Raw genomic sequence first — 1153433 nt, forward strand, 5'->3', positions numbered from 1 at the left:
GTAGCGTAGTGCAGATAAATTTGAACTATTGTTAAACCTTCCAGCAACAAAGCTGAACAGGACAGAGGTTATACAGGCCTGAGCAGGTATCCAGATTCTCATTATATTTTTCAAGAGAACATCGCGCATTATGTTGTGGTGTAACTTTGGTGCATCTGGGTTTTTTGATCATGAATGATTCAGTTGCACTTCATTTTTTGGAAGTTTGCTTGTTGTATCTAGCTGTTCTGTTAGATCTCTTCCTCATAGCCATCACTCCTGTTAGCTGATGAGTCTGTCTCTAATTAAAGAAGGTGTACCATTCCAGGAGTTCTCTATGAAGGTCAGCTTTAACTAGTCTATTTCACCTTTTGCGTCTTGGTTTCAAGTGAAAAACTGTTTCTCATCCTCTTGAGAGTTATACCACTCATTAAACACCTTTACCAGCTGTAAATATGTTTTTCAGGCTTATTTCTAGCATCAGTCTTACTTCTCAGTGCTTCTTCAGTGAAATAGAAATGACTCTACTTTCATCAACTTATCTTTATCTTCCATGCTTAACTCTCCATGCAGACTAATTTCTTGGTACCATTTACAATGTTGTCTTTTCCTTTCTTTCTTCCTTTTGAGATCTGGTTTACACTCTAGTCTGAGTTCTGTTCTCTAGTCTGAGTTTCTAAAGGCTGCCTAGTTTGACTTTATTTTTTCTTTTAGTAGATTTCATTATTCATGGCTGTCAATACCACATTTCATGCATTGTGTGCTGGTTAATAACTACACCAAGCTAGGATTTTTCTTTTCTTTCCTTTTAGAAGCATTTCTTACCAATATGTGGGTATTACAAGCAGAACTGTATATTCATTCAGTTTAACTCTCTAGCAACCTCTGCTCCTCCATACAAGTTCCAGGCCATTAGCCAGTGCTGATACGACAGGGCATAACTCTATGGAGTGAGGATGTATGGATTTTAACTTACTCCTGACTCCTGGTACCAAAGTTTCAGAAGATGGGATTAGCAATCAGCCTTTCACATTAAGGAGATGAGTGAATTTGGATTATGTACTTGGATACATAAAGCAGTGCTTCATATAAGCCCCCAAATCTGTAAAAGACTAAAAATTTATTTCATTAGAATCTGTTTGGTTTACAGATTAAAACTAAGTTTGGAAACATGGAAATTTTTCATGCTTCTAGCTCAGAATATCTCTTTTTCAGGCTAATAGGAGTAGTCGCTGTCTATACTCTTTTTCCTAAGATAAAATCAGAAATAAAAATGTTAAGTGGAAATTTGGGGAAAGAAGGAAAGGCACAAATGAAATTATTGTGTCTGACTGCTGTACTGGTTTAGGCCTTAATTCAGGACTAAGCCTCAGCTTCCTTCCGCATTATTCCATCTTACCATTCCATTGATGGGGGAATTGCTCTACTTTGTTGCAGAGACAGGGCATATCTAGCACCTCATTTACAAAATATTTAATTATAGAAAAAGAGAATCAAAATAATTTAGAATGAAAGCAGATACTGAAACTGGAAGGCAGCCAAAATGTCTGCTCCTGCCGTTTCCTGAATGAGAAGTGTTTGATGTGTATCTGTCTCTCATTCTTTTTATTTTATCCTTTGCTTGTCATTGCTTTTGATTCTTTCAGGATCAGTGCAGACATGGATTCTATAAATCCATCCAAAGACTTGTTTTTAGCCAATGTAAAAAGCAATAAATCGACACTGTTTATTTTTTTCTCTCTAAACAGGAACTTAGTGAAATATATCTAACATTCATATTGATTTGTCTTCATATTGAATTCTCATCACATTGAATTCATATAGAACTGATTCTTTTTGTACTCAAAGGTATCTGCATAGCATTAACTTCAAGAGAAAATTGTTATCTCCATCTGCAGTGGCCCTGTTGTGCAAGGTATTGCAGTGCACGCTTCTTTTCACCACGTCTTTCTGGTGGCACCTGTAGTATTTGGCACAACAGACAACAAAAAGAAAAGAGACAGAATATGCATTTTGATTGTCTTTCCTTTTGTGGGTATAAGCAGTGTCTTTAAACAGCATTTATAAGGAGCTATTTTGCTTTCATTTCATTTCATAAGGTTTTTTTGATTAATCAGTTCACAAAAATGCAAGGGTAGACCTTTAAAATTGTGTTAATGTTTAGAATCCAATGTCATGTTAAGCTCTTCTTAGGCTTTGACAGTGTTTATTTCATTCCTGCTTTACAGCTTGAATTGGAAATGCTGAAATATCATAAAACAGGCTTGGACAAATTTGATAGATTCATAACCAGACCTAGAGCTTCAGTACAGTCTTGACTGTAAACATGTCTCTTACTCTCCCAAATTACTGCCCTTCTGTTTATGTACTGAAAAGGAGGACAGTTCTTATTCTACATGTCATTAAAGACTTTATGCTCTAGATTTCCACTTTCCCCTGTTCCTTTTATATTGCATTGTCATATTGTTTGACATCTGTCTTTGGTTACGTTCTGCTGTCCCAGCACTGATTGTTTCAACACCGTCTTACTATGTCTCCTCTGTACAAAGGGCTTTGTACACAGCATGTTCTGGTCAGTATTTCTTAAAAGAAAAGCTCCCTCAGCACATTATTTACTATTACATGAAAGGGATTGCAGAATTTTGTTTTATATATTGTATACACTGCAAAATATTACAGTGATGCAACACTGTTACGAATACCAGAGTTTCTTAGTTGAAATAAAGTTGGCAATGTTAAATGCAGAGTAAAAAGTTTAATGTGAATGTATTTGTAATTAATGTTTTTCAGCATATTATAAGAAAGAAAAACAAATACTTTTCCCTATTCTGAATTCTTTAGAAGACTATCCGTTCAGAGATTTGTCAGAATAAAAATATTTCCATGTAACATGTCATTTCAATTAAGCAGCTTTTTCTGGTAGAATACGTTTCACTAAAAAAAAAAAAAAAATTAACTTTCTGTAATTGTGACTGAATAGAAACCCCTGCTAAATCTAGTTTATATGCTAGCATTATACCAGTCAAGTGAGTCAAGAGCATAGGTCATTGCAGTCTTAAGTGTATGTTAAATCAAGTTGGATTTTTATAACAATTTTCTTAGCTATAATTTTAATCAAAGTAGTAGACAAAACAGTTTGAAAACCTTTTTGCCTGATATCCTTGAGGTTGGAATATATTCTCTTAATGCTTCTGCTGGAAGTGTTATGGGAAATATTAACAAGCTGAGGCTTACCTTCACTTGTTTATGAAAAGAAATTTTTTATACAAAATGAATGTTACATTTCCTACCTAGGTATGCACATGTGCTCCTCCACCATGAAATATTCTAGTGGCCTGCCATCTTCCTTCCAGAACTGTGTTGCAAATGCAGGTTTGTGGATATGGCTGACTACACCAAATTGTCACAAATACAACCTTGTGTATCCTGCTGACTACACCAAATGGTCAGGAATATGATTTGTTACACAGTTTTAGTTAGCAATTTAAAATTTATTAATATTTTTGAGATAGATCACAGTATGAGATTGTATAATTAACAGCATTAGCCAATTTAAAACAACAATTTGATGGAATTTTTTTTTACAATCAACAGCGATTTAGTTAAAGATTCGAGAATGGCGAGGTTCACTCTATTACTTACATAGAAGAAATGCAGAAAGGAAAATGGAGGTATACTCCAGTTAGAATGATTCAGAGGGATTGTGGATGCAGGAGATTCAGAATGCAGGAGGTTCAGAATAGACCCCCTTGCTTTCTAAACTTCTCTCACAGAGAAGTCTAGGTGCAGCTAGGTCCAATCTTAGTTTCAGACTTTGTCAATGGTTTATATGAATAGGGATAATATATATGTACAGTCAAATTTCGCACACACCCCAAGGTTTACCTGTGAATAAAATTGCCCTTTTTGTGAGTTTCATAAATTACTCACTTCTATGCGCTGGCATTCATCAGCGCACAGGTGGCAAACCTCGTGAAAGCAGGCCTTTGAGTCCTCACAAAATGGTCAGCAGACAATCCTTCAATCCTTGAAAAATCTACCCTGAGAGGTATCCCAGCCCAGGGGGAGATAGAGGGTCATGCAGCCCGCTGCGGTCCCACAGAGCTCAAAGGGTCTCCCTCTTAGATCACTATTTTTAGGATCAAGATGATTGGCTTGGGTCAATATTTTACATTCTGGCCACAATTCTGGTACACAACTCAGATGGCCCAGGTGTGGACAGAGATTGTCTGGCACCCAGGTCATTATGACTAAGATAACAACACAATAGGGCTCATTCTGGGATCCCCCCAGTGTGGCCCGGCACGGGGTTGGGCTGCACCACCACAAACTGCTTTTCATTTTTCCCAAAGAAATCACTTCCAATACAATCTTTACTACCCTGGGGATCACACAAATACTGGATGACATCCCAAATAAGTATTGACAACTACACCAAATGGTGCATTATTGAAATCTAAAATTCTAGAGAAACAGATGGGTTTTTTAATCCACCACTTCTATAGATTAATGAAAAATTATTAAGAAAAATAATCATAATAATCATAATTCAAGGAGAAATGGTTAGTGACCTGCCACACCACTCAGATATACGCAAGTCTATGGGGCCAGATGGGACCCCACTCAAGGGTACTGAGGGAGCTGGCAGAAGTGCTCACCAAGCCACTTTCCATCATTTATCAGCAGTCCTGGCTAACTGGGGAGATCCCAGATGACTCAAGGTTGGCAAATGTGATGCTCATCTACAAGATGGGCCAGAACGAGGACCTGGGGAACTACAGGCCTGACCTCGGTGCTGGGGAAGGTTATGGAGCAGATCATCTTGAGTGCCATCATGTGGCACATACAGGACAACCAGGGGATCAGGCCCAGTCAGCATGGGGTTAGGAAAGGCAGGTCCTGCTTCACTAACCTGATCTCCTTCTATGACCAGGTAGCCCACTTTGTGGATCATGGAAAAGCTGTGGATGTTGCCTACCTGAACCTTAGTAAAGCCTTTGACACCATTTCCCACAGCATTCTCCTGAAGAAACTGGCTGCTCTTGGGTCAGACGGGTCTCCCCTTAGCTGGATAAAAAACTGGCTGGATGGCAGGGCGCAAAGGGTTATGGTGAATGGATTTAAATCCAATTGGTGGCCAGTCACAAGTGGTGTTCCCCATGTCTCTGTATTGGGGCCAGTCTTGTTTAAGATCTTTATCAATGATTTGGACAAGGGGATCGAGTACACCCTCAGTAAGTTTGCAGATGACACCAAGCTGTACAGGAGTGTTGATCTGCCTCAGGTTAGGAAGGGTCTACAGAGGGACCTGGACAGGCTAGATTAGTGGGCCAAGGCCAATTGTATGAGGTTTAAGAAGGCCAAGTCCCAGGTCCTGAACTTGGGTCACAACAACCCCATGCAATGTTATAGCCTTGGGGAAGAGTGGCTGGAAAGCTGCCCAGCAGAAAAGGACCTAGGGGTGCTGGTCAATAGCCAGATGAACATGAGCCAGAAGTGTGCCCAGGTGTCCAAGAAGGCCAACAGCATCCTGGCTTGTATCAGGAATTGCGTGGCCGGCAGGAGCAGGGAGGTGATCGTGCCCCTATACCCAGCACTGATGAGGTCACACCTTGAATATTGTGTTCACTTTTGGGCCCCTCACTACAAGAAAGACATTGAGTTGCTGGAATGTGTCCAAAGGGCAATGAAGCTGGTGAAGATTCTAGAGCACAAGTCTTATGAGGAACAACTGAGGGAACTGGGATTTTTTAGCCTGGAGAAGAGGAAGCTGAGGAGAGACCTTATTGCTCTCTACAACTGCCTGAAAGGAGGTGGTAGTGAGGTGGGTGTTGTTCTTTTGTCCCAAATAACAAGTGATAGGATGAGAGGAAATGGCCTGAAGTTGCACCATGGGAAGTTTAGACTGGGTATTAGGAAAAATTTCTTCATCAAAAGGGTTGTCAGGGATTGGAACAGGCTGCCCAGGGAAGTGGTTGAGTCTCCATCCCTGGAGGTATTTAAAAGCTGTGTAGACGTGGTACTTAGGGACATGGTTTAGTGGTAGACTTGGCAGTGCTAGGTTAATGGTTGGACTTGTTCTTAAAGGTCTTTTCCCCTAAATGATTCTATTATTCTAATTATATTTAGCTATACATAAATTCACTCATGTAAATATTTTTAAAAAACTGTTCAGAGAAGTGCTTAGGAAGCCATAAACAGAATATGATGAAAGACTCCACTCTAGAATTACTATATTAGTACCACACCTGCTGGTCTTACGTGTTGCACAGAGGTTACACAAAGTACTAGATACTTCTACATAAAGTGTAAGAACCCAAAGACTGCCTGTGAAAACATCAGAGATTCTTACAACATGTTTTGAAATGTTCTACCCCGTCTATATATACTATGGAGAGTTAGACTAGATTAGAAGCCTGCAAAAACCCTTCAATTCATGCCAGGCAGTATGATGGAGGGGACTGTAAAGACAGTTGGATTGATGATTCCTTCAAGTGGATGTAAGCAACAGCCAGATGTTTACTTCATGCAAACATTACTGAGATTTCATATAGATGTCTAACTGCTGCACTTTGGCATTTAAGTTGGCAGTAGAACATCTGAGGAAACGGCAAACATGACAGTGCTAAGCCTTGTTGTAAGGCATAATTTGTTCTAGAAAATTTACAGGTAACATTTGGGTTTTTTTAAATTTATTTCTTCATTCTCTACTTGACAACCTAACTTCACATGCATAAAATGGTGGCCAGTGCCATCAGCTACCAATTTCTGTCCTTTCTATGCTCTGCCCTGTCCTTTTGGTTAAGGTAAAATGCGATTAAATTGCTATATGTTCAACACTCTTCTTACTGTTTAGGTATTTACCCTGCCTCTTCCCCTTCTTATCTTCCTTTCTTGCTATATGCTCAGCCCCTAACCATTTGGAAGAGGAGGGGTAGAAAAGGGGAAAGGGGAGAGGAAGGTATCTTAGAACAACACTCTACTGTAAACTGAAAATTTGGTAGTCATACCCCAAAGAGCACACTATGGTTTACTAATGTGGTGAATTAATATATGAAGTCAGTGGAAGTTTGTGTTTTTTACAACCTCATCAATAAAATACCATCATGGCCTTTCTTTGCAGTAAAATGTTTGTAAAGCTTTTTATATAAACACATTCTGGAAAGGCTTTTATGTCAATATTAATCATAGGGATGTTTTAATATCAGCACAACTTTTAAAGGCTGTTAAAAATTGTAAATCCCTTATCAATGTGGTTTCTAAATTTACTATGAGCTGTACAGCAGTACTATCCAATTAGAAGCAGCAGGCACATCTGAAAGGGCAAATCACAAAACACAGAAGGAGTCACTGGTCAAAATACATGAAAATTGACCCAATCAGCAATAAATAGCATTTTTAAAACAGATAGATAGTGTTCCAGTGCAACCTATCCACTGCAAGTTGGCCTGCTTCCCCTTTGGTTCCCAAACTGGTAGTTTTGCTCTTCCATTGAGGCTCATAGTAAGGAAAAACCACTGGCCCAGCAGCACTGTGTATCTTTTATGACTACCCTCCATTTTTGCAAAAATATAATTTCTTGGGTCTTGTGGGTTTTTTCATTGTAGTATGTTTATTTTGTACATTCTCTAGATAAAGGGTGTTTGCAAAAGAACAAATGCATCACAAGCTTGGATTAAATGATATTCCTGTTCCCTTATTTCTACATTCTCCTGTTACACCTGCTCGTTCTGTGAAACAATATTCAGCATACTGATCTTCACTTCCATCCAGTCTTTCCAATAACAAAATGAATACAGAAACAAACTAAACCAGCATGTCGTCTGCAATGACAAAGTATTGTTTGTTATTTCTCTTGCCTTACAGGATCTGACAATATGAAATGCCTAGGTTTTCAGAGAGTTCTACTCTATAAAGACTGTAGCATAGGGCAGATAGGGCGCTGGATCAGGAGGAGGTGAGTTAGAGATATTTAAGTATAGGCAAAAGACTCAGACCTTAATACTAGAAGAGGACAAGCAATAAGAAAGGATGGAGAGGCCATGGTGGTACCACAGAAGGGGAACGAAAAAAAGGGGGTTGTGATGACTGAGCAGAATGCATTCATGGATATAAGAAGAGACAAGTTTTATTGTTGGATGATAGGTTTCAAAGCTGACGCTCACATTCTACCTCATACATCCTAAAACCCTTCTGCACATATAGTACCTGCAAGGTTTTGACAACCTCAGTGCTACAGATATTTAACAAATACCTGTCTAGGATCAGATAATTATCATTTGAGTGCCTATTTGAGGCTCAGTATGAATAGGACATCCTGTGGCAGTGCAGCTTCTTTGAACTCAAACACAGGGTTTCCATGACATCCTAGTTCCAAAGAGAAAAGATTGTTCAATGCAGCTCTGATCCTCTCCCTCTAAATTCTAAAGCTAAATTTGAATAATACCTTTGAGTTGGATAAGAAAGTTTTTCTTTACTGAAAAAACACAAAAGTGCTTGTTAAATGTAGAACAGATCTTAATTAACTAGAGCTTAATTTACCAAAGACCTAAATTAGAAAAACTTCAAGGTCATTTAAGGACATCAAAAGGCAAAGAATGTAGATTTCTGACCATGTCGTTTAGTCATGATCTGTTGAAAATAACAGATTGTCTTTTAAAAACTAGTTGAATTTCAAACTTTAACTACAAATAGAACAGTATGTATTCATCCTCAGTTCTGATTTTCATTTCTCTTGATGATTTTTTCTTTTGCCTTTGGTTACTAGACTCCAGAGGCTTACAGTGTCCAGCAGGTCTTTCTCTGTAAGGGCAGTTATACACTGTAACCTAAATACGTATCATTTTTTATCTATTTTTATTTTGCAATAAGCCACACGTACTGAGTTTTCCTACATTATACTTTCCTACACAAAATATTTCTTGCCAACCCACAATATGTGTTTTAAACGTTTATCTGCTGCCTTTTCAGTTTTCTGTCATTTCAGTTGGAAAAGTAAGCAACAAAACCATAGCCAAAATTACCTTTACTGATATTGCGTAGGTGTGAAAATACCTCATTACTTGACCTGTTTACCTGGGCTTCAGCAAAGCATTCACCACTGTTTCCCACAGCCTTTCCTGAACAAACTGGAAAGATACAGATTGGATGGGTGGTCTATGAGGTGGGTAGGAAACTGGCTAACAGGTTACACCCAGAGGGTGGTAATCAATGGCTTTTACTCAGGTTGGGAACCTGTCACAACTGGGCCCCCAGGGATTGATACTGGGCCCCATGCTGTTCAACATCTTCATAAATTATCTGAATGATGGGATTGATAGCACCCTCACCAAGTTTGCTGATGATACCAAACCAGCTGGTGAGGTGAACAGATCAGAAGGGTAAGCCATCTTACAGAGAGACCTGGACAGGCTGAAAGAGTGAGCTAGCAGGAGCGGTATGAAGTTTAACAAAGGCAATTTTGAAGTCCTGCACCAAGGACAAAAAAATCAAAAAGTGCACTACCGGCTACATGCGTGTGGCTGGGGAGCAGCCTTGCTGAAAGGGACCCGGGGGTCCTACTGGACAACAAGCTAAACATGAGTCAGCAGTGTGCTGCCGCAGCAACAAAGGCAAGTCAGACCTGGGCTGCATCTGCCCAGGAATTACATTACTTTAAAAATTACTCCATATGGTTTAGTTTGCTGTTGTTTAATTTGCCTTTTGTTTTTTTTCCAGGGACGTACATTTTTGCTGCATATATATATAAAGGAAATATTGTTAGGAAAATTTAAAATTAGCATACTCCATCTATACTACAATAATGTTATTTATAGAAGAAATACATATCAGAGATGATAAATCAGGTTTAGTTGATCAGAATTAAAAGTCAAAATATCATTTTTAAATAACATACTTGATCTGATACTCTGCTCAGTGTTTATGAGGCACACTGGAGAAAGATCTTTATAATAATCTGCAATTGCCAAACCCAAAAGGAATTTGAAAAATTTTTTAACAATGTTTACCTGTCCCTTAAGTATTATCTAACTACTTAAATTCCCACCAATAAACTTTTGCATGAAAAGAACGAAAAACCTTTTTGCAGCTCTTTGCGGCATAGGCAGTCTACCAAGGGTTTGCCCAGACACAGAAAACATACAGTTACACTCCAATACACTTTATGGAAGTGGCCCCCAGGGAGTCCTGCTGTTGTAATAGAGACACTTAGAAGTGCAAGGATCTGGCAGAACTGCTTCCAGATCTGGAGTTTAGCTTGTAGGTTTTATAGGTAATGACTTGGTAAAATATATCTTAGTTATTTTATTGCTATTTCTTTTAAGCAAAATTATAAAGAGATGATGAAACATTTGTATTTGAGTTAATATTAAAGTTTACAAGCAATAAGTGCTTGAAAACCCTATCAGTTACCATTATTCATTACTTTTGTGCCTTAGTACAGCACAATATGTGTTATGCGTTCCTACTGGTCAGAGGGACTTTTTCTTCATATGATTTTGGGTGTTGTAAACAGTATGAACAAGTTACAAGTTATCAGAATTTCTCATAAGGCAAACAAAATAAAATTGCAATGATTTACTTTTTTGTCAAGGCTCACAGGTGTTTCCAAAATGCAACATGATTTGAAGGTTAACTGTCATTCCTGCCCCCCTAGTTCCTTACACTTAAAATTGGTAAGTATAGATTATCTATCAGCATGAGACTATATGAGGTAAGGATGTATAATGACATGATGTAAATTTTTCCATTAATAATCTCAGCATAAATAGTGACTTTAACGAATGTTTTCTTTGAGTTTAGTACTATTGCTGTGATGCAGCCAAGGGGCAGGAGCTGTTAGGAATTCTGGGAACTGTGGAGTTTTGATAGCGGGACTAAACGAATGCTTTCCCCCGGAGTGATTACAGGGGAGCTGTGCAAATCTTCTTGCAGGGAAGCTGTACTACTTTTGCTCAGCACAGGGTTCTGAGAAGTTATAAGATGCAAGGCATCTCACACTGTGTGTAAACTGTGAATTGCATTTGAAAATACTTTTTCTGTGAAATTCAGCATTTTGAACATTTTCTTGGTAGCTACCACTATCTTTTGTTGAACTGAGATTTTGACAGCCTTCCTGTGAATGAGTGTCTAAATAGTGGCACATGCAGATGAGGGAAGAGAACATTCAGACTGGGAAATGACAGAGTATTGCAGGTTGAAATATACTGTCTGAAGGAGTGTAAGAGCCATCCTACTAAGTATGGTGACTGACACTCACACTAGTGGAGACTTAGATAGCCATTACTCTCTTAATTTTCCATTAGTAATTCACACTGTGTTTAGCAGCTCTCTCCAGCCTCTTGCTGACCATTCTGAATGGAATGATATAGCTGGCAACTTACCTCTACCTCTCCCCCTCACCCTGAGCAGGGTCTAGGAAGTCTTCCCTCTTCAAATGATGTCTTGTACAGGTAAGGACTGGGGATAAGTTAGGTAAAAAAGAATATAGGTATATTATATAGATATATAGGTAAAAAAGAATAGAGAAGAGTTCACCATGTAGTATCTGTTAATTTCTGTGGAAATAAGGAAAACAAATACTTCACTGGCTTTGAACAACCTTTCTTATATTTTACTTCAGGTTTGTTTGTATGGGTTTTTACTAGTTTTCAAAAAGCCAAATTCAATAGAGAAAAATAACAGTTAAGGGTCTTACAGAATTCTCTAAGGCTGTCACAGAAATACAGATGCATTTAAGTTCTTTCTGTTTGGAATAAACCTCTTGAACATTGCTCATGCAGCATTGTCCCTGCATTCCCTTAAGTGCAGACTATTCAAGAACACTTTGTTTACTTCATTTTTCTAGAACGACTCATTGTATTATAAGGTTGAAACAATGTCCAGTACTTTACCAGATGTACATCATTTATTGTTTTTATCAAGTTTAATATGAGTGTGGTTACATGAAGTGTTAAATGTCCTTCAGCCTTTACTGTAAGTTTTGTTTACTCACTGCACATTTTTGAGTTGTTCTACTCCAGATTATTTCCTAACAGTCACCAACTTGGAGTTTGTTCCACATGCTCAGAAAAATTTTTCATTCTTGTGACTTCCCTTTCTGTAAGGCTTCTTAAATTGCATTTATTCCTATATTAATTCTTCTAGCTTAAGGAATGTGTCTGAAGGTCTCTAAGTGCTGTACAAACATGTGCAACGTGTCCATTGGATGAGTAACTGTCCCGAGAGAGTCCTCAAAAAGGACAAATAAAGATCTCCATGTTATACTAGATAGGTATCTACAAACCATCTATGTCTAATGAAAATATTAGTCATAGCAAGTCGTACCTTCTTCATAAATAGGCCCTAGAAAGTAACCCCTAACATGACCTTCTTTTCAGATGCACTGATCACCTAAAACTTCTCATTGCTGTCCATTGTCTATAATGTAACTATTTCTCATCTGTGATAATACTAAATATTTTATTATCTATGGTATTGACACTGGTATAAGTATGGGCATAGTCATATCTACTATGTAATGTAGCTCTTGCCATGAAGAGTGACACTAGTGAAAGCAGTGTTCTGATTTGTCAAGGTACCTATTGCTTTTCATAAACATAGAATACTACAAATGTTGCAATACAATGATGTAGACAAAGAGTGAAACCCAATATGGCACACAAACAGAATTGAGGAAAGAACCAAGTTACATAATATTCAGATGTAGATTATTTAAAATTATTATTTTTAATGTGTACTAATATATATATATATATAATCACCTCTTAATTTTATTTGCTCCATCACTTCCTTTGCATGTTACAAAGCTTAGCATTATGTCAAAAATATTTTAAAAATTTGGGTCATCAACTACATAAGAGGTCAGAAGTGATACATCTAATACTTACTTCCAAATTTTGCAGTAGAATGCTCTCAAGAGGCATCTGTTTCTCCAAAGATATGATATTTTAAATGATTTTGAAAAAAACACACCACCAAAAAATCCCCAGAAAACCCACCTTTCTAAAAGAATAGTTCACCAATAATTAAAAGACAAGCAACTACTTATCTAAAAAGAAGGAAAACGTCAGGGCTCTCTTGCCCTTGTATGAAAAGGCAACTAATTTTTTTTGTGTTATCACTGAGGTCAATGTATTAATTCTCTGTTGTCCTTAATATGCAAGGCAGTTTACAGGAAACCATAAGATAAGGGCAGAGTTGGTCTCCATTGTTCTTCAAAGGCACTGAGAAAAGAGTTTGCCCTTTTTTGTAGAGGTTGTCATGCCTAGAAATTCCTCAAGAAACCCCAACCAACCAACTAAAAAACACCACCAAAGCCCTGGGCAGGGATTGCATACCATCACTGTGACCTAATCTCAAATTGGCATATGTGAATATTTCAGATTCACTTAGACTTACCTTACTCTTGAGAATGAGCATGAAGCCTGTGTACAATCATTACTGTACTTGGAAAGAAAAACAGAATTTCAGTGAATCTCACACTAGTAACAGAGTCACTGTACAATCTCCAACTTTACTTGTACTTTACTTTACTGTACTTTACTTGTACTTTGTTCTAAGATATTATACTGAACTTGGATGCTTATAGCTAGAGTGTCTGTGGGTTTGCTGTAAATTAAACTAGCTGGTAAGCCTATCTGCAAAAGAAAAGAAAAGGAAAGAGGGAATTAGCTGCCAACATTTTACACCAGGAAAATTAATTTTCTTTTTTAAAGAAGTACTAAAATGCCTGCTAGTTTTTGTGTTGTAGTTGTCAAACGTGCGGAAATAAAACTATTATATATATTCATATTGTGCACTATCCTTAATATTTTTTAAAAGGTTGTGAATCAATCTCGTGATTAATAATATTGGCTGTTTCATTGTACATTTCAATTTCTTAATGTCTGTCTGTTGCCTATTGTCTTATGCTTTAACTGTAACAGCTTTAGCGTGAAGATTCTTTTGAACTGTGTAGGAGACTGGCTTATAGATAGGGCTTCTGACTGCAACTTTTAAAACACTAACAGTTCTAATCATTCTAAGGAAAGGAAGGCTCCTGAAGTCTGGCCCTTGCCACCCAAATCAAACATTCTGATTTGGGATATACCATGTTGCCAAACATTCTTTGTCTCTGGGAAACTTTTCTTTCTATCTTACTGAAATAATTACAGCAAAGAAATTAACCTAAGTTAAATTAAACTCAAAAACCCATGCTATGATAATTTATGAGTATCCATTTTTTTAGTTCTCAGATAGACCAATTAATTTTTTAAAAAAATCATAATACCCAGTTTAGAAAATAAATATTAAGGCATATATAGTAAAGAAAAATATTCAGATAGAAAATCAGTACAGTTTTTCCATACTTCATATTCCAGAACATAAAGATCATTAGATTATGAAATACAAACACCTAATCATTCTGTTTGCACATATATGCACGCACACACACGTAAAAGGAGAGCTGAAGTACTAGAAATGGATAAGTTCATTTTTCCTTTGTTCCACTGGAATTATTAAATCATTGCAGAACTGAAAGACTGTGTTAATTTGAAGGCGTAAGGAGTCAGCTAAGGCAGTTGATTTAATACTTGTCAGTACAATTGTTCTTCTTTTGACAGCACAGTATTTATTCATTTAATAGTTTTACTGTATTGAGATCATAACGCCTTTCTTGGTTGGCACATCTATAAAAGATTTTCAGAACCATAATTTAGTTTTTGTTTCTGCTATTTCTATGAATATAATGCCTACTAAGTATTTTTTGCCACATATGTACCTGAGTGTGGCTAGTATGATTTTTCCTAACTCTCAAATCCCTCTTCTTGCCATGTATCTGATATATGGCAAACCTTTGAATTTTTTTATAATTTCAAACTGTGAAATATTTTTTCCCACGTACCTAAATAGTGAAGTTTTATTAAGTAAAAACATCTATGAAAAATGGCTTACAAGGATTACATTTCGCTTCTTCATAGTAGGTGGAGTTCCTTGATAAAAACATAGCCTCCAAGTCTAGAAAATCCTGGGCTTTGTGTAGGGGAGGATTCACTAATAACAATAACTTATTTTCTCCTCAATTTATTTCTTCATTTCAAGCAATAGGAAAAGAACAGTAGTAGTGAATGCAGTAAATATAAAATTCAGACTAGAAAAGCAAAATCAGTGATTCACTCTCAGACCTAGCTCACAACATTAATGCCTCAAAAAGATGTCCTCTTTAGTAAGTTGTTTACATGTTCAAAATAGTCTAATTACAAATATTCCCTGAAGTGCATTTATTTTCTTTAGATTAATTCAATTTAGTAGCAACTCAGGGTGCTTGCAGGTCCTCTGATGTAGTTCCTTCTGGATTGGGAATGTCTTCCTGGAAGATACATACTTTTGGCTTCAATATGAAAAGCATTGCTGCAATAAATTCTGATTCCTCTCCCTTTGTACCCGTAGTTAATACACATTTCAGTAGTTGTTACTAAGCATCTGAGTATATGAATCAGTGAAATGAATGGGGCAACTAATACAAGCTTTAAGACTTACTGCACATTTGCAGAGACATTTCTCCATCAGTTTTCTTCAGAACCATAACTAATGTGCAGTAATTTAACAACAACAAAAAAAACCCCCTTAGATTCTTAAGAATAGGGTACCAGTCCCTGGAAGATGCAGAACGATTGTATTGTTAAGTGCTAATCTAAGTATGAGATCATATTATTTGTGTCAAAAGGTCCATAATACTGGAGAAGGGCTCCCATATTGATCATTAGCTATATATTATATTGGTCCTTCTCTATTTTTACCCTTAAAGCAGACTATTAGAACAGAGAAATTATACAGATTATTTTACAACAAATTATCAGCAGTTTGACATTGGAAATATGTTGGATTTAACCTCATAGAATTAAGCTTTTATTTGAGAGGTTTGCCTTGAACCAGTTCAAGAAGTTAAAGAAGCTGTCTAATTTAGTCAGATTAAAAACTGTTAATGCTTGAAATCTTTTACTGTGGACAAAGAGGAAACCCACTATATAAAATCAATAGTTTATTTTTAGTATTATAGAAAACTTAATGTTATAATGTAAGACTTGTTATTAGTCCAGATCTAATTATTTTGGAAAGAAAAAGAATACCTGCATGGATGAAAAATATTTAATAATGATAATAGTTCAGTAAGTATTGTTATACATATACTTCCTAGTTTTTACCCCTTTTCCTGATTGTGTGCTCACCCTTTCATGACTCCTTTTGGTTGTAAGATCGATGGCTTCATTGTGGTGTTGGTGGTGGTCTGTTACAGCAAGTCATCAGCATCTGGGGTCCTCATGGTGAGGAATCTAAAGCTGATACATTCTTCTACCTCTTCCTTGCTCCCTCCCCCTTCTTTCTTACATGCCTTAGATTCATCTTGGTCCATTGTTACGTTTTCTAACATGCTTCTAAAACTTTGCTTTCTTCATTGGCCTGCAGCTCCATGTTACATCTGAATTTAATACATATGGTGCCTTTTGTGGATATTAGATGCTCTTAAATATCTGATCTCTTTGTTCCTCCTAAAACCAAACCATTTTTTCTAGCTTTAGCCTGCATTTCTGTAGCTGACATCTAGAAAGTTGTTTATAGCCATGAGGTCTCCAGTGTCCAGCCTGTGTCCCATCTCTTCTCACCCCATGCCTATATTCCCCTGTTCTGCATTCTGTATCTCTACTTACCAAGCTCTCTGCTCTCATACCAGGCCTATATTTCTCTATACTGCATCATTATGTTAGTCATAAATACCTTTCTAGAATAATTGCTTGTTACTGACATCTATGTAAAACTATAGTCATTCCACACAAAGACAAACTAAAGAAAACAAATTAACCATAGCTACTTTTTCAATTAGATAGATGATGGTTACAGCTAAACTAAGTAAAACAAATCTGCAAGCAGGTTAAGAAAAGCTCAGACAGAGCAAGCCTGGGAAGTCCTTACAAACTCAGTACAAAGCCTGTGGCTGTCCTCCTCATCCTTTCCCCTTTCATTTTTACAGACACCCAAGGAGTAATTGGTACTACAGAGTTTGTTTTATTTGTGTCCAGTTCCTCAATCCCTGGAGCCCAGGGGCTTGTAGCCTCACATTCTTCTGGGCAAGGGTTACTAATCTCGATGAGGCAGCCTCTCATAAGGGAGGGGTTGCAGTGAGGGATGCAGCAGGGCTTGGCTTCACCTGTGTATATATGTTTTCTCCTACTTGGAAGATACTCATGACTTGTTTTTATTCTGAATTAGATGTGTGTGGTTTAATTAATTCCATCCTGAAAATAAGATAAAGTAATATATGTTTGGTTGTGTTTTTTTTTTTTAATTGTGACATCAGTAATTATACTAGTGTGTTTTCCATCCTGGTATATCCTATGAATATATATTGAAGTAGTACGTTTGTGGAAATTTATGCTACTTTTACCTAATGTTTTACCGCATACTAACAATACCCATTTGGGATTATATTTGTTCTTCTTTGACTGTCTTCTGACAAGAAAGAGTGTTCTAAGTATCCCAAAACATTATTTCTGTAGGTAAATGCTAGTGTATTAGTGTCTCGGAGAAGAAATATGGTTCTGCTCTGCAAGAGGAGGCAAGCAGGGGGTTAAGGCTGAGAACAGGGCAGGCAGGGCAGTGGCCTTGCTGAAAGAGCACAGTCCCACTGTTACAGGTCTTAGTGACAGCAACCATGGTAGTTGTGTGGCTAGACAACTGTTCAGCTGGTGCAGGGTGCTGTGGTGGGGAAAAGCACCCTGAGAGACCCTGGCTTTTGCCCTCAGGCTCTGGGCATCCCCCTCCTGCAGGAAGTCAGTGATAGGGTTGTGTATCCACAGACAGGGCATGGTGAGGATGGCTGGAAAGATGGGTCATGCAGGATGGGGAAAGGCAAATAATCTCAAAGTGTATGAGTGTTATAGTTACCGTAAGGAGAATGGTCTCACAGATGATGGGCCCCCCATGGTACTCCTCCCATCTACGGCAATGACTGTGGGTGGGGTGAGGGCTAGGTGAAAATCCTGGCTCTCTAGGCAAACCAAAAGGACACAAAACTATGGGACACCCCTGCAACTAGTAGAGCAGTGGTTTACATAGTGCACTCACCTGGGATGATGAAGGAAGGTGGACTGTGAGGCTGAGCTCTAGTGCCCACACTTCCAGCTGTGCCCCTTCCCAGTGGTCATGGCAGGGTTTGTTGGGGCAGGTGGCCATGTGATAGCCATTTACACCAGAATAAAAACACACTCACTCCCTATGCCTGTGCTCTTGATCTCCAGGTGTGGGGGGAGAGTGGCCCCTACCTAACTGTGACCCTTGTTATGATTGGTGGGGAAGGTGGTATAGAGCTCATTCATGGGTTTGGATACTTCTCTTGATGCTCTGGTAGGCATCACTCTAGGGTGAATGCCACGTCTGAGAGCAGCCCTCTGTTCCTGCACAGGCTGGCTCTGGCTAAGCCCTCTTTGTGGGCCAGAGCCAGCCCAGGAGAGCAGCCATTCAAGCTGTGGCTCCCAAAGAGTGGGTCCAGAGCAGCAAAGAGAGCATGGAGGTCTGCAGCACAGGGGTACTGCAGGGCTGGCTCTATGAGGGCTATGCCCAAGAGGTGTGAGGTGATGACCAATGGGTAAGTAACTTCTGTCAGGAAGGCCCTTGGGGGGCCAGGTGAAGACATGGAGGGTGCCAGAGTGGGCCAGGATGAAGGGCACTGGTCAGGCTGGGGGAGCCCATGGCCAAAGCAGATCTGGGGCCAAGGGCCAGGGCTCTGAGGCAGCCTCTGAGTGCAGAGGGAGGCCCCTGCCAAGGCTTTTCCCAGCTCCCTCTCACTTGCTGCCTGCCTGGCAGCTGCAGTCTGGGCCCTGCTGCATCACCCAGCCGGGCTGGGGGAAGTAAGTACGGGGCACAGGCTCCGAGGTGCAGACCCCAACACACGCTGAGCTTGCAGGGGCCTCTGGTGCACTCGGTCCTCCAGCAGTTAGCTGGGAGAGGAAAAACAGTGATTAGCCAGAAGGGGAGAAATGTATAAAATAAATTCACATGACAAAACTGTTTGCAGAGATCCTGATTTTGATGTAAGATGTTTACCTTGGTGGCAGGAATTTTGAACATTAACCTGTGTAAACTTTTTATCTCCCAACAATAATTATCTTCTTAATTTTTTCCATAGCACTTAATCATAGGTTGCTCCCTTTTCCATGTTAATTTCAAACCTGAAAAATGTGTTTACTTCTGTAACAACTCTGTTGAGTATATTGTGTTATATGAAATTATATAGTACTATAGTGATTGTATTTCTTTACATTTAATTATTAAAAAGAAAACCATCTCCCAGTGTTAGTTGTATTTTTCTAAATGAAGCACAGAAACAATTTTTGCCTTTAATAAAAAATTTTGAATATATAGATAGGTGGTTGGGGTGATTGCTCTAATGAAACACAGGAGTTCAAAAAATGAATGTCATATGTCTTCAACTGGACACTTTCAAACAGTAAGCAAAATATAACCAATATTTATCTTTCTTTTTAATGTGAAAGAGATTGTGTATTAATTCTTCTTCACCTTGCTCTATCCTATTTTTATTTCTTGTTTTTCATATTTTATTTCATACTGAGTGACATCTGAATCCAAGACAAATTACCATGTTAAAAGAGACGCTGAGTTGGGAAAAATTAATTCAAGTTATAGGCCAAATTTATTCAAACTTTTCCATTTAATTTTTTAAGTTTTTAGATACATTCTTTCAGATTAGATATTTTTCAGTCTTCACTTTGTAAATCCTTGATCAAACCATTTAAGAATGTGCTTCATATTTAGGTCCCAGTAAATTCTATCTATTTCCTTAAGTATTTAAGAATAATAGATATTTATCTATGCTGAATTATTGCAATTAAGTTAATTTTAGCACTTTTCTAGGATCAATTTCTATCTAAAAACAAAAGCTGTGAAGCTGATTACTTTTAATCACTTTCCAAAGTTTTTGTGAAGAGGATGGAGTGTTTATTATTTAAATTTAGGGTATAAATATTACTTGAAATATTACCTGAATTACTTGAATTACCAAATATTACTTGAAAAAAAGAGCACTATCAATTTGTCTTGCTATTAATATTTCTTTCTCCCTGTGGTTATAATACTGAAATCATCATATTTTAATATGTCTCTTAGCTATTTTGCTGACCATTGAAAAAAGTCCATTTCCAAGTTTCAAGTCGTTTTTTATTATTGGAATCAAGCAGTAGCATACAACAAGATTTGTATCTCGTGAAACACAATGCCAGATCCAGTCTTCTGCATTGATGAATGGTGTCACAGGTGTTTCATTGTTTCAAGGAAACATATATGTCCTATGAAATCACGCACTTCACCTTGCAATCTTACTACTGCTGATAAAACTAGTTCAGGCTACTCAATTATCTCAGTACATTCACCAGTAAAATTCCTGATGTGACGTGTTGGGAGAGATCTAATGGTTTAAAGGGCTTTAAGCATCAACTGTGGCTTCAGCTGGAAAATACATTTTATTTCATCATCTCTGTTGCATGGCATGCAAGCTAATACAATGAATTTGCATTCATCTCCTTGACCCTCCCTTGAACAGAACACATCAGGAAAAAATATCACCAATATAATTAGTTTTTACAACACATTTTCTGTCTGTTATTTGGCCTCCATAATAGAGGTGGGGTTTTTTCCCCCTCTTTGCATATTCAATCATGTTTGCAATGAAATGGTATTGCTCTTAATTTACATTAGCTAATCAGAAGATTTTTGCAGTTTTGACTACCATGCATAATACAGCAGGCAAGATACTTACCATATCTCTACTAAAAAGCCTGTACCATGAGTTTAATCATGCTATTTAATTGCTAGGCTTAATTTGAAAATAATTGTTCACAGCAATTAAGTAAATGCCCCAATTTCATTAACAGACTTCCTAATTAGAAAGTACAACATAAAAGTGCTAATGTTGCTTCATTAGGCTTGAAATACTGTTTCTAATACTACTTTTTTACTATCTATACAATTTCTTTCTGCAGTAGAATATCAGCCTAATTACTGGTACCAGACTAATAACAAATTTCCTGGTGTAACACATTCATGTCCTGGCCAAGAGTGCAATGATTTATTAAAAGGGAAATTTAAATCTATATTTTAAATTTTAAGTATTTTCTGAAACTTGAAAGAAATCTAAGATACAGCAGTGTATGATCAAGTATGTAGGAGTTAATTGCTTTGAAGAATAAGAAACCAGTTTTTCCAAAATTTAATGTCTCAACACATGTTGGCCACTTGCTATATCCGAAACTGGAATAAGAAGTAAAAAGATAGAAAATGTGGCTGCTAATAAGATACAGCGATGACAGAAGTCATCATGTCAGTGTCACAAGATTATGAGCTGTCATTAATAGTCTAACTGTCAGAGCTATTGTTTCTTTAGAACATTGAGGAATCATTCCACTTTTTTACCATATTAATATAAACGTGTGCTAGAAGGATATTTCTATTTCAATCAAGATGTTTCAGTCTTTGGTGTTAACACAATTGCTGGAAAACTTGAGAGCAGTGAGAAAAAGTGATCACATTAAGACGATTAAGAATAATGATGATAATGAAATTTTTTTTTTATTGTATAAGATTCAAGTGATGTATGAATCCTTGTGGTTTTTTTTGTAAAAGGTATTAAATAGTGCCTACCTGCCTGGACTCTCATCCCTCACTTGAGGTCATTGCATTCCTTTCTGCATATAAAAATTTCAGTATTCAGCAGCTTCATCATGCTCTGGAGTGGATAAAGGAGAATGTAGAAGAAAAAGCTGCACATAAAAGCAATAAGGAGACAATTAAAAGGATGTAGCAGTACATAAAAGCAAGAAATAAAATAGCCCTTGCTTGTTTCTGAGCTAGCTTCAAGCCTTCTCTCAATTTCCTTTATTTTTTCTCATACTGTCCCTTGCTTAAAATATAAGGATGATTTAAAATATGTTAGGAAGAAAAACATGTTGATGTATTTCGTTTGAAAAACCAGCCAGCTGTCTCATATGCTGATCATTAGTAGATATATGTAGCATTGAGAACTTTTATGTAATTATAGATTTTAATATTGGTAAAAATATGTAAATAGTTAGGGGTTGGATTTTTTTAGTTTTGGAATTGCAACATCTCATCTCATCCATGCATGCTTATGTATGTAGAAATAGTAAAGTTCATAAATAGGCAAAGAATAATTTTGATGTACTACTCTCTATCCAAAAATACAAAATCCTGAATATAGGTGTGGAATATGGCTATGGAGAATAAGTTACAAATACATAAAAATGTTGCATATAGGCCATGGATGCTCATCCCATGGGTCAAGAGGAGATGGAGACAATTTTCCATATTGAATGACAGAATGAAATTCTTCTTGAAAGGCGATAAAGCAAAGAATACAGGTCTCCAATTGCAATTTGTCTGGTTCATCTGAATGATATTAAAATAATAAGGAAAATTATTTTCCATAGCAGAGTAGGGCAAGTTACCCAGGGATGATAGCACTCATCTTGTATGAGCTGGATGAGCTTCAAGGCTAATCAAGACAAAGCCACAGCTATTTTGTTTTACAGGTTTAGGTGTATTAGTTTGACATAGTTATCTTTATCCATGGTTTGACATTTTCTTGTGAACATGCTGATCCTCTGATTCATATCAGGTTATATGACATTCATAGTCCCACGTCAGGACACATCGTAATACCTAAATGCAGGACTCTGGAAATACTGTTTATCTTCAACTCTGCTACACTGGAGCTACAGCTATTTTCTGAATTGGTGTAAGTTCACAGGATCTTCTGAGGTGCTACAAAGAAGTTACGGCACTGGTATGGGAATATGTGAATTCCCAGTTCTGTGATATGAGAGTTGAAAAAGGGAGATCTTGAACAGAGAGCTAAGTTTCGCAGAACACAAATCCATAGCTGTCTTTTTCAACTCAGCCTCTAATTACAGTATATAATACCCATTTTGTACCAAAGGACCTATTTTCCATAAACCCATCAATTTTGCTAATGTTCTTTAATTCCTTTCTGATAATATCTGCTGTGGTCAGACTCTGTGTGGTCACCACCCAGTTGTGTCATTGTCATATCGCAGTCGCTGGACAAGCTTAGGCCCAGCACAATGCAAGGTCAGACCCCTGACCAAAGCACTGCTGCATGGTCTGGATTGTCTCCCCACAGTCCACCCCTTGACCACAGCAATCACTGCTGAATAGGGGACCTTGAAGTCTGTGGAGTGCCAGTGGGAGTGGCTCTTGTCTCCATGCATATAAACTCAGAATGTTGTTTCCACTGGGACAGGAGTATTAATGCCTCCGTAACTGTCAGGACGTGTTCTGGGAAGAGTTTGATACTGTTCAACATTAACACCTTATGCACTCTTAATATGACTAACAATACATCTGAAAAATAAGGTAACTATGATAACTACGACTAAAAATTGTAAGACAGATTGAATCATAAAGGCCCATCATCCAGATAGGTTGAGTCCCAAATGGGATAACAGTCATGACATTAAACTGGTGTGATGTGTGTTCCACAAGGTCTCAGAGTCTTGAGCAACTTTCCTCATTATGTTGAGTTGCTGCTGAAGCAGAAGAGAGATATTTGGAATAGAGATACAACAGCCTGTGGTTGTGTTGATGAGCGCACACACTCCACCTTGTTTGAGCCAGAGGGCACCTAGCACCATTCTGTGTTGTAGTATCATCTTGGTGGTGGCTTGCAATTTTGTGTTGACCAGCGTGAAGGATGTTCTGGTGCTGTTTGCATGTCCCAGTTGAACAAGGTTATCTCTGATGATAAAGTTAGTCTTAATGTTGCTACTAAACAAGTGAAGCAAATTGCACCATCCTGAGTCTCAAAAGTCATTTGGTTACAGTGGTGCTGCTCATTGTGAAGACAGACTGGAATACGACCACTAAATTGGTGGTCACCTAGGTAGAAAGCAGCAGACCAAGTATGGTGTACACAGGGTTATTTCTTCATCTGCTCCAAAACCAGGGCCAGGCCCACCAGGGCTGTCATGTCCAAAGCTGCTGGTCAGCAACTCATCTGTTTTGCAAATTGGCCCATGACATTCCTTCAGAACAGAAAAGAAAATTATCTCAGCAGGTAAAGGCCGGATGGTTACCCCTGGATCCACTTGTGGGGAATTTTTAGGGTCTTGCCATCAGGAGTCTGAACTCTCCAACTCTCCAGATGCACGCTAAAAAGGAGGCACTGTTTAAGCACCTCAGTGGGGTGATTAAAAGGTATTGCTTGCCCAATCGACAGGTCTCTAGGCACTCCCGGAGGAGCTGACGGGTTTGACAAAGGCAGTCAGGTGGAAAAGCCTTGCCATGTTGCGGAAATTTACTTTGGCCAGGGCTGTCCACAAGCAGCTCCCCCAGTCAGGCTTGTGGGGCTGTAGTGTCTGTTTTAGATCAGGAACAAAAGCATCCTTAATTTGGCAATGTCTGTGTTCATCAGGAAGGTGCAATGCCACCCAGGTGGTGGGCACACTGAGAGGTTGGCCACCCTCTCCCTGAACACAAACACATGCCTGGGGAGAGGTAGGCAGGGTTGCCATTAGGGCAGAGGGAAAACAAGAAATTTGGACTTCAGTGTTGATCAAACATCTTACAGGGAATTTATTAGGGCCCAGGCCAATAATGACATGCAGACCCCTGCCTTGGGGTTCTATTTGAAAATTTTGAGCTGCTGTACCAAGGACACTGGACAAGGTATGGGTGCTACTCATTTTCCATCAGCGGGGTGGTAGTACGCTGAACAGTGTCTAGAGCCTCTCTGGCTTCTTTATAAAAAGGGTTGGTGGATGGGTGGTGTGCATCCTTGCCATGCCAGCTGTCTTCACAGGCAGTTTGGACCACAGTCCCTAAAACTGCTGTGGGTTTCTTATGCCTTAGTTCTTGCGACAAACCTGGGTCCAGACCTTCCCTCCACAGCCTAGTTCTGAGGTCTTTCTTTTATCTTGTCCCACTTGAGAAGTTAACCCGAGCCCCCACAGGACCTTGTTTGAGGGTTCTGACCTCTTTTGGGGGTTTTGGTTGGGTGACATCTTCATTGCACCCTATTGTTCCAGCCTTTTGTGTTAGTTGCTTTATGAAGCATCCCCAAGTGTTTTGCCCATTTTGCATTGCATCAGCAGCACTAATTAAGATTCATTTAAGGCTGGGTCCCAGCCCTCATGTGAGCAGCCCTAATTTATCAGAGTTCTGGATCAGGTACAATTGTGAGTCTGAAGCTTCCTCATTGTTATTGTGTCCCCTTTGAACAACAAACTGTTTAATAGCCAACTGCACTAGTCTGTTAGCCAATTCCTGAGCAGAGCAAGCTCAAATATGTGCTTATTCTCCTTGCTCCGGTTTGGGAATATCACCCACACAATAAGGGCAGTCGGGGACAGTGCTCCCAGGCTTGCGCTGAGAAACACTCTAGCTTCCCCCCTGAGCTTCCTCTTGATCAAAAACTATTTGATGATCCCCCATCACATGAACTCATTTGACCCACTCGATGGCAGACTCATCAGGCCCTTTTACCAAGGTCCCTCTGTAACTTGGCCAGATCAAGATGGGTAAAGGAGGTGGTCTTCACTACATCCCAGGCAGGTATCCCACCTGCCTCTGACTTATTTTGTGTTTCATAATGGGGAAGTCTCCTTGTGCAGTATCATCCCTATTGTCTGGCCAGTCATCTGGCTCCTCATTGGGATTGTTTCAAGTGTCCCCATCTCAGTGCTCAGGATCTTGTATTAAGGCCCACATTTTAAGGGCATCCACAGTCCCACCCATTTTCTCCAGGTTAGCACTGACCATCTGTACTATTTTATCTTCTAATCTATTCTCATTTTCTCTATGTTTCTGTAAAGTTAGACCTTGCATCATCAGCTGCATCTCTTGCCTTTGCACCTTTTCTTGTAACCTTTCAATTAGAGCAAGCAATTCTCTCTGTCTTCCCATCACTTTTTTCATTACAAGCATCATGATAGCATGCACCCAACATCTTACAGATGATACCTTTACCTTTTCCACCTTTAACATTTCTCCATGCCAGGTCTGTTTGGCTCTTCACCTGGTCCCGCTTAGAACAGTGATCTCAGACAGAAGCATTGTCAAACCGGGACCAGGGGGAATTCCATGTTTACCCAAATAAGCCTGTACCCTGTTATCCTTGGACCCTGATCACTGTGCCATTTTCGTCACAGTCAGACCCTATGCCACTCTCCACCCCTTGAAGGAAGGAGGTTCCCAGTCTGAGGCACAAAGTGAGGTTTATTAGGATAAGGCACTTATTAAGAAGATAACAATTACACCACCCTGCAAGTGGGGACCCTTCTGCTTCTATTCCAAATTCCTTATAATCTATGGTTAGGTATCACTCAATTCCCGGGAAAATATCCTTACCTGGTGTCCCAAGTAAGGGAGATCAGGAAGGCGTGGGCCAGCCATTCCTCAGGAGTGCTTGAATTGGGCTCTCGGGGCAGATTATATACCTTGCCTTGGGGGGTTTCTGTGGTCAATGCCCAGCAGTGTCATGTCACTGTTGCCAGGTGAACTCAGGATTGCAGTTGCTGGGTGAGCTTGGGCCCAGCACAAGGAAAGGTCAGACCCCCAACCAAAGCACTGCTACTCAGTCTGGATTGTCTACCCACAATATTATATAGCAGCCTTTCTGTGTTTTTTTCCTAGGATCAGTGTAAGCCTGCACGCAGGCAATAGTTATAAAAGCAATGTTTTTGTATTCACTCTTAAAAAATACTAACACAATTAGTTTTATGTGTGTATACACATTTATACATATACATGCTGAAATAATTTCACCCTGGTTCAACAAAGCAATAAAGTCTATCTTTATTTCTTTCCTGATTTTCACAACTCAGCAAAGTACTTCAGAATTTACTCTTCTGACAATTGGTCTACTGTATTTAGCCAGAATTAAAAAAAAAAAAATCAGCAAAAGTAAATCGGAACAACTTTGAATTATGTCCTGCCTATATAGGAGCTAAATTTATAGAGGACAATTTATAAATTTAGTTTAGTCAGATGTGATTCCAGCTTCCAGAAATGCCAAACTAACCTGGATTTGAATTAATTACTACAATGTACAATGACTGCATTCTTTACTGATTTTTGTGCAGTTGATCCTACATCAAACAATATATATAAATTCATCTGCTACCTCATCTGCATCTGTCACCATCTTCCTTCAGATGCTTGACATTCCCTTTTCTTCAGTTGCTGGAACTTTTGCTATCTTATAATCTTTACTTATCTTATCTTTCCATCTATCTTCAGTCTTTATTTACAAGTGATTTACAGCTTGTACTATAAAGAAAGCTAAAAAGCTGTTGCTGTAAAGATCTTAGGTTAAGTCTGTGGTGAGACCTGCAGACAGCTTCATTTTCTTCTGGGTTTGAATTTCTGAGAACCATATAATAGCTTAGGGACGTGTCAAAAAAAAAAAATAAAATCCCAAAACAAACCTTATCAAGAAAAGAGAAAAATAATTCTCAATTTTTATAATTGTTTTACTAGTTCAAGTCAAGATCTAATCAATGCAAAACAGCGGGCATATAAACTTTATAATAGAATAGAACATTTCAGTTGGAAGGTACCTACAACGATCACCTACTCCAACTGTCTGACCAATTCAGGGCTGACCAAAAGTTAAAGCATGCTGTTAAAGGCATTGCCCAAATGCCTCTTAAACACTGGGAGGCTTGGGGCATCAACCACCTCTCTAGGAAGCCTGTTCCAATGTTTGACCACCCACTTGGTAAATAAATGCTTCCTAATGCCCAGTCTGAACCTCTGCTGGTGCAGCATTGAACCATTCCCACATGTCATGTCACTGGATACCAGGGGGAAGAGATCAGCACCTCCCTCTCCAATTCCCCTCCTCAGGGAGCTGTAGAGAGCAAAGAGGTCACGCCTCAGCCTCCTTTTCTCCAAACTAGACAAGAAGAATTATCATCCTGAGTAATGTGAAGACAGGAAACATTCTGAGGTTCGTACTAACCAGTATGAAGCGTGCTGAGAATTCTGCTAGTAGAAACATATCCTGGATTTCATTGGGATACTGTCTCTGCTTCTTAATACTTTAAGACTGAATTAGGACTGACCAAATTTGTCTCTGTCTTCCTAATGAGTTTGACAGTTTCTTCCTTGGTTATTATTTCAGTAGACTGTCTTGACTGAATATTTTCTGGATCATACAATATTTTATTCTGAAGTTTACATGCCATTTTAGTAGCCATAAATGGCTTAACCACTTACAAAGCCATAGAGTTTCTGCAGTGTATCTTCTATGTAACAAAATATCTCAGGTTTAGAACTACTGTTGCTATTTTAGAACTCATGTTTTCATTCTCAGAGGATGCGAGCTGTTAGGTTGTCTGCTGCTATAAATATAAATTCTACAACCATTTTGAGAGACAAGCTCTGCCAAAATTTTACTTCAGATGGAATTGAGGTAAAAATGTACCTAAAATTAAGTGTCCTCAAAGGTGAAGAGCTGCAATTATTTCAGTTTGTCATTTAACCACCTCTCATCGTTCCTCTGCAGAAAAAGGATGTTTTGGAAATATTTAAAGTCTTCAACTGTACACAAGGGTAGTCTACTTGTGTGTAGATGGGTCTCATTTCTGTTGTATATGAACAACTATTTCTTTCAGTTACTTAAGAATATTCAAGTGGTTTTTTTCCATTATATTAATATGACTTTTTGCACAGACATGCATGGAAAGAATGGTTTGGTTTGGTTTGCTCTAATAATTTATGGTGTTCTTGGCACAAGGTAATGATATCATATCTCTTGAATAGCATGGTCAGTTGTTGTCTGATGGTGACCTTTTGTGAGTGTCCGGGAGCAAATATCATCAGCTGGATGATATGAGTTTCTCCAAACTGCTGTTCTGCTCAGTTCTTTTAATCCATGGTCCTATGTGACCATGCCAGCACATGCATAATCCATTGCTGTTGATTGTCTTACCAACATACAAAACATATCTTAAATAGACTGTTTACAAGTGCCTTATCTATGTAAAATTTGATCACTTCACCTGCAGGAACTGCCTGGGAATCTCTGGGTCACACTGCACAGGATGTTAAATAACAGTTAGGCATACAAGTTGGACTAGACACAGCAGGAGTTGCCTGAAGAATTCTCCAGAATCATCCAAAATTCCACATGAAGTGCTTCTGTAACTGTCAGTCAAATACTTCTACTTTGTGAATGTGTCTGGAGTTCAGTTGATCACCTACTTCCAGGTCAGCTCTGTTTCAAAGGAGTCCATTATCTCTATGCTGAAGATTAGCAGCATCACCCAGGAAATTAATGACTTAAATCCACTGGGCATATACAGAAGCACAGCCCTGATACTCTGCTATGTGTATTAAGATCATAGAATAAATTTGTTTTTCATGCTTGTGATTCATTTATAACTTAAACTCCATAGCTCCAGTTATAGTTGCCATAAACTATAAATACTAGGGAAATTAAATACAACAATTAGGCCCTACGTGAAACTCATATGATGCTACTAATTATATTCAAAATAGGTTCATAATCTATTCTTAGGCCATATGCCCATAAAGAGGATCAGACCGAGTAAAAGACCTTTTTGTAACTGTATTGCTTGGAAAGCTAAGAGGAAAGTGTACTGCACATCCTTTGAATGTCCTCATCAAAGCTAAGCAGAAAACCAGTGAGGAGGGTTGGATCCTCACGTCTGGTCTATCTTTGGTCAGCCTAAATAAAGAAATGTCTAAAAGGAGCTGTAACATCAGTTGCTGAGGGCCTGTGAAGATGAAAGCAAAAAAAGGAGTTATATAAAAGCTGGAGATATTTACCACTGGGCTGCTAATGGTTAGTTGTAACTGGTTTGAGAGGTGTGGTGGCTGGTATCTCTTTTGTATGTTTGTTCTCACCTTGTATATTATATTCCTTAAAAAAAATCTTAATTGACTATGTCACAAAGAAAGGAGAGATTATATCTTTTCTTACATGTATTTGAGCATGCTCAGGAGAGAAAAGCTTTCAGATTGCTAGTTCACTGAGAGAGAAGAAAAGAGCATGCAGTGTAATAGGCAATGAAGAAATTGCAGAAAGGAACAGGGAGCAGCCACATTTTCAGGACTGTATAGTGATGGAAAGAGGAAATTTCTGTGGACCATTGAGAACTGAAGAGTTTATTGCAAACCAGAAAGCCATTACCTGGACTCGTACCAACCCAAGTAAAAATTTCAGGTGGGAAAATTTGTTCATAAGCCCTCTTTTCTCAATTTCCATTTTCATTCTTCCTATTTATGGCTATTCTGTCTTACCCAGTCATTTTTAATAAATCATTTTTGTTTACATTTTAATAAAACAAGTTTTTGGCATTTAGAAATCCTTTTGATCTTCCTGAAGAGGGAGGTCAGGACAGAGAGACTAAAACTTTGGCTAGTTTGAGTCCAACAACAAGAAGCATATCCTGGTCTATGTCAAAGCATATACAATTCCTGGTGGCTTCCCTGAGTGACAGGTACCCTACACCATGAAAAAATTAGGCCCTGAGAGTCTTCACCTTACAAATATGCTCTCTGGTAGTGTACCACAGAAACAAAGAGAACGTCACTCTGGCTCAGACTTTGTTCAGTTTGTGTGACATCCCACTTTGGCTGTATATGTTTGAAATATGGGCTCATGTTTTTACTGCTGTTAAAATTAGTATATACCTTTCATTGCCTGCAAGGGTTTCTTACTACTTAGATGTATTGTTTATATATTAAATTATTCTAATGTCTTCTGGGCTTGAGGGGAATGAGTAATACAAATTATTTTTGTTAATTCCTTTTAACTGTTGTTAATCAATACTATTCTATGCAAGACCAAATATCAGCTAGGGTATACACACCATTGCTTATATATGAGAAAGGAAGTTTATTTTTATCCTTTGCTTCTGGTGAAGTGCTGCCTGCTCATCAGCAGCTTGTTTTGATAGTTGTTTGTAGTTACTAATTTGCACTAATAAAAAATATCAAACATGGAGGGTTATTGAACTTATTTTTTTCTCTTCCAGGCTAGACTGAGAAAATGTTTATGTGCTAAAAACCATTTTCAATGCTACAGTTCATCTTTTGTAACACATAAAAGTAAAAAGAAAAAGCTTCACAATTTATTCTTCTCATGTTATTGAGTTTTAACAGCCTTCAAGGTTTGATCTTTCTGGAGGTCCTAGAGTGTTGCTATTCTTTTGTTTCTGTTTGCTGTTATTCATAACAGGCAAGGAATTTCTTTTATAAGTCCATCAGGCAGAGTTTAGTTTTATCCGTATATTTGCTGATATCTTTATGTCATGACAAAAAACCTATAATTATCGTACCTTAAAGTGTCTGTCTTTCTGCCCCTGTTTGTGCATTTTAATTTACTTATTCATTATTTTCTTATCTTGAAACTTTTAAAATATGGGTCTCACTGTGTTTCTGTAGTCGGTCTGTGATTGCAGCTAAGATTCCGTGTGAGCAGACACCACTATTGCAACCCTTTCAGGGACCCCTACAGAACTAAAATTACAGCTTTTATCTTTCCTTTAGGCAATTTACAATGTTGTTTTCTCCCTCTCTCTCTTAGGCCTGAGCCCATAGATTTCTTCTTACATGATTAACATTAGCTGTGTAAGGGGGGAGTAGCAGAATCAGGCCTTTTATATGTCTACATGCATTCACACATTGTGTTTAAATTGCTTTGTTCTCTGTATCTGTTGTTAATTCAGTCAAGGTGAACAACATTACAAGACAAAGAAAGGGAAATAATGAAAGTAAGCCAGATGTTACTTCAATGTTAAATGGGAAATGTAGCGTTTAATGTTTTCTTCTCTTCATGAATAAAAAAGAAAGGAAAAGAAAGAACCCTTCTTGGGAAAAAAAAAAAAAGGAAGTAGAATATTACATAATAATATTTAAACATGCATTCATAAGAAATGGATCAGACTATAATAAACTTTTACTACTTTTCTTCTTATTTGCATTAAATTTCAATTTGGGTGCCAGAAAGATATTTTATGATTACCATTTTTTTATGGTACATGTTATTTGTCATCTGTGTTATAGGCAGTTCTTCCTTTAGTGGTTGTTTTCTTCACTGAAATACGATATTGTTAAATGAGAAATTTTGGAGGGGAGGAGAACATATTAATCTTTTGGCAAGTGACAAATTTGTTCATTTTAAAGTTTGCTTTGGAACAGGAATGAAAACTAAATTAAAAATAATTTGTGCCTTCCCAGGGAAATCAGTGAAAAGCCATTGAACATGAAAATGTTTCCTCCAGCGGAGGGGACTTTGTGAAGTCACATGTGTTTATATGTTAAATTGAAAACCAGCCAGCTGTCTTGGACCCCTCTTCTCTCTAATAACCAGATCCTGTGAAATTCTTCCAAGCAGATCCCTGAATAGGCCAAAGTCTACTCTCATGAAACCTGAGACTGTGATCCTGTGTTTTGTCTTGTTCCCTTCTCTTGGGATCTTAAACTCCATCATCTCAGTTACTGCTGTCAAAGCTGTCCCAGACCTTCACATCCCCAGCCAGTTCTTTCTTGTTTGTAAGTATCAGGTCCAGCAGAGATCTTTGCTTATCAGCTTCTTACTCACCTATGTCAGAAAGTTATCATCAATGTATGCAAGAATCTCATGTACATCTTGTGCCCTGCTGCGTTGCCCCTTCAACAGATGTTGGAGCAACATAGCTGATTTGATTTCAGAATTATATGAGATACTTTGGCAGTCTGACAAAATCTGAAATGTTATCATTTTCTTTCTTCTGGTGCACCATGGGAAACATAATGGGAGCCAGATAGTTATGTGACTTTCAGTCACATACTTCATCAACAGCACAGCAGGCAGAAGACATTTGCAAACTATGACTATCTAACCTAAAGAAAAAGTACTCTATGCCACTAAATGGTCATGATATGAAGCAGTTCAAGAAGATATATTAATTAGGTCATCTTCAGTTGGCTTCACATTGCAAATTACCATTGTGCTATCAAACAATTTTTATAGAACTTTCAGTAAATATTCTAGTAACTGACCTGCCAGTATCTGTGGTAGCAGGATGCAAAGAACTTGCTCTTCTTGGGTCAAATTTGCTTAGATTCAGTGCTGTTCCTGTGAGAAGACTCTACTGTTGACTTTGGTTGTATGGCAATTGGTGTGAAGTGTCAGGATGACAGACAGTTTACTTGAGAATTTGTCTGATGCATCGCTAGCAAACCAATATGAAAATATCTGTTGCCCCTGAGTGCCACCATACAGAAACATCATGATTTGACTTAACTATACAGATTAATGGACCTGTTATGATGAGAGAATCATCACTTTTTAAAATATGCGATGGGACAGATTACATAATTTGCCATGCTCAAGTTGAGCATTATTTTGCTCACATAGGCTTCCCAACTATACAGACAGGAGGAAACCCTAGTCCTGTTTTTACCCCTTTGCTTTGGCACTGTTTATAAACAGTGCTTTTTCTGATTAAGGATATATGGTGGAACTCACATCTTTACATTTATTTGTTCCTTTGTTTAGTCCTGTAAACTTTACTGGTGTTGGTGCTCTTCTTGTTTTGAGAGATCAATATACCCTCTGCAGCTTTGGCTGAAGTCTTTCCCTGAGCACTAAGGATTGCTGTAAATAATTATTTAATTAGTGCCTATGTATTGCAAGATAAAAGTTGAAAGCATGTTTTGGAAGATGGAAAACATGGTGGCATTGCCATGTACCAAGCCAGCATTTTCTGTGCAGTATTTACCCTGAACTGTAGTTGAATATTACATTTTACTCGTAACCCTCAAGACCAAAGACTTGGGGAGAAATCAGAGGTGTCTCTGAAGTTCTCTATATGCAGAACTTCAGGATGGGCAGGTGGATGTCACCCTTGAGATCTTACTTGCTCAAGTTATGGTTGCTAGTATTCCTGCTTTCAAGATAGGTTCTACACTTGATATTTTTATTTTACATCTTATCGAAGATGCAAGCTATGGTATTTTGCATTTAGGAGGTTTGACTTTGTATAACTTCAAATAAACTTTTATAAATGACAATTCTTCTACATTTTAATGAATTCAGTGAAAATTTAAGTGTATCTTACAGGACAAAATGTCAATTATTTAAAATACTGTATTTTTAAAGCAACTTAGTGAAAAACAGGTTGCAGCATAAACTGAACAAATTTTGTTTCAAACTTGGCTTGCCTCTAAAACTTTTTTATTTTTGTTTATAGAAATATTTAAGTGTGACTTTCTGCATGGTTACTTTTTTAATGTGTATATTGATATGCCAGCTTAGAAACACTCCGGGAGTTTGATGATGGACTTCCAGAAATAGTTGCTCTCACAAATCACTGTCCTTGTATGTGGGAGAAAATAATGTCGTTCATTCAGCACTATGATCACAGAATCACAGGCTGGAAGGGACCTCAGGGATCATCTAGTCCAACCTTTCTAGGAAGAGCACAGTCTAGACAAGATGGCCCAGCACCCTGTCCAGGGGACTCTTGAAGGTGTCCAACATGGCCGAGTCAACCACTTCCCTGGGGAGATTATTCCAATGGTTTACTATCCTCCCTGTGAAAAATTTCCCTCTCATGTCCAATCGGAATCTCCCCAAGAGCAACTTGTGTCCATTCCCCCTTGTCCTCTCCATGTGACTCCTTGTATAAAGGGAGTCTCCATCTTCTTTGTAGCTACCCCTTAAGTACTGGTACACAGTGATGAGATCCCCTCTAAGCCTCCTTTCCTCAAGGCTGAAAAAACCCAGTTCTCCCAGTCTATCCTCATATGGCAGGCTTCCCAGTCCTTTGATCATCTTCTCTGGACCCCTTCCAGCCTGTCCACGTCTTTTTTGTATAGCAGGGACCAGAACTGCACACAGTACTCCAGGTGGGTCCTGACAAGTGCTGAGTAAAGCAGGATGACGACTTCTTTCTCTCTGCTGGTGATGCCCTTTTTGATGCAACCCAGCATCCTGTTGGCCTTCCTGGCTGCAGCAGCACACTGTTCGCTCATGTTGAGCTTCCTGCCCACCAGGACCCCCAGGTCCCTTTCGACAGAGCTGCTCTCCAGCCAGGTGGATCCCAGTCTGTGCTGCACTCACAGATTATGTTTTCCCACGTGCAAGACCTTACACTTGTTCTTGTTGAACTTCATAAGGTTCTTGCTGGCCCACTCTTCCAGCCTATCCAGACCTTCCTGCAGAGCAGCTCTCCCTTCTGGAGTGTCTACTTCCCCATTCAGTTTGGTGTCCTCTGCAAACTTCATCAGGCTACACTTGATGCCGTTATCCAGATCACTTATGAAGATATTGAATAACATTGGGCCCAATATCGATCCCTGGGGGACTCCACTAGTGACTGGTTGCCAGTTTGAGAAAGAGCTATTTACCACCATCTTTTAGGTGTGGCCTGTCAGCCAGTTCCCCACCCACTGCACAGACCACTTGTCTAGGCTATAACGCATTAATTTCTCCAGGAGGCGGCTGTGGGGACTGTGTCAAAGGCCTTGGAGAAGTCCAGGTAGACAATGTGACCTGCCTGCCCCATGTCAACCAGACAAGTCGCTTTGTCATAGAAGGCCACCAGATTTGTCAAGCACGATCTGTCCTTAGTGAAGCCATGTTGGCTTTTCCCAGTCATGTGCTGCATTTGACTTGTGATGGCCCCCAGGGAGGATTTGTTCCAGAACTTTCCCAGGGACTGAAGTAAGGCTGATGGGCCTATAGTTACCTGGATCCTCCCTCGAGCCTTTCTTGTAGATAGGGGTAACACTTGCCTTCCTCCAGTCGTCTGGGACATCCCCTGTTGTCCACAACTTCTTGAAGATTATGGAGAGTGGCCTTGCAATGATGTCAGCCAGCTCTCTCAACACCCTCGGGTGGATGGTGTCAGGGGCCATCGATTTGCAGGGGTCAAGCTCCTGTAATAATTCATGTACTAACTCTTCCTTCACTGATGGTGGGTCGGTGTTTGGATCAACCGGGAATTTTGTTCCCAAAGCCTGGGACCCAACAGTGCTGGTAAAGAGAGAGGTGAAGAAAGTGTTGAGGACCTCTGCCTTTTCAGCATCCTTGGTCATTGACTCTCCTTTTCTGTTTAACTGTGGGACTATGTTTTCTTTCTTTTCCTGCTTGTGATTGACATACCTGAAGAAACCTTTCTTGTTATTTTTGACATCTACAGCCAGTTTCAATTTGAGCTGGGCTTTTGCTTTTCTAACTGCATCTCTACACGCTCTGGCTATGCCCTTGTAGCTCTCGACAGATAATCCTCCACTTCTCCATTTCTAGTGTGCTTCCCTTTTGGATTTGAGTAGACCTAGGAGGTCATGGTTGAGCCAAGGGGGCCTCTTGCTCTGTTTACTTCCCTTTCCTTTGTAGGGGATGAACTGGCTTTGTGCTTCCAACAGAAAGTTCTTGAAGAATTCCCAGCACTCACCAGCTCCTTTGTCTTCCAGGGAAGCTTCCCCCGGGATCCCTCCCAGCTGAGCCCTGAGTGAACTGAAGTTTGCTTTTCTGCAATCCAGAACCCTTGTCTTAAAGCTGACCTTCAGCATGCTCAGCAGGATCCCGAACTCCACAATATTGTGATCACAGCAGCCAAGGCTATCACTTACCAAGATATTGCAAAGCAGACATGATGTTATACCACTTCCAATATGCTTTGTTATCCAATGGTAATTGTAAACAAGCTGTCTTTAGTGGCTTTTTCTTTTTTTTTTTTTTTTTTTTGTACTGTGAAAGCTTTGCTGGCTTTGGTTTTTAATTCATTTTTCCTGCCAATTCATATCAAGATTTTGTTCAGTTATAAAGGGCAGATCACGTCGTTTCTCTGCCCTTCTTTTCAGACCAAAGAAACCCTTTCCAACCCTTCATAGCCTCACTTTAAATTCTCCAACTATAACCTTTTTGCCTTCCATGTTTCCTCTTCATATTTGGCAGGTGTTGGAAGACTGATCATGATTCTGTTCTTCATGGTCACCCTGGCAAATATGCTGGGCCTGTAGGAAGCACAGAAAAACCCAGAAGTTATTGGGCTTTTTATTTTGTTTCCATGGCAGTACATAAAAAAAAAAATAATCTCAATTTTATGTTTTCTTCCTTCTGGCTTCTTCTCACTACTAGGGAAAATGTATGTATGTTACTCCTTTTACTACTTCTGTATTTTGGTGTTCTACTTGTTTGTCTAATGCCTGAGTTAATTTTGTGGACTTTGCCTGCAGAAAGTCTTAGGATGTTGCAGGAGTGCACTGACAGCAGGGAGCTTGGATGAATCAGGATAGGGACTGCACTTCTGCAGGAGTGTCCTATGTCAGAGGACTTTTGGAACTGGTTTGTGAGAACAGAAAGCAGAAAATATCCCAGAAAAGAATGAGAATACATTAGCAGGATATATAGCAATATTATGTTACAAGTACTACTGGACTGGAAAGACATCTGTGAAAAGGCACCTGTATCATCTAAGAACCAAAGCAGAACTCTGTGCCTGAAAACCCATGTTACATTTCCTTGTACGAAAGATATAGTGTACAGTAAGTTGAGTTTTGCAATTATTTTCTTCAGAATAATAAGAGTTAACATTGTTCTTCACCTTTTCTGTCTCTGTTTCTGCGCATTTATATTTGTAGGCAACTGTATGCCATGAAATGTGCCCTCAAATTTTACTGCTAAAATGCTATTCATGCTATCTGGCAAAGTGGCTACATAAAATGCTATCAAATATATATTATAAAATGCTATGATAAAAAGCTGTGGAATATACCTCATACAGTGCTGATACAATGCTATGAAATGTACCTCATAAAGTGCTATGAAACCTAGGCATCTAGGCCACTGACCAAACTGTGAAGCACATTAATTTGAATCGTACCTAGTTTTACAGTACTCAAATATATTTACTGAGAAAGTAGTGTAATTCTGATCTCCCAGGTGGAAGTGGAAGAGGAAGGACAGCTAAAAGTCATCATTTTGAGCACATTAAGAGAAGAAAATACAGGACTGGGTGATTGCCTAGGAGCAAGCTGGACCAGGAATTATAGATAGATAGGCAGAGTCAGAGAACATTATAAAAGACTTTGGTCCTGTGACAATATAAATTGGTTCCTCAGGCTGACCTAAATGTTGTTTATCCTCTTCCGGCAGGTGGAGAATAACCTTAAACACACTTGTGTGTGTCAGCACATCATGGATGTTTCATTTGGCAAAAGAACACAGTTTAGCCAGTTATACTTTATTATTCATATTACACATAACCAGTAAAAATTATGGTTAACTTAACACCAAAGACACTATTTCAGACTTTCTTCACAAAACACAATGCCTGTATAGCTTTCTTAGAGTCTCTTTTTAAAATCTGAAATTGGGGAAAAAATGGTGAATTTTAAGAGCGAGCTCATTGTCAGAATGATAATGGTATTCAAGTCTTTGGATTTTATTATTCCTGTGTGCACTGCTCACAATAAAGTACAGCTTGGTGATTGCATTCCAGGTCAAGATTTATCCTTGCTTCTTTGTGTATGGACACATAAATCTAGACTTGAGGTCTAGATTTTATTGTTGGCTTCTGAGGAACTTCCTCTCCATTGTTCTTTTTCCAGCATTGCCAGGTATCCTAGGTGTCACTCCTCTGTAACTTTCCGCTGTAAGTGGCTTCAGTATCCCAGCAGTTACTTACAAAGGTTTTCTAAACATTTTTCTCTCCCAGAAAAAAAGGTGCTCCAGGACCTCTGCTGCTCTCCATGGAGTTATGTGATACATGGCATAAAACTCAATATTATCGCTGTCACAAGGAAAAACCGCCCAGTTCACATGATTTAAGCTAAATCAAGGTTGAAGCATTTCTTGGCAACAAGTAATCAAACAGTAATGAGTGAACTACACCTTCAGGATCAGTGTCAGCAATACAACAGATAGACCACAATAGTAGACTTTTATGAGATGTTTAAAAAGACCTACAAATTTGTAAACACGCTTCTAAACCTAATTCCCCCACAGTTGTCACATACACGGAGTGTTACAGGCATATCCCTGTATTGGATAATTAGTATAAACTGGCCTCAATGTTAGCTGACCCCATGAGTCTGTGTACTACCACAGGAGTGCTGGAAGCCAGCTGGGGCACCACTTAGGTCAGTACAGCTCCCCATGTTTGTGTTTTGTTATGTGTTTTTTATAATCCCATAAGAATATATAAACTGTAGTAGGCCTTAAGACTGCTAGCCAAAGTAAGCAAATTTCAGTTAACTGTCTACATTAACCTGCAATTAACCTTTAGCCAAAAATCCCTTTAGCCTAAAAGCCTGTCCTGCATAACATAGTCAGATTCCCTGAGCTTTGAAGGTGCAGGAGGAAGTATGGCTTTGCTTATAGGCAATATCATGAAATACATCAAGTCAAATACCCAGAATGCATTTACATAATACTTAGATTTAATTTGATGATTGTCTGGGTTATCTTAGGAAGGCTTATACGTTTTGTTTTCTGTTCATTGAATTTGCTAGTTCAAAAGAAGCGGCTTTCAGAAAGCTGGAGAATGAAATCCCTTTATCTGTCCACTGAATTAGTTCAAGTCTGGCAGCAGCTGTACTTATCTGTTGGGCTTTAACCAAGAGGAAAGAGCTATTCAGGAAAGAAGGTTGTTCTGTCTGCTGAGACCACTGACAAGAATGCCAACTGGGATGCAACTTTCTGAGCCAGTAACTTCAAAGGGAACTGTGCTTTCATTTCAATACAAGTTAAGGATGTATAGCCAGCAATTTAGCAAAAGGCCTGTGCCTTGGCAGTACCCTAAACTATCCTCTGCCAAGTGTTGTCACCAGCAAAATGGTTCAAATGTGTAAGGGGTTCTTTAAGCAATTAAGAGATGTTTCTGGCACAAATTTCCACCCAGAAATCTGAAAAAGCTAGCTGCTTCCCTGGAGGGCCCTATTAGGCTATGCTTCTAGTCTCACAAGTGCTGAATCTATGTACAACACCAAAAACCAACTCTAAGATCATAAGATACATCAAACTGTCATCTGAAGATGAGGTAGCATATGATAACAAAGAAATCTGCACTTGATTTGTGGGAATATGGTGTGGAATTACAGTCTTCCTAAAAGAAAAGATGATATAGATTTAAGGCTGTCAAGTCTGAATGAAAGATCAGATGATACCAGGCAATGAAATGTACATGTGCAGTTAGTTTCCTTACAGTTCTTTAAAATGCTACTGCCCCAAACTCTACCTGTTACTTATTTGTTGATTCTCTGAGGATGGACTGTAGAAAGGCTTTTGTGCTAGAAATCTTGTGCCTTTTTTTTTCCCCACCTATATCAGTGTGTCTATCTAAAGGATACTTGTCTCCCAAACAACCTTGTCCTTTGTATCACTGTAATACTTAAATAATCAATCAGCAACTAAGGCATCATTGTGCCAGACAAAGAGTGGAAGACAATCCATGCCCTTAGGAGCAATTGTCTGGATATGACAGTGATCTTATTCTGTGTCAGGACATTAAAAAGCATTATTCAGTATCGTAAATGTTATATACAGCAGTCGCTGAAAAATCTGCTTTAACCATGGCCAAGCTTTTTAGCTTGTTGTCTTCTCTCCTCAAAGGACATGAAATTTAGATCAGACAATCCACACAGTCTCTGAGCCTGTGGCCTCAGGAGATGATCTATGATTGTGAAAAATCCAAAAGAACAGATGCATAAGTAGGAGAACGACATTTTTGCTATATGCATAAATGAGATGTTTTAAAAGTGCTGAATGAATATAGAGATATATAATAAATGTTTAGGCATTAAAACACATTTTTAAGCTTTGAAACTAGTGTTTAAAGGGAAAAATATATTTCAGAATATTACACTTCAAAAAAAATTTATAGCATGTTGAAATGGAGATGCAGTCATGCTGTTAGTTTTTGTTTCTTCATGGCAAAAGTTAGTTGCATACCATAAATATTGTCTAACAAAATTATATTCTATTGATAAGTAATAGAATATATTTGACACAATGAAGACTAAGAACAAACAGGAAAGTATTACAATTAACATTACTTAATGCATTACTAATCATCATTTATTCTTTTATTGTTCATAACTATAGCTTCACAAATTCTTTATATTAATTAAATGAAAAATTCAAAAAAAAGACACATGTTTAGATGAATTTGTCAATTCTTGTATGAATAGGGATTGGCAAAGTATAACGTTGTGGCCTATAGTCTAATCTTAAGAAATTCCCTGAAGTCTGAAAGGCCTTCTGAGGTGCCATGTCAAGAGTGTGTGTATGGTTCTGGAGATCTTACACAAATTAGTAAGTGTAATGGAAACAAATTTAACAGATTGTTGCCTAAAAATCTCTACTGTGGTAGACAAAATATACAAGCGTAAGTACACTGCCAGTGCTTTCTATGGAAGAAGTTGAAAATAATTAAAGAAATCATGAAATATGAAAGAAATTAAAACTACACAATGTGATGAAAGCAAAAGTATGTGATGGAAGCAAGTTTCTTGCTGTCAAAGACAGCATTCACGTTTCTGGATAAATTTATTAGGTATTACTTAGATAAATCAATTTATATGAAATCTAACATCAAAGTGGAACATAGCTTGTCCTACCTAAAAGTGAAGCCTATGTGTGGCCAATGTTTTCACTTGATTCCCCGGAAGATTTGTGTATTAGGTAAACTGTGTGCACTTTGCACTGATTCACATCAGTGAGTCAAAACTCACTGCAACACTTCAGTATAACAGGGGAAACTAATGGCTTTTCAAATTGCTGTGGGACTCAGTCAGTAATGAGTAATAAAAAGAATGCATGCAAAAAATAGTTACGTTGATTTCAGGAAAAATACTTATGTGCCATCTAGGAAGTGTGGATCTTGTCTAAGGAGATGTGGCAAATCAGTTTTCCTCAAATAGGATTGCAGGATGCAAACATAATAAAAACAAGAAAACTATCATGGATGCTACACTGTTTAAAACTATATAGCATCAAAACTGTGATATTCCTTGGAGAACAAATTCTATTTCTTTCACTACTACACCTGCTGTGGTAAATAGGATTCCGTGTTGTTCTTATGGATGTTGGAAGCTTAGGAGTGCTGATTCAATAAGAACTCTCTTCCACTTACTTAGCCTGCGCCATCTCTCACCCAAGCTAAGTGCCACATAACATGAGGCATTAGGTACCTGCATGGCTTCTCTGTTACACATCTTGAGATTCAGCATCATGGAGACTCTACTGCCTTTGTGGCCTTGTGTACTCCTGTATCCTCCTTGTATACTCCTGCTAAGTGAAGAAAAGGGGTGGCATTTGACTCATCATGCAGGGAAAGATGTTGGATAGACAAGACCAGAACCAAGGCATCAACAAACTGTAGCAGATTATGAAATACTAAATGCTGAAATAATTATGAATGGTGGCTGATATTGTGAGTAGCAATTAAGAAAATTAAAGCTGTCATCAATCCATTCCGTTTAGTCACCTTTATATTAAATATACAACTACCTGTGTACCATAAAAGCAATGATCTGTGAATCCTAATTTGAAGTGGTAGAGACTAACAAAAAGATATACGAACATTAGATTTGGCCAAGTAGATGTGACCTGATCCAGCCCCAAACCCCTGAAAGTATTTAATACTGACATCAGTGAAAGGTGGATCATGGCATATCACAGACAGTCCATATTGTGGGGGATCCATCCTGTTTTTCTGCACCCGTACCCCAAGCATTCTAACCACACAAAGTTTCAGTCTTGTGCTTCCCAAAGCCATATCAAGATTGCCAGTATTAGAAGGAAACATTGAGTCTTAGCTCCTACAAAGAAAAGAGTTGTGTTTGGAAGGGGAAAATGAGCGCACAAGATGTTGTTAAACAGGAAGATTTCATTGAATTGCAAATAAAAGAATGTGAGACAAATAAGACCATGTGCCTGAGATATATTGGAAGCTGAATGCTTCTGAAGCCAGCTAGTTTTGCATGAGGCAAATGCAGCTTTCTCATTTCGAGCAAATGAAACCTGGTCATCTAATATTTGAGTGAGGACTCCTGTTTAATGAATTAAACTTCCTTAAAAGTCACTATGATTATAAATTTGAAGGCCTGAATCAAATAAACACAGAATATACATATTTGGATACGTGTTATCTAGATTAAAAGTAATAATATATATACAAATTTTCATCAAACAGGAATATATGGCTAGGTCAAAACATGCCATGGCCTGTGGTAAAGCAGAACATGCTCAGAGACCCAATAAAAGTATTAGCGTAGTCTCCAAAGCTGCAAGAATGGTCCTTGCATAAAGTCATGAATGGTATTGTAATGATCCTGCCTAATTTTTACCCTAATAGTGTTCACTCAAATAAATAACAAACTAATTGATGTGATGACTAAATTTTTGTAAAGTATTGAACTCTAACTTTTAAAATCAAATATTGATCCTGGTTTTCACCTACTGCTTCAGATTATTTTGTTACCACAATATATCCATTATTAAAACATTATTAAAATGCTTTATGTGTGTCTTTTCTTTACCCTTTTTGTTTGAATCTGGTACTTTTGCCCCATTCTTTTACAGTCAGTGTTTGTAGAAATGGAATACGTACTTTATTTCCATTCGAAAGCATCTCCTGGGTTCTTTACTCTGTTTTATTCTGGGAGTTTCTTTTACACCACCATTTGTCTCCACCCTTTTCCTCTACATTTCTTTGATCCTCTCTTAACTCAACTGTCTTAGATCTGAATCTTGATCAGGGAGTGGATAGATACTTGCACGTCAGAAAAATGAGGCTAAGGCTACACATGTGTCTCAGCCTAGATCTTCATTGCATACTGTTTTTAAGGCATACCTGCTTTTGTAGGCAGTAAGAGTGAGAAACAGCATACCCAGATTTATATCCACTAGCCTTAGGTACTCCAGCCTAATAATTGGGTACCCTGCTGGATATGAATCAACTGAAGATAACTTTCAACACGTGCTCAGAGCAGAGAAAGATGTGCTTTCTCATTAGACTGCTGTGGGAATTGGCACTATGGCTGTGGCTCTAGTGGAGTACATGTTTTATTTTAATGAAGAGTTTTGTTAGAGGACTGAGGCTTCAGTTGCTGCTGTAAAACACAGCAAAACCACGTACGTGTAAGTCTGCAGTGGGATGGAAGGTAGGTGAAGAATAGGCCAAAGAAGTGTTTTCTGCTCCTCCAGAGGTATACAGCAGAGAAACAGCTAGGTCAACTCAGTTCTGTTGTGTTTCTTAGCTAATCCATCCCGCATATAACCAACAGATTAACACATTTCTGGAAAAAGGTAATGCTTTAAACACTAGCCAATTAACTACATTTTGTTACTAAACCATACCTCTCACTCCCCCAAATCCTCTCCCCTCTCTATTGTAGCATGCATATATCAGCAGTCGGGGCACCAGTTACTGCCTCAGCTTTCACACAGCTGTACAGGGCAATGTAATGATGCACAGCTGTGCCCAATCAGACATGCTTAGGAAAATTTGGCAACTCCATAAAAATATTCTTCCAGAAAATGCATAGGAAAGGGAGAGATTTGTGTTTGAGAGGTGGGGATTCCTTTCTGCCCCAGTAAGTTGATGGCTTTCTTTTTTTCCTTTTTAGTGTTTATTTGGTTGTTTTTTGACTGATGATATTTATTGTCTGGCTGTCTCTCTAAGGCAACCTCTATTTTTCTTTTTAATTTAAAATTTGGCTCTACTGTGGAAATTAGTTAAGGACAATGCATGTTTGTGGTGGTTTGTTTTTGTTTTATATTGTTTAGCAAAGCAATCTTATAAAGATTATTTGGTTATAAAACCTTTAAAACCTGTTTGTAGTCTGATAGGTGAATGAGTGCCGTTATGTGGCCCAAATAGCTCTCCTGGTGAAGAAAGGTTATCTCTTGGTAAGAAGACAATACTTGCTTTAGAGAGCTGTGTAAATTAAGGCTTTTGCTGGAAAACATATGAAAAGAAGGTGCTTTAGAGTCAAAGGTGTTGAAGACTTTAGCTATAAGATCTAGTGAAGTAGAAGAGGAAATTAGACTTTCCTATATAAGGCTAAACATGTTCCCCTGTGTTGGGTGTCCCTGATCTGGAAGAAAAGACAATGGATGTCTGACTTTACTTTTAAGAACTACTGACTTTAATTTGCTGCAAAGTGTAATTTTGGAAGAAAAGATTATATAAAATAGGACCTTGTTTCTAATATGGTTAGTTGCCACGTTTAAGAGCTGAAGTCCTTTTGACTGAAACCTCGCTATATGACAGTTACAAAAATCTGTTTGATGGTGGTGCTGGCATCACACACTGTTAGTATAGATAATGAGACTGAAGTACTGAATGTGGGAAAAATACCTGATAACCCATATAACCACACTCCTGGAAACATAGAAGAAGCAAAGGTAGATAAGAAAAATACCTGGACAATTGAGTTATTTTCTTTCACTACTTCTCTATGCAGTGTGTTTGGTTGATGTTCTCTTTATTAAATTCTACGGGGGGGGGGGTGTGTGTGTGTGTGTGTGTGTGTGTGAGAGTTTCTAAGGGAAAGGGTGATGTGATTATTGCTTGTGGATCATACTAGCTTACAGACCTTTTTTTGTTAAGGTATTTAGATATATTAAAATTAGATTTTTTTAATGTATGTGGATATCTACATGGAATTAAACTCTTAAATGCTTTTCAGTATCTCTCTAGACCTTGTATGTGTAACTGCTGAAACATTTTTTAGCTTTTTTTGTGTGCTGAGGAGATTAACCTTCTTGGTAAAAAAAAAAAAAAGGCAGGGGTCCAAACAACAAGGAAGAGAGTTTATATATAGCTGTAGCCATTTTCTTTAGTAAATGTGTTTGAAATTACACCTCAGTTCTATAGCATAACATAAGAGTTGTGCCTCTTGTTCATACTCTGTCATCTTCTGGAGATGCACAAGGTGTGGACTCCATTAACTGTGGAGTACTAACTAGCTTAAACACATCTGTTGCACAGAAGCCCCATTATACCCAGGTAACATCAGAAAACCTATAGAATATCTGACACTGGTGCAATCATGTCTGCCCTGTGCATACTCATGGAAACTGAAAGAAGCTCGTGCTTTAAGTATGTAATATCTGTTGCATTCGTACTTCTAGTGTATATTTCCTCGCTGTGTGAGTAAATGCTAATAACTGTATGCTTAGTTTCCATGCATTTAGAGTGTCCTTGTAGAAACATCTTATTTCTGCCTTTGATTTGTATTATCTGTAATAGTAGTTATTTTCCATTATACTTTTAATAAATAAATGTTATTTACTTTTTCCTACACTTCAAGATGTTTATGCTTTGTGCTTTTTTCCGTTGAAGCAGAAAAGGCTTGAAGATGCATTTGTAGTTGTTTGGAGGGCAAGGCAAGGAAAAAGGGAAATGCTGAGGCAGGAAGAATCCTTGTGCTGTCAGTCACCAGTGGTGTAACTTTTCTCTTTAAAAAGTCAACATTGTGTGTATTGTTTGCAAATGACAGTTTACAACTAACTGTTATGCTTCTACATGGAGAAGGAGGAGGCTTGTGATCTTCCACTTGATTATACTTATGTGATTTCTAACAAGGAAGAGTGCTCCTTTGCTATAGAACCCTGCCTAGAAACTTCATTATAGAATGACAGGACACTATTATTTAACACAGTGTGTGTCTTAGTCTTTTTTTTAACTGATAGCATTTTACTGTTTCACAGTAAACTGTTCTACATGATGGAAAGTATTTTGTATGCAAGGTTTTGTGTGCTCTTTAAAATAACTGCTTAGCATGCTTATGCTTAAGGTGTCTAATTTTTTTTTTTCTGCTTGTTAACCAACTTTTACACACTTATTTAGTACTTACCTGAGCCTAACAAGTCTGTATTCTCAAGTAGGCAACTGTTTATCTTAATGTCCTGATATTTCTCCAGTATTAAGTGGGGATTTAATAGTTGACTATTAAATCCTCAACACAGAGAATTTTGCAGTGATTTTGCTGGTTGAATAGTAATGTTCTTGCTTATATACAGAAATAAGCATGAAGACCAGACACTTACAAAACACTTGACTGAAAATTCAATCGAAAGCAAACATGAATACCCTGTCATAGGCATAGCTAGACTGAACAGCTTTCAGAACAGAAATTTTTGGAATGCAGCTTTTTATGGTATTTTGGTCCCTTGGTATTACTAAGGCTGAGGCTCTCTGCAGCACTGCAGCCTTTCACTGAAGCTGTTGAGGTAGTGTTTTCCAGGGCCTTTGTGGCAGTATCTTTGTTTCATTTTTCTCATATTGTTCTCAGATTGTTTGTCTTGAGCTCTGCACCTGCAGACCCTGATAGTACTGTTGTGGCAGGCTCATAAGGCAAGGGACTGCTACTGGTATGACATTCATCTCTCTCCTTTCTAGTCCTTTCTCTTGTTTTGTAGCTTTGAGTTTATACTACTTAGTGCGCAATAAAGTTAGATGGTCCTTTATGCAGTGGTAGGTTACTTAGTATTTATTAAGTCCCTGTATGCATAAATTAATGTGCAACACTTGCACGCGGTCAGCATACTCCAATCAGAGCTAATAACATCATTAAGCAGGGGCAGCCAATAGGGAGTTTGCACAGGTCCTCAAGACAAGTATGTAATTACACAGGGGAAATGCATGGTGGAAAATAATCCTTTTTCATTATTAGAGCCTAATGTTTAGTGTACTCCCATTTGAGGCAGTGGGTGTGAAGGTAGGTATGCTCAGGATAAGCTAAGAATTAACTGTTTCCTTGTTCTCATTACTGCAACTTGCTATAAAAGCATTTAAAAGAAAAAGTCATTATCTCTGTCAGTTTCAGATGACCTGAAATCCTAAAATCTTGGTCAATTAGTCATTTGCTTAGCAAAAAAAATCTTTATTCTAATTAATGCACATCACACTTGCCTGGTGATGTTTATAAGCATTCTCTGCAGTGACCCTTATAAGGGAAAGATGATTCCTTTTGGGCGGGTGGGAGGAGGTCTACATAGCTGTGTCTTGTCTGAGCTTGCAATTTTCTACACGTATTTAGGTCAGAGATGCCTGAATTTGTCACAGAATCTACTTCTCACTTTTTACTTCATATAAAAATTTGAAATTCAGTGTGCTAGGCTTAATGCACCCTGTCAAAGTACATGCAAAGGTTCAACAAGTAAGGTCCTTCTCTGCCACTGCATAGAAATGTTTAATGTGATAAATATTTAATGGATAAGAAAAAAGTTCATCTCAAGGAAAGAGTGGGGAAATCAAAATTAAAACTTTTACTGGCACAGTGAGCCATTCAAGCACTAAGATTTTTTTTTTTTACTTGAAGGAGAAAAAAGCAGGGAGAGGAGTGCAGGAAGGAAAACTCCTTGTGGGTATTCTGTCTGCATGGTAAAATTCCCATGAGTTATCAAATGACTTTGCATTGAACGGGTATTGCTACACCACCATGCTGCTGCAGTGAGATTCCACAAACCATGTCCCCTGCTGGATGTGGGGTTGGCTATTGCACAGACATGAAAGAAACGCTGTCTTACTTCCCCTGCTTAGCAGCTGCTTCAGGGTGAGGTTGTGAATCTCATAAATGTGCTACAGGCTTTATGTAGGGTTAAGCTACCTCATAGGGTGGCATTCTTCAACTGACTGGATGAAGCACATATTGTAGTCTAATTATAGTTATAGCTGGAGTGCAGTGTAAACGTAACTCTTTTAGCCTTGAGTCCTTCTCAACAAGGAAATGTCAGTAAATGTTACAACACTTCCTTAAAAATATTAAGCTTTTCAAGATGTTTTTACTTTAGTATTCTTCTAACAGTATTGGAAGTGTGTTACTAACAAATTCAAGGAAGAGTTCCATATTTAGAACAAGGCTTTCCCCACTGACGTCTGTAATGAGGTGTATAACCAAATGACTCTGATTACTTATGTGACCCATGTCATCTTTATTGGAAGAGTTTTGCTACTTTTTAAAGCTAGGCTACTGACCAAAAACAATGATTACTGACCTAGGTTTTAAAATACTTGCAAGGCTTACCAAGTGTTAGATTGTCAGATAAAAGGCTTGCCTCCACACACAAAAGAGAACAGAGGCCCAGTGCAAGGCAAAGTAGCCCAATAACCTGAACGGAGACAGGAAGCCCCCGCCTGACTCCTCCAAGGGCTGTCACTGGAGGATTATAAGCCTCATAGTCTGTGGGGTGAAACACATCCAGATGAGTCAATGGAAAAGTTATCCTTGTCACCTTTCAGACTGAGAGGTATGGGACTCATGGGATACAGTGTTTTGGGATTGCACAGGACTTGCTATGAAATATTTATGGGAAAGACAAAAGGTAGGGGAAAAAGAGGGCTTAAGGTGGTTCCAGGAGGGACAGGCATGGGAAAAGAGGATAAGGGAATGACAGGCCCATTGACTGTAAGCAGGCCACTGCTCAGTATGCTTGTCTGGCCCTGTACTACACCAGATGTGATGTGTACAATGCACAGGCACAATACGTCCTGTATTTTTAAATTTCATTTCAGTTATTTCCTTGAGAGAAGGGACTATCTGTGTGCATGTTTGTGTCTGCAGGTTTGAGTGCCAGCAACTGGAGTAGGACTACAGGTCATAGGGGCTCACATGCCTGTGGTGCCAGCAGCTGGAGTGAGTGAGGGTGTGCATGTTAGTGTTTGCTGTATCAAGGTGGACTAGCTAATGAGTAGGTTAAGTGTCCTGGGAGTTCTGTGTCAAAGCACTTGCAAGTCTGGGCTGGACATGTATGTGTCCTACAACTGTAGGATTTGTCTACCAGATGGACCAGGAGCTCCAGGCTAGCTACCAGAGAGATCATACAGCCTGGGGATTGATAGATCTTTGCATGAGACACCTGGAGACAAGAGGCTCCACAGATCAGGTACTGGGTAGGCAGTGTCCAAAGCCAGTTACTGGAGGGATCCACTGGATGTGTGTGGTGTGTGTAAGGGGCAGCAGCTAAAGGGGTGCTGGGGGCCTCAGGGGGTCGTATGTCTGGGTCCCAGCAGATGGGGCAGCTACTGGATAGACTTTGTGATCAAGTCCAGCTCTGGAGGGATTAACTGTGTGGGTGTGTATATCTATCCACTAATGGACTTTATCCTGATCAGCCAGAGAAGGGAGCAGATGAGATTATGTGTGCCTGAGAGTTGAGTGTTTATCTGTGTGGCCAGCCATGTGTATATGTTGTATACATACGTGTGTGTGTGCGCCCTTGTTACAGGTTAGACTGGGTGTCAGGGAGCTGCAGTAGCCTTGCTTCTACTGGGCTGCCTGATTTAGCAATACCTACCATCAAAAGCCAAATGGTGGTTGCACTTACTGAAGGTCTAGTTCCTTGCCCCATGCTCAGAAGTGATGTACAGCTACAGGTGAAATTGTATGTCTGTTTTCTGGAAGAAAACTTAAAAATGTGAATGCTGAAAGGGTCAAACCTGGAAGATGTATTTAAATGGAACTTGGGTCAAAATATGCTTTTTAAGTTCTGTAACTGTAGAGTCAGTGTAGTTTTTGTGAACTTGTGTTATTTTCCAATTCTGGCACTATTTTTTTGACAAATATGAAATTCTGTGACACTTGCAAAATTCATCTGTTTTAATCTGCTTTAGGTAACAGCTTTTCCTCTGAAGTGATTCCTTAGTGCAGTATATGGTCTTCTAGAAGCAATAAGGGTAGCAAGGCTACAGTAATGGAACTTCAAAGAAGCAATGGAGTATCCAGACTGGGAAACGTAGTCAAATATTAACCAAGTGCACATCTGTTCTTGACTTTCTTTGAAGGTGTTTTACAGAAAACATACTGAATTAGTTTATTGGATTTTTGACCTTGTGTTTATGTGCCTTTTCTCAGGTTTATTTTAAATGTGTGGTTTTCTTCTGTCTATCAATCTAGTTGATTGCTTGTTCCTTTAACATAGACATCCTTACACTCTTATTTTTGACTAGTTTACAGCACTTTGTAAGGCACCGAACTAAATATAATACTTATTAATTTTTTCATACTGTAACCTCAATGTAACCAAAAATGCTGATCAGAAGTTTGAATTATAGATTGTGCTCATTGAAACAACATCTGGCAGATCTATTTTTTAGGTAGACTTATGACTTCAAGGTTGAGCTTTAGAAGAAATACGGGCAGTTTAAAAGGGATATCAGAAAGACAGCCTCCATGATCTATAGAGTGTCACATATCTAAATAATTACTATGTAAAGCATAGAGGGTTGTGTTACAAAATATTAGGCCTTTCAGGAAAAAATATAATATTTTTTAAATTGCTTTAACTATTGCCAATATGCAGAAGTTTATATTGGACATCTTGCCATAATCCTCTGGAAACAGCACTAAAGTGGTGGTTGTAGCCTCATTCGATTGATAGACTATTAATATCTTCATTATACTTATTTTCTTATGCTTCCTGTCAGACAAAGTAGTCAGAACTAGGTTTCTTCCACAGTTCACATGCAAATAATAGCACCAAACCACAGGTATATGTACTATTGACATGTATTAAATATGTAGTGTTTTCCTATACATCCTGTTCTACCTGGCAGTTTTCCCTCCCTTTAGAGTGATTTTTTTTTTTTTTTTTTACTCAAAACTCTTAATAAATATTCACCTGAAACTGTAGAGCAAAACATGTCTGCTGAGGGGAGACATCATGCATTAAGCTATGATTGTTAGTCAGGGTTAGGGGATAGAGGCAGACACCTAAAAGGATATAAAATTAATTCCTATCGTGATGGTTTTGGCATCAAGAAATTTTATTATTTATATGCTTCGGTGGAGAGAGAGGAATGCTACTTTAAAAGGCTGTTTTTAACACCTAAGTTAATACACTATGCTGCTTCAATTGGATGATGTTTGATAAAGGTGTAAATATTTTTCAAATGGAGCATTGAGGGTAGGAAGGCTCTGCAGGTGCATCTGTACAGGCTGGATCAATGGGCTGAGGCCAACTGTATGAGGTTTAAGAAGGCCAAGTGCCAGGTCCTGCACTTGGGTCACAAGAACCCCGTGCAGCACTACAGGCTTGGAGAAGAGTGGCTGGGGATCTGCCCAGCAGAAAAGGACCTGGGGGTGTTGGTCAACAGCTGGCTGAACATGAGCCAGCAGCATGCCCAGATAGCCAAGAAAGCCAACAGCATCCTGGCTTGTCTCAGAAATAGTGTGGCCAGCAGGAGTAGGGAAGACATTGTCCCTTTATACTCAGCACTGGTGAGGCTGCACCTCTAATATTGCGTTTAGTTTTGGGGCCCTCACTACAAGAAAGACATTGAGTTGCTGGAGCATGTCCAGAGAAGAGCAACAAAGCTGGTGAAGGTTCTAGAGCACAAATCTTATGAGAGGGAACTGGGGTGGTTTAACCTGGAGAAGAGGCTGAGGGGAGACCTTATTGCTCCTACAACTACCTGAAAGGAGGTTGTAGTGAGGTGGGTGTCAGTTTCTTCTCCCAAGTAACAAGATAGGACAAGAGGAAACATCCTCAAGTTGTACCAGGAGAGGTTTAGACTTGGTATTAGGACAAAATTCTTCATCAAAAGGTTGTCGGGTATGGGAACAGGCTGCCCAGGGAAGTGGTTGAGTCTCCATCCCTGGAGGTATTTAAAAGCTGTGTAGATGTGGTACTTAGGGACATGGTTTAGTGGTGGACTTGGCAGTGCTAGGTTTGTGGTTGGACTTAATGATCTTAAAGGTCTTTTCCAACCTAAATATTTCTATGATTAAAAATGCACTGCAACCAATAAACAGTTGTTTCCTAGTTCTTGTTTCAGGCAGCTTATTTCCAAGAGTTCTCAGCTGTATTGCTCCACAAGGGGAGTAATACCACTTAAATTACCCCAAAAAGGGGAGACAGCTACTCTATGGGTTGGTTGACATATGTTACTTTTTTCTGAAAGTCTGAGCATTATGGGAGTAGTCAATATTTGAAGACACTTTAGGGTCTGGGATTTTTAATGTTTGGGTAGACTTTTCAAATTTTTAAAAATTTCTTTGTGAAAGGCTGTCCTTAAGCAGTTTGGTTCCTTTAAAATTTATTGTTTAAGAAAGTGGCTTTCTCTTATTCAGTCTACTTCTACCATCTACTCTAAGACGACTGTGCTGTCATTCTTCAAGGTTAATCAGTGTGTCTTACACAGTTCTAAGAAGGCACCTTTCTGCTAGGTAGGATGAAATATGGCTTTTCCAAGCACTTACATCTTCCTTTTCCCCTGTGCTGCAGTTGAAAAATAAGAACAAATCTAAAATTGAGGTTCCTTTTGTGCAGTAGAACAGATCTGCCATTCTGGGCTCTGTCCTTCGTTGCTTAATCTTTTTATGAATGGCCTTAGAAAACTTGTCAAATTTCTGATTCTTAGATTATATAAAGGACTTAGTCATATGAGTGATGCCAAACTTTTGTTGGCATCTGAGTTTTGTGGTATTTGTTCTTTGAGATGTATTGTTTTGGTTGTGCCTTGGGATCTTGTGCTTATGTCTATCTTGGTATATTAAACATGTTGAAGACTACCTCATGAATACAGCCATACCATGTCAGCTGGTCTTAATGCCAGAATATTAAACTCTTAGCTTTTAAAAATAAAATTGCTGTGTCCAAATTGGCTTTTGGGAGTAGTTTCTGAACATTGCCAACTCCTGAATCATGCCCAGAAATAGTTTGGGAGAGCACCAGTTGTTCGAGGCCAGTCCAGGCCAAAAACTGTGCCAGGCAGGGCTGTTGTAACAATTAAAAGCACAGATAATTGAATTCAAATGCTGTGGAACACTTCCTAGCATTTCTTATTTAAATAGTATAGGGCTGGCCAAAGGAATAAGCTGGACAGTTTTTCTTCTGTTAACATTAAACTTCAACTTGGCAGTTAACTAAAAATTAGCACTAAGGACCACACGCACAAACTTTGCTTTAAAATTTGCCTTAGACTGTACAAAGCATAATTAATTGACACAGCCTTGAACACTTCAACAACTCTCTTCTGTTGCAAGTTAACAGATGACTTTATAAAATAGCACATTTTCTTTGTTTTCACTTGTCTTTTCCTTTCTGTTGATATTCTGTTTCACTGCCTTAGGTGCTGGATGAGACTGTTTCAAATATCAGTGTGTTAGACAGAGTTGAAGAAAAGTAGCTCTAGTCTCAGGATTAACCAGTGGAGGTGGTATTCAGATATAATCTTCCTATTAATTGATCTCCCGTCCTCTGTGCAGGCTGTAGGTATTTTGAGCATCTCCATTAGGAGCAGGAACTGAAATCAGAACTTCTGGCTTTCAGCTATGTGGGCCCAATGACATACATCCTCTCTAAACCAATAATCAAACATCTTTCCACACTTCTGTACAAATTTCAAGTTTTGATATAACATACATTCATATTCAGTCTTTCATCATAATATCTTAAGCACCTAACTGGTGCAGCTACAGCAAACATTCTACACCAAATAGTCTAGAAAAAGAGCTGTAGTGAAACCTTCACTGTACTACAAGATTGTGAAGAAGGAGAGCAAGTATAACTGATACACTGGTTGTGTATGTACTTTGTGGAGAACTGAAAAATATTATCCTCACTCTGGGACTCTGCTGTCTTCACCAGTTTGTACCACAGAAGCTTGTCATCCCTTCTCTGCCTATTATACCAACATTCAGTTTTCCCTTTTCAAGGGGATAATATGAGATTATTCTGTTGAATTTTTCTGATTATTTGTTTTATCTTAGAGTCCCAAAATTTCTGTGAAGAGTTTATAAACAAGAATGGTCTAAAAGCAATGTGGCTGATAAATGTGTGGCTTTTGGTTAGCTCTTCAGTGGATCATCAACTATGAGAAGCAGAATATTTTGAGGGAGGATAGATCTACAATGTAATGAAAATATCAGCCAATGATATTGTTTTCTAACAAAGGATTTCTAAAGTGATAAAGGACCAATTGGGAAGAACTATTTAACAACCAGGAGAGAAAGGAAAGATTTGGGTATGGTTTTATGAATGATTTAAATATGCTGTTACAAAAAGCAGTCGGTTGTGTCTAGTGTCAGCATCAGCACTCCTTGATGTGGCTGAAAGCTAGCTGTGTAAAATAAAGCTTGAGGTACTTCTCGTGACCAAAGCAACTGTACAAGGGATAATAATATGAACCCCCTTTGCGCAAACAAGGAGATTAGATAAAGTGAGACCAACAGTGAACTTGAGGGGAAAGGTGGGGCCTCTGTTTCTAACAGCAATCCTAATTGGTTTGTGAAACTGCACTTTTTTGACATTGCTTTGAAAAACATGGAATATACCAGAAACAGGCTGCTGCAGAGCTTGTTTTTTTTTTATAAGACAAAGAAAACCAAACAACCCCTCAGGTACTTAAAGCTATCTTGCATGTACAGATCGATCCATGTATTTGCAATAGCTGTCCTACATGACAAGTGCATACGTAAGTCTATATCAGCCCTTCCCTGGGTGCTGTCAAAACCTTCTTAAACTCACCCTGGATGTCTTGACCCCAGGATTCTTGCCTTCTGCATTCCAAACGCATAGACAATGCATAGAAATCACCTAACTACAGCTGACCTCCTCCCCAGAGATTGACAGAAGTGAGGGAAGGGAGGGCATGCTTAGATAACAAGCAGATCTGTGTGTCACCCAGGATTCACAGTTTACTACTACCTGAAAGCTACACCAGGCACTGGCTGGGCAAAGTATTCAAGGAAATGTTCACAGCAAGGGTCTGGAGCAATAATTTTTTTAACCTATCCCCTCAAAGGAATTTTAGTGTTGCATTAATACCCTGTGGAGAGGTACAGAAACAGTGCAAAGAAATTACTTCAGGATTTCTGCATTTATAATAGCTTATATGCAACTACAGGGGATAAATACTTACTCTACAGGCAATGGGTTTTTATGCAGCAGAATTTGACTGTCATTAGGATGCTTTAAATTCAAGAAGCAGGAAAGAGATGACAAAGGAAATGGTACTTTGCAGCATTGTTGTATTGAAACTTTAAAATGCATGCAATACTGAAGCAGAAAGTTGTTACATATCAACAAGTAGTATCACAGTTTATTACCCTATATCCTGTTTAAAATGTGTTGGCAGCTTCCTAGTCAGACTTGTCAGCAAGATATTAAACGCTTCATGTGAGGCCTTCATTTTATCAGAGTAGAACATAATGATTTAAGGAGTAGTGGCATTCAGCATTGCTGATCCTAGGATCACTTTAATAATTCTCTTTATGTCATGGTAGGGAATTTGTTAATTTTATTAATAAATTATCTTGCGAGTCCTTCCTGAGGATCTGACACTTAGTGCAAAGTAATTAATTAGAATTGCCCATTTTCATTTTTCCCCTTCTGGGTGCATTAGGTATAAACTTTAAAATCATATTTTTAAAGGTGGAGGTTGGTTCAATGAGAATTGTTTTTAAGACTTGCTTCATTAGTGTCTTATTAGCATACTGGTTTTTAGGTATCTCTACTTCTTATTCCAGCAGCCAGTAGGTGAGGATAAACAGACAAAAGCCCAACAGGATAAATGATGCCTAAATGAAATAATCCTGTGTCAGAGGAATGAAGGATGACATCTTGAATTGTAATGTGAACACATTCTGTACAAGAATGTGACTTAATGCAAATGTGATATAAGTCTTTGATTTGTTATGGCTAGCTTCAGGGTGACTCAGACTTATTATCTAGTATAGGAAGGTGTGACGTTTTCCTCCCTAGAGGTGCATTATCTAACAAACCGATGTGAAATAGGTCAGATGAATTCTATAGACTATTTCATCATCAATCAGAAACAAATATCTTTGTTAGAAACACATCATTTTTGAGTAATGAACCGTGGTTTGGGGTATTATTCAATAACATAAATTTACAGGTGCTCACTTGTTTCATTACAATTTGACGCTATGATAAGGACTAAAAGAACACTGAATAGTCTTCTGTGTATATCCAACCTGTTAAAATGCATCAACTTTTCAGCCTTTTGTTCTGGACATTTCTATCCCCTACGGGACATGGAGTAGGGTGGGTCGGGAGTTGGAGATACTTTCATACAGGACAGTGTTTGACTTAAGCCAAATAACAAATTGGGATCAAATATTAAGACCCTTACGTGGTTAGATTACTATATATTGTGGTGTTATATCTGCAACAGTTTCTGGCTCTATTAAGAGCAGAGATCCTGTGCTCTTTCTCAGGTGGCAGAGGATAAACAACAAATATATCTTGCCAGTTGCAACAGTTCTTGCAAGAGGAAAAAGGTCTCATATTTGAAGCCCCTAATAGTAAAATTTTTCTTGCATGCCACACTTGTCAGTTTTTCCTCTCTGTAGTAAGAAATGATCTTGGAGGAAATTGTCCTTGCTGTGGAGGCCCAAACAGCATGTCTAAGGGGTAAAGAAGTGAAGCAAAAGGGAAGTGTGACAGAAGAACATAACTTAAAAACATTTTCGCCTTTCCCTCGTGTTATAATATTACATTGTAACTGCAAGTGCTACAAGCATCACAAGCAATGCTGCCCAAAACCTGACAATAAAGAAACTTACCCTACAGTTGAAGGTGCATATGTGTGTTATTAAAGAATGGAAGTTATTCACAGATTTCAGGAAAATATACAAAAGTGATTCAAAATCATTCTGCCTTTCTGTTTACTTTTTTGAAGAGATCTCCCATGACAGATGCATCTAGTTCATTAATTTCTTCTTGCAGCAGAGAAGTTATGTTCTTTTCTGTACTTATAACTTCTTTTTGCAACAATAGGAGAGCAAATTGCTTTCTTCAAAATAATTAGTCTGTATTCTATACAACCCAGTGGGAGTAAAATTCCTACTGGTATTACTGAATGCTTGTAACTTGGAGGATTGGGGGGGGGGGGTGTGTGTGCGGCAGAATGCGGGGAAAAAGGCAAACTACCTGCTACCAGAGGGTGGAGAGAATGCAGGAAGCCTGCCTTTGAGAAGCCTTCACTAATTCTTATCACGGTTACCAGCCCATATATTTAATAGCCAGCCTAGCGGGGGGGGGGGGAATGGGGTGTATGTGCAAAGCCAGGAATTGCCTTTTTCAAGCAGTAAACCTTGCTAGAACAGCTAGTTGCTGTCTCCTTTGATGTGGATAAAGGAGACGGTCTGCAGCCCTAGCAGCTTTTTACTTCACTTTGTTTTAAACAAAAAGAAAAAAATCTAAATGCACTGCAGTCTGCAGGTTAAGATTTGTCATGTATGTCAATCCAATTTCTATTCAGACCACCATTGTGGAACAGGAAACACCTGCATACAAATGGTTTGACATGTTAAGCGGTGAAGCTAGCGGGAATTGAATTGCCTCAACACTACTGAAACTATTACCTAGCACAGAATGACATCCTTAGCACCACAAGAGAGGCCAATCTGGCTATCAGGGAGCCCTTAGCCCTTAAAATAAGAGTGGAAATGTTCTTTAGGACAGAATTAGCATGAAGTCTGCACGTACAAGAATGTTTTGTTGTGTCCAGTAAATCAGCAACCTCTCTTCCTAAAATTCTGCAGTTTAACTAAACTGAAAGTTATATTTCCATGTATAACAAGAATGATACTTATTGTAATTTCATGTGATTACCAGCAGTATTGAGCATTTTGCCCAGGAGAGATTTGTATCCTCAGTTCTAATTATGCAGTATTTCAAAGCAGGAAGAGCAGCAACAACTAGAGTTCTCAGAACCTCAAAATCTGGTGTCTCTTCCTCAGTCTCCTTCCATATGTTGTCTTCTACTTTCTGTGATTAACAGATTTTGGTAGTTGCATAGTTAATGTGGTCTTTAATTGAAATAGCTTTAGTGGAAATTTATAAACAGCTTCAGGTGAAGTGAATCTTATTTCAGTACATATTTGGTGGCATACCATGAAAACATAGCTGAACTTCCTGTGTAATTAAGCCCATCTGAAAGTTAGTTCTAACTGAGGCACCAAGAGAATAAAAATCCCTGGGGTTTACTTCTAGACATATTCAAAGTTCTGGTTTGTGTTCCTTGCACATACAGATTCTGCAGAATGCTTAAATAAAATCATGCTGGTGTTTTAGCCAGCTTCTGATGTCTTCAGGTCTACTGAAGATGACTCGGACCTCTTTGTTATTTTCATTTAAATATGCTTGGAAGTAAACTAATTCTGTTGCTGATAAATCTTTCATGTTTTTCCCATTCCTATCCAGTAAATCTGATAGAGGACAAAAAGCAGAAGTAAATGTCCAAGCATGTAGTGGTACCAGTCTGATAAAGTGATCCAAATAGATTTAGACAAATTGAACAAATTAATAGGAAAACAAAATATACTAGCTGGCACTTGAGACAAGCACTGAAGACTCTGAGATATCAAGGCAATCATATACTTGATCTAAAATCATCAAGGAAGAGGTGCACTCATCCGTCTCCTAGGATCAACTTTAAAAAGTCCTGACATAGTCAACTAACTGGAGAAAACAATAGTAGCATTGTAAAACTGTGTGAAATACACTGACTTGATAAATGCTGGGAAGCTGTATTGGTTATTGATTTTATGGAGCAGTTCTCAACTCATTAAACTGAATGTAGATGTGAATTTACCACAACAAAAGGGGAACAAGAGAAAAGGAAAGGAGTAAAATACAAAACCATGTAAAGTACTAAAATACTCCAGTGCTGTCGGCTTTTTTTGGTATGATATGGCTGTCCTGGACATGTGACAAAGGTGTTTGCCCATTATACACATCCCTCCCCCACTCCCATTCACAGCTTAGTTGAATTTGACTCTAAATTTGATACTTGTTCTTTAGATCTTGTTTAAATGTAACCTTTGCAGGAAGGTACTGTTTCTAACAGAATTTGTCTGATTCTGTGACCAGTCTACTAGATCTTCCTTTGGAGACTTTGGTTTTTATGGAAATGGGGGCTGGGGTGGGGAAATAGTTTTCCTTAGGTTATTTTTTTTTTTTAGTTAAAAAAAAAACACCAAAGAACTGAGTAAATTTGGAAATCTTCCAAATTTGCAGAAGAAATCTTCTGCAAATCAGATATAAGAACAGTTATTTGCTAGCTATGATGCATCAAGCAGAACTCTGAGAATGTTTGCTTCACAAAGGGGAGAAGAAAGACCAATCAAGAGCCAAAAGTATTAATTAGAATAACAGGGACAGGAAGAGTTATGCTGCTATGCTTAAGCTTTGTTTTCTCAGTGGGTGGTCTCCCTGCATTTAGCTATTCTCATGCATATAGAACTTTGTTTCAATTTGAGTTATTTTTCCTGAAGGTCTTCATAACCAGAATTTTTTTTGAAAAAATAAACGGATGATATGGCACGTGTGGGTCTGTCATACCTTTGGTCTCACCATACATCTGCAGGGAAGTTCTATATACAGGAAGAAGGGTTTAATGAAGGTGGCTAAATTACAGCAATAACTTGGGAGTAATCTAGTGAGGATCAATACGACACAGGTCAGCATTTTCCTGAACTTATTTCCTGGGTTTGCTGCTTGTCATGAGTTCTTTGCCTTTATGTAGCTGGTCCAGTCTGTAGCTGGGATCTCACTGAACCCCACTTCTGTGGAAAGCCATGGGTTATACAACTGTCTCCTTGTTTTCTAGGATCTTGAACTCTAGAGAAATCGTTTTCAGGCATCTTAGGGGGTTGCCTTGTCAAATCCGTTTCAGATGTTTCTAGGCATCTGCTACAAGGCAGAAGCAGTACCACACTCAGATAGCCATTATGGACACAAGCAGTGCCTGAAAAAGATTTTGGGTCATCTAGTGCATTTGGAATAAGTTTTGGAGATGTTCAGATTTTAAATTACCAACTCAAATTTCCAGCTGATAAGTTCAATTAGCTTCCAAAGTTGTCATGATCTTTTCAGTGAATAGAGGAAAAATGGAGTCCTGTCGACCTGAGTGAGAAAGAAAGAACATGGTAGTATAGAAGGGAAATGATTAAAAAAGAAAAAGCTCCTGTCCAATGGTCACTGATTTCACCCGATGCATAGTGATTTGGCTGTGTATTAAGCTTGAAGACAACTAGTTTGATGTACAGTTCAGGCACAGTAAGAAGTGAGTGAAATAGTTAAAAAAAAAAAAAAAAAAAAAAGCAAGACCCCAGTGAAAGTGAAGCTTAATGGGCTTTGAAAGGGAGAAAAGAGAAGAAATAATTTGGGTAATGGGGAAAGTAATTTTTGTTTAAAAAACCCATCCAGACAAATACCAAAAAAGAAAAATGAAACAAAAAAGACCCAGCCAAACAAAACAACATACACCCCTCCCACAAGAGACTGTTTTATGTAGAACAGCAAGATTTGGTGAGGTAGATGGTTGGTTTTGTGTGATACCTACTGTCTCCTAGGAACATTACTGTTAATGTTACTGTATTTACTGTACTTCTGTCTTTTGACGGGATCTTGAATTTGCAATGTGCTTAAAATATTGGCATCTAACACTCAACTCTTCCAGTCAGTGTTTCAGCAAAGAGCTGAATATCTCTAACATGCCATATGAGTGAAAAGTTACGTAGAATTTGGTCAAATGTGCTCAGTCAGATGCAAGTAAACTGCCCCATACAGCACAGTGACTGACTTGATCTGTCTGAATACTGGTAGCACTAGTGACACTGACTAGTCTGTTATACTCATGACACTCAGTTGATGCTTATGCAACATGCTTTTAAGCAACCTGAAGATATTTTTTTTTAGTTCATGTCTTAACTGTTAATCAGATACCACTTAACTGTGTCCAAGTCTATGTTGGCTGTCAGAGCAATTATGCTTCATAGAACACTTATTCCTATAAACCATATAATATTATTTTCAAAGATAAATCAGCGGTGGGGGTGAGGCGGGTGGAATAATACTCAAAGTTTATGTGAGGAGTACATATTTACATGTTTCACTATTACTACTTATATAGAGCTCTTTACTTGTGTGCCTGAGCTCATCTAAACTGTTGAGGTGACAATTAGCTCAGTAGTTACAATGACCTGTGAGCATGCTATGACAACATACCAGTTGCGAGACTACCTAAGCTAACTTAGCACTGCTTTATCAGAACCTAAGCTACATCAAACTCTCTTCAACTGAAATGCTTACATTTAACAAGAGAAACGTTTATTGTGTTGACTCATAGACTTGCTTTTAAGTTGTTAAATTCCCTCCATTTTCTCTGTAGAAAATCTTGTTAATTTACCAAAAGATGAAGTGGCAGAATGAAAACTAGGTATTTGCGATGCTGCGGAGACTGGAGCCACTGAAGAGTATGGTGCAATGAAGAGTATGGTGTAACGAGACTATGAACATTCTCTCCCTCTCAAAGGAAAAAAACCAAACCCCCCCCAACCCCCCACCCCCAAAAAAGTGCCAAACACTAAATGTTACCAGCCTGTAGAGTCTTAACCTGACAATTCTAACTAACATTGAAAGATCAAATTAATAACAACAGCTTAATATTACCAAAAGAAAAAATAGGTATTTTTTTAAGTTAGTGGTGTCATTGAGCCTATTCAGGACTGTAGTCTAGAATGGTTGAACTTATACAATTTTTAATTTTCTGATGCTTTTAATTCTTCAGTTCTCTGCTAGTGATCTAGGTCATGGAATACAGAATAAAATGTGATGTCACTAAGCGAGAAAGATTATACACCTGAAAATTGAAAATGTTGAAAACGCAGTTATGTTAAAAATATAGCATGAAAAATTTGGGAGGAAATATATAAAAGCAGGAATTAATTGCACAAGTATAGGATGTCAAACAAATGTTCAGGTGTCAACTGTTCCAAAAAGCTCAATAGTGGATCTCTAGCTGAGCTGCTACCCAGGGAAATCCTGCTGTTCTGGAAAAAATTAAATACTCTATTCTGGTATATGTGAGCCTACAGTCTGTAAAGCCTTTTGAAATAATCCTTCTCTACTGAGTGTTAGAAAGATCTTGGCTTCTGTCCAGTGTTAAGCTTTGTACTGCACAATTGGAGAAAGCTCAGAGGGGATAATAAGAGTGATCATAGGTCTACTAAACATGGCTTACAAGAAAAATATGATTTAATTTGTGTTATCCTGTTTAAGAAGAGTCTTAAATATGTAAAATACTATTGAAAAGAGGGCTGGAATAATTCTTTGCTATGTCCGTGATAAGATAAAAGATGTTAAATTCATGAAATGGTAAGGAAGTTTAAGGTTAGATATTTTAAAACTTCTCAAAATGCTGAAGTAGGGAAACACTGGAATAAATCATTTGGATATAGCTTCTGAGAGTAGAGGACAAGTAGAAAAACAGGTCTCAGAAATGATGCAGAGAGAATGATGCCTTAAGGTAAGAGAATGGAGTCAAATGCTCATACAACATGTCTTTAAACCCTGTAATTCCATAGTAAATGAGTAATAAGTATGTCAGACCTTTAGCTTTAAATAATAGAAAAGCTTTCACTTAACTTCCTCCCACACTTGTCAAGGAAATTAATTCCTGTGCCTTCCCTTTTCTCTCACTCCCTAGTTACTTCTAACCTTCTCTGGCTGTTGTTTCCATCTCAAGCTCCTATATTACTTGTCTGTAACAAAGTAGCCGTTGTCATATTCAGGCTTTCTTACGCTTTTCATTTTGGGATGCAGGCATTGCAGAGGCTATCCCTTGCTATCATAGCAGAGAATTTCCTTTGGAAATTCCCCACTGGTGAAGGTAAGGTGGTTGGGTGTTTTCATTGGGGTTTTTGTTTGCTTTTCCCCCAATACTTTTTGTTTTCCTCCTTGACTGTGAAATTAGGAGGAACATTCATATATGATAACAATCCATTTGGTTAACCCATCTCTATACTACAGGGTTTAAGGATTTTGTTGTGGCCTTTAACTCCAGGCCCTCATCTTTCTTATCTGCAAATTGTTCTCTGCCAGTAGTACAGAAAGTCCATTCTGCTGATTTGAGAGATTTAGCTGGAATGTGCAGACGAAAAAATAGTTTTTGAAGCAGAAGATGGTGTTTGTCGTAAGGCATATAGTCATATCAGTCCAGATCTAATTGATCTCTAGCTCTTCAGGAAAACTGATTGTGTTGACCAGGTTCTGTTACTCTTCACTTGATATAGGTATTGCTGCATTTGTTCTTTTAATTTAGTACTGCTTTGAACCGTACCCCAGTGTTGTATACCAGAAACATACAAATATTCCAAAGATCTGTCCATTAAAGGTTAAAAATATGTGCAATATAAGAGATGAAAGAAACAAGTGTTATACACACCAGGGATCTGACCTGATAGCTCATATATCTACGAGTTACAACCTCTGCTGTCCTTAAATGACAAAGGCTCTGATTCTGCCACAGATTTTTTTTGAGTAGTGCCTTATTGTGCAAGTATTTCTGCTGACTTTCTCACAATTCCTTTGGTTCCTAAGAGAATCTCTGCTTCTAAATGTTATGCCCTGTTGTCTTCCTTTACTTTTGTAAAACTTCAGCTTGCAAGTCCAACATCCTTATTTGCAGCTGTAACACTTATATTCCAAGCAATGTGTAGGACGTGTCATTATTTGGAAATGGTTCTGGTTAACTTATCCTTCAGCTTCAGGCTCATATTAAGTAAACAATAACAGATTATAAGCCTGTTGTAACAGAATTAATCTCACTCCTTTTATTGAGTTACTCAATTGGCATTGAGTGTTTGAAGGAAGAGCGCTTCTTTTTTGAAGGCAAGAAAGATATTCCAGTAAAGATCAAACTTCTGAAACATTTTTAAAATAAAATATGATAAATACATAATATGATTTAAAATAAAATACGATAAATACATTTACATAAAACTATGTAAATACATAGTTTATGAAAAAGACAACCTGAGCATTTCATAGATGTGGTCTGTCTTTGCTTCTAACTTCTACTTCTTTTATTCCACGATATTTGTGTAATTTGTTTATAATTAAACAATATGTTATAAATGTTAATAGACACATAACTTTGAGTTTTAACAGATTTATACTGTCATAACTGATATATAGATTACCTTTGGTGGCCTTTTAGTAACCTTTTTCTGTATAGAAATTACATATACAAAATACCTACACATACCAAGCTTCAAAGACAGATGTACTGACTTTGCTTTAGAAACAAATAGAGTATTTCCTGCCATTCCATGGAGACTTTGCAGATGGCCAAAAATTAAAATGCATTTGTAATTTTATACTGTAAGAAATACATAATCCTCTCCAGACTGTGAGCATAGAGTGAATATATGGACAGAAAAATACAAACTTTGTGGTATTACTAAAATGGAACAATATTTCTGCCTAAAACCATTCCTAAAATATTCTGAGACTTACCATTTCTTCCTGGGCTGCAAATTGAGAGACTAAGACAATTAAGTTAAAAGTGACCTTCCATTTACAAAGGAGGGATGGGTAGGCTATTTCCTGAATGGCCTACTAGTGACAATGTCTACAATGAACTGTGACAGGAAAAGTACTTCTGGGTCTTCTAGTCTTTGTCAGCCTGAGTCTTTACCACATTTCTTTCACTGTAGTAGCACCTGAAGGTCAGTTTCAGATCCCCTCTTTGTTCTTTCATCTCTTGCTTCCCTGCATCAACTTCACCATAGCAATGATCCCCAGGCTATGAGTTCATCTTTATTTCATTCTTCAAGGAGGACAGTAGCAGGAGACAAAGTAAGCATCATCACCCTGCCTCTTGCCAGTGTGCAGCTGCACAAAAAAAAAATAATCTTGACATCTGCAGCTCTGAAGGATAATTTGGAGAACCAGCTGGGGTCTTTCTGTTGACATAGTGCTTGGAAAATTTTGCCAGCATTGCACACTGTTGCAGAGCATTGAAAAGAGGTAGTTTTCAGAAAATTGTTCTATTTTCTTAGGAAGCAGAAATCACCCTAACATGAAGTGGCTCCTTTCTATGGACAAGCTTCCATAGCTTTGTTCCAAAAGCATTTAATAACTGCAGCTTCTCAAGGGAATGTATGAAATCACAATTTAACACTAATAATGTACTCTTTTTACTGGTGTAGGGCTTCAGAATTGTGGTTCTGCTCTTATTGTTTGTGACAACTCAACCACACTGAAGGTCTTGGGTGGGGGGAAATCACTGTCAAAAGTAACTTTTTCCTTTGTAAACCCAAAAGTATTGGAAAACCTGTATTATAGACAGCGATTTCAGCTTCACTTATAAAATTATTTTAACAAATCTCATTTATAAATATTCCTGTTCATCTCTAGTGGTGTTCCTGGGTTTCCTGATATTTTGAAACTAATTTCTCAGACAAGAAAGGGGAGATTAAGAATTATAAAATTTATTTATCTGGAACAACAAAGCAAGGACATAATCCTACTTCTCTGGAAGTGTTTCACTGATTTCTTCCCTCTTCCTTTTCTCGGCTGACTCTGCTTCTGAAATTACACAAGTTCTTGAATGCAACACTATCTTGCAGCTGGATGTATCATTAGGGGGATTGTATGAAATATAATCATTGGTTCACTTCAACTTTTCCATTTTGTTTCACTTGCTGTTACTGTGTTCTTATATCTGGGATATGTACATACTACCTGCCTTCCTGTTGTTCCGTGTATCAGTCTCGAGTCATGTCCCTGTAAACTAATTGGCAGCTGTTGCTTCTCATTTTCTTGCTTGTGGTTCTAGTTATTAGAATATTTAAAATATGTGGGGAAAGGTTCTTATTTCTTTGGTTTAGTGTCGTCGTCTCGTCGTTTCCCCCCCCTTACTTCTCATTTGTACTGTAAATATACCAGAAGGGATAAAAATCAGTTTGTAAAATTCCAGAAACCTGTGGTGTAGAACATTTGCACCCCTAAAGGGCCTGTAATTAATGAATATCACTCCTTTTTCCTCCTAAATTTTTGTTTATTATGAATGGGAGGATTGAAGCACAATATTCAAGTATACTTATTCAGACACAGCAATGACTGGCAGGGTTAGGCATTTAAACAAAGGTCTTCAGAGAATCAGACATATCTCTCCTTTTACTGTTACAAGTCATTAAACTGTACACAAACTGAAACACAAATTATAACATTTTTTCCAAACTGATACATACAAATTCATTGTTATCCATGAGTAATTTTATGGATGGTTGAAGCAGGGAACTTGGCATTTATTGTAGGGGTTAACAAGGTCTGTGTTCTGAAAAGCTTGTCTTTAATGTGTGCTAGTTAGAAAATAATTTTAGAAAAGGAAAATATAAAAATAGCACACTTTGGCTATATTATTATTTTATTGACATATATTAAATCAATGTTCCTTTGGGCATGTTAAAAATGCAAATTAACAGTTGCAGGTGAGAAATTACCACTTGTTAGCACTGCTCTCTGGCTAGATATGAAATGCCAAGTATGCATATGTAGAAACCCTAGCTATGTGTCTGAGGTGCTTTATTATGCACCTGATAGGAAGCTCTGATCTCTGTAAATAAAACCAATGGTGACACTGACCCTTACTAGACAAAAGGTGTTGCCTTGCTCTACACTAATCAATGTATTTGTTGTGTATCAACGACTAGAAGACAGTGTAAAGAACATGAGTGTGAGTCATTGTTAGCATTTTCATTGTCTGTTATCAACATATCTCAGATCAAGAGACAGTATAATATCCTTTTTCCACAAATGGCTTTTCAACTAAAACTTCATTTTGAGATTGATTCCTAAGTACCACAGAACTAAGCGTAAAGCCAAACATGAAACTGTCATCTCGGTAATTCAACTTTCATACAATGTAGATTAATTCATTGAATATTCAGTGTTGTGTACTCTGTTTTGTGCTATATTGCACATGCATAGGTCATAAAATAGAGGCTATCCAATAAGTATCATAATTATTAACTTTTTTGTCATATAGAACTATCTTATGAAATTGAATTCTTCATATTAAATGCTATCAAAGGTAAGGTACCCGATATAACTCCCTTATGAGTTATAATAACTCTGTTGGTCTGAAGCAGGGATGAGCCCATACTGATCAGTAACAATTTTGCAACAGATGCTATATCTAGGGCTAAGTAGGGTTTTGCATCAGGAGGCATCCTCTTCACTTGGAAGTCCTAGGTTTTCTTCTAAAAGGATGTGAACTGAGATATAATTTCAAACATGAATTGTTTTTATTAGCCTTTTGATGGAGCTTTAAGAAATGACCTTCCAGCAAAGAATATTTTTAATTAGATTTGAAAAACTTGCCCAGCCTGAAAAAGGAATTTTAAGAATGAAAACACTTACCTTTAAGTGGTGGTAATAAAAGGTTTTGATGCATGCTGCTGCTACCTTAAAATAAACCTAATGTATAAACACTATTACACTTCACACTTACTGTAGCAATTAAATTTACTCTTTTCTAGTTCAGCTCTCTACTTGAAATTTACTCTGTGACAAAATTAATTGTCCATGTTGTTTACTAGCAGAAAATAACTTACTGATATTCTATGACTAAAACAGAAGCTGAGGATCAGTTACCCCGAATTCATTTGCACACCACCTAGTTTTTACTGGTAATGAACTAATAATAATTACCAAAGATGCATGCATAACTCTTAATGCATCAATTGATACAGAGTATAAGTTCCAGAGAAACATGCATTCCCCCTGAAGCATTCTATGCAGCCACCAAAAGGAGGAGAGTTTTATCCTTATTTAAAGTAAGGATTTGCCAGGTTAATCCAACAATGCAGCACAATTGCAGCACCCTCTTTTAAAGAGGGTGAGCAGGCTGTGTTGCAGGAGGAAGGAAAAAAATGTTTCAGGGTGAGAGATTTAATCTGCAAGGAGCCGTACGTAGAGGAATTCAGGAGAAAGCCCAGTTCTAGAATTAATATCACTGCTATTTTCACCCCCATCAGGACATCTGAAAAGGCAGCTACTTTGCACTTTCCCTGTGTGAATTTCTTGAAGGTCTCTAAAAGCAGCTTTCTAATTGGTTTGTTGCTTACATAGTTTCCTAAATATCATCTATAGGTTAAAGTAAGCCCAAAGCAAAAAATCCTATTTCTGATTGTGCACATTGGATCAGGAAGGAAGAGGGATAGAAGGAGTGAGGATGTTTAATTACATGTTAGTGCAAGGGTGCTATGCATAGACTCTTATTTGTCTTTTATAAGTATTTGTAATTTTTTTCTATGTCTTGTTAACTGCTTTAACTTGTATTTTTCTTACTTTTAGATTAAGCTGAATCTTTTTTAAGTTGAAAAAAGACTTCTGATATAAGGGTGTGCTGAATTTAGAATTTATAAACTTATAAATTTATAAACTACAATTCTCAAACACTTTATGAAGTAGCAAAAGTCACTAGCACACACCTCAACCCCACCCTGTATTATATCCAAATAGTAAAGGGGTCCCTATTTAAGTGGTGGAAGCCTGGTGGAGGGCTGGCTCAAATGGATCTGACCTAATATTGACTTCTAATACCACTAAAAGCTTTGTGGCATGCAGTGAAATATTGGGTTATGTGCTTGAACCTCAAAGTCACAAGGACAATACCATATTCACATAGTATACTTGATTAATAAAAATTAAAAAAAAAAACAAATTGAACTGAATTTTAGTCACCTGTCTAAATATATTTACTTTTTATGAAGTGCAATAATATAAGATTTTAAGTATGGACTATATTTTAAAATAAAATCAGTACAATCCTACCTCTTTCACTTTCATAAGTGGACCATTTCCCTTTTTTCTTTTGTCCTACTGAAGTCTGGTGCAATCATATCCAAAATGCATAAAAACACAAGAATTGCCTCTCCAAACAGAACTTGGTGTTTATTTGCTGATGACTGACTTCAGTAGGACTCAACAAAGGATAAAAGAGCTTGTAATTGCAATTAGATAGGATGTGGTGGGTGAAGCCTGAATCATCAGATGTAACAACTCCTCTAATATGCTTTGAATTAATAAGAATACTTTGTCCTTTTTCAATTTCTAGTCACTTTTTTGGAGTTCTGTGACAATCATGGCTTTATTCTGCCATCCTCTGACAATGTGCAATAAGGTGATGGTACATTGCACAGGAGGAAATAGAAAATTGCAGTCACTTGTTCTAAATTTGCCAGCCCTTGCTCTCAAAGTATAGTTCTTGTTCTACCAGAACTTCTACCATTGCTATACTACTCATGCACCCACTCTATTTCATTCTTTAAAAAAAAAAAAAAAAAACAAAAAAAAAACACCAAACCCAGTCTCTTGAAAACCATATTTTGGACTATCTTGGAGCATTCATATTACTTCACATTTTTGAAAGTTGTGAAATTATAGCTTTTTTAATTAGTTGGACCATTGCACCATTACCCTTTTTTCTCTTAATAATCTTATAACATGCCCTTAATAATGTTTACTGTCATCTGATGCCAGAATCAGTTTTGTTTAGAAAGTCTGCTTTTAAATAAGGAATCATGACTTGAACCAATAAAGGACAAAAGTTTGTACGTATAGACAAGTTCATGTTGTTGCCAACAAAAAGCTGGATTATTCATAATAACCCTGCCTCTTCTGAGAAACTATAACATTCTCACTGCATAATTTAAATGGACCAAGTTTTGAAAGGTTTATATATCCCTTCAGGTGGCTGGGGGAAGCCTTGGGAGTATGTCACAGTTACTTTTTGAGCTGTCTGATCATAGGACGTGACACTATGAACATGCTGAAATCAGTGAAAATGTTGCTGATTGCAGATGTTGTGCAGCTTGCGCAGTGCAGTCAGTACAGTACAGGATTATATGTTCCTGTGGAGATTTATTTGCTTCCTGACATTACAGGAGACTTATTTGCAATAGTGTGCTGCAATCTGCAAGATGTGACTTACGTAGCAAGCCTGAAAGCTGAATCTCCATTGCTTAATTAATTGGAAGATTAATATAGGCTAAGGTCCTGATCAGTTCCTGAGAGATGATTTAAGAAATGGTAGGTGCTGATGCCTGCTGATTAACCTCAGATGGCTGATAATCCTTAGGCTAGTTCCACTTAGATTTCTTTTCTGTGAATTATTTTTTAAAATTATTAATCACTTCATGTGAATTTAACAACACTTTCAGTCATTCCATGCCACAAGTTAGGCTATGCCAGATCTTTTAAAATAATTCACTAGTTACTGTTTTATCAAGCAAATTAAATGATCATTTCTTAGTATTTATTTTAAAGACAACTCATCTCCAAACCTAACCAATGGCAGCTGGATCTACCCAGTTATGTGCTTTTGAATGCATTAGCACACAATTTACTAGCCTATTTAAGCATCAGACAGACCATAATACATTAAACTCTTTTATTCCCTATTACCAAATAACTTGGCAAGGACCTGAAGTACAAATAAAATGAACACCACACATCCATAGAATACAGCTACCAAAAGCAGGAACTGAACTTGTTTCTTAGTTTCAGCTTCTATCATGAGGTTTTTTGCTGCTTTACATGAGGATTTTAAAGACATTATGCTAATAGTTCACTCTGGTACTGAGTTTTGCTAATAACTTCTAGTTTATTTCCAGGCATATATAGTTACAGCACTAATTGTCATATATAGCTGACCCTTGCCAGGCCCTGGAGAGTTGAGACAATTTTAGCCTTATGTGAAGCAGAGTATGGTAACAGTGAACAAATAGTGGGGTTTTTTGTAGGAAACTCTAAAGCTGATTTTGATATCAAATGCACTACATCAAACCAGTTTGCTGTTAGGAAAATTGTTACTGATAAAAGCCTAGCTCTAATTTTAGACTTAGTGACAATGGATACACCAAATATTTGTTTCCAGCCATTCTGACTTGAATATGAGTAAAAATTCAGAGATACCTTGATTTCCAAGATTGTGAAACAATGGCAAAAATTACTTACATGTCACTTTTAAAATCACAAAATCATTTTGGTTGGGAAGACATTTAAGATTGAGTCCAGCCATTAACTTAACACTGACATCCAACAATTAACTGTGTCCCTGAAGCACTACTTTTACATATCTTTTAAATACCTCCAGGGATGGTGACTCAGCCACTTCTCTGGGCAGCCTGTTCCAGTCCTTGATAACCTTTAGGTGAAGTAATATTTCCTAACATCCAACCTAAACCTCATAGACACCACTTGAGGCCATTTCCTCTTGTTCTATCACTTCTTACTAGGGAGAAGAGACCAGCCCCCACCTCACTACACCCTCCTAGAGGTAGAGAGCAATAAGGTCTCCTCAGCCTCCTCTTTTCCAGGCTAAACAACCCCAGTTCGCTCAGTTGTTCCTCATAAGACTTGTGCTCTAGAATCTTCACCAGCTTTGTTGCCCTCCTCTGGACGTGCTCCAGGAACTCAATGCCCTTCCTGTAGTGAGGGGCCCAAAAGTGAGCACAATATTCAAGGTGCAGCCTCACCACTGCCAAGCACAGGGGCATGACCACTTCCCTACTCCTGCTGGCCACACTATTCCTGATACAAGCCAGGATGCTGTTGGCCTTCTTGGCCACCTGGGCACACTTCTGGCTCATGTTCCACCAGCTGTCAACCAACACCCCGAGGTCCTTTTCTGCTGGGCAGCTTTCCAGCCACTCTTCCCCAAGGCTATAACATTGCATGGGGTTGTTGTGACCCAAGTTCAGGACCTGGGACTTGGCCTTCTTAAACCTCATACAATTGGCCTTGGCCCACTAATCTAGCCTGTCCAGGTCCCTCTGTAGACCCTTCCTAACCTGAGGCAGATCAACACTCCTGTACAGCTTGGTGTCATCTGCAAACTTACTGAGGGTGTACTCGATCCCCTTGTCCAAATCATTGATAAAGATCTTAAACAAGACTGGCCCCAATACAGAGACATGGGGAACACCACTTGTGACTGGCCACCAATTGGATTTAAATCCATTCACCATAACCCTTTGCGCCCTGCCATCCAGCCAGTTTTTTATCCAGCTAAGGGGAGACCCGTCTGACCCAAGAGCAGCCAGTTTCTTCAGGAGAATGCTGTGGGAAATGGTGTCAAAGGCTTTACTAAGGTTCAGGTAGGCAACATCCACAGCTTTTCCATGATCCACAAAGTGGGCTACCTGGTCATAGAAGGAGATCAGGTTAGTGAAGCAGGACCTGCCTTTCCTAACCCCATGCTGACTGGGCCTGATCCCCTGGTTGTCCTGTATGTGCCACATGATGGCACTCAAGATGATCTGCTCCATAACCTTCCCCAGCACCGAGGTCAGGCCTGTAGTTCCCCAGGTCCTCGTTCTGGCCCATCTTGTAGATGAGCATCACATTTGCCAACCTTGAGTCATCTGGGATCTCCCCAGTTAGCCAGGACTGCTGATAAATGATGGAAAGTGGCTTGGTGAGCACTTCTGCCAGCTCCCTCAGTACCCTTGAGTGGGTCCCATCTGGCCCCATAGACTTGCATATATCTGAGTGGTGTGGCAGGTCACTAACTGTTTCCCCTTCGATTATGGGGACTTCATTCTGCTCCGCCTTCCAGCTCAGGGGGCTAGGTACCCAGAGAACAACTGGTCTTACCATTAAAGACTGAGGCAAAGAAGGCATTGAGTACATCAGCCTTTTCCTCATCCTTTGTCTATATGTTTCCCCCCTGCCTCCAATAAAGGTTGGAGATTTTCTTTAGCTCTCCTTTTGTTGCTAATGCATTTATAGAAATATATTTTTTTTTTTGTCTTTTACAGCAGTAGCCAGAATAAGCTTCAGTTTGGCTTTGGCCCTTCTAGTTTTCTCTGTGCACGACCTCGCTATGCCTTTGTAGTCCTCCTGACTTACCTGCCCCTTCTTCCAAAGGTCATAAACTCTCTTTTTTTTTTTTTTTTTCTTTCTGAGTTCCAGCCAAAGTGCTTTGTTCAGCCAGGCTGGTCATCTTCCCTACCAGTTCATCTTTTAGCACATAGGGGATGTCTTGCTCCTTTAAGACTTCTTCCTTGAAGAACGTCCAGCCTTCCTGGACTCCTTTGCCCTTCAGGACTGCCTCCCAGGAGACTTCTGTCAACCAGGCCCCTAAACAAGCCAAAGTCTGCCCCCTGGAAGGCCAGTAGTAGTTCTGCTGACCTTTCTCCTTAATTCTCTGAGAATCAAACACTATCATTTCATGATTACTATCCCCAAGACGGCCTCCAACCATCACGTTATCCACAAGTCTTTCTCTGTTCACAAACAACAGGTCCAGTGGGGCATCTTCCCTAGTTGGCTCACTCACCAGCTGTGTCAGGAAGTTATCTTTCATATGCTCCAGTAACTTCCTAGACTGTTTCCTTTCTGCTGTATTGTATTTTCAGCAGACATCTGGTAAATTGAAGTCCCCAACGAGAGCAAGGGCTGGCAATTGTGAGACTTCTCTCAACTGCTTATAGAACATTTTATCTGCCTCTTCACCCTGGTTGGGTGGTTTGTAACAGCATCCCACCATGATATCTGTCTTGCTGGCCTTCCCCCTGATTCTTACCCATAAACACTTGATGCTTTCATGACTGTCATTAAGCTTTAGACAATCAAAACACTCCTTAATATACATAGCTACCCCACTGCCTTTCCTGTTTTGCCTATTCCTTCTGAAGAGTTCATAGCCATCTGTTGCAGCGCTCCAGATGTGCAAGTCATCCCACCAGGTTTCCAGTCTTCCTGCTGTGCAATGGCTTCCAGCTCCCTCTGTTTCCCATGTTGTGTTCATTGTAGCTGCACTTAAGTTGGGCTATTGAGCCTGCCACCTTTTTGTGGGGAGAAGCTCTAATTCCTACGTGAGCATTCTCAGGTGCTTCTGTGGTTTCTAATACATCAATAACTCTTGTGACTTTGCTGCCGTATGGACCTCCATCCCCTACCTCAACTGAGACAGGAGACCAAAGGGCCTCACTGGCACACCATCCCTCGAGCACTGACATGCTGCCCCCAGGCTTATCTCTAGTGAGCCTGGTTTTATTCCTTTGTCCCTTCAAATCTAGTTTAAAGCTCTTTCAGTGAGCCCTGCTAACTCTTGTTCAAGGATCCTTTTCCCACTTTGAGACAGGTGTATGCCATCTCTTGCCAGCAGGCCTGGTGTTGGGTTTTTTTGATCGTGAGTCAGTCTACACAAAATTCTGCCAGTGACACCAGGCTTGGAGCTAGGTATTGATCTGCTGGGTCTGCCTGTTTCTTCCCTCATCATTCCCTGCAACTGGAAGTGTAGAGAGGAACACTACTTGTGCTCCTGATCCCTTAACCAATTGTCCCAAGGCCTTTAAATCTCTCTTGATTGCCCTTGGACTTCTTGCAGCTTCATCGCTGCTTACCTGAAAAAGCAATAATGGATAATAGTCTAAGGGCCACACCAGGACAGGAAGTTTTCTCTTTACATCTTTAACATGGGCCCCAGGGAAGCAGAAGATTTCCCTAAGAAGTCCTTAAGACAGACTTTAAGAAGTGGCCTGCATATTGGGCCTTCTGTTTCCTTCAGAAGAGAGTCTCCTATGAAAATGACTTGTCTTTTTTTCCTTTAAGGGAGCAGTTTTGATGCAGGCACAGGCCAACTTAACCTTGGTGACATCTCCAAGCTAGATGAGCCATTGTCCTTGTTCAGTTCCACTTGCAGAGCCTCTTAACCTATTATGCAGGGGCACCTGGGAAGGTGGGATAGTCACAGAGGAGATGTGCCTGCTGCATTGGGCAGGAACTTGTCACCATTCCCTGCTATCGCTTAAGTCACTGTGTTCAGCCAGGTGGAGAAAGGATAGGGAATCCTCTCTGTCACGTGTCCTGTCTGACTCCTGGGCCTGTCCCAGGGAAGGTAGTGGTTCTAGTGGTCTGTGTCTTTGAGTCCCTCATACTCCTCAACCTATTTACATCCTCAGAGCCACTAAGCGAAGGATTTACTCCACCTGAAAGACCTTTTGCTCTTCCCTCTAGAACTTAACAAAAGAAGAATTGGAGGGAGAAGAAATCCAGGTTTTTAACTTCTCATGTTTTCAGCGAAAGTAGTAGCACTGAAACAATAGTAAGTAATAAAGTGGTAAACACAGAGCACTTAAATTTGGCACCAAATTAATTTGGGTAATAGTTAATCTTTCCTTGTGTTTTCTCTGTGTAGTCCTAGCAGACTATTTTGAATTATTCTGCAGAAGTTTTTCCATTGTCTTCCTCTTTCCATGGCAGGAGTGTAAGAGACTAGTCAGCAAAATATATTTCTGGTTTAACTGGCTACGCCTTTACTTAATAGTGGGTGACATAAATATCCCCAATAGTTGCAACTCCTTTGAAACAGACATGGGAGAGAGAACGCATTGGTTGGGAGACCCGTGGATGTTCTGCACTTAAGGACTTCCTTCTAGTTTTGACCCACCTTGTTTAATGATTTAAGTTCTCTTATAGATGTGGTGAAGAGGAATATATCATACCTAGCATCCTCAGATTTCAGTTTTGAACAGGGCTTGCAGAATATTAAACTGCTGCATGTAATAATAAGTTAGCATTTTTCTGTCACTTAGCTGCTTTCCTAGAAGTCCCAACAGTTGTTGTGGATTATTTAATGCCATCTATACAGTTCTCAGCCATGTAAACTCATATTCCAGGATTCTCTTGAAGAAGAATGTAGGCATATACCTATGACAGTTTCAGGTTTTTAACCGTAATATTTCCCAGTTATAATTATCCTGAAAAAGGCTGGTGAAATGGATATAGATAAGCACAATCTCTATGCTATTCTTGAAAGTCAGGGAAACAGCGAATGTGTTCTTGTAATAAGGGACTTCAATAATTTTGTAGTCCTCAGCTAAGTCAGTTGTGGTTGGAAGTTATGATAGAGGCTTCAGAAGAATTAAATAACCAGATTTCAGTGGTATAGTGTTTCAGTGATTTGATTTCTGAAGAAAGTTTAAAAGTCTGAGGCTCAAATATTTTGATTGTGCTAGGACTTGGTAAGGACAGGAAGATTTCTGTCATCAATATCTAGTGCTTACTTGGATGCAGGTATTTAAAATTCAGATTTAAATAATCACTTAGCTAACTGTAACAGCGTAAGTAAATTATGAAAGTAGGACATGATTTAATCTCATTTTAATGAAAATATTCCCCAGTGTCAGCCTTATCTTCATTTCTGAACTACTGTAGTATTAATTATTTCTATTTTTCAGTGTTCAAAAATGGCTTGCCTGAATAAATGGCTTTCTTAATTGGCTAAATAAAGAGGTGTGATTGAACAAAGTTTAAATATTGGAATTCACAGCTTTTGAGGTGTCAGATACAAATATTTATGTTTTTATTACTATATTTAGTACTCATTCATAAAATAACATTATTGGTTAAATTTAGTTTCTGAGGTAAACGAGATCTCATCAAGACACAAAAAATGATACTGGAAACCTGGTGCAGTGAAAGAAGTGACTCCCTGTTGAATTATAGAGTTGATGGAGTATGAAAATGATTATATTTAATATCTTAAATAAAAGGTGCTTCAGGGAATGCTTCAGCACTTTAAAATGGTATCTTGTAATTTGATCTCACCTGGCTAACAAATACCACGGTATAGCTGCCAACTTTTCAAACTCTTTGACTAAGCTTCTGGTACTGCTATTAGATTTGAACAGAAAAAGATGATATGACAATCAACAACAATAAATGTCATAATTATAGACATTTCTAATCAGGCCATTTTTATAAGCTGTAATATCTCTGCAGCTTAAAAAGCCATTCATTTTTGTATATAGTAACATGAATAGTTTTTCAGTTAGAGAAACTAACATAGTTATACGGCTTTTCCATTTTCTGGCATGCATAAATATAAAAAAGGATCAGATCCTCAGGCTTCTGTACCTAAATAAACTGCCTTTCTACTAGGAATTGTATGGTGGAGATTTTGGGAGGGTCACTAAATCTACAAGAACAATTTCAACAAAAATCAAAACAATGTTATAATTTAAAAAAAAAAATCCTAGATCTTGAAGGGCAGTACTTTTTTTTTTTCTGTGTAAAATGTATGGTTATTACTTGGTAAAATAAGACTAATCTCTTCAAACTTTCAGATACATATTCTTACTCTTTTACTAGAATAACTTATTACCTGGGGAAGAAAAATCTTTAGATCAGGATTCTTTTGGTTGGTATGTATGCATGAAGATAGTGTTATGAATATTTATGAATCAAACCTAGTTGCTTGGAAGCCCCTTCACCCTCATAAATGTGGACAGGGCAAGCAGGTGATTCATGAGATCACAGAACTTGGGTAGCTTTGCATTTTGACTAACATGAATATGTACTTGGACATTTGAGAGTGACATGATAACTTTTAACATCAAATTTACTGTAAAATGTGTAACATAAGCTCTATTTGAAAATCAGGAGAAAACAGTAAATGTATGCATTAAAAATAGCTGGATTTCTTTGTTTCTCAGTGCTGGGATAAAAGGCAAATACCGCAAGCATGGATGGTAAGAGCTCTAGCATATCAGTATAAGAATATGTAATGGTAATTTTGTGTCCCATTTTGCATTTTTAAGCAGAAATGTAGCTGAAACTCTTTCCAGAGTATATGTCTCCATAGTAAACTAATGGAATACACTTTATCTCAAAGTGGAAGAGAAGTACAGGTATGGCAATGGAGCATAAAAGTAAGCTGAGGTCTTGTTGGATTTGCTTTGAGTATTTATAGTATTTCCTACTTCATTGTGTCATGAACTGTTGAGATTTTACATTTCTTTAATCTTCTTGTTCCTCATATTGAAGGCTTAATGCTTCTTTGCAATGAAAAAGGAAATACTCAATCACCTGAATCAAAGGTTTAGGGAAAAATTAGTAAGAAACATGGGTTACAAGTGTTGAAATGCCTAAAAATCCTACGTATTGTCCTAAGAATTCTCAGGTTTAGCACAAAAGTAGGTAACTGTTAGAGATAATTCTGTTAAGGCAGGTTTTTCTCATCTACAAACATAGTTTCAAATTACAGTCCAATTCACAACTTTTCACAATTGGCTCTTTAAACCAGTTTTTAGTGGAACTTCACAGTTCACTTTTTCTGATGCAATTAAGCTTAACACATTTACTTACCTTCCACATGAAAAGCAAAGCTACCATCTACTGTAATTGAGGCAGGTATAACGCCTTCCAGATACTCAGATTGTTTCCTGTTTGGGGGGGATCATGCCTGAAAGTTTTGTTTTCTTGCATAGTTACTTCACCCAAATAAGTTTATGTTAGATTTAGATGATTCATACTGTAATCTGAAATTAGCTAAAACAAAGATCATTTTAGAAGCCTCCTCATATCTAACTTACAGGCATAAAAAGCAGTATAGGCTGTTAGGGAGGCAGGGATGAGTGTTAGGGACCACAATGAATGAAAGCATCTTGTCTGTTCAACTAAGTATCAATATAAAGCTGAGAGTTTATACGTGGATGGTCTTCCTATTGAGTTGTCAAGCTGGAGTAAAGAGGGAGAAAGCAGTGGGTCTAAAAGAACATTGGTTATGGTGCTGGCAATTAGTATTAACTCATTAATGCACCAAGTGATATTTTTGATCTGTAAAAAGATGTTTAAAAAAAATAAGACTTCTAACTGTAAACTTCAGTCTAGCAGAATGTTTATGGTGACCCACTCATGTTAAGGAATTTACATGGCTTAGTTTAGAAAATGGATTTATCTTTCCAATGTTAATATTCATCATGCTGGGTTTATAGCTGTAGACTACATTGTAATTAATAAAACATTTAAAAGACTCCTAAGAGAAAGATCAAGATATTTTTAAAATAATTGTAAACAACTATAAAGAGGAATCGTGATGAAGAATTTATTCCTGAATGGTGAAGAAAGGATAGAAGAACATTCTTTTGGTTTCCATGAAGGTAAAAAATAACCATCTTTGAATGTTCCCCCTCCTCACTCCGTGTTTTTTGGAAATTCCTTTTACAATTAACAGGAAAAAACTACACTGTGACTTCAAATCACAACAAACTTATTGGAAGAATTTTGTGGATTACACTACTTTCTTGATAACAAAGACTTCCAAACTTCTATTCCTACTTAATTTGAAGATTCAGGCAAAAAATTCTGTGCTTCTTCCTTGAAAAGTTACAATATGGAATGAAGCTATGTACAAATGTATTCTAAAGTTGATTTCGGGCATCTCTTGAACACTTATCACTCCATGAAAAATTCTGCAGTCTGTCTTTATTTGGTAGTTTTCAAAACTGACCTAGGCTACTATATGTGCTAAATGTGGAACATGTGTATATCCTGCTACAAGTATATTACTATTCAAATAGATAAACCATTGCTGGATGGGAAAAGGAATACTTTAACTGTCACAAGGATTGTTTGACCAAGAGCTGAGAACAAGATCCAGGTTTTGACTTGCATTCCAGTCTTTCCTTAGAGTGCTGTCCTCCATTTTATTGTTATGGTGATAGTTTTTAAAACAATACATGACTTGACAGTCCATGTGATCAAGGGAGTAGGACTTCACAGTATTTTGTAACACTTTTTCTTTGCTTCGTCAGCCACATACACATCTCTCAAACTTCTGTAATATACTTAGTATATCAATGCTTTTTGTTTTAATTAACTTCTAACGGGTGAGAGAAGTGCATGCAAAGTACAATCACAATTCAAGAGACACCTGACATCCCATGACAGCAGAGCTAATCAATAGAAAAGCAGCTGAGACAACACAGCTCTGGCAACGTAATAAACTCTGTCCTTTAAGTGTACAGATCCTCAGTAAACAGCTGGAGACCAAATTTTCAATTCTAATTGAAAATAAACATCATGGCCCAATAATCTACATCTCAAATATTGACATTTCCTTCTCCAAGAAAATGTCAGCTTTGATGCTTCCTTCTGGATGATTCTTCTCGCACAATTGGAAAGATCACAATAGTATAGAAAAGCACACAACATCCAATCTATTTGGAGGTCTGTATATACATATTAATAAAATTTTTGGATTAAACACTTTTGTTCTTGCAGTCATAAATTGGGTATGCAGTTATGCACCTATTTACACATTAAGAAACCAGGACTTAATAACTGGGCTTAATAATTCAGCTCAGATTTTCCATGTCAGTATTAAGTTGATTCCTGACTCAAGAATAGGGAGTAGTTAATAGAAGGTCTAAAAATATTTCAGAATCCTTTTGGAGGAGAACTTGAATAAAAGCAAAGAAACTGTATAATATTATCATACTACTGAAAAGCACACTGTCTGTGCCATGAGTAGATTTATTTTACTCCTGCCACTTTTCTACTTTCAGGAGTTTGCCATTTTTTCTTCAACACTGTCAGTGTGAAGCTGAGCATACACATAATGTCATACGTTGATTGTTTTAGTCATAGCACTTAGCATTTAGCCAGACCTTGGCAGAGACCAGTGGGGATATCTTAAGGACGGGGGAAGACCCATGTGCTGACACAGCAGCAACTTAAAGTTATTTCTACATTTGTAGAATGTTCATGACAAGATAGGGCTTGCTGTTTCCGCCCAAAAATCCCCCAAAAATCCCCTAAGCTTCTAATCTAGTTTTCAAATGTGAAAAATAACAAACCTGATGAAATATGCTCAAAAGATGCCTTTATGAGAAAGTCATGACTTGTTTATCTTTTAGTCTGCCCTCACCTCCTTATAGCACTTTTATCTGCATATCTTTTCGTTCTCTGACTGTGATTTTGGTTGAAGTGGAGCTCTCGGATATATTTTGATTGATGTAGCTTTCAATTACAAGCACTTCAAAGTGGTTGTAGGAGATCTAAATAAGACTTTCATATACTTCCATCTTGTGTTGCAATTTTGCAGTGATATCTGTTTTCAGTAATGGGACAAAGGCTTGTTTTTAGAATAAGTCTGTGAATGTTTATTGCTTCTGCTGTAAATGACTACTCAAATCTATGTGTGCAGCTATGTCCAAAAAGGCTTGGATGTATCAGAGTAAGCCTGGTTTGTGTGTTTAGATCTGATGGACTTCAATTTGATCTAGACAGATCCAGAGGTTGGCCTGTTATGCAGCTCAATTTCTTTACATGTTCCTTCACAGAGCAAATGCATTACCTTCAGGAGCAGCATAAACAAAACTTGATCTCTATGCTGGAGTGTTCCTTATGTTTAGACAGAATTATGGAGCAGCATAATGTTAGCTTGCAAATAGTTAGGAATAGATATTACAAATAACTTAAATACCTAATTTCCATTTAATTTCAATAGTGCTTGGACTCCAGAGTGCCATAATAACTGGGGCTTTGTAAAATCATCTACATTTAAACATGGGTCATGGAGGTGGTTGTAGATTCTTCTAATATACAAAATTGTTTGTTTAGATACAACTCTGCAGGTTGCAGGACTGAACAAAGAACATCCTCTTTAATAAGAGGAAGATGAAGGCGAGAAAGGGAGGTAAGCCATGGGAATGCTTTCTTCCACTTGAATGCGGTTAATGGAGGTGAACAACATTAATAAAGATTAATAACCTTAAACTTGAAAAGTTGATTTTGATGTCAGAGACTGTGGGAGTGTTCACTCATCAACTTCTAACAATCTAATTTCAGGAAACTAAAGCAAGACACCTATGCCCTTTCTAAAATGAGTAGCTAGTGAAAAGCCCTTCAAATGGATGAATGATTTGGAGAAAGAATCTCACAAAGGCAGGGCACCTGTGTAATGTTATGGAGGAGCTTAAACTTTTCTCTCCCTGATAAAAGTTTCTGAACTCGTGTTCTGTATGTTGATCATATAACTTGGGCTGTGACTGTAATTAAAAGATCGCTTACCTGGGGAAAAAAAAAGAACTTTCATCTTCTCTGTAGACATTAATCCCTGCTGTGTTATGCATGACCACACTTTCTTCAAAGTGCACTGTTACTGTGCATCGTTCAAAGCACTGTAAGGAATTAATGGTCCTCTTAAGCAAAGCGCTTAATTCATACACTTCATCTTACAGCCAGAGTAGTCCAAAAGAACATATATATTCAATTATAGCACTTTTACCTGCTTATACTGAGGGTACTAGGTACCTTGGGTATCTAGAAGTCACTTCAGAATTTCAAAATGTATTTGTTTATGTTTCAGATCATTGGAAGGTGATTGAATGTAGAATTCTAAATCAGCTGAGTATTTCAAGCATTAACTCATCTTTAAAGCATGATACTTAAGATACCCTTATGAAAGAATTAAAAGAAAACTCATGAGAAAGTGAACACTTTTAATTTTTATTGTTTTCACTACCCACCTAAATATTGCATGGATCTGATATATTGAATGGTAATAGTAATAGTCAAAAGTACACATGAAGGCTGCTGTGAATAAGTCCAGCTACTCTGTGAAAGTAGTATGGGAACAAATAGCTGGAAAAGTTATCATAACATGTGAAGATTTTGTATGGAAATGGATGTGTTGGGGGGTTTCTCCATTTGGAAATTTCATTTTGTAAAACCAGAGTTCTTTAAAACCTAATTTTACACAAAAGATTTCTTTGCAATATACAATAAAATAAGATAACAATATCTAAAATACAAAATAAGATAACTTGTAAATAAAATGTGGAAGGAGAAAAGTTATTTGACTAGACAGCATACCCCCTCGCTTCCAAGTAGCCGCTTTTAAAGTACAGTATTTCTCATATTTTAAAATCTGGGGGGTTTGCTTTGGGTTTTTGAAAATTACTTTTGTATTGTCATACTAAATAGATCTTGAATAGATAACTTGACCTGCAAGTGCTGAAGTATTTAGCTGTGTTTGGGTAACCTAGCAATATTGTAAGAAATATTTGTTTCCAACCATTTGAATAAATGTGTATTTGAAAGTAAACAGCAATGATTTTGTATAACTTATCTCTCAAACTCTCCTTGAATAAATTGCTCTAAATTTTTTTCCCATGCAAAGATGAAAAGCTTTTATGAACCCGTTTGCATTGCAGAATAACTAGAAAAAGATTTTTTTAAAATATAACACTTTAGAACTTGCAAGTATTGTTTTGTAATAGTTTGTGAAGATAAAATCTATGAAAAGTTCCCCAGTAGATATATAAATAGAATGTTGCTTTTTTAGTGTTATGGTCTGTTTTTTAATTTGGTGTTTGGTTTTTCTTTCTAGACTTAATTGTCTAGCAAGTAAAAACTCCCTGTAGTTTATAAAACACTGATAACATTACAAGACTCTTTTTAAAAAAAAAAAAATATAAGGAAGAAGACAGTAGGGCTATATAACGATTCTGGCCGAAGGGTGAGTTTGAATAGAAACAACCCACCTTCCACTATTCTACCCTACATGTCATCTGAGCTAAGAGAGTTGGTGCACAGAAAGCTACATGACCTAAATTGATTACTACATTGTTGTAACCCTTTGTCTCAGCTTTGTGGAGTTGTGCTGCAGTTCATGAAAATACAATCTGTAGTCTATATCATTATAGTATCTCAGTTCCCTGATTCCTAGTTTTAGACTTTTGTCACCTAAATACCAACCACTAAACAACGTACCACTATGGCACTTCAGGACTATCGGCCCCAGGATCATGCTTTTTGCAATACAATTGCACAAAGCACAAAGTGAGGTTACTAGGTATTGTGCTACTTTGGAACAATCTACCACAACTGCAGCACATGAGGACAGTAAAATCGTGAAGCACCCCTGTGGACAGAGAGCCCAGCATAAGTGATAGGAAGGGTTTTTTTTAAGTTGCCTGTAATTTTGACCTTTTTTTTGGTGGTGGGGAAAAGATCATTAAGTTTTAAATGCCAGTAAAACTAATTTCTGTTCCAGGCTGTAGATATGCTTTTCATCCAGCCTGCTAAGGAAAGACAGACATCCATAAGCTCTTTCGCTTATTAAAATAAATGAGACCTCACAAAATTGTTTTAAATTAAGAAACTCTGGTCTGCTTGGTGTAGGGGAATAGACAGGGATTGGCGACCAGAAGATCACGGGCTGTGACGGAAAGGTAGACTCCTCCCCATAGGCGTGGCAGGAACAGGAAGCGCAAGAGCTATATAAGCGTGTGACGCAGCTAAATAAACGGACGTTTTGTATCCATCATATTGATGTCTGTGCATCACTGTCCCCAGGGTGGGTAGAGCCCTGTGTCCCAGAGATATGCGGCCCAAGATAAGTTCTCCCGTAGAAGTGTACAGCAACAGCTTGGTTATGATAATTAATAGTTTTCTGACATCAAATTAATTGTTGGAACCAATGCTGAGGAAGGTGAAGCAGTCATTGACAGGAAATGTTTAATTTACACACCAGTGAACGGAATAATGTAAGTCTTAAAACACAACAAGTAGAAGGGAATGATTAATGTATAGTCTGTTAACATTGTAATACACAAATAAACCATCATGAGAAGACAGATTTAAAGGGACAGAACACTATCTTGTGTTTGGCACGGGTATAACTTTCTGCTACACCGCTTGCATGGCCACGAACAGCTGTTTCATTTTTCCTTTTTTTTTTTTCCCCAACAGTAAACTGGAAATAAAGGGTATTTAGCCTTATGTTATATTTTTCCATTGTTATATGGGATAATTTTCTTTCTACTAAAGAAATCTTTTCTGCTGAAGTTAAAAAAAAAAAAATACTATATTGAACACCTGGCTAGTGAGTAACCTGGTATCCATAGGAGATGGCTAAAGGTATTTTTCAGAAGCTCCTTTGGCTGAAGAGCAAATGGGAATAAAAGTTGCTGTTGCCATTGAAACATGATCATGTAGAACTGCTATTGCCATGAAATCTGATGTGTGTATGTATATATATAAACAAGTAATAACCTGTGAGGGTTTTTAATTGGTTGTTGATAATTTATGTTAGTGTGCATATCCGTGATATTTTCCAATTCTAGAGAATTACAGTAAACACAAATTAACCTTTTCTATTTTTAAAGCAAATAAAAGAATGCGGTATACTTACAAACTCTAGTGCCTTTAAAATTTGAAAGAAGCAATCTGATTATGAAGCCTGTCGTATTATCATTTTTTTTCATGTTCTAGTAAGTACATTACTGAAAATGCTGAATAAAATTGCAAATAATATGACTAGTATTACAAGCTGTTATATTTTGTACCATTGCTGTAGAAAGCTGCTGCGTCACTTTAATATGGGTTGGTGGTTGTAAGGTACCAAATGGTTGTTGAAATAGATATGTCTTTGTATAAATAGCAATGAAAACCAAATGCCTCTCCTTTACTCAGCTCTGGAACTACCCTACAAAATTGCTTTAAACATTTGGATGGCTTTGTCAACACTTAGTGAATTCTGGCCATCGTGAATCTCGGATGCCCTCATTGAATAAACCCCAAAATTATCACAGTTTCATAGCCTAAGCTGCCCCTGTCATATGGTGAGTGCAAATGTTTCTAAAGCAGCAAATGTTCTGTCAAGGGTTTCTAGTGATGTTTTGATTGGATTGCTTTATTATCTGAACAAGTCTGCCAAAAGAAAGCACCTGCACAATGAAAAGTGTGCAGAAACTGCCAGTCTGTAGCAAGGGAAGGAAAGTGAAGCATGTAGTGACAAGGTACCTGTCATCGGAAGTTACGCTGAATAGGTTATGATAGGTTCTGCTGCGCATCTGATATCACAAAATATCTCTTGCAAAAAAACTTGGGGAGGTGGGGGGAATAACTAGCCTAGCTGCGGTAAGCTATGACACAGCATCTTCAAGGACAGAAGGTTAGTGTGCTGTAACAGCTTACAAAACAATGAACTCTTCAGTGGCTTCTTAGCCAGACCTTTTCAGAGAGGTTATCAAATGATAAATAGCAGAGACAGTAGATACACTCCTTTTCTATATTTGGCTTTGTTTCAGTTCTAGGACGTGAATGCTGTACGCAGATTTTTATTCTTGTGGATGATCTGGCCTGGAGCATATCATTCACTTGTTATAACTGATAGCTGAATATGCAAGTGCACTAAAGAACTGACAGGAGTAAAATTATTTTTTCTATTTCGGAGAAGGGATACTTAATGAAATTCCCTTGCTACAGTCCACTTTTCTGGACTGTATATCATCTCTAAGTAGATTAAAATTATGATTTGCACAGGAAAAAAGTTTCACATGAACAATGTGACAACTATTATCAGTTATGTGTATAACTTCACAGATCATTACTATTTTTGTCACTGGAAAGTATATACAGTTATACTGCACCCATTGTTCTCAAGAAACAATTAAATTCAATATTACCAGTAGCTAGAAGTGTGCGAAGTGTTGTTAGGACATGATCTCTGTGCAAATGTATTGTAAGTTTTTCTGTGTACTCTCTAATGGAACTGAGGAAGTGGTCCAGAGATGCCACTGTGTACCACCTCAGGTGAACAGAATTGGTCTTTGGCAGAATGAGGGGAAAAAAAAAATGGCAACTGGATGGTGGGGTGGAGGTTGGCAGAGCCCCCTTTCAGTAAGGTAGATTAGACCTGAGAGGGAGTAGATTAAAAATCCAAGGGGGAAGCTGATAGGGGTATTGCTATTAAGAATTTTACAAGAGCCTTTTGGGATAGATTTTTGGCTTTATCCCCACTGTAGATATGGATAAAGTCTGTTAATGGATTTTTAAAACTCTGATTTAAGTTCAATAAAATTTAACTATCCTTCCAGACATACCTTTGCATATCTCAGCTTTAAATTTTTCCCATAGTAAATCTTCATGAAAAGTAAAAGAAGGAACTTGAGTATAATTCAGTGTCTTAACTAAAACATTGCCTCAGTGTACCTGATCTCCTACCAGACACAGAGCAGATGTAGCTGTTACACATATGCACTGTCCACAGATGCCAAATGTTTAGATGTTTTGAAAGACTTAAGTTGTAGACCACGCTGTAACAAACCTTGTAAAACACTTCATCAGTCTCAGGACCTGAGTTGTTCTGGCCTCAGTAAAGCATTATGTTAAATAAGCTAATTCAGAATTCCTAAAGGGTGTGTCTTACTCTTGAAAAGTCCAATTCAGAATAAAATCAAATGTGAAAAAATTTGGGTTCTCTTCTGAGGTCTGTCTGATAGAGGCAGGGTGGTTCCTCCTACCAGCACTTCCATAATTGACAGAGTATAGAAGTGATACTCTCACTTTCTAGTGCCCAAAGTATGCTTTGGATTTTTAAAGACTATCCATTTTGTCTTTTCTTCATTCAGGTCTATGCACCCTTTCATGATTTGCCTGAGTCTGAAGTTGGCAATATAGTAGAAAAATCATGACACTATTCTTTTTCATATTTTTCATAACTACTTCTGCACCTTTACAACTGTAACTTGTTCTTCATGGTTGCCAAGTATGATTCAGGGGTTGCAGAGTGCTTAAGTTACTGGAACTGGATACTGTGCAGGTCTTAACCCTGTTTAATGTTGGAATTCGTAACTGTTTCCTTCTTTTCCTTTATTGCCTTTCTTAAAGTACGATGTTTCATAAAACAGAAGGCCTCAGAAATAGGGGAAAAAGTGTTCTTGGACCAAAATGTCTTGAATGCTAAGGACATGTAAGCAGATGACTAAAGACTGTCCTGTACAGAGTACCTCTCAGTTATCACTGCAAAATTTAATACAAAGGATATGAATGAGTCAAGAATATGATTGTTAAGAATATTGATTAAAAAAAAAAAGCACTAAGATTATAACTTTTCCTGCAAAATCAATTTGAAAAGCAAGAAAGTTGAAGCTGATTGAAGGCAATGTATTATTATTATTATTATTATTATTAATCTAGAGTAATCTAACTTTCACACATTGTCTAGAAGTTTTTCTTTAGCTATAAATGATTTGGGGCAATACAGAGTGTGTATGCACCATGATCTGGTGGGCTAACCTCCTATGTGCATGATAAGTAAAGGAAAACACCTCTGACAGGGTGGATTAATTACTTCAATTGATAGTCTTGACATTTTCCACGAAGCAATAGAAGTTAGCCACTGAAATACTAAAACAGATTATTTTTGTATGTGTGTCCAGAGATGAAAATGTCGTTTTGTTTACACATGATGCGTAAATAATGAAGCAGTCTATGCACCTGGTGACTGGCCATTTTGCTTTTACACTTAGACACGTTTATCAACCAGCAGGTTTATATTAGGTGCATTAAATAAAAAGTTTAAAAACTTAGGCTGATTTTTTAAAAAGTCTCTGACAACTTGCTATGCTTGTTTTTGTGAGAACAATATGCAGAACAAGAAAAAAGGTTATTTCATCCTCTGACTCTTTAATTCAATTATATTCTAAAACTCATTGTGTACTTCAAAAATAAATTAGCTCAAGATGTTTTTCTGCTCTCCATCTGCTGCATTTCTTTAAATGTATTCTTTCCACTCCCAGATCAGTTTAAGTGATTTTTTTTTTTTTTCCCATCAAAAGCCACAGGCATTTTTCTTGTTTGCTTTTTTAATGCCTCTGTTTCAGAAATTGTCTCATAAACCATGTGACTCTCTTGTTTCTTCTTTTTTTTCTCATGCATGAAAAAAGCAGCCAGTAAAATGCAGCTAATGGCTGTTTGGTATCTATGTTGCTGTAGCTTGTGTATCAGCATGCCTTTCATTTTCTGTCTGTGTCTGGCCTGCAGAGGATGATGTGTGATGCAGAGCAAATGATCAAAGTACAGTTGCATCGTTGCCCCTTGATACTGAGAGGCAGAATATGGCAGAAGAGGGTACTTGAAATAACCACATCTTTGGTCTGGATTCAGCTGTTTTCCTCAGGGGTAGATTCTTCCTTCCAAACTGTTTGTTTCTTGAGTTTGATCAGCTGCTATTGCTACTCAAGATGTCAACAGTAACATTAGCCATGGCTAAAAAAAAAAAAGATTTAAAATGTCTTTATAGCACAGAATGTTTCCTATCAGCTCTTCCTGATATAAGTACAGCTTTAAGGTCACAGGAAGGAGTAGAATAAAGTTGTGCAGATTTCTCCCAAATCTTAAATGAATCTTGAATTAATCGTACAGCTGAATATGAATGGTAATCTAATAAATCACAATTACACCCGGTTGATAGGAGCTCAAGAAAAAATTTTAATCAGTGTCACTTGTTACAAAATGGGGCTGGTCAGAAAAGCTGTGGCACTTTTGCTAAATAATTTAAATACTCTCAGATACAATAACACTGTCCAACTTTGAAATATAAAAATATTCATTTATATTCAAAGTGCCATACGTGGAGGTCAGCCATGCTTTTATTGGGTTAAGGGTAGCCTGTCCAAGACTTTATCCAATAGGCCAAAGAAGTTGGTAAGTGTTTACCTTAAATACAGTAAACACAATTTTATTTTGTCAGGCTTAAAGGATTCTTTTTCACCAAGTTTAAATTGTGATTTGCAACATAAGTCTCTGTCAAGAACAAAGTAATTCAACAGCAGTGACAAAAATATTGCCAATGCTAATTCTAATTATTTTTAAGAGGCATAGGCCTCTTTATGTGACAGGCTTAAGCAGTTAAATTCAAACAACTCAGGCAGTCTCCTACTTTGTGTCTAAAACTGAATGAAAAAATCTGGACTTCTTAGGCCTGTATTACAATTGGGTTACTGTTTAACATTAATTGTTTATATGTGCCATGTGATATCCATTATTCCTCAAAAAATAAACATCTGGTTTAAAAATCAGGAAGCCCTAATACTAGTATGTCTAATTTTATTTACAATCATAAAGGTTAAGCTTACTTTGTCAATTGCTTTTTTCACTTCACTATGTGACTGACACTTGTCATGAATAAAATAACTCTTTTTTTTTTTTTTTAGAGATTATTTGGGGATTACTGTAGTATAAGATTTGTATTCACATCTGAATCTTTATTAAAGATATGTTTGCTATAAGGGAAATGACACAATTCTATAGGTCATGTTTACGTATTTCCAGTTTTGAACTACTGTTTTCTTGTCATTTCTGTGCCTACCTACCCTAGTTCATAATCTTTGAATTCCACAAATGAAAGATGGAAATGTTTTTCTTAAAAGTCCCATGTTCCCTCAACTATATTGATATCTTTATACAGTATGTTTGTATAAATTATATAAATTTTATATATTTCTAAAATGCAGAGTTTTAAGGAAGATTAGTTAACCTGGTCTCCTGTTCACTTTCTTTCAAAGTGTTCTTATACAGCAGCTGTACTTCAATACCGTCTTGTAACTTTTTCAGGAATTAAGCTGTGGAGTGAGCAGATAGAGGCAGTATTTTCTCTAGTGGTTGGGGCAAATAATTCTGTGTGAAGTTCCCCCCAGGAATGCAGTCAGAAAGCAGCCACAAACTTTCCTGCTGGGGATAGCATCTCGGCTTGAGCAGTAGGGCTATAAACTGCTCACCCTGGCTCTGCTTTTAATATATTCTTTGAGCCTGGACAAACCACTTTTCTGTATAAAATGCATGTAGTAGTTGTATACCTTATATTTTATATTCAATTTACATTTTTTAAAGTATCTGGCATCCTTAAATGAAGATTTATTTAGAAACAAAACTAGCAAATCTCCAAGATAGATGTATGTGCAGATGAATGGATGTCTGTTTTGATACCTTTATGCTGTTTTAGTACTGCCTCATAGAGACAAAAATTGAACACCTGTTTATTTACAAATTAATATAGTGAAATTGAGCATTCATGTCACTCTGATAGTCGTCCTAACAACAAAGGCCAATCTTATGCTGTTGCTGTGGTATTTAGTACAATCAGTCTTAAGAAGTCCTATGTATTCTGTTTGTCATACCTGTGTTAGCTGAGGTTTTGAGCTTTGACTGTAGTGAGCAACTGAATAAAATCTTACCTCTTTCTCAGAGAGCACTGCCCCTTTTAAAAGTCTGCTTCATACATTTAATTGCTTGTAAGTTTCTTATGAATTGCTTGTGAGATTCAGAGGCTTCTAGCTGAGTTACAGCTGAGCAATTCTAATTTTCATAGTAAATAGAATTTACTGGTAACAATATGGAAGCTTCTTTGGGTTTCTGTGTTAAAAACAGTTGAGGTTAAAAAAAGTCTAATTTCAAGTAAGTTTACACGCAAACATACTTCTTATGCCTGTTTTTCCTCCTTGACATAAGAAGGAAATTTTTATACTGATGAGAGAATGTAGAACTCTCATACTTATGTATTACTGTTAGTTTCTTAACATCAGTTAAGAGAATTTAAATTAAAATATCTGAAGTTTTTTAGCTATTATATTGTCAGGGTAGGCTGATAAAAAATCCTACCAGCACAGGCTCCATGCAAATTATTTCTGCTTCTATACGTCCCTTAGCAAACTGTCTTAGAAACTTAAATTTCAAGACAAAAAATGCCCACCCAGAGGACACTGGGACACAAAGTTTCTATCTGGAACACATAAACTATCTAACTTTTCTTGAGTCTATGCCTATGTTTTCCGAAGCAGAGTGACTGTAGCTGTAAAGGTCAGAAATCTAATCTGATTTGTATCGTATCTCTTTCTGCACAGACTGTACATCCTAAGATTCACCATTTTTGTATCAAACAGGCCAATTTTCTGAGAAATCCTGTTGCTATTGTAAGTTCCTACTCTCTTCTCACTTTGACTGAGATACTCTGTCTCACTGATTTAATGGATCCCAGAGCATCCTGCCCAAAAGAGGAGGTATTGTGAATTTTATTTTTTTTTCTTTTAGGAAAGAGCAAGTGAACCTAGAGGTAGCAGTGGTGCATTGCATTGGAGAATGTTTCTTTTCTAAAGCTTCACTACCAAAAACCTGATAATTCCCAGTATGTGTAAGAGGATATTACTATTTTCTTAAACAGACAGATGTGAAAAACTTTCTACCTAAAAGCTCTGTAAGTGACTAAGTGATCAATAACATGTTATGAAATGATTGCATTTTGCTAGAAAAATATATCAGCATTTGTAGATGTACTTTAGGTACTATAAAAAATTAGGAATAGTTGATTGAGTGCAAATTAAAAATTACTCTGGCTAACTGATTCATATTCCATTACAACACACTGGTTTGTTTTTCAGACACACGGAAAATATTAGTTTATGCATTTATGCTATTTATAGCTTTTAATGAATTACAACATTCACTAACAAAAAAATCAATAAATTAAGAGTAGTTAGAGAAAAGTGTAAGTAATAAAACATTTTGCATTGCAAGAAATAAGTGATGACTGAAATACAATAAAAGCATTTAAGATAATTATTGAGGAAAATGTGCAAGTCTGCCAGTGAGTCAGCTGATGTGGTATCAGCAATGTGGATGAGGATTTTGAAACGGCAATCTCATAATGATTTTACCCAACTCTGTTAGTTCTCTTTTTAGCCAGGAGACCTTACAGTGTTATACCAGGAGGTCAAAAGAATTTTTATTTTATGTATTGGAAAACTGAGGTGCAGAGAAGAATAATTGGATATTCCTGGTACCTTGTCAAGCCCATAGTAGAGTGGAAGTAGAACCTTCATCTCCTGAGTCCCCTCTCTTGATCCAGTGAAAGGAAGTAGTTCTTATTCTACAATTTAAGAAATAGATTTGTTCTGTTGAGTAAGCTTACTGGTTCTATTAAAATCCAGAAATGCTTTACATTAGTTGAGGCTCTGTTTCATGCAGTAAGCCATATTTCAGGTACCACATGATTTACATTAACTTATCTACAATTATCCTTTATTTTCATTGATCTATTTATACACATACAAGAACTAATATGAGAGGTTAATATTAGGTCATTACGGCAAAAATTTTCTGTCTCCAGCCTGACATTTAAAACCCAGATTTAGGAATTTAATGACTCAATATAATATATTTTTATACCCATGAAAAGCTCTGGTATCTGTGATGAGAAATCATGCAGGTCCTTATTAGCAGTTTTTTAAATGCTCTCCTGAACATAGATGTCTGGTATGAAAATAATTAGGAAGCAGATAGAAAGCCAATTTTCACTGCATACGTCTTCGGACCAGGAAGAAAAACAATTAATCATATGTCATAGAGTATAATGGGTAAAGTAAAATTCCAAGTGGTGGGGCTAATCCAGACTTTCTGCAGTATTAAAAAACCATTGAGAATGTCTTGCAATTTACCTATGTTTCTATCTCTAGTGAAGCATAACAGCAAATTGTTTGGAAATAAAGTAAGAGTACTAGAGGAGTAAATACTCAGCCAATTTCAAGTGTCCAGTCCTAAATTATCCCAAGAAGGAGAATTAGCTGTGAAGAAGAATGAAAAATGTCTTGTGTCCAAATCATGCTCTCCAAGAAACCATGGGATGAAACCCAGATGCAAGAAGTAGAAAGCATCCCTCTGCAGTGAATAAACAGCCACAGAAGGGAGCTGCAGAGGTGACAAAGGAAGGAAAAGGTGAATCACTCCTAATTATTGAGATGCCTTCTATATGTTGTCTCACATAGGCACTTCTGCTGGAGTAGTGGAGGGAAAAAAATAGCTGAGGAGCTATGAAACTGATGGAGCCACCACCATTAGCCATGGTGATTAAAATGAGAAGGAAATGGAATGACATATTCCATCAAATGTAGTAGGTAGCTGCGATGGTCCATTAGCACAATTAACATATTTTTTCATAAGACAAGATCTAGCATATCTCATACTCCATTTTTGTACATGTGTAAAACAATATGTCATCTTTTAAGCACTGTAGGTCCTCTTCCCCAGACAATAAATTTCCAGTCAGGCACAATCAGCATTGTAAAATAGGGCTGTCTTGCCCTAAAATGTAACAAGAAATATGCAATAATCATGCAAAGAAGAATTTGTCATCAGCTGAATCAAATTCTTAGTAGCAGAGTTGATCAGAAAACCCCATGTTTTTAGAAACATTACGCAGCTGAAGCTGATGGGATTAACACACTGATTTAATAGAAGGATGAAAAGATAGAATATAAGCAAAGCACTTTTCAAATCCTGGCAAACAGAATAATAACCAGACAGTAATCCATAGGTTGAGGAACTTCAATTGTAATGATATTATTTTAAAAGTCATCAAAAGGGACAACCTATCCTAGGAAATATAATTTCCTCCCTGCTTGTCTGAAAGTATTTCAATGGACTTACAGTTGCTATAACAGTAAAATAACCCATAATTGTTGGTAGATGCAGGAATTTTAGCTCTCTTGTGTAGCCTTGCAGTTCCCAATGACGCAGTTTGTCTTAGCAATGACACCACTTTCTGTACTGTAGCAGTTAATAAGTCCTGCCATGGGTGCTTAATGTTTTTAGCACTTTCTTTACATGGTTCTGGACCCAACTTTCCCCACAAGGTATAGATCTTTTCCCAACCAAAGTGAGAAAGAGCAAGTCCATGCCTCAACAACAATTTTGGGTTTCATTTGTGCACAACACCTCCATTTGAAGTTTTAATCTTCCATTGATCCATTTTCTTCCATTGGTAAATGAAAATTTCGTGTGCTTTGTGTCAGTGAGGAAAATTTTAGTTGCCTTTCTTGTCATTTTGTGTTTTATTGCAACATTTTAATTGAAATATAAAAGTCACACAGTAATTCTGCAGAGAAATCCTACATTAAGCAATCATATGGATCATTAAAGACCGTGACAGGACTCCCCATCCTACAGAGAAATAAATTCAAGCAGACAAACCCTGAGAGATACTGATGTTAAAGGAAAACCCCTTTGCAATAGGAGCTGCCAAAATGTGACATGCCCACTTCTAGTATGATCCTTGTGAACTAAATCAAACAAAAAAGCATTAAAAACTCTATTTAGATTCCTCTGTAAAAGTCTTTGACAAAGTTTCTTTCAGTATAACGAAAACTATGATTGAATTAAACAGATACTCCTCTTAACATATGTAGACACTGCGTTTGTTTTCTTAAGAAAAAGATAACTGGATATTTATTGGTTGTGGAAATAAATGTGTGATACAGCAAGAAATTGCAGAGTTAGTAAACGAGCAATGGCTGGAGGAAATCCGTACTGAGCAAAAGAACTTTTTTCCTGTAAGATTTTTTTATTATTATTATTCTAAGACCTTTTCCTGGAAGAGAGCAACCACATAGTAAAAGATCTATATATGAAGAATTTGAGAAATAAATTATGAGGCTGGATGGGTAAATATAGCTCAGTTTCTATCACTAGAAACAGGAATTAAAATTACAGTTTAATTAATTTCATAGTTGTCCTTAATTAAAACATCCGTTCTGATTCCAACTAATCTATGAATAAATAATTGGTAATATAAAATTTGTTTCTATAGATTTTCTTCCAATGTTATGCATTTCATGTGATTATATTTGCATGTGTTAAAATTAATGAAAGCTAATCATTATGATAATAGGATGTTAAAGGGCATAAGCATTGAAAAAGTATTTATAATACATGAAATAATTTATTTATGTTTTTATAATTCATGCAATAAATTATGCAGATATGCACTGGTGTGCAGGGAGGGATCAATGCTGGCCTGGACACATGAGGGAGGTGGGTCAAGGAGATAATTATTCTGGAACGGAAGGTTCCAAAGTACTATAGAGTCAGGTGGCAAAATGATATAATATGGGAGTAAAGTAGCCAGACCCTATATTCTTCCATATGTGCACTGTCATATGCATAAGTTGTATACATGCATTTTGGGTGCTATTTCTAAGTGTTAGACTATGTGAAAAAAGTGTCCAGTAGAGTTGGGTGCAATGGAGAATTACTAAAAATAAATACCTTTACCTGTATGGTCGTATTGGGCTGCCAGACATTTGTAACTTCATTTGTCTATTTTCAGAAGAATTACCTGAAGTTTCTATTCCAAGAAAACGTGCAACAGTTTCCTTCTAAAATGGCTGCTGCAGCTCATTGTTGTCAATGGCACTGAAATAAACTGGCAGCTTCCAAAAAAAATCCTCTGCCTCTTGTTATTTCCCCTGAGATAAAAAAGCTAGGAGGCTCAGAGGCATCTTATGCTGCCAGGAGTCAGAGTCACTTTGAGAGGAGTGTGAGGTAACAGCCATTTTGCAGCTGGATAGTCCTTTATGGAGTTTCTCTTTTGGAAAACTGCATCTGTGAGTCTCTGGTGTTGAACCTTCAAAACACAGAGAACAATATATTAATTAAAGAAGAATTAAGAAAAACATTAATTAAAATAGCCAAAAAAATTTTAAATATTTCAGAGTTTAAGGTACAGTGTTTTTTAGAGTGTATGCAAAACTTTTTCTTTTTTACTTTGCTCCTTAGTGGGAAGAGTTATGGGAATTGCACATAGCACTGCATGTCCTATAGGGTCTGTGTCCTATTTAAAGGATTAATTTGTAAATGGATACACTTTTCAGTCAACACCATTTTGAATGGAGATAGGTGTATGATGAAATCTCCCCAGACCTCACAAATTATATCTACATATTCATTATATGGGATATATTCTGGCTGCTTGCCAACTAGAAAGGTGCATGCTGCAGCAACCTCCGCTGTTTTACCTGTGGCTTTGGTTTACCTCAACACCTACTTTGGTAGGAAACTCTGTTCACAGGCATTGAATTTGGACAGGGCTGTGTATGTGCATGTTTGTTCAAGAGAGGCTGTGGCCAGGGTGACCAAGGCCTGTTGGGGTATTATAGACTCACACATCTTCCCGAGAAGGAATTTGTTCATGGTTTTTGTGAGCTTCTTCAAGGATGCTTTTAGAGGTTTTTCTTTTTGCTGTTCTGTATTGGAAAATTATTAAGAACCTTTATTTTTAAGGCCGAACAGCTTTCCATTTGCAGAATGGAAAAGTAATTTTTTTTCAAATTCATCTGAATATTGCTATTTATTTCAAATAACATTTTGCCCTGTGAAGTGACAAATTACTTGTCATAACTCAGAAAACTGTAGTGTATTGGCAGGCGACTGTGTGGATAAAAAAGAATAAAATATCCTTTTGATAGACAATATTGAAAGCTAACATGAAAGATATAGTTAGTGATATTTGGTGAAACACCAATGATGACATGTTGGTTTATGAAATTTTGCTTTATGTATTCACTTCTGTATAGTTTTCTATTTAATTAATGATCAATATGTGATATTTTCTATATAGGCATTCTTTTGTACTATGGCTGAATGTTTCATATAATTTTTTATTACCAGAAACGCCTTGCTTTTCTTGCTTTTAATCAGAAAAAGATTATTTCACATCTGCATATATAAGTGAAAAATTTCATAATCTGTAATGCATAAGGTCATTAGATGAGGTTAAAGCTTGGGTGACTTGATAGACATTTGCAAATCTTGTGTCCTTAGTATTCTCAGGATAGGTATCTATATCTTGACTATTTTCAGATAACATGAAACACCATTGCTATGCCATTGCTATATCAAAATATGACAATGTGGCATATTGTGACTTTCAGCTCAGGTTTTGTCAGAAAAAAACAGTAGTTACATCAGACCTGATTTGGCACTGAAGAACAAACAAAAAACATCCCAAAGCTAAGAACTCAGTACCTTAGATTTCACTGTTGCTTCCTGTGCCACATCATCTGCATTGATTAGCCAGCACTAATGGGCCATTGCTTGTGAACTCTTCTACCTTGGGTGAGTGTGCTGTATGAAACAAAAAAAAGCCTTTGTAATCTAGAGGCCACCTTAGATAGTAGCTCCTTCAAAACTGCTCAGATGATAAGCACAGTATTTACATTCTCTAACAAAGGGAACAACACAAAGTCTTTTGCATTGCCAGTTGTAAGGAATGGACAGTAACGTTTCCTATAGGTGCCCAAGAGAGGTAATAGACTTTTCCATAATGGAATTAGAGATAAGAATAGTCTTAAAGTGTGAGGACTCCCTTATAATTGAACCTCATTTTGGTTGTATGACATAGGGTATTAAAATAGCTGTACGTGCCAAAAGAAGGTGTTTCTAATTTGCTACCCCTAGCAGTCAAATGACATGGTTTCCTTCTTAAAATTCTCTTTGGAAAGACTTTGTCTTTTTCACATCTTATAAAAGACAACTAGATTATGCTGTTGCTCTGGTAATCCTTTCTAATGAAAGTTTTATGTCCCCCTTGGCCAATTGGTCCTGTGTAGCTAACATCCAGAGCTGGCTGTTTCTAAAGCAGACTGGCTGAATCCACGCTGAATACCACTAGTGGGATGCCTCTGGATGAGGAATACATCTCAGATACCTTTGCACTTACTCTCCCATAAGCCTTTCTAGCATGTGTAACAGATACAACATTTCTGTAGTTTGTGCACACATGGTACATAAAACTGAGCTGAGCCCTAGGTAGCACCAGTAAGCTGTTATCACTCATGGTATGTGACAACATAACACTGTTTCCTGCTCCATCTTGTGCTGTGACCTCTGCTCCAGCTGCTTGTGTTAATCGTGTTCCTAATGGAAGAGACATTCTTGCTGTTTCAAGCTGAGGAACCTAACTTTTCAGGATGATGCTAGACAAAATGCTGTAAGATGGATATAACATGTAGGAAGCAGTACCACCAGGCTTACCACGCGTAGAGGAGACAAATAATACATATGTGATGACCCATCACTCTCTGTATGCTAGTCATGAAGCAGTCTGGGTCAACAGACATCTCTCTCCTTTCTGTTGCTTGGAAGCTGCTGATCAGGGAGACAGTACCAGGCAGGACTGGGCAGTAGCCCAGAGTTATCATTTAGAAGGTATAAAATATACACATGTGGAGGTCTCCATAGAGGTGCCTTGTTCTTGCTACAGAGCACAAGCTGACTTTCTTGGAGCTAATGTATCAGTAAAGAGAAGGTTGCCATCAGAACCTTTAAATATTTGTGTTCTCTTTTTTTAAAAAGCAAAATAGAACTGTCTTAATGCCTCCTTTCATCTCACAGATGGGATCCACTTCCAGCTCCCACACTAGCTGTAGCACTAACTAGGAGACTGACAAAGCAAACTCTGCGCCTGGTGATGTCCTGAACTGACAGAATATATTTTAAAATGTTAACTGAAAAAATTAGAAGTGCATATTATGTTACTTTTATAACATTTCTCATAATTTTGGGTATGGAGTGATGAGTGTAGTGTGACATATTCTGCTAAGGAGATGTGCTGCTGCACCAGGATGGGAATTCATCAACATGTAATGTAATGTTGGTGTAATTGCTGCACACTAGAGGAGCACAACCTTGTAACCTTCAGCACTTGGTACAGCAGAGTCATTTGGTTAAGCTCAAAAACTTATGAGAAATGCATTGAGGTGTGAGACAACACATGGGCTAAAGATATGTGAAATAAGAAAAGTTTAAAATAAATAAAAGGAAGTCAGCAGAGACTTACAGGACAGCATTAGTGGAGGCCACCATATTAATGCTTAGTCTAACTTATTAATCCTACTTATCTTTTTATGTCTATTAGCCAACAAATGATTGCTTTCTAGTCCTTAGATAGTGTTTACTGTTGTCTCAGAATTTCTTCATGCATGGGCAAATTTGCCCAAGCAAAAGTGACACCCCCACCCCACCCCCAGAGGGAATTACAGTGTGATCTGTACAGCTGATCTGGAAAAGCTGGACCAAACATTTGTCCTGAATAGACCAGAAACTGAGCTTCTGTGGTGGTCATATCCTGTTAAAATTGCCTTATGCTGCCACTGATTTAGAAGCTTTAGAATGGAAAATTGCTCTAAGTACTGTGTCTTTCTCTACTTTTTCTCCCGTCTCAGTTGTAAATTCTAAAACATTCCAGTAAGATTCACCCTAATTATAGTGTCCTGTTTTTTAAAGTATTTGGGGATTTTTTTAAAAGTGCATTTATTAAGTTAGCTGAATTGTAAAATACTGTTTTGAATAGACTATAGCCATACAAAAATAATTGAATTTCTAAAGTTGTTGGTAGGTTATTCTGTGTAAACACCATTTGCAAATAAGCCTATATGCTGTGTGGAAAGCAAGCAGGTTTCTGTTCAGATTCTGAGGTCTTGCTGCCAAACTATACAAGACAAGCTTTTCAGTCCATCCTCTAAATCTACAAACAAACTACGAACATCCCTCAAAGGTAAACTTCTGTAAACTAGTTGTTTCCTGTTTTGTAAGGGAGAGTGTTGTTTGGAAGATAATGGAGGATAAAGGGCAACGAGAGAAGCCAGTACTTCACATTCAGTTGACTGCTGTGGTAAATAAATTATTACCTCTTTGTTTATGTAAGCAGGCTGTAAGACTTGCAGGTTTACTTTTCATAACTTTTGTGAGAAGAGGCGGAATCAGAGACAACTCGTTTATTTAAAAATAAGCAAAATAACCATAGCTCTTTTTTCAGCTATTAATATCAAAGGCACACAACCTCCAAACTCCTTTCTCTCCAGTATAGGGATAGGTAATTCATTTATCAACAACTGCATAACAGTTGCTGTACTATGAAATATGTGTGGAAATGTATAAAACCTCTAAATTATTTCTGTCAGAGACTAATTGATGATGTTGTGCAAAGGTGTGTTAATACACAAGAGCTGAATGGAGAAGTTCAAACATAAATGGCTGACTGCAAAATAGAAATAATGCGTTTCAGGTTTATTCCTTGCCTTTTGCTTAAAACCAGACTTGAAGGTTTCTGAGAACTGAACATGTAAACCTGAGCTATGCACAGAACCATCCATGTAATATGATGATTGTATGGCAGTGCAACTCTACTGGAGAGAAAAATGCATCCTGGACAGAATATAAGTGACTTAAACATAAACTCCATATCTAAAGTTAGCTTCCTTACAGCTACACCTTCAGTAGCTTAGCATCTAATAGGGATTAGAGGACATTACTTCAGAGTTTCAGCTTCCTCAGAAGAGATGGTTAGCATTTCCAGAAACAGGCAATCAATATCATAGATTGAAACAAATTTTGTGTGGTCAACTAAATGCAGTTAAATGACAGAAATATAATGTTAAGGCTAAATAGATTTTTAGTGATAATTTTGATGTTATCTATCATTTTGGACAAGTTTATCCTTTCATCTTTCAACCTTAGCTTTCTGTATCCTTTGGGTTTTTTGTTCCAGATCTTTAGTAAACTTGATTGACCTCTTAACCCTCCAGTTCTTTTATTTTATATGTGCTTTTTCCTTTCATACTCCTCACAAAAAACATCTTTACTGTTAATCTTTTTGTCATTGTTGATTTTAAGCAGGCAGGTGCACTTTGTTTAAAGATTGAATCAAATCATAGTCACAAAAGAGAGAATTATTAAAGGCTTAGATTCATAGAGCTGGCAGCCAGCCAGTCAGTCCAATGACACTGTTCCCTCAAAAGCCTCCTTCTGTCTTTATTTAAACTTTGTTTCAATATTAGATTACATAAATCAAAATAAATAACTTTAACATGCAAAAACATTTTTACACAGACTTCTCTTTTTTTGGTTTTGTGTGGGAATTTTTTGGTTTTCTCTCCTGTTTGGGCCCAAGGGATGCTGAATGGGTGGACTACTGCCGGTTATATACTCTGCTGCAAGCAGCTCTGCAACTGCGTGCATGGGGCCAAGTGTGCCCGTGCCGTGGTGCGTGGCAGAGTCTCCAAGCTGGCCACCCTGCCTTGCATCTTGGGCCACCTTGCCTGAAGGAGAGATCCTCAGGAAGCTCTTGGCCAGGCTTATGCAGGGCAGTGGGAGATACACTGCAGCTGGAAATGACTCATGGAAATGAATCACTTCCTAATTATCCGTTAGTTTAGAACAGTTCTTTTGCCTTGAACTGTTATTTTCACCTGAACCAGTATCACGTGTCACTGCTCTGATGCAGTGACATTTTAAGCTCCCTGGGCAGCCACGCATGATTCCACAAAGGAAGGGGTAAATCAAGCTCTAATTCTGCAAGCCTGACATTGTTATTTCAGCCTGATTTTCTTCTAATCCTGTTGCAGTGGAAGTGAGAGAAGAAAAAATCAGAGTTGGTTATTTTTAGCCTTCAGAGGTTCCCCTATTTTCACTGGATTAACAGGTCAATCACTGCATTTGGCTTGCTTATTGTGCCACTAATAACATTTTTATTAGACAATTCAGTGCTGCAATCTTATAGTAGGAGCAATTTACACACTACATTTGAAGTTTAAAATGAGTAATTTTTGACTATTCTCAGTGTTCCACGAAGAAAGATCATTAGAACTGTTCCACAGATAAAGGAAAGGGATGACCTTATTAAAGTATTTGGCTTTAAACTTTAAACTGTTGTTTCAGGAATGACCTATACTTGTGTTTTTTTTTGTTACAAAAGTGACTATTTGGGGAAAATAAAAGTAGATCAAAAGAAGGAACTTAAACATGAAACCCTTTTGAAGGTCTACTGCAGTTGCTGGTAGCATAAACAGGTTTGCTTACACATGCATATTTATTAGTTTATTCTCCCGAAGCCCAGCATGAAACAGACAATTTATTTTTATCTGATATCAGCGAAATTGGTAACTTACTGGTTTCGTTGCATTTTCTAGATGCAGTATTTCCTCCCTATGCTTGTCTGAGAAAATTGTAACCAATAAATGGATATAAGAATAATTCTGATTTTTTCATTTCTTTTTAAGTGTGAGTCTATGTGTATATATGAACATATACCCATTATATATATATAGATATGTTCCATACAAATATAGAAAAAGAAAGTTCATTTTTAAAGTTTTTTTGTCATTTGCAAATCATATAGCTATGTTAACTTGGCTAATGTTCTCGGCAGATTCCCTGAAGAAATTCACACAATTTATATAGTGTTTTGCATGCAGGAACTCTGTAAAATTATGTAAACGTCTGTTCCTGCAGATGCTTTTGGAGACACGTGTTGAGCACTCAGATTGAATGCCGTTACAGTATGCACACGCTAAAAATTATGGATGTGTTAAATCTTCTCCAGATAAGAGCTGAAGATTGATGTTTAATTTGTTTTCTAAGACCAATATGTACATAAAGAACATAGAATTAGTGACTGCTGGTTTTGAGACCAAAAACTAACATCTTTTTCATTGTTCTGTTACTGAATATGGGGCTGCTGATTTCTCCTCCTTGCATGAATGAAAATAGAACATACAAAGAAATGCTCCAGAATTAAAATACCTGGCCCTTGTTCCAGCTGCAGGTAGCGAGGAGCCCATTCAATACTAGGTAATTTTTAAGCAGTAAAGAACCCACTGCTGCTTTTTCAATTCTCACAACAAGATTCCTTTTTAGGCAGATGAGACAGACAAGATCTAACTCTCCTTTTCTACAAACTCATGAATGTTATTGAAAATGGAAGAAGAATTTTAAACTATTGACTAATTAGTGCATTTTTGGAGCATTTTAAGTTGTATAGTTGGTAACTTATCTCACCTGTAAATTCACAAGCCAGTTCTATACCAAATTAAAAGCATGGAAAGAGTTAAAAGTATAGGCATTGATTCAACATGTGGAAATATTTTGCAGCTGGTTGAAAAAAAAAGATGAAGCCGAAGGATGGGAAGAAATGTAGAAAGAAATAATACTGAAGGGCATAAAGTTGAAATCTGATAGCACATTGGCAAGGAATTTTAATATGACCTGTACTGAAAAAGGCAATTGTGATTTTTAGCTGCTTTCAAAAATGCTATGAATTAGAGAAGCAATAAAACTTATTTTAACCTCAAAACTTCTACTACAACTGAGTTGTGGCCTTAATTTTTCTACAGTATGCTACTACAATGCTATTCCTAAAATGGAATCAGATTCAGAAAAGAGCAATAAAAGTTGTTGGGAAGAGGAATAAATAATATTTGGAAGGAGAAAAACAAAAAACATCCAACATGGAGAAGTATGTGTTCATTTAATTCTAGCAAGCTCATACATACACAAATTATCAACTATTAGTATGCATAATTCAAAGATACAGATGTTTCAGCAGATCAAAAATTGTATCACGCAATCTGGCTTTTAGCATTGGAATGCATGTACAGAGGGATCTAGAGTACCTTTTTTTTTTTGCTACAGGAATCATGACTCAGTTGAAAGAACAGTGTTTTAAGAGGTATTTGGAACTCAATTTAATTTTGTGTCATCATTAATCTTCTACTGCCATGCCATATTTTATTTTATATCATCTCTATATTGATCTGCCTATGGAATAACAACAGGTGGGCTTTTCTTCACAAACATTTATATATCTTGAAAATTCCTTTCCAGGAGAGGTAAGAAATATTATCTCCATTTGACAGATGGAGGCAGGGCACAAGACAAGGTAAAAAGTAATTCAAAACATCCACTGATTTAGAATCTCAATCTGAAGTTACAAAATCTTATTTTTTTCAACTAATTTGCTATTTTGAATAGCATTTAATAACTTTGAGATGTTTTAGTGATAGCCGTGGATACCCACCAAGCTCTGTCAATAAATTCTGTATTGTGGTTATTTAAAGAAATGCAACATCAAAATGATGGCCAGTTATTTAAAGTTTTAGTAGGAAAAAAAAATGTTTACTATTGCACAGAAATATTAAAAAAAAAAACCAAACCAACAATAAAAAAGACAGCATTTCTCCAGGACATAGTGCAGCTGCCCGTAGCTGTAATGTATTTTCTCTGTTCTGTGGGAAGTTTTTTCAGCATCTTCCCACTGTAAGTAAATATCTCGGTGTGTAGTCTTTGTGGTGTTCCTTGAAGGTGGCCCATTCTATGTACGAAGACATGAAAAATCTACAGATACTTGACTGTTGAATCCTAAGAAAAATGCCAATTACAATTGGCTAGGCAATTTTAATTCCAGTCTTCTAAAGTTTTGTGATCCTTGGTTATATGATCTTTTTCATACGTGTTCTAGAAAGGGTCAGAAAATTATACGTTTGAAAACTTAGGCCAACATCAGAACTCTGAGAGATTTATGAGATTGACTGCTACTGGCTTAGGTGGAGAATGCTGATGCTCACAGATCACAATTTCTAGTTTAGTCAGATCTTTTTGTGTTTAAGAGTGCTATTAACTGTAGTCTGTTTCCACTGCCTCTTACATTCATTTTTGCTTCCCCCTTTCATCCTGGTCTCATTGGTTTTCAAGCAGCAGAAGCACAAGAAACGTGGGAAGAGGGAGTGCAGTCCCATGACAGCTCTAAGCCAGCACCCTTCCCGCTTTCCCACTGTGTCTGAATGTGTGTTCATATAGTTTCTACTTGTGCTGGCGCTGGCACAGATATTCGTGGGTTTGCTAAAAACAAACACTGCTAAAAAGCTTTTGCTGGCTGTGCTGCACCCGGGCTGATGTGAGAAGGCAGGCAAGAGTGCACAGCAGAGCCTGGGAGAGAGGGAGGGACTGCAAGGGCCTCAGCTTCAGCTCATGCTGCCATGTGATAACGACACGCACTTTCCTAGTACCTGTCTGCTGGCTGGCACAACCGAGGCTGTCAGCCGCCAGAGTCGCAATTTCTGAAATGTATCTCTTTTTTGGTATATGCAGAGAAGCAAGGTGAGTGAAACAGGCTCTACGTAGGCAGCCTGCAGAGGCAAAGCCTTAGCAAGGGTCTACTGCAGAAACGCTCTTCTTGGATGCTGTTTTCCAGGGAAATGGCAAAGGCTACGTCTCTGACAAACTGACAACTGTGTGCTAAATTTCAAACTACCAGATCTTGAACAAAACAATTGTGAAAAACAAAACAGCAACAAAAAAAGTGTAAGTAGCATTTCTTTATTGTAATTATGGCAATAGCTTCTTTTTGTTGATACTTTAAAAAACAGTCTGAAGTATTAATACAATGAGATAAATATCTACTATGGAAAGTTTCAGCTTGCATGTATGAAGTTTAACAAAATTACGATAATCTGAAAATGTATCCAAATATTAGAAAATTATCTGCAGGATTAAGTACAGGTGAGCTAATACTTATATTGTAAGTTGAACAATGATTCAGAGACAATATATGAATTCTGCAGGTGAAGTTGAACATTGAATATTAGAGAAGGTGGTGCATCTGCATCTTTTCAGGAAAAAAAAAGAATATTAGGATAATCTATTTAATATCAAGGCATATGACATTATTTTGACCTTACAAGTGACTCTATGATGCAATTCTTAGTACTTGATTTTTAAATAAAACTGTACTATATAAGGCCTTCCAAATAGTACATAGAGAAATTCAGCGTTATTCAGTTTTGCCTTTCATATACCTAACGCTGCTAGGTATAGTGTTATTCTAAGTGACATTGTAGTGTGAGTCTGTTGCTGCTTCTGGGGTATGGCATGATATATGCACTACTCCTCCAGCACTGTATACGTCTGGAACTGCTTTGGGAATGGTGGTTATAATCATATTCATGGTGCATCAGAAAAGGTATTTAAAAGATTAATCTTGATATTAGTCAGAACTTCTTCCTGGGAGACCTTGAATGATTAAAGTAGTAGTTTTCTGAAACATTCACAAGTCTCTTGGCTTCTGATTTCTAATACAAAAAACTTGTTTATTATGGTCACAGTGCTCTATTGTTAACCTACATTCATGGAAGTCTGGAAGGACTACAAGGCATTAAGGAAATAACAAGCAGAATTCTCTTCCGAATTGCACCAATATGAACATGAGTTTCAGAAGTCTTGGCCAGTTTAAGAGTCGTTAAACTTTTTTTTAAATGTCACAGCATGTCACGGAAGCCTTTAATTGTGTACGCCGCATGCCTACATCTGCAGGTATTTTTCATTCACTAGCATGAAGCTTCGTTAATGTAGAGTATCTCATGCTGTCTTGTTCTGAATATCACCCCGTTAGGGAGAGTTCCCGGAGAAGAACCTGAATCTTTGAAGTTTGGTTCATCTGTGGCAATTTGGCAATTTTTCACCTAAAGATTAGGTTCTGTTTATAGTGTGAGGATATGAATGTCAAGAGGATTTCTACAAAATGGAACTTTGCCTTCTTCCATGTGTCTGTTGAGCTAAAGAAAGATCAACCCTAGCATATTTATAGCTCTACATAAGAGCATCTTTGGTCATCACTGTCAACCAATGTAAAATTTGCCTGGAACAGTATGAAAAGGTTGTAATAAAAGAAGTGATAGCCCTACTGTAGGCACAGCAACTGGTTCCAGCTTTTGTTAACAAGACCCCTTAGTACACAGAGCTCCTAGATGGTCGTCTTAAAAACTCTGAGGTTGTGTTGAACTGTGATGGTTGACCTTTTTAGATACTAACATTCGTTGCATGGTTAGTTGGGGGGTTATGGTTAATGACAGAAGAAAAGTGATTACATTTTCTCCCTTTCAGTGCTCAGAGATGTTTATAATTTTACAAGGCTTACTCTTTGAATTGGGGTAGGAATTTTAGAGAACTGATAAAAATACATCATCTTTGTCCCACAGACCACATAAGTTATTGCTTATCCACATGTGCCAGAGAGATTCGCAAACATTTTCCATGAAATAGTCAGTGATCACGAATTCTAAAACATTATTCTCCAGCACTCAAACAGCACACACATGTATGTGTGTAACAAAAATATTCACTGATTTCTCATTTCTCCCAAACTGAGTAGTGTCAATCCTCCTAAACCTGAGTTGTCTTATTTAATCTTCTAATCATAGCATTTGTCTTCTGAAATTTGGTATGATTTGACAACAGTTGAAATCACTATGTGGCATTTTCCTTCCCCAAATCAGATTGATATGCTAGGTAGAGTGATTGCAGTGGATTTTCTCTAAAAATTAATCATGGGAACATAATTCTTGATTGTGTGACTACAAGAGATTTCCTTGTTTTTCAGTTGTTATTTTCCCATGCAATTCAATTAAGACATTTCCAGCAATAAAAAGATTGTACACACATTACATTGACTTCGTATTGCCTAGAAACGCAATAGATTATTATCTGATTAAGTAATAGCTAACTTACTGATCACGTCAATATCCTTCCGTAAAAGTTGTGTAAAAGTCATCATCTCAGAGAAGTTAGCTAATAACTACGGAAATTATTAGTATGCTGGCCAGTGGCTGCCAGAATCAGACCATGCCCAGGTTAGGAAGGTTTCCTTTAATTCAGGTTCGTTCTCTTTTGTACTGTCAGAAAGTTCAAATACGATACAGTTTCTGAAGAATGTGGTTAAAAATGTCTTCTATAAATTTGAATTGCCCTCTTGATCATATTGAAGAGCATCTGACAGGCATAATAGAGATGCAACTTGCAATGTCACTTGTGATTATTTAAAATTCAAAGTAGCTTGTTGAAATATAGTGTGAATGGTTGTGGATCCCTAGTAGAAATTTCTGGCATCATTTTGGAAGTTTCAATTTAACATACTCCTTTTTAATATCTTTTCTAATTTAAGCTCCATAATGTTATTTTAAAAGAACTTTCTCTAGATGTAGAATTTCTAAATAATAATGCAGATGCATATAGTAAATAATTCCTAACTACTGTTATTCTCAGAATCTTGACTGTCAGGTGTCTTACATGACAAGTGAATACTGCAAAATCCTAGAATATGCTTTTGAGGGGAATCAGTGGGGAATGCTTAAACAGGTGTTCTGTAATCTTTGCAGATAGTGAACTAGTCACCTCAGAGTAGAAACCATATTTCAGAGGGAGGGTGCATGGATCAGAGGATGCTGAGCTGTCACTTAGGGACATAAATATTCACAAAAATAGGGTTTTTTCTGGGTTGTTTTTTTATTAAAAGCTAAAAGCATAACACCAGCTTTGTCCATTCTGCTTATTTAGAAATGAATACTTTAGAACTTTCACAATTACCAAGAAAAAAACTATTGACGAAACAAAAGGATTTATTTTTCATGCTTGAATTAAAAACTACACAAACTAGAATAATTAATCAACTTCATTCCACAAACCATGTATCACATAGCCCATACTGCAAACAAACTATAATACTTCTAGGCAATGCACTAAAAGATTAATAATCTTTATATAAGCTTTTCCTTTTTCCAAAATAAACTAAAACAGAAATTTTAAAAGTATTTAATGGAAGATAATTATTCTTCTGCCAGATGAGGTTCCTTCCTTAAAAAATATCAACAAAAAATCAAAACAACAAAAAAAAACCCCAGGAATAAAAACCCTTACACTCTAAGTAGGTAAGTCAGATGTAAAGTGAGCTAGCAGAGTCACAGCAGATACTGCAATTATTCTGTCACCATGGTTTTTATTTACTTTTACTTGGAAAACAAAGATGGTAAGGTAGGGAACATGACAGAAGAGTAGGAGGGTGAAGCAGCAGTGGGGGAAGTGTGAGGGAGGAGAGTTTGTAAGCAAACAGTTACAGAATTGTGGTTATATAGATCCATCTCTCTTAAAAAGTTCTTCCTACATCTTATAGAAACAGTGTTTCCTGGTTTGGCAGAGCTTTCATCTTAGATTATGCATGTGGATCCTGCCTTTTAGTTTCCCTCAATGACATTTGGTGAAACGGGTATACAACAGCTAGGTTCTTCCCTTAACAACTCTCCGTGTAGCAGTAATGTTAAGGCAATTTTCCTATTCCTTCTCAATCCAATAACCTTTTCTTTCCTCATATTTACCTGTAGATTGTTCTGTGATACCCTGACAGAAACACACAGCTCATACTTTCTCATTCCTATGTTTGTCAATATTCATCTTCGTATGATCAATAATTTACCAGATGCTTTCCTATAAAAACACAAATTAAGGACACAAAACCAGCCCAAGAATGTCTGTGTTGTTCATGGCTCCCTCAGTCGCCCGCTGTTATTGTGACATCCCAGCAGTGGCTTTACCTACGTAGTTATCATGCTTTGACCCGAAGCTATGCTTTCATTTGGATAAGTCACCAATGCCTATTTTGCACGATCCATTTTACTAAGTGGGTACACTATATGCTGTGAGAAGTGCATTACAGTGATGAGTAACACGGCAGAATCTTAGAGAACAGAAATTTTTTTTTGCTATTTTATTGTAAACACTTCCTAGCTGTGAAACTTGTGCATCATTTATTGTTGACCTTATTCTGGTGCTATTATAAAAAGTGCTACCTTGCTGTATGAATGGTTTGAAAGTAGATGGGATAAGAGTATTATCAGCATAGGACAGCCATGCTAACGCTCTTGTGTAGGAGGAAGAGCTGCTCTGGGAGATGAATGTACTCCCACAGGAATTAAAGGCTGTTGTAAGCATTATCTGTTTCATCTAAACAGATAACATGATTTAGAGATGAGGGCACCCCTTTGGTTGTGTTTTCTCTAAAATAAGCACAAAATGACATATTTTGCATAGTAAAAAAAAAAAAAAAAAATCAAGAGTATACCCTTGCAGCGAAGAAGTGCAACTGCATCTAGGGCTGTATTAGCAAGTATTCAGAAAGTCAAGGGACGCAATTCCTCCCCTCTGGTATTTATAAGACCATATCTGGAGTACCATGTCCACTTTTGGGCTCCATGGTACAAGACAGTTAGTGACATACTGTCAGAGAGGGCCACCATGATAAGAGGACCAAATCAAAATGGGAGAGGCAGAAAGAGCAGGATTTGTTCAGTCTGAAGACGGGAAGGCTGAGGGGAGAATTTATATAGAGGTACCTGACGGGCAGCTGCAGAAAAAACAGAGCCAGACTCCTCTAGGTGCACAGTTGTAGAACAAGAAGCAACAAAACCAAGATGTTGCTTAGTAAAGTTTGGTTAGATATTAAAGAAAAAAATATTCACCTGAATGTGGTCTGACACTGGCATAGAAGTATTCAAAAGACTACATGACAAGGCCCTGTGCAACCTGATCTAACTGGACCTGCTTAGGGAAGGAGACTGGTCTAGATGACCTTCCAAGTAGTTTTCAACAAGTCTTACACATCAGTGATTCTATGAAAAAATCAAACCCCAGGCTAAATAAAATAGTCCAGTATGTGAAAAGAAGGTGAGAGAGAGAACACTGCAGAATTTTGTATCCAAATTTTCTAATCTGTGTAGAAGATGCCAGTATTTGGATCACAAGGGGAAATATAAAATAATTAAAATATATAGAATATAATAGTAGATATGTTTACCAAATTTCTTGATTATTATCAAAGTAACTAAGGAAATAATATCACTTATTTGATGCATGCTATAGGTTTTTGTTGTAATTGTGCTTGTCATTGCAGTACATTTACATTGCAATTGATGCTCTCTGGTTAAGGTGCTCTGTGGCTGTTGTACTGGCATAGTATTTTATCTTACTTGTCAGCCGCAGCTTGTGATATGTTATGACATGATTTAAAGCTGTGCAACATTTAAAAAAAACGCAAGTCATCCACTCTGACATAATTTCTGTAGTGCAAAACAATTTTTTGCTTCTAGTTCCAGCCTCAGAACCAAATACAACATATCATTTGTCAATCACAACTTGTGTTAATGCAAATATATTATTTCCTAAAAGAAACATAAGGCTCCAGAAGTACTATTTTTATTTTGTTATAAAGAGGTTTTTTGTTTTTTTTATGTTATAAGGCTACATAAAACATATTAAAAGTATTCTTCCAAAATTGACTTTAACAGCATACTTTTCAAATATTAGGGAATTTTCTTTTCCTTTTCTTTCTTTTCCTGGCTCCCTTTCTTTTTGTACAAGCCTCTCACCTTCACTCTGAGGCTGGATAGTCCATCTTCCACCCTTCCTGTCATCTGTAATTCAGTATCAAGTATATCGCTACAGACCACCAGCCTATGCTGAGAGTTTCCGTCATGCTCCTCAGATAAGCACAGCTAGGCTTTTTCTACTGCTGCCCATCAGCCTACCTACAAATATATGAGCAGCTTTTAAATTTTTGCCCTTCAAATGTCCCCATAAGTTTTCCTTGTCATGTGTTGCCTACACGAAGTTGCTAATAATCTAAATGGTTGTCATGTGCTTTTGCCTACCACAATGGTTCCTGTAGTTTCATTGCCACATTCCATGAGTTACTCAATCTGAAATTTCTTTTAAGACCATTTTCAATCTCTTTTTTTACAGCATCAAGCTCAGTGAAGTAGTGGTCTCTGAACCGGTCTGTGTGCTATCTTCATATTTCACTGATAAGTGAAAGCTCACGTGATTCACATCTGACGGGTGGTGGTGGGGACACACACAAACACACACATTCCTGTTCAACTAGCTGTGACTAATCGTTAAAAGCTTTAGTTTGTTTTAAAATTAATGAATTTATAAATAGAATAAAAGGCAGCTTTCGTTATAAAAATAAATAATGTTTGCAACAGATTTTTATTAGAAGTTAATAAAATAATAAAGACAGTTTTAAGTTAAAGCCGTCATCCATAATTCATCTGAGAACCTCTTTTTCCTTATTGCTACTCAGTGTTTTTGTATGCAAAAACAGCGCAGAGTTTTCAATGGAAATCAGAAGTAGGGAAATCTTTTTAAATAAGAAACCATTCAGTGATCAATTTATTCCTGTGTAGTTTGGTAGAGCCTGGTTCTTCTGCTGTTCTGGGTTGCTTAGAAGCACCTTATGTTTTTTTGCACTGTGGTGTCTGAGAAAGTAAGGAAGGGCAGTATGAAGTAATTGTTTTTTGAAATATCTATTTTTGTTAGACAAGTCCTGCAAATTGGCTTTGTGTCAGCGTTCAAAACCCGCTATTAACCACTGTATTCTTGTCATTGCTCATGTACTGAGGGAACGTAGCTAGTGTCCATATTTTATAAACTGAAGAAAAATAAAGAAAAAGGAAAATAGAATCAGGAAGCAGTCCATTTTTCTAAAGGAATTGCCAAAGGGTTTCCAGCATGAAGACTATTAAAAAAAAAAAAAACAAAAGAAAACAACTTTTGAGGCATTTTGATCTCAGTATAACGTGGCTATTATCAGCCTGAGGAATGCTGAGTAAGAGATTAAGTATGTTTAACTTGAGATCTAATTAAAAAACTGTGTGATGAAAGAAATGAAGGAGAAAATTTATAACAAAATTCTGTAAACTAAATCTTAGATGTTGACAGAACTTGGACTAAGAATAAAGCTGAGAAGTTACACTTTCTTTGAATACAAAGTTCCAGCTAAAGACAGACATAAAAATGTTACAGTCTGCAGCAGATATATAAAACCCATAATTTTATATGAAAATATATATGTAGCCAATTTCTCTTATTACCTACCCAACCCCAGCAGGGTAGACAGATATTTGCTTTTTTGAAAACAAATAATTTTTTAAGAATTACCTTTACACTTAGATCAGGAACGATCATGTTTGCTGTTGCAGCAATTTACAAGACAATTGAGGGGTCTCAGAAGATTATCAACATTTTAATGAGTTGAAAATTTGTCTTTCACTAATATATTAGAATAGCGAGCCTGATTTCTTCAGTTTTGCCAAATTAAAAAAAAATCCAGTTAAATATTCAGGAGTGAGTTGAGAGGAAGATGGAAGATCAGAGGTCTTAGAGAAAAAATTAATGATTCACAGGGCACAGGCACAAAATTCTCTTGTGTTCTTCCCTCCCTCTGTTCCTGCTCCTCCCCCTCCAAGTGTTCCATTAGGTTGTCTCAGCCCCAGTTTTAGATGGACATTTCTCCAAGTTGCAAGTGTCATGCTATCTCATTGCAAAATTATCACAAAGGTAGCAATGTCATGGCACCATGCATAGTGTCCTGAGTAAGGTTGGGAAGTTCTGGCATGAAAGTTGCCTGAAGCACTTGCTTCAATTTTTTTTAATATTCTCAACTAAATGAACACTTTAACTTCTTCCTACTCATGCTACCTATTGTCACATTTTTCAAAGACTGCTCTTTTGTGAGCATAAAAGATCCTTATAATCTGCTTCATGAATGCTCCGGTCTTTTTGACTCTGCTTATTTTCCTTCAGCGTAAGGGATTTTTTTTTTTTAAGAATTTTTCTGTTTCACTGCGATTGTTGTCTTTCCCTGTTTCAAGTAGGTCCACCCAGTGGTTGTATACATTTTTCTCATGTGCATTAGGCTTTGTTTTCCTCAACTTCTGTCATTACAGTCCTACTGAGACAAAGTTAACATTATAACCTCATAAATTGCTCTATAGAAGGACTTAGTTTTCTCTTTGTTTAAAGGAAACAAATTTTAAATATTTGTTTGGCTCTCAATGTTTGTATGATACGATTTTATTAAACCAATATTAATATATATTGTAAATAACATATATAACCAACATGTGTTGGTAAAAACACAGTAAATTGATGGAAAAAACCCCATTGATATTAGCGTGTTAGATGAGGTACATATTAGAATAATAATTTCAGCTAAAATATATTGAAAATAAGCCTATATTTAAATTAATTTCAGAGCAGATCTTTTGATAACAACTTAAGGAGGTTTTTTCCTTCTTTTAGATACATTTTAAAAGGACTATAGTTGAGATTTTAGAATCTATATCTAGATAGTACTGCAATAATGCTGATAGAGTGGTGAGAATACTAACTTTAAAAAAACAAATTTGCCATCTGTTATATATTGATTTTAAATGCCAAACTATTGTTAAATGATTTTAAATTTACTTTTCATTTCCATAAAATACTTATGGAAGAACCTATCTACCTTACATCTAAAAGGCAACACAATTTGAGCCTAACTACATAGATAAATGTTTTCTTTATGTATGCAGTCACTTTCAAAGCACCTACAATTCTTGGAAAATTTAATAGTGGAAAAAAAAGTTGGAATATACAATTCCAGTGATTCAGTGTTCTGGAAAGACATAAAAAGACGATAGCAAGAACAAGGCAGGTGCCTGTAATACTTTTCAGAACTTCAGCTTGTCTGAAAGGAAAGAGGAATAAAATTATTAATAGCACAACCAACTGACATTGGTCAGAAAGTGTACTCATTATTCTGGAGACTGGAAAGATCAGTACTGGATAGGTTTCCTCAGTATTCATCGTGTCTTCCTCTGAGATGTGAAGACATTCAGATTGTATGCACAGGTTCCTTTAATAACCTGGAAGAGAGAAGAAAGCCCATCTGGTGTTACTCCACCTTAAACACTTTATAGTTTAGGGAGGATATTTAGCAGCTGCCAAGAGTATCAAAGATTTTTTTTTAATCCTAATTTCTTTGTTTAAAAAATAGATTCAGTGAAACTATCTCCTTAAAGTCCATACTTATCAGTCAGTATGTGCTTTCTAAAACACAACTACTCTCTAGAACTAAGAATCATTCACTCCAAAGATTAAATCATTTCACATGCAGAAAAGTGTTGCTGACTTCAGAATTTTGCAAACTGAAACTTAATCCATATTGCTACTATTTTCTTTATTAGTGGGTGATAGCTGACATTGAGGCTGAACTGGTAAGTATTAATAGGTCTTTCATGCATTTGATAATTTACAGATATTCAAGCTGAGTCAGTGTCACAGTGCTTCTTAATTTTCTACTGCTATGATATTCAGGTTTTTGAAGAGCAGGTCTAGGTTAGAAACCTCTTCAATTTTAAGAAAGATAGAAAGTGTTAATATCCCATAGCAGAAATAAAACATTTTTTCCCCTGGCTTAAATATTGCTACTTAACATTTTATGAAATGTAATAGCCTATGTTATGTTGCCCAGGTGGTCATCTCCCCTGGTATCTTGGTTAAATATTTACTTTGTTTAAAAGCCAACAGAGGACAGAAAAATCTCTGCAAATACATTTTTAAACATTCTCTAAAGATTCATATTAAAAAGGAATTTTAAACAGAACTCTAAAATGCATTTTATTTGCATGAAAAAATATTTCATATCATGTTTCTTGAAAATTTAAATTGTTGCACAAATTTAGGTTTTGAATTATTCATTTATAGATATTTGCTAAGTACAAATACGGAGGGGAAAAAACCCACAAACCAGAAAACAAACAACCCTGCCCCCAAAACCAAACCAACCAACCAAACAAAAAAAGGCAAAAAACCCCCATCCCAAAACCACAAGCCCAGACCCTGCTTCAAATAGCCTAAATGCCAATTAGAAATTACAAATAAATTACATCAAACATGGTTACATGAATCCATCTGTGATTTGTTATTGAACAAAATGACATACAAGTGTTTTGAAAGGAATTTTTGTGAGGGACGGCTACCAGAGACCAATATTTTTGCAATGTTATAGTAGTATCTAGATTAATCTACAGTAGTTTAGGTTCCTTTTTGCTGACTTATTCACGGAGATGGTGTTTCAAAATTTTAAGGAGTTTTAAAGAATGGAAGAAATGAAGTATCCACCTTTATTTAGATGGGAAATACAGGCATAAGTAAGCTTGTGAAAAGATAGGCACGTTGTCTGTAGGCAACCCATAAGAGAAACCTGTTCTTTCTCTGAAGGATTTGCTCAATAACTACTAGCAAAACATTAGATTTCTTAGAACTGTGGTAAAATAAAGCACCAGCTCTAATCTGAAGGCATCATTTATTAGAGGTTATTGTGTGGTTTGACCTCTTTTCTGAAACGACCAGAAGGCAAGATTTTGCTTTACATTGACTTTGATTGTACTGTTGTGATAAACACAGAAGTCTGGTAGGAATCACACTGAAATAACCAGGGTTCTTTTCCACAAGCCACAGAAGGATGGTTTGATAGTAAGATCTATTTCCAGCGTAGCACAATTGTCAGTCTTAAACAAAAATTGTTAGTTTCCAAAGAACATATGAATTGACTCACAAGATTAAACATATATCATAATCTTATTAGCCTTAATATTTTGTGTTTCTACAATAAATTCTTGTTCCGTTTTACAGTTGTAAGAATTGGTAAACTACTGTTTGACTGATGTAATTATTTGACTGTAAGAGCTATGTCTTTAACAATGTGATTCATTACAGATAGTAAAAAAAGATGACTCAAAGCAGAACAAGAGATTAAAGTATCCGTAAGTGGCAAGTTTGCAAATCTAATTTCCACAATTTGTGTGCATTCTATCCTTGTAAAAACAAATAAATAAAACTAAACCATGTGTTAGGTACAGTAACTATATTCTTTTCCATATTTTTCTTGTGGTGCATGGTATTGTTTTAATATTTTCCATCTTTTCACACAGTTAAATTTTGTAAGAGCTTTTATGTATTTAATCCATACATTTAAGTAGGAATGAATTATGTATTTATTATATAGGTCTATATTATGTAAATAAAATGAAAAGCAAACTGCAGAATAATTTTCTTCTTTTAGGAAATTGGAAATCTGACATGTAGTAAACAAAAATACTAACCCACATATGGTGGGCAAGCTGTTTGTATTCACTGTCATTCTGATCATTGTTCTACGTAGTCTTTAGAAGTCGCTGTATCACTGTTTTAACTTGGACCCAGGGTTCATATCTGCAGTGTATCTTCTAATGGTCCCCACTTTACTGGGCTTTTGTTTATACTCTAGGGCAGCCTCTTATGAATCCATGCCTTTTCATGTGAAAGAGACAGAAGATAAATCTTGGAAACATGCCTCAGGTGCTTTATCCACAAGCAGGGATTTCCTCCTTCAGACCAGATTAGACCCCTTTAAATTAGTATGGTGAAGACCACTAGTTCGTCAGTGTAGACTGTTTTGCCCATAGCGGGGCAAAAAAATACTTGTTTCATTTCTTAGCTGCATCACACTTCTATCAATCAAACAAACAAACAAAGAACAACAACAAAAAATAAACCAACCCACCCTCCTCATAAAAACCCCCGAACTCCCCAAAAAACAGGGTAGGAGTTACTTCTTGAAGAAACTTTCTTAGTCAATTTATATCTTTGCCTGGAAGTTAAGGTGAATCAAACCAATAAGCAATCTCCAAGAATGACAGTTCTTAGATGTTTGCTTACCTAGCAAAAAATATGATTCATAAAATGCAGTTGCTTTGTAAGGAGTTGTTAATGTCAGATGCCTGAAGACTGGTAAGATTGCTGAGTTCAAGAAGGAAAAAATTAATGTATTTTTGACAAGTTAATGTGAACTCTTGCAGTCCAGTTGTATGCTTCAAAATATACTTGCCAACAAGTCCCTGTCACTTATTGTATGTTTTGAAGGTCCTGCTTTTAAAGTGGCATTCCTGGTGCAATTTATACACCAGACCCAAATAAATATATATGTACAATGTGCTGAGGGAAGAACGTGTCTTTTGAAAAAGACCCAGAATTGCACTTTCCAGAACACCAATGAAAACTTGATTAGAGATAACAAAGCTATCCAGAAAAGCACGCAAGATTTTTAACTACACACCCGACAGACTTTTTATCAGCTTTCTGCGTCTTTTATTTTGTCCTAAGTAAATAAGTCAGACATTTGTTCGGTGCTCTTGTCTCTTATCATACTTGAGGTGATGATACTTTTGAAATTTGTAGAGAGTCCTGTCTCTTGTGAATTGCGTGAGATTTTTAAAATGCATACTTATTGTGTTGCAATTTACATTTTTTTCATTTCTGCATATTTTTTTATGAAGACAGGGTATCTCCCTCCCACTTCTGCCTTTCAATGCTGTAGAGGGTCAGAAAGATTTCTTGAGAAATACTTAGTAAGTTTTAAAAATACACAACTAGATTTCATAGTTCTGGAAGTGTCTCTTAATAAAAATAAGAGACACTATTTCCTTTTAATAAAATTAGAAGTATCGCTTAATACTCTGGCACTATTTCTTTGATGGACTTTGCAAACCAATGCTGTAGATGGTTTTCATGAAAGAGTTACCTTAGTTGTGAAGTAGCTGATCTTCCACAAAGTTTTCTTTCTGTAGACAAAAATTTGAAAAAAGTCTAAAAAGAAGAAGAAATTATGGCAGAAAAGTTTGAAGATGATTTTATAATCCAACAGAAGCTCAATTACTGTTGCTGTAGCGTACAAACATTTTATATGATTTTTTTATTTTGTAAGGATGCAGAAACTGAAATTGTCGTTATCACGAAGGAGGTTACAGGGTTGTGTGCTAAAAGAAAGGACGACCATAACAAAGACAGTATTTTTATGTGAGAAAGAGCTAGTTCTAAGAATAATTATGTAGTATGAAGGATGGGATATCCAGATGTTTTTTTCTCTTCTACCAGATAGTAAAAGGAAAAAAGAGAACAAGATCAAAAGTGGGGAAACCTCCAGAGTTGCAATAGGCAAATGAACACAAAAAGAGTTTGGTAAATGAAACCATCTGTACTAAGAATCCATGCTGAGAAGCTGGTGACTACTGAGATTTAATTAGCACCTCAGTACTGGAAGAACCACCAATTATACAAGCACAGGGAGTTAACTAGAGAGGCTGAATTCTGACCTGCATCTTTTAAAAAGTTTCTTGTTTACACACAGAAATTATTTTTCCTTTTTTCTTTGTTTTCAGGCAGCAGCCAAGAGAGTAAAAGTCATTTCTGGAAAGTTTGGAGGTGAGTTTTATTTAGGATTGCCATCCAAATTTTAGAAGGATTTCCAAATTTATTTTAACATACTTTTCTTTAGACCCAAGGAAAACAGAAAACATGAAAGTTCATTCAGTGTAAACCCATAAATAAATCTTCCTTATTTTTTAACATATATTCTGACCTTAAAATCTTCCAGAAATATGTTTCTTTTTATTTTGTGCAATGCTTATTATTAAAGATTTCCTTTGTATTGGACTACAGTATACTAATTGATCAAGGGAAAATAGATTATTGATTCACTAAATATCTGAAACACACATGATTTTAAATACACACAAAACTGATTTGTAGCTCAAATACCTGCTTAAGCTACCACATTAATTTAATCCTCAAATTTCTATATTGATTGTCTGTAGGTATGATACTGAATTAAAGATTGGTCATTGGTCATCAAATTCTTTAGCCATAAAGAACAAGTTTATCTCTTAGACCTATTGTTACCATGCAATACAGTTTTCTAAGCTGTTCCCTAAGACAAGAAAATGCTGAGTATCTGATATTTCTAGGACATAGACTGATATTCCTTGAGAATATCAGATTTCAGCAGATTTCCATCAGTGAAGTCAACGCCCAACTGAGTTCTGAGTGCTACAGGTTACATTGTGTTTTATATCCCAATGACCTGGTTTGGTCTCTTTGTTATCACCTACTGTTCTTACATTGCTATAACCATCTACATAGAGAAAGTAAGCTGAATTAAAACACAGCCATACACAATTAACAAAAGAAAAACGTTCTGGACTCTCCACATCCGTTAAATGTTCTTTGGACCCACCTTTGGAATGTGGCAATGATCCAATTTTGTATGCAGTTTGTGGCAGCAGCCACATTCAGGGCTCAAAGGAGCTGCTGTTTAAATGGGAAAATTCTGATGGCAGAAAGGTGTGAACGCTTTTGTTTGTTCCTTCAGCATGTGGCCTAGAAAAATGTATCCTTTATGCATTTTGCTGGTAACCTGATGACTCCAGCCCTATTAGTCTGCTTATCTCCTCAGAAATATATTCCCTGGCTGTAGTTAAACCCAGATATAGCTAAAAATCTTGTTCAACCATTAGCATGTCTTCTTAAATCATGGTTAGAGAACACTGTTTTTCAATATTAATCTCCGAATACCTTAGATTTTATAGTCCCTCATTGAATCTGCGTTTGTTTCTTGCCCGTATTCCCACAGAGTCTAACTTCTTGGATAGCCTGTATCTTTCACACTGGCATCAATTATGTGTATTCACACTGAATTAAACTTATTATTGTAATAATACAAGACAAAGACACTAGTGAAACAGACGTTTTGAATACCTGTATCTAGAGAATTCTGGTTCTGACCAGATCTATAGAAATAATATAATTTGGTTCAGTATCTGAACTATAGAAATCCAGTTATTTGGGCTTAATATAAGTATCAGTTGTTTCCAATATGAAGCAAGATGATGTGTGTCATTTTGAAGTTATCTAAAAAATCCAATAATTATTTGAAAAAACAAACTTTTTGAGTTGAAATCTGAAAGATTTTGTTCTGAACATCTGATACAATAATATTCCATATTACAATATTTGATATCACAATAATATACTTATCCCCATTTTATTCAGCCAAAAAATATATGCTGAATTCTACATGGATTCCCTCTGATTAATTCTGACTTAGTAGTTGTTTCATTTTATGTGCATGTCCGATTCACAGCTGTTGTATTTCTTAATTATGAGAAACGCTTCAAACTTAAAACTATTGTATGGCTGGTATGTCCACAGGTTCTACAACTCTATTTGGTTGCAAAGTTCAGGAAGTTCTCTAGTGCAGTTCGCTAGTTCTCAGTTTCCAGGGAGGACAACCTCTGGACACTGAGCACAGCAGGCAATAAAAATTAGCAGTTTCCTAACAAGCAGATTTTAAAATATGCATATTAAGAAATATAATTCCACAAAATATACACTAACAAAGCACCAGGTAATAAATTGCTACTTTGAGATTTATGTGCTTTGTTCCCTGAAAATTACTGTCTGTCTGTATTTAGAGCTAAAAATGGCTGTTCACCTTGTAAGGTTTTATAAAAGTCCCTACTGCTTTTCTAAGTAAATTATTTTTCTGTAGCCTGAAGCTACTAACAGTACCTGAAGAATAAATAACAGTGTTGGCACAGGTCAGCTCATATCCTGCCAATTCTCTCTCACACTGAGCACACCCACTAAGAATACAGTACTTGCAACTCCAGTGGGTTTTATTACATATGGTGATGGTGGTAGTAATCTTAAGTGACTAGCAAAACAGGAGGGCACTAAAAAAGATATAGCTAAAATACACTGATAATCAATGGAAGAAATGCATCCCTAAGTGGAAATTTTCAGAACTCCAGCAAAAAGCTCTTGGAAAAGTTTAGGTTATCAGGTACTCCTTCAGTGCTTCGCTGAGGGAGTTCAATTCCTTCCTGTGAGAACCTGGCAAAATTAACTGATTTTACCTACCTGAAATTTTAGGTAGAAGCCCCAAAAAACCAAAATAACAAAATCTGATGTTAATTCAGAGACGTTATTTGGTTAACTTCTGGTTTATCAGTGTATCGACTTGCCATTTTTCTAGCAGGTTTGAAAAGTTAAGTGATAATCCAGTAGACTTCATGGGGGGGGGAAGGTTGCGTTTTCTTTAGGTTTACTCATCAGGGTTTACAAAGCTGATCTGGAGACTGGATTTAGACTGGATTTAGAAGTTTTTAAAAAGTTTGATTAACAGGGCTGAACAAGTTTTTATTATTATTGGTTTTACTTTTCTTTCCCAGTGTGAAACTGAGGCCAGGCCAGGGTCCCATTGTAGAAGTAATTAAGCAAACATATAATAAAACTGTAATCCCTGTTGTGTACAGCTCACAACCCAAAGAGCAGCCTGACATTTAACCATGATAACTTAAAGTATACCAGTGAAATTTTATTCCCATTACATAATAAATATTTAAGCATTAAGAAATGTGCTTGGATATGAATATAATTTGCATCAGAAATTAGTATTTTTTAAGTTAAAATTTTAGTAAAGTGGTATAATTTTGAAGTGATGGGCATTGCATTACAGTAAGATGTCATAGTTATTAACTTAAGAATAAATATTTACAAACATTATTTTTAGAAGAATATCAGATAAACTTCTCTAGAAACATTCAGTTACTTTCCATATAAAAACATGTTGAAAATTCTGCTTTTGGTGAGACCTTGTCTAAGCCTGGAACTGGTTTTTTTCATTCATAAGGTAAATTACAGGATTGCAACTTATTCTCAAGATCAAATTAAATCTTATACACATAGTAAGGCAGTTCGTTCACTGCCTTCATTTCTGTTCAGCTGAAATCAGCATAATGAATTTTATTTGGCAGAAAATATTCTGGCTCAATTTAGACGTTTCATTCTAACCTTAGTGATAATACCCAGATACCTGTAGATAGTACAAGCTTCCAAGAAAAATCAGCTGAAATGCAGTAGAATACAAGAAAGCAGTGCTTACGTATAACGATATATGTTAACAGCAGGTGGTGCTGCACCTTTAAATTAAAGGCAAACTGCAGCTCCCCCCCACCCATATGCTCATGGGTATAAAAATCTTGTTCAAGCTCCAATTGGTCTGAAGGCAAGTGAAAGGCAGATGAAGCCTGAACCCTTTTTTTTTTTTTTTTTAGATCTGTATGGGTTCATATAAATAAATGTGTGTGTGTATATATGGTATATGCTATTTCTGGTTTAAAAGTTCTTGTGAGGGTTGTCATTTTGTCTGTGTGAGTGCTAGCTTTACAGTGCTAGCAGTCAGGGGGTTAGTGTGTATTACTTGCTACAGTCAGGATTAGTCTTCTCAAATGTGACACTCCTTCTGGAGGAGAAACCATATGGTTATTTTTATTATGCTTTGAAGCCTGAGGTAGAAAAGGCATATAGAGCTGCCTACAGTGGAACAACTCACACCTATGACAAATCTTTCTCTGGTCATCATGCTGTTGTATTTAAGTGCCTTGAATGACTGTATGGTTTAATTATGGGATAGCCCTCCTCCCTGATGCAGGTATCTCTGTAGATGGTGGTGAGAACTCTGTATGTAGAGCTGGAGCTGAATTTTAACATCTCTGACAGTAGTTTGAGTAAGTAGTAGATTACGACAAATGATCACATTCTTAGAGGATCTTGTGAAGATATGCCAGCAAACAGTGAATCATATGAGGTATGAAATGATTTATTTAACCTATCTAAAGGAAAGGTTAATGGTCATGCTAATCAAAGGCACAGTATGTAAAGTTCTTAAGATTTCTCCTCCATAATAATTACTGTTATGAAGTTTCCCTTCTGTATAGGTATAACTCCACTGGCAAACAAGAGGTTCAAATAAAATGTCATATATGAAAAAAAGTCTACATGCAGTATATAAAAAATGTCTTGTCTGAAAAGTCTATTTATGAGACTTAATAGGTGAATTCTGTGACCTACTGTGTTAAACATAGTAACTAAATCTGTTTATTTCCTGGTTATATATTATTATGAATGATGAGTCAAATAGTGGTATTTTGTTCAAAAATGTATCTGCTACTTCAAATCTGCCTTAAGTGAGTCTGTGTCAAGCTGAGCACTATATAAATATCACTACTATTGGACTGACTACATCTAAAGACACTCCTTTTCTATTTCATGACAAAACCAGAGGTTATTATTAGAATCTGATAGTACCTAAAACAATTACCAAAGTAACTCTTTGAATACCTATTTAAATATTTGTCTGCTAAAGCAAAATGAAATACACAATATTTATTGGATTCAGTTTACAGTCAAATGGACATAAGGAAGGATGTTATTGACAACCTAATTATCACTGGGAGCTGGATGTGTGATACGCTTATTTTGGAAATGTAGAGAGTGTTCAGTTTTATTGATAGGGAAACAAAGAATTATGAGTCCTTTCGATAAAAAGAAACAATTGTTACATATTGCCCTTAAATTGTGTAATGCATGATTATTATTTTGTAGTTCAAATAAAATAAATGCATGTTAATAAAAGACTGATGAAAAACATTACTTTTTAACATAGATGAAGAAAATAAATGAGAATTCTTAACATTTCTATAGCATTCTAATAAGTTTATTATAAAAGCTATTTTGATTTTATAACTGTTTTCAGGATGTCTGCTAATGATTTTTTTTTTTTAGGTAGGGTTAGAAACTAAGAGAAACCAAAATAAAAACAAAGGCAACTGGTTTTTTTTTCCCTTGCTGCATGTAGCTGAGATTTAATTTGACGGTTTTATATGAGTACATTAAGACCCTAGCGCTTATCATCCTGTGCCTATATGGTAGGTACTAACAGATGAGCATGGGTTAGAATCTCATCAAGGATTTAATTGTTTTACAAGGCTTCTCTTAAGCTACATAGATTTACATATATTTAAATTGTCACTTAATTTTGGATGAAAACAATACTTCATTTTTTTCTTTTTTTTTACAGTGGATATTCCTGAACACGCATTATGTTAGTTCCAAAGTGAGTGTTACTATAAAAATATGTATACTAGAAGGAAACATTCTGGGTTTGCTGATGCTAGATTCATAACTCTGCAAAAGACTCATGCAAGCTTCATTTTGCCTCCTTTTAGTAATGTTCTTTTCATCATGTGCTAGACCTTGTTTAAAGTTAAATGTTTGCCTAACTGCCTCTTTGTTGCTCGTGTTTTATGAATAATCTTACAGATGATCAATAAAATATTATTCTATTAAAATTTCAGCAAATGTTTGGAATGATGTAATGATTGCAATAAATGTCATTGAAGTTCACTGCAGTTCTTTTGGAACAAAGTTGAGACAGTCATTAGCAGGGAAACCCAGAAACAGCTTGTACAGCTTTAAAAGTGTGCCTGTCTAGACAGCAGATGAATGGAGAAGAAATTCTTCCTGCATTGGCCTTGAGCAAACTCTATACAAAATTGCAAGGACTTATATAAGCTAAGACTGCAGTGACCACACAGGAAAGCTTAAAATCCTCGTTCTAGATTATATTTTATGTAATCATGACTTATTTACATATTATAACTGAACTTACATTTTATGTGTTGAGTACTCTGCAATAACATAATGTATGGCTCATGGTAACCCAATAATAAAAATGTACGCATAGAAAGAACTATCCTTACAGAAGGAATAATAATTGTATTCTTCCATCTCTCATTGTGTGCTGTTCCTGTCAGAATAAAATGAGCTTCAGGATAGAGCCGTTAATCTGAGCTCCGGTACACTCAGCAACATTTGTGGTTGTGCTGCAGGCTGACAAGAACTGTGATGTGGCTCTTCCCTGATGTACTCCTTGTACTTGCTTCCCCAGTGTAGACCAAAAGGCTCAGTTACTTTACAGGGAGGTCAGTCTGTCCCTCCAGGGAATTTCAGTCATCCTAAAGAGACTTTGAAACACAGTGAGCAAAGAGACAGCAACCCCCTACCACTTGGTTCTGTCCAGCAGTCACCAAGACAGAAGAGTTGACCGATGACTTTCTCTTTCTTAGGGCAAGGGAGCTCTTGCTCAAGTGTTCCCTCCCCTTCCCCTTCACTAACATGGTGGCAATTATTTTCTCTGTAGATGCTCACACTTGCAGTCAAACTATGGCATGAACTGAACTAAAGGTGTGTATTTGTGCACTTAATTCATATATAGTATAGCTTAACCCATAGTAAAAGACTTGAGATAAATCATGTTACTTCACATTTGTTGCAAGCTAGGAATATACAGTGTGTATGAAAGGTAGCTCAGCTGATGCTTGGTGAACCACAGTAACTTCATTCATTATCAGTTCCCTGGGAAGCTAGGCCACAAATCATATAAATTTGCATAGGTTAAAATCTCAAGAGGTTTTAACACATTTCTGGTATAACGTACTCAATATATGACTGTCAACATATTGATATTTGCAAGTTTTAGCTGAACTCTGTTTAAAACAGCTTCCAAAGATAAATTCTTCTTGAGAGTTATTATTATGATCAACAAAAGTGTACAGTAGATAGTGGGAGCATCAGAGTACAGGGACAAACCTCAGGGATCAAGCAAGGAAGGTGTAAGCAATGTAGTGTCTAAGTGTTGTCATGGAATTGATAGAAACCTCAGGGAAAAGGAGTGAACAGCTGCTGCCATAATGTGCCAACATAACCTCAATGGGAAGTAAAAACTGGACAGAGCAGATCACATGCAGCCAGTGCGGAACCTGGAAAGAAAGGTTCCCATAAGTCAGCACACCACTGACTCTGGTGCCATGCCAAGTAGTATTGCATACGAGCTATGAGGATAAGCAAGCACGAATAATCATAAGGAGCTCAGAGCAGCAGCAATCTCACCGAGCCACCTCTGCCACTCAGCTCTAACTGTCTGGAGGATCAAAGATTGCATAGCAACATGCATTAAGTAGAGGAAGCTTAATACAAAGCATGCAGCATGTATTCAACCCCACTAAGGCCTCTCAGCCTAAAGACAATAGCAGGAAAAGGCACCTGAAAGCGTAATATACGGTATGTTTTACTGGAGCCTGTGCTCACATTCATTGTCCATTTGCATAGTTAATATCAGAATTCCAATATATGGAAACTGTTCGTAACTTGAAAAATCAAATAGGGGACAGTACCCTGGGATGACATAGGTGGAGCTGCTGTTTTCCAGATTTTATCTGAGGGCTAAATGAGTGATTCCTTCATTCATCTCAACAGTGACTTAAGCCACTGACTGCCAACACTTTTTTAACCCATTCTTAATTGAAAAACTACTAACCTTTCCACATTCGCCATGTCAGATGCTGTATTTCTTTACACTCAATCTGCTCTGCCTGTAAGAACTTTTCCATGACTCACTGACTGTACAGTGAAAATGTAAGCAAAACTTGGTCAGCGAGCAACCATCTCCTAAAGTTTTCAGTTGTTTTTTGTACATTTGTTAAATTCATTATGTTGTTCAGAACAGCCACCCAAAAGTTACTTTAGGGAGCCACGTTGGCAAAAGGGAAAGCAAACCATATGTATGATAGTTATCTTTATTACTAAAAGAAATAAAAGTTCAGACAAATTAATGGTTACAGCCCTGACATGATAGGCAAAAAATGAGGAAGTATTAAAATATAACTTTAGGGAACACGTTTAACAAAAAACAAACCATTGTTCTCTTTCCCTTTCCAAATCAGAAAATGTTCATGTTTGCTACCTGGCAGTAAATTTAGGATAATACATTTGGTTAATTTACCATGTTAATTTGAATTAATATCAAAATATCATTAAATATCTTTTCATTTACTTTAAAAAATATAAATTCCTTTTTTCTAAGGAAGTAAATACATACTATTTCTCTGGTCATTAATGAGTCTCAGTCACTTTAAAACCAATTATATTTACTTCTACCAGGCCCCTTCTTCTCTTGTTAATTTTAATAAAACTCATAATTTTTTAAATTTATTTTTTAACTGGCAGGTAAAAGGTGAATGGGAGCTCTCAGTCTCAATCCTCTCCCCAAATTTTCTGTATTCCCAGTTTGCCCAGAACAGGCAGAGACAAGCTGGCAGACAGCCTGGAGGAGGAGGAGGAGGGGCTGACAGTCAGGGCATTGAGGCTCCAACAACTTGCCAGAGAAGCGCGTGCCAATTTCACTTTCCCCCTGCAGTGAGAAAATTGGTTGGATAAAAGCCTTTCAGGCAGTCAACAGGCAAACATATTTTTTTTCCCATTTGTATACCCAGTATGTGATTTTTCTAGAAATCTTCCTCTTTCTCTCTTCTCCTATGACTAATTTTTAAAAATTATCTTTATCCCAATAGGAACCATCAAAAATACCTACAAAAAGCATGGAAGGAGAAACAGATGGAGGCAGATAGTGTTGGAGAGAAGACGGGAGGCTGACTAGCTTTGCATGGTTAATTAGGCGGTTAATAGCTCACATCACTTTATAGTGTTACACAGCAGCTTCACCAGATAGACTGAGAAAACTGGAAGATTCCTGTTGGGGTGGAGACAGCCAGAGGAAGTGCAGCACAGGGTTTCCGGGGTCCTGTGGACTTACAGAAAAAAAGTGCTGAGTAGTAATTTCTTTTATTATGATTGAAATCAGAATTATTCTGACTATTTGCTAAAATATGTAATATTAATGGATTCAGTTAAGCTTTTCTTTCAGGGCATAAATATAGTTCTGTGAACGCAAATAGTGGCTTTGAAGAGCAACAAATAGGGTATAGGAAGGAAAAAAGCATTCGGCAACTAGGTGCCTAAATAGTATGGAGGAAGGCACTCCATTTTATCTTCTGTAATTGCTAGTTAGAGAGTTTGTTGAATTTATATACCACAATGCTCTAGTGTGGTTTCTTACGAAGCAAGGCCCTGAAGAGGTTTTAAATAAATGTTTACAGTTCATCATAAACTTGGAACATGTAGTGCAGTTGCAGATACTTAGTTTGTTGCAGTGAGACAACATTTTAAGTTCATATTCCTTGAAGAACAGAGGAAGAACTCTGAGCTACTTCAGTAGAAGTAAGCAAAATTTAAGTGTCCTTTGATGCTTCTTCACATGAGTGGTTGATTGGGAGATTTCTGTAACTTCCATTATTGATTGTAAAGGGTGATTCTAGACAAGATTAGAAAATTTGCAAGAAAGAGCATTGATATATTTCCAGGGTACTATCGTTACTCTTTTGATATTTTCTTTAAACCACACCCACCCTCCTGTCATCATGGTTCTGGGAAATTTTTGGGTCTTCAGATTAGTTATTTTCTGGGAAAATACACTGATAGTTTTTAAATTACTTTTAGCCTTGAAGTGTCAGATGAACAATTGAAAATATAACTAAAATGTATCCTGAGTTTTCATTTGGGTTTGTTGGGTTTTTTTTCATTTTAAGAAAGAAATCTGAAGAATGCCAAAGCCATGCTTTTTTTTTTTTTCATTGCTTCTAAAACAGTCTTAAGATTTGGGGAAGAAAACTGATACTGAATGCTTATGACTGCTAATGCTGTGATAACAAATACGTGACTACATTAGCAAAGAGAAAAATTCAAGCAGTGTGTCACATTATTTTGTCTGATTGTGGATGGGGGAATTTAAAATTTGATTTTTGTTTTTTTACAGAAGTATGTTGGACTCTGTGCTAGTGACAGCCAGGAGGCTCAGATGACAGAGAGGAAAGCTTTGTACCTACAAAATTATGAGAGGTCAAATGCGCATACCCAGCTCGGCTGTGCTTGCCGAACCTTCAGCCTTGCTGAGAATTTGTTTGAATGGGCACTAGTCAGTCAATTGCAGAGATACCAGCACCACAATGGGCTCACAGAGGATTTACCACATACTGTATCTTTGCTGTGAGGCATGTGATGTTTTTAACTTGGGTTAAGTAGTAGACCAGGTACAAACCTAACAGGGAAAAGAAAATTGCTCCAGCACTGTCAGGGGCCAGCGCGGGCCAGTGGGTGTCCGCAAGCCAGCAGGGCCATGCCCTCCTCGCCCCTCGCTGGCGGGCACCGTCCCACCACGCCCCAGAGAGCCGAGCGGGGCTGTGGCCCGCTGTGCTGTTGCCCAGTGATGCCCAGGAGAGGCAGTGGTGGCGGCGCTGAGGTGAGTGCTGGGATGAGACGGGTGATCGGTGGTGATGAGGTGGGTGCTGGCATGGGGCAGGCGGTCTGGGTGGGGAGGCCCATGGCCAGTGCTGAGGGCTGGGGCTCCGGGACGGCTCCCAAATGTGGAGGGAGGCCCCGGCCAAGGCCTCTCTTGGCTCCCTCTCACCCAGGGCCTGGCTGGGCTGGGCTGCGCTGGGCTGAGGGGGCACTGCAGGCCACAAACACCAAAGAAGCCACTGACATGGACCTTCAAAGTGAAGGTCACCATGCTTCCCCCTTCACATAGGCCCTATTGACCTCCACAGCATGCAGTAGGGCAAGTTAGGAGGCTTTTGGTAGATTTTTACTTCACGTTAACTCACGTTAGACGTCTGCTATTTTCTAAGTATAGATACATTTTCATCCAGTCCAAGTGCAAAATGTTATACAAGAGGTTGTGAAAGAGCATTGCCATTAGCACTGGGCACAAATTATGCTGGCAAATGCCAGTGAAGATTTCAGCAGAAGGTAACCAATGTGGCAGTGGCATTGCTCTTCATCAGGCTTCAACTGTGACTCTATGTTTCATTTAGTTGTGCACCTGATGGCAGTCTGAGCAACATGAGGACCTTGTGGCAGTTTGTGCAATCTGTCATTTGTCTTTCATTTGGATTGTGAGGCAGTTCTCTACCCTTTCACCAATTTTTAAGCTTCATTGTGGGCTAAAACTGGTACAGATCTGTGAAATACTGTCACAGATGAGGATTATTTTTGGTGTTGGATCACTGAAATAGCGAACTTTTCTCCAGAACACCTTACATAAAACAATGCACTAGATAGGCTTTTAACTACTACAGGTGTTCACTTTGTTTAATCTATAAGAGCTGTGCTAATGTATGTCAATCTAAGATCTTCACTAGGAAATACAGAAAAGCATAAACCAAAAATTTAGCCCCCAAGCCACCTCATGAGATCTTTCTGGGTATTTCTTTATGTGTTTTCTCCTCAGGTCTGTACTTTATCACTTAAATGATATTTCCACTTCTTAACTGGACAAGTAATGTTCTTTAAGGAGAACGGCTGTTTAAGAGGGACAAATGAAGAATAATACAGTCTTGATTTATCGACATAATATTAAAATTTCCCCAAATTTTACTAGATAGTAATATCTGGTAATTCTCAGAATAGCAGTTATCTACATCTATCAAGTGTACTGTATAGCCAAGAGGTCAGCTGGGCACTGTTCTGTGGTTGTGTCTCAAGGATTATCCCTCATGGGTGGTTGGTGCTCATTAAAAAGAGGGACTGAAAAGCATTCTTGAGGAAGGAGCCGATCCATGAACTTCATAATTTCTGATATCAGAAACCAAAAGACAGTTGTCTCATTAGAAGGTGAAGCCATTGAAACTTGTAATTTCTAAAAAGGATCCAAGCCCTTCCTAAAAGGTAGGGCATGAGAAGCAGACCAGAGCTGACATAGCAGGATGTCCCTCTGCGCCCGCAGCAGTCTGCTGAGGTCTCCAATGACCAGGAGCTGCCATGAGGATCACATTGCAGGAGCTGGGGCCTAATTACAAGACTTTGGTGAAAGAACATTTATCCATGTTTTATTACATCGCAGACCTAATCAGTAGCTTTGTATCTGTCCCTACATCTACTTTTTTCATTTCACTCTTAAAATGCACCCTCCTCCAGGAGAACCAAACCTGAACTCGAATTTGGAAGACTCATTAGAGAAAGGTCCTGGGAATGTATTTGAATTGTCGTAGCAAGTTGTTTCAACAAATAGAGATTTAAAATGTGGACATTACACAGGCTGTGTGACATGTAATTTAATTTATCTTCAGTGTCCAGTTGTTTAGAAAAGAAAGATCTACATGTATCTTTCTTCTCTATCTGAAATTATTCCTCTTCTGTTTGACTGAAAAATTCACCTGATTTGGAAGCTGTAGTAATAAATCTATAGCATTGGCAGAAACCTATTCATAAAACGTGGAGATTTTGCTGTAAGTTCTGGAGGAAAGTCAATGTTGCAAAGTGAAGTGTAAAATTATTCCTGTCTCAATGTTATTTTTGAGCCATATATCTCTGCCTTTTATGAACAGCAGGCATATTTGGAAGAATTATGTCTGAGTCATAAATCCCTATTTGCCTGGGACATGACTAATAGGTGTCTTTAACACAGTAAGATGATATTACCGTCTTAGCTTGCAATTTTTTTAACCTCTGAAGCACATAGAACAGATGAAGTTTAAACAGCATGGTGACATTAATCTATGGTCTGTCAGAGTATTGTTACCTCCCCCCTTTTCTGGTCCGTTGGTTCCAGCCAGCAGATACTGTAATTTATAGAAGTCTCCACATTTATTATTTCAATATTTAGCAAGCAGATTCAACATGGTTGTTTTCAGAACCTGCTGGTTATCATGATCCATTGGAGACAGGGAGCAAGTGATTCGAGGGAGGGAGGATGAAGGAGATTGTTGTTCGGGCACTCCCTCAACCTCGTCTGCTGGACCTGGGACCAGGGGAAACAAAAATCTATTTAAATGAATAATGCTGCAAGATCCCCCTCCTGTAGCTATTACCAGGGGCTTGTCTGGTGTCCGTAGGCAGTTACTGACCCCTCATGTTTTCAATAGCTATACGTCTTGAGTGTAACAAAGTAACCTTCTTGAGTGGGTTTCTGTCATCCTCATTGTCTTGTGGAAAAGGCAGAGAACAACTCTGACGACATATCTAAAATATTAATATTTAATATTTGTGAATATCTATGCTACTCTACAGGCTGCCAAGCATTGCTTATGAATAGGTTCTGAATTTTATAGAAAGGTTTATTATTATAGTGGCAACAACACCATCTTCTTTGCATGCCTTTACTAGCTCCCTATTTGTCATTATCGCTATTATTAGCTATTTATTTACCTGATGTAGGTCAGACTGCATTCCTGCACAGCATTATGCACAGTTACATTAGCTGCCCCAAAACACATGCCCCACAAAAGCCAAAGCTTCTTCATCTGTGTACATATACACAATGTGTTACATGATACACTGATAAATGTTATTGTATGTAACAGGAATAAACAATATTTGGAGTCTCCTGAACATCCTCAATTGTTCCTGAGAGTGTGTTCCCTGAAACGTTAATTTATCCTGGCTGTGTAATGTGAAAATACCATCCAGAAGTTTCTTTGTGAAATTTTGTTGAAGTTATGTCTTTAATCGTTTGGTCTTCAATGTTTCTGGTATGCCATTTGTCCCTTAAATCACATGACATTGTAGATGCTTAGTCATTAGGCTGCCTAAATTCTTAGAAGAAAATAACTGTAGAGGAATAATGAAGAATAATATATAATGCATCACTGATATGGAAAATAATCAAAATTTATGCAGAAATTCACAAGCCCTTCAGCAGTGATCAGTATTTTTTATAAATAAAATGGTAGCTGTCCAAGTATTTACAAACAAATAACAAACCCTACCACTGTTATGGAGCTAACTGATAAGATATATTTGCTAAAGCATCACCAAATTACAGATTGTGCTCGTCGATCAGTTCTAATTAATTCTAGATGTTCCTCAGGGGAGATTCAGTTCAAATTAACTGATTATTAGCAATGATGAGAGAAGAATGGTTAAAACTGTACACTTTCTTGTAGCCTTCAGGAATATGAAAGCAATTACTTGGACATGAAATAAGAAAGTGATCTGTGTATTCAACTATGACACATAGAAGAGATTTTCTGCTTCTGGTAGATAAGATAATCAGAGGCTTTGTGTATTTTAAACTCTTTTTTTCCCTAAAATTTTTTTGCCTTTTTTAGCTAGAAACAGAGAGTGCAAGATAGCACTGCAGCACCCTAAAACACAGAAAGTGACTGACTGCGGTTTAGATTTGACACATTAGCATCTACCTCCAGATGAAGCATGCTGGTGGTTATTTAGATTACTACCAGTTAGGAATTTGTATTCTTTGCATTGGAGGATGACTTTGTGAGCTTTGGGCTCCGCTTGAAGAAGAAATGACATCTTGAGGTACCAAAAAGTACACGTTTAAAGACAAACAGCTGAAATGACAGCAGCTGTTGCCCCCAGGCTTATCAAGCTGAGCACTGAAAAGGATGATTTTATCCCTGTGCTGTGGAGACTGTCACTTTCTGATGTAAACAACTAACATGTAACGTTTCTTCTTAAGCAGTAATAATTGTAGGCAACGTGCCACAAATGAAAAGAGAAACTGCTGCTACATCTGCCAGCCCTTGAAGGCTACAAGTGGTGACACTGGCTGCAAAATTCAGACAATTATTTCAAATTCTTTCTGATTTATTTATGCTAAACTGTTTTAATAGAAGAATATGAAAAATAGCAGCTGTGAGAAACCTTCAAGGGAGAAGTTGATTATTTTTGTTTTGTCTTCAAATTAACAACAACTGCATTACTATGCTTAATTTTAAACACATGTTTAGATGTGTTCGGAGTGTGGATTTCTAGCTCCAGAGCTCTAGCTTCCTCAGACACCATTGCTTAATGAGTGGTATTGTCAAATATGTATCACAATTTTTTTTTTACTTCACTACTATAATTTCACATAGTTTTTCTACATCAGAGATTTCTTTTGTAATCATTCTGTGTTCTTAATATATCTTTTTTTTCAGAGAATCCCACAGTTTACACATTTTCAGGTTTTCATATGGCACCGCTATTTTATGTTATTTATAGTCAGGAATGGGACGTGGCTAAAACAAGAAGATAGAATTATTCAGTGCTTGAAATATACCTTCTGCAGAAAGCTAATTTCCTATTTTAAGAGAAATTAAACTCCTGGAGTGACTGCAGATGTTGCTTTACGATACTTTTAATCAAGGATATTTGTTAAAGACTAAAAATATCTTTAGGATAGATACTTTTCAGGAAAAAATATATTTTATTTAAAAAATTAATTTTCTTTTGGAAAGCTAACATTTCTGATCTCATCTCTGAAAATACATTGCACTCTGTTTACCAAAGGGCTATCAGATTGTAGCCTCTGCTCATAACTAAACTGAGTTATGAGCAAACTGAGTTACTGAGTGCCTAGATCAGAAAGTTAACTACCAGGCTCCTAGGTTGTTGAAACCCTCCTCCAGGAAGGTTGTTATTTTTATTATATGTGTAATCACAAAGAAAAGTTGCAAACAAACCAGTGGAAATGTAGCTTGCAGAGAATTACCAGTAATATCTCATGAAAGGTTTCTGAAGAACCACTGAAAAATTCAAAGTGTGCTTTTTGAAAGTTTAATATATGAGATCATACTACTCAGATAACAAGGGACAAGTATTTAAAATCAAATGGTTGAGTTCAGGTGGAGAGAGATTAAATGAATTTGTAGAGAATTTGAAAAAATTATCTTTTCATTTTGTCATATGCTGTATATACTGTTGTCTCAGTGACCAGTAAGGGAGAGAAAAAAGGGAAAAAATCTCCACTTATTTAAAATATGTTTGTATATATACTACAGAGTAGGTGAAATATCATAATCTTGTGAACAGTAGCTGTCTGCTGGCAATATATGCACTATGTGGTTTTTTGACAAGTCTATATAAGACCAATATGCTGTAGAAAGAACGAAGTTTTCTACCTTACATGTTATTAAAGATCTTTATAAAGGCAAGGTCATATGGTAGTAATGTAGGAAGCAGAAGAGAAATGCAACTTTGTTGTCACATTTTTGTTTTGGCTGGCATATAAAATTATCATCTTGAGACCCATAAATATCATGTCAGACCAGTAGAGAAGAAAAGGTCTGAATTCTCATAAGGTTATGTTATAGCATTCTTACCTATTCAAGTTGATCTTTAAAGTCACAGCAGAATTAGAGAACTTTTCTTTTTTTTTTTTTTTTTAAATTCTTTGAAGCTATGCAAATATACCAAACTATGTACTTTTTTTCATATCTTTCTGTCTGGATCTTCCCTAAAACCTGAGCATAGCTTTCAGAGTTTTAATTTTTGAGCTGGTCTTATTATATGGTGAAAGTTGAATAGATGAATTTGCATATCACTTCCAGTTGCCTAATCAGCTGAAATTAACACTGGAGTTTAGGAAGAACAGGAAATCCCATCGTTATTTATTGTCACAATAGAAGAAATCAAATGTATTGTTTTAGTGAGGAGTCAGTTCTGAAACAAATTCCTATGGAGGTTAGTAGCCTGATGTAAGAGTACTCTTCTGCAGTAATTGTAGTGGAATACCAATGGACATAAATTCTATCCAACTTAAGTTAGTACTATTTTATTCAATAATGGTTAGGCCTACTAAATCTACCATTGTTTTCTTTCTATAGATTTTTCTTTACATTCATCCAAATATTGTCAGAATGTGTCTCCCTCACCTCTGTAGCCAGCAATGACAACATGATCTTTCTAAAATATTTCTGCCATTTCTAGGATAGAAAATCTCAATGCCAGAATACCCCCTTTTAGTCTTTCTTTCTGAGAAATAGGTATCTTTTCACACTCGTAAGAAAGTGGCTGTGAGTACAGAGGAAGAGAATTTGTTAGGAACTGAATATTTTTCTGGCAATGGATAGTTTTGAGAGTTTGAAGAGGCACTGATGCTTACCCAAATAAAAAGCTTTTGAAACCCTGCTCCATTAGATTTATGTTTAATTTTACTGTTTGTATATCTATTTATGCCTTCTTCCTACATGCTTGCAGTGGTGTGGCTGTCTTATTTGTATCCATAATAACTTCTTTATGTTTCCATTTTCCAAAGTTAAAGACACATTTCTACTGAGAATAACAAAACGAAACCAAAAACCTGCTCAAAAGCTACTGTATTTCTTCTGTCTTAGAAATAAAGGATGGCTCATTGATATATAGTCCCTAGCGAGCCTTTACATGCATCTTGGACTAGATGTTTAGCAGAATCTAACCTCTTTTTTTGTAGTGATATTTAAGTCTCACTGCTTTAACTGCTGCTGGCAAGAAGGACATCCTCCATTATCATTGGTGTATTTCTGAAAAAAATTACTTACCTTTATGGAGATGGTTTTGGTCATCCAGTTCTTAGTACGTTTTTGTACTTTACTGTGTTTCTCTCCAGATTCAGTGAAGTGCATAGTGAACTCCCCAAATCAGTATGATTTCACTGATTAAAACCATATTTTACTAGAAGGATGTAGCTAGGAATTACTGTCAACCATTTTCTCCAGATTTTTCTTAGCTTCAGACTTCATTAAAACACTAAGAACATTGTGACAGTAGAATTTTACCTAAAACATCTAATTTAATGACAATTGTTTTCTTGCATACTTCTTTGGAAGAACTAGAGAACATGCAAATTGCAATGTCAGGCTTGAAGACAGGAAGTTGTGCTTTGGATGTAACAGCAACTCATAAACTGTTTAAGAAAGCTAGTTCATTAGAAGACGTCACATGTATATTGTAGTTGGTGGGCTCATATGTACATACAGAAAATATGATTTAAGGTAAATTGCCTTTAAAAGATCAAATCAGAGTGTTCTATTCAGCTTTATATACTTGACTTACTTGAGTTATTCTTAATGTTTTGCAGTTGCAGCACAATCAAAATCAAAGCTTTCTAAATGAATCAGAACTGATAAATATACCTGTATTTTAAATGGTATTGCTTTCCATTTTTTAAATTTTCTTTTTATTTTCTTTTCCTTGGTGGTTAATTTTCTGTCCTGAATACAGTCTTCCTGGTATGTATTCAAATAGGTAAAGTGTTAAAACATATGAGAAATTCCAAATAAAACATTATCTTTTTCACCCAAGCAAATTTCCATGCTCTGCCCAGGCTTCTTAGTTACCTGCTGGTTTCAGTTTTTCACGTATTACTTATGCAATATTATAATTATCTTGGGCTAGTAAATTAATACTTTGTAGTAGTGTGTGTGTCTGTTATCTTCTCACTTGTTCTCATTGCTTAAAGGCTACATTTTGAAGAAAAGTAGAATAAACCAAAAAGAGAGTAGAAGGGAACAGATGAACAGAGATCATCTACCTGTCCAGTTGGGGAAAGAAGGAGAACAAATGATTCACACATTCACAAGTCACATATTCTGTGATTTTCTCTGTATAGTAACAACCTGCCCAGAAATAAACACATCCAGCAGCAGTACCTTGTAAAAAGAAAATATGGATTGCAACCCACCAAGAGACCATTGAGCCCGATCAAATACTATGAGATCTCAGCTTTCACTTGAGAATTCATGGAGCAATGTCCATACATAAGCAGGATTAGAAAGCGAGTTGCACACGCATTTTCCCTCATCTTTTTAGCATCCATTATTAGCCATTCTTGGGAGAAGGTACCAGACTTTGAGCAGTCTTTTTTTACTATTTTTTTATTACTTTTTTTTACTACTACAGTTTTCATAGGATTATACAATAATACCACCACACCCTTTACTACCTTGTCCATTCTTTTCATTTCTGTCATGATTAAAGAGGTCTGACATAATTTTATTATATACATTCAATGTTCTGAAGCAGAATGACAAACCTGTCTTTCTTAATAATTTAAAATGTTTTTTATTGTTTTTACATCATGCAACAAAACAAACTAGTGGTGGGAGGGTTCAGTGAAAAAGTATCTGCATGCTTCACAACTCTGTTGACTTTCTTGACTTATTCACTTAAAAACAATTCTAATATACTTGGAAGCTGGAGTCAGCAGTCAGTGTAAATATCCAAAATTTGCATGGGCAGTACTGAAAGGTTGTTGAAACTAATTCCATCAAGCATTTAAAAAATGTTAATAGAGAAGTTGAGAGATAAGAATTTGCACATACTAATGTACTGTAAGCATACTGTTTAAGCTGAAAAACTAGATAATTTTCCCTTCCTGTTTTCTGTAATATTAATTTGGGTTTGTTCTAAGCCTTACAAATGTTTGTTGTTTGTTTTTGGCAGGGACTGTGAACGATCGCTTTTAAATTTTGCTTTATTTCCAACCTATTACTTTTTTTGATCTAGCAGTGGTAGCTTATTTTCAGCAAGATAGATGGATGCACTAGGCTATGTACATCAGCAGTAAACAAGGTACAGAATCAAAGAAATAATTCCCAACTAATAGACATTTTGTGGACTGCAAACATATGTTTTGTGAACATAGGGGTTGGAGGTCCCCTGATGTTTTCAGGCATCTTTGTGGAGAATGCTGAATGAAATACTACTATGCTATATACTGTATTCACTTATCCAGCAGCTGATAAATCTTGCTGCCTCCAAAAGCCTTAGGAGGAGACGGTAATGAATTTCAGGGTGATATAGAGGTATACCATGGAAGAAAAAGGAAGGGCACTCTGTTGTTCAGGCTGACTGATGCTAGAGCACAAACTGGATGTGAATAGACTAGAAGAAACAGGAACTCAGCTGAAATTGCTGCCCCTTGAAGGGAAGGTTAGAATACCTGCTGAGGCAACACTTCATTCTGGTGTACATATGCTCAGGCTCAATGGGTCTTTACTAAGTTGACTCCCAGGAAAAATCTTTCATTGGCTGGGAATTATGTGTCACCTTTCAGTGCCCCAGTACCTAATACTTAACTATGAAACATATCTAATTTTCTCTCAGAATAACTCATATCTTGAAGAAAGTGTCTGTATTCCCATTTCACACGTTAGTGTACTGAGATACGCAGATGAGGGGACTTGTTAAAAGTTGCAAGAAACTTGTAAAACAGTGTGTTGATTTTTGAGGTCATAATAAATGCATCCAGTTTCATCAGTAGATATTAAAATACTTTAAGTAGCTACATATGAAATTTATGCTGCTCTTTTTTAGAGGACTTGCAAACAAGTACATGCTATGACTTTTTTAAGGAGATCTAGACAGTTAAATAAATCTGAGGGTTGGTTCTCTGCCTCACTGTTCCAGTTCAGTGTTTTAACACTTATCAGTACTTTGTATATAGAAAATAAGTATTTCCTCAATTTCATTTTTTCTCTGTTAGTGCCTTGTGAAAATAGTGCTGCTACTGCTATGAAAACTAATTTGAGATCTACGTGTATAAAATTATTATACAAGTGTGAAGTACTAGTATTAAACACATGACGGAGATGAAGACCCTTAAGTGCATAGTTGCAATCTTAGCCTAGGCAGGCTCATACTTTCAATAAGTGTAAAGAACTGTTATTTATTTGGAAACAGTTAAGTTTATTGTGTTTCTTCAGAGAAAACAAGTTGTCAGTATCTTTACCTGTATATATCATCCAGATAGGTATAAAAAAACCCATGGGAAGATCTTTTCAATAGCTGCCTTAAAAATTAAAACAACAAAATGCAATATTGTTTTGAAGGTAATGTCTGTTGTTTAGAAAAGGTATTGTATTGGGATTTACAAAGAGTTTCTGAGTTTCAGGAAAAGAAATCTACCTCTCAGTGAAATAAATTCACTGTCTTGTTAGAGATGCAGTAAAATAAGAAATGACTAAAAATAGATTACATTAATATGTATGCATTTATAATTACACTCCTGTGAAAAAGCTTGCAAGATTCTAAGATTAGTGATAACAATTCATGGAGATATACTTATCCCCTGAAGAAAACAATGATAACTTGCTAGAGAACAACAGTTTGAACAATACTATCAAAACACATAATGTGGAAAACTTACCGTTTAGGAAGTGTAAGTCAATATAATACATTATTTAAAAGCAAAGTTTGTATACATATTAAAAAATCATTAACTATTTTATGAAATATTGCCTATGTACATTCGGGCTGATTTCCATTCTGTGATAACCACAGGGTTCTCATCTGTGCTACTGACATAACCATGTTGGTATTTCTTAAAAACTCCAGTTTGGAGTCCCTCTCATGTTGATAATCCATTTGGTGCTGGTGATGCTAATTAAGTTCATACACAGCCAGCTTTGATGGATGGACTTTAGCTGACACTAATTTGACAAATATCAAAACTGTATGATTTAGCTATTCGATTGTATCTGGCTTATTGTTTCCATTTTTGCATCAAAACATGACTGTTTTACTGGAAAGTGAGATGAGTAGTTTTTGTGCGTGTTGATGATGGTGGCAGGAAGCAAAACTAACTGAATTCGTAGGCTGGTGTTAAATGGAGATAAGTCTCAACAAAAGGATTCAAGAAGAGTGTCCTGATGCTTAGTTTCATGTTTTCAGCAGCAGGCCAGGCAAAGCGGGACTCAGTGCTGGAGTCACCAGCAAAGACAACTACTAAACTTGTGAAATCTGCTCCCACTTTCTTACCAGTACTTATGTCATTGTCTAAAATACAAGAGAAAAAAATCAACAAATCCACAGAACACATTCCAAGAAATGGTATAGATTGCAAAGTTGAATAAAATAGATAGATGCTTTAAATTAAATAGTTTACAAATTAATTGTGGTGCCGGTGAGGTTTTGTGTCTTACAGATTATTCTTCCAATGGCTACATGGATAAAAAGCCCTACAGTTTGTGGATATATAGACATTATGGAAAGTAGGCAGTTTGGGTAAGACAAAGGTGGTGACAATGACATTGGCAAACTGAAAGCTTTGAGGGAGGATGTAGTAAGAAATATGAGAAGTTCAAAATGGCTTGTGCAAAGACTATTGCATCCTGTTTTATCTCTCATTTCCTGTGTCACTGGACACTGGGCTATTACATTCATAGTGTGCTGCTGTGCTGATTGTGTCTGAGACTTCTCTCTCATTTTTTATTTAAAATGCAAGTTCTTTGGAGAAGGGACCGATTATTAGTGTAGTAGCATGACAGAAAGAAGAATGGCATTGACCCTGCATAAAGGCAGCACCTAAATTTGAAGGCATTACATTTCTAATAATCTTCAGGATGTGCCTTACTAGCACTGAGCACAGCAGCTGTATTGTATCCAGTATTAGGCATTTAATTTTGGAAACAGGAAATCTGTTGAATAGAGAAGAGAGCAGAGCAAAAAGAATGATCAGAATCTAGGAAGCAAAAAGTCTTGTGAAGAGAGATGGAAGGAATGGGGATTGTTAGAGATTATGTATCTGTATTTCATATCTGCATGATATCTGCATGATATGAAATATCACAGCAAAAAGGAAGAGAATAATCCACATTATTCTCAACCATCTTATACATAGAGCACTTAAGTCCCAGAGGACTTAAATTTCAGCCAGACTGTTTTAAGTTAAACACCTGGAAAATCTTTCACATGTAAACCTAGCTAAAACATGGAGGAGGCTAGTTGAGAGACTCTGAGTTCTCCATCCTTGAAGGTTTCTAGGGACAGATTAGACATCAGCTGGGAGTGATACCTCTGTTGCTGACTTTACCTGTGATCTTAGGGAGGGACTTCAAATGCTATCTCAGCTATGATATGCTGGATCTCTGGTTTCTCTAGGTGTCACCATAACAATGTGTAATAATTCCAGTAAAAGCAGAAAAACCTGATGGCTACATGAATAACTGATGAATAAGTTAGGCCACCACTTAAGAGGTAGGTTACCGCTCTGTTAATATAATGTACTGTAATTTTGTAATATTGTAATTAATGTAATGTAATGTAATTTTAAGTAGGTCTAACTGCAGGAGTTTAAGAAATTATACAAGTCACGATAGGTTGCTAGTAAGTGTACCAATAAAATTAAGCTTTCTCTTTGAATCTTGTCTAGAATAAGGTTGCCCAAACAAAAGGAAACTCTCAGGTAAAGACTGCTTGCCTGATCTTATGTATGCATACATGTAAATATTTATTGTTTTAGAAGGTTCACTGGTGAAATCTCAGATCTCTTTTACCTATGAAATGCACCACTTGGGCATTTAATCCTAGTTTGATACTCTAGATGAGTGTATTCTCCATATAAATTGATAAACCTTAATTTCTACCACCTACAAGTCAGGTGAATAAGTATCTGCATAAATAAATTCAGTTGTTCACATAAATATGCTTCCATGAGGCTGCAAAGGTAAAAGTCTCAGACTTTATTTTAGCTAGAGTGAGACATCTTTCTTTTAGACTCCATAATGGGTATTTGTCCAGCCTGCATCTTCTTAACACAGATCTTTGAAGGACCCTAGGAAGACTGAGGATCTAGCCAGAGAAAGCAAGAGGCCTGAGTTATCTGGGCAAATATTTAAACAATTTGCAGGGTAGTTAGGGGCAGGATTCATCCATGTTTACTTCTACTGGCATGCAAGGACCTTTTCAAAAAGGAGGTATTCCAGTTCCTCTAGGTTAATACTCCGCCATCCTACATATTGTGTACCATTTTCAACTTTAATAAGTATTCTCTCATAAGAAAGTAGCCCTGTCTCCACTTTAGAGTGAGGCTAAGAAATGAGTTGTTCATACTTCATGTTTGTTTTTTTTTGAAGAAATGGAATTTTAAAACACACACGTACTTTTTTATGACAGAGAGCAAAATTGAAGCTAAAATTAGCAATTAAACTTTGTGGTTTTGCAGAGACTTGTACATCTCTATGTAAATGATACAGGTCCATCTTTTACAATTTCTTTGGAATTGACTATTGCCAAACTTTAAATAAAACTGCAAAGCTAAAAAAAAAAGATAATTTAAAGCAAGCGTTTAAATGTTGCTGTGGTTTTGCAGATAGTATGAGCTTTATTATTGGTATTTTCCAGTTTAAGGAAATACCTAGAATGAATGAACTTTTTTAAGCCACCTCTATGTTATCATAAAAGGAAATGCAAAGCAAAGTTTTCCTTATCACCAATTAATAGAACTGACTACAATGAAAATTATACTTGCTGATGATCTCCTAGTTTAAAGCACGGAACGTCAGAAACTCTTCTTCAGTCACTATACTTTTAAAGCACAATGACTTGAGGATACTTTCATGGCTTATTCACATGATGGACAGGAAAAGAAATTGTTTGATTTGTTGAGTCCCTGAGAGCTACTTGAGCGTGTCATGACACTCACAGCTTTCTCCACACCAAAGATAGGACTCCATTAGTTGCCTTTCTGAAGAACACTGTAAGAGGAGAACCTAGTGGCTTTGGTAATCCGTACAAACACTTCTTAGGGTATTTTTTTTTTTCTGGTTAACTACCAGCATTTTCATGTACAACACAGTAACTGACTGTTTTGAGCGAGCTGGACTTCTATGAGTAGCTCACATATTAGTTTTGAGCACATATTTTCTTCTTTATTTTAGTCTATCTATCTGTAAGGGATGAGAAAGAGCTACAGAACAGGACTGTGGCTGGACTGAGAGGGCTGACCAGCTGTGGAGAAGACCGTTCCCCTACCACCGGTATTAGAGTCTTTCTTCTTGATGGGCTTGCTGCTTGCTGGGAGGAGACAGTTTTGCTTTTATCAGGCTCCTTTAGCTACATGATAGCTCCCACGTTATTAACTCTGTGAGAAGGGATGCCTTTTTTCACATCCTCCTAGAAATTTGGTTTTAATGAAATGTAAAGTCAGCAAGCATCAGAGCTACATGTAATTTAATTCCCATTTATATATGTATGTATTTCTGTAAAATAGTGCCTAGCATGGGCAAAGATAGAGAATCTTAGTTCGTCGTAGCTTAACCTAACATCTATGGTACTTTGACTTTCTGGCATGCTGAAAAGCCAACCTATCTCCTGCAACTGGACAGCAATATAGGGTCTTTTCCACAACATAGCCAGTTGTGTGTGTGTATATATGTATATTTGCACATAAAAATATATTTATATGCATAGTATAATGAATCTAGAAATGGGTCTTGTGCTTCTGGACTTTATGATGTTGGTATGCGTCAGATATCCCACATACTTTTTACTTCTTACAGCACGTATCCTGCATACTTACTATTTCCTGCGGCAGGCTCTCTCACTTGGTCTGAGAAGTGCATGTGAGCAGACTGATACAGACTTTTCCAGGCTTCTCCAGTGATAAAGTTTGGACCATGCAGATCTTTTCTGCTGGAGACACCTTGTTCAGAATGAGCATCACATTGAGGAAGCAATTTAATGAGACAGGAAACTCAAAACTGTCTTGCAGCCACTACCAGAACAGCTCAGTATACTGTTCCCTCTTCCCCAAATTACTTTTCAAAAAGAGAGCTGCTGAAACTGAGTCTACAGGTCATATGAATTATCCTAACAGGCTGCAAATGGCCCATGAGCCAGAAGCCAAACCTTTCTGAACTATGTCTTTGTAGTGCAGAAGGTGATACTTATTTTCAGCTTTGGCCATGGAAAGATGAGTGGACTGAGAGGAAGGCCCCATCTACTGTGCGACAGCTGCTTTGTGTTTCACAGTACAGTTAGCCCTGTTTCCCTATTTGACTAAAATTAATGAAGTTGCTGCCTGCCACTTTAAAATCCTTGCATGTATCTGTAATTAATTTGCCTGTCTGTCAACTGAGTATTATGTTATATATAGCATGGCACTCTTATCAGCTAAATAGAGGTGTGTTTTTACTAGGCAGGATATCTAATTTGCAAGTACAAACTTTAGGATATTGAAACGTTGTGAAGATGCTTTGTCCACGTAGAGGAGGCAGTTTAGGTTACATGGCTGACTTTCTTCTGTGTTTGTATACTTCATCCAGTTTTTTTGTTCAAAATTTAATGTAAGTCCTTTTTAAATGTGTTATTTTACAGTAATCTATGTAGCATACCCTTTGTTTTTATGTTAGAAACATATTTTATAGCCGTTCTTACCAGTAAATAAATACCAAGAAACAAACAAAAGACAGTATATTTACTTTGAGGGTCTAAAAATAAAGTTATTCCTTCAAGTGTAAAGCATTCAACATCTGTGATGAAATGAAAAAGCCTTACGCATTAAATAAATTTCAGCACTAGACAAAAGAAAAACCTCTCTTCTCTAGGCACATTATTGTGACTGTGTATGTCACAATTCAAGTTCTTTTTTTTTTGTTTGATTGCAGTTCACACACGTTTTGTGGTCAGAAATGTAGGAAGGCTGTGGGGAAAAAAATGATGATATCTGGATGATAGATTGCAATGCAGTTTCTTTGGGGATTTTTGTTTGGTTTTGTCATATGCTCTGCCTACTAGATTGTAAACAGATCATCCTCCCAGTCGGTTGATTGCAGTTTGAGATATTTTAGTTTTCTTACTGAACGTTACCCAGCTTTAAAGAGTCCAGGTGGGGATATTTTGGTCAGTCAGAGCTTTTCTTAACACAAAAAGAAAACGAGAGGTTGTCTGGAGCTCCAAAAGTATAGGGTAGTTTTCAAGCAAGGGGTTAAAACTACTTTTCACAACTAATAATATTTCAAATGCACACTGTGTATTTTTGTGGGAGGGGGTTACAGAAAGGGAATCCTCAATACCAATTGGCTAGTCTCTATCAGCTGCAGTTGAGCTCAAGCTGCTGCTGAAGAGCAGTATTGATCTGAAGGGTAAATGTGTAGGGAACCACAGAGAAGGATTCAGTCGTTTCTGAGAAGGGAGCCAACCCCTTCCAGTAAGAAAGTGGTTTCTACCTGTCTTTCCTGCCTGTGAGACCCTTTGTGAATGAAGGGGAACACGGGAAAGGGCAGTTTGTTGCTACAGTGATTCAGAGAAAGAGGTATTGCTGCTGTGCATGCTGCTGCTGCTGATCTTGCTGGTGCTGCTGCAGCTTCATGTAGCAGGTAAGGCTGCTTTTTCTGGGGAGGGGGAGGAGAAGAAATTGGGATTGCATCGCAGTGGCTGGGGATGTGGCGTGGGGGCCCCCTGAATCACTGCACAAAAGGACGCTGGCTCCACGGAGGAGCTGCAGCACACGCGAGAAATGTGGCCGTGTGGATTAGCAGGCTATTTCCTGCTCATCCCGGTTTGGAATCGTAAAACTTCAATAAGTTCTAAACAAAGTGTGCAAGTCCGCAGTGCCCAAAGCAAGAGGGGGCAGTGAAGGGAGAGGAGGGAGCTGCACCTTTCCCTTCCCGCTTTGCAGGCGTCCAGCCCTCCTCCGGGTCGGGCAGTGGCTTTGACATACAGAGGTATGGGTGCAACTAATTCGGTTGTGATGGGTACTAAGATCAGTGCTGATAAAAAGCAAAATACGTCGTGCCAAACTGGGGACTTGTTTCAGTTCACAGAGAAAAGAAGTAAGTGAAGGTGTAGAACTTGTGGGAGTAAACATATATTTGCTATAATTCTATGTGGGTTTGGTTTTGTTTTGTGTGGTGGTTTTGTGTGGTGTTTTTTTTTTTTTTTTTTAAAGCACTCAGTCTGGTCTGTGTGTGAGGGAAGGCAGGAATGGGGGGGCGGGGGGGAAGGACACGGACGGAATTTCTGCAGCATTGACCTTTAAAGTGATAAGGTTCAATTAAAAGAAAGAAGGTAAGAAATGTGAATTCGACTTGAAGCAACTTTGAAAACACCTGAGCAGCCTCCTCTCTTAAAAAAAAAAAAAAAAAAAATAAAAGCACTGCAGAAATAATTTAATTGTGAGAAATAAAATTTAGCTATGATATCCGAGGTTTTCAAATGCAAGCCATGATATATTATTGTAATGTTTCAAACTGATCTTCTACAAATTAGTCATGTGATGGGCAGTAGAACATACATAATCTTTATACAAACATTTTAGTGGTGAGTTTAGCCCTGAATTATAAATCATGCTGCAAGTGTGCCTATAATAGAGATGTGTGAAGGTACTTATCTTGATAAATATCTCATGGAATTTTTTAATGTGAATGGCTTCGTGGCTTTGATATTTCAATTCTTAATATTTAGTCTGGTTAAGAAGGATACCTGTTTCTTATATTTTAAATATTCCTTTCAAAGCATACTATGATGGTGATGGACTTTGTGTTAATATCTGTGTGTACTGAGTGATGGTTGACAGTGTTTTTTTTCTGTATCTGCAAATATCTGTACAGAGCTAAATAGGAAGGGATGCTATTTTATGGCTGGGTAGCATCAATGTACAGTTGAGGCTATTGGTAATTTTTTCCCTATTTCAAGTTCAAATATAAATCACAAAAAGCCTAACAATTCAGGAATACTAAGTAGGTCTTATGATAATGTACCTTTTGCTGTGCATGTGATGGCATTTCAGATACAAAATAAATCGGGATTAAAATGTTTCCATGAAACGATGCTTTTAAGAAATTCACAGATTGGTCAGGAGGTCTTTATTTCAGTCCTCTGAACATATTGTTAGACCTTTCATTGATCACAGCATGTTTTTAAGAGGTTTCAAGGCTTCTTACAAAATATTTCCCCAGATCTGAAAGCCAGATGGTTACATTGCAGAAGTCATAAGCAGTTAATTGCTGAATTGATTTGAGTGCTCCAGAACATATCAGCATGCAGACCGAAGGCTTCCATCTCGACTGATCAAACTAGTTACCTGATGTTGCTCTTTGGTGAGATTGGGGTCTCTGTTAGAGATGGGAGGGAAAACAGATTCTCTTTTTGGGAAGCAAGAACAAAACACTTTAGTTTGAAAATACTTCTTTATAAAGTAAATTATTTTTCTTTCTCATATCAATCCCATACATGCCATTTTTCTTCATGTTTACTTTATTTGGATTAATTTGCTTCTCCCCCCCACCCCCAACTGTTCTGAATGTCAGGTCTGTGGATTTGTTCACCTACTGTGTTGAATCATATACCAGATAGAGATAATATGATCTCCCAGAATTTCCTTTCTATTCACTGTATGTAGACAGAAATCCCTCAGAATGTTCAATACTTTGGAAGGGTTTTTTTGTGTGTGGGTTTGTTTTTGTTTTTTTTTTTTTAAATATAAAAGAAGAAATACTGTTTCAGTTGCAGTGACATACAATATAGCATAGATAACAGAATGGTAAATATAAATGTTATGGTTGTCTTGCTATATGCAGTTTCTCATTTTGTACCTATCAGTTGGAGTTTTGTTCTTCTGACGAAAAAGATGACTAGTAATCACTAATCGTAAGGAAAGCAAATGCTTATTTTGCTTTCTTTCAACCTTAAATAACCCATTAGTTCGATAGTATTGCTTGAGATGATTTAAAAATTTTATAGGCTAGCAAATTTCTAAATTGCTTTTTCTTAAGTAACTTTTAGGCTGAAAGCTTTTTTAGTATTCAAATTATTTTAAATATTGTCCTGTTTAAGAACTTTTAGAAATCGTTGACACCTGAGTTATATGAAAATCACATGATGTTTCGGTCTTTATTGCTTTTGCCTGAACACTGCTATCACACTTTCTTAAAGGTATGGTTATAAATGCTTTGTAAAAGGTTAAGAAGTTGTGTTTAAGTAAGTATTTAAATAGTTATCACAGAATTAGAGAAGTGCGTAAATTACATGTAACTGCAAAGCATCATTATCAATTTTTAAAAATATGCTTATAATCATCCAGGGCTCAGGTAAACTGTCTCTAATTTGCTCATAGGATCTATAGTCCCATATTAACCTTTCTAAACTATTCAGACATGCACATGCAATGTAAAATGTTACAGTAAAACGGAGAGGATAAAGTCAGGGTAAAAACTTGCACTGTCTTCATGTAATGAAGCACATAGGTAAGGGGGAGGGAACACAGACTTGTATCCGCTGTGCATACAGCCACAGAAGTACATGCAGCCATCTCATTGGTGGAGTGGGGCTTTTCTTACCATGCGCTCTACTATAAAATTGGTCCAACACTTAGTTTCCTATGCGTTAACTGACTCTTAAAATACGAAAACAAAGATTATGTGGAACATATTTAGGCATAACTGGTCATAGATATCACCTTTCTTGAGGAGGTTATACACAAAGAATTTCTGCACATACGTTATTCTGAAGATGGCAGTGCCTGCCCAGGGGAACATCATACCTTTTGCTCTTTAATATATTGCTTATGCTTATCTTTATGCTTTTAAAATCATAAGATAGTGCATGTGATCTTTACATCTGTATTCTTGTTTTCCAGATATATTATATGGAACTGTTACAACAAAGAAAACCCAGAATATGTTTTAAGTTTGGATACATTTACTTTAAAAGCTGTATTTTGGTCATGCGTTCTACTTCTGGTTCTAACAACATAGATCAATTTTTAGGTAACAATATTCAAAGCTTGATAAAAGTTTTGCCTCTATTGCTTATACTTTAATACTACACAACATAGTTAATGGCATAGATGTGAGTATAGTGTGAAATCATTTTGTCATGACAACTTGCATTTTGATTAAGTTACCACAGCTGTCCAACTCACAGTCATGAGGTTCTGAAAAATAATCACTTTTATCTATTTTTACTATGCAACTCTGTTTTCTTCTTTTAGGAATACCAAACTGTTTTCTGGATAATTTTTGTAGTATTGACAAACAGCAATATATGTGTGTGTATTACTGAACTATAAACTATAAGTAAAAAAGCAAAAATAAACTGATTGTTAAATAACTCCAGCAGAAGTGTCATCATCTTGTGAAAGTCTAGGAAGGAAACATGGCTGGTTAAATTGTAGTACAAGTACATAAAGAAAAAAATTTTCTACAAGGTCTAAATTGCATCATTTTAAACAATAAAATATATTTATATTTTTTCAGTACGTTGCTGAGTAAAACAGCTAAATTTTAATCTCATTTCCACATTGTCATTCACTTCTGACAGCTGATATATTTGAACCTGTAAATTAAAGAACATTAATAAAGCAAGGCAGGTGAGAAACAGAAGAAAGAATAATGCTGATTCCGTAGTGTCTTTAATTTTTCTTAATTTAACCAAGGCTTTTCTATTCATGTGTTAAGAGAAGAAACTGTAATACCTCTGCATTTATCTGCTCCACTTCAAATCATATATATTTACCTACAGCATCAGTATATTGGTTGGTTTCCAGGCTATTCATTTGGAAAGCACTTTGATGGACCTGGAATGTGAAAATTGTTATATGAAGCCAAATACTATTCTGCTTTTAAATGACTCATAAAAATTCCTCTACTTAACGCGTTTGTGTGTATACACAAGTTTGGGATGTTTATACATATCCTTTAAACTGAGACATTTTTATGAGGCATTTTAAAAGGTGAACCGAATTTGAGTTTACATAGCACTTGTCGAGTTTAAGGTATCACAAAGAAATGAATTACGGTGCACGGTGGCAACAAAGCCTTAAATGCTGCTAAGAAGGGATGTTGTCTAAAATGTTATGTGTTATAACGCTGTGTTATGAAAAATACCATGTGATTTTTGCTTTTTCTTAAGCAACTGACTGTTCACTAAAGGAACTGGAATACAATGTCTTGTATGAGAGATGGCCCCTCTTTTTTTTCCACTGTAGATTTCACTTTCCTGAAAGTCTTTAATGGGGAGGGAGGACTAGGCTCGGTTGTGGTACATTAATTTGTTTCAGTATATTCACTCCTACTGGCCTACAGTTAGGAGCTGTATGATATCTATAAGTGGTCATGTCATAGTAGTGGAAGTAATGTTGGGGAGTATTTTCACATGTCTTATTTTGTATTGTGATACTATCAGATTTCACAGAGTAAACCTGACAGTGTATTTCTTAAGGTGCAAACCAGGGTAAAGGAGTACCAGTTCTGTCATCCCTTGTAAATATAAGTTGCTGTTTAGAGACCTCAGTTTAAGAATGACAGTTAAGTCTGTCTCTGTTTAGGATGTGGCTTAAGAGTCTGACTAATATTAAAAGATGATTTTATGTACGCTGTCATGGTTTTAAGACGCTCTCTGCTAGACAAAGTACTCTTTTTTACCTAGGATGTACTACAAGATGTCAATCATCTCTCATTACTGAGGACCCTACATTGGTATTGAATAAAACAGGGGTAAAACATACTGTCTTGGGCACTTTGTTTTATTGGGTCCTCTTTCCTAATTTAATTGTTCTTTATTGTTTCACCTTGACTGATTTGTTTTCTTTTATCCAGTGACATTCATTCTGAGGGACTATAAAATAGCTGCTTTGCTAAACACCAGAAAGATGTTGCATTTCCCCAGCAGATCGAGTGCACTTCATGTCACGGCTTGTTATAGCTATATACTTTGAAATCTTGTAACCAATATTTTGCTTCATCTTTTGCGTTGCATTATGTTTCTTATCTGCTTTGTCTCAGTACATAGATTCTTACTATCTACAGAAAAATTTAGCTATAAATTGAGTTTTGAGATACCTTGACCACACTCCTGCTGCACTTAATGTCTTTTAGTTCCCATTGTCACTTACCAAATGGCAGATTTTCTCCAAACATCTGTCCCCCAGTAGTAGAGTCAGAGGTGTCAGACTATGCTATGCCTTCACCCAGAGAAGCAGTCTCTTTTTCAGTTTTGTTTTGTATATTATGTCTTATAAAACACTGGAAACTTTGACAACAGCATGAAATACAATAGGACTTGTGTGGAATTGGAGATGCACCTTGAAAATTACTTCAGCTAAGGGAAAACACTTCAAAATAACAAAATGAACCTCACAGAGTGTGTTAATGATCTGATGGATTGAACTACATATTAAAAATAATGATTGTAGACAGGGAAATCGTAGTACTGAAATCTACTCTTGGTTTAAAATACTTTAGCTAGAAAAAGAGAAATAAAACCTAGCTAAAGTTAAATAAAACCTGCTTCAACTTTTCTGGCATTGATGGAAATAGCCCTGGTTCAGGTCTTTGTCAGAGAAAGCTGCATGATTCACTGAAGAGATAGCTCAATGAACAGGCGTGACAGACTTGATTTATCAGCATGTTTCATGTTGTATTCCAGCAGTAATTATTTATTCCTGTAGAAACTGGCTTCAGTTTTGGTTGATCCTAGCCTCTTTGGGAGCGCAGAGCAGGAATAAAGCTGGCTTAACCTTGGTTGGAGACTGACTCTGTCACAAAGATAGTACTGTTCTGTTATTGGCAAATAGCGGGCATTTGGCCAGGCAGAGAGTATGGTTAACATGTTGCTGCCCTGCTCATTGCATACCTGCTGGTAAAGCTCCTTTTGGGACCTGTGATTAGTACGACCTAGGGAAGCCATGAAATTGTGCTGTGGATCTCCTTGGAAATGGACCAACAGCCAGCAGAATGGCCTGGGTCTAACCATCTTCTTTCAGGTGGCAGACTTTGTCAGAACAGACTCTCCTATGAAATTTTTGCTGACATCTGCACTTGGTTGGGCTGATATAGGAAAACGAGGAACTAATTAAACACTAATTAATAATAACACGTAAAGTTAATGAAGATTCACCTGAAGTATAAGGCATGGCCTTCAGTCATTGTGTCATACCAGTCTGCCACTTTTTTACCACCTGTCTTTCCCCTTTCTTAATCTATAAACTGTATTTTAGGTCAAAGATTTGACCTTACCATCATGTATTTTCTATCTCTAACCACTCATAAATATGAGGTAACCTACTTCAGGCCTAAAGCTGTGCTTTTGGCCCACTGTTGGAAGAATTTTCACACACAATCATACAGATGAATGAGAAAGCAAGTCTGTGAGCATGTCTAAAGAACACCACTGTATGACTCAAAAGCACAGGATGTTTTAAGTATTTAATTTAATATGTATGTTCATGGAAAGGGATATCTCACTCCAGGGCATATGACCCACAATAGCCACCTAAACTAAGCAGGAAGAAATTGGTAGGAGAGTGCCTATATTTTTCCAACAGCTGTTTCTGGAAAGTGTGTCAAGTGTTTTTTCTGTGCTAAAAGTCACTTTTGGCCACATACCGCTTAATAAGAATGCATTTTACTGTGTGATCTTCAAAAGTCTTTCAGATTGTGTCTTTGTGTCTTGAAACCTAGGTTTTACCTATTGAACTAGTTGAACTCTGCTAACACATGAAAAGTAGGTATTCTCACCAGCCACAAAGATGGCCAAAGGCTGTTCTTGACTGCACAACAACAAAAAAACTCAACAAAATTTTGCTAATGTTGGCTTCTGAGAACTCATCCAGATAGTCCAGGAGACAAGAATGAACTTTTCAGGTCAACGTAACTATTATTTCTACGCTGAGTAACTCAAAAGAAGAACAAAGTTATCAGTGTCTTTTGCTTGGCTGTGACAGAGAAGGTGACCAAAGAGTAGATTGCAGCTCTCTTGTCCTGTATGTCTAAGTTTTGTTATAAACAGGTGTGTGGATTTCATATGTTCTTCTTTAATTTATCAGTTGCCCCCTTACAGGGACAAAATGCATTTTTATTCAATTACTAGATCAAATCAATGGCCTGCACACAATCCGAACTGTTTAAGGGTAAATGACTTGTACCTATAAAAGTTGTATGCTATTTATATTTTATAGAAAATCATATTAGCTCATCAGGTAGGTTTTAGATATATAAGTGTAAAACAGACTTCAATTTTAGAGAAGCACCTGATACAGTAGCTAACAGTAGCGTCTAACATTCAGCAAAGGCTGTATGTAGTTCATGGGGACTTCGTTATTATGCACACGAAAGGTATTTCATTGGATTTTGTTCCCAAGGCTGTAGAGTGAACTGAGTTGCTTAAACATGAATATGAATGTCCTTCTTGAAGCTGTGACTGGAGAAAAAGAATTGACTACCCTTATACTCAGGTTCTTGTCAGTAAAAACAGTATACTGTAGTGAATTTCAGTCCACCAGGTAAAAGTCTCAGTGTGTCTTGAGGAAGTATGAAGGAGGTGAGTATATAATTTGAGTATATCACAAGTGAAGTATGCCCCAACAAAGAAATTAGCAAACCAACATGTATAGTAATATTTAGTGACTTATTCGGGTACACCTTTAGAAATGTAAGCAAAGTTATTCTACGTGGATGCCGTGGAATGAATAAAAAGTGCAAGACCTTAAAGTACCTTAAGTATACTCAGAACAGCTATATAAGAGTCACATGGGAAGTAATCATAGACAGTTTTTTAATGTTTCAAGGTCAAGGTGGAGGAAGTGGAAGGAAATAATCTCTCCTTCCTAGAAGCAAATAAAAATAGTTTCAGGTGTTAGGATCACCACTTTCTCTATTATTTAGCAAGTTCTGCTGCATATGCTCCTCCCAGATTACTCATGCAGTTCCTGGAGAAGATATCTTCCTCTGAACTGCTAAGCCTATTACTGATTTTGTCAGGCAAAGCTGGTTTGCTAGCATATAAAGATTTGCTTAATAGACCCATTTATTTACTCCCCTTTTTGCAAAGAATTACTATAAGCTTTATATCTGTAACGATAACAAGAAAACATTTTTTTCTGGCAAAGAAATAAATAATTCTTGATATAAACTTTATTTCAGGAAAATCTAGGAGAAAAAGAATTCCTTCATTTATGATTCAGCAGTCTCAAAGGATGGTGTCCATAATTTCTTGTTGCATGCACAATTAAATAAAGCTTCCAGGATGCAGTAAAAGGCGGGGGGGGGGGGGGAATCTTTGAAAGGTTTGTCTTAACTGGTTCTGAAGCTTAGTCCTGTTATCTAAACTGAACAGTGAAGAACTGGTATTAATACCTGGACTTATGCCTATGCAAAATCCAGAGTTCCTAAAGTAGCAATTAAAAGGCTTAATGCTGAAAACCTCCTAAGCAGAATTCTGAAGCTCTTTACTGAAGGGCAATATTTCTCACGTAGTGTCGATTCATATTAACTGGAACAGCATTGATTTTCACACAGTCCCAAAGTCTTACCTCCCTGAGCTTTAAAAGTTTCTGAGGAATAAAACATTTTGAAATTAGTGATTATTTTTCTCCTTCTTTAAGACAAAACTTAAATTGAGATGCGTATAAAAATACCTTTCTATATATGTGTAAATAAGTATGTTCCAGTGGAATGTTCTAAAATTATTCTTGTCTAAATCTTAGGTTTTCCCTCTCTCCTACCTACCCTTTAAAAGCATAGTTAAAATCTCAGTTATACTCAGGCTGTATCTTCTAATAGAATATAAGTCCTTGGAGCATTAACAAATCTCTCAGCTTTTAAATAGACTGTGACCTATTCATTTACAGGGCTACTTCAATAAAGCAATAGCTCACTTAGGTTAATGATGGATCATGGTGTGATTCGATTTGCAGAGTGCAGACTTGCCCATTATCCCCTAATGTTTGTATGGGTCATGTTATCACATCCAAATAATGATACATGCCACCCCTTGTTCCTGGAGATATCGCAGTGATTACAGGAAAGCTCGGCGTGCTAGTACACAAACCCTTTAGGGTTCTGTTGGCCGCTGTTGAATTAGTATTTTTGGCTGGAGTATGATAAAGCAGGAAAGGCTTAGGTTTCTCTGTGACTGTGACACCTTCCCCTTGTGATTCAATTGGCCATCTGGCTGAGCAGACGGGCTGGACATTAGCAGAAATCAGATCTGCCTCTCTGTCTTTTGCTACTTGCTTTTTTCTTTTCTTGGTGAGGAAAGTTAGCTGACCCTGACCTGCTGTGAGAGATAATTTGCAAGTCGAGTGCCTTGTGGTCTTTTTTTTTTTTTTTTTTTTTTTCTCTCAGCTTGAGTATCTAACATGAAGATGGAGCAATTTCCAACAGGAAGAAAACATATCAATACTTCTGTACTGAATGTAGATATCACACAGGAGAGACTTGGGCTGGTAGCCACACTGAGAAGGGAAAAAAAGGATATGTTTCTAGTTGTGATACACTGCAAGTACCAACATAATAATTTCTTTTCCACTGCTGTCACACTGTCATTTACTCTGAAGGATTGTCCTCACTTAGGCACAGCAATTCAAAACAGCCTAAGTGATAGGATAAGAAGTGAAATCTTGAATGTGTTTTGTAAATGTTCATAAAATGCTCTTAAGGTTTAATTTTACTTCCCATTTTTGGGGATGATATGGGTTTTCTTGCCTATCACTGCATTTACACTCAGCGACCATCAGGCTGCTCACTGGTCCAGCTGCTGACAAACACTGAATCTTGTTAAATGCTTCCAATAAAACTGTCATAAACCACACTAGCACTAAACCTTCCTAAATCTACACCAGTGCTACTGGTGTACTTCAGCTAAAACATTAATGGGCAGAGGAATAATTTCCTTATATTTTTTAACACAAAATAGAAATAAGGAAATAGAAAAAATGAACTTTCTTTGCTACCAACTGCACATGCAACCTAGGTATAGAAGAAATTGCTGTAAGAAATAATGCTGATCTTCAAGTGAATAATTTTTGTTATAGCTGAATTTAAATATTCTCCAACAGCTTCTGTCACTAGGAAGAGAGGATAGCTGTACATCGTTCAAGAATATTTTTCTAAGGAAAGTCACTGGTGGTGAAAAATCTAAATGGAAAGCACCTGTTCACATTGTTTTTCCCACTTTCTTTGCTGCTAGACAATGACAAATACAACCACAGTCAACATTGTCAAGTGTCAATGAAATATTTTAAAATATGCTGGTTTTAACACTTTAAACCATTTTTCTCACCCACTAACACATAAAAGCTATATTTCCCAAATAGTTCTAATACTAGAGGGGGTTGGTTGCTTAAATCAGAGTTTAGAAATAGAATTCTATGTGATTAAAATAATATTGTTGTGCTGACCTGCTGGGCATGGAAAGGGGAAAAGATGGGCACTTGCAATAAATGAGTGAAGCCATTTCATTACAGTACAATAGATTTGGCTCTTATTATATAACATTTTTATTCTGCTCTAAAAGCATTATATGAGGACCTCCCCAGAAATAGTGCCAAAGATCTCAAAACTGTAAGCAGATTTCAAACCCAAATTAGATTTCCCAGCTGCTTAGTGGTATATGCTCACAGTGAAATAGTGAAAAATGGCTTTTGAAATGTTTACTACATTAAAACTCTGAAAAATTTTACATATTTTAATTTGCTGAGAGTTGCAGCAAATTTAGGACTCAGAAGTCCCTTGTGATAGTTGCCTGAAGCATCAATAGAAAGAGGTTTTCTTTTTTACCTCCCCTTACATCAACAGTATAATGATTTTTGAGGATCAATATTATATTCTTGTGTTTGGAAGCTTAAAGTCATGCAATCTTATTTCTCTCAAGTGTTTTTCTTCCTTATCATATAGGGTTTACTGAAATTTGAAAGGATATGCAGACTCACCATTTCCAAAGACCAAAATCCAATGTCTTTCTCCTTCCTTCCCAGCACCCAATTCCAGTGATAAATATATAAAAAATTTCATTTTTTAAATCATATCTAATAAACTTTCAGAATCAGTTCAAATTCTGAATACAATGACCCTTCTTTCAAACTCTGCAGACTAATACGAGGGAACATGTGAACTATGGGCATTTTTTGCAATCAAAGAATGTCATTCAAACCATAAGCATAGGTGTAACTATTACCTGGTAATTTTACAGCAGAGTAATTTTTGTAATGAAACATAAAGGCTTAACATTTCAAGATTTGAAAGATTGTGTTAATGCTGATAATTGTACATTAAGTTGTCTGCCAGGTATAATGCAAAAATATGTATCTTTATCTTCAATATGTAAATACTAAGTGGCATATCTGTATCACTATGTCCTTATTTTCTTTGCATTGAAAAAGTGCAGTGAAAAGGATGGCCTGAAAGAAATAGTTGGTTCTATTGTTATTTTTCATATAGACTAGTGGAATCCACCCCTAGAAAGAAGAAATGGTGAATGTCACTGTGACAAAATATCTACGTAGGAATTTGTGAACTTATTTATTTGCTATGTGAAAATATGTGGTGAGAATACGTACTTAAGTCATTATTATTTTTATCATCCTTGAGAGGATAGTGTTAGGGTTCTTGTTCGTGTCTTGATATTTTAAATGGAAAAAGAAGATCCTCAGAGGAGTTTAGGGCCATAACTCCCTTCTTTTGCATTTGAATTCTCAAGGAGGATCTAAGTGCTCAGATTTCCTTGAGGAGTTAAGTTAAACCCTTATATAGAGACTGAACCTAGATGAGAAGCAATGCAAAGCAAGAAATGATGCTTTTTATGTTAAGTGCAAAGCTTTTTCTTTGGAAACTATCAAATATCTTTTGCCTATGTCTTACTTAAATACCTGCAGACATGTAAACCTACCTCTGTCGCAAGTGTTAAGAAACTTATTAGATCTACTGTCAGAAAGAACACCTGACAGAAAAAAAAAAAAAGAAAAAAAACCCAACAAACACAAACCTCCTCCTCTCAGCTTCTCCTGGAGTTTTCTTTATATCACATAGTTTTTCCTCTATGGAGAAAAGACTTCGATCTTTGTGAACTTAGTTTAGAATTATAACATGGAGCTTTCTTAATTTCAGATTACAAGGACAACGCTTATTTCTGCCTCAGATATAATTTCACAATTCCAAGAAAATCTGAGTAATATCGTGTCTTTGCAATGGAATGGGCAAGAGAGAAAATATTGGTCTTATTTCAGTAACAGTAGTGGTTTTAATGCTGTCACTCTATCATTTCACTTCAACTTATTTATTTATGTATATGGGAGGCTAGTCGGCAGCTATTGCTGTAGGTAATATAAATTAATTTATGTGGATCAGCTTATTTTTGACACTGGGCAGCTAGTCCTGATACCCAGTGCATCCATGATGTACGTGATAATTTCTACATTTGGAATTTTTATTGTTGTTATTTATCCCCGGTTAAAGTTAAGTCATTCAACTGCAGCAATAACTATTGGCACAATGAGATACTTATTTAAAAAATGAAATCGTAAAAGCAGGAAGTTTGAATGTTACCCAATAACACTAAGTAAATATACAGATGTGATTGTCCACCTTTCATAGATGGGAAACTGAAAAAGAGAGGTGCTGTGAATTACTGAGAATGTCAGTTTTGTCAGCTTCAGGATAAGCTGTAGAAGCCCAGGCCAAAACCTTCCTGATGGAAATATTTTTCTAGTGAGAATTTGATTTTCAGCTGAAGAAAACATTTTGCAACAGAATTTGCTTTCATGAAAGAAAAATTAAAATAAATAGCAGAAACAAAATATTTCCTAGACAAATGCATGAAAACAGAAAGCATTTAAGTCAGAAAGATTGCATGATGTTGAAGGTGGTGTTGTTGCCTCATGCGCTCCTCACTGAAAGACAGAAACACTTTGCATTTCCCCACACATAACACTTATGGCCTTGACAGTCTTATTCAGTAAGGAAAGTGTTGGCCTGTGTCATAGCATGGGGAATACAGCAAATAGGAGCGGATAGAAGTCCAATTAAAACAATCTTGAACTCCCCCTACTATACGACATCAAGGCAATATTCCAACTGACAATTATGGCTAAAATTGTATTTTGTATTTTGGCCCTTTTTTCTCTGAAAAGCTGAAATTTGATTTCAAAAGCAAATCGCTGTATTTTGAACATTCCTAAACTGCCTTGTTTACTACTTCGTAACTCCACATTTTTTGGATAAGAGTTAAGCCCCCAAAGTATGTTTTATCTGTTGCTTGTGAACTTAATAATGTGGAAAGCTGTGTTTATCCATCTTCTTTATAGAGGTTTTCACCTCTAATTTATTAAGCACTCAGTTTATTCTATCACTTCTTCACTCCAGATCAAGACTTACAGAAGGACAAATGATACCACTGACTAAATTGTAGAAGTTTAAGAGCTTGGGAGAATTATTAGGTCTTAGTTGTTGTCTGACAACCTAAATAATTACCTTAACATCAAGCTCTGACCCTCTTCTACACTTAGTTGAAACACTGCACACTGTTCTGGCATTCTTGTAACAGTTACGGCTGACTATTTTCCATCTTTCCTTGAGGACATTTATCGGATAGGTAGCTTAATGTTGGTACCTTATGATTTCTTGACAGCTGGCCATAAAACCTGATAAATGTTCCTGCCAACAAAGCAACATGTGGGTTCCAAAAAAAGTTTGCAAATTCTAACAATGTAGATTATTTGATTGATGAGCAGTATGCAATTTAATTACAAAAATAAATGAGAAAGAGGAAATTTGTCACTTCCCCATTCATTACTCCTTAATTAGACTACAACTAATCAGGGTTTCTGATTGGCTAAAATAACCTCGGATATAATTTACTGCACTGTCATTACAGTTGGATAAAAAGGACAGCATGAATTATCTCTCACTGCCAAAACAGCACAAAAGAACAAGGAAACAAGATGAACCTTAAAATATTGTAAACGTTGCCTGTCTGCAATCTGTCAGATTAGTAATGTATTACAGTAAATTAAATGCTTCTCTTGTGAAATGACAGTGTACATTTTTTCCAATATGCAATATTTATATATATTCTATTTCTGAGTACCAGAGTAGATCAATACTCCACCTGAGACCAATGCATTTATTTTGGTTTTGGCTTGTGTAAATGCATTCTGTGTACTTTGCTTAACATAAAAGCATGTCAAATGGGCCAAATGGACGGAGATAATAACACAGCTCTGAGCTTGTTATAGCTTCGTTGCCGAGTCTAAACATGGAGTATAAAATTTAATTTAGGTGGGTTTTTTTTCTAAGTCAATTATATTTTACCAGTCTGGTTATTCTGTGATGTCTGTTGTGTGTTTCTACTACCTGCATTGCTGGTCTATGCTTTAATGCTTGTATATTAGGGGAAGAAGACAGGTCAGAGAAAGTAAGCTTTCCTGATTATGTACTTGTACATACTGTTTTCTTGCAAGGGTGACATCAAGTTTATGTACATCCCCATGATACATTCATGCACATATGAAGAGTGTATTTATTTGTTTATGGGAATCTGATAACTGTGCAGGCAAATAGAACAGGTGATGTGGTGCAGGGGCTAGAAAAGTCTGATTACTCAAAGTTAGTTCTTCTTCTGAGGTACTGTCACTGCTTCAAGATGTTTTGTATGCCCAGGGTGGAGGAAAAGAGAGATGGTAAGAAAGATGTCAAAGCAGAAGCTAGCACAGTGGTTAAGGAATACTTTTGGGATGTGAGAAAATAAAGTTTAAACCCCTATTTTCCTTGGCTTCAACCCAGCTCTCATTTTAAGTAACTAACTTCATCTTCATACTATTATAGCCTGAGTCTCTCCAAGGAAGTTATTTAAATTTTTATATAAAAAAAATAAGAGATCATTGGTGAAGACAGGAATTCTAAATGACTCCATAGCACAGTGGGCGGAATACTTATCCACACTTTCAGAGGCAGGTTGGGTTTCTCTTCTGAATTGGGCCAAGCAGGGATTTTAAGCCTTGGTTTCTCTAAATCTCAGATGAGTTACCTTCTGCAATATTAGCTGGTCTAAAATTTATCTTCAGACTTTCACAGATGATTCAATATTGTCTGTGAGGAGTGTGAACACTTGAAGTCTGAAACAGTCTAATGGACAAAAAGTACATTTCAACAACCTCTTCACACAACTTTTTCTTTCTTTTTTTTTTTTTTTTTTGGTGTTACAAGTTCTAATCTAGGGGATGTGTTTTGGCTGCATTTATTTCCTTCTTTATTAGTGTAGACCCAAAATGGTTCAAGAGAAAAGGCAGATGGTGAGAAACAAGTATCTGAAAGAAAGATCTGTAATCCTGAATCTGTTTTACAGTGCAAAAACTCTTGAGGTTATGGCTCAGAAATAAGTAATTCATTGAAAAGTGCTTATCTCCTTTTAATACAGCTGCACACAAGCAGCTTATGTACCTTGCTGATGGCTCAAGCAACAAGACACAAAGTCATTTTTATTTCCTTTGATTCTATGTCTTGTAACTAAGCAGGTGCAGTGTGTAAGACTGAGTCATGTACAACTACTGCTTGGTTCTTAACACTTCAAATAGTGCATATAAAATGACCAGCTCACTAATCTATCGCTAGAAATGGCAAAAAACTCCGTACTTGCCTCTATTTCTGTGGTAAGATTGTTTCTTGTGGGTTTGTTTTTGGCAGAGATTATCCATGACGTGCAGGGAATCTTCTCTGTGTGTGTGCACGTGTGTGGTCCCAGCATCCTGGTAGTGTCCTTATTATCTCTTTTTTTTTCTTCTAAGATTTTGATTTTTTTTTAATTGTGCTTTTTCTTTCTTTCACATTTTTTTTTACTTCTAATAATTTCTGTATCTTTTGGTTCGTCCTCTATCTTCCTTTCTCTCATTCAAAAGAGGTAAAGTAGCTCAGTAATACTGCTGTATTAGATTTAAGGAGCCTTTAGCTTCATTCCAAGAAAGCTGGGTCACATCTGCAGCAAACAATAGTTCTCATATGCATCAGATGCAGTGAAAGAAGCCTGAGGCTTTATGTAGCACAAAAAGAGCTGGAATATTTTTGTAGTGATCTGCATTTGCATCATATTTGTAACTTAGTAGATATCTGCTATTTCCTTGCACCTCTATCTTTACTTCTCTACTTTGTAGAAATACACATTGCACCATGCAGTTGAGGATGTAAAGACACTCCAATATCTCTGCATCTTTGTAAATACAAGAAAATCTCCATATAGTATAGTCTGATAGTATGGTATGAGAAAATTTTTTAAAGGTGCAAGGTGGAAATTCCTAGATATATGTAATTAATATAACTGGATTTCTGCAAAGGTTCTGATAGGATTTTTTTGTGCAAAGTGGAATCTTAATTCAAATGACTTATAGCATTACATATTTTGATGTCTCCTTCACTACATATGAAATATTTCATTAAGAATTTTGTTGTGGTTGTTGTAGAAGCACTTGAATAATTAGGCAACCAGAATAGGTGGAATAAGACAGCCTGTGATCTAGACTCTTCATGTGCTTTTTAAAAGGTACAGAATTATTTTTATTACATTTATTCACTTCAGGAACCTCCTGTCTGACCTTGGCAAGACTTGCAGCAAGGGCATTTACAAAATGTTTTTAAAGAAAACTCATGTGTTTGAAATTTCCACACAGATTAAGACACCTCAGTGATCTTTAAAAAAATATGCAATATTTTATTTGTTGAAGTATTTAACTTATTTCTGTCAAACAGACAGGTTTTGCATTTATCCTGTTTGATGGTAACTTTTGAATGGTCTCCAGGTGCCACTCTGTCTCATGACAGACTAAAACAATAGCTTTGCAAGTGATGCCATCTGCCTGCATCCTTTGAAATCTGTTAACTGAAAACCAGTAACCTTGGAAAATTATTAACTGTTTCAGTGCTGTCCATATTAGCTGCAATTGTACTTCTAATACTGTGAAAACCCTGGCTGTAACTGAGGCTGTAACTGAGTCACACAAAATCACCTGTGTCACGTTACTGAGACTGTGACTGTCACCACAGGTAAATTCCAAGGAGGTCTGTGGCCTTCTCAGCCAAGTTAATCTAGACCAAATAGTGCGTAGCTAATGCATCGTTCCAGAAGGTTGACCATTGCATTGTTTTTTAGTTTAGGGAGGCTTTGTATAGGTGAACAAATAAATGCTGTTTCCCATATTGCTAATTAGGATGGGGCAAGAAAGTTTAAACAGGGAAGGAGAATCTAGTTTTGAACACTTGGCTATGTGAATGGAGCTACGCAGAAGTTAGTTGGCAATTTTAAAATTGCTAATTGAGCATTCTGGCAGATACTTCAGTGAATGTTTCTCCCCAGTGAAAACTATCTTCACTTTATTTTTCCCCAAATCCTAGTTTTCTGAATATAGCTTGATCATCATATGGAATATGACTCTTTATATTTTGACCTGTATAATATTTCATTTACTTATATGATTACAACCTGTGGACAGTAACTTTAAATGTAAGGGAATATTCAGTCAGAGAAAGAAGGAGCATACTGTTATTGGTGAGATCTTAAAAAAAGCTGGAAAATACTTTCCAAAATGTATTTGACTCTATATTGAATTAAATGAAATGTGTAAAACTGCATCTAGTAGATCCATCTGGCATAATCACTCATAACATAATTACTCTTACTATTTTTCCATATGCTGAAAATCAGGTTTTGTCCAGTTTCAGTTTAATCGGAAAACTGTAGCTGATTAACTTCCTTGTGTCTATGAGTACTTCCATAGTGGACTCCCTGTGACACCAAACAGAAAACATCTAGTTGAGTCAGCTGCCACTTACCATGTCTTCCTATATACTGGGTTATTCTGAAAATGCTGCTCCATAGCCTGAGGCGGAAGCCTGAGACATATAAGCAGTTAGGGATAATAAAGCTGCAGGGCAGGGTGATGGGGCCATATAGATGTGCATAGTGTCACAGACAGTAGGTCCTCCGGGTTCTTTATGTGGCTTGATTTTATTTAAGATCTTATGTACTCAACACAGGGAGCAATTAAGGAGGAAAGCAATACAAACAGGATGTCATGAACATGGATGAATACACATTATATTACTTACAGAGTATTGTTTAATAGAAAGTTTTAAAAGGATAGAAATTATAGCTTTTATAATATTAACAAATTATTTGCTTACCAGGGATTATATATTATGTCATATTTGCTAGATCATGTTCTTTCTGAAAATTGATACAGTCAGCAGGATCTTAAGTCAGGATTTGTGACATCTGCGTGAGAGCCTCGGTGTAACCTGTGAGTTCAAGGAAGGAGGAATGTTGCCTTAGAGGACTCTTTCATTACTTTTCATTAATAATTATCTGAATAGAGCAAGCAGATAAATCCATTTTATTATTTATTGTTATATAATCTGTGCTTCTGGAAATATAGCAAATATATTGTTTCAAAATATCTTGTTTCTGACTCTTTGCCCGGCATTTTAGTTGCTATATGGATGCCTTAACACATTTTAGTTGCTATATGTATGCCCTAGCTTAAAGTATGGTCTCTAGTGTATTTTATACAATTATTTGTTCATCTTCAAATATTCAATGTCTCTTAAATTATTTTTATTAAATTTGCAGCTTTATGTGAGACTGAAATGACAAAGGTCACAGACCTTGTCTACAGATGTGTCAGATTAGTCCTTTTGTCTAATTCCATCTGCATCTGTGCACAGGTGAAAACTATTAATCCCACCTAGGTGGGAGGCCTAAGAGAAGAATACAGACTGATGTGAAGAGAAAGAAGAGATGCCACATAGGTGTCTCAGTGTCCTGAAAGCTAAAGAATGTGTTAGTAGCAAATCTGACATCTAGAGAAGTAGTCTCAAAAAATTCTAGTTCCAAAAATAATTTCCCCGTTAACCTAAGCTTTTAATGCAACTTCAGCTCACCACACTGACTTTGAACAGTAAAAAAATTTCATCAAAATCTTTCAGATACCTCCATGGTGATATCTACCTGGTCTTGACAAATTGAAAGAACATTGGTTTTGTCCTCTAAGACTCAAACATTGTGTTTCTCTAGGTATGCTTTCAGAAGTGAAGGTCTTCCACCACCTCCAAGGAGACCTAACAGTGACTTTTTCGGTTTCAAGAACAGGCTGTCCTATGAAGCAAAAGATTTAGTTTGGAAATAAAAGTTTGGTATATGAAAAGGAAATATAATGTGCTCTCTGCAGAGCAAAACCATCCTGTAATCTTTTTATTGTTGAAATAACTGAGACATTAATGATTTTAAGAATTTAAGCAACAATATTATGTTGTCTCTCAACTACAAACTCAATTTTTATGCCTTTACCTTCTTCCCTAATGAGTTTGAATCCCTACCATGCAATCACTGTTGTTCCTTAAAAAGCTATGCTTGGATTCTCTAGAAAATGAGATTTATGCATCCATTTTGTCTTTGTGTATCCACCTATGTATTTCCCTATTATGTTTCAGCTTATCTAGCATCTTCAACATGATTTAACAGAGGGCTAGAAATTTAAACAAAAAAAATAATTTCTTACAATGGGAAGAAAAATTATTTAGAGGCAGCATGCAGCCTCCAAGTCCAGTCACTGGGCCTTCCAAGAGCTAGGAGCTTGTTCTTTTTGGCTTGTCCAAAAGCTGGGAGCAGACAGCTGACTGCTCAGTTTACACTGAGTCTGAGGCAACCACAGTTCATGCTGTTTCCTGCCTGTCTGGGTAAGGGGCCAAGCAAAAGTGGGTTAGGTCACAAGGAAGGCTCAAAAAGTGATGGGAATATGCCGCAGTTGTTGTTATGTACTAGCAAGGCAACTCATGAATCAGTCACAATGACAAATCCACCCAGCATCAAGCTTTGTAAATTCCAAGTTTAAAGAAAGAACATAGAAGAGGTACTGTGGTATTTACTTATACCTTTCTGTACCTATAATTATCATAATTATTTCTGCCTTCTTTTGGTTACTAGAGCATTTAACTCCCACAAAAACGCTTTTTCCATACTACCAGTTTTCTGTTTCCATTTTACATTGATTCCATTCATCGCATGTTGAATTTAATTAAACTTTCTTAAATCGTAAACAAGCATTAACCATTTCTTCTGTAAGGAGTAATTTTAAGGTCACCTTCCTTAATATATCCTACTTGATGTGTTCATTTTATAAGCAATAGAGTTACCCTCTGTGCAACAGAATAAGGCTTTTATAGATAATTCAGTATGTGTTGCCATGCAAATATGCAAGTGTGTGTGTATATATATATATGCAGGTATAATAACTTAGTATGCTTTTTATTAGCAGTGGGCAAACTGAAATTCTGTCTTTGGTACTTGTCATATTTGGCATAATATCCTTTTTCCTAAGGGGGCCAAGTGCTGAGAAAAAGAGAGATAGCAAAAAAACAAAGCAGATGTTACAGCTGCTAAGAGAGTAACTGGGAGGGTGCTTCTACAGGCATACCATCTCAGTTAGCAAATACTGTACCACAGCTATCAGCAAAACAGTATTTACCTGTGTGCCCCTTGAAGGATTACACCTGAAAGGGCAGAAGTGGAATAAAGACAGGCAGAGATGATAATGAACAACAGCAAAAATACTACTTCTACAAAAGTTCCTGTTCCCTTAGTTCACATGGGGGTGAGAGTCTCAGTGAGCCGAATAAACGGAAAGCAGAGAAAATTGTCAGTATTTTATTATCTTTCTCAATCTTTAATTTGTGTTCAAGCCATGCTAATGGTTAGATTATCTTGATAGGTTTTTTTTAGCTGCAGTGGTGGCTATTTGGATTTTAATTATCAGTTTTTATGGAACTTGTTATAGGGAGGACTAAGATGCATTTTACTGCTCTGAACAGTAACCTCTGCACACATTCACTCAGTACGTAAGTGAAATATTGTCTCTGGTAAAAATGACCAGTTTTAGCAAGAAATAACAGTAAAACAGTTAGAATAAAAACATTTTAAGGCAATTTACCACACAATTATTAAGGATTCCTCCCATTTCTGGAGCAATGCTTTTAAAAAGTTATCAGGTCAGAAAGCAAACCACATAAAAGAAACTGGTAGCTGCTGTTCATCTACAAGGTGTAAATGTATTAGATAAAATCCTTTTCTTACACTGTTTAGTTAGCCACTGCACATCTTCACAAGCAGATTAAAGTTGTTGTATGGAATTACATGTCTAAGATTTACTTTTTCACCCATTTAGGAATGCTTAAAATGCAGTTAATTTGCAGGGTAAATATCCAGTTGTTTGCCAGACCCTGCGCTGATGATATGTGCTTAGCCTGTTATTTAGCACTTCAGAGTTTTAAATTTGTGGATTGCTAAGCTGAAATAGTAGAACTGGTACTCAATTTGCCATAGAGCTACCATGTACACTGTTACTTGGGAAGAGAAGGATTAAAATATATCTGGCACTGTACTGGACAGATAAATGTGACCACTGCCCAGAGGTATTTCAAAATCAGAAGGAAAAAATTATCTCTAAAAGCCTTTTTTTTTAACATTCCTTGTTATTTTTAAATCCATTATGTCACCTTACCTGAATTTCTGTTACCTTGAAATACCTGTTGCTAAATAAGCACTTAAGCTTAGCATTATTAGAAGTCATGGCTTTGAAAGCTTTTGGATGACTGAAAATGCAGAGTTTGAATCTGTGTTTATTTGCATTAGTTTTTCAGTAGTGTCACCTGATGGTTTTAAGAAAGTAAGGTGTCAATTTTAGGCAGTGCAAATGACAGCAGAACAAATCTGAGGTTATTCTTACTTTGAATGTGACTGGTTAAAAAATGAAAAATATAACCTTCATCAAGCAAGCAAAGAGGGCTGTGTTTTACTGTGCTTTTATATTACTGTTCCCAGCATAAGAAGTTCTCTCTCTTTTTACGGCAGGTCATCCACTAGCCCTATGTTAAAGCCCGTATAATAAACAAGTGAATCCACAAAGCAGGAAAGCTTTATTAGAAGAGGGCATAGAAAGAGTTTTTCGAGCTCAGTTTAAACCTGTCTTTCCTACAGAGATAACAAAGGCAAGATACAATGTCTAGGTACACTTTCATTAAGAACTTAAAACACCCAAATGTTCCTGCCTCTCAGAGTTACACATGTCTCTTCCCTAAGTTCTCCTTAGAAAGATGCGGAAGAAGAAGGTTAATTACCCTACAAAACTGTCTAAACCGGTCAGCATACAACTTGTCATACAGCAATAAAAGTCACTATACTCACTGATGCTCACACAGTCATCACTAAGACACGTAAGAATTTCAAGTGACAGCTAGTATATGGTATGTCTGTTGATCAGTCTTAGTCTGCTGGGCTTTGGCTTATTAGATGTGTTATACTGTTGGAATCAGCAGTGAAACTGCTACTGGTTTTGTATCCACATTTCTGAATTGCACTTTTTTGTGTGTTCACATTGCTCTTGTGTGACACCCAAACTCTGCCAACTCACTTAATATAAATGTTAATTGTTCAGTACTATTTTCAATTTCTTATGTTTTCTCCTTTTGACCTATTCTGTAGAACTTTCCAGCAGCTTTTTCTTTGACACAAGCAACCTTTTCCCTTCTTTCCCGAAGATCTCCATCTGTTTCTTTACCACATACAGCAGTGCTTCCTGATTTTTGATGTGGTGTATATTGTTCAAGATGTATCCATATATAGGACAGGGACCAAGCGACCTGGTAGATCTCAGGGAAAGAAAAACTATGGAGGGTTTATCCAGTAATGAGTAAGAAAATGAGAAAGGAAAGCAGAACAAACTGTTTCCTCAACTGAAGAAATTATTAAAGACTGTTTGGGGGCAACTGCACTAAGTTTTCACTGTCTCAGATTCTTGGCAGTAGCTGTCCTAGTTTCAAGCAGCATGAAGTGTCTGAATTTATAGCTGGTGTGAAATTATGCTCTGGTATCAGCAAACAAAAATAATGAGTTCAGATCATTCCTAAGTGCTTCAAAATCTAGAGCTTTGAAATAGATGTTTAAGTACCTAATTTTAGGCACTCTGATTTGAAACCGGACTTATTATTTGTGTATGTTTTGAACACCAGCTGACAGATTATCACACCACTTTAAGTCTCCAATGTTTCAGACAGTTTCACGGTGCTAGAAGGTATGATATTTGAAAAGCACTTTGCTGTATGAGAACAGCATTCATTCTCATTTCAATGAAAGCTGCAATAAATTTGATAGAAGTAAACAGATTTGAATTGTAATAAACTGACAGTTCACTAGTTATATCTGAAATATCTGACCATGAGCAGTCAAAGTTACAAAACAGACACAATTTTTCATGTCAGAGAATGTATTTGGGCCTTAGCTGAAGGGCAACTAAAGGCTTCTCTTTCCTGCTCAGACCAAAGTATATTATTTTCCGATACAGTAAGGACCAACATAAAAGTCAGTACTAGCTTAATTTTCAGATAAACAGCAATAACACTATTGAATGTTATTGACTGTTATATTAAAAATTAATAAAAATTGTCTTTTCATCTACAACATTCAAGAGCAGCAACAGTAAAAATGGGTGTCTTCAGCTTTAATAAATATGCCAACATTGAGGCTACCACATCATGAATGAATTTGGAGCATTGTGGGAAACTGAGGAGAACTTGCAGTGTACAGTAGCTCACACAGATCAGTCATATCACAAATGTTTGAAGAATTCCTGCAACATACAAGAATTTCAAAGATATCTTTTTTCTTTTATAGTAAAGAAAATTCAGCTTTAAAATTCAAAGTATAGTCAACTATTTATAATTTGTCAAAATTAAAACTTCCCCAGAAAAATGTACTTTGAATTTGTTTCAAAGAAGGTATAAAGTTGGCAGGTTTTTTCACGGCTTTGTTGTGTTTTTGTGTTTTTTTTGTTTGTTTGTTTGTGGTTTTTTTGTTTTGTTTGTGTGTTTTTTTGCTGGTTTTTTTTTTTCCAAAAATGTACTGTTCTTGTATAACTTCAAGTAAAAGATGAATATATGGCACCTTTGACAGCTGGGATTTTGTGTGTGTGTGTGTTTGTGTGAAGACTTATGCTCTGTTATAAGGGATAGTGATATAGAATCTTGAAATGGACTTTCCAGTAGCCTCTGAACAGGTAAGCCATTCAAACAGGTGAGCAGGTTGCTCAAATAAATAATCTCACTGATTTGGTCTACTCTAACAAAAGCCTTGCTAATTGTGCTAAGTTCTTGCACTTAGTTTACTTTATAATGGATTTATTCAAGAAAAAACTGTACCCTTTGATGAATTGTCCCAAAGACTTTGCTGTAACTCCACAATGAATTGCAGAGTTGAGGTCGATGTAATATTAAAAGAAAACTGTTAAGTAGCATGGTGTTTGCTTTATGTAGTAACTCTCTAATCACATATATAAATATTGGTTTAAAAGGAGTCATCTTATTAAGAAAAAGCAATGACATTTAAAAAGAATCCTATAAATGTCAGGGTAAAGACAGTCTCAGGAAAACATTAATCTGCTGATAAAAGTTACAATCACAAATAAAATTATTAGAATGGAAAATAATTAAAATGAACTGATTCGTTTTATGCATGTTTAAAGTGTAAATTGTATCAGAACTTGCGGTACAGTGGCTGAACTGAGAAGGTATTTTTATTAGAAAACGGCATGGCCCAAATCCTTTTCTTCTCTGCTTAGGAGCTCTTCTTCTCCATACTTACATAATAGAATCTTTCTTTTGGCAGAAAATGCTTGCAGTAAGAGAAAATGGCTAGTCAGAAAATGCTGGTTTAGGTTTGTTTGGTTGTTGGTTGGTTTGGTTTTTTTTTAATGTTGGTGTTAGATTATTTTATTTCTTTTTGGTTTTTTTTTTTTGTTGTCACCCAAAACTACTAAATTTCAACAAGGGGTTTCTCAAGAAGCCTTGTTGGATAGCCTGTAGGATAACCTATGTGTGTCACAGTACAGGGTGTATGTGGATATATGTCCGTGGATATACAGGAACCAAAATGTTCCTCAAATTATTCTGAAATAGGAAACTTGCAAGGGAGAATCATAAACATCAGAAAACAGAGAAACAGAGAGTATTGCTTTACAAAAGGTAGTATTTGATTTGATATTAAACAAGGCTTTACCTTTAAGCTCTGTAGTCACAGACCTTCTAGTATATAAATTAAAGAGATTAAATCCTCTAGCTGAATAAGACAGACCTTCACCCGTGTCTTCTGTGGCCCATGTGAGTATTCTAACCACTGTGTGCTTAGCCATACAGGGACAAGGCGACAAGTGTGCCGCTGTATTGTTGGGAGAAAGCAAGGATGACTGTAGAATGTACTGCCTGTTATCTGTGTTGAGCAATGGAAAGAAACAAGTGGCAGTTATACACGGTCAGACCTGTTTGTAGAACTTTTGTGGTTCTGAAACAACACCTTTTGAATAGAAGTTCCTTGGATCCATTGTTTTAATCCTTCTTTGCTAACATTTTCAAAATATTTATTTAATTCAAAAATTATTCTAAAATCCCAGAATTCTCAGGAAGCATCTTGTCTTTTGGTCAGTTGTACTCAATAGTTTCTATTTTTCTCCTCTAAATATTGATGTGGAATGGTTCGTCGCAGAATCAAATTGTTTTTCTGTAGTTAAAATAAATCCTCTCCTTTTCATTTTTTTGATAAAGGTGTTAAAATTGCTTTTTGTCTGATCTTCCTCATCAGTGGGTTGCAGGTCTGTGTCAAATGCTTTTCAAGTCAATAAGGTGTCCTGCTTAGAGGTGCTAATACATGTTACATGATAAATGAATTACTGTCAGTCCTCATGAATTTCATATACGATCCTTTGTACATAAAAGTATAGAGAAAGGACAACAAATACTTCCCTGACAGAGCAAGATTTTTAAGCAGGAATTTTCCAACTACTTTTCTTTTGTGGCAGAAAAAAAAATCTTAAGGTTTAGTAATAGCAAAACCTCACATCTGAGTCAGGGAAGGCCTGATGCACAAATTGTTGAAGGGTGGGAGGCGGGAGGATATTCTCAGAAAAAATCACTAGATGCTTGCCATGTTCTTCCACTCTTCCCCCAGGCACACTTTGTTGATCACTGGAAGAGACAGGATATTTTATTTGACCCGACTATGTTCTCCAAAGTAATTACTCCCACAATTTCACAGTCCCCTTTTACTTAGGGAACTGCTGACCTGTACCATTCCAATCACCTGTCCTCTCTACACACGTCAGCTTGCCAGTGACCTTCTTCAAAACTTATAACACTTGCATGTTTCTGTGAGATTTGTTTAAAAGTTTCTCGTGAATGAGACATGCTATAAAATCACAAGAATTTGGAGAGTCTGAACTCAGAGTACCCAGACCTTTTGGAATAAAGTATGAATAAAATCAAAATTGACCTATATCTTCATACAAAAACAGAACCACTTGAAAATTAGAAATATTTAATGGAAAAAATATAATTAAGATATCCGTGCTTTCTGATTCAGATAAAATTTTGAGTTACTACTTAGTTTCTCTTACAGTAATTGGCATCAGTCTCATTGATATTATTTTGACATGAATGAAAGCAAAAAACTCTGCAAACCTCTTAGCAGCTAGTTCCTCAAGCTTTCTAAACTATTTTCTCCTCCAGTAGATATTTTGGCAACAATAGTACTTTGGGGCTCTACGTTCAACCAGTCCAAATGAACATGTCCATCCTACGTGTATTGATAATAGCTGATATATTTTTGGAGGTTGGATATATCTGAATTTCATAGAGATTCTCCCAGGAAAACAAACCGCTGCATGTTTATCAGGATTACCACAAGAGGGATTTGGAAGTATTTTAGCTTGTTAGGTTTGCTGTTTCTCTGTCTTCATCTTTATATTGAGTGTTTCTTCATTGTGCAACATTATAAATTAACCAGAATTATTAGTTTGAAGTAGGTTTGTTACGTTCTTTTATTTCGGAATAATACACCAGAAATTTTACTGCTGCCAGTGATGACCTCCTAGTTAAACAGAATTGGATATGAAATGCACCGAAATGTTTCAATGTTAACGAAGTTCAGAGTATGTGGTTTGTAATAAAAGGCTAATTATCAGTTTTGTCCAATTTCTCAGATATGTGCACTGATAATGCCAGTGGATTAAGCAGACTGTATGCCTAATTCATCCTTAGACGTTCATTGTGCAGTATAAGTTTACACCTTTTCAAAGGCTGCAAATCTGTCCCATTGAAATAAGAATAATGTTGGCAAAATGAACAGCAGCCACTAAAGGAAACAAAAATTCAGAAGAACTGAAAGTAAATACTATAAAGCTCCTTTTTTTCTAATTAGAGTAAGGGCATTTTGACTTTTAAAACCCAAGAAGGAGATTTTTAAAGTTAGAATTAACTTGTGAATGGTTGTCCCAATAGGTTTCATTAGCAATACAGTAAAAAAGTTAAACTTTTGTATATTTGTTGCTTTAATTTTGTTTACTTCCTTGCTTATAAACATTTGTGCTTCTGCTCTCTCCCTTCCTTCTAATGACATCTGGATGATAGATATTCCACAGATAACGGCTGACGTACAATGCCCTATAATAGGGTTATAGGAGCGTTTTAAACTAGAAAAAGAAACCATTAGTAAGATATAAATTTTTAGTTCTAGCCACACATGAAGTACTTGTGTCCTGTTATGGAAAGACCTGAAACCTGCATGAAAGGAGCATTTGTTCGGTGGCCTTAATATTCACTGTATTTTCTTAATCTAGTAGTGCTTTGGTTGGTTTTTTTTAGATTTTGACATTCACTTGAGGGACTACACCTTATTAAATTATACTGCAATTTTTATGTTCTTCACATGAAGTGCAACTAATATAGGTTATACTGAAAATGTAGTGTCAGACTTCATAAATGAAAGTTTTTCTGCAACTGGGTTGAACGCAAGAAAAAAGGTTTTTCATAGACATCTAGATAGGAAAAAACTGGGAGGAACAGTAACTTTTTTCTTTAACTTTTTGACACTGAAATGAAAACAAAATGTAATCAGGTCCCCTTATATTAGATCACGCCCTGAACATTTATAATAGTTTCAAAAGAAATCATACGTAATGTGAACTTTCCAACCATTAAAGGACAAAAATAATGAAGTACATGCTGAATTATTAACTTAGAACTATATCATGGAAATGCTGGTAGAAAGTAACATGTTCCTTATGTGTCTGCTGATATATCCATAAACAATACTGATTACAACTGACTGTATGAAAAAAATATCAAAGGGGTCTGACAATAAAATATTGTAACTTGAACACAGTCTGCTAGGAAGGGATTTCTTTACAGCACAGTAAAGTGGATCTAATTTACTCTTGATTAACAAGAGGGCATATGCCCCATTTTACTCTTGTTTTCAAAGACAATAAATATCATGGATTCCTCCAGCACAAAGAACTGTCTGAATTATCTGTCTTGTTTTATAACAAGTCACTATGTTATCTGGGTTTTTTTTGTTTTGTTTTGTTTTATCTTTGTCTTCTCTTTTCTGCATCACTTAAGTTTGTGCTACACCATTTAACTTATTTATCTCTTTCATAATTCAAATTCCAGCTCCTCCTGTATCTTCTTCCTCACAAGATCAAGCTTAACAGTGGATGCTGTGATTAATGTGCCAATTGTGCTTAGTGTTTTACAGCATGTAGTTGCACCAGGGCATATGGCATGAAAGGTCAGTGATACCTGAATTGAAACATTGATTAAAGTGCTGAAAATCATCTCTGGACAGAGATGTTTCCTCTTAAAATCAAGAGAACAGGCTGTCATTAAGCTGTCCCCTTCTGTTCTTGTAACTGAACTATTTGTTAAGCCCCGAACACTTAAAACTACATTATGTTAGATTGAAATTTAGATTTAAAGAAACATATAAAGAGTTAATTCTCTTAAGATCTTGTATGGGCCACAATCCATTACATATACTGCAGTAAGACACAACTGTGTGAAGGTAGTCTCTTCAGCCAACAGATTTGGACGAATTTTGTTTTACTGTGTTCTATTGTATTTTAGCACATTTACATTCTACAGAAATTGAATTTGTGTCCTTTACAATAATTGTAAATGCTATTACTTTATTTTCCCTAAGGATTCTAGGAAAAGTGTCATAAGAACCCTGAGAGTAATATTTGTTTAGTGCTTTCAGGAGACAAGTTATTAGATTCAAATGTTTATTAAAGATTCAGGTATGACCAAAAAATTAGTGCTATGTGGGTCTCAAGAGAGTCAAAGGAGTATATTCTTTTTCTTTTTTCCTCTGGGGTGAAAACTGTTGGGTAGAAGAATTATTTTGCTGTCTTCCTAATTCTTTCCTGGCTGAACTGTAGAAAGCCAATATGTCGGCAGTCATTTTCTACCTTTGATCTACATTTAACAGTTTGATTTTGTATATAATTTTTTTTTATGAAATCTCCTGAGAAACAGTATACCTTTTCCATTATTGGACAAAGAGATAATTTTAGTAATGTTCTAGAAATCCACCAGCTTGTATTAACTTCCTTGGGTTTCTCAGGACTTCTTGGTTAGAACTTTATATTTTTCACTAACTGTGGTTTCATGTCCTTGGTCATTTTTCTGTCTAGAATATGTGCCGTAAATGACAATGCTGGAAGGCTATAGGGCTATTCTTTTCTCACCTAATACTCTTCCTGGTTATCATATCCTCTTTTTTTTCACCTCTTACTTTTCAGTAGCTGTCTTCTCCAGTGACATTCTCCATCTTAATGTAGTTTGTTTTCACAAGTAGAGTATGCTGTCTTTTGACAGAAGCTTTAAACCACAGATTTGCATAAATTAATAAATTTAACTAGTTTATGAAAGTTAAAATTCTTTGGGAGGGATGAATGTATGAATTGGTTCTGTTAGAAAAAATTCCTGGGTCCATGATAAGTCTGTGAGGAAGGCAGGTTTTCATACCTCTTAAATGACTGCAAAGCTATAAAATCACTCTCATTCTCTGCCTAGCCTAATGATTATGTATATTTTAAAATCAGAATTGTTTGAATTTCATACTGCCATGAAAGGAATAGAAAATTATTTTATTATTCCTAAGAAAATGTTTGCAATTTTGACTTCTCTCTTATGATGTGTCAGTTAACAGATATTTCAAAAATCTTTCTAGATGGAGAGACACCTGTTCTTTTGAACAACTTGCAGCATATTGGTTGCAAAAGAAACATGGAAGGTGAGATGCTTGTAGAATAGCTAGTAGAATTTAGGCATCCTTATCGCTCCACTGATTGTATTAATCACTAAAATATCTGCCTTTTAGTGGTTTACAAAATCTCAAACATTTTTCTGGAATGAGATGACTGTTGCTTGCATTTGTCTAGTCATCTTTCTTGGTTTCTTCCAGTTATTTAAATGTTTTACAAATCCTCACATTCTCCAGAAGTGGTACCTAAGTATTTTTTCTTTTCAGTAATTATTCTGAGGTATTTATACTAAATATACCATCAAGTTCATTTTCTTGTCATCACTTCTTGACTCTTACCAAGTACCAATCATAAACAGTACATCTGATTTCACTAATAGCTTTCACCGATATTCATGAAGTTAACATTTAAATATTTTCATTCGCATATGCTCACCTGTCTGTCTGCCAGGAAGAAGTACGTTCATACAGTGCATACAAGAGCTTTTGTAGTCAAATTAATGCTAAATTCAACTGTATCAGGAAGGGGCATTCCAGAGCAATGATACAGCACAGTTGCTTCTTAGAATAGGAAGGATGACTTTCTGCCTCAGCTGAGAGTTTCAGAAAGCCTTAGCTGAAAATTTAAACTTGGTAGAAAGCCTGATGAGAAAGGGTGAAATATGAGAAAGCTTCACCACGAACCAAATTCAGCCTCAGACCGGGAAAAGCATAGAGACAGTGTGCTAGTAAACACCATCTCTTCCTTCCTGATACTTGCTAATACACTGAGGCAGAGGCTGGAGTTCCAAAAAAGTAGCAGGAGGGAGCCTGCTCCACAGTGCTTCAACAACTGTTTTAAAAGTTGACCTCAAAAATAAGAGGAGTCTTCCAATGGCTATTGATACCAGTAGTGCTGTGGCACAACCTTAGGGGCAGAGGGGAGGTGGATAAGAAACCCTTCATGACTGTTGGGGTTAAATTTTTAGACATGATGGAAGGAACTATTCTGATCAGCTCATCTGTCGTGAGTTCACAAGCAACCTGGAGTGAAGGACTTCCTCAGATTAATTATTATTTCCAATCAAACACTATTCTTGATTTATAAATTTCTGGTTTAGATAGTTCTCTCCAATGCTTAGCCAATGGATCCAATGACTAATTACTGCCATTATGCAAACATAATGCTTCATTGATTCATAGTGCTTCATTTGCAGGTGCCATGGTTTTAGCTGGGATAGAGTTGATTTTCTTCACTGTGGTGCTGTGTTTTGGACTTAGTATGAAAATAATGTTGATAACACACCGATGTTTTAGTTGTTGCTGGGTAGTGCTTGTAACAGTCAAGGACTTTTCCAGCCACTCATGCTCTGCCAGGTGCACAAGAAGCCAGGAGGGGAGGGGGCACAGCTAAGAGACCGGATCCAAACCATCCAAAGGGATATTCCATATCATATGACATCATGCCCACTATATTAATTGGGAGGAGCTGGCTGGGGGAGACAGGCAGTGACCATGGCTTGAGGACCGGCAGCATTGGTCGGTGGATGGTGAGCAGTTGTATCTCCTGTTGTTTTTTCTTTTTTTCTTTTTTTTTTCTTTGTGGGTTGAGATAAGAACAGTTTAATAATTAAAATAAAATAGTAATGATAATGATTATGATAATAATAATGATGATAATCTAATAAAAAGGAAAAACAAGCAAACAAAAACAAAAAAAAAACCACCCCACAAGCGATACAACCGCTCATGATCCACAAGTTTTCTTGCTTTTGCTCTTCTGATTATCTTCCCCATCCCACAGAGAATCCACTCTATCCCAGCTAAAACCATGACAGCAGTCTACATTCAGCTAACATTAGCTTCCAGACATTAGTTGTTTTGTCTTTTTTAATAACTTTATTTGCTAGAACAAATATTCTTGTGTTGTCAAATGGAGATTGGAAAGTTAGAATTATATCAGAGACACAAGTCAACAGTAAAATAAAACAATGAATAAAATAATAAAATCTGATCCAGTTAGAATATCAAATAGCATGTGCGGTAACATTAGTTTAAGATTATTTCCTCTCTGAATTTCTTTAATTCTATGCATATTTTAACACTGCAGCTATAAATACACCAATATTAAGCTAAATGTTGAAAATATTTTAATGAGAAGGGCAAAGGAGGGCAAAATGACTGAAAATCAAATGGAAAATGGAAAGCCAAAACAGATTTTGTTTTGGATTTTGGACAAATAATTTTAGCTGCATCTTATCCTTAACTGCCATAGACTAGGTAAGTTAAAATTAACACGTAAAGGTGACATTTTTAAAGAAGTTAAACCAAGAGAGAATCTTTATACTAGTAACATAGATTTCTCCATCCCCTTCTCCAGAAACATAGACTTGAGTGTCTTAATATTGGCTGATACTTATGAATATAAACAACATTAATTTTATACAATGAAACCACCAGGTTGTGAAGTTACATCTTACACAAAATTTTTCTTAGAGCATGTAAAATATTAGCAATACTTTGTTTTCTTATCTGATGTGACTTATAGTCTTACATAAATTGAGGATATTATAAAATCAAACCCACAAAATGTTGTGTCAACCATGAAATTAATGTTTTTGAATCTCTTTTAAGAATGCATTAGCTCTAAATGATTTTCTGCAACAGAATACTAGGTAGTTTCAACAAAGATGTCTATAATTTTTCATTAATTTTCTTTTACCAAATATAAAATTCATGCTCTTTTCTGAAGTTGAACTTCACTGCACAATAGTCATTTCCCATATATGTCATCAGAACTTTGTGTTGTTACATTATTCCTTTACTCTTCCTTCCCCCATTTCCCATTAGTTACAGAATCATTTTTTGACTATGAAGTAACATGTAAACTCTCTGTGGTACTGTTGTCCTGTCTAAACTTTCTGCAATCTTAGATTCATAAAGTCCTCAGTTGCAGTGCTTTGCTTTACAACTAAAGCATCTGGCATATCCAAGTGGCCTCATGAATGAGCCAGGGACGGAATGCATTCACTCCAGTCTCTCTCTCTCAGGATTTAGCATTCATACAGCCCTGGTTATTATAGTTTTATCTATTTACACTGTCTAATGAATTCATATAACATTCTTTTGAGGTACAGAGGAAGTACTGTTGTTCGCATTTTATAGGTAGGTGTTGAAGCACTGCAAAAGAAGTAATGTATTTTGAAAGATAATTAATTTTTTTCTTTGGCATTATGTGCCTTAAAACATTTAAATCTCTGAAGTAAAGATTCAAATAAAACTCTCCTAATTCTCTGGGCCTATTGTTCCTCAATGACTGGCTAAGAAGTTGAGTAACATAAGAAATGATGTGGCTGGTGGCCCCAGCGGGTTTGATTGAAGATTGCAGTCCTGATTGGTTCAGGTTTGTCTCATCAGTCTGCCATGGCCTCTCCCTCCCTGGCAGGAAATGTGAGTCATCGGTAGACAGGACTTCCTATCTGAGCAACGGAATGAGGCCTTGAACTGCCTTGACTTTAAATAATAGTTTTCCAGGCTGTGTATTTCCTTATAGACTCCTCTTTTGTTTTTAGACCTTTGTCTTCTTGATGGACTGAGATCTTCTGTCTCTTTAATGGTGCAGTGGACCTTAGGCAGATTCTCTTTTCCCTATATCTTTTTTTATTTTTAATTATATCTAGCTAATAAAAATGTTAGAATTTGAGTCAAATTCTGCTCATTAGTGCACAGCTGACTGTTGAGGAGATGTTTTACGCTATTAAGGAGATGTTTTACTAAATCTCTTAGACCTTGACAAGTTGGGCAATTAAATAATTTCAAAAATCTGGAAGCAAGTGTTTTTCCCGAGATCAAATAGGATGAGTGTGTTGTCATGTTTCAAATAAGTCACCTTTGGGACTTAGTTTTTCTCCCTTTTTCACAGAATCACAGAATAGTTGGGGTTGGAAGGGACCTCCCTCTGGAGATCATCTTGTCCAACACCCCTGCTTGAGCAGGCACACCTAGAGCAGGGGGCACAGGAACGCGTCCAGGTGGGTTTTTAATGTCTCCAAAAAAGGAGATTCCACAACTTATCTGGGCAGCCTGTTCCACTGCTCTGTCACCCTCAAAGTAAAGAGCTTTTTTCTCATATTCAGGTGGAACTTTCTGCGTTCCAACTTGCTCCCATTGCCCCTTGTCCTGTTGATGGGCACCACTGAAAAGAGTCCGCTCCCATCCCCTTGACATCCACCCTTCAGATATTTATAAGCATTGATAAGATCCTCCCTCAGTTTTCTCTTCTCCAGGCTGAACAAACCCAGGTGTGTCAGCCTTTCTTCATAAGGGAGATGCTCCGGTCCCCTGATCATCCTCGTAGCTCTCTGCTGGACCCTCTCCAGTAGTTCCCTGTCTTTCTTGAACTGGGGAGCCCAGAACTGAACACAATATTCCAGATGTGGCCTCACTAGGGTGGCCATACCTGGACTGCTGTGTATGGATTCAAAACTACGAGTGTATTCACTTTTTATTGTAAGAATAGAACTGTTGCAAGATGATGTACTGAAAATAAATTACCTCTTCCACTAAACCCATGGCTTTTGAGTCCCAGATGACTATCTAAAATGTAAGTCTTCCTTTTCTTCTTAGTTTCACACTCTAGTCTTTCTAACTCTACCTATCAAGAGTGATTTATTGTGAACTACAAATGTTTTCATAAAATATAGTGTGCAAATGGAAAAATGTACGCATAGGGGTTGTTAAAAATACTTTTGCTGTGAGAAACCAATTGTCTAGCACACCTTTTCTATCTTCTTTGATAATAATAAAAAAAGAAAGTAAATTTGAATTTGAATTGGAACGAAAGTAAAATCTTATGTTTCTGATATGACTTTTTTTGAAGAAAACAAAAAAATGTACACCCAGCATTTGTAATATATTGAAGAAGTAATAATTTTCTTTAGTTAAATTATAACTGGTTAGTTTTTAATTAATGCAATTTCATTACTTAATTTTAAAACTAAAGATCTTTTTTGTGGGGAAATTTTTCAGAAAGATATTTGCACTATGGACATCTTTTTGTATGTTCAATTCATCCTTATATAGTACTAAGCCCACTTTTATTTTGATTTGCAACATCTGACTTTCATTCTGACTAGGGTTAATTAATTTTCTAGCAAGAACAAGAGAACGAAAAAATATTTGTCACCCTGAAACGCAGTCCGAGTACCTTAAGGAAACCTGAATACCTGTCTGATATAGGCAGAATGCAGAGTGAAATGATTGCTGGAGGCCTACGTGGCTAAATGGGGAGAGGTGAGCATCCTGTGTGTGCTGTCAGGAGAGCATACAAGTTGACGTGGCTGGTTTATGAGCTATGGCCCACTTCCCACTAAGCCTGAGGATGACTTCTATTTTCAGTAATAACGAGGGTTCAAAAGCATTTAGTTTCTCTGTACGACTCTTACTGCACTTGTTAAAGCATTTATGATGAGCTCAGGCTGCAGCTGGCAACCTTCTGCCAGCTTTCAGACAGAAGGCTCAAGTTCTAGGCTTGATGAGCCTCTATGTAATTTATATATAAGTTAATTGTATCTGTGTTTGATCACATCGACAATTTCTCCAGAAATACACTAAATATTTGAATGTAAGTTTACATCCATACAATCTGAGACATCCACACACAATGTGATTTTTCAGCTGAGAAAAAAGTGATCTTTTTACAGGTGAAATATTTGTCCTATTGAAAAGAATAGACAGAGTGAAGGGCAAGACAGTTTAACAAAAGAATGGGAAGTAAAAATAGTATTAAAATTCCCTCTCCAAGATCCACACAATATTTCAGATCCTTTTTAACTAAGAAGAAATATACATTGACAGAATAAAGGTCCATAGGTGAGCCTGGAGCAAAATATTTTTATTTTTCTGGATCTTCCACTGCATTGGAGAAGACAGCCAGTAGTATGGTTTATATTTATCTGACAGCTCTGCTTTTCTCTTCTGCCTAAAGCAGAGCGAAAGTATAGGCAAGAAGGAACTGTAGAATGCTCTACTAATCTTTTAAAAAATGCTGGAAGCCTGCTGCTTCTCAAACTGGAATATTTCAAAGGACAATTAAGAGTTTCTGACTCCAGACTAAAATCTTAGTTAAATCTGAATCAAGTCTTAAACGAGAAGTTTTGGTTCTTGTCTTATCAGGGTGGTGGAGCTCTACTCAGTGGAGCTGAAACAGACTCCCACTTCTTTAAAATATAGGAGTTTCATATAGATAAAAGGGACTGCATTGATTAGTGCATAAACAAGTCTGTTATACAATATTACTGACACAATGAAGAATTCAGAAGTGCGCTGAAAATCCTTACATCATGATTCACAGAATTTCAAATCATTACTTTTACTTTTACAGAATATCTGTATTCATTCTTCAAAAAGATGCCAAACACTTCACATGATTTACACGGATGAAACAAATGTACTGAGTGGATAGTAAAGGGTACTATAAACAGGAAACAACAACTGATAAAAATTAAATTACGCATGAATTATTTTCTTAATTTTTGTGTTTAGCAGTTTTAAATTTCTGGCATTTTGTTCTTGTGTTGAAATGGAGTTCAAAGTTTGCAAGGATGGGCATGGGGAAAATACTGCACGTCTAGTCTAAATGAGATTAAAATCTCTGTGCGTACAAAAATGAACTTTTTTAACACAACCAGTGATAATATACTCTTATGTTGGTTTTTCTTCTTTCTAATTAAAGAATCTTAGAGTTTTACAAAGTGCACTATGAGCCCATTCAGTGAACTAACAGGAACTCTGTCTACAATGGAAATGATATGATTTTCCATCACTTAAGACAGCTTGTTAAAAATAATTTACCCATTTAAAAGTATAAAAGGGAATTGAGGTTTAAGTTAAGAGAAATATAATTATGCGAAGTAGAGTTTTGTCTGGGCCTTCTGGTTATGTAATCAGGAAGAGTGCCCTGCAAGCTTCTCTGCATAAAACTGGTGAAAGCTTAGATCAAGGATGTTGTTTGCTTCAGCATGGTGCCTCCCCACACCCAGCTGTGGGATGTATGGTACAGTTTACAAGATGTTGTTTTGGCTGAATTACCAGTACAATTTGCTGGATGTTCCAGGGATACTTCCCTCATTCACATATTTCCTCATCAGGACTTACTCATCATTCAACTAGTATAAAAGGATATGGCTGCAAGCCAAGACAGAAGAAGTACTGAAGTGTACAGATGCAGAAAGCACTGGATTTAGACTTAAGACTGTAGGTACACATATGCAGTGAAAATACCAACACCTGAGATACAAAAAATTGATTTCAATATATATTTTATTAGGATACTAAGTGACAGTATATTCAGTATATTCAGCTCTAGTGAATAGCAGTTATAATTTACCAATTTCTGATAAATTGAATATAGAAATAATTTTGCTTTAGTGCTGATGCTTATCGTTTGTTTATTATGATCTCTTTCAGGAACTACATGTAGCTAATTTATTTTATTTGTCTTCAAAATGAAGATACTTTAAAGACTATTACCTGGCTGCATAAAGGAACTGAAGATGCTTGATAGAACTAGTATTAATCAGACTGCATCTTATCTAGCTGTGTACATATATACATGTAGGGAAAATTTACATATATATGTGTATATATAATATGCATATATGTGTATCATGCAAATTTGAACATATATATGCGTCCACGTATTTACATATATTAATATATATATCTTCAATGTAATAACTGTAGACGAGTAGTATGAGCAATTACAGCTATGAATTTGTCTACAAAGCATTGGTGTTCAGATATTAAAGTAGCTTCTTGGTATCTAAATTTATTCTAATATTCCAAAATTGCAAATACATCTGTTCTTTTTTTTTCCCCAGTGATGTGCCAGTTTCCTACCTTAGGTAAAATTTATAACCAAGAGTGGTAACGTTTCAGTTCAGTTTATGCATAGATTTACTTGACCTAAGCTTGAATGTCAGATTTCCCAGCTATCTCTTTACTTCTCTAGAACTATAAATAATCCCTCCATCTTAATGATCTTGTATTATCTGTCGGGAGGTAAGAGGGAAGTGTTAGAGAATTTGGCTCACTTCAGCTTTGTCAGTTCTTAATCAGTTATTTCTCCTGACCCTATGAGCTGCATATTGAGGTTTTTGTAATATCAAAAGCCACAAGATGTATTTTGTACCATGTAGACAGGCAGAAAAGAAGTATGGAAGTACTTGAGAGAAAGGAGGTAACTATGCTTTCTCAGGGCTTACTCTACTTTGCTGAAGAGTAAGACATGGAATACTCCAGACATTAAGCGCAAATGTTTAGCTTACAGCCAGGGCAACGGGCAGTTTGGCTATCCACAGTCATTGCTGGCTCATTTCTCTCGCAGCTGGCTGACCCGGTTCCCTTTTGCCTGTACACCACCTCCTTTGTCTGTTGTAGTCTTGGCACTCAGCTGAGCTGCTTGAGCTGCATGCAGCCAACAGCCACTGGATATTCACCTCTGACCTAATGCTACAGCTCTGTAGGCAGAGCTGCTTTTCAGAGCAGCCGTATCTGGGAAAACTAGCATTGATCCAGCATGGTACATCATCTCTAACAGTGGCCAAGAGCTGAAGCTTAAAATGGTGAAACATGGCAAACACATAGAGTCAAACAGGATGAATGAGGTTGCAGGGTCATCTTAAGCAAGTTGCCCAGGACTGTGTCTCATTGGGTTTTGAACGTCTCCAAGGATGGAAACTCCACAACCTCTCTGGGCAACCTGTTCCTGTGTTTGACCATCCTCATAGGAAAAGTGTGTTTTGTTTTTTTTTTTTCTTTTTAATGTTTGAATGGGATTTCCTACACTTCATTTTATGCCCTTTGCCTCTTGTCCTACCACTGGATAACACTGAGAAAAGTGGCTCCTTCTTGACTCCCCTGATCAGGTATACACATTGATAAGATCCCCTTGAGCCTTCTCTTCTCCAGGCTGAATGGTCCCAGCTCTCTCAGCATCTCCTTCTATGTCAGATGCCGCAGTCCCTTAATCATCTTTGTGGCTCTTTGCTGGATTTGCACCAGAAAATGCATCTCTGTTTTAGACTGGGCAGCACAGACCTGGACACAATACTCTAGATGGGTCTCAGCAAGGCTGAACAGAGGGGAAGGATGACCTCCCTCGAGCTGCCAGCAATGTTCTTCCATATAGTGCCCAGATACTGTTCACAATTGCTGGCTTATGGTCAACTGGTTGTCCACCAGAACCCTTAGGTCTGCTAGAAAACGTTGTTTTCCAGACTGTCCTCCAGTGTGTACTGATGCAGGAGGTTATTCCCCTCAGGTGCGGGACTCGACAATTTCCATTACTGAACTTCATGAGCTTCCTGTCAGCCCATGTCTCCAGCCTGCTGAGCTCCCCTTGAATGGCAGCATGACCCTCTGGTGTATCAACCACTTCTCCCAGTTTTGTATCTTGTCTAAACTTGCATCCATCACCCAGGTCACTGATGAAGAAGATAGACAGTGTTGGTCCTGGTATCTACCCCTGGGGCACATGCTGCTCCATCCTCATGATTCAGCTCACTGACTTCCTGAGCCATATGTGCTTTCTACAAATTTAGTAATTCCATATGTATGAGTTTCTCTGTAGTGAACTTTTCCTCACCTCTTTTAAACAAGGCACTTATTAGCAGAGTTAACTTGCCCAGATGTTAGTGATGCTCAGGATTTTAGACCTGTCAACACAAAAACAGAGGAGGGTCAGTAGGGTGCTTTCCGTGCCCAGTGGTCACATTACTTTTAATAAGAGCCACTTGGTTACTGAATTTTTATAATTTATTTAGTGACAGACATCACATAATCACAGTTGGTAAATCTATTACAGTTTCTATTTATAAGGTGAAAATGTGATAGCTTGGATATAGTGGAATGTCTTTTGACAAATACTGTCACAAATAGCAACTACTGTATTAGTTAATGAGAGACTGTTTAATTGTTAGCTTTTTAAAAATCATTGCACCAAATTTAAATAAGAGTTACATTTTTAATATACCAGTTTTGAAGAAAATTGCCTCTGGAAACCAGAAAAAATTATAATAATTCTGTAATTATAAAATAACTTGGTTTATATTTCACTGATGTTTTTTCCAAGAGACTCACAAAACAATAGAAATTAAAATCAGTGTGCTGGCTGAATAATTTTGAAGCTCAAATGTCAACTAAGTGGTCTGAGTGGAATTAAGCTTATCAGATTTTTAAAAATGGATCAAAGTGCCTGTTTGACTGTTACCTCCCCATTTGGAATCCAGGAATTTACTTCCCTGTCTCACTCAAGTTTTGGGAGGAAAAATACATTACGTTATTGTAGTGCATGAACACTTACTTTGCAATGTGTAGGAAGCATATAACCATATGTGATAAATACAGATGTCTGATGGCTTGTGAGGCTTCCTTACCAACATTTTTCCACTGACATCACAACCACAGTGATAGTAAGAAATTTCAACTCTAAACATATGATTACAGAATGACCAGCATTTTTCTAGAAATTAAAATAAAAATGATCTGAAAATAGTACTCTATGCCCCATTTTTTTGCTGCATTTTTATCAGCTTTTTGTTTAATCAATGAGCATTTTTCAGAAACACAGTAATATGCTTTTTTATAGAAGTCTAGCTCTTTCATTGACTCCTGTTTAAAAATTTTTATACACTTGTCACTCTGTGTACCTGATAATATGTTACTGAAATACTTTATTTGACTTCAGGAGTTTGAAATAGTGCTGTATGAGAAAAAACACTCCTGTTGAGACTTTTGATGGGTAGAGATGGGGGAAAGTGACAGGGAGAGTCTAACTCATTAAGAGCCCTTTTAAAAATACTGGCAGAAAGCCACTAGTTTCCTAAATACATTCACACATTTTTTCTTATTTTTATGATATGATAGTAATGATTTGGAATGCATTTCCTGTGGCAGTGATATACATGGTATGCAACAATAACACAAATCACAGCTAGTTTGTCATATCTTATAATCTGCACCTTTTTTTAAACTATGGTAAATTTTATGGTTAGATCATAACATTCTGTGTCCTAGGACCTGAGGCTGATCTGTCAGAGTTCATCATAAAAATAAGGAAACAATCTCTACCTTGAACTCTAAAAAAAAAAAAAAAATTACTGCAGCATATTCAGCGGCCTATAATCTTTAACAGTGACAATTATATAACAACCATTACAGAAGTCAATAATGCTCTGCTAGTACAGTATTTCAGACTACTGTTATAAAGACAAAACCAGCAGGCACACCAATCCTTTAAAAAAAAAAAAAGGTAAAAATTTTCAGAATTCTGGAATATATACATAGTTTGGGAACCAGTCAGTCCCTTTGTATGTTTACATCATGTAATGTCTTCTTATGCTATTTTTCTTAGAATTTCTTCCATAGATACATCTGTATAGAAGCAAGTTGTAATTTCTTTGTTTTACTGTATCACACGATTTAGGTGTGACATCTGCCATGTTAGCAGTATTTCTACATAGGCTGTGCACTAACCAATGCAGGAGGTAACTATAGTTTTTACAAGGATTTGAAAATGAATGGCAAGACTTATAGTTCACTTAATATTTTGGAAATAATGTACCAAAATCATACATGTACTTTAATATATATAGACTTCTCTACCTCTGCCCAGATTTCTACTCCAGCTGTCTTGCCTCTCACTCCCCACCCTGTTCTGCACCACACTGCTACTTCCAGGTCCAGTCTCCAGGGCTGTTGTGGTTGCTCACCAGACTAATTGGTTTAAGGCAGGGGGTATGTGTTCACTCAGCTGCAGTTCCTGATGCTTCTCACCCGGCCTTAGCATTCTGGACCACCAGCCAGGAGCAGTCACACTGTTCCTGCCATCCAATCTTTAGATCTTCCCTTTCCTTATTTTGAGGAAATGCAATTCTTCTCAGAACCTTCGAAGTCCATTATCTGAACAATATACAAAGACCGAGAATCTTTTGAGGAACTACCCTCACCTATGCCTTTGAGACCAAATAAACTATGAAGTGGTTTTTTACTGTCTTCATGAGCCAGCTCCTGAGAAGCTGAGATAGATTAAAAACTCTATGTATCCTTTTTTCTACAAAAGCAAACATCGATTTTTAGCTGATACTTTGCCCATTGTTGAGCAGTGTTGCTGGAGTGTTTAGAAGCGTTTTGTAAACAAAATTGTGTATGCCTAGCTACAAGTACTTGTGATAATAGTAAAGTGCTGAAGCTCAGCAGAGTGTGTTTTATTTGTCAATTAATACACGAGTTAGGTGCATTGTATGGCCGAGTGCTTTTACCACCTGAAGTTTGTATTAATAGACTAATAAAACATGCCCTGGAGTGTCTTAATGCTATTACCATATGGCTCTTTAAGCATCAATTAATTTATTTAAACTATCTTTTTAAAGCAATTTTTCTCTTAAGGTTACTTCTGCCTACATAAAATGAAAATTGTTTTTGTGGTAAAAGGACAGAATAAGAAAAAAACCTATTTTACTGCCATAGTATTTGTTTTCATTCGTTATATGTTATTTTAAAAATATTTTCATTTGTATTCCCTGTCTGTAGCTGTACACTTCTACGGGAGAACTTATCTTGGGCCGCATATCTCCGGGACACAGGGCTCTACCCACCCTGGGGACAGTGATGCACAGACATCAATATGATGGATACAAAACGTCCGTTTATTTAGCTGCGTCACACGCTTATATAGCTCTTGCGCTTCCTGTTCCTGCCACTCCTATGGGGAGGAGTCTATCTTTCTGTCACAGCCCGTGATCTTCCGGTCGCCGATCCCTGTCTATTCCCCTACACCTGTCCTATGTTATATTTGAGTCTCACTGTTTTTTTCCTTGCAGCTTAGCTCTACTTTCTCCTTTCATTGTTTTTCCAGTTCTTCGCATATCTTTCTTCATTCACATTAAAGCAAAAGTTCTCTACCTCATGCAGAATTCTTCCTGTTTTGATTTTTCACCAGCAACTACAATTATTAATATTTTTTAAGACACTGAATTAATTGCTTTGATGTCTGGGTTTTCAATTCCCCCCACCCCCACTCCATCCTTGCAAATATTTTTAAAGGTAGATTGAAGTCAACGCATATATGTCATATAGACACGTACATTGTGCCAAGCTGTTAGTTTATGAGATCACAGTTCTGATAATTTGAGGGATGGAAGTCTCTGTCAGCAGGATGAGATGTCCAAGGTAGTAATTTTTTAATTTAATTTTTGAACACTTCATTAATTCTCCAGAGTGTTTCTCTTAAAGATGTCCTTTAAGAGATATCCAAAGCTTTCTAGAACCTGTAGGGCTTGTTTGAAAGACACTTCATAAATATACCCTAAATAAAATTGGTAGTTATAGAAAGATGAAAACTGAGTGCTGAATCCCATATAGACAACTTTTTACTTGTGGGTCACCAGGCCCATCGTAGGTTGAAGAGATATGCTGGGTTTTTGAGCCCCTGCAGACCATATGAGCTGTGCCCTTTAGATTCTGTGAAAGGCAATTGTAAAAATGTATAATGTATCTAGGAAAAATATTCCACTTAGGAAGTTGTTATGCAGCAGAATTCTAGCATGTCTGACCTTTTCCTTAGTTGTGTAGATGTCACCATACAGATATAATGAAGTGCAAACTGCCAGCTACTTTAAACAGAGTAATGATACTGGGCAAATTTTAGTCCCTACATACTTCAAAGAAGCATTGGATTTTTGCCATCATCTCTGTAGAATCAGTGTTATCAGGATTAGGACACTCCACTTTTTACAAATAGTTTTTATCCACTTCTATTAGATATTGATGATGTCACTTGCAGATGGCAATCCAGGTATTGCAGAAATGCAAAAACTGAGTGCCTCCACCATGCTTGTCAAAAAACTTGATGATGCCATCTAAGAATTTTAAAGCATTTTAAAGTCAAGCTACAACTTTAAGAGCTAAGTTGGGAACTTCCATTTAGCTTGCTACATGAAATCAAAATGGAAGGTAAATCATTTGAACATGCCTGAAATGCTAATGAGGTGAGCAGCCAAACTTCAAAGAAAATAGTCACCTAATTCCAGAGTCCACCAGCTACACCATTTCTTAGGCAACTCAGCTGTTAAGAAACCTGCCTTTCACCAGAGAGGTAAATTAGCTCTCTCTGAAGCGCTACAGCCAGGTAGGAAGGGCAATTTCTCTTTGAAGTTTGGCCACTAGCTCTTCTTTCTTAAGGAACTGAACTTCAAAGAGAAATATTGTTTCTTTTCCTTTTGGATGTTGTATTGAGTAGCACACAAGACACAGCTGCTTTTTGTGTAGTAGATGGAAAAACATTATTTTAAGCAATATTTCTGTATACATATTCAATTGAAGTTTCAGATTAGTTTCTCTGTGATAGGATAAGCTGAATAGCAATTAGGAAGAGCTACTAGAGACTTTTAACTATATAATTTACAGGATTCTTAAAAGAAGTTCAAAGAATGGGTAAGAAAGAGAAAAGATCAAGATGGTGATTTTCCTTACAAGCTTTCCATTTTATTGACAAGAGGGACCAACCACCTATCAAAATCCAATAACTGAGCATCTGCTCTAACTTTTACATATATTACTCCATACTATTATTTTGGAGTTGGTAATAGAAATGGTGGTTAGAAGCACCTCTGGAGGCCATCCATACTCCTGCTTTCAGCTGTGGCTTCGTCCAACAAAGTCTTGAAACCAATGATGGAGACTGCTGCCTCCTTAGGTGACCTGTTCTAGAGTTTCAGTATCCTCCAGGTTATTTAATTTTCTTTTTTTTTTTTTAAGAAAAAAATTTCCAAATATCTAATCTGAACCTTTCAGGCTGCTAATTTTAGCCACTTCCCCTTTAACTTGGTTGTCTGCCACTGCTGGGGAGAGTTAGGCTCAGTCATATTCGTAACTTTCCTTCAGGTTCTTCTAGTTTGCTCTTAGATTATCCCTTTCCCTTGAATTCTCCAGATTAAACAAGCCCAGCTCCCTCAACCTCTCTTGGAGGTCATGAGCTGAAAATCTTGGTAACCCTCCACCTTTTTCAACTGTGGGGCCCAAAGCTGGTCACAATATTCCAGGTGTGGCTTCATTATCACTGAGTGGAGTAGGATAAATGGTCTGCTGGCCATAGTCCTCATAATGTAATTTAATGTGCTGGTTGCTTTATCTGTGGTGAGAGAATGTTGTTGGATTATATTGTTTTGTGTCAACTATAATATCCACATTCTTTTCAGCTGGTTTCTATGAAGCGGTAAAACTATCACGACTGTAGCTGGTCTGTTTCATACCAAGCAACCCCAATACCATATACTAATGCAGTTGGAGAAAGAACTCATCATTAATGCAGCTAGCTGGAACATGTCCTTTTAGGCAAAGCTTAAGTGGTGCTCGTAAGCTTCATACTTGTCCTTTGCATTGGGATATTTCTTACCCATTAATAATACCCTGAAATTCAGCAGAATGAATGTCAATTGTGATGATGGAGAGAGCACTAGAGTTTTCAAGACCTCATGAATTATCTTTAGAACATTTTTCTCTCATGATTAAGCAATTATAATCTACACCTTACATCCTTGAAATATTTAGGGTTTTGTATAGAGTAGATGAGCTGTAAAATTACATAAAATCTTTCAAAATTGGCCATTTTCAATTAATTTCACGGAAGGATGTTAGGAGTAACTTGAAATTTTAGTACTTGCTGTAGCACTTAGGAACATCAATAGGAAACTCTTGTTGAATTCAATAGGTCTGGAGAAAGCTAAAATGCTGATATATACAATTGCAAATGAAGATGAAGAATGGTGCAGCCCCAAGTCCCATTGCTTCTCTCAAGATTAGTATGATTCCTAACCAAAACAATAGCAGCACATTTCAAATACTGAAACAAAATATAAATAATTTGGTTCCATATGATATCCCAGACAGGTCTGGGGTTTTTTTGCTGTGCTGTTTATTTTTTTGATTGTGTTCTAGAGTGATGATGAGACACTTACTGCAGAAATGTAACACAGCTATAAATTATCAATAACATTAGTTAACAGTCCCTTTAATCTCTATTATTCTTGTTCCTCTTTTCCTACCTGGGTAGTTCAGGTTGTTTTGACAGACCCCACTGTCATCAAGACCCCCTGTGCTCTTCTGTCATGGTTTTACCCTAGACAGCAACTAACCACCACCCAGCAGCTCGCTCTTTCCCCCACCCCAGTGGGATGGAGGAGAGAATTGGAAGGGTAAAAGTAAGAAAATTAATGAGTTGATATAAGAACAGTTTAATAATTAAAATATAATAATAATGATGATAATTATGATGATAATATTGTAATGAAAAGGAAAACAATGAGAGGGGGAGAGAGTAGTGAAACCCAGGGAAAAAACAAATTATGCAACTGCTTGCCAACTGCCGACCGATGCTCTGCCAATCACAGAATCACAGAATGGTAGGGGTTGGAAGGGACCTCCCTCTGGAGATCATCTTGTCCAACACCCCTGCTTGAGCAGGCACACCTAGAGCAGGGGGCACAGGAACGCGTCCAGGTGGGTTTTTAATGTCTCCAAAAAAGGAGATTCCACGACTTATCTGGGCAGCCTGTTCCACTGCTCTGTCACCCTCAAAGTAAAGAGCTTTTTTCTCATATTCAGGTGGAACTTTCTGCGTTCCAACTTGCTCCCATTGCCCCTTGTCCTGTTGATGGGCACCACTGAAAAGAGTCCGCTCCCATCCCCTTGACATCCACCCTTCAGATATTTATAAGCATTGATAAGATCCTCCCTCAGTTTTCTCTTCTCCAGGCTGAACAAACCCAGGTGTGTCAGCCTTTCTTCATAAGGGAGATGCTCCGGTCCCCTGATCATCCTCGTAGCTCTCTGCTGGACTCTCTCCAGTAGTTCCCTGTCTTTCTTGAACTGGGGAGCCCAGAAATGAACATAGTACTCCAAACGTGGTCACACTAGGGCAGAGTAGAGGGGGAGGATAACCTGCTTTGACCTGCTGGCCACAATCCTTTTAAAGCACCCCAGGATACCATTGGCCTTTTTGGCCACAAGGGCACTTTGTTGGCTCATGGTCAACTTGCTGTCCACCAGCACTCCCAGGTCTTTCTCAACAGAGCTGATTTCCAGTAGGTCATCTCCCAACATGTACTGGTGCATGGGGTTGTTCCTCCCCAGGTGCAGGATTTGCACTTGCTCTTGTTGAATTTTATGAGGTCCCCTCGGCCTGCCCTGGTATGGTGGAATGGCAGCACAGCCTCTGGTGTATCAGCCACTCCTCCCAGTTTTGTATCATTAGCAAACTTGCCAAGGTTACGCTCTGTCCCTTCATCCAGGTCATTGATGAATGTGTTGAACAGAACTAGTCTTAGCACAGACCCCTGGGGAACACTGCTAGTTACAGGCCTCCAAACAGACTCTGAGCCATTGATCACGATCCTCTGAGCTCTACTGTTCAGCCAGTTCTCTATCCACCTCACTGTCCACTCATATAAGGAACACCTCTTCCTAAGCTTATCTGTGGGAATGTTATGGGAGACAGTGCCAAAAACCTTGCTGAAATCGAGGTAAACAATATCCACCACTCTCCCTTCATCTACCCAGCCAGTCATGCCCTCATAGAAGGCTATCAGGTTGGTCAAGCATGATCTTCCCTGTGATGAATCCATGCTGACTACTTCTGATAACCTTCCTGTCCTCTACATGCCTAAGGATGACCTCCAGGATGAACTGTTCCATCGCCTTTCTGGGGATGGAGGTGATGCTGACTGGCCTATAGTTTCCTGGGTCCTCCTTCTTGGTCATTTTGAAGACTGGAGTGATGTTGACTACCCTCGTCCTTGGGTATCTCTCCTGATCTCCATGGCCTTTCAAAGATTAAGGGGAGTGGCCTAGTGACAGCTTCCACCAGCTCCCTCAGCCCTTGTGGGTGCATCCTGTCTGGGCCCATGGACTTGTGTTGATCCAGTTTGCCTAGGTGATCTCTGACCCAATCTTCCTCAACCAAGGGGAGGTCTTCTTTTCTCCAGTTTTTATCTGTCACATCTGGGGGCTGGGATGCCTGAGGGCCAGCCTTAGCAGTAAAGACTGAATTGAAGAAGGCATTCAGTAACTCTGCCTTCTCTGCATCCTGCATCACCAGGGCCCCCATCTCATTCAGCAGAGGACCCACAGTTTCCCCTGTCTTTTTTTTACTACTGATGTATCTGACATCCCATGCCATATTTAGTTCCAAGTGGGCCTTGGCCTTCCTTGTTACATCTGTGCATACCCTGACAACATTCCTATATTCCTCCTAAGTGGTCAGTCCCTTTTTCCACATGCTGTAAACCTTCTTCAATTTGAATTTTTCTAGAAGCTCTTTCCTCATCCATGTGGGTCTCCTGGCTCCTTTGCTTGACTTTTTCCTCACAAGGATGCACTGATATTGAGCTTGGAGGAAGTGGTACTTGAATATTGACTAGCTGTCTTGGAACCCCCTGACTTCGAGAGCCCTAGCCTATGGGATTCCTCCAAGCAGGGCTTTGAAGAGGCCAAAGTTGGCTCTCTTGAAGTCCAGGGTTGTAATCCTACTTGTCCCCCTGCTTCTACCATACAGGATTAGGAACTCCACCACCTCATGGTCACTGCAGCCAAGGCTACCCCCAACACTCACAGGCTCAACCAGACCTTCCTTGTTCATTATTATAAAGTCCAGCAGCACATCTTGGCTCGTTGGCTCCTCCACCACCTGTGTCAAAGAGTTATCCTTGCCACTCTCCAGGAACCTCCTGAATTGTGTGTGCCTTGCCGTTTTGCTCTTCCAGCAAATATCGGTGGTTGAAGTCCCCCACGAGAATCAGGGCGTGCAATTGTGAGGCTACTTCCAGCTGTCTGTAGACGGCCTCATTGACTTTCTTTTCCTGATTAGGTGGCCTGTAGCAGTGTCCACAACAGTGCCACCCATACTTGCCTGCCCCTTACTTTTTATCCATAAGCTCTCATCTCAGTCTTCCTCCGCCCCTAGGCAGAGTTTAATACATTCCAGTTGCTCCCTCACATAAAGAGCCACTCCTTCACCTCTCCTTGCTGGCTTGTCTTTCCTAAAAGGTATGTAGCCATCCATGACAGCACTGTTCGTGGCCCTGCGACCACACACAGATCTCTAGTTCCTCCTGTTTATTCCCCATGCTGCATGTGTTGGTTGACAGGCATTTCAGAGAGGTTAATTGAGCACACAGGTTTCCCTGGAGGAGTGCGCAAGGATGCACTATAGCCATACACACCCTTGAGGTGGTTGGTCTTCTGATTGTCGTCTTGTGAAGCAGCTAAGGTACATTAGTTGCTACTCTGGTTGGCCTGGCTTACTCCCGCATTGTACGTGATAGCATTAGCATTAGCATTGCCACTTTGGACCCTACTCCCCAAGTCCATCAGTTTAAAGTCTGCCTCACCAAGTTGGCCAGCCTGCTTCCAAAGATTCCCTTGCCCTTTCTTGACAGGTGGATTCCAGCCCTCCCTAGCAGGTTGCAGTCCCCTAGCCAAAATTGCTGTCCACCCCGGCCAACTGCCCACAGTTAATGTACTGAGCATGAAATCATATGGTATGGAATAGCCCTTTGGCCAGTTTGGATCAGCTGTTTTGACTGCACCCTCTCCCCTCCCAGCTTCATATGCACCTGGCAGAGCATGGAAAGCTGAAAAAAATTCCTTGACTAGTGTAAGCACTACTTGGCAACAACTAAAGCATTAGCGTGTTATCATCATTATTCTCAAACTAAATCCAAAACACATCAATATACCAGCTACTAGAAAGAAAATTAACTCTATCTCAGCTGAAACCAGGACATCTCCGAAGGCTGGTATGGGTCTTTTGGATTTGAGCGCTATATGAAATGTCAAGAGTAAAAAAGACTGCAATGGTGTTCACTGCAAATGTGAAGATGGTAATTGGAATGTGTGCATCTATTCCAGTAAAATGAAAAAACACAGGACTGTTCTATTGCACTGTAAGGAACAGCCCACATCCATGTTGTTAAGTTTTCTTAGCCACCAAAATAGAGTGGTCTCAGGCAAACTGCTATTGGTAATGGTCCATAGCCTGTGTTAAGTTCTGCTCCATGTCTTCTGCTCCATCTCAAGGAATTGCTTGAGAAAGTGTTGCTTAGCCTATGCCAAAACTTGGATGGGAACCATTATAATGATTAAGCAGGATAGATAATTAAAAGCATGGGAATGCTCACTGGCATTGTTTAATTTAGTAAAATAGACACGCCTAATGTTTTCCGAAGTAAATAAAGGTTTTCTTTGTTTTACTTAATTGTATTAATCCTAATTTACACAAACATTTTGATCTTAGCCTAGGTATTTTTAATTTTTACTTGTTATGTGTAGGACAGAGAAAAGTTACATTGTTTGGCCTCATAATTACTCCAAAATCTTCTATAGCAAAATAAAAAAAAAAGGCAATTAGATTTTCTGATAGGAAACTTCTTAGCCTTTCCTTTTTTTTTTTTTTTAGTTGTATCCTATTGTTTGGGGGTGTGTGTTTTGGTTTGGGTTTGGTTGAATTGTAAATATGCTGGTGTTGTAGGTAAAGAAACCTAGACAAAAGAAGAAAACAAAATGTTCTGTAAGTCTGATTATGTGACTACAGCATGAGTCAAATACTGTACTTTGTTTTCTTCCAGTGTTTAGGTTTTGTATGCAATGTTTCATTGACAGACAGAGTTCTGGCTGACTGCTTCTCTTATGGACGTACACATGGTTCACTGAGGTAATTGCTGATATAGGAATAGTTTCTTGTGGTAAAGTCTTCAACTTTTTCTGTACATCATCCCTATATGCAGAACTGTAGAATTTCCTGGGGACCTGAAAAGATTCTGAATTCATATTTTCACCCATTGGAGTTAACAGTTTAAATGAAAAATCTGAATGGTCTAGCAACACGGTAGTTTGTTAAAAAAACTATAGGATTCATAAAATTAAAATTATATTGTCCCAGCAGCGTGTAAGAAAAACACAATGAAAAGAGTAGAGCTGGCTTTTCTGTCAGATGCAGCTGCAAAGGTAAAGGTAGGGAGATAAATATGAACTTTATCCAGTCTGTAATAGTGTGGTGGGTTAGCCTTGGCTAACAGCCAAATGTCCACCTAGCTGCTTGCTTACTCCCCTTCCTTTGTAGGATAGAGGGAGAAAATAAAATGAGAAAGCTCATGATTGAGATAAAGATGGGGAGATTGCTTACCTGTAACTGTTGCAGGAAAAAGAGACTCTAGTTTGGGGCAAATTATTTTAATTTATTGCCAATTAAAATAGATTGAAGTAGTGAGACACAAAAGGCAAATATTAAACCAACACTCTTCCTCCCCCCTTTCTAATGCCCAACTTCACTCCTTCATTTCCAAGCCCTCCCCAAGCAGCACTGGGAGGGATGGGGGAGGGAGGACTGTTACTGTCAGTACATAGCAGTATTCTCTCTACTCCTTTGTTCTCACACTTTTCCCCTGCTCTAGAGTGGGTTCTCTCCACAGGCTGCAGTCTTTCTGGATAAATCTATTCCAGCAGTCTGGGACCAACTGTCTCCAGCACAGGAGAGCCCCAGACTCTTCCCACAAGAGCTATTCCCCCACTACCAAAACCCTGACACCTATATCCAGTACATAAAGATATCCTGATTTAGCAAAGTATAACATATCAGTTTCAGTCTAAATGACACTACTTATATGTCAAAACACTTGTAGCACTGTGCAAGATGTTAATGAAGCCACTTGAAATTAAATGTAATATTTTATTGTTATTTATGTGGAAATAACAATGATGTTACTGTTGACAAGAGTTTGTGGTTTGTGTTCTAACACCAGGTTTGTATGACCATTAACTGTACACAGAGATCTATCAGTAGAGATTTGACCTGGATTATCCATGAGCATGTAGTCACGTTTCTCTTAAATTAACCAGAATACAAGTTTCAGCTTTTATTTAATCTATCCTTTCATGTCAACTGTAGAAGGCAGTTGATGCCTGCTTTGGCAATTTTTTTTTTTCAAAATTACTTAATTCAGTTAGTACCAAGTAAATGCTTTGTATGATATGAGACTTTTTTTTTGGTTTTAACTCACATATAAACCATACAGAACCTCTACCCTGATTCTTCAAGAATCATAGAATCATTAAGGCTGGAAAAGACCTCTAGGATCATCAAGTCCAACTGTCAATGCACCACCACTGTGCCTCCTAAATCATGTCCTGAAATGCCACATCTAAACGTCTTCTAAATACCTCCAGGGATGGCAACTCTACCACCTCTCTGGGCTGCCTGCTACAGTGCCTGACCACTCTTTCAGTAAAGAAATTTTTCCTAATGTTCAATCTAAACCTCCCCTGATGCATCTTGAAGCCATTTCCTATTGTTCTATTGCTAGTGACTAGGCAGAAGAGACCAACACCCACCTCACTACAACCTCCTTTCAGGTAGTTATAGAGACAGATAGGGTGATCCCCCTGCCCCCCTCTTCTCCAGAATAAACAACCCCATTTCCATCAACTTCTCATAAGACTTGTGTTCTAGAACCTTCACCAGCTTCCTTGCCCTTATCTGGACATGCTCCAGCAGCTCAATGTCCTTCTTGTACTGAGGGGGCCAAAACTGAACACAGTATCCAAGGTGTAGCTTTCACCAGTGCCAAGAACAGAGGCACAATCACTTCCCTACTCCTGCTGGCCACACTCCTCCGCATACAAGCCAGGATGCTGTTGGCCTTCTTGGCCACCTGGGCATACTGCTGGCTCATGTTCAGCTGGCTGTCAACCAGCACCCCCAGGTCCTTCACCGCTGGGCAGATTTCCAGACACTCTGCCCCAAGCCTGTATAGCTGCATGGGGCTGTTGTGACACAAGTTCAGGACCTGGGACTTGGCCTTCTTAAACCTCATACGGTTGGCCTCAGCCCATCGATCCAGCCTGTCCAGGTCCCTCTGTAGAGCCTTCCTACCCTCACGCAGATCAACACTCCCACCCAACTTGGTGTTGTCTGCAATCTTACTGAGGGTGCACTCGATCCCCTGATCCAGATTGTTGATAAAGATATTAAACAAGACTGACCCAATACTGAGACATGGGGAGCAACACTTGTGACTGGCTGCCAACTGGATTTAGCTCCGTTCACCCAAACTCTCTGGGCTTAGTCATCCAGCCATTTTTTTACCCAGCAAAGAGTACACCCGTCTAAGCCATGAGCTGCCAGCTTCTCTAGGAGGGTGCTGTGGGACACAGTGTCAAAAGCTTTGCTAAAGCTCAGGTAGACAACATCCACAGCCTTTCCATCATCCACTAGGCAGGTCACCTGGTCACAGAAGGAGATCAGGTTGGTCAGGCAGGACCTGCCTTTCATGAACTCATGCTGGCTGGGCCTGATCCCCTGGTTGTCCTGCACATGCTTGATGAGCTCACTCAAGATGAACCCCTCCATAATCTTCCCCAGTGCTGAGGTCAGGCTGACAGGCCTGTAGTTCCCCAGATCCTTCTTCCAGCCCTTCTTGTAGATGGGCATACATCGGCAAGCCTCCAGTTGTCTGGGTCCTCCCCGTTAACCAGGACTGCTGGTAAATGATGGAGAGTGGCTTGGTGAGCTCCTCTGCCAGCTCCATCAGTACTCTTTGGTGGATCCCATCCAGCCCCATAGACTTGTGAATGTCCAGGGGGTGCAGCAGGTCATAAACTGCTTCCTCCTAGATTATGGGGGGTTTGTTTTGCAATCTACTTGACTTCCAGCTCAGGGGGCTGAATACCCTGGGGGTAATTGTTCTGACTGTTAACGACTGAGGCAAAGAAAACATTTAGTACCTCAGTCTTTTCCTCATCCTCAGTTGCAATATTCCCCTCCACCTCCAATAAATGATGAAGATTTTCTTTGGTTCTTTTCTTGTTGTATGCCAGTTTATCCCTCAATTATCACAAACTGTTACTGAAGAGGGTAGACTTTATACATATATACCAGCCTGGTAATCTGATTTTTAACGACACTTTTAGACAAAATTTTTAAGTCCTTGTTCATTATTTTGCATTTTATTGCTTTACCATTTCTGAAGGACAGGCGCTACTTTGATATGTTTGCCCTAAAAAATATTCAGTTAGATCAGTTTACTGTTAGTAATGTCAACATTTTATTACTGGTGTAGTATATTGTATTGCTCCATCAAGCGCCTTACTAGGAGATGAAGCAATGCAATGTAACAGAGATATTGTTTCTGAAAAGTCAGTAGACTACAGTAGGTGGCTTGAAATGTGTGCCAAGTAGCATGAAAAACAAACCAGAACAAAACAACGCTTCATAAGTTTATGCTTCCCAGGATGAACTTTATAGCACTGACACGCTGGGTCTTCACTGTCAGTAATCTTACGCTGAAACAGTCTCTGCCTTGTAACACTAAATTTGTTTTTCAGAAGTTCTCTTTCATTAATTCCTGCTTGAAGCCATATAATTAAAACCTCACAAGGTGTTCCTTGGTAAAAAATTAGTATTTTTTTACATGACAATAGAACACAAATCCCACTCCTAACACAATGGACCTTCTAACCTGGCACTCATAAAACCAAGATGTTGCCAAGTAAATTGGCTGCTAGTGCTATCAGCACCCTGCAGTGCTTTTGTTAATTATCTTGCCATAGTGCCTGACACAGATAGCAATCTCTCCAAAAGAGCAGGCAGATTTAAAGAGGCAGAATTAATTAAAATTGATTTGTGCAGCCTGTCATGTTGAGCTCTGCTGGGAGAAATTTCTTTCCCCTCCTCTCCCTAATTCATGCTGCAGTAATACATGAAACAGGTAGTTGCCTCACCTTGGCGTACTAATTATGGTGAATGAATGGGATTTGTCTGCCATGATAGGTAATTCACAGGATGAGAAGACATCAAAATTTAGTTCATTTGGCTAGCACCCAGAGGGAATACCTCTTTCTTCCAACTTTATGAGTTCATAATACAGGGGACTAGAAACCAAACTTCAAGGTCATAATTTTGCAACTGAGGGTGTACTTTGATTTAATATGTCCAAAGATAAAGGGCTGTAAACCTTCATTGTAGATAGTATAGAAAATGGTAATGTAAGAATCATGCAAGAATAAAAATCCTGGCTTGTATCAGGAATAGTGTGGCCAGCAGGACCAGGGAGGTGATAGTGCCCCTGTACTCGGCACTGGTGAGGCTGCATCTCAAGTACTCTGTTCAGTTTTGGGCCCCTTACTTCAAGAAGGACATTGAGTGGCTGGCGTATGTCCAGAGAACGGCAACAAAGTTGGTGAAGGGTCTAGAGAATGAGTCTTATGAGGAGCAGCTGAGGGAATTGGGGTTGTTTAGTCTGGAGAACAGGAGGCTGAGGGGAGACCTTATCACTCTCTATGACTACCTGAAAGAAGGTTGTAGCGAGGTGGGGGTTGGACTCTTTTCCCTAATAACAAGTTATAGGACAAGAGGAAATGGCCTCAAGCTGTGCCAGGGGAAGTTTAGGTTGGATATTAGGAAAAACTTCTTCACTGAAAGGGTTGTCAGGGATTGGAACAGGCTGCCCAGGGAAATGGTTGAGTCTCCATCCCTGTAGGTATTTAAAATAAGGGTAGACGTGGTGCTTGAGGATATGGTTTAGTGGCGGAGTTGGCAGTGATAGGTTAGCGGTTGGACTTTGTGATCTTAAGGGTCTTTTCCAACCTTAACTATTCTATGATTCTATGATTCTAAAATGCTCCAAGATTATACAGAGAAATCCTGACGTGAACACTTAATTTATTTCCCATGTATGAGTTTCATTAGCAAAGAATACTTGTTAAGAATTCCTGAGCTCCTTTATCCAGATCAAATGTTATGTAGGCTTCTTCTTGTATTTATAAAACTCAGAACATTAAGTGTTACAAATAACCTTGAAGAAGACAACAACAGTTGCCAAAATTTGCCTATTGTACTGGCAAATAATGGAAAAATGTGGGCAGAATTGATGATTTTTAATTATTTAAATCAAGTCAGTCCAAGCTGGATTTTTAAGAACTTGCTTTTTGAAAAATCCATATTTTTAAATATCTTAGATTTGGTGTATGTTTTGCTGTCAGTTTTTTAAACTGTGATTTATGTGTGTGAAAGTAGTTTTTATTTTTTGGCAAGCTGATATAGGGCTATGATGAAGCCACAACCTACAGAAACAAGTTTCTCCTTATAGTAAACACCTTTTTCCAGAGTCATGTAAAAAAAAAAAAGAAATATATATTTAAAATAAAAATCAAAGTTTATTTATTAACAAGGGGGTTATTGAGCAGGATTTTATACTTTTAGTGGATATTTTCTTAATACTTTCCAGTTTTTTTTTAACTTCAGAAAGTTTTCCCTGGGTTTCTGGTGGTGAAGTTGCTACTCAGAAAGGTATCTTTATCTAAATTTGAAGAAGGATTATAATTTGTATTTCATGTGAGACGTGGATAGAGTATTTTCAGACAAAAATTGCTTGCATGGAGCAACTCCTTACTGTATCAGAACTTGAAAAATATATTTAAGGTGCCCACAACAGTCAAAAACTGAGACAGCAGCAGCTGAAATACTAGGCGGTGAAAGAAATACATCAGACAAAATACCTTGACAATGTTGTATTGGATATATTTGCACAGTGAACTTGTGTTGTGGTTTAGGTCAGTCAGCAACCAAGCACCACGCAGCTGCTCGCTCACACCCCTCCTAGTGGGATGGGGGAGAGAATCGGAAAAGTAAAAGTGAGAAAACTCCTGGGTTGAGACAAAGGCAGTTTAATAGGGAAAGGAAAGGCCGCATTTGCAAGCAAAACCAAACAAAGAATTCATTCACCGCTTCCCATGGGCAGGCAGGTGTTCAGCCGTCTCCAGGAAAGCAGGGCTTTCCTGTTACTGGGGAAGACAAATGCCATAACACTTCCTTATTCCTCCAGCTTTATATATACTGAGCATGACGTCATATGGTATGGAATATCGCTTTGGTCAGTTGGGGCCAGCTGTCCCAGCTCCGTCCCCTCTCAGCTTCTTGTGCACCCAACATGGCATGGGGATCTGAAAAAGTCCTTGACTAGTGTAAGCACTGCTTAGCAACAACTAAAACACTTCCACATTATCAACACTGTTTTCAGTACAATTTAAAAATAGCTTCTTACTAGCTACTATGAAGAAAATTAACTCTATCCCAGCTGAATGAAACTAGGACAACTTGCTATGCAGCTTCTTACTACTGTATTTGCTATTGTGGCCACCTCTTTTCCTTCTTCTAGTACGATGGTTTCCCCCCTGCCCTTTTTCCCAGCATAAGTTCTACAAATGCAATTCAACGTGAGACAAATTCTATTCTTGAATAGCTGCGTTTTCAATGGAAATGGCATGTTTGTTAGACTTAAATACGGAAATAGAAATAATAATTGAAGCATATTGGGCCTGATTCTTCTCTGATCTTCACCCACTCAGAGGACCATAAGAATTCATGAAGGTACAAGACAAAATAAAATGTTATTATTTTATATCCATTTGTATGTTTCAGGTATGAAATTTTATAGAAAGCACAAAGCAATAAAAACATCTCACTTGGCTTACAAAATAAATGTTCATTAAAATAACAAATTTTCCTAAATAGTAAAAGAATATCTGTAATAAATTTTATGAACATAGGAAGTGTAGTTGTGCTACTGTATGATTTTATTTCTGTTTTCCAAGTATACTTAGCAAGGTTTTCCTAGTTATACCGCCCCAGAAGTTTATATATTAATTACAGAAGTTCTCCGTGGAAAAAACACTGTAATGCATTGAATCATGTTTGGCTCTAATAAAACTAGGATGGGACCTAGTTAGACCTAACTTTTAGTGTTCTACTACATATATATTTTAATAACACTGAAATTATATTGTACTGTAAACCCATTACATATTGTTTGATAATTCACTCAAACTCAGCTTCACAATCTTTAAAGAAGGAAAAAAATTTCTGAAAGGAGAAAGAGTTTGATAAATACGGGTCATTACTTACTATGGGAGATGTATTATGAATCTTATCCTGAGGTATTTTGGGTTTTAGCTAACAAATACCTGATATGTTTGTGACCCTGGAAAACTTGGCTTTGTCCTGTTCTGGATCTCTGTCTTCAGCATATGTACAAAAGGGGAATGCAGTGAGCACTAATAGTTAAAACAGAACTCTGCTTTCTCAGAGTTAATCTAGTGCCTAGTCATTTACATAATGTCTCCATCTTTTCTTTTTCCCTCTCTCAAACTTGCTTCTTTTCTTGCCAAAATAGCTCTTTGATTGCAAAAAAACCCCAAAGTACTCATCAAAATCCTCATGGAAAAAAAGTGCTTACAGCTACTCCAAAGATATTTGATGTTAATTTCTTTTTCTTTTTCTCTCTCTCAATATGTCATATAAATTATCTGATAATTTCACTTTCCTTTTTGTTTTAGCTGTAGCCATGAACAATTTGAAAATACAAAACCTTCCAGATATCACACACACACAAAATTTTAAACATAGTCTCCTGAGAGTACTTCTGAAATGCCACTCTCATTTCAGACCCAGATTTCCTCCCAACTTACAGAATGCATAACAATGTGCTTTACTACTTGTATCTGTTCCCGTAATAATAACATGAATGATACCTAGCGTTTCTGTGATGCATTTCTTTAGAAGATGTCTAAGTAATTTACAAAGATAGTCAGTAAAGAGCTGCAGGAACGATTTGCATTCTGGAAAAAAGTGTCAGATGGGGGAAAACCCCCCTCATTTATTTAGTCTTTTTTTCCAAGAAGAGGTCATGTAAAACTTTCACACACTGTATGACTATCTAAACGTAGGAGAGAGGTATTTGAGATATGACTTTTCTTTGTTTCTATTGAAAAAAGTCAGAATGTATATTAACAGCTGGAATACAACTTTTTAAAATCAAATGAGACTTAAGATGTGAAGTACTAAAGTGAAGTTAATTTTCTATTGTAACAATTTGCTCAGAGTGATGGTGGTTTCTTTCTCACCTGTTGAACCTAGCTGTTCTTAATAATATTACAGCTCAAATAGAAATTATAGCCTTGGTGCAGAAATTGCTGTGTGAGGTTCTGATCAGGAATGCTCTAATCTAACCTCAGAATCATATAAAAATTTAGGCTGAAAGTGACCTCAGAAATTCATCTAATCAATTTCCTGCTCAAAGCAGAACCTACTGTGAAGGTAAACAGGTTGAATATCTCCAGTGACGGAGAACAACCTCTCTGTGCATAATGATCCAGTGTTAACAGCCCATATTCCTACATAATTTTATGTTTCTTGTTGCTTATTTATTAAATGCATATGTGAATTTTATTCCTTGATAAGACACAACTCAGTGGCCAAAGAAGGTACAAACCATTGTTCAGAAGTATGTCCTCAAAGAATAGAAAGCTATTTTCTTATTAAATAAAATTGTTTGGTACATAATTTTTGTCTTGAAGACAAGCATATATTCAGCATACATTCTTAGAAAAAACTCCAAGTGTGTGATTTGAATTTTTAAAAAAATGCCTAACTCAAAACCAGAATAGATCTGTGGTAAGCTCTTGTTGGAAATTGTACTTTACATTTCTTTTTTTACCAGTCTTTTACAAAAATGAATAACTATGTACTCTGAAGTCTTTGCATTTTATAAAATGCATTGAAGACTGAGAAAATGATTTGGAGAAGATGCTGATTCTTCTAATAAGATGTTTTCTTTCAGGGTAATAGGTACTAGCAATACTTTAGAAGCTTAGTATGGCAAAAATTTTGTGAAATGGAAAGTTGATTATATAATAAATTTAATTATGTTTATTTATAGACTGGATGAAGTTGAAAAGGACCTCTGGAAATCATCTAGTCTGATCCCAGTACTCAGAGCAGGGTCAGCAGGGTCAGCTAAAGCAAGTTGACAAGCACTGTGTCCGGTCAGGGTTTGAATATATCCAAGATATTTCAATTCTCCTATATTTCAATTCGTGTCCATTGTCTTTCGTTCTGTCACAAGATACCACTGAGAAGTCTGGCTCCTTTTTCTTGACGCCCTCCCATGAGTTGTATATGCACATTGATCTCCTGAGCCTTCTCTTCTCCAGGCTGAATATTCCCATCCCTCTCAGCCTCACCTCATATGACAGGTGCTCCAGTCCCTTAATCTTGTTTGTGGCCCTTTGCTGGATTTGTTCCAGTAAGCCCATGCCTGTCTTTTACTGGGGTGGACGCAGCACTCCAGATTTTTCTCACCATGGCTGAGCAGAAGGGAAAGATTACCACTCTTGACAGTTTTTTCTTATATAGTCCAGTACGTTGTTAGTCGTCTTTGCTGCAAGGGCACATTGTTGACACATGGTCAACTGGTTGTCCACCAGAGTCCCCAGATCTTTCCTTGCCAAGCTGTCTTACAGCCAGTTTCCCCTAGCATGTGCTGGTGCATGGGTTTTTCCTCCTCAGGTTCAGGACTTGGAAATTTCTGTTACTGAACCTCTACTGAGACTCCTGTCAGCACATTTTTTCCAGCACAACCCTCTGGCATCCACAGTTTTGTATCACAGTTTTGTATCATCAGCAAACTTGCTGAAATTACTCTCTGCCCCATCATTCAGGTCATTAATGATGTTGTTGAACAGTATTGACTCTAGTGTTGACCCTTAGGGTACTTCACTAGCAACTGGACTCCAGCTGGAGGCTGATCACAATTTGTGCCACTGATCACAATCCTTTGAGCCTGACAGTTCAACCAGCTTTTAGTCCACTTCACTGTCCATTTATCTAGTCTGTACTTCAGCAGTTTTTCTATGAGGATGATACCGGAGACAGTGTTGAAAGCATTACTAAGGTCTAGATAAACAACATCCACTACTTTCCTCTGAATTAGTGTCTTGACATCGTAGTTTTCTATTACTCCTTTTACATAAAAGATGTGACGTGCAATGTATCAAGATTGTTCAAGGCAACTTCTAATCTGAAAATTCCATGAAATTGATTGGTAATTCAAGAAAATATTACTCTTTAATAATAATAATTGGGGACCATAGAAGTTATCTTGTATTGCTAAAGCAACTTTTTAACCACATTTAACCAATTTCTGATGATTTTAAAGTATTTTTGAAATCTTCTCAAGTTTTAAAACGTCTTTTTTTGAAACTAAAAAAAGTGTTTCAATAATGTAGATAAGGGTTTGAGGTGTCTGAAACAAAATTTCAATTCCTGCTAAAGCCCAATGTAACCAAAAAGAAACCTGAAACAGTTAACTGAATGGAAGAATGAATTCAACCTCGAAAGAAGATAGAAACACTTATTACCATATGGACAAGCTGAGAAGAAATCGCAGCACCATTACATTTGTAGTAGATTACCTGTACAGAAGCTCCAATTTCTAAAAACTTTAGCCCATGACAGAGATAATGCAAATAAAAATATCTCGTTTTATTCAGATCAAGCCTATAAGAAAAGGGGATTTTTATTTTTATCAACCACCTTCCAGTGTCAGAAGGAATTATAAGAAACCTTCTAACTGAATAACTTAACTGATATGAAGGTAGAACTCAGCAGATGTAAATGTCTTGACGGCAAATAACTTTAAACTACTAAGCTATTTAAATTGATTATCTTGAACTTCTTTATTTGTTTATTTCTATCATCTTGATGATTTAAAATATTTTTTTAAGCATGGTAGAATCTGATTGTTTAAATATGGATGAAAAAAGAGGTTTCACAGCAAGCCTACTAGAAAGTAGGTTTTGCTATATGTTACCTGTATGCAATACACGTTTTCAGGTGAAGGTGTTTTCCAGGTTTCTGAGTTGTCCTTTAATTACTTCTCTTTTGAGTTAGAACAAGCAGATACAAGATGAAACGGTAAAAAGAAATTGTATTTTTAATTATCTCAACAAGAAGCCGCAAGCTACTCAAAGAGAAGGGATTAAGTTAGAAAATGAAAGCTGTGCTATCTACACAGTAATAGAATACTACAAACTTCAACCAGATTTTTCAGATTATATAAGTCAGTATTGACCCTTTAAAATCAGTGAAGTTATACTGACCCACATCAGCTGATAATTAGGATTTCTTTATTTTTAGAAAAATACCACTGAAGCGCCCTTATTAAATGTATGGTACTTACATAGATCCCAGATTTAGCAGCAGTTTTTCATCTCAGATTGACAAGATTAGTTCTGGGAAACCTGTACTGTATATCTTTGCTGGCACTTAGGAAAAAGTTAAGGAAAGGAATGGTGTCCTTAGAGTTTCAAGTATGAGAAACTATACTGGAGTTTTTTGATTCCTTAGCAGTGTTAGAAACTGAATCCAAATCTGGCACGTGGCTTTGGAAGAATCAATTCTACCATTTATACTTTGGTTTTCCTTCCTGTCCTTGCTTCTCTTGTTCATTCACATTCATCTGTTTTGAACATGGGTTATTTCTGACAAGAAATGGCAATGGTTCACATGTATACAGGGATTTGCAATTGCTGCAATATGAAGTAATTGCTGGAGAACAGAGACCTTTGATTCTTCAAAGTCACCCTCAGTTGAACATGTGCAATGGTCATGACAGCCCCCTCTAGGAACAGGGCATCTAAAATGAGGAAAGCATGAAGAGGTTATACTTACACAGGTGTTTGGTTTTTTTTTAAACAAATACATATTTTTAATATATATTTATTAGAGACAGATGAGAAAAGACAGTTATAATCTTGGTTGTTGTCATTTCTAATGAAGTTCAGGCATTTTACTCACCAGTTTTAATCACAGTTTTTATTGCTCTGCAATAATGGCATCAAACTGGAAAACAAATAACAATAATTTATTTAAATAATAGTTTTTTCTTAATAGAGAAAGAAAGAAAAAACAAGGCCCAACCAAGCACCAAGCAATTGGTCCACACTGAAATCTCTTCATCACATCTTTACACGAAAAGCTTTTAACTGGGGTTAGAACTGTTACTGGGACATACCTAAGTAAATGTGAAGTATATTCTTCCATATGTCAACAGCTAAATGAAGGTATTATACATACACTTATAACATGTCTTCTGGACAAGATGACATCTGGAGGTCCTTTCCAACTTACACCATTCTGTGATTGTGATTCTCTGAAACAACCAAGAATATTGAAAAATTATCAGGAGAGTTCCCTTTAAGAATTAAAGGGAATAGTGAGTTCTATTTAGTCCTCTGTGTTACCTTACAATACAGCTACTTTACCTTAACTACATCCTGTGAAAACTAATTAAAAAACCCCACCAATTCACTTTAAAGAGCTATCTTTAACAGCAACAACAACTTCAAAATAATAAAAAAAATTAGTAAGTGTTAGGCTTTCTGTATTCCAGAATAAATCTAATTTTTTCTTGTAGCTAACTAAGTTTGATTTTATAACACGAGTGTATAGTCATAACAATCTGACGCTTAACAGAAGAAGCTGTTAAATGTTAAATACAAAGGCTTTCAGATTTCTTACAGGAAAAAGTCAAGCTTAGTCTTTGTCAATGTTTTTACTTACGTCCTTTACTTAGTCATGGCAGTTTGTGCTCCCTCAAATATAAAATGTGCCAAAGTAGAGGGTTAGTGATTCTTGAGTCATCAATAATGCTGACAAATTTTAAATTATCAGTTATTAATATTGCCGTTGGTATGTTAATAAAGTTTTCAACTAGTGCAAGTACTGAGAGAATCATTAATGATAAAATGATCATTGGCAGTGAGCAATCTGGATTGCTTGGAAAAAGGACTGCAAGAAATACACAAACCAAATATTTTTTCATACATTTGAAAAATGTATCATGTTCTTTTCCTATATCTGTCTTCCTGGTCATTAAGAATATAATCCTGTAGTTTTGTTTCTTTTAGACAGACAGTACTCAAAATTGCAAAGGGCAATGGTCTGAAGCACAGTTCACAATTATAGTTCTGTGTAGTAAAAAAACCCAAGAAACCCTAGCCCCACAAAAGCTAACTTAACTTTTGGATACACTTTTATAACATCAAATAAAAATATATGAACCATTAAAGCAGTATAGAAATTGAAAAGCTGAACTTCCAAGTCTATACAATGGACCTCAAGGTGATATGTGCAAGTTTACAACCCAGCAAGGGAAGCTTTACATGCCTGTATTTATTGAAGCAGAACTGAGATTTAGCTTAAAGCAGAGGCTTATTTAATTAGCCTGAACTCTTTATTTAATAAAATGAGCAAAGACATGAACATGTGAAGTACTATGTTCTTCCAGCATCATGTCTCAGGGAGTAAGCATACCTCTTACAAATCAATAAAGGCAAATGCAATTTTACAATACCTAATACTTCCGGTAAAAATTACTGGTTTTTTCCCCACAATTAGAAGGAAAATTTGACTCTGGACGTCTTTTTTTTTTTTTTTACCTTTTTCTTAAAATAAGTTTTTATACAGTTATGATAGGCCAATTTTTGCTATTTTTTAAAAATGTAAAATCATATCAGGGTGAGTGTGTTACTGTAGGTCTTTTTCTATGATCTAAGGAAAGATTTAGTGTTTAATGAATAGTGGCTGTTAGTTCACAAATGGTGTTTTAGAAAGTAAAATGTATTAGTGCATATTATAAAGATTTTAAATTCTTGTGTCCTATATTTTGAAGCAATTGCTAAACATTTTCATTTCTTTTTTCCAAGTTTAAATAATTTGTGGCAGAAAACACAGCTGATTGCTTGAACTGAAAAATATTTCTAATTAGCCTGTAAAGTAATCTTATCTGAAGGGGGTTAGGACTCTCACACAGATCACTTGTGGCTTTATTTCTGTCATCCATCTTCTTCAGGCATCTTGACATTTTACAGTGCATTATTTTTTACACACCCTAAACTGAGGCTCTTAACCTGATCCTAGGAAGAATATTTTTCACGGAAGACAATTTAAAAAAGACTTTTGTTATTGATCAGAAAATCTCTAGGCCTCCTGCCTTAGTGGTACATGAACAACTGCTGTGTCATACTTCTGTTCAAGTCTGTGTCCAAAGACAATGCCACAGAAACACATTTCTTAAAAAAAATGACACTTTCTTTATTGGTGCTTATTAATGAAAAGACAAGGTGACCTTATTATTTTCTCTCTTTTTAAAATTTTTTGTTGTTTTGGGACTGAGGCTAGAGATAATTGGCATACTTCTCAACAGTCTCTAAAGACCAATTAACTACAGGGAGCCATGTACTCTGCCAGTCTGAGTTTCAATTAAATGTCTGCTCCAGGAGGAGTTAAACTAACACATAGCTATTGAACAGCAGTTACACTATTGATATAGCTGAGTCCACTGCTGAGGACAAAGACTCTTGCTTCATGACAGATGGCCTAATGCTCTGGCAATTAATACATTTTTATGACTTTTAAATCTTTCTGACCTTTTGCTTTTCTCTTTCTGAATTAGTAGGGCACATTTTGATTAGTGGAATGGAAGTTTAAGGACACACTTATGTGATATCTTTTCAGGAACTCCCTTCTACTTTTGTTTAAATGTTAAATGTTGTTGTTAAATGTAGTCTGTTGACAAGAATTAACAGCCCAATTTTAATCATACAGGACTGTAGTGTACTAATTCTGACTGTAGGGAAGGTGATGATTTCTGGTGAGACCCTGTGTTACTATAGCTGGACTGCCAAAATAGTTAGGGATTAAAGAATAGTAATAATTAATAAGTATTATTAAGAACCTAGTGGCCAGGATATATGTAATAGAATTCAATACTTGTATCCTAACTCATCATGTCCTAGAGTTGTATCTTTAAAACATAATTTTCCAAAACTAGAAACTCAAGAATCAAATCAACATGGCATAGATTGCCTTGTAAACACTCTCTTTCAAATTACAGAGGTATCTGCAAATTTTGGTTAACTAATAAAATAAGTTGGAATCTAAGAAAATGCAGTCAACCGAAGTTATCTCAAATATTTCAAGTATTAAAAAATATACTACAGTTTCCCTCATTTACTTGTTTCTTCCCTCAAAATATCATCAATATAATGTTAAAAAATAATCACAGAATCACAGTTGGAAGGGACCTCAAGGACCATCCAGTCCAACCTTTTATAATATAAAAGGAAATTAATATATCTCTCTCAAGCATACTTTACCCTGGATCAGTTTTTCAAACATGGCTAGATAAATTTAGATGTCTCACTATTTTTTTTTTTTGCTAGGCTTTTAAAAGAAGTACAATGAGTTTCTGAAAAAATAATCACTCATAACTCTAGTAAAAAAAACCCAGAAATTATAAGTTCTTGGTATCCATGAAAAGCAAGCTCTCATATAAAATCATGGCAAAAGGATGAAAGATACAAATTATTAGGTGCCTAACACATATTGACAATTTTTTAAGTATTATGCAATTACTTACTCTTCTTATTTTTTTAATAGAATAAGGATTAGACTGTTTGTGTATGCATTTGCATTTTGTACAGGATACAATATTTCAATGGGTCAATATATTATTTTTTTTCCCTCTTTCTATCCAATGTACATCATTCAAACAATGAACTCACTTGAAAGAAAACAAAGAACAGTCACAGTTATACATTGACTTTATCTATAGATTACAGAAATGTTATTAGTCTGTTTAAACCTATATTTGTATTCTAAGAACATAAATGATGAAGGCAAAGCCTTTTCATTTAAAATCCACCTAGTGTTTGTGGTGTTTCCCTAATATCTAAATATTAAGATGATCTGAAATGAATTCCCCATATTAATACATGAAAAAATTTTTATATTGTCTTGAACACAGATGGCTTCAATGATACTCGTTTATTAATAATAACAGTTAAGTGACACTCAGAAAATCTATAATAAAAACTTTTGTTCCATAAAATATTAATTAAAATTTTAAAATGCATACTTTACTAAAACCCCACATTCTTAGAAAGCAAAATTTTATTTCTCCTCAAATTTGTGAAAAAAAAAATTAAAAAACAGCAACACTGAGGTGTTAAATTAAGACTCTGTTATCCATAACAGCCTCTTGGGGACATCATATATACATATTTCAGATATCAATAGATAATTAGACAGCTCAGTCAAGCTCCTAGTTAAAAAAGCCGTAAACTTTGGGAGTTATTCAGCTGATCAGACTTACATGTGCTCTCTGAAATCCACTGACTTTATTGATTGTCTTTATTGGCCAATGGAAGTTTACACACCTAAATTGCATGCAAAGACTTTAATGCCTCAATTTCTGTGTCCAAAAAAGGTTCTGCTTTCCATCCAAAATGGTATCTAGAAGTAAGATTCTGCTCTGGTCCATAGAAAATTTTGAAATAGCTAATTTTATTTTGATGTTTAAATACTGAAATACTACGTGTAATAGAACCATTCTTTTCTTTGTGGATCAAAGTTGGGGGCTCAGTTTTATAGTCATATTTGTTTATCTTGTTCTTTTTGTTATATCTTGTTACTATTTTACTGTGTAAAAAAATTTTTAAAATACACTAAATTAAAAGCAGTGGAGAATTAGATGCCTTAATATGTCTAGGCAGGTATGAATTCTGTTTTACTAAGTTTTAACATAAAATCAATAGGAAAAATTTTCCATATGTAATGACAAATGTCAAGCCCTTCTAAAAAGTTGGAATATATCTTACAGTAAAATTTGGTAATAAATAAGCTGCTCTTACTATCAACTGACTTTATAGACCTCCAGTCTAATTGACCTTGCCTGGGAATTCGCTCAGCTGTTTTAAAAAATGAAATCTCTGGACTCTAGTTCAGAGAAATATTCATCATTTTGATACTTCCTAGGTATCTTCCTTGATGTACTTCCAAGGTCTTTCTCGTGAGAACATTTCAGTGTGCAGGCAATAATTTAGTGAGATTTTGTCAGAGAAAATAAAACATAAAAGAGAACAGGACTGAAGACTCCATTTTTCATCTTTGTAAGATGGACAAAGTCAACTGAGAGTCTAGGTATTTTTCTACTGAAGGTTGGACTATTTAATGCAAAGGAATTGATACTTCCACATTTTCTGTGCTGGACACGGACACTCATTACTTGTAGGTGATCAAAAAAAAAAAAATCTAAAAGATTGGATAAAGTGACTATATAGTTCTATTTGTATTTTTGGGGGGGAATACATTGGGTCCCTCAGTTCCCAAGCAGGCCTTTTCTAAGCTAGTTCACAGTTCGCAAGGGAAAGAGGAATACCAGATGAAGGGTATCAGGACCCTTTTTCATTATAGCAACAAATAATCTGTGGGTACATATTTACCATCTAGAGATAAATGGAAGGTCACCAAGCAAACAGCATCTTAGAACTATGCCTGCAGTTAGGAAAATGAGATGTGTTTGGAAGTGGATGAGTTTGGTCATTGTCTTCAGAAATGTCATGTATTCTGTAAAACCTATAATTATTACTTCTTTGTAAAAAATGTTTGTGGTTTGTTGTTTTTTTTTTTCAGCACACAGCTTTAGAAGTTAACCTAGCATTTTCAGTAGCTCATCCCATGTGAACAAACTTCTCACTTATTTGGAAAAGTTTACTCTGCTCTTCTGTCTATGCACGTGTGTTGGTCTTATGGTTAGATTTCTGGTTTTTTTCCTTCAGTATTCTTAGATAAGGAACCTGTAAATGGGGAGAAACTTTTAAGTTTTGTCTTTCAAATAGTGTTTGTCTATAGTTTCTATTACTCTGTAGAAATAACTTTGTTCACATGTCTTATCCACTTTTTACAAATTTACTTCTAATCTTGGTTTTTGTCTTTCATAGACTTATGGTTTGGGGGATTTATGGGCATGTAAGAAACAAAGAAATATGCTTTTTACTTTCCATTTAGGTCTTTACTCTTCATAGCAAGTGATTATTGAACTGAAGAAACCAGTTTTTATTAATAGCTTGGTTATAATTTTATTGCTCACAAAGCACACCAAGCTGACAGCACTCTAGACTGATATCCTTTGTTTATCGAAGTGTAAGTACAGGACCATTAAATCCATGCTTTTCATTAGCCCTGTTCAGTGAAACTTCAGCTCCATTTAGGTGTATGATACCTTTGGGACAGAGAGTGTATAACCATACTTAAAGCCAATTCAGGGTATGTGAAGGTTTAGCTCTATAGTGCATGGTTGGAATGGTTTTATAGGATTTTATCTTCTTTCTGCCTTTCTGTTTCTTTTTCTCTTGCTTCCTCCCTTCTCCTTCTGCTCTTCCCCTTCCCCTTCCATTTCCCCTCTAAAACAGACCCCATCCCACATAGGACTTTGCACCATTCCCTGCTACCTTAATGAAATAAAATCCATCTGCTAGCCAATGTTATTCCAATCTACAAAAAGGGTGTGAGGGAAGACCCAGGGAACTACAGACCTGTTGGTCTAACCTCAGCTCCCACAAAAATTATGGAGAAGATTATACCGGCTACTCTTGAAAGGCATTTAAAGAATAATCCAATCATCAGGCACAGTCAACATGCATTCACAAAAGGAAATTTCTGTTTAAATAATTTGATATCCTCCTATGATAAGGTCACATATGTAGTGGATGAAGGGAAGACAGTGAATGTGGTTTTTCTGAATTTTAGTAAGGCTTTTGGTACTGTCCCTCACAGCATCCTTCTGGACATGTTGTCCAACTGTGGATGCGTGGGTTCATGGTGCGCTGGGTGAAGAACTGGCTGAAGGTCAGAGCTCAAAGGGTTGTAGTGAATGGGGCTATATCTGGCTGGTGATCAGTCACCAGAGGTGTTCCTCAGGACCCAATTCTAGGCCTAGTCCTGTTCAGTATATTTATTAAGGATCTGGATGCAGGAGTTGAATGCATGCCCCATCAGCAAGTTTGCTGATCATACCAAACTGGGAGGTGCTGTTGACTCTCTTAAGGGACAAGATGCCTTGCAGAGGATCTATATAGATTGGAGCATTGGACTATGATTAATGGGATTAAATGTAACAAGTTTAAATGCCAGATTCTGCACCTCAGATGGAGTAAGGCTGGGCACAAGTATTAATTGGGAGAGGAGTGTTTGGAGAGTTGCCCTGCAGAAAGAGATCTGGAGGTGCTGTTCAACAGCAGGCTCAATAAGAGTCAGCAGTGTGCCCTGGCAGCCAAGAGGGCAAAGTGCATCCTGCGGTGCACTGAACACAGTGAAACCAGCTGGTCAAAAGACGTGTTTATGGTTCTGTATTCAGTGTTGGTGCAGCCTCACCTCGAGTACTGTGTGCAGTTCTGGGCCTCACAATTTAAGAAGGATGTGAAGGTCCTTGAATGCATCCAGAGGAGGGCAAGAAAGCTGGGGAAAGGGCTGGAAGGGATGTTCTATGAGGGGTGTCTGTGGACTTTGAGCTTGTCTAGTTTGGAGAAAAGGAGGCTGGGGGGTGACCTCCTTGCTCTCTACAGCTCCCTGAGGAGGGGAAGTGGGGAGGGAGGTGCTGATCTCTTCTCCCTGGTATCCAGTGACAGGACATGTGGGAATGGTTCAAAGCTGCACCAGGGGAGGTTCAGATTGGGCATTAGGAAACATTTCCTTACCAAGAGGGTGGTCAAACACTGGCACAGGCTTCCTAGAGAGATGGCTGATGCTGCAAGCCTGCCAGTGTTTGAGAAGCATTTGGACAATGCCCTCAATAACATGGTGAAAGCTTTTGGTCAGCCCTGAGTTGGTCAGGCAGTTGGACTACATGATCATTGTAGGTCCCTTCCAACTGAAATTTCTATTCTATTCTATTCTATTCTATTCTATTCTATTCTATTCTATTCTATTCTATTTTATCTCAGTCAGGTTTTACATCTGTAAGGCATTTCATTTGCAAAAAAATACTGGCAGGTAATTAATTATGTGTACAAAAACCTTTTCCCTTAAAACACAAGGTAATGATGCAAATACATGCTTTTAAATAACAGTGAGTAAAATATCAACTTCAGAGGAATCTGAATATCCTAGTCTTGAATTTTTTCCTACTCCAGTACCATTTTTGCAGCTGCACTTGTTTTGAGCTTTTAAATATATTAAGACCAAGATAAGCTCAAGTGTTCAAAGGCTACATCTGTTCCAAGCTTACAGATGGTCTTTTGTGTTTTCTCTAGGCTCTGTATAATTATATGTGACACTGCTTCTCAGTTAGGTGTTGCAGTGTACAGATACTTTACAATTGAAATGTTCCAGGGGGTTTTCCTTAATACTTATTATTTTCTATTCCACAGTGTATGCACCATGACCTCAAGAGCAAAGAATAAGTTATTGAGCATTGATTTGTACTTGTTGCAGAATCCCTGCAGTTGAAAAAGTCAGTCTTGTTAGGTTAAAAAATACTGAAAAACTTTCATTCTCTTCCTGTATAATTTAATAGAGAAAAAAGATGTGCTTTAAGTTTTTCAAACCACGCTAAAGGAAATTATCTTTTTGATATTTGCATAAAATGCATAAGAGAAATATTAAAAACATGAGTTCTAGTAACATCAACACTAACCTTTTGGTTCCTGTTAGCTTCTTTAGTATTCTTTGACATTCAAGTTTATCTCTTCATTGAGCGTTCCTTCTTTCTGCCTTCTCAAATAAGCTAGCAGTCTTGGAAATTCTTATTCTATTTGACTGCAGAATTCCCCTGTTTGCGTCACAGAGTAAACATGAAAGGGTTAAATACAGCAATGTGTATGTGAAGTTGGTTGAAGCAGTGTCTGGAATTTCTTATGGATGAGACATATACACCTGAGTATTGAAACAAAAAGGAAGAGAGCTATCTTGAATTATTTATTCTCCTAGATTCCAACAGCTCTTTTTTCAAAAAAGCACTTTTCTGTTGAATAAATAACCAATTCCCAAATGTACCCCTGCTATAGTTGAATCTTATTAATCCTAATATGAAGGACAGGGAGACTTTCTTTTAAGCAACCAAAACACCATGCAGTGTACGAGGAAAAAGTGGCAATATTGTAGACAATCTTTACTGGGGAAAAAAAGAAAAACTGTGGTATATTGCTTAAAGTGTATTAGACTATTTTAAACTTTCAAATCTCTAGATGCATAGCTTGAGTATTTTTAGTGTTTCTACTTTTTAATAAATCTTCGTACTATAAAGTGTATGAAACCACTTTTTTATCAAGGCAATTCTGTGGTAACTAGTAAATATTTGTCTGTATGGTTAGTTAAAATAAGTAACAACAGAACAATCAGATAACTGTTTCTGCTTTCTAAAACAGAGCCTTGCAAATAAACGTATAATCTGCTGGAGGTCTACTCTGTTCATCCAACACATTCTCAGTACCTCTTGACACTAATAAGAGTTATCTGCATACATCAGGATGAGAACTGAGCAAGTCATTATTTATAAAGCTTGCTGCAACTTCATCTGTAACTACTACACAGACTCTCGCCCACTTAAAAATATAGGAAAAACAAATATTGGCCAAATAATGATGTTCTTGCTGTTTTCTGCTGAGTTTTTATTTAGTTCTTACTAAGGGCCACTTTTCTGAATTCTGATTTCCTAGTCATATTTTAGAGCAGTTCAGTTCTATTGCAGTTATGCACAGTATTCATTGAAATAGAAATGGAATCATGAGCTCACTAATTAAAACTGCTATTTTGCAGAAAATTTGTCTTTTAATTGTATTTTTAAATGTAAAGCTTTTTTCAACAGTCTGTATTCATCAAAATCATCATTAGCATAGCTTTTCTTAATTCTGGTGACTTTGGTGATATCCTGGTCGGTCAAAAGCCAAAATAATAGTTGAGCCTTCCTTCCAGTTCATCCTCTTCTGTGGCAGTATTTTGAACTTAATAAATGCTTTCTTTTAGTTTTATTATTAGAACCATTACAGTTTAATGAAAAAAAAAGAAGAAACAGACTTTTCTGCAATTTTTTAGTTGATCTTGAAGTTCATTTACCTTTCAGAATGTGAATCACCATAAATGCCTTTTTACATTAAGCAATGGATGATATTAAAGGAAACCCCTCCATGTAAACCTACTAAGGGTATTTATTTTTCATATAGCCATGAAACAGTGCACTTAACAGGGCAATGCTGACTTAAGTAAGATGACTTGTACAGTATGAACTACATTCTGGTAAAGAGCCCAGTTTTTCAAAGATTAAAATTTTTTAGAGAACCACACAGCATTTTGATTCAAAATGCATAGTGCTTCTGAGCATAGTGCTTTATGGTACTCATTTCTGTTTAACATGTGTCTCTGTAGACCTGTATAAATTTTTGCAGGATTTGGGACCTAAAAGCAGTGTTGCTTTTTGGAGTTGGACTGTGTGAATATTTGCTGTTGTTTTTCTTTACTTAAAATAAACAAGCCTCCATAACAAAAAGCACTATTAGTAACTGATGAAGTACTGGTAGCTGGAGAGAGAAGATATGCTAACATAAAATGTCATCCAGGCAGTTTTAAAGTATGTTCCAAGAAGACAAAACAAACAAACAAATAACAGAGAGAAAAACAGATACATAAAGCATAATCTTTGCAAACATTGACTTTTGAAAACTATTTCTGACATTTATTGAATATGGAAACTCAATTGTCAGTAAAAGTCAAAACAGCAAGTGAAAGCGTTTTACATTTTATCCCACTTCCCTTGAGAAGGGAGTATTTTCAATGGAAAATGGTAGAATCAATTCAGATTTTTAGGAGTACTGATGGCATGTGGACATAGTTGTTTTTCTCTTGCTTGCTTTTCTATCGATCGTGCTAGAAGCTTGAAATTTTCTTTGTAGGCAGACCTCATGGCAGCAATTTATTCAATGGTAATCTTTTAATCAATCATTGTAATATGTTTTAAATGCTACTATGCTAAAAGATAAATATAAAATCTTAATAAACCCAAATGCTACTGTGTGATTTCTTATAGATACATTGCATCAATTCTCAAAGAATATAGTTTGTTTTCAAAACACCATTTTCCAGACAAATATCCCTAAGTGTGTTGAGTTTCCACTCTAAGAACCATTTATCTTCCTATATGGTAGCTGAGATCAACAGAAGAATGTCATTTCCAGATGACCTTCAGGTTATGTGGAACAACATTGTTTCCCCTTGAGGATTCTTGTAAAGAAGCAAAAAATCAAGGGAAAGCTATAGTCTTAAAATTGAGGAACTGGCTGTCTTCATGATTAGTCAGTTAAAGCTGAATCTTTTAAGTAGTTTTATGATTTAAGTAAATATCTGATGCTTATATCACATATTAAACAAATTTAGACTACTCCATATCTTACCTGAAAAAAATGTAAACCAAATTTACAATCACATGGAAAAAGAAAGACACTTTCTCAAGAAACAGCTAAAAAAAGGAAGATAAGCAAGAAACGTAAAAATACCATCAGTGCTCTGCAGAAATACCTTTAGAGAAATATCTCATGCCTTTATAGACTATTTGGAAGAGAGAATAAACAGTTTATCAATGAAATCTGCATAATAAATTTACTAGTGTGTAATTGTCAGCATTAGTCAAAAACAAGAAGAATAGGAAACTAAAGGGTATTCAAACATAGACAAAACCAAGATAAAAGTCATCCTGGGGAGAGAAGCAGTTAATATAACCAAGGAAAACAAACCAGCATGCTCATTGTCAGCTGGAAGGCAGTAACACTGGAAAGAACAAGGCTCACTGTCATCGCAGGGGACAGCTACATTTCCGTGAGCACATCAGGAAAAAGCAGCAGAGACTCTAATGCGATGTTGGGCTTTTTGCACAGCAGCAACATTAGTAATGACAATAATAGACCCTTAGAAATGTGGTCCAAGTGTGACCACATCCTGCTATGTTACTTGGATTGATTAGAATTATTTATCCAGTTATTATAATGCAGTTCAATGAAATAATAAGGAAAGAAACAAATAAAGGTAAAAGACATTTAATTGCAAACATAATTGTTAATCTGTTTAAATATAGGCCTTTCTTCTCCCTAGAAGTAGTAAAATAGTTATAGTCCAAAGACTGCAAACCTTAAAAAGCCCGTACAGATCAATCTTTCTCAGCCTCCCTGAGAAGAGGGACTATTTGGAGGATGTTTTCTGTTTTGAATTTGGATGTTTCTAGAAAGAAAATATAGTTACTTTTATAGTACATACTTAAAATATGTTTTCATTTTGTACGCCCATATCTGTAGAACAGCCAGGTTTCCAGCAAGGGAAGAAATAGTTTTCCTATATTACAGTGCCACCATGTCTACCATAGAAATCATCTGGCCTGCCAAGCAGGTTGTTGTTCTAAAGACAAAGATGAGATACTGGCACAGTGATGGCGTATGACTGCAAGTAGGGGTTACTTGGCTATTCTATGATGGATGTTGCACATGAAGAAGAAAGAAAAATACCTGAAATACTAAAAAATGTTTTCCATTTTTGGCAGCACTTGTTCTTGGCTTTGGGTTGGCATTTTTGTAAAAGCATTTGTCTAAACCATGCGATTATAAGATCTTTTCAAGTATGAATATTGAATCTTTAACATTACTATTTTGCTTCTAGGAATTTTATGTTCCTCCCCCAACTCACATTCAGATTAAAGATACATATCATGCAAGCTGAGTTTTAAATTCCCTCTCCAGAAGCTGTCATATCCCAAGGGCAGCTCCAGACTTCAATCTCTGCACCTAGCCAGTTTAAACAAAAGGGAAAATATTGCCATTTGGAGTGCTCTGCTAAAAGAGACATTGAATGCAGAGGTATTCCCCTCACCAAAGAGCAGCTTTACAATAAACAGTAAAAATAGCTTGTGGCACAGGTAACTTCTCTCACAGATCCAATTCTTCTAAAGCAAGACCTAAAGGTGGTTTCCCAGCACTTGCTGCTTTGCATAAAACAAAAGTCTAGCAGCAGTCTTTGCTCAGCTCCTTATGAAAGAGGTGCTTCTGGTAGTAGGTGTGAGCAACAGCCAGTCACAACCTTGAAGAAAATTAACCCATTACGATTAAATGCAGATTATTTGTTATCAGTAGAAAAGAGAACAGAAGAACCAGAGAAACACTTCCAGTTTTTTGGCATAAATCTCAAGGGTCAATGTTGTCTAATATCTGGTTATCGCAAGTGGAGGGTAAAGAGCCAAATGTTACAATTCTGTAAATCTAACCATAATGAAGTATACTGAACATATGTCCTGTGATGGTAAGAACATTTTCTAATCTTCTGCAAGCATTTGACTTGTGTGTGTATCAGGTGCCTCTGGGTTACCCCTGTGCTGGAAGGAAAGGCAGTACAGGAATCTTTTTATTTATACTGCTCTGTGCCAGCTAACAAAACCTGAGATCTCCTCACAGAGTGTCTGTATCACGCTTCCTGTCCCTCCTTGGCACAAGAGGTGAAGGCAGGAACAAGCAGGTCCCTGTCTCAGAGCCACTGGCTGGTCTGCACAGGTCGGGCAGCCCCAGCATGAAATCTGCCCTTGGAACAAGGCAGCAGCAAGAGATGAACCTTCTGCAGAATCAGAGCAAAACCCTGTTTGTATGAGTCCTCAGTTACTACTTTTCCCCCTGTTTGGAGCAGTGCCTGAAGACTATACAAAACAGTCTTTATCTATTAATGGCTATGAATAGAATAATAAAAAAATAAAATAAACAAAAAAAAAGTAACAAAAAAACCCCAAGACAAAACCCAAACAAATCTGCTATACTGTTCCCTAAGAGTTCTTCATTTACTGTTTGTTTTATTAATTTGAATTCAGCTGTCAAGCCTGCTAAATAATCGTGTGAAACAAAAATGCTGCTTCTTTGGCCAGCTCTGAAGAGTGCTAAAGAAATAACAATTGTACCATTACGATATTGTAGATGAAAGCTATAAAGATACTTCCTTCTACAGAAGTTACTTATTTTCTATTCCAGTCTTATAGATGTTAGAACAGTTTAAAAAACAAATCACATAAATTAATACATAGGTTGAATATTTTTTACATACTTAGGATTGACTTACGAATGGCATCATTTGACCCATATAATCCAGAGAGATCAAAGGTTCCATCCTATAAGAATGAAAACACAGAATCAGAATAGCACAATGTAAACAAGTTTAACTGTGGTAGCTACTAGAGGTCCTGCTGTAATACTGTTTTCTTGTTAACTTTTAAGCTTTTCCCCCAAAAAAGTCTTCATCCTGGAAGGATCTTGTAGTGAAAGCATAATATAGTTATAAGTAGTGCCCTACAGGTCTCGCTTTAAGACCTGCTGATTGCTTCAAGCAGCAGAAGATGAATATAGAAGGAAGTGCTTACTTGGATACTTTCAGTGTGCTTTGAGATAATTTGAAATAATTTTTAACAGTTTTTTTACTGGGAGTGATCGATCATTAATAAATGGTTCTTGGTATGAACAATTTAGAAAGAATTTCTCAGAATTAGAAAAGAATCTTTTACATTTAGCTTCAGTGTGTGGCACAGTGACTACTACCTGTGACCCTGAACTGGTATCCAGGAGTACAGGAAGGATAATGTCAGAGTCATTTTTAGTAGATTAGAGAATGACTACATCTTATTTTGGTAAGTTAGGGGTATCTGCTTCCACAGACTAGTTTAATGAAAAGCTCCATGAAATAATACACCTTTTTAGCAGACCATTCTTTGATCTTATCCTTTTGAAAATATAATCACTACTACCATTTAAGATATATCATGGATTTATGTAAAGATATTAAAAAATAAAGGTGTATTTTATATATGCAGATTTATAATTCTAAATACAAGAAAATCCAAAGAATTTTTCCTGGGGTAGATTTTAATGATCAGCAGTACTACACAAAATCAAAGCAGGAAAGAGATTGCAGTGACAGCATATGGTCTCCCAACTCCAGCAATACAGGTTGCTAAAGCCAGTAATAAGTTTTTTTAAAAAAAAAAAAATCTGTGTATCATATTGCACAACCATTCATCAAGCATGCAGATATTTAGGGGCAGAATAACACATAGTTATCAATTTAAATTGCAGGAGGCAGAAGCCTCAAACTTAAATAAACCCATCCAAGGTTGTCATGTACATACTGTGTTCCCCACTCTTTTACAGACCTCAGGCAAATTTCTGAATGGAAAGGAAGATATATTACATTATTGCTCAATGATCTCTCACTGTACTGGTAAAAAATCCTACTCTGAAACATGCAGTTCTAATAGCACTGATCTTTTTTACTCAGGATGAAACTACTGAAAATTTATAAAGCCTCTGTGAGCTTTCAACTTCAGATTTTGTGTTCTTTGCATTTCCGTTTGTATGTTTCTTTAGGCTTTTGAGATATCAAGAAACCATTTTCTCAAGAAAATATGAAAACAGGGGACATCTTCATTATAAGGAAATGGTACAAGTTTTTTAGGAAATGGCAGATGGTTATCTATGAAAAGAGATATCTTGTGACCTAGTGAAATACCTCTTTATCAGTCTCTTCCTGTGCCAGAGCTTCCCTGCATTAGGATTCAGCTGATTTGTCAGCAAAAGCCAGACTAGAGCCACAGTCCAAAAGAACCTGCAGCTCCACAAGGTGTGGGTAGGCGAGGGCAAATTCAAGGCCTAAGTTAACATAGATAGAAAGCATAGCCTGGGACTACCAAGCTTCCCTGACTGTCAGTGAAACCCAAGTTTCCAAACTACTCAGGAGTACCTATAAGAAAAGGCAGTAGTTTTTACCAATATTGGCTTAGATTGTATGCTGAAAGTGCCTATAACAGAAAATATGCTTCATAGAATCACAGAATGGTAGGGGTTGGAAGGGACCTCTGGAGATCATCTCATCCAACTCCCCTACTTGAGCAGGGACACCCAGAGCAGGGGGCACAGGAATGCATCCAGGCAGGTTTTGAATGTCTCCAGGGAAGGAGACTCCACAGCCTCCCTGGGCAGCCTGTTCCACTGCTCTGGCACCCTCACAGGAAAGAAGTTTTTCCCATGTTCAGGTGGAACTTCCACTTTTATGTCTTAAGTTACTAAATACCTAAATCAAAAATAGCTCTCCAGCTACAGGAAGACCAAAAAATATAATTTTCAGTCTTAAACATCATTTAGCATATGTTTACCTTTTGCAGTAGGTTCTAGTGTTATAAAAGTATTAATTAGTCACATTTACAATAAAGGCGAATGGTTGTGCAAACATTTCATAATATTGTTATCTGTGCCTTCTGAAAAACAGAATTTTAAAAACCAAAGGCGATTTTCTAAAGAATACATTTCAATTCGTCTTAAAAAAATAGTCCCAAATTATAAAAGTGACTTTAAAACTGTACCACATTGTCCCGGTTTTGGCTGGGATAGAGTTAATTTTCTCCGTAGTAGCTAGTATGAAACTATGTTTTGAATTTGTGCTGAAAGCAGTGTTGATAATGTGGATATGTTTTAGTTGTTGCCTAAGTAGTGCTTGATTTTTCAGGGACAGCTGACCCCAGCTGACCAATGGGATATTCCATACCATATGATGTCATGCTCAGTATATAAAGCTGGGGAAGAAGAAGGAAAGGGGGAATGTTTAGAGTTACGGCATTTGTCTTCCCAAGTAACTGTTACACGTGATGGAGCCCTGCTTTCCTGGAGATGGCTGAACGCCTGCCTGCCCATGGGAAGGAGTGAATGAATGCCTTGTTTTGATTTGCTTGTGCACATGGCTTTTACTTTCCCTATTAAACTGTCTTTATCTCAACCCAGGAGTTTCCTTACTTTTCTTCTTCTGATTCTCTCCCCCATCCCACCCGGAGGGAGAGCGAGCAAGCGGGTGTGTGGTGCTCAGATGCCAGCTGGGGCTAAACCACAACATGCACGGAAAACCTAAAACATTAATTCTAATGAGAAAGGAGTACGTTTGTTCTTTTTTTCCTTTTTTTTTTTTTTAGCATATTTCTAAGAAATTAAATATATTTATCATATTTAGATATTTAGAAGGGCAATACAGGTAATTTTTCCAGCAAGGGCAATTGACTTTTTTATATATTTTAAATATTTTTCTGCAGTTGAGAATCTCAAATCTTAATTTGTGGTGATAACTCTAGAGAAACAAACTGCTATTTCTTCTTTAAATCTAATAAGCAATAACAAAATAATATATTTTCCTGCTTTCTATTTAATTTGTTGCTTAACTCTCATTTTCTTGTCATACCAAAATGAGGTAGAGATTAAAACAGTGATGAGCCCATGTAAAAGAAAACTCTAGTTGCTGAAGCTAATGGTTCTGAGTGGTTCGCAATTTACATTAGACTGATTCTGGTTACCTCATGTAAGCTTATTTATAAATATACATTAGCCTGGCTTTATTTATCTTGCTTCTAACTGGGAAAACTGAGACGTGATTTTGTTTCTGAATGCTTAGTTACCTAGAATGATTGTATCATTATCAGTTCATTACTCAGTTTAGGTAAAATTAATATGTAGAACTGGGTAAACCTTTTTTTCCACTGACATATGTGACATTAAACTGATTGAATATGCTCTGCCCTCCCTGAAACAGAAACAGGAGCCACCACCAGAAAGAAACCCAAGATCAAGGGGTTCCTGTATCCCTCCCCCACCAGGCCGAAGGCAGTAGCTCAAAATAAAAGAGTGAATGGAGGCAATTCCATGCTCAGGGCAGCAGGCGAACACCCTCCTTGCCCATCTCACCTTCCCAGGTGACTCTGTATAACAGGTATGAGGCTCTGCAGGTGGAAGAGCAGTCAACAGAAGACATGGATAACAGTCCATCTATACCAGTGGTGTTGCCAGGGTCAGATACCCCCTGTATCAAAACCGCCTCCATGAGGAAGAGAAGATGGGTTGTAGTTGTAGGCGACTCATTTCTGAGGGGAACAGAGGGTCCAATATGCCACAGAGAACCTCCTCTTAGGGAAGTTTGCTGCCTCCCTGGGGCCCACGGTAAGGACATTACCAGGAAAATTCCTAGCCTGGTATGGGCCTGGGACTATTATATGTTACTGTTCTTCTATGTGGGAGGTGATGAAGCTGCAACATGTAGTCCAAGGGCAATCAAAAGAGACCTCAGGGCTAGTAAGAGACTCTGGAGCAGAGGTTATTTTCTCTTCTCTCCCTCGAGTTGTGGGTAGCGACACTGGAAGGAACAGATGCACCCAGTCTATTAATGCATAGACCTGTGGCTGGTGTCATCACCACAGTTTTGGTTTTTGTGATAATGGGATGGCCTACACAACATCAGGCTTGCTGGCCTCTGATGGGATTCATCTTTCTCAAAGGGGAAATAGGGTCATTGCTCATGAGCTTGCAGGGCTCATTGACAGAGCTTTAAACTAGACTGAAAGGGGGAGTGGGTTAATATCAAGCTTGCCTGACACAAGCTGAGGGATGACACGCCAAGGCTAGAGGGACGCAGTGCTAGCGAGGGCACTCAGCCTGTATCTCTGACATGTGCTGGGTTCACTGCAGCACAGTTGAAGTTGTACAGAGATGAGCTAGGGGCTACTGAGGTATGAGGAGCCAAGAGGGGAACACCAGTGAAACACCTAAAGGAATTAAGGGGTATTACTCTAAGAAGGTGACACGGGTGACAGTCCAGCTGAAGTGCCTCTACACAAATGCATTCAGCATGGGCAATAAACAGGAGGAGCTGGAAGCCATTGTGCAGCAGGAAAACTACGATACAGTTGCCATCACAGAAACATGGTAAAATGGTTTACCCAGTTCTACTGGAGTGCTTCAATGGATGGCTATAAACTCTTCAGAAGGGATAGGCAAGGAAGGAGAGGTGGTGGCGTAGCTCTGTGTGTAAGGGACTATTTGGATTGTCTAGAGCTTAATGATGGTGATGATACAGTTGAGTGTTATGGGTAAGAATCAGAGGAAAGGCCATCAAGACAGATATCATGGTAGGAGTCTGTTATAGACTATCCAAACAGGATGAAGAGGCAGATGAATTGTTCTACAAGCAGCTGGGAGAGGTCTCATGATCACTAGCCCTTGTCCTCACGGAGGACTTCAATTTACCAGATGTCTGCTGGAAATACAACACAGCAGAGAGGAAACAGACTAGGAGGTTTCTGGAGTGTGTGGAAGAACTTCCTGACACAGCTAGTGAGTGAGCCAACTAGGCAAGGTGCCCTGCTGGACCTGTTGTTCATGAACAAAGGCTTGTGGGTTATGTGATGGTTGGAGGCCATTTTGGGCACAATGATCATGAAATGATAGAGTTTTCAATTCTCAGAGAAGTAAGGAGAGGGTCAGCAGAACTGCCACCTTGGACCTCCAGAGGGCAGACTTTTGCCTGTTTAGGACCCTGATGAACAAAGTACCCTGGAAGGCAGTCCTGAAGGGCAAAGGAGTACAGGAAGGCTGGATATTCTTCAAAGAGGAAGTCTTAAAGGAGCAGGAGCAATACATCCCCTACGTGTTGAAAGATGAGCTGGCAGGAAAGAAGACCAGCCTGGCTGAATAGAGCACTTTGGAACTCAGAAAAAAAAAAATTGACCTTTGGAAGAAGGGGCAGGAGGACTACAAAGTCATAGTAAGGTTACACAGGGAGAAAACTAGGAGGGCGAAAGACCATATAGGAATTAATATGGCTACTGCTGTAAAAGACAACTGGCTGCTCATGGCTTGGACAGGTATAGCCTTTGCTCGATTTTTGCTGTACGCTTCTATGGGAGAACTTATCTTGGGCCGCGTATCTCCGGGACACAGGGCTCTACCCACCCTGGGGACAGTGATGCACAGACATCAATATGATGGATACAAAATGTCCGTTTATTTAGCTGCGTCACACGCTTATATAGCTCTTGCGCTTCCTGTTCCTGCCACGCCTATGGGGAGGAGTCTACCTTTCCGTCACAGCCCGTGATCTTCCGGTCGCCGATCCCTGTCTATTCCCCTACATCTCCCCCTCCCCATGCTGCTAAAAGTTCTACAAAGCTACTTGCGTAAGCGGATACATATTGCGGTCAGGTCTATATTCATGTAACTGTTGCAGGCGCTCCCTGATTTGTCTTACAACACAGCATAACAATGGCAGCCCACAAGTAACCATGGTTACTACACACAACAAGATCCCCCCAGTTATTGCTATCCAATCCCAGTTCATATCTCTCTTTTGCTGCCCTTTCCCAGTGTCGCTTTCATTGCAATATTGCTTGCGATCTTGTCAAGGAGCTCATTTCTTTTCCCAATGGTACGGCTAGCATGAGGATCCATGTCAGCAGACCCTGCAAAGAGACAACTCAGAGAGGGATTATTCATTGTACATCCTTGCACAGTTCTGCTTTCACACACTTTGCAGGCACCCATTCTATGCGCCCTTCATTCTCAACCACGGCATAGCCCCTCCCCAGGCATCTCAGTTTCCATCCTCTCTCCCATTGCTCACTGCCTGGGAACCTTACTCATACCTGCGGATAGCGCTCGCCTGCTTCAGCTTTGCCAAAGTGCTTCTCCACTGCTGTAACTTGTTCCTGCCCGCGTATAAAATGATTAAGCGAATATAGTGCACGCATTAAAATAGTTTGCTGAGCTGCTACGGGTATAGCTCCCTTATACCCCTCCCCCTCCCCAAGCTGTATTATCTTTGCTTTCAAGGTGCGATGAGTGCGTTCAGCTATTGCCTGCCCTGTGCTATTGTAAGCAATGCCGTGTTTTAATACAATATTCCAAGCTTTGCACCATTCCTCGGTACTTCGAGCCCGAAAGCATGGTCCATTGTCTGTTTTTATTTCGGTGGGCTTTCCAAGCCACGCCATCACCATGGTCCAATGCGCAGCCAACTGCATTGCAGTCTGCTTCCGATGTTGAGTAGCCATGATGACTCCACTATATGCATCAATTGTAATTGCCAGGTGCCGTCCGGGGACCAACTGTGGACATTCAGTAAAGTCAGTCTACCAGATAGCATTTGCTTCCAGTCCTCGAGGGTTGACTCCTGCCTCCCACAATGGCGAGTGCTGACAGTAAGGACAGGTGGCTACTACTTCTCTTGCTGCTCTTATTGAGATGCCACACTCCTTTGCCAAGGCTTTAGCACCCAGGTGCAGTTGTTCATGCAGTTTCTTCGCCTCCGTCAATGTCCAGACTCCCACGGCTGCCTCATCAACCATGCGATTCCCCTCAATCAGTGGTCCAGGCCCCGTCTGATGACTGCGAATGTGAATTACTGACACAGTTGCACCTTGCTGCGATAAAGCAGCCTCTAGCATCAAGGCAATTTCCGTGTGTGGTACACCCTCTTGTTTCATGGATGTGACCAACTTATACACGTATAAAGAGTCTGTGCACACATTTATATGCCAATCTATATCCTTTTGCAGGGCCATCTCTAGTGCTTTCGCTTCTAGTCACTGCACACTTTTACCCCGCTCCTCATACGTCTGGCGCATCCAACTACTCTCTTCTTTCCAGACTACCGCCGCTCTGTTCATCTTCGAGGAAGCGTCTGTGAAATATGTTGGTCCTGGGTGACGGGTATCCAGAACTCTACTATCCACACTTAAATCCACCACTTTGGCTATCTCAGCCCACCTCTGTACTGTGCCTGTGACGATTTTTCCTGGGTACGAGTATACCGCCAATTGTATCTCCTCTTCACCCTCTACCACCTTCCGCTATTTCTCCCCATTCCACGGCACTGTCAGCTTATCTGGCTCCTTCACAAAGACTCCCTTGCTTTCCCGTTGCAGATGCCAAATCATTCCCCCAGCTACCCTGACTTTTGTGGAGAATGCATCCTTGGGAACCTTCTGATATACCCATCGCAGTGGTTTTTCTTCCCCCACCCGTATTTGATATAGCAATCCTAATCCTCCACTGGCGGTCAGAATCCAACCTGCGATTAATTCCTCCTGAGGGTCCCACCGCCATACTCCTTCCTTTTGCATTCGACGTTCTATCATCTGGAACTGCTGGACTGCCTCAGCATCTAAAGTCCTGGGCTCCCATGGGTTGGTCCCTTTCAGCAACGCATAGAAAGGTTGCATCTCCTCACCGGTCACGCGCACAAACGTCCGCAACCACTGCAGTGCTCCTACCAGCTTCTGTACATCGTGCAAATTTTTAACCTTAGGTGTAAGTTTAATAGGCTGAGCTTGTATGCAATCCCCTTCTATTCTAGCACCCAGAAATCCACACACTGGTCCTCGCTGTACCTTTGCCTCAGCTACCTTGAGGCCCTGTCCCTCAAGGCTCCTTTGGGTGTCTGAAAAGACTTGTTCACATAACGCCTCGGTGGGCGCAGCTATGAGGACGCCATCCATGTAGTGGATCATGTAGATTCTCTCCTGATACTGTTGACTTACTTGCTGCAGTGCAGAAGCCACATACCTCTGGCAGATCGCTGGAGAATTTTTCATCCCCTGCGGAAGTACTGTCCACTGCCATCTACTACCTGGTTCTGCGCGGTTCACCGCGGGCAGAGTAAAGGCAAATCTCTTTCTATCATCTGGATGTAGTGGAATGCTGAAGAAGCACTCTTTGATATCTAAAACAATGACTCGCCATCCTTTCGGGACAACACTCAGATCTGGTAGGCCGGGTTGGAGAGGCCCCATGTCCTCCATTTGCTGATTTACGGCTCTAAGGTCATGCAGCATCCTCCATTGGTTTTTATCTTTCTTTTTTATAGCAAATATAGGGGTGTTCCAGGGGCTCATCGAGGGCTCTAAGTGCCCCACTTCGTGCTCTCATTTTACTATAGCTCTTACAGCCTCTACTTTCTCTGTTGTCAGGGGCCGCTGCTCCACCCAGATGGGCTGTTCGGTTTTCCACACCAACTTGTGCTGACGAAGCCCCTCTGAGGCAGTGGCCCTTATGCTAAATTTTTCAACCTGATCCCCATCTGGGCAAGGGCGTCCCGCCCCAACAAGGGGCTTGCTACCCCATCTGCTACTAGTATGGTCACTACGGCCGTGAGGAGCTTCCCTGCCTCCTTGTCCATGACTTCGAGTTTCACAGGGCAAGTACTAGTCCTCGTCTGTTGTTCTCCTCCTACCCCTATTATATGTTTTCCCATGGCGAGGGGCCAAGTTGGTGGCCATCGTTCGAGTGGCATCACTGTGACATCCGCCCCGGTATCCACTAACATTCCCAGGCATATCTGTGCCGGGCAACTCAGCTCTTGTGGGGTAATCATCACTGCTGCCATGGGTCTCTCGTTACAGCCTATGACCAAGGCCACGTGGGGGCCGTAACCTGCAAATCTTGCTGGTTCTGCTCCCCTGCCTGAAGGTTCACTCCCCCTTGGCCCGCTACGGTGGGCCAAGCTCCTGGCACTGGCACCATGATGGGGGCCATTTGACTCACAGGAGGCGCGAATCCCCCTCGCTTCGCCCTCCTTTGGCCGTTTCCCAGCTTTGTGGCTGGACAATCTCTTGCCAGGTGTCCTGGCTTCCCACACACCCAGCACCTCCCTACTGGGCGCGCTCCTCCTCCATTACGTCCTCCCCTTTCCCCTAGCGGGCACCAGGCTTTAAAGTGCCGTTGCTGTCCACACAAGTGACATCTCGGCCCCACCCCGGCCGCTTGCACCATCACCCTTTATTCGCTTCCACAGTCAGGGTTCTGGCAGATGTGCGCTCCCACACCGCCATGCTGATTCAACGCCTCCTGGCGCAAGACATGCCTGATGGTTTGACCCAATGATGCCCCCACCGCCACGGTGCGGAGGACATCTTGTGTCTGCGGATTTGCTTGACTTCGGAGGCAATCCATAAGGACTGCCTCCTTGGCTGCTGGTGGCAATTCTGATTCTATAATAGCCTTCTGCAACCTGTCACAAAACGTTGTAAATGGCTCTGCTAGTCCTTGCTGTATCTTTTGCCAAGGTTCCGCTCTTTTTTCATACCTGCCCACTTCGCTATACACTCTGCGGAAACTCTCCGTTACCGCTTGCAGCTCCCTGCCCCTCCTCCAGGAGCTATCCGGACGGGGAATATCCTGGGCATCTCTATCCTTACTCCATCGAGGCTACAATCTCTGGCTATCAGCCGCCAGTTAGGTAACTCGACTGACTGTCGCTGGGGCGCACCCTTCGTTAAGAGTCCTGTCTGCCTCCGAGTTACTTCCCCTAGTGTGCGCATAGCCTGCTGCAGCTGCCGCAGCATGTCCTCCGCGGACCACTCCGGAGCTGCAGTGCTCCGGACCTCCCCTTTTGGCAGTCTCTCTCTTCCCTCACTCTGACTGGTCCTCCGAGTCCCTGCTGCCTTATGCCTCTGTTTTGCGCGCTGCAGGCAATCTGCCCCATCTTCCCACATGTGGACATTGGTTTCTCCCCCAACTTCTGATTTGCTGCTACTCGAGTTTGATCTATACCCACCCTTGCCTCCCCTCCAGGCACCCCAATCCTCCTCCTCGCCTGACTCCCATCTCAAGGGTTGCCCCAGGAGCCAGTCTCGAAGGTCAGGCAGAGGGTGGTGCCGCTGCCGGCGCTGATCATCCTCCTCCTTCCGCTCCATCACTCCCGCTGCGTCCGCCGCCATGTCCCCCTCCCTGCGCGCAAGTACCCGCGCCTGTGCCAAACCATCCCGGGGTATGCAGGGGGGCGTTCCAAAGGTCCTGCTGGCTCAACAGGGAACACTGCCGCTTCCCGATCCACCTCTTTGGGAGCCTCCAAACTCCCTGCTTCTTCCCCATCCCCTGCAATGCTTGCCCCTGTCTGCATCCCCACTGCCCCTCCTTGGTCTCTTTCCGGGCTACTGTCGCCTGTAGCACCGTGCAGGCACAGCCGCGCCTGCCGCCACGTCTCCTGATCATCCCGAGCTTTCAATAGTAATCAGTGTATCTTTCCCCAGAGCTGTATGTACTGGGGTTTTCCCATCATAGCCCTTTCGGCTAACTCCTCTTTAATTCTCGCCCAATTATCTTTATTAAATATGTCTGTGGGACTCGGTATGAGCCCCTGCGTAATCATCCATTGGATGCCCTTTGAGGTAGGTGCCTTCGAAATCAAAGTTCCATATTCCTTCCCCAATCCCTTCAGTACCTTTACGACCGATTCTATGGCGCGCCCGCCGTCCTGCGGCTCCCCATCCCACCCCTGCGTGCCCCAAGCTATCTTTTCCCCCTGGCGAACTTGCCATGTCGCCCTGCCAATCACGTCGGGGTCACCACTTGTTGCTGTACGCTTCTATGGGAGAACTTATCTTGGGCCGCATATCTCCGGGACACAGGGCTCTACCCACCCTGGGGACAGTGATGCACAGACATCAATGTGATGGATACAAAATGTCCGTTTATTTAACTGCGTCACACGCTTATATAGCTCTTGCGCTTCCTGTTCCTGCCACTCCTATGGGGAGGAGTCTATCTTTCCGTCACAGCCCGTGATCTTCCTGTCTATTCCCCTACACTCGATAAAATCTGGCTGGATGGCTGATCCCAGAGAGTTGTGGTGAATGGAGTTAAATCCAGTTAGTGACTGGTCACAAGTGGTGTTCCCCAGGGCTCAGTTTTGAGGCCAGTCTTGTTTAATATCTTGATCAATGATCTGGATGAGGGGATTGAGTTGCACCCTCAGTAAGTTTACAGATGACATCAAGCTGGGCAGGAGTGTTAATCTGCCTGAAGGTAGGAAGCCTTTACAGAGGGACCTGGACAGGATGGATTGATGGGCCGAGGCCAAGTATATTAGATTCAACAAGGCTCAGTGCTGGGTCCTGTGCTTGTGTTACAACAAACCCATGCAGCTTTACAGGCTTGGGGCAGAGTTTCTGGAAATATGCCCAGCAGTGAAGGACCTGGGGGTGCTGGTTGACAGCCAGCTGAACATGAGCAAGCAGTATGCCCAGGTGGCCAAGAAGGCCAACAGCATCCTGGCTTGTATGCGGAGGAGTGTGGCCAGCAGGAGCAGGGAAGTGATTGTGCCCCTGTACATGGCACTGGTGAGGTCATACCTTGAGTACTGTGTTCAGTTTTGGCCCCCTCAGTACAAGAAGGACATTGAGCTGCTGGAGCATGTCCAGACAAGGGCAAGGAAGCTGGTGAAGGTTCTAGAACACAAGTCATATCAGGAGAGGTTGATGGAGCTGGGGTTGTTTAGCCTGGAGAAAAGGGGGCTGAGGGGAAACTATATTGCTCTGTACAACTACCTGAAAGGAGGTTGTAGTGAGGTGGGTGTTGGTCTCTTATGCCAAGTAATAAGTGATAGGATGAGAGGAAATGGCCTAAAGCTGCGTCAGGGGAGGTTTAGACTGTATGTTAGGAACTATTACTTCAGCAAAAGGGTTGTCAGGGATTGGAACAGGCTGCCCAGGGAAGTGGTTTAGTCACCATCCCTGGAGGTGTTTAAAAGACTTTTGGATGTGATGCTTAGGGCTGTGGTTTAGTGGTGAACTGACAGTGTTAGGTTTGTGGTTGGAATCAATGATCTTAAAGGTCTTTCCAACCTATATGATCCTGTGTGTATTCTGTGGTAATTATTTCTTCCATGTCAGAATCAGAAGCATGGGCTTACAAAGCCCAGCAGCAGTGACTGAATACGCACACATCCAACAATATTCCATTTCGGCTGGTTGGGTAGTTAAGTTAGAAGCACTTATAATGATGCTTGCCATGAACATAGGGGATACCAACCATGTGGTCTCATCATAAGCAGTTCCTGTTTTACATGTCTATCACAGTTTTAGCTTGTTAAATGGACCTGAGTTCTGGTTAACTTCTACTTTTATTCCGCCAAACTGAGATATTTTTATGAATATTTTTATGAGTTTGTTTTTTGTTTTCTTTTTCATGGATTATAACAAAACACTTTACTATCTCAAATTTACTATGTGTTTATTTTTTGCCTGTAGTATTTTCCATATAAATAAGCTGCATGGATTAACTTTAAACTAGGATGAATGTAATTAAAAATATTGTCTTTCCTGTTGATAGAATCGGTTTTGAACTTCCACATATATATTGATTTCTAAATTATCTTTTAATATTCAAATGATTAATTTTGGCCTAATGAATTATGCAAAATAAAACCAAGATTTCTTAAACTTAATATTAAACTCAATGTTAAGACCTGTGTACTTTTGTCCTCAAAGTAGATAAAATATATGGCTACGTATAATTCATTTATTCCTATTCCTGATGTTTTCTCTTTTGAAATGTGGCACATATTATTAGTCCATAGAGTCAGTCATAAAATTCCTAGTTAGATGTTACTCAGGGGAAAACCTCCTACTGAAATATCTAAGAATTCCAAGTGAAGGTTGAATGCAGGTGTTTGATTTGTTCCTGCAGAAATCAGAATTACCTAAACAAATAATTGTATATTTGTATTCAAAATCTGTAGATTTCTTGGAACATAGAAATTCACACTGTGGTGGATGTATTCCAGGAAATACAGCATATTCCCCTGCTAACAGTGCTCTGCATTCTTCCTGTCAAGAAACAGTTCAGAGTTTTCTCTAACATGCTAGATGTGCTTTAATATTTTGTTTGATTGCCAGGGTATAATCTATTAGGAAGGGCTTTTATCTGGCAAAAGGAATTACTCCTTTCCTCCATGCCATTTTTTATGTGTAATTATTTATATCTTCAACTTCTAAAGAAAGAGTTGCCCTAAGGATATTTTGCCAGTGTCTAACAACAGATATGGTAAAACAGATATGAAAGAATTATTTGGCATTTAAATACTTTGCATACTTGCCACATCTCCAACTGTTACAACAATTTTCTCAAAGAGAAAATTTAACAGAAAAACATCATTGCATGGCATGATTATATTGTTTCAGCTACAGCTTTTACAATGAGATAAAAACCTTTAAAAAGAAAAGCTGAAAACATAACAGAGAACTTATATCACAACTTTTCATATACCTCATCCACTTATAATATCCTGTTGTTGAATGTACTTTAGAGATTTAAGGACTGGCCATTTTAGAGTGCTGTTAGTTATCCAAATTCTCCCATTTAAAATTTCTCTGTAAAATAATGATTCCACCTGTCAAGATTTTTAAGAAAGCCTAAGTAAAATCTTAGGGATAATTGATGAAAAATACCCAGCTTGGCAGTGACTGTATAGTCAGAAACAATTCAGAATTCCTTCAGAAATTAGCTTTTTGTAGAAAGTTAATATTTAGATACAGTATTTCTTTTATTGCAAGCATTATCTCCCAATCATTTTAGCTGGCAGAAACAGAAATAAAGTACATATGGTGAGTAATTACAGGAAACTAATAGAACTACTTCTGAAAAGTAACCATATTTACCTGCTGAAAGATAAAGATGACAATAAGACACTGCACAAATGAGTGATGATGATAATCTCAGTCTTGTCTCTTATCTTTGTGTAAGCCCAGAAACAAGTTAACAGTGAGTGACAGGGTACGAGTCCAAAATGAATACCCTACATGCATTATTAGAAAAAGAACTTGTTCTTATCTGTTAAACTGTCTTTCTGACCAATTAACCTTATCAAAATATATTTTTAAAAGATCTAGAACTTCTTTCTCTATTTACAATGCCTTCACCTCCATCATAATAATAATAATAATAATAATAATAACAACAACAACAACAACAACAACAACAACAACAACAATTCCCAGCTATTGGGAAGATCTTCTGAAATATATCAGTAAAATATTTGTATGTCCATAAATACCATAACAGAATGGTATAAGGAAGTGGAGGATGAAACAGCTTTTCAATGCTTTCCACCATGCAAGAATAAGGGAGCATGCAATGACCAGTTTTAGGCATGCGTAAAGCAAAACAAAACAGGTTGGTTTTTTTAAAAGGTGCAAGATTAACAGTAGCTCTGATTACCTCAGAATATTTTCAAGGCTAAAAGTATGTTTAGTAGCCATACAGCTATAGTGACCAGTACCAAATATCACCCAGACACAATCCCATTTTTAGGCATATTCTTAAATATTTTATTATTTCTCTCAAAGAATTAGCATTTTCTATGCTGTTTTTTCTGCTTCTTGCAGTGTCTGTTACTCACCCTTCTCAGGATTTCAGGCTACACAGACCTTTTATATGGGCCATTACAGTCATTTTTATGTTCACATTATTCTGGTTCTGCTCTCTGCCTGGTTTCATTTAGCTCTTTTCCACTATTTAGGAACTCCATTAGAACCTGAACATCTATAACTTCCTTTCCTGTGGTTAGATTCAATGTCTTCCTTCCTAATAAGTCTCATTTCTTTCTTGCCTCTTAGCCTTTTCTCCCAGCAAGTGGATAATATAGTTGCATCCTTGCCTATTTTCAGCTTTAGCATGGTAGTAGATGTCCTGGAAGTGCCTTCAGTTGAGCCACTTCTCCTTTGTTTTGGGGTTAAGCCATGAAAAGTCTGTATAGCTGCGTAGCATGTGGGAATTCTAACAAGGTTTTCCAAAGATGCCAGCTTAGCAGAACTGAACTGGGGCAGCTGCTAAAATACTGCAGTATTTTCAGGTTTGGTTAGGCCCAGTAGTCCTTTGGTGTCACAGGCACTGTCTTGGGACAGAACAGTCTAAGTCATTTCAGGTTGATCTCTGATTTCAGCTCTGTGGTGGGACAGGGCACAGGGACAAAAGGCAGCCACTAGCAGAATAGCAACTCAGTCAGACAGCTGAGGCAAACTGAATCGGAAAATGCAACTCCTGGACAACATAAAATGTAAGAAAAGGTTCCGAATACCCATGACTCTCTGTATGATCAGCAAAATCTGAGAGAAGATACTAACTAAATTTTGTGTGAGGTACAAGGCTATTTTCTTCTGATTTAACAGGTTGTTCTTGTCCTTTATGAGTTATCTTAGCTCTCGTATGGTGGGAAATACGTACACATGGAGAAATGAATCTGCAGTCTTTACAGAAAAGAACAATATTGTTTTCTGTATTTCTATTTATGAAGCTTGAAAATATTCTGGACACCAGGAAGTGTCATGTTTTTCTTTTTCAACAGACAGTAATTAAAACAATGGAATATAATGAGTTTTCTTATATGAGTCATTTCTGAGGGGATTAGCAAGCCAGGTGGCTAGGGAGTAGGACTTTTTGTTTCCTACTAAATTCCACATTGCTTTCTCTATTCTACTTCTCAAGCTGAACATTTCTTTATTTTAAGATGTCAGTTTTTTAAACAAAATCTTCAGCAATATTCAAATTTCCATGACCAGAAGTTGTCTTTTATGGATTTTGGCCATGATTGCTTTTATTTCCAAGATCTAGGGTATGTGTAAACAAATTAGGGAAATAAGTCCACACCGACACACAGAGAATTACTCATGCATATATTCTGTATATCAAGCAGGTAAGCCCTTGTGTAACATCTTTTTATAGAATTTAATAAGGATTACCTCAAATGGTCAATGCAAGTTACCTAGGAATCTGTAGCAATGCATTCAAAACCTATGGGATTTAATGAAGGATTGTAATAATTTCTTTGAAGTTTTAAACCACCTTTAGACCATAATATGAGGTTGTAAAATGTAGTCAGTTGGTTTAAAAAACATACAACAAGACAATTCTCCATTAAGTTCTCAGATTGATTTTTTTTCTGTCTGGGAACAGTTTGCCTTTCAGACATGAGTGCTACTAGGTGGAGTAATCCATGGCCTAGAGGTTCAGCTGTCTGTGCTCCTCAGCCTAGTTTTGAAGTGGCACAGCTGCATGCCCTTACTTCAGTTTTGGGAAGAAAAATGTTCTTGCCCTTCAATTTTCTCTTTTTTTGTCATCTGAATCCCCTTCAGATGGATTTTCGGAAAACACAGATTGTGTCCAAGCTTCAAAAATTCCAACGAGGACAAACATGGGAAGTTACTCAACCAGATGAGTTTTGGCTGGAGATGGAGATAGAAGAAAGGGTTAGGACAGAAGACAAAATGAAGAGCTCTGGGGTCGGGGTGAGGGGAAATGACAGTTTGCAGTGGGAAGACATGCAAAACTTTCATGACCATCAGAGGCTTCTAGGAAAGATTTTCATGGTTGGTGTCTCAGGGAAGAGGGTCTTGGTCAGTATTCCCTTCTCTCTAAAATTTAAGATTTTTGCTAGGGCCTATGAGGGAAGTGAACATGTGCACAGGACTGCTGTCCTCTGCCCTGTCTCCCACTACCTCCTTTTATAAATTAAAGAAATCTAGTACCCCTTATTTCTTGACTATTATGGTTTATTTTCTATTCCTTTTCTCCCCTTATGTCCTCTCTTATTTTGATTTACCTCTGGATCCTTTTCTCTTTCTACTAGCATTCTTTTAAATGTCCTCTTTCTTATATATTTTATTATACAGTGATCTAGAGGATTTAGTTTAGCCTTGTAAGCAGTTGTAAGCAGTTTGTAGGCAAAATTTTTGATTTATTTTGATTTTTTTTCTTTCCCAGAAGTTGAAAATGAATATGATTATGATGCGGTTCTTCTAAACAACCAAATTTGTTCTGAGCCAAATAAAGTACTTTCCAAAATCAGCCTGCAGATCAAATCTCAGCCTGTCATTACTTTCACATCTGCTGCTGATAGAATCTACTGCACTGAAAATGCATGCTTGAAACAAGAGCTGCACACAAATGGCAGGACATAAAGTAATATAATGAATGTAAAGAAACAATAAAAACCACTTTCAAATGCCATTTATGGGCTCAATACTGCAAGTTGCTTGGAGTTTTCAGGGAATAAAGAACAATCTGTACCTCTGAGAAAGTGGTCAGTATCCTACTAGACCAAGATCTGTAAATTATGACCTTACCTCCAAAAGCACCTGTAAGAAAAATCTTTCTTTTGCCAAGAGAGAGAGATGACAGAAGACAGAAAATAGCATGCGGAATTATTCTGGTTTGAAAATGCAGGTCTGTCCTACTAAAACTCAGTAATGAACTGGAAAGGTTAGCCACCTTCATTCTGAATGTCTTTTTAAGTTCTGAAAAAATAAAAAGGATATTTTTGATTCTCAAACTGATTTATGAACAAAATACAAATCAGTGGACAAGGCTGTCACTGAAACCAAGGTTGAAGTATCTCTGCTCATTTGCTTCCCATATTGTATCATTTTTTTATAAATTACGTTCTTAACTGTGATGTCAAACCATGAACATATGTTTTCTGTCATAGTACTAGCTGGTTCCTAAATCATAGTAGTAACAGGAATGTCAATATTTAATTTTGCATTGTCTTTTCTATCATAAGTCTTTGCTTTCATTTGTATTCAGTATTGCCAGATTTAACAGGTGGGGATAATACACTCCATGTTTGCTATCTGCTTCAGGCTTACTTTTTGTGAAACAAACTTTGAGACAAAATTTCTACTAATACACTAAGAAAAAAAAATCTGAGTATTATTTATCCCCCAAAATTCCATTGCTTCTGCATGTTGACAAGTGATTTCTAAACCAGGCCAAATTCCAGTGTCTTCCAATGTGAAGGTCCATCAAGACCGCAATCTTTTTATCCAAAAGACAATACTTTTCTCTGAAAACTATAATTTTAATATTTTTATTATTATCAACTCTGTTATAAGGAAATAAATTTCTAAAACCATGAGTTAAATAGGTTGCAGGTCCTAGTTGTGTCACATATACATTAAGGTGTAGTTAAGATTTCTGGCAGGAGGTAGATATTGAGTGGTCTACTAGTTTGTTAGGCTTTGCTAGTCCAGCAAAACCTGCGTATGAAGAAATACATCAGTGAGACTATATGTTTTAGTGCAGACTCCTCCACTGACAGCTGGATGTAGAAAGGTCTGTATAGGTAAAACACTTTTGAGTTCTGAGTTTTGGAAGCTCTGTGTATTGTTTCACTTGTTATTGATTATCCCCTCAGTTTTTCAGATGTTGGAGTTCTACAGATCATTTATTGCAGAGACCTCTAATGCACACTCCCCACCCCTCCAATTTCTGATTAGCCAGTCTGAAGTTTAATTTATTCAGTGACAAATTTTTTCACTGTGGTGTGATAAGTCTATAAATATGTCTGCACCGTCAGTAACTCTAGGTCATGCTTTCAAGGGACAGGAAAATTATTTGGAAGTTCTGAGGATCAGAGGTTCTCTGCCCATATTGCAAGCAGTTATTTATACTAGAGTAAAATGTCTGGCACGTTTCATCTATTGGCTGGCTGACAGAGCTTTTCCGTATGGTGTTGCTAACCTACAATATTAATTCAAATGATAGACATCTGCATAGGCTACCTAAAAAGCCTGTTGGGTGGAAGAAGATGTGTATCAGGAGAACAGTATGTTGAACTGTGGAAATATGTGAAGAGGTGGTACCGGACAAAAAGTATTTTTCTGTGAATAGTACTCTGCTTTGTGCCAAAGGCAAAGCTCCATCCTTGGCTCTCTTACTGAGCTACCAGTGTGAGACCAGACAAGAAGGAATAATCCACGTACAAAGGGAAAAGGCTGCAGAAACAACCTTAAGAGGAGTATTTTCGTATTTCTGTACTTCAGTTTTATCCCTTGCATTCTTTTCATGTATCATCGAGTCTGTTTGTACGACCTGAAATGAAAGACTAGTCTTCCTTTTTTATTAACAATAGAAGGGCTCATTTAGGAGAGGTGATACCTTGTTATTAAATTGTAAACAAAACAATGTGATTGAGTGGTCTATATCCCCTATCCTGTCCTTCTGTGTTACTGAAAATTTAGAGGTTCATTTAAAAGCAAAGCCAGCAGGAGCCAGACTAAGTTTATGCAGGCTTTAAATTACAGCAAGCAAGTGTAAAGAGAACAAAACAGAAAAAATATTTGAAAAAAGAATAAAGTCCCTCCAGAGGCGGTGATGGTATCTATACTTAGTAATATTGGTGATGGCACTTATTCTCAGGGAAGGGCACATGCTGCTTGTATCCCCATTCAGCACAGTAAAAGATAAGAAACCTGGGATTTTATTAGTCACTTAGTTGTTGTTCAAAATTATATACGACACCATCCATTTGATGAGTGGAGGAGTATCCATAGAAGGAAAAGGGATCAGCGTGTAACTGCCGGGGAACATCCTTCTCTCAGACCTCTTTATAAAGAACTATACACGTGCATGAAAAATGTGTGCAAGCAGCAGAAGAATGCACTCAAAAGTTCACAACAGCATAGGGTTAGGCAACTTTTTAAAATTGCTACTCTATACTTACTCCTTCAAGTCTCATAATTACCCAAGGTTTCAGATGCAAATTTGGCTTTCAAAAGTAGGCACATTTTCTTCCCACAGACTGTTTCACTGTTTATGCACAAGATGGCTGAATTCAGCCTGCACAGAGCATCTTACTTCCAGGATTCCCTGCCTTCTCTATGCCAAATTTAAAAACTGTTGAAGTCCCAGTGTGGTGTTGTACATTAGCTCATTTGCAGAAAACAAACAAGAAGAAGAATACTCAAAACACTAAGCAATCAGTAATTCTTTCAGAGATTTAAGCTGATTCATGTTTAGAGTCACCAAAGGGTTCAGACCATCAGATATACAAAATAAGCTTTCCCACCTGCATTCATCAGTCTAGGATTTACGTAGACTGACCTCTGAATAGGTCAGCTATCAGGTAGCCAAGAGGGAATCTAGCTAATAGTTTTTCCATTGTAGGATTACAGACTCTCATGCTTTATGGACTTCTGCAAGAAAATATATGCTGTTGATTATATATGCTGTTTCTTGCCCTTTCCCCTGACCCTTTACTTAATCTTTTGTTACTCAAACCTCTAACACCCTCCATTCTTCATCTTAATTCTGTACTGTACAGCATTTACATTTCTTACTAGAGTTCTGCATCTGCATCTGGCTCCCTGGTGCCTGTACCACAACATTGGGAGTACTTAGGAAAAAAACACAGTGTAACAGGCCAACATCTAGTTATTATCAATACTTATTTATCAGATGGACTTAAATGTAAACAGTGCCTGGAAAAGTTTTCTTTTGTAGCCTCGCAGGTAGACAGGAGGTGCTACTGCTGAAATATCACAAAATTGCCTTTTATTATTACCTTTTTTGCTAGTCATATTTATGTTATGAACTCTGTATTGCTAAATATTGCCCAGTAACATAATAAAACAGACTTTTCCCCAAAATTTATTGTCTATGATATGTGTTACTCAGCTTTTCAGACCTTAGAGCTTTGAAGATAATTAAAGGAAGCATTCCAAATCTAGGATATCTAAATAAGGTACTGGAATTTTTGGTTCTGAACCTCACAAATCTACAAATAGATGACCTATAATGTCATGCTATCTTCCCATGTTAAGGTATATTACTCATCTTTTTAAATACTTTTCCTCCTGCTAGAGCCATGGCAACACCATACTCTTGCCTGGCCCATTAGCAGTAGGCATAGCCTTTAATTTCTAAAACAAAAAATCAGAAATGTTTCTGAACTTATATAAGGCATCACAAAAGGGAACAAACCACCATACAACATAGGTTGGAGTCTGCTTACCTGTAGTCTCTATATCTTTACTGCTTTTCCTGTCACATATTTTCCAACTGAAACTACCTTTCTTCATGCTTTCATTTCCCATCTCAGTTCACACAGTATTTCCTGTTCCTGCTGCCACCTATTCCAACTAAAGCATTTTCACACACTTCCAGTGAGAACAATGTGACACTTTTTTTTAGTTATTTTATAAAAGGAAATGCTTTACTGACTGAAGTAGGATGTACAGGTTGATGTACAGTTCAAACTGATTCAGAATAAATTCCAATGTACAGAGTTTTTACAGTAACTAAAGTATTTTGTTCTTTCCCAATGAATGCTGCCTTCTAAATTGACAGTGGCCATTTAATCAGAAACAACCAAAGCAAATTCTAATATTACTCTATTATTCTTTGTTTAGCTAATTTGCTAATAGATACCTCCCACAGATTTGAAAGTCAAGTTGGAAGAAGAGTCATCTGTGCTGCACTTAACATTTGATAGTCTGTTTGAGCTACTGAATAATGAATAACAAAGCCCTTTAAAACTACAAACATTGAAAAATAAATGAGTCATCTTCTTTGTCTTTCGCTTGGTAACTCTTTCCTACTCCTGTTAACAAGTAGATAATAATCCTGACAGTATAGCAACATGTTCTGTGTAGATTTTCCAGTTGGAGGTACACCAGTGTATTTCAGCTAGGGTCACACCTGATATCCCTGTTGTTTACATGCATACATTTTGAATTTATCTTCTTTAGTTTAGCTTAGTTTAACATAATTTAGTTCAGTGTTGTTATGCTTACTTGAGTTTCATTTTGGTTTGATCGAGGTTGGTTTTATCTGGGGCTTGCTTTCATCACAAAAGGAACAAACATAGGCAATTTCAGATTAATAGCTCTCTCAAAAGATATTAGGATAAGCAGATATTGGAAAAAGGGACTGATTAGAAACAGAAATAGGAAACAAAGTCCATGTTTTAGAGCTCAGTAATGAATAAAATAGGAACAGCCAAAAGTCATGTTTGCAGAGGAATTAAAATTAAAAGTGCAGTTTCTCCAGCTATTTGCATAAAATAAGAAAAAATAACAGAAATAGTGGGACCGCTATGTAATGGGAATTAGGCAGAAATTAAAGAAAATCCTTGTTTCCCTTGATTTTCAGTAAAGGTAATAATTGAGAGCATGGAACCAAAACAAAATGGCCTGTAAGGCAGAGAGAAGAAAGGCAAAAGCGGAGACATCATAAGGCAAAACCAAAAATAGATAAATAAGTTAAAAGTGGTGTGGGGTGGATGCATTATAAAAAAATAAGTTCTGAAGGAGGAGAGGCTGAGGGACCAGGGATTGTTCAGCCTGGAGTATAAATGGCTTCAGGGGGACCTAAGAACAGTCTGCCTGTGCCTGTGGGGGGTTACTGAGGAGACAGAGACAGGCTTTTTATGGAAGTACACAGCCAGAGAAGAGGCAATTGTCATAGACTGAAACAAAAGAGATTCTGACTTTTAATAAGGGGAAAAAATTCACCTTGGGGACACCTAACTCATGGAAGAGGCTGCCCAGAAAGGCCCTGTAATCTCTGTCCTTGGAGACTTTTTAAGACCTGTCTAGATAAAGCCCTGAGCAACCTGGTTTGACCTCACAGCTGACCCTGCTCTGAGCAGGTTAGACTAGAGACCTCCTGGGGTCCCTTCCAGCCTGAATGAATCTGTCACAGGCAACATATTGCCCCAAAAGAAAATAAGGCCTGAAAGAACATAGTCACTGTCTCTACTTACATCATATGATAGGAGTGAACAAAAGGAGGAAATGTAAAAAGCATTACTGGCTCAACAGCAAATAAGTATATATGCAGATTTTGAATAAATTCAGCCTGGAGTTAGAAGATTTCTAATTGTTTGAGTCATGAAGGTTTTGGAGCCACCCTCCAAACGACAGTAGTGAGGCCCAAGATAAAACTAGTTTTGCCTTGAAACTTGGCTCCTATATAGAAAGGATTGTAGTACGTGTCTGCCTGCTACAGCATGTCATTCCAGTTCTGCAGCTAGGCAGACCTTCACAGGACTCCTAAGAAAATTCCTTTGTGGTGACCTAATCTTTGCTTCCCAGGAGTTTCTACAGTTACTTCATAAAAACTTGACACAATGACACAATAGGCTTGTAACATCCTCTCTCTGTAGTCAGTGGCAGATGTTATTAGGAGGTAAGCCGAAGAAACCCATACATATATCAAACAGAAAGGTAAATCATCCTCAGTTTGTTCTCATCATGCTCAGCTGAGTAATACCTTGAGATATAGGCTGCAGGGGCTACTGCTGCATTATAGTTAGTGTTCAAGGATTCAATCCTATTTGGTTGATATTAAACAGATTTATTTTAATGTCCGTCTCTTATAATTGAAAGTTAATATGGTAATTTGCAGCATTTTGAGAGTTCTTTAATAAATCTCTACAGTGTTTTCCTCCTACAGCTTCTTTTTGAAGAGCTTTCTAGGCTCTCAAATTCAATTTTCAAAAAAAGGTGTATTTAAACACTTCTAAAGAATAAAGTTCTAGATCCTTTAAAGCAAGTCCTTTCAAAACTTGAGATAAATCCAATCAAAAGATAAGTAGAGAGAGAGTGATCACATTTGAGTTTTTCTGTAGAATTATTCTTTTCAGATTTCTGTGCTATACTTATATGTGGAGTAAGTTTTTAAAGAACAAACCTAAACCATCTGGTAGCATAATACTTGGTTAGTGCTTCATGTCTATATACTGGGTACACAAGAAACCTTGATTTATACCATGTCTTTCTGGAGCAAATGAAGTACACAATGCATAATTCATTATACTATGTCTTGGCAATGGATGGCAGTCTCAATTCTGATGTTAGAACCATTTTTCTTTTTTAAAAGACTGGGCCTCTGTAGGAGCGTGATTACAGTTAAGTGCACAGATGAGTATCAGATACAATGAGAGGTTGTATCTCTGTCTTACATCTCTGTCCTGAGCATGTTGGTTTAGAGCAGCCATAAGCTGCAGGCCCTCGTGAATGATTGACATTACCAGTGTGACTGGAGAAAAACAATGAAAGTTGAGAGGAGCTTGTTCTGATGTTTGGGACATTTAAAAAAAAAAAAGTTTTAATTAAGTTAAAAAAAACATAGCTTTAGCAACTAGAAGATCATATCTTCTGAGTGTGAGCTCACAGTGTGGATTACTTCATAAATGGGTTATGCACCTGGTTCATGCCACTTACTAACCCTTACATTCCCTTTAGTCTGAGGAGTGTATATGGGACTTGGAATGGTTGGGGAGATGTACTTTAGGGCAAGTGTGCTTTGCACTTGAACTACCTCTTGGCTGGAAAACCGGTACAGGGAATGATTCCCGCCAGTGTGCTTTAGGGTTCATGCTAAGACTAACTTCAGCGACTGTTGACATAACTCTGAAGTGGCACTTGTGAGTGTTGTCCCATCTGTTCAAAAAGTGTGATGGTTTTCACTGTGGAGAGAAGAGAATTCTTTCCCCACACATGTTTGTAGGACTATAAATTTTCTCAGTGAATTTCACTGTATTTCCTTTCTTGATCCCTTTCATCTCTAGATTCTTTTTCATAATGTGTCTGTTCGCCCTAGTGATGGAAACACCTCCTATAACAAATGTGCTGTTTATGCCTTCTCTTGGATTATTAATGGAGTTGTTACATAAAATAAATCCAACCTCTGAAAAATGCAGTAGTGTAGCAGATTAACATCCAGGCTCAATATATTGCAATGGCCTTCAATATCTTTTGTCATCAGGTGCAATGACATGGTCTTCATTACTTCCTAATTGTCCATAACGTTTCCCTGTATTTTTCTTGTTAAAGACAGCTTTAGAAAGCAGCCCTATAGCAGATACAGTTCAGAATTACCAGTAACCTTGTTGCTGTACGCTTCTATGGGAGAACTTATCTTGGGCCGCATATCTCCGGGACACAGGGCTCTACCCACCCTGGGGACAGTGATGCACAGACATCAATATGATGGATACAAAATGTCCGTTTATTTAGCTGCGTCACACGCTTATATAGCTCTTGCGCTTCCTGTTCCTGCCACTCCTGTGGGGAGGAGTCTATCTTTCCGTCACAGCCCATGATCTTCCGGTCGCCAGTCCCTGTCTATTCCCCTACATAACGTAACCTTCTTCTTCACAAAGGATTGTACAATGACAACCCTGTAAATCCTTTATTTAAATTAAGTGAAGTATGGCACAAGCAGCAGTGAACATGTTTTTTTCCCAGCCCCCCAGATATGAATAACCTTGAGGGGAAAGTCCCCAGGCCTATTTAGTCTTTGGCTTCTCTCATGAAATTGCTTACAAGACTGCAAATTAGCTTGGCAATAATAGTGAGGCAGACACGCTGTATGTGAATTCATTAATACCTTTCCCACTTAATAAAAACCTTTGAAGTCATCAAAGTTAGCTAATACAGCTAACCTTGTGCTTCTAACACTAACATTTTTGTATTAGCTATCTCCATCTTAACACTCTACTCAAATACCATTATGTATCCTGCTTATTTTCCCTTTTTATTTGGGGAAATCTTTGGAAAAAATGCTGTTTCCTATTTTTACAGCATCTACAAAAATGACCCTCAGGACGTTGACTGGGGTTTCTCTTCAGTAGAATAACATAGATTTCACAGCGTGCAACATGTAAAGTAATTACTTTCCTAAGATGTATCAAAGAAAAAAATCATCTTACATTATATGGCAAACATGAAAGAAGAATACCAAAAGGGATCATCTTTTTCATCCTTTTGCCCCAACTGTTTCTGACAGAGTTATTTCAAATCCTGGTAAATACATCAAATGATGGAAATCTCACAGCCTCAATCTAATTTAGTGCTTAACTGTCTTTACAGTTAAAGGTTCTACAAATGTCTAATCAAACTTCAGGCTTCTTTTTAAGCCTCTTACTTCATGTTCTATCCCCAGTGGACCTTAAGAACAATTTCTTCATACCTCATGTGCAACATCTAAGTAAGAGTACAAGGCAGTGCATCTTGTTCTTATTGTAAGTCATCCAAAGTGCCCTTTCTCTTCAAATATTGCTTTGTCTCTTTCCCAACAGATGTTTATAAATTTTGGACTCTGAAGACATGGTCTCCTAAATTCACCATGTATGGCATTTCTACATTTGTGTACTGAATCAACTTCTTTTTCCTAAATTCTTAAATTTTAGTATGAATTTCTGAATCCTGAATTTATAAATAATGTTTAGTAAAGCTTAAATGTTCTTGCTTCTTGCACCTTTCAAATTATGATTGCTTTCAATGAGATGAAATTGTCTTGAGAGGAGATCCTAGTTGTACAATTCCAGAAGTCAAGCACCCTGAAATTACTTAGATTATAAAATTGATCTATTAGCTATACTTGTGTACGTCCCATCCTATTGGTAGATTTGTCTTTGTTTAACTCAGATCAGAATCCAGAATAGAATTTTACAAAACCAATTTTTTTAGCCTTTATTAATGTATATCATCCATTAAAATGTAAAGTGGGTATTTGTCAATAAATCTAAATTCAATGCAGTATGTTACTAAATATTTATCTCTCTGTAAAACAGCTGCTTAATTTTGGTGGTCATACATGCAACTTACATTGACTGTCCTTGTCCCTTGTCCAGGGTAACACCAACTAAACTTAGGGTATCAGGTGCTCAACTCAAAAATATATACTTGTTTAATTGAACATTAATAGATCTGCTTACATCCCACAAAATCTATAAATTTGAAATGTTTTTCTTACTTGGCACATTAATGAGGTACATGAAATAAGTAGATCAATCTGACTATTTTGTTATGCAAAGAACAGGCCTAATTATTTCACTCACTCAAAGTCAGAAAAATCTATATTTAGTCTATATATAAATCAGTATTTACCAAGGGTAATATTTACCAGGTTTAATGCCTCACCAGCCTGATTGTTTTTTTGATAAAATGACAGTTTTGTGGATGTTACAGCACATCTGGATACTGAGTCCACAGGGATGACACTGATGAACTGGAGTGAGTTCAGCGGAGGGCCCCCAGTGCTGGCTGGGTTCTCAACCACTTGTCCTGTGAGGAGAGGCTGAGGGACCAGGTCTTGCTTAGCCCGGAGGGATGGCTTCAGAGGGACTTAGCAGCAGCACCCGCCCCTTGCCCCGACACCTGTGAGGGGATACTGAGAAGATGGAGCTGGGCTGTTCACAGCAGTGCCTGGTGGGAGGAAAGAGTCAACACACATAAGGTGAAACAAGAGAGGATAAGACTGGGTATAAGACGGGATAGAATCACCCTGAGGACACTCCAGCGGCAAAGCACATTTCCCAGAGATGTTGTTCAGTCTCTTACCTCGGATGTTTTCAAGACACAACTGGATAAATCCCTGAGCAACCTGATCTGACCCCATATCTGACTCAGCTTTGACAACCCTTCCAGCCTGAATCATTCTGTGAATAGAAACTATGGAAAATTTAGACATCAAAATTTGTTAACTTATTGGAAAATACTATGGAAATGCAGTTACTTAGCTGCTTCTGTGCATTTACTTCAGGTTAAGTTTAAATATTCCTTATTTACTGGATTTTTTAAATATTATTTTGCAATTAATTCTGCAGCCTTCTTTAGAGATTAGTCAGATTCATGGAACGGGTTAAGGAGATTATTGTGTCACTGCAGTATATTTGCCTAAGATGGTGGAAGATGAATTGTTAAGGACCTACAGGCTATCATAAATAATTGTATTTTCTCTCTCAGTCACTGATTTCTTGTCTGATTCTGAAAAAAATTAGCTGAACGGGACTTTTAAGAACTGGGTATCATTCATTTCTGAATAATTAAAATAACTGATTTGCAGAAGCCCCAACATAAAAAGTTAACTAGAGCTGTGTTTTAAACCTTTAAGGTTATTATGAGAACTGTTCTGAAAAATCATACAGTTGATGATACTTACTAGATCCTTCTCACAATCTTGTCCTTATTTTCACAGCTGTAAAACAAAACTCTATTTTCAAGTCACATTACAGAAATGTTGATATCAGTGTTTCATTACCTTGTGAAACTTTGAAGAAATAGAGAGAAAAAGGTGTATGGAGTAAGTACCCCATTCATTGGATGAGACAGGAACTTTGTGGAAAACACCTCTGTGTGCTAGCGTCACAGTACGTGTAAAGTGGAAAATAATAAATGTAAGAGTTCAGCTCTTAATATTTCTTAACTGTGCACTCTTAATATTGTTTTGAAGTAAGTTAGGATTATTTGTTATTTTAAATAATTATTTGAGGCTGTGTTTCACTGTTTTGATTAAAGAATCCATTCTTTGATGAAATAATGGGAAAACCTAATGCCAGTTTAAGCAACTGGTATCTGGAACGTGCAAGAGAGGCCTGCTCCATTGTCTCAGCATTGAAAGAAAGTTTCTTAATAACCACATGCAAACCTTTTTCCTTTGCTTTCTATTTTGGTTTCTTTTACACAAGGGGAGATTCAGGTGCTCACACCTCATTCATATCCACATCGCTGCTTCGAAAGTCAATTCACTCTATTATCTTTCACTTCAGTGCACATCTCATATATTTCTCCAGCAGAATACACAACTCTCAAGGAGATGAGCATATCAAGGAAAAAACAAACACAAACAACAGAGGCCATCACTAGCCACACATCACAGGTCATTATTATTGCTGCTTTGTTATCATCTTGTTTTTCTCTCTGGTCTCTCCTCCTGGGTGGAAAGAGCACATCTGACTATAAAACCAGGAGTTTTTGTTTACTGAGAAAAACATTTCTATATTAGAAATTCTTGTGAATTTTTCCCCACTGTCAACAACCAACTACCATCTGTCCAACAGTGGTGAAAAAGAAATGCTTGAAACAGTATTCTGGAGGACAAATAATTTGCAGAAAGTTTTTTTCTAGAAATGACAAGCTAAGTAAAAGATAGTAAAGTGCATACAAACAATCTGCTAGCCCTTCAGTCTCTCATATCTAAATCAAAACTTTTAATATTATCAGTATAATTGAACTATCCCTTGTTGCTTCATTCTTCTGGTCAGATGAGTTTTTGTACTGGAAATGAAGGCTTTCAAATTCTGCAACAAAATAAAAGCATTTTTGTATGTGGTTTATTTAAGTGAACAGAAATCCAACCCAGTGGCTCTTAGCCTAGAAATTCATATTAGTCAATGTGTATAGAGACAGTGCTACTAGATAAGCATAGTGATACTTTAATTTCAAAGGAGTGTTGCCACTTAATGTAGCAGTCAAAACTTGTTTTCTATCAGAAACTTGCTTTCTCTACATCTACAAAATCTGTCTATAGCTTTAAACCAACCAGAAACAGTATGCACTTAGTCCATTTCCATTATGTCACCTTGAATCTTTTCTTCCTGACAATTTAATGTAATCTGCTTTTCAGTTTCATGTGGAAAGCAGTGCCATACAAAAACGTTTCACTCTGTGACTGGTTTCACTGTAATGTTTACCCACAAGTAATATTCTCTCCAAAGTGTTATGTTAGTTTAACCTCTCTCCGATACTGAATTCACCAATTACGTAGGAAGCAATTCAGGGTTAACATAAGGTATTAGCTCTAATCTTGTTAATTTGAGTTTATGTAGATACGAGTCAGGGACCTGACCCTACACTGGTATTGAGAATCAACCATAGAAGTGTCAGACAAATTGCAGCTCATTAGTTTTCCTAGGCTGTGAAATTATCCCTTCTCAGTAGTTTTCTGGGACCAACTACTCCCAAGGAGGAAGAGTAGAGGTGGGATTGCTAACCTTGTTCCTTCCTGTGCTGGAATGAAGTGAAGGCTGATGCGTGATGTGGAATATTCATGTGCCATTACCTGGAGAAAGTGGGGGGAAAAAAAAAGGGCAAAAAACCCCAACATGGTATGGCAGTCCCTGAGGACGAGATGGTCTTTCTTTAAGGCACATGCTCTTCTGAGTTTGATTTTCAGATGAGTGAAGAAACAATGTCAGCTCATACCCTGACATTCTTCAGTTTTCTTACCACCTTTCTAATGCTATGCCCATATAAGCTGTGCAATAGTTGGCAGCATACAGCTGAAAGTAATTTGTTACAGAGACAGTAGAAGATATAAACCAGATTACAATATATTCTTCAGCTGGTTTTGTTGAAGATTTTTTTTTTAATAGGTTACTTTTGAAAATATGTTTCAACATATTTAACACTGTAGGACAGTGTCCAGTAAAGAACTGAAGGCAGAGGACTTTGCTTGTGATATATTTATACTGTCCTTCAGGACTTCTCAGTTGTCTGCAACAATGTCACTGAGATAATTCTAGTGTTTTCCCATTCAATCAAGATCTAATTACAGAGTTGCCTTCTCTTTTTCTGAAACACATACAAACTGGTAAAAACCTTTTTCCGCTGACACCTTCTTCTCATTGTTCTTCACTATCTTGCTCCCATTATTTAAAGATCTTTTATCATGAAATATATTATTTCATAAGAATGGAATATTCCATAATCTCAGAAAAAAAATATTTCTATTGTATTGTTTCATCAGTTTTCCATTTACTTTCAAATTTGCTTGAAATTATATTCTTTCACCTATACTTTCTCATCTATATGTGATCTTATTTCTGCTTAACTAGTAATTCTTTTTAAAAATTTGTAACTTTGTTTAAATATTATAATCTATATCGAAGCCTTCTTAATCATACTGAAAAGAAACCACTATTATGATCAGTCAGGGTAGCATTATGCATAAAAGGTTCACGGTTTGTTCTTATAGGAACAACCACTTGTTTTATTTACTTATGTTAAACATGAATATATATATATAATTATCAGCTAGGGAATCAGATCACTGTGATGGGAGTATCTAGAAGCCTGACATCGTGGGTTAATTTTAAACCTTAATAATCTTTACTAAGTTCTTTGATTAGCAGCAGACTTGCTAATCGTTAATTCATACTCATTATTAATCATCGCTACATATACAGTACTGTTAACACATATATTAAATTAGCTGTAAGCATTTAATAGTTTGAGCTGATGCAGTATAGCGAGCATTGTTGTCTCTGGTCCTTGGTGGCTCTTTGTCACCAAGGTCTAGGTGGTCAAGCTTGGGAGTTCATCAGATGTTTTCATGGAATTGCCCTGCTCCCAAAAAGGGGAGTCTCCTCTGCTCCTGATTCTGCTTATTGTGTTGCCTTTTGTCTTACCACCTTTCTTGTGTACTCAGGAGGTGTCGTGCCTATGTGTAGTCCCTTGTGCTCATCCTGTCCTCTTTCTGGCAAATTTGTGTTACTTGGATGCCTCCTATGAGGAACTACACCCATCCTTGCCCCTTTGATGGTCACGTTGCATCTGAAATGACTGCATATGTTATGTTTGGCATATGTCGGATGTTTCTTCTTCGCTCCCTCTGTTAGCCCTAGAGCTGTTTTTGCCCGTCTCCCAAGGCCACAATCTGATTGTGACCCGTAATGCTCATTGATGAGTTGTTCATACTTCTGGTTTTATCCCGTGCTTACACTTGCAAGGCTTCTGTTATCATTAGATGCCTCTACTCCACCATATCGTTATTTTAATGTGACAGTTCATCGCTACTTATTGCCTACCAAAATATATAAAAATTCTTATAACAAGCATAACATGGCATTGTTCAAAGTAAGCAAAACTGAAATAAATTAGGCAACAATAATCTGATTGCTTAGATTGCTAATGCAGAAAAAACAAGCTAAAACAAAAATGCTGGGAAACCTGAGGAAGCGCAAACTGAGACAGACAGGCCCTCCTCCTGAGGCCTTGCAGAATTATTACAGCATTAATACATTGTTACTAGTAATGGCAATATTTTATTTACTGAGCTACAGGGCTACGTGTTTCTTAAAAGATGGATTTAATTTCATGCTTATAGCAGCTGAACTACATAATAAGGAAAAGAGTTTAAGCAATATATTTAATGTTAAATATTTGTATATAATGGCAGAGATTTGAATGAACATAGCAAATGTTTTTAGAAAGGAGAAAGAAAAGAGATGTCAGATATTCAAAACATTTATTTCTTTTGCTGGTTTTATCCAAGTATGTGGTGAAAAACCTGAAACCTGATTTTGCTTATGAACAGAGTTGAGTTAGGAGGCTGGATCCAGCTCTATGTGCAAACAAATCTCTGGGAATTTGTTTCTCTTGTGTGATTCCAGACTTATGATGAACACTATTGCTAGGAGTGCTTGCAAGAAAGTTACCACAGAAGGTAACTAAGAAGGAAGGAAAGCAACGTAACTGGAAGTGGTGCAAACTGAGCTTTTTGTTCACCTGTATATACATAACAGAAAGCCACGTACTGGCATTCTTCTCAGCAAATTCTTAAATATTCCAGCTATTAGCCTCTGCCAAGGCACTTTAACTCTCTATTTCTCAGTTAACTGTATTTATGTATTCTTTTCTTAGTTCATCTGGTTAAAAACTACTAAATTTAATTTCTTCTACTATATATTCACACAATAATAGCTAAGAACTCACTGGTTGAGACATATGTCTGGCAAGTCTCGATATATGGAAGTATAAGACACATCCATATACAGAAAGTGTCATTTGGCTAGCAAAGACTAGAAGATATATGTCTTACTGTAACAGTGTTTTGTGGTCTTACAAGCTGAATGATTCGGTACAGTATGTTTGAATTTAAAAAGTAAAATTATTTAGGTTTCTAAGAAATGTAAGCAAGTTAAAAAATTTAACAAAACTAAAATCTTGAAGAGAAAAGCTAGAATTTGAGCAGAACTGACTCTGTCTTTATAGAGCCAAGAACTGTATCTGTCTTTAGATCTTTAAGAATAAAACTGTAGCTTTCAGTGAATCTAAAGTACAGGAACCAAGATTTAAGGTAAGAAAAGTTCTCTCAGACAGCAAAGAAAATGTAGCTATTTGCTACTGCTGATAGTGACTGTCCCTCAGAGCCAATGAACTGCTCTTCCCAGCAAAGTATTTATATATTAAACTTCACTGACTGTGTGACAATTGGTGACCCTCAAAGGCTACAAGGTTTTCGGGCTGATAATTTTACAGGTGGGTTGTTGTCGTGGTTTAACTCCAGCCAGCAACCAAGCACCACACAGGTGCTCGTTCACCCTCCCCGCTCCCAGTGCAATGGGGGAGAGAATCTGAAGGACATAAGTAAGAAAACTTGTGGGCTGAGATAACAGCTGAATAATTTAAATATTATATTAATAATAACAATAACAACAGTAGTAGTAGTAATGAAAAGGAAAATAACAAAAAAGGGAGAGAGGAACAAATTTTTTCATTTGAATGAGATGCACAGAGTTGCCCCCAAGAACTGCCACTGTCCTCTTGCTAGAGAGGAGGGTTTGAGAAAAGGAAAAGGCAATTTTATTCACTATTTTAAAACAGCCTTATTTGGTAAAGTTAAGAAACCATCAGAAGCACTGTATGGCAGCTGGTGGGCAGACTGGAGGCTGAGGTGTAAGACTGGGCATGAAGGGAGAAGTCAAAAAGGGAACTGGACAGAGGGGCAGGTGGCTCCTTGGGTGCTCAGCAGGTGTGAGCTCCCCACTGCCCTGGGACTGAACAGAGGCTCCCCTGGCACCTAGGCATGAGCAGAAAAGACAAAAAAGGGAAATAATGCAGGAAGTTAGTCCTCAGAGATATCAGTTGGAATTTTCATCAAATTAAGATAGAGATTTTATCTGTTGCAGTGGCGTTTGCCTGTTAGACTGACACCTTATCACCTGTTACCCATCTCATTATGGTAATATCAGTCTATATGGAAATATTCTTAAATGATGTTCAGAAAATTTTCCTGCAAACTAAAAGTAAGAATGGAAAATATGTATAAAGGTTTACTTGAAAAGAATCTGAGAGCATTTCTGCTCAAAGGCATTTTCAATTTTCTGTAGCATTGTCTGAAATTAATAGTATTTTTTATACATCTATTGCCTTCCAACAGATGGAAGCTAGGACACTGCGGAAGGGAGCCCCACTTCACCTTTCCTTCTCATTATTCTTTGTCTGCTCTCTCTCAAAAAAAGAAATAGACTGAAGATGAAGAGACATGGAAAATAAACTAATCATCCAAAATTACAATTGTAAATATTTGGGATTCCTAAAAAAAAGTTATATTAGTTCAAATAAAACACAAATTTTCATTTTAATTCATAGTACAAAAATTTAAAGTTATTATAGGTAGTAACTAAACAAATGTAATAAATGTATTTTTGTCTTTTTTTTTCTCAGAAAAAAAGTTTCTCAAGAAGTTGTATTACAGTCAGACATATGGAACTATAAGTGCAAAGAATCTCTACAAAATCTTGTGGTTGCAGGTGACCATAATTTCTTTTTCTTTTATATTTATATCGATGGGATCTAAATATAGTTCATTCACATAATGATACAGTATTATAAACATTTTTATTCTGAAACATTGAGAACTTACAAGGAAAATGAGTGATCCAATGGGCTGAAAACATCAGTATTCTAATTCTGTTTCATTTAGATTTTAACCTCTTACTGAACTTATTCTTCAGTGCCATTTTTATGTCCATAAAGGAAGAGAAATATCGATTTATTTTATCCATACTGCTCAATTTCCTTTTTCCATTGTGTAAGAAATGGCAATTCAGTGTAGTAGTACCACGGGTTTTGATTTTTGTTCAGCGAACATTGGAATGTTGGGGTTTTTTTTCCATTCATTTGGTTTTGTGACTTGTTCCATGTACAAATGAAATACGCGGATGGCAGAAGTTCCCTTATTTACTTCATTTTATTGCCTCTCTCACACTTTACTAGATTACATTTGCGGTAACCGAAGTCACAGTTTACACTTATTTAACGGTATTGACTGAAGTAACACTGAATCTTTTCCAGTGAGGGCAGATTTAGCTACAAATCACTGTTCCAACACCGAGATCATTAATCAGCCTCAGGCTAGATCCATTATGTGGATATTCAGCATAGAAGAAATATTAACGGCTCCACAGAAGAAACGTTACCATCAGATTAGCTCTGACTCCCTGCTGGAGCAGCAAATTACTCTGAAGTAATAATTATAATACATTAGTAGAGGTTTAATTTCCAATAAGTGCTGTCTGTTTAAGGGATGGCAATCTCGCCATAGCTCAGAGAACAATAGATCATGCTATCAGCAAGAACAAACCTACATGAAATTAAAAAAAAAGATAATAAAAAATTCATTACAGTCTCCAAACTGAAACAAAAAAAATCCCTAGAACTTTCCTAGCTAGAACTTTGTGGAAAAAATCCCATTTATTGTGTTTGTTAAACCTTTCCTTTAATCAGTAAACAATGAAATGTTTTACCTGTAAAAAAGGCCTGACAATGCAAACTCCTGTCTTCTTTTCAACAGTAATTTCTGGAACATGCTCATCTCTGTTTTAGGGTATATATAAAGCAAGAAAAAGGGAAGGTGTGTTGTGCCTGAAAAATTTAGTTTGAGTAAGCATAGCACATTGATTTTGATGGAATTACACCAGTTTACCATAGCTGAGGGACTGGACTTCTATGTATATCCTTAAACATGGATATGAAAGGATTTGATTAGCCTGCACAGATCCACTACACAGAACACCATGGAGTTTTCTTTGAGAATCACCTACAACTAAAAAAAAATTATTTTTCCTTCTTCTATGTCTGTGCTGATATTCATCAATTTAAAACTATTCGAGTCAGAAAGCCTATGCTCAAAAATGTTTTGAGTCATTATGACGGCGTGCTGAGGAAGTAATATGAAGTTTTTATAACACATGGAAGCTTGGATATATTCAGTACAGCTCTGATCAATGTTATTGTTTGAAATGAGTTACTAGAACCTTTGAAAAACTCAGTATCTGATAACCACAGAGGTGATCCAGCAATGACTCAGTGTAATGTATTTATTTTCTCTACTCTATGCTTGTTTGCTTGTGAGGTTTGGGGGAGAAAGTAGGAACGGGAAAAACAAAGATGCTAGACTTCAAAGGAGGAGCAAAAAGGCTTTTTTAAGGTGAAGATTATAATATTTAGCTACTAGATATTTACTAGTCTAACTTTAGTTGCAAGTATTGTATTATGCCTTGCCATTTTAACCATCAGTTCCATTCCTTCACACAGTCAGAAAAAATTGATGAAGTTCCTGGGACTGAGGAAAGCTGATAAGAGTACATACTATGGAATCAAGTTAAATAACCTCAGCCAGCTGTCACATGGCTGCCATCTTTGCCTCTGATGAGACCAGAAATGGCAATAGAGACAGAGTGTCTCCTCTTCCTCTAAAGAACAGCCTAGTAACTGGAGTCAGATTTGCTGCCTCAGCAGAGGCAGCCATCTGCTTCCCTGCACATAAAGAGACTGGCAAAAAATTGTGGCCCAAAATGTGTTTCCAGACAGGAATCCAAGGTAGGTCAGCATGGAAAAAGCCATTGCAAATGAAGTCCCATAGTTTCATTCTAGAACAAGAATGACTGTTCTGATTTATCTCACTCTACTTTTGAATTTGAAAAGTTAAAAAAAAATCTTAATGGTTGTTCTGTAGCAAAAATATCTGTAAGGATACTTGTTCAATAATACATAAACTATTTTAAATTCAAATCCTCTTTTACTCATAATTTTTCCTTTAGACAAACTGCTTGTAAAGGTAAATCTGATGCATTCAAGGTTGGTAAATTCAAGAGCTTCTCATTCTCTTTCCCTCTATTGTCTTGACGTTTAAACTTTTTTTTTTCATTATTACCTATATCCCATCATGTATTCTGAAGATTGTTCTCCAGGTTCACCCAAACCTTGATTTATGGAATTCTTTGTGGTTCCATTATAAGAGTAGAGAGATTAATATCTTTTAATCCTGTGGATTTCTGATGTGATTTATATGTCTCAAGAATGTATACACTTGAAAGTTTTTCCATTTAAAAATAATTTAAAGCCATATTGTCAAATACAGAATAAATAAAAGCTGTGATGTCTGGATTTAAGCTTTTATGTCACAGTTATAAATACTGTGTTAAGAGCAGTTTGGGCCCAGATCACTAAACTCATTGCAGAATTGAATTCTTATTATTCAAAAAAGAATAGTCTTCTCAGTTCCACTGAAACAGCGCTTTCTGAGATATAAAAAAAGTTGAGTGTTCTCTTTTCCTCTGTGTACTGTCAGACTTTCAAACTAGGCAATGAACTGGAAGAGACTATCATGACACTTCAAGAAATGCTGCTCCCTTTTTATATGTGGTCAAATCAGAATTAGTCTTCAGACAGTTTATGCTTAGATTAATTCTTGTTTTAATAGCCCTATTATGTTAGGAGAAATCCTTCAACTTTAACATGTTTATGTGAGACTCCAGTATGGAGATTTTGGCTTAATCATCAAAACTGCATTCATGTTTCCATCTGTCATACTGTCCCATCCAGGAACAGGGAAAATTACACCATAAGTCTCAACATATTTTAACACAAAATGATAAACCTGTACAATCATAGAAATGCATATTATTACAAATGTGGTAAAAGATAACTACAGTTCAGAAATGCATAATGTATAGTATATATTATTTTAGCAAAACCATAGTTATTGACCAGTGTGAAACTTGGAATTAATGAAAACATATATTGCAAAGATTTTACTCCCTAACCTACTTCAGGAAAACTATATTCTATTTCTTTTATTAGTATGCTTTTTCTACCTGATTGGTATTGACCGAACTTAGGTACTGCTTACATGAGCAGCTGTTCTGTTGAATCCATGCACATAGTAAATTTCACGAAAAGTGGTCACAAAGACTCAAGTACAAATGGGTCTTGGTATCTCCTTTGCTGAGTCACCCATAACTAGCACAGGGTGAATGACTATAGCCTGAGAAGAATACACTGTAAAATAAAGTATTTGAAACATTTGGGAAGATAAGGTTCTTATAATATATTGAGTGTTATTTTGAAAATTGTGTATTTTTCTGTCTTTCTGCTTTTCTCCTGGCCTAACTTCATTGAGAAAGGAAAAATAAAAAAGAGAAACAAAAAGAGGGAGGAAAGAAGTCCTCTCTGCCCGCCCCCCTCCAAAGACTCGAGAAAACAACCTTTTAGGTATCAAAGAATTGCTTTATAGGCTTCCATTGCATTTCAGCTAAAACATTTCTGTATAAGAAAAGGTGCCTTTACTATCCTGAACTTTAGCATATGTTAATGTTGAATCTCATATCCCCATCACAAATAGAATTTGTTTTCAGAAATCTGCAAAGTTCTGTGCAAAGTGTTAGAAAGTTAAAAAATCAATTACAACTCATAGTACCTGAAGCCTTAGATTCCAAAGCTACTGACCTCGTCTCATGGTATATGCATCAGAACTGCCACCTCAGTCAACTGCTTAGGAGACTACAAACTGGATTTGATAGCTTACTGCATGCTTGCCCTGATTTAAGACACATTGGCAAAACCGAACAGGAAAATCGTCGTGCTCAATTTCTATGCTGTCCAGAAGGGGAAGGCAGAGGATTCTGCTTTCCTCAGCTTGGTAGCACAATCTAAAAGATATTTCCAGGTATACAGAACACAAATCTGCTCTTTCCTTCAAATATCTGGAATTTCCTCATGCTTTCCTCTCCCTTCTACAAATGTTACTAATTAGCTGCTAGTCTGAGCAATATGCAGCCACATTTTTCAGCATTTCTTTTGCAGGCCCGTAAAAATTTGTTTCTCTAGATTTCTGTAGCAGTCCTTTGTATAAATAAAATTCAAGATTATTTCTTATTTTGCTAGAGAGAGTGTACATTCCATAAGGTTTAAGTGAGCATTGTTAAAGGTGAAACTGCAAAAATAATTTCCATACTTTCACATTCTAACAGTTATTTATTCCTGATTAAAGATCACTAGTAAAGATATGAAATAAGGTACAGCTTACCAAAAATGAGAATAAAGCACAGATATCTTCATTGGCATCTTCTAAAACAGTGATTTATTCTTCATCTACTGAAAACTAAAAGATGGCAGATTTTTTATTACTACTTTTTACTTAAAAATAGCATGATTTTAAAATTTGCAGTACTTTTTTTTCTTTAGAAATTTTCATTCTCTCAAAAGCAACTTTTTTCTCTACAGAAAACTTACAGAAAACTTTCAGACAGCTCTAATAAAATCTATATATGAGACAAGTACAAGCATGAACATAGGTCACAAAATGACAGAAGTTCTGATTTCAACGGACTAATCCAGTTCCAAGATCAGAAGCTGTAATTTCGTGTTTTAGAACAGTCCTACATTACTGTCACAAGCACAATGTTTCAAAAGACCTTGAGAAAACACTTCAAACCAATAAAAATATTTAGAAGAATTCAAAATTGATATTTAAAACTTTCAAAACAAAAATGTGTCAAGATGTTTGTTATTATAAAAACAACAGAGTTCACACACGCATTAGTTTATTCAACTTTTAGACAGAGAAGTTGCAACCCATTCTCATGTTTACTAGTCCTTAGGTTAGGACTCAACTCTCTGTCCTCAGGTGAAAATCATCATCTGAACGATTTCAGAGGTTTTTTTATCTTTTTAATCCTTTTGAAATACACTTAAACCTCTGATTCCTCTTCAAGGGGTTGATATGAGAATAGACTTGCTACCTGAACTGTTTCAGCCACTGGGAATTCTCACTTATTTCATGATTTTCTCCACTGAACAGGAAAACCAAGTACTTACGGGTCCCAAGAGACACAGGCGTGGACTTAGCTCACTAAGACCTGAATGCTCCCCTAGAATGATCTTTCTCTGTCCATTGACTACAGACAGGACGTGCAGTGATTATAATTCTGTATTAGGTACCTTAATTAAGAACCCAAAGTTAATCTCATTCAGTGCCCTGTGCAGCGCTGATGATATTGTTAATTTTTTGCAAAGAGAAAAAGAAAAAAACAAAGGAGAGAAAATAGAAAAGGAAGTAAAACCTTTGATAGTTGATGTTACAGATGTGTATTTCTATGTCACAAACCACAAGCATGTGGGTGACCTTTCACATCAACCCAAACCAATGTAATTGCTGGCTGAAGCACTCGTGCCTTTACCCATAGCTCTACCTTCTAGCCCTATTGCTCACGGGACATTGAATTAAACACTTTCAGGAAAATCAACAGAATCCTCCATCACCCTCCTTTCCCAAAAGCAAACAAAACTGACATCAAGAATTTAGCATTTTTATGTACTCACCATACTGCAGCTGCAGCCTGAGACGTCACAAAAGGAATTATATATGGTTTGTATTTTTTTTTTCCTATGGGCTTTCTCTTTTTTTCTTTATTTTAGGTGATGAATGTATGTTTTCTTTAACTTACCAATGATCACAAAAACTGAGCAATTCAGGATCACTTGAGGACTATGCTTTGGAGCTCAGCCACTTTCCATACATATTTTAGGTTTAGTTAGATTTATCATACTAGCTTGACTAGCTTGAATTACACTGTGTGGTCCTGTACTGAAGGTTAAACTTCAAACCTCTGAATTTGGCAGAGTTATGAAATCCTCCCTTGATCTATCACTGTCAGTAACCAGCAGGGTTCCTGCCTTTCAAGATGGGTGAGTTATGCTGGAGACCAGTCTATAAAAATGTGCCTGTAAAGGTGAATATTCCTCTCTAAAGGTGCTGGTTGATTTTGTTAGGTGCTCTAAGATTTAAATACCTTTCTCTGAAATGTGTGCTGCTTCTCTCAAAAGACAGATTTGAAAGATCCCACTATTTAGTTAATATCCCTTTGTGTTTTGGCAGAAGTAGAACATTCCTCCTATTAAGGTGGACTCTAGTGCGGATTTGTAATTCCATTCTGTGCCGTGATCCATGTCCCAGCCCTCCCTGAATCTGCTCCAAGCAATGCTCCCATTTCAGAGCTCTGGGAAGGGTGGACTCGGTGCAGGATCCCGCAGGCTGAGGATGATTTTTCCTCAAAAAATAGAAGGTTGGAAGTATCATTTCTGGTACCATTGTAAAATTGTATTTTTAAGTGATTTTGGTACCTCAAAATAATTAAAAAAACCAAACACTACCACAACCAAGCAAGATGTAAAATAGGAAATAAAAATATATTAATTATACAAATATGTCAAGGGCAGTGAAACAAAAAGCATTCTATTTACAGTTTTCAGACTGCAGTCTAGTTACAAGCTTTTTGGGGGGTTGCTGTCTTTGAATGCTGCAATTACTTTATACATACTGATAAGCTTTGAAAATGTGACAAGAAATTAGAAAGATAACATCTTTTTTTGATAAAGGAAAAGAAGAGGGGGAATATATCCGAAGTAAGAGGTTACCAAAGTCAAGTGTGTTTTCAGTTGTTTTGGGTTTGTTTCTTCTTAAGACAGGAACACAAGATAAAATAGGGAATGGTAGATCACCAATATCAGAACAGATAAAAAGGTTTACACACAAGGCAAACGATGAAGTATTTTGGGGGGGTGACATTTGCCTATGAATGCATGCAAGATCATTTATTAACGAACAAGTAGTTCCATTCTAAGTACATATGAAAAGAAAAATATTTTTTTTATTTGACTATGGGTATTCATTGACTGTCCAAAAGAAACCAAGATCAGTATCTGCCTTTTGAAATGACCACCTGAATAAGATATGTAAGTAGTCAAACCTAGTTCTGCTTTTATTGAATTTAGTCCTTGAGAAAAATGACACCAAATTTTCTTTTAAAGTGACCAATTGCTCATTATGGCATATTCTGATTGCTTGGCCAGGAATTAGTACTGCACATCATAGAGCAGAGAGACCTTTTAATATTTTAATTAGTATTAAGCATTGTAGTAAGAGGTCCAACCACCACAACACCAGAGAGACAATTTGTCGCTGTCAAGAGCAGGAAAAATATGACTAAGAAAATAGGCACGTATTTTCTGTCTCGCTGACTTTGATACGGTCATCTATTTGCAAATTACGCCACTTTCCTATAATCCCTTTATTGCGTTTTCTTAATTTATTTGTTGTGACGTTCTTTCATTTATATTACAAACCAGAGGAGGTGATGACATCAATTGTTACGGTACAATAAGTCTAAATTTTATATTCTACATTTTTTATTCAAGTACAAAAAAAATATTCCTTGGTAAATGACTGGTGAGCCTATCAGCCACACAGAAGTCAGTTAAACCTCATCTTCACATATGGTGGCATTTGCCACACATAAGCTGCATAAGTGCTCTGAGGGCCTCTGTGGTGGTTTCAGGACTTATTTAATTTGCACAAAATTGACAGTGGCCCAAAGCAGCTTTCCTGCTCATTTGCTAATGGTGAGAGTAAAATGCTGCTTGCCCCTCATTCAGTGAGAATTACCTGTAGGCTGTAAACCTGAAGATGGGGAGGGCAGGGTGCTGTTATAGACTCTCTATTACCCAACAAATCCATTCCATCAAATTTATTTTTTGGGAACCAAAGTTATTTGGTGTGGCTTTGCATCAGCACAGAGAAGAAAGAAAATTATGGGGTGTGAATATTTGCAGGTCATAGGATGGAAAAAATCACACCCACATCCGTACTAAAGCCCTCCCGGAGATGGGCTATTGCCAGGGGTATTTTCAACTATGCTAAGAAGAGCTGATGTATTTTCTTCTGTATCTGAAAAGGAATCACCTGGAATATTTATCATGAATTGGAACAGGAATATTGAGATGTTTATGGTGCCAATTTGCTTACAGATCAGATGCCCTACCATATAGGACTACTTATGAACTTTTCTTAGGGGTGGTTCTAGGGCAGGTTGAAATACTTCATCAGGGAGAACTACCAGCCTTGCAGGAGTCCACAGGGCCATAAAATGCACATGGAATCAGTATTCAGGTGCCAAAAATACTTTAATTGACATTGATTATGGTTACATCTAATAAGTATATTGTTCATTAGAGAAGAACTGGTTTTTTGGTTGGTATGAAGGAGGAAACTTGAACTATCAAGGAATTTTGCTGTAACTGCCAAGCAAACTCTGTTTCTTGTTTTATTCTCTTGGTTCATCCCCTTAAATGGCCACAAATAAAGTTAGTGATATTATAATGGAGTACATTTAAATAAAACAGACTTGATAGGTCTTCACTATAATACATGACTGTATTTAAATGTAATATACTCTTTCTACACATATATATGTATACTACAGTTATTATAAGTTATTATAAGTATTTTATATTATAATATATATAATATATTATATATAATATATTATTATAAGTATATTATAATATACAGTTATTATAAGGTTACTCTCTTTGTTAGAAGAATCAAAACTTCTTCACTGGGTTTTTTTTTTCATCTTAACTGGAATTCTTATAAACAGACAATATTACAGAGAACAAGGGCAAACAGTCATACTCCCAGGGACAATTTAAAGTGTAACTCCTTCTTGGATAACTTTATTTTACTGAAAATCATATTGAGTAAGTATATCAGAAAGCTTCCACTATGGTGACTAATGAATTAAAGTAGGACACCTGATGTGCTGGATCAGAGAAAAGCAATTACTTCTTGCCTGTTCTTTTAACCTGCAGAGTGGGAAACAGCTGCGAGCAATATGAGAGGTAACAATATGAGAAAGTGAATATGAGAAAGTGGCAGCCAGGTGGTTTAGGGGAGGTGTTGAGTTGGTGAAGACATTTATGGCCTTGCCTGGGTGTTTTTTTTTTTTTTTTTTGTATGTTGTTGAGTTCCTCTGTGGTGAGTTGGGGTGCTGGAGGTAAGCTCTGTGCAGTTGTTTCTAAAGCCTTTTGTTTGTCTTCTGTAGTAGGAACAGTTGAGCTGCTAGGTCACTTGGTTCCTGTGTGTTTGAGGATTTGGTATGAGAGTTTCCTAATGGAGAACTGCCTTAGAGCAGCCAAAATGTTATTACTGAACAGCTTGAATGTAGTTGGTTTTATTTGGCAGGCTTGGAGGAGAGCTTAGGAATGGTTTCTGTGAGAATTTGATTCTTTAAGCTTCTGATTGAAGGCTATGAAAAAAGAAAATTCAAAAAAACCTGTGTTTAGCTCATATAAAGTGTTTGTTAGTTGTGTTTATGGTATTAATTTTACTGAGATGTTTTCCTGTTAGCAACAGGTTCTCTTATCTGCTTTTATTTAATTCCTATAGATAAAAAAATGAATAAAAAGTTATAGGAGTGGGCCTTGGCTAATTATAATCTTTGTGGGCACACCATTTTAGTGGCTTCTCTTACTTGTCTCTTTTTTTAATATTAGCAAGATTGAATGTAGCTCTATAGACTTTAGATCTGTTCAGTTTTATTCTTTTTATGGACACCACACCATATATAGCATCAGTACTTAAGGCTACTCTTGTTAAGACCATAAGCAGTTGTTTGATATTTGACTAGTTTTTTAAAATGCTGTGTTTAAAAAAAAAAAAAAGCACAACCTTTTCTTTTAACAAAATATTGATCAACCCCCTAAGGTTTAAGGCAAGGCCTCTGGTTTCTCTATTTCTAAAGAGCCTGTACTGAATTCTTGTTATGAAGGAATGATAAGTCAACCAAATATTTAAGTGTGTGACTAAATCCTGTTGATTTCAAAAGTAAACATATGCCTAAGTAGCTTGATTACTAAAGCTTTTATTAAAAAAGAAAATCTGTATAAGTAGCTTTGACATTATTAATAGGATGGTACTTTGAAAAGCAAGCATGTACCTATGTGGCTGTCTGTTTCCCTAAGAATAGCTTCTTGCATGCATGAAGCATTCACTCACTTTCTTGGCCTTTCTTGGTTTAATTCTGGGAAATGTTTATGTCATCCTAGTGGATATTCTGGAAAAAACTATAGTCTCTTGTGAAAACTCAGGCTTCTGTTGTATGCATACTTCTAGACTTTACTGCTTGATTCCAAAAAGGTGGTTCAGAAGCAAAAACTGCTGTTTGGAAACTTTGGTATGCAAAGTGAGAAATGCATTATGGTTTCCTTTAAGTCATTTCACATTTGTTTCTTCTGGTGTGGCTTGAGTACCTGTGAGAACATAACAAACAGTAATATTTTTGAAATATATTTTTTCACTCTTTGTGTTAAAAATGCATAACATTAGGTATAATATAGATATAGTATGTCCTCAATTTTTGTATTTAATTTCAATTGATAAGCAAAAATGCAGCCAAGTTAATCTGTTCTCATTTATTTTCTCATGTTCACGTACCACTGAAATCATAAATGCTTATTCAGCTTACACTAGTGCTAGCATATCTTGGAGCTTTTTTCATCCTCCTGCTGTCCCTTGTGAAACTGTCAGACCTTCATCTCGGGTCAAGAGACTACTGTCTTTAAATCAAAACTTCTTGAAAACTTGGATGGTAATTAAAGAAACTGAAGTGACTTTGCTTTGTGATGGTATCATGTGCAACTCTTACTAACTAATTATTTGTTCTCATTGTTAATTTTGTTTCATGTTATACAGTTATGAACAGTCTCAGCAACAGTTTCTGTTGCTAGTCATGCAACCAAATTAATCAGTCTGGAATGCTACTGGGAGAGAACAGGCCCTGTCACAAGTGTGTAAAATATCATTAATTAATGACAGCTTTGTCCTGCAGGGTATTAATTTCTGCTCACATGAGAGAGTCTTTGACTTAACCGGATTTTCTTCCTCAGCTGAAGACTTGAATTGTAGATAAGAATTTGTAGGATAAACAAAATCTAAAAGATATAAACTATTATAAGTACTTTCTAAAATCAAAATTAAATGACCCTATATGAAATGTCTGAGACCCTAAAGCTGTATACAAATTTTAGGAAGTCAGGTAGTAATCATAATCATCACCATTGCTGTTTCTGGTCTTTTGGAAGGAAAGAAGGGAAAGTTAGTGGTACGTAGGTGAACACCTTGGAAAAAATATTTTAAGTACTAGAAGGGATCTAAAATGACTGTTTCCTTTTTTCCAAAAAATTGTCCAGGCTGATATCGTCAAATACGACTAGGTTTCTTCTGCTCATTGTGGTTTTCTTCCCCTTTTCTGCCCCCTCCTTCTTTCCTTTGTCTTCCAGAAGCAACATGTCTTCTGGGTAATTATGGATAATTAGCAGTACAAGAATTTTTTTGCCTGTACCCAATAAATTTTTAAGCTTTTATGTGCAAGGATTTAGTTTTGTTACTTGATTTATGTTATCCTTGGAGTGTCTGATCCAATTATACGGTCAGCTGGGCTTTGATAGAGACAGCTAAATTAGTATGTGATAGGAACCAAGCTTTAGAATTGCCCATAAACAAAAAAGATTTAAGAAAACACTTATCCTTACTATACTACATCCCTGCTGAGTAATACCTGTAAAAGAATAATCATAAAGGGGTAAGTAGGAAGGATAAGAGACACAATTTCATTAGGTACCCCAAGTTTTCATCTCCTTAATAAACACACACCCTGTTTGTATGTAAAAGACAAAACTCCAGAGGATAAGTACAGGGTTTTCTTGTGTCTTGTGGAATCTAGAAATGTAACTTTGAATAGGTACCAAGTCACACTTTCAAATGTTTCTGTGAATGCAGAGGGAAGTGGAGACATGTGTGAGACATTAAGTATTAATTAATCTGACCACCTACATCAGGTGGCCATCAACTAATCAGGTTAACCTACATTTGAGACAACATCTATCTTCATTATCCGTAAACTAATGGCATTTCCTGCTGACTGACTTTTATGTTCAAGACCTGGCTCTTTCAGAAGGAGAACCATTAAGATGTTCTTCTGAGCACCTTGTAGTGCAATTCCAGTACATGCTCCAGCATTAATCTGCTGCACTTGAACATTATGGGAAGCTATAAGTTTAGACCATACATAATTTTTCACAGGCCTGTCTGAGCTAAAATACAGAGTGTTTGGCTTATATTTCCAGACAGTTCAGTTGTTTAAAGTTTTTGTTGTCTATCTCAAGTTTTCTATGACACCACAGCCTTAAAGGTAGTTTGTGCTATTTTATTTGTGATTCTTAAAGCTTTAAAATGATTTCACATTTTCTATTGAATATATTCCAGATAAAAACAAGGGGGTGAGGGGGAAACAACTATTTTGTCCATGTTTCACTTGTAATCAAATTCCTTGGGATGGTTTTGATGCATAGCATGCTGTGATAGAATTGTAACACTTCCAAAATAAGAGATATTAAATCCTGCTGATGCTTATACATTTCCAGTGGCCCAGCATGTAGTTAGATCAGCTGCACCCTTAACTACTGTTGTAGTACTGTGTGATGTTGCATAATCAGAGTACGGTGCTGCTACAGCTATAGGCCTCTCATTATGGTTGCTGCTGAATGACTGCATTCAATATTCTGTATTCCACTCCAGGGAGTACTGCAGACGTGTTCTCTACAGATTCTGCAGCCCCATTAAAAACACTTCAATCTTCTTTCCATTCAGTGTGGGCTTTAACTGGTTGCATATATGAAGCGATAAGCACTTCATCGAACAAAGAAAACTTACAGAGCTTCTGTTCTATTACCGTGAATATGAACAATTTTGAAGAGTATGTAGAATGTATCAAAAGTGACAAAGTAATGTGGAATTTTTTCTAACATGCTTATTTACCCTGCTCAGCATCAGAGGAGGTGAATGAGGGGGTGAGAGATGTGAGGAAGCAGTCTTCTCTCCATGTCTATTCAATCAACAGTTTTGGGTGAACCTGCCAACCTTGGTCCTGAAGGTTTCTACAATCTAGCAATGGCTATGTCATGTTAATGACTGGTATTCTCCTCACTTCTATCGAACTGGGTTTCCCTGCCTGGGAGAAGGAAGGCTCCCCTGACCTCATGCATTTAGCTTTTGTTAAATTAATGCTGTGATACAATGTGTTTGTTTTGGGGGATGGGGATTAGACTTTTTCTCCTTATGCAGAATACTATTTCTTTCTAGAATTATCTAGTGATTTAAAAAGTAAAGTTGAAAAAAGACAGTTGTATTCAACTCTTCAGGTTGTGGCAGATCTGAAGGCATAATTCTTGGATGCCTTCAGCAAGTGCTGGGGGTTTTTAGATCTGTTCTTAGATACCCTGCCTGGCTACCTCGTTCAGAGTTTTGTAAGCTTTTGACACGTTCTCTCGCACCTCAACTTTTTCTTCCCAGTTTGTCTTCAGTAAATGTTTCTTGGGTTTCTTTACTCTCAGAGGATATGAAGGTATACCCCCCATCATTTAGTCTTGCATCTGAAATGCAACAGAGTAACAGGCTTTTGGAAATGCAGAATTGACTGCTCTAATAAAAAAAAAGTCAAATTTCAATATTAAGTGAAGTAAAATAGTTTCTGATGGTTAGAAGTACATTATGGTCTGATACTGCAGATTTTTTAATTATTACATTGAATTCAGTTCACTAGTTTATAGATAATAGTAATGTTTTCATTTTATTCCCCAGATAAATCAGTGTGTTTTTATACGAAAAAGAGGAATCTGGTCACATATGCAGAAGAATGGGGGAGGGGGGCAACCAACCCAAAAACCCTCCAACAAAACAAAACCCCCCAAAATGCTAACATAATTGACTTTTTATATGGAATTTTGGAAATAGTGGGAAATAGGAGAGGTGAATACTGGTTTCAGCTCAGATGAGGTTTGCTGTGGTATAAGTGTATCTCTTAGTCTGTTCATAAATCTCCTTACTAACAGGAATTTCCATCTGGAAGTTACCTAATCTATATCGTAAGCTGCATAGATTGCTTAAAATTATACTTTTTATGTATAAAACATGATCATTATAATCATATAGTTAAAGTGAGTTTACTTACTGACTTTGTTTAAATAGGTTTTGGGAAACATTAATATTCACTTCTCTGTTTAAAGAAAAAACCTAATTACAACTACTGTGATTCTTTAAAATGGAATTCTCTTAAAAGAGTTTTTGGAACAACAGAAGAGTGTCTCCTGGAACATCTCTGTACTGTGATTAACTTGCATTGGCTAACTGAAGTTAGTGGTTTGGTTGAGAATGCTGTCTTGTGTCTAACTGGAGTTGAAATGTACTTTTCTCTCTCCTACCAGCAAAACAAATAGAGGCTGATATTTGCCACTGAAGTTCATCATTCAATCCCCTAGCTATTGATAGCCACAGCAAGGGTATTCGGACATTTCTCAGTTACTTCAATATGAGGAAAGATTAAGTAACTAAATCTTTAACTTGGGGAAGGGACAAATGTGCTAATAGTTTATAAAATGATGAATGAACATGCATTAATCACTTTATATTCATTTTTTTCATGTCTCATGATACAAGAATGAAGGATTTTAAAACAAAATTCAAACAGCAGGTATGAAAACCAGAAAGAAGTATCTATGTCATGTAAAGCACAAACTGTGGGATCTTCCTTCCAGCAGTTATTGTGGAAGTGCAAGGTGTAACTGCACAGAATGACTAGAAAAATTCATAAAACAAGCTCTTCAAGAGCTATCAAACACCAAGATGAAGACACTAACTCTAGTTCAAAAGGCCCAGAATCTATAGGTTAAGGTATCTCAGAAAAGGAATGTTTCCAAGTCTGTTTTCTTGAGCACATAATTCTCTTTGGTATAACTGCTGGGTTCCTCAGTCAGAACAGATGGACTCTACTAGGTAAAGAAAACAAAAAATTGCTCTGACATTACAGAAACTCAAGAAACAAATATTGCAGAAGACAAACTGGGAGTCAAAACCAGGGGGTGAGGGGGAATCTAGAGAAGATTGTGTCCAAAGCTTTTTTTAAAAAACAAAACAAACGAACAAAACCCATCTGAGGTAACCAGGTAGGGCAACTAAAAAATAAAACAACCCAGACCTAAAACCCTCCAGTACTCGCTGAAGGCATTCAAGAAGCCTTGGATGTGCTCTGCCCAGAGGCACAAACATGCAGGAAAATGTAGATCTGTGAATAGTTGGAACTCCCTGACAACTTTCAGGCAATTAATTGGTAATGAAGACCCAATTCCCTAATTATTCTATTTTGTTATTGAATTTTATGTGTTTCTCAGTGCTAATTGTTGACATAGATAACTTGTTTATTCTTAATTCTGTTCCAAGCTTGTTTGAACAAGTATTGCTTCATTTCCAGCATGGGCTATTTTAGTCTTCCTGGGAACTTCTTTATCCTGTTTTTTCTTTTCCTCATTTCATCATGGTTCTGATGTGCCTTGTAGAGCGAGTCCTTTGGAGCTAGATTTGCCAGCTCCTTTCTCTTATTTCTTAGATGTTTTTCCACCATTTACTTGCCCTGTACTTGCTTATCTGTATGTAACTGTGGCTACTGCTTTTCTGGTTTTCCAGGTGGCATGAACCTCTATCTCACTCAGAGACCTTACTTTTAAATAAATTAAAGAAAAAAAAAAAAGAGGGACAAAGGAGGGTGGGCATGAATCTCAAAATACCAGAAACTTGAAGTAAGTAAACGGAGGGGAGAATAAGCAGAGCTTCCCCAGCAGTACTCTGTGATCCCAAGGTATCCAGAGATATGCTGGCCCAGGGATCTGAGAACAGGAGCAGATTCCACCCCACCTTCTTTCTGTTTAAGCTCCCTGTGATTGTCTGGGCCAGAGCTGGGGAGGGATTTGAGGAGGCATTCCCGTGGCTTGATAAGACCTTGGGGAGTAGCAGCTTATGAGTTATGAAAGGGGATCTTGCTGAGGTCTGAAAGAAAGGCAGCATCCCAGTGAGTGCTGTGCAAATATCTGTGGGTGCAACCATTCAAATAACACTGCAAATGTGCTTGCGCCCACTGCTGGAGTGCAGCAGGGTGCCAGAGCCAAGCCTGCCCCTGGGCTGCTGGCTGCTCAGTGCTGCCAAACAGTTCGCAAGGTGTCACCTCCATTTGGTAGGAGACACTGGGAATCCTTATCTGCTGAATCTGTTTGTGGTTCCCCCCGTGTTCCTCTGACTGTAAGGATATTTTTCTGCCTAGCCTTAACTGATGTTTTGACTTGTTGGCTGGTTATTTCTCCAAACTTGGTTAGTCTTGTCATTCTTTTGAAGAGTCACCCTTCCTGCTCCCTCCCACCCCCAAAAACCAATCAACCAGAGTCTCTGCTGCTTTCCTGTTTGCTTTGGTGGATGTAGAGGAGAGGAATTACTCTGATATCAAACTACTTGCTTGACAGTGGCAACATCTCCAGATTATTTGGAGCCATTACCCAGTAGTTTTCCCACCTTTGTTTTACCTCACCAGTCTCTACGGATTTTTGGAAGAATACTATTTGTTCCCACTTCACTGGCTGCAAGCTTTAGCTTAAAATGTAGCCATGTGTGCAGTTAACATGTTTATTTCTGGGAAATAAACATTTTAAGACCAACAAATGTCTGGAGGAAAGAGAAAGCCCTCTCCTCTGTCCTCCTATGCTCATAATAATGTAGTTTAGGCACATCTGAGTGAGATTAAAGTTTGGCAAACTGCCAGAGCTAGCAATAGCAAACCATTCTGCTGTGTTCTCCAATATTGCATTTCTGGCCATGTTCAAAAATTACTTAGATGTCAGTATAAGGAGGAGTAAAGTTGAGGTAATCAATTCCAGTTATTATGTGGAATAAATGAAATATCAAGGTGGAGGCTGCTAAGCTTTCAGTTCTTTGGGTGCCTGGTTCCACAGGTTCAATAAGAATGCCTATCTCATATTTTTCAAAATCATAAATAAAACTTCAGACAATTGTTCTGATGCTTTCTTTTGCTTATGTTTGCCTTTATTTCCTAGGCTGACTCTGTGTAGAACTAACCTTCTCAGTATACCCAAGGATTCTGTTTGCATTCCTAATATCCAACAACTAACCTTATCAAGTTCTATGGTGAACTCCAAGTTTAAAAAACTCGACGTTTAAAAAAATCATATTGTGAAGAATTGCAGAGTGAGTCTTGGGGTTTCTAATCCTCTATTCACTGGGCACGTCTACACACTTGTAATGGATGAGTTATTTATCTGCCATCATCTTGCTTAGTTCCCCAGGTATAAGCATGTGATTCAATCTTGGGTTTCTCCCAGATCACTATAACATGTTATAACAGAAACAGTGTGGTGTCACTGGGAAACATTATCCTTTTGCTAGCTATTTCCTCTTCCAAATCATTAACTGCATAGACCCAGGAGATTTTGCTACTTAAAAATCTGTGGTTGTTTTGAGGAATAATTTTTAAACCTTATTTCCGATTGCTTAATTAGTTTCTAAATCAAGATATTTGCCCCTTAGAAAACTACCTAGTACACAGCTGGTGACATAAAGCTAAATAATTAATATTCTTATGTGTAATTAAAAAAATTAATACTCCTTTAGGAAAGATCTAATTATATTATTTTTGAAAACTGAAGTTAATTAAGCCCACCTTCATCTACTCCCCCTCCCCAGTTTGTGTGTGTTTGCAAAGTAACTCTATTGGGGTAAAGGAGTGAGATTTCTTTCTGCTGCCTCCCTCCTCCCTTTACTGGAGCCATGCTGGCTTGAGCCTATCAAGTTATATTTATCCAACTGTTCTGCCATCCTATCTTTAATTAGATTCTCTATCAGTTTAGTCTGTAATGGGACAAATCTCACCAGGCTGTAAATTCTAGGTTCTTTTTAGCAGCATTATTTAAAAATAGGTACTACATTATTATTTTCCCCACTATTCACCAGCAGCTTGAATGTTTCTATAAAGACATTCTGTAGATTTCTTTTCAGCACTCTTTCATTTTTTTGTTTGATACTGTAATTTTTTCTCAACTTTTTCCTGAGTATCACTCCACTCAATCCTCAACACTCTTTCCTTGTAGATCAAAATTTTTTGTTGGATATCAGGTGATTGGTTTTAAACTAGTGATTTGAAGACTACCATGTGTGTCCATAAGGGATACTTAAGAAAAATAATCTTACTGGCCAGCACCTGAAGCTCACAGAGGAAGGGTTAGCACTTGTGGTGGGTTGACCCTGTGTAGAACTAACTTTTTCAATGTGCTCTGGTGTCCACCAAGCTGTTCTGTCACTCCCCTTCTCAGCTGGAGAGGGAGAGAAAAATACAATTGAGGTAAGGATGGAGAGATCACTCACCAATTACTATCATGGGCAAAACAGACTTTCCTCTGGGAAATTAATTTATTGCCAATCAAATTAGAGTAATGAGAAACAAAAACAAATCTTAAAAACACCTTCCCCCCCACCCCTCCCTTCTTCCTAGGCTCAACTTCTGATTTTCTCTACCTTCTCCCCTTGCAGTGGTGCAGGAGGTCTGGGAATGGGGGTTGTGGTCGGTTCATCACATTGTCTCTGCCACTCCTTCCTCCGCAGGGGGAGAGCTCCTTACACTTTTCCTCTGCTCCAGTGTGGGGTCCCTCCCATGGGAGACAGTACTCCATGAACTTTTCCAGTGTAGGTCTTTCCCATGTGCTGCAGTTCTTCATGACTGCTCCGGTGTGAGTCCCTTTCATGCAGTGCAGTCCTTCAGGAACAGACTGCTCCAGCGTGGGTCCCCCACAGATCCTGCCAGGAGCCTGCTCCAGCATAGGCTCTCCATGAGGTAACAGCCTCCTTTGGGGCATCCATCTACTCTGGTGTGGGGTCCTCCACAGGCTGCAGGTGGATATCTGCTCCACTGTTAGCCTCCATGGGCTGCAGGGGGACAGCCTTCCTCACCATGGTTTTTACCATGGGTTACAGGGGAATCTCTGCTCTGGTGCCTCGAGCACCTCGTCCCTCTCCTTCACTGATCTTGGTGCATTCAGGGTTGTTCCTCCCATATTCTTACTCCTCTATTCTGGCTGCTGCTGTGCAGGTTGTGAGTGTCCTGTCCCCCACCCCTTCTTAAATCTGTTATCCCAGAGGTGCTACCACTGTTGCTGATGGGCTTGGCTTTGTCCAGCAGTGGGTTTATCTTGGAGCCGGTTGGCATTGGCTCTGTTGAACATGGGGGAACCTTCTAACAGCTTCTCACAGAAGCCATGCTTGTAGCCCCCCTGCTGTCAGAACCTTGCACACAAACCCAATACAGTGTTCTAGTGTAGAAATACGGTGAGCCTCCACACTGGAGAAGTTACTGTTCAGCAATTTCTTTCCTTTCCTGGTCTTTTCACTTTATAGGTAATTGTGCACTTGGAATATGCAACCATTTGGAAGACTCAATGCAATGTGAATAGAGTAAAATAAAGATGAAATGAAGGGTAATTATGTGCAAGGCCAAAATTAACATTTTAATACAAAAGGGGCAATGTAAATTATCCAATTTACTTAACTTTAGTTATATGTAGCCTTATTCATGTGCATAGTAGAAAAAATAATTCACATTGTCTTAAAAGTACTTCACCAGCTATTTATTAAATTTTTATTTGTAAATAATTTTGGCAAGTTCATCTTGAAGCAATAGTAAAAAAAAGAAACCACCACCCACAAAAATCCCACTAAATGAGGGTGTGTCCTGGTAGAGTATTATTTCAGCTTGGTATCAACTGAAGTGGTTCATGTGGCTCTACCACAAGTATCTTTCACTGGTACTTGTGTTGAAAAGGTTAACACCCCTATAACATACTCAGTCTTTAGCTGGAAATAAATGCCTTTTAGCTTTATGGTTTTGTTTAAGATTTTACATTTGCGGCAATCATATTTAATTTTATTTTCATATACAGATAAATATTAACATCATGCTAATATTTAGTACATGAATACTGCAGAAAAAAGAAATTAACTGCAACCAAAGGCAAATAACTTGGAGTGTTACTTATTCTTTCTGTAAACTGTCCAGAGCTATTGAATTTTAGCATTTCTGGTTATGCCTAAGGCATGGTGCCAAATCAGAGTGTCTTTATTCTGCCCTACAGTTGTGGGGGGAAATGTGTTTTGGATTGTAACAATGACCTGCAACTGCATGTCCTGTTGAAGTGGGTAGATATTGGATGGCTGCCAGATGCCCACCCAGCTGCTCTCTCGCTCCCCCTCTGTCAGGAAGCAGTAAGATAGAAAAGCTCATGGGTTGAGATAGAAAGGGGGTTCCCTTATCTGTTACCATCATGGGCAAAACAGACTTGATTTGGGTCAAAACTAATGCATTAACAATTAAAATTGAGTAGTAGGAAACAAACTTTAAAACAAGACTTTTCCTCCCTCACGCTTTCTTTGGACCCAATTTCAGGCCAGGCACTCTACCTCTCCCCAGGTGGCACTGGGGAATAGCGTGGGGGATTGTGGTCAGCCCCCAGCAGCCCCTCTCTGCCGCTCCTTCCTCCTCACCCTTCCCCCTGCTCCAGCCCGGGGCCTTCCCAGGGGCTGCAGGGAAACACCCGCCCCGCCGGGGTCCCTCCCGGGGCTGACGGGGAATCTGTGCCGGGGCGCCAGGAGCACCTCCTCCCCTCCCGCCGCTCTCCTCCCCTCGGGGATGGCGGGGCTCTTCCTCACCCCCCTTCCCCTCAGCCCTGGCTGCCGGGCAGCCCTTTGCCCCCCGTCCCTGCCTCCCTCCGTGCCCCGGCTGTGCCTGTCCGGGGCTGAGGGGCTCAGCCGGGCCCTGCGGTGGTGCCCTTGGAGCCAGCTGGAACCAGCTGTGTCCGGCGCGGGGCCGCCCCGGCCGCTCCTCACAGGGGCTGCCCAACACCATCACCGATACACCAGTTTATATTGTTGCCTGTCCCATATACTTTGTGTAAACTGGGTCATGTGTCTTAAAACACCTTTTTTGGTAGGGAAAACAAGGCTTAATTCTTTTGGGGATTTAGTTATCTTTATACTGTGCTGGAGAGCTTTTACTTTAGTGAGGGAGGAAGTAGTTGAACTCTACCTCCATTACCGCTTTCTGACACAACTTCTACTGGCTGCAAGCGTCCAAAGAAGAGGAGTTGGGTTGCTGTGCCTACCACCTTCTCCTTGTGTGGTGGTTTTTGGTTTTTTTTTTTTTTAATCTTGGTTTGTTTGTTTGGGTCAGTTTTCTGGGTTGTGGTTATTTTTTTTGAGAATTGTTGGTCTGTTTTTAAAACAGCTCACACTGCAATTATGCAGCTTTAAATTCAAGGTCTCTTCAAATGAAAACAATATTTTTACTTGGTAGGTGATAAAGCCCTTTTCCTTTCTTAAAAAAAAAAACATTTTAGGACTAAAGAGGTTGTGTCAAATTGCAATTAGAGAAGTAAAAACCTACATGTAGCTTAATGAGTAAATGAAGAGTTGGATAATGGTGATCTCTTGTAAGATGTTTTAATGAGGAAAATGCTCTTTAATCATCTGATGATTATGGAAGAAGTGCAGTAATCTGTGCCACTTTGATGTCCTGGCAAGGTAATTTACTGTATTTTATTTTCTTGTTGTGAAAATGAATAGCCTCACTCTGTGCCCAGGCAGCAATCTGAAACATCTGGAGTCTGATGTATTCAAAAGTCTTTTTTGAAGCATTCATCCCAAATTGACTAAATGGAGAGTGTATGCTTTCTACTGCTGACACCCAGAAACATATGAGGGGCTGTGGATGTGGTTAGAGATAGGATTACTCAAAATATGTTTTGTAAGCGTTTCCTTTTCAGAAAATCTTTATACTTAAATCTGAAAGCTGTTTCTTCTAGGAGGTGATACATAGCTGCAACTGTCTGTCTCAAAAAAATGAAAGCAACACTCCACACCAAATACTTCTCTGCTGCCACAGTGCATCAATATACCTTTAAAACTACAGGTTCTGAAGTGCTGTGGCCAGTTCTTTCATAAATGGAAATACTTTTCAGGTCTGTAATGTTTGTGTTCTTATGAATGGAAGGAGCGGCATCACAGTCCCATGAAGAAAGGCTATATGTATGTGTGAAGCAGAATATAGCATCTTATACTATCCCAGGCACGAACTGTAGCCTCGTCCCTGATGGACATCCTCTGTGCTGATCAGTCTTTCTTTTTTTTTTTTTTAAATTCAGTACTTATGTCTGCAACTGTGCTGATATTGCTATGATTGACTGCTAGCACTGTTAATTTAAAGCCCCCAAACCAGTTAATAGATAGCCAACTCTTTCCTACCTGAGGGTTTAGATGTTTGTGGCAATTTAGTAAAATGTATAAAGTGTGAAGACTATATACTCTCTCATGTCTAAATCACAAACTGTAACTTGCCAACAAAACATTTTTGTCAATTGTTTGACAATTTGTCAAACTTAATTGGTAATTTAAATTTGAACATTTTTAGCTGACTTACACCATAAAGTTACACAGGTTCAGTTTTTGCAGTTGCTTTTACAGGCTTTAGTTTATACATTGCATAAATGCTTGGTCACATTCTTTCAGTGGATGGGCACAAGTGTCATCTGTTGGTAGCATCTATTTCTGATGGTGTTTGTTGATACCCAGAGGCATGGTGATTGCACAAGGATAGGCAAAGCACCAGTCTGCACGTGGTCAACACCTTGTTCATTACAGAGGGAAGGAAAAGGACAAGAGGTTTATTTCCAATGCTTCAGCATTTTGTATGGATCCTGTTCTCTAGGGTTTGAGGTGGAAGCAGATTCCAGGACTATTCTTGAGGGCAGACTGCTGCTGAAATGAATAGCTTCCAAAATTTGCTTCGGACCAATTCTGTACTGTGTGGTGTTTACACCTCTAAGAATGTGTATTCAGATTCATGGAGTGTAATGGTTATGATGGCAATGAGTTAGAAACATTAAAAAAAAAAAATCACATTATTCTCTTTAAAATATTTTCTGTCAACTCTGTTATTTTTAAGTTATCTTGGGCTAATATAAAGCCTATTTTTATGACTCTTCAGTAACTTGTATAAGCAAAACCCTGAATATGAATGAGTGTCTGCAGGTACTACTGCCATATAAATTATTATTTCCTAATTGTACTATAGTCTCCTGGCTGCTGATTGTTATTGTAGAATAATTCTAATTATAGTTGAATCTATTAAAAAAGCCAACCACCTCCACCTCTAAGAATGTCTGATATCAGGCTACCAGAAAACCAGTGAAGGCCACCTTTATTTTATGATTATGAGATAAAGTCAAATAAGGCTTAGCCTTTCAAAGATGGTTCACTTTTTTTTCATTAATTAAATCCTAAAGAGATAGTGAGACATGAACAGTTGTCATGTATGCTGAGTCAAAAGAAGTGGTCTGAATCAGTGGCTGTGGTTAGAGAGAATGTGGAAGTTGCCACAGGAAAAATGCCCAACACACTAGCTTTATTAACGATTTCACTATCATGACTGCTTCTAGGGCAGTATTTAGATGGTGGATTTGCTGAGGCACTCTTTAAAAAAAAAAAAAAAAACCACACAGAAAAAGAGGAAGAAAACCCAAAAAGCAGAGATAGGCAAAGCTATGGATTTAAACACCTGGGATTTTTTTTCTTTCTGCCCTACGTGCTTTGAGAAAAGGAAAACAATGGCTGTGCAGAGTTTGGGTTGAAAAAGCAGCAGCTGTGTAATGAGATTACTACAGCTATCACACTGTGATTCCATTGTACTATGTCTGTGTCCCCCTTTTCCAATAAATCATAATAACCAGCTGACAATGCAAATATCACAGCATGTTGTCTGGGAATTATGCTGATTAGTTTGTAACTTGCAAAAGCTCCACTCACTCTCAAGCAATGAGTCCGTCTCCTATAGCTGTTATTTTTTCCTGATACTCTGTGTCATAAGAAATACTGATATTGCAGTGGCCATAATTTTGTTTCAAATCATTGCTAATAGCTTGTTTGTTGCCTTTCAGGGCTTTTGGAGTATGCTATTAATACAAAAGTATGTTTTTACGATCTTCTCTTGCAGAATACCTATAACTAGATTTTTAAATCCTCATATAAAGCTTTGGTTTTAAATCTTGCACAAAGATGAAAGTATATGTTAAACCAGTATAGGAGCATACAGTCTGCATGTCAGGAACATGTCTGGAACATGGTAGTCTTTGTAGAGGCAGAAAATAAATTGAAATCCTATATGTGTCTTTTTCTCACAGAAATAGCAAACTTCCTGCTCTAGGAGTTATAGATCTTATTTTTTAACCTTTCATATATTTTCCTCTTACAGTAATGATGATTTCTGTGTAATAAATCATGGTGTTTTTTCAAGCTATTTATTCTTCTACTATGCGTTGAAAGTGTGTATTCTCTGGTGTGATAAAATTATGAGACAATGACTCCAGTGTAAAGCTTGGAAATATGTGTTAGGCTTGTGGAAAAAATTCAATAGAGAAAGATTAAAGCATGTAAATGTTTACATTGACACTTTCTTTGTCTTGGTCTAGTTCAAAGTTTAATAGAATGAGTATGTTTGAAGTCATCACAGTGTTGTCCCATAGGGTGACCAAAGTGAAGGATCTACCAATACTTCTAGCATCCTTGCCTATTGTGGAAAAAACTTATTTCAGACACAGTCTAAGCCCTCATGCTTCAAGATTTGTCTATGAAGGACTGCATATAAAGAAAAGCCCTATTTTTTTAGACAACATTATGGGCACATCTGAAACATTTCAAATAAATTTTCTATTGGATGAATCCCATTCCAGTGGTGCACACTGGCAGCAGGGGTTATGACTGAATTACAGAAAATGCCAAGATTCAGTTAGCTCTGTTTCAGAATCACTGGTCTGGACTGTAATTACTTCCTGTAAAAATAAGAAATTGCTGTGCCTGGTAACACTTGAAGCAGTGTCAGCAGGAATTTGTACATTGAACACAGCAGAAAATGCAGGAGTCTCAAGTATAGACAGCCTCTACTGCTGCTCTCTGACATCGTGTACAACTTCTTTTAAGGACTTTATTCTAAAGTAGGCCAATAGGAACAGGAAAATATGTTGCTGCTTAATGTGTAGAGAGTTATCACTATTAGAAGGCCTTCTGTGTGTACAGACATTATCTTGTCCACCTATACATTCTGGTTATTTTTTTTTTTTAATTTTTAGAATTTTTCTGCTTTATTGCTAGAATTGTTGAGGCTAATGTTCTGCTTCTATTGTATTTCATCTCTGGTTAGAGCACTTTCATCCATCCATCTCTATATGTATCTATTAATAGTTAAGTTCTCGGAACCCTTCTGGAAGGGTGAAGTATGGGGAGAATACTTACCATCTCCCAGGGTGTTGAATTCTCACCACCTGGGATCTGTGAGTCCCTAGAGCTGGGCAGGAATCCTAGGTGGCTTTTTTTTTCCCTGTATCTTTCCTGTCCTGAAGACAGCTATGTATTTCTCATCCTAAAAGTCATCCCAAGGAAATACCTGCTATTGCCGCAACCTAAAGAGCGGTTGGAGAGTCTTGATAATTCCCTGTTGGTTGCTGTTTGGCTTAACGCTGAGGTGATGTCTACCAGGCACTGCTACAAGCTACTCATGGAAACTTCCTGAGTTCTAGAACAAAATTACCTCTATTGTGAGGGGGAAAAATCCAAACCATCCACTGGGCTTTAACTTATTCTCACTGATGTTCTTCCAAGCACTTCTTGTTCACAGTTCAGCAACAAGAATGTTTCAGGGACCATTTTAAGATATCAGAAAAGCAATCTTCCATCACTATCCTGTTGTGAAGCCTAAAAAATATTATTAGAAAGGTATTAGAAGATATCACTTCTTCACAGTGGCTTGAGTGTCTGAGAATATTATGAGGTCAAATTAAACTTATTATAGATATAATTCCTGATTCCCCATACTGTTGAACAGAAATGGTAGGAAATGTGCCCTAGGTACTGCTCTAGAGCTTAAATCTTTAATCTCTTGTAGCTGGTTCTAGAAATTGCTAGGGGTACTTTGATCCTTCCCTGTAGCTCTAATTGTCTGTGGCATTTCTGCTGGCATGAACCTCTATATCAGTAAGCATAAAGAATTAATACATCTTTAGTATGTTGTTCAATAGCTAATACGGGATCTGTTCACAGCTATCTACATTATGATGCATGGCAAAGAACTTAATGCTTCCAGAGTAGCTTAGTTCTTGATTCATGGGTAGAAAGCTTTATATATTATTTCCTAAACCTTATTTGATTTGAAAGGTGCAGAATGGTCCCTGAAAAGATCTAACTATTTTCAGTTAGGGTGAAATAATTTTAGAAATCAAATTAGAAGAGTTGGAAGTAGCAATAGGTAACTTCAGATCTTCAGGACTATTGGTGGTGTTAGAACTACAGTAAAGTCTTTGAGCCACAACCAGCATCTCACTTTCTTCATGCCAGATGGTGTTGTACATGTACACAGTAAGAGGTTACTTCTATTATATAGAACTTTTGGTTTTAATTGGCAAACAAAACCCAAATCAAGGCTAGAAGGTCTTCCTTCTAAGCCATTTTCTACTGAGCTACCCACTGTTCTGTTTTCTCAAATAAGAACATATACACAAAACCTAGGGAATCAAGCTGACATTACATATTATCTTGCTAAGGATGTTACGTGCTTTTATAAAGCACCACATATGGATATCTTAAAGCTAATTGGCTCTTCAGAGCAGAAGTGCTTTCCCTTTTCACTCTGGACAAAATGTGAGGATACATCCCTGGCTTTGGGGTAGTATGGTTTTCTTTTCTTGCTACTTGTCATTCACATTAGGATGGATTTCCTCTTGTAAATACTGCTGTAGTTTAACATCCTAGATAATATAACGTCTTCCCCATGGTGCTTGTGCTTTCATTTTTTTTTTTAATCTAGTGAAAACTTCTTTGTCTTCATGTTAATTAATAACTTTATTTTAGCATAAATTATTACCTTTAAACTGAGCTTTAAGTGATCTTCAGACTAAATGAAAACAGGTGTCTGTATACACTAGTATTGGAAGTATTAGAGTTTGCAAATCAGGTTATTTTGTTGTTAAGGAAATTACATCTCTGTGGTTTACAGTAGCTGAAAAAAGTGACATTAACTCAGCATGTTACCAGACAAGCTTACACCTTCAGTATAAGATGTACCAAACAGTGTTTGTCAGAAAAGTTCAAGGAACAATGACTGCGGTGTGTTTCTTCTGGTGGTGGGATCGTGTCACTTGATGATCCCTGGACTTTAATGTAAGTGCTGTACCATGATACACTCAGAGTATTTTCCTTCTGATTTCAAAGTGTGATGGACTTTGACAAAGCACCCTAATTTTTAGCATTAAGTTAATGAGGTATGTAGTAATCCTAAAGAGAGCAAGACAGAACTGTTAGAGGAAAATATTTCATGCAGGATCCAACAGCCTGAGAGGTGAGGTGAGGCTACTCCAGCTCCACATCCTCAGGTTCAGCTAGTAGCAAGGCTGAAGATGCATTCCCACAGACACACACACACAGAGCACGCATTACATATCCATGGCCAGCCACATAGACCAGACAGACACGCAGAGCATTAGCGATCTCATCCTGCTTCCTTGTCTTGCTGGAAAAGATGGAAGTCCATTGGTAAGAATGTGTGTGTGTATATATATATATTTTTTCAAGGTGGCTCCCTCCAGCAGCTACTGTCACTGTTTTTCCAGTAGCTGACCCTGGATACCAATCTTGCCAGTTGCTCACACCTGGACATGCAAGCTCACTGAGGCTGAAGCCCTGTTCCAGTGGCTGGTACACTGTGGATGCATGCACCCCTCCCCTCCCCCTGAGCGGGCCAGGACTGCCCTGCTCCCACATATGACTTCTCCCTGCTCTTGCCTCTAGAGACACACAGGTGCTCTCACACCCAGACCTGCCCTCCCCTCCTTGCTCCCAGGTCACTTCACCCACTCACAAGCTCATCTGGGTTGATCTTTGTTAATGATCACATGCTCACTCGCATCGCATACCCATACTTGTTCCAGTCACTGGCACCGTGGGCACATGGGCTTTCCAACCCCAACAGCTGCACTCACACACCCAGCATAGTCTCCTCACTGATGAAAAAGGTAGACAGCGGTTTAATAAGAAGACAGGACAGGCTGTGATGATTTGGCACAGGACATGGCCAGATGACTATCCTGACCAGCCAACTGTTTACATGACTGGGCCGTTACATCCTCTTACCCCTCTATTTTCCCACTCTTGTTCCTACCCAAATCAACTGAACTTCTCCCTTTTCCCACCTTTGGTTCCTCCCTCCCCTAAATATGCCACAGTAAGTCCTGTGACCCTGCTTTCATCCTTCACCCTACAGTGTGTTCCACTGGGCAGCAACCCTCTTCATCTGAAAGGTGATCTCCAGAGCTGCTCCTGATGACTCTTCATCATGGGTTTCATGCCTGAACAATGAGGCTGAAGCTCTGCTGGGACGGCCCTGGGAGGGGCCCAGACAGGGTGTTTGTTCCTTGGGAGCCCTTGGTTTGGGTTCCCACCTGTGGTGTTTGTGCATCCCTGTGCTCCTCTGGGCTTGTGGAGATGGCCTGCTGATGGGCCTGGGAGCAGCTTGGGCAGGGTATTATTTGGGGTCCCACTTCTGCCGTTGTGTCTCTGAGCTCCTCTGTGGGCCTGCAGATGAGATTTGTCATGTAACCCAGCAATAATGAATGTCTTATGAATAATCGGCTGTGTTTACTAGTTCTTAGTTATAATACAGAATTACTGTTATCCCATTGTAATGTGTGCAAGTCTCCAGAGAGGAAGATGTTCTGAGTGGAAATAATTGTAACTTACTGTTAGATTGTTTTGCTGAGAATATTGTGTTGTTTGCCTTTCCTTTGTCCTTAAAATATTCTTCATCAGTGATATTTTCACTTCTCTTTTTAAGGATTGTTCTTCAGAAGACTCAGACTGTAGCAAGCTCATATGAAACAGCTGACATGTTCTTGTCTTTCACAGATGAGTGTGGAAAAGAGGAATTAGATTTACTTATTTCTCTTTATTTTTCCATAGCTCTTGGTCATGTTGGTTATTTACAAGGCCATGCTCTGTTTCCCTAATTGTTGAGTTACTCTGGCACAACAGTATTGTTTTATGGAGAAATTTTGCCTGGGATAATGTCAGCAGGAAAATGAGTTCAGAAAGCCCTGTGATTCAGACCTTAGAAGGGATCAGTCTCTAGTGCACAAAACTGCCTGTCAATGTCTGAGCAAGATGAAGCTGAATGGGCCATGACAGGGGAGAGGGATAGATGTTCTTTATCAGAGAATTTAGACTTTTCTGAAAGGTGCCAAGTGACTGGGGAAATGTAGCATGAGGATGTATGCCCTGTAGATGGAACTTGCCTTGCGATGTTGTATTTGGTCTCAGAGGTCAGTGACGGGGTGGTCACTGGAAAGGAGCTCATTAAATGCCCTTTTGGCTATTGCAATATTTTAAAAAAACAATGCTTCTCAATTCAGGAAAGCAGAAGTAGTCAGCTGGTGTGCTATGTCATTATTTTAATTGTAATTATTGATCTGACTTCTTGTTTTCTCTTGTTTGTTTGGGATGGACATCAGGATTTACCTATGGCTGGTGAATGGTTGGTTCCCTGTTGGTTACCCACACAAAAGCACATAATTTTATAAGAAGGTAGATCTAAGCCAAAGGAAGTACTTAGAAGTACTTGCTGGAGGCCCTTTACGTGCTGAGCTTGAGTAATCAGATTTAACTGGTTGGGGGAAAGTAGAGAGGTGAAGCTTTCACTGGTGGGTGCCAGGTCTCCAGGATATGTGTTTCAGTAGCTTTGAGGATGCATGGAACTGCCTCTGTTCAAACTATCGATGTCTTGCCATTGGTGTGAGAAACCATGGTGAAAGTCTTGAGGAAAACCAGCCTGTATCTAAATTAAATTCCCTTATAATTGTGTTTCCGAGGTCTGCTCTTCTGGGAGGTATTCTGGAACTTTACAGAGGGAAGAAAAAGAGTTGTTAGAATAGCTACTTGTTATCCTATGTAAATCCTCACAGATGATAAAATTTAGTACCTTTTCAATATTTTACAGTTTCCTGTCAACAAAAAGCTGAAGTCTTTGTGTAATTTTAATATTCATATATTCTGGTAGCTGCTTATTATTAACTGTCTAATAATCTGTCAACAAGCAGGGATGAGAGGTAGTGATGAGTGTTGCAAAATGAGAATATGAGCAAAAAGCTCGACGTTCAGATCAAAGGATTTTTATGGCTTTTCTTTTTCTACAGCTTGATGGAAACAAAATTTGTCTCTTTCAAACTTAACTGTCTGCAAATTAGCCATTATCCCATCACCTCAATAGGTTGTCATCTTAGCATTTTAGGTCATAAATAGGCAATCTGTGAGTACCCATACAGTATACAGGCAGTTATTTTTCCTCAAATTTATTGGTTACATTGCTGTTGTCTCCTTTCTAAAGGAGGAGCAAGATTGTCTTTTGAAGTTAGGTTTCATTAACTGAGTTTAGCTTCACTGAAGTGTTTTTCAGTGTTGAGTTAAAAAGTTATTTCCACATGAGCAGAGAACTAGTCCACCCAATAGAAAACATTTCCTATATTTGAGTGAGCTACTGTACTAAAAGCAGATCTGACAAAGTTTTGCTATTAGATATAGTAGACATATCTATGGCAGTCGATATAAAAGCTATTAGCAATTTTATCTGCAGATGCAGCATTTTCAAACACTTAGCATATAAGAAGGCAGTGTTGCCATCTTCAAGTATTAAATAAGAATAAATTCCATCTTGGAGAACATAAGTTAGAAAGGCTGAAATGACTCCTTCTGAACATATTCCAGCCACTAGAGGTTTTATAGAAATTGGAAGTTGTAAAATTCTTACAGCACTTAATTTTACAGAGAACTTTTATACTAAATTTGAATGGTTTGTTAGAACTTTCTGGAAACTATGTTTAAATCACAACACGCTTTCTGCAACATAATATTATAACTCTTTGAAATACCTTTTTTCCTCCTTTTCATGTCTCATTAAATATTTTGAAAACATTTTCAGAAACATATTTTAAGGTGATATCATACCTATAATGAAAAGAAAGTGAGAGCACTGTAGAAAGAAATGTCTTGAGATCTCAGGAAATCATAGTCAGTCTCTCTGCTCAGTCATTCAAATGAGATGCATTGCACTTGGATATTCAGCCACTTGCAGCAAAAGTTTTTTCAGTTAAAATCTTGTGTACATAGCTAATCCAAATTCCAATAATTAGTGTTAATATACGTCAAAGGTAACAGCATAGGATGGCATGTAGTAGAAATGTAATTACAGGCTTTATATAAAAACATGTCTGTACTTTATGTTGTTTTCTTGCATGGAGGTCCTAACAAATGAAATGGTCTTGACATTCTTCTCTCTTTGCTGAAAGAGCATATCTCATACCTGGTGTAGAGGTTTCTAATTCTCTGCTGATTGCCTTTCCTTGGGTATGAGCTTTTATCCTGTAAAAATGAGTTTTTAACTTTGAGCCTTAAATGTGAAACAGTTCTCACTATCACCTTTTATCCCCCCCCTCCCCCACCCCACCCCACCCCGTATATTTTAGGCACTGAGTGGCTTGTAACTTAACATAGCTTGTGTTTCCAGCAGTAGCACTTGCTTTCAGCAATAAGCTGTGCTCTCACTATGAGGGACAACTGTAGTTGTGCCAGTATTTCCTACTTACAATGAGTGCTGGGGAAACAGAAATATTCTTGCCTTCCCAGAGGTAAACAAAAAGACGGGCAAAGCAATATTGTGTTTGGATATGAAATAGTCATACAAGGCTGTCCTTTCCACGTAATGAGGTTCACATTATCAGTCAATAGAAGAACTCTTGTATTAAGGTTAGCAAAATTGAAGTACGCAGGATACATAAATCTGCTTCAGTGCTAGGGAATGTACAGAATTAGACAGGATCATCTCTTATGACTTGTCCAGCCTTTCATAGCTGTAATTATACAGATAAATTTTCCCCCACTATCACTACCAATGCATTTTTTTAAAAAATATTTTTAATCCATAACATAAAATAGAATAGGTTTTCCTGTTTCCCTATGCAATTATTCAAGTTTTCTCGTACCTGAGACAAAAATGAATACCACTTGGAGACTTTTTTTTGTGTGTTACATAGCATATCTAGTTAGGCTTGGCTGGTTTAGTCTTATGCCGTTATTTTTGCCAAAGGAACAATTCTATGTAGGTAAGGTGCAGCTGCTCATGCCATCAGATATGTTGATGAGTGGCAAGTGATATTCAGATCAAGGACAAAGTTACTTTTTTTTCTCATAACCATGTAATCAGTCATGTCATAATGAGTTAGCCCATTTAGGACATGCCTACTGCATTTTTGGTTTAGTCTGTGTGAAACCAGAAACTGATTTTGCAAGGCTTTTTTGACTAATAAACTGGGTATATCGGTCTCATTCTCTAGCTCTAGAATGAAAATGCCAACCCCATTAACTGAAAGAGGTCAGGAAATACTTCTGGCTCACTCTGTAGAGTACTCTACAGAAATGTTGACAAAAGCTGAATAAACAAAGTTAAACTAGAATCATAGAATGGTTTGTGTTAGAAGGTACTTTTTGAAGATCATGTAGTCCAACCCCCTTGCCACAAGCAGGGACAACTCTCACTATGGGGTTGCTAAAAGCCACAACAACCTGACCTTGAACACTTCTACTGATGGGGCATCCACATCTTCTCTGGGCAGCCTATTCCAGTGTCTCACATGCTCATCATATAAAAGAAAAAAAGCCCCTAAAATAATAATTAAAATATACCCAAAACCCCCAAAGAAACAAAAATTTCTTCCTTATATCCAATCTAATTCTGCCCTCTTTCTGTTTAAAACTCTTGCCCTTGCCCTGTTGCTGTAGGCCTTGGTAAAAAGTCTCTCTGTCTGTCATATAATCACCCTTTATATAGTGAAAGCCTGTGATAAGGTCTCCCCAGAGCCTTCTCTTTTCCAGGTGGAACAACCCCAACTCTTTCAGCCTTTCTTCATAGGGTAGGGGTTCCAGCCTTCTGACCATTACTAGATTTACAGATATGTTGTGTATTAGGAGACAGTTAATGAAGAATTGCCAAATTATTGCATCGAATGTACAACAAAGACTCTAACTATACTTCATTATTATCTAAGTTATCAGGAGGGTCAATTAATGGGTCTCAAAGAATATCTTTATTCAGGCACAGGTACATGTAGTGCATTGTGAAAGAGAAGAGCCTTTTTTCCTGTTTCTTTGAAGTCTTTCCCAGCAGCACAAAATCTTTCTGAATAAAATTGTTAATAATATTTTACAAATTATTTGGAAAATAGATAATCTAACCATGATACAAGGTCAAATGGTAAGCAATAGAAAATAATCTGCTGAGAAGGTTAGTGTTTAAGTGGCACAAAGTACAAAAATATAGAAGTCCTTGTGACCTTGGCCTGGATTTAGAAACCAGGCAACTGTGTTAAAATAACACACACATAGTTAAAACGTGGATTTCTTGTGCGCAGTTCCTTCAGCAACTTTCAATATTGTGGAGCATGCCAGCAGGAGAAAGGATGTCTTCCTTAAAGATACTGGGCTAAATATTGGAAGTTCTTTCTACTGCTCTGAAGGCAACAATAGTTTTCCTAAGAACTCTTCAGAAAAAATACAGTGCTTTTATCTTTTGTGGCCTAAGCCTTACTGGAGACTTAAGTAACTACCTGTTTCTTACTTAGCTTTCCTCTAACACTTTATGGAGTTTTCAGTAAAATCTTAGGTTTGGGGAAGTGCATTGATACTGTTGATTGCCTAGTTCATAAGTTACTACTTGTCTAGTGCCATCCAGGAGGTACCATGAAGAACCAGCAATTCTCATAATGGGCTGCTCGAAGTTTTCCTAAGTGAAGTATTAGTGTAAATTAATTTTCACATATGTTGCATAAGTCTGTTCATAACGGTGGTCTTCAAATTGCATCATTAACATGGCAGCATATTATAATGGTCTAATCACTTTCTCTCTGTATTGCACTTATGGTACTTTTTTTAAAGAGCTGAATAGTCCAGAAAATTTATACCACACTCCTGGGGACCATTGCTTCATCAATGAATTCTTACAGCATATCAGTTGATATGGCATGCAACAGCAAACACATGATTTTTTTTAAGTGGTTTGTTCTTAGGATTGCTTTTGTTTTGCAAGTTCTTGTAATGTTTTAGCTAGAAATAAATCACGTAAGAAATAGTTTTCGGTTTTGCTGATGATATGTCTGCTTTCTTAAAGCTAGTTACTAATCCTGAAATGAAAAGGGTTCTTGGAAAACGTGGAATATTTTTACGTCTTTCTCTGTGTTTCCGTGCAACAGTCTATGGTCTGTAACCATGAGTGGCAAATAACTGAAACTAGTGTGTGATAGGCTCTGAAACAGCCCTACCTGGGGAGAGGAAATGAACAAATGTTAGGAGTCCAAACTTTTTTCCTATGTTTTCCATAAGCATATATGTAATGATGGATTAAGAAAAAACCTGTAAGTTTCCAAGCTGAAGACATAACTAGAATAATAACTACATGCAACTAAGAAAAAGCTCTTGCTTGTCAAAGGGAAAGAAATAGGCATATTATAATAATCTAGTTGAAGCAAAGCTGATAAACTATGTGAGGTGAGAAGAGGGAGCTCAATGGAAATAAATGAGAATTATAAGCACAATAAATAGTGGATATATACACAGGAAAGTACAGAACTAAACTGAAGACAGGGTACAAAGCTGAGTCATGCTAAAAAAGAGAAAGCATCTTTTAAAGAAAGTAACAATTATCCTGTACTTGTTTTCTGCCTGATATAACATTAAGACTTTTTTTACGTTCTCTTTGAAAATATTATTTTGTATTTTTTGTTTGCTATAGTCACTAGTGAGGCAGGATAGATGAGTTTCACTTCCTGACAAATCAATGCTGCTTGTCACAAATCTATTTTGTTCTTTAGTTGCTGAAATCTATGATATCTCTGTCTAGTTAGTGTGAGAATGAGGTGCTAGCTACAGCTTTAGGGAGATTTACCGTCAGCTGCTTTCTTGACATACAACTTGCTCCCAATATTTTATTTTGACTGTAAATGAGAATAAGGTTACTCCTCCTCAATTTCAGCCCATGCAATAGAAAATGGAAGAAATCAGATCTGGGGTTTCTTATATCAGTAGACTTAGATAAATCTGGCACTGATCCCTCATACTGCAGAAAATTCTTATGCTGTAAAATGAAACAATATAATGTTGATGTATTCCATCTGATAGTAATTGTCTCTTTTACCAAAGCAGCATGCATGATTAGACAACTTATTCAGTGTCCTCCTTACAGACCTTCTCTGTGATAATAACATTTCCCCCCCTTGTTTTCTGGGATGGGTTTATGTAACTTCAGAGCTTTTGTAGCATGTAACTTAGGTTTGGCATCCTGGTTTTGAAGCACTTTTATTTGCCTGGTCCCATCCTTGTTATTGGTAAGGATGCATATATGAAATTATAACTCAACATAAGTAATGCCATTCTTGCCACTACTCATATCTGCACATGGGCTAATTTTATGCAGAATGAAATAATCTTTTTCTTTTTTTTTTTTTAACCAGGAGCCTAAAGGGAGTTAGATGAGCTAATTTGGTTATGTAGTTGTACTAATATATGCTTCTGTGGAGCTAGAGAACTGATGGAGCTGGCAGAGGAGCTCGCCAGGCCACTCCCCCTCACTTGTTAGTAGTCCTGTGCAACAGGGGAGGTCCCAGACAACTGGAGGCTTGCCGATGTACGCCCATCTACAAGAAGGGCTGGAAGAAGGATCTGGGGAACTACAGGCCTGTCAGCCTGACCTCAGTACTGGGGAAGATTATGGAGGGGTTCATCCTGAGTGAGCTCATCAAGCATGTGCAGGACAACCAGGGGATCAGGCCCAGCCAGCATGAGTTCATGAAAGGCAGGTCCTGCCTGACCAACCTGATCTCCTTCTGTGACCAGGTGACCTGCCTAGTGGATGATGGAAAGGCTGTGGTTGTTGTCTACCTGGACTTTAGCAAAGCCTTTGACACTGTGTCCCACAGCACCCTCCTAGAGAAGCTGGCAGCTCATGGCTTAGACGGGTGTACTCTTTGCTGGGTAAAAAAATGGCTGGATGACTAAGCCCAGAGAGTTTGGGTGAACGGAGCTAAATCCAGTTGGCAGCCAGTCACAAGTGTTGCTCCCCATGTCTCAGTATTGGGCCAGTCTTATTAAATATCTTTATCAACAATCTGGATGAGGGGATTGAGTGCACCCTCAGTAAGATTGCAGACAACACCAAGTTGGGTGGGAGTGTTGATCTGCGTGAGGGTAGGAAAGCTCTGCAGAGGGACCTGGACAGGCTGGATCGATGGGCTGAGGCCAACTTTATGAAGGTTAAGAAGGCCAAGTCCCAGGTCCTGAACTTGTGTCACAACAGCCCCATGCAGCTCTACAGGCTTGGGGCAGAGTGTCTGGAAATCTGCCCAGCAGTGAAGGACCTGGGGGTGCTGGTTGACAGCCAGCTGAACATGAGCCAGCAGTATGCCCAGGTGGCCAAGAAGGCTTGTATGCGGAGGAGTGTGGCCAGCAGGAGTAGGGAAGTGATTGTGCCTCTGTTCTTGGCACTGGTGAAAGCTACACCTTGAATACTGTGTTCAGTTTTGGCCCCCTCAGTACAAGAAGGACATTGAGCTGCTGGAGCGTGTCCAGAGAAGGGCAATGAAGCTGGTGAAGGGTCTGGAGAACAAGTCATATGAGGAGTGGTTGAGGGAACTGTCGAAGAGCTTAGCCTGGAGAAGAGGAGACTGAGGGGAGACCTTATCGCTCTCTACAACTACCTGAAAGAAGGTTGTAGCGAGGTGGGAGTTGGTTTCTTCTCCCAAGTAACTAATGATAGGATGAGAGGAAATTACCTCAAGCTGAATTAGTGGAGGTTTAGATAGGATATTAGGAAAAATGTCTTTACCGAAAAGGTGGTCAGGCATTGGAACAGGCTGCCCAGAAAGGTGGTGGGGTCACCATCCCTGGAAGCATTCAAAACATGTCTAGACGTAGCACTTCAGGGCATGGTTTAGGAGACATGATGGTGTTGGGTTGATGGTCAGATCTGATGATCCTATAGGTCTTTCCCAACCTTAGCTTTATGATTTTAACTCCAGTCTAAGTGAATGTCTAGTTATTTTAACTCCAAAATTGCTTGTAACTTCTCATGATTCTGGAGTTGAAAGTAAAACATAAATTAGTTTTTATGCTTTATTGTGATGCACGAATTATACATAATTTGTAGAAAAGTGTCTATGTGTCTCAGGTTCACAGCATACCCTGAAATTTGGAACTGGAATAGAGTGAAGATTGAATTGTTGATCCAAATTAAACTTGCCTTTGTTTTTATAATGCATTGACTCAGTATCCTAGGCCTAAACCTAGGCCTGAGTATCACCCTTCTTTATATGAACTTAACTCACTAACTTAACAGTACTAGAGACATCTTGATGAATTGACTGGTTCATCAACATATTCATCCCCTTCAGTAATGGAGAAATAATGTGACTATACTGCTGTATTATTGAGTCTTGTTATTGGTGAGAATAGATTTGAATACATTCAGCAGGGGAAAAAACATAGAAGAGAATTAAGCCTGGAGCAGAAACATAGTATGTAGTAGCGTGTTTGGATCTCTTGCAAAATAGGACTTGGTGTGTATACATGTACTATGTAATAAGTGTGTGTATAACTGCTTGTGTCACTTCATTTCAAACACTAGTAGATAAGCATATGCATATGCTTTGGTTTAAGGGAAACAGCTAAGCTAAGAAATCAACAAAATCCATTGTAGTTTAGCAGCACTGCACTAGGAGTCAGTTGAGATTCAGATCACTTGTCCTGTTTGCCCTGAAGTTTTTCCTCTATTCTCTGCACTTCTTGAGTGGAGACTGTTTATAATGGGAGACTGCACATATGCCTCTGTATGTTAAAATAAATGTTCAGATTAATTAAGATAACCACCAAAATCAAAGGCTCTATTTCTATCAAAGTACATGTATAGAATTCTGCGTTACAATCATAGAATAATTTGGGTTCAGAGGAGCCTCAGGAAGTCACCTAGTCCAAGTTCTTGCTCAAAGCAGAATCAACACAGAATTGAAACCAGGTCTTGAAAACCTACAAGGGTGGAAACCACACAACCTCTTTGGGAAATCTGTTCCATTGCTTAATTATACCCATAGTGATTTTGTGGGTCTGCCCTGTGTTCCCCCCCTTCCCCGGTATCAGTTCATGTCCATTGTCTCCCATCCCTCCCATCCTCCAGCCATCTACCTCTGCAAAGACCTCCTTCCCACAGGGCGAGAGCTTGGCTTAATCTCCCTACACTGAACTTGATCCAGTTGTTAAAAATCTGCCTTGTACTGAGGGTTCAAAACTGACCACAGTATTCTAAATATTGTCTCACTAGCACTGACTAGGAGGGACTAATCTCCCCTCAGCTTCCTTGCTCTGCTCCTGTTAACACAGGCCACAATGCTGCTGGTATTCCTTGCAGCCACGTCGCACTTCTGATTCAGGCTGAAGTATAAACATGCTTCCTTTTTAGGCTCTTGAGAGTATAAAGTTTGCCATGCTGGCTCAGACAGTAGGGTCAGAATCCTTTCTTTGGAATTAACCAGTGTGCAGTGTTTCAGGTAAAAGCAGAAAGAACCATGATGCTTTACATAAATCCTCTGATCAATTTACTGCCTGATGTGTGGGTGTTCTGGCTAATCTGTACCTTGTTCAAAAAAAAGAGAGCTCTTTCTGGCGTGCTCTCTCTCTATATATGTATATGAATGTTATAATTGACTTTCACAGCTGCTTTACGTAGGACAAAATGATGCTGGATTGCATAAACGGAATCTTTGTCTTTTTTTCATCACTACCAAAAAAAAACTTTACACTTCTTGTACTTCAAATGTTAAGTAAGAATATATCCTGAATTCATTTTTATTTTCCTTTCTGTCAAGGGGAAAGAAGAAAAAAGCACCTGGGCAAGTGTCTAACTACTTGGGTTGAATTATGTCTTTAGTGATATGATGCATCTGCTTCTGAAGTTACATTCATACTTGAAGCTATTCCAATTAAATAAATATTTCCAAGCACATGGGAAAGTCCTCTAAGTTTTAATCAGATGTATATTACAGTTCTCTTCTTCAAGTATCTAACAGAAAATAAGAATATTCCTGAAAATTTTTTTAATTACTCAGCTAAAGTATATACAACAATATATGTTTGTTTCAGTAACATTCCGTAGAATAGGCTAAAAACAAAGTGCTATTTAAAGACCTTGCTATTTGTAATACATTTCAACTGTTACTATAAAAGAAACTCAACCAAAGGCAAAAATAATTGTTTAGGAAGAAGACTTGCCTATACGTAATTTTTGAAGTTTTGACAAATACCTTGTTGATAAAATATTTCTCTGAAATATCTTGAGCCCAAAACAACAAAGACAATCATAACGTGGAATTCATATGAGATTATCTTTGAAATTAAAAGGACAGTTTATTACTCAAGCAATTTGCTAAAGAGTAAAATGTAATATCCTCGCAAATCCATGGGCCCTGAAGGATGCATCCGCGTGTGCTGAGGGAGCTGGTGGATGTTCTTGCTGAGCCTCTCTCCATCATCTGTCCTCCACGACCTTTCAAAGAAGAGGGGCCCGAGGTCTGGAGGAAAGCAAATGTCACTCCAATCTTCAAAAAGGGCAAGAAGGAGGACCCAGGAGACTATAGGAGGCCAGTCAGCCTCACCTCCATCCCTGGAAAGGTGATGGAACAGTTCATTCTCTGAAGGTCATCTCCAGGCATGTAGAGGAAAAAAAGGTTATCAGAAATAGTCAGCATGGATTCACCAAGGGAAGATCATGCTTGACCAACCTTCTATGATGGCGTGACTGGCTGGGTTGATGAAGGGAGAGCAGTGGATATTGTCTATCTTGACCTCAGTAAGGCATTCAACACTGTCTCCCGTAGCCTCCTCACAGGCAAGCTAAGGAAGCGTGGGTTGGATGAGTGGACAGTGAGGTGGACAGAGAACTGACTCAGCAACAGAACTCAGAGGGTCGTGATCAATGGAGCAGAGTCTGGATGGAGGCCTGTCATTAGTGGTGTTCCCCAGGGGTCTGTGCTGGGTCCAGTCCTGTTCAACATATTCATCAATGACCTAGATGATGGGACAGAGTCTAACCTCAGCAAGTTAACTGATGATAACAAGCTGGGAGGAGTGGCTGATACACCAGAAGGCTGTGCTGCCATCCAGGGAGACCTGGAGAGCTGGGCCGAGGGGAAGCTCATGAAATTCAACAAGAGAAAGTGCAAGGTCCTGCGCCTGGGGAGAAATAACCCCATGCACCAGTACAGGCTGGGGGCTGATCTGCTGGAAAGCAGCTCTGTTGGGAAGGAACTGGGAGTGCTGGTAGACAGCAAGCTGACCATGAACCAGCAATGTGCCCTTGCGGCCAAGAAGGCCAGCAATATTCTGGGTTGCTTAAAAAGGAGTGTGGCCATCAGATTGAGAGAGGTTATCCTCCCCCTCTACTCTGCCCTAGTGAGACCACATTTAGAGTACTGTGTCCAGTTCTGGGCCACCCAGTTTAAGGATGCAGAAGTGCTTGAGCAAGTCCAGCTGAGAGCTACGAAGATGATCAGGGGACTGGAGCATCACCCTTATGAGGAAAGGCTGAGAGACCTGGGTTTGTTTAGGCTGGAGAAGAGAAGACTGAGGGGCGATTTCATCAATACCTATAAATATCTAAAGGGTGGGTGTCAGGATGATGGGAGCAGACTCTTTTTAATAGTGCCCAACGACAGGACAAGGGGCAACGGCACAAGCTGGAATGCAGGAAGTTCCACTTAAATATGAGAAAAAACTAATCTACTGTGCGGGTGCCAGAGCAGTGGAACAGGCTGCCCAGGGAGGCTGTGGAGTCTCCTTCCCTTGAGACATTCAAAACTGGCCTGGATGTGTTCCTGTACCCCCTGCTCTAGGTGTGCCTGCTCAAGCAGGGGGGGTTGGACAAGATATGATCTCCAGAGGGACGTCACTTCGAACCTGTACTGTTCTGTGATTCTAAAATATGCAAACCAACTCTTTAATCTGAATTGCAGTTCACTAGTGGTTGTTAAGCCCGATATGTTTTTCATGGTTTTATCATTTTCGATATCTATTTGTAAAACTGTTTTTGTTTTGCAATCGTAATAAATGTAATTAAACATAGAAGAAATGGTTGAATTTCTGTATTTAATCATACTCTCATATAAAGGAACCCTGTTAATTGTAGCAGAGTCTCTTTCCCCACACCTTTGCTTGCTGATCACATAAAACAATATTGAAATATTCAGTAACTTTCATGAAGATGCAAATACTAATTAGCAACACTGATCTGTGATGCAAAAAATCATCTATGTAGAGCATGGTGGTAGTGTCAAGCTTAAGTGGAGCCAGAGGGGAAGCAAATACTCAAAATTACAGGGCTAGTTTAGAACGTTGATATTGAAATAAAGTTAGTCCAACAGCTTAGGCTTCTTTCTAAGCTGTAAGGCTCTAGAAAGTATTCAAGGGTTTGCATTTTGGGTGGCTTTTAGTGTTGGTGTTTTTGTGTTTGGTCTTTTTTTTTTGTTTTGTGTCATTGTCCCCTCCCCCCCAACAAGGGTTGGGAACTCTGGTTTTGTTTGTAAGCTTATTTTTTTAGTTTGAGATATTCTTGTCACTGGCAGTTGTGCTATACCCTGTTTCCTTGCTAAGCGCTAAGTTAATAAAACTCTTAATGTTAGTTTTTAAGCTAACCTTTTAAATGCCACTCATTCTTTAAGGTCACTAATTAAATTAAAAGGGAAAAAAATTTCAGTATTTGACTGCTGCAGGGAGTATATTTGTAAAGCATATAAGGCATTTTTATGTGACTCTGAAACACAGCAAACAGTAGTTCAAATACAACCAAATTCTAATTCAGAAAGTTCCCCCAAGTCCAGGAACTCCTAATGGTGACATTACATGCATTAGTGCTATACTAAGTGCTCAGTGTCTTATATTCCTATCACTACTTTTTTTGTATAACTAATTTTCCTCTTTTATCTGTAGCTATATATGTTTTTTTTGCTCATAATCATAGGCTGCATATGCCTGTCTTCCATGTTCCCTTGTCAAAAGCTGCCTTATATTCAGCCTTGTGGTGGAAGTTGATATTGTTAGAGCCCCAGACTGGTCAAATGTCACTGACAGCTGACTAAAGTGAAAGACTACATGCAGATTTGATGCCCGACCCTGTGGGAGTCAGTGATGAATGCTACAACATTCTGACCATCACTACCTCTCTATTTGCTAGTGCACTGCTTACAGGTGTAAATGATTAGTGAGTTGGCAAGTTATTTTCTTTTTCTTATAAACTGAAAGAATAACACATTTTTGCTGTGAATACATGGTAAAGTTTTAAAGTAAATTTTATAAGAGTGAATTGAAATAGGCAAATGTCTGCATAGTATGATTCAAAACTGGTATTAGATTGCTTCATGTATTTTGAACTTGAAGAAGCTACAGTATTTTGACTTATTTTTGCTTTTGATGTAAGGAAAAGTTTTGAAAATCCTCGGTGAAGTTTTTTTTTAAATCAATTGGCAAAACAGATTAGTATTTTATGTTTTTTTTTTTTCTTGTTTTGTAAGTCCCTTGTTCTCTTAATCTGCGTACTAATTAATACAGTTGATATCCAATGTGGGGAACTTGATAAAAAGGATAGAATTGAAGAGGAATTTTTAATCATATTTAATCGTTTAAGTAGGCAGTATTACATGTTGAACTTTGCAGGTCATAGTTCTAGACATGGAGTTATCTCATCTGCAAAAAAGAGAAAATAAAGGAATTAAACTGACTTCTTCACTGTTCACTGAGGTTATGTAATTATTGTGAAACTGCTAATTATTATGCAGACCCAAAAGCATTGCCTCATGAAGTGTAACAGAATAAGTAATAGTTCATCACCACAATAATAATTTATATAAATGTATTGAATTTCCTGTTTATAAAGTAATTAAGTAGCAATAAACATCAGGTAAACTGATAGATGCTGAAATAAACAAAAATAATTGGAAAATAATTAATCTTTTTGTACACAGAATTTAAATACTCCTGTTCCTGCATAATAAGAAGATTTAAGATTAATCCTAATGTAGACAGGAAATTCTACTAATTTGCGTGGTCATCACTGTGCCTGATTTATCCACCTACAGATGCTGGTAATTTGCACGAGAATGTAAACCTTACTAAAAATAGTGTCTTTTAACTTGTATTATAATGTGCACATATAGCAAAGAATTTATTTGCTTGTTTCAAGATCTGCACTAGGTAAAATTAAATGCCATATGTTTCATTTCAGAAAGAAAAAATCCCATGCTCTGACATTTTCAGTGTATGCCTACATGCTTCATGAAAACCTTGCAAAATTGTTGTGAAATATACAACTCAAGAACAAAATTTTATCATCAGCTATTTACAATGGTTATATTTATGAAGAAAACAAATTCTGTCCTGTCTTACCATTTAAAAAGATTGCTTACGAGTGGGTGGAATTTTTCAGACCTGTTAGAGAGGAAAATGTTTCAGAGTAAGTTGTGTAAATGTGTTTGCAGGCTTGGCAGAAATCAGGCTAGAAGTAACTGCTCATCTTCAAAATCATGTGAGCATTGTCCATCAAATACACTTAGTTCATTTTATTTTTTTTAATATTATGAGGAGCAGACCCTTAAGAAATGCCAGCTTTTTCCTGTGAACAGCCTCCTAGGAACACATGTGGATTTATGTTCAATGAACACTATTTTAAAAGTATTATTGTAGTTTCCTTTATTTCCCTTAAACTTATGGTAGGAAGTAGCTTTAGTAAGTAATTTTCTACTGTAGGGAAACCAGAAAGTAAACTAAAATTTTTTTTTACTGGTTCTCAAGAAGGACCTAATAGGTGATTATAGAATGACGAAAGATACTGTGATAGAGTAGCTGTATGCACCTCATAAGCGGGGGAAAAAAACTCCTTAGTGCTGGCCCTTGTAGGCCAGATTCATGGTACAATTCATAGTCAGACTTGTAATACAAAAAAACCCCAACAGATTACATTACTTCTGCTCACAGATCAAATATTACAAGGCCCATCCAAAGTCTGTCTCGACATACTTAATATTAAGGCATATACCCAATATACTTGTAGTATATTAATATAACTAGGCTACATTAAAGTATATGGCTGTCACATTTGTGAGCATATTGCTGAGGGTGACAACCTTCATCACTCATTTATTACACTTGTTTTTCTAATAAACAATTTTCTATCTTTTTCCATGCAATGCTTCAATAGAAAAGATCCCAAAGGTCATCTTTCATCAAAAACCTCTGACTTCATGTAGGAACTAGCCCGCCAGTTCCTTGATTCATGGAAAAAAGCCTGGCCTTTATCCTGATATGTTTAGCATATGAATGTTGCTAAATATATGCATAATATATGGAATTGTAGAATCATTAAAGTTAGAAAAGACCTCTAGGATCACCAAGTCCAACCATCAACCCAACACTGTCATGTCTCCTAAACGATGCACTGAAGTGCCACATCTACTTGTTTTTTGAATGTCGTATAGCTAATAGTTCAGAGTGGTTGGTTTTACTGTGGCTATAGTACAGATCTATACTATTTGAACAGGGTGTCATGTAGCTTGGGTGACTGCAGCCAGCTCCATTGTTCTTGTGCCTATTGGTAGTAATAGGATCAGAAAGGCATGTTTACACTGATGACAACACATAACTATGGTTGCCACTATCCCCATGTAGCTTTGTTTGTTGTAATAGTGGTATTGGTGTTTTTATGCATTGATAATGCAGCCTGAATAACTGGTGTGAAAAGTATTTTTTGCCTGCCAGGATTCCTAGCTGGTTGCTTACATGTGTGCACACATTTATTTACCTGTATATTTTTAAATGTGGGAATTTATATGTATTATGTAAATATCAAATAAGAGATGTGTATCATTGTGCTAGCTGGCATTGCAGACATCTGTCTTTTGGAAGAGAATAACTACTTTTTTAGCTGAGTTTACAAGTTGATGAGGCAGGCAATATCATACGTATAGATAGCGCATCTGTGCTGGTACCCATAGGATTAAATATTTGGCCAGTTGTGATGGATGATTTGCTGAAGGCTAAGGAAGAACTCTGAGCAAAAGGGAAAAAAAAAATCCTCTGTAGGACAGTACATAGCAAAGTGAAAGGATTGAGAACCTAATAAAAGACTGCGAAATCTAGCTTTGCTTTCCCTCATTACTTTCTCAAGTAGTTCAGTGTGATTGTGTTCCCTCTTTGCTCTTGGCCAGAGTGCACTGCAGTTGTATACATTGGTTCAGCACTCTGTCATTGTTTTCAGTGTCACATAAATCTAATCTGTCTGAAGATGAGCTTATATGGCTGAGCAACAAGCGGTGCTGATCTCTGAGCATAACGGCACAATGTAGTACCTGCCTGTTCTACCCATCCACACAAATGGCAAACACTTGTCTTTTCTTTGGTTATGGCACATCAGATTATTGTCCTGTGCTATGTCAAAGTCTTAAAGCAAGCGTCTGACGTTTCTTTTGAACAGTGTGATAGCTATGCTCCTATGTACGTGTCTGTATATATACACGCATATATGCACACATGTGCATGTATACTTCCTGTCTGTCTTTTTCTCTTGTATAATGATGACCAGTCCTGTGTCCTTTTATTTGTTTGGGTAAAACAGGTTAAAAATATTCCTTTAGGTATAATGTTTCAAAGAGCAGAATTGATGATTTGACTTCTTTATATATTTTTTTTGCTCATGACTTGATATTAGTTGCAATTAAAAATAAAAGATAATTGAAATCTGTGTTATGTATTTTGGAGTATTGTCAGGATTAACAGTTTAAAAAGCATAATTTGGGCTGTCTCCCCATCTGCTTACTAATTTATACATCTGTGGCCTTGCAGGGCATGAAACCTCTGTGTACTAGACTGTGGTGTTGGCTGTCTGATCTGAGAAGTTTAAGAAATTGTACTGAGTTCTGCAGTTGAGTTACCAGGCTATGTTAAAGTTCCTGGCGCTAAGGGTGATCATAGAATCATAGAATTGTTATGCCTGTAAAAAGTATCCCGAGTTAAATTGTGGTTCCTCCTTCTCACTTTGCTCCTGTTTACCCTACGTGGCTGATTGGCTGCTGATCTCTGTGGAGAGATACTGATAAGACTCCTAGGCTTCCTAAGGGAAGGTGTCTTGTCTTGCTCTTGCTGTTTGCGTGGGATTCCCCTCACATCTAATGTTAGTAGCCTAAATGTTCATGTCTAATCTAAGTTGTGTATCTAAGCCTGCTCTCGAGGTACACATGTTGCAATAAGGACTGTCACATCAGCCTTATGGTAGGCAGACTTGTCCTTTTGGCTAAGCTTTTCTTCCTCCAGACTAAAGACCTCTGGGGTCAGCTAAGATGGAAATCTGAGGTGGTACAAGGCAGCTTTTACTGCCCTACTGACTTTAGCTTATCATGTAGGTAAGGCCCAGATGCAACTATGTCAGCTGGTTGCATTTCTTGTCTCATATGCAAAATTCTCAACAGCTGCATGGAGAAACTTGTGAATTAACCCACTGTGATACCCTGGCTAAGCCAGAGGCAGCAATCAGCTCACTTCTTTTATGTGTAGTGCCTTATGCCAATACAGTAGGAGACACTTATGCTAGCAGGCACTGCATGGATGTAGAAGTGTGGGTGACACTTTCAAAGCTGTAGTGCCTTAACCTTTCACTCCTTCTTTTAAAATTGTTTTTACCTGCTTTACCAAATGCCTCACATTTCACCATTTAACCATAGGTGCTTTGATCTGTTGTTTGGGAGCAGTTAGTAAGACCAGGGTCTAAGGGGAAGAAGGCTGAAATAAAAAAATATTTTCAAGTGATGCTGTCTCTCTTGTATTCCATGAACAGCTTTTGTTAGTACCAGGTGTTTCTTCAGAGGATATTATTCGTCTCTGCCTTGTGACATTAGATGCAAAACTAGCGAAGAATTAATGATCAGTGTCATGATCTTTCCTGACTTCTATGTTTCTTTTAGTTTTTACTGTCTGTCTCAGCCCAAGCCAAAGTGGTGACTGTCCATTATTTTTCCTTTGATTTCTCCTACTACAGTTGGTTATTGACTCTGCTTTGCTATAAACTAAGGGGTTTATAGTCAGTGATAAGATTTCATGAAACTAATATAGGCCCTGACAAAAGAAACTTACGACAAATTAAAATGACGAAATGACTTTAATTTTCTGAAGATGCTGTGTATTGCTGCTGAAATCTCCTGCACGTGCAGTCTTTCAGTCTAGGATATCAATAGTAATCCAGGTAGTCACAAATTGGCTCAATAAAGCTAATTTAAAAAGCAGAATCTATAGTATCCCCATCACAAAATAGAAATGTTGTATGTTGCTTAATTCCATGCAATACATACAACATCTTTGAGCTGAGAAATGTAAGGAGATAACCTTTTAAAAACTCGTACAGTAATGTTAGTATTGGTGATTACATTGGACACCTGTCCAAGATGAAAAAAATAACTTTGTCGCTAAAGATTACTCTAACATTATATTACTGTAATTGATTTAAAAGGCAGAATTAAAACTGTATAGAAAAAATGTTTGTGTTTGAGAGACATAAAATCATATTTGGCGAGATGAAGTTTGGAGATTTCTTCTGATTGTGTGGTAAACAACTCTTACAGTACAGTCATTTATCCTTATAAGTGGAACAGATGCAAGATGGGGAGATTAATGGTAAAATGTAAGTCGTCTTAATGTGGTTGAGTCATCCTTATGCCAATTGTAGTACTGCAAAAAGATGATGAAGTACTCGACATACTTCTAATCAGGAAAAAAAAAATGTTAGCATAGGTTAACATCAGATGGAGACTATTTCTTGTGTAATTAGTTGAGTCTTTCTGAAGATTTCTTTGCCTTTGCCTACATTTTAATATTGCCTTTAAATTATTTTTCAAATTAAAATTGTTAACTAGATTTTTAAAATGTTTTTGAGTTTACTGCTTTTGGTAACTACATCTTGCCCTGACTTGTTTTCTACTAGTAAATCTCTACGCTTCATAAGAAGTTAGAGTTCAAAAAAAAAGAATAGGTAATGACAAAATATATAAACTTTTTAGAGTGAACCAGGCTAACACTTCTATGTTCTTGTGTTACAATTACATCAACATATTTAAATGTGTATTTTGCAGATGCATTACCAGCCAATGAAATGACCTATAATTCTATTGTGTTCAGAACGCAATGGAACAGCAGCCGTGACACAGTAGATGGACTGAACCACTATGAAAACAACTAGTATACGTTTGAGTGGTTGCTTAGCCAAACCCTGAAACCAGAGTGGGACTATTATTTCTGACATCACTAAATTTGTTAAACTAGTTATAAGAAAACTCAGGGTGCGCCCATTGCACTGGGGCTGGGCAAAAAGCAGTCAAGGCAATTTTGGCTGAAGTGTTACTTACCCAGTATCTGTTAATTCCCTGAATCATTCTCTGAGCTTAATGATAACCTTGTAACCCTGGAATTAATTTAGTAATTGATCCACGTAACTTTAATTACAGTACAAAGTAATGGAACTCTATACATGAGCTGGGCTATAATCAGTGGTGCATGGACTCAGGAAGAAAATCCTGTCAGAGGTAAATGATCTTTGTGGGCTGTGGGTATTTAAGACAACCAGTTGAGAAAACCAAAGAAATAACCAATCTTGCCATTTCTGTAACAAATGGAAATCCAGTTTAAGAGAATTCTGGTGTGTTTGTGTATACAAGGAAATTGTTTCAGCATGGTTTAAATAATTTACTGGCTTCCTGATACAGTCACAGAGTCTATGAATGTCAGTTATCTGTTATAGCTTTTTAATCTATTGCCCAATTCCTCATAAATTTGTCAGGTAGTAGAAGCCTGAAGGCAATGAAAGACTTCCTGCAAGCTGTGTAGGAGAGGAGTCTACCTCTCTGTCTGCACGGAGGGAAGGCAGGGCAGAGTACAGCTTCCTTTTCACCAGTGAAGAAAATGCATCTGGGTGTACCTGTGGGTGTGCCAGGCAGGCAGTTAGTACCTGCTGGGGCTTGGATGCAGATATGACTCCTATTTTAGGCTATCTAGCCAAAAAGGGAAGGTAGGGGTTGGGAAGAAGGAAAAATGAAAGGCTTCAGAATGCACAGAGGAAAAGAAGAAAAATAATAATACTGTGGGCAAGAGAGAATGAGAAGTGAGGTATGCACATGTAGCAAATGGAGCTTCATTAGTCCATGGACAGAAGACCATGCTTACTGAAATGTCCACTGCAAGCTCATAATTTTGAAAGAAGGCTTACAAATGCACTTATTGTTGATCTACTGTTGCAGATAGAGAGGTCAGAAAGCTCTACCACTAATTGTGTATGGAGATTGTATGCCCAATGCTGCATACACCTGAAGTTCACCCTTTCTAATGCAAAATCATTAAAAAAAAAAAAAGGCATTTCGGGGGTTCATTTTAATTGATTGCTTAAGGGAGAGAAGTTTGTACAAGATGGATAACTGCTGACAATACATACACAAAAATGTTGTTTTGCCTGTTGTAGCTCTAGGAGATAAATGGGTAAGGCATTTAGACCTGCCCTGCTTCTGACCTCTTCAACTACTCATTTGAATATTCTACAGGGTAAAAAGCATCTGTTTCTGTCCTTTCTCTCAGAAGCTCTAGGAAGCATATGTGAAATGTGAACTACAGGTGCTAGAGGAAGTCTGAAAAAGTATCTGTGTACTTGGACGATTTGAGAGAATGAAGAGCAGTGCAAAAACATGTTAATCTCTATCCCACTTAAAAAATCAGTATTATTAAATACTGCTTAATAGAACTCACTAAAGATTTTTTGGGGCTGTTTGCTCCCTTTAAAATTATGTCCAGAGGAAAGGAATTGCATAGAAAAAGAAATCTGTAGAAAAGTTACTTTCTGCTGCCTGATTGCACAGTAAGTACAAAATCTACATATGATTTGTATATCCAAAGATAATTTCTACGTTCAAGGAGTAGACAATATGCTATATTTTGAAAGACTGGCAGTAGTAACCTTGACAGGAGAGTTTAGGACGACAGTGTTACTGTGTTGCTAGTAGCAACATCTGTGTTAAATGTGCTTTAACTGAGCTTGAGTTTTGAAGCTTATTGCTCTCACAGTACGTGCTGACATTTCATGAAAATGGGCTGGGATTATTAATGCAGTTAGGCAGCCGCATAGTTTCTGCCCCCCTGGTCGCAATACCTTCTTCTCCAACTTGGTACCCATTGTGCCCTCTCATGAGGAGAGGGGTGACACCCTGCTGAAAGACAGCTAGCGAGGAGGGGTAGGAACCTCTGGGCTCAGTTAATTCTGTCTTCAAACACACAAGGCAGGTTCATTTAAATATCTTCATGAATTAACTCCAGTGTTTAACACATGAGCTTCTTAGAAGATGAAAGCCCAGTGAATTCATATGGCTCTATCTTTTCCTACTACAAAGTTACACATTGCTTAAGTTGTCGTCTTACTACGGAGTTCAGTCTGGCTCGTTGTTTGAAACTCCAGTTTCTAGAAGCTTGACTGGAAAAAGGTTTTGTAAATCCTCTGTACTAGAAATAGAGGTCCCATTTTAGCCGAAATCTATACTACTACTAATTTCTGCAAGACAAAATACTTTGTTACTGCTAGAACTAAGATGTTAGGCTATTTTATGGTGCCCTTTTTCTGGGGGAAAAAACATACTGGTATACTCAAGCTACAGTGCTTTGTGGGGTTTTTTGGTCATGGTGGTTTTGGCTTGTTTTTTGCTTTATTTTTAGTAGGATATTTGTGAGATTTAATCTTTAATGCCATCTGTTTAGTTTGCAAGTGTCAGCAATGCTGAATGAATGAATGTGCTTAATGAAATGCAAGATTGAAACTTGGACTCTTCATGTTCCATTCTCTGGTCTGTATATATAGAAGTTGGAATACCTGTGCACTTTGTATATTTTGTGCCTCTAATAATTGTGCTGGGATTAGGGAGGGAAGAGATAGCACCCTTGCCATAGGTCAACAGTAACATCTTTCAGTTTAAGGTCTCTTAGCTAAAGCCTGGAAAGAACATTTGTTGACCACAGTCCCCAAGGCTTGCAAATCAGATGCAGATTCAAAACTCATTTGTTATAAATGAATTATAAACCAATGAAGTGAAATATCTTGTATCTTACGGCCCCGTGCATAGTCTGCATCTTATTTGTAAGCTTCCTCAATTCTACTTTTGCATGGAGCCCGACTGTTGGAGGGCCTAAATCCAGCCTCATCCTGTTCCCTCCTCTGGCTGAGCAGGACCGAGGCCCATTACTGGGAATACATTTGCATGTGTACAATATGCATCCCTCCAGCAGCTGGGCTCAGTCTGCCTAGCAGCTGTCCCTGGACCCCAGTCTTACCAGTTGCTGGTGCCTGGGCGTGGGAGCCCTGAGGCCTGCAGCCCAGGTGCCAGTAGTATATACGAACCCCTTTGCACACGCTGGCATGCGCACACCTTGTGGGCCCCTAAAACAGCCAGCCTTGTACATGCAGGCCAGTAACTGGTCCTGGATTGTCCTTGCTCTTCCCACATGCCTTAACCAAAGGAGACAGAAACATGCACATAAATGTACATGCACACAAATACGTGTATGTCTACACAAATGTAGGCACACATACACAAAGGGTCTCACCCATAGAGACTCCTAGACTCCATGGTCTCTTCAGCAGCTCTCCAGGAATTCTCTGGAGTCCCTGATACCCGACTCCTCCCATGGTCTCATCCTTAGAGGAACACACACATACATGCCTACTCCCCCCTGCCCTGGCTCCCAGGCCAATTCACCTGCTCCCTGGCTTGTCTGGCTTGATCTTTGCAGCTGCTCACACACTCATTCGCACAATTGCACTTGCTCTGGTTTCTGGCAGCATAGGCATGTGGGTGTCTGACCCCTGGTCCCACTCCACCTCTCCCTCCCAGGCACACAGGTAGAGTCCCTTGCCCAGGAAAAAGTTAGAAATAGAGTCTAATAAGAAGAGGGGACAGATTGTGCTGATCAGAGGCAGAGCATGGCCAGACAAGTGTACTGACCCAGCCACATGTTTACCCATGACCCTTTCATCTCCCTATCCCTCTACTTTCCCATGCTTGTTCCTTTTCAAACCACCTTGATCTCTTCTTTTCCCCACCTTTTCTTCTCCCCCTAAGCATCCCATAATAAGTCTCATGGAATCCCAAAATGCTCTTCCCCCGCATCCCATAATGTGTCCCATGCCCCTGGGCAAGGATTTCCTACCTCCATCCAAAAGGTGATTTTCACAGTTGCTCCATTGACTCATGATGATGGGTTTCACGCCTGAACAATGAGGTTGAGGCTCTGCTGGGACATCCCTGGGAGGGGCCCAGACAGGGTGTTTGTTCCTTGGGAGCCCTTGGTTTGGGTTCCCACCTGTGGTGTTTGTGCATCCCTGTGCTCCTCTGGGCTTGTGGAGATGGGCCTTTGATGAGCTGATGGGCCTGGGAGCAGCTTGGGCAGGTTGTTATTTGGGGTCCTGCTCCTGCCACTGTTGCTCTGAGCTACTTTGCATGTATGGAGGTGATCTCTTTTTATCACATAGCCTATCATCAAGTCTAACCTGAAAGACAGCCAAATAATATCAGAAAAGCAAAGCTCCTAACTATAATTTGGAAACTAATCTGCAGTGTGAATACTGGCATGTATCTGGAAATTTCAATTCACTTCATGTATTTATTGGACTACTAAAGTTATACTGAGTATCACTTCCCTCCATGCTGGATGTATTTTGATGTCTAACTGGAGACATTTTAAAATTGCTGGACCATTTTGGAAAATTTTTGCTCATGTTCTGTAGTCTTCCCCCCTCCCTTCCCCCCCCCAGTAATATTCATAGGATCAAAATGAGTAATTAAAATTTTCTAGAAGAGAATTATTTTAGGAGTAGAATTATATGATATAAAATAGGGATTAATGATATCAAAATATAGTTTTGAATAATAAATTGTCTATGATTACTTGAAAGGAAAATTAACAAAACAATTGTACACAGGGGCACTATGTGTTGTAATTTCTATCAAAGACTGATCAATACTTCCTATATCTTGACTTTTAGGGATGAGATTTATCAACTGAATAATTTCCTGATATTATTTTTTAATAAAATGTGATTATTTATAATAGGATATTGCTTTAACAGTAATTTTGGTCCTGGTGAATTTTCATTTGCAGCAGGTAAAAAGTTGTTTTTGCATTTTAGAAATGAGTCTGTTTTGCCTTCTGTGTGGCAGATAAAATATTAGATATATTAGCTTATTTGGTTTTTTAGGTGCATGAGGTAAGAGTAAGATTAATAGGATTCCTTCATGCAAAGTATAAAAATAATAATAAAAAATAGTGGAAATTATAACTATAAATATATTTATAGAACTATAACTATAAATTATAACTAGGGGCTGGAGAAGCAAATTTACTTAGACGTGAAGGGTTTTCAATTGGCCGCTTAATCTGTGTAATGGGGTTGTAGAGTAAGTACCCTGTCACTTTCCTACATAGCATAGTGCTGTTCGCTAAAGGTAAAGAGGGAGGTTACAGAATATTACTGTAATTCTTATTATTTTTGTGGTTGTTTGCAGTGAGACTTGTAGCATAAGGATGAAGCTGATTCAAATGACTGAAAAGTTCACAGATGTGTCTGCAGTTTTGTTTGGTCTTTTCTGGTACAAGCTGGATGAATATGGATATGTGGGGTAGAGCATATTGGTGAAGAATACTGTAATTTCATATGCTTTGCAATTGTCAAAAACTATTATTAGATATCTCTTTGCTAATTCTCGTGTTCTTTTACCACAGCTCTTTTCATTTACAATTTGTATTCATTGAGGTAGATTTAATCTAATTTTTTTCCACTCAATATATAACCAATTAAGTCTCCCATGCCACCACTACAAAACCAAGTGCATGTTCAGCCAGAAATGGATCATGAACCAGTATTGTTCAGTAATAACATTCTTTAATGCTTCTTGCTATTATTCTGTAACAAACACATTTTGCACGCGTGAAATACAGGACCAATTCTTTTATTTTGTTCAGTGTAAAAATACCAGTTGTTAGCAAGCAGTCCAAATTTTTAATTAAAAATTACATATTGCATCTTCCTCTGTTCTTGGGGGGGAGGAAGAACTTAATTTCCCTATTGATGTTTTTGTTACTATATTACTTAAGGAAATGAGCAGTGACATAAAAGCTTGTTTAGAGTTCTTGAAGGCATAACTGTGATGATCAAAAACTGTGTGGGGGAACAATTCTAAATTAACTTGAAATTCAATTTACCAGAAAACAAAAGAACCCTGAAAAATTAGTATTACTCTGAAAAAAACAATTCATTACCTGGAGTGTTGAAATGTCTGTTAAAAGAAAGCTGAGATTGTAGAACACGATCCATAACTGAGAAGAGATATTTGGAACAGAATAGATACTTTTAGTCTTAAAGCTGCCACAACTGTAGTAGACACTAGTGGGAGTTATCACTTTAATGGATGAAATGCCAGCATCAAGTCCATGAAAGGTGATGTGAGTTCCCTTTGCAATGTGTATCACCAGTTGGAGCTGTGGCAGGATAAAACAGATTTCTTGCAGGTACCTAAGGCTGGAGCATTTGTACATGTGCCCTTGGGAGTGTTGTGCATTGGCCAGGTCAGTAACTCGGTCTTTCAATTTACCACTCTTCTGAACAGCTGTTACTCATAAGTGAAAAGCATTTGCAAGGCTCCCTGCATCCATTTGTTTACCTGCAGGCTAGAGATGGCAGTGTTCTGTATGAAGTGTGCGTGATCAGCAATTATGTTACTGTGATATATGATAATGGGTTATCAATGAAATGAAAGTAAGCCAGGTCAATAATCTATAAAAGGCAAACTTATTTTATTCACTTTAAGAGCTGGATAATCAGGTTAAAAAAAAGAAAAATCAAGTCCTTATTTTCTTATGAAAAGCCTCAATAACTGCTCTCTTTGGAGTTTTTATTGTCTGTTTGGTAAATGATAAATATTGAACAGGGCAAGTTACACGTTCATGAGACACCCAAATGCAAAAAGTATTTGAGTGAAGCTAAATACTGTAGACTATGATGCGAGCATAAATTATCAGCAAAGGATAAATACTACATACAGCTCAGAACTGTATTTCACTGCTTGTGGATGTTAAGAGAAGACAGTGGACTTAGGGACTGATGGGAGTTCTCCTCCCATCTCTGCTAGGGCCAGAGGGAGTCCTCTCATCCCTGCTAAATGCAAGGCTGCTGCCTTTTCCTTTCCCATTATTCCCAATACATCAGTGTATGTAGCCCCCATGCATACACGCTGTGATACACTGTGAGCATGGCTGGCCATGAGGAGAACATCACCTCTAGCTGTTCAGGCACCACATACCAAGAAACAACACTCACATAAGCATGAGCTGTACATGGCCCAATTGTATTCTTACTCAGTGGCTAAACAGGCTCAAACTCACATGCAGAGGTCTCTGGTAGCTCTCCCTTGACCTATGTTCTTGCCCATATCTAGTCACAGACCTATAATTTCTCCGGTCTTCATTTCCTTGCCGGCTAGTCAAGCTTGAAATTTGCTAGCATCTCACACGCATGCGCACACACAGAGTAGGTGACGCGCTCATGAAAAAAGAGTTTGGAATAGAGTTTAATAAGAAGACAGGATGATCTGCTGTGGTCAGGCACCGGACTTGTACCTGCTTGTATACAACCAGCTGCTTTTGTCCCCTCTTCTTTTTGCCGTGCATCCAACTTTTTACCCATCTCGATCCCTCCCTTTTTCATCCTTGTCTCCTTGCAGGTAAACAACCTGCCCTCAGTTTCTTTTTCCCCTTTAGGGCCAATGCTCTAAATGACTAAGTGACTTAGTGAAAGGTGGGGTAGGAGGTCTACCTGTCCAGAAATAAAGAATCAGGAAAACATAGCCGCTGTTGGCAGTTTCTATGAATGTGTAGAAGACTGATCCCTTCTCTCGTCTGCAAGCAGACATGAAGTTCAACTTCCTCTGTAAGTCATCATCATTGCTGTCAACACTCATGAATACCTCAGAAATAACAGAAAATTGATTAATGTTAGAGGAGGCATCAATGCTGCTAAATGTTCCAGATATTTCTGTAATTTTTACTTTGCATGGGAAAAAAATTGTCTGCTTGCCTGCTTCTTGATTTGGATAAATTCAAATGTAATTATTCTGAAAGAGCTACCTGTTAGACCTTCAGCAACTTCATAGCGCATTGTCAGTAGACAAAGGAAAAACAGAAAATCTAGAAAGTTGTGAAAGATCATTCCTACCCTCTTGTCATGCAACATCAGCCAGAATAGGGGAATTTCTGAAGAAATACTCAAGACTGTCCTCTGTGGATTTTACAGCAGTCAATTACTGGCAGACAATGTGATGCTATTAAGAAAGACTTGAGCTTCTTAATTTTATCACAAAATAGTACCACCAACATAATCCAGACAGAATAGCTTTTTCTATGCCATAACCCAGACCACTATTAATGAGTACCTGGCCTTTCTGGTGTATTATGATTAGCATTGTAATACAGGCAGAAAACACTGAAAACTTAAATAGGACTGTCTCTCACATAATCCCTACTTAATCTTCTCAAGTAACGATTGTCTGTTGCCACTTGCCTAGGCTGTATTTGATCTGATATTTTTAAGTAAATGTGATCTTCTCCCAGTGTTCCTCAAGCCCTTTGTTCTCCTGTATGTTCTCATTCAATTCCATAGCCGTTTGTCTCACTCTTTGGAAGACACATCCGTAGTTTATTTATAAATTCACTTAACTATTGGATGAATGACACAATTAGCTTTATATTTCCTAGGTGTCTTACTTATGGTCATAGACATTTTCTTGGTATTTTATTCTCTAATTTCTACTGGTTTATATTTTATTATTTTTTCTTGTTTCCATATTTAATCAATCTGTGATGTAATTTACCACTAAGTGAAAAGGAAGTATACTATAGTTGAAGAATATGAATGGTAGAACAATACCCTATTAAATTAGTACACTGTTTCCTGCATTGCAGTTGGTAGAAAATTGGTAAGTTATTGAGTTCACAAGGCAGCTAGTCAACCATGATATGCTTTTAATTAGGAGTTTGAAAAGAGCTTTCATAATTACAGAATTTCTAAGACTTTTCACTTTGAACTTGAAACAGCTCTTTCTGAGTCTCTTAATGCAGTTTTAGTTAAACACTTGTGTTATAAGAACTCTGAAAAGCTATTTCAAATAAGGAAATGGCTTCTCCCCTCCACCCCATCCCCATTTAGTCTTCAAATTAAAACTGTTCTTTTCAGTCCTGTTGGTGGTAGTCTGTTGAAATTTTGAAAGTAAGACATGGAGAGGTCTTTTACACTTCTGTGCTTAAAAGTAGCTTCTTTGGGGCTTGGGTATTGCAGAGGTCATCACACCAGATGATTTTAATTGTAAGGTTTGCCATACACTGTAAATTTAGCTTTTTTTCCCTAAAAGTCTGGCTTCTGAAATAAAGGAACAGGTGAATCTTAGGTTTCATTTGAGAAAGAGCATTCTTCTGATGTCTGTAGTTGAGGAGAAAAGTTTGACAATATGTTCTGTGCTGGAGAACTGTAAAGACACTCTGAGAAGAAAAAGCCTTCACTCTTTCCCTTTCTTAAAAATGTGGTGTCTGAACAAGCGGGCTGTGCAGCATTCCTGGTTTGGAATTTCCTTACTGCAGTGTCTGTGGAAGCTTATACTGCTGCTCTCCCTTTTATATAACTAGTAGGTGAAAGGGCTTCACACTTGGACATGATTAGCTTTCTACATAGTGTATTTTCATCTTAGGCTGCAATAGTATTAAAATATTGAAAACAAACCTACCTTTCAACATATCCCTAAGTATCTCCTTTTTTATTAGCAATCAATACTACTGCTTTATAGATCTCTGTTTATAAAAGTTCTATGTCAGCTTTAAATGTCTGTTTTAATACTGATGAAGATCAGGTGAATTTACCTTTCAGCTCTTGCATTAGTGGAGTTGGATTGTGCCATGCTGTTGTAGGATACAAATGAAAAGTTCACTTTTCTATGCCCATGACTTTTATCAAATGTTAATTGTTACTCTACATACAAATTTTTGACAAGGTCCAAATCAGTCAGAATCTTGGAGTATATCTGCCTGTACCTTTTCTTTAAAACAAATGCACTGAAAATACCAAAAGGCTTCCAACTGAGATTTAATAAAACACCAACTAGAGCAAGGTGTAGCTTTTTAAACAAATTAAAATTCAACTTGTGACAGTTGGAAACAAAAGGAACTGGAATCAGTGTCTCCTTACTTGTTCTGCCCTTGTAGAGCAGGGCTTTTTTTCCCCCATGGCCTTGCTCTCCAAGTGATTTCCAGTTACATCCCCAGTTGCAGAAAACTTCACACATCCACCTCCAGATCCTTAGGAGATTCACTTTGTCTGCCACCTCTGAAAACCTGGCAGTACGTCTGCTCCCTATATCATATTATAGGGATATCCCTATATCCCTATATGCATGCACCCTTTCTGCAAGTTCCTTCTGTGCTGTGTTCCTGTTTCTGCCTGTCTTGTCTTGCGCTCCAGAAAGCTTTCCCCAGGTGAGCACCCTCATGTGCTCTCAAGGTCATCTCTCCACCCATCCAGCAGGTCCCTCCTAACACAACATACAAACTAAGCAACTCTCGTTGTGCACGTGCATCCTTTCAAACAAAATTGAATGTGCACTACATTATGAACAACTAGAAATAAAGATACTATCCTTCGCAACATGTAAAATAGACAACAGAAACACAAGCCCAAAGACTTGTTCATCATCACTCCCAGAAGTTCCTGAAATGTTTTATATTGGTTTACATTATAACGATCTTAGTTTTAAGTGATTTGGTGTAGCTTGCCCTTTCTGGCAAGTCTCTCATATAGGAAGTGTGGAGTTACATCCCACACTAATGTCCTCTTGGACAAGGTGAAAGGCTGAGGGAAACATCAGGCAATATTGTTATAAAAGAAAGAATTTGGGTTAACATTTTTATAAGTGTTTATTAGATAGACCATCTTTCTTTGACACCCCACTTCCCCCCCACCCCCGAAATGAAGATGGTAAATGCTTTGGCCTCATAGGACACTGCATATATTTTGTTCTATAAAACTGATTTTACTGATACAAGTACATCCTCCATTTTATTTTTATATATATATATATAAAAAGAGCACTTGGAAACAGGGTTTAATTATGCCTGCTGGCAGGCATTGGCAAATGTGTGATAATACATATGCATGATTTTGTGTTGTGCTCAATTTTAACAATAAGTACAGACTATTTTCTGATATTTTGTGGCCTGCCATTATCTTTTCACTGCAGATGGAGTGTCTGTCATAACTTGCTGAAACCATGCTACACAGAATATAAATACTTAAGGTAGAACATGTTTTAACAATAGTTTCATTGTAAAAACCTACATATCCTGTGAAAACAAAGTTATGATTTTAGGCCATGGTCAGAATTCAGTCCTTTACTTCAGAAGAGAGCATGGTAACTGGCAAGATTTTCAAGTTCCTTATTTGTTTCTGAATTTCCACATACCCCACCTGCATGTTGGAAGGGGGAAAATATATTTACAAATTGTTAGGCTCTCAACCTGAGATGCATTAGATACTGTGCATCTTGTATGTATTTGAGACAAATAGATGTAATCCCCAGGACAACTTATGCCATTTGATTAGTAAGGATTTAGGCCTTTGCTAATTATTTTGGGTGGGAGGCAGTGTTGGAAAGGTAGTGATGACAGACCTGTGCGGGGCATCTCCAGCTGCCCTAGTGCTTTCTTTGCCAGCTGCAACACTGCCATTGAGCATCAGTACAGCTGGGCCATAGGAGATGAACCTACTTCTTATCTAGGGACATTGCTATAGGCAAAGCTGGTTATTGTGGTCATATAACATAACTATCCATATGAATGCTCTGATTTTGTTACTATCATTGCAACATTAGCAAAACAAAAATGAGATGCTTGTGTAAAGAGGCTGGCCCAGCCAGTGACACAAAGACCCAGGATACCACGTGCAAACTGGTAACCCTCCAGTGACTAATGCTAAAGCCAAACTTCCTTTCTAAGAAGCTTTCGATGCCCATACTGCTTAAAACTAACAGGTCTGGTGAAGTCAGAGATCCAAGGTAGGAAGACACCTCACGCAGGTCCAAGGTGCGATTAGTCTTTATAGGTGTTTTATATTCTTTTGAGGTTAACTACATAAACGTTCAGATGCAGTTTCTTAATGCTTAGCTCATCTCCAAATCCAGTAGACTAATTGAAAACTCTGAAACGTGATTGTGTTAAATAAGCTTTAAAGTTCTTCTGCTGTATATTGTTTGTAATGTTTAGAGATATTTGCAGAAATGCATGCAGAAAGGAACTTGGAAATCCAGTCAGGTGTGTGATTGCATGAGAAAAATGAATGCATAACTGAAGATTTAATTTGGGCAAAATTCTATTATGCATTAATATTTTGTGTTTCTACTTTCTAGATGGCTAGCTAGAGTTATACTGAAGTACTTGCATGCTCGGATGTCCTGATTGTGATTATTGCATAGAGACTGTATAATAAATTAACTATATAGGTGTATATCTGATTGAGGGTCTGAACATTAAGCTGTACAGAGCTGATTAAGACCTTAGACCATGACAGAATGTGGGATTCTAGGGTTTAAAGTCTTGAAACTAAATTCCATTGCTAGGTAAAGTACTTCTCTTACAAGTAATTATTTTTCTTTCATGAATGTAAAAATAGTAACTGGAAAGTTATCTGGGTCTCACTACTATGGAAATGCCACCCTTCAAGATGCTCTTAAACAAGTTACATAAAGAATTGCTGATAAATATGGTCAGGAGCAGAACTGAATCAGCACAGCAATATGACATTAAAGGAGTACCACCAATTGGATGTATATGTAGTCTTTGTTACGTTGTGAACAGTACGACCTTGCAGAGTAGAAGATTAAAATCTTGGTGGTGTTAACAAATTCTGTGATGAGCTAATGTCTTCTACTCTATCCTATTTTTCAATCTTAATTTTCAGTGTCAAATCCAGTTTAGGAAAGCAAAAAATATTCCAAGACTATGTTAAACCCTGGTATTTTACAGTATTCTAACAGGAAAGCATACAAAGGTATGAAATTGAAGCCATGCTCTGCAAGCCTCTGGCTATAAATGTGTGGTATGCCTATTACAGCTGTCCACCCTTGGGGAACCCCAGCCATGGTTTATTTTTATTTCAGGGTTCAGTGATACAAAATTAGTAATTTTTTATTTTAAACAATTCCTTCTTCATCACAACTTTTAAGTTACTCAATATAATTAATGCAATGTTTAGATGAATGCTAAAAATTCATAGGTTCATTACTTTATTAGTGAATACCAGCACTGTACAGCTGGTATTCAGTCCCATGTTTTGGTAACAGACAAATTTACATGATGTACTTCAGTTTAATAGAGTTAACTTTATAAAAATGTCATTCAAATGTACAAAAAGACCTTTAAAAACATTTCATTTGCTTTATGAAAACTGTACAGTACCATGTTTTCCAAGCTTTAAAACAAGGTTGAGACTTTTTTCAGTTTTGGGGGGAAGGTATTAATTCATTTTTAAGGACAGAGTCTAATTTTGGGCAAGAATATTTGGGACAAGTGGAAGCTGATGTTCAGATCCCACTGATCTACAAAAAACTTCCCAGTATGGTAGTATAAATTTACATTCAGGTACATTATAATAAAAATCTTTCAGATACTTTTATTTCTGTGACATTAGACTAGCATCTTAAGACTGGACTATGGCAGAAGAGCATAAAGTTTTACATTTAAGTGCGATGTGACTCTTCTGCCTATTTGTTGGACAAGGAAGTTAGTGTTCTGGAATAATGATCTGTGTTATTCTCGTTGTTACAGACAGTATAAATATGGAATTCTCAGCATTCTTCCCTCCTTTGTTTTTTTTTTTTACTTCCATGTTTTTCTGCAGAATAATTTCTGTCTCTTTATGATTTCAGTCTCGCTTGACGTTAGTGTTCAGACAGGAGAAGCAGCATATTATGTGGAGTTGTTGGGTGCCAAAGCCAGCTCAGGCTGGGTCACCATTGCACTCATCCTCCCTTGGTTCAGGTAGTTCCTGCTGTAGTAGGTCCCATAACATACACCTCAAATCAAGGGGTATTTTCCCCTAAGGTTAAATCTCCTTGAGGTGCGTGCTGGACTTCCTCATCCTCCTGCACTGCACAAGCGCACCCAGGTCCTCCAACCAAAAGCAATCCCATGAATGTGTTCGTCTTTTCCAGAGGGAGAAGCAACCCAGTCAGTTCCATATGTGGGCTATGGCGACCTTATCTCCTTCTGGAGCCTGTAGGGGATTTGTTTGGGCAGGGCCAGGTCAGTTAGCAGAGCCTCTAGTGTTAACAAGTTAAAAGACTTCTGATAAATTTGCTGAGGGTACAATTTATTTCAAGATTTCCAAAGCAGGCAAACCCGTGTAGCTTGGCCATGATTTTGCTATGCTCCTTTGAACAATAAGACAGATCAGATGGTTGTTTGCAGTGCCTATGACTGTTCAGATGCATCTTAGTTGTGACTCTGCCTGGGTATTGCAATTTTTAGCTTAATCTTGTAGAAAGAACAATTCCATTAATAAATAATTTTTTAAAAAAATATTAAGTAATTAAGAGGTCTTTATTGGTTGCTGATGTAGATTTCAAGGCTGAATGAAGTGAATAAGAACATGCACAGCCTTGTGTCTTCTGCCTTGGCATGTGACCCATGTATGTTTTACTGCTTGACTGCAGTCTTCTAAATCCCTCTGATAAATCTCAGTTTTAATTTACCATTTTAAAAACTCAAATTTTAAAATATTTTGCATTATTTGGGGTTGGATTTTTTCCAAATTAAAGTTATTGGCAGCCATCTTTGATTGTGATAATTTTTTTGTAATAGTTCTGAGGAAACATCCAGGCACTCCTTTAACTGGAGGGTGTTTCTCCAGACAGGGAACTCAACAATGAAACAATGTGTTTTGACCACAAAAAGAGACACTCAGCATTTTAAATCTTACTGCTGCTGCTCTACAGATGTGGGGGATTCTTTGCATACACCCAATCCAAGGTGGATTATTTAGTTTACTAATTTCAGCAAAACTCTTCCCAAGAATCTGACCCAGGTAGAATGGAAAAATTGTTTAAGGCAGCTTGATAAGTTTTCTTGCAAGTCTTGAAGCAGAGGAAGAGATACACTTGTGGATGTAGCAGTTTCTGAGGACTAGAACACCCAGCTGTATTTTTGCTATCAGTTTTTAATCTGTCAGGGAGTGTGTAGAGTCTGATTTCTGCTGGAATTCTGCCAGCAAGCTGAATGTGCTATTACCTCTAATTTCTGTCATCTTTCAGTGATGTCCAGTAGGTGGCACAAATACACAAGGAATTTGTATGTTCCTTTTCTTATCGGAGTTCTTTTATGTTTGGTTCATTTCAAGGATTGTAATTCAAATTTAGTCCAGATTGTTAAGGTGCTCCCACTCCTTTATGCATATGTATCTCAAAATTTTATCTTAATTAGGGATGTGTGTATGCCTTATTTTTCTTTTTATGCTCTTCTGCTACTCCTTTCATAACAGTTGGATTCAGTGATAGATTGTAGGGAGAAAACCAAAATATTTTCTGTCTATATTCATAGGGGACTTCTCAGTTCGTCCCCTGGGGACAGTGGCAGGCAATCCAATCTCATGTAGCCATATACTAGGATCATAAAGTAAACAAATGTATTTAATCTAAAGAGATAATTGTCTTTCATGAGGAATCTGAAAATTTACCTTAACTCTCCATTCTGCTTTTTTTTTTTTAATAGGTCACCTGGTAATTTATTTTTAAATTATTTAGATTTTCAATTTCTTTGCTATGCTAGGAAACTTACTACTACAATTTTCAGGTTACAGTTCCTTTTTTGTATGATAACAGAAATTTATTCCTTTTAAACATATAACAAAATGCTGCTCTTAATCAGAGAAAAACTCCTAGAAGTTTCATTCATGTGTAAGTCACTCGTGAGGCTGATTTGAGACTTAGAGTGGTGGGGAGGTTTTCACTTCTACTTTTACTGTCATTTGATTTTTTGTAACAAAATGTCTACATGTTGAATACCTACATTTTGTCGTTATCTTCCTTACTAGTTTCCCTGACCAAACTAAAATTTTATTTTTCTGTTAAAACACAAGAAAGTACACAGGGAAGAACTTGGGCTATAATTTTATTTTCCATGGAGCTGAGCACGGAAACAACACTTATTAATTACAGGGAACAGAGAAAAAGCTTTAGTGTCTTATTGCAGAAATAGTCAAGGCATATTGGCTGTTTACTGATTTCATATCTATCTGTTATTTGTATAATTATCTGCATTTTCTCTGATTACAAAAACAAAAGATAATTCTTAGTATAGCATGTAACTGATAAAGCTTGACAGTCTGTAACAAGATGCACTAGAAAAAAGCACAACATGCTTTTACATTAGCATATCTCTACCATGTAAATGCATTGTATTTACACTGTATTTATACTATCCAGGTCTACTTGCTTCTGAAGCTCCTTTGTCCTAGAGTATATTAATACATCTCATTTTTCCTGCCAAGAGATATTTAGATATGGTAGCCATATTTCATAAGTTTAGATAAGGAAAGAGAACTAATCTAGCTTTAAGGAAGCCAGTCTTAGAGAAAATAGATGGAAGAAGGTCACTGAAGAGGTATTGTGGAGCTAGCCTTTAAACCTTTCTGCAAAAACTTTTTATCAGATGGGTAAACTTCATGGGCTCCTGTTGTAATTAGAAAGCTTCAGAGATGAAGCTGTATATGCAATTTGTGCTGCCCGCCTTGAGTAGCAAAGGCACGAGGACTACTCAGTTTAATAGCAGCATCAGGCTTGTAAAAATGTGTTGCCAAAACAGAACCCAATCTCAAGTATCACATAGTTTGGCTTGTAAAAATGTGAAGACAGCTATCATACTGCTTTTCATTTACTCCCTTCGCCGTTAACTATGATAGTTCCTGTAACATTGTGTCAGTAACGCTTTCCTTCAGAATACCAATGGGAGATACCACTGCAATGGTGGCAGCTGCTGCTGCATTTTTCCTTTCTTTTCTTTACTTGCATCTGAAGGTCCAGTGACGGTTGGACAAGCATATCTAAATCCTTATCTATCTTACATTACTAGATGTATGCTCCTCCTTTAATAATTAGGAAATGTTGGGGGGGGGTATCCTGAATATGATAATTTTTAGAAAATAATGGAATGCTTCTTATTTCTTTTTGTTTTTCTTGTTTTAAGCAATATAGTTCTTACAGTAAGAAGAAACTACGTCCAGGTGATCTAAGAACCACGTTAACAGATCCTAACTTTCAACTTTGTTTCCTTGTTACTTCTGCTTTAAATAAGGAAACAGTCACACCATTGACTATAATAGGTTTTCTGCATAATTTCTATTTGCCTTAAGCTCTTAACAAAATTGCTATTTAAATAAGAAAAGACAGGTGATCTGTGCATTAGCAGTTATAAACCTCAGTTTCAAAAAAGTGGAACAATATAATAGTATCTAATAATTTAAGTTCTTCCATGATCCTTGCTAGAATGATGAAATTAGTTCATAACTTGTTTACTCAAACAATACCAAAAATGAAGCACCTCTATACCCAGAAACTTTTTTTTGGGGGATATAAAATACACTTATTTGAAAAAGAAAATATTCAGAACCAAAGATGTGGAGCAACCTAAATGAATGCTTTGATTTAATGTTAGGGTATTAAATAAGTTATTTAACATATCTGGTGTATGGAAAGGCTTGTTAATGCGGAAAGATTTTTTACATTCAACACTACATTTGAAATGGTGATTTTGTACTTTAAGTGTGTTCTACACTCAAAGATAAAAATGCAACTAGAGAAAAGTTAGGTAGACTAAATCTTGTTATACCAATCACTTTCATAACAAATACATGTAAAATTGCTAGGTTATTATTTAAATATATTTCAAACTCATTTTTCATGCACTTCTTGCGATGGCTTCCAAAATTACTTGGTGTTTGGCAAGAGAATGTGAAAGAAAAACACATCCATTATCCATCCTCATCAATATTTCAGGAATTGGGTAGTTGCTTGCTTTTTTTAGACTCCAAGAAAATGTTTTTACCAGTCACTGACAATTCTTCCAGCTAAAGCTTTTCCTGACACAAGGATTAATTACTGTTAACTTACCTGTTAACCCTTCCAAAAATCCACTGCATGTTGTAAAAAAACAATGGTATTAAGAGTTAGATTGACAGTTTTCCCTGCCATACACCACAATGCCCCACCTGGCAGTGCAGCTGTACAAAGCTTTGGCAGTTTTGCAATAAATCTTATTTGCAGCCCTCCACTTTTTTTTTTTAACTATTTTTAATGCTGGTGTTGGAAACATTTCAAATCATCTTTTTTCAGTCCTCCTGTTTGTGTGTCTTTCTGTTTGTTTGTGTTTCTGTAACATGTTGCTCTCCTGGATAGTCACTATCAGAAAGTATCAGTGTAGTCCTAGGGAACTGGGGATTTGGGGGGCAGTATTTCGCATGCCATCTTACATATCCAACTTGAACCATAAGATGTAAATATTAAGCAATGCCAAGCAAATTTGTACAGAAAGTAAAAATTTTAAAGTAGCGTTTGACTTAATCTAATATGTATCTGAACTTTAAGTTGTGTGTAAACAGAGGATTTTGATGTTGAACTTTTTAATAATCAGTAGGACAGTCTGATTTAGCAGCTTCGTTTATATCTGAGGAAATACATAGCAAACACTATTTTGTAATAAGTATTTTTGGTTTTTACTTAATTTTCTAACTACCTTTTCAAAGCGATAATGAATCAAATAAGTTCTCTCAAAAATTGTCATGTCAGTGTGCTAACAAAAGTAATATTATTATTTCAATTTTTATTAATTTATCGTGTCCTTGTCACTGTTTAAACAAAGTAGTTCAGGCCAGTGTTAGTCCAGGATTCTTGAGTGCAGAAATCTTTGCCCTTTCCTTTCCCTGATGCCCAATACTAGGAATTGCCCCAGGAACTGTCTAGTGACGGAAAGCCCTCCCGTAGTGCCTGAATGCTGCTTACAGGAGGATAGTGGAAGCACCACCCTCTTCCACCAGTTGCAGCTCTCACTGGCTGCTCTGGTGCGGCCAGTTTCCTTCAACACAAGAGCAGAGGCTTGAACCAGTGTCAGGTTTTTACTAGCATCCTGACTCTGAACTAAAACAGGAGAAGAAATTAAAAATAATCAGAATTAAATGGAAAAGATTTATTGTGGCCAAATTAAATTATTGCTAATGTGAAATAGTCTTCTAGCAGATGAAACACTGGCTATCACTTTCTTATTGAATATAAGCTTAATGAGAATGCCAAGAAAATCTCATTGTATAATGTGCAATGCCATAACGCACTTCTAAAAATCCCTTCCATATATAAGACCAAAAGGATAAAATAAAAAATAAAATCCAGGTGATTTCTAGAAGTTTTGTGGGTTTTAGAGTAGAGTCTTATTCCTTCAAGTGATAATAAAATAAAGACAGGTTTTTTGGTTGTTTGGTTTTGGGGTGGGTTGGTTGGTTTTTTTCCTCTCCAAAGCTGATATCATATAACATGTATCATAGGCATCAGTGACTTTCCATCTCTCATAACAGGAAATCACGGGAGACTAACATTATACTGAGACAAAATTACCACGTTTAGATTGAAATCCAGCCCACCAGTTTTCTTCTTTCCGATTATGGACGGGCTGAAATTTGTATTTAGCAGACGTCAGGATTTCTAGCACTTTTAGTTAGTTTATCAACAGGATGCTTTATAGGATAAGCAGACTTGATGGACAACTGCCACAGGATGACATGAGTATGTAAATTTGACTACTTAGGTCCAAACTTTGCTCATACTTGGGTCTACCCTGACTGTTAGTCTGGAATGCTGAGAAGGTTTATAGTGAAATACACATAAATAAAATGAGCAGGTGTTGCTTTTTCTGTTAGCATGTAAAGTAGAAGGGTGTGTGAGCATGTTCTGCAGTTAAATTACTACAAAAGTTTTCCATTCAATACACTAAGAACAAGATTAAAAGACTCATAGGTGGCTTAACTGAATTAAAACAGAATTAATATTCGCTCTGCAATAAAAGTTACTAGTAAAGAAGTACAAGCTAATATCTTTGAAACTACATGAATGCATCAAAAAGGAGCCTGAAGGACAAGCTCTTGAGGATTCCCAGTCACCAAGGATGAAGCAGCTGCCCTACAGGCCAGGCATTTGGTTACCTGTAGCGTAAATTGTGTAGGGTTTGCATATGTTCTGTTTCATGTCCCTTTAATGTGAAAATTAGGGTCATACCTAGCTCCTGGGAATAACAGCTAGAAACTTGAATGGACTTCCCAGATAATTAACAATTGCCTACCCACGGCTGGCCAAAATGCATCTGTTGCTGGCTCATGATGTGTTCTCCATCATTAGGGAATGATGGAGTTAGTTGCCAGTCTCAGCGTCAAAGGTGCATTGTTGTTGCTCTCAATCTGAGCGAGAGGTTTTATTTGACAGAACGAAATATATCATTGCACCGAGAAAAGGAAGGAATTGGAAATAGGGTTATTCTCCAGTTCTTTGTTCTCTCTGATCCATACTCACGAAGATAAAAGCATTAAAGGACCATCACCACCTCCCCCTATCAAGGATGCTGTGAGCATCGCCAATGGCTGCATTGCTCAGAAGTGAGAGGAAACTTGGGTCCGTAGCTACGTTTTAACAGAAGCACAAGACATGCCTAGTGTCTCATTAAACACTTCAGTTTGACTTCCTAGCCTCAGACAATGCTATTACGGGCAGTGATGCTTGCTCCGGTGAAGTAGGAAAACACAGGCAAGAGGCTGCTTTGCATTGTTTGTTTGTTCTACAGTTGCAGCTGGATTAAGCTAAATTATCCTCACCTCAGTGACTTGCTGCAGACATAAAAGGACTGTGGTTCTTCCTCTGGTGAGAAACAAGAACATTACCTCTTCTCCAGCATCTCTCTTGTTTTCCCCCTTATGCGTAGTGAGTTCCTCCAATGTTTCGTAGTTAAGTGAATCATAAAGCTTTCATGCACTCCAGTGGGTATATTCATATGTAAAACTACTACTATGCTTGTCATGAAATTGTAATAGGACACAGCACTTAACACAGCTGTGGACTTTTTCCCAACCATCTGAATCTCCATGTGTGCCTTTGAATTGACAATAACAAGGTGATGTTCTACTGTTATACCTGTACTGTATTTTATAATCTCACTGTCTGGGAAAATTGCTTCATAGGAAGGAGTTAATATAGATACCTATTCCTAACTTCTTCCCAATATTTACATGGTTTTACGTGTTAGGAATTTCATGTGAAAACATATAAAGCATAGAAATATACATCATATATATAAAGCTCCATTAACTTCATGGATTAAAATGGTGAATCTCAAGGAAGTAATAAGAAGTTTTATAGTTCAGATTAATCAAAATATTCCATAAAATCAAAGCAAAGGTTTTATATTGTTGAGTATAGTTTCTTGCTGCTTAGTTATTTCTGTGTCAGTGTAAATAATAGCCTGTAATTAGAACACTTGAATTCTACTTTATTTGCAAGACAGGAAAGAATGAAAAATAAAACTTTTCTGCCATATGGAAATTTCATATACATATGGGTTTTTTTCAGTCTCGGAAAAAGTCCCAACCAAACAACCTGGAATTCCATTCTCTTTAATATGTTTCAAAGCAAAATAGTCATCAAGGGTGAAATTCACTTTATACAGAAGATAAGCAGCAGAAAGCCCTTGATTGCCACTACATATTTAATATAGTTGGAGAAGGAAGGCAGAAAAAAGGAATCTTGGGTTGCATTTAGGACTCTACCTATTCCCTCTCTGCTACATCTGTGTAGTTGTGGCTGTTGGCATCACAGTTAAATGGACTTCTACTGTCACTTTTTCAGGTCCTCCAGAGAACATTTGGGCTATTCCTCTTGATGTTACTAGTCAATGACTTCCAAATCTCATTATCGTGCAGGAACAGTTGCATAGGATTTTATCTTCACAGGTGGGGTTTTTTAGGGATGTCGTATTTAATAATCTCTAGAACAGAAAAAATTAAATTGAAAGAAATTAACAGATTTTGGGGTGCACTTTTTGATTGATTTCTATTACTCTGCTTAGACACTGAATGATTTTGGAGAGTTTGCTAGGGTTTTTCTTTATATTGATAACTAATACTGCAGGTGATATAGTGAGCCTGGTTTTTAAGTAGTCAAATTGCATGTTTATTTTCACCACATCACACTTGTACAAATTCTGCATTTTGGGTTTTCTATTTTTTTAATTTCTTAAGGAAATCAATCATAAGAGGTTTTTCCATTTATAATAGAGACATCTTGTGGGGGGAAACACTTTCTAGAGATATACTATTTTCTGATGGGAGGGGGGAAGAACCAGTATTTTCTCTCCTTTTTCCTTACAAATGTACATATGCATCCACGATCTGCCAGGAATGGACTATGGAAACATGTTGTTAATTAGTAAACTACTGTCCTTCCTGTAGTTGCCATTCCTGCCCTCGAGGTTGTAAGAAGAGCTTGCATTTTTGTGATCAGATTTAAGCATTGAATCTGCAGAGTTTTGGTTCCTTCCTTTGTTACGTCCTCCAGCTTCTGGAAGGATTTAGGCTTAACCATAGAACTTTAGTCCTCAGCCACTTCAAAATAAGGTCTCCTCGTACTTGCACGTGATACTATATGTAAAAATTGTGTATTGCATAGGTATCTTGGACTTAAATTTTATTTGCAGACCACAGCACTTTAAATTACTGAAATACTTATCTGCAAAGCACCTAGTGCCTAAATTATGTAAGAGCTGAAGCTCATGGACCATGTTCTGAATCGCTGATAATAAAGTGGATTTTGCTTGTGAATGTGGGATTTTAAGTTATGAAAGGTAGTGATGCATTTTTTTTCTTTTAAGTGGTGAAATTTCAAGACTATAGAACTCCCAATACTAGCTGTCAAAACATAACTTCTTTTGTGACACCCTTTCTTATATTTTTTTTTCACAGTATTTTAGCAGAAAATTCGGTCTTTTAAAACTTACAAATCACAGTCATTAGGTATTTATGCAAGCAATTGTTTACCTGGTCTGGTTGGCGAGCACAGTAGTTTCTTAATAATTTTCTGTAATGACAGTAGAAAACCTGTTTTTCCTGAGCTGCTCCAACCAAGCAGTAGACTGATTCCTTTGAGAATCTAGCAATTTTACTCAAAAATTTGAGCTTTAACTATAGTATAATTTTGAAAAAGATTATACGTATACATAGACTAGAAATTGTTAAAACCATGTACTAATCATCTTTTGACCAGAGGTAACAGCATAATATAATTACCAAGGAACACTGCAATCAATATCCAGATAAGAACACCAGAAAGTCAGCAGCTGGTTTCCAGTGAGTTTCTTATAGAATCTCCAGAAATAGCTTTGGAAATAGGCTTACTAAAATGTGTTACACTATTTGAAGTTCTATTTGGCAAAAGCAACCACATAAAAATTTTAAGCTGGAGTGCTTATTGGGGAAAGCCTTACAAAACAAATTGAGGCCTAGCACCCCCAGGAACTGTCATAGCCAAAGAATCTGTGCATGTAATGGCAGAATAAAACACTATTAACACTGTCATGTTTAATAGAAGCGCTAGAACAGTTTTCATCACAGATCTGGAAAAAAAAAAAACAACCTAGTTATAAGAAGGCAACCAAATACTTTGAAACAGTAATTTAATTATATTTTTTAGATTTTAAGATAAACATTCTGGCATTTTTTGTGTCCAAATAATACCAAATTATTTATATACATTTATATATTTATACACATATGTGTCACTGAGAAATAAAATTGTAAAGTTTGAAAAGAGATTCCATAAGTTATTAAAAAAAGAAGACAATATCTGGTATTATTTGCAATTGTACAAAGCCATTGCATAGGAACCTTCATGGTATTAGATAAGGCAAAAATGTTATGAAATTAATGAATAATAATATTTCCTGATGAACACTGTGTTAACACTGTGTTATACTCAGCCTCATTCTGTCCCTGGACATACCAAGTGTTTACAGCTATACTCAACAGTTTTCATCTGATTAATTTCAAGGATTGTACTTGAATTATTTAACTTAGCTACCTACCTCATTCCTCCTTTCTGTTAGAATCATAGCAACAGTGGCTTACTGTAGCTATGATCAGCATTATCAGATTTTGTAACAAAAAAAAAAAGCGGTCTAGGTTGTTCTTTTAAACTGCTACCTATGGCTACAGCTTCGTAGCGTGTTGCACTGCTAACTTAATTTCCAGCATTGGAGTGTAAATCAAGACCTGTAATTGGACAGACTATATGCACACTTTGGAACATTTGGAAAGGCTCAAGTGCGCTGCTGGGGAAAAAAACCCTGGGCTCTGATAATGTCAAAGAAATTATGTGGCGTCTGAGAAACACAAATGAAATGCAATGCACTGAAAAATCCTACTGCGTTTGGCAGATGTTTTCAGAAGAAAGCAAGCAATTTTTGTTATCTTAAGCTACGGAGCGATAAAAAGAAAAGATCTCGGATCCTGAGAAGTTTGCGAAACACAAAGCAAAATATGCCTGTTGTACAGGTGGTATTTAACTCCTGTTCAGAGCGCTTGTTCCTCTACCTAAGTGCAAATGCAGTATCATGTCATCAGCTGCCCCACTGAAACGGATTCATTCAAACTTCTGTTGAATTGTTCTAAGGATGGTACAAAATTACATTGTCATCCTGTTTCCAAAATGGTGTTTGCTACTGTTAATGTGAAAAATTTTGGGGTGGAAAGTATTTGAATGTGCTAGATAACGGCCACCTTACAAATTCAGCCTGAACCCCTTATATTACAATAATAGAACTAGCAAAAGTGTAGTGATGTCCTATATCAAATGAGAACATATGGCTTCAGTATGTTACTTTTCGTTTAATGCTATTCAATCTTTACGTAGCCCATGTGCTCAACGGAAATACTGTTAGAGTGAAAGCAGAGGCAATGTTCTTTTTTTACTTTCTTTCAGACTTGTAATAGTTTTATCGAGTAAATTAATTAGAATTACTAAAAGACATGGAAAGAAAAAATAGCAATGATCAATGTACTAAATTTAAAAGGAAACATTCAAAAATCTGTTATCTAGTAGAAAGAAATTAGATACGTGTGTGTGCACTTACGAAGGTGTGTGAGTAGGTGTGTACAGAGGGAAGGGTGAGAGACTAAGGAAATACCCATTTGTTTTTCCATTTAGACAAATGATGTTCCTGCAGCCATTAACCAAGTAAACATATGTCATCTTTTCACAGAAGAATTTATGTATAGTAAATTCTTCATCAGATCCCTGTTGTTCCTGAAAAATGCACTCAGCACAAGTGTTCTGTAAGCTATTCTAAAAGCAAAATACTTAAAAATATTTTGAGAGGCCATGACGATTTATTCTGAGAAGTAAGCTAGATATCTTTAGAAATCTTAAAATTCTTCTTTGCCTTTTTTTTTTAATGTAGCTCTTTAAAAGGAACTTCTCATTTCTCATGACACATATATGCAATATTAAAAGGGATGAGGAAGACCAAAAACCATCTAAGAAAATACTTATATTCTAGATCTGGAGATAGCAATAAACTGCTGGCTAGCATCATAACCAGTTCAGAATGATCCTTGGTAATCCTGTCATCCTTATCCTTGTACTAAACAACAACTTTACGGGTGAAGGATATCAAGGCGTACAGGCTGGAGTCCAGAGGATTATATTCAGAAGGTCAGTTATAGATTCTTTATAGGTATTTCAATGATTCTTTGATAATATTTTATGTTCAATCAGTAAGACTAAACACTTTTATATGCCACATTGGATGTTTGAAACCACATGAATTCCTGTCTGAAAATTTAGACAAAACTCAGATGTTTGAGACCATAAAATAATACTCAGTGTAGTGACAGAGTTCTTTGTCTTAATTCCTAAATAAATCCTGAGCAGTCAATATTTAATTTTCAAGTGATATTTATAGTAGTAATTTTATTATGGTTTTCTTGCCTCATCTCAGTGAAGAAGCAGCTGTAGGATGGAAGTAAATGTCAGAGCCAAAGCCTTATTTGATTAAACTACGGCAACAGCATTAATCTTCAAAAGGAAATCAAGATAATAGAGGGGGCTGAATGGACCAGGAGATTGATAATTGGTTAGAAAGCTTTTGACCTTTGAGCCGGTAGTTCAGATTCAAGCCAAGTCAGTAGTGACTGAAAATCATTACTCTCTGATAGCAGTGCAATTGCCATGTGAAATGGGTGATTGGTTTCATTCCAGTTCCTAGTGAACTGGTACTCTCATTGCAAAAATAGCTACTCCTATTGTCAGGGGTTTAAGAAAGGAAAGGACAAGGAAACTGCCTTACTTTCTCACCCTCAGAAGTATTTGGGGAGGGGATGGGAGGGAGGGGAGAAGCTGCAGTCCACTGGCACATTAAAAGCATCACAGCTACCATCAAGCTCCTGATAATGAATTTAAAACTCTGGATTCCTGTTTTGTCCACATGACGCATCTCATTGACATGAATAAACATGAACATTCTGTATGTAACACAACTCGAAACACTTTTATAATGATATTTCTCATTTAGAATAAATTGGATTGTTTTCACTATTTCAAGTAGGAAAAATGTGTGGCAATAGAGATTTTAAATTTTTTTGTCAATTTGCAAGTCACAGAAAACTGGTAAGCAAGTAGTTTATATGACCTTGGAATTGTGCTTGACCTCATCATCAATGGATGATTCATACCTGAATTGAGCTACTAAAGATTTACAACTGCTTGTCTATGTCACATTGTGTTTTTTCCTCCTTAATTGGATGACCTGATGTTAATAATTAATGCCACCTGAAACCAATATAATTTAATCCTATAAGAAATCATTTAGATTGCTGGCAATCTCAGGAACCACAGAGAGTCATATTAAAATGATGGAAGATTACATTTGTTCTCCTCTTACTCTTCTGACTAAAACTTGGTTACATTTACCATCTCCTTCACCAGCCATTTCCTTTCATTCTTTTTACCTGTGAAGAATGAGGCTATGTTGCTCACGCAGGCAAGCTTCGTGACTTTTAGTTTGCCTGTTTCTTCAATCTGTTATCTGAGACCTCTGCAAACTGGGATGATGTACTGTTGCTTCAGCACGCTCATGTTGCCATGTCATTTATATGGTTTATGCTAAAATTAATAATTTTTTATCTGTTCTCACCTATTTCACTATCTTCCTTCCTTTTAAATAAATTTAAACTTAAAAGTTTGACTGTCTGGTATGTATTGTCACTAGAAGGTGTCAGGTTCCTTTTCTTTAAAAAACACCCACCTTGCCCCACCTGAAACCCCCCCCCCCCCCCCCCCCAAAATCCCCACTATTTATAGTATAAACTCTGTCTAGAGTTCACTACTAGAGTTTTTTATTTATTTTTTAGTTTTACGGTAGAGAAAACATAGGAGAGAATAAAAATAACACTGGACCATTTAAAACTCAAGTAATGCTATATTATTAGAAGATTTCTCTTACTAAAAATACACTGGTTCAGAGGTTGCTGCATTGTTTTCTCTGTGGGAGAAAGCTACTTTAGAAACCTATTGGATTTGTAGAGGGTCTTTTTGAATCCCTTCAGATGTGTCTTTGTAAAATACAAAGTGCTAAAAGGGTGAACAAATATGATCATTCTATGACATATCCTGTTGGTTGCGTCTCTGTAACTGGTGCATCTCCCTTAGACTGCCAGAAGTGACAGGAAACAGCCTCCATCTACTGCAGACAGAAGAAACAGGAAAATGCAGGGATGGATGCAAAGACTTATGCTGCAATGCTGTAGCCCGTGGAAGCTTTATTACTGAATTCTATCGCAGGAATATCAGGCTTCAGCAAAGGAGTTAGAGCTGCTGTTTTAATATTGATTTGTGAATGAGTAAACATAAAAGCATTATTAGCTGTGCCTTGTTGCATATTTGTGTTTGAGAGAATATTTATCAAATAAGCCCAGATGGAAATGTTATTCTTTAGAAAATTGACTATTACTGCTTTGAAGAGAGGTTAAAAATTACGTGGCATTCTTGTTTTTCCAGTATGTGTTTGACTGCCAAATTTCTGTAAACACCCTAGTGCAGTAAAATATAAAAATAATAATACTGACAAGTACAGGAGAAGTGAAGGATAGAAAAACCTTTCAATCTATGATCAAGTTCGTTCTTAATGACCTTGCATGTGTGATAGACCCAAATTTGTATCTTGCATGAAAACTTTTTGTTCATGAAGAATAAATGTTGACGTAAAGGAAATGTGAAAAGAAAAGCAGGCCTGGATGCCAGCTTCACAAATAGCTTGGCAATGGAAACTGTCACTTTCATCCACACCTGTGATCCACCTCCCCCACGGTTGGGGATAGGGGGCACAGACAGAAAAGTGCCATGAAATTCAGTCCACATACAAAACCAAAAGAGAACAAGGAACCAGGATGTCATGCAGAACAAGTTTGACTACCACCAGTTAAATGTTCTACTTTGAAAAAACTCCATAAATCAAACTGTATGGTATTTCACCAGATATGCAGGTTCTGTATCACTTGGTACTTCCTGCCCTTTCATGGATGATGACAATCCTGGCAGCTTTAACTCCATTTTGTAAATGTGTTCAAAAAGTTCTCTGTGAACATGACTATATTCCAGTGTACTCAAATGACACCATAGTTTCCAGTCAGTCTCCTCAGGATAAATGATTAATCCAAACTGAATATTATAGTTCTCATGCTGTACTTTTCCTCTAGCTAAGTAAACTGGGTATTTGCAGAAAAGATTTTTCAAATTTAATCAATGTTACTGAGAAAAAAAATCGATAAGGTTTACAGAACCACTCCAGTCCTTATTTGCAATAAGAGTCATTGCGATCTCTTCCTCGTTGCCAGTGTTTTTGGTGAGAGTTATTTATTGCTTGGTACCTAGGGCTGTACACTGCATGTTAACGATATATTTAAGGAAACAGGAACTTGCAGTGCTAATGCCAAAAAGCTGGATTCATTTTTTTTTTTTCATCGCTTTCCAAACTTCCTTATTCATTTCTACATCAGCAGACTCCAGACTCCTATAATGAGTATAGTTCTAGATGCATGCTTCAGCTGCTGGTTTCAACTGTTATCAAGTGTTATTGATCCATGAAGTTAATATTGTTGCTATCAAATCCAATTCAATAACATGAAGAAATAATACTGAGGAAAAGCAGGTTGTTTTGGTTTAGATTTTTTTTTTTCTATTAGAAAGTGGTTTCTGAGACACAAAAAATTTGCTTGTACAGTGTTGGGGTTTTTCTCTCCTTGGACTGTTTTTAAAATTTATTTGTTAATTTGTTTTTCAGTAGGTGCACTCATTTCTTTTATGTAAAAGCCACAAGTAAATTCTTAAAAAGAAAAACAAGTGTGGATGATTTGGTAAGCTTGGAGTAAAGCATACCATTCATATTATGCTTGCTTTACCAAGAAAGTCGGAAGGAATTCTCCTGTTAAGTGGATAGGTTTTGTACTGGTGCTGCCTCCCTTCCAGATATGATGAATTTAAAGGGTAGAAGAGATCACCATGTCCATCTAGTCTAAGTATTTGAATAGTACCACCAACTGGAATTGGAGTCAGTCACTCCTAAAGTAAATTTATTCTCAGTGACTAAAATGACTTGGGCTTTAAAAAATTGTGGTTGAATGGTAGTCATAATTTCAAAATTGAATACAAACAATAATTGAATAAATCTACTGAAGTTAAAGTGATTCCTGTGATTCCACCACCACCACACACACCCCTCCCCGCAAAAAAGAAACAAAAATAAAAAGTTGTTTCCTACCGTACTGAAAGTGGTTCTGTATTAGCCAAGTGGAGGCAGGGGAGCGGAAGCACTGCAGAACAAGTTACATGCTTATAAATATAGAGTTTATGTTGTAGTATACTATAAGCTTTTGTTTTAATATTTACTTGAGTTATGGCAATTTAGGTTACTAATGTCTGTATAAATGGCTTTTTTCCTTTTGTGTGCATAATTCATCTGCAACTTCTGTGTTTGTAAATTTCTAAAAGCCTTAATTTAGTGGCAGAGAGTGGATATTATGTCTTCCTTTAGTAGCCCCGTATCTCGGATAAGAACGCTGCCTGGGGTGTGAAAGAACGCAAATAGATACTCACCAGCTTAGCTGTTTGTCTTCCCTTGAGTTTTCTCTGCTTTTATAGTTTTATATCTGGATGCCATCTCTCTTTTAATATCCCTTCGGCCATAGGTTTGGACTCCCTTGTTTTTTAATTTCCTTTTTCTCTTCCCTCCTATTCCTTTCTCTTTCTGTACATCTACATTCAGAAATTCCAATATTCAAACAACCAAGCACCAAAGAAGCCTCCAAGTTTTAGTCCTATTGAAGTAATAGAAAAGGTTTCCTAACATTGTTTTTTTGTTTTTACTTTCCTAATGATCTAAACATTAGATCAAGGTTCAAATAAGAATGTGTCTCAGAGTTGTAATAGGAACCAGTTTGGGCTGGTTATGGAAGTTGCTATGTGAGTTATAGACTTTGCACTTCTGAGAAAAATTACCATGCCACCATATACGATACTGATTTATACCATTATGGTAGTGACAAAATTGACTGCAAAGCAGAGAACAAAACATTATATGCGATGTCCCTAGCTCATATTATCACTCCTCCATCCTTTTCAAAGAAATCTTTGTATGTTTGTTTTCACGCTGTGATGAATGATAGCTGACACAAAGGAAACCCAGCCAAGGCAATGCATACAAATCAGAGCCATAATATGATGTTCTTCAGTAATGCCTACTGGCAGTAAAAATCCCACAAGTTTTAGACAGCTATAAGGAACGTGATCAGCTTAATCCCGAATGTTTGCTCAGTGGGGTACATCTGCTTCAAGGGTTATCTCTGTCCTGCTCCCAACCTTGCCATATTCACACATGAGGCACAGAAAAAGTGCTATGTGGTGATCTATTAATTTGTATTTTTTTGCTAGATTGAGTTGCCTAAGAAGACACTCCCTGGTTTTTTTACTGTTAACTTTTTCAGTCTCATGAGAAACAGCTGTTGACAATGATAATTTAACTTTTGTATGTTTCTACAGACTAGTGACCCAATCAGTTGAGCCCTGTGGTGAATGAGGCCAGCTAAGGTCTGAACTTCACTTCTGTAAGATCTTGGAAGATGTGGTGCCGTATTCACAGGTAGAGTTCTTAAAAACTCTCTAGATGTCTCTGTCATCTCTAAGAAACCTGTAGTAGTTGCGGTCAACTTATGTTAAACCCAATGGATTCAGTTCTCGTCTTTCAGTTACTTATTTTTCTATTTTGTTATTTCTGTATTAAACACAAATTAGTTTTAGGCCCACAAAACTGAGCTGGAGAAATATGGGAATGTAGTATTTTTGCTGCATAGCTCAACAAAAATACTTGATGCAGTCCAGAGGTTGCACTACTACTGACCAATTGACTATTTACAAAGGCCTGTGTTGTATGTTACCTTTTCAAGGCTATTTCAATTTACATGCAGATTGGAAAAAATGAAAGTACTTTTACAGTCTGTTCCGTACCTCTTAAAGAACAGAAACTAATTTTCTCTTTCTGAGCTTTACTTTTATGATGCTTTTTCTTGTAATTGCAAGGTGTTATTTTTGTCAAATGCTATCTGTCTCATTTCAAAGGCATACCTTAGCAGAACCTCTTTCACAGGAGAATAAAACAATGTCATAGGCTTTCTCATGTTTATTAATATGCCATTGCCTACTTCAGTTGTTTCTTATGGAATCCACTATAAACTGGTTTTACTATTCTTGGCAAGAATCTAATGCTGAGGATGACCAAAAAAAAAAAAATCAGTTACAAGCAGGTATGAGTTTATAATTTTGAAGTTAGTTATAATAAATTTTGAGGTAAAAGCCTAACTGATTTTGAAGCACAGTCTCCAGAAGATGGCAAAGGTTAGTGGGTGGTTTTATTTGGGTGTGTGGTTTTTTTTGTTTGTTTGTTTGGGGTCTTTTTAGCAATTTGTTCTATGAAGCATTGTACACTGGAGAAAAAGTACAGGTGACATGGAATGATTAAATTCAGTAATAGCCCATGTATCACACCTTGGTTGAATGCTTCCTATCAACGCTCATTTGCAGGCAGGCAGAGCAAGGAAAATCTGGATGCTGATTGTCCCCTGATATAGTTATATAGAAAAGGAAAAAGCTGAGGAGAGTAGTTTAAGACTCGTTGTGGTTTAGCTTCGGGAGGAAATAAGCACAATATATACAGGCTTTGATTTAATTTTTAAAATTATTGGTATTTTCTTTGTAATAAGACAGCGTTCTGCCCAAATCCCATTTTATGCTATCCTTGATTTAAATGGATAATGTAGTTCTGTGCTACCCAGTACAGTTATGGGGCTGATACTAAAGACAGATTTTTTTCACATGTGACTGCATTTTCGTAATTGTGTGATATCTGTTATGTAAATACTTCTATATGTATGTTTTCCATAAAATTCTGATGAAAACTTCAGAAGCAAAGTTGGAAGAGTCTGGATCTTAAGTTTTTGCTCAGGCCTGTCTTTACTGTTTGTTCTTTGGGACAAATAACACAACACAGTTTTCGGTTATGTATCTTCTCTTACTAAATTCTGGGCTTCTGACATAGTCAAAAGGAATTAGGATATTGAGATTATATCTCAGTGACACTGCCAAATATATAAAAAGATCTCCTTTGATGTCAATGCTATCAGCACTTGTTACCTTGCCTAGGCTCACTGGAATTGTGCCATCTGTACTTTGAAAAGCCTTGGCTGGCTGTTAGGTTCTTTTTTTGCTGGCGATTTGAAACCTTGGATGAGTTACCTTAAACTGTGACTTGGTATTGCTAATGAGTTTATATTCTCACTGCATATATTATGAAATAGTTTTAAAGTGCAAGATTATAAAATTAGGCACATAGTTAAAAATCAGGTTTAAAACTTTAAATGGGGTAAGTGATCTAATTCTCTGTGTTACGGTGTAAGCTCCACAAAATACACTATTTTAGATGCACAAATGTACATCTATACTGCATAGAATAGGAACTCAGCTTTTCATATGGGTTAGATAAGCCTATATGGGTTTGATATGTTTATATTGGAATATGTGCATATAAATAGAGGTGTGGAAATCAGCATATTAATGAACATGTAATAAAGAGTTATTAGAGCAACAAAAAGGTATATATTTGCCTCCTTCAGAATGGTTTTAAGTGCCCAAATATTTGTTTTAGCTACATAAATTTCTGTTAAGATGAGGAAAATAAGCTCTAGATCTGTGAACTTTGAAGATCTTAATGCACAAAACAAACATGTAGCTGTCTGCTCTGTCCCTTGCAGGCCATTCCCTCCCTTCCTTTTCACTGTGGGTTTTTACAGCTGAACATGTTGTTTGAAAGTGTGCATGGCAGGCAGTAATCCAGGTCATCATATCACCCAGTCTGGCAAAACAAGAGTGACAAACAAGGGAAAAAAATCCTTTTGTTGTTATCAAAGAAATACTACAGGAGAGATGAAGAGGCAGCTTGGTTGTGGGACAACAATCCATAATTTATATTTGCAGATACCTCTGTAATTTAAGCAGCAGGCAGAACAACCGCACAGTTGTGGATGCTCTGGGGAAAGGATACCCAGAGCCTCGTAAATCATGGTAAGGATTAAAAGCAATGAACATTCATCTTCTTAACCTTGTAAAGCAATATTGCAAAGCCAAGGATTACGACTTACTGTGCATGTAATCTTTGTTCAGGGATAAAGGGTGTCAACTTTTTAAAAAGCTTCTCTCAATTAACAGTAACACCTACCTTTTGAGAAGGGACAAAAAAACCCATAAAACTGATTTTAAAAGAATTCCTACTATTAAAGGAATGCTTAATGTTTCCCACAAAAGAAGGGAAAAAATTTAGATTGGTTCTTGATGGTGGAGTCCTGAACAACCCTTTGCCTTTCTTGACTTTTTCAAGTATGATGAATACCTGACTCAACTACTCATTGTGATTAAGGAATAATCTCATAATGAAAAAGCATAGCATGTATTCAGTCTGTTGAATAAGCACTGTGTAAAGCCTGAATTTATCTGTCTGCTTTGGAAATGTTGCAAGTATGCAGGTAAATAAATTCTAACTTATCCACCAATGTATTAAAAGTATTTTACTTCCATATTCAGAATGCCAGAGTGTAGAGGGACTAAAAATATTTGAAAAGGAAAAGAATGTGGGCAACATCATGAAGAGTTCCTTTCATTGTCCAGCAAATGAGAAAAATCAGGGAAGTAAGACTTTCTGTCTTGGGTGGGTTTCTGTCATTCCTGTCAGAAAAAATACTTTTCAGCAGAGTCCTGTACTGCATCAGTGACAATGATGATGATCAGCTTTCAATATGTACTACAAAGAAAGCAAAAGGATGTAAGGTTCTTGTAGGTTTGACCCAAACTAACGAGAGGAACTGAAGGAGAACACGGAAACATAGAGCGAGGCTGTCTATGAAGCAGTAGTGTTCAGGAGAAGAAGAAAAACAGCAACATTAAAATGACGTACTTCCTGGAAGCAGATTTCAGTGAATTCAGATAATTGATAAGATCCTAATGAAGAATTGGTAGTTCTTTGAATAAATGTTTTTAGTAGTAAGAAGCAAGTGGTGAGGAGAAGAAAACCTGCTATCAGTGTTTACTGATCAGTGCATTTATTATTTTGTTTAATCTTTATCTTTGGGTATCAGTTAATATCAGTGACAATGGTATGACATCTCAGATTATATAGATCAACTAGTTATTTATTTTGATGTTGTTAAAATGAGACGAAACATATCCCAGGTTACTCACAGAGCCAACTGAATCTTTCTCAGACTTATATCAAATGTATCTCAGAGATGTTTCACAGAAAATGAGCAAGACGGATGAAGTACCAGAAATTTGAGTAATAAATACAGTAAATACAGGATGCAAAAAGAAAATTAATTAATTAATCATCTTAGCAGTAGTTCTTGGGAAAAATAAACTATTTGTAATCTAAGTGTGCATTAAAAGGAGTGTGGCCAGCAGGTCAAGGGAGGTTATATTCCCCCTCTACTCCACCCTAGTGAGACCACATCTAGAGTACTAGGTCCAGTTCTGGGCCACCCAGTTCAAGAAAGACAGGGAACTACTGGAGAGAGTCCAGCGGAGAGCTACCACGATGATCAGGGGACTGGAGCATCTCCCTTATGAGGAAAGGCTGAGAGACCAGGGTTTGTTCAGCCTGGAGAAGACTGAGGGGGGGATCTCTGCAACACTTATCAATATCTAAAGGGTGGGTGTCAAGAGGATGGTGTCAGACTCTTTTCAGTGGTGCTCAACAACAGGACAAGGGGCAATGGGAACAAATTGGAGCACAGGAAGTTCCACCTGAATATGAGGGAAAACTTCTTACTGTGAGGCTGCCAGAGCAGTGGAACAGGCTGCCCAGGGAGGCTGTAGAGTCTCCTTTTCTGGAAATATTCAAAACCTGCCTGGATGCGTTGCTGTGCCTCCTGCTCTAGGTGTGCCTGCTCAAGCAGGGGGGGTTGGACGAGATAATCTCCAGAGGTCCCTTCCAACCCCTACCATTCTGTGGATATTTGTTTCTGTAGGCTTCAGCTTTTCTTCAAAGTGTCCTTATGAACTGTCCTCTCAGTTACAAATAACTGATCTGTTTTGTCACCATTTTTCCTTCTTGTTCTCTTCTGGATGTTTTTAAGAAAGCCTTTAATAAACCTGTAGTCTTTGGAACTGTGTCTTTCATTCCCTTGATTCCAAATATTTATTCTGTCAGTTATTTCCAGGCTTTGACATGTATTTTGGGAGGATCAGATACGTATCTATGCAGTATTAAGTTAATTTAGTAAACTAATTATTTATTCATAATTCAATTCCGTTATTATTATTATTCCAGAATACAGCTGCTTAAAGACCTTTGCATTAATTCTGATCCTCCTGAAGTCTGCACTGGAACGGCAAGATTTGAATAATTTATTTTTTTTAATGATGGAATTGGAGAGTCTAAGCATTATGCCTTTGGGACCCATAAGTAATAACTTTAAAGAAAGGAAGGCTATTTTGAAAGCAAGTGTATTACGTGTTTGAAAACAGTTATGAAAAACCTTATTTCAGTTTTCTTGTTTAAGGAAAAGAAAAACCTTTAAAACCTCTAAAAATTGAATCCATTGCATAGATCAGCACTATAAAGCAAATTTGTGGTCTAACTTCGTAGTCTTCAATGACATTGTGATATGGTTCAGTGTTTTGAGTACCTGGCTTCAGCACCTCATAGTAGTTGAGCTTTTGAAAATTATGAGACTGTGTATCTGTCAGGTTTTAAAAAAAAACAAAAGTAGGTGTGTAGGACAAAATAAGTAAGTCTGAAGACAGCTCTGAGAGTTGGAACAGAAATACTGAAATTTTCTTTGGTAGATTGCATGATTAATTTAGTGGGAATTTTCTTTCCCCTTTTTTTAATTGTAGCTTTGTTTACTGGTTTTATATTCAGATCTGAGTAAGTTTTGTTGCAAATGCTGTACTTATTTCATTCTTATTTACGTCATTTTCTGTCCCTTTGTAATTTGACAAAACATTTCTAATGACATTGGGTAAATGGATGAAAAGATCACAGTCCTGAAAAGGACTGTGCTGCTAAAACAGCTCTTCTCTTATGATTTGGGAGACATTGCTCTTCTAGTCCTCTATTTACTGCTAAAAAATCAATACAAAATATAGCTTAGTATTTATTAATCAGCTTTAAAATTAATGTGCCTCTGAATAGAAATGCTCTGATGTTGAAGAGTGATGTTCCAGAGGGAGATGTCCTCCAAAATATATTTTCACCTTGTATGCTCTTTAGGCATGTAATTATTACTATCATACAGAATACAACTATCACACAACATCTTTAAGTGGAAGATGAAGTTGGCCCACATCGTGATTACCATACTTCTGTCTTAGAATTGTAATTATTTAAAGTTTATTTAAAAAAAAAAAAAAAAAGGAAAATATGTGAGTGTAGTTTGAGGTTTCTGGGTAATTCAAACCTTTGCATTGTCTGCAGACCCAGACAGACATCACGTTATAATCTTTATATTCAGTCATTATTTACAAAGTGTCTTTTCTAGAGAGGGCTTCCTGAGTACTGACAGAGGTTACAGTCACAAGAATATTGGTTTGTCAGCTGCTTCAAGCCAGACCATTTGATAGGTGCTTATAAACAATGCTGTAAAATTTTACAGGCCCCAGGCAAGACTTTCCATCATCTCTTCAGGGTAGTTGTATCCTCTGATTATCTTATGAAGTTTGTCCTGGAAATGTCTTCCTGGGAAGCTTTTCTATGGTGATTTTTCCTCTAATTTTACTATTTTTCTTTCTCTGCTTTTTTTTCTTACTTTGAATATGTGGAACTTCATTTAATTTCTAACATTCCATTGGGATGTAGATTACTCTAGAAATCGAGCAGATAGTACAGAGGATGCAGGGAGATAGAACTTGCTTATATATCTACCATGCTAGGCAAGAATGATGTAGTTGCTATGAAACTAAATACTGGGCTTGAATACTATTTTTACATACACTTTTTTCTTTCTATGTTTTAATGTAAACTTGAAGATTATTTCTTTCCTGTTAATATTTTTTTTTCATACCATAGACGTGAACTATATGCACAGTTTTTTATCCTCATAAAACACATCATACTGCATGAATCCTGGAATGGATCACTGGTTTAAGGGTTCATAACTCATGAAAACCATTAAAGTGAAACAATGAAGTGAACAGCTGGCTGTTTAGTGAACTGGCAAAAACTGTTCTTTATTTGGGTGTGTTAATTTGGCCTGATGTAAATGTCTTTTTATTATTTTTAATAAAGCCTTCTATGTATGATGGACATAGACTAGTCTATTTTAAGAAAGCAGGATGATCAGGTGCTGCTTACAACTGCATAGCTGAGACTGAGATTTTTGTAATTTTCTCACGCAAAAAAACCTTTCAAAACTAGTTATTGATTTGGGATTCCTCAGATTTTAGTGCTAACTTGAGATGATTGTAAAAGACATTAATTTTCTGACCATGGGTCAGTTTTTACCCTTTTTAACAAGCTGATTGAACAAATATTCAAGTTTCAAAGACTATACCTGATTGAATTGTGACTTCCAAAAATGTAGTCTAAAACTAATCCAGGGCAATCAAGTTCTTATGGAAATCCCAAATTTGCTTCACATGGTTGAAATAGTTAAATGAAACATATGCAATGTTTTTATTCACCTGAAAGAAATAATAGAAATTGCAAATTATTGTTGCAATAGCACAGAAATAACTGCTTGACGAAATTGCTTATAAAAGTTTGCAAGGAAAATAGAATGTTCTGGAGCTGATAGTTTTTTTTCAGGAGTGAAGCTTAAGTTACAAAAAAGAGGGCAGTGGGTTTTTTGTTTGGTTTTTATTTGGTTGGTTGGGTTTTTTAGCAATGAATATTTGCATTAAAAGTATTCATGGTCCTACTGAATCTTGGTAATTTGAAAATGTTTGAAAAATGCTGGTGTATTTAAAGCCCAAGATGAATGAGAAGATCCCAGAAAGAAAAAACAAAAACCAAATCTATTGATTTAGGTAAAAGGAGGACTAGAAATTTAAAATCTATCTAAGGTTCAACTATTTCAGAGAGCGGTTCATGGTACTGGGGAGCCAAGGGCTGCGGCACTCAGAAGCAATTTATACTACCGTCTTAGCAGTACAGAACCATGCCAAAGCTAGTTAGTTTTGGCGAGAAAGACTGATTAGTAATGGGGTAGCACTGGGCTGTTGTAGAAATTCGTCTTCAGCTTCTTACTGAGTGTCCTTATATGGTACCATACTGCATTATGCGAGCATCTGCTGGCGTTCCACTCACTGCAGCAAGCATGCCTTCAGAAACAAGGGAGTGTGAAAGAACAGTGAGGTTTGCAGGATCAAAATAGGAGATCTGTACAGTGATGAGCCAAAATATCAAGCTTGCTATCTCGAGAAGGTGTTCAAAGAATCAGTGGAATTCACTTAGAAAAATTCTAATCTGTTTGCAACATGAAGCACTTGTTTTACTCAATGTTTGGCACAGTCAAAACTAGCACAGGTTCTTCCCATTCTTAATCCCATATTTAAATGAATGCTATCAAGAATAAAGTAGGAGTTCAATGTACATGTCAGACATTTTTTTTCTATCCAAGGAGACTGTAATTAATCATAAACTGTACTGATGCAGTTTTCTTCATCCTTGCTGTTAAAATGTTGGTTGTTTGCCAGGTGGCAAAGAAATAATGTGTCCAGTAAAATGGCTTTGCTATGCTGGTTGTATATGCTCTGAATATGGAATTGATATTAAATCATAGAAGTCAACCAAGATCAGTTTAAGTATTTACTCTTACTCTTCTGTGCCATCAGCTTGTAGGTTCAGAACCTATGTGTCCATGAAGGGCTATAGAGAGTTCAGTTTTCTACAGTCCCTGTAGGGTTTACAAGGGTAATACGGTTATTTCAATATCGTGTTATTTTGCATGCATGGGAACCTACAAAGGTGCTTCCAGAATTTTTTTTACTGCAAACTATTTCTTGCCTAGGGAGTATGCTTGGTAATGGATGCCAAGGCTGCATTTTTTTTATCTGATATGGACATCAGTAGGAAGCATATGGGAGCCTCTACAGAGCTAGTCTCTACAAACCTTTATTTACATTGGTAAGCCTAGCACTGATCTCGCAGTGCTTAGTGGTATTACCACATAAGTATGAGCTTTTGAAGGGATGGAGGTGAGGTTTTCAATTATAACACATTATATCCTTTTAAGAATTAATTAAATATGCATTTGCAGGGTGGGATATTACAGAAATTCAGAATGTTACAGTCCACTGGGTACATACAACATGCTATAAAAATTTCAGTCAAATTTCATGAAGGAAAGACAGATGGGTACAAAATGTTGTAAGATAGAAGTGCTTATTGTACAACAACAGGAATATCTGTCACCTCTAATATGAAGCACAATGTGTTAAAAAATCTTTCACTAAATGGGAAAATTAAGCACATAGAGACTATAACCGTTTAATACACTACACATGACTCATTCCTAAAATCAAGAAATTTTGATCAATGTTGATTAAAAATCAATGGCAACAGTGTAGGATTTTTTATTTTCACTACACCTGACAAAAATGTATTTTTCTGGTGTAAATCTGAGGGTTAGCTGAAGTAAAACACAAAATAAGTCATTTGAGTATGAAAATCCAACCAAAGTGTCGTTGAGTTGCCTTAAACAATTTCAGGGTTTTTTAGATTAAAATATTTAATTATATAATGGGATGACTTAAAGTGTTGTTCTTCTTTATATCAAGTATGATTTGCTTACAATAAAAAAAAAAGAAATAAAAAACCAATGCAAATTGAAGTAAGTATTATGGATAAGTTACTTGTAAGTAATTATTGTGTCTTTAATTTTGGCTCCCCATCTTGGGAAATCATGCTGCCACCCATATCTCAAAAAGCAGTTAGCTGCTATTGCAACAAAGGCCTATTGAATTTTTTTTCACAATCCAAAATCATGTCAAAATCCAAGTAATCCAAATTCATTAATGATGTAAAACAAAGAGTCCTCTGTTCCTGTCTTATATCCATCATTCACCTACCACCCCAAAAATCTTTGTGTTAAGACTGTGGTTGTAAAAGATATAGATGGACTCAATGTGATCAAGAGAACATAGTTGTAATAGTAACACATAATACTTCTAGTTTGCTGATGAGTAATGTAACTTCTAACATATTGAGTTCTAAAAATTAGAAATCAGAGCTAAAATTTGCATGGTAGAAAAGCACAGATCATGAATAAATTATGTCAAAGCTGTCTAATCGTATAGTCTTATGGATAAAGGAAAAACAGTAGGTGTCATAAATCCTGATTAAGTAAGGATTTTGGTACTGTTTCACATGGTATTTTAATCTGCATTTGATCTAGATGGATCAACAAAGAGAAAGTACAAAGCTGTTTGCAGCACTGTTCTGCATAATGACGAAAAGGCTTACATTCATAGTGAAAGTGTGTGTCATGAGGATTTGCCTATGGTCTTAGACCTGGCTTTATTCAATATTGCCATTAACTTGATAGGTGATGAAAGAGAAATATATATTGCTTATTGATTTTGTAGATAATTTTGTTATCTTCACAGAATCGCAGAATAGTAGGGGTTGGAAAGGACCTCTGGAGATCATCTTGTCCAACCCCCCCTGCTTGAGCAGGCACACCCAGAGCAGAGGGCACAGGAACGCATCCAGGCAGGTTTTGAATGTCTCCAGAGAAGGAGACTCCACAACCTCCCTGGGCAGCTTGTTCCACTGCTCTGTGGAGAATTAGAAGTGTTTATAAGCTAGACTCAGCATTCAAAAGAACATTGAAAAATGGGGAAGTAATCACCAAAACATGTGGTGAAACTTAGACAAATGAAACATACCCTTGTGCACAAATCACCGAAGGCAAAATACAGACTGAAGAATATCTAGTTATGTAACTACTCTGGGGTGTGAGGGAGGGGAGGAGGGATTACAAACTGAAGATGACTCTGTAAAATCATGTCAGGATGGAAGGTGGAAAATCTGAGACATGATTTGATGACTGGAGAATGGCAAACTTTGCACACATCTTCAAAAAAGGCCAAAAAGACAATACTGGGAACTACAGTATGGACTCTCCTTGTTAGCTTCTGGGGGAATCATGAAATCATCCTAAAGTCCACATCTGAGCCCATGAAGGAGAAAACAGTGATTTGGAACAGTCAGCAAGGATTGTGCCTGACCAACCTGATTGCCTTCTGTGGTGAAATGACTGGATTTTGAACATGGGGAAAGCAATGGGTATTATTTACCTTGACTTTAATAAGGGTTTCAACACTGTTAGTGTTGAACATTACAGTCTGGATGGGTGGAGGACTAGGTGGGTAAAAAACTGTTTGGATGGTTGGGACCAGGAAATATTGGTTAATGGGTCATGTGCTATTTGAAGTCCTGTGACAAATGAAGTACCTGTGGCCAGTAGAGGTGGCATCTGGGCTGTATTCATAGGGGCACAGACAGGAGATTGAGGGAAAAGGATTATCCCCCTTCTCTTCAGAACTTGTGAGACCTCATCTAGGTACTGTGTTCAGTTTATGGCCCCCCAATACAAGATAGATGTCAACTGAAGTGAGATCAGCAGAGGATCCCCAAGCTGATCAGGAGTTTGAGCACTTCTCCTGTGAGGAGAAGCTTGAGGCATCAGGGCTTGTTCAGCCTGGAGGAGAGACAGTTTTTGGAGGATGTGACAGAATCTTGTTCATACCAACAAGTGGTTTAGCAAGAAGATAGAACTGGGCTCTCCACAGGAATGCATGAGGGAGAATTAAAGGCAACAGTCATAAACTGAAACAAGTAAGGTTCAGACAGGATATAAGGAAAAACTTTTTAACTCTGAGGACAGTCAAACTGTGGAACAGGTTTCCCAGAGAGGCTGTTTATTCTCCATTTTTGAGATACTCAAGGCCAGACTGGATAAAACCCTGAGCATGCTACTCTGACCTCATAGCTTACCCTGCTGTAAGCTGAAGATTGTACAAAAGATGTCCCAATGTCCCTTCAGCCTGAGTTATTCTGTGATTCTATATGTAGTTTGGGAGACAATACTTCCGCTCTATTCAGCTTCAGTAATGATTTTGTAATGTTTTGGTAATTTGTCCTGGTTTTGGCTGGGTTAGAGTTAGTTTTCTTCCTAGGAGCTGGAATACTGCTGTGTTTTCGATATACTATGAGAATAACGTTGATAACACACTGATGTTTTAGTTGTTGTCATGTAGTGCTTACACTAATCAAGGACATTTTTCAGCTCCCCGTGCTCTGCCAGGTGCACAAGAAGCTGGGAAGGGGCGCAGCCAGGACAGCTGACCCAAAGTGGCCAAAGGGATATTCCATAGCATATGACGTTATGCTCAGTATATAAACTGGGGGGAGTTAACTGGGAGGCAGCAATCGTTGCTCGGGGACAGGCTGGGCATCTGTCGGTGGGTGGTAAATGGTTGCATCATTTGCTTTTCCTGGGTTTTGTTTCTCTCTTTTTGTTGTTTTCCTTTTCATTACATTATAATTATTTTCATTATTACTATTATTATTGTTAAACTGTTCTTCTCTCAACCCACGAGTTTTCTTGCTTTTGCTCTTCAAATTCTCTCCCCCATCCCACTGGGGTGGGGAGAGTGAGTGGACCACTGTGTGGTTCTTATTTTCTGACTGGGGTTAAACCATGACAGTCCTTTTTGGTGCCCAACGTGGGCATGAAGGGTTTGAGATAATAACAGGTTAACCAAAGCTTATTAAGTAATTAATATCTGTTAACAGTTGTGGGTCATGATATTGATTCTTCTGTTCTCGATATTTATCTGATCCTCACCATGCTCTTTTTGCTGCTGTACCTGTTAAAAATTGGTGTTGGGTTTTCCTGTTTGCTGTGTTCTGCAGTGATTAGTGATGTTTTGCCTGGGAGGTTTCTATTTAAAACACTGGCCTTGAGTTTCATCTGATGTTTGGGTTTTGTACGGAAGCGTTACTGTATTTCAGGTATGATCTCATGGAGACAATTAGCAATTATCCTTCTTCCTCTGAGAGTTTTTTGTTTTTTTTTATGGAGGAAATACAGAATGGCTCCTTTGCTACCTTATTCTATGATGTTTTCTCCTTCATCACAACAACTTTTCAGCATCTTCAACATCCTTGGATACTTAAGATACTTCTGTTGGTATTTCTTGGGAATATTCAAAGAATCATAGAATGGTTTGGGCTGGAAGGGACTTTTAGAGGTCAGCTAGTCCAATGCCCCACAGTGAGCAGGGACAACTTCAACTAGGTCATGTTGCTCAGAGCCCCGTCCAGTCAGACCTTGAATGTCTTTAGGTATGGGGCCTCCGCGCTCCAACCTCTCTGAGCAACCTGTTCCAGCACTTCACCATCCTAATTGTAAAATGTTTCTTCCTTATATCCAGTCTAAATCTACTCTCCTTTAGTTTAAAACCATTACCCCGTCCTGTCACAAGAGGCCTTGCTAAAGAGATTGTCCCCACCCTTCCTATAGTCCCCCTTTATGTACTGAAAGTCTGCAATATTGTTTGAGTTTTGTCTAAGGTTAATAAGCAATTTAAGAATACTAACCAGAGATCTGCCCCAAGGCTCGATAGTTATGAGTGGCAGGGAATATGGGATAGCATGGGCAAATGCCTAGCACTGTGTTCACCTCCAGTGTTTTGGAACTTCACCCATGAACAAGTGCAGAATCCTGAAAAACTCGTAGAATATTTGGAAAAAGTATGCTGTCACCCTAGCACTTCCAGAGAGAGAAAAATCACTGCAACATGCTGTGCCCTGGCCCATGCATACCGAGCCCTGTTCAACACTATGCAGTACCCCCCAAGGGGAAGAGAAGGCCTCTGGATCTGAAGACAAAATGACAGGCGCTGCTGCTACTCCGACCCCTACTACAGGCACTGCAGCTGAGCTGGGGAGCCAACCCATGCTGTTCTCAATTAAAAAGAATCATGAAGAGTTTCCTACAAAAGAAACATCTGATTGGTTAAAAAAAAATACACATGATATGACATGACATGACATGAGAGTACCTTTGAATAAGTATGGCTTTAAAGTCAAAAAAGAGAAGATGGACTAAATGAGAAATCTTAATTTGACATGGTAAGGTCCTGAAAAAGGAGAGAATAACCTGTTGTCCAGATTCATGACAAGTAGGACAAGAATTAAGTACTTTCTTACTTTATAGCAAGGAAGACTTGGACTACATATAATTAAAAATCTTTTGATGGAAAAAATACCACTGAAATAGACTGTATAGGAGAAGCATGAAGTCTTCATTATCAGAGACACTTAAGAACATAAGCACGTCAGAAACACTGATTTCTGAAAGTAGAAATGAGAACATTTGAATATATTTCATATTGTGCATGCATAGACTAGGCTAAAATGATTTAAAGCTTTCCTGATTTCAGGCCCCTATTGTTTGCAGTACAACTGGGAGGTAATTTTTTAAAAAAATCCTTCAGACAGTGAGTGTGTCAGGATTTGTTCAAAGACTGACTTAGCTGTCGGTTTCGGTACTTTCCTCTGTAGGACTTATGTCAAGTCATGTTAAAATATAAGAGTACACTTTTACACACATCTTTGTACAAAACACACAAGCTTTAAATTACAGCAGCCTGAATTCCAACGTTCGCAGTTTATATCTTTAAATGCCTCTAATAAAAATCTGATATGATGCCAATTTTTTACAGCTCCTTGAAAGAGTGAAAAGCAAACCATTATCTTTTTTAAAAGTTTGGTTATCTGAAATAGAAATAACAGCTGTAGTTGTAAGAGAGTTCATCCTCTGTTTTCTTCCATAAAAAGTGACTTTTTCTGTTACCTATGTGTGAAAGTGGCAATAGTCTACTCTGAAGTATATGTATTTACAGCCTGAGGAACAGAGTCAGCGTGAGGAACGCACTCTCATCTCTCCATGTGCTGCATCAGACATCCCTTCTGATGCAGCGTGTCTTCTCTGCTGTGCTGCCTGGTACACTGAGAGCAAGGTTGCTTGAGATAAACTATACCTTTGTGATTTTGTGCTTTAGGAGAAGTAGTAGTGTGACATGAATTGTTCTTTCTCTGGACAACCTTGTGTTATACTGAGAATTAAATGCAGAAATTGTGAGTCTACTCCTTTGTGTAGACTGAGAAGTCAACCCGTGACTGACCCAGGAATAGGTGGTCCTTTTCATTTCATGTGTTTCAGAATTGTAACTGTTGAGTTTGCACGATGCAGGCAGGGTAACACAGCTTTGTCTGAAGTAGGGGTTTCTGATGCTTCTTTTTCAGGGCCTTTCGACTCTGTTGCTGGAATGCAGACAAGCTAGAGGTAAGATTTAGGGTAGACTGCTAGTCAGTCTATACGGAGATGAGGCTGAAGGCTCTAATTCTTGCAAGATTAAAGGCTTTAAGTGAAATGAATTATAAAGGGAATAATCTCTTTCCTATATTGTCAAGGTTGATAACTATTTTACAGGTCAAACCTCAATATTAGTCTGAGTGGTCCCTGAAGCAGACATGTCATCTTACTTGTAGTCTGAATCATGTGAACCAAGTAATTTTAGAGCAGGATAAACAAAGGAAAGAAATTGAATTTTTTTACACTATGTCCTCTGCACTCTGGGGTTTTTTAGTGTGCTGTTTTGCTCCTCAGTCCTGTGGACTTTTCCTTTCAGTCATACCTCACAGACCCCATTGTGAGCCAATTAGAGGCAACAAAAACTCTTTTTAATTGTAGACTATGTGAATTACAGTGATATTTTGCTCATTTGATCAGGTGACAACAGGACAACAGAAAAAAGCTAACATAGTATTTTAGTTTATTTTGTTTTATTTTTCCATTGGATGAGGCATTGAAAAAGCTAAAATGTTTCCTCATACTGTTTGCTGTTTTTTCATTATCAATCGTAAGGTATGTGTGCCTGAAACAAAATGTCTCAGACAATTTCTCTGTGAAAATACAATTCTGTATTAAGAAAACACCTGAATATTTCTGTGCTAATGGACAGCTGCCACTTTTCTTACATCTGTGCATTGGGATATTGCCTGAGGGGTGATGCCATGTGCTTAACGTCTGATGACAGTAGAAGAAAAATGTGTTTTGATTGACTTGTGTGTTTTTCAAAGTGTCAATAATTGTATTTAAAGCTGTGATTCATGAGATCTCACTCTGAGGTTTTGCTCTCACTGTAGACATTATTACATAAATACAACTAGTAGAGAGCTTCACAGAACCTTCCTATTCTGATTGCCTGATCTAATTGCTATGAAGGACATCCTTACTAAACCAGAGTAGGGAATTTCCATTTTTTTACTGAAATCTCTTTTATTCTCTTGTCCAGCATGTCCCGTTGAATGTTAAGTTTGTGCTACAAACCACAGTTAGATGATTTTTATCGCTCATTTGATTTAAGTAGCATTTTACCTTCATTTATTAATAAACATGGTAGTGGCTCTGTAAAGTTAACTGCATTATATATTATTATATTAAATACCATATTATGGTATTATGCAAGTTGTTAACTTTACAACTAAGGTAACTGATACTGTGGTAACAAGTATGTTACAGGAAATTGAAAAGATTAATGAGACACTAAGGACGGTAGTTTGGATTGATTCTCGTTATAGTCCCACCTACCACGAACTTTGAAATCTGCAGTTCATTTTGCATCCCATAACTTAACAATATCAAGATCAGGTGGGCTTGTTGACTTTATGAGCTAGATAAATGGAGTACAATTAAATATTATTAGCTGAAGCTCACTTAGCTTCACCTGACATATGGTGGTTTGCATAAGCGCTTCTACGCTGAACTGGGCACGCACATTCGCAGTACATGTTTCCTCATATTGTTTGCTGTTTTTTCATTATTTGGGGGTGTGTTGTTTCTTTCTGAAGCTGAAATACCTGTATCGTGCTGAGCAAAGTGTGTGCTTGCAACTGCTACAGATCTTTGAGAGAAGTGAAGAATAATCTCTCAGTGAGGTTTTCGGGTACTGCTAGCAAGAAGAATTCTCTGGTACTTCCGGTTGGCTATGCCTCTCATTTCAAATGGAAAGCTCAAACAGACCAACCCTAAAGATTTTCATTCCTTACTTAAAAAAAGTAACAGACAGAAAAGGAATATTGAAACTTTGTAATACCTTAGGTGGAAGTACCTTGTACAAAATGTTAACTCAGAATTCATGTCTTGAACTTGGGAAAAGGAGTAAATTGTTTAGATTCAGAAGTCATATAAAAATTCAGGATTACAGATCTGACCAGGAGGGGAAATCTTGAATAAATCAAAATTGTCACAGTAGAAAATTAATCTTTTTGGAGTCCGTATTGTGTCATATGTTCTTCTACAGTGCCATGATCTTTCAGGGGCACTCATACAATAATATAATGACTGAATATGAAATAAATGGAAGATGATTAAATTGGAAAGTACAATGTAGCAGTGCTATGTGCTACAATAACATTCAATTATCCCAGCACTTTCTTAGCTGGAAACAAGGAAGGGACTAGTGAGGCACAAGGAATGAATAACAAGATGTAAGGCACCTTTTTGCCACAGTAATTTTGTATGAGGTAGGAAAGAGTTCTGTGACTGAGGCACGAAGTGGGCTAGAAAATATAAATATTGTATTATGTGAAAGTGTTAATACTTGGATGAGAAAGGTCTATGCAGAAATCTAAATGAAAAAAATACATATTAAATAAGCAATACAGAAGATGCCAGCTCTGTCTGTTTCTGGATCCCACCAAGTGAATTGGTAAGAAGCTTAAAATGTTTTGGGAGCAAACATGCAAGCTTTAGAAAAAGTTGTGCCTACTTACATAGTCAGCTGTTGGTATGAGTAAGAGTAACAGACCTCTGTAGATGAAAATGGGATATTGCACACATGAAAGTGAGGCAATAAGCTAGCCTGCAACAGCGATGTTTTATTATAAGATTTAGAGAAGGAGGACTCCTTTTACAATATTATTTATTTTTCTCTCTAATGTACATTCCTGCTGTCGGTCCAGGGGGGAGACGTGTATGAGTCAATGATAAGGTGCTTCAGTGTATCACTGACAGTTGTATTTATGATAAGTGTTGATGTGTTTTGATATTTTTCATAAATATATGACATTTTATAAAATTTTTGTAAGGTGTTCAACAATGGAAAGAAAATATTTTTGTTACTAATTCATCTGTGGTGGCAATGGAGATAAATTTGCACAACTTAAGAAACTGAGACAGCTAGGAGTTGAGGATACGTGTTACATACCTTCATAATACTGGGTTTCTGAAGCATGTGTGCATGTTTCTCTGAATCTCTCACAAGGCCTTTATAACTGATTTGTATAAAAGCTTTTTAGGAATTTTCAAGCTTTAAAGAGAGTCTCTGGTTTCTTTATAGAGTTTTGTTTTTTTTTTTTAAGAAAGATATTAATCAAATTAAGTTAGTCTTGTTCCTTGAAATCAAAACATGCGGTACAGTTTTGACATCTTATAGGGCTACTGCGTGAAAACTCTTTCCCACCTCAATTTTTTTGTTTTTTTTTTTTTGCTGTGATGTATTTTAGACAAGTAGCATTTCTGATTAGTTTATCAATTCCTTGTTATAGTTGCTCCTTCATAGTAGTATGCCGGACTTTCCCATGTATTTGGTAGTCTTGTTCTGCTTTTAAGACTTTGATACATAAAACATTGACATTTGTCTTTTCATATGTAAGGGCACTGCAGGGGCCTGTGGCTGCTGGGCACTGGGGTTGTGTGGAGGTGTGTCAGGGCAGGGCCAACATTTTAATATATATTCAAGACAGACAAATTGAAATATTTCCTCTAATTCAGAGATATATTTTGGCTGGTGGTTATAAAAAGACTTGAAAAGTCTACTTTCATGAGTTTCAAGTTCACATATATTGGCCATATGAGGGATTTTTTGTTCAGCCTTGAAGCATTCATAGAATAGAATGTCCTGAGTTAGAAGGGAACCGCAAGGATGATCAAGTCCAACTCCTGTCCCCACACAGGACAACCCCAAATTTACACCATGTCTCTGAGGGCATTGTCCCAGTGCTTCCTGAACAGCGTTAGGCTTGGTGCCATGACTGCCTCCCTGGGTAGCCTGTTGCAGCGCTCCACCACCCTCTGGGTGAACACCCTTTTCCTAATATCCAACCTAAACCTCCCTTGGCATATCTTCCTGCCATTCCCTCGGGTCCTGTCATTGGTCACCAGAGAGAGGAGATCAGCGCCTGCCCCTCCTCCCCCCCTTGCGAGGAAGCTGTAGACTGCGATGAGGTCTGCCCTCAGTCTCCTCTTCTCTAGGCTGAACAAACCAAGCGACATTAGCTGCTCCTCATACAGTTTCCCCTCTAAACCCTTCACCAACTTCGTGGCCCTCCTCTGGACACTCTCTAGTAGCTTTATATCCTTAATGTACTGTGACGCCCAAAACTGCACACAGTACTCGAGGTGAGGCTGCACCATTGCAGAGTAGAGCAGGACAATCACGTCCCTCAACCCGCTGCAATGCAGTGTTTGATGCACCCCAGGACATGGTTGGCCCTCTTGGCTGCCAGGGCACACTCTTGGGTCATGTTCAACTTGCTGTCAACCAGAACCCCCAGGTCCCTTTCTGCAGGACACCCTTCCAGGGTTGGAGGTGAGGGTGAGTGGCCTATAGTTTCCTGAGTCCTCCTTCTTGGTCTCTTTGAAGAATGGAGTGATGTTGACTACCCTCGTCCTTGGGTATCTCTCCTGACCTCCATGGCCTTTCAAAGATGAAGGGGAGTGGCCTAGTGACAGCATCCACCAGCTCCCTCAGCCCTTGTGGGTGCATCCTGTCTGGGCCCATGGATTTCTGTTCATCTGGTTTGCCTAGGTGATCTCTGACCCAATCCTTCTCAACCGATGGTAAGCCTTCCTTTCTCCAGATTTTTTCTCTCACCTCTGGGGGCTGGGATGCCTGAGGGCCAGCCTTAGCAGTAAAGACTGAAGCGAAGAAGGCATTCAGTAACCCTGAATTCTCTGCATCCTGCATCACCAGGGCCCCTTCCTTGTTCAGCAGTGGGCCCACTGTATCCCCAGTCTTTCTTTTACTGCTGATACATACTCAAGATGCCCAGGCAATGTTTTGCTATTCCTCCTCAGTTGTCTACCTCTGCTTTCATTTTGTATATGCTTCCTTTTATGGTTTCAGTTTGGTCAGGAGTTCAGGCAAGCTGATTTCTTGTCACGCCTGCTTATTTTCTTGCATTTTCTTGTGCTTTGAGGAAAGTATCCTTGAAAAATAATCAGCTCTTCTGTGTTCTTCCACCCTTCAGAGTGGTGTCTGTTTGGATCCTGTTTCAGTTGTTATCAGTTTTCTAACCAAGCTGAAATTTTCTCTTATCCCAGGCTATGTTTCTATGTTTACCTTGCTCATTTCTCTGATGATCTAAAACTCCTCCATCTCATGGTTGCTGCTGTCAAGTCTTCAATGAGTTTCACATCTGTAACCAGTCCTTATTTGTGACTAATTGGCCCAACAGACTGTCTTTCCTAGCTGTCCCGTCTAGCATCTCCATTAACCATGCTCCTCAACACTTCAGAAAATTCTTTGATTCTCTGGGACTTGTTGTCCTGCGCTCCCAGCAGATGTCAGTGATCAAAATCCCCATGGATCTTGGCCATTTCTTCCAGTTGTCCAGTTGGGAGGCTTTGTCCACCTGTTCCTCTTAATTAGACTGGCTGAATCATGTACCCACCACAATGCCTCCTTTATTGGCCCTTTCTTCTGATCCTGGCACACTAGGGGTCCCTGGACCTGCCACCTCTGCTATAGACAAGTCATGTACTTTTTTTTTTTTTCCCCCAACTGCCTCCCTCCAACCCCACCTCCATGCAGAGTGTAGCCCTCTCCTCATCTTTTCTGCTTGTCTTTCCTAAAAAACAGTTCTCCATCCATCATTTCCTTACAGTTGTGTGGGTTGTCCTACAGTATGAGTTGTTACTGTAGTGAGGGCATAGCTGTGCAACTACTTCCAGTTTCTCCTGTTTGTTTCATAGGTTCTGCAAATTAGTGTGAAGATACTTCAAATGGACACTTCCAACTGGCACTTCAGATTAACCTGTGTTTTCATGGGCAGTATGAGAGCCACTTTCATTGCCAGATATGCCCTTACCTCCATACATCGATTTGCCTGCAGGCTTTGGTCTGCATTCCCTGATGAAGGTAGATAAAAAACTTCATGATTTTTAGTAAGCTTGCTGGCAAAGATGCTCTTGCTTCTTTCCAGTATGTGGCTTCCATCTCTACATGGCAGTCCTTGGTCCTTGAGGAAGATCCTGTGATACCATAGGTTTAAACCCTAAAAGCAGCACCAACTATCCAGCTAAACGTTGGTGTGTAGACTCAGGTTGCAAGTACATTCGAATGTCTAAACTCAGAAAATAAAGGTGGCTCAGAAAAATGAAACTGTTTAGCAAAACTGACTTAAATTCTGTCAGTGATCTCTATGTTGTTGGGTTTTTTTTTTCTTTTTCTCGTTGTGACCACATTCTTTAGATTACAAGTAGTAGTTTCTGTTATATCTGAATGAGACCCCCATGTCTGGATGATCTGCTTTTTTCTGAAACCATCACCCTATAATGAGTTCCCAGGGAAACCTTTTCTTTTTTCTCTTCCGTTGCACAACTCTGAAAATACCTTCTACCGTTTCCTCAGTAGCTTAAAAACACAAAGCAGCACAGCACAGAAAAAGCAAGAGCTGAAATCTTGCTTTACCTAGGGCTCACTGAGCCTGTATGAAAATTTCAAGAAAGGTCTGGTAATGTTTCCATGCATGAACTCTACCAGAAGGAACTGGCTTGGTATATGTTTCAAAGCCATGATCTGCACATAATTCTCTCCGAATCTTTTCATTAAAATATACTCTTGCTGTTGTAGAACAAGCATTTTCTGTCAATGTAATTGTTTTTCTTAAGCCACTTTCCATATGTGGGTTACAATTATAAAACAGACATTCAGGGTGTACAGGAAGGATAAAATCATAAATATAATCTTATTTTGTGTTTATTTTAGTGCAGCCTTGGATAAATATTTTCTTTTGCTCTGTTCTGTTTTTTTTTTTTTATTTTAACGATTACTATACTTCAGGTGTTTTACACCAAATAAAAGTTTAACTAGCAGTTATACTGCTTTGTGTTGTTCAGTAGTAGTTTACTTTTTTCCATATATATGTGACAAAAGAACTATGAGACTTTGTTAAAGAGTTTTGGGGTCCTCCCTACAACACGGTGGGAAGCTGTATCATATCAGCAGAAGGAAGGATTAAAAAAACTGTTGTTATCAATCCATAAATTGATAATCACTTCATTAAGAATTCATTGTGGTGAAAGCCTTCTGGGGAGAAGGGCATTATTTTTCATGTATTTTAATATGGGCATAAAGGGGGAGTGCAGAAGGCAGTTTTGGAAGGAAGGGGGGCTGTACAAACCCTAGGTACTGGATACTGGAAGAAGCGTTTATCACTATCACTTTAGTTATGAAGTTCAGTATGGAGCATGACCTGGTTATGTGTTCTGGATTGAGGTGAAAGTCGTCCCATGGTTAAATGATTAAAGACTTACCAATTACAAGTGCACATACGCTGGAGAGGAGAAAAGCTAGGGGAGTAAAAGGGAAGTATAAAAGTCTGTCCCTACTTTTGAAATCAGTATGTCATGTTACAACTAATAATAAAAATAATTGGCCAAAGGCCAGTGCCATTTAACAAAAACTTCTGTGCGAGATGTGGAATAGCTGTTAAAGGGGGGAGGTCTGCTACATGTATATTGCTATCTTTTATGAGAACAACTCTTTGGTTGTCAAAACCTGGTATCAAAAAAATAATTCTGCAACTCACTGAGCCTGCCTAGGTATAAAAGACTTCACTGAGTTGTGAAAGTCTGGAAGTAAAATTATATACAAGTAATCAGTAATAGAATTTTAAACTGAATTTTTATTTGGTACAGTCTTTGCATGAAAGTATTTTCTGAAATGATATTTAAAAACTAGCTACTGGTACTGCTTGCTATCCACAATTGCACAGACAAACTGAACTTTTTTTTCCTTTCTGAGAGCTTTTGCTGGTTCTTACATAAGCTTAGAGAAATGCAGAGTAGGTATAAATTCCACTCTGTGCTCAAGTCTAGTTATTTTACCAAATATTTACATTGCTTACCACAGAGTCCTTAGTGTACGGTTTGGAAGACAGATCTCCATTACTTCAATGGCTTTGCTAGGCCTTGCTTGTTCTATATTACTCTGTTAATAGATGAATAAAGAATATAATATTCAACAATTTTTGAAAGCTCCTCTTATAGCATAACCTATAGCTTGGGTATGAGACATTCTGCTGGACTGAAACCCCTTAGGCAAAAAATATTAAATCCATCTTTTCCATGTTTCATGCAAATTCTTTATCCATTAGCATGATATACAAAAGGGCAGCACTACTGTTCTTTCTTGTGACAATGAGTCTAAATGGAAGTTGGCATCATTGCTGTATTTGTGTGGAGCTCATTCTCTAAATCTGAGTGGAATGAGTACATCTCCTTCTCTCAAGGAGTCTTTGGATGAAGCATGTGGTCAAGAGCAGTTGAAGCAATTCTATATGAGTGCAGAGGCACTCAGGAAACTTCACTCTTAAAAATATACATACTTCCTGACTTTGGGTATTTATGACCTATGCTTGGATTTGAGGATAACTTATCTTGAGAAACTTAACTTGAGAATTCTTTCTAAATGCTGTCTTGTGTGTTTTTTTTTGTTTTGGGTTTTTTTTTTTGTGAATCTTGTTAGTTCTGTATCTTTAAAAGGGAGATGGTAACATTACTCACATCACTGCAATGAGTATATGCAGTTAAGGTTCATAGCACTGATGTTTATAAAGAGAAATCAAAACTTGAGTATGTGGCTGTAAGAAGCACCTTTATTAACTTTGTCAATCACTTCACATGGGGTTTAGTTTAGCATCTGCCATTGACACATCCTGTATTTTACATATTTTTTTATTCAATTCCAAGATGCTTTTGCTTACTGCAGTGATTGTCAGCTGCTTATTTGTTGGCTAGTATGTTGTACTCAGTCAAATGTAATTTTCGGCTGTTCTTTGAGCCCACTTTCTATCTTGCTATAGGGAAATGTGTATTTGCGTGACACCTGTTGGTTTTGTCTACTGCTTTTATTACTGCCTCAAAGGAATAAATACAAATAAGATGTGTTAGATAAAGAGTGAAAAAGAAAGCAAGGTAGAGCAGGAGCAAAGGAGGTGTCAGGAGCAAAAGGGGAAATAAAGAAAAAGATGGAGTAAGCAATGAAAATATTAAAATTTATTTTTTTTGGGGGGAGGGGGGAGTGTGACAGGGAAAGCTCTCAGAGGAAGGAAAAGACACCCAACACTTACTGAAGAGTTAGTTTTGACTTTTGTATTTGGAAACATTCTACTTAACTAATCTCCATCATGAAATCACATCTCAATAAATGCTGTAAATGGAATTTACTCAGTGTAATAATCATCCTGTTGCGACCTGTGACTCAGACAGGAACTCTTACTTATTGGTAAAGAGAATTTATTTTTTTTCTCTATGGCTTGATACCATGAGGTTGTTATCCCAGATAAAAACCTCAAACGAATATAGGGGAAGTAAAAAGACATTTTCCATCCCTTTCTTTTATTTGTAGGTCCTTGAACAATACGGTCTTGACACTGTGGGTGGGAATAGGGATGGGTATGGTGTTCCTTAAATGACTTCAAAAGCAAGTAGGTTTTTTTAAGTTTTCTGTATTAGGCCTCTCTTTTAACGTAGCAAACATGGGGTGGTGGAGTTTTTTGGTTTGGTTATTTTTTTCATTTCTTTTTGAGGTGTTTTATTTATTTATTTAAAAAAATCACAGAGCAAGCTAAAATGGTAAATTAACTGATCCTTAGATGCTTATAGTGGCGTGTTCCAAAATTTAATTGTAGCATTAGATAAAACACACTTCAAAAACAGTTACATTCCGTGTATGTGGTTAGATATTTTTCTGCTTCTTTTGCAATCATTGAAGCCGTTTGCTTCCTAAGGCCCTGCCTTCTTCTAGAAAACATAAAATTTACAGTATTAGTGTGATTTGCTACAAAACCAGTTCCGAAGTCACAGAGCCCACATTGACACAACAGATCAGGAAATATATTCAAATAACAATTGATAAACATATACACTGGAACTGTATATCATATAGTGAATCAGACCTGATTCTACTTCTGGTCCATAAATGAGCATTAAAGAAACACTTTCTCTTATATTTCTAATGATTTTGCCATATGTGAACATACAGTCATACTGTATTTCTAGTAAAAGTTTCCTTATCTCTGTCATTGTAACTAATCTCTTTGGTTCTTTTTGTTAGAAATATTTAGTTCTCATTTTATTATTACTATCTCTAGTTTATATCTATCACCAAATAATTCTTTAGGAAGAAAAGGTTTTAATTTTTTATATTTTTTGAAAGGAAGTATTTGAGGATGAATAAATGCATGCTTTTGTTGTTCTCTATTTCTGGAATTTCACAGAAATCAATTGTTTTCCACCTTGTCTCTGAATATTTTTATTGACAGGAAACAGAATTTGGTGCAGTTTCATGAACAATCCTCTCAGTTACTACTACAAATCTAAATAAAAAAAGAAACAAACAAAAAAATCCTCCCAAACAAACAAAAAATGCTGGTGCAAAAGTCTAATTTCCATTCCTCTGACATGTTGTTAGTATGAGGAGATAAGGCAAGCAAGAGCGCAGAATTTCAAAACTCTTATAATAACAGGCAAAATCCACTTGCTATCTTTTCCAGACTAATTATAATTGTGATGTCTTTAGTCAAATATTGTTCATATTCAACATATTCTATTCAGATCTGTATTCCTCTTTCTCATGATTTTTCATATACTTATTTCATTTGAATTTCCATAGTACAGTACAAAATATATTCAGCACTGAGCTCTTTGAACTTTGTTCGAGGGAGCATCATACTACCGCAGAGAGTTGTAAGCCTGTAGTTTCCTGAAAAGCCTGGGGGAAATGAGCAAAAAACACTCAAACCAAGCTTCTCTTCTCAAAAACCTAAAATAAAATGTTATGCACAAAAAAAGTTTGACAGTGGTCAAAACTTGGAATACCAAAGGAAGAAAGCTTTGTAGCGTGAGCCGTACACCAGCAGAGTTGGGTTAGCATAGAGTTCAGAGAGCTTTAACACACAGTTGAAGGTCCTTTCTAGAAAACGGCAGTCCTTCAGCCTGAGGTGACTTGTATTGTGCCAGTCCCAACTACAGAATTCAGATACATCCAGAGGTGGTTATTCAAACTGTCTTATCCCTTCAGCAGATATTTTTTGAATGAAAAATAATGTCACCCACACCTCCTGTGGAAACAAACATGAAGTTGTGTCCTATGCACTTCTCATTACAGGCCTGTAATGAAAAAGCAATTTTTTTTTCTCCTAGGGCATTTTTGTTTTCTCTGTAGACCCAAGAAATACTAAGCATATAATGGCCAATTTTTGCCTATTAATAACAACAAGGAGTCCAAATGATTCACTATTAGATTCCATACTAGATGCCATATGTAGCTAATAATATGGGAAAACCAAAGCCCACCTGGAGCTGAATTTGGCAGGGGATGTAAAGGGAAACAAGAACAGATTTTACAAGTATGTAAACGGTAAAAGGAACACCAAGGAAAAGGTGGGCCTGCTGCTGAATGCATCTGGGAAGCTGCTGACAAAGGATGTGTTTAAGGCAAAGATCAGCCTTCAGGAACCCCATGCCCCTGAAACTAGAGACAAAGTCTGGAGCAAGGGAGACATGGCCTCAATGGAGGACGGCCAGGCTAGCAAGCACTTTAACAAACTAGGCATTTGTAAGTCCACGGGCCTTGATGGGTTGTACCCAAGAGTGCTGAGGGAGCTGACTGATGTCATTGTGAGGCCACTCATTTATCTTTGAAAAGTCATGAGCATCAGGAGAGAGCAAATATCACTCTTATCTTCAAGAAGGCCAAGAAGAAAATCTGTGGAACTACAGATTGGTCAGCCTCACCTTAGCCCCTGAGAGGTCAATGAAGCTAATCCTGGAAACCATTTCTAAATATGAAGGAGAAACAGGTGCTCAGGAATAGTCAGCATTGACTTATGAATGAGAAATCATGCTTAACCACACTGATAGCCTTCCACAACAAAATGACTAGCTTGGTGAGCAAAGGGAAAGCAGTAGATGCCTTTTGCCTTGACTTTAGTAAAGTCTTTGACACTATCTTTCATAACATCTTTAGAAAACTAAAAAAGTGCAAGTTAGATAAGTGGACAGTGAGGTGGATTGAAAACTGACTGAATGTTCATGCCCAGAGGATGGTGATCAATGGCACAAAGTCCGTTTAGGGGCAAGTCACTAGCAAAGTACCCCAAAAGAACCAAAAGGGGTCAAGAATGGAGGCAATACTGTTTAACATCTTCATTAATGAGTTGGATGATAGGGCATTCATTGTTTTGAAGATGATACAAAACTATGAAGAGTGGCTGATATGCCAGATAGGTGTGTTGTTATTCAGAAGAACTTTAGTGGGCTGGAGAAATGGGAAGAGAGGAATCTCATGAAATTCAACAAAGGGAAATTCCAAGTCTTGCATCTGGGGAGGAGTAATCCTAGGCACTAGTACACACCAGGGCGGACCAGCTTGAAAGTGGCTTTGCAGAAGAGAACCTGGGGATCATGGTGGACACCAAGTTGACCATGAACCAGCCAGTGTGCCCTTGTGGCAACGGTGGAAGAGTGTTGCCAGCAAGTAGAGGGAAGTGGTCCTTCCCCTTCTGCTCAGCACTGGTCAGACCACTCTGGGAGTGCTGGGTCCAGTTCTGGACTCCCCAGTACAAGAAAGATATGGACTTAACTGTAACAAGTCTGTTGAAGGGACACAAAGATGTATAAGTAACTAGAGTACGTGACATACAAAGAGAGGCTGAGAGAGCTGGAACTCTTCAGCATGAAGCTCAGGAGGATCTTATAAATTTGTGTAAATACCCGATAGGAGGAAATGAAGGAGAGGGAGACAGGATTTTGTCAGCGGTACTCAGTGACAGGACAAGAGGTAATGGATGACAATTTAAAAATGTGAAAATCCATCTGAACACAAGAACTTCTGTGATTCTGTAAAAACAGCCATACAGCCCTAGAACAGGAATAGAAAACCCTTCCTATGCATCTAGGTGTTTCCTCATTATTACTTCAATTTCATCCAAAACAGAGGTCTTCTATTCAGTCTAATTGTGGCACAAGTAAGAACTTCGTGAGCTCTGATACAATGTAAGACTAGAAGTCATTGACATGAAAAGCCACAATCTGTTTCTTCATTTATTACTATAAAAAATGGATGTTTTATTACAACAATAAAATAAGGAGCTGTTGCTCTATCTACAAGTTGAAGAAAGAGGAAAAGCTGAAATATGAATAACCCTATTGACGTTTATAATGTTCTTGCCACAGAAACCTGGCCAGAGCTTCGATCAATCCTGTACATAAGAACTAATCAACCAAAGGGTTACCCCTCTCTGGTCTTGTTTTGGGGAATAGACTCTGTTGTCAGGAGCAGTCTAAAATGAAGGACAGCAAGAACAGTTCTTGTGTGTCCAGCTGAACTATACATGAAATGCTGGTGTAGGACACAGCTAACATTAAATTCATTGTAAGGCTGTTCTGTCTTGTGCATCTTTATTGCATACAAATATAAAAACCCCACTGTTAGTTACATAATATGGGTTTTATGTTTTTCCTTGTATTTTTCCTAAAATCTACATACAAGCCATAGTCATGAAAGAGAGTAGGTTTTTTCATATGGTAAATCCTTTACAACTTTGTTCTTACCACAGCCTTAAATGACAATTGTAGCTTGTTCCTTCACTGAAATTTAAAAAAAACCAAAACAGCCCACACAAACAAAAAACTCCCATAACACTCTACCCAAAAACAAGCAAACAAAAAAAACCAACCTCAAAACAAAACGTTTTCACTTCTAATGTTCAGTGTGTAAGATTTAGATAATTTCCAAAGCACCTGAAAATCTAATGTAATCTTCAGCAACTTACAAGCAAAGAATGAAAAAAATGAAAGAAGTGCAAGACGAGAGCTTGAAAATAAATCAGAATTAATTACATGAACAAATGAATGGGTTTACTAAATTTAAAGATACAATTATATGACAAATTATGCTGAAAATGAAATTGCTCACTGAAATAGAAGCAGCTCCCTAGAGGCTGCTTATGTTGTGCAATGCTGTCATCATAAGCACCAATGTAAAATGGCTTTGTCTTACTCAATAGATTTATGTATATAGAGAACCAGTTTGATTACTTTGCTGATTGAGCTTTTTGTAATTTCTGTGGCTTCTCTTTTAGCACTGAAGTGCCATCACACAACTTTGGGAAAGTAAGATGGTTCATTAGCAGGGTTCTTGACTAAATTCAGATTCATTTGGTGAAATTCACTGTTAAAAGTGATCAGCATAGATGTCCGTGATGCTATTTTAAGATCTAGTTTCCAGGGCTCAGCTAAGCATAAACACTTCATATCGCATAGTGCTTTTAAAAAAATCAAAAACCTGCCAAAGAAGCAGGCAAGTATTCTGAAATATAAAATACTATTTACCTACTCAGATTTAATAATATAGTGCTAATGCTACCAACTGGGCTTCAAATAATTCTTTTTAGATTAAGTGGGTCTTTTGGAGGAGCTTTGCATGCTTTCATATGTAGAGAGACGCAGAAACTTTCTAATGAAACATGCTTACAGCTGAATTGAAAAAGTAGTTGAATAACAAATGCATCATATGCTGTGTCTCTAAGCTGCATGGCTGTTTCTGTCTATAGCTATATTTTTTTGTTTTCTACTTAATGTATGTTAATACGCATAAAAGTGTAGTGTTTATCTACACATGTATCTGCATCTGTGTATCTTCATTGCATAAAAATGAAAGAAGGAATTATCTAAAGACAGTTGATAGTAGATAGTGTTGATCTGTTAGTATACCATGTAAATTGAAAACAAAACCGAAGCCTGTAATTAGTGACTTTGAAGCAGTAATAAGAATGTAAATGAAGCAAAGTCTTGTTGACTGTTTTTATAAGAAACGTGAGAACAAGAATCAAAATGGTGAAAGAATGTGAAGATGAAACCTCTAGGAAAGCAGAATCTGTTTTTGAGCTTCTGAGGGAGTATTTTGTAAATAGCTGTGAACAAGAAGATTTGAACCTGTTAAGCAGTAGTTGAATTTTCCATTACCCCTTAGTTACCTAGTTATTTTTAGGTATCTTACAATAATGCTGTCTCTCAGAGGTTGGGGAACAGCAGAATAAAGGGAAGAAGGGTTCACATTCTCAAAGACAGAGTTCAGTTTTCTACAGAATAGGAATCTTCCCTTCAGCGTGTTCGGAACTGTTTTCCTCTTCCACCTAACTTTTTTGTTTTCCTCTGGATATTAGATTCCAGCTGTCCTTTCAGATCAGATAATAGAAAAGAAAGAAATAAAGCATGACAAAAGTAGGCAGAAGAAAGACCTTCAGGAGGAAGGCCTGCTGCTGTTAGAAGTGTCCGATACTATAATGAAGGATTGAAGGAGGGAGTGCCAAACATAAAGTACCACACGTGAGGAAGAATTCTGTTGCCTGGCGCTTGATTCTGTTACAGACTTCTTCCTAGGACGTTTTAGAGTGCTTTAATGCCAGAGTTTGGGCTTGCATTCAAAATATTCATCTTAAAGTTTGTGGTCTGGTAAAACGATCGGTTGTTTCTATAGGTTGAATGCCCATGTTGGCATTTCACTGAATACTTAATTGGATACGCTGAAGATTAGAGAGAATGCTACGTGATATTTTCTGTATCAGAAATTGTTCTGAAACTGAAGCCTTATAACGGAAATGAGCTTATACATATGCAAGGTGGGTTTTGTACTGAGAGAATACATAAGGCACGACTTCTCTGAGTGTGGAGTTGTACAGATATCTTATCACATATCCAAAAACTCATGAAATTATTCTTATCTTCCTGCAGCAGTTTGATGCATGGATGTAGAACCAGAAGGAACCTTTAAGGTCATGTATTCTCACAAATGAACAGAAAACAAGCATGGGTTTCTAGAAAGATTTTATTATGGGTACTTTTACCGATGTCAATATTTCTGAAGAAGAATAATGTCCAGAATAACCATATGATGTGCTGGGGCTGGATCTGTCTGCGATAAATGATGGAGCATTTGCACACCATCTTGAAAGACCTAAATTACAATATTGCAATCTATTTGTTCTAATTCTTGCCTGACAGTAAATCCACATTTGACTGTTCTGTCTTCCATCAGTATGAATTTGTGAACAGGCTTACAGGCTACTTTCACACAGACCAGCCTGTGAAGTGTGCTAATCCATGAGCTATGCTTGAGTAACTAAAACCCTGTTGTGGACGTGGCAGACAACCTTTATATGACTGCTTGGCATACCAGAGTTAGGAGTATTCTTGAAGGCAGTCTTCTGCAACAGACAAGATGGACAACCATCAGTTCTCCAACATACCCTTGCCATTACTGTATCCAGAATGAAGAGTAATGGAATGTTTTGGGAAATTAAGATACTCCCTGTATTAGCACAGAAATATTCATTATCTAGTCGGAAATCTTTTCAGCCTGTTACAGAAGGTTTATGACATATATGCAGGGAGAATACACAAAAAGGCAAAGCCCATTTGGAGTTGAAACTGGCCAGTGTTGTGTCAGACACCAAGAAGGGGTGTTTTAAATACATTAATAGCAAGAGGAGGTCTAAAGAAAACATTGGACCAAAACTTGTTGAAGATGGTCATCTGACTAACAGGGATGAAGAAAAAGGTGAGGCATTCAATGTTTTGTTTTTTTTTTTTTTCTTCAGTCTTTAATAAAACTGACAGATTTTGATCTCCTTGGTCCCATGAGTTGGAGGACCATGAGTGTGGGAACAGTGCCTTTCCATCTGTGGACACTGAAATTTTAAGGGACCAGCTGTATCAGCTGACTGTTCACAAGTCCATGGTGCCTGATGGGATTCATCCCAGAGTACTGAAGGAGATAGTGGATGTTATGGCAGGACACCTCTCAATCATTTACCAAAGGTCTCGGGAGTCCAGGGGGGTCCCTTCTGACTGGAAGCTAGCCAATGTTATTCCAATCTACAAAAAGGGCGTGAGGGAAGACCCAGGGACCCAGACCTGTTAGTCTAACCTCAGCTCCCACAAAAATTATGGAGATGATTATACCGGCTACTCTTGAAAGGCATTTAAAGAATAATCCAATCATCAGGCACAGTCAACATGCATTCACAAAAGGAAATTTCTGTTTAAATAATTTGATATCCTCCTATGATAAGGTCACATATGTAGTGGATGAAGGGAAGACAGTGAATGTGGTTTTTCTGAATTTTAGTAAGGCTTTTGGTACTGTCCCTCACAGCATCCTTCTGGACATGTTGTCCAACTGTGGATGAGTGGGTTCATGGTGCGCTGGGTGAAGAACTGGCTGAAGGTCAGAGCTCAAAGGGTTGTAGTGAATGGGGCTATATCTGGCTGGTGATCAGTCACCAGAGGTGTTCCTCAGGACCCAATTCTAGGCCTAGTCCTGTTCAATATATTTATTAAGGATCTGGATGCAGGAGTTGAATGCATGCCCCATCAGCAAGTTTGCTGATCATACCAAACTGGGAGGTGCTGTTGACTCTCCTAAGGGACAAGATGCCTTGCAGAGGATCTATATAGATTGGAGCATTGGACTATGATTAATGGGATTAAATGTAACAAGTTTAAATGCCAGATTCTGCACCTCAGATGGAGTAAGGCTGGGCACAAGTATTAATTGGGAGAGGAGTGTTTGGAGAGTTGCCCTGCAGAAAGAGATCTGGAGGTGCTGTTCAACAGCAGGCTCAATAAGAGTCAGCAGTGTGCCCTGGCAGCCAAGAGGGCAAAGTGCATCCTGCGGTGCACTGAACACCGTGAAACCAGCTGGTCAAAAGACGTGTTTATGGTTCTGTATTCAGTGTTGGTGCAGCCTCACCTCGAGTACTGTGTGCAGTTCTGGGCCTCACAATTTAAGAAGGATGTGAAGGTCCTTGAATGCATCCAGAGGAGGGCAAGAAAGCTGGGGAAAGGGCTGGAAGGGATGTTCTATGAGGGGTGTCTGTGGACTTTGAGCTTGTCTAGTTTGGAGAAAGGGAGGCTGGGGGGTGACCTCCTTGCTCTCTACAGCTCCCTGAGGAGGGGAAGTGGGGAGGGAGGTGCTGATCTCTTCTCCCTGGTATCCAGTGACAGGACATGTGGGAATGGTTCAAAGCTGCACCAGGGGAGGTTCAGATTGGGCATTAGGAAACATTTCCTTACCAAGAGGGTGGTCAAACACTGGCACAGGCTTCCTAGAGAGATGGCTGATGCTGCAAGCCTGCCAGTGTTTGAGAAGCATTTGGACAATGCCCTCAATAACATGGTGAAAGCTTTTGGTCAGCCCTGAGCTGGTCAGGCAGTTGGACTACATGATCATTGTAGGTCCCTTCTAACTGAAATACTCTATTCTGTTCTATTCCATAACAAACACTGATGTGTCATCTGCAAACTTGCTGAGGGGACATTTGATCCCACTATGTCATTGATGAAGATATTAAATGGTAGTGGTCTCAGTATAGACCCCTGAGGGGCAACACTTGACACTGATCTCCATCCAGACAGTGAGCTGTTGACTACTATCTTCTCAACATGACCGTCTAAACAATTCCTTATCCACTAAGCAGTCCACCTATTAAATCCATCTCTCTCTAATTTAGAGAGAAGGATGTTGTGGGGGACCATGTCAAAGGCTTGTTGCTCTTCCCTTGCCTATTGATGTAGTCGCTCCATCGTAGAAGGCCACTAGGTTGGTCAGACAGGCCTTGCCCTTGGTGAAGCCACACTGGCTGCCTTGAATCACCTCCCTGTCCTCTAAGTGCCTTTGCATAGCTTCTACGAGGATCTGTTTCATGATCTTCCCAGGAACAGAAGTGAGTCTGACAGGTCAGTAGTTCCCTGGGTCATCCTTTCTACTCTTTTTAAAGATGGGCACAATGTTTCCCTTCTTCCAGTCTCCAGGGACTTCACCTGACTGCCATGACTCTTCAAATATGAAGAGTGGATTGGCAGCTACATCAGCCAATTCTCTCAGGACTCTGGGATGCATCTCCTCAGGTCCCACAGACTTATGTACATTCTTGCTCCTCAGGTGGTCACAAATCTGATCTTTTCTTTATGGCAGGAGGGACTTTTCTGCCCCAGTCCCTGTCTTGCATTCTCTCCACTCGAGAGGTATGGGAATAGAGGTTGCCAGTGAAGACTCAGACGAAAAATATGGATATGGAGTATCTCAGCCTGCTCCTCATCCTTTGTTACCAGTTTGCCAGTCATGTTCATCAGGGGAGTACGCTTTCTTTGACCTTCCTTTTCTGGCTAACATACCTGTAGAAGCCCTTATTATTCTTTGCATCTCTTGCAGCTTCAGCTGCTCCTTGGCCTTCCTGACCCCGTCTGTATACATCTGGGCAGCCTCCCAACACTCTTCCCAAGATACTTGTCCCTGCTTCCACTTCCTGTGCATTTCCTTCTTCTCTTTAGTTTGACCAGCAGTCTTGACTCATCCATGCCAGTCTCTTGCCTTTCTTTCCTGATTTCTTACAGCCGGGGGTCAAGAGCTCTTGCACTCTATGGGAAGTGTCCTTAAAGGTCTGCCAGACTACCATAGTCCTTGAGTGCAGTTTCCCAGGGGGTCCTATTGACTAACTCCTTGAGTACTGCAATTTTGCTTTCCTAAAATTCAGGGTCCTGGCTTTACTCTTCACCTGTCCCATATCCCTCAGGAGTATGAACTCCACCAGTGCATGAATACTGCAGCATAGTCTGCGTCCAGTCTTCATGTCACCAGTTAGCTTACTTGTGTTGGTGACCAACAGGTCCAGTATCTCACCCCCTGTGGTAGGGCTAATATGAATAGTCTGCCTCAGAAGCAGTCTAAAAAAGTCTGAGGGATTAATTGTTTCTCTCTTACTGCAGCTGAATTAGTATTTATGCAAACAGTTCATTGTTCATCACAAAAGTGAAAAGTTTTTTAGGAAAAGTAAAGAAGCTATGTCATCTTTTGATAATGCACCAAAAGATAGAAGCTAGATGGCTTAATAAATAATTATAAACTTAAATATTTTGAGGAGGAAAGTAGATACATCTTTGAAGCATCCTATTAGAATGTAGACTTTGTAAGACTAAAACATTCTTGAATCTTTCATACCTAGTATCATAATGATATAAAAACACTGATTAGAGAAATTTGTTATTCTATACTTGATATCTTCAGAACTTGCATTAACAAGTTAGTTTTGGGAATATACTTCTTTTTTTTTAGTTAATGGGTGAGACGTTTAATATAAATGAATTTAGCATCTTCCTGTCTCTGAAGATGATCAAAACCAGGTAAAGAAAAACAGACTTTCTTATAAGCCATTTTTAATTACTGTGCACCTTCTTATGCTAGTCAAAGATATGCATATTTGATGCTTAAAAAAATACAGATGTTCATGACCTATTGTACTTTATAATTTTGCCTGTGCTTAGTAAACAAAATCTAGAGTAAAGCTGCAGAACTACTTTTCTGTGGCTTGTACATTTATTTCTGGGACAAAATCTAACTTTCTCTACATGATCTAACTTGAACTCTGTATAGATCTGATGACCATCAGTACTAGTTTTTCGCTGAATTGCCTACATGATTTCAGCATAAGTCATATAGATGTTTTTTATTATAGATTCATCCACTCATCATATATTATAATCAGTGTTTTCTTGTCTTCTGAAAATTGGAAATTACAAGAGGAGAGCTTTTTGGAACAGTGGTCCATTAGCCACTGTTAACAAGCATAGCTCTTCTGGTTTCACTCCTATACTGCCTGTGGTTTGAGCTTTGTGTCCACATAACTTTTCTTGGAAAAACAAAAGGGGTGTAAGTTATGTTGAAGTTATTTGAGAAGTATGGGTGTGATTCAGAAAGTTTCTCTGTTCTTATTAGCAGGGTATTCTGAGTATAAAAATCCATGGTATATGCCAGCATGTTCAGTAGAGTTTTGTGGATTTTTTTGTTTTGCTTTGTGGGTTTTTTTTTAAAACTGTATGAAAATAATTAGAAAATATGGGTGTGTTTTTTTTTTTTTTTTAGGAGAACCCCTCACCCCCACCCCACCCAGCAGCATTTCAACATATCAGTCTTGAAATATTCTTGCTGAAATAAGAGACCTAGTGTGTTCTGTTCTGATAATGATAGGGGCATCAAACAATCAGCAACCCTAATGCAAAGCAAAACCTCCAGAAAATCTCAGTACAGCAAGGGCAATGTGTTGTTTGTTGTTTCAGACTCCCACCTCAGATTTTACTGAATCACTTCTGCCATACGATATCAAGGGAATGGCATTCTCCTTGAGTTGCCTGGTAAGAGTCTGCCTGGTGCAGGCTGGGAAGGATACCTTGTGTAGAGTTTCTCATGCCTTTACAAAGTGGCATAGTCTCATTGCTAAAAAGTGATTTTACACTACTGAGAAGATAAGTCAGCAAAAGGAACTAAATTACAGGCAACACTTCAGCCTTTAGTGACAGAACTATTTTCCACTGGAGACCTTCTACTTTCTCAGATGCAGTAGCTGGAACAGATAAGAATTTAATTCTACTGCTAAGGGTGCTGTTAATAATACAGGTAATAATTACAGCAGTGAAGTTAATGATCTCATTTTGTGCAGGCCTAGATACTGTAAAATGCTGCTGACTGTTACCTGGATATATCAGATACTTGGTAATGGAATTTCCTTAAACTTGTCTGCAGTAGAGAGAAAGGGAGAACACTGAAGATAAACTTAGGTTTTTAGTACAAGAATTGTATTTGACCATAAAAGCAAAGTCATATGGACAATAACGTTTTCCTTTTAAACATGTAATTTGAGGCTAATTATCTTCAGAAATACAAATACCTGTATCAGTCTTATTTTTGGAAAAAATATAAGTTGAGATATGACAGTTTTTCATAAGCAGTGTCTTAATTTTATTATCTTCATTTTAGAAATTGCCATCTGTTAAAAACTGGTTTTTCCAGAACTGGAGGGTAATTCTGGCCATATTCATACCTCTGCATTTTTTTTTTTTTTTACACTGATTCTTATCTTCAGGAACTCCCAGAGGTTCTCAAGCTGTGTTCAATTATCTATGCTGATATACAGAAGCACATGAAATAATGCATTATTTAGTTGTCTTTAATATTAAAAGATGGATGTTGAGGTCCATGAGAAATGCCTGTCCTAACATATACCAAAACTTCTGGATGTGATTTGAGGAGAAAAAGCAATTTGGAATACTGTAATTTCTGTATGGATAAACAAGACCAGAATCCTACATATTTTGGAAATAAAATTTAGATTTCCAAACATTTTTTCAATTACTTCATCAGAAACTGTTCAAAAACATCTAACAAATATTTGTTGACAAAAGTTATCGGATACCTTAATACTTTTTTTCAAGTAATATTCTTATGCAACTATTTCATTGTAGTAACTAGGAAAAAATGTTCTGCATTTCATGAGATAGAAAATAAAACTAAAGAATTGCCATTGTTATCTCACATATTTATGTTATGTATAGTAAAAATATTTCTATTCAATTGAGCTTATGCTATAAGCTCTCAGTTCAGTAAAGCATCTTTGTACAGGTAAACTATCATCATCCTTGTTCAAGTCTTAATAAAATAAATATAGACTCTGCCTGTCAAACTGCTCCTTCTGAATTGGTCCTATATAAACAGAGGCACCAGACATGAGGAGAAGCAGCATAAAGTCGAAGTGATCTGGTCAAGGGTAAACAGCCTGGGCAGAAGTGGAACAAACTCCCCTGTAATCTTAAAATTTTATTCTGTGCTGTGGTTCGAACCATGTGCCTTCTAAAGTGAAAGGTCAAGGAGCAAATCAGTGCCTTCACCTGTAAATAACATGATTAAAAAAAGACAGGAAGGAAGATATTCAGTCTTAAGAATTGAAGAAAAAAAAAAATCTGTTTTTAGCAGATCCATGCTTAGATTTCTATTCATAGCTTATATATTTTACCATAAGAATTTTTTAAAATTACATTTTCCATTATATTAATACAAGAATTAACACAATAACTATAAATCCCAGCCATATGACATACATTCTGTGAGCTCTCAGTGTATATATTAAAGACTAATGTTTTTATTCTTAATGCTGATTTTCTGAGAGAATTGAGACAATATAGGTGAATCTGAGGTGCTATTGGGTGTGTGCAATCAGGGGAATTTGCCATTTTCTCTACAGAATCCTAAAGGTGATAATTTTTGGTGATAGATTTTTTTTTTTTTTTACTGGAATGTTTTTCTTACTGGAAATATCTTTCTGAGACAGGCAGTACCGGCACAGCCAGCCAAGTGGCATGGACCCCTCGCTTACACTTTCTCAAGCCAAAGCTGCTCTCTTCAACAGATATAGCCAGCAGAAAGCATTCAACAAATTTGATGAACAAAGGTTCAACCAACCATTTTACTTACTTGTATATATCTGCATGTGATATATCCACGTGTATATATAGGATATATATAGCTTATGTGTATATATAGGATATAATCAGCCTGTTGTGCCAGGTGCAGGGGTGGCCTCTGTGAGGAGAGGCCAAGGCTGCCCTGTGCTGGACACAGCCAGTTCCAAGGGAAGGCCCGACACTGGATCAGGGCAAAGTGTGAGCAGGAAGGAGCGGCAGAGAGGAGCTGTTATGCACTGACCACGGCCCCCCGTTCCCCAACCCCCAGTGTCACTTGGTGAGGAGTAGGTAGAGGAGTCAGGGATGAAGGAATGAAAGTGAGCCTGGGAAGAAGTTGGGATTGGGATAGGTATTTTAGCTTTTGTCTTTGTTTCTCACCACCCGACTCTTTCGATGGGCAAGAAATAAGATTAATTTTCCCCAAATCAGGACTGTTTTGCACAGGATGGTATTTGGTAAGGGGTCTCGCTGTCTTTATCTTGACCCATGAACTCTTCCATCTTACTTTCTCCCCCATATCCTCTTGAGGAAGGGGGTTGAGAGATTGGCTGGGTGGGGATCTGGTAGCCAGCCAAAGTCAACTCACAACACCTGTGTAATGAAAACTAGTAATGGGAATATAAATTTCAATGTGGCAAATGTTTAAAGAACCATTTTAAAAGACTAATTTCAATAGTACATTTAATATACATGCTTTAAGTGATGATCCTACGTCATCTATTTGCTGGCCACTATCTTTTGTTTCAACCCTGAAACTAGTATGGTAAAGTAGGTGTAATATGTTATGGTAAATATAGGCATGTTGTGTTCTGAAATCTAAAATAGAGACAACAGAATGAAATGGTAAAGTAGCATAATTTTCATTCACAACACACTTAAATCCTCAGCTGGTCTCTATGCACAAGGAAGTACAACAGAACTTGTCATTTTGAAGGAAGCTAGAGGTGCCACAGCAGAATTACGTCCCATCTAGAATGATTGTGTTATAGGGACTTGTAACTTTGGATAGTCCTTTTCATGGTGATACTGGAATTATTTGTCAGCTGAGGGCAGTCTTGTTGAGAAAAGCTGTGTTGTAGTTGAGGCACCTTCAAATGGAATACTAATTTTTTTTAATTACATCAGCTCTGTTGTTGAATACATTTTTGAACAAGCAGTAAGTTAAGTTGTATATACAATTCCAACCAGCTTCTAAGTGATAGAGGAATAGAAACTACAAAATTATGGAAAGAACAGAAAAACTATATAGGCATTTGTTCATAATGGGTAGTTTATACATTTGTGCTGTTTCTTATTACCAAAAACTCTTCCAAGAATCTTCCAAGTTATTACTGATGAGCTCTTAAATATTTTAATATTGCATATCTATTGAAGCCCATAACTTTTTTTTTCTGAAGAAATAAACCTTCCCAAATACTAGACGGATAACCAGTAAGTTATTCAATAAATTTTACCTGCTTTTAATAATCATTAAGAACATAATTAATGCATTCATTAATTATATGACATTTTAATCAAAATTAGTGCTGACAGTGAAGTACACATACATTTTAACAAAAAAAAGTCCCAAACATTAAAGCCAGAGCTACAATAAGAAATTAAAACAGACCTCTTGACCTGCTGATCTCTTGAAAATTACTGTTCATAAAATATCTCCTTTGTACAAATCAAAAGTCTAATCTATAGATCTGCACATTACAGATAAGAATTTATTTTCCTTTTGTCTTTTTAATTCATGAGTAGACCTGCCAGCAGACATCCAAGGCCCACTCTTACCCACTGTTGTTATTGCAAAAAGCCTCACAGCTAGAAATACTTATGCTGGAAATAAGGTATGGGTCACAGCTCAGCCTTGCCTGCGGTGAATTGCAGCCAGAACAAAGACCACATTCAGTGGTTCGGGAGGAGAACATGCTAAATGACAGTATAACAGTTTTCTGTGTTTGTTCAGCATCTAATTAACACAATGGTGCTGGTACATAACTGAGACACTTAAGCAATGCAGTAATAATAATAATGATGATGATGGCTAGCATAGAAAATACAGGAACCTCAGAAACAGTAAATTAATGAGTGCAAAACTTACTAGAAAATTTGTCTGCAGGAAAGAGTAGTTCAACATTTTAATTAAAAATAGCATGAATCTTTGTAGATGTCAAATATTCTTCGCTTGCAGACTCAGCTCAGTATGTGTACTTCACACACATTTTTTGGGTTTTTTTTATAGATAGGCTTACTGGATTGAATTTTTCTCATCTTAGTTTACTAAGTACTGCCACATTAATCTGTTAAGCCCTTGAAAACTATTACTGTTTATAGAAGTAATCAGGAACTGTTTAGTTTTCACAGAAATAAAACTTAATATTTTTGGAAAAAAATGTTCGGTTATTTGTTTTTACTGAAAACCATGTAATATCTCAAAAATATTGACATTCAAACAGCTTTGTGGGGAAAAGAATTCTACCTAGAAACCATTTAGTGGAAACACTGTTACCATTGTTAGATATAAGCTAGATGGTTACTCTGAATGCTCCCTAAATCAAAGTGAATTGTGCAAAGCAATTGAATATCTTATTAACATGTAGTGATAATGTTTGACATTCACAATTCAACAATATATTAAGATAAAAAATAAAAGGTTGTTGTTCTGTGTTTTAAAGAACTGCAATTTCCTACCATAATTGTGGTAGGAATTCTGGCAGTCTACTTTTATGGCAGGTAATACGGTTACAGGATTTGTAATACAGTGATGCAAAGACGTTCATGTTTTGAAACGTAGTTTGTAACCAAGGTTGAAAGTATAAACAATAAAATACCAGATACAGATAGTATTCATGATGTATTTTACTGAAATTTTATTAATACTAAATAGATACTTAGTGTTAGGTGGGGTTTTTTCCCTTCCCATTGTGTTAAAAAAACCCTAGAACTAATTAACCTCAGTGCACTAGATGTCAAATGTACGCTTTTGGTTTGAGGAACCCTGACATTAGAATAAAGACCCCAGATAGCAAAAATTATTGTCTGTGCATTATGTTACAGTTTATGCACCACCTGGTGGTTTTAAGAGGTAGTTATGTTGCCACACCAGTTACGTCTGAATAGCTGATTCACCAGATCAGAGACAGCCCACCTCTAAAGAGCCACAATAGCACTATGTAATGTGTCTATTTGTCTCGCGTTGCTTGATGGAGAGGAAAGATGATGACAAAAGTATCTACTTTCCCCCTAGCTCCCAATGAGCTCTGAATTCACACAGGGGTCTTAAGTCTAGTGCCTTTGCAAATAGTTTGCTTTATTTGTGCAGTTGCTTTTATTTACGGAGACACACTCATTCATTAACCTTTCCTCCTCCTCAGTTTCCTTTTCATATTTGCACATGTCCAATATAGATTAAGTTAATAATCTCAAGCAGAGTTATTCCATTAGTTTCTTATCTGTAAGGTATTGCATCAAGCTGTATATTTTTCTCCCAAGAGCTACTATTTATTCTCATTGTTTAGTCTTTCTGCTTTTTGATTCAGTATCTGGTTATTTATTTTTCAAGAAATGCCCTATTTCATTTCTTAATTATCTGGTAAGTGAGTAGGAGGACGTGGGCGTGGATAGATAACAGTCTTACCATGTAACATGATCACCTAGAGCCATGAACTTACTTTTATAAGTGCTAAGTAATCAGCAAAAAGCAATGTCCAGTATCATCTTCAGTCAAATACACACAGTTACAGAATTGTTGTTTTCTGTTTCCTAAGACTACGTCAGTGATGTCTTTGTCTACTGGCAACATCAATCTGTTTGCTCCTCACAGTAAAGCTCATTTTTCTCTCTCCCGTTATCCTCCATCCAAACTTTTAGTATTCCATGATAGAATCCTATTACCCAATAACTCCAGACATCTGATAATTTCCGAAGCTTCATTTTTTTATTTTTATTTCTTGCAACTGAAGTGAAGTATTTTTAAAAAATGTTCCACAAAATAGCCAGTTTTTCTTCCTTAAGCATACAAAAAATCTAAACAAAAAATTGGAAAAAACAGTAAGATGAAACCTTTAAAAATATTTCACTAGCTCTAGTCTGCGCAAAGATGCCAAACTAGAAGCACAAAGTTAAGGGAGATAAAATGTGTTTGAAATAGGCCTGAACAGATCAGAAGTTACCAGAATATATTTCTAGGCTAGCTATGTGGCTGATGTTAAAGCGAGAAACAAACTCAAAGTACCCTGGACATACTTTTCAGGAAAAGCCATTGAAAATTAATTCAGAGAAGTGGAGAACCCAATCAATAATGACATAATAATTTCAAAGCCTCACTTTGTTTTATTCTCTTGTTCTAGATTCTAATATTTTTAAGTGCTCTTCACCTAGAGACTTATATTTGAGTTTACTTGTGCTTTGCATTCAGAATCAAAACGTTATTTCTTTTACTTTTAGGTACAATTTTTTCTTTTGGATTGGAAAAAGTGAACTCAGGACTAGTGTCACCACAAAGCATTCACAGTTATTACCTTCATATCCTCTATGCAGAGTTTGACTATTAAAATCTCAAGAGATATGGAAATGTCTAAAGAGTATCTTCTAAGACAAATTATAATGCTATAATATTCTAACAGTTTCCTTTTGGTGCAACAAACCATTTCAAAATAAGGCTATTAAATTTTTTTGTAACTTCCTTGCAATTTATTTCAAGACTGAAAGAACATACATGATAAATTATCTGTATTATAGTAAAAAAAAATTAAATAGTCTGGGCTGGTATACGACACATCTCCTATGTTACAATTTTTTTGAAAAAAATTGTAAATCAAACCTATCCTACGTATAAACTACTTCTGTTTCTTCTCAACATCTGCAATGCTAGTGTAATTTTTTCTCTCCTGTGTCTGTGTCCCAGATCCCACAAGACTTGACAAAAAGGAAAAAGGTAGAGGGTGAATATGGGAGTAGTGCCCAGATGATGCTGTTTACATAAGTTATGGTGCCTTTGAACGTTTTTATAAAACCACCATCCACACTTGCCTCCCTTCCGTCCACAGGTTTCAAGTGATTTTTAGTGAGAGGTTACACATCATCATTTGTATTAATTTTTTCTTTCCTTGAGTTCCTGATAAACTTTTACGTGAATATCATCTGATTCTGGCAATATGGTTATTATGTGAGTATTATATGTTAGTAAACATAAGTATTATATTCCTTTAAAAAGCCAGCTTTTATATATTGCATCAATTTACCTATAGGCCAAGGACCCAGGTCCTTTTAGCTTATACAGCATTGTATGGGATTCCAGGACTAAGTTATACCCACTCAGGGAAGTAAAGAATGGTGTGTGGAAAAAGTAGATAGCCCCCCCCACACACAGATACCCAAACCTAGAGAGAGAAAAAAAAAAAAATGGTGCAATGCTCTCCTCACTCATGTTATTAGTGTAGCTCTTTAATATAGATACTAGATACTTTCAGTTATTTTTAATGACCTACAAATTGATACATCAGAAAACTAGTTTGGGAGTCTAGCTTTAGCTAAAAGAGTCTATGTTGATGTGTGGGGATAAGTTCACTTTCTATGAGTTATTCCTTTCTTTGCAGGAGTCATCTATTGTATTCTGGTGTAATTTTCTGCCTTCAGGTGTAATTTAGGAAGTGAACATATTTCTTTATATTCACACCCACACAGAAAGAAATATATATACATTTTTTTAGTTAAAGAGATGAGAAGTAGAGAATTAAGTGAAATGGTAGTATTGGATCCAACACATTCTGCATTTAAATGTAAAAGAGAAATTAAATTGCTCTGTCTTATTGTAAGTGGATTGTCTTCACAGTCTCATAAAGATGAATTCGCTGTTTTATTTGTACTTTGTGCAACACAGCATGAAATCTGCAAGTGAAATCTGGGTCACAATGAAAAAAATGATCAAAAATCATGTTTATGCAATATTTAACTAAAACTTTAATTTTCAAAATATGAAAATACAAAATGTCTTTCTTTTGTTAATAGAAATCATTCTGGGAGGGGGAGAAGAAATAAGTTTGTATTTACTGTAACTGAAAGCAAGTTTGCAACACTAACTAGCCAACAATAAACTTCCTACTTTTGCCTCACTAATGTGTTAGAAAATGAGTTTTCTCACCAGTCATGTTTTTATAAGAGAGCCCTATTTAGAAATATAAAAATTTCAAAGGGTGCTGGATGATTTATAATCACATATATTTGTTCTGAATATCAATTCTGTGATTGTATTTCATTACTTTAAGAACTGGTTTGTTAGGATTCACTTCAGAAGTAGGCTTTCAGTCATTAACCACAGGATGTTTAAAACTGGTAGCTGATTTCAGGTTGAAAATATTCCATTTTGCAAAGTAAGTAGAGAGTGAATAGGTAAATATCTCAGTAATCCTGCAGGCCAATTTTGACCTGTTAAATCTATAACACCTGTTGCAGGTAGAAGCTCTGAAAGAAACAACATACTGGGTGTAAATAACATAAAGGCAAAATTAGAGCCATCAATCCCTTGAAGTAATGCTTATTTTTTCCTGAGAAACCTTTTCACAGCACAAAACTGCTATGACTTTTACCCTATATATCCATGTATATATATGTACATGTCTGTGTTTGGATTTTTAAAATTGGATACATGTAGTAATCCCAAAGTTAGAGAATAAGGTTGGAAAGTAAGGAAAAATATATGGACAATACTTAATCATATTCGTACTGTATTAAGCACGTATATGTTTCTGTAGTTCTACCAGCTGAACATCATATCCAAAGAGGCTCATTAGTGCTTACTTTATTTTGATGTTTTATGTAAATAAATGGCAGTTGTAAATGAGCTGTAAACAGAGTGAGTTTACTAACCTTTGCTGCATGAACATATCATCACTTTCAAGACTAGCTATTGTTTCTAATGAAAAAAATGAATAAAACTAAACAGAAAGTTCCATGGTGATCCAAAGATGAAGAATGTCTTTTAAAAGCCAGGAAGATTCTTGAATAAATTAAAACCCATATCCTATAATGCTGTATTTTTAACTATGAATTTTTTCTGTTGGGAGCTGTCATTTTCTCCATATTTGTACAGTGCCAAACAAAATGAAATTTGATTAGAATATCATTATTAAGAAATAGCATTAGTGCCATAGATATCCTCCTTGATCAACTGAAAAAGTTGGACATGTGCTTCTTGTGAGCATGTACTTGTTTGTAATTATACTTATATGTGTTCACTCTTTGGGAGAGGCTTTATACAATAGAATGCCTTCAATCTCGTATACATTTATTAACATTGAAAATAAAATATTTTTACCATAATAGTTTACCCCTTTATATGTTTGTCAATGTTCAGTAACAAAAAAAAAAACAAAAAGGATTTTTTCACTTAAAATTTTCTCAAGGAAAATCCTTAAATATGCATAAGTATTTTTGAAGGAAATGGAATAGATAATCAAGACCCAATACAGTGCTTTGGACTTGCCAAAACCCTATGGAAAATTAAGTTTTAAGGATCAGTTCATGGGCAGGGCTTACAAAAAATAGTGGTTCAGATTCAGAAACGCTGTCCCCTGCATTAAAATTTAGGACATTTGTGCCTATCTATATCTACTAAAAATCTAGCCTAGAGTTTTATACATAAAGATGAGAAAGAAAAGCTCTCTTGTGCTTTGCAGCTCCTGAAAAGAGAGACAAAAATAGCTGACCATTCTTACTTTGGCCTGAAACATTCTCCTGTATGTTTAAGACAAAGATCAATACAAAGTATGTTAAACAGCTAATCAATATTTATTGTCTGTCTTTTCTGAAACAACATTTACAACCCTAAACGATCTTTAAAGCTATGGGGTTTTCTTTACATAAAAAAGAAGAGAGAAAATAAAATATGGTTTTAAATTTCTGGGTACCCCTTGTTCCCTCTTAGTGTTTTCTTTTCTCCTCCACCATCTGTCAGGACACTTACAAAGCAAATTGGATTTTAAGATTAAAGGGAAATGAGTGGTCAGAAATAATGCTGTGTGCATAATCTGACTTCTTATGTAGCCCAAGCTGTGTAAAGAAATCAATAAATTCCAAGTCTTTGAAGAAAACAACACAACAAAAATTGCCTGAATATATTCTGTGTCTACTTGTCCACCTCAACTATAAAAACTATTGTCTGTCCAGCAAATACCTAAGAACAAAATAGCAAATGAAATGCAGTGCTTTCTTGGTCGGTTGGTTTGTTTATGAACCAAACAGGTAGCTCAGGTTGAGATTATCCTTGAAGATGGACCACTGACTTGGGAGTCAGTCAGGTAAGTCTTTCTAGCAAGACACACAAATACTAATGATAGGATAGAAGGCAACAAATTGATAGTAAGCACCATGCTTGAGCTGGCAGGAAGACGCAGTTTCCCTCCCCAAACCTAGGAGGCAAGTGGGGAGACATCATGAAGTAGAAGACCTAGCAGGGGTACAGGGAGGAGGTGAAAACAGCAACAGTAAATTAATTAAAAGACAATCATCAAAGTCATCAAAGAAATGCTCTCAGACCAGGAGATTTGGCTTAGAAATAGTACCATAGCATAAAACTTAAACAGTTAGTCTGGAGAATTATTTGGGAGTGCTCTTTAGTAGGTACAGTTCAGATTTCATGCTTCCACCATACAAATACTGATAAGCTAGAGCATCTGCCAAATCAGTGTGTGACAAATATGTCATTAGATGTTTAAAAAAACCACAATAACTTAATTCCTAAGAAAAGATGACTGATCTTCAAATGGTTGACATTTTTGTTTAGCTAGCATGAGTGGCAAAAACTCATGCTATAGCCACTTAAATGCAAGAGACAAATTAATGTTTGTTTCTTTTTCAAAAATAAATGTGGTTGGTCTTTTTCTTGTTCTCACAAATGTATTAAATCTGTTTCCTTTATATATTTTATCAACTCCTGCTATCAGTGCTTTTTCTTTTGTTTTCACAAAAGGTACCAAGTGGTTATTTTTTGTAATCAGTGATATCACCCCATAATTCAGTTCTAGCTGTGTTCTCAGTTAGTAAGTTGTTGAGTATTTTTCTGCTTAAAATTCAAAGTAGACTGAGACCTAATGAAAATTTTGGTACTCAATCACTGGTTTATGTATTCATGCTGTCTTTATTTAAAGATAAATTCTTCAAGCACCATATTATATATAACTACTCATCTACCAAGTCTTCAGCTTTTCTGCATGCTGTGTAACATGAGTTTGTTTCATAAGACAAACCTGTTTTCCCCTTTGCAGGTCCATAGTGGTTCTGTGGCAGATATTACAATCTCTTAGATGGAAAAAAAATATTTAAAATGCACTAACACAGTTGTAGCAGGTTGATTTGTGTTTCTGCTTGGTTTTTTTGGTTAGTTGGTTTTTCTTTTTTTTTTTTTTTTTGAGATGTTACAGAAATAAGGAAATCTTTAGTTCTTTTCTGCATATGCCACAGCAAACAGCCTACAAACTACAGTCTGAGTCCTGTCTAGTTCATCCCTTTAAAGGTACTACCCTCAACAGAATGTCAGAGCTCACACTGACGTGAAATGTTGCTCTTTCTGTGCCATATCAAGTTTTATTTCCAAATTAATTAAAGGTAAACTTGTCTCATTTCTGGTAGTACATTCATCATTGGTTTCTTCATACATCTGTCTTTCTTCAAGCCTTCCCAACAGTTTTTCAAGAAATCTGCACAGTTTTAACTCTTCGACATGGAATGAAAGAACACCGCAATACAAAGAATAAATTATTTCAGTAACTTAAGTTTTTCGTAGATGTTATCAGTTCAGTTACTCACTAAAATTAAAACCAAACTCAACAAGGCTCAAGCACTAGTTTATTATCGCTTGTGAACTAACCTTTAAGTGACGCCTAACGCAACTTCTGCGCTAGGAAATGAATGAGGGCTAAGTTGTCCTATAGGGAGGATTTCAAAGTGCTATTATCTTATAAACTAGGCTGAGAGACAGGATTTGCAGAACTCACACTTGATCAGGGAATCAATTGTGATCTATATGCTGGCATCATGCATTGTAAAATAAGAAGTAGTAAAAATCATAAAAAGAAATCATACTAAAGGAAAGAGAGAATGAGTGTGAAATATGTAGTTAGGGTGCAGTTCTGCACATTTTCCAAGCTTTAAAATGTGGTACATTAGGAAACATGATACTTTTTTAAGGTAAGGACTTATCCAATTTTTTGCTGACTAGAACAGTGCAAAAGATGGAGATTTCAAGTAAAGCTTAAATAATAAATAAACTAACATCAGCAAAATAATTTAGGATAACTTTTTTATTCTTTTTTGGCATGTGAACAAAAATATATTGAAAAAGTCCTCTAAATACATAATTAGGAAATAGCAATGATTTAGCCACATTTGTGGTTCTTTATCATTACGTTTAAGGAAAAAAGGGAAAAAATAAATTATTTTAACTTCATGATCTCAAGACATGGCTCATGATCTGAAAATGTTTATTCCTGAGTTCTAGAAGTGTGGAGGTGACAGTACTTACATTGGAAACGGTCTGAGAAATAGGGAAGGGATTTAGAGTACACCATTTAAAAAGGTATTAAAAAGGTGTTTGTTTTTTCTAGAGGTAAAGCAAGAAGAGTCTTAAGATAAGTAAAACTAGCATTTTTCTGCCATTTTTCTCTGCCTTAAATTACTCTACATGTCTTTGAAATTTATTATTAGCTCTGGAGAAATAGAGCGATGGAGCGGCATAAGTAAATATCTCAGTGTACAGGTGGAGATAGGTCAAGGACTTGATGCCCAAACATTGCTCCATTATTTTTACCTCTAAATCTTTGAAACAGTTATATTAAGCAGATGGATAATCTTGTTCAAAGTGAATATGAAGAAAATTACTATATATGTGACAGAGCTACGTTACACTTCATCCTCTACCATCCTGTAGACAAGTTTTCACTTTCATATGAGAGACTCATTTACTTTTTCCATTTCCCCAGCAAGTTTTATTTATTTATTTAGTATTGATTTTTATTTTGCAGGGGAAATTAGTTAGGAAGGAATATCCATGTAGACTACTTTGTTGCTAATGTAAAACGTTGCATTCTTTCTTCACAGTTTTTATGGATCACAGAAAAAGTAATTATAGGCCCTTATAAATTTTACTAAAAAAATGACTGATCTTTCAAATGTTGGTGTTGAAATAGTGCACAATAAACTGTTGCTCATACTATGAACCTAATAGTAAAGCCCATCCTACTGTTGCTACTCTGTGGTGAAACATCAATTCATTCAACAGATCGCATCAGATGCCAACCCTGATCATCAGAGAAGAAAGTCAAATTACTGCTATAATTTTTTTTTTAACAAAAAGTAGTTACATTTAAAGACTCTATAATATTCTACATAGTTGTGTGTTTGGATGGGAGCAACTGTCTACCTGTGATTGTTGCCAACATGTGGAGTTCCACAAAATGCTAAGACATTCAAAATTTCAAATCCATTCTGGTTAGAAATCAATGTTTAGTTCAGGTATATGTTACATGGTTGACAGGCACCCCTGGAGAGTATTTAATATCAACTGTTTAATAAATGGTCTATTAGGGTCAGACTTCATGATGACTCCTGGGAGAAGTATGCATTTATATCTTTGCCATTTACTCACTCAGCTTTCTGTCCTGTTGGGAATTAAGAGCTGTAAATTCTCCAGATAGCTGTTTGTAGTCAGGGAGAACCTGAGATGACTGTGGTAGGATGTTGGCTGCTGTGCTCGCCAACCTAGTCACTGCTGCAGAACTCCATTCCCTCTTTCAGAATTTTTTCAGTTTTGATAACAAACTGACTGCTTTCATGAGAAAGGGAAGAACTGTACTAAACCATGTTTAGCCTTGCTATGAACCCAGACCCTTTCTGAAGTGTGTACTGTTGTATGTAAATAGCACTTTACCTCTTCCAGAATACCTTATGTCCTATTCTGCAGCCATCTTCTGTCATCTTGATAATTTGCTAGCTCCAGAGTGATATTTTTGCTAATTACGAATTAAACCACATCATCTTCTGAACAATTCTGAGCTACAGAAAAGTTCATGCTAAGATCCAAATTTCAAGTCTGACATTTGTGGCTATTTCTTGAAGGGCCTGGCATTTTCTGCAGGATGAGCTGCTCTTTGCAGCCTAGGTGATAAATGTGATATCAGTCAATTAAGGAAAAAAGTGAGAGATGTGTAATCACAGAAATTACAATCTAATGATGCTTAACTCATCTGAAGATGCTAGATGAGAAAAATATTAACTACTAAAATCTAAATTACATTATGTGACACAAACAATCCAGTATAATATCTGATTGAATGCATAATTGTGTAAGTAGTTAGAATTTTTTTTCAGCTAAGTAACAAATAATGACTAGGAAAATGAACAAGGAGAATCCTGTTAACACTCTTCAGAGATTTTTTAAGAAATCATTCAAATGGAGATCAAAACTCACCAATGCTGAAGTCAAAAGGGGCTGAAATTATCTATGTCAAAATAAGAATGACATAATTTTTAGCTTGCACTTATTTACCCTTATTAATTTATCACCTGGTTGAAAGGACCTAAGGACCTCTTTTATTAGTAATATTTGTCCCAAACCATGTACCTGTAGATCACAAGCACTCTGACTTTCTCATTAGAGGAAGTAGGAGGAGTTTTCTTAGTATTTCACTATGTAACAAGTGTCCCATACCTCAGGTCATCCCCATGGACCTTTCCTGGGCTGTTTCTAGTGCTTCAGCACCTTATGAGCTGCAGAAATGACCATACTGTTCTACAAGTGATTTTGCAAATAGCTTTATACAGATCATATTTCCCCTGGAATTTTAGCTGATCTTCCCTTTATTCAGGTACACCTGATATCAAGTTGTTTTTTTAATTACTTCGTTATACTGTAAGCAACAATTATCTGGTTATCCACCCTTAAATCCTTCACAGTCAGCTTTAAAGCACTCACTCTTTTTCACCAGTGGTATGACATGTATTCTTGATTTATATGTATGGGATATATCAAATGATATATGTATGTATGTGTCTCAAATGTACCCAGTTTACCAGTTTATCTTAACTTCCTTGTAAAATGTTGTCCTTTTAGAATTAACACGCCACTGACTCTGTGACATCCGCAGTTATCAAAAATTCTTTTTTTCTACGTAGCTCATATAAATATATACATTTTATGTATATGATACATATATATGTACAGAATACTGGGGTTTTTTTCAGCAGGACCATATTAAAATATTTCAAATCTACTTTTCCTCCTTTACAAATGCATTTTGAGGGCTATCAATGAGAACATATCAATCTTGTCATAGGTTAAAATAGTGCAGAGACAGTAAACACAGCCAATGTTATTATTTTTGTTTTGGTATTTAACACGAATGGCTCTAGATACTTCAGGGAAAATGAAAAGAGGAAAAAATGGTTTATATTTTCCTGTCCATTAAAGAATGAAGACATCAGCAATCTACATATCCTGCAACCAGGAAATCTAAGAGACAAAGATGCCATAGACAGGCTGCTCTTATCAGAATGGTACTAATATTCATATGAACTATCACTTAATAATTAAAATAAAGTAAGCTTGTGTTTTCCCATCAGGGAATTGAGAGAAGAGATATCAAGTTTGTTTATTTTTTAGGATAAAATAATCTTTTGATGAAGATCAGCAAAGAAACTTGGATAGAGAGATTATAATTGATTCAGATCTATAGATCAGCTGTTGTGGATGTTATTTTCAGACTAGAGCTATGACAGGGTCTCTGTTTTAAAGATCTTATAATCTGCATTAGAACGCAAGTTTCTAGCCTGGCATGGACTCAGCATGAACAATTTCATTGATTGCTGGTTGCCATTTAAAATGCAGTTCTAAGATTAAAAAAGTAATGATTTCTTTTGTCCTTACAATGACTTGTAGAACCGGAAAAAAATCTCTAGTCTGTTTATGCCATTTTTAGATGTATGAGTTTTTGCTGCTTCCCTTTCAGTACTAGAACTGTAAAAGATTGCTTTGCTTTGCTTTGCTATACCTTTATCAGTTGATATATGCAGGTCAAACATAAACAGGTTAATTATTGGTCTCCGTGACAACTTTCTACTACATATCTAAGTCTAAAATAGATTATAAAATTGAATAATCTCAGTAGGGGTTATTTGCCTACATGATCCAATAACTGGGCTATATAGCAAGAAAGAACAATTCTGTTATTAACTTACTGAGAGGAAAATAAGTGTGAAACTGAATGCATTTACAGCAGATCAGAAAGCTACTTTATGTCTACCAGTGTGTCTAATCAAACATGGTTGATTACACAAGGAAAGAATTCCCAACTCATCTAAAGATAAAGCAGAAATGAAGTACAGAGTCTATATGTTGATCTCTTTCTGACATGAGGTTTTTTGTCAACTGTGTAAATGGTACAACATTGAAATGTTTGTCAAATGCATCTCACTGTCAAGAAGATGTTCTTCCAGTAGGTATAGGAGAAGATGTTTAAGAAAGTGTAAACATTTGACCATTTCCTTAAATAAGAAAATTTTCATCTGAAATGTCCTTTTTTATATTTCATTGAATGACAAATTTAAAATTGCATACCACAATGTGGTAAACAGTTGATTCTATCAAAAAATAAAGTGTGTCCCCATAGATTTGCCAGAATTATATTCTTTTCCTAAATTGTTTTGACCTTACTAAAAAACTGCTGATGTACCCAAAATACAACAATCAGCACTATGTTTAAGCTGACATTTGATTAAAAGGTGCTGTACTAAAACAGTGATGTTGCAATGTATTCTATGGGGACAGTTGCCAAATAGGTAAGAGTTTGCATTGTTCAATGTGACATTGCATACACTTTCTACTTACTTTGCTGGATGCTGATATAGTTAATTCGGTTTACCTCAGCTGCAGTTTGATCCGGTGACTTTGCTTAGCCTGAATGCACTACACAAAACTTTTTTTTTTTTTTTTTTAATACTTTTACTGTACCTATTCTTTCATGGAATTATCCAGGAGATTTCACTATTTTTTTTCATTGTGCTAATAGCCTTTTGTGAACCGAACTGGACTAGCTAACATGTGTTGCAAATGAGAATACCTTAAATGTCTTCCTTTACTCTTAATGTTTACAGAGAATGCACGAAAGATGCAGGGTGGCACTGGAAGATTTCTCCCAAAAACAAGTCCAGGAGAAATTGTTCACTACTACTAGCCTGAAACATTTTTAATTGCAAAAGAAAGAAAAGAAAGAGAAGGAATTAAAAAAAAAAAAGCCACACTGACTTGTACACAATGAAATATGCAAGCCTGGGAGGTGTTATTGATCATAATATTGCTTGCATCAAATTGTTTTGGCTCAGCCTGCCTCTAAAAGCAGTTGTCACACTGAGTTCTCATCTGTCTCTGTCAGTTCTCTTCATTTCATTAAGGTACTGCCTGTGTAAGGATAGGGGAACAATGCTGCACTGCAGTTTAATTCCTTTACAACCAGCATTGCTAGCTTTTCGATAGTGGGCTCTTACTAGACCGTCATGCCCTGATATTAACAGTGAACCTTTCCTGATGGAGGTAAATGGATCACAGAAAGGATCAAAGTACACTGTGAGTATTAAGGTTCCAATGATGAATGCAGGTGAAAAACAAAAAAATAAACGAACCCAAAACAGCAAATTGCAATTTGCCATCTTCTAATTACAACAAATATTACTTGAAAATATATTTAAACTCAGTGAGAATTATTGTACACTTGGAATAGTTATTTAGGAACAGCCATCAGATATTCCTTCACAAGTAATAACAAATGGGAAAAACTTTTCAATTAATACTCAATTATCAGTCACAGTTTCACAAATTTTGGCCTGGCCTCTTGCCCACAAATCTATTAACAAATGCAAGTTTTCATTCGTGTATAAGCCTTGTGAAGCCTACAACTGTGCAATTAAGCCAAAAGTGTCAAATGGAAAATATAGCAGACATTTCCTCTGCACATTCCCCTGGTGTCCAATCGGAATCTCCCCAAGAGCAACTTCTGTCCATTCCCCCTTGTCCTCTCCATGTCACTCCGTGTAAAAAGGGAGTCTCCATCTTCTTTGTAGCTACCCCTTAAGTACTGGTACATGGTGATGAGATCCCCTCTGAGCCTCCTTTTCTCAAGGCTGAACAAACCCAGCTCTCCCAGCCTATCCTTGTATGGCAGCTTCCCAGTCCTTTGATCATCTTGGTGGCCCTTCTCTGGACCCCTTCCAGCCTGTCCACATCCTTTTTGTATAGAGGGGACCAGAACTGTACACAGGACTCCAGGTGGGGCCTGACAAGCGCTGAGTAGAGCAGGTATGATGACTTCTTTCTCTCTGCTGGTGATGCCCTTTTTGATGCAACCCAGCATCCTGTTGGCCTTCTTAGCCGCAGCAGCACACTGTTTGCTAATATTGAGCTTCCTGCCCACCAGGACCCCCAGGTCCCTTTCGACAGAGCTGCTCTCCAGCCAGGTGGATCCCAGTCTGTGCTGCACTCCCGGATTATGTTTTCTCAGGTGCATGACCTTACACTTGTCCTTGTTGAACTTCAGAAGGTTCTTGCTAGACCACTCTTCCAGCTTGTCCAGACCTTCCTGCAGAGCAGCTCTCCCTTCTGGAGTGTCTACTTCCCCATTCAGTTTGGTGTCCTCTGCAAACTTCATCAGGCTACACTTGATGCCATTATCCAGATCACTCATGAAGATGTTGAATAACATCGGGCCCAATATCGATCCCTGGGGGACCTCACTCATGACAGGTTGCCACTTTGAAAAAGAGCTATTTATCACCACCTTTTAGGTGAGGCCCATCAGCCAGTTCCCCACCCACTGCATAGACCACTTGTCTAGGCCGTAACGCATTAATTTCTCCAGGAGGAGTCTGTGGGGAACCATATCAAAGGCCTTGGAGAAGTCCAAGTAGACAATGTCCACTGCCTGCCCCATGTCAACCAGGCAAGTCACTTGGTCATAGAAGGCCACCAGGTTTGTCAAGCACGAGCTGTCCTTAGTGAAGCCATGTTGGCTTTTCCCAATCACGTACTTCAACTGACTTGTGATGGCCCCCAGGAGGATTCGTTCCATAACTTTCCCAGGGACTGAAGTAAGGCTGATGGGCCTATAGTTACCGGGATCCTCCCTCAAGCCCTTCTTGTAGATAGGGGTAACATTTGCCTTCCTCCAGTCGTCTGGGACATCCCCGGTTCTCCATGACTTCTCAAAGATTATGGAGAGTGGCCTTGCAATGGTGTCAGCCAGCTCTCTCAACACCCTCGGGTGGATGGTGTCAGGGCCCATTGATTTGTGTGGGTCAAGCTCCTGTAGTAATTCATGTACTAATTCTTCCTTCACTGATGGTGGGTCAGTGTTTGGATCAACCGAGAATTTTGTTCCCAAAGCCTGGGACCCAGCAGGGCTGATAAAGAGAGAGGTGAAGAAAGTGTTGAGGACCTCTGCCTTTTCAGCATTGTTCGTGACTGACTCTTCTTTTCTGTTTAACAGTGGACCTATATATTTAAAGACTTGGAATACTTATATATTATAGGCCATCAAATATTTCTGGAGTGCAGGCTTATTATTTAGACCAAACTAACCATTTTGCTCCACTGCTTTACATAAAGAAGTCACTTTTACTGTGATTATGCAAATAAGACTTTAATTTCATTAGAGGTTAGGCATATATAAAGTACTTCAGATAAGTGTGATACATGTCAGGGAATATGTTGAAACACTACATCTACAAAGACAGGAAGGTTGTCAACGTCCAGTACATGTCAAAAGGTAGAAATATACATCTTTTTTTTTTTCCTATTTCCATTCCTTATTTCTTGTGACAAAATACAAACTGATTTGGTGCCAGTGTTCTGTTCCTTTTTTTTCCTCTCTTGATCTGACTTTTCTAGTACTCCTTATCTGAACTGTTGCTTGTCTTTGGTTCTGATCTAGCTCAATTGTTTCCTTTGACTCTTTTCTACTTAGCTTAATGCTTGACAAAAATATTGACCAATTAAGCCATACAAATGGTCATATAAACCATCTACTATTGCTTGCTGAGGCTGCAAGGATTTGATCTACTGGAATTGTGTCTGTGTTATAGCAAGATGAAAAAACTGAGCCTGGCTATTTATTATCTGGCAAATATTTACAGAAAGTAATCACTTTATTACCTTTTTATGTAATTTCAGTTGAGCTTTAAGCAAGCAAAGCTCTTTCCAAGGGAACAAACATGAAAGAGTGCAAATTTATATCAACTTTTGATTTAATAATAAGCATTAATATAAATAATATTCTTAATGAATAGACTGTTTTTCACTATAATAACTCAATTATTTTTAAATCATAACTGAATATTCTCTCCACCATTGAAACATTGGGTGCTACATGACAACTGTTATAATGAGCATAGTAGAAGAGTAGAAGAGTAGGAAGACTTGATGGGGAACACTTAGGATGGAAAAGTATGATATTTTGTCATTAAACTTGAGCTAGATCATAGTCACTACTCAGGCATGTTTATATCTTCCTTCATGTGAGAACTGCAATATTTAATCTGTTTTCTGATGTGACATCCCTTGAAAAATCAGATAGATCTGGCATGTAGTCCACCCTCTTTGCCCAAAGAAGCTGTTTTTTAAAGCTAAGCATAAATGTTGTTTTCTGATGCTAAGTAGGCCAGAATGAGAAGAGGCCCCTTCTTCCATAAGGTTCTAAGAGAGGTCTTGCCATTTTCTGTAGTTTTCTGCACGCTTCAGCCTATTTCCTTACAGAATAATGATGACCATGATTTCCTCTTATTGTACAACAGTGTCTGAAAATAGAGAGAAGAGAGAATTTTTCCCTCCTCCATGTTCAGGTGAAAAAGTTTGTGATAAGAAAACTCATCCAAGCTCCAAATTTTGGTAGGGTGTATTTGATGTCCAATTAGTGGAAAATAAAACTTAAGTTTAATTTTAGTTTGTATTTCTATATTGAACTAGAAGGTAGAAAACTTATTTTACAGTGGACCTCATAAGACCATACTATATGTAAATTGTTCAGGAATAAATCTGGGCACCAGTGATGTCAAAATCAAATTACTCTTGACTTTAGTAAGGACTGACACCTCTTAAACTGCAATAAACAGTGATATTTATTATTTCCTATCTATAACTTTGCTGGAGTTGAATATACGTATCCTGAGCTTTGAGTGGTGGTACTGCTGGCAACATGGTCCACCTCCTGGAAACTTTGTAGTGTGAGGAAAATTCCTAATGGTTCAGCAAAGCGCTGACATAAAACTGGCATGTCAGCATCTAACCTAGTTTCCAGCTAATCTCTTAGTGCAACTCTGTCGGTATGCACAGTTAAGAGTTTTAATGACTTGTGCTTTGGTTGTGTTGATCCTCTCTCCCTGGACTGAATGACCCTCAGGTTACTGCCTGCTTGTATCTCTGAAAGTCCTGTCCCTGGAATGACCATGACAATATCACATATAACTTAAAGATAGCTTGTCTGGGTGAACTCAAGCGCTGGGTAGAAATCCTCTCTTTGTGTGGCCTGGAAATAAAGCCTTGCAGGCAGGCTTAGAGCGGAGCTCAGCATGCAGTGTAGGCATATTCCCATCAGCCTGGTCCCATGCTATTTACAGTTGCCCTCTCCGTTCTGTTTGTCTCAATGAGTGGAGCACTTGGATCATGATGCTCTCTCAGGAGTTGTAATCTCTGATTTTAGTGAGGGAGGAAGGCAGAACTGTTTCGAAGGGTGGTTCTTGGCAGTGGAACTGCTTTTTTTTTTTTTTTTTTCCACTCAGCTCAAATGGATTTGAGTCTGTTGATTTGTGAAATAAATTTCAAAACAAGCCATCTCTCTTAATCTGTGAGACATGCCTGGGCTCAAAGAAGTAAGGTCACTGACAGAGAGACTAAGCATCCCATTGGGTCCATTTGGCAATTAAGAGTATAGCCTTTGATGTCTTAGACAGATAATTAGTACATAAGCCTAAAATGTGCTCTTAGGACTATGTTTTAGCAAGGATTTTCTTAAAAAAAAAAAAAAAAAGTAGTGATTTTCAAATTAGTTATTTGTTGATTTATCAATGGAAAGATGTTATAGTCTTCTAAATACCTTGTCTAATACTTATAGTCTTTTAATTACATGTCCAGTGAGTAAGATTGCTTACCAACATTTTAGTTAAACATAAAAACTGTTGCTAAACCTGGTTTGCTTGTTTTTTTCCTAACAATGAGTGTGAATGAGGTTTTTGAAAGAATGTCAAGCAGATCCTAACCATATAAACTCTTGGTGGGAAGGAGTTCCACTAGTCCCTGTGATATCTCAAATTTGGTAACATAATTTAATCATACGTTATTTGTATTATAATGTCATTAAAATGCACCCATCTCTTAATCTGTATTTCTAAATCTGATGTATTACTAAGAACCGGATATTTATTTCCTAAATAATTCAAATAGTTGCCTCTTACTGTGCATTTCCACTGTATTTCCACACAGATGAGCGAAGAGCAAAGTTGTATTGCTACCCAAACACCCTTTTATAAATTACCTTCATAATCTTGGTTGCATTAAAAACACAAGAAAAAAGATGGGGGAAAAGGCTTAGCATCTGCATTTATTCATCTGCTCAGCCCCTAACAGAGTTTCTGGTAACTCAGAGTTCAGAGGATACATAGGTTCCTTCAAATTACAACATTTTAAACATATTCTGCCTTACTGACTACCACAAGTATAAAATCCCTGTTCATCATGGAGACTATTCTGAAAGTAACCAAAACCTTGTCATTGTCAAGGTCCATGACTAGAGGACAGCTACTGTGGTATGAGAATATATAATACAGCATCTTCCAGTGTAAACAGGAATTAATCTTTGATGTATTGAGCATATTAATCATTATCCAAATAACAATTCCACAGTAATGCAGCTGGAAGAGGCCTGAAGAAAGGAGTCCATCTACCATTAAAGTGGTTATTGATTGAAGGTTAATGCTGTGTGTCTGGGAGATCACTCTGCATCCTTCTGGTAATCAAATAAGTGCAGAACTGACTGACTGACTAAACTGCTTGGCTAGCTGTCCATTTTACTCAATATGGGATATCAGCATTGATTGTTTAAAGTAATCCAGGGCCTAAAATGGTTTTATGCCCAGAAGGGCACAGCTCTATGTTGACTGGAAATTGTCATATATTCACACTTACCTACGAAGAGAAAACTGCTATTTTTTTTACCTTGTTCACATTCAAGCTGTGAACCTCTATTGCTTATTGTATTTTGAAGGTTTCACCCCTGGTTTTTTTTCCTGTGAACAGAATGATTTGTATACTGTTATATGGTACTGTTCATTTCTATGTGACATTCATACAAAAAGAGAATTACAAGGTTGGATAAATGCTCCTGAGGGATGGGGAGATGGGGGTAGCCCAACGACCACACTCAAAGGAGGGGTAGTTCAAGTCTTCTGGGACCACAGGCAGCAGCTATGGAGAGCATCAGGGTAAGAGGCAAGCCAAGCAATAAGCATGCAGGAGCAAGCACAGGAGGCACAGGAAGGCTGCTAAAAACAGGAAGCAAACGTGGAGCCAGGTTCCTAGTGTGACAAAATGAGAAATTTTTCTTAGGAACACAGACAGACTGTGTATAGATAGCTGCAGCCCAGGAGAACCACTGAGTTGCCGAAATGAAGGTAGAGCTAGGGGTGAGAACTTACACTGCTATGGCACAGTGGGAAAGGTTTCCCTTTTATTTCTCTTTTGTCCTACTAGTCAGTTGGAGTTTTCTATTCTCTAAAAGTAGAAAGGGAACAGGAACATCTATAATCTAAGCACATAAAGTAAAAGAATATGGTCCCTAAATGCTCAAGGATAATAAAGGAGTTAACACAGCATTTCAGAGCACATAAATGAAAAGCCCAATTAAAGTCTGCATAAAGTAAGATGTGTAAATATCATACCAGTCTAGGAGTTGACTATGTCAACTTGTCAGCTGATATTTCATCTGCTCTGGTACATTCTCAGTGGGTTGATGATTCAGTTCTCTGTTTTTCTAGCTTAGGCCTGACCTTTATTCCTCAACGGCCAAAATGACTTGTGATCCAATCTTCTAGAAATATCAGTAGTGAATGCCTTGTGTGTTACTGTTAACAGAATGTGAAATTAATTCTTCCAGAGGAAGAAAAACATGCAAACAAGTGATTCTAAATGGATAGTTTTGTGCTGTCTTTTTGTTGTATGGCCTGAATTTGAGCTTTTAAGCTGTATTATACTAAAAACAGTGGCAACTTAGAGATGACAGCAAACATTATTTTTTCCCCCTTATCTTTTGTGGCAATAATAACTAGTCTGTACAATATTAATTTCATTTGCTGTGTACCTTTTGATGAGTTTAATTGTTACATGACACAATTCATAGAACAGTAAACCTTAGTCTGTCTGAATAAAGAAGCTATTTCTATTTGCATGGTAATGAAACCTTCTCTCAAAAATGATGAGGATAATCAACAAGCTAATGAGACTTCCTGAATGACTTAGGACTATAAGTTGGTTCTTCTTGTCATTTAGATCAAACTCTGCTGATAAATATAGGAGAAAATCCTTAATTGAATGTAAACATTCAAACAAGAAAAGAGAGAAGAAATTAGTATAAACCAGAAATTAAAGGAAAGGGAGAAAGAAATTCTGAATGGAAATTAGTCTAGCCAAGAAGGTTGTATACGAGACAGAAATGCACTGCATTAATGTCTATTGATTCAGGCACAATAAAGTTTCTCCCTGATTGTTTACTGAGCTATATAAAGGCTTTCCAATGGACAAAGTAGCTAGATTTATCCCTAAAAAAGTATCTGCTTTAAACATCATCTCTCCTTTTGTGTATTTTCTTGGTCAAATATCTGGTGTCAAACACCAATTTGTATGAACAGCCTCAGAGATTCCTTTGCTTCTAGATCTCCTGTAAAACAAGCTATTCAGTTTTCTTCATAAGGGAACATCATTATAAAGATCAGAAGAAACTCCAAGGAACATTTTTGATATCTGAGCATATTCTCTAAGATAGATGTAAAGTTATATATTTATATTATGCATCTTTTCTATTTATGTGCAACTATAACGTAGCATGAGCACATTTTTTTAAAGCAGCACCAAACGTAATTTTAAAAGTAGCTTGTGTTTCTAAGCTTCTAACTTCTGACTTCTTAGACAGAATATTTAAACAAAAAAACCCAAGGAAGATTACATTTGAAAATATTAACACTAACCCTGAACTTGGTCGCTCCCTTCTTACTGCGTCTAGTGACTGTCTGCCAGGGCTTCATGTTTCCTGACATGGCCTATATTTTCGCACATTTGCTTTCCCGCTTAATGACTGCCAGTTTCCCCCTCTTCTACCTCCTACTCAGGGCAATTACAGATCATGCTGCCTGTCCTACTTTTGTGTGAGCACCCTCTAAGTGGAGGAAACAGTTTCACCTGCAAGTGGTTGGTTGGTTCTGCAGCTGAACACATATGAGAACAGAAAGCGGCAGAAACTGAAGAGAAAGTGGTTGTGATGATACCTATAAACTTCAAACAAAGAACATTTTCTTACAGATAATATTAACATACAAAAGAAGTTATCCTTATTTAGAGGAAATTTTAATTTCTTTACCAAAATTATGACGTTTGGTAATATAGGAATGCTTCATAAAGAAGTCTTGGCAAAATAGCATATTAATTTGTAGAAGAAATAGAATAAAAGTCTGATGGTTGATTTTTTTAATTTTAAAGGAAGACATAGCTAGTTATTAACATATATTTGTCAGCATTCTGTTTTCTTTTCCGGAGACAATTTCCCACATATGCAGCTTTAAAAGTAAGTGTCTGTGTTTTATGCATGCCAGCTTCTGCCTGCTACATGTATATTTTTTGAACAGCAGTGTGTTGCTCATTTCTCAAGATATTATTTCTCAAGCATAGTATATATCAAGCAAAGGGTTTTGTCATTACCTTGATACATGAGATTAATTTTGCTGGTTGTGAATGGTGTGGTTGCTACAGCAGTGTGAATCAAGAGCAGATTTTAAACAAGAACATAAAAGTTCATGTTTTTAATACGGTAATGATATCCTGTGGCAATTTGTCTGTGCTCTTGAGCAGTCTCTTTAAATGCCCGGTGCGTGACAGTCGGTTGGACAAAAACGTGATTAGTTTTCCTCAGCGGGTGGTAGAAGTCTCTGATAAGGCACGCTCAGTGCAGGAAAGGCAAGGACCTGTTGGGGTGGGTCCAGAGGAGAGCCACAAAAATGGTCAGAGGGTTGGAACACCTCTCCTATGAGGAAAAGCTGAGACAGATGGGGTTGTTCAGCCTGGAAAAGAGAAGGCTCTGAGGAGACCTTATTGCAGCCTTTCAGCACTTCAAGGGGGCTTATAAGAAAGATGGGGACAAACTTTTTAACGAGACCTGTTGCAACAGGACAAGGGATAATGGTTTTAAACTAAAAGAGTGTAAAGGAAGTAATTTTTTACAATGAGGGTGGTGAAACACTGGCACAGGTTGCCCAGAGAGGTGAGAAATGCCCCAACCCTGGAAACATTAAAGGTAAGGTTGGACGGGGCTCTAAGCAACCTGGTCTAGTTGAAGATGTCCCTGCTTTGATGCAAGGGGGTTGGACTAGATGGCCTTTAAAGATCCCTTCCAACCCAAACTATTCTATGGTTCTATGATATAAGAACATCATTTCAGCAGATAAAATTCTTTTCTTTGAATAGCACTATTCTTGCACATGCCTTTTGCAGACACCGAGTTCTGGGCTGATGAAAATGCAATTTCCAGACGTAGGATGCATGGAGAACACCTGAGACCTCTGAGTTAACACAAGAGAGAGGTTTGGCCTATAAACTGTCTTGCCAAACTTGAAATCAAAAACTTTAACCTCTCTTGCTCCAAGAATAAACTCATCCTGTTTTAAAGACAGTTTTGAAAATGATCAGCTTTTATGTGGAAAGAGCTTTCTGATCCATGGCACCCCTTCTGCATCTTCTGTATGATACAAAGGCATTGGTTACAATCTCAGTAGCTGAGAGAGTTGTTGCCGAGGGGAAAATTATGACTAGGTATTGAGTGAGCATAACCATAGCTCACACACTCTCTGTACTGTCTTAGGAAAAAGTGACTGTGAGAAGACTAAACCAGGAATTAGACTCAACATGTGATTAATACTGTAGTCTGGCTTTTCTTAGACAGTAGAATGTGTCATGTTAGTACGATCAAAAGCATTAGAGAAAAATCCATATATTTGTATTTATTTATTTATTGCATAAAAGTCATTAGGCAGGAAAAGAGAAAGGGAACAAAATAAATGGAAAGCCAAAAAAAAACCCAGAAAAACAGCTGGTTTTTTTTCATATATATGTTTTGTGTTTATTTCTTCCTCCTTTTCAATACATGTTGTTAAAACTTTGTTTACTTTCAACTGTGATTGCCTCTCATTTACATTATTGTCAATTTTATTGTTGCTATGGTCTTCTTCAGATTTTGTTTTTACAAAAAATATCTTTTGGTAGTTCACACAAGGAATGCACAAAGACCATGTACTACATTATTAAAAAATTTTGACTGAGAGGAAAAAGAGATTTTATAATGCATATCACACTACAAGGATGTTTATCAAGAAAATTGGAGGAATGTACAAGGGCCCTAGCAACTTTATTTGTCCTTGAAGTTAGCTGTGCTTTCGCTGGAGGTTGGACAGATGTTTTCTCTTCAAGCCTCTATTTTTCTGTAGAAAAGCCTAAATGATGTTTATGGGTATCATATTTATGTATTTATGGTGGTTTACACTAGGAATTAAAAGTTCCTATTGCTATATCTGCCTTTGTCTTTCAGTACATATGTTCTGTCCTTAAAAAATATTAATAGCCTCCCTGCTGTAAGTTCCCTAATGGGTAGGGTGGTATTTAGCTATTGGAATCCTCAGGTGAATATCCTCTTCCCAAACCTAAATCTACAAGAGTTCTGAAGACATAAGTGAGTAAACATGTAAGTCTTGATAGGATTCCAGATTTTGCATAAAGTAAGAGGACATTTAGAGGCCACATTTAAAATCCGTTGAAGTTGGTGGGAGTTATTGAGCTACTTTGGACTCCAGTCAGTAAATATTTTGCTGGAATTTTAGTATGTTTTCTACCTCTGTATGAATTCCTTCAGAGGTCTTATGGTTCCTACTGCTTCTGCTCTCCTCAGCTGGTTAGGAAGGAAAAGGAAACCTAGAATCCTGGAGAGGGTGTTCAGTTTCTTGAAATGGTATCTGTTCAGTTGACTAATTGTCTTTGTTCTACCAGTGGATCCTTTTATCTCTAGATGGTTTTACGGCTGTGTGAGGCCTAGTGAAGCAGAGTAAGGAATGAACTGACAAATGAGGTTCAAAATTACCTATATTTTGGAGGAGGAAAAGGAACGTGAACCACATTTTCTTCTGAGAATACTTAAAGAAGAGGCATTTGAAATATAACTGTGAGGTACAGGCACAAAAGAATTACAGTACTGAATGAATGTGAATAGCTGGAAAGCCACTTGTAAATGTTAACACTAAACTTGTTCTTGCCTTAATTATATTCTTCTTCTTTACTATTATGCTTGGAATTGCCCTCACTGCTTAATATCAGTTTGTCTGTAGTATATTGTTTTCTATTAAGAGAACCACAGAATTAATGGCACAGAGACCCTTAGTGAAACTACCTCTTAGAATCCCAAAATGGGAGTAACATCTCACAACCCATCACTTACAATTTCTGTCTTGCTATATTAATGAGTCTCAGGCAATGTTAATGCACCTGGAGGCCATGGATCTGAAAAGCCCAAGTGCAGCATAAAGGAAATGGACATTCATTTGAGTCTTAGAGCCTCATGGGGCCTTTACAGGTATAAACTTGGCTATAAATTGACAAGCAACCTTGTTTGCCCTCAGGCTCTCTGAAATCTATGAGGAGAGAGGTTGTAGTGTTTAGGGAAAAAAAGTGCTTTAATGGATTGCCATTTGCTTAAAATCCAGGTATAGTGCTGTGTTCTGTGTAGATACCCTTTCTGGTTATGGCATGCAGGGTGAATTTAAGCCCACTGGCTATAGATTTTCATAGCAAGTCAACCATGCTTCTACATTGCTCAGTATTGACCAATTTACATTAAACAGTTACCGGTGTGTTTCTTTTTTAAAGGCAGGCTAATAAATTGCTATGCAAAACCTTTGCCAAAAGTAACAAAACTCAAAATGCTAATGTCTTTCTCTAATGTGAATTTCTGCCAGTCTGTCCTGCATCTCCACACTGAGGTTTTTGAAGTTGTTTAGGTGTGCAGAATAAGCTTGAATCAGGATTTTCTGACTGTTTTGTTATATTGCAGAATACAAGGAATCTCAAATAGTCTAACATCTCTGTCTCCTTTGGAAAACAGGAAAAAAAGTACTGTAGTAAACAGACAGAGCAATTTGTCTTGTGTGCTCAGATAAATACTCTAGTGTAACCTTTAAGTAGCCTGCAAATGTTGACAAGCTTCTTCCTTAGGATTTAGCCATTGTTTAGTAGTCAGGTAGGACTGGATTAACAAGGACAGTCCAGACAGAAAAGAGTCTCTTCAATGCTGATGCTTTCACGTATTATCTTCCTTTGTTTTTTTCTCTGACAACTTCCTGCACTTTTGTCCTCTGCCAGAGTGAATCAGAAGTGATTTCAATTGACAGTAAGTCTGATGGCAACTCAATAAAGAAGAACAAAAGTGCTAGAGGTTTCAGGTAAAAGAAGATTGTTCCCCTCCAGATAATTATCACTTGTCCATCAGAATAACTTTTTCCCTATTTTTACAGGGAGGTGCCTCTGTTTGTTGGACAGGGCATCAGGACAGGATACTCTTCCACTGACATCCTCCTGGGCTTCGGACAAGTCACTTTATCATTATTCGGAATTATAGATATGACACTTCCTTTTTTGAGATCAGTAAATAGAAAGTGCTATGTGGTTGTTTAGTGTTATTTTTAGATTTTATCCTTAAACCTCCTTGAAAATAATGTCATGTTGCATGTACCTTATTACAAAGTCTGGGTATTTTTTTTTAATTTTCACAGCATTTTATCTAGAATTTTAATTAAAAGGGGAGGTAGAATGATTGCAGCTACGAGGAGATGATTGTTTTGATTTTTCTGTCTTTCTTTTCTCTGACAAAATCTAGTTGAATTTGGAAATCAATTAAGAAGGCAATGAATGATGATCAGCATTTGTACAATAAAGATCATGTCCATTACAGCTGGAACACTAACAATGAGACATTTGAAAGTTCTCTTTCATATTAACTTTAAGGCACTTGGTTGTAACTTGGTTGGTTTGGGTTTGACTCTACCAGAGATATTCTTTATGAGTTTTGACAAGATGTTAGGTTAATCTTGGCATGCATTACACATTTTACATGTGTAAAATCATGATAAAGAAGATTATTTTTTTCTATTTGGATTATAACCTTTTTAGTGCAGCAGGCAGTGCTTGTAAATACATACTTGTGAAGGAGACTCCTCTGCACCGAAACAGTGCAAGTAAAAATAATAATGAGATTTCAGGAACTTGGTTTCCACCAGATCATGAGGCAGGGGTGATTCTCTATCAAAAGAGCAATCATAATGGCAATAAACCACAAAATATGTTTTATAGGTTTTGGAAAGCTTTTCCTCTTTAGAGAGATTTTTGTGGAAATTTCACATACTGTTTCGTCTATACAGCTTATCTGTCACTGATTAGGATGTCGTAGAAAAGTAGAATATGAGGTTTTTCTATAAGTAATTCCAGGTTTCTGTGCATTTTACTCAAGGAAAATTTATCCATAACCATGAATTCTAGAACAATTTGCATGGAAAAACAAGAACTGCTTGTAGAACAAACATGAACATTTCCCATTGTGAATGCCCCTTAGGCTATTGCTAAAGAAGCTTCAAAAACAATTGCGCCTGAGTCTTTGCTGCTGGCCCTGATGTAGTCTTAGAAGATCAGTATAAATGAGCACTATGAATATTTTCTAGGCCAGGATGAAGAAAATCAATATGAACTGTTGTGCTTTCTCCCAAAGTGCTTCAATGGCTAGAAAAATCCAGAATTGTTCACTTGTATGTGCTGAATTCCTGGGAAAGACACAGTGAAAACTAACAACAAAGAAAAAAATACAGAGGCAGGATAATCTCCGTATCTCCCCATTAACTCTTAGTAATATGGTTGACTGAGTAACAACAAGTGAAGTTTCACTTGCAATAGCTAGCACAGTGTTTGCAAAGGAACATGTACAATATTTGGTATGCATCCTATACTTAATATAAAATGCAGAAGAGGTTTGCATAGTGCTCCTTTGTATCCCTTCATCATCTTCATTGTTTCTTTGGCCTAAGTCCAAAAATTTTAAATGACTGTCATTTGCCTTCCAATATGCACTAAGTGTCTGACTTCCTATTGCATTAGGCAGTTTTATGTTGGTGTAACCCTGGTGAAACCAATGGTGGTGTTGCCTCCGAGAAAATGGAAGAACTCAGTAGTAACTCGGACTCCTAGTTTTAGCAGTTTTGCATTGAACTTTTGTCCAGCTTGAACTGTGTGTGGTAGGAGTGCGAAGGAAGAACAGGCCATCAAAATACAACAAAGATAGATGTGGTAGGGCCCACTTCCCACATTTTGCATTCTAATAATGAGATTGATGTCTTTTTTCCAAATCAAATGAGTCACAATTAGTCTTTATTATCCAGAGAAAAAACAAATGGTGAATCATAGCTTCATATCTTAAAGTGTTCGTTATATAATACATATTGAATTTCATTTGCATGCTTTATGCATATATTTATTTTGCTGAAAGCTGATTACCCAAATTCTTCTAAAGTCTTTGAAGGCACTGTGCCAGTCCTTCTTAAAGTCTGCAGGCATATTGTTTTTGACAGTCAGGAGAGTTTGAGATTTCTGTATTAATTACTCTGTTTACATAAAAATGAGCTTTATATCATTTGTGTATTCCTATTATATGTATTTTAGAAATTACAGAGTAATTACAGCAATTGCTTAAGCTGCATGTGGTGTCTAATTTAATTTAATAAGATGCAGCTACATCATTTTTCACATGTCATAAAACTAGATGTGTGAGAGTGAAGTCATAACGAACTGTTATAACAATATACATGGAGTTCTAAAAACATTGTTCATTTACTTAATGCTAATTATTTATATAGCTAAGAAATACTGGTATGTTTGTCTCTGTACATGATGTCCAAAATATGTGAAAGGTTGCTACTTCTTATTTTGTTACTTTATACAAAGAAATACATCTTACTTTTTTCTTCTACGTAGGTCATAGCCTTTACCAGTTTTAGTCCGGTAGTATTAGCTATAGTCTGTGGTAACGCATTTTAGTAAGCCAGAAGGGGTGGCCATTTATCAGACTTGACAAGTAGTGGCTGAATAATAACTTTCCTGTAATGCAGACGCTTTCCTGAATGTTTAAGTGCTGATGGTTTGAACATTACTGCTCACCAAATTTTAATTGATTTGAGGTTCACTGATTCACTGACCTCTAAGTAAGAGCCAGAACACACTATGTTTTTATTTTCTTTTAGCTGTATTTCCAGATGGATTTGCAGTCATGTATTTGATTCTCTAATGTCCTATAGGTATGCCAGAAATGTACGTCCTGCTCAAATATGCAAAGTCATTCTCTGAGTTAGAGACACATGATCTATACATTCAAGAACACTGGTTCTAGCTGTGTGTGAGGTACATGAGAGTAAATATTGCTTAGGGAGGGAAGTACTTGAATAACGAGACGTAACTTTTCTCAAGGCTCGATTGCATGGGTTAGGAGCATAGGTTTTACAGCTAGCTGCAGAATGAGGATGAGATTTTAGATGCTGGTGCATGGTTGGGCTAAGGCAGCCTGACTCTGCCTAATTATTGTCAAAATTTTGACCAGCAATCTGAGCAATGTTTCCATTTTCCACTTGTTCCTTATAGCCCTAATTCAGGATTTTGTGAATGGGTCATGGCAATTTGCAGTTATGTCCTTTGGTTCCTGCACCAGGAAGTTTCATTTCTGGTTCTTTTTTTTGGAAAGTTTTCTGGCTTTAATGCATGCAGATCCCCCCAAATATTTTATTTTTCAGCTTCTTGGGTTTTGTCTCACCTTGACTTTAAGACATGGAGACATTCCTTCCTTTCTCTTAACTTCAAGGAGAAACAAGAATAAAAGCCACTCTGTGCTCTGTGACCAAATAGGAAGCATTGTAGTGACAAATACTTCCTGATGATCAAAAATGTGAGCAAAAAAAAGACTTTTTTTTTTTCTGTTTTGGAGCAATCAGTCAAAAATGCTGTGTTTTCTTTAACACCATCAATGGAGGATGAAAAATCATATAGAATACATTAATGACTGGTGGTTTTGGTCATTTTTTGGGTTGGTTTTGTGGTTTTTGTTTTTCTTTTTTTTTGTAAAATCTCAAGGACTTCTTTGTATGCCATCATTTATAATTGGAAAATGCATTTTGTGTAAAATTCTCAGTTTAGATTGGAGTTCTGGAGGTTTCTAGAACATGTTCCCCCTTATAAGGCACTTCAGATTTAGTAATAAGCATGTGGGCAATAAGTGAGGGGACTGCCATTTCTTTTATTTAGACTGTCAAGAGACTGACTTTGTCATAAAAGAAACCAGATAATGGAAGTACGAACAAATAGTTTCGATTTTGCTTTATATCCATATAGAAGAGGTGATATAATAGGAGTTTTGGAAACTGTTAGAAGAGAGAGATTCAAATAAGAATAGATAAGAAATACTCATTATATTATAGCTTTTCATAGCTACTTTGTGGAGAACAGTGCAATCTTGTCTTCTTCTCCAGATATTCAAAGGATGACATATGCATAAAGATCAGCCATTTACACAGAAAACTCTTAAACTGAAAGGTAAAAAAAGGCTAAAGTGGTGAGTACCCAACATAAAACAAAACTGTAGTTTAGACATTTAATTATTCCTATAGCGGAGGAAATGTTTTCCAGCTGCATAGAAACATTGTTTACTTGACAAAACTGCTTTAGCTATTTTTGTCTGCTCTACCAGAGTTATGCTGCTTAGTGAGTTAGTTTACATTCATGACATTTACCATTAATGGAGCCAAGCAATACAGCATATATATAATGGAATAGGTGAGCTTTAATGTCTGCTACTTCTCTGCACGTAAAAAGAAAAGACCCTTCATTTTCTTCCTTTCCTGTGTATTAACGTACTTTGTCTTGAATTTTAGTGTCTTTTTCAGCAGCAGCATATTAACTGCAAGTGTGCTGAGTTGAATGTTATGTACTAAAATTCACAGAAGATGCAAATCGTTAAACAGTAAGCTTCATGATACAATAAGTCATAATTAAATCATATGTGGTGTGTATCTACCACCAGAGGAGGGGCTAGGACAGGCAGTATCAGCAGTCCTGGTCCTTCAGCAAGTGGCTCAGGGGTGAATTGAATCTCTGTAATATGGAGCTGGCTCACAACAGGAAACCTAGATAGTAGGATTATTAATACAGTGTTGGTTCTTGTTAAATTGCTGTTCACTGTGGTTTACACATTTTTGTACATGAAACATACCAAAGAGAATAAGAAATAAACGATGGAAAGAGAAGTATTATTTATTGCAGCTAAAATATTTTGCTGATTTACCAAACTGTCAGTTTGGTGTATGGATAGAGTGAAAATGTTTGAATATATAAATAAATATATGTTTAAAGATCTGCTTCTAATTCTGTCCTTTTAAGCTACCTGATTTGGCCCAATTCTTAAGGCCAGCCACTTTAGGTAGGTAAAGAAAATTTGTTCAAAAATAGAGTGAGATTCAGTGATGTAAACATGGGTATATTACAGTTACTCTGTTTCAGGAGGAAGAAAACATTGTAGTAATCAGCATTGTTTCCATACAGTACCTGGAACCTAAACTCCAATGGGAAGGCGTTCCTGATGAATTCTTAACTTTTATACTCAATTCTTGCTCTACACCCTAAAATGTCACGGAGGTTAGTTGTGCTACAAAAATATTTCGTATCTACGCTTCATGCTATTACATACTGTGTTTTAAGCTTATGTGAGATAGTTGCCGCAATAACACAAGTATGTAATATACAGATAGGTACTGTTAATATTTTTCATGTATATATATGTACCTATACATATGCATAGATGTAACAGTTTTCATTCTTAGCATGGAGATGCATTGTTATTCATAGTGGGATAAATCATCAATTACTCACTGAGGTCTGACTTAGTGAGACTTTATGCTGAAAATTGTCATATGTATTTCAACAAATATTATTGTACTTCCTTAAGAGTCTTTAAAAAATTTAAAAGTGACCAAATTTTGGAATGAGAAAATGTTAAGGTTGCTGTCTAAGTTTTATTCCTTTTTATGTATTTGAAATTATTTTCTTCAGTTCTTGAGAAAACAGATTGTCTAAGTTCGTTTCATATGTTAGAAGTTCATAAGAGGAATCATTAACACTTTATTTTGAGAAAGACGATGACACCAAATTCATATTTTCCAACAGGGATTCTATCCTGCTATATTATTCAAGCTGATTTCATGAGCTCCAACACTATTTTTCGTGCCAAGACTTGAGTTCAGATTCTGTTTCATCTGTGAGAGCTGGTAATGTGTGTAACAACTAAAGCACTGTAAATAAATTTTGTTCCTCAGCTTTTCTTTTTGGCGATAACGATATCAAATATTGCAGTAAGAGGAATGCCAGGTCAGGTCTTAGCAGCCTGGATGAAAGCTCCCCAACAAACTCCCCTTTGCATGACCTTTCAGAAGTTGGTAGATTTCTTATAACTTTTTATATACCTACATTCTATAAGTCAAACTGTTAAGATGTATGGAAAACACAAGAGAAAATTTATTCTACTGTCTTGAAATGAAGTTGGAAGACTTCTTTTCTTCCAAACTACAACTAATCCAAAAATATTGTGCCTTGCCCTTAGGGAAATTAGAAAAAAAAAAAAATTCACTAAAACCAAAAGGAACTGCAGTCTCACGTGAATAAAATTTGCCAAAGTTTTATTTGTGATAACCCCTAGCATTTCTTCCTCCATAACTAAATCTTATTCCATGGGTGAATCATGCATCATATGGGATTTAAAAAGAATCAGTGAGGTCTGTTCTCTCACCAGACTGTGAAATGCCTGAGGAAGTCAATGCACATTCTTGTATGCATTTCCTGCTCTGTCCCAATGTGCCCTCCCAGTAGGATGAGGAGATCCTTACGCCCAACCTTTTGATTAACTATTTAATTCTGAACCCCTTTTGAGGATGCCTTTCTTCACTTGCAGTTCTCATATACACAGCCTGAGACCTTCTTCTGTACTATTCCCCCCTTAGTGTGTCTTTTAGGGTACAGGCTGTTCTTTTCCATGACACTGCTAAGAGATTTTTCACAGAAAAACTGGCTCTGTTAGCTCTGCAGTGTTTTCAAAGATTAGGACATCATGCAAAAAGGGTGTGATTTGTGCTTGATGTTTTTAGCTTTGTCTTGAGATCTCATTGAATTGTTTAGATACTGTTAAGTTAGTTGGAAAGCCTTTTCTGAGTCCCTGTTTAGAGACTAGATATTTCTGCAGAACCACGCCTGATCTGGTAACAGTTGTGTTGCTTATTTAGTAAACTCCACCTGCTTAATAATACAGATAGAAAAGCTGTGTGTTTGACTTAATTGAACATGGAGTTAAAGTGATATTCTAAAAAAATAATTACTCACACAAAGCCTCTTTAATTAAATAATTATCCCCTTAATTAGATAAATGTCCCCTCTTGGATCCAGAATTTTTTCTGTGTTGTTTTGTAGTGAAAAGGGGACAACCTCAGGGAGGCTGGCAAAGTTCCCCTTAGAGCTCTTCTTTTGCATCTACAGCCTAATTCCCTGGTACAAATCAGAAATTTCCCATGTATCTAGCAATAGAAAGCTGAAGAGGGTCCAATCATACCACCAACTGACATGAGACCCTTCCCTAGGCTGTCCATCCAAGAGGCCACTTGGACTGCACAGAAAAGAATTTTAGTGATGTTACAGAAGCATCACCAGAAGACAACTGACTGACACTTTTCCCACACACTTTTTTTTCCAAATATGAAGACATCTCTGTGAAATAAGGTACTGTTACAGGCCTGCAACATCTGTGCAGGATGTAGGAGAGGAGATGAATTTGCTAGTTGTATAGTATATCCCAGAACATTTAGGTTCCCAGATTCAGTTGCTACTCCCTCCATGCCAAACGAGTAGTGTAAAAAAGCCACCCAAAAAAGCAACCCTTTGATCTTTCTTAGATGCTGGAATGAGTCCTCTGTGGCACAGATATGATGTCCATTGATTCCACTCTGAGATTGGTGTTAACATCGATCTTGCATTTTATCTCTGACATACAATGAGCCCCTACAGCATGCTAACAGGAAAAAGAATAATGTTTAGGTTTTAATTTGCTACTGAGGTTTGATAGACTTTCCATTAGAAATCAGTGACAAAGAGTCCAATCTCTGCCTAGATTCAATAATTTATTCTCTGAAGCAAATGTCAAAGTAGAGGAAGGTTTGCCCAGCCTGGGGAGTTTCCTGAAGTTAGCTTGTGCTAGGTCTAACCTTCTGTTAAGAAAGTAATCTTAGTTTAGCTAACTTCACTCAGGTAGGCTTCTTTGCCATCTGTCCTTTTGTGAATAATGCTTATAGTGTTACAATTTAAAATCCTACTTAGCAAGGTGGGAATTAACACAGAAGAAATGAAGAAGCATTGCAAATAACTATGGTAAAATAGATAAATATAATAGATAAAAATAATTAAGAGCTGACTAAGAAAGGTTTGTTTAGGCAAAAGTCTGGGAAGAGTGGAAATCTTATTTTGAGAAGAAGAATAGAAGTCATCCACAGGTCTGGGATGAAACAGTTCCACTGATGATGGTCCTATTAGGTAGCAGTCTCACTCATTCTATCTTTAGCTGAATATAAAATTGAATGGCAGCATCTCCAGCTGAGATGACAGCTTGACTTTGGGTGGGTAGACACTTCATGTTTCTACCACGACTTTTTTCTCACTCTTCAGCTACACCCCAGAGAGAAATTTTTGAAAAGCAAGGAACAAAACATAATGATTTTTGACTATAGAGGTTAGGTTTGTTTTTATATACTCTAAAAAATGCTAGGAAGATACAGACACTTGCAAAAATAATTACCAGTTGGTGGAAAACATGCACTTCTCACCTCTTTGTGTGAGCTGGCTTTTTGGTTTTGAGGTGCTCTATATTTCAGAGAAATATGAGACTAATGGAGAGCAGGGCAAGGTCAGGCATGGGCATTAAAGGCCACTGTTGTCACAAGTTAGCAGATCAGAAGAGCTAGAATTAAGACCACACAGGAATAATTGTAAAAACATTGCTGCCTTCTTTCCCCTTTACCTAAACTAATCACAGAATCGGTCTTCCTTATTCTAATCTGTTTATAAGGATCAGTACAGGCAGTAAAAGCTTGGGGCTTGCCTTGTCAATTTGACAGTTTTCAGCTGTAGATGTATATGAAAAATTGAACTATATATGCCATGAAGAATCTGTATTAATTGGCAGTAGTTTCAAGAGAACATATACAAGGTTGGTTCCCTGGTAAGTACCAGATATGCACATTGATTAATCCTGCGTGTTTGTTGGTTTGGTTTTTGGGTTTGTTTTGTTTGTTTTGGGTTTTTTTTACTTCATATATTTGCTTTATTATTCCTATTTATATAACTGTTAATGGTTTCTTTAGTGTTTTCTTTTTCATGTCCTCCTTATTTTTATGGGAGAAAAGCTGATAGCATTTTAAAAGTGTGTCAAAGGAAATAATTACAAGGAATGTTATTTCTTGTAGATAATTTCCTTTTTCTTGTGTTTTCTTTGTTTTTCTGGAGATATTAGAAGAAATAATATTCTGTATAAATATAACGGAGCTGATACGTATACACTATTTAATACAGCACCTGGTGGTTCAGGAGAAGCAGTTATAAAGTAGCAGGCATGTGTAATGCAGCATTATTTCAAAATTAGATCAGGAGATTAGAAATCAGAGTTTCTACGCTGTGATTCTTGTCTTTCTAGGAGATATTGGACAAATAACTTAAACTTGCCTAATTCTGCAAGTTAACAAACTCTGTTTATATGTGTTATCAAAACAATACTTCACTAGTTTACTGACTATTGAGAGCTCATATAATTACTTGAGATCTTAAGATGAAACTCTTTCCCCCACCCCTAAGTTTAGGAAGTCAGTCATTCTCTCTCTGCAAAATGGTTAGTGATTATTCTTGTGGTCTTTTTTTACATGCCTTAAAGAAGTCTGGTTGTCATGAAAACTGGCCCTTTCAATGAATCTTATTTTGTATAAATTTAGCACATGTTCCTGGCTCATCAAGGGTGAATTGGTCTAATGGTCAGTTACATGAAACAACACTGTTTGTCCCCTGTGCTTCTGCCTTTCACACACTGTAAAACTAAGGTTACACTGTTTACACTTTTGTATGATGATAGATGGGTCAGCCAACCTTGTTTGGGTTAGGCTTGTAGGATGTCGTGTACAACCTTGGAGGCCAAACCAGCCTCAACTTAAAAAATAAGCTATTAAAAGCATGAAAGCTGGCCTGAAAGTAGGTGTTATAATTGGAAGACGGGGAAGAAACACATGCATGTTTCAATGCATTTCTTTTGTCTAGATTATAGTGCATGATGTGCTCTTTGATCTCTTCTGTTAGTTCAGTTGAGTATAATGGCTGTCTTCTCTTTACTACATTCAACAATAAGGTAATCTGCAAAGGACAGGAAGATGAATATTCTATATCTCATTTCTAGCACTAGATTCAAATGAATGAAAATAGATGCAGGCTTTACAGCTTCTGATAAAGAAAGAACTTTGCATTATTCTTGCCAGTTATTAAGTAGAAAGCTGCTTTTATTTTGTCTTTTGTTGCTTGGTGATTGTAATGATAACTGGTTAAAAATAATGAAAGTTCTTTGCAATGGTAGTTTACACTCTTGGTCTTATTTTTTCTTAAGTGCAAATTGTGAAATGTTGTAGCTCTTGTAGGAATAAGTGGAACCTGAGAAGTGAAAGCATCTCTGAAAAAGTCTGTCTGCAAGATGTAGCCTATTGGAGGTGGAGTGGATGATCAGGTCACATCACAAAAGTCATGTTCATTATGGAGATATCAAAAAAGTCAAGGGAACTTTTACTCTATCTGGGACTTTGGAGTGGGGAAAAAAAATCTAAACATTTAAAAATTTGCTATTAGCTAATATCTTGAAGTCTCTATTTAGTGGTTTGGAAGTTACTCAAAGTTTGCTTGGAAGCAAGAACCTCACCTGATATAACCTGGCATAGCTCCACTTAAGTCAAACAGATACGGTGTTTGAAGCAACTGAGGAGATGGTTGCTGCTTTCAGAATAGAGGCTTGTCCTTATTCTTTCCACTTCTCTTTTAAAATATTTTTTAATTTATTTTTTTAATCTTCAAAGCATTTCCAAGTATTAAATAAAATTTCTCCTTTACTTATTTTGGAGTGTATTGGTGAGAAGTATGCAGATATATCACCCTCTGTATTGAAACTGGAATGCCTAACTCATTTATTATCTAAAGTATTTTGTGGTCAAAGGGGAGAGAGGGCTGTAATTTTCGGTGCAGATGGCAGAAGTACTGTACAGAGGAGTCTAGTGTATCTATTAATCTAATCCAGAGAAGCAGACAGTGAAGAGGTTCAATTCTGTGACAGCCTAACCGTTAATGGCATCCCAAACTTGATTTTATTTCTTCACTTTTTCAGGCTGAAAACACTGTGGCTAAGATTTATTATGTCATTGTCGTCTCTGCCTTTCCTCTGTCTCATCTGTATTCTTTACAGAGCCTATAAACATGGGCTGTCAGCAAGCTAAACCTGTCAGATTTCCACTTCCCCCCTCCTCCGTCTGCTACTATGCTGCCTGAGAAACAGCCCTGCACGCTGCACCCTCACTATGATTCTCATCATCACATCTCATTCATCACTGTGACTCCAAACTCAGCTCAACACATTATAAAAAAGGTCAGGGATATGAAAGGAAAAGAGAAATAAACAACTACCCAGCGGAAGCGGTTGAGCTACAGGAGACGTGGGAGGTAAGATCGGAGCCAATTTCTCTGCCAGCAGCTGTACTGGGCATAAAGTACTTGTTATACAAGTTCTAAGTGTTTTAAGCTGGAGGGTTGTGTAGGGGTTTCCTGCAGCTCCTGGTTTATTTCCCACCACAGAAGCATAGCGAAAGGACAGAAAACCTTAGTTAAAGAGAGAAAGGTTATAAAACTTTTTATAACTGGAATAAAGATGATGGATTGGTTGCTGAACGACTAGGAACCTGATAGCACGCAAGATTTGGACTCGAGAGTTCAATAAACATCCTTACAGTGACGAAAGAACAAGCCCTATGTTGACTTTATGAGCCAAACTTTAAGTAGCTTTTGACTGGGGATGGGGGGGAATTTCGTATGTAGGAAAAAGAAATTATTTTATATGAAGTAGTAATATTCTTTTAAGTGGGATCTGCTTCTTCCGGTGTGCTATGCTGTCAGTGTAGTTAGGTAGAATTTATTTTAAAAATTATTCTGGCTTAGTGATATCCCTTCCCTTGTTCATTCTCCTCACTGCTTCTCTGGCCATTTTTCACTGAGCAGGCTTGTTTTCTTGATGAGGAATTATGTTCTTTGCCTTTATGCCATTTTTTTCAAGCTCTTGGCACTTTTCATCATAAATAGAAAATAGCTGTTAGCTTTTTCCTTATTTTTGTTTTGAAAATCTATATTTAAAATATTGATTCAGTATCATTCCAGTAATATCCTTCTCTCAGCAAATAAAAGAAATAAGAGGAACTGCTGAGCTTAAAATAGGTAACTTTCAAAACTCCATTCAGAAGAGTTTGATACAACAAAATAAGCTTGTGCAAGCATAATGGTTTTTTTTTCTCACAAAAGGTACTCAGCTTATAAGGATTTTAATATATAGTTTTATTTATGTATGCAATAATTGGTTAAGATTTTGATATGACCTCTGATTATAACATATTGCCCAGCAAACACGATTGCTTTGGTCAAGTAGACAAAAATATAAATACCTATATTGACTAGTAATCTTTAAAACAAGTAATTCTGACTGTGCTTTATGCAAGCACAGATGATTTATGTTCTAAACTTTTTTAATGCGCTTCTGTCCAGTTCATGGTAAAAGCTTATTTTTATGCTTATGTGATATTTAAGCCAAATAAAGAAGATAAGTAAACTGATTATTTGACACTTTTCATTAAACAAACAAACAAACAAAAACCCTAAAACGCCCATGGTGAAATTATCAGCCAAATTGTAAAACCAAAAGCATATAGTGATTTAGAAGGGAAAAGGCAATTTCATGGAGAATGGTTCCCATGACGTCCATTAAATGCCATGCTTTGGATGCAGTCTTCTAATCTGATAAACCTTGTGCCACTGGCTGTTGAAAGGTGAGAAGGAATACTACCCTACATTTTGGATCTATTTCTCATTGTTTCCTAAACATTTGCTAGCTTACTGAAGCTGAAGACAAAATACTGGGGTTCTTGGTCCAAAACTCTGTAGCACATCTTACAGAGTCACCTGTGGGAGGAATCTAACAGAATTTTGGAAGAAGCTTCTTATAACTCAGAAAAGGAACTTTTGCATGTAGAAATAATATAGGGGACTTCTATATTCCTCTACTTCTGTGCAAGTGTTTCTGTTTTCCTCAGTAAGTGCCACTGCTCTCAGTGCTGTTACAATGCTCTTTTCTCTATGTTCAATATACCCCATGAAATGATAGTATGGAAATTAATCTCTTTTGACCATACTGAATATCCTAGCTTTAGGAGTTAGGGGAAGTTAAGACCCCTGAACTAGGTAACTGCATTAACACATTGTATGCGTAATAACATAACATCTGAAAACAGGTGAGCACATGGGATTATTCAGACAACAGACAGCTATAAACCTAGCTGAGAATAGATAAATTCTACATTCATGTGAACGGTGGGGAGTAAAATAAATTGTGGATAATAAGAACCAGGAAGGAAAACATGTTAGAAAAGAGAAACATATTTAAGTTCATACAACTTACTAGTTGTCATACAACTGTCAAGTATAAATGCAGCATTGTAATACAGCAGAACTTAGTACTGACGTGACTTGTCTGGCCCTAATATGAAATGACTCATACTCCAAAATAGGGAAACATCATACTAGAAATTTCAAACCTGTGAAGAAAGAATTTTGAGCAACACATTGCAGTATACCTATAAAAGAGGCTATAACTGTAAAACAATTAGGAAGTAAATTTGAGTAGATTTTCATGAGCTATGTTCAACTGTAACAATAGCAACAACAGTGGCAGTATGAAAATTATGATCCTGCTACTGAAGGAAAACACAATAGAGGGTAAGATCAGAATAGTGAAGTGAATTGTGGTAAGAAAATGGGAATATTTTAGAAAATAGAGAGGTAAGAAATAGAAACCCTTAAAGAGTTTAAATTGTAAAATAATATAAACAGCATATACCACATCACTGCAAATATAATGTAGATTGAGTGGAGGATGAAAGGAGGAAGAAGAAAAGTCCAGAATCCAGTACTTCCTTTTTCATTGACGAACTCGGTTGAAGTACCCCTTAGCCAGTTTATCTGCTGACATCAAATGAGATTGCTTAAGTTATCTTGAACAATACCGGATGAAAATGAGGTACAAAGGAAAGATTAAAAGATTACTTTGTAGTGAGATATCAAGTATTCTTTTATGTTCCTCTACCAAAGTAAACTAGTATATAGAACTTGACAGGTTGAGTCTGATAAATACTTCAAATTTAAAGTCATGTCTTGGAAAAATAAATGGGTATCTCGCTTTTTCTTCTTGAACATATAGTAGGGTTTGTATTACATAATGCATTGCTGTCCACATAGCTACTGGCTTTTTGCTAGTAAATGTTGTTTAGAGGGCTACATTAAGCTATGAAAAATTGTCTTCAACTGAAATACAAAAGGCAGCCATTTTAAAGTCACATGGCTGAGGACAGGAAGGAAATTCAGAAGATGATCTCTTTCAAATCTCACCAAGCAAAGATTTCTGTTTACATTCACAATCTAATAAGTCTAATTAATGTAATACGACAGAATTTGCCTACTCTTAGTTTCTCACAATCTCCAAAACTAGGTTTGATTTGCCAGATTGTAAATCAGGTTCGTGTAATGCAGATATGTAGGGGGCTTTTTTAATCCTATACTTCTTAAGGAGGATTAGTTTAGGTGCAGACTTCCCTACTCATGCTTCACAAATCAACTGACTGAAATCAACAGTGTGTAAACTAAGACAGATTTACAAAATGAACAAAACCATTCCTTTGTTACAGATCACTGAAATAAAAATCCTGTAGCTGAATACAGAATTTTATGATATACTCAGAGAGCTCTTGCATTTGTGTAAAGAGTCATGACTTCATTTCACTGGTAGAGTTCAGTTGGTGTATTGGGTATGACAGTTATAATGTTTGGATTGCACTCAAGTCAACATTTGCAGCATAAAAGGATGTACCACTCTCATGATCGACATGACCATTGACCCCTCTTTATTTTCTAGCAATGTTTACTTCCCATTTGACACAGTCTTAGAAAACATTACTTACTATATGGAATTAGAAGAAACATTGCAACACATTCAGATTTCTCTTCAGGAACAGTTAGTACTCTTATTTTTCAGATACGAGACTCTTTCTGGGAGTTCTAACTGGTCTGTTCTTCTATTCCAAACCCTGTGGGTTTTATTAAGACCTCTTCAAAATGTGAAAAGAAGGGGATCCAAACATTTGCATACTTAAGAAGTGTTTAGTCTTGATTAATGGTGCATTGGAAATCAAGTAAGGTCATATTTTTACCACCATTCATCTGATGCTACCTAAAATGCTATTTATTTAATAGGTATGGTGCTAGTCCAACCACTCAGTATATTTGGATATTGAATTTTATTTTTGCTTTCACTTTTCCCTACAAGACTGCCATGATGCAAAAGGACTTCTGAATTCTGTTGCATGTCTCTTGAATGAAAATCACTAACATCATCAGTGTGTATGTCCTTTGATAGTGCTGCTTCACTTCCCCCCCGCCCCCCACCTCCTCCAGCTGAGGCAAACTAAACATTCAAACAACATTAGCTCATTTCAAATTTCTTGCATGAATATGAACAAAGTTGTGATTTAGAAAAAAGTGTGTTCTTTTTTATAGTTATATTACATTAATTTTTAAATGTCAATGTTTGAAACGCTCTAAAGTCATTCATGAGTGACCAGAATACAGTATTAAATGTATTTTTTTGCACTTTCTTTCATATGCTGCCATATGAAGATGTATAACAATGCTTGCCATTTTATTTTCTTTAGATCATAGCCTGTAATATTTTTCAAGAAGCCCAGTGCTAGATGTACTCAAAGATTTTAATGTTGCTCCCCAAAATACTACTTTTAAAAAAAAATGTCATTACTTCATATAAAACTCAGGGATTAATTAGAATTGCACAATTATACAGAAAAGAGACAGAATAATTAAAACAATTTTTTAAATGTACAGCCAGATCATTTTATGTTTACCCTTACAAGAATTATGCAAAGCAGTTGAAATGCAAACTCCTCGCTACATTATGCATTATATTCATTATTGGTGCTGTAGTTAATATGTTCTTGGCATTCTGTTGCCTGTTACAACAATGGGATATAATGAGATCTTTTTTTTAAGGCGTCAGGCGTACAAAGGGTATTATTCAGAATTTCTCATGCAACCACTAGAATCCAGTCAACATTGAGATATGCTTGCTAATAACCGGAGGTTCTTGGCACTCTGGTGTGCAACTTACAACAGTCCTATACGACATGGGAAACCCTCTGTCACATGCAGTGGAGAAACATACAACTAAGATGAACTGTTTAGTGCCCCAGGGAGAACATCCCACCTACTGTGTCTTGGCTTGAAGTTTTTAGCAGCAAATATCCGTAAGACAGCATGAACATGATCTTTGGGAATTAGTGTCCTTCCCTTTCCCTTCATAAGGCCTTTAAATTTACAGATGATGATGCCTGTATGCATAGGAATGGACAAAATATTCTTGTTAGCTCTCTCTGTTCGAATATAGCCAAATGTGAATATTAACTCTCCCCCTTCATAGGTAAGATGAGGAAGAGATAGCTCTAATTCAATACAGTGGTATGCTGTTAGTTGTAATTTGGACAAGAAAGATTGTCCTTTAATTAAAAAAAAAATAAATCTGTCAGGGTCATAGTAATACAACTTTTGTTTTAATTGGGCATAACATCTATTCTTGATGTACCACGTTGATATGGCACCCATTAACATGTCAGATTTCAAGAAATATTACACTGACCTTACCACTACCATCTCCAATGCATGTGTAGTGACAAAGCAACTTGACTGGATGTAACGTAGTCTTCATGTACCAACTATTTCCCTGTTTAGTAAATTCTTTGTCAAGCAACTTCCTTTAGCAAATATATAGGTATTATTTATGGCATTAGGATTGTAAAATGCAAGAATTTTGAAACATCAGCTTATTTAAAATACTTTTTTCAACCTTTTAGTTTAAGATCTATATGTCTTTTCTAAGCATTACTGAACAGTACATTTTTATTTTTCTTTTGCGATACTGTTGCAACCCTAGATAAGCACATAAAAATACAGGGAAAAATACTAAGAATAATAATAAAAAAGAGCTCCACTAGTATCTTAGAATATTGCTTTTCCAGAGACATTCTGAGAGAACAGATAAAAAACCCACCATTGTCCAAAGTCTGTTTCTTTGTATGTATCCAGAGTGTTTAATTAGTGATAATTTGTTTCTGAAATTGCTTTTTACTACCTTTTTGTCTGGATATGCAAGGTAAATGCAACAAAAATTATCTGGACTCGAGTACTACAATATTAGTAGAATTATTTTCTGATTTCAGATTAATTTTAATTTACTTAGTTTGAGAATTAGAGGGGGAAATTTCCTACAAGAAGTTTCTTCAAATTTACTTTTTTATTTGCCAGCTGTTAATGAATGTCTAAGGCAAGAAACAAAAAAATGTATACTATTTAAAATTCAAGATTCTGTAACATATTAGAAATGTCTAAAAGACAGTGATATGAGAAGCTGAAATAAAATTAATAAACTTCTCAAATTGGTGTTTTTTACTTGTTTTGTGGAAGCTTGGGGGGCAGGTAGGAAGCAGAAAATGATGCATTACTTTGAAATATTTAGGTAGTACTAAATCCACTGCATTTTTGATGGGGAAAAAAAGTGAAATCACTGTTTTACTTTAAAATGTTTCTCTGGATGGAATAACTGTTAACAGTGGTATAAGGATGTCTACCTGAGGGACTGACATGACTTGCAGAATCTTTTATTAATGAATACATAAATGGTAGAAAGCCAGTTGGATTCCAGAGTTTAGACTGAGCTTCCATAGATGGAAAATATTTTGTAAGGTGAAAAAAAAGAATCTTAGACATATAAAGACTATAGATAAGGTAGATTGTTTATAATCTATCCTGTTATATCCTATCAATCGTCTCACTGTCAGAGACCTTAACTGTAACAAAAAGTCTAGAAATAAACATTTTAAAGCGTTAAATATTTTGTTAAAATCCTTTTGAAATACAGAAAGAAAATTTGCTCCTAATTGAAATAAAAATGTCATATTTGTACGCATTTGGATTTTAGAAATGTTTATTCCTATTCACTAGATTGAATTTCATTTTAATGGGCCTAAAGAATAGTATTAATTAAAATACCCACTCTTTTCTCCAGTGCTTTTCTAAATCTCTAAGGTTAGAAATGTTTAATTTCCTACAAGACCATACTAATGAATGTTTCTTCGCTGAAGAGCATAATCTTATTTAAGGATTTCTCTTTAGTTTTTTTGTTTTCTGGTTAACATCCTTTAGCACTCTTCACACTTGGAATTTGAATTTTCTCCTCTTTAGACCAAGACAAATCCAACTGAAAGCATTAGCTACAGACATTTTTGCTCACTATCAACGTCCAAATTCAAATCTGTCTGTGGGTCTCAGCCAAGTTCTCATTTCTTATTGCTGGTCCCCAACAGATGAATTTTTGGTTTCTCTTTATTTATTTCTTTTGATTTCTTCTTTTGTTCTTTTGCCACCCTATACCCCAGGCAAAATACCAAGGTATACCTCTTTGCTTATCGTTCTTATTGCAATCAGAAGCCTGTTTTTTTGTTTTAGATTTTTTGCAGCAATTGCCCTACGTGATAGGTGTTCATAAAGTATTGTTGGGTTACTCTGGTTGGTTCAGATGAAAGCACCTATCCATTTTTCAGATATTTTAATAATTACTTAACCAGACAGTTATTCTATATCCTATGTGTGAAAGGGAAATTTTATTTCTTGCCTCACAAAGATACTGAGCTCATTAATTCCTTCCAGATTATAGGGCGTTTAAATGCTATGAGAAAAGGAGGAATGGACAGATAAGTATCTATTGATAGAACTAGATTATATGCCTGTGATTCTCAAAAACACCAAGACTGGAAGTCAAACAAAAGCATATACATTTTTATTCAAGGGTATCTTGAACTTTGGTCTCACACTCTGTTATAATATAATGGTGAAATAGTACTATTTTCCTAATTTAAAAACAATGGCACAAGTGAAGAGAAGGGATTGTGGAAGGAAGCAGACAGATATATCTGCCAGACAGCTCTCTCATATTTTGACTGTCCTGTGCTTAAGCTACACAAATAGCAGCTTAAGGATCTGCATTTCTAGAGTAATGCGGACTCTGAAAATCAGTGATTGGTTTCTTTCTATCCCTAGCTGCAATACCAGAAAATAATTTTCTTCAGCAGACTTCAGTGCCTTTATATAAATGAGCATGTGGGACTTGCACCTTTATGCCGTACACTTGAAGGCCTGGGGTCCTCTACTGCTGCTACAACCCACAGCTTTCTAATTATGTCACAAAGAACATGAAACGATTATGGATGAGCAAGAGTAGTTGCTAAGAGACGTCCTGTGCAAGGAGCTAGGTAGGAACTGCCAAGTAAAACTGTTCAATAGGCACCTTTCAAGTTTTCGCAGGACTAATAAGCAGAATTCTGGGTTAAGGGCTTACTGATGTAAATATTTTTGAATGGAGATATAATTGATTTCTTTCAGTGAGCTCAAAACAATAAACAATCACCAAAAAAGGCTTAGGACTTTTTTAGTCCATTAGCAGTCTGTTAGATTCATAAGTTTATGAACTTACAAAATACTTGAGTTTGTTAATGCTAATCAAAATTCTTCAAGTTTTACATTATGAAAAATGCATAGTTTTAATTAAATGTTAATATTTGGTATCACTGGTCCTTCCACCAGAAGCAGAATGTAATGAACTGTATCTTACAGAAGTGCTTTCTATTTAGGAATCTTGTTGGCGAAGCAATGCTTGATCTAACAGTGTAGTCTAAAACTTCTTGATAAAGGTGTGGATATTTATCTGTAAGAAATTATATGGACAAGGTGTTATGAACTTTGACTTTGATCCAATAAGTCCCCTTGGCAAATGGCTAACTTTTCAGTTTATCTCCAAATTTACTAAAAGTTTTACGTAATCAAACATACCACACTCCATCTATAAATGACTAACTCCTGAAGCAGTATTGGCAGAAAAGGAAAGTAATTTTCTGTAGTACGGATAATCTGTCCATAAATGCTGTGATATCATTTGAGTTCTAACAGCATAACCATACCAAATGAGTAATCTATAAACATATCAGCCTAATGTATCAATGTTGTCAACTTTATAATTATAAGAGAAATAATGATTCATAATTGAAAATCACCCCACTTTCTAATTTTTACCTCTGTGGAAAGGCCCCTAATGACTTCAGGGTGCTTTCAGTCAGGCCCATTCTGACCTAATGGATAAATAAGCATACAGGTGCTATTATAAAATGTTTCTTATTTTTTTCTCTAAAGGTCTCTGTCTTTCTCCCCTTTTCACCCTGCCTCTCTCCTTGATGATCATGCACAGGTTACTAGAATACAGATCTACGTAAAATTTGAGATCTCTGTAATATTGAAATTAAATGCTCCTCCATATATTTGTAGTTTTCTGGTGTAGTACACATATCATTAATGTAGTAAAACATGCCATTGCCAGTCCATTCTAAAAACTCTCTGTATTTCCACAAACATTTTCTACTGCACAGAGCTGATGACTAATACTGCCTGGCAAGTTGTACTACACTTTCTGGAGGGACTAGAGTAGCAAATATATAATGTGGGCTGTGCTAATGTTCTTGAAAAGATTGATAAGTTTTTAATTATAAATCAATTTTTAATTTAGTTACTCTGTTCACCCAAGTATATCTTATGAAATTTAATTTATGAAATATTAATACATGGTATAATTGACTTTCCAGTGCTGGTAGATTTAGTTGCTTGTGAACACAGCATAGATCCTTTCATAATGACTAGTTTTATAATCAGGGACTTAGTCCCATAAAAAGGTATGCAGGAAACCTCCCCTCTTAATGGTATTACTTGTACTGGCGTGGTTTGGGGTCTTGCTGCAAAAATCACTCCATCTGTGTCCTAGCCTTGATAGCACTGAAATACAGCATTTTTCATAAGCACTGTGATTCTGTTTCTCCTCTTATGCACTGTGAATTATAAGTAACTAGATGGAAGGGTGAAAGCAAAGTCAGTTAATATCAGCTGGTCTAGGCAACCTCTATGTTATTTAATTTTCCTTACTATAGATAACCAACATGCTTTCCCTGATATACCTTTTAGGCCCAACTTGAACAACACACTTCCTGCATTCAGTTTGATTACTGTGGTCAGTCCTCACTGATTTTAAGAACATGCATGTGTTTGCATGGTTGGTTGATGGCTTTATAGCCATTTAATGACATTTATTCCTGGCTTTCTCTGGAAGAACGGGAAATAGCAAGCCTCTGTCATATATTGTTACTAATGTTTAACTTCTTCCTCTTCTCTAAAATTTCTCAAGTATTTACCTTCAAAAGTCCCCGGAAAGCTCATAAATCTGCTGGATCTTCATGTCTTTGGTAGTGTAGCCTATGGTATAAATACATTTTTGATTTTCTATGTACCCTGTTGGCCAAAGTAACAGTAAGCAAGTCATTGTACTAAATATAATATGTTGAATAGTATATGCTTCATAAAAAATGAACAGTTTTCTTGGAATGATTCCTATTTGTCACAAAATATTGCAAAATATGTGTGATTTTCATAAATGGAACATGCTGTCTGGAGATTTCAATGCTTAATTAGAAACAATGATTAAAGAAAAGTGAGTATACACATAGCACTTTGGCTTTTCTTTGTTATTTCACAATTAATTAATTACCTCATTTTTTAAAATCACTTTTCATCCTAAACTTGGAAAATTTAGGGCCAAACTTTGTTGACCATAAGTAAACATCTGATATTCCGTACTTTACTACAAGCAATAAATTCACCGTTCAAGAGAGAATAACAGTTTATAACCTATGTAATTAAATGGTGTTATTTTTGTAGTAGAGCAGGCACTGAAAGGAAACTTTTATTTCTTCGCATCAGTTTTTGAACAGCAAAGGAACTCTCAGCAGAATGGGATATGTTGAACTGTGGGAGGGAGAGATTGATTTAGTTTGGCTACAGATCTACTTCTGATCTTCTGTCTGCTACAGATAGTTTATTTTTTTTCTTCCAGATTTTTCTTATTGTAGCCTAATAGCATAGGGTTGCCAATGCAGATTTAATAGTTGGACTTTTAAAAAGACTAATTCAATGTGTGATTTTCCTCATTATATTAAGTAACTTTGTGAATGGTTATTTGGGTTCTGTATACCTGGGACTCTTTTTTTTTTTTTAAATAATTTATGCATTTTAGATGACTGTTAATGAATATCTCTTCATCATTAATGAACTCCTAGTTATTTCTTGTTTGGGAACTAAAGATGTGAGAACTCTCCTTGGGTTTTCTAATTGCAGCTGTTTACAACCATTCAAGGTTATGACTACACTCAGCCTTTCAGCCACCAGTTCCAATAATATTAGGAAAATTCCACATACACATTTTTCATAGGGAACTGTGTAGTCAAATATGGCATATATATGTTTTTGGGCTGGATGAAAATATGGTTCTCAGTGTTGCTTATAGGAATGCAGGTTCTCCATGGACAGGAGATTAATAGTATGTCTTTCAACATTCACAATAAATTAATTTTATATCAAACTAAATCAGCACCATAGAATTCTAATTATCTTAAATACTTCTTTGGACACTATTGCTGAACAAAATGCACAACTCATAATAATTAACGTACCAGTGATAATAAAGATGTAGCAGTAGCTGTAATTGGAAAAATCCTTCAGCTATCCTTCCCCACACTATCTTCTACTCTTTTATTCCCTTATGTTTACACTGGTATTTGTAAAAATAAATAATGTTATCACCACAACTCTGTAAAGTTCCTAAAAATCCTACTGTTCGAGTAAATGTTCAGAGAGTCAAGTCTCAGATTTCTAAAGTTTAATACCTTTAGTTCTCTTGTTTTGGGAGTCCTAGAAGGCGTAAATTTATAGGGGAAATTTTAGAAAATAAAAATTCATATCCTAATGATTTTGGAATAGAATTTTAAGGAGAAAATATACATCTCTTCTGTTTAAGGAAAACAGACATAGAAAATCCATTCCCTGTTCTCAGCTGTTCCTATTTCTACTTACTTTTTCAATCCTGTTTGTACTTACTTTATCTGTCATGGTCAATGCTGAACTCTATGGTAAACATGTCGGGAAAGTATGGGAAAGATAAAACACGTAGCATGAAATATTGTGACAAACTTAATTTTTTCAAGTCTTGTCCAGGCAGGGAGGAACCTCTCTTCCTTCCAGAAGATTCCTCCTGGTCCACATTTTCATTACCCTTTTTTATCTTTTATGGTGCTAACTGATAAAATATACAGAGAGGTGAAAAAGATGTTTTCTAGCAGGTGGGAAACTAACACCTGGTAGCTAGCTGGCAGGAGGAAGCTTACGTGTACACGCATTTGTGTGTGTGTTCATGTGTTTAATGGGTTTTTCCTCCTTTTTAGAAAACACCCACTTTTATAAAAAAACCCACTTTTAAAAATGTTTATTCATTAAGTATTACCTATAGATTTCCACAGAAGGAAAAATGCCACTTGAACTAGTCTTTACTCTTTCTTTCAACAAAGCAATTCTAACTGTGTCTCAGGAATATCTTTTGCAAAGACTTCCTCTTTATGATGTCCTTATTGCAGTGCCTCTCTCAGCCCTAAATGGGTCTAACAGAGGTAGCATTGCTCACAGGATATCCAGACTTCCATCTTTAGTGCCAGTTTGAAAGCAAGAGACTCTGGGCTATATTTTGAAGTACCATTTACTGCTTGTTTGATTGGACTCGAGTCAGTCTTGAATTTATCATGTCATAAACACTGAATATGTTCTGAATCTCTAATGCTGTTTTTATTAGAACAGAGACTAGAAGCATGAGCTTTTTAAAGCAAAGAGCTCAGAACATGACAGAAAGCTGAGAGGGTTTGCAAACAGAAATTTCTCTTGCCTTCTTTGTCTTTGCAGAGGTCTCTTGTCCTCCAGGCTTGCTATTAGTCCAAGTTCCGAGGCTGGATTAATGGAAGTGAATCTTGTTGATCCCTAGAAAAAGGCTAGCTCCCATTTTGGAGGCCTGTGTTTGAAAATCCCCTTTTCTTCCCTACTGCATCCTCTCACAAGGCAGTATTTTTACTGTCCCATGAGCTACTTGCTCACCTGTATACCAGAAAAACCTCTCTGGCACCCTTGCTGCTTTCAGGGAGTAGCCTCCCCTTCCTGCCAAGGTACTTCCTGATCCAAGACACACATCATCCTCCTGTCCAGATCTGGGCTTTTAAAAGAATGGAGCACTGCAGTTCACTGTGACTAAATTAAGCAGATTTAACTCTCAGCTCCTTCGGAAAGCAAAGGCCAGAGGTGCTCGGAAACAGGTTTGCTCAGAAACAGGTTCGTATTTTAACATGAATGGATAGGGAGTGGGAAGAAAACTAAATGTTTTTCAGTTACAGGTTGGTAATTTTGTGAAGTGACATAATTTATGTTGCTTCCTATGTCTTCTTGATAGGAAAAACTGTCTGCCTTTTTGATTTCTAAATTGTATTTGATGATGTTTGGCCAATAAAAGATATTTGATTGATGCTGTTCACGCTGTAAATGTACAGAGTGCCTACACAACTGTCTTAAGCAGAGAGCAATACCCTCGAAAAGAGGGTTAGCAGCAGGTAACTACCATCTGTGCTGCCGTTTGAGATTTATTCACTGGTCTCTGGGATGCAACACCGAACAAAGTTTTCTAGGCAGGTCTTTCTAGAGTCTAACCAACTGTATGGACAGAAAGCAGCATTCACATAGCCTGTGCTTTTCCACCCTTCAGACTCCTTGTTTTATTCTTCTGGACCCCTGCCATGATGTAGCTTGGGTATTAATTCCAAATGCAAAGTGCTTGGTCTGACTTTCTTAGCATTTTCCAGAATGACTGCTAATTACATTGGATGTGGGCTGCTATTGCTGTGCTGCTGCTATGTTCCAGTTTGTGTCTCTCGTGCTCTCATTTGCTCCCCTTCTTATTTGCCTGAAGTGAAAGGACTCATTTAATGGAATGTATTTACATGAAAATTTATGGTTTGGTCTCTTGGCCGTAATGCTGGTTGGAGCCATTTGGCACTGAATCAGTTTCAGTGGATTGTGGCTGCCTGTTCTTGTTGTATAAGGTTGCCAGTTATAGTTTATAGTCTGTGTGGAGCAACTAATCTCTCTCTGGTGTAAAGGACAGAGCTGGGTTTCTGTATACTATACATTACATCTCATGCCAGCTGGAAAGATTGCTAGGCACTCTGGAAACTTTTTTTTTTTTCCAGAGTAAGGACTTTTACTTAGTTTCTATATGTAGTTTCTTCTTCTCTTGATTATCTCTTAGCAACAGACTTGAGAAGTGTTAAGAAGATTAAATGAATAAATGAAAAAGGAGACCAATTCACTCCAGAATAGGACAGAACAAATGGAAAGAGATGCAGCGTTGATCTACATCTGAGCATCATTCCATCCCAAAACTAATCCATAAAGGATGGAACAATTGCAGTTGTATATTATTGACATTTATCACAACTGCTTGGCAGTAGAGTTGTTTAGAAAGACGTGGGGGGGTGGGGGGGAAAATTACTTTCTGGGTCTTTTTCTTAGATGATTATTTATAAATTCAAAAGGAAAATCAGAGCTGTATCAAATAAAAGTTATAAGGGGAGGAAAAGCACTGGAGATTTGATCTATTTGTCCTTTTTGAAGTTGAACATGATAATGAGACAATTAATGCAATGCTTTTTGGTAGATTGAAATTACTCCGTACCAAAAAATAGGAACAATTAATGAAATACAGTGAAAGTTATCGCTTTTTAATGTTTCTTCTTCCCATATGATATTTGGAATATATGAAAGGTAGTAAGTTACTAGTTTAGGTTCATGCACACTTACAGTGAAGTGTAAGGATGGATGTATTAAGTCAGTTCTCATACCTATGTAACCTAATATTCTGTCTCAGACAGTGATCAAATGTGAAGGCCTAGAAAAGAGTATAGGAAGTGATCGTCCCCCTGTACTTGGGACTGGTGGGGCCACACCTCGAATACTGTGTTCAGTTTTGGGCCCCTCAGTACAAGGAAGACATTGAGGTGGTGGAGAGTGACCAAAGCAGGGTGATGAAGCTTGTGAAAGGTCTAGAGAACAAGTCCTATGAGGAGGGGATGAGGGAACTGTCGAAGAACTTAGCCTGGAGAAGAGGAGACTGAGGGGAGACCTTGCTCTCTACAACTACCTGAAAGGAGGTTGTAGCAAGGTGGATGTCAGTCTCTCCTCCCTAGTAACAAGTGATAGGACAAGAGGAAATGGTCTCAAGTTGCACCAGAGGATTTGGTTGGTTATTAGGAAATATTTGTTCCCCAAAAGCATTGTCAAGCACTGAACAGGCTGCTCGAGGAAGCAGTTGAGTCACCATCCCTGGAGGCATTTAAAAGACGTGTAGATGTGATGCTTAGGGACATGGTTTAGTGGTGGATTTGGCAGTGTTAGGTTAGCGGTTGGACTCAATGATATAAAAGGATTTTTCCAACCTAAATGATTCTCTAATTCTATGGTATTCTTATATTATGCCTTTCCAGCCTTTAACTATCTTTGGGTCAGGGACTCTTGATACGAACATTTTATCTAGGTATTTAGCAACTTTCTGTGGATTTGTCTTCCATGAACTTTTCAGGTCTCCCCTGGACTCCATGTGAAACGTAGGCAATCAAATATGTTTTGGCAAGAATTTCCACTACTCAACCATCTGTTTTGAGCTGGCTCCTCCTAGCTTACTTTATTACCCTTAGTTCTTGTTTTGAAAGAGAGTGCTTAACTGAACTGTATCCACCTCTTTTTCCTTGTTACTTAATTTTATAGAATTTTACCACAACTCTCAGCCCTTTCTTTTCCAGGCTGCAAGATTGAACTCACTCAGGCATTCAGTGTAGGGAAGATACTCCATCTCTTTGCTCATATCCAAGCCCTTGAGATGTAGAAGGAGGGGAGGGCTGGAACTGCACACAGTACTGAAGATGCAGAGGGACCACAGATTTATACAGTGGCATAGTGAAATCGAACCAGAGTGTATATTCTGGACTACGTATATATTTAAGAGAACTCCCAATAGGTTTGTGACTTGATGCAAGCACAGTTTCTCCTCTAGAGATAGATTCAGAGCAGGATCCTGTTTTACCTGTCTGAATTGCGAACTAGGAGATTCTGCTACATGCTCTCTATTGTGGGATGGTCCAAAGAAACCAGCCTTGGTGTACCAAACACAAGCCCAAAATCAAACAAGTGATTTTGCCTCTGTGTGTGTGTTAGATTTAAATCAGGTCTATATACAAGTGAGATAATATAAAATCAGTTAAGCATAACCCATCTGAGAGCTTAATTATTGTTCCTTTATTTTGAAGATCCCATTTTCATTAGGGTCAGAGGAAAATAAAAAGGCAGTCTGCCCCCATGACAAAGAAGGGACTCAATAGCAAAAATACTATAGGTAAAATACCAAACAAGTTTTTAATTTTGTTTGGAGATTGCCATAACTTGATTAAATTTCCTGGGGTTTAATGTCTTTTACATTGATTGAAGACCTAGGTCGGTAAATTCAAGTTAAGTTGAATTTGTAACAGGAAAAATCACCACTAAAATAGTATTTGTTAATGGTTCTGCAAGTATTTTTGCTGACTGCATGGAACATGAAGAGTTTGAGCCTGGAGTGTATTTAGAGTTGTATATGTAATTTTAACCAAGAATAGGGTAATTTAAAATTCTTAGGAACAAATTCAATGAGTTAGGAATTCTTTTGTCAGAATGTGAGCTAATAGCACAGTTGATAAAATTATGGCAAAAGAAGACAGCAACAAATTGGGGTTTTTTTAAGGAAGCCTTTCTAACACGGCCATTAAAGGACTCCATCTTTTTAACACAGTAGAACAGTCTTGCTCCTAAGTTGACAGGTAGGTAAAACAAAAAGCTGAACAAAGTCCTTTTGTTTCAGAAGCAGCTGGAAAAGGTCAGTTAGAGTGGAAAGCATTTGGCAAGCTTTAGAACAGCCTTTGTCCATTCCACTCTTGTACATCCAGCACTAACTGTGGTTTTGTGTTTATTTTATTTTCAGCTCTAGAAAGAAACACTGCTTTAAAGCAGGTGGCAGATACTTAGTACATTTAAGGGGCATTCTTTATGGCTACTTACTGCCTTTGATCATAACTGAAAACATGTGCTTGAATTTCCTTAATATAGGAAACAGTTCACAAGTTCACTGTAAAGTTGGTAATGCTCCTGTTTCTTCTGACGTCATATTTTGGTTTAGTTTTTAAATGATCCCATACTTTGGATGAATGTTGTTGTTCATAGAACCTCTCATAGACAAATACAAAACTCAGATCAAAAACAATCCTTTCAAATAAGTAAGAATGTCTAAATGTGAGAAAATCAAAAGTTGATCAAAAGAAATCAAAGTGATTTCTATGGATTTGTTTTTAACCTGACTTCTGTGACTGTAATTTTTTCAAAGCCAAAGTCCATAATTGAGAAGTATAGTGAAGTTTGTGGAAATCTTCTCTCTACTTACTAACAATGAAACAATTGCTTGACCTTAGGTATGGATATAAGATACTTCTAAATTCAGTAGTACTTTCTGAGCTGATCCCAAGGACCCAGCACAGACTTAAATGTTTTTCTCCATTGATTGGAACAAGAGAACAATAAAATAATAATTAAAAAAAAGATAAATAATTATTATGATGATAATTAACCAAAGGACCTGTCTTTATTGGCTGAATGTTATGCTGCTAATATATTAATAGATAACAGCAGATTGTTAAAACAACACATTCAGCAGATAAATATCCTTCAAGTGCAATTTTAAAAAATATACTCTGTTGAAATCCTTAAAACAAATTCACTTCCTAGCCAGAGATTAGAAAACCCATAATGTTATTTGTATTGTTACACTTCTTAACTTAAGCAGCACGCAATGAGTTTACACAGGCACTAAACAATCTCTTCTTGGAAAGGTTTTATGAAACCATTTGTAAACATCCACAGCAAAGTAAAGCTCAGTGGATCCATCAGCACAGTATTAGCTCTATTTGCATGTCAAAAATACAGGTACTTATTTAGTGGAACCTGATAACTTTCATAAAAAGAGAACAGGGTTGATATAATATAGAAAAGAAAGGACAACCAGACTGTTGGGGATTTATCAGCACTGTAAAGTTAGTATGACTGGTTACTCTAAGAAGCTTTAATTAACCATTGATCACACTGACTATTTTAATGATCACATACATATTGTGATGTACAGCATGCAGAACTGCTTGGGACATCACACAAAACATATCAAAACCAGTGTCAAATGTCCCATTAGTTATAATAACTGGTCTTCAACTACATTTACTATTTAATGTAGGGTTATGGAATTTATGAAGCCAACTGAGATCAAAATATGAAGTACTTTGCAGGTTATGGAAATGCTGCAATGACTTTAAGACTTCAGCCTAAAGTGGTAAGTTTTAGTGCTGGAAAACACATGAGAGAAAAAATGGGAATTAAAACAGTAATACTCTTTTTTTTACTCAAAATAATCTTACTATTACTTCCTCTTATTGTATAAAAGAAGGTGACGTATTCACAAATGAGCCTAGCCAGAAAGGTACTGTTCTGAAAGAAGGCATTGATTTGTTCACCCTTCATATAAGAGTTAGTTCATTGGCTTGGAGTGTCTTATCTTGAAATGAGGGTAATTTTGTTTCTCTGTTAGCTTAACATTCCAGACAACCTATGATTATAAATAATTTCCTCCATTAATTCAGTATTTTAGCTGTAGGAGGAGTTGAGATCCTAATACAGATCAATGGTATAATGTGTATGTATAATGCCTAGATTTAAAAATCTGTTTTAAGAAGCCAATTGTGTCTATCTTACTGGATTCATAAAACTGATAGATAGGGAAAGGAAGGTATCCTGAATTACTCTCCAATAAATACTGAAGGCTTTTACACCACTCTAACTTCACTAGGAGATTAGCTGGTTAATTTAGCCAGCTAATCCAGGCGTCTGAAATGCAGTCAAATGAATAGTCCCTTACATAGCTTCCTATTTGTGCTACTCTGGTGTAAACTGGCTGTAACAAAATTGGTTCTTCATACTTTCAGTTTTCTTAGAGCACTTCAAGCCTTTACATAAGGTATAATATTGAGTAGAAGTACTCTGATAATTTTGTATTACTTATCCACAGAGGAGTAAATGAGACCAAGTTCTTAATTACTGTAGTGTGAAAGAGCCCATAATATACCTAAAATGTTTATAATGCATCGGATGTCCTACAGATCATTCTTGGTGTTTCAGTAGTAATTCTACTAATGTATTGTATTATTCTGTGTGTTCTTCATTCGTAACATTGCACAAATGTAATGTAAGACAGTAGAACCCACACAATTCAGTCACCTTCTGCTGCAATAGTGTTTTGACAACAGAAGATTAGACTGTTACTGATCTGCTGTCAAGCACAGTTTTAGATATTATCTGTATTGTGAGATAGCAATCTTAGATAAAATACTACCACTTAGTGACCTGTCTATGAAATAAGATGATTGAAATATGATATACTATGGTACACTATTTTTGTTATTGTTACATGTAAAATAAACCTATATTTAAGCCTTCTAAATTCCTGTGTCTATGTGTTAAAATATAACTACACACAAGAAAGCTCTGAAATTTTCCTGCCATCCAGAATAAAAAGTCCCACAGAGATAAACTTTCTTTTGAGTAACGTACAGTGTTTACCCTGTCCATAACTTGAAGTTACTTTCCAGACTAGTATGTTTTATCTTAATTTAGAAAAATGGTTGACAGTGTACAGTACTGCATTTATTTCAGATGTTGCTGAAGGTGAAGGATGACAAAATACAAGTTTCAGCTCTATGCTCCAAAGGGCTTGGAATAGCCCTACCTCAATTGTAACTTAAAACTTTTGAATGCCGCCCTACATCACAATTAATATTATAAAATTTAAGTTGAAATTCTACAGGATTTTGCAGACTGTATCTAAGAGCCTTGCTTATTTTGACACTTCCCCCTCATTTTTGATTGCTGGGTACTTTTTCTCTTTTAATCTCTTTAAATGTTTTTTGTCTAGTCTTGACTCCAAACTAAATGGATGACCTGCCTAGGAAAACACATGTTTAATTCTACTCCATTGAATGTTTATTTGATCTAGGAAAACTTTAAAAAAAACTTTAGCATGTTTATTAAGTGAAATTTGCATGCCAGTACACTGTCAATTTGATATTCAGTAGCAAAAGGTTATGACATTTGCAGATGTGACATCACACATTTCCTAAATTTAAGAGGACTGGTGCATTGATATTTTGAAAAGTGGTGGACATGTATGGAGAGACTGGGAAATGGTTTCCAAGGGAAGATAAGATGAAGTGGTGAATAGTTTAAAAACAGTACAACCAGATACGGTAAAGCAGTATTTGTCCTACTCATCAGGAAGCAAAGAAAGCATAACTTGGGCTTTTTTCTTCTTCTGAACTGATTTGATTCTTGGAAGACAAATGGTAATTGGCAGAATTTAATATTGTCCATTTCTGGGGTTCCACCAAGTACTCCTGGGCTAGGGGTACAGAAAGGGTCAAGAGAAGCAGAAATGACTGCTCTGTCATAAGGTTACTTTCCTTCAGAAAGTTGTCAGTAGGTATCTTAGGTCATCCATAAATTTCTTATAAATGTTATCTATTTCTTCATGATTCTTTTATGTTAGTTGTGAGTATTAAGGTCCCATATTAAACAGATAGCAGTGGATCTGACATTCAGACTATATAGCATTAACAGCCAGTTTCATGCTTTAAAAAAAAATAAAATTGTTAACTCACGCACCAACCACAAAGCTGCCTTCTCTTCACTAGGAATTTGCCTAGTTTAGTTGCAAAGTGAGCAACACCTCTTTTCTCCTCACAGGGGAGATAAGGTTGCTAAGGATGAATGCTTCATATCCCGCCTCCTCTATGGTGGTTCTTTGTGATAATTTCTGAATGACCTTGCCTGCCCTACAAAGCATATAGGTGTTACATGTCATATTCTGAGTGCAATTCTACTTCTCCATGGATAATAGGTGTGAATCTGTGCATGGTACTTAACTTCTGGGTGCCTGGTTATTGTTATAACTGAGGATCTTTCAAATACTGTAAAGAGTTGACAGATTTACTGTAACTATTCAACCCATATGATAAAATAGATTATTTCTGTTCACCGGTGATAAGATTTTTTTTTAAATTTTGTCCTGTTTTTATGGATTAGGATATGCCTTTGCCATTTTTTTCCCATACACAATTCTCCAGTTGAGTGGACTATCTGAGGCAAAAGAACTGCCCTAGTAGCAGTGGCCATGCTGCCTACTCTGGCCATCCATCTCCTAAAAGAATGTGTTTTTCAAGTGATACAGTAATTTGGAGTGTTGCTTCTGCTGGAGGATGAGTTTGGAATGGAAAGGATGGAGGGCAGTTACTGCTGAGAGAAGGAGGAGGGTAAGGCTTTCCACTACCACTAATGAGCAAGTAATAAGGGTTACTGCTCTCATAATCTAGAAGCAGCATACTCCTCCTGCCTAAATTTTCCATTATTGACCTGCCAGAACAGCTTTCCTGTTTCCCTCCTTCTGAGAAGTGTGGTTTCAGACCCCCCCTTGCCTGTACACAAGTGTAGACTCTCACAGGAGATTTTTGTGGGAGACTAGGGGAGTTAGCTTCAGAACAAAACATCCACAAGTGAGCAAGTGAGCAAACTGGAGAGGAAGGAGATTTCCACCTTCACTTTCATCTCCAGAAAACCTGACTAGAACATTTTCATGAACAGACTATGTCTTCTTATTCTTGCTAGTTAAAGCTGATGGTTGAGCAATCAAGCTTTCTGTGGATGGAGTAATGGATCTCCAGAAGCCATAGACTGACATTTAAACCAAGCCAGACCATAACAGTACTATATCAGCACTGCCTTCCTAATTCTTCTCCTTGTGTCATGTAACTGTCATAGTCATACCTTGTGTTAGTTTTGGACAGGAGGAGGCCAAATGACACAGTCTGTAAGAGTCTCTGCATTTTTCAGAGAATAACCTCCCAAACTAATAGATCTTGAAATAAAAACTTTCAATTAAGAAGTTGTACAAGTACATGACTTGCAGCTGTTTTTTATAAGACAAACATTTGTAAGACAAGCAGTTACTTATAAAGCATTTGCTAATTAAATATTCCCATAAATCACAGCAAGAAAAATTTTAGAGTACACAGGACAGGACAAATTGAAATGTGCAATTGACTATTGATCTATGGCCAAATAAAAATCTTTTAAATGTAAAGGCCTCACTTAATTTAGGCAGAATCAAAAATAACATCAATGGACCTGTTACAATTCTCCCAAGGCCTTTTCCGGAAACATAATGCAATTTTCATGCTGTCCGGTGATGGATCCAGTTAATGGAATAACCCTATAACCTTTAGTGTTCTTATTCATATTCAGGGGTAATATAAATATCATCTGTCCTTCCTTTGGCCTGCAGAACATTAGGCTAACCTCTTTCTTCAAACTCAACATGCTGTGGTTGCTTATCTGTCTGATTGATTATTTTAAAATAACCGGTGTTATTTTAGGCATAGAAACTCCTTTACTAGACCTGCAATGTATTAGGGACTGAATATTGCACTGAAACGTAATGAAATTGAATCTGTACCAGAGATGTATCAGACCCAGAGAAAAAAAAATATTATTTATTTGTTCAAGGAATTCTCCCTAGCAGATTTGTTACCTCGAGTGTTTCTTCATGTGGGGATTTCTGACCTAGAGTTCAAGTAATCATACTCTTTATTTTCACTTAATAAGCATTCTAGCTTTTCCATAAAGCTTCCTTATAGCGTAATTCTGTATAACAGTCTAATTTATAAAATCTGTGAAGAATAAATATAAAATATGAATCTACATAACTTATGACTTACTGGCTTCAGCTTTCACATGATTTACATTTTACATGTTCAATGGCAGGTTAAACTGTAAATTAGGTTATCCTCTGGGTGGAGGTCTGAGGTGTACTTGGCTTCTTGGGAAGTCTAGAGGGTTCAGCCCTTGTGTCGTATAGTTCCTAGCTGCAGTCTATGAGCAGAGGGGCTACTAAATACCTGGAGCCAAACTAGTAAAGGGAGTGTTCAGCTAGAAGTTCTCACTAAAGGCTGTGGTAAACATCTGAGGAAATGAACCCCAGACACTTGTTTTGTTAAATAATCCTCCATCACTACATTATCCTTCCAGAAATGCCAAGGCAAGTATACCCAACTCAGGTTTAACGGCGGTAAGCAGATCTGTCATTCCTTACACACAGGTGCCAGCCTGGCTTATGCGTATTCCTACAGCTATAATGCAGCAGGAAGAGACAGGCATGGGAATTGGGCAGAATGATGAGCTTGAGTTAAACCAAGGGAAAATCCGTAGCCATCACACCTTGTTTTGGAAGAAAAGTTAATAAGTCAGAAAAGACATTTCAAGGAGGAATTTTAAAATAAAAGGGCTGAACTCAAGGAAGAAAAGCAGAATCAGCCCTATAGTGATGGCAAGTCTTCCTTGGAATGTGCTATTTTATATGTGCTTAAAAGAAAGTGATGATGGTGGATGAAAAGGTATAAGTGTGTTTGCCTTCAGCCAGGCTTCTCACACCACCTGGTAGGTAGCTCAAACCAGAAAATTCTGAACATCCTAAGGAAACTCTTGCCATTGAAGTGGAAGAAATGAGAGAAAAGAGAGAAAAGAGGAAGGGGATGATGTGATGCTTGCTGATGAAGGGAGGATTTTTTGGACACAGGGATGGCTACATAATAATTTCTTTTCCTAAGATCTATGAAATTTATGGGAAACTTCCAGTTCCCTGAAGATAAAATGTTTACTTATGTGTATCTGTGCCTGAGAATAATTTTTCCCATTCTATTCAAAGAAGATTTCTAAGAAGCATTCTAAGAAAAGATTCATTTGCATATTGATTCACTGGGCTGATTTTTTGTTCCAGTTCATGTATAAAAACAGAAGATTTGAAGCAGGACTCCTCTATGTTCCTTCTGAAATGAGTGAGTATATAGCAGCCGAACAGACAGCACTGCAGTGATGAGTGCATTACTAGATATATAATGGTCACAGCCCTTCAACACCATCAGGTTTTAATAGTTGTTGGTGCATGTAGTGTGTAAAATAGTGTACAGCTATGGTTCTGTGCACGTCTCAAATACATGCCTGCTGCCTTTATGCACAGTAGAACAGAGATGAGAAAAGGAAGGTAATGAACTGGCAAGCTGTCTTGGGTGGCTAACAGAGAGAGCACGATCTAAAAGAACAAGTTTAGAATTAGATGCCAGAACAATCTGTGTCTTTGTCCTCCACTGTGTATTCACAGTCGACCTCATCCTGAAAACACTTGTTATTTCATTCCCAGACCTGTAAAGCATCTGTGGTTGTGCTTAGGCTTCTAAGCTGAAGTCAGCAGCATCACTCACAGGCTTCAAAAACTAGACTACTTATGAGATTTATTGGATTGAAAACCAAGGGTTCATTGCTCTGCAAGACCTAACTATACCTTGTTTTTCAGATGTGCCATAGAAAATCAGCTTGCTGTTGATGTCAGCAAAAATAATCTTTCTGACATAGGACAGTAACATGTTAACTAGCCTGCTTTAGCTCTAGGGGTAAAGCTGGGACTGTTGGGCTCATTTACAGTTAGGATCAAATTTGTCTTTCCATAGCCCTCTAAACAGAACTGAAGGGCTATGAGAATTAATTAGCTGATGCCTGTCACATCCTTTGAAGATGAAAAATACTGTCTAAGCAGCACCATGGTCACCATAACAGTCCTTACCTTTGCAGATGATTACATGTAATCAAAATGTGAGAATCATTCACAGCACCGTGATAACTGTATTGTATTGCTGGAGAAAATACAAGGTTGTACGATGAGAAGGGTTACTGTGATCTTCTGTGCCATCTCTTCTGAATTCAGTGTCAGCAGCAAAATGTATTAAGCACAGGAGTAGTTATCTTTCCCTCTGAATTTCTAGAAGAAATACTAGGTGACTGAGATGGGATGGGAAAGCTAGTACTTAGTGTGCTCTGAAGTTTTTTTACGTGGAGCACTTCGAGAGTGAGCCTTGGGCTCCTGTGAAAATGGAAAATGGCCAGTCTAGAAAGACAAAGTATCCTGTTACATATTATCCTCCTTATTTTAAATTTTCCAGAGGCAAACTTAATTTAACATGACATATTAACAGAGTTAGATTCTCAGGGACTGTGGACCAATTTATGAGGCTTTGTTCTGATACCCTGGTTCTGTTAGTTTTCTCTTTGTGCAACCTTGGCTGTGTAACCCAAACAATGCAGAGAAATATTTAAAGAAAACAAACTGGGGAATATGTGAAAGTCCTTTCCAGCGTCAGGAATGTGAGGAAATGACCTTCACATCTCTTGCTGGAACTTTAAAAATGCTTCCATGGTATGGTATGAGGCAAAATTCTGTAAAAGGAGAGATGGACATGGTGTACCTCTGTCTTGGAGTCTTCTTCTTGCCAATTTACAGAGGTAGTAGTAAGAGAAAGAAAAAAGGCATCATGTTGAATGCAAAGGTCACAATCTAAAGTGGTTCTTCAGTCCCCATAAGACTAGAAGATTAGAGTTTGCCTTCGTCATATTCTGAGCAGGGCTGGAATTCACATCTGTATTTAATTTCCCATCCATTCCTCATTCTACATGCCTGAGACTGAGTAGTGAGTGAAAAGAGATTTTGCTTCCTTTAAAATAAAACCTGAAAAATATTTAGAGTGAAAGAGGGGTGGGGGTTTTGTCTTCTTATAATACCATGCACCTGTACAAGATCCAGACACAAGGAAATCCTACAGAAACTCTGCAGGGCTATTTGTAGGTATAGGCTAAGCTGGCAATTGCCTGGGTTGATAAAAGTATCAAACACTAATTCTAGGCCATGGCAGCACTGCCCAAATTGCTCATGCTAGAGTGCAGAAAGCCATTATTCCCACCCTACTGTGAAGAGGACAGCTGAAGCAGTCAGATGGTCAGTCCAGCTAGAGCTCTCCTTGGCCCAAAACTGACTCCATAAGATTAATTCTGTGCCAAGTAACTGCCTCTTTACTGTGACTCTACTGCTTGGGGTATTTTTTTGGTTTTGGGTTTCGTTTTTTTTAAGTAGTAGATGGTGTATTAATAAGTTTTGCTTAAACTGATGAAAATTCTTGAACCAGGTCTGAAAGCACCTATTTTTAGCTGTTGCCTTCATAACAAAGGAAGAATGTAAAGCCAAGATTAGTTAATGTCCTTGGTTTAATTTCCAAACAATATATGCTACTGTTATGTTTGTGTATTAGGCTTTAATCCCAATAGGATTAAGGTTTAGAAAAATCTGCTAATACAGTATGTCTAGCAAAGGCATGTAATTGTTGGTTAAATGTTACCTTCTTGTCTGCATTGACTCTGTTTTTCTTACTCTCTAGACTGACAGACTTAACTTTCAAAAAATGGGTGGAGCAAATGAAGCATTTTTAGAAATAATGTTCTGAGAAACTGTATGGCCTTAGTCTTCTAACTTTTTAAATGAATTATGGAACAGCTTTGTGCATGTATTAACTGCATAATAAAAAACAGACCCCTCCCCCCAATAAAAATAAAGCCTGTTGTTTCAGTAGAGCATGTAGTCCTTTTTAAAATTAATTTGTCAGTACATTAATAATTTTCTATTTGGTGTGTATTTAATCAGTGTTATTTTCAGGGCTCTGAAATATAGAATCCATGAAAGAATGTTCTCAAGAAATCTACTCTTTTAATGTTTTATTAGTTTCTGATGTTGTATGTACTGTTTCTTTTTGATGGGTTTAGGCAAAGATTAAAACAACTTAATCCATTCATCCAAAATGAGCTTAATGGCCACGTTGTAAAGATTTATCTCGCAGCAGCTGTATCAGTTACAGAAATTCTATCAAAACCCCACTGATTATTAGAGATGAAATTTATTTCACATATGAATTTGAAATAAATAATTTGTACTGTTTGCATTAGAGAATTTCAGGCATGACTGAATTTTTTAAGGAACACTACTAAAGTATAATTCTAAGTTCAGATAAAACCTGTACTTAGTTTCAGATGCTTTCCATTCAAGTGCTAGACAGATCTTGCATTTTCGCTTTTATTATCGTTATTATCTGAGTTATTTCTATTCTTGAGTAGTAAAGTACTGTTCCTAGTAGTAAAAGGTGTTGTTTTTTTAATAACTGTTGTTAACTGTTATGGAGTAAAACCATTAAAGGACGCTCTTCAATTTTCTTATAACTGCAAGCGCTATAGGATGCATTTCTGTCCTGCAGTCACTGTTGTGGCTATGCTATAGTATAAAATTAGATTGAGAAGGCATACTTAAAGTAATTAGCTTGGGGAGTGGTTGTACAGGCAGACAGTGGGGAAAACAAAAGAAATTTTTTTAGTGTTTGAGGCAGTTCTGATTCCTCATTTTTCCATGTTGTCTACTTTGCTTACAGTATTCTGGCTAGCCAATTTAAAACTAGCTTAGGTATTTTGCTCTATCATCGGTGGGAACTAAGGGCAGCCTAGTTATTCAATATGATCCTTTTTCAAAAGAAGTGTAGGATCAGAAGTTCCCTAAAAGTTATGTTTATATAATGAAAAAAAAAAAAAAAAAAAAGAATGTAGAACATCTGAACCTCCACAAAAAAAACACTTTTAGTCATCTCAGATCTCACATGAAATGAAGAAAGTATATGAGTTCTTGTACTAGTCCAGACAGAGCGGGGCTCATGTCTACATTGAGGAATGGTAAACCTGCTTTGCCACACATCACATCTTCCTTCATAGATAAACTTTTAATGGAAAATGAGCTTGCAGTTATATGATTATGAGGCCATAGCTGTGATACCTCAGAGCTATCATAGAATCATGGAATAGCCCAGGTTGTAAGGGACGTTAATACATCATCTGGTCCAACCTTTCTTGGGAAAGGGAGCCTACATGAGAATATATACCACACTACCCAGTCACATATTGAAAACCTCCAGTGATGGAGTGTCTACCATGTCCCTGGGGAGTTTGTTCCAGTGAATGATTGTTCTTATTGTAAAAAATTTCTCTCTTATGTTGAGATAAAACCTCTTCCAGTGCAACTTGTACCCAATGCCCCTTGTCTTCTCCATGTGGCTCCTTGTGAAGCAAGAGCTTCTGTCCTCTTTGCAGCCTTTATGTACAGAATACTGTGATGAGGTCCTCTTGAACCTTCTCTTCTCCAGGGAGAAAAGGCTTAACTCCTTCAGCCTTTCCTAGCAGAGCAGGGTCTCTAGCCCTTTGATCAAGACGTGATGATTAGACCCTTTCACTCAGGTCTGATATCATGTCTGTTTAGATCACTGTGACAGGTCAGATTAGGCTATAGGTCTGCAACTTCAAGTGTAGCAGGGTACCAAATAAGTGTCCAGATAAGTTTATCAAAGTGTTTTCCTCTGTCCCCTCTCTGCCATCTTTGTATTATTTGTGTATCACATGTTTAATATGTGTGCATATGTCTTTGAAGTGTTCTCCAATTTCTTCTCAAGCCCATGTTGGGAGCCTGTCACGATCCACTGTTGGGTTGAACAGTTTGGCAGAGGATAAACCCCCTTGCTTTCCAACGGACCTCAGATAATTCTGGGAGGTTGGGGGTGGCTGGGCTTAACTTCTGATTGATTCCAATGTGTTATCATGACTAGGTTCCTTTTACATTCTCAGAAACAGAATTAAGACTCAAGATGGAGTCAAGTGCCAAGTCACTTTATTTGGCCAGAAATAGGTACAGGACAGAAAAGCAATGAAAGAGAGAGAAAAAAAAAAAAAAAGGTGAAAAAGGGAATGAGAGGGAGGGAGAAAGTAGGACTGTTGCAATAGTTATCACTGTGGATCTGTGGCAGTCCATCCGGTTCAGGCAGGGGGGAATCTGGGCAGTCTGGGGTGACAGTCCAGGTGTCTGATACATCTTTGAAGCTGGTGGAGGAGTCGATGTTCCAGAACGTTGTCTCCCCTGGTTTCCCCTTTTATAATGTTGCTCTTTTGCATAGTCAATAACTGTTCTGCATACCCACACGTCCCACTCGGCAGTGGGGCGCATGCCCAGTACTGTCACTAGAGGATGCTTGAAAGTTCTAGAGGGTCCGAGCCCCACCCCCCTACCCCCCCCATTGCCAGTCGGCCTTGGGCCCGGTCTTATGCACGGGGGATATGTACTCCAAGATAACGGGGCATACATTCCTGTTGGGTCAACATTGGTGATTAAACTGTTCCACTCAGCTGCCATAGTGATCAGGCTTTGGTAGAGAAGCTTGCCTGCCAACAATGCTGAGACAAGTTTCTAGTCCCTGACACAGCCTTTTCTCTACTGCAGAGCTATGGTGTCATCATAGAAAGTTTTTATGTTTGTGTTCCAGATAGGAGTGTAAATGGTTAATCTGTTGGCATCCATGGTTTAAGATAGTGGACACAGTGGTGTCCAGAGACAGAACCAGAGGCAATGGGCATAAACGGAAACATAGGAGTTTCTATCTGAACACCATAAAACGGTATATTTTACTATGGTGGTGACCAAGCACTGGCACAGGTTGCCCAGGGAGGTTGTGGAGTCTCCATCTTTGGAGATATTCAAAAGTCATCTGGACATGGTCCTAGGCAACCAGCCAGAGATGTCCCTGCTTGAACAGGGCGCTTGGATCAGATGACCTCCAGAGGTCCCTTACAGCCTCAAACCTTCTGTGACTCTGAAACTCTGTGATATGGTGGTAAGATTCTGATTAAAACACAAGCACAACATCTTAATGTAACATGGGTTAAAGCTTAGTCAGATGCCCAAAACTTTAAGCTGTTTTAAATTTTTTTGTGAATGATTTTTACACCTCTTCAGTTACTGCTTTTCACACAATTGATATAATTACCTTTCATCTCTAATATTTGCTATTCACCTAAGGGAAGAAAGGAAATTATTCATAATAATACATTCTGTTTAAAAGCTAAGCAGGAAGAAAAAGGGGGAAAAAATACAGTTCTGTAGTAATACAAATTCAGGGATTTCAGTCATCATGTCTAGAGTTTGGCTTTGGTTGTGTTTAAGCAGAAAAGTAGATACTTGACTTGTACCATGTTGCACATCAAGGAAATGTTCCCATAGCAGAGTCTAAGGGTAATGTCAGGTACACTGTGGATAGAGGCAGTGCTCATCTGCATGGGCACTGCTTCTCAGGCCTGGGAAGGACTTGTCACAGTGTGGAATATTTATGGAAGTATAATGTGGAGAAAGAGCCATTCTCTCCTTTAGCCAAATGAATAAATTTGCCCTGGTAGTGATTACTGAATCAGTGTGTAAAAGAATAGTAAGTGGCATGTGAATAAAGCCTTCTTCTGAAGCAGGTGTTCACTGGTGGTGGCATGATCAGTAAAAACATCCACTAAATGCTATACCAAATGTTCAAACTTAATTGTTTTTCAGTCTCACCTAAGGTTTTAAATCCTTTAGTTACATTGATAATTATTGTCTTCAGTATATAGATAAATGGAAATGGGGATGTAATAAACATTGCAGCATTGAAAATATAGCACAAAAGCATGACTTCAGGTGTCAAACTATACAGCTCTTTTCAGCCATTTGCCAGTCTGTGAAAGGTTAGCTCACTTATTTTATTACACAGGTTAAGAATCTGAATATCTGTCATCTCACTTTATCCAAAATGAAAGTACATCATGTATGATTTTTAGACTTTTCCTCTTCCTTCTATTAATCAAGTTCATCATCTTGGTAGTATAGCAGAAAGATTTAGGTTTTTAAAAAATTATTATTGTTGTTGTTTTGCTGTTGTTTACATTATTAAAGGATATCCCCAGCCTAGCAAGCAAGAAAGCTCCACAAGTCTTCAGACATTTTACGATTTTTAAAAGAAATTAAATCAGAAAGCGCTACACATTAATTTACATATCACTGACGATAAGCAACAGGTATCATATATGTTGTCTTACGTATGCAGGTAAATCTGTTCCTAAGCATGAATAAACCTTGAATCCAGAATCCAAATCTGAGGTCAAATAACCACCTTTCTATCATCTCCAGTTCAGTTAACAGGTATGTAGATGGAATAATACAAAGGTAATATTATTAGGTGCGTGCCGAGTTTTTGTGGGGCTATGAACAGAAAAGCAACTTAAATAAGTAAAATCTAACAGTCTGCCAAGGATGCATTTGATATGAACAGGAGTGGTATGTCGTAGAAGCAGTGATAAAGAATATGTGCAAAAGATAAACTTACTCTATCTGGGACACTCACCTAAATATGACCAGTGAAAACTGCACAGATAACGATCTTCTGAATTTTAGTGTTTTCTCAACACTGGAAAAATATGAAGAAATCTAGATAGTATTAAGAAGTCAAGATTCTTCATAAATTGAAATGTCAAACAACTATATATGAAATAAAATGTCTTTTTACTGAAATTCAAATATTTTTTGTAGAGTTCATCTATTCTTTTCAAAACATACAAACTTTTTTTTTATTAAAAAAATTAAGGTTTCATTTAGAAAAGGCTTTTTATTACCATCTGAGTTAATTATTTTTCCAGGACAAAACATACTCAGAATAACTAAAAGTGGTGACATATTTTGGTATTGCTGAATCTGCGTGACTTTTTTTTTTAAAAAAAGAATAATACCAGAGTCACCTATTAAAAATACAGAATGAAAATGAAGCTTTATAGTATATTTACATGTAGTGGTATTTTAGAGTGAAGTGAAGCCAATACAAATGTTGCATTACTTATTAGGGAGCTGCTCAAAAGTAAGTACTACAATCGTAACCATAGCTGTTAGGCACTATCCAGTGTTTTGCTGCAGAATATGGGTTTAACCCAATGCCATAGCATGGTACTAGAAAGTACAGTTTGTAACGCAGAACTGTGTCACCTCTTGGAAAAACTGCAGTGCTACTCTTAGCTTTGAACTGATAAAATTAGTTGGCAAGTTATCTCCAATTTAACTTCCTTAGTTACTGTTTTACGATGTCCAGATGGCCACAGAACATATCCTGAATACTGCCAATGTTTGGACTTGCCAAGGAAATACATGGAGACCAGTGGCTGCTTCACTGTACATGTGTGAGGCTGCAGCCAGGGTGATAGAGAGAATCATATATATAGGAGAATGCACTAAACATGCTATTTAAATGCAGTCTTTTTCCAACAGCTCAGCACAATGCTTCTACACCAGTATAATCTGGCATGCCTACTCAGATAGATTCTGATAATCCTGAGCAAGTTTCTGAGCTGTTGGTTCACAGGGGAGAAGTGGTCTGGAAATAGTGATCTTTATTAGGTCATGCAGTGCTGTATCAATAAAGGAATTAAAACTCCAGAACTCTGTTATTTCATATCAAATTCTTCAGCATGAAAGAGAGAACTTGTGTGTGCTTTGTACAGGCATAATATTTGTCAATTCAGTATCTGTTTTAGGTGATTAGTGTGCTTTAGCTTTACCTAGACTTGATTTTATTAAATCTCATTGTAACCAAAATAAATCTAGAGATGCAAATATTTGTGTTTCTCCTTGTTAAGAGCATTAACTCTTTAGCATTAACATGCTTCTTGAATTTTTGTTCCCTGTGCTTATAACCACAGTACTGTCTGAAAACTATAATAGTATTTTTTCCTTGCAAAGGATTAGCCCCTTGCAGTTCTGTCTTTGGAAATATTTCTGGTCACACTATTATATGATTGTGCACTTTTGCATTAAAGAATGCAATCGCTTTGCTTAGAGGTGTAGACATAATTGTGGGTAGTCTTCACTGTTAGGATTTGAGGACTAAGGCATTTAAGTGCTTCCATTTCCCATAACTGCTAAATATGTTTTACTGGAATTTGAGTAAGGGCTGATGAACAGTTCTATTACAGCTGCTTTTCTCTTGGTGGTCATTCGTTTCATTAAAGCCTACATACTTCTCACCATGAAACATAAGACAGGAGTGGTGATCAAAACAGTAATTTTCTTTTTCAGTTATTTTTTTAATACAGAAACAGTTGCTTGTTAGTGATGTCCAAAGTTTTTAAAAAACTGTATTCCTTTACAGTTCTTCAAGTGAAAATTACTAACATTTTCAAAGACTTCAAATACCAGTCATTCCAAGGAAGGTCCAGTGTGCCAGAGCTCTTCTAAGTGTAGTAAGACAGAGTGAAAACTGGACATGAAGCAACCATATGATTCACTGTAACAGTGCATATCAGCAGTTGAAAACCTTGGGTAGTCAGGCAAGCAAACAAGGGACGGAATCTCATAAAAGTCCTCTCGGCATATTTTTTCATCTCGAAACTTTTATATAACTCCATAGGTAGTCATTTTTGTTTGGCTAATCAAACATAGATTCCTGTGAAATAATGTCATGTCCTGGTTTCAGCTGGGATAGAGTTAAATTTCTTCGTAGTAGCTAGCATGGGGCTGTGTTTTGGAGTTTTGCTGGAAACAGGGGTGATAATGTGGAGATGTTTTAGTTGTTGCTAAGTAGCACTTACACTGGTCAAGGACTTTTTCAGCTCCCCAGGCTCTGCCACGTGCACAAGAAGCTGGGAGGGGGCACAGCCGGGACAGCTGGCCCCAACTGACCAATGGGATATTCCACACTGTATGACGTCATGCTCAGTATATAAAGCTGGGGGGAGAAGGAGGTAGGGGAGGGCATTCAGAGTTACAGTGTTTGTCTTCCCAAGTAACTGTTACGGGTGATGGAGCCCTGGAGATGGCTGAACACCTGCCTGCCCATGGGAAGGAGTGAATGGATTCCTTGTTTTGCTTTGCTTCCGTGCGCAGCTTTTGCTTTACCTGTTAAACTGTCTTTATCTCAACCCATGAGTTGCCTCACTTTTACTCTTCCGATTCTCTCCCCCATCCCACTGCGGGGGGGGGAGTGAGCGGGTGGCTGTGTGGTGCTTGGCTGCTGACTGGGGCTAAACCACAACATGTCATTAGTGCTAACTTTTTTTTTCAAGAGCTACTTCTGTTTCCTCCTGATGTCAGTCCTTAATACAGTTATAAAGTAATGAGAGATTTTTATTTCTACTTTTTTTTAGGCATTCTTAAGATATACTGGTAGCTTATTGTAGTTAACATTGTGATTAAGTGTTCAAGAAGAAGTAAAAAGTCTTAATAATGTATGCATTTGCATAATGCTGTGGGATATGTACTGACCTCGGTTGGTTGCTGACATACATTTGAACATGGGAGGTTTAATAATGCAACTCCCTCCCCTCCATTGACATGTCTGCTCTGAATCTCAGAGGATGCTGCTTTTTGTAATAAGCAGGATTATTCATAACCCAGTTATATTGAACAGCCATATATTCTCAAACTGAACTGCAGCTTATTAACCAACCATACAGTCCAGGAATTTTAACTAAAATATTAATGTAGTATGCTATTTGCTCAGGACAATTCATGTTTCTGCAATTGAACAGGTTCAATTGCTGCATCATAAATTCTGATTTTTAATAGATTATTGCACACCACATCAAGCTGACTATAGTCATGCAGGATGTTGTCATCTTGTCAATGAATATTTTTTCATGATTAATAGGCTTAAAGTTTCAAAGCATGATATTTTAGAGATTGATTTTCTTTTATGCCTTTATGTCCTGTAGTGTGAAACCTGACTTTTCAGAGGAACTTGAGTCTCCTGAAGTCTCTACCACCTATTCCTCACTGAAAATATCCGAAGACTGAACAGAATTTGATATGTAGTTTATATGTAATAAGTATATAATACAAATTCACAGTGGAATGTCATATTATTAATTTAATTATCCACATATTCAAATAATACTAATATAGTGGATAGTACTACTGAGCAATAGCCTATGGAGTGTGAAATCCAGTTTCTTTAATGACCCTTTTTGTCATGTTGCAGTGTTGCAAGAATCTAGAACATAAATAAAGAACAAAAAGACTCAAGAACTCAGAGATTAAGTAAACAGATATTTCATGTGAGTCTATGAACACTTCTTCCTACCCCTATGGAAAAACCCAAGAAAAATATCAAAATATTATTATCTCTTGGGTTGTAGACTTACTGTATTGGTGTTTGCCCAATCACAAAAAGAGCAGCTACAGCGTATGACCCAGGCATTATTGCCGATGTGATATTATAAATGGGGATAATTCTTGCAGGCACTAAAATCTGAGGGAGAGCTAAGGAGGAGAAGTGTCAGTATAGATATTCTAGTACTTCAGATGATTTTATTTAGACACACTCACTTATTTTGAAGAATGATTATCTTGTATTCTTCAGAATTTTTTTCTTCTCTCAATTATTATACTGTCTATGATCTGCATAGCAATATACTGCATCCTTACTGAGATTTTTAGCTCTACTCATAGATGTAAAATTAGGCCTTGAGCACTTGTGGTCATAAAAGACTTCTTGGCACTTTTATAAGAGAGGAAAGGGGTAACCTGCTGAAGAGTGGTTCGCTCTGCTAGCCATGGCCTAGTACGGGTTACTCATTGCATTTTTCTTATCTAAAAAGAAAAAAAGAATAACCAGATTGTCTATCCTGATAATGTCATAATGAGTGGTTGTCTCTGTAACAAACACCACGTTTTAACCAAATATAACTAATCTGGTGATTAGTGAGGAAACTATCTCTCCCTATAAGCTATGCATAAAAATTTCACATGCTGCAGTGACAATGCAGTTTTAAGTTCTAAAAATAATATGTTTATTTTAACTGATAGAAACAGATTGAGGGGAGCTGCTTTGGGGCATTCTTGTAACTCTGATTTGGGAATCTGGACTACAAATGACATTGTTATTTGGAAGGTAAAGTTAAGTATTGCTGCAGGATTTGATGTATCAAGGGGGCGGGGGATAGAGAGGAGGGTTGATATACAGTTGGTTATATTGAAACATACTAAAAGTATTTTTGAATTAGAGTTTATTCAAAGATTAACCCTAAATTGTAATAAATGCATGCTTTGTTTTGTGGTTTGTTTTTTTTTTTTTTTTGTCAGAACGTTTAGTTATAGACATAGTCCAAAGTATACTTGAGCCTCCACCATATGTACATAGATCCTGCACTGATAAGAGTCAGCTGTGACAAAATATGGATTTCCCCAGTGTCTTTTGGTGTTAATAAGATGAAGGGATTAGGATTTTTAATTATCTGTTAGAAACAGAAGTGTCTTCATCAGATCAGCATGCTGACTGTTACAAGTATTTTGTTTTTCCATGGTACCTAAATTTGTCTTGAAGTTCACAAGCAAGTCAGCGAGGGCTTCAGTATGGTTTGGACTCTGTTAAAACAGTCAAGAAGTTTGTGCCCAAAGAGAAACTGTTATGAACTCCTGCATTTGTGACCACTTTTATAGGATTGATTGCCTTCTTTGTACATCCCTTGGGGCCTGCCAATTCTTGGGGGAAGAGAGTTCCTCTCTGGCAAGTTTGCCTCTGGCACTTTTTTCCTGTTATTTGTGTACTATAAAATCTTTTTATTGTGTCAGGGACTCTAGATCTAGAAATTTGCCATGAGTGCTTCTAGGGTAGATGTTGTTAAAAGATTGTGGTTTTTTTTCCCTATTTTCCTTGCAAAGGGACATAAAAGGTATTAGAAGAGGGAAAGAGCTAGCAAATGGCATAGCTAGATCGTCAATTTACCTCATCACTCTCTGTAACTCCAGAAGGGTATAATGAAACCTCAATTACTATCCTGGAAGCTGCAACATCTTTAGCTTGCAGGCACATAATCCTTTTTATTTTGTTTCTTTAAAAAGTAGTAGCCTCTTTATGTCATTAATCCTGCCCTGCGCAGACTGACTAGTACTGGGGAATATATTGCCAGTAGACAAGTCTACTGCCTGGGCATAATTCCCAGCAGTAAAGCTGGCATTTGGCCTGCAGGAATAGATTACTATGGATTGTTTCCCAGGAGCAGCTTTGTGAATTATGTCATTTGGCATCTGAACCATATCTTCGGGAATACCCTCTTCATGACTTTCAAAATTCAGTCTGGATATTCACTCTGTACTTAACTTTCAGCAGAGTGCTTATAATTCACTCCAAATCATTCCATGTCAGACCCATTTACTATAGTTGCAAACTCATGCAAAACTAGCAATCCATGAAGGAAGAGTTGGGCCTTGGTGATTGAGTGTTTTGGCCTTGAAGTTGAGGAAGCAAGCATGCTAGTTAACACTTTAAGTATTCTTGCTTATTGTCGCCATTGTTCATCTGAAATGAGTCTCTGCCTACACTATATTGTAATATCAATTACATATCTGTGCTTGGCATTTGTAATTAAAGCCTTTTATTTTTTTTTCCCTCTGTTAAGACCTGACCTGTGTTACAAATTTTTTGAATGTTGCAGGGAAAAGAATCATCATGTTTTCAGGTATGTGCATATTTTGTCAGACTTTTGCTGTGATTTAGAGGAGCATTTGGAGTCGCATCATTCAGCCAAACCTTTAATCACATGCCTGAATTTCATTCAAGAGTGCATTAAGGTTAAGGATTTTTTCAAGTGAATTAATATTTAAAATTTTAAAGTACAGGCTTGGCTTCCACTAAGGGACTTCAGCTATAATATTATTAATATTATTATATTAATATGTAAGTGTTTATTATTAATATTATAATTAATAGTAGTATTACATTTTGAAAACCCAAAGCGATCATGGTTTGATTGGGCTAACTGCTTCTAAACAGAAGAAAAGAGTTTCTGCCCCACTGTGGGTATCTTGAATAGACAGGACAAATAAAAATCAGGAGAAAAGATATTATTATTTGTATTGTATTATTGGGGAACTGCCATTCAAAGAATTTTAGCAACCTGTACAAATTACAAAGGAAGCATACATAGCAATAGAAATGACCCGTCGCCATGACAGTCTTCAGCCCCCAACCATCCATTCATTTTCCCTCACTGCTATCGTGTCCCTAAAAGCCAGTATGTTCCTTTTTCTTTAATTAACAGTCAGCCAAAAGATACAAGTCTCTTTTAGAAAGAAGAGACTTGTCTTTGACATCCTTTGTCAGACTTCCTGTAACTGGAAAATCTGGAATGGCTCTGCTCATGGGAGCTAAATGTTAAAATCCAAATTAATTCTTTAGCCTATTAAAAAACATCTCATTTTCTGTTCCCTCAAGCAGCATTGTCAAAATTTGCTCCCCAGGTGTCTGGATAGATGGAAGTTACAGCTGGTGTCTGTCCTGCTCTTTACATTGATGTTTATATTTGTCCATCTGACTGAATGCCACCTGCTGCAAGGGCAAGAGGGTGACATCACCCGTTTCTGAACAATGTCTTTCTGCCAACAGAAGGTTATTCAATTAGGCAATCATTCCTGCTTAATGCTGGATGGGATGATGTCAACCACCTGCACTCTGTCTCCCTTGCTTTCCACTTCCTGGGACAACAGCCTTTTCTGTCCCTGGAGAGGAGAGGAAGGTTGTCAATCTGTTCTCTTTTTGCGTTAGGTTCTGACTAGAGTTATTAGTCTGACATTTGTTTTGCTTCCTGGCTGGGGCTATACTCAGTACGGATACTTAGTAGAAATATGAACAAGCATTTGATAATATATTAATGTTTTAGCACCCCTCCCTGCTCTAGTGGACTGAATTTTTTGCTTGCTTGCCTCAACATGGGATTAACAAATTTCATATGCTTTAAGGCATTATACTAGGATCACTAAGGGGAGAATCATTCTTAAGTGCAATGGCACGATGAGACCCTCCCTGCAATTTTGTATACATTTATATGTAATTTTTTGTTAAAGTTTTGTTTGTGTGGTTGATTTTACTAGATTTACTTCAGTTTATAGAAATAGAAGCAGTGTTTACTGCTCTGGTTACTCTAGCTTCACAGGCAAATACTTTTCGTAGAGGAGCATTCTCTGGTTTTGATTAACAGGATGTGTGGCCTTGTGGCTTTTCAGGGTGTTCCCTGCACCTTACATGGTGGATCTCATTTTGTAGAAGAAAGAAAAAGAACAAAGAAGAAAAAGAAAAGGGATGCAGACCATCATCTGTTTCTTATAAACAGACATGCTGCTTTATATTCTCTCTTAAAACTTCACAAATTCATGAATAGTATGTCAAGCAACCATCTACTCCAAAGTTTATTTTAATAAAAGTACAATGACAACTCTTGTATCTGTATCAGATTAGATAATAATTTCCTGAAATATATAATATTTATGGCATCTTGAAATCTTTACATGAATGTGGAAAATTGTTCTCTAAGCATGGTTATCAGAACAAAATTGAGTTTCATTCAACCCTCGTATGTCCCTGAGATCCCATTGAACCCAAGTGCCACACAGTTGAATTTGAAGTAATTCCATTTGGTTTTAAGTGCACTGAAGACAAGATTGAGTCTGTCAGATCTTATTTTAGTTGAAGGGCATAACTCAAATTATTTCCCTACTCTGATAGTGCTTACTATTTTTTATATTTATTTATTTTTCTCTAGATGTAGTCTTCTGTTCTCTCAAATATTTCATCTATATAGGCCCCATTTTGACTGGAAAAGTATCCAGTCTTTCTGTTAAGTAGACTTTATTACTTTTTTGCCAGTGTTAAAAACTAGTTTTTCAAGTAGAAACACGTTTTACCAACCTGCATTAGAGCAGTGTTCACTGCTTTCAGATATACTTGCTGCCTTTGCTGTCTCAAAAGCATTTAATGATCTTACACCAAATGACTGTTTAAACACATTTGCAAACAATACACATTTTTCTGGAATAATAAAAGATGTAGTTCCAGAAAGAAAGAGGTAATTAAAATTTTCTCCCTCCTCTTGCAAAGGAGACAGAGTCCACAAGATTTCAGTTTCCTGTCTTTACAATTTTCAACTAATATGTCCTTATATATTCAATTAATGATTAAGTGTAAAATTAATTAATTTTTCAGAACTCTCAATAGTCAGTAAACATTTTACACTGAGTCTGCACCTTCAGTCTAGCATACAATAACACCAGAGATCATAGGGGTTTGTTATTTGCAAATATGTGATAACAAACTTCCAGGACTGTATCCCCATTAGTGGATTATGTTGCCTTTTATTGAGAATTGCACAAACTGTACCGTTCTGGAATAAAACAGGCCATTGAACAATTAATGTGTAATTGATGCAGCATTTGGGATTCTTATATTAAAAAGGATGTACCAGCTTAGGAAGCTGAGCAAAGCTCAATTCCTGTTGACCTATCATTTTTGATGCTCTTGAAAAAGCATCTAAACTTCTGTAAATAGTTTCCCAGTGGTGATTAGATAAGTAGCCTGTCTGCTTGCTTACCACAGAAATAATAATACTGCTTTTAACACTGATACATCCAGTGTACTTAATAAACAAGGTAAATACTTTTTTCATGTAAGTAAATTGAAGCAGAAAGGAAGATATTCAAACAGGTTATTCCACAAGCCAGTTACAGCATATGGGAATAGAATTAATGTCTCTACACTGGAGAAGAGTTTTCAACTCGATTTAAAACTGCCTTTAGCTCTCTGGACATACCAAATTTAAATATTTTTGTTATCATTACTTACATTGGTAATAAATGACAAAAATATACAGAAAGCAAAGCTCAACCATTTCTCCAAGTGAAGAATGGGGATCTAAAAAGGCTTGGACAAATGAAAAGAGAGAAGATGAGGGAAATGAACATAAATGCTCAAAAGCAGAAGATCAGTGAATACCCATGAGTACAAATACATTCACACATCTCAACATTCAAAACCATTTTACCACTGTTGACTTTTTGTAGGTTTTTCTGCCAGGCTTCCAGAATATCACAAGACCAACAGTTCTGTTAAACTGTTTCAGTAGTTGTTGAAATGCTTCAATAAATTGCTGCACAGAGAAAAAATGCAAAGAACTGTCTGAAAAGCAGGATAGAGAAAAATAAACTTAGGAGACCGAGAGGGGAAATACTGTTAAGATAGTGTTATTTGGAAAGAAACAGAAGGTAGTAAAATTATGAAAAGTAGGAATTAAGGTTAGAATCTCTAATGTGATATATAAGTTTGTGTTTCTTCCTCTCTTGATCACAGTTTTCATCACAATATAGTAGCTTTACAATTCACCAAACTGACAGAGGCCAAGATAGGTGATAATTCAGCCATCTTATCAGCCAGTATCATTCGGTTTTTTGAGTTGTGATGAGGGGAAATCTGCTGTCTTTACTGGATTAAGTCCACTGATCTTTCTTTAAGCTGGTGAAATTAGTTTCCAAACAAGTTCTAAAGGAGGAAATGAAATAAAGGTTTTGAAAAATAAGAAAAGCGGGAGGTAATAAATCTTCTCCAAACCAAATAAAACTTCTCCGAACCAGATGACATCACAAATATTTTGTCTCAAAAATTATGAATGTAGAAAGCAATTGGGGGCAAAAGAATTGCAGAATCATATAAAAAGTGAAGATGAATGAGAAACTGAATTCTAGATGGATAAGTGGAGAAGAAAATAACTATATGCAACCATTGAGTTGAAACAGGGCTGAAAAAAATATTGTCGTAAAATAGAGCAAAAGAGTCACAGCAGGATTAATCACTGTAACGCTTTTCTTGTCTTGTTTTCAAGACAGAGTATGACTTGAAAAAGGTGTTTCCATACCACATTACTTAGTACACATGTCACATTTTCAGCCGGACTGGTGTACTTTGTCGCTGATGACTTGAGATAACACGGAGGTGAGTTTTACTTCCTAAATGGTAATGTAGAAGAAGGTTGCACTGTCTTAAGGAGTGTAAGATGCCATTTCATTCTCAGTCTGATGCACAAATTTCTCTGAAGGCATGCAGTTACTGGCAAGCCATCCTATGCAAATTTCCGCTGGAAGGAAAATTGATCCCTTGAAGGACTCCTGACAAATCTTCCTTCACTACTAAAAATTAATAATATGGGTCAACTCTGTTTTCAAGACAAGAATTTTCTCAGCTGAAATAAAGATAAGAAAATGAGTTAGCCTTGCTGTCAGTGGCAATTTCTGAATTAGGTCAAGGATATTATTAAACCTATTGCAGTAGTACAAGAGCTCATCTTCGCAGCGCTTTTGGAATATTAATATATATCAGTTTAGAAAATGAGAAAATTATATTTGGAACAAGTGTTTCTTGACATCTACATTTGTACAACTTAATGTTGTGTGTTGACAGAAGTAAACTAGACTGATTATAAATATATGCTTTTAGTTTTTAAAATGTGTTCAGGATAAGTAGGAGTCCTCATGGAGATCTTAATGGGCATGCAGAATCTGCAAGTACAGCCTGAAGGATGAGCCCATTTGTAGCTTCCTGAGCATACAAAACCCAGCAAGCCCAGAGATTTTCAGCCAGGTAGCACACTGCCACTCAAGTGCACACTGGCCACAGCTGTGTGATTGGAACAAAGGTGGTGGAACATGTTGTGCTCAAGCTTCCTTTGGAAAATTGCATCTTCACATCAGGATAGATATAACATATGGGTCGTGTCTGTAATTCATAGGTGCCAATATGTATCAGTGGAGTTGTTCTACAATGTTTTTGGCCTTCAAAGGGAGATGTCAGCTGTAGGGATCACAAACCCCTCTATTCTGCATGTGACTATATACGTATGTGCATCTTTATTTAAATATAAAATCAATAATTTGATGCTTATGTTGAAGGTTAAGTTGTTCCTAATGAAAGGCCATAGAAATCTTGATGCTGTCACAGATAACTATATGGCCAACAGTGTTTAGCTTTAAACAGGTAAATCTCTGTTTTGATTTACACTTGCAGCACCCAAAATGGCAGGATCAATTTGTTTGAAAATTGATAAAATTAATCTATTGTGGGCTATGACCTTATATGCCGAGATTCACCCCAGAAGTATTTTTTCTTTATGTTTGAATTATAAATCTCAGAAAAACAGTTTTTATTGTAGAATTATTGACACAGCTTTAACTGTAATTGTGTGGCTATAATTCTGTAAAGCAGTAGTTATGTGTATTGCTAGCTGTTAACTAATATTTCTCAAATAGTAGATATTGAACAGAGAAGTAAAAGAAAATTCTGTGGTGGCAAAAACCAGTAAGTAATTGATGTGAAGAATCAATAAAAGAGTAAAAAACTGCTATAGGAATGACCCAGGATGAAAATTATTTGTACAGCTGAAATTGTTCAGCGTATATGTGGAGATAATCATATATGGATATTTATGGGCTATATGTTGTATTCACTGTGTGTTTCAAGACTCAGTTTTGTTAAGAGAATACAGCATCACTCTAATATTTTAATACATAAGATTATAGATGGCAATAAAAGCAATTATTGTGGCTAGCTGCCACATGACTTAGAACAGAATTTGAGTACAATTTTACTATGTACTACACTGTATCTGTGCTTGAAAAAAAATCTGTTCTGCCTCTTTTGGAGGAAACATGGGAAGTACTGGTTATCCGATGTAGTATAAAGATACAAAGATGTCTGATTCTGAGTTATTATCTTAGGGCAAATACTTGTTTTCACCTGTGGCACACCCTCTGAAGATTCACAGGTTTTATTGGATGTCATTTAGTTCAGATTTAAACACAGTGAGAACAGCTGAGATTTGTGTTGTTTTCATGTTTTCATTCAATAAATTTCTTTCCTTTTAAACTTATTTACTTAAAAAATAATTTAGGCTAAAATTCCTAACAATTGCACCTAATTACTTAATGAAGATGTACTTTGTGATAACCAGATAAGTTCTCCACAAACATTCATAAGAACTGATGTCAGTAAGATCTTATGGTGATATAAAAAGAACCCAGTTAAATTATATCTTATTTTAGTGGGCCTACATATTTTAAATGAAATATGAAAGGATGAGATTCTTTGAAAACCTAGGAAAGAAACAAACATCTGCATTGAGATTGTTCTCTTTATTAATGGCAAATCCTTAAGTTGATAAGCTTTCCAAGGTCATGATTTATTGGGTGATATTTGTTACCTGAAAATAGAAGGACAACACTTTAGAGGTAAATTTTCTATCACTGGAAATCTAAGACCAAATAAATGAATATATTTTGTGATTTTTCACCTCTTCAAAAGTACTAGAAGATTGTGAAGTATAAGGGATGAGAAGCACATGTGGCTGTGGTGGCTGTGGTGACAGCTTTCTGTATTAGCCATACCCTTATTTAATGTGTAATCACAGGCTTGTCTTGAGGACAGGCTCCATATTTTTTTCCAGAAATAGAGTAATTAGTATGAAAATTTAGTAAAACTGGTTTGTGTTTCAACCTGGGGCCAGGTTTTTCTCTAAATCACCTTTATCCAAACTGGGTTAGCTTTTATATCTAAATGTAGTGGTCTGGCGTCTCTGTACATTCGAAGTATATGGACTTCTGAGGGAGTATATAAACAAGCTGTATACTGGGTGAACTGTTCTGTGAATAGGTACAACAAGCTAACATTTACAAGATGCCCTCTTAATTGCTGGTTTTCTGCTATTTCCTTATATCTGCACTTTCTTTAAGGTAGTCAGGAGTAAAATTGGAGGGTTTGCCATGGTAAGAATCTCTCCATATTTGTATTTCTGCACATGCTTCAGCAAATTCTGTCCTGCTTAGCCTTTAGACCGTATCAAATTCTACCCTAACATCTTACCCTTCTTTTTGTGGTATCTCATAGCAGCACAGCAAAACTGTTTTTGTGGCCTCCCTGACACCTTTTCATCAGCATGCCTTCTTTTTAGTAATTTCCTTTATTTTCTTTTCTGTTTCCATGGTCTTCTGGCCTTGCTATTGACCTTGTACAGCAGAACACAAGGGGAATTCTTGAGCTTTTCTTGTCTTTAGTGATCACTAAGTGTTTAAAAGAACTGTTCTTACTTCCTAGCGCCCTGTGTTGAGAACACAGCAAGATAACAAATCTTTTAAATCACAGCTTTAAGGTTCCATTGGCCTGGGAAGTGAGCATCCTACAACATTTAAGTACAATCTTGTAGTATCATCAGCTCCGCTGAATTCTCTGCTTTGGGCACTTTGATATGTTCTGTCAGCTCAGCAGCATATTGTTTGACTTGCTCTTCAGTGCAAATCTAATGGGGATTAATGGCAGCAAACTCAAGAGCACTCAGGGGCCTGCTCACCCTGCTTTGACTCCAACAGCTCCCTAGAATGCTGAGGAAAGTGCTCCAGCTTAGGTTTGTCGTAATGTCTCAGTCAATTCACTAAGAAGTGCTTATTTCAGGGAACCCAGTAGTACAGGACAAAAAGGCCTTGCTGAGTGTGAAGCCACTTCTTATGTCTTTCTAATACTTATTTCACTTAGAATTCTGTCACGGTTTTGTCCCTGTGATGCCACAGTGCAATCGTTCACTCTGTTTAGCAGACTGTCCCTCTTTTCTGTAGGGCTCTAAGTTGCATGTGTATAATCAGTTAGAAAACCTGTAATTTGTACGTTTTGTTTCTTGTAATTTTCACAGGAGTCAAGAAATAGATATTACTTAAAAATGGTTTGAGGGAATGTTTCATTGGGGAAAACTGAATTAAAATAATTTTTTTTCTATTTGAGTCAAGAGAGATGCTTATTCTTCCAACCCAGAATGCATCAAGGTGCCTTCTTTCATTTCCATAGGAACTGTTACTAGAAATGTAATTCTAGATTCCTTATTTTTAGTTCAGTGTCCCAAGTGGACAGCAAATACTACATCCCAGAACAAAGTAGCGTTCTCCTCCTCCCCTGTCCTCCAGTATAGACTATACTTCTTTAATTTAGAAATCTGGAATTGAGTTTTAACTCTCAAGTTCAGTTGTTACTACTTGTGTAGATGCTCTGCACTGATTGTGTCAGTGCAAAAGAATTTCCCCAAAGTAACTGAAATCACACAGGACATAGTAAGAAAAAGGTGCTCTTGTGTATCAGAGTCTGATATCTGAATACAGGAAGGTTTAAATGTTTAAGTAAAACAGAACCAACCTTCTCTAAAAGTCAGTTCTTATCTCATACAAACATTGCACTGGTAAAATAAGATTGGATTGCAAACACTTCTTTCACTGCAAAACAATACTCCTAATTATGAACATTTATTATGGTGCTACTTCTCAGTTAGAAGATTTTAGTTAATGCATGATCTTTGCCACTCTGATGTTTCAGAAATCATCCCCAAAAATTCACCACAGATCATAATATATTAAATGATATCAGAAGCCTGTAGAAAGGGAAGTTTTTTTCAGTGTTGAGGACAAGTCTGTGCTTTTTATCTAGTTTAATGCTTGCTCAAGTGGACTTTATTTTATGAAGGTATTTATAGTATTTATTTTGCCTTACCTATGGTAAATTATTTTAAAATTGTCTACTCTGGAAATCATGCAAAAGGAGAGGGATAGACACATGGTGAATGTTTTTTAAGGCATGTTACATTAAAATACTACTACTATGTTTATCCATCACTTTCAATTGTGTAATCTGAAGTATTGCCAATTTTTAAGACAATATCAAACACTGTAAGTCTGTTTCTGAATCATGGGTTCCTAAAATTATGTGCTGAAACATGTAGCATAGCAGTTTATAAATATTCATTGAATCAGTTAAACAGCTGGTCTCTCCCTCTTTTTCTTTTTAATAAATATACATTTGTGAGTTTTGCATGCTTTTTCTTCTTGGAAAGTGTGCTTTTCATCAAAGCAAAATCCTTTTCATGCCAGCATACCTATTTTGAAAATTTTTCTGAAATCCATGTTTTAGTGTTTTGATCAAACAGAGAACAGTTTCACTCCTCTACTATGTGGGAGATGTGAGATCAGATTTTTTTTTCAATTGTTATTAAAGGTAACGACACAAGATCAGATTTTTTTCAACTGTTATTAATTATTTGCTTTTAAGAAGAGCCATTTTATAATGATTCATTACATTTTAAATTACTCAGAAATGGTTCGCTATATGAGTAGAATGATCTGAACAGCTTCAGTAAGGGCATCTGGGAGATACTGACCCCAAAATATTCCAGAGTGGCTGTGAGGGAAATCTCACTTAGGATGTGAAATACCAATAGATTAAGGGACCTGAAGCTGACATTTGCCACATACTAGGTGAGTATTCTCATCTTGTCTGTAGTGAAAATCCCTCTGACACTCAGTTTGATTCTTTTTTCTCTCTGCATCTTTTTCTTTTACCAGGAAGTCATATAAAAGGCTTTTGGCTTCATGCCAGCAAATATTTTCTATTCTTGATACCTCAGGAAGAATTGTGTTACAAGAAAAGATTTCAGGCACTTTAAAATAAAGTGTCATCTTCAAATGAAATTGAAAACATTGATATTAGTAAATATTAAATATATTTTACAGAATTCATTTGGAAATTAGGTACATGTTTCATTTCTTATCTGTTCAATCTCCAAAGTTATGTGCAAATATACAAACTGAATTCTGTTAAAACTTCTCTCAACGGAAGCTGCCTGTGAGTCAAACAAGGACAGACTAAAATTTACCTTGTCATGAGAAAGGAAATTGAACAATTGTCTGAACTACATTATAGTTCTTCACTCAATAGGTGGCAATCCATGGCAGATCATATTTATATGAGAAACCAGGATCATCTACATTTTGTTTCTCTGCTTGGCTAGGTCATTGCCTCATGAGTTAAGGTATGATCTTGGTTGTTCACAGATAAATTATGTTTAGAGATATTCTGGAGAAAATTTAAAGCATGTGAAGGATATGAATCTACTTTCTAATCTCAGTCTAGGTGATCTGAGAGAAGGCCATGGATGGTGTGAATTGTTCTGAGTGATTTTACATCTCACTGTTGTCGCTTTTCATTGCAAAATTCCATTTTGCTCAATTGCTCGCCATGATTTACTGGTTTTGTTTAAGCTTAAGAAAGCAAGGACATGGGTCTGCTGGCAAACAATGGAAAAGAGATATAAAAATAATATTGTCTACAGTGCCCGCTTAGACTATCTGACCAATGTTCCTGTTTTGGGGTAGCTATTCAGTTGCTGAGACAGGTTGAGACTTGAAGCACTCTTCAGAGTAAATATTTATGGACATGGGGTGATCTGTAGGAAAGGGCAAGAAGCAGTTCATGCCTTTAATTGATTCTTGAAATTTCTTAGGAGCAGCCTAAGAAGGCGTCCAATAATTTGGTGCTATGTGTACCTGCACCTAATAACTATCTAACCGAACCTCTCACTGGTAAACGAGTTTTGTCTGAACTGACAGGAGGAAAATAGGATGAGAAGAAACAGCCTCACTTTGCAATAGGGGAGGTTTAGACTGGATATTAGGAAAAATTTCTTCTCTGAAAGGATTATCAGGCATTGGAGGAGTCACCATCCCTGGAGGTATTTAAAAGGCATATAGACGTGGTGCTTAGGGGCATGGTTTAGTGGTGGACTTGGTAATGTTAGTTAGTGGTTGGACTTGATGATCTTAAAGGTCTTTTCCAACCTAAATGATTCTTTGATTCTATGATTCTGTGACGTACCGTGGATGCCTGTGCTGAAAGTCTTGGAAACAATTTCCGGTGAAAATCATGCGGAAGAGACAGTAGGGTTCTGTGGAAACCAGGAAGGTCTGAGGTTCTGCTAGTAACATTGTTTGTGTGTGTTAATGCATGGATTATTCCTTGCTTTTCAACTGTGCTTCTCAGAAATGCAGACCTTATTAGGGTACAATTATCTGAGAATGTAGAAAGAAAACTCACACCTACAGGCAAAAAGTAGTATGAAATAAACAATGATAGGGTTTCCAGTAGTTAATTTAATAGACAATAAATAAAATTAAGCCTGTTTGAAAGAAGGATATGAATCATATATGATAACGTGTTTGAATAAAAATATAAAAGTATCAGAAAAAAATAAAAGCAGGTCATCTTACTACATCATTCAGTCTATTTCTTACCAAATTTCTAAGAAAGCCCATTTTAGCATCAGTTTTATGTTTCAGTTTAATGTGAAGCATTTTCTGTAAGTTACCAGAGTAGATGATAGGATGTTTACATATTATTACAAAAGAATTCATGGTTTGTAAGTACTTTAAATTTGATATTTCTGGTTGAAGAAGCCTGATTGGCTATAGAATGAATTACATTTTATATCCATCTGGTTGGTGTATGAAGCTGGAATGAAACATGAAGAATTAAAAAATGAACAATTAAGCTAGGCTTTTGAAATATAGTAGTAAAAAATAAATCTTGTTTGAAGTGTACAAACAATGTAATTTATCTTGCAAGACTGACACATGAATAATTGCAGCTACCCATTTGCCTGGTGAAATAAATTCCACTTGCACATCATGCTGTTGTGCTCTGCAACTCAGCTTTTTTCCACTGTTTCACCATCTAACACTAACCAGCACACATCAAGGTGCAGAAAAAAATTCCCTTCAAAGCAAATCATCCACACGAACAGCCTTATTTGAAAAGCTTAGAGGACAATTACTTCCTCAGGCTATAGTCCTATTTAAAAAGGTACAGAGAAGAATATATGATAGTCAGCAGCATGTATGAAATTTAAAAATAGTGAATTCAATTTAATATTAACATGCACATTAGGCATTCAGTAAAAAATATATTAAATATATTAGTTTATAAACATAAGTTTACTCTTTGAATTGATGTCATTAAAAATTATGTTTTTCTATTTAAGCCAGAAGCCATGTGCAAACCTCTCAAAGATACATTTTCTTCTAAGTAATATATCTTTATTGATTAACCAAAAGCAAAAAAAAGAAAGAAAAACCCTTTGAAACTCTCTTGGAACCCTAAAGGGCAGTTATGGTCAGAAAATTGATTGACTGTAAAAGGGTTGTTTTTATGATAGTTTTGAATAGAATCTATTTATCTTGTTAGCTAAAACAGATTTGTATTATTTGCCATATTTGTATTGCACTCAGCACAAAGGGTGCTTCTGGTTTTTGCTTTGTTTTTTGTACTTGTTTCATTGTTTCATTATGTGAGATGGAGACTGGTCAGGTAAATAACAAAACCAGTAGAACTGAAATGGTAGTACCAAGCAGTGTGATAGCAACCACTTAACCAGGATCAGCAGCATCTGAATAGTCAATTTGATCATGCTCTAAAATGCTGTATTATCTATGTGCCAACTACTGAGGCCATGTAAAGCACTACAGCAGATTGCGGTAATCAATGGCTTTTTATTTTATTTAACTTTCTAACTAATTCTTCATGAATTTTTCTCTATATAATTTGTTTCTGATCACACAAAGTCTTTCTCGACCCACAGTTCTTCACAGTACTATTTTTCCATAAAAAGTAAACTAAAGTAATGGCTTTGCATGTGCTAATAACTTAATTCTTTTACTCTGGAACGGGGTAATTGTATTTCTGATATTGAAATGAGTTTCATATTTTTTAAAGAAACCTGTATGTTGACTTGAAGCATTTGAACATGCCTTCTTGCCCAAGTCAGAAACAAAAATGTTAGCTCAGTTAAAAAATTATTCTAGAATAGAAAACATTCAATACCATACAGTAAAATAATTTACTATACAAATGGTAGCCTTTCTGGTTTAAACTGTTCTATTTGCTCACCAAAAAAAAAAAAAAGACTGGTTTTTTAGGTACACTTGAGTTAGACTGACTTATAGCTTTAAAAAGAACCCAAACGCATACACATTAGCAGTTTGTTTTTTAAACTTGGGGTAAGTTCAGCAAAAACTGGAACTCTTCCATTGAATTTTTTCCTTCCTATTCTACACACACAGATTAGACGGTTGCTAAGCTAAAACTGGATTCTGATGTCATTATTCAACTTCTGTAATAGCATATTTCTTGATCTTCCTGCTAAATTGCATTCCTTGAAGTGGCCAAGAGAGTCACTCTCAGTCACTCACAGTAATATTTCATTCATTATTAAAGTTTCTCCTCAGGTAATTTAAGTGTTTGTTTCTTTTGAATCTATGAAAATGTAGAACAGAATTTTTTTTTTTTTTTTGTATATTGTAAAAATAAATTGAGATTGAGGAAATAGATATATTCTTTGAAAGTTCATATATGCTGCTAATTCTCAGAATAGGACTTTTAAAGGAGTTTTTTTTAAAAAAGAGAGATTTTTAAAAGTTCATTGAGAAATTAACACGGATCAGAAGCAGCAAATAATTTAAAACCGATCATGAGAAAGATTTAGGCAACAGCCTACAACTTTTCTAAGACTCGGGGAAATCATTTAACCTCAGAAAAGACAAGTGACTGGGGGCAGAGCAAGATTCCATGTTGTGCACAGATATCTTCTTATTAAGTTATCTTTAGCTTCTTAGGTAGGACCCTGTTCCTATTTCAGTTCTTTGGTCCTCCTCCTTGAAGAGGATAAAAAGATATAAAATACACATGAATGATAGAAGCTTAAGATTCTTCCTTATCCATGTTGACCTGGGGGTTAATCAGTCTCTTGCTGGGTCTTTACTCTTTATGTACACTGACAACAGGCAGACTTTATGAGAAAGCAACCCTGTATTTTGTGCAGTGTTAAGTTTCTAAACATAATGTACTGTGTTTCCACAATGTTGAGAAGGAAATGAAAGCTTTACACTTCTGTTAGTCCAGCAGAGGAAAAAAGTCTTCCATCTCTCCGCACCTTCTTGAGAAAAGCTGTGAGGGAAAGTTAGAAAAATAAAGCCTGTAGGACACCAGTCACCTTTTATATGATGGCACTGTCTCTCCACAGGATTTCCATACACAAAATGCTGCAATGGTTTGTTGTCATTAAAAACATCCTGAGATAGAGAACGCTGGAACTGTAACACGGTATAACAATTATCATTTCCAATGAACTTCATAATACATTACAAAATTTTCAGTGTATTTATATATCCAAAGAAGGACTGTGGTGTTACAATAAGAAAAATGCACCTGCTGGCGTTTAGCAAAGATTTTTTTTTAATTCATTCTTTGTACTCCAACCCTATAGTTACCATCATCATTCTTGCTCTTTCCCCTCTTTGTACCATACTGCCAGGTAGCCAACAGAGAGAGACCCTGAAGCCCAGTAAATGTGATTTTGGCATTACTAGCAGAAGCCTCCCAGGGCCTTGTGCTGGCCTGGGTGGTGATGGCCGACCCAGTGCCTCAGGGTGACTGTGCCCTTCCCCAGGGCAAGCCAGGGTTTCACAGCGCCATCAGTGGTGTGGGCCGTGCTAAGGGAATGTACAGAAATAAACATAAATGGTTCTAAGACTGAGGAGGAAGAAACTCTCTTCATGAACGTGGCATGCTCTCTGGTGAAGGGCTAGAACACGGCAATTTGCTGTAAGTCACCCTGCCGCCCCCACCTGCCCTTCTATACATGCACACACTGGTCCTCTAGAGGAAGGCAGACACAGCCCATATTCAGGCTACAGGAGCCCTGGAAGGGTGGACATAACCTAGAACTGACGGTGGAGAACAGGAGGGGTAGGAAATGTGTGATTTTTACAATAATTTCAACTGCATGGTTGCTGAGAGTTTTTTCTATTTGAGAATGTGGACTATAAAAACTGTGAGCGCATCAGCTGCACCAGCAGTGGTTTGTTAGTACCACAGGCACGACAATGTCCCTTTTGCCCATGACAGGCTTTTGGGGGAACGAGTGATGGAAAAGGTGGGCAAACCCCGCGGTGATCACAGGCACTGTGACATGGTGAGCTACCCTCTGCAAATGTGCCTCTCTAGGTGGCCAGGGGTGATAGCAGGAGACTAGAAAGGCAGAGTTTGTGTCAAGTCTGCCAGCTGATTATGTATTTTATTTTATTTTATTTTATTTTATTTTATTTTATTTTATTTTATTCTAAAGCAGTTCGGGTAAGGGACGCTCACTGAAAACCTGAGGAAAGGGAAGAGAGAGGTTTTTGCCTTGGTCTTGCTGTCAGGCTGCAACTTCAGCTGGGCAAACCTTGGTATGGAGAGGAGGCAGCAGAGGTGTTGGTGGCTCATATTGTTAGTCTAAAACCTGAGAGGGAGAAAGAAAAGAGGAAGCCCCTGAAGCACTCTGAGAATAGGTGAGGCCAAGGTTAAAACTCAGGGTTGCTGCAATGTGAATTCAGCTCTGGTCATAGTCTGAGGAGATCAGAGGTCTCTGTTTTCTGTTCTTTTTTGTGATCTGGTTGAGTCCAGGTGTTTGGTCTTTTTGGTAGGTTTTTTTCTGTGAACTGAGGGAAAGGGCAGAAGGCCAGGCATACCTGTAGGAGAGACAAGAAAGAGGAGAGAGCAAGTTCCCCCATTCTCCTGACCCCATGCTAGATGCCTGCTCTGCTGCTACGTGAGCTCTCAGGGCTGAACTGAGTAAAGGGGTTATACACTGGGAACTAAAGCCCTGGGGCTGGCCTTCTGGCACAGGGCTTCCTGCAGTGTAAATCTCTGGAGGTTCCTCTCAGAAAAGTGACCTCCAGAGGAGAGAGAGGAGTATAGCACAATAAAAGAGAAGGAAAAAATACAAGGAGGAAAAAAGCTTTAAAACACAAGGTTGTTGACTAAGTGCTCTCTGTACTTAAGTAGTTCTCAGTGAAGTGAAGTAGAGCTAACTGCGTAAGCCGGAATGTGAGCCTGTAAGGGATGATTGTAACTGATGCATTCAGAGAGACATTTATTTTGAAAGTAAAGAAGAAAAAGAGAGGGGTAAAAGTTTAGGTGAAAGTGCTTGATTTTTTTCAATTAATATATCAAGTTCTATGTAACATATGTTTTGTGTTCTAAAAAAAGAGATGAAACCCAGGAGTAAGAAACCAGGCTGTTGGGTCACTGAACAGTTCCTTAAGCAGACCAAGTAAAATATTCCTACCTAGAAGTAAAGTCATTCATAAAATATACTGCAAAATATATTGAGAAAGCAACAATGCTGCTAGTTAGCTGGAATATCACCAGAAGCTACTCTGGAAGGAGATGCTTTGGTTGGGTTGACAAAGATAGCTATTCATAGTTGTCTTGGCTGCAGGTTTTTTGTGGTTTTTTTTCCATAGGCAGAACAGAAGGATGAACAATCTATTTCAGTCCTATGGGTATTGTTAGCTGTATAATGCATATCTTTGCTCTGTTTGGATTTTGTTCTGATTTGGTTTTTTATTACCATATCTCAATATGGGAAAAACAAAAGCTAGGATACTTTTCTCTTGAGGTCATATGCCATGGCTGAGGTTCAAAACATTAAAAAAAATGTACCTAGGCAAAGAGAGAACACAGACACAGTTTAAAGTGGGGTTTTTTCCAGTATTAATTTGGATTTGAAGCGTTACTTTAACTAGACTAATATCTATTTGTCAGGCTCCCTGAATACAGTGTGTTCTTTTTCCCATAACACTACTTTGAATGTAACAACCCAATGATGGGTGCCTTGAGTTCCATCTTCTCTGTCTGTAGAGATAATTTTACCTAGATTATGATCAGACTGTTAGTGCTGAACAACACAAAAGAGTCTGAAAGCAAAGTAGATTGTATTTTCACTTTGCCTGAATCCAGCTGAAAACCTGTTCCATGTCTAAGTTAGTTATATGCAGAAACTTGGTGTCACTTTGTGGGCTACTTAACCTCAGAACTCAAGAGATCCAATCCATTATCCTCCCTCCCAGACGGTATATCCTAAACATTCCAGGCTTAAGGGCTCCATACATTTGGACTAGCAGGAAATGCCTCCCCTCTACCCTTGCTCCTTCACAATTAATTGCACAGAGGAGAATACAGTGACGCTTTTTCTAAGACATTGCATTAGATTGTGAAACCCAGCAAATAATCTCTTTGTTCTCATTTGAACTTACATTTGAACTCTGAGTTCAAGGAGATCTTAATGTTACAAGAAAACTTTCTTTAACTACCAAACATATGCTTATTACAGCAATTCAGAGAAGATGTGTGAACTGAAAATTGTACTCTCTTACACTTCCTTACATTCACTGAGTTTTTCCAAAGCGTATGTCTGCCTGAAGTTAATTGTTAAGGTGTCAAACTTGGTGCAAATAACAACCTAAGGAGGTAGAAAAGAATATGAAAAATACATCAAATATCAGATTGTATTACAATAATACTTTGTATCTTTCAGTTAATTGTTTTTCATGTGATCTCCTAGAGGAATGCACCCACTGATGATGTGCAGACACAGATTAAATCAAAAGCATTTGTAAGCCTGGATGGATTTACTAGAGAGCTAATGTAGCTTTACATGGCCTACTTGCACTGTGAGGCTTGGCATACGTCTTGTATTTATGATCAATGTGATCTTTGTTTGGCTTCAGAGTGTTCTTTCAGATGGGGCTCTGTTAATGTTATTCTGATATAATTTGTGAGTTGGGGTAAAGCAAAAAGTGAAACTTATATGAACTTTACATCCGAGTTTCTACAAATCTCTGATTTTTGCTATTTTCTTGTCACAGAAGGATTCATCTTTTCAATCACTGTTCTGCATTGAATGAGGTTGTATTCTCCTTTTTTCCAGTTACACAATATAATATATGGAATACATTGAATACTTTGTGTATTATGAGTTCACTTCCATTAGATATCCACACTCCATATTCCACAACTAGACTTTCTGTCATCTTCCATGACTGAGCTCTCCCATGGGCAGGTAGAGGGTTTTTTTAAAAGAAAAAAAGAGGTAATACAAGTCAGTGAGCATGCTGCAAGATCAGGGAGGGAAACATACTTACACAGGATGTACGGACTCTTTTCTTCTGTTATCGGATGTGAACCTCAAAAAAAAACCCCCACAGCTGAATAAATTATCTGCATATTAAGGATTGTCCTTGAATATCTCAGTTTGCTGTTTGAACTTGGACTGTTTGTATATCTACTTATTTTTTATTTTTGGTGTTTTAAAGTAGTTTTCATTCAATTTTTGTTCACAGCAGATATCCAGGACTGTATCCTTTTTAGGGCTGCACACTTCTAAGTCAGTACTTAGAGCTGAGATCACTCAAGGGCTGGTATCCTTACTATTCAATCTTCAGGCTTGCACATTTTCTTCTCATCGGTGCTTGAGTACAATGACCATGTACTTCATGCTCTAGACACTGCAAATACTTTTGGGATAAAAGCCTATAAAAGCAAAAGGAGCTACTGTATTTATTTAGGATTTTGCTTTTATCCTCTGCTTTTCCATAGCTCTGTTAGCCTAATATGTCTTTCAAATGAATACTTTTAAGATGCTCTGAACTATCAAAGATAATCCTACATCCTGTGTTTTGTCAAATCCAATTGATCATAGCCCCAATAAGTTCATCTCTCCTTACCAACATCCTTGTAATGTTTTCCTTATACTATTGTAGGTTTGTTTCAAAGGCATGATAGGTAAGATTTTCAATGGTTACTTTACTTTCACATTTATATGAATTTACAGTAAGAGTAAAAATAAGAATGTACTTCATTGAGGGAGTTAACATGATCTCATCATTTCCATAATATGAATAGTCAGACTGACTGACATCTGACATAAAATGAAAAAACACACTTCCTTTTATTGGATAAGTTCTGTTTTCAGTGTGACACTCAGACTTGTAGGTGCATCCCAAAGGGGAAGTTTTTATATACATGCACATTCTTAAGGCTTCACTCTTCATGGTTGTTATTATTTTTTCTTTTTTGGTTTGGTTAGTTTTTAATTTATTTGGGGATTTTTGTTTTGTGTTTGTTTTTTTGTTTGTTTGTTCTTTTTACTTTTTCTTATTTTGGATGCTTTTAGGAGCACTAAATTCTGGAATACAATTCTGCCCTTTGAGGGAAATTTTGATCACTATAAGAACTCTGGTTGGTCACCTAAAATCATTACTACTGTTTTATGATGCTTCTAGGTCTACTTGTATTTCAAAGATTACTTTCAAGGTATTAATTTATCTGGGTTTTTATTAAGATTTTTGGAGGCAAATATTTGATTTTGATTGACAAATGTTTCATTTAGAAATGCTTTTTTGGCTCATTGCATCCAGGACAAGAGAAGACATAAGCATGTAATTCAGTCTTTTCCTGAATCATAGGTCTCTAAGTCTCTGAGATAGAACAGAAATGTCTTTCTTCAGTCTGGAGTAGTGAATGTGCAAATTATGAGTAAAAGTAATATTTATTTCAAGATAGAGTTCTGCCAAGAGCAGAAGTATAAGAAATATCCATGAGAAGAAAACTACATTGTATGTTATTTGTTTAGCTTCTAAATATTATTTTTACCTTTCCTTTCAGAGCAGAAAGGGTTTGAGAAATCTGTAGCAGGTAGCACTCAGAATTACCAGCATCCTCATGACTCCACATCAGCTCTAGACTCTCCTTGTCCAGCTTCAAGGCAGACGAAGTACAAATGAATTGTAACAACTTCTGGAAGAGATTTTGGTTAAGAATCTTTCTTTGAATAGGGCATGTGCCTGTGTAGACTGAAAACATTCTTCTTTCAATTAACTGTTTCTATATCTTCTCCATTTCAGATATGTTAATTCAACCGATCTATATCTAAGCATTTTTATATTTATATATAGTTTTTTGCAGTTTTTTCTAATTTTTGTATTGTGTGTAATAGTTGATTCTGGGGAGCTGTGCAACTGAAAATGGTGTTCCGGGAAAAATTGTGACATTGGCGATTGAGATTTGGCTAGCATAATGTAGAATCACAGAATCACAGAATCACAGAATGGCAGGGGTTGGAAGGGAACTCCCTCTAAAGATCATCTCATCCAACCCCCCTGCTTGAGCAGGCACACCTAGAGCAGGGGGCACAGGACCACGTCTAAGGGGGTTTTGGATGTCTCCAGGGAAGGAGACTCCACAGCCTCCCCGGGCAGCCTGTTGCACTGCTCTGTCACCCTCACAGAAAGAAGTTTTTTCTCCTATTGAGGTGGAATTTCCTGTGTTCCAGTTTGTGCCCATCGCCCCTTGTCCTGTCACTGGGCACCAATGAAAAGAGCCTAGTCCCATCATCCTGACACCCATGCTTTAGATATTTATAGGTATTGATGAAATCCCCCCATAGTCTTCTCTTCTCCAGCCTAAACAAACTCAGGTCTCTCAGTCTTTCCTCATATGGGAGATGCTCCAGTCCCCTGATCATCTTTGTAGCTCTCCGCTGGACTTGCTCAAGCAGTTCCCTGCCCTTCTTGAACTGGATGGCCCAGAACTGGACACAGTACTCCAGATGTGGTCTCACTAGGGCAGAATAGAGGGGGAGGATAACCACTCTAGACCTGCTGGCCACTCTGCTTTTAATGCACCCCAGGATACTGTTGGTCTTCTTGGACACAAGGGCACAGTGCTGGCTCATGGTCAGCTTGCTGTCCACCAGCACTCCCAGGTCCTTCACAGCAGAGCTGCTTTCCAGTAGTTCAGCCCCCAGCCTGTACCGGTGCATGGGGTTGTTCCTCCACAGGTGCAGGGCCTTGCAATTGCTTTTGTTGAATTTCATGAGGTTCTCCTCGGCCCAGCTCTCCAGCCTGTCCAGGTCTCCCTGGATGGCAGCACAGCCTTCTGGTGTATCAGCCACTCCTCCCAGCTTGGTATCATCAGTTAACTTGCTGATGTTACACTCTGTCCCATCACCCAGGTCATTGATGAATATATTAAACAGGACTGGACCCAGCACAGACCCCTGGGGAACACCACTAGTTACAGGCCTCCATCCAGACTCTGCCCCATTGATCACGACCTTCTGAGTTCTGTTGTTGAGCCAGTTCTCTGTCCACCTCACTGTCCACTCATCTAACCCACATTTCCTTAGCTTGCCTGTGAGGATTTTATGGGAGACAGTGTTGAATGCCTTGCTGAAGACAAGATAAACAACATTCACTGCTCTCCCTTCATCGACCCAGCCAGTCACGCCATCATAGAATGTTATCATGTTGGTCAAGCATGATCTCCCCTTGGTGAATCCATGTTGACTACTTCTGATAAAACCTTTTTTTCCTCTACATGCCTGGAGATGACCTCCAGGATGAACTGTTCCATCACTTTTCCAGGGATGGAGGTGAGGCTGACTGGCCTCCTATAGTCTCCTGGGTCCTCCTTCTTGCCCTTTTCGAAGATTGGAGTGACATTTGCTTTCCTCCAGTCCTTGAGCACCTCTCCTGTCCTCATGACCTTTCAAAGATGATGGAGAGTGGCTTGGCAAGAACATCTGCCAGCTCCCTCAGCACTTGCAGGTGCACCCCATTGGGGCCCATGGATTTGTGAGGATCCAGTATGCATAGGTGATCTCTGATCCATTCTTTCTCAAACGATGGTAAGTCTTCCTTTGTCCCAGTTTCTCCTCTCTTCTCTGGGGGCTGGGATGCCTGAGTGCCAACCTTAGCAGTAAAGATCGAGGCAAAGAAGGTGTTCAGTACCTCCGTCTTCTCTGCATCCTGCATTACCAGGGCCCCTTCCTTGTTCAACAGTGGGCCCACTGTATCCTGAGTCTTCCTTTTACTGCTGATGTATTTAAGGAAACCCTTCTTGTTATCTTTGACATGCATTGCCAGATTTAATTCCAAGTGGGCCTTGGCCTTCCTTGTTGCATCTCTGCACACCCTGACAACATTCCTATATTCCTCCCAGGTAGCCAGTCCCTTTTTCCACATACCGTGAACCTCATTCTTCCATTTGAGTTTGTCTAGTAGCTCTTTGGTCATCCATGCAGGTCTCCTGGCTCCTCTGCCTGAGTTCTTCCTCCTGGGGATGCACTGATCTTGAGTTTGGAGGAAGTGGTCCTTGAATACTGTCCAGCTCTTTTGGATCCCCCTGCCTTCCAGAGCCCTAGCCCATGGGATTCCTCCTAGCAGGTCTTTGAAGAGACCAAAGTTGTCCCTCTTGAAGTCCAGGGTTGCAACCCAACTCATAGCCCTGCTTCTACCTCGCAGTATCCTAAACTCAACCATCTCATGGTAACTGCAGCCAAGACTACTTCCAACTCTCACATCCTCCACCAGCCCTTCCTTATTTGTTGGGATAAGGTTGAGCAGCACATCTCACCTCGTTGGCTCCTCCACCACTTGCATCAAAAATTTGTTGTCGATGCTCTGTAGGTACCTTCTGGATCGTGCATGGCTCTCCGTGTTGTTCTTCCAGCAAATATCAGGGTGGTTGAAGTCCCCCATGAGGACCAGGGCCTGCGATTGTGAGGCTACTTCCAGCTGTCTGTAGAAGGCTTCATCAGCTTCCTCTTCTTGATCAGGTGGCCTGTAGCAAACTCCCACAACAGTATCACCCATATTTGGCTGTCCCTTAACTTTTACCGACAAGCTCTCAACATGTCCTTCTACTCCAAGGCAGAGCTTGAAGCATTCCCGTTGCTCCCCCACATAAAGAGCAACTCCCCCACCTTGCCCTGCTGGTCTGTCTCTCCTGAAAAGCCTGTAGCCATCCATGACCACATTCCAGTCATGGGAGCTATCCCACCATGTCTCTGTGACTGCAATGAGATTGTGGCCTTGAGACTGCACACAGACCTCTTGTTCCTCCTGTTTATTCACCATGCTGCATGTGTTGCTGTACAGGCATTTCAGAAAGGTGCTTGAGCACACAGATTTCCCCAGAGGGTCATATGAGGACCCACTATAGCCATGCAAAACCTTGAGGTGGTTGGTCTCCTGGTTGCCATTGCATGAGGCCACCACGGCACCTTTATCACTGCTCAGGTTGTCCTGTCTTATTCCCCCATTGTGTGTGATGGCATTAGCATTGCCAGTTTGTCCCCCTCCACCCGAGTTCCTCAGGTTAAAGCCCTCCTCACCAAGTTTTCCAGCCTGCTGCCAAAGATTCCCTTGCCCCTTCCCAACAGGTGGAGTCCATCCCTGCCTAGCAGCCTATGGTTGTTGAAGAACGTCCCATTGTCATAAAAGCCAAAACCCTCACATCAACACCAGCCATGTAACCAGGAGTTGATTTGTATTATTTGCCTATTTCTAGTAGCCCGTTTCTCTCCAACAAGTAGTATGGAGGAGAAGACGACTTGGGCTCCAATATTTTTCACTTGCTTTCCCAGAGCTTTATAGTCTTGCTTAGTTCTGCCCAGACTCTGTCTTGCAGCATCATGTGTGCCCACATGAAAGAATAAAGTTGTAATTATGTAACTGAGGGCAGTGGATTTTTAAAGTTCACATTTTATATAACATTCCTATTATTTCTTTTACATGTTGGCATTTTTTTCCACATCTTGATAAATATTTTAAACTCAGTTACAAACTGGGAGGGGAATATCATCAAAGAAAAAGATTTCAGAAAGCATAGTGGACCCATTTGCCTGACATTATGGGAATGTTGTGGGTTAGAAATAAAGCTGTTGCTGTTAAACTACTACTATATACATTTATCCCCAGGGGCAGGCAAGGAGGAATTTTCTTCTATAAACTGTTAGTGAGATGCTTTCATGAATTTCCTGAAAATAATCAACAGGCTGTTGATAGTTTTTCCCACAGAATATTGGCTATTTTGGTAGGCAGTGAACCTGAACAGGGAGTCAGCTGTTCAAAATGCAACCTGACTCCAGCACTGACTGCAGCAGTCTGCAGTTAGAGATGTTACTTTTAGACTGGTAAGGAGGATGATACTTTGACTATAGAATCCACAGGCTGATAGCAGTCGCTCATACAAGTATTTATTTTAAGCATTTTTTTCTGTTAATTGGAAGGTTCTTGTCAAATATTAAACAAAACTTCTGAAAGTAAATGTATTTTTTAAAATAGTCTTATGAGCAAAAATATGTTACTAATAAGAAGTAAAAAATAATAAAGACGGTAATAGAAAACTATTTCTATATATCGTATAGACCTAACTAGATAACACCACCTCAATTTTAACACAGTTCCTTTACTTTCAAAATTATATGTAATTCTTATGCAAAATATTCATTATGGTAAAGAAAACAAGTCAGATATGGAAAAAAATAGCTCACCCAAAATACCTAATAAGCCAATGGGAGGTCCAGGAATAGAATCTGACTTTTCAGCATTTTGTTCTAGAACTCTAGTTCTCAAAATATATTTATAATTTAGCATCACAGTAAGGAATTTTAAAAAATTCACTTTTTGCACAGCAAATTTTCTACTGGAATAAATTTTTCACTGAAGATTTTCCACATACTTACTGCTTTTCTTTTTCCCACAAGCATCTTTTATAAAAATCTGAATGAAATATTACATTCTAATCAGTTCATTTAAACAAGATTATTTAACTCTGTTCTCTCTTTTTATGTGTGGTGCTGTTTGTCTGAACTTGGTTACATTTTAAAAAGTTAAGGACATTGAACTCCCAAACTTTATTACCTATGGGGAAAAATATAGTAGCAAAGGAGATTAACTTTACTAATTAACTGATTCAAAATGAAATATTCTGGGTGTACTTGTATCAGACTGAAGTTTTTCAATTTAAGAGACTTCAGAGTATTGTAATATGTTACATATTGAAAAAATTTTTTTAATATTTCGCAAAATGGAACCTCCAATACCTTTCTCTGTCTTGGTAGAAAAGACAAATGTTGAAATGTCATATTTCCTACAGAACAGAAATAATGAGGTTTGCATAACTTTAATTCTAGGATGTCTGTTATTCTAGCAGGTAAAAAGCCATTTGTGAAAAGAAAAAATATTTATCCCACCATGAAGGCCCAAGCAATTTCTAGAGTGAGGTGACAGTGTGTATTAAAAACCATGTTCATCATGAAATATGAGTCCCTCTGATTGTTTGGCATTGAAATGTTCTAAACACAGATTATAGAAAATATCAGTTTTACCAGCAATTTTCCACTAATAATCTAGTATTTAATTAAGTACTTACTGATGTCATGCATATGGCTGTAATCAACAAACTCTAAGTAATGTCTTTTTTACGGAAAGTGATGTTCCTGAATAACTAAGATGCATAAATAGCTTTGGAACTCTTCTTAGTGCAAACCCAGAAGTTAATAAAAAGTTTTGTGATAGCTGCTGTTTCAATTATGTGTTTGGTTATTTCCCATCTTAGAGTAGTTCACAAATAGTGAATACAGCTTGGCTGTTGACGCTCCATTGTATTCTTAACTTGTTTTGGATCAGATCCAAAATTAATTGCTATCAATGGCAGTTTTCTGATCTATGTTGAGAGTTGGATCTGGCTTTTACTCATCTAAAAATACTTTATCATTTTCCTTAATACCGTCTGCCACACTGAAAAACTAAACAGTTGCAGGGTTTTGTGCTTTTCTATGTTTCATTAAGAGACACGGCATCTCTCTTGACTAATGGGATGGAAATCAGTAATAATAGCAGTTAGCAAGCAAGTAACATTCTCTGAAGATGTCAAAACAAACAACAACAACAAAAAAAACCGAGATAGACAATTGATCTTTTTAGTCGTTTTCCCCTAAAAGACTAAGAGGCACAGAGCATGCCATCTATAAAATAGATTTTTGGAGAATCAGGAGAAAAAGAAAAGAAAAGAAAAGAAAAGAAAACAAAAAAACCCTACTTCATCCACTGTGGAAATGAGCTATTCTGGGAACTGAACTTCTAAGTGGTACCTCTGGACTTGTCTATAGGGAAGACAAATGCAGAATTTGGCAACCCTGAGCCATCATATTTTGAGGACAACTACTTTCAGAAAGACCAGTCAGAATGGAGATCTTTAATGCAAAAAGTGCCTGAACAATGTAAAGCACTCTTTAGCAGCCTGAGAATACACGCGAGACATCTACTGTGCATATTACAAACCACTTGTTTCTCCTTATTTTAGATGTCAGTCTTCCATTGTCTAGTGGATTTCTTATATTAAACAGTATGCAAATTTGCTACTTACTGCAAGGATTCATTTTTCAATTGTGATGTCTAGCGTCTGTGTCTAGTGGCGATAGCTCATATGTTCAGGATTGCTGAGAATTTCTTTTGACTGTGTCTCTCTGTCTTAATGAGTAACAGTACAGCTTTAGATATGTGCCTGACTGACAGCCCTGAAAGGCAGTGTTTTTTACATTTTCTTCTAAGTTTGTATAACATGTGTAATGTATTCTCCTTGATAACTTCCTTTTGCCTAACTTGAAATCTGATGGGACATCATTAGGAGAAGTCTTCCTTACAGATTTGGTCACTTTGCTACGTCTGTATCAACAAATGAAACACACCAGGATCATTACAATGAGGGTGGTGAAATACTGGAACAGGTTGCCCAGAGATGTGGTAGACACCCCATCCCTGGAAACATTCAATGTCGTGTTGGAAGGGCAACCTGAACTAGGTGAAGATGTCCGTGCTCAGTGCCAGGGGGTTGGACTAAGACCTTTAAAGGTCCCTTCCAACCCAAACCATTCTATGCTTCTCTGGCACTGAGGCTAAAATGCAGCAAACAGAGAAGAGCAATGTAAGTAAACTCCCTTAGCTTCCTGAACAAGATGTTTTCACATAAACTCCCTGTTGTTCTTTGCTACATCCTAAGCCTTGCACGGGAATGGCTTGCAAGAAAACAGAGGCTGCAAATGGACTAGAAACTATTCTAATAATTTTGCAGTATGAGTGATTGAGCCCAGTGCCCAGGAGCATTCAGAGACATGGGTTAATTTAATAGCATAGGCAAATCTTTTGAGGCTGCTGAAATATTTGAAGTTAATTTCAAGTGCTTGCTATATTTTTACATTAGAGGTTTCTATTTAACACAGAGGTTGGAAAACAGTGTCAGGACACTTGCCTGTCTGGATCATCAGTGAACCCCAACTTCAAGTGTAACATCACAGAATCACAGAATCACAGAATGGCAGGGGTTGGAAGGGAACTCCCTCTAAAGATCATCTCATTCAACCCCCCTGCTTGAGCAGGGACACCCAGAGCAGGGGGCACAGGAACGCGTCCAGGTGGGTTTTGAATGTCTTCAGGGAAGGAGACTCCACAACCTCCCTGGGCAGCCTGTGCCACTGCTCTGGCACCCGCACAGGAAATAATTTTTTTCTCCTATTGAGGTGGAACTTCCTGTGTTCCAGTTTGTGCCCATCGCCCCTTGTCCTGTCACTGGGCACCACTGAAAAAAAGTCCAATCTCATCCTCTTGACACCTACCCTTTAGATATTTATAGGTGTCATGGTTTTAGCTGGGATAGAGTTAATTTTCTTCACTTTAGCTGGTATAGTGCTGTGCTTTGAACTTAGCATGGAAAAAAAGAATGTGGAGATAACACACGGATGTTTTGGGCTGTTGCTGGGCAGTGCTTGTACTAGTCAAGGACATTTCCAGGTTCCCATGCTCTGCTGGGTGCACAAGAAGTGGGAGGTGAAGGAGCACAGCTAAAAGAGCAGATTCAAACTGACCAAAGGGATATTCCATATCATGTAACATCATGCCCAGTATGTTAACTGGGAGGAGCTGGCCGGGTGAGGAGGCAGCGATTGCAGCTCGGGGACGGGCAGCATCGGTCAGCGGGTGGTGAGCAGTTGTATCGTTTGTGTTTCTGTGGTTTTTTTTCCTTTTTTTTCCCTTTCCCTTCCTTTTCCATTTTATTATATTAACATTATTGTCATTATTATCATAATCATTATTATTATTATTATTTTATTGTAATCATTAAACTATGCTTCTCTCAACCCACAAGTTCTTTTGCTCGTCCAATTCTCTTCCCCATCCCAGAGGGGTGGGGCGGGGAGTGAGCGAGTGGTTGCATGGTGTTCAGTTGCCAGCTGAGGCTGAACCACGACAATAGGTATTGATGAAATCCCCCCTCAGTCTTGTCCAGGCTAAACAAACCCAAGTGTCTCAGCTTTTCCTCATATGGGAGATGCTCCAGTCCCCTGATCATCTTTGTAGCTCTCTGCTGGACTTGCTCAAGCAGTTCCCTGCCCTTCTTGAACTGGATGGCCCAGAACTGGACACAGTACTCCAGATGTGGTCTCACTAGGGCAGAATAGAGGGGGAGGATAACCACTCTAGACCTGCTGGCCACTCTGCTTTTAATGCACCCCAGGATACTGTTGGTCTTCTTGGACACAAGGGCACATTGTTGGCTCCAAGGTCCTTCTCAACAGATCTGCTTTCCAGCATGTCAACCCCCAACCTGTACTAGTACATGGGGTTGTTCTTCCCCAGGTGCAGGACCTTGCACTTGCCCTTGCTGAATTTCATGAGGTTCTCCTCGGCCCAGCTCTCCAGCCTGTCCAGGTCTCCCTGGATGGCAGCACAGCCTTCTGGTGTATCAGCCACTCCTCCCAGCTTGGTATCATCAGTTAACTTGCTGATGTTACACTCTGTCCCTTCATCGAGGTCATTGAACAGGACTGGACCCAGTGAGGAACACCACTAGTTATGGTCCTCCATCCAGACTCTGCCCTGTTGATCACAATTCTCTGAGATGCCAGATTAAAGATGGCATTAAAGATGCCAAATTGAAACCAACTGCAATGCTAATACTAAGAGCAGCATCAAGTCTGTTGGATCCACTGAAGGTGAAGTGTAAAAGAATTAAAATGATGCCTAGTAAAGAAAAGCTACTGCTTGTTCCTGAGGCCACCTAAGTGGGATATAGGAAATGATGCATGTCTTCATATGGAAAGCTGAGCTGCGGTACCTTTTCAGCTCAGAGGTGCAAATGCATCTCTTGACAAATTAAAGCTAGTTCTGAACTCGCTGGCTGGGATGCCGGTGGTGTAACTGCAGAACTACAGATCTCAGTTTGGCCAGCTATCCTCTTTGGTCACCCTGTGGATTTCTCTTAAGAAAGTCCAAAAAGCAAAAGAAAAGCTTAATGCTGATTATTGAACAGATTTTTGAGTATTGTAGCAACTCAAGACTGTATCAAATCATGTATGACATGTATTATACATGCATATAGTTTGTAGGATACACATATATTTTGGGGATTTTGATCACTGCACATTTTTTTGAAACATCAGGTGACAAAACGACACAGAAAAACTGCAGGAGGCTGGCACAAACATCCTATTTGCTTTAAGAAATAATGGTTTTGGAGTACGTTGAATGTGTGTTCAAACAGCATCTTGTCCTTGTTTTTAGTTATGCTGCTGCCTCAAGACTTCAATGATTCCTGTGTTTGAATGCTTTATGCTTGCCACTTTTGCAGTGTTATTAAAAAATATCATGTTGTCATCTCTTGCTGCTGTGGAAAGTCACAAAACTGAATGATGTAATTCAGGTATTGTTTCTAGGCTACAACTGGGACGATATTTAGATTTAGATTAATCTTCTTCATCCATCTCCTAGTATTTTAACCCTGCGGTATTTTAACCCTGTAAGAAACCCCAGCTTTAAGATATCCTTGCTTTATGGATATCTCAACAACAAATTCTTTGGTCATATAGTATTATATATGACAGTATTTATAAATGTACATTTTCTGGGTACTCTCTGGTGATCATCCTTGCAGTATTATTTTTGATAATTGCTGTCTCCCTTTGTTACAACTGACAATATTGGTATGAAATGTTATTGTTAAATCTCAGTCTTTATAGGATCAAAACCTGAGGTCATTCATTCTGCCAAAATCAACATTAAATGAAACAAACTGATTGTAATTTTTTTGGTGTGCATCAGCAAAACGGAAGCATTTTGGCATTCTGATCCTCAATTTTCTTAGGTCATACCTACGGAGGGATTGTCATCAGTACCTAAAATTAATAGAACCGTAGAAAGGTTGAGGTTGAAAGGAACATCTGGAGGTCATCTGGTCCAATCCCCTGCTCAAGAAGTGCCAAGTGCTTACAGTGAAGGACACAAAAAGTTAAAATAACATAAGCTCAGAAACTGAAAACTTTTGACTTTGTATTACGTTTACTTAGGAAATAATTAATCAGCCAAACTTTGAAATTATTTTTAAAAGAAACAAAAAAAACCCCAAACCCTAAACCCACTTTATTTTTATTTCGGTTTCTTAAATTTTTATAATTGCAATTAAAATACAATATGGAGCAAAACATCAATTATAAAAAAATTAAGAATACTAAGATGGGAATATTGGAGATTCAGGTATACATTTACTTGTCAGAACAAATTATAAGAAAATCAAAAATTTAAACATTTTAATTTAGGCATATATTTTCTGACAGAAAAGCTCTTATTAATGTATTTACGAAAAATTTACATGTAACCTGAATTCCCTGGGATGACAATTTTTCTTTATGAAATTGCATAAAAATAAAATTATATTAGTTTCAGAAAAGGTAACAGCTGACATAATGACCAGCCAGACATGCCACTTATTTTCAGTAGCTGCTTTTTCACATAGCTGGCATGGATAATTTGCACAGAAACTAAGATATTGACAAGATATTGTTTAAACAGCTCTCCCCTGTCTTTGCTACTTTGCATTGCCCATCTTCTCAACTCTTGAGTAATAAAGAAATATGCCATGTGCCTCAGTTATTTCACACAATGGCTCTGCTTTGCTTCTTTGTTGAAATATTCAAGAGGAGTTACTTGACTTTTAAAAACAAAAAATATCAACACTGTCAGATTTCTTTCCCCTACTTATATAACCTATATTGGCAACAGAAAATAATGAAGTTATAGACCAGATTTTTTCCCCCGTACTATACAAATTTAAGGTCCGTAGTCTACACCTAAAAGTTGCTTCAATTCAAATTCAGTTCTACGTTTTAGATCAATTTATAGATGCTCAGAAATTCTGTGTATCAAATAATTCTCATTTAGGTAGCTACTTGATGTTTATTTGGCATCTAAATTGCAGGGAATTAATTCTTTATTTATTTTAATTGGCAGTATATTAACAAGCAACACAAATTCGGTCTTATTTCAGGGTTTCAGGATTTCAAAATTAGGTTCTGTTTCAACCTGAAAATGTCCATTTTGCATCAATTTGGTACCTATGAGGAAAAAGTGTTTTAAAATAATTTATTTCAGAATTTTCAGGATTTCTTTTTCAGTTCTGTCTGAAGAAAAAACAAGTTAAATTTTACGTACTTATAATTTTATTTTTTGACAGAATTACACCTTTGCATGCAAGGTTCATTTCCCAGTACATGGCTTTCTGCAGTGTTATTTAAGGGAAATGTTCTGTTCACAGATTCCTCCATAATATATTTGGGAAGAAATCTCCTTGTACGTTGACAGGGAAATACGCATAAAGTCAAAGCTAGCTGTGGAGATTGTATTAGTTATGGAAAGTGTACAACATATGAATGTGGACGTGTGTCTGTGTGTATTGTGGTGAAGATACTTTCAATTTTTAATTAGTAAATCACTGTTATGTGGAAAATTTCTGAGTCCCAAGTGCAAAGATATAGTTAATGAAAATATTTTCGTTGTAGGAGGCCTCTGTGCTTCACTAAATCATGACTGTTAGTGTGATAGAGAATAGATCTAATTTTTTTCCAGTAGGAAAAGACATTGTATTCAGTGAAAAGACCTAGTTCCTTTATTTTGTCAGTAAGAGAATGTGATCTAACATCATTTACCTACTATTGCGTTAAAAGTGGAGTACACAAATACCATTATCTTGGTAAGAAATTGCTCATTGCATAACAGCCATGTTTAATGATAAATTATTGGAGTTGCACTGTATACCAAATTGAGGATAAGGCATTTACAGTGTGATTTAAAAAATGAACATGGAATACCCATATTTCTTACAGGAACAGCTCTCATACAGCTACATCTGACTGACATGAACTTTCAGCTATGAAATTACAATAGCTATTTTCCCAGGTCTTCTCTCATTTCTGAAATGAATAGATTTATCCTGTGATGGTATTGCAGCATAAGCCTCTTTTTGTTAATGAACACAGCAACTCATCCAGGCTGTGTCTGTTCTCTTCCCGCTGATATCAGTCCTACTTTTCTGTTTACCTCATGCATAGCAGGTCTTCATAGCTATTTAGAAGCAGAAATAGTAGGGATTGAGTGGCTAATTTCTTACATTGAAAATGTACCCTGTAACAAAAGCACACCTATGAGAAAAGGCTTAATGACTAGTAAAATAACATCCCATATATGAAATTAAATTTATCCTATTTTATTCCTCTTCTTACACTTTTTTCCCCAGCCTAGATCATAGAAGAAAAGTATTTACAAAATGATCAAAATCTGGGTAAGACGGTTTTGGTAAAAGCAAAGAAATTCTTTCAAGAGTAAATATAACATTTACTTAGATAGTATTAACTAAGTTAGAAAACTTAATGCTGAATTTCTGCTCTATAAAAGATTTATATCTACATAACTAAATGGCGTGCTCTAGTATGTCGATACTTTGCAACATACATTCGGGATCTTAAAGAAGAATACTTATGCTTTGAAGTTTTAAAAATTTATTTACCAGGTATTGTTTTGGTTAGCTGAAGTTAGTTTGCACTGTAGATGTGATACCTGATCATTATTGTAGAAAAGTGACATGGAATAATAGTAGCTCATAAGGCTCTGTGAGAATGTATATTTAATAAGCTAGGGAATGTAGCTGTAAAAGTTTGATGGGGAAAGACAAAGAACTTGACCAGAATGTATATTTTTAAAATATAAGTATATTTTTTTCTATACACTTCTACTGAAGGAAGCTTGTGGCAAGTAATGATGGGATTCTGCTCACCTAATATTAACTGTCTAAACTTTTGCATCTGATCTTAGCAAATTTTCTATGATCTTTTCATAATCAAAAGGGGAAGAGCTAGATGCCAGCAAAGAATGATAAATCTCATTTTGAGAAACATGTCTGTGTTCAGGTGGAAGAAAGCTTACTGACATTCTTCTCTAATAATGGACTATCAGTAGCCTAAATGACTAGCTTAAATTAGATGATTAATTATGGCGGTACAAACTCAATGAAATAAATCACTCACGAGAGCCTCATGCAGTTCTAATGACATTGCAGAGCATAGAGAAATGTTGCAATGTTCTTTACAACGGGACTCATTGTTGTAAAAATTAATACATTCACACCAAAACAGACCTGAAAACTTCTCAATACTTTGGTTTTAGTTAGGATGTTGTATACTGCCTTTCCTTCTTATGAATAATTCCATCTAAGTGTACATATGTATATCGCCTATTTTAGCAATGAGTTATTAAGAAGTTTCTTATTTCAATTACACATATATGTATATTACCAATGCATTTTTTGCTTGTTCCAGAGCTATGATTCATGAATAATTTGAGTAAACTATGGTTATCAGCATGATTATGTTATTAGAAGTCAGTCTTGAAAACATTAAGATGCAGTTTAATGAATTCATTGAAACTTTTTGACTCTTATCTGCACAAATAAGGATAGCCTCTTAAAGAAACGTATGCAAGGTCTGGTCCACAATCTATTGGCCTACAAATTTAATGGAAATAATCTCACTTAACTCACTGGAACCACTTTATTTGAGACTGTAGTGAAACAAATCAAAGCATGGAGTGAGTTTTTTTGATGGGATGTTAGGGATATGGCCTGCATTGTTCCTTTGGTCTCAAACTTACTGTTCGCTGCCTGTGATATTGTAAAGAATATGTTAGAGCACCTAGCTTGCAGTTAGCTCTTTGTGCCCTGCTATACTGTTACTAGTATTTGAGCTAATTAGGATTAACTCAGATATGTCTGTGTGAGTTGCAACCATTCCCAGTCTGCTTGCCGCTGAGGATAAAAACACTCGTAAGTTCTGGAACATAAATATTCATGTCTGATTTTTTACAAAATCTGATACTCTTCAGCTTTGTGGTATGGGACCCACATGAAAAGATTGCTAATGTATATAATACCAAGCCTGGTATTATATACAGGAAGTGAAGTGACTGGAAATCTGCCTATTAGTATTGAGAATGAGGCAGAATTGAGAGCTGAGAAACAGACAGCATTGTGATACAAATTACACGGTACAGATGTCATCACTGTTGCTGTAGCTTTGCTGCATACTTCAAAAAACAGTTTGGAAAAAGATACACATAAAAATGAAGATAATTTGCCATCTGAGCAGGTTTAGATATAAGGGATGAAAAGTTGAGAAAAAGGTGGACATAAACAATAGAAAAGCCCCAAACACTTGAAAAGCAGCACAAGCAATTACAAAGGCCACTTTCATAAGTATTTTACTTATTAGAAGATTGACTGAAACACTGTAAACACCTGTCAGAAGAACAAAAAAATATACTTTTAGAAATTGACAGTTATGGATGACATTGTCTACGAATCTCTGTTGTGTTAGATCCACAGTTAGATACAGGATTTTTTTCTGACCCATCCTAGTCATTGTTTAACTATTCTTTGTCTCCCTGTTTTGAAGATTCGGGGTTTTGAAGAATGTGTGTGAATTTATCATTAATCTCACACAAATATTCTCCTGAATTAGAAAATAAATTATGCAAAGTTAAGATGTTTTCTTCTATTTTGTTTTCAGGTGTTGGTTTTGAATCAGTTATGAAGATGTTGAATAACATTGGGCCCAATATCAGTCCCTGGGGGACCTCACTCATGACAGGTAGCCACTTTGAAAAAGAGCTGTTTACCACCACCCTCTGGGTGCGGCCTGTCAGCCAGTTCCCCACCCAGTGCACAGACCACTTTTGTAGACCATAACGCATTAATTTCTCCAGGAGGAGTCTGTGGGGAACCATATCAAAGGCCTTGGAGAAGTCCAAGTAGACAATGTCTCCTGCCTGCCCCATGTCAACCAGGCAAGTCAATTGGTCATAGAAGGCCACCAGGTTTGTCAAGCACAATCTGCCTTTAGTGAAGCCATGTTGGCTTTTCCCAATCACGTGCTTCCTTTGACTTGTGATGGCCCTCAGGAGGATTCGTTCCATAGCTTTCCCAGGGACTGAAGTAAGGCTGATGGGCCTATAGTTACCCGGATCGTCCCTCAAACCTTTCTTGTAGATAGGGGTAACATTTGCTTTCCTCCAGTCTTTTGGGACGTAACCCATTCTCCACAACTTCTCGAAGATTCTGAAGAGTGGCCTTGCGATGATGCCAGCCAGCTCTCTCAACACGCTGGGGTGGATGGTGTCAGGGCCCATTGAGTTGCAGGGGTCAAGCTCCTGTAGTAATTCATGTACTAACTCTTCCTTCACTGATGGTGGGTTGGTGTTTGGATCAACAGGGAATTTCATTCCCAAAGCCTGGGACCCAACAGTGTTGGTAAAGACAGGTGTGAAGAAAGTGTTGAGGACCTCTGCCTTTTCAGCATCATTGGTGACTGACTCTCCTTTTCTGTTTAACAGTGGGTCTATATTTTCCTTCTTTTTCTGCTTGTGGTTGTACCTGAAGAACCCTTACTTGTTATTTTTGTCATCTATGGCCAGTTTCAATTTGAGCTGGGCTTTTGCTTTTCTAACTGTATCTCTTCACGGTCTGGCAATGCTCTTGTAGCTCTTGATGGGTAATCCTCCACTTCTCCATCTCTGGTAAGATTCCCTTCTGGTTTTGAGTAGGTCCAAGAGCTCATGGTTGAGCCAAGGGGCCCTCTTGCTCCACTTACTTCCCTTTCCTTTGTAGGGGATGAACTGTCTTTATGCTTCCAAGAGAGAGTTCTTGAAGAACTCCCAGCACTCACTAGCTCCTTTATCTTCCATGGAAGCGTCCCACAGGATCCCTCCCAGCTGAGCCCTGAGCGAGCTGAAGTTTGCTCTTCTACAGTCCAGAACCTTTGTCTTAGAGCTGACCTTCAGCATGCTTAGCAAGATCCTGAACTTGACAATATTGTGGTCACTGCAGCCAAGGCTATCACTAACCGAGATATTACAAAGCAGGTTTTCTCAGTTTGTGAATAGCAAGTCCAGCAGTGCCTCCTTCCTGGTTGGCACATCTAACATTTGTATGAGGACACAATCCTCTATGCATTCCAGGAACTTGGTGGATGACATGCGAGCTGCCATATTGTTCTTCCAGCAGATGTCTGGGTAGTTGAAGTCACCCATCAGGACCAGGTTCTGTTGGCCACAAGCTTGCTTTAGTGCCCCAAGTATCGCTTCATTGGCATTGGATAACGGGATCAAGTGTAGCCTGATGAAGTTTGCAGAGGACACCAAACTGAGTGGGGAAGTAGGCACTCCAGAAGGGAGAACTGCTCTGCAGGAAGGTCTGGATAGGCTGGAAGAGTGGGCCAACAAGATCCTTATGAAGTTCAACAGGGACAAGTGTAAGGTCTTGCACCTGGGAAAACATAATCCGGGAGTACAGCACAGACTGGGATCCACCTGGCTGGAGAGCAGCTCTGTCGAAAGGGACCTGGGGGTCCTGGTGGGCAGGAAGCTCAACATGAGCCAACAGTGTGCTGCTGTGGCCAAGAAGGCCAACAGGATGCTGGGTTGCATCAAAAAGGGCATCGCCAGCAGACATAAAGAAGTCATCATACCTGCTCTACTCAGCGCTTGTCAGGCCACACCTGGAGTCCTGTGTACAGTTCTGGTCCCCGCTATACAAAAAGGATGTGGACAGGCTGGAAGGGGTCCAGAGAAGGGCCACCAAGATGATCAAAGGACTGGGAAGCTGCCATACAAGGATAGGCTGGGAGCGCTGGGTTTGTTCAGCCTTGACAAAAGGAGGCTCAGAGGGGATCTCATCACCATGTACCAGTACTGAAGGGGTAGCTACAAAGAAGATGGAGACTCTCTTTTTACAAGGAGTGACATGGGGAGGACAAGGGGGAATGGACACAAGTTGCTCTTGGGGAGATTCCAATTGGACGTTAGAGGGAAATTTTTCACAGTGAGGACAGTCACCCATTGGAATAATCTCCCCAGGGAAGTGGTTGACTCGGCCACGTTGGACACCTTCAAGAGTCGTCTGGACAGGGTGCTGGGCCATCTTGTCTAGGCTGTGCTCTTCCTAGAAAGGTTGGACTAGATGATCCCTGAGGTCCCTTCCAACCTGTGGTTCTGTGATTCTGTAATTCAAGATCTGTATGTCTTTTATTAATACAGAACTTTTTCTCTGAAAAAGTAGTGCTTTCAGAATTAATTCTCAATGATGGAACACACTAAATTAATCCATTGTTACAACACACTTTTTATGCAGGTGCTTATTTAGGGGTTCTTCTGAGACACGTATTTTACCACTGTTTACAAGGCAATAGAGTTCTTTTTGATGAGTGTAACTCTATATTTAATTATTTCCTAAACCAAATTAAAACAATTTCATCCTGCTATCATTTTCATATGGATCAGGATTATTTATTATTAATAGAGTGTTTTCTTCAACAAATTAGTATTTTATTATTAATTTCATCATAAATAAATAATTTGTATCTTTTATATCATTAATGACATTGGACAAATATGCTTTCGGTTGATTGCAAATGTGCTGCTGTGCAAATGTCAATGTGATAAAGAGAGTTTACTTTATGCCATTTTCTATAGTTTTAATTAAGCAAGAAAAGAAGACATCCAAAATAATTACATCATTTCCTGGTTGAAGAATACAAAGCTAAAGCCTATGCAAACATAGAGTGCTAGACAAAGAAAACTGATACTTTCCTGCTTAGTCTAGATTAACCTTAAGTACTTCAAAATATTTGTATCAGCATCATTCAGATTGTATTAAAAAAATTTAGTTAAAGATGATCTGATATGTAAAGCTAGTTTAACTGTAGGTCCGGACATCTAAGAACCAGTATATGCCTTACTTTCATAATGATTCTTTAAATTTAGAGCATTGAACTGCATAACATTGCCTAGTTTTGACACAGATTTAAGTAAAATAAGTAAATAATAATAATTGTTTAAAAGAACTTGATTTCTAAAACAGTAATTATGTTTCTATAACCAGCACTTTTGAGGTCCATACTTCCTCAGTAGCCTTCAAATATAATTCTGGAGACATGTAAATAAAATCCATATCTTCCTTTTAGAGTTGAAATGTGTTGAAAAAAGGGAACACAAGATGAAGCTGCAGCACCTTATGTGTAACCTGGCAGCTGTAACACTCACCTGGGAAGAAACTGAGGGCTTCTGGTCTGTATCCTTGCGATTTTCATGTCTGTTGCATAAACAAGGTTTTTGTCCTTCCTGCTGAGCCACATCATAGCTGAGCCAGGCTCTTTGTTTCCTTTGCCACTTTTCCTGTCTGCTGAAGTCCTTTCTGCACAGTGCTCCAAATTTCAGTGAGAGTGGTCTGTGACCCTACCCAGACCTCCAACAGGCTGGCCTAGGCAAAGTAAACCTAACTAAATTTCACAGACAAAATGCAATACTTGTTTCTGGCGTGATACCCTCGTGTCATTATTCAGCATCCTTCTCATCAGTCCTATACCTATGTATGTGAACTGTTACAAAAGTTTTGTCTCATTACTTTTTTGTAATAACATAAAAACCATTGTAGCACAGTAGCTAAATAAAAATTTAATCTGTGGATGAAATAACAAATTTAATAGTGTCATCATGATTACAGCATGCTGCAGAAACTCTTCTCAGTCAATTTGTTTCTCGCCACTACAAAATTTGAGATCAGAAGTGGTAAGTTGCTTGCTGTTGTTGGTGATTGGATTGGTAAGCATGTGTAGTGGCTACAAAGTTTACAAATGCTGAAGCCATGATACATGTTTTGTTAGTAACATCAAAATAGTGCCAATAAAGCTTTATTCCACCTTGTCATTTACAGGAAAATTTCTCCTGAGTATGTGTCTTAAATAATTTATAGGGAGAATTAATTTTAAAAGGACGTAGAACTCAGAAAGAAAAAAACCTGATCTTTACTTTCAAAATCTTACGCAAACAAAGAAAGATACGTTTTTAGTATTCTTTCTTGGAATAATAGTTTTCACTCAGGTTCTTAGAGCTTGGGAAGAAGGTAATTTTCCAAGACACTGAATAGGTGTGTCTATTCTGTAGGTAAATATATTTCATTCTGAGGGCATCTCCAGACAAAGGGGTAACTTGAGAGAGAAATGCACAGCGGACAGGAGTGGGAGCTCCCCTTTTAGCACTAAGCCTTGCAGCATATATCTTACTGCAGTGGCTGAAATTAACAGGGTTTTTTTTGCATTTCTCCCCTCCCCTCTTCATCCTTATTGGTGCTTTCTGTACTCTTGGATATCAGTGTAGTGTGAGAGTTTTGAATAAAAGAATATATAGACAGTTCAGCACCTTGCTTCTATTGTCACTCATCAACACAATACAGTATTATATACAAATGTCAATGTCTGCATAAAGCGCAGCTGGAACAAACATTTACCCTATCAATGGAGCAAAAGCAAACCTTCTCAAAGAGGGGCAAAAGTGATCTCAACTCAACCCAATTGTTTGTACATCTGGTAGATTTTGTACAGATCTCAATGTTTGTTCCCAGTACTTTGAATATTTTTGTAATCATTTGGAGCTTTTTGATTTGGGTAGGTATGTGCGGTATACCTGTTGGGATTCTATTGCAATCCAAAACCAATTCCCAAGTTCATATGAGCTGTGACACAGAGAACAGTTTTTGCTTTTAGATTACTCAGTCATTCCATTCATGGATTTAGCCTGGATATCTCGCATCCACGGTTGCTGTCCTAAATTCTGGGCAATGCTGTATCTCTTACATCCTCAATGAAAAAGTCTTCCTGCCAGCAGTACAATACAATAATATTAACCCACGTTCTCTGTAGTCCTAATGTAGAAGTGTCTGTTTTCCTGTAGTCATTTGGGAGGTCTGGATTAAGAGGCAGTTTTTATTGTAAAACTGAAAAAAAAAAGTTACTGGGATACTCAGAGGATTAAACAGAGGTTATTTGGAAAGAAGAAAGGCAAGGTTTCAGGCAAGTCTGTTTTGTTTACATACAGTTTGAACTAAATCTGTGATCTAGATCTAGATTTATAGACCATTTGTTTTCTGTCAGCCTCCCTACATGCAAAATGAACCAGGCACAAAAATTCTAACTGAATTTATGCCACTAGTATTGGGCAGTCTTTGCATTTAGTTGGTCCAGTTTTGAGTACAGATAGCCCGACATCAAACAAGATGCCCAATAAATTAGAATTATCTAGTTTCCTAATCTCAGTTTTTTGCTCATAATTACTTTTAAGATTTTGCCAGTATCGAAGAAAAGACTGTATTTTGTTTAAAAAAAATCATTGTGAAAATGCACAATATGTTTTATTTGTCTGTTCCATTTTTTGATTTGTGGATCCTTTGGCACACTGAGTGACTGTATAATACATGGTAGGGCTATCACTGCCTGCCCTCCGGTGGTATGTTAAATTCTTCACTGGAATCTTATGATTATTTTCTGAACTATCACCATAATTGTCCCATCAGCCTCCATTCCTTTCTGCTTATAAGCATCTTTTCCCTTAGTCTCCCCTTTCTCTGCTCTCCATGGCCTCAGGCAGGTCACTTGCCCTCTCTGCTGATGCTTCTCCATCTGTAAAATGGGAGTAATCTGAGTTGTTGGGAAGATTAATTAGTGAATTAATATTTGTGAAGCACTTGAAAGATGAGAAGCACTAGATAAAGGCTAAGTAGTGTAATTATTATTCTCAGAAGTGCCTTTATGAATAGGAAAAAAAAGAAACAGCGTTTCTGCAAACTGATTAATAATCAGTATAGATGGTTCTGGAGATAGCTCAACACAGGCTAGTTGGCTATGCTTGTAAAGAGACAAATTAACATGAATTAATATGTAGCATTTACATTTCTTACCCACCATTTTTAACAGATAATGTTAATATTACACATTTTCATGTCAATCACTAGTCACAGCTTGCAACCATAAGACAAAATGCAACTTTCTGAAGTTTGGAAGTGAGCCCTTTACATTCAGGCTTCCAAAATCTTCTACTCTCATTCCATATACAGGAGTGTCTTTAAAACATGCTACTTATTACAGATGCAAATGGAACTGAGAGAGTAACTGAGAGTAAGTATTTTAAGGTAATATCCTACAGTCTCATCTTTGCATTATAATTATAAGACTGACTTCTCCACCCCACCTCCAAAAGGAAGGTAATTTCCTAGTGCTATAATTAAGCCATCTTTCATTCCTCCATATGCAGAAAAATTCGGAAGAGAGGCTAATGGCCCAAAATGAGTATGATCGCATAATGATACTTCCTGTCCAGAAAAGATATAATTATTAACCTGAACAATTTTTTTTTAATGTATCATATGATTCATCTTTCTTCTGTGGCTAGAGAATCCTATGCAGTTTAACCACTGGAAACCAACTTGTATTACTTTGCCAACTGTCTCAAACCATGTCATCTTAAAAAGAGATATAGGGAGATAAAGAGAAAAAGGTGTGCTTTGTGGGACATTATTCTCTTCCAACATGTTTCCATACCAAGACCTTATTAAAGAAACTCTGTTCCAACATGCTCTGTACTGTTTTTTGGCAGCATGATGCAATGAAGTAAAGATGCTACTTCTTTATTCTTTCTGTGGGATATGATGCCCAAGTTTATGTTGTCAGTTCATCGCCTCTGCTTCCTTGAGTGAAGGGGCTGTAGCTGAGATGTGGCTTTTGCTTGGGCTGCCTGAATGAAGGCGGCTGATTTTTTGCTCCATTCTCCTCCTGCCCCCTTCATTTTCCTGCTGGCTAGAACTGAGTCACATATTCGTACTATGATCTGATTCTGTGTCTTCTGAGCTTTTAAATGTTGGCATTAATAGATCCCATTGGAAATAATGAATACAGGATGGAAATATTAAGAAGGCAGTTTTGTATATTATTGCCTTTTCATTCTTCTGCTGATCATCTAAAGAAAATTTTAGGAAACCTGATAATCGCAAAGGCCCATGAGACTGATGTTTTTGAAGTGCAGGATAGACTCAAAAACAGGTGGATGAGGAATAACATGCAGCTCTGCAGAAGGAAGCAATAATTTTGTTCTGAATTTTGTTATAGGCTATAGATAAGCAAACTAATGGGGTAGTAATATGTAGCATGCTGTCTGTAATAGGAGGGCATTGGAAGGTTTAGTGATGTGAGTGGTACAAACAAGAGAAAAACTCTACAGCGTTAGGCTCTGCTAATCTGTGTTAGTATCTGTGTACCAGATTAAAATCATCATGTTTCTTGGTACCCAAAAATAAAATCTATATACATTACATAATTTGGCTTCTTTATGTCATAAAAGCTACTTACCTTATTAGACACTTGGATGCAGTACAATGCTTTTAGGAGTAATGGTCCTGCCAGTAGGCACATGGAAGGAACTAAATCACTTAGATTTCTGAAAGGTTCTGAAAGTTCTGTTCTGCTCAGAAGACTGGGATGAGGGACTACCTTACCAACCTGTCCACCATCAGCTTGGCATGGTGGAGCTTGAGTATTCCCACAGCAGAATCTAGCCTAAGAGCTAACCAGCATGGTCACACAGGAAGGGAGAGTGCTGACCCCGAATGAGAACTTGTCTTACTAGCCATTGTTTCCATCAGCCTATTCTTTCAGAGCTTGGCATCAAAACAATGTTACAGGTCCTCTTTATAGTATAGTCCAGCCTTCTTCCCTGTTTGCTGTGCAGAAGGAAGTCATCCTTTACAGCCAAGGGGCTGGTGTCTGTTATGTGAGAGAAAACATGCTTCAGACCATGAAAAATGAGAAAGAACTGGGAATTACAAACTTTCCAGTCATGTTCTTTACAGCTTTCCCAGTTCCTCCTGAAAAGTAGTTGAGGGAAGGTGATGCTAAAAGCAATTTTGTCAGCACTTTATTCCTTTTCCTACATAAAATTTTTTGTGTCTGTATACAGAAAAAATGTAGCTGTTATTCTCCCTCTATTTTCTTCTTCTATACTTACCCATTCTAACACTGCCAGAGGAAGCAGAAGGATACTTTTCTTTCTAAGACTGTAAAAAAAAAAAATAGCAGGAACACAAGGAAGGAGGAACATTAAGAGACATGGGGTAAATAATCCTTGGAGAAGAAAAATAGGAAGTGCTTGTGGTACTAGAATTTTGTAGGAAGAAATATTAACAAGGAAAGAGTAATCGGAAAGACAGCGGATGAAGGTAGGAAACAGGGTGTTTCATATGTCTAGAGAACAAGTACATTAAAATAACTTGAAGAGAAAAAATCAGACATTTTTAAGAATTTAAAAAACCTATTAAAAGATGACTGAAACAGGCAAACTGAAAAAGAGAAGGGTGGCATTATGTAAGAAAAAGCAGTCAAAGGTAAAATTAAAAATAAACAACAAAACAGAACAAACAAAAAATGAAACAAAACCAATTCCCTGAAGTTAGAAGACTAAAAACTAGTCAGAGACATGCAAATTAGGACTGCAGGAAAGTTTGGTTTAATTAATGTTTATGTTTGTTATTATATTTTTCTAAGCTTTTCCAGCAACCAATAATGTCTGAACAATCTCGGGCAGAGATGTTACCTCCTAGGATCTGGTTTTCTCTAGGTATTATGAAAACCCTGTGGCTTCCCTGAAAAATGGACAGATATGATAGTTTATGACACCAAAAATGTGGCTCTTAAAGTATGTTAGATTTATAGTATTAGTCTGAGTAACTAGAAGAGCAGGCTTCAGCTATAAAAATGCCATTGAGAATACCAAGACTAAATTGCAGTTCAGTTTTGTCCCCTTCAAGGGGACACAAGCAACCCCTCCTTATTCAGACAGACAGGAACATGGAGGCTAATGGATAGGTATAAGATATTTATGTGGTTACAAGCAATATATTGCATCCCTGCACACTACTTTCTGCACCATCCTCTCCCCCCTATTCCTGCATGCTAAAGGAAGTGGATGGCAAAAGGGAGTGAGCAGACAGAGATTTTACTGGGAAGTTGTTGTAAATTGCTGCTGAGACAGGTTATACCACAAATCACACTGTTCCCTTCACCTGAACAAGAAGGATGTGGGGGAGGAATTGTACTTTCAAAAGGATGTCCCTGAGTCATTCTGCCTCCCACACTGCTCCTGTGGTACAACTTGCGGGGCAAACCTGTTTCTGCTGCTATGCCTAAAGCAGGTCTATAGCCCCCAGCAGAAAGGAGACCCAGACCAGAAATTATATGTTACATTTTGCTGCAGAACCATGACCCTAGTTACAGCTGTGTAGCTTGTTTTCAGTTGAACTGTGTAAGTGTATTGCTGACAGAAATTTTCAGCAGAGATAAACCGACTTCAGGTATAAAATTTCCTCTGTCCTGTAGAGTACATTCTAGCAGTCCTGAGGTTCTCAATTCATACAGAAAGATGCACCAAGCAGACAGAACAGAATTTGGATTCCATGTTTTAACAAAACTGCCTTTGTAATGCATATCTGTAGCTAAATAGTATTGCAGGCACATATCACATTCAAATAATTGCCCATTCTGTTTCTTTCCTTATAATTATGGACAATCATAATTCATTTGGTGCTTGAACATGAACTATGATCCTTGTGGGTCCATTCCAACTCAGGACATTCTGTATTCCTCTGTGATAAAAAGTATATTTTTCTCAGAGGGTAGTAAAACTGAAGAGGAATAATCAAAACAGTGGTGGCCATTTCACATCATCTTTCTACCTTTATTTCCCTTTTCTGTTTACCAGATGCAAATACATTCTTAAAAACACTGTCCTTCCACATTTCCTTTCACTCACAGGGCTCTGTACCTTCTCTGCCCATAAGTCCCCCGCTCTTGGGAAGAACAATATTTTTTAAATACCTTCCAGAACTGAATCCTGGAGTACTTTAGACACCACCAGCCTTCCCACTGTCATTCTGATTTTGGAACTGTTCTGCTCTGGTACTGGATGCTCCAAAACTTGCATTTGTTTCTTTATGCTTTTTGTGGACCTTTACTTAAATCCAGGATTAGCTGTGCCTCCTAAATATTTCCAACATTGTGGGGATGCCACCAAGGAAGTAACACTAACATTGCAATGTCACAGTCTACCACCCTAGCTTAATAAAAGTGTACAATGAAGCTCAAACCTGTACATAGTATAAAATAATCAGAAATGTCTTAAAGTAATACGCTGTACTACTTTCCTTATCTTTGAAAGTTTGGCCTAAGTAAAAAGAACAGTACTGATTATTATTGCTAAACTGGGAGTGAGAACACTGGTCAGATAACAGCAAGAGCGCTTTGTATTTGTCTGAGCCCCTAGAGCTACCAGAAGGAGAAGCCTCATGAAGTGAAGCAGTTTTCCAATAAGTATGGCCAGGATTCAGCTGTTTTCTTCCATCCAGATCACATCTTTACCTTAACATCAAGAACCTATCGGACAAGGAGTTGAAGTGCTGAAGGTTCAAGATTACACTTTTTGTTAGATGCAAACAAGTTTCCTGTGTTGTCTGTACTTACTCTGGCCCGAAAGTTTGTAAAAAGATGACCCATATAAAAAATAAAATATTGGACGGTATTGCAGGAAGGTTGATCTTTGAAATCCGATGTAATATTCATCAATGACAAATTGTATTGCTTTTACATGAGATCTCACTAGTTTATAAATATGCTGTACAGTTCCACTTAAATCAATGCAGCTATGCTGGTGTAAGCCAGATGAGAATTTGTAGTCGAAACTGCTCAGCTCGTGCTTTTGAAGGTAATGAGGATGAGAGTAAAATTTCAGTGCTGAAATGCATGGCAATTGTCAGGTTTTACTGAGAGCTATCTAGTCTGGTTGTCTCTGGCTGCCATGGGGAAAAAATCATTGCCAAAATTTAGAAAAACTGATGGTTGTGAAAGTTCAAATGGTTCAAATGGGTTTCTTTTTCTTCAAAGCATTTTAATGTTTTTAAGTGGTGTATTATTTATATGTTTTCTCTGGAGAGATGAAGGGTAAAGATGGCTTTACTCAGTCTCTTCTATTAAGTCTTTTATTCTGCTGGTTTCATTGCTGTCCTACAGTATTCCCACACCTGATTTCTAATTACTGTTTTTCCAGCCAAAATGAAGCAGACAATACTTCTTTTTGTTAATTACTTTTTAAAAAAGAAGAAATTACTGAGCAAATTGACACTCTTGGTACATCTTGTATAGTATATCTTTTTCATAGCAAAGGATCTTTCTAAGCATAATTCTGTGTGTTGAAGCTATGGGTATAGACATGGTTCACTTCTAATTCGTTGAGTTCCTTAGCATCAGCACAGCTGAGGCAACTGACTGTGTGTGATTTGGGCCAGCAGAAAAGTTGTGAATATATTAGCGTATAGGTGATTCCGTCACTTTGCTATCCGTTCTTCTATGGCCATTATTCTGTATTGAATTTACAGTGATGCATGGTGAAGTATTTTGCTGCAGTAGTTTGTGTCTCTTAACTGAAGATTTTTACATTAATATTAGAAAACTTACACTAGTAGAGTTTTCTGTATTTATTTTAACATTCAGTCTCTTCAAATGGCCAATTTGGGAAATAAATCTCCTTTAAAAAATGCTATTAATCTGTTAAAATATACCCCAAACCAACTAAATTATTCTTTTAATGAAACATGAGTGTCTAATGACCTTTGACAGTAAAAATACCATGGCTTATGCAATGATACTTTAAAGGTCTTCTAAATTTTATTACTAAATAGTATTAGATAGCAGAGGATTTTTTTCCTATGATTAGTATCTTGTCTTGCCCAGGAGGTAATATTTTTGTCTATCTTTGAGGAACAGTCCTGAAACAAGGAAATTTTTCTTGAGTATATATTTTAAATCCTGTTGTGATTTTTAAATTTTCTCACACGTGTATATTTTAATTATTTGCTACAGTCATGGCTTGTGGCAGTGAATTCAAAAGGTTAATTATGGATTGCGTAGAAAACTATTCTTATTCCTTCCCCCCCTCCCCTCCCCTTTAACTGGTTTAGTGTACTGTCCCCCTTGTATGAGAATGATGATCTGATGAGGGGTTTTTTTTAGAATTTTATTTTTTTTAATCTATATAAGTCATTATATTATCTCCTGTTGAAGACATATTACTTCTCTGATCTCCTTACTTTGAACAAACTTTGTCCATTTATTCAGATGACTGATAGGAACTGAATTCAAAATTTTAAGTTATGTTTAGGATTTGGAATAGGACCCAAGGCAATTGACTTAACTTCTGCTGTTTGGACTACAGCAAGATTTCTGAGTGACTCAAATTATTGTTTCCTTTTGTTAACACTTAATTTAAAATGCCAGTTTCCTACCCAGTTGTCCAATTCAACAGTAAGTCCCAATTGTTTCTGCATAAACTTAAATCATGTTGTCACTTCAAATTTTGTCACTTCATGCTTCAGTCCCTTTTCTCAACCCGCTGTTTTCTTTTCCAGAACTTTACCCAAAGTAAGAAACAATTAAGATAATTCAGTTATGTACTATAAACTTCTGATGAATGTTGACTTTTAAACCTCAAAAAGGCAATCAGAACATTAAGTGAGAAGAATTACAATTTGTATAATAAGAGTGGAATTTTTAGTAGAAAACTACTCAAAGAGATTTGAAAAGGGGCTTGTAATAGGAATAGTATTCCTGACATGGAGATCTCTTAGGTTGTGGAACAGTACTTTAAAAGAAGTGTTGAAAATTCCAGGGCTAGTAAGAGTTAGGACTCAACTAAACAAAACAGCAAGAAACCTGAAATTGGAAGCTTTCAGGAATGGCAAAAGAATTGTCTGAATAAAGTCTTTTTCATATTTAATCTCTTTCATTGTATTTGAAATCATAAATAATACAGTATGTGTCTGTGGATTACCTGTTTCGTAAGGGATGACATGTCAGAACAGATAAGATCATAAGTGTTGGGATGACTTGCTGCCCATTCTGTGGTACAAATTTATGGGTAAGGAAAGCAACCTCTTTTTCAGTGAGGATTGTCTCAGAAAATCACCTTGGTCTTGACACATGAAACCATTTTAGTCAAGTTCAAGAATGTGTTTCTCTTTCATATTAATGCATGTAAAAGCCTTATTATTTGATTAATTTTTACTTTGTTACCATTAGTCCCAGGTGAAACAGGAATCCCTGGGTGATAGGCATTCTGTAAATCATACTGAAAGATAAGCTATGTTCTAAGAAATGTGCTGTGTGAATATGAAATGCCCCAAACAGTCTTATAATCCTGATTTTGCACATGGAGGAGCTTTTGATCAGTGGGAAGAGAGAGACATTTCCAGAGGAATATAATGAAAATGATATTACTACCACTGTTGGGGTAGAAAAGTTAATCTCTTCCTACTGTCTGTGTAGTGGGAACATGGGATTTATTGTCTGTTTCTCAGGTGTTACAGTTAGGGTGACTGCAGTTTGGGTGAGAAATCATTGTCAGCTGTGATTTGCTAAATAAATAGGAGATTCAAACTTTTCTGGTTACTTCTGGGTGATCCAAGTCTTGTGATACTCTTCTCTGTAATAATGAGATTTCAGATGTGAATGCTTGCAGAAAGTAAATATGTAATCCATTTTCTCTGCTATTTGTTTAACAACTTAAAAATTGCTTTCTTGAGTGCTTATCCTACTAAAATACAATTACACTAATTTACCTGAAAGATGGATAAAACCAGACTTAAAGTAAATAAAAGTGATTAAGAATTTCTGTATATGTTTATGATTATCTTTGTTTCAGCTTTCATAGAGTAACTTATGATAAATATATATGAACTAACATTGCTACTGTAAGTTCCAAATGTTCTTCTTTAGGTGCTATCAAAATTAAATATTATCCATTTTGTATTGGTGCCTCAGGTCACCATTACTAAATATATTGTTCTGTGAACTCCTCTCTTAGTCACAAACTGGTATTTCCATGGATAAATCTGAATGGAAAAATGAGTCAACTGGCTAGTGCCATGATTGTTGTCCAAGAAGCAGGAAAATAGCAGATGAGGATAGTCATAAAAGTTGCCATACTTTGGCTGAACTCATTTGACCACATAAGCCTGAATACTTGGTACACAAAAATCTAGTTTCCATAACACCTTAAAACCAAAAACAGGTCACAAATTCACCTCATTCTTCTTTCACCCTGCTTTTATTTTTCCAATCTGTATTTAAACTGTCATCTTTAATAGATTTATTTGTATCAGTATAAGTGAAAGGCAAATTAGGTCTTTTAAATGCATTCCTTGTTTTTTTGCCCTCTATTGCAATCGTAGAAGAGAACTTGTACTATTGTGCTTTGCTACTGATTTTATCTCTACGTTGAAGAGTCCTTTCTGTACTAATTTGGCATTCTTTCTCTACATTTTATTTAAATTGTTACATATGCTTGTTAAATAATTCTAGTCTGTTTGGGTTTTGTTGTTCTTTTCTTTTTCTTTCCCGGGTGATTGATTGCCATCTGGGGGCTAACATGAGCCCACCATGCTAATTACATTTATTCTACCCACTAACTGCTATTGTCTCCAGGGTCAGAGACAAATGTATGAATCCACTTTATCTCTCAGCTTACAGAACATCTCATACAGTGAGCCTTGTATTATGAAACAGCTACATCAGCCTCTAATTACTCAGCTCTACCCTGTGTTGAATGCTGGTGCACCTTGAGAAACAGCATGCAAAAGCACATTTGTTTAAGTCCTCAGATGGTTAACGTTGTGCATAACCTCCTCACAAATTACAGCCTCAGCTGCAGCACATCCATTAGTCTGGAAGAATGAAGATTCCCAAGCGGCCCTGGTGCCTTTCCCAATTCCCTTGCGACCCACCAATCCTCTCAGTGCTTTCTCTGCATGTAGGGAGTGTTCAGAGCTAATCAGGTCAATGATCATCTCACAGCTCAGGGGACATGACAGGAGCCTATCACAGCAGTTACACGATCTTCCAGACCCGAGCACGCTTGCTGAGAATCTCATGTTAAGAAACATTGCTTTGGTGCCTCTTCTCTCACTCCCTAGGAGCCTCTGAGGATTTCAGCTTATCTTTCTCTCTCTCCTTTAGACAGTGAAGGGTTCAACATCAACGAAAAAAAGGCAGAGCAGTATGCAGCTTCCCAGAGGGTGTTGATTGAAACTTAGATTACCCCCAAATCACTGTTGATTTGACTGATGCTCCAGCTTTACCAGAGAAAAGATTTCAATTAAGGTAAGTGCTGCTTTATCTGGCTGACTGCATCATGCCGAATTTCTGCATTGAAAGTTCAAACTGAGTAAACTGACAGCCTGCACTGCAGCAAGGGAGCCCGTGCTGAGTGTCAGGAGAGGGCTGGGAGCAGAGGCAAGTGTCCCAGCTTGGAAATCCTCTCTGGAGGGATTCAGGTTTTAAGCAGCTTCTTATGAATGGCTGCAGTTATTTCCAATTTGGTCCTCCTCTGAAGCTTGAAGAAAAACGTTAGAAACGTGCAGTGGTGTGAGCAGGGAGGAGGAAAGGCAAGCACACTTTCCCCCTTTGTGCTTAGTGTATTTATCTGGGGAAGAACAGCAGCTGGAAAGCAAAAGTACATTATGGTAAAACTTCATTCTGAATGAGGACCGTTGTTCCTTCACAAGCAGGACCTTGTAGACATAAGGCTTCAAAGTCCCATGGCATTCAAACGAGACAGAAAGGGATTTTTGAAATGTGAATCAAGAATATGCATGCAGCTTTCCAGGTTACTGTCAGACTGAAGGCTGTGACTGGTGTGTGTAATGTTATACTCGGAGGCTGATGGGGTTTGTAGTTACTTTCATAGGATTAGAAGTTCTGGGGGGGATAAGGGTGAGTGGGGTGCTGGTTCAATTTGAGTGCCCAGAAAATTAAATTGGTAGATGCCAGAAGAGGGAGGAGTAGTGCTTGACTGAAGAGGGAGAGGACGTATTTTTCATGGGGTAATAGAAAGTGTGGCATATCAAAAGAAATAGACATGATTAGAAATCTTTATCTTGAAAGAAAAAAAGCAGAGAGTATATGAAGGAGGCTGCCTTGAAAGATTAAATGATTACTAAGGAAAAGTCAGAGATGCTTCGGCAGCCTGGAGTTAGTTAGATGACCCGATGTACCTATGGCATGTCCACCCTAAAATGCCTAAAGTGAACTGAATATGATAGTCTCAGTCAAGTCCACACTTAATAGCTATGCTGTCAGGGGGCATAATTAAGGAGCTAGCAAACAGCCCAACTTTTTAATACTATAAGGGACCAGATTAAGATCTGTTGTACTAAACATGTCCGTGTTCTTTCTGTTGCCTACAAAAATTAACAAACTGTGTTTAAAAATCTGTCATAATAGGGAGAAAAGATCAATGGAAAGTTAATTTATTTCAAATCTTGCAGTCTTAAACAGATGTATCACTCCTGGGTAGTTTATAAAAGTGTGACTTAATTGCACTGCTTTTTGCAGCCAATACTGTTTAGTGTCATTAAATATCTGTATCATTGTTGGTAATATAATTAATAGCACTATATCTTGCATTAAAAGCTCAGCTACTCACTATGGAAATCTATTTTTTCATCCAAAAATACCTTCAAAGTTCCTGCCCCGCTCCACTCCTCCCCTCCACCCCCCCAACTCTCCCCCCACACCCCAAGAATAAAAAAGGACAATTCAGGGAAATGTTGGCTACCTGCAGGTTCGTTATATATTCCATTGGCTTTTTCAGTGAGAAATACCAAGTTCTCTTTCTCACAGAAACATAAACATATGGGAAAATGACCTGAGGTTTTAAGAGAGCATACTAAGAAATGTGACAGTTTTAACTGTCTATCAGTATGTTCTCCTTGAAATGATTTCTGAAAGTATGTTTTTTATAATGGTGACTCAATGTCCACAGTTTTCTTGGAAAGGAAATTGAGTTTGGAAGTAGTTACAGGCACTGATCTTCATTTTGGTGTAGCGTATGGCTCACTTCTTTCATGTTACATTAATATATTTACTAAGTTTTGTGTTTCTTCCACCCAGAGATGGAAGTCTTGACCAGGGTTGAAATATTTGAATGCATAAATCAGCTTCCATTATACCTGCCTTCACTTTTATTCTTTCATGAATAATCAATGGTTTCTCAGCATAATTAGTGTTCAGTAATATACATCAGGGTATTCATTAAAAAAATCGAAAGACAATAACTTAATGCACTGTGTGGAAAAATTTCTAGTGTAAATAATTCCTATGCAGACTCAGACATCCAGGTTGCATACGAATAGCAGGAACTTCTGTTCCAGTCTTTCACAAGGGCTGACTACAAACATTGTTTGACATGATGGCTCTGTTTCCCTTTTGTCTCACAAAGCTGTTACTGTAAGTAAAAAATAAATAAATCACGCTTTCATGGCAGTGTGTCTGTGGGTTTCTAAACAAATCTTACAAATGCACTTACATCTTTATTATTATTTTACAAGATCAGATGTTCTATCTGCTTCTAAGTGAAGAGCACTTACTTTCCGGTATGTTAGCCTCAGAGACTGTATGAGATGACAGTTCACCAAACATGGAGAAATGCTAGTTTTCCTCATGTTTTGATAAAAATAGACAATAATGCTACAATTATTTTCTGATCTTTTCCATTGGTGGGTTGTGGGCTTGTTCATATGTACTGATAGTCCAAAAGTGGCCTCAGTAATATGGGAAATATCATTCCTCATTAAGCAAATAATGTGGGGCATCTGATTCACTGAAGCTTTTCAGACTTGGTAAACATATGAACACAGGTTACACAGAAAGGCAGTGGAAGACGTGTCAATATAGCCTAGTTCCTTCTCTTGGACCTTTTTTTTTTTCTCTAAGGTTATATCATATATTAAATATAAAGCTGTATGCAGAGTTCAACTTTATTTCAGATATTTCAAGTTCTTTGTATGAGGCCAGTGTTAAATTCTTTTGCCTCAAGCTATGTCCTCTTATTACTGACAGAAAAGTATGATTGCCATCTGGCCTAACTTCATTGAAAATTAGCATTTGATGATAAAGCTTTAATGTTTTCAGAGCTTTTTAAGGAAATTTATTAAATCAAGGTTTGAAAAGGGGTAAACCAAGGGACCTCTCCAAAAGCTGACATAAGACCAACCATAGAGCAGCAAGGAACAGTCCTGCTAAAACAGTGATAGTGATATATGAAAAAGAAAACAACTGTTAATAACTATAGTTAATAATCCAGATAATGTCAGGTAAAGAGATATATTGTAACTTCAAGAGGCGAGGGTAAGAGTGAGATATAATAAACTTCAGGGGTTAATGAGTTTCCACAGTTTCCTTTCTCAAAGATATATGGCAATTGGCTTTACCAGGAAGGGCGTCTTTTCAAGTCCTGAGTTATTAACATGCATTGGAGAATTAACATCAGCTTTCCTAGCGAGACCATTGTGTCCCACCAGACTCTTGTTATTCCTGTTCCTTCTGTTATTTTCTTAGTCTGTTTCCTGGGCACTTACTCTTGCACCTCTGGATAGAGCCGCCTTCTTCATATAGCTTCTTTTTCTTCTTAGTGATCTGTGCTTCTTTTCATTCTGTTCCTCTCAGCGTTGTCCCTCTGTCTTTCCTTTCCTTTTCTTCAGCTACCATGATTTAATGCTTCATTGCTTTCACATCTATTCTCCTCCTTCCTCTGATGCTGTCAGGACACCACTTTTCTTACTTGGTCTACTTCTGTAAATTTTTCTTTTTAATTGAAACAGAAAACCCCTCTGAAAACACTCCAGTACTCACATGAATGGGATATGTGTGCTCCAACACTCTACCATCTCTTTATCCCCTGATTCTGTATCTTTTATTGTTTTAGATTGTACATTCTTCATGTCAGGGGCTGTATCTCAGTGTACAGTAAGTAGCTAGCACGGTAAAAGCCAGTTCTTTTTCCAGCTTTGGAGTCTATGTGTGTGTCTACACTGCCTAAGTAACATGCTTTTAACTGGTTCATGGAAATAAAGCTCTGCAAGCTTTAACTCAGATACCTCAGGATGTCATTGTTCTTGCAAAAGCATACCTTACAGTTAAAAAGAAACATACATTGCAGTGTGTGTATTTATATATATACCTATGTAAGTTTTCAACATATTTTCAGGAGTTGTTATTTTCAACTCACTGTGAAAGTTACACCTTCTGAATGACTTCTTAGACTCATAATTATTTGATTTAGAGGCAAATGTAGTGTTTACTACTACTTTTTCCTGGCTTGTCTTTTTATTGCTCTTCATCATAAATGCACCATATTAAAGAATGAGTTTCAAACCTTATCTTCCTTTGTATCAATAGAAACTTTCACTAAGGTCCACTTGTTTTGCAGAGATGTAACTCATTGAAAGCATTGAGTTTGGCGTGTGTCCCTGGATGAATATTTGTTGAGGCAATAATTTTGTAGCAAAGCTTTGAATGTTCAGTGGTGTTTTGAGAGGCAGAAAGCTTCACTCTGCTTTCCTGTTGAACCTTCAAACCTGGTAGTTTGGGGGGGGGGGGGGGGAATCTTTCTTGTAGGTGGTATCTATATCAAAGTAAAATACAAACCTACATCTCCATATTTATTGCTGGACTTGGTATTAGCAGAAGTCAAAGACATATGTTTTACAATGCTAATTTTGCAATGGATTATTTAGAGGCTTCTTTTTCTGCCAACCAGATGGGAGCTATAATATTGCATCATAAGACTTGGTCAGATTACTTTAGGAGCAGCTGTGGTTCAGTTTCTGTCAAATGTATCGCTTCAGTTTCGAGGGTGAAAAGAGTCTTTAAAGACCAAACTCGTTGATGTAAGCCAGAGAGTTCTGGGGCTGGAGGGGCATCTTTCTCTTGCAGATGTCTCAGTGTCAATATTTTTTAAGGCAATGACTGCATTGGTTGACACATGTATAATGTAAGCTAAGTTTACTGATCTGTATCCCAGCAGAGTGTGATTTGGGGTCTGTGGGTACTGAAGCCCATCTCTGTGCTGTTGTGCTGAATGTCCCAGATCTGTAACCACAGCTCAGACTGGAAACCTTTACAGAGGCATTCATGAGAAACATGTAGGTCTGAGATTCAAAATAATAAAGTATCTAAGCATCTAACTCACAATAAAGTGCTGTATCCCACTTAAGTTTAGGAGTTATATACTTAGGTACCAGAATTATGTTGTCCTTCAATTTCCAGAGTGCAGTATATTCTGAACAATCTCCAAAGCAGACAATAAATGCTCAGTTAAATGAGAAGTTTTTGTTTCCAAATTTAGATCAGATTTATTATTGTTTTCATGCATGCATTTACTCACTGACCGCACTAATACTATGTCTAGCACACCATATATACTTACAAAATACAGTTGTGGCTGACTTGGTTAGAAAAACATTTGAAATTATCTTATCTTTTTTTTTTTTTTTTGCCAGTGAAGGTAAATAGGATGCAAACCCACTCCTTTTCCAGAAAACAGACAATACTTTTGACCTTTCTTGATCAAAACTGTGCTCCAGCACTGATCGCGAAATCCAGCTTTTTGACCTAGGTCATTTAGAGCCTATAAGCGATAGGTAGGTTCTTGGCTGCTGTTCTCTGAAGGCTGCCAGCAAGTGCTAAATTTAATTGTAAATGCAGACACACATTTGCTAAAGGAGGTGCCCATGCCATTTATTAGTTTTGCAAAGATTTCTGTTTGTTTATGCAGTTCAACCACTACCCGCAGGCCTTGGTTAGAACTGGTGACCTAGGTTCTGAGTTCCCTTACTATTCCCTTATGTTCTTCAGTCCCCTTGGACACTATATATATATATATATATGTATAGTATAGTGTTTCTGCATATGGAATTGAGATGGCAGATTAAGCAACTCTCTTAAAAGCCTTTATGAAGATCACAAAGTACATTTATTAAGAATAACTTTCTTGGCATTCTGTCCTCAGGCATACTGACTCTGTGTGTGTTTGTTACATTCTTTCATAAGCCTGTTTTATATTTAGTTCAATATATAATCTAAAAGGGAAAAAAAAAGAAGAGGCTTCATTCCATGGTTCATTTTTTTCTATTTAAGAAAATACTGCAAATAAAGCCAATATTGGTAAATGGAATAAATATACCAGAGAGTAAAATTTAAAGATTATTTTCTAAGAATACTTGTAGCATGAAGAAAAGCTAAAATGTAGTAATTGTTGACTAGATTTTCATTGTATTCAACAGTCTGAGCAGACTTTTACTCAATACTTTTGTTAAATATTTGATGATGAAGCCATTCTGCCAATTCACTCAAATTTAGTTGCAACAAGCTTTCTGTAAAAACTCTTCAAGTAATGCTTCAGTCATTAAAGTGTAATATTAATTGTACAACAAAATGAAAAGCCATTTCATTTTCATTTAGGAAACTTCTATCTTTCCTTCTTGACAGTCTTTTCATCTCTCCTTAAAATATTAATAATAATCTTGGTACTTGTTTACCATAATTTTAAATATTCAGCTGTACCTCTTGAAAATGGTAAATGGAATAAAAATTAATTGCATTCCCTGGTACAAGTAACATTTCTTATTCCTTTTCTGGGTAAAATAGTAATAATTTAGAGAAGGGAGTAAACCTACCTAGTGTAGACTTACTTATCATAACTTTAAACAGGTGTTACAGAAGTTCTGATTTACACGGGTAGAAGAAAATGAACAATAAAAAGCCCTGTGCCTTTCAGTAAAAGTCACTTTTTTTCTGTCACTATGTGATAAGCAATTCTCTGAGGATACAGCTGTGTTTCACATTCGCATCTTTAATTTCTTTTTTTTTTTTTTAATCTGACCTCCTAGACAGTGGGACTCAGGTTTTCTATAAAACAGATGTTTTGGTAATTTGGCACTTCTATCTCTGAACTGCTACTTGGAGAGGCACATATGTCAAAATACATAAAGAGATAAAATGTGATATACCTGGCTCCTGGCTGAAAGACCGTGTATGCCAGAATAAATACAGAGATTAAGAGGTGATATTGAGAAGGTGAGCACTGATAAGGAAAACACTTAAATGAACTTGCTAATTAAAATGCTTTTTGAGGAGTATCACTTCTCTCTGACAATTTTGTGATTCAATGTTAAGACTTCTATCACATTTTTTGGTCCTCACTGCATACAAATCCTTTGAAATTTTCAGGCACCATCACTTTTTTTGCATTTGTCCTGGTGTCTCCTCATCTTCTTCCCCCTTGCCCCACCACTTTTTTATTATTTGGAATGGAAATGCCTGTTGTCTGGTGCACAGAACATATAAGCAACTAAATTCAGGTCCATCAATGGACTTCAATCCCACTCTGAATTACCTGTCAGATGTAGCACATAGCAATTACCCGTCACTCTTTTTCACCCTGAGAGCCAAAATGTATCATTCAAGGACATATTTGAGTTCCAGCAGCCAAGAATGTGAGTAATCCTAGGCTGAGTGTAAAGGAGAGACTATGTATGGCAAAATGGAGCACAGCCATCAGCACCTGGGTGTTTTCAATAAGTACAGTTAAAAAAGATTTTTTTTTTCTTGTACAACTAGTTTTCTCTAAGCTTGTTATTTAAACTGCATGGGTTTATTTGTTTATTTGCTTAGATTTTTTTTTTGCCTCTGCGTGGAACTCCCTGGGGCATTATCTTCCAACAAACAATGGGTGTTTTTTGCAAATGTTTTCTAAAGGTCACTCTTTTTTTTAATCAGCTCGCTTTTTCTGTAATAACTATATGATATTTTTTGCCTTATTTGTGATCAATGAGCATGAATATTTTAAACAGAAAACTCACACATTTAACTACATTTCTAAATGTTGCTGTTCCAGTTCTGTGGAGGGCTTGGAAGGGGGATGCTGCACATCCAGAATTGCCATTCACTTCTCATTGCCTGGTGGTTATAGAGCCCTTTCTGAGATTATGTGCCTAGGGATGTTCAGGTAAAAATGGCAGGATGCTATGTTATAATTTTCTCTTGAATGGAATTTCTCACAACTATTTCTAAATTTATGTATGTCTTCTGCCTAGTCCAGGTAAGAGCTGCGTTCATGTTGTTCAAATACCTAGTGACAGATGAGGATTTTAACTAAGATCTGAGATTTAATAAATCTGACTTGATACAATCTTACTTAGTTGATAAAGAACAGGTGGAGCTGGTTACCATACAGCCTACCTCAGTTGTTTCTATCAGTGCAGGCTGTACCAGGCAAAACACAGTGATCTACCTAAAAATTTTTTAATGGAAAGTTTAGGCGCGTCAGGCATTTCTCTTTCTATCAGCTGCTCTTTAGGTTTTCTTTGGACAGATACCATGGTAGAGAAATTGTTTATTCTAATTTCAAAGCATACTTTAGCATATATCATTCTTTGACTCTCTGGTTCTGACTTTGTGTCTGTATGTCTTGTGCAAAATTGATTAATTAAGAAAACAGCTAGAGATCTCATCTTATCTAAAACTATGAAACATACAAGTGCTGAAGGTTATATCTGTTATGTTGCATGGTTTTCCTACCCTTCCTGTTTTAAAATTTTACTTCTGAAGAATAATGGTCTGATATTACTGATGGCCATAGTTAAACTAGTCACTCTGGGAATCCTTCTTCTAAATATTCTGATAGGATATTTTCCCCCACCCCAGTAAAAGTAAGCAATAGTATTTCTATTGGAAAAAATTTCCTTCGTACCTCTTTAGCGATAATGTTCCCAAATAGAAATTGCACTTCTTGCAGAGAAACAAACTTGGGTCAATGGGTCTAGGTTTCCTGGGATATACAGAAATATTTTATAAAGTGCAATTCATAAGGCATAAATGTGGTGTTTCAAATTGCTTGTCAGGAAAAAGAAGTGATTTTTAATGCAGATCTACCAAATATAATGTTCTTTAATAACGTCAGTACCCCTGAAGGCAAATATTTGAAAAGGCAGAGAGCGCCATAGTGCCAAGATGAATGTTGTGAGTAGGATATAAGGCAAAATATAACACAAGGAAATAGAGAAATATCTCCTGTCAAAAAGAAAAATATTAGTAATCGAAATGATTGTTCTAATTTTCAGTTTCTTTGCTAATATCTAATGAGGTGTTGGGCTTTTCCAGTACTAAGTGTTTTCCCTGTAATTACTTTTAAAAACAATGTTAAATCTTTATTTTTATTCTAAAACCAGTTAGGAATACAAATGAAAATAGTAATATTTATTTTCTTTATGATGGAAAATTGTATAGCTCAGATGATACTGAAGAAAAACACAGCCACAGGAAGGGAAACTACTTCTGAGTATTCATTTGAAGTATTACTTTATAATTCTGTATGAGAACGTAATCACATGTATGTTGGATTTTGATATTCTAAAATTGTAAAAATTTTCAAGCTCTCCATGAAACCAAATGTTATTTGATAACCATTGACATGAGGTTTATAATCAGATAATCTTATTCCTCTCTCTTTGAGACAATACACCATGTTTTCTGGAAGGTATTTTCAAAGCAGCCCTACTGCAGTAAAGCTATAACCTAGCTTTAATTGCATTAAAATGGATTTCATGTTTACCAGCCACAGAATGGAACGAAGTTGTGGACTCTGCTCAGTATATTGCCTCACAGTTAAAAAACCTACAGCAACAGAAGTAACTGGTGAAATCTGTTTTACAGAAAAGGAAAAAAATAATTGAGATCAGTCAAACTTAGATGAAGAATCAATTTAACCTTCTCTGATTCAACAGTAGCTGTATCAGGGTATGGCTGTGATGTATACTGCATATGATTGATAGAATTAGAAAATCTAACCGAGCAGGTAGGTTTGATAAGCACTCATGAGAGCTTTGAAGTTTCACGGACTGTCTAAACAAAGCCAAAGTCTCAGAGGTATTACTCCTTGATTTTTACCATACTGCTATGTCTGCAATTGAAATGTTAGCCAGTGGCCAGTATGTTGAGTAATGGGCAAGTTCCTTCTCTGAGTGGTTAATAAGCCAAAGTAGTGCCATGTCCTGGACAGTTCAGCAGCTCTGACCATTTGAGACTAGGTGAGGATGTGATTACTTGTGTGATGCCATCAGCACTTGAGCTTTTTCTCCCAGATAAATTGAAGTTTATCAGTACTGCAATAATTTTTATTCTCTCCTGATATTCCTTTACCATTTCATATTTAACTTGGTTTGTCTTCTTTCCCCCCATGTTGCCCAGAGAGAGGCTTCTCTTCCCAACATTCGAAAAGTGCTCCATCTGCCCAATGTAAAGGTCAAGAGAATCATAGAATCACAGGTTGGAAGGGACCTCAAGGGTCATTTAGTCCAACCTTTCTTTGCAAAAGCACAGTCTAGACAAGATGGTCCAGCACCATTTTCCCTCTTTCATTTTGTCCCACTTAGCAGACCAAGGGTAACAGGTTTGTATAACTGCTCTCTGGAAGTCACGTTTCCCTCCACAGCCTCTTCTCATCCTGTTCCCTTTCTGTGCCTAAGGAAATAATGAGTCACTGTCTCAACAACTCCTAACTCAAACTTTTACAAGAGATTGGGTTGGGATCACAAATTGCCCTAATGTCAGATATTAACCCTGGAGATTATAATAGACATAAGCAGAAGCATTTGTAATTTGGATTAAGGAATTGGTGGGGGAAGAGGGATTGAGGCTACATTTCTTCTTGAATACGGAAGCAGTATATTTATTTTCACTAACAATGGTAACCAGTAATTACAGTCTTTTCTCACTCTCCTGCTCCAGGGGAACTGAATTGCTGCTATCTCAGGGGAGGCTGCATTGCTACTGGCTGATGTCATTTAACAGTTACTATTCTCCTTTGAACCTGTTGGTGAAGCACATCTTCCCTGTTCCTTTTTCTTTGCTTTCCTGATAAATATGTTCCTGAAATGCCCTTTAAAGCAAGTTTAGATATCTGTGCAAATAATGTGGTTTAAACACGTGGAAGATACTAGCAAACATAAATATTTAGTTCAAGAGAGTCTATCTACAACAAATTCCCCCTCCTCCCCATAATGGGATGCACTTTATTACAATGGCAGTTAATATGTATTTAATTTTTCCATGTTTTCTAACATACAATTGAGATTACAGCTGTCTATTTCTTAAATATATCGCATGAAACAATATTCTTACCTTTAAGAGTGATCTATTTAACTCAAAAGTACTGGGCTTCCTGCACTGTGCAAAGAACTGGCTAGATTATCTAGCATGCCAAAAAAAGATCTAGCTTTTACTTTTTATAAACAGAATATATATTTTCTAAATTATGCTTTTTAGTAATATTTCAGTACAGCTATAGTCCTTCTTCTTTATTGTTCTCAGTCTCTCTAATGCCAAAGAATGGAAATTTAACTGGTGGTGATTTTAAGAGTTCCTATTTTGTGTATATGTTAGTAAATGCATCTGAGAAAAAAAGTGACATTTCTGTGAGCTTATAAATACATGAACACCTTAATTTTGCATACTGCTGGAAGACAAATTTTGAGCACTGTTTAAGATTTTAGTACGCAAAACATGAGATCTTTACATATTCATCCAGTCCTTACATACTTTGGATGATGAAAGCAATACAATCCCCATCCTTTATTATCTAATCACATTCAATTTTTAATTGTTTATTTCCTACTATTACTCCTCTTAATTATGTCTTCTCTAAAAACAGTCTGTCTGCTATTCTTTGCAAGTACTATAGTTGCCATTTCCCTGGGACAGACTCGCCATTTAAAAGAGACTCTTCCTTTCCCCTCAGCTATATTTCTTTGCTTAACGGTTACTCCCCAGCACCCATAATTCTAAAACAGACACCAGGTCAAAGGAATAAAACAGGACTTGTCAGATCAGCTCATCTTAAAGATCTTTTATATTACACTGGATCCACATACGTTCACATACAGTTTTTAAAACACATTGTTCATTCTTGTATACGGTTTTTCTTCCTCTGTGGTTGTTGTAAAGGGATCCACATAATGAGCAACTGGAATGAGAAGAAATATCAGTCCAATCATACATTGTAACTCTTTAAAATCAGAGTGAAACCGGCCCTTTAAAATATCATTAGTTATCTGCAAAATGTTTTTATTCCACTGTTTAGAAGGCTGATGCATTTACAGGAACCACACCAATACTCATACTTACATAGTCCAAAAGTGTATGTAATGGTACAATATAAGGATTAATTGTGAAAGTAATCATGTTAGTTTTCTAATTATTCAAATCTTAATTACAACTCTGTTGGCCCAATTAGTCCAAAACACAAGGCTAATGTTAGGGTTGGGTGGGTACTCAGCATCTGTGCATAAGTAAGAGGCATCTGTTGCCAAGTGGTGGAGTGATGGAAAGTGTCAACTCACCAGCTGTGAAGTCAACAAAGCTTTTAAAAAACAAATTTGAGCCAACACAATGATTTAGCACACTTGGGGGAGTGTAAAGTTTATTGCACATGTATACTTTAGCTAGCTGTTGTCACCTAGTGGGACTGAAATCTAGAGCAACTACACACATTTAAGTCTTTGCCTGCTTTTTTGACCATGTCCTGCCTGGCAGGGATCTGTAGTGGGGAATCTGGCAGTGACGTTTCTGTCTGTTAGTGCTGCAGAGGGTTGATTCTGGGTTTGTTTGTTTGTTTGTTTGTTTTCTTGAGCAAACTAGAGGACAAAATATTACTAAGTTGTTCAGCATACGCAATGTCTTAAGGTGATTACAGCATTTTGTAAGTATTACATGCAGACAAAAGGATAGAAAATAGTGAAATATTGAGAGGAACCTCCTATTTAAAAAGTGTTGGCTTTTCTTTCCTAACACCAGTATCCCCATTCTCTGCAATTCTGTAGGGAGAGACAGCTGTGTTAAATATCAGTTGTACCTTGTCCATTGTTTATAGCTATCAATTCCAGAAAGAAAGGATTTTTACGATTCTGACTATTGATACTGATCTTAGTAATTTCTAGTGTCGCTTACAGAGATTGAGGATATTAATAGCGTTGCTAACTTTACAATAGTGTGTTTAATATTTATGCATTATTAACATTTAATGGTAACGTGTAAACTTTACTGAAAGATAATCAGTTGGCAGCAAGAACAAAAGGAGGTGAACATTAAAACCTAAGACAGAATTATATTGAACGTTAATGCATTCACTTTTGCCCTAGTTCTGGATTCTATGGATCTTTTGTCAGTGACTTCATTTGCATTACTTTCAAGTTTTTATTTATTCACATTTCACAAAGTACAGTTGGAGGAGTGTTTAGATTCATTGTCGTCTGATAATGTTGTTAATTTACATGAAATGCATAGAGTTTGGTACTGTACTGCAATGTAATAGAAAATGAACTCAGCTTTCAACATTGCCTTCATAAGACTTTTCAATTATATTAAAATAAAATTAAACTGAGTTATAGGGCACTTCTAGCATTCTGGATCCAGGTTTCCTTATTTGTAAATTACAAGCAGCAAGCCTTTGATTTCCTTGCTGGTTGAGCAAATAGCCCTTTTTAGGTACAGTTTGCACTTTAATATAGAGCCTTTTGCTTTAAAAAAAATTGGCCTGTATGGCAATACTTGATCTGTCCTGTTAAAGCAGCACCCTGACTGAACTGAAGAAGCTAAGCAACTAACCTACCCCTACAAAAATATCTATAAATAAACTAAACTACTTCTGAGCAGGTGTAATGAAGTGTAAACTTTAATGGTTGCACACTGAGGACTTTGGTGTCATGAAAAGCATTTTTTTATAGTCACAATTTATTTTGGTGTTTCCACATCTGCACATTTCATGCTCAGAAGGCAAATTCAGCATTTCTCCACATTATATAGTAGTTTGTGTATAAATGTGTGTGCAGTGATGTAATGATGCAGACAGTAGTAGTACATTAGGTTTAGCTAAGATTACCTGTCCAATTTTACTTATGATTGTGAGACTCAAGCAGAAGCTTCTGAAACATTGAAAGCTGCCACGTCCCACAGTGTCATGAGTCTGACTATGGTATTTCTGTAAATAGGAAGGGGCATAGTGAGACACACAGCAATTAGTTATACGTGCTTTAGTGTTTTGGATTTCAGCTTTCTGTTGCAGTTGCAGCTGTATTTCACCTGCAAAATGTTCTGTCCTTTTAAATCATACTGACAATGTGAACAGCACGTGTATACTTTAACTAAACAACTTACCAGCTGAAGTGGGCTGCCTCAGCTGTAAGACATGAACTCAGAAGTGATAAAGCATGGCACTGCTTCAGCAAAATGGAATAAGAAATCATTTTGACAGAGCTTAGATCTTGGTCTGGACTGTTGAATGGGTTTGGTTGTGGGATTTATTATTCCCCCCCCATCCACCCTTTCCTTTCAAGGTCGATGTTCCTTATTTTGTGTAGAGTACATCTTATGTGACAGAACAGGAAGAAATGCAAGCTGACTAGGTTAATGCTTTTGGGGTCAAAATGGGTTCCTGAATGCAGGGAAACAGCACCTGAGAAATGGTGTTCACTGTCACCCCATAAAGGAAAACAGTGACTGAACATCAGATGATCAGACTACAGATCTTCACTGGGGGCTCATCATGAATTATTTTGAAAGTAACTATTTCAGTTTATCAGTAAGTAAAGGAAATAATTCCTATCTCTGTTAACTCCCTTTATTGCATGGAATTAAAGGAGAGTAGCAGATGTTGCTGTGATGTTAGAATACAGATTATAAATTATGTCTGAGAACTGATTCTCGTGTATTGGGTCTGCAGACACTTTTAAAATAGCAGAAGTATTCAGACACTAGAAATAATATGGGGTTTTTTTGTTATTTTCCCATCCTATCCTTTGCTAATGCATGAAACACAGTTAAGGTGAGTAGTAGTAATTTATTTGAAGATGAATTGGCATTTGCCTGTGATAAGAATGGACTTTAAAAAGCCTAATCCGTAATCATGCAGATGACTGGCTATAGAGTGTCTGTAAGATTAGTTCCTCTGAAGCTCTCTCTCGGGGTCTGAAAGCAGCAAACCAGTGCTCCTCTGATCACAAAGGGAAATAATGTTTCCTTTGCTGCTGTTCCATCCTACACGCTAGAACAATGGTAAAGCCTCAGCTGCATGTAAACCAGGCTAGAATAACTCTGTCTAGCCCCCTGCACTGTACAACTTCCTGTCACATATTCATATACCTCAATAACTCTACCCTCTACCAAAATTATGGATAAAAACTGTGCCAAGTTAGAGCTTGTCCTAAAATCAAACACCTTATGATCAATGTTTATCAGCTATTTTACATTTTTCTTTGCATTAAAACACTGATGTTCACCTAAAACTAATGAGGTAAAATAGGGTAGACATAGCATTTAATCTGACTACTTCACGTAGAGACAATGGTATTTCTTTAAATTGTTTGTTCCAGAGCTAAAGGATTGCTCTCTCGTTAGTTTACTCTGCTATGCTTAATTTGTCATTTCTTCCAAGACTTTCTCTATGAAGACCACCTAGGTCACATTAGCAGTTGCATTTTGAAAGTGCACCTTGAACTGCATGCAGCATGTAAACTTTTCTCTCAAGTAGATACAGTATATCATGTCTCAAGCATATCAACTAAATGAAGTGACTTCAGTGAGGTTATTCCAGAACGTTATTAGTTTCCATAAGGATAGATACTGTCAGTATCTGATTGATAGAATCACATTGGCATTTTCTGCTACTTCAGGTTGAATTGCTATTGTCACGTAAATGAAAGAAATTATAAAGGGTCATATGCCTAGATGTCTAGACACATTGTTGTTATATCTCATCACTAAAAGCTATTCACTTTGAGGTCAATGACACATTTGCTGGGACAATTCCCTAAATAAGTTTTATCAACTGTACTGACCTTAGAGCAACTATTCAATTTTACATTACACCAGAAAAAAAAAAAAAAATCAAATATTGATCTTGTGAAACATTTGTCATATCGATTTCAGTGGTATTGGAGCAAGATCTGATACTCTGTTTTTCAAAAGGGAAAGAAAACAGAAGCAAGTCTTAAGAACACAGAAGGAGCTGTCTTTGTAGTATATCTTGACAGCATTTCCCTCAATATTATGGTCATTAAAGTCACAATCACTCCTTTGAAGCAAAAGCAATCATAAGAAAACAGCTATGGATTCTTGAAAATGTAAAGGTATCAGGAGGCTGTGTGTGCTCTTTGTTTATGACAATTGTCATCTGGTATTGCTCTGTAGCTGAATATTTCCACTAATAACCTTGAGTCGTCAGCAGAAAGCATAGAGTGTTAAAGACAGCATGAAGCTTTTAATGTAAAACATCATTTTCCAGGGAAAAATAAAATTATGCTAACCATGGCAGAGCAATTTGTTACTATGTTAATCAGTGTAGGCTCTTTTATGTCAATTATCTTCAACTTTTATAATGTGTGATCTCTAAGAAGGAGCAGATTTTATAGTGTTCTGCACTGAAGTTCAGTGGCCATGTATTTTTTATGTAACTTGTACTAAAATATAGAATATGAACAGAAAACTTAGAGCAGAGGTCAGGTAGAGATTTACCCAGTAGGCTAGGTTGAAGACAACACAGACCAGTCACGCTGTATGCCATACTCCAGCACAGATTCTCTTTGGAGTTTTGCTTTGGTGGGTTGAATTTTTCCTCCAGTCTATTTCAGGACAGGAGCAAGTCAGACATGAGATAGCATCAATTCAGTTTTGCAGAGGAAGAAAATTATGATTCTTATTCTCTCTGAGAGATATTATATTCCAGAATACATGAGGAAGCAGGCACTGTACTTGCTGGTACAAAAATCAAGAACAGTTGTTCTGAACCCAGTACGAAGGACAATTGTTGCTCTTTTTATACTCCTATAACTTTCTATACATGAAGTCAGGACTCTCCCTCCTACCTGTGATACTATATCTGTGCTAGTATATCTGCACTAACTTTAATACTTGGTTTGATTTCATTATGTGAAGCTATTATTGCAAGAGGCCTTTTTTACCTTCTTTCAAGGAGTCTTATAAAACATAACGTGCTGGACATAAATCTGTTTATCCCACAGTCCTTATAAACACCCATTTTTGTAACTTAATTTAAATAAATAATTTACTGATATTGCAACTTCAATATAATGCTTTCTGTAATAACTGGCCATAACTTTCTCTGTGTTGTTATCTCTTCAGTTTCTAGCTTCTCCTCCTACCTGCTTTGACTTCAGAATAAATTACAGAGAATTCCTATTGTTAGTTCTAATGAGTCCATGCTCATAAGGATCCTGTTTGAATTGTAAACTGAACACAGAAACCACACTACCACATGGATTTTTTTCCTCTGTATTTAGGACTAATTCAAGTACCAGTGATGTGAATCAGAGTTTTCTTATTGACTTAGCTGTGAGGTGGATTGAGCCCTAAGGCAGTCCTTGTAACTCTGTTTCTGAAACTGCTAATGTTGCAGCTAGGAAGAACTAAAGCATACCTCAGTTATTAACCACTTTAACAACACGGAGTGGGAGTAACTGCAAATGTTATCATTGAAGAGGGAGGAGGTAGTAATTACAGTTCTTGGTTCCCACTTTCATAATGAAAACTAAACAGATTCTGTATGAATAAAACTGGTAAATAATCTAGCATTATTCCTCCACTATTTTTTAATGAAATTCTGTACATTAAATTTGCAGTCATCATAATAGGTAAATTGAAGTAATCAGAATAAAAATCCTACTCCTTTATACTACCTACCTTTAAGAAGTCTTCTGATTTTTAGACCTGCTAAACTTGAAATTGCACAGTGTTCCCTTATTTTGATGTAACAAAAATTTTCTGTCATCCTAATAATTCCTGTCGGTACTGATGTTCTTTCTTCTTGATGAGACTGAGAAAGAGAGAAAGAGATGAGTAAGATTCTTAATGAAATCACTGTGTAAGTCACTTCCACACATACTACTCAAAGTTTATCTTGCCAGATAGCCAGAAAATTATTCCCATTTAACCACAAAAGCAGAATGCCATGAGAAATACACAGCTGAAAAGAAAAAAATAAGAGTAGGGTAATATGCTGGTTGTCATTTTTAGCAGTAGATTAATAGAATCATAGAGTAGCTTGGGTTAGAAGGGATCTTTAAAAGTCATTTAGTCAAACACACCACCCTCACCTCCCCCGCAATAAGCAGGGACCTCTTCAACTAGACCAATTTGCTCCAGGCCCTCTCCAACCTGACCTTCAATGTTTCCAGGGATGGGGGATCTACCACCTCTCTGGGCAACCTGTGCCACTGTTTCACCACCCTCATCATAAAAAACTTTCTTCTATGTAGCCTGGATCTACCCTCCTTTAGTTTAAAACCATTACCCCTTGTCCTATCAAAACTGGCCTTGCTAAAAATTTTGTCCCCATCTTTCTTACAAGCCCCCTTTAAGTACTGAAAGGCCACAATAAGAGCCTTCTCTTCTCCAGGCTGAACAACCCCAACTCTTGAGACAGTCCTCAAAGAAGAGGTATTTCATCCCTCTGAATATTTTTGTGGCCCTCCTGGACCCGCTCCAACAGGTCTTTTTCTTTTATTCACCAGTTAAGTATTATGCTAAGCTGGATGTCTTAATCATCTTCCCACATCATCTCAATGGAGCAGAAAGAGGATCAGACCCATATCCCAGAATTTGTTCAGAGAATTATAGTTTTTCATAAGCAAAAATGTGAGAGCCAAAATTAGGACTCTCTCTTTCTGAAACTTGTTGTACCAATTGCCCATATAGTTTTGGAACACTTCATCTGAAAAAGAGACTAGAAAGGAAAGAAAAAGTTTGTCCTGCATGAGAAATGCCATATAATGTCTTCCAACTCCTTTTTGGATTGAGAATTCAGGAACTTAGAGCTTTCTAGACCTTAAAAGGGAGTTTCTGCTAGCGATATCTCAAAACGGGAAAGGCAGGACAGCTGAGATGTCAAGAGAAGATGTGCTACTGTGAAAAGTATGGACTGCACTGCTGCCTCTCCCTGAAGATAATGTTGAGCATATGGGGTCCAAGCAGGGTTTCTGAGACCAACTCTAAATAGAAGCCAAATTTGTAGGCTGGCCAAATGTTTCAGAATTTTCTGTTTGACTTTTCTGATTCCTGAAATCGGATTTTTTTTTTTTCTGTAGAAGTGAAGCAGCATAAATGAGCTAGCCAAGAGCATATCCATCCATTTCCAAAGCAAGACAAAATATATGAGCTTGTAAGAACAGGAACATTTATATATATAACCCAAATGAGAGTTTATTTTTCTTCTTTGAAGCATGCAAGGAAAACTACAAAATACAAGGCTGTCTGAAATATGCTGACAAAACTAATCAATAAAAAGATGGCTACTATTACAATTAGTTGGGTGATCTTTTGAATATCTATGGATTATCTCCAGATCATCAAGTCTGTAAAATAATTTTGAAGTGATGATTGTCTGAGGTATTTTGTCCAAATATTTACGTCACAGAAAAAAATATAATGAAGTAGACAAAATGTTGAATGAAAGCATTCATAAAAAAGGCAACAATTATTTAATTTCAGTTTGCCTGAAATATTTCCTCTGAGTTTCATTTTGCATTTAATTTGCATTTCAGACTTTAAAAAACATTAAACTATCATGGTGAAAGCTATAGAATTGAGACTTCTAAAGAGATTTTTTCCAAAACTGGTGAAAATAAATAGCAGAACTCTGATGCTATCCATCATCTGGTTGTGGACAAGAACTGAATCCACTGGAAATCATAGAATCAGAGAATCAGAGAATCATTTAGGTTGCAAAAGACCTTTAAGATAATTGAGTTCAACTGCTAACCTAACAGTGCCAAATCCACCACTAACCCGTGTCCCTAAGCACCATGTCTACACGTCTTTTAAATACATCCAGGGATGGTGGCTCAACTACTTCACTGGGCAGTCTGTTTCAATGTTTGATAACCCTTTCAGTGAATTTTTCCTAATCAAAACCTCCTGTGGTCCAACATGAGGCTGTTTCCTCTCATCCTAGCACTTGTTACTTGGGAGACCAGCACCCACCTTGCTACAACCTCCTTTCAGGTAGCTGTAGAGAGTGATAATGTCTCTCCTGAACATCCTTTACTCCAGGCTAAACAATTCCAGTTCCCTCAGCTTCTTCTCATAAGACTTGTGCTCCAGACCCTTCACCAGCTTCGTTGCCCTTCTCTGGACACGCTCCAACACCTCAATGTCCTTCTTGGAGTGAGGGGCCCAAAACTGAACACAGTATTTCAGTTGTGGCCTCACCAGTGCTGAGTACAGGGCATGATCACTTCCCTACTCCTGCTGGCCACACTATTCCTGATACAAGCCAAGATGTCGGTGGCCTTCTTGGCCACCTGAGCACACTGCTGGCTCATGTTCAGCTGGCTGTCAACCAACACCCCCAGGTCCTTCTCCACCAGGCAGTTTTGCAGCCACCCTTCCCTAAGCCTTTATCATCATATGGGGTTGTTGTGACTCAAGTGCAGGACCTGACAAAGCCTCGCTGAACCTCATACAGTAGTCCTCAGCCCATCAATCTAGCCGGTCCAGATCCCTCTGCAGAGCACTCCTACCCTCAAGCAGATCAACACTCCCACCCAACTTGGTGTCATCTGCAAACTTACTGAGGGTGCAGTCAATCCAGATCATTGATAAAGATATTAACAAGAACTAGCCCCAGTACTGAGCCCTGGGGAACACCACTTGTGACCAGCCGCCGACTGGATTTAACTCCATTCACCACAACTCTCTGGGCCTGGTCATCCAGCCAGTTTTTAATCCAAAAAAGAGTACACCTGTCCAAACCATGAGCAGCCAGTTTCTCCAGGAAAATGCTGTGGGAAATGGTGTCAAATGCTTTACTAAAGTCCAGGTAGACAACATCTACAGCCTTTCCCTCAGCCACTAAGTGGGCCACCTGGTCATAGAAGGAGATCTGGTTAGTCAAGCAGGACCTGCCTTTCATAAACCCATGCTGACTGGGCCTGGTCACCTGGTTGTCCTGTAGGTGCTGTGTGATGGCACTCAAGATGATCTGCTCTATAACCTTTGCTGGCACCGAGGCCAGGCTGACTGGCCTGTAGTTTCCTGGATCCTCCTTCTGACCGTTCTTGTAGATGGGTGTCACATTTGCTAAACTCTAGTCATCTGGGACCTCCCCTGTTAACCAGGACTGTTGATAAATGATGGAAAGTGGTTTGGTGAGCGCTTCTGCCAGCTCCCTCAGTACCCTTGAGTGGGTCCCTTCCAGCCCCATAGACTTCTGTGTGTCTAAGTGGTGTAGCATGTTGCTAACCATTTCTCCTTGGATTATGGGGGCTTCATTCTGCTCCCCATCTCTTTCTCCCAGCTCAGGGGGCTGGATACTACAGGAATCATTGGTTTTACTATTAAAGACTGAGGCAAAGGATGCATTAAGTACCTCAGCCTTTTCCTCATCCTTTGTCACTTTGTCACACATTTCCCCCTGCATCCAGTAAAGGATGAAGATTCTCCTTAGCCCTCCTTTTGTTGATAATGTGTTTATGGAAACAATTTTAGTTGTCTTTTATGGCAGTAGCCAGATTAAGTTCCAGTTCGGCTTTGGCCCTCCTAATTTTCTCCCTGCATAACCTTACGACAACTTTATAGTCCGCCTGAGCTGCCTGCCCTTTCTTCTAAAGGTCATAACCCTAGAAATTCTATGCATTCATACACAGTTAATCAAGAGCCATGGTAAGCAGCTACCTGGCAATCAGCAGTTTCTATCAGAGGTGTGATAGGTATTGGTAGCAATTAAGTTACAGTTCACTACCAAGCTCGATTGTGTTGTGATGGAAGATTCTGATTTTTTTTCAATTAATATCAACAGATCTTGTGTGGGTATGCTTTTGCGTGTGTAACTGTGTTTGAATAGCAAATGTAATTCAGAAGATCTAGTGGTATATAAATTAGAAGGTAGTAATTCATAAGAAGTGAGTAATAGTAGATCACTTAAATATGAAGCTGTGATCATATGTAAATTTAGAAAATTATTTGCATAAAAAATTTATTTTGTTACATTATTTTCTCCATAATACCTTTAAATGAAATTGGCACAGATATTTTAATATGTGAAAGTCATGGTTTTAGTTTTCATAATTCATAGGTATATAGTTGTTCATAAACTACTACTTCTGCTGTTGGTATGAGATAGGTCAGATCTTAAACCAAAAAAATTTCCGAACATATTTAACCGGTGACTAATGAGTCAGTGATGAGTACAGTAAGATTACTGATATGGTTAATTTAAAGCCACACGTAAGTGACTTGCTAGTAAGAAGTCACAGGAGAGTACGGAACTGGATAGTTTTCCAGTTCATTATTTTGAACTGAAGCAGCTCTCAAAAAATAATGTTCTCTGTTGAAAGAGACAGAAAAGGTCTGAACAGATTTCCTTTTTTCATCTTGTGCCATCACAACGTTACTCCAGCGCATGGTGAACCACTGCACCTTTTTCTAAAGTCTTTTTCATAAATCTGAGCACTAAATACCTCTTTGCAGCAGCACGTTATTTGCTGGTTTTGTCCTTTTCTTCACAAAAGTTATAATGAAATTAGCCTGTGTAAAATAGCTGTAAAATTCAAGACAAAAATGACCAAAATTGTAAAATTAAAGGGTGCTCTGAGTTCTGATTTTTTAAAATTACTTGTTATAGAAAGGAGCAGCTGGAAAAGGCAAAGAATATGCAGAATGTCAGGACAAAATTTTGGCTAAAAATTCAATTATCTTTTGCCAGTCTGACTGAATTTATCTCAATTTACTTAACACCATTGTAAATCTATGTACCTAATTGCATTTCTAGGCTGTGTGAATGATTGTGATTTTCACAGTACACTGGGGGCATGAATTTATATGTCTATAATTTTTGAGGGGCATATTGGTTACTCATACTCAGTAGTAGGTTTCTGGAGAGGGTGGAAAAGGATCCAGAATTCAGAAGGTTTGAACTAATTTTTTTTTCCATTAGCATTAGTAGGTTCTATTGTGGTTCTGTGCCATATGGTAGTGGCTCTATGGCCCTGAAGTCTTTCTCAGGCCCTCATGCCCTCCTTTAAACTTTATTAGACATTGATTTTGTAAAGGTATTTCCAGATTCCCAAAGGTAAAGTCCTAATTTTAATTTACAAGTGCAGATAAAGTTTTTCAAATGGTGATTGGAAGGGAGGGAGGGAGGGAGGGAGGGAGGGAGTTAGCTTTGTGGGACATGTTTCCTTTGCATCAAGTATGAAAGTCGATTCTTTCTGTGTGTGAGAATATTTAATTGATCAACTTAAGCCATGGTGATTAAGGCATTTATAGAAATAGACGGGAAAGGACTAAGTCTCTTCACAGAATTTACAAAAGTATAATCTTTGATTTTGCCCTGATATGAATTGTCTTTGGAGAGGCTGCAATGTTTATGAACTTTTTTGGTGTCTTATGTTTTCCACTCAGTGAACAGTTTTTTCTCATTAAGTTTCTGCCATTGGATTGTTTGATAATTTTTAGATATATTTATACACTTGAACTTTTTAAAGTTTTTTATTGAATTTTTTTTTAATTATTTTTATCTTCATCAGGTAACTGTGCTACTTTATGCAATTATGGCTAAATTAAGGTACAGAGAGATGGTAATAATTGTAAATCATTTAGAGCAGTGTAAATACAACAGATGGTAACAAACCTATAAGTAAAATTCAATGGATTATTACCCATGTGTATTTTTGTATTTAAAAAAAAATTGTCTTTGTTGTAACAGGAAATCACAAAATAGTGAATGCACCCTGAAAAGGTCCTTAAAGATTTAGAAGATATAATTTATTGACCATATTAAGATCTTCTTGACAGTAACTTTCTAAAGGTATAAAAAGGAAAAATACTTACTACTTTATCTGAACCAACAGAGCTTGTTCAGCAAGGACTTTTTTTTTTTTTTTTTGGTAGCAATGACACTTGGATTCCATTTGAATTGCCCCCTCTACAATGGAGCACCACCTTTTAGATTTATTCTATAGCAAATATACAATGCTGGGGAGGGGAGTTTTAGAGACATTCCTCTCTTTTAACAGTTCTACATAATACTGAAGCACACTGGAAAGAAAATACACTGTTCTGTGTGTAGAATTTTCTGCTTAATAGGTCTGTGATTACACACCTGGTCAGTAAACATTGAAAGTTTTTTTGGTTGCTTTCTCTGTCTCTGTTTCTGCAGAACAGAATAGGAACTTAGTTTTTACCTTTCAGTTGTGATAAATCCTCCAATAACTCAACTAAAAGACGATGGAGTCCAGCCCTGTGAATTACTGAGGTACTAGAAAGGTTAGGTTATTTAATGTGGGAGTTGTTGCTGGCAGTGGGCTTCTCACTCCAAAGTTGTTTAATCTTGATATGTTTTATTGGAGCACTTTTTTAATTGTCCAGAGAAGTAAACAATGAGATTCCTCTCATTGAGTCCAGAGGTACTATGTACATAGATACAATTCGAAGAAACAGCTTGGATACAACAGTACGTATCTTTGACACTACACTGCTAGCTTGGGAAGGTTGCTGAAATGTTGTGCAGGTGTGCTGAACTGGATCTGGAACACAGATTGGCCTTGGGAAGGGAATAAAACCTTATTATAAATTACTTTGAGATCATGAGAGTAATTTATTTGTGCATAGATTTTATTTGGGGATTATCGTAGATAAAGATTATTTAACTTCCCAAATATATAACAAGATACCCACTGGGATCATTTTGTTAAGATTTGACAATTTGGGTTCTTTATCCCCAGTTACGATAAGCTATGAAGTCCTTTTAGTAACTACACACTACAGCTTGTTTGTCCCTCAGACTCATGTAAATAAGTTCTTACCTTATAAATATTACATTAATTTAGGTAACAGCAATATGCTAAAGTATGTAAAATATTACTAACTGTAAAAACTTCTGTAACAATCTTTTACTTTAATATTTTTGTAAACTGCAGAAAACGTCTGTAGTATTAATAACATACTAATAATTTACCAAGTATCATCTCTGATACAAATACTGAAATCCACTATCCAGTTGTTCTCTATCCACATTCTGCAATATGTTTTTAAACAAGTTAGTCCAAACAGATATCTCAGAGGAATTTCTCTTATTATTTGGATTTAAGCTTCAATGTATATCTCAGTATTGACTTTACAGAAAATATTTTCACATGTAGAAAATAACGGTGTATTGCATTGTCTGCCTTAAAAATCATGCGGTCTTTACCAGGATGAAAAAAAGTCACTTCATTACTGTATTTCTCTTTCTCATCTTACTCATTTAGAATGAATGAATAAATAAATACATACATACATAAATAAAGGTGTGTATATAAAAGACGAAAATGCACTCTCTTGTGAAATCCATGTGATAAATTGTCTTTATAATGCGCCTTTTGCCACACACTAATGATTCCTTTCAAAACTTCTCCTAAGAACTCATCCTAAATTGAAAATCTCCAAGTGAGTGGCATTTTATACGTGCATAACGTAGAGTGTATGCTTACATGTGTATTTATACTATTTCTCTCTCTCCCCTTCCACACTGAGATATTGAGAGTGATGCAACACAGTGGAATGAAAGAATACAGCTTTCTGGGTGGACAGCTGACTTTTCCATCACTCAGTGGGCTAAAAATATAATCTTTTGGAACTGAAGCATTGTGTATCTGTGTCAGCTACTGGTTAGATCCTGCTGGCCTTGTGCACAGTTCAGTAGGAAAATCTCTTTGTTCTTTCTAGGAATGAGGCTGAAAAGCTGTAACACTAAGGTATTTTTAGAGATCTTTAAACTTTTTGTACATTTTTATTTGCCCATATATGTTTCAGACTGGCTAACTGTGGGTGTATTACAAGGTTACACAGACCTTCATTCAAGGTGATCTGTGCAAGTTGCTCATGGCTTCACACAGAACCTCAGAAAGCACAAAACAGCCAAAAGCTGTTTCAAAAACTAAAAGTTACGTTTGTCAAATAGAGGGTTTGGACATCCAATAACGTGAAAGCTTGAAGTAAAGATTAAGAAAAAGGCCTGATCACAGCTATAGATCATCATCTTCCAAATGGGTCTGCACTACTTGTGTTACAGGTGCAAATTATTGCCCTTTTACCAGCAGATATATCTCTTAAATTTTGGGAGATGTCTTGAGTACTGCCTCTGGAAAAAAAAGAAGTTCCTACATCTATCTGTCTGTATGTTCTTTTTACTTGTGGAAACAGGCAATGTCTTCACAGTTATGTGTCTCAAAAAAAAAAAAAAAAGTCTGATCTCTATGATGCAGTATTGTTGGAAGTGAGTTTGGAAAATTATTACCAGTGAAAAATGAAGCAGTGGAAAGCTAGTGTATCTGACATAAAATAGGGGTTTTATTTTTGAGGCTAGAACTCATTTTCAAATGGAGGTCAGAGTAGCATAAGTTTTTCCCTGAGCAGGGTCTCACCTTGTACAGTGTGTTTCTGTGTTATTTGTGTAATGCATTTAAATTATTTTTTCTTTATGTTTGTTTGTTTGAATAAACATGTTTACCGAGCTTAGTGTGAGATTGCTGTGAAGTTAGGTAATGCAAATTTTGAAGCTTCACTAGGAATATAAGTTTACTGACCTGTGTTTAATAAACAAGTGCAATGATTTATTACAGCAGACCTCAGTGACGGCTGTAGGACTTTTTTTAATGATAGGGATTCAATGCAAAATCATGCTTCTGGCATTCAACTGTTGCTCTCTGTCCTGGATTGCTTTTGTGAGGTCACTCAAAGTCACTGCGGCTCCTCTTCTGCTCACCAAGAGACAAGTACACTAAGAATAATATTCCTGACTAATATCTTGACATTATTCTGTTTTAAAATTCTCAGCCTACACAGGCACTACTTGAATGTGAAGAGAAAACCTCAAATGCGTTGACTTACCAACCACACAAGCGTCCTACAGAATTGTGCATTAGCTCACACTGATTAAAATTGGTCTCATCTAAACAAATTAAGGGGTCTGATCTCTCATCCATATGCATGGATAATTCTCATTAATACTAATAGTGGGTATGTGTATACATGGGTTGGAGAACAGACCTCTGAGTCTGAGTCTTCAATGTCAGTTTGGTTTATTTTCTACAACAGCTACAAAACATTCAGTGTTAAGTGTTTCAATAATTTAGAGAAAGATCAAAGGGGAGAAAGGTCAACAGTGTACCTTTTCTTGTACCTTACTGTGGTAAATTGATAAAACAATATACCCTATCTCTTGTAAGCTGGGAGGCAAGTAATATTTTTTACCGGCTACTGGCTTTTTATAGTATCTACTAACAAATTCAGATTTGTATGCCTGTGTTTTCAGACGGAAATAAGGAAAACAACAAAAGCAATAATGCTACAAAGTTTCATCCTCCCAAAACAGTGAAACATTGATTTGTATTGAATCTCTTAATGCCATCTTCATAATTTTCCAATCTATAAATACCATTTACTGTATTTGAGCATGTGCCTGTGCTGCTTACAGCGTATGAGCTGTAATGTCATCTAAAGAACTCCTGTGATTTAGTCATTTGAAATTCAGTTAAGTGTTCTCAGAAGAGTCTGTCAAAACATTTTAAATATTTTTATAATACTGTAAAAATAGTGTCATGCATATGTTATCAGACAGTAGGAGCTTAATTAACATTCTTAAGAGCCTGAGCTACACTGGGATAGGGAAAGAGGTGCATAGTACAAGGTCTGATGCCTCAAGGGATTTTGTTCTCCAGGTACAAGGTCTTTAAACTGAGCTGCACCGGGAGAAGCCGGTCTGAATTGTTTGAATTGTAGGAATTGCTAAGTAAGAATTGATTCATTCATGAGTACTAAAACACACCAACCAAAGAAAGGTTTTTGCAATGGTGATACCTAGGTCGCTGCTCTAGGTGCCATGGAAACCTTGGAAAGCTCAGGGTCTGTTCTGGGCTAGACGTTCCTTGGTGGAAGGTTGCAAACCATGACAATGTGCATCTCTGTTCTTCTCCTAGGCACAATGTGAAGTGTCTCTGGTTACGCTTCCAGCCACCTAAGCCTGGAATACTAATGGAAAGCTAAACCACAGGATATGATGGGGGCTTATAGAGCTGAATGTTTTAGGTTAGTTGTCATGGATGACACAAGGACAGAACCACACCGATTCATGGCATATAATGTAAAGCATATTTTTAAGTAGGATGGGATCTCAGTGGAGGGATGTTCTCCATGAGGGGCTATTGGTTTTCCTGTTTATTGCTTTCTAACATAGCTGGTTGACATGGCTTCATTGGTGTCTTATACTGTTACCCCAGGCCAATCTCTTCTGTTTTCTCTGTAGCTAAACCCATCTGGCTATTGTTACCTGTGTTACTATTGCCTGCTGACTTCCTGCTCCAAGTGTGTTACCTGAATACAAAGTTGTTAAGAGTTTGTCTATGCTTCTCTGTTTCTTTTCTGTGCATACCTCATCATTAGAGCAGGCAGGTGTAGGCCAGCAGTTTTGGGTAAGACCCTACATAACAATGATCTGTGGTTGGTTTGTTTTCATAGCACATACCACAGCCATGTAAAAGTTCAGGCTGGGCATTGGGCAAATGCAGTCAAGGTGTCAATTACTTTAGGGGTGCTTTCAGGTAGCCTTTACCCTTTGGCAGTTACCATACTTTGGGAACATACTCTGAACTTGCCAATGAGGGAGTGAGGCCTTTAATGTGTTTCTGAGTAGAAAGATGTATGATGCCGTGATGCTTCTTCACATCCCTGCTTCTTTTAACTTAGCCCAACTTGTAACTTGAAAAGATATAATTTGTTATACAGCATCACCAGAGTCATCTAGAGAATTTTTGAAAGGTTTGGGATCTTGAGTTCTCCATTAGAGTTAAGGTTAAGGGCAGAGTTATTTTGTTTGTCTTGCATTAGTGTACAAAAGGCACCAACTCCCACAAACTGACAAAAGTAATATCCATGTGTTTGAGTGGCAATGGTGACTTTCAGACAGAGTTCTGTTCTGCACAGTGCTTCATGGCCACTTGAGGAGGTGACTGTCCATCTTAATCACCTAAAAAAATGAAGTTAACACCTTCGAGCAGTGAAAGGTGAATGTTATGGATTTGAAACATAGTCAATAATTGCTTCAATAGACCATGACCCAAAAATGAATGGTACTTTTCAACGGCAGTTTAAAACATCTGCAAAAGGAAGGATAAAAAGAGGAAACCCTATGTGAAATAAGCTAAAAATAGAAGATGACTAGACCTTTTTTTTTTTTTTTTACATTTAAAAGAGTACAAGCAGAAGAGAAGTGTGGCAAAAGCAGGTTTTTCCTTTGTTTTTTAATCAAACCTATGCAGTTCAGCATCAGAAAAGTTAACATGGTATTGTGCTATGCAAATGGCATTCAACAATAAATATTGACAAATAAAGTCCCATACAGAAGTTACTTTTCATTTGGACAACTTTTATTTAAATACACACACCAGAAAATATTATATTGGTTAACTAAAATGAATGAAGACATTTTTAGCCCATTACTTCCAGTGGTGTATTACAAGACAGCTGTGTATGTACAAACATAAGAGAAGTGGAATTCCTTAAACAGTTCAGTGTTTTGGAAAGTGCTCACATGATGGGATGTGAATAACATGTTGGAGAATTTATCTTTAGTTAGAAAAAAAAAACCACGAACTAAAATTGCAGGTTTTGTAGTGTGTATTTCCTGCAAGTGTGTCAGACCAGGTTGTGGGTTAGAGCATAGATCTTTATAGCACTTCAAGTTTATCAAAAACTAGAACAACAGAGAGAAAGAGGGGTGACAGAGTTTTGTTGTATGAATATGAAGTCAGCCAGTCCCTACCTTTTGGGGCAGAGGAAGGAGGTTGCCAAAGTAAGTAAGACAAAAAATAATTAAAAATAGGAGGAATTATATAAGATGAAGAAGACATGTGAGGTACTTCCATTTGCTTTGTGAATGAGACATGTTCTCATAATAATTGGTTATACTTTGAAATGACAGTAAGCCCTAAGAAAGGCAGAAGAGAGGGTTGTCAGATTTATTTTATTTTCTGGAGTATATTGTATATATTGCTTTAAATTCAATGGAAATTTTATAATTTCCTAATCTCACACTAATGCTTTAATTACCATTCTGCAGTCAGATCCATTAATCCCTTCTGCTCACATAGAAGTGGAGAAGCTTTGGTCTTCTTATAGGTAGTACAAAAAAATATGTTCATAGAAACTTCTTTTGTGGAATTAGATCATTTGGTTGTAACATTTTGAAGATTGTGAAGTTGTAATATTTTTACACTGTAAGCCTGTTTTTTCTTCTCAGTTATATTAAATCAGGCAAAGCAAGTTTTTTTCATAGATGTAGTTAAGGTTAGAGGTGTTCATTAGCAGCTGAATTTCCTGCTGCTTCAGTGGTGGCAATAGGATAAGCTTCTTAAATTGTAGGGTTATTTTTCGTTCAACATTATTCCTTTAGCTCTTTATATGTAAAAAAAAATGCAACAAAAATATCACTGAACAGGGTAATTCAGCTTGTGATTGGCACACAATCTAGAAGCCAATATATCTTTCTTTTTCTCAGTCTAAAAGATACGTCATTGTGAGGATGTAATTTTTAATACCCAGTTCTCTTAAAGTGATATAATTTGGACTGCCTACCTTTAGGTACTTAAGTATTTATAAATGAGGTACTTAATTTTAGTCTTTGATATGTCATTTAAAAAATGTGGACCAGCAACTTTTGTATAACAGGATGTTATATGAAGTTTGAAAGGAAATGTGAAGTCTTCAGACAAAGTTCAAAGATATATTAGCATATAATGAACATGAGTTTATGAAAGGTAATACAGAATCTTCACAATAATATTATGGGTGATTTTTTAACTTGAAACTAGGTTTATAATTGACTCTGGTTCAAATGGTTAAATTCTTGGACTGATTTCACTTGGTGAGATGGGTGATCACAAAAAATGGAGCAATTGGTACCAATGTCTGAAAATTTTTACTTACACGGAAATTTTCTTGATTCTTTTCCCTAGTTTCAGAAAGAGAGAGAAAGTAAAAGAAATATTTGTTGTTCTTATCAACTATTGTGTTGGATTGCTTTTTTTCTGAGAAAAAGCAAAAAAATAGAATTTTAGCTTTTTTAATTTGTTGATATAGTTTTGATTTAATAGATTTTATGACTTATTTGAAGTACCATGATGCTTGAAGGATTTTTTTAAAATGATTTTTCATGGGCTAAGCTAAATTGTTTTCCTGTATGAGAAGTCAGGAGTCTCTCAGCAGTATAGTGAGTTATGGTCTTACATATATCAGGCAGGGATGGAGATCAGACGTTGGAAAAGAAGAGAAAAATAAGTTAAAGGAAGCTGTTTTTTTTCTAAAATGATATTGTGTGGGAAGCAGTGAGGACTCTAGTAATTTTGGCAAAGATTTCAAGGGGCATTTCTGGAGGACTAGGAATATATAAAATTCTCTCAAAGTCTTGCTGCAGGACATAGTTGAAGGGGATAGTTGGAATTTGCCTGAAGTGAGTGGTTTCATTGGTAAGCTGAGTGACACCCTTTGGACTGGAGTCAGCAAAATCCCTGCCTTGTCACAACTCCTGGTCCAAGACCAGGCTTGTAGTCAGGGTGGTAGAAACTCTAGGTTCAGTCTTCTTTGTAGACTGGTCTTCCTAATCATGAGACAAAATGGTATTTCCCGTTTGCTGGGAGTTCGAACTCCATTGCTTCTGAGCGGGGTGGAGGGGGTGGGGTTAGTGTGTGTCTTCCTTCCCTGCCTCCTTTTTATTCTGTCTCTCTTGCTCTGCACCTCTTTCTCCCACTTTTTTTTTCCATTTTTGTAATATAATTCCCTATATCCCTTTGCCTAATTCATATGCTGAGGCTTATTTTTTATTCCTTATTTTGCTGCATCTTTCCTAATTTTTTTTATATCTAAAATACAGGACCCTTGCTTTCAATGTCTCAGAAATGGATATTGCTACATAAACCTTTTGTTTCTTTGTTTTCTGTTTTATAACTCCAGCTACCCTAGTGACTCGTTCAGGACAGGGAGGTTTCATAGTCTTTGTAGAATTTAATATATGAGCAACTACAGGCCGAGCAGCAGATCTAGTAGCTATGCATGTGATGGGCTCATCAATGTACCTGTGCATTTCTAAAGTTGCCTTTTATGTGCACAGAAAAAAAAAAAAAATGCCCAAACTGACAAACAACAAACAAAATCCTGTGCAATTTGAATAAAGAAGATTGGTGAGGGAGGGTGGCTATTCTGCTCCACTGGATGTTCACATGGGCAAGGTCTTTGTGGGTTTGAAAGCATCAGGAAACTCAGTCATCACTCCTGTGCAAGCCCCCACTCTCCATGGACACCTGTTACTGCTCCCGCCACCACACAGGTCTGATTTGTCCCTAATGGGAACAAAGCTGTGGCAGGTTTTTGCTTTTGGAGCAGTGGCCTGCTCCCCCAGAGCACCCTGCTGTGCCACATCTGAGGCTGGATCAGATCAACAGGACGGCTCGCATACTTGAGGTTAGGGCTGGGACAGAAACGTTTTGCGGAATCAGAGGCTTAGCACGCTGATTGATGTCTGTTCATCATACCTGCATTCTTCAAAGCATTCTCTGTCACTTTCAGTTTATTAATTCATTATTGTAGTCTAGTACCAGTAATCCAAATATCCCTTATACCTTATATTTCAGCGATGGAAACATATGTCTGAAGCCTGATAATATTAAGAATGGCCAGTTTGTTGGGGCATAGATGTCATAGATCAAAGCTGAGCTTTCACTGTAAATCTAGGGGAAATTAAATTTTGAATGACTTATGGCTCTGTTTTCAACTGCAAATACTTCAGGGTTTCAACTTATACTGTTCCAACATTCATACAGGCAGATCATTGCATAATACAAGAGCACAAACCTAATACCTAGGAAAGGGTGGTTTTTTTGGTTTGTTTTGTTTTGGTTTATTTTTTTAATTCATTTATATTTCAGAAGTTTAAGACAGAAGGTTTTTATTTGTGTTTGTAATGAAACAATAGAAGAAAGCAGCACACAAACCTTTGGTTAAAAGCAAAATCTGTTTCGCCAACAAAGCTTGGTTACAAGGGGACGTAGATTATTTAAATGGTACATTCTGTTACAGAAAAAATAAACCCTGGTTTCCTGAAACCTTTTAAAATGAGCACTCATAGTTAATTAGCCCTAGATAATAGTGTTGGTCTACTCCAATATACACGATAAAAATAAACTTGAAAGTTAAAATATCATGAAAATATCAAGTTAACAATACTTATAAAACATATAATTACAGAAGGGATTGAGATTTGTTTGACACAACAATGAGCAAAGAAAATCAGCTGTAAAGGAAAAAAGCCATCATAGAGCAGAAAAATAAATCAGAAAACCATCAAAATGCTTTTGTGCTTAACTTTTTCAGGGAGAGACTATTGTAGTACACATGATTTGAAAGTGAATAGGCGGTCTTGTGAGTTTAAATAAATTTTTATTGATGCTAAGGTGATAAATTTGAATTTTTAATACTAATTTCTGCATCGCTCCATTGGTTAGTGCTGGCTGAATTGTTTTGTGTGTTGAGTCTTTTTCTGTCTTTCTTTTCGCTTTCTCAGAAGGTTCTTTTCTGATATGCTGAAGAGTGGGTGTTCCACCAGGGTAGCATTTTCTTATGAAAGAAAAATTTATCAGCACACTTCTTATCAATAATAACAACCTCGATACAGAAATATGTGTCAGATGCAATCCAGAGATCCATGGCCCTGGGAAGAATGAATGACAGTTGACTTTAGATTTTAAGACTGGCTGGACAGTTCTCTATAGTTCTTCTTAGAGAGCTGTATACAGCCAGAAAGAGCAGTAGTGATGACATGAACCAAAGTGAAGCCTTATTAAAGCCACTGCTGTCAACAATTCTACTCCATCAGGACATTTTCTCTTTACTTCTCTTGAAGTTACAGGTCTCACCTGGGTGAAGCTAACCATTAGGCTGCATACATTAGGTGTATTTGGGTTTCATTATTATTGAATGTTTCTATATAATATAACAATAAATATAGTATATATGTATACACCATTAAATATATACAGACTTCAAAATTAGGTTTAGATTTTGCGTTTGGTGAACTAGAAAACATTACAAAATAAGTTACGTCATATATTTGAAGCAGAGCAGTTACAGTACAGCAGATTCAGGATTCTTTGAGGTACTCTGAATGTAGCCCCAACCCCGGCCTTCCAAAATGTAATGAGGTTGATGGAAACTTACTATATTTCAAGAGCTGAATATAAATTTTTGAAGCTTCTTGTAGAAGGGGTGAAGCAAATCGTGTGTAAACTGTGATTCCCTTCTCAGTCACTAAAATGTTCCGTCACAGAGTTTACTTATTTTCTATTGTCTATTTAATTTATCAGAAAAGGGAGTGTGTTGAGAGAACATCAGAAGCCACTGGTACTCCTTTTCGAAAAAATAAAAAGTTGAATAGGACATGATACTGGCAATTATGGCCGAGTAAGCAAAAAATCCGGGAAGATTATTATTTTCATTTCAATGGTGTTTTAATGAAATCTTGTAATATAATAATGGATTCACAAATATTTAAAGTAGATATTTAAATAATCTTCATATTCTTCCTAACTCAGCCCAGTTTCCATCATACAGTCAGGGTCCAAAGTGTAGAAAGTTGGAGATGCATAGCACTGTGATGACTGATTAAGAACACTGGAAGTGTTGTAATGCTGACTAAATTAAGTACTACACATTTTTAGATTTAAATTAATAAGCTCTGTATTTGAAGATAAAAGGAATAAACCACCACAAACATATGGAAAATACATAGGTCCAGGCTCAGCTATTTAGTAGCTCTCTGTCCTTCTCATCTCTTGTCAATGTTTCCTTTTTGTTGTATTCACTTTGGAGGGAAATTTCAGGCCTTCAGGAAGTATGCAGTTCACAGACGATAACAGTTTTATGCACTGTATTAGCCACTTGCTGCATATTTAATTAACTAGAAATTAGCTACCTACTGTGACTTGATATCAGAAGTGGACTGCTAGAGTTTTATCTTTACTGTCTTAATAGGACAACTCTGCTGTACATGCATATGTACATTCCTTTAACGTTGTTAAAAGAGATTATTTGTTCGAACAGATTTTAAATCTTTCTGTGAGCATGAGAAGAAACAGTGAAAACTGAGCTGTTGATGTACACCATTTCCTGTCAAACAGTTATGTTTTTGTGTAATGCTGGGCACAGTTTAGAATTTATAGCCTACAGGCCCAGTTGTTTTTCTTAACAATTGCTTAACCTTCAAAATTTAACTAAAGGTCTCTGGAAAAACATGTACACTACTTCCTAGCTACTACTGATGTTAGCAGTCTCATTCACATAGATTTTCATGTCCTTACCACTTACGTACTCTACAAAATGTAAGTCGTAACAAAACTTTTATTTTTTTCAGCCAGTAGATTGAGGTGTTTATGCTTTATGCTTATACCTCCTTCTTGCTAACTTTTCTCTACATTATCATATACAATAGGAAGTCCCATATATTTATTGCGGCTATAAAGCAAAGCAGTAATACTCCCTGTATGGACAGACATGTCCAACAGGGGTTGTCTGTGGCCCTCTTTACTCAGGGGTCCCTCAGATGTGAGCAATGTTGGTTTCATTGTCATGGTGGTCTGCTCCTTATAGTCTTTTCTCCTGTATTTTCTTTTGCTTTCTTTTGCCTCTTGCCTCTCATATGACTAGCAGCATGTCTGTCGTGGAAGGTTCACATTCAGTTGTGCCATGGCATCTCAGAGATGTAGTTACATCATACAGTGCAGTTTCTGTATACCCAGTTACATAAGCATGTACATAATTTGTGTATCCATCATGTGAGGGACAGGGTAACTTGATTTTTGGTCTTATGAATTTGGTCTTCTGGTCAAGTTAAAGGGCAGGAAATATTTCCTTGAATATTAGCATAAGAGGCTGTATGGCTTCCTGAGCCATATGAAGATCTGTGTACGAGGAATTTTGTGGATGATGAAGAAAACATTAGAAGACATGGAAAAAAATGGCTGAAAGAATAACCCAGCTCATGACTGTATAGTTCGGTTGTGTATATCAAAGAAATCCTACACCTTGAATTGAAATTTGAACCTTCTTATTTCATCCATGTGTAGATAAATCAAGAGGTGCTTCTTTTTGTTTTAATGCCACCTTCCTAAAAATATGCATTCACAAACATTTTCAGGCATAGTCTGGTTAGTCATAAATCATCTGATTTATGATCTGTAACTTTATGGACTGATACAAAACTAGGTCACTTTTCAATATGTATAGTACTGTGTGCAAAACTGAAAGAATAGAGTTTGAGAGATACTGCATTATGATACTGACTGCTCAAAACCCACAAAGTAGATTCTTACCACAGAGAAATGAGACAAAAAAAAGGAACATGTGGAAATCTGTGTTCTACTGCATCTGCATCTGACTTTGTGCTGGTAGCTTTAACTGGAAATTTAAAACAGAGTGAAAAGTAGAACGTACTTATGATCAGTACTTTGGATTTGTGTCATTGCTGCATCTCAATACAATAAAGGTAGCTAGGAACATTAATGGCCTGAGCTTCTCTGAGGTAGAAAAGCACTGTTACCTGAAGTTGCTTTTAAGTGTCCTTGTGTCAGTCTGATGTGACCAGATCTACTGCAGAACTTCAAAAATGCCATGTTTAGTTCTGTCCTCAGGTATATGATTTCAGGGTCCAAGGGGTTGGGAAGTATTCATGCCAATTTAAATGAATCCATAAGGGTAAGGAAGCAATACAAAAGAATAAGCAAGACACTTTGAGACACTATCTAGACTTACTACATACATGTGCCAGAGTGATCTGATTAGATTTCAAAAACATTCCTATCACTTGTTCCTTGCTTGTTCTTACAGGCTATTTTGCACTTAATCATGTTATATGCACCTGGCCATGAGATTCGTTATATTTTTCTCAAAAGCTGAAAAAGCTGGCTAGGAAACCAGCAAACAGAATTCAGAACACTACCAACAACCCCAGACAAAATATTTGAGGCAGAAGTGCACACACAGTTCAGAATTGGAAACCATAAAAGCCTAGCATTTAGTCTACAGACATGAGTAAATAAAAGCCTGTCTAGAAAAAGATGGAAGCATTGTAATAGACTACTGCTTTGCAAGGGGTAGTGGTGTTTAAAGGCTAGAAAAAGGGCGATACTTTGACAAGAGGAAAATTCTGCTGAGCTGCAACTGATCAATATTACAGCTAAAAAGGAATAGATTAACTGAATAAGGAAAACACTTATTAATTTCAGATTAGACGGTAGACTGATGTAGAAGTACATCAGAAAGAGTGAAATAGTTATAAAGCAGGTGACAAGGCAGTAAGAAAGTAAAATTCATCATATATAGTGGCAATTTTACCCATATTTATAAAGTATCTGAACTACATTTGTGAGTTAATAAACTGGAGAAAGAGTGACAGCTTGTAATAATGTCTTGGTAAAACACCTGGAATTTTCAAGAGACCATTTTTATTACATTGTAGGAGATGTAAAGTACGTCAAAGTTCAGAGTCAGAGCAAGACTCCAACCCTACCCATGATTCATGTAACTAGGGGGTTCTCCTTTCCCTGGGGAAAATTGAAATTAGGATTTTTGAATAATGAACAGATGACATGTTTACATGTCAATATACAAAATACATATGTGTATTGTCAGAATGTATGTATGTCAAAGTACATGTATGTATTTTTAACCTGTTCTAAAAAAGAACCCCAACAAACAAAACCAAAGGCCAAATTCCCTGTACCTCCAAAACAAAACTATGATGGAATTCTTTCCATGTATATAGAGCCAAATAATTAAAAAATGTGAAAAAGGAAGATTTTTTGCTACTAAGAAAGAGGAAAATCTAGGAATCATGATCTTTCAATGCTTTTATTTAAAAAAACCCACATAACTCAGATTACTTTTTGGGTTGCCTTTGGCATTGAAGATATCTTCTGGGATAATACACTTTTCTGATATAATAGAGAACATATTGGACATTTAATCTAAAGGGAAGAAACAAATGGAGGAGGATGAACAGAGATTCTGAACAGCACTGGGAAGAGCTAAAAATTTAGAAATTATGAAGCACAAACAGGGAAAACAGAGAAAATAGTAAGTAGGGAAATAGTAAGTAGGGAAAGCAGAGAGAAAAGTAATTATGAAAAGGGTAAATAAAACAAAATGTACAAATATATCTGAAGATTTTTAAGTCCATTTCTGGAATACCTGCTGCTGTGGTTTAGCCCCAGCCAGCAACTAAGCACGACACAGCCTCTCACTCACTCCCCCCTGGTGGGACTGGGGAGAGAATAGGAAGAGTTTAATAGGTAAAACAAAAGCTGCACACGGAATCAAAGCAATACAGAAATTCATTCACTCCTTCCCATGGGCAGGCAGGTGTTCAGCCATCTCCAGGAAAGCAGGGCTCCATCACGCGTAACAGTTACTTGGAAAGACAAATGCCATCACTCCGAATGTCCCCACCTTCTTCCCCCAGCTTTATATACTGAGCATGGTCTCATGGTATGGAATAGCCCTTTGGTTGGTTGAGGCCAGGTGTCCCAGCTGTGTCCCCTCCCAGCTTCTTGTGCACCCGGCAGAGCCTGGGGAGCTGAAAAAGTCCTTGACTAGTGTAAGCACTGCTTAGCAACAACTAAAACATCTCTGTATTATCAACACTGTTCTCATACTAAGTCCAAAGCACAGCACTATACCAGCTACAGTGAAGAAAATTAACTCTATGCTAGCTAAAACCAGGACACCTGCTTTAGCTGTATAAACATACAACACATCAATGGATTGGTAAATACAAGGGAACAGAATATTTTTTTTATTCTGGAAGATAGATGGGACATAAAATGTAACTTTCAGTAAGGATTTTGAGAAAGGAGTTTCTATTAGACAGGTCAAGTCCTGAAATATTTTTATGGAAGCAAACATTCAGGTTGTCTGCTGATACTTCCAAGTAGGATATTGGCACAGATATTGTGCCCGGTATTTTGCAGTAATAACACCAAAGAGAAACTTCTGCTTTGGTAATTAAAATGTGAACAAAACATGAAAAGAAACATTTTCAAAATGAGAAAGGGATTTCATCCATGATCCATGTGAATGTATAAATATATTTTTTTATACAAGGATGTTAAGGCTTGCTAAAGTTGAGTGTTATTGATCTTTCCACTAGTACCTTGGTGAAAAGATTTTTCAGAGCATGAGATTTTGCACGTAGCCATCACTCTTTACAACACTTTAGATGCTCATGGAGCAAAGATGGGAGCTCGATTACAGACCTGTCATTCAGTACAGTGCAGTCCAGCAGCAACTGAACATGAGACAGTGCAGGTTGTAGTTACATCATTAGAGCCTGGGACTTTATATATATTCACTTTCAAAGTTACCCCCTGTGTTGCTGTTACTACAAATGAGGATTTTAAACAAAGACAGCAGACTTATGACTCTGTGTCACTGCAGAAAAACATATTCTCATAACAGTGCATGAAGATTATTTGAATTACAAAAAAAACCCCCCACACACACACAAAAAAAAACCAAACCAAAACAAAACAAAAAAAAACCCTTTCACCTATATGTATGAACCTCAGGTGCACAAGGAAATAGAATAAGTTGTGAAAGACTGTTGTATAGGCCAACAGTGCAAGCTGTAGATTACAGAGCCTAAACTGGTAGTTAGTAAACTAAATAATACCTCTTACTTAGCAATTGTAACACTCTTTGCTTCCAAACGAACAGTGACTGTCTCAAATTTGTAAAAAACATTTCTTGCCAGCTTGCTAGAGACCTTTTCACTTTCATTCAGAGTACAGAATAATCACTCTGAAATGAGGTCTTATAAAAGACAAGACTTTTTTTTGCTTTATCCCATTCACAAGCAGAGAACCACAGAGGTGAGAAAATCACAAAAATCCAGCAACCTGCAAGGAAGGAGAGTCATGCATAGCTTTCAGCTGCTGTCCTGTACTGTCATATACTGAATTAACAAAATGACAGATTGCCAATAAGACTGAAATAATCACATTCTAGGACAGCATGAACAATACAGGGAAAGATGTAATCCATTTGTTGGGTTGTATCTTCTGCCGGTAATGGAAAGTGTGCAGCTAGATGACTCCTAATAAAAAAAAAAAAAGCCAGCTAGTTATATTTTATGATAATATGACCTGAATTAGTGTCTCTGCTGGGCATGCCCAGTTAGCTAATAATACATTATACAAACTTAAGCCTTTTGAAAGGCTGATGGAAAGCAGGCAAGAAAAGTAATGCTCAAAATGTAGGATTTTAATCACCACCTTCTTCATCTAAAAAAATTACTCTCACACCCCTATATTGTTATGGTCTTTTCCATTTAATAATATGGGAATGAAAAAATTATTTTGACACTTCAGTTTGAGATTTCATGCAGTAAAGTACTGCAGGTCTTGTGTAAAAAATTAAAAATTGACTGTAGGCTTCTGTGGGACTTAGTAATCTGCAGAATTAACACAAAAAAATAAAGTGACAGTTATCTTCAGCGTGCACTAATGAAGGTGAAAGATCCAGGTCAGCTTATCATTGTACAGGTAAAACTAGATTGAGTCATGAGAAGAAGTTGACAGTGGCTTAGAAAAAGACATTGAAGATCAGTCACCTGAGAATGACTAATTACTACCATATTTCACCTGAATAATAATAATGAGCTACATATCTGTATAACATGGAAATATTTATCAGCTGTTTGTTAATATAGAAGAAAAAAGATACAATATCAGTAGTGTTTATTGATAGTATATCATAATGAAATATATCATTGGTTCACCAAAGGAAGAGAGGGGACAAAATTTCTATCTCACCAAGTAAAAACTTATTAACTGGTCAGTCAAGTGCAGGATATAAAACACACATATCTAAGGAAACAGAAAAGTGCTGATTTCCTGTGTAGGTAGCAAATACAGTAATTTTCCAGGAGAAAGACTGAATCTGCCTGGGTGTTTTGGGAGACTTGATGGGGGAGCTTGGCTATAGGAATGTAACATTTCACCAAAAGCTAATGATTTTTGATGGAGGCTGTAAAGCAGAGGTTCTCTCCAAGAGTGCTGTCTGGGATATAAAGTAAGGAAAAGATTGTGAATGCCTTACTGTCATCTTCCCTGAGAGAGCATAGCAGCTATATCTGGTTATGAGAGGGGGAGAAAGAACATTCTGGTTTTACATTACCTGAATAGACCAAGTCTCTCTTTCAAACACATTTATAAATAGTAGGAATGAAGACAGAAAAAAAAAAAAAGTGTTACATTGAAAGCTGGAGGGAAATACACATATTACTTTAACTTGGATTTTCTTAAAGTGATTTTTAAATTTGTGGGTAACTGCTTACCACTAAGACTAGATGACCCCTGAGGTCCCTTCCAACCTGTGATTCTGTGATTCTGTGAAGACATTGTGAACATAAGGATAGGATGAACCTAAACCACTGTGTGGTGTGGTTGACATGCTAGAGGGAATAGATGCCATCCAGAGGCATCTTGACAAGCTGGAGAGGTAGGCCCATGCAAACATCATGAAGTTCCACAAAGCCAAGTGCAAGGTCCTGCACATGGGTCAGGGCAATCCCAAGCACAAATACAGGCTGGGTGATGAGTGGCTTGAGAGCAGCCCTGTGGAGAGGGAATTGGGGGTACTGGTGGATGAAAAGCTGAATATGACTTGTCAATCTGCGCTTGCAGCCCAGAAAGCCAATCGTATCCTGGGCTGCATCAAAAGAAGCATGGCCAGCAAGTCGAGGGAGGTGATTCTGCCCCTCTACTCTGCTCTGGTGAGGCCCCACCTAGAGTGCTGTGTTCAGCTCTGGGGCTTCCAAATAAGAAGGGCATGGACCTGTTGGAGCAGGTCTGGAGGTAGGCCATGAAGATGATCAGAGGGATGGAGCACCTCTTCTATGAAGACAGGCTGAAAGAGTTGGGGTTGTTCAGCCTGGAGAAGAGAAGATTCTGGGGACACCTCATAGCAGCCTTCCAGTACCTGAAGGGGACCTACAATAAAGCTGGAGAGGGACTTTTTACAAAGTCATGTAGAGAAAGGACAAGGGGTAATGGCTTTAAACTGAAAGAGGGTAGGTTTAGATTAGCGGCAAGGAAGAAATTCTTTACTGTGAGGGTGGTGAGGCATTGGAACAGGTTGGTCAGAGAAGTTGTGGATGCCCCATGCCTGGAAGTGTTTAAGGCCAGGTTGGATGGGGACTGAGCAACCTGATCTAGTGACAGGTATCCCTGGCTATGCCAGGGTGGTTGGAACTAGGTGATCTTTAAGATCCCTTCCAACCCAAACCATTCTATGATTCTGTGATTCTTTACACCTTATCTCTCCAACATAGTGTTTGGAGCATCCAGAAGATAACAGAGAAAGTCCCCATTTCATCTACATAGACCAGGCACCATAAATATCAGAAGAGACATAAAGGTTTTCCAATTACTCATGGTAGCCTGCAACACATTGTCGTAACACTTTGTTGGGAAGTGTGTGTGAATGCTTAGGATTCTCAGGGAGCATGTAATTTTTCCAAAGTAAATAGGATTTGTGTCTGTTCTCCTGTGAACTAAATCATGGTTTATCCATCATCCCAGTCACATGCAATGCTATGTGTTTGGGTTTTTTTCTGTTTGTTCTAGAAATTAAAGTTAGGGAAAGTGAAAACACAAGTAATAAAGGAGAAGTCATTTTTGGAGAGTTGGCATTACCTGGGTAAAGAGAAGCTGAATGGTCTGGCAGTAATAGGCAGTCTCCCTGGTAAGCAGTGAGGTTTTAGAATAAGTGTATGAACTGCAATGGTCCCCATAGATTGTGGAGCAACTAAGTATAAGTGAGTGAGTGGTAGGGCAGATAGATTTTCATAGTCAGTGTTGTAGGTCCTTTTCTGAATCGTGAAAATTGCCTATATTTAAAAAAAGGTTGTCCTTATTTTAATAAAAGTGTAGTTACTACAAATTAACAATTCCTTAAATTGCTACAATACTTTTTCTGGTTACCAAAACCAATCAGTGATTTGTTTTATCAACGTGTCAGTAATGTTTATAGAAATTACTGTCCTGAGGGGAAGAGAAATATGCTGTATAAGACATTGCTTGAAGTTACTGTTTTACAACAGTTTCAATTTTTTAGTCCCCAGACATGTGCCACACAGAAAGCTTCATTAACTCATTTTTGTTTCTTCTTGATCAGTTGTCAAAGGCAGACATTTGTATTTCATTGAAGACCACTTATGATTCCTCTAGGATGAAACAGGCTTCAAATATCCAAGTTGTGATATGAATTGTGAAGTATGACATAGTATTTTACATATTTGTATTTTATAAATCTAACAACCACATCATGCCAAAATACTTGAGAGCAGAAACCTTGACAAATAAGCATTTATCATCTTATGTGAAATCATTAACACTCAGTTTGGGAGGTTGGTTTAGATGAGTAGACTTACCTTTGTATGAATATGTGAAAGTTTTCTGATCTTCTGCAAACTCAGTGCAGGTTTTGAGAACGAGAAATACCTCAAGATATGGTTTTCTCTTTGAGAGTTCCCAGAGGTAGTTTGTGCAACAGCTTCTTGCGCTACAGGTCAGGAGCGCTGAAATCAAATTCTGGCCCTTTGTTCTTGATCCCATCTAAGGCTTTGAGTTCTGACATAAGCACAACAGTCACTCTCTGTGAAGATTAATACAATCAACTCCTTGGTTATATGGACAATTAAAAACTGAAAGGGTAGAGAAAGGTGCGGATGCACTGAATTTTTTAAAAAATGTGTCTGTTTGTGATCACTTTTTAAATACTCTTTGACTGATAAAAAAAAGAACCTGAATTTGTAGTACAGAAAGAAAAACAGAAGTATCACAGGGTTTGGAGTGCAATGTAGTATGTTCCCACTCACCACTGGGCTTTTGTTCCTATGTGATTTTACCATCAATTTACTTCACCTGCTTCAGGGAAATTGAGATTCTCTGAATCCATTTGTTTTTCTTCAAGCACATTTCATGAAGAAAGATGTTGTAAAATAGATTATATGAGCTGCTTTTAAAATTTAGTGCAGTTTTTGCCAAAGCTAAAAAATCCCATCTAAGTTATTCAGAGTCCTACTATAGTCTCCTGTAATGCATACTACCACCTCTATGAGAAAATGGATCCATATTGTCTGTAAATGAACCAGAGTAAATAATCTCCTACATTGTAGGTAACCACTTGTTTCCGTTTTTCTACTGCTGATGTGATACAAACAGCTGTGATTGTTGGGACTATAGAAACATTTTTGTTTCTGTATTTTATTAAAGGAGAATGAAATCTTTTTGCTTCATGGGTTGGGGGAAGGGGGGAATTGATGAAGGGACAGACATAATTGGTTTCCTAAGCAGGAAACTGGAGTGGGAACAAATAGAAGGGAAACAGCCACTTTCTCTCATCAGGGTTAGAAGGTCAAGTAAGGCCGTGTTCAATAAGAAGAGCTTATTGTGTAACAGAAGCATGGAACAAATTAGATGATGTTTCATCTGAGTCTTTTTTTGGTCTTTCTGAGATTTTCATCAGGTGTGAACTTCTTACAAGAGAAAATTACTTTGATTAAAACCAAAAGTTTGCTCTTTCAGCTGTTTATACTTTCTAGTGATTATCATGTTATCAGTAGTTAAAATATGCACAGTTTAAGATCAGCTAAAACACTTTAAATGTATAGATAGTTTGTGAAGTGAATAAGAAAACCAATCTTTGATCGATGTTTAGAAATCAAATTCAAGATAATGCTGTACTATCATGAATAAGTAATACTAAAAAAATATAACCAATTCATCTTGAAAATAATGGTGCATTTCAGCAAGCTTCTGTAGGTTACAAGAGAGTAGCATATATTAAACAAAAGCAGCGAATTACACACAGTGCTATTAAAATGTAATTGTTATAAACAGAGGTTTTATAGAGGATAATCAATCACCCTCTGTAGGGGAGAGGAGAGCTCAATAGTATTCATGATATAGTGCACCTGAATAATCAAGTTTTTTATTCTTTTCTGCACAGAATAACTTCTCTTTGAATACAATACACAATTTAGAATAGCCACAAATTATAACTCAACAAATAAATTGCCATGCATTTTCTATAGATGGCAATCATCCTGGAAAATTGAAATGAAGTGTAACTTTTATTTCTGCCTTTTTTTTTTTCCCTGGATGACTTTCCTTCACCAAAACACATTGGTTTGTGCTCTCATGGAGCTTCTAAGCTATTAAAGAAACTGGTGGTGTTTCAGATGCTTTCTTTTTGGTTAAGTCTTGGCATTTCAAGGTTACATGTGTGATAGTTCATAAAACTGAATGCATGTTGCATGCTCTGTGCATGTGACTTCCTGCAACATGAAGGCATCAACAAGACAGTCTTAGAAGTGACATCTCAGAAGCTGAGGAAAGCATTTGCTGTGCCATGTAGTTTTTAAATAACACTGTCAACTATTAACCCAATTTTGTATTCCCAAGACACAGTTTTTTGAAATGACATAACCTTTTAGATATGAACCTTTTGGGTTTTTAATCTATCACTTAAAGCCTAGAAGGACCAAGTAAATGTTGACGATACAGGGTTGGATTTAGTTCAGATCCTAGCTCTGGTATATTCTGTTGCTTGCTGCGATGGATTTTTTTCAGATCGATTCTCTCTACCTTTGATTCTCTCTTTGTGAAATATAGTTGCTGTTATTCATATTCTGGGATGATCTGTCAAGATATTTTATTCATTAATGCTTAGAAAGTTATATGTGCTACTGCACTCAGAAGCATTTATTAATATGGTATATATGGGCACATAAATGAACAGTCCTACTATATACACTACTTAGTATTATTTGTATCACTATTTAGTTTTTTTGGTCTTTGGAAGATTATGAAAGCAACTTTTTATGTGATAAATAGATATTTTCTTTAATCTTTAAAAAGTTTGATGTGCTTCATCTTCACCACCATCAAACTGTGCTGTAAAAAACCATACCGCTATATTATAAACCTCTATTATTTGTGTTTTCTTTATATTAGTTATTACCTCCACAAAAACATTTGTTGGTTTTTTGTGGGGTTGGTTACTTTCTTCTTCCTAAATCAGACAGCAAAAAATGAAAACCAATTTTTGTTTTGTTGTAATATATATTTTCTTGGTTTGCCTGCATTACAGGTACCAGGCTGTGTCAGATATTTTTTCCCTGAAAAGTTCAGGAACAGAGTTCAGGATAACAGTAGTAAGGTATCTATTAACATCGTAGCTGTAAAGCAGCCTATAGTTGTCAGTATTTTCAGAAGGTGCATATTAAATGTTTTACATGCAGGGGACACAAACTCTGTTTCCTTTATAATGAAAGCTCTGCCAAAAACTTATACAATAAATACTATGAACCTGCTTTTAATGAACAGTGTATTGAGGAGGTCCATGAAAGGACACTATACCACACTGAAAAGAAAGTGTAAGTACCTCTGTATGTGGAACATGAAAAAAATCTACATCTTCTTTCAATGTAAAACTGAATGGTGTATTATCCATTTTTGTTTCCTCAACTGAAAAGATAGCAGAAAAATTCTCCTTTAGTATATTATTAATTGTAGTGGATGCAGAAGACTATAGTATGAAGGTCAAAGACTAAAGTTTTAGTTGCCTTGTGATTTACAGACTTTTTACTCGTCTTTCCCCTGGTAGACTCTGGGAAAGACTGTTTCCAGTGTTTCGGCTTCTGAGCTGAGAAATGTGTTTCTGGAATGAGTGAGCACATGCTTTTGAACAAAGAAATGAGCAGAACCAAAAGCACCATCAGGAAAAATGGTCCATAGTGACTAAAGGAACATTATGCTGTTTACCCAGGGCATTGCAAACTCACATCCCCCTGTGCTGTGCAGATGCTCTGAATAGAAGTACTGAGTGTCCTAGAACGTATTACATGCAGTGACCATACGTAGAAAAAGGAGCCATAGGAAATTTATAAGCTTTATAAGAAGCACTCACAGAATTGTAATTGCACTACATCATTGAAGCGTATTTGTCCCAAATCCTTTATTAAATTACTGAAATTTGCAGCACTGTGTATAATGCTTTTTATTCTTTCTCGTATAAAATAAGAAAACTAAAATATCAGTTTTTCAGGCTGTTAGGGACTTGAGGAGTTCATTTCAGGTGAAACTGGTGTATACTCATTCTTTTTTTTACCTGCAAGCTACTTTTCCTTCTTCTGAAATGCCATTTTAAAATATCTCTTGATCCTGTGATCACAAAGGTTTTTTTTGTCATTCATATAATTGCTCTAAAATGCATTCAATAAAAGTGGTATAAAAGTGGAAAGGAAAGTGGTAATTTATTTGTTGGGCTTTTTTCAGCATCGTTTTCACAAATGTTTCCCCTCTTTTCTCCTTTTTCTTTTACCTGATTGACTTTAGCAAAATAAAAGGGAGCTTATGAACTCACAGAGATGAATTATACACAACTGACATGCCATTGACTTCATGACTAATGTGGGTGTAAAATAAATTAATGTTTTTCACTAGCATCCTGTCCTCCCTGTGCTTCTTTTTCCTGATGTTTGCCCAACCTCTTTTTTTGCTCTTAAGAAAAAATGGGCGTGGAAGGTGGGGTTACAGTTTAGCCTGTGATTCGTCGTCGTCTTTCTTGCTTGCTTGCTTTTTTGTCCTTTTTTTTCCTGTTGTTGTTGCATACTGTGTGAATGCTATACTTTTCAACTGCATGTTTCTAGCCTCTTTAATAAGCCTAAGCAGATTTTTGTGTCAGTTACACAGATAAAAATCTGTAACAATACCTTGCTTGTCCTTGGTGCTTGTCTAGATATCTATCTGTGTACCAGAAATACAGAAAATCTTTTATCTTTCATTTTTAATGTCTGATCACTGATTGCTCGGTAGAAAATTGCTTGTCAACTCCTGTAGGAAAGTTTGCTAGATCCCAAATTCAGTTTGCTTAGTGTCTGCTTAACAATGAAGAGTCAGGTTTGTTGCTGCTTATTGAGTTAAATGAAAAAGGAAGGAAGAAAAAGCAAAATAAAAAAGCCTGCATCATTGACTTGTAAGTGGCTACAAAATTAGTAACAAAATAAGTGCACAAATTCAGAGAAAAAAATTCCATAATGACAAAAATACTCAGTAGTCTATTGATATATATTTACTGAAGAAAGTGGGACTATAAGAAAGTGATTTGAGGTCAGAAACGTTTTCTATCCCAGTTTGTCCCATTGCCGACATTAATTTTATTTTCCTCTGAGCTCCAAAGTGCCTGTGCAAAGACAAAAAGCACATCTGCTTCCTTGAGAGGATTCTGTTTCAAGCAATGTCATAACCTACCCAGGATGTCAAAGTGACATGCAAGACTTTCTCTACCCTTCTCCCTTCTCTCTGAAATATTTCATGATGAAAGTGAAGTGTTAGGCTCCTCCGAGTGATTTCTTCTCAGCCAAACTAATCCCATTATCTGTTAGTCATGTTTACATCAGGCTAACAGATAATAACTCATGTGGAACTCTGTAACCATCTTTAATCTTGTTTTTCATCCAAGCCAGTGTTCCAGGAGCCTGGCTTTCTCTGATTATTAATGTTGATGGGTAAGCGTCCTGTCAGGCTTCTGCTCACAGAATTGGAAAGGGGCACAATGTCAGCCCTTTCAGACCAGCTCTCTGGAGTCACATATGATAATCGCGGGTACCCCTTCTCCTAAGGGAAAGAGCTGGCTATCTCATATGGGGTCTCAGATAGTAATGTAGAGCTTGTTCTCACACAACCCATGAAATAGTCGAATTTTCACTTCTGAAAAAGTTGGAGGTAGAGACAGAGAGAATTGTGACTGATGAAAAGTCTGCTGTCAGCTCAGTGGCAGGCTGTTTATATCCAAGTGAGCCTCTTTTGTAGTAAAATGATCTTACAGAAGATTCCTGAATCCCACTAGGCATTCAGATGCCAAAGGATGTTCTCAGAATTAAATAAAGCATGGATGAAACATTGTGAAAAAATGACTTTTTAATACTTTTCTGACTGACTTAAATGACTCAGAGTACCAACAATATTACAGAGCAATACTTTATATTAAATTGGTAAAATGTTTATGTATGAGTACTTGAAGGCATGAGTAGGTACTATAATTTTCATGCATGTTTATGTAGACAGCAAAAAATTATTAGTCTCAGTACAATAATGTCAAATCACAGCTTTAACTTTAGACACTATTGGATAAGAGAGACTGAAGTAGAGGGAAGAACTTACTTAAAGAGTTTCTATTCAACAGGGTAAATCTGCTCTATTGTTACAGTCAGAATGAGTGGAGTGTAAGCAACTACAGGGTATGTGATCATCCTTTTCATTTAGACAGTGCTCAAGAAGCCTGTCTTTCTCTACTGAATAAAGATAACGTGTAAGTATCCCTCCAAATCCTTCAGTCTGTGGAATCTGAATGGAGCCAAAAGCAGACCTTGGTAAGGAATCTATAATTTATGTAGCCTTGAAATGCTCAACCGACTTACTGAGATGTTACTACTTTTGTGATTTATTTAATTTTTGGTTTAAGAAAACCATAAACTATGAAAAAATCTTCCTCTGTATTTATTTGGACATGTAGGTCTGTCAGGAAAAAAAAATAAAATTTAGGATTAAAATCATCCCTTTACTACATTCATGTACTATATTCTGCAATGGTCTTTTTTACCCATTTCAATGTAAAATCTTTAAGTCTGGAATGGGCATGCAGATCATTATCTTAAGAGATATCGCATCTGCAAACATAGAATAGTTAATTGAATAAAAAGGAAAATTAAAGGATATAATGTGATCTGTGAATGTGTGGATTGTCTCTTGATGGAAGTGGAAAGCAATCTGTTATCTCAGTTAATATTTATACTTGACTACATCACCATATTGTAAAGAACAATTACAAAATTATATGAATAGGCATAATGGACTTTAAAATCTTTTCAACCATTTGAGTTGCTTATTTAAATACAAAATCTCTTTTCTTCTCTTTTTCTGTCAAAACTATTAATAGTTTTCTTCACAGGGATCTAGTTCCTTATAAAATTGATAACTGGTAAATAAACATTTGGGGACAAATTCAGAATTCATTTAACATTATAAAAAGTCAAAGTAATTTTGTGCAACTCCAGAAGTACTTGAAGTAAATGGTTTTGGTGTATGAAGTTGGATACTTTATTCATTACTCTTCAAAGTTGTTGGTTACTAGTTGTGGGACTGCGGAGGTATTATTTAGGCTTCATAAGTTTTGTGAATGACTATGGAATATAATTAAGTTTAGAGTAAGAATACAGAGGCAGATTCTGATCTCCACTAAGGCTATATTAAATGCACAATAACACGACTTTTTCTTGCATCACAAAACTGACATTGGAAATTGATATTTTTCAGCTCTTTAAATTTTTTAATTAATGTAACCACTTATCACCTTAGCAGATAAAGAATAAAATATAGAATGACATACTAATTCAGACAACAACAAAAAAATAAAGCATATGGTTAAAATACTTATTTTTTGAAAAAACAAGGACAAATGCAATAAAGATTAAATTCTGTCAAGCATTTTTCACTTTTTTTTTTTTGTATGGAATTAAGTGTAATCTGTTTAACCCAATTATCTTTATTGTTTCTCTTTCTTAAATCAGAAGCACCAGGTTTTGGGTGACAGTGATTCTGTAAGACAGAAATCTTAATTGACTTAGTGGCCTTTGACTCAAAGCAAGGACTTTCTGTTACCGTATATAATGGGGAAAGATGAGAAAAGAACACAATTGACAAAGTGTATGAAGAAAGCAAAGCTAAGCTTATGGGCCCCCTGAAGGTTGGTTTGCTAGCCTCAACAGCTAAAGCAGGTGCAGGCATACAGGTTTGCCAAGAAATTTTGTGTTGACAGCATGATGGAAATTCATGCAAATAAGTGTTCCGTGTCACAACTCAGCATGTGGTACATGAAAATTATGCTGATTTTGTAAAATTAAACTGTCATTTTATGGAGAGAAATATTTAGTGCTGCTGTGTTATAGTATTCAATCATGTGAATATAAGTACAGGCTGGCTTCAAAATCTTTCCCTCTGAGACCTTGCCTTTCCTGCCGGGTTCCAGGAATGCTGTAGCCTCCTTTGCGGAACTTTTTCTGTGGCTGAGTTTTCTGTGCATGTAGCTGCTGAACTTCTAGAGCCTCCAACTTCTAAGGACGTTGCCCATCATGTGGACATAGATTTTGCCCCTCTGCTAATATGACATATTAAACCATCTGGGAAGACTTCTGGCTTCTATTCTATATTGAAAATTACTTTTATCAATTTCTGCCTTTGCTTTGTTGTATGGCATCTTGTAATCTTCTCTCTTCCTCTTGTGCTTTTACCTCCCACAATTTATTACTCCAATTGGACTGTACTCCATTTAATTTATGATAGCAGTGACTCCAGGATACAGGGCTACTGGTGTACTTGGTTTTCTTTCTTTTTTTTTTTTTTTTTTTTTTGCTGGTGTTTTTGTTGGTAAAAGTTTGCAGAGTTTCTACTACTAAAAGAAAAAGGAAACCAATTTTTACATAACACTGCTTCGTACTGGTTTTACAAGAGACCTTACCCTAGAATGCTTTATTGTATTAAAAAGTAGGGGTGTTTTTTCATTTTTCTATTTAAAAATCCCTTTGGAAACAAATCTTGTTTTACAATTGCTTTTGATTTCAACTTAGGGTTGATTTAAAAAGCTGATAATCCTAAAAGGGGAACAATCTTTCTTTTTTGTTTTAGGAATAAAACTCAATTTACAACGAAAAGCAGAAATTTCAAAATACCATATGAAATGAAAATTACATTATTAGCATCTATTGTAAGTGTTTGCAATTTATCCATTCAGTCCTAAATCTTCATCACGTTGTTCCTTATGCACCATCCTCTGTAACCTGAAGAAGATTCTGGGCCACATTAGGGTTAATCTTGTTTCTTTTTCATGTCAAAATTATATCTATAGTTCCAGTTTTGACAAGAGAAAATTTCAAAATGAAGCATGGAATGTGAAAGTGCTACAGTAAGTGCTCTAAATTTCAAAAAATGTTACTGGCATGCAGTTAAAATAATAAAAAATGCATGTGATGGGGAGATCATAATCTTTGGGATAATGCATTATATTCAAGGTTTTTTTCAGCAGAGGAATAAACTTCATTTTCCTATTTCCACACGTAGGCACTGGACCACTGCACTTTGTGGGAAGTGGAAGGTGTACTAAGGGGCTACTTAGAGTTTTTTTTCTGCTGAAGAGCAGCAACTCTGTTGTTGAGAGCATTTTTTGGAGTATATATGGTATGGGAAGGGAAACTTGCACCTTAAAAAGATCTGAGGAAGTCATATCATGGGTGGTGTCCTGCAGAAATGCTTACACTTTATATAAATTTGGAAGTGGGAAGGATTTTTACACTGTATCGGGAAGGTTAATTTACATTAGTCAGCGGTCAATATGTTTGGTGTTTTTTCTGACAATTTACCACTCTTAGGCATGCTTGTAAGGAATACACTTGCATTTTTCTTATGAGGCATATAAACAAATATCTGTGTATATATGTGTGTGTGTTAGTATTTATGTATAAATATACACATAGAAACAACACAAAATAAAGAAAAATGTGTTGTCCTGAAATTTCTGGCCTAAAGACCAAAGCAAATGTAGTTGTCATGAAATCTTTCTCCTGCTTAATGAGGAGTTTGTACCCTATCAACAACAGAGAATTATTTGATTTTTTTAAATAAGTTGAAGAAAATTAAAGACCTGAGGGTTTTGCCTTGATTTCCTAAATTGAAAAAGGAAAATAAAAAAAATCTTCATAGGAGAATTTGTAATACTTGGCTTTAGCTTTGTTCTGAGAAAAATAAATTTTATTGTTTTTTCTTTGGGAGATGGAGTGCTTAATCTTTGCAGAAGAAAAGGGACATCTGGGAGGTGAAACTTTGTTACCTCCTTTAGGCTGATAGGGACATCAACTCTGAAAGCCAATTGAAACCAAAGTCTTAGTTTTGCTGCAAATACTTAAAGAGACTCTTATGTTCTTCAGAATCACATTGGTCACAGTTTGGTCTTTCTGTTTCAAAGATCCCTTCAGACAGCAAACATGTGAACTAAAGCATCATTGAGGATGCTGTAAATTTTTCCAGTACTCGCACAAGTAAACAAACCTTCAGGTTTAACATGGCATATAGTCCAGCCTCCTATACAAAGTGATCATAAAAAGATTTATTGTGCTCTATGCTAATATGTATCTCAAAAGTTGTCCTGATTTTCCAAATTACTACGCACACACAACCTCTGACCGAGAGCACCTTTGAGAAGCAGACCTCTTTAATTCAGGTGTATAACTGTAAACTTAATGTCTTATATTAGGTATTGCATTTTAATAAACAAGACAGTCCCATTTCCTCACTCTTCCCTTTGCCCTCCCCTAAATACTGGTTCTAAAATTTGCTATGGCAGATAAGAGAGGGAGATAGGGAAGGCAATTATCAAGTGAGCAGTAAAGGTGTGAGTTGATCAATGTGTTGACAAACTGGAACACTGGTGCTGTATTTTGTTCTTAATTTATGTAGCTTGAGCCAGTTAAGACAACTGGGACACTGCACAGTTGCTGGCACTCATCTGTGTATTTATGGGGCAATTAGCAATTCCCTGCACCTTGTCTGCAGGTTCACTTACATAATTCTGGTGTGGTTATTTCTCAGTAATAGTAAAATATGAAAGTCTCTGTAACCTGGCTGAAAGCTCTTATCTGCATACCTATTATTTAGGCTGTTTCTGAACACGGGCCAAGTGGGTAAGTCTTCTTCATTGATCAGCTGAAAGCTATTTTATCCACCTCAGTAAGAAATAATCACGATAAATCTTTCTGCTTTGATTGTCTGCTGCTCAAAGGAGCTACTGGCCAGCCAGGATGCTAACTATTGTCCCAGATGTTAACCTATTAAATATTTAATTATCATTAGCGACGTTTGAAAACCATAACTACGCTAACACAGGTAACAGAGAAGTAGAGCCTTTTTACTGAGGTGGGAAGGGCCCTCAGAAGGCATACTACTTTCTGTATTTGCGGGTATGCATCCTAAAGGATTAACTGCTTATTCTGGGCTAATGGCAAACCTGAATCTTGGTACCTTGTTTCTTCTTTTTGTTTCCTTTGGTGACAATAGATTTGTTTCTGAGCTTTCCATCATTATGCAAATATGTGTAGCAGCAGCATCATGATAAATACTCATACGTAAACGTACGAGATTTCAATCATTCTGAGGTAGAAAATGGGACTTTCCAAACATTTGACAAAACAGAGAAGAAACATACAGGGATAGCCCCCTTCCCTGGTATTATCAAAATATACGTAGGGCTCTCAAGTGGGTGACCTTAGTCAGGTTTTGAACTGCTCAACGGGGTTTCTGTTTCACATGTCAGGTGAGAGGTGTGTCTGCTGTTTGCCTGTTTGGTCTCTCTCTCTGGCATTGGTCCTCACCAGAAATTCCTTTCTGTCCTTGAATGAAGTTAGCAGGTAAATAGGTGGAAACACATCTGACACCTTAGCAGATTCTGAGGTATACAGGGTTGCAAGTGGTGAATCAGTGAAAAATTCTCATTGATCACAGGAGTTTGCTGCATTATGTTTCATCTGCAATACCAAAGGAGTAGTAAAGTCAATAATGGTTGACATTGCCTCAAAAGTAAAACTTGATTCAATTTCTAAGTTGCAAGGTTTGGGTTATAATGCTCTTTAATGCCACAAACCATATTAGAAAAGTGTATGTGTATCAAAAGGGGTTAAAACAAAGAATAGTTTTAGTTCTTTTTGAAATGGAAAATAAGACTCTTCCTGGGGATAAAACCCTCCCAGGAATTTCAAAAGCTCTAACATCAGAGAAAATTTTAGCTACAGTGAGGCAAAGTCATAAAAGCAGTTCAGATAGAATTTCTCTAAGTGATACGCTTTTACTGTCTTTCATATCACCAATTGCTTTTAACACCTTACTAACACCCAGCAAAGCAAATACTTATTTTTATGGTGAATTAATTGTTCAGTCTGTATTTCTGAATAATCTGTCATAAAATGATGAGAAAAAATTTTACCGTCTCTGTTAGAAAAAAGGTAGTCAATGGAGTACCTTTTTAAAGAATATTAGAGATATAAATCTATTAATTTACAGATATATTTTATGAAATTCATTGTGCAAACTGACCTTTTTTTTACTTACATACAAAGATTATCCAGATAAAAATCTTCACTAAACAAAGTTTGATTATTACATTTTTGATAAAGTATGGCCCAAAAGCATTAAAATTTAGAGCTTTATATGTAAAATATTATTTTTTTATATAAATATTTTAGGTATCATAGGTGAGGTAATCTCTTTGTTTACTACATTAAAATGCTATCTTCCAAATATCATTTATTTGGTGCATTTAATATCTATTAAGAATCTACAAGTTTATAGCTATTAATTTGTAAGTCATTGGAGTACAGGGTGTATCTTCTTCCTTGAAAGCATTCTAAGGATTTCAACAGGCACTTGAAGTCTATAGTGTCTCTTAAAAATCAAATTACTTTTATTTAGAAACACAGACCATACACCTGTATTTTCAGCTCCCATGTCAACAAATGCAATTGCTAGTAATAATAAATAGAGGCTAATGCATTTATAAAGAATAAATTGGGAAATTAATTAAAAAGTGAACTATAACCATCTCTAAAATTCCTTAGGACTTTCAAAGACTCATTTCCTAGGAGGAAGAGAAGAGGGATTTGACAAATGAGAGAGTTTATTTCGGCTCACCTGCTAGCTTGGCATGAACAACAAAAGCTATCTTCATGAAAAGACTCTGTCACAGTGCTTGTGGGTGAGGCTTTGAAACTCCAGAGAAGCAGGAAGTACCTGCTGCTAATGAATAGACCAAGGAAGACTTACCCTCAGTGGAGGAGGACCAGGCTGGGAGCGCTTTAGCAATCTGGACGTACATAAATACATGGGACTGGATGGGTTGTGTCTATGAATGCTGTGGGATCTGGCTGTTGTCATTGCAAGGCCACTCTCAGTTATCTTTGAAAGGTCATGACAATAATGAGAGGTTCCCAAGGGCTGGAAGACAGCAAATGTCACCTGTATCTTCAAGAAGGACAAGAAGGAAGATTTGGAGAACTACAGGTGAGTCAGCCTCACCTAAGTCCCTGGAAAAGTAATGGAGACCTGGAAACCATTTCCAAACCCATGAAGCACAAGAAAGTGACTTGGAGTAGTCAGTATGGATCTACAAAGGAGAAATTGTGTTGAACCAACCTGATAGCCTTCTATAATGAGGTGGATGAAGGGAGAGTAGTGGGTGTTGTTTACCTTGACTTTAAAACGGCTTTTCACACTGTCTGGCAAACATCCTCATAGAGAAGCTGCTGAATTACTGATTAGATAAACAGACAGTGAGGTGGATCAAAAATGTGCATAATGGCCAGGCCAACTGGAATAGATTGGCCAGAGAGGTTATGGAGTCTCGGTCTGGAGAAATTCAAAACCCCAAAGGTCATGGTTCTAGGCAACATGCTGTAGTTTACCCTGTCTAAGGGGTTGGACTAGAGGAACTCAAGAAGTCCCTTCCAATCTCAACCATTCCGTGTTTCTGTGATTCTGTGATGAGTGAAACCACACAGTGGGTCACATGTGACTACACAGCAAGAGTTACATTGGGGAAACATGTTTATTTCCACCAAAACAATAGCTCCCTCTGTGGTTTTTCAGTGCAGAGTATTAGCCTTCCTTCTACCTAGTCTTTGGCCCAGTACTCCATTTCTACCTGAAGAAAATGTGTGTATCTCTTTGGGCTGCGTCCTCTAGTAAGGTTAATTCACTCATTTTAGGAATGTATTTGATTTAAGTTGCTCCAGACTAAATGTGTCAATCATTCTACCTTGAGGTCTGAAGGTATTTTTTAATACAAGACTGAGCCCTTAGCGATTACAATATATCTGATTGATTGGCTGCAATCTATAATACTGCAAGTATGACATTATCCTCTCTCCATAATGCTGTTCTTTGTGAGTTCAGCTGAGGTACAATTTCATCAGGGACTATTTCAGCACTTTGTTTCACTGAGCTTAACCTTAAAAAGGCATTATTGATTTCCTAGCTAAACCACAGTTTTGCAAACTGCAGTAACTAGAAAAAATTTATGCTTATTATAAAAAATAAAAGAAATATATGCAATAAACAAAATGCTCGTTACATGTCTTGAACTAAGTTATACAAATCATAAACCACCTATCCACTATACAGTTGCATTTTTACTGTAACACAGTGGGAGCTTGTAGTGGGTTGACCCTGGCTGGATGTCAGGTGCCCACCAAAGCCGCTCTATCACTCCCCTCCTCAGCTGGACGGAGGGGGGGAGAAAATATAGTGAAAGGCACATGGGTCGAGATAAGGACAGGGAGATATCATTCAGCAATTGCTGTCACAGGTAAAACTGACTTGCCTTGGGGAAATTAGTTTAATTCATCACCAATCAAATCAGAGTAGGGTAATGAGAAAATAAAACCTAAATCTTAAAACACCTTCCCAAACCCCTCCCTTCTTCCTGGGCTTAACTTTATTCCCAATTTCTCTACCTCCTCCCTGTGAGCAGCACAGGGCATCGGGGAATGGGGTTACTGTCAGCTCATCACACATTGTCTTTGCCACTCCTTCCTCCTCAGGGGGAGTACCCCTTACACTCTTCCCCTGCTCCAGCATGGGGTCCCTCCCACAGGAGACAGTCCAGAACTGCTCCAGCATGGGTCCCTCCCATGGGGTGCAGTTCTTCAGGAACAGACTGCTCCAGTGTGGGTCTCCTGCAGGGTCACAAGTCTTGCCAGCAAACCTACTCCAGCATGGGCTCTTTTTTCCACGGATCCATGTGTCCTGCTAGAAGCCTGCTCCAGTGTTGGTTTTCCATGGGCTCACAGCCTCCTTTGGGCATCTGTCTGTTCTGGCGTGGGGTCCTCCATGGGCTGCAGGTGGATATCTGCTCCACTGTTAACCTCCATGGGCTGCAGGGGCACGGCCTGCCTTGCCATGGTCTTCACCATGGGCTGCAGGGGAATCTCTGCTTTGGTGCATGGAGCACTTTCTCCCCCTCCTTCTTCTCTGGCCTTCACTGGTGTCTGCAGAGTTGTTTCTCTCATGTATTCTCAGTTCCCTCTCTGGCTGGGCTTTTTTTCCCCCTTCTTAAATCTTAAATGTTATCCCAGAGGTGCTACCACCGATGCTGATAGGCTCAGCCTTGGCCAGTGGTGGGTCCATCTTGAAGCCAGCTGGCATTGGCTCTGTTGGACATAGGGAAGCTCCTAGCAGCTTCCTACAGAAGCCACCCCTGTAGCCACCCCACCACACCACTACCAAAACCTTGCCATGTAAATCTAATACAGAGCTCAGAAAAAAAGCAAGGGAAAAACTTTGCTTAAATTGCAAATAGAAAAAAATCCACACTGCAGATTGAGGATATTGGGTGTAATAGTTTTTACAAATATGTGCTTTATTTTAGTTAATACTGTTTTATCTGAGTAGTAAAATAATTCAAAGCAGGGTGTTAGCAGAAAAACATAATAAGATGATATGGTTTCTATTCTAATCTAAATCAGTGCTAACTGAAAATAGCTTATGTCTCTTTAAGGACATTTTTGTTTGCAAAAAATGTTTGTTTTTTTTTAATTTTAAATAAACATTCAAAAATAGACTATTTTTTATTTCACATTGAAAGTTGTGTATTTCCTTTACTTTTTGTAATGCTGGGAGGTGGGTCATATATGTATGAACATCAAATTGGAGACAAAAGAATACTTGCCTTTATTTTATTACGTTAAAACAGATACTTGTGTGACTGAAATTATGAAAATATATTCACACCAGTTAATAGAGGCCTACCTGTGTACCATACAGGGAAAAAGGGGGTCAGTGAAAGGAAGCCTCCAATAATTTATGTTGCTGAGCATGAGTGTTATACAGATGACAAGACCTGTCTTTCTTCTAATATATTATTATCTTGTGCTTTTATTTTAAAATTTAGAAGGGTAGGAAAGTAACTGAAAGGAAAATTATTTTCACAAATAAGATTTGCATTCATTTCTCTGGACAAGACAGACAGGGCTGCAGTAGTAAGTGTCACTGAAATAAGCCCCCTATTTCTTCCTGCACCACCTAATCTATTGTCTGCATTGGTCCTTAGTTGCTGCAATTCACAGCAGGCTTCTGTTATGAAATTACTCAATTCATTAGACTTGAATTTGGGAAATGAACAGTCACACATGAGAGGTATGAGAATCTATAAAGATGAAAGTCAGGAAACAATATTGTTTTATTTGTTCTAGAGACTGCACACAAAATGCCTCATGGTTGCTTTTAACGTCCCTGAGTTTAATCGCAGACTTAGGTTGGGAACAATTCTGCATTGACTGGAGAGTGGAAGGTTTTACTTGAGTGAAAAGTTTCTTGAGAAGAGAGTAGGTATTCACAGATATCTCAATACTTGGTGAGTTTTCATGAAACACGTCTGGTTCTGAACAACAAAAAACAAATGAGGATTACTTTGGCTGAAGTTATTATAGATGGCTGTAGTCTCTAGTTAGAACAACTGTTGTCAGTCTAACTAGAGCTTGCCTCAGTCAATGTGATGGCCTTATATTCCTTTGCTGTAATGGTGGGCAAAACAAAGAAAACTGTTCTAAAGAATAGAAATAGAAGCCCTAAAGTTACTACTTCTGTTGTTTTGATACCCATGAAGGATTTTTTTGTTAGTTTATCAATCATCAGAAAAGAGTCATAAGCTCACTACAACTGCAGGTCCTAACAGAACATATGTAGGTAGGGTGAGTACAAGTCAAAATGAGTTGTGAAGAGATAAATTATTAATCATAAGAGTTATTTGCTGTTGAGCATTGGAGTAAGCCCAGTGTAAACTTGGTGATTCCAGGATATTGAGAATCCTGAATTGGATGTTCTCACAGTTAAGAAAATTGGTGGGTTATCCCTCACTCTCGTTGTCTCTGGGACTACCTGTTAATATTCACAAGATTAATGGCTTGACACTTGTTGGGCAAAGCTGCTGTCTGTCATTTTTTTCTGAGGAGGGTACCATCTTCTGAAATTATATAATTCAGTACTGTTAGCGCAAATCTATTAATGTTTCAGAAGACCAAAAATGTAAGTTGGGCTGAAAGTACAAGTCAAGCTATGGATTTCCATGATGTATTATGGAAAAGAATATTAAAGATTAAATACTTCTTAATACTATGGTGAGGGAGACAGAGGCAGTTAAATCTATTTTATCCAAATCACAATAATTGACCATAGGAGACCTATTTTTTCAATTTTAAATATCTAAGGTTATACACCAAGTTTGTATTAAGCAATAATTTTGCCATTATATACACCATACACAAGCAAATGCCTGCAAGGACTCATTTTAAAATATTTATCCCTGTGTTAGTTATGTAATTTAGTATATATTTATGTAGTCCTTCTAACACAAGAAACTCATGGATTATATCAAATTTATTATACTCAGAGTCTCACCAGTAGCAGAGTCTTTTAATAATTGGATCTTAACTAAAGTATGTTAGCAATCTGGAATAATTGATAGAATTCTTGACAGGTTGGGAAAAACAGAAACACCCTAAGGAATAACAAAATAGTATGTTACAGAGCACATTAAAATGTGCTCACATTCATTTTTATATCCCGTGTTACCTACAAAATTATAAAAATATTTGAGTTGCAGTGTGAGATTTATCAATTTTTCTCTTACATACATTGCGAATGTGTTGAAAGGTTTTGAGTTGTTTGCCTTCTCTCCTTTCCTCCATCTCATGTATTAATTAAAAAAAACAACATAGGACAGTAGAATTAAGGATAGTTTCCTGATTGTCCATGCTTTGACATTGACATATTCCTACCAGAAATGAAAATGTTTGTAATTTATCAAAACTAAAGATTCTAGATCATTGAAAAAGTAGGTATAGGTTCACCATAGTACTTTTCTGAGGCAAGATGAACTTAACATGATACAAGGCAGAATAAACATAAAATTGATGATGTTACCTCATCATCTGACTATCTTCCTAAAGTAAAGGGAACCTTGTGCTGTTCTGAGGCATTTTGTTTCTTAATTTTAACTGATGACTAAACAGTAGAGCTGCATTGTATATTTACAGAGTAGTACTGGCCCGGATTTGGATGTCACTGAAATAAACGTTCAGTTTTAACCTGTAGTGAAAATTTCATTTTACCTGAGTTAACTTTTAAGAGTTAAATGAACTATGGAGCCTTGTGCATTGACTGATGTATTTTCATATTTATAACGAAAGTTTCAGTTTTCAGTCTTTGTTGGTTTTTTTTTAGCAGTTATCTCCCTGATATTCTTATGCATGTTTGTAAGTCAGACATGATAATTTCCCATGTAGAGGATGATGGTTCAGTGGTTTATATTTAAGTCATAAATGTTGTGCTCTAAGTATTGATAATGATGACAGCTGATACAATATGTATAAATAGTTGTATATAGAACCAGTTCATTGTTTTGCACTCACACAAAATATTTTATATTGCCTTTTTTTTTTTTCATTACACTTTCTATAACCCTCAGCATTGTACAGCTACACATTGTTTTGGAATTTTGTATCATCTGATTTTGTTAGGTTACTAAACTCTTAAGTAATCACTTTTTTACATGTTAGAAAGCTGGTTATTAAAGCATGTCTATGGAGCTATAATATGTTTATTATTGTAGTGTTTAGAAATGCCAAGCATAATTAAACTCCTCTCCAATGCTAGGCACTTCATAAATATGTTTATTGGATACTGGTAGATCACGTATTTTGTGCTGTAATAAGTCTTTGTGGCAACCTTCTATGAATGTACTACAAGGACAGTCATACTTGAAGTTCAGGAATATAATTATCATCTCACTTTGGCTTTATGCCAGTAAAAGCTCAATAGAGGATTCCAGATTCATATTAGTATCCCTCCTGATATCTATAGGCATAAATGACATTAGAATTGAACTCTTAAATCAGCATAGAGAATACAGTTCTGCAAATAACCATTGTAGAGAGAGGGGGTGGCCTTGGCAGTCAAATCTAAAAATCATGGCCTTAATAAGACTGATGTTTTCTTGCCCAGCTGAATAATCAGCAACTTTATATCAAACAAAATATTTGACATGAAATATTAGGAATTGGAGGCTTTTGTAATAGAATTTAACAAAAGGAGAGCTAAAGTCACCTTATTGCAGGAGAAAGGCCATCATCTGCTTGTTGTCCAGTCGTTCAGTCAATGCAGTTCTCCTCCAGATGATGACATATATCTTCCAGAAATAACAAGATTTGTCTTCTATTTGTGTATTTTCTACCCATATTTATCACAGTTTATTGGAGTCCTCTCATTACTAAGCTACAGAATATTTGGGATTGACGTAGAGCATTGGTTTTCTGTTCCTCCTGTTCATCATCAACTTCATATAAACAACCACTGAAGCAGGGACTGTGATTCAGGTGTTCAACTTCATGAGGGGTCGATCTATATAACTAGAGAGCCATTCTAGGTTTCTACAGCTTGTTGTGTCCCACACACAGTGAGATAAAGGTATAACTGTTATGGTCATGCTAAGATCCCAGCAAGTCAGATGTTTTCTTAGCAGATAGAAACACCAAATTTTTTTCCACCCCATGACAGTCATCTGGCATGTATTCCAGATCTTACACTTGCCAAATGGGTTTAATTCCTAACTAAAAAAGACAAGGTGAAAGAATGGTGGGAAAAGGGAAGAATTACTCTTATTTCCAAGGTGTCTAGATAAGTTGTGAGCTCAAGGAAGTCAAACTCACAAAGATATATGGACATCAATAGTCTAATCAAATGGTAGATCTTTAACTAAATACCTTTGAGAATATCAGCCTAACTGATTTGCCTAAGGTCAGAGAAAGAAAACTTATCAAGGTGAGATATGACCTGAGGTTTTCCATATCCTTTTACAGTTCCTTTAACCACAAGATATATCATCTTAAATGCTTTAGCAGTTAATTTTAATAGATACTGACAGCATAGACTTTTTTTTCTGTTGTTGTATTTTCTTATTTCAAGAAATTGCAGAAAAGCGAGGTTAGACAGTCAGTTATTACAGCATATCCACAGTTATAGATCTTAGCTGGCTTTCCATCTGGCATGGATCAACCATTTTACAGTACTGCCAAGTTTTTTCAAACCTCTTTACGTGTAACAAGAGGGTTGCTTTACATTAGCTGTTGTTTCACGTAAGCAAAAGTATTCTCTATGCTGATAGATTTATGATTAAAGTGGCTGCAGAAATGTTCCCCCCATCAGTGCGTAATGGATACCTTCTCAGTTAGCAATATGCCTCCATTCACAGAGGTACAATTATCAGCTTTGCTGGACTGAAGACAGTTTTGAGTGCTTCATGGAGCTTTAGTGTTTCTTGCTTGTCTGCATGTGACAGTAGCATTTATGCAGCCTGATCCAACTAGATACTTCATACAGATCTGCACTGGTTTTGGCTGGGATGGAGTTAATTTTCTTCTAGTGGCTACCATAGGGCTGCGTTTTGGATTTGTGCTGGAAACGGTGTTGATAACACAGGAATGTTTTAGTTATTGCTGAGCAGTGCTTATACAGAGTCAAGGCCTTTTCTGCTCCTCACATTGCCCCATCAGCGAGTAGGAGGTGACACAGCTGGGGCAGCTGATGCCAACTGACCAATGGGATGTTCCATAACATATGATGTCATGCTCAGCATATAAAGCTGGGGGCAGGGGGGAGAATAGGAAAGGAAGAGTGTTTAGAGTTATGGTATTTGTCTTCCCAAGTAACCATTGTGCATGATGGATCCCTGCTTTCCTGGGGATGGCTGAACACCTCCCTGCCGATGGGAAGTCATGATTGAACCTCTTATTTTGCTTTGCTTGCACGTGCAGATTTTACTTTCCCTATTAAACTGTCTTTATCTCAACCCATGAGCTTTATCACTTTTACTCTTCTTATTCTCTTCCCCATCCCACTGCAAGGGGAATGAACAAGCATCTGGGTGGAGCTGAGCTGCCTGCTGATATTAAACCACGACAAGATCAAAGATCATTTGATTATTTAGAGTTTTCTTTCAAAGAGTTCTCTAAATCAGACCTTATGTTCATATTAGTGACTGCAGAGGATGTATGGCTGTTCTCTCCAGAAGGGATAACCTTTGCCAAGCTTGGTGATGTGATTTGTGTCTGCAGTGCCATGGCTTTCTTTGATTAAGGGTTATTGCAGCAGTAATCGCATGCCTCAGCTTTGCTATTCCGGACATTATTTTGCTCAGGGTGTTTAGATTAATGTCAGTATAATGCAGGTCAGTATCAAAATTCTTGAAGGAGCAACATTTATGCTGTATGTTTTTATTCTCAAGAAATAATCTTAGCAATGATATTTAAATCATTGTTTGCAGTTCATGAGTTTCGAAGCCTACAGTTTCGGGGACAAAGGAAATAAAATCAAGTATTGTTAATTATCATGTTTTAACAGATTGTCCATGCTTGCTGCTATGTCACTTTTTGAAACTGGGCAAATGAAATACGTAATCTCAGTGTATAAAAGCATGTGTGTGGGTAAGTTCATACAGGCTCTCCCTCTGTAGCTCTCTTCATGGGTTAATTAAGTTGCACATAATGGTACTTAAATCCATATAAGATTGTCTGAAGAAATGACTAGCAATAGCTAATCTTGAAAAAAAGCAAGATCTAAGAAAATTCTAGCCTTCTGTACTTTCATATTGTATGGGAAAGAGATGTATTGAGAGTGCATGTCTGTGCACTACTATCTTACTAAAGTATCTCTTTATGAGCATCAGAGGAAATAATTCTTTAAAGAATTTAGAAAATATAGTACCTTCCTTATGGCCAAATGTTCTGACTGGATTTCTAAATCCTTATCTCCTAGCCCTCATAGCACTTTCCCAGGCAGGGGTATATGAGAGTGCTAAATTTAAATGTCTAAGGAGCATATGACAATGTAAAAGCACCAAAACAGGTTTAGGCATCCTGGCTGGAAGACCAACACTTAGCTTAAAAAGAAAATGCAAACCAATAAACACAGACTAAAAGAAATATCAGTCTTAGCCTTTGAATTGTTGCACAAGTTTCAGCTGTGTTATTAAATATATTCTGTCAGGCCACTTCCACCAGGGTTCCTCTAAAGCCAGCAGTGAAATGCTGGGGAAGAAGTGCCAGCAGTGGGAGACCCTCTGTCTCAGTTTCCTACTGCTCAAGTGTTACACAGCAGTAAGCTGGAGTGGTTCTTTTGAGTGTCAAAATACTGCATTCTCAATTTTTGCCCTTCTAAGTGCTGAGCTTTAAATTAAAAAAAGAAAATTCTTCATGGTGAACTGTCTTGCACATGATGAGGGTGTCTGTGCTGCAATCCTGTACTGCAACACCTGCTAGTCACCCATTTTTCTCTAACCCTCTTATTCATCAGCTTTTTGAAGCTGTACAGAATGGAGCAAGTGCTAGTACTGCTCTTTCCTGACTCTGCAGCACATGTTCTGGAAGGCAGACTGGGAGACCAACAGAGAAAGGGTTAATGTGTTTCGTGTTTTGCGCTTGGTTACTAACCTTCCAGCCAAGGGGGAATTTCACTGAAGTCCTTCAATCTCTTTGCATTACTTTTGGTGCTGTATAACATTTTAAAAGCTCCCTGACTGAGAGACGTGGCCGGAGGCAGAGCTCTGCTGGGAGAACTGTAATGTACGGAGCCTCCTCAGCAAAGAGCAGTGCTATAGCAGCTAAATTGAATACAGTGTGATTTTGGGGTTTGTGAAGCAGTGCAGACTCTCCCACTTCCCACCACATTTTTATGTTGTTTATTTCCATCTACGGCTGTGCAATTCAAAAGGATAGTTTGAGTTCTTTGTTTGTTTGGGGTTTCCCCCCACCCCCACATTTCATGTTACTATGATTTTGCCCAAAAAACTAGGCATGCACCCTGCTGCCATGGATCAAGAGAGGCACAGGAGTTTGGAAGTCTTGGAACTGAATTATGGATGAACGTAGTCTGAACCTGATGTTGTATACCATTGAATGAATAGAAGAGAGAAGCACAAAAAGTCATGTGAGCTGTTAAATAACAAAGGCTGCTATTAGAAATACAAACCAAATACATTGATATTGAGTGCAGCTCTCTAGTGTGGTAGAATCTTGTCTTAAAGTTTCTTTCCTGGAATAAAATCCACAGAATACAAATGATAATCGAAATGGGAAGTTTGTACCCATTGTACCTAAGAATATTTTGCTCTAGATGAAAAAAATTGAAATTACTTGAGCACAACTTATAAAAAAAATTTTTTTTAAAGGATCATGAACAGATAGGATTTCTTCCCTCATTTTTAATCCTTTCTGAAGGTAGAATTAAAACACTCGCTTGAACTAGATACCTTTTCACCACATTTTTTGCTTTCTTTTTTATTAAGACCTAAAACATAGCCTTTCTAATCAGAACAGAAAATCTTGCCTTAAATTTAGGATAGGAAGTGCAGTTATTTTTCTAGGGTGTTTTTTATCCCTTCTTCAAAACTTGTTAGGTTTTCCAGGCTCCCAATTATAAATTCTTTCTATTTAGATGCTTCAGCACGTACCTAACAAATAAAAAAATTTTTTATTTATTGTAATTGATAATAATAATATTATTCATAAGTAAAATATAACCTTTAACAGTGTTTGAAAATGAAAAATATATATGGTTAGATCACTGTTTTTTCTTTTCTGAAGTCCATATCGTGTCATTGATTTTTAAGCCAAGCTCTTTATTGATTTGGTAAAAATTCCTGCTTAAAAATCAATGACACAATATGGCCCTAACAAAGTGGTGAATTCCATTGTGATATAAATTGTATTTTTGTTTTTAAAATGTAAAATGCATCCATCTTAAATCTTGTAAGCAGTATTTCTTGTACCTGACAACCAGCAGGCTGTGGAGTAGGCTGGCACTTCATTCCTAGGTTGTAGGTCTTAATGAGACAAGATTATTAATTTATTCTTAAGTCTTCAATCTACAGTAGAATTTAAAATTTGTTAGCATAGAACTGTGGTTTATGGAAATGTTAGTTGTCAGAAAACAACCTTGATCCCCTTCTATTCAAGTTAGTGTAACATGCAGCCTGCCAGCCATCCACCCCTAATGAAGAAGAGCCATGAAAGTGAAAGCGCATTCATTAAACAGATGTCCTGGACCTTATGAAAGTGTAAGGGTTCAGTTTTAACACCTGCATCAGGGCTGGCATAGTCAAGGATAGCTTCAAGAAAGCCATTGACCCATTCTCTGTATTAAAAGAAAGAGCAAGAAAAATAAACACTAAAGTGTTCATGTTGCCTCAGTACTTACTGCTGCCCAGCTGAAAATTCATGTAGATGCGTGATTGTGTCATTGTTTATTGTCTAATTCTAAATTCTAGAAGAGGTCCATTTGTTTCAGCACAGGTTCCATAGATTTAGCAGTCTTCACAGTGTTTTTATTGGGGCCTGGGTCACAGCATTTTTCGATGGTGTGAGTGCTCATTTTCACCAGATTTTATTGATGCTGAATTTGGCTCAAAGTTGTAACTGACAGCTAGAGCTACATTTTATTGAACTTGATTCATACTCCATAATATTTAAATATTTACATCCCTAATTTTTATATACTTAAGTCATTTATCAATGGCATTTTATTAATTGCAGGCAATAAATCAGAACTTTTCATAAATACAAAAAGAAAGCACCACTGTTAATTATACTGTGGCTAGAAAACACAGTCTATTTTCCTATCTGCCTTTCTGTTAAAAGGGTCTGTGCTGGTATAAACAGAGCAATGTGAGAGCATAACAATTCCTTTAGGATTTTTTTTTTCTTCCTTGCTGATGGCATTTGGCTGCTACAAGGATCACCACAGTTTTAATTGTCACCTTGACATGGTAGTTCTGTCTCAGTCCTGTAGTTAGTTAGCACTGATTTATTTTTAACCTGTGTACCTGGCATTTGTCAGTAGAAATGAATATCACAGTCTTATCTTACTGGCTTCTGTGTTGTTTCATTTTCTACACTGACTGCAGTTCTATCATTTTCTCCATATATCAGGACTGCAATTTTAATGTGCATTACTGTAGTCCTGAAGAACAACACAGCTATCATTTTGATACAAGGCTTGTTGTGGGAAGAGGATGCCAGTCATAGACTTCATATTGTGTGTTGACAGCTTTGTAGTATTTAGCTGTATGGGCATTGTTTCCCATTTTTTATTTCCCATAGAATTTATACAAGTCTATCCCCTGGAGTCCAAGGTTCAGTAAAAACTTTGTCCAAGTCCACCCACAGATAGAAGGGGATGCTTCCAAGATGCTTTTTTGGCAGAGACAACAAGCAAAGCATTCCTGCTCTGCACAGTAGGATGGAAGAGTAGGTCCCCTCTTCCCCAGTAAATTTTGTGTAAACCTGGTGGAAATATTTTTGACATCACTAATGTGTAACCAGTTTGCCTGATAACTGGGTCACAAAGCAAAGGCTATGGGCATGTCCTCAGACAGGCACAAAGGTAATGCTAAGCAGAGCAAGAATGACCTATTCCTGTAATAACTGTACAAAGTTCTAGAGCAGCTCAGTGCTACAGTCAAAATAGCAATCTCTTTTAAAACTGCGATTCCTAATCTTTTTCTCTGTCTCTAGAAACTAACTAGGTGTGAGAATTTTGATGAACGCTTCAATGTAATTTTATGTAATCTGATGTTGCCATGTAAATCTCTTTTATAGGTCCCTTTAGATGGAATTTAATGTGGCAAAAACCTTGTCATCAGAAGGATTAATGCCTGCATTAGCATTTCCGCAATAAAATCAGAAGCTAAGTGGTGGAGGCCACAGACACCTCAAACTTGGATTCCTCTGCTCTGCATTAAGTGCTGGAGTTTTATTACTTGCTGTAGGGAAGCCGTTGCCAATGCTTACAAGGAACTGCTTATCCCTGCTTCTCTGGGTCCTGTTTGATGGAGGTCTCCTAACGCCACTGCATCCACAACCACAACAGACTTTAGAAGCAGAGCCAACAGAGAATGTTGTCCCAGTGCCAGGGAGGAGGTCATCTGCCCAGAGAGTCAAACGTGGCTGGGTGTGGAATCAATTTTTTGTGCTGGAGGAGTACATGGGCTCCGAACCTCAGTATGTGGGAAAGGTAATTTTTCACTCTTTCTTTAAAAGTTGAAATGACACTGACAAATGGTTAAAAGTGCTATAAATGTGTACTTGTTTCTGGTGGACCAAACCTTCTTCAGCTGGCAGTAGTTCCCTCAGTTCATTCCCTTCACCATTCGCCCTGTCGTATAGCCACTATAGATGTTATTATTTTTAGTGCACAAGTTTATAACATTTACTTTCTACCTTTGTATGTTCGTCTTATTTCCTTATCCTTGGATTTGGAATAAAGCAAAAAAAAAAAGGGGGGGGGAGGGCGGTTCTGAGGTAAGTTTGTGGTGCACAGCTAACTGTAATTGAATCTACCACAATAGCACACTTGATTTTTAGCAATGAATGTCAGACTGATATCAGAGATAAGATTTAAACCAGAAATCTCTAGCCCAGAACGCACAGTCGTTTCTGTGATCAGTATGGTTGCTCCAAGTCGGTTTTCAACTAGAGAAGATTCTTGCTTTTTGCTCTGTTATCTTGTCTCAGTATAATTTGCCTTTATTTCTGATTGTTCAGGTTGTTTTCAAGTATTTCTAATATGTTTTATTGCTTCATAATTCAAACTCTTGCATTATAGCTTTTATACACTGTGTGCAGACATGCACACCCACACATGCAGAGAATTTATGCAATTCTTTCTCATTATATGACCACTGTTTCTGTAACAGGGCATAAGTAATTTCATAGCCAGCTGTTTGAGGCGTGTAGGGGGTGAATTTAGACAATAGAGTTTTCAGAATGGAAAGCTGGAAATAAGACCTGAAAAAAATAGTAGCACAGTATATAATTGTATGCCATATATAATTTTCAGTTTAAGTAAAGTCCCTTACTCAGTGAAACTAAGAGGTCAAGGATTCATTTCCTGGGTCCCCAAATCCACTTCCCTAGACAGTGAGGTTCAAATTCACCTACCATAAAAATGAGGCATCATGCTTCAGTGTTTACTTTAACACCATGTTTTAACATTTTTAATGTAAAAGCTGGGAATGTGGGGGGTTTTTCTAAATACAAATAAAATTCACAGAAATTAATTTTCCTTCCTACCCTTCCAGGAAACTATTCTGAAAGAGGGTGTATAAATAAATCAGCAAAAGACTACATGTGGTTCACTAGATGATTTGACAAACCAGCCAAAAATGTACTTGGTTATTACATATGTAGGCATCAGTGTTAAGCACTAAAACATACTAGTCAAAACAATTTACAAAGCAGTATGTTTATATCACAAAGATAATGAGTTTGTTTTACAGTCTGAAGAGAGGGGAAACGCATAATGAAAAGGTGCATCTTTGTGACATCTGGTTGATACAAATTACACTGTCTCTAACACGTATCTTTGTTCTGATCGCTTGCTAAAGATGCAAACGAGGATTCTAATCACATTAGATGCTATAGCACAGGCAATGAGATTGTTGTGCTTTTCACCTCAGAAGACAGAGAAGTTATTGCTGCACCACTGTAATTCATTAGTCTTTATTCCTTTATGTAAGATAGTCTGGGTAGTCATTTAGGGTCAGTTCTAAGCTGCCAAAATTAATATTAATTTTGCACAAAATTGACTATTATCAATACTTTTGAATTTAAGCTTATAAACAACTTCAGAACTAATAGGTTATTTTAATTAAAAGAAACACTTATCACATCACAAAATTAGCTGGCATGTTTTTAACTCTTAAGACATTTTTTTAACTGTTACAAGTTGTGGAAAAGACAATTTTCAAATATGAGGAAAGATCTAATTGCAGTGTAGCACACACAATAGTGATGTTTCTTGACAGGATATCATACACCAATGTTACCTAATAAATAAAATAAAATATGGAAGGATCTTGGTGGTAAAACACAAAGTAAATTAGGATGTTTAATTAATACATCTGTAATATTAAGTAAAAAAATCTGCTTCAAGAATAATGCAATTCATTGCAGGTGATAATTTTTTCAATCTTTATTACCTGCTAAGCATCCTTTCCATGTTTATTATTACTTATTTTATTTATATTAACTGTTTGCTTCAATATACTGGAAAAAGAACCTGCTAATTTTTGCCTTCTTTGTCTTCTTTGCCTAATCTCTTAAAAAAAACCCAACCAAACAACAACAAAAAAACCCAAAAACACAACCCAAGATGGAGATGTTAGTGTTTTCCCCTTATTTTTTGCAGAAGCTCTCAAAGAAGGTAGAATTTAGAGAAATTGTGCTTTCAAATCCAGATAGTGAAAGCCATGTTTAATATAAATTCAAACCATTGTCAACGTACAGAAATACACTCAACGGTGGCTAGTCAATATCTTTAGATCTTATGTAATTTTTTTAAATCACAAAACACTTTTAAGGTATGAATTGCACTTGAGTTCTTGATTGATTGCAGAAATAAATTTGGTTTATATTTACCTTAATTTAGCTTTATTCCAAAATCATATATTTTCAAAGTAATTATCTTTTATAATACTATTGTGCTATATTTTAAAGTATTAATATTAATAAAGATATTAAGTATATTGTAAAGTGCAGGATATTTTATGCGACCTGAAATCACAGGTTTTTTATCTTCTTCTTCCAGCCATCGTAGCCAGACACAATATAGTCAGATGTGCATTGGCATTTATATTACTTCTCATAGAACTGCTGCACTAATAATGTCAGAGTAATTTATAAATAGGAGTTTAATGTGTCTATTAAATCAGCTGACAATTTCACTAAACAGATAGGGGTGACTAGTTAATTTTGGAAGCCACCTGTAAAACAACACAGATTTACAGCAATAATGTCAGCTGTTATCGGCCAAAGCACTTAATTCCTTTTATGTCTGTTTTTAGAAGACTATCTCAAGAAGTGTCAGGTTGCAAATCAAAATATAGTTTCGAAACTGATGGGGATTAGTCTATCTCAGAGTTAGAGACCTTGGAATAGTCCTTCATGTTGACACATTAAAAGCCATTCAAACTGAATATTAAATCAAAGTTTAGAAATCCTTTGCTTGTGTAATGTAGAAGAGCCATAAAAATCCATCAGATTACCAAACAAAAGATAGCCCCTTTAGCAGACATCCATGTAAGCAGACCCAGGCTAAAAAGCAAAATTGGAATATGTTGTTGCCATGTGACCCATGAAAATTGAAGTGATGCTAGAAGTCTTGCTGTAAAATAAAGCTTGCTCGTGTACCTACTTTGCTGTGCTTCATGTGTTTTCCTGGTACTGTGAAGTTCCAGAAGGCCGTGCAGAATAGCACATGTGTGGATTAAGATAAAAAAGTTCATTATTCTTTTTTTGTGCCAAAGCTCAGTCCTCACTGAATAGTGACAGAAGTCATCAGAGTGTAAGATCCTCAAACATGGCCATGTCCCAATACAGTTCATAACCACTAACAAGGTAGCAGTTTTAATTGACCTTACACAGGGGTAGCTCAAGGGTGTGCAACCCTGTCAGAACATGATAAATCTTGCTGTAAACTTTCTTTATTGTTGTGTTTCAATAGCGGCATTCTGTCATGGTTCAGCCTCAGCTGGCAACTGAACACCACGCAGCTGCTCGCTCACCCCCCACCCCTGTGGGATGGGGAAGAGAATCGGACGAGCAAAAGAACTTGTGGGTTGAGATAAGCACAGTTTAATGATTACAATAAAATGATAATGATAAATGATTATGATAATAATGACAATAATGTTAATATAATAAAAGGGAAAAGGAAGGGAAAGGGAAAACAGGAAAAAAAAACACGGAAACACGAACGATACAACCGCTCACCACCCGCCGACCGACGCTGCCCGTCCCCGAGCCGTGATTGCTCCCCCCTCCCACGGCCAGCCCCTCCCAGTTAACATACTGGGCATGACGTTACATGATATGGAATATCACTTTGGTCAGTTTGAATCCGCTCTCTCAGCTGTGCCCCCTCCCCTCCCGGCTTCTTGTGCACCCAGCAGAGCATGGGAGGCTAGACATGCCCTTGACTAGTATAAGTGCTACCCAGCAACAGCCTAAACATCTGTGTGTTATCTCAACAGGTTTTTTTTTCCATGCTAATTTCAAAGCACAGCACTATACCAGCTAGAGTGAAGAAAATTAACTCTATCCCAGCTAAAACCATGACACATGCAGAGGCAGTATAATAAAATGAAAGTTCAAGAGAACAAAATAGATGAGAACAGTATAGGTTCTTCATTATCAAGATAATACTAACAAAAGTTTTTAGTTGTTATACATGTAGCATGCTTCCATTTATATATGTGTCTTCGCATTCCTAGTGTATGAATGCATTACATCTTCTCATGTTGTACACCTGCACAGCTGCTCTTAGTAAGGATTTTTGCTGTCTGTCCTCAAGCTTGACGAGGCAGGCATGCAGCCATTTGTACTGAGCGCAGACTGGGTGCATAGGAAAAGATTGTGAAGTCCTCTTCAAGGTAACAGCCATTTTTCTTCTGTTTTCCAGTGTGCAACAACTAAATATTCTCAGCTTGCCAGCTATTACCTTGCTAACGAATAACCTATATGTTTTGCAACATTTTGTTCTTTAAATCTCTGTTACATTATGCATGCTTACATACAAACTGCTACAGATTTTTTTTTTGTTATGATCCCCACCAGCTGAAAAAATGTAATAGGCACAACTGGCCTATGGCAGCAAAGGGTGCATGTAACAATAAGGTATTTTTCATCTGACTCAGTCCTGAGAAAACCTCATCATCTTCAGAGGTTTTACCATATATCAAGTCAGAAACAGTGCTGATCTGGAGGAAGTAGAGCTCTGTATCTTTGACCAGATCAGAGTGCTTTTCTGAAACCTAATATTTTACCCTTTGCATCTGAAATATGAGCATAGAACTCATTTATGCATTTTGTAGTGGATAGTATTTAATATAAGGAAATTAATGTTGACCACCTTCTCAGGCTTATATCAACACGTCTTTCTGAATGCAGACTCAGATTTTACAGATATTTGCCCTCTAGGGTGAGTGTCTGGATGGTTTTATCTGGGATAATTTTCTTCCTAGCAGCTGGTACGGTGCTATGTTTTGGATTTAGTATGAGAATAATGTTGATAACACACTGATGTTTCGGTTGTTGCTAAGTAGTGCCTATACTAGTCAAGGACTTTTCCAGCTTCCCATGATCTGCCTGGTGCACAAGAAGTTGGGAGGGGAGGGGGCACAGCCCCAACAGCTGACCCCAACTGGCCAAAGGGATATTCCATACCATATGACATCATGCTCAGGATATTAACTGGGAGGGGGGAGCAATCGTGGCTCAGGGACTGGCTGGGCATCTGTTGGCAGGTGGTGAGTGGTTGCATCATTTGTTTTTTCCTTGGGTTTTGCCCCCCTCTCTCTCTCATTGTTTTCCTTTTCATTTCATCATATTATATTTTCATTATTAAATTGTTCTTATCTCATCCCAAGATTTTTCTTACTTTTGCCCTTCCAATTCTCTCCCCACCCCAACAGGAGGGAGTGAGCAAGGGACTGTGTGGTGCTTGGTTGTTTGCTGGATTAAACCATGACAACAGGGCAGTCTGTGAAGGAAATGATAGGAAATTAAGGAAATGGACATGAGAGGAAAATTTTTCACGGTGAGAACAGTCAACCATTGGAATAATCTCTCCGGGGAAGTGGTTGACTCGGCCACCTTGGTCACTTTCAAGAGTCAGCCAGACAGGGTGCTGGGCCATCTTGTCTAGACTGTGCTCTCCTAGAAAGGTTGGACTAGATGATCCCTGAGGTTCCTTCCAACCTGTGATTCTGTGAAATTTTGCACTGTTTGTGCAGAACCTGTTCTCAGACAAACAGATTTACAGTGCTGTGGCTATCTTTCTGGTGTTATTCACAAGCGCTGAGTTAACTGGAAAGAAAAAATGAAATTAAAGAAAAAGAAATACATGCAGAGAATTTGAAAGCTACTGCCCTCTGAAGAAAAATAGCTTAAGTCTCTGTTCATAACTGTACCCTGATGAATCTGATTTCTTTGAAAAAAATTTTCTACTAAATTTCTGCAAAGAGGGTCACAAAAATATTCCATTTAAAGCTGTCATAAGGGTTTTCCTAGCTTATCAGGTTCTATGCCCACAACTGAGGTAATAATACTAGAGAGAGACCTGTATATCATTTCCATTAGACATTTGCACAGTGCTATCTTGAAGGAGATGAGAGTTGTTTCAGGGACCACTGATAGTAATGTGTTAATTGAATCCCATGATGCAGGACATCACAGCTACTCATTTCTGGACGATTTTAATACGAAAGATCTTCCAAACAGTATTTATAAGAATGAGCTTCTTCAGTACAATTTTATCCCACATGAATTCATATACCTTCCTCTGTCTATAGATACCATAGTGAAATTCTTGTTGGGCCTTACTGGTCCTTAGATGATAATTTAAAGCGTGATCAGGCATGATCACATTAGCCTGGCTTGCTAAACTGACTGACTGTGTTTATACCATGCACATTTTCAAGTAAAAGCATTGTCACAATCTATTACAGATAAGAAAACTGATGATGAGAAATGAAACAGTAAAAAAAGTGTAAGAGGAGTCAGAACAGAGGGCAGAACTCCAGACTTCTCATCTTGCTGTGTTGAGCTGAGACCTTTGTCTCTCTCAATTCTGGCTGGTGAAAACAGTGATGACTTTAAAAGCTTTGCATCCTGTATATTGCATAAAGTATGTGAGGCACAAAGCAATTTTGACAGTTGCACATGAAATTGTGAGAAGGAAGTAGAACCATGGAAATGCAACACTCTCATGAGCAAGTCAGACTTGCATTTAATGTTTACTTTTGCAAGATGTATGAAGACCTAGTTTTATTGTCATGTGTGGTACACATGACAATACAACACAACGTTTCTCATCAATCCAATGGCTTCACTTATTTATCGGTTTACCTAGGTAGCTCATAGTGGGAAAATTAAAAGCAAAATACTGATGGTAGCAGCACCTTTTGCCTGTAGTTCTTGCACCTATAAAAACTATATGAGGTATTTGGAGAAGAAGCAAAGATGAGAACTATGCTTTCATTAATTGCATGAGAGAGGAGAAAGAGTGAGTTCAGGACTAAGCGCAATATAAAAAGAAGGATCAACTTATTGAGCTGTAATACAGACTTTAGGGGATGTAAAAGGTTGTGGTCATTGTTCTGGACTGCTAAGGAAGTCACAAATAGAAGTAGTTAAAACTCTAAAACTCAGCAGGCTTCATTGGCCAAGAATTCAGTGATCAGTGTAGGAAACTGAAGGCCTGTGAAGATGGTCCTGTTAGTATAAAGTCACCAGCTCTCACAAGATCTCTGAACACAGCTGAGTGGAGGGTGCTAATGGTGTTAGCATGTGTCTGAAGGTTATGGTGTCAACACAGATGGAGAAATACAAATGACATAGAAATTAAACTGATATAATGAAAAGCCATATATCTATTGTAGTTTTATCTGGAATGTTTTTGTTTAAATATCTTCATTTGGTCATGAAGACCATTTCAACTAGGAAATATGTGAAAAGATAGTTTAAAAAAAGATTTACAAAACATTTTGGGGTATTCTAAGGGATGGACAACCCAAAACATAAGCTCTCTTTTAATCCAAGAGAATTTAAAAATTTTAAATTTGTTTAATCTAAATCTGTAGTTTGGCTGAGAATTGCTGACTCACCTGGCAGCCGTGGAGATAGTGTTTCTGATATTCACATCAAACACAGACATGCATTATGTATTTCAGCAACTCAAGACTGAATTTATAACTAGTGAAACATTAGATCATCAGTTACAAGTGAACTGAAGTTCAACAAGGCCAAGTGCAAGGTCCTGCACATGGGTCAGGGCAATCCCAAGCACAATTACAGGCTGGGTGGAGAATGAATTGAGAGCAGCCCTGTGGAGGACTCAGGGGGATCAGTGGATAAAAACTGAATATGAGCCAACAATGTGCGCTTTCAGCCCAGAAGGCCAACCATATACTGGGCTGCATCAAAAGAAGAGTGGCCAGCAGGTCGAGGGAGGTGATTGTGTCCCTCTGTTTTGCTCACAGAGACATGGACCTGTTGGAGCCAGTCCAGAGTAGGGACACGAAAATTATTAGAGGGCTGGAGCACCTCTCCTGTGAGGACAGGCTGAGAGAGTTGGGGTTGTTTACTGAAGAGAAGGCTCTGGGGAGACATTACAGAGGCCTTCCAGTAATTAAACGGGGCCTACAGGAAAGATATAGAGGGACTCTGTCAGGGTGTGTAGTGTAAGGATGAGGGGTAATGGCTTTAAACTGAAAGATAGTAGATATAAATTAGACATAAGTAAGAAATTATTTACTGTGAAGGTGGTGAGGCACTGGAGCAGGTTCCCCAGAGAAGCTGTGGATGCCCCATGTGGGGAAGAATTCAAGGCCAGTTTGGATGGGGCTTTGAGCAACCTGATTCTAATGAAAGGTATCCCTGGCCATGCCAGGGGTGTTGGGACCAGATGAACTTTAAAGTCCTTTCCAGCCCAAACCATTCTGTGATTCTATGAAGGAGAAACTAGCTGAAGTCACAAGATCTCCTTTTTGGAAATGTATCAGAAAGCCAAGTAGGGAATTAAATAGAATTAGCCAAACAGCAAGATAAGAAAAACTATTAAATACCTATAGAAATGTCTGTATCTGGTTAAACATGTGTAAATCAAAGTAGCAAGGAAATTCAGAAATGGAATAAAATTTATGATTGCTGCAACGTGTGAGGTGTTAAAAAAAAAAAGGGATAGCATAATACCTCACTCAAACATCCTACAAAAATATTAATTCTCAATAGGAAAATTCAAATTATAGAAATATTAATGAAAGAATTGCCAGAAGATAGAAGGCTAGTTTAAATCTCAGGACTTCCTATCTATGAGACAGCTTGTTTTTTCAAAATGTGGACTTTTTTTGTTTCTTTTGCTCATTACAGGAGGATGCCTACTTGGTATAAAAACACTATTTGCAAAAAAAAAAATTAGAACAGCAAGCTTCATAAATTTAAATTTATAAAATTTATTTCATAATTCCACTTAATTTTTAAAAAATATGTTAAAATGTGAATATTTGCATCATTTAAATTAATCATTTTAATAAAATACGCATAATTATATTCACATTATGAAAACATAGTGTAAAAAAATCACCACTGAAATTCAAAAACATTGTATGAATAGAAAATAAAATTCATTACAAAATTCAAACTTAAAGTCAGTTTTTTCAAATTAAATGCCAAATATCCTGAAAGAAAAGCATTTTCCCGGGAATAATCAACCAGTTATTAATTAGGCATGTTTTCCAAGGAAAAAATAGAAAAAAGAAAAATTTCCGATCAATTGCCCAGCACCAGCCTGTAGGAGAAGCTAAAGGGTTTTTTAGGCACTACAGTTAATATACTTGTATGTAACTTATAAACAGAAGTGAAGGTAATTAGGACTGACAGTCTTGTGAGGTGTTGCAGTTACATCTATCATGGTTTGCGAGTCAGGGCCCTGGAAGTCTTTTCACAGTAGACATCCTAAGGTGCTAAAACCCTTAAAAAGTATGTATATCACACTGAAAAAGTATGTATATCACACTGTAATTTTTAAGTCTGTCTGATACAGAAAGCAACGGACTTGGAGCAGGTATTGGTTTTATGACATGTACCGTTTCCCTCTCTCACCTACCTCCATGTCCCACAGGCTGTAAATGACCTCTCTTCGCCCCCTAGAAATAATGATCCTCTAATCCTTCTCCCGTCTCCTTGTACCTGACATGCACTCTGCTGCAAAAGCTACAATCGCAACAGCTTTACTCCTTACAGAGGGTCTGTTACATATCCAATTAAATTCTGGGCAATGAACCCAACTTACAGTTAAGTTTGAACTCTGCAGCTTCTGTTTTGATTTGAAGTACACCTTGTGTACACAACACTTGCTTACATTTTCTACATATGTTGGTGCAAGTTCAGTGAAAGGAACTGCTTTCATAAATGATCCTTGTATTTGCTAAAAATAATCTATATATAGAAGAGATTAGATTACATGTTTTCCACCTGGGAAAAAAAAAACCTGCAAAGTCAAAAAAATGTCTTAACAAAGAAGAAAAGTGGAATGTGACAAGGCTAAAACTGAGGAAACAATATTACATTAAAAAAAACCATATATTATTCACGTGTCCCAAATAGTGGAAAGCTTTTGTTATAGGAACAATTGTGTAGTTCTGTCTCTATTGTCACTTGTTCTTGAACATTTACTCAATCTAAATATAGATTATAAAATTCCAGATAATCCAATAATATTGTAGAGTCATTTACAAACAAAAGATTATGCTGTTTCTAAGGGTAGAAGATGAACTCAAGCATAAGAAAAATGTGGTTGAAAATTGGCCTTCTCTTTTCTTTCCAGGATTATTTTAAAACTCTGATAAATCCCCTGGCATCCTTCACTGTGTGGTCCCAGAAGCATGTGTACTATGACTGCTGCACTGTAGTGATATATATGTTATAGCGCTATGTAGGCAAGAGAGGATGCCTAAGGAGAAAGGTGCTTAAGCTGACACTGCTGGATGGCTTTTCCCTCCCCCCACCCCAGCCTGGGGGCTGATATTTCACAGAAGGTGAAAAAGGGAGGAGAAAAGCTGAAAGACATAATAATGAGTGAAGAAAACGTCCACCAGTATTGACACAGGCTGAAAGTAAACCTAATATAGTTTTAATTACTAGTTACTATCTTAAATTTAATACTCTTCTGGAGAAGGTTTTGTTTCATAAATACACATAAGGAAAAAAGCACCCTGTTGATCTTGCTACATGACAAAATATAAAAAGGGTAGGGGAAAACCAGGTTAAAATAGAACAGGTGAAATAAGATTTGAAGTAATACTCAGGAAGTAAGATGGCAAGAGAGGGCACTTTTATACAAACTCAGAAATTGTAGCAATAAAGGTGTAGGCAGATGGTAATGGAGGCAGTTAGGATCCCGGTCCCCTTAGAGCTTGCGGGGCTCCTGCTGTTGCCGTGGAAAAGTGGAATTGCAAAGGACGTCCCATACATAACGTCACAGTATACAAGCTGTTCTCTTGCTGCACTAACATTAGCTAGTTAAACAACAAAAATTTTCTCACTGTAGGTTCACATGCCTGTACTTCATTGTATTCTGAAATTATTGGGTCCAGTGATGGTAGCCAAAATGTTACAGGTTGAGCCATTGCAATGTTAGCTTAAATAGTAAAAAATGCTTCAGAAGTACAATGGGTTTTGTCCAAACAGCTGTACGCAGTATTTGTTCTTGTATTTACAACAAGAGAAAAAAGTGTGTGTAGAGAACAAAGCCAAGCTTGGAAAAAAAACCTTCTGTCTTCTAGCACCAGCTTTAATTACAGAGGTTATTTTCTTGTGTACATTGTATTTATTTTAACTCAGTCTCTGAACACGTAAACTAGAGTTATTATTGATACTGCCATTATGACCTTGCAACTGCTTGTTAAAAAGAATAGATTTTCACTAACAGATGGATTATCTGGATATCAGTGATGTGGAGACTATATTAGTGTCAAAAAATACTTAACTGATCACTGAAAGAAATATTACTATGTTTCATCCTGGACACTTTTGTGCTGTCTTCAGTGTCAGTAAAGATTTAGGCTGGGGCCTATGTTGTAACCTGATCATAAATGAACTGGGAAAGGGTGTGAGTATCCAAGTGACAGTGTTTGCTGTTCATATTAAACTATTTGAATTAGTAAAGACAAAGGCTGAACAGGAAGAATGGGAAAAGGACCTTATGGAACAGGATTAAAGTAATAGATGAGATTTTATATGAAGTGGTACACACTAGGGGGAGGAGTGGATAAGTCTAACTTCATTACAAAAATGTAATGTTCTGAGGCAACCATAGTCTCTCTCAAATGAGATCTTGTTTTGTAATAGTTGTATGTACATTTGCTCAGTGTGTGGTGAGTGCCAAAAAAGCTAATGGAATGTTAACAATTCTTAGCAGTGGCAGAAGAAAATAAATGTCATTAGTACAGCTTTGATTCTAAATTTCTGGCGAGCCTGTATCTTCAACACTGTGTGAATTATTTATCTCTGGTCTCATAGAGGACAGGAGTCCCAAAGAAATGGGAGAAGTACAGAGGAGGATACGAAGGGAATCAGTACCTTTGGACTGACTCCTTGTTAATGAATGACAGATTAAGATGGGATTCCTTAGCCTGGAAAAGAGGCAAAGAGGAGGAGGTATGATAGGTATCCATAATGTCTAGAATAGAGCGGTGAGGCTCAAGGGGGAGGGATAGGGAATGATGGGGGGGCATCAAATGAATCCAACTGGTGGCACATTCAGAGCAAAGAAAGGGAAGAGATTCTTCACAAAATGTACAAATCCGAAATAGGGAGCTCCCTGCCACAAGGTGCTATGGATATTGAATCATAGAATCATAGGATCATAGAATTGTTAACGTTGGAAAAGACCCTTAAGATCATCGAGTCCAACTGCTAATCTATCACTGCCCAGTCCACCACTAAACCATATCTTCAAGCATCTACCCTTCTTTTAAATACCTCCAGGATGGAGACCCCACCACCTCCCTGGGCAGCCTGTTCCAATGCCTGACAACCCTTTCGGTGAAGAAGTTTTTCCTAATATCCAACCTAAACTTCCCCTGGCGCAGCTTGAGGCCATTTCCTCTTGTCCTATCACTTGTTACGAGGGAGAAAAGACTGACCTCTGCCTCGCTACAACCTCCTTTCAGATAGTTGTAGAGAGCGAATTTTTTCATGTGTGTGAGAAGAACACAAAGTAGTTAATGAAAAATCAGTCTGCTGAAAGCTGATAACTACAGAGTCACCACTAATGTCTCCACAAATTACTGGAGGCTTGGAAATTATGTGGTGAACTGTGCTTTCTCTAACCTTATGCTTTTCTCCAGGTACCCATTTTTGGCCTTTGCCAGAGACAGAGTTCTGGGTTGGAGGCCACTTGCACAAGTGCAGCACACCATTCTTCTGTGGGGATCATTGGTAATCAACAGATGTTCTCCTCCACCTAAGAAAAAATGTTAATGAGATGTCTTAAATGAGTAGTTTTTATTTTGGATATGTCCCCAAAAGTGACTCATTTAACTTCATTGAAAGTCATTTGGACAGTTTGATGGGCAGGAATATTATCAAAGAACAATTCAGCTCTGAATAGAGAAATATACTCGCTTAAATATTATTTTTCCTAGTGAAAATATAGACATTACTCATTATATGTAAAATGCAAATACCTGGAGTACTTCATGTAGCAATGTACTAAGTCTTTAGCTAATGTGGCTATATTAGTAATAATATTAGCTTAGGAAGCTTTAAAACAGTAGTGCAGATCAACGTCCTAAGGCGATGTTCAGAAAAATGTCCAGTTAGCAAGAGTTTTGTGATATTGTTGCAAATACTCATGCCTTGCAAGCTTTCTCACTCCCTACCATTTCACATCATTTCATTAGTTTTCTAGTCCATGTAGCTGGCGGAAGACTTTCCTTTAAAAGATCTTTAAAAAAAGCTGAGCCTACTCAGGCCCCCTATAAGCCCCTCAGGGGATGCCTTAACTCTAAAGTTGGCCTACGCTGTGCATGGCTGCGGGTATACTTACCGTCCTGTTAGCTGAGGAGCTAGGGTTGTGCTGCAGCCTGCACACACAGTTTTCCATGCTGCCTGTGTGATTCGCTCTATGCTTTCAGGCAAGAAGGAACCATCTCTACCTGAGCTCAGGCCAAACTGAACATGAGAGGGGACTTGATCAGGTGCAATGAAACCACCCAAGCAAGCTCGTCGCCCACACGTAACACAAATGTGACAACCTGTGAACTGCAGTGGTGCCTGCATTCAAACCCAAACTCAAACATGACTGCAAAAGACAGATATGAAGCACAAATATTCCCACATGTCTTCTTGCTGGGATGTTTTTATCTTTTTATACAAATCTTACACCATTCTTAGAAAATGCAATGTCATTCAAATCATGCTTTTCAGTCTATTTCATGAAAATAAAATGACCTGTTAAAGTGGATAAGAGCTGAAATGATGTCACGTTAGTCTGACTGCCTGACAAGCTGAAACACAAAAAGTAAATGAAAGGAAGATTTTGTTATACCTTCTGCTTTACTTCTGTGGAAGAAGTCCTTGTTTATCTTGCAAATCCAAAAACCTTCAGAGTTCTTTATACATTTGCATACAGTCTTTATATTCAAAATGAATACCACATAAACTGAAGGACAGTAAATGTTTTATGTGCAGGTTGAATAAGAATTTAGGCCTGTCAGGAGTGTGTACACTAGCCTTTTTAATTTTTGTTAATTCTGTGGGTCTTCAAAAGTGGTTTTCTGGCGCTCAGTTCCACTTGCCCTTTAAAGAAGCTTAAGGTGAAGCAAGATGAGAGAGAATTTTCTGTTCCAATATCTTAGAGGATAATGTCAATAAATGTGTTTTAATTAATAAAACCTTTTCTACCTGTGACTATGGCAGCGAGCATGCCGTAGTCCCTGGCAATGACACTGCACTGTTCACCAGAGGTTGTTCTATTCAAATTTTTTTATGTCATTGTTTTTCAGCAGTGATATTTGAGTAAACTGTTGATCACAGCTGGTTATAAGTCTTTATTCTTTTTTCTTGTATCTTGGTGTTCATGTAGAATTACTCAGTTGACAAAGAGGGTTCAATTTTTTAGTATTTCGTAGCAGAGAAACCAAAGACAGTTTCTTTGGTGTGTCAAAAAACAGATTTGGTTAGTTAACAAGAGTTCTTGTGTCAAAAAAACATCAGCCTATAGATATTTATGTATTATGGCTTCTGTGAATTAAGGATTACAATTTAAAAAGTGGCGCAGAGCAGTCTAATTTCTGTAACAATATGTCTTTTCTTGTTGTGAGCAGTGAAGCATAAACTGCCAAAGAGCAAGCCAAGAAAAAAATCTCATTTACGTTCTTAGTGCAATGTATATCTTCTAGAATCTGAGAGCACTTTTCAGCACTATCATATAAGCCAGTTAATAGCTCCTGCTTGTCAAATCCAGCTGTATCAGCCCAACGGCAGGTAACTGCTTCTAGTTTAACCCTAATTGATGCCAGTAGTAGAGTCCTAGAAAAAAATCGATGAATGTTTGCGGAATCAAGAGATTCCTGCTTAAGCCTAATGAATTCTGGCAGACTACATTTGTGCAGTTTAAGAACTGTAATAAAGCTGCTGAAAACTTGAAACACTGACCGGTTTTAATGAGAATTTCTTTTCAGTAAGGGTATGTGTTACTGTAGCATTTTAAAAACATACAGTATTTATTTCTGAGTAATTTCTATACTGATAGACGAATTTGGTATTATCAAAAAGTTAAAGGTCAATAACACTTGTTATCTATGTTAGAAACAATAATTCTGGCTTTTTTGTATAGCAAAACACAGAACCAAAAATAAGGTCTCCTTTCATCTGGGATGCAAACAAAATTGGTTTACTTTATTTACCATTTTGACATGTTCATTGCAATGCTTTGTTTGCCATGTCTGAAAGCTATTGTAAGGCCTGGTTCTGAATTGCACTTACTACATCATTCTTTCTTCAGCAAGGTGTGTGTAAAATTCTGCCAGATGAGCCCAGTAGCAACTATAGCAAATTTTTATTACCCAGGGTAGTAAAATTAGATATATTGTCAATTAAAAAATAAACTAATGTGTAACCTATTATTTTGGTTTGGAGGATTTTTCTTTTTTTAAATTGTAATTGATCCTACACAAAATGAATTGTTCTGTCCTCTACACTTATTACCATCTCTATAAAGAACTGTGATTCAGAGAGGTGCCTTTATGGGCCTCATCACTAAGGCAGCTGAACATTGCAATAATTACCTTTGCGTGGCTCTGTGAAGCAAGAAAGTATTAGCTCCTTCCCAAAAGTAGGGAGTTGAGGCACAGGAAAGACTGAACTACTTGTCAGAGTAATTACCAAAGTTATACTGAAACCCTAGAGACTAGCAAGTCCATCCTTCTGATTTTTTTTATTATTATTCTTTTTACATGTGTTTTTTGATATAAAGAATGGCCTACTGTTTAATATTGTCTGAATTGTTTTGTAGGGAGTTCTGTCTATGCTGAACAACACAGTAACTGAGAGAGCTGGCCAGATCTGTCTACCTGGAAATGAAATAAAGGATTACTGATTAAATTCTTCTACATCCAACCACTGCAGTGTTCTTTAGATTAAATAGTTACCTTCCAAGTCCATTCCTGGTTTTGACATTAATATTGTCAAATTTGTAACTGCAAGGTGAAGTAAGCTCAAGGGAAAGAGGGAAGGGGAGAAAAGGGCAATACTGTCAATTCCTCACTAGCCTACTGTATTCATAGATCATCAGACTAGATCACAAAATTATTAAAATAACAGAGGAAACAGGCAATCAAAAATATTGTGCTGTTAAACTCATAATAATCTATCTGCATTATGCATTATGCTTCTTCATTTGTGTTCCTTGGAATAGATTGTTAACTTGTTTCTTTGGGGAGCCCATCCCCAGAGACTGATTCTGAAGTAATGGCTTCCTCAATGTATTAAATAATTCTGACAGGCTGCTCATTTTCTTTAATTACCTCCAAGTATCAGTAGTTAAAAACTTGTAAAAAATAATGGTATAAGTAATTAGCCTATTGACATTACTTTTCCTAGAGGCTATACAAGATAATAAGAAATGTGCACTGAATTTGATCACATCTTATACATTATACAGATAATTTTGCATTATTGGGGAAAATTTAAAATTTTATTATTTCATGGAAAAAAAAGCTGCAGCCCATCTGCCCAGTATCCACCAGACAGGAACCAAAGATCCTTTAATTCTGTGTGTTTGTGTGGGCTCTATTGCTGTGTTTGTTAATGATGTACAATTGGTAAGCTATGAGTTAGATAAATATGCAGAAGTTATTTGCTTCAGTAGTTAATCTCCAGTGTTACCTGACAGTAATGTAGTCAAACTGTAGGGAAAAAGTTATAAAGATAAATATAGGTAAAATTATGCAAGGACTTAGGAAAGCCATTGTCATTGTATCATGCTTATGTATTTAAATAGCTGAAAGTCATTTATAGTCTTAATATTCATGGGTGTTGGAAGCTAAAGGACAAGATGAGCAAGGGCCTAAAACAACGCCTACAAAGAAAAATAATGGTGACATTTGTTTAAATGCTGCCAATATCCCACACATTTTGACAGACTTTATTTACACAAATCCATTTCAGGAAATTTGTCCTCAGATTCAGGGATTTTAAAGTAACTTTTTGGTTTTTTCCTGTTAAATTCCAGTTCACTTCACATTATGGCACTGCTAATTTTATAACCAGCTGATGAGAGTTGTATAGCTTTACTTCAAAAGAAATTGCCTTTGTTTACAATACAAACATAAACCAAAGCCCACTTCCATTTTGATCTGTGTCCAAAAAATAAATTGGACCTTTCCTATCTTTTTTTGTTTTCTCAGACTAAAGAAATGTATATTATCCTTCTTAAATCCTGAAGTTCTGACCATGTTTCAGAATTGTGGCATTTGTGTGTTACCTGATGGTGAATCTCCTTGAGCGTTTTCATTCTAATCTAAAGTGCACTTCTAGGCCAAATCTCTTGATCATTCAGACTTACTGTACTTTTGTTGACATCAGGAGAGGTCTTAGAAGGTACAAACTAGATCACTTTGGGAAAAAAATAAGCTGAAAAGGTGCACTACATGAATTGGGACTTAGTCCATCAAACCAGATGAGATCTTGTGCACAGCAAAAAAACACTGAGGTGCATTTATTGTGGACGTTGTTCCTCAGCATCAGCTGCTTCTTTCTACAGATTCAGTCTTACTGGTTCACGTTACATCCTAACATAGGTACAGCTTGTGTCTAATAAAAAATAGATATGGAAAAACTACCCAAGGCTCGGCGAGAGCTTACTTGTTCACTCAGCCCTCTTTCCCTAAATTTTAGTTAAGTTTTCTGGTCCTTTTAAGAAGAGCTACTGAGCAGAAGTGGTTTATACAGTCAAGTGTCCAAAAGCAAGGAAGAAATTACCCAGAATAGTAGCATAAAGTAGGAGAGTATGACCTCAGTTTTGGAGTAGCTCTATGTGATATTTATATTAAGATTTACGTTTATACAATTTATATACATAAATATGCCATATATTCATGCTGGTAATGTACACCTCAGTCTACAATCCTTGAGAACCCTACGTACTAGAAAATAAGTGTACATTTTTTGCCCAAGATCAGAGCAGAGACAGGCAGCAGAGTCGGAATAAATGAGCTTCCAAGGTACAGAGGGAAGAGAGGTTCCTCAGCAAAAGATTTCCATTGCCTGCTCATGAGTATATCCCGGTGTGTTGTTGGAGCGCTTTTCAAACAAATAACGCCCAGGTTATATTCATGGAGTCTAGTGTGTGTGTGTGTGTGTACACTTGTATATATTCACAAAAATGTCTATTACCTGTATGTGAGGTCTACAGGTGGACTACAAGTCTAAAATAAAGCCTCAGTAAAAGTTGCATTAGCCCATGTGCCTTCTTTTTTTGGCTACTTTTTGGCTATTACTTTTCGCATTGTGAAAAAAAAAAAAACAAAGAATAAAAATGTTGACACAGATCATTTATGTCGAAGTCACTCAGAGATTTCCATTTTAACACATTTTGACTTGATCCCACTTGATTGGTAAGACTAAGCATGAAACAGGTGAAGTTATAAGAATCATGACAGAGAAATGAAAAATTATTTGTTGATGTATTTGGTTTAGGAAATATGGTCTATTTAAATATTTTTTCACTGCAATATTGAAAGATAACATGAAGTCTAGTTAATTTTTTTTTTTTTAATGGAAAAAAAATTAGAATAGTCCAATACAAAAAAGAATTTTTCAGGAGAAAAGTTTTGGTGTGAAAAACAGTAAAAGAAGTTTTGAAGAACAGAAGTAATTTTCTAAATACTGTTTTATACTCTTAAAAAAGAGTACATTTATTCCTGTGAAAGCCAGTACTTTCTCCTGAATACGTGTTCATGAAAATATTCACTGTAGCTTTTTTCTAAACTACAAAAATTAATATTTCAAAACTTTTTAGATATGAAAGAGATGAGAAAGGATGCATCCATTATTCACAATCTGTGATAGAGAAATCTTGTATGTAGAATGCAGTCTAAAATGCCATCAGTTTTTTCCTTTAAGATTCTCATAAAATGCATATTTTTAAAATACTTGGCTATGTAAAATTAGTTTGCCCTTTCTTTTTGAAACATTTGCTAGCTGTTTTGCAACATCGATTAGTAATGCATATGACTTACACATGTTTGATCATATTCTTTTATTTTTTGTCTTCTTCTTTTCTCTTGTTTCTTTTTTCTATTCCATGTCCACCAGAAAAAGAACTACTCTAAAACAAGCATATGGAAAACGTGGGTGTAAAATCAGCAGCTGGGGAAACTTCATTTGATTATTTACTTTTGTGCTGATAAATGATAAATTCAACTTTTCTTCTCATAGACCCTCTGGTTCCACTCTCTCGACCTTTAGAGTTTTCATTTTTAAACCTTCATTGAACTGACCCATTTCATATGGAAGGAGGACAAGTTTGCTTTGGTTGGTGTTTTCTGTCAAGATCATAATCTCTGCTCTTCTTCAGAATCAGCTGGAGTTACTGGGACTGTTCATTTCTTCAGTGTTCCCAGCTGCAGTTGTATGATGTTAGATTATTCTGCTTCACTTCTCTGATCTTTGTTTGGGGTACTGTGGCTTGAATGAAAAGAGAACTTAATGTTCATCCAAAGCTGCTATTGTGCTGGAAGGCAGCTAAAAGATAGAGTATTTCCATTAAAGTCACTACATTTTCACTGAATTCTGTTTACAAATTATACCATTGAGCTACTTCATACCCTTTTATTTCCTTGTCTGTTGCCCTTCCTCTAAGTAGGGTTGATAATACCCTCTGTAAACTGATGTATGGTTATCATCTGTAGCTCTTATATGAACACGGGTTTGTAGAACCTGAACATCATTAACTTTCCTGTGTTAAAGTCCATAATACCTCCAGGACTTTGACAGTGTGTTGCTACTCAAATCCTATATACACCCCACAGTGCTGATATGCGCTGTTAATTTGTTGTTGCCATGACTAGTTTATTGCTTTGCCTGTCCACAGGGAAAAGTGTTTTTCCATCCTTTTCACAACAGCCAGTACTGCTCAGCAAGGAAATATAGGAGTTCCTGTGGACAAAGCAGAGAAAGAGATGGGTATCTGCTGCCCTGGTGTAGCATGATGCAGACACTTCTGTGGGAGAGAGGTAGGTGCAGCAGCAGGATCAGCCCACAGAATGTAGTCAGTAATACTGGGAGAAAAAGGGTTTATTTGCACTTTTGGGAAGTCATCTGAAAACACCTTACAACCTTCCCTCAGTGGTTCTGGTGCATCTGTGTTTCTGTGCCGAGGAGGATGTGTGTTAGAACACTGCACTGCAGTCACAGGGAGAAATATCCTCCAGCTGAGATACGTAACTGCTCCTTTATAACCTCTTCATAGGTAGGCACGTATCTTTTCTTAGCTGTGCTTTGTACTGCCCAGCCTGGCTGAAACACCTATTCATCTGCTGATCAAAGTCATGGCATTCACAGATCACTGGCAAGTTGGAGACCCACCCTGTGTAATTCTTTTCTGTCTTCTGAAGAAGTTTCTTGTTGCTTTTTCTTAAAAATGAAAAAAAGTGTCTTTTGAGGGCAAACTTGTTTTAGTACAAAGGCCATGTATTCCAAATTTTTTTGAGGAGATTAACCAGCATTTCTAAGGTTCTTTCATGTGTATGAACAAAACCATTTTTGTATTTGTGGAATGAAGAGAGCCCTTTGGATTCTCCCATTGTTTTCTCTTCTAAAATACAGATTCCATTCACATTCACCTGACATTAAGAATGAATTTGTGTAGGTTTATTTTTACAAGGGTAAATATTAGAGTTTTTTACTGAAAAATAAAAATCCCAATTAATCTCATATTCCGTAGTCAGTTCCATGATGCTGATAATAAAGGAGTCACACAAACCCAAAAATTGTCACCATGGGTCCACAATACTAAGAGTTGACTACAAAAAAGATGCTTTAGGAAGTCAGAAATGCTACACTGCTACTAGCTGCAGCTGGTATATCAAATTAGGAAGAACGTAAATTACTGTTGCTCCAGGTAACAGCTGTTCCAGTAATGAAATCTCCACTACTCTGAAGTACTGTTTAAAACAAACTAATTTTAAGATTATCTTATGGGAGATCACTGTTATAATGGCTTGTTAATCATGCTGGCTAAGCCCAGTCTAACTAGGTCATTAAGTTAATTAACAAATTAGCAAAGAAATCTTAATGTATTTACGAATTTTGAAATTTTAGCCGGGGTGACTCACTAATTTTATCCATTTTAAAGACATAATTATAGAAAATTTAGTATTCAGTTGAATTCTTACAGAAGAACACCATCCTGAGAAGGCTGTAAATGTGCTGGGACACAGTTTATTCATGATTTCATAGCGTGAGATTTCATTGTGACAGGTGTTTGGCATCCCACAACACCAATTCATGATTCCTATAAATGTACTGTTAAAATAAAAAATATGCACTTTTAAGACATGCATATAGTAAATCAAAAGCTCATTTTTGCTTAAATATTTTCTTTTGCATGTGCTACATGATTTTTCAAAGTATATTTTGCAGCACTCAAAACAAGGCCAGCTGGATGCCAGTGAGGGATGAATCTATTCTGAAAGCTTAAAAAGGCCCATTACAACTGAATGCTGTATTCTTTTCATGACCCTAAGCCAGCTTCTCAAAAGACTTAGTTTTAGAGTAAAGGATGTAGCTCTAAATTGGATTTCATAGCAGCTCAACAAGAATGGCTATTTCCCCATGCAGGTGTGGAAGGTGAAGGTAAAAGTGGGAAGCTCTGTGCACAAAGCCTTTTTCTTTTTCTGTTCTTACTCAGTCAAACTCCACATTGTTCCTTTAATAGAACCAGCTCTATGGGGCACATGGCTGGTACAAATAGACCTGTGCCCTGCTGTGGTTTTTTCAGTTATGTGGTATCCCATATATGTAAATAAAGTGCAATACTACAGAGTACAGCCTTGCAGATCTTCCCATGTGTGGTTGGAACACTGTTTTCAGAGGCTGCACCTGCTATGTTCATATAGTGACACACTATGATCATTGTTGAGGAGGTAGATCTTGCCTCCTGAATGACATAGGAAAATATGGCTTGCCTCAATGTTAGAGAGCAATGCTCTTTGATTACTGTCAGCAATAGTTACAAGAGAACACTCTTGTAAGGCAGTTTTCACTGCACTGAATCTATACAATTCTGCAGAAGATAGATCGTCACCAGATATCCTTGAAAAAAATGAGATTTTCTAACAAATAACTTTGCACTGAAAACAAATATTTTAATATTCAATTTGTTGATAGAATTAGAAACACTAGCTTTCCACAGATTCAGTAATTTGTATATCTGGAGTATTTTCCTCTCAAAAAAAAAAAAAAGATGAACAACAGAACTAACTACTATTTTCTGGATTACTCATTTCTGGCAAATTTGTTTGTCAATAAGTGTAATTACCTCTTCATTCTTTGATTTGGTTTAACCCAAAGCACTCTGTTTATACATTACCTTCCTGAAATAATTGGATTCTTGCAGTAATTTACTTATTGTCCTATGTAAATTAGACTACATTATCCTTTATTGTTAAATTGAGTCCAATTTATGGTGCAACTATTGCTAGAGTAAGAGTTTCATTAATAAACAGATGATAATCAGTTTAAGATTAGCTGACCTAATTCTAAAGAGGTACCAGTGTTCTGTGATGTTATTAACAAATACGTAGTTTCTAAACACGTTTTTCAGGTATAGTTAAAATTAATCTGCCTCTAGATTGTATGTTTTCTTGAAGTGCCTTATTCACATTAGGGATTCTCTGTTATTCAGTGAGTAAAAATGTTTGTCAGAACAAAGCAGAAATTTATTCTTTATCATAAGCCATGTTTACATTGTCTTTTTAGAGAGGCACAAGCATGTTTCTCAATCCTGGTTTCAATATTTGGAATAAGTGTCATAAGAAGATGAACTTGAGAACTGTGCTGCAAATCTGTGAAAAATTAAAGGCAGACAGCAAAGGAAATAGATGATGTTTGATGCTTAGAAGATCTCCAGCCAATGAATTTATTATTACTTAATAGCTAAATCTGTTCTCATGTTCAAAAAGGGCATATGCAAATCATCTACCACACCAAAGGAATATTTTTTAGGAAAATTGCTAAAAAAGGCTTCCTGTTTTGAATATGACTTCCTTGACTATAAGTAGCAGCTACTGCAAATCCAGGTGAATTTAGCTACCAATAGCTACAACATTTGTTGGTGAAAGAAGCCTTACTTCTGTGAACATCAATAAACAGATAAAAACACTGTCACATAACAAGCAACTCCTGTACCAGTTGGTGTGTTTCACAGTAATTTCTGTCTATCTGAAGATTTATTGTTAAAATTGCAAAAAGCATTATTTGATCAAGTTTATCCCATCTCTTGAATCCTGAAGCAATCAAATAGTACTATCTGGGGTTCTGGAAAATGACTGGGGGGAATGATTTCCACACAAGAAAAGACAAGACTTTTTTTGTTTCTATTTTGAGATCTTCAGTTCGTTGAAACTTAAAAGTGGAAAGAAAATTTACCTAAGTGTGTGAATTGAAACAAAAGAAAATGTTTACTCTCACTCTGCAGGAAAGTACCCTGCTAGTACTCTACAGGTGAGTACTCTGCTAGTACTTGCAAGGCCCTAATTATTATTGAATAAAAATGGAAACAATGGGAGTTTTGCCATTGACTTTCTCAAGGCCAGGATTTAAGCTTTATGGACACAATTAGGCTTCCCTGGAGCCTGGAGAGATTTTTGCACTTGTAAATTATTTTCCCCAGGACTTCTTGAAGAACTATATGCAGACGAATTAGGAACAAATTAACACATCTGTTGTTTCATTGAGCAGCTCTATCAGAAAAGGGATGGCATATAAACTCACCCAGCTCTTCTACCTTGCTTCCTGTTTATTCCCTCTTCCAAGGTCTCTGTAGCAATAACCTTGCTGCCCTGTGTCTCTGGGGTAAAATGACTGTGTGCTCTTCACTTCCTTCTCCATCCCCAACAGCAGCAGTGGCTGTTCTTTCATATCATCAGTATAAAACATAAAGTACAGCCACAGCTATAGAAAACAGAGATATTACCACAGCCATACAAGCATTTCTGTTCCAAATTATAAAGCTCTAATTTCTTTACCTATTACACTGTATTCTCTTCTGATTCTTAATAACATTTTCTTTATTCATTAAAAACATGAGTAAATCTTAAAAGTAAATGCTATAGCTACGCTATAACTTCATGTAAATGCAACACATTTTTCAAAAAACTGCATTGGGACAATCCAGCAGAGACAATCACAGTTCAGATTTATAATTAAACTGCTCCATTTTCACAGAAATTATTTAGATTTGAGCTGTGGAACATATTTCTCTTTTGCCTGTTACTACATAGGTGTGACATTTTTATTAAAAGGAACGCATGCTGATATTTTTACACAGTGCAGCTTAATGATATGTGAAATATGAATGTATCCATAACTTACAATATTTATAGGATTTCTGTGATTTGATTCAGTTCTGCATAGTGCCATATAAATGCTGCTTGTTTTAAATAATCCAAGCCTAAAGAACAAATTCTGACACTTCACACCTTGCCTGTGTCGTAAGAGCCTACTTTTATCCCATCCAAAGATCGATTACTTAAAAGACCCCACTGAAAGAAATTTTTTTGCAAAACTGCCGAAGAAAAATTTCTGTAAATCAAACTATGCAGTGTGTCACTTATCTGTATTGTACCAATTCACTTGCTTTATTTACTATATCCTCTAACTTACTAGGTTTTAATATCATGAATACCACCTCATATACATTCTATTGAAATGACTGGTACTATTTCTGAAAACCCTAATTATACGAATTGAGTAAAAACGGTAGATATGACCCCTTCATTATTATTTCTAAAACTCTGAAATTGGAAATAAAGTTCATATCCCTGCCAGATATAACAATAAAGTTTTTTCTGTTTCTAAGGGAGCTTGTAAGTAATACAACCTTTTTCTCAAGTAGGCCTTCTCCTTCTGCCAGTATGCCTCGGCTTCCACCACTGATTATAGTTGTCATTCTGAATATGAAACGGTGTCCTGTTGCAGTATAGGCATCGTGATGCAGGAGGTGACACACAAGCGGGGCGGCAAGGTGTACGTTCCTTATGCACTTTCATTCCTCTTCCTCCAGAGTGATGACATTAACTCAGCCACCTCAAAAACGTGTTTCTGCTCCTCTTTCTGTAGCAGCTCTTCACTAATCTCATTCTCTTTGTGATTTGTTGAACCTGCTTACATTGAGGTCACAAAATTTCGTAAGTTGCCACTCTGCTGTTAAGTAATCACTGCTTGAATTTTACTAATTTCTTGCTGGTGCTTGAGAAAAGAATGTAAGTTGATCAGACCAGAAACCAGCTTCAGCAAGTAGCTTTAAAAAGTGGAGGGACTGCTGTTTATTGCATTATTGTTTTAGTTATACCTAGACCTCAATCAATGTTGCAAGAAGTTTGTCTCAACACTGTAGCAAACACAGAGCAAGTTACAGTTTCATGCCCAGAGAATATTTAACCAGAAATAATTTTGAATGTTTAAGCAAAATGAAATATGTACAACACAACCCTTTCCTATGCTTCTTCTGAAACCTTAGGAAAACCAACAGTTGCTGTACGAAAAGGCTATTTCATTAATACAGCCTTTAAATTTTATTTTTTCCTGAGGAAATCTTGCAACTGGAACATGATTCATGTGATTATGCTTTCTTGGAATTGAGACATCTGGGCACAGAAGTCTTTCAGCTTCTCTGCTCTACCTTCCATTCCTATATATCATACACATTAAGCATTATTGATTCATGACTGCTGGATTATTTTGCATTTTTTGTGTTGTGGTGTGCTTGTTTGCCTGGGTTTTTTGGACCAACTGAAGACAAGGAGATTAAAAATTCAGAAGATATTCTCTTTCGCTCATAAAATTCTGTGTCTGTAAATGCCTTAAAATTATCTCTCTAATATATGTGTTAATATTTTTCACTTCTGTAATAAAAACTAAGATATCTTTTCCCTATTTAGAAAAAAGAAGTGGTGAAATAGTTTATAATAATATGTCTTGTCACAGTGACAGACAGGTTGAGACAGAATCTTTCTACTCTGTCATTCCCTACCTGTTGTAATGTGTCATTATCAAACAAAAAGAGACACCTTAACCGACAGTGCTTTACAGCAAGTGTGACTTATAGAACAAATTTTTTGTATTTAACATAGCATTAAATTTAAATACATGAGGAAGAGAGTTTTTATATTCTTTTGCAATACAATCAGTGAAGAAAAATATTTGAAATAACAAAAAATATTGTATTAAGGGAAAGATCAAAAAGAAGAAAGTTTAATCAGCACCAACAGAATTTAATAGGCCTTTGCTCTAAAACCCCCCAAGGTCAGACTGGAATTGAAGAGCATACTGATATAAATAAAAAATGAAACAGCAGAAGATTTATTTGCTACTTAAAGTTCCAATCAATGTCAAATTAAGCATAAGCTTTTATAATCGGTTTAGAATCTTTGACCTCTCCAAATGCAACGGTCTTAAACTGATACTCTTTCAGCATATGTTTCCAGCAATGTGTTTCCTCAAAAAGGAAGAAACCCTACAGCTCCAGTCTTTCTTCTCGTGTTCTAACTACAGAAACCTCTTTTTGATTTATGACAGTCTTCCTGTTAGAAGTACTTAAAAGTTGTGTATTTATCAGTGATTTTTAGATGATGATGATGATGATGATGGTGATGATGATTATGATGATGATTATGATGATTATGATGATGATGATGATGATGATTATTATTATTATTATTATTATTGGGATATACACATAGAAAAGATTTCAGCATAGGTAGACCACTGGGTAATGAAACAGGAGTCTACATGGTGATCTGTGTCCTTTCACGTCTGCATGTCAGAGAACTGTGTGTTCCTAAAGTAGAGTAAACCTAGTTTAGAGAGTCTTATGGAGGGTATGTTTCTAGGAACTATGCTGACCCTTTGACTTTCTGGAGAAGCTATCTCTGGATATTTTGCAGAGCTGAGTCAGGGAACCAGAGTTAGGCTTGGGATTCACTTTGTGTGGGGTCAGGTGGACCATTTCTAAGACTGTGGAAGTCAACTAACTCCTAACCACAGTTAGCAAGTGATTAACGGTAGGAGATAACTGGCTTCATGAGTAGTATGTCTTTAGATGTTTATGACTACATAGAGATATATTTCTTCTCCTATTGCAGCTGTGGTGTGGAATAGTACCCTGCTCCACAGCTACTGTTGCTCATGCACGTTGCTGCCTCCAAAGAAGAGCAACTCCAGCAGGAAATTGAGTTTTCAGAAGAGCCAGGCTTAAGATTTACAAAGGCCAGCTATCCAACTGATTTAACTAGATGGGACAGTATGACATAAAAAAGTTCAAGGGAGTTCAATTAGCTCCAGATGTATGGGGTGGAGAAGTGAATGCCACCAACAAAAGGTGTGGGAAGCTTCTCAGTGCCATGATCTCTTCCAGCAGCGGATGTCAATCCATAGCCCCTATTTGCTGTGGCGGCAGTCAGCAGTCAGCTGTCTTTTTGTCTGTCACTTCTGAAGCAGCATGGCATACAGTACACTGTCTTCCCTATGACATATTCATAGCTAATCCTACAGCTTACATGAAGTTATTCCCACTGACATCAGTAGGGCAATTCCTGTGAGAGAAAGAAAAGGTCTGCAACTAAGCAGCTGTAGATATAACTTCCATGGGAAATTAAATCTCAAGAAAAAAAATGTCCATAATGTCATGACCCATTATTTGATGACAAAAGGAATCATATATTGATCATGTTGAATTTGGTATTCAAGCATGTGTCCTCTGACACTAATGGTATTTTCCATGTAAGGCCCAAGTAGTTAACATATAAGGAATATAAAACATGATTTTATACCTTGTAGCTTAAGGCATCTATAGAGTATAATTCTACAGAAAATGGATCACATTCACACACCCTTGAAAGAAAATAGATTTTGTCACTTCACTTCACAGGTATAAACACCTCATTTTAGACTGAAAATATCTAACCTTGCCAGTATTTAATTTCAGTGATACTTTGCAATATAAAGTGTCGACTTGTTCTCAACTTTTTGAACAGTGTTTATATAGTGATCTTCAGAGAGGCTGTCTTCATAAATATAGTTAGGCAGTCATTAGAAATTATGAACTCTCCTCTAGTAAGTGTCTCACAAATTTTGTTATAGATATAGCACATTTCACGTAAAGGTTTCCTGAGTCTGTAGAATCTATTTTATTACATTTATTCATACAGCATAATTTTTATTTTCATGCATTGATCTTTTATATATGTTGTAGAAGGGATAGAACAGGGAACATAATGCAAAGTAGTATATTGCTGACAGTATGTGACATCCAGAGAGATGCAGGTCCTTTTGATATTCTTACATGATTCCTGTTTTAGAAAGGAAATATTACATCTTATATACTACCTAAAAAGAGCACCACTCCTCTACACTTACTGTTTTTATTAATTACAGCAATGTTTTTCAGTGTTTCGCAGGTCTTGCACAATTAAATAACAAGAACATAGTATTTCACTGTAAAGTCTTTTCTTCACTTAGTTTTCAGAATTAAAAGGTAACTATTGCCTTGAAAAGGAATACAAGTATCTGATGTTGAAAGCTGTGATGAGTTTTCCCCAGGCCCCTGTTTGTGGCACATTCCCTTCACTCACTTCTCAGTTTCAGCCATCAGCATTATGCTCCCAATTAGCCACCAGGACTCCAGCCAGGCGCTGGTACAGGGGGAACGCCAGTGCTTTCACAGGTGTAAGTCAAACCAGCTCCACCGGTGCCAACTGAAATGCATTCAGTTGTAACAGATGATGACTTGCACAGACTCCTTTGAACCAGAAGGTAGTTCATCATTGATTTCAAGTGCACAGGAATGAAAAGAAATGAAAAAGCCAAATCTATGCATGAAGATACATGGCAAAACTTCACCTTTCCTATTTGATGCATTAAGGTCTTTGGACTGCCAAGGTTTCAGATTCAATCCCCTGATCTGTTCCTGTTAAATACTTTGAAAAATTCTGAAATTATAAAACTTTAATGAGATGATGAAATAATTTTCCACTAAGCTGTCATCAGCAGTTGCACGCTTCATTGTAGCTGATACTACTTCAGCAGGATGCAGAAAAATTGCATTCATAAAATTGTAGAATGGTTTGTGTTGGAAGGGGCCTTAAAGCTCACCTAGTTCCAACACCCCTTACATGGCCAGGAATACCATTTACCACATCAGATTGCTCAAAGCCCCATCCAAACTGGCCTTGATTTCTTCTCCATGTGGGGCATCCACAACCTCTCTCAGCAACCTGCTCCAGTGCCTCACCACCCTCACAGTACAGAATTTCTTACTTATATCTAATCTAAATCTACCTTTTTCCAGTTTAAAGCCATTACCCCTCATCCTATCACTACAGACCCTGATAAAAAGTCCCGCCACATCTTTCCTATAGGCCCCCTTTAAGTACTGGAAGGCTGCTATAATGTGTCCCCAGAGCCTTCTCTCCTCTAGCCTAAACAATCCCTCACAGGGGAGGCGCTCCAGCCCCCGATCATCTTTGTGGCCCTACTCCGGACCCACTCCAACAGGTCCATGTCTTTTGTATGCTGGGGGCCCCAGAGCTAGACACAGTACTCCAGGTGGGGTCTCACCAAAGCAGAATAGAGGAGCAGAATCACCTCCGTTGACCTGCTAGTCACACTTCTTTTGATGCAACCCAGGATATGAATGGCTTTCTGGGAGCAAGCGCACATTGGTGGGTCATGTCGAGCTCCTCATCCACCAACACCCACAAGTCCTTCTCCTCAGGGCTTCCCTTAATCCATTCTCCACCCAGTCTGTATTTGTGCTTGGGATTGCCCTGACCCATGGGCAGGACCTTGCACTTGCCTTTGTTGATCTTCAGGAATTTCACAGAGGCCCACCTCTCATACCTTTCAAGGTCCCTCTGGATGGCATCCCTTCCCTCTAGAGTGTCAGCCACAACACTCAGCTTGATGTCATCCACAAACTTGCTGAGGATGCACTCAGTCTCACTGTCCCTGTCCCCAACAAAGATGTAATATAATACTTGTCCCACTATGGACCCCTGAAGGACTCCACTTGTCACTGGTCTCCACCCAGACATCAAGCCGTTGACCACAACTCTTTGGGCATGAGTATCCAGCCAATTCCTTATCCACTGAGTGGTCCACCCGTCAAATCCATATCTCTGCATTTTAGAGACACGACTGTTTTGCAGGACAGTGTCAAATGCTTTGCACAAATCCAGGTAGATTATTTCAGTTGCTCTTCCCTTATCTTCCAATACTGTAACCCCATCATAGAAGGCCACTAAATTTTCAGGCACAATTTGCCCTTAGTGAAGCCACATTGTCTGTCATTAGTCATTTCCTTATTTTCCATGTGCCTTAGCACAGTTTCATGTTCCATGATCTTACCAGGCACAGAACTGAGACTGATTGTCCTGTAGTTCCCTGGGTCTTCCTTTTTTCCCTTTTAAAAAACGGGGTTTGTGTTTCCCCATTTCCAGTCAGTGGGAACTTCACTGGACTGCCATGACTTCTCAAATATGATGGGTAGTGGCTTAGAAACTTCACCTACTAGTTCCCTCAGGACCTGTGGATATATGTCATTAGGACCCATGGATTTCTACAGCTTCAGGTTCCTTAGTTGGTCTTGAATCTGATCTTCTCCTACAGGAGGTGGTTCTTCATTCTCCCAGTCTCTGTCTTTGCCTTCTGCCACTTGGGCAGTGTGGCTTGAGCACTTGCTGGTAAAGACTGAGGCAAAAAAAGTTGTTGAGTACCTCAGCCTTCTCCATATCCTGGGTAACCAGGTCTCCTGTTTCCTTCCAGAAAGGACCCACATTTTCCCTAGTCTTCCTTTTATCACTGACATACCTACAGAAACTTTTCTTGTTGCTCTTGATGTCCCTGGCCAGATTTAATTCTATCAGGGCTTTAGCTTTCCTGACCTGATCCCTGGCTGCTCAGACAATTTCTCTGTATTCCTCCCAGTCTACCTCTCCTTGCTTCTGCCCTCTGTAGGCTTTCTTTTTGTCCAGAAGCTCCTTGTTCATTCATGCAGGCCTCCTGGCATATTTGCTTGTCTTGCTCTTTGTTGGAATGCATTGCTCCCGAGCTTGGAGGAGGTGATTGCTGAATATTAACCAACTTTCTTGGGCCCCTCTTCCCTCTAGGGCTTTATTCCATGGTACTCTACCAAGCAGATCCCTGAAGAGGCCAAAGCCTGCTCTCCTGAAGTCCAGGGTAGCGCACCCTCCTTGGTGCCCTAAGGATCTTGAACACCACCATTTCATGGTCACTGCAGCCAAGGCTGCCCTTAAGCTTCACATTCTACACCAGTCCCGCCCTTGCTTGTGAGAACAAGGTCCAGCATAGCGCCTCTTCTCTTTGGCTCTTCTATCACTTGAAGAAGGAAATTATCATCTACATGTTCCAGGAACCTCCTGGACTACTTATGCTCTGCTGTGTTGTCCCTCCAGCAGATATCAGGGTGGCTGAAGTCCCCCATGAGGACCAGGGCTTGTGAATGTGAAGCTGTTCCTATCTGTCTATAGAGGGCCTCATCCACTCAGTCTTCCTTGTCAGGTGACCTGCAGCAAACCCTACTATAATGTCAGCTGTCCCTGCCCTCCCTTTAATCCTGTCCCATAAGCTCTTGGTCAGCTCCTCATCCATCCCCAGGTGGAACTCCATGCACTCTAACTGGTCACTGACATAGAGGGTGACACCCCCTCCTTGTATCCCCTGCCCATCCTTCCTAAAGAGCCTGTATCCTTCCATTCCGACACTCCAGTCACAGAAGCCATCCCACCAAGTCTCTGTGATGCCAATAAGATCAAAGCCCTGTAGGCATGCGCACATCTCTAACTCCTCTTGTTTATTCCCCATGCTATGTGCTCTTGCATAGAGGCATCTAAGTTGGGCCCCCGATGAAGCTGACTTACTGGCTGGAGTGTCTGGAATTCCTTTGTGCTGCTCTTTAAGTGCTCTCCTGCTGACCTGTGATCCTTCTCCAGGCTCTGAGCATCTATTGATGGCACTGGCATCAAACTGGTAGGAGTGGGATGGATTAAGGTTGCCCTTCCCCAGGAACTTTAGTTTAAAGCCCTTTTCACCAGCTTGGCAAGCCTATGACTGAAGGTGTTCTTCCCCTTCTCTAACAGATGGACCTCTTCAGCCCCTAGCAAACCAGCATTGGAGAAAGAGGAAATTGGGAGTTGATAATTTTCCTCAAATTTTGACTTCTGTTGTTGTATAATGGCCAATACTGGAATTTGTTGTTGGAACTAGTGATTATGTTGTAATTTTACTGTGGTAATACCTAGAGGTCTCAGCAGATTCATGGTCCTATCAGCTGTTACCATTCTGTAGAATGTTTCTCTCAAATGGAATTCAACATAACTGTGGTCTTAAAACTATCATCATACATTCGTAAAGATTATTGTAATATAGAGTTATATGAGTTCAGTAAGAATAATTTAATTTTAAAAATTACTTCCAATATTGATTCTTACATTAAAGTTTAAGACAGAGGACCAGGACACGGTGTTTCTATATGCATCAGTTCTACCTGAAATGGTGATATAAAAGTCATCATCAGAAATACATGCAACTTGTAACTTACATATATAATTACTTGTCTAATCAAGTTTTAATGTGAAATTATTATTATTATATTTTTATTCTTATTATTATATTTTTATTATTTCAGTAATATCCTAGTGCATAATTTTTTCATTTAGCAATTTTTTTTTCTGTCTATGGGTAATTGCATTTCAGGAAAGAAAAAAATATTTTGGAGTGTGCTTTTACAACTGTAATTACTGAATTCCACATAATGCAACAAAAATACTCTTGTAGAGAAGAATTAGAAAAATAACAGTCCCTGACCCCTCAAGTCAGTAATGTTGATAGGGATGAGGATTCATTTGAACTGACTGGGTCAGGGACTGTTTTTATTCCTTGCTAATGACTTATTTGCCATCATATTACTAACTGGCAACCACACTCATTATTGGAAAAGTCTGGTCTGACTTAGTGTGCTTAAACTAAATCCCCATGACAGAAGGAGATAATGTTTTATTTAATTGGATAATCAGTGTTTTAATTTAAGTAAAGCTCAGCTTTATTTGCCAAACACTAATCATTAGAAAAAGAGTAGAAAACCTTTTTATTTAATTCCTTTTGATAAAGAAAGTATTCTAATCTAATTTGGAAAGTGTACAAAAGATACTTCAAAATGCAGAACAATGTTGTCTATTACCATTTTTATAAAAATTAAACAGAAGGATGCCAATTCTTGGAAGTAGAGATTTTACTAAACTTAGGAAGAAAAGCCATAGCAATACATCTCTAAGAAAATTGGTCATGGTGATATGATATGCACAGCTTGTTAGTTCAAATAACTATTTTTTTCTTCCTCTTTATATATATATATTCATTATATATATATACGCATCCTTTAATTGACCTTTAAAATTATTTTTTAAAATTCTCATAGCACTAAGAAAGCCTAGTCATGGATGGGGTCTCTTGTAAAAGGCCCTGTACAAAGCTAGAACAGAGATATCCCTTCCTATTGCAGATAATATTCAGTCTTAAAAGGAAACAAAACTATCTTTTCCAAATGACCTTTAAAAAACAATTATTTTCTTTTTTTTTTGTTAATCTTCTATCTCATCATTTTGTGGTTGGACTCCATGATGTTAAAGGCCTTTTCCAACCTAAAGGATTCTATGGTTCTGTGATTTTAGTTGCTACTTCTTTCCATATGCTTATTTTGCCGATTGTTGTTCATCTGACCCATTTTGCAGTAGTGTTCTAACTCTTCCCAACACAAGCTTTAGCCCACAGTCTTGCCTGATTAATGCATGTTAACTGAGTATTCAGAAGATGCCCTAGGTAATCCAAATTTTTAGGATCAAGAAACATTTGCACTGAATGTGTGTGAACCAATTTTGCATTGTCCCTAAACATGCTCTGGAGAGGAGTTGGGGGGGGAAGTGGGTGTAATGGAGGGGGAGAAAAGAAACAATATGTGATTGGATTTGATTAGCAGCAATTGCATTGTTGTTTTTACTACTCGATTTCCCGAATTAAAGTCTCTGACGCCTTCACCACCTCTTTTTATCCTGGGAAAAATTTCAACATTTATATATTTTTAGAGGGAAGTAAAAAAATGTACATATAAAAGCAGTACATTAGACTATAATTATCAGTTTTTAAAAGGAATTATGCAATCTCTGTAGACCATAGAGTTCTTGCCAATTGAAAATATGTGTAGAATAAGTGTCTTTTAAAAGAAAGGGCAATGTTCCAAACAGAAAGTCTTATATGGTTAGTATCAGAGGTTTCTCTGTGCACATTTACACCCTCCTCTCCTGTAGTGGGCATCCCTACTGCAACATATAGGCTTTTGCAGTAGAGGATAGCCAAAACAGCTCTGCTTGCATCTATGTCTTCCATACAACAAAGACCTTTTTTCCTTTCCTCAGTTTAGGACATCATTCTGTGTTTGCAGTCCTAGGTAATACTGGAGCTGACTGGCTATTTTGACTTCTCAAAAAGTTTTCAATATGCATCTTACTCAGGAGAGGGCAGGGGATGGGGAGGTAGGGGGGGAGAGCTGGTGGCTACAGAGCAAATTGAGGTACTTGGCAGTAGATACAGGCAGAGAAAATAATGGAATAAGGTCCTAAAATATATTTCATGATGAAAAATGATGTAAAGGTACTGATATGGGATGGATAGTACCATTGTGCATGCAAGGAAGGGTTAATATCTTGGAACATTTAGCAATGTTTTCAGTCCAGATAGCACCGCAACATAGCATTTATATTGGTCTACTAGCAATAAATAAATTGAACAGTGAATTTTTTTTCAGCCTGTGAAATTGACAATGGAATAAGACTTAGAATCTCAAAGTATATCACATGGTGAATATATCCATTTAGGGATATTAAACATTCCTTGACATTTAAAACTATTTTACTTCCTCCTCTTTTCTTTCTCTACCTTTTTTTTTGTATTGTAGATGGATAGGAAATTAAGAAAAGGAATCAATAAATTCATAAAACGACTTTTCAATGTCTGTATTGGTGTGGAATTAAGATCACAGCAATCCTAGTGAACGTCATATGCCTTGTTCGTGTGTGTTCTGTGAGGATAAAGATTACTTCATTTTAAGACTAGACTAGCTTGCAATTTAATAAGCTGCTTTTGCTTCTGATTTCGTTACCTATGTCTGAGAATTTATAAATTAGACTTTCAAAATAATTGTAAGTTCATTATTGCAAGCCACTGAAGTGTTTAAGAGATGTACAGTTGCCATGTTGAATTTAGCTAGCAGTATACAGCAGTTCTTGAAGTACATCAGCTAATACATTTCTTGATCTTTCATGTGGTTTCATATAAAATATCAAATAATTTGTGCAGGTGTATGAATTCTAGGAGTTACAAGGAGTTAATAACACTGAGTTATTGAAGCAGCAATGTCTTAATTTATTGCTAAAATAGGAATGCTTGTTAAGAGTTGGACATAACTGCCTGACGAACTGAATAAATAATTTCTCCCAGATGTGCTGTAGCAAGTTTTTATCAACTTTTTCATCCTCTCCGAAGCAAACTCTCTTTCAGTTAGTTACAGGCAGCAGATTGCTAGATCCCGTGGACTTGTAGACTGACTCAGTCTGGCATCTGGTATTGGATAGGATTCAAGAACATTGTCATACTTTCTGGATAGATTTACGCAATATATTTCACAATAGTCTCCATCTTGTTATTCGTAATTGATTTTTTATCAGTCATTGCCTCTGCCATATGTGTTATTGTTTGCACACATTAGCAAGAATTATGGGATGATATGTCTTTATCTGCCATCACAGAAAAATATTCATGATTTTCTGCACGAAAAGAATTTGCTGCAAGAAATCATTACTTTTACACTTGGGGCAGATTTGCCCAAAGATCTGACACTAATGTCTGTGTTAGGTAATGAGAATAACAGTGCAGATTTGAGCAAAAGTAGAAATGAATCCCTTGCATTTCCAAACTTTTGTGGCATTTTTAATATTCAGGGTTTACAGAAAAACATAACAGTAAGAAAAATCCATGTGAATAAAATCTTTTGCAGCACCCTGTTGCAGTAAATTCAATTCTGAAATGTAAACACATTGCGGGCATTTACGTAAGTTTTGAGCAATTGTTCTCTTGCCCTGCAGTTTTGCTCAAGTAGCAGAGAGCAAGAATTAGAAAATAAGTACTAACAAGAAGGAGAAACAGGATACAAAACCAAAACTACTGCTGGACACAGTGTCAGAAAAACTAGTCTCTCACAAATCTTCTCTATGTTTTTCAGCACAAAAAAATAAATGTCTTTTCTTCCAGTGCAATACAGCTTGTAACACATAAATCAGAGGCACACTAGCAAGCACTCACTCTTTAGGCTAAATTGCTTTCTGGAAAATTTCAGGCATTGAAAGTCAGGATTATTTTCTAGTGTTGTGCAAGTCCAAACAATGCTAGTTCCTCTCTCTCCATCCTTGCATCTGAATCTCAGTATCACATGCCTTTTATTGTTGCAGAATTTAGTTCATTTTAAATTAAATTAATTCTGTATTCTTACACAGTAATTAGACACTTTGTAATGTTGAATTGCCCCACATATTGCATAGCTCAATCTGGGTTACAGATAAGCATGCATTTACTCATTGTCCAGCATTGGCATCTAAGAAGCATATATCAAAATCAGCAGATCAGCATGATTTGATGAATAGATACAGTGTGACAGATCCCAGCTAATGCAAAGCATTATACTACTCTGCTTAAGTCGGTTGAATGGTTCCTAGGTTATGCTAGCTGAGTGATATTTGTGAAGCATAGTAAACACATCTATAACTGTAGAATTGCCAATGCTGTCAGTTATAAAGTTATTTTGCTCCAATACATTTGTTAAAAGCTATGCTTGTGTTTGTCTTTGTATTTCACTCTTCCTTTCTCTCAGGAGCCCTTGTTTTGATTTTTTTCTTGTTATATGTTTTAACTCTTTCCCCAGCTAGGGGACACAACTATAATTATTTCTCTCTAGTATAATCCAAGCGCTTGGATAACACATACGATGCAGCCTGATTTGTTACTAGTTGAATATAAAACTTTCAGTGGCCAATCAGAAAGGCACTCAACCATCTCAGCTTTAGTGCCAAATCTGCTGACAGGAGATGGGAGTAGAGGCAATATTCTTGGCACACTTCCCTGTTTACAAATCCCTGTTTCGAATCCACATTCTTTTTCTCTGTGTTATTCTTACTTCCAGGAGTATGGAACAAGGTAGACTTCACAATAAAGTCCACACATATTTAATACAGGGACACAAGTAAGAAAATGGTGTGATTCCTTCTATAAAGTTCTAACATTTTTTCTTTGAGCTTTCTCATAATCGTTTTGATTTTTATTTTTACTCCATGTGTGTCTAAGCCTCTATATGATAATGGAAGGAAAATACTAAGTTTTAACTGAGCAAGGTATAATGGAACAGCAGGAACCTTGTGAGCCACTTAGATTAAAATGATGAGGAAGAAATAGACGTTAATTATCTCAGGCTGCATTATCATTTCATTTTGCAAGCAAGGAAATATTTAACACCCCAGGAGGAAAAGAATTAACTTCCTTTGAATCTTTCCACAGTGAACCAGTGCTCAAGAAGCAAAATGCTTTCATTTGGACTGGGGGGATAATTTTAAATATCATACAGGGGGCACCTAGATGAAAGATCAGAATCTACTGTATTCACTGAACAGGAATGATGGGATGAAAAAGTAGATAAAGAAGAGACTATGTTCATATTCGCTCTGTCCCACAAACCATGACCTCTTCCACAGTCACAAGGACCTGTTTTCAATTTCAGGGCAATAGCTATAAATGTTAATAATTGCCTTCACTTCTTTCTCTGTAGCTTAGCTTCTTGCCCCATTACCGAAACCATTTAGTTTCTCGGTAATTCATTTTCTACATAATCTCCTTTCATGTCCCATGTTTCCTCTACTGTGTTTCACCTTGGGCAGTACATCATGTAAATAAAGCTTATATCCATAATCGCTTTAGTATACTGCTTAAGGGAATTCACTCTTGAAAACTCCATTCCAGCCTTGTCCATTATAGTAGATCTCTTTAGTCCTCATTAGATGGGACAAGAGGGCAAATATTTTAAAAGCTATTTCAGCATCAGCGATGTAACCTTGAGTATCGATTCAAAACTTTTAGATGTATTTAAAGGATAATGATGAAACAGATAAAATCGACTGAGAAAGAAATTTATCATACTGTGTTCTAATTTCAAAAATTCTTGCATTTGAAATAGTGTTTAAGAACATATTATAGTAACATAGACACTGATCAAATGGACAAAAACGTTAAAGAACTTGTATTCAGGTGTTTTTCAAATTAGAAATAGAGATTTAGCATACTAACATCCTGAGCCTGGAAAAGGTGTATATGGGTATTTAAGGCAGAAATAATTGAGTTAAAGCAGAAAATATTGAGTTCAAGCAGAAAATATTGAGTTCTGTATTCTTTCAGTGAGCAAGAGAACTCCTAAGTCCATACTGTCCACAGTGTGACTACCTCAGGAAGGACAGAAGCAAACAATCAAATATTTGTGTAAAAGAGGTAGTATTTTTAGTTCTGTTTAGCATTTACTGTAATTAAGAGGTGTATATTGTCTGTTTTAAGCCAGGTTTGACTTTGAGTTTAGGATTCCATCAAGCTCTTGTGTACGAAATGAAAATTAGATAGTTCCCTTCTACTTCTCTGAAAGCCAAATGCCTGTGAAAGCTTTTGACCCTCTCTCATATCATCTCATGTTTGTTTGACATGGTTATTTGTGGTTTTCCATCCTTGGTCTTAAATTTCAGTTTATAACAAATCTGAAGCCCTGTTTCATTGCAGTTTTAGTAGTGAACAATATCCACGGGAGAAAGCAGGTGGAATTTTGAAATGCTCTCTGTGCTGAGTACTAGATGGGAGTAAAAATGTTAGATAACATGCTACCCATATTTTTTCCATGCACTTAGAGGTAGTTAAGGACTTATGAAATTGGTTCCTCTAACATCTTTTATTACATAAGGGGAAAAAATATTGCCTTCTAGCCTAGAAAAGACCATTAATGTTCTTTCCCTCCTTTTTCTTTTTTTCCTTTTTGTTCTCAAGCTTCATTCTGACTTGGACAAGGGAGTGGGCACTGTTAAATATACCCTGTCAGGAGATGGTGCCGGCACGGTTTTTACCATTGATGAGACCACAGGAGACATTCATGCCATAAGGAGCCTAGATCGAGAAGAAAAACCTTTCTACACGCTCCGGGCTCAGGCTGTGGATGTTGACACCAAGAAACCACTAGAGCCTGAATCAGAGTTCATCATCAAAGTGCAGGACATTAATGATAATGAGCCAAAGTTCCTCGATGGGCCTTATGTTGCCAGTGTCCCAGAAATGTCTCCAGTGGGTGAGTAAGAAGCTTTAAACACTTGATAACTAATTGTAGATTAGTTAATTGTTTCAATGTGCTTTTCCTGCTGAGGAAAGAAAAAGAAGGCTGAAATAAAAATATAGATTCTAAAACTTATTATTAGAAATGTCTTGCTCTGTGCTTAGAAATATACAGATTACAGTTTTGGTTTACCTTTATTTGCTTATTTAGAAATTCATTCTCCTGCAGATGAGTTCTTGTGACTTTAGGACTCTGAGGGCAGGGAGAGAAAAATAGATATTCAAGGCAGATATACTAAAGTTCAGGGGTTCTGTGTACCCCTGAACTTCTTATTTCACGTGATGAAGTTCATTCCCCTGTCATCCTAGTTAACGTTGACTGTTTTCTGTACAGAATTAGATGGTACAACAGCATCTTACCATTTACTGTTCTTGACTTTGTGGCTCTGAAACCCCTACGGCACTTGTGTGAACCCCTAGTTATGAATTAGGGAACAATTCTTTAGCCAAGTCCTGCTACACTGTGGGTGCTGAAAGTAAAGATTGCCCTCACTTGGCTCTCCCCAATGCAAGAACGGGAGTCAGAGAGAATCAGCAAGTCTGGTGCAAGGTCTCAAAACCTAATGTCCAAGAAAATATTGATGGCATTGGATTCTTAAGTCACAAAAAAGAGAAGACTGACTGGAAACCACAAGTTTTCAAAAAGCTAGTGTACACGGGAGAAAATAATTTCCTCTCCAAAGCAAGGTGGACTCTGGTAAGGATACTGAAGCACCGGAACAGGTTTTTGTTTGAAGAATTTTCACAATAGAATAGATATTTGCCAGGAAAGACATAAAGAGCATTGATCAAGCTGTGTAGGAGGAGAATAGACTAAACGGACCCTTCAGGTCTCTGCCTGGTGGCTGATTCTGCAGTGGCCCTGAGCAGTGTGTTTGCGACACAAGCACACTGCTTGTGTCCTGCTGCCAGATGGCAATTCGGGCTTCCCTGTGGGCACCAGAAATTAATTCATTCTGGGCTGGGAGGCCTTTAACTTCCCAGCACTATTTTCAGCTTATTGCTGTTTTCTCTCCTAAGCCGTCTTTCCCCAGTACTTCACAAGCCAGTACTAGCCATGTAATACTCCCTGTAGCTGCTAACAGTTCTGGGAGTGTTCTGACTCTGAAATGTGCAGAGGGGTCCTTTTGCCCCTTCAGCTATGCAGCTCAGATGATGGTGTTTTGAAGGCAATCAGGAGGCAACTAGCTACCTACACAAGTTGCTATATGGAATTAGTGAGCTAGTATTTAAATTTTTTTATAAAGGGTGGTAGAATGTGATAAAATGTGATACGAGTAGACATGATCATGATAATTTCATACATATGTAGAGACCAGTTCACTACAGTCACCACAGAGGTTCGTCTATATATTCGCTATATCAGTGCACTGTTGTTGTTGCCCCTGTAGACAGTTATATTATATATAGATGGAAAACGTTTGCTATATTTTCAAGTCTATTTCTGTGGCAAGTTCAGAATAAAATTTTCTCACCAGTGAATGTATGGTTAGTTGTTAAAATGTTTTTAAGACTTGATCAGAGAGAAATGAGCAAAATAATAATGAATAATGCTGTTTACACAGTGGGATGCAGTGCACACAGTCATTCTCTCACTCTGTTCCTCTCCCTCCATCTTCCTTTCTTATTTTCATAAATACATGTATGCAGAAGCAAACAAAATGCTAACTGTGGTTTTATTTCATGGGAAACTCTTCAAGGTGTGCCATGCATTGTGGCTTTTACATTGACTGGGAGTTGCATGACTAAATGAGATGCAACTGAGTATAGTGTGTCATGTATACAGCATTTTAAAAGAAATGCTTTTCAATTTATTCTCCTTTGGAAAAACAACAGTAGATGGCGTGGCAAAAATGTATCCTCTTGATCTTCACTTTATTCAGTCACATTCACTACCTCTAAAAGATTTAGGCATAACAGGTTTTATTTTCCTTTATAAGAAAAATAAAAGATGGATAAAAATTGATCAGAAAAGACAAGGCAAGGAAATAGTGCTCTAAATGGAGGCCGAAACTCCAATTAGTGGTTACTAAAGCAGATAACAATTTTTGCTGTTGGGCTGTCTTGCAGCAAAAATATCCAGAAATGCCTTCTGTTGCCTGTGATGTGCCAGGAGATGGTGCCTTCTCTGATGTAGGTCTCTCCACTCACTTGCTCTCTCTTATCCATGCTTTTGCTACCTTATGCAAGCATAGATTTCTCAGAGGATCTAAAACTCCTGCTCCCTATCATCAGTACCATTTAGTTGTGCCTGTAGAGATGCCTAGACCTACCACTGCCTGAGGCTGACATTGAAAATCACTCTGATTTTTTTTAGCTGGTGCAGCATATGGTTGTCTTGGGTTAAGCAAAACCCCTGATAAACTTTTCCTCTTATCTATTTTTTTACACTTTCATTTTCTAGTTGCCAGTTTTCAATTCCCAAATGTCCTAAACTTTATTTACTATATTTTTGAAACACTATTTATTATGGACTGCACTCATGCACACTGTTGCCCTTGTGGGAAATGCACTACCACATGACATTTTTTCCCCCTTACTAGTCATTTCTATGAGGCTGACAAGCTTTTTGTGGCTAGTGACTTGCTGTCTTTTATTGTTGCATGACACTTGCATGCAAAGTTTTACTCAGTTTGGTAGTTTATCCTAAGGTTTTTGGTAATAAGGAGCAATATAGGGATGCCAGAGTTCATGTTGAAAGGGGAACATAGAGGTAGAGAATTAGCTAATAAAATCCTCAAGACTTAATACCCAATTCATAAACACAGAGTTTATATTCCATTTGGACAATGAAATAAAGTGAATTGTATAAAACACTTTTGAGGTACCACAGTCTGCAGCCAGGAGAAGAATGCATGGGGCTGAGAAGTCTTGAGAAGAAAAATGTCCATCAGCCCTCTTATGTACATTTTAGAAATTTTCATGGCTGCATTGTTCTCAGTTTTGTAACATCTCTGAGCTTTGTACTAATTGCAGTTGCTGAAGCTTTGGTGATTGAAAAAATGCCATAGTATTCATCCTCAGATTCAGAGTTCCACTCACAGAGTTATAATAAAACTCCACGTCAACAGTGAAGTTGGACTGTGATGATTTCTTACTGGAAAAGGTACAAAAATATGGAAATTTATAGGATCCTCAAAAAGTGGTTTTCTGCACATAGGTATGATTTAGACATATCTGATGGTAGATTTTTCATGGTAGATTTTCTGAGAACTTTGTTGTGTTATTTTCCATGCATGCTTTATGTGGAAATTTATTTTTTCCCTTCAAATTCACTTTGAGGTTCTATTAAAGTTTTAGAAAATTTTAGATAATATTAGAATTGCCATTTTTACTTAGTGGTGCATATTTTATTGTAGCCAAATTCCTTCATATGCCTTTTACTAAGAAGTGTAAGGAGGATGTTTGCTGGGCTCTAAAACTCTAATGTAAGCCCACTACAAACTAGGGCGCTTATTTGTTTTATGCTAGAGGCTTGAATAGACATCTAGCCTTCCTCCTTCCATACATGCACTGTAATCTGCTCTTGTATGATGGAGAAGACAGTCAATCACAGATATAAATAAAAAAGATATTATCTTGAAAAGCCCCTTGGTTACTGACTGGTGTAACATGCAGGCTACCGTACCCATCTGTGACTTCCACTATTTCTGATACTTTCTAAGTGTGCACAGCTTTTGTATTGCTGCGGAAGAATACTGGTACCGCCAAAACGGACAGTGTATTGCTTACATTATAAATAGGGTGCAGAATACTTTATGGTGAAGAATTTATTTTGGAAAGGGCAATGATATGAAATTCCCTGCAGAGAAACTCAGCAGATGGAGTCAGATTACAATGCAGAACTAATATTTTAAGAACAGAGATTGCTATGCTGTTATCCTAGGCCCAATAAGAGACTTATAAAAGCTTAAAGGCTGGATTCCTAATATATTTTTTCTGATATTGGACTGGTTTTATCAATATCTTTATTTGAAAATATTGTCTTGATTTAATAGGAGTTCCGAAATGTAGAAGAAACAAGAAATGGAAACTTATGGATGAGGACTGAAAAGATGGCTAAAATTTCCCTATTTTTAAATTAGTATTAGAAAAGTACATTGCCCTTAAGTATAATTTAATCGGTTGTGTTGTTGCTTCTGGCAGCTGTGCCAGCTTCTGTTGCAATATAGCTCACGTAAGCATGCAAATATATGATGAGTTTAAAGCAAGGTTATCCCCTTATTAAAGCTATCAGTCCAGATGACTAAGAGTAGAGGCATACCAGTATTAAACACACCTTGAACAGAAGATCTTATCACATAATTTTATAAATTTATAAATAAAAATGTGCACAGAAATATATCTACATTTCTCATGCATTTCTTCCACTGACTATGCTGATTTTAATTGATCATATATATTACATATGACAAATGTATAACTTCTACTGTCACAGTATACTAATTGTTTTCTAAGGTATTTCCATTATTCCTCTATGCTTATACACAGCCCAGCTAGGGCTGTATTAAACCTATCAATTCCATAACATAGAGATTCCATATGTTCTTTCCTAGGCAATTTCATTTCATACCTTTCCACTAGATTAACTCTTTGTTGCTTAGGGCAACTCTGCAAACTCCAGATCACCATGGCAATTATTCTGCCTTTTTGGTTATTAATTAATGAGTAATGAAATCTGTTAATATTAAAGAGCTGTATTACTGATTAGGCTTGAATATTCTTTTGAAACTGCCTCATCTGTAACACTACACTGTAACACTAAAATGTGCAATGATACTAGAAAGTTGGTATCAGTTTATTTTTACTGGGTATCCTCCATGGTGCAAGGCAGCTACTTGAATAAGGCTATGGAGTTGCTTCCCATGGTACTGACAGCAGTTTTCCTTCTGAAGTGAAGACTCAATTAGCTTATATTTAAACATTAACAAAGGCATATATATACACACATTCACAAATGGAACATAAGTTTAATATACCCATCTATGTAGTTTCATGTATTGTATTTCTACAATACGTAGAAAACTAACCTGATGGACTGGTCGGTAGGAATCTGCATTCTGGCTGGGCACAGCTTAGTACCAGGTACTTGAGTAAGCCTGAAGCTTACACTAAGCAGAGCAGGGAAAGGAAGGACTATAAAGCATTGGAGCAAATACTGAATGATCCTTCCCTTGATATAGATTCCTAGCTTCTGGTGATATATTTTTAAGGACTTCCAAAAGCGTACCCAGGCTGTTGTGGAAGATACTACTTGGGGAATCTGTAGAGGCCAGAGAGATGTTTGAATGGTATTACACACATTCATGGAGATATAACTGGCAATATAATCTGTCAGCCCCTGTCTGCAGCCCCTCCATCTCTACCCTGGTCTCCATGTTTTTTCTGGTGTTACAGAGTCCTTAAAGACAATGATGGGGGTCATATTCAAGATAAAAGGTTCTTGAATATTTTTGTTTATTCTCTTTTCCTTATCTAATAATTCCCATCAATCATTTTCCCTTTTTGTCAAATGTTGATCATTGAGATGAAAACTCTGGAGGATTTTCCACAGTGACTCCAAGATCAAGAGTTAATAGGTAACCGAGCTACAGCCCACCTCTGTGAAAGTACTGATAAGGTATTTTTTCCCCAAGCTTCCTACTTTGTATTTCTCACTGTGAAATCCCCTATCCCCAGTCACTTGTTATGTTAAGATTCCCCTGTAACACTTTGCAGTCAAGCTTTCATTTTGTCAAGCTGTCACCTGCTTATATATTCTCTTTTACTGGCAACCTATGAGTTCAGACCCAAGTGAGATGCCAGTGGCAACCCATCTCTCATATAAATACTGGCAAGTTATTCCTACCATTTTATTTCTATTTTTATGTGGATGTTATCTTAGAAAAGGCTGTTCTCTCCTAATCTATCTTTTCTTTTTTAGAGGCCTTTGCTTAGGAACCAAATTAATCCATTGCCTGGGTTGGACTTGGTGCCCTAGGTCACACAGAGGACTTTTCAGAAAAATTCATGTCCCATCACTGCCTTTCAGTTCTCCGTCCAGGGGCTATGTCAGATGGCAGTTTACCCATCACAGTTGACTTTTCAGTGGTTTCTCATTTCGAACTGCTTTGTTAATTACAGATCTTGGTTTTTTTTGATTCATGGTTTTAAATGTGAAAAGAAGCACTTACTGATCATCAGACTAAGTGTTATAGCCACTGTAGGGAAAGGTGAGTTTTAAGGAAGAAGCAAAAGGAAAGGCAGGTTATGGCTGCTTAACCTTTTGTCAAGAGTTTTTTTCCCATGTATAAGGGGAATTGCACAAAAATACAAAACAAAAAACCACTGAGATTTTGAGAGAAAATTACAAGTAGACAGTAAATGATTATAATACAAAAATGTTTCTTGACCTTATGATAGATCACTAGGCAACCTAGACAGCTTCAACTACTGTGAAAAACCTTACATACAAAACCTATTTAAATCAGAAGGGAGGAAGAAAACAATGCAGAGAATCAAGGCTTGCTTTGTTAAAGGATTGTGGCTATTGTAATACTCACTGGGAGTTTCATTTCATACACCCTGGATGTTGGAAATTGTCAGCAAAATGAGGAAATTTGGTAAATACTGTTAGCTGGGAGAATCTATGTAAAATGAAAGCTGTGACAGACAGAACCTTACAAATATGCACGCAGCAAAATGTCTGAGAAGGTTTTGCTGTTAAAAAGGTGAGATGCTGGATAAATGTTTTATGCTAGCTGGTTTCACAGTCCCAAAATGTCAGTGTCAGTGCCAAATTCATGCAAAGCATTTCAGTCTTATTTCATGTATATCAAGGTCTGCTTTATTGTGTTTAACTGGAAGTGAGCAAAGTTAAAAAATCATGTCACAGCAGATAAAGCCATTATGTTCCTACCTACATGCTGACTTTACTCCGGCTCAGTAGAGTAAGACAAATAACATTTTATATTTCATCACACCCAAGTATTTTGATGCACACCCTTCTGTTAGGTTAACAAACCAATATTTCCATTATTAAAATTAAGCTATTTGGGTTTGCTCTAAATGTATATGTTGGTAATTTTAATGGTGCTGAGTTTTAAGTCTTTCAGTATTTAAGAAGAAGCTTTGTAATTATTGATACTGCCTTATGCTTTGCACAATCGTCTTTAGGTTTAAGATATATTGCATTAGAGTTGTTGGGTTTGTGTGTTTTTTTTTTTTCAGTGGTACTATTTCTGAGGGAAAGGTATTGGCATGTTTTAGTGTAGTATCGAAAGAAGCAGGAATTGTTTTTATACAGGCACATAGCATCTCTAAACATAAAACAAGTTGTATTGATGGTTGTTTTAGTAGGCACTGATCAGCTGTAAATGTTAAAAATTAACAAGAAGTTGCTTTTTCCTTACCACAAAATGACTCTGAACATTAAATATCTTTTCAGCAAGAGCTGTTCTTTTGGCCACCAAGCGGTTTTAAACATTAAACATATTTTAAAAGTATTACTGTTCTCAGCCACTGAGTGACTGTAAACATTAAACATGTTTTATAAAAGCTGCTTTTCAAGCTACTGCTTGCATGGCTATGAACATAATTTTTCTTTAAAGTTGCTTTCCAGCCACTGAGCTATTTTTTTCTTGTAAGCTCAGTTCTATTTATAATTTTTCACAGAAGAAACAAGTGCAAGGTTTCACTAGCACAAATCAGCTCTTCATTTATGACAAGTAATCATGACCTAGCCATCTTCTCATAAAACCTCTGCAGATAATGAGAACAGGCCAAAGTTAAAATGGATGTTTATGGATATTTTGCATGGATGGTGTGTGCATATCTAGTGTTCTTCTCCCCTGTTTTTGTGCATAACTCTGGAGTAAACCAAAATAATAAAAGCAGAAACAAACAGTATTTTGTACTAAGGTAACTGGTCTAAGAAGCCAGTCACTGATGGATTGTGTGAATCAATCATCATCAGCCCTAAAGGAGGACAAAACAGAAGGCAAAATAGTCTCAAGATTGTTAAGCAAATGGGAGTCACTAAACCAAATATGATTAAGGGCTTTAATTCTGTGTGCAGAAATAACTCCATGTGGAAAATTAGAGGTAATCCGAGGAACGCCCAGAGTGATAAGAAAAGTGTTCGTGAGAATCTGGCTTAACACGGGCTAAGAGAAAAAAAAATCTCTGATCACAAATATTCTGATAAGGACAAATTATTCTCTGTTTAGAAAATCTCATAAGGCTTAAAGTCTACAGCAAAGACACTGCAGATAAAAATAATACCTTAGGGAAAAAAAAAATCTACATAAAACAGAGGTCTAAAAATACCAGCAGAATGAGGAAGAGCACATACTGGAGTACCTTGAAATGGGATGTCAGCCAGTTAGTAAGTGTAGCTGTCTGTTGACCTTGGATTTAAAGAATCCTAGATACTTAATGTTTCTCCTTATTTGTAGTAAGGAATAGCATAGATGGGCAATCCAACCCAATGTCTATCCCATACACTGTAGACTTTTCCTAACTAAGGAACCATTAAAGATCTTAGGGGAACATGAGCATGATACCCCTCCAGCCTTTGATCAACAAGGGTCCCAACAGAGCTGGTTGAAACCTTTCCGCAAAAGCCATTTTTGCTAAGATTCTGTAGAACTGAAAGATGCAAACATGTAATTCTGTCAAAACCTTTTTATGAAAAACCAGATGGATGTCTGGTGAGTCATCCCCCAGGTTATCTGGTGACTGGCAAATTAAAAAGGTGGTTCCCAAATTAGTTGAGAAGCACTCTTTATATCAACCTGACAAGCCAAGCGCTGGCTGGCTGGGAACCCATAGGCCAGGCAGTCTTCTCTAGAGCTGGGAACCTGGTGGGTTTGTCTGTTCCCTGATTTCTCTGCTGCACAGTTGATGACAAGACAGGTTGCCATGCTTCCCAGACAAGCTAGTCAGCCTGCAAGCTAAACAGGTCACAGCTACAGAGGAAGAAGATAAATGGAAGTGAAATTGCTAGAAAATCAGCAGTGCCAATATTGTTTTCTGGAGTGCACAAATAATTTTTCCTGGAGTGAAGCAGGATGAAGTGAAAGGCCAAAACTACCTGAAATATCCCAATAAAGCAATATTTCACTGTCCAGACGTCCTTACTTGCTAATTATGTCTGGGCAGCTTTAGCGCAGAAACCAGCGGTAAATCGGAAATCATGGAGGGTTAGAGAGAAGAAGACTGGAAGTAAAGATGGGTGCTCACTTCAGGCAGGTGTGAAAGTAAAGAATGATAGCAGAGGAAGAGGAAAAGCTTTACAAACTGTACAGATTTCATTTCAGGATCTACTGGAGAGAAATGTAACACTTTTAATATTGCCTTGAACTTGATTCAGACTGGCAACCCTAAAGAATCTGCTATGGTTTCTGCTAACAAGACCTCAGGACCATACTTTTATTTTCGTAAGGAGCTTAAAGGATACGAATTAATAAATAAATTACACTCAAAGTATGAGTGAGACTATGGAGCGGTCCTGAGAAAGCAGGGAAACAGCATGAAGCAGGAAGGGTCCTCCAGCAAGGACTGCTGCACCAGTCATCAACAGAGAACGATGCAGACGCCCTCAGAGGTGTAATTTCAACTAACCATTTGCATCTTGGTACACAATTGTTCACAATTGATGATTTTCACTGGAAATAATTGGTTGACTGCTAGCCATCCCACTGAGGCTGACATGATGTTTTGTGGATAGAGATTCTAACAGGTAAAGGATAATATGAATCCCAACAGTCAATCCAGTAATAACCGGGTCAGGATATCTACAGCTGGAGAGTATCTCCTCAATCATATCCTTCATCTTCCACCTGTGTTTATTGCTGCTAGTACAGCAAGCATCAATTTTACCATTTGCTCTGATCTAAAGAGTATTCTAACTTATCTGAAACATAATCACATAGCTAGGTTTCTCATATTGTAGGAACATCACCTTAGAAGCCTGTCTATCTTCCTGTCTCTGTGCATGGCCAGAAGTAGAGACCTGGAGAAAGTTAGACACACATTTAGGTGAATTATCATGTCACAGTCTATTTGGGAGTAGGTTTTATCCAAGCACACCTTACTTATTTAATTTTTAACTCTGTTAAAAAGGCTTGTTGTTAGAATTCACAAGCATGTCAAATACTTCTCTAATCCCGATTTTGTTAGGTCTAGTGACTGCACATTCTCTAAATCGATCATGTCATTCTACAAAGCATTTCCTTTTCCTATTTTTAACACCTTTTGACTTTCAGTCTGGAAGATCAAAGTTTAATAGGAATAGATAATTTAGCTTTGGTATAGTCCTAACTACTGTATACATCTCTATCATGCCCTATTTGTCTCATTTCTAAATTAAACAGATGAAATCTTTAAAGATCTATGTGGAAAACTTCATGTCTCAATCACTTTCACTGCTTGCCTCTAAGCCCCCTTTATTTCTGCTGTCTTTTTAGCAATAGGGCCATGGTAATCAATATTTTCAACAGTTTTGAGAGAATTCAGATGAGAAAGATGCTTGAAGGGCAGCTTCAGGTGCTCAAGCCTGCAATTTATGGTTTTGCAAGAGATCGTACAGACACAGATGTTCAAATTATCAGCCCCACTTGCTACTTCTTTGGTTCAGTACCTCCAAATTCATCCACTTTTTCTTGCTGCTTACACTCCATATCACCTCATGCCTGAACACAAACCAAACCCTGCCAGACAGCAGATGTTTGATAGTCCTGGGATTCTTTCATGGCTTGTGCATGTGGTTCTGAATGAATCCTCTGTTCACAGATTTTAAGTCCTAAACCAATATTAATCACTGAGCATAATCCAGTGAGACATAGCACCTTGCTGTTCAAACAGTGGATGATCCTATGTGCCTTCAAAAGATCATCCAGTTGCTAATACAGCGGGGGGCGGGGAATCTTCCCCTGGCTGAATAGAAAAAATAGCTTTACTATGATATATTAAAGAACTGTGTTTGATAGTTTTATTTGCAATACTGGTGGGGGAATAAGGAGGAGAACTGTTAACAATTGTGGAGGGGAGGCAGCGGCTGAATGTATGTAAATTGCTGCTTTTATTTGCCATGACCCAGATTCAAACACTGGTGTACCAAGAATTGCTCCAACATAAAATAAGGGATAATCAGTTCCTACGTCAGCTTTTCTTTGCAACAAATAAGTAAAATCAAATTCTAGCCTTTTCTTCTGAAGAAAATCTTTCATAAATTACCTGAAAGGCACTAAAATGTCAGCCTGCTTGCCTGAATCAAAAGATGGCAGCAAAGAATCAGCTCCTTAAATTCCAAAATCCATATGAAGCTCATAATTGAACTGGCAAGTTCTAAGGAAGGAATCCTTTCTCTGGGCCACTGCACAGCAGTAAGAGATCTCTGAACTGCTGATTTAAAGGAAAGATATGGGATAAGAACTGCACCAGCACATCCTACTGATTTACTGTAAAGCTGAAGTTGTGGCAGTTCAGTAATACCTATGCTGCAATTTGGATGCTTTATATTTTAGCTACCTTTATCAATTTGCTTTGGGTAGCACAAGGGGATAGTAACAGTGATGACAGTATAGGCTTTATGGCAACGTAGTACAAGGGACTTTGGGATACTAACTCACCAGCTACCTTGCAGGGATGTCCTAATGGTTCATTTCCAGTTCTACTGTTACCCAGACTGCCTACATTAAAGCCCACATGAGCCTCCCTGCCCACATTGCAAATATGTTTTATGATTTGAGTGTTGACTTGTGGACACAGTGTGTGTCATGTTGGTATGGCTCTCATCAACAGTAGATGTTTTAGACTTGTTAGTAAGATCTTGTTCGTGAATGTTTTTCATCGGCACATTCTCAGGCCAGATTTGTAAAGGTAACTTGGCACTGAAAGTGTTTTATAGGCATCTTGTGGGTTTGTTTTTTTCCTTGATATCACTAAGTGCAGAGCACGTAAATGGTTTTGAAAACCCTAGTCAGTCTTTAGATTCCCAGATAGCTTTTAATAGCTTGAGCTGTACCACCAAGTTCCTCAAGCAATGCTGAGCATCTCTAATGTATAGGCACCTAAATTTTGCTGTCAAGTTATAAAAGTGAACCAAAATGTTATGGAAATTTGGCCAGGTAGTCCAAGCAAAATATTCAGACCCCAGTCAGATCAAACACAGATCAGATTCAGCACTACTACAGCAGGCAATCTGGGGTATGACATGCAGGGTTAGATGCCCACATGGATTTATTTGCCTAATTCCAAATGAAGTATCTTAGTACCTGTCTGAACCTGGAGAATAGCAAATGTCTATAAAGTTGTTTCATGGGTGCCTAAAATCACTAAACATAGTAACCTAAGCCTGTCCCCCGTCTGCTTGTGCACAGAACCATCTGAACTTTAGACTGCTGAGTAGCTAGATGCCAATTAATGCCTAAGCACTGTCAGAAATCATAACGTAGATATATTTAATTCTTCTTTGGAAGACAGTCAGTGACATTTTCAGGGTTCAGAGTTACACCCCATGCAAAATGTGACTGAAGGAGAGGTTACAGGGTTTTGATTTTGCAGTGAGGTAGGCAGAAAGCTCACACAAAATGCTGCAGATGCAGCTGTAATCCTTTCCTTTTCTGAAAACCCCTTCCTCATGTTTTAACCACCAGGCCAGATAACCTTTCTTAGTTTTTCTCCTTTCTCCTTTTTTTTCGGCCTGATGAATATTTAATAAGCCTATATAAAACAGATCATCTTCCTCCTTCTTCAAGAGAGCAATGGTCTGAGCATTCACTTAAGAGGTAGGAGATAAGCATTCAACCACCATATAACAGAAGAGTAACTTAATCTGCATCTCATGCATCCACTGGGCATTCAGGATGGACCATCATCTGCTTCTGCATTTTGTCAGAATAAGGTTTGTTTAAGCTGTTAACACAGAAAAGGGTTCAAAATTGCTTTTCCCCAGAAAATAATTTCTGAGAAAGAAGGTACCTAGGATGCACCTTTTTTCATTGCTGTTTCTTCCAGGCTACAGCACATTTTCACTAATAAGATCACTTGTATGGACCTTATTGTTAAGCATCTAAATAACAATAGGTAAAAAAAATCCTGCATCTGGTCTTATTGCATATTGCAGTGGCACTTTTTGTGATTCATGCCCTCAGTATCTCTGCTCTGTAGCTGTTGTGTATAAAAGCACTGTGTAATGTTGCTTCTCTGGTTTATAGGTATAGTCTTGAAGACGGTGAAAGCTGAGAAGGTATATTAATTGCAGAGCTTGTTTCTTAATGCATATATCTGATACCAGAACTGAGAAACCACAAATGAAGGTGTATGTGCAAGGGAACTGGGAAAAATTCACCTTAAAAAATAGTATGTCTTTTTTAATATGTTTGTGAAGGAGTCAGGGGTAAAAATAAGCTGAGGAAAACAAAAAATATGGAACGAAAAGCTAGGAAGTAGTTCATAGGCGAATAACAGTATAAGAGTTCAATGCTCATTAAAAAATCTGAGCACGATTTGTTTAGTGAGTTAAGATGACAACCATGTTGTCTGTCTTTATGTATGTGGGAAGGAGTGTGCATGGATTATAAAAATCCACTTGATAGCTTTTCTAACAACCCTTCGTAGTTGTCTGGCTGTTCACTGTCTGACTCTCAGGTCTAAATTCCAATGGCTGAAAAGTACTTCATTGCCATCCTGTAAATGGTGATCTGTATCCAGCCTCCAGCTGATGTAGTGCTCAAAGACTGACAGGCTGTGGTGGTTGGAAAATCTCTTGCTACTGCTAAGTGTATGTATTGAGTGTCAAAAGAAGTGCCATTTAGGGTCTGGGGTTTTATAATGATCATATTTATTACTACTAGTAGTATTTTCTTACTGATATTTTGCTGGAAGAAAGACATACTTGTGTTGTGTAGCTTTGTTCTGAGCAACCAGTTATGAAATAATCAAGTTATAGAAAGACAGCAACATAATATATTCCAGAATTTTGTAAATTTTTTTTAGTTTTGAAACAGCATTGAAAATTTAATAGTTTGAGCAACTATAGTTAGAATTCTAGCAACGTGATTCATCTTGCAGCTCTAAAAATATTCCAGTTCATTTCAGTGATTAAAATGAAGATCCAGCTGTCTGATAATGAATTTATAGCCCATGTCTTTATTTTTCTTAATTTATTTTAATTGTGATTAGGATAGAATTTTGTTTTGTGGATCTTACCACTCTTGACCTTCAGGCAAAATCAATACCTTGGATTGTAAATTTTTTAGAAATTTCAGGGGAAAGACAAGAGTCCCTGAATAACTGAGTACATTCAAATTTTAGCCAGTTGATATGTAGGCCTGGATTTGGATTTTAACAGACATAGATTCACCTGTGAAACAATAACATGACAAATGTTAAGCAAGTTTTCTCCTAAGAAATGTAAAACTTTTTCTTGTGAGCTAAGCAATAAGTTGAAAGATATCTAGGCCATATTTAGGTGTGTTTAATTTTAGGTTCAATTTTTCACAAGTTCAGAATTTATGTATAACAAGGCTTGCTTACCCCACAGGTTTTAGAATTTATGAATAAACATAAAGAAGTTGTGTGGGTATGGCATAGAAAGGCAAATTTCTAGAACAAAATCCTCATTACAGTTGAAGAATGGTGAAACTGCACTTCAGCCTGGACAACAGTCAAATACGGTTTGTCTTTGCCATCTGAATTTTATCTTTCCTTAGTCTAGCCAGTGATGCCAACTTAAGCATTGCTTTTTATGTGGTCTCCAGAGGCAAGTGATTTTGATCATCAAAATAGAGAGAGAAATGCAAATCAGGGGAAAAAAATCCCAGAGCAGGCTCAGAATAACTATAATGAGTAAATGATTCAAACTTTTATTTCATAAGTATTATGAAGTTTCTACCTTGATCATTTCAACAGCATGAAGTACAGACTTAGGCATTTTGTATCATCCTCAACTAGAATTTTCTGTATTGTAGCTGTGCCATTCAAATATTGAAATACCTCTAGTTATGCATGTATGTATGGCCACAATTCATTTGCATGTTGTACTGGTCTGTCTTTGTCTCCTGTCTTGTTGAAAGAACATGATGTGTTACAATAAAATTGAGGTATTAAAGAAGCCCTCATATAAGTTGCTTAAAATTAAAAGAAGAATGCTGCAACCTTACCAGAGAGAGAAAATGCACACTGTGGCAGCAGCGGATTATTCCTTTAGATTTTGAAAACAACTGAATTTGGTGTCAGTGTCTGATTTTACTCTTTTTTTCAAAGTTCAGGTATTTGAATTAAGGAAATAATAATTTTTCAATGTGTTTCTTTTTAAAAACCAGATTACAAGGAATTATTTGGAAAATGTGTATATATGGCATCAGGAGAAGGCGATGTTGCAGTCATTGGTGTTTGCAAGGTGTTAACTTACCAAGTGGAGTGATGCCATAGAATTCTCAAATAAGAACAATTCTTCTCAACAAAGAATTGTTTTAAATCTTATAATAAAGATTTGTCTGTCCATAGTGCAGTGATCACAGGAAGACAAATGAATGTTTTTCTCTTTACATTTTACAGCTGGGAAAATGAGCAGGTAAGGAAAGTTACTGTGTTACAGATTAGATTTTTCCTCAGAGCTTTCTGGATACCAGTTATGCCCCTAAATTTTTGGCTATGGATAAGGAACAGAAGAACATGATGAAAGAATGACCATGCCTTAAGGGAATGAAACTACCTACTATATTAACATATATCCTTCAGTCACTCTAATAATAAATCCTAATTACCTTTTTTTGGTGTTTAATTATTTGGTCTCATTGGCTTCCATATTTTTAAAGGGTTCTTTAAATTAACGATATGCCTAAGTGACTTGCTGGTTTTTCATGAATCCAGGCTTTCATTCATATTTTAGATGGCTTCAAGGTGGTGTTTACCCAAAATCTTTGGGCCGTGGAGCAATGTAATAAGTGGAAATGCTGACTTCGCCTGTTGTTCATCATTTTACCCAGAGATAACACTCCATGAAGAGGGAATAACTTCTGCTGCCACTGTTCTATCAGTGCAAACTTTTGACAGCACTCAAGCAGCAGAAAAAGGGATGAGGGAGAGCCACCCTGGATGACAGGAAGAACTCAGGACAGGGAAGAAGAGTCTGGAAGTCCCCAAAAAAGACACCATGAAGCCCTCATAAAGGCAAGGTTCAGTGCCAAGCTCCTGCTGAAACTACTCAGAAATCCTCTGAGAAAACATCTGGGGAAATTAGGTTTTGGATAAATATAATCTCTATACTGGCATGGCTGGGATACTGCACTCGTGAGGACCATACAGATGTGAAGTGAGAATATCACATAGGCTTCTGGAAGGTGTTTTTCAACATTAGGTTTTAAATACTCAGGTAATAGGCAGAAATTCACATATTTGGCTGTTTTCTTTGGCATAACCTAGACCTGCACCTATGTTTCTGATATTGCAAACACAGCTGTCTCGGCATATTTCAGCTCTCTCAACTGCTGACAGGCAGATGTACATACAGGAGCGTGGCGACCCTCCTTGGTGACAGGCACATGTTTCACAGGTCTCACACGCTTGTTTTTTCCATTCACACATTGTACTAGCAAATACTTAATCCCTGTCACAAAGTTTATCTGATAGGGAAAAACAAACACTGTTTTCACTTTTAGAAATACCTCCATTTTTATCATCAGTAAGATAAAACACAGGCATGTCTTTAAAATCTAATCTATACTATATGCTCACCTCTACTGTACTGTCTCATCTAAATTAGAAAAATTAAATGCCATATTGAATTATTTCTCTTGGTACCAATATTTAAGCTTAACTGTTTGATACCTGGATATGTGTGTGCTTTCTAACATCTCAGAAAAAAAATATGGAGGTCCCAGTTTTTTAATTTTTTTGCTTTTCCATAGGTGCCTGAGCTATTCTGTATTTTTACAGCTTAACAGATGAAGGGTCTGACACTGTATTCCAATTTACAGAACACCAAATAGTATCTACTGAAAGGCTACTGTGATGAACTAATACTTTCCATAGCAATTTTCAAATTTTTCATTCAAAACAATCTGAGAGGATTTCAGTTTTAAGGTAAAACAACGTCAGAGTTACAGAACTGCAACTATTGCCACATGCAGAAATAGATAAACTCAGGCTCTTGAATAGATATATGAATCTGGGAAATTCAGAATCTCATTCTTCTCCCTGGCTGTTTTTCTCCCTGATCTCCCGTCTGCATTTAGGGGCTCCCTTCTGTCAATGAAGTAGCACTGCAATACAAGAAATGGAGTCTAGCCAGAACTCCCTGGGCCTTATCAATTTTGTTTCTTTATATTTTTTGCTGTTCCATATTTTGTTTCTCCAATTCCATATGAGAAATATGATCTATCTGTGTAAAAAGAATTTTTTTCTGTTGTTTATATATGAGAAACAAAACAGTCCTTTTCTGAAAACAAAGCTTTTCTGAATAAGCTTACCATATTTTTAGAAGGAGCAGGATTCTTCCAATCCAGAGAATTTTGTGAGACTAGCTGTTATAAAACCAAGAGGAGTACTGCATGTAGCTGTATATTCTGAAAGTACAAATGGAAAAGTTACCGAGTTCATATCTTTCATTAGGTTGATTAATTCCCATGAAGTTTGATTCTTACAGATGTTCACATCAGTTCTGATCATTTTTGCACTGTCCTTTTAAATTAGTTCTATATTTCAGCAAATTCCCAAGTATTCCTCTTATGCCCCAGTTCTGCAAAGCAATGTATCGTTTAATCTTGGCATTAATTTCAAGCGTATTGAAACACTTCTTTAAAACAGATTTAAGGCACGCAGCTCTTAATTTTAAACTACTGCTTGCCTAAATATCCATGCTATATGTAGAATAGTAGATGACCCATACTGATTACATGCTTATTAAACTAAGAATACGAAAGAAAATCTGCTAGTAGCATTTAAGACAAGAGGGAAATAATATAAGATTTTCAGACATTTTCTGTCAGAGCTCTTTGTCTTAAGGGATATTTTCTTACCTGTACTTTAGTACAATGAAATTTTAAATTATGCATTATGGTGTTATACATCATTCAGTGTTGTTTTTTTCTTTTGGCCATAGGCCACATGAAAGGCTAATGACCTTTAAAAGTGGGGGGTTTTATACACTTTTTTTTAAGGAAGATGCTTACTGCACGTTTTTTTATATTTGTACAATAAGGAATGGCATGTCACACTTTGGTAATGTACAACATATTTGCTCTTGCCACTGGTCCCTTTCCCAAAGCAGATCTTTAACTTATGAGCAGGAATTTCATTTTCCTTTCTTGTCCATTTTTCATCTGGGGACTATGCTCAGACATTTTATTTCCTTGTTTCACAAATCTCATGTTTTGAAAAACAAATGCTGATAACCTGAAGAGTCATCAGGACCTAATCTTATTGGGGAGTCAGAGATGTATGTAAAAACTATTTACCTTTCTTTTAGTATTTCTCTTCGTACCATGCAAATAGAGAGAGTTATGACATACAAATATGTTTGTACAAGCATTGGGGTTTTTTTCTTAGTTCACTGACCTAGAAGATTACAGTGCCCGAAAAAAATTATTCATTTTGGAATCAAAGCATAAATGTTTCAAAACAAAATGCTTTCACCTTTTTAAGTATTATTTCTTCATTTCAGAATTTCATTATTTCAGAGAAATAATTTCATTATTAGTTCATATTTTCTTATTATTTCAGAGAAGTTTGTGTTGAGGCTGTTCAGCACAGATTTTGAAATATCTTTGATTAATCTGAACCTCAGTTTTTCAGTGATTTGTCTACCCTCCAAAATTCAAATAGTGTTTAGGATTGTGTTCCTAAGGTCAAAACCCATTGCAAAGCCTTTTAAAGACTTTTTAACATTTGAAACATTTATAATGACAATCTTAGCTAGAGATCAATTCTCTTTTGCAATGTGGTTATTGCAAAGTTCTGTGCAGACTCAGTTGTGTGCTAAGAAGTAGATCTGAGATCGGTTTGGAGGCTGCATGGTATGTGTTGTGCCTATAAGACATTTTAACAGTAGAGTTCCCAGCAGAAGTGTAAACAGCCTCTTATCCCAGATGTTAGTGTGCAAGAAGTAAGTAACTGCAGATCTGTAAACATAGCTAAAATGTTTGTAACTATTAAATATTTATAGGATTATTTTTAATAGATATTTCCCAGTATTTTTAGCCTCTCACACGAAAAACATCAACAGAGAAGAAAGGGTTTCTTTTCCTCTAGAAGGGGCATAGAATTACACCTTTTTTTCCATGCACCTTGAGTATTTTAAAAGTTGAAACATAACTTAGTGGTTTGCAAGCTATTCTTTTGTCTATGTGCCTCCAGTCCCAACTGGGTTAATGCATTCCTGTGTTTGTCATTAGACTGCTGAGCTCCGATCACCCTCATGATGTTGGGTGGACGCTCTGTATGGTCAAATCTGAGGCTACTGATCTCCGACCATCATCAAATTTATTCACTGCAGTGGCTTTCTCTAATTCACAGCTTTATTAAGCTACCAGTAAGAACCTGACAAATCACCTTTCTATGCCTGAAAACCCCACTGAGCCTGTAAAAGGCAGGTGATTATACTGAGAAGCTGCATTGAATTCTAATTGAAATTAGCCTAACCTGAAGGAGGAATACATTTTTCTTCCTAAGAATATAGCTAATATTGTCATTACTGTAGGTAAAAACATCATTAATATTTACAATTCTGTAATGGATTATATTACACCGTATTCAGATCACCTCTTAGGCAGGAAAAATATAAAGCTTGAATGCAAAAGATTCAAGTAAAATTAAGTGACTGATTCTCTGGCCAAGGGGACTGCAACTGGCCACAGCTCCTCCAGATGTTTACAGAGGACCTGTGCAGCTGTCCACATCTGGTGTCAGCCCAAACGGTGAGTATCTGGAAGCGCTGCGAAGCACCTCGCAGTCAGCTCGCTTCAGGCGTTGTTCCCTCTGCCGTGCAAAGAGAAGGCAAGCCAGAGTGAGGAACCTGAGACACATGACACAACCTGAAAGACTCAGGCAATGACAGGTGTTTTGAAAGCAAAACATAACTGAACTAGGTCAGAGAGCAGGTATTAGCTTTCTGGCAATATGTTATACCTGTTGTGGTTCGTGTTTTAAAAGGTGCAGCTGTATTTTAACAAGATGGCAGGTCTGATGGTGGCTCTTCTGAGGACAGCAGTGAAGGTGACGAAACGGCTCTGCAGCTGGAACTGTGTATGAGCCACAAGATAATCCATGCCATGTACATGGCTGACCCAAATGGGGCTCCACCAGACCGCAGCTCTTATTTCTTGCAAAGTGAAGAAGTTTTAGAATCAATATCAATAGGTGCAAAAGGAATTGAGGTCTCTAACATACAGTGGTTTTACATCACTTCATCTCTAACAAAGTTGCAGCCCGTTTTCATCAGTATGAGTTATCTAAAGTTGCTGAGTGTTGTCTTTCAGTCTGTGGAAAGCACTAAGAGCTATGCTAGGCAAGCGTGATACTTTTGCAACAAAGAAAAGCTAGAAAAAGAGAAAAATAACATTTTTTCCCTCGTGCTGTACTGTAATTTCTTTAACCTCTGAAAACTGTCTTTAAGAAGGTATTTTTTTGGCCAGAGCATGGGAAAGTAAACAGATACGTTCTGTGTTAAATTTCAGCTAAATATGATTTGAAAAGGTGATGCTATTAAAACCTCAAAATAATAGTTTAAAAATGCAAAAAAAAGCCCCACTCAAAAAAAAAAAAAAAATCCATAGCACATCAGTCTAAACTGTGAGGCATCAGAAGTATTGGTATGGGACTGCATGTGTTTATCACATCTCAGTGTGTTGTTTCACTGTCTTTGTACTTGCTGGTCTGTGTAATCATCGCTCCCTGTTGGATTTCATGTAAATTCCAAGTGCAAGCAATACTTAGCTCTTCTGGAAGCATTTTCTTGTACAGAAATACCACACAAGGCGATACGATATTGCTCAGTGGATCCCTTGTTCTTGCAGCCTTATCTTTCAGCCCTTAGGGACTGAAGCTGCATCTGCTGAGGAGCAGTTTCTGTAATAGCTCTCAGACAGCCTATTCCAGGTAGTCTCTAATTAGACACACCCAGATGGTGGGCACTGAGCAGATGTACTGCCAGCTTGAGGTGGATATGGAAGAAAGTTTTCTTTTGGCTCCCCATAGTTTGCCTTCCTAATGTTTCTTCTCAATTTTTCTTCACAGTGAGCATTTGAAACATTTTTTGACAATTTCTAAAATATGAAGCAAGCTCAAGCACTCTAGTTTTTATTGCCGCTCCAATCCAAGGTACTAAGCATTCACAGTGCTTGGTGTAGTCTGAAGCCTAGACATATCAAATTCATGTTACCCAAATGTTGTCATGAACAAAATTACTCACTTGTGCTTTGATACAGAATTTTTATCAGCAATTAAGATTTTGTTCTTGGAAACTAATTAACAATTATGTTCATGCTGCCAGAGACATAAGTAAGCACACTCAATCATTTCTATGTAGCCAGCCTTGCAGATCAAATGAATTTAACTAGCTGGAATGGAGTCTGATGTTTTCAGCCACATGAGTAAACACAAGAAGCAGATCTCCAGAGTGAGAAACACTTATTTTCTGACAGATACTTTTCACAGTAAGGCCATACTTTAAGTATTTAGCTAGATCTGACATTGAAAAGATTTTGAGGCATAATACTTACTTACCCAGCAGTTCGACCATCGTGTTCACAGTGTTGTATTCCATGCTTCATTTTCCATAAACGTTGATGTATTTTTCACAGCATTCAAGACAATGACAACTTTAAAAAGTTCCTGTGTTAGTCCTCCACTTTTCTAAGTCTGATCTCATATAGAATTAAAAAGAAACATTATCACAACTCATGTGAAATATCTTGGATCTGCAGTACAGTGTCCTGTAATCATCTATGTTTCAACAGTTTTAACAAAGTCAGTCTTCAAATATCATCCTTCTACTGTATTGTCGTTTTTAAATACAAAAATTTAATTTATTTGAAAGCAATATTCACAAAACGGCTAGGCACCAAACTTAGTTGTATATGATGTAGGAATTTATGAAGTATATAACTTGGGAACTGAAGATAAACTTGAAAACCTGAAGGCAGATTTTGTGAATCAGAATCGTTTTGTTTAGGAGGGTTTGAACACATCTTTACAACTTAGCTGTCAAGAAACATAACTAAAACGTAAGTCATTATTTGTGTGATGCTTAAATTATAATACATCTTCACAGTCCTCATGAGGCTTACTTTGTTCCTTCTTATATATTGCTCTCTGTTTTGGCATTTGTTGGAAGGAAGTCTTTCCGACTGTGTTATGTTTGAATATCTTGTGTAAGAGAGAATTCTACTGATTTTTAATTGATGAATATGTAGCATGCCCACTAAGCTGCTGCTTAGTCATGCTGCAGACAACTGAAAAGCAAGGAAATATGGCAGGGAAATGCTATGTATATCTCATGTTTTAAAGAAGAAAGAAACCAACCAAAAAAAAAAAAAAAAAAAACAAACCCCACAAAATGATTTGCAAGTGTGTCCTGGTTTTGGCTGGGATAGAGTTAAATTTCTTCATAGTAGCTAGCATGGAGCTGTGTTTTGGATTTTTGCTGGAAACAGGGGTGATAATGTGGAGATGTTTTAGTTGTTGCTAAGAAGCACTTACACTGGTCAAGGACTTTTTCAGCTCCCCAGGCTCTGCCAGGTGCACAAGGAGCTGGGAGGGGGCACAGCTGGGACAGCTGACCTCAACTGACCAATGGGATATTCCATACCATATGATGTCATGCTCAGTATATAAAGCTGGGGGGAGAAGAAGGAAGGGGGGATGTTTGGAGTGATGGTGTTTGTCTTCCCAAGTAACCACTACACGTGATGGAGCCCTGCTTTCCTGGAGATGGCTGAGCACCTGCCTGCCCATGGGAAGCAGTGAATGAATTCTGTGTTTTGCTTTGCTTGTGTGCGCAGCTTTTGCTTTACCTATTAAACTGTCTTTATCTCAACCCATGAGTTGCCTCACTTTTACTCTTCCAATTCTCTCCCCCGTCCCACCGGGGGGAGTGAGCGAGAGGCTGCGTGGTGCTTGGCTGCCGACTGGGGCTAAACCACAACAAAGTGTTAGACTTCAGAAGCTAAACCAGGAGAACCTTTTCCACTTTTTCATCATTTGACCATTATGGAGTAGTTGAGACCATCTGACAAGATACATGCAGCCACTTTAAAAGCAATTTTATCAGTAACTATGTTGTATTTAGATAATACTTTAAAATTAAGTAAAGACAGACCTATTCAGTGAAGGATAAGCATTCTTCCAAAGCATTTCTGGGATCAATCAAACTTTGAAAATTCAAAGATGCTCTGTAATTAATCTTTATTTCCCATTATTTGATAATTTTCATGTGTACCTTCACCTCATTTTCTAATGGAGAGTGGTGTCAAAAATTCTGAGAAATCATAAGCAAAAGCATTTTGCAGTTTTTCCTGGCCAATTCCATGCCAATTCCATGCAGAGGTTTAGAAACCTACTTGAAAGAGTCTCCTCTCATGGGTTTTCAAATTCAATTTTACTGACACAACATATCTAGGAAAAAAATTCAATTAGCTTTCAGAATACCAAGTCTTTATCTGACTGAAATCAGAGCTCTGAAATTCTTGAAATTCACCCATGACTAGTGAAAATGTATTGTTACACACAGTTCAAGTACGTACGGCAAAAAGCTTTTAAAGTTTTTAAACTTAATGTCCACCTAAAATGTGGCTTAGCAAACTTTGTGTAAATTGTCGGGGCTTTAATATATTCTGGTCAGCCATTGCAGTTGTGCTTCCGATATGTTTTTTTGAATGTTTGTTTTAAGGCCAAAATCAGGCAATTACTGCAAAAATAAATATGGTGATTTAAAATGTTACTATGCCTCAGAAGTACTGTCTCCACATTTGCAGAAGCAGAAAGAATCACATGAACATTCCTCATCTGTTTTAGGGGCAAATCATCTGAGCTGTTGCTGCTGAAGGCTGTTCAGGCTAGGCTGGAGTGCATTGCTCTGGAAGCAGAGCTCCCAGTGAATGTTCTGGCAACTCGAGTGTGCGAGGTCTGACCTAGAGAAAGTGGTAAATGCAGGTATGGAAGTACGTGGGTGGGAGCAGCTAAAGGCGCTATGTCTTCTGTTTACAGGGTGCAAAAGTAGATGCACGGCTGTGCAGCCCATGCTATTCGTGTTGTACCTGCTGTTAACTCCGCTAGCAAGTGGCTGCAGAGTGGTACAGTGGTTGTTTGGCTGGTATAATACAATGTTAAGAAACTAGTGTGGACATTAAAAGTAGTTTAACCAAAGCAGCGTGCTCTCTGCCTGGGGTAGTTTATATAGGTATTGTGTCTTTTCTGTTTTTATAACCTAACAAAGCTCTCATTCACCTCAGTGCAGCATGACATTAAACTATACAGACCTAACTAGGTAATTTTAGATAGCTTAGTTCAGGGGTAGAGGAGGTCATGGTAGCAATGCATGTAATCTGTCTGCATCACTGCTTCCACTGTTACTTCTACAGTTGGCAGGGATTATACTCCTAGGGTTTGGGGTTTTGGCCTTTTTAGTGTTTTAACTGACCTTCCGTCCCTCTGCTCTAAGGGTATTTAGTACGTGCCACAAATGACAATAGTGAAAACTTGAAAACCAGCATTGTCTTTATAAATAGAATTACAGCTAAACACAATTTTCTCTTTGTATTATAAATGAAACTGACAAAACATGTATGTGCCACTGATATGAAATGAATGTCACCCCACAAAATCAGAGGAAGGAGAAGAGAGTGTTCACATTCAGCCTCAGTTATATCTATATTATTAAATTATCTCTGCTAGTCTGCCTGTTATTTTGTGCTGAGTCCTTTCTTTTCCTGCCCTTGCTCTCATTCTTATCTTCTTTCCCTAAGAATAAGTTATTTGATTAAATTGTAATTAGTGACTTTAGTGGGGCTGCACGTGTGTATCTGAGAACAGAATTTTGTCTAAAGAATTTTTTAAATTGAATGTGTAATAATAAAAGGAAACTGAAGGGGCGTACGGTTTTTAATATAATGACCAAAAAATTAAACGAATTGAAAGCAAGCTTCCCAGAAAAAATTATTTCTCCTCACAGTAAGTAAGCAGAGAAAAGGGGCACAGCACATCACATGTCATTTGGTAGATTGTCCTTTCATATTCACTTCTAATTTGATAAAATTCAGATATACACAGAATAAAGAGAAAATAAAAATAAAGTCAAGTGCAGGAGTGAAATGTCTTTAATATAAAATTAGACTCAGACTCCTATAATTGCTTTATTCTTTTTAAATTAAACCTTAAAACACATTCAGCATATAAGTATTTTTAATGCAATATTTAAATTGTACAGTACTTACTTTATTGATTAATTACTGCAGAGGTCTGGGAAGAAAGATGAGACCTGCCCATTTAGTTCCTGGATAACATCTGAGGAGGCTTTATTTAGTTAGCTGTTTTGCAGGTAGCCAGCTGCTTTATATGTCCTGCAAGTTGAATTCCTGTATTGCTCAGGAGGACAGCGCAGGTGTTACCCAATACCCAGTAAAGCACACACAGAAACAGCAGTGGACACAAACTGCAGTCCAAACGGGCAGCGGGTGCAGCAGGTTGCAGGCCGTGATTATTTGTCAGTCTTTGTGCTCTGTTGTCCTGAGCAGCCACCTATTTTTCTGTCCCCAGAGCGGCTTCGTAATAAGGTGTTATTAGCTACCTGTCAGCAGTCCTAAAGCTTTATCCCTGGGACATGAATGGGACTAATTGGGAATTAGATCTAGGTACATTCTGAAAAGGAGAGACAAAAGGCTTCCCAGCCTTTCTGTAGTCCTGACATCTCTTACAGAGGTTTTTCTTTTTCCTGTGGCAAAAAGAGACGGAAGTGCATCATTAAATATACTTACATGAAAGTGTGATTTGGTAAGTCTTTCTCATATGCCGTATGGTGGCATACCTGTAGCTTGCCAAAGTTAAATCAATAGCCTTCTCTTCTGTGCACAAAACAAAATAAAACAAATGTGCCAACAATAAATTGTGGAGATAATTGCACGAGCTTTGGCTTTACCAAACCCTGAGCTCAGAGAAAACACAATAAATTATCCAGAACAGAACCTCTGATTTTGTATTTGGTGAAGAAGGATTGCTTCTGTTGAAAAAAAACCATAATTGAATCAAAAGGAAAAAGTCTTTAAGTTGCTTGTTTTACTAACATATAACTAAATTAGCTTCGCGCAAATATGGATGGAGTGCACTGCATTTACAAAGGTGACAGGGTTCTTTTCAGTATTTATGTTGAATCAAGAACTTGTTTCCGTAGTGCAGCTGCCTCTGAGCAGTGGTATTTGTAATTTTTTGTCTTGCAAAAAACTAATGGTGAATTGCTTTATGTGGTTTAATAAATAGCAGTACAGTGTGTTCAGTTCCTGTGTTTCATAAAGGGAAAAGGGATCTCGAAAACTCATCATTTCAAGCTTCTGTTTTCAAACTAAGGCTCAGTTCTGATTAGAAGTGTTTTTCCAGCTAGCATATGACTTAGTAATAATAAGAACACACCTGTAATTTTGAGCTCTTTCCTTTCCATAAGGAAGTCTGTCCTACTGTGCCATAGATTTCTTGCTTGCTACACCAAAAAAGGGATAATTTAATCTATTCCATAGCTTCTTATACAGGAGCGCACAAATTTCTTATTACAAGGGGATGAGAGAATAAAAAGGAGACATTATTCAATACTTGTTTCAGTATTTCTTTGTAATATGGGTATAAAAGTGCTTCCTGAAAGGAAGTGAAAGAGATGAAAAATGAGACATCATTAGAATGATATCATTCTAATGGCCACGCATTGTTGAAGCAAAGTAAATACATAAAGTGTGCAAATACTGGGAAAAAAACCCAACACAACAGTTTAAACAAACATGTAATTTCAGATATCTACTTGCAATGCTGTTGAACAATGTATGCCTTTAAATGAGTCCTGTCCCAGATCATCAGTTACATCTGTATGGAGTCCTTAGTTTGCGTGGCTTGCTGTCAGAATTCCTTGGTGATTCATGCCACAATCCCTACAAACATAGCCAACAACAGTCATGAAGTCAAAAAAAAAAAGGAAAAAAAGGAAAAAATATGTAACTTTAATGGCTTTATTTTGGTTTAAACCACAGAATTTTCTGTTTATTTAAGGAATGCTGAATAAAAAGCTGGTTACCTTGACACAAGGGCATCAGTATACATAAAACAAAGAATTTCCCAAAGTTACAGAGTCTGGTTCAGAACATCATAATGACCATAAAGTTTTAAGTCAAGGTTAAATTTCATTCTGTGGTGACAAAGAATTTAATTCAAGGGTGCTCCTGCTTAACCTTTCTTGCACTGTTACTGTTCTCTAATTAAAAGCATTCCCCCAGTGAAAAGGAAGAATAATGCATGCATAAGTCAACCCTTGCACTGTGGTCTAGGAGCAGCAACTAATTCCACTGAAGGCAAATTAAACAAGAAAAAATATTATCTGAATGCATTCATACTTCCCTCATTGTCAGGTATGGAAAAGAACCACAGTCAATAAGGACAAACATGCTGGAGGTAGAAGTCAGATTCTGTCAAATTTTGGATTAGTGCCATAACACCTGCATCAGTTTTTCAACACCGTTGTGGCTCCTGCAATTTTAATTTGATTTCAGAAGACAAGAATTGTTCTAGAAGCGTACTGATACAGTCCATTGTAGAAACCAGCACTGGGCTGAAAAAAAAATTAGTCAGGTTCAGCAGATTTGGCTTGACCCCCATATACCTAAGAACTATCATGACTTATCTATCTTACTAGTTTTACTTCTTAAAATTCAAAATTTGGAGTGATTATTGAATTCCTTTTTCTGACTAGGGAACTATTAGCCTAAAAATGCTGAGAAACTGTTACAGAATGTTTTTATAGCAATTGTGTCATTCACCATATGCAGTCTTGACACTGTGTAGTTTGCCTATGAAAGCCTGTTATTACCACCATCAGTTAAAACGAAACAAAACAAAACAAAACAAACAAAAAAAAAAAAACCACAAAAACCGAAACTCAAAACCCTAAGAAACTTGATGCAGTATGAAATCCTACAAATTATAAATGTGACAAGATTTAACTTTCTCAGGTCAGTAACAGGAGACACACATATGCACATACACACACACATTACATTCATGCCACAAACCCAATTTATATACATTACTAACGACAAAAGTAGGATATCTAAGTCTGGAAACTGGTTTGACTACATTTGTATGTAGAAAGGATATTTAGTGTAAGGGAAGATCCATAGAAAAACAAATAAACTGAGAACTGGTTGTGAGAAAGTAAAAGCTAAGGTGTTCGGAGAATACATCAGGCAGAAAGCATGCTTATAAAGATGAGAGACCTGCCAAGATCCATTAGCATTGCCCTGAGTAAAGCGTGAGAGACTCCAGGTTTAAACAGGAAAGTAATTTTGAGAAAGGCACTTCATTTCCTTGGAGGACTCTGCTTACAGGGCATTCCAGAGTTGTGAAGAAACTGAAACCAGGCATTATAGACAGGTGCTTTTTTTTTTATTTTTTTTTTTTTCAGGGTATAAATTAATTGCATTAAATAGAGAAACGTTTGTTTTGGATCCACTTAAAAGTTGTGTGTATATTATAGTAGTGCAAAGTCACCACCTCTCCCTGCGCCCACAGTGTGAGAGGCAGCTTTGCTCCCAAGGCCGTTTGTGCTCATTAGCACACGTTTGTGCAGAGACTAACGTGTCCTTTATCTCAGGTGGACAGATTATCACTCTAACGCCTATGTGGCTTTCAGCCCCGTGGTGGCTCATAGCCATATAGGAGAGTGTCCAGAATTAGCACCAAACCATTCAGTCTGTGTTTTCCGTTTAATCTGTTTTGCTTGTGCTTTCTCAGTAAGTGCAGTGTTTATGCCTACATACGAGCCTTGTTCCTCAGGCACCTCAACCTTTCCTGTCAGCTCCAGGTACGTTTGGTCTACTCACTCCTGGGCTGGGAACAGTAAGGGCAGGTGACCCTTTAACAGGTGGGTTGTGGGACTCTTTTCTGGGGAATGGAGGCAGATGAAGAGCCCCTCGCTGGCAAATGCCACAGTAAGGCTGAGGAACAAAATCATGTTCTTTCATTAAGCCAAGAGCAGGTAAGGGTGTAGGACCCTGTGCAATGGTCTTCTAGTGTATTTAAAGGAAGAATCAAGAAAAACTGTGGGTACTACTTGAAGTCCCATTAAGATATTGCATGGAGATAAAAAGGGGGTAAAGTTCTTGCTAAAATGACAATCTGGACTTGTATTCACTATTTCAGTCTCTGAGAAGTAGTATAACTAATTTGAAGTGATCTTTTAAAGTACATCAGAATAAATTTGTGATTTCTTTTTATTTAGTGGGTAGATCCAGCTCAAGCTTATGTCAAATCTAAGATAATTTTTTTCTTAATTCGAAGTATAATAGCCAGTGATAAGACATTCTGAGAAACTATGCAAGACAAACTTAAGTAGTGATACCGAGGGTGGCAAAAGTAGGAGACTGAGGTATAAGGCTTTGGTTTTCTTTTTTTCTTTGACTGCATGCAGGTTTTACATCAGAACATGAGGGATTTTTCCTAACCAAATAAAAGGTAGGGTGTTATGAGAAAATTATGACTCCAGACAACCCTACTACTGAGCAACATGCTGGGTCAACTCTGCCCATCTACCTTGCATGAGAGACAGATGCTCTGACAAGTTTAGGTCTTTAACTAAAAGTCAGCATAGCATTTATAAATGCATAGGACATAGACAAAACCATGAACAAGCAGATATTGATTATTAACATCTATGAATAAGAATTTGAGAGGTTTCATGGACCAAATTCTGTATCCTGCTAGAATGGCACCCTCTGGTGGACCTTCTTTATGGAAAATTTCTAATGGAAATTGCAATCATAATTTAGAGGCTGTTCCTCTACCATAAAACTGAATATATTTTAAGAAGTGCTAAAAATTAAATAAAAGGAGAAAAAGGTATTAGTGATGAACAATATAATTGTCACAGTTGTCCAGTGTGGAAGCTTACAGTTATTTCTTGCACAATAAAGGCCATGTGAATATTTAAGAGAACACAGAAAGTTACCCAGAAACGAAAGCTGCTTGTTAAGTGTTTACTTGAACTATCACTTCAGAGCTGTGAGCAGCTAGTAAAGAAATTACTCTATAATTCTATGAAATAAAGTTTTCTGAAGACAGTAATGGAGTACAGGAAATCAAAATAATATAAGTTGTGGTTTAACCCAACGAGCAGCTAAGCACCACAAAGTTGTTCACTCACTTCCCACCCCCAGTGGGATGGGGGAGAGAATTGGGATAAAAAAGTAAAATTCGTGGGTTGAAATAAAGACAGTTTAATAAGACAGAATAGGAAGGATGATGATGATAATAATAATAATAATAGAAAGAATGGTAAATGAAGATACATAAGAAGTGATGTACAATACAATTGCTTACCACCCAGTGACCAATGCCCAGCCAGTCCCTGAGCAGCAGTCACCAACTCCCCCCAGTTTATACACTGAGCGGGGCATCATATGGTATGGAATAACCCTGAGCCCAGTCTGGGTCAGCTGTCCTGGCTGTGGCCCCTCCCAGCTTCTTGCTGGCAGGTCATGAGAAGCTGAAAAGTCCTTGACTAGTGTAAGCACTACTTAGCAACAGCTAAAACATCAGTGTGTTATCAACATTATTCTCATACTAAATCCAAAAACAGCCCTATACCAGCTTCTAGGAAGAAAATTAACTTTATCCCAGCTGAAACGAGGACAAATTCAGTTGTGGCTTTTTGTTTGTTGGTTTTGGTTGTTTTTTTTAATACAAGTGCTCTCATTTACTTTTTCATTACAGCACGACTCAGTTGATTTTGGGACTACGGTAGTAGCAATTTTTTATTTTCAAATATGATGACAGTCATTGCTAAATGTGTTCTGTAGGTTACAGTGGCATCGAAGTCTTGGGAAATCAGTCAGCATCTCCCCTGCAGATAAGACAGGTGATCATATCCACAGGGGTCTTTGAAGACAGCATGTTCTGGCACCTTCTGCCCATCATACTTGCCCTGCTACATTGCACTACCTGTAACTTATCAGGGTATAACTGGGTATACTCCCAGTCCTCGTTTCTGCCTAAACAACATGCAGTCCATACGATATCTTGCTACTGCATGGTGGTCCATGAGAATAAATTTTGGGAAACATTACTTTATGAAAATTAACAGCTATATCATCTGCACTATACTGTAGAGGAGAATATTCCAGAAAACTTTTCAAAAAACTTGTGTTTATTCTAAATAAACAAATTATATTCTAGGCAATGTAAAAGAATAAGTCTAACCGAGTAAGATTTTTCTTTGTGTGACCACAACTAGCAACTGAAAACTGATGAGTTTTCAGTGAGAAAATACTTAGAATTATTTAAGGACAGTAATTTGCAACTGCAAAATTCAGTCACCATTGAGAACCCCAATAGTCCCAAGCATGTAACAGAAACATATTGGAAGTGACAAAGGAAAATTAATTAGACATTTTTACATAATGGTCAAAGAGTGCATTCCCTCATTCAATGCAACCTTCACATGCTTACGGAATTTTAAGAAAACCAGACTGTATTCTGCATTATATTTAGCTGCAATAACAAAGAAATGAATGAGCCTGTTTTCTCCATTGTCTTCCTATAAATTTGTCCTCAACTAGCCCACATTCACATGAATTATTATTAATTTCCTTTTTCTACTGTCGATGATAAAAAAAAGCATAAAGCCCCATGGAGAAAATGAAATGAATAAATTAAAAACCAGACAATTAGAAGTCGCCTGCTTAGATTTCTCATTAAAATTCCATATTGTTTAGTTAGTTGTGACATAGACTTATTTTTGCTAGCCTCTTGACAAGGATTTTTGTCAGCTGCTTGACATGAAGCTTGTTGTTAGCACTAGATGCAATAAGGCCAGGAAAAAATTAGTTGTGGAGCAGTGTCAATCATTTGATATGCACTGCATTTCCAGAAAATACAATCTCACTTTTATTCATCCCATAATTAATTAAAAATATTGACATGTCAAGGAGAGTTTTTTTCTAATATCACTATAAAATACAATTAAAAACAAGATAAAAGCAAGAGAAATGGGCTGATTAGAGTCAAAGGATGAAAAATGGCTGAGCAGCTGCATCCAGAAGCAGTGCTTTCTGTGAAAGAGACAGCCTATAAAAGAGCTTTTTCTTCTGTAGAAAGAAATCTAAAGAAACCATAAGTTCCTCCAGGGACATTTTATCAAGCAGGGCTTGGGCAAGGTTTGAGAGTGGAAGTCCCAGAGGAGAAAGAGGCAAATGTAAAAGGGAGATGGTTGCAGAAGAACAGGCACAGCAGGACATATGGCAGGAGAAATTAGGAGGATAAGCAAATGTGTTAAATAAACATGGGAGAGTGAAGGTTAAATTGGTTGAATCTGGAGCAGAAACCCACTTTCCTCTGTGAGACTCACCAGCTGGAGCCTATGGGAGTATGGCGGTCAAAGATCTAGGCCTTTGGAAATTGCAAAAGGTATGAGACTTCTCAGCAGCCAAGACCTGCAGTCAGTCTAGGTAAGGTATCACTGTTCTCTGAAGAGGAGCAAATACTTTTAGGAGCTGGATGGAAGACTTGGCATCTTTATTGGTTTGGGTTTGGTTTTGCTATTAGACAGTAACTTGTCCTATCACCAGAAACCTTAATAAATTTGAGAGGAAAATTTACAACTTACTGCATTCAGATGCTGGAATTTTTACCACCGCTTCCTGCAGCTGCAGTATGTACTTGCAAATGCACATGCTCCACTTCACCTAAAGGGTTCCAGAGTTGAAATAAAAAAACAAAAACAAAAAAAAACCCCAAAAACACATAAAAACTACAACCTAACAACCAAAAACAAAGTTATTCTGCTGCAAGAATAAGGGACTGTTCAGTTGAACTACAGTATGATCCTATGTAATGTTCAGAATAATCTCATTTCCCGTAGGTCTCTAGTAGTTAATAAAACAAAAATGGATGTTAAAAACAACTGCTGTCTTTTGCCTGAGGCTTGTTACTAATTTTATCATGCTGTTGAATAATTTGGACCTCATTTCAGGGATCAGTTAAGTTGACAAATGTGACTGTGGCTCTTGGGGAGGAGAATGATGTTAAAATTTTTAGGTTTAGGACATAAATAATGATTTATTAAAGGCATTATTTTTTGTCTCCTCTAGCATCTGTGATACTCTTACAGGTTGGAGTACATTTCTAAAAACCTTTAAAAGTGGTCTGGGTCAGTTTCAGCTAGTTTTAGTGAAAGAAGCTTGACTACCATGTTTTTGGAAGAGCTAAAAATCTACAAGCTGATCCAGTAAGTTAAAGAAATGAATCCTGTAAAAAAAAAAAAAAAAAAAAACACATAAAATATTCTTAAATGCTTCCGAATCTAAACAGATTTTTTTAAGATGATGTTTAATGTTACTTCTCAGAGGCATAACACTTTGCAAAAGGGTCCAAAGTATTTTGAAATTGGATTTCTTATGTACATTAATAATGAGATTTATCTGTGACAGGTGACAGGAGCTTTTATATTTTAAGAGTTCCCAGAGAGTTCATTCACGTATTTTCGATACAGAATACATAGTCTGCATATTTAATGATTTGAAGAAAAGAATGGTTGCAGAAACATGCAAACAATATTTTGAGTCAATATTTCCATGAGAAAGGCTGCTCAAAATCAGTCAATAGCTCACAAAACCAAGTTCAAAAATTTTAATTTTAATCCCATTTCTCTGTGTAAGTACCAACATGTCAGGGAACATTTGGTTTTATCTGGAGTGATAGAGTTAGATGGATTTCAAATTTCGAAACAACAGGGATATCTAAAGGTATGGTCCTTCCCTATCAGAGGTAACGGGAGCCTTGTTGCTAACTTTAGGATGGCCAGGATCTTACCCTTCCCAAAGAGGGCTTTACAATGGGAAGTGCTGAATAACATGATGTGAAATATTCTTAACTGGGAAAAAGATAAAGGGTATAATTGCATTTTGCCAGAAGATACAATCTTCAGCTAGCTAGTTTTGTTTACCAGTCATGGCTAAAAGAAGGAGTTTTAAGAGTAGTAGTCTGGGCTTTTGATTTACCTCTGACACACAGTGAAGAGTGGCACATATGTGAGTATAGCCTTTAATATCACCTAGAATGACTCCAGGACCACTGGCTAACACATCACCAGATCTGGCTTAACTCCAGTTTGAAGTTTTGCAGCCACGACCCACTCAGCCAATAACACAGGCTGTCCCATGAGGATTCAGACATTTACTTTTAGACACAGGATGAATGAATATTTAGTTGATAAATGAACACTGTCTGCATTTTGGAATGGGCAGGTACATTAACTTTTAAAGAGTTGAGATTGAAATCTTGAGTGCCTGAAGTTAAATCGTAAAACTTCAACACCCACAATTAGGAGACACTGATGAAGACAACACTAATTTTAGAATAGAATAGAGTAATAGTATTCTCTAAGCAGATGATGAGGGGGTTTTGTCCAGTACTTCAAACCCCTTCCTCCATACCCTCCATCACGTTTCTTACTTGCCACATGAGTACTTCATGGTGGAATCATAGCACTGCCTTGAATCTCTCTTGAGAGATTAAAAGTGAGTCGCAAAGGACAAGAGCATTACTAAAGGTGGTGGGGTTTTTTTGTGTTACTGAAGAGTTCATTCACTTGACAACTCAATTCCAAATATCTTGAAACTGTTTTTCCAGTTAGCTGATTTTACACACAAAAGTCTTCTAGGAATAGTTTTAAAACAATAGTGCAATTTATGCAGAATATCCAACTTCTTCCTGTTTCAGTGCTAGCAGTGGTCTTATTCCACTTATTGTAGGTAAATGGCTGTCTTTCACGATCACTTGTTAATATTGTTTCATGTTGCTGAAAATGCTTAGATTTTCATTGATCATGAGTGCTTGTACAAAAGAAACTGAGACAGAGAAGATGAAAGAAAGAGTGACATGAGAGTCAGGAAGATGTGTGCGAAAGAAAGCATGTAACCTTGTGAATATTTAGACAAATGAAAGGTAAAAGTTTATAAGCAGTCACTCATATGAATTTTTCCAGAAACATGGGCAGTACAAATTTGAACTTCCTCGGGTCAAAAAAGGTGGTTGAATTAAGAACTCCCACAGCATATGTGAGTGTGTCTTCCACTCCTCATGCCATCCTGGAAACAAAAGCTTTTTTGGTCTTGCCTCTTTACCATGCTTAAAACTGAAAAGTTTTACATGTATTGGAATGCTTGAAATTAACTTGAAATCAAGGGTTTGCTCAAGGTTTTTTGTTTGTTCCAAAAACCACACTTTATCTTTCAGTTTTTAACAAGATAAACAAACAAAACCAAAACCAGATATTTGCACAGCCATAATTTACAAGGTGCCTTCTAAATTATCATAAAGTATTGTCCTAAAAAAGCAATATTCTGCAATTCTGTCAGCTCTTGAGATTGTCATCTGACGGCTTCTTGACTGTAGTCTATAGTTCTTTCAAAGGTATGACTTTAAGGAATTTGAAAAATGTGATATACTGCTTTATGCATCTAAGATTGGGACAGTCTGGTGTTCTGCCCAATGCTAATTTCCAAATTATGTATATTATGATGTCATGATGTCCTGGTTTTGGCTGGGATAGTTAATTTTCTTCCTAGAAGCTGGTATAGCGCTGTGTTTTGGATTTAGTATGGGAGTAATGTTGATAACACACTAATGTTTCAGTTGTTGCTAAGCAGTGCTTACACTAAATCAAGGTCTTTTCAGCTTCTCATGCTGTATCGACTGAGAAGCCTGGAGGTGCACAAGAAGCTGGGAGGGGGCACAGCCAGGACAGCTGACCCAGACTGGACTAAGGGATATTCCATACTATATGACATCATGCTCCATATATAAACTAAGGGAAATCTGGCTGGGGGGCTACTGCTTGGGGACAGGCTGGGCATTGGTCAGTTGGTGGTAAGCAATGGTTTTTCATTTGCATCACTTTTCTTTCTTGGGTTTTATTTCTCTTTTTTCTTTTTGTTATTTTCCTTTTTTTCTTCTTCATCATTATTATTATTAAATTATGAAACTGTTCTTTTCTCAAATCATAAATGTTTTCACTTTTACTCTTCCGCTTCTCTCTCCCATCCCACTGGGCAGGGGAGTGAGTGAGCGGCTCTCACCCCGGGTGTGGTGGTTCGCTTCTAGCTGGGGTTAAACCACGGCACATGACCAGTGATATAGTAGGAGACCTCTCTATTATTACCACAGTACAGAGCACCAAAAAAACACTGTGCATTGAACTGTATTAGGACAGTGTCTATGTCTGTAAGTGTGAAGGCTAGTGTTTCTATTTTATTGAGAAGAATCAAAGAAATAGTGAAATACTTTGTTGACCAACGGTCTGGTATAGAAGTAAGAACAGGACAAGATCTCCCCATTCCAATCTTCTGCTTCAGTTACTGTCTTTCCTGATGCTGAGAAAAACTCGGCAGTATCTTGAAACAGAGACATGCTTAGTAAGGTGGAAAAGAGTGAAAGGCATGTTTCTGTGACCTTTTGGCAAAGAACATCCTCCTAGTTATGCCTGGGAAGTACATTCCTCCAGTGAAATACTGACATTTTCTTTGGCTTGCAGGCTTTTCTTAAGAAAACTGGCTTTAACTCCCTAGTCTGGCAGCACACAATCCAGAAATTTGCCTGCTGTGAAGGACACTTGAGGTTTTGTTTAATATTACTTTATTGTCAAGGCATTATACTGATCCAAATTGTGAAGTAAACACAAAATTGGATTTACTGTTCAGATCAATAACAAGTCAGACTGGTACACTAGAGAGTTGTAATATGATTTTAGGAAAAAAACAGAATACAGACACATGAAAAGAAGGGAATTGTTACACTAATGTAAGATATTGGAGACATGAGAGTCACACTCCCAGCTAATTTTAAGTGGATATATTTAAAACTTCCATATGTTTAATATGACCTTGTAGTTTGAATCTCTTCTCTCTCCTAATCACTAAAATATTATATTTTCTGTGCTAAATTGGCTAAGTGTGCATAGAGGTATTACCATAAAATTTTCTGTCTTCAGTTAAAACTTTATAGACTTTTGATAATTAATTTACAACTGTTCCTTATATGAAATAATAATTATACCTATGTATTGTTATGGTAGTATCTAAAGGCTCTGAAAAGGATTGCAGAAGTATTATTCCTGATGGTGTACAAAGAAAGAGTGCTATCTACATCATACTAGACAGTAATATGATGCAATAGAATCAGATTTGTGTGATGAAACAGTGAGTGCTGAGGACTTCGCATCCAGAGTATCTCTGCTCTCACAGTTTCAGACAAACTTTCATCTGGCCCCGTGGACTGAACACCTACCTGTTAACAGCTGTGTTGCATCAAGTGCGCACCTACAGCACACTTTCCAGCTTAGCTTCGCTCCAAAATAATCCATTTTGCACACTTAAAGAGTGCTTCACATATTAACCAGAGCATAGTAAGTGGGGACAAACAAAAGATCTACTTCAAAAGTAAAGTCCTGAACCAAATTAAAACACTAACACAGGGGCACTTCTATCGCAGCCACAAGGGCAAGGACGTAATAATACTCCAAGGGGAGGGATGTCTGTTCATACAGTGCATGCAATCAAAAAGCTAGGGTTAGAAGGGATCTCAAATTTACTTAATGCATTTCCACGAGGAACAATCACATATATGTCATTCTTAATGAATGTCTAATTTGTTCTCAAGAACGTCCAAAGATGGTGACGCTACAATCCCTCTAGTAATAATAATTAAAAAAAACATTCATTATGTGCTTTCCATTAGCATTAGGTCTCTGAAGACTGACCACTCTTAACCTGAATGCCTGCACTGTGTTCTGTTTCCAGCTGTTTTTTCCACCTCTCAGGAGCTTCTGCTGCGAGGCTGATTCAGCTGCTTGTGCAAAGTCCACTAAACTGCTGTGAATTATCAAGGAAATCTGAAGTTGACCTCAGTTGGTACCTTTATAAGTGGCTGGGTCATTCCTACAACAGGAAGGGATTTCTGAGAGGGACCATAAAGCCCATCTGAGGAGAAGAGTCAGCCGCAGTCAGCCCTGTGCAAGCTGCCTCTGTTCATCCATTAAAAACCTCTGTCTCCCTTGCTGTATGTTGAGTTCATTACTCCTTACCCTGTTCCTCTAGAAAGGAAAATTAGTTCATTACATTTGTTTTAGGAAGGCCCAACTATTGTGGTAAAAAGTAAGAGATGTTTGGAAGGGATACGATGGCTTGTGTTTCACGGTTTAGACCAACCACTGCTAGGAATCAGACCAGGACTTACAAAGGGATATGTTATCCTGCGTTTTTCAAATTATGGATTTCCTCCACCTTTTATTCCTGAAACACCATTTGTGATGGAGGCTGTGCCTGATGTCACTTGGAGCAGCAATACCTCTTTTACCATTCTTCTTATACTTGCAACAGAATTTGCAGGAGATATATCTTTTGTGGGACCTGAGGACCTCTGTGCTGTTCCAAGTTCTGAAGCCCCTATAATCAGACACATGTCCTATTGTGGATATGTGTGGTTACTGTCCCCTATCAGTGCTGAAGGTTAATGTAGTTGGATGTTGATGTAGAATAGTATAGAAATTATGAATTAGGTCACTGAATGGATCAGATGTCATTTTAAATTTTATCACAAAAGATTGAGTAAAATTCTATGGATTCCTCAGTGCTTTGATCCTGAAGTAGCAGGAATGTGTTCAAAGCAATATTCTTATTAAATCTTTAATGAAAAATCAGCACCTTTCACAGAATATCACATTGCATACTAGATTGTGCAGAAGTCACTGTTGTGTGCTGAGGTTATTTTTGCATGTTATCGTGTCTCTGCTTAACGCAAGTTTGCCCTTAGGAGATTTGTAGATTTTAAGTAGAAGAAAAGATCTAAAGGTAAATACAAAAAAAGATGAAGGAAAAAAATGCTTATGAAGACTGCTCTGCATTCATCCTGAGAGATTTACCCACAACACTTTCAGTAGGTGGGAAGAGATGTGATGCAGGCAAAACAAGTTTTAAAAGTGCTTAGTCCTCAACCTCTCCAAATCTCTTTTTCCTTGCAAAGTCACCAGATTAGTATGAAATTTGATGACCAAAATTTGATCCTAAGTGCATGACTCTATTAAAATATAACTGGCCAGTAGGTCAGTTCATTCAAAACTAAAATATTTTTTCACCAAATTCTGGTTTAGAAATGAACTTTATTCAGGTAAAAATGCCTGGGTGAACATAAAATTAAATTATTTCTAACCAGGTCCAACATCTGGTAAAAGTAAATGAAACAAACCAGCCTCTATATACCATCTGAACACCTACTGAGAATCAAACCAGTCCCTTTAACTGACATTCAGTATGAATGACATTTATTTCACTCTAATCTTTTCTTGTTTCCTCTGTAAAGCTCAAGTTTTCTTATTCCTATGTTCTGAATAAATCATTTGACATTTGAAGAATTGATGTGTGAAACTCCAGCTCATGAAAACTTCAGACAGTAAATAATGGAAGTACACTATGGCAAGCTTTCTCCTGAATTCTTTGTGTGATGCCCACCATTTTTGGTGTACATACTGGGCAGGGCTGGGGTGGGCAGGGAGTGTCACAATTTTAAGACTTTCACCACACCATAAGAATCTCCAGGGGCTTTTCCATGAGAAGAGTAAATGTCATTTCCTGGATTGCTTAAAAATGCTTCTTTTCCTGGTACTCCTTCATCCGGCACTGTTGAAAGGCATGCAGCTGATATTAAGTGCTGTACAGATAAACATCATGACAACCATCACGTTATATCAGCATGCAGAAGCTAGGGATTAGTTCCAGGATACCACTTTTCTCACTCAAACTGAACTTAATACTTAGACTTTTCTTTGAACATCTGCATCTGAACAAATATTTTGATCATACTGAAACCACTTTATAGATTAATAAATGAATAATAACTCTTTGTGCTATCATTCTGGGGTTGACTCTTTTTCCCTCAAACCTTTAAGATGTCTCTGCATCATGTATGGCTAACATCTATTATTTCACAATTCCATTGAAAAAAATATATTTACTTCCCAGGGCAAATCTAATTTCACAGTGTTTTTGGCAAAGTTCTCTGGTTCAGACATAGCATATGATATCAAAAAGGTTCTTTCTTCAAATACAGCTTACACCACCTCCCTGCAAAACATAAACTAACCCAACAAAAGCATGCTTTTATCAGCAGAGAGACATCTACAGTAGGGGTTTTGCCAGCATAACTATTGTGACTAGATGGTGTACTCGTTATTTTTATCTCCCACATCCTAGCCATGATGGGTATACTGGCAAAATTAAGTCCCTGTTGAATCATGGCCTAAAAAGCTATCGAGTTGTCAAGATGATAAAAGCAAAAGTCAAAGCTAAGCTTTTCTGTTTGCTAAATTTCTTATATGTGAGAGGATCTTCGGTCACATTGGTAAGAGGAAAACAATCCACAGACTTGAAAGCAGAAAGGAAAAATCACTCTCAAGAGATGTATTTCTCAAACAGATAGATATTAAGCTTAGTATTTGCTAATTGGTTCTTGTGCTGCTCTCCTTGTGCATTATTTCCAGCAGTTACTTTACTAGGCTACTCCTTTATGTGCATATTGGGTATAGACTATTAGCTGCTATTTAAAGCTTCTCATTTTCTTCAGAAGTGCAATCTCTGTAAACATTATCACAGCCTTGGGACTGTGTAAGCAGCTGGGTGTCTTAATAAATAAATAAATAGACTAAATTAATAAAAATAAATAAATTAAATAAATATTCACTGCTAACAGAGTCATTATTATCTTAGCCAGACTGTGTGCCCTTAGTGGCTTAACTCTGGCCAACCCCAACAGATGAGGGTAGGGAAAAAAAGGGAAAAGAAAATAATCGCTTTGCTGATTTCCAGTCTAAATAATTATCTAAAAGCCCCACAGCTGTAGGTGTCCCCTGTTTACCCTTATCATTCATGAGGGAGACAGGGAGGACTAGGAGAAAGGGACCTATTAATTAATTAGCAAGAAGGACTTTGAGAGACAAAACTGTTGTGGGCAATAAAATGTGCTGACTCTTTCTAAAACCTTGGTTCTACTTTATAAAGCATTTATGACATAAGGAAGAATAAATAAAAGTCTTTCTTCACAATGCCATGTGTTCCAATTTGCCAGGAAAAAGCCCTCAATATTTAAAGCACTGTTTTTCAGCTGAAATTGGAGTGTGTATGTGGTTCAGCCTAACACAGCCAGCTTCCATACTCCCTGGATTGTTAGCACTGTAAATCAAATGTTATTCTGGAGATACTAGAAATATGTTTGATTATGCACTAAATGCTGAGACTTGCAACAGCTGCTTTTAGCTACCAGCACAGCAAAAGTATTAGCAAAAAGCTGCCATTCTTCATCAATTACAACAGGGAATGGCAGTATTGCTTTTGTGGACATGGCTGCTTCTGACAGCTGAGAGAAAAATATATATGTGTTTGGTGTCATGTCTGGAATGCAAAACAGGAGAAAAGTGTGCTTCCCTGATTGTGTCTAGTATTCAAGATATTGATGGAGCCAGCAAGCTTGTGTTATTATCAGGGCTGCACAGCCATGAATACCTAAACTGGAAACTGGTTTTTCCAAGTAAAATATGCCTTCCTCACTTTTCTTTAGTGGAAGTCAGCTTCAGGAGTATATCTTCAAAACATATTATTGGTAATTTCTTCTATAAAAGATAAGCCCCAAAAGGGCGATGTCAGCATCTCTCTTTACAGATGCATACGTTCTCCCAGTACCGGAGCTTTGCTAAAACTGCCAGTGTCAGGTCAGGGGAATATTTATTGAGACAGGGGATCTCCTGATCTGAATTGCAATGTAGTGCTGCAGTGAGTCATAAATTCACTTTTCCTTTTTCTTTTCCCCCTTAAAAGAAAAAGTAATCACAAGAAAGGTAGATGTTCATTAGGTTTTTACTTGATTTCTGAAAAGAGGATGGACATTGTTCAGATTGCCAAGGTGCTATGCTGGGAATAGTTTAGGAACAATGTTGTGCAAAGTATTGAGTTTCTATGCCAGCAGGTATGCCCTTCTTTCCTCCCACCCATAAAAAAATGTTTGCACAATTACCTGATTTCTTTCAGAAGTACTAGGCACCAAGAACTCCCAGCAGAGTGACAAAACCACAAAACCATATATGTAGTGGGGAGAGGCTGTACAGCAAGATGATGACAGCTCTTCTAACTATACCAGAAAATCCTGTTGCGGGGAAAAAAAGGAAAAAGAAAGCTTATGGCAGAAGATCTGCTATTCAATCATTACTTATCATGAGTAGGTGCAACTATCTTGATAGTCTGTTACAAAAAGTAAATTCTATGAAAATTTACATACAATGTCCCCTATTCATTTCCTACTAACAAAAGACAGGCAAAAAGTGAACAAGACAAATGGTAAAATTACAGCCCTGGACTTCAAAAGAGGAGAATTGAGCTTCCTCAGGAATCTGCAGAATCTCATAGGAGGATCTGAAGAGGTTGTGGGATCTCTGTCATTGGAGATATTCAAAATTTGTCTAGACAAAGGCCTGAGAGACCTGCTCTGACTGAACCTGTCATGGATCTATGTGGAGTGGAGAGGGGCTCCAGGCAAAGCCTGTGGAACACTTATGCTGAAGGCCTGCTCTCACATGCAGTACCCCTTCCCTTCTCAATTACCCCCAAAACTTTATGCTCCCATTCAGCCCTCTCTTGCCTCTTCAGACCCTCAGAGCAGGTCCCCTTCGCTTTTGAGGAAAATAATGCACTGCCACTACTTAACTGAATTTTGGCATTTATTACCAAAGTTAATGGGATTTGCAGGCCTAGTGAAAGTTGACCTTAATGAGAAAAGACTTGGTGTATCACCATCTTCTTTTTCATTTTTCTTTGCAATTCTATTGACTATATATTATTTTTGCAGGAATCATGTCTAAATAAGTCTGTTGTCTTATTCTAGTAACCTTGAATCATCTCATTTTCCTCTACAGTGAAATAACCAATTTATCTAGCCCCAGTTGAGTTTTTTGCTCATGGCCTTCAGTTCAATGAACTAAACATGAGAAATTAAGATTTCCTGGTTTTTTTTTTGGAAGCTGACAACAGCTCCACAGTCAGCAAGGTACCTCACCTACACTTTGGTGATGCGAAACCTATTTCCAGGCTGAAAGAGTAAAAAAAGTCAATATTTTAGTCTTTTATTAAAAAAAAATCGGGGTGCGGAGGGGAATCAATAAATTAAAAGTTCTGTTTTGAAATTGGGGATGTTCTGAACTTTGGAGTAATTTTTTTAACAAGTTTTGACTGGTCTTTCATAAGCAATTTCAAAATGTCAAATTGGATGTATTAGAAAATTTTGGAATTTCTTTTTAGTACTTTTTGGTTGGAAAGAGATTTAATCAGTACTGCTTTTTCAGAGATTCTTTTTATTTTGGCAAAGTAGCATTTTTACTAATGAAAGACTGTCAGAAAAAATGGTAAAAATTCTAGAATTCAAACCCTTATTTAATAAACGTTCTTATTATGGTATAAACTCAGGCTTCCTATAGTTCCCTCCAGTCATTCTAATATAAACTATGAGGCTTTTTAAGTGCTATTTTAGTCAGTTTGGCCAATGATTTAGAGATCTTGGGCCCCATTCTATTTGCAGTTATTGCTGGATTGCCTTTGGACTTCAGCCAGAGTAAAATTAGACTAGTATGCTTCCTGTAATTAAAACAACTATTTACAGTATGTTAGTCCTCAGTATTGTCTGTAATGTTTTAAAGAAAATATAATCTTCATTAAAATTCCATACTATTTCCTTGAGCCGTTTGAATGGTTTAGCATTATTTTTCTTTTCTTTCTAAAGTATAAATAAATACTTAAGCACATAATTCCATTCTTCTGCATTTTATAATGCCTTACATCAAATATCTGTTGATTGCACATCAAAAATTAAAAATATAAATATTTTTAAACGCTGGCTATCTTATAAGGTATTTTTAAACAACAAAAAATATTGTATTTTTTGTTCATTTAATTACTCCATGTGGTAACGTAAGGACATATTTTAATTAAAATGTCATGAGCTATAGTAAATGTGATCCTCCAGCACTACCTTTGTGCATTGAAGAATTTGAACTGTAGCACCCTGTGTTATTGCCTGGAAAAAGAAAATTAGATTTTAGAGTCTACTTTTAAAAGTATATTGGTTTTATGCTTCGCAATAAAATAAAAAGCTTGTTAGATACAATAGATACAATGCTTGATAATATTGAAAGATGAGAAACCAATTTCAGAAAACCCATTTAGAACATTAGGTATGTATTTAAGTTAGTAAATGACTGGAGACACATTAAAAATTGTGCCTGACCTCTCATAAAAATATGAGCTTTACATATCATCTGCTTGTTGTAAACGATTTGACAGATGAATTAATACAGTTGAAACTGCTATCACTCTGAAACAGAATATTTTTCATATTCAGTGCCTGTTACTTATCAAGCTAAAATATTACTTTGAATTTCTGCCTTAACAAAACTTAGTTTATAAATCAGCATTTCTTCTTTCTTTTGTGTAATAAGGTTGAATCACCTGAAGCATGTACCTAAGAATATCCAAACTAATATTTTTAGACAACTAAGTCTGTGCAGGGATCATCAGGCACCTAGGTCGACAGCAGAATTTTCAGGCAGGCTGATGGCCACCATCTGCTTCCTTCACCTTGCAACATCACATTTTTGCATGAGAATTTAAACATAGATATGGATTCAGCTGTGGTGTTTCACATGCCTACCTGTTCATCACTGGTATACGCAAACCAGTGCTACCAGGGTCCCTGTGCCACCCTGGCTGCAAAGTGAGCTGCAGGTGCATGGCATGAATGTAGATGCCTACATGGTAGAAGTCTAATAATAGGTGACATGAACTCCACTGTAAGTATTGCCATGAAAGCATTCCTTCCGGTGCACACTCGTTCAGCAAATCTTTGTTTTGGTAAATAATTTCTAGTTTGGAAAAACCAACTGGTGGTGGTGGTATAGCAGGAGCTGCTTGCTGGTCATAGTGGCTTTGGAAAGAAGGGGAGATGGTCACTGCTTTGTAAAAAGTATATTGATTGGTTTTAAGCTGCTGTTCGTAGAGCTTAGGAAACAAACTGTGGAATAGGGGATGAGCTCCTAAATCCATTCTCAGCGACAGTAGCTTTGCTTTGAATATGCAAAACCAGATAAACACATTTACTGATGTACCTGTTGTTTCAGTCTCCTGAGACACTGTATGGATTAAATTTATGAAAAATTCCCAACTTTGCTTATTAAAAATCCCCCCACAAACACATTCAATACCTCACATGTTAACCTCTTAAATATATGTGAATGGTTACATCATAACAAGAAAAATTAAAGTTCCTTGAATATTTTAACTCAAAATTTCTTACCTAAACCTGTTGAAACATAAGGGAAGCTGATGAATATACTGGGTCAGTAGTTCTTGATTTGTGTTAATTTAGTACGCTTTGTAAAGCTTCTCTTATTCTGAAGCGTTACCAATTCATGCATTCAGTTGTGAATCATAGAATGGTTTGGGTCAGAAGGGACCTTAAAGATCATCTAGTTCCAGCACCCCAGGGATACCTTCTACTAGGTCACGTTGCTCAAAGCCGCATCCAAACTAGCTTTGAATGCCTCCCCACATGGGGCATGCACAACCTCTCTCAGCAACCTGCTCCAGTGCCTCACCACCCTCTCAGTACAGAATTTCTTACTTATATCTAATCTAAATCTATCCTTTTCCAGTTTAAAGCCATTACCCCTCATCCTATCACTACAGACCCTGATAAAAAGTCCCGCCACATCTTTCCTATAGGCCCCCTTTAAGTACTGGAAGGCTGCTATAATGTGTCCCCAGAGCCTTCTCTCCTCTAGCCTAAACAATCCCTCACAGGGGAGGCGCTCCAGCCCCCGATCATCTTTGTGGCCCTACTCCGGACCCACTCCAACAGGTCCGTGTCTTTTGTATGCTGGGGGCTAGACACAGTACTCCAGGTGGGGTCTCACCAAAGCAGAACAGAGGAGCAGAATCACCTCCGTTGACCTGCTAGTCACACTTCTTTTGATGCAACCCAGGATATGAATGGCTTTCTGGGAGCAAGCGCACATTGGTGGGTCATGTCGAGCTCCTCATCCACCAACACCCACAAGTCCTTCTCCTCAGGGCTTCCCTTAATCCATTCTCCACCCAGTCTGTATTTGTGCTTGGGATTGCCCTGACCCATGGGCAGGACCTTGCACTTGCCTTTGTTGATCTTCAGGAATTTCACAGAGGCCCACCTCTCATACCTTTCAAGGTCCCTCTGGATGGCATCCCTTCCCTCTAGAGTGTCAACCACGACACTCAGCTTGATGTCATCCACAAACTTGCTGAGGATGCACTCAGTCTCACTGTCCCTGTCCCCAACAAAGATGTAATATAATACTTGTCCCACTATGGACCCCTGAAGGACTCCACTTGTCACTGGTCTCCACCCAGACATCAAGCCATTGACCACAACTCTTTGGGCATGAGTATCCAGCCAATTCCTTATCCACTGAGTGGTCCACCTGTCAAATCCATATCTCTGCATTTTAGAGAGAAGAATGTTTTGCAGGACAGTAGCAAAATCAATTACAGTTTATGGATTTGGAGTGGGTTTTTTTGTTTTGTTTCACTTGGAGGAAATACATTTATGAATTCCAGTAATTCAGTGTCACACTGATGTATCTTGTTCATTGAGTGTGACTTTTTGTTGTGGGTTATCTTTTATTGCAGATCTGAACAGAACTTAAATACTCTACTATGTGCATAAGAAGGTAGGCAAAATGAGATAAAATGTAAATAGATTTTTGTCTGTTAAATACAAATCATCTTTCCTTCTTGGTCTTTTTTATAACTACAATATGAAGTCAAAATCAGATTTATTTTAGGGATTGATTTGATGTGGTGAAATAGTAAAAAAATGAGTTGATATTTTATCTATAATTCTACAAATAAATTAATAAATCACAACTCTCCATGTGAAGGTAAAAATTTCTTGAATTATATATAAGTTTTCCATAAGAAAAAGACTGCAGCAATTTTTTCACAAGCTTTACCAGAGCTAAATCTGCCTTCTGAATACGGCCTAGCATAGCAGACTAGTATATCTTACAGTCCTCTTCAAAGTACACTGTAATTATTTTTTCCTGAACTAAGCTTCTAAGGATTAAAAGAAAAGCACTGATAGTGATAAATGCAGGTGCAGAATTGTAACTGAAATGGATAAAAAATAAGCAGTACTATTTAACTAACAGCTTAAGTACTTAAGAGGCACAATGCTTTCTTAAATAATTTCCTTAAAATTAAGTCATATTTAATATGTCTCATTGCAGCCTCAATATTTCAGTTAATATTGATTTCAAATCTCAAAATCAGTACATGATAAGGTTTAAGAATTCTTATTTTTTAAAAGAGCTGGTATGTAGACTTATATGTTTTTTTTCAATTTGCAAGTGAGGTGCAGTGAAGCAAATCTTTTAACCATCTATATTTGTTGTCCAAAGTTAGTCAATGTGAATTGTCAGTAGTCAAAGAAGTGATTTACCCTCTTTAAGTGATGACCAGTGTTGCGTGTGACAGGTCTGCTGATTCTATCAGATAGCCTCAAGTGTTGGAGAGATCTTCGTTACGGTGTTTGCAAGTTCTCTGTTAATAACTTCTGAGAGGGCATGTTGTGACTAGCCTTCCAGAAACATTAGGTTTTTAAATCTGGACTTTTGGTAGGTCTTCTCAGTGCTCAGCACTTCAGAAAACAGGTGCATATACAAAGAAACTTAACTTTCTGCTCTTGCATTTATAAATCTTTGTCTGCCTGTCCTGTTTTCTTATTGAGAATGTTGCTCCCTTCGAGGTGCAAAGCAAAGGCCTTGGTAACAAGGCCACAAAATTTCAAGGCCACAAAATTTTATCAATTCATACTCAGATGACAGAATAAAATGAGGTCTCTGAAGCAGCAACCACTGTGGCATCAGGAACTTGAACCTGGCCCAAGGGGAGACTTGGGAATGTGTGACATTACTGTTTGCTTCCCCCCCCCCAAAAGTGCAGGCTATTGTCTTAAAACAGTCCCAAAGCAGCACTTTTGTCAGCCACAGCACTGTCACCCAATTCCAGCTCAGACCTCAGCATCTGGGAATCTGCTGCTTTGCTCCACCACTTCAGAAGGGAGCAAAATTCACCAGCCTAAGGTCAGAACACAGAGGAAAGAAGGTTATGTTAAAAGTAGCGTTTCTTTTCAGTGGAAGAAGTGAACTGATTTTTTTAGGTTGGAAAGGTAGTGAGATAGTATAGCAGTGAAGGAAGAAAATTGTGTGTGTACCAGGAAGGGAAGTTGTTCTCTACGGGAGTGAACATGACTTCTTTTGTCAGTATAATTGCTCCAGAAGGAACAGATCTCCCTTTTTCTTCCACAACAGTAAGAATTCAAAGGTGCCACATACAGTGAACTTCTGTTTGTCAAGGGAAGAGGGGAAAAAAATTGAAAGCTGCCATTTTCTTCTCCATCTTGGTCACTGGAGTAGAACTAAGTTATTGTTGTGGATCCCTGAATTTCTGGAGCAGAAAACACGGATGAAAGTGGGAGATCCTATCATAAAGATACTCCTTATGGACAGGAACAGATGAAACCCATCAAATGCTCTACAGGTATTAGATAGCTTCTGTCTATCATTCCAGTAGGAAAATATATTCCTCCAGCTGCGCTTGTCTAAGCTATTTAATGTATAGTCAGTTAAGGCTGTGTGTTATGTAAAGGCAGGCACAAGTGTTTGAGGAGGCACTGCTTCCACAATTGTTATACTGAACCTTGACTTTGGTCTTCTCTAAGACGTTTAGTTCCTCAACTTTCACATCCAGAAAATCAAAAGACTAACTTCAGGCTTTTATTTAACTGAATCGATCTCATCTCAATGGTTTATTTTCTTTAATTTATTCATTGTTATTCTTTTATTTCTTTTAGAAATTGATTATAATCAGACTTTCCCTCAGCTTGAAAACATGATCAGCTATTGACTTTAAAAAGTGATTGTTAGTTGTATAACACTGTGTTTCTGTGTCTTCTTCAGGAGATAGAAAGATTATCTCTTGGAATACCTCTTCATTCTGTATTGCTCAATAAACTGTAACAGGAGCAGTCTTGTATGACCAGCCATCATGCAGCAAGTATTTTTACAATGTTAATTCCAAACACTTCAGCACCATTGTCAATCCTCATGTGGAGCATTAGGGGGGAGGGAGGAGGGCCAGGACTGAAAGGAAAATCCTCCAGCTACTTTTGCTATGAGTTATTTTCCTGTCTAAGTCATAGGACCTTTCACATGGAGCATCTCTCAGTTAGGCACTCCCAGAAATAAACTTTGACAAGTCCATTAAGGTTAATTTTAGATTGTGAACATCCTTTGAAACTTGCCAGTTCTCATTACAGAAAAGGAGCGGTCTTGAAGTGCTTGCAGTATGCCACAGATATTATTGAAAAAAAATGTCAAGTGACCTCCAAATGCAGAACATTTCTCAAAAAAAAAAAAAAAGGTGTGGATAACCCTCCTCCCTTTGCTATTTTTCATATGGGTTGTCTTAACCCTCAGTGACTCCAAATCAGTATTGCAAATCCCAACATTCATTTGCACAGAAGATCACAGAAACTATTAATTCTTCAAAGCTTATGGGAAAGCCTAAATATGTGGCCATTTGTTTTGCTGAAGACTATAGTCTGAACACTATTTTCATTATGGGGCAGTGGAAAAATGCAGATAAATTGCTTAGTGACCAGCAGGAGGGACAAGACATTTCTGCAAGACTATTGACATTTACAGTGAGTGTTCTGCCTTCATTTTCATTTCTTTTGCTCCATAGTATGGGTCCTCTCTGAGTTGGAATACAAAGCAAACTGCACTAGGTCTGGTCTATAACCATGGCTGAGTATCAAGGGGAGGTTCTTTCTCCATGGTACTTTTGTTTCCTACTGATTTGTACTGGAAAGAGAAGATGACTGAAGTTCGGATTTTGAAGACAACTGGCTGAACCTAACACCTGATTTCCTTCTACAATGGGAATGTGAATTCCAAATTTAGGAGATTACAGTATATTTTTTTAAGGTATTTAGAGATTGGTTCACTGGCATAGTCAGGAGTTACTTGACCAAACACTTGTTTTAAAGGCAACTAACATATTTTACTTCCACAGTAGTCAACCTTTCACAAAACTGTGGGGCATATTCCTTTTTCAATATCCAGTATTGCACTTCCCCAGGCCTCCATCCTATATGTCTTTGGCAAAAAGTTTTTGCAAGTAATGCATGCATCATAAACTGTTTAGAAATATCTTCAGATGGTAGGCTGCTTCCCCTTTCCTTCCCATTATACCTCAGTTGTTACCTAGATGGTTGCTAGCATGGAGCTGAAGAATTGACTGATTTGTTCTCCCTTTGCTTCCAGTGGAACAAGAATTACAACAGGATCCACTAGCGAAAGGACTAAAGTGTCTGAAATATCCCTGATCACTGTTCTATACTGAAAAGGTGATTACCTGTGTTTCTTTGCAGGTGCATATGTGCTTCAAGTAAAGGCTACAGATGCTGATGATCCCACTTATGGAAACAGTGCTAGAGTGGTTTACAGCATTCTTCAGGGGCAACCGTATTTCTCCATTGATCCGAAGACAGGTAAAATGTTTGTCAGCAAGAGTGGAAGATATAAACTCTGGTTTTTGATTCATGCGGGCAGTATCAATTAAAAAATATGGACTGTGCTGATATGGCCAAAAGCCAGTAAAGTAATTTGCACATGATTCAGTTTTGGGTATTGTCTGGTTTTTGAATGAATTACAATCTGTTGTAGAAACAAAAGAAACATGTTCCAATCAGCCCGGGAATATCTAAAATACATATACATTTAACTATTTTTTTTTATGCTTTATCATTTCTCTGTAGCTAAAGCTTTATCTGCTACATGCATTCTATTTTTTTGGTTTGTTTTTTTTCCTGATGATTCAGTTTTGTTTCTTGGGTCTACATTCTTTCTCAGCATAAATTCTTAGCATTTTTACTTGCTGAACTTACAGTCAGAAGTTCTCTAGCAATTATTGTTTTGCTATACAGAGCGAAACTGGGACTGTGGAACTGCTAATCATTTCCTGCCCTCCTCTTTTCATGGGGCATAGCATGTTTCTCTGGGGTTATTGGATGTGTGAGCAGAAAAGGATAATACTTTTAAAGAGACTGAAGTATTTGGGAGGTTGGTAGACATGTTAATTAAGTATCTTGTCCTATATTTCTAAATGTCATTCTTGTTTCTATATTTAGCAATTCAGTTATGGAGCAAATAACCTACATGGTGAATGCCATGCATTGTGTCACCCCGAATGTGTTACAGGGATAGTTGCCCATATGCTCCTTCCAGCAAATAGTTGCTCCTTCCAGTGAAGATGTTCTTGAATGTCAGACTGTGTGTTAAAGAACCTTCTTCCCACATCAATCCATAGTTTGGCTCTAAGAGTGGCTGTATGAAAGCCTCCAAAGGCTGTTAGTGCACTATCTCCAATGGGCACATTCCTTTGTCATGTGCTCCGTTTAGCAGATCATATTGCAATTTGCAGTGAGCAACATTATTTTTCAAACTGAAATGGAACGTCTTCAAGTGTCTGGGGCGAAAAGAATTATTTACCTTTATACTTCCTTTTTAATTTCAGTCTTGTAAAGAATGAGGAGGAAGTCAATGTCAAGAAAAACCTTTACAGAAGCCACAACTGGAGTGCTAGTACAAGTTTCCCAAGAAAAAAAAATATTAGTTGTTAGTACTTAAAGAACTTTTTTTCCTGTAGCACTTTGAATTACTCAGCAGGGAGTAGTGAGAGGACCATAGGTGATAGCCTGCACCTTACTAACCCTGGAACACCATACAAACCCAGTGTTTCCACATCTGTCTACTAACAACTTTAATAAGTTACTCAGGTGGACCTTGGTGGTAAAAGAATGGACACAGTTGTATAGGAAGATTCATGAAACACCTAGCCATGCATAGCTTAAAATCCTATACCAGAAAAAAGCATATAGATTCATGCTTCTTTGAGCAACAGTAATGTGCCATAACCTGTCTTACATTAGAAAGGTCACAACATGAGAGTTACCTGTGGATCTAACAATGACTGTAGAGATAAACAGTATGTGAATAATAATGTACAGGGTGCTGCTTAATAATTTGTTCTTAAATCCAGAAGTCTTGGGCAACACTTGGGCACTACAGATCATCTGGCATTTCCAAGTCTTTATTTTATAACTGAGGGTATGATACAGTAGTTTTTCACTGCAGAGTTTTACTGCCAGACACCTGCCTTAAGTGTTTTTGACAGAAAAGGGGAAGAAAGCCATTTGGGTACAAATGACAGACAAATTCAGAACTGCTGGCAGATGGAGAAGCATTTTTTGGGTTGCTGTTGTTGGCTTTTTTTTTTTTTTTTTTGCTGTCTCTAGCATTCTAGTGACAATTTTGATATATTCTCTTGTGCTATTTAAAGAGCTTAAGAACATCCATACTAGGTCAGACCAAAGGTCCATGCTGCTGTGTATCATATTTCCTGCTCAGCTCTAGTGAAGGACAAAAGAAGTGTTTAGTGATGCAGCTCCTCAGTACTCTTCTAGTCTTCAACAACTTGTTCTTATGAAGTTCCTGCTGGGTGATTAGCTGTGTCCATGCAACTAAATCTCCAAAAGGATTTCTCCTTCATAACTTGTCCACTTCCCAGTAGGGTTGACTTGTCCAGGAGCACAGTATCTGCACAACCAGTGACTAGAAATTCCACAGCAAAAGTTTTTTTGGGGGGTGAAGAACCAGCTTTTCTTGCTCCTTTGAAGCATGACACTTTTTAACTTATACCATACCTCACATGTACATCTCATGAGACAGTGAACAGTTAATTCCTATTTGTTAGTTCCCCAGGACCTTATAGAGGCATATTCTCCCCCCAGTCACCTCTCTTCTAGATTGAAGACTTCTTTAAGTGGAAACCATTCCATAACACTGATCATCCTCCTCCACCTTCTTGGGATGAGAAAGCTCACACAGTATTCAAGAAGACAGCTCATATTGATGTATAAAATGGTTAATCGTAACACTTTTGTTCTTTATTCCTTTCCAAACATTCTGTTTACCTTTTAGCATGTACCACACAAAAGCTGATATGTTTGTGGATATTTCTATTACTACCTCAAGATCTCATCACAAAGTGGTAATGGTGAAACCGTTGACCATAACTTTATATGTGAAATAAGGATTGTGTTTGGCATGCACATGATTTTACACATACTCCTTTCTCAAATCATTCCTGATAGGTGATAAACATTTACACTGATACAAATCTAGTACACTTAAATAGTTCTTAAGCTTTATGTGTCTGAATGTCACAGCTGCCCCTTTACTGCTCTTCTTTACTGACCTCCTAATTTTTTGCAGTGCTTTTCTGGAGGTAAGCAGACTATGTGGAAGGAGGAGAGTTAGCTTTTATTGCTCTTGCAGGAAGGTTAAATGCATTACAGTCTCTGCTGGAGAGCAGCTGTTGGATTGGCACATTTTAAGGCCTCAAATCTTATACATGGGGGTTACATTTTGATGCTGTGAAATTGCTTTCCTGATTTTAATGTGAGTTTTCTTTAAAATAGAGCACTTCTCTTAAGATAGATAACCTCCCTTATCTTTCCTCTGTACATTCTGTTCCATTACTAAAATGTCCTTTTGACAAACTTCCTTCCACCCAATGTTCTGATGTGTTTATGAGGTCAGTATTCTTAGTTATGGCTAGATGTCTCCAATTTTTTCTTAGACTCAGTATTCTAGTCCATATTATGACCACAGTTATATTCTTGAAATACAAATTGGTGTCAGCAGGAATATTGATGTTAATATTTGTTCAGGAGGTTTTTCATGGAACCTGGATTACCTCTTCCACATAAGTGGATCATCAGCTGTTGAGTTATGGCTCAATAACTTTGCAGGATATATCTCCTGGTCCAGGTCCCATACATACTATTTTCAATTTTCAGCAGCCTCATTGAGACCGTACTTTTCTGCACATTTGATATTGATAACATTTGCAATGAAAAAAAAAAAAATCAAAGTTATTCAATTCTGGAGCTAAACAATCTTTATTGTAAAATCTTAAGTTAGAAAGATTTACAAATACTCAGAACACCATTACCTGCATGTTAAGGCATCTACATTATAATAAGCCTTTGATTTAAAGTTTGGATATTCTTTGTGAAGCTGAAGCTGGAATATCAAAATCTGTAGCCCTTTCTTTCCCAAGGATTTTTGCCTTCATTATATTTTTCTATTTTACTGGTTAGATAACTTTAAATCACCTTTGTCCTGTCCATATGAACTGAAGATTTTGGTAGAAATAGTATTTTTCAGGGGTTTCTCTATGGTTTTTAAACAGAATAGGTAGTAAAGGGAAAGTGTCTATGAACTGCTAGATATGAAAATTATTCTAATTGATTATTTTTGCTGGAGACAAGGGCTTTCTACAGAAAAAAAATATAGCATGCCCTTATACTTCCAGATAGGAATAAACAGCAGGTGATTGGGAACTTTACTACTAGACCAATAGCCAATTCTTCATTTTCTGAAGACCATCTGTAATATTCCAACTGAGAAAGCCACTGGGTTGTACCTAAACAGGTATAACAGTACAACGAACTGTATCTCCAGCTCACAATCTACTATCTGCCCATATTCAGTTTTTTCTACATACTGTTATTTTGTTTTGCTAGTATAACAAGGGAAGTCTTTAATTTTCATAGCTTTTTTCTCCTCAGAATTAGCATACCAAGGATGTTGTAAAATACTGTGGATCATATAGTCTCCACAATGCAAAAATATGAATTAAGAGATTCAAGAGAAAACCTAGTAATCTTCATACTATTTAGAAAAGGATTTTTTCATTAATATGAAGAAATGTTTACAGTTCTACAGTTCAAGATTTCTGTCTGGAATAAACAAAACTTTGAACAACACTGATTGTTTCCGAATGCTCAAAAGGATAGTGTTGCATTATCTAAAGGTTCTTAAGTATTTGCTGGTCATATTCCAGATCTATGCCTTGCTGAGGTAGAAAATAGTAGTTATTATTAAAGTTGCCACTATCATCATCAGTGTTACAAATGGAGGGAAAGGAAATTGTTATACAATTCAATTCAATGGGAATTTTTAATAGGTTCCAGAAATAGCAGATTTAGGTCAAAGTTATTTCTAGACACTGAACAAGTACTATAAGCTAAAGGTTCCTATTCCTACTTGTTAACACAGCAGTAGTTAGTTGCTAAGATAAGAATGACCCTTAAAGTTCATTTCTTATCATTCCAGACCCATTATAGCACCAGGGGAAAAGGACTGCTTTTAAACCCAAATGGTGTAATACTAGAAAATAATATTCTCTAAAACTACAATAGCTCAGAGGAGAAGCATGCTTCCAGTTGGTTTGTTTTTCAGTTGTGCATGCTACCTGCACCAGTCTGCACCCAAAAATTTTCAAAAAGATATTGCTGAATATATGATATTTTGCAATGTAATATGCACTTGTGAAATGTTGATAAATAAATGCATTTTCTCCTATACATTTCGTTTCAAGAGAAAGGCTTGGGTGCCCAAAACCTTATAGCTTTTTACTATCAGCTCATCAGCTGATCCTATGGTCAGTAGTACCTCTTTCTCTCCAAGTCTTCCTTTTATCATATACATTCTTAACATATCAGAAGGGAGATTATGGCACAGCTATTTAGATGTCAGCTATCCGAAATCACTGAAGATTAAGAGTCGTTTGGGTAATGTCTTACCATGATATTCTAATTACATTTCTTTAAGGAAAGTCCTAAAGTTTTCACTGCATCTATGTGCTATATCAAGAAAACTTTCTCAAGCAAAGGAGAATCTTCTAATAAAGACCTCCTTTTGTACAGATGGATTATAGTCTTGGCCAACAGTAGCTTAACTGTGATGGCAAGTGACAAGTTGGAAACAAGTGAAGATGCAGTCTCTGAAATGCATTGCCACCTCTACCTACTCTGCACAATGCAGTGTTCTTCCGTTCCGATGTGGCAAACCTATGCTCACGCCATTCACATCCCTAATGAAAATGTACATTTCTCTTTCAGCCATTCACGTCTTGATTGAAAAGACACAGCAATCATTCTGAATGGTTGAATAGCTGACGAGCACACTTTTGGAAAGCGCAAGTGATTTGCATGTTTCTCTGTGAACTCCTCTCTTATCAACCCTTTAGGAAGAGTCGATCCCGGCCTGGCCCAGGAGATCCAATATTAAAATGTAATAGTAGACAGTCATAGCCCTTTTTTTTACTTGTTCTTTCTCTTTCCCATTTCTTCTCATAGGTATAATAAGAACAGCTTTGCCAAATATGGACAGAGAAGTGAAAGAACAATATCAAGTTCTAATCCAAGCCAAGGACATGGGAGGACAGCTGGGAGGACTAGCTGGTACTACCACTGTAAACATTACTCTCACGGATGTCAATGACAACCCACCCAGATTTCCTAAGAGTATGTTGTATTCCAACTGCACTGATTTTCAGATAAGCATGACTGAACATATTAATGTGAAAAATCCTTCAGATAAGGAATTGAGATCCAGGAAGAACAGTATATGATCAAAAACTTTATAATACACTGTTGTTTTTTTAAATACTATAAGGGTCAATTTGAAAGTATGAGTATTGAATGTTTAAGAGGAAATATGTCATCATTCCACAGGGCCAGCCCGAGCCTGAGAGTTCTTTTCATTTACACTTTAAAAATTATTTGGGAAATACTATTTTCTCAGGAGAAACCGGATGATCCCCTTCAAATGACAATGGGTTATAACCTGAGACTTCCAGGTACCAAAGGCAGAACTAGCTTCTGATAAACATTGTTGTTGTGATAATCAGGATCAGGTTTTTTACACGTCTTGGCCCAGAAGATTATATCTGTCTTTGAAAACACTTACAGCCTCAAAATAGTGATCATTTATTGACAATTTATAACATTTCATATCAGTTAGTTTAAATTAGGCTTTTATCTCAGAAATATGCTAATTTAAAGCATTTCATAGCCTGTGTGAGATTAGCAAGATTGTCAGGTACTGCTCCCCTTAAATTTACTGAAGTTTTGTAGATTCCGTACCTTTGAAATGCAAACATTAATCAAGCAAAAACCTTGATAACTATGCCAAAATAATTAGCTGCTAAAAGTTTTTAATAAGGGAAATTCATAGTAGAACATTCCTGCGAAATTGCAGTAAGATCATGGCAGGTTTTTACCTTGTATCTCTTTTCTTGCCCATGAACTGTAATCCCACTTTATGTATTATAAATGCTCCTTAGGTACCAAACGATACTTGGAACTTCACAGTTTTCTCTCATATAAAATTTATTCATCTTTTCCTCAATATGAAAATATATTGCATTTCTACAGGCATGTAAGAACAATCATGTTAAGACAAAGATCCATCTGGCCCCATCTTCTGTCTCTTACACTGACATCTAGAAGGCATACATAAGAACATGCCAAAAAACACTCCAGAATATTTCCTGTTTCTAATGATTTTTAGTCCAGAGGTGTCTTTGTATTTAACAACCCTCAATGGATATTTTTACAGCAAGTTGCCATGTTGCTTTGAAACTTATGTAAAATTTCAGAGTCCACAAGATCCTGTAAGTGAGGTGCACAGATTAATCAGGTATTGCACAGCAAACAGCTTCCTCTCATTTGTTCTGAATCCATCTCTACATATCTACCTGCATGGTGACCTCTTTAAAGAATTCATAAAGCATGGCAAAATATGACCTTTATTTAGAAAAGCTGTGTTGTTTTTTTTTAGTATGGCATATTCTCCATTAGTCCATTAATCCTGCTCCTTCTATTTTGCCCTGTGCATGTCACTCATATCCATCCTTACCCCCCCCAAACTCCCCGGATATCTTTGGGGATAAAGAAAAGTGTTATATTAGCACCTCCAAGCCTTCATGTGGTTTGAAGCAAAATATTACACATCATAATAGTTCACTTATTTCATCCTTCAGGCTCTTGGGCATGTAACACCTAATCCCAATGATTTGTTACTGTTGTGTCTGTTCGTTCCACAACTGCTTCTATAGCTAATTTAACCTTCTCACGAACCCACCATAAGGAAGGGTTCCAGGACAGAAAAATTCCCCAGCTATTCTACGCTGAATGCAAAGAAAAAAATATATTAAATTTTATATTTCTGATCTTATCTTCTCTGATCACTTTTTCTGTATCTCTATTTTGGGTTGGCTTTACAGCGTTCCTCTGAGGCTTTTGCCCCCAGATGGCTTTAAAAGACAATTATTATTAGCTTGTTTGCCGGAGATTTATTCAAACTCATTTTTTGTCTTCTTTATTGAGGTTTTATAGATAAAGAAGGTTTTATGGTTCTTTCTATTGTCCTTCTTGAGACACAACTTCATTTTTTTGAAAGATGTGTTCTTGCTTTTATTAGCTATGTTGTTTACCCTTACTGACTTGCTTTTTAATGGGTGCTGTGCATTTACTGTGGGTCTTCAAAATGTCATCCCTAGATAGCATCCACACCACCCACAGTGATTTAACTGTGTCAGCTATCCCATTCAGACTTTTTACAGCAATATCCCTCAGTTTTATTTATTTCCGCTTGGTTTTTTTTATTTAACTGAGTACAACCATCATGTAATTTTGGCTGTTATTGCTTCTGCACAGATATTGCATTTAAACTCATTATGGTTGCTGTAAAATTTAGAACTAAAGAACTTTTCCTGACTAGATTGTTAATACTATTTTCTTCTTTAAGTCTTGCTTGACTTAGAGCTTCCTTTAACAGCCATCGTTATTCCTCCACTGATAAGGTCTACTTTGCCTTTCATGTGTATTTTGCTCCTTAGTACACACTGTCTGACTCATTTTCTCCTTTTCCACAGATTTTGAACATGCTTATTATGCTGATATTCTTGTTCAGCATTAGATATTAAAGCCACCCATACTAGGTCCCATTTTAACCCTTGGCTTTATATTGTGGCTTTCTCTTCTTTCCGGGACCCTAGTTTGATTCTGTGTGATCTTCCATTTCTGCATTTCCTACTGGACTACTACCACCTTTTGTATCATTCTTCTGTGAAGAATGCAGAATCCCAGTGACTGCACCTATTATCTGAACTGTGTATTTTTGCATTTTTGAATTGTGTGTTTTCCAACACCTGCAAATTTTCCTGAACTTTTCAACTAGAATCACAACAGATATCAGAATATTTTTAAATTTTCTGAAGCCTGTTTCTCCTACCGCTAGAATGAATTTTGTGTCTCCTCTATGGGCATCCATTCTTTAGCAAGTGCCCCTACTTTCCAATAATGTGATTCTCTTCTCCTTAGACCTTTTTCTCAGCCAGTCATTTAAAGCTTTGCCTTTCTTTCTGATCTTTATCTCACTGATTGTACATAGGAGACAATTTCAGACTATGCTACTATGAATGTCTTTAACTTCAGCTTTCACTTGCCAGCCTAAATTTCAATCCTAAGACCTCTGTCTAGCCTTACCTTATGTTGTCAGAGCTCACATGGACTACTGCCCCTGGCACCTCCTTTTGTTAGCTGATATCCTGTCAAAACACTTGTGAGATGCTCCAAATCTGGTCAACATCCAAATCAACCCAAAGGGTCTCTTTGAACCTACATTCTTACGGTCCTCATCCTCAATGCTTGTTAAACTGCCCGCGACTGCAGTCCCCTCCTTCCTTCCAGCTGGAACCCCTGCTGCTGAAAGGGTATAATAAGAGCCTGGAAACTGAAAAACTTAGCGCATTGGCAAGTTCTTTGGACCCAATGCTCTCTCCTGTGTCTGATTTTCCATTGTATATTTTACTTTATTGCTGTTAGGGGCCTTAGTAATTTCCTGTTTTATTGTATGCCTTCACCTACTATGGTGTTGCAAAAAAGTACACGTCTCGCATAATGTCAGACAGTTTTCATGACACAAAGAAATAATGGAATATATCATCCTCTTTGAAGAAGATAGACTTCAGGTCTCATTTAATGTATGCACTGTAGTCATGACGTCTTTGCCCAATTGTTGCTTTGAAGGAACAAAAAAAATCACAAGAGACCAACCTTGTCCTATGCTTTGCATGCTAATAGTGTTGAAAACCTTTTCTCTCCATTATATCAAATGTCACAGAAGCTGAATTATAGCAGTGACTCTTAACAAAACAGAAGAGAATAATATCAGAGGTTTGTGTTGATATTGAAAGTAATAAACTTTTAGCATGGCTTACAAACTAAAATGTCAGTATGGGGACTCCAGTGTATTAGAACAAGCTTGATCAAGGCAGACAGTTACCTGAAACATTCTTTTCTTTCAGGATGTGTTACAAGCAACATATTCATATGCTTATAAACTAAGGAATTCTGCTTAATCAAAGCAGTAAAAGCAAAAATCCTGATCAATGGGGATTTACTTAGCCAGTCCCATTTGCTTAAGCAGTATGTCAGATAATGTCTCATGTGACTGAAATTCACAAGGCTAATTACAGCTAAACAAAAATAATTGCTAGGAAAAAAAGTTAAGTATTAATCTTATTTCTAATATAGTAACTGTTTTTTTCAGTTTTGCTCTTTGAAAAAGTTGCAATGATTCAGAGTAACTACCTGCCAGGAAATGGAGTTCGTCATTTGTTTGACTACCATAGCTAAAAGGATACTTGTGCAGAATTATGAAAAAATAAGCCTTTAAAATCAGGTCCAGGTAGGTGCCAAGTTCAGGTCTGGCAAGACCTAAAAAGCCCTCACTGTGTCTGTGAGTTGAGACCTCCAGTATCACATAACTCATCGATGATTAACAAAGCCAGGAAGTCCAAGTGCAGACTGGAAAAAGGGACTGAGGTCCTTTAACACTAACTGCTGCAGGCTAAAGGTTTCTAAATCACATAATCAGGACCACAGTCTCCCAAGGGGCTTATATCATAGATGCCATGCTATAGATTACCTTATCAAATCAGAGATTAATTATGACAGAATAAAGTTAAAATTTATTTTCTGAACTCAGATAAACTGAAAAAAATCCAGTTTCACAGTAGAAGTGGGAGAACATACATTATTAATACTTGGAAGAAGCTACATTGATAAATAATACATTACAAGCTTGCCCAACAAATATATCACAGAACACCTTCATATCATCGAGGCTCCTTTAAGGAGACAGGTAGGTTTGAATGGGATATCAGCATCCAGTGATGAAAAAACACTGACTAACCTGCTGAACATGGAATTTTTTTATTTAGAACCTGTTTTTTTGAACATATTCAGTGGGGAACTCCCACCTTGCATGTCTCACAGTAATGAGGAGTGTAACAAAGGGGAAACCTCTTAACATTATATACTTCTGTCAGAGTTGTTTGACCCGCAGGTATCTATTGACCCACATTTCAGAAAAACTGAGACACTTCAGAAAACTGATATTTTCTTTGTAACTAGAAGGAAAAATGAATCAGAATCCTTTTTTTTAGCAGAAATTTATTTCCAAAGGTGTTTTATATATGTTTTGCCTGACTGTTCATTAGTACACTGACTTTCTGCATTACTGTGCCTGTTTCATTGTTAAAGATAGAACTTTTTGGTAAATATTAAAATAAATGTTTCATAAAATATATTTGTCAAAACCAGAAAAAAATAAGGCAAAGAATGAAAGGGAAAGTACTTTTTGTATCATAGCAACAATATTCAAGCAATTAAATGAAAATTTGGTATAACGCAACATTGCCTTCTAACAGGCTACAAGCTGCCTATCTGTAGGCATGTGTCCTGGTCCAGAAGGGAACTGACGGCCTTTCTCTCTCAGCTAGCCATGTACATGATAGCTGGTTAAGTAAAAAGTCAGTTCCGTACATCCTTCCTAGAAGCTAATGGGCTAACCCTCACCACATCAAGCGTTACACAGTCTGAGCTAGCTGCAAGGACAGCTGTGGCCTGTTTCCAACTCTTAAAATAACCTTTAAGAAAGGATGGATGGGTTATATTTACTTCAACATTTAAATGACAAAAAGTGTATAATTAGTTGGTATAAATTATACATTACGGAATCAAACCAATTAAGAGAAGTGGTTGATTCATATTTTGTAAGGTGATTGTGCTACAGTTTTCTTGTCTCTTTCTTTTGTTCACTGATGATAAAGTGACTGTGAAAGCAATTTAGAGAAATAAAGCCTCATATGCTGAGCAATAAAAACACATGCAAATAATTTTAGTCAAAGGAATAGTATGTCTTTTTATTTTTAATACAAAATAAGTATACTTTTAAAGGATAAGGCTCTGAGATAGAAGAAATTAAATTTAATTGTAGAATTTATACCATTTTTATTCTGATCTTAGCAAATAAAAGACCATTCGTAAGTGTCTTATTAAGTCAGCAGTAAGTTGGGTTTATTTGTAAATTCTGTATTTTTAAGGTGACGCTCCGTTAATTTACTGTTTTTATTCAAAAGAACTATTTGGCTAAAACTATGTTTTATCATATCATTTCCAACTCACAGGAGAAGTCAATATTTTAGGGGAATGATTGAAAAATGTTTTAAATAGAAGAAAAATTAATTAAGGTTTGGAACCTATACTTGAATTTTGTCAACTTGTGCATATCTTGGCTTTAAAAAAAGCAGCTCCCTGGTGGTCTGAAACCATTATCTCATGGCTGTTTTGCAACCACACATAAAATGTTCAGGCAGCTGTAGCGCAATGCCCAGACATCAGAAGGGCCAGTTTTTTGCTGTCACTGGTCTTTCCAAAAGCATCCCGGTGAAATCCATCAAGTTAGTTTGCATAAAAGAGCATGGCAAATTCCAGAAATGCTAACATGCTTGGAAATAGAATGCAACTATTCATCTTTCTGGTAATGATGCCTTAAATAAGGCAAGGTTGAAGGATCATTACTAGGACCTTGCACATTATCTCCCTGTCCGTACTGTAGAATTTTGCAGCTAATTGGATTTGGATTTCAGGAGTGACCAGTACAATGTATTTCACAGAATGTATTAAATCCTCCACTGAAGACAGCAGAGGAAACAACAATCTGAAATAGAAAAGTCAACAATATGGACATTCAGAAACTAGGAAAAAAAAATTCTCTCATTGATGCAATCTCAGGAATTTCAGTGAAAGTAAAAAAGACCTTTATAAAACAGAACTAGCCTTTTTTTTCTCTCAGTTATATAACCTTTGCATGTTACTTGAAAGATCTATTATCTGGATGATCTATTGCATAGATCTGTTATCTATTTCACAATTATTATATTAGGAATAGTGTTTGCATATAATTACCCTTTAAATAGCATATATTTTCAGTGATTATTTATTGGTTCATAGCATATTTTAATAGATTTACGTTCAAGTACTAAAATCTGTAGAAATATTTTGAAAGAAAAGACAACCAAGTGCTGAACTTGGAATAGCCTGCCTGTACATACGTATGCATACACACTCTGTGGACTGAAAATCCTTATCTATTTATTTATATATTCTGGGAAGCTTAGTACATCACAGAAATTGCACACACACTATTTAGCATAGGTTTTACTATATAAAAGCAGGTCAATTTTGTTCACTCAGTAAACTAAATGTGGCTGATGCCATTCATGTAGCTTTGAACCAGCCTTGCTCAGATTTTATTGCAAAATTGGATTCAGATGCAGAGTATAAGTAAAAAGTCTTCTGGTCCACATGAGTTAGAAAGGAAAATCTTTTAACCCATTGCTTTGGATGAGTGGCCTATGAGAGGGAAGTTCCTCAGATAATGGTATCTGCTTGTAAAGATTTCAGGAGAATACAAGAGAGGTCCTACCTGGTACCAAATGAGACATTTACAGAAAAGGACTGCATGATTAAGAAATTATTTTGTTCACTAACTTAAAAAGTTGAAATAATGAAAGCAGATATTTTGATTAAAAAAAAAAATGAGGATGATTTATTCCCTCCCTACTTGCATAATTTGCTAGAAAACTTACTTGGGATTACAGTTCAGAGCTCCCATCTGCCTAATTAACTATTTTAACAAGTCTTCCCAAATTCCTGAAAAGTTATCCTACCCACTGCAATTTAGTTAGGGAAGTATGGCTTTCCCCTGGTACAAGTTGTTGTACTTTTATACAGCAGTTGTATCTTCATTGGCTCTCGGAATGAAAATGAGCCTATCTTTCACTGATTAAATAATTTGTTTGGCAGACAAGATGCCATAATTCAGTTTCAGCAACTAATTACTTATTTTATACCAAATGGGAGGTACTTGCACAGGATGGGTGGACAGATTCATTGCAGACTAGCCTGCAGGCAGCGATTAGGTGGGATACTGAGTCAGAGCTTGCTCTGAATCAGAAAAGGAGGGAAGGTTAGATCCTGATCTACTCCATCTTTGTTAATTTTCAAACGTGCCGTAAGACATAAGGGGAAAAAATCACCAGCTTCATTTTGTAAACCAAGCTTAAATCTCTTAATGTCAGAAAATCTTAAGCAACTATGATTTCCATTTATGTGTGAGTTTTGGGTAAATTAAAACTGTATTTTTGAGTTGACAATATGTTTTAACTGATCACTTCAAGGAGTGATGGACGTCAGAAATGCAAAGACTCCAGAAATGGGCCCATGCAAATGTAAGCCAATGATGAACCAGCAGGCAGGCAGCGGTCATTATAATTTTGGATTGTAATACCAGCGAGTCACTTAACTACAGCTTTAACACCAGCAAAACAATAGTTAAATCAATACATGAAAAAATACTAGCAGACCAGTATTTGCACAGTGCTCTTACAGGAATCAGAGGAGGACTGAGGGTAACCCTTCTTCATTCCAAGTTCCTTCCAGGTCTCATACCTCTGTACAACCTGCCTTTCTGTCTCACACGCCGCTGGCCTTCTCTTTCCTCCTCATCGTATCTATCCTTACATTCAACATGAGCTCTTGTCTCCCCTCTCCTAAAAAAAGACAAACATTTATCCTTGATCTCATTTTCTTCTTATAACTACAGTGTGGCCATCTCCTCCTTCTCCCCCCCAAGTGTTTTTTTTTTCTCCCCAACAATAATACTGCTAAAATAGTTTATCCTGTGTTGGTTCACTTCCAGCTCTGCGTCTCTCCACATTTTGCTATACTGAGATCATGAGTCCTCACCACCCCAGAGAAACTCTTTACAGCTCCATCTTGCCTGGTTCAGCCACTACACTGTCAGCTCAGTGACCCTTGCCTGCTGTTTCTATTTCACCCACCTGAGTTATCTACATGTTTGACAGCTAATCATAAAAAAGCCTCTGTACTTTTTCTTCTCCTACACCACCGCTTAATCAGTGTGATGACCAACATTCTTACATACACTATAAGAATGGATGCAAAGGCTTGTTTTATTTTCCTTTGAAGATTTAAAAAAGGACGTGAGGGTGTCGGGGAAAATTCCTGGACATTTAAATCATTAGTACCGTTAGCCTTAGCCCAGTCACTGGGCACAGTTTTGATCAACTCCAAGTAAAGCTTTCCCAGACAAATTCAAGACATTTGGGGAAATTAGTACAGATCAGGAACTATTCTCTGCAGTCACTTTCCATGAAGCTGACCTATTTTGGTGTGGCTAAAAGAATTTAATAACATGGAAAGAGGCCATGCTCTACTGGCTAACTTCCGGACCACAAAGTACAGCTGGTACATGAAATTTCTTTGTACAGTTGTAGCATTTTTGAGCCTATGCTTTGCAATCCAGGCCATGCAGCCCACCTTAGGTCACAGCACCTGACAGTTAAGCAGGCTTCTGTTACTATTGGTGTGTGCAACATAAAGGAGTTAACACAAAATTCAATATCTATACAGATTTCTATTTGTTATGCCAATTTTCTCTTACTTTTTTCTTGTTCTTTTCAACATCAAAATTCTTTAAGCACTTTCAGAAAGAGCTGATTTGCCCCCAAAAGTGGATGTAGTCTTAGTAAAAGCTCTCTAGAAACTTTTTTTTTGTAGCTGTCACTGTTGCATGATCTTGATCATAAAGCATCTTGAAGAATGAAACATTTGACTCAGTCTGAACAATGACATAAAAACCAACTAAAGCATAATATTGTAAAAAACCATGACAAATAAACTGGAGGGAGAAATATTCAGTTACCATAGATTCTCAAAACACTAAATATTTAGTAAATTTTGTCTGCTACACTTTTATTGTTTTTTAACTTTCTCAATAATGCATAACTAGCAAAGGCTATTCTTAGAGGACCATTTGGAGTACTGATTGAAACAAAAACCTCTTTAAAGCTCTAAACTGAGAAAGACTGAACCCTCAGCTACAAAGGTGAGCATGAAAACAAATATAGCTATTTCTTGGTACTATTCCATAACCAATGAAAAAGATGATAGGCAATTTGTCACTAGGCAAAATGAAAAGCTTTGATTGCACAGTAAACAATAGTCCAAGAAATACAAATTATCACAATAGCAGTTAGAAGTTAAATATTATCTATTGGTCATGAAATTCTGTTGTTAGTTCGCACTTATCCAATTCAGTTCCCCCCTATAATTAAGTTTAAGTGGAAATTGATCATTAACAGCAAGATTTATAGGTCAATTATTTTTAAACACATCATTATCATCATAGTAGATTATTATAATTAATAATTGTATTTTACATCTGCTACCTTCTGTATAGAAGTTATAAACAAATACGGTTCATAGAAATTCAGCAACCTTTGGCAGGAATCATGACATTCATTCCACCCAATGTGTTTCCTGTGGGGAGCAGTGAAGAAATTATTCATTCAAAACACAGAGAGTATTTAGACTGGATGCATGAAATTATCCACGGTAACCTTGGAATGCCTTAAAAGCACCATGCATCTCCACCTACTCTCTGATACTGAAGAGTAGCTAGGGCTACAGATTTAACAGCGTGACATTGCCTTCCAATGCCTTGAGAATTGATTGCAAAGTGGCGCACAGACTACAGCATCACTTGGTGTGCCACTATAATTTCTGGTAACATCTGCTTTTTTCCCTGAGGCCTTCCCTCCAAGTAAAAAACCAACACAGCCTTTCTGCTTCTGAGCATGGTGAGTTTGCTTTCTGAAAATTTAGAGGCTACTGTGCAACATGAAGTGAATCAGACCGTATGTAATTATCTCATTATAATCACAATAGTTTAGGCTTGTGATTTTCAGAAACACCTCACAACCACAGTTGCAGTCAGGTTTTCAGGAGTGCTCCACTCCTTGAAAAAGCATTAAATAGGATGCCTAAAAAATGCTTGCAACAACCCAAAGGTTCCTACCAACAGCAATTGGAGCTGCAGGTACCAAGCAGTTTTGAAACTGTCTTCTCCGAGTCCAAAATACATGTTTAGTTTAATTTTTGCATAAAGCAAGCTATGAAAATAAAAAGAAAGTAACAGAACATTCTAGAGGAAATCTTTCAAGTTTTGTCTCAAATTCATGACAATTATTTTTTTCTTAGTGGCTTCCACAGCACATTTGTTGATCTTATAAATGTGATCGCCAATGGTCTCAAAAGAAGGATCTATAATTAAGCACTCACTACCCACAGATTTCATGACAAAAGGAGCAGTATTTACACAGAGATCTCACCTTTAAACACTTAAAAAGAAGGGCCTAAACATCACTTTTGATAAGTTGGTCATACTTGCTGTAAAGTATAAGAGACTACAGATGTGAGGTCAATTGCCATCCTACTGTATCACTATTTTTTGGTTTATAGCATACACTAAATCACAAGTATTTTAAGGAAACTGCATACAATAAACCAAAACTTAAAACAAAGAACAGTAAGATATTATGTACTTGTACTTGATGATTTCACATTTTTGTCTTTAAAAATAATAATTTTCTGCTTCAGACTGTGCTAATATGATGAAGTGATATATATATTAGGGAAAACCATTTACATTAAAAGTACCCAATGAGCATGTGAAAATCACAGCTTCACAAGGAGTCTTCTGAGCAATGCAGACACTGACCACGCTTTGTTTAGGCAATTTCAGGCATGCAACTTAGGCGTGACTCAGAGGACTAAAGATAGGGACCTAATTTACTTAATCAGTGGAGAGAAGAATGATTCTTCCAATACACATGATTTAGAGCATTTGGCTTAGATCCTAAAGTAAATGGTTTGACCACATTCTTAAGAGTGAATGAATTGTAGTAAAATTATATTATATTTTGTGCCAGAGTAATAAAGAAAATAGGAAGAAGTTCCTGCAGGATATTTAAGAAGCAGAGATGTTAAACAGAGCATTACAAACTGTGTCCCATCCTTGGCAATATACTTTTTATCATGTTAATGTTTCACATATATCATGCAATTTAAATTTTATAGAGGGATTAAGTGTATTGATTTATTTCATGGTGACGGTGTGATCACCAGAATATTACCAATAGACCTACCTGGTAAATGCCAATTACATGCTGCCTGAGATTCTGAAAAAGGAAAGGCATTTTCTCCTGAAAAGCTATCTTTTTTCTATCTGTAAGGCATGATACACCTTGATAATTCTTTATAATCTCTATACAACTTACAAAAAAATTTTGACTCAAGCTTTTAGGCTATACCCTTATGAAATTATTTTTCTCATTGTATTTTGGGATTTTTTTCAGTGACTTTTTTTAATAATAATTTCTTACTCAGTAGACTGCATATTAGCAAAACAGTTCTTTATTGGTCATGGTACGTAATGAAGCTGATCATCTACAACGGGTTTTCCACATAAGGCCTCAGAGATACAGGAAGCAGACTGTCTAACATATGAACACATGGACAAAGTCAGACTTTGCACAGGTGACCACTTAACCACCACTTTTCCTTATAGCAAGACCAATGGAAGGGGAAGTACTCATGGTGGGATCTTTCCTATACAGTGATAACAGCGTGACTAAAGCAGTTACTCGGGAACTTGATTTGGCCTCCTCAGCTTGTCAGAGTTCAACTCCATACCGCATAGCAGAAAGCTTTAATTATAAATGTGGGCAAGGTCTATAAATGAGCATTTTCTTCCCATCCCAGTAAAACTGTGCCACCATACAAAAGAAAATTTAAGATTCTTCAGAGAAGATTAAGAATTATTCTTGCCTAGTTATTAGGACATACACAACTGTGTATGGAGTGTCTGTGGCTCTACAGACATTCTACATTATGCTGTTAAACAGAATATTGTCTATTGTCTTTGCTACGCTCAGCACTCTTTGGAGACAGAAGCTGTGGGTCTGAATATCATCAGCTGAGAAAATGAACTGGCATTTCCCATTTCCTGAACTCTTGCTCCAACAAAGGGATATTATGCTCTGTGGAATTAGACAGGCAATGGGGAGTTTTATTTTTAGAAAGCTTTCTGACAACAACTTATCAGTGGAAAAAAAAGCAAATTGTTAAACTGAAATATTTCAGTATACAAAAACTATGCCAGGTATGATGAACATTTTTTTTTCCCTTTAGGGAAGGAAGAAAAAGGACAGCCTCAAAAATTCTGTCTGCTAGCTCACCTGAGGGGCTGGTAGAGTTCTGGTTCAGCAGCTGCCAGCTCTGGGGAAGCTCCATCACGTAGATTACCCTAAACTTGGGCAGGATCAAACTGAAAAGGGGTTTTGCCTCTACTATTTTTCCCTTGAAGAACTGGGGACCCTTGGACATCTGGGATCTCTGCAGGCTGGGGAGATGTAGTAGATCCTGCTAGGTGTGGATTTTGTGATCCATAGCAGAGAACCAGGAATCTTTAAGAATGGTTATGCTATATCTAATAAGGCCATAAACCCTAACTCACAGCAGCAGGTTTGAGGGTAGAAGAAGCCTCTCCATAATCAAAGTTTTACCAGCCTATGCAATGCGTGACCTGCATCATAGTGCATGGCGACAAGGCCTGGATTCTCTTCTCTTCTCTTCTCTTCTCTTCTCTTCTCTTCTCTTCTCTTCTCTTCTCTTCTCTTCTCTTCTCTTCTCTTCTCTTCTCTTCTCTTCTCTCTTCTCTCTTCTCTTCTCTTCTCTTCTCTTCTCTTCTCTTCTCTTCTCTTCTCTTCTCTTCTCTTCTCTTCTCTTCTCTTCTCTTCTCCTCTCTTCTCTTCTCCTCTCCTCTCCTCTTCTCTTCTCTTCTCTATGCAGGGTTCCAGCCCCCTGCAGGTCACAGAGCCATGGCTAGGAGAGGCATGAGCATATCTCACTGCTGTGCTAAATCCCATCTTCCCAGTTTCAGGAGCATGTACATCAGATGACACTAATGATTAGGCTGTTTAACTGTAGCTGATGTAACAGGTTTAGTGTAGTGAGTATCTGCTTGTTTCTGCAGTACTCTTTCTTCTGCCTGTTACACCAGCAAGTAAATATGAACTGTTGTCTTTGGATTCTTCCTAAACAGACAGAAATCAGTGCCTTTATTACCTGGTCAGGATAAAAACTGAAATACTTTTGTCATTTAAGCTACAAATATTATAGTGTACATAATCTGTTTGGGTTTTTTTTTTTGTTTGTTTGTTTTTTTTTTTTGTGAGAAAACATGAAAAATTTAGATCAAAAAGAAAGAAATTATTTTCATGTTGTTGACTAAAAGATCCATGCTATCATGATTAACTGTGATGCAATACTTTGGTGGCTGCCAAAGATAACTGATAAAAATAAAGGCAAAGAAAAAGCAGGAGAGGATAATCTTGCATAAGCACATGTATGGTGACAGATTAGAAAAAAAGCTCAAACAGGATTTACAGCTGTTTCGTTGAAGACCATTATGGATTTAGCTTAAGTCCTTAGGTGCTAACCTAGGTTATTTCTTAATGGTTGTTTTGCTACTGAGATGTAACAATGGTTTTCATTTCTTAGCCTTGTCAGAATTGAAAACCTTGTTGGTAAATAATGGTGTACCTGTACACTGCAGGTGTGGAGAAACAAAACGAAAAAAAACCCTTTGTAAGCAAAAATCAACGCCCAGAACAGCTTTTAAGTCTTAAAAACTAAAACTAATCTAATCATGTCAAAAGAACTGTAAATGCATGCTGAATTTCAGTCAATATGACTGATTGCCTGTCACTTACTCAGCTCTGATTTCTTCCCTCTATACGCTTTGGAACTATCTTTGTTTTAGAAACTCAGAGGCAGCGTGTGTGAGTTGTTAGCTCACCCCCACCTCAGTTTCCTGAATGTTTTTGGGCTGAGTAATAAGCCCCATCAGTCATGTCAGCCTAAAGTCTTCAAGAGCATCATCAGTCATTTATTTTTATCATCCTTATTGATGCTGCTTGGCCTGAGACTTTCACACCTTGAGTCACACAGAGACTACACAGGCTTTATAAGGGAATGCCTGAATGCTTATGTTAAGCTACATAACCCCTGATCTTTCTCTAGTTTTGGATTCTGGCATGAATTTTAAGTGTAATTTAGAGTGCAAAGTGCTGCATAAGTTAAGCATGTCAACTGGCACATGAATTTTGGCCTTAAAAATAATTTTTTTTTCTTAAAATTCCATTTAAAACAGAACAAAAAATCTTGACCACGTAACATGCATTGCTCCTACCTTTCCTATGTGTGAAAATATTCTGATATGCATGCAATAGACATGGCTGAAATCAGCAAAAGGGTAACTAGTTACCCAGTCCAGTTTTGCAGTGTAGACAGAGGGAAGTAAGGGCTTGCTCCTTTCGTTCATCCCATATCGTTCATCCTTTACAATAGCTAGCAGCAAACTTAGAAAATACATTTAAAAGAGATTTATGCAAGTAGAAGGAAAGGTTTTTGTAGCAGAGAAGCCACATGAGACAATCTACAAAATTTGACAGAATTGTTTGAGTGATGTAACCTGCTGCTACATAAGTTCGTCTGAGCTGCTTGTTCCATCATTCCTAGAAGCTGCAAAGAACAAGGTTTTCAGGACCTTTGGGAGTAAAAGGTTATTACTCAGGCCTTTTTCAGTATACCTCTATAGCAAATGGAGGCAGTAGTGTATACAGGCAAAATGGACAATAAAATTGAATAATGCTAAACTGTCACAGCAAGTCCACAGCAAGAAGTAATGTCTTCTAGAAAGAGAAAAATAAAAATCTACAAAACTGTCTTTCTGTTACATTTCATGTGCAACATGTATTGATCATTTCAAATGTCCTCTGTACAAGGCTATTTTCTGGGAGGAGAAAATGAAGGTTTTCATGCTACACATTATATTCTTCTGAAGGTTTTTCCCTGAGCTGGAAATAACATATATTATTTGTTTTCATTTATTTTATTCTGAAAGTATGTTGTCACAGCAGCACCATTAACAGTTTCCATATGCTGTGAAGATACTATTACAGAGGGGCTCTGGCAGTGTAATTACATACTACATCTTCAGAGATCGGACTCTGACAGAGTTGATTACTTCAGAGTTTCAAATTAATCTGAGTGACCCCATCTTTACTGCTGTTGAATTTCTGGAAGTGATGAAATGCCAAATCATTGAAAATAACTGATAAAAGCCTAAACAATCTGAAATGAGTAATGTAGTGTTTCTTTGACTTTGTCTAAGTCCCATATGCTTTACAGCCAGGTACAGTATTTTACAGAGAAATATTTGTTTTAATGCATCTGAGTGCTCTTCAGTACACTAAGAATAGATCAGCTAGGCTAAGAAGGAAAAATCCATTATCATACGCTCTTAAATTTTATGTTCACCAAAATTGTGGATGCAAAGAGCAAACACTGCAGCAGTGATTTCTGTCATACAACGTGTCTGTAAAAGGCCTGGGCATCAGTGCTGCTTTTCAGCTGTTAAAGCAAGAAGAAAAAGTAAAGCTTCCTTTAGCATGTTGCCTTGGAAAAAGAAGACAGAAAGGCTCCTTTAGTATGTTCCCTTGGAAAAATAGTGAAATGATACCTGCACAACCCTTGGTAGCTCAGTCAATAGGTACTACAAAGCCACACGTGGTAATGTCCACATGTGGATGCTGGCATGAGTGGACTTTACTTAATAGTGAATTTCTCAAACAAATTATTCAAGTTTTGCCTTCAGATACATTTTGCATACTGATGGGCAGATGGAGGAGGCAGACAAAACTAGTTTGTTCAGAGGCAATCAATTAGACATTTATATAGGTACTGATATATATCCCAAACTACTAGCTCAGAAAAGAGTAGGTTTACTCCTAATCCAGCAGTGCTAATGTCATTTCTTTTTTCCTTACCTGGAAATACTGTAAAGCTGAAAAAGCTGACACAGCATGCATTGTAAGGAGATAACAACAGGGAGCAGCGTCTGCTGTTTAATTCAGCGGCTGGATGCGAAAGTCATTTATCCTACTGTTACATGATATAGAACTTCTCAGAGCCTTATTTTGTGAAGTGTGACTGAACCATTACCAGGAGGAAATCTCTGAGAAATCCTCCTAATATGCCTCCCACTAGTCACAGACACTTGTCCTGCTATATTATTGAAAAAGTGGTGTAACATTTTCTCCTACAAATTCACATATAGAGGAACATAGGCCATTGCCAACACTTTTCTGCACCAAGGCGCCTGCTCTATGAGAGCTGTTGGAGGATGACCCAGGAAAACGAGATGTGCAGCTGACGGGGCAAGCAAATGCCAGCTTTGTTCAGAGCCAGGATGAAGCGAATCAAACATCCCAGACCTGCTGAAATCAGCTCCCAAAGCTGCTGGTGGTTTTGACAGCAAAGGCTGCTGTGTGAAGAAAGGCAAGCACTACCTGCACACTGGAAATACTCCCACGGTGGTGCTCACTACCAGCTGTGCAAAATAACAACTCCAGTGAGAGGTGCAGCTGAACAGAAAAGGCAGGTTCTTCAGCAGCAGTGTAATAAACCGGGGCACACTGGCATAAATTAAGGCCTGCTGCTACTGGTATCTTTAAAGTCAAGGCTGACTTGAAGTATTTTGGACCTTTTCTCTTAGCTATTTTAACTATGTCTAGCATTTTTCAACATAGCTGCTTCCCTAAATGAAACCATTTTGTCCTCACATATCAGCAGTAATGCTTATTTTAAAAGTGTGCAATTTTTATGTGCTTCTTTTTTTAACTTTTATTACCACTAATAGTAAATAATCTGAAAATAAAAGTGTGCAGAGCTAAAAACTTGTTTAGCACTGAAATTTTAGCAAGAGCACCCTCTGGTGGCTAATGTATAAACAATACTCTTTACATCTTCCCCCCGCCCAAGGATTGGTACATGCAATTATATACCAAATGTTACAGAAATGGGTGGAAATCCTTTTTCCACTCACTTTTTTCCTTTCGATTACTGTGAAATGCACAGTTACATTTTCTCAAATAAAATAAAAATTCAGATACTAAAAACTGTTAAACATAGAAGGAGGAAAATGCTTATAAATGTAAACTGTCTACAAGAAAAATTCAATTCAAAAGAGTCAACCATATGGGTAAAATGGAATATAGACATATAGGTGGATATCTCAAGAGATAGAGATGCTAAGGACCTTACAGCTGCAGTGGATGAAATTTAGAAACTAAGGGAAATTAACTTGTTCAGTGGGTAAAACATGAATATTTTTTTTCTAATCCTTTGTTGTTTTGATCTCATAATTTTAATTGGATGATTTAAGTCTGTTTATTTTCCCCAGGATCCATGTTTTTGATCAGACATACTATGTTAATTATCAAGAAATCCCAAGAATGACTGTTTACCACTTTGTCACAGGCATCTTCCATTTAAAAGTACCTGAGTCCTCTCATGTTGGTTCTGCTATTGGAAGGATCAGAGCTGTGGATCCTGATTTTGGGAAAAATGCAGAAATTGAGTACAACATAGTTCCAGGAGATGGAGGGAACTTGTTTGACATCACAACAGATGAGAACACCCAGGAAGGAGTCATCAAATTGAAAAAGGTATGTGGTACCAATGGGGTGTATACACCTATGGTTCAAGTGAGATACTATGTCAGAGAATTAAATGTTGCACAATTATACACCATAAATAACACAAAGTAGTTTGTACCTTTATTAGAAACTGTGGTTGTGATCTTAGTCTTAAAGGAAATTGGAGTTTAGTGTTTCATTTCATGTCGATTGGGTATGACTTTTCGCAAATAATGTCAGTTTTAATGGCAGAGGACTAATTCTTATCTCTTTCTAGAAAATATAATTTATTTTTTATGGGAAGTTTTCCACCCAAAAGCATATGAAAAATGTTCCAGTTCAGAACATGGAATGAAAGAGCCATATATTATATTTGAGATAATATATGCATTTTCACTTGTAAGCATTATATTTTGAAAACTTTGATTTTATATTTGTTGTTTTAATAATGAAACTGTTGTACAGTACTGTGGTGAACAGAGTTTTTACTCAGGGGAGAAGGGTTCCAAATGGTAGCAAATCGACATGTCCTACTTCCAGTCCTCCAATAGCATCCCAGGTAGCTGGTTATCAGATATTCATGCAAGGGAGCACACTACATCTCAGCTGTTCATGTTGCTTTAGTGTACTAGAATAAGTTCAAGATTACTGAATTGATGAATTTTGAAGATGGCAAGGATAAGTGTTGTTTGGAATTCAGTGATTAAAGCACTCAGTAGGAGAGATCCAAAACAGGGACAGTCACATTTTAACCAATGGTTGTCTTCTGACCCCAGGCATGTACATGTACACCAATGAACCATTTGTTTAGTAGAAAGAAATCTGAACCACCAGCTCATTTTGAATGGCCAGGCTATGTTTTATAGACAGCTTATGCTTGTAGGTGCAATTTTTGTAAAATAAACACATCTATGAGCTGATTACTTCACAAGGGTTTGGAAAGGAAAGGGTTCCGGACATGTGTATTAAGACAAGCTTTAGGTAAAAAGAAGCTTTAGTTCCAATAAAACTTAGAATTTAGGTACTTAAATTTCTCCCAGCTCTGACCATGGATCTATATTTGCATTATGCTTATTCTAACAATGAAATTCCTGGCTTCAGCTTCTCAACCCAGGAAATAATAAATTATCCATGGATGCGTTAAAGGACCAGATGATGTCAAATCACTTACTCTGCTGCTAGTTTTAGTGTCATAAAATGGAAGCTACGATACCCACAGGAAGTAATTTGTTAATGAGACACAAACTCTTTGTACACTTCACACACAGCCTTCTTTTCTGACTTAAAAGTTTGAATATACTGCTTCCTCCTTATGTGAATTTGAAAACTTTGTTTCATTTTTTAAAATCATTCTGATCACCTTTTTTCTGCTATGCAGATCACTCAAAAATAGCTCCATCTGGAACCGTCAGGCTGAGCAGCTGCATGCCCCTCCATATGCACTGCCAGTTGGAAACAGCAATGAGTGCGAACCATTGAAAAATGAATGTTTGAGCATCAAGAGTAGATTTTTGATAGGATTCAGTTCTCCCTGGATTAGTCCTAAGCCTCAGCTGTGCTGCTTGTTTTTATACACAGCAATGGAAATTTTCCATACTTATGGTTAAGCATATATATATTAGAATGTATAGGCCAAACATTCAAATTGGCAATGAGGATTCAAACAGCACGCATGTAATATTTGTTATGGATTAAGAGCATACACATACGAATTTGCCTCATACAATTATCTTACGACCAGCACAGGCAAAATGACTGGCACCTTTGAGACTGCTATATGGGGAATTATATAATATCTATTTCGACCTTTAATTAAAAAAAATACACAACTAATTCTATATCCAGATACTTTAGAGTTGGACACTGTATTTTGCTGCTTTTATTTAGTTTTTTCAGCCACAACATAAGGTATATCTGTAAGTTTAGGGCATTTATACAACAGCAGAACATTAGTTGATGTTGTCTAATGCAAATGAAAGATCTCTGTCACTGAACAGGAGGGGAAAAATATAATCCTAATCCCGTCTTAATCTTCTTCATCGCAGTGAGCCTGGGAACACTGACAAGCTGTGAAGGTCAGGGAATGCCAACTATGTTCTATGCAAGAGTGTAGAAAGAAGATAAACCCAACATGCAGGTCCTCCAGCAAAGAATAGTTCATACGGACCCTACACATTGCCCTTCACAAAGCTTTTCTCAAGGAAAAGGTCCCATTCACTAAGCTTTAAACGATCCAAGTGTTTTAAGACATTTCTGAATCATTCAATATCCAACCACTTAAGTTCCTTGCTAGATCCCAGGTTAAACAAGAGCAATCTCGATTCTTAAAGATACTGTTAACTCAGTTGTTGTTTCATATCCTCTACGCTTGTAATAATATGAATGTGTTTTCATGGGTTGCAGTTTTCAGATTTTCAGAAATGCTGGACATTCACAACTCTGTAGACACCTATTAAAGTGCATGCTACCCATACTGTACAAGCCTGCAACAGCGCTATTTGTTTGCCTGCACAGAAGCAATTTCACATTGCGTGGTGTTCAAAACACTGATTTGACCTTGTGCGATTATGTAAATATTTAAGTTAGGTATACATTTAAGTCCTTCTTCACATCAAAGCTGGTGAATGAATAGGACCAATGCTTTCAATTAGGAATTATAAATAATAAACAAAGCCACTAATGAAAAGTGCCATGTGCTTTAAAAACAAGTTTGCTTTTTTTTTTTTTTTTTTTTGTATCATAGGATATTCTGGTGCTGCAGTAATTCAGTGCTGAGCCATTTTAAAACCATTTATAGAGTTTGCTTTTATTTTTCCTGAAAACTTTCTTGCAGCTAGACACTTTCAGTTACTGCATAGATGCTTTTTTGTTCTGTCGTTATGCAAAAAAAATGGAGAAATTTCTACATCAAAATTCAGAAAAATGAAGCCTTCATGGACTATGTTTATTGCTGGTGGAAAATACATTTGATGGTAAAAAATTGCACAAGCCAAACTGTTCTTTTCAGCAAGCTAAGTGCATTGGTGGAGGCAAAAGGCCATTCTCTGCTTCTCAGACACTAAGTGGGCAGAAACAGCCACACCCGAACAAGATGGACATAATAAATCATCTGTTTTGGTTGCTAATTTATTTCTGTGCTTTGATCCAATATAAGCTTGATTACTACTGCTCTTGTGCTATTTACATATATTAAAAAATGGAATAGCTTTTCTTATATGCTGCTAAAGAAATGATCCAGATGCCATTTAGCACCACTGTGTGGTAAGTACTGTAATAGCTTCCTCTCAGAAAAAAAATAAAAGGGAAGATAGTATCAGTAAAAAGAGATGGCTTTAGGATAGTGGTGCATACAGATCTGTGTAAGAATAAGAAAGATTACTATTTAGGAATAGAATGACCAATTTCTTCCCTTGTCTGGTCTTATTTAATACAATGTTTATTGGGTTTTATATTTATATAGTATCTGTCATCCTATCTGAATGCCTCAGCAAACTACAGTCAGTGCAAGCTACAAGAAGCAGGATGACAGAAGGGACCATCTCCTTCATACCAGAGTATAGTGGCCTCAGGCAGGGCACAGAGTAGTGCTCCCAGGTATGGAGGGAAAACGAGTTGGTTCCAGGCAAACTCCTGATTTTATTGAAACTGTTATGAAATCTTTAATGACCACGTCCAACAAAAAAGGAAAACAGAAGGTTCCAAGCTTCACTGAACAACTGGCACTAAATTTATTAAACTAGGAGTGAGTTTATAGGATAGGCCCGTTGTGTGCAGAAGCCTCTTAATTAGCTCTGCATGAGCTAATGCAGAAATTGAGCAGGGTTCAAGCACTGCGTCTGGGTCAGACATTACTAATTTGTGCACCGTGTCATTAAAACCCGGGAAAAAACTGATTCTAGGCTTCACCTGGTATGATCCTACACTGATGCATTATACTAGGTGAGCTTCGCCCTGTGGGCCAGTGGACACTCAGGTAAATTCTGTGTCTTATTTTTTGTAAGCCGTGTACCACTGCTAACTGGTCTGGTGACAAAGGAGTATCCATGAAATCACAGCGTGTCGGGGAGGACATAGCACTGCATGGTGAGAAACAGTAACTTTAGAGATAACAAAATAACAGAAACTGGCGGGTCGAAGAACAGACCCAGTAGCTGCAGGGAGGTGTTTGCAGTGTATGCTTCCTTATAACCTCAGGCGCCACTTTTTAAAAAAACTTTAATGAGAGGCAGCAAGTAGAAGTTTGACTGCTGACTAAGCTGAGTTGCCGTGCTCATGGGACAGCCCATGAACGTAGCGCTGGGACATTGCTATAGTAGTAGAGCAGCATCTGTACACCATAATAGTGAGCATAAGGCAGACTCCTGACATCCCTCAGCCAGAATTGCCTTACTGCTACTACTTGCTTTACTAGCAAGACTGTACAGACTGCTTACCCCACCCCACCCCTTCGCTCTCCAGAGGCCGGGAATACACACAGGCACAGGCACTGTGCGCGCACAGGCACTGTCTGCCTATAATCATAACTCATGAGTTCGCGTGAGTCGGAATTGTGGGTTTACGTTTTGAGGGGGAAGAGCAGGTGATATTAAGTCCTTCAGTACAGGCAGAAAGTGGTGAGCCAGGGGCAGAAGCAATCCTAAAGACCACGGCAGCTACAGAGAAGAATGACAGGAAGAGTGAGGAAGGAACTTAAGTTTCTGCAGTTTGCAGATACAGCTGTTGGGTTTGCTTTTTCCTGGAACAGTGAAAGACACCTGCAGAATGCAAGGTAAGATGCTTAAGAGCAGCAAACAGCTGAACCCCTGACATTGGTCAGCTTCTCCCCTTCCTCAGATACAGAACATACATATATTTTGCCCACCTTCCATCAAATCTTGAAACGCTCACTTCAGATTTGGTCAAATCTACAGCACTTGCTGTAGACTTGGCCGACAGGTTTCTTTTTTTACTGTGCGTTCTCATCTCTGTAATTAATGAATGTTCCTGTTTGACCTGGAACTTGCTTAAATAAACCAAACTGCTCTATAATACCAATTATTTCCTTATGTGATTTAAAATCCAGTGCAGAAGTGTAATTACTGATGTGTTAATGAACAGTGAATAGTCTGATAGCAGTATTTCACAAAGTATATAGCTACTTAATGCATCTTCAAGGGGGAAGCATTGCCGGGTTCTAAGACAGGCACACATGACGCAGAGTTGTTCTACAATTGCACAACATTAATATGAAGACAAGTGTAAGTTAATATGTGCTTCCTCTCCACCCAGTTCTACTGCCTGTAACTATCAATATGTCCTAGAACTTACAGTCTCATCCCAAAATATGGCTTTTCCATCATTGTAGGTGTGGATCATAAAAGCCCATATCACAAAAAGTACTGTTGTATCTCTTATGTGTGGATAAAAAGGAGAAATTTCTGGACTGTCTCATCCTGCCTCTTTGTGAAGTTGAGTAAATTGGCAGGATAGTTTGTTTCCCACCCTTGCCATGTTTCTCTTCAGAATTCATTACATCTTTCAGCCCATTTTTTTTTCTTTCAGTTCTGTACACTCTCTCTCCAATTTAGACACAGATACATCTGTATAGTAGCATTTCTTAACTTCTACCTTGAATATGGGATACAGTAATATTTCAAAATATATTTACTACTACCACAGAGCTGTTTATGTGCTTTCCTAGTCATACTGAATAACTCCATTCATGGTACTTCCAGAGATGCAAGATAAAGTGATTTGTCAGTGTCTGTTATTTGATTTTGGGATTTGTGGAATGTCTTTGCTGCACACAGCTGTGTATATGCTGATAGTGCTTTACTATGCAACTATATAGAGCAGCTTGTAACCACAACATAAGAAAAGGCAGATAAGAACTGGTAGGGCAGCCAAATACATTTATTTTGTCCCTGGTACTTAGATTGTCAATTAAAACTACTCCTCTAATTATTGAAAAGTTCACATTTCATAAGACATTGCATTAATATTAACAACAATGTTGTTTACTGTGGAAAAACTTGTGAATTTTGTAAATTAAAAGCCTTATTCCAACTTAACTTTCTGAATATAATTGTTTTTACAGAAGGAATAAATATTTCTTTTGTTCTTTTAAAAAAAACCCACACCTCTATGAAGTCTTTCTATTAAAATCTGTTTAATTGAAAGAGGTTTCAATAATCTGACAGTTTTTTTCTGTAAGATTCAAATATTCTGCTATGTTTGTACCCTTACCAGCATTCTGGATTTTAAATAAAAACTGAGCACTGTTAGACATTTATTATGTAACAGAAAAATATGTTTTTAGATTTAAAAAATGCAACTAAAATACTATGTGTACCACTCAGTTCCTTCACAGATTTTAGTGGTATCTACTAAAAAAAGGAATACAAAGAAATGTTATTTTAACATCTTTAAAACTAAACATCCCAAAAGTGTTGCCTGAGAGCTAGGCAGACATTCAGTTTTTCTGTTTTCAGGCAGACTCTGGGCATATCAGTCAAATTGTTTAAAATCTTATTTCTTTCCATCCACCCCCAAGCAAGGACTCTGTTCCCCTTGCATCATGAAAGTTGTGATGGGGCACTGGCCACGCACTGTGCTCTCGTACTGCTGCCTTGAAGAGTAATTCAGTGAAAGGCAGCATGCAAGGACTGCATGGATTAGGCTCTTTCCATTAGCACATCTATCTGCAAATATACTCATGCATCACAGGAGCCAGTCTGAAGAGTTGTAATGTAATTTTGGTGGTATGAAAGACACATACAAGGTGTCAGTTAGAATTACTCCTTAATTGGGTGCTTAGATTACTTGCTTTCTCTGTCTTAATCATTTATCTCTCTCTTAACCCCTCATACTTAGACTTTTTCCACTCCAGACTGGTTTGTTAGACTCCAGGTTTTCTTCCCTTAAGATATATCTTTGAAACCATGTTAACAATTTATATAATCAGCTGGAGAAGATTTTGTGGAAGATTCTTTTTGGTTGGTTGGGGGCGGATTTTTCTGGCAATGCATAACAGTGGACATGAGTGGTATGAAAACTGAAAAGACAGTGTGACAATAAATTTGATAATGAAGCAGCAGGTCCATTTGTGGTGAAGGCAACATCTTAGGTTTCCACAACTAGGGCACAAGATCTTCCACACCTAATTTTGTCTGTCTCTTCCTAGCCTTAGTTTCTTCTTCTTTCTGTCAGTCCAGTCATGAAGGTGCGACTCATACTGGCTTTTACCGGGAATTTTGTCTGTAGGGAGATGGTTGCATGTGGTAGTGGATTGGTTAGTAGTACTTGCCTTTCAAGCCTGATTATTTATATGGTATATATACTTGGATGGCTAATTTGAAATCCCCAGATCAGAAAAGACTGACCATCTGGTCTATTAAAACTATAAAGTCTTTCACAAGGATTTAAAATCATTACGCTAGCTGTTCAGCTAATGTAAGTCAAGGTAACTCGATTGATTTTAATGGAGCTACTTCAATTTACACCAGCCAGTCATCTGGCCAATTATGTCCTGTTGTGATAAGGACAGAAAATGGCAGAATTTAAATCTATCCTAGCTGTGACAAATAGCTGGAAGCACTGCGGTAATGATGGCTGGAGAAAAAAAAAAAATCACAGACATTGAAATATGCTTGCTCATGTATTTGTGATCCTGCTCTCTTTTCCAGACAGTATCCTTTCCCGTTAGAAAATTTCCAACAACTATAGGCACAAACCACTAGATGCCAGTGTAATCCAGACATCAGGAAAAGGCTTTGTCAGTAACATTAAAAAAATGAGAGTGAATACAGCTCAACCCTTTAACTGAAAAGAAAGAATCTGTTCCTTTTCAACTAAATAAGACTGCATTAGGGTTTTGAGGTAATTTCTCTTCTAAAACCAAAGACACTAAATTGATAGAAACCTACACCAAAACAATCTGATTGCAGGATGCATTTCCATCAAAAACCCAGGTAGGTACACAAAAGCTGCTATGCTGCCTTCAGGGCCTTGTGGATTACATCTAGGATCATAAGGCAGAGTCAAAGTCTGCATTTTCCAATGACATACTGGTTGAATATATGGCATGGTTAGCAGTTCACTGCCAAGATAGTCATTTTACAGGAAAAACTTGGTTCAGATCGAGTTTGAATTCGCATTCCAAGCCATACCTGGAATTCGGTTAGACCCATTGGTATATACCAAAGTTTTCATTTAGGCTCATTTCCATCATTGCCATAGTACTCTGAAAGCTTTCCCAGCTAAAAGAAACGGAAATCTTCTGTTTAAGGAACAAGATCAGCTAAAGACAGCTGATTGCCTGTGCATGGCAGTTGTGAATGCAAATCTCTGGCTAACCTGCACACAGCTCATTTGCAAGCAGGAATCTCACTCATTTTGCTTCAGACATCTACAGTGTAACTGTTTACATCCACGACACTCATCCTGATTTTTTTTGATGTGGAGAAACAGTCGTTTCCTGGGTCATCTGGCCCATTTCAGAAACCACCTTAGCATGAGATGAACAGCAAAACAAGATCAGATGGTTAGCTCAGGAGCTGAAGTTTACACTGAAGGCATCTTAAGTTATCTCAGATTAATCCTACCGAGTGATTTGGCATTTTTTAATTTTTAGTCAAATCTGATGTTTTGCTTTTGTTCTTTCTTCAGCCATTAGACTTTGAAACAAAAAAGGCATACACCTTTAAAGTCGAGGCCTCCAATCTCCATCTAGACCATCGATTTCACTCAGTGGGTCCATTCAAAGATACTGCCACTGTGAAGATAAACGTGTTGGACATGGATGAACCTCCAGTTTTCAGCAAGCCTGTGTACACAATGGAGGTTTATGAGGATACACCTGTGGGGACCATTATAGGTGCAGTGACAGCACAAGACCTCGATGCTGGCAGCAGCTCAGTTAGGTAAGAAAGCTTTTCCTCCTTCAGTAACTCTCAGACAACCCAAAGTGCTGCTGACAGTCAGTCTTTGTGGTAAAAATCTTAGTAAGAAGATGTAAAATAGTCTGTCACTGTAACAGATAACTGCTGCTTTGAAAAAAATGTTGGAAAGAGATGCTAGTTTGGGTGGGTTATCTGGAAAAATACATTAAGTGCTGACAGGTTCTTATCATACCGATCATATAAGTTACCATGCACTGACGTGACTTCAGAGATGGTGTGCTCAGACTGAGGAAGTAAAAACATTGTTTCACCTGGTGTCTGGGGTTTCCACAAAAGCTACTCTGAAGTACCGTAGTGAAAAAGGAGGCTGTACATGCTATATCTGTGTGATACCACAACTGGTGACAGTGAGCACCACCCCTTTCTCAAGAACTTCTCACTCTCTGCATCTAGCAACGAACAAATGCTTTGTTACATAAATGCTACATCTCTCTTGGCTAAGGCTGTGGGGATGTGATTGCTGACCAACGTGGCTGTGTTCAGCAGACTTCAGCTGGTTTTGCCAGCAAAACCTCTCATTTACTGGTATAGCTTATTTTCCTGAAATAAAAGGGAGAGGGGAACTGTTATACAAGGGTAATATATTGATTTTGCTGATGTATTTCCAGGCACATTAAAAACTATAAAGTGTATCAGACTTATGTACCAGCAGGGAAGGTCCTGTGCAGGCCTGGTCTAAGGTGTAGGCAGCAGTCATTACACACACTTCCAGTACCAATTCATGCTGGACCTATCTGACTTAAGGAAATATTTTTATTTCCAGACTTCTATAAGAAATATTGCAGACATAATGGAAGTTATCAATCTTTAAATATTAATGTTTATCAAATGAGACTATGATGGAATAGGAGAAATGCCACTGCTGTCTACCAAATGCATACACATTCTTGCATATTTGACTACAAATTTAATTTGGGCTTTTTAATCTGTGTTTATTAACAATATGTATATTGACTCAGTACTTCTGTTCTCAAAATGCACAATAAACATGCTAGGTGATATGTTGTAATCCTATGCAAAAATTTGATATGAAACAGTGACAGTTTAGCTCCTGCTTTGCCAATTCACTGTTAATTAATTCTTAAAACTATTACTAATAATGTTTGTTTCACTACACTTTAAAAAATACATTCTTCAATCTTTTCTAATACAGAAATGATTCTGTTCATGAATCTGTAACATATTCCTTCCCTGACAAAGGATCAAAACCTTCACTACAAAGATTGAAGTGGGAACCTTTGTTCCTGGTGGTAGCCACGAAAATAGCCTCACAGAAGTCAATATTCTGTTGAAAACCATACTCTTTTGCAACCAGATAGGAAGCCTTTAATCATATTGTTGAGCAGTTTTTCATACGACAGCAGAATCATTTGAATGCATAACCACTCCTCAGTGAGAGTTTTTTATTTCACAAACCCTCCTAGGAGACTCAAGTGCTTTGATTACTGATCCTACATTTGCAACTACACAGGAAAAATCGTCTCACGATGGTTTCGCCATACATTGCGCTCACTGTAATATTGAATCCTAAGCCAATTCGAAGTGTCCATTTCTACCTTTTTTTAACCCTGAAATCATTATTTTGGTGCCCAAAAGCCCATCTACAGTTAAAAGATCAGGAATGTTATAAAATACCCTTGCATTTTGTCTCACTGTTCTACTTGCTGACCCCTTGCACTGAGAAACTACAGAAGCGCTCCCAGGGTCACTTTCTATGAACTGACTCAGCTGGTTCATGTCCAGGGAAAAACATAAACTATGTCCCAGTATTACTGACTTCTCAAGGGGACCCATTCCTACCCAGAAGTAAGCCACACATTGAATTTGGTGGACTTCAGAGGGAGATGCTTTGCTTTAAGAGGAGGGATGTGTTCCAGTAAGCCAGCTGACATGCAGAGAAGATTAAGCTGGAAACTTGTCCATGTAGGTCTCTCATGGCATTGTAAGATAACTTATTTCTATCAAGTTTCATGTTTCAGTCCTGAAATCTCTTCCTTCATTCTTATTTACTTGAGGATATATTTGATTCTGTGTTCAGCTTGACCTCCAGCTTTTTTAATTTAATGATAAATTCTTACTAATTTATTGGAGATCTGACCATGTTTTTATGCTCTGAAGAACCTACCTGTATCCAAATGCTGACTAGTCCAAGCGAAAAAGAAATTATATGCAAATTCTAGTTACTGGTGTATTAGTGTTCAATATTCCTTAAGTTTTATATATTCTAACTGAAAAAAAAAAAAAACCCACATGATCAGAAGTTAGAAAAGTTTGTGATGGTTACAAACTATCTGGGAGAAAAAAAGAAAAGCACCTGTGTTGTAGTGTATTACAATGTATGTAATTTGTAGATATGCAAATTATTTCAGTAAAGATCCTTGTACTTCTGGTACAAGAAATTTTAGGACTTCCTAAAAATCACGTTTATATGTGTTCATACAGCGTGAATGTTATAGACAGAGCTGCCTAAATAACAAGAAAGTGCAAATGGATGGCAAGACTGAGTTAGCTGCAATACTTTCTAGAATAGTGAGCTTTATCTAACAGTATGTGTGAAGTTCAACAACTTTGCACTGACACCTTTGAAGTCAGATTTCCTTAGAGATGACCTTCTGGCATAAAGCATGAAAGGACTTTTGCACCTGATGTGAACCCCAGATATGACTCCAATTACAATGAGTTTCATATTCCGTGCTACAACACTGCCCTTCAGATCTTCTCTGCTTGACTCAGGAGTTTTGCCTTATGAACCACAAGAACCACCCAAAGCAGGAAAGCTGTGGGGACTGTACGTTCTCCTGCTCAAGTCCAGAGTCACGAAACTGTGATATTAAAGAAAGAAAAAGGTCACGTGTACTAGTCACAGGTCAGTCTTGCCCTCAGTATCTTGGGGACAAGACTGTATTCCCTGCTTATGCTTCCAAAGAAAAAGCCTTATTTATTTTCTGAACTAGTTCTCAGTGGTCCAGAAACTTTCATGGATTGGTTCTGTTTTTGCAGTGCAATACTTTGCCATGTAAAGATCAAGAAAATACAACTAGTATGTTTCTTCCCGAATCCTTAAACACTTTATCTTAATGTACAAGCACAAACAAGATGAACTAAAGTTACATATTTAACAGGAAACTGCTTGACCTTCCAATCTCATAACTCTTCTGACTCTTTGTGTGTACACTTTCTGAATTTGCTTTTTCTTCAAAAAGAAAAATCCCATCCTGTGACATCAAAATGAATTTTATAGTTACACACATAAATAGAAAGACTAGGACATCTAGTTCCAGCACCTCAAGCCTCTTCATTTAATAACAGATTAAGGAGAGCTATTTCTCTGTGTACGGTATCATGCTGGAGGGGAACAAGATGTTTTGCCAGCTGGTTTTGCACAGATAAAAGATGGTGGGCCTCAGGAATTCTGGTTCATTTTTAGCTGCTCTGGTAAGTTTTGTACACTTCTTGCTATGTTACCTCCAGTCTGTTTCTGTCACAATTTCAGCTCCACTCCATCCCTTGTCTTTTACTAATGTCCCAGTCTCCTCAACCACTTTTAAGGCCTCCATTCCAAGTTCTAATTTATCCAAGCTAACCAATTCAAATCCCTGCATAAGTACCTCTCGGTTCCTGCTGCAGAACCCTTGCTATCATTTTCAGTCCTCCTACTAGCCCACTGTTCTCTTACATCTACTGTGCTCTGGCAGACTAATACCTTTCAGCAACAATGGAAATTATATGGGGCAACAAACTCCTACTTCCTCCTCCTCCTCTGTCTTATTCTCTGGCTCCTAGAAGACTTTGCCTTTATGGCCTCAGGCAATAACATCTTCCACTCCATCGCCCTCTTCCTGCAAGTTTCTCCCTACACAATTCCACGTACTTCTCTGCAGTTCTCCAGGTTTGAATGAGCTGGCTTCCTCCTCAGCAACTGGGTGGTTCTAAGGGACAGAACAGAAAGGTGTCTTCTCTTCAAACACAAGGCAGAAAAATCTTCCTTTCTGTGTATAAAGTGTCTTTCAAAAGAAACTGTTTTCTTGCAGCTTAATGAATACCTGCTCTTCAGCAGAGTCACAGCAACTGACTCTATCTCTCTGCTTTACTTTTATTGTGAAGCATGATGTGTATAATAAACTATTATGGTAATCCCCTTCATGGTAGTTTAAATTAATATATTTCATTTCACTTTGCAATGGATTACGTGCAGCAGATCATTACAAGTATATAGTTACGACAGCTCAGTTAAGTGACTCGGTTGTATTAGATACCTGCGTTCCAGTGATCAGCTTGGAGATGCTACAAGTTGCCACTACAAAAAAAAGTGCAGATTTATTTTAACCTTAATCTTAACCTTAACCTTAACCTTAATCTTAAATCTATAGACTTAAGGCTGAAAGATGGCACACCTTTATTTGGTGGGGAAGGTAAACATACTCTCACTCATTAATCCTCTGTGATGCTGCAGTGCGTTCACTAGGAACAGCCAAAGACTTGAGCTGAAAAGCCCTTCTTTGTCATTTTGGAGCACATGCAGACTGGCTTTTTGATCTATGTGGATTGTCACAGGATTGGCAGGGATATGGAGCAAAGGTGAGTACTTTCTGGCAGAAGTCAGAAAGCCTGCACTACAGGAAAGTTAGACCTTCCCAATTAAAAGATTACTAGTATTCATTTGGCATGCATAATTTTTTCCTAGATCAACTCCTGGAAGAACTTACAGCATAAAATATTTTTTCCTAAGTCCAGTAAGTCAAAAGCAACTGGAAACAATGTTTAAAACTGAGAGACAGCAGTAACTTCTATTTACAGTCAATAATTCATCAACTTACTGAAGTTTGTGAAAAACAGCAAGTGATCTTCAGTTGGCATATGCAATCATATTAACCTATAAAATGTCACTCAAGTTTAGAACAAAAAGTGTGTGTAGATCCAAGAAGTTTATGGACTGCTGCTTTCAGTGAATGACCTGTTTTTGAGGGAAGTGGATGCTGAAAATCAAGAAGAGTGCATTTAGCTCCAAGGCAGAAAAGAACAGCTTGGCAGGGAAAGCTTTTAAATTAATTGAGAATAGCTAAGAAGCCAGAGTGAGAGGAAAGGAACAATATGACCATAATAGTTCTGGTTTACTTCACAGCACTTATACCACCTGGTGATGTGATTTTACAAAGCTAGTTCTCATCCCAGAGGCACACACTGTAATTTTACTCTAGCTCGAATAATAGCCTTCCTGATTTTTGATCACGGGCTCTTATTTCAAATTTCTCCAGCAATGGATTTCTCAAACATTCTAGAAAGCAATTGTGAGATTAAAACAGAGGTTTTAATGGCTGTAGCCATATGACCTCAAGCTGTGAACCTCTCAGGGCTTGACACTAAGAGAATTATGAAGTGTTAGGACTTAAACCTTCATCTAAGGAAAACTATGTGCTACAAGAAAGCGTGTTAGTTGGTTATTCTGCACAGTGGTACACAAAGTCAAACCTGACACCATCTTCATAGTATGAAATTAAGCTTCCCAACATTTTTAATTAAAGGTCTTACATCCCCTTCCAGAACAATAATTATTTTAACGATCACAACCTAGTCAGATTCCAAGATCTTTCAATCGGAATTTCTCCTTTAGGTCAGTTTGTAAACATCAGCTTTAATTTCCTGTTCTAAAATGCTCAAGTTTATTATTATTATGTTTAAATAATTATTCCATACAGAGTTTCTTCTGCATTTGGTAACTTTTCTTTACTTGCAGGCTTGTTAATGAAGTTTAAACAACAGGGTTTTGAGAGTTATACACTTTTGGGGATCTATGTATTTGGAAGTTTCCATCACATCCTGACTGTAGATACAGATAGATCTCAGATACTTCTACTTTAACTGTGCCCAGTTATGGGCTCCTCAGTACAAAAGAGACATGGACATACTGGACAGAGTCCAGCATAGAGCCCTGAAGGTGGTGAAGGGAATGGAGTGTTTTTTCTATGAGGAGCGGCTGAGAAAGCTGGGACTGTTCAGCCTGGAGAAGGGAAGGTTCAGGGAGGGGCTTAACAATGCATATAAATACCTGAATGGAGGGCATGGAGGCTCTTTCCAGTGGTGCCTAGTGGTAGGACCAGAGGCAATGAGCACAAACTGAAATGCAGGAGGATCCCTCTGAATGTCAGGAAACACTTGGTTAACCATGAGGGTGACTGGGCCCTGGCACAGGTTGACCAGGGATGTGGTGGAGTCTCCCTCCGTAGAGATATTAAAAAAACGTGGACATGGTCCTGGACAACCGGCTCTAGGGGGCCCTGCTTGAGCTGAGGTTTTGAGCCAGACGACCCTCAAAGGTCCCATCCAACCTCAACCCTTCTTTGATTCTACAACACAGGCACAGGATCATCCAAGATGCTGGAGATGAAAAAGGAGTAAAGAAAATATAAAAACAATTATGAGGTTCAATATGTGCAAACACTAAAGAAAATAATTAAAAATACTGCTGTTAGCAGATTAATTTAGGCATTAAATATAAAAACAGTGTGGAGGAAACACAACACAGTAATTCCAGCTCAGGTAGGAGAAGAGAAGAACTAATTTTAGAGGCAAATGGTGGGACCTGACTAGGCTCAGGTCAAACCATCAGCATGCAGGGGGGAGCAAGGAGGTGCTTATCTAGCAATTTTTGCCTGGGGCCCTCATGAAATTTGTAAAACCTCTGAAAAGTTGACTCCATACTTATATTGATCTCTGCAGATTCTGGATTCCTTTTTACATGCAGAGGACTGGAAAGGAGCAATGAAAAAGGAAAATGCAGCAGCTTCTGCAGTGTCAGAGCTGTCCTGAATAATCTTTTACTTTATGAGCAGTTCACCAAACCAGCTTCAAAGCAACAATTCAGCCTCCAATTCCTGACTTCACTGAGTGTTTCCTCTTGCAGATCCAGCTGACGATCTAAGTGAGTCCCAGCTGAGGATCTAAGCAAGCGATAAATCCTCTACTGTGTACTGCAGTTTTCTCTAGAGTCAGCATGATTGCTGTTATACGTTTTTTCTTTGCTGTCTCAGCATCAGCATTTTACTTCAGCTTTTTTTCTGGGGAAAAATATGAGATTTGTTCTGATTTTACTATTCAAAAGATATAGAACAGAGCTAATATTTACATGATGCAAAAGCAAAGCAATCAAAGATTATTCCTGTTGAATTTATGCCACTAGGCCTGCTCTCCTTTATAGCAGCTATGGTACTTATTACCTTAGCACTTTATCAGAGAACAAAGCATTTCAGGCCAGGCATGAGAACAAAGGCGCAGGAAGCATCTCTGTCTTATCCCGTGGTGTTTAGATCACATGTGCCCAAGCACAAAATAAAGTTTTTACTTCTACTAAATATCTGACAGGGTCATCACATCCGTTTTCCCCTTCTTGACTCTCTTAAGGGTTGGGAGGGGGGATCTACTCAGACTCATTTGCTCCCTGTCTTTCTATACTTACTCTGCCCGTTGGTAGACACACTGATACACATCCAGACACCCATCCAAGCGTGCCCTTTCCCCACCTAAAGCCAGAAAAGCAGGAGCTCTGCTCTGCTCTTCACCAAATATGAGATGCACCCTCCAGTGCCTGGGTGCCTCAGTGAAAGCAGGTGCAGGTCCTTCATGCTCTGGACAGGATGAAGGTGCAAAGCCAGCAAGGCAAATGTACACCTTTCAAAATCAAGGTGAAATGGTGTTCAGGGCCTATATTTTGTGGTGTTGCTACAGAAAGTGCTTGCTCTACTGCTTTCCCACCATAGCAATATTGATTGGCAAAGCCTGGAGTGAGGGTGTTAAGTCCAACATGCCTTCTACTGCTACTCACAGTCCAAACAACTGAGGCTTAATTAAGCTACAAGACAAAGCTTTCCCTCTGCCTGGCTGTCTTGCAGTTCTGCCTACTCAATGAGGCCAGAAAAATTATGTTAAAACTGAATAAAACCAATGCATTTTTGGGGTTTTTTGGTTTGTTTGTTTGTCATGATTATTGTGTAACTGCAAGGGTAGGGCTCTTCTGGGATCCAGCCGGTATTCATGGGATTACTCAAAGGACACGATCTGACAGCAAACCAATCAAGGTTTCTTTTGGTTTGACCTCTGCAGCGTTCTGAAGATACTCAGTAAAGGTACAGAAAGTTTCTGCTCCCATTAAGGGAGATAGCTTAATAAATTATTTAAACATATAAACAAAAAAAAAGGCAACCTAGCAGAGCAGCATCTGCCACTTCAGAACATTACTACATCCTTTACATTTTTTGGTTAATGGCAGGAAAATTTTAGAGAAAAATTTCAAATGTTATTTTGCTGCTATTAGCATTAGTTTTTTCTTATAACTCTTACTATGAATACAGCAGATTATGTTTTTATGTGACAGTAGATAAATTTGATTGGATTTACTTGCTCTAAGTAGAATGTCACAGTATTAAAACCAGGGTATTAAAACCAGGATTTCTGTACAAGTGAGATCCCATTTCTTTTCATTATATTAAGAAATTTATTTTTTATATTAACAGAGTTTTATTCAATAAAATGTATCTTTATTTTATTACAGATATCTAACATTTTATATACCTAATACTTTGTACGCATACAACACAACAGTTGCTGGATTGTACAGCGTAAAGGGCCTTAAAGAAATATGAGAAGGTTGTATTACCACAGGACAACATGAATGATATTCAAAGACTATTGTCAGCTACTGTTAGGCAAGTAGTGCATTACACCTTATTTTATATTACTGTGCTGCACAGAAGAGAAAAAAGGATATTTAGCATTGCTGCTCCTGTAAAACCTTGCGAGACAGCATTTTTAATAGGAAACCACAAGACTTAGAATCAAGGGTAATCTTTAAATCAAAGGTATGAAAAAGAAACTAAAGTAACTTATTACTGACTCAAGTGCTGTAGGCCCAAGGAAGAATTTGGAAATCTCACTATCCTATTTAGCCCTAAAAGCAGATAACTCAGATGATTGTATCATTTAGCAGAGGAAAAATAAAATGTTATGATACATCTAATTATACTTGTTTGAACTTCATGGCGTCTCTAAGCATGCACAGTCTACAGAGGATTTGCTTTAAAAATTCTTGATTGCATCTTTAGCCAAGTCATGGCAAACACTCCTCAGTCTTAACTGGAATGGAAGATACTCCCAGTAATTAGCAGAAAAGTCCAGCACTTATTTGAGATGAACAATAAAGAAATTACTTAGTGTTTCAAATATGTATGTTATGTTTGCACATAGAGTGATAGGATTTTTTTTGAGTTTTACACAACAACTCAGTGAATTGATCATCTTAGGAACTGCAGGAAGGAAATTTCAGTGGCAAGATGGGATTTTGGAGGACACAAAGTGGCTTGCATGTGTCAACAGATTTCATTCTCTAACATTTTAATCTCTTTCAGGCTTACGTGAAGTCTGAATTTCATGTTTCTTGTAGTAGTAATTTTTCTGTTTCTCTATCTTAATGTTAAATAAACTTTTATGGTTATATTTTAAAACATTTGGAACACCACCTTAAAACAGATTTGTAACAGAGTATGATTAACTTGAAGATACTATTTCCTGTTATGTGTAAGAGTTTAGCATTACTGGGACTAATAGGATTGTTCTGTCCACCTTCCTAGAAATTTCCCTTACTGCACAGTCTCCATTACTTTACCCAGCTTAGCTTTGTGGTACCAAGTGACAGAACTGGTATCAGTCCTCTTGTGTGCAGCATAACATACATCACTGCCAGAAAGGTTTTGCTGCATTATATAAATTTTCCCTTTCTTAATTTTGCCCATGTTTCTCTGTGCTAAACAAAATAATACCTTTACTTTCTCAGTGTGTAAGCCCTTCAGCCATCAGTAGACCATTAACATGCCTCCCTTTTGTCATCTCTTATCTAAGCTAAACATATTTTAGTTGTTTTAATCTTACCTTAGAATTCATGACACCTAGACTCAAGACAATTTTCCTTGCTTTTCTGTAAACTCTCTTGAATTTGTGGATATCTATCTAGTGACGTGATGCCCAGGACAAAACTCTATGGTAGAGGTGTCATTTTCTCAATGCCTGGTTATATGCAGTAATCTATTTATTTCCAGCCATGGCACATCATTATTCTACATATAAAAATTCCTTTGGACTTTCAAGTAGCCAAATCACACCTAAAATCTCATTTGTATTCTTTTAGTCCTTCACACTTTTCACCGCTCCTGCTTTACATGTTTCTTTCATCTATTTAATTGTATATGTATTGGAGTTACAAAAAATCCTGACAGATCACAGTTCCCAAATATCATGGTTTTAGCTGGGACAGAGTTAATTTTTCTTCACTGCAGCTGGCACAGTGCTGTGCTTTGGACTTAGTAAGAAAATAATATTGACAACCCAGTGATGTTTTAGTTGTTGCTGGGCAGTGCTTGTACTAGTCAAGGACTTTTCCAGCTTCCCACGCTCTGCTGGGTGCACCAGAAGCCGGGAGGGGAGGGAGCACAGCTAAGAGAGCTGATCCAAACTGGCAAAAGGGGTATTCCATATCATATAACGTCATGCCCAGTATATTAACTATGGGGGGTTAGCCCGGCGAAGCAGTGATAGCGGCTTGGGGACCAGTTACATCACTTGTCGTTCTTTGGTTTTTTCCTTTTTTTTTTTTTTTCTGGGTTTCATTTCTCTCTCTTGTTATTTTCGTTTTTAGTATATTATCATTATTATTATCATAATCATTATTTCTATCACTATTTTAATTATTAAACTGTTCTTATCTGAACCCACAAGTTTTCTTGGTTTTGCTCTTCTGATTCTCTCCCCCGTGCCACAGGGATAGTGCTTAGTTGCTGACTGGGGCTAAACCACGACACCAAATGAATCTTATTGTCTTTCATTTATGTTTCTAAATTTTTTAGGTTCCCATCTATTATTTGTGATATATGGATGGCATTTAAATGCCCCAAGTTGGTATAAACTCTGAATTTCATTTAGCTGCAGTTCAATATTTAAGGAAAACTTAGTGTGAATGCAGTTTAAACAATTTAAGGTTGCATACACAAATAATGATCTATTCCATTACAGCAAATTGTTATTTCATCCCTCCCCTTAATATGTAACATTTTTCTCCCAAAAATCAGTGTTCTACCTCACTAGGTATCAGAGTAAGGAATGTGCTTTGCGTGAGTTGAGACAACTTGGCAAATTTTTATAAAGCACCTCTATCAAACAGGTTATTTGTCCTTCTCAAACTAAATAAATCAACAGGAGTTTTTAAGGAAATGTCTATTCTGCACAAAGGCACAACGATCAGAAACCACTAACCTTCAAATGCTTAATTTCCGGTTGTGCTGGGCTCATGTTGCCCCTGCCTTTTTTAACTGGAGGATACTACTTGCAATGAGGCACCAAGCAATTTAAAAAGAAAAAGAGGAATCACTTAAGTCCATATCTTTTGAAGTCAGTCACTTAGCTATCTCTGAGGATCTTGGCCTACAGATCTGGTATTTTACATGATAGAAAATGTAGCCTTCAGTTACAGGAGAGAAATTACTAGGACAGTTATCTTTTCCCCCTTTGAAGATCAGTGTTAACTTTGTGTTATTGTTGTTACTTTTCCCATTTATTCCCATGATCTTTCTCTCTCAAAGCACAAAAAGTCTGTGTTTCTGTAAATTCTTTCATTCTCTTAATCATTTACAATTCATAGTCCAGAGTAGCTAATTTACATATATTAACATTTCATAAGTATTGCTCATTTGCTTCTTATCGACAGAACTACTTTCAGTAGCAGTTCTCTCAAAGCTGTCAAACTGAAACGTCTCAAGTGGATAATACTAAAGAAACCAGTTTTAAGCAGTGAAATACACCAATAATTCATCCTAGACTGAGAAAGTCGGCTTTACCTTAGTTGACGGAGTTGCCTAAATTGAGACCTACATCACAAGCAGCTCCTCAGGTGTCTGCAGGCTGACACAAGCACTCTCAGAGCTGCCTCAGCCCATCTGAGAGCGGCAGGCACCTTCTCCTTTCACCCCTGACCAGCCATAGGGCCTTTCCAGAGTGGCTGGGCAAGGATGCAGTGCTTGGGTAAGATCAGAAGGTGCTGGTGACCCGACAGAAGAGCACCTTCAGTGAAATTTAACTTAAAAAGAGCCCAGACAGTCAAGAAACTACAGAAAGTGAAAAGAAGGATCTTTCCTCTTTCCAATATGGTTCGGTTACAGGGAAACGCATTAAGTACGTACTTGAGGTTGGAAAAAAGTGTGGGTAGGAAAAGCATAGTTGAAAGCATAGTTTCTTTTAGAAATTATATTTCTTTTTATCCCATCATGTCAGGAATTTTCTTACATCTAAAATGCTTCATTCCAGTGCTTGCGTTTGAGAAGCTGTAGTTGGAGTAATAAGATGCTTTCTAAGATGGGGTTGGCAGCCAAATTATTCAGAGTGTACGCAGAAAATTTGTGGTTTGGGTTTTCTTAGATTAACCATCTGGGTCTGCTTAAGGAACAATTTCACAATATAAATTGAAATACTAACAAGAATATGCTGATGAGTGGCACAGATAATGGACAACTCTGTATCAAATATAAAAAAGGAATGTCCCCCCTTACCTTTTTTTTATTTTATTTTTTTTCTTCTTTTAGAAGGCTGGTTGCAATTACCGTACCTTATTGGTGGAACAGTAATATAAAAGGAAAGACAGTAATTGAATGTTAAATGTGTTACTGCTTACTGTACTAGATTACTCCTTTCCATTTTTATGCCAATTCCAATTGAATAATGAACTTTACTCCTACAGATTATTTTCTATATGCATGCTGTTGTAGCAGGAGCAAGTTTGGTCTGAATGCCTTCAGCTTAACAGCATCTCTAGGGCCATGATCCATACTTCCCTTCCCTGCTTCTGATGCAAACAATGAAAAAGGGTGTAGACACTGTTCCTCTCAGAAACTTGGGCAGGTCAGAGCTCTTCTCCTCATGTTCACTGTCACTGCACCTCTGCTCCTTTAATTAGTCTCTGAGACCTTCCAGTCTAAAATAATGTCACAGCAGCTTGTCTGAGACCTGAACACTGCTTTTCAGAATGGATGGATGTAGCCGTCAGCTACATGTGAGCACAAGCAAGGATAAATACACCAGGGTGCCTCTGGGCTAGGAATGCAAGGGAGAGCACCTAGACCTTGATATGACCCAGCTTTCACGGTGTCAACATTGTGCACCTGGTAAATTTTTCTGGTACCTCTTCAGTCTCTGCTACTTTTACTTTCTCTATATTTATGACATCCTCTTCAAAAGAAGACCTGAGACTGCTTCTGTCATTAGAACAATCCCAGTGACCACAACTACCTCATAAGAAGGTGTCCCTATGTTCTTGAAAAGCATATAACAAAATACTTAGGCTAATACTTTGTGACTGTCCTTCTTTGGAGGCAATAAAACTCTGTCAAAAGGGAGCTGAGAAGAGAAAATGATACTGAGCACCAATGGTGGCTGTAACGTTTTTTAGCTGCTGGAAATATCAACAGAAAATTTTGTATGTATGTGTGTGTATATGGAATGCAAGGGAGATTTGAGTATGAAACTGTAACAGTACAGGTTTTTCATTATCAAGGTAATACTAGTAAGACTAGAATACTCAGCTGAATTTTGGAAAACAGAAAAAAAATGGCCTTAGCTTGTAAAGGACCTTGTAACTTTCTCCTAAGCTACCCTTTTTGAGCTTAGTCAAAGCTGCAATATGCTTTCCTCTGAAAATTTGGGAACAGCTGGTGAAATGCCCCTAAGCGCCAATTCATGGGCACAAAAATACATACTCTGTATTGTGTTTAAACATAGACTAAAAAACAATAAATAAAAGTAAAAAGATGGTAATACATTGCAAGTTTTTGCATGCTGTAGCTTGTTATGGGATTCCTCTGTTGCATTGTGTCACCACTGCTCTCACTATCAAGGTAGAACAACAAAAATAGACTTTGGCAAGGTTTACAAACTTCTGGTGAGGATGGACCCCACTGTTCTCAAGGTGAGCCCTGCTAGGCAGGGGAATTCATCCCCTTTACATTTTTAAGACCAAAAAACAATTCAAGTCCTGAGTTCCACAGCCTCCTTAGCCCCCTGCTACCTCCCACCCCTCCTGAACATATTGTCATGCACATTTCTATAGCAGCAGCAGGACAGCTGTCCAGTTCTTTCATTCATGGTGTAACAGTCTGAAGCAGTTGTCTCCTCAACAGCTCAGAGTTCCTGTTATCATCACAAGGGTGTCTGCTGTCACTCATGTATTCAACAGCACTCCATCAAGCATTCTGCTATCATGTGTGCTGCAGCTAGAGTCGACACAGTCTTCCCCATTGTCCACTCCTCAGAAGGTGGTGAGACCTCTTTCAGCAGAGTGCTCTGTGAGATCACATGAGCTACATACAGACTCACCGTTTAGCCAAGATGAATGTAAATTATTCGTGGCGGTCCTAAGAGAGCCATGCGTGTCTTTGTGAACACTCTGGATATAAGTCCTTCAGACTTGACTCATCATTTTACAAATAAATTATTTCCATTCTGTCTCTTCTACCTGTTGTGGTTTAACCTGGCATCCAGTTAAACATCATACTAGTGTTTGCTCACCCCTCCACCCCAGTGGGTTGGGGGAAAGAAAGGGGAAAAAAAGAGTAAAATTAATTGGTTGAGATAAAGACAGTTTAAGAGGACAGAAAAGGAAGGGATAATAATAATAATAATAATAATAATAATAATAATAATAATAATAATAATAAAAGAATATATGAAATAAGAGATCCACAGTGCACTTGCTCATCACTCACTGACCAATGGCCAGCCTGTTCCCAAGCAACAGTGTCCCCCACCCACCAACTCCCACCAGCTTATACACTGAGCATGATGTCCTATGGTATGGAATATCCCTTTGACAGTTTGGGTCAGCTGTCTTGGCTGTGTCCCCTCCCAGCTTCTTTGTGCACCTGGCAGAGCCTGGGAAACTGAAAAGTCCTTGACTTAGTGTAAACACTACTTAGCAACAACTAAAACATCAGTGTGTTGTCAACATTATTCTCATACTAAATCCAAAATGCAACACTATACCAGCTATTAGGAAGAAAATGAAATCTATCCAGCCAAAATTAGGACATTTGTACTTGATGTACAAATACAGCTATTCTTGGGAAAACCCAAACAATGTTAGCAAAGGCATATCCTTCTACACCTATCTTCCCCCCCACTTCAGTAATATAATCTAGAATACAGTCCTCTGCTGGGAAGTATATTCAGGGAGACATATAGTTTAAAGTTTCTTCCCCGTCAATGAATATGAACGATTTATCAATGTCCTGGTACTCAAGGCTGCCAGCCTGGCCTGGTCAGGTGCTTCTGAAAAATAATACTGCTGTGTCCTATGTCAACAAGTAAGGCTGTGCCAGTTCTCCCTAACTTTTCAAGGAGACAGCTGCCTCTTGGGATTAGTGCAGTTGTCCATGATCTGTCTTGCAGGGACTCTGAGCAGTCAAACAAAACATCTTCAGTTTCTTCAAACTGCTAGACCATGACAAGAAGATCTAGACAGCTGTCACAATAGCAGTATTTCAAGTGTTCCTCTTTGTGTCACAATCTAACAACAAATGTCAGGCTTTATGTCCCAGATACTTGGGTTTATCTCTGGAAACTTATTGATTTTTCTGGTTTGAGACCCTTTTCCCATTTCTTCCCTTCTTGAAAGCATTTTTTCCAAGAAAAAGACTTAGCTCAGACAATACCGTTGGCCTTAGAAAGAGAGTAACTCTTGCTCTGCTGCTTACAAAGAATCTCACATTGAGTGTCAGACTGTATGAAGGAGTGTTTTTGGGCTGTAAAAGCAACATACATTTCTTTTAGAGCCTTCTCCAAAACTGGCCTCCCTTTGGGGTGTTCCAAAAATTCCCATTTGAAACGCAGACAGATGGGGTCCCATTCATTCTTTTACTAAGCCTTACAGACTTATGGAAGTATCTGGGAGCATTACTAAGTCCAGAAGAGCTGTCTGTAAAAGGATCTTCTGCCAGATACATTTTTATGGGTGCTGCACATGAAAAACCCATGAAAGGAGGAAGGATGGCTGCTTGTTATCAGTTTTTCCTGTAAATATGTATATTTTAGGCAATACATCTCTAATATTTCCTCCTAGTCCTCTTCCCTCTGTAGTCTAATTTAATATAGACTGTAGAATAAAGAAGCTTCTTAGGAAAAGAGGAGCTGAAATGACTGACTGTTCCACCCCTAATTTTACCATATGGCAGCACATGGGGAGAGAAGGAAGGGATGTCTTTAAAGATAGTGCCAAAGTAAAAAGAATTAAAAATAAAAAACAAACAAAACCTAATAATTCTAACAATGCTGGCATAATAGTTTCCACAGTGTTAATGCAGGCAGACAATGAATTTGGAAGAACTGTTAGAGTTCTCTTTTTATCAAACTGTTCAATTCCTAGAGATCCTCCATCCAATGACTCCAAGAGGAATCCTGCCATTAGTTTCAGCAGGAGTAGTGCTAATCTTGCAGTGCTTATTGTGGACTTTGATCCTGCTGATGCTTACATTTAGGAGTAGGCATACTGGGCTTGTGCATGAAGTTAATCACCTGCATGAATGCTTGTACATAGACTATCAGATTCCAATGCTACAAATATTCATGCTTGAACAGAACTTCAAACACAACCGTGTTCAGACTGAGGATGTTTTCTGTAGTTTCAAAGCCTCATGGTGAAGGAGGCTATCACCTACACCGTGCTTTGTATTAGGTCCCATACTTTCTTCGCTGTCTTGTACTGTGGTGTGTAGGGTACTTAGACAAAGATCATCTTCCTAAGAGTAAAGATAAGCAAAGTTACTTTCTCATGCTGTGGTCCTGTTAATTTGTGTGTGGATGCATATCTAATTTTGGAAGAAATTATAACTTATTAAACATGCAAAGCCAGAAAAAGTAATTTTACTCTTCCTGAAAGAGTATCTCAGTGTAATGATATTTCTAATACATGCCTTATATACTTTTCATAATTTTTATGTCAACCAAATTTTGACCGAGATTGAAATTACAAATGTGGGTAGACAATATTATCATATTCAAGCAAATGTGCCTGCTCAGCTGTGTAAAAGGATACATGCTGCCTTTAGCAAACAATTTCTGAGGCTTTTCAAATAAAGTGGTGAACTGGCAATGATGCCTGCCAATTGATGAAATAACTTATTTAATCTACAGATAGGATTTTCTTGTGATTTTGATTTTAAAAATGTCTCCAGAGAAGCATGGTACCTTATTTGTGAATTTTTACTATTCAAGTCTTTCTGAGCTATTAGCCTTCAAGTTCCAATGTGAGATATTTTCTTCAGGAATATGCCATATACCCCTTTCTACCATTGTTTCCTTCTACAGCAATAAACATACTGTTTACATTACATTCTCCATATATTCTTTCCATAAATCACACTAATCAGAGAAGGAAACACTAGCTTTTATTCTTATTCTCACTGGTTTACATGTAATGAGGCACCATAGGCATGGTTCACTGGCCTTTATGATCTTCTAAATGTACTTGTTGTTGAGTGCCATTTTGTTCTTATTGCCTACTGCTCACCAACGGCTTTCTCAATTTCATCCTGACTAGTTTTTGAGAAACATCATTAAGGTATGAAAAGACTAACAATGAAAAGGAAATTAGTAGCTGGCGGCACTGCATCAGAAAAAAATATTATTCTGTTATGTCTACAAACAGTAGCATCAGATGTGAAAATAGACTTTCAAATTAATTAACATTTAAGGGAAATGGGTTTGGAATAATTACTAGATTGCTTTTAAGCAGGAATGTTTACAAGCACATCTCTGCTTTCTATTAAGTCCTTGATAGGGAAAAATAACAAATAAATATACATTTTGAGTTTTGAATCTGTTCTGTGCTCATACTTTTTTACAAACAAAGGCTCGGGAGAATAAAAAAACTATAGTATTGCCTTGTTCCTCACAGCTCCAGTGAAAGTGAAAATTGCTTATTCTTCCCAAAGGGAAAGAGCTTTTATTGTTCCTACATACGTGGGAGAATAAGCACGCTCTTCTCCATCTCCCATACTGTGACTATTCCAACATCCCTTAAGTGACGGATCCCTTAGGTGAGTAGACTGTGCCCACAGCGTGTATATCTCCACTAGGACACATCTGTGAAAGCCCAGTGAGGCTGCTTCCAGCCCATTACACCTACAAATGGATGTAAAGGCATCAGGTCTGATCCACTCTTCATCACTATTCATACCTTAAGCACTATTTCACATATCTTTTAGCTTTTTTCCCCTCTAAGCCTACCTAGTGTTTTCCAAAGTGACTGATATAAGTGATTAGGGTCACAGAAGCTGTACATCAAATTCTTGGGAGCTCAGAGATTTCAAATAATCTGAACACCAAGAGTACTAAATCTTTTATTATATCCCATTTTCCCTTGAGCATTCCAACTGTGCAATAAATAAATAAATAAATAAAAAAAATCGTTCTTTATTGTCTTCTTCCTGCCAGGATGGTAATAGCTGGGAAGAGAAAAATAACAAAACTTGAGCTAATTAGACTGCTGTTACGGGAAATTAGTAATTTTTTGCACATTTGCATCCACTTTGTTTAATATTTTTCACATACAGATATTTCATCGATTGGAAGAATGATGTGGACAGCTACTTTACAATAGATGCCACTGAAGGAACCATTGCTACTAATGAATTACTGGACAGAGAAAGCACAGCACAGTACAATTTCTCTATAATTGCAAGTAAAGTTAGTAAGTATGACAAAAACTAAATTAATATGCTAATGTGGTATTTTTTTCAGAATGTAGTGCTCAGGCATAAATATGCTGTGAAGAGTGCATGTATTGCCAAGAGATTATTTAAGAAGACCCAATCAATATCATTTTGCCAGACTCACTGGGAGGCTGTGTGGTGTTCAAACAGGCCTGTATAGTGAGATTTTTCTAGTAGCCCTCATGTAGACACAGTTCCCTCAGAAACTGAAAAAAGTTTTGTCAGCATGAAGAGCATGAGGAGCTGTATGGAGACATTCCAATTCTTATTTCTGATTTTGTAATTCACTCCATATGAAATTAGCTTAGCCAAATAACAGGTCTGTCAATCTGCTTTTTGAAGGCAGAAAGATTTAACGACTACTTTGATTCTCAGAAAAAAAAGTACACTAAAAGTGAGTCAAGATTTAAGGCCCTAAATGAATCAATGTGTGCTGCATCTCTGCTCCTTTGTTTTCTCTCTGCCCAAGACTTTATGCCTAACCACTTGTTTTCTTTTCCTATACAAGTTGTGGTGGGTTTTTTTTCATTTCTTGTCTTTGTGTCTTCTCCTACATAGTTTTTTTTCTTTAATAAGAACTCCCTTCTGCCTTATTATGTATCTGCATCTTTCTTCATTGTCATCCTTTTGTGTAGCATTCCCGCTTCATGAGCTTGTCAAACTGAAACTCTCATCGGTGTGTACCACCCTTTGAATACCAGTCTTTTGGTCACTTAGTGGTTCTGTAAAGGCCACAGAAGTCTTTCTGTTGACATCAATAGGCTGTAGAAGAGGATCCCTGCTGTATTTCCTATTCATTCTGTACTGTTCATGTATCCAGAAATGCAAGTTTCTAAAGCAAAGGATGTGTTTTCCTCAATGTATTGCTTGGCACTGAGGCTTCAAAAAAAAATAGATGCTACTAAGAGGAAGCAGGAGATTTTGGAAGCAGAGAAGGTATACATTATTTAAAATAATAATAAAAAATTTTTAGTTGTATTTATTTCAGAAAGAACCATAGGCTCACTCCCTGGAGCCTGAAAATATAATGAGGACACCAGTCAAATGAAAACTTGGATTTTATCTGTAGCTTGGAAAAAGAATACACTAACAAAGGAAAGTAATCTATCACATCTGATTGAGTATATGGAGATAGATGTGCATGTGTATATCAACAGAGAGTCCAGCAGGACGGTAATTCATTTCCAGAGAAACTGAAAGGCGGGTAGATGCAGAGGGGATGTCTCAAATTGTCTATGTTTTAGTAAGGCTTAACTATTTAGATTTAATGGTGGACAAAGAACATTTGAGATTTGTAAATCTTTTCTCCAGTAATGCTGCAGTTTTAGTTGGTGTGAAACTTGGTGTGAAACTGTTTCTTATTCCCAAGAGCAATTAGAGCTAGCTAAAAGCTCCAAGTCTGCTTGTCTGTGCACCTTCCTAGCACATATATAGTAATATCATATTTATGTAGAGCTGTATCAGGTAGGCTGTATTATGAAATTCCCAATTTTAACAATTGCCTAGTTAAGATTCTACACCTTAGGCATATTTGTGATTCATTTCAGCATACCTGAAAATATTTATACATTGACCATTATCCATAGCATTAAAAACAAGTACTACACCAGTAACTGGCAATATTTTGGAGGATTTGAGGTTCATTAACTGTCAATTTTTTTTCTGCCGTTGTCTGACTAAGAGCTAGCACAGAAATAAAAGCTAGGGTTTGAACCATGGCACACTGCACACAACCAAAAAAGGTTAGAGGGAAGAGAAAACAACTGAAGAAAAAAAGGGGGGGGGGGGGAATTACTATCTTTGAAGAATTTCTGCTATTAAAAAAAATTGAAAAATTGCCACTTGTTCAGTGCTGACATAGAAACACTGAAACTGCCATCTCTTATTAGTGAAAAAGGGCACTGAGCAGTGCCTTGACATATACATGATTACCTAAAGAAAGTGGCCCGGTATTGCAATCAGTTGCATAAACTTGCCTCAGTAATGGACACTACCATTACCTAAGTATTTTCAGTTCTCCATATCCTTATATCTTAAAAATAAACAGACCTCAAACTAGTAATAGGCATATTAAGTTCTGTTACTTAAAAAACATTTTTTCTAAAATATGTATTTTGCCTTCTCACTGTGAGAAAATAACAAAAATACTTCCCCACCTTTTAAACACATCCTAATGGTCCTGAAATTATCTTTTCTTGAACAGGCCAATTATAACAAAGACCACCAGCTTTAATCCCATCAAGTCAGAGAGAAAAATAAATTAAACCGGCTTTGCCATCTTTCCCCTATATGTGGAAAATGATGCCAAGGTCATGAGCAGGCTTGCATGGGCTCCCTGCCTGTGCCTTAGCCCTGGGGCCTTCTAAGTGATTGTTGCCCATTGTTGTTCCATAGCTTCAAAATGAAACCCTGTACGAACCACAGATAATGATTGTGTTACATTTTTTTCTCACAGCCAGTAAAGACTTGAAGTAATATTATGACTTTTGAGCAATCATGTTACCTTTCAATCAGTGGCACAAATGGCATGTAGTTTAGATAGCTAAACACAGCAGCAGGCAATTGATAAATGCAAATGTAGATATGGATGTACCATTTAGACTTTTCTTACAAGCTGATAAATCTGACTATTATTAGCACGAAAGCACCAGAAGCTATGATTTGTAAAGGAATACATTTCAAAAATAAACCAGAAGATAATTACCTTATGTTTATTAAAGTATCTTTTTCTGACATCGCCTTGTGGAGGGAAAAAAGAAGTCTTCAAAAGCCTGGTTGTCTGAGAATTCATAAATGCTTTCATGTCCAGTGTCCTCATTCTGCATTTATCTGACATATATATTCATATATATTTTTTTAAATATATATATCTGTGTAATATAAAAAATATATATATATGCTGAGATTATTCTTTCCTACACTCCAGGTCCTGCCCCTTCAACCCTGCCTACACCAGACATGGTGGAGGTTGGCAGCTTAAAGAGAAGTAGAATCTGGACCCTTAGCAAACAGTTAATTATGAGATCAACTTGTCCTGGGCTTGCTTGTGCCAACTTGTACACTTACAGCCAGGGAAGTCCTGGTTACCCAGCAATAACACAGTATACCTTGCATATGGACAGTAGCTGGTGGTTCCACATAGGGAACTAGTTACTCTACCCAAGTTATACAATGACCAGCAGAGACCTTTTTCAGTGGGAGGTGGATGATTGTTCTGCTGACACGTGGATGATGGCACAGACCTGAAGGCAGCTGAATGCAGAAGGTCCCTTACCTATCCATAAAAATAAAAAACCCATCCTTTATACAGAAAAAAATGCATGAACAGGGAGGGGATATTTCAGACTCACATTTCTTTCCTGCATTTCACTTCCCAATTTCTCCATACTTCTTTTCATTTCCTGACTATATTTCATGGTAGGTTTTTTACTTCTTAGAGTAAATCAACACCCTAGTAACCTTCCTGGTTGCTGTTTCTGAACTTTTTTGATACCACAAACTCTGTCCAAACTAATAAATTAAACACGGCTTACAATTGTTTCAAGCACAAAGGCCATCTGGCACAGAGTATTCTATTTCTATGCCATTAAACACTCCTGCCTTCCAAACAGAATGCCCACAAATAAATCGATTCTTTGAGAATGGTCCCATGCCCATACTAACTCCCAGCACATGCATGTGAATTGTCCACAAGACCACTAGTTGCCCAGGCCAAAACTGTGCCATGAGCTGCTGTAAAAACATAAAGGTATAAAAAAATCACAGTCCAGTGTTCAAGAAGTTCCCCAGCGTGCTGCTTAATTAGCTAGTATGGAGATGGTTTTTGCATCTTACAAATGAGGAAATAGGTAAAATGCATAAGACCTTATTTCTGTTTTCCCATTCTCGAGGCACTCGTTAAGGTTGAAAATAGATATAAAGTAACCATAATCCTTCCTGTCCAAACCATATTCCCAACTCCTCTAACTCTAGGCCCAGATTTTATGAATGTTAAAGAAAACTCAGCTTAGATCTCAAGATGGGGTTTATCTTCTCCAGCATACCATAACTGGGATTAAAGGAATCATCAGTTTTCCTCTGTGGTCAATATATATTTTCTCAGAAATCTTGTATTTTCACACGTTTATTAGTCAAAGTATTTTACATATTTTCTACTACTGTAATATCCTTGAACCATAAAGGTGTTAACAGATGATGGTGTTCAAGCAAAAGAAAGAAGCAGGGTTGTTGCAGTCTTACAGACAGGAAAACTGAGCAAGGAAGAAGCTTATTAATTTGCCTGTATTATATAGGCAGAATTGGAGCCTGAAATAATTTTCTTAATTCCTAGGCTAATGATTTAACAACTCATCTGTGTAATCTGGGTTTACAAGGCATGTGCAGATGTTTTCAGTGACTCACTCACTGATACCAGCATGCACATCATTGCTGTGCTCACAGGGCTCAAAAACATTTGATTTTGAGACTACAAACAAAAGAAGAACAGGGAAAATGGAGTTCAAGTCTCCAAAGTGGTATTTGAAATGCAATTCTTCATCCTTGCTTACATCAAATGTAATGTAAACACAATGTTTGTTGCTGTAGAAGGAAGCAATGTTAGAAAATTGGTCTTTGCAATTCAAAGCTGTACAAAATCTTCTTGCAGTCTTCCTTTACACACATGAATAGTTAAACTGATATTGGCGCAAACCAGAAAGAAAATTAATCTTTTAAATAAAGTGAAACCCAGAAGTAGGTCCATCTTATGCTGTAGTATTTCTGTTTATATTCACGTTTGATTTTTGCTGACCATTTATAACAGGTAAAATTCTAACTTGCTAAAACACATAGCAAGGAAAGGTGTTGGCCTCTAATACATCTTTCAGAGAATCATAGAAAATAAATCACAGACCACCAGTGAGAAATAAATATGAAAGATATACTCATATACATATGTATTTCCAAAGCATGCTATCCTGTCATGATTTTGAGGGAAGGCAAAGTGTCAGATCCCTTTCTTCATTTTAAAAATATACAGTCCCGTAATATGTACACTGTTCCAAAAAGCTGAAAAAAATAATTTGTTAGATACTTCAAAAATATAACCTAAAAAGACTTTGTATAGAAACTGATATGTTTGATAGAAGTTATCCAAATCAGCCAATATCTCCCATGTACATGAGCATAAATTTTGAATACATTCATGCTTTTACTGGTAAGGAATTGTTTCTAACAGAAAACGAACTAACATTTATGCCTGTACTTTCAAGGCACTGCATTCATCTCTAATGTGTTTGGAGAATATATCCTGAACCCCTGTTGTTCAGTACCTTAAAATAAACACACCTTAAAATAAATACACAAAAACTAAAGGAAAGCCTAAGTTATTCTGTGTCAGTTGCTGTGTTCTTTGCAGCAGGTACTGTTAGGAAAGAAGTTTTAGGTCAGGTTGTTTCTGCCAGTAACTGCGTGAACTTGACCTACTCAGGGCTTTTCTGATCTCTGTATATATTCAGAGCTAGGGTCCTGCCCTCTATGGACTAAAATAACTTCTTAGTACTTTTCTGTTTTCTATTACACAAATAAACTGATTCAGCTGTGAGCAAGTGATCTAGATTTCTTCTGGTTCTCTGGGCATCTAAAGAATCACTGCCTAATTCCCAGCTGCTAGAACAAACTCTGTCTTCATTCATACTGTACAATGTCTTTCTTCACAAAGACATTCTGCAAGTAGGGAGGATGCTGAATTGGAAACGAATGAGGATTAAAAGAGAAATTATTAGATATGGTCACAATTAATTTGATATGTTCATGGGAAGGAACTACAAATATTGTGTGATTTTGGTAGTGGTTTTTTTGTGGGTTTTCTTATAAGATTCCAAGCTGAGTTTGTGGGATGGTCAGTTTGTCCACTACTTGTAAACAGGTAAAGCACACTTATACTTGCAGCTGGTCCTATCTTACTTAGGAAATCAGGGATTTCCTTTTGGCTTCCACAGATGCCTCTTGAAAACACTTCATTTAGTAGTTCCTAAGAGACAGAAGGAAATAAATGTAAAATTTCTACAGTGGCACTATGAAGAGACTTTGCTGTATTAGTTATATGCAACAGAAATGCAAAAATTTATACAAACTATGAAGTAAACAGCTAATGCAAATAATTTGCAGGGTCCATTTATGTCTAAAGATTCAAGAAAACTGTTCTTGTACTTAACCATGACCCCATGCTGTCACTCCTCCTACGCCACCCTGATTCATAGCATAGGTTTCTTGAATAGTTAACTGTGTCTGTATAATGGCTGCCACTCTTAAATGAAAAAGGGTAAAATAATTATCCTTTTGACTCACCAGCTAAACTGTTTTTGCATATCTGTTATCTTGCAAGGGATCTCAGCATAAAGTAAAAGAGAATATTGCGTGCTTTGTATTGAATTTGTGTCACCTTTCCGTCAGACACTGCATTTGCAGCCAAACTTGTTTATAAAATGCATCTAGTGACTGATGAAGATTATCTGCATTGGTAGGACAATGGAAAGAAACATAATGTATACTGGGTTTTTTTTAATTTCTTTTGCACAACAGTATTTGCTGCTTGCAAATAATTATGCAGTTAAAGAAATAAGTGTTACAACATCACCTAATGGTTTAACTACAAGTTGAATGCTAGCTCTACATGTTTCACTGCTAAATTTACCACTGACTGTCTGGCTTTCAGCAAGATTTTTCTTTATATCTTTCTCTCTTACTTTTCTCCATCGTCTAAAAGGGAATGCTCCACTTACCTCCTTAATATCTTGAAGATGTAAATAATGGCTAAGTAATATATATTGATTTTCCGCATTCCATTGTGGAAAACAGAATTCAGTTTTAATCACTGGAAACGTTTTCCACAGACTCCATGAAAAGCGCTCTGAGAAAAGTTTGCATCTTCAATTACAGGAACAACTTGAAATTCTTTAACTTATGCTCTGATAAACATAACCATGTTGATTGATTCCTTACTCCATGAAGAGTAATGGATCAAAGTCTGGTACAAAATGATAAGAAGTTTGCTTCTGATTTCTCCTTAATACAAATAAGAAATAAATGGAAGTCAGGGGCTTTTAGAAGTCACAGTACTGGGATCAAAACAATTTATGACAGCTCATGGGCACTGGTGATGACAACAAACATAAATAGTATACCTTAATGCTTTTCTCCTAAAAATCATTTATAGGTAACCCACTATTAACCAGCAAAGTCAACGTTATAATAAATGTCCTGGATGTCAACGAGTTTCCTCCTGAAATTTCAGTTCCATATGAGACATCTGTGTGTGAAAATGCCAAACCAGGACAGGTATTTCAAATTTGTAATGCTTGCTATTTTGCTTTTTCTTTCCTTATTATTTATAGCAATACAAATTTCTGGGTTTGAAAATGACATCATGGTTAGAATTATTTTACAAATAAAATGTCTGTGTTGGAAAAACTCACCTTTTGAAATGCTGTTTGTTGACCTTTATGGTCTATTTGTGCTCTTTATTTTTATTATCCCTGATTATATGGGCCTGAGCCACCCTTTCCTGGACATTTAATAGCTATGACAGGAGAAAGAACCCCTTCCTTAAAGACACCTAAATATAAGGGTAAAACTGCAGTGAATAAATGGAATAGGATGGATTACACACATTTCTGTGTCCTATTCTGAGAAAAAGAAGCCACATCACTAAAGACAATCATCCTGAAAGCTTGGTTTTATAAGCAGTTTCAAATATACACATAGCATGCAAAACCTTTTTCAGATTCAGAATATCACCTTATACCATGAGTGATGCCAGTATTAACAGAGCTGGCCCCAGAAGATATTGGCATGTGCCAACTGAACAAAATCTGTGTGATTAAATACAGTGCTGCAAAGCACCAAGGCCAACTATCATACGTGTTAACAGCTAATACTGTTTCCAGGACAAGGTTTGTAACTTCAACTATTCAACTTTGAGAGTGACTGCCAGCCACTGAAGGAACATATTCAGCCTGCTGTGTAATCAGTGACTTCTCTTTATATGTATGAAATACGTAATGAGTCCATTTGATTTTTATTGCCTGTATTACAGTTTTGTCCATGACTTCGTATGATATTCCAATCTCATCTTTTTATTTGATGTGTTTCAACTAACTATGATACAACCTAATTTAATTTCTGGTTTATCAGATACCTTTCGTTAGTACCTTATTCAAGCACTAACAGTAGAAAAGAGAACTTTTTATAGGGAAGGATGAGATAAGCGCTGAGCTGCCAAAAATTATAAATATTTAGACCTTTATTAAATAAAAAAAGGTCTTCCTTTTTGAAAGATCAGTGGCAATCTTACTATGAAACATTTTAACTGCACTGTGCTTACCTGAAATCTAGCGGTTAGGACTCTGGGACCCAAAAGTTCCTTCACGCCTAGATCGTGCAGACCTTTCAACCAACTCTGCTTCATTTCAAGCTGTAAAAATATGGTGCAGCTTTGTGAAGTACTACAACATGTACCAGTCGTAACAGTGATAGTAGCAGTAGCACATAAAGTGAACTGTCTTTAAGTAATCACTCACCTGAAAACAATCACTAGTATTTCGATACAAACCCCAAATATTTAATACTTCTGCTATGAATATAGGGTAAAGCTTTCTGATTTCCTTCACATATGTCAAAGTGAGAACTTCTGAGACAAGTCCTCTGGATGCTATAGCATTCAGACTTCTTGCCTCCACTGTCCAATATATTAAGGGAATGAGAGTAATCCAGCAGGATTTAACTTTCTTTGTTTCCTTTGATGTTCACTTTGCACTTCTACAAAACTGCTTTTAGAAGACTCAACTGACTTCAGAATTAATCTTAATCTGGTTTCAGGTGATACAGACTGTCACTGCAGCAGACAAAGATTTGTCACCAGCTGGGCAAAGGTTTTCCTTCAGACTGTCAGCTGAGGCTTCCAACAAACCGAATTTCACAGTCCATGACTACAGAAGTAAGTTGCTTACCCATATCTCTCTCAGAGCAGCAGGCTGTGATTATAATGACAAATGTGATTATTTTGTATTACAGTCATGTCTACAGACTTTTTTATTTGACATTTCTAATTGTTAAACTATCTAGGACATACATTAATATAAATTCAGGTCTTGCACCATTTCTCACTTTTAGGGAACAGGAATTGTCAGAACATCAAAGGCTGAGATTTCCCTTCAGGCCTGTAAAAACACTGCTACTAGTTTTATTTTCTTCCTTTTATCATTCAGTATTTTAGGAAGAACTCATATGTCAATGCAGGTATACCTTTAAACAAGGCACTATTTCTACCTTTTTTAAACACTCTTACTTTGCTAACTTTTTTAAAGAACCCAGCTATTGCACTTTCTGGAGGACGTATAGTCCTGCAGAAGAATTTGTTCTAAATATGGACAGTGCTGCTGCAGTATAACATCCCACAACACTCTTAATTTGTAGATTTATATAATTACTGTCTCCAATTTTTACCAGATTTTTTTGTCATAACTGATCATCTTTTTTTCTTTTTCACTTGAATTCTTTTGATAAATGGCAAAGAACCACCTAAGATGAAAAAATGGATCTTTTTTCCTACTGTAAACATCTTCAAACATGTAGCTTTGTGAACAGACACAGCTAAAACATCATAATAAACTGTAGTAAATTTTCACCACTAATGATTTTAATCAAAGAAGGAAAAAAATTTTAACAATGAGTTTATCTGCTATTAGGTGATTTTAAAGAACTGTGATATGACAAGCTTTTAATAAAAAAAGGTTTACATTACTCTGCAAAGAAAGAACACCTAAAGCCATCCATTGAAGCTCAGTAGAATTCCTTTGCTTATTTAACTATGTAGGTTATTAGTATTACTTTTAAGGAAAATTATATAATTCTTAAATTTTTTAACATTTTATTAATATATTCATTATTATTTTTACTTTAAATTTGACATGATAATGAGTATGATGTTAAGGTTCCTTTCTTGAGAATTAAGTAACCCAAGCCCTTAAAAGGGCTAGAAATGGATAATACACAGAATGAAAAAAAATTGCAGAGGTCACTTATTTAGCCTTTTTTTAAATCATTAAGGTACATCATTCACATTGTTTTTGAAGCCATACACTTTTATCAATGTTAGGTGAAACAAAATTAAAACCAACAAAACAAACACAAATATTAATCATGAAGACCTTTATCATTAAGAAAGTTGTGGGAGGAATAGATTTGAAACAGTAGAAAAATAAACTGTGTTTATTTTCCCTTTTTATATAGCTCCTCTGTGAAGATGACAAGACAAAAATGGTTTATTCCTAAACTTATTAGTGACTTTTATCTTAGTATTTCATAGATAGCTAAAAACATTCTACAGAAGAGCAAAGAATTTCACTTAATGATTTGTAAGTATGGTATATAATGAAACCATAATAATTCATAGTATTGCAGACATGAATAATAGTAATTTACGAAACAAAAAATTTGTAGATCAGCATTATCAGAGGCCATTCAAATAGTTTTCTTGAGACAGGCAGCTCAGTGACTATGAAGGACAACATCACAATGGATTCAAATCCGCTTACTTCTGTTCTTGGAAGATTAGGTCGTTATTCTTCTCCAGAAGTGCTTAGTCTAAACAGTTTGGTTTTAAAAGCTACTAGTATTTTAAAAAGTTCTGGCATTTCAATCTCTAACTATAGTTATGCCAAGCAAGATTTAAATGCTTTACATCTGTGTCCCTCTGGACTTAAAATATTTTATAATATTTAAGTTCAATTATCCTTAATGCTGCTCTGTGGTTTCTGTTATTTTCTATTGTTACAGAGCTGTTGTTGGTAATTATTGGAAAACTCAGCATGATGAACTTTGCTAATGATTATATTTTTTTTAAAAAAAAGTTCTTTATATAATTATGTAGACTTAAACATGAATACTGTGGATTTCTAAATACCTCTGCTCTTTTGCTCAAGATTTCTTTAAAGTAAGAACTTTAATTTGTTTCTTTTGGTCCATTTTCTAAAATATCCTTTAATTTCATCAAGATTTATTTTTTTCAAATAATTTCAAACTATTGTTTTAAATATAAGTCTTCCAGTTCTTCTCGGGTCATTTTAACATATTTAATTCCTCAAAAGAATCTTTAAACTTAAAAAGGCTATACAGTAATTAAACTCAATGACCTTTCTCATTTACAGCTTTTGTGAAGAGTGCTTAGCATATAAATATGGTGAGGAAATCGTTCAAATATTATTAGATAATTAAATTTCCCTGTCTAGGGCAGTAATGTTGACACCAAGATGACTTTGGATCTCAGTAGTCTGCTAACAAACTTTCTCTACTCTATAAAAACAAATGCAGTATTCCCATAAAACATGGAATTAGAAACCGCCAAGACACACAATTTTTCATGTATAAATGTTTGTGTGTCTGTCTACCTATATACACACTCTTAAAAGTATTTCTTAACACTTAAAAAGAAGAAAGAAGTACATCATTAACTGAAATATAAGGAAGACAGGAAAAAAAGCTTTTGTGGAATATTTTCCAACCATAAAATACTTTTTAGTTTTTTATTATTTTACACAGCTATTAGAAAAATCTTCCAAACAGAAACTCTGAACAATATTTTCAATATCTTCTGCCAAAAAGGTGGAAGGTCTGATTTGTGCACAATTTAGATGTATAATAACACAACCTTATTTTCAGTACAGAAACCTTTTAAAAAGATAAATACCATTATCTTTGGAACTAGAAATCATGTTAGTACCAAGCAGGTACTTTAGGAAAAAAATTTTTTTTTTTTTTAAGGAAAGTCTTGTTCACTGTGTTACAATTGATGCTTTTACAACAAAAGGTGTCATTTAACATTTTTAAACACATCAAGAAGCCAAATAACCAGTGCCATTCTATACAGCTAAAAATCATGGGTGCTGTGACTTTACAGCAGGTATGTTTGTAGGGTACGCAAGAAAATAAACTTTTCCAGCTTCCATAATTCCTCAGAATATAACTTAATGAGGTCAGAAGCAAGACAGTAGCTCAAGGTTGTCATTTGGAGTCACTATAAATATAAAAACAGGGAAATATTATGTTTCTAGACTATGCCTTGAGCAGTGTTGAGACCAGTCCACCAGCTGTGAATAGAATTGAGAGGCCCTGGCAGAGCTGGAGTTCTTCCAGCTGAACCACCCACCTTCCTTTTTCCCCTTTGTTGCCCTCACTCCGCTCCCTAGAGGGCTACATCCCTGCTGAGCACACCCAGTTGCTCAGTAAGAGAGAGAATTTTCATTCTCTCCAGACTGTCACATGCATCCTGCAAATGAATTTATCGTTAACAAACTGAAGAACCAGAAGCTGTCTCAGCTTCAGGCTGCAGCTCCAGGCTGCTCTGTGTAGAGTTCAAACACATGCCTGTGTCCATATTTTCCAAAGGACCTTGAACAATTGAAAGGGGTCAAAGAAGAGCAACAAAAATTGTTCAGTCAAAGACTTTAGAGCTCGGTCTCTTTGGTTCATTTCAAAGGAGAATGGAAAGTCATTTCATTCGTTACATTTGCATTGTAGCATGTATTAAAATGATCTTCAACATTGCAATTAGAAGAAGAATAAAAGAATATAAATAATTCTATCAATAGAAATAGAAATAAGGTAAAGCTGGATGACTTCAAATTAGATCTAAAACTCTTTATATAATGTCTATGATTAATCATAGAAAGGACAAGCTGAATATGGAAGATGGTTTGATTTAAAAAATTTTGAGACATTTTTATTTTTCAAAACTAAATGTCACTGACCTTGACGTGTCCATGTACCATGTTTGAGTCCGATAAAAAGGAGACTTCTGAAATAAACATATTGTCAGTCAAGTGCTTTCTCAATGGTGTCTGATCATAACATATCTGATTTTGGATATTCAGGGTTCCTTCTTACTGTCCTTAATCAGAACTGCACACAAGTATTTGAGTGTTGAATTCAGAGCCCTTAATCATTGTACTTAGTGACAAAACTCCAAGAAGGAATGAAAGTTATAACATGGACAGCAGGTCACCTCTTCTAAAGATACAGTAAAGCACATGGGTGAGATGGTCAAAGGGTGACTGCTGCAGGCTACTTTCATTCAGCTCTGTCATCTAATTAATTCCCTGCTAATTTCAATTTCGTTTTGCTTTCAATGCAGTTCTTTTAATCTGCACATCATTTCCTTACTACTCTGTTTGATTCAAGAAAAGCAGCAGTCACTGCATATCTGCTGGGAAGAAATGATAAAACGTGACTCTAGGAGTTCTTAACACATTCATAACTAACTGATGGAAAATATACTGTTTATAAAGTACTCAGATCATTTCTGTACTTATTTTTAACAGGGTAAGAAAGTTGAAGGGGTTTTGCATTTTGTCTAGCTATATTACTTTCATTTTTAAAGGGAAATTAATTGATCAATAGAGACTTGACTCTAAATCCAAGAGCAATCAAAGGACCACAGGCATGAAATATAAGGACATAAGGAGAAAAGAAAAACTGAAAATCCTTCCTAATCTAATACCTGTAACGCTTTTTTACATTATTATTTGTTGTCTTTGAAATTTTAGCTGTCCAGCTAACAAGTTTACAAGAAATGGAATATTATTTAATGCTCTGCAAAAAACTAGCTGTACCATTCAGAACACAATACCTTCTGTAATGATAAAACAAGGCAATTACATAAAACATGTCATGCACTTAGTTTCAAAAATGGAATAGCTGCCTATTACTAAAGGTGATACAAACTGCAATGGTGAACTGAAGCACAAAATAAAAATCCTGTAATGACTGTGTTGTTGTTTTACAGACAACACTGCTGGGATTGAAACCAGGAGAAATGGTTACAGCAGAAGACAACAAGAGCTGTATTTTCTTCCAGTAGTAATAGAAGATAGTAGTTACCCTGTCCAGAGCAGCACAAACACAATGACTATCCGTGTTTGCAGATGTGATTCTGATGGTACCATCCTGTCCTGCAACGTGGAAGCAATCTTCTTACCAGTTGGCCTCAGCACAGGAGCGCTGATTGCAATCTTATTGTGTATTGTTATACTGCTAGGTTAGTTCTCGTAAAACCATGTGAAGTGCCTTACTCTGCTTATTCACCTGTGAATTAATTTGTGTTGTTATTAGCTTCATCTATTGTTTAACAAAAGCAGCTGAAAGTGTGTGGCAGTTTATGAGAACTTTTATGCTTCTACGTTTCTAGAAAAGCATCCCAAAGCACTGACCGTGACCCTGAATCTGCTAACACCTACATATTTCTTTATGCAATAAGAGAACCAGCTTTCAGTGGAATCCAAACCATAACATTTTCTCTGAAACAGTTTAAATACTTTTCTTGAAGAATTAATATTTTTAGATTATTACTAAGGTAGGCAAGTCCTACTGACAGTAACAGCAGTAAGGACTTAGTAAGGGCCTTTATCTAATTCTTCATGACGACTTGAGCAAAAGGAGAACAATGAAACGAGAGGATAAAATAATTGTAATGCAGACTGCGACTGGATAGATCCATGTAAAGCTTTACAGCATCACTTTAATTTCAGGCAGGCATGGTTTCTGTATGGTGGCATTGTAATTTGATCTACATTATATTTAAATATTGCCTTATTTACAGAATGTCCAAAGCAGTCAAGACTCATGTGCATCCTACTTATAGCCTTAATTAACTGATAACAAAATAAAACGACTTTGTAGCTTACACAGGCACAATGTGGGATGCAGAAAGCAGACTGATTCTTACAGGTACTAGCCCATGCCTCTTCTTGATACTAGTGGATTTCCTAGATCTTATGATTATGTAGGTCTAATGCATAGGCAAAAATAGCTGCAGACACAGAATATAACATATGGATACCTCTTTGCCTTTGGATAACACAGTAATTTACCACTTAAGTAAATTACTACAGCCTCAGGGTTACATAATAGCTTCTGAGTAGCAGTGGGTAAAATTCAGAATATCTGTCCTGTGTAAAAAGTTCATGTTGCGAGAAAAATGTTTCAAATCAGAATGAGAATGGCAAACAGTGACAATTCCCATGGAATAGGAATTAATAACAAATACACCCATTCTGAAGAATTTAAAACAGAAAAAAACAACCTTAAGTCATTTTTTCAGAAACAAGAACAATGTTGTCTCCTTTACCACAATTCCTTGGGACTACTTTTTTACTTTTGGGGGTTTCCTGGATAAAAGCAGCCAGGGGAATTTCTATTACCAAAAAAAAGATTTAACTTATTTTCACATGAAGAGCTCTGTCTTAGGGCAGGACTCCCAGGATATCTAACCTCTCTGTTACACAGCAAAGTGCCTAGAAGCCCTAAACACATAGCCATAGCAAAGCCTTTCAAGTTGTCACCTTTGTGTCCAGTAATCTGGACAATGTGAACTACACAGCAGAGATCTTGGTGCTCTTGGTACAGGCATCATTTACAATGGCAGAGTATCTGGGGAAGGAGAAATACCTGAAGCCTGAATGTCCCCTAAATTTGCTGGGTGATTGTAAAGGCCTTCAACAGAACTGTGGTTATGTTTCCCTAAAGGTTTGCTGAAATAAATACAATTTTTATTTAAAAACCCCGAGCATATTAAATAAAAAATAATTATGTCAAATAACTTCTTACCAGATCTGCTGCTTATTGATGCTTTTGACATACAAAACTAATGAAGATATTTAATTCCTGCTTTGCACAAGACACCAGACTGAATTACTGAGATTATGTTTGGAAAAGAGGTTTTGGTCCTTTAATAACTCCCTTCATTCCAATCAGCCTGGCAATATTACCCAGAAAAACTAATGTATAAAAAATTAATTTACAGTGCTGTATGTAACATCAGAGAATGGCATTTATCTTACTGCCAGGCTTTCACCTTACTATTCCATTGATCAATATAGAAACTGCTTTCGGACTTTCATTTCTTGTGAACCTGACCTGACACAGAGTCATTAAAATTGTAGTTGAAGTCATTCTTGTCAAACTCATTTCTACGTATTACAAAAGACAGTCAACATATTACAAGAATCAGAAGTTATTTTAGGCCACACAAGCCTGAATATGAATTTATAATCATTGCAAATCCTGTATTCATTATTGTGGTACTTCAACAACAGCTCTTAAAACACTGTCATTTCTACCAAAGGCAGTTAGTGAGTTAAAAATAACATAAAGGCCAGTTTATTACAAGCAGATTTTGTATTCAATGCAATATACCTGCAAAGACAAACTATTGAAAAAACCCACAAGCTGATTGTCACTGAGTTGCCATCTGGAATAAAACTAGACTGTAACATTTTATGTTATATAGAATCACAAAATCACAGCTGGAAGACATGACTGGAGATCTAGTTCAATCTCCCTGCTTACAGCAGGGTCAGTTAGAGCAGGTTGTTCAGTATCCAGCTGGGTTTTGAATACCTCCAGGGATGGATACACCACAACTTCTCTAGGTAACATGATCCAATACTTGATCATTTTAACAGTAAAGAAGCTTTTTTCTTATGTTTTAGTAGAATTTCCTGCATTTCAGTGTGTGTCCATTGCCTCTTCTCCTGTTGCTGGGCACCACTCAAGAAGACCTGGCCCCATCTTCTTTACTTCCATCCATCAGGTATTTAGCCACATTGATAAGATTCCCCCTAAGAGTTCTCTTCTCCAGGCCAAACAGTCCCAGCTCTCTCAGCTTCTCCTCATATGGCAGATGTTCCAATCCGTTAATCATCTTTGTGGCTCTGCACTGGGCTCATTCCAGGAAGTCCATGTTTGTCTTGTACTGAGGAGCCCAGGACTTGACCTAGAACTCCAAGTTTGTCTGACCAGGGCTGAACAGAGGGGAATGATCAACTGCTGACAACGCACTTCCTAATGCAGCCCCAAATCCCATTGGCCTTCTTTGCCACAAGGGCACATTGCTTGCTTATGGTGAACTCGTCGTCCACCACAACACTAGGTCCTTCTCTATCATGCTTCTTTCTAGTAGGTCAGCCAAAAGCATCTACAGTATGCAGTTATTCCTCTCCATCTGTAGGGCTTGGCATTTCCCTTTATTGAACTTCGTGGTGTTCCTGTTGGCCTATTCCCCAACCTGGTGAGGTCCCTATGAATGGTTGCACAACCCCTGTTTCACCTGCAAACTTGATGAGGGTGCTCTCAATCCCTTGATCCAGGACATTTATGAAGACGTTAAACAAAACTGGTCCCGGTATTGACCCCTGGGGTGCATCATTAGTGACTGGCTTCCATCTAGTCTTTGGGCTGTTGATCACAACCCTTACAGCCTGGCAGTTTGTCCAGTGTTGCAATCCACCTCGCCATTTACTTGTCTAGTCCATGCTTTCTCAGTTTTTCTGAGAAGGTTGTTATGGGACACAACAACAAAAGCTGTGCTAAAGTTAGGATAAAAATAATGTACTTTTCTCCTTTCATCCACCAGTCATGTCTTTGTAGAAGGCTGTCAGGTGAGTTAAGCACAACTTCACCTTTGTAAATCCATGCTGACTACTCTTGATCCCCTTCCTGTTCTTTGTAAGTTTGAAAAAGGTTTCTAGAATTATTTTCTCCATCACTTTCCTCAGGATCATGGTGAGGCTGACTGACCTGTAGTTCGCTAGCCCACTCTTCTTGACTTGCTTGAAGATAGGAGACACATTTGCTTCAGTCCTCAGAAACTTTGCTTAGTCCCCATGACCTTTCAAAAATTTTCTCAGGTGGCCTCACAATGATATCATGACATGCACACATAACTCATGTGTGCATCCCATGAGGTCCCATGTCCTTGTGTGTGTCAGGCTTGTGCAAGTGTTCCCTAATCTGACACCCCTCCACCAAGGATAAGTCTTTCTTGTTCCAGACTTCCCTCTTGTCTTAGGGACCTGGAATTCCTAAAGGACAACCTTACCAATAAAGACAGAGGCAAAGAAGCCGTTGAGTAGGTTGGCCTTTTCTGTGTTGTCAGCAGGTCCCCTGCCCCACTTGCCAGTGGGCCCACATTTTCTCTACATTTTCTTTTGCTGCTATCATACTTTTCCAAGCTCTTCTTGTTGCAATTCATGTCACTCATGAGATTCAACGCCAGACGAGCTTTGGTTTTCCTGACCACATCCCTGCATGTTCAGACACTCACTGTATATTCCTCCTGGTTCATGTGTCTGTGTTTTCATGTCTTATATGGCTTTTTAAATCTCTGAGTTTAGTCAGGAGCTCCTTCTTCATCCATGCAGGCCTCCTGCTGCCTTTGCTTGATTTTCTTCTCATCAGGATGGACCACTGTTGACCTTGGAGGAGGTGGTACTTGAAAATCAACCAGCTCTCCTGGACCCCTTTTCTCTGCAGAACCTTATCACATGGGATTTTTCAAAGCAGAACTTTGAAGAGGTCACAGTGTGCTGTATAAAAAGCTGAAGTAGGATTTTTTTTTCTCCATTTCAAAGATTTCAATTTTATTTTTAATTTTTAACACTGTGGGTTTTTTTTTTCTCTGCGTTGTGGAAATTTGGGGATTTTTCGCTATTTTGCTATGGAAAACATTTTTTTTAAAATCCCATCTGTCTGTTTCAATGAACTAAAAGGCTGAAGTCCTGTCCAATTCTATTTGTTCACAAAGCAGGCCAGTAGGAAAATTATTTGTTACTTACTTCAGCAGCACAGCAAGCTCTAAGGAGTTAGACTCATACATCAAACAGCAAATGACTTTTCATTGGCTAGAAGACTGCTGTTTTTAAAAGAATAGTAGGAGCATGTCTTCTAAGGAAAAATGTCCCTTTGATTGCTTGCAGCTTTCAAAGGAAGATATAATGATATATCATCAGAGTACAAAAATATTTCTGTGCATGTCTTAACTTCAGTTTTCTCTCGTTACAGTCATTGTGGTACTGTATGTAGCACTACGGAGGCAGAAGAAAAAGGACACCCTAATGACCTCTAAAGAAGACATCAGAGATAATGTTATCCATTATGATGATGAAGGAGGTGGAGAAGAGGACACCCAGGCTTTCGACATAGGTGCCCTGAGGAATCCCAAAGTAATTGAAGATAACAAAATACGCAGGGACATAAAACCAGACACCTTGCATTTTCCACGTCAAAGACCACCAGTGGAAGACAACACAGACATAAGAGATTTCATTAATCAAAGGCTGGAGGAAAATGATGTAGATCCGACTGCACCCCCTTATGACTCCTTGGCAACCTATGCTTATGAAGGAAATGGATCTGTTGCAGAGTCTCTCAGCTCTATAGACTCCCTTACTACAGAGGCAGACCAGGATTACGACTATCTGAGTGACTGGGGACCTCGCTTTAAGATCTTGGCAGACATGTTTGGAGAAGAAGAAAGTTATAACCCTGATAAAGTCACTTAGGTACAACTACAACAGTGAAATACAAAGAAAAGTAAACCAACAACAAATTTAAAGATAAACCTAAGCTTTATAATAGGACAGGATTCCTTTGATTATAAAAGACAGCAACAGTTTCCAGCAAGTTACTACATTTATCATACTGTCAGTTTTGGTTTGATCTGCGAAGGAAAGATAGATCCTGTAATATACGCAGTTTTTTGTTGTTGTTATTTTGTTACTCTGGAATTACACTGAGACAAGCTCAGGCCTACAAGGTACGGTTTACTGACCTGACTTAGAAAGAAGATAGCTTTCTGGCATCACGGTGGAAGTGTGGTAGCTTTTTCGTAATTCCACTAAAGTGCCTATTGAAACTTTTATCATTTAAGTGGTAAAGAGTCTGCTGTGATGGTGTTACAAAACTGAATGGTAAATTGGACAAGAACTTTAAGACAAGAAGCAATAGCAACATGCTGACTTCTTTTAGAATAAAAATGGAGATCACTTCCTGGAGTGTATCTAATGACTGCAACTAAGGGGGGGATGTATGTTGTGTTTGGGGGTTATGTTTGTTTTTTTTAAAAAGAAAACAGTATGTCAAGATGTCATATTTCTTCTTCCAAAATTTCACTGAAAATTTAAATTTAAAATGTTATTGCTCACTATGAAGATGTAAGGCCCAAATTAAAAAGGAAAAGATCTTAGCATACATCAATGAATATTTAAAATGTTCATGCAAATATTACATTTTTCTAGAACAATAAAAAGATGAAAGCAGCTTTTCCTTTATGTGAAGGAAATTTTCCTTGGTTCTCCCTCTTCTTTTAAAATGAGACTATTATTAAAACATAACATGGAGAGGATTTTTTAAGAGTATTATTGTATTTTTAGTACCAAGACACTTTTTTCCCTTGTAAGTATCACTAAAGCAGTATATATAAAGAACTCCACACCACTTTTCTTTGCAATTAGATTGTTACTCTGTAGGTACTATAGGCATACATATTATAGAGATAGTTATTTTTCAACTGACCCGCTGCTACCGTTCAGCATATCATCGTATTTCACTTTCAGACCGACATCAAACACTTTAGAAAGCCTTTTAAGGATGGAAACTTTATTAAGTTTGTTCTCGCCAAAATATTATCAGAGGCAGAATAAAAATATAAAACAGTATGCTTGTCCACACTTTATGTACATACCCATGCATAAATGTAGCTGTGCAGGTAACAGAAGTACAGATATGCACAAGGCATTATGCCATGGAAGATCTCTTGTAAAACTATTTCAGCTCACTTTTTCTGATGATCTAAGGCACAGAGATTTTGTAAGACAATGGTTTATGGCCCCCAAAGTGCATATATCCTTATATTCTTGTTCTGAAATCTCTGCAGCACTATATAATCTGCTTGAGCTCTACTCATGATTAATGGCACTGGCAAGGTCAGCCCAAGTCTTTCATGAATCAGAAGTCTTTTATTCACCTCAGATCTACAGCTTCATTTTTGTACTGCTGAAGAATTAATAAATATCAGATATAGTTAGTTCACAAGTCTGATATTAACATACACAAAGTTCCCTTTACTCTCTTGAGGAAACTTAAAGGTATTTCAAAGTTGTATTAATTAACCTCCCAATAAGACTTAAAAAGTTGCATAGTTTAAATAAGTTTTGGATCGTTCTATACAATTGGACAGGGCTGCATTAAAGCATGATTGGCATAGCTTCTGACAGCAGAGTGCTGAGAAAGAGACACAGCATATGGCAACAAGAAAATTTTGTGGGTCTTTTCACTACCAGCAGAGGCATCCTATGTTTCCAGAAAGACAAAGTAAGCCAACAAAAGCTCTCTTCTCATAGGACAGGGACGCAGATGGAGTGGTAGGGCTCATTTGCCAGCATAGCAATTTTCATACGGAGGGTGATGTTTTTAATTTTTGCACACCTTGACAGCATGACAAAGACAATTTGATACTGCAGAGTGGGCCTAAAAGAGAGCTCTGAAAAAAAAAAAAAAAAAAAACAACAAAAAAAACCACCACAACAACTAAACTTGCTACTAGCTACAACACAGGTTTGATTCATACAAAAGTCACGCTTGTGGAGGTACTCAGCTTCCTCATGTAGCATAAGCATAGCAATGCTTCCCACACTGCTGCCACAGCTAAAACACGCATCTCACACTGCTCTTCTACAGATGTGTAACCCTGTAACCAAACTCTGCTCTTAGTAACTGTATCAGTCCTTTACATGTATTTCACTAGTAAAGTCAACATAAGTGAGAGCAGTGTTTGGCTTTTTGATATGATGCGGCATGCTTGCTCCTGGGAAAGTTGTATTTGTAATGGATACTAGGTGAACATTAGCTCTCTGGAATAGGTTGGCATTTGTTCTAAGCAGGACAGTCTGTATGGGAGCCTGACTTCCAAAATGGGTAGACAGAAAATGTGGTCTTAAACATGCTGCTACACACTATCCATCTTTGAGAGTGAGTTGTTGTATGTTAAATTAATACCAAATTGAATATCAAATGCATATTTTTGACATTTAAGAGGTTTGTAACTGAGATGTTTCTATCATATAATTAATAAACCTCCAGGAAAATAAAAAAAATTGGTATGCAATTACTAATGCAATTGTTCTATAAAATCATAATTATAATCTTTTAAGGCCCTTTTTAAAAGAGTGATCAAACAATTCTAACTTAACAAGGGTATTTTTTGTAAGCAACTCTATAGAACTAAGGAAAATAATTGATTTTCATGTATAACCTGGGATCGAGGAAATTTGTGTTTAATTCCCTGTTCTTTCACTCTTTTTCTGAAAGATGCTTTTCAGGTTTTTAACACCTTATTTTTTAAAAGGTAATTCGACAAATATGACATTTACAAGATTTATAATATGTCAAGGCATCTCAGATAACATGAAGTCATTGGGATTAAGGAACTTCAGTGCATTTGTAAACTGTATCAGATAACTACTTCAGTTTTTAAGCATTATATCTTCAAAGTATCTCTGCAAACCCTTGCACAATAAAGATGTTAATGTCTGTCTTTCTCTCGACTGTGGAAAGAGCCATAAACCTCAAACTCTATCATCAGCCTGACAGAAAGCTAAAATAATACTTAAAGGCACAGAAGGGGTGGAAGTGAGAGAATTACTTTTGTTTAAATTTCTAAACATAAGATATTGGTGCACAAACATCTAGCATCATCTTAAATGTCTCAACAGCGCCCCCCCTGCAAATCACAAGACACTGTGTAAAATATCTTCTGCACATGAAGGCATTGAGACACCCCAGTGGCACAAAAATAATCCATGTTTTAAGTTAAATAGTTATGATATGGACTACTGGTGCTGAAATAAAAGTCTAAATGTAAAGCATTCAGCTAACAAGGGGAGTATCTGAGGAAATCTAGCTGATAAGCTCACATTGTAGACATACAGAACTGAAGACAAATTTATAACAGAACATTTGAAAGGAGTTCAAAGGAAGAAGGAAAAAGTCTTCCCTGATATCCCAAGAAAGCTGGAAATGCCACTACTTTGCAAAGTTCAGGCAAAGTTCATGTTCTGTGGGATCAGAACATGAAAGATTTAGATTTAGATTTAATATTTACATTTAATAATGCTACCACACAAATCTGAAAATGCAGTTATTCTTGAAACACAGATTTACAATATTGTCAGTCAGTCAAATAGCAAGAATTTGGAAAGTAATGACAGTAGATTATGTCTTTTGCAAAATGATATGTTTAAATATTTTATACTTTCATGATTTTTACTGATTTTATTAATTTGCTCTAAATTTTGCTGTTCAAACTAAGATCACAGTTACTGAGGGTTTACTGTAGGTTATGGAGGCAGAGCTCATTATGTAGCACAGAGCAATAAATGATTCAACAAATTACTGAAAATATTATTCTAGAAAATATAGAAAATAACCTTGAAAATATTCTTGCCTTAGAAATAAGATGTCTATATCCACATAAACACAGCAGATCCTTAACACTAATAAAAAATGTAGTTCTGCAGATGCTATATTAATTTTAGATTTACCTCCATTATTGTTATGAAAGAGCTCTTAAGACTGTGTTGCTATGAAAAAACAAATATCTATTAAATGAATACAGGAAGAAAATATAATAATCAACTGGGTTACAGGCATTTCATATGACATTAGTGATGGGATTTTACTTGCTGAGATTTGGGTTTGTAAAGTCTTTGCAGTTATTTTATTAGTTTTACTATTATTATTAACACAGACATTCAAATCATGTGTGTATAGAAAAATTTTTGAGCTTTACAAACCTTCATGAAAACAAGTAATAAAATGACCCCTAATAATAACCGTAGTGAAGTGACATTTAAGTGTAAATGAAAATCAAAGTTTATATTACAGCCCTTTGCAACCTTCTTTTAATGGCAAATCTATAACAACCTGGTGCCTTTTCTCTTCTTATTTAAATCAAGAACCAGATAAATTGTCAGAACACAAGGAACAATTGCTATTTTGAGCAAAACTAAGAGAAATTCCTCTTTGTTCTTTTTTTAATGTTATAATTATTTAATTTATAAACTCCCTTTGTTTTATTTTAGTTTGCAACTAAAATCTCTGGGTAATTCTTTTTTTTATCTTAATTTGATTGCTGTCAAAATAGTTCTCAGGGCTCGGGGGAATCTTCTCAATGTGTGGAAGTACCTGATGGATGGAAGTAAAGATGATGGAGGCAGCCTTTTCTCAGTTGTGCACAGCAACAGGAGAAGAGGCAATGGGCACACATGGAAATGCAGGAAATCCATTAAAACATTAGAAAAAAGTAAGAAGCTTTACTGTCAAAATGGTCAAGCATTGGATCATGTTACCTAGAGAAGTTGTGGTGTATCCATCCTTGGAGATATTCAAAACCCAGCTGGAGTTGTCCCTGGGCAACCTGCTCTAACTGACCTGCTGTAAGCAGGGAGGTTGAACTAGATGATCTGCAGAGGTGTCTTCCAACCTCAGCTATTCGGTGACTTATGCTAAAACAATCCTCTGTATTTAGGCTCCTAATCTCTAGTAAACTCAATGGCTTTAGAGACCTAATTACATACGCATAGTGACTATGACTTGTTTTAGAGAGGCAGCTCAGGTAAGAGCAGAGGAATAGGATAGCTATAGCTATAAAATTGCTAGCAATTTAGGCAGACTGGAGAGGGATAAATTATTTACTGTCACTTCCAGTACAATAAGTAAGGGGCACCACATGAAACTAGCAGAACTGAGGACGAAAATAAAAAAATGGAGGTGGTTCTTTACATGATGAGTAGCTGAGATAGTCATGGCGGCTCAGAGTTTACATAGGTTGAAAAAGAGGTTGGACAAATTAATGAAAAACTAATGATTTGTGAGTTGCTTAATACAGATGAATCACATCCGGCTCAGGGAGTCTCTGAATAGTGCTTGATTCATATCTGGGGGAGTCACATAACCTGGTCTGTTCCTACATGTTTTACTGGGACACCAGCTTATGCCAGTGCTGGAAAAGGTTATTACCCCACTTTGACCAATCTTATTTTTTTCATTATGATTTCACCATAAATTTAATTGATCCTTATATCACCATTCCCTCAGTTGTAATTTTCCAAATTTCATAGATAAAGCCAGTTCTTTCTTTTTTATTATGTATCATATGCATGTATTCATGCATATTTTATTATTTCCCTCAGATCTTAACTGTTGTAATTGCCATATTTTGATCAATTCTGCACACTTTTATATAGTACTTACATGCTTTTTTCTTTAACAGGGACACTAACAGTGCTGTCAGTGACAATGACAGTTTGGCTTAGTCTATATTTAAAACAAATTATTTCGTTACTGCGAAAAGATGATAACCTCTACAACACATGTCATTTTTTGTATGCATTTCACTTCATTAGCTGTCCTGGTTACTTCCATGTGTCCTGAGAACACATGAAGAAAAAGAAGGAGGAATGTAGTGACTGTCTGGCTGGACAAGTGTCAAGTGTTACTCCAGTAGTCAGGAGTGCAGCCTACTGCTCCCCTGTTATGTGTTGTGAGGTTAGAGGTGATTTATTGTTCTCACATGTTGAATACTGTGCATTTACTAGTCAAATGCATGCTTTTCTACTATATGCCTCGTCAGAAAGGATAATTCAAGAAGCATAAATTAATCGTCTCCTTCCTCTGACGCTATCGATGTGTATGGGGAGGAAATGGAATTATATTAGGAGAGATCAAAAATAAATATGCCTTAACAGAATGTCTTATATCATTTGGTCACATGCCTGTAGTAATTAGTTACATTTTTAATTTTGTCCTTGGAGTTCATTTTATCTCTGAGGCCAGTGAAGTCAGGGCAATACATTTGATATTATTCAGAATGCTCCCATTGCCTTCAAACCCTGCTGCTTTAGCCTTTTCGGGCTACTTTGAAGTTTGATCTTTATCCCCCTGTGCATTCATTATTCTTCCAGTTATGGGTTTTGCTGCATATCTGATTACAGCTGAACCTTCATGGCAGAAACATCTGACCAAAAAACACGTGACACAGCAGTACAGGCACAGAATTGTAGTTTGGGTTTACATAAGACATTTCAAAATGAACAAATGTCAACTTAATGTTCTGTAAACTGACATCAGCAGAAATCAGACTATGAACATAATAAGGAAAAAACTAATCACAATATCAAAACTTTTTGTATATTTTCTCCCATTCTTCTATAGCATGTAACTGACGTACCTGCTTTCTATGAAGGGAAGGACATACAAAGAGGATGCAAAGAACTCTGAAGTTATGTCCTTTTTTTCTGCTATTTGTATTCAGCATTCCTTTGTATATATAAATAACAATCTAACATTTCTTAGCTTGAAATTATTTCTTAGTCTTAAATTATGAAAAATATACTCTATGAAACTAAGGGAGATTTGGCAATGACAAATGAAATACAAATGTTTCAAATGCAGTACAGCAAGATATTACTTTTCAATTCTTGAAAGGAGAAATTTGAGGACAGAAATTCAGTTTATATTTTTTCAGGCTTGCTGAATTTACCTCACTCTTAGTAATGCTGTTCAGCAATTGGTAAGGGTTTTATTTTACTTTCTAGGACTAATTTTTATAATTGCAATTGTAGTGACTTAAGTTAAATTAGATCATAAAATTTAGTTGTTGATCTTGGTCCAGATGATATGACTCAAAGTACCAGATGTCATATGTAGTCAAGAGAGCATGGTAAGTAAACTCAAAAAGTGATTTAATGAAACTATCTGCTGACCAGAGATATTCAACAACAGATACTGAGCACAGTGTTTTCTCTGAGTATTTGCCTATCTGGAAGATAGTACTCTGCAGCCCAAGCTGACAGAGGTCCTTGAGTTCTCTCTTGATGGTTCAGGAGAGGACAAAGCCCTGCCAGGGCTCAGATTTTATGAAACAGCACATTGATTTGACAACTAATCTGGGTAATAGCTCTAAAAAACTGGTGTCATGAGCAGAGTGAAATCCCTGTTTCAAACACTAAGCAGCAGAGGAAACTTAAGTGTATGGGAAAAGCTAAATGGGACCATTCTTCCCATTGAAATGGTCTGTAGAGGACTGTAGGACAGAATGGCCTCCTTAGAAATAGCACACCACTTCTGATCAGTAATTCGGAGGCCATTTACGCTTTTGCACTAAAGCATTGCAGGATTAAATGAAACAGCATAACATGAAACAGATAAAATGTTGTGAGCCATGACTGATCTCTCCGTTTTGTTAGAAGTGTCTGAGCTGAACTAGGCTTCATTATGCTTATGATTTTCTCTGTATTCAGGAATTCAGAAATCTGCCTTCTTGTCTGCATGTGACAGTTTAATAAGTGAAGGAAAGAGAAAGGGGGGGGAACAAAACCACAAAAGCAAGTGATGGACTCACCACCTTCTACAAGTAGACTGATGCTCAGCCAGTCTCCAAGCAATGACTACCTCCCAAGAAAATCCCTTCCCCCAGTTTTATTGCTAAGCATGACATCATATGGTGTGGGATATCCCTTTGGTCAGCTTGAGTCAGCTTTCCTGGCTCTGTCTCCTACCAATGTCCTGTGCACCCCAGTCTACTCACTGGAGTGGCAGAGTGGGGAAAAAGAAAGCCTTGACTGCTCAGCAATAGCTAAAGCACTGATGTGTTATCACTGCTGTTTTAGTCACAAATGCAAAGGGTTGCTATGAAGAAAGCTAACTCCATCCCAGCCAGACCTAGTGCAGCCCCCAAAGGTGTGATGAAGAACAAGTAATCTGAAACCTCACAGACGCAGGGCCTCATTTACCGTACAATTGAAAACGTTGTCTGAAGAGTACCTTTCCTCCCAAGACAGTGTGCCATGTTCTTGGAGGAGGAGTTGTCCATACGATTTCTTTACCAACCAAGATAACTTTTCTATGGAGAATTTTTGGTTAAGGTAGAAAGCCGGTAGCAGAACAGATCAGAATTTACTGTAATCCTGAAAATCCTCTCTCACTTCATGCCTCTTCCTATTTACATTTGCTGAACTACCTCAGCCTCAACTGAACTCAGCTGAACAGTGTTCAGTAACAAATCTATATTCTGCTGAAATGCAGAAGGAAATCCTCCTCCTTCTAAATCATTAATGGCAATCACATGTTTAACAGGCCTAGCATACCACATAGGCTACAAAAGTCACTTGCAGAAAGAAATCAAAATAAAAGAAAAAACTAACCTTGCCAAATGACAAGAAACTCACTCTCTCTCAGGCTAGGCCAGCAGTTAAAGCCAGCACACAAAATTTAAGAGCCCCAGTTTTAGTCTCCTGCAAAGGTTACAGCAAATAAGCATTGGGCTTCTCCCAAGACCATATTGAGGCCACTGTTGTGTTCCTCTCACCACCTGCTGAAGCAGGTGTGCAAAAGAGTACACAATTTGTTAAGCCAAACCCAGAAAAAATCAACATGCTCCATAGGAAAGGTTAGGCTCGCAAGCAAGGCACTCTGCTGTCTGGGTTCTTCTCCCACTGTTAATCCTGCATCTTTTACAGGCTCTGAAAAGCCCCAGGCAAAATCATCTTCCTTGCCTCAGGAAAGAATGAACCTTCATTCATGTAGTCCTTCCAGGAACTTCTCATCCTTCGACAGGAAGACTGAAATACCTATTTTAAAGAAGATTGGGCTTGATGATTCAAGAATAAATGCAGGCTGGTCTTTAAATGCTTCTTAGGACTGGGACTGAAGATGTTGCAACTAGATTAGTCAGGTACACACTGATTCCTTTCAGTGTTTTGCTAATTGGCTGCTCTGACTCACCTTTCTGAAGCATATGGAAAACCTAGATCTCTAGTCCAACAGCTAACCTTGAAGTAGCATTTTGAGTTTTTTTCTGGCCTGAAGTTGTTTTCTGTAATCATCCAAGAAAAGGAGGTCAAAAAGCTTTTTTCTAAGTGCTCAACAGCTGTTCATTTTGTCTGTGCTTGCACATGCTGAATGAGCAATATTTAACATAACTGAAGAATTTTATTCTATTTTCTATTTATAGAATGAGAAGCATTTGTAAAAGAGGCTACTGCAGGTAATATTTTTAAAAAAATATGCAGAGTAGACTGTTTTCTGTGCTCCTTCTGCAATGCTCAGACACCAAAATCTTGAGAAGTAAAATTTACGAGAAAAAATTATATCTTTATGAAAAATCCATGGGAAAATGGTAAGCAATTTTTAATGAGATTATCAGAACACTGTTTTACCTGTATGTGACAGGGCATCTGGATATGCCAGTTAACTACTTAACAGGTACAAATATTTTTGAATAATAAGACTTAACAATCTTTTTTTTTTTTTACTTACACCATTTTGTCATATGATGTTTTTTGAATGCTTGACTTTGGATGTCATACATGTTTTACAGGAAGGTAACACCATGAACTCTAGTAGAGACACTCCTGATTTACATTGACACAAGCCTTGTATATGCAAATAATTGTTATTTTGAGTTGCCAAATCTGTTCTGGGGTACAGAACAAGTTTTCACTGAAAACATGTATATTTTATTATGTTAATTATTATTTATGAGATTTCATTTTTAAATTATACAGAAGTACAGCAGTCTGGCAACTCTAAGCACTGGAACAGGAAATATACTTTCAACAGGAAATGTGTTTAAAACAAATACATTAACCTACTCAAGCATGGCTTTAAACCATTTCAGAAAGTTTTAGTATGATTCACATGACAAAGAGAAGAGAAGACACTGAAATAGATGAGATAGAGCATACTATGAAAAATTGGCTGTTGTTTTTTTTTTTTAGTACCAGTCAACATCTTTCAAACTAAATCCCATTAAAAACAGAAAAAGCTAATAAAAATTTTAAAGAATATTGCCTATCTAGACAATAAAATCCCTTTTTCTAACCCCAGGTTTCTTACCTTAAAACCAGGTTCTTTTCACTTTACAGTCAGGCTGGTACATTTAGGAATACACAGGAAATAACTTCACTCATCCGGATGTGGTGGAGTCTAATTTTCTTTATCACGTTGTATTTGAACAGTTTGTTGATTTTTCTTCTCCCCGGTCATCAAGGATTTATTTTAAAAATGTATTTAACCAAATTTGGTAACATTTTAATTTAAACATTAAGTTTTAAAACCAAATGCTAAGCATTTTTTTAAATTATTGAAAATTGGCAGAAGAGATACTTTAAATGATCAATAAAGTTCAATAAATTGATTTCTAAGCATCTGAAGGAACTTAAGGAAATTGTTTCATCATTAATCTGGCAATTTTGTTAGGATGAATCATTCCAGTATAAAAACTCAGATTGAGGTTGCTTAGTTTGCTAAAATGGTGCAACAGCAACGATCCTGTGATGGAGACAACCTCTGTCCACAGCATAACTATGCTGCTCTGAAAAAGAGGTGAAAGTGAGGAAGAAGGAATCTGGAACACCTTCAAAGTCTTTGCTGGTTTAAAGCCTCTGTTAGCACCACAAAGAAATCAATCACAATGTATTTTCACACAAGTCAGGCTTTTACAGTCTATAATGTAGGACTAGCTGAGTCAGCATGACTGACTGAAAAATGTTATACCACTAAGAAATTATGATAATGGCATGCAAATGGATTGGAAATTAAACACAAATCCAGGACTAATGTATAGGTAGAGTTAGTTTCATCTTCCAACACCTAAGGTTTAGGCTATTTCACGAACCTATTTAAAGTGTCCTCTCTAGAATGTTTTCCACTTTTACAGCAAATTGGACAATGGATAATTTAGGTACCAAAGATTCTTTTGATCTATGGACAGTGATATGTCATCATTCCTACAGAAGAATCCCACTAATTTCCTGAGTTACTATTATATTGGTCTGTTCTGAAGCATAAGTAAGATTATTCATGCACTGGTGCTCTTGATCACTTAAAGGGGAATCATGGAAATTGTTCTGTCTTGGTTATAGCCTTTACACCCCACAAACATACAGTTAATTTCTTGACTATCCCCTAACTCACATTTTTGAAACAGTCTGCTTAAGTGCTCACAATAGACCTGCAATCACTACAAATCTTTATGCACAACTGATATGCTCATTAACGTATCTGTTTTGTGGTATAGTACACCCATGCTACCACTCATGGGCATTTTTGCTCTAACCGTATAAGGTATGCCATAGCCCTTGACTCCCTCCTCTTGCTCGGTATGGTTTATATTAAAGGAAGAATGTTTGCAGCTATTTCACTTGTTCTGAAAAATGGCTGAAGATGGCTTTGCTAGAGGAAAGAAAGGTGACCAGAACGCAAATACACATATGTACTACACATCTCAAAAGCACCAGATGCTGAGAAGCAATCTATTTTTTGTCTTTGAGACAGGTCACATATATACTTATGCCTCAAAGGAAGTATGACAGGCATGCAGTCCTTTCCCACAGGAAAAAAGAGTAGAATGCAGTTTGGTAGGTGGTATACACTCCTTATATATGGTGAACACCAAAGGAGTTCTTTGCTGCAAGGACTTGATTTCCTCATTCAACAGAACAGCTAAGGAGGACTCATAGTCTCTCAGAATGTGCAAGGCATTGCTAGCATAAGCAAAAACCCACACTGCTATCTGCTTGAAAGACTGAGTTCTGATAATGATTAATGGGGGCTGGGAGTTAATGGGTAAGGCAAGGGTACTACGGAAGAGAGATATCTACCATTCCCCTCTACTTGCTCTATTTGAGCATCAACATTACAGTCACTTGGTAAAAAGTTTATATTAGCATAAATAAGAATAATAAAAGTAGTAATGCCCAACTTCTTATCTCTACCAGGATAACAATGGAAGACCAAGGCGGCAACCACCATGATCAGTTTCTCACTCTGTGTGATATATGACCAAGTTTATTTCCTGGAAAAGCTCAGGTTCTCCTACTACATATATTTAATGGCTCAGGTAATGTTCATATTTGTCAGCAATAAGGTTTCAGAAAATGGCACTATACTGGTTGACAACTACTGAGTGAAGAAGCTTGAAGCATGGGAAGTTCATTAACTTTCTAACAGCAGCTGCATAACACCAGCAACCTATCAGACCATACAGCTTGCAGGTTTTAGAATTTTGATCTACAACAAACGCTTTACATTTCAGAGGAAGTAGACTCAATTTTGACATAAATTTTAACTAATTTCACTGTTTTTTAGTTCTGAAATTTCCTGATTAGTACAAGCCAAGAAGTCTGCAGGTCATTCATGCTTATTTATCTGAATATTACGCATTTCTATTTCTTTTTAATTTTATTCTCTGACAAGTATGAAGACCAGACAGTAAGTATATAGAAACCTGAAATGTATACTCTTGCCATTTAAGATAAGTTTGTATTGAAAAGGCATAGGATAGTTGGGGGTTTTATTGGCTGAGATTACATAAAGTTTCTATTTGTGAAATTTATAAATAGTTGAAAAATATAAAGAATATGGTATTCAGATGTGTTGTAATCAATGTGACAGAAAAAAGCAGGTGTGAATGTGAACAATAAAGTGTATTACTCAAAAGCAGAAATACTACTAAAGCAGTGCACCACAGGAAAACTTTCTATATGCGGTGCCTTAGGAACAAAGAAGGAGAGCTTTGGATTTTATGTCATGATTCAGTTCCTCTCATCTGCAGCATAGAGGCTTTACCAATCTGTTTTGGGATTAGAAATGAATATTGAAAATGCCTGTTGAAAACCATTTAACCTTCCTCATGGCAAGAGAATGCCATCAGGTACGTACCATCAGAGGTTTGTCCAGTTATTTCTAAAAGGCTGAAGTGACAGACTTTCCACCATCACTGACATGACCTTCCTGAAATTTAGCTGGGAAGAGAAAAAGGGAAGTGGAAGAATCCAAATGCCACTCCTGCATGTTTAGTTTTGTCAATGGCTCCCACAACGCTTAGAGTTTGGGTCTTTGCTGCCCTCATGTGGCTGGTAGATTTAAGAGTTCTCTCGAAGTAGCAAAGTCCAGTGTTCAAACACTGGACAGGTGTACTTTTGTTACAGCACATTCAAACTTCGCAATATCCAATGGGGATGGGGTTTAATTACACTTAGAAACAATAGGTACTTCTTAAGAAACAAATCATAGCAGGTAGTATTAGGGATTTCTATCTGACTTATTTCTATTTTTTAAGATAATATTTCCTTGCTACAACATGCATGCCTGCTTATTTTTTTCATGTGTATTCATCATGAAAATAATCTTGGATGTTGTCAATTAATCCGGAAGTAGTAAGGTTAATTGCTACTGCCAGGAACAAAAATGCGTTATGTATATTAAGAAATGAGATATAAAAATGGCACTGTAACTACAATGATATTTCTTTCTTTAAAAAAAAATAATAATCTTTTAATAGATGCTGAAATACAGATTACCTTGCTTTCAACAGTGAAATTCCCATGAACTCTAGAAAAGTCAGGATGTCATTTTAATTCAGACTGAAATTTAAAAATAATTAATACAACTAATGCTAAATTCCATATAACTACAATTTCTTAGCCTGTTCATTCTGCAGCTCACTCATATTTCATTACGTACTTGCTATGCAGCCTGCAACAACAATCCAATGACTCACACCAGTTGTTCCCTCTATTCTTCTCAACAAAGCAAAGGAAGGTTTGCCAGTATTAGTTTTTTGTTATAGGCAGTCATTTACTTGCCTTGAGCTTTTCGAATACTGTTATGGAAAATCCGCAAATATTTTAAAAAGCATTATATCAGGGTGTATTGGGTCTAACCTAGTTGTATAATTTATAGTGATATACTAGCATCACAGATAATGTTTCTTTCTACAATAAAGTTACTTCAGCCTGCCCAAGACTTGACAGAAACAAGAATAAAATGATTTGGCAATCAAATAGTAGCTAATGAGAAATCAACAGGCTCTGAGCTCTTCTCAGCAGTATCACTGGCTGCAAAAAGAGGCTTGAATCCCACCAAAACAACGCTGTGCAATGCATATTAATACCATGGAGGGCTCTGTGCACTTCACAAACATAAATTAATAACAAGTACCCAAAAATGACTCTCCACAGTTCCTGTATTTAGTGTAATGTTTCTCCTGCTAAGTGCTCACAACTTTATTAAGATCAATGGACTGAATTCAGCTATACAAAAGTGCGGATCCCTCCAAGTCAGCAAGAGTTATGACAGCTTACTTAGGAGCTGAATTTAACTATATGATTATCCGAGAGGCCTCAATGAGAAAGAAATTTCATAATAATGATAAAAGAAGAATCCTCTATACCACTCTGGAAGGCAGGGTATGGATCCTGCAAGCCTGTTGCAAATAAGGCAACAGTTGCACATCATCCTACAGAAGTGTCAAGTTTCAAAACTTGCCTCGAGTACTGATTACTTGTTAGTGTAAAACTTAATGACAACAGTGGGATCAGTCTCTTAGAAGAGTCCTATGCAACTCTATGCATAAACGAAACAGGCAAGCAGCGCATCAACTTCTAACAGCAGCTCTTCTTACTTCCCACTTGACAGCCTCTGGACCAGAACTTGCTGCCCCTGGATCCCAATATCATTGGAATTAGGCAGCCCAAAGGATCCCAGAATTTAGAAGTTTACGTTATCCTTAGGACCATATTCGTTTTTTTGAAATAGAGCACACTGCGATGTTTTCAGAATACTTGCATGACTGTTTCATAAAATGAAATCAGACATTCCAATGCCAGCATTTCTCACAGAACAGAAATTGTAAGCTTGTCTAGCCTTCTTTATGCCAAATATGCTTTTCAAAATGTTGAGACAACCATCTCTGACATCAGTTAATTCCTTAATAATGCACATAAATAATTTTATAATTTTTATTTTTATGAATTTTTAATTGAACATGATTCATTAATATTTAACAATTATAGAAAATACAATTGTTTATGTGTTTGATTTTTTTACTTCTACTACTCATGACACATGATCCAATTTAGAGTACCAATGACAAGAGCACTTTGAGTTAGGACAGATTTTCTATTCAGACACAGCGAATGCAGACTTTTAGTTATACACTATAAGGCAATTAATGGACAGCCCTCATAATATTTTATTATGAGTAAAAGGAGCTTTCCAGGGTTATGTTAGGATCCTAAGGGAAACTTCTATTAATTTGGAAAAGGGCAAAACATTTTATAGGGGGGGGGGAAAGGAGAGTAAGAGGGTATTTTACAAAGATATCCTCTATACAGCAAATCCAAACACAGCTTTTCTCTCTCCCTTCACCCCCTCTCACTTTTTTGATGTTTTGAGTTTTTTTTCTGGTGAAAGTTTCCTCAAGAATATTTCATAAGATTAATGAATTAATATGTGAAGACATTTAAGATATCCTTAATTCATTATTTTGTTATGGTGAAATAATGGCATTTATTGAGTTCTGTGGAATGGGCATAGATATTGTTAAAACTCTGTGGGTTCTTTATTGTGTTGACAGAGGAAAACTGAATTGCATCATAACTCCTACTAAAGAACTATAAATATGAAGAAGTTCTAAGAGAAATAATTAAAATATTTACATTAGTAATATCGCCAATATTTTTAATGACCAACGTCATGTCATTTAGCGCCCATCTTAAAGGTTTGTAGTTTATAAAAGAATCTAAAACAGCATTGTGTCACTGCAGAATGTTTTTTCACTGTTGCTTGAAAAGCAACAAGGAGAAATTGTCCACTGATTTTGAATATAAACAGAGATTTTAATATAGAGAATGCTGACAACTACTTTTAAAATTCATTGCAAAGTCACTAAAACTATTTCCTTTATCTTTTTCACAAATGCATGGGAGAAGTGTGAGAGCATAACACTTTCAGTAGTTTCAGTGGATACAGAGATTTTTCTAGGAACCTGGTGAACTGAAAAAACAGCCACAGGGTTCAGAACCTATTTTTCAGGAGGTTGTTCAGACAGATTATTTTTGGTGCTATCTAGATCTCAGGAGTTACACATATCTGGATTTTGAACTGATTTACTACAGCTGGCAGGTGAATGTTCAATGAATTATGGCAAAAACTATAAGCCCTTTTTCATATCAGTGAGCAATTACATAAGTACTATTGAAGCAGCACAAATGTACACTTCCCTTTTAATTTAAGGTTGATTTCATAAACCCATGAGTTCTGAAGACATTTGTGCCAAAATTTCAGCAATCAATATATAACATTTTACATTATGAATGTAGTTTAAATTTTACCTATGATCTCTCAAACATCCTTAGCACTACACTTTTCCTTCACTACTATTAATACTTAGAGATAAATGGGGCTGTTGTTGAATAACTCAAAATATATTGATTTCCAGAATTTCCTTAATCTCAATTACTGTTTTCATGTGGTTTTCTTAACCTGCTTCATTCTCATTCATACTACATAATTGTCAAGTAAGTAAAAGAATTAAGTAATTCTATTCCTGCCTTTTTAAGATGTTTTTCCTCTTTTTTTTGTTTTGTTTTATGCCATCCAATGGGAATACAGCAAAATAAACAAAAGCAGTTAAGTAAAACAGAACTCAAGGAAGCACCACACTAAGAGACACAACCTATCTCCATAAAACTTTCTGAGAAACCCAACCAGGTGCAAACATGCTAATTACATATTTGCTAAGTTCAACACCACAGTCCCTGAAGGTTACTTACTACGTAACACATTTTCTATGATAGACCTTAAAAAAAAAAAAAAATTCATCCTCAGGAACCCTCATTTGGCAAAAATAACTGCAGAGCTGTCAGACTTCAAAGGTCAGGATGATAACTCCTGTAACTTGCCCCAGAATTTTCTTACTATGAACAAATGAAGGATCTAGCCTAAGCAGTTCTGATGCATTTTATATTATCTAAAATGAAACCCCACAATTATTATCCAACAACTTTTGTAAATTTAATAAATCACATCACCATGGTGTCAACTGTTGTCCTGGTTTCAGCTGGGACAGAGTTCATTTTTTTCATGGTAGCTAGTATGGGGCTGTGTTTTGGATTTGTGCTGGAAACAGTATTGATAATGCAGAGATGATTTAGTTGTTGCTAAGTAGTGCTCATGCTAGTCAAGGATTTTTTGAGCTCCCCATGCTCTGTTGGGAGGGGACACAGCCAGGACAGCTGACTCCAACTGACCAACGGGCTATTCCACACCATATGACGTCATGCTCAGTATATAAAGCTGGGGGAAGAAGAAGGAAGGGGGGGGGGATGTTTGGAGTGATGGTGTTTGTCTTCCCAAGTAACTGTTACATGTGATGGAGCCCTGCTTTCCTGGGGATGGCTGAACACCTGCCTGCTCATGGGAAGTGGTGAATGAATACTTTGTTTTGCTTTGCTTGTGTGTGCAGCTTTTGCTTTACCTATTAAACTGTCTTTATCTCAACCCAGGAATTTCTTCACTTCTGCTCTTCTGATTCTCTCCCCCATCCCACCAGGAGGAATGAGTGAGCAGCTGTGTAGTGTTTAGTTGCTGGCTGGGGCTAAACCAAGACAGATGTGTATACGGGATTTTGTAGATGTGCATGAGGTTGGTTTAAGTGTTCTCTACACTGGCCAAAAGTCAAGAGAATGTAATTTGTTTTGACTTATGGATATGAGCTTAAAAAGACTGTCTAAGAATTTATCTGGAAACCAATGAGAAGTCATTGCAGGTATCAGTGCACAGGTTTTATGTACTTTCTAAAAGGAACAGGTATAAGTAGGTATATCCTTCTCCAGCTCTGACTTCCAGCTGGGTTGATTTATGTAGCTACTCATAGTATGTATCAATAGGCTGCAGTGACAAAGGCAGAGATGGCTGTTGTTGGTCCCTGCTACTGTAATAGTACCTGCAAATAATGATTTGTAAGAGCAAAGAAGAAGACAAGCTTTTGTAAAACTTTCACTTTGGCTTGATTTTGTAAAGTGTTTTCATATGAACATTTTGGGCACATCAGTAATCTGCTCAATTCTCCAGGCTGAAATCATGTTGTTAAAGGTAGAAAATTGTCCATACTGAACTGAGGCCATGGATGGATGTCAAACACCAGATGAAAATGAGCTTTCACACAGTCTCACAAAACTCAACTGTTTTCATTTTACCTTACTGACAAATTGGGCAATGAAGCTACTCCATTTTAGAAGTCTCACTGGCTACTGGGAGACTATGCCAATGGACCAACAGTCACTGACTACACATGGGGAAGACAAACTTTTGACACATTTAGTATGTTAGAAAATCTCTCCTGCTGCATGTTTTAACATGAAGAACAGGGAACTATAAGAATTAACAGCCTAAATTAAAATACAAATACTTTTTTGAGCACTGTAAGCAGAAAGAATCCAGTTATATAAACCAGCTGGAGTTATCCCCATTGTATACACAATTACAAATGAGTCTATATCACCAGCATCAGAAATGACTGTGTGTGAAGAAACAATAATATTTTATTTGCTGCACCACAGTAGGTACTTTAAAATTATAATAGAACTGTTATGGATATGTTATAAAACTATATTAATGTAAGTATTTTCTTCTTTTTCTCCTTCTTTACAACAACAGTTTCATTCCCCACCTCAGAAATTAATGAATCCCTGAGAAAGCTGTTTCTCAGTGGAAAACAAGCTCATCAATATGCCAGAATGAGTGTCAAAAAGAATAATGACCTGCAGACAAGAGAAACTGTTTAAAAAAAAAAAAGGGGGGGGGGAGGGGCACGTATTTAATTACACATACTGCTTTCCTCTTTGGTTCTAGTTTCTCAGGATGATTTAGCCTCCTCTAGTCTGAAAAAAAAACAGAATCCTCCAGTGAGTAATTCAGCCTCATCTTAGGCCAGCTGTCTTTATTCATTATAGATGGAAAATGGGGTGAGTAGGTGGCTAGCTTAGGTGTCACAGTTCAGTGTTTAAAGATAAGCAGAATAATTCTAGATTTCTGGAGATATTTTCAAAGGTTCATTATCAGCTACCTAGCACCAGCCAAAAGAAATGCCCAACTGCCTTAATCCCTCTTAAAATTCTTTATCTGTTGCAATTTACCCATCAGTATAACGGAAATAAATCCACTATTTTGCCTCTCAGTTTTATCCATTTTTTTTTAATTTCCTACTATGAATATCCATAGTGCCCCCATACATATCAATCTGCCAGCCTTGGTTCTATAGCAGTAACCATGAAATTCGGACAATCTGTTCCTTTGTTACTTGTTCAATAACACAAAAGTCTCTGAGACAGCTTCCCATTTCAAGGTGAGAAACGTAATACCTTCCTACCTCAGAGGAAGGAGGAAAAATTTTTAGGAAGCACTTGATTTCTGAAGTGAGAATACAAAAGAATATAAACTAAGTGAAACTGTGCTACTCATCGTTGCAAGTGCACTTTCCAAATCTATTTTTCTTTAGTTTTTCCTGATCAGAAAATCCCTATCTTTTTACTGTGAACTATAGATTCAAGTCTGCAAACAGAAAAAAATTGAACTGAAAATAAGTCTTCTCAAGTTTCAGAGGAATACTACAGTTGTTCAAATTATTTGTTAGGAGTTGTTTAGTTACAAATATAATTACTCTCTGCCCTTCCCACTAACTCTCATGATTCATATAAATAACTATTTCTTTTTTAGAGTTTTCAGCTGAAACTTTTAGGCAAACAATCATGAAATTCCATTTCAAAGAAACTGAAATACTTTTATTTTTACAAGTAGGGTTCCTACACACACAAAACTATTTGTCTCTGTGCATGAAAGCAAAATGTGCATGCGTGTTCACACATGCAAAAACCATACAATACTTGTTTTGACAAATCCAGGAAAGAATATCACACAAGTCTTATGGGCTTAATCTAGGCTGGAATAAGTTAATTTACAGCTATACCAAAATACATTGGTCTAGAACAACTTTCACAGTCTCAGATTTCAGCCTACTGCCAAAAAACGTAAAAATTTTTGAAAGCCATTTACAAAGTGATTTTAAATATTCTCCTGAAGAAAGACACAAGGCCACAATTAGAAAATGTTGTTCTTACTCTGCAGTTTCTCTCAGAAAGAGCACTTCAACTTTTATTATTTCTACAAGAATGAGAAAGAAGGTATAGCTCTGCTTACAGTTCACATTTCATTTCTCTAAGCACTTTAATTAGACAAACTTGGTTTTCTCGTCACTAAGTGTTAATTCAGTCATGTTTCTCTATACAATGTCTCACTTAAATGTGTACAACTTTAATAGGAAAATGTTAGCAGTGAGAAATAGATAACAAAATCTCACATCTGCATTATTGCCAAATCCTTTAACATGCGTTTAATAAGGTTTATGAATTTCAAGTGTGAAGGCCAATAGAGTAAAAGATGAAAATGTTTCAAATTTCAGAAACTATTCAGCAGCAGGTCCTCACAGTCACAATACCTTTGAGAAGAAATGTTTAAGATATATGTGGAACATAAATAGTTCCTTCAACTGAGTTTAAGGATTATTTGTTAGTTTAAGCTGCGTATGGAAAATCTCTGTGTATTTTAGATATAACATCGTTTTTTCCAGGAAATGGTGAAGACTGGGCTATGTATATTTTATAGCACAGTTTCATTTAGGTATGAAGAATTAGACACTTCTATTTCTGCAGAACAAATACTGATGAGTCTACCTTAGGGGACTTGAAGCCACACATACTGACATCTGTCGCAAGCATCCATAAAATTTTAATAATGTAGGACCATGGTCTTAATCACGCAAATCAGTAAGAGTCAGAACAAATGAAATAATCTTTATGCATTACTCACATGGACCATTCAGCTATCTAACCCATGGATCCATACACACAGTTATCTTCAATGACCCAAACACATATCCACTACTTCGGGAGTGTACTTTTCTGAGTTGTTAGATAAAGCATAACAAAGTAATGGATCCCTTTACATGAAATACTGTACACCAAACATAAGAGTCCAGAGTTGCTACATTGCCAGAATTATACTCCACAAATACAGCCTGCCTGACAAGTTTTCCTTGTATTCTAACTACTTTAACTTCATATCATATCTTCATATCACTTTATCTTCATATCTGTCAGACAACTTAAGTTCCCTGCCTCCCCTTTTTATTCATCCCTTTCCCCTTAAGTGTTTGCTCTCCATTTCTGTCTAGCATGTTCTACTTTTTCTGTCTTCAATGCAGTGACATTTTTTTTTCTCAAACTGTTTTCCCACCTCTTCTACTCATATTCAACACTGATAGATTTATTCACCAAGGTAATATACTCATGCTCTTTTTTGCTTATTTCTGGTTCCCTCTAGCTATGTGTGAAAAATGTCCTTTTTTGTCTGTGTCAAACTATCTTTTAGGATCAGTAAGAATTTCTTCAATTTTGTCAAAAACAATCCAATAGCTTTAAAAATATTATGTAAACAGCAGCTGGGTTGGGGTGGGGTGGGGTGTTGAGGGGGTACAAAAAATAAACTACAACATTGCTCTCTGTTTGTGAGTTAGAAAAAAAAGTCGATGGATATTTACCTAAAATTTTCCTTTTCTATCAAAAAAAAAAATTCTTGGTTAGTAAGATGCATTCACTGAAAAATAATCAGCCTCTGAGAAAAAGTAGTCAGTCCCTCATCCTTGGTATCTCACTCAGGCTTTAATGATACTCTTCTCACATATCTATCTTTATACCTCATCACTTTCAGTCTTCCTTTTCCATTCTGCCACTATTATACTGTAGTACACTATTGGTATTATATTATATTCCTATTATCCTGTTATATAAAAGTGATAAGTGTAAAACACGACCTCTAATTTCTTCGACAGCACTTCTTTAGGTTGCTTGGTCTAGTCTTAGTGTCAAGTCCCACTACAATATCCATCTCCTATACACTCGTTATTTCTTTGTCCCCACCCTCACACCTATACTCTCATGCTTTGACTGTTTTGTTGTAGTTTATTATATCAGTTTTAGGCTACCAAAAGATGTAGTACTTTTTTATGAACTGGTTTATGTTCAATACTAATAGATATTCTAGAAATTTACCAAGAACCTACCATACATTTTGAAAGACGCATTCTGTTCCAATTTTCATTATCTAGCTTTGTACTTGAAAAATTGCAGATATGATAAATAGTATTTATGGGTGGTATAGTTGGGGTAATCAAGTCCCATGGTGTAGAACAACTTTAGATGTATCTGACCACCACTATCAGTATTAAAATGAAATTCTGCTATTAAGTTGCTATAAAACTAAACAGACAGTTCAGTAGATATAATTTTTTTTTTTTCTTGAACTGATTTCCCATTTAGCAAAACTAACTCCAACAGTTTTCAGACAGTGCCATGCTCTGTGGAATCAGACCTAAACCACCTAAATAGTGGGCTCTTTTAAACATGAAAGAAGCAGACAGAAGCATTTATTAAAAATGCCAGAGGCGCATAAACTTCTATTACAGCAATGACTATTTTTCTTTTTTTAAGTTAGAGGAAGCTATCACGTTTAAAATTGTGGGTCATTTTCTGTTCTTATACATGCATATGAAGTGCCTTCATTTAAAGAATGGTTTGACATGATTTATTTTATCTTAAATCCATACCTGCATTAACATTCAGAATATTAGAACTGCATCATTTTTTGAAGAGTTATTTCTTTTTCAATGGGTGCAGAGGATCTTTTCCTTTTCTGTTTTGCTAATTGAAAAAGAATGGACATATTTTGGGTGCTGTTAATTGTATTAGTTCTTACAAACTGGAGTAATAATGTCAAAGTTGTAATACTGCTTCTAAACTTTGCTAATCATACAGACTTCAGTTAGGTAGGCATTTTCTGACTTTTCAGAAAATGTTAATATTGCCACTTTAGGTCCTTAAACTCTTACATGGTGATTCTAAATCCCATTCTGTATTTTAGTTTCTGATCTCAGAGATAGGAGGTTTTAAATAAAGCATCATGTGTCGTAACTTTTCAAAACTGAGTATTCATAAGGCAGGATTGTAAATACTTATTTAATCCAAGAAATTCCATCAATATACCTACCAGCTTATTAAACAGTTATATATTTACTAGTCCTCTTCTTCCCCAGTTAGCAACACTGTTACATGCATGGTATAGATGCAATAACACGGTCTTCAGTGTGTAAAACCTCTCTACCCACAGTATAAATAGTTTTCACTCTGTCTGGGTTGTTTGGGCTTTTTTTGCGAGGGGAGGGAAGGTAATTTTGATATTATGTAGTGCTTTCCTGAAAGGCAAACTGAAGAAGTTGGCTAGACAACATGCGCAGGAGGAGATTCTGTATACATTTTGGCAATATTAGATCTCCGTGAGGAGACTGATGTGGCTTATGAGCTCAACACAAATAATTGCCTATACGCAGATGCATGCATGAAGTAATTTTCTGGATGGTTTTGTTCTGTTTTAAACAGCTTCTCTTCCTCCTGGCATGTTAAGTCCTAAAAGCAACAGAGATAAATACATCCGTTTACTTGCGGCCACTAATCACTATGAAATACTTATTTGGAAAGCACAATACTTAATGCTTGTGCTGAGAATTAACTTAATATGTTTCTAGCAAAGAGCATATTGATAGTTAAGATTCAACAAGATGCTAGGTGGAAACACGATCTCATCCTTAGCTAACACACAGCTATGAAACATCAGAAGGGGTCAACTTCATTTCCCCACCAATCGCTGTATAGCGTGTAGACAGCACTAGCAATGTTAACTGTTTTCTGATGTCATGAAATAACCATCATAGTCAAAATAATAGCAAAATCAGCAAGCCTGGAATCTTTCAGTTTAGAAGAGTCATTTAGTGGTTTGCTTACTCTATCCCTCAGCAGCTTACAAAAATCTTAAAGTAGTTCTATTGCTAAACATTTTTTTTTAACTTTCTCTTATTTTTTTTTAAAGGTTATTGAAGAAAGAAATATGTATTTGGAGTGGTTGTACCATGATTAACATATGTTTTATCATTTGCTTATTTAAGAACTACAGGCAAACAAATTAAGCCAGCACAGTTTTAACTGTATTACTTTCTAGCATCATTCTTCATGGCAACTTTTATTTGAGTCAGCTGCCAGACTAGACTCAGGACAATCTTTTGAATGTCTCCCATTCTTAATGACATTCGTGGTGAATTTCAAAGCAATGACTTACCTTTCCCCAGTGTAAGTGTTTGGGGTCTATAATTAAAGTAAAGAATACATAGGTAGGTCTCTCCCACATTTTACTAATATGTCTGAAGAGCCTGTGGAGGTATCTGGCAGCTGACAAAGCTTGCCTTTGGGGATGTTGTAACTTTTAATAGAGACTGTGCCACCTGAAGGTAAGCCTGAAGAATGACAGGCATTTTTCTCTCCCTTATCCCCAGATTCCTACTAGCATTTTTCAAACATACCATTGAGGACAGCATGGTATCATACAAGGGTATAAGTTCCTAAGTGAATATAGTATAATGCTTCTAATAAAGCAATATAAGAGGTAATAGAAATTGAAGAATTGAACTTTAAGCAAAAACTGTAGTTATTTGACAAAGTAGAAGATAAAAATATTTGTATTTGCCTTTGTAGATGAAAGCTTGTATCCACAAAGAAAGTTTTCATTCAGTTCTAATTGACATTTAAAGCAAACATTATTCATTTTACTATTAACACTTCAGATTAACTTAATTGGATGTTTGCTTCACTAATATCCCAGGGCCACGTACTTACACTGAAGAATGCAGCACTCTATTATTCTTGATAGAAGAGTAAGGATTCATTTACCTCTGCTAGAATGAATAGGCTTTCTAAGGGAAAGATGCTGAGAAAACTGACATCTTAAAGGTGTGTAGCTCTACAGCGCCACAACAGAAGACCTAACCCCATTTACCAGCTAACCTTCAGTCTGCAGTTATTGGTTTGACTGCTGGGATGCACTGTGTTGTTGCTTCAGGGATTAATCAGCCTTGTCCCAGCAATAACCTGGTCAGCTCTACCTGAAAAGGTGCTGAATAATGAAGATCACAGCAAAACATTCAGCAAACCTGGAGAGAGAAAAATGTAAACTCAACATGACTTTCACTTTTACAGAATTTTAATCTAAACAAACAATTAATTTAAAAAGTGAAGAATTTTGTTACAAGATAGTTATCTTAGCATTTGCTATTTGGCTTAGTTTCCGTCATTTCACATGATTCATTCCAAAGATAGAACTTGGCACTGATTTTTAATGGAATGTGGAAAAAAAGAAGAAAGAAATTGTCCCCATTCTGTGACAATTCTGAAAATTATTCTCATCTTAAACTGGGGGGAGATGTCAAAAATTTTTCCAAGTACTCCCTGACATCAGCATTGATTAATTCAGGAAAGAAACCTGAGAAGTGTCCTATGCTTTGTTTAGATTACTGAAATTAGTTTCAACAAAATATTACAGATAACTTACATTTTCTAAACAAGAATTCCTTTTTAACAAAAATCAGCTTTTTGATGTCAAAAGGCAACTTTTGCAACCGTATGGAAACACTGGTTTCCAATAAGAAACTGAATTAGCAATTTTGCTCAACAATTTGGTGTCAGCAAATATATTTCCAAGAAAACCAAAACAAATACAGGCATCCTAGTGGTAGAGGGCAGAGAGACCCTCACCCACAATATCTCAAATAGATCCAACTGTGAGTTACTGAACAGATAAATGTGCCAAAGTAACCTAAACCATTGTGGAATAGGAACTTAGTTGCTTAGCAAATTGCTTCTTCAAGACAGCGTGGGAATTGTGGAGGAGAAAAAACATCCCAACAGGAGTCCCATGGTGAGCAGTGGGACTTGGACCAGCTACTGCGGGAAATGATGCCCTGCATACATTTCCTTTTGTAAACCATGGAAGTGAAAAAGACTGTGTGAACACAGGACATTCTGTTTTCTAGTCTCCTTTACATGAAATCTCTCTTTAACTACAATATTCACAAGGCACCTTATAACAACTAATCATAGTACATGTTTTAATGCAATTAAAAGCCACAACGAAAAAAACTCAGTTTTGACAATACTTCAGTGCAGCACATGTTACCTTATGGCTTCTGTCACCATTTTGTTGCGAAGAAAGATAGTGTCTGAAAAGGGGTATTTAAAATTAGAAAAGTGCAAGAAAGAAACCTGGTTCTTCCCTGTCCTTCCAGGACACAACAGCAAGTACAGGAGAAAGGGGGGGCTGGGTGACTGCCTCATTCCCTTTGGGTCATTATTCTAATTTCTTGAGAGAGCATGGGGGGTGGAGGGTGGGGGAGACAGGGGGAGACAGGGGGCAGCAGTAGGCAGGCTGCCTCTGGATACATGAACAGGTCCAGAGTCAGACAGTTTGGGAAAACTAGAGCCAGTTATTCCTCACTACTGCTAATTCAGCACTAGGCTGGACTCCTAGCAATGGTCCAACAAATGAACTATGCAGTCACACCAGCTATCAACAGTATAAGCTGCCTTCTAGATTCCCTCTGTGAAAATGATTATTTTTTATCCCTATACAAAAACATTAAAGCAGTAGGAGCTGGCATGATGAGGTGACTCTATGCAGAAATTGTCTTAAGGCTTCAATAGCATTTCTCAGGTGGGCAAAACTGCCAGCTTGAAATGCCTAAGGTTTGTGTCCATATGAATTTATGTAGTTTCATAGAAATTCATAGTTGCAGCAATTACAGGGATGAGAGCCTGAAGCCAAGCAAGGCTTTCTCTCGTGCCTCAGACTTCAAGATGAATATTTCGTTTATGTAGGCATAACTTGCTATGAAAACTACTGTTCTCTCACTACAAACAAAATCACCTTTAATATTGTCTCATAGATAATTTAGCAGGAAAAATTTTATGGCACACCCTCATTCTGAATTAATTTTGTTGCCAGAACAATAATAAATACAGCTAGCTGACTAGCTTTGTGCTGTACTTCATAACCAAGCCAAAGGATACTCCGTATCCATAATTATTTAAAGAACTTGATCAAGCTAAATTCCAGGTGCCACCTTTTATTTTTAACGTTGCTACCCAGACCAGTTTTGTGTTCTACAGCCTTATTAAGGATAACGTAACAAAATGTTGCTTCTGACCAAAAATTAGTATCTTTGCATCTCACACTCTCTGCATCTCATCTGAAGTCCACAGTATTCAAGACAGTTTCACCATTTGGTACCTCTAATTGCAATAAATTTCTGCAAGACTGAGCAACGTAGCTACATTAATTTATGTCTACAGTAAATGATACAATTTACTAAGAATAACTAAACTGTGCTGTTTAGGGAAGAAAGAGGGTTTTAGCATTAAGATTACAAAATTAATTTTGCAGGTAGAGCTGTGCAAATAACTGATTGTGTTGATGTGTCTGCTGTACCAAAAAAAAACCACTGAAAAATGTTACCATTTAGAGCAGGTACATTTCTGTTTACTTACAGAAATTACATTCTCCCTATCCCTCAAAACATAATTCTCAGACAAAGTAAAACTTCTCTACTGGAGTTAAAAAATTAAAGGCTTTTTGTTTTCTTTTCTTGTTGTTGGATGTTTTTAAGTTTGGGTTGTTCTTTTTTTTTTTTTTTTAATTTAACCATATGTGGGATTGAGACTTCATTTTGAAACAGCAAGTTGAAAAGTCAAAATGAAGCATTTTGAGTTTTCTCCCACCCACACCCCTGCCCCATTCTCTGTCTCCTTCCCGCCCTTCTTCTCCCACTCCTCACCACAGACTGTTCAATGAACCTGGCCGGAACTCAAGGGGTGAGCTTTGTCCCAGACCAAATTCTCAGGATGTAAAGGTAAGTAAAACAAATCAAGTTCACAGTCTTCAATCTTTTTTAAGCTGAGCACTGGTATGTTACTCCACAATCATTCCCATTAAAATTGCCACATAAATTTGTACCACAGATATGCAGTCAGAACAGCTGACACTTCCTCAGCGATCCTATTAAAGGAAATTTCTGAAAAGTTGTGATATTAGTGCAAAAAAATCCATGGCCAGAACAATAATGAAGAAGAAGGTCTGTATACAGTATGTATATGACAATGCAAAGCGTAAAAGTCAACAGGATTCTGGAAGAAAAAGAAGGGGGGGGGAAGGATAATTTGCTCATAAAATAAGAGTAAGGAAGCAAAATTCTAGATTAATATTATTTTGTGAAATCATGCCATGTGTATTCTGTCTGAAATTCAGCCAGTTTAGGACTTCTATTTTCTTCCACTGGCTCTCAAACCTTCTTCTCTTTCCCCAAGCTACATTTGAGTGTGCAACAATTTAAGTGCACTGAGTACAGGAGTTTAATATGTTTGTTGCACACAGGAAGTGCAACATTAACAACTGTTGCATGATTAAAGTTTTTCTGTAAAGTATATAGACCAAAAGGAAAACATGGTTTGGAAATACTTAAAGGTATTCTTATCATTGGACTAAACTGAGCACTGAAAACTGAAGGGGTAATAAGCACTATCTAGGATCTTTCTTATTAAGTTATCAAAAATTGTACTTTAAAAAGTCCTTAATGTATTTGTACTCTAGCTACTGGTCTGTGCTGAATCCTGAGCCCTGTTCACATAATTAGCTATGATACCAAGGTCAAACGTAGATGGCTACTTTTGCCTGTGCTGCAATGAAACACTCATCTTGCTGTGTACAAGATAAAGGGGGGGTATAGAAATCACACCCAGCAAGAAATGTTCTGGAGGTCTAAGCATTTTGTCTTGTAAAACATACACCCATATTTGCAGGGGTTTAATTTGCAGTGCTGACTTCTAAAATCAAACATAAGACTTGCTATCCAGTAAGTTAGAAATCTCAGGCTCTTCTTGTGTTTTGTGTATCTCACCCACTTTGCCCTTCCAGGAAGCAACAAAAAGTAGCACCTGTGGTTCCCTGTACATCTTGTCCTTTCAAACTGTAGCAGACAAGAGTGTGGTTGAAACAGCATACCTCTGTCTGCACAAGAAGCAAGGCAGAAATTAACCCACAGCTCTAAGTCAAGTCAAACAATACAGAGGACAAAGCAAAAGAGGCTGGGTCCCCAGCGTGCCCATTTGTTTTTACTGTATTGTTTTACAGCTGTAACATTAAAGCCACTGCTGCTTTGAATCATTAAATGTTGTGGGTTTTTTTTTTTCCCTGTGTGTTCTCTCTCTGAGGCCTTCTGGGCACGCAACATTATTTGTTTTCACTATTTAGGTTAACCAAATATGTCTTCAGTCATCTTTCCTCGTCCTCATTACTGTACATTGCAGTGAGAGCTTATTGCCTTGTGAGTCTTTTCCATAAATCACTGAGAAGAGAATTTTCTGTCAGGACTTTTATAAGTTCCTTGCAAATTCCATTTCTAACTTTTGAGCAGAAACAAAAGAATTTGTTTTGCTTTGCTATGAACTTTTCCAATTCCATTGGCTTTTCACATAGTGCACGTGTTAAGGATCAAACTACTTCAGGAGGATAAACACTAAAATAAATCTACTTATTGAATCATTAGAAAATCACCCAGAGAGAAGTGAAGGAGTATGGAGAGTGGCAAAAGTGGAAAGTTCATCTGGGTGAACTTCACCTAATATACTTTAACATTTCTTATATGTTTAAAATTATCTCCAAGTTATTCAATACCCTATACTATCCTGTAATGTTATATATATTTGCCATCCTGTATCCCTGAGTAAAGGTGTTTTAGCATTGTCCTGTAGCACAGTGCTAGGTTTGATATATCTGGTGAAAATTACAGGCAGCATTTTTTCCAGAAGAACTAGAGGATTTGTACATTTACATTTTTCTCTATATCTCAGTATGAAAGCAGTTCAAACAGGCGCCCAGATCCAAAACATTAAAAACTTCCATGCATTTCTAATTGTGCTGTTTTGAAAAACAATGATAAATTCTTGAGAATGGCTGTAATGAGTTTCATAAGGAATCTTAGGTGAATACTTTTGTTATTAATTCAATGTATCTTTGAAAAATAATCAAACCACAGGGGGACACCAAAACCCCATAGCTGTCCCTTTAACCTGAGGGTATACTCATCCCCCATGCAAATATTTTAAAGACATTTGACTTTTTCTCATTACTTTAGCTTTCACTTCTATACCAATAGGTGGGAAATTTAGTTTCAGCCTCTCCCATTGTGTCAGGATTTGAACCTATGAGTTAAATGGATAGGCATCGTCCTCAGCTTAGCCCTTCCAAACATGATGTGGATTAAATGCATGGCTAGCTAGGACCTTGGAGCACACTTTAATATTGACCTGATCATCTGGCCAAATTCTCTGCTCAGAATCATTGCTTCTTTCTTCAGGTCATCAAAAAGCATTTCTTTAGCCTAAATTGTGCTTATCCCCCAAGTTGTCCCGAAATTAATCTTTTCCAGCCTTAATTTCAATAAATGACACTATTGCACAAACAATCCTTTCTCAGTTTGCCCAGTAATTCCAGAATTATGTACCAGCAGGACACTGGGCCTGGGCTCTACCTCCTCTCTGTGAGCTGACTAATGACACTGGTGAGACACTAAACTAATCCCTACAGTGTAGTAGATGCTTGCAACCATAAAGTCTTTTCTGCTCCATAAGGGATGATGTGATTCCACACAGCCCTGAGTATATACTGTCCTGAAGTGACACTGCTGAGCCATTTGTGCACAGCAAGAAGTACGAATCAGTCTAAATGACTGTTATTAAAAGTACAATGTTGTGTCATGACAACAGTAGTTTCACTCTACATGAAAACAGCTCTCAACAACAGACATAAAAATAAAAGGAATGGAGGCTACTAACGGGGTGAAAACCACTCAAACCCTTTTCCTTCTAGCTATGTAAAGCCAAATTATCCTATCACAATAAAAATATGATGCTATTTACAATAAGCACGCAACTTCAGAATTACATTACACCTATAGACTAGTTTAACATCATAATTAAGACTACACAGTTTCTCCCTTTTTTATATAATGTTAATTTATATTAAAAAAATAAATCCGCTTGTATTTACAAATGACAGCTATCAATCATTACCTTTGTTTTCTCACACAAAATGTAATTTTTTATTATATTCTCCCGCATAATAAGTGCTTTAGTTTAGTCCTGCCAAGAGGACAATTGTTTTGCCTGGCACCACACAGGATTTGTGTAGGCAGGAATTCGCTTCCATACATCCTCCTCACTCTGATCATTAAAAATACCCTATTAAGTGTTTGCAACCTGCATTTGCTTCTTGCCAGGAATTCAATTCCCATCCTTCTCTTGTCAGTCATCACATAAACATAATCCTGCCAGCAACCAGGCATCCAAAATTTGTTGTTCTGCAATGAAGTTTCCTTAAATTAACCTGATAGAACTGCACCTGGAATTTACTCTTTGACAGAAATGCATTGTCTCTATTTACTCAGAAGTAAATACAAGCTGTATAAAGGAAGTTTTTCTTAGCAGTGTTCTGCTCATGCAGCTAGAGGCTGTCTTTATAAGATTTATCTTAATAAAAATATATTTATAATATGAAAAAAACCCTTACCATTTCCAAAGTTTAATACAATTAAACTAAAGTATAAAACATGTATGTTCTTGTTCTGCACTGTACACTGTACTTGTGATTCAGCTTGTTTTTTGTAGTAGTGGAGGTGTTGCAGGTAGCTGTGTCAAATGATTTAATATCTTCCCCTCAATTACTCCTGGCAGAGATTTTTTTTCTAGTTATTTTTAAAAGAACTGCTTACAGTTCTTACAGTACAAATCAATGCATTACTTCATATAACAAATTTATAAAATTAATTAATACATATTTGTATTCTGTATTTATTCACACAAAATCACAGGACTGTATAGAGTGGAAGGGACTTCTTGAGGTAGTCTAGTCAAACCCTACTGCTCATGCACAGTCAGCTATAGCAGGTTGTCCAGGTCTGTGTCCAGTCAGGTTTTGAATATCCACAGATGGAGACTCCACAACCCCTCTAGACAACATGATCGAGTGATATCCACTGCTTCTACCTATTTCTGATACCCAGCTTTGTACACCCTGCTTTGTTGCTGCCTTTCCACACTCAACATATCTAGCAATCTCTATTCAACTTTGTTCCACTATCAATATCCACAAAAACATAATGCTTGTACCATCATTGAATATCACTAAGAAGGTTGTAGTCTACATGGTTTTATATATGTTGCAAGGAATTCTCACACAGTTTGAAAGAATCTAGCCACACCATGCACAAATTTTGACTGAGCTGTATAAATATAATTTTACAGTATCTCCTACCGCATTATTTGTAAAAATGCACAGGAAAGGGGGGCGGGGCAGGGGAGGAAAGCTCTGCAAGTTCGTTTGCACTCATGCCAATTTTATATTTTTCTTGTAGGTCAGGACAGGCTTTATCTATCACTGAAATTCACCACATACAAACTTCCTGAAGAGAAGTTGCTCCTGAGGGCGTACAGCTTGTGAAAACTACCCCTATGTAGTAAATTTACTCTTTATCTAATTCTCTATAAAAATTTATTCTTTGTCTTCCAACCCTTTGTTTCTTCCATTAAACAGAACATTTTCTTATGTGCTATGATTTATTATTGTTCATTTTTATTGTTGCTAGAGATTCTGTGGTTGAATAGAACAAAGAAATCAAAAGAGGCTGATGCACAGGTTGTATTCTGTAGTGCAGGTAGTTGTATAACTGCTATCTTTAAACAAGTGTAACAATTTCAAATGTCTAAGCTAGTCATTCCAAATACTATGGCTGATGTTCTGCCAGGTAATCATTATGGCATGGTTTTAAAGCATTCAGTGTTTTCTCATCAAGGTATTATATGTTATTTTTCCATTTACTCTGTGCTTACTTTTGTTTAAATTTGAATTCTTGCCTACCAAAAACACAAGAGTAAATGTAAAAAAATACTGCAGAGCTTTGCAAACCTTTCAAAAGTATAAAAGAAAAAAAAGGAAAAGAAGCAGGAAGAAGATACTATGCTGACATTCAACCTGAGTCTCATGACTCTCTTTTGCCTTCTGAAGCACACAAAAACAAGATCAAGAGCCAATGTTTCCAGTACTAAGAAGGGCCATTGCAAACTTATCCATTCTTTGTAAGGCACAGAAGGAGGAAATGATGCAAGCAAATTTTTCAGTAATTTACTATTAAAGCGATGTCTTCCAGTGCAATTGTGGACAGTGACAGTCTTTTTCATTAGGCAGTCTTGTTCAAGGCATAGCACATGTTTATCTTGTGCAGTGTAGGGGTATGAAACAAAGGTTTAAACTGGTGTAATGGCTGTAACATCTGATGAGCTGCTTTGAAAGAAAGTGCTGACTTTGCAGAGCCTTACATTAACAACTGAGCTCTCCAGGTGTTCCATCAGACTATTTTTCACACTATTTTCTCATAGCTAATACAGCAAGAATCCTTGAATGCTTTTAACTACAGCATTAAACTCCTACTTGTCCTCTCATCCATATGCCTTCATTTGTTTCTGGGTTTATGATTTCTCTCTTCCCTCCCTTGGTCTACAAAAATGACTAGTAAGAAGTGTGCTGTGTCTCTGATTACTTTCTGGTTATTTTTTTCCTAGGCCTCCGATTCTAGCTGGGATTTATGTATGAAGTGGGTTAAGTTGAGAAAGTAAGACAGCTTTTATGATTTCACCAGATTGTATATAGTTGCTACACAGGTTGCTAACACTGTTAATATAATTAAAAAGAATTTAAAAGACTAAAATTTTTGAGGTTACAGTGGATCAGTTGTGGATCACAACCAAGAGATGTGACTTTCTAAGGGGATTCTAAGGTATGTCAGGAGACATTTCTGCTGGTTCCCACTTGGAAATACTCATAAACCTTGAGTGGAAAGGATTTGAACTAGTTAATGCTCATTCCACAATTTAAGCATGAGGATTATGAAAGTCTTGACTATTTTAAAAATAATTTACATTTATATATACTATAAATGTTAATCCACTACAGAATCCAATTCTTTTCAGTTATACCTCAACTGTATATTTTTTGTTTTTGCCAGAAAGCTGCCAGATGAAATTCACTGAAGAAACAAACATTGAAGTATTGAATTGCAAAGGCTCCATTTTTGGAAATGTAATTATAGGTTCCTTAAACATGCACAGTACATGCTGAGCCAAAGGCTTTTATCAGAGCATTTTAGAAAATCTCATCACCAAGGACACATAATAATGAAGGAATGCAGAGTCAGATCCAGCTGACAGTACTGACAGAGTAAATCTGAGATTTATCTGTTTAAATAGGTGGAGCTGTTCTGCATTTACACCTTCTTATTCCACAGCAGCATCTGGCCCTGTAATATACCAAAAGCTTGGATTCTGTTTGTTTTAAACTTCATTGTGCTTTTCCACCTATGAAGAGCTACCTCATATTATTCAGCCTGCATTTAAACTGAACCAGTCTTAACTTCTAAAACTTAAATAAAATATCCCCCTAACTTTGAAGAAGCCACCATTTTCTTACTCTGTGAAATTTCTGAGTAGAAATTATTATTGGTGTTGATTTCCTTGGAATATGATGAATCATAATGGAAGGTACCATTTAGAAATTATTTTTTAAAGTAATTAATCTTTCATGCTCAATAACATGAAATAAAGTGTAAACAGTTGCAGTGGAGAAGGAATATAAAATACAGATACTCTTCTGTAGATGAGGAGGTCCTTGTTTGTCTCGGTCATTGTATATGGAAGCACACTGTGCACTGCTAATTAGTAACCCGAGACTTCAAAAGCAAATGAGAATATAAAACTGAACTTGTCTCCAGCCTTTAACTGATGACATAAGGAGTCTCCTGATGAAAGAAGTCTGATATTGTCAATACAGCAGGTTTTTTATATTATTCAGAGGTGTATAATTTCAATATAATTACAAATTCAAAGTTGAATTGACAATCTGTTGCAAAAACACATTTTAAAGTCTGGTCAAAGTTCAGAAAAGGTTTCACTAGTAATCCTTTATTTGGGCTTTCCAAAAACTACCATGCCCTCCCCCACCCCCCCCTTTCTTTTTAGCATCAGTATTTGTAACAACTAGGCATAGCAAATTAAGAAATATATAAAGTCTTGTTTCTCAGCATAATATCTCATTGTACAGTTAAAAAAATAATTTATTTCCTCTTGTCTCTAAATTTAGGCACCAATAGTGAATGGAAGAAGTATCTTGGATGTGGCAAATGAGTGGCCCTCTCTGGTACCACAAAGCTTCCGCCTGTGAGAGACACAGGGCACAGTACAGAATTGCCTCTGCAAATGCAGGTGGTAGAATTTTCCTAGTCAGAAATTCAGCATGAAAAAGAAAACATTCCTTTTATACAGAAACATGAACATACATGTAAACACCCCCACCCACCCCCCAGAAAAAACCTAGATAACAAATTGGGTATATCACTGTTAATTACCTCAGGTGGCTGTAAAGCTAAAATATTCCTCTGTAAATATTTTACTTTGGCTTTATGCTCTTTATATAGCTAGAAATCTCAAATATAGAATTTTTAATTCTCTCCTCTGCACTAAACACTGTTAAAAATACTGCTTTCTTAGAACATTACTCTGGTTCTGTTCATACCACTCACATGTTTTTTTCTCTTCCATAGTTTCACAGCATCTGATAAAAGATTCTCTTGATAATTATTCAGTGTCTTCCACAACTACTTCTTTTTCTTGTCTTAGGAAAGGGTAAAACAAAAAGCTGACAAATGTCCAAACATTCAGTTCTCCACTTCTCTCAGTAGAATTTTCTTCTGTCATTTCCCATGAAAAAAAGCACTGAGGGCAATGAGACTGGTGTTTTTTGAGGGCAGCGTGGGCAAGAGAACTTGATCCCTTAAAGTCTTACTTAAATCATCCCTGTCAACTAGAACAGGTGGGTTTGTGTCTGACTGGTGAAACAGAAGTGTATGGCTTATATGTGCAGTTAAGAAAAGGGGGACACGGGCCTTGCAGACTCATTATGGCAATGATTTTTTTGAGGGAAAAAAAAAAAAAAGGTTTAGGAATGGGTTTTGTAGGAGAAAAACATTGTGCCTTTCCCTAGATAAATGACAGTAAAACAAGAAATGAAGGTAGGATTATTTTTTTTTTAGGGCCAAAAGTCCCTGATATGCAAAGGGTTTTTTTTTCTCAGAATATTACAATTACAAGGGTAATTACAATTGTAATTACAATTTTATATTGTATATTGTAATTACAATTACAATATACAATTACAAGGGTAAGCTCCAAAGCTATAGCTTATAAATATAACTAAAGAGAAGGCCCTACACAAGCGTCAGGTATTCAGGCTTCTTACTTACGGATACTGACAACTCTGCAGTATCTCAGTGCTAACTCTGATAAGCCACTTATATTCACAAAATTAGGGGAATAGCCACCATCAGAGAGTTGTCTTTCCAGTGGCAGGCAACAATGATACACGTCCCAGAAGTGGCATCTGAGGAAACCTCTAACACAAAGTATCAGAAGTGATATCTGATTCTCTGACAGAAAGAAAAACAAGAAAGGAAGCAAACAGGAAGTTCAATTTCATGCTGGAAGAGCAAGTGCACTCCAAACAGGGTATGAGTATGCCCACACCTGGCAGACACCAGAGGGAAAAGGGACATTACCCAGTAACAGCAAATCAGCTCCACTGGGCTGTGCTAGAGTGCAAGAGCAGGGCTGCTCCACAACGGAGGATGAGCAAGGCCATCACCGCCAGGATGCAGCCCTACAGCACCCAAGCAGGGCTGGGCTAGGCATGGTGACAGGCCCGGTGACAGGCCCGGGTGGGGTAAGAGGGTGAGTCAGAGCCAGGGCCCGTGCAGCAGGAGAGAGGCCTGCAGAGAGCGCTACCTGCAGCCTGTGTCCAAGGCCCACGCAGGAGTCAGGGCTAGAGGTGGAGTGGAGAGAGGTACTGGCACTGCTGATATTGAACTTGCTGACAGAGAACTGTACCTGGAAGAGGCTGCTGTGATTCATCTGACACCATCCTTCACAGGCTCCACACCTACCAAGCCAGATCCATAGCTTTGACACTGACTGTTTTTTGGAGCACAAATAGAAAAAATTAAAAATGCACAAGAAGATAGCTTTTGTGGGCCCTAACTTCTTTCCAGTCTTGACAAGAAAAAACGTAAATTCAGAAATTACTACTAATTTTTTTTAGTAAGTTCACACATTTGATTTACAAAGTGATGCAAAGTTTCCTCATTGCTAAGTATATGACTACATAGTTTGGACCCTGCTGTTCTTGTTGTACCTTGTTATTCAGGCTGTGGACCTTTCATGGCAGAGACTCTTCATATTACTCATGCAGTGACCAGCAAACCCAAAATTCTCATTAGTCCAGCCAAGCATAAGCAGACTATCATTCACTTTGGGGCTTTTGTTCTGAGATAGAGATATACGGCATAGTATTGTTAGGGCAAAGTGAGCTAAGTTAATCTTTCTAAAAGGTTCTTCACCCAGATGGCAGTGGAGCACTGGAACAGGCTACCCAGGGAGGCAGTCATGGCACCAAGCCTGATGCTATTCAAGAAGCACTTGAACAATGCCCTCAGAGATATGGTGTCAGTTTTGGAGCTGTCCTATGCAGGGACAGGAGTTGGACTCGATCCTTTCAGGTCCCTTCCAACTCAGGACATTCTATGTTTCTATGATTCTCTGAACAATAATACATCATAATAATGGATAGCTCAGCCTGTGTATATGTGTCACTTTCCATCGCATGAAAGGATATGAATAAACATGGATTTTCAAGCATTGTATAACAAAATACATTGCATTTGAAATGGCATCACTGTATCATCACAAAAATGCATTCTGCCATTTCAGAATTGAGAACTTTTACATTTGTCAGAAGAACTGTAAGGATAAACTCTGTAGGAAAATGAACAAAGAATGGAGATAATGCATTATTTGATATAGCTATACTTCTGAAAATGAGATTTTTCTCTTGTAAAAGGAAATTCTGGCTACATCTCAGAAGAAGTGCATACCAAAGCCCATCTTTATTCCCATGGATGTCTGATGGGAACTAGTTTTCAAGTACCCTATAATATTTTTTTAAATAAATTTAAAGAAATATGTAGTGTATAGTGTTAATTTAAAAGTAAATTGCTTGAAGGCATACAGCAGTGTTCAACCCAGCATAAAATATAAGGGTCAAAATTTTTTTCTGCTTGTTCCTTGTATAATCTTGAGCAACTCACAGAAATAATTGGAATGACTCCTAATTTAGAAGATACAACTACAAAACTGAATTTTTACACAAACAATTTTAAATTGCTTAAGCTTTTTGGAAAGTGAAACAGCTTTATACTACTGCAACAGCTATGGTATCTAATTTGAGTCACCACCCCTGGAGGTATTTAAAAGGTGTGTAGATGTGACACTTAGGGACATGGTTTAGTGGTGGACTTCGCAGTGCTAGGTTAACGAATGGTTGGACTCGATGATCTTAAAGGTCTTTTCCAACCTAAATGATTCTATAATTCTGTAATTCTGTAATTTGGTGCTCTCCTGAGCATTTATTTCTGTATTCTATTTTAACTTGTAGGGACGCATTTCTTCTGAATAAAGCTATAGTGATTCACTCTGCCTAGACATGTGGTTCATGATTAACTTCCAGAAGAAACTTTTTCTATGATTGACCACTAGAATATTTGTTCTCTCTTAGCAGTAACAACACTAAGAATATGACAACAAAACTAACTTCTTAGAAAAAGCAGGGATCCAAACCCCTTCTAATCAGTAAAGGTGCATTAACTGTATTATATCAATTTACAGAAAAACTAAGGAAGCTCCACTAAAGGGCTTGCTTCTGATCACATGATAATGCAGAACAGAACAGTGTCTGCCTCACTGTAGTATGCCCCATTTTAGAAAGAATATCAGTCTAGTTTGCAGTTAAGCTTGCTCTGGGACTCAAAGCAGTAGTGCCATATAATTTTCAGCTTTGTGACAGGTCCAGCGAAGTAAGGGGGCACTATTAGACTTTTGGTCTGCTGGGACTCTAGAACCCAAAGTAGTAGGTCTGCACAGAACTGTACTACACTGTTTTGTGCAGGCATAACATCTTGTCTGAAGCTAGGCTGAGCATCAGTGTACCATGCAGGTTGTCCTGGTTTCATCTGAGATAGAGTTAAATTTCTTCGTAGTAGCTAGTATGAGACTATGTTTTGGATTTTTGCTGGAAACAGGGGTGATAATGTGGAGATATTTTAGTTCTTTCTAAGTAGCACTTACACTGGTCAAGGACTTTTTCAGCTCCCCAGGCTCTGCCGGTGCACAAGAAACTGGGAGGGGACACAGCCGGGACAGCTGACCCCAACTGACCAATGGGATATTCCATACCATATGGCGTCATGCTCAGTATATAAAGCTTGGGGAGGAAGAAGGAAGGGGGGACATTTGGAGTAATGGCATTTGTCTTCCCAAGTAACCGTTACGCGTGATGGAGCCCTGCTTTCCTGGAGATGGCTGAGCACCTGCCTGCCCATGGGAAGTAGTGAATGAATTCCTTGTTTTGCTTTGCTTCCATGCGCAGCTTTTGCTTTACCTATTAAACTGTCTTTATCTCAACCCATGAGTTGCCTCACTTTTACTCTTCCAATTCTCTCCCCTGTCCCACCAGGGGGGAGTGAGCGAGTGGCTGCGTGGTGCTTAGTTGCTGACTGGGGCTAAACCACAACACAGGTATGTCCTAGGACTCTGCCTATATTAGTTTATCAGTTCTCTAGCATACACCTACCAAGATATCAGAAGTATATTCAGCTTCTTCTGGAAAACTGAGTAGTTTTCCCACAACAGTGTATGTTTGAGCTATGTTTAATTAGTATATATTTTTTAATCTTCATAACTTGGGCACAGTTATGTAAAAAGCAATGTGAGCTCCAAATGGAATAAATTTAGACACGTGTGTTTGTTAAGCATTTCTGCTTCTGAAAAAAAGAAAAAAAAAAGAAGAGTTATTAATTTGGAGGTCTCCAAATTTATCTGACAATGTATCAGTTTCAAACTGCCAATAATTCAAGACTGTAATTGACTTTTCCCTTCCACACAAATCTGTAGGACTACTTCAAAGGGCTTCAGCTAGATGATAAAGCTCAAAAATGAGAAAGCTATGCCCATCTAATAACTTCTCAAAGGCTCATAAGGTTTATCTAAAGTCTCCTAGAAAATACAAGTTCTATTTCTGTGGAAATGATTTTTCACTAGCATTCCCCAAGGTCAGTAAAACTCTCCTTTCGGAATGCAGTTGCATAGTATAAATGTAATACTTTGAGCAACTTTCCATTATGCTGATTTGTATTTTGAAATTTGCATTCCACCTTCCCAGCAAAATAAGTGACAGGAAATACCAGAGGTTAAGCATGAAGTTAACTACAAAATGGCAATTATGGATATGAAAAGGAAGGTGTGAATCTGATTTGTAAGGGTCAAGTCATGATTTGTGTGGGCATTTCAAGTGGCATCTAAGGCTCTACACGGCTCCCATAGGAACACACCCTGCCACCCCATTTTTAGAGCTTCTGATAAGTCTGCAACCTAATGTGGAAGTCTTTTATATAAAGCTGCTGCCTCCAAATTAATTTTAAAGAATATTAATATTTACAAACTGATTTTAAAAATCTCCAGAGGAAATGTCAGCATTAATGAACTTACTTCAAGTGCTGAGTGGAGCAATTCCCTTAAAAGTTATAAGGATCACAAAGTTTGATGAGAAAGTGCCTTAATTTTCCAAGTTATTGCCTTATTAGCAGAGTTTATCGTTATATAAATTTGGGTTTCACTCTTCAATTCATACAAATTGAAATTGAGTCGATGCATCGTGCAATACCAGAAAGTATTAAACCCGAAACTAACCTCAGCAAATTCCTCTCACTTGAAACAAGGAAATTCCTTAGTTTCCAAAAGAAGCTGCAAGTAAATATCAGGTAGTCCAACTGGTTGACAATATGATATCCTGAAGAAAATGGAATTTTCTGCCAAGTAAAAAACAATGAACCATGTGAGCTAGAATTTGGTGGCCAGAGAAGGGAGCTAAGAGATAGGGAAGTATTTGTTTTATGACTATATCCCTGAAGAACTGAGATACTGATAAAGGGAACATCCTGCTTCAGGAGACACCAAAAGCTGGGTGATACAGTGTATAGTCAAGCAGGACAACTAATGGGGATGTTGATAGGAATTAAAAAAGTGCCCTTTAAGTAAACTATCCTCATTATAATAGTAAAAATCAGGCCCATAGGCCAGAAACACACACACACACACACACACACACACACACCCCGCTCAAATAAGCCCCTTACTCTCTGGGCATGATTGGTAAATTTAAAGGGAGTTGTACCTTTAAGATGAAGTGAGAAAGAAACTAACCAATGATCAGCTGGGAGGGCATGAATATTAGCTGTTACTGAGACATTTAACTGTATACATACCTTGTAGTTTCTTGATGCTGCGTGCTAGCTTTGTGGAGTTACCACCTAGTACCCATCTTTGCACAAATATGAATTGAATAAAATACCTCAGCTGTGTGTGTAATATGGCATTTTGCACACTGGGTGAATGAACCCACTTTTTGGGAAAACAGATTCATGAATATAATATCAATAGGTTGGTAATTTGATACACGTACACTGGTTTTGGCTACCCTGGCTATGGCTAGTCTATCAGAGACTTCTGCTACTTGTCAGCAGTGAATTGTTGCTGTGTATGTAATAATACTGAAAAGAATCATGAAAATTATACAGAAAATCTGTACATCATGAAAGATACTAAAACCATGCTAATCTATACCCATCAATTAAAGACATCAAACACAAAATGCAAAACAAAACCTACTAGTTAATCAAGTAGTTCAGAGTCCTGGGCAATGGAGCATGGAATTTTCCTTCTGTACCTTCACTGCTTTCAGTTATTCTCTGCCACTCCACTAACTTTTTCTAACCTCATTGTCATGATGAGCTTAAGGAATTTTGTTTTTCCTATCAGACTGTAGTCTTCCCACGACTGCATTACCAAACTGTTAACAATAATTTAAATAGTATGCTAGAGTAATATATAGGGCAATGAACTTAACATGTCTTTGTAATTAAAATCAGAAGGAAAATGCACTTGGAGCAAAACTGTGGTACAGCTCAGGACCACACTGATTATACCTTTATAAACTACTGTCCTCTGATCAAGGTTAATCTAAATCTTAAAATCCTAACCTTAGAATCTTCCAAAAGTAAATAACTAAATGTTGCCACTCCAGTGCCATCACACTGGTTTCCCTGAGGATTGGCAATGAATTGCTAAATAGTTTCTTTCAAGCCTAGGAATCATGGAAATCTTAACACTTCTTCAAGTTACAATGATTTGCCTACTGAACAGAAAGAGAAATCAACAATATGATCCTGTAACAGTAAGACTAAAAGAGACGTTGAAAGTTTAGTAGATGCAAGTCAAACTAAAATATTAAAGGTGTTAGAGGAACTTAAATGTCATTATTGTTGGGTCCAAAATTATCACTCTGGGGGTCTCCATAAGATTCCCTTTAGCATAAATGCCTATGTTTTAGTAACAGTTGTAAAATATGACCTTTTAAACCACAGAAACAGCTTCTTATTTTTAACTACCCACATCAAAGGAGGCATTAGACCTTTACCACTTTTTGTTTCCCTTCCAGCACCACTTAAGGTTTTGCAATGAACTAAGTATAATGGACTCTTATCAGGATTAGAATGATTGTTCCTTTTTAAGAGCAATACAATTATTGATATATCCTTATCTTCTGATTTCCTTTCATCAAACTAAAAATGTTTCAATTTAAGGATTTTTTTTTCACTTTTTAAAGAAATTGATTGTGTTAAGTGGGAAATGCATACTTAAAAATTACTGAATGGGCAACAGGGTGTTTTGTTTTATATATTTTTCTTCAGTGAAACAATACATTGTTATGAACCATAAAAGACTTTGCTTTGCATGGATAATTTGCATATGCAAGAACAGGCAAATGCCAGTGTGCCATTACCTCTTTGAAGCTTTTAAAGCTTATTTTGCATTAACATCTATAAACTTCTTAGTCTCTAAGACACAGAACAGACTACCAAGCCTCATACAAAGGTCTTACAGGGACCTTCTGAGAAAAGCTGAATGCTAGAATACTTCATATCCGTTGGTCTCTTCCAAATACATCCCCACAGTACAACCAACAGTGAAAAAGACTGGGACAATAGATTACCTGTGATTCTATGATTCTGTGATTACTGGCATGGGCCAGCAGCAAATAACTAATGTTTTGAAGAAAAGGAATTATGCTCATCCAAATCCTACATGGTATATCAGAGCTCTTAAATGAAATTTCTGACATAAACGAAATCATCTTAATTTAACCTGGAAGCTTTCTTTTAAAAAGCTAGGAAAATTTGGAGATAATAGAAAGAAGACTAAGAAAGGAATGCTCACTATTGCTTTGAAAAGCAGCAGAGTTGGCCAGCTGTAGCTGGTAGAAAAAGGAGAGAGGAGAAAGACCAAAATGTTATGTCTCCTACAAATATTACTGATATTATGAATATATTGACTCCTAATAGTCTCCATGATTTAGGCTCCAGGATGAACTGTTTTTCTTGCAACTGCTGGATGGGGACAGAAGATCAGTTCTCAGTGCCTGGTACTGGAACAAGTTCCCTGTATAACCTTAAGCGCATTGACAGACTGATCATGAGGTCATCCGACTTCTATAGAGAATGAATTATATTCCTAATTTCTGTGAATTTGTTTTCCTACCTTTCAGATCTGTGGGATTTCACTTTTCCCATGTTTTATCCAGTCTTGTCTCTTTATACTGCATCTAAGGAAGGCAGAGGTTTTCACTATAATGCAGGACAAAGTAGTGCAAAAGGTGAGCAATAATTGTTTAAACTCTTTACTCTAGTACAGGTAAGAAAAGATATTACATTCTAATATTTCTGTCCCTAACTCCTTGCTAAAAATCTGAAAGGGTTTTAATCCTATTATGTCTGTCCACAGCACAAGAGAGTTAAGTAAGAGCAGACATAAAAAACCAAGCCAGATAAGACATTAATAATTTTTCCCTCAGATTTTACTTCTGGTATATTTATGACATTAAAATAGAAATAGTGTTTATGCCAAGAAACTGATTAGACATAAGAAAGTTGGTGAAAAAATGAAAAGAAAGAAACCTGTTATGGAATTCAGGGTGTCAGCATTTTCCTCTCCAGCTGGATTTTTTGAGAGAAAAGAGTTGGATCACTTTTGGATTTTTGCTTTTCACTGTACTCTTCATACCAACCTCCCTATATTTTCATGAGAAGGTAACAAAACTATTATTTCTCTGTGCTGCTAATATTTTTTTTTACTGTTTCAGAACTTCTCCAAAGCTGAAAGGAAGAAAAGATGGAAGTCTAATCATGTCAAAAGGCTAAACAGTACCTCCCTCATACACAAAAAGTAAAATTTCTCATTTTTAAACCTCTCATTTCCTCTCTGATTAAGGGAAAAAAAAAAAAGAACAGTTTCCAATGGTTTCCTGATCATTAGATTTTATTAAATAATTGAAAGACATTATATAGTTAATAATGTAGCAATTATTCAGGTTAAGGAGAACTATTCAAATAATTTAAAAAATTCTATTTGAATTGCTATAGCGTGGTTAGAACACCTTATTTAAGCAATTAGAAGGCATTTATTTGATGAATATTGACTATGTTTATCTAATATGAGATGGATCAACATTCCCTTTAATTTCTAAGTATCAGCTGTGCAAGTAGAACTGAACAATAATGAGGACAACAGTTCATCTAGGTTAGATGTGTCGCCGAGGTTAAGTCGGCCTACGCCCTGCATCAAAACCACTTCTATAAAGAAGTCAAGATGGGTCACTGTCATAGCAGACTCTTTTCTGAGGGGAACAGAAGGCCCAATATGCAGCCCTGACCCACTTCTTAGGGAAGTCTGCTGCCTCTCTGGGACCTGGGTTAAAGATGTGAAGAGAAAACTTCCTACCCTGGTACAGCCCTCAGATTATTATCTATTATTGCTTTTTCAGGTAGGCAGCTATGAAGTTGCTACAAGAAACCCAAGGGTAACCAAGAGATACTTCAGGGACTTGGGACAATTGGTTAAGGGATCAGGCGCACAAGTAGTGTTCTGCTCTACCCTTTCAGTTGCAGGGAATTATGAGGGAAGAAACAGGAAGGGCCAGCTGATCAATACCTGGCTCCAAGCATAATTTGGCATTTTTTGATTGTGGGTCAGCCCACATGACACCATCTGCTGGCAACAGATGGGGTACACATTTCTCAGAGGGGGAAAAGGATCTTTGTGCAGGAATTAGCAGGGCTTTTTGAAAGGGCTTTAAACTAGATATGAAGGGGGAAAGGGATAAAAGCAGGCTCACTAGAGATAAGCCTGGGGCAGCACCCCAACATCTAAGGGACAGTGCGCTAGCAAGGTAGGGAATGTAGAACTATGCAGCAGCTAAGTCACAAAGCTTATTGATGTGTTAGAAACCACAGAAGCACCTGAGAACGGTCACATAGGAATTAGGGCTTCCTCCCCAAAAAAGGTGGCAGGATCAATAGCCCAACTGAAATGCATCTACACCAATGCACACACCATGGACAACAAACAGGAGGAGCTGGAAGCCATTGTGCAGCAGGAAAACTATGATATAGTCACCATCATGAAAACATGCTGGGATGACTCACACAACTGGAGTGCTGTAATGGATGGCTATAAACTCTTCAGAAGGGATAGAGATCACCTAGGCAAACTAGATCCTTGCAAATCCATGGGCCTCAACAGGATGGGCCCACGAGTGCTGAAGGAGATGGTGGATGTTCTTGCCAAGCCACTCTCCATCATCTTTGAAAGGTCATGGAGAAGAGGAGAGGTGCCCGAGGATTGAAGGAAAGCAAATGTCACTCCAATCTTCAAAAAGGGCAAGAAGGAGGACATGGGAAACTATAGGCCAGTCAGCCTCACCTCCATCCCTGGAAAGGTGATGGAGCAGTTCAGCCTGGAGGTCATCTCCAGGCATGTAGAGGAAAAAAGGTTATCAGAAGTAGTCAACATGGATTCACCAAGGGTAGATCATGCTTGACCAACCTGATAGCCTTCTATGTTGGCGTGACTGGCCAACTGGGAGAGCAGTGGATGTTGTTTACCTTGACTTCAGCAAGCCTTTTGACACTGTCTCCCATAGCATCCTCACAGGCAATCTAAGGAAGTGTGGGTTAGATGAGAGGACAGAGAGGTGGACTGAGAACTGGCTTAACGGCGGAGCTCAAAGGGTCTTGATCAACTGGGCAGAGTCTTGTTGGAGGCCTATAACTAGCGGTGTTCCCCAGGGATCTGTACTGGTTCCAGTCCGGTTCAATATATTCATCAATGACCTGGACAAAGGGATAGTGTGTAATCTCAGCAAGTTTGCTGACAATACCTAACTGGGAGGAGTGGCTGATAAACCAGGAGGCTGTGCTGCCATCCAATGAGACCTGGACAGGACAGGCTGGAGAGCTGGGCTGAGAGGAACCCAATGAAATTCAACAAGAGCGAGTGTAACATCCTGCACCTGGGGAGGAACAACCCCATGCACAAGTACAGGTTGAGGGCTGATCTGCTGCAAAACAGCTCTGCTGAGAGGGACCTGGGAGTGCTGGTGGACAACAGGTTGACCTTGAGCCAGCAATGTGCCCTTGTGGCGAAGAAGGCCAACAGTACCCTGGGTTGCATAAAAAAGAGTGTGGCCAGCAGGTCGAGGGAAGTTATCCTCCCCCCTCTACTCTGCCCTAGTGAGACCATGTTTGGAGTACTGTGTTAAGTTCTGGGCTTCCCAGTTTAAGAAGGACAGGGAACAACTTGAGCAAGTCCAGCGGAGAGCTACAAAGATGATCAGGGGACTGGAGCATCTCCCATATGAGGAAAGGCTGAAAGACCTGGGTTTGTTCAGCCTGGAGAAGAGAAGACTGAGGAGGGATTTCATAAATACTTATAAATATCTAAAGGGTGGGTGTCAAGAGGATGGGACTGGACTTTTTTCAGTGGTGCCCAATGACAGGACAAGGGGCAATGGGCACAAGTTGGAACACAGGAAGTTCCACCTGATTGTGAGGAAAACCAACTTTACTGTGAGGGTGACAGAGCAGTGGAACAGGCTGCCCAGAGAGGTTGTGGAGTCTTCTTCCCTGGAGACATTAAAAACCCACCTGGTGCCTGTTCAAGTAGGGGGGTTGGATGAGATGATCTCCAGAGGTCCCTTCCAACCCCTACCATTCTGTGATTCTGTGATAGGCAAGAAAGGAGAGGCAGTGGGGTAGCCCTGCATATTAAGGAGTGTTTGGATTTTCTAGACCTTAATGATGGTGATGTAAGGGCTGAGTGCTTATGGGTAAGAATCAGGGCAATGGCCAACAAGACAGAGGGTGTCTGTTACAGACCACCCAAGTGGGATGAAGTGGGAGATGAAATATTCTATAAGCAGCTGGGAGAAGTCTCTCAATAACTAGCCGTTATTCTCATGGGGGACTTCAACTTACCAGATTTCTGCTGAAAATGCAATACAGTAGAGAGGAAGCAGTCCTGGAGTTTCCTGGAGCATGTGGAAGGTAACTTCCTGACACAGATGGTGAGTGCACCAACTAGGAGGGTGCCCTGCTGGACCTGTTGTTTGACAACAGAGAAAGACTTGTGGGTGATGTGATGGTTGGAGGCTATTTTGAGCATAGCAATCACGAAATGAGTTTTTCATTCTCAGAGAAGTAAGAAAAGGGGTCAGCATAACTGCTACTGGCCTTCCAGAGGGCAGATTTTGGCCTGTTTAGGAGACTGGTTGTCAGAGTCACTTGGGAGGCGGTCCTGAAGGGCAAAGTAGTGCAGTAAGGCTGGACATTTTCCAAGAAGGAAATCTTAAAGGCATTGGAGCAGGCTGTCCCGATGTGCTGGAAGATGAGCTGGCAGGGAAGAAGACCAGCCTGGCTGAACAGAAAGCTTTGGCTGGAACTCAGGAAAAAAAAGCGTGTTTATGATCTTTGGAAGAGGGGCAGGCAGCTCAGGAGGACTATAAAGATGTTGCGAGGTTTTGCAGGGAGAAAGCCCACTGGAACTTATTCTGGTTGCTAAAGACAATGAAAAATATTTCTATAAATACATTAGCAACAAAAGGAGGGCTAAGAAGAATCTCCATCCTGTACTGGATGTGGGGGCAAACATAGTGACAAAGGATGAGGAAAAGGCTGAGGTACTTAATGCCTTCATTACATAAATCTTTAATAGTAAGACCAATTGCTCTTGGAGTACCCAGCCCCCTGAGCTGGGAGACAGGAACAGGGAGCAGAACAAAGTGCGCATAATCCAAGGGTAGGAAGGCTCTGCAGAGGAATCTGGACAGGCTGGATCAATGGGCCGAGGCCAATTGTACGAGGTTCAACCAAGCTCAGTGCTGGGTTCAGCACTTGGGCCACAACAACCCCATGCAGTGCTACAGGCTTGGGGAAGAGTGGCTGCAAAGCTGCCTGGCAGAAAAGGGCCTGGAGGTGCTGGTCAACAGCCAGCTGAATATTAGCCAGAAGTGTGCCCAGGTGGCCAAGAAGGCCAACAGCATCCTGGCTTGTTTCAGAAATAGTGTGGCCAGCAGGACTAGGGAGGTGATAGTGCCCCTGTACTCGGCACTGGTGAGGCCACACCTCAAATATTGTGTTCAGTTTAGGGCCCCTCACTCCAAGAAAGACACTGAGGTGCTGGAGCGTGTCCAAAGAAGAGCAACAAAGCTGGTCTGGAGAACGAGTTTTATGAGGAGCAGCTGAGGGAACTGGGGTTGTATAGTCTGGAGAAAAGGAGGCTGAGGGGAGACCTCTGTGCTCTCTACAACTACCTGGAAGGAGGCTGTAGTGAGGTGGGTGTTGGTCTCTTCTCCTAAGTAACAAATGATAGGATGAGAGGAAATGGCCTTAAGTTGCACTAGGGGAGGTTTAGATTGGCTATTAAGAAATATTTCTTCAGTGAAAGGGTTGTCAGGGATTGGAACAGGTTGGCTATGGAAGTCATGGAGTCACCATCCCTGGAGTTATTTAAAAGACATGTAGATGTGTCAGTTAGGGACATGGTTTAGTGGTAGGCTTGGCAGTGTTAGTTTAAATGTTGGGCTCAATGATCTTAAAGGTCTTTTCCAACCTAAATGATTCTATTATTCTGTTTCTATGACTGTAGTCAGAAATACTGAGGGAAAGGATACTAAGTGACAGAAAATTGCCACTGAAATGGACCTGGTAAAAAAGGCAACTTGATCCCTAAAATGCATGAATCAATACTTTTACACTACAGAAAGACAGGTGGTAGTCTATTTTAAAAAGACACTAGTGACACCTCATATAAATTGCTCAAACGCTCATGGTCAGAATAAAAGAATCCCAACTAGAATAGTGGTGTGAAGAGCCATTTAAATAATCTAATTGCAGAGCCTTTACTGAGACAAGAACACAGAAGAGCAAAACGAAGGCCCAGATGGGATATCAATTTTGTAATGGAGACAGAAAGAAATATTAAAGGGCCCCAGACTGTTACCCGCTATTATGTCCACGATACCTGCGTACTGGGTCTGGCTGGGATGGAGTTAACTTTATTAACAGCCCGTATTGTGCTTGTTTTGGGATTTGTGCCTAAAATGGTGTTGATAACACACCAGTGTTCTGGCTTTTTGCTGAGCAGTGCTTGCACAGAATCAAGGCTTTCTCTTTTTTCAACTCTGTCTCCAAGTGAGTAGGCTAGGAGTGAGAAGGCAGTTGGGAGGGTATACAACCTGGGCAGCTGACCCCAACTGACCAAAGGGATATTCCATGCCATATAACATCCTGTTCAGCAATAAAAACAGACAGAGAGGAGGGTTGTTTTTTTTGGAAGGTTGCTATTGCTCAGACTGGCTGGACATTGCTCTGCTTCTGGGAGGTGGTCAATCACTGCCTCTGCGTTGCTTGTTCTGTGGGGCTTTGGGCAGAGGGGTATGTCTTCCTTCTTCCTCTTTCTTTTGCTTATTAAACTACCTTTATCTTCATCTGTCAGTTGTCTTGCTTTTGCTTTTCTTATTCTCTCCCTTGTCCTGGTGGGTGGTAGGGGACAGAGTGAAAGAGAGGCTGTGTGATACTTAGCTGCCAGCTGGGCTTAACAGAAACAACCACACCCCCCCCCACCAACTCTTGGCTGCACCCTGACTCAAATCATACATTGGCACATACCACTCTGCCTCTCTTCTCTGGTTTTCACAGGAAGGCAAAAAAGCACATGGCCAGAATAATGCCACATTATATTTCAGCCATGTCCTGAGTATGGATGACTAAGGATACAGAACTGCCAGGTACCTTTTTACAGATTAAATATAATCCTCTGAAAACCTGAAGAATGAATGCATACATGGATTTTTCCTATATTTTATTCCAGTACCTCAACTGGTCTAGTAAAAGCCGTTCCTTCTCTCTGGAAACCTTGTTCACCTCTTGTGAATACATTAATGACAGGACAAAGAGAAGCAGGGGTGGCACAGGCAGAATGGGTGCAAACTTTCAATATACATATTTAGCTCAGAAACCCAAAGTGAGAGATTCCAAAAGATTCTCCCTGTGGAATTACATGGTGAGGAATGGGAGGGAATTTGTAAGCTGCAGATTAATAACTCCATCAGTTGGTATATAACTGCTTTCTCCAAGAGCAGCAGACTGCATTTTATAGCCTAGAGCTGGAAGGAATCTCCTATATAACACACTGCCAAAACAGCATCTTTTCCAGGATTAAACTGCTGGGTAAACTTGTATACCTTAGATAGATCACTCAACTCACACACTTCTCTGTCTTCAGGAAAAGGCATTAAATCTAAATTTCCCTGAAAGTCTTTCAATACAAAAGATGGCAGAAAACCAACCCATCACCATTTTTTATAGATAACAACCAGCATACAGACAGAAATCTCTGTAAAGCAATTTGAACCAGTTATAGAGAAAATAGTTTTACTTCTGTCAAACAAAGGAAATATGAACATTTTATGTTGTAATCACTATGAGTAGATAACCTCCTTTCATGAATTCACAGGACTGTGCTCGATTTACTGTATTTTGGGCAAAGAGCCTCACACAGTCACATCTTCTTCAAAAAGTAAAATGCAAAGTGTGTTTTGTTCTAATTTATTGCCTGCAGTGAGCCACATATTACTCACTGCAAGACTCTAGTCTAGTCTGGCATCAGCTCATATTCCTCCTATTAGCCTAGAAGACAGAGAATGAACCCAAGGAGCCTTCTTCCTTCCAGAAGTAGTATAAATTGCAGTAAAAAATTATTTTTGCCCTGATCTTATACTGATCTGTTAATACGGACTGTAAGAATCTGTTATTTTATTACAAAAGCAAAAACAATTATGTATTTTATCATAGCAGATGACCCACATAAACTTGGCTGCATTGCTCCACATGACAGAGGGCCAAAGGCTGTCTTATATGCTGGAGAAATAAAGGACTTTTTGCCAAAAATTATTTTGAGCCTTACTACTTTTGGAGGTACCTAATTGCTTTAGATGTTTTCTGTTGCTCATGAAACACTGCATCAGTCAGATTCTACCTTTTATTAAGAATAACTGTATTTGTTGGAAGGCTGTTTTAGATGCATAAAATACTCAGCTAAGATAAAAGGCCAGACTCTAGCCCCATGGTAGTGTTACTATAGCATAAGGATTGTGGAAAAACCCTGGAGAGTCCTCTCAGCTGACATGGAAGAGTATAAGGTATAAAAAACAGTGAAAGCACACTAGTGAAGAACAGCATGGTAAAGACATGCATCTCTGCACTGATGATACCTTCCTTTCCTGTTGAAAGTCATCATTCTCTCTAGGTGACTGTAGAAAGATTCCTGCATACGAATTACTCCCCGATTCTTAAAGTCATTTCTGGTATAAATAAAGTGTTTGCACCATATGAAAGAAGTAGTACTGAGTATAGAACAGAATCCTCACCATACATTACTGTAGGAAGAGGTAAAATATTTTATTACTAAATACAGGCCTGGGATTTTAGAGGGGACAATCCTGACTCAGGAATTAAAGAAATCAACAGCAGAACTTCCACAGGTTTGTAGAACCATGCATGCAGAGCATGCAGAGATGTAAGTGTCATTTCCAGCTCTGTCATGGGTTTGCTCACACTGTTCTTGCTAAATCACTTGTCTTCACTCTCTCCCTAATAAAGTGCATTATGTGGGAAATAATGCAGTGCTGTTCACATCTCTCTTATACTTGCATGAAAAGGACAGAATATTACTGATGTTAAATAATGTATTGGTTTCTAGCATTCTGAAGCACACAATAGGTCTAAGCATGCTCTGTCGAAATATATATCTCTGATAAAAGCCTTTTTAATGGGAGCTTTAGAAAGACCCAAATGAAGAGACTTGGGTTTTTTTTCCATGATTCTATGACTTTTTCTATAAAGAAGAGAAATATTTCAATACTCAAGTATCTAAAGTTACAGCTATGGTACTCTTTCACAAAAAAGGTCATTAACATATGACAATATGATTTGCAGTATTCCATGCTTTACTAGGTTTTTTATAATTGAGTAAAAGAATGCATATTCTTGTGTGTGACTGCTACTTCCTTTCATCTGCTGAAGAGTAGGCATAAATTTAACATATAGTTTAATGTTGCTCTGATCAGAAATGGTGAAACAGATCATTGATATTTTTTCTCCACCCTTCAGATTATGTGGTGGGGCATGAACCCTTATACTACCCCTGCACAGTGCCTGCAGTTATGAATATGACATCAAAATTGAATGGAAGAACGGAAAATAGAAATTTCAAGTTAGGTAACACAATGAGTAAATTAAAATTACTATGATCCTGAAAAATATTGGGACTATTTTGACTTCATATCTGTTATTCAAAGTAGTTCAGTACTCTTCGTAAGTCATGGATATAATGATTATTTCACAGAGTTGTCCAGTTTATGTAATCTTTTCATGGAATAAAAAACCATAACAAAAATTAAAATCTAAAAATTTTTCCAAACTACAATGGTACCAATCTAAAACAGACCTTCTGTAATCTCTGAGAGATTTTTTAGCATAAAATAATAGTATGGTATGACCCAGCCACTGACTTTATTGCCCTGCAGGTATAACCGGAGTAACTTGGAGTCAATTTAAGTATGTTTATTTAAGAACTGGTATGGCTAAGAGCTAAATTTGAAAATAACCAAAGAAGAAATTTCCAACTATAGCTACAACCCACTTCTAATAACCCAAACAACATTTTATAAATTATCACTTCAGTCAGAAAATCTATCAAATTTACTGGGTAACGAACACACACACACACATATATGTATGTACATATAAGTAGATGTACATGTAAAAGCAGAAAGCTTATCTTTTGCCTACTTCTTAAGTGTGTGACTTAAGAATTTGCTTAATTTGTTCATGCTTCCTCATCACTCAAAGTGGAAAGCAGTAGAAGGCAGTAAGACAAGTATACATGTCTGAAAATGGTTAACCTGAAATCAAACCTGTTGTATAACCTCAGATAGTAATTTCAGTTTAAAAGCTCATAAGAGATTCCTTATGACACCATAAGTTAGTAAATGTAATTACTGCTTATGAGTTAGTGGGATAATGTATCACAAATGAAAACAAGCTTTAAGGTGCGAGCTGAGACTTCATTCACAACAGACATTTCTTATACGTCACCCAACTCTTTCCAGACAATATTGGGGTATGTTGAATATACATGGTGAAACTTATCTGCAAATAAGCTGGGTTTGTTACTGAATACCACACTTTCCAGCCTAATCTTGTTTATTTTTATCCAGTCTTTAATACTGTACATAAATTAGATTATCCTTTTTTATCTACAGCAAAAGAGTTATTGAAATTATTGAACCCTAAATAGTTGAAATTCACGAGTATAACCTCTTACACTACAGAACATACTTTACTTGTACTGCTTGTTCTTTCTATAGTTGATGATAACACGCTTCTCAGGTCTTAAAAAAAATTCCCATGAAAACAATGAATAAAATATACAAAGTGGAGATGCAGCATATTGATTCCTTTACAGGAGAGGTGCAAAAGTGATTTGCAATCTAGCTGACACTGCAGTCAGAGAGCTAAACAATTCAGTCAGTTTAGTTCATCCAAGCGAAGGTTAAGAAAAGAGCTAATAGTAGTATCTAACCAAGGATGAGTCTTCAGAAGGATAATATGTATTTTAAAGACAGTCTAAATATAAGACCCACACCAAAATTTGAAATTAGCTTACTGCAAGACTAGAAACAGAAGCAAAAACATCTCATCGCTGAAATATTTTTATAGTGTCTGTATCACTTTAAATTATTGATAAAATGAAACAATGCTTTTTGGAAGTTAGAGATGTGATGCAAAATTACTTTTTTATTGGGGACCACCTCCTATGGATTATCAAAGTAGACAGATGTATAGTTTCTTCTGACCTTAGAAGTTGTACAACAGAACGTCATAGCAAACTCAACCCAAACAATCAAATAACCTGACATAAACCAAAGATAACCTTACTTTTCTTTGTCATTTGATCCATATTTTTTAAAAATTTGCAGAATGAAACCTATACTAAAAAAGTATAGTTCGCTCAGACCTCAAACAGCTAAAATATCAAATAATTACTATTTATCTGTTATAATGTTCTTGTTTAAACTCAATGATCTCACAGTTATAATCAGCATTCATACCATTGAAACCTTGCAGGTCTTATTAAGATTTAAGAATTATTCATAATAAACTGAACTGAATGAATAATTAAACAGCTATCATTATTCCCTTTATGCAGAATATTAATTGTAGTCAAAGATCATTGAGAGTACTGTTACTAGACTGTGTATGTATTAAATGGAATTAATAGAAAAATGTGCTTTGATAGCCTGATAGATATGTAATAGCTCCAAAGAGATAATTGTGGGAAACCTTTAATGATTCCAGTGATAGCTTTTTGAAATGAATTATGTTATTAATGAGTCATACAGGGCCAGGATGTTCAGCCAGGGCTTCTATCATCCTAGTATCTGCTGGGAAGACATTAGGGTTGGGTACTACATCCAGGAGATATATGGAGTGTCCTGAAGGTGGTTTCTTGCCATATGTGATCGATACACCAAGGACAGGAGATGCTCTTCTGGACCAGATAATCCCAAAAGGAAGAAATGGTCAAAGATGTGAAAGCCAGTAGCAAACATCAACATCAGTGATGAAAAACTTAAAGCCCTGAAACAAAGGGAGCAAGACAAATGGTGACTCGCATCAGTCAGAATGATCCAACTGCAGAACTGAAGCTTTACAGAAAATTATACTTCCAACAGTGGTTTGGGCTTTTTGGCTTTTCATGATTTTTCTTCTCCCCCAGCACTTTAATTTTTATGTTTTAAGGCTAGATAAGAAATAGCTTGCACCTTCTCTAAACTGAGATGTTAACAACTGAGATGTTAACATACACTTGAACAAAAGTTTTTTGATTTGTGGAGAAAAAAAAAAAGAAAAGAAAGCATTTATATATTTTCTCTTACTCCAAAACCTGGTGGGCCAGTAGTTAGAATGCTTATCTAAGGTATAAAAGGCCTGTTAACTTACGTACCTGCTCTGTCACACAGAAAGTCAGGTTTCAAAATGCAAGGTTTTATGCCTACTTGAGCGCCCAACTGGAATTTCTGGATTACTAGCTCAGTCTCTCCCAGATATGTTTCTATTTTATATTAAAATTGTTCACTGAATCCAACAGAGATGACAGAGTTGGCTGAAGAAACTAATGCTAAGGTAATGATAAAATATGAGAACAAGGACTTAAAGTATCTGAAATATAAACTTCAGTACTTAACTATCCCTTGACTATTTTACAAACTAGCTTTTTGTCTTTTGTGGTTCTGATTAAATATTCTCCATTGAATCCCAGGAATCTTGCTCAAGTTAAGTCTGTTCAAAGCAGTACAACCATGTGAAAAACCTTCCACAGCCCAATTAACTGAATTTGGTATCTAACTCTACCTAAGACTGGTGTTCACAGCATTATTGAAAAGAAGATTCTAGGGTTTGGGACGGGGTGGTTTTTTTGGCTGTTTAATTAAAATTCCCTGCTCAAGCAGGGGGGTTGGACAAGATGATCTCCAGAGGTCCTTTCCAACCCCTACCATTCGGTGATTCTATGATTCTGTGAAAATATTGAGAGCACCATTTTAATTGCACAAAGTGATCTCTCTACTCTTGACCCAGAATAGCATTTAAAACACCAGCTTCTCTTCAGGCTTAAGGACTTTTCATCATAGTATCTACATATTAAAAGTTAAGAAGCTGGTTTTTTGGTTGATCAAAATGAAAGTAGTTAAATTTTACAAGGATGTAGAGTGGCAGCTATAAGTACTAACTGCCATGCTGTAAATGTGACATAAGAACTCTTTGCAAAATTACCTTTTCTTAAAACATAAAGAAAAATTAACAGAAAGTGTCAAATGACACAGGGAAGACAAAAGATTAAGGAAAGATTCATGCAACAAAAGTTACTACTATTTTTACTGAAATGCCAGTATAAAAATATAAAGCTTATATATAGCTTCAGTGTAATAGCCAACTGTTTTCAGAACTTTTTTTATGAATATCAGAGCAGTTTTCAGCTAATCACTGCTTAGTTAAGACAAACATATGCTTGGGTTTGGAAATAGATATCAAGGGGAAATCTATGCCAAAATAATGTCTCATTTCAACCCAAGAAAATCTTCATAGTATATATGTCATCTTACTTAGCCATTGTAACATGTTGCGTTTTTACTGCACAATGACTTTAAGGAAGTGTGGCATTTCACATTTAATGCATTATTTTGCACAGCTATAAACTGTATTTCCAGTTGGCCTGATGTAAAATACTTCTAAAGAAAGGTTTGATTTGTAAGGCATATTAGACTTTAAAATTTCCCATAAGAGAGACATATGGTATATTTTTTTAGTGATCTATAGAAGCTTTAAAAGATTGTGGTGTCTTATGATTTTTTCACCAAAACTATAAATCAGTATTTATGTTACATATTGTGCTGGTTTTGGCTGAGAAGGGGTTAATTCTTCTCCCTGTGGGTGGGGTCGGCTACCTTTCCAGCTTCCCGAGCTCTGCCGCGTGGCGGAGGGCGGGCGGGGGGCTGGGAGGGGCAGGGCCATGGCAGGGGCGGCTGACCCCGACTGGCCAATGGCAGGTTCATTCCCTACCATGTGACACCATGACCAGTATATGGAGGGGGGGCAGTTGCGGCTCGGGGGCGGTGGGTGGTGAGCGGCTGCGTCGTGTGCAGTTTGTTTCGGTGGTTCGTTCCCCTCCCCCCAGGTTTCGTGCCTCTCATTGTTCTCCTTTACATTGCATTTCTGTTGTTGTTTCTCTTAATTTTCATTACTAAACTGTTCTTATCCCAACCCACGAGCGTTACCCTTCTGATTCTCTCCCCCATCTACCGGCGGGGGAGTGAGCGAGCGGCTGTGTGGGGCTGAGCTGCCGGCTAAACCACGACACATATATTTAAGGCCCAATAGTGTTTTGGCAAGACTCTGCTAGTTCAGTGTTTTGAATTTCAATTTCTCTGGGGAATTAAAAAAACAAAAACAGAACAAAAAAAATGGAAAACAGAAAAAGACAACCAATATCCTCTGAAACAAATTCTCCTGTTGAAATGAAATAAATAATTTTTTAAAACATTCTTCCCTTTTTTAGTGTTACCCCTTGGAATCACGCTGCTTATCTAAAAGCATTTGACTTCTCAGAAACATTCATAGGTTTCCCATTATAAAAATAATTTAAGATAATAAGCTTTAGCTGCTATTAAAATGAAATGGACTTTGCAATGAGAAATTAATATTTTGATTTGGAAAATGGGTCATTCAAATTATTTTCAAAGCATGGCAGTATTATAGGGGTTATTGTATCACTACCTACATTTGTACTCACTAAATAAATATGTCTACTGCTTTCATTATCTTTTGAATATAAATTAACGCAGCCTTGAATCTGTTGTTACTTATACCAAATGGATGCTTCAAATTATGTATATTTTCCTTTCCTAGAGCACAAGATTATTAAGGTTAAGAACATTCTTTCACAGGGTCTGTTTTGTAACATGTTTGGAAATCACACAAGTCCATAAGGATGCCTACACAGGAAGGCAGAAGAGAAGTACATATATAATTCCAGGATATTTTAAGAAAAAAAAACAGTTGTAAGTGCTGACATGGATACTACTTTAAGTAAGTGCTCTTCATAACTAGAACTAGTATGAAAGCATTTTTAGTTTGATTTCCAAACAAAAATAACTTTAAAAAAAGCAGACCATATTACTAGTGTAAACTGAGTGCTTGTGAGCTTATGACTTCTTGTAAGTTAATAAAATATTAGCTGTACTTAATAAAGGGTTTTTTTAATACTTAGATACTTTTAAACTCAGACAACGAAAAAAATATTAACCAGCTATTAAAAAATAACCTAGATATTATGTTAACGTTTATGAAAAATATATTAACCAGCTATTAAAAATAACCTAGATATTATGTTAATGTTTATTTGATATATTGCTTATGATGAAATTCATTCTGCTATTAGAAAATAAATGGGGTTTCTGTATTCCAGAAGGAATAAATCTGTTCAACAATGAGGTCTAAAATGTAGGATAATTAAAACAGAAATAATAGCCTGCATTTACATATACAGAAATATTCAATCCATGCATCCCAATTTATTTTAAAAAGAAGAAAAAAACCGCTGTGCTTTTATGGCCTCAGCTATGATATAAGTGTAACTAAGCACATATTGTATTTGCTTTTAGAGAGGCCACCAACAGTTCATCAAAATGACGATACCAGTTTCTGCATAGATTTAATGTGATCCATTTTATGTGGTCCTTGAACCTTAATCTATAATGATTAAAAGAAGACTGTCTTCCACGGCACTTATTTATGCACAATGCAGAGTCAGCAATCTAATAAAATGAGTGGTTAGGAGCTCACAGTATAGCTACAAACAAATATTCCTGCTTTCTTTCTTTGATTCCTTAGAAGACTGCACTCCAGCAGACAGAACAGGATAGTTTGATTTAGTGAAAGCCAGCAAAATTAAGCCTTTTCATTTATGAATCACTGGTCTGCAAGAAACCCGTTCTCTTTTTATAAATGTTGAAAGACATTTTATGTGAGATTTAATTAGAGAGAATACAACCAAAAACGTTGTTTCTGCTTTTAAATTCATGACATGTTTGAAAAGAATGAATGGGAAGACATTAAAATCCTAATAATGACAAAATATTTAGAAATAACCTTATTGATATGTTTGTCACTGAGAGAAATTAAGATATTTACCAGCATTGTACACTTTTTTAGGCTGCATACCATTAAATATACAACTTTTGCACCCTTTCATCAATTTTATCTTCCTTATGTGTCTTTTAAATAATATTATTTTAACCAAAACAGTAAATGCAGGAGCATGACTTCAAGTGTAATGACCATTTTATGTCTTAGTGACATAAAATACCATGGTATTTTTCTTCGCCATTCTATTTCTAATATTCCAAATGCTGTGGCAAACTCCATTACTACCACTTCTTTGAATGATAAATGGTTCATAGCCCTCAAAAATCATTTGAAGAAAAAACCAGAATTGTTAGTCTTTTTCCCCTAGTTTCTCCCCGCCTCCCTTGTAGGAAACAAAATCAAGTAGACTTTTCTCTATGAAGTTTTAAGTGAAGAAAGGAGGTTGTTGCTGATGTCACTGAACTGTACTGTACAGGTACAGCTGCTGAGTATAAGATCAGAAGTATCATTCCCAATAATATTATTGCATTATTTTGATCCACTTCTGGCTACAAGAGACTTATAAAAGATGTTAGAATATATGTTTTCGTAGTCTGTTATGGTTCAGGAAGCAAAATGCAAGTAGATAGTAATTTTTTTTTCTTTTTCTTTTTTTTTTTATTGTTAAGTGTCCAAGCTTCATGAGAGATTATTTCAGATGGGAAAGTACTGGTCTAGAAATTGAAAGACCACATCTGTCAGGAAGAAAATATGAACAATTGTAAGATTATGAACTCAGATCATTAGGAGCTTAATTTGGGCTTACACATTTATGAAACTTGAGAAAGCAGAGTGGGGAAATAAAGTGGAACAGAGACTTGTTAATCAGCAAAACATAAGATCAAAGAAAATATCCCAAATTCCAGAATGGACTTTTTGTGTGCTCAGCATCTACTTTTCCTTCTATGTATGAAAAAGTGAGAAAAAAAATCCAATGAGCATATTAAAATTCTCTTTCAAAATGAATTTTGCTTTTTCTGTTTGTAAGCATCTTTCAAATAAATGCATTTTTAAGAACTTCTTCCTCTTTCGCAGCTGATCATGAAGCTCAGAGTAGTTATTTATCAGTTTTGCACAATTTAATTGTCATGCAATACAAATTCAGCTTTGCTTACCCCCCAGATATTTCCTTTCAGTATGATTATTTCAGATAAACACAGATGAGTATATGAACACAATATTGGGCCAAATGCAGCATTTCAGTCTCCTTAAGCTTCCTACAAACTGAGATCACATTCAGTCTGGCTTTTGTGTTCAACTTCCCTCCTATAACGAGTGTTTAAATGCAACCATCACAGCTCTGGAGTTGAGTTCAGCTCCTCTCAAGCAAAGAAGGAAATTCCTGGTGAGTGGTCAAACTATTGCGTGATTAAGGTAAAGAGAAAAGTTCTGTTTTACAACATCATTTCAGGGATTTATGTAAATTTCAGGATTTACATGAAATGAATTATGTAAATTTCTATGTATAAGAAAAACTTCAGTGGTTTTTGTGTTGCTTTGGTTTGTTTCAAAAATTAGCAGTGGCTATATACCTTATTCACAGTGACCCAATGGCTATTGACATGCAGAAATTTCAATACCAATGTACATATGATATTGTCATGGTTTAACCCCAGTTGGCAACTGAGCACTGCCCAGCTGCTCGCTCACTCTCCCCCCATGGGATGGGGGAGATAATTGGAAGAGTAAAAGTGAGAAAACGTGTCGGTTGATATAAGAACAGTTCAATAATTGAAATAAATAAATAATAATTGTTAATAATAACAGAATATACAAAGCAAGTGATTCACAATACTGACTGATGCCCAGCCTGTCCCCAGGCAGAAGCCCCCAGGCAGCTTTCCCCTAGTTTATATACTGAGCATGATGTCTTATGGTATATAATACCCCTTAGTTCAGTCTGGGTCAGCTGTCCTGGCTGTGCCCTTCCCAGCTTCTTGTGCATCTCCAGCCTTCTCAGTCGGTACAGCATGAGAAGCTGAAAAGTCCTTGACTAGTGTAAGCACTGCTTAGCAACAACTAAAACATCAGTGTGTTATCAACATTATTCTCATTCTAAATCCAAAACACAGTGCTATAGCAGCTTCTAGGAAGAAAATTAACTCCATCCCAGCCAAAACCAGGACAGATATTCACTTTACAGTACAAAACCAAGTTAACTGTTTCCCCTATATCTCACAGAACTTTAATTTCTCTCTGCTGAATAATTCCTAAGTTATGCTAATGGTATCAACATCAAATTCTTTTAATTCATCACTGAATCTGCAGGTTTGTATTGCAACACTGTGCAATGTTATATGGAAATTGACAAAAAAATTCAATACATGTAGAATTTTCATCAGATGTAAACAAGTAAGCTACAAGCAAAAAACCTAGATTTAAAAAAAACCCATAACAATGAGCTAAGGTATGCATATTTTAATTTTGTGTATGCTTATTCAGAGCTGCTGGCACATTTAGAAAATTAAAATCCAGTATTTTGGAACTGCAAAGACTTCTCATTGCAGTGCCCTAGCTTATAGAATTTCTAGCCACACAATTGCATCAAACAGACTTGTGGAAATAAGCTCATTTGTATCATGCAGAATCAAATTCAGGTCATGTAAGCAATAGCAACAGTTCTTGACTTCATTAGGCAATATTCAATTATTCCTAGAATATTCCTAGAATAAATAAAAAATAATAAAAAAATAGTTTAGACTCATAAACAATCCCTTTTTTACCTTTAAAAGAATCATAAAAGCCACAAAGCTTAATGGTAAAATTTTGTAAGAGAAGTGTTGTCACTGCACTACACAGTATAATGTCCCTGCTAGTACACAAGAAGTGAGAACACATTATTAGAGACAGCAATCCAGCAAAATGGAAATGCTGCTTTGGAGGAGCAAGTTATGTGATCATGGAAAGAGAAAAAACATGTCCCATTTTGCTTGTTGCGTGAAGCCAGAAGGAAGACAAGAAGAAGAAATCAGTAACATGTTCATTAAGTAGAAAAGAAGCTACACACCCAGCTTTGCAACTAAGGTGATTGGTGCAAGGATGGAGTATTTAGAAAGAAAACTCCAGCACAGTATTTGTCTTTAAGACACAAACAGCTGATGGAGTTTCAGGTGACTGATGCAAGGACTCATAAACACTATCCTGAAAGTTCCATGTATAAAACAGAGTAGATACTGTATTATGGAAGTGCATTTTCAGTTCCACAGCCACTGTTGCATTTGAGAGCATTTTCCCAGCTACCAGAGGTATTTTATCAAATAAAGTAACTTCTCATTAGGGCTTGCTAAGGGTCAAGAACATTTTTGGAACATGGCTGCAATAAAAAGTGCATGACTGTTAGGACAACCTAAAGATCAGGAACAAGGATCACTTACTAGGAAGGTGAATAAAAGATGGAACAAGAGGTTTCATGTTTTAAATGTTTGAGTGATTAACATAGCTATCCTTAACCACTGCTAAAACACAACCTTCTGTATTTAATTCCTGGGCCTGAATGACCTTCTTTTCCCTGCTCACATCCTGCCATACCATTAAAATTTATTGAAACCACCTGAGCAACTGTGAGTCCTTCATTGCATGCACATATGCTTCAAACTGTTTTCCACCCTCACACAAATATCTACAACCTATGTAGAGTTTTGAATTACTATTTCACTACTTCACTGCTTTTTTGAGAAAGCAGTAAGTCAATAGTGAGACATAGATAAGCTTTAGGTGAACTAGTTTTAGGTTCTCTGACCTTACAAATCTCCCTGTCAGCTCTCCAAATGATTCAATATACATATCCAAAAGCAATGATTGTTAAACTGATTTTGTGTGTTAGACGACCATTATTCACTACCTCTCCCTGAAACACAACCATGAAGAATAGCAGAGCGATACAGGCTATCAGTCCCACTCTTCCATATCAGAACACACAGTTAACTGAACACAACATGTTACATCTGAAGAAACTATCAGATCTAATGAAAACATTCAGCTAAATAGCCATCACACTCTGTTGCCATTCCTAACATATGGCACAGACTCAGACTTACACTGGAAAAGATCAAGTTCCACACCATGCAGATAAAACTCCAGAGATGCCCAGTTATGCGTTTCTCCTCAGAATTTTAACAGATGGGAATCTCAGTGGAGGATGCCTCAGTTTTAAGAGTTTCCCAAATGCTGACTGTGCAAACAGCAATTTGATCACTGCCAGAATTTTGCACTGAGGAAAAAAGGTTTGACGTATGGAAAAAAAAAGTAGAAAGGAGGAGCGAAAAACGTGTTTCCAACACAGATGAACATTTCTAGAAATGTTAATTTTTGTCAAAACAATATTTCAATTTAATTGCTGGCAAAGAAAATTGTCCAACTCTAATTTCATATAGAATCTGTTTCATACAGATTTTTCATACAATCTGATAGGTCTTCCAGCAAAATACCTCTTTTCTGCACTAGGATTACACTAGCAAGATGATGAAAATTAATGTCTACAGTAGATCTTGATATAAATTTAGAAGAACGGACATATTTAAAAATTCAGGGTCTCCATGTTGCAAGACTGTAGTTATCTTCTCCTTGGTTTACAAAGCTGCTAAATATTGCTGCATCCAAAATGCAGCTTTTTGTAGCCCTAAGAAGCCAATGTAAACAGAAACGAAGATTCCATCCCACTTAAAATATTAAGAGTTCAAATCAGGCAACAACCTGAAAGACTTCAAGTACACACATGTAGACTTCCTGATCTTCATTTGAATGTTTACTCCTTGGTGGAGGATAATTACAGCTCTTTAGTAAAACAGGGTTGTTACTTAGGGCTAAACTTACAGCTTACAAGAACGGTAGCTTGAATATAGACAGGTTCAAAAGAACTGTACTTAGTCTGTGTGTGTCTGTACTCATACGCAGACACTGATTGCTTCCACAGAACTCATGTCATTGAGACACATCAGAACAAAAAAAGCAGACCCTGTTCCTTACGAGATTATGAACATACTGAACATTAACCAACAATTCTGTTGTTTAGAGTTTAACTGTATAGCTTTAAATCAGAGCCTTAAAGGTTATACAATTCAGTTATGCAGCAGCACAGTAACAAATGACAGTATAATGAAACATTTAGCCAGCTTCCCCTGCCCCAGCTTTCAAGAATGCTGTGATGGGTAATCCCAGAAAAGACCCAATAAAACAAAGAATGCAGGGGAGAAATGCTAATGTCATTTCTCAAACCAAGTACCTATTTCCAGAGTCACTATCCATGCTATTATATTCAGTCTTTACGTAACAGAAGACCATTTATTAAAATAGGAAAAAGAGTCTGCACTAAGTATTAATCTCCAAGTTTACCTTCAGATTGCTTTTAATTGTTATGAGAATCTTGAAGACAGGAATGTGTTAACATATACTGTAAAAGTGGTAATGAAAGAACATTGGGGAGGAAGGGGAATGTGAAACACTCAATCACAGCTAAAAAATTCAGCCTTCCAATGCCTAAATAAAGCTGATTAGGAAGTGCAGTTTGGAACTGCAAAGAAGGAATTTTAAAAATACTTTCTCTTTAAATCTTTATTAGTGATACAACCGATACCTGCTAAGCTCACTCACCTGGACTGTGGGTGAATTCTAAATAAATAAAATTAATTAAATTAATTTTCCCCAAGTTGAACCTATTTTGCCCATGATGGTAATTGCTGAGTGATCTCCCTGTCCTTATCTTGAACCACAAGCCTTTTTCTCCCCCTGTCCAGTTGAAAAGGGGGAGTGATAAAGCACCTTGATGGGGACCTGGCATCCCACACCAACCCACCACATCTAAATACTGAACACTGAAAAGTTTCAATAAGCACAGATATTTGCCATCATATTATTTCCACATATCTAAAAGGTAATTAACAGGGTATGCTGCCTTAGATTATATATGTGAGCTGGATTAAGAGCTGGTATCGCAGGGGTCATAAGAGGAGAAAGATACCTTTCAACTACCACCGATTACTAGTAATAATATTTTTGCATGCACTGAGTTGGTGGGAAGCTCACCTAGGGCCTTGGGAAGCACTGCTGTTCTGTATCAATGACTGATGGTAAAAATTCCTCCAGCAGTACTATATCAATGATTCCCACTCCAGTAAAAAACAACAGTTTAGAAAATATAGTCATTAATTGTATCTTTTCCTCTGAGAAAGTATTGTTTTTATTAACACAGACACTGTCCTAATAATCACTTCTGTCATACCCCTTCTGTCCATATCTAGAAAACTGCCAATAAATCCGCTAGTTAAGGGTGCTCGCCTTGTTTTCCTCTGTCCTCTGATCTATACAAAAAAGATAAGTGAAAACATCCTGAAATATGTGGGACACTGGAACTGTTCAAAAGTTTGTTACAAATTCAGGAGCCATAAAAAAAGTTACTTTTTTTTTTTTTTATTTCCAAGGACATACTGCAGTATGTGGGGTTTTTAGAATCACTTAGGATACTTTTAGGAATAAGTACAAAGACTTGTACAGGCACACTTTAAGCTTGTAAAAGTAGAACAAGAAAAGTAATGACTGAGCAAGCAACTTGGGTTTAAGTCATGAAAACAGAATTATAGGAATACTTCATTATTTATAATGTTTACTAACACTCTAGAAACCAGAACATTGAATTATAATCTATAAAAGCGCCAGCAGTCAGCAATAAAACCTAGGTCTCCTGAATCCGAACATAATACGTTATCAATAAGAACATACTGATTCTCATTATGTGTTGAAATGGTGCATAGCAATTTAATATTCTGAAAAAGAAACAAGTACTTTGCTAATGTAATGTCAATTGTGACAGTGACATAGTGACATTGTCCACACTCTTAGCAAAACATCATCCAAAGTAATTCAATGGCAGACAGATTCTCAAACACTGTTATTTTATCATCCTTCAGACCAAGCTACGTCAATAACAATGAAGCTGCACAGTGCATGTTCCATTTTTATGCACAACTGTAAACAGAGCCAGACCTTCCCCATAAGCCTAATGCCTAATTCAAATTAAGCTATACAAATCAGGAAAAGGATATATATATATAAAAAAAAAGTATATGCTATGTCTGAAATTATAAGGGCAACCCTTATTAAATAATGAATATGTTCTCATGTTGGAGGTACTCATCCCCAAACACTGAAACTTGAAATATCTTCATAACGTCAGTTAGATCTAATGCTGATTTTAATCAGCTGAAATCTTAGATATTTGCATCACTTTCATGTCACTTCCTCATGTATTTTGTGACCTCCATAAGCATTAAATTATTTTTATTAGCAGTCTACTGGTCAGTATTTGTCCTGTTTACCTTTAAGATTGTGAACTGAGCACTGATTAGTCCTGAAACAGAACTAATGGTAATATGATTTTTTTTTTTTTTTGGTATGTCACCATTTTGATCAACAAGTTGAAGACAGGACTACTGTGCATGCAGCTTTGAATGGTATCTTTAAATAACTTTCATGTAAAGTGTTTGTCGTGTCACTTCATTGCCATTTGACATAACTTTATATTTGTCTATATTGTCTAACTAATTGAATCCTTCCTTCAGTGATTTTGCCTTTGATGATTCAAAACTCATTCATTACATGATATATATTTCCACATAATACTGATTTGAAACCATTTATTTGCATTTCTAGAAGATCTAGAAGCTTTTCATCTATGGTCACATAATGGGGGTTATTCAGCTCTACACCACTTAGATGTGAAAGATTACCTACCGTGCAAGGGAAAAAAATGCCTACTGAAACTTTTATTCAGGTGTTAAAGAATATGCTTCTGCCTATGAAAGGAGTGTGGTCATGCTCTTTTCTTCTACTCCTTGTAGGTCAGGAATGAGGGAGTCAAAAGAAACTCTATGGAGAACAAAAGGGCTGCACCGGTTTAAGATGGAACGTAGAGTTTCATTTTTCTTCCCTTTCATACCCATCAAAAGGCTAGCCATAATTTGCCCTTTGTCCATCTGTGTTCACGTATAATTTCAAAAACTGCAAGAATAAGAAGCTTAGCTAATGGCAGAAAAAAAAAAACAAACAACCAAACTGAGTAAAGGTTTAAGTTGCCAATGTGAATTTAACCTAGAACTGTGTTAAAAATAAATGAGATCCAGAAATAATTTATACTTCTCCTCTGCCTTCTACTCTATGCAGAACAGAATTGTATGTTCAGCTAAGCTACTGCAGAAGTCCTTCCACTGAAAACAAGATTTTATGAGGTTTTGTCTGAGAATTTACAGGGCTTATATGTGATAGCAGCCATTTTTAAACAAAAATAACTAACAATTTGATATCCACATAATTCAAATTTTAGCTATACTAGCATGTTCGTATTTTTCTGCATCCTGAGCTGGCAGACAGATTTTAGTCTTGGCTCAATCAGTTTTCCTGTTGAGTCACTTGAGCCACAGACTTAACCCAGCTAGTATCCTACAGTGTCGTTTCCAATAACACTTCCTAACTGGCTCCAGGTAAAAGCCACCAGTTTTAGCTTAGATTTTTTTGGTTTAAGTGCTTTCATCTGATTTTTGCTTGAGGCAAATAGAAAGTGCTCATAGGCAGAAGGAAGCAAGGACAGTCCACCAGCCAGTGTTCACATAGAAACAGAGCCAAATCTGAAAGGTGTCTTCTCATGACCTTCTGAAACAATAAAGAGCTGCTTATCCCCATTCATTATATGTATGACTATATTTTCAGTTATTCCCCTGAAAACTTCTCCCTGAAACCTAACTCCATTCCTCCCTATAATAATTTCATTGTAATAGCTTCCCTCTTCGTAAGTTTTGTTAAAATACAACAGTGTGATAAGTGTGGTCAGATGCAGTCATGATGAGGGTAATGTTAATACATAAATAAAGGGGATGGATTGTATTTGGGATAATGCATATTCACTAACACAAGCCATACACATTTTCATAAATCCTCACGTAAAACAGACCTTTTACTCAACACTGTTATACATACCAGCAGCAGTTAAAACCAGTAATATAGACCTGCCATACTACACAGGCCACAGACTACAGGTATGGAGCATAAGTAGAGATCTCAAACAGCAGAGGAAAGACAGTAATTTGAAATTCTGTATTGGTTTTCACTTCAACTGACCCCTTCGGACTAGAGAAAAGCTAGAAAAGCATTGTAAAAAAGATTCTCAAGAAAGGACTGTGCCTCAAGGAGACAAAGGGTTGGGCTACATTATTCATCACTGAATCCTGTTTTGAGTATTAGACAAGCATAAAAATGAAACTATTTTATTAGCTAAGTCAACTGCACTCAATTAAATTTTGTTGCATGTAAGATTCCCAAGTGCTGATTTCTAGGATGACTCATTTAGAAATATTTCAACTTCTCAAAACAATATTTTTAGTGCAAGCAGCAGAATTTTAAAAAGACATTTTACTATACATACATTAAAGTAACATATTAAGATGACAGCTGTCACCAAATAAAATGTTGAAATCAATTTCGGTGTTCTGAACAGGGACGTATAAATACTTTTTTTGCATTAGTAAGGTGTTACCAACTTATTATTCAGTGCTATGAAAAGTACCGGGCAGCACCTCTGACACAGTGAACATTCAGAATCGAGACAAGGGGAGGTAAGCATGTGGCAACCCCTTTACCTTGTAACAGGAGACAGATACATAGGAGGGAACTGAAAATCAAAAGAGCTATTTAAAATAATCCTGATGGAATTAAACAAGATTTCTGTAGCAATGTAGATGGGGCCTGGGAATGGAATGCCAGATCAGGACTTTAAAAAGAAAAACGAAACCAAAAAACAGAACCAAAAAGCTCTCTAAACACAGGAAAGGCCTGTAACTAGAGACTGATATTAGAAACTCTAAACCTTTCACTTTCCCCATGAAATCTGATAAAGTGTCACAATAGGTATGGTTTCATAATCCAGAATCAAGAGGGGAAGATAAGCACCAAACACTTGGAGCTTGAGATGCCTCACCATAAATAAGATTGGGCCTGGCTGGGATGGAGTTATGGAGTTAACTTTCCTCATAGCAGCCTCCATATGGTGCTGTGCTCTGCATTTGTGGCTAATACTGTGCTGGTAACACACAAGTGGTTTGGCTGTTGCTGAGCGGTGCTTGCACAGCGTCAAGGCTGTCTCTCCCTCTTCCCTACCTGCTCAAAGCAGGTACAAGAGGCTGGGAGGTGATACCACCTGGATGGCTGACTGCAGCTGACCGAAGGGATACTCCACACAACGCAACGTCATGCTGTGCCCCGCGCCGGACACAGCCGGTTCCAGCCGGCTCCGAGGGCGCCACCGCAGGGCCCGGCTGAGCTCCTCAGCCCCGGGCGGGCACGGCCGGGGCACGGAGGGAGGCAGGGACGGAGGGCAAAGGGCTGCCCGGCAGCCAGGGCTGAGGGGCTGAGGAAGGGGTGAGGGGGTGAGGAAGGGGTGAGGGGGTGAGGAAGAGCCCCGCCAGCCCCGAGGGGAGGAGAGCGGCGGGAGGGGAGGAGGCGCTCCCGGCGCCCCGGCACAGATTCCTCGGCGGCCCCGGGAGGGACCCCGGCCGGGCGGGTGTTTCCCTGCAGCCCCCGGGAAGGCCCCGGGCTGGAGCAGGGGGAAGGATGAGGAGGAAGGAGCGGCAGAGGTGGGCTGCTGGGGGCTGGCCGCAGCCCCCCATTCCCCAGCCCCCTGCGCCTCTCAGCAGGGAGGTAGGGGTGTCAGGGTTGAAGGAATGAAGTTGAGCTTGGGAAGAAGGGGAGGGTTGAAAGACGTTTTATTTCTTGTCTCTTTTTTTTCTCACCATCCAACTGTATTTTTAATTGGCAATAATTTAATTTTGCTCAAGTCAAGTGTGTTTCACCTCTGACAGTAACTGGTCAAAGACATGCAGATCACTGTCTTGACCCATGAGCTTTTCCATCTTATTTTCTCCCTGTTGTTGGGCTGAGGAGGGGGAGTGAGGGAGCGGCCAGGTGGGGATCTGGCACCAGCCATCATCACCCACCACAAAAGCAAACACGGATAGTTGTAAATTATGAAATTTGAGAACAAAGTAGGCCTGAGTATCTTGTTACATGTTTGGCTGATATATATCAAGACAGTTATGTGTGACCAGCTCTCCGAGGAGAATAAAACACAAGAAAACTGAGAATTGTGATGCTGCTCCCCCTGTCAAAGACAGCAGAAGCGCAACACAGAAAAGAAAAAAATAAAATCACTAAAGATCCAGTTTGTTTCTTTTCTCTGGATGCCATTCAGATGTTTTCCTTTCATTCCCATTAATGTAATTTCACTGGTTCATGTCTTATTGCACTAGCGTAACTTGCAATCTGATATGAGCACAGTATGTTCTTTGTATAATATATTTGTTGATATTGTCCTTAAATCAATTCCCAAAAATATGTTCTTTAGTTGCATGTTTCCCTCCAATCCACTGATTTTTGTTTTTTATGGCTTACAGGAGCACATTGTTCATATGCAGAATGGTATAGAGACATCTATCCTTTATGTATGTTTTTCTTCTATACAACAGAGAGACAGGAGTACAGTTGCCCTAACTCAGGCTATATCCAAGCCTCATTTCAATTTAAGCAATTTCACTGCACCTTACTTACAGAATACAGCATTGCTACAACAAACTACCCAAAATTCTTAAAAGTGTAATCTTCAGAGGTTCCTAATTGATCTTAACCAGAATAAATGTATAATCTTTACCATATGACTTAGATAGATACCTTGAATATTCTTACTTATGTAAAATAGTGGTGCAGTTTAAAAAAGAGATTTTATGGTTAACTTTTTCCTCATTTGGTTTAACTGAAACAGCTTCTTTCTTACCATGGATTTTCTCTTATGTCATGATCCTTACAGTAATTTAACCCCAATGAAAGCATACTAGCTTCTTTCTTTCATCAGCTGAAAATGTCATCACTGAAATAAACAGTTTTTGACCATTAGCTCATTTTCAGCATTTGATCTTGGCTTTTAAACAAAATCCAAAGGGATGCCTCATCTCTTAATGGCTCTTCAACAGCAGGGGGAGCTTTCAGCATGTTTAGAACTCCACTGTGTTTTTAATTTATGATTCAGAAAAGTGCAACTGAGTTGTATTACATTACAGAATAGATTTTAGAAAGAATAAACGATTTCTGATTGTACTCCCAGGGCCAACACTATACCCGAACTATAACTAAAGAAGAAAATTTTAAAAACCCACAACAACAATTCACAAAAAGCCAACCCTGCTTACAAGCATCTTTTATCAATGGCAGTTTGGTCTTCTAGGAAAGAGGCAAGAGTTTATGTCCCTTGACTGGCTCTTTATTATGCTGCTTATGTCACAGTGGATGCATTCTGCATGTCACAAAGACATTTCAACAGTCATAAAGCATTCCAACATCAGACTAAAACATGTAAAACTGATTATATTTAGGTGCATATCAGCCAGACATAGAAAGGGTCATGACTACATTAATGAGTCCAAAAAACCAGCATAGATTTCTTTTTTCTAAAAAAGCTGTTTCTGATTCTGAGTACAGTAGTGATGATTTTCCAGGCAGTTTCCATGGAATCCACAATAGAAACATACTTTTGTTTTCTTTGTAAACAAAGTATTTATATATATATTAATTATTCTCAGCTGGACTTTTCCAGCATTGGTGCATAACAATGTACTTTTTATTACCATGCATTTTTCCCTTGTCTTATTAGCATGAGGACACAATATTGCATACACAAAAGAATAAAGAAAAATCTGAAAGCACAACATTCATTGATTATTTGTAATTTCCACTTACAGTTGCAGTACACCATCCATCACACAAGCTAGTTGACTCAAGCCCACAGAAGTTGCACTTCACTACATTTATTTGTCTGTATCTTGACTTGCAAGTGAATTTGGGCACATACAACCACAGTACTAGTCCTGATCTTAGAAACTTTCGGCAAGATATATATTTTTTTAACTCTTTCCCCTTGTATTTAACTGAATGTTTTAATTTCTTCTTTCAGGTAATTTCTACTTATTTCATGCAGACTTCTAGGAAAAAAACCCAGCTTTATCAGCTTTCTATTTACTTGTATTTCATTTTGTCATTGAACAGCAATATATGTATCCAGCTGCAGCCAGCATTTTCATAGTATCCTATAATTTTGGATTCTTGACTTTATTAATTTTTAGCATGTTGAACAATAATATTTTATTCAATTCTGAAGAGTTTCAGGAATGACACATAAAATTAAGCTATTTTAGAAAGCCTAATCTGTTTCTTTACATCCTCAGTTGATACAACTACTCATAACTTCATTACTACGAAACAGCTAACACAAATCTCTAAGGAGTGAAACTCAAAAGACTCTCCCTTCAATCAGAAAAGCAAAGACAGAAACTCTGTGTTCCTAAATTTCTCAAATTTCAGTTTCTACTGCATTTTCATACCTTGCTTATGTAACCACATCACAAAAATACCATCCGGTATTTCAGGTCCTCTGCATAGCTAATTCAAGTTCTTTCCTTATCTGTATGGATTTACACTTGGCCCTGTAGCTGCAAGTTTCTTACCTCTTAGAGCCATTTCATTCCAGATACATCTCAGATACAGTAAACTGTTTGGCTGCATCACCTCGCTTTGTGCGCTGTTCTTCATAACATCTATTAAAATACTTCTGCCTTGCATATGCTTTGATCTCCATTTTATTTGTCACTAAATTCCACTTCCCCTTCAACTCTGGCTTTCAGTTTCAATATTTCATCTTCTTCATCCAGCCTTTCTTCCACCTTTATTTCCAGTTGTAAGTTTTAATTAAGTGTATATCAGTATTACCCACTGAGGAAAGACTGATTTCCACAGCATATACATCTATCTTTATTACTATTGTACTGGAATATAGCAGTGTGTATTAATAGGTCATATATTGATTCAAAGATGAGCAAAATAATCCTGACAAAGAGCTGCGATCTAAATATTAAGTATTTGTACTCACTTCATGGTATTAACTTCCATGGTCACTAACACATGAACAATTTCAGACTCCCGGACCGTCACTACACAGCTGATCTTCTATTAAAATAGCTGGCATAGGGTGAGCAGGCAACTGGAAATACACAGTCGGGACTAAGTTTGTTAACAGTTGTTAACAGAATGGAAAGCTGTTTTGCTCTGACATCCTTCTAAGGTATGTCAGGATGTATGTCCCAAAACTCCCTTGCCCTGTTTATTCTTTTACATCATCTATTCTGTCTGTAACCTTTGCTGACATGATTAATACTAACATTAAAAATCTATGTTCTCATGCATTACAGTATCCAAGTCCTTTGATTTCCACTGGAAGTTCTCATAGTGATTAGAGGCTGACAATAAGTCAAGGAAGAAGTACTCAAAATAAGTCTTCATTACACTTTGTAGTCATGAGGAAATTATTTAGTCTTTGATCTCCCAGTGACTAGATCTCATCTCTAGTAAATGTAAATTTTTCCTCTTAAGGATTTGCAGTTGTTTAAATTATAAAATCTGTAGGAGAAGGAAAGTATACAGAGGAACATTATTAAACATGTGGGGCACAGGTCTTCAGTACATGCAAATCTGTAATTCCACTGGATAAAACGAAATTTAATGATTTATAAAGTTACAATGATCAGTATCTTAGACTTCCTGACTTTGCCAGGACATCTGAAGTGACTCACCAAAATAAAGATTTTAATTAAACTACAATTATAAATCAGTTTGTTACCATACTGTTCCAAGATCAGAGAAAGCACAGAGTGAGCAAATACTTACCATTAGGGAAAATTAAATTACACACTTTTTTTTTTTTTGTTCTATATGATGCTTAGCACATTCTGATGTTCTGAAAAAATATAATACATACTAGATGAGAATGTGTGGGGCTGAAGGTCTGTCAGTTTATATGACAAAGCAGGGAAGACTTTCACTATGTTGGCTATTCAGGAGGCCACATATCTAAATTAGATACAACCAGACTGAGACACATCCAGTGCCTTTCCGCAAGGACAGTGGAGGTATGTATCAAAATTCACTCACACCAACTGGTAAGTGTAACAAACATAAAAAGGGAGGTGGGATGGTAATGGAGCCAGACATGTACAAATGCACCAGTATAAGCTTCAAAAATACATGTCAAGGCCTCCAAGCATAACAAAATATGGAGAGTATATACAGAAGGCTTCTCTAACCACCAGGCATGTAAAAAGACTAAGCTAAATTTTGATGCAGGTCAAGCAAACCAAGGATGTGATGTTGAGCTTTCATATCTTACGTGAATGCTCTAGTGAGTAAGCTATTACTGTACCTCTGAAGAACTTTGATCTGAATATTAGGAAGGTTCTTTGTATTTTGTCTAAGATTTAGGAAATCAATTTAAGAGCTGCAGGGGAAAAAAATAATTTAAAAAATTTTTTAAAAGTCATTCTTCCCTATTCAGGTAATAGTTTAACGGAACCACTGTTCTGAAAAAGTATTCATAAAGCCAACAGTGACTGTTCTACTTGTTTCCTTTCATGCCTATAAAATGTATACACTGAAGAGAACTTGTCCCTTTACAACAAGAAAGCAATAGCTTTTGCACTTCCAGAAGAAGGCTTGTTCTAGGACCTGTAACAGAATTTAAGCAGAACACAGTACTGCCTTTACAGAGAAGTACCTAACAACAACAAAGGAATGTGAAGAACAATGTGTGGCTGGACTTAAGCTATTTCCCAAATTATTCTCCCATCCTTTAAAGGGATAAATAGAAAATGCAGGGTATGAGAAAGCTATCATCAACATGAAGATTCCAAGAGCACAGATGAGTATTAAACCTAGCGAATGGTAGCAAATGAGACAGATTTAATGCCAAACCGCCCTTTGGTCCACCTTTCCTTGTAACACTGAAGACATAGGCATGTAAGCTAAGTTGCTCTTTCTTCCTACAGGAAGAAAAAAATATAACCACATTTTTTGCTACTTGTAAGTCCTTTGGAGACTCCGCTGTAGTAAGGACCAGATAAGCAGAAGCTTCTTTGTCTTTTTGTGAGCAGAACTTCAATGGTTAAGGCCACAAATTGCCTTCTTACAGTCAAAATGAACAGATATCACTTAGTCTTAATAAAGAAATCACAATACAAAAGCACCTAATGCAGAAATAAGAGCAGGCAAATGGGCTGCTTTTGTTGTTTTTTTTTTTAAATCTAATTCTTTCTGTGTAATTGTTAAATAGCAGCCGGCACCTCTCCAAGTTTCTAGTGTGTTTACAAATACCCTCAGTTTGGAGCTACTCCACATTTTTGAAGCAGTCTGGCTTAGCACTAATCTAGAATAAAAAGAAAATCCTTTACAACTGCATAATCCATTTGATCCCTCAGGTTCCTCTCAATGTAAAATGTAGTTTAGCGAATGAATTCCATAGCCCCATGGAAGGTTATACTCCAGCCTGACATACGGCTGATAAAAAACAGAGCTTATATTTATTAGAGTGACTGCCAGGATTTTACTCAAGGGCACATATATTTTTGACAAAAACTTGCTTCAGAGTACCAGATGCTTCTGCATTAAGAATGACATTATTTATTCTACTCAGAGATTAAGACAAGGCACAACATTTTGTAACAGGTAATGGTTACAGACTAATTTGGGAGGGGCAAGTAGGGGAGTACAGATTTTCTTTATTAAAAAGCTCTGGAGAAAAGGGTATTTCCTTAGCTTAGTATTTAGTATCTTGTCACTTGCATAAATGGTAATCTCATACAATTTGATAAAAATACTACTAGTGGTTGGGGTTTTTTAATCCTTATTTTTTTATCACTTGAAATGCCTGCAGCAGCACTTTTCAACAGATTTCAACACAGTCAGAATTAAAAGGAAGGAAATGTTACAATGAACAAAATCTGAAACTATCCTCTCTATGTCCATACACTAAGCAACATTATCACACCAAAAAAATTTTAAACGAGAACACATTCAATTACAGCTACTGAACTCAGGCATTTTCCCTAAGGCAATAAACCTAATCACAAGGAAATGTTAGCATGCTCAAAGAGTTCCAACTATATTAAAAAACCCCAACTTGTTTACTAGAGCTAGATGAGAACAAAATCTAACAGCTTAAGAATTTCGACAGGTTCTACCCTAACATATAAATTAAAAATTAATTTTCTCAGTTTTTGAACAGCCACTGTGATTAAATAAATTCATTCACAACTCTTGAATGTTATTCTCATATCAAAAGTCAAATAAACATTCTATTTTAAAAGTATATTTTAGATTAGCAATATATGGGTTGATAACAATATGTAATCAAAACTGACATGTTTTCACTTCAGTAGGAACATGACTTTTTGTCAGGATACCACTATGACAGTACAATTTTCACCAAATCTGTAACATTTGCCAAGTAATTAAATGGTAACATGCATCAAAGAAAGACTGCTAAATTATTCTTGTTTTTCTCTAGTTATTCAAGAAGTATAATATTCTAGCTACATGTGCACACATTTTATCACATTTAGATATCCACAGAAATAGGCATCTCAACACCAAGTTTGAATATTAAAGAACTGGATTTCAGATGGAGTGTACTAAATGCAGGTGATTGTCTTCTCTGAGACTTTCTCCCCAAGTGCTGCCAAAATACAAACTGAAAAACACACATAATGAGTACTTAGAAGTAACTGCTATCAAAATCAGACTTAAAAGCTCGCACTTTTTCCATGGTCAAAAGTTCTCAGAGACTAGGCAAAAGAGGTGCTGGTTCATATCTACCACAGTGAATTGATAAAACTAACTCTCTAATACTTTAAAGACTCATTACTTACAAAAGCTGAATAGAGAATTCATTTAGAAAATGTGTAAATAAGCAACTGAATCTGTATTCTGTATTATTGGTATGTTATGTAGTGTTCAGGAGACATGTACACAGTGACGTATTTCCACAATGCATTAAATCTGTGTGTTGGCACAGCCTTTAACATGTTGTGACCAATATGGTAGCCACTCATGGTAAAGGGAGTCATCTTATTAAAGGGCAAGAGTTAGTCCAAGGGTAGTATGACATAATCCAGCCAGCTCCTGGTATGTCATGGTTTTAGCTGGGATAGAGTTAATTTTCTTCACTCTAGCTGGCATAGTGCTGTGCTTTGGACTTAGCATGAAAAAAAAATGTTGAGATAACACAAAGATGTTTTGGCTGTTGCTGGGCAGTGCTTGTACTAGTCAAGGACACTTCTAGCTCCCCACGCTCTGCTGGGTGCACAAGAAGCCAGGAGGGGAGGGGGCACAGCTGAGAGAGCGGATTCAAACTGACCAAAGGGATATTCCATATCATGTAACGTCATGCCCAGTATGTTAACTGGGAGGGGCTGGCCAGGGGGAGGGAGGCAGCAATTGCGGCTCGGGGATGGTCAGCGTTGGTCAGCGGGTGGTGAGCTGTTGTATCGTTTGTGTTTCTGTGGGGGTTTTTTTGTTTTTTTTTTTCTTTCCCTTCGTTTTCCATTTTATTAACATTATTGTCATTATTATCATAATCATTATTATAATTATTATTTTATTGTAATTACTAAACTGTGCTTATCTCAACCCACAAGTTCTTTTGCTCATCCGATTCTCTTCCCTGTCCCGCAGGGGTGGGGGGGAGTGAGCAAGCAGCTGTGTGGTGTTCAGTTGCCAGCTGAGGCTGAACCATGACATGGTACTACAAAGATGGCAGTAGAGACACTAAGACATCTTGGAACAAGCTATCTTGGCACAAGGGATCTGGGTGAAATTTGTCCACCTGAACATGGAAGTACCAGGCAAGTTCATTTTACTTACCACATGCAAACTGGCTGTATAAGCCTGGAATAACATTACAATCATACAACAGAAAGCAAGAACTACACATTTGTAAGTCACCAGAAACTACAGGTGTACCCCAGGGGTCAATACTGGGTCTAATTCTGTTCAACACCTTCATTCATGATCTAGATGATGGGACAGAGCGTACACCCAGCAAGTTTGCAGATGACACAAAACTGGGAGGAGCGGTTGATTCACCAGCAGGTTGTGCTGCCATCCAGAGGGACCTTGAAGCTGGAGAAATGGGATGATAAGAACCTCATGAAGTACAGCAAGGGGAAGAGTTAAGTGCTGCACTTGGGAAAGAATTATCCCATACACAGTATACACTACAGGCTGACTGGCTGGAAAGCAGATATTCAGAAAAGGACTTGGTAGTCCTGGTGGACACCAAGTTGAACATGAGCCAACAGTGCACCCTCAGAGCAAAAAAGGCCAACAGTATCCTTTGCTGCAGTAGGAAGACTTTTGCCACCAGTTTGAGGGAAGAGATCCTTCCTCTCTGCTCAGCGCTGCTGAGGCCACATCTAGAGAACTGGGTCCAGTTCTGGAGCATTTTTCCTGTGAGAAGAGGCTTAAACAGCTGGGATTGTTTAGCTTACAGAAAAGAAAGCTGGGGATGGATCTTATGAATGTCTATAAATATCTGACAGAAGGAAGTAAAGAAGATGGAGCCAGGCTCTCTTCAGTGGTGCAGAGTGACAGGATCAGAGGCAACGGGCACAAACTGCAAGAGAGGAGGTTCTGTCTGATTATCAGGAAAAACTTTTTCACTGTGAGGGCGACTGAGCACTGGGACAGGTTGCCCAGAGAGGTTGAAGACTCTCCATCCTTAGAGATATTCAAAAGCCATCTAGATATTGTCCTGAGCAACTGGCTGTAGATGACCCTGTTCAAGCAGGAGGTTTGGACACGATGACGGCCTCAGCTCTGCTGTAATTCTGTGGTTCACTTTTTTTATGCCATTCTTCATAACCTATCAGGTAGGAGAGAAAAAAACCAACAAAATAAATCTTATTTGTCTCCTTATTCCTACCAAGGACTGATAACTAATATGATTTGCATTTTTCACTGTGTTTTAAAAATTGAGTTTATAAAACAGAAGACAATTATGCCTAATATATTAAATAACAAAAATATGGAAGGTTTTTGTTGTGTATCCTGTTTTCTGAGGCACTGCAAAGGCAAATGTGTATGGGAAAAAAATGGAAGATTTAAAAGGCAGATAATATAATGAGACTTACTAAGGTGTGCGTGACAGGAACGAGTTTTTTAACAAGATTTTGGAAAGTGTTAAACATATGCCTGGAATGGCAACATAATATCACCATCTTAGGCGAGTAAGTTATTATACCCTGTGTCACAGGATAAGCAAGATAAAGGTCTCATTTTTCACCTCAGTTTATTAAAGTAGCTAATTGGTAAGGCACTGATAAAATTACATTTAAAAGAACAAATAATGTCTCTATCATATGAAACAATATGAAAACATTTAAGTTACTCTATGTATTCTCCATGTATTTTGTGCAACTTGCTTCTCAATTCCTAAATTCAAATACTGGAACTTGGGGAACTTAAGTGGATTTTCAAAAGAAAAATGTCCTGTCTCATCTCATTCTCCTGAAGAAACTGGCTGCTCATGGCTTGAATAGGAGGGTAGAATGGACTGTACACAGGGTAAAAAACTGGCTGATGGCCAGGCCCAAATAGTTGTGCTCAGTAGAGTTAAACCCAGTCGGCAGCTGGTCTCAAGTGGTGTTCCCCAGGGCTCAGTATTGGGGCCAGTTCTGGTTAATATCTTTATCAATGACCTGAATGAGGGGACCAAGCGCACCCCCAGTAAGTTTGCAGATGGCACCAAGTTGGGCAGGACTGTTGATCTCCTTGAGGGCAGGAAGGCTCTGCAGAGGGATCTGGACAGGCTGGATCAATGGGCCGAGGCCAATTGTATGAGGTTCAACCAAGCTCAGTGCTGGGTTCAGCACTTGGGCCACAACAACCCCATGCAGTGCTACAGGCTTGGGGAAGAGTGGCTGCAAAGCTGCCTGGCAGAAAAGGGCCTGGAGGTGCTGGTCAACAGCCAGCTGAACATAAGCCAGCAGCGTGCCCAGGTGGCCAAGAAGGCCAACAGCATCCTGGCTTGTCTCAGGAATAGTGTGGCCAGCAGGGCTAGGGAAGTGGTCGTGCCCCTGTGCTCAGCACTGGTGAGGCCGCACCTCCAATACTGTGTTCAGGTTTGGGCCCCTCACTCCAAGAAAGACATTGAGGTGCTGGAGCGTGTCCAGAGAAGAGCAACAAAGCTGGTGAAGGGTCTGGAGAACAAGTTTTATGAGGAGCAGCTGAGGGAACTGGGGTTGTATAGTCTGGAGAAAAGGAGGCTGAGGGGAGACCTCACTGCTCTCTACAACTACTTGGAATGAGGTTGTAGTGAGGTGGGTGTTGTTCTCTTCTCCTAAATACCAAGTGATAGGACGAGAGGAAAAAGGCATTAAGTTGCACTAGGGGAGGTTTTGGTTGAAAATTAGGAAAAAATTCTTCACCAAAGGGGTTCTCAGGGATTAGAACAGGCTGCCCAGGGAAGTGGTTGAGTCACCATCCCTGGAGTTATTTAAAAGACATGTAGATGTGGCAGTAGTGGTGGACTTGGCAGCATTAGGCTAATGGTTGAATGTGATGATCTTAAAGGTCTTTTCCTACCTAAATGATTCTATCATTCTGTCTGGGCTAAAGTTTTATCAGCAATGTAGGACACTTCACATCAGTTTGTATGAAACTTTGCTTCAGTCAAAGAGCACGCAGATATTGCTAGGGACTTATGTTTGACAAGGATAAGCTATTCAGAGAAGGAATAAAAGAAAAAATTAGGTACGGATAGTAGTAAAGGAATACAAGAAAAAAAATACCGAAATTATGGCATGTGGGAGCTACTCAGCATAATGGGACATAATCAGAACAAACGAAAATTTCCTTCATTTATCACAGAATCCACATGTTGCAACAACTCAGTCAACCTCAGAGTTAGAGAGGAAATTGGCATAAATGCATCCCTTTGAGAGTAATCATCATAAAGGTCAATTATGCATCACTTAACAAATCAAAGTTCCTTGAGCTTCATGATTTAGTCTAGACTAATTTTATGGGCTGAACACTAGCAGATATTGTTCTTTAAAATCCTAACAAGGCCAGCTTAGTTGGGAACACCAGCATATTATTCCACTTCATGTGGTAACAATTTTCACAGAGAAGTAATAAATAGTTTCCCCACCAGTATGAGCTATTAAAGGAAAATATATCCTCTTTATTTTAGGATCTGGACCGTCTTTTGGGATCCCTACTCACTATGCTTGTGGAGGAAACCTTGGTCAGCAAGACTCTGAGGGTGAAATTATCTCTAGCTTTTCCTTGTAATAGGCAAACCAGGAAGATTTCCAGCTGCTAAAGCAGCACAACATTAAAATGCTATCAGAACAAGATTAGTTTTCCGGAGGGAAAAACTCCAGTCTGCTGGGACAGATTAAAAACAAAAGATCTAGAAACAACACTCTCCTGTGCTTACTGTGTCTTTCCAAAGCACAGCACAAAGCTAACAGAAATGTCCTTGGACTGAATGGGCCTCCCAAGGTGGCTGCATTTCCCCTTTCCTCCAAAGGGTTCTACATGACCTCGCACCCTGTTGGAAATAGGAAAACTCCCTTTTGCCCCATGACAGGTTTAAACAATTCACATAGTTAGTGGTAGGGAAAGGGGGTGGAACAGGGGAAGACACCATAAACAAAAAAGACCCTATCTGCCATAATTCTCATTTGACACATTTATTTCACTTCATACAGCCCATCCACCCATTCGCAAGCATTCAGTTGAATCTGTGGACATTCCACACTCATCAACGGCCCCTAACCACTTTAATAGTAGCAACACTAGTCTGTTTTACAGACACAGAGTTACAGAATAGTTAATATCGGAAGGGACCTCTTGAGATCATCTACTCCAACTGAACCGCTCAGGCATGGTCAGCTAGAGGAGTTTGCCCAGGACCATGTCCAGCCAGGTTCTGAACATCTCCAATGACAGAGACTCCACAGCTCCCTGTGCATCCTACGCCAGTGTTCAACTACCGTCAGTCAGAATATGAAGTAAGTATGATAGATTTAGCAAGGGAATATTGATAGCACCAATATCTAGTCAGGGTGCCTGACTAGAACTCCCTAACCTAAAAAATATCTAAAATCAGTGGAAAAAAAAAAAAAAAAGATGATTGAGTTCTTAGCTGTGGCATTCATATATACTTCTTTCATTCTCTTTTTGGTTTACTTTCTTTACCAGAATGAATTTACTGCTTGTCCTTATCCTCATGTCAGAAAGATTAATCTGAATAGAAATCTTAAAATGGTTTCCCCTAAAAAAATAATTATTTAAAACATTTGTATGATTCTTTATGTTCTTGCACATGGATTTTTTGTAAAGATAATAACCTAATTTGATTAGGAACTCTCCTTCACCGAACTTCCTCTCTACTGCAACTTACATTGCAGCAAGGTATTCCCATACCAAAGGTATAGAAAATGGAAAGCATAAGAGGCAGAGAGAGATATAGACCAATAGTCTGTATGCTAGAACAAATGTCTCTTATAACAAGAACACTTAAAAAAAAACACACCCCCAGTGCTGTACCAGAGGTCAATTTAATGATGCATAAGAGATGTATTACCTGTTTTGATTTTCTTCTTTATTTGGAGAAAATAAACTCATTTGCAGTTAATGATTGCTGGCACTTCTGTGCTTTGTAATCCCTAGCTTCAAGAAGGCATCTCATTATCTGTTTAAGAACACAAATGCTTGAAAAACAGCAACTTTCATTCTTGCAGGAGGTCATGTGCAGAATAATTCAAATAATCATCTTAGATTCTTTAACAACTCCAGCATTGTCTTAAGGAAGAGCTATTATTAGTAATCCCAGGCAAGAGATGCAGAGTTCATCCCATGATTAACTTTGATTTATTGGACAGAAGGTTAGTGACATTATAGCATAAGAGTTGAAATTTAAGTAATGTCTTTATTGAAACCTTCTGAACATAAAATAAGCCCAAGGGTGTAACACAAGAGGAATAATAAGCATACATTCACAGCAACATATACGATTTTATTTCCTACTGTTTTGCATTATCAGTCACTGTAGTTGAAACACTGAAATAAACTTATTTAAGAGGAGTGTTCATTGATGTATTTTATTCACTTTTGGTGTGATACACAAAAGTCATCATAACCTTCTATCTGTTTTTGTGTAATCTAGGCTTTTTGCTGACCTGAAATATTTCTGAACTGAAAAAGACCTTTCTGCATCCAGTTGATACTGAGGATGTCATTCTCTCACGACAGCATTTCACAGATATCACAGCTGTCAATACTAAAAAGTAGAATACTTTGGGGACACTTCAGTGGAAAATTATTTTTTCACAAAGATCTGATATACCCTTCTAAGGGCTCAAGAAAGTAACTATTGGGCCCAGCCAAATGCCTATGGCAGTAAGTGAACATCATCTCAGTGACCTCAACAGTCTCCGGGAATGAGGTCCATGACTAGTCTGACATGCTTTCTTTGGAGAGCTATTAACAGTGTTCAGCACACAAAAATTTAGAGGATGAAGAGGAAGAGTCATTTAACATGTTTTACACTGTAAGAGTGAGTGGGGCCCCAGCATCCAATGCTATGCAGTGAACACCTGATTCTCTGACACTAAAAGCTTTTCTTTTTATCTACAGTCAGGGCAGAGGGTTTGGTTGTTTGGGTTTTTTCCAAGAAATCCTGTGGGGGATGCCCAAATCAAATGCTTTATGTGTTGAGATTTAGTAGGGTTATATAAAATTGTCCTGATAACCCAGTTCAGGGTTATCAGGTTGAGGGTTTCAGCAGAAAACGCAGTCAGGAAATGCAGAATAGTAACTCTGCTACACATCTCCTATCAAAAGTCTACCTTCTTGATTTTCCTTTTAAATACTACCCACTTGCAAAGCATTCAGCCTACAGTCAATAACATACCTGAGTGCCAGGATTTGCCACTGGGTGAAAGCCTCCACAGGCTGGCAGATCAGAGCAGCTCTAAGAGTAGGTTCCACTGGAGATAAAAAAAATAAGGGGTGGGGGGAGGTTGGGGGGAAGCTAGATTAGCCTATAGATCATAGAATAGTTTGGGTTGGAAGGGACCTTTAATGGTCAAGTAGTCCAACGCCACTGCACTGAGTAGGGACATCTTCAACTAGATCAGGTTGCTCAGAGCCCTGTCCAACCTGACCTTCAATGTTTTCAGGGACAGGGCATCCACAACCTCTCTGGGCAACCTGTGCCAGTGTTTCGCCACCCTCATTGTAAAAAACTGTATTCAATTAATATTTGTGCAAAGATTGGTGCTAGTGATAACTCCACAAAACTAGCACACTGTACTGGGAAGCTACAAGGCATTATTAAGTTAAATGTGTCAGTCACAGCTAAAATTCACACTCCTCAGCTAACAATTGGTTAATTTCTTTCTTGCTTCAACTTAAAGGTACAGGTCTCTCTTAATTTACCACACATTCTCAGAGAGTAAGGGGCTTATCTGAGGGGGATGTTCCTGGCCCATGGGCATGATTTTTAGTATTATAATGAGGGCAGTTCACCTAAAGGGCACTTTGTTTTAATTATCAAATCCCAATTAGTTGTTCTCCTTGACTATATACTTTATCACCCTGTTCTCAGCGTCCTCTGAGGAGGGATGCTTGCTTTCATCAGTCTCTCAGCTCTCCTCAAGGATACAGTCCTAAAACAAGTGGTTCCCTATCTCTCAGTTCCCTTCTCTGGTTGTCAAATTCTCTTTTGCCAAGCTCACAGAGTTCATTATTATGGCTTAGTGGAAAAATCAAAAAATTCCATTTTCTTCAGGATATCACTTTCACCAAGCTTGTTGCCCTCCTCTGGACACTCTCTAGTAGCTTTATATCCTTAATGTACTATGGCGCCCAAAACTGCACACAGTCCTCAAAGTGAGGCCTCACCAGTGCAGAGTACAGTGGGACAATAGCCTTCCTCAAACCCATATCTCTCCAGCTGAGATAGAATGATGCTGTGGGGGACCGTGCCAAAGGCCTTACAGAAGTCCAGACAAACAACGACAACATCCATAGCTCTTCCCTTGTCCACTGATGTAGTCACTCCATCATAGAAGGCCACTAGCTTGGTCAGGCAGGACTTGCCCTTGGTGAAGCCACACTGGCTGTCTCGAATCACCTCCCTGTCCTCGGTGTGCCTTAGCATAGCTTCTAGGAGGATCTGTTCCATTGTCTTCCCAGGCACAGAGGTGAGGCTGACAGGTCGGTAGTTTCCCAGGCCCTCCTTTCTACTCTTTCTAAAAATGGGTGCAATGTTCCCCTTGTTCCAGTCCCCAGGGACTTCACCTGACTGCCATGACTATCATGGAGAGTGGCTTGGCAAATACATCAGCCAGGTTCCTCAGGACTCTGGGATACATTTCCTCAGGTCCCACAGACTTACGTACATTCAGGCTCCTCAAGTGGTCACAGATCTGATATTCTCTTACAGCAGGAGGGACTTTGTTCCCCCAGTCCCTGTCTTGCGTTCCATTCACTTGAGAGGTGTGGGAAGAGAGGTTGCCAGTGAAGACAAAGGCAAAACATTTGTTGAGTACTGAATAGAGATCTGGTCTAATCGTTAGAACATGAATTAAAAATACTGAGGATAAAATCTATAGATGAGCTAATATTAATTATATGGCAAGCTGCTTCTGTCACCCTTGAGAATAACTCTAAACATGATTAAAAATTCCATTCAAAGGAGGGTCATATTACATATTACACCCAGTTTGCCAGATCTTAAAACCCATCATGCCAGTAAAATTTATTGAATGGAATACTGAAGAAGCAAATTCATCCCACTTATTCTAGCACTTCCGTTCAGAAACATTTAAAAACAAAGTTAATAATTCCTCTATGCAGGCTGTACTGCTTTTCTAAATATGAAGTTTTTGCCAGGCATGGAACAAATTTTCACAGAACAGAACTTTTATAACTTGTTATACAGCAAAACAACAATACTCTCACCTAAAACTACATGATAGGATATGAGAGTGACAGCCACCAGGCTAGGTATAGCACCGTCCTTTCTCAAGTTCTCATCAAATGACCACTTTGACTGTCATGTTCAGGCTTTACTTTCTTAGAAAGGGAAATTCCACTCTTCCCCCCTCCCTCAGGCCAGAACCAGGATAGGAACTTCAGCAAATCAGCCCAAACTAACTCAGTAGCTCCAACAACGACCTAAAGGGATGGTAGGTCTCCATAATGAGCTACTGATATGTTTGAAGGCTTTTTTCCAATTAAAAAAGAAAAAAAAAGACACAAGAAGAATGCAAGACAAGATAGAAGATAGACAGAACTTACAGGAGTAAGTTTAGTGTCTTGTGTGCATATTTCCTAAGTATGCATTCTTTATCTTTAGACACATCTGATTTATGCCTTACCTCTGAGATGGGGAGAAACAGGCTGCAGTATTTGAAATATATTACTCATAAGTGTAACTCCTTTGTCTGTCAGCATTTTTTCCAGCGATGGTGTTTCCTTACTCAGCTATAGGTTTTTCCTTTTGTTATACTTCTGACACGTTAAATCTTTCCTGATACCCAACTGAAGACAGGTAACTCCTCCGACCAATTCCTGACCTATTTGTACTGGAAGTTCTTAAGCTTTCCAGCCTCCTTTAATTTAATTTTATACATTGCTGCCTATTCTAATGCAGAATTGAAGACAGAAACAATCACATTTTTAGAATTATTCCCAGATGTTTTCCAGACTTGTCCCAAACAGTTTTATATACTTTTCAAAGATGAATTGTTTTCTTTTGCTAAGAGTCAGCTTAGGTAGCATTTCATAAAGTCGAAAGATAGTTATAAAAGTTAAATTAGGTAGTATTACGGTAGGCAGAGGAGGTACCAATAAAATGCTAAAGTCCTAATGCTACAGTAGCAAGCATTGAATTAAATTCAAAGTGAGTATTGTTTCAATAGGAAAGGAATGACAGGCTGGCTATTGGGAGACAAGTAAAAACCCAAAAGTGGCATATAACTTTTTGATAGGGAAACGTTTGCTCTCTGGTCCAAGAAAAGTACAAAATTCTTATAAGGATTTTTGAACTTGAAGATGTTGAATAAGAAATACCAGAAGCTCAAGAGAAAGAATTGCCTGGAACATACCTGGGTGAGAATAATCTGCATCACATAAAATAAGTGGAGAAAAACACATCTGAACAGGCAAGTGCAAAGGATATGGATTTTCATTTGTATTCGCTTAGATGGCAGAGAAACAGAGCCAATACATATGTTGATTAATACCTGACAAAAACATCCTTTAAAAAAAGCAAAGTAGTTGTTGTTACCTGTCCTGCCCCTCCCCCCCTCAAGGTCTCAGAAGCAAAAAATTACAGTTTGCTAGGAACACGTAGATGTGGTTCCTTGGCAGATTTGTATAACAACTGCTGTGTAACAACAGCAACAACAACAAAAGATGTCAGCAGCTTTTTATATAATGTCAAAGCAAAATGTAGAGACAGGAGACCTGCAAGTTGTATACCCTGACAAACAATACAGACGTCAGAAGCAGAAGGCTAGCAACAATGAAGTCTACAGTTTTCCAGGCTAGAGAGGGAAATGACAGTAAATAACATTGTAGCTGAAAGACCAAGAGATGGGATTTGAACAGTTGGTGTGAGATGTAGACTCTTCTCACTGAAACCAGCTGACCAGTCTAATGAAGGACTTCAGCACATACATTCCCCTTTTTAAGTCACCCTGATTCCTTCTATCCATGGCATTTACATGTGGTATAGAAAAAATCCATGGTACTGGAATGAGTAGTTACCACACAAAAGGAGGGGAAAACAGCTTACCAGCTAACTACTCACAAAACCACAGAAACAGAGAGGCAAGATAAAATTTAAACCAGGGAGAAGCCTGAACAATGCAGTCAGAATTAGTTTCAAGGAAACAGACCTATGAAGTACTCAGCTTTTTGAGAAAAGCTCTTTGCTTCGGTTTTGGTGGTAGATTTTTTTGTTTGTATGGAGTTTTTGTGGGGTTTTTTTTTGTTTGGTTGGTTTTTTTTTTGTTTGGTTGTGGGTTTTTTTTGTATTTGTTTGTTTGGTTGTTTTTTTTTTTAAAGAAAGAGGGGTCAGGAAAGCCTGAAGATATCAAGCTATAAGGAAAGAGCCTATAGAAACAGTCCACAGTGAAAACCACTTTGTGAGAACTTTCCAGGGAACAACCTCTGTTAAGTATATTAATTCTAACTATACTACCACTCTGAATGTAACAGAAACCCTTATTTCTTTTGAACTGCAAGTTAGTGTGATGTCTGAACTTACAATAAAGGACATGAAAATAAAAACCTAAACATACCAAACACATCTATGACCATATCATACACAGTGTTTAATAACAGCAGGAATGAGAAAGATGTAAATGGAAAACAAGGTAATTTCATAACTGCTGAAGAAAAATAAGCCTATTATCTAATATTCTATAAAAATATAATTAGTTACATATCAAGTTTGACACAGACATTATTGAAAAAATGTTTTACTATCAAGTAGGAGTCTATGAAGACAGAAAATCAGTGGCAAGAAATTAAAAAAAATGGTAAGCAATAACTTCTATTTTTCTTTGCAAGTAGGCAAATTTCAGAAATAAAGAAATAATGTTGATACTATTCAAAAATAAAGCAGTAGTAGAACAAAAATCACAGTTTTGTGTTATGACTCTGAAGATGCTCAAAGAAACTCTAAATCAATAGCCTAAAATGAATACAAAACTATGTGGGAAAAAGTTACATACTGGCTCTGAATTATTGTTCTGCTTTTACAGAAATACTATTATTAATGAAATGTAGAGGATAGAGCAAAAATTACAAAAAGCATGAATCATAGTAATTATGGATAATGAAACAACTCAGAACTATTCCAGATTGGAATGTTCTGTAGCAAATTGAACTTCTATCTACAGCCAAGTAGACCTGTGGAAAGAGATACTATGAGTGTCAAAAGAATATTCTGAAAGGGGGAAAGAAGGAACAAACCTGGGTCCTTTTGGGGCATACTAAATTATAGGACAGGATTCTTAAAATGTCTCAAATGCTAACAGGAAACTTAAAACTCATTTTAAAGTAAGACTATGTAATCACCACTGTTGATGAGTATAGTTATCCTACTTTTATAAACATTGTGGGAAAAAATTCTAAACAAGAAACTGTAGGACAGGAGTAGCTTTGACACTTGAGTTTGAACTTGGCTACAAGGCAACACACATGTATACAATGACATACGAAAAAAACAGTTCTCCATGAGGATGCTCCTTGTTAGTTTTTGTTATTATTAAATAATGTAGAACCACAGAAAAGACCCTGCTTCTTTGAAGGACAAAAGAAGTGCTTGCATCTAAATACTCCAGAGCTATTGGGAAGAACCAGCAATCAGACAGCACAAGTCAAGGTACCTGAAGAGAACCAATAAAAGACAATGTCTCAAAAAACTACAAAACAGAAGGTTCTGTTAGCATATACCTTTTTTTTTTCTCTCCAATAAAAGATTTTGTGCGGTTAATAAGACCACACAGATAAGCATTAAAAATAGAAAAGTCCATTCAGAAAAAAAGTTGTTTCTCTACTCCTCAGAAACATCTAACATGAATGCTGCTTTGAACAGTTATGGTTGTCTTAATATTGGAAAAAGAGGGAACACACTTTGAAAGGTCTGAAAAGTTTAACATCACATGTAAGGATGCGGAAGTCTCAGAAATTTACGCAGTGGGGATTTTCCTGAGAAGTTTTACCTTTTCTTATTTGTAGTCACTGATATATCAGTGTCCTTAAACTCCTGGGTCTTGGTCCTCCAATAACAAAGATTTCCCTGTAAATAATTTTATGATTTATATTTTTTAAACTTCTCTAGATTATGGGCAAGGGACTCAGATTTTCCAGTTTCCATCAGACCTGAGTGAATAGCCTGTGAGCACATGCCTAAGGATCCTCAGACAGAGGAAACCACCTCACCTGATGGGTTTTTAGCCCATCTCCAATACAGTAATGATAAGGCAGGTTCTGATGTGATAAACTGTGTGGGAAAAGTTATTGTCGTTATGACTTCCTAATGAGGAACTCACACAACTAGTCCTCCAGTTGTCCAACTGGTGTTGAGATACGAATTGTGGGACTGATCTGCATCAATTAGCTCTACCTCAATAATACCTGGTAATAATACCTCTATCTACCAATACCTGGTAAGACTTGGCCTATTGCTTTATCAGGACTCTTGAATCTCTAGTTCCTAAAAGTTACAAATTAGGGACAATTAAAAACTCCTTCAAAATTTTGAGACATCACTTGGTCAGTGATTCAATAATTACCTGAACCAAAAATACTTCTTCCAGCAAAAGTGATAATTTCTTTATCAGGTACTCGGCGAGAAGAAAGAATACTGGGTAGGTATCCAACAGTAATTTTATAAAGCAAGTTGAGGCTTGTCATATCCTTGGCTACCACAGCTAGAACTTGTAAACTGAAGCTAAGACATGTTTTTGAAATGTTATGTTCAGTATCTTAACTTTCTTTCAGTAATACAAAACAATTCTTCCTTCACTGATCATTCTCACATATGGGAATTTATCCTTACCATAACTACAAAGCTTTTAGTAGTACTTGACTTTATGAATGAGCTCACAGCACTGTTGACAGAGTTTTTGCAATGAATTGTTCAAGAGCAGTTATCACAAAATGTTCTTGGATAACTACTAATATTGTGTATCCTACATTGCCCATTTCCTCCAGGCTTATTCTATTTGTTTCCTCCAAATAGTCCACATTTATACCCATACAAAAAAACCTCACAAAAACTTTTATCAGCTCTTTAAAATAAGTTGTATTTTATGCTTTCCTGCCGAAGATTTTAAACTGTCTCTTTTAGGTGCTAGTTCCAAGTGCTAATTTTATATTTTTTTCAGGGAAATTTACTGAATAAAATTTACATCATCATCAAATTTAAGGAGTAAGCTTTGCAGTCTGCAGGATCATAACACACTGAGATGGAAAACAGGAAAGGCAGAGATATCTCCTATTCAGTCAGGGAGGAAAAAAAAACCAAACCCACTATTTAATCTGGACAGCACACAGTATATCATTAGTACACCCTTTTGCTTTAAAAAAAAAGATTATTGAGTTTACCTGTGTAGATACAACAGGTATCAGCTGCTTTTTCTTCTAAATGCCTTATCAATTTCATATGAACGCTGCCACTGACATTTCCGTCCAGATACTAGTGGTCTAACATCCCAAATCCTTGTGCATCACAGAAGCAAACTTAAAATCAGACTTGTTTAGTAGGTGCTCATTTCTAGTAGTGGTAGAGGCTGGCTGCAGTGCAGAGTACAGTGGGACAATAGCCTTCCTCAAACCCATATCTCTCCAGCTGAGATAGAATGATGCTGTGGGGGACCGTGCCAAAGGCCTTACAGAAGTCCAGACAAACAACGACAACATCCATAGCTCTTCCCTTGTCCACTGATGTAGTCACTCCATCATAGAAGGCCACTAGCTTGGTCAGGCAGGACTTGCCCTTGGTGAAGCCACACTGGCTGTCTTGAATCACCTCCCTGTCCTCGGTGTGCCTTAGCATAGCTTCTAGGAGGATCTGTTCCATTGTCTTCCCAGGCACAGAGGTGAGGCTGACAGGTCGGTAGTTTCCCAGGCCCTCCTTTCTACTCTTTCTAAAAATGGGTGCAATGTTCCCCTTGTTCCAGTCCCCAGGGACTTCACCTGACTGCCATGACTATCATGGAGAGTGGCTTGGCAAATACATCAGCCACTTATTGAAGACCCGAATGGACCTGGCTACAGTAATAACATGATTCACATTAGAAGGTAGATTCAGTGTTGTTCCATTCATGCACTGAAATTGGGTGAGCATCCATGGGTGCTAACTAAACAGTGAATAGTAATGAAATTTGGGACTTAAGTATACAGCCTCATTACAACGATTATATGTGGAAAAAGATATTGTCAGTATATACAGTGAATGAATTACCTGCAAGTTCACCCACTAGGCACTGGCAATACGCATTGTCACTATTAACCTAAAGAAAAATACCTAATTTGCCTAATAGAAGTAACTGATAAAAAAGACCATAACATGGCAGGATGGAAATGTGTAATAATTAATTTTTTAGTTTATATTTCCATGGGGATTAGAATTGAATTCAGGGGCCTAGGGGGTGGAGGGGGAATGCAGAAAAAATAAAATCCCCCTGCAACACCAGGGGTGGTGACTGCCAATCTCACCTGCATACAACCAGAGCAAACAGCATGCAGGTGATTACTTGTATATTCCCCTGACCATTTTCCGCATCTGGTTTTACAGAAACACAATAAACATGTAAGTCTATCAGGGTATGACAAGCCACATTTGTGATTTCTTGCTGCTTACCTGAATCATAAATTTTATGAGTATTATTTCTCTTACAAAACTCTAGCTCCATTTAGGTGCAGAGAAGAGTCTAATGCCCTATAATGTGCAGTAGCAGTTTGTAACTAACAGAGCAGTGGGCAAGCTGAGCCTAGCAAACACTTATGAAAACAAAGTTTAGCTGTTTAAATACATAATTTAACATAAAATAAGTCAGTCTAAATTCCCAAATAATAATGCTATGCCTAAAAGTTGTATCCTTTAGTATTAAAAACAATTTAGTGAAGACTGGGAGTTCAAACTGGAACTATATAAGGACAGAGTACTAGGTCGGCTGCTTACTCAAGCCCAAATTACAGCTTTTGAAACAAAAAAAGGGGCAGGGTTGCCTGGGCACACTGCTGGCTCATGTTCAGCAGCTGTCAACCAACACCCCCAGGTCCTTTTCCTCCAGGCAGCTCTCCAGCCACTCCTCCCCAAGCCTGTAGTGTTGCATGGGGTGGTTGTGACCGAAGTGCAGGACCCGGCACTTGGCCTTGTTGAATCTCATACCGTTGGCTCCGGCCCAATGATTCATCCTGTCCAGGTCCCTCTATAGGGCCTTCCTGCCCTCCAGCAGATCGACACTTCCACCCAGCTTGGTGTCATCTGCAAACCTACTGAGGGTGCACTCAATCCCCTCATCCAGATCATCAGTGAAGATACTGAACAGGACCAGCCCCAACACTGAGCCCTGGGGAACACCACTCATGACTGGCCGCCAACTGGACCTGACTCCATTCACCACCACTCTCTGGGCTCGGCCGTCCAGCCGTTTTTAACCCAGCGCAGAGTGCACTTGTCCAAGCCATGAGCAGCCAGCTTCTCCAGGAGAATGCTGTGGGAGACAATGTCAAAGGCCTTACTAAAGTACAAGTAGACAACGTCCACAGCCTTCCCCTCATCCACTAAATGGGTTACTTTATAGAAGGAGACCAGGTTAGTGAGGCAGGACCTCCCTTTCATAAACCCATGCTGGCTGAGCCCGATCCCCTGGTTGTCCCACACGTGCCACATAATGGCATTCAAGATGATCTGCTCCATGACCTTTCCCAGCACCGAGGTCAGGCTGACAGGCCTGTAGTTCCCCAGATCCTCCTTCCGAACCTTCTTGTAGAGGGGTGTCACATTCACTATCTTCCAGTCATCTGCGACATCCCCGGTTGACCAGGACTGCTGATAAGTGATGGACAGTGGCTTGGTAAGCTTCTCTGCCAGCTCCCTCAGTATCCTCGGGTGGATCCCATCCGGCCCCATGGACTTATGAACATCCAGGTGAAGGAGCAGGTCGGTGACTGCCACCTCTTCAACAACTGGGACTTCATTCTGCATACGATCTCCATCTCCCAGCACAGGGGCCTGACAACCCCGAGGATGACCACTCTGACTATTAAAGGCTGAGGCAAAGAAAGCATTAAGTACCTCTGCCTTCTCCTCATCTTTCCTGGCAAGGTTACCTTCCGCAACCAACAAAGGAGGGAGGTTCTCCCTGGTCCTCCTTTTGTGACTGATGTATTTATAAAAACATTTTTTTGTTATCTTTAATGGTGGTGGCCAGTTTAAGTTCCAGCTGGGCCTTCGCCTTCCTAATCTTTTCCCTGCATAACCTCACAACATCCTTGTAGTCCTCCTGAGTCACCTGCCCCTTCTTCCAAAGGCGGTAAGCTCTCCTTTTTTTCCTTGAGTGCTAGCATTCTAACACAGTGTCAACCTGATTAACATATGCTTCTTTGCTCTTCACAGCACATGGGGAAGATGTGCATACAGTTAGGAAGGCATTTGAATCAACTGTGGAATTTGAAATAACTGACTCCATGAACTCTGTGAAGTTCAGGGTTAATTCTGTGAAAGTGGTAGAATCTCTGTAGAAAATTATACTGAAATAAATACTGTAGATTTAAACATTACAAATACCAGCACTTACAAATGTAAAAATAAAGTGATCCTTTGTTATTCAACCTAGTGTTATTTCACTAAACTACTTTTTGTGCTAGCAGTGGATGACGTCTGGATTTTTTTCGCTTTTAACCATAGATCATGAAGTAAATTAGACTAGCACTGTGAAAATCTGCAGTCTACCTCAAGTGGTATTTACTTCTAGTGGTTCAAGGAGGCAGAAGTTATGTTCCAATAAAACCTGAAAAAGCAACAGTATTTCTTGCTTCCCTCATGCAATTTTACCATCCAGTCCTTCATACTTAGTATTGACTTTCCACTAATGTACTAGGATAAGAACTAAGGATTTTTAACTCAGCTTCATCTGTACAAAACAACATCCTACTCTATGTGCAAAGCTCACCTGTTGTTACTAGTTTGTTGCTGCATCCCAATTACTTAGTGGTTTGCATTCATTCCCATCACTTGTTTACACTCAAAGTGTTTTCAAGGGTGAGTCCTGCTGCAGAAGAAGTATGCTGTTGATGGTTTCTTCTTTGTCACTTTAGCATCTGTTTTGTGTTGGTTTTAATATGTTTGCTAACGTGCTCCACCTTGCTGGGTTTTTTTACCACTGGTTTGCAACCCCGCATTACACACCCAGATTTACTGAGGTGTGTGGTGCTTAGGTTGGATATTTGCTCTTTGTTCCCTTTGTTATCCATGAAACTGTCTTTGCCCAGCTTCCAGGGCAACATTCCCCCCAGGCAACTATAGCTGGGCATCAGTAAATTGTTTATAGCCCTGGGGCTATCACCCTTACATGTAGGCCCCTGCTGTCATTCCTTAGCTGTATCCCTCGGTTCTGCATTCTATTCTAAGGCTATATGTGGCCCATTTTACACAGAATAACAACTTGTTATTATTGTCTATTAGTTACAAACATATTAGTTACAAACATGTAATAGCAATTACTGTTATTCCATTTGTTTAGCACAAAGCTAAACAAAAACTAAACCAAGGTTGTTAATAGTTACCTCATCTTTGCACTGTTGCTGTTACAGCTAAACAAGCTAAAGCTAGTCCAGACATAGCCTGACACATCCCAAGGCCCGAGCAGGTATAGCCTGACTGGCACAAAACTCTTGGCCTGTTACAGGAAATGGTAACACTTAATTCCTAGGCTGGAAGGGGGTCCACGACTGCATGTGAATTAACAAAACCTTCTGGGAGTGGGGAAAATCCAAGCCTATGGAACTCATTCTTCCACTAACAAAGAACTACACAGCTGTTTTTGCAAATGCAAGATATTTCTCTTTGACTCATCTCTATTAGAAAAAAGGCACTGTACTCATGCCTGTACATAAATATGACAATGCAACAATTCCTGAAGAGGGGCAAGGGGAGGAATAAATTTCCAGAGTGAGAGACATTGCATGTCTTTGCAGATTCCTCAGACTGGGTAGTGTTTTGATAAGGCACAGGATGCTCTATGCTGACAGCCTGAAATGCTTATTAGGACTTTTTTTCTTGTCCTCTGAATAACTTTTCAAAAACATTTGGTTCTTTGCACTGACACAGTGGATTTAAGGCTAAGAAATATACTCAGAATAGACCTAGCTTGCTAAAGAACACAACTCAAGTCATTGTTTTTAAGATTTGGTTATGTATGACTCTCAGTAATGTGTTTTAGCCACAATACAGAATGAAGGATGTAGTGATTTATTTCTCACACACACACACAGAGGAGAATAGCATTTAAGAAGTTAACGTGCACTTGTATTGAGACAAAAACAAAAGTATGAAAAAAATAATCCAATCCATTCAAACCATCGTTGTTAGTGAAATCACGTATCAGCACCCAAAACCCACAGATGCTCCGTGGTTGCTTAGTAAGGTACCTTTTCCAAATTATTTCCTCAGTGCACTTATCCACTTGACTAATCTCTCCTGGAATCCTCTGAAAATCAGCATCACTTTTTTTCTACCTTTCAGTCTTCTGGAAGTGAACTAGTTAAGGGAGACATTACATATATCACAGATAGCACCTCAACTGTTTTGTTCCCAATCATTTTTTATGTTTGTTTTAAATACTTTGGTCAAAATGTTTTAAAGTGCTTTTGGTCCTCTGATGCATTGAGATTACACTTATGGGTGGAGGTACCATATCAAACACCCCGTGAAATCTACATGTGATAAAGAAGTGCACTTTACATACAAAGCCACAAATGTACTAATACTAATTAAAATATCAACAACCTGTTCAAAAAGTTACTATTCTCTTTACAAGAAATTCTCCAAACTCTACAAATATTGTTAGTTCTCAATGGTAAGACTAGAAGGCTCCTTTATGGCAGGTTTCACTGTATCTACCTCCTTCTGTGTTCTTATGATAACCAACCTTATGCTCCTCAAGCACAAATGTGGCTATTATTATGGTGAATTGTCAGCATCCTGAATTCCTCACTGGCGTGGGCATGCTCACAGAGCCCACCCTTGGCAAACGCTCTGAATAACAACAGGGGTAGGATTAGAATGAATGTACACAGTACATGCATGCAGATCAAATGCACAAAGCTGTCAGGAGGGTGCTTGCCCAAAACTGATCGTATTAAAACCCACAGCTGATAACCCTTAGCCTCTGATGAGGTTAAAGAGGAAGACAAACATCAGGCAAATTAAACACTATCTGGGAAATTGTAAACATAGTTTGAAATAAACGAAGAGTTCACCTGAGAAATACAGAAGAAACAAGTTTGTAACAAGGGAGAGGAAGATACCTGAGAGTAGAAATGGCAATACTCATCCTGCTGGCACTCTAACCTCTGCCTATGCTAAACATCATGTCCTCCCCATGGGAGGCCATGAGCAGCTAGCACCCAGCCTGCACCACGCATGCCCTGTGGGAGGAGTGCACGTGGTTAGCATTTTGGGGAATGAGCTGTAGAAAGATTTCTGTTTATTAAGTTTAAAAATGCATAGTATTCTGGTTTATCTGTTGTACAAAAGATATTAATTCCAAATGGATACAATGATAGCTGGTTAATAGAAGTTGCTAATAAGTTTATGAATTGCTTTGATCCCAGTTTAGGATTAATCTAGGTGAACTGAGCAGCTTTTTCCTTATAACAGCTGGGACATTTATGATGTTGATAGCAAAGGTTATTGCTTCCTCATCTTACAATCCATCATGGCCTATTTTTACATACTCTCAAACACCCACTGTACCTTGCTTTTTCTTCACTAGCCTGCAGTTCCATGTTATTTCTGGATTTAATATATATCATATGGTTTACATATACTAAATACTTATTCTTTGGTCCCTTTTTCAGCTCTAAAACTATTTCAATGTTGCATTCCCTTAGTGACCAGTAGTGGACTACTGATCATTTGCTCATAGCCCTGGACCTCTGGTTTCGTCATGTGCCCACATCTCAAAAGCTTCTGTGATCAGCCACATGTGTACCCTGTTAAAGTGCATTTTTATTCTATCATCATATATATAACCCATTCTCACAGAACTACTTATCATTACTATCCATTACTTATATAAATTATTACTTATTGTAAGAATAGCACTAGAGCACACAATCATACAGAGATAAAAATCACATAAAACCACATTAAACAAGTTAGGTAATAGTCACTTGGTTGTTAAACAATTGCCATTACAGCTAAAGAAAACAGACCTCTAGGCTCAGGCAAAGCAAGTCTATGAAGCGCTAGCGCTGAGGTTCTGCTGAGTTGATACAGTGGCTCTGGTCTGTTATTAACAAAAGTAATACTGTATTCATTGGGCTACAAGGTTACACCTACTAATTTCTTGTAGTTCATTCTCTTACTTTGTTTCATAACTTCCTCTACCAACACTTCACACAAGACAAATCTCATGAATCTCTAATAAAAAAACCCAAACATTTCAGACACAGCCATGTCCTTCAGACTTCTAAGTATACAGGAATTCAAAAAGTGCTATGGTTTTATTTCTGCATCCTTTTATATCCTGATCTATTAGCCCTACAGATCATCTGGCAAGCTTACCTGATAACATATTTAAAAACACCACTTAGTATTTGTTTTATTGCCTTCTGGCTTTGCCTTCGAACTTGGTTTTTGGCTTTTTTACATAAATTTTGCAAAAGCATATGGTTGTTGTCCTCATTTGGACAAAAATCCTACTTAAGGAATGATGCATTCTTAGTAATTTAACTAACCTGTTGTCAAGCAGCTGTATGAGCAGGGCTGCCCGGTGACGGAGGATGGGCAGGAAAAAGGATGACCCCAGCAAAGTCAGGGCAGTGCCCTCACCGACCAGGGCACAGTCCCACAGCACCCAAGCAGGGTCATGACAGCAGGCTCCATCGCAGTCCCAGACAGTCAATATGATGAGCCAGGTCTAGAATTCATCCAGGGAATCCAGTCAGAACTGAGAAGAAAGGGCTGGAGACAGCACTGGAAGCAAGACTACAGCATAGGCACAATGCCCCTTCAGGAGTTAGAACTACAACTCAGAACAACTACAAGGTAGTTGTGAAGGGAGCTCCCAGCCCAATGGGCTGGGGAGGCATGGCCTGGACGTCCCAGGTGAGGCTGCTCAGGTGTGGTGGGTTAACCTTTGCTAAGGGCCAAACTAACAATCTCTTACTCTGCCTCCTCAACAGGGCAGGGGGAGAAAATACAATGGAAAAGCTCATGGGTCAGATAAAGACAGGAAAAATCACCCACTACTATCATGCACAAAATAGACCTGAAAGGAGAAAAATTCTTTTATTGCCAGTTAAAACAGATTCAGGTAATGAAAAACAAATATAAAAAATTAAAACAGCACTTTCCCACCTCACCCTGTTTCTCAGGCTCACCTTTACCCCTTGATCCCGCCCCGAGGGGCGCAGGGGCCTGGGGGGCTGCGGCCAGCCCCCAGCAGCCCCTCTCTGCCGCTCCTTCCCCTTCACCCTTCCCCCTGCTCCAGCCCGGGGCCTTCCCGGGGGCTGCAGGGAAACACCCGCCCGGCCGGGGTCCCTCCCGGGGCCGCCGAGGAATCTGTGCCGGGGCGCCGGGAGCGCCTCCTCCCCTCCCGCCGCTCTCCTCCCCTCGGGGCTCCCGGGGCTCTTCCTCACCCCCTTTCCCTGAGCCCTGGCTGCCGGGCAGCCCTTTGCCCCCCGTCCCTGCCTCCCTCCGTGCCCCGGCCGTGCCCGCCCGGGGCTGAGGGGCTCAGCCGAGCCCTGCGGTGGCGCCCTCGGAGCCGGCTGGAACCGGCTGTGTCCGGCGCGGGGCCGCCCTCCCACTCTTACTGTCAAAACCTTGCCACATAAACCACGGGGGCCGGCCCTGCAGGTGCCAGCATAATTCACCAGAGTAATTAGAGTCTCGTGGTGCAATCAGGACCCGACACCAGCTTTTTAGCAATGTCAGATGCCTCTTCTCAGGTTTTGCCTTTCCCTGCCACAGCCTCCAACCCACTTGCAAAGATTAAATGCTTTTAGTTGCCCACGTTTTCTTCATTTTAACAATTTTATTTTTTTTTTTTACTTTTGCTGCTTTTGTAAAGACGTTTAATCTTAAGTACACGGCGTTGCTCTCACAATATGACTCCCTTTAAGAGGAAAATCCCATGTGAAGCTGTTTTTCCTCTTGCGGTTTCCCCAGCCAGCTCTTCCACGAAGCAGTGGCTGCCTGCAGCCAAGAAGCTGGATCCGGCGGCGTGCATGCTCCTACCCCTGCCCCAGCACTATACCCACGCAGCAATGGAGCTTGCTTTAGGGACTGATGAACTCAGATCTTTTCCACTGCTTTTGCTGTGCTCTGCCTACTACTTCTTGATCTCTTTGCATAATATCTTGTTAAGGAGAAGCCACAATTTGGGGGTTTTTGCTGCTCTGCTACTATGTATTTAAAGAGGGGGACATGCACAAATCATGCAAACACAAATGCTCAAATTACTAGCATTTTTTCTACATTATTATTTTACAGAATTTTCTCTCAATTTAAATATTTTTTCTTAATCTCCTGACTTTTCAAATTTTTTTTTTCATTTCTACTCATGTTTTTTTAATGATTTTGAATCCAGCAATATTATGCCTTTAAGCTGAGTTTGCTTTAGTTTCTCGTGGTATTGAAACATATCAAGTTTTTATTACCATTTTTCCTTCTGCTTTTCATGCTGTCTGAACCATTAATAATTTAACTTTTCCAAAATATGACCTATTTTCCTAATGTAGACAAGCCTATAACATTAGCTATCTATGAAGAAAAATAAGTTGATTCGGTTATGCAAATAGTTAGCAAATGAGTTTCTCTGCAATATGACTTACATTTCTAACAAGTTGTAGAAGATGAAGTATAATGGGAATATGAGGAGCCTTCATAAAGGGAAGGTTTGTCTGAGCTGTCTACCACCATTCTTTGGAGAAGCCAGCAAGCCCATAGATAAGCAACACTACAACCCATCCAAAGGGAACCTCTTTTTACAAGATCTCTGCAGTAGATATTTCTGTATCATTGAAATGTAGCATCTCCATGGCATTTTAAACAAACCACAAGTCATTCCTCCTCTACAGGTTATGCACCTTATAAATTTAAAATTGACCTTAAAGACTAAGGTCGTCTTAGCTAGTTTTCTTTCCTTCCTTCCCACATGTACATATAATGACACTATTTTATTTTGGTCATTCCCACCAATCATTCCAGGACAAGGCTATCTGTATTTTAAGTTTTGTTATTTGTCATTGCTGATGAGGTGGAGATGTGAATCAGTGCAAGTAACATCAAAAGATTATAAGACAGCTGGTCACCAAAACTGAAGAAGGTGATACAAAAGGCTGAGGAGAGGGGGAAGGAGAAAAGAGGAGGGATTCATTTCAGATTATTTAAATTGAGTCTTTCCTCTCTCCCACACTCTAAGACAAGAAAAAACCAATTCAAGAGACAGGATTTCAATATTTCCATATATTAGGAATGAAGTTCATCAAATACTGTTCAGCTGTAGTCAAGAAAAACAATTAGACGTTTAGGAGTTACTAGAAATGTAATAGAGAACAAAATTGGAACAGGCATAAATACATACCTATGATGTGCCCATGATTTGAACATTGCAGTTATGATCTTCAGTATCAAAAGAAGGTAATAAATGGATTGTTTTGATCATAGATTACTTGTGGATAAAGAAAAAATGTGACTAAAGGGCTATCTGGCCACCTATCCCAAAATCATCATTAGCCTGGTGGTACCACCTGGTGTTGGTGAGTTTTGTGCTTCATGATCTACCCTAAGTCAAGACAAACACCATGCTGACTGAAATAACGTGTTTGAAATGCTGTCTTGAATATGGTCAACTGCCAGGTCCTATGCAACCATCATTCATGCATAAATTTCTAGGTCTCCTGACAATAAATACAGCAGTGAAACTCAGGAGATCCTTCTTCCACTCGATACCATAAGTTGGCAAACACAAGAACCCTCTAAAACTCAGTTTGTAGTTTTAGAAAGCAGTCATTCTTTATTGCGGCACCAGGCACACAGGGGATCGCTCCATGTAGTGTGTGCACCGAGTTGCTCTACTACAGCGGTTATATGCGATCAAAATATACATATTCATTATATTTCTAGCAAATTATTATCATATCCATACTATTCGTGGAACTCATTAACATATGCAAATGTCCTCAACACATGCACATTCATGTTCATTGGTGGTCTTCCAGGGTCCTCTGATGGTCATCGATAGCCTTCCTCACTGTGTCCACCGGTTGAACTCAGTCTCTGGGCATGCTCAGTTCATTTTTGGCTTGGTTACACAATTCTTACTGATACTAAACTAGCTTATTTTAGTATATTTCCCTTATTTATTCTACTCAAGGGTATAGTGTCTCCAGACTCCCTTCTATCTAATCGCATATAGCAAGTTCTAAGGCTATCTTATTCACAAAGTATTCCAAGTATTTTAAGACTTAGCTATGTTGTTCCATTTAGAAGGGACCATATATTCTTTCTGAAGCCAGTATCAGCTATCACACTGACTGCTGGAAGCTGGGAAGTTATAAAAAAAGTTACTGTACTTTTCACTCCAAACTCCTTATTTGCCAGTGTTAGAAAACAGAACAGGTTGCCAATCCTTCTTACATCAGAATAATTTTATGGAATGACTAAAATCGGGAAGTTTAAATAGGGCTCATACAAGACCCTTAAAGTCTTAATTAATAACAATTTTATTCCATAGATCATCTAAAGATAAAAAGAACATTCCTTAAGAGAACATAGTGGTATGTTGGGTAACTGCAAAGAGCCACCCTGACATGTGCTCCTCCTTAAAGGTCAAAAAGAGTTGGTAAAAGCTTTGTTGACCTTCATGATGTTGATTTAGAAAAATTTACTAATACTAAGTGGCCACAAATGAGCTTGGAAATTGGGGGAGGGTAGGGAAGTAAACCTCTGAACATGACTTCTTGAGTAGATCAAAACCAGAAATGGGCGGGATTAGAAGGGTAAGCATAGTTTTCAGTTGGAGTATAATTGGTTGCTTATATGGCTGCCAGTCCTATATCTTTGAAGTTTAAAATTAAAACATTGAGGTAAAATAATTAAAAAATACCCAAAGGGTATGCAAAAAGGATGAAAATTACCTCTGTATAGGAAACTGGTGAAAACTTATGTCCTTGTCTGGAAGGATTACAAGTCTTGGGGTCTTTTATTACTAGAACTTCTCACAGGAAGTGAGAAGGACCATCCTGATGCTTAGGAAAGAGGACAAGTAACTGGAAGTCATCTTGGAATTCATATCCTTAAGATGTAGATGACTACAATCAGATGAAAGATTTCAAAGCTGACTATGCTAAATTTATTCTTGTAGGTTGAAATTTGCTCAATGATTAGCCTAAGGCTCTCTACAGTGAAATATAGCCACAGAAGGAAGGATAGAATGAGTACAACAGTTGTGCCAGAGGCATCCCCTAATCCTACCCATTGCTTCCTGTCTGTTCAAAATTAGTTTATAAAAAAAAAAAGGATAGGGGTACACTGTCTCTCCTAATGTCGCTTCAAAGACTACATGAGGAACAGACCTTATTTTCCCTTTTCAGGACCAAAATCACAGTGCCAGGATGTTTAGCCATCCATGCCTTATGTGTGATTCAAGAATGGTGCAAAATGTCTGCCTCCCCTGCCATACACTTATCTTCCTTTCTCTCACTCTTTGTCACTCTCAGAGGAAGAAGTGTTGGAGAAGTACCACACCCTGTGTCAAAGGCACTGTTGTATCTATTTCTGTTCATTTTGAAAGCAAATAGGTAAGGGGAAAACAGCTAGAATCTCTACAATGATAAAACACTGTTACTTTGATTCAATTCTTACCACAAAAGCAGTCTTCTCCCTTCCAAGAGTTTTGATGTCATTGGGGCTTCCACTTTTCAAAGTATTTCTTAACAACTGTTGGGATAAACTTGGAAAGATATTTACAGTATGTGACAAGGTCTTGCCTTGCCTTACATTACTCCTTTGGAAACTGTAATTTATGATCAAACCTATGAGTCACCAGCATAAGATCTCATTTTTATTCCTGTCCAAATTACTGAAAAATTTAAATTGCTATGTTTCCTCTGACTAGAATCTCTGATTAAAACTGCCAGTAACACTGGAGACTTATACAGATATTTTAGATTGTACAGCTCCGCTTCTTGTTGAAAGGCTGCAATAAAAAGTAACCAGAGATAACATTTTAGAGCATTATACCTCTTGATTTAGATTGTATAAAAGACTTCAGATTTTTAAAAAACCTGGATGCTTACAGAGGGGTTTGGTTTTTATGTTCATTTTAATAACACAGGGAAAGGGGCAAAGAAAAAACATTGCAAGCATAAAATACATAATCATCCAAAAGATTTTGCTACTATTTTTACTTATGACAATCTTGGAAGAAAATCTTTTAGTATTGCATCTAGAAAAAAGTACACAAAACCATTAATTTCTGTTTAGGCTTTTTGTGCATAATAACGATAACACACAGAAAACTAATTTTTCCACTAAGTAATAACAGTGGACCATGTGATCTTTGCAAAACAGAATCTGGTGGTCAGAGGAGGGAACTGAGAGATAAGGAAGCATTTGGTTTATGACTATATCCTTGAAGAAGAACTGAGAGACTGATAAAAGAGAACATCCCGCCTCAGAAGATGCTGAAAGCTGGGTGATAAAGTGTGAAGACAGTCAAAACTATGGTAACTACAAGAAAGGTAAAGGCAGCAGGGGGAAATCACAGCCACCAACTCCATTCCTTCATTCATTTATGGTGAAATACCATCTTTGGACTTTTTGACCTTGCCTGTCATATATTATAATGGCTTGACTATATTGTTTAACCATTTAATTTGCTAACAGCACAGAACTGATAGAATCACCCTTGCTCCAGACAACAGTTTATATAAGAGCTTAAACTTGCAGAGCTGCTTTAAAGAAGCAGCTACTATAGCAAGGGCTGCCACAGAGCTGTGGTTTGGCAGGTGGAGAGAATGGAAAGAAAAGTGGCCAAGAAAGGGCCTAGTTCTCTTCACAGACGGGTTATTTTGCTTCCTATCTTTTACACAATGTCATGCACTCTTCCTAGATTGTTATCCGCAGCAGGAAAGATTTTGTCTGTTAATGCGCTTCACTGACAAGACACCAGGCAGTTAACATATATCACAATTTTATTATATTTTCCACTGTCCTTAAACAAGTTATTTTAACCTATGTAGTAAGCCCAATACATAATAAGACAGAAATTGGTAGAGCAAGATACATGAAATTGGGGGAAGGGCAATATGACTTGCTTGGTGTTCCAGTAGTCCGTGGCAAGGTCAAAGGTGGTGGTGGTCTCAGACCAGCTGAGAGGGAGCTCCACTGAGTTGCTCCCATTCTCCAGTTTTATAGCTGGTATGAAGCTCCTAGTCCCCACATATCTTCGTATGCAACATTTTAATCACTGCAGCATACCCTGCTATGACTCTTGGAGCTGAACAGGGGCTGTTTGGGTAGATAAATGGGGGGTGAGGAGGGAGGACGGCCTCATGGTTCAGCAAAAACGTTCACTTTTCTATAATTTAAAGGAGCCACACAAGTAAACCCTCAACCATGAGTTGTGCTTGTGATTACTGTTTAGCTGCGAGCGGGTGACAGCTTCTTGATTTGGTTTAAATGCTTCCCCCAGGGTGTTCTGTTAGAAACTATCTAGGCTCTTGACATAAGTGTAGGCCCAATTCTGTGGCAGCTGATAAGCAGTGTGGGGAGTGGCAGAGGCATGTTATTGGAGTCTGCACGGCTCGGGCTGGGGGCTAAGCAAGGGGAGACCACCAAGTCTTCACCGAGTTCCACCCGTCCCCTCAGCCTCATCGTGGCATTCCCCTCTTCAGCAGACCCCCAACATTAGTCCTGCCCCAGGGTTGGGACACCACACACAGTTATGAATTCCCTAAAATAAGGATAGTTTTACCATTTTAACTGTATTCATGTGTTACATAAATTAATTTTTACAGTACTGCTCTGCAATTTTGCCTCTTTTCAGGTGTTTATTGCTACAAAAGGTAATAATCGTAAAGATTGTCAAAATACTTAAGTAAGAGTATTCAGGTCTAACATACTAAAAGATCAAGAGAGAAAAATAATAATAACATTTACGCATGTATACAAATCCATTCCAATTCAGCAAAGTATTTAAATCTGTTCTTAAATCCCCTTCTAAATTGGGGCTTATTGTACAGCAGTGTGTTATGACTATTTTATTGTACCTCATAGGAAAAAATGGGGGTTTTTTGTTTTTAATTTACTTAAATTTGATAATTTGAGAAGATTAAGACAGAAAATATTTAAATAAAAGTTTCCAAAAGCAAACAATGTAGTGATATAAGTATGATGAAGGAAATAAAAGTGGTTTTAGAGCTCTGCAATTTTTACTACCCGTAGTTCCATACTTTTGTTTCACATATTTTCCAAGACCTAGACACAAAAGTGACATTACTTCACCTTGCTATTAAAGAAAAGCTATATTCCATTAGGAAACTGTTCAACATTTTATGGAATTAAGCTCTGTATTGATAATAAATGTCTCCAGTTATACACTCTTAATATAACCATACTCCAAAATTCTCTTGAAGCATGTTACCAATAATGCGTTTTCTCCTGGAAACACTGATGAATTAAATTTGAGGCTGCAAACAGAAATTACATTAATCCATCTTGTAGCTTACAGTAATGTAAATCTCCTAACCTCCTCATTTATATTATTACAAATGTCTCATTAATCTGTTATGGCCTGAACTTTTGTTCTTTATACTGTGTAAGAGCAGTGGAGTAGATAAACTATGTGCAGTGTATCAAAAAGAAGGAGCAAATTATAGTTTTGACATTTACTAAGTGATTTCCACATTTTCCTTCTATGTATTTCTGCTGCAAGTTATCACTTAGGCAGTAACACTTCCATTAAACTTTCAAATGGTCTTTCTCTCTGTATAGAACTTGTGGAAATGAAACAAATCATCTGTTACTTTTTTCCAATTGGTTATTTCAAAATGCTGTCCCCTGTTTTATACTGGCATTTTAAATTCTGGAAGAAGGAACTTCTCCAGCATGCTTGTTGTATTCTTCCTAACACTGTGCTCATGGGAGTGCTGCAAACAGTAAAAGAATATGTACTTATGAGATTTATCTGGATAATATCAAGAATTATAAGAGATCTTGGTTACAAAACCACTAGAAAGGTTACCGGACTTTGCACTGCATTTTTGATTATTTAATCTCTGATTAGCAAATGTTAAAATAACATGTCATGTGGCTGGGAGGCTATTATCCCACACCTACCTGCCTGTTTTGAAGCCTTCAGTGTTTATTTTGAAGTTGTGCTGCTAAGTATCAGATACAACACATGGGCTAGCCACAAAAGGCTCTGGCAGTGACTATGTTCATATGAAGTTACTACTAGAGGCATGAAGTTTTGGAGCATACTACTAAAAGAATGCTTTGTGTTCCTTCGCTACAAAGTTATGAAAGATATACTAGATTATATTTTTAAGAATATATTACGATGCTGGGATAACACGTTGGATTCTGTTGCACCACAGAAGTTTGGAACAGATAACCCCATAAGAAAACATTACACTACCTATTATTGTGATACTATTTCTTAGTCATGAGTAAAACCTCACTTAATTTAGATAAATAATTTTTGTAGTGGTTTATTTGTGGTGCTTCCATTAAAAGCTCTAAGTATGCTATAGGCCTCTGCTGTTGTATGTCAATTCCACAAGCCTCAAAGGATTCACAGATTTATATTCATTGCAGTACAGAATCTGGCGTAATTTAAAGTTTTCATGTTTTCACTGCACACTTTAATTTTCGGATGAAATAATAATAACAACAACAATAATTCCCCCTGGACACCCGATAAAAGGAAATTGAAATACAGAGTGAAAGTTTCTTCCTAACACTAGAGAAATGCACATAAAAACACAGAATGAACTCAAACTCTTTGGAGGAAGCTGCATGTAAAAGCACACAAAACATTGCCATCATGACTGAGAAGTTATATGCAGAGGGAGAGAAATCTCTACTTACCAGTGAAAGGTTGCATAACAGAGAAAATGAGATTTCACCAAGGATGCAAAATTAATTTATAATTGTGAAAGTTTTATAATTTCCCTAAGTCTGCTCAGAACACTCCTGTTGAAGACTAACAGTCCACTGGCTTTCCTCACCTGTATTTAGAAGAATGACTGCAAATGCCATGTCTTATCTCAGAAAGCAAAGCAAAGTGATGCAAATACCATATAATAAAGGAGAATGGAAACTTCTGAACAAGGTTTCAACTTCCTTATTTTCTGGGAAAAGGAGGCCTGATATGGGAGAGCGTGTCTTCTCTGAAATGTTTAAGAAAATAGTAAGATACCAAAGTAACAATTTCCAGAATTTTTACAAGTGTATTTCAGTCTTTTTCTTTAGCCTTCTGGGGATGCTGGTCTGACTAACTCAGGGAGACATTTACACCACCAATCGATCCCTTCAACTGTTGACAACTGTTTATCTAAAACAAAGGCCACCCTCCAGCCCCCTTTGTGTTGAGATAAAGTCAGCTTCTTTTCCTTATTCTCTGAGCTTCACGGGCATATCACCCTTGCCCATCTCCACTGAGCTTTCTTCCATTTTAGGGGTTTATGTAGTGACTCCCGTTCCAGCCCTAGTGGTTTAGTCAGTCACAGCAATCTGTTCCAGCATTGAGTCAGCCTGGTGGAAAGTATTGAGTATAAGGGGCAAAAAATACAAAATAAGTTGAAAAGGTTTGACTTAGTCTGAATGTCACAGTCTCAGAAAATAGACTGGTATCTGCAAAAGGACAAAATACTGATGAATGTCCTAATCTTCAAGACTTGTAATGATATATTCCCTCCTTAATGAGTCCAGACAAGACTTTTTGCTTTTGAATATTCTCTTAAAGAATAATTGTTATTAAGTATTGTGAATCATTCACAATACTTAAAATTTCTGAAAAATTTGCACACACAGAAGAAATAAGAGAATAAAGAATAAAAGTAATTTACAGCAAAGGATAAATAAACACAAGTTATTACCTCCTTAATGAAAGTGGACATTCTAGAAGTAGTAGATACATTAAGATATCAATTTTGCAAATATATAAGATTGTTCAAGGTCTTAAAGCATGAATGGTCTCATAGAAATCGCTTGAACCATTTGCAGTGTGCAAGGCTAAGCGTATGCTTACGTTCTTTGACTGAGGCAATGTACATTCATGAGCTGAAGCTTGTATCAGATATAAAAAAAAAACTGGAATGGAAGACAGCTGTGAACATGTAGTGACCTAATATTCATAGAACAGTTTGATATCTTAATTCCATGTAATAAAATTGTCCCGTTCAATGTTTGAGAAAACAAAGAAAACTAATTTTAAAAATCTAAGCCACAGGAATGCTTTTGATACAATTTCTTTAAAAATTTCTGTTCTTTATTTGAACATGAAAGTACATAAAGTCTTTGGAGCTGTTAATTTAGGAGACACAAATCAGCAGCTATTTGGGAGTGTGAAATTCTCTCACTTTACAGGGGCAACAACAGGGGAATTATTGTTTAAATTTTCCTTTTATAGGTGATGCATAACTTCTGTCAGAAAAAGATGCTGTTTTTTTCTATATTGCCATCATTCAAGCTAGGGCAGGAAAAAAAGCTCCATTTAAATTCCTGAATAATATTTCAAATGTACTGTCTTCCTAACCATAAAATCCAGTCCTGGTTTCATACTCCAGATGTTCCATCATCAGATGTAACAGATATAGAAAGGTATTTTGAAATAATCATTGAAAGATAAGTACATATATTGTACTAAATTTTCTGCATTTCTGACTGAAAATCTCACAATGCTACTTGAAGTTGACTTCTTTTAAAAGTATTTTCATTGGGGAAGGGGTGTTTGGATTTTTTTAACAAACATTTTAAACTCTACATGGGATAAGTAATTTACAATATTCTACATGATGTAAGGTCTGATTTAGAAACAATTATCCAATGGTGATATATCCATTCTTGTCAATAGCTGGATTAAAGAGAAGTCTGTGAAGTAATAATCTTAATTTTTTTTAATTTTTTTTTTTTAAAGAACTTGCCTGGTATTTAATGATCTAATTGTCACCAAAATCGGGAGTAAACCTCGTAACACCAATGCAGTGTTAAAAGGCAGGCATTCTTTATTTACGGCGCCAGATGCATGGGGGATTCCTCCTCCTAATGTGCATAGCGTCAGATCTCATTATGCCAATTAAGTACATGTTCTATATACATATTCATTAGTTTTCCGATAAAAGAGATACATATTCATCATATGCAAATGTGACTTGCCCATGCCTGTTGGTGTCTCTGGGTGGTCATCAGGGGTCTCAGGATGAAGGATATACTCTTCCTCACTGTGTCTGCTAGTTAACCCTTGCTTTTGCTCAAACTCAGTTCTGAGATTATGTACATACTATCCTTGAGGGATGGTCTGTTCTGGTTTAGTGTTTGCTCTGCAGTTCCTTTATGGTTCTGTACATCTGCTTTTCTTAAGGTCAAATGTCATCATAACTTTATTTAGGCACTTCTTGAAGCCTTTCTGACTCCCCCAAAGCAACAAGTTTTAGTCATCGTGTAGGCTGTCCCTATAAAGGCTACCTCATTATCGTGGCTAAGTTTTGGCTCCGGGCCCCAACATTTGTTGAGCTACACTAGATTGCATTAGCAATGCCCAACCATTTATTCCCTGAATCATTGCTACCTAAAACTGAGGCTTTAATCCTTAAAACAGAGGTTTGGACTCTAAAAGTCAGGGTTTGGGATCTAAAAATTAGGCTTTGAACCTTAAAAGAGGGGTTCTGACAGAAACACCTTGTCTATTGTTTCATTCGCATTAATGATTAACTAATGACTAAAATACCAATCAAAGAATAAACTGATTGTCACCAGACAAGAGAGGGAGAGAGAAAGAGAGAGAGAGAGAGAGAAGGAGAGAGAGAGAGAGAGAAAAGGAGAGAGAGAGAGAGAGAGAAAAAAGGAGAGAGAGAGAGAGAGAGAAAAAAGGAGAGAGAGAGAGAGAGAGAAAAAAGGAGAGAGAGAGAGAAAGAATGAACCTTACCTGGGTTTTAGAAATGCATTCATTTCATACAAATCAGTTTTCTGCAAAGCACTGTCAACAAACCCAGCACGTACAAGCCTGATGTAGAGTCAATCTACGTCAGTATTAAGATCTGGACATTCTCATCTCCTAGTTGGCCAACTGTGTGCTGAGTCTTACTTGTGTTCTCACAACCTACTTGCTTGTGCAGAAAGTCTCATATGTAAAAACATATTCACTGAATAGTTTCTGTGCCCCAAATTACACCAGTCTCAATGAAATCACTATGATGTTTTGCTCTGCTGTTTCTCCAACAAATTCCGGTTGAATATGTTCTTACTTGTCAAGTGTTTTGGAATTTGAAATATGGTTCTGATATTCTATTGTTCCCTAAAATTTCTGATTCACCCACAGAAAGCAAAAGAAAATAACAGAAAAGGATTAAAACAGAACTACTCAACTGAAAGAATCTAATAGAGCATTAATTAAGCATTAGTTTCCTATTGTTAAATCTGGCCAGCTAGCTTTTATTTAAAATGCATATCTCCCAAAATTTTAATTGAACTCATGGCAGTAGCCTTGAACTCTAAGGGAATCTTTCAGGATCTGGATTCTTTATGTTCTATAAAAAATGTTTCCATCCAAACAAACTGAACAAGGGTCTAAAATTAAATTTAATTTTGTTTTCAGTTACTCTGTATGTCATCCTGAATAATCAGAGCCATTAACAAACATGGTAGCCATTCCACCTTTACAAGCTCAAGACAATATGGAATCAGTAGAAAATTCTGACCTTAGGTTATTCAGTACTTACATGAGTGGATTTTATAGCTTTCTTCCCGGTATGAAATCTGTATCCAAAAAGGTCTCTTATGGTCCCCAGAACACAGGATCTTCAGCTACAGTGGTAGGAGCTCACACATGCCAATGCTTCCAGCCAAACTAGTAGTGTACTGACCAATTTGGCAGCTGTCACACAGATCTAAATCAAATTCAAACATGCACCAACAGGTGATCCCCAAAGTAGGCCTTAATTATTTCTAACACCACTGATTAGGACTACCTGAAAGGAGTTGTAATTAGACATTAGGTTTCTAGAATTTAATCCTTAACATTCCATGACAAGTTTCTGCCTTTTGGTGATTTTTTGAGATATATGAACATTCCATCTTAGCCATTTTTTGAGAATAGAACCATAAGAAACGATCTTGCTGCACCAATTATTTATTTTTATTGATTCTTTCCTGAATCTCTTTGTAGCCATTAGCCTAGCAGTTCCACTGCCTGCGATCCAACGCCTACATCTGATGCATCAAGCTGCATGACCTTGGATCAGGTTTACCACTAAAATTCTTACATTTTGAAAAAGAATATATAAGGAAGTGCATAAGCTAGAGACTTGCAAGATAAGAAAAGTAAAACAAAGAGATGAGATAGTTGAGAGAGTAACAGCTCAAGGATTCAAGAGGAAAACTACAGCTATGAAAGAGCAGACAATGGTAAGAAAAAACTCCACAAACCAGGAAATGGAAACATAGCAAACCAGCAACTTTGAGCATCGATTGACATTGAATACCAGCCCATTCCAGGGAGCAATACAGGCCAATGCCTCCTAATCTAAGACTGACTGGCCAGCAAAGGCTCCTTACGAGTGTACTAATCGACGCATTAACTAGGCTAAGCCCTAGTAACTCATTAGTTCTGACTATCTGCTCTGTGTGTATTAGCCAATAAATGATGAGGAAAGGTTACACTGCAGTAGATTCATGCTTTGGAACAAGCTCACAAAATTTGAAAATATGACATTTTCCCATCAGAGACGTCTTCCTGTATTTTCCCACTTTTAGTAAAAAGTAACTGGGCGTATTTTAAACACATTTTGGAAATTACTGACCGTAAAAAATAACAGAAACCTTGATGGCACTGGTTAAAGACCTACAGATGTCACAAAGATCATCCTATAATCCTAATGCTAACTGCATTGCATTTGTGCCATTCTCACTTAGTAAAAAAACCCACATTGCTCCACCCTTTGTGAAGCTATGTATGGCCAGACTGAGATCTCAGCAGAGTGTCTGAATGTGTTCTCTACAACCTCCGGCTTTTGGGTGCAAAATGAGGCTTTGATCATATATTTAAAGATTGCCATCAATGTACTTAAACGAGAAAGTTGACTGGAATGTGACAGTTCCTGAATTGAGCATTTTGTTTTCTGATGTTTACACTACTCTAACACTATATTTTTTTTTTACAAAGACTTCCAACAATAGTTTGATTTCTCTCTATAAATGTGGGAATTTTCTCCTTCTGTATCCAAGTTTTAGGAAGGTTTAGATGAAGCAGGGAATAAGGAGGAAAGAAAAAGTGGAAAAATCTTTGTTGTTCTGGCAGTCCTGCACTACTCAGAATCATCGAAGAGCACATTGCAATGTTAACATTTTTAAAAGGAGCTCAATAATCTTGTGCACATCTCTGCCATATTATTATAACCTGCACTCTGTTTAAAGTTTAATTTTAAAAATAATTGTCCCTTATTAAAATCTCCCACATTACATTATTGCTGGTCATGCAGAAAATTACTTTGCTGCAGGAAACAAAACCATCCAATATAATCACTTCTGTCCTATAGATGGAAGAAAATTGGTTTAATCACACTGCAAAATCTTGGAAGGGAAGTACTTTGTTTACCAAACTGATCTGTGAAGACAAAGAAGAGGAGTTAGTGCTTGTGTCTTTCATGCACCTTTCACTATCTTCTTGAAACTAGGAAGTGATCTCCCAGGTGCCTTTGGCATGATTTCCTTATCATGATCTAAATTAAATGGAAAATAAAAATTTATAAGCAACAGAACTATGAAAACTGTTGAAAAAAGTAAATACAATGACCCAATTTACAACATGTATTTTTAATATTTCCATTTATGCATTTTTTTCAGGATTTATCATGTTGACAGTATGGACAAATTTGGACGAAATTAGGCTTGGCTTTTTTCTCTTTTCTTACTGCAGGGTTGGTCAGGAGAATAAAGAGCATGAAACATTCCTCAACAAAATAAAAACAAAAAAAAAATAAACTAAATTTCTGCATTTTTCAATACTCTGTTGATCTGAGAAATTTTTGTATTGCCAGCAGTAGCTGCCACAGAAAACATTATTTCACTTAAAGCAACTGAAAATTAGAATACTATTATATAAAAGACTTGTTTATTTTATGCAGGAGAAAATAATTTTTATGACATCAAGGCTGAACTTTCAACTTATTCATATCTTATTTCACCATAATATTAAGGCTGGAATTCTCCATGTGTCTATCCCTTGCAGGCTGGAGAAGAGTTTGGTTGGAAATAAGGAGGACTTAGTGAACGAAGATCCTATATGTTCTACAACAAATGCCTGATTTGGGCACATATATTAGACCTGTGAAATGGTTAAAAAAATCCCATCTACCGAAGAGCAACAAAAGGGAGGCTGCTCCCAAGGGAGGATGAGCTAGGAGCAGCACATGCTCACAGCACAAGCTGTGCCCTCCCTGACAAGGCACAGTCCAGCAGGACCCAGGCAGGGCTGGACTGCGGATGGCAATTCATCCACATTCCCAGACAAGGTGAAGGGATGAGTCAGGACCACGGTCCATCCAGGGAGATTGCTTAGAAACAGCAGAAGTCAAGACAGGGCACAGGGATACCAGCAACTCAGGCTAGGTCAGTGTGTCCCAGCCCGACAGGCCTGAGCCCAAACAGAGCTCCTGGACAAACAGCCAGGGGGTGCCTGGGTGGGGGCCCCAAGTGAGGCTGGTCAGGGTAATTAAGGTCTGTTGGTGCAACCTGGATCATGACACCACCACGGTGAGCTGACTATGATGGAATTGAGACCTCATGTGGACAGTTCTCAGAGTATATTTTCTCCATCTAATTTTGGTTTATGAACTATGAGGGGAATATTACAGGACCTCTTCCATTTAACATCTTTACCAGTGCCCTAGAAGAAGTGGCAGAGCTTACTCTCAAAATTTACAGATGACACCAAACCCAGGGGAGTCGGACAATAATGCTCAAGTAAATGGAGCACCATTCACATGTACCTAATGAAGGTGGAGGAACAGGTCAACAGGAAATTTATGAAATTCAGCAAGAACAGATGCCAAGTGCTGCCCCTGGGCAGGAGGCACCAGTGCAAGGACACAGGCTGGTGCCTGCCTACGTTGGAGCAGCTCACAAAACACCTAAATCTCTTGCAGGATTGTTTTGGGATTTTTTTCCCCCAACAGCTTGGTCTAAGGTTACTTAACTGAAAATAAGAAGTCCATCAGCTGCCTGCTGATGGGTGAAAAGCTCTAATGTATACTAAGTGGATTAATGAATACACAGTACAATCTTAGCTAGTACAAGTCCATTGGCTTCAGTGAAAATTCAACACAAGAATTTTTTATCCACTGACAATATAGTGGAAATACTTCACTGGAGAAAGTAGAAATGCTCCTTCAGGAAAGATTTGGAAGGAATTTCAGATTTTATACTTTCTGTATCTCTAACTTATCCCTTGTCTCAGCACCTACAGTGCTAACTAATGGAGAACCACTAGTGGATGATGGGCTGACTGCACAGAGGTGATATATGAGGGAAAAAAGGCATCTACATACTTTGATCCACTGGGAAAGTTAATTTGTGTTGAACTGCCTTTTAGACGTACTGTTGCTACTTCCAAAAATGCATACTGAAAGGGTGAGACCATATAAATAGATTACTATGCAAAGGTAAGTTGTACTAACCCCTCTAAGACATTTAAGTATCAGATTGGTAATAAAACCTAATGCTAAAGTATACTTTTAATAGGTTTTGAAGAATATTCTTTCAATAAAATTTCAGGGGTTCAATAAAATGTGACTGCTATCCCTCAATAAAATACTACTAGAATTTCTGTATTAGTGCATAATGGTTCAGAAGTCTGTAGTAATTTCAAGGGAAATTTAGTATTTGATACTAAGATTTTTTATGTTAAACCTGGCACATTATTAGAGAGATGGAGACCAATTTCTTTCTTATTACTAAATGATTGCTTCCTTGATTCCAGTAGAATTTTACTCATTTGCATTGGCTCTAAAAGTCATTGTTAATTTAGCTGATGCTAGAGGACTTAGCTGTCTGTAAACCAATCTTTTAAAAATACATGTCAATTTCATACTATGTGTTTTTCATCACTTATTTAGTGCTTATATTTGCTATTTAGGGAGAATGATTACCTACTGAAGGCTCAGTTCTCTCCTGGATATCAAACATTTTTCATTCTTACGATGATCAGCAAGTGATAGCTTCTCATCACACAGTGGACATTGCACTTCTAGTATGGATATTAAGGTACAGAATTTTCAATGCTAAAAATCAGGTTCAGCATAGCAGAAGTTAGTAAAAATTATTCTAATGAGAAAATGATATTTCTCACAAATGAGACTCACGAACAGCAAGCATTGTTTTCATTCACAAAAAAACCTATTTTTTTAATATATTGAGAATTTACAATAAACAATATAAATTGGAATAAGAAGTGCCTTGGTAGGTAACTACTACTCACCTACTAACTACGGTTACTGAAGTTGCAGTGCACATTGTATGATTTTGTGATGGAAGCTATAAATCAGTATTTTTTTCAATAGAATTAATATTGATTTTACTTGGATATATTGTACACTTCTGTAATTACAGTCACTGTTCGTACACTATAGGAGATTGGTCTGTAGGCTACAACTATCAAGACTGCCAAAAGCCATCCTAGCAAGAAAAACCAGCTAGATTTTTTGTGAGATATTGTCAAGCCCAGAATGCATTCAGTGGAAGCAACAAGAGCTAGCTCTTCGCAGCAGCAACTGGAAACCCACTTTCCATTTTTTGATAGCTCAAAGTTTTTGAAAACTTTCCATGCCAATGAAGCCAATATCAAAACTTTCATGATTTCTATGAATAGAAATCCTTTCCCAGACCTCCTCTAGAGAAAGAGGAACACAAATTTTCCAAAGGAAGATATGTTCCTTCTAGGATCAGACAGGTGCTGTCTAAAATTGATCTTGGTCTTGTCAGTTCTTGACTGGGCAGCACTGGGCAGCAGCAAGGAACATAGTAAAAATCATGTTAGTTTTAGGCAGGAAGGGTCACAGGTCTGGGCAAATCCACCCTGGAAGCCACAAGACTCCTGAGCCAGAAGGTTTGCCCAGAGTAGTCCTGAAAGCAAGTTTTCCTAGCAATGCATGAATGTTGACAGCATGACTTCAGGAACCTGAAGCTAGATTTTCAAAACTTCCTTGCCAAACTCTGTGGAAGACAGTTCTATCAAATTTTCATCAAAATTATTATTTTAATATGACATGCTCCATATTTTAAAAGCCGTATTCTTGCTGGGGAAGAAGAGTGTCCATTCTTTCCCCTAGTTTAAATTATCTACAGTTTGTTGTTTTTTTTTAAAGGGTATTTATTACTGATTTTTTAATAATGAAATGTGAGCTATGAAGAACCCGTGAGGATCTTTAAAACATTTCTTATGTAGAAAAGAAGGGGAGGAGGGAAATACAAAAAGGAATCCTGTGTCACTGTTTGATATAAGAATGGGTAAATCGGAATAATGTTTTTCCTGAGTCACTGCCTTACAGAAACCTAGGAACAAGGCTATGGAAAGCAGCTTATCCATTACTGGGTTTAACTCTTTTAACACTTTTCTTATAACTATTGATTTTGGGTATTTGAAAAATATATAAACGATTGATCAATCTGTGAGTCTTCTTAACTATTTTATTCTGAGTGGTCAATCTGCTTCCTCAATTTTTCATACAGAAGAGAAAGGCACTGCACAGAAAAGCCTGTACTGAAGACTCAAAAAAAAAAAAAATACTAAAAGCCATGCTGAAAGAATAAAACTATGTTGCACTGGAGCAGTAAATTTTGCACTTAAGTGTACTCAGAAAATTGATTCAATATGTAAGATTATCTGTTTTCCCATTTAAAATTAAGTGCCTGAAGCTGTAGATCATCAGAACTAATTTTCCAGAAAACTAACAAAATACAGTTTGACAGATTGATTCTTGTTAACAATGAAAAGGTATGCCACATACAGACCTGAACTGATTTTTATTTGTTTTTCTTATAATAAGAAGATCACTTTTTATCTCCTGATTTATGGGTATCAGATTAATGCAGTTTGACAGTGTCAAAGAGTTTAACCAGCAGAATGTAGCATTTCTGGTTTAATCTGAAATTTATTGGAGTAAATACTTAAATAATAATAATAAAAATATATTAGTGAGATGCAAACTTCCCTTGGCCCCAGTCCTTCCTACCTCCTCCCCAAAAGCAACAAAGGGTTGTGTACTGGTTTAAAAACAAATGAGATTTTTTTTGGGTGGTAGTGGTGTTTTTTCAAAATGCATTTTTACTAAATATTGATATAATTTTCATAGGTTCAAGATCAGGAAAGAAATTTCCTTATTCCTTACTTAAGAATAAGGGTCATTAAGAGGCTGAGCAAAAACACCACCAATGTCAACTGTAAGTCTGACATTAAAATATTTTCAGAAAGGTCAGAGAATGGACCACAAATTTTCTCAGTCTGACAGACTCACTGATGCAACTGAATCTTTTTAGAGCTCATACAGCATGTAGGACAAAAATACAAATCTTGAAAGTCTGTGGTCTTCTAATAAACGTAATAAAACCAATTATTGATCACCACATCTCCCTGTGGAGAAAAAACCCTCAAGATTCAAATTAATCCTTTAATCGTGAACCTAGATGATAAGAAAACTTAAAAGTCATTACAGAAAAGAAAATGTCTTTATTTGTTTATCTATAGAATCATAGAATCATTTAGGTCGGAAAAGACCTTTAAGATCATCACATTTAACCATTAACCTAATGCTGCCAAGTCCACCACTAAACCATGTCCCTAAGCACCACATCTACACATCTTTTAAATAACTCTAGGGATGGTGACTCAACCACTTCCCTGGGCGCCTGTTCCAATCCCTGAGAAACCCTTTGGTGAAGAATTTTTTCCTAATTTCCAACCAAAACCTCCCCTAGTGCAACTTAATGCCTTTTTCCTCTCGTCCCATCACTTGTTACTTAGGAGAAGAGACCAACACCCACCTCACTACAACCTCATTCCAGGTAGCTGTAGAGAGCAGTGAGGTCTCCCCTCAGCCTCCTTTTCTCCAGACTAAACAACCCCAGTTCCCTCAGCCGCTCCTCATAAAACTCATTCTCCAGACCCTTCACCAGCTTTGTTGCTCTTCTTTGGACACGCTACAGCACCTCAATGCCCTTCTTGTAGTGAGGGGCCCAAAACTGAACACTATATTTGAGGTGTGGCCTCACCAGTGCCGAGTACAAAGGGACAATCTCTTCTCTAGTCCTTTTCTGCCAGGCAGCTTTCCAGCCACTCTTCCCCAAGCCTGTAGCATTGCATAAGGCTGTTGTGACTGAGGTGCAGGACCCAGCACTGATCTGTCTTGAACCTCATACAATTGGCCTCAGCCCATTGATCCAGCCTGTCCAGATCCCTCCGTGGAGCCTTTCTACCCTCTACCCTATGTCACACCAAGTATCACAATTGCCTTATCTGTGGTCTGCCTCAGCTAACTAATTTTCAGTTTTATTCTCATCTCTGCTAGTCATTAACAAAACCAAATTAAAATAAAATATTGACCAGTAGGTCAATGAAAAACATCACTATTATTGTTGCTGCAGTTCAAACCATCTTCCCCTCAATAAACACTGCAAAGCAAGGACTGAAATGATCAGGTATCATCTTAGGAAACTATGGTGGGTTGACTCTGGCTGGATGCCAGGTGCCCACCAAAGTCACTGTATTACTCCTCTTCTTCAGCTGGACAGGGGAGAGAAAATATAATGAAAAGCTCATGGGTTGAGATAAGGACAAGGATATCACTCTCCAGTTACAGTCATGGGCAAAACAGACTTGACTTGGGAAAATTAATTTCTTACCAATCAAATCAGAGTAGGGTAATAAGAAATGAAACCAAATCTTAAAAACACTTTCCTCTTCCATCTTACCAGGCTTAACTTTACTCTCTAATTCTCTACTTCCTCCCCCCTCAGCGGCACAAGGAGATGGGGAATGGGGGTTGTGCTCAGTTTATTACATGTTGTTTCTGCCACTCCTCCCTCCTCATGCTCTTCCCCTGCTCCAGCATGGGGTCCTTTCCATGAGAGACAGTACTCCATAAACTTCTCCAACGAAGGTCCTTCCCACAGGCTACAGTTCTACAGGAACTGTTCCAGCCTGTGTCCCTTCCATGGGGTTCAGTCCTTCAGGAACAGACTGCTCTAGCATGGGTCCCCCCATGGGGTCACAAGTCCTGCCAGCAAACCTGCTCCAGTGTGGGCTCCTCTCCCTATGGATCCACAGGTCCTGTCCAGGAGCCTGCTCCAGCACAGGATTCCCATGGGCTCACAGCCTGCTTTGAGCATCCATCTGCTCTAGTGTGGGGTCCTCCACAGGCTGCAGGTGGGCATCTGCTCCACTGTTATCTGTTAATGGGCTGCAGGGGGACATCCTGTCTCACCATGATCTTCCCCATGGGCTGCAGGGGAATCTCTGCTCCAGCGCCTGGAGCCCCTCCTCCCCCTTCTTCTTTACTGACCTTGGTGTCTGCAGAGTTGTTTCACATATTCTCACTCCTCTCTCTGGCTGCAGCTGTGCAGTTGTTGGGGTTTTTCTTTCTTCTTTCTTAAATATGTATCCAAGAGGCACTACCACCATTGCTGATGGGCTTGGCCTTGGCCAGCGGTGGGCCATCTTGGAGCTGGCTGGCACTAACTCTGTCAGACACAGAGGAAGCTTCTCGCAGAAGCCGCTCCTGTAGCTCCCCTGCTACTAAAACCTTGCCACACAAACCCAATACAAAGGGGTGCACTGCAGATGAAGGAAGCATTAATTACATCTCCCATTATACTTTCTCCTGAGGCAAATCACTGAACAAATCAATCTTAGTTCTGTAAAGTATCACCACAAAATATCAGATGCTTTTTGTTATGATGTAATAGTAATTATATCAATGAGCTGCTAACATACATGTTAAAGCCTGCATAAATAGTGTACACAAACAGCCTTGAGTCCAAACTAGAAGTCTGACTCTAGTTGCTGAAGCATAATATTTGATGTAATAATTTAAAAAAAAAAAAAAAAGTCTCATTCAGTTTGTTACCACCGTTAAAACATTCCTTGAAGACAATAGTTATAAAGGAACTCAGTATAGGAAGGTGGTTTCTTAAATAAGAGTCATTAAGTGTTCATTTGCAATTGGATGGTCAGCTGCTACCCTATGGCCATGGAGACATATTATTTACTTCTTCAGATTTTAAAGCCAAATAGATAAATTCAGTTAAATATTTGTGTAGATGCTCTAGTATAAAAATACACTGTCTGTATTTATGTTTACTTCTAAAGTGAATTTGGCAATTTTTAATAGAAATGTCAGTGTATATATTTAATCTAAGTAATTTGTTTTAATTAAATTAAAATTCATTTTCCTGAATATTGTAATTTATAAAATTGCTGAAGGTAGGACTGGTAATCTTAACTAATGATGGGAAAGCTATTGTGCAAGGTTCTACCACTTTGTGGGCAAACATCCTGCTGAAGGAAGAACTACTTCTAGAAACTGAGACTCTCATTTTAAGTTATCTGATCTGATATGTAAAAATCTTCTTCTAAAAATAAAACCATATTAGAGTAAATAACATTTCCCAAAATCTAAGTGATATTACTTCAGTTAAATAGAACATGTACTCTTACCTGGCAACTTCCAATATTTTGATTTGTCACATAAAAACTCTTATATGTTTACATATGCAAAATAATAGGTACACAGTCAATGGATCTCATAAAATCTTTAGTCACCCACTGACTTTCTGTTGAAGCAATACAATTGAAGCTTACAGGAAGAATAATAATCTGCAGATAGTGTAATACTGGGATGATGTAAAACTGCAATAATACAAAATTTCTGTACTTTAACAGGACAGGTGGAAGAAGGAAGATGAGGAATTCAAACTAATTAGTCTATGTAAAGGTTAGGTACACTGCTTAGAGCAATGATAAAATTGTTGATCTTGGATAAGCAAACATGGGTGTCAGAGCTGTTTAATACTTGGACACTTTCTTACTCTGAAAAACGGGAACAATAAATATTGAGCTGCCATGCTGGCAGACATAAGACAATAAACCTCTCGTAGTAATATCCAGTTATTACAAAAAGTGAAGGCTGTTCTAACCTTATCAAAGGTTGCAATCCGACCACAAGCTCTGTTCTCAGTGTACTAGTTAAGCTCAACAGACTCCTAAAGGGGAAATATTTGCAAAAGGAGCTCACTGCCCTCCACTGGGACAACACAAGATTTCTATTGTGGAGGTACCACTGACCTAGCCTTAGACTAGGGATATGTTGCATACCTTGATCACAACCCTACTTCATTTACTCCATCAGCCACCTGTGGGCACAATAATAGGAGAGTTTCTTATATGATCACCTCTCAGATGACTTCAATGTTTTGATCTTGGTTATGTCTGGGAGAATGCATCAGCTATTTAGGAACTGAAAACAAAAATGTGGCAGAGTCAAAGGTATCTATTCAATGAGGTTTAGTTCTGAAAAGTCAGTGAAATACCTATTTTACACCTTCACCTACATGGCTTCTGAGAACAGCTTCAGACCAAATGAAGAGCCAGAAGTCACAATTATACTATCACTCAAAGAGAACAGGAAAGTCTGGGGATATTGTCAACAGCCAAAGTTATTTGCATTAGCAAGAAGTGTGTTAAATAAAACTCTATGGTATCTGAAAAACAGAGCATGCCTCCTGCTGCACAGGCAAAACAATCCTGCTAAACAGCAAAGGTCCCTGATAATCTGATCTGAAAAAAAAAACCCCATCTGTAGAACTTGTACTATTTGCAATTCTAAACAAGACATGGCAACAAGCCATATGAGAAATTTTAGCGCTAAAGAGAAAGATTTATGGTCTGGCAATCTCAGGTACTTCAAATAAACTTCTTCCTTTCTCACAGTCTCCACAGAATTTAAATTTTGCAATAAGAATGAAAATGCTAAGAACAGACAAACCAGAAGGAAATCAGACCAGAGGAGAGCTCTATATCAAGCCTGACAGAAAACAGAGGCTCTCAAGCAATTTCAAGTAGCAGAACACAAGCGATAGTTGACAGAGGAAAGTCTACAATGACATGACATTAAACAGGACGTTACCTCCATACTTCCAGTAGGTTGTGTCATTGGTCACTAGGAATAGGTTTTGTAAATATAATGAATGGTGTGTCAGCAACAATATCAATGCTTCTCCCTTACTAGCAGTATCAGCAGCAAGTATGCTTGGGGAAAGCTTTCGTTACGGCTACGAAAACTAAATGAATTTACAGTACCAGTGAAGAAGAAAAAAATACTCTATCCAAACTAGTTCAAGTACTTGTTTTGAAATGCTTTTCTCAATAAATTCTTTTACTTGCACTGTTGTAAAATTCAATAAAATTTTAAGTACGATTAGTCTGAGTTTGCACAAGCTAGTGAAAACAGAACTTGACTTTCAGTTTTATACACAAAAAAGTTAGCTAAGATTTTTTTTTTTTTTAAATAAAGGATAAATTAGATATGTAGATACGCGCTGGCTAATTTTAGGAATCTCATTTAGGAGCAAGAATTAGGATTCTATTTAGTAAGACATCTCCAAAATATTTATCAGAATTATTATTAAAAAGAAGTAGAATTTGTATAGATTTGGAGATGTACTTACACGCATACATGTACATGTTCATATTTATGTAGGTATTTGTATGTAAGCCTTCCCAAAGGGATATATATAAATTATACATTTATAGATTTAAAGTGAAAAATAAAGTAATGACACTAAATGGTAATAAGATTGGTGCTTAAGGTCAGGTTGTTGCTGCTGTGTGTGCTTAAACATTAGAGAAGAGTAAAATACAGAATCTGAATCCCAGTAGCAGAAGTGTTTTCAGCTTGCTGTACCAGATGGGAAACCTCACCCTTACTGCCTGACAGGCCATAACAGTGACTTTTTCCCATTGCATTCTTTTGCCACTATTATAGCTCTTAGTGAGAGCAATAATAAGTAGTTTAGTCTTTAAGGCCTTTCCAGAAACATTCTAGTTATACCTTATTTCTAGGAAAATTAAAGGTTTCTCTTCTCTCATTCCATGTGATAAAAGCAACAATAAATGACACAGTTTTAAATAAATCATTCAAAATTTCTAACAAAAGTCCCTCTTTCCATGCAATGGAAAACATTAGATAATACCTCTTCCCCACCACCACCACCTCCCCATCCCCAGCTGATCTACTTCTTTCTGTATCAGTTAGGGTTGTGACTGGATCTTTTTGACAAACCCATCACAATACAATCCTTAGTAGAAAAAAGGATGATTTTTTCCAAGAGAAAGACTATTCATTCCCAGAATTTATGAACCTTACTTGAGACTGCCACCAACCACAAATCACTTGAAATAGCGAACCTATTAGTAACAGGTAACAGCTGTTTGATTCCATACATGTATCTGCTATAAAACCTTGCTGCTTTTAGAACAGTGCTAAAATCTGTGGTTTTCTGCTCCTACTGGATCAATTAAGTCATTGTTTATTACCTGGAGTAATAATTTTCCAAGGTGCCTATCTTTTTAACACAATGAAATACAATGTTAGAGATACCTAACGAAGTAGTCCAGGGCTTTTCTGCAGAGAAGCCTTTGAATTATCATCCAAAGACCAAAAACTTTAGCAAAAGAATTAGTTTCTGAGCATAATTTTCATATGGTTTCTTTAGGTCTGTACGGTTGTAATATTTTCTGATCACTTGGAAGCTGTGGCACTTTCAGATCACACTTGGTTATTTTTGCTGATGATTGACTAAGTTCAGGAGACCTGTGATTGTCAGACACAGAGTTACATACCTTACATTTGGAGATTTAATTCCACAAAGTTCAGTGGTCTCTTTTCAGTTTGGGGAAAAAAAAAAAAAAAAAAAAAAGCTGGGTCAAATTTTGGAGGGTACCTACTCCTGTATGCCAAAAATTATGGAAGAAGGCTGGAACCTTAGATACAATTTCATGTTTCACACTTGCCTTGGTTATACCAATGCAATGTCCCTCTTGGTATAAGGACTATTTCAGATTGGGACAACCCTGCCTTGTGCTATAAAGGGAGCAAAGCAGCCCCAAACAACTTCTCTTGTAGGCAAATAAACTGCAGCTCCTCATTTGCAGTAGCCAGTGACCTTAGGCACACACAGGACTTATTGGTTTTATTCTGGAGAGCTCTGGAAAGAAACTCTAGCAGCAAAACCACCCACTGGGTTGGGGTGGCTTTAGACTCTGTCATCCTTCTCCAAACTATTGTCATTCTTTGGTAGGATGAGAGTAAATAATGCAGCTGCCTGTTTTGCATGTGCTCGTGAAGAAAGTATCCCATTCACCTTCCTCTGCTTGTATGCCATTCGTGGCTAAGCTCAGCAGAATTCTTAAGAAACCATATACTATTAAACAGCAAAAATCTTTCCTGATGAAAAGCTGAGTTGGGAGCAGGGAGGAATGCACTGAAAAAATGAAAAAACCACACCATAGACAGATAAAGCTATTATACAGGTAGGATAAAGTTATCCACAAAGCAATTTTGACTCTTCATATTACCCAAATAATGTACACTTCCCTATGTGTTGCTGAACTAAATACTTCTTAATTTCATTTATGACCTAAAAAACCATGTGCTCATAACATCACAAGGTCTGATTAGTGAAGCCTGTTTTCACTAGGATATGCAAACCTCAGTGGTAATAAGAAAGCAGAGGAAGGACAGTATGGTATTTCCCCCGGATACTGGGAAATTAGCTGAACAATGCTGTTCTAGAGCAGAATGCTGTATTTTAATAAACAACCAGTGTAATTCAAGGCTTCTTGCTACTTTATGTGGAAGAGTGTTTTGAAAACATCTGAATTAATTTTCCTTCAGAAAGTATTCCGTGTTATGGTGGCTTAGTGAGAAAAGAACAAAAGATTTCTGGAAATGGCCTCTGTTGTCAAAGCAATGCTTTTTAATAAGTAGATGAAAAATTCAAGATTAGTAGAAGATGAAAAAAAAGAAAAGTACTGTTTTGGTTTCAAAAATGGTAAAAAGGAAAAAAAAATCCCTCATGCACAGAAAGGAACACTGACATTACACTACATTCTATTTCTGCCATGTAATTAAATGACTTAGCCTTGGAACAGAGTTAGTCATAGTTTCTTTTACTCAAGAGCAAGATATAACCTTAAAAATTAAACATTGTATGAAGACACCCTTACACCAGAGGTTCCAACAAACCAGAAAAAAATATATTTAGGGAGCAGTAATTTCTTGTTAGTTATAAATTTAAAAGGGCAAGTCTGTCAGTCTTCTGTGTTCCAACAGCACCTGCATTTCAACAGAAAAGAGGAAAAAACCCGTTTTGCTTAGGAAGTTGTTTGTTTTCAATTTGTGCAGATTTCATTGTACACTGCACTGAGAATCTTCATTACTCTGTCATTAGCAACACTATTTGTTTTACTGTGATAATGATCAGAGCTAACAAAGACTTTATTGCCGCTTCAGTATTATAGTCAAGCTAGGAGAAAATAACCAACACACTCATATCTTTCAAATATGCTATCTGAAGCTGCTTTCTTTTTACTACAAAATTAGATACATAAGAAAATGAGGCTGAAGGCTCTTTTTTTTAATAAAATGTTAAAAAATTTAAAATAACTATATAAACTAAATATGTTTGTTGCGTAAAGAACACACAACTGAGCGGCAAGCTAAAGACAAAGTCAAAGCTTTTTTAAAATCTAGCTTTAAACAAATTAACTGGAGTCTTGCTGCTTCTTTTCATTTTCATGTGAAAGTAACTCCATGCAACATTTAGATTCTTTCAGTAGCAATAGGATATAAAAATATAAATAGGCAATTTGATTTCAAAACATAGCTAGGTTTAGGAAGTAAATTTATAGGATTGTAATAAAAATAATCCTCTCAATTTCATTTAAATAATTTTCAAGACGTGGCCCCACATATTTACTGATTTTTTATTTTATTTTGTCCTTACCTCATACCTGTCATTTTAATGCTGCTATACTATTGAGATGTTAATTTTGAAGTTATGGAGCAAATTTACCCTGTGAACAGAAAATCCCTTTCTTTACCTCTGCTTGCTCTCTTGCCTTACACAGAGAGTGACACCTACTGCCAAGCACAAGAAAGGACCATGAGGAAAATTAAGAGAAAAAAATTGCATATTGTGCCCTGCTCAGAACTGAATGAACATTGGCAGTGGTAATGAAAATTGGAAAACATGGTGAATTCAGGCCACATTATGAGCAGAAGCAGTGCAGATCTCTATTTCCTATTTTGGGAGTTTTCACCCTTGGATAAGCCAGGCCAGGGAAAGCGGGGAGAGAAATAATTTCCTTGAAACTCCACGTATAGATTTTTTGTACACTTCTGCCTTCAGCGTTCTGAAAGGAGTTATAACACATGGATGCAGGTATTAACAAAAGGCAGCAACCTCACTGGCACAGAAGTTCCTTCCAGTTCTATGGACTTAATAACTGTAGTTGTGGTTCAGTCCCTTCCCTTTGCCACAGAAATCAGTTTCACTGACAGGCACATGGTTAACTCCTTACAAGATTTTCATCATGTTCAATAGGATGACTGGACTTCAAAAAAGAATTGGATAATTTCATCACTGTTCACGTTATTAACTGAGAATAATGACATGGATGATCTCTGGGTTGAGATTGTCAGCAAGGCATCTATATATACCAAGGAGGACTTCTTTTTGGGAGAATTTTTTTCTTCTGCCAAAACAGAACTGAGGGGATCCCTCAGAATATCTGGAGCGCACAACTCATCTTCCTTTACACCATCAAGCTCCTGCTGGAAGCTATTCTTACCCAACAAATTGTTTCACTCATTATATAGCAATGTCTCTGTACCTAATATACAAAGTGAATTATTATTATTGAGGTTACTATGCTTAGCAGTTCTCACACAATACACTGATGATTTAATTCACTCTAAAAAGAGAAAGAGTAAGCTATAGAACTGTCAAAATAAGTGCTATTCTTGCTGAATTGGAGAAGTACTAAATAAAGAGGTAACCTGCCTCTGAACCTTGATCAGTTTGTATTTTCTAATAAACTGTGACACGCCACACAAGATGTCAGGCTCTTCTCTGTGATGTTTCTCAGAGTCAGTTCCAGCACTACAAAATGACTGCAAACACTGCAACTGCTCTCCAGGAGTGGTAATGGGATAGACCTAGAGAAGAGAGGCCAATGCCCAGGTATGTCATTTGTGATGTGGCAAAGAAGAGCAGTTAGGGGTTTTATAATCCTGATTCACCCTGCTTGGACATTTTTTTTTCTCTTCCCAGACAAGAAAATACCAAAGGAGCACACTAAAGGGAATATGCCAACAGGGAAGTCTACCATGGTTTTACAAGGCAGGGTAGCTACCTGGCCAGGGGTTCAGAAGTTTCACTGCATGACAGGACAGCAAAGAAGTTAAATTCTTTCCAGAAGTCTGAAATGAAAACAGGATAAGGAAGCCTGCCAGAGGAAGGGCTGCTAGAAGGACCCAGGTAGGCATGGCAGGTGAGCTAGGCTACTTTTAAAAACAGTTGCTGCTAAGCCAACCGGTTCAGACTCCCTAGCCTCTGACATTCAGGTGGAAGTCGCAGCAAATGTAACCCCAGAATTTTGTTTCGTTTTACAGTGACATAAATATCTGTAAAACTAATGCAGCAATGGAAGTTGTTAAGATACCTAATTATCTTGAGTGCCTCAGCAAATTGCAGACTAGATTTGGTTGACTTATAGTGAAGGTGTCAAAGAGTATCAGAGCTGTGAACAGAATAGGAATACATAAAGAAAGGTAGCAATAGAAAGTTAAAAGAACTACGAAAAACAACGAACATTCCAACTGCATCCCAATCTGATTTCTATACACCACATGGGATTATTTACATAAATTGTCATTGATTTTTAGCAAAACTGAATAATAGCATGAAGAAACGACCAGTCTTGTAAACACTGACCTCAGTGAGACATACTGTGGACCAGTGACTGATCTGCAAAACACTATGTTTACAAATGGTAGACTCCATGGTAGATAAGGAGCACTCCATTTAACTTTTACTTTGTAGACATGACATTTTGAAATATTTAAACTCTGAAGAAAAAAAAAAAGATTATGGATTATGATGTGAAATGTTCCCACTCTTCCATGCCAAGTCCTGACTTCTTTTTGTTCTGTGTAGTTTAGACATACAGGCAATTTGTAAACTTTGTGAAGCAAAGTTTTTATTTCAGTTTAGATTTACTGTAGCTTTAACAGCTCCCAACTGATAATCTGCATGAGTCTTTAACATTATACTCTCTCTTTTCTAAACAATTGTTGTTCCTTCTAGTACCTACAAGTGCATGTTTTTATACAGTATATTTAGCCATAAAACTTGCTGAATATAGTATTTTATGCTCTCATACACTTTACTAGCTTTAATGTATCCTAGATTTACAGAGCTGTGTTGCTTATTTTAGTGTATTTTTTATTTTTTCAAAAGAAAATATTTTAATAGAACTTAAAATACTGTATGCATTAATGGCTACAATTTAAAATATTTTCCCAAGCATTTTATTTCAGGGAGACCTTCAAAATCATGGCCATTTTTTTCCCAAGCAGTTTTCTTTAAGAATATGCATTCTTTTGGCTTCTAAGCTGCATTGCACAGACAGAAGTAGCCTATACCCAAAACTAAGTGGTTTGATAGAGATAATCCCAGTAATAGAGGAAAATAACCAAGTCTATCTAGGAGGACAACAAAAAAAACACTGCACTGGGACAGTTAGTCTACAGACAGAGCTTGCTTTTAAAGGACATTGCAAATGTGCCTTTATCATGCAGTCCATTTCTTTTTTTTCAAAGAGAATCTTTAATAAAGATTTTAAAATTAGCTTCAGATTACAAATCTCAACTCTGACCTGGTCAAAGGATAATAAAGGAATTAGATTATCAAGTCCTTTTAAATCCCAGTGAACCTCTAATAATGCTAGAACCTTTGGAATGTGTCAAGCAAAAGATCCTCTGGTATATGTCATCCAGTCAAGCTCAAACTAATATATTACTTTATTTGACATTGCACCGTATGTTTATTTATTCTGACCTTTTGTTTTGTTAACACTTCACTTATCACTGGTGTCTTAAATACCATATTCTGTCTGTACCTGATGCTGGCCTGTGTTGTTTTACTATAAATGTTTAGTTTAATTGTGCTTAATCCTAAAATACTTATTTTAGCTTTCTACGTGAAAATGGGTACTAAAACTATATTGAACATTTTAGTGTATATTTGTCTCTCTGCTAAAGCTACATATAACTTGATCTGAAAAATTTCTTTAAATACATAAAGCAGAAAACTGTGTCTGTAAGTAAGTGCTTATATAATTCCTCTACTCACTCAGAAGCCTATACAAAAGTGCAATGCAAGGTAGATACTCCAGGCTGATGACTTTAGCCTCTTACCATATACACCAATAGTCCAGGCTGATCCTGTGCTTACTTAGAGATGCTCCAGTCTCTTGAGTCTGTTGTAAGTGAAGACTACTGGTTCAAAGTAGGATTTCAGGATAATTGCTTGGTACTTCTAAACTATAATTAAGGCTCTGTAGTGTGTAAATTTGTCCCTGGTGCCAGGAACCCATGGAGTATTTACATTTCTGTCAAGAGCTGGCAGCTCACTGAATTCTCCTGAAATCTCCAAGAGGCTAGGTAGGCATCAGTGGACTGAGCACTCAGGGGTTATATTGATGCAACTGTCTGACACGTAAAGCAATGTACCTGGGCCATGGTGTACGTCAAAACTATTTTTTCAAGTCAGTGGCTCTCCAAAACAGGAAAATTTTGACAAAATGACATATTAAAACTACAAGAATCCACCTTATAATTCTGAAGTAAATTTAGATGAACAAACCATAGCACTACCTGCTTTGTTAAGCAGATTTACATTGCAAAGCTTTCCTCTGGCTGTTAACCTGACAGGACCATTTCATCGCTGACCTATTCTGATCTTATTAGTTGTAAGTAGTTAAAGAACTAATTGAGAATCAGGCCGCTATGTCAATATTCTGATCTTGCATTTAAAGAGGTCCTTTACCAAAACTGTACTCTAAGAAAAAGTTACATTGACAGCATCATAACACATGAATACAGTACCGTAATCTGAATAACTCTTGCAACAGTTATTATTGTGAGAAGACAAAAACCATATTCTTACATAGATATGTGTACACACTCAGAAGAGTCAGGAGCACGTGTAGCAGTGCACCCACTATAGCCAACCAACTCCCCAAAATAATTCTCAAATTGCACATGAAGAAAGTTGGAAATCACTGTTTCAATAAGATCAGGAAATCCTGTAAGACACAGAACTGTATTAGAAATTGACACAACATAATGATAAGAAGCGTATACTTCACAGTAGATGTGTTGGTTAGTCAAAAGAACACTTCTTCATGTCAGTCTGCTTGATTTAGGATAAACAGAATCATTATTATTGAATAATTATACATTGGGTGTAGGGGAATAAACAGGGACCGGCGACCGGAAGATCACGGGCTGTGACGGAAAGGTAGACTCCTCCCCATAGGCGTGGCAGGAACAGGAAGCGCAAGAGCTATATAAGCGTGTGACGCAGCTAAATAAACAGACATTTTGTATCCATCATATTGATGTCTGTGCATCACTGTCCCCAGGGTGGGTAGAGCCCTGTGTCCCGGAGATATGCGGCCCAAGATAAGTTCTCCCGTAAAAGCGTACAGCTACAATTGGGCAGTGGTTTAAGAGAAGCAAAAGGAAGGAGGAGATTCCTTATCTATGACACTTTAGGTGTTAGGAGCTTCATTATAAACAGCTCCTTGAATTTAGAGCAAAAACATTACCCAACCAAAAAAAACCAGACTATAGCTGCTCTGGTGATCAAATAAAAGCAATAGGAAGCTTAGGAACTTTATATGTTGGAAGAAAATACTGCAATACTGGAGGTTTCTAAGACAGGACACATCTTGCTCCTTGCCTTAATTACCACAGGAGTTTTCTCACTTCTATTCACATAGCCAGTCTTTGTGGTAAAAGCTGATTTTTGATCTGAGTTTTGCATTTAGGCTGAGACTCCTGAAAGAGCAAAGATAGCACCTGTTTGCAAACTCTTCTGTGTAACAATCATACTACTGTGTACCAACAGATTTCTTCTCTAATGGAAATACGGCCTGCAAGACCTTACTATCGGATAAACTTTGGCAGAAAGATAATACTCTGAACATGTTCAATATTTTATTTTGTCTGCCTTTAGGCCCCAAACAACATTACCTATTATTATTAGGGAATATCATTAGGCGATGCAGAAATGTGAATAAAATTTTCTGCATCAATGATCTTGCACTTTAGAGCACTAGACTGAAGAGAATTAAAAGACAGCAGTACAAGCAAACAGGCATTAAGAACCAAACCAAAGTTATTAGTTTTTCTGAAGTGATCTGCAGTGATCTATGACTGCTGTCAATGTGGTATCTGCATTTACAATACATTCATTTGCCAATATATTCAGCTTATATGAGAATTTATAAAATTCTACTTTTTAAAAAATAAACCAATTTATCATGAAGTTGAGTTAACATTGAGGCTACATGATCTTTAATATGTTTCCTTAGCATCTGTTTCCTAAAGGTAAGTAAACTCCACAGCTTGCAGTCATGAAAAGACCACTATTGAGCTAAACATATGCAGCAACAGGAAAGCAGTAGGTTGCTATTAAATGTAACAATCTAATAAAAGGAAGAAACTTTCAGGAGAAAAACATACGCTGATAAGCCTTTTCAAGATCTCATAGGAATTGCTAAAGCGAGGCAAAGAAAAAGGATGCTTTGTTAGTACCAACAGCCTATGCTTAAAGACAGCAGTAGAATATTATTTCTGAAGCAAATGCTTCCAGCTACAGCATCTCAGCTGCTTCTTGAAGTAATATCTTTAATACATATGATGGCCTAAATTGACAGTAATAGCATATGTTGCATTTAACATAATTTCTGGCAATATCTTTTTAAAAAGCAGTTTAAGTGCATACCACTTTACTTCTGCTGACATTAAAAAAATATATCTTTAGTCTACATAATATGACTAATAAATTACTTTGTATAAACTTGAAGGACCTACATAAGCTCTGAATATACAAATAGTTTTTACCGAAATTGCTACCTAAAAGAATAAATGAAGAATTACACCTCCCAAAGCCAGAAATATGTGGAATTAATTTATATTTTCTGCTTTTATATTCTGCAAATAATGTTCTTAGTGTCAGGTGGGCCCATTAACTACTTTGTCACAACTGTGGTGGGATTTTTTTGGGTTTTTTTTGTCAGTTCCATGAAAATGAAGTTTCTCATACTACTTTTTCTCTGACCTAAATGTTTCTTTCAATTCAGACTTGTTATACCTCACAAAATTGAATTTAAATTGAAATGATTTGAATTGAAAAACAAAACATCTTGGTGAGATTATGAAAAACAACCAGCAAACTTGGTCCAATTTTGTTTCAATGGATTTTTTGCAAACTAGCCAGCCATGAAAATATAAACTATCAAATCCAGACAGAAAGTTTCAATTCATCATTTTCTCCCCAAGACTAAGTCATTTAATTCATCATGTTAATTCTACCAGCTGTTCTTGCATTATCTACTGTATTTATAAGCACAGGTATTTGTATGACTTTAATTCCATGAACAAACCGTTCTACTACTATCTTTAATATTAGGCCAGATGCCTATATTCCTTGTTCCTTCTGTACTGATCTGATTTTTCCTTATCAGAAATTTAGTGGATTCTTCGTATCAAAGGGTTAAAACAACCATGATGTTGGACCTTGAAAACTCCACAACTAGGATAGGAAGCCCCTAAAACAAAGATCTGCAAATACCTGCCTCAGGGCTAGCCATTGTTCAGGCAGAAGCCACAGCAGACATGAAATAATACCTTAACTTAGTGATAACTGGTAGATGAAGGTATGACCTCTGGCTGCCTTTGGTTATTATAATACAAAAAAGCACCCCCCTAGGAGGAGACCTTAATGCAATAAGCCAAAATAAAATTAAGACATACGCAGATGAACTTTTGGACAAGTAATCAATCAGATATTTTAATGTAACTTCTTTTTGTTATCTTTTGGTATAGAAGACCCCGTAAGTTTCTAAAAGGTGTGCTGGCTGATGTTAAATGTCTGGCACCCCACCCTGCAGACTGGCAATAAAGACAAATACCTTGACTCAGTGTGTTGACTGGCGTTTTGCTCACCAGGTGAAGAACCCCCATTGAGTGACAAAAATTTGGTAACCCAGTCAGGATGGCCATAAAACCTTGCCCAGCTTATCTTACCATCCCTGGTGGTGGAGGATTTGGCTGGACAGGACTCCAGCGCACACCAGCCTGTTGACTGGGGACTCCTCTGGATCCCCTCCGGCACCGGGATGATGAGCAGCTCAAAGGTGCAATGCTCAAGAGAGTTGTACAAGGGTGAAAGGGTGTGTGTGAATTCCTGGTTTGGCGAGTGTTACCTTTAATTTCTTCAGCAGAATAACAAGCTGTGTTTGCATGTAGATGCTTGGTAACAGGGGAAAATGTTACCTTTGTTGACTGAAATTCAGAGCCGAGTGGGCATAAGGTTTGTTTGGGTAAAGGCAAACCATGGGATCTGACCAATCCATGATTCCTCCCTGTAGCCCTCTGGAGCGTACTTGGAAATTGAAATAAGTTGGTGGGGGATACAATGACTAAAGATGAACTGATGAGATATTGTGGTCAGTGGTGGCCAAACTATAAATTGGATGATGGAGAACAATGACTGGAAAATGGGTCTTTGCAATTTAATACTATAGTGCAGTTGATGTTGTTTTGTCATCGCCTTGGGAAATGGGATGAAGTTCAGTATGTTGATGCTATTATGACTCTGTACATAAATCCAAGTATTCAGAAAAAGTGTAGATTATGGCAAGATGTGTTAATGACATGTATTGAAGAAAAAGAGAAGACATAAGGGATTATGTATTGCAGGGGGCTGAATAGAAAGATATACAAATGCTGGCTCCCTCTTCCCCTTCCCCATATAACACTGGGACAGGAACAAAGAACGAAGAGTCCGTGGGGTGGATCAGGGAAAATGGCATATGGGAGATGAAACTTTAGTCCTGTCTCAAGTGGGACCCAGGACACACTCAGCCAGTGATACAAGAAACCTTGAGACAAGCAGTGGGGGCAGAGGTTTTACCTGTTTTTGTAAATATTCCATTCATTACTTCAGACTTGTTGAACTGGAGACACACAGGCTATGTTGAATACCTTTTTTACTGTGGAGGGAATGAGACAATAGATTTTTTTGATACATAATAGAGCCACTCATTCAGTAGTGACTAGCTATACAGGGCCCCTAAGCAAAACTATAATATTGATTGTTGGGGCAATGGGAAAGAGAACTTTGCTGCCTTTTTTATGACCTATGGAATGTACAATTGGAGTTGCTAAACTGACTCATGGGTTTCTCTATATGCCAGAGTGCCCCCTCCCATTACTAAGATGATGTTTGCTGTGTAAATTGAATGCACAAATCATCTTTTCTGATAACTCTGTACTGCTGCACATACCACAGGAAACAGCCTGGAAGGCTCAAATCTGCTTACTGATGGCTCAGACTTCAGAAGAACCTGAAAATGACATCCCGAATGTGATATGGAATGTGGTAATCCCTTTGGTATGGGTCTCAAAGAAACCACGTAAAGTGAAGAACATGACTCCAATTAGAATAGAATTTAAACCAGGGGTAAAACCAGTAAGGATAAATCAACATCCTATAAGAATGGAGACATGAAAAGGATTGGATCCTTCGATACATACTTTTATACAATACGACTGCTTAGAGAATGTCAGTCTGAATTTAATACTCCTATTTTACCAGTAAAGAAGCCTCATTCTAAAGAGTATAGAATAGTACAGGATTTAAGAATGATAAATCAAATAACTATGGATACATACCCCACTGTACCAAATCCTTACACCCTGCTAGCTTTGGTACCTGAAATGAATGCCTATTTTACCATTCTTGACTTAAAAGATGCTTTCTTTTGTATCCCAGTGGATGAACAAAGTCAAACAATCTTTACCTTCGAATCGGAGAACCCCACAATGAGAAGAAAGCTGCAACTATGTTGGATTGTGATCTCCCAAGGATTCAAAAATAGCCCCACTCTGGTAAAATATTGGCAAAAGACTTGAAACAATGGTGGGGTGAGAATAGTAGTGTAACTCTGTTACAATACATACATGATATCTTGGTAGGCACTGATACTGAGGAAAGCTGCCTGGAAGCCATGATTAGTCTTGTCAATTATCTGGGATTATCAAGATACAGAGTGTCCCAGAAGAAGGCCCAAGTGGCACAGGAAAAAGTTAGATATCTAGGCTTTGAAGTATCAAAAGGACAAAGAGAACCCTGAAAAAGAAAGAAAAGAAGCTATATGTAGAATTGCAGTGCCAAAAACTGAGACAACTGTGGGGATGTTTAGGAATGATGGGATTTTGTCACTTATGTACTCCAAATTTTGGATTGATAGCTAAACTGCTGTATGGAAAAAGGTTGCCTTACACAAATGTGTAATTGGAGCCCTGAAACCTGGGAGAAAAATCCATATGAAACACCCTCAGTGTTCAGACAAGGAGAACTGATTGTCAGAAATACTGAAATGTTCAAAAGATATGGAAGGAGGGTTGGTAACCCCAAATCAGCAAGTTCTTACCACAGCCAAAATGGTGGAAGCTGTCCTTAAGAAGCTACATGAAGAAGCTCAAATGGGAGCCGATGTGATGGTAAGCAGTGTTAAGAGATATGTTACAGCAGACTGGCAATAGAGACAAATATCTCAACTCAGTGTGTTGGTTGGTGTTTCACACGCTGGGTGAAGAACCTTGATTTAGGGACAACATGCATGGTTCTTTTTTATGCTACATACTTTATTCCTATGTTCATAACCTTCATAATTTTTCAAGCTAGAATTTGTATCTTCCAAAGTATAAATTATATCTAGTTCATTGTATCATTAAACTTAGAAAGATTTGAGGTTTAAGTGATGTGATTCAACAGGGATAACTAAATACTGTTATGATTGTCAAATAATTTTGGAGGGTTACTTTATATATAGGTATATAAGAGTAATATATAGACTAATAATATAAAGTAACACGTAGATATATTCCTATATATATAGATACCGATGGGTTACATGTATAGATCTTCCTTTACACATATAGATAAATAAACAAAGGAGAAGAGCTATATTGTTCAGGTGATTAGAATTCCAGCTCCATCTTCAAGATAAGAAACATCCTTAAACATCTTCAACCAGTAACAGTAATTTTTATAATCCCTCCACCAAATGGAAGATCGTCATGAGATGATCACTGTGTTTAGGGACTAAGAGCACTAAGTTCTTACTACAGGAACTTAAGAATGTAATTTCCTTATGGCAGGTACTAGCTCTGTGCAGTCCCTTCAGTGCTTAGTATCCCCCTTTGCTTGGTGGTGAGGAAAGCTGTCAGAGAAGTGTCATAAAACTAGTGAATGATAGTGATCTCTCTGAGACACATACTTCGCTGCTGTTTTACCCAGTCAGAGATACTGAGAGTGCATGATGGGAACAGGCTACCGTATGGTAGATACATATCTAAAAAAAATTCAGATATTGATTTAAAAACTATGTTGAACTCCATCCTTGGCTAAAATGCAATCACATCAAGAGAGAAAAAAGTCTCTTCACTATTTCTCCACAAAAATATAAACAGTGGCTGCCACTCCAAGGTTATATGATTTCAGAATTTCATTAGTCTTATAAAAATACACAACAGCACAGTTATTTTTTTACCCTGAAGTGATGTCAGGGGAATATTGTGACAATATTTACACAAGCCTTTATTAGACAGAACAGCTCCCTTTGGTGGTTTCTTTCCGTTTTATACATTTGAACAACAAAATTTTACTTGCAAAAAGGATCATGCCATGTGAAATTCAAGCTTGGACGACTTCTACAAGAAATCCATGGCATGGCAAAAAAGTTGCAGTGAGGCAGCTGCAATCATTTAATGCTTGTTTTACACACAACCGGCTTTTGGTGAAAAGAGGTATTCTAAGTGGTTGAATGCTTTAGCTCCTAACATTTATCTGAATTATCCACTTTTAGGTAGAGTCGATGTAATCTTAAGATTCCTTTTCAAAGTCCCTGATGGGCGTATTTTCCAAGTTTTAAGGCATTTTTTATGCCTTTAAAGTGCAACTCCCAATCAGAAAATCCATATTCCATCACTAAGATCACAGTTATACCCTGTGCATTTACAGTCTCTCAGCTACAGGTTTTTACTGATGCTGTCTGGGATTTGCTTCTTGGGCTCCAACATGATCCTGCATTTTCCCAGGAGTCCAGGTTCCTCCACCCAGGCTCCTCTATCAGGGTCTCCCCAGCAAAGCCCCCTACAGACATCAAATATTGCAAAGACCTCTAAGCTCACCAGCTCTGGGCTCCTCAAGCCTCCCTCAGTGCCGCCACAGGCCATCAATCATCTTGCCCAGCCAAATGGGTACCAAAGCTAAAGGGCTGTCTGTAGCTCGCTGTGTGAGCACGAGTGGGATGAGAGCTGGGAGGCGGATCAAGTAGCTTCTGCTCATCCTTCTGCATTAAAGTTGTTGTGCCACTACCATGATTTATAAGTAATAAGGCTTGTCAAAAGGAAATCACTGTTGTCATTTCTGGCCATGCATAACTCATCAAAATTAAATACACTCTGCACTAGGGATGCTGTCACCTCTGTTGCACCTCATTAGGCAAACTGAATTCATAAAAACTTAAAAACCGTTGGGCTTGGGCTTTCCTCAACAACAAAATTAAAGTCACAGACAGAATTAGTCTAATTATCCTTTCGCAGTTGGGTTATTTTTTGCTGGAAGTATGTTTCAGAGCTCCTCCAGTGTCATTGCACGGAGTCTCTTCTTGAATGCCTTGCTGTGGAAGCATGGGCGCAGTGTTGCCTTTGCTCTCACCCCATGAAAGCAGGAAGCCTGAGCTGGCTTTGAACGTGCCATGGAGCTGCTATGCATGTGCACAATTTGAACAATGTTATTCGCCCCCTAAAGTGCTAAAAACATATCTGTAAGAACTGGGTCAAATCACTTCAACATTATTTGTATTAAGAACACTGGATTTTACTTCCCAAGTACAACGCTAAAAGCACTGAGTAGACAAATTACTAGAGTAGAATAAATTTAATGGCTTGCCTTTGGGAAATTTTAATAACCAGAAATGTTAATAATTAATAATTACCAATAGAAGTCAGACAGCTCATCTTTACTAATTTCCCATGGTCATTTCCACATTCAGTATTTGATTTATGTGAATTCATTGACGCTGAAGTAGTTACCCAATCATTATCACAACAAAATGAACTTCAATAATAACTACCAATCAATATAATCACTAATGCAGTATGTTTCACATTAATGATCCAACATTCAAACTTCAGTTTGCTTAATACTGCCATATCCAAGTGTCATGATCCACTGTTGGGTTGCACAATTTGGCAGAAGTTGAGCCCCCTTGCTTTCTAACCAACCTCAGATAATTCTGGGTGGCTAGGGGCGGCTGGGCTTAACTTCTGAGTGATGTTCGATTGGATGTGTTACGGTGACCAGGTTTGTTGTATTCTCGGGAACAGAATTAAGACTCAGAACGGAGTCAAGTGCCAAGTCACTTTATTTGTCTGCCAACAAGTACGCAAGAGAAAGAGGAAAAAATGAAAGAAAGAGAGAGTTACAATAGCTACCACCACAGATCTGTGGCGTTCCGTCAGTCCAATGTATCTTCAGTCCAGTGGGGGAATGCTCCAACTGGTCTCTGCTGGTTCCGCCTTTTATAGCATTGTCCTGCTGCATAGTCAATGAGCTGGTTTGCATGGCCGCACCTCCCGCTCGGCAGTGGGGTGCATGTGCAGTATCGTCACTAGAAGGTGCTCGAAGGTCGCAGAGGGTTCCAGGGGGTCCAAGCCCCCTCCCCCATACGTTGTAAGATGACCCTGGGGCCAGGCGCATGGGCAGAGGACTGGGCCTATGTGCTCCGAGACAACAAGATATAGATATATATGTTCCTGTTGGGCAGAACTTCCTCAGTTGCCACCATGGTGAAGCCTTGGTAGTCAAGCCATTCTGCCAACAATGTTGAGACAAGTTTCTAGTCCCTTACACCAGGTTCAATAGTTCTTGTCTGTGTGCTTCAGGATACCATATTCATAAGAGGATGCTTAGATGAAACATCCATTTCTTTAAATATCAGTCCCTTGTACATGACATATTAGATTTTCCCTCTTCATATTTACATCTCAAAAGGTGTATTTGTAAATGTCTAACAATAGAAATTAAGCAAGTACAAGCAGATTTAAAATTCAGTATACATCCACATTTACCCTCAAGTTCCCTTGTGAAATGATTCTGTGGCTAGAGAGTATAATTAATAATGTTTCAGGCTTCATCAAATCAACAGAACTACTGATAAAGACAACTAATCATTTCATACAAGATTGCTTGAATACCCTGTTTATATAAGATGCAATACAACTTCTCATACCAAAAATTTGCTAGCTTATCACTAAGATGTTCTTCATGTAGCTAGGCATTCTTGAATGAAGTTGATCTTCCCTTCACAATGAAAGTTCTTCAAACTGAGAAGCTAGCACCATGTTTTTTCTACCTTATTTCTCCAAGAACTGCAAATAAACCCCCTCTCGGCTCTAGAAAAACATAAGCCATCTTGCATACATGGGCTTGTGGGATTTTATATTTTTATGGTTGAAATGTTGTGACTAATGGAATTTTGCTTAGTAAGTCTGGATGTAGTTGTTAATAAAGCTCAAAAACTTTGTTATCTAAAATATTTTTAATGTTGTCTTCTAACTTATGTTAAAGCTACATGCCACCTTTTGTATATGTGTAGAACATATAATGAAACTGTTCATTATTAAAATTATTTACTTATGTATACATTTGTTATTTAATGCACTTTGCATTCAGTATTTTCTAGTTTAAAATTTCAAAAGTCATACAGAATGGCCTTATTACAATGTTCACTATGACTCTGCACAAAAAAACGTAACATTTTCCCTGCCTTCCCCATTTTTACCCTATTTTAACTCTTTTTCATCTCTTATTTAAAGTTATTCTATGATTCTAAACATATTCAATTAATTAATGAAGTCATTACTTATATAAAATAATCATATATATAGTAATGAGCCAAATGGAACCAAATGTTTAAATTGTGCTACATCTGAATTTGATTTAAAACCATGACGTCTAAAACAAGTATCTCTCAAATAAATACTCCTTAAAGGAATTCTCAGTGTATGTAAATAAAAGCTGTGTTCTTTAGACCTAATGAATTAATAAGGCATAGATTTTTATATTATATTTAAAACTACCAAGCAGCATTTATCTTTTTCCGTTAAATAGATGGTCCTAATATTACAATCCCATTACGTTCAAAGGTTTCAGAACAACCATGCTGTCAGAATGAGGGATTTTTTGGAATGGTAGATCTTTGACAATTAGTATTTTAAATTAGGGAAAAAAATAATTGTTTTAACTATGCTCATCAGGAAACAAACAAAAACTTTCAGTTTTCTACTTACTTCATTTAGCCAGCTGTAGAGTACAAACATAAAGAAAATTAGCAGCCTTTAAAAAATGCTGGGTTTAAGAAAAAAAATTAGTTTTTTATTTTAAAGGGGAAGATATGAGCTTTCTACTCTTTAAAAACTCTACTGAATTATTTCTCTTTGAATTATCTGTGTTAATTAAAATTACAAATGAACTTTCATGCTTTGCCTCAAAATGTTCTCTTAAACTACGTTATGAATCATAGTTCAGTCAGCCTTAGAAAATGTATTTCAACATAAGTTAATGCAACATTATCTTTAAGGCATTGTATATATTCTTTTGTAACTTTGCAGTCCTCATTTATACTATGTATTTATTACATTTTATCTCTCAGGCTTATCTCAAGTGATAATTGTTTTCCAGATGTATAAAAACAGCCATTTGAGGAAAATTATTTCTAAAAATAATAATTATTCTTTAAACAGAAGATTCACAATTTAATATCTAAGAGTCAATTAACTACTTCACATGGTCTTTCTAACATGGTAAATTTACATGCCTACTTATTCTGCGCATTAATGATGAACAGTTTTTAATGGTATGACAAATCAGGCTGAGAATTTATCACTGCAGATTGTTGAGATTCCCAAGGAGTATGGAAACCACCTAGATTTTGCCAGTAAAGAAAAAAAAACCCAACCAATTCTACTTCAATGGATATTTAACCCTCATACGAGAATTACAGTTATACTATTTTCTGGACAGAGTCCCCTGAATGCTAGGGAAAGTCTGCAACCAGTCTGCAAACCTGGTAGAATTAGAATAATCAGATGCTATACTAGGTATAGAGACCTTTATTTAACTGCATGGTCCTGAGTCCTGAGGATAAATTGCTATTCCAGATCCCTGTGTTCCTTTGGCAGGTAGATGCAGAGCTGGAAGTCAGCGTGCCAAGGTGAGGAGTAAGTGGCTGCAGGGTTAAGACACCTGACAGCTCCAGCTGCACCACGCTGGTGTCTCTGGTGGACCTTGGAGGACATTTGGAGAGGTTGCTTCATGAAGGGACAACATTGTGTTACTCTCAAACCTGGGGAATCGTGCCTCCCGAGAAGTGGATCCTGCTGAGCCTCACCTCAGTGAGGAATTTGTTACCATCAAAATCTATTAGCACTATTAAAGAGAAGATGAAAGCATCTTACAACAGCGTGCAATATAATTATTTTGGAAGAGTAATCTGAAGTCTGAACCAGAAGTCGTACTCACGGAATTTCTAATTATATTTTTTATATAGTAAGCCTCACTGTAAACAGCAATCTAATATGGTAAGTAACATTTTCCCCAAAATGAATCAAAGTAAGAACAGGTGCAGGATAGCTTGTGGTAACATTAAAAAGTACCCTTTTGCCTTAGGAAAGATGTGCTGTTCAGCTGTGGTCCTTGCATTGCCAGAATAAGTGATATGATCATTCAGGAGGTAGAAATTCACTTCTCCCAGTGAAGTGCTTGTGAAAAGGTTAACTTGTACTAAATGCCCCTCATTTCCTCCCCCCTCCCACCAAAGGCATGAGGTAAATATGTTATGGCTCATACATTATATGCTTATTAAGAACAACATTGTTTCTTTGTCATCACAGCTTAGTTTCTTTCAATTCATCTCCCAACTCTCATTTTCAGGTTACAAAATCCCCCCAAATTCCCAAACACACAGCCAATAAAAGTTTTATTTAACAAGCCTTCAATGAAAATGAAATAGCAACATTAAGATATCTGTGTATATCCAGATCAACTAGAATACAAGTCAACATGAATTGTCTCCCCTCCCCATTCACTAGCATATCAGACTACTTCTTAATAAAACAACATCTTCTTACAGCTCCTTGGTCCTTCTGTTGTGTCTCAATAGTCTTAAAGGAGCCTATATCCATTACACTTACTTTAGATTTACTTTAACTGATTAGTGCAATCACTTGCTGTCAGTAGGAAACAGAAAAGAAACTGACTCTGGTACAAATGCTGAAGGACAGCACAGACAGAAAGAAAAATAGACTTGTCTGCTGGGATCTGTAATCCTGCCATCAGTGTAGAACTAAGAAGACAGAATGCATTTAAAAAGGACAAGGTTTTGCTATCCGAATGTCCATAATAAAATTAATTTAAGGTCGTGATACTGGATTCATAATATGGATGTAGTAATTAAATTCCTAAAGCTGCAACAGGTTTCCTGTGAGACTTTGATAAAACCATTTATTTCATAGATTTGGGAATGTGTTCCTAGTTTTAGACACAAAATATTTCCTAAAAACAGCACTAACAATGAAGCAAATTGCTCAAAGATAGGCCTAAAGTACTAAAGTACTTCCCTGAATCAGGGCTTTTGAGCTGCAGTTTCCCAAATGAAGATACCACCTCTTTTTTTTCCTGTCAGGTTTCAACAGGCCTGGTAATACCATATGCCCAGTTTTTCTTCTGTGAACAATCTCCATTAGTACAGATAAAACATTTAGCACTTTACGTTACAGATAAAGCATTAGAGATTGTTTGGGTTGTCCTGGTCTTTCAGTACAAATAATAGTGGTACATCTTTTCCATTCTTTATGATACAATGAACTTGAGCTCATAAAAAAATGGCAGATGCCATTAAATTTTTTTCGAAGACTCTCTCCCAAAGTCTTATGAATCCTGTGAGACAGGAGGGAACCAGTGCAGAGTAGGTTAGAGGATAAAGAAGTAAAAATTTAATTGTCCCTGACAGAGAAGAGCCTGAATTCATGTGGGAACAGACACAAGGCAAAAATCTATTTTATAGCATCCCTTGCAGTAACAAAAATTGCTGTTGGAAGCCACCTTCTGAGATATTGCTAAAATAATTTCCTGTGATCTTTGAAGCTTGTTTCTGTACAGATATATATACACAAAATAGTCTGTTATTGAGGACAAAGCGATGAAAGAACAAAAAAAGACTTTGAAGTTTAAATCCTACACCTAGAATTCAAAAACACTGTTCACTTTTCCAGCAAAGAACTGTCCTAAAAAAAAATTCATACCAGACTCCCATCTTTCTCCAGAAATATAAAAGCAATAATGAATTGCACAGCTATTTTATACTCAGTAAGTAGTTCAGATGAATAAGAAATGACATAAATCTTAAAAATAGTTCGATTAAGCCATTGAGATAGATATCATCACACTGAAATGTCTCATCCATGAAACTGAGGCATAAAGTTAATTCTGAAATTATTCTACAAGGAAAAGAATTTCTTTTTTTTTTTTTTCTAGTGACTTGTGGTTAAATTACCTCTTGCTAGGTTTTATCCCTTAAGGTAGCCTGAAGCCAAAATTACAAAAGGAACACAAGGAGGTTTTTTGTGTTTGTTTATGTTAAAATAGCCACAGGCCTTTTCTGCTTGGAAAGGTCCTGAAGAGCAGTCTGTGACTGCCCACAACAGCAAATTTTCATTCTGTTCTGTCAGCAGTCTCCATACCAGCCAGACCATCCCATGTGTAGGAGTGATTTCAATACTGACTTCTGCTATTATTTTGCCAGGCAAATCTGGGCAGGCTGCCTGCAGACAGGTTGTGCAGATGGGTGGTAGTCAGAGACAAAGTGCTGGTTGTCAGTGTCCATGGCTACTCCTGAATTACAGTTTAGGAAATAGTAGTAGTAAAAACAGGAAAAATCACATCTCCAAGCCCTGAGATAGGTGCTCTAGTAAAGTGGATGGTGTCATGACAGAAACATGGTGAGAAATAGACTCTGCACTGCATAATTAATACTGCTGTGAGCCCATTGGGTGGAGACGTGGATCCCCAACAGGACTTAGGAGAAGTTTTGTCACTTAAGAGCATGCCAAGTGTGATCTCTAAATACCCTTCAAGTGTGAAAGCAACTCAACATCTCCTTGGCATCTTTGCCAGCACACAGAACAGAACAGTCACCACATCTGTAAGGCTTAGCGCTTAATTCTTCAGCCTGATGAGACTCTCCTTCTACCTATGTCCTTCAGCCAAGTTTAGTGCGTGCACCATGCCCCAGGTACTCCTGACAAAAGCACAGTAGCTGTGACCCCTTTTCTAGGGAGAAGAAAGAGTTGAACTGCCCCACAATGGAGAAGGAGCCAGGAACTAAAGGTGACCCAGCACAGGCAGTACCCTCACCAATGGGTGTTGTCCCACAGTACCTGGTGATGTCAGGCAGAATCAGGTGCTAGCATTGGAGGACATCAACAGTACAGGAAGTGGCAAGCCAGGGCCAGGACCAGGACTCATTGTGCTGGTTTTGGCTGAGAAGGGGTTAATTCTCCTCACTGTGGGGGTCGGCTACCTTTACAGCTTCCCGCGCTCTGCCGGGTGGCAGGGCAGGGCTGGGAGCGGCGGGGCCATGGCGGGGGCGGCTGACCCCAACTGGCCAATGGGAGGTTCATTCAATACCACGTGACACCATGATCAGGATATGGAGGGGGGGCAGGTTGTGGCTCAGGGCAGCGCAGCGTCGGGTCAGTGGGCGGCGGGCGGCTGCGTTGCGTGCGGTTTGTTTCGGCGGTTCATTTCCCGCCTCCCTCCCCCCTCCTCTCCCCCGGGGCTTTGCACCTCCCGTTGTTCTCCTTTACATTGCATTTCTCTTGTTGTTTCTTTTAATTTTAATTATTAAACTGTTCTTATCCCAACCCACGAGTGTTACCCTTCTGATTCGCTCCCCCATCTACCGGTGGGGGAGTGAGCGAGCGGCTGTGTGGGGCTGAGCTGCCGCTAAACCACGACACCCATCAAGGGGCTCTGGTCAGGAGCAAGATAGGATGGGGCCAGAGATAAAACTGGAGCTACAGCACAGGTCTGTGAGGTCCAGCCAGAAGACAGGACTGGAGTCAGGCTACCTGCAACGTCTGTCCAAGGTCCCTCGAAGAACCATAGCCATAGACAGGGCTGGGACAGGTGCACCTACAACTCAGTTTGGGGAAGAGTCAAAGGCCCAGGCCTGCACTGAAATAGGGCTCCTGGGCCTGTGGACAGAGGTGTGGGTTGAGGTCCCAGGGGAAGCTGGGCTGGGTTATTAAGGACTGTTAGTGTCTTCACAGTCTTGACAACAATACCAGAGTGACTAGAAAATCATTCAAGATGATGAAAGACTTCAACAGCTGGGATACCACATTAAGTATCATTGCATCTTTTTTCAGAGTGGTGGATCAACTTTAGTTTTGTTATTCCTGTTTAAGGCTGTGCCAAAATAGAAGGCAAGCCACACTTATAAATTGATTTGCTAGGGTTGGAGGGAGATGAATTCTTCCTAAACACAGTTACTGTTTCAATTAGTGTAAAACTCAGGTGTTTCGGTCTGAACCAAGACAGTGCCTGGACCTTGCTTAGGCTGAACACAATCCATTCAGTCTCAGTCTTGCACACTCTGAATTCCTGCTCCAGTTAAGGACGTTTGATGTCAAGTGATCCTTTCATCTGCGTAAACTCTTTAGTCCATGTAGAACAAGTTTCAGACCTGACGTACCCCCACACCCTACTCTCAGTTTTGGGACCAGTGCCCTGGAATCGGGGCTTTGTGTAACAATCATGGGGTATAACTCAGGAGCTTGTTTCACCCCACTCTATAACTTACACTGAAAGAGGGGTGTGAAGAAGGGGAGGAATTTCCTTCATACTGTGATTTACTCCACTCTGAGTACTCAGTAGTTTTTACCCTTAAGGAAAATGTATTGAGGGAAATCTAAGGAAATATGGAATTCAGTAACAGGCTTTGCAAATCTCCCATGGACTTATTTTATGGCCACAATTTTTTAAAATATTACATTATTATGTTATTAAATGGCATTAATTGCAACTTAATGTTTTCTATACATGTTCATGTGTTACACAAACATGTAGAAACTGGTAATCTGCCCTCTTGACTGCCTTTAAGCTACAGTTCTTTGCATTTGGACATCAGCTTGTGGTAAATTTTTCCACATCTAGTAACATAAGAGTAGCTAGGGTCTGAGTTAGTACTTTGGCTTTATGATCCAAATTGCGTTAGCAGTACTGAAATGTTTATAGTTTTCTTGAACACATCTTTTCATTTCACACTTAATATACCATTGCTATAAAAAGGATGCATTGCACCTTCCAGAGCTGTTGTTTCAGGCTATTTGCAGAATAGAGCGCTGCATCTGTTTATATGCTGTTGGCATTTGGACATTTTGGCCATAGAAGAGTATATCTCTTGCTGTCTTCATCTGTATTGCCTAAGAGAAAAAAGCCTACTAATGCAGATGAAGTGTCTAGGTATCCAAATGTAATAAACATAAAAATTTTTATTTAAATGGAAGATTAGATTCTGGCAAACAATTCCGTGGAAACAGGAAGTTTCTATGACAAAACTGCAATCATAAAACATACAAAACCTTGAATGTTGAGCAACATTTTAGCAAACATTAAAAAGGCAATATAAGGTTTTGCCTCTGAAATTCAAACTCCTGTGTCTGTGTGTAACATGTGCAGGACTAACAGTCTGCTTTGATTTTGGATGTTAGTCTGCCTTGGGTTACTAGAGTCCTGTATGATTGACCACCCACATTATCAAGAATATCTTCTAGACCTTGACTTGATGACTTGAGCTTTTGAAGCAATAGGAGTAAAAAAATCTGACTTCTGAATACCAGTAAAGGCATTTACAAAGTAAGTGTTCAGATGAATAATTATTTTTGACAGAATTCAGGCAAATGTGGAGATTCAGAGTAATTTTGAGAGGAGATATGAAGTTGCTTGAAAATTCATAAGCAATGAAAACAATGTGGTTTAAAAGAACAAGAGCATACCTACTTTACGATAGATCGAGAGATAGATAGATAGATAGATAGATAGATAGATAGATAGATAGATAGATAGATAGATATAGATAGATTAGAGGCCAGCATGGCTTCTGGACCATGGGCCAGTGGGTGCCTGTGGGCCAGCAGATCCATGCCCACCCCTGCTTGTCCCAGCGGGCACAGTCCCACCATGCCCCAGTGAGCTGAGCGGGGCTGGAACCCAGGTGTTGCATTAATGGTAGGAGCCTGAGGAGTGGCTAGGGTGGGGGACACAATACCATTGAGTCATGAGGTTCAGGCAGGACCCCCTTGCTTTCTAAACTCCTTCTCCGAGAGGAGTCTAGGTGCATTGAAATCCAGTTTTAGTCTCAGACTTGTTCAATGGTTTGTTTTCTAAGGGTTGTAGAAGTAACCACTCATCAGAATATTTGTTGTTAGTAACTAATTTGGCAGATGCCCAGGCCGGACACATTCAATGAGAATGATTACAGTTGGATTAATGAATAGTGTGATTTATTAAAGCAACAGATACACAGGTTCTTTGGATTACCAGTGATAAAATTGCTGGTTACAAGACACACAAAAATACTAGGAAAATTAGTAACACTGCTAGGCTACAAGTGCGTTATGCAGATATGAAGCGGCTCTAATGCATTGAAGATTTAAAGTGAAGCTATACAGAGGTTTCTAATTTTTCCCGGGGAAACATTTGGTATAGCCAAGTGCTCAAATCTTACTCAAAGGCATCCCAGTGGGGGGGAAGAGAGGCTCAGCCCATCGACTGGTCCCAGAAGTCAGAGTGGTACACGATGGTATCTTCCCCAACACCTCTTTTCTCCTAACCTAATTTATACTATTTTTTACCTTTCAGGTGGAGCTTCAGTGACTCTAGTCATAGATACCTTTATTATGATTGGTGTAAAATTTCCTTGCTTTGCCCAGTGAGGGGTGGTTGCACCTTAGAGGCAGGTAGCTTTTGGCATGGAGGTGTGTTTTGGTATTATAATGATAAAAAGGACAGCATTTTGTCAAAAGCATGACAGACTGTTGGCTCAGGGTAGCAAATGTGCAGTGTACCAGCTCCATGGTCACAGAACCTGGCCACGGTGCCTCCACACTGTTCCACCTGCTGGACAAATCCTCTTAGAGTCAGTACACCAAGTTCTCCTGGCATTGCTGACATCTAAGGTTATGAACCTAGGGAACTCCTATGGAATGGATTTCTCACCTGTCAGCTGCACCCTACCCTGCAAGCTTCTTCCATGCTGTACCTTTTCTAAAAACATAAATTTAATTTCTAAGTCACCTCCAGCAATTATTCCACACCAGGGGAGCCATGTCAGGCAACGTCCAAGTGAAGCAGGTGTTAGGGCAGTGGGTCAGGTCAGGTCAGCCCATGACCAGGGCAGGCTGGGGCTCTGAGGTGCTCCCAAGTCAGGGGGATGGCCCCCGCCAAGATATTTCCTGGCTCCCACTCCCCCGACAGCTGCCAGGTCCCTGGGTAGGGGGATGTTTCTGGGCCCTGATCTCCTGGCTGCCTTGTTTCTTTTCTCCAGCTGTCCTCAGAAAAGGAGTTTTAGAGGGTTTTGTTTACAGCTTCTGAACCAATGTAATTCATCCAAGATACATCTTGGTTCTCTTGTGAGGTACCTGGTCCTCCTTAGTTTCTGTCCTCAGGATTTTGTGGTCCTTGGTGTTTCTATAACATGTTGTTCCATGTGTTTGTAAAAGAGAAAAATCTCATATCTCACCAGCATGTCCAACCATTGCCAATGCCCACCAAAGCAGAAATAATGTTATTGTTCAGCATGTATTGCTTGCACATCTGGGATTCTGAAAAAGTGCCCCCTTCTTTTGTGTAAGGATGTTCTCAAATTAGAAATACAGAAATATATCTGCAAAAAAATAATCAAGATCTCCAGATTCCCTACCATCCTCATCTTTTTGTATGCTTGTGTGGATGTGCATGTGTGTGGGTGACAGATGAGGATAAACAATAAAATTTAGTGTGCTTGTAGCTCTTACTGGAAATAGTTTTATATGAAGCTGACTTGAAACTTCAAAGCATTATGAGAAAAATCATGTCTGCACACCAAATTAAAGAGTAATGTCCACATTTCCTTTGTAGTGCCGTTTCTTTTTAACCTTTCAACCCCTTCCATATCATGTCGTAGCAAGTACAAACTTTAACATTTGGCATTAGTTTTGTTTCTCTGTCACTTCAGCAAAAGACAAATTCTTTACTAAGTTTTCCAGAAACCCAGCTGAGGAAGAACTTTTAAAAGATGAATCATTCTGTTTTGCAAATGCAACAGAATGGAATTTCTCACAGTGGAAAATACAAAGTTGCAGGCATATTATGCCCTTTTTGATGCAACCCAGCATCCTGTTGGCCTTCTTGGCCGCAGCAGCACACTGTTCGCTCATGTTGAGCTTCCTGCCCACCAGGACCCCCAGGTCCCTTTCGACAGAGCTGCTCTCCAGCCAGGTGGATCCTACTCTGTGCTGCACTCCCAGATTATGTTTTACCAGGTGCAAGACCTTACACTTGTCCTTGTTGAACTTCATAAGGTTCTTGTTGGCCCACTCCTCCAGCCTATCCAGACCTTCCTGCAGAGCAGCTCTCCCTTCTAGAGTGTCTACTTCCCCACTCAATTTGGTGTCATCTGCAAACTTCATCAGGCTACACTTGATCCTGTTACCCAGGTCACTTATAAAGATGTTGAATAACATTGGGCCCAATATTGATCCCTTGGGGACTCCACTAGTGACAGGTTGCCCCTTGGAAAAGGAGCTATTTACCACTGCCCTTCGGGTGAGGCCCATCAGCCAGTTCCCCACCCACTGCACAGACCACTTGTCTGGGCCATAACTTTTTTTAAACAGTGCCTATTATTATTGTAGTCCTGACTCCTTAGTTCTTTGATTTATGTTGTTGTGTCATTTATCAATAAAAATTGTAGATTATAGAGAATATAGATTATACAGAATATATAGAATACAGATTATATAGAATATTATTCTATTTTTCCTGACTGAAACTGGAAGTTTTCTAGTAATTTTCAGGTTTGCTTTTCTGAAATAATCTACGCGCACAGCATGTACATAGGCATACATACTCTACAAGCTTTATAAACATCAGTATAAAATTTCTTGTTTGGCTAAAATAAGGATGGAACATAATATCTAGATGAAAAACAATGTGTACAACTCTTGTTTTATCCTAAGAAATTGCATTTGCAGGCACAGTATATACACTCATATTTTTATGGTAAGCATATATGTTCAGTAATTTGTAAGCATTCACAATGTATTAAATACAAAAAGCCTGTGGAAACTTGTGTCTTCAGTCCATTTTATGGGATGTTTTTCAGACTTTCATGTTCCCCTTAGCTATAAATCTGCTCAAGCTATTAAAAGTCTATTAAAACCGTAATAAAATAAATACCATTAACCTGCTTACAGGTGAATCAGACTGAGAGTGGCAAAAAGACATACAGTAATACAATTCTTCTAGCACAATGCCTGTTTGCAGTTAAAGTCAATGTCTTCCAGTGGCCAATCAATACCACCTTACTTTGTTTATCATTACTTGTAAGCCTTTTCAATAATTCTAATTTTAAAGAGTCATTACTGGAATTGTATAGCCATTGATTGTTTAAAGGTTACAGATAGCATGAACAAATTGAATTTCAGATTCAATTAAACCTGTTGAAAAATTGCAAATCACATTTTCTTAAGAAAGTTTTGTATCAGTCTTTCAGATGAAATCAGCTAGCATAGATCCATTACAACCACTGTGTATTTGCTGATTTAGATCAGTGGAGGATTTCATTTGTAGGGTAAAGTGCCTGCAAGCTACAGAGGGGTTGTAGCCTGTCCCAAGGTTGAAATGGTTGTCCCTTTTCATCTTCCCTTGACCTGAACAGGGACCATAATAGTCAAACCTGGATGCCATTATATATTCTCTGTCTCTCATATCAGGTATCTTATCCAGCAGAACCACACAACTTCTGTACTCCTCCTCCAATCTGATTAGATGCAAGTCAGCTTGCATCTGTAAGCTCCAGAGAGCGATTAAAAGAATATTATGTGAATTTAAAAGTCCACAAAGACTAGGTTTTCAAGAGAACAGCTTCTGCACTTAATGTCAGGTGTGATCATGCTGCAGCCACTCAGTAAACTGTTCATGGTGAGATATTTTTCAAAAACTGGCTGCTTACATGGGTGTCTCAGAAACAGAGAGACCTTTTAAGGTGTTGAGCTTTTTATTGGAAACCTGGCCTGTACATAAGCTGTAACAGATAGCAGAGTTTGGGCTCACAATGTCACAGCAACTGAGAATTAGATGGGAAATTGTCTCTGTCTTCTCTCAGGCCATCTAAAAGTAGTGGCTTAGCTTATCACTGTCTTTTTTTTTCTGGATCAGATAGATGAACATCATGTGTAGTGAAGAGAAAACTAAACTCTTAAAATGTCAGCTGTTCAGTATCTGCACTGTTACTATAATTCCCTCTATAGTAACACTAGCTCTGTGAGTGCATTTGTTTCCATGGCCTTGACGCAGACTTTTTCTGGCCAAATAATAGAAGTACTAACAGAATTCTTATAGTGCATTTGCATCCCCTAGGATAAGTTCATCATAATATTTTCTGACATGTCTTCCTTTTTCTTCTTTGTTCTCCTTCTTTTGGGAACTACAGATATCCCTTGCTGTTGATTTGTATTTATTCTCACTCACTCTTCTGCATTGCAGATAAATTTAAATGGAAGTGTCACCTGGTTTGCTCACCGATGGCTCATGCAGCTAAAGATAGATTGCAATCAATAGAAAAATTTTTGTTAGCTTTCCCAAACTGAAGGCAACAGCCCTGTTTTTATCTACATACTTATGGGTAAATTGCTGGTAAATCCAACCACTTGAGTTTTGTTGATTTTAGATGCTTTTACAAGTCAGTCACATCTTCTACAAGGCTATCTTAAATTGTAAGCAAGTGTCCTGTTCGGCAACTTGAATTCCATGGGAGTCATGTCAAAAATACAGACATCTTAAACCTCATGAGTTTTACTGATAAGTGCTTTTCCTGTTGTCATGGTTTAACCCCAGCTGGCAACCAAGCACCACATAGCTGCTTGCTCACCCTCCCCCCCACCTGGTGGGATGGGGGAGAGAATCTGAAGAGCAAAAGTAAGAAAACTCGTGGGTTGAGAACAGTTTAATGATTGAAATAAAATAAAATAAAAACAATGACAATAATAAAAAAAAAATAAATTATAATGAAAAGGAAAACAACAGAGAGAGAGAAACTAAATCCAGGAAAACAATTGATGCAACCACTCACCATCTGCTGACCAATGCCCAGCCAGTCCCTGAGCAGTGACTCGGGGCCAACTCTCCCCACTTCATATACTGAGCACGATGTCTTATGGTACAGAATATCCCTTTGGCCAGTTTGAGTGAGCTGTGCTGGCTATGCTCCCTCCCAGCTTCTTGTGCATCTCCTCGCTGGCACAGTATGGGAAGATAAAAAGTCCTTGACTTAGTATAAACACTGCTTAGCAACAACAAAATCATCAGTCTGTTATCACATTATTCTCATGCTAAATCCAAACCAGGGCACTATACCAGCTACTAGGAGGAAAGTTAACCCTATCCCAGACAAAACCAGGACACCTGTTTGCAAGTAAAATTAATGGAGTAACTGATAATGCCTATCTACTGTGCAGCAACAGTTTTTGATCAGTACTATCAAGTGGTTTCCTAACATCCAAATTAGAAATGGGCCAGTCGTGCAAGTGAAAGTTTTGTTCTTCTACTATTTTTGTGACAATCTATCTTACACCATCTGTAAACTAATAATGTTTTTTGAATTTCAGCAATCATTCTACAGGCAGTGATGGAGTTAGGAAAATCTAGCCAATCATTCTTCTCAGTATTTCCCTCATGGTAAAAGCTGCTGCTGAGGTGAGAAAGAATACCATAAGCCCCCTCTGAGAGTCATTTAATGGCTGGTATATATCGATAAGAAGGGCTCTATCATTCCACTTGTCTGCATCAAAGCAGCTAAATGGCTCTTACTACAGTAACTCATTCTGATTGTAAAAATTGCATTGGAGGCTGCATAATCTTCTCTGCTCTATCAACAAGTTATGTTACCTTGGCCACAGTTATTTCACATCACTTCACTTTACAGGGTCTTCAATCCACCTATAAAAAGAGAATAATCTCTCATGCAAGCAAGGGGGAAAGGAGCTGTACAGAAGATGTGTTGCCAAAAACATTAGAAGGCTTACTTTTTAGAGAAGAATTTGTTTGAATTTAAACATGCAGACACTGACACCTCCTTCTTTATTTACAAAGCACCTCAATATTCAGAGATGTAACATCTCATACAAAGCTTTTAATAAAAACACAAATGCGTCTTTGTAATCACAACCCTGGTAGAAATGGGACCAATATAAAAACAAAAACTCATGATTTCAGCATCCCAAAATTTGTGCTTTCCAGCATCTGGATCTTCTATGTGGAGGTCCTGTGTGAAGTCTACCAGAGTTTTGGTACAAGAATATCTCAAAATACTGCAGGTCTGAAATTCAAATGAAACTGAGTTAGTATGTCATCCTTATATTCATTAGCCTATCCAAAGCTTCAGTTTTAGTTCAATGTTTATTAACCTTTTATGAATTTATATAAGGGTTTATACATGGGAACTCACTTGCAGTGAACTCAGATATACTAGGAACAGCAGCTTTAGTTGAGGAAAGATATAAAAATTGAAATCACTCAAATGACTTTAAATGTGTAAGTGTCAAATTCATTTATGATTAATAAAAAAGTATGCAATATTACCTGTTGAGAGTAAAAGTTTTTTACTGCATAACAGTTCCTAGAACAAACACAAGTGCCACCTTTCACTATATTCAGCAAGTTCAGAATGTGTGTTATTCCTGTGCCTTGACAATACTTTCTAGTGTGTCCATTCAACAAACCTGACTTAAGCTGAGTAATACTTGGTTGAATTTTGTTCTCTGTCTGCTTTGGGGCTTCTGCTACAAGGATGTCTCCATCTGCTTGCAGTTGTAGAACAGGGTATAATAACTTTATCTATATATTCAGTCACTGAAAAAGAAAAAACGATAGAGAAGCACACTCCTGGAAAATTAGTTCATCCCTCCTAACCACAGATGTCAAAAATCTATGCTTCTCTGTAATTCTGAAGGACCACATCTTTCTTTACCTGTCCAGTACAATATTCTTCAGTGACGCTAGAAGATTCCTAGATTTGTATTTTACCCACCTCCATATACATATTTAGGTATTTTATTGGTGCATTCTTCTTGCATAGCAAAATAATTTAAAGTTAAATAAAACCTCATTTCAGCCTGTAACCCTGCCATGGAAGAAAGATTTTCTAAGTTCATTCAACTCTGCACTTTGCCAATCAGACATATTTACAAGTAATATTATCTAGTCCACAGTATTTTCATACTATTTGAATCTTTCTATATAAGGCTTAGAACCTTATAGCGTGTACAGTTTAAGCTAAGTATAAATAGGAAATTACTTAGACAGTACACAGCTGCTAGACATCAATGAGTAGAATGTAAGGGTATAAAGCTCTGCTGGTGAGTTCCACAGTGCAAATTTAGATGCCATCCCCAGTGAGGAATGTATACACAAATATACATTTCATCAAGTAAAATGTCTCAAATTGAATTTGAAGATAGGGAGACATCTATTGTCTTCTCTTTTTGTGTGTAGTGAAGAAAATGAAATGGAAGGAATTAGAATGATTTAGAAAACATCAGTTTTCACAAAGGGCTGAAATTTCCCATTAACTGCTGGCAGCACACCTAGTGAATGCACATGAAGAATGTTTTAAGACTCAGCCTGAGTTTGGGGTTTGATTTTTTTTTTTTGTTCTGCTGTTGTTTTTGTTTGATTTGTTGTTGTTTTTTGTTTTGTTTTTTTTTTTTTAAATTCATCTAATCAGCACATCCTTGGCCTGGGGCAGAGAAGAGTATTTGAGTCATAAGCAAGGAGAGGTGAGACTGCAGGCACAGGGAGTTTGCTTTTTTTAATAATTTTTTCCAAAAGAAGCTATTTACTTCCCAAGTATGTAAGTGCTTATTTAATTTCAGGTGTGTAAAGCACTTGAATGAATTTTCAGTAAAACTACCTCCCGGGGCAACAATTTATACAAGAGTCTTAGCTTTATTATGAAAGTACCTTCACATCTATCAACTGAAATGGATTCGAATACTTTTTGAATGAACAGTTGCCTGACGTTAACTACTAGTTGGCCACCAGGAGACACTGTTGCACCATAGAGATGAAACAAAGGGTTGTGGTATTAATTACTGGCAGTAATACATTTAACAGTAACTATTCTCTTCCAGGTCATTCTCCACTATTTATAAAACCTATTTCAACCTAGATAAAGTATGGTGGTTTTTTTTTCTGGGTGTGCATCAAACACATGTTCTAATACTTTTCACTGTCAGAACTTGCAAAAAAAGGGGGGGAAAATTGTAATCCGGAATATTTGGTGAAAGAGTAAAAGAAAAAATATTGTTTTATAATATGCAAGGAAATAAAATTAAAATTTTAGAACAAAATTTTGACATTTCAAAATACATTAACATTTGAATTTCTTGTTTCAACTTTATAGCATATACAATTTGGAAAATGTGTTTGAATTTTTATTTTAATTAGCAGTACTAGATTTTTTTCCCAGAAAACATTTTAATGACTATTTTTCAGAAGTGATATTTGTTTTTTTAATTGGTAATGCCATAATTTCCATGCTATTTAAGTACTAAATGAAACCAAATATATGTTAAAGCACTAAATATATTTTTAAAAACTTTTCTTATTATATTAGCATGTAAGTTACATAATATATAGCATAAAAACATAAAAATAATACAATATAATATATATGCTATAATAAACAACTAGACTATAGACTATTTTGTATATTGCATGCTACCTTTATATTGTATATCATAATACATACTACATTTTAATAAAATACAATAATGTTACATATATAATATATAACAATATCTATAATATATACATGCACACATATATACACATACATATATTTATATATAATACATATATGTGTATGCATTTTATCATGAAATAACCAATAATGTTTAACATGATGTAGTTAATCATAATGTATAACTCTATATAAAAAAACTTAAGATGATAAGTCTGAAATGAAATATATTATCTGTTAAAGTAATCCATTTACATACAAAGAAAATAGGATTTTTCAGCCATATCAAAAGCAGTCATTTCAATACTTTATTTTTAAAATTTGAATGAATTTAATGTTACATAAACTGTAACATTAATATATATTTTATGTAATAGTTTCATAAGTATATGCAATATTTGCAGAAGTATGCATCCATTCATAACTAAAAGTTATATTTTAATCTAATCGGCATTTTCAGATAATTTTTATTCACTTTACGTAAAAAAATCTAGTTTTCATTTGGCTATTGTACATTATGCTAGGATTGTAAAATATCCATAATACCTGCATAAATTTTGCTTATAGACATATGAAGATTTAGTCTTAGTGCTGCAGAGTCGTGAAAGGTCCTAGCTGCATGTGCACAAAAAGATTTCTGAGTTTAAATTGTCTCAGTACAAACCTCAGAACTCCCACCAAGCTCTCACGTAGTACCTACAATCTCAACCAAGAAACTGTCTCAGGCAGCTGTGTTTTCTGCTTCTCTGCACGTCCAGGACTGCCTCAGTTTGATCCTCCTTGATCAACTTAATATCATTTTCATGTCTTACCCTAGCTCAGGTCACAGACCTTCAGGGTGAAACTGCAGAGAAGATGACAGCTTGAAGACAATGAGGTTTGTCTCCTTTGTGCAATAAACCCCTCATTCAAGAATCCACCCCTCAAAGAGAGGCTGAGAGTTCAACGCTTTGTTTTTACTTAGGAAGGTTATGTATATATACATAAAATATGGGTATGTATGTTATATGTACACCTGCATACTTTATATTAACAATTAAAATATTTCTTAGAGTTTATTTGCAGTAAGGAAGGGGAATTTTGAGACATGTTTTTCACAGCTGCCTATGACCTCTCTCTGACGAGCCTTTCTGCATGCAGGAAGCTATAAGCCATCCTGTTGAATTCAAGACTTTTCTGAGAACAGGAAAAACACTTTATCAGGCCATAAGACAGACAGCAATCTTCTCATTTCACCAACTTGCCAAAGACAATTGGTAGAAATTGGTTTGGAGCACAGTTGTATTTTATAGTTCAAAGTTTTATAATAATATATATACACACAGGTAAATTTTTTTTTTTGGTGGAAATAAATGCCATATTCAGGCCTTTTCCTGATTTAACTTATTATGAGTGTTCAGGGTTACTTTTGGTTATATTTTATTCATTGATTTTTAAGATGGATTACATAGTTGTGTTATCAGATGATTTGCATTTAATTATCTGTGATAGTGATTTTAATTTCAAAACTGAGAACAGTAAAAGTATTTAATAGTTTTGAGACCTATAAAACAGATCAGCTTTATTTTAAATTAAAAATTCATTTAAAATGGTAAGATTTCTACTCTTCATTAAATACAGGAGAATCCAGCAGCTGTAAAAAAGTAAGTTTGAATGTATCTATTTTATTGCTAAAAAGGAAAGCTCTAGGTTGTACTATGGGCTGATGTAAATCAGTGTAGTTTGACAAAACTCCAAGGAGGTATGCTTCTTTGTGATAGATAAATGTCTATTCCTTTTGATCTTGGTAAGTAGACCCTGTTTATATGTGTGGGCAGGGTGGTTAGTAGCAAATAGACAGACAATCAGAATCCACAGGCAGAAAATTAAAAAAAGCGAATCAAACTAGACTAGGAAAGGGAAGAATTCCAGAAGGATTTACAGAGTACCAAACAGAGACAAAAAGATTCATCAACTATTTGCCATTTTATTATTTTCAACCATGCACTTGTGATTTGATTGTACCTGGAAAGGAGCTGTCTCCTAACAATCTAGAACTGCCCTTTCTAATTATTTTTAATGTAAATCATGTGAAGAAGAAAGCCAAATTCTTTGATATTCAGTCCACCTGACCTTTTTTAGAAGAAAAAATATGCCATTCTGAAGTGATAGTGTGTCATTCAGAGTCTTGGTCTTAAATAAAATTGATGCAGATAATAAGTAAGATAGATAAATAGTAGTAATAAAGGCCCAAAATGGCATAACATCTTAAAGTTTGGAAGCTGAAGTGCTGATGCCTGTTGACCTTTGCTAATGATTGCAGACTACTTTCTTAGGTACATTGTCATAGGGAAATCAAGCAAGTTTAGAGGACAGGATAACCTCCTGCAGTCTTTGGCTAGGGCACAGAAATTGAACAATTATCATTAAGGCTGGAACACATCATTCAAACATTGCACTCACTTTTGTGGTGCCTGAATGTAGCCCTTGCTGTGCAGTACTGACTATTTTGAAGCCAGGAAAACCAAATGTTTTAGTAGGTGCTATAGTAATTTCTCAGCCTGCTGTTACAACAATGCCAGACCGCCCGTTTTCTGCTTTGGCTGCTTTTTTTTCTGGCATCTGCATTGACTATGCTTGGATATGCAGGAGGACCTGTCTGACTCTTCTCCATCTGAAAATTTGGATCTGAAAGGTCTGAGCTCCTGAATGACTGCAGAGAGTCCCTGCAGTTTCTCACATTTGACCCAGCCCTTTCAAGCCTATCTCCTACATTCCTTAGTTACCGGAACTAGCTGATGTTCAAAACACTGTATAACATTATTACTTGTCCTGTTCTTTGACAAAGTTAAAGATTTTAAGTACACAGATTTGCTTTATATACTACTGATCCGTCTCATTCAAAAGCTTATCTTGGCTTTTACTTCTCATCCATATGCTGAAGAAATTGGTTGTCTTCAGAGACTTTCTGCCTTCCTTTTTTTTTTTTTTTTTTTTTTTCATTTTCCTAAATGAACCTGCAAAACTTTGTTTAACACTTCTCAAAAAGCAGTTATGGGCCATGGGGGAAGTAAAATAATAGGTTATATAAGCAATGCAACAAGCCATATGGAAAAATGAATAGCTTGGAGAATGTCTCACCCAAAGACAGCCAAAGGTCTGAGACTGCTTGTGTTAGAAAAATGAAGAGAGGCTATTAAGTAAAATAGTTTAGAGAAACTAGAGTGGGAATATCAGTTAACTGATAAATTAACTGCTATATCTCCAAATTAATTGTGAAGTTGACTATAAAACTTGACAAGACTTACATCATTTGGTATTAATAGACATCTCAAGAATATTTTGTGTTCAAAAGAATTTCTAGATTCTGTGCTTTTGGGATAAAATGAAGCTCCAGTTATTTGAGAATAGGTCTAGAAGTACGTGGAAACAGATTAACAAGTAGCTATTCATTTTAGCCCTATTATATCTTCTTTTATCCCCACTGTTTGGTAATGACCTTTTGGCTTCTGTCAGAAATACGTTGGCATAAAATACTCTGAGGCTTGTTACCTTGGGATGGCAATATCTATGACCTTAATAGAGGCATTTTTAATATACTGTTTTTAATTTTTAGAATCTGTGGAAAATAGGAATATTTTGTAAAAAATATCAGTTTAATTTAAAAGTTTACTGGTTACTGAGAAATCAGTTTTGACAGAATACTTTCAACCCAACTTTATACACAGTCTTTCCTGTATGCACGTGTACGTGCTGTTTGTAGAACAAAATGCTGATTTCATACCTCAGCTCTCTTAGGTTACTGTGTCCATCAATCATCTAACTGTACAATGATGTGGAGCAATAAGATAGGTGTATTGTGTTCTTAATTTTGCTGCAGGGTTGTTGTGCCTGCAGACGTTTTCTTGAGATCTGTAATTTTCATTACTACTTATTCACTGTCATGGCACACACTTGCAACTAAGTTTGTGGAACATTAGTATTTACCATGCAAATAAGACTTACTAGCAAGGAGTAGGCACTACTCACGCTGTATTAGACTGCAACATTATTTTGCTGTGCTAATGCTTCTTGCTTGCTTCATTGGAATGGTTCTGAGAAGCATATTTAAAAAATACAAATAATTAAAAGTTTTCTATAAAAAAAACCCCACTACATTTATTTAAACTTCTCATAAGATATAAAAATAATATTTTTAAATATCATCACTGCATTGTCTCATTGTGGTTCAGCCATGTATATTACATGACTTTGATAAAATCTGCAAGGCTAACTAGGGATATGAAATTTTTTTTTCTGTTTATTCCAAAGAATGTATTTAGTTTCTATAATTTGAACATGAAGGTGATAAAATAATTTCAATGAAAAATCACCTTTTTTTTTTTAGGAAAGGCTGATTAGTCAGGTACACAGTTGCAATTTTTCCATTTCTTTCTCTATATTTTTCTAGAAACATCTACTATCCAAAAGAAAATACTTATATCGTATTCCCACTAGCTTAGAAAATTATGCCAGATTTTAGAAATTGTACTTTTTGATTTCCTACTTATCAAGTTATTTCTTTCAATATTTACAATTACTTTCAAAACTTACAATTTCTTTTCCTTCCAACACCACACTGTTATGTCCACTTTACAGACATGCTCTTCATGCAAAAGAGAGGCTAGTTTCAAAGTCATAGAGAAATCTGTTCTGCAGCCAGAACCTCCCTCAACTCAATCCACAGCTTGTACCTTCAGAGTTGGCCTTCATCAGGTTAAGCTTGAATTAAGGTCTGGTACTTCTGGAAATCCTGTCAATTCCTACATTGTTCTTTTGGTACCAGAAATCCAAAGTCAGCCCTGACAAAGGAAGCCTATGGCACAATAAGGAAACCTGGACTGAGTTTTGAGTACTGAGGTCAGTACTTAATACGCTGTTACTCAAATGATGCAGCTCTAAGACCAGGAACCATGTATTTAATCACTGAATATTTAATCTATATAACATATATTTACTGAATTAGCTTCAGCAATTGGTCTGGGTATTACCAGACCAAGTCAGAAGAATCCTTGGAAGACACACCAAAAAAAAATTTGGTTAGGTATCCTCATTCCACCCCTTTGGCCAAGGATAAAGCCAGTACTTTCTACCCTCAATATTGCTATCACACTGAGATCTTAATACAGGAAACTAAGATCTTATCTGAAGAGTTATAATTCTAAAAAATATTGTATTACTACAGCAGATAATAAAATAATAATAGATAATAATAATAAAAGTTGAGAACATTTACCTGTGTGACTGTCCTACAAGATATGAAGACAAAAATATTCCCTGGCATATTTCTATATAATTCCACATGGCTTGAAATATTTGCATGCAAACATGCAAAAGAAACCTTATGGAAAAAGTAAGTGCTACATTCTGTTGGTTGTCTTCCCATGTGGTAGCATGAATTTTATCACCTATCAGTATACATTACATATGGTTTTTGGTGTTGATCAAATTTGCCTAACATCACCAATAAGTTTTAGGAAGCTGTCATTCTGGGAAAATTTTGTGCATCATTCCTCAAAAAGACAGACTGTAAATACAGGTAATTTCCAACAGCTTCCTCCCCCCTACCCAACTTGTCTGCAGGACAGCATGCCTCACACATGAAGAAGTGCTCATTAAAAACATTCCAGTGATCTAATTAATCTAATACAGTAGCTGTATGCTTATGTACAACTCTTGTGCTTTGAGGACAGACCTTAAAAATTTGCTGGTTAATTTTTATTACAAAACAGCTGATGGCAGAAGCAGTAGATTGTGTTACTCTGAACAGAGTGCATTGACAAGGTTCAGTATATTAATTCCCTCTCTGACTTTATTTGGGTTTCCCAATATCATTGGAAGACATTGACAGAGGTTCTGTGCACTTTTCCCTGCTCGCCTCCTATCTGCAGCAAGGGCATGTCACAATGTTTTATTAAATTTGCCATCTGTAATTTCAGAACCTCAGGTATATCTGAGCCAGCTATCTGCAGTTCACAATAATTGTTTAATTTGTCATAATTTTCAGCATTGAAGCATTCTTTTTCACTTGGAAATGCAGAGGGAGAGATTCATAATGGCACTGAGATTTTGTGCTAAATTTCCCATCTGGTGATCATCTCTCATTGGCACTACAATATTCTGGATTTCCATCCATTTGCAGCTGCAGCTCCTGCCCCTGTGAGATCAGAGTTGCACCTGGCTGAGCAGCCTTTTAGAAAATGCTACAAATAGTGCAATATGTCATTTTAAATGGTGATGACTCCTTTCAGATTAGGACGTAACAGCAGGCAGCCGGTAACTTGCTGGCACACCCTTCACAAGGCACTTCCCAAATCAGAGTATTTCCATCTTATTTAAGTAGATTTATTGATTTGCTAAAGGCGACAGAACAGACCCATTTTGAAGGTGAGGAAGCATCTTTAGTGGCATCCACAGGCCAATAATGCAACTTAAAACAGCTGTTCTTAAGCTGCATTAAAGCCAGGACAAGCCCTCCTAATTAGGCAGCTCCTTCTCTGCCTAATGCCTGCGCTGTGCAGATATGCGGTGCAGGAATGAAAAGAGTTGCTGCTCTTCATGCTCAGTGTTTTGAGGGATGACTGTGAATCAACTGCTCAACAATTGCTGGAAGCGTTTGAATACATCTTGCCTATTGGTTTACGATGAAGGCATTTTCCTGGCCCTGCTTTTTGTGACTGTTACTTACAAAAAGCAGCCATGGAGGCTGCTGGACAGAACAGCAGGCGCAGCCCCAGGAGGCTAAGATCCTTTTTCTTGTCCTGCCAGTGACTTGCTGGGAAAACCCTGGAGAAGTCTGTCAATCCCTTCCCCAAGCAGAATTCCCTCTTCTGCAAAGCCTGATTCTTCTAAAAATACACCATTGAAAACCTGTCCTTCATTCAAACCACATTTTATCTAAATCCAGTAATCTCAGAATCAAAACACTGAACAGTGCTGAAAATGACAAAACAGAATTAAATCACCATTGAAGATAAAACTGACAAAAGGAAGCTGTAACTCTATTTACTGTTACTGAGAGTTGTTGCATATTACCTTGGGACCATTTCTGCTTTTCATGCCAGACAGAGAGATATTTATTTTGTTGTGAATAATTGGTTTAACATTTTACTTCAGAAATCTCAGAATAAAAACTTGCTGGAAACGATTTCATCTCTGGAAAGGACTCACCAGGACTCTGTAGCTGTTTCAGGACAACATGCTTGGCAATTAAGAATTGAATGCAGCATGTCCAGATTTCCCAGGTCACTGTTACATGGAAAAGCTGTTGAAACCTGCTGCCATACCACAACACACCAATGATTAAATCAGAAAATGAATGGGCCTGCTAAAGAATCTGTACCATTTCAAGAGGTAGCACCTGAATGTAACTTAGATGATGACAGGTTGTTGGTTAGACTATCCTACCCTCTGCCAAAAAGTCTGCCAAAGGAAAATATGGACTTGTAGTCAGCTGATTGGGGTTTTCACTGTTGTTTTGTTGTTGGTTTGGGGTTTTTTTTGTGTGTGTGTGTTTCTTTTTTTCTTAAAGGCCTGCTATAAGTAGTAGGAGCTCTCATTCTGTTTGATTTTCATCTTCCCTGAAAATCTTTTGTGCTTCTGCAATGTAAAATTGACCCAACACATGAAACTTTCTGTATCTTCTAACAAAAGAAGGAAGAGGCATTAAAATTTGGCTTAGTTCAGTCTACACTGCAATTGATACAGTTATTAAGACAATTAATGTCTTTAGTTTTATAAGGATTTCCAGTCCATCACCTTTAGCGTTTATGTATAAAAACACTTAGGAGAGGTCATATTTAATGTACATACAATCAGGATCTGCTAAAACTCCGTAGCCAACCCTGAAGACAAATAGATTATCAACTCTGTCCTTCAACTAAACCCATTTTCCTGAAAGAAAAAGGATTGCCACTGGCAGGGCCCTGTTGCATGGCAGGGCCCTGGCCACTCCCACTGCCTGAGGCCTGTGCCCCACACTCCCCCTGGCCCAGCCCAGCTCAGCCCAGCCTGGCCACACTCCATGGTGGGACCCAGGCTGTGGCTGCCAGGCAGAAGCTCACCCATAGACCTTCCCAGCACTCCTAAGGGTGTTGCATTTCCTACAGTGAAGGCAAAACAAATCCCACTGAGTTAAAATCTGGTTAGGGTGTGGGACACGTGGGGTGTGTGCATTTCCAGTGTCTACTGGCTGGCCCTGTACAGGCTGCCTGAGCGAGATGTTTTAGTAACCCCACGTACCCTTGGCTCTGGCCAGCTGGAAAATACGCACAATGCTTTGTGTCCCCGAAGCAGCAAAGGAGGTAGAGGATTAGCAAATCTGGATCTCACTGTAATGAATTTGAGTTTGCATAAGAAAAATATTTACTAATGCTATCTATATCTGAGACGAGGGAAAACAAACAGATTCTGTTTGGAGTTCAGAACATCAATTGGAAAACATTGTGGAAAACAAGAGGTACTCAGAAATTAATATTTTGTCACATCCTAGTACTATTTTACATAAAATTACATTGGAGGAAGAACAGGGACTACGATAACATGTGTTTTAAGGTCAACCCAGAATTAAGCAGTTACAGATTGTATATGAGACTCGGAAACAGCTGCAGCTCAAACTTTTCCATGGCCTACACACCACATTTCAATTCACCATTTCTGTTTCAGATGCTTTCATATTTATATGATATTAGATTTGCATTCCTAAGTTTTAAATATGAAGTCATGTGATGAAGATTTAGATCCTCTAAAACTGGGTGCATCCAGTCAATCTGAGCCATCCCACAGACATAGGCAGGGGCAGAGATCAGTGTTTGAAGACAGGTTCCACCATGGCATCTGAGGGCAAAATTGGTGTTAACTTGTGACTTGTAAGTGTTTAATGAGATTTAATGAGATTAATTCATGTGGTCATAACGTAAATATTCATAGAGTAGGTATGATATGTGCTTGCCCTTCTCTTACTCTTCCTTGGATGTTCATGTATGTCTGCTGATGTAGGAAATTTCTAGGCTAGACTGACCCTTTGGCAGAACAGGTAGTACTGGCTGTGGCCTATTGCAAGTTTTAACATGCACACAGAAGCTTTACTCGTGTATTTAATGCAGTCGTTGTAGCAGCTTCTCTTAGAAGAGTTGGTTCACTGACAAAAACATTTGAACAGCTGAAAAAAATGAATGTATATGAAGTAGGCAAAGGTTATATGTTTTTTCCTATCAGCTTATACTCTGGAAAAACCTGAAAATTTCATTTTAGCTATGAAGATTTTTCACAGATTTTGAACAAACTGCTGGTAATATGAATGACCCAAAGACCTTGTTTGTAAAAAAAAAAAAATCTATTTTTTTTCTTTTCCCCTCCTAGAGAAGAAAAAACCTGTTTTGCACTCAGACTACTTGGGAAGACTGCGAGAGACTTGTTAACACATGCTGGGATTTGTCCTCTTGAGCTCTGACAGGACAGAAAACTCAATTAACAAGAGAATGTGTATCTTTTTTGTCACATTCACACATAAAAGTTTAAAGAGAACATAAACTCTGACATTAAAGTATACTGTGAAGGCAGAAATTGTAGATTCTGTAAGATATGGCTGGAAGGACAGAAAACTCTACTGAGAGATTTCCTGGCTGTCTGCCATGCTCTGAATAGCTGCCTGTCAATGCCACATGTAGCACCTTTCAGGTAGCGTATTCTTTGAAGCAAGTCCATAAAGGTGGCAGATATTGAGAGAGTGTAAAAAAGTGCTTGTGTTAATGCTTGAGAGCAGTTACATTAACAGTTTAAAAAAAAAATGAATACTTTTAGGCATTGCTTCTATAGGCAGCAACACAAAATGATCCCATTCACTCTATTCTTCCATAATCAGCTGTGATTTGTATTTTGAATCCAGGAAATCCATATATTTTAGTCCCTCGTTGTTTGAAAGCATTTTGGATTCCTACCATGCAAATTGAATGATGGAGTTGCAAGAGTCTCTTCCCATGAAAGGGTTTCTAATTCTGTTTCCATCTGTGGCCATGGTTATGTTTTCAACCCTTTTCACCATAAACCTATAAGCTATAAAATTAATTTACAGTCTTGTAAGGAAGGGAAGCAGCAATAATTTAAAAGAATTAGATGCTGAGACATAAGAGTATTCCTACAATTTCTCTCCCCATCCTAGTCCCTCCTCAAGGATCATCAGTATCGCACTATCATTAAATAGCAACTTATGACAAATATGATCAACCTCACAGATGAATGAGAAGTTAAATTTTCTCTTTATAAGCTAAATGTCTTTTTAATTAACATAATAGGAAACTGTATCTCCATTACAATCTCTTTAAGTTACCAAAATTCAAGTGAGAAACTTGACCGTCGATTTGTGCAAGAGAAATCATTGGTCATTATTTTTACTATGTCTATCATACAAAACAACAGTGGAAACTTATGGATATTTATATAAATTGAAAAAAGCAGAAGCAAGGATTTGGAAAAAAAAGCAAAGCAAATAAAATAATAAACAACATTTACAGAAGTAAAGCCAGAGTCCCCACTAAAACATAGAAATAATCAGAGAAGAGGGATCTCTCTTCATAAGTCTTTTAAGTGAATCTGAAGCCAGCGATGTACACAGTATTTAGCCTCTGTAACTGGGTGGTGTTATCACTGCTCCAGTTATCCTTTCCTGTGTTTTTCATATCCATCTCAATGCTAAGCATCACTCCTACACCTCGGCCTCTGCAGAGGCCTTTGCAGGAGTGAGGGGTTAGATTCTTGAAACCAGAACTGAAACCCTCCTGTGCACGGTGTGTAATGCAGCTCATTCCTGACTGAGGCCACTGGATCCACCTTCACATATGTATCTAGCTGGAATTAAAATGCTTAATGCATTAGAGCAGGTAAGAAGCCACTCTGTTGTTAAAGCGCAGATGTAAAGCTTTTTTCAGCTAACACTCCTAAGTCAGCTAGCAGGTATATATTTAAAGTGGCTATAGCTTCTGAATTGTCTTCTGTGAATGGTAACATCAGAAAAGCTAACTCCACTGCAGAGGCAATTGTAGACAGTGCATATTTAGAAAATAAATTTACAAATGTCCAGAGCAGACAGGGCTGAAAGTCCACCAAAGGCATCTGTGGTTCCTGGAGTGCTTGGGGACTTTGAGGCACAGCCAAACTGCAAACCTCTTACAATATGGTCTCCTCTAAATTATACTTTATTTTCATTCCAAAGATTGTCTGTACTTCTCTTTCATGTCTTTAATGAAATACCGAACTTTGTGTTTATGTCCACAAAATAAGTTCAGACTGTTTCCATCTCATCTCTTACTGACTAGATAGTTGGTGTATCTATCTTTTGCTTCTTCTAAATGTTAATAATAATCTCTGTTTTTCCTTCCTGAGTTAGTTCTAATTTGTTTTTATGTTACCAATGCATCTGTAACTCCCCAGGGATCAAGAGGATTTGATAAACAGGGTAGGTTTCCTTCAGGCTTGCTGATTATTTTGTCAGAGAATTACAGTATCAGCTTCTCGGCACCACATGTTCCATTTACTTATTTATATTGTCAGTGCTTGAACTTTGTCTGCTGGATAGTTTAGGTGATCTGTGTGAAAACAAACTCTAATAACATAAAGGAAGAATAACAAAAATAAGCTGGTCAATTAAGAAGGTCAAGGATCAGTTCCCCAGAGCACAGAAGTACATGATAATTTAGCCCATCATAGGAATAAGCCTGTCTAGCCATCCATGGCCAACATAGTATTAAAGAATAAATAAATATAATGTCAGTGTCTGTGAAAGAAGGAGGACTTAGGCTTACAAGACTCTCATTTTCTGGGTTGGCCCAGACTAGCCCCTGTGCCTACATCTGTGTCACTAATCTAGGGACAAGCTAAAGAGTGTAATAAAGGTGAGTTTCAGCCCTGTTAGTATATATCCCCTGTGCTGGGATGAGAACATGTGTCTTTAGTCCAAGAACTGGCTATGGAAGTCGCTGACCACCAGCACAGCTACCCAGATTGCCTTAGTAACAGAGCTTCTACTCTGTCCCTAAATAAGCCAAGTCTTAGCTACAAAATAATCTTTTCATCTGATCTCTAGAAAGGTCCTTTATGGTTAAAAGTCAGTAGTATTTTAGCTATCAAGTTTTTAATAAAAATATTTGAAGATTAAACCATGTAGTATTCCTTAAAACCATTAGAAGACAGTTCTGGGAGTCCCAGAGATGGAACAGCAAAAATGTAGTTGATATATATGGAATGTGTGCAACACTTCACATCTTAAAAGTAACTCTGTTATTCACTTCACTTCAGTATTAGATTTGTGTGTATTCCTTAGTGCTTGAGATGGACAAAACCAATCCAGTAATATTATTTAATAACAAACTGTGTACTACTAATACAAAAAAATTTGTAGATAAAACCCTGAGACAACACTTTTCATTCTGTTCTCAGTAAAAATTAGAGTCAAATGTATAGATGTACGTGGGAGTTAGTTGAAACAAAAATGAAATCAGTAATGACCTGGGAAATTAGTGAAGGTCATTGAGGAGATGAAATATGCTACTGAAAATAAGCAGATTATTACCCTTATTGTTTATTTAAACAGGACATTAATTACTAAGTAATTAATTAAAAATATTTTCCCATATTATTAGGTGAGAGCCATATTCAGGAAGAGCTTTGCTTTACATTCTGTTTGAAAATCTTATTAATTTACTACTGGGCTAAATTGTATCCTCTAGCTGAGATACCATATGTTCTATCAAGACAGAGGCTGTGCTACATAGTCCAGTTCTGTCCTGTTTCCAGAATTTGGTTGTATATAAATAAGCAATGGTCCTGAGCCTTTCTGTAATAATAGTGCAATATCTTTCCTGAATCTGTTTTTTCTGTGTAATGTTTTTCACACATTGTACAGAAAATTTACACAAAAGAAGGCAGGCAAAAAAGAAAAAGAATAAATTTACATTGACAGATGAGCACTATGTAAACAGTTATTGTAAATAGATTGGGAAAGTAAGTTCAGTATCAGCTCTTGGAAAAACTGTTGTTGGTTTATAGACGTAGCAAGGAATTCCAATATTGAAAATAAAAATAATATGAAGTAATAACCATAAACCAATTTCTTCTTTTTCATTACTTAAAATACGTTGTTGTACTCACAATTTGAAGTATCTGGCTATATTTATAATGTGTGGCATTTTGTTATGAAGTTCTTCCAAACACCAGCTAACTGCATGTTTTTGCACTCTGCCAAAAAGAGCAACTTTATTTGGTTCTTTATATATTTTTCTGAGGAAGTAATGTGTCTTGGCTGTTTCTCATTTAAGAAGCTGTTCATATATCCACAGCTTTAGCTTCACAGATTAGATTCAGTGATTGCTCTTTAAAAAGCAGAAGTATTAACCTATGAAACTGTCGTAAGGTTACCTACAACAGCCTATATTTCAACATATTAAAAAGTAACCAAGTTTTCAGAATTGTTGCATACTTATATCTTTTTTTAATTATTATTTCTAAAGCAGCTGCAGGTGCCCTGAATTGAAAATAAGCATCTATATGGTTAAATATGTTTAGAAAAATTCACAGGAAAATTAAAGAGTCTGAAAACTAGAGTGGTGAGTTGACCTTGGCTAGGCACTAGGTGCTCACCAAGCCACTCTATCACTCCCTCTCCTCAACTGGACAGGGAGAGAGAAGAATATGATGAAGGGCTCATGGGTCGAGATAAAGACAGGGAGAGATCACTCACCAATTACCATCACAGGCAAAACAGACTTGACTCAGGGAAATTAATTTAATTTATTACTAATCAAATCAGAGTAGGTTAATGAGAAATAAAACCAAATCTAAAGACACCTTCCCCCACACCTCCCTTCTTCCTGGGCTCAGCTTCGCTCCCTATTTGTCTACCTCCTTCTCCCAAGTGGTGCAGGGGCACAAGGAATGGGGGTGGCAGTCAGTTCATTACACATTGTCTCTACTGCTCCTTCCTCCTCATGCTCTTCCTCTGCTCCAACATGGGGATCCACCCATGGGAGACAGTCCTCCATGAACTTCTCCAATGAGGGCCCTTTCCACAGGCTGCAGCTCTTCAGGAGCAGACTGCTGCATCGTGGGTCCTTTCCATGGGGTCACAAGTCCTGCCAGGAGCCTGCTACAGCGTGGGCTCTCCATGGAGTCACAGCCTCCCCAGGGTACAGTTGGCCCTTTTGCCAGGGCACACTGTTGGCTCATATTCAACTTGTCTGAAGAATAAATATTAGAATTTTATATATGCACACAGAAATAGAATTTTATATGTAGAAATTTAAAAATATATGAAGAATTGTGCATAAGGAGCCCGAAGAACTGCAAAGCTGAAATGAATTTTGATTTACATGACAAAAGGCTTTAATCTTTGCTTTACTGATTGCTGAGAATCTATTGACTGACTCTTTTATACAGAAATATTGTGATATACACTTGTGATCTTAAATGACTACCTTAGCTTGCAATTTGAAGCAGTTATCTTCAAGAACAATTCTTTACCAGACGTCATTTTCATACAATCTTCAGAGTATATCAGAGCAAAAAAAAAATATTTTTTCTTAGATTTAGCAAAGTGCTGTGTTTGTTAAAGTAAACACTACAAAATTGGAGCTGTCAGCTAAACTAAGGTAATAAATGCACACACTTATATGTAGGTATTAAGTTAATAAAAAGACTGACTAAGCTTTGTGAGTGGTCACCTATGTCTTTGTTGTGTTTTTCACTAGAGGAAGGGGAACAAATTTAAAATTCACATTTTTAATTTCCACAGTGCTGACACTGGGTTATTCAAGCTCCATTTGTGAGACCTCTAGTCTTCTCTTCAACTAGTGTTTCAGGGTTTAGCTTACAAGTTTAAATTTTGCTTGTATCTTCACACTTACACATATCACAATAAAGTACAACTCAATTTTGAAGCTGCCATTTAAAAGAAAATCCAATAGAAAATTGATATAGTGATATAACATATATGTAACAAAACTTATTCAGAACTCTTACATTTCTGTTGAGCTAGACACTTGAACTTTCATTTCTTATCCCTTTTTTCCAAGTTGATATATGAAGGATAGATGAAAATTTTTTGTTGCTTATATATCGAAGATTAACAGCCCACCAAATATCATTAGCAGTTCCTGCAGGATGACAAGAGCATCTCAAACTATGTCACATCCAACATGGACAGTTCAATGGGATTTATTATTTCTGCACCTGTGCATTAAGGGCACTGACACTCTGAATACGGACAGACACAGATGATGTTGATGGAAAATCAGTACTGCATCTGACTGTTAGGCCTGTATCAGAGAAAGGTTATTGAACTGCCTTCATCATGAACTCACATGGGGAAAAGACCTAATTATTACATAGCAAGGACCAGTAATGGCAAAATTATTTGGCCAAAGGATTACATACATGCTAAAAATATGATACTTAAAAGCAATTATTTTACAAGCTGACAATAAAATGCAACATCTTAAAAATAGTTTTGCTGCCAATGCTCCCTCTCTCTTGAAAAGACAGAATTTGTTATTCTGACTATAGTTACTTCTTATATTTGATCTGACTATTCTTTACCACAATTGGCTCAATCACCTAAATCTGAGAGTTTTAAATTGAAAGAATGGATTTTGTTCCATTTAAAAACTTAATTTAATAATGAAAAATTTCAGGACTGTTGACACATCAGTTTGACAGATTTGTCAAAACTTAACCATTCATACCAACAATTAGTTTCAGTGAATTAACATCGCTGAACAGAAAGCAGGTTGTCTGAAAATTTCCCATCCAATACTTTTTCAGAGCACAACTAGCAAGCTCTATTTGCTATTTTGTGCAGTTATGACTAGGTACAATAACAACCAATCTATGATATTCTAACTTAATGTCATTTAAAAATAAAATACTACAAAGAACTTCTCAAAAGCCTGTACTATCACTAAACATTAGTGGTTTTTCCTTGATTAAAAGAACAACCAAAGAGACATAGGACATCACTAACTTTACAGATACACCTCCAAAATTATTATTGCAATCAACTTGTTTGTCCTTGCTGCTTGTAGCAGTCTACCCAGTATCAAAAACACTGCTGAAGTGATCCAAGTAACTACCTGTTTCTTTGCACCATGTGAAGAAAGACTGTGATTTTTTTTTCCTCTCCTCCAAATTAAATACTGGGGAGGGGGGGAAAGAAGAATGAAAATAAACTATAAAGTTGCCCGCAAATAATTTAATGAAAATATTCTTTTGTTCTTTGAGGACTGAATGTCTTGGATTATTCCAATTATGGCAAGATGAGAAATGTAAAATTCCTATTCCCAAACTGGTGAAATTGCTGGCATAGTGTACAGAGCAGAGCTAACACTAGGAACATGAATGCCTTTCTATCAAACTTCAGTTGCCATAAACATTCTTGCTTCTTTTCTTCTTTTCCAGCATCATGGAAATGATAATGGTTCATAACAACTCAGTCCACATTACTTCCTCTGCAGATTTCTCATACAACAGTACAAACAAACATGCAGCGTGCCACTTCAAATCCTATCCATTTCCATATGTTCTTACTATACATCTCAAAAACTCCACAGTAAGATCTATTAAAATGAATGTGAGGAGTGAGGAGAAGAAAATTCTTTGATTCTGAGGTGGTGAAGGTTGTTCCATTTCCAGTGAAATAACTTAGGCAAAACAAAATTTCTGTCTGACATACCTAACTTTGAAAACACTGATAGAGATTTAATCATCCTGCTCTCCTCACAAGGGGCTCCACTCTGTCAGGAGCCAGCTGAGCAAAGCACTTGGATTTATTCCATCAACAGTGTGTGGGTGTCTACACTAGCTCTCAGTTTGTGTCTTTTTTTTGAGACCCTTCAGTTCTTACATACATACTAAATTTCCATCCATTTCATTTGAAGTTAACTGCATACCTCAGTGCTTTGAGGAATCAGAGCTCATAAGAAGCTCTTATTTTCCTTAGTATGATTTTTTACTGAATAGCATCAGTAATTTTATGTCCATAAATTTGGAGGTGTGAAAAACCAGTGAGTTCTAAAAAGCTTTCTAAAAATATTCTGAAAGTACCATTTATAATTGAGATTCAATGTTAGAAGAAATTAATCCAAGTGCTTTGAACTATTAGTGTAATGTGCATTATACAGAAGTTTTAGCTGCTCAGCTACTGTCTGTGATGTAATTCCCTGCATGAAATTTTGCTTCTTGATCTCCACAACCTAATCTCATTGGTTTGTTTCAAATATTATAGTGATCATAAGGGTTACAGCTGTTTGAAATATTAAATCCCTTATTTATGAATGCTGGAAGAACAATGTAATAATTTTATAACACTTCAAGTCATCCTTTTTTTAGCTTTACGACAGTGAATAAGACAAATCACAAACGGCCACAATCCCATACCCAAAGAAACAGTGAATCAGGGCTGTGAAGTGACCTTCAAATGAACTGCTAGCTGTAGCCAAGACATCAAAGCTGGTGCAGGTATATGTAACCTTAGTGATGCAACTGTGTAACACACAATTGCCAACAGTTATACTCTTCGAGCTGAACAAGCATTTGATAGGCCCTTGAGGCACCTTTTCTGAATCACTTTGAGCAACTCAGGACTCAACTCAATAAGAAAATATTAAGAAAGATGGAGGCCAGTGTATCTGTGTACATAGAGGATTTTGGTTTCCAACTTTATTTTTAAAATGCTGAAGGAATTTAAGAAAAGATTTAGTGAAATTAGAAAGCATATATTGGAATAATTTGTAAGTCTTTTGGTGTGTTCTAAATACAGACAGTTCAGAGTTCATTCAAAAGAGAACTTCATGGTGGTATCTGCTCTGAAAGAGCCATGTGGTGGTGGATACGGGAATCACAGAATCACAGAATGGTAATGGCTGGAAGGAACAGAACCTCCGGAGATCATCTTGTCCAACCCCCCTGCTTGAGCAGGGACACCTAGAGCAGGGGGCACAGGACCACGTCCAGGTGGGTTTTGAATGTCTCCAGGGAAGGAGACTCCACAACCTCTGTGTGACAACAAAAAGCAATACCTTGAAAATTTTAGTCAACTGAAAACTCTTCTACTTTACTTCCCAAAATTCAGGTCAGGTCAGTATCTTCATATTGCACTTCTAGTTCAGGGTTGTTTTGGTTTTTTTACCTGACCTAAACCTTAACATCTAAAACTAAGTAGTTTATTTAAACAGAAAGGTGATATTTTGACAATTTCATAATATTGTCTGGAAAACAATGAAGTGGAAATTTTTATTTTCTTTTTGTTTAAACTAAAGCTAGAAAATTTCAGGTCAGCTTTCTACAGCCTCAGGATTCAACAGAAAGAAATTGGATACATTTACCTTAAGTACAATCAGCTAAATTGTCTCATTAAGATAAAGCAATTATTGAATGCATGTTCTTCTAAGCAAGCATTTTAGTGGAGACACTGGTTTCTGCTCATATTAATAACTCCAGGTAAGCTCCATATCAGAGTGCATCTTGTTGGCATTGACCAGTCATACGGAAGAAAAAACTATATGTACTGTAGATTTGTGATCTGTACTCTCTATTTTTTACTTTAATACAACAGCACACATCTCTTTGCAGTGAAGAGACAGCTTAAGGTTATCATTTAACATACTCTTTATGTCGGGAAAGATGGTGTTGGCACAAAAAGAAGTAATCCAGTCTCCCTCCTACCTTCACATAGTTTCAGCCATTTATCTGGAGATTTTAACTATAGTTCTATGGACAAAGGGTGAATTTAAGTTGATCTAGATAAATCCAGAAATATATATATATGTGTATGTGTAATCACTCTCTGTGTGTGTAGATTTATAAATGTACATATATCCAAATCATCCCACAAACTTTGTTCATCGCCCAGACAGCACAAAGTCCTATATAGTACAGAAGTGGAAATGAGCAGTAAGAACCTCAGAGGAAAGCAGTGAAAGTGTTGATTTAAGTAATTTTAATTTGTAGATGAAACTATAGGAAACACAGTTGGAAAAGACTGCAAAATACGAATTATCAGGCAGCAAGTAAACTTTTACTCTGTCTGAGAGTCTAAAGGCTCAATGATGATATTAAAACGTACAGAAGAAAAAAACACCTCAAGTGTTCCCAATAAATAGTAAACCTACATTTATCACAAAATATTTTGAAATTCATTTAAGCCGACACTAAGAAAGGTAGTCTTTTTATTGAGTGCACTAAATTGATAGTTCCTAGTCAGAAGTACCTATAAGATTTTTAGGCTGGTAGATTTTACCTCACTTCTGCATAGAGATTGAAAATAAGAGGGGAAAAAAAGGCTTTCCTACTTCTTTTCAACCGTGAATGACCTAGTAATCTATTTTAATTAACTTAATAAATTGAAATAAATAAAATATTCTCTTTGCATATGCAGCAGAAGCTACTGTTTCTCAAATCTACTTTAGCACTTACAGCAAGTGTGCTTAGTTAATGACTTTCACTGAAGGGTTTATTTGCCTTCAGAATTTCAGAAGCATATGTAGAAAAATAAAAGATAATTGATTTTGATCCATTTTGGTTGGAACTATATTTGGTTAATGACTTCTTTCTAGCCCCTTAAATGTAAATCATCACAGCATCATGAGCAAAAAGAGGTTTGTTTTTGTCGTATGATTGTAAACATCAAGTCAAAACAATGTATTTTTGTACCTTCTGAGTAGTGAAAATTACTCTGGTTTGCATATTAGACTTTCCTAGACTCCACATGTCATTTTTAGTGCCACTTAAGTGAGGCGTTAATTTGTTCCTGAGAAATCTAATAAGAACTGCATTTAGCTTCCATCAGTTTTACTTTCAATCCACTGTCTCCAAGCTGTCTTGATTTCAGAATACCAAGTGTTAGTAAGGGTCAGGCAGGCCTAGAGTTTTGTTAAAATGTAATGATGCATTGCTGTGCTCTTTAAAATCAGGTGAAAAACCAAAACCACCTGAAGAATCATCATTTCCATTTGTTTGGCTTCTGACTTCTGTAGACTTCGGGAACTTTGCAGATTTGGGAACATGGTTGAGAGCAGGGACCTTTCCATGTAACAGAGTGTACTGGTGCCCTGGTTTGTGACACGTCAGTATGAATAAAAAAACAAGGTGGAGAGGCATGTTTCGGAGAGACAACTGCTATGTCATTCTGTGTTCTTTTGTTTTGCATTATGTTTACTTATTTGATAATCTTGTTTGTCCTTGATACGTTAGAAAAAAATAATGACAGTGTCAGCTTTCCCCTGTGCTGCTGCTGTTAATGAACATTTCCACAAGAAGAAACTCCTGGGACGTGACAGCTTTGCCTGATGTCTTTCCCTGCAGGTCCATGGAGAGAGCTGGCTTTGGAAACCATTTCAGAGATGATTAAAAGACATTTTGACTCCCTCCAGGAAGTAAATGAGAAAAAGCTGGTGGCTCTTGGGAAGAAAGTATGAAGTACTAATGGGAGGGTACCAGGAACGAAGGTCAGCCCTGACAGGAAGAACATGCTCATTAACAGACATTTTCAAAGAGAAGTTTAAAAAAAAAAAATCCAAGTGGATGAAAGAGTTAAAATACCTGGATTTCAGTTATCTCTCCAGCCAGCTTCAAAGATGGAGAGTCAGATGACGTTCTAGTGAAAGAGCTGTGAAAAGTAGTGGGTGTACAAAATTAATATTAAACACTAAACCGCATGACATGTTACTGTGGAGAATTCAGAGCAACCACGTGGGCGTTACAGGTGTCGTTCAGTGAGCAGAGGGCTATTCCAGATGCTATATCAGTTACTGACGCCCTCTGCAACAGGGCAAAAGATTTCAACCCATTTTCTATCACCTTCTGCACCCTGAGCTTACCTAGAAAAATCATTCGAGATTTTCCTGCCTGGAGGTGGTAGGACCTGGGAGGACTTTGCCAGTACGGGAACCAGGGGCCACAATGAAAGACTCGTCTCATGCCTCTGTACTGGGTTTACCTGCCCAGATGACGGCAGCAGCAGATTTTCCCTCCTTTACAAGCCTTTTCAATCCAAAGCTATGTTGTAGCAGGTGCAGGTGTAGTGGCGGGCAGCCGGGGCGGCCCCTGTGAGGAGCGGCCGAGGCGGCCCCGTGCCGGACACAGCCGGTTCCAGCCGGCTCCGAGGGCGCCACCGCAGGGCTCGGCTGAGCCCCTCAGCCCCGGGCGGGCACGGCCACAGGGAGTAGAAACCCTTTTTGTGCAGAACTCCAGGCCAAAGAGAAGAGGAAACCTTTCATACTCTTAAGTATGAAACTGTCTTATGTGAAGGCTCAGGGAATATTCACAATGAATAAGAAAAAGGAATTTTCCTCTTCAGGAATAATACCACTTTGTAAATATTATTTCTGATCTAGATTTTTAACACATTTCTTGTCTCTTTCTTATGTTGGCATAAAGGATCATACTTTGACAACAAAATATGAACAAAGGGGAAATTGATAGCCCTGATCCAAACGACTGTGAAAGATAGTATTTGTATTGTGCAGGTCAGAGTTGGTTCCTGGGTGCTTCTGGCTCTGAGCAACCACACAGTGCCGAGGACTGAAAAGACACTAACTTTACTCTCAGCTGTGCAACTACTGACTGATGCAGACAAAATAAATGAAGTAAAAGAAATAGAAGATATTTTTCATGTTATCATGTATATTTTGCAGAGGTGTTCAAAAAGAAAAAAAGAGCAACACTATGATCTTAGAGTTTGTGCTTCCCTTGTTTTTCAGAAATTTTGCCCAGGACTCCAAAATGTATTTTGAATGAGAGATTATAAAGAACAAAACACACTACAATTGCTTTTCTCCTCTAACAATTACATCTGCTAGTAAAGAAAACTGTGACTAAAGCCATTTAAAATTAGAATGTAATTTCTAATGTTAAAAATAAATCCCTATTTTATGAAATTAGAACGTGAAAGGAAAGCACTGAAGAGAGGCAGTTACCTATTATCTAAAAAAAAACCCAGCAAAAAACAGGAACAGCTTAGTCTTCATCAAAGAGCACAGCAAGATAAATTTAAAAATAAGATAGTAACTGGAGTACATCTATACCACAACCAGTTCCTGTCACAAAAAGTCATCAAAGTAAAATGAATAATTTTCATCACTAATCTATCTTTATAAAGCATAGCTGTTTTCTATTAGACCACGTTGGCACTTATTAAAAAAAATCCTCCTACTTAGAACAGCCACTGGAAGGAAATTTCAAATAAAGTTTTTGAACAAGCTTATTTACCATTGCTCAGCCTCAGGAATATAACTCTGCTAATTTGAATTTCTAGTTGTCACGAAAATAAGGACATCACAGTCTGGCACTGCATGAAGAAGAACCAGCTTCACCATGCACAGCTTGATGGTATGTGGTACCTTCTGTAACCTAATCCAGAAGCCAGCTTCCTCCCGAAACAACTGTTATATATATATAGGTATACATACAAATATATATATATACACGCTGCCAGATACTTACCTTAGGCCTGACTCTGAAAAAAAGCAAGGCAGCATTTTCAAGACTTCAGCCTTTTCATTCTCGTTACACCTTAGGACCCTATTTCTGTCTAATATGCAGTTTTGAGAGTAGCTATACTTGTTATTCTCCATAGAGCTTGCTAACTTTTTAGATTTCAAATATTTTAAAACATAGATACAATTACTAGTTTGCTTTCTTCTATTTCTTTGCCCTGAAATAGTGTTATTGCACTAGGATTGCTGCACTTCAAGGCTCTTTTAAAAGCCAGTTCTTGGTGCTACATTCTTCCTTCTGTGTTGGAGGACGTGAAGGGGGATGGCAGGCCAAGCGAGCATCACTCATGTCTCAAACTTCTCATATATCCATTGCCTCTTGCCTCTTCTCATGAGTGAAAGGCTTCCTCAAATGAATTCCGAAAATACTGTTTTTGAAAGTATCCTGATCACTTACCTTCACCAAGCTATATTCAAACCCCTAATCCATGAATTGGATCCCTTTTTCCTGTGCAAATCTATACTAATTGTGCAAGGCACTTGCAAGACAAATCCCCAATTTTCCATCTTTAATATTTTTTATGTTTTCTTATAATCTAAATCATGACCACTGTAGGACACAAACTGTGCTTTAACTGTTTGTCTATTTAACGGTTATCTCACTACATACCTTATTCTTGCTTGCTATCAGGAATACTGGATACAGATGAGAATACAATGGCAAAAATTTTTTGCTTGGCAAGGTTAACTTCTACCACCAATGACTGAGAACAAACCTTTTAATTAGAATCTGCATTATCTTGGCATTGAAATAGAATAATTGATAAGCAATGGAGTGTAAAGAGACTGTACAAATATACATTTTCCCTTTCAAACTATTGCTTTTAACTCTGTTCTGTAGAAGGCCATGAAGATAACCCACCAGGGCTGAGAATAGAATGCAAGCTGAACAAAACTGGTCGGTAATGGGAGGTAAAACATAACCCTCATTTCAGATATCTTAAAATATCTAATAAAAAGCTGCTATTACTGCTAAAACTTATTTTAGAACGTTTCTTCTTCACCAGTGTTCACAACCAAAATTAGGACATGGTGCTATAGGGACAGTTAATGGGTAAGCATTAGAACTGAGAATATTTTTATTCTGTGGTTAAATTAATTCGGGTATCTGGCCTCCACACAATGGGTGGTACCAACCAGCTGCCATCAGAAGCGATACTGTGTGGTAAGGCATGCCAGACTTACATCTTTCCCAAGCAATAAGTTAAGAAATCCCTTGTTACAAAGGCAGTGGGAACTTTGCTTTGAAGGCTTGCAATACATATTGCTGTTGCCCTGCTAAGGCAAAATGGACATTATGTCTGGCAAAGTATAATGAATAAGCAATCAGAAAAAAATAATTTTTCCATCAGTTTATATTTCCATAATCATATATAAAGAAAAATAAGGTACCCTTCAATTACATGCATGAGCAAAAGAACTGTTTCAAATCCATCCTTGACCAGAAGTAGCATTACATGAGAATCCAAGCTTTCAAAGAAACAAAGAAGACAGAAAGGGAAAAAAAAAAAAAAGGGGGGGGGGGGCAGGAGGGCAGGGAGAGGTAATGAATGCTCGAGGAAACAAAAAGCAAAAATAAAAAGTGCAAAGAATAAATCCATATCTATATAATTTTCCCAAGTCTTCAGAAAACCTGATACAATAGCTATATTTCACTTCACTAAAAATTAGTCATCTACAAAGGAACTATTTATTCTGAAATATAAATTACTTTTTAAAAATTCCACCAGTTTTGCTACAGAATTGTTGATTTGTTGGAATGAAATGTTGCAGAATCTGAAAGCCATTCCCAGACGTTCTTGACCTTAACTGAAACCTTTAGAATGATTTAGCAAGGCGTAACGATTATGTCTCAGATGTTAATATCAAAGTGTATCTAATAGATTGTTTAGTACATAGTATCTCCACAAAAGCTAAGTCTTTGATAGTTCCAACTTCTTTATATTTAGCCCTTCATATCAACATAGGAAAAGCTTGTTGGATAGTTTTGTGCTAGTTTCTTTCTTGCTTTGCTTTTTTGGTTTGAATTGCTATTCTTGAATTTTACGCTCTCTACATTTCTGGTTCAGCTCCTGACTCAGATAACTATCATGACAGCATAAAATGTATGAACTTCCCATGAAACAAAGGACTGTTGCCATCATTTCTGCTTAGTCATTTTATTGTTTTCAGCCTCACTGAGTGTCTGCCCTTTGCACATTAAGGAGTAGGATGACTGGTTGGCACAATTGTGTATGAGTAGAATCTCCTGTTAAAGATACAGGACTTCACTTTCTATATATTGATAAGCAGAAATACATAGATGTTTTGCCAGCAGTTTAAAGAAAAAAAAAAAAAAAGACCAGAATAGTTAGAATGTATTATTTATTAGAGAATTATCACAATGCATCAAGTAGATAACATTATAAACCCTATTTCCCTACTATTCTGAATGCATATGTACTTTATTACAAAAAAAAAAAAATTCCTATCTTAAAACAATTTGAGGTTTGAAGGTTGGAGTTTGTGAGTGTTGTCTGATTATTTATTTTGTATATGCCTTGCTGTCCTCTGAGATGTAACTCATAGATTGAAGGACATTCATTCTTTGTCATAAAAATAAAGATTAAATGAATGTGAGGGGGCAAAGACCACAAAATATTTCTGAGTGGCAGTTAGGGTCTTGAGCTTCTTAGTAGGGAGCTTTTGAAGCTGTCACTGGTGTCAGCCTCCTGCTGCCAAGATACTTCAAAGGACACTGGTCCTTTCCCCTGCAGTCCTGTCTTGTATTCACAAGTATGGAGGAAAGAACTGAACAGTCCTGTACTGAACTTGAAGTTCATCATGTGGAGTTATCAAGTAGTTCAAAGTTTCAATCTAATAGGCAAATTCCAGACAAGTAAATAAGGTAACACAGCAAGGAAAATAACTCCTCAGTCCTAAAATTGTTGGGGATGGGCTGATTTCGGGGGGTAACTAGTTTCCTGGCTAAACAAACAAAATCCTTCCCTCTTCACTTGGTATTTCATAGGATACATTGTTACTAAAGTTTATCTGCATTGAAGATATGGTATTTTGTAGCTTTTCAAAGTTTGAGACTTTTAAAAATATGTATTAGAAACAAAGCTATTTTGTGACTGATAATCTAAGCACTCAGACAACACAGATTTCTTGTATATTCTCAGTTGCTGTCTGTATTTGTGCTGACAGTATGCACAGACGCCTCATTTTTTTCCTGGACCAGCTTGTGAGACCTTACATAGCAGGTCACACAAGGAGAGAGGGGACCATTGGCCTCATGGCAGAGGCAATGCTGTGGCTCATCCCTGCTGTAGGAAAATGTATCTGGGTTCCCCTGAGTGTGCAGCCCAGGACACAGACCTTTCTACTGCTCTGTGATTCCACAGAGGCAGATGTGACAAGTCAGCAGATCTGCAGGACAGTCTATGCAACTGTCTTTGGCATAGGTGATCACAGTTACCATAGTGTACAATCCTTTTCTGTGCAGAGGCACCATGGCTGAGGAAGGAGCATCCCAAGCATGACATGCAAGAGTGACCCGGTCAGAGTCTTCCTGTCTCTGCCAATTTTGTGCATCTGGCCAGGTAATTTGGAGAGCTCGCTGCTGTCTGCACCTCTGGCTTTGTAAAATGAGAACGACAGCAGCCTTCTCTGCACTCTGTCTTGAGTCATGTATAAAAGCTTAAAGCAGCGCTATTGGCTCATGAGTAACTAAAACTACGATTCTCATGAATGCACATTACCAAGCAGGAGTTTTCTTGCCTTAACTACATTAGGATGATATCCCACACCTTTCTGCACCAATCTGGGAGACTGGCAATGTACAGTGCTCAGTCCAATTGCGCATTTTTCAGGAAGAGTCCTCCTGAGTAAGTACAGTTCCAGGAGGCGAGGCTCACACCACAAGAAATCACAAAATTCACCATTATCCCTCATTTCCATCAATAAATTTATGATTGCAAAGCCCATGGTACAGGCCCAAATTCTTAATCCTTAATCCTTAATTTTAAGGACTTGAGATATCTAAAATGCTTTCTTCAAGTCAGAAGAGAGAGGCAGACACCTCCAAAGATTGATTTCAGTTTACTTAAGATATGTATGAAGAGGGTCGTCCTCCTCCGTTTGGTAGGCTGAACTAAGGTACAAGGTGTGGTCATACTCTGCATTCTGCTTATGCAGAAATACTTGTATATGTCTATTGATACAGAAACTCTACAGGATTGCTACAGGAAGCATTTACTAATACACTTGTAAAATTATTCTAAACTGCTTTAACACTATAATATTTCATATATGTACAAGAAATCTTTTTTTTTTCTAAAATTTGAGCACAAATCATACAGGAAGTTATGCAAAACAGAATAAATTATGCAAATAGCATTATTTGAATTTTTGAATTAAGTGTTATTCTCCAGAGTACACAGCATACACACTGTCTGTTGAGAGGAAAAGACTTTATATTTAGATTATATTCCAGTAATGACCATTTGTGTTGCTCTCTTCTGACCATCAGAGAATGACTTGCTGAACTTCAGTACTCCATTACCTCTGTTCTGGTTTGAAAATCCAGTCACATGGGATCAACTGAAAAATCTCATAATTAGGAGTTGACATTAGTTTGACAGCTGGAGCATACAGTGTGTGCATAGCATTCTGAAATATAAAAATGCAAAGCCATCCGAGAAACCACATGAAAGAAATTCCACTACCCTAAGCTGTGCATATTAGAAGACTTTGAAGCTCCCAACATAAGCTCATTTGAAATCTCTCCTTGTCTGTGATGGAGAAGTCGTATTGTCAAGCTTTTTGTTAGAAAGGTGAAAGTTTCAAATAAGGTCCCTGTGTTATTCCAGGATTACCTCTCTCAGATGGTAGCATATTACTTAAACTAAGGTCACAGTTAACATGCACAATCTCCTGTCATAAGAAAAAAGGACAAAGGGAAGTAATATTTGCTTTGCTTACTATTAAATTAGTGAATTCTTGTTACTTGGATATACAAAATAAAGATGTTTAATTCATTCCTTGAGGCCACAGATACTCTAACACATGTTCTTAAAAGAATCAAATCAGAGTTTTGCCTCATTAGATTGATTTTACTTTACTATGTATTTCTTGTTATGAGAGAACAGATCTTCACCTCTACACAAAACTAAGGATTTCTAATTCTATTAAATAGAGGAGCAACACCAAATGGCATAGGGTTAGTGCTGAAAGAAGGATGAAGCTCACAGCCACAAGTGGAGAGAGGCTCGAACCATGCTGCCAAAAGTCTTGAATTTGAAGACCCATTGCCATGTAAAGGAATCACAGGAAACTGAATTTCTTTCAGAATTACAAGGTTATTCCTCTGATAACAAATTAGCTCATTTAATACATCATCCAGTAAACATCTGATCAGATTGTAACATGCCATCTTTAAAAGGCCTATCTACATTTTGAGATTCTGGAAGAAAAGTATACTTCACATTCTCTCTGAAAGGAATATATTTAAAAATCACTCCTGGAGTCAAATTGCTTGCAAGCAGCCAGTCACAGAGTGCTTTGTCAAGGTATGGGCTTTCAATTTCCTCAGGTATTTAAGAGAGTGCCATATCGGTGAAATTTTAATGCAAGTAAAATACTCATCAGGCAGATGGGAGGTACCTTTCATGGAGCCAGATGCTAAATAGCTACTTTAACACAGACAACTTTCCTGTTGTACTGAGAAAAAGATACTGAGAGGGATTTCTACAATGAAAAAAAGCAGTGACCTGGTTGTCAAAGAGTAGGAAGTCACTGCAGAGAAAACGAAAGATGGGGGAAAAAAATAGCAAACCTGTGGTTCTTGCCACCATCTCCACCCCTGCCATCCCATCCCCCTATCCTGTGTCATGCTCCCACCCCCACCCCCCCATGAAGTTCTTGTTGAAGCACCTGAGGTGTCACACTTTCATTCTGCAGGTATTTATTAAAGTGAAGTACATACACTAAAGACTATTCCTTAAAGTCAGAACTATCAGTACACCTCAAGCACATCATTATCCCAGCATGACCCATTTTTTTCTTGTGGTCTCAATCAAACAAATCAGTAATAAGGTGTACCCATGAACTCCATTTTTGTATACTCTTTCTGAAGAATGGCTGTCAAATTACACCCTTACCTATAAATATACATATCAATTTACAGAGTGTTTTTTTCTGGAATGCAAGCTAAATATTTTCCAGTGCAAGGAGAGATGGAGAAAACAGGAAAGCGTTTGGAGTCTTAAAAACTGTTCTTCCTTGCTTCCCAACCATTGCCTCAACCTTAAGAGCATTATGGAGTATAATAAGAAATGAGATCCCCTCCAAGTCTAGGCTCAGTTTTGTGAAGAAAATCTGGTGACTAATGGCTGCAGAAGAACCAGTCTTTTGTTAGGAAGACTGTGAAGCACCTATTAATTTTCTAGCCAACTCTTATATGCCAAAATGAACTCTTAAACCTAACCGAAACACTGATAAACATGCTTAATTTCTTTTCAATTCTTATAATTTGTGTCCTTATTACCTTGCTGTAGAGGTTTCTATCTATACAAAACATGCTGGGTATTTCAAATTTGGTGAACAGTTACCTGAGTACTGATAGCTAGGAGTCATGGTTTAACCCTAACCAGCAACCAAGCACCACAGAGCTGCTCACTCACTCCCCTCCCAGTGGGACAGGGGAGAGAATCGGAAGAGTACACGTGAGAAAACTTGTGGGTTGAGATAAAGACAGTTTAATAATTGAAATAAGATCAAGTAAAATAGTAGTAGTAGCAGTAGTATTAGTAATGATAATAATAATGTACAAAGCAAGTGATGCATGATACAGTTGCTCACAATCTGCTGACCAATGCCCATCCCATCCCCGAGCAGCGATCACTGCCGCACCAGCCAACTGCCCCCAGCTTATATACTGAGCATAATGTTATATGGTATGGAATATCCCTTTGGCCATCTTCCTGTGCTCCTGGTAGAGCACGGGAAGCTGAAAAGTCCTTGACAGTGCTAGCACTGCTTAGCAACAACTAAAACATCAGTGTCTTATCAACATTATTCTCATACTAAATCCAAAACACAGCACTGTACCAGCTACTAGGAGGAAAATTAACTATTCCACCTGAAACCAGGACTCCAGGCAAGCACTCTGCACAAGGCAAGCACAATACAACAAGGAGCACACTTACATACTAGTACTGTACCAGAAAGCTTAAATGGGCCTAACTATGAGCTGTCTGCAGCTACAGTATTGTTTTACTGTTAGTGTGCTTTCTGGGACAGTTATAGCTAGTGCCATCTTTCACTCTCCCAGACTTGCCTAGGCCCTCTTAAAAATTTGCCATTACAGATAAAAGCTAAGTTCCTGTCGTGGTTTAGCGGCAGCTCAGCCCCACACAGCCACTCGCTCACTCCCCCACCGGTAGATAGGGGAGCGAATCAGAAGGGTAACACTCGTGGGTTGGGATAAGAACAGTTTAATAATTAAAATTAAAAGAAACAACAGTAGAAATGCAATGTAAAGGAGAACAACGAGAGGCGCAAAGCCCCAGGGGAGGGGGAAGGGAGGGGAGAGGGGGAACGAACCGCCAAAACAAACCACGCACACCGCAGCCGCTCGCCGCCCGCCGACCCGACGCCGCGCCGCCTCCGCGCTGCCACTGCCCCCCCCCAATATATTGGTCATGGTGTCACGTGGTATGGAATGAACCTGCCATTGGCCAGTCGGGGTCAGCCGCCCCCACCATGGCCCTGCCCCTCCCAGCCCCCCCGCCATGCGGCAGTGTGGGAAGCTGGAAAGGTAGCCGACCCCCACAGTGAGGAGAATTAACCCCTTCTCAGCCAAAACCAGCACAGTTCCCAGAAGCACCCTGTGACAACAGACTAGTTTTACTGTTTTATGAAAGGTAAAGCCAGAATTCATACTTATCCTGTATTTGCATATGTGTTCATGATTTGGCTAAGCATTCACTGCATATGAAAAGCAGAGAAATGTTAGTGACAAATTCCAGAAAGTGAGAACAACTGCAGGGTGGATGGACTACATACCCTGCAGCTGTAAAAATAAGATTTGTGGAAATCAGGTGGGGTATAAACCAAGGAGACTACAAAGAACATGGCTGCTAGGTGAAAGGGAACCTGGAACCAACCAAAATGACACTGGGGAAGGGAAAATTGCTATAAATTGTTATCACGCTCTCCCCAGCATACAACTTATTCCTCTCTTTTTCTCCAAAACCCCTTGTTTTCATTAGTTGGGCTCCCCATACCTATACTTAGGAGACATGGTAGCGTTGGGTTGACAGTTGGACTTGATGATCCTAGAGGTCTTTTCCAACCTTAATGATTCTATGATTCTATTCTATGATTTTGTGTTTTCCTAAGCTCTTGCTACCATCTGTGTTTATCCTGTCAGTCCTTTTCTGTTGCTATAGGTGAGGCAATGACGGACAAAATATTCTCTTCCTTACTACCCTGAGACATGCAGACATCACAGAAATAACTAGAAACAGCTCATTTGGCTGCTTTCCTAGTGGATGCCACAATTACCCTTCATTGTCACATTGTATCTGACAAAAGCTCATGACCTTTCACTTTCTGGAGTCCAAAGGGATGCCTCACATTGAGGTAGGTCAGAAGAAATGAAATATTGGTGGGTGCCAGGTGTGGTAGATGATGCTAAGCAGGTCTCCCTATGCTCGTAAGTGCACTATCTGGGTCAGCATCCACATAGCATTCAGTATTTTCCACTTGCTAAATCAAGAAAACAGACATATGACAAATGGCTTTATTCAGTGTACTTGGTATCATTTAGAGAAGCCCATCCCTCTGACAAAAAATTGTCTTCTCCTGCCATAAACTAACACAGCTCCTACAGACATGGTTTTTTGCTCTGCACAATTGGTCCCCCAGAGCAGATATTTAACAGTGCAGGCTATATGGTAACCTATCCTGAGCTGGTCTCTGTGCTTAGCTACTGATATTTCCTCTATTTTGTTTCCTACAGCTGTTTTTATTTCTATTGGTATTGCTTTTCCAGGACCAGACTGCTCAGTATTGCTACTTTAATTCTGAAATGGTCATTGCAACACTTAACGGAAGCTTTTTACTGTACACCAGAGGAACCTTTCACATTTGATTCCAGGTAGTATTTGAACAGCACAAAATGCCAACAAGATAAAAGGAAGAACTGGGATACTTAAGGACAGGCAGGATATTTTCTTTATCTGATACTGGTCTTTATATTAGCTCAACAGAAGGCAGGCAAAATCAGCTTAATCAATGGCATTCTGCTTAACATTTGCTATTTTGTAAATTTGTGCAAAGAATTCAGAATAAAGTTGAAATACTTCCTCTGCTATGTGACCAATGAATAGAAAGGCTAATAGGAACTGATATTAAAATGTTGATAGTTACTTTTTATAATAGCATTGACTTACCTCTAAAGCTTGCATTTAGTCTAGGTGGGAAAAGAACACATTACAATCAGATAAATTTTAGATCAGTAATGTTTTGGAGAATTTGATCTGTGTAAAACTATAACCTATTCTGAAAGCTTGTGTAAAACGTAGCTGTAGAAGTTATTTTTTCCACTATAGTTTTCTCAGCTACAACCACAAAGGTAAATGAATTTAAATATAAATGAAATAATATGCTTATAAAACGTTGTCCTCTTGAAGGAGAAAATGTGACAGAGTAACAGAAAAGGTATTATGAACATGTCTTGCAAGATGTTGGGAAGTACCACTGTTGATCTGCTATGAATGCATTTTATGCTTTGAGAGGCAGAAATTGACCCCCAAAATAAGGCAAGGAGAATGCATAATAATCATATATAAAGGCCACTGACAGGATAAGTCAGTGGATATTTAGAAAGGTAACATGTTGGTTAATCGAAGCCCCTTGCTACTGCAATAGAGCTGCCACCAAAATGAACAGGTACCTGTAACAGTTGTCTATAACTTCTTGGAGCTTTTCTCTCTCGAGAATGAGGGTGAGGAGAAGCGCAAGAACAGAGAACCTGAAAGTTTTTGAGATAGTCAGAGGGGACGCTACTTTTTTGGCAATATGTGGAAATAAAATGGTCTACAGCAGCAATATCTAATGTTTTCAATATGACTGAATTCCCTTTTTCAACACAATTTAGGTATTCAGATATAAATTTAGATGTTTATATTTTCTTTAGTCCAAACTCACAAACTCTGGCACGTGCAGCTTTGTTGATTTATGACACTGCCACCCTTGGTGTCTGCCCTCCCCCTCCATCAGAAATTTACCACAGCAGTGCTGGTGCAGTCAAATCGTGCTGGCTCTTCAGCTGCTGCAGCTTGCAGTCGACACATTCACCTGAGCCATGCTTTTTGTCGGTTTTAGCTAGTACTGTGCACAATGAACTATAACAGAAGTAGATGTGTTGCAGGACAAACAAATATGAGCCCTAAAATTTGCTCCTCATCAGTTTCTGCTGGTTTACTGTTGTATGAGCTGGGGCACTAGGACGGTTGATTTCCCTGATACAGCTAAGGGGCACAGTGGTGGGTCAGGGCAACATGATAAAGTCTGCAATGCTGCAAAGCACCTTGGATAAATCCCTCACATGAGATGAGGCTGGAGGTCCAGCTGCCATATGGACAAGCAGTCTATGTTCATACCTGTCTTTCAAACTGTCCCTCATTTTAAAACCCTTTATTCCGTTTCTTCCTCCAGTTATTGGCATTTAAAATCTAATAACTAGAAAAAGTAATATTTTTTGTTATCTCAGTTATTTTGGGAAAACAAGGAAAGATACTTTATTCTTCCTATTTAGTACTCCTGTTAATCTTTATTAATTTATCCCTGTTTCCTTTTGCTAAGACATTCATCAGTATAAGGATTTTTTATATAATATATATAATATATATAATAATAATATATATAAATAAGATCTTTTATTGATTGTTGATGATAAATGAGCTAGAACTGAATCCAGCATGATCTTCTGATATTCATGTTAACTCAAAAATGTTTGCAGGCCTGAGATATATTTATTTTTTCATATGTGAATTTAATGAATTAGTATATAATCATTGTATATAATCTACTATAAAATGTCTTAAAAAAAAAGATCCACTTTTCTAGCTATGAAACAGTTTAACAGCCTAAGCTGTGACTGTTCTAGCTGCTGGATTTATTTATTAATGTGTATTTTCTCATTCTTGCAATTTGTTTTCTTTTTTAGTTCTACTAAATATCTGTAATTAAAAGTCCCTCATTATATTATTATTTTTATTACTAAATTTAAAAAACCTGTCAGCTATTTCAGTTCACTGTCTGAACTTAACTAATGAAACCCTCCTTAACTTGAAGCGTGTCCTTCCCTTTCCTTTGTTTTTCTCATTGGATGTAGAAAATCCATTCCTGTTCCCCTCAATCCTTTCAGTTAGCATATTATTGCAGTGATCATATTATTCTCTCTCTATTTCCCTGAGTACCAGATTTTCTCTATTTTTTGTCTTGGCACTTTTTGACTTTTACAAACCTTTTGACAAAGTATTGAAATGGCTCAGAACTTTCCCATATTTCTCTGTGTTAACATATAGGAATGATACACTTAGGAAAACCTTCTCAAGATACAGAATTTTCAGAGTCACCTAAACACAAAGAGGCATATTTGTGAATTAAAATGACATGAAGCCTATTTCTGCTGTATTACAGTATTGTAAATGACTTCATTGAAATCCTAACCAAATATAAGGTAATATTTTTCTCAAGTCTATGAAGTCATCCTTTACATAGAATGGGAATGGGGGAAGAGGGAAAGAGTAGGAATATATGGCATTGATCATTATAGATTACTTTTCTAGTCTACTGACATTTAAACCCATTTCTGAAACAACAGCCAGATCTTCAGCTGGATTTGTCATTCTTGCTTTCACAGGCAACAATTTATGGCCTACTGTCACAATGAAATAACAAAGCACACTACTGGATGAAGAGATGTATGTCAATAGAAAATAGAAGTTTAGAGCTGTCAACAGTACATTAAATAATGAAACTGCAGGTGACTGATCACACATAAAAGCAACTTAATTAAAAACTAATTGCACATAACATTTAACATTTCTTATACATTTTCTGTATGGTTCAATGGCTTTCTGAAATCAAGCAGTAACTAATTTTTGATTATCTCACATATATCTCCCAGGAAAAATGTAAAAAATATTTCTGAATGACTGGCAACTCTTTAACAAGTTAGTATTTTATATGGGTAATTGTAAGTACGGTTTTATTTCATATTATTTCCTCCAACAATCTAAATAACAACTAGACCTCAAGGACTTACGCATGTAGAATTACCATACATTACATGCTAAGACAAATAGCATGCTAAATTAGGTAGTTGAGTCTAATAATGAAGAAATTTGATTTCTACTGCCTGATAAATCAAAGTAAATTAAAAGTCAATAGAATGATACAAAATTTATGGAAGAATAAAGCAGAAGCTGGTTTTCTTTTTCTCAAATACTGACTGAAGCACAGTTTAATATATTCATCAATGACCTGGATGATGGGATAGAGTATAACCTCAGCAAGTTCGCTGATGATACCAATCTGGGAGGAGTGGCTGATACACCAGAAGGCTGTGCTGCCATCCAGCGAGACCTGGACAGGCTGGAGAGCTGGGCTGAGGGTAACCTGATGAAATTCAACAAGAGCAAGTGTAACGTCCTGCACCTGGGGAGGAACAACCCCATGCACCAGTACAGGCTGGGGGCTGACCTGCTGGAAAGCAGCTGTGTTGAGAAGGACCTTGGAGTGCTGGTGGACATCAAGATGTCCATGAGCCAGCAATGTGCCCTTGTGGCCAAGAAGGCCAATGGTGTCCTGGGCTGCATTAAAAGAAGTGTGGCCAGCAGGTTGAGAGAGGTTATCCTCCCCCTCTACTCTGCCCTAGTGTGACCACATTTGGAGTGCTGTGTCCAGTTTTGGGCCCCCCAGTTTAAGAAGGATGTGGAACTCCTTGAGCAAGTCCAGCAGAGAGCTATGAAGACGATCAGGGGACTGGAGCATCTCCCTTTTGAGGAAAGGCTGAGAGACTTGGGTTTGTTTAGGCTGGAGAAGAGAAGGCTGAGGTGGGATTTCATCAATACCTATAAATATCTAAAGGGTGGGTGTCAGGATGATGGGACTAGGCTCTTTTCAGTAGTGCCCAATGACAAGACAAGGGGCAATGGGGCACAAGTCGGAACACAGGAAGTTCCACTTAACATGAGAAAAAACTTCTTTCCTGCGAGGGTGCCAGAGCAGTGGAAGAGGCTGCCCAGGGAGGCTGCGGAGTCTCCTTCCCTGGAGACATCCAAACCCCCCCTAGACATGGTCCTGTGCCCCCGCTCTAGTTGTACCTGCTCAAGCAGGGGGGTTGGACAAGATGATCCCCAGAGGTCCCTTCCAACCCCTACCATTCTGTGATTCTGTGATTTCCAGGAGTTTAATGACTGGCTGGATTTAGTGGCCCTTGACTGCAGTTCATATCTTCAGCTTCTCTCACTGGTTATTAATCCCCAGAAAATTGTCTGTTCATCAGTCATGATTGTTTGTGTAATGAAGTTCTTTGAATGGCTTGAGCCAATTTTAAACTCAGTAAATTATGCCTTAATCAAAACTATTTGATGCTGTAAAACATTTTTTCTTCACTTGTGGATATGTGCAGTAGAAGAGCTTGAAGTTTTGTCTGCCCAGAGGTGGCATCAGAAGTGCTACAGAAGCACACCCACACTCCAAGCAGGCTGGCACAGGTCTTTACTAGCTACTTTTCCACTTTGCTTATAGTTTCTGCTCAACAGAGTCAGCTCTCCCCATCACTGGATTACGCAGCCCAGCTTCCACAACAGACAGAATCAAATTGTGTGAATTAAATGATGGCCTCACAGAGCCTTCACTTAAGTCAGTATCATAACTCAAAGAACTCAACATTCTAAATGCAAAACTTTTACTTCCCTGCCTTTATGTGTGACCTTTATTGTATAGATGTCTCTCAACTTTCATGAGCTTCCAAGCTTAGATGTCAAAACTTCATACCAAAGGAACTAAAAGTGTTTCTTCTGATATCAAATTATACCATGAAAAGCACACAGAGAAACTAACCTGTTCAAACAACATTGCACTTAAAAAAAAGATTCTGAACTACCTACAGTTGCAACCACATGTACATTTCTCCAGTATAGTTATGACCTTTACACAAACTCAGAAGACTTAGGACATGGCATAAACAAGAAAAAATATTTTTTAATCATTATATATCATTTTCACATTCTTCCTTAGAGCGATCAGAAGTGACAGTTGTTGGGTCTTCTGACTATATGGGTCCTATGCAGAGTAAATAACATTTTTGTATAAAATAGCCCCAAACAATTCTGAACAACAAACAAGTATGCAAAAACACAGTTTATTTTTGAACATCACATACATAACAGCCTTATTTCCCCCAGCGGCATTTTTGCCATTCTCTTCTCTGTTCTCCTTTCTTCATAGTCCAGGAATAAGAAAAAATTTATGTTCACCAGATAAACTGAATAATTTGGAATAGGCTTTAAATGACAGATATGCTAATAACTTAGTGGGGATAGACAAGATCAGCAGTGTGAAGTCTAAATAAGAAAAGCTAGAAGGGTGGAAAGCAAGGAACAAGGGAAAATTATTAGCTTTAGAATTTTTTTCAAAAAAGAACAGTCTAGGGAGAGAAAAACAAATAAGCCATGTAGGAAAATCACCAAATTTTTTTATCCAGAGAGAGATAACAAGTGTTTTCTGGCAGTGTTGGTTTTACGAGCCAGTTATGTGTGTCTTGAGGCAACATAACAATGAAATTAATATTAGCAGGGTAGTGCAGGAGTTGTTTACACTTATCCAGAAAGAATGCTGATTGTTTTCACTCTGCATCTACCATTCGAGTACCATTTGAAGGAATAAGAAAGAATAGGCAGCAGAGAACATCAGTATTAAAAGCTACTTAAAAAGAACATTATCTTAATTAAGAAAAGAATAGAAATATCAAAAACAAATTTTATCTAGTCAGAGAGAAATATCTAACTGAGAAGAAGAGGAGTAAGCTGATCAGAATTCAGAGGTTGCTCTGTGGGGCGCAGTCTGCAGTATTGCATTGCTTTATAATGTGGCAAGTGCAAAGCCTTTTGGTCCCAATCCAAAAAAGCTATTCACATCCGCATATCCACATGTTTAAGCACATGGATAGTTAAATGGGATTATTTAGCTGCTTGCTTCTAATCTTAGATCTAAGAGTTTTCCTTGACTGGAGTTCAGCACTGTGCAAGCAGTAAGCTTTTACTGCCTTTGAAGCACCACATACACCAATATATAGATTACTGGACTGGAAATTAGGAGACGAGATACCTCTGCTCTACTGTGCAGACTCTTGAACCTCAATTCAGAGCATCTGTTTTCCTGCTTATTCTACTTGAACTGCAAACTTTTGGGACAAGGAGTGTTTCACTACATGTATGTATTTACCCATTAGTTGGTCTAAGGGGGCTCTGAGCTTAATGTGTATCTCTCTGTAAGTAAATTAATAAAAGGAGTATGATCTAGACAGTAATTATCCCAAAATTAGGACTGTGCAACTTAAAGCAAAACTTAAGTGACTAAGCTTTGTTTTCAGATGAGTCAGGCATGCATAGCTTGGCTAAGGATGATGGAATTCATAAGCATTTAGGCTCTTCTGCAGATTTGCCTCTGTTTTGCCTCAGAGTCTTCCAAATTTCCTTTCTATTCTGCGCCAAATCAGTATCGGTTTCATTTATAATAAGGTTTCTAACTTAAAAATAAAATATAAACCCCTGTCAAGCTAATACGTATAAAGCAGCAAAATATATATTTTTTTAACAGATCTACTCTTTAAACAGGTATTAATTTGTGAGGGCCCTAGGGATTTTATGAAATATATTCATGTGTAATGCATATAGAGTATATTAATTTATGAGGCCAGTATTCTATTCTGCTTTTCATCTTTAAGGCCTTAGACATGTTCATTTAACAAGTTTTTTTCTTAATTATTCATCTATGGATACTAGGGATTATTCTTAACCACCTAGTGCACAGAACCACAATATTTTTAAATGGTTATTTTCTGCACAACATGCCCATCTGAGGGGTCTCCACATTGGCGAAGTACATTACAAGTAACAGTTGGCTTACAATACTCCCAGAGAGCCAGCCTTGGACTTGTACTTCACTGCACAGACAAAGATGAGTAAAACAAATTACATGATTTCAGAAGTGCATGTAGTTCTTGTCAGACTGCAGACCTGTGGACAGCAAGGCTACACTGGTTATCTCCAAGCATCACCTGCTGGTTTTTAGCTGACCTTTCTGTAGAGTAGCTGAGAAATGACATGTACAGGTTGCAGTCACTCTGTCTATTGCACCGTAGCTTGACAAATCAGAACCCAGCTGCAGCAAGACAGTAACTTGCTGCGCATTATCACTCTGAGAGATGTGTGCCTCTCATTAGGTCCTGATGTATTACAACCATCAGAAATACTCTAGCAAACTGTTACAGTATTAGCAAGAACATGATCAATAACAACACACACTTTGAATTTACAGTACTATTCAAAGAATAAGCATTGTAAAGTTTTAAGGAAACCAGAACTGCTACTTCTCCACTACAGATATTTACTACTGAGAATGCAGTGCAAACTGAAGAATTAGCACATTCTGCAACAGACCTAATAAACAAAAAGTCAGACTTTAAGACAGATGAATCAGGATAGTGAAATTTTTCAGAGCTGAAGGCATAACTTCATTCATGTTTCAAGGCTGACCTAGATCTGCACTTCTGCAAAGTGAACACATTGGTCATAGTGAATATCCTAAGAAAATCAATTACAAAATGAGAAGTAAAGGTTACGCTATACAGAACATATTAAAAACATTGGGTTTTTTGAAGCTTGCTTTCTTTTCCTCCAAAACTGTTTATATGTAAACACTTCTTTCCCTGTTTCACCTTATGTTGTGTCTAACAGACACTTAAATTTCCTTTTCCTAGCCCTAAAAAACCCTAAATTATCAAGACAACTTATTATCACCCATTTTTTATTAACTGGGTTGATCAAGGGCAAGTTGTTTATGTGGAACAAAGAGAAGATAAAGATAAGTAAAAAGAGGTCTACTTGCAGTCCAAAGGCTGTGGGTTGCTCAACTTGATCTGAATTTCCAAAGCTGAAACAACTAATGTTTAATCTAATAAATTAACAGGTTAAAGAACATTTTTCCATCTAAGGAAGGAAAGGGGAACTCATAGGATAGCTGCAATCTGTTCAGGGTGACCATGGATAATACCAAATGCTTTCTTTTATTTGCATCTCTATGACCATTAAAATGTAGAGAATTCCATACCATTGTTGGCCAAAAAAAAATTAGGCTAGTCCCAGCTAAGTGTCCTGAAACAAAAAAAATTACACTCACTCCTCTGGGAGGAGGACCTTGATAAATTCGAATTTCTGCCTCATTCATGCCTGTCTAGCAGGCAGGTAAAAGACAGCCATATTTTGGATTTGTTGCAGATGCACCGACAATCACTATTCTCTTCTGTGAATTGGACCGTTAAACTCCCCGTGCCTGACATATACATCGTCTTTGATTCATGCTCCACTTACTTTGCCTAATCATACTCAGAGCGAATGGGAACTCACTGGCTGAATCGGACAGAAAATAGCTGGCAGGAAACTTGACCTACCATCACCACAAGAAACTGCTGAGGGCAGACAAAGCTTAACTAGAACAGGATACATTATCTTTTGACAGCTCCTCACACTCCATTCTCAGAAAAAAATACTGTTATTAAAGATGAAAAATTAAGCTACTTTTTGGTTTTCATAATGAATTTTGAGAAATAAAAATGGATGAAGTATGAAATCAATGTTTGCTAAGGGGCATCTATATGACCCTTATGGATGAATCACAGTTATGCCTATCAATACCTCAGAGGCCTGGCATAATCCAGAGATGTACCAAGTCTTCTGCTCTGATTTTCAGTCAGTAATGTCCTTCATGTTGTTCTCCCTCAACAGCCTGCATGCTGGCAGCATATTGTGTATTCTGGACCTGCAGGTGTCAGGTACATTTGACTGAAGCCATGCCATTGAATTAAGAGGGGCTTAGCAGTCAAAAAAGCCCTGATAGAGGGCAAATTTTCCCCTGGTCTATGCCCCAGTTCTTCCCCACCAGTTGGCCTGGCTGGCTATGTAATATGAATCAGGGTAAAACCAGGTCTTACTCCATTGTTGGGAGCTTAAGTGGGATGTGTGAGAACATGTGTGGAGTCTGTGGTGTATCTATTCGAATAACAGCTCTGAAGTGCTGAAGAAAAAAGGTTTTCAGACTCTGTTCAGGACAATGACTTTAACATGAGCTTCACTTGAGTTTATAAGGACTTTAGTATTTGCCTGAAAGGTCCATTGAACTGATACTGAAGAAACAAATCTATCCCAAATTGGCTTTTGAAATAGAACCTGCATCTCAGATATAAATCTTAACTATACAGATCCTATCCATTATAAAAATATTCATAAATTCTCCCAAGGGAGGTGGTATTGAGCAAACCAAAAGACAAAATTAAATCTTAATACCAGTGAAACACATGGTTTGATTATGTGTGTGTTGCTGGGTAGGTAGAAAACCATTGTAAAAACAGATTAATTTTGCTGTCTTTTGGACTAAGCACCTTGAAGGAAAAAGGGCCACAAAGGCATTGCAGTGAAAGACTGCATATAACAGGAATAAAGTCACTGTCCTGGGTTTGAGTGACCTACGACTGAAACACTTGATTAATGTTTGTGTGGCACTGCTTCTGTTGACAATGTTGTGATCGGGAATGTTCTGAACTGATCTGGCAAGCGTTACAATACACTTAAAGTGTAGGACAGAGCACAATCCTTTATTCTGTTGTTCTGTGGATTGTTTGGGGTTTTTTTTAATAAATTTTTTGGGTAAGTTTTACCATATTACCTGAAAGAGGTATTCAATTTACTACCAGTTGCTAATCTGTAAACAGAATCTGTTAGAGAAGAGGAGGGAGGAAAGGAGGGAGGGAGATAACTCAGTAAGCAGTCTAATCTGCAAGTTTTAATTAAACGTTTTCATTGTAGTGTCTGGTGAAATCCAGTTTTACTGATGACTGGTAACTACTTTGGTTCAATTCTATGGATGAAAACTACTTTCCCAAAAATCAGGTATCATTGGTACTGATGTACTTACCCATGTTTATACTGAAAAATGATATTTTAATTCTAAGAAGCGTATTAGAAATTACTGCTTTCATTGTTCAAAGGTAATAAGGAACTTTGTGTTAGAGATCATGGGGTTCCCTTCGTGGCCAATTATTCTTTCACCGCCCAGCCTCAAATTAAAGTGTCTGGTAGCTGGGACCTTTTGCTTTTTTGTTCATATCTGATTTGGAAAAAGTATTTTTTGCTACTTTTACTAGATTTCTCATTCACATGGATACAACTACAATTTGGTTACCCCAATGAGCACTAAATTCAGCATTTCACTAAACTACATTTGATACAGTACTGTGACAGTAAATATTTAATTTATATACTATTTGGCTATGACTAAGATTAAATGTTGAATACCATATTAAAAAAAAAACTTTCCTTTTTGTCAGAAAGAAAACCCAAGATTTTTGATATTTTAATTTAAACGGAACTATTTTAGGATATGTCAGAACTGCTTTTTTCATATGACTGCTAAATGAGAAAAGGAAAGGTAGCGCTATCCTGCACTGTCACACTATGTCCAAATTCCATTTAATTATTTTGGTTTAGAAGTGCTTTCTTTGTATGATTTCTTGAAATATAAGTTCTTGGCTTTTGCATTATTAAGACAAAATGTAGTGGCACAATGTAAAGAAAAATATAAGCTGACTGTCAGGAGCTCTTTCACAACAAGAACACCAGAGACCTCTGGAATATTCTATACTTGAAAGTGACAGAAATCAATTCAAAATTGATACTGAACAAACTGTTGGAAAATACATTAGCGTTAAAGCAAACAGTCATGAACTGATAAGGCAACAAACTAGAATGAGACTTAGCTAGTCTTCCTATCTCCAGATATCTGCAGTTCTGTACAAGAGATCACTGTGCAGCTGAAGAACACCCTTACTATTTTTTCACAATTTCCCAGTCTGGTCAGTAAGCAAACCCAGTGTGTAGTCTATCTAGTTAAAGGCTTAGAAACTTCTTATCACTATTTTCAGATTTTTGTTGTCCTCTCTACTGCATTATGCCTCTTTTGCTATAAATTTCCTCATTTCGGTCATGCTACGGGGACCAATTTTGAGACCCTTGATATATGCTGCTTACAGGAAAGCACAGAATTTGCCATCCTTGGAAATATTGCAAGTCCATCAAGTTCAGTATGCACTTGAAAGTATTGGATAACCTGATGCTTCAAAAAGCAGGGTGGGGAGGAAGGGGAGGAGGACCTAGGAAATTTTCCATAGTAGGAAAGAGTCCAACCTGACAGATGGTGTGACCAGCTTAAATTTTCAGCTATGAAATTTCATTACCACTTGCTTACATGCACAAAATTCGATGTTACTACAGATCATAAATTTATTCACTGCTTTTATAAATCCATCCACTCTTCTGCATTCAAGTTTACAACATAATACATTCCAAGGACTGAGTACACACTTTCTGAAGAAACAATTAATTTAACTTCACCCAAGTTTACCTGCTTTTTCTTTTTCTCTAGTGATCCACAATTCTTGTATGTACCTTTTTAAATACCTTTGCAGGTTTTTAGAAAAATCCAATGTAAGGATATACTATAAAGGTGCTCCAGATAGAGATGCTTTCTCTAATAAAATGCTTAACATTAGCTTTGGTTTTACTGCTGTCCTGAACAACTTCAAGTACATATTTACATGCATTAAGGCCTTTCAACACTAATAACTCTATCTGTTCCTGTTTTCTTTAGATAAGAAAAATCAAAGAAGCCACACAATTCCAAATTGAGATATCTAAATAAAATGTAGCTATCAGCAATGTAAAGTGAATTGTATGAAGTCTGACATTATAGCCCTTTTCCTTCAGAAAAAAAAGGAATATTTATCCATGAAATTAATGAGTTTTAGTCTTTTATTTCTAGTGTGCTTATGGCAGTAGAATGCACTCAGAGGCACAAATAAAAACATATTGCAATTGCAGATCCAACACATAACCCAAGATATGGAACTTCTTTCATTGCTTCTGTTGTTAGCAGATCTTCTGTGTTTAAAACTTGCACATAAGTTGAAATGCTTTCATTTAGCTGAATATTCTGATGTTGCAATATCATATTTTTTCAATGTATTTCTAATTTTAAAGTATTTTTCCCTCAGGTGTGGGTTTTTTTTTAAACCCACCTATAATTTATGCCAATGAAAAAACTGCCAACTTTATCAGAAATTTCTAAAAATTTGTTCATCAAGGTTATCTACCACTTCTTTTACCCAGCAAAAGCTGTAGTGATCATTAGTGCTACAGGTGACTGTTCATTGGTTTTGCACTGATCTGACCTCTCATGCATACATTCCTAATGGTTTTCTGAAAACTCATATATTGATATCCAGATGAGACATTGCCATTCATACTCAAGACTGTTGCTGTCAGATCCAATACACACCCATCATACTTCAGCCCACAAAGAGATATTCTGGGTGCTTACACAGGTGAGGAGTATATACTCAAAGCTGGACCTTTCTAGTGCCAGTTGCTTGTTTTGGAACATAAATCTTCTCTGTAAACTGTCTGCTGAGCCATGATTCTGGCCTCCCTCTAAATGGAAATAACTGCCATTTCTTAAAATGAAAAAGGTAGATGGGATGATGAAGAGGCTTGGGTAAGATTAGATTCTGAAACTGGGGAATCAGCCCCCTAGAAGAAAAAATGAAATTGCAGTGATTTAGACTTTAACAAAACATTTCATGAAATATTTCAAAATAAAACACTAGACGGGGGATTGCAGAAAACACTTGGAACAAAGCTGTAATACTATGGAATTCAAAGAGAGTAAAAAAAGAAGGCAAATTTATATTCAGCTTGCAGTAAGGGAATCAAATAGTTTTTGGGAAATACAGTGTAATCAAATACACCTACAGAAATAGCCACTAGTGCTTTTTTGAGAATGGGGTTTAGCAAAGGATAAACCGAGGTAAGCAGTTTACCTAGTTCTAATTTGGACAGTATAGATTATATCTACTGATCCCTGCCTAAAACACCATTCATGTTAATCCACTTCCTAAATTTATAGAAAATAAAAGGCAGATGGATGAAGAGTTGGTAATGAATATTAAAATATACATTTGTTTAAATATGATATGGCAGTAAAAACAGTCCAATACACACGTGAATACTGAACACAAAGACAATGTACCATTAAACTTAGAGATATTGTTCCTATATGGGTATTCCTACTACACTGGAGATAGTTTATTGCATGGTGAGCATCAGACTATCATAAAGATATAGGCATTTTACAAGTTCAAAAGAAAACAACACATTTCAGAGAGCTCAAATTACTAAATTATACAGAAAGGGTGAAAGTTTTAAGCAATGAGCCTAATCCGAAATGCATGCAACACCAATATATTGCCAGCAATTTCTGTGAAGCCCTGCTACACCTGTTGTTACTCTGCCAACTATATGTTTCTTGGCTAACAGAAGGATAAGGGAGGAGACAAAAACAGTGCCAAACAATAAGATGACATTCAGAAGACCTCATTTTAATTCCAAGTGTTCTTACCAATTTCCTGTCTTATTTAGACAAAGTACATAATCCTTCTGTGATCCTGTAGTGTGCTTATAATGGTGCTTTCTTTACACTGTGAATTCTTTCTAGCAGAAAATATCCCTTACCATGTTTAGGTATCTATAGTACTACGTTCATGGCATGACTGCTACGAAATTAATGCTTAGTGACAGAGGAAGTATTTATGATTTAGCAATTAGGACAAGCAGGAAAAGTGGACTAGATTAAGATGGCAAAATGCAGACAAAATATGAGAAATAGATTGTTGCTAATGAGAGTGGTAGCTGTGGATAAAACTTCATTGTGTAGTAAGGGCTTAACTGCAGCAGTTCTCCAAACACAGAGGGAAACCAGGCTTGTGCTGAGGATGTCCTGAATGACCAACAGGTCTCTTCCAAATTTTAGGTACAAGATGCATCAGTACACTAATTATATCCCACTAATAAAAGAGGAGGGTTTCTCATACTATTCAGTCAGGAAGGTAACCACAGTCATTAAAATATTTTTTTTTTTCCGAAAGACATGGAAAGTAAATTACAATTGCCCAAGAACAGAATTTCAATAGGTCAATCTTTTCAGTTAAATCTCTGAATTGCCGGAGACAGGACCGGAAAGCATACAAACTCAAGCAAACCTGGCTCTTACTTTTTGCCTCTATTCCTCTTATCTGCTTACAGCATTTTCACAGGTTCTTCACATCCTAAATAAACCAAATCATTCCTTCTCGTCTCATGTACTCTTTTGGCTGTACCTCAATAGCTTTCCTGGGATTCCCCTAAAGGTGATAAGCTGCTTATAGTGGCGCTCACAGCAAACTCATTTTGTTGTGCTGCAGCCAGCTGTTCCATTTAAAATATGTAATGTTGGGGCTTCCCCAGATTAGACAACCTCATAAAGTATCACTTCCTGTTGTAATGACTATTTACAACCTGCAAGACTGGAAGACAACTAATGGTATAACCTAGTGCTCAGTGGCCACCCAGCTTAAACCCCATGAAGGCAGAAGGCTGAATGAGATCTGACGGTGTCCTTCGTGCTGAATTTCCAAGACAAGTTTACCAAGGTTTGATTTATGAAGCTTCCATGCACCAGAAAACCTGGAAATCTTTTCTGTCTTTGGTCTATATACCCCATTGTCTGAAATACTTGAAAATTAATTTGAAGCACCTGAGGCAAGAATACTGAAAGCTACTTAAAAGAGGATAAATAGAAGTTGATATAAAGCAATTGCACATAACACAACAAGGAGGGTTTTGCAGAAAAATGCTACAGGATCTCCAGCTGGTTACTTTGAAAAGAAATTAATAAATATTATACAGCAGTCCATGGGTACAGAAAATCACATTATTATAAAATTTTAAGATTCTACAACCTGAAAAGAGGTTGAAAAAACATTAAAACAGAAGCTGACCCTAAGTGGAATTTGTCTGTTGCAATGCACATGGATCTTAAACAATCATTTTTGCTCTATAAAATTTCAGAGGAAGTTCAACATAGAATCGAAAATCATGAAGTGTGGATAATCTCTTTTTCCCCACTTTTTATCTATTTTCTGTAACTAATCAAATTGTATACTTTTTCCAGTGTGACACAAAAGAAACCAGAACAGAAAAATTTTGAGTAATAAACATCCATTAAATGTTTTTTCTGTTAGTAACTTTTGCTTTGTCAACCAGTTCTGATATAAAGTGAGTCCTGTGGTGATCTATAGCTGTGCTGCATCAGTTACACAACTGGGAAAAGATGTTTACTTGTTGCCAAGGTCTATTTGCCTTTGAAGGACTTTCCTCACTGGGGCAAGGTGAAAAGGCTTTGGCATCTATTATGACGCATGTTCAGTCATCAGAAATAAAAATATTTTGGCTGATTTTTTTTCCAAATCCACCTGAGAGATTTGGACACCCAGTTCCTATTAAAATTAAGTCTACTATGGAGCTCTGAAAGTCACAGCTTAGCAACAAAAACAAAAAGCTGTCGATGCACAAAGGCGCTTGCAAGTACGAGCCATATGTTGTCTCTGTAGGACACCCTAAATTTCATCAGGCATCTTGGTTTCTATTGTACTATATTACAAAAACAAAAGTTTAGATTTTGTGTTGGTTTCTTAAAAAGGAGGTTTCATTGAATTCTGCTGATCTCTATCCAGATACCGTTACAATATTTAGGGTTACTCAAGCTGAAATTGCTTTTATATAGTAGCTTCTTTTGCTCCAGAACTCCCTCTCTATAACCTATTTAGTACAGAATACTAAAAGACAATGGATTTAAATACATCTCTGCAGAATGCTAGTGCAGAGCAAAACATACATCCATGTATGTTTTGTTAAGTGATACACTTTGCTGTTTCATATATAGATCTTACCTTGTTCTGTATATTTATTCAGCATGAGTGGAGACAGGGAAAGTTATTTTTTCCAAACCCAATCCCAAAATTTAGTCTGGAGCGCTCATTTTCATCCCAGCAAAGTGTACATGAGATGAACTGAAACATTAGGTTCTATTATGTGATCCCACTCTCCTCATGTGAGCAGAAAAGAGCCTTCCCCCACCCCCTCAGCAAAATTCTGATCTTGAGAGCCAGAACATCCTAAAACCAAGCAAAGATAATAAAAGCAGGACATACAACACTTCTTGTTATTTTAGAAACCATTCTTTAGATGCAGGTAGATATTGGGAAAGTAAGACCAGGTATATATTTTGTTTGAAATTATTGGTATGAAAACTGTTATAAAATGCTACTATGATATATTTTACTGATCCCTTATTGCCATAAAATCGTCCTCCCTAGCAATTCCCTGCTCCTCCAGCTACGTCTCTAAGTTTCTCTACATTTTCAGTTTCACAATTAGTGACACACAGACAGAGGTAGATAAGATTTGGAAGATGATTTGCTTCTGGGCAGGTTATTCCATAATTGTTGATTATGTATTTTCTTTCCCTGAAGCAGCTGGTATTGACTGCTGACAGAAGTAGCACATTGGATTAGCAGATCAGTGGTTTGACCTGTGATGGCAATTTCAATTGTCCTTTGCTGCCATGAGCACAAAAGTTTAATCAAAATGTTGTAAATTAGCTGAGATGTTTGAAAATTGAGGCACATCATACAAATCACATACAGTAAGAAAATTCTTCTAATGCAATTTGGCAAATGTCAGCTCAAGAGTAAATGTAGGAATGTTTCAAAATCCACATTTGCTGAGTCATCTCTTACAGGGAAAACTCCTGTCCCGCTGCCCATCCAACTCCACCAGGATCTTAATCATTTCTTGCCCCAATACTTCCCTCTTCCAGTTCTCCCACAATAATTACTTGTAGTGGCATGAAGAAATCGGATGAGTTATGTTTCTGCAGGAGGATGACTGGGCTGGAAACGCCATGGAAATGGTCATGACAGGGTACCACAAATAATTCTTCTGAAGACCAGAAACATATTTCTGCTCTTCTAGAGAGGTCCATTAACACTAAAACCTGAGCTTTGGAAGAACAATCAGGGTACAACAGGGATTCTTGTTAAGATGACTGAAATAAAAGTATTAGGGTATGTCATGATGACTGCAAGCCCAGGTAACTTTGGCAGATTCAAATTGACCTACATATGCTTGCCTAAGTTTGTTTGAAGAATAGATTTTATTTAAGTGTATGAGATGAAAGTGGATGGTGGTGTTATTCTATCACTTATCACATTTTTATAATTACTTTGTAGGATATTACAGTTTAAAAAATCCTAAAAAATGCACCAACTATAGAAGATGTTAAGATAAAAAGGCTTGCACATTTTATCCAAACTAAGAATGGTGTGTTTATTCTCTTAATTGTGTTCACTTCCACAAAGGAATGCAACAGAGCATTCAGACTTCCTTAACTTCAGCTGTACTGAGACGGTAACAAGTCTCAAAGTCATGCAATACTTAATAAATAACCTTAAGAATACACTTTCTTAATAGGCACTTCATCAGGGCATTGTTGCATTAGTAGGTGAAGAAATCTGGCAGAAAATAAATCCCCTTGCGATCCAGCTGGTCCTCAGATGTCAGAGGGTCTGGGAGCAGCTGGGTTTAGATTCTGAGTGATACCTGATTCAGCACTGGTAGTCCGCAAAGGATTCACTAACAGTACTATCACTATTAGTCTAGTCATGCCCAATAACTCTTCATGGCCAGATTCACCAATAATGCGGTTTATTGAAGCAACAGAATTACAGGTTCTTATTGTTTTGCCAGTGATATATGCACTGTCTGCAAAGCACGTGCAAATATAAAAAGCTAAACCACAAAACACGAAATAACGAGCTTGTTCTCTAAACTTCCTGGGGTATAACCAAGTGATCGAGTCTTATCCAATAGGTGCCCCTATGGGGTGGAAGAGAGGTTCAGCCCTTGACTGATCCCAGTAGTCTGCGGTGGTATCTTCCCTAACATCCCTTTCTCTTGGGGCCATTTTTATAATATTTTATGTTTAGGTGGAGCTTGAGTGACTCTAGTCATACATACTTTTGTTATTAATTGGTGTTGAAGTTCCTCACTTCGATTTAAAGATAATAGACTAAGAGAAATTCAGAGCACACACTCACTGAGAGGTGGTCATACCTTGGGATGGAGGTGTGTGTTTTAGTGTTATAATGAGCAAAGTTCACCCACAGGGCACAATGTTACTGCGCTGCTGTGATTTATGGACGAGTTTGGCCACGAAGCCTTCACTTCACTCCCTCTTCCAGTTACCTCCCTTCGATTAGGACACCGAGCTCCCCCAGTGTTCCTAACATCTAAGAGTGCAGGTGGTGTGGCTTCAGGGACAGTCACTGAACTAATTTCCAGCATGCCAACCGCATTCCACTCTGGAAGTTAACTTTTCTGAAATGTGGATATAATTTTAGCCTCAATAATTTCAGTCTCAGTAATCTCACCCCCAGTAATCATTACGCAGGCATTAGTAAGGCTGTGGTCATAATTTAACTGAATTTGTGATTAACAGTGGAAGTACTACTTAACTGCTGAAATTCTTGCAGCTTCCCCCCCCCAATTTCTGTTTCTTAGTTAACTACCATGAAGTGCCTCTGACCCACCCCCGCTTCAGCTTGGGCATCTTTTTTTCCTGTGGGCCTGATTCCTTTTTTTCCAACAGTAGTATTTCAAGTGCTGAATTTTACATCGGTATGTTCCTGTCTTTATAAAGTTTTACTGTGGAGAAAAAGACGAAACGTAGGTAGTGTATTTGCTGGATCCCTTCGTCTCATTATCTAGAATTAAGTATTTCATTCTGTTGACCTTAGGGCTCAATCATGTTTCCATTATTTTTAAGGAGACTGTTTCTGTGATATGCAGGAGGTGAAGAAGGAGGTCCTTGTCTTTATACCGCTACACTCTTCTCATCGTATTTTCCCTCAGAAAATGAAACTGCATACTTAATAATACCAGTAGGGCTTGGGGGATTTAGTTGAGGGGGAAAAACCCAAAACTTTACATCTGAAATTTAAGCATGTGAGTCTGGCTAATGGAAAAATAGATAACTATGTTTGATGATATAAACATGTGCAAAGTGGGTGTTTAAGTTCTAGTAAGAAAGCAGCCTTTCCTCCAGTAACTCCAGAGGTGATAGGAGCTTAAAACCGGGTGTGCTTGGGTGGTATCTGAAGATGAGAGTAGGACATAAATTAAAAAGAGCAATTGCTAGTCTGGAACCCATCTTGGTTTGTGCATGCTGTTTTATTGTGTTTGAGTAAGATTTCACTTACAAATGGAGAAAAACTACATTTGTAGTAGTGTACAGAAGTGTAGGCCAATGACATCTGAATATGCCGAGAGAGAGATGTCATGCTGAGCTAAAGTAATATTTTCCAGCTCTGGAGTGACAGAGTTTGATTTAGACTGGAGTAAAACAAACCAACAACAACAAAAGATGTCATCACATAAAGGAAGAACAAGGGGAGATGTTTGAAAGACCTCTTGTGCTTTAAAAGGTAGTGTTTTGTTCTCGGTGACACATGCAGTTTTCCAACTGTTGGAAAACAAAAAATGCTAGCAAAGCTGCTAGAGAAGGCAACAAGGAGTGGCAAAGTGCAGATAGTGGAGCAATTCAAGGTTGGTAGAAGCAACTAGTGTAGGAAAAGTCTGTAAAAGGTACTTTGCAGGATGCTGATGAGGGAAATGCTGCTTTAAGTTTGGCAAGGGAGGACAGCTGGTTGGTGGGAGGAGTGTAGAAGAACAAGAAGCAACTGGCAGAATCAGGTCACACAAACCTTAGTGCAGCTTTAAGAGAAAGGCTTCACTATTTATAGTATAAACCATTAATTAAATTTACTATGGGACTGCAGGAGAAATAAACGTAGCTGGCCTAGAAGTTGCCTCACCAATAGTGTAATAATAGTGTTACACTTCCACAATTAATTATTTTTAAGCTGTTTCTTTGCTATCTTACATTTTTGCTCCTTAAATAAAAATAGTTTAAGTAATAAAATCCACATTTATGAATGGGGGAAAACCAGTTTATTAAGCCCCAGATAGCTTGGGTTAATTTTCTTAGCTTATCAGATGCTCTGAGCTGACTCCTTTAATAGCAACCTGCTTGACTAAATTCAGCTCTTGTTGCTGCCCACCTAGACTTTGTAAAAGGATTATATGGCAGAGTTCTGCTAATAGCTAATTAGGAGTACAAGTAAACACATTAAAATAAAAAAAAAGCTATGGCTATTGTAATTTCTTTAAAAAGCCAATGTTCCTGGTGAAGTTCTGTGTAGTCGAAGAAGTTCTCTTTTGCCCTTTCACGAGCAGCATTTGCAAACCCAGGTCTTTTTCATTGCACAGTGCAGCACCAGGTGAGATGCCTTAGCTGGAACCAAAATAGATCTCAAGTCTGAGGCAGTTTAAGCCGCATCTGTGTGACACTGAGAAGTGGTACCAATTAACTAGGATGCAATATCCTGTTGAAACTAATATTAATTTTCCCAGAACCTGTTTTCTCTATTCTGGGAAAGTGCACCTGGTTTTCTATGCTAGCTTAGGTAATTTTAACATTACTTTGTGCTGTATATAATGTTTTCTTGCATTTAAGTAATTGTATCTTATGCCACCATTAGCAAGTATTGCGGAACAGCAAGAGCAGGGCTATAAAGCCAGACAGCTGGTGCTGAGGCCACAATGTTTGCAGTATCTGTACTGCAAGCAGTTTTGCTCTGCAGACCCAGTTAGGCCCTGTGGTCCCAGTGTTTGCTACCAGCTGGGTGCATGATCTGTTCTTCCTGAGTACGTCTTCCACTTCAACTTCATCAAAAAGGAATTCAGTTCAGCTGTTCCAGGGCTTCTCCATGACGTGAGCCAAAGCACAGTTAGTAGGGACAATCAAGGGCTTTGTTTCCAAATCACACTTACAGTAAGACTTAAAATGCTCATACAGGTGCATCTTTACATACTAGAGCACTGCTGGGTTACTCTCCCAACTTACGTTTGCATTTGCAGATATCTTTCTAGTACCACGAGCAGTACTGCCTGTTCGGAAAATATAAGTTAGTTTATGCTGTTGAGAAGTCTTGTCTGAAAAAAAGGACACTTTTTAAATAATCTAAAAACCTAAACTTTTTTACAGTTCCGAATTTTAAACAACAAAAAAAGTGATAACAATGAGTTAATAACTACTGATTCATTAACACAGCAATTAGGTTTCTGTGGTAAGAGATGTTACAATCATTTGTGTAATATCACTGTAATGCCCCTTGCCTTGACTTCATTTTGAAAGCCAGTACAACAAGGCTAACTGAGTCTATTAGAGGATTTACTACCATATACAATGAGGTGAAGGAGACCCTCAAAACCATAGCAAAGAACAAAATCTCTTACTGATTTCAATTTTTCTGTTGTCCCCTTTTTTTCTGCGCTTCTATTGCATCCATGATACTTTCATCTTCCTCTACATTCTTATTGCCTTCCTCACTGCCAATTAAGTCCTATTCACTTCAAGATGGGACAGTCAAGAAAAGGTTTATCCAATGCATCATCTTCCACGCAACGCATAATATACTTAGGGTGCATTCAATTTTGCACTTTTTTAGCAAAATTGGTTCATTCAGATATGTTCTGATATTGTTGACACATTTTATCACAGCTGAAATTACTTAGAAAGGACAAAGCGGTTTTAAGGTAAAAGTCTTCTGTTAAAAACATAATTAGTTTTCAGGAACCTTAATTAAAAATAAGTATATCCCCACAAAATATTTGTAAAATGTTAAATTATGAGAATCAAAAGTTCTAAACTTTCCTTTCAATTATTTTTACTCCAAAATTATATTTCTTTTTCTAAGAAATAATGAAATTTCCATCATGGGTCACCTTTGAGAAAGATTTCGGTAACCATTTCTTGGGAATAACATCAGTATTGTTGATCCCACTGTCAGAGGTAGAGACAAGCTGATTCCTCAAAGACTCTGACTTAGTTTCCTGTGATACACCACAAACTTAAAGAAATGAAGGAGAGTGTACTGGCTTTGGCTGGGATGGAGTTAACTTTTTTCCTAGCAGCCTGTATGGTGCTGTGTTTTGGATTTGTGACTAAACAGTGTTGATAACACACTGATGTTTTGGCTATTGCTGAACAATGAGTGCACAGAGTCAAGCTCTTCTTTCTCCCACCGTGCACTGCAGTGAGTAGGCTGGGGGGTAGGCAAAAGTCCGGGAGAGGACACAGGACATCTGACTCCAATGTACCAGAAGGATATTTGATACCATATGACATCATGATCAGCAATAAGGTTTCAGGGAAACAACAAGGGAGGGAGGAGGTTCATGTTTATGGCCTTTGTCTCCCCAAGCAACTGCTATGCACGCTGAGGCCTGGCTTCCCAGGGAGTGTCTGGATATCTGCCTGCCGATGGGAAGCTGTGAATGAATTTCTTACTTTGCTTTGCTTGTGTATGCAGCTTGCCCTCACCTATTAAGCTCTCTTTATATTGACCCATGAGTTTTCAGCTTTTGCTCTTCTGATTCTCTCCCCTGTTTTGCTGGTGGGGAAGTGAGCGGGCAACCAGGTGGGTACTTAGCTTTTGGCCGGGATCAACCCACCACAGGGGGAGAAAAATGTATTTTGCTGAAAACCTTAAGCTTCCAAACTGTCTCTCAGTAAAATTAATTCCTGTATAAAATCTTTGTACTACTTAATACTACAGAGGAACAGATATTTACTGGGGCTGCAAGAAGCTTATGGTTTCATACTAGAACCTGGCCTGAGGGAAAATTACACATACAGCCACAGTAACTTTTTAAGAGTCAGGAAGTAAAAGGAGCTTTAAATACAATGCCAGAGACAACAGAAGAGAAGGTGTCACTTAAAGAGGTGCTTACTTAAAGAGGAAGTAAATTTAAACAGAAAGAAAATACGATACATGAAAGAGGCGTCCCTCACAAAGCACACTACCATCCAGTGTATGAAGGAGCTGTTTGGGAGCAATCACACCTGCAGTCATAAGTGCAGAGAACTCCAGTAGAAGGCTTCAAGGAAAGGATAAACACTGGCTTTAGCTAAACATCATGGCAAAAAGAAAGAGGTTGAGGAGTACTCTTGCTTTGAATTAAAATGCCAAATATAACTACACAGAGAATACAGCTATGCATACAAAATGTGAAGGAAAGCACTAGTTCTTGGTACTTTGCCATTATAAAAAATAAGGTCCCAAAAGTAAACAAACAGGCAAGACTGAAAACCAAGGACAAAAGCATATTAGATAGCTACCTACCTTTAAATATTGTGAAATTAAGTTAGAGGGCAAAATATTTTGAAAATATTATTTGACTATAGAGTTCCTCAAATTAATCTCTTAGTTATATTTTAGAGTCAACTCCTTGCTACACATAGAAATTGATTCCTCCCCAACCCTTCTTGTAGTCTTAGCTGCAGAATCACTTGACAATGAAAATCCATAATATATTGATGAGTTTAGAAGCTGCACAGACTAATACCTACAGAACTTGTTTTACAGATGAGGCAATACACTTCATTAAAAAAAAAAAAGTTGATAGGTTGGGTTAGAGAATATTTTATGAAGTTGCCTGTTCCTTTGACTTTCCCCTGTCTAGAAAAGAATGCTTCCCCTATCCCCACAAGCCCACACCTAGGTAAGCAATAAGTACACAATGGCAATTAAGTGATCAGAAGACGAGTGAAATTCCCTTTTTTAAGTCAAACCTGCAACAAATCAGGATGGCAAATCTCTTTAGCCCCACATAATACTATATTTATGCAGTTAGTGAAAATAGTTCGGTATGGGCATCTCTGCCTATCTAACTCCAATTGCTGGACTGGGACCACAGTATGTTAAATCGAACTTATATTTGATGCACAAGAATCCCCTGATCGTCAGGCTATTTCTACAAATTTCTGCACAAAATCCCTTTTTAGGGTATTGGTTTTGATAGGTCTACTTCTATAGACATAAAGACCCCTACCAGATTCATATTTTTGAGCAGCTTAATGCATTCCCTTATCTACATCCCCTAATTCATCATTCTTTGTCTTTTGAAATTCAGTGTAATAGTTAGACTTACTTTTGTTAGTGTATCCATTTAATTTAATTTAAACTGAAATCAGCTTAATCCAGTTTGATCCAAGGTTGTTATTAATATGAATTTGTTCTCTAAGCTTTGCCTAGAAAGCCAGTATCACCTGTAATTTTCAGTAGTATTTATCTTTCTAACAAGATTAAAGATAGCTTTATCCTATAGCAGCCAGAATAAAGGTTGCAAAATATATTCCAACATTAATTTTCATAGACAGATATTTCTGATTAACAGTGAGCCAACTCATACTATGACTGATGTCCTTGATATGAAGCATGAGTCAAACTGGCACTCATGAACTTTTCCACATTTTTCTTACAGGAAGACCCCACTTCCCAAATATATTGTATTAATACACAGTCTGTACCAAAGAAAAGACTAAAGCAATTGACCCTAAAAGACACTGTTAGCAGCAGACATTCTCTATCATGAATTCTGAAGGATGAATTAAAAAAAAAAAAAAGGAAATCTCTTGCATAGCCTCAAGTTTCTTATTTCTAGCAGTCTTGTGTGGCAGGCAGTTTAATGCCAAAATAGTACATGCCCTAATATAAACTGGAGTTAGGAAATAAAAGCAAAAATTCATAAAATGAATCTATACCAGTTTTAGGACCATGTTTGACCACAATCAGTCCAGATTAAAAGTCTTAGAATAATAAAGATGAATTTTATTGCAACAAGGCTTTTTTTGCCCTTACAGTGATGAAATGGGGATAAAAAGAAAATAACATACTTGCTTATGCCCTAAATTGTTCAGTTTTAGCTTCTTGTGTTGAAAAGGAATATTTTCCTGTGGAAGTGAAAACCTTTAAAGCCTTTTTCTAAAGGCCAAAGGCCTTATTTATTTTTGCAGAAATAAAACCCACAAACCCTCAAAAAACAACAAGCCTCCACATGACACTTTTGGATGAATGATTTTGCATCCGATTATATCATTGGCAAATTTGGCCCAAATTTTAAGAGACTCAACAATTACATGTCCTTTGGACAACAACATTCTACAATGAACATCTGCAATCTTTTGTCAGTGTCTGCAAAGGGGATCCACAGAAGCAGTTTCTATGTGAACAGGACAATGATGTCTGCTTACAGTCTATGAAATCCAATTCCATGTTTACAGTTTTTAAGGGGTTAACAGATTATTAACAACCTGCAATATCTTCTTATGTAGTAATAGATTTTGCAATCAAATAATTTTCACATCTAGAAAACACAGTTATTAATCCTTTATAAATATTATAACAGTAATCATGCTACAATGTGTGGCTGTTGCATTGTTCCTGAAGATGTATGAGGAAGTACTTCATGTGGTGCAATAAAGGGAATAATATCTGTAGAACACTTTTGGTTCATACTGTGGAAAAATTTTCAGGGTTTGAAAGGAACTGGTGCAACACCAGCAGCGCAAACATCATCCAAATAGATGCAACGATCTGTCCCTTTTCATACCCCTAAAGCTGACGTATTTTTTTTCTCCAGAAAAAAAAGAATATCTTTTTCTTCTAAATTCACAAGACAGATCTTGATACCGAGCATACAGACCTGGAGGACACAGCTCATGCATGCTGATGTCAGTACAAATCTATACAGGTAGAGAGAAGTACCAAAGTCAGTTAAAATTTGCTGTGCTAGACAATATGAACAAAATCTGCCCTCTAAGCAAAGTTCTCACTTATAAATGTATTCTTCAGCAGGTGTTATGCATGATTTGGATCCATATGGCTTCCAACTTTCTAGCAGAGACATCTGCATTTTTACACAAATGGAAGCATTGTGTAAGAATAATTCACAAAGTCTGATTTTGTTAGACAGTTTTGGTTTATGCAATCATTTTAATCCTGATTTAGAACAATTTTTGTGAGATACAGGTCAGTGAGAATAAGTTCCACTAAAGCCAGTTTTAAGAAAACCAAACAACATATTTAAGAAACCTGTACATAAGGGGTTTCATCAATAAAAAAATACCAGGGCATCTTTTCAAGATGAAAGACACACCAATATTTCTGGGCAGACTGTCCTTAGCCATCTAATTTTCCTAATAGTCTCATACTGAAGAAAAACCCCAGAAACCTCTTTATATCTAAAGGGCAATATATATTACTCAACATAATTCGTACTGACTTCATAATAATGTGAATATTATTAGGGAGTAACAAAATTCTAGTTATAAAATTTATCAAAAGCAGCCAAAAGTTGATAATATAGAAGCTTGATCTTTGCCTAAAAATAGATCACAAATCAACAATAACACAGCTTGAGCTGATGTCTTACAGAGAGTAGTCTTAGCAATATCTCATCCTTTCCAGTAGTGTCCACTGGAAAAAATTCTGATAGTCTTGAGAAATACTATTGTTCAACTTGCACTTTAGTGCCATTTGTTCCATTTGTTTCATGAGCTGTTAAATGTAATAGGGGAATAGGCGGTAAAGTGATGTCTCAAAACCAAAAAAAGTACATACACACACATACTTATATACGTATAAATCAAATACTTCCTTCTAGAGATATTGACAAGTCTTCACCACCACAGGGCATTCGCTGATCAACATACTTTAATCAACCATGAGGAACAGAAAACAGAACTGTGTATTAATTAACCGAAAGATAGTAAGTCACAACTGAATTCAAAATATAAAATAGAAAACTACTGATTTAATGTGAACCTGAATTTACTGCCTCATCAAACATTTGCAACATTTCCAGATGACTGCTGCAGCAGAATAGAAGACAAAAGTCTTCCTTATATTCAGCACACCCATGGCATAAAGAACTTCAGAACATTATTTACAACCTTGATTCAGAATGTGATTTTTAAACTGATGTTTCAAACTTCATTGCTTTTTACTTTTTAATTTTCTCACAAAATATGTTGTGACCTGGAAGAAAGCCACAGAAAGTTGTACTTAGGAGCCAATGAACTGACAGAGAAGGACAAATTATGTTTATGGATTCCCACTGGGCTATGAATAAAATGGTTCATCACCCACACAGATTTCTTCTGCTTAGAGATCTAAAGTACATCAGTCTCAAAGGGCATATAGATATACACAATCACTAAATCCCACGGGAATAAATGCAAATCATGATCTGGATATATGAGGTGTCAAGGACCACTGGAGACAGCATTTCAATCATCTTGGCAGTTATAGTACCTTGAATCAATATAGCACATGGCATTATTAGTCAGGCATGTGTATTACTATTCAGTAAAACAACAAAATGGCAAGGAAAGATACTAGAGGGTAGCAGTAGCTCTGGAGATTGCACACCATTAAATTCTCAATAAACTGAAAATTAGCAAAGGCATTTTTTCCTGCTAGTGGATGATTACATTTACAAAAAATAATTACAGAGTTAGCTCCCAGTATTCTTAACCACATACCAAAAATGAATGGAATAGGTAAAAGTTTTCTTTCTGTAGTACTAGCTTAAGACACATAACCTGATTCACAGAAATGTTAAGTAAAACTAATAAACAGTGTAAAAAACTTAGAACTTATAAGTATATTTTTAGGAGATATTTAACCACCCGGGGGGGGGTGGGGGGTGGGGGGTGGGGTAAAAAGCACCAAACCCCCAAAAAATCAACCAAAAAAGCCCACAAAAAACAAACCAAAAAAAGAACAAACAACCCTACGTAAAACTGTCTGTCATGGAAAGGTTGTGTTTTAGATCCATCCTCACATGGGTGCATAGACCTGACAAGCTTTTAGCAAGAATTTGTTACTAAATATTCTGAGCAAGACTGCAGACTTTTCAATAAATTTGTGCTAGTGAATCCTGTTTACAAACACACAAAATAAAGACTTCACACAAGTTATATTTGCTCTTCTATTGATTAAATTCTTTCCGTATGATTATAGATTTCTCTTTTTTTTCATCTATGCTGTGGCCCCCAAATGAGTTATTAAATTCTATCAATATGTTGCACTGTAACTAATATTAATTAAACAGGGCAGTGTGTCTATTGGTGAAGGCTCTGACTGCAATCATGAAGTATGTATGTGTGTGTGATAAATGTGGTTTATCTGTATCTCATTTTAGCTCCCTGGGTCATGCTAGAAGACCTTCGTCTTCATATAGTTTCAGATTATACTCGGGTCTACAGATATCATTCACTGTGATTCCCATGTACCATTTCACTACAGCTAATTGAGTCACAGGTCACAACTAGTCAAACTTAAAAGAGACAAATAACTCTTAGGTTATTCTGCTCTACATAGAAAGATGCCAGTCTTTCCTTTATATTATTTTTTTATTCAGATTGCCAAGTCAGAGAAGGTTTTTCTTACTAGACCTTTTTTTCCTATCCTGTTTTAGCTAATTGGGTGTTCAAACAACTCACAGAAATATTTCTTCTTGCAGGATTAATATTCTCCTCTTCCCCTTCAAAGATATACATCACACAAAACAGAGGGTTCCTACAAGCATAAGATGCTTCAACAGTAGTCTGTGATGTTGCTTACATTCATAAAATTACATATGCTCTTTAGAGTTTCGATAACTTGAATTCCAAAAGTCAAATTTCCTTTTAGGCATAAAGAACCCAAGAGTTACAAGTCTGTAACTTCAAAATACTTCATAAAGGCCAAAAACACAGGTGGTAGGAAAAATGACTAGAAATTACAAGAAAAGTTGCAGGTGGTAGCAATACTTGATTCAACTGAAGCAAATTTCTGCATATATTCAACTTCTGGTCCACTGTTAGATTACTAAGATAGTAGCATTGCACCACCGAACTTTCTTCATAATCCAGCAGTCACTTCCTTTACCTTTAATATCCAGCATGTCTGTCAGCGTTTACTGAAGTTTTTCAACTTGGCCACACTAGACTGTCATAACAAAAGACCCTAAGGTCAGCCAGGAAGAAAAGACCTACAGAGTACCAAATTGTCCATAAAATTTTGTAGAAAAGAAAACAAACAGAAAAAGTAAAGTTAATGTAGCAATTTAGTTCCTTTTATACAGTAGACTGCATGGGCATGAGCAGCTTAAAAACTTTCACACAGCGTTCAACAAGAGAGCAAATGCTTCAATTGCTTAGGCTGTTATTTTGCATATGGTTGCATATTATTTCGGTGATCTGGTGAGTATTAAACTGGTGGGGTAATTTAAAGTTAGGGCAGCTCTGACAGTGCTTCAGGTCATGTTTGTAGTTGAAGCTGCCTGTATACCCCAGAAAGCGCTTTGGTAATGGGGAATCACAGAGACTCTGCTCATGGCTCCCTTCCTCTCATCTCCCTCTTGCTCACAAATCTGAAAATGCAGTAGAGCAGTAATCATCAAGTCAAGCTGTTTCCTATTTCTGAGGTCCTTTTGCATCACTAAAATGCAGAAGATTCCTATTGTTGAATAAGATTAAACTGGTAAGACTTTGGACTGGCCGCAATACATAAAAAATAACATCTTTAGAAATATTCTTAAGCTTATATTATTTTCTTTCTATGTGTTCTCTTTATTTTGGGGAATTCTTCCAACTTCTATGAGCAATATGATATTTTAAATGGTAAGATATATTCCTTACATAGCTGAAACTGCAAAAAGTCCAGCAATTATTTTTTCTGAGATGGGTATATGTATATGTACTAATGATAAGGATACACACTGTAAAGAAGGTCACCCTGATACCTAATCGACCCTGATAACTAATAGGTCAATATAGAATTAAGTAATTGGGATAAACAATTGTATCATATTAAATTAACAAACTCTATTGCCTAAATTTCTTCCCCGTATCTTTCAGCTATAGATATATATTTACATATATATTTGCATGCTTGAAAACTGTTTTCATAGTAAATTGCAAGCCCTAATTAAGTCTCACAAAATCCTTGTGAGACAGAAGCTGGGTTGGGCTTTAGCTCCATGCCTTCTGAGGCCCAGGCTCAAACAATACATTCGACCACACTGCTGCCTGGGCAAATCAATCAACCTACCTGTTTCTGCATTTTCCCTTGACAATCCTGTAAACATGAACAATGTTGGCCTCTGCTAAAGCTAAAATGCACCAAGGAATCTGTCAGCCGTTCACCTATCATTTCATTTAATCTGTGCAACAGATTAGTCATAGTTTGCATAACTGCGGTTGTAGTTTTGAACTCCCATTTAATTTGGCTGGAAAACTTATCATAAGTCTACTGGGAAACAAGGTCACTTCAACACTTTTCCCTCAGATACCAGACAGGAATGACATTACATTTTGTAAAAAAATGAAATATTCAGCAGTACAATTAAGGTTACTTCTTTTTTCTTGGTAGAAGAGACTTTAAAAAGTGTTTTGAACGTTTAGAGAAAACTATTGGTTCTGTCTACACCAAGGATTTAGTGTGCATCATTGTTTCTTTTTTAGTGGGAATATACTTTGCATCCATGATTGGGGTTCTGTGCAGCACATTTAATGTAAATTATCTGTGCATGTAAAAAGGCTTCGTCACTGTACCTCTAGCTGAACCAGAAGTGAAGTATTCACAGACAAATCTCCATGACTGAATTTTCCTGCATGAGGTGGACCACAAGGAATAAAACCAACAGATTATGTCTGGCTTGTAGTAAAAAGTGTCTCAACCATATTTTATATCCTAATATGCCTTACTTGAATGTTTAGGACATAGATTAATCTCAATCTAAGAGTCAGCTACTTGTACTTACTCCTACATTTCTCTACATTTCTCTACATTTCATTGTATTTTGATTTTTATGCATTCATTTATTTGTGCTAATGTCTGGAAGTACACTGTGACATTTTTGACAGTGTTAAGTGGTTTGCTTATCTATAGGGAGCACAATGAACCTTGCTGAAGAGGTTTTTAGAGTTAAGACAAGTTTTTTTCCTTGACAGCACTTGCAGAATTCTCATCAGCTAAAGACACCAGTGAATTCTTTAACTGTACAGGGCACAAAAATGATTGAAAGGTCATATAATTTTTAAGAAATGCATGTAATCCTGTTGTCACAAATCTTCGTGCTTCCTTATGCCATATTTCTACCTTGTGTCTTGTCACCACAACTTGTCTGATCATGTACTGAATACGACTGTGGGATATTTTAGTAAGCAAAGCATATTGAAGGGAACTTCTTTATTGTATCCCTTTAAATAAATAATTATTCTCATTAATGAATTTTTTGTTTGAAAAAGTAGCCTATTCTGCTTTTTCTATTAATTCTTAAATGAAAATAGCATTTAATATGTACATATTATAGATACATTTATAATATTTATTGAGCTACATAGTTATCTTTCCTGAAATCTTAGGCTTCACAATTAGGTTTTTCTAGAAAAAAAAAAAATACTCTTCTAACAAAATTGTTGATATAAAGATTTAAGACAAAGTTTTTATATCATAAAACAACCCCAAAATTATTCTGCACTGAAAAATTAGACAAAAGCAATATTGAAAATGTCAGGAGTTTTGAAGCTTTCGTGCCATTTTATTGTGATGTGGATTTTACAAATAATAAGCAATTTACAAAAAAGTTTTTTAAGTGGTGTATAAATTTACAAAATAATGAAAACTGATTTGAAAATAAAGCTTCCTGCCATCAAGCCTGATATGAAAAATATGTAAAGAATTCGGCAGTTTTTAGAGACCTGTAGATGGCATAAAAACACTGAGAAGGATTAAAGGTACTGCTCTAGAAGCTAAGAAGTAGTTATTTACATATGGTTCCTGGAGATATAAGTGAAGCTAAGAATAAGAGCAAGCCATTCAGAGTGCTTCTTCCTTCTGGCACAACTTGAAAATTATGACTGAGCTACAGAGCAGAGAGGTAGTTCTGTGTGTATGCCAGTGAATCAGCTTGCTGATGATGCAAGCTGAATTCCTTGCTCTCTGGATGCCTTTCACTGTGACCTTGATAAGGTGTCTTATATATTGATAGCCCTTTGAGGGTTGCCAGCTGTAATTCATGCACGCTGCGGTGGAAAATCTCTTTAGATGTCAATCCATGGTAAAGCAAAAGCACAAGTACAGAACTTGGGAAAGAAAGGACTCTCAAAGGGGATGTTCAACAAGCAAGAAAATCTGTGAAAAGTTCTGTGCATATTAAAGTGCTCATAACAACTACACACAAAAATTTAAGCTTTTCTTTCCTGCTTTGGTAATAACATAAATGTAAAGAATAACAATGGAAGTAGAGTTCTGTTCCTACGCGCTTCAGTGAAGAAGCCTCAAACTCTGGCTCATCTGATATCTACAGATCTGGTCCTATATGCTCTGAAAGCCACTAGGCATTTGTATTTCTAACACCACAGTTGTAAAGCACTTTGAAGTTTGTTCAAACATGTACTTTATTCCCAAATTGACTGCTGAGTTTATGAAAATGAGCCAGAAAGCACTGAATTCTAGGTCATTCACATGTCAGGGTTTCTTACAGTAAGGCTGCTAAGCCTAAAGCATTGGTAACCTTATTTCAAGGGAATATTCACTAATGGATTAGTCAACATACAACATTAGAAAATTAGAGTTTCTCACCTAATGAGAAGGTAAACGAGAAGCTAAAGTGGGCAAGCAGGCAGCAAACGGTCATGGATGCCAAAAGCTATCTGGTTCTGTGAAATGTTTCAGTCCTGTCCAAGAAATATTTTTTTGATGAAATCTTGCTTTACCACAAATTTCCAAACCAGGTCTGTCTTTTAAAACCCCAGCTTTTTCAGGTATCCATGGTTACATTAATTTCAAATTTATAACAAATACAGCACATAAATACAACACAACAAATTCCCCCTCTGATAAAACACAGTACTCCGTTTCTGCACAGTCCTTTTGTTTTTCTTTCTTTTCATCTTTGGCTGCAGCAGGAAGGTAAAAACAACCTGAGTAAGACTGGCAATGCTAAAGAACAGTTTCAGGCTTTTTGAAGGTGCACAGATGGTGATGAGGATGATAAGTATCTATATAAAACAGATTGAGCATCTCAGTTCATTGACAGTAATTCTACCATCACAAATGGATCTTTAGATCTCTCCTAGGAAAGTATGATTCATAAGGTAAGATTGACACAGGCTGTAAATCTTTATCAATGACTATTCTATCTGCTTTCTTTTAGATCTGTGAATCACAAAAGCCTAGAAGATTTGAGATGAAAGAAGTTAGCTCAACAAGTCAGTACATTCTTCTGCTCCGATGCAGGATCAACTGTATCTCAGAAGTGCTTGTGAGATATTTGTCTAACATCTCTATAATAACATCTAAAAGAAAGAGATTCCCAGGCCCCTAGCCAGTCTGTTACAGTGCCTGTCTATCCTTGTTACTAAGACGCTATTATTAATGTCAGGTCTGAATCTCTTTTGGCACAGTTTAAGCTCATCACGACTTTTCCAAGAGGATGAGAAGAACAGTTTAGTCACTTCCTTTTTCAGTAGCTTTTTGTTGTTGAAAGCTCTTACTTGGTCCAGCCCTTCATTTCCTTTCCTTTCCTGTGTGCCTAAGCACACAGTCATTACAAACTTCTATAATACTGTATGCTATATAACTATTACTATTGTGCATTTTTAAATAAGACAGAATCTCCCCAATTGCTAGTTTATAAGAGAACAGAAATCCAAGCTGGTCTCAGCAGGCTTTAAGGGTAAATTAAGCTGCTAACACCAGGAATTATTTAGGGATGTTAGCCTCCCATACTACAGCTACAAAATCATATAAAGCTTATCTTTGAGGCCATGTCTAGGTGGACAGCTGCAAATATCTGTGCATCTGCTTTGCTTGTGCTCAGAGGTGGCTGGAAGGTGTTCAAACATACTGCTATGGCTCGTGATCTGGGTCTCTGACTCAGCACAGCACATCTGCCTTATTGCACCGCTTCAGGTTACAACCAGCTTGCATGAGCCTGTCTTGGAGCAGGAACAAAAGAGCTGCATGACCATTTACAACTGTGCATAAAGATATATATAGACACCTTCTGGGGCACTATCTGCATCTTTATAAGCTGCAGTCAGTGGAGTGGACCTCAGTCTTCTCTGGAGCCACAGGACACTTTTATTGCAAATGGCCAAGCGTGCACAAGGTATTATAATATCAATAGCTATACGCATATTCTTAGGTAGCATATGCACAAGTACATACTTTTAGATAGGTTCTGCTTACACCTTGTATATTATATGCTGTATATACAGTAATGTACTTGTAGTGAAGTCAATGTGGGAGGGAGACAGGTGAGTCATTATATTGAGTCAGACACAGCACTATTTTACCTACAAGGTACGCATTTTCAAATAGTGTCACGGGAATGACTCGTTAATGTAAATTAATAGGGAATTAGGACTCCAATATGATGAAAGAAAAAGCCAACTTAAAAGAAAAACTGTCTTTGAAATCTTTGTCCTTTATATTGCCATGTTAGTGAGAATCACTGCATATTAAAAAAAAACAACCAAAAACCAAAAAAAAACACCAAAACTTTTTACTTTCAAAACAAGCTTTTGAAATGTCAAATGTACTCTTTATTGCACAATTCATAATAATTTATGGTCATTAATCTCTAATATTCCAGGAAATGTTGTGGCACATTATATGAAGGTAGAAACTCTACTAATTTCTATGTTATACAGTATCCTGAAATCCAACATTTTGGAAGACCAGTGCAACATATATAAGTAAGATATAGCTAAAAAGCATGTCCAACTTTGGAAATATTAATGGGTCCCACCAACCCTTACGTAGCTAGAAATGTTCAATCTATCTGTAAATGTGATGCTGTTTCATATGGAGAAGCATCTTCAGAAAACAGGCTTTAATTTTCCTGTTTCTGAGTCTTTTGACACCAGATGGCAGTGTGATATACAAACATTATATTCACCCCAATTAATTCTGATTTAAGTGGAAGAAAATCTTCATTAATCTGTTTGGTTACTATAGCTATGTGATTTAAAAGGCTTACTAACCCTCTTGCTCACTTTCAGTCTTCTAAGCAAGCAGCTGTCATAGTGCCAGAGATTCCCTTAGTCTTTTTGTTGTTAATATTCAAAGTACAACTCAGCACTAGCATCAGTTTTGTTCAGCGCTGTTAGTCTTGCTAGCCTTTATCTAAAACCACTTGTTCACTGATCAAGAGGGGGAGAGATGGCAGATTTGGGAACTGCAGATCTAGTTTACTTACTGTGGAACCACAATCCACAGCCATAAATGAGTGAGTACCTTGAAGTGATCAATCATTCTCACTCACTGCCTTCCAGCTTATGTGCTATTCTATTCATAGTTTTAAAGCACAGTAGAAACATCTGAGCTGATGTGAAGGTAACAGCACAGGCTTATAACTCTGAGTAAAAGTAATGGTAATATTTTCTTTGCCACTCTGATTTTTACATCCCTAGTTTTTCAAAACGATGGAGCCTTCTTCAGCATGTCTTTCAGATTCTTGCCTGCTCCTTTTCTACCAATGCTTTGTTAAGTGGTAACCAAGTATTACGTAAGAGTGTTTATTGTGCAGGACAGAAGAAGCACAAAGAAGAATTTCCAAATATTACAGCAACATTTAAATTACATTGTTTTGTGACTTCAGTGAATTACATCAGGACCCATTGCTTATTAGACCAGTGGCTAGAAGACAGCATGCATAACACAGCTTCTTCAAAAAGACAATGTAACAATCCTGGGAGATCGGAATCATGTTTGCATATTTAACTTGAAGTCTGTTGAAGTGCAACCCACATGAATCATAGAATCATAGAATTATTTAGGTTGGAAAAGACCCTTAAGATCATCAAGTCCAACCATGTCCCTAAGCACCATATCTACACATTTTTTAAATACCTCCAGGGATGTAAATCAACCACTTTCCTGGGCAGACTCTTCCAATGGTTGAAATAGGACCTTTAAAGAATGCTGCCAATCTACAAATGGCTTTAAAGAGAGCAACAGTATTTTCAGTTAGAAATTGTGTTTTTAGCTACAAAAGAAACATTTGTGAGGCATCAGAAAATCTATGTTGCAAGAAGAACTGAAACCTGCTAATTTTGTGTTAGGTAGGCTGCAATTTTCTAAGTCCTGATGGTGCCATGAGAAGGACTTAAGGGTTTCTACTGCCTCAATAGAGCTTTGAAAAAATAAAATGTATAGTTTACCTTCTTTTTTATGGCCTAGCTTTGAATATGTTTCTAAGAATAAGAAGTTCTCTAGGGTACAAAAAAATTATTCTAAAAACTGTTTCTGAGCTATAAAAAATTGATTTTAGGTTTTAAAAACTAAATTTTAAAAAAATCTGGCACAATTAATCTCTTAATAATTGCAGACTATGGTAGAAGACAAATACAAATTTTCTTTACAAAGCAGGTGCCCATAGATGAGAAGATTTATGACCTAAGCTTCTGTCCATTCTAAAGTGCCAAGCACAATCAGCTAACCATACTAAAACATGGCACATGTAACAGGACACGGCTTTTACTCTAATGTCTTTAAGCAGCATGTAAGGCAAACTCCTGAATGAAAAGTTAGCACAGCTCCACTGAAATCAACTTATATCAGCTCATGCTCACCAACGTTGCAGGCACAGTCTTGGAAATGCAGTTAAGCCTAAAGCGATGTGTCCATCAGTAGTAAGGGCAGATGGCAAGAAAGGGAAATAACAGTATGTGCTACTAGGCACTAGATAGGGTGTGCACCATAAAGTCCAAAAGACCTATCATTTCTCCAGTTCCAAAAGAAACCCACTACCCACTACCTCAGCACTTCACTGTTTTGTCAACAAAACAGGTAAACCCCACAATGTTTTAGCAGGTAGATGTAGTTACTCTGCACCCAGTAATCTTTTATTTCTCCTTTACCAGCTGAAGCTGGTATAGGGCTGTGTTGCTAACTGCTTCCTAATTGTATTCTTTTCAGAAGGAATAAGCTGTCTGGTGATTCTACAAAGTTTCAATGCAATTATAGGATGGCAGAGGCTCAGGAGCATGATGTCACAGAGTAAGAAATGGGTACAATGTTGCCTCTTACTTCAAGTTTTACAGAGTCAGCCAAAATTTTTAGAGGTCATCTTCAGTGTGAGAGACTGATATAAAACACAGTGAAAAATGGTCTGGGTCTTCCTTTCTAGACTTTCTAACACTTTAAGCCCTTATTCTTTTTTTTAAAAAAGAGGAAATTTAGTGTAATACTGGATTCTGAGCATCAGTTAGATTCCACTGAAAAGCCTTTATATCAACACACTTGGAAGAACAAAATATATTGTTTAGGGTGCCTTTGTTGGTTGGTTTTGTTTTTTTTAAATTTTGTTTTGGGTTTGGTTTTTTTTGGGGGGGGGTGGGGAGGGGTTGGGTTGTTTTGAGCTTGCTCCAATGAAGCTTATAGATTTTCACCAAAACGAAGTTCTCACATGCCAGATGTTTGTAAATCTAAAGCTGGCGCGCATGTGTGCTAACCCTCTGCTGTCCCCTCTGTGAAATATGGGGACAGCAGAGGGGAAAGGAAGATGCAAAAGAAAAAAAAAAAGTCTCCTCCCATTACCCCCTCATAGAAACAAAAATCCTGCTTTTTTATGTCTTTCTAGTTATACAAAAAAGGGTTAAAATAATGTTTCTTTCTCTAATGTATATGAGAAATGTTACTGTGCTTTTACTGACTTTTTGTACCCATCTGTTATACTGAACTTCTCCTCCTCATGACAATTTACTGTTCTACACCAGCTTCTAATGGTGAAGAAACAAAAAGTTCATCCATGCTTACTCAGGAGGGGTCCTGTCTGAAATTAAGAGCCATAAAATTACTTTCCTCTTTTTAACACTTCAGATGACAAAAACAGAGTAGTAATATTTGAATGCCAGAGAAACTGAGGTCTTTATTAGCCAATTCAAAGTAGTTTTTCAAGACCTTTATTTTTGAAAATTGTTATTATAGAGTTTAACCAAAGTTCCTAAGACCATATTATTACCAGCATTTTTCTGGATGAGGGAAGATGATTTAAAAAAACAAACACACAGAGAAACCCTCTAATTCCTAAACATTTAAAGCTTATGACAGCTGTTTATTTGTGTATTTTACATATAATAAAATCTTTATTAATTTTTAAATTCCTTCCATTTCATCCTCTTTATGTGTATCTATTAGGTAATATTTTTTAACAGCAGAAGATGAGCTGCTATGCTTGAGATTACATTTGATTTTAGGTTTTGAAACTGTATTATGAAAACTGGCATACACTTATCTTCTGTTAGTGTGACTGTCCATTACTTAGCGGTATGCCAATGTTAGGTATTTTAGTCCTACCAGAAACCAGAGCCTTCCACACTGGAACAGGCTGCCCAGGGAGGTGGTTGAGTCTCCATCCCTGGAGGTATTTAAAAGAAGGGTAGATGTGGTGCTTGAGGATATGGCTTAGTGGTGGACTTGGCAGTGATAGGTTAGCGGTTGGACTCGATGATTTTAAGGGTCTTTTCCAACCTTAACAATTCTATGATTCTATGATAGGCACTGTGTAATGAAAAGATGCTGCTTTTGTATAGCTTGCACTTGTGCTTCCTGCCCAGGGGTAACACTTGGTGCTTTTTTTGTTGAATTTCATGAGGTTCCTGCTGGCCCATTCCTCCAGCCTGTCTAGGTCCCTCTGAGTGGCAGCGCTGCTCTTGAGAGTACTACCTGGCCCTCCGCCCCAGTTTGGTGTCATCTGCAGACTCAAAAAGAGTGCTTTCCATCACTTCCTCCAGTCCACTGAAAGGTATGTTAAACAGGACTGGTCCTAGGGCAGACTTATCTGGTACTCTGCTTGACACCAGACTCCAGTTATACTACAGCCTACTAAGCACACCCCTCTGAGCCTGATCATCCACCCATTTTTTAACTGTCAATAGAATCCTAACTCGGATACAAGAATATAGTAACAGAAAATGCCAAAAGCCTCTTAAAGTTCAAAAAACAGACAGCCACCATTTTTTGTTACCCACTAATTTAATAATTTGATCACAGAAGGCAATCAGGCATAATTTACCCTTTAGTAAATATGTGGTGTCTGTTTCCAATCATATTCTCCTGTCTGTGCCCAGAAATGAGCTCCGTGAGGACTCGATCCAGATACTGAAGTCAGACAACCAGCCTGTAGTTCCATGGATTTATTGTTTCATCTTTTTTGAAGACGGGTGTGACATTTACCCTCCTCCAGTTGTTGGTGGCCTCCCCTGATCTCTACAACCTTTCCAAGATGATAGAAAGCAGCTTTGGAGGGATGTTGGCCAACTTACTCAGCACGTCATATGAAGCCCGTTGGGTCCCAAGGACTTGTGTGGGTCAAATGCTTGCAGTAAACCCCTGACTCGTTCCTCACCCACTACTGGTAGTTCTTTTCCTCCCTTAACATATCCTCTTAAGTATAGAGTCTTGAGAGACCTTGTTGGTGAAGATGCAAAGAAGACACCTGGTACCTCAGTCTTATCTGTCTGCTGTCACCAGGTCACCCACAACACTCAGCAATGGGCCTACATTTTCGTTGTTCAGCCTGTCTTCCACGGAAGTATGCAATATGTAAGGTATGCAAGATGAGTCTGGGACGTGGGGGTGTAGGGAAGGGCTGTTTAGGGGGGAAATATGGGTTGGTTGGTTGCTTTTTTTTTTTCTTCCACTTTTAATTTTTTTTATTAAGCTGTATCTTGAGGATTTATGTCCTGTTGTACTAATAAGGGCCACCAGCTTCTCACATTCGCTATACAAAGGAAATGGAGAAAGAAAAATATTACACAAAATCAGAACTCAAAAAAGCAAGAAAAGTAAGAGACAAGACAAAAAACCTGCAGACTACCTAACAAAAGGAGAAAGAAGTAGCAGAAGAGTGAACACATGTCAAGCTATTTTGCAAGAGCATAGTGAGAGAAGATCATAGAGCTGCAATCATCCACCAGTCTTTGATAAAAGAAGAGACAAGAAAAAAATGGAGAGGTCAAGCAATGACTGATGGTAAGGCACAATCGCTTCAGTCGACCCAAGTCTAATCATGCAGTCCTGCCGTGCTGTTTGAAAATGTCTGACAACAACAGCAGTGCCTGTCAATCTGTTCCTTGGCTCAGGGTTTTGGGTCTTTTTTCTTTTCTCAAAATGTAGAGATAAAGAGCCACAGAAGAGATATAAAATAAAATGAACAGCAACCAGGCCTGGATACCATCAAGTGTTAAAAAGACAAACTTCCTAGAAAGGAAACTATGGTGAAAATCCACAGTAGCATTAAGAAGAAATGGCAGGAAAAAGAAAAATAGACGAAAAAATAATGAACGCCCCTCTCGGTACATGCAGATATCTCAACTCTAGGATTAACACCAGGCCTAATCTCAAGTTTTCTCAGTCGGCATTAACAGACACCAGGGCACATGTGTATATAGTTATGTAAAATTTCCTTGCACTCCCCAATTCTAGACTTTTGGTGAAAAGGTGTTTCCCAATGGCTCTGCCACCACGACATCAACTCGTAGAACCAGGTGTAGAGTAGGTGGTGTTCTGGGAGATTATGTTCTTTCTACCCTTTCTTCTATCCATCCCTTTTATCAATGAGAAGGAAGAAGTATCTCTCCTAGGTCTTTAAAGAAACATGATTATGGTAGAGCAATCCTAGCAGCAATGAATGATCAGCTTAGGAAAATGCATTAATTTTGACATTAATGTAGGTGTTCTGATGAATTGGGGCTGTGAATCTGTGTCCATCCTAGGCAGAATGTATTGACAATACAACTCAAAACTGATGTCTTCTCTCTGAGGCTATAGTTTATTAGGTGCTATGAAAAAAAGGGGAAACTACCCAAGTCTTTGGCATAATGACACTTGCATATGACTTTCTAAAGAGTAAAAAGAGAGTGTTCAGTGGATGAGAAAAAGAAAGAAGGTATGACTGTTTAAAAAAAAAGTCTAAATTGGCAATACCTAAATGATACATCTTACTTCTCGTTCTGAATTAAAATATGTATGTAATCTTAGTAACTAAATCCTCCACTTTAGAACAGAAATTTTAATCAGGATCACTTACTTTTAGGTCTTAATAACTTACCTCTTTTTACTTTCTTCCTGTAATCCTCCTTTATAAAATTCTCCTGCTGTACACTCAGTCAAGAGGAGCAATTTCTCTTTGTGTTTCTAAAGACCTGCCTTAATAGCAAAGTTGATTCAAACATAAAACTCCATAGTTCTAGTTGATGAAAATATTAACATTACACTGAGGATATGAAATCCAGTAAGTGTAACCAATTAACAAACAGTGATTTATTTTAAGCCTTTTTATTATACTTTGTAATAACATATATGAAAAGAAACACATCTACTTTTAAAATAAGAACTTATGAGTTTGTGGAGATTTCTTAACAAGTACTGTTTAGTAAAAGGCTTTTTTGCATGGAATAGTAGTGTCAAACAATAAGAATTAATGAAAGCTTCAACTACTTTGCATGCTATCAAAATGGTTGTTCTTGCAGCTTTGCACTGTATGTTAGTCAGAGTCTAGATTTAAGTCAAGAAGTTAGAGATTTTCTTTGAAATTTCATCTAAAGAAAAAAAAGCTTTAAGAGGTAACAGTATTAAAACTATAAGACTAAGACTTAGTCTTTTACTTAAAGTATCTAAGAACAGTTATGCCTTTATTGTTGCTTTTCATCCCAGGTGCCATTTTGTTTTATCACTTTGTCCTTCCTGAAACAAGACTTCGTAATTTCTTTTACATTTGGTCCAATTTATTGTCCTAAACTGGTGCAAAACAGGAAAAAAATTGTTAATTTATCTATGGAAGTGCAATGGCTTTCGCTTGCTGAAGAGTTAGACACTCGTTTTGTGAGCAGTCCAGGTACAGAAGAAATTATTCAACTAAATTTCAAACTTATTCAGCAAAAAGCATTGGGCTGTTGCATTTTTTTCACTCCTGTGCTTGAGTATCTCTAATGAAATCAATGCTGCTACCATAGTCATCTCAGTGGTGACTCAAACTTCACATGGTGCAGAATACTATACCTACAGTTGACTGCAACTTACTGTTTCTGTTTATTTTACCTTAGTAGGGTATCATCTGTAAAAGGGACTGAAATTGGATCAGGTAGTATTTCTCTTGAAAACTGGGGTTTGTCAGACTTCCTCTGCCTGAACTTTTCTTGACCTGCCTGCAACTTGATTTTACTTGGTGACAGCAATTTCTCTAATTGACCAGGTGTCTATAGCTGAATTGTTTTGCTTTTGTTTACCTCTGTGTGTTATGACCACATTTTTATAGAAATAGCAGGAACAAGCAGTTGTTCTATGTAGAAGGAGATACTTGCAACTCTAACATAATGACGCAGCATAGAGAAATACAGCTCTGGTACAATAGCCGCTCTCCACTGAGAAGTGGAGAAACAGGATGTGGCACAGAGGAGTACAGGCATGGGATCAGAAGAGATGAGGCATAGGCTTGGCAGTGGAGACACCATGGCTATAAACAACTTGCCAGTGGTCAGCTAAAGAAATGCAGAGCTGGAGCTAAGCAAAACTGATTGCACGGGTAAGAAAGAGAACAAAGAAATAGAATCTCACATGCATAAAAGCCATAGATCATATATAGTATATTTGGATGTAACATGGAGCTGGAGAGCAATGAAGAAACAGGAAGGTATAAAAGCATATTAGCAAATGTAAAAATTGTCTTTGGTGGATCTTGGGGGTGGAAGAAGATACCAGAAGTATCAACATCCTATTCCTCCCAGTAAAGGTTTCCAGATGCTGATGATTTATCTCATTAAGCTCTCCAACTCTGTACTCCCAGAGAAAGAACAGGAGGATAATTATTCTCCCAAGAAAGGAGAGAGAAATTAAGAAAGTGTGTGTGTTACCTTTTAAATTGTATTATTACTATTATTTATATTTTTCTGTGTAGAAGTACTGTAACCTTGCCCATAAACAAGATTTTTTACCAAACAAGCTCTGGGGTGAGCCCAGAAAATCTAAGATCTCTGCGACTCAACCCCCAGTGCTGCCACCACATAATGCAATAGAGGTTGCTATCATAAGAGTAAGGCTCACAGACAGACTGTCCAAAACTGTTAAATGAATCTGCCCTCAAGTATTAAAAACTGACACAAAGCTATGATCACTACAAAGCGCTCTCACATTCCAACCCCATTTCATCTGCCTTCTTCAAATCAGAGAAACATGTTTTACCCCTAAGAGTAGAATCAGATCATCCAAAACTTACCAAAGGGAAGGACTGCCTTTATTCATAATTCTTTCCTTGAGAACATTAGAGAAGGAATAAACTACATGGTAATGATGTCGGACACAGAATGCTATGAGGGATATCCTGGGATCCTATAGTCACAGAGGTGGTAAAGGAGAAATAGAGCCAGAGTATTTCAGCCTCTTCTGTTGGTGGTGAGACAAGACAAAGCAGGATTAATGCTTAAAAGATCCAAATCTGAGTTGGATTGTATTAGCTTTTGGCACCTATGCCAGAAAACTGTATGTGTATTTCCCATTACTTGGCTTTTTGTGTTGGAAATTCAAATTTAGGAGTGCAGGTGACAGACAACTATTTAGGTAGTAAAGAATTAGAGACGGACAATTCTTTATGGCTTTAGTCCAGATTTAGATGTCTCTCTAGGTGGCATGAATTAGTTTGTTTCATCTTGCTTCCTGATTTTGCATACATCTCAGATAAGATTATTCATGTCTCAAAGTTAAGCAGGAAATTAAGTGCTCCATGGGACAGGAGCCCAAGTTTATAACCAGCCTGGACCCCATCCTGGACTTCAGAAACAAAAGGCATATGGATGAAAGCTTTTCATTCAGAGAGAATCCAACAAAAGACTTACAGAGAGTTGCTTTGTAACCATAGGGAAAGAACTTGGATAGTTACGGAAGATTAGGTATTACCTCATCCAAACAATTATTATTACTTTTTGTTTATTTTCTGCCTTTAAGTAAAACTGATTACAAAGGGAACTGGTAATTTTGCAATCTGTGAAATATTTGTGCTTATAGTATGCCATCATAACAAGACAATGAGGCATATATGACAATTGTTTTTAAAAGTAAAATTCCCAAGGAAAGGGAGTGTGGCAGAAAACAAAGACAGACCCTAAGATGAACTGCATAGGAGGACCATCTATCAGCCTGAGTCTGAGTCTTTTCTCACAATAACTTCGAATTTGGGTAACCTAATCCTCTTGGTTTCCTGCCTTTTTGTTTATTTCCATATGCATCATAAACCATTTGTTTGCTTTGCTGTCGTCACCAAGGCCAAATTAAGCAAATGGCTTTTGAGGCCCTTGTAACCTATGCCACATGTTAAAGTAGGCAACCTTTCTGTTAGTGCTTAATGGAGGAAAAAACCCTTCAATTGGCCAAAGTGTATTTAAAATTGTAGAGCACACCTTTGTTCATTTCTTAATAGCAGTGGGCTCTCTGCACACTTCAGGTGCTATCTCGGATCGGAGCTGGCTCTCACATGCTGTCAGGAACATGCTTACAAGCCAAAGTTAGTTGCCAACTTGGCACTCAGCAAGCAAGTGTGACTCTATATTCTCTGTGCTTCTCACAGTGACAGTTGCACAGTGTTGCAATCACAGGGGTCTAGCACAAGAGGAAAACAACATTTGGCTGCTAAAGGCCAAAATAGTTTGTGCAAATTAACACTGACACCAGCTGTCAAAAGAAAAGAGCTTTCCTTCAGTCCAGGTAGAAGTTAGCCATGTATATAAACTCATTTTTTTATCAGTCAGTCTTGTCCTAATCCATGAAACCCAGGTCCTTGTACAATTCAAATACTATAACTTTCTTTCTGGATTATGCCAGGCATTTGTGCAATTATTATTAAGAGCTGATATAAAATATTAGTACTAATGGTAATAATAATAATAATAATGAAAAGGGTAATGTTAGGCACCTTTAACTGGCACCTCAATAATTGAGTAATAACCTTTTAGTGGGACATACACTAGTCATGAGGCAAAGCTGAGCACTGCTACAGATGAACTGTATAGTGTGTCTGCAAGGATACGCTCCCTTTGGATCCTCCCTGTGTTATGTAACTCAGTGAAATTTTGTTATTGGTTTCAACTGTATTAAAATGGGATCTCTACTAGCTGCTACTGATGTTGGCATTAAAGTTTGCACATTCCCCTGGTAGGAAAAGTTTTTTTTTTTCTGTTTTGAAGACCAAGGAATGAGATAATAATAAAAAAAAAACCCTCAGTCTTGAAGACTGGCCTAGTACCCTTTATTCTAGCACTAGGTATTTAGAAACACCCCTTTATATTCACAACTACAACTCCACTACTGTCTAACTCTGGGGACACCCACAGCCTGTGTGCCCAGTACAGTTTGCCTAGTACAGTTTGCCATAATCGATTTAGCTGTCCAGAGTTTGTCAGACTACTAAGAATTAGATTTATCATAAAGCAAGATGAAAGGGTTAAAGAAAATGTGTTTGTAAAACAGTTACAATAATGCAATAATAGTTAGAAATGTGTTATTAAGATTAAAATTTAAAATATAAAACCTTTCAGTTTCCTAATCTACCATCTTGATATGTTTCTGAGCTGTACTACTAGCTCCAGAAGTCATACCAAGCTGGAATGTCCTGAATAGTTCTAAATATTTCCTGCTCTCACAGTGAGAGAAGACTACGTCATAGAGCCACCTTATGTGATACACCCCTGCTTTATTCCAAAAAGCAATGACATACCCTAACTTATTTGCCCTTCACAAGAGATGGGGAAAAGCAGTGCTGTTACTGGGCAGTGACCCAACACACGGCAGTGCAGAGGATTCTGTTATTTCCTTTTTCCTTTCCTCTACTCCTCAAGGACTCTTAATTAACATTTCGTTTTGTACCTTAGTTAGACTCATTCTTGCATCTGGCCCAAGGCTGTTTTCCTCCACATACAGGGCACATAAACCTTAGTAGCATAACTTCACAAATTGGATGTCATGAGAAATATTGATTTACAAACCTTTTTCAAGATTTGTCACGTTTAGCCTCTGAGAAGCTCTTTAAATGAAGACTGAGGAAAAAAAACCTGATGTGGGAAAGGGTGGGCCAAGCCTGACCGCTTTGTGTGTCTCTGGGCCAGAGGGTGGTTTCCACAGAAAGAAGAGAAGGTGTTCTCACCTCTTCTTTGAGGTGAAATGATCTGTGGGAGTAACAGTGATATGGATTTATCCCATGTTTACACAGAGGAGAAAAATAAGTAGTTACACGTTCACCATAATCAAATGCTGAAACACTCAAACTATTTAGTGAAAACAGTCCAAGCGGCAGCATTACAAGCGAGTACACACCTCCTTTATAAAAAGAACACTAACAGACTTCAAGTGTCAGTTCCAGGACAAGATGAAGTAGGCTCTGATTTCCAAGAGGACAGTAGTGCTCCCTTAAGACTGGGAAAGAGCACTACTTGGCAGAAAGGAATAGAAATTAAGAAATTTGTTTCCACAAGATTTGTCATTGACTATGTCCCCCAATCAGACCGCTTGCACCATGCATCCCACTCTGATCCAAAATATTACACAGGGTATGCAGTACCTCACTCACAACTATGGTAAAAGTAATCTACAATTTAGAAGGTACTACAAAAGTTTGTAGTGCTCAACTTCTTTTCTGAATCTATCCCCAAGTACTCGATGTCAGTAGACAGCAAACCAGGGGTCTTGAGCTGTTCCCTGGATTTTTGAGATGTAGCCTCCAGGAGCCCTTTCCAATTTGAATAATCAAAAAAAAAAGGCAAATAGAGCAAATAGTAAAGAAACTCAGCTAAACTAGCAGAGGAACAAATTTACGCTATCCCAGGATACCACACTTTTTTTTTTGTGATTACTTAATCTCTCAATGCCATAAAAAGTTTATTTTCATGCCAAAGTAAGAAAAACTCAACCTATTCAAGAGTGACTGCACAGAAAGAGAGACATCTGTCGTATCCAGAATCTGATAAGTTTTCATGCATTCAAGTCTCCCGCTTTGCAGTGATTTGGACAGACTGCTGACTGATTCTGACACCAGCTCATTCATCCAAATTGTAGTCAGTGATCCGAATTGGTGATCCCCAACCCTGCTGAGCTGGAGAGCTCTAATCAGTAAATTGCCAAAATCTGGGGCTGATTTCACGCATGACACTTGTCCCTTTTTATGTGCACTGCTGCTAGAATCCGAGATGTTTACATTGAAAGTTACATTTATATAAAGTTGGTATGCCTAGGTTACAAATTTGTACAGTAAAAATGCAAAAGTAGATGTACTATTGTAAATTGTCTTCAATGTAAGTAGGATAGAGTCGTTGCTGATCAGTAACACATGCAAAAGGTTTTTGAGAGTTCGTTGCTTCCTGCAGGCAATAGCCTGTATCAGCAAAGAGTTGGAGGGAATACAGAGGAGGCTGGTTTTCTAGGATTTTATTCTTCAGTGATGAGGAAAAGTTATTTTTATTTCATATCTGCAACTCAAAAGATTTCATTTGTATGCTTCATGCTCTTAACATTTATGACCTGATCACGACTTGCAAGACAGATTTTGAGTTGTCTGTATAGCTGATAAGCTTAAAAAAATTTCACTCAATATGACTACAAAACTAGTGATGAGGTCCCAGGCAGGTCATGAGGATCAGCTGTGCTCCCTGTTCCTTACAGTATGTCAAAAGACAGCAAGTATTTGAAATCTGTGTTTTATTAGAACACTGAAGTTAAATGTACTGCAGCTTTCCAGAGAAAACACATCACTGCTGAGTAGGGAAAACAGAAAAAAAAACCTCTTGAAAACAAGTTCTCTCGTGTTCTTCCAGGAGTAATGCTTTCTGTCAGCCCTTCTTTACCAGTTCTAGATTTGTAGTCATTTCACAGTACCTGCTGTAATGCAGGGAAAGCTGTTTTTTCTCACACCTCAGGCTTGGCATGGGATCAGCCCTGTACAGCAAGCAAGCATCACAGCAAAGCAATGAAAGGAATATGCTCTACAATTTTGTACAGTATGAAATGGTAAACTCATATATCTGCAAATATGGCCTATATACCCTTGTAATTTCTGAAAGCAACATCATCCATGAACTATGAAGATGATCAGGGGACTGGAGCATCTCTCTTATGAGGAAAGGCTGAGAGACCTGGGCTTGTTTAGCCTGGAGAAAACTGAGGGGGGATCTTATCAATACTTACAAATATCTGAAGGGTGGGTGTCAAGAGGATGGGACTGGACTCTTTTCAGTGGTGCCCAACAACAGGACAAGGGGTAGCTGGAACACAGGAAGTTCCACCTGAATGTGAGAAAAAACTTCTTTCCTGCGCGGGTGCCAGAGCAGTGGCACAGGCTTCCCAGGGAGGCTGTGGAGTCTCCTTCCCTGGAGACATTGAAACCCCGCCTGGACGTGTTCCTGTGCCCCCTGCTCTGGGTGTGCCTGCTCAAGCAGGGGGGTTGGACAAGACGATCTCCAGAGGTCCCTTCCAACCCCTACCACTCTGTGATTCTTTGATTCTGTGACATGAAAAGCCATTTACATGGGAATTCTACAGGAATGTATGTAGCTGAAAATATTATAATGTCTGAGGCATGACTATAGTAAAACTTTTATTGTTACTGTTGGTTCTGCAGGGCTAAAAATATTCTTGTACTGCGATGGATTCAAAACTTAGGAAATTATTTCAATATTTAAACAATATAAAGAATTAGGGGGTTAAATCTTTTGGCATTTTATCTTGGAAAGTTAATAGTTCCATTCTTTTCCCACAAGTAATCTGAAATGACCCTTATGTTTTTAAATATGTGCAGAGATTCATATGATTCTTAGAGCTGAGGCTCTAAAATCAAAATAAAACAAAAGTCCCGTAGAAAAAATTCTGACCCTCTATCCACAGTTCGTTCTTTCTGCTTTAACATTATTGGCAAACTTGAAACTGTGAATAGTAACAAGGTGCTTTCATTAGAAGATTTGGAGATATTTATCAGAGTTTCTAGTGTTTTCTACAGGCTGATTGGTGTATCTCAGGACAAGATGTACAGCAAAGCAATAAAAGGTGAATTCTTAATGATACTGCTTTCAATATAGAGTTTTGAGTTATTTCTCGTATATTATATCTTTTGCGGATTTACCCTGATTTCAGAAAAAGAAAGTCAGAATTTACTGTTCTAGGAACCTTGACCTAATCTCTTACAAGAGATGCCCAACCTGGTTTTTTTTTCCTGAATTTAAGTTTTATATTTAATGAGAAAGAAATTACTTTTTGCAACCATTTTTTATCTCTACTTGAGTGAAAATTATGTGTGTAAAGGATATTGACCTGTTGAAGACAGACCAATTTAAATCAGTGCCACAGAACCTTAGTATAAGCAGTCCTTGTTTGCCTCAAGAATACAAAGCTGGAACTTTGCCAAAGCACAAAATTATGTCTTACTGCTAAGCTTAAGTATAAAACTTTGAGTAACTGAAATGGTTTAATAAGACTTGACAACTATCAAAGAAAAGCTAGAGGAGCAAGAGCTAGCAGAAATCATTGGATTTCATGACTACAGATTTGAATTATTTAGAAAGGACATTGGATTAAGAAAATTTTAAACAGATATCCTTTTTGGTTAACAAGTTTCAAATAAATGTTTTCAAACAGCTCATTTTATCTACAGGGAATTTACCAGTTTGGAGTAAAATTCATTACTACTGATGAGTTTACAAGTGTAAAAATTATCTGAAAAACTCCAGCAGGTACGGTGTTTCAAAGATGCACCCAGAAAAAGGAAAAAATATCCTAAAGCCCTTACGTTTTATCTGACTTCCCTTCAAGTCAAAGAAGTAATTAAGGCCTGGCATCCTTTAAGACAGGAAATTGAACTTAATAGGAAGCTGGGTTATTCAAATCCTCTGAAAGAATCAAGTCCTTACCAATCTTGGTAGATTTTTAAAAAGTATTCCAGAAGGTGTTGCTCCACTCTTTCCTCCTCTTCAGTTGTTTGCAGACTTCTGATTCTGCCAAACTCCCTCTTTTCCAAAATGTCAAGTGGCCATATTACTTTAATACTGAGATGTGGAACATTTCGAGCTAAGAAAACCTGTCCACAAAGTAATCTGGACAACAACTTTGACCTTATGAATTCCTTGCAAACTGAATATTTCAAATCCATTTCTCTGCAGGCTTCTCTGTGCTCAACACAGAATTGTTCTGCCTGTATTGATTATAAAAAAATATATGGGTGGGTAGGTCTTAACATATTAAGAGGATGCAGTACTCATTACTGGGGATGTATTGCGGGCAAAATGATATTGGTTCTTTTTCTGTCTTGGTTGATTTAAATTTTATTTAGAAGAATTGTCAACAATAAATAATGAACCTTTTTTTATGCATAGCAGTATATGCATTCTTAAAAAGTGCAGCCATTCTTACAAATGCTCATAAACATCAGGTACAAAAGATAAGTAAAGGAAAAACCTCTGCATTAAAAAAAAACCTACAAACAACCAAAAACTGCAGACAAACCTCACAGCAACAAAATCAGCTGTTTGAGCAAACTTTCATGAAGAATTTTTATATCAGCATTCAGCTAGCTATCTTCAGCATCCTCAAGAAACCAGATTTAGCCTTACAGCTTTGTATTCCAATTTGAATAAGACCAGGAGACAAGGTAAATCTATCATCATTGTCTTCAAGGACACTGTCTTTTAACATAGTTCTCTATCAAACAATCACTGCCTAGATCTACTGTCCTACATGCAATTTAATTAGAATTCTGTTGCATTCTCGCAATCTAAAAAAGGAAAAGGAAAAGAAAGGCGGAGCAAATAATCAGGAACATGAAATGATAAAAGGAATTGCTGAGCAGAACCCTCCTCTCTCCCAAACACATACATATGCATAGCAAACCTACGCACTTAGTAATGCCGGAAAGGAGATGATGATAATGACATGGCCTGCAGCTTTTTGTTAATGAGAACATCTATCAAGTGATCTACATTAGAAATATTTCAGTTACCTATGCAGTGACTTATTGATAAATATGTTTAAAAAGGAGACAGGGCATGGTAAGGAATAGCTGCATAGCATCTGCTACTCCCCTGTAGTACACTATGATGATGTCAAAGGCAGGAAAACCTTCAGCCTGACCACAGGATGTCTTTTCAAGCCCATTATTATTATAATGAACATATATGAGTTAATTTACTAAATGAAGGCAAGTTAGCCTTTTTTACAAGGACTTTTCAGCACAGAACTACATTCAGGCTAAACTTTTCTTGTATTTTCCTACTTTAGCAAAGTATTAATACATTACATAGAAAGGTAACCAGAGCACTCATGTTTAAAGTTAAACATGTACTTAAGTTAGTATCACAAAAAACTGCCTTGGACGTAAGATATTTACCTCTTCTTCAGCAACCCCAGTGCTCTCTAAAGCATAGATCTTTTTGCATTTACCCACACTGACTGAGCTACTTAAAAATTGCCCGGTTTATGAGAATACCTCGCCCAGCCAGATGGCACTTATGCCTGGGATTTACAAATTTGTGGCAAATGTTGATAAAAGCACCACAGCTGCTGCATGCTCACAAAAACTGAGTCATCAGTGGGAACCAGCATACTGCACATCACAATATCCCTGGAAAGCAGAGCAGTTTTTCAAGTTTTGGGTAGAGAAGGTTTTCAGGTGCCAAAGGTAGAAACCTGAAAAGAAAAAGAAAAATATATTACAGCATTTCTAACAAAGGCAGAGACAACATTAAGAACTTACAGCTTTGAAGGAAGAAACTAAGACTCTTGTTGCATGGGTCTAAACCTTTATATCCAATGGTCTCAAAAGTTTAAGTCCAGCTCTACCTTAGAGTAGAGGTGTTCAAACTGAAATTTGGCAGAGACAGTTCCTAGAAATCCAGGAAGTCCCTGGAGACAGAACAATACACACAGGAGATCAGCAGACAACTTCACAAAAAATTCAGTCTCCAGGTTCAAAGATCAAATATTGAAGCGATACCTAACTGGCTGTGTGTACAAATAGAGGGCATAACATTCAAATTGCTTATAAGTGGTTTCAGCAGGAGCATTAAATAATTATAAGCCTACATGGGGACACCAAGATAGAAACAGTAAAGTCAGAAACCATTTCACAAATGTTTTGAGAAACTATGACCTCTCCTGGGTCAGGCAGAGTATTATGGCTTGCTCATGAAAAATGGCCAAATCTGTCGTTTTGCTTACTGCACCTCATACACAAAATGGTCCTCAGAAAGATAAACTGAAATAATGACATGTATTAATGTCCATTGAATTTTGGGTGAAGAGCTACCATAACATTATTTGACAGCTGACCCAGCTGCCATCTTAGTAACTACTGTGGAGCTTCACAGAACAAAATAAGTGTTTCACTTGTATAACACTGCTCCAAGATGCTAGCATACAAAACTGCAGATTAAGACACAAAAATTTTGCCATAGAGTTTGAAGCATCGGACCCTATCCAGCATGAATGCTCTCTAAAGATATCATCATCACATTGGTTCTTTTACACAGCAGAATCCCCCTCGTAGAGTTAAGCAGTTAATTTGCTCCCACATGCATTTTAAGAGGCTAGTTCACAAAAAATGAAAAATTCTAATGAAAGCTATGAAAAGTTGGGAATTTCCTCTTGATCCCTTAACTAGATTTCTAGAGTAAGAAAGATAAAATGTAGAGGATTTAACAGTTTGCTTAGAAACCACTTTGTGCTCTTCAAAAACTTCTTCCCAAAAGATGTAAAATTTAATTGACGAGATTTTGATGAGCACCAGAAAATTTTATTTTTTTTTTTTTTCCAGCTGTAGCTAATGGAACAACATATAAAAAGAAAATAAACATGAAACATTCAGTCAACTCTAATAGAACATTATTTTTAGTTTTCCATTGTGCCATTTAAAAATAGTAAAGTTTTGGGTTTTGAGAATGCTTCTTGAGAATTAGAACTTCCATGATCTTCACAGCTCTTCTTCTAACCCTGTATGATTTTAGCATGCTTAAAACTTAAAAGTATTATATATGACAGCCAGCTACAGAAACTACACTATGTATTACACAGGAACACTATGTGTTCATGTTTTACCCAGGTGTTTTAAGATCAGTTCTCTCTGCAGTCCAACTCTGCATAGAAAGGGAGAAGTGGAGTGGATAAGCAATTAATTCAGGTCCCTTCTTTGCAAAGAGATAACATTTTATACGCCAACATAACCGCCTTTTATCTATTTTCTTCCAAAAATAGCACAACACTGAAGCTCAGAAAAATCCTACTGAAGACTCCTTTCTGATTTTAGCATTTACTTAGCTTTGCAAGTGTCAGGATTTTTAAACTCATATACCACTAATCTCTTTCCTTAATGTTCTTCATCTCGTAATTTAAAAAAAATTAAATTTTCATTCTGCAGACTTACTTATTCTAGCACCTTTACCTTCACTGAGAGCTGAAGTCTCTTTCTCCTCTTTCCTCCTCACTCACAGCTATGGCACAACGTCTTATTCCCTACAGCCCTCACACAAAACTTCTGGCTTTACTCCACATTTCCTTCTGAGCTGTTATTACTCCTGTGCGTCAGCATAAAATGCAAGATGGCAGTATTATGACCACTTTGCAACCCTCTCTGGTTGTCTGGGGGAGGGTAAATGTGATCCTGAAATCTTTCCTGCAGTACTAGCATACAAAACTGCAGATTAAGAGACAAAAATTTTGTCATGGAGTTTGAAGCATTGGACCCTCTCCAGCATGAGTGTTTTCTAAACATATCATTATCACATTGGTTCTTTAACACAGGAGAATCCCCCACGCAGAGTATAAGCAGTTAATTTGCTCCCACACCCATTTTAAGAGGACCCTGTACAAAAACAGAAATTGCCTCATAAGGAAGACACTGTAAACACCATCCTTCATTTGCTCTTACTATGTAATGGAAGTCGGACATAACTGAGAATTTAATTCCACTACCCTATATTATTCTTTTAATCAATCATTTTCTAATTTTTAGAAATGCCTATCTAGGTTGATTCAGACCTTCTTAGTTTAGGCAAGACACACATACAGCAGAGTAGAATTTAATTTAGTCCTGTGTGTATTATGTAAATATGCAGACTACAAACAATTCTTGGAGTAATGATATTACCACTTACATGTACACACTCCAATTTTATGAAATAGGAAATTTAAAACCTACTGCTCTCCTGGCTCCTCCTCCTTGTTCTTCTGCTGGCAGGCATGAAATTTGAACCTGTCATTTCTTACAGTGCTTTAATTTCTCCAGGACACCATAGGGTTTATTGATACTTTAAGTGTCAGTCTGTTAACTGTATTTTAACAGAATTTAGCTGAATGCTCATTTAGACTTAGCCAGTGTTCATCTTATTGTCTCTTTGAAAGAAGTTCTCTAGTTCTTCCTGTTTGTGTTTTTCCACTGCACTTGAATACAGAAATATGTAATAAAAAGGTTTGTGTCACATTAACTGAAATGACAGTATAATGCAAAAGGTAGGCAGCTATACTAATTCACTCAGCACCTGATGTACTATAAAATTTACGCTTTTGAGTTTCTAATACTTATTAAACTCCATGAGACAAAGAAGCACAAGGACCCTACAAAATGCCTTTCAAAGTAATACAGGGGTAAAAGGGTGTGGTTGTTTGTTGTTTCTTAAATAGTCAAAAGAGTAAGTAAATAAAACTCACAAGAAGGCACAATAATTACTTTCAAGACTGTAGAGAGAAAGGAAGTGGGATGAAGATAGTCCCAGTTTGAATACTACGTCTAGTGATGTTCAAGCTTTGATATGAATTACATTGTATTGCCAGAATTGCCAAATTTTCAAAAATAGAGCAGCTGTCAAGCCTGAACACCATATCTTTTATGGAGAATATATAGACTCCTGCCATCTGTTGACAATTAATTCTTCTATCTACACACCAAAACATATTTGTGTTATTAAATATGCTGCGCCTGTACAAAAAGGATACTTCAAAATATATATTTCTTATATTAGTAATTGGGCCTTCTCTCCTTGGGAATGATACATCAATTTTGTTTAAGTAGCTTTAAACATGTGTTAGGTTTCCTTTACTAAACAATATATTCCAGTTCAAACTGTGTTCTCTAGGACCAGAAATATGAAAAACATATTTTGACGGCTTTCCTAATAGTCTCTAGTTTAGCTGCTAAGGCAATTTTCTGCGTTAAAATAATTTTATTATTTCTAGACTAAAATCCTGCTGTTGAAAACTGCTGCACTATCCTGTGTGGAGGTATTGCCTCAACTGGGTCTAGACTAGGGATATCTGCTCTACACCAGATGACACATTGTAAATAATTTCTTAATGACATAGACAAAGGTGGGTGGAATGTAAGGTTTTAAGGATTTTTTTTATACAGATGTCAAAATTAAGTCTTCAGTATTTTAACATCCATGGTTGTCTTCTGTCACCTTACAATTTCAAATTCCAAAATTTGTCTGAAAAATATATGTGTCTGTTGCTCAATTTTGCTTCAAAATATAAAACATCAGTTTAATACTTCTCTAACTGATACAGAGGTCATGAGAAAAACATGCCAAAAGCATATTGATACCAAAATGGAGTCAGCTCACACAGGGTTCAGATTCCAGTCTACCTTCCTGTAGTTCTTACGGCAGCTCAGGAGTGTGAGACACATAACCTGCCTGACAACAGAATACTTTTCCATAGCCTGTCAGTGGATATGAATCTGATATGGTACCTTTTAATCTTTTAATCACAATAGTTTATGAGGAGGAAAATACACAAATTCCAGAACACTGCCATATTCAGTAGTCTTTTATTCTTATGCTTCTTCTGCTCTCTTTGGCCTGTATGACAATGCTTTCAGAGAGGATTGAACTATATGAAACAAAATTAAGAACTACAAAGCACAGTCTTTACGTAGGGGGAAATGGAAAATGTCTAGAAGCAGCTGCAAAAGACAATCAGTTCAAACTCTTATTGGTTCCTCATTAATGTAATTCTTGCTATTTGAGAAAGACATTCACTTATGCTGATTATTAATTTTGAGCAGTGAAAAGGCCCCTTATCTGCATTTCTGGAGTGATAGACAGATAGCAGAGAGACAGAAATCTGCTAGTTTACTATTGTTAATGTTGTCCTCCCCACCACTTACACTGCAAAGTAACAATCTCCTTAATTATTCCTGCTATTTCAACAGATTACTTTGATCTTTCAAATTATTTTGCGGCATCTCAGAAACAAAAAGTTACCAGAACAGCAACAGTTATATTCCTTAAGTTTGTTATTACTGACATAAATATTTTCTGATATTAAAAAGGCTTACAGAAATGAATAGATGAAACTGCCATAGCTCTGTAGTGCAGAAGTCTTGCTTCTGAAAGTTAAAATGTCAGAAGATGCTGAATTATAAAATGAATTTTTGCTAATGCTTCAATTTTGTTGTTACAACTAATGCTTTTCAGGTATTTAATAAACTTAGAACCACGATCAATAAATCAGAAACTTGATCATTAAAGGAAGTATTTGTATCTGGCTCTGCCATAGAATTTCTAATAACAAAGCGCAAATACATAACTTTGGGTTTATCCAAACAGCACCATTAAAGATGTTGAAAGAAGGGAATCCCAATCCCTGTGAATGGATTTGCCTCTGAACAACGGTTGTTCAAGCAACTGTTTGGTTATTATGGTACTGTCTGCCCACATCTCATGCATGATATCTTTAACAAACCTTGTCAGACAGCTGTACTTTGATTTCCCTTGAAACTGGAAGGGTAACAGTGCAAAAGGCAGAAGGGAAAACAACTAAACTTATATTTTTACTTGTCAGCATTTTATAATACTGCTGGAAAAACTGAGAACATTTACTCCTCTAAGAATAAGACCTAAGTACTGTGATCATAGTACATTGATCTTTTAACTGTAAAATAAAGGAGAGAGGAAGCAAAGAAGAGGCTAGTTTAATATTTAGGGCATTCACAAAAGAAATGGAAGGTAACAAGAAATTTGCAATGAGTATAGTGTCATTAAAGATAACCACAAAAATCAGACACAAAAGCTTTTTCTGACACATTTAGATTAATATTTTTTCATAATAGAGTAATGTTAGACATTATTGGTCCATATCGTCATAATATTCCTCTCCTGCATAGCTTTTACAAGTGGTAGAAAAATATCTGAACAATTTCCATTGTATGCTAATCTTCTATTCCTTGTTAACATCCTTGCCACTTTAGCTATTTTTGCAGCACTTGTCTACAGTAGCCAGCTGGACAAGTAAGATTTTTTTGGGGGGAATGTCCTGGTTTCAGCTGGGATAGAGTTAGATTTCTTCGTAGTAGCTAGCATGGGGCTGTGTTTTGGATTTGTGCTGGAAACCGGGGTGATAATGTGGAGGTGTTTTAGTTGTGGCTAAGTAGCACTTGCACTGGTCAAGGACTTTTTCAGCTCCCCAGGCTCTGCCACGTGCACAAAAAGTTGGGAGGGGGCACAGCTGGGGCAGCTGACCCAAACTGACCAAAAGGATGTTCCATACCATATGACATCATGCTCAGCATATAAAGCTGGGGGGAGAAAGAGGAAGGGGGGACATTGGGAGTGATGGCGTTTGTCTTCCCAAGTAACTGTTATGCGTGATGGAGCCCTGCTTTCCTGGAGATGGCTGAGCACCTGCCTGCCCATGGGAAGTAGTGAATGAATTCCTTGTTTTGCTTTGCTTCCACGCGCAGCTTTTGCTTTACCTGTTAAACTGTCTTTATCTCAAACCATGAGTTGCCTCACTTTTACTTTTCTGATTCTCTCCCCCGTCCCACCAGGGGTGGAGTGAGCGGGTGGCTGTGTGGTGCTTGATTGCTGACTGGGGCTAAACCATGACAGGGAAGTAGGAGTGAAAGGGTGTTTAGTTGTTTCTGAGGAAAAAAAAAATGCTTATTTGTATGTGTAGTGGGAGATGGAGATATTGGAGCAAGAACTTGAACTATGGTAGAGATCCCAAATCCTTTTCAGACAAAGATAAGCTTCTTGCCAACACTGAAAATCCTTTTTCTTTATAAACCTCTGAAATATGTGGTAGGATTTTCTCAGCAGCATATCACAGATGTTAGGTGCTAAGCTCTAAACATCTCAGAAAGTGCCGTCTGCACAGAGCATGCTCTGTCCTTTTGCAGCTCCTATTTGCAACTGTACAGGATACAGTGCATCCCCACGGTGTTCTTTCTCCAGCAGAACGTGACAGCTTTGAAATTCCAGGTAGAATTTTCCTGGTAAGGTTATTCCAAATGCTTTCAAACCAGGCCCATAACAGAGACAGGTAGCCCAAATGAGATGATTAAGATCAAGACTGATAAATAGAAACATGAAAAAATAATGGTGATTGGGAACTCATATGTGTGAGAAAGGAGCCAGGAATGAAGAAAAGAGCAATGGGATGAAAAGAAGTTAAAGGGTAATGGGCAGAAGGTTTGTCCACAATAGAGCATAGGTTTATCCAGAGGTTGAGTCCAGAAACTCAATACTTGAAACCTTAGCATACTTCTGCAGTCATCAAGTATCTGTGAAATCTATTGGGGAAGTATGTTATCACTTCTTCTGTTATCCTGTTTGGACATTAAGTCTCTGACACACTACAATAGATGACAAAATAATTGAGTCCAGAATTATAGATTTTTATATTTCAGTTACAGAAATCAACCTTTAAAATCCATTTGTAAAACAAACTAGTTGCAAATATTGCTAATTGATTACAAGTACCTGACAAATGCCTTCAGTATACTGCCCAGAATAACTGCTCTGTGCCAGCACAGAAAACAGGCAGTCCCTTTCTCCTGATATTTGCCTACTGGATCCAAAGTCGACAGACTCTGGTTTGTTTGGTATTTTTTTTATATGAGATGTCCCTTAATAACTTTTGAACTGAGAACTAGTTGTCCCCAGAGGTAAACTGGGAAGGTTGGAATGAAAGGCAGAAAAAACAGAGAAAATTCACAGCAAAAGCAACTTGTTACAATTCAAGAATGAAAGTACCTGAAATAAATTAGCATTAGGCTAGGCCAGCGTCACTGAGTAATGAGCTGAGCACTATATTACCCTCAGTGTTAACACGATTGCAATCAAAGGGGACAGACAGCAAATTTTGAACATCATGATCAGGACAGCCAAGACCCGGTTCTGGGAAAGCAGCAGGCCAAATGCAATCCGAGATGAGTCTTGAGGCTTACATTTTGACAAAAGAATTAGATACATAAATACATAACAATTACTTAATTACATATATATACAAACATATACATATGTAATTATGTATGCACCCTGTTCCACCTACGGCACATCCATGGGAGATCTATATAACAGGTGTAAAGGCTTTAAGCAACTGGATAAATTACAGGTAGTGTCATAGAAAGGCACTAAATCCTTGGAAAGTATATACCTAAATACATGGATGAATCCTGAGATCGAGAAGTCAAATACTCAAAGCTTAGGATATACTTTTGCCTGAGGAAACTTAATTCAGTTTTATACTGCTTATACATGTTATACAACAATCTGTATTTGAAGCATCTCACAATAACTTTTGCCACAGGCAAATTTTCTGGGCACTTTTGAGTGCCTGAAATGGCAATTTTAATATTTTTCTTTTAATAGAGGATTCTGTGAGTGGTACTACTGTATGTATGGAACTACTTTAAGCTTAAAAAAAAGTCCTGAAGAATATTTTTTATTAAAAAAAGCCTTTACTTTCCTGATTTACAGAAGACAACACAGATATTTTGATGAACTATCTATTCTGAATGAATGACAATATTTTGTACGTTGTAAAACTGGATTTCGTTTGCACTTTCTTTTTATGCATTCAAAAAGGTAAAATTTTCAGTCCATATGAATTCCATGCGAAAAGATACAGTTTGTTAAATCTTGCTCCCATGCCACTGGCATTTTGTTGACTTTGAAGCTGCTTTTTGAAGGAGACTCTCTTCCAAATGAATAGAAGATCAAGCACAAAGAAAGATAGGTGTAGATCACTGAAGTAGGAAATGAAATGTAAACCTACTACTAATAAAGTGAGAAGAAAATCTGGCAGCAGTTGAAGCTATTCATAAATACTTTGGTTATCGTTAAATTTACTAAGAAAACATACAAATCTGTGAAATGCTACAGCTGAAATCTTGCACTCTGAAGTTTTGAAAATGAAACGAATTAGTTTGAATTAAATTACTTGGGGTGGAATTCCCTTATTAAATATCATTGAGTAAACCCATATAACTAACACTTACGTATGAAAAGTAAAGTGGTGAAACATCAAAGTAACATAAATGGAAGAATACTCTGGAAGCTTTTTTTATCCCTCACATGCTATCTTTATAGTTGCAAAACCTCTGACCCTCTCAGTTCCCTTTTCAGCGTGCACAATTTTAATCTCCAGTCATGCATCCTCAAAATTCCTACTGATAGTTAGGAAAGAATAACTAATTCATCCTTCTTTTTATTGTAGAAAGACAGAGGAAATTGAGATCTGGAGGAAAGATCTATCAGGGCTACAAGAGTATCTGAAACTCAGGGAAACCTGTGGTCAATTTCCTTCTCTAGCACAAATTTAATGTGTAAATCTTGGCCAACTCAGTATATTTGTATGTCTTTTCCACTATGTTTCCTTTCTTAGGGTGGTAATGCAGGCATAATGTCGAGATGACTTTCACTGCTAAAGTAGTATGAGCGGTGTATCTACCTTATAGAGATAATCAGACTTTACCTTCCTGCCGGGTACAAAATACCGGACTTCTAACTCCGACCTGTACAGCCATCTTATTCAAATACTTCCTTCTGTATCAAGGAGAGAATGACTTTTAAAAAAAAAAAACACAAAAAAAAAAAACCAACAAAACAAAACCATGACAGAAACCCCGCATCACCAAAACTAACCCATGATTTCATAATTAAAGAACAAATCTGATGTCTTCTCTGAGATTATCTCTGCATGTTGCTTATGCTTTGATTGTTTGTGGCACTTTGACAAAATTGTGCATTAAATTGACATAGAACTTGTGGGATAATGGATTGCTTGGCATCTGCAATAAAGGTATATGTGGAGGAAGAAAATCAGATCCATGGCTTCAATTAATTTTCATTAGCTCATTCAACTGAAGGATAAGCTGATGTGATCTTCTTGGCTCCCCAAAGTAAAAGTTAGGCTGAGTACAACTTGAAAGAGAGTAGAAGCTTCCATTTCTTTCCTATGTAGCCTACGAAATGAATGACATTATCTGTCTAAATCAATGTCTAGAAGTATTTTACCATATGACTGCTTACACTTTTTGTAATTATGACTAATTTGCTGATGGCGGTATGGGACTTCTTTACAATTTGGAGAGATAAGGCTGCTAGCAGCCTCTTAAAGTTCTCTGACATTTGTCTTCATGAGCAGACCTTTTAATCTGGGGTTTAGTAACAATTTAATTCTGTGGGCAACTTTATTCTAAGAGATTTCTATGGTATAAAGATCATGAAATTATCTAGGAATCCAGATTCTAAAAAATTAAAAATTTTATTTAAAATATTGGATTTTTAATCACATTATAAAAAAGGTGTTCTGAGGAAAAAAGAACTGTGATGTGATGTGTGCTTTGAAAAAGAAGACAAGACAGATGCATTTGAGTTCTTGGGCCCAGAAAGCTTTCTTTTACATAAAGAACATACTGCAAAAATAGTTGCATCTCTTAGTGGTCAGATTTGTTCCATAAACAAGACTTTGGAAATAATATCGTAGAAGTGTGACTTTCCACTCAAGTCCTGCTCAGAATTTGCCTAACACACAGCTTGTGCTAAGGGCTGATGTATGCTGGGAGTGGTGCCGTTACGTCAAAGTGAGGGCAACATGTAGGCAGGACACAGTGGCCAGAAAGGCTAAAGGTCACTATGCGACCAATATCACCTGCAGCTTGCTGTCTCTTGCTTCCCTATGTGATAAGGGGACACCCACCCCTTGATGGGGGAGGAAGGATGAGCACTCTAACCGTCAGCTAGGCAACTATTTTGATCAAGGGTGTGCAAGTTGCAAGTTGCAGTTAGAGAACTTGTGTATATGAAACCTCATGAATTAGAATGATAAATTAGTGAATTCACATATTAGTCTACTCTGTACAAGGGGAATTGAGCTTTCAATGTCATGTTTGTTTTCTTTCCTAATGAGCTCACAAAATACATTTACAGAGTACATTGTCCTACAAATTTGAGAGATCCAAATGAACCATGACACAGGACATAACCTATGATCAGCTACAACACTGGAGCTGATTCTCTTAAAAAAACAATACAATTAAACTGAAAATGTAAAGTGTAAAACTTTGCTTGCAACATATTTTCAAAGGTGTTGCATTTTGATTGGAAATCATCTTCCTCCAGTACAGCTTTTCTAAAAATTAAATAGATAATTTCCCTCAGATGGAAGACATCTTCACCCAATGGATCAACAAAGGCTGTATAAAATTTCAGTCGAAAAACAGCCTGTGAATCTGTTATTAAAAAATATGAAATGCAATACAGGAATAAGAAGTGACATAGTGGGGAATAAGCTTCTTAATGTAATGGTTATATTCTATACAGAGTATTTAACACATGAATATAACATCGTCAGTGTTTTAATTTTGCATAGCATGTAGAATTTGCTTTTTGCCAATAAATATTAAAGTATTCTGAAATAAAACATAGTGCTCTTAATAATGTACTCATTAAATGGTTCAATTAAATAATCCTTAACAGTAATATATCTTTTTATTAACACATCTCAAAAGATGCATTAATCTTGTGTAAATCAAAACAACATATGTATGCCCTCTTCTATGTAATTACAGTAATATACTGATTAATTTGTTTTTCTTGTTGATTATTAATGAGTGATCACTCATAGGAAGCAATGGATTAAACAAAGGCCTATAAATTCAGTGCAATTTGAGATATCTCTCTCAGTCATTATTTTTAAATGCATTTGCCCAAAAGCATGCTGACTCCTGCCCCTTTCTGTAATGGGAAAAAAAATTAACCCGAAGTGGACAAATTCAGGGAATTTTGGCATTCTGAGTTTCCAGTAGTTATTTTCTTAAGAAAAAGTAGTTAAATTGCCTTAGACCCTTACTGACTTCTTGTTAAACACTTCCCCATCAACTTTAGCATTTAGGTTTATAGGACAGTAATTACCAGGAGTGCAATTTTTCCCTTTGGCATAATACTGACCTAATATCGAATGTTAATAAAGTGTTCTTTAAAATAAAAAAATATTATTTAGAGTAGTATTGCACAGTCTTTTTCTCTCCACCTGCTCCACTTGACCAAGGGGGATTTTTCTTTTTTTTCTAATATGAAGCTATTATTACTGTCTAGTAGTTTTGTTCGGCCATACATCAACCCACATTAACAGAAGTCATGCTCCTTCACCTCTAGCAGCCCACCCTGCCCAATGCTGCTAACAACTTTCTGCATGACAAAGTTTCTATATGCCTGGCACATGCATGCCACCTCTGTGCCCTTTGGCTATCGCACACGGCGCTGCCATGGCGCAAGACTCCACCAGCCTCTGTACTCTGGCTCTCCCCATTGCTGCTGTGCATTAGAAACACACAGTGCTCTATTATAGTCATCTCCTGCTCTCTCAGCTAAGTGGCTGACAGGATAAAAAACAGGACAGGGTGGCAAATAGAGCACAAAGGATAAGTGGACCAAAGCAGAGGGTAGGTAGAGACAGGCTAGAATAATAAGGGCAGGAGGCAGGGAAATCTGAAGAAGACAAAAGCAAAACAAAGACAGAAATACGTTTTATTATGGAATGAAGGAGGAGGTGAACTTGTCCCCAGGCAGTTACTTCTCTATGCCCAGAAAGAACCATCTGTAATGCATCTCATTTTTTCTCCAGGTTTTTGGACTGATGCACAGATTGCCTTGATGCTAACTCTCAGATGCACAATAGCTTCCTAGACCTATAAAATAAAATTAGCCTAGAAGGGACTGCAAAAAAAGACTAGAAAACCATTTGACTCTCTTCAAAAAGCTCACTACAATCATTGTGTAAAGTGTTGATGCAAAGATTTGTTTTTTCAGTAGTATTGAAGAGCTCTAAATGGTTCCTACTCCAGTGAGTACTGATTGGATTATTCAGAAGTATCGGTTTACTCATGATTAGACACTAATACATATTAGTGTATTTCTGGGTGGGAAATTAGTGAAGGATGGATATCGTGGAAAGCAATTGCCTCAGGTACTGATGAATCAACATAGAAACCAGCCAAAGTTTTTTAGAACATTTTACATTTCAAGAGCTATTCCTCACATTGAGTGGGGACATTCTTAATCCTACAAGGGCAACACGAAAAATAGGATTCTCAGACCAGCTGAGTCTTATATTTTGTTGTACTTGCACATACAAATAGCCTACACTCTTTTAGCTTGTTTTGCAGGAGCTGTTTGAGTTGAGCTATTTCCCACAATGAAATATGATTGCTTCTGTTATTAAGACTGATAGCAGGTTGGCCTCCTAGCATTGTATTAAAGTTCCATCCTGGACACAGGCAGGTATTTTGCTTGGGCTGGAGTGACACAGTTGATTTCTATGGTTTTTGCTGAACAAAGGGGTATCATATACCATTTATTTTATAGTTTTAGTTCATTTAATCGTGCAGCCAATATGGTATATCAAGCACACAGGTGGCCTCTGCACAACATGTTGCCAATACTGAGTTCAGTGTAATTTGCAACAATTTAAAAAGAATATGGATAGAAGTCAGAAATAGGTGTGATCACATTAACTTCTACCATAGAAGCTGTTAGCTGAGAATAGCTAAAGCAGTGCAAGTATGCTAAAAAACATTAGAAGCTCATCTTTTTATAAGTTCTTATTTAATCATTTTCTCGCAACTCAGAAAAAAAACCTAAACAAACCCATAAACCCCTCCACTGAAGAAAACAGCAACTCAGAGATGGCAGAATTTAGTTGCAAACCATTTAATTGATCCAGCCATTGGATCCAAGCAGAGACCATTGAGCACAGATGTCCTGTTGCTGACTGAGATGCTTAAATATTATGTAATATTTTAACTTTCAGATTGTTCATATGCATAGTAGTAGTAGTAGTAGTACTGGAAAGTTAACCACTCAGATTGAACAAAGGATGAAAAATATAAAAAGATGCTCCATTGGGATATATCATTTGAAGGGAGTTGGGACTACTCAGTGATAATGATGCTCAGTTGAATTAATTATTTCCACAGTATGGTGAACGTGTACTTCCCTCTTGCATTTCTTCCCCACGCTTATTATAAAACATATGACAATATAACCTCCAAGTATTTCTCTGCCTGGAAGGAATAAGCTTCAGTAACCATGCATTTATCTGTTACTGAAATTTATATGTATACTGTGGACTCATGTTCAATTTTCTTCCCAAATGTAATTAATCCTGTCAAACATAACACAGGACAGTTTTATTTTGAAGTTTGGAAGTATCTCTTGGATACTGTATCATTATGAGTTAAACGAACATTAAACAATAATAATTAAGAGGAGGAAGAGCAAGAATGCAAGGAAGGCAAAAAATATACTTACAGATTGAATTCAAGTAATGATGTGAAATCAGAGGCTATTGCATTAAGGGACATTTACTGTGCTCTCAAAGATTCATATAACCTTTGCAATAAGTAATAATATAATTTCTTAGTACTTGAAAAACCCATGAGATCTGAGTCTTTGTTGCCTCTTCAACAGTTGGAATGACTGAACAATCTGAAGGACAGCACTTGAAACATAGAAGCTATGCACTTAGCCTCAGTTAAAAAAAAAGGGATAAAAAATTTTCCTGGGACTAGACCACTACTTCTTATTTATTTATTGTAACTAGACTATCTCTAGGGCTGTGAATAGACACGTTAGCAGTTAATCACCTGTTAGGCACTTTATAAACACTAAGGATTTTCTGCATAGCACCCAAGGGTTTCAGTTATTAAAGTTATCTTGATTTATTTTAGGAGTGATATTCTGAGAATTTCCTAGAGGATTACATTAGTCAAGACCCATGTTTACACTATGAGTGAAATTGAATTTGCAGGAAAATGAACAGTAATATTCATGGCACACAGGAGCATAAAAATTATGAATTGAATGGACAACAGAAATGGATGCAGAGATAAAACAAGCTGAAAGGCTGGGTGAAGACTACAGCAGAGATGATGAGATGATGGTGGTGTACATGTTTGGCTGAGGGTTGACAGCAGCTTCTGCTTTACAGTTTTACACTAGGTATTCAGAACCTGGAATAAGCTCTTTCCTGTGGGTTTCATACACATCTTAAATTGTTACATTCATGTTACCAGGGAGGTTGACAGAGTACAAAGTACGAAAGAAGAGTTTATTGTGCTTCACCTTCTGAAGAATCTGCCTTTGAAAAAATTTAGGTTTATACTTTTAGGAATGCCTTTATTCCTAAGAAGGGGGATTAAAAACCAAAGCTATGCATGGGAAATTCAACACCTTGCTGGTCTCATCCTGCCCCCCAGCCAAAAAGTTGGGGAGTTTTGCTAACAGTTAAGGTGTATGACTTTTTCCCCAACAAAGTTGTTCCGTTAGTTAAGATAAAGAATCTTCAATCAAAGCATAAGTAATGCAAGCTTTTTCCTTAAAGGAAGATTAATTTCATTGAACAGTCAATAAAGAATTACAAATGACAGTTTTGCCAATTGAACTGTTTTTCTGTGTGATGCAACAGCCATCGGCTTTTTCTAAGCTGTTCTGCTAGTGTTCCACAACCCTGAAACAACCTAACTATGTCTGAGAGACAGAGGAAGTTCAGCAAGCAGCCTGCTTGGTAGCCGGGGCTTTTACTGAGACACAGAATGCAGTGCCACATTCCCTACTGACAGCTTCGTGTAACTTGGCTTACTCATTATTGAACTCAATATTCTCTAGAAAGGATACATGGAAGAGTGGTATTTCTAAACCATTCTAAAATAAGGGGTAGGCAGTGCAAGGAAGATGGGAAATAAGTGCCAACATGAGTACAGACATGGTATAAAGCCAATAATTGGCTTCTGCAATTCAACGTGGACAAAAATAATGCTATGCAATTTTTATTGGCGCCAAGATTGCCAGAGTTCAAGGACCATCTGAACAATGCTTTTAGTCCTATGATTTAGTTTTAGGTAGTCTGACAGGAGCAGGATCATTGCGGGTCCCTTCCAACTTGAGATATTCTATGATTCTATGATCATCTAGACACAACAAAAAATAGAAAATTCCCTTAACAGCCACTGGCAGACAAACAAACAGATTAATTGGTTAGGTGATAGCAAGCAAAAATTTTAAAACATTCCACCTTAAATAACTAAAAATAACTAGGACATAAAGTGTGATGCTTTGAAATTGAGGAACAGCATAGCTGATAATTAAATCTTTTTTAATATACAGGAATTAGTTCATTTATTTTATGGTAAAAAGAAACATTTTAAAAATATCAATTATAAAAGGGTAATAAATAAAAATATAAAACTTCATCAGTCATCATATAGTTAGAAATGTTAGTATTTAGCAGATATGAAGTTTCTTCTGCTTTACCTTGTGTGTTGCTATACATTACGAACTTCCCCTACCACCCAATCACATCTAAGCAGAGAGAAAGAGGAGTGCAAACTGAGTTTTATCTCATCCATTTAAGATGATAAAAAACAAATATTCATCTGATCTCCCACACAAGACAGTCCTGCAGTCAAACATCCCTTCACCAAAAAGTCCTATCTTCCTCTGTAGTCGTCTTGCCTCCTCAAACAGAAAAATATCTGCTGGAAGTCTCTGGGCCAAACACTGAACACATTTAAGTGAGTTGAGTGTGAATCACGGGGAGTTTGGGAGGAAATCCTTCTGGGAATTAAAAACTCAGCTCTCATTTCTGAAACACGTTACTAGTAAGGCTCAGCAGAAAGGGGTTTGTTGAACTAGTTGTAAATTTTTTTTATAGAATTTGAAATTGTGCCAGAAAGGTTCTAGCAAACTTTTCCCACACTTTTAAAATATTAAAAAAAAATAAAAAAGAAACATTAATTTCTTCTGTCAGAAACAAATGAAACAATTCAGCACAGTATTAAGAAATATTCTAGAAGACCCTTTGCTCTTCACCAGGGGTAGTTCTTTGGAACCAACAGCTAATTTTTCTTTCAGGTACCTGGCACATTCTTTAGCCTTCTGTACTTTCAGATAACAGACATTTACCCCCCATCACGTCATTTTTCTTTCTGGATTGAACAAGGCAAGTGCCTCCAGTTTTCTCTTACAAAATAAATACTGCATTTCTCTGCTCACCTTAATAACTCTTCTTTGTACTCACCATTTTTATTCTTGATTATGATTAAACACTTAGAGGGGACACTTCGTTATTATCCTTTTTTTAAAGGAAGAGCTGTGATAATCTTTTTTAGAGCTAATACCTATTCATAGCTATTACATACTGGCTACTACATTCTCCAGGACCTTAGACGACAGATCCTTAGGCCATTTGTTAACAATTCATGGATTTATTAAAAAGCTAACCATTTTTTTGCAACTCATTATTCACCCAGGTCAACAATGAAAGTGAGCCACAATGAAATAATTAATGCTGACTTTTACAAGTGTTTTTGTTGGTCTTTAAATTTCTGGCTCAGTTCATGGAGGAAGAGAAGAAATAAGCCTCTGAACATCTTGATGCACCTATCCACAATCAGGTAGACATTACTTCTATCTTTTCCTCTAAATTCTGAAGCAGAGTAACGCAAGCCAACCTTGTTGCTTAAGAAGGGTGTAGGAAGACATAAACACTCAGATCTCCAAGGTTCCTCTGTAAAAAAACAGTTTTTAACCTATTGCTGATAGCATTAAAGATAATGTGTGCACAAAGACTTTTTCAGAAGCAACATATTACACTTCTCACCCGCACTGCAGACACCCTCCCACAGTATGTGATGAGGCAAGATCCTCATATTAACAAAGGTGATGGTAGCTATCAAGAATTATGGAAGGAAGGTAAAGTTTAATATCACTTTCTACCAAGTATTTCAGCCCTTTATAAAGACTAATTGTTAAATGTAGTGGAGTAGTAGCTATACTTAGTAAAACCATTAAGCTTTTAAATGGAAAATTCTAAGTTTATGCATCTCAGTCTGCATTGTGAGGCCCCAATCAAAAGATTAAAATTCACATATTGCCTGTGCATAGTAAGCTCTCTTAGAAATTACATACATACCTAAGCTTGCACTGTTCATATGATGACTGAAATGGCAACTTTAAAAGCAGTTGTTTGCTTACTATACCACAGCAATCATGAAAAGAAACATTTTTCTAAGAAATCCTATCTGTTTTGACTCAGGACTTTCTGAAAAGAGGGAGGATAATAGTCTGAAGTGGAAACTGGGACTGGACCTGTACAGGGGTGACAAAACCATTCTTCCCAGCTGTCCATTTTAATAAAAACATTGAAACACATTGGCTTTTAGTCCCATTATGGAATAAATCCACAATTTTGAAACCTCAGAGCACCGTGAAATTAATCTGTCATATTCTCAAGGTCTCTCTAGTATACTGCACTTTTGGAAATCTGGTCCTTAAGCCTTGTCTTAAAGAGACAGCTTGTTAAAATGGAAAGCTGTGACACATGATAACCAATAACACTCTAGAGAGATTTTTGCATGCATTTACATAATTTTGCTCTCTTTAAAGGCAATAATGCAATCAAGAACCAGACCCCTTATTATTTACACACTTTAAAACAATCAATATACATTTGTTTTTAACTTTTGCTCAATTAGCCTAATCTCCCACAAAACCTTTTGTAATAATCAGTATTTACTGTCATGACACATATGGGCACGAGCGGAACTAATCATCTGCAGGCTGTCCCTGCTGCCGAGCTGAACAAACAAGCTGTTCAAGACTTCTTCCTGCAAATGTTTCTGCTTCATAAATCAATGGGAACCTAATGGAATATTTTCCCTTCTCTTTTACAGAAACACGCCTGAGATCCACAAACTCATTTCTGAATGTCACAAAAAAAAAAAAAAATTAAATAAAGCAAAAAAGCTGGCTCAACTGGATATAGTTTGTTTATGGCTCCAAGCAGACAGTAATAATCCAGCACACCACTCTGAATGAAGTTTTAATCTGTAGAATTAATAATAGGTGTTCTGGTCCCTGCACCTCTGACAGATGGTCAACAGAGAAGAAAGCTATCCCTATCAGCACTGCTGAGTTTTGAAATCCCAATGCACAAACCACAGATGGCATTGGCAGAACTGTTCAAAGAATTAGAGATCCAAAAATAGACTTTTCCTTTTCTCCATTGGATTCCTAAAATGTGTTTGCACTATTTGCAAGTTACCTAAAAGCAAACACATCCTTGGGTTAAAGCAAATTGTCAATTTTCATTAATATAAATGTTAGATGGTAGGTCAGGGACATGCTAATCCAATAGACTGTCAGGGTTTTTTTACATTTCAGCACTCAGATTTTCCATTGACCATGGGGAATGATTGCAGCTCACAGAGCCTGAACATTTTTGTGTGGCTCACAAATAATCAAGGTACTGCTTTCAAATCTAGGCAAATGATTAGGCTTGGAAACATATTAATTATTGGAAAATGTCACCATGTGTGAGCTGATATAGGTTCCCTGGTCAAATTCTGAAGCTATGAACGCTACAGAAATGTTTGGGGGATTTCAGTTGATTTTATTTCTTTTCAGTCTAAGTCTCTGAATCTGAGCCTCTAGATCCCTACACAGACCTGCCAAATCATCTGTACAGGTAGGTAAAAAAAGCACAGGGCTGTTCTCTGACCCCAAAGCCAGGTAACAGGCAAGTCTGTGTAAACATGATTAAACTCTCCCGTCTTCAAAGCGGTCTTGTTCATACAGCTTCCTTAGAACAGTCCTAAGTTAATGTTATCTACAAAATGGTGCCCAGACATTGTTTGCAAGAATGCTAGTTGGACCAAAATCATGCCTATTAACATGCTACAAATTAAGCAATATGGATAATTGCATGCCAGTGCTTAAACATTAATTACAACCATAGGTGTGAAACATAGATGTAGAAGCCAGTTCCTTTAGCTCACAAAGAACACTAACCTCCTTGCAAGTACATTTCACACTTTCTGCTAGATGAAGTACCAGCCCTAAGAAAAAAAAAATGTTTTCCTGGGAGCTTGGAGGAGAAAGGAAGGAAATCAAACGCTGCTCCCAGACTAAAATTCCAGAAATTCAGAGCCATCTCCTCTGTCTTTCATTGAAGGATGCCTTTGTGAAGCCCTGCATTTTCCTTGGCCATGTGCCCAGTCTGCCTGAACTCCTACTAGTACATAACCTTTTATAACCTGTCATTGCCTGAAAGGTCTGTCTCCTTTGACTCCAGACAAATAACCAGGCACCCAAATAACTGCAGACTACATTACCTTTTGATGGCAACACAGAGCATGCTGACGTACCTCAGAAGTCAACAGAGTGTAAGGTACATCATGCATCCAGAGAGCCCAGCTCCACTCCCATTTCACCCAAGTTTTCACCTGAACAAACTTATCAACTACTTCAACACTAGATGGAAGAAATCATAGAATCAGTAAGGTTGGAAAAGACCTCTAGAATAATCAAGTCCAACCATCCATCCAACACCACCTTGCCTCCTAAACCATGTCACTAAGTGCCACGTCTATATGTTTTCTGAATACCTCTAGGGATGGTGACCCCACCACCTCTCTGGGCAGCCTGTTCCAATGCCTGACCACTCTTCCAGTTAAAGAAGTTTTCCCTAATATCCAGTCTAAACCTCCTATCACTAGCAACTTGGGAGAAGAGACCAACACCCACCTCTCCACAACCTCCTTCTGGGTAGCTGTAGAGAGCAATGAGGTCTCCCCTCAGCCTCCTCTTCTCCAGGCTAAACAACCCTGATTCCCTCAACCTCTCCTCATAAGACTTGTTCTCCAGACCATTCACGAGATTTGTTGCCCTTCTTTGGACCCACTCCAGTACCTCAACGTCCTTCTTGTCCTGAGGGGCTCAAAACGGACCACAATATTTGAGTTGTGGCCTCACCAGTGCCAAGTACAGGGGCACAATCACTTCCCTACTCCTGCTGGCCACACTATTCCTGATACAAGCCAGGATGCTGTTGGCCTTCTTGGCCACCTGGGCACACTGCTGGCTCATGTTCAACTGGCTGTCCACCAGCACTCCCAGGTCCTTTTCTACCAGGCAGATTTCCAGCCAGTTTTCTGCAACCCTGTAGCATTGCATGGGGTTGTTGTGGCCCAAGTGCAGGACCTGGCGCTTGACCTTGTTAAACCTCATACAGTTGGCCTCGGCCCATCGATCCAGTGCAATCCCTCTGCAGAGCATTTCTACCCTTGAGCAGATTGACACTCCTGCCCAGCTTGGTGTCATCTGCAAACTTACTGAGGGTGCACTCAATCCTCTCATCCAGATCATTGATAAAGATATTAAACAAGACTGGCCCCAAAACTGAGCCGTGGGGAATCCTGCTCGTGGTCAGCTACAAGCTGAATTTAGCTCCGTTCACCACAACTCTCTGGGCTTGGCCATCCATACGTTTTTTTACCCAGTGAAGAGTACACCTGTCCAAGCCATGAGCCGCCAGTTTCTCTAAGAAGATGCTGTGGGAGACAGTGTCAAGGGCTTTGCTAAAGGCCAAGTAGACAACCTCCACAGCCTTTCCCTCATCCACTAGGCAGGTCACCTGGCCACAGGAGATCAGGTTGGTCAGGCAGGACCCGCCTTTCATGAAGCCATGCCAGCTGGGCCTGATCCCCCAGTTGTCCTGCACGTCTGGTGAACGCACTCAAGATGAACCACTCCATAATTTTCCCTGGTACCAAGGTCAGGCAAACTGGCCTGTAGTTCCCCAGATCTTTCTTCTGGCCCTTCTTATAGGTGAGTGTCACATCGGCAAGCCTCCAGTCATCAGGGACCTCCCCTGTTAACCAGGACAGCTGATAAATGGTGGAAAGTGGCTTGGTAAGCCTCTCTGCCAGCTCCATCAGTACCCTTGGGTGGATCCCATCTGGCCCCATAGCCTTGTAAGTGTCCAGGTGGCTCAGCAGGTCATAAACTTCTTCCTCCTGGATTATGGGGAGTGGTTGTTCTGTGATCTGTCCCTGCCTTCCAGCTCAGGGGGCTGAATCTCCTGGGGATAACTGGTTTGACTGTTAAAGACTGAGGCAAAGAAGGCATTTAGTACTGGGGTGTTTTCCTCATCCTTGGTGGCAATGTTCTCCTCCGCATCCCATAGAGGATGGAGATTCTCCTCGGCTCTCTTTTTGTTGGTAATGTATTTGTAAAAACATTTTTTTTGTTATCCCTTACAACATTGGCCAGGTTGAGTTGTAGCTGGGCTTTTGCCTTTCCAATTTTCTCTCTGCATGACCTAACAAGGTCCCTGTACTCTTCTGGAGTTACCTGCCCCTTCTTCCGAAAGTGGTAAACACTTTTCTTTCCTGAGTGCCAGCAAAAGCTTACAATTAGCATTTTAATCAGTTGTTAGCCTGTTGTGTCCCATTCTCACTGTGGTTCAAAATAAGTAACAAATGTTATCGTTATCACTTTTGCTTGCTGTTTTATCAGAGAAAAAAAAAGAAGCCAAGAGATAAGAGGACAGAAAAAGTGAAATACATTCTAGTGATGATTATTCAAACATAAGGGTAATATCACTGGTAACATAACTAGCAGAATGTTGTTATGCTTATTCCAATATTTAGCTGCTGGGTTTCCCATCACAGAGAGCACAAAAACTGCAACACCATTTGGGACCACTATTATTTTTACAGTTGTTACAACAAAGTCATTATAATATCTGTTTGCCAGTGTCTCAGAGAAGCTTCATCAAAAAACATGCACAGAGAGTAGAGCTTCTGTGGGTGTTTTTTGCTATTTGTTGGGCTTGCAGAGAAACCTAAGCAGGTATACAGCTCTACTGCTCTTACGACAGTTTGTTTTTATGGCACTCTGGATGAAGTTGCACAGGGGTAAGACCTTCCCATAATTTCAGTCCCAGTCTATATCTCAAATTATACTTCTGAACATGGTGGGAAGGGAATCACAGGGTATTCCTGGAGTTGTTTGTAGAACTGGCAGGGAGACGAGAGCAAAAAAGTACCTGTAGAGCTGAGCTCAATGGTTTTCTTCAGCTGTAAGTACACGAACAACTGATGGTAGCGCTAATGGGGTCTGGAAGACCAGCTCATTCTCCCTCACAATCAGCACAAAAATTATCTCAAATCTTCTAAAACATACTGTCTTTAGTTTACCTTTTAAGTCCCAGCTCCTGAGCCATAACGTTAGGGGGAACAAAACCAGTTCTATCAAAAGTAAGCATAAAGACTTTAAATCCCATGGGACAAGTTAAAAAGCTCAATATTTACTGATGTTTTTTTAAAAAATATCATGCCTCCCAAAACAACCACATAATTAACAGAGCCCATCCTCATAAGCCATGAATTTAAGATATTGGTGATTTTTAATTTTTAATTCTTATCTGGACAAGCCAGCCAGTTAAATGAAATATTTCTTCTGAACTGATTTCTGTGGACTAGTATTTGAAAAGGCTTTGCCATGGCCTCTGTTGTTCATGTCTCCCTTATGAGTGGTAATAACACTATTTTTCTTCAGTAGTCTTTCGTCCAAGTTCTAGCCAGGCTCAGGATGGCTAAGAATGGCATAGCTGCTTAAAACCATGCAGCCCAGCATGGCCGCAGAGTAGGTTTCATACTACTTTGTCACAAAATCTTGGAAAAAATGCTGAAATTTTGATCCCTTAAGATAATTTTAGTGACAGGGCTGTAATGTAAATTACAATAAATTTTTAGCATCTAATTAGAAAATTATTACTTTAAAATAACGAACACATTCCTATTTCTATATATGGGATGTGTTCCCTTTCACCGACAACAAGAGTTTGAGTAGAAGATAAATTGTTGCAAACACAGATCTAAATAAAATGTGCTGCTGGCAGAAGTACCCAGTTGAAAGTGCTGAGAAGATCAAACACAGCTGAGATTCTATAAGTTTCAGGAAAGCAACCGGAGATGTAACCCTGTGTCAGGAGGGAGATGTATACTTAATGGTGTGTTCACTTTTGAAACTCTGTCTCCCAAGTGATCGAATAAAGATTTAGCAAGTGTTTTTTGCTTCCTTCAGATATTAAAGAAAAAAGATAGGGAGAAACTGTATGCAGATATAGAAAACACTGATACTAAAAAAAAAAAAAGGGCAAAAAATTAGTTTAGCTTTTAGGTCTTAAGTGGAGCTGTCAAAGCCTATTGCCTCCATGAGATCAGCTTTTGCTTCTCTATGGAGAGCAAAGAAAGGACGGAGGAGGGAAAAGGTCTCCCTTGGCTCAGTGAGACTTTCCAGCCCTCTGAAGAGACAGTGAGGTGGCTGTAAAATGCAGCTTGGAGCAAGGAACTAATTTAGGTGCTTTCCTGGAAATGAGAGAAAGAATGGGGATGGAAAGAGGGAGCCCATGGGTTTGGGCATGCCAGGGTGTGTGTGTGTCTGTGTCTCTTTCCATCATCAGTTGTAAAGGCAGCCTCCAGAGATTAAGCCAAGGTCAGTTCCTGCTAGTACCTTTTCCCACCCTCACAATCCCAGACTAGGTCCAGTCATGAATTCATTTTTCTGTACATCCAAATCTTCCACTGTGGGCAGCAGTTTACAGTCCCACTGGCACATAATCAATACAGAAAGGCAAGGTCACAAGAAAAATAAGTTATTGGTAAAGCAAGAGCCAATTTCTTGTGATGCTTTGAACAATGGAAAAAACTATATTAGACAAAATAGCTTGTGATTGTGATGGACTATAAAAGAAACAGTGAAGCAGAAAAGAAGAACCTCAAAATTCTAATTTTAAACCCATTTACACACATATAAAGAAATAAAATGCCTTTTAATATGTGAGCTAATAGATAATATTTCCTTTAAGAGAAGAACAAAGCTGCAAAAGGCTAATGCCTACCTGTATGGTCTCCATTGCATACAAATAAGAAGATAAAATGTACTCTATTAAATGGCAGTCTGTGACTATAACCGACAAATGCTTGATCATCAAAACATTAAAAAGCTATCAGCTACTGAGGACAAGCTCAGTTGAAACGGACGCCACTGAAATTACAACACTGCTCACAAAACAAATCAATGCACTTGAAGCTTTGCAGCTGGGCTAATGCAGCTGGAAAAGAGGCTGGACTAAAAAAAAAAGTAATTAACTACTGCTTTATTTCACAGCCTAGATACATATTCTCCCACAAGATGCCAAGAAACATGCACACCATCATCTCGACAAACACTCACCCCCATATTAGGTGGCAGGCTTACTGTAGACAATGACAGCAAATCGTTTGCCTATTCTAGGGCATCTAATGAATGAGAGGAGAGGGAAGATAGGGAAAAGCAACTTTCATAGAGCTAACACCACAAATAAGCGCTAAACAAAAGTTCAGAAAACAGAAATAATAGAAGATAGCTGAACAGCACTTACTTAAAAAGTCCAGATTAAAACCATCAAGAAACAGCCACTTAGGAGACCAGAGGTTTGTTTTCTAGATGACGATTAATTTACAGTGCTTCTGCCTACATGTTGCGCTTCCACACAGAAATTCACCCCAACCCTCTTAGTATAACCTGATACAGAATCATGTCTTACCAATAAACCTCTCTTAAATCTTATCATCGTCAAGTTAAAGAAAGCATTTCTCATCCTTAGTTCATGTTGTTTAGTTATGCTTGCAAATTAACCTGTGCCAGTTCATTATTCATAGAGCAAATGGAAACCTTTCACGGAGGAGACCGTAGACTTGGAATAGTCTGTGTTTATTGTCGTTAGATTATGTTATGGAAACCTTTATGAAAAATCTTTTTTTTTTTTTAATCAAAGCAGTAATTCTAGGGTAGTTTTATAAGTTTTTATCTCCCAGCTAAGTGGTTTATTTTTTCTGTTTTTCTAAAACCTGTCTGACACCTTGAAATCACAGTACTTTGACAATGAAACTTTGTTTTCATTTGCTCATTGATTCAGAACACATCAACCATCTACAAAATTATGGTGGTTTTTTTTCCAAAAAACTATCAAAAATTAAACTGTGAAATAAATATCTTCACATGAAACTTCCTGATTGTCATGGTTTTACCCCACCAGCAACTAAGAACCAGACAGCCAGTCACTCACTCCCCCCACGATGGGATGGGGGAGAGAATCAGAAGAGGAAAAGGAAACTCCTGGGTTGAGATAAAGACAGTTTAATAGATAAAGCAAAGGCCACGCATGCAAGCAAAGTAAAACAAGGCATTCATTCACTCCTTCCCATGGGCGGGCAGGTGTTCAGCCATCTCCAGGAAAGCAGGGCTCCATCATGCGTAACAGTTACTTGGGAAGGCAAACACCATCACCCTGAATGTTCCCCCCACCCCCCCTTCCTCTTTCTTCCCCCTTCTTCCCCCAGCTTTATATGCTGAGCATGACGTCATATGGTGTGGAATATCCCATTGGTCAGTTGGGGTCAGCTGTCCCAGCTGTGTCCCCTCCCAGCTCCTTGTGCACCCCCAGCCTGCTCACTGGTGGGGTGGGGTGAGGAGCAGAAAAGGCCTTGACTCTGTGTAAGCACTGCTCAGCAATTACTAAAACATCCCTGTGTTATCAACACTGTTTTCAGCACAAATCCAAAACACAGCCCCATACTAGCTACTATGTAGAAAATTAACTGTATCCCAGCCAAAACCAGCACGCCAATAAATACACATGACTAAGATGTAAAAAAATGGATTTCAAAGTAATCTTCAGGCAAACTCTGAGTCAGAAGAGACCTTAACACTTGACCACAAAATATTATCAATCAATGAGAACACATTTGAAGGTTGTTTTTTTTTTAAATGTCTGCACTTCCTTCAGTTTAAATATTTCATTAGGTAGTGCATATAGTACCAGTATAATTATTTGCTGCTGCTTTTATATACTCTTACTTTTTTAAATTATTTTGCCATCTCTAATAACAAAATCAATTCTCTGTATGGACTATAAATTATGTCACCTATACGTCATTTTCTCGTTAATCCTGACTGAACAATTTTCTACCCTGCCCAGCAGATTAAACAAACTAGTATGAAGGTTATGAGACAAACACTAATGTATTAACAATTGTATGTATTCTTAAAACTGTTTATCCCAGATCCATAAGAAATATTATCAGATATTATCAATATTACCTCCAATTGTCAAACAACCCTTCCAACTGATAGTACCACCATTAAGGTAGGAATATCTGAACTGTGTGTTAATTAGTCTCTGAACTCCCGGTTTTCAGCTAAATTAACACAGCTGAAATGATATATTACTGTTAGCCAAAGCTGGTTTGCCTTAATACCAGGCCACAGTACCTGCGGTATCTCAAGAACTGATTCCCCAAGGCTCAGCACCAGTCACCTGTTCAGCAGGATCAGTTATCCGATGGGAGTGATAACACCTGATGCAAGAACTGGGAAGTATGAGGTCACTGGTAATGGCCAGTGGCCAGGCTTATGTAGTTTACAGAGACAGTGTTTCCCACTGTCACTACTGGAGACCAAGCACTGTGGTAGGCACCACTGCTATGACTCAGCTTGCATTTCTAGCATTTTCATAATGTTCATTTGCTGCCCCTTCTGCTACAGCCCAGTTCCCATACCACCATATGCCTGAAAGGATCTAAGCATTCATTTACATATGTAGTTAAAAGAATTGAATGGTTTGATTCAAACTGGCATCCTCTTAAAATGAAAAATTCCCTAACATGTCATTTTCTATGTCCAAGTAATCATATATATTTACAGCACAGTTTGTGTTTTCCTGAAAATACAGAGGACTAATAAGTAATGTAAGTGTAATTTTAAACAACAGATCTTTATCAGCGGTTCATAGATAGTGTATATATTTAAAAAGAAAGTCACGATGGCAAAAATTCTATGGTTTTCTGATAAAACAATGCATTTCATAGCTGGTAAAGTTAATTCTATTTGCTGGATAAGCTTCAAACAAAAGCCTGCAAAATGTGGTCAGATAATTACTATAATCCTGTGGTTCCAAGATTATTCAAAATCAATATCTTTTCTCCTCCCAAGAGACCAAAGTGAACAAAAATATGGTCAGATAGAGAGTATTAGAGCATTTTTTTTGAAAGACCATGGCACTTCAGTTGCTTAAACTAGTCTGTCAGAAAAGCAGAAACAATGTTTTAGTGGGAGGAATATGGATGAGATATGCACGTGAGTTGTTAGAAACACACCACCTTCCAAAAGGCTGCAATGTATTTAAAACGGACAGATGCTTAACCTAATTTAGCAATTTACATAAAACCTTCAAGGTCTTATTTAATTATAAAATTGTTTTCTTTCACTTTTCAAGGTGTATATGTACTTGTTATATCTACCTCTCCCAGCTTCTTAGAGTGGGAATAGAATTTTTGTTTTAATTTCTTCAGTGCTTAGAACTAGGAGGTCAATATGTGACAGAATTTCTAGCTAATACTAGCTAATCTTATCTAATTTGAGGTCTAACTACTTGCTAGGATTTCTAAATGTCAGTCATCATTTAAGCAAAATCCCATGTAATATAATGCCATAAATATTGCTTGCATTAGTGAAGGTGAAGGTCCTGCTTTATTTGATAAGGAAATAGAAAGTTTGGGGCTTAGGAAAGAGAGCCTTTTTTCATACATCATGGTGTAATGTAAGACAGGAAGAATGAATTTTCATTGTCCAATGCTTGTCTTAATGCTGTACAAAAATTTGACATGGGAAGTAAAAAGTACTTACAGCATGTTGATGTGCTTTTAATAAAGTAAAACTGTTTTATGATACTGTCTTATCTCAGCATCCTACTTCCAAGAAAAGCCAACATATTTATATGAATAATCAAGAATTCTATTAAAATTATACCAAGAATTCTAGCACATTTGTTTTAGCAGTTTTACTGTCTATCCTCTCTAAGGGCAGTAGATGAAGTATTGAATTCAACCCCTTCATTTCCTGCGCTACTGGAGGCTGAGTTTGCCTTAGATTTCATTGTGGAACAGATCAAAGGAAGGAGCCAGAATTTACAAGTTTGAATAGCCAAAAGAAAGATAAGTAAAGCTCTTTAGGCACTCTGTCATGCCTCTCATGTTCTTAGATCAAGATTTCTCAAGAGCTTTCTGAATCAGTCCTCTACCATTGCCGATAATGCTTTTCTTTGAGCCCTGGCTATGCTTACAGAGACCCTAGGACATCTTGTAGGTGAAGTTTGAGGCAAAGAAGGCACTCACTACATCAGCCTTATCCTCACCTGCTGTCACTAAATCACTCAAAACACTCAGTAGTAAGGCCTACATTTTCCTTTTTTATTCTTCTACTAATGTAGCAGCAGAAGTTCTTCATGTTCCATCCCTTGCAAGTATCTCCAGCTGAGCTAGGCTTTCCTAAAACCAGCCCAGCATGTCCAGGCAACATGTTGCTACACTGCTACTTGTACCCAGTCCTCACTTCCACCGCCCATGTAGAGCTTATTTGCATTACAGCTCAGTCATGATTTCCTGGCTTAGCCAAGTTTTGTAAGTCTACTCATTTTCCTGAGTATTGGGATGGACAGTCCTTGCACTAGGATGATATTGTCCTTAAAGACCTGTCACCTGTCCCAAGCTCCTTTGCTCCTATCAGGTCCCACCTACCAGTTCCCTGAAAAGCTGAAATCTGCTCCTCAGAATCTGAGGGCCTGTACTCTGCTACGTGCTTTCCTTGCTCCCCTTAGCACCTTGTACTTCCTTACTGCACTGCTGCTGCAGCCATGGCTCTCCCTGTTTGTCTCATTTCTAATCAGCGCTTCCTTATTTGTGAGTAGTGGGTACAGGCAAGCTTCACTTCTGGTTGGCCTACCTAGTATGTGTGTTAAGAAGTTGCCTGCAACACCCTCTAGAAATATTCTTGATTTCAGGAGTCCAGCTGTGTTGCCCTCCTAGGTTGTGTCAGGGAGTGTCCTACAAGAACAAGGGTCTGTGATCAGGAGACTTCTTCAGTTGCTTAAAGAGTACTTTGTTTACTTGCTCACCTTGATCAGGTGGTCTGTAACAAATTCTCACTACAGTGTTGCCCTTGTTCTGTTTGCTAATCCTGACTCAAAGAGTCTCAAGCAGTTTGTCACCTGTCTGAAAAGCTGAAGAGCGCCGTGTATCTGAGCTGCTCCTTAGCATACTGGCAACCCCATCTCCTTTTCTCTGCTGCTTGCCTTTCCTAAGGAGCCTGTATCCATCCATCAAACCATCACAGCGCTCCAGACATATGAGCTGTCCCCAAGTCAGTTGTTGCAATCACGTATCAGTTCTGCATTCACACACACTCCACCTGCTCCTCCTGCTTGTTTCCCATGCTGCGTGCATTTGTACACAGAAACGTCACAGGCACCCTTTGCCACCTGCCTCGTCTTTTACTCCCATCACCCTGCCCCATGTATTTACCACCCTTGACCTCCATTTTTTCACTAACCTGCAAACTGTCATCATCATTCCCAGTGTACCTGTTAGTACTGAGTTTACATGGCAAAGTTTTGGTAGTGGAGGGGTTATAGAAGTGGCTTCTGAAGAAGCTGCTAGAAGCTTCCCCTATGTCCAATAGAGCCAATTCCAGCTGGCTGCAAGACAGACCCACCACTGGCCAAGGCTGAGCCCATTAGTGATGGTGGTAGCACCTCTGTGATAACTTATTTAAGAAGGGTGAACAAAAAAAAAAAAAAAAACCCAGCTGTGCAATTGCAGCTGGAGAAATGTGTGAGAATACATGAGAGAAACATCTTTGCAGACACCAAGGTCAGTGAAGAAGGAGAGGGCACCGGAGCAGAGATTCACCTGCAGCCCATGGTGAAGACCGTGGTGAGGCAGGCTGTGCCCCTGCAGCCCAGGGAGGTTAATAGTGCAGCAGATATCCACCTGCAGCCCATGGAGGACTCCACACCAGATGGATGCCTGAAGGAGGCTGTGAACCTGTGGGAAGCCCATGCTGGAGCAGGTTCATGGAAGGACCTGTGGACCTATGGAGAGAGGAGCTCATGCTGGAGCAGGTTTGCTGGCAGACTTGTGACCCCATGGGAGACCCACGCTGGAGCAGTCTGTTCCTGGACTGCACCCCTTGGAAGGGGCCCCACTCTGGAGCAGGGGAAGAATATGAGTAGTTCTCCCCCCGAGGAGGAAGGAGTGGCAGAAACAACCTGTGATGATCTGACTGTAACCCCCATTCCCCATCCCCCTGTACCACTTGGAAGGAGAAGGTAGAGAACTAGGGAGTAAAGTTAAGCCTGGGAAGAAGGGAGGGATGGAAGGAAGGTGTTTTTGAGATTTGGTTTTATTTCTCATTATCCTATTCTCATTTGCTTGGTGACAGATTAAGCTAATTTACCTAAGTCTGTTTTGCCCATGACAGTAACTGGTGACTGATCTCTCCCTGTCCTTTTCTCAACCCATAAGCTTTTTGTTCTATTTTCTCTCCCCTGCCCAGCTGAGGAGGGGATTGCGAGAGCAGCTTTGGTGGGCACCTGGTGTCCAGCCAAGGACAACCCACCACACTGGTTTAACCTCTTCCTCAACAAACAAGTGAGACTGTGGGCAAATATGCTTTTACATCAGCATTGTCAAATGGGTCCTATCTCTTGCTAGCAGTCCTCATTCCTCAGAGAGACACCTATGATCATAAAAGGCAAGACACTACCCATGGCACCAGGCAGTTTTTAATTCACAGGGTGTATCCACTTCTACCCGAGACCTGTCCCTTCGGTTGTAGAAGTGAGTGGAGCACCACTCAGCCTCCCACGTCCTTCATCTTTATCTCCAGACCTCTGTAGGCCCTCCTGATTTGTTCCAGGTCTCCCTCGAGAATGATGCATGTGGACAACATGAAAGACTGCCTGAGGGTTGGAAAAACCTTTGCAGTCTCTCTGGAACCATCCTCCATACACCAAACCGCTGCTAACAGCAAACCTCGTGGCAAGAAAAGAGTGACCTAGCACATTGGTACAGATGAAGGGTGCTTCCACCCTTGCCAAAAGGGGACCTCCAACCACCATCACCCATTACTTCCTCTTGGAGCTAGTGTTCTGTTCAAGCCAAGCTCACTCTGAGGCTTCCATTGATGGAGCTTGTTCCCCTACACAGGATATTACTATCAGTTCTGTGAATTCAGATCTGAGGGTAAAGAAGAAGCCTTTCTTTGGCTGCCAGAGGTCACAAGCTTCAAGCCTCTCCCATCTTGTGAGCCTCTACCCACCACACACTCAGGTGTGGCCTTTACCTGTCCCTCCTTACCCCCATCACAAGATTCAGGTCTTCCCTCTGCAAAGTTTCTTGTGAAGCCCCTGTCAATCTCACATTTATCCTCCCTGACAGCACACAGCCTGCTCAGCTTCTGCAGCTCCTTGTCCTGGTGACTCAGGGCCTTGACCAACACACATCTCCTGCTGTTGACACTGCTGCTGCCCCCGGAGAGGCCCATCACTCCCTGCTGTTCCAGACCTGGCTGGCTGCAACCCCCAGCAGGAGTTCTCTCTGGGTCAAGAGTTTTTAATCCACTTCTATTTTTTGACTGTACAGAAGTCATAAACCTCTTGTTCTTCTTTTGCCAAGCTAAAAAAGAGATGATATTTCATATTTTCAGCACTATTTTTTTAATATGTGTTTCACCTTGCACCTTAAAAAGCTTGGCTTCTCTCACAATCAGTCTCTTTCTGTCAGTGGTATCCTTTTTTGTCTGCAGGTTATTTCATACATAAAGGTCTGGTCTTCCCAGCACATGAGTAATCTTGATGCAGTGGAAGTGCCGAAAGCCACATAATGGTATCCCAGACTTGACAGGTCCCAGTATAGAGTCCAATAAGGTGTAACCTGTAGTTTATTAAAGGCTGATCAAGAAATTAACACATTATTTTTCAGACCACATATGACAAGAAAGTAGGAAACTCTTACTTGATGATAAAGGAAAACTAACATAGTAGTGCTAAGAAATGTAGCAAAATGTCTCTCAAACTACAGATATACTCTTCTCATCCATGCAACTTTAAAAGAGCCAAAGTAAAGAAAAAAAAAGCCATTTACAGCTTTCTGTAATTTTTGTTCATTCTACAAAGCACACAAATAAAGTAGCATCAGTAAGTGCCACTTACTGTCATTTTGCCTGTCAGATATTTACCTGCAGACAGATACAGAGCACTGCTAAAAATAGCACGCATTTTGCAGGGAAGTAACACTTTAATCTGAAGGTTTAGTAATGTGAACTGAATCTGCATGTATTATGTATGAATCTGGTTTACCTTGCAAATAGTGGAATCACATAATCAAAAGATAAGATGGAAGTTTCATGTTTGACAAACCTCAGTCTCTTCACTGGATTTAGATCTATTATTTCCAGGTAAGGCAATCCACATATTAGCAGTTTTATTGAAATTAAAGCACACTATTTCCAGAGTGTTAGAAACACTATTAATTTGTTTGTTATTGTTCCTTCTCAGTTGTACAGGCCTTTCACATAGTCCTACACTAATATGTGTTATAATCTGTGATAACAAACTTGGAAGCTTTGCCATTGTCCTGGTTTCAGCTGGGATAGGGTTACATTTCTTCGTAGTAGCTAGCATGGGGCTGTGTTTTGGAGTTTTGCTGGAAACAGTGGTGATAATGTGGAGATGTTTTAGTTGTGGCTAAGTAGCACTTGCACTGGTCAAGGACTTTTTCAGCTCCCCAGGCTCTGCCGGGTGCACAAGAAGCTGGGAGGGGGCACAGCTGGGACAGCTGACCCCAACTGACCAATGGGATATTCCATACCATATGACGTCACGCTCAGTATATAAAGCTGGGGAAGGAAGAAGGAAGGGGGGGCATTGGGAGTGATGGCATTTGTCTTCCCAAGTAACCGTTATGTGTGATGGAGCCCTGCTTTCCTGGAGACGGCTGCCTGCCTGCCTGCCCGCCTGCCTGCCCATGGGAAGTAGTGTATGAATTCCTTGTTTCGATTTGCTTCCACGCGCAGCTTTTGCTTTACCTGTTAAACTGTCTTTATCCTAACCCAGGAGTTTCCTCACTTTTCCTCTTCCGATTCTCTCCCTCATCCCACCAGCGGGGAGTGAGCAAGCGGCTGCGTGGTGCTTGGTTGCTGACTGGGGCTAAACCATGACAGCTATCTTCAATTCTTTTGCCTTTTATAAAGCAGCTGTTTCCACCAGTCAAGTGAGTGGCAGGGTTCAAGTACTTCGCTATAGCATGAACCATTCTGGACTTGTTTGGGGTGACAGACCCCACAATCAGCAGCTGTATCACAGATCAGCCCCTCCTAATGATATGTGCAAAAAACTATGATGAATAACACAGAGCAAAATGCAAACCAGCAAGTTGTCAGTGAGAAATATACCTCCACATGCTTTATCCAGGTGCAATGGTCAGTGATCCCTGGTACTGTTCCTCAAAGGAACAGCAATGTGTAACTTGAGTACCCTTTTCCGTCCATTAGTAACTCCTACGAAACAATGTGAATAAAATAGGGTCTTGTGGATTGACTAAGTCGATTGCAGTTAAAAATCTGTCTTTTACTCAAACAAATTTTTTAGTTAAAACCAGTTAACGGCTCAGGTCTGAACTGTTTACAGTGATGATCAGAAGTAAGAGGTGATTTTTAAGTTTCACAGGCTGGTTTCATAGTAAATTGCCTAAACCCCATTTCTTAAAACAGATGATTCAGAAAATTGTGAAAGACGAGTCTCCACCTCTTATTTCAAACATTCAGTTCTCCAGTTTAGGGTGAAGTAGATGTCCTGGCCACAGTACCTTGAAAGGACAAAGCCTTTAAACCAGTCTATTTCTTCATGGTATTTTGAGGACACAGACTTGGGCTCTCTTTCTCTCACATTTACCTTAAGGTTACCCTTCCACTAGAAAGCTTTCTGACAAAAGCAATAATTCAAGATCCTTTCTTGCTTACAAGTTTATTAATTCTGGGAAATCTTAAACCACTGGGGTATCATAGTCCTCCCCAAGCATAAATACGCCACAAACTGAGTAATGGCATAGCTATTATGATACAGGCACCCACATGTGTTTGAAAAAAGATTGTAAAAATTCAGATAAAATGAATCAGTTACCTTCCTGAGAGAAAAAGGAATCAATCATCATTCGTAAAATTTTAACAATAATTCCTAATGAAACCCATTAAACCAAGCGTATAATTAGTTGATGTAAATGAAAAATGTTTAATAATATGAAGAATAAAGATTGTAACAGTGAAAAATTATACTCAATTCTTTCAAAATAAACTAGCTTCTTAACAAATATTTGTCTTTTTCTTCTTTTTAAAAAAGTTCATATTTAAAAGGGGGAGAGATAACCAGAACCAATAATAATAAGAGCTCCTGGTTATAAAAGAGTTCCAAGTAAAAAAAGCAACAACAACAAATACTGGAGAAAACAGGTTGAAGAAGAGTATTATACCGCAGCAGACATCGGGGTAACATCAGCTGATTGTACTGCTTGGAAATTCTTGTGAAATCCTGTCCTGCACTAGTTACCTGCATTAAAACCACAGACTACTGAGTAGTGACTGGGCATTGTGTGATGCTCATCTCAGTCCTTGGCTTCCAGGTATCTTCGTAGGAGATTCCCTGAAGCACATCTCAACAGCCTGGATGCCTTGGTTTCATTGGAAAATAAAGGTGATAATTTTGTCTAGTGGTGAACAGCCCAGATTCGTTCCCACATGAAAATGACTTGGAATCACTCAGGAACTAGTATTTCTATCCCATCACATAGCCCCATCCCAGAGCACTTCAGTTCTCAATATACCTCTTAGCCTATCTGAATTTAAAAAAGAAAAAATGTTCTTCTGGTTAGTTAGTAATTTCATTTGTTGGGTACTTACAGTGTGTAAAACTTGGTGATGTTGAAGAATATTTCTTTGATAGAAATTTTCCATAGAAAAGTTGTATACAAAAGTAGAAAGTAAAATAAGTACAGTTTCTCTAGGAAGAAAGTAAGAGCTCAATCTTCCTAGCAGATGGAGCTTTTCTGCCAACAAGAAGGAAGCACAACACTGATCATGTACCTTCAGGCACTGTTTTGTCCCCTTGGAAATACTTTCTTGTGAAAGCTCTTGAATTTGATGTTCCATCCTGATAAACGAAAATATAACTTCCAAGCTTTCATGGAATAGATTTCACTTGTAAAGAAATTTTAAGGGAAGTAATAGTAATAATTCAAATTCTAACAAATTTAAATATTTCGAAGACGTGAGTTTTATTCACGCCCCTATTACATCTATGTAACTCATTTGACTTCAGTAAAGCATGCAATCTGTGATCTACACAGCTAAATGGGAGAAGAAAATGAGGCTTTCTGAGCTCTATCTCATTTTTTTATGATTAGAGAGCTCTATACATACCTCATTGGCTCTGAAAATATTAAATGCCTCATAAAAATGGATTTTATGCATGAGCTTCCTTTGTTAGTCATCTATCTTCAATGTCTTCAAGTTTTCAAAATAGGAAATCATGTTGACCTGCCCTGGGACCAAATGAACATTTCCTACCGGGTTATATAAAACTTTCTATTGGTAAAGAGAAATATAACAGATAATGAAGTAAATTTAAGATACCTGATGCTTTATAATTTGAAGACATTGTTGTTAAATAATTATGTAATGAAGAAAATGTTTTGGTTCTTTATGCTAACATGCAATAATTGTAGACACTAATGGTACTAAGTATATTATGCAGGCATTGATGGAGTTCTGAAAATACTTTGAGCATGAAACACAATATAGCCTAAAGACTGAAGTACAGTTGTAAGAAAGACAATTACTTTAGCTTCTAAACAATACAATATGATTTTGCTCAGCCAGCAGTGTCTGAAAACGAGCATTTTTATTTTTTTGTTTGTGCTTTAAGGTGTAATTTTTTGTGTTTCTGTCGCTTTTATTTCACATCAGTAGGAAAATGCTAAGTTTGGCTAAACTATCTGCTCTTTTGCTGTAAATGATGGATATAATATGATTACTTCACTCATAGCTTGAATCATGAAAGACCTTTGATATAGCTTCACATAAGTGAGTGAAGGTGCATATTATATGCATGATCAAAAAGCAGCAAGAGTGACATAACGACATTTGAAGGTCAGATCAGAGAGGGCAGTAACAGAAGGGAAATTATTATGCCTTATTTTACCATAGAAAAAGGGAGTAATAAAGGTTATATGAGAACAAAACTTTTAACAAGATTAATGATAAACTGTTATAATAAAAAAAAAAAAAACCAATCTGATGCCATTCTTATATTGCCTTATATTTAAAATGAATCTCATTCAACGTTCACAGAAGATGTGCCTTATATATATTAATAGAATGTAAAGCATTGGGGAATGTGAAAATCTGCATAGGCCATGTTTCTGTGCTTAGATCGTACTTTGGGATTTTTTTTAATGCCTGAATATAATAGAGCATGCAGAATTTTCTGTTGTCTCTGACAAAAATAACCTAAGCAAGCAATCTGATAAAAGGAGTTTTTAAAGGAATCTCAGAAACGTGACTCGTAAAATATGTAGTTTTACCCTAGGAATATTCTGTGTGAATTACTTAATGGTGCAGTGAACTGGATAAGCCATAAGTCAAGAGAGGGCACTGCAATTAATCTGCTCTCTTTTCCTGATTTTTTGATGAGAAATGGCAGACTGGAAAGGGACTATATTGAGGCCCCAATTAGAGAATAGTTGCTGATGTGAAAACCATGGAAAAAAAGAGTCTGAAATTGTCCTGGCAGAGGTATGGCTGTTAGAAAGAAAAGGTAAGCAGCTCTGTGACAGATTACCCTACAGTCGCCATACTGAAGTATATAAATGACCTTGCCCAGGTTACATGCCTGTGCTAGGCCATATTGATCAAGAGAGCTGTGTCAGAAGCTACACAGGTGGAGAACAAAGAAAGATGGTTCTGATACACAAAAACTGACAGGTAATTGTAAATATATAGCTGCATCCTAAAATTTCAAGCAGGACGCCAGGCAGAAAAAATTTACAGTCTTGTCAAACCACTGAGGAGGTCAGTATGCTGCAAACAGGACGGTCAAAATATTTATACTGAAATGTTGATAAAAAAATAGTTTTTAGAAATTAATTTTGGAGTTGATTAAAAAGCTGGAACATTAGGGAAGTTTAATTCTAGGAGGAAGGGAAGTAGGGAGGGAGGACTTTATCATAATATTTAATATCCTTCCTCTGCCTCTTTATTTTGCTGTTGAGTTCCAGTCTCAGTCCCTGCTGGGGTGGTCCTAACTGTATTATCATCAAGAATCTTCTAAAGTCTGATCTCTACAACTTTGTGTCACAAGTCACCACACCTGTATAAAAACACTGGATGCTTATTAACCCAGATTAGGGTGCACATGGGAGCAAGAGACATCATAGGGACTTCATCTCACCATATTCTTCTGAATGCCACTTTATCAAAGCTCTGAATTATGATATGCAAACCTTTTTTCTTAAAATAAATAATTTGAATCTCCACTGATAATTTTTGCTTCTTCTCTGTTTTACTCCACACAGCAACATAGAAAAAAAAATAAGTTAATGCTTATATGTTAAGGAACCTCAGTGACTTACCTAAACAAATAATTGCTCATAAAGTGCCAACAATGAAGTAAGTTTCTTTCCTCCTTGTCTATGTTTTTTATGGTTGGTGTTTGAGGATGTATATAAGCTTTCTTAAGTGAGTAAACAAGACCTCACTTTTCTTAAACACTCAACAAGACTCTTACATAATTTATGGTGGAAGTATATTCAGTAAGCACTTTCTTTTCTGAAGAATGTGACAGTTAATGAAAACAAGCTTTTAAAGATTTTTTTACAGTGTGCTATGTTTCTTAGTGAAAGTCAACTAGGCTTTCAAAGGGTGAAATAATATTTCTTTGAAAAATGAAATTTGAGATGGAGTTTTATTGACTAGTGAGAATAAATATTTTCTAAAATTTATTTAACCGAAGCTAACTCCTTACGCATATTTCTTGCGTGATGTGTCAACATAATATTACTACCAGGAGAAATAACAGACAACACTGAAGACATTGGGTATGTTTGATAGCTTTAAAAAGCTTCTACTCGGATTTAACTTTTAAAAGCATTACTGTAGCCTGCAGATATGCTACTAAAATATATCTCAGGGTCAGAAATTTTCCTGTCAATAAGATGTTAAATACAAAGGACAATTATGAAAATGGGTATGACATTATTTAAATCAGCTAAGCAGAAACTTCCCACTAGTAGACATATTAAGACAAACAGAATGCTCTTTTAAGAAAAAAAAATTGCAGATTAAAGCAGAGATTGAAATGGTGAAAATCTTGATATTAAAAATATATTGTGTATGTTATTGCCAGAATAATTCAAGGAAATCTATGTTTTTAGACCTACTGACACATCAGGCCCATAAATCATCTTTTCTCTTACTGCTTTGTTCTCTTTTCCCCATTTTTATCATCACCCCTTCTCCTGTCATTAGAAGCTAAACACAGATCATATAATACAGGTCTTTGGATTTTTACTAGTCTCAGCAAGATTTGGCAGGCACTTTCCTTGAGCCTGTCAGTAGGCTTCTCTGACCAGAGGGTGGATTTGATTCTTCAGGTGGTGATGTGATACTTGTGTGGCTTTTTGTTGGGTCTGTATTTGCAGAGAAGGTGATTCCAAAGTCGATAGCCAGAAGAGAGAGACATCCTGATTCCCTTGTGGTCTCAAATCATACTATAAAACTGTAATTTCTGGTGAGGCAGTTTTTGTGCCTGTTCATGCAAAAGTGGATTATGACCCATAAATATCACATTAACATTTTAGCCTGAAGATGCTAGGGAAGAATTTAATAAGCTATTAGACCCTGATCATAATTAAGTTCAGCTTAAGTCCTTTTGTCCAGGACACTTCCACTGAGGATGCAACTTTTGGATGAAGTTCTAAAAACCTACGTGTTCAATACCAATACTAAAAAAATCTACTACAAACAAAGCTGTCACAAAGAAACCCAAATGCAGGTATGGAGTGCTATAATTAACTTGCTGTGAGAAGTGCACAGGTGAAAACAAAAAGCTGATGATTCATAGCGGTGACTCAAAACATAATATAAGACTTATAGTCATTTCTGTGGCATGGAATATGATTTCTAAAATGTTCAACACCCACTAATATTCATATACAACTGGAAACTCAACTTTCCCAGGGCTTTTGATAGACCTGACCGTGCTGTCTTCAAATCAAGTTTGACTTTTCCCTCATATGTCCCAAGGTAAAGGGCAGCATGCTCCCAACCTGATTATAGATCTGATGGGGCAGAATTCTCTTAAATAAAGCTGTAAAAGTTTTCTTTCAGCATTTGTCAAGTACACCCAGGGGGGCTATAGAAAGTTAATGAAGTTACTTCAGATGTCTATGTTTGTAAGAGCACATATTGCTGCTCATACTTGGGAAACCATAAGTTTTTATTCCAGGGAGTAAGATGTTTTTTTTTAAAAGAGTCTCTCAAAACTGCAGTCCCTGAAAAATCCTGGCAATAATAATCCAAAGAGACTGGGTGCTATATCTGTGCATTATGCACACCAGCTGGTGGATTTGTTCTGCTATGAAGAAGCTTTCAAGGAACAAACAGTAGGAGACACACCAACTTCATGTACTTGAGCATTCCTAAGGATATTTTTAATCCAGTGAGACAAACTTGATGATCTTTAGACAGGAACAATGTAGTTTGCTTTTAGTCAACCAAAGGCTGATAATATCCTAAGTTCAAATCTACAATCAGCTTTATAAATATACGTAGAAAGCACCAGGCTTGATGTTAAACAGAGGCATCCCATCACTGCTGACTTTCTGAAACAGCTGTCAGAGTAGGGAACGTTGTCACCAGTTTCCCACACTAATTCTAGCTTATATTACTGTATTATGTCACATTATCACCATTATTTTCCCCTGGGTGACATCTCACTCAGCAAGCAGACCTAAGAGATAAGCAAATGTGAAAGACTTCAGCCCTTGGGAGATGGCATTAAAACATTTGCTTTCCTACCTATGGATCAGTATGAAAATGTTGCGTATCTCCCTTCCCTTTTGTCACAATATATCAAGTCAATGGAGAGAAAATAAGATGAGCCAGACAAATAGCTGCAAAGGGGAAAAACTTAGGAAAGGAGAAGGTTACTTAGCAGCACTGCAGAAAGCTAATTGTCTTCAATGCAAGCAAGCTAAAATGGAAGGAGTTAAATCTCAAAGTCAGTCTTCAGACTAAATTCTCGCAGTAAAGACTTGCGGATTTACCCTGAGCAAGGAGTTTTGAATCTTGACCAAAATTATTTTGAAGAGGGTTAAAAGATCACCCTTGAAAGAACAGCAGGCTGTGAAGTGAAATATATTCAGAAGTCCATGGAAATCAGATGGCATTTCAGGGCCAGGCATACATCAAGGTGGTTTATAACCTTAGGACCTCATGAAAGTTGACTTTGTAATGAACATCGGAAAGCTTTTGCTGTTTTTGGTTTGTTTTAGTGGCAATGCAAACACTTGAATATCACATGCTAACTCATGACATGAATCTACTTTCTGCACTGCATATGATCAATTCACAAAGCTATATTTGAAACATCCTCAATAACTGTTTTCTTCAAGACAGCATGCTATAAAAAAATCAGGCATCTATTTTACCCAGCTGCTGCAGTGCTTGCCATCCAACCACACAGTTTTTTAGCTCTCATGATTGAACTGTTCGGTTATTAATGGCAATGATTGCTAGCACAGGATTTTTAACACTTTGGAGGAAATCACTTTTTCTTCATATATGCTGATGAGTTTTAAGGGTACCCATGAAATATTGCATTAATTTTGTTTACTTCACACTGAACATTATGTGTGAATGACAACGTAATTAGCAAATACACAGGAATATACCCAACTATTCCTGGCACTGCTGTTGACTTATGTGACATAGTAAGTTAAATTATGTGTTGCGTCTCTACCTACTTTTGCTTTCTAACCAAAGAACTCCTAATTTAAAGAGCTTTGGCTGGTCCTAATAACATGCAGTGAACAAAGCTGTGGCTTTATGCTTTACTCATGAAAAAAACCAAACACATTTTTCCCTCCCTTGTAATTTTATTTTTCACTCTTACTGAAGATGTATGATAACAAATATGTAAACACATCTATATTTTCATCTCTTTGCAGTAAAAGTCATCTTTGGTTATACCACATTTAATTACACAGAACTTACTGATTAAAAGAAACCCTACTGTCTTATTTCTGTCACTTTGATATATTACCCCAATTTAACCAGAAGATTTCTCCTGGCTTACACTTTTGGTTACTGTTTTCATAAATACCTTCCTTAGGCGATTCATTCTGTTAGGAATGTGTATGACATTGGAAAATCTTTTTCCCTTTAGACCAGCGTTGCTATGATTTATGGACCTGATCCTGCCCTGTAAAATAGATAAAAAAGTCCTCCTTGAACTAGATTCACTGTAATGTTATTCCAATTTTCTGCAGAAGTAACTCCATTACATGGAAACTGCTTGTGAAAAAGCTGCTGAAGTGAAGTAGGTGAAGTAAACAAAGGTCAAACATTTTCAGAGCATTATTGCCACTTTCTATGGCCCTTTTCTTTCCTTTTTGATTGATGTTCTTAATTTTTATTTTTCATCTTGAGCAAAGGACATTGTGTGTAGTGTGGACATGTACTTTAAAAAGGACTAAACCAATTCTTCCACTCTGGTGATATAAAAGAAGTCTTGCATAAAATATTCTAGTTAATAGTCAATTTTGGCTAAAATAGTCTACTCCCATGTTTGCTCCCATTTTAAAATAAAAAAGAAGGGAAAAAAAAAAAGAAGTTAGATTTAACCTATTAGAGCAATCTTTTCTTCCATATCTTCAGATGGCTATCTCTTTGCTTCTGTTGGTTATTTCCTCCAATTCTCATAGAATCACAGATTCATAGAATAAATCAGGTTGCAAAGGAACTTCAAGAGATCCTCACATCCAATCTTTTAGCCAGAATAGAGTCAACACTGCATTAGAGCAGGTTGCCCAGGACTTTGACTAGTTGGGCTGTAAAAAACTGCAAGTCAGATTCTACAGTCTGCATTCCATGCTTAATTATGCTCAAAGTGGGCAATTTTCTCCCCTTATGTCAAACCAGAATGTCACAGCCAGTTTCAGTTAATGGCAACGGACATTGTTTCCTTCTTTTGGGAGAGTATTTCTTCTAGTAGCTCTGTATGTGGGCAACTCTATAATTTTCTTATTTTTTCTTTCTTTCTTTTTTTTTTTTTTTAATGTACCATGTCCCAACACTGCAGGCTAATTTAGAGTTCAGGATTTAAAACAGAATTATAATGGATGCAAGATATAAACCAGCTCTTCAAAATAGCACAAAAATGCATGAGAAACAAGATGGTGGATACTCTCAGGAGGCCCAGTGAATCCTCAGAGCTACATTCAGAGTCACCTCTAGACTTTTCACGGGTGTAGAAAAAAATTAATTCTTTCACATGAGGAATGATGACAAAATAAGTTCCTGGGGAGGGATACTCAACCCCATGAGGCAAAAGCTGCAAAGTTCATGTGGTAACTGCAGTAGAATTCAGTTGTCCTACAGTTATAACTTGGTGTGGCTGGGTGTCAGGGCTGTGCCTGTGTGCACACAGGGCATTTAGTCATGAGTTCACTGAGTGGTCCAGGAACAGCTACTTTCTGTACAGATGAACCAATGGGCTGACTTGAGGCAGGATTAACTGAATTCCTCCCTACCTTCACAGGAAAACATTTGACTAACTATTACAGTCTTAGAGATTCCCCCAGGTAGCTCCTGCTGTGCCTAGACAAATTGGTAACCATCACTAATTGTCATGGTTTAGCCCCAGTCAGCCACCAAGCACCACGCAGCTTCTCACTCACTCCCCCCTGGTGGGATGGGGGGAGAATTGGAAGAGGAAAAGTGAGGAAACTCCTGGGTTAGGATAAAGACAGTTTAATAGGTAAAGCAAAAGCCACACTCGCAAACAAAGCAACAGAAGGAATTCATTCATTCCTTCCAATGGGCAGGCAGGTGTTCAGCCATCTCCAGGAAAGCAGGGCTTCATCAGGCGTAACAGTTACGTTGAAGACAAATACCATCACTCCGAATGTCCCCTGCTTCATTTTTCTTCCCCCAGCTTTATATGTTTAACATGACGCCATATGGTATGGAATAACCCGTTGGTCAGTTGAGAACAGCTGTCCCAGCTGTGTCCCCTCCCAGCTTCTCGTGCACCCGGCAGAGCCTGGGGAACTGAGCAAGTCCTTGCCTAGTGTAAGTGCTACTTAGCAACAACTAAAACATCTTTCTGCATTATCACCCCTCTTTCCAGCACAAATCCAAAACATAGCCCCATACCAGCTGCTATGAAGAAAATTAACTCTATTCCAGCAGAAATCAGGATATTAATGCATTCTTCAATTATTAATTAGCATCCTGAATGGAGAATCTAGGTATCCCAAAGACTCCCCAGGTGGTTACTGCTCCAAAATAGACCAGACTGTAGATAGACATCATGCCTTCAACAGTCAGTCAGAACTGTTCCTGCAAGTACAGAAATGTTCACATAACTCAGTCTTTTGTACATACTTAAGGTAGGAGATATTTTGTACATTTTTAAAGATAATCCAAAGCAATAGGTCATGCATGTGCTGGATGGCCACATAGGACAGCTAAACAGCTGCATGTAAGAAGTCAGCAGACTTTAGTTCATCACCAAAAGATCAAGGAGTCACCCGATGAACCAGGAATTTCTCAATCTTTTACCTCCTTGATGTGTCTCTGGCTTTAGCTATGCAAGAAATGGGAAGTAAGAAGGAATGATCTTGGATCAGTGTGCTGACAGCAAATTGCTGCAGTCTTATCTCTTGCCTCATCACCAAAAATGTAAGCGGGTACCCAAGACTGAAGTGTACACAGAGCAAGGACAAGCAGTTCACACTAACAAAATCACTAAAAGGAATGTTTGGCTGCCATTAGACTACTATCTACTGCCCTGGGCAAGTGCTTATTATGTCTATGGCTATGTTTAGAGCCTGCTGTCATAATACAATAATAAAATGTGAAGGGGAATTTTGATATTGTCATAAATTCCCCTCCATTCAGGCCATTGTTCCAGTGAATTCTCAAAAATCACATTGGTCTGCAGAGCTATGGCAGCTCTTTATTGACAACAGAGGCATTCATTGCAGCCTGATCTTGTTCAGGTTGCTTGAAGTTTCTGCTTCACCACAGATATTCACAAAGCCTGGGATATACTAAACATAAATAAATGCATTGTCAGAGACATATCACTAGCTAACCTAAGAGATGGCATCCCAGTTAGGTGGGTTTGTTTACATACACAAATCACTTCCAGGAGAACGGAAAGGCAGGAGACAATACTGGAAGAAACCATCATTCTGTACAGTTGATTGGAAGGTAGTCTTTTTATAGCTTCTCCGTCGGAACTTTGAAAAGCAAAGATGATTTATAGCATACAGTTTGACATGCAGAAAGTAATTAGTATTGAGGCAATCTAGAATATATTAGATGTTTCATAATAGGATAATGAAACATCATTTATTGCAAATACTAACAAGATAATGAGACTATAGTTCATTGTGTAATGGGGCACTATATTTTGCAAGATTATAAAATCAAGCTGGTTGTCTGATGAGTCAAATTTTCACTGAATTTTGGAACACACAAATGATAAACTGTCATTCAACATGGTTAAATAAATAAGTTTGTTAGAGAGTAACAAGAATTTTATTTTAAGAGGACCAAAGCCATGACAGCATAGTCTGAAACCCTGTTCTCCAACACTCACCCTTGGCTGGTATTGTCTAGCCTACCAGTATCCTACTGGACTGTTTTCTTGGGAATTAGTCTGGAGATGGGAGGAAAAGAAGGGATGTTGCTCTTACTTCATTTTTGGTGCTCTCCCAGTTGTTATTAAAAACCAGCATGAAATCCTGCTTCCTTGAAGAGGATGAATAAAGATGAAATAGAGTCCAAGGCTACTTTTCCAGGCAATCTGTGACTTTGGGAATCCTATCTTTTATCCTCTCTTGGCCAAAATTACTAACTCTGCTTGCTTTCTTTCTCCTTTTTGTCTCATATACACATACAGAAAAGCACAGCAACAAACTAAAAGTACTCTTTTTCTATCAATCCTCAGAAATTGTTCTCTCTCACTCCCTATGAGAAGGCTTTTGCTCTGGTTTGGTTTTTTCAGATATTTTACTCCATACAGAGTTTCATTGCTTCTTTCATTTAACCTAAATGTAAGATATGTAGTATACCTAGCAACATTAACGAGATCTGTGATTGCTTACAGGTTGAAGTGAGGTCCCCTGTTCAGCCAGCTAGCTGCTGTGAGTCCAGGTCAGAGTTGCACAAATCACCCAAGATTCCTTCTACGGGAGTAAGAGTAGTAGCTCCAGCTGTGAATTCTGTTAAAAATCTAAAACAAATCTTGCTACAACTAAGTGCCTCTGACTATGCCGAAACTACAGGACCAGGAAAGTCTCTCTAACTCCCACATTTCGATATGAGATCAAGTGGCATCATGGCTCAATATCTGCAAACACGCTTGCATGAATTACCACATACCTCACCTCCCAGCCTGATTTCCACCTGAAGAAAGCCATGCAAGCTGAAAAGGGGCTACAGTGCCCTTGCTGGTCACATTCTTGCTAGGAGTGATTGGGGGAACAGTACAACTGAGTGTGCTGTGTAATACACTTGCCGCAGTCCCATCATAGCCTCCATGAATTTAGCTCTGTTCTTTACTTCTTAAAAAAAAACTATCTAAAATCATATAATCACATAGTGTCATTTTTCTGCTCTAAGCCTCATTTAGTAACACATTTGACAAGAAACAGAACATTGCATAGTGAATTTGCCCTGCAGTCTTTGTCTTGAGGAGCTCATTTCTCCTACCTCTGCTGTCTTTTTTCCAATAGCATGCCACTTGCAGTTCACTGCCACTATCATAACAAATATTAGTTGTGATAGATTTTGTTTAGATGTATATAAGTGGTTTCTTTTAATGTATGGTTACAAAAAAGTGCCAGGGTATCTTTCAGTTTACGTGCAACAATGAACTGTGCATAGTGTTCCTTTAAAAAGAAAAAAGAGAGAAAGACTACAACAGCAATTTGAAATTTCAAGTATCTTATTTATAACTTAGAAAAGTAAGTATGGCTATAAAAATGCAACGCAATACTCCTGAAATTGAAACCTTCTCAAATTACCATCTGTACTCTCAATAAAAACCGCTGGCTATGAAAGTAAAAACCTTTTCTACATAGTATCAACTACTGCTTAATGAGAGGTACATATGATTGCATGAGTGACATCTTGCAAATAGGCTGTGAACTGAAACTAAAAGAAAACCAAATACAGGTATAAACATTTTTTAAGGTATGTCCAAGGTTGAAGTATATATTTTCTATACTCTGATGTAGGAAAGGAGAGTTATACAGAGAACAATACTACATAGTATTGTATACTGTATACAGTAGTACAAGCATACTGTATATGTAGGATAAGAAAATCCATATACAACATGCTTTTTATAACATCCCATATCTTCACCTCTGCAGGAACACAACAGAGCAGTAAATCCTACCTGGAGTTTCAAGTTACAGTGAAAAAAGCCACCTCAGATGACTGAAGAAGAGGTATTTCTTTTCACTTAAATCCTTCTAAACTGAATGAAATATGTGGGGTTTTATTGTTACATGAGAGCCTTCTTAGACTGTTTATCAGCAAAGACATCTTTCATTCAGTACTCACGCTCTAATTACGGTATTTTGGCCAAGAAACACTAGATTTTCGTTCTGAAAGCTACTTTATATTAAAAAGAAAGAAGAGAAAGAGACACCAGAAGGCAGAGGAGAGAAAGAGAAAGGGATTTACGATTGCAGCTATAAGCCGTTGTGGCTTCTGAGGCCAGACATCAATTTGGTTCACTCTGTTCGAGTACATAACATATCCTAGCCAAAGCAGCTACCTCTAAAAGGGAAAGACTGGTAGCTCTGAGACAGGCAAGGGCTTGTCACTCCTACTACAATATGAACTCAGAAAGGTGCAGGAGCAAAAAAATCTATGCTTTCTTATGAATTTGTCCCCAGTGGGACCTCCACAGCAGACGCCCATCATTTCCCATCTACATTCAAACTTCTGTTATGCTATAAGGCATGCCTATTCTGAACCAAATAACAACAGAAACACCAGCATTTTCTTTCTGGATAATTACTTGTTGAATTAGATTTTTATTCAGAAAAAAGAATTATAAACCACATGTTTAAGTCTATTCTTTTTCAGAATGTATACTTTAAGCACATCTTTAGTTATTATCTTGTACAGCTAGTTTGCCTAACGGAAGCCTTGAGCTAAAACTGTGCCCTATTCTAAATGTATAGAATATATTTTACCTTCTCATTCACATGACTTTAAGTTTTCAAATGAGACAAAATCTTTGTGTGAGAGTTTATTCCCCAGTATCCACCATGCATCTCAGATTCTGGGCTATCCCCATTTCTTCATTTTCCTTCACAACAAATTTCCCCAACCAGCAATGCTCTCCTGGTTCCAATATGTTCCACAGAGAACACCTTTACGGCTACTGTAGGAGTAGCTGACTATCCCCTACCAACAACTGGCAACTGGAAGAATGAATAATGCAGATGACACTGCTTAACTCTCTGAAAGAAGGATGCACAAAACCCTTTTCTATCTTCCCCAGTTCTTCCCTCCAAGGTTTCTAAAGATAGCAAAATGCAGGTTAACTGACGTGTTATAGTTACAAGCCATCCTTTTCATTAATAATGGTCTAAGCACTCTTGCTGCTTTCCTCAGTCTTCTTGTCTCAACTTGCCTGCAGACTGTTTGCTTTTAAGAATAATAGTCTTATGAACACTTGTCCCTTCCACACACTCGCATGCTTCTGGTTCCCCCTTAGGATAACAAGGTACAGTGCCTTCTGCACAGCCAACAATCTTCACACACACCACACTCTTTGTTGCTGTAGACCCACCTTGCTCTAACCACAGCATCGTCTCATAACCTCTCCAGAATAAGGAAATTAGCCTGTAGTAAGATGTTCACAAAACTCCTTGCTCTCCCTCACTGGTCCCAAGCTCCATATCCCTGAATCACAGGATATGTGCAGCATACTTCAGCAGTCTGAAAGGAGAGAAGGCAGGAAAGAGCACTTCCAAGAGTGTGGGAGGGAGCTCTAGAGCTATAGAAAGGTATAAATTTGTATGTTGCACTGGAAGATGAGGCTGAGATAGATGTGCTTTTGAAACCAGGGCAATCTGGCAGCTCTGGTTTTCCTTTTCTAGTGCCCTCATGCCCATCTCATGATAAATTTCTACTGTCATCTGCACATAGCTCAAAATGCATATATTTATCACCTCTGATTTATGGAGTATCACCACATATTGGTAAGGAATAAAAATAGTCTGCCAGTGCTGAACTGGAAAAAGGTTCTTATTTTTGCTGAGCCTTGTCTGTGAGCATAACTGACTTCCTGAACACAAGATTCTTCCATGTAAGCAGCATGTCCTCCGATGAAATGAACTTTGGTTGCTGTTCATGGATGCTGGTAACTACATTAAGAGTGGAACTGTAATGAACCAAGAATTCCTTTAAAAGTGCTTATAAGAATTTTAAACTAAGTTTAAAAATAAACTCATGCTGTCATACTAACTTTGACAGTCCTTCTAGTTTTCTTGATTACACTTTCATATTAACACTCTTTTATTGTATTTTTCCTTCACAAATTGAATTCCCAGCTGTTTCCCCTATTTTCTTGCCTTTGTTGCATACCTTTCTGTCTTTTATTGCTGGTTTTTATCACCTGTTATTTGTCAGTGTGAGAGCAGCCAATGCATCTTGAAATGTTTTGCATGAAGAACTTAGTCTGCAATTAAGTTTCAACATTCTAAGAATAACATTTATGCTAGCAGATGCTTACATACCCATTATCTCACTTTGCAATGGTTCCAGACCACAGTTTATCTCATGTTGAATATGTACAAGTAAGTATGACTAAGTTACTTTAATTAAAAATATATTTTTATTATTGTATTATTATTAGCACAGTATCTCTCCCAGACAGTAGTCTGGATAGGTAGTCCCAGTCCCACAGTGCAGTAAGAGATAGTTCCTGCCTCAGAAGATTAAAATCTAACTCACAGAGTTACAAATGAAAGAACTTCCTTTCCATATGTGAAAGGAACAGAAAGAATGTAAGAGATTTTATCAACGTCTCACAGTGGATTGCTGAGTATAACCTAAAATATTTGAGGAAGTCCTATAAAGATAGGTATTGTTTCTGAGATGCTGTAGTAAGAACCCACCTTTCACAAAATATTTGTACACTTGCTTAAATTTTCTACCTTTAAATCAACAATTTTATAATAATAAATAATAACAATAGAAAAACCGCACTCTTATAACACCCTTATATTATAATATACGACCATTACTTGCTTTGTGAGGCGATAAAGTAATGAAGCATTTCTCAGATATCCAGGTGACTGGGAACAACCTCTGTTCAAATTAGTTCTTGGCTGCCAGGACACTAATTGTCTTTCTTTAAAATTTGCTCAAAATTTGAAATGCCATAAATGAACTCATAGAACTGGCCCCATTTTTCGAACAGTGAAATGACTTAGTTTCAAGCAAATGTTTATTATTCTGCAGTAAATGAGACTCACCGTGTTCTTAAATTAGCAGTAATTTAAATTCTTGCCTGAGCTAAAACCAATGGTAAAAAACAGTGTAAGAGGTATAATGAAAAATGCACAATAAAGAAAAACTGACAGCAAACTGTGGATCACGTGGCATAGTTAACTGAAGGTATTGGATGTTTTTCTTTTTCAGAAGGCATCATTTTCCTTTCATAAACATACTTTAAATAAAACAAGTAGTAATAAAAACCAGAGAAAGATGAAAGATAAAAACTTAGAGGTCAAGAAGGAGACAAACTATCAAAGAAAGATACTTTGTGTGAAACGTTCTCTGTGAGTAGGTTCCCAAGATGCCTTGAAACACATTATATTAAAATTAAAACCATTTTTATGTCTGAGCCATGAAGGTCAATTCCTACCATGATATAATTTAGAGATGCAATAACTCTGTGTAATAGACTGCAGCACTTGCTACCGGGTGTGCTATCTTCTCCTGGCATAACATGTGTCTAACATGTCTTCAACAATGTCATGAAATGAGGTCTGTGTTGCAAGAGGAAAGAGAATGTGTAGGCAAGACCGGTGTGTTCCTTGCTGGCTGAAAGAAGTGTATCTATCTTCTGTCAGATTTTGCAAGTGAGGTTCCTGTAACACAGGTTCACCTGATATGATGCTGGAGTGTTATATCCAAGATAGTACTCAATTCTGGACATGATGGCTCAGCTGATTCCTCTTTCACTCTACTGTCCCCGTTCTCCTCTAATCCCTTGTCCAGCTATGATTCTGATATTCTGCAACTATAACATATCTTATTTGGGGTTCTCATTAAACTCCTCAGGGAGGACTAAACATGGGAAAAATTTAAAAGAATGTAAATCAAAAATACTAGCAACACTGAAGAACGATGGGATATAATTATCTTTAAAGCTTTTTTTTTATTTAAGGAAAACATAAGAAACTGAAGAAGATAAGGTAAATTGCACAAATTAAGATAGTAATTCTATGATTCAGTTGCAAATATGTTCAGAGGGGCTGCTTCTGAGCTCTTATTAAGAACAACAAACTAACAAGTTCTTATTCTTAAAGACAGAATTACAAAAATATTTTCCTGAGTATCCATCTGCATTACTATTCCTAAGAATGTAACACTTCACAGCAAAATAGCAGAGTGACAGAGAACAACTGCTTCTAGACTCATTTGCCTTTTTAAGTATTTTGCACAGAGGTGTTACCCACAGGTAGAGAGGCTAGCCCAGGGTTAGGGAGCCTCTGTATCAGAAGTGGAATAATTTCTTTCTATGTTCCTTCACAAAAAACATGGGTAAATATACATGAGTTTTCCTACACTGGCTCAATTATTATTCCTTTCCAGATTCACTACTTATTTTTATAAACTCTCACAAAATTATTCATTTCCCACCCATGTGCAATTTTCTTTATTTCCCATCAGTCCACCCCATGCCTTCATTTTTGTATTCTCTGCTTGCTTCTTTCATTACTCTCCCTTTTGTTTTCCTTTTCTTTTTATAACTTTTCAAAGGCCTCCCTCCCATTGCCCCTTACTCATATCCTTCTCTGCTGAAAAATATCTCCAGCAGCAAACCTTTTTTGAAGTGAGTGACAAGAGATGCTGCTGATTCACTGCAGCAAAAATATGTGATACAATGAAAGCAGTGGGTGGTTTTCAGCCCATGTCAAAATATGGGCTGGCCTTACTTTTCTTCTAAATTTGTTTAAATAACTGGGTTTGATTCCTTGTATGAGGAGAAGCCAGGTTCAGCATAAAGTTTTTGCTGGTTTTGGAGAATTTTTACCTATCCACAGTTCTGCATTTTTTGCATACTGTTCTTATGACATAAAATATTCCCTGTCATGAAGTCGAAGGTAGCTATATACTATGAGGACTGACTTCTCCGAAACATATTTGAAGGACTCCTGAGAATACATAGATTTGTTATTGTTTTCCAGAAGAATCCCATAATAAACTAGCTCCAATCTTGCTGAATAAGAAATATCCACTTTGAAAGAAAAAAAACCCCCAATGCTCTAAATAAAAAACCACTCTAAATCATAAAGGCTTGGGATTTTTTTGTGGATTTGAAATATGCTATTTGAAATGACACACCGATGTCCTCCATTCAGTAGATTCACATACAACAGTTTCGGGGGGCAATGTACTCTATCAGAGCTATGCACATTGTTACATCCCGTTAGCTGCCATTGCCATGTTCCTTTTTCAGAAACGGTTCAAAGGAAGAGCAGTGAAGGACAATAGAAAGATCTTTCTCTTACCCTCCAACCCTGTTATCTATATGCTGAGAAATTGGAAAGGATTAGAGGAAACAAAACCATCACATTTATATCTTCAGAATCCAAATTTACTGATTACTTACACAGAAAGAGTTCCTATGGAGAATATTTTTTATCTGAGTTAGAGATTTCTTGAGGTGTTTTGAACAGTCTGACATGAGACACATCTACTGGGAGAAAATCCTCTAGGCCCTGAATACATACAAAAGATTTTTATGTGTAGGAGACTTAAGTTAAGGTAAATACCAAGTTCTGACCTAATACATTCTTCAGCTGAGAAGACCCACAAAGAAATATATTGCAGAGTAACAAGTTGCCACAGATGAGTCACTGGGCACAACTGTGACTGTGCCCCTTCCTACTCCATGGCAAATGCAAAACTGTTCACTAGAAAAATTTGTAATTAAAGAGCATTGCCTTAGATAGTCCTGTTTCCCAGTGGCTAAGCAGGTGCATTTGGACTGTCCTCAAGGTTAAGGTGATATGCATTAACTTGTGTAAAACACCTTATTGATATGAGCATTATTTCTTTTCACCTTGGTTTACCTCAGGTAAGATTCAGTTTTCGTGCACGTTATACAAGATCACGTTTTTAATAAAAGTATCCAAACAGCATTTTATTACTCTGACTAGGAAAGTTCTCCTATGTAAACAAAAATGATTCAATATCTTTCTGTTACCTTCTCAGCCAACAGCACCTTGGGAAAAAAAAAAAAAAGAAATCAACAGAAGTCACATGCGAGCTCTATTCTTTCATAATCTGTGATTGAATTTCATGGTCTGAGTGCAAAAGTTCATATGAGACTTCCTGTCTGACACTATATCAATTTTTCAAAAACATTGTTTTTTACCACATCATAACCTTTTCTTCATATCAGGGGATGAATTGACTGTTCTATGTAAAATGACTGTTATTTTCTACATTTTCTAATGCCTGCTATCTAACATCGGTGTCATAACAATCCTACTTTGATCTTGCTGCACTGTGGCAAGCTGAAAATCAGAGGCTGAAATCTGGCCCTAAGGAAGTATATCTTCCATTATGAACAGGATCAATGATCAGATTCTGCTTTGCCAGACAGTCATATTTTTCTTGGCCAGAAATATGACCAAGGAAAACAAAACAGCTTGTTTTAGGCTTTCTCTTAATTCATAGTATTTACAATATTTTTTCTCATTACCAGTGATAACCCATTATTATATGAAATCCCCAGTACCTAAGTATCAGTATATATTTATTATCATGGTTTCAAATAACCTCAATAGTTTGGCAACTTAATTACAAGTAACAGTTTTAGTCCTGATAGGATCAGTCTAACTTATGACTTCACAGAAGGCAAATGACCATAACTCTTCAAAACATCTTTTCCACAATAATAGGAGATATGAAAAATATATTTCATTATTTTTAACGAGAATGTATTTTACCCCATTTCTTGCAATGTGTTCATTGCACAGAGTGGGATTTTTTTCTTGCTGTCTATTGCATTATCTATCTTAGAAACTCTTACATCTATTTTTTGTTTTGTGTAAAAGCGAACAAGTGGGGAGTTTAAACAAGCAGGATGTTTTCCATGATTAGTAATTTCAGGCTGTGGATGAACAGACAAGATTAAGTGGTTATCTCAGATTTATTCTGAGACTTAGATATCTAAATAAGATAGCAAAAAAGGAGATCCAATTTATTGAAGCAAGGCTTCAGAAAGGGAAGAGGTGGAAAAAGAGGAGAAAAGAAGAACCAGCTAATAATAAAAGACAGTAGAAAACAAAATATTACAAAACATTAATCTTTGTAACATAGGAAGATAAGGAATATAAGACAGAAGATAGAGTGAAAGGCATCAGCTAAAGAATGAGAATCTGATTTTATTATGCTGGTTTTAATATAGCACATTAAACTTCAGTGGAACTACTCCTGATATGCACAAATGCCAGACAAAAAGTCATGCTCTACTAATTAAGCTCGGCAAGAGGAAGGAGGTGGCAATGTGCATTGACTTGTGTGTGTAGAAGAGTGTACAGAAAGGCTATACAAAAACTGATGGTGATGTTATCTCCAGAGATGACAAGTCAGCTTTAAAGATCTCCATAATAACAAATATTCAAGAACACTTGAACAGATTTCAGAGTTTCCACCTGATATTTCCACAGTTTTTTCCCAAATGTTTCAGAGGTTTGTGAGCCAACCTCCTTTGCTCTCCTACACTCATGCTCTGCAAAAATATGCAGTGATCACTTTAATTATCTGTGCCTGCAGGAGCAAAACCAGTAAAAACAAATTACTATTATTTCCCTTTACAAATGTAGGACAAAAGTAAAGAGACATTAAGTCACACAGGAAGCATGGGGTGGAGCTGACAACTAAAAGCGCCCCACCTCAGATACATACAGGCCAATAGCACCTCTCCCACAACACTGCTGTTCTTCACAATCCGTATATCTACTGAATAAAACCAGCAAATCATCCCAGACTGAGAATTTCCTAAAATCAAACATCCTAAATGAACAGCCTCTGAAACACCTGATTTCACTGACACTGGGCCCACTGCAAGGCTTTTATACTCAATAGTAACCAGATTATCTGCTAATACCTGTTACTTCAGTTCCATGTTCAGGACTCTGATGTCTAAAGGAGAAACAATAGTTGGGTGGTGGGGGGTGTGTGTGTGTGTGTGGCTTCTTTGTTTTCTTTCAAAAACAGTTAATTTATTGAGAAACAACTACTCATTATATCAGGTTTCTACTAAAACAGAAAATCTGGGTAAGGTACAAGAATTTGTCCCTTCACAGTGTCCTCTCCTTCCAAAACACTTGTCACTCAAAATACAGTCTAACCTAGTGTTTATTTAACTTCTCATGTACGGTACTGGAGTCGTCGTAGCTATTGTAATCCTGCCAAAAAGGGTTCAGTGTGCTGCCAAAAAGGGTTTAGTGTTTACTGAGTTTAAATGCAAAATAAAGTTTTCTACTTATTTTCTCTCATAAAAACATTGATGGAAAAATCTCACAGTCATGTCACAGTTGTTTCATATCTGTTCTCACTTAAGTGTATTTGAGAGACTAACATTTCAAGGAACTAGACCCAGGTCCTTGCACAGAAACACAACCCCTTTATTTAAATTACAAGATACCAATGTGTCTTCATTACCAATCAATCACTCCCAAAATCTGTGTCTTACTACATATCCTACCATAGCACGACTGTTTTAAAGAAATCTTTTTTGGGGAAGTGCAAAATCTTAAAAAAATAAGTTAGTTACTTGCAAAAGTAAATAATCCAGCTTTAACATGGGAACTGTTGCCTATTACAAATCACGTAACTGGAGGAAAACATTTCCATACAAGCTTTCACACCTTTGTGACAATGTAGATTGAGCCCCCACATCCCCAGTTTTCCCAATGCCTACAGTAAAATACTGATGCTCTCCCCTAGTTTTTCAAAGTAACAATATACCAGCAACTCCGAATGAAGTTCTGGGTATTTAGAGTATTTCATTCATTTCCCTCTTTTAAAATACATCTTGTTCTGACAATGTACTACTTGACGTGTGAGAACATCTATTTCCCTCCTGAAGGGTCACAAGTAGTTAAGTGATTAAACCTTTCTCCTGTTATTTCTGCCTCTGTCTGACACTGAGAATGCTGAAAGACTGTCAATTAAGCACATCAGAACAGCAAATGTAAATATTTGGAAATACTTCCCTTTGATTACTTTTTTTCACTTTCCTGCACAGATGTTCTTTCCCATCGTTTATGCTATGCACTGTATAACTCATTGAACAACTATTTTGCAAGTGTATCTTCCATCAGAGTCATGAAGAATTAATGATGTTATAACTTTTATTCTCACATATCATTATAAACTGTCTTAATTCCTTATTAGAATTTTTTCTAATATTCTCTTACTAAAATACCTTATCTGATCCTTCTGAATGCACAGTTTAAAGAAAATCAAGATGATATTTAATAAAATCTTGTTTCACAATATTGTATTTTTATTCCCCTCTTGTCTAGAAGCTGGAATTTAAACAATGTGAGAACAGTTTCTGTTCCAATCTTCAGTAATACCAGGAAGTACAGGAGTCTGACAAAAATCTAAAAAAAAAAAAGTTTTTTTAATCTTAACAGCAACCACAGAATGACTGCAAAAAAAAAAAAAAAGCTGATCATTTTACTGCTGCTGAAATTTATACAGTATGAATGCACTTAATAACTGACTTTGTCAGATGCTTTATACCCCAGTAATAAATTGCTTCATTAGAATGCATCTCTTTTCTAGGATCATACTTTAAAAACTAATGGCAATGTTATGCTTAGTTTAGAAAGAAACACATTTGCTGGGGATAGATATCCAGAAATGCTATCTTCTTCTCCCTTTTTACCATTATAAGCATGTGCAGTGCTAGTTTCTTCAGTAAACAGAAGTTTAAATTAATGCAGCATGTCATATTGTCAGCTTAGCAATCTTCAAAATACAGAGATGGGTATGAGAAGAAGTAAACAAAATGCTTTTGTTGGAACAGTGAAGCATCCACAAGCAAAGCCTCCAGGGATCCCCAAGGTTTTATCTTACAGCATTACATTGACAGGTACAGGTTTAAAAATCTATTTCCGCCAAAATGAGCTGCACTGTCTAGACAGGTTGTGTTTGTACGTGCACATGTGTTGTTTCCAGTGAAAAGTAAATATATCATGACTTTGGAAATGAGAAACAGAAGTGACTTAACCACCGTGATTTTCTGATACCTTTTCATGCAAGTTCTTCAGTGTAAGGACTTTCTGCTTATGCAGTATGCCTTGTACTTCAGCTCACTCTTAGTGAAAGTTCATAGCATGAGATGATTTGGGTCTATTATCTGCTACTGTGAATTCATACAATGGGAAGAAAGCAGGTTTGTTACCATGTTTGCAATGATCCATGAAATGCTTTAATAAAAAGGATCCAATTATTAGAAGATTCTATATAGAAGGGTATAGTTCTTATGAAATATTTAATTTGTTAAAAGATGTATTTTACAACAGCATTGTTTTAGTAATCTTTATAGTATGGGGGAAGAAAAAAACACACAACAAACATAGGCTGTTGGAATTAACAGATTAAATCATTCTAGCCAGGATCAGGATTAAAACAGACTCACTGCACTGGGATTCAAAAGACTTAATTCAGTTCAGGTTTATCTACTTTTCCTGAGTGAGTAAGGACAAATCATTTTATCAGCTGTGCTTCTCAAGTGATTAATTGAATCTATATTTCAGTTAATAACTGTGAAAGATAGTGGAAAGATGAACAATTTTTTTGTATACCTAATTTGAGCTAGATGATGAAAAAATATATATAAAGATTAAAAAAAAAAGCCTTTAGTCTTTAGCCAACAAGAAAAACTATCCAGCGTCTCAGGATGTTTTACAATAGAAATAGAAAAGACATAAGTGAAAAGATCCTGGGGACTGCCACTCCATAAAATATTATATATCTTAATGATGAAACCCTGGAGTAAAGTTCAAAAAGTGAGTCAGGCAAGGGGAAAAAAAAAAGTTGTAAGGAAACTCTGGCCTCATTTTTCAACAGACACAATAAAAGTAAGAGGTCCTACTCCAGGTTCCTAGAACACTACTGAAAATCATCCTTCATTGACTGACATTATTGACGTGACTAATGCTCTGAGCTAGATGACTGGTGCAAACAGCTTTCTGCAAATATTTTGGTAAACATTAAAACTATTTTACAGTTTGGTTATGTTTGCTTTTCTTTTATTTTTTTTCTTAATTAATGTTCCAGAAACGGCATTTTAATTTTCAAGGTATAAGAGGAAGACAAAAGTGTTACAAACACATGTATTAATATTAGTTCCTTAATCATACCACAGTAGAAATGATATGTTATTCTCATTAGGGGAGAGAAAGGCTCCCCACATTATTCAAAGTAAATAATTCATCCTTACCTAAGATGAAGAAAATACAGGAATGTAAAGATTTACACTAGGAAAATATGGTCATCATAAACACCTTTGCAGAGTAGGAAAAAAATTAAGTAGTTTTGTACTGCGTTGCCACTATCAAGCAATGGCATACTTATGGACATATGTAAAGATCATTTCCTAACATTATCCACAGAAATTTTCTTGCTTACAAGAATGTGACTGTAAACAAATCAAGGATATGACAGAATTTCTTTTCTGTATGTCCTGGAGAGACGGAATCAATTAATTTCTGTTCCCACATCACTTTGAACTCTGCTTATTGCCCTCAGCCACCAGCCAATGGCACAGAGAAAAGGAGAGCAGCACCATGAAAATGGCAAAGAGCTCATCTGCAGCTAATATTTTGCATAATTACTAGTGTTGCAAGTCAGGGTTCTGGTATGGCACTGGGCAGCTGCACCCACAACCTGTAACCATGATGTCCTGTCATGATGTACCTGAGGTACAGAGGTAAGGCTGGGCTGCCTGACCATTTCTAGTGTTCCTGACCCCAAGACCATTGCACATGGAGGAGCTAGTGATCCATGTACCGGTTTACCTGTGCTTGCCCAGGTCTGCAATGTGCTGTGCTGCACAGTCCCTTGGCTGCAGGACAAACAGCCAGCAGCCTGCAGACAGCTCCCACTTGATATTAGCAATTACACAACTTGCCTGGCCTTGCCTTTATCTAACTGTGCATCAGGAAGTTCTCCTTCTACAGCATGACTGTAGAAATGATGAATCGAGCTGTTTCCTTGTAAGAAATGCCTATAAATGCTTGAACGACTGAAAGAGGAGAATCTCTCCTATGGATGGAGTCTGCCTGGCGTGTGGGTCAGAGTCCTGTTCAACGCTACACTGCTCCAGGCTCCTCGCATGTAAAGTGATGTAAGGTTACCTATGCTATTCTCCTTTTATAGTGCTAGCTCTAAAGAACAGCAGTGTGAATCATACTTCACACATTCTGAGTGGCTTTCTTACTGGGATCATAATAAACCAGCACCTCCCAGTGCAAAACACGACTGAAACTGGAAGAGGCAAGTAGTGGGGGAATGATCAAATAATCTCTTACCAGAATGGCAGTTTGGGGATTTCTAAAACTCTCTGTGAACTTGAGCCACCCTGAATGAGTATTTTCTGCCAAATAAGAACTACCAAACAATCATGGAACACCAAAATTCCAGGCATTTGAAACAACAAAAGAAAACCAAATTTCTAAACCAGAAGCAGAGGAAGAGGCAAAAGTGCTCACTATTCACCCTTTCTCTAAAAGTCGAGGCAGTACCAGACTTTGATACTCTGCTTTCACCTGCATCATAGCAACTGTGCACCAAAGAAACTGGATGTTTCTATGTGTTGCTCCTCTTTGATTTATACCATGTGGTTGTCTGCACTGACAGGACAGCAACTTGATAAACCCAGGACATCTGTTCAGTAATCGGTCCTTTGATTCCTAGACATAAAGGATTTTTTTATTGTTTGGGATCTGTAGAATGTTTCTTTCTTCATCATTACAAATGCTAAGGTGTCTAAAAGTGAACAAAGCAGGAGGTACAGGGGTTAAGCTGTAACAAACAATTACTCGCAATCTTTTTACTTCCAGGTGGATTTTAAATCATGTCACACAATGTAATAATTCAACATGTTTTCTCAAACTCTTAGGATTAGGTTATCTGGCATCAACACAGGTATAAATGAGAAGTAACTAGTACAGAGAACTCAGATGGGATTTACGTAGACCAGAATTTGTAACAGGCTAGAATTGGTTCCCTACAGAAAAACCACTTCAGTAGAGACTGTTAATGAGGTAAGACAGCAAAAGGCAAAAATCAGGAAATCACGGCAGAGTCTGCATGACATCTAAGCTTTGAGGAAGTTTACAGGGAGCTACGTGGCATGATGAGTCAAATCGCTGTATGGACTTCTTATTGCAGAGACCTAGATTTCCTTACAGGCAGAAGATATCTTAATTTAAACCTGTTGATGCCTGCACACACACATACAAACACACACACACGTGTGCCCATAAACAGAGAAAGGGGAAACAAGTTGGGAAAGTTTCCCTTCCAAACAAGTTTGGAAAGTTAAGATAAAACTGTAAGAACTTTAAATTTAAGAAGTTAAATTGGAAATTGAATCAGCAAAGTAAATATTTTTATGGGAAGTTTTGGAGAGTACAGCAATTATTCAAAATATTGATCTACTTATCATACTAAGTCATACAGAGTAATTTATAACCTTTGGGATTAGTGAAGAATGGTCTCACATGGGAAAAAATATCTCTTATACTTCCTGTTCAGAAGCACAATTTCTGAAAACTGCCAGATACTGAATATAAACAGCATATCAGAGTAGGTGATTTCCCCCCCGCCCCCAATAGTCACTGCTTCCAGAATATTTGCAGCCTGCAGGACCTGCCTTTCCCAGGGTAGCACATCCTTGCCTGTCCAGTGGACTGCCCTTCTACCTCCAACTAAAATGGTGAGCTCTGCATTCCTGAGCACTGAAGAGGAACCAAATATTATGGTCAGGGAAAATCTTTGTGGAAATGGGAATTTTTTGTGGAATGTTTCTAATTTAGTTTGGACTAAGGTAAACTCTTATGGTATGGTTGTTCAGAGTCCTATGAGAAAAATTCATAACAGCCTGTGTAATACTGATCATTCCTAGAGCTATATTTACATGGGGTCTTTGATTATTTTATAAGTGTTTTCAGAATTCTGTGCATAGATTGTAGCTAACTCAATTTCTCAGTATTTTCTCTATTATCTTTCATCAAATGAAAACCTAATGAGTTAATATATACTAAACCTTTTTTTTTAAAAAAAGAAATCCTTGTAAATTTTTTGCGCATACAAGAACATTGAAATCTCACATAAATTCCTATTCGATGCATAGAAAGCTCAGACTTCCATAGGAGTGAAAGCCATTCATATTGCATAAATGCAATAAAAGTTTTATTGCATAAAAGTTTTGCTAGCACTAGGCAACCTAGGAGTTGTTTCTCCCAAAAGTGGAGATTTGAGAAGACATTAACTAACTGTTACAGATGATTTTGTAAGTAGTGTTACCAGAAGGAAAACTGAAAACCTTTAAAAAAGGTTTTATAAAAGAATAAATATTCATTTAGAAACGAAAAAAAAACCAAAAACTTTTCAACATTTCAAGCTATATTTTTTCCCATTTCTTTTTTTTGTTATTTTGTTAGTAGATTTTGCACACTTAATATGGCAACTTGAATAATAAAATCAAGGTGACTGAAAAATGAGAATTTTTATGTTTTTCAATTTTGTCAAAAATAATACTAAAAGTAATTTTCTTCCATTCAAACTAAGTTTTTCCTAGTTTTGCAACTGACCCATCAAATTGAAAGAAAACTATTATTCTTTCAGCTTTATTTTGAACACCAGGAATAAGCTGAATGCTTTTTAAGTGGTTCAGCATTAAAAGCAGCAAAAATGTTCCATGTGTTACATTTTTCTAAGGCCTGAAGAGGTATTAATGAATATTTATGGCTAATAAAGGAGCAATGATATTGTAGGACCTACATTAGTTCAAATGCTCTCACTATAGATAACAATGGGAGTTTTATACAAATAAATACTGGGTGAAAACTACAGGAAGACTAGAGGAAGGATGCTACAGTGTAGCTACCATTGGAAACACTCACATTTTGATAGCTTATGTTGTATTTGAATGTCATGCATATATTTTACATGTTGCGATACAGAACAATCCTAATTTCTCTAAGTTTAGCATTTTTTGAAAAGACAAGAGTGAAATATTAAATTATTTGCAAGGCAAAATGAGCTGCAAAAAAAAAGATTCAGTAGCAGGCATATGACTTTTTATACCAAAATTTTATATCAAATTAGATTACATGTTTAGAAAATCTGGTATAATATCATAAAGTTGGGAAGGGTGGGCAGGTAACTGGGACTGTCAACATTTCCAGCAGAACGAAAAGATCTTTCTCTCTTACAAACTTGAGTCAGCAGCAATCTATCATATTCTTGCGAAAAATGTTAGAGCTATTTTTTACTGCTATCTTCACCATACATGCGATTTTGTAATTACTAATACAGGTCCAATTACTTCCTTTATTCCAGGGCCATATCAGCAATACAATACATTTAAAACCCCTGATAAAGGGGCTGAGAAGACAGAAGTGAGAGGGAAGAAATAAGACTGCATTCTGGTACAAATGTATGGCACCAGTAATAAAAATAATGACATTATTATTGTTATTCATTAGGATACATATTTGCTTTTATTTGAGAATGTATGGCTTTATCTAGAAGAAAAAACATGGTATAAATTGTCCTGATTAATACTGGAAAAACAGACAGCTTTTTTGCATTAAATATTGTTGATTGTGTTTTGTTTTGTTTTTCTTAGAAACAAGCTGTAAGAAATGTAAAAACCCAATTAGAAAAGCAGCATAATTGGAAAGTGAAGTCTCCTTCAGATTCACAGCATTAATCTGTGAATATCCATTAGAGACTTATTCACAGTTTAATTCACAAACGGTGAAGTTAACATACACAGTGTGCAGTGTAAAGTCACAGTCTAACAAACAATACAGCTACATATTCAAATGTAATACCAGTTATTTTGTAGATTCTATATGCCTGAGCAGCTCTCCCACAAATTCTCCAAACTACAGCTATTCTTTTACTTATTACCAACCCCTGGTGCTTCTTAGTGTTACCTTTCTCCTCTTTTCTGTGAAGCTTTTCACATTTGTTACAATGTCTTGTGAAAATCCTACAAAAATAACTCTACATCAGTCTAATGTAGCAAGCAGGGGAAAAAAAATGGATCTTGTAATCACTGAAACTGCACAAGCAAAAGTTCATGGAGCTCCACATTTATGATTTTTGGTTTATGACTGAGGCTTGAGAAAGAATTCACATTATGAATTATTTGTATAATCTTGATAGAAGAGTCTAGTAATGGAAACATCAATAAGACAGAAGTAATTATACAGAATAAAGAGGAAGAAAAGGAAAAGGTGGATGGGTGGTGCAATATGTCAAAACATCTGAAAAAAAAAGTCAGCAAGACATAATTTGATAAAAAGTGTTGAGCGTCAGATAGAATCATAGAAACATTAAGCTTGGAAAAAGCTTAATTAAGCTGCTAGGATCATCAAGTCTATTACCATTCTCTGGTAATGACGAGAGAGAATAAGTATTATGAATCATGACACCAACTTCCAAAATGGGTAGGAAGATGAGAAAATGTTTAGATTTTACTGTGCTTTAAATAAATTTATACAGCTTCAATTTTCTTGTATTTTTAAAAACACTGCCTGCTTTTTGCTGCTGTACGTTCATTTATAAGAGCGTATTTTCTGAATTTATTTTCAAACTAAATACCACTAATTCACTAACCCTAACCTCTGCATTCTCAATATACAACCTGATAAGGCAGAGGCTGCCACAGAGAAGGTTGTAGTGAAACAATTTCTTCTCTAATAGCACCAACACAGAAGTTGAGTAAATAGGTATCTATTTGTGCCATAGTACTGCCTTCACTGTCAATCAAAGGCAACCTTCTAATAAATATGGTGAAGTGAACCTAATTTCTGATAGTTTATAATGCTGCGTATTACACAGTCAAAAGGAAAACTCTCAGGTTTCTCTTCACCAAGATATTTAAAAATATTCTAAGTGTAGAAGGTGCATGTAGTCATAGAACCTAAATTTGATTTCAGATACTAAAAAAAACCCACTTAAACACCCAAAAACCCCAAATTCTTTTTCAAAGCCAAAGTTCAACCCAGGTTTAATGGGCACTATAATTAGTGTATAGCAATTAAGAGGAATACAAATATTAGACATGAATTCCCATATGGAGGAGGGTTTGTTAAACACAAGTCTATTCTACACTTGACTTTACTCTGATTTACTTAAGGAAACCAAGTCCAGAAGTTGGTTTTGCCACCCCTATATACCTATATAAAATATTCAAAACCACAAATTCATTTTAACCTTCAAAGAGTCTGTTTTATTTAAGGAACATACACCAAACCTGCTATTTAAATATTAAGGAAGCTCCTATGAAGTCAGGTCTTCTATACCAGACATTTTATGGATTTTCTGGCTGAATTTTCTAGACTGAGAACACAAAGTTATTTAGCTCTTTTTTTTTTCTTTCTTTGTTTTGTTTCCCCAAATTACTGAGCACCTACAACTGAAAACCGTAAAGGCAAAGGAAACTGTTTGCAAAAAGATAGTTTAAGAAATGTATGTCCCAAAAATAGTTTTACTTCTTACAGGCATTTCCAACCATTTTCAAGTTTTTTTATTAAGCATATTAATGTATGCTGAACAGCAACTCTTGAGGCAGAAGTGTATACTGCACAATCCTCTAATATACTTTTCTTAAACTCGTTATACAGTTTTTCAGAGTTACAATGAAGGAGGAAGAAAGAAATAGCAGTATTTCTTTAAGTATAAACATAAAGCAGCAGGGTGCGTATGCCATTCGATTTATCTGTGTCCTGCTTCCTACTTGATGTAGGCAAAAAACACCTCTTCAAAGATGAAAGTTAACCTGATACTATCCACTAAGCTACATTTATGTTTTTTTCTCTGCTGAGTGAAAGCTATGATAGTTCTTTGAATATTGATTTCAGACTTCATTTCTCCTGGGCATAACATTAAAATTAAATCTATCCCATTTTCACAGTTTGGGTTGTTGATTAACACTTTTAAAGACATAAAAAATGGGAAACATTAGGGATTGTTTGAATGATTTCTGAATTATCTTTTTAACAGATCTCATAATAACACTGTCTCTGACATAAGCCAGAGGAAAATCCTTTCAATTAGCAATGATTTTGAAAACAGTTGATCACATCTCTGAAGCTTACTTCTTCTGAAACATCATTACTGCTAACAAAAAGGGTTTTTGACACATGAAAATGTTTAAGTTTGGTAAAGAACTTATGAAGTTGTTGGCAATGACATGACTTCAGAATGTAAACACTCTAAATATAAAACATGCCAGAGATTTCAGCTGATATCATATTTTAGAATCAAGAGTAACTACAAAGTGTTTGGTTAATTACATTATTTAATCTCCAAAAACTGCAATTAGAGAAAACTCTGAACACTAATGGTCTGATGGGCATTGACATTTCTAATTACAGGTTTGCATGACTTCACTGAAGTTCCAGAAAGGTTTCACGCACATGCAACTGAATGCAGAATCAAACTGGTAAGTTTTTTCTATTACAGTGCATTTAAATGCAAATTTCTCAATTTCATCTTGAATAAAATCACATTTAAATTGACTGCAGTACTCCAGTGCTACTGCCTAAAATATTAACTATATTGGAGAAAGCTGCATTTGACATTCATTAAAATGTATTACATTGTCATTTGAATGGACATGTTAAGTATTCATTGCATAAAATAAAAGGTAATGAAAGAGTGCATAGATGCCAAAGTTACGTAATGTCATTCTTCTGACCATCTCTGTCCCCTGTGAGAAGATCTTAAAATCTATTTTTATTGGTATTAGCCATTAAAAAATACTCTTTCCTCTATGGAAAAATGAAAGCTTTAGCACTTAATAAAGCAGAGCTAGATTCCACCTAGCCCATACAAGCCCATACAATATGCTGAAGTTGACTAAAAATTGTCATTCCTTGGGAATCAGCCATTACTGAGATTTTCAGCCAATCAATAAACAGTTTTAAGGGACTATGGTTAAAAATTGGCATTGTAGTCATCCTAATGTCTAAGGAGCAGAATAATAATACCTATCTTAAAATCAAAAGACAAGTTATTCTCTTGACTAGTAAGAAGCAGCACCGTATAATGAAATCAGCAAATAGAAGTACTATCCCGTTCATATAAAGGAAGAACACAGTAAGACAAGAAAAACCTATAGATACAGGTCTGACAAAGAAAAACATGGATAATTTACCTGGCAGAGGTAGAAACCCTAAAATTAATTGGATTATGCCCAAGGTTTTGTTGTTGTTGTTGGGTTGCTGTTTTTTGTTGTTGGTGTTTTGTTTTGTTTTTTTTTTTTTTTTTTAATTAAGAATATCCCTTAATAAGAGCACTAGCATGTTTCACCATGTAAACAGACATCCTGGAATAATGCTATTGGAATAAAACCATTAAGATCATTACAGTTTATTGAATCAGAAAGCATAAGCTACCTTCTTTTCTTCTGCCCTCCCCACAATAGGTTGTGTGAATAACAAAAAACACGTATTTTTTAATCTTCTTTTTTCCTTATTGGACCATATTTATTCTTTGTTTGCTAGGTTTTGCACCTGAAACTTAACTTAGAAAATTTGCCACAAGAGCGTTATTTCACAGAGCCAGAATCTCAATCCCAAAATCAGCAAATCTTTCAGAAAGTTCCCACTAACAAATCTGATCTGGCAACTGAGCCCTACCAGTACGTGAAAGGACTGAGTACTCCATGCTGTATTCCTGTGAATCATTATAATTAGCCAAAACAACAAACTGACCTTCAGGTAAAATTATATCCTGATATTTTACAGAGAGTGAGGCAATGACAGTAAACAATACTAAGGAGAATGCCAAGTCTTGAAAGATTTATTCAATTCTACGCATCATCAAGGAAAGTAGGAATTACAAAAAATAGTTTAGCAGGAGCTTCTCATTTGAACTAGAGCAGGAAAGACACAGTCTGCTTTCCCCTGTTCTCGGCTGACATTATTTCTAATCCTCCCTAATAAAGCTCTGGAGCACAGAAACACCACAGTATATATGAGATTGTACTGTCAGTAGAGATGGCTGAGTTAAAAATAAACAAGCTACTTGATGTGGCATCATTTTATTCCAAAATGTCATTTTAAAACAATGGACAGAAAGTTCCTATTTGGTTACACTCTTCAAAATTGGCATTTGGAAGTTAATATTTTCTGTCTTTGAATGATTCAGTTTTTAAGCTTACATTGTGTTATAATATAATGCAATCAGAAGGAAATTAACTCCAATGATGAAAGCACACAGAATATTTTTAAAAGGAGAATATTATTTTGTGATGAACTTAAAACATTCTATTTTCACCCTCATCTGGAACTAAGACAAATGTTGAAATCTGTTGTGAAGACAACTCTTAATCCTCTGCAAAGTGCTTGTTACCACACAGCCAATGGGACACAGTGTAATTTTCAGTCTTGCAGATTTAGACATTTGACTGTTTTTTTCTTTGCTTTCCTGCCTGCTCCTGTGAATCACCAATGGGAGTTATTTGTATAACCAGTGTCAGAGACTTTTCAAATATTTCCTCACATGCGTAAGTGGCAAATTACAGCAGGAAAAGATGGAAAATGACAACAAATTAAACTGCAGAGGCATTAACTCCATCATTGCTTTTTAAGTTTTTGCTTGGTCAAAGCTGTTCTCTGGAAATGTACCTCACGTCAGCAACACAGCTCATGTTAACAAAGAAAAGAAATAGCTTCAGTGAAAGCTCTGGCAAGTGTCTCTGGCACAGGACAGTAGCAGCAGGTAGTTTTCCTTCAAAGGTTTAGTAAACCCAGCCACCTCAGACTCCTCCCAGGGTACAACACCTACCATTGCCTCCCACCAAGGCAAAGTAAGAGCTCACCCCCTAGCTAGTCAGTTGGGATAAATAATATCTACCCCTCCATGTAATAAAGACATGTGCATTCTATTTAGCATCTCTGATTGAGTAGAGCATTAACTTTCACTGCACATGATGATGCCTTTATTCCGCTTAGGCCTTTAGGGCTCTGATATAAAACTCATTTGATATCAGACACCTATTCCACTCAGGGCATCTGCAGTCACTGCCTTCGCAGGTTTACTTGGTGTCCACTGAATGCTGGTTTGGGAAGGCTGACAGATTTTCTTTTCATGCTGGCTTTTGAGAGCCATGTTTGTTAAACCCTTTTCTGCAACACTAGAATTCCACTCACAGGTTGTGTCACTGCTGTCCACCACCCCCTCCTTTTCCTTCTAGTATTCCTCCACCTGTAAGAATAACTTCCACACAAACTCAACCAAGTCAGGTTTGTCTTCCCCTTCTCATTACAATTTGATCTGACAATATATATGCATATATCTGAGCTGTCTGATGAGGTTCTCTACTAAGACAGTGAAAAAAAACCTACCGGAACTCTTTGGACATGATTCATCTCATAATAAAGTAGTCAGATAAAAGAGGTCAGATGAATCTGGCACTAAAATGTCTATTTTTCTGCAGTGACTTGAAATTATTTTTAGATAACTACTGGAAACCTAAAGTTAGAAAAGAGGAATTCTACCATCCTGTCTACATTATTTTTTCTTTTTACTATGATCTGTGTTTCATTAACTCCTACAGTGTGTTAGACATACCCATATCACTCCAAAAGATTACAGTGTAGTATGGCTTGTAATTAAATCAGTTAGGCTGCTATGCATAAAGACATACATATTCCCACATGAAACTACCATGCCCCTCTAAGTCACTGGGCCTGAATGCCAGAAAGAATAAAGCATCTAATGTCCAATTTACTTAAGTGGGTGTTATGCAGTCCTCCCACACACGGCACTGTTCAGTAGATTTTTTTCTTTTCCTCCTGAAAAAGGTTTAAATTATAGGTTGCTTTAAAAAAATGGTAGTTCAGATCAACTAATTTTAAAATCTGGTTTTGTGGTTCACCTTTTTTTCTCTGTGTAGCCAGTGCTTGAAAAAGTAGCTTACTGATGCATACTTTAAAGATACAAGCACAATGGTCATGCTATCATTTATTTTTTCTGCCTGAAATCTCTCTCTGAATGAGAATAAGGGTCCCCATGTAACATATTTGGAGGTTAGTAGCCTAACTGGCTGGTGATGGGGCTTTTGAGGCATGCTGGTGTGACAGCCCAGAGACAGGGCCCATTGTCTCAGGTCTCACATATAACAAAGTGCTGGCTGTGTTACAGCAGGGCTTGGAGGGAAAGAAGACAAAGTGTTCAAGTGAGAACCTGTCCACTGAGGAGGAGGATGTTGAAAGAATCAGTATAACTCTGTGTGTGAGTGGGAAGGAATTTGGGAAATCAGCAACCAAACCCATGCCTGTTCACAGTTGGGTGTAGATGCTGTTCCAAGGGAAAGGCTAGAAATATTGGCTTGAGGCAATGCTGAAGTAGAAGAATCTGGTATGAATTGAATGAGAAGTGAAGCCTGCACAAGACTAGAGAGCTTAAAAGAGAGTATTGTAATGCCAAGACAGTGAAGAAACAACAACAACGTTGCCCTTTTTAGCCCGTATTTTAACACATTTATTTTGTAGCTTTTTATTGGGTTGAACCTTTAGGCTTCAGAATGGATACCCCAAATCACATTGATCCTGATTTTACTTTCATTTATTACCCACTTCATTTTACCACTACACTGCATAAGGGAGTTATAATCTAATAGACATAGGTCCGTGACATCTAAATTCACTTCAGCATTTAGCCACAGCATTTCTGCAGGCTAAAACACTTACCTCAGTAAAAAGTTTCTATTTCTATTTCCCAGGCAACTTTTCTAGAAGAAATAATGCAGTAGATGAACTGCTCCCAAAGGTCAGTGTTAGTCACAATGATCTTCTCTACATTCATGTTCTCTGTGTTCATTATCACCATTAATTATACCTAGGAAAGAAGCATTCAATCACAATAAATCCCTAGTTAGTTCAGAAGCACAGCATGCCTACACAGCATCAGAAGCTGTTGTGTTATGCAGGGGCCATTTCAGTGTTTCATAGGGCTTTTATAGTGAATATAAAGTAAAATATCTATGTTTACCCTTCTGTTATGAACCACAAAACGTGCATCAATTCATCTGGGCTGATGAGAACTGCAGTGCTAACTATGACAGGAAAAAGAGTCAGTACTGATTATTAGTTTGGTTAGTTGGTTTCAGGTTCTGATTCTGGTGTATGAGGGATCATGTCTTCTACGTTGCTTTCAGCTAAGAACATGTTAGACAAAGAAGGTGAAATATTAAAAACAAACAAACAAACAATCAAACAAAAACCCAAACAGGGTTCTTCCTTTAACGCAAATCAAGACATCTTCTGCTTGCAAATGGACTAAATTATGATGAATGTATAAAGTGATCTCAGTTACTACTTTATATTCACAATAACCCCATAGTAGAATTCTTTCTATGGTCTGACAAGCCATGTATTGCTAGAAGTGTCTGAATGTATAAAAATAAACAGAAGCCTGCATGTTACATTGGGAATGCATAATTCTTTTTTACTTTCTTTTAATTTTAAAAATTCTAAACTGTAATAATTCATTTAGGAGATCCTTGGTTACTGTATATTTTATGACAGCACCTTTAGGTTTTCAAAAATCCTAACAATCACAAATGAAAACTGTAAGAAATAGCTCTGGAGGTTCAGTGTAACCTTAAAGTGGGATTACAGAAACACAGAACGGTAATGGCTGGAAGGGACCTCTGGAGATCATCTCGTCCAACTCCCCTACTTGAGCAGGGACACCCAGAGCAGGGGGCACAGGAACACGTCCAGGCAGGTTTTGAATGTCTCCAGGGAAGGAGACTCCACAGCCTCCCTGGGCAGCCTCTTCCACTGCTCTGGCACCCTCACAGGAAAGAAGTTTTTCCTCATACTCAGGTGGAACTTCCTGTGTTTCAACTTGTGCCCATCGCCCCTTGGCCTGTCATTAGGCACTAGTGAAAAGAGCCTAGTCCCATCATCCTGGCACCTACCCTTTAGATATTTATAGGTATTTATGAAATCCCCCCTCAGGCTTCTCTTCTCCAGGCTGAACAAACCCAGGTCTCTCAGCCTTTCCTCAAAAGGGAGATGCTCCAGTCCCCTGATCATCATGGTAGCTCTCCACTGGACTTGCTTGAGCAGTTCCCTGTCCAGAACTGGACACAGTACTCCAAGTGTGGTCTCACTAGGGCAGAGTAGAGGGGGAGGATAACCTCCCTCGACCTGCTGGCCACTCTCCTTTTAATGCAGCCCAGGATACCATTGGCCTTCTGGGCCACAAGGGCACAGTGCTGCAATTATTTGAATTCTATTCATACTCAGTGTCAACTCAGCCCTTGTCAGTGGTGGAAGAAGGTTACCAGACTAGAAGGTACACTGCTTTTTAGTGAAATATCTTTTTTCCTAAGTTTGCTCTATCCCACTTTGATAGCGCACAGGAGTTCTCTCCAGTATGTACTTCCATGATGCTTGGTAAAAATGTCTATGTTGCTTGTAATTGTTGTTAATATGAACTCCCACTAAAACATGCAGCCACCCAGGTCTCTGGCTGCAGGGAGTGCCAGACCCTTGCTCCAGTCATGGAGGGCTCCGGAGACAGGACCTGCGTGAGGTGTGAGCAGGTGGAGGATCTGATCAGCATGGTGGCAGAGCTGAAAGAGGAAGTTGTGAGACTGAGGAGTACCAGGGAATGCAAGAGAGAGAGAGACTGGTGGAGCCACTCCCTACCATCCCTGAGACAAGCACACCAGATGGAAGCATCAAGAGAAGGAGTGGTCCCCCTGCCCTTGTGCTGCCAGGCAGAGGGAGGGGACCCAAGAGGCGGAAGATGGATTCAGATCCCTGCTAGGTGCAGTAAATGAATCCTCTCCCGGCTGACTTCACCCCCCACAGGTGCTCTTACACAATAGGTATGGGGCTCTGGAACCCGAGGGCCAGGAGGATGAAGATACAGTGATCCACCCAAGGGGTTTACTAGAGGGAACTAGTCGGCCCCACACATTACAAGGGCCACTGGTAAGAAAAAAAGAAGGGTAGTTATAGGGGACTCCCTTCTGAGGGGAACAGAGAGCCCCATATGCTGACCGGACCCATCCCATAGGGAAGTCTCCTGCCTCCCTGGGGCAAGGGTAAGAGACATTACCAGGAAGCTCCCTAGGCTAATAAAAGGATCCGATTATTATCCGCTAGTTAGTGGTTGTTCAGGTCAGCAGTGATGAGGTAGATGAGAGAGGCGCAAAGATAATCAAAAGGGATTTTAGAGAATTGGGGCAATTGCTTGAAGGATCAGGAGCGCAGGTAGTGTTTTCCTCCATCCCATCAGTAGCTGGGAGACATACGGAAAGGAAGACCCATCTCATTAACACATGGCTCAGAGGCTGGTGCCAGCGGTGGAATTTTGGTTTTTTTGATCCTGGGGGAGTTTACATGGCCCCAGGCCTGCTGGAGACAGATGGGGTTCACCTGTCGCAAAGGGGGAAAAGGATTCTGGCTCAGGAGTTAGCAGGCCTCACTGAGAGAGCTTTAAACTAGATATAAAGGGGGAAGGGGATAAAACTAGGTTTGCTAGGAATGAGCCTAGGGGTGGCATGCCTGTGTTGGAAAGAGATCAATAGATCAATTGAAGTGCATTTATACCAATGCACACAGCATGGACAATAAACAGGAGGAGTTGGAAGCCATCATGCATCAGGGAAACTATGATGTGGTCGCCATCACAGAAACATGGTGGGATGACTCGTGCAACTGGAGCACTGCAATGGATGGCTACAAGCTCTTTAGAAGGGACAGGCAAGGAAGCAGAGGTGGAGGGGGAACCTTGTATGTTAGGGACTGTTTTGGCTGTCTAGAACTCAGTGACAGTAATGATAAGGTTGAGTGCTTATGGGTAAGGGAGAGGAGGAAGGCCAATAAGGGAGACATCCTGGTGGGAGTCTGTTATAGACCACCCAGCCAGGGTGAGGAGACAGATGAAGTACTGTACAAGCAGTTGGATGAAGTCTCACAATCTCTAGCCCTTGTCCTCGTGCGAGACTTCAACTTACCAGATATCTGCTGGAAATACAACACAGCAGAGAGAAAGCAGTCTCGGAGGTTCCTGGAGTGTGTGGGAGATAACTTCCTGATGCAACTGGTAAGCGAGCCAACGAGGGGAGGTGACCCGCTGGACCTGCTGTTTACAAACAGAGAAGGCCTGGTGGGTGATGTGGTGGTCAGAGGCTGTCTTGGGCTCAGCGACCATGACATGGTAGAGTTTTTGATTCTTGGAGGAGTAAGGAAGAGGGTCAGCAAAACTGCTACCCTGAACTTCAGAAGGGCAGACTTTGGATTGTTAAGGAGTCTGGTTAACAGAGTCCCTTGGGAGGCAGTCCCGAAGGGCAAAGGAATCCAGGAAGGCTGGATGTTATTAAAGAAGGAAGTCTCAAAGGCGCAGGAGCAGGTCGTCCCCATGTGCCGTAAGTCAAGCAGGTGGGGGAGAAGACTGGCTTGGCTGAATAGGGAGCTTTGGCTAGAACTCAAGAAAAAAAGGAGAGCTTACTGCCTTTGGAAGAAGGGGCAAGTGACTCAGGAGGACTACAAGGATGTTGTGAGGTTATGCAGGGAAAAGATTAAGAAGGTGAAGGCCCAGCTGGAACTTAAACTGGCCACCACCGTTAAAGATAACAAAAAATGTTTTTATAAATACATCAGTCACAAAAGGAGGGCCAGGGAGAATCTCCCTCCTTTGTTGGATGCAGAAGGTAACCTTGGCAGGAAAGATGAGGAGAAGGCAGAGGTACTTAATGCTTTCTTTGTCTCAGTCTTTAATAGTCAGACTGGTCATCCTTGGGGTTGTCAGGCCCCTGTGCTGGGAGATGGAGATCGTATGCAGAATGAAGTCCCAGTTGTTGAAGACGTGGCAGTCACCAACCTGCTTCTTCACCTGGATGTTCACAAGTCCATGGGGCTGAATGGGATCCACCCGAGGATACTGAGGGAGCTGGCAGAGGAGCTTGCCAAGCCGCTCTCCATCATTTATTAGCAGTCATGGTCAACCGGGGAGGTCGCAGATGACTGGAAACTAGCGAATGTGATTCCCCTCTACAAGAACGGTCAGAAGGAGGATCTGGGGAACCACAGGCCTGTCAGCCTGACCTCAGTGCTGGGAAAGGTCATGGAGCAGATCATCTTGAATGCCATTACGTGGCACGTGCAGGACAACCAGGGGATCGGGCTCAGCCAGCATGGGTTTTTGAAAGGGAGGTCCTGCCTCACTAACCTGGTCTCCTTCTATGATAAAGTAACCCGCTTAGTGGATGAGGGAAAGGCTGTGAATGCTGTCTACTTGTACTTTAGTAAGGCGTTTGACACTGTCTCCCACAGCATTCTCCTGGAGAAGCTGGCTGCTCACGGTTTGGACAAGTGCACTCTGCACTGGGTTAAAAACTGGCTGGACGGCCGAGCCCAGAGAGTGGTGGTGAATGGAGTCAGGTCCAGTTGGCGGCCAGTCATGAGTGGTGTTCCCCAGGGCTCAGTGTTGAGGCCGGTCCTGTTCAATATCTTCACTGATGATCTGGATGAGGGGATTGAGTGCACCCTCAGTAAGTTTGCAGATGACACCAAGCTGGGTGGAAGTGTTGACCTGCTGGAGGGCAGGACGGCCCTACAGAGGGACCTGGACAGGCTGGATAATTGGGCCGGCGCCAACAGTATGAGATTCACAAGGCCAAGTGCCAGGTCCTGCACTTGGGTCACAACAACCCCATGCAACGCTACAGGCTTGGGGAGGAGTGGCTGGAGAGCTGCCTGGAGGAAAAGGACCTGGGGGAGTTGGTTAACAGCTAGCTGAACATGAGCCAGCGGTGTGCTCAGGCAGCCAAGAAAGCCAATGGCATCCTGGCTTGTATCAGGGATAGTGTGGCCAGCAGGAGCAGGGAGGTGATCGTGCCCCTGTACTCAGCACTGGTGAGGCCACACCTCGAGTACTGTGTTTAGTTCTGGGCCCCTCACTACAAGAAGGACACTGAGGTGCTGGAGCATGTCCAAAGAAGGGCAACGAAGTTGGTGAAGGGTCTAGAGAACAAGTCTTATGAGGAGCAGCTGAGGGAACTGGGGTTGTTTAGTCTGGAGAAGAGGAGGCTGAGGGGAGACCTTATCGCTCTCTACAACTACCTGAAAGGAGGTTGTAGCGAGGCGGGAGTCAGTCTCTTCTCCCTAGTAACAAGTGATAGGATGAGACGAAATAGCCTCAAGCTGTGCCAGGGGACGGTTAGGTTGGACATTAGGAAAAACTTCTTCACCAAAGGGTTGTCAGGCATTGGAACAGGCTGCTCAGGGAAGTGGTTGAGTCTCCATACCTGGAGGTATTTAAAAAAAGGGTAGATGTGGTGATTGAGGATATGGTTTAGTGGTGGACTTGGCAGTGATAGGTTAGAGGCTGGACTTGATGATCTTAAGGGTTAGGAAACAACATACAATATAACAGTCCTTATTAATACACTTCTTGGGTGTTGTTCCAAAACATGGCTTCTCTTCAATATTACATGCAACTGAGTTATACTGTAAGTCAGCACTAGTGCATGTTTACTGCATTTTATGCTGTGGTTTTCATTACATTTCACTCTACAAATGATGTCTTGGGATTCCTTCCTCTCCAGGTACCTTTTCTGGTATTTTCCTCCTCCGGTTCTGTTATTACTCCCTCTTTTTGCACTAATTTTTCTTCCCTCTTCCTACCCAGAATAGCTCTAGTGGCTCCTAGTGGTAATTTGTCTCACTCTCTCTCTTCTCTAATCTTTTAAACTGGTTTCTCTACATTAGTAAGTAGCGAATAGTTGGATCATTTGTGATTGAATTTAAAAATAAAAAAGAAAGCCAGTGTAATTATCATACATAGTAGGTAGAGACAACTGACTTCAGATTTAAGGAAATATTGGGGAAAGAGAAAATCTTGCCTTCCCCGGTTTCCAGTCCAGTCATCCTCTGGAACTGTTCAGGCCACTCACACTCCATGGAGGTGGGAAGGGTCCAGGAATGACAAGACATGAGAAAGGAAAAGATGGCAGAATAAACTGTAATCTCTATTACTTGTGTAATTTCTAACACAAAGAGAGGTCTACATGTCATATCAGAAGACTACTGTTATCTAAGTACAGGGAAAAAGAACCAACCTTAAAATCCTGATACATTATCTCAAAATCATGTGATTGAAAGGGATCAAAACTGAATCTGCAGAAGGTCTGAAGTTTCCAAAAGGCAAACATTTAGAAATGAAAGAGACAAACTAGAGATGTTTCATGGACACTAAATGTAGAAGAGGTTTCTAACTCCTTTAAGTAAAAATCAGGAAATCTAACTAAAATGCACGTAATGAGGAAAAGGGGAAGGAAAGGATTTGAGGAATACTTAAGAGATATGAATCATAACCTCAGAATAAACAGAAAGCTTATAGGAAGTGAAGAAAGGTACATTCTATAATTTAATAAACATTGAATTAAAATGAGAATTACATCTATCAAAATTGAGGTTGTACTCCTTGGAATAAGTTTTTATCTTTTTCTTTTTTGCAAAGCCCTTTAACTATGTAAACAAGTACAAGACCTAGAGTTAAATTAAGTTGTTTTGTGAGACTGATGCAGTAGAGATAAGAGACCTCCACATACGGCCCCAAAACCAATAATTTCTCTCAGAATGACAGTATTCAACACTGGAGCAAAGACAGTAACAAACAGACACCTGGGCATGCAAGTTTTCATATCCAAATTGTAATAAAATCTTGAAGTGCTTAGACTGTGAAAATAAAAGGAAAATAAAGAAAATAAGTCTAGGAAAAAACAATCTCCATCCAGAGCTCTGGGAAAACAGGCATGTGAAATGATAAATCTTCCAGCAAATATTATAAGCAAATCTGTTGAATTTAGAATGGTATCCAAGTAGTAAATACAGAAAAATAATACTGTAGCAAAAAGAAAAGGAAATCTAGGCATCTAAAAGCTTGAAAACATGTTAGGTTTCACCTAAAACCTTCAAGTGAAGAATAACTAAATAAATGGATAAGATAAGGAATAAATAAACTCAAAAGGATTTTACTGAAGACAGAATACACCAAACCAATTTGATGTCTTTGCATTATTTCATTTTGATATGATAATAGATTTTGTAGGCAAGAATAAAACTATACGTCTCTTTTTTTCTGGTCTTCAGCAGATCTTTGTGTTTACTGCTAAACAGAACGTTATTGGTTAAACCAGAAAAAAGATTGGCTTAGTTCACAAATAAGGCAATGACTACAAAATAATTACCACCTTAAATATCATAAAAGAGACTTCTGAATAATTTTCTTTCAATTTTCCCATATTTTGTAGATAGCTTTTTACTTTAGTAGGCTTCTAAACATAATTTTCCATCAATGGAAAACCCTTCAGTGTTCCATTTAAGGAAAACTTTTTTCTTAGTGTAGAAAGAATTGTACAAGACAGCATTTACTGTACCACTGCTTCAAACCCTCCTGGGGTTATGATTACAGGAAATGTTGTTTGTTTTAAAAATATACATGCAGAAGACAAATGTAACAAAGTAAAAAGCCAAAGGGTAACAAACCCTTGTGCATTTCCTCTTTTAAAAAGTCATGTTATTTCTTTCTTCTTGCCATTGTTATTGCCTACAGTGAAGAAAGTCTTAAGAAGAAAACCTACACACGTTGTGCTGTACAATTTCATTTTAGTCTGTTTTCCCTTGCTAAGCTGCTTGCTAAGAGATACCTCTAAAGACAAACCTGTATTAGAATGTGTTTGGCCACCCTTTTGATCAGCTTGTTCATATAATAAAACTGCTCCAGTAACTTGCAAATTCTAAAAGTAGATACAATTCCAGTTTCTGACCAGAACTTTGCACTTCATTATTTTCCAGTGAAAACTAGCCGGGGAAAAAAAAACCAACAAAACAAACAAACCAACCAACCAAACAAACAAAAAAACACACACAAAAAAAACCCAAACAACAACAAACAGAGCTCACAGAGTATTTACTTTGAAGTCAGCACACAAAGGACAAGAGAATAAACCCCACCAGAAACTATGGATGAGCTGTCCCACGTAATGCTATTTGACAGCAAGTATTCTTTGTCCTGAGGAAATCAAAATACCTTGTCTCTTTTTTTGTCCAAGGTCCAAGTGATTATAAGCAATAAAGTTTGAACTGAAAGAGGTTAAACGCTACTAGCCTTGAAAAAGTGAATGGTAAGAGCTTCACAACAAATCTCACACTCTTTGTAAATAGGATATTTCAAGGTCTTATAAGAACAACAACTTTAATGGTGGTATCTCAGGGAATATGTAAAATGAGTAACATATGGAGAGGTGTTTCAAAATAACCAAATTGATTTTTTGCTATATCAAACATTTGCATAATATTTATTCAAAAGATAAGAATATGCCCCTCTAATGGGGTGCACCTTACGTAACATATATATACACACTTTATACATACATATAAAACAGGGTATACATTATATATGCAATCCCATTATTAAAATCCTAACACAAATGCCACTCTAGAAAACTCCTGAATAATGGATGAACATTTTTCATGTTCTACTTATTTTTTATTTTGTTTTGTAAAGACAAAGAAACTTGAATATAAAGAAGCTGAGCTTTTAAATCATTAAGCAATTAACCTTTACATTTACTTGCTAGTACAGTAAAACATATCATTGTCTAAGGCAATGTTTAATTGGAGAAACGTTCTGTGGTGATCACCTTAAAGGGGAAGATGAGTACTAAATTTCTACATTAAATTACTTCAGTATAACAATGTTAGCTCATACATATACTACAGATATAGAAATAGTCAGAGGTAGTAGTAAGACAGTGCAGCTTTAGACAAGTCAATAGCGCAGCTCTATACATCAATAACTTCAAGTTCACATGCATTGAGGTTAGATTCATTCGTGTATTTTTACCAGAGCTGTTATGAACTATAAACACTGTACTGTTATATTTACGATGTGCCGAAAGTCCTTGCATATCATTTGACCAATGATAATAAACAAAATGAGTTATTTCAGAAGTAAAGACTACTCTCGTTACTTGGTTTATAAGTTATATACAAAAAGTAACCCTAAGGCTACACAATTAAGAGATAGGAAATTCCACAAACCAGGCTTTCTCTGCAAACTTGATTTAGCCCTTTTATAGGGTCCTAATTATGTGGCCACCGTCACAGATGCACCCACTCTGACTGAGTGAACAGTACTCTGGTTCAGCCACCACCGACAAGTAGGCCTGACTAAAATCAGCCCTGCTGTGCAAACCATGCTAGGCTGTGTCTTCACAGCAGCTAAGGAATTTAAGCCATATCTTATCAGGAGCTAACAGTACCAGCCCAAGCTGGGACTAGACAAAACTGAAACTTCTACAGCTACACACTTGCATATACTCCAAAGCAGGGGGTTTGACTACAAATCGATCACTTTATGCTATAATATTTATAGCCCCTCCAAGCCCATTGAGCCCTCCTGTATGGCAGCAGGCTGCATGGTAGTCATCTCCCCCTTGAGCAGGATGCTTCTCAATTTTATTCCTTAAGGTTGAGAGCCCCCTTACCTGGCATCTGATATCTGTAACAAGGTGTTGTGGTTTAGCCTGCAACTCAGCCCCACACAGTCGCTCGCTCACTCCCCGACCAGTGGGATGGGGGAGGCAATCAGAAGGGTAAAGCTCATGGGTTGAGATAAGAACAGTTTAATATTTAAAATAAAACAATAATAACAACAACAACAATTATAATGCAAAGAAAAGGAAAATAACAAGAGCGAGGCAAAACCCGGGGTGGAGGTGGGGTGGAAGGGGGAATGAACAACCAAAACAACCCGTACCTGACGCAGCCACTCACCGCCCACTGACGCGACACTGCCAGTCCCCAAGCCACAACCCTGCCACGCACCAACTCCCCTGGTTAATGTACTGGTGATGGCATCACACAGTATGGAACGAGTAACCCATTGGCCAGATGGGGTCAGCTGTCTTGGCTGTGGCCCCTCACCCACAAGGCAGAGCACGGGAAGCTGGGAAGGTCCCCAACTACTGCAGGCGTTACTTAGTGACACTGAGCCGCTACTTAACAGCAACTAAAGCATCACTGTGCCATCGGCACTTTACCAGCTACAGTGAAGAGAATTAACCCTATCCCAGCCAAAACCAGCACATGAGGTAAGTGACATTTCACATTAGGCCTCACAGTATATTGTAAGCTAGTGACATTTATATATATACAGATATAGCTTAATAATTGGAAGTATAGTAAGTAATAGAGTGCTTGACTGCTGTCTAAATCATCACCTAATCACTGTCTAAATTATCATTTAAATAATCATTTTAATCATTGTCAGACCACTGTTAAATCACTGTTTAATTAACATTTAATTATTGCTTAATTGCCATTTGATTTTCATTCAGTCATTGATTAATTACCATTTGATCATTGATAAAACCCTTTTAGTTGACCCACAACTATGACTTCTCTTAACAATTCATCTGCGACAACCACATAGAAGTTTATGCCCAGCATCCCTGACTCAAGCTGGAACAGGAGGGAGGGTGGGCTGGGAACAACAGAGAGAAAGGTAGAGAACAAGAATTTTGTCTATAGCACCTCATCTGTTACATTTCTTACTGAAGTCAGCATGGTATAGCTAATAAGGATTACAAAGAGGGAAAGACAGCAGGATGGACACCGATCTACTGTATCACATGCAAGCCCACTTCTTTGTGCCAAGATCATGAAGAATAGTTGCACCACTACTCTGCCATTAATAAGGTGAGAGCCATGAAGTTATGTATTATCTGTGCAACACTTCTGACAGAATGTTTACCCTAATACTGTTTTGTTCCTCCCGATAAATGGCCCAATGTTGATGGCTGAAAAGGAAGAATGCAACATATTATAATCAATGACATGTATCAGTGGAGGTAATGAAATTAGCTTCATTACTAACAATAAGCCCTGTACTTTAAAACAAACCAACAAACATTAGTTCCTTTTGAAGAATGTTAATTTTTACAGCTATAAATATTTACTCTGTGGTATCTTAAAATTCCTGGTTAATATGACGTCTCACTAGTAACACTGCTAATACTTGATAATACAGGGCCCATACCATACATTTCTGCCTGGAAATGCTGAACATATAGAGGATTAAAATTAATTGTTCAGCAAATGCCTAAATCCTCAGATTATCTGTTTAAAAGACATCCATTACCTTCTGCTGAGTAATTGTAACTATACAATACACTTTGCCCCCATAGGGGTGACAACTGTGTCTTTCTTAAGCTGTAAGTCTCTGCCTATTTAGATACAACTGCAAAGATGAACTATTAAATTTTACTGCACTGAATGGTTTCATCCTTTTGGGTATTCACTAGCAGACCAGCAATTTTGTTGTCCGACATCCAAAGCTTTTTGCAGGTAACTGCTCTTCTCTCAAGTGATTGTATACATGCATACTATTGGATAGGAGCACTAGCTGGCAGCCAGACTATCTTTACTGTTACAAACTATGAGTCACTCCTGTAGGGCTAGACCCCAGCTATCCCTCCTCCCAAGCACTGAACACCTGATATTAAATAGGGCAAATCAAGGCCTCCTCTCTCAGCATCTCTCCTCCTGCCTTGAGGCTTCAAGAAACTTCTGGATCTTAATTCAGAAGAATGAGGAAGAGGAGGGGAGACGTCATGGGCAACTTTTCCCTTCTTAGTGACTCTCTGTAAGGTGCGGTCCTACACAATGTAGTTCTGAACACCACCCATTTGCCAGAACAAGGATCCTTGGCAGGATTAAGTAAAGACTGCAGGGTCTAGGGCTCAAATGAGCGTCACCTGATGCTACTATGGGCATCACAGTTTCTCAGAGCTTAACTCAAAAGACAGAGATAGAGATACAGGAAGGGGAGCAACAGGAGCAGCCTCAAGCAGGTTCCAACCTTCTTTCAGGCTGAGTATTTCATTGCCAAGGTTAATTCCAATTGCCAAGTGGTATTCTTGACTGTTGTGGAAAAGTACTTGCAAGTTTGTGTCAAAGCTGACCATGTAGTTTCATCTTAAATTACAATGATAACATACTTCTGAAATGTCACTTTTACTAATTCTGACACATTTTGTGATGTACCATGTATAATATAACAAAATAAATGAAACTACAACAGTATTTTCCTGTTTCCTGTTAGTGAATGTTAGTAACTCTGTAGAATGCATCAGGATATCATACCACAAAGAAAATAAAAAAAAAAAAGTTGCGTTTTCACAAGGTAAATATAAAGACAACTAAACTAGCAGGAGAAAGGAGGAAGTGTTTTCAGGGATGAATTTGTATCTCCCAATGACACCAGGTTTTGATACATCATATGAATAAATCAGCATCATGCTACTGCATATTAAACCCTGTGGATTTAGATTTCTCTCCTGTGGTTTCTCCACAATGGGCAGACTACTTAAATATTCCATAAGCTAGAGAGAACAACTCTTCAAAATGGTTGTTTAGGCACATTGAGACAGAAAACTCCAGATAAATTCACTTTTTTCATGGATGTTACCTAAGCCTCCCTTCTGTCAGAAAAGTTTCCTGTACGTGAAGTTGTGAAGTAATTACCTTTCTCTGGTAGAATGAATATTTAAGTAATCCATGGAAAATGGCTCATTCGAACTTTGCAGTTTCCTCTCTGCTTTATACAATGTTGTTGCTTTTCCATTTCTCCAGAAATCTTAGACTATACACACTTCAACTGTAATGGTTTGTTTTTATTATTATTTCAGCTCCTCCTGGTTTGTTTACACCCTCCAGTAAATACATTTTACATTTGAAGGTTTGTCTGCATAGTCTGCGCAGGCAGTTTTTCACCACAGAAATGTGTGACTAAGCTAGATGTAGCACAAGAAAACAGCTTTAATAGCAATGAAAGCTATGCACTCCACATCAGTAAAGATGCCTCAAGATTAAAAACTACATACTAAAAGCAATTTTGCTCTGAAAACCCCCAAAACTGTATGTATATGTGAATTCAAAATATACCTATATGCAAAAGGATTCTTACTTTTGAGCACTAGAACTCTACTTTGGGGTCAAATTCTTATTTGGCATGAAATATATACAGCACCTATATACAGTGTGGTATCCCACACCCATACTCAAGCAGTTTTTTCTGAGAAAAGAAAATCCAGTAACATCACTAGACAGTGGCATAACAGAAGAGTAAACTCCCCTAGAAGATAATGGGGAATGTGCGACCTAACTTAGAGGATCTGAATTCCCTTTCTAGATAAATTTATCTCTTCCCATTGACTCCATAGGAACTCAATTGAGAATCAATCCCCAAAGTCACAGGACTAAAATTTTACGCTCAGAGTAATTGATGTGTACGATCTCCCCTCTTTACTCTTAAGAATTGCTATAACCTATTCTTAAAACTCTTATCCAAGGCTTACAGATGATATTTTTCTTCTATGGGCAATCTACATCTGTGTGCAAATGACTGAAAAACATAGCAAGTACTCTCCAAACCTAACTGTTCTATAACCAAGTAACTGTTGTGCTGCTCTGTGGATTCACACTAGCAGCTGGTGAATTTGGAGAGGAATCAAACATAGGTGGAAAGAGATTCTTTTTTTAAGTGTTTGAAAAACGAGCACTGGAAAAACCATGCATAAGTGACATTGACAAAATCCTGTTTGTGCTACTATGCCTATCACCTTCAAGAACACTGTATTCTTATATTAGATGTTACCTTATGAAAATATCAAGGTCATTGTCAATTTGGCTTATTGTCAGTGGAAGCATTTGTCACATTAAGTCAACCCTAATTTGTGTAACCAAATTCTGTACAATTTCAGTGAGAATTGCTTATTTATACTGGGACATATGTTTCCTTCCCTCTTTGTGCCAGTTACCTTTCAACATTGTTCTTTGCAAAAATAACAAATGAGTAGAACATAAGAAGGTTGAATGCAGGTATCAGTCTGAGACTGAGATCAGAGTCTTTGTTCACTGCTTTCCTATTATAACCAATGATAAAACAGACTTCCATCATATACATAGTTTTCCCATAAAACTATCTTTTTTTTATATATGTGTATAAGGCTTCCTAAATCTGCATTCAGATACTAAGGAGAAAAAAGAAAATAGGAAAAGAAGGTTGGATTCCAGTAAGCATTGAATTCTCCCTGGATTTTTTATTTGCTTCATTCTCTGGGAGGCGCAGAAAGTTTTGTAATTTTACAAGTAAAAAGATTCCATTTAGATTTATAAGCATGCATCTTAGGAAGACCTTTCTTCAGTCTCCAAAATTCATTTCATCTTATAGTAACTAGGATTTCATTATTATTTTTCGGGAAGAAGAGACCAATAAATATCAAACCCCACAACTGTTTCTGTTTGAAAATTGTACTGAATAAATAAATAAAACTGAAACTGAGATCTTTTGCATGGAGTTAAGTATTGAGAGATTCTTTCTGCTGGACACATTTCTTCAAGGCAAACAGAAACAGTTTTCCACAAAAGATACAGATTCTGGCCCTACCACCCTTCAGGAGGGCAGGACAATGAAGCAGAAGTTGTACTGTTCTCCATAAAATAAGATATGAAAATATTGGTTGTGATAGTAACAGGATGAAACATTTTTTGAAACTCACCAAGCTCACTCACTTGGCTCTACTTCAAATTAAAACACATTTAGTTTTACTCCAAACAGATTATTTTTGGCTTTAATTTTAGCCATATTTTTATTTTCCTTGGAAACGTTGTCAAAGGTGTTCATTTTCATGAAATTTTGATGCAGATATTCTGATCCTCGAGAAGAGGAAGGGTTCACTTTTATACTGCCTGGTCCTTGTAGACATTGTAGAGAGTGACTTTAGTATTTTTAGTTATTAATATATTGAAATCCAGAGATGACTTAAAAAATACCAAATAAAAGAGTAAGTCATTACTAAGCCAAGTTCTGCCTTCAAAAGCTTGATGTAAAAACAAGAAAGACATACCAAAGAAATGAAGTACACCTTTTACAGACACAAATTGGAGTCCGAATTTGAAGACTAAACACTGCATCCTGGCTCCTGAATCAATCCTTTTATCCAGAATCATGCAAAGTGGAAGGCAGAGAGAGGCACAATTCATGGACATTGATTCTTCAGAAATATCTGCTATATTTTGATTACTAGGCAAAGGCAATATCTGACGACTAAAAACATGAGATGTACTTTCTTTTGCTTTGTAGTTCATCAACTGAATAGAACAATGCTTTAAAAGAAGGGAAGTTATTGGCTAATATGGTAATCAAACACCATTGCAAAGTGAATTACCTCCTGAGCTCTCTTCAAATCTGTTTTTTTTCTTCTGATTTTATATTTATTGATCACACCTTATAATTTAAAAACGGCTAGGTTTTTGTTTACACAGAACGAAATTGTTCATAGAAAACCCAAAATTATATTTGTTTTGCAATACAAGACATTTAATAAATGAATCAGCATGATCCTTGTTTCCTTCTGTTACCTCATATATTTAGAAGTATTGAAACATTTTTTGTGTGTTTGTACCAAAGGACCTTTCACCAAAGCCAGTCATCAAGAGATTTTTTTCTTTTCCACCCTAATAGTTTATAATAAAAGACAACACATCCAGGTGTCTCTTAGGAAAATACCGGGTGGACAAACAGAAGTAAAATACCAGGTGAGACATACCTGAAAAAGTCCAGTTAAAAAAAGTGTGTCTGGTAGAGAACTTCATTTACTAGATTTCTTTCCCAACATACATGGTATTACGCAGAACTCAAAAAACACTTCTTGTGTTGGACTAAATTTGTGTAACAGTCTGCATTATAAATCAGAATTTCAACAAGCTTAAAACTATAGCCAACAAATCCTAGGTGAATTATGCTAATCTGCAAGTTCTTAATGTAGCAGCAGAGCTAGTTCTTAAATATTTTTCTTACAAAGTTCTACAAATTAAGTCCTTAGGTAATGGTAGTAATAAATCAGTCTTGAAATATTACATGCTCTACCTATTTCAGTCAGTGTTTGCTGGTGATAAACTTCAGTACTAATATTTTTATCAACAAAGGGGCTTTTTTGATGACTTGTTAACCCAAAGTGCTTGTATAGGCGTACCTAATAAAATACATGTATTTCAGACACCTAAAGTAATATTTCTCCAGATCTCTCTCACAAGAAAAACACCTTTATTTCAAACACATCTGCAGAAAAGTGAAAAGTACCTCCTTGAGGGGAGCGGGGCATGGAGGGGGCCCTAAAGCCCCTGCCTGGGACTTCCCAGCACTGCTAAGTGAGGTCCTGCCTACATTACCCACCCCAACCTGGAGGACAGCTCTTGGTTGCAGAGGGAGCTGGAGTAGGTGACTTCCAGAGGGCTCTTCCAACCTAAACTTCTCCATGAGCCTACGGCTCTAAACATAGCACTGACAGGGGCAGGAATTGACAAATCTCTCTAAAATTTTAGAACTGACTTCTGCCCACTTGCCTTCAGATAAGAAAGGTCATCATTAGTGTATAGTTTGTTCATGTAGAAATTCAAAGACATTGTTTCTTCAGGTTTTTCTTCATATATTGGTATTAATAAAGGAAAACATCTGCACTCATCTTAAAAATCCAAGAGGCAAAGTGCTGGTAAGCTAGTCAGCACAATACATATGAACTTTGAATTAAGGATGGTGACTGCTTGTGAGCTATAAGTAGTCATAAAGACCCAACTACCTTTTAAGTTTTAGAAAATCAATATTCTTTTGAAGAAAACTGTCCCTCTCAGCTTAGTTCTAATACACGCCACTGAAGAAGAAACTCTTTATTACCTTGTTATCTTTTTATCCTCTCACTAAAAATAAAATTTTATCCTCTCACTAAAAATCAAATTGTCAACCTGAAAATACATATGCACCTTTTTGTGGCATAGAGAAAATTTTAGAGGAACATGCCTCATCTGGAACATGCCTTATCTAGAAAACTTTCCAAAGGCACTTAAAATGTTAAGGCAGCTATAGCCTTTGATGGGCATTTATGACACAGACATCCTGATTATGACACAAACATCCTGATTCCTCACATCAGAATCTAGTCAAAATGTACATTAATACTTTTCATGGAGGCTATCAATTGGAAAATCCCAACCAAACTCATCAACAGTCAGGTGACCTTACCTCCAAGTATCTGCTTTCCTGCTTTGTTAAAGCAAAGCAACTTTATATCAACTCTAGATCTGGTTCTTTATAATTCCATATAATATATTTTATGAACTAAAAGGGACTCTGTGGAGGAGGCTTCCACTATTCCTATAAGGCAAATTAATTCTGAGAGCCACATTTAGCTGCTGGCTAGTTATTTCAGTTTGGAAATTTCTCTTAGTTAATGAGGGAAAAAGAAGAAGAAGAAAAAAAACTGTGTTTCCTTAGATTGGTTCTGTGAAGCCTCCATCTGATTCAGTCTGAGCTATTGAAAAAGGTTAGTTCCCTACCTGAGATGTGAACTTTACGGAAGGCAAGGCAATCAATTACTTCACATGCAGAGTCCAAGAGCCTTCATCACCTCAGCTTAGAATTCCTTATCTAACCAGGAACAGGTATAAATAAGTCAACTAATTGATATGACCCTGTCAGTCAGGTTCAGAAGTGAGTTGTCCTTCATTCCTGCAAGGACACAGAAACCTCTGCTTACATGCAGGGAAATGTTGCAGCATTCAGTTGTTCAGACCTTTAGCAACTCATAAAATAGGCTACAGCACAATGAATCAGAAACATTTTGTGACGATTAGAGGATTTTTAGGTGCGATAAAACAACTTACGATGAGTGTGGGAAATAACATATAAAAATATAGAAGTCATAAAGAAAAGTCATTAGAAAATCTAAGACCCTTGCAGATGCTTAAAATTTTGTTGTGACGAGAAACCATCACTGCTTGTTATACTAAGTATATCAGAGAGACTAAATTAAATCAAAGAAAAAACAATACCATAATAAGGGTTGTTGGAGATTATTATGGTTAACAACACAGGGTTGCAGTTTGAAACTGAGAAAAAAAATTTAGTGCAAGAGAAATTTGGTGAATTAAATTAAGAGAAGATTCTTTGTTCTTTTCATCATACATTTCTAGAGTCCTTAATTTAACTTAGATGTGTATAGGCAGAGCTAGCTTTTATTCTCATTTTCCTCTGCCATCCATTTGGAATCCCTCCAGCTCTTCCTTTTTGTTCAGAGATAGCCTGCTTTAACCAGATAAGATCCAATCAAAACTGTTTATCTGAGCTCACAAGGTAGCCAAAGTAATTCTTTAAACAACCCATTGATACTAGTTTCCTAGATTTCAGAATGCCTGATGTACTGCAAACACAATATACAATCTTTTTTCTAGCTATAGGCAAAGGTTCAGTAACAGAAAGGAAAGCTGCAGTTCACATCTGCTCTTGTCCACTCTCAGAATACAGCATCAGACACAAAAAACATCTTCCATGAACTTCACCATCTTCCCTGCCCCAAAAGGTAATTGTAAGGCTTAATACTAACTAGAAGTCACTGAGAATATTTTCCCTACAAATTGTCACCAGGAAAAGGAAAAATAAAGAAGAAAGTTATTAAAAAAGACCAACCCTTTCTTACAGCTTTTAAGTTTTAATGCTTAAATTACCATCTCTTCTAAAGATTTAAAATTGTCAAAATGGTTGTTGTTTGCAATTCTATTGGGAAAAAGGCTAAATGGTAGATAACACTAAAACCTACAGATCTGGGACAATGTGTACATTGATACGGCAAATAAGAGAAATTCCTAGTAATGGAAATATGAGGCGAGCCCTTTCACAGAGACAAAATTACCAGGAGTGCCTCCAGAGCCCTGATTTTATACTGTGTTGATCTCTGGCTGTGACGTGGGAACAAACACAGTTCAAGAAGCCTGAGCAAAGAAATAAAGATCTCCCAGTAAGATATAAGGTGACTTAAAATTTTAAACACAAAGTCCAGCGTGTAAATCAGAGTAATATTTCACAGGTGAATACAGGAAGCTTCTGTATTACGGTAACATGGGGTGTATGAGGTTGAAGATCCAAGAGACTACTTTTTCCACGACAGGGAAATCTGGGTTGTCCACAGTGCAACAGGGTAGTGGAAGATGGGAAGGTACACATAGAGATTTTACACTGATTTATCAATGTAACACTGATCATATCTCGGGAGCTTGAATAAATATATTGCAGTCTTATACACATAACCATTTAACTATATTTTTAAAGTATGTTTTGAACATATGTATTAATAATCTGTTTTGTCATATAGCAGAACAAAAATTAATCTGCACATATTGGTGGGTGTAACATAGCTTCTAAAAGCAAGTAAAATTATTAACAAATCAACATTCATTTTTGGTTGTAATTTGATATTGGCGGGGCTCTTCCTGACCAGATACATCCAGTTACATTGCCTTGGGAGTCACATACAAGCTTGCGCCTTCTTTCCCCCTACCTTTCTTCTCTTAGTCCCAAAGAGTAACCAAACTTCAGCACCCAGTAAATCAGCAAAGTGCTAGGACGGTTTAAGTGCATCAGGGGACCATGCATAATACATTCTGCATGGTTTTTAGTCCCAGTCCTCTTCTGCTGTCCTCCCAGCCACGGACCTCCCCAGCCAAGGGAGGCTTACCTCAAACACCTACCACACATTCGCTCTCACAACCTTCTCTCACCCTGGCCAGCATGGCCAGCCTTGCAGTCACATCTCTCACAGTCCTTCCTCCACAGAAACACTTAGAACAGTAGTGTGATATATCAAGGAAAACCTGCTGGAAAACACCCTGAGCTAGAGTGTTCTGGCAAAAATATTTTTTTTTTATATAATCTTATGTCAAGAAAGTATCTAGTATTATGAAGTCTTTTTGAGGTCAAGGATGCTTAAGAAACAGCAGGAATATTTCTTAATATTAAGTCAGAATTTAAATTTTTGTTCCATGCCAATTTCCTTTTACATACACACATAAATACAGATAGTCCCCACTACTGCAGACTGCTGGAAAAGAAAAAGACTTCATGTTTGAATACACATGTGTGCATGTATTCAGTTATACAGTATCTTCTCACACAGCAAGGTCAGCAGCAATAAAATCAAAGTCAAGCTACTAATGACCATGATTACTTTAGTTCAGATGTCTCTGTACCTGACACTCAGTAGCTAAATTCCTTCAGGGGACTGTATGGACATCTGTAACTTAAGTTACTTCAAGAGAAGGCTGCCAAATTATGACTAGCAAAACACAAATTTTAAAGACATTTATCTTAATCTTTATTATTGCACAGCCTAATGCTCAAATTTTATTTTATCAGTAAAATGGTGTTTCTCATACAGTATTTAATTAGAAAACTGAAGCAATCTGGAGACGTACAATTTATTCTTTCTATGAATAAATAATTATTTTTGCAACTTTAAAGGTAATATATATAATCAACAATGAAATTATTTTATAATGAAATAAATTTTACTTTGTAAACAAGAACAAAAAGCAAATCTATCTGCAATTTGCTACATGAATGTGTATACTATACTTGAAATCAGGGCCAGACTTTGTTTTAACCACATATATTGAGGCTTAATATCCTGTTTAAATTATGTTAATATATGTGGCTTCAAGGTCTCAGAACAAAAGCAGCTAATAGGTAAGACTGTCAATCAAACCCCAACACCATTGGAAGAAATCAATGAGAACGAGGTCACTATCTCACCTGTTAATCAGCAAGTCAGAAAGTCTGAATGAGTACCTCACTGTAATGTAGAAAGTGAGCAGAACTGAGAAAAAGCTAAAATGAACTCTGTGTTTGTTGGGGTATTACTAGATATGTTTGCTAGTATTTGCTACAGATACAATTTGTAATGGTGAAAAAACCCATTTGTGATTGCCCAGCAAGTATTCTCAAGGGTATGCAAAAGGTAGGGTTTATTTGTTTATCTATTTATTTGCCTTGTGTTGGAGTCACCACCCTAAAAATGGTAGCTGGGTTGAGAAATTTAGGTACAGAGCAGTAGTGACTTTTTTTCAATTGAGGGAAACAATTCTTAAATGCATAATTAACCCATTTGGTAGTACAGTCACTCGACATTGTCACAAGAGGGGATCAATCCATTTGGGGATACTAAAACTTATTCTGTACCTCTACAGTCTTCCTATTATCATCTCACTGTTACCCAAATTCTTCAGCAGCAGTATCAGAGGAAGCTGGACTGAGCAACAATGGAAACTCTATTTCCTTCAGTAAGGAGCTTAAATCATCCCCTAACTATACCTCATGTGCAGTTTTCCTAAATAGCCAAAAACATGCTTAAAGAAGTTAAATCTAAATTAACTCTGTTTTAAATCCACGTGTATTATCATACCCTGTCCCCTACAAATAAGTGATTTTATGAAAGAAATTAGAAACTGAATCTTTAACTTAAGAATCAAATATTTGTCTCTTATTAAAGTCTACATTTAATCAACCTGCCTCTCTTATCTTTGGAGGCTTAACTCACACAGACATATTTGAAAATGCTCTCCTTAGTGCTAACAGTGATTTTAGTGAGCGGTGATTTTGAAAAACAGAGCCATGATTTTGAAATTCAATATTTGGGCTGAAGTACATTTCACATAAAATTCACCCACTATTCAGTAAATACTACATTAAATATGTAGTAAATTAGAGTTGTTGTAATTACTTGACTGCTGGATGAACAAGGCAATTTGAGGACCAGCTTACACTGACAATAACTTATATCTCTGCTACTAATGCAAAAAAGGAAATCTACTAGCATCTCTGTCCTCTTTAAGCTACTCATCAAAATCTGTGCTTATTAGAGCATGGTAATCTCCTAAAATTTTGGAAAAAAGAAAAAAACCAAAACCCAAAACACCAAACTTTTTTCAAGTACCTGACTCTATCTTAGGACAACTATTTTTAGACATCTTTATCATATAGTGTCTATGTATACTCACTGGGTGTCATGAAAATACAGGTACCCTTTGCCCACTTAGTCTAGACCAATGTCAGAAGCTGAAATCAGAAATACTACTTTCCCTATGTCCAGTAAAGACCTCAGAAGTCTCCCCATAGGAAATTTAAGTGTGGAAAGGGATGGTACTGAGCTTCTGACACAACTGACGACTTTGCCTTTAGCTAAGCTGTTGTTACTGTCCTTGTATGAGCTGTGTGAGTCCTCAGATGTAATCTCTCTAAAATGGTTCAGATATATATAAAAAGCAAGTGATGTTCTAAAACAAACACTCAGCGTAACAAACCTCAGTGACGTTTATACTAAGAAGTATTCTATTTGCCCTCTTTGTTTATAATTAAGTCAATTCCTCCATAACTGGCACCTAAACTTTACAGCTTAAGTAATCTTCAAAGGCAAATGGCTTCTCACTCAAGCTTTAGAAGTAATACTTCCTTCTCAGTCTCTTTGCGTTGATGAGATGATATTTTATAGAGATCTTGGTGTAAAGCCAGGGTTTTCAAAAACAATTACCAATATCTTTTCAACAAAACATAACCCCTGCATGTGCATTCTTATTAGTATGTGGCTTTTTTCTTTCCATCAATAGTCACATACAAATAACACCTGTGCACAGATCTGAGGAATCAAAGGATGAGCAGTGTTTAATGCTTGAGGTCACCTGCCTGTTACCTGAAAAACACAGGCTTTGTTTGAAGAGTCACTTGTACAATCAAAGCATTTTTATGAGTCTTTTTACCCAATATAACATTCATTTATACAACCATTTCCCCAACCCGTGTCTTTACAATTTTCTTCAAAACTTAAACAGCTTCACAATGTGGTGTAGTCATTAAACACTAAAGCAATCAGCACATGATAAATGTCTAGTTAGTTGTTCTACCCTAATTACATTCAGTCCTTTTACACAATGCAGTACAGTTAAACAGGTTGGGACCAACAAATACTTCACCAGCTTAATGCTACTTAGTTCACTTTAAGACAATCAACACATACAAGACCTTTGAAAATGAACAGAAATTCAAGCTTTGTCCCTAGTCCTATAAAGTCAAATATGTAAGAAGAAAGTGGAAAAAGACAGTAAGCTCCTTCAGACATTTTTTTTCAGTATCCCCAACTTCTCTGAATTTCAGAACCCTTTTTTGATCTATGTGATTCTGTTTATCCTCATCGCATTAGTTGGCATATTGATATGTTAACACCTGTCTTCAGGCTGTATTAGCCAGTCTTTAGATTTCAAAAGAAAATACATTTGGATTTTTTTCTGCGCTACTCTTAAAACATAGAAATGTGTTCCTTTAAGCCTTTCAAATGGGAGATTTTCTGAAGCAAGTTTTGTGAATGACTTAACTTGAATCACAGGTACTATGGCACATGAACATGGATCTTGCAGCAAAGCTAATCAGAGAGTTGATGTTTGAAGAGATAGTGTGGTTACCCCAAACAGCAAGATGGAGCCTGCTTCATATTTCTGTGGGTTCCCAGGCAAATTCAGAGCTGGGTTAGAACAGGTCTTGATGCTGTGTTCACTTTCCTCCTTGCTTTCTTCTAGGTTTAAATAGGGACTTTCAGTCTGCTGTCCATCATTCTTATTTATGTAAATTTCATTTATCTTTTAGTCACATTTATACTTCATCCTGTGGTAACTTGAAATGTTAACTAACACATTAATGTTTCTATCTTGATTTCAGTACTGTTATCTTTCTGCATGTATTATGTCACAACTGTGCTTTGCACTGCTAGCAAAACCAGGGATTCTTCGCAGTTTAGCTGCAATTCATTCTTGAAATATTCGATTATCAGACAATAGCAAACAGTAAGCAATAAAAGCCAATGATAAGTCATTCTTTGCCGTGTTCAATATAACTGATTTTCAAAGCATCTCCTCTCTGCTGGTCGATGGCAACACCTCTGCTTTCCTCCTAAAATTCTCTTGGGGGTCCTTTGTTGCCCTGCTGTATGGCCTGCTCACCTACCTGCCTTTGGCAGCAAGAGCTGGTAGGACTTAGGTATACTTGTGTGTAGTCTTCACAATGGCCATGCAAGGTTTCAAGGGTACATTGCTTTTGCCCCAGTCTGTTACCACTCAGAACTAGCAATCCTGACCCCTATCCCTTGTTATGGGACAGCTGTGTTTTATATTGCACTGGATGCACCTCTCTGGATTTTTTTTTTCTTTCTTTTTTTTTCTAAGAATATAAGCTGACAGCTAAAAAGAATCATTTGTAAGTATATTTCTATCAGGAACTCCCTTTTATTATTTCATTCAGCTACACTCAAGCACATAACAATTCCTTCTCCATAAAGTGCCTGTACATACTTTGGTCCTGTGTTCACCTGTTACTAATACCTATACAATCTTATTTTGTTTATAACAGAATATGGGCTTTGTTTTTTATGCTTTTGTATTATGCAAATAAATAGATATAGTTCCTCCAGCTTGTAGGCTGAATAAAAATTGTTTCCTTGTCCTTGAATTCAATAAACATTTTAAACAGCTTTTATCAAGACATATACCATATATATTAGTGGCAAAGAAAAATTATTTTAAATCTAATGTCTTGAGAATGGAGACATTCATCCTTTCCTTAAAACATCTACTGTCTCAAAGATACTTATTTTAAATGTCTGATAAAATAGACTATTTGAGCTTGGAAGGAATGAAGCTGCCTCTTCCTCTGTTTTATTTATAAATGTATTTTCTTTGTCTTGTTGACTTCTTTTAAAGCAACATTATATCTTCAGTCAAGAATAGGCAAATGAATCAAGAGCTTGAGAACATTTGCATTTTTATTTGCACATTTTCTTGCACCGTAGTTCAGATAATAAAGCCTTTAAGGAGAATCATGCAACTGGACTAACTGCTTAATTCTTAATGACCAGTGTCAAATTAAGCATGCAGCATCCCAAAATAGTGGCAGTCTTTGAACCATTTAAGCTGTATCTTTGCCTCATTCCAATAAAGGTGCTGGGAAGTTGAGAGTAGCTATCATACCCTTCTGATCATTCTTCAGGAGCTAACTCTGCAGCCCCTACGCTCCATCCCCCTTATGTTTCACCCTGGTGTTAACACTGAGCTATAGCTAAATCATTGCCACTGACAATTCATCCAGATAATTTCAATTTGCTGCTAATCAAATAACCATTAGTGTGAAGTGACGGGCACTTCCATGATGGATGCAGTGATTTAAATGTGGGAAGCAGGCAACTGTGAGACCATAAGTACCAGTAGGTATTTACTTATGCAGTTTCAAAGTCACTAAAAATGGACAGATTCACTGAACGGGTGACAGTAACAAAGAGCAGAAACTTAGCCAAAATAATTCAAATAAACAGGTTTAGAGAGTGCTAAGATTCTTTTCCTTTAGCACTGTCAGGACACAGCAAGGGCAGATTGCCTTGTAAGGGAAGGTGAGCTGGGGGCTGAGTGTCACAAGGCAGCAGAGGCAGCAGCCTCCCTGACAAGGAGTCAGTCAGGGTCAGAATCAGGGCTGGTGATGGTAACAAGGCTCAGCCAAGAGCCCAGCAAGCACCCAGCAAGTCCATAGTGATGAGGCAGGCCCAAGGTCAAAACAGAAAGCCAAGTCAGCAGGTTGGGCTGCAGATCAGGATCTGTACAAGATGGTGTACAGATGCAGCATCACCACAGGCACAGCCTAGCTCAGGTTGGGGTCCAGCACAGGAGCCTCAGATCTTAGACACTTCCCCAAGCAAAGGCAGCAGGGAGCTGCTGCTGGAGCTGCTTCTAGCTTCTCCTTCACAACAGCCCTTCTCAGCAAGGAGGCCTCCAAAAACCAACTAAACTCTTACAAGGGAGAAGAGGGACATGCTTCTGAGATGCACTTCAAGATTCACAGAACTGCACAAAATACAAGGTCATGAGACTGTCTGTTCGGGCCTTCTCTTAGAAAGACCAAGGATACCCATTTCCAGTTCTCTTTTCAGGTTTCATAAGCAGCAGATTGCTTAATTAAACTATAAAGACCAAATAGACTTTTCTACAAATGTAGCAATCAACAATTTTTGTGCAATGCACTCCACTTAAAAACATGGAGAACTAGAGGACCGTCTCCATATTCATCTGTTTTGAATAAGGCAGCAGTATTTGTCTGTTGCTGTAAAGCTGTTAGATTCAAATTCGTGCAGACACAAAATAGAGTGACAACACGTCAATAAAAATTCTTCTCAAAATAAACTAATCTTGGTAACTGAGACTAGGCAGTTACTTATCATACCACCAGAAGGTTTAAACTTGATAGTTTAAAAATAAATCTGGAAATAACAGGTCTCATAATGAATGTATTAAAAAAAAACTATTAAAATTTTCAAACCAGATATTTAAATAGGAGGCTTCTAAACAAAAGCACTGGAATAGTTAAAAGCAAGAGTGGCCCCAAAATTATTCATAGTCAAAGTATTAGGAATTTCACTAACAAACTATTTCTCTATATAAAGCCTTACAAGTTTTCAAGGAGATGTGACCATTATGGAAATTTTGCAAACAAAGAGAATCGGTGTTTTTATGGAAGGAGAAAATACTTCAAGTTACATCTCAAAATTAAACAAGAAGAAACCCAGAATGCCACCCAATTTTACCTGGAACCAAAACCAAGTCAGAGATGCACTGAAGTGCTATTTTGTAATACTCCTGGGCAGTGAAGAACTCTTAATCAAAATATAGAGGCTAAAAGTACACAATGATTCTAGTCTAATTCCCTGACCTTGGAAATGCAGGAAGCATCAGGAACATGCTCAATATTTAAAGGTGCAGATGAGCTGAATTTCATCCTTCACTAGGTTTTAGGCAACAGGACAGTCTAGACTTAATTCTATCAGCAAGTTGAGGTAATTTGGAAAATACATATTTTATTCATTGTGACATTTTTTATTCAGTAACTACATATTTGAAGTTATTTGTCCTTCAAAACATGGTGCTATAAAAACTTCTTTCAATTTTTTCATGCACTAAAAAATTCTACAGCAGAGAATGAATGATAAGAGCAACTTCTTCCCATCTTGCACAAAGATTCAGTAGAGGGATACCTCTGAAAATTTAAAGCTTATTGGTGACGCTGTAAATCGTTTGGGTTTTTAAAATATTTTGAGACAAATATGAAACCATACGTCAACTAGGAGTGGCAATAAGTTTTAAAAAAAAACACAAAAAAACAACAAACAAAAACCCAACAAACAAACAACAAAAACAATGCAGTTTTTGCTGTTCTCCCACTGCAGCATACTGCAATTATATTACTCTGGAAGGAAGTGGATTTTTCCTTTTATATAGCAAGGTTCTATTATGTGTCCTCTTTGATCTATGTACATTTACATCGCAACCTTTGTCTTTTAATCTAAAACTTCTACACTGAAAGCACAAACCATTTGGAAGTTCTTTATTCTCAGCCATATCTTAGTCCTGCTTTAGTATCGGTGCTCAACCATTTGTGGCAGATATACTGCAGAAGCTTTATTAAGCCCATCTGTTCAAATGCCTGCTTTCTATCCCCCTTTATGAGAAGTCACTGTTTTAATAAAGTCATTGTTGGGATGAAGATGAACAGAAACTGAAGGAAGCAAGCTTTTATAAATACGTACTACCTGCTTTCTTTCATGATACTGCATCTTTCTGCAAACATTTATAAAGAATAATTATTTTAAAACCAAAATGAGCTGTGTAAAAATGAGATATGCAAGCCAGTAACCTTTAGCAACAGTTTGGACAGGGAAATACATTAAGGGATTTATCTCTCTTTTTTTTTTTTTTTTTAACTTCTACTCCAATTAACATATTTTATGTAGTCTTAGAAACAATACAGTTATAAAAATAGCTATCAAAATGAGGTAATATTACTGATCTAAGAATCATGCATGCTGCATCAATACGGATGGAAATTTCTGACCTCCTAAAATTAGATAAATGAGAAAATGCTCCCATTGTTCATGATCATATAAAATGTTGCAGCTATAGGACCAAACTTTGTTTTCTTATTCAGGATTTTCAAGTCAACAAGCAAAGAAAAATACAGCGGGGCCTACACAAATAAGGTGCAGTAAGGATTAGGAGTTTTGTTATTCGGGCGCTGCATCTCACTTGTATTCTATGCACCGGCGTTGACTCCATTCTGGAAAATAATGTGCATACTTACTTTTATTAATATATATAAAGTTCACAGTAGGATTAAATTATTCATTAAAGTTCTAAATTCATAGGGTCAGCTAAATCCTAGTGACCTAGAAAACTGTAGAGTACCAAATGTCCGAAGAAAGGAAAATGAAGTGCAAATATCAAACACAGAAAAACACTCAAAAACCTAACGAAAAGATCAGTCAGTGAGCAGCAAGCAGCATAAGGATAATTTTAGAAATGCAGCATTGTTTGCCAAACTCTAAAAATGTATGGAAGGAAAAATTACCCTGAAAATATCAAAACCCTGAATGAATAATGGCCACTGTCAGCAAATTGAAAAATAGGGCTGTAGAAGAAAAGTATTAGCTGAGACACCTTCCACAATCTTCACCTGTGAAGCCTGGAGAATAATGCAAAGCAGTGCTCTTGAGTGAACCCCAAAACCTGATGCTACAAGAGATTAAGAGGGGCACAATAAGATAATATTATCAACAGACACAGAGAACCTTTAAATAAAATCTTGCCAGCAACAGCAAAGAAAGGCACAAAAATATAACAGATATCTGTACATTTAGTAAGTGTTTTGAATGTAGGATTTCCTTTTTAATTTATGGTTTTGACAGCACTTGACGGCACTTACAGCATGGTACTGTGGTAAATGCCACCAGTGGTTCCTGGTAGAGCAAAATGAAGACAGTTTGTAAGCGGATCAAAATTACCTAGCAGATTGGAAGAAAAGTCACAGGTGAAGGCAGAAGTACAACAGGATACTGCCCGGTACAAGCAGAATCTCTCTGCCTTCTGTCCCTTGAAAGAGCACAGAATAGAAGCTGCTAACAGAGGCATACAGGAAACGTGGGGTCTGTCTGTGAATATAGCTCCTGTGTGAAATTCAAGATGGCAGGCTCCCCTGACAAGATGGAGGGGTGTCCCAAGGGCTGCAGCAGGCCTATTTTCCTACAGAATAAAACACTATTTCCTTGTCTGAGAGAAGAAAAAATACAAATCAAGAAATATCTCTAAGGAAATCTAAAATTGCTAAAAACCAGAAATGTGAATAAGCAATGTGAGACATGCAAAAAAATGCTCAGTACTCCAAATTTAGGACTGCTGTAATGACAGCTATTACTAAAGCTGTCTACCCATGTGTTTCAGATGCTAGGTGTGTTTTGCATTATCTGGTAAAATAAATAGATGTTTTGTTCACAAAACTAAATTTCCAAAATACTACTAGTATTTAGCATTACAGTCCATAATGGTGAGAGAGACAGACTGCGGAAATTAGAATATTAACTACCCTTAGGAACAGCTTCTCAGAATTTCCACGTTATGATATTTAATCTTGGTCCATTTCTAATATTGAAATAATTGTTTATTCAAACTTCAGAAGAAAAAACAGATTTTTCTCCCTTGCTAACCTTCTTTAAGCCAGTTTTTATAGAATTGCCTGGAGGCAAACATGTTCTTGGCATTCCTAGCTTTTAAGGTGGGCTGCAGCTCCAAGCAAATACTCTGTGATCCAGTCTCCATTTAGATCAGTTCACTAACAGCATTGATAATTAAACATTAGACTTTTCATCACACACCACAAAATCAATTGATTTGTCATCTCTGCAGGTCTAGCTGATAGTGAAACTAAACCCCCTTTCAGGGCTTGAGCGATCTCAGTGTGGGATTAGTTAAACAGCAAGCTGATGCTGAAAAGGCATGCCCTGAGAGTCAGTAGGATGAGTAGCCGCGAGCTCATCACGAGGCAGAGGCACGCTTACTGGGGCTGTGGAAGAGCCAAGGTCAGAACAAAAAGAGAGAAATCCATGCAACAAGAGATTAGTTCCCAGGGCTGTTCCTTCCTTTGCAGATTGCAAAAAATTCTTTATAGGTGTAGCTCTGGGGATTTATATACAGAAGACTCTTCATTTTCATTTTTCTTTTTTTTTCCTTTTTTTTTTTTTTTCTTTTTGCTTCTGCCAGAATCTTTGTGAGCTCCACACTCAAATAAAAATCTTAGCAGTACAGAATGGATTAATAGAGGATTACAAGAAGAAGATTATATTTCTGGATCCTCTCATCTCTTTTTTTAAAACGTATATCCCAATATTACAGTGCATGTATTCAACATGATTCCTTTATGCAGAGCCATATGTTAATATAGCTGTCAAAAGGAAGTAATTTTTAAAAAGTAGCTGAGATTTGTGAAGAATTCTAAGAAGATTTACTTATAAAGAATATTAACAGAACTATTCATTAAAACTCTAGAATAATTTAGGATTTAAACATGCTCTTATATCGTGCACACTTTGTATTTGGCTCTTTAGATCCACTATTACCTGATATTACATCTCTTCCCTTTCCTCCTTCAAATGCTTCATGCCCTCTGACATTCTTGTGTAATAGAAATTCCAACACAAAATATCAGAGACTTTCTCTGCTCCTTTCATCCTAAGAACAATATTTCTCTGAGCTTTTCCAGTCACCAACGTTTGGTGATCTGAAAGGTCTGAACCTGCTCCTACTGAAATCAGTTGAAAAACCTCAAATAACAGTCAGATAGGCTCCCCAACTCTCTGTACACCCTTTAATCCAAAATATATATATATAAAAAAAATCCAGTGTTCTTAAAAAAGTAAAGTAATAGTAACTTCCTTAGAGTTAAGTCTCCCAGAAAACATTACAAAATGTGAAATAATTCCAAAGTTTCTGCATGTTTTAACTCATTTGAACATAACGGACTTTGATTTCTGGTTCTCACCTAAGACATGCAACTGATAGCGTAATTTGGCAAGTATAAGAACCCTCGAAAACTCAGTTTGTAGTTTTAGAAAGCAGGCATTCTTTATTGCAGCACTGGGCGCACAGGGGATCGCTCCATGTAGTGTGTGCACCAAGTTGCTCTACTACAGGGGTTATATGCAATCAAAATATACACATTCATTAGATTTCTAGCAAATTATTATCATATTCATACTATTCTTGGAACTCATTAACATATGCAAATGTCCTCAACACATGCACATTCATGTTCATTGGTGGTCTTCCAGGGTCCTCTGGTCGTTGTCGATAGCCTTTCTCACTGTGTCCGCTGGTTGAACGCAGTCTCTGGGCATGCTCAGTTCATTTTTGGCTTGGTTACACAATTCTTACTGATACTAAACTAGCTTATTTTAGTATATTTCCCTTATTCTAGTCAAGGATATAGTGTCTCCAGACTCCCTTCTATCTAATCGCATATAGCAAGTTCTAAGACTATCTTTTTTGCAAAGTATTCCAAGTATTTCAAAACTTAGCTATGTTGCTCCAATTAGAAGGGACCATATGTTTTTCTGAAGTCAGTATCAGGTATCACAATAAGCTACACATCAGAAATGGAGCGTGTTGCAGTTTGGTTAGATTACTTTCTGTCTACAAGAAACTGGGCTGAGACCCCTGCCCTTACACCCCTGTGCTGTACTGCCAGTCTGAACACTGGTATCCAAAAGTGAAAGGCTACTGCCTTGAAATACTGCCTTGCAATGGGCAACTTCTTATCGTGACTGATGAATTACTAAATTTATAAACCAAACATGCTATTTCTCATTTGATCCTCCAGAAACTGTTAAATCTAAAAGCTTGCAAAAATAAACACGTATCAAATTCTAACAGAAGATTTTACAGGATCAAATAATCCTTTCTACTTCTATAAACACACACAACAGAAATTTGGTAGATCCTGGCATGCATTAGACCTAATTTCTCTTCCTCGTGTCTAGGCAAAAGAGCTATTAACATAGGTGCGTGCTGTGGGAACAGGATCAGTCATTTACGGAGGGAAGAATGAATAATCAGTCACAGAAAAAAGGTTTTTATGGAATGATCCTGCCATTCATTTTGTCAATCTGTACTATGCAACAGATGTGCAAAACTGAAGGTCAACAGTAAAAAAAAAAATGTGGAGAGATACAGGGGCTCAGGTAGGTACTCCATGTCGTACATGTGTCTGCATCATGCAAGCTGGTTCATTATTTTTTTAATAGTTATTAGAATAAAAGAAATTTCTTTCTGTGATAAAGAAATTCAGGGAAAACATGAAAAATTTCTAGGGTTTTTCTCTGAAAGCAGCTCTTGCAAAGTTCCATTTGGCTTTTACCCTAATTCTGCCAATTTGCACTCCGAGCTTGTCAAACTTTAGCTTATCAGTCAGGGACTCTGTCAAAGCTGTTGAGTGTGTGTGGGGGAGGTAATTCCCTTCTTACACAAACTCCTGCATGTATGAAAACAGAGAAGAAATGTCTTCAAAGACATCCTAACATTAGGGAGCAATATTAGGGATTATAAGAACCCCTTTCAAGTTTTACCTAGCATATGTTCGCCTAACTCCAGTTTGTTGCACCACTGTGGAGCAGGCTATGATGAACTATGACCCATCCACCTCAACTTTTCAGAGAGCAAAACTAAAGTTAGTAGAAATAAACAAGCCCTTCTAGGCTATACTCCATTTTTCTGAAAAGTAGTCTATTTTTAAAGCCTCTTAGAAGGATTAATAGGCAAACAGTGTCTTCACAAGTAAGCAGCATTACCTTGTCAATAATTCAGTTAACCAGTTCCTATAGTCAAAGATACTGAAATGTGCAAGGTCAGCAGCAAAGTGACATTAGTCTCCTACCTTTAGAAATATTTGAACCCTAGCTGTTACATTTCACATAAGCTCCTTGCACTCTGTATTACTTTAAGCGTAAATAACATAATGTACAAGAGCCACATGCACGAGTCAAAAAGTAAGATGGCAGGCCCACTGCATGCAGGCATCTCAATTCATTGCCAGATTCCTCCTCCTCCCCTCACAGTGAGAAAGTTACTTGCTCTGCAGCTGTTTATTTGTATTTGCTGACCTAAATGATTCTTTCAATAAACGTGGGTATCTGCCTTCTCCGGGATCTTAAATGTAGGCAATTGGCTGAAAGAGTTGTAAAACATCTCTTCCTACTGGGTTAACTCATTCTACCAGCAGGTTTTTATTCTTTGAGGTACCTAAACAGGTAGAAACCATCTTTTATAATCTACACAGGCACAGGCATTTACCGACCTCCCTGTCACCTGTGTTTGCACAGAGATTAGACCTGGGCTCGTTTTATTTCAGGCTCTGCAAATTCAAACAGAAACTGATGCTTCACTTCACCTACATAATCTTGACTCCCAATTTTCTCTTCACAAAACATTCCCTTGGGACAGAGTCCATTCCAGCAATTTGGAATAATTCTGTCCCTAAAGAAGTTTTTGCAGTTAATAAGGAAAAGTGTATGAAATGAAGAATACTTATATACAGTGAAGTTTTTTTTGTAGCAATCTTTTTAGTGTGGATTATTCTTACTGGATAGACAGAAAAAAAACTCATGGGTGATAGATGTGAGAAAATAGATCGTCAGGTTTTAAAGTTAAATTTTCCAGGTTCTTCATCAAGACTGCTGAATGAATCTGACCTGTGGCTCAAAGACATGAGTAACATAAAAGTTCAGGTTCTAGCTGTAGTAGTTCTATTTATCCTGCAAACATCAGGCTTGGAAGTAGGTCAAACGATTTTATTTTGTTCTGTTGCACCACTGTTCCTCTGTTCTGAGGCGGGGGAGATTCTTCTAGGAATAAGAGTAATCCTACCTTTTACCTTTCAATCCATGATGTCCATACAGAGATTTAATAATGGATAACAGTGACTGATCATTATAATGATGGACAGCTGAGTCTGCTAGGAGCTGAACTACGAGCAACAACTAATTTCAAAGACACAGGATAGAGAAACTTAACATTTGCACTCTAAATTGTATCTCTTACATGATGCTCTGTAAAACCAGAAAAATAAAATATAAAAAAACCCATAGTGATGATACACATTCTATTAATGATTCTACCAGAAAGAGACTTACATGAATCTTACTCAATACAAGCTGGCAGTAGAAAGAAGCCTACTGAGCCTACGGTAAGTTCCATGCCTGGATATTTAAACACGGAAAATGAAGATTTTTATCTCCTTTTACTAAACTACTGAACAAAGCCATCTAGTCATATAGCCAGGTGTTTCAAGCTAAAAAAAAAAAAAAAAATCTGACACAAGGAATTTGAGAGATTTTCCTGCATTGGCAATACTCTGCTGCAGGGGACTCAATAAATAGAGTATATACTTTAATGCATTTAATTTTAGGGTAATGACCAGTCCCTTTAATAACAATCTATTGTCCTCAGCTTATCGTTATTATATAGCACTTGATACATGTTCTTGTGCAAGAACAAGTTCATTTCATATAGTTAACATATACCCCAGTTACAGTATTTTCCACAAAAATTTATTGCAGGCATTGTTACTTTGAATATGTACTTTTTAGCATCTTAGGATCATTCATCATACATGCACAATATCTTACTCCATATGTACTTGTACTGAAACCAGTGGGACTGCTCATAGCAAAAAACTGAGCACAATTTGGTCCTTGAATGACCCATATACACTGTCGAAATACTGGTTTTACTGAAATCAGCAAGAAAGCGGCCTCTGCCTTCAGTGTCATCAGCCTTACAGCTTAGTGAAGGCTGTCTGGATTCTTCTAGCCTTAGTTGTTTTCTTTCCTTTTTCAACATCTTCTCACTCCATTTTCATTCATTTCTTCTGTTTATGAGCATTTAAAAGACAACACAGTTAAAACAAGATTTTAAAGACCTGACTGTCCTTAAGATGTCATCTTATCCTTTCTTTTTTCCTTCCATAAGGCTAATTTCTCCTTCCATATCACCCAGGAACTCCCTGCTTCCTGTTCTTTATCTCTTACTTGCAGTTTTTTCCTCTTCTGGTAATAACTTTTCTCCATTCTTTCCCCCCCATCCTTGCAATAGATCCCCAAATTATTCAGACACTAATTCTTTCCTTCTTTTTTCCAGTGCTACACTGCATAATGCCACTACAATTGCTGTGCATACATTCTTAGCCAAATAATGACCATTCCCAGAGGAATTTTCCAATCCCAATAAACCACATTGAGTGTAGCACCAGTGATGGTAAGAATACAGATTTACTAAGACTGTTCTAAAGTAAAGGGAGCAACATTTGTGCCCTGCACCTGCAGGACTGAAGACAGAATCAGAAAGTGTATGCAGAAAAAGGAAAGACTGGTTATGTATGGTAAATCTAACCATTTCAGAGCAAGATAATTACCTTGTAGTTTGGCTGATTGCCCATTTTACAGAAAAATCTTCAGGTAATCTGTCTACACTCATGACAGTATTTTCAAATAGAAGACTTAATCTTGGGGCTGAGCTGGTGTCACCTCTCTGTGGGGACCAGCTGCTTAATCTGATCAAGCAGCCAAGACTGCAATGCATCCTTATTCCCATACCTAATCCAATCTCAGCTAGACCAGTGGTTTTTTTCAGTGTTTTGGGGAGGTAGATAATTTGTCACAGAATTACCTTTCCTTCCTAAAATTTCCCGCTGCTCTGCAGTTTGCTGCTGTATGTTTGCAGTATTTAACTGTAAATGTAAGAAGCAGTTTCATGTTTACAGCAATGCACAGAAGAGTGGGACTCAATTCTTTCAGCTCAGGCTCTAAGCAGTAATGAGAAATCTGTAAGAATACATGATGGATTATTTCCATGTCTTTACTCTGCTTAAGAGCTGAATCCTTCCAAGACAACTGTTGACTTTAAAAGGTAGCCAAGCAAACAAAAGTTAGAAATCATTCTCAGCTTCAGTAACAGATCACAAAAGCCTTTTTCTATGCTCCTTGCTTGAGCGAGAGCTCCTTGTAGACCACTACAGCCCTTTATTTGCCTGTGTTGTATGGCAGACGTTGGAAGCACAGCATGTCTGATGCATGTAATTATAGACCTACCTTCTCTATCACTACTTAAATACCGAAGCCCTTATTTAGGCACAGATTCTCAGCATAACTGTGCAAAAGACATTAAGAGATTTTTCCAACAGTGAAATGTTTAGAGGCTTCATGACAGCAGAGCTGCACGTGTCCACATATTCATTAGGAGCTTGTGATGCAAGTGAAAGCTCCAGTGCTCACTCTAGCACGTCCCCACATGCTTCAGGTTGCTGCTAAGTACAAACTATTCTGCTCAAAGCTCACATCCTCACTCAGACAAATTCCCATAATCCAAAAGAAGGATTTTATCCTATCTTCATTTCTAATTTGGCTGGCTAGGACTCAAAATATAATTAGATCTATTTTTCATTCACAGTGGCAGTTATGAGATCTTTTGTACTGCTGAAGCAGTTAAAGGACAAGTTTAGGAGCGAATACCGATAAAAAGTATCATTCAAAATGTACCTCTGGTCAAGATCTTCCCAAAACACTCATGAGGATTTTGGATGTTTAAATTATATGTCCTCTTCAACAGAAGATTAAGCTAACGATTATATCCTAAAGCCAACTTGCTGTTTTTCTTCTCTCATTCCAGTGATACAGGTAACTGGGAAAATGGTAAGGGTGCATTTGTAGCAGATGTATTTTTTTAGTCTCTGTTTTCATATATTGCTGCTTCACCCAGAGAGTTTTATATTTATTGGAATTTAGACCTAGCATCAAAAATGTAATGGATAAATAAGTCTTCAGAATGAATGATTTCATGCTTATTTTCCAAGATATTCATATAGTATACTCTGGGTGAAAAAGTAGTTTGAAAAAATGTTTTCCCACTTTTTAAGCTGATTTTTTGTCTTCTATCCAATACAAATAGTGGAAGCATTCTGAAAGTAACTACTTTAAGGTTCCCGTAAGCAAGAACTATACAAAACAAACTTTCTGGAAACACCTTTTCATTGCCACAGAAATGCTGTAGCATTTGTGAAAATTCAGTGTACTAGTTTATTAATGTAATGTATTGCCTAAGAAAATACAAAGCAAACATTCAAGGACAGCATTACTTTTTACAAATAACAAGATTAATCACATTCATAATCTTAAGGCCATAGTAAAATATTTTTCCTCATTTAGTCTGTGTCACTTCAGGACCCCATCTTGACACCTTTCTTGCCACCGACAATGCATGTATGTACAGTCGTTGATAGGAAGGAAAGAGAAGCTGGGAAAGCAGAGAGATATTACCTCTGCACTGCAAACAAGTTATATGCCATGAGGCATGATTGTCCATTGCACAAGCTTTTGCTTAGAGTGAATGGAAATAAAAAGAGAGCAATCTATCAAAGCCTGCTGTCTATGGTAGAAGAGAAGAAAAACCCAACCTGTGATCATCTGAGTGCATATTCACGGTTTCAAAGACAGATTGTCAGCTCTGTAGTTTTGATTCCAACTGTGGAAAAGACCCAGTCTCTCAACAGGGTATTGAGAAACAATTGCTCCTCATTTCACTAGAAACATCTCTTTTTATTTCTACCCACACTAAGCAGGACCACATGCTGTGGATCATGACTTACTCCAAATGGGGAACAACTTTTGTAGTCCTCTGTTTCGTTTCATGCATTGGTGTAAAGTAATGATGGAGTTATTTCCTTCTTGTATCTTCCTTGTCACTTTATGAAATATGTCCCATGACACCACAAGTGAAGGAGCAGTAAGTAATCCCCCATGCACAAGCACTACAACTGTCCTGGCATGCAAAGGGATCAGACTGAAGAAGGAAGCAAAGTTAAGCCTCCTTTTCCCCTGGTTTCTCCTTTGTTGTCTCTTCCATTGCTAGTTATGGACATACTTCAACAAAAAGAACTGAAGTTAAAATCCACTTCTTGGCATCCTAAAGACAGCATTCCTTTCCAATGTCCCATAGTCTTTCTTTAACCTTCTTCTTGATAGAACCCAAGTATTATCTGTGGCAATTCTGACTCCTAATCTCAGTTCTTTTTGTACTGGTACTAGCTATAGTGACACCAGAAATTTAGTGAAAGGATAGACAAGATGAAACCACATATAGCCCTAAATTATCAGATAACTGAACAGTGGAATTGCCAGAATCTTTACAGCAACACAGTCTAGTAGAGCAAAAGGAAACTTCTGAGAACCAGACAGCATTGGACAAATCACATCCTCTGAAGTTTATAGAAGTCAGCATTTAATAGCTCAGTGAGGGTACATGATATGGAACACGAAAGAAAATTAAAACTAACTGGACTTTTTGGACTTCTGCAAGTATCCTGTAACACAACATAGCTACAAAGCAAAAGAATCCAAGGCATTTTCCTGAGTCTAAATTTTTCTTCCTTAAGAGCAAATAATATAAATTAGTATAAAAGTACCTAAATTTCAAACAGGTGACAGAAAGCTGTGAAAAAATATTATGAAAGCTATGCATTTATTGAATCAAGAAGAAAACAGAGAAGTGCAGTGTGAACTCACCCTTTTCTGGGTAAAAGGGATGCTTCATAATATCAGACCCACATGTGGTTTTCATCATTGTTTAGTGGCACAACCCTTTGGCAGCTCTGATTTTAGCCAGACAGGCTACCACAACCAGAAGAGATAGGAGCTATTCCCAAATCACTTATTCAAAATACTTGCTCTGAATTACAGATTATTTTATTTTACTGGATTTCAGACAAGACCACCAGTAATCTATATCCCCAGTTCAAAGCAGGGGACTGATTCATTTTAGAGAAACAAACACATAAATTCCATTTGGAATAATTATTTTTATGTATGAGTTAAGTTACTTACCTAGATCTTTAGACACAAACATTTACAGAAACCTGGCTCTCTTCACTCAGCATGCAGCTTGCAGTGAACATGACCCACTCTGCAAAACACAGTTAACATACTGTTATTCTACACACTGGTCTAAGTTCAGCGTAGCCTGAACACAAGGCTATGTTCCCTTCTTAGGAGTGTGAAGATGATTATTTATCTCAGATACCTCCTGGAGGCATTATTACTCTGAAACATAATTTAACTTCCATGCAGTGTCATCTAATTTCTGCATAAATAATATCACCTTCCCCCAAGACAGAGCTGACATTCGCTCCTCTATCTCCCCACATCCATGTGTCTAAGAGTAAGTGGTCAGGAAAGTTATCCTCAACACAAAATTTTCTCTCTTCTGTTATCTTTGAGCTATGTTCTAGATGGATTGTATAAAGCCAGGATGCACAGAAGAAAAATGTACTTGCTTTTGAAACACTGTCGGAATCTGGGCCTTTAATGTTATGGAATAGGGTAACTTGAGACAGAAAGGACTGAACAAAAATGTTCTAATTAAAATAAAAGGTTCTGCTGGTAGTGATAAATGAGCCAACAGAATCAAAACACAGGAGGTGACCAAGTGTCTCAGGTAGGACTTCCTTTATTCATGTTAGCAGTCTATCTAAAACAGTGAACTATCATGAACTTTTGAATAAATAGTGTGCAGATTGCTAAATTCAATAAGCAGTCTGATTCTTAACATGCCTTTGCTACTTCAGATGCTTTGACCTGCAACGACATGACAAAATGTCTGGTAATTTTTCAGTGCAACTTAATATCTCCAAATTAATGAGTTTTTAATAAAGTAGGGAAAAGTAGAAGTTAATATTTCCTTAAACACTAAGTAAAATGGCAGATACTAAGTTCTCATTAGAATATGAAATTAGATCACATTTTGATTTATTAAACATAACATTACTTATTAGGCTGAGTCAAGTGTCAGGGTATATTAAAAAGAGCTTTTAAAATAGAGAAAACAGTGTTAAAACTTGCTCCTTAGCTAATATAGGGTCATTAATGCTTAATTTCAATGATTAATTCAAGACATAGCCTGTTCCTCACTGTACAAGCAGCAATTTTTTTTCATTGTGTAGTCTTCTCAAAGACACAGTAGCCTACAACTGCACGGTGTGTTCAATCTTTCACTGTACACTGACACCCGAGTGGATATTTCCAGAACAATTTTAGTTGCATGCTACCTCAAAGCACAAGATCAAGCTTCCCAGCACTACTGGATGAATGAACTACAGTGGCGGACCCTGGTACTTTGACCCCAGTGAGCGTCCTACAGCACTGGCAGCAATTTCACAGGACAACCGAGCTGATGAATCTCACTTGAATTTAAATCCAGAGGTCATAGACTTAGTCCTTGCCATCTTCTAGGAGGCCATTCAATGTAACAGCTGTGACTCTCTGTCTTAGTGAGTAGCAGAAAAGTTGTGTTTGTTATAAACCTGTAACTCTATCCTCCTTCCTTCCAAAATAAGTAGATATTAGCAACAAAAAAAAAAACAACCCAAAACACCATACTGTAAAAGTTCGGACTTGCAGAACAGAACATCTGCATTTGAAACTATTGGGCATTAGTAGAATACATTCCAACAACTTTTATTTTCAGGGCAATAACATGGGAATCCACTTTCTCTCAATTTCTGAGTTAGGATGCTATCCCTAGGGTTATCCAATCAATAGCTTAATACAGGCTAACAGATACAGGCCAAAAGCAGAGTCTCATTGCAAACAGTAGCAACTGAAGAGAGTTGAAGTACAATACAGATTTTTTACATCAGAATTTGTGGTCCAATGCATTCAGCTCCTAGCAAAGATTGGCCGTGTATTAAAACACATTTATTTGGATAGTCTGACTTCAGAGAACACATGACTTTTCATGCGCACAAGTCACCAGATACACTTAGTGCATGCAGGAGCAGGGCCTTAATTACTAAGTTAAATTTTATTTGACACCTAAATTTTATTTGAAACATGATAACTTTACAGGTTTGGCTAGGCTTCTTTGACAGGCAGGCAGGCCAAGATGGCTTAATATCAATTCACAGAGCAGCTGGTGTGTAGACTTTTTCACAGGTTGTAGAGTAGACTATACATATATTTTATTGCCTATTATCTAATAAAAATCTTGGAATAAGAACTGAGTGAATATCTTGTTTACAAAGATAATAATTCTCTTCCTACCTAGTAAACTTGTGTAATGATACTTTCAATATAGTACCAATAATGTTTGTGTAATAAAGCATGATCAAATAAAATAAAGATATGAGGGAATCTTCAATCTATATAGCAAAATTAGTGGTTAGATAACCGAGACTAGAGGAGGATATAACTGTAGTACATTATATATGGTCTGAACACACAAAGCCATTAGTAGTACAATACATTATAAAATTCTTGTGTCTTGATACCATTTCTTTGAGACACGAAACTGTTCATTTGTAATTAACCAGTATATTAGAGGCAAAAGGTAACAATAAAAGCTATACAAACCTTAATACTTGCATGACTTATAAACAAATATACTGAGTTGACACTTGTTTCTTTTATATTTGCTTTAAAGTAAGTAAAAGAAGTGCTGCTTAAGCTCATGAATCTAAAATACTAAATCAAATCACACAGATCCTTCGGAAAATTTCCCTTGATTTAGGATATGTTCACAGTAAGGATGAGTTTCACAGTGCAGACAAATTAACTGCTGTCCTTTGGGTAAGGGATTAAAATCAAACTTGATTTTCTAGTACCGATATATTGATTTGTGCTATGGAGACCAATATGGAAAGTTCCTCACCAACTCACATTCTACTGGTAAGAGAAGGCTATGTGAAGACCAAGTGAAATAGTGCAATCAGAAAACTCACTTGAAACTGCAAAACTACAGTTAAAATTTCTAGCTAAATGTCAGGCAGAATTTTGGTCTTACTACAGTGCCAGTTGTGGAAAATAAGTATCATACTTCACAAAGCAAATTCTGCTGGGATTTTTTGCACATGAAGAGATTTCCACAGAGAAACTATTGATGTGATTTTGCATCACAGGCATCTAGGAAGGTCAAGTCCTTATATTAGAAGGAAGTTCATATGATCTGTATTGATTCAAATTAACAAGTAGGAGGACAAGGCTGCTTTACTTAGGGTTACGGGTTTTTCTTCCTAGTAGAAAAATCTTTTCTATGTAGCCCACTGTGAAAAGACACAATGCAGAGAGTGGGTGTATTAGTTGCATGCTATAAGGACAGATTTTACACTGTACCTACTGACACAATGATAAAGCTACAGCTATAGCAACTTATTCAAAAATCAATTCCTTGTTAAGACTTTTTACAGTTTGTGCCAGAAGCATCTTGAAAGGTCTGCTATTCTCACTGCAGGCGTAAAAGGTACTGGCACCTATTCATGTACCTTAGAAATTAAAACTAATAAATCATTTATTGCAGTAGCAATAATATTCTTTGCTATACTGTGACATGATAGTAGTACTTATCTAATAAGGTGGAAGAACTATGATCACTGTAGGAAAACGGGTTTTAGTATTTATTTTAACAGATTTTCAAATCTTAAAAAACCCTGTTATTCTGAAGCCAAGTAAGAAACTCAAGAAAGCAACATGGCAGTCATTTCATATTAACAACAACCTGCTTTTGAAAAAAAAAAAAAAGAAAGCTTATTATAAATATATATATTATTTTGTGACATTCTTGAGCTTGGTACACATATATCTTCAGAGAAAACTTCAGTGATGATAACTAAATAAGAAGGGCTTCTAACTGGTAAGGCAATGTTCAGGAAAAATAGAAGAATTATAAATGAGAATTTAAATTTTGAACCTTTTCTCATATTTCATATTTACACAACTGCTTTTGTATTTCCAAGGAAGATGTATTTACAGAAAAAGGTGTGATTAGGTGGGCTATTTTTTTTTTCTTTCCCCTCTTGTTTTTAATCTCATAATTTGAAATGGGTGATGAACACTGTGGCAACAGTAATAATACAGAAGATCACAAGTACATCAGAAATCATAACATTACAAAACCATTAACTTGAAATGGATAGTGTAAGCTGCAGGAACTAATACATGATAAACTTCACAAAAGTTTTACTGAAGAACTGAAGTTACAGCTGAAGACTATGCTGCTTCTCAGGTGAAATTTTGAGAATGGACTGGGAGAGAGATGCCAAATGCAGTCTGAACGCCAAATGATCTGAAAAGAAACCATAGCTTTATGGGCTCGCAGCTGGGGGCGGGGGAAGATTTTTAAAGACTGCTAAATTTCAAAGCTGCACAGCAGAAGAGAAATCCCTTGGAAAAGACTGTGGCAATGGAGAAAGAAAAACTAGGAGAAAGGATAGCCCTCCTCTTTTTATAAGCATAGCTCTAAGAAATTTCAGCCCATAAATTAACTGTACCTCCAGCTGAAAGCAAAGATGAGGCCACGTTGAAACAACATAAACAGCTGTTTGCTGATACAATGAATCAGGCATTGGTAAACAACTACTTTCAGAAATTGTTGTGAAAGATATGAAACCATTCATTATAGGAATAATACAAATGCAAAACGAGACCATTTGTAACTGGGATACAGCTGGCTGAAAGAATTTACTGTTTAGAAAGGATGGAATTACTGTTGAAGACCATGGTACAGTACTGCATACTCATCAAAGAGACTGATTAAATAAATATAACATTCATCATAGGTAAAAATAAACATTTCCTGGGAAGAATTCATATGGGATATCTTAATAATTCTCCTGCGTCAGTGCTGGAGAATTGTTAAAATTTTTTTATAAGTTTATGTGAGATATATAAAGTAGTGTTACTTTTACAATTCCTACCAACTACTTAGCATTTATCTTCCAATCCATATCCATCTTCAATGGTAAGTCTCAGGCATACTTGGATATGAATATGTATTAAATTCCTAAATCAATCAGTCACTCATGCAGTTCTGGTAAACAGTAAAGATGCTATGAAAAAGCACACAATATTTGGTCAAGAAATCCTGAGATGATTCATTTAATTTCAAATTGGCACCCAAGACAAAAACAGATCAAAATCCAAGGAAGTGGGTTTTAGTATAGCAGACAGAAAATTTAGGAGGATAGTTAAAGTTGGCAAAAGAATCCAGATATTTGAATGTGGAGGTGCAGGCACTGAATTTAAATAAAAGTGCAGTATCTGGACTCACAAAGAAAAGAAAAATGTCAGAAGGCTGACAGTCTGCTTGGATAAGTAAGGCAGAAAAGACAGAATTTTAAGAGTAAGTGAAAATATCTATAAAGATATGGATAAAAGGTCAATGAGTTACATAAATCAAAGTCAGAAATACAAATGTCCGTAAGCATATTTGAACTGCACTCTTCTAAGGAATTTAAAACAGCAGAAAATTAATTATCTAAAGATAGGGTAATGGAAATGACTGCATCAAATGTAGAAGCGAGTTTACTTTGATAAAATTGCAGGGCAAGAAAATCCACAAACTGAGATATTTGTAGAATTCTGGTAGCAAATTTTCAATTAATCATTCAATGTAGAGGTTGTAACCTGGGACATTCTCAGACAAATGAAATGCATCCATGCTAATTCATCTAAATTGAGGCAGAACCTCTGATATAAATGCCACATGGGAAATTATTATTCAATGCAGAAAAGATCAGGTTTTAGACATGGGCTGCAAAATGAATAAAGAATTGACTAATAGCAAAAACCCACACACAGACAGAACAACAACACTGACAGCAACAAAAATCCAAAACCAAACAACCAAAAGAAGTTATATTGAAAGGTAGGTTATCAGGAAAGAGATACCAAAGGTGTTCTTTAATAACTGATCTTGAGACTGACCCCATTTATTATTTTCACTGGTGACTTTAGTACAAGGGATTTTGGCAACGACAAATTTCGGAGGCAGTATCACTTCTGAAGAGTGTATTATTTTCCTTCAGGAGTAATTAGATGACTTTTCAGATTAAAAAAAAAAAAGAGGTGAAATGTAAACGTGCAAGCTGTAATTTCATGCATTTAGAGAATATCAAGAAGGTTTGTCCTAAGATAAGAGAGGCTATATTGGTTGATCCTACTATTGCAGGTGATCATTATGACTGGACTGAAAAAAACCCAAAACAGTTTCTAACATGCAAGAACTGGTAAGTCTTCAGAGGCAGGGAACTAGGTGTACTTATCTATAAAGCACTGAAAATGCCTCCTGGGGAATTATTTATAGATGTCTGATACATATTTAAAAATACAAGATTTATCTAAACAAGTTTGGTGTGCAGAAGAGCTTCCAGGCTTATTAGAGGAAAAACATGACATTAAAACAACCCAGCTTTTTTGTGCTAGCAAAATAAAAGCTGAAATGATGTATAGTTACTGACTGGGATATGAGATAAATTTACATTACTTGGGAATATTAAGGTTTTTTTGTATTCAGTAACAGCCAGCTTCCACTGTTCACTATAACTGTAATTACTTTATGATTCAACGAGTTGTACCGAGAATCTTCTTGGGTGATAATGGAGCATAGCATGGTTAGTGTCCTTAGATGGGGGTTTAGCAGTTTTCTAACCATCAGAGGTTGAAAGTTCTTGAAAAGCTCATCAACTCAGAGGCAAAGGATTTTGAGACTGAATTTTACAAGTTCATGAAAGGTTAAGGGAGAGTAAGGGAGAATACGAGGCTAAACAGGCAGTCTTCTGACATGAAATTTTGAGAAAATTAATTGTTGGCATGTTTAAGAAGGTGACAGTGGATTGCTGTGCATTGTGGTTTTGTATTTATTTAGTAGGCTATTAGCTTCTGTGGTCACCAAGTAGTACTGAGGGATTGTCCAAGTGACAAACAAGTGTACAGCCAAGGAAAATTTGTGCAGAGATAAAGGTTGGGAAGGATCCCAAGGCCTTAGCTCCCCTTCCAGATCAGCAGCAGCATTGCAAGGTGGGAAGAAAAGTGCACATGTATATGGCTGTTCAGCCTTTGTGAGAGCTGACCTGTGTCTGAATGGTTAATAGGGTAGAGGGAGGAGTCTGTGTTTGTATACAGCTGCCTAGGTACATACAGAAAAGAAAAATATCCCAGCAGAACTAATGATGTGTACGTGTCTGGAAGACATGGAGGAAATTTGTAAATCCTGTATCAATTCAATAACATCAATCATTTGATACCAGACAGAAAATCCATATCAAACTCGGGACAGCTGACTGATACTTTCCAAAAAGATTATCTGTAAATGCAGCTAATAAAATAGAATCCCTATCTACCAGTGCTTTCAGTATTTCCTTTCATGCATTTCTTTCTATCACTTATGTAAAATAAACTTAAATATGTAGTACAGTTCATGTCAGTAACAAAGAAAGAGGAAGAAAATTCTGAATTCTCCACTTACTGTTGCTACAAGGTTCAGAATCTGGTTCATGCTAGCACAATATTGTCAACTCTATCATTTTAGGATGACTCTTCATGGTTTTCATAGAAACCCAGCCTCTGGAGTCATGAGGTAATTGTCATGAAGAAAATATTTCTATGTAAAAGATAAAATTTCATTCACTTTTAATTGAGAATCTGAGCATCTATGAGTTATCACTTGTGCTGGTTGCTCATTTTATCACCAACACCACCAGCATACAAAATATATTGAGCTGGTCTAGAAAATAAGATGAAAAAAAGATAACAAAATAATAAAAGCCTATTCAGTTTATGCTTAACACAGTTCCAAACACACTCACCCAATATTTCAGGTTGACAAAAAAGCAAATAAATAAATAGAGAGAAACATTATTATTCTGGTCAGCTTAAAAATGACAGTGAGACACACAAAACCTTAATTCTGCTCCAGTTGTTTGTCTACTGTCACTACTGAAGAGCAATCCAAGCAAAGACCTTTATATTGGAAAAGTGTAGTATACACCAAAATTTCAAAACCACACGGACTACAGCATACATACAAATCATGTCTTCGAAGCTCAAATTATAACCCTCAAAATATAAAAACTTATAAGTTTCTTACATAGTTAGATATGACCTGTATGCCCACTAATGGCTGAATGTATGTTGACCCTTAAATTCCACCAATGTTATAGAAAGTATTTTTATGTAAGATGCAAGAATAATTTGCTGTGCTGAAGTACAGTTGTATTTCTCTTGCGCTCCAACTTCACACTTAGAAAAAAGGCAAAATGTACGATGTTTCAAAGTAATTTTAATGGTGTAATTATTTTAAAATTTGAGTTCATCGACATATCTACTGCTGCTGTAAAGAAATATAACAGTGCATTTCATAATGCTAAAGTGTTTTGACAGTGAGTAGTCTAGCTAGTTTTACACTTTCTCTGTTCTTTTTGCTGCAACAGTAAAAACAGCTATAAAAAACCCAAACATCCCACACCTCCCAGGATAAGATATTGATACAGACAACACAAAAGCTGAATAAAAAATAAGCTTAGGAAAAATCTAGGGTGCCTTTTTTGGCATATGAATTGGTAGGAAATAATTTAATGCAGATAGGTATCACAGAATAGCAGAATGCCTAAGATTGGAAGGGACCCCTGGAGGTCATCTGGTCCATCCCCTCCTGCTCAAGCAGGGACATCTCGACTTGGTTGCTCAGGATCATGTTCAGATGGCTTTTTTAATACCTCCAAAGAGGGAGACTTCACAACCTCCCTGGGCAACCCATGCCAGCACTCAGTCACTCTCACAGTAACAAAGTGTCTCCTGAGGTTCAGGAGGAACCCCCAGTGTTTCAGTTCATGCCCAGTGCCTCCGATCCTGTCACTGGGCAACTCGGAAAAGAGACTGGCTCTGTCCTCTTTGTGCCCTCCCGTCAGGTGCTGACATACATTGATAAGACCCGCCCTGAGCCCTATCTTTTCCAGGCTGAACAGTGCCAGCTCTCTCAGCCTTTCCTCATAGGAGAGGTGCTCTGGTTCCTTCATCATCTTAGTGGCCCTTTGCTGGAATCTCTCCAGCATGTCCATGTCCTTCCTGCACTGTAGGGTCCAGAACTCAACACAGCACTCCAGGTGTGGCTTCACCACTGCTGAGCAGAGGGGAGGGATTACCTTCCTTGACCTGCTGGCAGTACTCTGCCTAATGCAGCCCAGGATACCACTACCCTTCTTTGTGGCAAGGACAAATTGCTGGCTCATGTTCAACTTGGGTGTCTACCAGGACCCCCAGGTCCTTCTCTCTGTCAGGCTGGTTTCCAGCTGGGCAGGCCACATCATATATTGGTGCATGGGATTGTTCCTCCCCAGGTGCAGGACTTGTCAAACTTCCCCTTGTTGTTCTTCAGGAGGTTCCCGTCAGCCCATTTCTCCTGCCTGTCCAGGTCCCTCTGCATGGAAATTTAGATGCTTCTTAATTTGTTAGATACTTATGAGCTTATGGGGATTCACAAACCCATTCTTCAAGCCTAGGTTTTTTCAAGCACTGAGCATTGTTTTTACACTATTTGTGATGTAAGATCAGAAATGAAAGAAACCATGTGTCTTTGTGGTTTACTTAGCAATATTAAGATCTAAAAACTTTCACAACTGTTTAGTTTTTGTTAATTTTGAACAACAACGTTACAGTTGGGTATCAATTCCTGAAAACTCCTGAAGTCATCTTTTAACCAGTTTTGTCAGGAAACTACAAACTCCCAGTTTTCAACACCCCGTTATGTATTTAATGTGCCTTTCTATTTTTGGTGTTTTGTCCTGTCCTCCCCCAAGTAATTCTGTTTTCATCTTCATCTCATCTGAATTTGTGCTTTAAGAATCACCTATTTAATTTGTCGTCTAGGTAAACAGAAAATTGTGTTCTGAAATGAAGCTTTCCTCATATTGTATCAATAAGAGAACAGTATGTGCCTTGCTATAGCTGTCTATATTTCTGGAAGGGAATCAAAAATTAGCCTGGTGCTTCCTTATGTGACAGCAGCAGTTAAGGTTGTCTTTCACCAGGCAATAGCACTGAATCCTGAAATCTATTCCCTTGTGTTGGTTTCCTGTACACATGCTTATAAAGATGTTCTCCTCTACAAGGTCAGATTTGCCATATAATTGCAGAGGCCAGCCTCCCATAGCATTATATAATAGAGAGGTGCTCTCTCAGATATTACTCTGTTTGATGGTTCAGCACAGCATTTTCATAGCATAAGCTTTAATGTAGCATGTAAAGGTGTGATAGACCATTACTATATTCAGGCAAATCTCCAGATCAGTGGTCAGGGTAAAGCCTTAAATGGAAGGAAAGGCTGCTCAAATGTCTAAACACACTTAACTTTCGCCACCCACAAAAATATCAGTAAGCCTTCAGCATATAGTTTGTCAGTTCTTCCCCTTCAGGGGTATATCTGTCACCAGGGGAAAGCAAATTAATAAACATTGTTCCAATCTTCATTTGCACCCTGTCAGGTATGACAGCTGGGAAGGATTTTGAAGTGTTGAGTTGGTTGGTTGGTTGTTTTAAATTATAGTGCATGCATATATGCTGTTTTCCAAAAATCACGCATCTGCAGGTTCCCTTCACCTCATCAAATGCGAGTATGAATGATAATTAGAAAGTTACTTATAAATAACTTGTGAGAGAAAACATTTTTATTTTCACCAATGGGCTTATGCGCACAAAGATACCTGCAAGATAAAGATTTTCTTTTAAGGGCAGTGGACTTGCATAATATTGGAAATCAAATCCAGTCACACTTTTTTCCTCACAGTTCACAAATCACTGTGATGGAAAATAAGATCAACTGTTTAAACAAAAATATTAATGAGAAACAAAACAATACCTAAATCATTCACAGCCTAAATGCTGCACAGAATGAAAGAGAAATAAAGTTATTTCCTGCCATCTCTGTTAGTTTGGCAGAGAATTGGACCTCTCATTTTGAGGGCTATATTTCAATACTTTCTAAAAACGTAATATGTCAGCATATCATTATATTGAGACTATGTATCTTGAAATACTGTAAAATAATACATGTAAACAATAGATTCTAAAATCAAAAGATTAGTTTCAAACCTTTTTGGGTTTCCAGTAATAAACCCATTTTTTCCACCTACTCTAACAAAAATATATGCACAAAATTTTTAAATTATTATTTGTAAAGTATGCCAAGGGAGCTCAGATGTATACTTCAAAATATATTGCAGCATCCTCCCTCTAATAGTGACATACTCTAATGGCATTCAGATAGTTTAATCTGATTCTTATTGTGTGTGAAAAGTAAACGGTAAGAAAGAATCTAAAAGAATGGCTTTAAATGTGAAAGGAAGGGAATAGGTACAATCTTAAATCTAAGGTTATTTATTGCATCATTCAAAATCTTGAGTCCTCTATGTCATATATGAACATGACTTTCAGTAATTAAGACAATGCATATAATTAAAAAGATCATACAGGAAAAAAATTAGTTTAATTTTCCATTTTTCATGGTGAAAAATGGTTTCACACCAGGGAAGTTGTAAGAAAACTAAACACCCTGAAAAAAAGGGATAATTCAAGACATGTAACTTAGTTACCTGTGTGATTTCCTAGATACAATTCCCACAGTGTGCAGTAACTCCCTAAGCTCTTTGTAAGTTCAATACCTGACTGTAAACTAAACAACACTCTAAACCTACTCTGGATTATTTGCAACTCTTCACTTGAGCTAGAATGTGCTACACTGAAAGCTAGCTGAAGTTAATATAGCTCATTTGAAAAGCATGATATTATACACTATTACATATGCTTAAGAAATGAAATCCACAGAATGTGTAGATGTAATAACACTCATGGCATATATAATGCTGGAGTCAGCACAAAACAAACTGAAGGATAAGGAAGTAGAGAATGCTATATTCTGTGTCTGCCTCATCTGAACAAGCAACTGAATGCTCACATAAATAATCCCTAAGAGTAATTTGGGGAGTATGTAAACTAGGTAGATAACTAAGTTAATAAAATATTTCAACCATACTGGCAACTAGAAGCCATTAAATGTATGTAGTAATGGTTTAATTACCTTGTGGGATAGTTGAAAGCAAAATTTTTCTCACTCACTGATTTTGAACAATGTCAGTGAAGACACAGAAGATGTTTTTCGCACTGATGTAGTTTGTAAATCTGAAAGAGGGACAATGCCTGGAGTTGTATCCTGGGACTAGCCAAATTCTGATTATTTAAAAATATCCCGAAGTTACTATCTGAAAATATATGAAGTGAAACTTATTTGCTCTGAGTAGATTTTAGGCTCTTAGGTTTTGCATTATCTCTGAAGTAAGGCACCAAGAATCACACACACAGAAACTAAGCAATCACCTCAGGGCACTGAGGTCTAATCCTCCTTCCTCTGTTTTGTTCCACCTTTCCTTTTCCCCCCACTTCATCTACAGGGAAGCTTAAAATGGATTTGGGATAGGCTACAAATCTCATCTCACAACAGAAAATTCCATCTATTTTATAATTACTGCTAAGCTACCTATGTGCCTTAAAAAATTAATAGAAAGAATATAAAGAAAGTTACAAAAAGTAACAAATACATTTGAGTACATACATATTTAGAAGTCAGGAAGAGTTGGCAGGAATGCCTGTAATACAGAAGTGTTGTCTTAAGTGTCTCTGGCCAATATGGATGTATGAAAGTGCTTCTGGTATCTCAAGTAATGATCAAGAAATATTTTTAATTTTTTTTTTTCACACATGCTTTGTCTAGTCAGGCTTTTAAGTCTTTTACATCGCTAAGAAAATCACTCAATGGGACCTTCTTGAAGGTGACATGAGGAAAGTGTATGAGTTAAAGTGAAACTCTCAAGAAAAACAGCACTGAATCCTGTGAAAAAAAATCTTTAAATATTCCATTTTTTATTTATGATGAGGAATTAAGAATCAGGGCATTTTTCTAGTTCTGTTTACTTGGTAAGGTACTAGGCAGGTAAAACTAGAAAACATCTAATACGTTATGAAAGAGGTTACCTTCAATCAGATAATAACAACAGCTAAAAGTTAGGATTTATCAAAGGAAACAAGCGTACTCAGATTATAAACCAAAGAAAAATGGCAAGCACTGAAATTCATATACGTGAAATATTACTACAGCAGATCTTAGCAAGCAAAGTTCAGGTGCAGCTACACAGATTTAAGCTATTTCAGCACCTTTTACAATCCTCAGTATATGCTAAGCTCTTACATACCTATACAGATCTGGGCTGAGATACACAAAAGAGTTATTGATGACCAAGCAAAAATAAACATTATGTATAGTTTCAGGATATCATGCTGTCACAAGAATTTACATCACTGAAAGTTGTAAAGATGTGGCTCCTGACTGAAACTCATCTATACTTAAGATATTGTCATCAACTGCATTAGCTTAAACCAACAACTAAACACGTCGCTACACTAAGAACAAGACCTATGCTACCCCAAAGCCCCATATGTAAGCCCCATATTTGAGATGTGAATTATATCAGCAAATATTCTAGGAAAAAAATGGCAGATGTCAATAAGTTACAAAGCAGCTGAATCTTTCCTTTGACTAAGCATGTTTTTAATCATTGTCATCACAAATAGCAACATTTCTAAATAAATTAAAAAAAAAAGAAAACAAAAGAACAATATTTAAGGAATAAATATCCTCAATTCCGATAGCAGAGGACAGGTTAATTCAAGCTTTAGATTACTTGGCAGCTAACACTCTCTCCTCTCTTTGATGACTACAAGAATTCCTAGGACACATAGAAATTAAGTTAAAGTGATGACTACGGCATCAGATACACCCATGATTTGTGACCTTGGAATCTGGTTCAACATCAGACTAGTTCAGTTTTTATTACAGCTTGCAAATGCTGTAGGTCAAAGCAGAAATACTAGAAACAAAGACTAGCAGACTATCAATGTCTTACTAGATATGGCATGGGATTACTCCTCAAATGAAAGCCAAGTAATGATGGTCTCAGCAAGCAAAAAAAACAAACAAACAAAAAAAAACAAAAACAAAAAAACCAACCAACCAAACAAACCCATTACTTGGTAAAGGTTACTGTATACATCTTTTATAAATTAGTTTAACATTTCTTAGTCATTGGTGCTCTTAATGCACTTCAGACTGTAAACAATTCCACAGAATCACAGAATCACAGAGTTGTAGGTGTTGGAAGGGACCTCTGGAGATCATCTTGTCCAACCCACCTGCTTGAGCAGGCACACCCAGAGCAGGGGGCACAGGAATGCGTCCAGGCGGGTTTTGACTATTTCCAGAGAAGGAGACTCCACAACCTCCCTGGGCAGCCTGTTCCAGTGCTCCGGCACTCTCACAGGAAAGAAGATTTTTCTCAAGTTTAGGTGGAACTTCTACTTGTAGGTGTTCCAACTTGTGCCCACTGTCCCTTGTTCTGTCATTGGGCACCACTGTAAAGAGTCCAGTCCCTTCCCCTTGACACCCGCCCTTCAGATATTTATAAGTATCGATAAGATGCCCCCTCAGTTTTCTCCAGGCTAAACGAGTCCAGGTCTCTCAGCCTTTCCTCAAAAGGGAGATGCTCCAGTCCCCTGATCATCTTCGTAGCTCTCCGCTGGGCTCACTCAAGCAGTTCCCTGTCCTTCTTAAGCTGGGGGGTCCAGAACTGGACCAGTACTCCAAATGCGGTCTCACTAGGGCAGAATAGAGGGGGAGGATAACCTCCGTCTACCTGCTGGCCACACTTGTTTTAATGCAGCCCAGGATACCGTTGGCCCTCTTGGCCACAAGGGCACATTGCTGGCTCATGGTCAGCTTGTTGTCCAGCAGCACTCCCAGGTCCTTCTCAACAGAGCCACTTTCAAGTAGTTCAGCCCCCAGCCTGTACTGGTGCATGTGGTTTTTCCTCCCCCAGGGGAAGGACCTTACACTTGCTTTTGTTGAATTTCATTATGTTCCTGTCAGCCCAGCTCTCCGGCCTGTCCAGGTCTCGTTGGATGGCAGCACAGCCTTCTGGTGTATCAGCCACTCCTCCCAGCTTCGTATCATCAGCGAACTTGCTGAGGTTACACTCTATCCCTTCATCCAGGTCATTGATGAACATGTTGAACAGGACTGGACCCAGCACAGACCCCTGGGGAACACCACTAGTGACAGGCCTCCATCCAGACTCTGCTCCATTGATCACGACCCTCTGAGTTCTGTTGTTGAGCCAGTTCTCAATCCACCTCACTGTCCACTCATCCAACCCACGCTTCCTTAGGTTGCCTGTGAGGATGCTATGGGAGACAGTGTCGAATGCCTTACAGAAGTCAAGACAGACGACATCCACTGCTCTCCGTTCACCTACCCAGCCAGTCACACCATCATGGAAGGTTATCAGGCTGGTCAAGCATTACCTACCCTTGAACCATGTTGACTACTTCTGATAACCTTTTTTTCCTCTACATGCCTGGAGACAACCTCCAGGATGAACTGCTCCATCACCTTTCCAGGGACGGAAGTGAGGCTGACTGGCCTATAGTTTCCTCCTTCTTGCCTTTTTTGAAGACTGGAGTGACATTTGCTTTCCTCCAGTCCTCAGGCACCTCTCCTGTCCTCCATGACCTACTCCAGCAGTAGTAAGAACATGAAGCAACTGCTAATTATACTAAATATACATCCTTGAGACACTTTTGCCCACCATTTCTGAGCCCAAAATTTACAATAATTACTGCATTACACAATTCCTAACATGGCTGGGAATTTTAGCCACATGGTTGTCTTAATTAAAAACTCAGATTCATAGATCTAGTTTTGATACCTCTAATGGGTTATCAGGAACCTGCAATGACTTTGGATTCATGTTCCCCTGAAAGCAAAATATATTATGAAAAGGATCTCAACCTATTTATGGGTAACTCTCAGTTTTCCTACCAACTACATGTTTCTCCCTTTCCTTAAAATTTTTTCAAGATAATTGTTCACTTATATAATAGCATTTTGCTGTGGAAGGAGAATTCAGTGAACTTTGTAAACACTAGATGAAAAAGAGAAATTTAACTTAAATGGGAAACTCCAAGCCATGTTTTACTATTGTGAGAGACTTCTGATGAACAACCATCACACTACACAGAAAGGACTCAAATGCCTGGGTACAGGAAGCATCTATTTTCATTTGAGAAGCCCTGGGACTTCTCACCTGTGCTCCCACTCCTGTTCCCCAAGGGCTCTGGACTACAAGTTTTCTTGTGTCAACCCGCCAGTGCCATAACAAACATCTCTGGTGTTCAGAAAGACTAATTGAAATAGTGTGTTTCAACTCAAACCTTATGTGGTTCATAGCGTTAACACATTATCTATAATATGAAAGGGAAAGGAAGACCTTTTAACTGAAATTTGAGTCTTAGATAGTCTGGAACTAAGTTCTTCACACAAGCCTTTTAAACAACTCATCATTGCCTTCCAACTGAAAACATGGCCAAGTAGGAAAAAGCAAATATATGAGAGATAACACTAATATGCACACACTTGTATGCACATTAGTATAGTATCTCCCCTTGTCATGGTTTAGCCCCAGCCAGCAGCCAAGCACCACGCAGCCGCTTGCTCACTCCCCCCTGGTGGGATGGGAGAGAGAATCAGAAGTGTGAAAGTGAGGCAATTCATGGGTTGAGATAAAAACAGTTTAACAGGTAAAGCAAAAGCTGCGCACGGAAGCAAAGCAAAACAAGGAATTAATTCACTACTTCCCATGGGCAGGCAGGTGTTCAGCCATCTCCAGGAAAGCAGGGCTCCATCACGCATAACAGTTACTTGGGGAGACAAACACCATCACTCCAAACATCCCCCCCTTCCTTCTTCTTCCCCCAGCTTTATATGCCAAACATGACGTCATATGGTATGGAATAACCCGTTGGTCAATTTGGGTCAGCTGTCCCGGCTGTGCCCCCTCCCAGCTCCTTGTGCACCCGGCAGAGCCTGGGGAGCTGAAAAAGCCCTTGACCAGTGTAAGCGCTACTTAGCAACAGCCAACACGTCTCCACATTATCACCACTGTTTCCAGCAAAAATCCAAAACATAGCCCCATACTAGTTACTACACAGAAATATAACTCTATCCCAGCTGAAACCAGGATTCAGAACTTAGATGATTTGTCCAATACTTAAAGAAAAATCTAAACAAAAATTTTCCACAGAAAATCTGGGTTCAGAAAGGAGTTGTTCAGGCAAATCGAGAAGTAGTTTTACTGTTTAGGACTGTTAGTTCTCTTTGACTGTTCCAATAGTAAACTTTTCTACGCCCAGATACTGTCTCTCAGAGTAGAATATTTTACAGAGTGTTTCCTCCACCTGCTGAAATTTCTGGGCCATCTTTAGATGGAACAGTGGGGGCAGCAGCAAAGAAATTTTCCAGCTTTGCCTCCGTGTATTAACACTGCCTGACGTGGCTAGGCTCCAGTTTTCTTTGGAAGTTGTCATATGAAACTAAAGCAAAGTACATAGAATCTCTTCCATTAGCAACTAACAAGGAAACAATGACAAGTAAATGCAAGTTTAAAATTATAAATCATGATCTTTGAAAATTATATTCATCACAATTGAGCTGGGTCAAGCGTTTGTATTTGTATTTTCAGAGCATGTCATTTCATGTATATTTTCAAGTGTAACTTCACTTCCCAGTTTCATAACAGATCTATTAGTTGATAAAGAATGTATAGCAGTTTAAGGTTTTTTTATGATACTTTATTGTTGCTGTGTCCTATAATATTGATTTGTAATCTCTGCAGATGTACATGAGGTAGGACAGTAGCATAAAACCCAGACTTATTTTTCTAACATTGAGAAAAATGAGGAGGAGACTGGAAAGAAAACCATCGAGTCCTCCTTGAGTTGACAAATACTGTTTCTACTGCATTCAATCACCCTGTGACGTATAACACGCTTCTGTAAGACCTGACATTTCTATAAGCAGGAAAGTCATCCTGAATATGGGATATGAGGGGTTAATTAGAAATCTAACAGTTTAATACTACAATAGTTTATTCAATTTATAGCAGCCACTAGTTTGAGTGTGTCTACAGCTGCACATAGCTATTCTGATATCTGTTACCGCAACACAGTTAAACTGATAAAATCATATGTTAAAAAAAAAATTCATTTTGTCTCTCTCCCATTTGTATTAAAAAAACAAGACGCAAGCGAAACATGTTTTCATGTATTTCTGGATTACTCTATAGTACTGTTCATGTATATTCCTCTATAGCTTTGTATTTTCTTTTAAAAAGGCACATGACAAGTTTGTTTCATACAAAAAATATATTTTTCTAAAAAACTTACCTTCCTGTATAACCTACATTCACACCAGCACCTGAGCATATCTGATCAGCAGTCTTTTAAATGAGCTTACTGTACACAATTTTCTAGGAGAAGGAAAAATCACTCTACTAATTCTGATGGTAACTCTGAAACAGTATAACTGGAAGTTATCCTTCTTTGTCTGAATTCTCCATTATGAACTCTGAGCCATGAGGTACTGTATGCTATTGTAAAAAAAAAAAAAAAAAAAGAGAAAAGAAAAAGACACAAACCAAAAAAGCAACAAAACTCCACAAAATCCCCCACTATTTTTTTCTTTTTTGTAAGTAAAAGTGCCTATGTTCTCTAATGATGTTTCTTCCTTGGTGAACACTGCTTGCTTTTGGAGAAAGACTGTTAGAATCAGAGCCCTCGGTAGTCTAGGGTTAACTGAAAAACATTCCCTCCTGATAGTTCAACCTTAAGTGAAAAGAATTTCATGGTCAGAAATGAGACCACGTATTGGGTGGAATTTTCCTGAGTCCTTCTATACCCTGACAAATTTAAAGTTATATAAATATATATCAGGTAGCCTAGAGTTCTCATGTTTTAGATGTATGTCAGCTAAAGTCAGATCATCATTCTAACTCCACTGAGTTGACTAGTCAGTATTTTCAACATTAAACTGCCTTCTTAGTCATTTTTGCACCGTGCAGTGGAACACAGATTAAATCCTATGCTAAGACTAGTTCAATCTGGTGAAGTCTACGTGGTACAGTGAACCAGGAAAATACTGCCCCTGATTCCTATAACAATGTAACTCCATTGGCATGGTGCCAGCCTTGGGCTAGTTATACCTGCCACTCAGTGTTAATTAACTAAGGCACAGCATAATGCTGCTGTTAACTTCCAATTAAAGACACAGTTCATGTTAAGAGACCACAGGTTATATCTCTCTATTGTATTGTATGGTAAAGTGCAGATGTGCTCCAATAAAGTAATAGAAACCCACAGTAATACAAGATGCAAGAAACAGCTCTGTAAAGATATATTTAGAGTATATACTATATATGAAAATTATCTTTCACAACCCCAAGAAGAATTCATGTGAAAGAAAACTAGTTTGCCATTAAACTCCAAATTATCATAAAACATCTCCTTACAAACTAAAAAAAAATTAATGAGTTTTTCTAATCCTTTAACTTAAACACATTGGAACTGAAGAAAAAAAAACACGTAAAAACAAAAATTATTTCAGAGCTAAAATGTTTTAATGATTTGGCCTTCATTCAATTTTTAGAAACAACTACTATCTATTTATTGAAATAACTTGCTCCACTAAGAGATTTCAGTTGAAAACAAACTTTTTTTTGTTTAACCTAATTTAGTGTTTTGTTTTTCAGTCCGTTCCCTTTAATTAAATTGCACACTGCAGAAGGAAATACAGACTACTTTCTGAATATTAATTATAGCTCCCCTGAAGTCTCCTAGGTCATTAAAATATGATTACCTAAAGGCTTTTCTTAGCTGGAATGCATGATACACACCAAATATACAGATCCTTTTCAAAAGTCTACAACGATTACATTACTGGTGTTCATTTAATGAAAAAATCCATCTCTGTTGGTTCAGTGACATGAGTGAACAGTTCAGTTCCTGAAGATGCACAGCATGACAAACACAATTCACAACACCTGGACTATCAAGTCAGCCACCTCATACTGAAGGGTCTGCAGACTACTAAGAAGTACACAGGCATTCCTGCTGAATATATTACATAAAGTCTCTTCTTCCTTAACTATTTTTATCAGATTACTTTAAATTAGCCCTGTGGCTGTGGCTTATTAAAAATTGAATCTTGTTTCCATGGCAATAAATTTGTTTTACCAACTTGTAATAAATGGATATACTAAAACATTTGCAAAAATAGATTTCCATTTCAGTTTAGATGTAAGCAAGCATCAGATAAATCTGTCCATGAAGAAATAGAATATGCAATATTACATAACTTATTTAGTATTGCCAAATTCTCCTTTTGAGGGTTAGCCATAGTTCCAATTAAAAAGAAATGTTGTAATAATCATTATCAATCTGTGTGTGGTTTTAAGGGATGTATTTTTATAGTTATACTCAATTAACATCATCCGGAAATGGGGAAATATTATATTACCACTATCCAGGGAAGTCTTCCATCCAGAAATGGTCTGAAACGATCTCGCCTACATGGAAATCAAACCACAGCAACACCTCCAACAGTTCAGCTTACATGATGGCATATTTTGAATTATTTTATAAAATCCTGGTGCTGTCTTTGTATCAAATGGTAAGAGGAGAAAAACCCAAACATTGCAGCCCCTCCTAATCCAGCTCTTTTGGTCCAGCAAATTGCAATGAAAAAAAATTTTCCAGGTCATTTATGTGTCCCACGAGCTCTAAAGGTAATCAGAGCAGCCGTAGAATGAGATGGCACATCTCTGACTGTCAAGGCTAAAATTCAGGTATCAACACCAGTGTGTGCACAGTGTGTGCACTGTGCCGACCACAAGACACTAGGCAAGTAACTAACACAGTTGGGTCTTGTACTTACTCTTTCTATAAACCACTTATGGACTGAATAACTGGATCTAGACTGTGCCTCAACAAAACCAACATACTGCTCATGATAACAATACTAACACGTCTATACGAACACATACCTTGGCACATCCTGAAGCTCTCCATGCAGTGGAAAGAGAATGATCCTGATCTGCTCTGTAAAGAGCCAGAGGATAGGGACCACCTAAGGAACTAGCTAAAACATAACAAAAATTCCAAAATTTACTTCATGGACTGGCAGTTTAATGACTTGTACTATACATTATAATGGCATGAACAACTAAATATCCAGAAGGTTCTTAACAACAAACCCTTTGAACTCCCTTCTTTCCAGATTAAGACTGCATGCTTGATAAGAGTCTGCTGAACAGTCCAGTTAGATAAAGCATGGATAATCCTCTAGGCTGCCATAGGTATTCCTGATGAGCGTAGTGTGTGTAGATGCAAGAAATGCAGCTCTATTTTAGTCAAAGACAGCATTAAAGTAGAATGTATAATCAGAGTAGAAAAAAAAACCCAAAACAAACAAAAACCAAACATAAAACAAGAAAAGAAGGAGTTGAAAATACCTATCTGTAAGGATAGGGATGAATAAGGAGCTCCTGTCCAAGATCAAACACAGAAAGGAAGTGTACAAGAGAAGGAAGCAAGGTTGGGTAACCCAGGAGAAATATAGAGATGCTTTCTGAGCATGCAAGGATGGGGTTAGGAAAGCCAAAGCCCACGTGGAGCTGAATCAGACTAGCAACATGAAGGCCAACAAGAAAGCCATCTATGGATACATCATCAGAGAAAACACAGGCCCACTCCTGAATGAAGCAGGGCACCTGGTGACAAATGACATGGAAAAGGCTGAGGTATTCAATACCTTCTTCACCTCGGCCTGTACCAGTAAAACTGACATTCAGGAATCCCAGGCCTCTGGGACCTGTGGGAAAGTCTGGAGCAAGGAATATTTACCCTCTGGGAAAAAGTATCCAGCTAGGGTATATTTATATTTAAAAAACTGGACCTGGACAGGACTATAGGACCTGATGGGATGCACCCACTAGTGCTGAGGGAGTTGGCTGATGTCATTGTGAGGCTACTCTCAGCGATGTTATAAAGGTCATGACAATTGGGGGAGATAGCCGAAGACTGGGAAAAAGCAAATGTTACTACCATCTTCAAGAAGGGCAAAAAAAGAATCCATGGAACCACCAGCCAGTCAGCCTCACCTCCATCCCTGTAAAGGTGATGGAGCAAGTAGCATGTCTGGAAATGAATTCCAGTATTAGGTACAAGAAAGTGATTGTGAGTAGTCACCATGGAAAAGGGAAATCATGCTTAACCAATCTGATAACCTTCTTTGATGACAGAACTGGATAGTGGAACAGAGGAGAGCAGTGGGCATTGTTTATCTTGACTTTAGCAAAACATTCAACACAATCTCCCATAACATCCTCACAGACAAACTGATAAAGTACAAACCAGATGAATGGGTGGTGAGTGAGGAGGACTGAAAGGTGGCTGAACTGCTGGGCTCAGAGGGTTGTGATCAATGGCATATAGTCCAGCTGGAAGCCAGTCACTAGTGGTGAACACTAGGCATCAATAAGTCATTCGCCACTGTTTAACCTCTTTATGACCTGGATGGTTGGGCAGAGGGCACCCCCAACAAGTTTGCAGATGACACATAACTTCGAAGAGTAGCTGATGCACCAGATGGGTCTGCTGCCATCCAGAGGGACCTCAACAGATTGGAGAAATGGGCTGACAGGAATATAGTTCAACAAAGAGAAGTGCCAAGTCCTGGGGAGGGAATAACCAACACCTGAGGAGGAATAACTCCTCACACTCCTACAGGCTGGGGCTGGCTGGCTGGAAAGCAGCCTTGCAGGAAAGGACCTGGGGGTCCTGATGGGCACTGAGCTGAACATGAGCCACCATATGCCCTTGCAGCAAAGACAGTCAACAGCAACTATCCTCTGCTGCATTAGCAGGAGTATTGCCAACAGGTTGAGGGAGGCGATCCTTCCCCTCTGCTCAGCCCCTGGGAGACACATCTTAAGTGCTGCATCCAGGTTTGGGCTCCCCAGTACAAAAAAGACATGGACTTACTGGTGTAAGTGCAGCAAGGGGCCAACACAGATGATTAAGGCACTCATGCATCTTTCATATGAGGAAAGGCTCAGAGAGCTGGCACTCCTCAGCCTGCAGAAGCAAAGTCTCAAGGGGATCTTATCAACATGTATAAATACATGATGGAAGGAATAAAGATGACAAAGCCAGACGCTTCTCAGAGATGGCTAGCAGAAGCAGCAGCAGTGGGTACAAATTGAAGTACAGGATATTCCAGTTAAAAGTTTAAAAAAAACCAAAAACTACTGAACATCTTCATTTTTTTAAACTGTGAGGTGGTCAAGCACAAGAAGGCAGATGTGCAGTCTATTTCCTTTTAAGATATTCAAAACCTGACAAGAAACAGTCTTAAATAACTAGATGATCTCTAGATGTTCCTTCCAATCTCAATGACTGCTTGATTGAATTCATCTAACCATTTAATAAACACAGAGAGACCACTCTGTCACTGCAAGCCACCAGATACATAACTCTTTTTCTTTCCCCACCCAAAACTGGCATGATTCTGACAAAATGTTTGGATTTTATAATAAGTGAGATATTAAGCAATTCTATCATGCCTGTTTTTTTGTGGAAAATTAGTTCATTCTGTTAAAGAAAATTTAAGAAACTTGACATTTTTTAATGGATGCAGCTGAATAACAGGTGCTTGTATATAAAGCAGATATTAGCAGTCGAAGAGAGTAAATTGTAATTCATCTCACGCTTCTGCCATAGCTGTTTTGAACAGCTATTAAGCTAGATAAAGACCATACCTAGTTGCTAAGCATTTTGTCTATGTCGAATCCCCCCCCATGAATGCACACGTACGTGCGTGCACACATACACACACGCAAACACTGCAATGTGATTTAAGTTTCAAGTAATTACAGCCTGAAACAGTTTGAGAAACAGCAACTACATACAGGTAATTAAGTCTTCAACAGAGTATCATTATAAGTTGTTAGATGCCTGCAAAGTGCAGGTGGTTAGCGCAGGTGCCCTGGGCTGCAGAAAGCAGAATGCAAACAAAGCAACCAGATCAACAGATAGGCAGATACAGACATATAGCACACATACATACAAAAAATATGAGAAATTCAACCTATATACAAAATATCTTTCAGAACTACTAGTTAAAATTCATGAAAGTATACCTTCTTTTTATAACTTCTTATACCTTGAATCATTCTATTAACTGCAAAGAACATCTAATTAAGTCCATTGATATAACTTACCCTTTTCAATACTAAAGAGAAGGAATAGTAAGTGATAGCAATAATAAAAAACCACTAAAATTCTAGTGTTACTACGATGCATAGAAAGGCTGGTAGCAAAATAATATTTTTTAAATTGTTATACTACGCGAAAAAGTTAGAAGAAAATATAAAAAAGACTTCACTAAAATTGTATAAGAATCTTAGGGAAACATATCTCCATGATGACATATATCAGGAAATGTAACAACAAAGTACTACAGGATGTTAAAAAAAACTGTACTTTTTTTCAAAACTGCAAATGAAAGTCTTGTTTTTCTTCACTGTAAACAGTAATTATGGGCCAGACTCTGACACTCTTGTTCCCATTCTTGCTTATGTTGAGTAGCATTTTATTCCAAAAACTAAGTTTCATTGAAATAAGTACCTTCTCTATGAAGAAAAAATCTTATCAAACTAAGGATGTCAATTAGTAATCATGAATCTCTTGATCATTTTCTGAAGCTCAATGCCCTATTTTCATCTTACTGTGAAAGTATCTACTCAAAAACCTCTGTGCATAAAAAAACTCTACTTCCCCAAGACCACTTAACAATATGGCACATCTCTCAGGAACCTGCAAAACACACAAAATAGGCTGCAATATTTTTTATTGATAAAATGTGATAAAAAATTTTTTCAAGCTATGCTCATATACTACCTTTAACTTTTTCAGTAGCTGTCTAAAATACCATGCACAAGAATGGAAAAAGATATATACTTACAGTTGAGTCTTGATATCAAAGCAAGACAAAAAACAATTAGCAAGTGAACTTTGCTAGCTGGGCTCTGCAGGCATTTATGTTGGTGTTGCCCAGTGTCATTCAAGCCTTGGTTAACATAAAAATAAGTCATCTCTCCTGGCTTCTTTTTTTGGAAAGGACTGTAATTTGTCTTGATTTCAGTTGTATGATAAAATGTGATCCAACTTCTATGCAGGTTTTTATAGAATCAGATAGCAAACAGCAGACAATAAATGCTCCACTCTAAGTTCCTGACATAAGGATGTTGTGTCTCAAATCAAGGGATGGAAGGATACAGAACTGGTAGGAAGAAATTCTGTGCTTAGTGAAGTTGACGTACTTTGCCACTGATTTCCCTGGAGTCAGAATTTTATTCTTGGACAGGGAACAGCAGAACGAACTGGCACAGTGATTTACACAGACTATGCTAGGAGAGGTGGTAAATGAAGAAGAGGTATGAGAAGAGTCCTCAGGATTAACAGCGGAATCTAAATTACAGTGGTGGCTAACATTAACAGTTGTGAAAAAGGAGGAGGCTAGCACTTATGATTTTCGATGTGTAATCAAAGCCCTATCTTAAAACAGTTAAGACAGCAGGAGGAAGCAAATACAGAAGATATGTTGTCAGTGTTGAAGCATAACACTGAACCTCAGTTTTGTTACTCTAAATGCTGTAGTTGAGTTTAAGCGATTTAAGCAAGAACAAGAAAAATGCTATCTTTATCTTACTGACAACTTCACAAAATGGGTTTCTTTAAAGAAATGCCCAACAATAACAGCAAACTCTAGCAATGCCCATGGGAACCACAGATGGACAACAGTAAGTCCATGTAAAAATATATGCATGCATGTGTGTAAGACTGAGTGTTCATAAAATGCATATATACTGCTTGTGTTACTTATATAACCTATTGGTCAAACACCTGTAAAATATAATTTGAAATAGGTATAAAGGAAAACGTTATAGAAACTTGCCAAAAGAAGCATAAAGCTGTTATTTCAACACTGGGCTACTTAACATGAAAGGGGTCTTGCAACAGAGACAGATAACGAGCTGGCTGATAGGTAGGTCTCCTCAGTGAAAATTAGCGATGTCCGTGTAAACAGAAGTACATTTAAGTGATAACACCAGCAACCCCAGCCCCCCACCCCTGCCAAAATGCTAACGACAGTGCCAACAGATTCTTGATAGACCGAGGAAGCCAAAAACTACATAAGGACTGTTACATATGCTGTTACTAAACAGAGCTCAAAGTCACTGACAAAACTGAAAAGGCTGAGCTATATACTAGAAACAGTGAGTTACTGGTAATGACAGTGCTGCTCACAGCAGACAATCAACATAAAATCTGTCTGCCAGTGCACCTGCAAGTGTGAAGCATGACTTTCTCAGAGACTGCTAAAATGTTTTCCTTAAATAATCTTTACAAGTCTGCACAGCATGTGCTTAGTTTACAGTCTTTGCTGCATCCTAACTTTCTGGTAGTGCTTCCTGTATGTGCTTCCATCTACTTAAATCTGACTTTTCATGAAAGCAGATGTAAAAAAATCTCTGAATTTTTCTAACAACAACAAATCTAAACAGAAAGTGGGTTATTTTGTTTGGTTTTTTTTTTTCCAGCTTGCACACATGATAACAAACCCAGGTACCCCATAAGCTGGTCGGAAACCATTGATCCCAGAACTAGGAATTTGACACAGCTGGCCATTTAGAAGACAGCAAGGACTCAGTTTTGGCCTGGGTCTCTCAGCCTTATTACCTGGAGCTGGAAGATCTCGTGTTCTGGATGCCTAACTCACGGGAAGGTGAAGGGACAGGTGATGCCTCCCAGATTCCGCAAACTAGCTAGATAGTGGGCTGAAAAATTCTTTGTCAATTGAGTCATATTAAACTTGTCAATAAATGTTAAATTTTTTACCAGATTAAACTTGTCAACAAATCTGGTTAGTCTGACATTGCTCGTACAAAACATGGTCTGCTATGAGCAAAAATTGTGCCTGCTTCAGAGAGCAGATGTACAATTTCCTTGTTTACAGCTCTACTGCAGCATGCCAGATTAATCCAAACCTCCATTTCTGTATCCAGAATTTTGCAAGAAAACTCCTGGGTAGACAGGTATTTATGTGCCTGATTTGCAGGCTCCTGCAATGCACATATAAGCCCTTCTGTCTACAGGGGTTTCAGCAAGATTTATGTAGGTAGCAACCACACAGATTTAGGACTCTGCCTGCACACATTGCACAGTATAATCAATGCCTAACATATATTTAGACACCATATTGGTCATACAGATAAGTGGGGAAAAAAGTATATTACTTCAGAAAGTTTGATCCTGGGTGTCAACATTTAAAGCAGCAATATCACAGAATATTCACACAGCTGCAGAACTTTCATTATTATTAAAAAATACATCTCCATAAATATTATTATTATTAAACATTCATACAACCCATTAACTTTGCATGATCCTTGAAAGAGATTGTAAAAGGACAAAGTCCTTTCCTGGAAGATTTTAAAATCCAAATTAGGCAAGGATGAGTTAGAATATGCATAAAAGACAAAAAAGAGGATTTAGAAAAGAAGATTAATACAAACTGTGCATATTTTAGGGACAAAAACTTATTAATATATTTCACTGCACAGAGTGACTTAAGGTAAGACATGAGAGGATGGCATGGGAGGGGAAAATCAATAATGTAACTAATCAGGAAGAAGTGGATTGGTAACCAAAAAAGGACTCTCAGAGAACACTCTTTCAAAAGGGAGTAGCAAAAATTCTGAGAGTAAAAGATATGCTGTAAAGAAACAAATACAGTCAGAGCAGCCAAAAAAGCAAGACAGCCTAAAAATTCAAACAAAAATTAAAACCGGTTGAAGCACTCAATCTCCAATGACTCTTCTCCTGCTACAAGAAGCTGTTGGGTTTTTTCCCATAGGCATTATCCTAAATTTGCCCTTCCCAAAAGGAGCAAACAGCACTGTGTTCATCATGTGATATTACAGAGACATTTCCTTTGTTCAAAAACACCTCCTTAGACAGTGCCTGTACCACATCGATTACTTTTTTCTGACTTCAGTTTCAGTGGAAATATCATTCCATGCTTGCTTTATGCTTACAATTTCACCCAGGCATCTGACTTGGGCCAGATGTCTGGGAAAAGATACAGGGCTGTAAGAACCTTCACCTGGACAGTACAGTTTTTCTTGTGTCAAGTCTGGGAAGGAAAAATGAAAGCAGCCATCCAGTAAGATCACTACAAGGGGATATTTTGAACAAGAATATTTGTTGTGCCTTCTTCACTCTCCAGAAGAATATAAGAGATATTAGATTTACTTCTCTAGTCTGCTTCAGTGAAGCGAAGGTTACTCAAAAATCATGTGTCACAAAAAGATAAAGGATGTCAGGATTTGAGTGAGCATCTAGTGTAGCAGGTAAAGGCCTTAGAAATTTCTTCATCTTAGTAAGTTCTTGATTTTTGGCAAAGGTGAAGTGGGAGCTCTGTCTGGTTTACCACGGTACACTATTATAAATTAACTACTAAGGCTGCTCACAATAAGAGTGTGGTCTAGTAGAATAGTCATTGGAAGAGCCTTGGAAGAGCAGAGATGATGACAAAAATGCACACAAGCTCAGGTTTGTTGTAATGAATTGCATCTCTACTTTAGTTCACAAACATGCCCTTAAAGATTGACTCCTGAAGAGGAGGGGAAATAGCTGAATGACCCTCACGTTAGCACCAATATTTTCTAAATAGTACGAAAGACATTCCAGTCCCTTTTTCATCACAATTTATGATCATTTTTGCAAGTTACCAATCAATATAAGAGACAAACACTTTACACACCAGTGTGGAATGGAATTCAAGTGAAATACATATTGCTATACCAAAAGCAGTTATTCAGAGCATATTCCTGCAGAATATGCTGCAACGTGATGCACTTGTAGAGGAGGTATAATGAAAAAAGAGGGCTGCAAAAGCCAGTGGCAGATGTGGTTTGGGTTTCCTTTTTTTTTTTTTTTTTCCTTGTCTTTTCTTTCTTTTTCTTCCTTTCTGGCCAGTAAGGCAAGGAAGATGGCAGCAGCTGCAGGCAAAAAAAGGCAAAATGGGAGAAGAATCAGAACAATCTTATTTTCTCAAGCAAGGCTGAAGCTAAATGCTTCAATATGTTCTCTCTAATAAAATAATTATTTCACCTACCACCCAAAAAACCTGTGGAAAAGGCTTTTACCATGACGCCCAGAAAAACCTTAGTATCATTTGTTTTGATGTTGTTTTTAAGCAACTTCCACTGTCTAGCAGGGCTGTTAGTATTAGGGACATCAGTGTGGTCCAAGGTTTTCTACAACTTTTCTTTAGGTAAAACGAACACAATTTCAGATATCCTTTAGAACTTAGCACATTTCTTAAAGCTCACTGAAGCATGAGCTTGCTTTCATTTTCTGCTGTCCTTCACTTATGTTTACACTGCTTCAGCCTGGCCCCCCAGTATATTTTAATTTGAAGGCTAAATGTTATGTTCTGTACTAGATACCACCAGATGGATAATGAAGAGCTTAATTCACACAAGCGCAGGTTTTCCTGAGCATCACAGTGAACCTGCTGTCTGTGTGAAGGATAAGCCTTTCTCAAGTGTGAACAGCTAAGGATAACCTCACTGCACTGCGCAGCACATTAAGCCAAGGTGTCCAGCTGATATCATATGCCCCTATAAGAGAAAGCGCCCCAAATTGATCAGTCTTGTCTCTCAGCCATCTCAGTTTCTAAACCTGATGTTTGTTATATATTGTCAGCAAGGGGCCATTCCTACAGCAGTGCTTTCATGGGCACGGAGAGTTCAGAAGGCCGGTGAAGAGAAGAGCGCTATGGACCTCAGGTGCTGAGACACCATTCTGAATCCAACTCTGGGCACTAGTGATGGGGGAAAAAAGAAAGACTGTTACAAGCAACACATCTAAGACACTAATCAAGAAAGGAAACAAGCAATATACATGCATTTTTTTGGTACAGGGCCAAAGTACTTGATGACAAGTTGATTCCTGCTCAGTCACAGTGGAAGATGTATAGCTGGTTGATTTAAAGTACCAAAAAAAGATTACAGTAAAGTTCAGTAATTCTCCTTTTAAAAGGAGGCTACCTTTTCAACAAAGATAATAAATATTTTTGGTGGTAATGGGCTTTGATTTTTCCTAGATTCCCAGAATATATAATTCCCTGAATTTGGACCTCAAGCAAATAAGCTGTGTATGTAGCCTCTTAAATAAGTGTTCTATGTTTACAAAATCTTTTACATACAAATATCCACCAAAATATGAAGACTTCTAAACCTTTGCACTTTAAAACATTTTACTTGCCTTCAAGTTTGAATGTGGTATGTGGAGTCTATGCAAACACCAGAAATCGGTGATTTATAGGTGGATTTCTGTAACTACGGACTTGTCCCCAGCCCTTGCTAGAATAAAAGAAACCCTGTCACACAAGGTCTCCTGAAACATATTTGTCATTTCACTGACGAACTGATGAACAGGTGATAAATCAGGGCATTGGACAACTGCATTTATACTTAATTGCCCTGTAGATAACTACAGAATTAGAGTAACTACACCCTAATCACCAGCTGGATTAGATCTTTGAGGAAGTGGTTTATTTAATGACTTCTAAGGTATGCGTATCACATCTTGACATGCAGCAAAAAGATGGTTTTTAATTTTAAAAATTAAAATTATTAATATGTAAACAATCTATTTCCAATTAAGCAAGACAAGATGTACATTACCGTAAATCAGTTGGATTTTTCTCCTACCACTGACTCATAAATCACAGTGCATTTGTTCCTCTCTCTGAATACATATTTATTAGCACCATACGTAGGTGGGACATTATGCCAAGAAGTCTATAGTTGCAGAGAAGCATACTAAGAGGTATAATAACTTCTTAGAAGTGAATATGCTTTTAGTATATTTTTAGCATGTTACATATTCTTAATTATACAGAAGAAATTTTATACAGGTAGCCCAGACCTCCAATTTGCAAAAACCCAAAACTAGTTGGGGGGTGTGTGGTGTGGTAAAATATTAATTAAGAACCCAAGAAAAATAGTTTAGGCGCTACATTACTTCAATTAGTTACAGTAAACAGCATAAAGAATATTTTTGGAATGAAGTTTTGGAATGCTCTTTTAAGTTGTTTGTAATTATAAAAACAAACAAATGGCAGATGCGCATGAAATGGGGCAATTTGATTAGTATATAATGGACAACTCTCGAAGTCCAGTATAATGTAAGCACGTAACACAAAGTCCTATCCTATTAACTGCAGGAATTTTAGCTCCTAACACCAAAAAAGACTTTGAGATTAATCCTGACTGACCTTCTGCAAAGGGTCAAAGAATCTCACCCCTAAACTTTTGAATTTTCTATCTAGTCTCTAACAATTACTTCTCCAAGACCTTTCATAAAGTGAATTCTTTTTTACATTTCTATGTTTTTATTCATTCAGATAATATATTTTGCTCATGATACACACACAGGTGGTCCAAATTCAAAGTTCTAAATTTAGCGTTTCATTTATATAACCTACACAGCATGTCATTAGGGGGAGAAAAAAAAATTCTTTTTAAGTAGAAATATATAACCAGCAAGCCAACAATCTGTAGCAGTCATTAGCATAAGAGCCTATAGTCAGTACATTTTTTTCCCATGTATGTATAATGTACAAAAAAGTCAAATGAAAAATAATCCTGCTACATACATAATCCTGCACCATGCTACAGTAGACATCCTTGGTGGATCTTCACCTGGAATACATATTCCACTCTACTTAACTGTACTTCCTGCTATAAAATGTGTGTGCCTCAGAGTTCTTGATATTTGCATCTTAAAAACCCTAGGCACAAAGAGAAAAAAGCCACTTCTTACATCCAGCAATGCCCTGTGGCTCTTTTAAGCTTTCAACAACCCACAGGGTTGAAACATATTTCCCCATGTCTTGCCAAATGCCAGAAAGTGCTGAGCTGTCACCAGCCGCCACAAGAAGATATTCCTGCTGCCTCTGGCTCCTGAGCCTCCAGCTGTCTCGTACGGCAGAAGCCACAGTGGGCAGCTAGAGCACAAGTTAAATTCCTTCAGGCAGTACCTACAGAAATTTGACACATCTTTAAATGGGGAATACCTTGCTTTTACCCAGTTACAAGTGTTTGTAAAGGATACCAGTGAAGAAATGAAAGCAGAACTATACCTAAACTACTTACACCAGAGTTACCTCAGAAAACCCCTGGTCTGTTCCTCATTCAGCTACCTCGGTTTCCCCTGTTTCTTTGCCTTTCTTCTGAAGAAACAGGAAAATGTTTCAAGCTTTGTGTCAGCTGTGCCTACTATGAAGCCTGCCAGAAAGCTCACTCAGGAAAAATTGTCTCCTGGAGCACTCCCGTTAGAGGATATGACCAGTAATACTCACCCAACTGCCTTGTGGTGAAGAATGTTAGTTCTCATGGCAAATATATGTTTTGAGATTTTGTTCCCTTTGAGACAGTCCTTGCAGACTTGATCTTTCATTCAGAAGTTTTTCCAGCCTCATGCTTATTCAAGGAGAGCCTGGCCAATTCATTATTTAAAACAAGGATTGCTTCCCTTCCTTAGGAAAGGCTGTTGGCTGAAGTGAAAAAAGTTCCACCAGACCTCCCCTCACCTCAAAGAAGCCTGGAGCAGAGGATGCTGGGAAGCAAAGGGTCTTCCTTATGACAATTAGGCAAGCAAAGGGAAGGTAAATGGAAAGGATCAATAAGCAAGCCTAAAGCACAGTTGCTTTGCATGTGTTGCATAATATTTGAAAGATATTTCTATTAGAAGAAGGGTAGGAAAGATTTGTGTTTACAGAAATCCACAATTCTAATGCATGTCTAAAAATATGTGGGATAAATGGTAACAGCAATCTTTGTTAATAGTTTCCAGTGTTGCAATACAGAGCCTAGCGAAAGAAGAACAAGGCATTTCGAAAAAAATGAAAAGCTTTGGCTTTAACATAAGAATTTCTTCTCAGGTAGGAGATGTAGTGCTTTAGACTTGTGACCAGAACAGTGTTGATGACACACCAATGTTTCAGCTATTACCAAACAGTGCTTGCACAGCACCAAGGCCGCCTGTTTCTCACTCTGTTCCACCCCTCACCAAATAAGCTGAGGGTGGACAAGAGCCTGGGAGGGGGCACAGCTGGGACAGCTAATAGAATTGGCTAGAGATGTGCTTCACACCATGTAACATCACGCTCAGCAATAACTGAGCAATAACTGTTTTTCCAAAGCAGACATTGGTCAGAGGCTAGCTGGGCATCAGAGTGCTGTTGATGAGTGACTACTTTTGCATCACTTAGGGGTTTTTTGTTTTTGGGATCCCCCCATTCTTTTTTTTTCCTCCTCATCCCCTCTCCCCCCTTCACTTATTAAATTGTCTTTATCTTGACTCACAAGGTTTTCTTGTCACTCTTCCAATTCTCTCCCCTGTCCCACCGTGGTGGTAGTGATGGTTGGTGGGTGCTTAGCTGCTGGCTGGGGTCAACCCACTACACCAGCAAAGTTGGACAGAATGGCTAGCACAGGGAAGAAAGAGATGAGGTGAGAAAACAGGGAGAAAAGCACAGCTAGCAAGAGAGGAGAGATGAGGCTGAGGTAGTGGGACCAGCGAGCAGGGGGAAAAGTTACATGAACCATGGCTAAAGGGATAAGAAGCAATGAGCAGCACAGAACAGCAAAGCAGTGGGACTGACAGCATGAGAAGCAGCAAAATCAGAACCAGGTGAGATTAATACACCAACTCAGCTTAAATGCAGCCTTACCCCCCATCAAGACTTCAAAAACTTTGAACAGTGAGTGCTAATTACTACAGGATGGAAAAAGCAACTAGCTGACAAAGCAGTTGCTTCCTTTGAAGAAAACACAGTAAAATACTACTGGTATAGTTATGCTTTAAGAATTAAGTACTAGTGCTGTATTTATCTTCCTGGATTCCATTTTCTTGTTTCCATTTAATAAAAAAGCGTTTGTTAGCTCTTTGATTTACATTTCATAGCTGCTTAATATCCTTCACTGCAGAATCCATTTTTCAGTTCAATTTACATCCTGTATCAATCTCTGTATTAAAAAATGCATGACTCAAACACCTAAATGAGATAATTGTGTAGTTTTTTAATGATGAAGATGAGATACTACAATCATTACCAATTTGAAAATGTTTTTGCAACTGATCTCCAACCTCTTGCATTTTGGTATACCATAAAAACAACCTTTCTACAAAAGCTACCTTTCCTTTAACATTCCCCCCTTTCCTATCATGTTGCTAAGTTGCAATAGTCAGTCACTAACACATAAGTACTTTTCACATTATGACTTAAATTAAATGTGGTGTTATTTTATACCAATGACTTATCCACCTAATACAAAGAAACTGTATTTTCTTAACCAATGATGTGACAGTGTGCTTCACCCCTACTGCCCCCCGCCACCCCGAACTTTATCTCCTTAAACCTGCTCAGGCAATGAGTGGCAGCTGTAATGGATGCATCTGGCCATGGTGGCTGCATCTGGCTCAAAGGGAATTCAGGAGACAGATAACAACAGAATAGCCAAGGGCTACTCTACAATGCACCTAACTAACCACAGCAAAGACACTACAATCTGTAGTCGGTATGCAGATATGACTATGAGCCAATAACCTTACCCCCATGAGCAGCGAGCAGCCCAAGAGCCCTTTGATCTCTGCTGCGTAGCAGTGGGCTGACACCAGGATATCCCTTTAGGTACGTACCCCTCTCAAGGTTACTCCTCGAGGTTGAGAGATTCCTTGCCACAACAGATTCTCGGTAAGTGACTAACAATGTGCTAAAATTTGAAATCTTACCCAAGTGATATAAAGGATTGATTGCACATATGTAATCCTTTAGACTGTCGTGGTTCAGCTCCAGACGGCAACTAAACACCAAGCAGCCGCTCACTTACTCCCCCCACCCTTGTGGGATGGGGAAGAGAATCGGAAGAGCAAAAGCAAAAGTTAAAAAAATTGTGTGTTGAAATAAGAACAGTTTAATAATTACAATAAAAATAATGATAATAATAATGATTATGATGACAATAACAGTAATTGTAATATAATAAAAAGGGAAAAAAACAGAAACATGAACGATACAACCGCTCACCACCTGCCGACCGAAGATGCCAGTCCCTGAGCCGTGATCGCTGCCTCCCTCCCCTGGCCAGCCCCTCCCAGTTAACATACTGGGCATGACGTTACATGATATGGAATATCCCTTTGGCCAGTTTGAATCCACTTTCTTAGGTGTGCCCCCTCCCCTCCCGGCTTCTTGTGCACCCGTCAGAGCGTGGGAAGCTGGAAAAGTCCTTGACTAGTACAAGCACTGCCCAGCAACAACTAAAACATCTTGTGTGTATCAACATCATTTTCATACTAAGTTCAAAGCACAGCACTACGGCAGCTGCAGTGAAGAAAATTAACTCTTTCCCAGGTAAAACCATGACAAGACATAAACCGTTGCCCAAGTCTAGGACTAGGGTTGGATCCAACTGTACCTAGTGTCCTCTCTGAGAGGAGTTTAGAAAGGAAGGGGGTAATTTTTGAACCTTAAGACCCAAGGGGCAGGTCTTCCTGACAGTTTTGTCTGACGTGGTCCTCTATGCTGTAAATAATCAAGGGTACTTTGCCACCGAATCTTGTTAAACTGCTGTAGCTGTAACATTTACCACTGAACCTTGTTAACTCATTGTTTTATATCAATAAAGTATATTTTTTTTCTTCTCCGTTACAACTAAAATGCATCAATGCTTCCAAGACAGATAATAAAATTAAGAAGTTTCACAGTACACTGAAAGAATCATTGCCATTCACGGCTTAAGGAAAAGCAAAAATTTACAGCAAAGCAGCAAAAATTGGAAAATATGAGGAAAAGACATCTGACAATTTACTCCTAGATATGCTGCAAGACACAAAAATTCAGACGGTTTGGTCTGGTAACATTCAAGAACTCACGCAGTGTATTTGTTTATGTGGATGACTACAGAAGATCATGCTATCTGAAATGACTGTCACACCAAACAGGCAAAAAAGCATTCGATTCTGATCCAAGTTTGAGAGGCACCTTAATATAAAAGGCCAAAGTATCAGTTTTGTGGTCTGGAGGAACAGACCTTAGACAAAATTTAGTAACATCCTTAGGAGCTAACAAGGATTTTTATATCCAAGCTTTTCAAAGAGAAAGCTCACTGTATGTTACTTGATCACAAAGTCATTCAGCTCAAGGTTAGTTCCCAATATAAGCAAAAAAGGGCAGAATTAACAGAAGGCCATTCCTACTTAATTGCCCCAGCAATCTGGTCCCCATAGCAATTGCCTACTTTGCTTATGTCAGTCCTGGAAACTGTGATGCAGTTATGCAAAAGGCAAAAAAAATCTTTGGGTATATCTAGCAAAGCTTTTCTAGCAGACCTCTGTCTGCCAAGACCATATGACTGCTAGATGAAAAATCCCATTTAAAATGCTGAGTGTAATTCTGTCACACATGTTAATCTTTCTCAAATTTGCATTGACACAGATGAATTAAAGAAACTTGGCTTGATTAACCACACCAAAGGCCAGGAGGGAACAGAACCATTCCCTGCAAATAAATCAGGATGCAAATAATGGGAAAAAAGAGATAATTCAGCTAAACAAAGAGGCTGGCAAAAGGGCAAGCTCTGAATAAATCAAGCTGGTGACTAGAAGAAAGCTCCCAGTCATCGACAGTGTGAGGGTCTGAAACAGCTTCTCAATAGACACAGTGGGACATAGGCCAACTAGTGCCAACAAGGCCAGTCATTTGTTAAATTACATGACATGGCTCCCAATGCAATGTGTTTGTGTACTTGACAGGTAAGGCTCATCTTGTTCCTTGGTCATGCAGGATGGATTAAACCTTTCTCTGAGATTGTCCAGCTTTTTTCTTGTCTGGTGTACTGGTTTTGGCTGAGACAGAACTAATTTTCTTTACAGCACCTGCTACGGTGCTATGCTTTGTATTTGTGACCAAAACAGTGTTGATAATACAGAGATATTTTAGCCATTGCTGAGCAGTGCTTACATAGAGTCAAGGCCTTTTCTGCTTCTCACACCACCCCACCCACGCATAGGCTGGGGGTGCACAAGAAGTTGGGAGGGGACACAGCTGTGACAGCTGGCCCCAACTGACCAAGGGGTATCAGATACCATGAGGACATTGTGCTCAGCAATGAAAGCTGATGGAAAAAGGAAGAAAGGAGGGATGTACAGAATTATGGTGTTTGTCTTCCTAAGTAACCTTACCCATGATGGAGCCCTGCTTTCCTGGAAGTGTCTAAACTGCCAATGGGCAGTAATGGATTAATTCCTTATTCTGCTCTCCTTGCATGCACAGCTTTTCTTTCCCTATTAAACTGTCTTTATCAGCCCACTTTACCCTTTTAATTCTTTCCCCCATCCCAATGCAGGGGGAGTAAGCAAGTGACTCTACAGTGCCTGCTGGAGTTAACCCAGAACATCTGGTCTGTGACAGAATCTTTATTATATATTTCTGAGTACTGTACTATAAGGCTGGCTTGGGAAGGAAGGGAAAAAAACCAAAACCAACAAGAAAACAGCTAAGCACGCCTCTCACTTAACATTCCACAGTGGTTTAGCTTCCACCACCATCATTAAGAAATTTTTGAGATCTAGTGTTGCAACAGCATCTCACTGGCTTACCACGGCACAGTTTCCCATTCTACTCAGTTAAGGCTTCTTTTATTTGCTGTACAGAACCAATGCCCCGTACTACTTGCATCATCAAGGAATCCACCAGGAAGCTGTAGGGAATCCAGCAGCAGAGCATCATTGTTCAAGAGAAACTTCCAGAGCACTGACAAGCTTAATAAATAGCAGCATCCACTGGCTCCCCCTTTGGTTACTGTGGAAGGGAAAGCGCCCAAAGGCCAAGATGTCCTTCCCTATCACTACTGTTTTAGCATGTGGATTTACCTTTTGCAATTATTTTCTGAATAAAAGACCATCTCCCTGGTGCCTCAGGTAAAACCATCTATGCATTCTCTTTCCATCCTGTAGCTGTTGGTCTAGCTGGCCTATCACATGTGGTCTACATAATACAATAAAAAGGGTTTAAACTCAGGAGACTATCAGAAAGAAGAAATGTAATTTTTCACTGATATTACAAACCCTGAACAGAAAGTAATAGCCTAAATTACCTACTTGCAGTGTTTTAGTCCATATTTCTTCTGAGCACAACTTGAAAAATGGTTCTGTTTATTTTATCTTATCACATTAGCTTCGTATTACTTTTTGCTCATAACCATTCAGACATATTTGGCGTTTAACATATGCTATTTTGGAAAAGATTCTAATCTGTTAAATAAGTTTTAGGCTTATCTGACAAGGCATTTTTCTTGCATACTGCTATCTGCAGATGGTGTGATGAAAGATAAAAAAAGTCAGCATCTCTCCCTTCCCTACAAGCAGCTCCCACTCCACTAATTTTAGCAGTTACAAGGAAGGGTGTCAGACCTGGCATAAAAGTTTTTGGACTCTAAATTGCCAATTTTCTATTACACTCTTAGGTGATTTTGTTTTAAAGTTATAAGTATACTGATGTATGAGCAGCTGAACTGTAAATTGCAGTTCCAGTTACATTTTTTTAGAAGAGGGAGGATCTTTCTTTAAAGAGGGGAAAAAAAGAAGAGCAAAAGAAAAAAGTATAGGGATATTGTGACCATCTCAGGCAGCCCCAATACTTCTAGCAATAGAGCTTGTCAAAAATTCCCTCTCAGAAACCCCTGCTGGTCTAGCAACAGCAAGTGCCAGCAGGCAGCTGTGCTACCAGAGACTGCAAACATAAGCCCAGCAAAGGCACCTTGGTAGTTCTTTGTGAGAGATGAATGAAGCCAGATAGACAGACTCCCTAATAAACTTCTGTGAACTGAGAGCTACAAGGAGCTTAAGCTTTTATGTTTTTATTTGCACAACCACCATAAATTCTCATTTCACAAAAGGAAATGGACTTTCCTGCATCCACAGTCTGCATCAATCATCCCACCACTTAAGCAGCCCATCCTGCTTAAAATCATCACCCTTTCAGAAAAGAAATGCCTTGTCAGGAGGTTGGAAGAACTCAGCAGTAGAGCAGACAGACTTGCTATAGGTTAGCTAGAGATTTGCTGAGGTGTGAATCAAATTGAGGAGGTTCTTTAGGAAATACATGTTAAAACATTAAAAGCCTATCTCAGTTCTATTTATCCAGCACCTTATTTAACTGTCCCAAAGCACAACTGGCTTAAGACAAGCATCTCCAACTAAATTAAGATTATGGGCACAGAAATAGATGTAGCCAGCGTACTAACCTAGAACATCACTTCTTTCTGAACAATTGCTGGTAACCATACTCTGTACTCAGTACAAATTCAAGATCGCTGTAATTCTTTTTTTAATTGGAATTGTGATTCTCTGTGTTCACCAAGAAGCAAGAACACACCTGTGGAATTCAGCCCTATGCGTTCTTGCACTAAGACACAACTGAGACACAGTCTAATTATTCTTCTTTGCCACTCCAAGCCCAAGATTCACTGCTTCATTCAGTACAGATTGTGAGGCAAGTTTTGTTCATGAGCCACAGTTGCTGAAAAACTGGTCCTTTTCACTTTTTTTTTTTTAATAAAAATTAAGCCCTCAGGGCCCTGATATGCTTCATTCTTATTCTATGGAGAAAGTGGAATTTTTTTGCTGTTTTTTTGCTTTGCAATCAGAAATATATCATAGCAAATTCACTGCTTCAGTACAGTCCTTTCTTTAGAGCTGTATAGTTAAGTATGATAGATTGTTCGGATTTCTATTTCTCATGTTAATGCCACTGACATTCATTAGTTCATGGCAATAACTATGTAAACCACCACATGATTCCAAGAAGCTGATGGAAAACAGGAAGATATTCTAGGAAAATATATGACACTGTTTGGACACATGGTGAACAATGCACCCAATGTGTTGATAAGGAAAATGACTTTCAAATATTAAATTATGGACTTAAAAAACCCCACCATTGTGATCCAATGACATTCATGAATTCTTTTTAGGTTGATTCTTGCTGCAGTGTTCATAGATTTGTTCTATGGAAATATCATGCTTCAGATAGATCTGCAAACATTGGGAGAAGTAATACTGCAAGTATATATTCCAGGAACATGCTGCCAAAATGAGATGTTAAGCTTCATTCAAGGCTTATGCACTTAACAGCTATAAAAAAGTATCCAGAAGTCATCCTCAGGTAGGAGGGGAGCTGCTTTAATTTGCCACATCAGTGCCTAATATAAGTGATTCAAACCTGGGTGTCATTTTCTCTTTCCAAGGCCTCTAACTTACTCCTCCTAAACAGATGGGAAACACAGATTAGAAAAGAAAAATCTATCCACTAATAAAAGTACTACATCTTCAGAGACAGTATCCCTAGACCTATGTTCTGGTCAGAGGAGTTTCCCTTTGATATTAGTGGGTGATGAAACTGTCAACCAGACCTTAGGAGATGACACAGAGCCTCCAGGCTCATTCTGAGAGACAGAGGAAAAAGGGCAAGGAAAACACTCAAACCCCACTAGGTCCAGGCTCGCAGGATGAAACAGTCACCAGACTCCTAAGAGTTTCAGAAAAGATAACAGAATACCTAGATCCTGATCCAAATCTTAAAGTATATCACAACTATGAATTGCGAACGATAAAACTTATCTTCGTTTCGTCCCCAGAAGGGGTCATTTAACTGTAATCTGCAGATTAAGACTGTCACCAAAAGTATAGTCACAAATTCTACTGGTTGAAACAACAGTCGCAGCACAGAAGCGTGTCATGTTCCAGGTGTCTGCTGCAGGGAAGGAAAAAAGCCTGAGGTTTTCAAGACTCTTCTGCCCATCATGTTCTCTATTCTTTGTGTACACTGGTACCAAAATGGATTATTCCCCCTCACCCTTCCATTCCTCAGGCTCCTTTAATTCTGCTTTCTGCAATTAGGATTCGACACAGAATTAAGAGATGCAGTAAAGCAGGCTCTCAAAACAAGCATCATGGGTGTCTATCTCATAACCATCACCCTTCTTGTATGTGGCATTATCCCACATAATGTCTGATAAAGGTATCAGTTTAGTCTTTTTGCAGTTTAAGCAGTATGATTTTCAACATGCTAAGTGTGACTGAAATCACTAGTTTTTCAGACAGGTGGAGGGTGTATTGTTTTCTTTTAAATCTACCATCTTCAATTCATGTGGCTCAACTTACCTTAGGGAGGGTGGGGGTGTTAATCGTTCCCCTGGCATTGGGATCAGCTGTTGCTAAACTTTCTATTTGTCATCAGGAAGTCACAGAAAATATAGATTTTTTTTTCATGTTAGCAAAAGCCAGTGAATGGGTATCTTTTATATCTTTGGGGTGGAGGGGAAGAACAGTCTTAACAACATCGTGCATACTACAGAATGCATCACCTCTAAGCTACAGCATAAATACATGAGAAAGACAGCAACAAAACACTGCAGCCTAAGTGGTCCTTCAGACTGTGGGGAGAGTTCAAAGGCTGTGGCCAAATAAAACAACTTACTTAGCTATGGTAAAAACTAGGTATTCCTTTAAGGATGGGAAAGGAGCTCACAGTTAATTCGAGATGGAGAACTCACAGCCAAGTCTGCTTAATGTTCAATCAGGAAACACAAATCAGAAATTCTGAATTACAGCGAAGTACTAGCCTTGGCAAAACACCCTGCGCTCAAGCTGAAAGAAAATAAATGCCTTTTTTTTCTGGAAACTGCAGGTCATTAACCAGACAGTCATTCCACCTTACCTGCATTATTCATGGCACTTACACAGAAGATCAGCCTACTAAAACTAAATCTCAACTAAAGAGGATTTAAGCTTCTAAAGGATCTTTCCAGATATTCAAGAGTGAGTCCTGTGCCTCTCCTTTGATTTCAGAATGTATTTTTTCAGATGGATGCCACAAAATGAAGTTTGGGTGCACATCTTCCAAGAAGTCAGTGAGGAACAACATTATTTTCTGTTTATAATCTGGAAGTAGTTTCTACAGGGGGAGAGGGGGAAGTTTCCTAAAGGGAGCCTGGCACTTAAAAGGAGAGAAAATGTGTTAGTTCTTCAGAAAGAAATTCACCATCATTGCAATTCATGCTCCACTGCAGTATCTAAACATGACAAAGGATAATAATATGAGATCACACTGTAGAACCACTACAATCACAGTTTTTAAATACAAGAGATTTGCCCACCTGGAAACCTCCATCAAAGCAGCTTTAATGATCTAAATGTCACTGTAGAGCAAAGAAACTCCAGGAATGTTCTTGTATTGTGCCTGGAACTGTTGCGTCTGTACCTGCAATATCTAGAAAAGAATACAAAGAGGGGATAGGTTCAGTGAAACAGAAAACAGCAGTGTTCTATAATGAAATCGAGTATTATTTGCTCAGCAGGTTCCCTTGCTTGTTTTGTTGTTGTTTTGTTTTTTAAAAGAAGATGAAATTGTTGTTGCCAAAGAACAAATTTGCACAGTAAGTCCTGAATGCTCTTTCCCTCTTTGTGAGGATCTATAAGTGATGCCTGTTACCATGCACTACCAACACCGCATATTCAAGTAAGGTGATTTTAACCCATTTTAGGCTCTAATACTGATTGATAGGAGTGGAGATATCAAGTGGGTTGTTTAATACTGAATTTATTTTGGAAGTAGTAGAAACATGAACAATATAACAAAGTTGGGTATCAGAAATATGTGTAGAAATTAATAACAGGAAACTTCTCTGAGTTAAATATAATAATATATAATAAATATCTTATTATGTTATATAACATGCAATCACATATCCATACAATATATACAATATAGCAGAGATCTGAATTGATACCTATTTAGCACTACAAATGAGTCCCACCCTAATTCAGTTACCAGAGATGAATATTTAACTTTTTCCCCTGTAAATTTGTTCTGCAATAATTTGCTGAAGTTGGAGGAAACTATGAATAATATTCCAAAGTCAACAATCAAAAGTAAAATAAAGACATTTAAAACAGTTAAGAAGAAACCATTATGTTCTAAACCATGAAAGAATTTCCTCTTTTCTTAAATTTAATAGGAAGTAGGGACCAAAAATTTGAGTTCACTTAAATTTTCTGCTAAATCAAATAAATTATCTTTACCTAAATATTCTTAAAATAAAATCAGTAGAAAATATATACATATAGCATGCAAATATGAAAATAATCATCCTACATTTGAAATACAGGTTTTGAGCATGTATTCTGTGCAGCTATTCAGAAAAAAACTTACGATTGCCAAAATTCCAAGATAAAAATGATGCAACATAGGTTGTTTTAAATCTTGCATTTTTCCTGGTCAAGAATGCTTTTCCTTATCAAAACTGCAAAAATAAGAAAATTGTCAGGATTTTAAAGGAATTTAAAGGTAATTCACCTTGCTGATTAAAATTCTGCCATCCTGCAAGGCAACTTAAGATCAAAAGCCTATATTTAGACAGTGTTCCAAGCCCTTAATAGAAATATGACAAAGGTAGTGAAGAAGTTAGGATGATCACTGTTTAAGTTTTACTAAAAGTGCTACATCTATTAAATTTAAAATTTCATACATCACCTAAACCTATTATCCTATTATGAAGCATAGAATACCTTCATACGATTTTATCTCGTGCCAAAATATTAGATAATTCCAGTAACTCTCTCTACCATCTGTAATCCTCATTGAATTTTAACATTGGCAAACTAGAACTATATTAATTTCTAAGATGGACATAGATTAAGATTTCTGACGTTCTAATAATGAACACCAGTCCTAGGAAAGTGTCTTGAGTTTCACATACTTAAATATGAATATAGTACATATTTTCTTTTTTTCTTTCTTACTTATTCTAAGTCGACTCTCCACTTTAGCTGGTTTTCTTCCAGCGAAAAGTGTGAGAGAAAAAAATTCTGAGACTGGAATGCATAAAAATGACATGAATTTCCCTACATTACTTCTCAATAGTTGAAAAAAAAACACACCAGGGAATTGCATCAATTTAACTCTCTTAAATCAGTATAAGTGAATTATATTGATTTAGCTTAATTCTCTAACAAGCTAAATTAAAGCACTCTAATTCAGTAGAATCAGGGTTGTACCACTTCAACAAAGCCAATTTAGAAGAAGATTTAGTAAAAGTCAATGCAATTTGTGCATGTGTGTAGAAAAAGTGTATGGGAAAGCATGTGCCAGATAGCACCAGGAAATGGCATCACATATTTCCTTTCCAGCATGGAATACAGCACTCATTCCAGTTCAGAAGTTCAAATAGGAAGTTCTATGAAGTAATCACTACGAATTCATCTTTTACCATAGGGTTACAATTCACAAAATGCAAGTGTGTGTGTATTTGTGTGTGAAGGGGAATAATTTGGTCTATTAACAAAAGAAATAAATACTTCTTGCTATGAAATACATATTGCTAATATCACTACGGTTTAAATACTAAGTATCAAAATATCATGTTTATCATGAAAAAAATGTAGAAAAACTAAGTGGCATGTGTATAATAAGCACAAAAATTAATAAGAAGTCATCAGCATTAGAAACTACAGAAAATAGGTTTTGGATTTTTTTTCCTTGTTTTAATCTTACTCACAGGAAACAGGTTTTGTTCTTACTTATTCTGGTAGAAGTAAATAACTGAATACAGTTCCTGTTAGGCAAATTAACCAATTCCCAGCATCTAAAGCAGTGTTTGCCATTGCTTAAAGGTTGTTTCACACTTTCCATTTTTTTCCATGGAACACTTGCAGGGTGAGGTGCCTATCTTTGAAGTAATGGCAGCAGGATCCACCCTGATTTGGCTGAAGAGGAAATTCAGATGTGCATTTCTACTATTCCAGTTAAGTGACTCGGCAGCACTTCATTTTTTCCAACAACTATTAAAAAAAAAAAATATTATACAACTCTTGTCTGTCCTGCCCTATAAAAATTCAAATGCACCCCTTCACAGAGGAAATTAGTTTGACTAATTTTATTATTTCCTAGTTCAGCTAAAAAGAAATCAAGTGAAATATATACTAATTTCAATGTGATTCTATTTTAAATGTCCCAGATATACTTTCTTTTATCTTTTTTTTTTGTTTGCTTTGGCCACAGAAAGAACGGTCCAGTTTCCATCTATACCTATATGTTTGAGTAAGCATTTGTTAGCCTATGAATTGTCCAACTTTCAAAATATACTTTAGAAGTTTGGAGGAAATACCTGATGGTTTGTATTTTTCCTAAGTTTTTCTGTTGTTTTCTATGAAATGCACTCGCACAATCTTCTCCTCCTCACTGAAGGAAAGAGTAAGAGATTCTGTCTTTCTGAGAAAGCATTTACAGAATTTAAGTCCAGATCTTCAGCGTTTGAATACAGATCAAATTTATTGGCCTACTATAGTGATAAAGAAAATTGAGTCTGAACATAATGGAAGAAATGCACAGGCTTTCAGAACAACTTGGCTGTTACTGTATTTCCAAAGAAAAGGTTGCATATCTACAGACTTTTGGAGTAGTGCCGCGTTTCAAGTATGTACCCAAACAACTGTGACTTTTGATTCACAAAATATTTCTGCAGTTTCAAATTCCTTCAAAACTTTATTGAAGTGTTTAGGAATAGGCATGCATCCGCCCATTTCAGCATCTTCTAGTAAAGTTCTGCTTGTGTGATTCATGCCAGAGATATACACATTAAAAGAATCAAGGACATGCTTTTTTTAAAGCCCTAAAAATGTATTAGCATTTTCTGGGATGCTTGACAAGCACTAAAGTGGAATTTGACTGTAAAAATAATTTAAGAATCCTCCACACAGAAATATGCTTATCACAATGCTCACCAGCAAGTAATTTAAATTCAGTGATGCTGTTTAAATTCTAAAAATTTAAAAGCTTCACGTCCCCATATTCATATCCGTCCTGCGTTATCCAACTTCCTACCAAGACAAAGGAAAATAATGCTAAATACTTAGAATATGCTTAAGCATTTTGCTGGCCTGGGATATGCAGACACTTGCATTACCTGTATTAAGCTTACATAAAGCCCCTAAAAAATAAAGGATTTATCTTGACACTTCTGCGGTTAACAGTCTTAAACAGAAAGAAATAATAACTCAGATGTGCCCCGCACATTGCCAGAACATTTCAGAGGAGGTATTCCCCAACATAAACAGTTTATAAAATGGTCTCTGACTAGATTATTGCTCTTGGATTATGGCAGCATTGAATGATTTACCTTCTTTGTGTATTTGGGGGAGGGAAGGAAAGATTTTATCACAAGCGGTGCTCTTCTGCCAGGGATCTATTTGCTTTGCTTTATTACCTCATACAGAAGAGAAACCTCCTATAGGCCTGCTTATAGTAAGTGGAACATAGATCAGTAGAAATTCAAAATAGGTTGCATATGAGTAGATGTCCAATCCTCCAAACTCTTGCTGTGAAAGTAACCCAAAAGTTTTGAAAATATTATAGGATAAGGCCTACAGTAATGCATTCAGTGAACAGCTGCATATCAAGCATTCCCAAACTGTACGCAGCGGAAAAATGTCCAAAACAGTTCAGAGCATAATTCCCTGAAGTAAGTGTAACTACCACATTTCATGTAATTTTCCTATCTCCATTTTAAAAGTGTTTTAACTTTAAGTTATTGACAAAAAAAACCCAAACTCCAGAAGAAATTTGTCTGGGTAAAACACCTTCTTCATTCATATTTCCAGTCTGAAATTTATCTGATTTATTCAGCATTAAGTAACTGAAACTTTCACAGAAAAAGCATTTATTTATCTTTCTGTGACAACGTGCTGTTATTATGAATTTTCATTATAGCAGTACATACTATATTTACTAATAACATTACTACATATGCTAAAAGGAAAACCAACATAGGGTCAGATTTTAAAAGCATTTAAGCACTTAATGATGCAAGAGAGTTTAGTAAGATTTTGAGAAGAGTCTTAAATTTAACCTACCATTGAGTTAATTAAAAGCCAAGCCCTGAGGTATTTTCAAAAAGTTTAAGTATTTAGTTAAATTATCACAGGCTTGAATCTCTCAAAAAATCTCACCCTTAGTAATTTTTATTTTTTTTTCCACAACAAGAGTTAGCATTGTCAGGGATTTTAGGAGACATCTACTTCAGATACTTGAATTTAACAGTATTCATACTGATATTTCTCAATGTCCATATCTTTCTTATTTCACATCTTGTGTGTTTTCTTTTGTCAGGTAGGTGCATGTTTTGGGTGATGAGTTCATTTTCTCTTCTATTTTACCTCACTTTCTTCAGTGACCCCCAGAGCTTTAAAGCTCCCTATTCTAGAAAAGGAGGAAGTCTAAATTTTAAAGACAAGAAAACAAGGTTCAGTGCAATGTGCCTTATCACATAATGGACGTGCTACAGTCATTTCATCCGTGCCTCATGCTGCATTCCACAATTTTTCTCTAAAGTATTCTTTCTTTTCTCTACATATTAACCCAAAAAATGGGCATCATTACTGCAGAAGTGTCTCAAGCAAGGACAAAACACACTTATGAAAGAGACATTTGTACACTGCTGTGCAGTTTCCTGATCACTGAAATGCTGCCTAACCAGTATCTACTGTCACAAAACAGTGAGAGACTGCCACCATTCAGTCTTTCAACCCCTTCCTCCTAAACCCCCAAAATCAATGCCCCCGACCAACAGCAAAACAAAACCCCACATCCAAATTAAAAAAAAATAAAAATTATTAGAACTCGAAGGTACTACCCGATTTATCTACATTTTGATCTTTTCAATTTATTTTATGTACTGGAAATCAGTGGATAGAAGGACATCAAATAAAGCTCAAACGCTTTTTTTTAATGCCTTCTGCCACCTAAGTGATGCTCAGCATGATTTCTTTAAAAGCCTTTGAAAAGAATATCCTTCTCTCTGCCTATTTTATTTTATTTTATTTTATTTTATTTTATTTTATTTTATTTTATTTTTTTAATTTATGAAAAGGACATTTCTTCTTAAAAAGTGATCATGTTTTGCAATAAGTGCTTTGTACATAATGTGTTTTTTCTCAACTCCAGCAGTGCAAAGAGCACTGTAAAAATATATTGACAGCATGTTCCACGTTACCCTGACTCTGAGAAAATGTGTAGATCTAGAAATTTTATGTGCTCCCACTGTGGACATCAGAATCCAGAAGTGTCCACAAAAATTTGGTAGCCATTAGTGTAAACTGGTTATTACGCTCAAAATTATCTGATATCCTTGCACAAACACAGGGCTTTGCACATGCAAGCATTTTTTTTGTCCAGCATGTTAATTTTATCACTGTCCGAAACAATGTTTTCCATTCAGCAATTAACAGAGGATCCAGCTTAAGACACAGGTGGGCAATAAAAGAAAATATTGTAAAACAGTAAACACGCTTTTCCATTCAACAGTTTATTTTGAAAGAAGATGCAAGACAGCAGCTTAGGAGTTTGTAAAGAGTCCTTTTGAAATTATTTGCTCTCCAGTCTACAAGAAATTTGTAGTAAAGAATATTTTGATGGTAGTAATCAGATCATACCAAAACTTCATGTTATGCTATGTCAGTACTTCCATTGTGACCTTGCCAATGCTTGCCAAATGTAAGCCTTTATTTAACTACAACTGCTAAACCTGCTGGCACAATAGTTTGTAACGTATTCTGTATATGACCTTAGATTGCCTTGATTTTCTCAGTCTTCAAATAGGTAATTTGAACCTAGCGAAGATACAGATTTCCTTTAGCTCAGCGAGTTGCCAACCAAGTTGATACCAGCTGTTGCTCAGACAGTGACTTTGAAAAACCTCAGCTTCCATCTTCTACCTTTCCCTCTTATACATAAGCCTCCCATACTTCAGAGGCAATCTCATTATTTTTGTAGTGGGAGGAAACACATCAACAATACAGACTGGAACCAAAGGTGACAGGAGTGAGCAGTCCCATTCTACACTCTTTAGGAGACTATTCAAGCTGCACTTGAGAACCTAGAGTGTACATATGGCCAAGGCAGTTTTGTTTGGTTTTGTAACAGAAAAGGCAGGCAGGCAGGCAAGTCTGTCAATATAGAGGGCTTCTCGATGGGGTTTTTTGGTTGGTTTTGTTTGTTTAGTATGTTTGTTTGCTTTGGGGCATTGTTTTGTTTTTTTTACACCTCCTGCATAATTTCACAGCAGCAGATTAAAAAAAAAAAACACAAACCACCAGAACAATTAAACTATATTAAAGATGGTTATTTAGAAGACAACTATGTAACACCACTAATACAAAATAAAAATTGTTTTATAAAGTATCTCAAGTCTGACTATCTGCCCTTAGCTTAAAAATTAAGAAGTATCAAACAAGAAGTTACTACAAAGGAATCTTGCAATATGACAGAGGATACCTTTTGCAAAAAGTCTGTTGATAAACAAGAGTAAGATCATAATAAAAACAATAACTGAAGGACTGAAAATCATGCTTTATAATCTTTCAGGGGCTTAATCTATTTAACTTGCAAAAATATTAAAAAGATCTATTGTTTACAAGTATTAAATACCTCCAAGGGAACAGAAGTCTGACAGCAGCGAGCTGGTACAAGAGAGTTATATTAAGGCCCAACAGCTGAAAAGTGAAGCTAGACAAGCCCATTTAATCAAAAATGCGAAGCAGATGTTTTAATATTGAAGAAAATCAGGGATACTTGAACATCAGCTAATAATTTTACTCACATGGAGGATCAGGAGATCCTTTTCAGTAATTATTAGAATTCTGAGGCTTCTCTCTGGTAAATCCTCAAATGCAAAAAAAAGATCAGACCAAGCTAAATGTACACCTATTGCTGTGGTCTACAGCTATACTGCTCTCTAGTTTTGCATCTTACAGTAATGTCATCCAGAGGACCAGCTCACTGCACATGGGGGAATAGCACAGCTGTTCTGCATCATAATGCATTTGGTTATTAACAGGTTACATAACACTATATAAACAAAACAACTCAGTCAATTAAAGGACAGCTACTCAAGCCAGAATTATTACTTCAGTGTAAAAGTAAAAACAACTGGAATTCCTGTACTTTACAACAGTACATTACTTAGTATGATTAAAAATAAAAAAATAATTTGCAGGGATTAGAAAAATGGGTCACTAAGTAAAACTGAAAAGTTAATGGAATATACCAATGCACATATAAATATGCAAAGTCACATATATACATATACGCATGCACAGTTATCTGTATATAAAATTAGCCCCTTTCATATTCATGCCTAAAATGGCACATGTAACCCCATCCTGCACCAACCCAGAAACCAGATTCTCAGAGCTGTATACAGAGAAAGGGCAGCTTCCAAAAAGTTGAACACAGCTCCTACGCTCACATGTCCTCTGATGTAGAGACAAATACAAATTCCACTTACTGAACTAATTACTTTGAGATGCATTACTTTGCATTACTAATGAACACCTGGAATTACTAGCTCCACTAATGGAATACCATAATGCAAGATTAACATCACAAAAACAATCAATTTTTATGGCTCAAAATGAACATTTTCCTGCAACAGGTTAAGGCATAGTAAAAGCCTTGTTGGCTGACATGACCATACCTTCACTTACTCTAAATACTGCCTTCCTTCCCCCAACATGCTGGGATACGCCATCTTAGTGCCCTCCCACTGGTGTGGGCTTTCCTTGGTGGCATGAACGCAAAGGAGCAATGCCCTTACTCCTCTGACAACAGCTTTTAAGAGACTGACAGGCATAAGATGCTGCTACCCTTTTCTCTGTCTCACAGAAGGATAAAATAGGGCTCAGAATTTTAAGTAAAATTATTCATTTGTACTTGGTTTACCTGACAAGATGCTGGCAGCAACCTGGTGTGCAGCCGGGGCGGCCCCTGTGAGGAGCGGCCGGGGCGGCCCCGCGCCGGACACAGCCGGTTCCAGCCGGCTCCGAGGGCGCCACCGCAGGGCCCGGCTGAGCCCCTCAGCCACAGGCAAGCACCTCACCCCAGACTGGAATTAAGGATAGAAAAAGATGAAGCAATATGTAGCAATATACGTTAAATGAATGCTAGGTCCTATTAGTGTGCTATGCAGTATGAGAAAGTGAAATAACTGAACTTATCCCTAAATTAAGAATTCTTCACCATTCATTGCTGGTTTGCTTTCAAATAGCAATGCTGGTCAACAGAATGGATGTACGGGCATCTATCAACTAAGAGAGCAAGCCTGAGCTGCAAAGTCCTGACCACATTCAGAGCTTTCTACAGTGCCTATATGGTAGGCTTACGTTCTCAGACTAAAGGAAGGGATGATTTTGACATATATCTTAACTTTCCTGTCCTATGCAGCTAATAGCTCTTGTTGTACACCAATGCTAGGCAGACACTGCAGACACATAATCTAGCAAAAAACCCGTAAAGTTTTTGCAACACTAAGCAGACAGGTATACTGCTGTGCTTACAAGGCTTGGTTGATGTGGTCTGAGAGGTTTTTAGGTATAATAATGATATTCAGATGTAATTACTGGAAAAAAAAAAGAATATAAAAGAGAATCTAGAGAAACAAAGTATTAAAATATGTTGTTACATACCAGTAGGGCAAAATTAAAACAATCAATGGATTTGGGTGCTTGGCATAAACAAACAATGGAAACATAAGTCTTCAGCAATTGCCCTCAGAGACGGTTAATTGAAGGGGGGAAATATGAGCTGCTGGAAGAAATACTGCATTTAAAGGTAAGCAGAGCCATTTCCAGTAAAGGCAGTCTCAGATCATCTCCAACCGGCCCCACCAAAGCATAGTTCCCTGGCTCCAGCGCAGACTCCACAGTCTATGGCCAATAAACACATGACTGAATCCCATCCATTTCATGAGCATAATTAAAAGTAGAAAGATGCATACTCTGGGTAGGACTCTAGAGAAACACAACTGGCTGATTTGCACAAGTGCAAATTCATACCTATGTATAAATACAATCTCCCTTTATAATATCTTTCACCACTTCCTAGGCTCTTTAAATGAGAGCATTAAACAGACTAAATTAAAGCATTCTTTTCCTTGCACTTCTCAGATAACATCCCATGTAATCAGAAGAATAGCCAATGGAAGAACTTATCACCTACTTCTTGAAATGTCTTTCTTAGGAAAGAGAAATTTAATCCCTTCATAATTAACATTTTATTTGGGTCATTGAATTTTGGCAGTTTGCTTTTCCCTTCTTCCCGTATATGATGCTATATGCCATGGTGTTTCTTCACAGTAACACTTTATAGAGAAATATAGTGATTATATTCACTCACCTTCAGATAACCTAGTTCAAACACAGAATATCTGTTATTAATTTTGCAAAGTATTTAGTGCCTGCAGTTGGTGGAAGTAGTGGGATTAATATTGATTTCAAACTTCTCACACAGCTTGTTTCAGGAAAACATCACAAGCATGCAAATTAACCATTTCCTTATACATTTTCAAATTTTTGCAGCAAATTCACTATTCAAGTCCTACTAATATCACTGGGACTTCACTGGGAGAATTAGCCATTGCTAGCATTATCTATTTTCCTGCAATGGAAACGACACCACTTGTGGAAAAATGTGTGTGACTAAACAAGTCATCACTGAAGAAGAGAAAAGCTGTGTTGCCTCTGCACAGTATACACCCCCCAAAAACTGATCTAGCATTGAAGCATTACAGGACTCAAGGTAGAAGTGTTGATTAATCTTGATAAACACCTAATATTTGTAAAGTATGGAAGAGAAATTAATGACTAAGAGACAACAGTTTACAAGACTGACAGAATAAAAGTATTTCATTCAAGTAGACATGCTGAGTTACAATAGATTAAGAAAGTGGGTCTCAGGTCTGCAGAAAGGCAGAAGATTATATGAGGGAATAATAGATGAAGGGATGAACATAATGAGCCCTAAATATTACATACCTATTATTAAAAAAAAAAAATAATAAATCCAGGAAGCCCAGTAATAGAAAAATCAACAGGGAACAAAACAGTTGTCTGAAGTGAAATATTTTGTGTACAAATCATGGCAGCTCCCCTTGAACTAAGTTGATTTACAACACAGACCTAACAAAAAAAAAGGTCTGGAAAGCAAAACAATCATACAACTAAAAAATAAGCCACAGGTTTACTAGAAACACAAAAGACTTCTGACAATCTTTTAAATAGCTCCAAGGAGACCTTCAGCCTTTTGAAATTGAATTTTCAAGAGTGAAAATGAAAACAATCAGCCCTGAAACTTTAGCAAATGGTATTGAAAAAGGCAGTTTCTAGATTTAGTAGAAGGTTTTCCCTGCTTCAGTTTATGACAGGAAGATTACTTTTTAAGTAATGAATCAACACTTATATATTCTTTGGAGGCCATTTAAGTCAGTAACTGGGATGAAAGTTTCACATATAGCGATATATAAAAGGACTAAATACATCAAAGTAAATTACACTCTAAACATATTAGCTATATGGAATTCTACTTTTAGTCATTTTGCAAAGGCAACTCATACTTGTTATGTCATTAAAAAACTGGCATAAAGTGAGATAGCTTAATTTTTTAATGGAAAATATTTAAGCATCTGATTAGTCATTCAGGGAAAAAAAAAACCACAGACAAGTTGGCTGAAAAGATTTTAAGATCTTTCTGATGTGTGGGGTTGTGGAATAAATTTAAGTTAATGACTTTTCATAAGACTAAAATTTGTGAGTAAAACTTCATGATGTGTCCAAAGTGTACTTCTACAGTAATTAATTTTTTCATCTAATAGCATCTGCCACCATCCCTGTCTGAGTAATTGAGAGGCACAAAATCTTCAACTACGTGGAGAATGACTACATCCAGTTCTAATAATTCTGCTTGGATTTCAAACAACCAGTTTCTGCCTTCTTCCCCTTAAAAGAAGGTTGCTTAAAAGAATAGGTAAATATAGAGAACAAATTTTTATGCATCTGAAAAGTATATTTTGTTTACATGTACACTATCAAATAGCTTTTTATTTCTGTTCTCTCCCAAATCTCAGTTCCATTATCAAACACATTGCATGCATGTTAGTTCACTCTTAACTTCCGTCCAAGGGAACTCACTCTTTCCAGCCTCCCCATCTCCCCAGCAAAATCTAGGTGAGATATAAAACATAGTTCAATTGAGAGACTCAGTCACCAGCAGGATACCACTAAGTTTTGGTTCCTGCAACATCTACACAGCTCTGCCCTATTGTTCCAGCAGGTCTTACACACCCAAACTCTCTGTTTGGGGCATATGTAAACCTAGAGGAGATTGACACACTGGTCCCGTAATTATTTATAATTGCTTCTACTCACACACCTTTTTTAGAAAGTAAGGTGGAAATTTCATCTGAAAGACTGTTTTGAAATTTTGGCTGTTAGAATTTTATATGCTGTTCTTAATAAGCACACTAGTAGTAACAGTTCGAGATAAAATAATATCCTGGTTACTACAATTGGTTTAACACATCATTTAATACTTATATATATTCCAAAAAGCCATATTATATTACACCTCAAAGAAGAATAGATAGTGTAAGAGGAATACGCCTAATTATTTACCAAGTAGGGAAACATGAAAACAAGAAGATTTACAGTATAGATATGCAACAAAGAATCAGAAAGGGCTGCCTTCCCCCCCATTACTGACAAACAGGAACATTAATTTATCTTCTTTATGACCTCAGAAACATAATTGTTTCAAGTGCAACTGTAAGAAGTTAAGCCCATTAATACAAAAATACTGGTAAACTTAAATCTTCTACTATTTCTAAACCAGACAAAAATTCATTTTAAAAATGCATTTTCTGGAAGAAGGACTTGGCACGGTGTGAACCTGTATTTCCCCTGGGTTCCCAACCTCAAAAAATACAATATTTTTCTGTGTGGTTTCAAGGATGAGCTTTGTTCAGCTTGAGGGCAGCCTCTACTTTACACAGAAGGAGAAAAAGATTTATCCCATTTCTGCTCCATCTTGCTCTCCCCTAGCAAAAGCAGAGAGAGTTGATTATCCCTCAGTATCATTTTCTTCTTTGAAATTGAAAAGGAAGAACACAATAAAAAGGAGACAACAGTGATATATTAATCAAAAGAAGGGGGAAAATTGGTATATAGGGAGAAGAAAACATCTACGAATAAAACCAACAGAACCATAAAAGGCTAGATATTAAAAAAAAGCAATTGAAAGATCAACAGATAGACATTACCATAATATAAATATACATTTATATACTGCACTTTCACATACATAGTCTGACAATCCAGCTGTACTGATGGTAAGAATATATTCTTTCTGAATGCCAGGGTAGTCCAGATTGGCAGAGTTAAATAACATCAGCAAGCAATAGCTGCAGAAAAGTTGGCATCCTTACACTTTGGAATGCAACAAGTGTAATCTAAGGAAGCATATTTAAAAACATAAGACCAACAAAGAGCAAACTCAGCTGGACATCAGTTAACATGTTTCTTTATCTCACTCCCTGTCAAATTAAAATTTTATGATTTGATCAAAAGTATCTGTTTATTCATCCTTTATTTGGATTGAATATATTTTCCCAAAAATATCTTGTGTAAAAGGTATCAATAAATCAATTTTCCCAATTCAAAATTATGCCATTTTCTTGTATGAAATCCAAATATTTCTGTTTGGAAATGACAGCAAGACACCCCATGAAAATGCCAGTTTGCATGCCTTATGTTATATGACCAGATCTTTTCAGCTACTTTCAGGTCTGCTGATGAATAAAAGGCTGAAGTAGGGCACAGGATTTGTACAGGTACTCTTACAAGGATGCCCAGACAGACATGATGGACCAAAAAAGTGTTTTCTTCCTTTACAGAAGAGTTTCATGCTGGATGTAGAATGGATTCCGATATCTCTTCATGAAAATACTTCTCATAGTTTACTTTTTTAAAAAAAAATGCTTAATGAGTAGCTTAGATTTCCTCCTACTGATATTCATGGGCACCATGAACTCCAACTGCCACAGTATTGGGTTCATTAGTAGGTTGAAACAATTTTCAGAACATGTACTTTATAAACGACCATTGTATCCAGACTGGTTATTTAGCATTGATGGGCATATCTGGGGTTTCTGAAGAACAACTGTACCATCAGATGTGTGAAGTGTTCCCAGCTATTCTATCTCCAGTGATTTTAAAAAAAAAAAAAAAAAAAAATGTTTTTTTCTGGCTTTATATCTGCAGATTATAAGTTCTTCCTGCATGACAGCATTACGGAAACCTAGTTATCTATGACCCCCTAGGGAAAAACAGCTAGCCACAAATGGTGGTTTAAAGGTATACATAACAGTAACCACTATAAGCTATTTAATAGCTATAAAACCCACAATGAAATCTTCTGTCTTTCAGACTGCCTTTACTTAAAGACACAGATTTTTATCCCTTTGGAAACCACTGCATTATTCAGCAATATGAAACACACAACTACTGCAAGCACTAGGTAGCTTTGCTCTCTTTCTCTAGGACTGTGTGGTTTGCTGAATTTTGATGAGAACCACCACCAGAAGCAAAAAAGAAACCAAAACCAAAACAATCAAAAAACAAATAAAAACAACAAACCACAAAAAAAACCCCACGAAACATAGTTTTACTTTTTCAACGTTAAATTAATTACATGTAAACATACCCGAGATTCATGAGGAGCAATCTCATCAAGACATTTCTACATAAATACCAACTAGAGCTCCACTGTGTGTTTTATTTAAGAATGAGCCACTGAAAGTATTTGTCTATTAGGGCTTGAAACAGCCATGTTAGCATCACTCTAGATTTTATTCTTAGAAATAATTCTGTTTGACTCTTTCTTTACACAACAGTACCTAGAAGTCAGAAGCAAGTTAGAGAAGTAGAAACACTGTTTCCTACTTATGCAAAGAAGATCATCAATATTGGTATCTGAAACCTTAAAAGCTTCCATAGACTGACTGTTAAAGACTGCAGGATCTCATTTTACTATCCAAAAATATGGGTTCATTTAGACACCAATTATACGAACACCCTTCCCTCTCTAAACCTTTATTACCTTTCTCTATTGTCAATCACTTCCACACAAAATGTGGACTCTGGAATTCGGCAATGATGAAGTTAAAAACAAGGACACACTGTGTTGGAACACATTCAGCCACTGCCATTGTGAGATGGAAATATTACAGGCTGCTACTTAAACCAAATTTCAAGGTTCAGGATGAAAAAACAACTCCATGAAAAAAACATTCATGTGTTCACTCATCTTAGTCTGATGATGTCAGGTTCTCAGATAGACTGGGGCAAGTGGCAAGACCCATTGTTTTCTTTTTTTCTTAAACTGAGAAAATATGTGAATATATGCTTTTTTTTTCCAGGCTTGCTTTGGTCCAAAAAACAAGAATGTGAAATTTTACACACTCTTATTGACTAGTGACTCCAAAGAAAATCACCATATTGTTCTCAGAATAGATATGTTTGGAGTACCCTGCTTAAGCCATGTTTTTCTTAAATGCAATTTTAGTTAGACAGAAGTAATTATTTTTGTAAGTCACTTCATTTTAAACTGCTGTAAGTTTTGGTTACAGTATAAATCCACAAGTAAATGACATTTGCAAAAATATATACTTAGATTCAATTCTTGTTTATACTGTACCTAACTACAGAACCATAAATTAAACTTAATTTTAAATACTGAATATAACACAGTCAGGAGTTGGTAGAAAATTTCAAATCTGTTTTAGACTTTAATTGCATTGCCTTGTAATGTCAAGTTGAACCTAAACTAGCTGGACATTTGGTTGCCATATTGTGAGGAATTTTCCCATTTTTAATTCATTAACAAATAACCCAAAATCATAATCTTTATAACTGAATCTTCTAGCTGAACATCATTGCTATTTAAAGAGAAGGGAGTCATACCCACACCAAGACTGTGCCTACCCAAACGTATGGAGGCTTGGGAATACAAGCTGCTGCCTAGAGCCATTCACATCCATATCAGAGGCAGGATCCTGATTCAGGAACAGAAGCCTCTCAAGTAATCTTTCTGTTACCAAACATGTCAATTTCAAACTGGATCATAAGTCATCTGGAGATCTCTGAGAACATTGAATAGCTGCATTGTCAACTGCAAGTTACCTGCATTGTATTAGACAGCACTTTGCAAGTAAGCTATACGAGCATGGCAGTTTGCTTCTCCTTCAGATTTTTTTTTTAGTGATAGCAGTTAGAAATAAAAGTTGTTGCCTTTGACATTAAAAGCACTGTGCTGCCAAACTTTCCACCATCTCATCAGTTTTTAGTTTCAACAGTATTTTTTTCACAGGATAATAACTACCAGCTCCTATCTGGTATTTCCTTTCCTGATAGCAAATCTCATTTTCTCTTTATTATCAGGAGGCCTTTCAGACAACTTTAACCAATGCCATTTTTCCATGACACACGTATTATTTCTTCCTTCATTTCTACTCACATTTCTTCAGACTTGTGACTCACTCCTAATTCCGATAAAAGTTATGCCTGATATAGGTTCCAGTTAAATTTTTCTATTGGCTATAAAATCCCATTCTACTGTAAGAGAAAACATTTAATTGTACAATTACTGACCTCACTCATCATTATGAGAAGAGAGCCCTCATGCATTATCCTTCTCAGCAAGTCATTAGGGATATGCTGGCTAAGTCTGATATAATTCTCTTCAGTTAGTAAGTGTCATTTCATTAATTATAATTGTGCTGATGACATAAAACTGGGTGGGGTGGCTGGTATGGAAGAAGGTCACGCTGCCATCCAGAGGCACTTGGGCAGGCTGGAGAAATGGGCTGACAGGAGCCTCCTGAAGTTCAACAAGCTCTGCACCTGGGGAGGAACAATCCATCACCAATATATGCTAAAGGATGTCCAGCTGGAAAGCAGCTTGGCAGAAAAGGACTTGGGGTCCTGGCAGATACCCAAATTGAACATGAGCTGGTAATATGCCCTTGTGGTAAAGAAGGCTGATGGTGTCGTGGGCTATGCAAATATGAGTGTTGCCAGCAGGCTGGAGGAGGTGATCCCTCCCCTCTACTCAGCAGTGGTGAAGCCACACCTGGAGTGCTGTGTTGAGTTCTGGACCCTACAGTGCAGGAAGGACATGGACATACTGGAGAGAATCCAGCAAAGGGCCACTAAGATGATGAAGGAACCGGAGCACCTCTCCTATGAGGAAAGGCTGAGAGAGCTGGCACTGTTCAGCCTGGAGAAGATAGGGCTCAGGGCGGGTCTTATCAATGTATGTCAGCACCTGACGGGAGGGCACAAAGAGGACAGAGCCAGTCTCTTTTCCGAGTTGCCCAGTGACAGGATCGGAGGCACTGGGCATGAACTGAAACACTGGGGGTTCCTCCTGAACCTCAGGAGACACTTTGTTACTGTGAGAGTGACTGAGTGCTGGCATGGGTTGCCCAGGGAGGTTGTGGAGTCTCCATTCTTGGACGCTGTTTGGACTGTCCTTCAAAAGATGTCTGGACATGATCCTGCGCAACCAGGCCTATGTGGTGCTGCTTGAGCAGGAAGGGATTGAACCACATGAACTCCAGAGTTCCCTTCTAACCTCAACCATTCTGTGATTCTGCAATTTCAGTTGGAGATACAAAATCAATTAATTCTTCTGTCTAGTTTTTGAGGGCAAATATATTAGTCCAAAAGTATTTAATATTATGGATGCTTATTAATTGCAAGTGATTGGAAATTATCAGCTTATTAATAAGCCTCACTAGTCAATAAATTAGCCTATCAGCATTATCATATTTGTTTCTGCTCCAAAGAGCTATCAGCTTCCACTAGATACTACCCTGAACTTTTCCCACTATTATAAATGTAAAAAATATAAATAGCAATGATATCACTCATTACGTTCTCCATCTCTTTCAGTTGCCTATGGCAATGAAACAGATTCTTAATTATATATTTACCTGGGTTTCTCTAGCATAAAGGTGGACAGTTAAACCACACAGAGGCATCTTCATATGGTAATATTTCCGACTATTGTACTTGTTCTGTTAACAGTTTTGAACAGAATCTAGTTGCAATACAGACTTGGGTTTTAGTCTTACAAGTGTTTTTCAACCAACCCTCATTTTTACCTATTAACAACTTCACTGTAAGAGTATTTGACCCCAGGCACACTGGCTTTTAGCTGTGTGTATGATCTAAAGTCTATTCTATCCTTTAGCTTAGCCCAGAACCTGTCTTCAGATACAAAGGATATGTGGTGAATACCCTAGTACTGTCCTAAAAACCCTTTGCAAAAGTAAGACATCATCTCACCGTTGACTCAGCTGCATAGGAACAAATCCCAGAGCACCACAGCACAGAGCAGCAGGGCTTGGCTCCCCCAGGCACACACGTACATTTGTTTGGGGACAGCAACCCACAGAAGGCCTTGCTGTGAGAATACTTATACTCGGGTTAGGCTAACTGGAACACTTCGATCCCAGTACTAATTAGCTCAGATGAGTCTGCAATGGAGATATTCCCTACATAGATGCTCACACCATCAATGCCTTCCCATGCACTTTTAATACTTTTACTCTGGGAGTAGTGGGTATTGGATGGCCGATGGTCACAAAACTAATTCTGACTGCTGAGAATGAAACATTACAGAACATAAATATATGAATGGAATTGCATTAGGGAATAGAGTTTGAATGGAAAAAATAATGACAAAAATATTAGCTTTTCACCTCTGGCTACCAAGGAGAACAGAATACGTGAGCAAAGGAAGACAAAAATCCACTACAAAGTATGGAGGGGCCAGGAAGCACCTGCCTGGTGCATTGAAAGGGCCAACACAGGCAGTACATAAAAATTGCTTTTCTGTCCCAAGATATGACAATAACATTCTACTGAAGCTCCTACTATTTGTTTTCCACTTGCTTGCTCATCTACCATGTACTGTATCTGCTGACTTTGCAGCTTTAGAGGTACTATGGTGGTATGCTTTGCAATTACAGAACAAGGCCTGTGACATCTTTTCTGAAGCCCCATTTCTATGAACCTCATGTCATCACTCCAGGTGTCCTCAGTCTCATGCTTGTTTTCCTTACTATTGGATATTTTCTTCACTGTTACCTCAGACGAACCTGATAAAATACTGCAATCTAACAATTCTGTGAAGTCACATAACAAAGTATTTTATTTTGAAAAGAGAGAAGACAGTGGTTCAATCTTCTTAAAAAAGATGAAAGATATTCTGCTTGAAAGCATTTGCCTTAATTCATCTCATTCACCTGTTTGCAATGAAATTCTTCAAATGAGTACTGTTTTCTTTTTTACTTTCTATTTTTTTTCTTCCATTTTGGAAGATGGAATTTCATGTAATGCAGCTTAATTATTAAAATGCATATATATAAAGTAACACTGATTATCTTCAGACTGTCATCCTTTGACAAACCAGGTACTAATATTTAGGTGATGATATTCACATGAACATCTGCTGTTGAACTCTTGATAACAATTATTCTCAACACCATATACCATTCCTATGGGAAGCTGAGAAAAGTATAATAATTCATCAGTGAAATCTTTACTTGAGATAGTAAGCATAACTACTTAATGTAGATATAGTTTTATTCCAGTTAAAATTGTCTACAGAGTACAAAAGGAAGAGCCATAGCGCTACTTGGACTTTCATCAGATAGAAATAAAGAATTTCTTTTTATTTGTCTTATACAGAGACTACAGTAAAGTTTTTACTTCAAATGTGACAAACTCACAGCAATTGCACAATGTCCTGCAGTCAATAAAATGTTTGTTTACTCAGTGAAGGTGTTAGGAGAAAGAGGACAAAACTGTGGATAAGACTTCACAGCAACGTGAAAAGCCTATTTAGATTTCACAAATTAGGACCCAACTACAACACCACATAAAAGAGATTACTTGGTCAATGCCAAAAATGTTCTGCAGGATAACTCAGTAGATGGCATTACTCTCACAGAAATTAAATTGAAACACTATGAAAGTGTCAGGAAACTCAAAATTGTTGGAGGTGTGATCCTTCAGATTATGTAGGCAATGAACAACTTGCTCCAAGATAAGCCTTGCTGACTTCAGTAACCTCACTGATCTAAACAGGACTGTTCAATACAGTTATTTGGGTGCATTATCAGGTTGAGTAGAAGGCCTGCATTTCCTATCACCTGTCATCATTACAGATCTACCATTTTATCTAAGGAAAATATTTTAACCACCAAGTGAAAAACTGTATTAAACAAGAAGTACTTGCATTTTGCACACATTTAAGTCCTACACAGTAATGCTTTAATATTTTAAGTATATGCTGTATTTATTATGTTTACAGTTCCATCCAAAAGCAAGAATACTATTACAAGGTAATATCAAAGTAGCACAGTCAGATGGATGCATCATTCTGAGCAAAAGTGAAAAATCTTCATTCCTTGCACACATATCAACATCCAGAAGGTTACAGCCTGCTAAAATAGTTCATACTTTTTAAAAGTCATCTGAACAGTTGATGACTGTAAGATATATTTGATGCAATCTATGTAGACATCTACAGAAACTTTGAAAAATGTATGTCTTAACATACTATAGAGTGAGATGCTGTAATGAGATAATATACTTCAATGCAAGTGGTAGAAATTTGGACAAAGCAACCATGAAGATGTTAATCTGAAACAGAGCCAGGCTTAGATTCCTTCTGTGCTGATTAACTACTTCAAGCTAATTATTCTATCTTTAAGTATAATTATTCTATCTTTAAGTATATTCTCTACCCCCTATTATAGCACCAATTCTGAAAGAAAGAAAAAAAAACAACCAAACAACAACAGTTGTTTATTTTGAAGACATGAACACCTGCTTTAAAATTAGTCTCACAAGTCTCACTCACCTGGAATATCATTGCTTTCAATTAGTGCATATAGTAAAGGGTGAGTAATTTTAAGAGCTCTTATAAGCACTCTGGGAGCTACTAGAGAATTGAGACTAATTCTCTGTTTTGAAGGACAGATTTTACTTCCATAGCACCCAGGTGCAGAAACAGATTGCTGTTTGATGAACACAGTTAAACTGGTTAGGAATGAGAACATATCCCAAATGTAGGAGAAGCACTACCATGGCTTCACACCATAATACTGAGTCTTTTAAAAGATTATGTGGTCATTCTGAGCCTACTGAAAAAGAGTTGCATGTTGCCATGAAGAAAGGGACCACTGTTCCAAACAAACATATATTATTGTTCTAATTTAATGGATATATGAACTGAATAAAAGCCTTTTTAGCACACTGCACCATTTTAAAGATTGTGCTACCTCCCACTGCTTCCTGAATTTTAGTAGTTGGGCACATCACAGAACCTGATCTTGATAGACCTTGACCAAATTAATGGAGGCTACTACCACTACTACTAATGGTAACAGAAGCCCCTTGGGCAAAGTTCTGCATTAGTGAAGCTAATGGAAGTGTTGTCACTGTATTCAGCTGGACCAGAATTTCACTGTCAGAATTAAATCCAAAACTAAGAAGTTTTACTCCAAGCACAGTGATTACAATGAATATCCTTGTTATGTACTTGATACCATAGCATCAGTGAAGCTGTTCCTCAAATTTCAAATTTTCAATGAATGCTAAAATGTATTCTCCAAAATATTTTAGGGATTCAGGGACCTTTTTCGTTTTTTAATGAGACTTGACAATTCCTGATTAAAAAAAATCATGCATTTTTACAGCACTAATTTTTCCCTTCCTTCAACTATAACTATGTACATCCAGCTGGGATATGTACTCAGGAAGATGTGCAACTGAGGCAGGAAAAACAAGTATGTTAAGAAGTCTGATTATCTGCAGAACTCCAGTATACTTTTTCAGGAAATAATTGAGAGAACAGAAGTGCAGATACAGTCTTAACCGCCCTGTTTATCAAAGGACAGGCATTGTTTAGAGCCTGTACAAATAATACAAAAGGAAAACGTACCTACCCTAAGGCAGCAGTACCCAAGGAACCTGACTTGTTTTTCACTCGTCCATGAAGCAGGACTGGATCCCTGTGGAAGGAAGTCCCCCATAAAAAAAGGGAATTTAGAAATTTCAGACCTGGAATAAGAAATACTGCCTGATGCTTCTCATAGGGCAACATGGTTTCTTCCACCTGACCTCAATTCAGCTGGCTATGAGGTTTGCAAGGCGTAAGCATTTTAAATCTGCAAATACATCTCCACTTTGTCCTTCTGCTGATGATTAAGGGAAAAATGTGACCACAGTTGGGGTAAGCATTACAGCCAGTGTTAATAGTTTAATTTCAGTACTGTTCAGCATCCAAAGTCAGTTACAGATTTGAGTGTTATCACTAACTGAGCAACTGTATTAACCTTTATACCCAGACTTTTACATAAAGTAATAATAAAAAAGCAGAGGGGACAAAAAGACAAGTGAAGTCTGCAGAACAGTAGCACTAAAGGCTTATTCAGAAAACATTTTTTAGAGCTTAACTCAAGTAAATTTCACTAAGAAAAGTGCATTTTAGCACCATACCCACTTTGTTTTTCTTCCCTATATTTGTAGATTTTGCTTTGGTTCCCCTACTCCCCCCCTGCCCCCTTCCCCCACCCCCCAGCTATCCATAAAAAGTGAGATCTATCCATCATAGAATCATTAAGGTTGGAAAAGACCTCTAAGATCATCAAGTCCAACCGTCAACCCAACACCACCGTGCCTTCTAAACCATGTCCCCAAGTGCTTGTCTACATGTTTTTTGAACACCTCCAGGGATGGTGACTCCACCACTTCTCTGGGCAGCCTGTGCCAATGCCTGACCGCTCTTTCAGTAAAGAAAGTTTTCCTAATATCCAATATAAACTTCCCATGACACAACTTGAGTCTAATTCTTCTTGTCCTGTCACTAGTAACTTGAGAGAAGAGACCAACACCCACCTCACTATAACCTTCTTTGAGCTGGTTGTAGGGAGTGATGAGGTCTCTCGTAGCCTCCTCTTCTTCACACTAAACAACCCCAGTTCCCTCAACCTCTTCTCATAATACTTGCTCTCCAGACCCTTCACCAGCTTCGTTGCCCTTATCTGGACACACTCCAGTAACTCAATATCCTTCTTGTACTGAGGGGCCCAAAACTGAACATGATATTCAAGGTGTGGCCTCGCCAGTGCCATGTACAGGGGCACGATCACCTCCCTGCTCCTGCTGGCCACACTATTCCTGAGACAAGGCAGGATGCCTTTGGCCTCCTTGGCCACCTGGGAACACTGCTGGCTCATGTCCAGCCAGCTGTCAACCAACACCCCGAGGTCCTTCTCTACTGGGCAGCTCTCCAGCCACTCCTCCCCAAGCCTGTAGCGTTGCATGGGGTTGTTGTGACCCAAATGCAGGACCTGGCACTTGGCCTTGTTAAACCTCATACAATTAACCTTGGCCCATCGATCCAGCCCGATCCCTCTGCAGAGCCTTCTTACCCTCGACCAGATCGACACTCCTGTCCAATTTGGTGTCATCTGCAAACTAGATTTAACTGGAGATTTAAAAGTACAGAGAAACATGGATGTTTTCTAAGGCACATTTTGCATTGTCTTCTGCACAGATTTTTTAACAAGATGTTTATTTTCATCAGTAGTGGACAAATCTCACAGCTAAAGCTTTGAAAGCCTGTCTCCTGCTCAAGTCTAAAGGAAACTGAATGACAATAGCCAAAAAATTACCTGCGAAGCTTTACTCAAAAGTAAACTCCTGACTACTTCACAGTAAGTAATGAGCAAATTGCCAGATGCATTTGCCACACTTAAAACAAACAAATAAGAAAACCTAAATGTGGTGTAGAGAGGAGGAGAAAGTAACAATTCTTTACTAATTACTATGTGGAAATTCTCAGCAGTTTACACTCTGCTGTCACGTTAATCCTGATGAGAAAGGAATCAACCCTATTTCTTATGCACATTGAAAAAGGTAACTTCAGTCTAATGTGTACTTATACAGAGACATTTGTTCTTTGTTCTATTATAAGCTGTAGCATGGTTGTGGGTTAATCCCAGCAGGAAGCTGAGCCCCTCACTCAGCCTTCCCCCCCACCCCTCCAGTAGGATTGATAAGAGAATGGGAAGGGTAACAGTGAGGAAACACATAAATTGAGATAAAAACAATTCTATAGGCAAAACAAAAGCTGCACACACAGCAAAACAAAATAAGGAATTCATTCACTACTTCCTATCAGCAGGCAGGTGTTTAGCCATTACCAGGACAACAGAACTTCATCACATGTAATTGTTATTTGATAAGACAAATGCCATAACTCTGAACATATTGACATCCTCCTTCCACCAGCTTTTACTGCTGAGCATGACATCATATGGTGTGAGACATCCCTTTGGTCAGCTGGAGTCAGCTGTCCCAGCTGTGTCCCCTACAAGCTTCTTGTGCACCCTTGGCCTACTTGGTGGTGGGGTAGTGTGAGGAGCAGAAAGGGCCTTGATGCTGTGTAAAGTCTATTCATGGTGTTTACATCCCTTTGTTAACAGCACTGCTTTGGTCACCGATCCAAAACCTGGCTCCATTGCAGTTGCTATGAAGAAAACTCTCCCAGCCAAGACCAATACAAACAGCCCTCCTATTGAAGGGAATTTTAAAATTTCCGCCAAAGTAGTTTCAGAGTAGTTAATAAACCTCTCAGTATTAACACAGGAACCATCTGAAAGGTTAAGGGATAGATCCTGGCATTTTAATTGATGAGTAGTTCAATTTGCTTTCACTGTAGCCATAACCAAACAGCATACTTCAGGGCACTGTCAGGCTGTTCCAGTCCTACTGATGTGGGTTTGCCTTCGGAGGGCTCAGAGATGGAAGAGATCGAAGGCAGATCAGCTCAGTCCCTCAGCCCAACTTCCTACAAAGTTAACTCTGCTGTCTCCCTGGCTCCACACAATTATTTGGCTCTGAGTTCTCTGCTGAACATAGCAATGCCACTGAAAAAGAATGGGGGAATGTTTTATTAGACCCATAGGAAGAACAGATACTGTTAGGAGTTCCCTTCTCCGTGGCTACAAATACAGCATGCAGGAGAGGAGGGAAACATAGAAAGGGATTGTTTTCACCTGTATCCCTGTATGACAAATTCCAGCTCATTCTTTCTTTACACAACATTTTTGTCCTTCAAAAGCAAAAGAATGTGTTGGCTACACTCTTAACTACACATTTAAGAGAACAAGAGCACACTGCTAGGATTATTTCATTTAGAGAAATATAGTCATAATTTTCTTACATTTGATGCAATATATTTGGGAAGCAGTAATTTGTTTACAAGGTGAAATGCATATAACGTATACTGTGATCAAGAGTGCTAACAGTGCTAAGTTTTTTGGTAGAATGAGCTGTCCATGACCTGAGAAATAAAAATGCAGGGATGACAGGAGGGGCTTTGAAAGTGCAGGCAGGAAGAACCAGGGCTGTAAACAACCCACTGATGACTAATTACTGGTGATTTAAGGAATGTATCCTTGGGAGTTGGAGCTTGTTTGGGGTGTAAAAAGGAAACAAAGTGACCGTCAAGGGAAAAACCCAGAATTCATTCAGGAGGACCAGAAACAAGAGAACAGAATCAGCTCAACTGAAAAAGCGGGTCTCGTTATCTGACCTGAGATGGAAAACACTTGCGTTTAGTACAGTACCTGTGGGCCTCCCCCTTACACCCCCAGGCAGCACAGGCACCCACTGCGGGGGGGGATTGCGGCTCATCCATGCTGAGCTACTGCTACATATAGCCACACGACAATTTACTCAAAGCAGGAAAAAAAATGGTAGCTATTAGGAAAAGACATAGGACTGAGCATGCATATGTAGTTATAATTTATGTGCGTGTATATATATATGTGCACATTTGAACTAGCAATATGGGGGTTAACCGGTAAACCGTAGTTAAAGGAATTGTATGGATTGGAAATTCTCTATCCTCCAGATACACCTTTTGGGTTGACCATTGCATTGTAACCTAGTCTGGATCTCAGAGGCAACAAAGTTGTCCTAAAGCTCACTAGCTAGCAATCCCTCCAAAAAGGACAGCTGGGGTACAGCCCTGATCCCCCAAAGCCATTCAACCAAACATCAGCATCTGGATAAATAGTTTCACATGTACTTGTTAAGATTTCATAATATAAATAACACTATGCAAGGAACTGCTATTGGCTTAGTTTACTGAAAGGAGCAGTCTGGTACTAAACTCCTGAGAGACTTAGCACCAGGCCATTATTAACTGAAAGGGGAAAAGTGGATTTCTTGAACCCCATGGTCTATGGCAAGGATTACTAACTAAACAGACAGAGGGCAAAGTAGAAACACCACCAGA

General features: G+C 37.5%; 1 protein-coding gene across 4 annotated transcripts; it reads left to right on the forward strand.

Moving 5' to 3' along the window:
* The first annotated feature begins 146791 nt into the window (after positions 1-146791).
* Positions 146792-735410, forward strand: CDH12 (cadherin 12). 4 transcript variants are annotated; one of them, XM_075084229.1, is made up of 15 exons: positions 338847-338938; positions 446838-446932; positions 503374-503517; positions 572153-572567; positions 612038-612332; positions 663161-663280; positions 668999-669166; positions 687305-687492; positions 696109-696362; positions 715037-715173; positions 722391-722512; positions 724052-724169; positions 729015-729266; positions 731739-731819; positions 734069-735410. In XM_075084229.1, exons 4-15 carry the CDS (start codon positions 572337-572339, stop codon positions 734566-734568), a joined length of 2466 nt encoding a protein of 821 aa, XP_074940330.1. In that variant the 5' UTR covers positions 338847-338938; positions 446838-446932; positions 503374-503517; positions 572153-572336; the 3' UTR covers positions 734569-735410. The 4 variants fall into 4 exon arrangements, with proteins under 4 accessions (XP_074940331.1, XP_074940330.1, XP_074940329.1 ...); XM_075084230.1 differs by lacking the exons at positions 338847-338938; positions 446838-446932 and adding an exon at positions 146792-147108; XM_075084228.1 differs by lacking the exon at positions 446838-446932.
* The last annotated feature ends 418023 nt before the right edge of the window (positions 735411-1153433 follow it).

Source organism: Phalacrocorax aristotelis, chromosome 2, assembly GCF_949628215.1.
Source record: "Phalacrocorax aristotelis chromosome 2, bGulAri2.1, whole genome shotgun sequence".
Taxonomy (NCBI): domain Eukaryota; kingdom Metazoa; phylum Chordata; class Aves; order Suliformes; family Phalacrocoracidae; genus Phalacrocorax; species Phalacrocorax aristotelis.

What these genes read in the sequence shown, in the direction of transcription:
- CDH12 (XM_075084230.1), top strand. Translation starts at nt 572,337, where the DNA reads ATGCTTACAAGGAACTGCTTATCCCTGCTTCTCTGGGTCCTGTTTGAT. An exon ending in CCCAGAAATGTCTCCAGTGG is followed by an intron (nt 612,333 to 663,160) that starts GTGAGTAAGAAG and finishes GTTTCTTTGCAG; the next exon opens with GTGCATATGTGCTTCAAGTA. An exon ending in CCCACCCAGATTTCCTAAGA is followed by an intron (nt 669,167 to 687,304) that starts GTATGTTGTATT and finishes ACTTTGTCACAG; the next exon opens with GCATCTTCCATTTAAAAGTA.